This window comes from Neodiprion virginianus, chromosome 2, assembly GCF_021901495.1.
Source record: "Neodiprion virginianus isolate iyNeoVirg1 chromosome 2, iyNeoVirg1.1, whole genome shotgun sequence".
Lineage (NCBI taxonomy): Eukaryota > Metazoa > Arthropoda > Insecta > Hymenoptera > Diprionidae > Neodiprion > Neodiprion virginianus.
The window spans coordinates 16,378,210-17,351,664 of record NC_060878.1 but is presented as its reverse complement, the minus strand read 5'-3'; the positions used below and the strand labels follow the sequence as shown (position 1 = coordinate 17,351,664).

Here is a 973,455-nt window from a genome sequence, read left to right as displayed (position 1 = left end):
GTATGTAGATTGTGCAAATTACACACTGAAATGGTAATTAGAGCAGGCGCTGACTAACACTCCGTTTGCAAAAACCGATGACCACATTCTGATTGATGATTTGAGTTTAGAGAGTTAAAGACCGATATTGTGGAGGTTGCCGGAAGGAATTATGGTGCAATTTGTTTTTTTCGGCCCTATAATAAGAGTTTTCCATTCCATCGCTGTAGCTGTGAAAAAAGACGTTGTTCTTGACTATTAAAAGGTTGTTTGGGTAAAGTATGAAATGAAAAACGCCACGATGATAATGCAATACAAATTTAATCATTGGAAAAAAAAAAAGAAAGTGGTTTCCATATTAATAAGTAGTGAAAAATAACAAAATTTTACTCTTATTCTGGTAAGTTTTGACAATTATTGCTGATGCATTTGCAAAGGGATAGACAATTAATGTCGCTTTTTTTGCAACTGCAGGACATTGTTCTGCAATCAGCATTACATTTGCAAGATATGATTAAAGAATTTGGCAAAGGCGGTTATGCCATTTGCACCGGGTACAGACTTCCATCTCGTCTTTCATAACCGAATTGGAGAAAATTCAGAGGCTCATGTGTTGGTTCTGAGGAATTTCTCCACAAATATGTTTGAGCTGCAGCTCTTAAGCAATGTAAATACAAAGCATCAGAAGTACAAATAACTTTGGATACATTGAAATTGAAGCCGATGTTACGAGAAATTAGCTTAAAATGCAGTTCATTTGCTGTAGTTTTTTGTTTAGCAAATAAAGAAGTGCAAACTTTTTCAATGTCATTAAAATTCATCGGAGTTTCGGAGTTATTCGCAAAAATAGAAAGAACATCCTGAACGAATTCTTCGGATGCAGCGCTTATACATTGCTTTTTACTCGCAAATCGGTTTGTCGTGTCGCAACCTGTTAAAGCAAGTAACGCGGGTAAAATATTACAAATTTTTTCGCCAAGTGATTCAGCAGCTGAATGACAGCTTAAAAGATTTTTTTATTTTGTACGATCCTTCAAACCAAATACTTCGACAACCAATGTTCGAAAGTTTATGCCAAAAGTGAATGGTAAGCATGAAAACATCGGTATCTGTACTATTTATAATTACTTGTTCAATACCTTCACGAACAGCATGAAATATATGGCTGAACAAGCGCGGCAGCTTTCCGATTTGCTAGGTGTGAAGCTATGCCAAGGGGGGGGGGGGGAGACATTATTTTCTTAAGATCTGTATTTTGTTATAGCAAACGTGCTGCTGCGTACATTATTGCTTTTAATGAATTCATCGGCGATGGCATACACTACCACAATTCGATTATTTGTAGGCCGCAAGTCGCAATGGAAACGCAATGTGGAACTCCTTCAGTCTTCAGCACGATGTTATAGACAGGTCTGGGCACTCCAATCCCCTTCCTATATAACGCAGCGTGACTGTCTTGAAGCCTGTGTTTCTCAATTTATGCACCAAAGACCGGAGAGCTGCAATCTCCGAGGCCGGTGTATGCGTACTAAGTAGGCCTCTCCCTCACTAGGGCTAGCGGCGAAAATTCACAACATCGGCTTCATTTTCAAGCACGGTTTTACAGTCGGAGTGCCCAGACCTGTCTAAAACCGTGGTCTTCTGTAAACGGTAGACGTACACAAACCTTTACGTATACAGGTTAGGTAGCAATGCCGTGGCAGTTAGGTGCGTAACGCACCGTCCGGCTGCCCGCAAACAAGGTAGAATTTTGTAATACCGGCTGCCGATTGCACCGGGAGAAGACGTGTTTTGGTCATTTTGGTGAACTTTCAGTATTTGGCGATAGAGGCGATAGCCATTAACGCCATTCAATTCTCTGTAGTTAAAATGCACGAATAGAACTTATGAGAAGGAGAACAAGTTACGAATACGTGTACCTATAGCAGGCGACAGGTCGTCCGACAAAAAAAATCTGTTAAGATACGGAAATAAAATTACGATATTTTTCAAAATCCCAGGTGTGGAAATTCCACACCTAGAGCATTTCAAGTGTGGAGCGTTCTATACCTTCCATGCGAAAGTTGTCGCCGGTGTGGCTGAACATTCTACAATCTGTTTCTAGGTGATTGGACTTCAAGTCTAGGACTTCGGATAAACTATTACCTTGGAGCTTGAAGCATTTTTCGGGATCTTCATACCCACCGGTGATGAAAACTTCTGTTCCAGCATTGATTTTTAAACACGTTGGAGCATACGTGCAAAGAAATTGAACAAGCTGATGTTTATTTTGCGAACAAGAAAAAAAAAAACTGGACCATAATTCGGTCCGGCAACCTCCACAATCTTTTTTTTAACTCTTTCTAAACTCAAATCATCAATCAGAATGTGGTCATCGGTTTTTGCAAACGGAATGTTGGTCAGCGCCCGCTCTAAATCGTATGTGGATCGATATGAATCTTGAAGCTATGGTATGAACCTGTGAAGCTCTCTTATGGTAGTCGCACGTCGGTAAATTACGGTACAGAGAGGGTACCGTCGTAATTACCGGCTAGCCGCCTTCTTGTGCCGTTTTGTGTATATCAAAGCAAACATTTAATTTTTCTGGGTTCCTTCTTTGGAACAAGAAGCAGTACTTTGACTTGGAGAAATTTGAACCGAACTAAAAGGACTAAAATCAAGACTTGAAATTAGGTGAACTGATTGAATTTACATTTAGCATTCTGAATTTCGTGACTTCATGTACCTTGAAAAATATCCTTAATATTTCTTCCATGCTGATGTCCATCACCTCGAACCTCAATACCTGAAAACGAAAGTATATTAATATAAATAAATAATACCAATAATAAGTAAAACGAAAAGTCAACCAACGTGGAATGCCGTACCTGCATCTACGGGAACAATATATTTGTGGCAGTTATCGCACCCGTACGAACCCGTGACAAGATTAAAATTGTTTTCAACACGTTGACAGGAGGTCTCCGTGAATTTATACAAATCGGCTTTCTGTACCTCTCGTGAGGATCGTAGCAAAAATTTCTTCGATACTCTGAAACGATAAATGTAGGACATATTCATTTCACGCAAAAGATAAACGAAATACGTAAGAACCGAGCTTAATAAATGAGAAGCACGCACGTAAAGATGCGATTGTCACTGACTACACCAAGCTGTAGCAGAATAAAACATTGAAACAATCGTGTTTCATAAAGAAGTAAGATGAGCAAACCAGAGACAAGTTTTGGCCGATCTCAACAGCGCAAGAAAACAACATGTGAGTCGCTTCACTCGCTGTAGTAGTAGTAGAGGGGCGGGAGGAGATCTGGACAGGTTATGATACAAAGGAGGTAAGGGGGAGAACCCTATCCGCGAGCATAGCGTGCCAAACTCCAGCAGCCAAAGCCTCCGGGTAGGCAAGCCATCCGACGTACAAGTGTGGCGGGTTTGCCAATACTTCAGGCGGAAAAGCGAAAATGTACAAGTTTACGTAGAGGTGGAGTAAGCTATACAGATTGATAGATTTTAACTTCGCAAACAGGAATATGTATGTTAAAAAGTTGCATCTCCATGGGGAAAGATTTTTTAGATTTAGAATTATTCTTGTAAATTAAAGGACCATTGATTTCCCTTATGTCATTACAATAGACTCTTGCTGAGCCCGTGGGTATAGTCCAGTCGGAATGTTCATGAATTTGGACGACTCCTATATAACAGTCGTGCCAAATCGCCAATTTTTTTGTACGTAGTTTGGACCTCAAAGAATATAGTGTGAAATTTGTGGGGTCGCGAAATGACGACTTTTGGCCAAAAAAATTATTTAAATAAACAAATGTCACTATTTTGATGTTATTATCTTTGGAATGAGATTTATCGAAAAATGTTTCCCACGAAAAATGTGCGCCATAATGAAATTCACAAAGTGAGTCCAATGCAAAAATCACGTGGAATTGTGAGTTTGGCGGTAAATCACTGTTAAACAACAATTTCTCAAAAAATTTATTATTGTATTTACGTGGTTTATTTATAAAGTACTGTTCTGAAACTCATCCACCACCTAAAAGAAACTGTCCTGAACAGATATCGGTAAGTTTTATGCAGCCATGTTATATAGTTTAGCAATAATGACCGATTTTCGTAAATCCGGCGTGTTGATATAGCACTTGTTTCACAAGGCCGAGAAGGTGCAAAAAAATCAGGGTGATTCTTTTCAGCATGTACATTTAGGATTTAACTGAAAAGAATAGGTTTTTTTACAAAAAAACCATGTTTTTCGAAGATTTAAAATTTTAGCTTATAAACAAATAGAAGTTACGCCTTAAATATTTAAGTTATTCAAAATGTTCTTCAAGATTCTCATAGGTCTTAGCGAGACGCGTAATTTAAAAAAAAAAGTCTCGATACCTTCATTACAAGCCGAGATACAATCATTTTTACGTTCGTTTAATTTATTACTGTTTACATCAATATTTTCGCGAAATTCAACTTCGCGGGCATTCGTAATAGTGTTAGGCATAATATTTGATATTATAGAAACCGTTTTGAGCATTAATCTCATGGGAGATCATGATTACATTCGGTCGCTCGCGCTCGGAATACACGGATGGCGGCGTCGGTGCCGCCGGGTGGCGTGGTGGGGGCCTGCGCGTCTCGTCCCACGGCTCCTCTCGCTCGGCTTAGTTAACTATTTCCATGTCTCTCTTATAAATTGTCATACACAAATTTTTTTTTTTGATTCAACGTAGTTTTTTCTCACGAATTCAAAAATGCTCATGAAAATTGATATTCTCCAAGCCTCGCGCGGCTTAATAAACTATTTTCATATCTCCCTTATAAATTGTCGTAAACAAATTTTTATTTTTGGTTTGACGTAGTTTTTTCTCACAAATTCAAAAATGTTCATAAAAATCAATATTTTCCAATACGTACCCCAAAAACTAGTTTTTAAATTCAACGTTTTGTGTAGGGTGCCGCAGAGAAGTGTTCTCGGTCCATTACTCTACTCTATTTATGTGACAGATACCTCAGACCTTATAAACACTTATGCTGATGATTTGGTCATTTACCTGGAATGTAAACTCAGTGATATTGTAAACTGTGTGAGTATTTTGAATGAAGAGATATCTATAATATCTGAATGGTGCATTAAAAACGGGTTAAAAATGAATCTTGACAAAATAAAAGCGACGATCTTTGGAACAGCGTTTAAATTAGCGGACTTGAATCACGTTGATGTACCTAATATTGTAATAAATAACACTGTAATTAATGACTGTGAGTCTGTAAAATATTTAGGGGTGATGCTTGAGGATACTTTAACCTGGTCTTTGCAGGTAACTGAGATTTGCAAAAGTAGTATAAGGATTCTTGCTCAATTGAAAATGCATGGTGATGCGTTTAGCTTGCCAGTTAGAAAGAGACTTGTACTCTGTGATCTTTCCTATATTTGATTATTGTGCGGCAGTTTACACGGATATAACGTGTCAACAACAAATTAGTTTACAGAGGCAGTTAAATACTTGTCTTCGCTACATGGAAAAATTATATTCGTCATTTTTCAGACACCGTAGTTCTTCTTGATTATGATTAAAATTTACATTTAAGGAATAATATAATAAAATTACAGTCTTTAGTTCACAACCAACTGTCATCTCCGCGATATCATAATTTGTTTCGTTATGCGTGGCATAAAAGCGAGTTCATTACAAAGAAACCTGATGAATTTGATAACCCCGTCGATTTTGCGTTTGGACAGTCATCTCATCCGAATTGTGAAATCGAAGGTTGCACGAATGTCGCAGTAATCAGATGTTCTTGGTGTAAAAAATCACTTTGCCTACAGCATTTTTTTGATGAATATCACTATTGTACCGACTATCATCCATAAAGCGATTTATAGACAAACTTGGAACTTGTTTTTGTTTAAAGGGTGTGGCCACAGTACAGGAAGTAGAATCATGTGCATATTCAACAATTTTGTATTACATAAAAACGTAATTTATTTACAAAACAATTTACAGGTGTATTTAGTGTATGAATCAAAGTAACAAAAAAAAAAATTTCTGTATTCATTTTTTCAATGCAAAATGGCTAATAATCACTACTTGTTTTTTGTTTATCTTTTTCCCAGCCCTTACCCCTTAAATATCTGTGCCATGGAATTAATTCAAGTAGAGATATGACTTGTTTACATATGACACACATCGAATTTTCGAGTAGTTGATAGTCTGCTTGAAATGATAAATACTTACGTTTCTTGAAAAAAAATGATAAAACAGTAAAATGATAAGAGAACGATGCCAGAATGAATGCGAGCCTCAAACAATGTTATTCAATGATTCATGGCTAAGTACTAGACATAATCTGCAATACTGGGAAAAAAGTCGATAAAAATTCAGTTTTTGGGAAAAAATCGAAAGCACGTATTCTGTATTCTTGCATGCTCTTCACAGTGCTGTTGTGCTCAAGGGTGAGTTGGAGCTGTGGCTCTAAAAATTTGAGAACTCCCTTTTTTACTATCTGGCATTTGCCCACAGTCTCAAGGTAAACCACAGAAAACCTTGAGCAGATAGTTGACCGTTAAATAATTTCAAAAATTTTTGTGCCTTGTTTTTACAAAGGTAAGTGTTATTTAGTGTTGTATATCTTCATGAATTTGAAAACATCAAAATCATCCGGATCGTCGTCGAAAAGAAAATTCATTCCTCTTCAGGAAAATAGTCCGGTGAATCAAACACATGAGTTCGACGAGGCGGGAAACCATAAATGAAAAAACTCTGAGTCCTAGGTAACGCAAAGGCTGATTCCCTCTGAGAACCGGCACAGGAAACAGGGAAAAGGAATGGGTGACTGAATCCAAGGCTTCTTCAGAGACAGCACACCCTAGAGTTTGGAGGACAAATGTGAGTGGTGGTGTAACAATTCAAATTCACTAAGTGAATTTGGGAGTTAGTGAATTTGGGAGAATACGCGAATACAATAAATTAAATATGTATTTAAAAGAAAAGAAACGATCTTATCTGAATCATTTCTGCGTCCTTCTTCAAAATAAGACCACCAGTCATCTTCAGGAATCGGGGAAAGATTGGATGGGAAAAGGCTGTGTCAAGTAACCTGAAAAAGTACTCACAAAAACTGACACAAAATCCGATTCAAAAGAAGAAGTTTCTAGAAAGAAACAATCGAAGAAAACAAATTTCAAATTGATTAGCAACTCAGAAATAACAACCCATTATCAAGCTTCCGTAGTAAGAAGAACCATGTCGAAAATTCACAACTTAATAAATGCGGGAATATTAGCCCAAACCTTTGACTTTGCTAATTTTAAAAAACTTGTCAGAAGAACAATTAGAAAGCAAATTCCAGAATTCATGGAAAAAGTTTTCTTGTGGGTTTTTCGATTTTCGAATCGAAGAAGGAAAAATTGGTCCTCTCTGCACGTCATGCTGCACCCGCAGGTAAATGAAAAACAAACACAAGAAACAACCCCTTATTTAAATAGAAATTTAAATTGAATTTTTTTTTTTTGAACATTCCAGTCCTGAACATCTGCGAGGTGAAGTTGACCTCCACGCAACTCTTCTGAAGGACAATACTTCCTGCACAGTTTGCAAAGATAGTCTTATCCTTATTGAACAACCGACGGAAGGCTGCTCCGAATGTGAGGCCGTAAAAATTGAATTGAAAACCATCATTAAAACCGTATACCACTTCCAAATTATTTAGTTTTTTTTTTTTATTACTGTTCAAATATTCTTGAAAATGCAAATAAAATGAAATTAAATTGAAAGGTTTAACTTTATCCGTGTGTCATTGCAAAACAGAAGCTAGAATAAACTTGATCGGCTGTAGATTCTGCATTGCTAACCAAAACAGGAGCCGATAAAGAAGAGAAGGTTTGTTTTACTAGCCAATCTTCATGAACCTCATGAATAGTTCTGAGTAGCTCTGAAGAAATGCTCGATTCTTCCTCACGAGAACGGAAACTAACTCGAGCAAAAGAAGTTTCTGGGGAAACTCGCAAATAAACAATCAAATCTACTCTGAGTTCAGACGAGCGAATGAGAAGAACGAAATTTTTCATCAATAAATGAGATTCGAAGTCGCGAAAATTACCTAACCTTCGACGTGCTTCCACAAAACAATTGCTACTGAATGTCGATCTTTCCATCACCTTGACAGGCAATGAAGTCGTCTGAAGATGTCTATCTAACATAACCATTTGAGCGAAATGCTGAAAATAATAGCAATAACGATCTGGGTCCTGATACATCAGATCTAAAAGATTAATTCCAGCTACGTCTCGATATTCCTCAAGAGGTTCCAAAAGTGTACAGACCTGACGATCTGCTAAAAACCTCTCGGTGAAAGTTGTTTTTCCGCATCCGATATTCCCTTCTATAATGATCGTAAGCGGTCGAGTTTTATTTTAACGAATTCCAAAAGGCAGATTCTTCTCCCAATCGATGACCGACTGTAAAGAAGGTCAAGTCGATCACAGTCGTCAAGGGTGTTCGTTTGAAGATCTAACCTTGAAGGATGTTCCTGGTCTTGAAGACACTGTTCCAGGTTGATCTTCTTCAAATGGAGCAAGACGATCCAAGTGTACCACTTTCTGACGTGAATGAGGAGATCTTCGGATTCTATAAACAACATCATTTATCCGGTCAACCACTAAGTAAGGGCCTTCCCAATTTCTTTGAAGTTTTGGACATCGTCCTTTCTGCCTTCGGGGTTGAAAGAGCCAGACGGAATCTCCAGGATTAAATTTTAAATCTCTGGCTCGAATATCATAGCGAGTTTTTACCTTATCTGAAGCCTTAGAAATTCTACTCCTAGCAAAGTGATGAATTTCTTCTAATCGTTGTTGTAATAAAAAGGCATAATCTGTTTGATGCTGTCTTTGCACAGGAACAGGGCCTTTCTCTAAATCTGACGGAAGTCGAAGATTTCTTCCTGTAAGCATGAGGGCCGGCGTCTGCTTCGTCGTCTCATGAATCGCAGATCTATAGGATAAGAGGAAGAAAGGGATCCAGGAGTCCCAATCTCTCTGATTCTGCTCTACGAAGGACGACAAATATTGCAGCAAAGTTCGATCCAGACGCTCTATCATGCCGTCAGATTGAGGATGCAGAGGAGTCGTTCGAGTTTTTCTAACCCCTAAAATCTGAGTAACTTCTTTCATTAAGGTTAACTCAAAATTTCGGCCTTGATCAGTATGAAGTTCTAGAGGAACTCCGTGTCTACAAATAAACTCTTTAACGAATGCTTGTGCTACAGTAGAAGCTTCTTGATCAGCGAGAGGAACTACTTCAGGCCACTAAGTAAAATAGTCAGCAACAACTAAAGCATATTTATTTCCAGAATGGGTTATCGGGAGAGGTCCGAGAATATCCATCGCTATCCTTTCAAATGGAGCTCCCACGTTGTGAATTTGAAGAGAGCTTCGTCCCTTCGCTCGGGGTGCTTTCTTTGCCGTGCAGATTCGACATCTTCGACACCAATTTTCAACGTCCATCCGGCAACGGGGCCAAAAGTAGAAGTTGCGAATTCTGCCCAGAGTTTTATTTGAAGCGAAATGTCCGCCTGCAGGAGAATCATGATAAAGAGCAAGAATCTCTGGAACTCGTGACCTGGGAACCAAAAGTTGCCACCTGATTTCTTTCAAGTCTGCAGATTCCCATTTTCGGTATAAAATTCCATCAATTAAAAGGATAGAGTCCCATTGAGCCCAATAAGTTTTCAAATCTGACTCGGCTAAGGATATATCTTGCCAGTCCGGGCGAGTTTCTGCTTCTTTCCAAGACTTCACTTGATTCAAAGTGTCGTCCTCTTGTTGTGATTTTCTCCATTCCTCCTGGTTATTTTCGAAAGAAATCTTCCGTATTATAAGAGAGGGGTCACGATTTTTCTCTAATCGTGCACACTGTTTACACTCTAGCATTTCCTCGCAGGGTCTTCGAGAGAGCGCATCGGCGTTTCCATGATGAATTCCTACTCGATGACGAATGTCAAAATCGTACTGACCGAGCCTTTCTAACCATCTGACTACCTGACCTTCGGGAGATTTAAACGAAAGTAGCCACCTAAGAGAAGCATGATCTGTACGTATCAAAAATCTCCTGCCGTACAAATAATGGTGAAAATGTACTACGGTCTTGACAACAGCTGAAAGCTCTCTACGAGTGACACTATAATTCCTCTCGGTTTCACTCAAAACTCTGCTGAAATAGCTTATCACTCTCTCTTGACCTCCCTGAATTTGTGACAGAACCCCGCCTATTCCTGAAAGAGATGCATCCGTATCTAAAATGAAAGGAATTTCGACCTCTGGATAAGCTAAAATCGGCGAAGAAATAAGATTTTCTTTTAATTTCTTGAAAGCCTCTTCGCATTCCGGGGTCCAGTCAAAAGGAATCTTGATTCCGGTCAAGTGATGGAGAGGTTTAGCTATACTAGCGAAACCTTTTACAAATCTTCTGTAATACGTACAAAGGCCTAAAAAGCTTTGAATTTGTTCTTTATTCTTAGGTGTCGGCCAAGAAGAAACCTTCTCTATTTTGGATGGGTCGGTCTTCACACCTTGTGCTGAAACGATATGTCCAAGGAAGCCTACTTCTTTCTGGAACAGATGGCATTTTTTCGGGCTCATTTTCAGACCTGCTTGCTTCAGCCTAGCGAAAACTTGTCTGAGATTTTGAACTTCTTCTTCAAAGTTCTTGCCAAAAACGATTATATCGTCTAAATAAACGAGGCATATTTTGCCAGTGAGCCCATGGAGAACAGCCTCCATCATTCGTTCAAAGGTAGCCGGGGCATTACTCAAACCAAACGGCATAACCTTGAACTGCCATAATCCTCCTAAACCCGTAACAAAAGCTGTTTTTTCTTTATCTAGAGGATCCATTTCGACCTGCCAGTATCCGCTCTGAAGATCTATGGTGCTGAACCAAGTTGCACTAGCTATCAGGTCGAGTGTCTCGTCGATTCTGGGTAGAGGGTAAGAATCTTTCTTCGTTATATCGTTCAGCTTCCTGTAATCGATACAAAATCGTTTGGATCCGTCCTTTTTGTTAACAAGGACGATTGGTGAGGCCCAGGGACTAGACGATGGTTCAATTACATCGTTCTTTAGCATGTCTTCCACAAGCTTCTTCACCTCTTCTCGGGCGTTGAGAGCAAGTCTTCGAGGAGCTTGTTTTATTGGTGAACTCTCTCCGACATCGATCTTGTGCTTGACAGAAGTACATCGGCCCTTATCACCACTATCTTTGGCGAAAGAATCTATAAATTCTAGCAAAAGAGATTTAAACGATTCTACCTGAGCTGAATTTAACGAAATCGAAGATTTCTCAACAAGGCTCTGTAAATGTGAAGGGAAATGTTGTTGCAAATCATCCTTTGAAAGTTCTATTTCCCGAATTCTAGGAGGAGTCCAGTAAATTCCATTTCTATTTGTACAAAGAGTTATTTCGCGATTGTTTGAAGCTAGCGAATTTCTCTTAGTCGAGACAACACAGTTATGAGCTGTAAGAAAGTCTATTCCCAAAATACCTTCATCCTCTATAACTGCTATAAAAACCTTATGCGGAGAGTCAATACACCCAAAAAGGTTAATTTGGACAGTAACCTGTCTCAAAACCGGGGTCGTCTCTCCAGTGGCTGTTCACAGAGAAAAAGAGGGAACAATCTGGTCATCGGATTTAAAGAGATCCGATCGAACTACGGTTACTTCCGCGCCCGTGTCTATTACCCATAGACAATCGACGCCATTTACAGTACCGCGCGCGTAAAGACCAGACTGTCGTAGACTTCTAATTAAAAACTATTCTCTAAGAGGGCTTTCACTCCTAACAATCTGCGATGATTTTCGACCCGACAAATCATCTGGAATTAGTTTTTTGGGCGAGTTCCTGTTGAAGAACTCGACTGAGGATTTGCTTCCCCTATTTCTATATTTTTCTTACGCCAGTTATAAGAGTTTGGATTCGAGCCTTGCATCGATTCTCTACTAATTTTTTTAATTAGAAAACAATGATTGGCGTCGTGGCCTGTTTTTTTACAAAATATACAAGTCAAGCCGGTTTGACTTGTCATGGCCGCGTTCTTATTTACACGCTTGTTTTGCTGGTTTTGAAAAGAACCTCGATTTCTTGGTTTAAAATTACTATTGTTATTTTTCTTTCTATAATTTTGAGGTTTTGGCTCTTCCGAGTGTTCAAAACTTCGTCTTTCTGAGGTGCTTTCGGACACCTCAATCCGACGAAGCTTGTTCAACCCAAAATATTGTTTCCTCATTGCCTCCACCTCGAGGGCTTTGGCCGTTGCCTCCCGTAGAGAAGTGAGGCCCGACGTCCCAACGGCCATTTCAATTTCTGGATCATTGATTGCATTTAAGAAAGCTTGTGTTGCTAATAAATTACGAGACGGCTCGTGATCTGGCAAAGCTATACGAGAAAGCCGTTCGATATCTTGACTAAGAGACGCGAGGTCTTCGTCTCGTCCCTGTCTTCTAGTCTGTAATTGAGCCGTGTACAGTTTCGTCAAGTGGTCATTTCCATATCTCAATTTGAGTGCAGAGCTAAGTTTCTCATAATCGGAAATTTCTTCCTCAGACAATGCCGTTAAAACATTCAAAGCCGGCGTTCGAAGACAAGAGGCAAGACTGTGGGCCCTCATGGCGGAGTCCCACTGGTTATGTTTAGCAATTGTATTAAACTGACGTTCATAATCTGCCCATGGAATCTTTCCATAAAAAATTAGCGGTTTCAAAGGACAAAAGGGTTTCTCATAAATCTGAGAAGTAACCCTAGGAAGTCTCGAATTATTCAATTGACTCAAATGAGAGTATTGAGGCTGAACCTGAGACAGAGGCTCGGAAAAATCAACCTCATTATTTACTCTGTTTCTACAAACTGGGGATTCAACTACTCCCCTAATAAAAGGCACAGACCTTGAGTCTCGAACATCCTGGATTCGTCCTGGATGTCGGATCTCTTGAACAACGGGAACAGGAACAGGCGAGGGAACAGAAGAGGGAACAGGAGTAGCGACTCTAGAACCTTGTGGTGTAACAGCCGGTCCTCCGGTGCCACTCATTTGATGAACGGATTGAAGGGCCGCCACAGTCGTCCGAAGAAGATCTTGAAGATTAGTTTCTGAACGCTCTCGAGCCTCCCCTTCTCGCCTCCGTTGTTCCTGTTGCTCTTGAAGCAGCTGGATTAGTTGTTGTTGTTGGCGTTCAGCAGCCTCCTGCTGTTGAGACATGATCTTCAGCAGATCAATTTGAGAGATTGTCGAAGGAATTGGATGAGGGTCCACGGAAGGTGATGGAATCGTTTCAGGGACCCGCGGATTCTCCATGATGAAAGGTTCTTCTCCGCTACTTTCCCTTCGACGTGAGCGCGTCAAACGACTGCTGCTCATAGTTTATTTCACGCACTGAATTGACTTAATGGAAAAGAAACTCAAGATCCCACTTCTGACACCAATGTAACGTACTTTGACGTTACAGAAAATAAATATGGATCCGCGAGTTTAATTATCAAGTCAAAAGAAATCAAGAGCGTGAATAAAATGTTGAGAAAATGCTTTAATGCAAGATATGTGTTTCTCGTTTAAAGTCTGAAACAAGACTGTTTTTGCAATAATGTTGGTTGGCGCAGCAACCTTATTCTTTTTAAAAGACATAAGAGGTTTATAAACGTCTTTTATCTATGCTGACTACTAGATCATTAAAGAGGGGACAAAACGAGTGGATTTCACCCTTTGTAACAATATATATATGTTTTGATAGATTTGACTATGCAAATACGTTTTTTGTACAGTGTAGAACTAGCTCAAAAATCAACAACTGCCCTTGTAATTATATCTTAAAAAATATTTTCAATTTTATCGCGCGTCGGTAGAAATTAAAACATCTGGAGATTTGCCCATATCCGCTCTAAAAGAAATTTCGAAAGGTGTCGCCACTGATGCTTTTTGGATGTAGCATGACTAATTATTGCTTGTCTACCTATACTATCGATGTAAATTTTTTTAAATTTTTTGCACAGTTCACAACGCACCTGGTCCGGTCATTTTCTACAGGTAATATCTATGTAAATTCTAACCAGAAAAGAAAAATTTAGAGGTCGCTTGATAGAATCAACGATTGCCGCTCTTTTATCAAAAATCAGTCAATATATTAGAAAAAAACCATACAGGATTTCAGATTAATTTAACCGAATTTCGACGGTTACTCAAAAGGTATCTAGAGATTCATAAATGATTTCTCATTTGATTGAAAAAGTCATGTTAAAAGACTGCATTGGAGGTGGTCAATCCTTGGTACGAGGCTGTTTCTTGTCAGTGATATATTTATCTCTTCACCTCACCTCAGACGAGAGATTTGCCACGAGACAGATCTGAATTCTGGATGATTTGAGAGGCAAGGCTTACAAGGGGTCCGGTGTCAAGGCGTATACTCGAACATTTGTCAGGATTGTTAAGAAAATCCTACATTGCCGTTGTCCAGTGCAAGCAGTAGCACATTGGTAAACACGAGCACGAGGAGACATTTACTGAGGATTTCCCCCAGGCTTATCTGCACGAGGGCGCATTTCCCTTTCCTTGTCCTTTTCATATGTTTCCGTGTCGCACTATATCTACCCACCTATTTCAACATTCTGGCACAGTTTCCCGAAAGATCCACCAAGGAGATCGTGGGTTGCTCCGAAACAGCGTTCAATCTTTTCGAAATTCCCCGCTGTTTTCTGTACATTTTTAACTTTCTGTTCCAAATGCGTGTCGCAGCTTATAAACGTGAATACATGGTTTTACAATCAACTTTTTCTTTGTAATCCACGCATATGGGATCGAAGGTGAGTCCACCTGGAACGATAAAATAATCAAAGAATAAAACCAGAAAACAGTATTTGCAGTCAGGTGATTTGCAACTCATAACTGCACTTCTGGCTCAAAATATAGCTCACCCTATCATTGTATGGCGATGGTTCCACAATCCATTGAGTGAACCGCTCGTCTAAGCGGATGGAAACTTTAAAATACTGATGTGTATGTTAGATCGGTATATTCTAAGAGGGCAAAAGGTGCCCACTTGGACGATACTTTTGATCCAAATATTTAGGTGCATGCACACTGATGCGTGAAGAAAAAACATTAAGATCGGAGCTGCAACATATTTGTTCAGAACTGAGAAAACTGTTAGAAAGTAAATCTATGAATTCATTCAAGAATTTGTTTACTTTCGAACGGCTTTTCCTACTTTTTTTCCATGTCACTGGATTCATTTAGAAAACTTTGGCATTCATTCGAAAATAAAAACTGCAAATTCACAAAATTATACAGACCTTGCGAAAATGGAAAATCCGCGTCTCAACCTACATGAGATACGAAAAAAGTCAGCAGATCAGAGTTGAGATTTTATCAAAAGTTTTCTAAAAGTTTTCTTACACCCTTTTCCATGTCTTACAGTGTGCTTGAAATTTCTGAAGTAAGAATGAACAGGACCAGCTCTGCCATGAAGTACTTCAGATTAATAACACTAGTCGGCTTCAATTAATAACACTAGTCTGCAAAGAAACCTTTTTTTCTCTTCTTATTACGTGTATTACACATAATAGATTAGAATGATTAGATGCTTTTGATAGAAATATAGTGATAAAAAGTATGTATTACGTACACTTTTCATGTCATGTTTTTTTTTTTTTTATTTTGGCAAAACGGAATTTTTGCTTCTGCAAGTATTATGTAATAGAACTATATAATTATATATTTATACTGTATTTTGAAATAAAACACTTCGATGCGCTGTGTAGTTGAGATGAACATAAATTTTCACTTCAGGTCTAAATTGTACGCAAAACTTACCAAGATATTCTGCATGAAACAGAAATAACCGCGAGACAATTTTTTAACGTAGTGCGCCACATGAAGTCACAACGAGAACTGCGCAGGTGTCTGCATTGGTGTGAAAACAATGTTAGGCAATATCTTTTATGCTCTTTCTATTAGTTCCAACTGGTTTCGTATGTGCAGATGCTATTAAAATAGATTAAAGTAGTGTAAATGCAAAGACAAAACATAACAAATTCTGAATTTTTAACAATAAAAAAAAATCACATCATGTAATATATACATGACAGCAACAAATGGAAAGCAGATATAGATCCGGCACATTAAACCCTACTGTCGATAATTTTCTTTTGATGGAGGATTTCCGTGCAGACCTGTCTAATTGATTTTCAATTTACAAAGTACCAAATTTAATATCACTTATTAAGGGACTGAAATTTGAAAATAAGAGTGTAATTCGGGTTTACATAGGAACCAGACATGTCTTAAGAGATGTGACCTCGTGCCACATTTTATTATTAGTCTGTTTCATAAAAAAGCCTCGAAGAAAAGAAAAAAGAAAAGAAAAAAGCCAAAAGTTTCGAACTATTCAACTTAAAAGAGGTTTTTGCTAAAATTTATAGTCGTCTTCCTGCCCATGCAACTTGCGCTGTCGTTTTTGTGCAACCATAATATATCTACAGAAAAGGGGCCAAGCAAGTTCTTATGGCGGTGGACATTCGTGACCGTGTGTTTCAAGATTAGGGGTCAGTTCTAATAGGCGATCTTACAGGTGAGGAATTCAATTCTAAAGGGATCGCAGCGAGGGGGGACAAGGCGTGGAAGCGGGTTCGTATAGAATTGATGGCAAATCCGTTTAGCGCAACCCGGCACATCGGTAGGCGGCTCCACGTAAGGAATACTAATCCCACGGGTCCTTGAAGACGAGCGACAGTATGAGGGAGTTCTCATGGATCCAACCCTCAATTTCCGTTCCTCTCAACGGTTTCTTGCCTCCCTATCTTCGTCCTTCTTCAATTTTTTGCAGCCTCTGTGAACCAAACCTCGTTAATTCACTTACGTAGTTTCAATCCGAGTACATCATTTCTCTCAGAACTGTCATGCATGAGCTGTGTGTCGGTAGTGGGGCAGACGCAAGAGGTGAATTAATAAATGATATAAAACCGCACTGTTCCACAGTGACCCTTGGTCAGAGTTACGACGTGAAATTCTTTTTATAGTTATGACATCATCCTTTCACCAAATGGTGCGTATTAATGATACACCCGTACTATTATAGGGTCGTTGATGGACCTCTCTAACGCGCTGCTCCAGTTAATAAATTTTCAACTCAATTGACTGTTGAATCATTCTACAAGAATAACATTGCCAAGGAATTTTTTGAGACTTTATTGTACTCATTCAGCAAAGTAGTAGTTTTACTTTGTGCTATTTGAATTTATCCCTGCAATTAATCTTACGTAGGGTGGTTTATTTAAGTTGAGATATCAGAATATCTTAGAAACAACTTATTTTAGAGGCATATATTTGCAATAGAAGTTTCAATGACCGAAGGGGGCAAAATACTGTCCTATCGCAGTTTTGATCAAGTGGAAGTTTACAAGGTCCCCAAAAACAATCAGGGATAAAAGTTTTTTTTTAAATGTGCAATACAAACCAGAGATACAAGTACATATCCTATTCGAAAAACGATATTGACCTTCAAATAACCTTGTCAATCTCCTCCGAATGAAAGGTACGATAGAACAGTGTTTAGACTCCGTCGAACCATGAAGTTCTTACTGCAAACAAACATTTTTCCCTAAAATGCGTTGTTCTCAATATATTGTACTGCCCTAACATAAATGAATCACCCTGTACTATCAATTTCTCGTAGCTCATGTATGTTTTCTTGATAACGGGGTGAGACATGGTGGACCGATTGAACGAGGTGAGTGCATCCTCAAACAACGGCTATAGGAGAACTTTGAATGTCCATTGTCACCGATGTCTGACAATCAGCCTGATCCTAGTTCTAGATTCCAACAGTTCCACAGTATTCCCGCTTGTCCTGGTTCTGCTTGTGCTTTCGTTTCCGGAGCACGGGTATTCTCGTTGTGAAACATGGGTTGTCCTCTCCTCAGACTTGCCCACCTCGCACAGTTACGTCCCATCCATAATTCATAAACCGGGAGAATTATTGTCTGATCATAAAGATATCAGACATCGCCAACAAACAAAAAAAAAAAGATGAGTTTTACTCTTTTCTTCATCTTATCTTTTCCTCGCGGGAAGTGCCAAAGCTCTGGGCTGCAGGATAAAATTCTGTAATGACATCTTATTCTGGATCGTACTATCAAATGCTGAGAAGAAAAAGCAGGCTCGCGTACCTGTATCTAATTACTCGCCTTTCATCGCACGGGAGATTATCGTTTTCGACCACTTAGCTTATCTATTGCAGATAAAAAGTATCAAGTATTTTTCATGCAGCAGTAATTAATGAGTAATCAATTTATGTCATCAGAGGCCTAAATTTCTTTTTTGGACGAATATCTTTCATAAGTTTCAATTATCAAAGGAAGACAAGCTAGTTTCATGACCTCAGGGTCTTTTATTCCCGAGCGGTAGGGAATAGACTGGTTCGGCTTTACTATTACGGACTTGGACAACCAGAGGTTGGGATGAAGGTTCAATAACTCTAGATATGTTCAGAATATCAATTATATGTTTATTGTGAGGAAGTTGACGGAACAGTAAAAACGAAGCGTGCATTTCAGAGGGTAGGTTAGTAGTATCTTGGGACAAGCTGAATGAAGTGTTAGCGAGTGTAGTGTAGAATCGGGGTGCTGGGAATGGAAGGCGATAGTCAGGTGAAATGGAGAGTCTATTAAATGGGAGAGACAAAGAATGACTCGTGAGTGCGAAGAGAGCCTGAGAACGTAACACTGTTAAGAATGTTCGACAATTTGTCACATGTTTGCTACACAAAATTCTGGCAAAAGTAACAATTTGGTTTTCGAAAGTGAATTTGCAATCAATTTTCTTACTCTCGTTTCTTGCTTAGGAAAACGCAAAGGCGTATTTTGAATTGATTAAATTGTTGTAGTAAATTTGCTACATTTGTAAATATACTATATTTTTACTGTACAGCATTTGGTATTTACTAAACATGCTGCTGAAATTACCAGACACATGTACAAAGAAATTCGATTGGTCTGTTAAAATTAAAAATACATTTAGGCAAAAGGAATCAATGTACATCTCTATTAGTTTTGTTCTGCAATTGGTCTGATCTCGAATTTCGTAAAACTGAATTCTAAAATGTTGAACATACTGTATTTGAAAAGTTTCTTAACAGGTTTTGGAAATTAAGAAATTTTCTTTTGAATCTACTCAACTTGGGCAGGTACAAATTTTCACGAAATCCCCAACAATATGAGATTTGAGCAATGCCAAAAAAATTACCATATACATATATTCGGAATTAATGATCAAATTTTAAATGTTTGACAATTACACCATAAATTTACTAACACGTTTTAAAGATTATCTGAATTTGGTTGGTAATCGGGTTCGTAAAATTATTCAAAATTGTATTGTGGGTAGGTATTTTGGAAGCATTTTATTCATAAGCTATTACACGGCTCTACAAAAAAATTTCTGTTCTTCGTCCTAAAGTTTATTTTATGATTTTCTGGTTAATTATGAACAAAAACGAAAAGAAAATACCTTTTTTTGGTACAAAGTTTGCTTTTGTAATAGTTATAGTAAAAATACTCATTTTTGATTATTTTTTTAAATATTAATTATTTTAAAAACATTAAAAAATACCGCGCGATCAGAGTTGGGTTTTAACGTTCAGACAGTGCTTCTAGATGGCACTCGAGTGATAAACAACGATCAGGTGTTTTGTAGAAGTCCAGAATAACTGAAAATGTTCTCATTAAAAGTACATATGCTGCATGCTCATTTAGATAAATTTAAAAACAACATGGAAGCGTATTCAGAAGAGCAAGGAGAACGTTTTCATCGGGACATTTTGAGCTTCGAACAACGTTGTCAAGGCCAATGCAATGAAAACATGATCGGAGACTATATTTGGGGTTTATTGAGAGAAAGTACTTACGAACATAAAGGAAAAAGTAAAAGCGTGCACTTTTAAATTATTTTCTACTTTTTTGTAACTTATTTTGATAGTAAAACTCAATAAAAATAATAAAAATGTTTATTTAAATGGTTTCATCTTTAATTGATAATTAAAACCACAGATTTTGAAAAATATCGTTCAATCGGTCTCCTAAATACAAAAGCAAACTTTTTCATGCTATATATTTTTTTTTCGTCTAATTACGAACTAAAGAATCGAAATCTAATACTTTAAAGTCTAGGTAAAATTTTGTGTTGATCCGTGTTATTGACTGTATTATTTGTCATGTCCGTGTGGACCGTCCATTGTATTATGAATCAAATGAAGTCATAATTATACACAAGGTAGTTTGGCGTAGTAGGGAGGGCGTATGACTAGTAATCCGAACATTGCGAGCGAACAGGATTCGAACCTGGCAGAGAAATCAAATAATGCTAAAATTCTTCTGTTCGGCCTAAGATGCATTTTCATCGAGTACAGTTACAGAAAAGTTGTTAAAATGGTGTCTGTGCTCACAAAAAATCAATGAAATCAATTATCGAACCGTTTTTTATCGAATTAATTCATCTCACAGTTTCAGTATACATTTACCATAAAGTTACTCAACTCGTAAAGTAAATATAACAAACTGTGATTCAAAATTAACGTATTGAATTTGCAGATTATACATTGAATAATGATATCCAAGTTTACAATATTTATCGCACTAATGTTTGGCAATTTTACTAAATAGTGCTATCAATTACTAATCGCACAATTACTCATAGTAAAATTACTCATTACATTTATAAAAAATTCACAATACCGAACCCGAATAATGCTTCCTATACAATTTCAGTAAATTCACCACAGGAATTTTCAACAGTGAACACTAGTCATTTGAATTTACTGATTACGATGATTTATTTAAAAAAACAATCAGTTTTTCTGTGAAGTAAACATTTATAAATTTATACCCGATGGATATTCATCGTGCATATACGTAGATAACAGCCACCCTGATCAATTCTTGTAGCTGAAACTTGGAACTGTCGCAGCTATAAGCAGAAACAAAGTTTTCGGGTAACGATGATGTGGCCATATCTGGCACACTAATTTCATCGAAAGAAGCGCCGATCAATAACCCGGTTGTAAGCTCTCGTGTTCGCGCACCGACGCCGCTTTCAACCGTCAGCGATTACCAGCGGAGAAAAGCACACGTAGGCCTGTTCACACGGCATTCAATCGTTTTAAGCTCACACGCCATCCGAGAGTTGCTCCTTTTTGGACCTACAATGTTTTTTCTCGAACATGATCTGGACATGAATTCTTTTTTTTATATTCAATACATTCCTATTGCTATTACCACCCTTTTCCGTCTTTTCGATAATTCTCGAAGAAAATGTGTTCGTATGATTTTCTGTTCCTTTATGCGAGTGATAACTTTCTTTGACATGTTGCGAAGGTCTCTGCCAATTCACTCGATATCGAATTGCTTTCATAGTTTTTGGAAGATAATCGTGGGGCTCAAGAGAAATAGAAAGAAAAGTGGTTTCCGCTGTTATCCTGCGACCGGTCGGCCCAGGATGCCGTGATTTTGAATACAGATGAAATCGTTCAAATTTCACTATCCTTTATCAACTTCTTCGAGAAGAACAAATTGGGGCTGACGTTGCTAAAAAAATCCGGAGAAAATGAGTAGGTGAAAAAAAATCCCTTTGAACTAGCAAATCTTTTGGGTAGGCGAAAACTTAAATCGATCGTGTGCACTCTCTGCTCAATGTCTGTATAACTGGTGCATGAACATCCTTGAAAAGATTTGCTTGCATTCTGGGTACGTGACTACGAATCGCGTATAAATTTACGAATGTCTTTCGAACTTTGTTCAAGGAGTGGTTATCTGACCCGCACGAATTCGGTTTCTGAGCCTTTGTCTCTTTGGATTCGGAGCACCCAACTTGCATATTTTTTTCAACAACGTATGCGGTCATTTCCCTTGGCAACATTGGATAGTTGTGTGCTTTATGCGCCGGCAATATAACTTGCCATAGAACGGTATGGTGGGATTAACGTCATTCGACTGGTCCAAAATTCTTCTCACAATCAACTTATTTTTCCGTCGGGCTGTGCAAGAAGTATTATGATTAATGTATGTCCTTCGTAATGTATCAAAAAAACTTTGAGGAACTGAAACTAGACTACAATGAAGATTGGCGGGAGTAATTGACAAAAGAAAGCAAAAGTTGGAATAATTAATACTCGAAACACAGCAAGAGTGAAACTTCAAAATATAGTAGGAATAATTAGCGTGGTTAGAACTTTTGAAGTTATTACTAGAAAATTTCTTATACGAAAGTGGATGCGTAGAAAATTCTCTAAAAATACAAATAAATCCTTTTAAGAATAATCCCGTTTAAAAAATAACAGAATACCAGAAATATCACAGTTTGAAAACAAAAGCCGAAAAATTTTCGAAGGGTTAGAGTTTAGAAAGTTGGTGTGTTCGAATTTCTTAAACTAAAAAACTAAAAATTCGAAATTTCAGAATGCAAAATTGTAGTATAAAAGTTTAGCCCAAGTAGAAAATTTTACTACAACCCTTTGATGCATCAAAACAAATCGCAACATGTAATCATATTATTCAAAGACTCCAAAATTAAAGTCAGAATTAGAAAAATTAAAAAAGAGCAAGCCAAATACCTGAGCTCAGAAATCAATATTCTGAGAGTGCCTGTGTCACTTTCGTTTTTATTAACAATTCAATAGACAAGTGTCCTCGAACCAATTTGTATAAAAGTCTTTTAATAATCTAATAGACTTTCAATTTTTGAGTCCATTGCATTCTATCTGAACAGTTAATTTGAAATTTCAGACATCAGATTAAGAGCTCAGCTACCCAAGGAAATCCGGTGAACAGATCTGTGTATGACATTTTTTCGCGTGAGGCTAATGGAAATACTAGTTTGTTAGTTTGATTTTTAGTAAATTTAAATATCGGTGTTCTGAATTTTATATTTTGGTTCTTCGTTTTTTGTTTCCGTCAGTTTTTTGCCGCGTTATTAAAGAACCGGTAACGACGTCTTACAGGAATTTCTGTAATACATTATGTTTCCTGAAAAAAGTCGACCCGCATTAAGTAATTACTTTCACTGGATTGCTTCATCGAACACTGACTCGTGACCAGTTTGATGGATGGCCAGAAAAGGGATATGCATGACCAGTCTTCTTTCCTGGTATACCCACCGAGCTGCAACCTTCTCAGGGCGCGAAGTAATTAGCAAGTTTCAGCAAAGAATTTTCCTGCAACTTAGCAAGGAGCCAGCAGCTTCTCTCACCCGAACCGAATTGAGTTGAGGGGATTTCGTGAGTTTAGTTAGCAAAATTGATTTTCCATCATTCCATAAATTATCGAGTCAAGTTCAAAGGAAGGATGTTGCGAGCACGGAAAAGCAAAATAGGGACGAACGGAAGGAAAAATGTAGAAAATGAAAAAAGTGGAGCCTAGAAATATGAGTGGACCCCGAGTGAAAATCGACCTTTCATAGATACACGTATCTCATTCCTTGAAAGTACCAAGCTCCTTATATAAATTTAACAATAAGACTGGATCGCAAATTAGCATAAATCTTGAAGTATTTTTACTTGACTCGCTCCATGATTTGCTTTTTGTCCTCTTGCATTGATTCGATTCAAGCTCAATTATTGTTCGATTTTTTAGCTTGTAGATAATTTATCTGTCGGGTATATGATCATCCAAAAAGAATCTCGCTTCGTCCACAACGTCAACGCGTTTCGTCAATTTGCGTCTCGGTGCTTCCAATGAGGGTTCTAGTGGTTTGAGTTTTCGTACCATTTTCCGCAATATCTTTCTTGAATTCTCTGGGTGTCATTCGCAGCACTATAATGAGCATGCCGATCATAAAAGGGCCTCTCTGCGCAAAATTCGGTGAAAGTATTACCCATAGATAGAAGGCGTGATAAAAATAAAAGGTGTCAAATATAATAATAAAAAATACCATTGACTGAATCAAAAGTCGACATTTCTTGCTAATATAATTTTCAAATCGGATTGTTGGTTAGAGTAATAATTGATAAGAATTGCATTTTTCATCGCGCCCAAATTCGATGTTTTTTAAAACTCAACTCGCCGATTCTAGCTCAATAACTGGTGAAATGATTTAAAATTTTTACAGTATGTTCAGAATACATACTTCACACCTCCAAATTCGATAATATACATAAAAATTGCATTAGTTCACTTATATTTAAGAACAAATGCCTGGGTACCAGTAACCGGGTTTCGGAAACTTTGGCCGAAAAAAGTATGCGACGAACTTCAGGTTTGAGAAAACTTTGAGTGAGCCGTTTTTTCCGTGAGATTTGAAGGTAACTTTCCGAGAATTTCAGTACAATCGGGTCATGAATGTTGAAACTATAGATGATTTTATAAAAAACGCTCGACGCGTGAGCAGCTCGTCCAGCTTCCGCGCGCGACGCGACGGTAACAGAATATCATGCAATTTTCGAAGATTTTTTCAACACTGCGATGGTGTGTTTCAAAATTCATTGTTATTTAATTATTTACAATATTTATATCAAAAATATTAATACAGTCAGAATGTTATATGAGACACTGGTTCGCCCTAAATTAGAGTATGCAGCCCTTGTTTGGTCTCCTACGTACAGGAAACATATTAATGATTTAGAAAAAGTCCAACGTAGGTTCTTAGAATATTTTGCGTGGAAGAAGTACGGTAACTATCCGTGTCAAGGTGCTGACTATATGGAATTATGTACAGATGCAAATGTACTAACACTGGAAGAGAGGAGGAATATTTCAGCTGTATTGTTTATAATAAATTTATTTAAGGATCGCATTCACTGTCCAAGATTCCTGGAAATGATACCTTTACATACCCCTGTACGTACAACCAAAACACCGCAGTTATTTTATGTACCTTCTGCGCGTACTAACTTCATCCAGTCATCTCCCCTACATAGATTGTTAGTTATTTGTAATTATCTACATCAAAATAGTGATCAGGTTGACATAACAAACTCGTACAACTCCATCAGTAGCAGTGTCCTTTGCTGCATATTTGTCAATTTACGTGGTAACTTAGACTAGTCAACGACGCTAGTAGTAAGATGAGAATAGTCAATCAATTATAATGAAAAACTAATTAGCTCTATTAAATTTATCTTAAAATACTTTAACTTGGTTAATTTAGTGATACCTAGTATTAATCTCAAATATTTTGTAAAATCTCTCCATTTACTATATACTGTAAATGTAACAATCAGTGACCCTGTTATTGGCCAATAGGCTGTTGGGTCTATATAAATAAAATAAAATAAAATAAAAATAAAATATCGTTAATCAAACTCACGTACCATTCTTCTCGTCAATAATCATTATTTACAATTCTTACAATTTTTCCAATAATTAATGGCGAGAAGAATGGTAGGTGATTATAATCAACGATATAAATGTAAATGATTACATAATAATAAGTTGCGACGTAGATATTCTGAACATACTGTGAAAATTTCAAATAATTTCACCAAGTATTGAACTAGAATCGGCGAGTTGAGTTTTAAAAAACATCGAATTTGGGTGCGATGAAAAACGAAATTTTTATCAATTATTACTTTGACTAATAATCCGATTTCAAAATTGTATTAGCAAAAAATGTTGACTTTTGACAGGTTCATTTAGTGATATTTTTTGTTTTTTTATTTGACACTTTTTTTCATCACGCTTTCTGCCTATACGACAATACAATACTGAATTAACAAATACTGTGCCTAGTCGTGGTGTTCTTCTTTCTCGATTATTTCAGATTTCTGTTGAATTAAAATTTCAGCCAGATACGAATGATAAACTGGTGAATTTTAATTACCTCAGTTTGTTGTTCACACGTACGCAGTCAGGAGAAAAATAATTGCATCGAGAAAAATTTTTAATTCACTTATAGCAGATTGCTGTAAAATTTTTGACATTGGACGTAAAAAACTGAAAACTTGATATATGGGCCAACCAACTCCTACCCCTGTTTTAGTCCACTCACCCGAACTCGGGTTACAAAACTTTCGTTGCTCACGTGCTTCGTAGTTCTGAACTTGGGAAACTGATAATAAGCAGTTTTGCGGTTCAAAGTACATATTTGAAATTCGTTCAAAGTACGTGAGGAATACTGTGATTCAGAAATTTTTAACCGAACGCTCTTTGTGTTTTGTTAGTTAAGAAACAGTTTTTTTTTTTTTTTGTCGATAATTTAAATTGTGAGTTGGATTACTGTAGAAAGCTCTTTTTAACCTTAATCGCATACTTACACCCTAGCAATAAATCTTTTGTGTGAACTGATCGAAAAGTCAATAAATGTAGTAAACAATCGATTCAACACTAGCAACATCAGAAAGATTTGGAACACATTTATTCATCATTGTTACCATCGCATATTTCATTGAGTTCATATAAGTAATGCTAAACATAACTCGCAATTGCCAAAAAGAGCATCACACCTTCAGATCATGGATTCCACTGAAACTTCTATTCTTGGGCCTGAAGTATGGTGCTTTTGATGAGTAGTTCTATTTACTGGACCTATCTTCACGCAATTCACATTAGATTCAATTACCTAGCATTCGCAGCTTGTACTTGACTAAGGTCCTGAAATAATAATGTATCCGTTTACACTGAAATCTATAAGATCTTCTTATCGAAACTTCATCGGAGCACAACAAAAATTGATATTCCAGTTAATATTACACAACAGTTCGTATTTGTCATTGCATTTTACTCACCAAATTGCTGATATCATCAATTTCACCCAGAGTGAAAAGAGGCCTATGAAATAAAAGTACATATCACAGGAGTTCGAGCAGAATCCATGACCCACAGGTGACAAAGTACTCTTCTTATCAGTACATCGACTACGGGCGAGTACATGTTATTTACATCGATATCATGTTCATCCACTGTCATGGAACCTAATTATATCAAAATCTGTTCAATATTCCAAAGCCAGAAATTAGACTCTGTTGGTACTTGGTTTAAATTATGATAGGGCATTGACAAAGGGTACAGTAATCGTATTACGCATCGTTCGCCTTTTATTTTAACGACAGCATAATAAGAACTCTTGAATGGTAAGTGACTCCCGATCGTTATAGAAGTATGGGATCGATAATTGATCGTATTTCTTGAGCAATTGTAAAACTACAGATTCTTTAACATTTAAAATGTGCTTGACACCTTGACGAGCACAATAAATGGTACTCTTTATTCTATGTAACCAAAGATTTTAAAAAAGCACGAAGCTTTTGTATACCGCTAACTAGAGCCTATATTCGTGACGTTATGAGACTACCTTGCTAAACCACCAATACGCGCTCTTAATAGATCAAACGTTCACAAAGATGCAGAAAATTCAAAAGTCAGAGCTCGTAGAGTCGCGGAACGCGGAAGGTCCGTTTCTAGCATCAGAAAATCCAGCGACAGTAGATTGATCAGGCAATTCTACCACTGAGCGAACATTTACTGAACTGGGTCTTGAGATGAGATTTATTTTGTTGAAGAGCTCTCGTCTGTTCTCCGCCTGGTTTATCTCGTCTATTCAGTATGGTAGGACTCGGAACTCGCCGTGCTGCAGTTGTTGCCGTGATATCCTTGAATCAGTGGTTCTCACCACGTTTTTATCCTGCAGATATCCATGTGCATCCTTTGGCTCTTTTTTCTCCAAATCGTTACAAGCAGCGGCTGAAGTACTGTCGCTATACAAAAACAAAACCGTGAGAAATGCAAAGATAAATGCTACATAATCAAGTCGCACAATAGTTTTAATTGAATTTAGTGATCGGAACTCTGCCACCTTTGGTTTTCCTGATAAAGTTTAAACGTATTTCTGTAACGTACAAAATAGGAAAAGAATAGAAGTGCGTGAGTGATTTATTTATTGGGTGCTGTGGAATGAATTCTCTCAAGCACTTGGACTGTACAGCATGAAGCAAAAATTATTACAGATTTATCTCAACGTTACATCTCTTTCAGTTGTTAGTACGTGAGTAGTCTTACATGGTACTAGTTAATGAAATATGAAAAGCAAAGCTATATAAAGGTGGAGGATAAAAAGTATTGGTAAGCGGTCTTAGAACAGTGTAAATTACAACAAATGAATAGAATAGTGACGTATGGAAAGCAACAACAAGCTATATAAAGGTGGAGAATAAAAACTATTGGTAAGCGGTCTTAGAACAGTGTTAATCACATTAGATGTAGCTGATGTGTTAGGTTAGGTAGAGGCGATTTCGGTCGAATATTTCAGATCAAATCTTTTAGTTCGTTTTCTGTAGTAGGTGTTCACATAGTTTCGCTTTAAAGTTGTTCAGACTGGTAAGCTTTCGTATTGTTTTTGGAAGCGAGTTCCGAAAGTGCGGTGCGGCGAAGTAAAATGATTATTTGAAGAGCTCTGTTCGGCACGCCGGTTGGATCAAGTTTTTAGTAGAAGTTCTGGTCCTACGAGCCGTATAGTGATGTTTAGTTACAAGATACCGTGCAAGGTAATCTGGTGTTCTTGATTTAAGCGTACGCTCCAGAAAATATTTACAACTCTGTTTGATTTTAATTAAGCCATTCAAGTGTCTTGTAATAGGGCGTGATGTGCTCATCTCGGCAGGAGTCGAAGATAAATCTTATGCACGCATTTAACGCCCTTTCGAGCTGTAGGTTTAGTTCGCCAAGGAAAAACGAGCGACGTTATCAAGAGGATGCGCAGCTCCAATGAGATGTTTTTCCTGTTGATTCAGAGTTGGTGGATCATCGCAAAAATCTTTTTCTATATCCCTCCTATATGCGGATGCCACTGCAGCTTGTGTGCAATGGTGATCCTGAAATAGCGAGCCGTAGTAGATGAGTACGGTAGCAAGATGGAGTTGATCGTAACCGACGTGAGCGTTTCAAAATCGGTTGTGTTGATATGTCTGGGGTTCCAATCACCTTAATCTTCGTCTTCTCTGCATCGAGGAGTAGTCCATTCTCGGGTGCGCGCATGCTGAAAGCCGTTACATCTTCGTTGACCCGTTGGCCACCTATCGTTCGTTCGCTAGGATTGCAATGGAGTTAGAAGACCGTGTTGTTCTCCTAGATGTTGTACTTGCAATGCCTCAACTTTTTGCCCAAATCTGCAGCATGAACGAAGAACAAGAGGGGTTCGAGGACCAAAGCCTGAGGAACTCCGTTCTCGACTTATAGCCACTCGGAGGGGTTTCCGGAAGAGTCACAGACGACTTATCATCTCTCCTTTAAGTATTAGCATAGCTATCAGAGAGCCGATTTGGAAAACTTCGTGCCTCTCAATTTTGCAAGGAAAATTGTCGTTATTGCTGAAATAAACGTACTCGCTGCACTCTACTTTTAATACGTCTAATAATTTTTAGAAAAAAGAAACGTCTTATTTAAATCGTGTCGAGATCGTTCGTTTGTTTTTTTTTTTTTATCACATATATCTATATAAGCGCATGCGCGCATCCTTACAGTAAGTGCGAGAGTACGATGTGCTGAATCTATATCAACGCGCCACCTGTACTTCAAACTCAGATTTAACATTTTAACTCAACAAATAATATCTACTTTTTGTTTCAACAAAAATATCATGCCGGACCCTACTAAAAGCTTTTTAACAGTCAAAGAAGACTGCGATCATTACCTTAAACTGATCAACTGCTCTTCGTACGTGCTCAATTGCTCGGAGAAGCGCCATGCTCGTGCTGAAGCCCTTGCAATATGCTGATTAATAAGGGTCGAATAAATTATTTTCATTCAGAAATTGTGTGATCTGATCCACGGCTATTTTCTCTAGCGCCTTGGAGAGAACAGGAAGGATGGAAGTTGGTCGATAATCACCGCAAAGAACCGGTGATTTGATTCTAAGGATGGGCGTTATCAATGAGAACCTCCAGTTTTCAGGAATAATGGCGTGTGTGTGGCGAAAATATAAAGAGGTGATGTATTATTTGAAGACTTGGCAATGCCAGTCTGACAACATTAATCGTGATAATGTCGCTCCCTATCGCATTAGATTCGGAGTTGCTGAAGGCTCCTATACGGCTTTTGTTGGTGACGTCTTTTCAATAGAATTTTTCTTCGACATGTTATATCTCCCGAAAATAATACGGGGTGGTAGGGCCGCCTTCGTTTCCACCACCTGCTGACACAAAGTAGGCACTTAACTAATTTGATAATAAATGTGAAGGGCTATTAATTTCCTTGCTGGTACTAGTCCCGATTGTCTCAATTTCGACTAGAATGAGATGATATTGCTCGGAGCACAAAAGAAATCGATGTAGTACGAGGATTTAGCTTTTCTGACCATCTCTTGCTCTCTGTTTCGAAGTATTTTGAACTGGGTGTGAAAAGCAGCGTTGTTCTTATTTCTTTTTCAGACCCGACGTGCTCTGTGTCTTTTTGTCATTGCTGTCCTGATGTCGTGGGTGAGACAAGCTGTTGGAGGATTGTTGGCTTTCACACACCGAATTGGGGCATTGTGGTCAAGTAGGTTGATAACCACGCGGTTGAGGATTACGACCTTAATTTCTGGGGTCATCCCTGCGTCAAAAAACTCCCTCCAGTCCGCCTCATTTATATCCTTGAGAAACCGCTTAAAATTCATATCTCTGAAATAAACAGAGAAGAGAGAATAGAGAGAGAGAGAGAGAGAGAGAGAGAGAGAGAGAGAGAGAGAGAGAGAGAGAGATACATAGTTAGGTGGATGGATAAATCAAAGGATGTTTATTATGACTATAGCCACAATGAACAAATATGTAGTGAGAGAAAAATAATACAGGACATTATATGTAAACATAGAAACAGAAAAAACAAGTTGGTAGACAGAAAAAAAAGGACTTTAACCAAGTAAAATAAGAATAAAGACATGAAATTAAACTAGTTCACCATGGAGAATACAAAGATAATTTATGACTAGAGATTGATAGTGACAAAAAATAATCGGATTTAGATGTGCCACACGGAAAAAAAAATTCTGTTCGGCGAGCTGTATTCTACAGCTCCAGTAACTATACGCACTCTACGGTCTATCTTGTAGTTACAGCAACTATATATTAGTCAGCTCTGATAGCTGCAAGTTGTTCAGCTCTCACAGCTGAATGGTTTTGCTCTAAGAGCTGTAAGTTGCGCTGTGCTCTGGTGCGTTGACATATTTCATAACCTTCAAATTTCATGAGTATGATTTAAATACAGTTGATAGATAATTGTTTAAATAGTCCATTCAAATATGTAAATGACACTGAATAAATAATGATAATAATGATGAAAAATAATACTAATAGCAATATAATTGTACTATTTAATAATAAGCGCTGTGAGCGGAGCCGAAAAATTCTGGTCTAGCTCTTCGAACGAAGCTGTTTAGCTGAGAGAGCTGAACAACGTACAGCTATGACAGCTGACTAACAGTCAGTTATACGAACCATGCAGTGCTCTTCCAATAACAGAACGTTTAGTTCGACGAACTGTTTACAAGTAACTATCTAATATTTAGTTCCACGAGCTGAATTTTTTTTTCCGTGCAGGTCTAATTCTTACCAGAGACTGACTGACAATCGGCCAGGCGATGTTATATATCGGCCGGCCAGGGGGGTGAGGGGTTGGGGGAGCTTATAGCATTAGGCCGGAGGGTTCGAGTATCAGCGGTGAGGTGGCGGTAGCAAATGGGTTTCGGGAACCGGGACGATAAAGACGCGACTGCCAGTCATATGGTCGCACTGTGTTCACACCGTTGCTACTCGAATTTGGGTAAATAGAATTTCACTCCTCCAAGTTTATTTCAAAATCAAGAAATTTTGCACTAAGATGGTAACTAAAGACCCGGATGAATAGTGACCGCAGGTTCCTTCTTTCATTGGTCAGGTTTTAAGACGAGAGCATACTATGAACAAATCGTAAAGAAACCCTACGTACAACCTAAATATCTAGTTGCAGTTGACAACTGGGGCCATTTGGAATATGGATATGAGCGATGTTTGATCTCGCTTTTTTTTCCATGTAATACTATGTAAGTGGTCAATTCCCATATTTATAAGAAAACTTATGTGTCTCTTTCAGTTGTCATCTGGTAGTTTGTTTTCTTTCTTCTCTTTCTCGAGTTCCTGGATAAAATTGAACTTCTAGTTCTGAAGAGGACCTCCCTCAAAAGGTTGAAACGTCAATTTATTTGACAATATTCTTATTTGACCTACAATACCGAAAAAATATCCAAACAGTATTTGGATAGGTTTCGGAACCCCTTTCGTTTAAAAGAAATATATGTTGCTGTCGAAATGGTGCAAGCGAATGCAATTCACGCAAAAAGTGAATTTTCATCAAAGTTTCAACACTTGAAAAAGAGAATCTCAAATCGCAAGTACGACATTAAATCTCTTGATATTAATAGATCCGTTTTATCTTATCATGCTCAAGCCGAGGGTCATACTTTTAACTTTAACGATATGAAGATTGCAGATAAGGAAGATGTTTGGTACAAGCGGTTGATAAAAGAAATCATTCCTATTGCAAAAGATGACACAGTCAACAAACGCACAGATATTGAGAATCAAAGTCATTAGTATTTTGCATTCATTTAATCTTATATTTTAGCCTAAGAACCTCGTATTACTTAAAACTTGAAACCTGTATTTGAATTATCGCGCCTAAAATGCTAATCAATACCCGATCTATTTCATGTATACTTGCTAGTCAAGATAAGTTGAATTTAACCTTTGAAAATATGAATGCAGGAAATGACTTCCTCCTTGATCGCCACGTGACGAACATCTATAAATTTTGAGCGCAAAATAATCAAATCTTGTATTGTTAATTCTTGATTTTCTCCGAAACACGTATATATAAATAAATAATTTTTCTGTAATTTAATTTCTGTATTTAACTAAATAGATGCAAATTATTGTTTTTTCAATAAATGCAGCCAGAAGATGGCTGGCTGGGCCCAGCCGAAACGTCAAGCTTATATAACCAATTCAAAATGTTGCTTCATTGACCTTCCCTATGAGAATCTACCTGTTATACATATATAATAATAGTTATCTTTTGTAAAGAACCTAGGAAACGTCATTTCAAGAATGTGTCCTTAAGTACGAATCCACTAAGACCAACAACTATAACATAAGGAAAAGTCAGAATAAACGCTTTGAATCTTTCCCTTAACCTAATCCGTAGTCTATTAAATAATATCTTCAATTTTCCTTAACAATACAGTATTATTTCAATTACTAATTAGTTTTTAAATTTTTCTCCGACTTTACACATTATTTCAGTTAACGCAGCCAGAATAGAATTAATTCGTTTTCGTCGAAACGCAATAAATAGTGCTAGTGGGCAATCATGTGAGGTAAGTTGTCAACAAGTGTTAAGGTTTTTTTTTTTTCGAAATCCCGACCACTATTATCACGCGCACCCTTATTTGGAAACTTTATCTCGTTTTGGAAACGTTCCTGGACGTGATAGGTGTTCAGCGTGCGTTTGTTAGATTGATTACTTAGTTTTGTTTTCATATCTTTGTTCCATTCTAGTAAAAAGTAAAAATGTACGATAAAAGCATTACTTGCCCTTAACTGTGTACTACTACTTTATTAATCAGTTAACATACAAAAACTGATTACAACTATGTACTTAATAAGTTGAAATGTTGATTTGTTTTGTAAAACTTCAAGATTTAAGGTGAATTAAAGTTGAATGAATGTTTCAATTTATACGTATTTACGTATTTATTAGTTTAAAAAATCCATGTTTGCAAATGCTTCGTCATTTCGGGAACATTGATGTCATTTTGTCAACGCCTGATCATTTGTGGGAACGCTACCAAAAACAAATTAATCAAACGTGCCGAAAAAATATAACTAATGGCTAATTCGTTCTATATAAAAGAAAAAAAAACTATACAAAAGTAATTGAATGTAAGAAAGCATATAGTGGTTTTCTAAAGAAACAAAAAAAAACTGCTATGACGGAAATGCGTAATTTTATATTACATATGACTAATCTTTCCTACAGAGTTAAAATAAACTCAATAAGTGACCTGTTTTGTACCTGTATATGCCTATTATAATGTACAAAACATTCCGTATATTGACAAACTAGTACTTATTTTCTTTTAAAACGTTCGCGGGCTAACAGTATCACATAATGTGTTTTCCACAAATAACTATTAATTAATGTTATAGCGAGTATTATAGCAAATTTTAAGCACGTTTCTTTTCAATGCTAATAACAGACCCATCTAGCAATGATCCCAGCCGATTTTCAAGAAGCTGACTGTAAAAATACTTTTATCCAAATTCAAATTCGGAGTTTGCCACCTTTGTGATTTTGTGCTTCATACTTTTATGCTCAATCTGAAAGATGTACTGCGTAACAGCTATGAAATACTGACATCGATGATAACAACTGACGTTAACAGTAGATGTCATCTGCCCCTAGGTATTGAGTACATTCTAAATTGTTTCATACCTTTTCTTGATATCATGATTTTATTTTAGTTGCTTCAACCGCTTGCGCGGTTGGTCCTTTTTTTCCTTCTTCCTTGTTGAACGAAATAATCTTAATAATGACCTACGTAAACCGCCTGTCATGCATGCGTCAGAGGGATTCTTTAAACATTTGCTGAGGACTAAATATATGCCCGAAAGTACTGGAAAGTATTTTCGAGGACAGGACATCTGGCGTGCACATGCAGTGCAATAAAACCATCCGTCAAATATTATTTGTTTTTGACAGGATGTCGCAATATTAGAATAGGTTATTTTTGTGTATATGATTCAAATACGGAAAATTTTACCTGCAACTATGGGAAAAATTTTGGTGGGCGTAACTCAGCCACTACGCTGGACGCAGAGGTCAGGGGTAGTTCAGGGCGCATAAGAAGGCCCAAAATATTATCCATACATAATTAAAACTTCTTTATTAGCCTAATTTCCGTAAAAATGAAAGGAACCAGTGAGAAAGTACGATAGAAAACCGCAAGCGAAAGAACCAACTCAGCAGAGTTTTGCAGTATGCAGAATCAAAGCACTTCTTCAAAACTCTCTAATCGAGGTAGTTTGACAAAAATCAACTGGAGCAGTTCATCGAAAACCTTTTAAGCTGTCAGTTCAAAACCATCATTAGACCAGAGTGATACATAAAATCTCTTAGAATCCAAACAAATAAAATAATCGAAGAAATTCTGTATTTCTCTTTCATTTGAATATCATCATTTTAATATAAATATTAAATCGTTATAATTTTGATGCAACTAAATTTGAATAAACTTAATCATTTTGCTAAACCTATTTGGTGAATTAATCAAATTAATTACCTTCAAAATAATACTTTGAAAGTGTAACGATCGATTTTTAAATGCTAGCAGACAATTATTAGTAAACATTTCGTTCATTTAGATAGAAACAATATTTCAGCTGCCGCAACCAGAGTAATCATGCGTAAATATTGTCAATTCATATCAATTTAGTCCTCGTCAAGCACACAAAGCCGACCACAGGCCAAATCATCAAGACAAACGAAACGTAAGAGAGAACTTTTGTTTCGAAAGCTCAAACAAGAGAGGAAAACGCGTTTATCTCAGGTAAATAGTAATCAGGAATTTTGTCCTTGTATGTGTCAATTTATTGTGGCGAGTTTTGGTTTTCGTCAATAAATAGCCAACCGAAATCCAGCTCATAACAACTTCGATGAATGTTTAAATTGCTTATCGCTGCTAACTGAAATAAAAAGTCTACAGTTTCATATACTTGTTCGACAAATACTATGACTGACATCCAATAGCAAAGCATATAGATCACTGCAGTGTTGAGAGTATCAGAGCTGATCTCTTTGCTCTGAAAATTCGAAAATTCTCTTCTACCATAATGATCAGTTTCATAATCTGGTTCATATGTGGGCTGACTGTGAAGCAATTGAAGTATTCCATAGTTGCCCTGTACGTCAAGCCAGTCAACAGAATGTTGTACTTGTGCGTCAACCTAATCAAGAAAGTTCGAGGTGAGGGCAAAGCGGGCTGTGGCCGTTGGGCGGTAGCTTAATCAAGGAGCTTGTCAGGCGCCAACAATTAGCCGCAACGGAGTTGATATCACTCCACGTGGAAGATGCAATTTATCCACGGTTGGTAAATATCGTAGATACGACAGGCAAGCCTTTGACATATTATCTCTCATCAAAGCAGACGATGCGGAAATTTGGCCGAACGTTAACCACTCCCTTCACTGACACGGAACGAGCGTAGCACTGCATGATCCGAGTTACTATTGATGACCGATCATACATCGATGTCACATTTCAGCTCTGTCAATTAAAGGCGCTCTACCATCAGCGGCAATGAAAATTATGGGATTCTTCTGAATTTTTCGAGTAACGGGAGTGTGGCAATTCGCGCAATTGTACTTTTGATATTGATCAATCAATAGAGCTTATGTTGGCGTCATTTCTATTCTCGTGCGCAGCTGATGTATTGGCTAACTGATTATCACGCACCGCTGCTACTCAAACTTAGTTCTGAGGTTAACGAAGGATTTTACTAATTCCAAAATCTCAGAACTACTTGTATCAGCTTAATGAAATTCTTATTTAACTTCAATAACATGATTACTGTCTGAGTGTACTGTCTATCTCCCTGAGTAGTAGTCATTGTCTTATGATTTTCACCAATATGGATTTCAATAATAGTAACTAATGTCAATGATGATTCTCACCAATTTATCAAACTATTTGATACCAATGCGAAAGTCATTGTCGAAACGTTATACATGTATAACGCAGCCAAATTCACTCAGTTGTACCTGAAAAACATCTCTCCGAAACAATTAAATTTCTTTTAAAAATACTTTTATCCTGCAAAAAAATACTTTTTCTTTGGATTTTCTAGAATCACACAAAACTTTGAGCATGTGTATTCAGTTTGAATTTAAACGAAGGGGAACAAAAATCATATTTTGTTACCATAAATAACTTCTTCCTCTGCGTGTGCTTCATTGTACTACAGAAACAGTTTGTCAAAAGGTAACAGTATGTGAGGTCAAAATCTCGAAGTACGTAAAAAGTTTCGAATCAAAAAAACAAACTAGAATTGGAAGTAAGGGCAATAATTTTCGATGAAGATGAAGGTTTTTCAATTGTTTGTATGCCGTAACTAGTTGCGTACTAGACGTACTCAACTGACAACTGGATACACTTTTCCTCGTACGTGGACGAAGTGCTCTCTAAAATGGCGGCCATCTGTTTAGCAGGTTAGCGTTAATTAGCCGCTTCATTAGAGCCCATTGAACATAACGGCCATCTTAATGTACGCCGTGGAAGATCCTCACGGATAATGTCTTCGACAGATGGGAGGGTGTGTCGGGGATTGTCTGAGTAGTATAGCTATATGTGTGACCTTAATGTAGCTAGTAATCAGATCTGACCCGTGTTCTGACAACATTCGCTTAATGGCCCGACTCGCAAGGTGTTTAGGTACCTTTACGTCGGCGAACAGTTTACATGCACGTCCCACGATACACATGTAGATGAGGTGTCATGGTTTAAATACCGACTACTGAATTTGATGAAGTTTCATCACAATCGTGTTAAAAATATAAATAATATAATATATACGATGGCAGAAAATATACATGAGAAAGTAGGATAAATTTATTGGAGATGTAATGAGACCGCGATGTTCATATTATTTCACCTGTTAGTCTTTTTATAGACCGTGGACTGTTGGTGCAATCCACAAATGTACTATATCATTCTTCACACGGAAAAACTCACTGCTGACAGTTTGGTGGCTGGAACAACGGCGAGAGGCGAGGGGACGGTTCGACAGAGTTTCAGCCGTCTCCTACTTTTTTGCAACTTATTTTTCCACTGTACTTACTTTTGAAAAAAATGAGATGAATTTTTTTCGGCATTTGTACACTGCACTGATTGTGAGATAACCTCATCATATTTTTTTTAAACGAAAGTTTACTTGTCTTTCGTGTGATATTTTTTACTGTAATCGAATTTTAAATTTTAATTATTATTACTTTGCCATTTACGTACGTACTGTATTTTCGACTTTGTTTTTTTTTTGTTCAACTGAGAGTCATCTTCTAAAGTATCTGAAATTTTTGCCTATGTAAAAAATCTACTTTTTTAAAATAATAGAGAGCTAAACTTTCTGAAAACAAAAGAAATAGCTATACTCCGTTCGCCGAGAGAACAACACGTATTTCACTATTCCCACCTGACACCCACTCCACCCGGACGTGCGCGACGCTGTCTTGTTCTTTCGGCGCACGAAGTATAGATCGTTTCACATTTGCATTGCTTCGGTTGTAATGTGATGACGTCACATTTGCCGATTCGTTGCCAGTGTTCTTGTTTTTCTATAGTATCCCATGAGAAGTTTCAATTCAAAGTTCCAATATTACCTTCAATATACCGCGCAAATTAAAAATGAACGTTTCGTAAGGTGTTTCTAAAAGACAATGAGTCGAAGTTCTTGCATTGGATTAATACCATTGGATTAATACCATGACATTCGGAAAAAAAATTAGTGCAGAATTTCTTGTCGCTAGATCGTCATATCTTGACATGTTTGTATTTCCTAGGATGCAATATTGTCACCTGATTCCTTAAATATTTGAAAACTTTTACTCGAAATGTTTTCGCTCACAATGCCTAGGCATTTTTCTGTACTTGAGACGCGATTTCCATAGAGTTAATTTTTTCGCGTACTGTTCTTCTGGCATACTTTGTACCATATGGCGTGATTACAATACCTGAACAATGGCACGAGTTAATTAGCACGTGGAAAATTTTTATAGCCTAATATCGGTTTCCTACGTAACTAATCTTCTGATTGCCTTTAGAGTACTCTGGTAGGAAATGAAATTGCATCTCTTTTTAGTTGACAATAGATTTATTTGGACAAGGCTGCAAAATCCTCCGGTCACTAGCACATTAACAGCACATAGATGCGAGAGATAATAATATTATTTTCCAGATCTTTCCTGCTAATTACATTCAATACAAAGCTAGCACGCTGTATAAGCCAATATTGTAAGTGTTCCGAAATTATTCCGAGACACATGAGTGAAACAAAGTGTCGTTTCTACTAAATTGTGGATTCTACGAAACTTTTTAAAATACAATAGAGTACCAGTGACGCCGAAATAGTGGAGTATTAAAATTACATATTTTGCAAAGATGGTTGTTTCTACGCGATTTGTATTATCCCCTGTGAACAGAAAAAATTATGTATGTATAAAATTCCGTTAGTAACTAGAACATTTTCAAGAACATTCAACTCTTTTACTACCGATAAGACTGTTGTTTTCTTCATATTCAAAGTATTTCCAATGGGTTGAGTATTCCATAACTGATATCGGCCACTATAGTTCAGAGACCAGTAGTCACGAACGCTTAAAACGTTTTAAGAGTTTTAATGATACGATCAAAACTCATTGACTAAGTCCCACCACCATTGGAAGATATTCACATGAGTTAAGGTTGTTGAAAGAATTCAATGTCACCACGGAGTTTCATATGTTGAATTTCCATCATTGACAATATTAGTTTTACCATCAAATTGCAAGGTTTGTTATTAGCACCTAGTGCGGTGCTATAATTTAGGATGTAGCGCGAGGAAAATTTCGTGCAACTTGTTTAGTTGTAGGTGCATTTATTCATTTACTTTCACTTTCTTTACTTATTGTTGTGTATTATAAATGCTTTTCCGCAGGCTCAGAATGGTAGCGTAGACGCCCACAGAGTTCGAACAGCAAATTTGGAGAAGGTCGCACAAGCCTACAACCAACCATGATGAGCTAGGTAAAATTCTCCCTCCATCTTAGCATATAATAACCGTTATAAAGCCGTGTAAAAATAACACGACCAAGCCCGGAAGGGCAAGCTTACGCTGCGCTCGGCTACGAGTAATCATTCAGAGAAAGCGCCCTGAATCGAGATCTTCGGAAGAAGGTCTGGGATGACTCCTTGTATGCACTCAGGAGGACGTGTGGTTATTCACCGCACTGGGTGTGGGGTTGGTTGCCTACGGACAGGCCGTCTGAAAACACTCGAGTCAAGGTAGATAGAAAAGCGATTTCATAAAGAATGGCCGTGGTTTCCGCATTCGTTCAAACTTTCTGGATAATTTCCGATTATGTTATTCGATGTCATCACGAATAAAGTTGTTGTGTAGTTCTTTATCACTGTCCGCCTGTAGCTGATTGTATTGACAAGACACGATTGGACTGCCTCCTGGACGTGCACCGGTTTCGACACTGCACCAGCGTGATGCTATCCGAAGTCTTCTACGAGACAAGGGTTGACACCGTTCTCGAGACGTTGTGCTCCGTGAACGAGCTGGGATTTTGCCACCCGGGAAACATTCTTAGCCCAGCCTTCTGACCCAGAAGAGAGGGCGATCCCGGCATCACAGCACACACTTTGTGTTGTGGTGATACTGCGGAGGTTGTACCCTCCAACAGGTAAGAGAGCCGTGAAAGTCATCTTGACCTCGTGGTTTCAATGTTGTGGAAGGATCTTGGATATGTAGGTCTTGTATTAACAACAAATATTTGATGTCAGCGTTGCGACTCTCGGATTGAAGTCATCCTCAGGACAAATCTTGCAATACATCTATCAAAAACACATTTGTACAAGTATCTTGCTGATGATAGCAAGAATGTATCATGTATGAAAAACTTACCTTAGCAAGTTCCAATTTAGTCTAATCCATAATACGAAGGGTTGCTTTGCATTAAAATAACAGAAACAGAGAAACGGGATGGACGTGCTTATCACGTGCTACGAAAACAGAAACAGCACGGAAATTAATAATATTGTTACAAAGGGTGAAATCACCCGTCTAACCCCCTTTTTTTAATGTGATAAGTGTAACGTTTCAAGACGTTGCAAAATGAAAATGGATTCGCGAGCTTATTTAGAGAGTCAATTAAAGGCACAAATAAAATGTTATGGAAAAGCTTTGATAACACAGAACGTGTTTTTAGTGTAAAGTCACGACCATTGGCAACGACCAGAGCATATTTATTTCCAGAATAAGTTGTAGAAAGAGGTCCAAGAACGTCCATCGTTATTCTCTCAAAAGGAGCTCCCATGTTGTAATCTTGAAGAGAGCTATGTCCATTAGGGTGGTCCTTATTTGGGGTGTTGACGAATTCCGATAAGTGCGCCCCCTAGACACGTTTGAAATAAATTAAAAAAAATGTGTGCGAAAACGGAGCGCTGTAGTCCAATTAGAAGACGTGCCTGTAAGCTCGTTTTGTTTTTCATTTGAATAACATGGGATTTTCAGACTACTTCAGTCATTATGTCTTTGAGTTGTCCCCATGAACGCAAAAAATTCTTTTTTCACATAAATCTGTTGTTCATGGGTACAACTACGCGTATATTTTTCCACAAGTCGTTATCACAACCTTTACGCCCCCCATCCCCCTGATATTATACACGACGGCAAATTGATCAACGTGAGAATACCTCTTTTTAGCCGCTTGGTGCTTGACAGTATTTCACCAATTAAAAGGCAGTCTTATTTACGTCATAAGTTTGTAAAAAAAAAATAATTGTACATGTGGGCAAAAATATGTATTTCAATTAGTGTATTTAAAAACACATCGTTTATACTTTATACTTTTTTGAAAAGTAATAATTAAAATTAAAATGTTTTGATCGCCGTCTGTTTTTCTGGATCGGGAAAGATTTTACGATATTCCGAGATCCATGAACAACAGATTTATGTGAAAAAAGAATTTTTTGCGTTCATGGGGACAACTCAAAAACATAATGACTGAAGTAGTCTGAAAATCCCATGTTATTCAAATGAAAAACAAAACGAGCTTACAGGCACGTCTTCTAATTGGACTACAGCGCTCCGTTTTCGCACACATTTTTTTAAATTTATTTCAAACGTGTCTAGGGGGCGCACTTATCGGAATTCGTCAACACCCCAAATAAGGACCACCCTAATGTCCATTAACTCGAGGTCCTTTCTTTGCCGTGCAGATTCGACATCTTCGGCACCAATCTTCAACGTCCGACCGGCAACGAGGCCAAAAGTAGAAGTTCCGTATTCTGCCTGGAGTTTTATTTACAGCGAAGTGTCCGCCTGCAAGAGAATCATGATGAAGAGCAAGAATCTCTGGAACTCGTGTCCTAGGAACCAAAAGTTGCCACCTGATTTCCTTCAAGTCTGCAGATTCCCATTTTCGGTATAAAAATCCGTCAATTAAAAGGATAGAGTCCCATTGAGCCTAATAAATTTTCAAATCTGGCTCGGCTGAAGATATATCCTGCCAGTCCGGGCGAGTCTGTGCTTCCTTTCAGGACTTAACTTGAGTCAAAGTACTGTCTCCTTGTTGAGATTTTCTCCATTCCTCTAGGTTATTTTCGAGAGAAATCTTCCGTATTACAAAAGGGGGGTCTCGGTTTTTCTCTAATCGTGCAAACTATTTACACTCCGGCATTTCTTCGCAGGGTCTTCGGGAGAGAGCATCAGCGTTTCCGTGTTGAATTCCTGCTCGATAACGAACATCAAAATCATATTGTCCGAACCTTTCTAACCATCTAGCTACCTGACCTTCGGGGGATATGAACGAAAGTAAGCACTCAAGAGAAGCATGATCTGTTCGTATCAAAAATCTCCTACCGTACAGATAGTGATAGAAATGTACCACGGTCTTTACAACGGCTATAAGTTCTCTACGAGTGACACAAAAATTCCTCTCGGTTTTACTCAGAACTCTACTGAAATAGCTTGTCACTCTCTCTTGAGCTTCCTGAATCTGTGACAGAACCTCAACTATTCCTGAAAGAGAGGCATCTGTATCCAAAATAAAAAGAAGACCGACCTCTGGATAGGCTAAAATCGGCGAAGAGATAAGATTTTCCTGTAATTTCTTGAAAGCTTCTTTACAAGGAATCTTTTGATTTCTATTGATTCCGCGTTCATTATTCTGGTTTTGAAAAGAACCACGATTTCCTTGTTTAGAATAATTGTTATTTTTTTTATTTCTGTAATTTTGAGGCTTTGTCTTTCCCGAGCGCTCAAAATCCTGTCTTTCTGAGGTGTTTTTGGACACCTCAATTTGGCGAAGTTTGTTTCACCCAAAATACTGCTTACGCATAGCCTCCACCTCGAGGACTTTGGCCGTTGCCTCTTGCAGAGAAGTGAGACCCGATGTCCCAACGGCCATTTTGATTTCCGGATCGCAAATTGCGTTTATAAAAGCTTGGGTCGCTAATAAATTACGAGACGTCTCGTGATCTGGCAAAGCTACACGAGAAAGCCGTTCAATATCGTGGCTAAGTAACGCGAGGTCTTCGTCTCGTCCCTGTCTCCTCGTCTGTAATTGAGCTGTGTACAGTTTCGTTAAATGGTCATTGCCATATCTCAATTTTAATGCACAGCTAAGTTTGTCATAATCTGAAATTTCTTCCTCGGATAATGCTGTTGAAACATTCAAAGCCGGCGTTCGAAGACAAGAGGCAAGACTGTGGGCCCTCATGGCGGAGTCCCACTGGTTATGTTTAGCAATTGTATCAAACTGACGTTCATAATCTGCCCATGGAATCTTTCCATCAAAAATTAGCGGTTTCAAAGGACAAAAGGGTTTCTCATAAATCTGAGAAGTAACCCTAGGAAGTCTCGAATTATTCAATTGACTCAAATGAGTGTATTGAGGCTGAACCTGAGACAGAGGCTCGGAAAAATCAACCTCATTATTTACTCTGTTTCTACAAACTGGGGATTCAACTACTCCCCTAATAAAAGGCACAGACCTTGAGTCTCGAACATCCTGGGATCGTCCTGGATGTTGGACTTCCCGAACAGCGGAAAAGGAATTGGAAGAGGGAAGCGGAGTAGCAGCTCTGGAACCCCGAGGAGTGACGGCCGGTTCTCCAAAGCTGTTCACCTGATGGACAGCCTGAAGAGCTGCTACAGTAGTCCGGAGCAGGTCCTATAGACTGGTCTCCTAACGTTGCAAACGTTCTTGTTGATCTTCGAGTAGTTGAACTATTTGTTGCTGTTGCTGGTTAGCTGTATCCAGAAGTTGCCGTTCATGTCGTTCGGCGGCTTCTTGTTGCTGATGCATAATCTTTAGTGGATCGATCTGTGTGATCGAGACCACCGCAGGGACAGGTAGAGAGTCTACTGAAGATGAAGAAATTGTCTCGGGAACCCGCAGACTTTTCGTGATGGAAGGTTCTTCTCTGCCACTTTCCCTTCGACGAGAGCGTGTCAAACGACCACTGCTCATGGTTGATTAAATTTCACACACTGAATTGACTCGATTAAAACTCTTAATCCCACTTCTGACACCAGTGTAACGTTCTTGGACATTACGAAAATGAATATGGATTCGTGAGTTTGATTATCGAGCCAAAATCAAAGGCGTTGATAAAACGTTGAGAAAAAGCTCGAATTGCAAGATACGTGTTTCTCGTTTTAAGTCTGAAACAAGACTGTTTTTACAATAATGTTGGTTGACGCAGCAACCTTATTGTTTTTAAAAGACATGAAAGGTTGACAAACGTTCGTTATCTTTGATGACTACTGGATCATTAAAAGGGGGCAAATACGGGTGATTTCACCTTTTGTAACATTATATACAAGTTAAAAGTCTGTCGTTTTCTATCGAGTTCGTATTTATTCTACGCCCGTTGTGTACGGAAAGTCATACGGCTGCATAGCAACTCGAGTGTCAATTGTTAGAAACAACGCGCTTCGACTGGAAACTAGCAAATTTCGCTCATATTGTCTTCGGCATCGCTCGAGTACAATTCTCTTGACGATGGATTTTTCCAATCGCGAGATGTACGATATGGTGCTGATGATGGGAAGGTGTAACAACGTTGCGGGGGACGCAGGTCGCGAATCCGCGGACCGGTATCCGTTGAGGCGGCATCCATCTGCGAAGGTCTTACGCCGTTCGGAGCGAAGCCTGTGCAAAACTGGCAGCTTCGTCCCGGATCGTTCTAACGCTGGACGTCCGAGATCCAGACGGACGGTCCAGTTCGAAGAACGTATCCTCGACGATGTTGACAGAGCGCCTACTAAAAGTACTCGGGGTTTGGCGGCGGAACACGAGACTGATAAGTCAACCGTACACCGGGTCTTGCGAACTAACGAGCTGAAATCATTTCACTCGCGAAAGGTTCGAGCACTGCACGGTCAACACCGTGTGGCAAGAACCGCTTTCTGCGAGTGGATATTGGAGCAGCATCAAGCAGACCCGATGTTCATATTCAACATATTATTCACGGATGAGTCCAATTTTAATCGCGACGGGGTTTTCAACACCCACAACATCCATCATTGGGCTGAAGAAAACCCGCACAATGTTCGGGAATCAAGCCACCAAGTTCGCTGGAGCATCAACGTGTGGTGTGACATGCTGGGCGAGGAGTTGGTAAGCTTGTTTGACAATGCATGAAATATGCAGATATGCAGAATAATGCAGATATAATTTGCTACAGTTTTATTGCTTGACTTCAAAAAATTTCATTAAAGACGTGTTCTATTGCTTTTGATGAAAATAACTTTGTTGAATCACTACAGTCAAGATGTTTCATCAATATTATAATATTTGAGCAATCAGTGATAGAGCAAGGATTATGGTTTGATTATGCAATCACACAATACGGGGTAATTTTTGCCACAGATTGGTCCCTGCGTTCTACCGGCAAGATTCGATGGAAACACGTACTGCGAGTTTCTTGGAAATCAGCTTCCCGAATTGCTGGAGGAAGTTCCGCTTGATCGCCGAGCCGCCCTGACTTTCCAGGATGATGATGCTCCAGCGCACTTCAGGGCGTGTACGCGGCAGTTCCTCAACAAATGGTTTGCGGGGAGGTGGATAGGCCGTGGAGGTCACATCGCCTAGCCACCGCGATCACCTGACCTGAACCCTCTGAATTATTGTCTATGGGGCTTGATCAAAGAATCCGTGTCCAAGAACCCACCGAATTCTTTGAAGGCTGTGGAGGCTAAAATTGTGGAAGCGACAGCGACAGCGACGGTGACTCCGGAAATCGTTCGTGGAGCGATGGAGAATTTAGTTAGACGCTGCAGGCTTTGCATCCAAGAAGGTGGCGGCCATTTCGAGAACCTGCGGCCCCTGTAACGAGTCGTCACACTAACCAGATAAAAAACGGCACTTTCGGAGCCACCCAATAATTTCGCAAAAATCGATTAGTTTTCAATACCGAAAACAAAACAGAGTGCCGTACGATGTTTCTCATTTCTTAGTGATAATAACACAGAATCATGAAACATGATTGAAATTATGTTTCTGGAATTTGAGTACATCGATTTTTTGTGACTTCGAATGGGAAAAAAGTGAGAATTTTTTTTTATTCAATAACATTTTTAGCGCCGTAAACTGATTTATGGAACAATTGGGTGTAGCCGAAAACAGTGCGAATAAATCTATGTCACATGAATTTAGCAAAATGAACCTTTTCCGACTAATCAATAATTTATTCAGTGAAATAATGTATGGTATGACTCACTTATCACTCAGTTGGTGTATCTAAATTTTCATGTCGTTGAATTCATTCCTTCTTTGCCGTGAAAGGATATTATGCCCTAAAATGCTTCTCTCTATCTACATAATCGAAATTTCTTTCGAAAATTTGGCAATGTCCGGGTATAAGAAAAGATGTTTCCCGGTAAAATGAAGCATTGTCGAAATGACAAAATCCCATTTAATTCGAGGATTAATTTGTCTGGCTTATAAAATAAATTTTTCGACGCAAAATAGGCTGCGAAAGCACGAAGGAATACTGGGACTCATCGCTTTTCGATTTTAAATTCGATGTTTCGATGTTTCGAAGTTTTTTGTTTAATGAAAAATCTTGTTGGCATCTCCCCTCATCGGATAGGTCTTTGATTGAGGTATTATTGCACAGATATTCACGTAAGATGAATTCATAGATTTTTCTGAATACCAGTGATTTTGTTTGGAATTTTCTGTGATTTTGAAAAAAGTAGTCAAGAAAATAATTTCGAAATTTTCAGGCCAGTTGAAAAATTGACGACAGAGCCAGGAATCGAACCTGGTATCTAGAGATGCTTTACCCGGAGACTTACTCGTCTAGACCACCTAGCCGCCCTGAATACAGTGTCGTTAATTTCTCTCATCACCTGTATTTCGAAGATTGTTGTTTTCGTGTGCCGTTGAATATGTTTACATATTAGAGACTTGAGATTCGTCGCGCCGAGACACAATTTTGACATGTGTGTAAAGCTTGGGGGTATGTGTACACATGTGCTATGTGTGGATATTTATGTGAATTAAATTTAATTCACTTAACCACTCAAACGGCCCGGCCGTTTATTATTGCTGATGTGAAATACAACATATTGTTACAAAGGGTAAAATCACCCGTTATGTTCCCTCTTTAATGATCTAGTAGTCATCATAGATAAAAGACGTTTATAAACCTCTTATGTCTTTCAAAAGAATAAGGTTGCTGCGTCAACGAACATTATTATAAAAACAGTCCATCTCGAGACTTTAAAAGGAGAGCTTCGTCACAAAATGAATCCTTTTCCTCTCTTAATTTTCCGCTCTGTAACACTGGTGTCAGAAGTGGGATTCTTCTGAGTCTCGACAGAGTTTTGAGTGGATTTTGAGTGATAAGAAGTATTGTAACGTGGCATTTCGGTTAGGCCGGCCCGTTACAAGAGACTCCCTGAACCCTGGGCGGGATCCAGGAATCAGGGTTTCGAAAATCGAGTCGCGAAATAATCCTAGAGAGCGCCAGAACTGGAGTCACGCACCCGGGCTTCGACAGGGACGAAATAGCGCATTACGAACAAGATATTACATGCTTTTGTTTTTTGTTTTTTTTTTCGAGTACACCGGCTACCAGCCCGCGACCAACTCCGACGCCGAGAATATTTCGAGGCAAGGAGAAACCGTGAAGATCTCGCGGGAAGGACACCGAGGCTGCGGAGGGGGAGACAACGCAGATCCCTGCAACGCGGGAATCCGAGGCGGCGCGATTCCCGCTGGCGGCCGGCGCGCCGCAGCCTCCCCGCTCACCCCGCCTGCGCCCAACCAAGGCAACCGCGAGATACCAGCTAGCGACGAGGGAACACCACCCCGCCCAACCCCAGGACTACGTAGAGCTGCGCGGGAGACGACATCGCGATCTAGCCTAAAGTTCTGCGCCGCGTAGAGACGACAGGTGCGCGACAAGTTGCGCAATCCCCAAAATCGATGACCGATCGATTGTTGCGCATTCTTATTAGGGTGATGACGTCACGAAAAATTAGCGTGACGACATCGGCGTTGCGACCATCCGAGATCACTCAAGTTCTGACGTCTATAGAGAGCGGGTGAGATAATCGAGTGTGCGTTGTTGCTTTTCTGTATTGTGACGAATTTGCGAGGAATGGCAGCCAGAGATCACGAGGGAGTGGGCCCGTTCGTCTCGTGGATGTGGAGCGGTAAGCTCTGTTAACCTTCTTGCGAGAGAATCTCGAGAGATCATTAGTAAAGGCTTGCCGAGGACGGATAGCCAGTGAGGATTGGCGTTAGCAACTGTACTCGAGATACTTTAGCCGATACATTTGCTTGGCGACCGTAGCCTGAGTTGCGCGTGAAGGAGTAGCGTTAATTTCGGGGGATCCAGGAAATCGAGTCGAGTCACGGGTTGAGCCGAGACATTATTGCCTCGAGTTTGAGTGTAACCGAAATCCGTTACACGGGGTCATTTTACTTCGTCCGATACACCCTCCGTTCTCGTGTAGGTCGCGAGCAGTCTCACGGGGAGCATTCGAATTCGCGACTGCGTCCCGCCATCGCAGAGAAAGTGAAGCTCGGGTGCGCGCTAATAAAAATATGCGTTCCTAGAGGAGGGTCGTGGGTGCCACGACGAGCCTCGCCTCAGTTTAGTTTTTTTTTTTTTGGCATAATCAGTTAGTATTAAGTTGGCGATTAGCGCCGTTTTGTAGAGGACGATCGCGAGCAGCGCGTCGCGTCCGATTTTGCTTTTGGTTTCTTCTAGTGTGTAAATTAGCGGTCACGAGGAGTATAGTGACTAGCGCACGTAGGCCGTAGAGGTCTTCGGGATCCCTTCATATTTTTGTTTTCTCTTTTTTTTTCTTCTTGATTGATTATTTTGTTTGCTCGTTCTTCTTTTTTTTTTTTTTTGTAAGCTAAGCGCTTGCGTTTGGGATCGCGGGGACAAGCTTCCGCAGTATTGTTATGATTTTTAATTTTTTTTGTGTTATCACTATTTTCAAATAAGCTGTTCAATTTTCTCGCTGCTTTGTGAAAAAACTTGTCAACGTACGTGTGGCGTATCTCTCTCTACCCAAAGATTACCCCTCCCCTCGCCGCGGTACTGAGCTACCGAGCATATGGTCGCGGTATATCGTATTACCGATTTCGAGGCGTGTTGACCACGCCAGGCGCCCAACAAAATTTCGCGGTCTTATTGCAGGTTCAGGGGACATCGTGGACGCCAAATTATTGTGCACGCGGTAAGTGCTCGGTCATTTTCCAGAAAAATCCACGTCACAACGTATAATTGTTTTTAATTATTTCGTTCATTTATTTATTTACTGATTTATTTATTGATTTGTTTAATGATTTATTTATTCATTTATTTACTCATTGAATAATTCATTTATCCATTCATTGATTCATTCATTGCTTCATTCTTTGATTCGTTCATTTATTCATTCATTTATTCATTCATTTTATCATTCATTCATTTATTCATTTATTCATTTTTTTCTTTTCATTTCTTTGCGTATGGCCAAATCGGTAGAAAAATCCTTTATGGACCACCCTAGGTAGGGTACCGTCACTCCCAGGAGTGTGGGACTCGCCTTACGGAATACCCACTAAAACCACCAGCAAAAACCGTTCCTTGCTGTCGTCCACACCCCACGGAACTGTCGTGGTACCTGTTTTTGAGAATCAAATATCACGATGAGAACAATACGGAGCACATATTTTGATAAAATTAAATCTAACAAACGGATGTGAACTAGACTTCTCACCATTTTCTTGACACCATTCTCGCATTACAGAAACGCTGAAACTCAGGTTTATTTGCAATAAGAATCGATCATGATAGTTTTGTAGTGTTTAATATGAGTGTTCAATAAAAAGAAGCTTATCTTGCGTATCACGTCTGATTTTGCCAGCTCTTCGTGTCCTCCGATAGCCATACCTTGCTCATCCTTGAGACCCCGCGGGACTATCGTCTTACGTATTTTCAACATTAAACAGCAGAATGAGAAAAATACGAGGTGCCTTGTTGCTGATAATGATTCCTATCTTATTCAAACATCAGATACAGTTTCGTGTGCGGTAGCGAACAAAAAGTGTTCTGACGTCCCACTACTTCTGTTATATTATTTTCACACATCTACGGATTTTTTTTAACCCTCTAGATATCAATAATAATAATTCATGACAGTTTCGCGTTGTCAATCATTGAAGATCTGTAAAAAGAATCATATCTCTCATTTCATTCATGGTTCCGTTGCCTGAGGAGATGCTCGATGTGCCCTCCGTTCTGCTAGACAGTGAGTGCGAGCCGTTTCCGGATCGACCCTCGCACCCGTTGCATCTCCCCACAGGAATAGGGGCACACGCTTCGGCGATGCGGTGGCACTTGTCGTGTTTCATTGTGGGGGCCCGTTCGTAGACGATTTCCTTGATTCTACTCCAGAACCAGAAATCGCAGACAATAAGATCTGGTGAGCGCGCTGGGCATTGAACCGGACCTCTCGTACCGATCCACTGCTCCGGGAAGCTCACCCAACATGACGTCGAGGATTGCCTTGTTCGCGTTACTGTTGTGGGCAGGGGCCCCGTCCTGCTGCTACCAAACCTGGTCCATACGGATGGGGTTTCCGTCCATCAGGCGGGGGAGTTCTTCGGTAAGTACGGTCCTATACTTGGCAGACGTTAGATTTCCGTCGAGAGAAATGGTCCCGAGGATCCTGTCCTGTAGTACTCCAACCCAGACGTGGAGCTTCCAACGGTGCTGGTTGTCCTGTTCGACGATCCAGTGTGGATTTTCCGGAGCCCACTAACGACAGTTCTGCTTGTTGACCAGCTCGAGGTTCGTGAACCAGCGCTTCGTCCGTGAAGCACACGTTCCTGAAGAAATCGGGATCCTCCTGCACACGCTCCAGTCCCCAGCGACAGTACGTCAGGCTTCGTTCGGAATCACCTGGGCACAGCTTTTGGACCGGCTGGTACTTGAACGGACGGTTTAGCTCTCGTGCGATTTTTCTCACAGATTCTCGGGGAGCCTCTGTAGGGAATTAGTTACTTCTTTTAGAAAGCACGACAAGACAAGTATCGCATTGACCCCTAAATATGCGTTGAATTTGTGTCCAGAATTGTCTTATCTCTAATAAATCTCACCGTACAGAACGAGGTATGACTCGGTAATAAAATTTCGCATCAAGCCGACGGGGAAATATCTCCCTGAACTTGACGAATCAATGGATTTTCGGCCTAATTACAATTCACCTGAATCAATGTGAAATAACTTGATTAATGAGAATTTACTGAATGGCTAAATTTAAATGAAATATTGATAATTAACTAAGACAACTGAATTATGGGAAATTAAATCAAGTATATTCAAATTACTTTGGGTTCATGCGAGAATTATTTGTTTACAGAGAGTAAGAATTAAATAAAAATGTGAAATCAAGTAGAGTTGAGAAAAATAATTCGAATTTATTGGAAATACAAAAGAATGAATTCAAAACTTTTGAAGCTCACTTGAATTACCGTGACTTATCAAGAATTAAAATTTATGAATTTGAACGAATCGAGTTGAATGAAATGAATCTACCTAACTTAGAAGAATTGATTTCAAATAAGAAAATTAGGTCAAACTACATCACGTTATTTGGATTAATTCGAATCAAACAATTATCGTGTCACTCAAATCTCGAATTATTTCCCCCTCGCATGAAACGGACAGTTCAGGTTGCCCGCGCACCATTGATTTTAAAGTGAATAAGTGAAATACGGTTGATTCTGGTCAGTTGGAAATTTCTGCAGACGCCAGAAGCAATATTTAAAAAATCATCTAATCACGGGGTCAATCCGAAATCGATGAAAACACGAAGTTAAAATTTTTAGTGTTCTCACAGATCCTTGAAAAGGTTTGGATATTCTTCACCCCGAAGCTGATACACGGAAAAATGTTGCACAGGAATTGGTAATTTTATAGATACTATCGCGTCAAAAAAATTCAAGAAACCCATTAATAGAGAGTGTTGAAATTATCGAATTTGGCACGGAATGCCCCATACGTACATCTCAGAAAAAATTAAATTGAGGAAAAATTTAATGACGAAAAAAGAAACATACGCAGTGTCCTCGCGAGGCGTCTGAGGCTTTGTCTTCCGTTTTCCTGGACGGCGAGTTCCTACGCTGCTCGGACAGGGCCATCCCGCACCGGCTTGATGCGCTGCTCTCGTGCCCGCTTCAGCACGCCGTGCTCCTGCTCCGCTGCCGCCAGCCTGGAGATGAAGTTTCGCAGACGCGAAACATACATTGTTTCTAATTTTCTTAGGCATCGGTTTTTTACAGGAAAAAAATTCACGTAACCGACAGTTATGTCGCATAAATGTTTAAAATATATTATTCAGGGCAATGCGCGCAAGCTGCATAGATTTCTAATGCAAATTAACACGATTATGCAATTCTGAAAATTATTTCATTGCGAACATCGTAGCTTCGAAGGGACTGCCTCGACTCGACGGTGGCCGCCCGTCCTCCGGGAATCGCTCTCGGTACATCCTCGCCGATCCTGTAAAGTTGTTCCCGGTCTCCGCTAGTATCCGATGCATCCTGGTCGTCCGCACGTCCCTGTCCATCACAATCTCTAATTTTCTTTGACAATTATTCTAACAATACAGCTACAGTAAATCAACGTTGATAAGATTAGTGGTAAAATAAAAATATTCTTCAACAGCTAACTACGCTACAGTTAAACGTGTAAAATGAACAATTCTCACAACACTTCACGGTAACTCAACGATTATAAACGTAATGCGAATATTTAAACGATTAAAAATACGTGTAATGCTACGAATGAGCGTGGCAATAATATGGATTTTTTGGAAGTTTTGGGTAAAACTATGCTTTCGGTTGTTGATGCTTCGAGTGAATCTTAGCGTCTGTTTGCTGAAATTAGCTTGAAACAATGCCAGATCTTTGATTGTCGATCACTACGCCTGACGCGCTGAGCTGCGTCTGTCTGTTGGTTATTTCACGAACTGTCGGACAGCAGCGTGTAATAACAAATGAATACATTCGGGATCGTACGATATCCTAATTGTTGTAACCAACGGACGCAGCTCGACGCGTCAGGCGTATTAAATGACAATCGAAGATCTGGCAATGTTTCGCGCTAATTTCAGCAAACAGACGCTGAGATTCGCTAGAAGCATCACCAACCGAAATCAGAGTTTTACCCAAAACTTCCACAAAATCAAGATTATTGCCACGTTCATTCGTACCATTACACGTATTTTTAATCGTTTAAATATTCGCATTACGTTTATAATCGTTGAGTTACCGTGAAGTGTTGCGAAAGTTGTTCATTTCACGCGCTCAAATGTAGTGTTGTTGGCTGTTGAAGAATATTTTTATTTTACCACTAATCTCATCAACGTTGATTTACTGTAGCTGCATTGTTAGAATAATTGTCCTAGAAGATTAGAGATTAAGATGGACAGGGACGTGCGGACGACCAGGATGCATCGGATACTAGCAGAGACCGGGAACAACTTTACAGGATCGGCGAGGATGTACCGAGAGCGATTCCCGGGGGACGGGCAGCCACCGTCGAGGCAGTCCTTTCGAAGCTACGATGTTCGCAATGAAATAATTTTCAGAATTGCATAATCGTGTTAATTTGCATTAGAATTCTATGCAGCTTGCGAGCATTGCCCTGAATAATATATTGTAACATTTATGCGACATAACTGTCGGTTACGTGAATTTTTTTCCTGTAAAAAACCGATGCCTAAGAAAATTAGAAACAATGTATGTTTCGCGTCTGCGAAACTTCATCTCCAGGCTGGCGGCAGCGGAGCAGGAGCACGGCGTGCTGAAGCGGGCACGAGAGCAGCGCATCAAGCCGGTGCGGGATGGCCCTGTCCGAGCAGCGTAGGAACTCGCCGTCCAGGAAAACGGAAGACAAAGCCTCAGACGCCTCGCGAGGACACTGCGTATGTTTCTTTTTTCGTCATTAAATTTTTCCTCAATTTAATTTTTTCTGAGATGTACGTATGGGGCATTCCGTGCCAAATTCGATAATTTCAACACTCTCTATTAATGGGTTTCTTGAATTTTTTTGACGCGATAGTATCTATAAAATTACCAATTCCTGTGCAACATTTTTCCGTGTATCCGCTTCGGGGTGAAGAATATCCAAACCTTTTCATGGATCTGTGAGAACATTAAAAATTTCAATTTCGTGTTTTCATCAATTTCGGATTGACCCCGTGATTAGATGATTCTCTAAATATTGCTTCTGGCGTCTCCAGAAATTCCCAACTGACCAGAATCAACCGTATTTCACTTATTCACATTAAAATCAATGATGCGCGGTCAACCTAAACTGTTCGGTTCATGCGAAGGGGAAATAATTCGAGATTTGAGTGACACGGTAATTGTTTGAGTCGAATTAATCTAAATATATTAATGCAGTTTCACTTAATTTTCTTGTTTGAAATCAATTCTTTAAAGTGAGGTAGATTCATTTAATTCAACGCGATTCGTTTAAATTCATAAATTTCAATTCTTGATAATTCACGGTAATTCAAGTGAGGTTGAAAAGTTTTGAATTCATTCTTTCGTATTTCCAATTATTTCAAATCATTTTTCTTAACTCTACTTGATTTCACATTTTTATTTAATTCTTACTCTCTGTAAACACATAATTCTGGCATGAACCCAAAGTAATTTGAATATACTTGATTTAATTGTCCATATTTCAGTTGTCGCAGTTAATTCTCAATATTTCAGTGAAATTTAGTAATTTAGTTGATTCTCATGTATTAAGTTATTTGACATTGATTCAGGTGACTTGTAATTAAGCCGAAAATCCATTGACTCATCAGTTCAGGGAGATATTTCCCCGTCGGTTTGATGCGAAATTTTAATACCAAATCATACCTCGTTCTGTTGGGTGAGATTTATTGAAGATGAGACAATTCTGGACACAAATTCAACGTATATTTGGGGGTCATTGCGATAATTGTCTCTTTGTGCTTTCCAAGGGAAGAAATTAATTCCCTACAGAGGTTCCTCGAGAATTTGTGAGAAAAATCGCACGTGAGCTGGACCGTCCGTTCAAGTACCAGCCGGTGCAAAAGCTGTGCCCAGGTGATGCCGAACGAAGACTGACGTACTGTCGCTGGGGACTGGAGCGTCTGCAAGAGGATCCCGATTTCTTCAGGAACGTGCGCTTCACGGACGATTCGCTGTTCACGAACCTCGAGCCAGTCAACAAGCAGAACTGTCGTTGGTGGGCTCCGGAAAATCCACACTGGATCGTCGAACAGGACAACCAGCACCGTTGGAAGCTCCACGTCTGGGTTAGAGTACTACAGGACAGCATCCTCGGGGCCATTTCCCTCGACGGAAATCTGACGTCTGCCAAAGGAAGGACCGTACTTACCGAAGAACTCCCCCGCCTGATGGACGGAAGCCCCATCCGTATGGACCAGGTTTGGTGGCAGCAGAACGAGGCCCCTGCCCACAACAGTAACGCGAACAAGGCAATCCTGGACGCCATGTTCTCGGAGCGATGGATCGGTACGAGAGGTCCGATTAGGTGGCCAGCGCGCTCACCAGATCTTGCCGTCTGTGATTTCTGGTTCAGAAGTAGAATCAAGGACATCGTCAACGAACGGGCCCCCACAACGAAACACGACATGCGCCACCGCATCGCCGAAGCGTGTGCCGCTATTCCTGTCAGGGAGATGCAATGGGTGCGAGGGTCGATCCGGAAACGGCTCGCACTCACTGTCTAGCAGAACGGAGGGCACATCGAGCATCTCCTCAGGCGACGGAACCATGAATGAAATGTGAGATATGATTCTTTTTACAAATCTTCAATGATTGACAGCGCGAAACTGTCATGAATTATGATTATTGATATTTAGAGGGTTAAAGAAAAATCCGTAGATGTGTGAAAATAATATAACAGAAGTAGTGGGACGTCAGAACACTTTTTGTTCGCTACCGCACACAAAACTGTATCTGATGTTTGAATAACATAGGAATCATTATCAGCAAAAAGGCACCTCGTATTTTTCTCATTCTGCTGTTTAATGTTGAAAATACGTAAGACGATAGTCCCGTGGGGTCTCAAGGATGAGCAAGGTATGGCTATCGGAGGACACGAAGAGCTGGCAAAATCAGACGTGATACGCAAGATAAGTTTCTATTTATTGAACACTCATATTAAACACTACAAAACTGTAATGATTGATTCTTATTGCAAATAAACCTGAGTTTCAGCGTGTCTGTAATGCGAGAATGGTGTCACAAAAATGGTGAAAAGTCTAGTTCACATCCGTTTGTTAGATTTAATTTTAACAAAATATGTGCTCCGTATTGTTCTATTCGTGATATTTGATTCTCAAAAGCAGGTACCACGACAGTTCCGTGGGGTGTGGACGACAGCAAGGAACGGTTTTTGGTGGTGGTTTTAGTGGGTATTCCGTAAGGCGAGTCCCACACTCCTGGGAGTGACGGTACCCTACCTAGGGTGGTCCATAAAGGATTTTTCCACCGATTTGGCCATACGCAAAGAAATGAAAAGAAAAAAATGAATAAATGAATAAATGAATGAATGATGAAATGAATGAATAAATGAATGAATAAATGAACGAATCAATGAACGAATCAATGAACGAATCAATGAATGAAGCAATGAATGAATCAATGAATTATTCAATGAATAGATAAATGAATAAATAAATGAATAAATAAATCAATAAATAAATCAGTAAATAAATAAATGAAATAATTAAAAAAAATTATACGTACACGCGCGAATACAGTATCTCAGATTACGTAGATTTAGAAATTTAAACTTGAATGTCGAGGTGGTGCAGTCGTGATCTGTGAAAAAATACACCATTTACAATAATGCTGCGCCCGTTTCATAATGCATTTAATTTTCAGTAAATAATGCATCCATTCAATGTCTCCAACAAAATATTGTGTAGCTACATTATGAAACTGCGACTACAGTCGCAATTGAATCAAAGAAACGAATAAATGCGTTAATGAAACGAGTTCATGCAAAACTTTGCAAATTGTCCTGAAAGTAACAGCACCGAGTAGCGGAAAACGATCTGTTGGTAATACTTTTACACTAAATTGTCACTAATTTTAATAAGATAATTATCATTTTTAAATTGTCATCCAGTACGGTTAAGCATAGGGTACGACGTGTGGGTTGACAATGTGCAAATGGCAGCCGTCACAGAGATTATGTACAAGAGTCGGAAAGAAACGAATCGAGCATTCTTCAAAATCATCTTGAACAACGATAGTTTGACAGAGATGAGACCAACCGGGAAAGGCAAACACGAAGCAAAGCCGCAGAATATTTATCACGCAGTGAAAAGTAATTACGCATTATTCAATGTATGAAATGTAGCGGGCAACATTGCAAATATTATGTCCGCGTCCCTGTAAATTTCAGCATTCGTAAAAAAAATTTCAGCGAGGAGGACGGATTAACATACGATGAGTATCGAAGATGTATAATTCTGTTGTTCAATACTATGCGCAACCCCAAAAAATAACGGATTCCCGAATTTACGCATTGTACATATTTTGAATGAAACAAAATATTCATTGCACATGTAAAAACTAATAAAACATTTGGATTACCATATCTGTAAGGAATTGTATAGAATTAAGTATCAAATCTCTGCATCGGTTTATAAACTCAATATTATTTTGCTAATTATTATCATTGACGAACTGTCATTGAATTGAAATGAAAAGTGAAGCGTGGCGATCGCATTTACGAAAAAATACTGTCTTTGTCGCCCACGAAATGGTAAAGTCACAGGTAAAAGGTAGATGAATCATAACCTGACGATTATTTCTTCATGCTTCTACTTCTGTCATAACATCGGCCATACTTCCGCCGTACTTGAACAAAACGCAGCCTGTCGTGCTTCGCACATACTTCTGTCATCTGGATAAAAATAGTACGATTTTCGTATCGAAGTAGAGAGCAATGCAAGGGTTTCGTTCTTAACAAAAGCGAGTCATTTCGTTTTTACGCATTATGTACCAATTTGTCGGACAATTAACGAAATTCCAAAATGCAACGGCATATTTTCCTCGAAAATAATTTCGAACCGTAGTTTACTGTCCCTGGTTTGATCATTGCGTGAAAATAACGCTGGCTCGTGTTAATATTGCGCTCATTGTTACTACTAGAATCACAGAAAAGTCGGCCACCCATGTGCTTTGTTGCCGCGGAAATATTCGACGTACGAAAGTAAATACACGGTGTCAGAATTAACCAATTTTTGCGCATCGTTCTCCAGAATATAAATAAACTGACCTAGAATTTTGCGATGAACAAGCAATACACCGTCAAAATTCGGGTGGATTCTGTTCGTTTCTTCAAATCATTTTTGTGTAAAATAAGAGTGACAAGCCTTTGTCAATAAGGTTGCACTTTGACGCGATTTTGAGGTTACTGATATCAGCCCACTAAGTCCAAAACAAAATGCCGAATTTTAAGAGAAACTACCGTCCACGACAACCTACGTATGACGCATCGTTCGTTCATACGGATGACGCGGACAAAGCCTACGAATTGGCGAGACAAGTCCAACCACCATCAACCAGAGGAAGATCTATTGGTACGTTACCCAGTACGTCTAGGAACTCCTATCAACAACAACGATTCATATCACATAGAGTTGAGAAGAACAAGGAGACCGAAGCAATATTAGGCGAAGAGCTGAAGAAGAAACTGTACCCCGGTGTGAAAGACGGGATGTCAGCGATGGACAGACTCGAGGCTTACAACACAACTAAAGCCATAACATTAACCATCACTACTCGAGCAATAGGGTTTGCCACTGTGCATATATTTGCCAGTCTATACGAATTCAACAATGTACCAGTAAGAGGCAGCATTCATCAACTCTTCCGTGTGGGACTCGCTCTGATAGAAGCAAGGGTCCAACACGCACAACGAGGTGTCTCAATGATTATGTCCAACGAGGACGATTATCAGCATCATACCTTTAATGAGGAATGGATGCAAGCTGCTAGAGCTATGTCGTAATGCCAGACCAATTGAGCACAATAATTAACGCAATTGGCAAAGTCACTGTGTACGATTCTACGTACGTACCAAAACTGGCGAAAGATAACTACTACGAGGATAGATTTGTTCCTTAGAGTGAACAGGTAGTGTTATCAAATCTTAGAAACGTCGTAGCTGCCTTATCCGGCGAAAACACGCCAGTACAACATCGGCGAGCGTTTTACCAACACAACCCAATACCCGGGAGTATTTGGAATGTACAGCCTGAGAACCCAGTGCTGCAAAACCCGGATGACATCATTCCCCCGCAATACAATGTCGTCGACTCACAAGATGATATTAATGATCTACGGGCAAAGATGACCTTCTTCAACAAGAAGGCAGGAAAATATTTTACTAAACCGATAAGTTTCGAGCCCGACGGTCACAAAACACAACTGATTTGTAATAAACAAGATGGCATGCGAACGTGTGACCGAGGAGGAAGAGAACAACTGGATGAATACTACGCCCGATGCAAGATTGAAGGTGACATCGACGACCATTACAATCTGACGTCTCTGTCTGCTCCAGAAGAACTTGAAGAAAACTTTCTATTACTAGGAGAAACACCAGTCTCCAAGAGCAGAAAATATCCAATATACATTCTTAGAGACGAGAGAGCCTGTGTAGAGTTTTCAAACCTACATTACAAAGCAGCAAGAAACATGACATATACCTGATAGGCTTTCAACTGACGGCCTTTTTATTGGTTTTATTGGTAGTTTTATTGACGGCCGCGTCGGCAAACGGTAATAGCGGGATCTGGATCGGCTGGATCGGCCACGCGCGAGCCTTCGCCAATCTCCGCGCTACAACGGTTGTCACTGGCAACCGATGATAACAAAATGCTTCTTAACCTCCAGTTATGCTGTTTTCATGTTAATTATCATTGATAATTTTAAATGCGGACATTTTTGTCACGCTTCTCTCAATGCAGATATTTTCAAACTACTAATCTTGCTGCTCGTCTAGCTACGAACAGAGAAAGTCAGTCCAACGAAACTCATTGCGCAGAATCGTCAATGACATATCGTATACCGCTACCTGGAGGGCTCGGGTGAAGTTGGCGCTGGTCGATTTTGCCACATATTTCAATTTCACCTGTTCCGCCACTTGGTACTGAATTTTCGACAAAAATTTCGAATTTTGAGATTTATTTCTGGGTGATTGGTTCGACGAATTCCGGAAAATTTTTGATATCCGCACTTGGGATTTTGCGTATTTTCAGAAAAAAAAATTCAACCCTATTTTTAGTCCCGAAATCGAAAATATTTTTTCGTGCGCAAAAACGGTTGTTTTTAAAAAATTATCGACTTCGCTATCAGAGAGATCGTCGCATTTCCTTTGAAAATCATGCAAAAAATTTCTCAAATTATCACACGGCTAGATTTTGGAGGGGGGTGGCCACGTTATCGTGGTCACCCTGTTTATGTCGGAGTATCACAAATCTTCAATCATTGTTCAATAATTTCATTAAAAAATGTGATTAGTCTTTCTAGAATAAAAGGATACTTCATTTGAAATTGAACTCTCGATGAGTTTACCGTATCAAGCGTCAAGCGTTATTTGCAAGCTATGAATATGGCTCAATGACGGAATCTTAGCAACAAACAAATGGTTTGTTAATAACAACGCTTGGACGAAATCCACAGTCATGGGTTAACTAGCGAGCTTACGACGTGTTCGGGATCGTCACGCTTTGATATGAGTAATCGTTGCCAAAATAATCACTTTTCATCCTCTCCGCCTTTTCGTAGCATTTCTCCGACTTATACAGGGTGGAGCATTCAAAGTGTGACAGAGCAATAGCACTCAAACTATTGATGATACTGAAAAAAGTTTCAGATGAAAGTATTGTAACGTACTTTGACGTTACGGAAAATAAATATGGATCCGCGAGTTTAATTATCAAGTCAAAAATCAAGAGCATGAATGAAATGTTGTGAAAATGCTTTAATGCGTAATATGTGTTTCTCGTTCAAAGTCTGAAACAAGACTGTTTTTACAATAATGTTGGTTGACGCAGCAACCTTATTCTTTTGAAAGACATATGAGGTTTATAAACGTCTTTTACCTATGGTGACTACTAGATCATTAAAGAGGGGGCAAAACGGATGATTTCACCTTTTGTAACATTATATACAAGTTCAAAGTCTTTCGTTTTCAATCGAATTCGTATCTATTTTAAACCCGGAGTCATACGGCTGCAGAGCAACTCGAGAGTCAATTGTTGTAAACAATGCGCTTTGACTGGCAACTGGCAAATTTCGCTCATATTGTCTTCGGCATCGCTCGAGTACAATTATCTTTACGATGGATATCTCCAATCGCGAGACGTACGATATAGTGCTGATGATGGAAAGGTGTGACAACGTTGCAGGGGACGCAGCTCGCGAATCCGCGGACCGGTATCCGTTGAGGCGGCATCCATCTGCGAAGGTCTTCCGCCGCTCGGAGCGAAGCCTGTGCGAAACTGGCAGCTTCGTCCCGGATCGTTCTAACGCTGGACGTGCGAGATCCAGACGGACGGTCCAGTTCGAGGAACGTATCCTCGACGATGTTGACAGAGCGCCTACTAAAAGTACTCGGGGTTTGGCGGCGGAACACGAGACTGATGAGTCAACCGTACACCGGGTCTTGCGAACTAACGAGCTGAAATCATTTCACTCGCGAAAGGTTCAAGCACTGCACGGTCAACACCGTGTGGCAAGAACCGCTTTTTGCGAGTGGATATTGGAGCAGCATCAAGCAGACCCGATGTTCATATTCAACATATTATTCACGGATGAGTCCAATTTTAATCGCGACGGGGTTTTCAACACCCACAACATCCATCATTGGGCTGAAGAAAACCCGCACAATGTTCGGGAATCAAGCCACCAAGTTCGCTGGAGCATCAACGTGTGGTGTGACATGCTGGGCGAGGAGTTGGTAAGCTTGTTTGACAATGCATGAAATATGCAGATATGCAGAATAATGCAGATATAATTTGCTAGTTTTATTGCTTGACTTCAAAAAATTTCATTAAAGACGTGTTCTATTGCTTTTGATGAAAATAACTTTGTTGAATCACTACAATCAAGATGTTTCATCAATATGGATAATATTTGAGCAATCAGTGATAGAGCAAGGATTATGGTTTGCTTATGCAATTAAACAATACGGGGTAATTTTTGCCACAGATTGGTCCCTGCGTTCTACCGGCAAGATTGGATGGAAACACGTACCGCGAGTTTCTTGGAAATCAGCTTCCCGAATTGCTGGAGGAAGTTCCGCTTGATCGCCGAGCCGCCCTGACTTTCCAGGATGATGATGCTCTAGCGCACTTCAGGGCGTGTACGCGGCAGTTCCTAAACGAATGGTTTCCGGGGAGGTGGATAGGCCGTGGAGGTCACATCGCCTAACCACCGCGATCACCTTACCTGAACCCTATGAATTATTGTTTACGGGGCTTGATCAAAGAATTCGTGTACAAGAACCCACCGAATTCTTTGGAAGCTGTGGAGGCTAAAATTGTGGAAGCGACAGCGACGGTGACTCCGGAAATCGTTCGTGGAGCGATGGAGAATTTAGTTAGACGCTGCAGGCTTTGCATCCAAGAAGGTGGCGGCCATTTCGAGAACCTGCGGCCCCTGTAACGAGTCGTCACACTAACCAGATAAAAAACGGCACTTTCAGAGCCACCCAATAATTTCGCAAAAAACGATTAGTTGTCAATACCGAAAACAAAACAGAGTTCCGTACGATCTTTCTCATTTCCTAGTGATAATAACACAGAATCATAGTACGCGATTGAAATTATGTTTCTGGAATTTGAGTACATCGATTTTTTGTGACTTCGAATGGGAAGAAGTGAGAATTTTTTTTTATCCAATAACATTTTTAGCGCCGTAAACTGATTTATGGATGAATTGAGTGTTGCCGAAAACAGTGCGAATAAATCTATGTAACATGAATTTAGCAAAATTAACCTTTTCCGACTAATCAATAATTTATTCAGTGAAATAATGTATGGTACGACTCACTTATCACTCAGTTGGTGTATCTAAATTTTCATGTCATTGAATTCATTCCTTCTTTGCCGTGAAAGGATATTATGCCCTAAAATGCTTCTCTCTATCTACATAATCGAAATTTCTTTCGAAAATTTGGCAATGTCCGGGTATAAGAAAAGATGTTTCCCGGTAAAATGAAGCATTGTCGAAATGACAAAATCCCATTTAATTCGAGGATTAATTTGTCTGGCTTATAAAATAAATTTTTCGTCGCAAAATAGGCTGCGAAAGCACGAAGGAATACTGGGACTCATCGCTTTTCGATTTCAAATTCGATGTTTCGAAGTTTTTTGTGTAATGAAAAATCTTGTTGGCATCCCCCCTTATCGGATAGGTCTTTGATTGAGGTATTATTGCACAGATATTCACGTAAGATGAATTCATGGATTTTTCTGAATACCTGTGATTTTGTTTGGAATTTTCTACGATTTTGAAAAAAGTAGTTGAGAGAATAATTTCGAAATTTTCAGGTCAGTTGAAAAATTAACGACAGAGCCAGGAATCGAACGTGGTATCTAGAGATGCTTTACCGGAGACTTACTCGTCTAGACCACCTAGCCGCCCTGAATACAGTGTCGTTAATTTCTCTCATCACCTGTATTTCGAAGATTGTTGTTTTCGTGTGCCGTTGAATATGTTTACATATTAGAGATTTGAGATTCGTCGCGCCGAGACACAATTTTGACATGTGTGTAAAGCTTGGGGGTATGTGTACACATGTGCTATGTGTGGATATTTATGTGAATTAAATTCAATTCACCTAACCACTTAAACGGCCCGGCCGTTTATTATTGCTGACATGAAATACAACACATCATATTGTTGGCGGAAAAATTTTTGCTAGGTAGTCTAGTGGAGCGAGTCTCCGGTGAAGCATCTCTAGATACCAGGTTCGATTCCTAGATCTGTCGTTAATTTTTCGAATAACCTGAAAATTTTGAAATTGTTCTCTTAAGTAGCGAATTTTTCTCGCCAACAATATGATATGTTGTATTTCATATCAGCAATGAAAAAAGTAGTGTAAAGAATTTTTTGGATTAGTAAAAACTGATGAAAAGTCCGGAATTATTTGATGAATTCTCGGTTACGCTTATACATCACACTCAATAAGTTTCAGAGGCATGGAAGAAAGTTTCATATACACAGCGTTCGAAAATTTTGGAAAAGGGAATTATTCCAAATCAACGAGAATTTCGATAAAAATTGACAGGCATTCAGAAAAATCATCGAATTTATTTAATTGGAATTGAATATAAATCTCACTCGAGATTTGTTACACAAATTTGTGTTTCCAACAATTTATCAACAACTTTTTTGCATTATTTCTACCTATAACGAATTATCTTAAAAATTTGGCTATGATTGATTTTTACTTGATATTTATCTCATGGGGAGTGTTCAATATTCTCACCGAGACTCACTTTTTGTCAAGAATATTCGTTCAGTCAGACTGCTTCAAAATGTTATGGTATCTACAAATGTCGTCTACAATCGAATCTGTGAACAAACTTGTCGGACGGCCGCTCACAGAAATGAACTTGTTTGCTTGTAGGAATGATTTGTGTAGAACCGATACGCTCCCCATAAATCGAATGGGTGGGTATACGGAATAGTACGCTAGTAAGCCAGTTTAGACGACTAATTGCCACTCAGTTTATCCGGTAAACCGAATGCATCGGTTCATTTGATTAGCCGTTTTTTTAAGTCAATTTGGTTATCCGATTCGATCGTTTAATCTGGTGAAAAGTTATAATTTTCCCAATCAACTAATGGTCCATAAATTTAACCATGAAAATTACGAAGAATTAGTTGTGAATTCAATTCTACATCGACTAAGCTAAGAATATCAGGAAAATAAATTATAATTCCAACAACGGTGACCATTGTAATTAATGTAGAATTTTGAATGCGTCAACTTGTAAGAGTTTGAAATAACTACAAAATGTCCGAACACAGTAGTTGTGTATTTACGAGTTTGTTTATTCGATCAATGTTACGTTGAACCTTGAACTCATAACCTTCGTTCTTAATTTTCTCAAAAATATCACGGCTTTGATGCAAAAAGAAAAAAACAAAAAGAAAGAAACAGCGTTTTCTGGCAATAAGTTACTACCGGAGTGATCAGTTAACGATTATTCACAGCTGACTCGTTTGACTTGTATTCGCAAATTTATGGAACATCAGCTGGTAAAGACAATCATAATTCTTCATCAAATCAACCGGCTAAATTGGTTGCTCAAATCAATCGGTTAACGCTCAAACAGGTTGAACCGAGAGCGTATTATCCAGGTTAACTATTTCAAACAGTTCAACCTACCAAATTGTACAGCACCGGATGAATTGATTTCAACTTTCCGTTTCTTCGTTTTCGGAGAATAAAGGAAGTTATTGTAATTACCCCGAAAATGAAAAGTTGAGTTTTCACCAGATCTCGATCTACTAGATAATCACTTCCGACCAATTTCGGACAGACGTCTGGGTGCGTGTATGCGTTGTAACGTGGCAGTTCGGTTAGGCCTGCCCGTTACAAGAGACTCCCTGAACCCTGGGCGAGATCCCGGAATCAGGGTTTAGAAAATCGAGTCGCGAAATAATCCTAGAGAGCGCCAGAACTGGAGTCACGTACCCGAGCTTCGACAGGGACGAAATAGCGCATTACGACCAAGATATTACAGGCTTTTGCTTTTTTAATTTTTTTTTTTGAGTGCACCGGCTACCCTCCAGCGACCAACTCCGACGCCGAGGATATTTCGAGGCAAGGCGAAACCGCGGAGATCTCGCGGGAAGGACACCGAGGCTGCGGAGGGGGAGACAACGCAGATCCCTGCAACGCGGGAATCCAAGGCGGACGCGATTCCCGCTGGCGGCCGGCGCGCCGCAGCCTCTCCGCTCACCCCGCCTACGCCCAACCAAGGCAACCGCGAGAGACCAGCTAGCGACGAGGGAGCACCACCCCGCCCAACCCCAGGACTCCGTAGAGCTGCGCGGGAGACGACATCGCGATCTAGCCTCAACTTCTGCGCCGAGTAGCGCAATCCCCAGAATCGATGACAGATCGATTGTTGCGCATTCTTAGGGTAATGACGCCACGAAGGATTAGCGTGACGAGATCGGCGTTGCAACCATTCGAGATCACTCTAGTTCTGGCGAGGGAACAAGGCAGTCGAGTTTTTTTTTTTGAGCTAGAGTTTGCGCCAGTGAAAGTTGGTTTCGTTGAGAGGACAAGGGCGATGAACCGTCACGAGGGTGTAGGGGAGTTCGTCCACTGGATGTGGAGCGATAAGCGCTGCTGATATTCTCGCGATCGAATTTCGAGCGTAATTGAGTAAAGGCTGATCAGATAAAGGATCGCCATTTTGGAGTTTGCATGTCGAAAAGTACTTGAAATTCGTTTGTCGATTCTTTTGCTTGGTGACCGTAGCCTGAGTTGCGCGCAAGGGAGTAGCGTTAATTTCGGGGGATCCAGAAAATCGAGTCGAGCCACGGGTTGAGCCGAGACGTTATTGTCTCGAGTTTGAGTGTGACCGAAGTCCGTTACACGGGGTCATTTCACTTCGTCCGGTACATTGTGACGTTGCACCTAGAGTGCAAGTCATAACAAACCCCAAACCCGCGGGGAAGAGCCGAACGGGTGAGCCCTGTCCCGTCGGGAAAGACCCGAACATCACCGAAGCCCCCCGACGCTCGGCAGAGCCGAGCGCCAGAGTCAGTACGATCACGGCCTGCGAAGCAGCAACAAGTTTAACCACGAGAAGCCAAGAGAGAACGAGAGAGACCCACAGTTACACACACCGCCAGAGAGAGAGAACGAGAGACACACCCTACACACCGCTACACATCGTTACCCACACACACCGACGACACCAGGTTAGCCTGCATTCTACCGCCGATCTGCTCCTCCCCTCGCAATACCAACCCTGTCTACCACACACTCCCCGTCACTCTACACCACCCTCCCCTCGCCATATCAACCCTTCCGACCTCACATTCCCCGTCACCTCCCACACCCCCCCCCCCCCCCCCCCCTCCCCGCGCGCGTATCTGTAAGTTAGTATTAAGCAACGCTAAGGGCTGAGGCGTGATCAGCCACCGCTCAAGTCTACAACCCTTTTGTATCTCTTAATTTAAGTCGAGCCCTGGTGCAAAAATACACACACTAAGTTTTACCGATTATATCCGCCCCGTCTCTAATTGTCTCCCCCACCCATATTATTCGTGCGGACTCAAAACCCGTCACAACATCCTCCATTCTCGTGTAGGTCGCGAGCAGTCACGGGGAGCATTCGAATTCGCGACTGCGTCCCGCCGTCGCCGAGGAAGTGAAGCTCGGGTGCGCGCTGATAAAAATAAGCGTTTTTAGAGGAGGATCGCGGGTGTCGCGACGAGCCTCGCCTCAGTTTAGTTATTTTTTTTTTTCTCTCTTTTTGTTTGCAGTACCAGTTAGTATTAAGTTGGCGATCAGCACCATTTTGTAAAGGACGTTCGCGAGCAGCGCATCGAGTCCGATTTTGTTTTTGGTTTTTACGAATTAGGGTATTGTTAAGACGGCGACTAGCGCACGTAAGCCGTAGAGGTCTCCTAGAATTATTCACCTTTTTTTTGTTATTTTTTTTATTATTCGGTGTGTTTCTCCCTTTCTGATTTCGTTTAGATTAAATTTAACATTGTATTTGGAACCGCGAAGGACGACTTGCGTAGTCGTATTATTATTATTTTTATTTTTATTTTCATTTCTTTGTTTTGTAATATCGCTGATGAGAAATATACCATTGTAATTTTATAGTAATTTAGCCACATCACGCGTTGGCTTACTTGTGTTGCAATTCTCTCTACCCAAAAATTACCCCTCCCCTCTCCGCGGTACTGAGCTACCGAGCATATGGTCGCGGTATATCGTATTACCGATTTCGAGGCGTGTTGACCACGCCAGGCGCCCAACAAAATTTCGCGATATTGTTTCAGATCCAGGATACCTCTCGGACGCCAAATTATTGTGCACGCGGTAAGTTCTCGGTCATTTTCTCCGAGTGACCGAGGTGCAGAAAAATCCACGTCACAGTGTTTACACTTTGTCGATCATAAGGAATATTCTCATCACTTATTGTGACTACCTAAGTATCCAAGGTAAAATTACAATAGAAAGTTTTCGTCTCTTGAGCACCCGATGTAAGAATGTATGAAGATGAATGTTTACATGTTGGGATCTTACGCTTCCGATGGGAAGCACACGCAAGACGGTCAAAGCGGTCATACGAGTACATTACCCACAAAACAGCCACCCCACAAAACTGTTATCAAATCAGATACTACTGCCAAGTATAATTTATTGAGACACCAATGATGATTTTGATATACTATAACTCATGACAAAAAAAAAAAAATTGAAATCAAAATTGAAATTGAGAAGAAAAAAAAAATTGCAGTACGTGGTACTTGGCGGGCCAATTTTTATATTGCCATTACAACATTGATATAGCTCGACTTGTATTTTCTTGTGCTTGTTTTAAAAAGACCCGACAAGTGCCACTAAATGAAAAAAAAAATGACAAGACGATAAAATTTGCTATACATATATTACATAACAGTGATACTGTGAAAGTATTCCTGATCTGCTCAGCTATTCCCTATTTATCATTGCGCGGCAAATTTGGGCATTCTTCGATCCGCCGTCTCCTGGGACCTGGTCATTCTGGTTACTGATTATATTTGTGGTCATTATAATTTGTTGCTAGAATTTTTTTCTCGTGTCCATGCATTTCCAAATTTTTTCACGTGTAGAATTGCTGCGAGCCAACAAAACGACAGAAAAATGGTTCGCGAAGTAATGACTTCGGCGGACGAGGTAACAGAAGATGCTGCTCCGTTTAATGAGGCCGTACTTGCCGACGAATTTCAGGATACCGATTTGTTTTGCTCGGAGACAATGCCTGAATCTCCGATACAGTACGCGAGAAACGACGACGAGACGACTGAATACAACACCGCGGAGGATTTCCTAAGTATCCAGCCTGCGACCGAAAGTAATGTTGTCGAAGACATAAATTCAAATTTGCTTGTAGTCGGTAATGCCAAGGCCGAACCAAGTCCCCCATTGGAGTCGACTGGGAGAAGAATAGTAGACATTAGGCATTTTTTAAATAGCGTTACAAAAATTGGTCGTCACTCCCCTTTTGATTGTACTTTTGCAGACATGTGTCCAATATCCGAAAGCCGGACAGGATTCAATACCACCATCACCTTCAAATGTAGTATGTGAAATTGAGTCAAATCAATAACATCAGAGAATTCTAGTTCAGGTTCCTCAAGCGTCAATGCAGCTATAGTATCCGGTTTAGTGTCCACAGATGGTGGTTTTTCTCAACTCGCAGAGATTAGTGCATCGGTAGATATGCCATGTATGGCTAAAGAGACTTGGAAGAAATTTCATAGGATAGTTAGCGATGCGTATCACATTTCACGGGAGCAAATTCTAGAGGCAGGTAGGCAAGAAGCTACGTTGGCCTGTGAGGCGGGTGACGTTGACGTGGACGGGTACCCTTGCATAGCGGTTGTCACCGATGGGTCTTGGGCAAAAAGATCGTATAGGACAAAATATGACTCACTATTAGGTGTAGCAGTAATAGTGGGATTCAAAACCAGAAAAGTTGTATTCATTGGGGTAAGAAATAAATATTGTTCAACGTGTGATAGGAAGCGGGGTGATACCGAGGCATCTGTAGGCGAACATAAATGTGCGAAAAATTGGACGGGTTCTAGTACCGCGATGAAGTCAGACATTATCGTCGAGGGTTTTAAGTGTAGCGTAGAAATGCACGGTATTAAATACAATAAATTGATTGAGGATGGGGATAATAGTGTTCACCGAAAACTTATCGATGCGCTTCTGTATGGACCGGAAGCACTCGTCAAAAAACTTGAATGCCTCAACCATGTTCTCCGCGTCTATGGAACTCGACTTCGGGATCTCTGTACCAACCGCAAGGTTGGTACTGTGATCCTACGTAATAATTTGCGCAAAAACTTGAGGCGACTACGATTTGCCGTAACTTCCGCAATTCGCTACAGGAAAGGCCAAGTTGATCAGCCACTTTACGTTCGAGTCGAGGATTTGCGCAGACATTAAAAACGGTCCGAACCATGTTTTCGGAAAACATGGATCATGTGCGGAGAGAGGTTACTTCTGTGACGGTAACCCCAAACCAGGGGAAGTTAACCTGGTCGAGGACATGAAATTGACTGGTGTCTTCCAAGAGATTCAATCGGCAATGTATCAACTCATTGAGCATGCATCGAGCCTCAATATGGGGCGTGGATAACAACGTAACTGAGTTATACAGCTCACACGTTGCCAAAGCTATAGGTGGCAAAAGAGTCAACTTTGCCCTGCGCGATTCATATGGAGCTCGGTGCGATTCTGCCGTAATGAGAATGAATGCCGGTGGACAATTTCATGTATTAGTGCAGGAAAAATTGACAGGAAGGGTGGGTAAATTCACGAAAAAAATATTGCGAAAATAAGACGGGGTCAATAGAAATGAGAAAAAAGGGTTTTAAGGGTAGCAAAAAAAACTTTCGTGACCCAGATCGCTGACACCGACTATGGCCCAGATGCTGCTTGTCCACGGCAATCAGACATGTCGGTGGATGAATTGGCGTCTGCTCAAAGGACATTCGTGCAGAGCTTGTATTCGGAGGACCTATTGGAAATCGAGCGACAGACGATGGGGCAGAGTTCGTCAATGGCATGGTACGAACAGAGAAGAAAACGTTTGACTGCCTCAATTTTCGGTGAAATTTGTAAGCGAAGGCCACGAACATCTTTGCTAAATTAGTAGAACGCATCCGCTACGGCGATTTCCATGGAAATTCTAATACAAGGTGGGGCACAGAAAAAAAGCCCATAGCAATAGGTCAGTTCGCTGCCGAACGTTCTGTTACAGTTGATAGCAGTGGTCTAGTGGTGGACAAGGCGTTACCCTTCCTTGCGGCATCGTCGGATGGGCTTGTAGGTAAAGACGCGGTCGTAGAAGTCAAGTGCCCAGCATCGGCAAAAGAGTTGACTCCAATGGAGGGCATAGTCAAAGAAAATTAAATTCATGAAAATAATCGATGGGAAAGCGAAGTTAGAGCTTTCTCATAATTACATGTATCAGGTCGAAGGTCTTCTACACATTACGAATAGGAAGTGGTGCTATTTTATAGTTTGGACGCCAAAGGGATTGATTTTTGATAAAATAAAACGTGACGATAAATTCTGGACCAAAAAATGGAGAATAAATTAGCGGATTTCTTTCACTTTTGTTTGTTACCCGAGATCGTAGATTCTAGACGCGCCCGACAACTCTCAATCTGCGAACCCCCTCAAATCATCGAAGCCCAGAAAAAGTAAATTCGCGACCGACAGACGACAAAAAACTGTGATATAAATATATGTACATATGTTCGTAAATATAATAGCTTTGTATATACCTCGCGTGCAATATTTCTGTGATTTATGTTTAGTTAGTTATGTGTTTTACTGTGCCAAAAATTTGCTAGTCATATCGTTATAATTATATATCTGATTATTCATTCCAAGAATACTTTCTGCAGTCTGACCAAACTGCGTGTATACCTATATATTATGTAAATATTGTATAGCCTATTTTTTTTATTACTATCTGTGACTTGCACCCGTGACGTACTACTTTCCACAGTTTGCGCTTTCTATACAATTTATTTAGCCATATAATGTATACAATGCTCGACGCCTTGTTATGATATCAATTTTCTCTATCAAGATTACTGTCATGTTTCACTTATACTGTTTCAATTTAATTTCTATGAGATACATTTCATAAAGATTTCGTGATTATGTTCATTAAGTTTAAACGAGTTTAATTTCACTTTCATGATTTTATATTATTTTATATCATTTTGTATTCGTTCGGTGCAAACCCGATCATGGTTGGAGGCAGGGACGGGTTAGGTGGGTCTCTGATAGCGACCTCCACGTCGTGAGACCTGGGAGATTGATGATATAATCGTTGTTATATCATGAATTTGCTTACAGCTATTCGTTGCAATTTTCAATTTAAAATTACCTGTGACGATGTCTGGTCGGTATTCATAAATAGTTCCGTATTATTTTCGAAACTGTATTAGGAACAGCTCTCAGCCGATCAAGCTTATGCTTCGAACTGACTCAAGACAGTCCGACAAATCGAACCTGACTATGAATACCGGCAATTAGACTATTACCAGTCACGTGATCGCATTGCGTAGAAATACGGATGCCGGTGAAATATAATTTTTGTTGAAATATTAAGAATGTATATCTATATCATCATACGTACGGGGAATTCTACGTCACGTCAATCAAAAAATGACCTCGTATTTTTTTCAATCTATTCATACTTCTTTTCACATGAAATAAAGGTAAAAAGAATCGATACGCATTTTGGTGTTCGTCCGAATTATGTTTGTTTTCAAAAGTTACAAGACAAACATTCAATTTTGATGCAAAAGGAGCGCGCATATATCCGGTTCTATTCGACGTAAAGGCATCATCTACAGTGCATTCGGAAGGTGAACGAATAAGCTTTCATAAAAAAAATGTAAAGTTGAACATTATTGAAAATCCCAGTTTTTATAAACAATTCAAATGTTCGACGATTTTTACCTCATTAATGACAAGTTTGTGAGATTATACAAAAGACAAAAATATATTTAATTCTGGGAATCTAGCTTCACCAGTCCGACGTCCGATTTTCCTTCTTTACAACAATTAAATAATAGAATATCGGTTCACCAGCCGTACAATCCCTACAGGGCGAAATTACAATGGTCTGAGCAACTTATCTTCTCTAGATGCCCCGTCGATCGTTGGCTCTTTCCTCTAACTCCGGGGACTCTTGAATGGTGATTTGGCGGAGAATTAATTTGTGGAATCTTCCGATGTTCAACTCGATCGGGATGGGCCGTCCGTATCGAGTCCACGTTACCCTCCCTTCCTCCTTCTACAGTTATTATAAAGTGGCACGCGACTGATCTCTTCAATGTCCCCGGAGAGAAAGAGAAAGAGATCCCGCGGTCCCCGAAAATCTTACCCCTTTCGCTGGCCGAGCGAATACCGCGACCGTATCGGCTATTAACGCTACTCGGCGCCGCGTCACCTATCTCCTCTCATTTAACATTGTAGTGGCCTGATAAGGCCGCGAATATTTGAACTTCGCATCGGCACTTACAAGTTTTTGAATTATAAAAAAAATAGTTTTGGGTTCCTTGTTAAATTCTGTATTACTAGTAAATTTTTCAAGTGGAATCTGAAAGGAGTCTATTTTTTTTTCTATTATTCATCAGGTGCTGCGTCGAGCATGGCACACTGGGCTGTTTGCAAGTATTTGAATCCGAATGCCCGTGAGGGGTGGAGGAAGAGGCTGGCCGCGTCACCCGCCCCACTCCAGCGACAGCTCGATTGCTCCGTCTCACTTGTTTCTTACTCTCTCCCTCGACACGGTTAACGCGGGAAGCGGAGTAGTCCGCGCTTTCTAGCTAGGCAACGCCCTTAAATTAAATGAAGAAGAAATAATAGAATTTAATTACCATAAGAATCAGTAACAACGAAGCGAAAAAAAAATAATAGGTCAAATTGTTTTTAACGAAATCCTTTATAAAAAAGGTTGGATGCATTTTTATGGTCAGATTTCAAATTAATTAATAATCTTGCCTCAAAGTTTTCTATTCTCTAATTTTTCATCGTTTTTCATTTACAATTTTTTTATTATTGACATTAGCGCAAAAAGTTATAGTAAAAAGTTATGGATAATTGTATCAACTACAAAAAAGCTCTGAACAAAATTTTTGTCAGCCTCACGGTTACAGAGGTGAATAACAAAAACCAATCACACCCTTAATTTCAAAATGGCGGCCGTTCGCTAACCCTTTCGGACCCGGAAACTGAGTTTCACACTAATGGCCGACCCCCCAGAGAATGAAAAAAAAAAAAAAAAACAGCGTTCTACCCAAAATTCTCACGAGCCTATTTTTTGAGCACGCTTTGCCTGGACTATATGCTGTAACATAAGAATAATTCATTAAATTCCAATTATGCTTCGACTCAATTTCAATTCACTGTAGAGACAAAATAATTACTGTATTGTACGTTTTGTATTGAAACAATTTTAATTTGTGGAATCTTTATTATCTTGGCACGTTTTCTGTATTCAATAATGAGGATCTGATTTGTTCGTAAACGAATTAATTTTGTACTTTGTTTTTATTATGCTACATATTGTTCATGTATTTGAAAAGTGAAACGGCTCGCCAATGCGAAATTATACAAAGTCTACTCTGTAAACGTTGCCTGATACAAAGTGGTATAACTATATGTTGTTCTCTTGTACTATACGTCGTTCGGAGTGAAACGTACTTGCATTGTTGATACCGAAATGCTAAAGATATTCACAAATTTTACTTTAACTAGTCCTGTGTCAAAATATCGTCAGTCGTCATCAAGATAATTATAATAATTTCGCCGCCTACGTTCGGAAATATACAACATAACGGGACTACAAGTTGATTCCGGATTCTGGACGAATATATTATAGGGTTTCCTTGTCAAAATCAAAGTCGAAAGTTCCTGATTAATTATTCGAAAAAACGACGTTCTTCATAAAAAATAATTGAAATTCAATCGAATATTATCAGTTTAGTTTTAATTTTTATAAATTTTTCTGCATCATTATCAGAATTGAGAACAAGATTCGCTGGTTAACTTTTTCACAAATTGTAGTACAAATTATTTTTCCATGAATAATTTCTCGAATATTTCTTGGAAATCCCTCACGGACAAAAGCCTCGACTTGGGTGTGAATTCGTACCCACAATTTTTTTCTTATGGGAATTCAGCATTATCCAAGTCGGGGGTACGAATTTAGACCAAGTTGAGGCTTTTTTCCGCGAGGGATAACATTTTCGTATAAATTCGATCCAAGAAATTAAAAGGTTGATCGAAAAAGAAATCCGAAAAAATTAAATTTCCATTTCTTTGAATGAACAAAGACGTTTTCCCGAAAAATTACTTAGGAACTTTCGACTCCAATTCTGACAAGAATTCGCCCTGTCAAGTATTTGCTGTGAATTACGAATCACCCTGCATAGCGAGTGCATATTTGGCAGGATTCTTGTAAATGATATCTATAATTGCATAACAGAAATTTGCAGTATAAAACACTTACCATTGCAACGAACGATTTGTTCGTCGGCGCGTCAAATCTAACCTTTTTTTCGATCCAGCCGTGCGACGTGACTTATCCATTGTTGCACTCACAAGATTATTGTTGTTTGTAACAAATATATGTATACACAGTGGCCGCGTGAAAATTTGTACGTGATTAGAACTAGTGACACGGCAAATTACCAAACACTCGCGTTTGCTTCGTTCGCCGCGAAAAGTGGATGTAGACGGTACGCGAGGAAACGCAGAAGTAACGGTTAGTGGGAACAGGGGCGTGTGTGAAGCGCAAGCGTCGACGCCAAAAGACTCCGAAGAGTCAGTCGTTCACGAACCACCGGCAACGATGAACCGTAAGTAATTTGTTACCAATCATAATATTTGGCGCGTAAATACTTTTTTGCACGCAGAAAATGCATTCTTTCGCATTATTGGTGTTATCGAAAAACATCAACAGCGTACAAAGTATTTTAAGGAAGTAGGTTTGGACCCGCGAGAAACGGGCGGTGGGAGATAGGCCTGTGCTTATGCATGGAAGCTCCGGCCCAATACCACTCGCAAAAAGCCAAATTCCGTAATAGTCAAAACTATGTTAATCCTCACATAATACGTGAAAAATGTTAATTCTACATATTTTTAGATTTTTTTTGTTATGTAATATATGTTGTAACGTGGAATTTTCGATGCGCGTTCCACACGGCTCCCCGAACTCTGGACGGAACACGAAATTAGGGATCCTGCGGATCAGACCGCGACTCATTTCGAAAAAGAGCGCCAGGACAACGGTCACGCATCCGAGACTCTGAGGGGACCATTGTCGGTCTAGCGAATACGACTTTTCAGGATTTTTGTTTATTTTTTTTGGGTGGCGAGTAAATGCGGCCTCAGACAGGGGATCGGCAGCAAATTCGAACGACGTTACCGGATGGCAATCGCAGCGGATCGCGACGAAAGGAGGGCCTCGCACGAGGCTACGGAGAGAGCGTCAACGGAGAGCTCTGCCGCGAGGGAATCCAAGGCGGACGAGATTCCCGTTGGTGACCGGCGAGCCGTAGCCTCCCCTCACCACGCTGACGTCAAGCAACCACACGAAGTCGTCACCACGCCACTGTCGAACTACGGGATAGCGGAGACTTGACAGCCAATCATCACCCCGCCACAGCGGGCGCCAAATGTAGCGATAAGTTAGACCATAAGAATTTCGGAAAGAAAACACCAATGAGAGCAGGAGTTTTTCACGACGGATAGCGCCTATGTTCGGGGCATGTTCGAATCGCGGCTCCGATTTGCGGAGCTCGACACTTGAGTCCTGGCGACATTTCGCGGTGGTCACGTTCGACTAGAAAAGAAAAAAAAAAATTAGAGACTTGTGTGTGACATGGCGGAAACCGGTGTCGGCGAGTTTTTGGTGTGGTTAAAGAGCGGTAAGTGCTTTTAATTCTTTGCGAACGCATTTCGAGTGCGATTTAGATCGGCGCACCGGTAAACGGTTGGCCAATTCCTTGTTGAGTTACAGTCGCACTCGAAATTTGTTTGCCGATCTCCTTGTTGATGGCCGTAGCCTGAGTTTTGACGATAACGCGTAGAGTCAATTTGGTTCCTGTCAAGTCTCGCGTAGAGTCACGGTTTCGAGTTGAGTCATTTTCGGTTTGAAATTGAGTGTAGAAATTCTGCTGCACAGGGTCTCGTCGAGTCTGCGTATGAAAAAAAAAAGTGGCACCTTCGTGTAGGCCGCGTATCGTCGGGCTTAGACGCTCGGTTTAGCGGGACCGGTTGCGAACTTTTTGAAAATAGCGGCTACGACTGAAGCTCGGATGCGTAATAATACGCTATAAACAAGCACGAAAAGAAAAACTTCCTAGAATTATTAATTTCGTCGCGATTAGCGCGTCGAGTCACGTTCTTGTGATTTAGTTTATGAATTATTGTTCATCAGTAAGATGGCGATTAGCGCATGTAGGCATGAGAAATTTTCTAGATTTATTAACGATCGCGGTTAGCGCTTCGATTATGATTTTGGTTAAGTTTTTCTCTAGCGGTTTATTGTTACGTGGCGATTAGTCGCCGTGAATAGTAGAGGACGGTCGCGGTTAGCGCGTCGAGTCGCCTCCCTTGTTTTGGGTTTTTGAATTATTGTTTGGCTCTAAAGTGGCGATTAGCGCCCGTAGGAATGAGAGGTCATCCCGATTTAGCCATTCAATTTTCTGTTTTTTTTTCTGTTATATTATTTTCTTTTCTTCTGTTGGTTAGATCTAAGTAGTTGAGTATGAGTCGCGAATTACGAATTATTACTTCTCGTTGGTATTTTGAGTCGCGGTGAGCGACGTTTGAATAATTATTTTTTTTATATTTCTTTTTTGTTAGTATTATCATCCGACGAAAATATATTTGTTGATTTAATCATTGCTTCGTAAAATAACGTGTTGGCGTACGTGTCTCGTATCTCTGTCTACTCAAAAATTACCCCTTCCCTCTCCGCGGTACTGAGCAGCTACCGAGTATATGGTCGCGGTCTTTCGCATTACCGTTGTCGAGGCGTGTTGATCACGCCAGGCGCCCAACAAATTTCGCGATATTGTTTTAGGTCCAAGATACTTCGCGGACGCCGATTTATTGTGCACGCGGCAAGTTCTCGGTCATTTTCTCCGAGTGACCGAGGAGCGGGAAAAATCCACGTCACAATGTATAATCATTTGAGCTATAAATAACAGGGTGGCTACTGGTCAGGGAATTTTGGAAAACCTGTAAGAGGCAGGGAATTCGGAAATTCTAGAATAGTCATGGAAATATGTCATGGATTTTTTTTCGGAAACTCAGGGTATCGTTAACTATGTTTTTTATTATAAAAATACGTCCCACTGTTTTCATTGTGAAATTCAACATTTTTTACATCGAAATCCACGCGAAATTATCGAAATCAAAAATTTTGTGCTCGTTAATCATTTTGTTCGCATACCTATTCTACGCTCTCTGTTGTTGAATATTTATTAACATACGACAAATGTTGATTTTCACACATGTCTGAAAATAATTAACGGCGAAACGAATGGTACGTGAGTACGATCAACGATACACATGAACATTGTAAATAATTGAATGACAATAAGCTTTGCAATGTACCGGAGCAGTGTTAACAAAATTTGCGAATAACGCGTGATATTCCGTTACCGCAGCACACGAACGCTGTACGAGCCGCTCGCGCACCGAGCGTTGTTTCATAAAATCATTCATAGTTATAATATTTATAACCCGATTACACTGAAACTTTTGCAGTTACCTTTTCTAGTACTCTGGTTCGCTTTACTCACAGCAACAATACGCGTTGCAACTTCGCTTTCTGACGTTTCACTTTTCGTGAGTTAAATCCCCATTGCAAACGTGCGTAAGAGCTTTGATTTGAAACCTTCGCTTCAAAAAGATCTTGCGGATAGAGAAACGCGATCTAAGTTTATTCAGGTTTTGAATTGGGGCGTTCATGTTTTTGTTTGTTTTTGTTTTTTTGAGCCACCCTTTATTCAGCTTCAGCAGCTCGAGAATATTTATAAACCGCACTAAATTAGGGATTCGAATGCCCAATTTTAATAAAATATTAAATGATCGATTAATCGAGTCTTATTCCATAATTGTTTTCGGCTCGATTAACCGATGCATCGATTATTTTTAGCTTAGTGGCCATCGCGATGGGGTATATAGGCTGGGAATTCGGGACCAAGATTTTGAATGCATTTTATTATTCGTGAGCGATATATTTTTCTGTATTTCCAAGTACCGTATGTATACGTAAACACCTGGCAACTGCCGCACTAGCAAAGCGGATGTAGGGAAGACCGATCGCGTTGATTTTGATAAATCGTCGATTTGGCATAGGACCAATTTTGCGAATTTTATTTTTCAGCAAATAACAATCAAGGGAATATAAATCCAGCGGGGATTCGGGTGGACCCCGACCAGCCAGCAGCTCTGGGCGTTGAGGCACAGCCTCAATGGCCCGGAGGTGTCAATATGCGGCTGAGGCCCCCGGTCCCACTCCAACAGCCGGGGGTGGCGTGGGGGGTCACCCCGAATCCCCAACATCCGGGATACCACTAGTGCTACGCGCCGCCCCAGTGGTATGGATGGCGGCAGGAGCCTCAACAGACCCTAACGCCGGTAAGTAATCTTGTGTTTTCGTACACAATTACGCGTGTGCTTATGCATTTTCTTTGCCTAGATTCCGGAATTGTACGGCGAGCGACAGGGGCTGTTGATGGCGGTCCCTATACAGCCGCCACCGCCGCCAATCCAGTCCCCGACGATGGTGGTTCCGCCCCCCTCACCTGCTGCCGCCTCGGCGGCAAGGCCAGATCGCGCGGCTAGCTCGACGCTTGAGGTACGTCCGCAACTACATATTTGATTGTTTCCAATTTTTTTTTTTTTGCAGTTATTGAAAGAGTCTGTCTAAGAATTAAAAAGTGGTTTAATTGTGTAATTTTCAAAAACTATGCAGTAGCCATAATTTAACATAATTTAACGATTTTAGCCAGTACTGATATCAGCTGGGGAAAATTTATGTTTTCTGTAATCTTACCGATTGTTTTATCTTCCAATTGCAACCATGAGTAAAATAGAATATGATTCTATAAAAGAAAGGATTCTAATGAATCTAGAAAATCCATGGGCGAAGCCACTGATACACAATGATAAGTGTCTTAAATGTACTAACAGACCAATCCGAGTTCGAACTGATTCTGAAAAGAATCGAGCAAGACAACAAGAACACCGTAGACTGAAGAACATTGAAGGACAAGTCTTACAAGACATGTATTTAGGCATGTCAATTTCCGGATTTGCACAAGATAATGATATATCGTCACCATTTCATCCAGATTTAGTTAGAGCATATAAATCATATCTTGAAAGCGACTATATAGAGTCGTTAAAACAGTTGGCTAATACTATTTCTGCTATGTCGCATACATCTTTGATTCAAACAGCAGAAACCTCACTAAATATTGAGGAACACGTCCATTGGAAAAGAGGAGCTATTAAAGAGATATCCGAAGAAGATATCCAAATTATAAAAGAGATATCCAAAGAGGACATCCAATCTAATGTCCAACTCGAAAACTCGTCACAAGAGTGTGAACTAAAAGTTCAGGATATCATTAAGATAGATGAAAAAAATAAAAATGATCTTCAAGAAAAATTAGATGGTCACAAGGCATCGACAGTGAAATTGAATTTTATGAGTCGGAAGGTTCCGACTCCTCTCACCATTCAACATTATATGGATCAGAGAGTGAGTATGACAGTCAGAAGATCGATAAATGTTTGATCGTTCTCAACAATTTAGACTGTTTGAGCAGGTTATCAACTTTTCTAAATGTACCATATCTGTCTGCCGTATATTATCGCGGATATTTATTTTTGACTTTTTGTTTTTATAGTTTTATATATACATTTTTATTTATTTACACCTGTATAAATTTTATCTTTTATTTATACACTTTAGATTTTAGCTATTTATTTATTCTATTTATTTTAGCTATTAATTAGTTTTAATTTTGCCGGGAAGCGATCGGGACGCAGTTTAAGTGCGCGAGTGTTATGCCGCGAGTGTGTGCGTCTCCCCCGCTTCGTCGCCCCGTAGTGTACGCGGCGGAACTCCCCGGAACATCGCGCCGGTGGGTGGACCCGTCTGAGGTAAGTGGTGCCTTTCTTTCTCTCTTCTCTCTCTTTCCCCCCGGCCATACGGTGCCGATTGCGAGGCGACTTTACTTGGCCGTCCTCGCGCGGCACTAGGCCGGTTAATCCTTTACCCCACCCCTAGTTTCCGATATTTATCCTATATTTTTAGCAATAATTTAACGATGACCGTCAGTAGATATCTTCGCGAAACATACCATATTTTTCTGACACATTTTTATTGCCCAAGGAGTTGGGATGTTATACCCTCGCCGCGTGTGAACCGCTGTATACTGTCATTACCGTGGCGAAACAGTTTTACTTTTCACTGTTTTCGTATTTTATAATTTCACTAGCAGCCCATCCCTGCTTCGCACGGGCATATAATAATATTAAGTAATAATATAAATGTTATTTTTCTAGAAACTCACTGTAAACATTGTGTATTTTCTTTTATTATATTATTATATGCCCGTGCGAAGCCGGGATGGGTTGCTAGTTATGCTGTTAAAATGTAGCTTATATGACACGTTCGTAGATTTACCATAGCAGCGCCATCTATTGATTACTTACTCAACCCAGTCGAAAGGTATCGACATCTGTTAGAATCATTCGGAGTTAACAGATAATTGTGACTGTCAAATAATAACAGACAAATAATTAGCAATATATTATAATTGCGACTATAATTTGAGATTTAAACTATCCTATCTCTCAAGTTGGATCGAACTGCACATGGTGTGCGTATTTTATTATAATCGGTTGAGTGGTTTAGGAGTCCATTGAGGACAAACATCGTGACACGAGATTTATATATATTAAGATAAGATAAGATAAGATAAGATATAGAATAGCTGCTCATCGGTCAAAGATGCTCGTGACATTGGATCACAATTATTTGGTTGTTGATAGGAACGGATCACGGAGGCCGTCCGGGTGGAAGTGGAAGCCGCTATGGCCACCGGCGGTCCCGTTCCTCGAGGGGAAGGCAGCCGCCGCAATCGAAACCGCCGCCGTCGAGGAGCTGGTCGGCGAAACCGAAGGGGCGGGAGAGGGGGGGGGGGGAACCAGCCCACTTTTAATTTTTATTAAATATTTTTTTTTTTTCTTATTAAAATATAATTTTTCTAAATACTCTCCTTGATCTGGTCAGTACTATTCATCCCACAACTTCCCATAATCCTCCTATTTACGAATCACGTTGAAGAAAACCCTACCGTGCAGCCCGAGGGGAAAATAACTCGGTGAATTGTCGTGTCGACAGGTTTGTGAATTCATTATAATGCGCCTGAATTAATGACAATTAATTGAATTCATACGAAATAACTGAATTAATAAGCATAAACTGACCTACTAAAAGTTCCAACTGAAATAATGAGAATTAAATGAAAAATAAATGAATTCTGGAAAATGAAGTCAAGCTGATTTGAATTAGTTTGGATTCATGCCAGAGTTATCTGTTTACTGCGAAATAAAATTAAGGTATTACTACGGTAAGCTCTATGGTGTGTAAACGAGTTCGATTTTTTTAAAACTCTTTATTTGGATAACGATTAATATCTTTACAAATTTTCAACACAATTGTTTCATGCATTTACTAGAAAATCAGGGTTGAAGTCAGCACTCGTAACACGTATTCCCTATACCGATACAATAAAACGCGAATGTTTTTTTTTTGTATTGAACTCTACCCGTCCGCGCCAATCTGATGGAAAATAAATATCTGGCGGAGAAGAAATGCAGGTAATAACGTTCAAAGTATTAGGAATTTTTCATTCATAGCTTTATTGATACACACGTAAAAAGTCCCATATTCACGACAAAATCTCTCGTGCGATGGTTGAGGAAATCACTTTTACTTATTGATAAATGGTTCATTTGTGTATTATTTGACAATATCGCCAAACATGTTAGATGTTACAGAAGTTATTTCGTCATTAAATAAAAATTGCTTCATGAAAGTTCCTAATTAGATAGAAATTCACGGAAAACTGTTATTGTTTCACATTCAATAAACTAAAGGGAGGATTATAATCTGAACGAGTGGTATTGTATTTCAGAAAAGGAGGGATGGTACTTGGAATCCGAAGAAGTTGATTCCTTCGAGAGTTCCAAATTCCTGTGAAATCTCACAGGATTGCAGTGAATCCGTAGAAAATTGTAACGTCTTCGAATGATTTTTTATGGTTTTTCGTAGCAATTTTCAGTAAGGCGCATGATTGACCGTGCCGCGGACTTTGATGTACAGCAGTAACACATACCCTGACTTTTCGTAGGTCGTATACGAAGCAGAAACCAACCCAAAACTCGCTAGTAGGTATGGCTGATCGCAATCTCACTAGACCGCGCGAGTTTTGGGTTGATATCCGTTGTAAGATCTCCTATCCCGACCTTTGTAAATACGAGCATCAGTGATCCCCTCATTTGGGGAGGGATCATGATTTACACCGATTTTGAAAATGGAGTGGGGAAGCCGGCGCCCTACTCCAAAATCAAAATCGAGATCGAGTGGTGGGGAATTCGACCCGATCTCGCTCTCTTAACCCCGGGACGTCAACGCAACCGGTTCAAGGCACATCTCCGCGACAACGTCCTCCAAGGAAAAAACTGGCCAGCCCAAAACGAGACGATCGTCGACTCTGTGGAATCCCTTCATCACTAGAACCCTCAGGTCCCGGGGAGAGAGCCACCGAGGGACCGAAAATTAATCCGATAAGTGAAATCTACTCCAAAAACAGTTGAATTGTTAACGTCTATGTGACGTCTCGTCAAAGACGAGAGAAATCGACCTCCAGTTAGTTACAATAAGTTTTTAAATAATGCGAATGGATGGAATGTGTGTGTGTATGTGTGGGATTTATTGTCAATAAATGCAAAGAAAGAAAATAAAATCTTACACCGTAGCGTATACCATCTACGAGAAGTCACGGTATGTAGTTTGTAACAAGGCGTTTCAGAGTCGCCCGTCACAAGGGCACACAACCGCCATTATTTTTAGTTTACGCGTCCTCAGCAGGGTACTCCAACCGAACTCGATACAAAATAGGCAATAACTACTTTTAACCAATTCTTTTTTGTAAATTCTTTATTTCGCGCTTCGGCGCAAGCTAATAAGGTACTTGGACGACAACGATCCCGACCAACAAGGGACCACTAGCTACCGTTTGCAGCTCTCGACGACTTCGCCTACCGACGGTCTCATCAGACTACACTGGCTACCTTGATGCACCTTTATATACACCTGGGGTAGCATCCACCCGAACCTTCCGTATCGCCTCGACTGCTGGTGAACAGGGAGATAAAAATCCTCCCGACGGCCGAGGGCACCGTTTCTCGAAGAGGAACCAGCCGCCAGCTCTATCGGATGCCGTAAGGATGGCGTGAAGGGCAGACCGTAGCCTGCCATCCTCCGACTTACCGGCCTGGTGCCGGACCGACCCCAAACCACTACGTTCAGGTTGGTAAAGCCATCGTTCTGAGGATCGACGCTGCCTTCCTATCGGCAAGGACCAATTACGTGGGTCGTGGTCCACGGTTTGGCCAACCGTCTGACTGCACGACCTCAGGTACAGGCAGCTAGCTACTGTCTGTGCAAAAGCCGGTGGAGGTGAACAACGAAGCGTCACTCTCCACCCGGTAACTTTGGCCGAGAGGCACCCTGTGTGTGCTTCTGTCAAAGAAGTCCCCGATGATAGGCAGCCTGGACCGTAAACCGAATCAGCTACAAAATCGTACGAGTTGGTGTCAACGACGAAATCGCGAGCAGCATATTACACCACATCTGACGGTAATTTTGGAAAACGTATGACCACGCAGTAACCAATATTCGCCACAGGGGGATGGCCTATTTGCGGTGGGGGTCAACCCACCAATCAAAGAAGAAGAATCACCTCACGACAACCGCGAGATCGGCGAGACGAACTACGACCTCCTATTCTACGCTTGACCTGCTGAGACAGCTTTGCTTTCGGATTATTCTCCCGATTTAAGCTACCGATACCTTTCCTTCTACCGCTATCGTTCTATCGTTTATTCTACCGAAAACCTTTATCCTTCTAAACTCTTTTCATTCTTTTTCCCTTCCTTCTCAGTTTTGCTAATATAACGTATAATTTAAATTAGAGTCGGTTTGTGTGCCTGAAGTCAGCCGCCAAGGTAAGGCTTCTGCCTTTGAATAGTATCGTTACGGAGTTGCTCATAATTTCTATTCTTTCTTATGGTATTCATCGACTTTGTGTGAATCATGGTCCACGGCTTAAAGTTGCAGTAAGCCGCCGTGTGGCTGCATGATTTCGGTCATTAATAATATATTTATTGTTTCTTGGTTGCATCGTGTGATGCCAGTTTTGTGTGAATCATGGTCCACGGGCTAGAGTTGCAGTAAGCCGCCGTGTGACTGTATGATTTCAGTAATTTATCATTTTCGTATCTGAGCGACGCCGTAACTGCCAAATAATTATTTTTCTAGTATTTACGATTCTTCTGATTATTTGAGAATCTCTATTAGCCTGCTTCTGTACCTTCTATCGTATATTGAGCCCTATTGGCTTCATACTTCATTCCATACTCTTTTTGTAATAGTAGTGTGCTTTATATTTAATTCTGTTATTGCTCATTATATTTTCATTTATTTTTGTGCCTATTGTATCACATATCGAGTTCCTTGGAGTACAAGCGAGCGTAGAATTAGCCCTACATATTACCGCACTTTTTTTTTATTGTTATTGGCAATTTCATATTGTTTTTGCCTGTTATTTATTTCTCTGAATTTTGTTAAATCAAGTTCTGTAAATTATTCTTTTGTATTGCGGTGTATTTTAGTGTATTTCTCTATTTTGTAAACTCTCAGAAATTCTTACACTCTCATAATTTTGTATTTTGTATTCTCTCAAAAGTTATGTTTAGGAATTCTTTATTCAATTCCTCAAGTACGTAATAATCATAAATTATCGAATCTACCGTTTCTGAATGATTCTACCGAAGGCTATCTAGCCGATCGTTTGCCGACTGGGTAAATTGTTACTGAATGTTAATCTCTCACACTGGTTATAATTCATGGTAAATTTGTCGTATCATCTACCGAACTATCGATACGTTGTTTTCTACCGATCGCAGTAAAGTTCTCTCGTTCTAATTGACAGAATAATAATTTTCGTAGCGTCATTTGCAACTTGGGTAAGATCACGTCGCCCAGTGACGTGTAGTTTCAAGTCAATTCTTGCATTATATCGCATCTCCCGACCTACGTTCATTTTACTCTGTTAACTACCGTCTCTCGTTCTAAAGCTACCGTTTACTGCTATTCTACCGAAATTTTTGTGAACAACGAATATTTATTTTATCGACTACCGCTGTCGATACCATCTTATTTGCCTGTCTCAATCATGTAACCTTCTCGACAATATTTAACCGATTGACCTGTTCATTTTCCTTTTGACTGAAGTTTATTCTTCATTTTGTTATTTTCTCTAATTCTGGAATTACTGTTAGCTGCCTTGGATTCCGCCACTTTACCGGGATGTACGCGATCGTACCTGTGCCTAGCCAGCCATACAACGGGTTACCTATTTATCTCTTTTGTACGGTTTTGCGTTAATTTTATTGATTTGCATTATTGGCTCAAAATCGACGCTCACGCGTCTGGCGCCCAACGTAATTATTTTGTTATAGTTTGATATTGCGGATAAGTAGAGAATCGCGCTAAAGTGTCAACGGTAAGTCCTCATCCGAGGGTAACAGAATTTAGCGTTACAATACACATACCAACAAGATACATTATAGTCTTGGTGATCGGTCAATCAAGAAAATGTATTTATAGTTAACGTTTCGACCCGGATATGGGCCCTCCTCAGAACGATTTATTTAAAAACTGTAAAAAAAACAAAAATAGGATTTTATAATATAAATAATGGTACTAGAAGTAATCGGACATAAATATTGTAGATGTAATATTCTTAGAGCTATTAATTGTTGATAGTAAGAACCTTATGATTAATTGTGATAAGGATGTTTTCAAGTGTTATTTACCTTTTGAATTAAGTAAGTGGATTAAGATGTAGTCGAATTCACAAATACTATTGGTGGAGACAGTGTTCTTTTGAGTGACGGTAGACAATGTCAATCTTCAAGTTATTTTTGTGGCAGTTAAAGGTTGGTAGTCATTAATTAAAAAAGATTAAAGAACTATGTTTCTTCACAGTCAATATGTCATAGTGTTAAAAAGTTATTAAAGAAGGTCATTTAGCAATGAAATTAATTCACAGGTGTCAGTTCATCTCATACCAACAAGCTTTACACACATGTCAAAACTGTGTGTATTCGCGACGAATTCTCAAATGTATCCTAATTCTGTGCATACCGGAAACACGGCGAGGGCGCGAAAACCACGATTCTGGTGATACCAGAATTTGATTGGATGAGGGCAACGATCGCGACTGGTATCAGCCAATACAATCATCTTTCTCCAGAGTTTCGTAACTTTCCCACCCGCGAATATTAACAACCCCGCCCGCGTGAATTGACCACTTTGCAAAAAGATCGCGCAACTTCAACCACGTGTCTGGCAACTACCTCGATCTTTTTGTGATTTTTTCATCGTGTTCATTAGATAAAAAAATGCCTAATTACAAGTTTTCTGTGCAGGAAAAGGTGGAATTAGTGAAATTTCATTACCAGGGCCTGTCTTACCGGGAAAATCAGGCCCATTTCGCCGTCACACACCCGGATCGACCAACACCTTCGTTAGCGACCATCAGGAATCTGGTTCTAAAATTCGAACAATCCGGTAGTGTCGACGAGAGAACCAGGAAAATCTCTCAACCAAACCGTCAGCTGAGCTGGGATACTAAGCTGGACATCTGCTTGACCGTCGAAGAGGATCCATTCAAGCCTATCAGCCGCATCGCCCAGGACTTGGAAATATCCAACGCGTCGGTCAGAAGAGTATTGCGTGAAGCTAAGTACAGATCGTACAAGTTTCAAGTCCATCAAGAACTCTTGGCTGGTGATAACGATAGTCGTCTTCGCTTCAGCCAAGAGTTGATGGAACGTCTGAACGCAGACGAGGGCTTATTGAGTAGCATTTGTTTCTCAGATGAAAGTACACGGTGATACTTGTCGGGAAACCGAACAGGCAGAACACCAGAGCCTGGTGTCGAAACAACCCTCGTCTGTTCATTCAGGCGGGCACGCAGACCCGTTAAAGCTCAACGTCTGGCTTGGCGCGATTGGCAATCGGCTCATTGGGCCATTTCTTATTGATGGAAACCTCAACGGTGATAAGTACCTGTGGTTGCTGAGAGAGAATCGTACCGGCACTTAGGCTGATTGAAAAAGAAATCGTGAGTGAATTATATCATGTTGAGCTGGCGTTATTAATAGCAGAGTGCGTATGATTTCAAAATAAATAATTTTATGTTTACTACAAGTAAGCTATCTTTTTCGGTGTTTAGGGCGAACCTGTTTGGTTTCAGCAGGATGGAGCCCCACCACACTTTACACGTGCTGTGCGTGAATTACCTCGACCAACAATTCCCTGGACGCTGGATTGGTAGGGCAAGCCCGGAGGTCGAGCGACCAGCCCGGAGGTCGAGCGACCAGCCCGGAGGTCGAGCGACCAGCCCGGAGGTTGAGTGGCCAGCCCGTTTACCTGATCTCGCTCCCTGGGACTACGGCTTGTAGGGTCATTTGAAAAATGTCCTGTATGCCCAAGGTAGGATTGAAGACATTGCCGCACTGCAAGCTAGGATCTTGAACATCCTGCAGAACCTGTCTCCGGATATCATATCGAACACGACAAATACCTTTTATGACCGGCTCGGTTACTGCGCTGCAGCTGCTGGAGGGCATTTTGAGCACTTTTTGAAAGGCAACCAGTGGCTAGACGAGGGGTGGTCAGGAGAGTGGAGATTGGATTCCCAGAGTTATGGGACGATTGTCTTGTAAGTTATGGGACGATTGTCTTGTAAGTTATGGGACGATTGTCTTGTAAGTTATGGGACGATTGTCTTGTAAGTTATTGTTCTCTTCCCGAATTTATCTTTAATAACATGAGGTACACTGTAATATTAACTGTTGTTCTTTTTCTCTTTCTATTCTTAGATATCTGGTGAACCCTCTTTGTTAGCGGAACCTTGATTGTTGTACAATGGAGCTGTGGAAACTTTGTCAACTAATCAATGATGTCAGCGATGGAATAGTTTCTACTAATTCCGCAGACCCTTTGTGAAAGAATTAGCTTTCTAAAAGTAAGAAACTTGAACCAAATATGAATAAACAGATAGAACGATGAGCAACATTAAAGATTCTAAACCCTCACGAGAGGAAAAGCCCAAGACCGCTATCCTCAAGACTACCGACTGAACTTCGCTTAACACCATACCAACAGGTGCATCAAGCTTAAAAGGACCGACGAAGTCTACGTCAGTTGATATTAAAGATATCATCACTGATAGAGAGGAAGTAGACATCAAACCCGAAGTCAAACAGACACCGGTTATAGCAAAGAAAGATCTGATTGCCGCAGGTCTTATTCGCTTCCCGCTCATTTCCCGAAAAAAGTAGAAGTATCAACTTTTACCCCAACTCTTTAGAATCATCATGTGTTTTTGTGAGTATTGCGCCGGGTACCTGTGTTGTCAATTGCTACTCTTTGTCCTCCTAGGCTTCGTGTTCAAGATAATTAATTTTTTCATTTCTTACTTATTTCTTTTATTTATTTTATACGCAACACTGCACCGTAACGAATCTACTCTGGAAATACCGTCTACCGTGTCTCAACCATTCATTTATTTTCAATTTTATGTAAATAAAGGATCTGTTAAAATAAACATTGTTTTTACTTACCTACCTCTGTTTGTCCAGACTCCCACTTGTTAATGACATTTCACATTGAATTTCATATTTCTCTCAATAAATAACACCCAATTTCTGTATCATTTGATATTTGCTTTTACGTTATATTCCTTATTGCGTCGGTTGAATATCTTCCGATATCGACGACGGTATTGCTGAACGATACTATTCTTCTCAGACAATTCACGCTAGGTAAAAATAATTAGCAACATAACCTCAATCCACGGCTTCACGCGCGAGTGATTTACAGCTTTTGTCTCATTTTATGTACGTTGGCCTCCTGCTCAGCAAACGAAAACATCGCCGCGGGGCGATTTCACATACCAATGAGATTAAATTATATGGCGCATGCGCATTGACTGTATAGTTCTAGAGATTGTCCCGGTGTGTATACAGAGTGACCTCGATAAGGTGACCACCCCCCTTCAAAATCTAGCCCTGAGATATTCTGACGAATTTTTTGCATGACTTTTAAAGCAAAGGCAACGATCTCTCCAATAGTGAGGTCGAAATTTTTTTGAACATTCGATTTTGTGCGCGAAAAAAATTTTCAATTATTTCGAGTCTATAAATGGGGTTGAATTTTTTTCTGACAATTTCTGACCAGCGCCAACTTGAATCCAAGTTTAAGTAGCGGTATACGATATGCCATTGAAGATTCTGCGTGATGGATTTCGTTGAACTGACTCTGTTTACAGTTCTAGGCGAGCAGCAAGATTAATAGTTTGAAAATATCTTCATTAAGACAAGCGTGACAAAAACGTCCGCATTTAAAATTATCAATGATAATTAACACGAAAACAGCATGAAAGGAGGTTAACAAGCATTCTGTCATCATCGGTTGTCGGTGACAATCGTTGTAGCGCGGAGGTTGGCAACATTCGTGCGTGGCCGATTCGGCTGATCGGTATTCCGCCTTTACCGTTTGCCGACGACAAGATGTCGTAGGGCAAACATTGCAATTCTTTCGAAAATGATCATTGTTCGCTACTTGTTGATAGCTTTTCGACCGAGCCACGTGGAAGGAGTTGATCGCTGTGGTGTCAAAGATTAGAAGTTATTTTTGGTAACACCTTATTTATTCATTTATTACACATATATAAAAGTCAGTCAATAATTTGGTTTCCACGCGATAGAAGGGATTGTCGTGGTCCTCTGGCACCGTGGCGGAGGCTGAAGTGATGATGAACAGCGACGAATGGGTGCTGTGCTTGGTGGCGGCGTATAATGGCTCTCTGGTGGCTTGATAGTAATTCTTGTAGTTTATGGCTGAATGTCGGTGAGACCGAAGTTGTCCTGCCCATCGGTGAGATCGGTGGTCTCTTATTTCAGCCGCGGCTCCACTTCAACAGCGGGAGACCACGTTAGCTGATTGCGGGACGCGCTCGGCTGCGTAGGTGGCGTGAGCGGCGCGTGTGACGTAGTGAGTGCTTTCTTCTGTGGCGCGCGACTAGAAAGCATGAAACGCTTGTTGCGGTGCATGAATTGTACTGCGCGCGACCGACAATTTGGTTTCACAAGAATGTTGTGAACAATCATTGAATCAACCCGATTCTGTCAAAGTGCAGCCTTATTGACAATGGCATTGCTTTCTCATTTCAAACAAAAATAATTTGAAAAAACGAAAGAATCAACCCGAATTGCGACAGTGTATTATGCGCCGCAAAATTCTAGGTCGATTTATCTATATTTTGGAGAACAATGCTGAAAAATTGGTCAATTCTGACACCATGTATTTACTTGCATACTTCGAATATTTCCGCGACAACAAGGCACATGGGTGGTCAACTTTTCTGCGATTCTAGTGGTAACAATGAGCGCAATATTGCCACGACCCAGCGTTATTTTCACGCAATGATCAAACCGGGGACAATAAACTACGATTCGTAATTGTTTGTCCGACAAAATGAGACGTAATGCATAAGAACGAAATGACTCGAAATGCGTAAATACGTGATTCCCTTATTTTTTGGGATTGCGCGTAGTATTGCGCAACAGAGTTATGCACCTTCGGTACTCCTCGCATGTTTATCTGTCCTCCCCGCTGAAAATTTTTTCTGCGAATGCTAAAATTTACAGACATCCGGGTGTGTAATACAGTCCCAACTTCTCTGTAGGGCCGCCCAGGCCCCCAAGGGGAAGAGTTTTTCCAGGAACTGAGGTACTTCCCACTTTGCCCTCTTCGCTAGTCGCATGACTCGTCTTTCGTCTCCTTTTTTCGCGCCACCACCTCTTAATAAACCCTGTCACTCGAGTAATCGCTCACTTGTATCCAGCTTTTGTATGCTTCAATGTATCAATTTATTTAACGTCCCTTGCGCAAAATATTGTAACGGGACGCCCGGCTGGCGTACCGGCAGCTGACGTTCAACACGTGCCCCCAAAAATTGTGCTCAAAGGTGACAAGCCGAAATCAATTGTGCTCAAAGGTGACAAGCCGAAATCAATTGTGCTCAAAGGCGACAAGCCGAAATCTCGCTACACACTCGGTAACTCCACCTCATACCGGTAAACCAACCAAATCACACGATTTACCGTGCCCCCTCTTCAAGGGAAACGGCCAATCGCTATCCCCGAAAACTGCGAAATTAGAAAATAAGCAAGTATAAAAGTCGAGCGCAAATGTGGCTCGACATCTATCATCTATCGTATAATACAACAAAGTAGATCCACACATCGTCCAACGCGAGGACTCATCCGCACATCTATTTGGCGGAGCATCTTACATCAACGAGGAACCAGAAGTCGACACGACCCACGATCACGAGACGTGGACTCGTCACTCCAAGATTCCTCAAACACCACTCTCTAACAAAGAAGGGTAATCAAAGTATTAAATATTTCATCCGTTTTCAACAAAGTCCTTAGGTATGTATTAGGGAACCGTGTCTGAGTGAAGAACAGCATTGCGTCTGACCTCATAGCTCAGATACGGTGATCGTCTCACAATCCTCTGGCCCATAGGTAGGGCACTTGAACCTGTAGAGTCTCTGTCGTTGCGACTGGATGCCTTGATATAGGTGACAGTATATTAGCGTAGAATTCCGTCATTTGACTACCACGCTATCACGTAAATAACATTGTCTCAGTACTAACTAAACGAATAATTATCAATTTCGAAACAACCTTGTCAACGACGATTCCGCATTGTCGAATACCGTCCTTCTGACGACCATCCCATCACGCAAATAATATTCAGTCTTGCCGTAGGTAAACCGAATTATTATCACACTAAATAAGAAAGAGCTATTCCTTCCTAACTTATCACAAATTTCCTAAACATTACAAGGAAGATAAATTCAAGACGTCACATCCTGTCTCTCATCCCACCTCCCGGGAACAAAACATTCAACTATTATTCAAACATTTCCTCTCTGGAAACAAATTTCTCGCATCACGAGTCAATTACTCATAGCAATCTATCTGTGCGTGCTTCGCGCCCAGAGACCGAATCCTGCCGTTCTACTTACGAGACAGGAAATTCTGAAAATTAATATAATATTCGAGTTTGCGCGAAACCTCCACGTTACTTTTCATATTACGCATGAAATTCTGGTGTAATTCGGCCTGTAGATAAAATCGAAACGTTCCAATATCTACGTGCATGTTATTAGTGTGGATAAAATCCGTGTACATATCCGCCCGTCAGCGCTACCTAGCGGAGTTTCAAGGCGTCACAGAGATAGTTTTTCCGATGCATGTACACGCCACAAAATCTTATTTCACTAAGCGTGTATGTTATGCAAGGGGCCTCTATATTCAGTAATGATATTCCACCACTTTGTTGTGTTGAATTCAGTGAATTATTGTTTGATAAAGACTACGGTTTCTTCGCTGAATTAGCACCTTGCCGTCAACAATGTCCGGATTGGAGAAGAAACGCAAATACGTACAGTCTAGTGTACATGTATGATGAGAGCAATGTGTCTACAGAAAAAAACACCGCGAATGATTTGTCAAAGACGAAGAGAAACATGCTGTCATTCAAACCAACCCTCTACAGGAAGATAAATTCTTGAGGAAGGTCTTTCCAGAAAACGAAGAATCACAGTGGTTTGACTATTTGACCACGTCAGCGAATGATTTAAAACAAAATCTCTGAAACCTTCCAATGTATTACTTTATTGGTGAAATTTCATTTGCTAGAAAAAATGAAATACATAATATGTTGATAAGAAATTTTCTGTACCTACGGTTATGAAATAAAAGAGTCATGAAAAGGTGCTCTTACTGCTCCGAGTACCTCGAAATTATTGGGAGGTTCGCGCGCGGATCGAAAGCGAGCTTAGGTTACAAGTTAGAGTAGGGGAACGCTGCAAGCGAAAAATAGGAAAAGCAGCTCTATTGGGAGGAGGCTTGAAGAGAGGTCGGACTGTATTTGCAATATTTCCCGTTACATTTCATACATTGAATAATGCAACTTTTTACTGCGTAACAAACATTCGCCGGCATTGCTTCGTGTTTGCCTTTCTCGCTTGGACTCATCTCTTTCAAACTATCGTTAACTAATCGTAAGATGATTCTCAAGAGTGCTCGTGTCGTTTCTTTCGGACCCTTGTATATAATCTCGGTGACGGCGGCCACTTTCACACTGTCGACCCACACGTCCTACCCTGAGCTTGACAGTACCTGATAATAATTCAAGAATGATAATTGTTTCATCAAAATTAGCGAGAGTTCGGTGTCGAAATATTACCAACAGATCGTTTTCCGTTACTAGGTGCTGTTACTTTCAGAACAATTTGAAAAGTGTTACATGAACTCGTTTCATTCACGCATTTATTCGTTTCTTAGTTTTAATTGTGACTGTAATCGCAGTTTCATAATAAAGCTACGCAACATTTGGTTACAGACATGAAATTGATGCATTATTTACTGTGTGACGTTGCACCTAGAGTGCAAGTCACAACAAACCCCAAACCCGCGGGGAAGAGCCGAACAGGTGAGTCCCGGCCCGTCGGGAAACACCCGAAGCTACCCGAAGCCCACCGACGCTCGGCTGAGCCGAGCGCCAGCCAGCAGTACGACTGCGTCTCGCATCGAAGATCGACGTAACACGACCCGAGCCCCAGAAAGAAAGAGAGAGAAGAAACCCGGAGATACAAGCAGGACGTCCCCCCCCCCCGCAATATCGACCCAACCTCCCTCACACTCCCCGTCGCCCAACACCCTCCCCCCCCGGGCGCGTACCTTTAAGTTAGAATTAAGTGACGCTAAGGGCTGAGGCGTGATCAACCACCGCTAACGTCCACAACCACTTTGTACAGATCTTTTGTAGTTTTAAGTCAACCCCCCCCCCCCCCCCGATCTCAATACGTTTACACTCCTTAAAAATACATACACAAAGTTTTACCTATTCACTTAGTCTTGACTTTCTCGCCCCGTCTCTAATTGTTCCTCCCTTCCACATATTTAGTGCGGACTCAAAACCCGTCACAACTGAAAATTTAATGGGTTATGAAATGGACGAGACATTATTGTAAATGGTGCTTTTTTTCACAGATCACAAGCGCACCAACTCGACATACAAGTTCAAAGAACCCCGCACGTTTCTTATGGAAAGTGGCCCTTGGTGAAATTTTCTGAAATTGATATATGTTATTCTATTCGAGCTCCTGATCAAAAGTCTGCATGGGCACAAAGTGTAATGATGGACAGATTACGAGATATAGGGGGTAAAAAGTGAAGTTCGGCATAACCTTCAACGTAGAAATCGTCGGCCCTAGAATGACTTCTGGCTTTATGTTTGTGACGGACAGGGGTTTTCGTGATTTCCAAATTCTAACCTAATGTCGGAAACGACAATTGTCACTTCATAAGTGAAACCCGACCTTTTAAATGTATGAAAACCAATTAAAAAATCACTTTGAACTTGCGCTCACGTGGTAAGTGTTATTTGGTACCTTGGATATGCTCGACACGAACCTGGAGTTAAATGGCCATAATCAAATCTGCTGAATGCTACTGTGAATGCTGCGCGTCATCCGATCGATTGGACTCCTGACGTCCAGGATCTTACCATGTGGTGTCACTAATTATTTTTGGCAACCCCTCTAGAGAATCAAAACATAAGAAAATTCAGAAAAATAAATAAAAAATAAATAATAAAAATGCAAAAAAAAATTAAAAAATTAAAAATTAAAAAATTTTGTTACGGGGTAGAATGCGTAGGCTCCAGTGAGCGGTAATCGGAGCTTACTCCACGTCCAGCCAAGGTGTTATTTGGCTATTATAGGGTCCATTCATATCGACTATGCACTCGCGTGCTACTACTCCCAATGCAGGAAGTGAATGGAATAGGAAGGGATCGGTTTTAAGGAGAGGTAAACGATTTGAAGCATATGATTGTTTATCATTATCAAGTAGTCAACGCAAAGGAGTCCGTCGAAGGAAAAAGATGTGGTTTTGGTTTAGAGGGATAGGTGTCTTGCTTGAGCGCTAGAATGGATCTGCGGAGTTTAGCGGGATGTAGAAGGCAAGCTAGCCGCGAGTTAGAGAAGAATCTGCCGACTCGCGGACGATAAGGGCAGACTACAGAGCGTAAGGTAACTAAGAGTGTGGGAAAGGAATATGAAGTCTGTAGCAAAAAAAAAGACTAAAGGAGCTATAAATGCTTCCCACATCCACGTCGTTAGCCCTGGGAGATGCTAAGAAAAAGACCTCACATAATTCTATACCCTTTGAAAATTCCAAAAGTTCGCATTATAGAGGTTCGACTGTATACTCAGTATACAGACTATATACAGACCCAGGTACACACACGACACTGATACGCACACAAAGGTCGGTGGACCCAACGACTTGTCCCGAATGTCACAGATTCTTTAACAAATCCGAGAATTACCAGTATTTTTCAGGTGATTTTGATGCATATAAAAGGTCGGGTGTCGCTTATGAAGTGACAATTGTCATTTCCGACATTAGGTTAGAATTTGGAAATCACGAAAACCCCCTGTCCGTCACGAACATAAAGCCAAAAGTCATTCTAAGGCCGACGATTTCTATATTGAAGGTTATGCCGAACTTTACTTTCTACCACGGATATCTCGAAATCTGTCCATTATTACACTTTCTACCCATGGAGACTTTTGATCAGGAGCTCGAATAGAATAACATATATCAATTTCAGAAAATTTCACCAAGGGCCACTTCCCATAAGAAACGTGCGGGGTCCGTTCTGAATTGACGTAATCTGAGATACTGTTTTCGTGCGTGTACGTATAATTTTAATTTTTTTTTTCAATTCAAGAACTGTCGGACAGCAGCGTGTAATAACAAACGAATACATTCGGGATCGTACGATATCCTAATAGTTCTAACCAACGGACGCAGCTCGGCACGTCAGGTGTATTAAACAACAATCGAAGGTCTAGCATTGTATCGCGCTAATCTCAGCAAACAGACGCTAAGATTCGCTCGAAGCATCACCAACCAAAATCAGAGTTTCAACCAAAACTTCGCCAAAATCCATGTTATTGCCACGTTTATTCGTAGCATTACCCGTATTTTTAATCATTCAAATATTCGCATTACGTTTATGATCGTTAAGTTACCGTGAAGTGTTGTGAGAGTTGTTAATTTTACACGTTCAACTGTAGCGTTGTTAGCTGTTGAAGAATATTTTTATTTTACCAGTAATTTTACCAACGTTGAGTTACTACTGTGGCTGTATTGTTAGAATAGCTGTTGCTAGAAAATTAGAGATTAAGATGGACAGGGACATGCGGACGACCAGGATGCAACGGATACTAGCGGAGACCGGGAACAACTTTACAGGATCGGCGAGGATGTACCGAGAGCGATACCCGGAGGACGGGCAGCCACCGTCGAAGCAGTCCTTTCGAAGCTACGATGTTCGCAATGAAATAATCTTCAGAATTGCATAATCGTTAAAATTTGCATTAGAACTCTATGCAGCTTGCGCGCATTGCCCTGAATAATATATTTTAAACATTTATGCGACATAACTGTCAGCTACGTCAATTTTTTACCTGTACGAAACCGATGCTTACGAAAATTAGAAACAATGTTATGATTCACGTATGCTAAACTTCATCTCCAGGCTGGCGGCAACGGAGCAGGAGCACGGCGTGCTGAAGCGGGCACGAGAGCAGCGCATCAAGCCGGTGCGGGGGATGGCCCTGTTCAAGAAGCGGTGGAACACGCCGTCCAGGAAAACGGAAGAGAGAGCCTCAGACGCCTCGCGAGGACACTGCGTACGTTTCTTTTTTCTTCGTTATATTTTTTCTGAATTCAATTTATTCCAAGATGAACGTATGGGGCATTTCGTGCCAAATTCGCTAATTTCAACACTCTCTATTATTGATTTTCTCAAATTTTTTTGACGCGATTGTATCTATACAATTACCAATTGCTGTGCAACATTTTTCCGTGTATCCGCTTCGGAGTAAAGAATATCCAAACCTGTTCAAGGATCTGTGAAAACACTAAAAAATTCAATTTCCTGTTTTCATCAATTTCGGATTGACCCCGTGATTAGACGATTTTTCAAATATCGCTTTCGGCCTCTCCAGAAATTTGCAAGTAATCAGAATCAACCGTATTTTAGTTATTCACATGAAAATCAACGGGCGCCGGAAGCCTAAGCTGTTCGTGTCATGCGGGGAGGAAATAATTTGATTTGAGTGACACAGTGATTGTTTGAGTTGAATTAATCTGAATAAATTATTGTAATTCAACTTCATTTTTTCGTTTAAAATCAATTTTCTTAGGTAAGGTGGATCCTTCAATTCGACTTGATTCATTTTGATTCATCATTTTTAATTCTCACTTGATAGTTCACTTCAATTCAAGTAGTTTGAAAAGTTTTAAATTCATTTTTTCGTCTTACCAATCATATCAAATAATTTTTCTTAATTCTACTTGATTTCTCATCTTTATCTAATTATTACTCTGTAAACAGATAATTCTGGCATGAACTCAAAGTAATTCGAATAAACTTGATTTAATATTTCATAATTCAGTTATGTCTCACAAGGGGAGTGCCAGGGTTGGTAAATGAAATTAGGGGTGGGGCGGTGCGTGGTTGCAGTATTACCCCTTAGTGTTACAATGCCCCAGCCATAGGGCCAGATGACCAGCCATTCACGAGAAAAACCCTCCCAAGTTTTTTTTTTTAATTTTTTTTTCTTCAAATTATTGTTTATTTGATTCGTCAATAAGTTAATTCATCATAATCATAATTATATAATAGATATTTTAAAAAAAAATTCCTGCTTCGTACTTTCAACGTATCCATTTGCTTTTTCTTATTGAAAATTAACTATACAACGAAGTTCAAATTGAAAACATGTTCAAGTTCAGCATTTTGAAATTTTCCGTCCCAATTTTTTCCTTCGATATGTTTATTCGCTAGATTTTGATATTGTACAAGAGCCACAATGATATTCGTCGTAAAAACATTCGAAATAAAAGATTTTTGAACAATTTTAATATTTCTAAAAATGTTTCTTTCTCCGGTTAGTTTCGTTGCGAACCATGCGTATTGGATCATATTGTGAAAAATTGGAGAGGGCCATCTGGCCCTACGGCTGGGGCATTGTAACACTATGGGGTAGTACTGCAACCACGCACCGCCCCACCCCAAACCTCATTTACCAACCCTGGCACTCCCCTTGTCAGTTGATTCTCAATATTTCAGTTAAATTTAGTAATTCAGTAATTCTCATCGAGTTATTTTACATTAATTCGGGTGAATGATAATTGAGTCGCAAATCTATTGAGTCGACAGTTCAGCGAGATATTTCCCCGTCGGTTTGCTGAGAAATTTTATTTCCAAGTCATTCCTCGTTCTGTTGGGTGAGATTCATTAGAGATGAGACAATTACACGAGAATGCTGGACACAAATTCAACGTATATTTGGGGGTCAAATGCGATAATTGTCTCTTCGTGCTTACTAAAAGTAATTAATTCTCCACAGAGGTTCCTCGAGAATCTGTGAGAAAAATCGCACGTGAGCTGAACCGTCCGTTCAAATACCAGCCGGTGCAAAAGCTGTGCCCAGGTGATGCCAAACGAAGACTGACGTACTGTCGCTGGGGACTGGAGCGTCTGCAGGAGGATCCCGATTTCTTCAGGAACGTGTGCTTCACGGACGAAGCACTGTTCACGAACCTCAGCTCGTCAACAAGCAGAACTGTCGTTGGTGGCCTCCGGAAAACCCACACTGGATCGTCGAACAGGATAACCAGCACCGTTGGAAGCTCCACGTCTGAGTTAGAGTACTACAGGACAGGATCCTCGGGCTCATTTCTGTCGACGGAAATCTGACGTCTGCCAAGTACAGGACCGTACTCACCAAGGAACTCACCCGCCTGATGGACGGAAACCCCATCCGTATGGAAGAGGTTTGGTGGCAGCAGGACGGGGCCCCTGCCCACAACAGCAACGAGAACAAGGCAATCCTGGACGCCATGTTCTCGGAGCGATGGATCGGTACGAGAGGTCCGATTAGGTGGCCAGCGCGCTCACCAGATCTTACCGTCTGTGATTTCTGGTTCAGAAGTAGAATCAAGGACATCGTCAACGAACGGGCCCTCACAACGAAACACGACATGCGCCACCGCATCGCCGAAGCGTGTGCCGCTATTCCTGTTAGGGAGATGCAACGGGTGCGAGGGTCGATCCGGAAACGGCTCGCACTCACTGTCCAGCAGAACGGAGGGCACATCGACCATCTCCTCAGGCAACGGAACCAGGAATGAAATGTCAGATATGATTCTTTTTACAAATCTTCAATGATTGACAACGTGAAACTCACCAATCTTGATTATTGTTAATGGAGGGTTCAAAACAAAAAAAATTTGAGCCTTGGATGTGTGAAAATAATATCACAAAAATAGTGGGACGTCAACTCTTTTTGTTTGCTACCGCACACAACACTGTATCTGATGTTTGAACAACATAGGAATCGTTATCATCTAAAAAGGCACATTGTATTTTTCTCATTGTGTTGTTTATTGTTGACAATATGTACAATAGTCCCGTGGGGTCTCGAGGATAAGCAAGTTATGGCTATCGGCGGACACGAAAGGCTGGCAAAACCAAACATGAAACGCAAAATAAGTTACTTTTTACTAAACACTCATATTAAATACAACTCCAATGAATGCTTCTTATTGCAAATAAATCTGAGCTTTAGCGATCCTGTGATGCGAAAATGGCGTCCCAAAAACGGTGAAAAGTCGAGTTTACATCCGATTGATTTTGATGCACGTCAAACTCCATCTATCGTTTTAAAAATACTATGACGATTTATTCATGACGATTTATTCATAACGATGTCTGGGGACTACCAATTGATTCCAAACAAAAGTGTACAACTGATTTTTGGAGTGAATTCCCCCTCGGATGGTAATGATGGGAACGTGTGACAACGTTGCGGGGGCAGCAGATCGTGCGTACACAGTCCGTTTTCCCGTAAGACGACATCTGAACGCGAAGACGACATCCGAACGCGAAGAAGACATCCGAACACGAAAACGTTCAGGCGCTTGGAACGGAGTCTTTTTGAAACCGGCACCTGTATCCCAAACCAATCCAAAGCTAGACGTCCGGTATCTAGACGGACGGTCCAGTTCGAGGAACGTACACTCGAGGATATGGCCAGAGTGCCCGGTGAAAGTAGACGCGGTTTGGCAGCAGAACACGAAACGCACAACTCGACCGTCCACAGAGTATTACGATCGAACGATTTGCGACCGTACCACACGAAGAAGGGACAAGCGTTGCACGGGCACGACCGTGCCGCGAGACGAATGTTTTGCACGTCGGTTTTGCAACAAACCGAAGCGGACCCGTTGTTCGTATTTAATATTCTGTTTACGGACGAGTAAAATTTTGATCGCGATGGAGTATTCAACTGCCATAACATCAATCATTGGGCCGAAGAATACCCACACGATATTCGGGAGTCGAGAAACCAGGTTCGTTGGAGCCTCAACGTGTGGGGTGGGGCATGATCGACGACGACTTGGTAAGCTTGCTAGATAGTGCTCGAATACAGATATACCACATTTCTACCGTCTCGTTGGCTGGATTTTTGAAAATTCAGTGAAAACCACTTTTCTGCTGTTGAGAAAAACAACCTTGGTAAAATTAGTAAAATCGAGACATTGGATTCATATTGAATATTTGACTAATAAACGATTCAATGAGCATTGTGGATTCATTATGCAACTACTTGATACGACGCGATGATTAGATTGGTATCTGCGTTTTAAGAAGGTCAGATGGTGATACGTACCGGCATTTTCTTGAATATCAGCTTCCGGATCTTCTTAAAGACCGTCCCCTCGTACGCCGAGCGGTAATGTTCTTCCAGCACGACAGTGCTCCAGGGCATTTCAGTGTCCGCACTCGACAATTCTTCAACGAACGGTTTCTGGATAGATGATAGGCCGTGAGGGTCCCACCGCTTGGCCACCGAGATCACTCAATCTGAATCTTTTAGCTTATTGCCTTTGGGGTCTGATCAAAGAATTCGTGTACAAGGACACACCGAATTTTTTGTGGAAGCCTTGGAGGCAAAAATTGTAGAGGCAACGGCGACGGTGACGCCGGAAATTGTTTGTGCAGCAATTGGCCAGCTGGTCGAACGTTGCAGGTTTTGCCTGTAAGAAAACGGCGGACACTTCGAACAACTGCTATCCCCGTGAGGAATCGTCAAAATCACCGCTTTTCAGAGCCACATACAAAACGTCACTTTTCAGACCGATAAAATAATTTTGCAAAGAACGGTTAGTCAGCAGTATCAAAGACGAAAGAGAGTGCCGTCCGATGTTTGTCATTTAGTAACTGTAATAACATCGAATCATTGAATTAAATCAAGGACACTTCTCAATCGCAATGCAAGTTCAAAAGAATGTATGAACCCTTTAGGATTAACTAAAAATTGCACCGGATCTTCCCCCTCAATGTGGTATAGTTGTCGTGGAAGTACAATACCATAGTCGTAAATTTTTCGGACAAAAATAATAGCCATTTTTTCATTCATCACGTCATCAGCGGACGAGAATTTAACACGGACGAGAATTTAACAGGGACGAGAATTTAACAGGGACGAGAATTTAACACCTAAAAAATTATGTGCCCATCACGACAGATTCTGTCACAGAATTTAACTTGTCTCTTACCTGAGGATGAATCTTATGAATCCCGATGTTTCGAGATGGTGATTTTTTTTGCAGTTTCAGGCTGTGGTCAATTATCGGCGACCAGTGGAGCCAGGCAGCCGACAATTTTATCTATAATAGTACTTTTAGCGGCATGCCCGTAAAGTAGGTGTTATTAGGACAAGGATAATGATGTCAGTACGCGCCAGAACAATTTAAGTGGCTAGCACGTTTAGTTCGTACTGAAATCATCATTCGAGGTAAAAACACTTCACGGGCGTACCAGGTATGATACTTTATTCTAAATTGTATAGTGAAATTAATACACATAAATACTAATCACTTTTGCCACAGTAGATTTTTTTATTTTAATGGTCTGTTATCGAATTTCTTTGTTAATTTGTCACATAAATTCATTAGTATGTTCAGTGAATTCCAAATACGGTATTGCTCATACCGCGGCAAATGCTCAGCGAATTTTATATAAATTTACTTTATAATTCAGTGAATTCCAATTACGTACTAACGAAGGTTTAAATTTAATCGCAGAGAACTCGACATCACGGTATCAGCGTGAAGTTGTAGGTATAGCGATTTTGCTGCATGTTGCTATGCACGAAGGTCAAAACGCTAAAGTTAATCCTAGAAAATCTCCTGGTACAAGATTGCCTGTGAGCGTGTCCAATCGCACACCAATTAACCCGGGTCTTATATCGCGACCTACTACCACCGTTGTCGCATTACCGCGCGCATATCAATCGCACGGACGTATGCCTGATACTCCGCGCACTTCGCCTACTCGACAACAAAATATTCGAGTGGAAACTACTAACGTTGCAGGTTCTAGTTCTCAACAACTCAGCCCCAACAACAGGTCCGAAATTAACCGATCTTTTGAACGCGCAAGTCGAGACGCAAACTTGTCTGTTAACACGCGTCGGACCGTAAGCAGGATGGTTGCCCATTATGAGCCATGGGACTTCTTTCATGGTCCGAATCGTCGTCCGAGGTCCCGAATTCGTCGAACGTGTCCAGGCCTCGTCTCTTTGGCTACCTTTTCAAGCATGGTTTCTTGTTGCAACAGTCGATACGCATTCTTTATGGCACGTGAAAAAATGCCGTAGAGCAAAACCTGACTTGGGATCGCCTCCCCTCACGGTGTGGAAAATTTTATGAGTCAGTTCAGTGATATGACAAACTTTTGTAACTATTGCTTAAGTATATTGGGCTAGGTAGTACCGAACATTATTGAAGTTATTTTTCGTTAATTCAGTTTATTCTCACTATTTCTTTTCGATCATAATTTAATTACAAATCTGTTGACACATAAAATCAGCGAGTTATCAAGTGTTGGACTTAATTCGTAGAGTTTTACAAGGGATAGCGTAGATATTACAATATCATGTTTTCACCTTCAGAAACAGATTATCGTAAATTAGCTGTTATTAGCTGTTATTAGCTGCTATTTTCATGACACATCTCATCTTACAAATGTTAATAACAAGTTGCAATTATTGAAATGTCGAAATTTGTGCCAAATAAAGTCCTTTTGCGGAGAACTTCACTTCATTATTTTGATATGGATAAAAGTGTAGCGGACAGTCATCAGGTTTTGACGGCAGTTTATGGTAAACATGCTTTAGCTGTGCAAACGTGTCGAAAGTGGTGATTCTAACTGGCAAGACAAGGAAGGACCTGTATAGCCAAAAAATTTGAAAATGAAGGATTGGAGGAATTACTTGAAGAAAACTCATCTCAAACTCTTGACGAGTTGTCTACATCGTTGGAGGTTGATTTATCAACTGTAGGAAAACGCCTCAAGGTTTTGGGAATGATCAAAAACGATGGATATTGGGTCTCACATGGATTAAAACCGAGGGACGTTGAAAGGCGTTTCCTGACCTGTGAATTACTACTTCAACAACACAAGAGAAAAAGTTTTTCATATCAGATTGTTACTGGTGATGAAAAGTGGATTCATTATAACAATCCTTAGCGTAGAAAATCATGGGTCAATCCAGACAATCACCATCATTAGTTGTAAAACGTAATATTCATGGGTCTAAGCTCCTCCTTTGTATTTGGTGGGATCAACAGGGTGTAGTTTATTATGAACTGTTAAAACCGAATGAAATCATCACTGACGATCGTTACCGATCACAAATGATGCGCTTGAGTCGTGCATTGAAGGAAAAACGGCCAAAACGGAGTGAAAGGTACGATAAAGTTATTTTCCTGCACAACAATGCTTTGACCACATGTTGCAAAACTAGTGAAAACATATAGATCTACAAACACTGAACTGGGAAGTCCTAACCCACCCGCCGTATTCTTCAGATATTGCCCACAAGGAAAACGACGTTGCAGTTAGTTCATAAGTTTTCTGGGTTATACCATGAGGTGGTGAAAACAAATGCAATTATAACGTATGAAAATTTACGTTGTCGTCATGACGACAATAAAATCGACAAAATACGAAATCGTAGCAATATTCAGTCGATTGGAGACAATAGATACAATCAACAGGTATGCGATAATCTTTTCTTTCAGTGGTTGGAATCTAATTGTTCAATTTATTAATTACGTTATTTTTACAGGTATGCTTATCGATGTGGTTACTATTTCACCGGAAGATTAGGGACGCATTATAGGCTTGTATCAAGCAGGGCTATCTCTTTCCCAAATATCAGGTAAAGCATTTTTTGACAAGGAAAAGTTATCTCAACATAAGCACAGAACGGACTAATGAACTGACTTACACGGAAAAAAAAATTCTGTTCGGCGAGCTGTATTCTACAGCTCCAGTAACTATACGCACTCTACGGTCTATCTTGTAGTTACAGCAACTATATATTAGTCAGCTCTGATAGCTGCAAGTTGTTCAGCTCTCACAGCTGAATGGTTTTGCTCCAAGAGCTGTAAGTTGCGCTGTGCTCTGGTGCGTTGACATATTTCATAACCTTCAAATTTCATGAGTATGATTTAAATACAGTTGATAGATAATTGTTTAAATAGTCCATTCAAATATGTAAATGACACTGAATAAATAATGATAATAATGATGAAAAATAATACTAATAGCAATATAATTGTACTATTTAATAATAAGCGCTGTGAGCGGAGCCGAAAAATTCTGGTCTAGCTCTTCGAACGAAGCTGTTTAGCTGAGAGAGCTGAACAACGTACAGCTGTGACAGCTGACTAACGGTCAGTTATACGAACCATGCAGTGCTCTTCCAATAACAGAACGTTTAGTTCGACGAACTGTTTACAAGTAACTATCTAATATTTAGTTCCACGAGCTGAATTTTTTTTTCCGTGTACTGAAACGCGGAAGGAGAGAATGCGTGTTTCTTCCTAAAAGAAGAACGATTCCCCCCCACCGGCTCTTGCTGTGCATGTCTCTTTATCTAATAAGAAAGTTTCAAACAAATGACCAGGTAGAAAAAGATTATAACAATAGTATACGCATGAAGTTGGCGGTGGGGTGAGATCCCGAAAACAAAACAAAAAGCATCTAGCAAACAAAACTTCCTTTGACAGCTGTCATCGGCTGTTTATGAGTCTTTGACAAATATCTTTATAGGTATCTGTTTCTGACGCGCAAAAAATGAACATACAAACGAAAATTGTCAAGAAGATTCCCGACGGGAATTGTCTTTTTCGCGCGTTGGCGTATCGTGTATACGGCACTCAAGACTGAGTATCGTTTCAAATAAAGTGGATAATTGGTCTACATTTGCGGGTTTTATTACAGGTAATGAGTCAAACGGTGCTGTGATTAGGTCACCTGGTGATTACGAATCACATATGAATAAAAATGGAATATACGGGGGAGAAGCAGAATTAGCTGCAGCTGCGGACATTTTTAAGATATGTTTAATCGTGTATCGCGAAGAACAAATTCATCCACACCGGATCGGATCACAAAATGAAACACAATTCTCGCTACTCTTCACCGGCGACGGAGACAGTGTACACTTTGATTTGACCGAAGTACGTATTCACAGCTCAACATCGGTCCGCGCAATAATGGGATCTTAACGGTCCAAGGAACTGTGCCCGCATCTTGCTCCGCCTTGATGACAACGAATGTAAGCTCTTTGAAAAGTTTGTAATTAATGAGAACTAATTCAATTCTAATTCCGTAAAAAATCAAGCCTATCTTAATATTATTCTCTCTTAATTACAGAGCAACGCTCGGGGAGATTGTTAGGTACAACGCAGAAGATCAAGTTGACCGAAACCCGATTCCTACTAAGCGTTAGGTACAACGCAGAAAATCTATTTTACTTTTTTATTTATCTTTCACTTAATTATTTCACTTAATTAGGTTTATTCCTTCATAAAGTAAGTATAGGTTAACCTACGCATGTCAAGGAAGTACAAAAATCTTTAAAAACTTGATCAGCCGTAGCTTCTGCATTAATAACCAAGATGGGAGCTGATAAAGAAAAAAAGGTTTGTTTTATCAACCAATCCTCATGAACCTCATGAATAGTTCTGAGGAGCTCTAAAGAAATGTTCGATTCTTCCTCACGAGAACGGGAACTGACTCGGGCGAAAGGAGTTTCTGGGGAAACTCGCAAATAAACAATTGAATCTACTCTGAGCTTAGACGAGCGAAAGCGAAGATCGAAATTTTCCATCAATCAATGAGTTTCGAAGTCAACTTCGAACTAAATTTAAAGTGAAAAATGTTAAGTAAATTTATTTGAAAAAACAAAGGATTGATATCAATTATTTGTACTTATAAACCAGACGCAGTAGACTCTATATCTCTATACGTAGATATACGTAAAAAAATCTGTAAATAATAACTATAGCAAAATAAGTCGCCGAATGCAATTGGAGTTGCATGGCATCGGGAGTTTTGTACATGTGAGTGGATTCGTTTACGAAAATAATCTGAGCAGACCTGCATAGGGAGCCAATAGCAATGTCGGGTTGATCGGAAACAACCGATCAACAGTTGCAGACCTGTCATCAAATCAACATGAAGGAATTCGCCTGTCTATTAGACAATGCATAAGGAAATAGTGAGGCGCGTAGCGCCGAGATGAAGATGGCGCGCGAAGCGCGCAGGGGCGAAGCCTTAGTATTCACAAAAATAACGTTTGAATCACGGACGCGCCGTTTGCGGCGCTTAGCGTGGTTTTGCTGCCCTCACGTTCGGCGCGACTCGGCGCCGAAGGCTCATCGAGTCTCCTCTCTCCCCGCGCCGCTCTAGCAGCATGCCACACACCCGGAGGCGAACTCGACGTTTCTTCCCTAGGTCCACAATATACTATCATACAACGCAAGCATGTTTCAAGCGGTTTTAATGACAGTATTAGGTACTTGCAGTAGCTATTTTAGCGATACGGTACACTAATACGTACACTGCTTGTTACTCCTGCGCATCAAAAGTGTCTGAATACGTACTCCTTTCATCTGTTAGGCGTTACAAGTTCCTGAATTCTGCTTTCATTAAAAACCTTGTAAAACATGCTTGCATTGTATGAAGTACCGTGTTTACCACGGAGGCAGGGTATTTCAACGCATCGAATGTTTGCAATACTCGTTTTCGACGGCTCACACACGCCATTAGCCTTCCGGTCGTACACGCGCTCGCCTATACGTCGTGTATTGCAAACTAAACTCGGGCTCAGTGTTGAAAGGCCTACTTTGCCTCCTTACTACACAATGTACCAATTACTAATTCTGTTCAACATCGTTCAATTTCTTTGAATGGCTTTTGCGATTCTAGTTGCCGTTGGACGTAGGAAATCTAGCTGTGAACGCTATGTTCGTAAATTTACCAACGGTGGATTGGGTGCGGTGCAGGATAGCCGTAAATTTAATCGAAGGGGCAGAAACACTACTGCCGAACAGGACGTTGGGATAGTAGACGACTTCAACGCCAATAGATGGGATCCAGCACATGTGGTGGCAAGTCGTCTACGACTTGATGTCTCGGCCAAGTTGATTCGCCGTAGAGGGAAGGGGAGGCAGGGCTGAGGAGCCGTATTGCGGCCAAAACATTCGCCCAAACCGAATGGTATCCGGAGCAGAGAGTGGGCTTTGCCCTTCAATGCTTACCGATGCATGCTAATGAATATGAGAATGTGATCTACACCGACGAACTAGTTTTCTCTTCAGACAAGGATGGTCGCTTTAGGGTGTGGAGGAAAGTTGGGTAGTGCTGTAATCATGAAAATTGTCTTTCAAATGAAGCTAGCGGACGCGTTACCCGCTTAGCGTATCATGGGTGTTTTACGAAAGGAGGTCTGAGTGGACTGACGGGCAGCTACCTGCATGATGAATGCTCCAGAATATGTTCAAAATCTCCATTCATCGGTGATTTCTGCCGTGAGAATGGTCTACCTCGCAAACGAAATGCAGATTGTAAATATCGTCGAGAACAGCCCCGTGCATACGACACGAATCGTTCACGAGTGGTACGCCGCCCAACCAGACGTAGTCCGTTTTAATTGGCCGCCTAAATCTCCGGACCTCAATGCGATGGAAAATGTTCGGTCGGAGATTGTCCGGAGATTTCGATCAGTTCATGGTGAAACGGTCGAAGAACTTCGAGCTCAAGTCGATGCAGGCTCGGAAGCGTTGCGAGGAAATGTAGAAGTACACCGAAGCTTTAATAGTGTCGATGACCCGACACATGAAAGCGGTGATAGATTCCAATGGTTATCTAATCAGCTACCGACCACCATGTAGTTGATAACGTGATAAGGATAGCTATTGGTATCTTGAACTTTGAGCAGCAAAGCTTAGCGAAGTACAAGCAGTTGTCACTCTTCATAACTGGTACTGTGCGGTTGCCGAGCCGTACACTGAAGCGAGACATAGTTCTGGAGTGCTGGTCAGAACCGTCGGGCAAGGCGGTTTATGTGCTAGAGTAAACGTTTATGGTTACTCAACACATACTCATCAAACCGACACCTTGTAATAGTGTCACTTAGAACCGGAGGTTCATTAATCTTTCAGGTGGTTTGACACAACGTATTAGCGTCATTATTTAATCATACTATTCAGTGTTTTATTGCTTGACTGGTTCTCCAATCGGACTGACTACCCGTGTTGCTGTTATTGGTCATATTATTAATTATCAATCACATATATCATTAGATATATTTATGATTATCATTTAATCCACAATGTCACACTTAGCGGGGGAGACCCCTTATAATCAGTTTGCATTCCATGGGCCTACGTAACGAGTTGGGTGAGGTTATATACCGACTGAAGCATTGCCACCGGTCAGATATTGATGAATTGTGCGAAGTGATTAAGGTGGAACCATTCTCCATGTTTAGCTTGATTGTGTTTACGGTTAACAGAATGGATACCAAGGAAATGACGCTACTAGCGAAGGTATTTCTAGAAACTATGCCGGAGTTGGAGTTCGTTCGTGTCTGTGGAGAAACTGTTGGGAGTATCGCGAGGATGATAGGCAGCATGTATTCCGACAACGGTGCCTCTTCTTTTGCGTTGAACATGGAAGATAAGCTAGAATATCGAGCTGAGCTAGCTTACTACTTTGGCACCCGGTTTTTACGGGGTCATGTGAGTTTAGACCCCCGTACTATCAGAGTCGACCAACCTGGTCTAAGGAGTGGTGACAACCACAGCGTTTACGCTGCACTCCGCATATATCATTCTTCCCCTTCACAATCTAACGCTAGCAGGCTTATGTCATACATTCGAAATGTGATTTGTCGCGGCGTTTACTCGCACATTGGTGAATTTTTGTATGCTGTTGGAAGAAATATCTCCACCTCCCGGCGTGGTATCCGGGCGGTCATCAGCTCTAGTGCAACTATCAAGGATACACCAGATGCCAAATCAGCTTTGCGGAAGGTCTCTGGGTTGTTATATTCCGCGTATCCTGAATTGGGCCCCGCTATTCGCAGCACCTTATATTTATCCCAAGGTTCAAACCTATATTGCTTTGCCGCTACTTACTCCTATGCGGTGAGCGTCATAATAAAGGAGTTTGGTGTGTCACAACCTAAGCCAACGGACGTGGTTTCAAAAGATCAAGGATTCCCAAGGTCGTCATCTGCGTGCGTAGCTGACGAATACATATGGTCCCTAATCGATCCAAGGAGCGAGCTTGTTGTTTCCGACCGTATGTCTGCTCGTGCAGCTGTGCACCTGAAGGTGGCAGTCAGGATCCGAACATCTGGTTTTGTTGCCTTTATTTCCGAACTTGACATCTGCGAGCAAGAACATCATCCCGCACACAAAGACAGAAACAAATTGATGCACGCATTAAACGGTAATATACGTAGTATTGTTACAAAGGGTGAAATCACCCGTTTTGTTTCCTTTAAAATGATCTAGTAGTCATCATAGATAAAAGACGTTTATAAACCTCTTATGTCTTTAAAAAGAATAAGGTTGCTGCGTCAACCGACATTATTGTAAAAACAGTCAGTCCCTAGACTTTAAAAAGAGAGCTCGTGTCCAAATACATCTATTTTCTTTCTAAAATATTCTTTGTTCGTGAGACTTCTTTGGCTCGGCGTTCGCTTAAATCGCACAGAGAACTCTTTGATTCTGTTAGACCTTTCTTAATTTCCCCCGTTGTTACAGTATATTAGTGTTCAAGATCTGGATATTGTACATCTTAGCCCACCTACGTCACGCTGTTATGGTGGATCAGGTTTATCTCATAATCAGTAAAATCATGAAGATGCCAAATGCTATTTCCTCAAGAGGTTAATTTGCACCTGCCCTATATAGTATTGCCTGCTCGAATAGTATCAAATACTACGCTTTCTACACTATGGGTTGAGTTACCTCGTGATGTCCCCGCTTGCCGCACTTTCAGAACAGTGGCCCCACTTTCAGAACAGTGGCCCCACTTTCAGAACAGTGGCCCCACAGACACCTTGTGTTACCAAACACTCAGTCAGTGTTATACAATTGCAACATCTTGATTTGAGCCTGATAACCGTGGGGTTGAAGTTGGGGGGTTACACTTTATCCGACGAGACGGCATTACATGGACTTGTGATGAACAACAATTACAACTATCAATACCTGGTTGATGCATACCCCCAATGGCTCACTAATCTGACACGTCCCAACGCATTGCAGGTCAACTGCCGAAAATGTAAAAGCGAGCCTGATTGGCTCGGCTTCGTGACTGACGGACTGGTAGACACCGCACTGGTATGGACTGCTCACTTAACAGAAAAGTTTCTGAATCCGCAGTATGATCGTGTGGCGTCGGCCGTAATGCATAAGTCAAATGCACCACGCAGTCTAACAAGCCCTACTGAAAGTCTTGATTCGTTCTATTCTGTAGTTTCAAGTGGCCCGGGTGAAGGGGTGGTGTTGGAAATGGTTGATCAACACATGCAACCAATAATGAGCGCTGCTGATTTTGCGACTCTCAAAATAATATATAAATAAATAATCACGATAACTCAAAACCAAATTCAAGATTACACTCTGTGACGTTGCACCTAGAGTGCAAGTCACAACAAACCCCAAACCCCAAACCCGCGGGGAAGAGCCGAACGGGTGAGTCCCGTCCCGTCGGGAAACATCCGAAGTTAACCGAAGCCCACCGACGCTCGGCTGAGCCGAGCGTCAACCATCAGTGCGACAGCACCCTACCTGCAGGATAGACGTGACGAGAGAAAGAACGAGGAAGAGAGAGAAAGAACGAGGAAGAGAGAGAAAGAACGAGGAAGAGAGAGAAAGAACGAGGAAGAGAGAGAAAGAACGAGGAAGAGAGAGAAAGAACGAGGAAGAGAGAGAAAGAACGAGGAAGAGAGAGAAAGAACGAGGAAGAGAGAGAAAGAACGAGGAAGAGAGAGAAAGAACGAGGAAGAGAGAGAAAGAACGAGGAAGAGAGAGAAAGAACGAGGAAGAGAGAGAAAGAACGAGGAAGAGAGAGAAAGAACGAGGAAGAGAGAGAAAGAACGAGGAAGAGAGAGAAAGAACGAGGAAGAGAGAGAAAGAACGAGGAAGAGAGAGAAAGAACGAGGAAGAGAGAGAAAGAACGAGGAAGAGAGAGAAAGAACGAGGAAGAGAGAGAAAGAACGAGGAAGAGAACGAGAGAGAGAACGAGACCAGGAACACAGACACCACACTCAACACCGTTACACATGCACGCCGTCGACACCAGGTTAGCCTGCAATCTACCGCCGATCTGCATCTCCCCCCCCCCCCCCCGCCCCGCAATACCAACCCTTTCTACCTCACACTCCCCGTCACCCTACACACCCCCCCCCCCCCAACCCCCCCACCGCCGCACCCCACGCGTACCTGTGAGTTAGAATTAAGTGACGCTAAGGGCTGAGGCGTGATCAGCCACCGTTAGTGTCTACAACCTCATTGTAATAATCTTTTGTAGTTTCAAGTCGACTCCCCCCCCCCGATCGCAACTCATGTACGCTCCCCCCACAAATACAGACACAAAGTTTTACCTACTCGATCAGTTTCGACTTCCTCGCCCCGTCTCTAATTGTTCCCCCCTTCCACCTAATTAGTGCGGACTCAAAACCCGTCACGACTCTTTATAGGGTCCTACGCTAGGACTGAAAGCTTTGGAATCTCCATTTACCGCAATTATTTCTGCATTTCATGTGAGTATTGTCTGGAGCAAAAAAAATCTCATTTTGAGATTGGAAATGAAACCTGAAACGCAGAAGTTATTCAGTAGCACGAATTGAAAACCAAGAATTTCACAATGGTTCCTGCAACAAAGGGACTCTTTCCAAATATCCTTGTTACAAGGTGATGTTTGGAGGACTATTAACAAGATATTGTATCGGATGACATTATTTGGAAAACAATCTTCATGAACTTCGTTGAAAATTAGATGTCCATTTATTTTGATGAAACAGGGACACAATCTTGAATCCGATAAGTAAATGTCCTCGTAATAATGTTCTGACATTACTCTAGAACATAAATGTCCTTGAAGCTAATTGTGACGTTAAGGCGCATTTTGAGAAAGTTGATATTCAACTTGTGTCACAGGATGAGATCTACGTTCTTGAGTTCTATGCTTCCGATTAGATTTTCTTTGTTTCGAACCGCACTAACGTGAAATACAGATATCATTTTAATAAATCTAATACTACTTGAATTTTCAATCAAGTATTAAGTTCCCTTTATTTATTTAATCGAACATCATTGAAAATTTGCGAAATGAACTCTGATAATCAATGGAAAATTTTTAATAGTAGCAATAATTTATTGATCGGAAGAAATGCATTGACTATCGAATATTCGTAAATTTTATGGAACTATTTTCAAGAAAAAAAAGATTCAGTTCTATCACAGATAGTGTGATATTCAAATTTCTTGAACGCTCGGTTTAATGTCCCATTTTCAAAAGTGATAAAATTCAATATTACCGCCTGAAATCACAAGAGTGAGAAAGTTGCGCTTAGTTGCTTGAAAGTGGCGATGATCTTTGTACGTGTGATAAATTGATAGGCAGATAACAGTGAACATCAGAGATGTAATTATTTTGGCCGTATCACCTGTTGATAGAAAAAAATTTCGTTGTTATTTCTAATGTACGAAATAATAAAAGTGATCAAATAAAGTGTTCCCACCCACCTGCTGCGTTTCTTCCAAGCACCCAACATTTAAACAGATTTCTCATTTCAGTGGAATAAAGCCAATTATCAGAGAGCATGAGCATCAACTTTCAGAGTCGCTACCTCGAGTGTTTGAGATTCTAACCTCAAAAATTCGTATGAACTACATCGCCGCTAGAAACAGAGTTTGACAGCTGAAACTCGGAGTGGCCAGCCGGCCCGAGGAGCCGATAAAACTCGCGAATGCGTATTGTATGAATAGTTTCAAGAGATTGTCCCGGTACACACAAACGCGCGCGCGCGCACGCAGTATCATTTAAAATGATGACTGATATTGAATAAAATTGTCCAATCAAGTTTTGGGTGATTCAACAACGGAAAGAAATATTTTCATTTGGACTGTGTCAACTACGAAGTCTCCTGCTGCCAAAACCATTCATCGTGCTTTCATGGTAAATTCTTGGCGCGCGATATTTATCACCACATCAGAATTGAAAATGAAACTTGCTGACGCAGTTTTACTTTGTATCAGTTATCATCTCCGTAGTCGCAAGGCAACAAAAGTACAGATTCATTTCTCATGAGTTTTATATTGTGATATCGATTATTTTCCGTATGAATGCTTCGAAAATTTTTTTCAGCTTTTATTGCATGTTTTTAAACATTTTTTTACGACATTTTGTATAAAAAAAAATACAAAATGTATCAAAATGGGTGAAAAATTATATAAAATTATAAAAAGAGAACACTTAATTTTAATATTATAATATTAATAATAATAATAACCCGCAACTTAAATTCAAGGCTTTATACCTCATGAAACAAAGGAAACTAAGTTAAATTATTACGTAAATATAATTACATTTAGATGCGGGATTTTTTTCACTTTTTTTTTGCGAGTTTTATTTTGTCACAAGCATGCATATTCGCCAATGAATGTCTTTGCAATCTTCTGGAGGCAGGTGACTCTCCGAATCGGGCCTTTGCCTCCATCAATAGGTCAACCTGATTTCTACGTTTCCTTTTTTTTGTCGGTAAAGGAACTAGGGCCGGACCCTCTGTTGGAGGATTGACAGGTTCGGCAGCTGCCGAAACCTCCGGGGGATTATCCAAAGGTCTATCATTTACTGCTTGCGCCGGGCCCTCTGCTGGGCGATCGACAATTTCAGCAGCTCCGCCGAAGGATGCGAGGGGTTCACGATTTGCTCCGAGAGTGTTGAGCAAAAAAAACCCAATGTTTGTAGACATTGTGACGTGGTATTTCGTACCTATCACCTATCCTAATTGTATCTCAATCTCTTCAGTTGTTTGCTTGTTGATAAGATTTATCGCTTCTTGACCAATATATTCGATACTGAATAATAAATTTTCTCGGGAACTTGGACAGAATTGATCAGATTCAATTTATCAAAATTTGCAACGTTTCGTTGGTTTTAATTATTTTCCAACTTCATCAGGCAAGCTGTAACAGATGTACATAAACTTTAAAATTAAGTTGCATAAAACAATAGACATGATACATGTAAGTTACAAATTCAGAAATAATAAACTAAACAAAATTGCAAAATATTTACTTTTGAGGTTGAATCATCGTTAAAATCCTCTGGTCCATGACATCAAGTCAAAATTATGTTTAAATAAGACTAGACAGATATATACATTTTTGTTTTTTTAATAAGGTGGACTACATTTACACCGTCTGTTTAGATGATCACCCGTTTGGAAGAGAAGTTAGTCACGTATTGTTGAGTACTAGAACCAAGCTACTAAATCTAGAAATCAAGATTACCTTGTGGAAGATTGATAATTTACTACGTACGATAGATAACCTCAAAAGAAACGTGGAGTCCCGTTTTCCATTAGTTTTAAGGATGCAAACTTTGAACAAGCTCCATAATTACTACGAGAGCAATTTTAAGAAAATAAAAAAACAAAACATCAAAAAGTTTGGGAAGCTACAAGACAAGATGACTGACAATGTAGAACAAAAAGTTGGAAACAGAATTTATAATTTCACTGATACAGTTTTACCATCAGAAGTCCAGAAGATCTTAGAGTTAGACTTTAACTATGGACTACCAACAACGAATATCAATCAACCGGTCGTTACAATTATTAAGGATCTGGAGGGATGTATCGACAAAGTGAAAGATGACGAGTTATCCAACGAGGGTTTGACGGAAGTGAGAAATAATCTGAGAGCAAGAGGTGTAAATATTGTGACAAATCACATTAAATATCAGCGTAGAAGCAACAGCAATCACAAGAAAAACTTCAACCTAGTTAAAAATATCAAAGTCACAAGAAATTTCTTTAAACAACATGAAGATCTCTTAGTAATGCGCTCAGATAAAGGTAATTCAACAGTGGTCATGTACAAAGAAGAATACCTCACAGAAATGAATAAGTTGGTTGGCGACCGTAAAACATATGAAAAGATCAAAAGAGATCCTACGTCAAAGCTACAAAACATAAGCAACCGCTTAATAAAGAAGCTTGTAGATATTGGTATCCTTGACAACATCCAAGGTAGGCTAATGCGAACTTACAGTGCATTGGCACCAAGAATCTATGGCTCAAGGAAAACCCACAAACCTGGGTGTAAACTTAGACCAGTGGTCAGTAGCATAGGATCACCAGGTTATGAGATCGCCAATTTTGTTCACAAGAGTCTGCTACCGTTCGTAATGAGTCTGAAATATAATGTGACAGACTCATTTCATTTTTTAGACCAAATCAAACTGAAAAAGGTAAACGAAGACCATGTTTTAATATCACTGGACGTAGTATCTCTTTTTACCAATGTTCATAACAGTTTAATAAGGAAAATCATCATTGAGCGGTGGGATGAAATCCAGAAATTTGTGCAATTGGACCAGACTACTCTACTAGAGCTTATTGATTTTTGTTACGACTCGGGATATTTCGTGTTTGATGGCAATTTTTACCTTCAGAAGGAAGGATGTGCTATGGGGAGTCCAGCAAGTCCTTCAATTGCCATCATTGCAGTAGATTATGTTGTTTCAATGGCGTTGACTCACCTTGACTTTGAAATTCCGATTATTAAGTCGTATGTTGATGATCTCTTCGCAGTAGTTCCAAAGGATAAAGTAGACAGCATCTTAGATGTGTTTAATAGTGTTGACAAGGACATCCAGTTTACCTTGGAAGTTGAGAATAACGGGAAGTTGCCTTTTTTGGACATACTAATAGAAAGATCAGAAGATGGTGATCTTATAACTTCTTGGTTCAAGAAACCGTACAGCTCAGGAAGAATTTTGAATTTTAATTCCAATCATCCATTGAGCCAGAAATTGGGGGTTGCAAAAGGGTTTTTGAACAGAGCCATGCGCTTGAGTCATGTGAACAAGACCAAGGAAAGTATTCGCATGGTTAGAAGATTACTGTCATCTAACAATTATCCAAACAAGGTCATCAGCAAGTGTGAGAAAATTGTGTCCGAGAGGATTAAAAACAACATCAGGAGCAACAATGTCAACAGGAATTGGTCGTTTAGCAGATTTCCCTACATAAAAGGCTTGTCACCAAGACTGGGATCTTTATTCAGGCACACCAACTGCAAGTTGGTATTCTATAATGTATTCAAGGTTAAGGATCTATTTTCCCGGCTAAAAGACAAAGTGGAGAAAGAAGATAGATCTGGCCTAGTATACAGGATTCCGTGCTCGTGTGGGAAATGGTACGTTGGACAGACCAGGCAAAAATTAAAAGCCAGAGTGAGACAACACAAACTTGACTGCAGACCTGAGAAGTCCATAAAAAACAACAAAACAGCATTAGCGGAACATCACTTTGTTGAAGATGGTCATAACTTTCAGTTCGATGATGTGGAGATTTTAGATCTGGAGAAAAATTACATGAAGAGAAACCTAAGTGAAATGATTTTTATTAAGGCGATGAATTGTGTCAATTTTAGATCCGACACGCAAAATCTCAGTACAATTTACAGTGACCTGATAAATGATGTTAAGGATTTAGTGAAGTCATAGTAATTATTTTTATTTTACTTAGAGGTTGAACTTTCGCGCACAATACGAACAGTACTAGTCATGGACAACAGAGTCATGTTGACAATACAGATAATGCGACCTCCACACGTACCATCACACTGTGTGAGAGTAGTACAGTCTGTGATTTAAGAGTCACTACGTTTGACATGTGTATTTGTCCATCATTATATTTGTCCATTTTATTTTATTTAAATTGACTTATTGGCACAATGAATTTATAATTTTATTAAAAAAACAAAAATGTATATATCTGTCTAGTCTTATTTAAACATAATTTTGACTTGATGTTATGGACCAGAGGATTTTAACGATGATTTAACCTCAAAAGTAAATATTTTGCAATTTTGTTTAGTTTATTATTTCTGAATTTGTAACTTACATGTATCATGTCTATTGTTTTATGCAACTTAATTTTCAAGTTTATGTACATCTGTTACAGCTTGCCTGATGAAGTTGGAAAATAAATAAAACCAACGAAACGTTGCAAATTTTGATAAATTGAATCTGATCAATTCTGTCAAAGTTCCCGAGAAAATTTATTATTCATTACATTTAACATGGATGAGAACCAAGATTTGGATATTCGATACTATTTCTGCTTCACCTGATTCTCATTTCATCTATTGGATTCAACCCCTCCCCTCTGCCATTATCTTGTCTATACTGAGCAAGCTATGCAAAACTGTCGTAGAACCTGATCTTGCCGTTATACATATCTCTTCTTCTAATCATCTATTTTCTGACGCATGTGCGTCTGGCGCCCAACAATTAGATCTTTCTTGTTTATCATCTCTCAATATCTAATTATTCAGGTTAGTAACTGCGCCGTGAGGTAACCAATCTCACATTATCAATTGACCCTCACTCGCACACAAAAATATTGGTTTCAACATATATCCTAATCTGTTCTGCCTCGTTTTCGGTGTTCGCTCTGCTAAACCCTCTCGAGGCAATTACCCTCGCATCCCTTATGTCGAGAATCTTCCTGGACCGTATCTCCTCGACGTAGTCCTCGAGTACTCGATGCAGCTGAACGAGTGTGACATCCCAAAAATACATGCTGACGTTTTGGCACTGATATCGCGAGCTGAGATATGTCTGAAATCCAATTATAGTTTCAATGCCCAAATCAAAATCAAAGAATCCAACAAACGAACAATAACAATAGTAAAGTCAATGGATAAATAAATTTTGATGATTATAAAGTTATTACTGGTGAAAATAAATTTCAAAAAGCGTTTGAAAAATGTCGCCAACGGAAAACAAATTTTTGTGAACGTGAAAGAGGAAAAATCAATAATCAAAGGCGAAGCGAACGTAATCTAACTCAACATAATCATACGTAAGAAGGAAATACAACACTATCAACGATTTTTGAAAAGTGTTTTGGAGGTTAGCTGCGTCTTTGTTCGCCAGGCGAACTTCGCCTTATAATTATGGTCGATAAGGTTTTGATTGATGAGGATAATACCTGGGACCCGATTCTGACTTGGTTTCAACCTATGGTGGTCACTCGTGAAAACGGTGATAAGCGCCAGCTAGACCAATTAGAAGGTAGCTTGAAACGGAATATCTTTTTTCACGAGTGAAAAATAAGTCAGAATGTGGCCAGTGCATATGAGCTCACATGTATGGGTTGCCAAAACAGAGAGCTCAGCGGCGGAGCAAATAATACACACCATACTTCTTCATCTGCGTCCATGGCTTACCGGCCGAGAATTTGGTTCACGGAACGGACACACAGATCCGACGGAACCGAGCTCCACCAGTCTTGTCCCGGGTGTTTCGCTCCGTGGGCTCTCTCGGATTTCTCTCTGTATGTGCCAGTTTTCTTCTCCTTTCTCCCAGTGGCTGACGTCCCCATGTAGCGTAAACTGTGGCGAGTGCAAACGTACTCTTTAAAAAATAAATATTGGCAGGACGCTCAAAGCTGAATTTTCATGACAGTATTCTGTTGCGTATAAAGGTATGTGCATGTATATAGTGTAACACGGCGATTAGCACCGCGTTATGTGACCTCCGACATTCCCGTTTTTCCGCCGGCAGCAAGGAGTACAGGCTCTCGATACGGTCATTGAATTCACGTTAGGCTTATTCACTAATGCTTTTGATTTGGTTTCTGTCCAATACCTATCCCAAAATTCCCCATCTTCGAGATGGCCGACGGACGAAAGTGAAGTCAGCAAGACTCCTCGACTTCCCGAGATGAGGGAATACCTCCGCAGCCTGGAACTACCTGGCAGGAGACTCAAAGCCTCGCAGGTAGTACCCGTGCCTTCCCCCGCAACCAATTCCGGTTTCGACGAGGCTGACGCCCAGGACTCAGACGTCTTCGACGGAGCGTAATAGCTTTACGTCCTGAGCCCATCTACCGGACGTCTATAACACCTTCGAGCTCGCATCTCACTATCATAGAGATGTCGAACCGGTACCGAGATCTACCGAAGAGCCCTCTGACGGCTGAATTAGCGAAGCTACCGCCTGGGATTCCCCGGGAAAACGAGGGGACTAGGCACGGCGAACCCAGGGTGCGCTGCGGGGCCTGCCAGAGTCAAGGCCCGGCAGCTGCTGCCACCTACGGGCCCGGAAAGAACGATTCTCGGGGATTCCTACCGCTACCGGGACGAGCTGAGTCTCGTCACTTCCGAGTCTACTGCGAGGCGATCGAGAAGCGTTCCTTGCCTGTCGGCCTCCTTTTGATTTGGAATTACCCTCATTAAATTTCGTTGTTTTTTTCTCTGGTTGGATTATCGGCCTTCTCTGTTATTTGTGGTGAACTGATACCTGTGACTGAACACGGTGGTCCGCGAGGACTAGTTCGGATCAACTAGCGTAAGTTAGCTTTTTGTTACCGCAAGAACCCTCGAGTTCCTATGTCTTGCTTATCTTTGAGGGCCATTTGGGTCCACCAGTGTCGTCTCTCGGGTTTTCGTGTGGCTAGTCATTTTATCTTTTCCTCTCTGACCATATCGACGACCCTATTTAAATATTTTATTCTTTTCTTAAAGTTATCTTTGTCTTTCGCCACCGCGTATTACTGTTTGGGGGTGATCCCTCTCCTCCTCACCCTAACGGGCAGGGCGTATCCCCAAGTTATCTTGTAGGTTAACGTTTAATTACCGTATATCCTGTTTTTGGTACCGCCTCTTTGTAGCTAAACATTGTAATAGTCGTATCCCTCCCGATTTTGGGACCGTTAAAATAGCGTAGTTGGGGGCTATCGCGTCATAGCGTCGGTTACGGCCATCTTGGTCGCGTCCTCGTTTGAATTTTGTTCCGCGCTAACTTCAGGCGGCTGAACGCAGCCGCTTGCGAGACATCGATTCTCGGCGGTAGATCTACGTAGAGCAGCGCTCTCGCGTCGCTAGGCGGCCACGGCGCAGAATCTCCCCCTCCTCTTCAAGGAGGTGACTCATTGAATATACTCCCGACATTCTTTAACTATTTGATACCACTCTCGCTATTCCCAGTTATATATCGTTAGGCATACTTGTATTTGTTACCAACTCCTTTTGTCTTTGGATTTCATATTACTTTACTATCGTATTAAAGATATAAATTTCATCAATTTGATAAATTTGATAAACTGGTAGATTCGAGAAATTAACGGCGAAGCCAGGAATCGAACCTGGTATCTAGAGATGCTTGATAGGAGGCTTACTCCACTAGACCACAGGCAGCTAGCTACTGCCTGTACAAAAGCCGGTGGAGGTGAACAATGAGGCGTCACTCTCCACCCGGTAACTTTGGCCGAGAGGCACCCTGTGTGTGCTTCTGTCAAAGAAGTCCCCGATGATAGGCAGCCTGGACCGTAAACCGAAGCAGCTACAAAATCGTACGAGTTGGTGTCAACGACGAAATCGCGAGCAGCATATTACACCACATCTGACGGTAATTTTGGAAAACGTATGACCACGCAGTAACCAATATTCGCCACAGGGGGATGGCCTATTTGCGGTGGGGGTCAACCCACCAATCAAAGAAGAAGAATCACCTCACGACAACCGCGAGATCGGCGGGACGAACTACGACCTCCTATTCTACGCTTGACCTGCTGAGACAGCTTTGCTTTCGGATTATTCTCCCGATTTAAGCTACCGATACCTTTCCTTCTACCGCTATCGTTCTATCGTTTATTCTACCGAAAACCTTTATCCTTCTAAACTCTTTTCATTCTTTTTCCCTTCCTTCTCAGTTTTGCTAATATAACGTATAATTTAAATTAGAGTCGGTTTGTGTGCCTGAAGTCAGCCGCCAAGGTAAGGCTTCTGCCTTTGAATAGTATCGTTACGGAGTTGCTCATAATTTCTATTCTTTCTTATGGTATTCATCGACTTTGTGTGAATCATGGTCCACGGCTTAAAGTTGCAGTAAGCCGCCGTGTGGCTGCATGATTTCGGTCATTAATAATATATTTATTGTTTCTTGGTTGCATCGTGTGATGCCAGTTTTGTGTGAATCATGGTCCACGGGCTAGAGTTGCAGTAAGCCGCCGTGTGACTGTATGATTTCAGTAATTTATCATTTTCGTATCTGAGCGACGCCGTAACTGCCAAATAATTATTTTTCTAGTATTTACGATTCTTCTGATTATTTGTGAATCTCTATTAGCCTGCTTCTGTACCTTCTATCGTATATTGAGCCCTATTGGCTTCATACTTCATTCCATACTCTTTTTGTAATAGTAGTGTGCTTTATATTTAATTCTGTTATTGCTCATTATATTTTCATTTATTTTTGTGCCTATTGTATCACAGATCGAGTTCCTTGGAGTACAAGCGAGCGTAGAATTAGCCCTACATATTACCGCACTTTTTTTTTATTGTTATTGGCAATTTCATATTGTTTTTGCCTGTTATTTATTTCTCTGAATTTTGTTAAATCAAGTTCTGTAAATTATTCTTTTGTATTGCGGTGTATTTTAGTGTATTTCTCTATTTTGTAAACTCTCAGAAATTCTTACACTCTCATAATTTTGTATTTTGTATTCTCTCAAAAGTTATGTTTAGGAATTCTTTATTCAATTCCTCAAGTACGTAATAATCATAAATTATCGAATCTACCGTTTCTGAATGATTCTACCGAAGGCTATCTAGCCGATCGTTTGCCGACTGGGTAAATTGTTACTGAATGTTAATCTCTCACACTGGTTATAATTCATGGTAAATTTGTCGTATCATCTACCGAACTATCGATACGTTGTTTTCTACCGATCGCAGTAAAGTTCTCTCGTTCTAATTGACAGAATAATAATTTTCGTAGCGTCATTTGCAACTTGGGTAAGATCACGTCGCCCAGTGACGTGTAGTTTCAAGTCAATTCTTGCATTATATCGCATCTCCCGACCTACGTTCATTTTACTCTGTTAACTACCGTCTCTCGTTCTAAAGCTACCGTTTACTGCTATTCTACCGAAATTTTTATGAACAACGAATATTTATTTTATCGACTACCGCTGTCGATACCATCTTATTTGCCTGTCTCAATCATGTCACCTTCTCGACAATATTTAACCGATTGACCTGTTCATTTTCCTTTTGACTGAAGTTTATTCTTCATTTTGTTATTTTCTCTAATTCTGGAATTACTGTTAGCTGCCTTGGATTCCGCCACTTTACCGGGATGTACGCGATCGTACCTGTGCCTAGCCAGCCATACAACGGGTTACCTATTTATCTCTTTTGTACGGTTTTGCGTTAATTTTATTGATTTGCATTATTGGCTCAAAATCGACGCTCACGCGTCTGGCGCCCAACGTAATTATTTTGTTATAGTTTGATATTGCGGATAAGTAGAGAATCGCGCCAAAGTGTCAACGGTAAGTCCTCATCCGAGGGTAACAGAATTTAGCATTACAATACAAAGTCTTTGCTTCGGTCAATTTCAAAATATTGTTACAAAGGGTGAAATCACCCGTTTTGTCCCCTTTTAAATGATCTAGTAGTCATCATAGATAAAAGACGTTTATAAACCTCTCATGTCTTTCAAAAGAATAAGGTTGCTGCGTCAACCGACATTATTGTAAAAAACAGTCAATCTCTAGACTTTAAAAAGAGAGCTTGTATCCAAATACATTTATTTTCCTTAAAAATATTCCTTGTTCGTGAGACTTCTTTGGCTCGGCGTTCGCTTAAATCGCACAGAGAACTCTTTGATTCTCTTAGACCTTTCTTAATTTCCCCCGTTGTTACAATATAATAGGATGGATAGAAAACGAGGGCTCAAATCAATTCAGCTCTATTTCCATCATAATGTTTTGAATTGATTGTTTTGATATATCAAAGATTTCGAATTTCAAGAAAAAACTTAGTTGTTTTAAAAACTGTTCATTGATCTGAAATTGCATAGTGGAAAGGGTATGTCTAAAATATAGGCATCCAAGGCATTTTCATGTTGTTAGTATCATCTTATAAATCATGAATAATAATTACATTACAATAGTATTTCTAACTTTCCAGAAGCAATGAGGTTTTGACGACTGATTAGGTGTAACGTTCAAATAAGGATCAAGTAATACTTTTGAACAGGAAAAATTCTTCATGCTTTTATTGATTAGGAACAATGCGTGGAGACAAAAATTGCCATTCTGATGACCAAATATGAGAAAGTTAGCAACCAACTGAGCCGGATCAGTTACCATACAAACGACAACAAATATCAACCTATTACCTCATACAATTCAGAACTAATCTATCCTTCAAATGAAAATCCTGCTGGCAAGTATGACGATTCAAATACAACCGAGTTGCTTAATACAATAAAACACGTGCAACGACTTGGCCAAGCACCGAACAAGAAAATTCGAGTCTTGTTCAAAAAGAGAATCTCATCTTAACTGTGACTGGGAACAATCCCAAAGATGATACTGAATATTCGAAAATCACTCCAACGAAAAAAAATCAAAGTAGACATAGTAATCGTTTCATGAGGACAATGATGAATGTTACAGATGAGAATAATAATCCAACTGTGGAATACGTAGAAAAAACATTTGCTGACACGTTGAGCTCTAATGCAGATAGAGAAAATAATGAGATAACGAATGTAAGAAAAGATGACAATATCGTTCTGCGGAGCGAAGCTAGGACAGCAAAAATGAGGAGATAATGACAGGAGACGTAAAATACGGACAAAGAATAAAAGGCGGCCCAAGCGCAGTCGCTGGCGATTGGCTGTACCTAGACGATTTTTGTACCCATTTTGAAAATTCAATTATCGGACTGGAATAGCTTCACACAACATCTTTCCACACTCAATTCACTATGCGTAGGGAATGTTCTGATAGAGGAGCTTTGTGGGATTCATTATTTTCTATATTAATCGTTTAGAGAAAAATAATTTGCTCGCGGCTTTTCTTTTGTCGTTCAAAATAAAGCTCGAAATATTCAAACACATACAACAGAATGAAAAAGGTACTACGTGCGGCCAACCGTATAAAGGATCGATATTCAATTGTAGATAATTTTGGGAATGCAACACGGTCTCATTATTCTTAAATTCTCTAAGCACGTATTGAAATCTGGAATTGTTTTCTCATGAAACTACCGTGATTGAAAATCAGTCGGAACTTGATGAGTTGTATTTCATTTTAGAAATAAATTCAAATTATTTTGTAAATGGTCCAGAATCTCAAGGCTCCTGACAGATAACTTTCCTTACTTTGTAAACAATCTTTACAAAGACAAGTGTTGATTGGATTATGCTTGATTGTCTTTAATTGTAAATTTAGTTGAGTTTGACATCTGACGAAAACATTGAAATTACTTCGTCTTAGATGGTACAGATTAGTATTACTAGTTTATTTACTAATAGCATTAAAAAACAACTTGGAATGGGTCAGAACCCTATAGAAAAAACTATCCCAGTGTGGTAAGTTTTTGTACAAAACCCAAGTTACCACTGTTATATTCTGCAGAAAAACGTTTGCTAAAACGTATTTTCGTAAAACTGATTAGTATTGGTGTTTTAAGTCACTTTTAGTTTTTTAGGCTATTATTTCAGTAAGAGCCTTGCTATTTTGGATGCTACGAGTTTGTAAGCAATTTGACGCGATTACCTAGAAATGAGATGAAAAAAAAAAAAATTTACAATCAACATAGACTCAGCTGATACTGTTACTATTCACAGGACCGTTGGTAGCAACATTCGTTGAAACTTCTCCCGAACAGCACACACCAGGCTGGTAGCGGGCAAAAGTTCGACAAAAACGTAGACAAAAACGGTTGACGCAGGAAGTTTCCGGAACATTTGGAGTGTTCAAATTGGCAAGAATGAAAATCCTAGCTGATCCCTTTCTCGAGATATGGGCATACAAGTTTTGAACTATCCTGTACTCGCCGATCCGTAAAATAAGTATCGACAGTTTGAGAATCCTTACATTATAATCCAAAACTTCTTGCTTAAACTATCTGTATTTCGTGTCTTTGAGATGCCTAAGCCGAATTTGAGTTCGTTTCAAATAGAAATTAATTTTTTGTTGCTGAAAACAATTCCTAATTGTAACTGCGATCGTCAAAAAATAAAAAAATAAAAATTACGGAAACAACAAAACCATATACTATTTCAACTGTAGTAATCCCTTAGAGATTGTAACGTTAAGTCTTTTCTGCCCCTCGTCGAGCGCTAATTTGTAACGCTAGATCTTGTTATTTTCGGACGAGGACTCACCGTTGACACTTTGGCGCGATTCTCTACTCATCCGCAATATTAAAACACAACAAAATAATTAAGTTGGGCGCCAGACGCATTAGCGTCGATTCTCAAATAATAATATAAATCAATAAAATTAACACAAGATAGTACAAAAGGGATAAGTAGAGAACCCGTTGTATGGCTGGCTAGGCACAGGTACGATCGCGTACATCCCGGTAGAGTGGCGGAGGTCAAGGCAGCTAGCAGTAATTCCAGAATTAAAGAAGATAACCAAATAAAGAATAAACTCCAGTTAAAAGGAAAATGAATAAGTCAGTCGATCATGTATTCTCGAGAAGGTTACATAAGTGAGATGTTATCGGTAGCGGTAGTAAATAAAACAGGTAATCGTTGTTTATAAAAATATCGGTAGAAAAGCAGTAAACGGTAGCGTTAACACGAGAGACGGTAGTTAACAGAGAAAAATAGACGTAGGCCGAGAGATGCGATATAATGCAAGAGTTGACTTAGAACTACACGTCACTGGGCGACGTGATCTTACCCAAGTTGCAAATGACACTACGAAAATTATTATTCTGTTAATTAGAACGAGAGAATTTTACTGCGATCGGTAGAAAACAACGAAACGGTAGTTCGGTAGAGGTACGACAAATTTACCATAAATTATAACCAAGATGAGAGATTGACAGTTAGTAACAATTCACTAAGTTGGCAAACGATCGACTCGGTAGCCTTCGGTAGAGTTATTCATACGGTAGATTCGATAATTTACAATCCTTACATAATTGAGGAATTAAATAGTGAATTCCTAAATATAACTTTTGAGAGAATACCAAAATAGAAAGTTATGAGAGTGAGAGAATTTCGGAGAATTTGCCAAATAGAGAAATATACAAAAATACACCGCAATACAAAAGAATAGTTTACAGAACTTAATTTAACAAAATACAGGCAAATAAATAACAGGCAAAAATAGCATAAAATGGTCAATAATAATAAAGGAAAATGCGGTAATATCTAAAGGGTGATTCTACGCTCGCTTGTACTCCAAGGAACTCGATTTACGATACAATAGGCACAAAAATAAATAAAAATATAATAAGCAATAACGGAAATAAAATATAAAGCACACTACTATTACAAGAAGAATATGGAATAAAATATGAAGCCAATAGGGCTCAAAATACGATAGAAAGTACGGAAGCAAAATAATAGAGATTCACAAATAATTAGAAAAGTCATAGGTACAAGAGATAATTATTTGGCAGCTACGAGGTCGCTCAGATACGAAAATAATGAATTACTAAAATCATGCAGTCACACGGAAGTCGTGGACCATGATTCACACAAAATGGCATCACACGATGCAATCAAGAAACAATAAATATAATATTAATGACCGGAATCATGCAGCCACACGGCGGCTTACAGCAACTTTAATCGTGGACCATGATTCACGCAAAATCGATAAATATTACGAGAAAGGATAGAAATTGTGAGCAACTTCGTAACAGTACAATTCAAAGGCAAAAGCCTTACCTTAACGGTCGATCTCAGGCACACAAACTGATTTTAATTTAAATTATACTAAAGGATAACAAAACTGGGAAGGAAAGGAAAAGAGAAGGAAAAGAATTTAGAAAGATAAAGGTAGCGGTAGGATAGACGGTAGAACGATAGCGGTAAGATAGACGGTAGAACGGTAGCTTAAAACGGTAGAGAGGTCGGGAGAGCGATTGGAAAACTGAAGCTGTTCCTCAACAGGTCGAGCGTAGAATAGCAGGTCGTAGTTCAGCTCGCCGATCTCGCGGTTGTCGTGAGGTGATTCTTCTTCTTTGATTGGTCGCTTGACCCCCACCGCAAATAGGCCATCCCCCTGTGGCGAATATGGGTTACTGCGTGGTCGTAAGTTTTCCAAAAATTACCGCTAGATGTTGTGCAATGTGCTGCTCGCGATTTCGTCGTTGACACCAACTCGTACGGTTTCATAGTCGCTCCAGTTTGCAGTCCAGGCTGCCTATCCTCGGGGACTTCTTCGACAGAGGCACACACAGGGTGCCTCTCGGTCAAAGTTAGCGGGTGGAGAGTGACGCCTCATTGTTCACCTCCACCGGCTTTTGTACAGGCAGTAGCTAGCTGCCTGTACCTGAGGTCGTGCAGTCAGACGGTTGGCCAAACCGTGGACCACGACCCACACAATCGGTCCTCATCGATAGGGAGGCGGCTAGTTCCTCTTTGAAGAACGATGCCCCCGGCCGCCGGGAGGATTTTTATCTCCCTGTTCACCGGCAGTCGAGGCGATACGGAAGGTTCGGATGGATGCTACCCCCAGGTGTATATAAAGGTGCACCAAGGTAGCCAGTGTAGTCTGGTGAGACCGTCAGTAGGCGAAGTCGTCGAGAGCTGCAAACGGTAGATAGTGGTCCCGTGTTGATCGGGAACGTAGTCGTCCAAGTACCTTGTTAGCTTGCGCCGAAGCGCGAAATAAAGAATTTACAGAAAAGAATTAGTTAAAAGTAAATATTGCCTATTTTGTATCGAGTTCGTTTGGAGTACCCTGCTGAGGACGCGTAAATTAAAAATAATAGCGGTTGTGTGCCCTTGTGACGGGCGATTCTGAAACGCCACGTTACAAGATATACTGCAAAGATAATGAGTCTGTTAGCAATTATTCCTATGTAAAGGAAAAATAAGTTGGAGAAAATTGTTCTAATCTTTCAAATTTATTAGCACCTCCACGTGATTTGAAACCCTAATTTAACAAAGAAACTGTCCCAACCACATTAAGCGTAAGCGCCAAAGCCAACGGCGAGGACGCAGTGGTTAACTGGCTTCACTTTTTGTTGATTTTAAATTATGTTTTTATTTTAAATTATGTTTTTATTTTAAATTATGTTTTTATTTTAAATTATGTTTTTATTTTAAATTATGTTTTTATTTTTTCATCTTCATGTTTTTATTTTTTCATCTTCATGTTTTTATTTTTTCATCATTATGTTTTTATTTTTTCATCTTTATGTTTTTATTTTTTCATCTTCATGTTTTTATTTTTTCATCTTCATGTTTTTATTTTTTCATCTTTATGTTTTTATTTTTTCATCTTCATGTTTTTATTTTTTCATCTTCATGTTTTTATTTTCTCATCCTCATGTTTTTATTTTTTCATCTTCATGTTTTTATTTTCTCATCCTCATGTTTTTATTTTTTTTTACTGATCTACTTCATTTTCTTCCTTTAAATATCTTTATAAGGTGAAGTAAAATCTCACTCATCATTATTTTATCATTTATTTTTCTTATCTATTCGACAATACAATTGAAATATCTTAATATCATTACCAAGTGGTGAAGTGCGATAATCACGCTTGCTTTGAATATGTGCGGAGTTCTCTTCGATCTATTCTTTCGGAACGCTTCGTTATACCTCCTTACCCAATTTTGCAGACGTCTAGTGGCTCATGTATTCCGAGGCCTCAAGCGCATGATGGCAAGACGTTTGCTACATTTCTTCTGCGTCGGTCTCTTGGAATCACCCCAACGCATGAGGGCTCTAACGAATTGCCTTATGACCTGTATTGCCCTAGTCTGCAGAAGGATCGTTAGCAACTTTTGGAAAGGACGTGCCGACGATGTGGATTGTACATCTGTACAAAGAAAAAAAGTTAAGGAACATGTAAATTCATGTCACAAGCAACCTAATCCGAGCAATAATAGTTTAGAGATGCACAATATTCGTCCATCACGCATCCTCACGCGACGATCGATCGGTAGATCGAGAGATTCTCTGCGTTATGCGCGAAAATGATTACACCGAATAGCCTGATGAAACTGACGTTGATCTTCAACAAAGCACAGCTCCAACAACTGATCTGCAAGATGCTTATCCAGTTGTTAGTGTTGAAGAATGTCTTGCTAATCCGTGGTCCGAGGACAATGTACATCAAATATGTTCATGTACCAAGTACAATACATGATTTTCGCATGATTACATCATTCGTTCATTATTATTTTTATGCCAATCAAAAACAACCTGCAACCTTTCTACGTAGATATTTTTATCATGGTTCTTAATTTCACAATAAAATAAGATTATATTTGATATCTGTATTCAAGATAATACTGTAAAATATTGTAAAATATTCAAGATTTTATTTAGATACTAAAAATACACGTGATGTTGGGTGGGGGGTGGTCTTAAACCTCACGACGTATCGCTAGGGGGGGGGGGGGGTAGTCTTAAACCGCGCCTCGTATCGCGGGGGGGAGGGGGGTGAACAATGCTTAAAAAAAAGATCGCTGATTAATGGAGGACCCCCTTCCTTAAGCGTTGGCTGAGGATATATAAAGACTGATAACTCTGGGTTATTTTGCCCAACAGTTTATCGGGTCTGACCGGGTTTGGAGGTGCTGGCAGTTTTTCACGTGCTGGCAGTTTTTCACGTGCTGGCAGTTTTTCACGTGCTGGCAGTTTTTCACGTGCTGGCAGTTTTTCACGTGCTGGCAGTTTTTCACGTGCTGGCAGTTTTTCACGTGCTGGCAGTTTTTCACGTGCTCGCAGTTTTTCACGTGCTCGCAGTTTTTCACGTGCTCGCAGTTTTTCACGTGCTCGCAGTTTTTCACGTGCTCGCAGTTTTTCACGTGCTCGCAGTTTTTCACGTGCTCGCAGTTTTTCACGTGCTCGCAGTTTTTCACGTGCTCGCAGTTTTTCACGTGCTCGCAGTTTTTCACGTGCTCGCAGTTTTTCACGTGCTCGCAGTTTTTCACGTGCTCGCAGTTTTTCACGTGCTCGCAGTTTTTCACGTGCTCGCAGTTTTTCACGTGCTCGCAGTTTTTCACGTGCTCGCAGTTTTTCACGTGCTCGCAGTTTTTCACGTGCTCGCAGTTTTTCACGTGCTCGCAGTTTTTCACGTGCTCGCAGTTTTTCACGTGCTCGCAGTTTTTCACGTGCTCGCAGTTTTTCACGTGCTCGCAGTTTTTCACGTGCTCGCAGTTTTTCACGTGCTCGCAGTTTTTCACGTGCTCGCAGTTTTTCACGTGCTCGCAGTTTTTCACGTGCTCGCAGTTTTTCACGTGCTCGCAGTTTTTCACGTGCTCGCAGTTTTTCACGTGCTCGCAGTTTTTCACGTGCTCGCAGTTTTTCACGTGCTCGCAGTTTTTCACGTGCTCGCAGTTTTTCACGTGCTCGCAGTTTTTCACGTGCTCGCAGTTTTTCACGTGCTGGCAGTTTTTCACGTGCTGGCAGTTTTTCACGTGCTGGCAGTTTTTCACGTGCTGGCAGTTTTTCACGTGCTCGCAGTTTCTCACGTGCCATCGACCAAGCAACTAACCACGCCGGTAAGAGAGGTTCTTCATTACCGATAACTACCGCGTGCAAAACGTTAGTGACATACCGTGGTGTCGGCTCATGCTAATGAACATGGCGCGATCGGCGATCGTCTATCTGTATCAATACCTGACGTATTCAATCATATTTGTCAGAGGTTACAAATTACGCGCAATGAAACAACATTTACACATGTACTAGAAAGATATACTGTTCACATAGTTTGGAAAAGCACGTAATGTTGCGACACAATTCCTCGCGGCACCATTCCTCGCGGCACCATTCCTCGCGGCACCATTCCTCGCGGCACCATTCCTCGCGGCACCATTCCTCGCAGCACATTTCTTAGCAAACATTCGTTTAGGATAAAACTCATGACATTGAAAGACTTTATTCATTCTGTACACAATTTATTGAACATATTGTTTATACAATAACTTAGACGCCTATTGGTTAATACAATTAGTAATTTCGGCACTCGCGACTCGTATCCTCGCGACTCGTATCCTCGCGACTCGTATCCTCGCGACTCGTATCCTCGCGACTCGTATCCTCGCGACTCGTATCCTCGCGACTCGTATCCTCGCGACTCGTATCCTCGCGACTCGTATCCTCGCGACTCGTATCCTCGCGACTCGTATCCTCGCGACTCGTATCCTCGCGACTCGTATCCTCGCGACTCGTATCCTCGCGACTCGTATCCTCGCGACTCGTATCCTCGCGACTCGTATCCTCGCGACTCGTATCCTCGCGACTCGTATCCTCGCGACTCGTATCCTCGCGACTCGTATCCTCGCGACTCGTATCCTCGCGACTCGTATCCTCGCGACTCGTATCCTCGCGACTCGTATCCTCGCGACTCGTATCCTCGCGACTCGTATCCTCGCGACTCGTATCCTCGCGACTCGTATCCTCGCGACTCGTATCCTCGCGACTCGTATCCTCGCGACTCGTATCCTCGCGACTCGTATCCTCGCGACTCGTATCCTCGCGACTCGTATCCTCGCGACTCGTATCCTCGCGACTCGTATCCTCGCGACTCGTATCCTCGCGACTCGTATCCTCGCGACTCGTATCCTCGCGACTCGTATCCTCGCGACTCGTATCCTCGCGACTCGTATCCTCGCGACTCGTATCCTCGCGACTCGTATCCTCGCGACTCGTATCCTCGCGACTCGTATCCTCGCGACTCGTATCCTCGCGACTCGTATCCTCGCGACTCGTATCCTCGCGACTCGTATCCTCGCGACTCGTATCCTCGCGACTCGTATCCTCGCGACTCGTATCCTCGCGACTCGTATCCTCGCGACTCGTATCCTCGCGACTCGTATCCTCGCGACTCGTATCCTCGCGACTCGTATCCTCGCGACTCGTATCCTCGCGACTCGTATCCTCGCGACTCGTATCCTCGCGACTCGTATCCTCGCGACTCGTATCCTCGCGACTCGTATCCTCGCGACTCGTATCCTCGCGACTCGTATCCTCGCGACTCGTATCCTCGCGACTCGTATCCTCGCGACTCGTATCCTCGCGACTCGTATCCTCGCGACTCGTATCCTCGCGACTCGTATCCTCGCGACTCGTATCCTCGCGACTCGTATCCTCGCGACTCGTATCCTCGCGACTCGTATCCTCGCGACTCGTATCCTCGCGACTCGTATCCTCGCGACTCGTATCCTCGCGACTCGTATCCTCGCGACTCGTATCCTCGCGACTCGTATCCTCGCGACTCGTATCCTCGCGACTCGTATCCTCGCGACTCGTATCCTCGCGACTCGTATCCTCGCGACTCGTATCCTCGCGACTCGTATCCTCGCGACTCGTATCCTCGCGACTCGTATCCTCGCGACTCGTATCCTCGCGACTCGTATCCTCGCGACTCGTTTCCTCGCGACACGTTTCCTCGCGACTCGTTTCCTCGCGACACGTTCCCTCGCGACACGTTCCCTCGCGACACGTTCCCTCGCGACACGTTCCCTCGCGACACGTTCCCTCGCGACACGTTCCCTCGCGACACGTTCCCTCGCGACACGTTCCCTCGCGACACGTTCCCTCGCGACACGTTCCCTCGCGACACGTTCCCTCGCGACACGTTCCCTCGCGACACGTTCCCTCGCGACACGTTCCCTCGCGACACGTTCCCTCGCGACACGTTCCCTCGCGACACGTTCCCTCGCGACACGTTCCCTCGCGACACGTTCCCTCGCGACACGTTCCCTCGCGACACGTTCCCTCGCGACACGTTCCCTCGCGACACGTTCCCTCGCGACACGTTCCCTCGCGACACGTTCCCTCGCGACACGTTCCCTCGCGATTGCCTCGCGACACGTTCCCTCGCGATTGCCTCGCGACACGTTCCCTCGCGATTGCCTCGCGACACGTTCCCTCGCGATTGCCTCGCGACACGTTTCCTCGCGATTGCCACGCGACACGTTCCCTCGCGACACATTTCCTCGCGACACATTTCCTCGCGTTACATCGCGAATGTCGCGACGTGATCGCGAGGTTACTGAAATTCGTTTACCTGGACCGCTGAATATGAGGTGAATAAACATTGCCGATCACATCGCGAAACTAAATCCTTGTTTTCCTACGTAATGATGAAGGGGGACATCGATTTCTAGAATTGAAACTCACAGATCACCACGTGATATTTAACCAAATAGTTCGTATCCTAATTCCGTGCATACCGGCGACACTGGGAGGGCGCGAAAACCACGGTTCTAGTGATACCAGAATTTGATTGGATGGGGGCAACGATCGCGACTGGTATCAGCCAATACAATCATCTTTCTCCAGACTTTCGTAACCTTCCCATTCGCGAATGTAAACGGCCCCGCCCGCGTCAATGAACCACTTTGCAAAAAGATCGCGCGTCTCCAACCACGTGTCTGGCAATTACCTTGTCCCTTTTGTGAACTTTTATCGTGTTCATTAGATAAAAAATGCCTAGTTACAAGTTTTTAGTGCAGAAGAAAAGTGGGGTTGATGAAACATCATCATCAGCGCCTGTCTTACCGGGAAAATCAGGACCATTTTGCCGTCACACGCCCGAATCGACCGACGCCCGGATCGACCGACGCCCGGATCGACCGACGCCCGGATCGACCGACGCCCGGATCGACCGACGCCCGGATCGACCGACGCCCGGATCGACCGACGCCCGGATCGACCGACGCCCGGATCGACCGACGCCCGGATCGACCGACGCCCGGATCGACCGACGCCCGGATCGACCGACGCCCGGATCGACCGACGCCCGGATCGACCGACGCCCGGATCGACCGACGCCCGGATCGACCGACGCCCGGATCGACCGACGCCCGGATCGACCGACGCCCGGATCGACCGACGCCCGGATCGACCGACGCCCGGATCGACCGACGCCCGGATCGACCGACGCCCGGATCGACCGACGCCCGGATCGACCGACGCCCGGATCGACCGACGCCCGGATCGACCGACGCCCGGATCGACCGACGCCCGGATCGACCGACGCCCGGATCGACCGACGCCCGGATCGACCGACGCCCGGATCGACCGACGCCCGGATCGACCGACGCCCGGATCGACCGACGCCCGGATCGACCGACGCCCGGATCGACCGACGCCCGGATCGACCGACGCCCGGATCGACCGACGCCCGGATCGACCGACGCCCGGATCGACCGACGCCCGGATCGACCGACGCCCGGATCGACCGACGCCCGGATCGACCGACGCCCGGATCGACCGACGCCCGGATCGACCGACGCCCGGATCGACCGACGCCCGGATCGACCGACGCCCGGATCGACCGACGCCCGGATCGACCGACGCCCGGATCGACCGACGCCCGGATCGACCGACGCCCGGATCGACCGACGCCCGGATCGACCGACGCCCGGATCGACCGACGCCCGGATCGACCGACGCCCGGATCGACCGACGCCCGGATCGACCGACGCCCGGATCGACCGACGCCCGGATCGACCGACGCCCGGATCGACCGACGCCCGGATCGACCGACGCCCGGATCGACCGACGCCCGGATCGACCGACGCCCGGATCGACCGACGCCCGGATCGACCGACGCCCGGATCGACCGACGCCCGGATCGACCGACGCCCGGATCGACCGACGCCCGGATCGACCGACGCCCGGATCGACCGACGCCCGGATCGACCGACGCCCGGATCGACCGACGCCCGGATCGACCGACGCCCGGATCGACCGACGCCCGGATCGACCGACGCCCGGATCGACCGACGCCCGGATCGACCGACGCCGGGATCGACCGACGCCCGGATCGACCGACGCCCGGATCGACCGACGCCCGGATCGACCGACGCCCTCGCTGGCGACCATCAGGAATCTGGTCCCAAACACATCTAGAGTAGGGATGAGAGCAACTGCTGGATAAAGAGGATAAGAGTGTGCTAAGTATGAGGGCTTGAACCCAATACTATTAATCACTGATGAATGACTCGCGAAAGGCCTGAGCAAGAGCGATTGCTTCTGGGGAGAGGATTCTGCAGAGACACACTTCATCCATCTCTGTTGATGAGAGAACAGAAAGTCTGGAATACGCAGACAACGGGTTATTATTTACAGACGTCTAATTACTCTATAGGATATTTTGAACTAGAGGATCCTCTTTCGCAAAAATTGCTGCAAAGAGTAGCAAAGATTTTGCCCAATTGATGAACATGGTGAAAGAAAAGTATAACCTCAACACATCCAAAAGAACAACTGGTGAGACATTGCCAGCAACTACTATCACCATACCAAGAGTGGCCGCGTCTTTCCCGGCTATGACAACCGCCTTCTATTTCGCAGGACGGGCTCGCTTGCTAGTGCAGCCTGAAGTTCTCTTTCCGGATTTTCAACTACCCGCTGCCATTTTCTCACCCCTAATCCCAGCATGTACTCCTAGGAGCGTCAAGGAAGAAGGAGCCTGCTCAAACATTCATCCACAGGTAATGCTTATAGCTTTATCTGTAGACGACACATTCAACCTTCCTACAAAGAGAATTCAGCTACAGCAGATGTGGCAATTTTACTTAGCTTGCTATCAGTCTCAAATGGTGCCTGAAGACGTAAGATTGACTTATTTCACCAAATGGGGCATGCTGGATGAAGGGGGATTCTCTGATGTGATAAGGAACGCTAGAGAACACTCAATAAGGTCAATCTCCAGGCCAAGATTGAATGTTCCCACACTCTTTATGGTCCTCGCAGCTATGCAGATAACATTCTAAGTCGGCCTGATCTCATCTCCATGTTCCATATCAAATCATATTGTATCTTGTTTTTTCATTTTTTTTGGTTTATTTAGATCAATCATCAATTTGAAAAATCGGGTAGTGTCGACGAGAGGACCAGGAAAATCTCTCAACCAAACCGTCAGCTGAGCTGGGATACCAAGCTGAAATCTGCTTGACCGGCGAAGAGGATCTATTCAAGTCGATCAGCCGCATCGCCCAGGATTTAGAAATATCTAACGCGTCGGTCAGAAGAGTATTGCGTGAAGCTAAGTACTGATCGTACAAGTTTCACGTTCATCAAGAACTCTTGGCTGGTGATAACGATAGTCGTCTTCGCTTCAGCGAAGAGATGATGGAACGTCTGAACGCAGACGAGGGCTTGTTGATCGCATTTGTTTCTCTGATGAAAGTACGATGATACTTGTCGGAAAACCGAACAGGCAGAACACCAGAGCCTGGTGTCGGAACAACCCCCGTCTGTTCGTTCAGGTGGGCACGCGGGTGGCAGTTGAAACTCAACGTCTGGCTTGGCGCGATTGGCAGTCAGCTCATTGGGCAATTTTTTATTGATGGAAACCTCAACAGTGAGAAGTACCTCGTTGCTAAGAGAGAGGTTCGTACCGGCTCTTAGGCTGATTGAAGAAGAAATCGCGAGTGTATTTCATCATGAAGAGCTGGCGCGATTATTAGCAGAGCGCATATGATTTTAGAATGAATAATTTTATGTTTACTACAAGTAACGTATCATTTTCTGTGTTTAGGGTGAACCTGTTTGGTTTCAGCAGGATGGAGCCCCACCGCACTTCACACGCAGTGCGTGATTACCTCAACCAACAATTCCCTGGATGCTGGATTGGTAGGGCAAGCTCGAAGGTCGAGTGGCCAGCCCGTTCACCTGATCTCGCTCCCTTGGGCTACGGCTTGTGGGGCCATTTGTAAAATGTCCTGTATGCCCAAGGTAGGATTGAGGACCTTGCCGCACGGCAACCTAGGATCTAGGACATCCTGCAGAACCTGTCTCCGGATATCATATCCAACACGACAATTGCTTTCTACGACCGGCTCGGTTACTGCGCTGCCGCTGCTGGAGGGCATTTTGAGCACTTTTTGAAAGGTAACCAATAGCCAGACGAGGGGTGATCAGAAGAGTGGAGATTGGTCTCCCAGTATTAACGGGGGATTGTTCTGCAAGTTATTGTTTTGTTCCCCAATTTTGACATCATCAGAATGATTTACACTGTAATATTAACTGTTGTTCTTCTTCTCCTTTTGTTTTTGGATATCTAGTGAACCCTCTTTGCTAACGGAACATTGATTGTTGTACAATGGAGCTGCAAAAACTTTGTCAACCAATCAATGATGTCGGTGTGGGTTTTTGTGAGTATACGTTTTCTGTTAACTGCTATTCTTTGTCCTCCTTAGTTTCGTGTTCAAGATAATTTCGTTAGTCCTTGTTACTCATCGTTTTTATTCATTTCATTTTCATCGGCACTAATTGCTGACTTCTGGAGCACTGCACCGTAACGAATCTACTCTGGAAATACCTTCTACCGTGTCTGTTATTCATTTATTTACAATATTATGTAAAGAAAAGAATCTGTTCACAATAAACAGTTTTTACTTACCTACCTTTGTTTGTCCAGACTCCTACTTGTTAATGACATTTCACATTGAATTTCATATTTCTTTTTTCAATAAACAACACCTAAGTATCATTTGATGTTTACTTTTCCGTTATATTCTTTATTGTGTCGGTTAAATATCTTCCAATACCGACCACAGTATTGCTGAACGATACTACTCTTCTCAGACAATTCACGCTACATAAAAATAAACAGCCGCATAACTTCAATCCACGACTTCACGCGGGATCTTTGCACCTTTTGATTCATTTATTGTACGTTGGCGCCTTGCTTAGCAGAGGAAGATATCGCCGCAGGGCGATTTCACCGACCAATGAGATCAAGTTACTTGGCGCATGCGCGATGTATGTATAGTTTCTAGAGATTGTCCAGGTATAACCTCCAGACGTGCCAATATGTGCTACAAAAATTAACGTGTTCATAAACACATCGGCCACTCACTTTCGTCATTTTCACTCGACTCGAGAACCGTAATAAGCCCCCTGGTCCACACATGCGCTAGAAGTGGAAGGGCTCAAAGTGCACTTCCATTAAAGCCGATGTGTAACCGGGTTTGTATGAACTTTAAGCGCCTCCCACCTCAAGAATTTCTCAAGCTCAATTTTCAGCGAGAAGTAATGCCAACCGTACCGACATGACGAGATATATTGAAATCTCGCCTGTTTTGAACCCGTCCTTTGTTCTCTGTGCTTTGTTCTTTTCGGTCGGCATTCTGCCATAACCCAGTTTGGTATATATTTATTACTTCAACGATCAATCACATGAAAATATAATACATGTCGAAGTATCACTAGGGTTTGCAACAAACAAGATGCGTTTTGAAATACAGATGAGAGATATGTCGAGTATAAACTATTCAAAAAATGGAAAATAAAAGATTTAGATAGGTGATTATCAATTGTTGAATAAAATTACGCAGAATATTACATTATATTGCTCCATATATTGTAGTACCGTGGTTATAAACACAATCTGACAGTACGTCAAGATTCTTCTCGTTACTCCGTTTGATGGCTACAAGGCTAGAACTAACCTTCCGCTTGCCACACGGTGTTCACATTAAACCCCATCACGGTTGCAGGCCTACCAACCCGATGTAAATTTTTGACTATAAAGTATTGCGTGTAGCCGAGTACACACTTCATCCCAAACAGACTTAATACATACCGACTTTGCGGCCCCCCCCCCCTCACAGTGTGTGTGTGTGTGAGTGTGTGTGTGTGTAGACCAGGCATCAATGGTGGCAGTGGGGCCCGAAACTACTATGCACGGATGACTCCATGTGTAGGAGTTTAAACGTTCTCGAGTCCACGATGCAATAAACGTCACGAAATTCGTGATTCAGGCATCACAGCACCGGCCGCGTTCGCCAGTACGATGTACCTCACATCGATCCCCTACATCCCTCCTACTCCGACCGAGTCTGTGGATACCGCTTACTAATATTAATTCAACTACAGCCACGTAGAAGTGCTTTCACTCATTATTCGCTGGTATGTGTCATGACCTGACACGTCGCTGACTGCGACTGACCTAACTGGGGCACCACGGTGTGCACCAAAGTTTCTTACGTGGCACATCCATATATAGGAGTAGCCGGCGATACCAGTGTCGCGGGCTCTAGGTAGCACCTAGCGGTCACGTACAGAACTTAAACAACCGGGTACATGTGTTTGCCACTAGATGGCAGCAGCAAGTTGATTTTGGGTGAAACTTGGAATTGATACGGCATCTATTGACGCGATTGGAAAACAATTCGATACTCCACTATACAAATATAAAAATATCAAAACGACCTATCGATTTTACTTACACTAGTAACAGTGCCACGCGCATGCTTATCAATTTCTACTTTTTAATTTTTACTTTAACACAAATCAATAATGCTTGCAAACATATACGTTTAAAATAACAGTGTCTTATTTATAATCAGTTTATGTAAATTGTTTCCAGCATGAAAAAATTGATTAGTTTGCTGTGCTCATGTCTGACATTACGTGATCATAGGTTAAGATTTTTTAAATATTAGCCCTGCAACCCTATTGATCTTTGATTTTAAAAAATTCATTTCTAAGTTTCATGTATAAAAGCCCAAATTTGCCGGAAAGACTTTCTTATACGTAATTTTTTTACAATTTTTGAATTCCGTTCTTAATTTAGAACCCCAAATTTTTCTTATCAATTATTTCAGTTTATCATCTTTCATTTTATAATTTAATTATACATTACATTTCATAGGATTTAATTTTGCATATAAATCCGCATGTTTGTTTTCAACAAAATTATTGTCACATTGTGCACGTAAGTAGATTCGTAACGCATCCTGAAAACCGAACTCTGAAAAATACGATCTACAAATGTCAGTAATTCAAAAAATCTTTCCTTTCGTTAAGTTGTGAGATTTATTTACTGTCATTGCAAATACTTATTCAACTAGAAATTGTGTCCTTTTGAAAGTGAAAATATATACATCTTCGCAACATGATATAATGCGATTCAGAAAGACCATCCTCTCAAAAAGCACCTCTGGTGCAAAAACCTTTGATGAAACTCCAAGAACTAAAATTAAATTAATACGTGAAACTTGGCAGGCGTCTTTCAAGGAATGATGCATGCATGAAACGTTAATGATAGAATTTATTTATTCAAGGTATTTTTACAAAAAAAGCCTGCTAAGTACCACTTACTAATTTAATTTTTTTTTTCTGGAATTTCATTAATGTATAAGTAATTATGTTTTTTATTCCAACTTAATTATCGTTTGTAGTTGAATGAGTTTAGGGTCAGTCCTGCCAGTGTGGCAGCAGCGTGATTACAGAGAAACGTGAAAGCTAAGGGTTAAGTTTCAATCATGCTTTTATTGTGAATTGACAGACATGTACTTGGCATTAGTATGTGATTTGAATCTTTATTGGTATGAAGCGAATACATGCACACATTTTTGATCAGGGAAGGTATTTTTGTGGGTCATAACCATATTTTTAATGTACTTGGCGAAAGATTTTTGCACCAGAGGTGCTTTTCAGGGGAATATCACTTTTTTTTGTAAAAAGTTATTCGTTACCTGTTCTTGTGTGTATAAACTACTGTAACGTACTTTAACGCTACGGAAAATAAATATGGATCCGCGAGTTTAATTATCAAGTCAAAAAAAATCAAGAGCGTGAATAAAATATCGTGATAAATGCTTTTAATGCAAGATACGTGTTTCTCGTTTAAAGTCTGAAACAAGACTGTTTTTACAATAATGTTGGTTGACGCAGCAACCTTATTCTTTTTAAAAGACATAAGAGGTTTATAAACGTCTTTTATCAATGCTGACTACTAGATCATTAAAGAGGGGGCAAAACGGGTGATTTTACCCTTTGTAACACTACTCCCCCCCGAGGAAAAGAGTCGTCCCGACTCGGGAAAGATAAAACAATTATAAAAGTGATCTCGCAGTCAGTGCTCAAAGGTGAGTTGGAGCTGTGGCTCTAAAAATATAAGGACTCCCTTTTTTTACTATCTGGCATTTGCCCTCAGTCTCAAGGTAAACCACAGAAAACCTTGAGCAGATAGTTGAGCGTTAAATAATTTCAAAAATTTATGTGCCTAGTTTTTACAAAGGTAAGTGTTATCTGAGTAAGAATTTCTTCTCTGCATGCACGATGTAAGGAGACTGTAGTGTGTAGATGTTTATGTTTACCCTTTTCAATCCTTTGCTTCCGATGAGAAGCCCGTAAGACGGCAATGCCGTCTAATAAAATGAGATGCGGGTGTGCAAATCATTAATCTACGAGAGAATTTTGTTGAGAATATGTAAATTTGAACAACTGGTGAATTTTGAAAAATTAACGACGGAGCCAGGAATCAAACCTGGAATCTAGCGATGCTTTACCGGAGACTTACTCCACTAGACCACCCAGCCGCCCTGACTCTGTTGTCTTTAATTTCTCTCATAACCAGTGAGTTCAAAGTAAGTGTTATCTAGTGTCATGTATCTTCATGAATTTGAGGACATCAAAATCATCCGGATCGTCATCGAAAAGAAAATTCATTCCTCTTCAGGGAAAATAGTCCGGTGAATCAAACACAGATGAGTTCGACGAGGCGGGAAACCATAACTGGAAAAACTCTGGGTCCTAGGCAACGTAAAGGCTGATTCCCTCTGAGAAACGGCACAGGAAACAGGAAAAAGGAATGGGTGACTGAATCCAAGACTTCTTCAGAAACAGCACACCCTAGAGTTTGGAGGACAAATGTGAGTGGTGGTGTAACAATTCAAATTCACTAAGTGAATTTGGGAGAATACACGAATAAAATAAATTAAATATGTATTCAAAAGAAAAGAAACGATCTTATCTGAATCAATTCTGCATCCTTCTTCAAAATAAGACCACCAGTCATCCTCAGGAATCGGGGAAAGTTTGAATGGGAAAAGGCTGTGTCAAGTAACCTGAAAAAGTACTCACAAAAACTGACACTTAAGGTTAATAAAATGTGAAAATCAAGCAATCGCTCATCGACCTCGAAAAATAATCGTGGCTCTTTTCACATTATTAAACCAAAGCCTATCCGACACAAAATCCGATTCAAAAGAAGAAGTTTCTAGAAAGAAACAATCGATGAAAACAAATTTCAAGTTGATTAGCAACTCAGAAATAATAAATCATTATAAGAAAAGTCCTCATTGAAGACAGTCCTCATATAATTCCGTTGAACCCACTCAAAAGTACACATGAACTTGAACTCAAAAGAACACATCTCTTTAAATGCGGGGGCATTATCACACAAATGTCTCCCGGACAACATCGAAGATCTTTCTGAAAAGGAAATCTCTGATTTCCTCGATTCCAAATGGGAAGAAATGTCATGTGGCAAGTTTGAGGGATTCCAAGAAAAAGGCAGAACAGACTATTTTTGCCGATCTTGCTTCATCCTCCAGTAAGTTCATCATATCGAATAACACAAATAAATTATAAGAAACATAAAAACATTTTTTTTTTAAAACAGCTCAGAACCCGAGTTATTGGACCACAAAATATCCTTTCACCTCACGTTCCACGAGGAAAAGGCAAAATGTTGGTTCTGCGGCCAAAGTCTGTTCGTCACAAAAAGAGGGACGAGTGGATGCAACGAATGCAAAAAGGTGGAAGACGAAATTAAGAAAATTAAAAATGTTACTCGTTACTTTCTTCCTTAATTATATTGATTGTTGAAATTGGAATAAAGTTTCTTATTGAATAAATCCCTTTTTTTGAACTAAATTTTTTATTCAAGTTTATCGATCGGAGCTCCAGTTAAATCTCGTATCTGAATTAAGCACTACCAAATGGAAAATTTGGTTCACAAACGTCACATAGCACAAGACTTGATCACTGAAATCTGCACAATATCAATAGTAAATATGTAAGAATTATCTTCTATCTCGCGAACTTTCACCTCGAAGTAACCACCATTTAATTACATGAAAATCAACACGCATAAAACTGTGCTGTTAAATTGGTATCACTATAATTTTGCCAACAGACTCGACTTCAAATTCTGAATAAATAAAAATTTCAAATCTTCCTAAGGCGATATTATAAAACTACTTTTGATGCACCTTCAAGTTGTAAGAAGAAATTTGTGGACAGATTATACGATGATGGTCGAAGGGACCACACATTTTGAAATCATCAATCGTTCACAACTAATTTCCTGGTCATTTTCGATATTAAACAATAGTTTGAATTCTACTAGATTTCAAGTGGCTGCTAAACGTTTCAAGATGTTCGGCATATTACTAATTTGCAAATATTGTCAATATTAAAGTATATGTTGAATTCCAGTGATTTCCAGTGATTTTTAACTAATTCCTCAAGTGAATGGTCCATTGATGCTGGTGTTTGATCCTGCGGTCAGTCGTTCATATTTGAAATACTAGCTGTCCATGCACACGTCACATCAATTACGACTCAGTCGTAGCTTTTAGTGTCTAAAATTTGGAAAGAATGTTCCAATATTCAGAATAAACAGAAAAAAAGATTACATAAAACAGAGGACTATTCATTTCAAACACGTTTTGACTCTAAGTTATGACTCGAAGAATATATTAAACCATGAACAGTGTTGAAGTAATTATCTGCCAGCGTTACAGTTTGCATGGTGTAGCACAAGAATTTCCAACCCTATGATGATAAAGAAATGAACAGAAACCGAAAGAAATAGACTTGAGACTAACTCGTACGAAATATAATACAACCGACCTTTCTGGGTAACGAGGCCAAAAAATGAAACACCAAGGCCAGCAAATACTTGTACGACAACTCATTCGATGAGTTGTTTTCGAAATGCGTTTTTCAATGAGATCCCAGTTTTCTGTATATTCCAAACCTTGTCCTCCGCTTTTGGCCAGTATCAACTGACTTCCGTACGTGGCGGATCTACGCTTGTTGAGTGAACCCACATGAGAGAGGCAATAGCATACTTGCATCCATCTGTCAAACAAGATATTAAATTGATGATACTTTACACGTATTTTGTGCCAAAACGTATTGCTTTGTAAATACCAGCTGCCGTGACACACTAGTGACATTCTGCAGTTTATATTGACTCTTCGTCTTTGTCCAACATGAATGTTATGACGTACGATTTGCTACGCACTTTGTGCTGTAGACTAATTTTTGCTTCTACAGTGCATGCTGAGCTAAGCGATGTACCTGGATGTACCTTATCGCTACATAACTTTTTCGTGCAAATCTAATTATATAAAAGCTGTATCTGTCACATTATGTACGTGGAAAATGCAAATGCTCATCGATATTAATAAATAAACAATTTCTGTACATTCCTGGGTATAAACAGGTAGATAGAAAACAATAAATGAAGCAGACTTTGATTTATATTCATTTTGAGATTATTATGCACTTTTAAAAACCTTACATGAATGAAATTATCAAATTTTGACCAACATGATACTCTAGAAGATATAAATGACATCTTTCGAAAGCAATGTTCAAAGTGCCCACCACTTTGAAAAAGGTTTCACCAAAAGATTTCAAAACTGCACACGCACACTTGGGCTTTTCGTTTTTCATAACTTTTTCAAATTCTATTTAAACACGGTTAAAAATTTCTGTATGAAACTTCCTACACTGTATTCAAAGCTTTATTCGGATACAGAACAGTAAATTCGTCATACATTTACTGTTTATTCAATTTATAAATACAATAAATTTACTCCGCAATTGAGTAAATTCAAATTACTTTTCCTATAAATTTTAGTAAAATCAACAATTTTTATTATAAATTTAACAAAAATACATAGTAATTTACGTCACTGTACTGAATTTGTAAAGTAACCTGATTTCGTAAATTATCAATTCTTTTGTATAGTAAATGTGCAGTAAATTCACAATCATTTTTAACAGTGTACGCATCGGAAATGATTTTTTTATTTTTCTATTGCCTACTTTATTGTTTCGTTGAATTCATGTCAGAACTTTGTACTGTTCGCTACGGCTAAACAAAACGTTGAGTCAAAAGTAACCACATCTGATTCATTACACTACGAACAAGTTCGCGCTACCAAATCCTTCAAAGCTCTCCACAGCCGTTCGGATGAATCTCACCATGAGTGTCTTACCTGAAACTGCTTGCGTAAGCAGCCCCTAGAAGTTTGGCCAGAGTTAACATAAAAACCCTGTAGTACTTTGAAAATGCAAAATCCCAAATTGCACTAGTGTCCTATTTTTTCCGATAAAATGAGAATTTTTTTGAGTTTTCGTAAAAATAAAACTGTGTAATCAATTACTTCCAAATTTTCATGGAGTGGTTACTACGGGTCAAGAAATATTGAATAAACTACAATTCTAAACAGGACCCTCTTAGTAACTGAAACGTTAATTGAGACGTTGGGTTTTTACCCAAGAAAAGAAAAGAGAAATTCATAACGATCTTTGATCCGAAAGCTTAAGGGAAAAAGTAATTTTATACATATTACATACATTGGGTATACATATAAATAAAGCATAAATCTTTCTAGATGTAAGGTAATTTCTTTTTATTCCAATCCTTTGGCATATGATCATATTGGTGAAACTACAACGTTTAACAATGAGTAAAAAATTACTTTACGTGTTTCAGTCGGATTGTTGTTTGGGTAAACAATAAAAATATGTTTTCTTTAATTCATACTCAGGTAATCAAACAGGATTACTTATATCTGTAGTATCTGGCGTAATTGAAGGACGATCTTGAGTCAATTGGGTTACAGGTGACAAGAGCATCGCCTCGTGTGCCGTCTGGACATGTGCACACAGCGATGTGTCGTCTCGGACTGCAAGTGGCACTCGGTCCGCACTGTCTTCCTGTGCAAGGATTCTGGCAAGAGAAGTCGATGCAGGCTCGATTATCAGGGCATTCATTGTCGGATAAACACTCTCCCCGCTGACAGCTGATCAATGCATTTCCAATGTACCCTGTAGGGCACGTGCACACTGGCCTTTCTTTGCCAGTGTTATCATGACCCGGCGTACAAACTGCGTTAATTCCACAAGGATTCGGCTGGCACAAGTCAACTGAGGATGAAAGTTACAGTATTACATGAAAGAATCACTCAACGAAGTAGAACCCTAAAAAATATAAAACGTCGATACATGTATTTGCGTAAAATTCAACATGGCAATAGTTTCCATAGTGGAGGAACTCAATTCCACGGTTTTAGAACCAGCAACGAGTGAAATAATTTTTCACAGTACTATTGTCCAGCACTTCAATGCCAGGAGAAGTAAACTACCAGATGCAAAATATCAAGAATACAAGTGTAACGCAGTGAATAAAGATATGACTGGTAGGTAATCCATTCAAAATCGCGTTCTGTTCATTTTTGAACACTGATCATGTTTCCATAAGAAATAGATTCAGCGCGTAATGCCAGAATTATATGTCAAATCTTATACTCACGAGGTTCGAATGGTCTACAGCTGACGAAGGGATCACCAGTCATGTCCTTGGGGCAGCTACAGATCGGAGTTATGTCACGAAGTTGACAGTTGGCGTTGATACCGCACACCCCTTCGCAAGGATTGGCACATTTTTGGTTAAGGCAAGCCGGCTTACTTTGCGGACAATCCGAATGATACGTGCATTCTGGGCGACAGGCGACGTACGGGCTTCCCAACCAATTCTGTATCAACAAAGTTTACAGTGTAAACGTTTATCAAGACAAAATGGAACACTTTTCAACTGCCGCATAAATGAAGTTGGCATTTATTTGCAACTTTACGTTATTGACAAAGTATAGCAGGTTCCGATAGACGGTAAATGTATACCATAGGCATATAAGAATAGCCCGTTGGTGAATGCGATAGCGGGATAGAAAGAGAAAGCTGCATATGGGCCCATCCTTCCTATCCTTGTCTAATCGCGCGCATGCATTCTCTTGCAGTGTAGTATGCTAGCATACACGACTCGCGTGTCCCACGCATGCGCGATTAGACAAGGATAGAGAGGGGCCTACAGGCAGCTTTCTCTTTCTACCGCGCTTTCGCCTTCTCAGCCCGCTCACGCGGTCTATTCTTTTATGTCTATGATGTACACCGTGCGTATTCTGTGAACTGTCACGACTAGAACGGGCGCTGCGCCTGCGAGTAGGCAACTACAGTTACATCTGATCTATTCGCGTCTGTAATTGCTGAATTAGCATTTACGGGTCCCACTGATACTATCCTACAGCCACGAACAAATCAGATGTAATCTTAGTTGCCTATCTGCAGGCGCAGCGCCTACGCGTCATAAGCATAAAGGTACAAGGATAGGAGTAGGTAAAGCGACTCCAAAAGTGACCGGCCTGTTGAAAGAGCGAGAGAATGTAAGACCACCACCCTTCGCGCTGTAGCATGTGTCATTAAAGCGAGAGGGGTAGCCACCGTCCATCTTCTTTCTCTTTCCAGTAGGAAGACACCCCATTTGCACGAGAACCTATCGCTTCCCTATCCTATTATTACACCTCTGTGGTCATGACAGTTAATCAAATGCGCACGGTATAATGTATATCTGTGCATACCAAACAGTCATTATAGAGCATCCATATCAGAGGAAATTTTCCATGTGTAAGAAAAATTCCAGGCCATGATTATTACTCGTATAATGTATGAATTGATTCATAATTTAGTCACGAATACCGCACTTGCACAGGTGGTATAGGAATTTTTCAGTACAGATTGTTTTGCGGATTGTCCCGGGAAATTGATGAAAGGCTGAGACGTACATACATAAGAACAAAGAAGGATCAGACTTGGGGAGGTAGTTATTCAATATATTACAGTCCAGACAAATGATTGACTCACGTTGGGGCAAGTACACTTGGGCCGATGATTGATTACTTCGCAGTTGGCTCCGTCCCCACATTGGCATGGATTCTCGCACTTGAAATTACTTGAGCAAGCTAAATGGTTCGAACACTCTGCGTCGCTCTCGCACTCGTGCCGACATCCAGACAACGGGGATCCCTGATATCCCGGTAAGCAAGTGCATCTTGGAACCTCATTGATCACCTCGCACTTCGTGTTTAGACCACATGGACTGGGCTTGCACGCAGCCTCTGAATACGAGAAAATCAGTACATTCAATGCACAAAATCGATCTATTACGATATACCTGGCTGAAATATCATAATGTGCGCATGACTGAGCCACCCTACAAAAAAAATCCGACAGGATTTTGTGTCCGACTTGTGTCCGACATTTGTAGCGGATCTGTGTCGAATCCGACAGAGATCTGTCGGATTTTTTATGTAGGAGAGGTTCATCGCGACGCGGGAATAGAAACCGGACACGTTCTGAAATAAAATTTTGGTCATCAAGCCGCAAACCGAGTTCATTTACGACAGAGCCGAATAGGATTCGTTCACATTTTCTATCCTTGTCTCTCGCCTGGAGGATAACTTCGGATTTTGTGTTGGATCTGTGTCGAATCCGACAGAAGTCTGTCGGATTTTTTATGTAGGGCATACAACGTTGAAGAAACTAATCACATTAAGTCGGTTCACGGTAAAGAACCAAATGGAAATTCGATAGTATTTAAAACATTTAATTTTAAATACTACTGTTTTCGAGATCTAGATTTTCCGTTCCAAGATGTCGTCCCTTAATATATTTCACACAGTTTCATTGTTCAGTTCAAGGGGTAAGCCCGAGGGGGTATTAACCATTAATTGGGTTACAAGCGATTGCAGTAATTTCCATGTTTTCATGCGATTTCAATTGTGCTTTCACGCCACTTTAAAGTGACTGCTTCCCAAAGTGATTTAATATTTTAACAAGTGAATACCTCCTCGGGTAAAGCACTCATCAGTATGTGTGTTCACCAGATCGCAAGACTGCGTAGTAATATAAAGGTTTCACAAGTTTTCATAAGATTTTAGAGAATTTTAAAGGATTTCTAAGATTTCATCTAATTTCAAAATTTTCCGACATTATTTATATTTCAAATCATTTCAAGGAATTTCAGCCATTCAAATGATGTCATAAAATTTTATGAGTCCAAGTGTACACCGTATTTCAGTGGTGTCCAACCCCTCAGTTCGACTTTGTTAACTTACAGTAATGCTCAAGCTCCTCGTCATCAATACTAAACATCTGTGAATTATGAATTTCGACTTACGAGGATCGGCGATGCGACACGACGTGTAAGGATCACCGGTGTATCGGGCAAGACAAGTACATGTGGGAACGTGGTCCCTGGTGTGACATTCTGCATTTAGACCGCAGAAACCGGGACACGGATCGATACATTTGTTGTTCAAACAAGCTCGGCTCCCCAAGCAATCTTCATTAACTGAGCGATTTTGAAGTACAGAAAATCATTGTTGTTATTATTGCTATTACGAAATAGAGGTGAAAGAAAAAAGTAAGACAAATTTGATGAAATTTACTCGTATTTGGTAGAGCAATTTCAGTAATTTCTTAACGGATTAATAGATATGCTGCTTACTTTGGCACTCAACCCGTACGCATTGGACGAGAGGATCCCCCATGTGGAGGTTGAGGCAAGAACAAACCGGGCGGCCTTCGCTGATCGTACACTTTGCGTTCGTTCCGCAAGTGTAGGTGTCGCAACCTGTATAACGTACAGAGGAGAAATTTTAATCGCGAGTAGATTATTTTTCTAGCATCAAAGAGCCGTGCTACTTAGTTTTTGTCAATCCAAAGTATTTAAAAGTCAATGGAGAGCTTGCTATGATTTGATTGCAGATTTCGCCAGGTTCTCGAAATTTCATTATATTATTATGATATAACTATCTATGTGATGCTGTAGAGATCATTTTAAGTATTCCGGATAGTTTTTGAGAATTCTCGGTTTGAAAAGGCTATGAGACTGCGCAAACAGTTGGTTATGGGTGACTTACTGCTTTGACAGAATTTAAGAGTAACGTAAATTCTTTTTCCTAAATTCTAAACTCGACACGCTAGTTTCCTAGAAATGCGCGTGATTTGTTCTACAAATAGCAAAGCCGAATATGTCGAATAACAATTTGTTAATAAAAAAGAAAGTGCGAAATTTTGGATATTTGAATACTTGAATTGTGACAAATGACGATTTTGGATCTAGGAACCCCATCTAGGGTCTTTTAGAAACTTTGATAAAAGATTGAAACTAGTCCCAACTTTTGCTAATAAGTTATAATACGTGCAGATTGTGAGAGGATATGAGGATGCGTGGTAAAAATAAAGTAAATAAGTGTTACCCGAAACGTATCTGGGTAGGTAATTGGAAATGTAGGAAACACCAGCTTGGCTGAGAATTCGTTGTTGCCTACCCTGTCCATTCGCAAATCCAGCGAACAGCGTCGCTAGCAGAACTGCAATCTGCATATACTCCATTTTTCCTAAGCTCCTCTGCGATCCGACGAAACATTGGAAAAAAACAAATATACACGTTATATGTTAGTCGCCGTGTAATTCAAATTGTGCTTCATCGTTTTGCTTCGCTTCTGTCGAACATATCTACACCAGTAAACAGTGTTAAAAAATATTTCCAAATCTTACACTGGTTAAAAGTTACTTTATTTTGCTAAAAATCTTGTAACCGTGTTTGTGATTTTTTCTCAAAATCGTATAAAAAATATCATTCATTATAGACATTTGATTTGACTGCTTTTTGGATATACAAACTAATTGAAATAATAAGATTGCTGAAGTGTGTTGACAGATACCACGACACTGAAACGCCAGAATAATTATACCAAAACAAAGCCCACTACGGAGTTGTTTACATCTTTTTTGAAGCGAGTATAATTGTACGCGGGATACGCACGCGTTATTAGCAAATCCTTCTACGTTCAGTGACTGTTACACCGTGTCGGTTTTCTCGCGATTACGTCAACGGTGACATCACCTAGAGCAGAATTTACGATCAGCGAACGGCCGAAATTTCATTCCGAACACACTTGCATGACTCTCGCTTTTTCCAGAGAAGTTGAAAGTTACCAAGAAGTTCCGCTGCATACCATGTTTGTACCTCACGCCAGGTCAACTACCCAACGTTTAGTTTCTCGAGTTCTCCAATATTTTAAAGTTCATGGAATTTGGCATAAATTTGTATCAAATATATGCATAATTGAGTTAGAAAAACCCAGGAGTTAAGTAACGAAGATCGCATTTCTTTTCGCGCATTTTTAATTTATACATATCTTTCGCTATGCCTTTGCACCAAGAGAATATCTGCTATGAAAATTATACCTTCACTTTTGCTCATTAGAACAAACATAAATTCTCGATGCTACGGATTTCGCTGGTATAACGTTGAAATGACATGCAATAGAAAAATATCGATGACTTAACAATTCAGACACTGTTACAAAAATCTGATTCAAATTCAAAACTTATTGTTTCCGATTAACACCAATCATCTGTCGTACAGTCATTTCAAATTTTACATAACATTCTTATGCTATCAGCTTCCTGATCCTATTCACTTTTTTAATATCCACATGACTCAATTGTACGAGGTACACAACATTAATTTCGGAGCAAGAATTTAGAATAATTTCGATATAATTTACGAAATGATCGAATAATTATTATCATTTACGAATTGATTGGCTTGATTTTCTGTACTAACCGAAAAACTGTAACGTACGTAGAGAATATAATTTGTTATACTGTTACGATTCACGTAAGTTTTCTGCTCAATCTGGACAATAAACATTTTTCAATGGTGCAGTGTTAAAAATTTTAGGCTATCCTTGAAAAGCTTAAAGCACAGAAAGCTATAAGGCAACGCAATAGTAAAGTAGAATTTGTACTCTGATCACGCTTTCAGCCACGATGTATCAGGCGCATAATCCCGTCAGAATCATCTCCAAACGAAAGAATTACGATACAGACACAAACCAAATACAGCTAATTGTAAGGATAATCAACTTGAATTAGGTCTAAACAAAGTTTCCTTAACAATGGTAAAACAGAAACTACTTTCTAGCCATCTTACGATTTTACTTTTTTTGTAAACGATGAAACTGTATCACACATTCGATTTCTATCAATCATTGCTCATTTTGTTTGTAAATGTAGTATCAACAAGATACATGAACTTAAATTTTTATTCATCTTGCCAATTGACCGAAAGCAACTTGTGTCAAATCTGTAAGGGCTGCATACGATAAACTATACGTTAACTTCGAAATATATTTCTTTTATCAAAAATCCCTCTCAAATGATTTGTTCAGAATTCATTTACGAAGAATACTAACCTTGCTATTATTCATTAATATTGTACGATTTTTCCGAAAAATAGTCACCGCAGGTCCACTAAAATTTTTTGGTTGAGTTAACCATTTTTTAATGTATTATTAAGTAAAAAAAAAAACGGAAAAATTATAAATTAAATGGTGAAATAATCACTTGAATGTTGAAATTGAAAAAATTTGTGTCATGTTCGCTAACAGAAATTTAACAAATGACACAAATATAAAGTGAACCTGCTGAGACATTGTGTTTAGTTAAATTTTGCTAACAGTGTTTAGGATCAGAAAAATTTGCTCGATAATGTAGCCTGTCTTTCCATTCCGATGATATAGTTTTCTGACAAAACTGATCAAAATTTGATTTAATTATGAATATTTTTCCTTTATTTCTTCATTGAAAAAACATAAATTCTATAATTGTCAGTAATCATAATTCTTTTCCGTACCAAATAATTCAGTTGTATTTGTATTGAAAAACTTCATTCGACTCAAAGAAATTGCTTACATTACTTCGACGAAGTAATGAATAATATCATAAAATTGAATTTTATGAAAACAATATTTCAAACAATGCCAAACAATGATATTTTCGATACCATTACCGACAGCATCATATAACTTGACAAAATCAACAAAACTCCGACAGATTGAAGTAAATAACTTACTGCTTTTTCGAAAACGCAATGATTTGTTTCTTTGGGCCAGATGAAGGTTCCCTGCGTGAAATAAAAGTAGAATACTTGGTACAAAAATCAAAGAATATCCTCAGAACCTATTTTATGTTCTTGACACTTTTGCGACCGCGGACTTGACACCGGAATGAAACAGCAATCTACGACTTAAACAGCAAAACCACGTGTGTAAATAAGTGCGGTGTGTCTCACCTTCATGTCGACGAATTAAAATATCCTAACTCTGCCAGTCGGCGAGGAGCACTGAGTAAATTTTCAAGTAACGGAGCGCCCAAGTTAAAGCAAAGACGACGCCTCCCCTCCACATGGGATGCCATGAATCCAAGCTTCATCCTGGAGCAAAAGGCCGACGACGTCATGGAGTCAAATCAAGGCATCCGCATCCTCCGCCCTCTTCGCCCACTACGATCCTGACTCGCCTGCCTTGATGACGAACGAACGAGTTGCGAGCCTTTCGCATACTGCGAATCACCTCGCAGGTACCTTAATTGGTTTGCACCTTCGGTTGGCGCTTTGTTTGTTCTGCGCATATTAATACTTGGGCAAAAAATGGCATATTCTACCTCTTCGGCAGTCAAGCGACATGATTAATGACTCTTAATCAAGAGTCAACCATCCTTTTTTTTTTGCGAACGTGTACAATTGTACGTATACACTAAAAAAATTTTTTTTTCAAACGTACATCAAAATTTCGTTAGAGCATCTCAATTGGAATATCTCAGCCAAATATGAGCGCTTAATATTGATACTTACAATCAGAGGTGCCTATTTTATTTTTTCCATTTTCCATTTAAATAACATTTAAAAAAATAATCATTGTATAAAAATTTTCGAATTTTTTTCTCGGAAACGGCTTGAATTATAAACTATCTAAACATAGATTCATACAGGAAATTTTACGCTCTGTAAAAAAGTACTGAAATAAAATTTTTCCAACTTTTTTCTAACTACACTTAACTTTCTAACTAAACAAATATCTCGCAATAGGTAAGAATTAAGAAAATTCCATCTCAGACTAAGATTGTCAGTACTTTTCCATAGAGCCTGAAATTTCGTATATGAATCTATATTTAGATAGTTTATAAGTCAAGCTGTTTACGAAAACCAGAATTCAAAATTTTTCTGATTTTTGCGTGTCATTAAATAGAAAATGAAAAAAATTAAATAGAAACTTATAAATATTAATATTAGGAGCTCATATTTAGCCGAGATATTCTATTTGAGATGCTGTACCGAAATTTTGATGCGAGTTTGAAAAGAATTTTTTTTTTTACAACATCGGCATTTTGCAAAGGCAGGGTTGTCTAAAATTCAGTAAACCGTAATAAAACAAGACATACTGATATTTTCGAAATTTGACTTCAAAAGCATACTAAAATTACAAAATAGTGAGTTTTATTTCATTGTTCCGTTACACTAGTGTAACTTTAGAGAGTAACTTCAATGTGATTAAAAAAAAGTGTAAGATACATTTTATGCAATTTGTTTGTAATACGAAAAAGTCCAACATTCCCTTAAAATATAATCCTGAGAAGATAGAATTGTCTTCCCCGAAGTCTTGTAGGTTATAAGTTTGATAATTTTGAAAGTTCCACCAATGGGTAATTTTTATTCGTGAAGCATGAATTCGTGACGCAATTAAAATAATCTGCAAAAGGTTCGACGAGTAACAATTCTAAATAATCAAAAATTAGGAAGTCCTCATATATAAGTTCAACTATATTTATAAGAATTACACAATGAAGATGCGATCAGTTGATTCTGACAATCTTTATTTAACCCTCCGTGTGAACACTGGGTCTTTTAGGGAACAGTCATTTTCCAAATATCAATTCTTACGAACAACACTTCCAAACTTTTGAGTCTACCAATTTTTGGATAATGTAGTCAACACTTTGAGAAGAAACCCTGAATTTTTTCTTCTTCTTCGAAAAAGTGTACAGACAAAAGATGTAAAACACATGTGTTCATATGAAGGGTTAATCAATTTGCAAAATCAAATAAATCTATAATTTTTTAACACTCTTACTGAATTATCATATATTTTTTAACAAACTAAAACAAGGTTAAAATTACACAACTAAATTAATAGTATACTCTGTCGTATCAGTCGTTAAATATAATGTAGAGAAGAGTCGTGGTGTGAATGATCGATACTCCTTTTATCGTAAGGAAGTCTTTTTTTTATCAAGCAAGTATTTCCCTTAGAGATATCGACAATAAATTAACAAGAATAAAATTACGAAAAAGTAGAAACGGTATTTAATATTGTGCAAATGAACAGTAAATTACAATTAAAAAAAAAACTAAAAACAGTCGTTTCAATCTATGCTCAAAATTATGCCCGTCAACTCCAATACACTTCTCAATACGTTTTATAAAAGATGCGTGAAGTAAAGTTACTCCACCGATGCCTCTGCAAGCATTTCCAATTCGTTCCTTCATATTTTCTGCAGTGGTTCGTATGATACTGTAGACTTTTTCTTTGATGTCGTATAAAAAAAATGTTCGGGATAAAATTTTTTTATTTTTGTGTCTAAAATGAAAATGTACAAAAACAAGCGCATGTTCCTATTTTAAAAAAAAACAATGTTGACCTCCAAATGACCTTGTAAACCTCCACCAAATCAAAAGTACAATGACACAGTGTTTTTCACCCTTTGAACCATGAAACTTTTATTTCAAACATGTTTCTTTAAAATGGCCGGTTCTCGAGATATTCTGCTGCGTCAACTTAAATGGACCACCCTGTATACATCCATATACTGTACAATTAGCAGCAGGCTGCATGTAGATAAACGTTGAGAATATGAGAAACGTCTGTGGAAATCGCATTCTTAAAGATTTTTATGATTTTTCAATCTTCAATTAATTAAATACCGGTCAAAGTAGAGTAAAAAGACGTGGAATCAGAACCCGCGTCGAATGAAACTTTTTACAAGGGACAAACCAGAATGAAAATTTAAAAAAACACGGTACCACGATCATTATTTTTTTTTTTTTTTGTTTTGTTAGTAATAGGAATACAAATTTAACGACATTGCTCCTCGGCAGCTATACCAACGAACAGGTTTCAAACAGTGGGAAAAATTAACAGTCGTTGTTAATGTTATGAAATTCCAATGGGATCTTGAATCCGATATTAAGTAACCTTGTGAGCTGTCCAGGTGAGTCCAAAATATTCTTGAGTTGGAATTTATTAATGGTATAAATCGTCAACAGATGCTAAGAAAACGTTTCAATATAAATATTTGTTTGCTGAAACGTTCCGCCTGAAATTCTGGTGCCACGTTGTATACATCTTCTGTAACTTCCCACGCTGAGAAATTGTGAAGTCGGAATTGTAAAATAATAGGTAGTGTGCCGCATAATCAGGGAGATAAATTCAAGCATTACAGAAGTTATCGAAAGGTTGCGTATCGGACCGTATTTTTCGATCGCTTGCTTCTATAATGAGCCCCATAAAAAACACGCCCCATTTTTTACATCAATACCCATCAGATTGTAGATTAAAATAATGTTGAGCACCGCCTAATTACAATTTATAATTAGTTACATTCGAATCCGCATCTGACTTGTGATTTGGGGGGGAAATGAATTGCAAATCACATTTGCATTATACGACACTACAATAACATAATAATTACGTCCGGATTTTGTAGTGATTAAAACGAAGTGCAAGTTACGTTTGTAAGTATTAATTAATTTCGGTTGAATCACGATTTTTATGATTAGTTCATATATTCAGATGAATGACCATTGATCGATTCAATACAATCGATACAATTGATGAATTCAGATTTATATATTAATTAATTATAATTTGCAAATCTGACCAGTATCTATACTCGATCCAATTACAGTTTTTTGTCATAATTAATCACTGCACGAAAAAAAAAATTCAGCTCGTGGAACTAAATATTAGATAGTTACTTGTAAACAGTTCGTCGAACTAAACGTTCTGTTATTGGAAGAGCACTGCATGGTTCGTATAACTGACTGTTAGTCAGCTGTCATAGCTGTACGTTGTTCAGCTCTCTCAGCTAAACAGCTTCGTTCGAAGAGCTAGACCAGAATTTTTCGGCTCCGCTCACAGCGCTTATTATTAAATAGTACAATTATATTGCTATTAGTATTATTTTTCATCATTATTATCATTATTTATTCAGTGTCATTTACATATTTGAATGGACTATTTAAACAATTATCTATCAACTGTATTAAAATCATACACATGGAATTTGAAGGTTATGAAATATGTCAACGCACCAGAGCACAGCGCAACTTACAGCTCTTAGAGCAAAACCATTCAGCTGTGAGAGCTGAACAACTTGCAGCTATCAGAGCTGACTAATATATAGTTGCTGTAACTACAAGATAGACCGTAGAGTGCGTATAGTTACTGGAGCTGTAGAATACAGCTCGCCGAACAGAATTTTTTTTTCCGTGTGCTCTAAATCTCAAACAACATATACGAGTATCGAACTTCCGTATCGTGTGTACAATGTATACTATATGTATTAAAAATAAAAAAAATAAACCGAATTCTATTGTATTTTGTAACGAGGACCAACTAAAATACAATATTACATATAGTATACATTGTAATGTATACATATGTATACTGTACAGATGTCCATTTGTATTTTATTTGGTCCTCATTACAAAATACAATAGAATTCGTTTTTTTTTACTTTTTAATTACACAATACAAATATAATTTGTTACATTTTATAGTCAACTCAATCATTAATTGTACTTGTAGTACAATCAGTAAATGACTAATTACAATTTTGCTCGTCACTGAAGTGCAGTTTGGTGAACTGAGCTATTCGCGTAACAAACTAGTTGAATGAGAATTTTTTTTCATTTCTCGATATGTTATAGTGTTGACGAAGTTTTAATTTGGCAGTTCCTAATGTCTTTATCACAAAAAAATTTCTTTCAATCTTACATGTTTTTCTAATAAAGTCAATGGCCTGATGATTTGATGGGATATCTCATGAATCGTCACAAAATGTAGAAGTACATGGGGCATTCCATACCAAACCGATCGAGATTCTACGGCGAGATCTCAGTTTTTTTTAATAATTTTTTGTATGAGAGTACATGACAAAAAAACGCATCCGGTAATTTTTTCAGAATTTTTCGACCCAGCGTATCTGAGTTATGATTTAAAAACTCGAAAAAAAAACCCCACTTTCTAAAATCTGGAAAAATTCTGAAAAATCTTATTAAATATAACAAAATTTTTGGCGCTTATTAGAAGACGGATATTTCACAAATTCAAAAGATAAATAATAAAAATTATTGAACAAACATATATTATTATTATTGGACTGCATTTTTGACCAAAGAATAAATATAAAATCTCATTATAATATCTCTGAATAGAAATATTTCGGCCTGTATTATAATGAGGTTTCACGTTCATTCTTATGTAAAACGTGCGATCCAATAATAATAATAATTTTTTTTTTTTTTTCAATTTATCGTTTGAAGTTATGAAATCTCCATCTTCTAATAAGCGTCAAAAATTTTGTTATATCTTATAAGATTTTTCAGAATTTTTTCAGATTTTAGAAAGCGGGGTTTTTTTCGAGTTTTTAAATCATAACTCAGATACGCTGGGTCGAAAAATTCTGAAAAAATTACCGAATGAGTTTTTTGTCATGTACTTTCATACAAAAAATTATTAAAAAAATCTGAGACCTCGCCGTAGAATCTTGATCGTTTTGGTATGGAATGCCCCGTATACTGCTTGTTCTTCAACAAATTCTATTACGTAAAATATATTCATTTTACGAGTGACAGGCTTCAATGCGTAATTATTCCATCACGCCCTGTGTTAAAAATCCAATTTCGCACATTTTTTCTCACATATCAGGTCGATGACTAATTCGACGAAAATTTTGTACATATGAGAAGATATTTATGCTTCAAGTTTGACGTACCATAATATGAATGCCTTCCGTCATATTTGATTCCATCGATCTAAATTTCAGCGTTATTTTTTTGACAATTTTTACCTCGTAAATTTCTGGTATCCAATTTCAAAGTTTACAATTCTTACTTTTTCATTGGTTTATTATATCATATTTGAATAAAGACTTTGTCGAGGTAAGATCAATGAGAGCATTTTATTTATTGATATGTAAAAAAACTTAGCGACGTTTCGACATCATCAGGCTACTGATATAAACGAAAGGAAAAAACGCAAATTATTTAACATTGCTTATCTTTTCGTTACATATCTACGCAACATACGACTCTTAAATTTATTCTCAATGGTTAACAGTTTACAGACATTTAATGGAAAACAAAAGTAAAGGAAATAATAAGGTAGAAACGTGTGTTCTTAACAATGATAAGTTAAGTTGCGTATGCAATGTACTAAATGACAGGTTTTAACTGTTAGTGCGTCAAGATAAAAATCACAAAAATATGTTTGACAATAAAGAAACAGGTGTACAAGACTAGATGTATACAGATTTACTTACTTATTATGACATTCCTACTGATTTACAATTAGATGTTCCTAACTTGCCATTATACACGGAAGTGAAGATTTTAAGTTTGTAATCATAAACGATGGTTGATTATCGATTTCTAATAATCGATATCTGATCCATCCGAGATGGCTGCTGTCAAAAATGGCGCCTAATTTCGAATTCCGTACAATGTCATCATATAAACGGCTTAGGTTTTGTACATCTCTTCTTTTATTTACAGTGATGTTATTATTTTTACTGATAAAAATCATTTCTTTGTTATTGCCTTTCAGCCAGTTCGTTTTGGTTGCTAGTACCGATGGATTTTCAAAGTCAAACGAATGTCCTGAATTTAAACTGTGTTGAGCTAAGGCGCAGCTATCAAAGTCGTAATTTTTACTGTTGGAGCGATGGCGTGAAATTCTGTTCTTTAAGTGTTGCGAAGACTGTCCAATATAAATATTTCGGCAATCTTTGCAATTGATCTGATAGATGGTATTTATTTTATCGAGAACAGTAGCAGTGGTTTTCAAATAGGTGGACAGTTTTCTGGTATTGTTAGTAATTTTGTAGGCTACGTCTATTCCTTCGGTTTCTAAAATCTTTTTAATCTTCATTGACATTCTCTTCACATACGGAATAGATGTTACTATTTTTTTATTATTGTCAGGGCTTACATTATTGTTCCAGTTAATTGAATTGAAATGTTTATGTATTCTTTTTTCTTTTAACTCTTCGATAAGTGATGAAAGAAAACTGTTTTGTAATAGTATGGATTTTACTTTTTTCAAACTTTTAGTTTTAAACTTAGGATGGCAAATATTTAAACAACGATCAAGTAAGCCTATTGCAACTGATTTTTTATATTGGATAGAGTGCTGTGAATGAAAATTAATATATCTACCAGACCAAGTGTCTTTGTGAAACCAGTCCAACATAACTTTGTTGTTACGATTTATGACTGTAGTGCCTAGGAAATTTATTCTATTATCTGTTTCTACTTCGTATGTGAACTGAATTTTAGGGTGAAAATTATTGAATTTATCTACTACTAACTGTATGTGATTTCTTTACGTACACAAGATACAATGTTGTCAATATATCTACGGTAAAAAGCTAATTCGAATGGAAGACTATTGATGACTTCAAATTCCAATGTGTAATAGTTTCTTGACCTCGATAATGTTGGAGTAAATATTTTCGTTGGAAATTAAGGTCAGTAACAACACCAAAAAATTGTTTACGTTTCGGCCCGAGTGGTAATAACGTGAAATATTTAAAATTTGATTTTAAAGCGACCACTTTCCGCTTGCACGCTGGAGGATCTACATATTCTAAAATCGATCTATGCTGAAAATTTTCGATTGTGTTCTTAATTTAATTTTATAAACTAATATGAATGCTTGGGAACTTCGTATCGCCGTTTTTAAATTCACAACTGATTTTTATCCTACTTTGGTTTTTTAATTATTGTTTTCTTCGTTTGACATTTTAAATATTCCACGTTATTACCAGACGGTTCTGTAAATATATAATCGTTCCGAGGAGGGCCCCCAATCGGGCCAAAACGTAAACAAATTTTAGTGTTGTTACTGACCTTTATTTCTACGGAATATATTTAGTTCAAGAACAATATTGGCTGATACTGGACTTATAGGTGAGCCCAGAGCAGCACCATAGATTTGTTTATAAAACTGTTCATTGTGTGCGAAGTAGCAAGATTCTAAAATGAGTTTCACAGCTTCAATAAATTCATTTTTGTTCATAGTGATGTGTTGTTTAATTTCAGGCCATTTTTTAGGAATGTTTGTAAATAGAGATTTTACATCCAATGATGAGAGAACATGATCTACAGGTATAGGTATATTTTTTTATGTTGTTCACGAACGACCATGTGTCCTTGACATGATAAATAGATTTACCTACTATATTCGAAAGGATACCACTGCAAAATTTTGATATTTTGTATACTGGTGCATTGACGTTAGATACTATAGATCTAAGTGGAATATCTTTTTTATTGATTTTAAGTTAGAAATATACTTTTGCTGGAAGAGCATTATGCGTTTTCAAATTTTTTGCCACCTGTACGTTTATGAAATTATTTTTTTTGCCAATTATTAATTATATCGTTGACCTGTTTTTCAATCTTGTTTGTAGGATCTCTATTTAGAAGTTCATAAGTTTCTGAATCCTTGAGTACTTTTTGACCTTTAGATATGTAATCTTCTTTTTCCATAATAACAGTGACCTTGCCTTTATCCGCTTCTGTAACAACAAAATTTTTTTTGCTGTTCGAGAAATTACTTAGTTTGATCTATTTTCTCTTTTTCTATGTTATTTTCAGTATTTTTAGATGATTTTTCTGATTTTTATCTTCACACACTAACAGTTAAAACCTGTCATTTGCATTTAAAATTTCAAAGTCGTCATTATTTCTTTTGCTTTCATTCCCATTAAATGTTTATAAACTGTTGACCATGGAGTATAAATTTAAAAGTCGTATGTTGCGTAGATATGTAACGAAAAGATAAGGAATGTCAAACAATTCGTTTTTTTCCTTTTGTTTATATCAGTAGCCTGATGATGACTGGGGTCCCAGTCGAAACGTCGCAAAGTTTTTTTATATATAAATAAATAAAATGTTCTCATTGACCTTACCTCGACGAAGTCTTTATTCAAATATACTCCAATGATCACGAACTTCAACCTCAAATATTATATCATAGACAACAATATGCAATGCGTTCAAATACCTTTTCACGGTGATAATTAGACGAATTACAAGCGCTCATAATTATACCGTGTCACATCCTCGATGCCCTCTGCACCTACCCATTAGTTTTATTTTTGATCTAGACAAGTGAAAAGACTCAAAATTTTGTCAGGACCTCCTTATCGGTCCAGCATCCCTTAAGGATACTGGGAACCAATCGGGAAGTAGTTTAGACAACAGCACGCGAATATTTAAAAAGCGTTGCTTTTCGACAGTTGTCAGAGAGTCGTCATTCATAGTAGTCATTCGGTCTTTAACAAGAAATCATTCTCTCAGTTTTAGATAATCCAATATATCAAGTCGTAGAGTCTGTTAAACATCCGTAAAAGTACGAAATCGATACATCAAGCGCTAAGTGAATTCCGTGTTCCGTTGCTTAGATATAAACTTTTTTTCTCCCATTATTTATAACTAAAACCATTTTAACTATCCTCATAAACCTAAATTAAATAAACGAATAATTGTGTTTTAAAACTTATACATTAGTAAACAAATCAATTACCTTTAACGCATTCATTCAATTAATCCATCTAGTATAATTGTTTATCTTTTCTTTTGAAACCCCACAAGCAAAGTAACACAGTTTACAAGCCAATAAAAGCTAAACAATCAGTCAATTAATACCGTATCCAGTCCTCGCTGAGCACGCAGAGCCGCCCCACAGAGCTCGAATCAAGAGTTAGCAACAAAAGGTAAGTGATCATTTTTATATCAAAATTCCAATAATTCATATCCGGGAAAATTAGTCTGAACTAAGCGTTATATTTGTGGAGTGGTTTGGTCATCAGCCAACCCAGCGCGTAACAACCGCATTAAATTAAATGAACTCCTTGATATTTTCTTTATTTCGCTACCAAAAGTAGTGAACGTTAAATGTAATCAGAAATTCTTGGATTGTTTTATAAATTTGGAGTAGTACGTTTCATTGATAGAAACGAAAAACTGTATTTAAACTAGGTATAAAAACATGAAACTGCCAATCAAACAACAAATGACCGCATTCAATCACGTTTTAATCCTTTTCCACGTCATTGCTTCAACGTTAAAATGACTAAACCATCATTATTTTTTGTGACTTCGTGAAACTGCAAACAAAATACATTTTAATAAAATCATAAAATTTTTCATTCCATCATTCGTTATATAATCTATAACGCAGAACAGTGACACATTCGCAATAAATTTTTTTTTTTTTTTTCATTCAACAGACTCAATGAGAACTAAACAACTGTTTGAAAAAAACACAGCGAACAAGATACGTTTGAAACGAAAAAGTAACCTTGTCGAATCGGTGAACCGGTTGGTATCCCTACTTCCTGCCACATTTGGCAAACATGCTTTTCGGACATTTCGAACTTGTTCCCCGTGGGTAGAACTGCTGTTATTTAGAAAGTGAGATTTTTATTCACCGAGCATAATTATTTCTGTTTTATGTGGGTATATGTACGTATACTCTACACGCATCAGCTTTTTACATCGCTGATACCGTTCAAGAAATTTGCACACAGTTGTTCTGCAGACTCCATGCACGCGTAGGCGTAGAAATGAACGCGTAATCTTCCTCTATGCTTGACTGGTACTCAACAAAATCCTGTTTGAAAGTCTAGGATATCGATTTTTGGAATTCAGTTCCGGCTAGTTCGAAGCATTAAAACATGGTGAAAATTTTTAATTATGTGTTTCGATTCTATTTTTCGATAAAGATCCTATTTACCCGAATTGCACAGCAGGCGTTCCTCATTATTATTACATATTTAGCGTGGAACACGTTAAACTCAGTTTCATCAGTATTGTGTTCAATTATTCTAGTCCTATCGGCTGCAGTCGATGGTGCGTGGAATGTTATATAGCATTGAGGAAAATCCCACGCACATCATCTCAGGATCGGCGGTATCATCGGATTAATTATGGCACAAACAAGACGAAAATGGTATGACGACTTCGAAGGACGTCCAGAGTTCCACTTCGACACGCCTAAGCATTTATTCTTGTATGCACAGCAATAGCGTCACACCGCAATCTTGTTTCTTATGTTTTTGGTTTCAGGTCGATTTACTCAACTGTGCGTGTCATCTTTTCCTGAATAAGTTCCGAAATTCTTAGAATGAGCAATTTCATTTACATATGTTTCACATGAGGTTTATTCAACGAAACGGTTGATCGAAAACGTGGATTAATCGGAAAAAAGATTTGATCAACCGAAGAGTTATTCTGAAAAACGATTAATCCAAAAGATCGCTGGTTGCAACCTTGATTAATCCATTGATCGATCAATTGGAAACGTCGATTGATGGAAAGTCTACTTTGCACAAAAAAAAATTGTTCTCAAGCAAGTACAGTGTGCTAATATTCATGCCAAAAGTTTTAGAAAAAACGTGGATCATAAGTAAGGACGGTGATGACATATTATTACAAGGTATTGGGAAGAAAGTAATTTTATTCATTCAATGTCTTGTTATTGATTGACAAATCACATACCTATGCAAAAAAAAAAAAAAAACGTATAAGGATTTACAGTTTGTGACAGCCCGTGAAATTGCACAATTTGCAATTTTCTTTTCACATATAGTTACTGTTTTCAAAAACTTCGCCTTTTGTAGTCACCGGATTCCCCGCTAAGCTGCTCTAATTATGGCATTCAGCGAAAGGAAAACGGTTCATCGACCTTAGTTATTAATTATAATATATATTGACATAGTGTAGATACAAATAATAATATTTCGTGAACACCTGCTTCGAAAGTTTGATTTTCGAAGCTTGTGGAGCATGTGTAAGTAAAATGCCCCATTTCCGAACAGTGCGATCAAATAACATTGGCACATGCGCACCATTGAAATGCTATATTTTACACACTAGGGTTATATTTGGTTCGTGCGCACTTCCGAATCACTCAATTTTACGCACTGTGCCTGTGAGCGTAAAATACCCAGCTCAAATTTTACGCGCTGTTAGTGGCACCTTCTCAAATTGAACTTTCCTCCACAGGTGTTGAAAAAAGTAGCGATGAGCGATAATTGACTCGTGTGATTACTGGGCTCGCCGTGGTTCATTCTGCAATCTCCACAGTCGTCGGAAATCGCCCACTTTCCGCACTCGCAACGCAATGTGCTATCAATATTGTACATCTTGATCACTTCTACGATGCGTGACGTTAGAACGGTCGATTGTTTTATTTCTCGACGCGATACTTCGGAAGTGAATTAATTTGAATATACATGTATTCTATGTTCATCTTATACGTAGTTACAATGGCTACAGTGTCACCGCTGCAAGGACTTGACTCCATTGTAAATAAAGGTACAAAGAGGTTCACAAATGGTAAATTAATTGATCACTCAAATGAAAATTAATATGCATTGGGATCCAACATATTGTAATTAGCCGCCATTTTACGGAATGAAATCCATTGATCGAAAACCGAGCTGTATGTTTGGCTTTGAGAGTCTTTTTTTTTCTATGGTCTACTGCAAATCGGTTATTGTGACAAAGTAAAAACAGCCAGTTTATCGAGTTTTTTTGCACCTTGATATCACCGTATTTTGCCCCTACAAAGATCAACTGTTTCTTCGGTACTATATTGCTTGTCCTGATATGTTCGATCGCAATCGACGATTCACGCTCATTTCCTTGCAATCATTACGCAGCCGATCGATTTGATATTTTCAATCGTATCGTTACAATATGGCAATTTTGATAATTTGCATAGATACATATATTACAATATCTTTGTGAGCGCTACAATTGTAGACAACAACTTACAATTATTACCGGCGGAACGCATCATATAAGCATCAGATTTGGATAAGTGGCAAACGAGGAAAAAAGTCTTTACACTGATTTGCGATCGCTTGCTTCTGTCTATTTGGCGTGGGGACTACCGAGAAGGATCGTAAAGTTTACAGTCACCTTTCCAATATTCAAATCGTATTCTCGGCTATAGCGACACACAAAATTGACAAAAAATCGAATGCCGTAAAGTCGTATTCGTTTCCAACCTAATTAGGGAAACGTTATTCCATTTGTCAGAGGAAAGAAAACATTTTTCAAATTCAGAATGAACAAATTTTGCCACGTAAAACTGACGATTATTGATTAGTAATTCGCAATTACGTTTAAATACTCAGATCGAACAATTGCAGCGACAAAAATTTTCCATTTTTTAAATTTCAACACTGTGGCAGATGAAGAGTTCTTTTTATTTCTACTGTACATGTGGCGATATTATATTTTTCCTAATTCTCTCTAGTCCACGTCGTTTCGTTAGTCCCATATCATTATTATTTTTGTTTCATTTTCAATTCGAAATTGGAAAGGATTAATTTTCGGGTTTTTATTGTAATTATAGGTATTTCCGTCGAAACACCCTTGAAAACCCGCATTTTCGCACTTGCGAAGTGGCCGACAAGTTCCATGTCCATTTCCTGGCGAAGTGTGTATGAAAACCGGAGTTTCTTGCAAAGAAAGGAAGGCGATCCGCCCTTGATACACAATGTCCTATTTCTGATCAGTTTTGTTTCAGTTATTATAGGTTATGTTCGGGGTTACTATCGCCCTATAGCCGATCAATGTATTCCTCGTGAAGATCTGCGACTGATGAGTTTTTTATTTCTCATCAGAAATTTGTCGTCTGCGAACTACAGCCGTTTGAAATTGGCCAATCCGGTAGCATCTGATGGCTCAGAACAGGGTTTTGATCGCCTCTAATAAAATTCACACAACTTTAGAGAGGCTCATTATAAAAAGCCTATAAATTTAGAGTGACGATTATAATCCAAGTAACTATACAGACCCTGATGATAAAACAATTATCTTCTGTGCTTATACAGAGCATTTAACTGTTTTATCATCAGGGTCTGTGCTTATACACAGCAGTTAACTGTTTTATCATCAAGGTCCGTAGAGTTACCAGGATTACCTTTTACAATCAGCCTCTCTCAAGTTAAGTGAATTTCATTAGGGACCATCGAATTTTGATCGTCATGTGCTCGGCAGCTGTCCTAAGCCATCTACGTGTCAAATATTCCTACCATTTACATAAAAGTCTATTCGATATTATACCTACATATATTACACGTGTACACATATATATAAATCTGTCAAGTGGCGAAACTCTTATAATATACGTATTTTGTAATTTACATACAAATATAATACACACGTGAAATCGTATTTATTGTATATATAAAACATAGTAATTTTTATGTGTTACATTGATTTGATTCACACGCGTTTACGTCACGCCTAACCAGGAACGGAAGTTTCGTCACCTGACAGACATGAATACACATAAAATGACGTGTATAACGTGTTCATTTATCTATTCGTTCATATTTATGTAGATTAATGTTTAAGGTTGCCTTGTGGAGTTAAGCTCTTATGATTCATAGAATCATTCAAACACAAATTTGCGTATAGTACTTGACATAATTGTTATTCCCATGCGTTAACAATCGTTTCAAAGTTGAATTGAACAAGGCTCTGTATATCATGCCAAAAATATAATAGACGATACAATATGTATAAAATTCAACTTCACGATTTTTAGACAGCTTGATCATATTTGTGGTTATTTAGTCAACTCGCGTTAACGGTACCTTAAAGGCATCTATACAGCTACTTATATACATATGATATGCAAACTTCACATTTACTATAATTATATACTACATTGATTCACATCATTATGCTTTCCTAAAAAAGGACGTTCAACAGATGAATTTGGCAAACCCGGTCTGTGTTTATTATTATACCTGTACCATCGGGATCCAACATATCGCAAGACGCCATCTTTTAATCGAAAATGTGGAGCTCAGAAATGATTGCGTTTAATTTTGAAAGTGTTTTTCTCGCCTCTTTTTTACCAAGCATCGATTCAACACAAGAAAATCCCAAAATTACAGTGATGCACAGAGTTTTCCGTACCTTGATACTGACGGTGTTTTTTTTTCCAAACGGCGTGCTTTTTGGCGCCATATTACTCAGCCACGCCTATATGCTGAATCCCAATTAATCAGTACAATTAACGCGAGCTAATTTCATGTAAATCGCTCATGGGTATATATTTATATACCTTGAAATAGTATAAAGAGACTGATGTAATTGATCCTGTTGACGTGAAGAATTATTTTACTTTTAATTTTTATTTTATCTTTACCTATTTCTTCTGCATCCTCAAATTTGCCACAAAAATATATAATATATTGAGAACACGTATAATTATTTGTTTACTAAGCCAATAAAGTAATTGTCGGTCGCCCATACATGTATAAAAAAAGAATAAAATTTATGCCACTCATAAGATGCAACAGAGAGTGCAAGATCAAGTGGAAATATAATCCAACCTTGGCATGATTCCAATTTAAGTACATATATCGATAACTACAGGGAAGAAGGCCCGTAATGGAATTAACAAAACCAGTCCAGTTTTTTTCTTTCAATGACTTGTTTCCTAACTTTCCGATTAAACTCAAAAGCATTCTGCTGATTATGTCCGCCAATATAACTGTGTTATTTGAATAAAGTTTTGCAAAAATCAGAAATAAATAACGAAAAATCGTACATCGTGAATCGTCGATGGTCTGCGGTAATAAAACAAAACGATTTAAGAAACCTGAAAAAAAAATATAAAAATTTTGATATTGTTCTCCCCTGTTTATATTATCGTATATTTAATATTTATACCCGCAATGGTTGATTTAAACTTCAATATATTTTCCAAGTTACCATGCATCGTTGCATTTTTAATTATTATCCTGTTAGATTTATAAATATATACGTATATATAAGTAAAATATTTTTATGATACAATAAGATTTAGACCTAATAGTTTTACGACTATCGATTGCAAATAATTAGTTATTCCGTTAGTCGCGATAATTCCGCTGATTGTCAACAAGACGGCGTTCTCTCGGTGACAGCTGGACGCCGTTGACGGAGTGAGAGGAACAGAAATGATTTTAACTGAAACACATTGTGAAAAGGAATTATAAAAACAATGCGGAATGCAGATTTTTAAATCTGCATAAACATTTTATACCGGTTCAATCTCGTAAAATGGCCACAGTATTGCAGGAACCTAACTTATCGGGCGATGCCATCTGTCTTTTATAGTTTTAAAAGTTTTGTTTTCCATCGTTTTTTTACCACAAATCAACTTAATCCGACAAAATGAAAACAATCTATCTCACACAGAGCTTTCCGTACCTTGATATAGGTAAAATTAACCCAACACTATCAGCTGTTTCTGAAATCGACGCCATATTGTTCAGTCACGTCCGTTTTAGGAGTGAAATTAATGTCTGCCGTTCATTAGGCGTACTTCAAACCCTCACGGAAAAATCTTCAACTCGGGTGTAAATTCTTACCTCCAACTCATAGATAATACTGAAATTCGTATAAAAATAAAATCGAGGGGACAAATTTATGCACAAGCTAAAGGTTTTCTCCGTGAGGGATGTAGCGTCCTGGTCGAAATTACCGACCCCTAGAATTTTTTTGAATATCTCCAAAACAGCGCATCGAAATCGTTTGATCCTATGGCCTTTGATATTTCTTGAGGAATAGATTTCGGTGAAAGTATAAAGTCGATCCAAATCGACGAAATTTTACGTCACTGCGTCGTGTGAATCATAAAATGTGGGCGTCTTACTTGCGTCGATTGAAATCTGTGCCTAGAAACCTTTTATCTATTCCTCAAGAAACATCTAAGAGCGTATAAAAAAGCGATGTAGATTCACCGGAAAAAACTCTGAGGGTCACTAAGTTCGACCAGAACACCGCCTTAACCCTTTCATGCATATATTTTTCCTTACATGCGATTCACTTGAAATTCTGCAACCATGGGCTTTCGGGATCGCTGATTACGCAACTGAACTCGAAATTCGAAAATTAAAAATGGTGGATAGACAAAAACAGGAAAAAAACTTCGGAGAAAAATGTGTAAAATTTTTTACTGTGTATTAAATTTGCGTCAAAACTGGCACTCGGATTATCATGGTAGATTATCAGAGAATACGTTTCTTTTCTTGATAAGTACGAATATATGTATATATTATAGACTTAAAACTATTTCAGGGACCATTTGGAAACAAAAAATTCGACGTTTGTTACCAAGAAAGTAGTTTGATAAATAAAAAGCTGCAAAAAAAAGGTGGAACACTGAACGCCCCAGCGTGAATTAAGGGGGTATTCTAGTGTAGAGGCATGAATTTGAGGTGTTTTTTGAAGTGCTATAAACAAAAAACAAAAAATATTTTTACCATCCATTTTTTTATCAGGCGTTTATTATTATTTCACGATTACAAAAAAAAAAAACAAGTCAAAAAATACAAAATTGAAAGTGCTATGAGTTGTTGAAGTGGGGGGTACAAAAAAAATGGCGCGCCAATGTTGTCACGATTTCAAGCATTTTGAAAATCAGAAAAAAAAAAAAAAAAAGATTATTAATCTACATAAATGCAGCTATCGTACTAACTAAAAAAAAGTCGAAAAAATTTTTTTTTTTGCCAAATTATGGCTGTCCGAAAAAATAATACGTTTTTTTTTGACTTTTTTGGACGTTTCTGAATTTTTTAAAAATAGTAAAAATTATTATTTCGTTATAATAATAGTTCGTGCGATAGAGACATGTATTGAGAAGATTCTCACCAAATTTCAAGTAAATCGGTTTAATAGAACTTGAGAAATCATGTCAACCGTTTTGAAAAATGTAGTTTTGAGAAAAACGCGTTTAAAATTTCGAGTAAAATTCGTTCCAGCCGAGCCAGTATTGAAGACGTGTCACTAAAATAGCTATATCTCTGAAAATAATTGAAATTTTGACTTGTCCTTTTAAGGACACATTCTTGAAAGGTTAAGCTTTGAAAATATAAAAAAAAAAAAATCGATTTTTTCAAATTTCTACACTAGAATACCCCCTTAAAGGGTCAAGACGGTACTGGGTAGCACAGAAAATGAGGCAGAGAAAAATTCTTTGACAACGCGATTTGTAAACTATATTGTACACTCACTTGACTTAGTCTCTGATTTGAAATCAGCATACTGCCCGTTCTGCATCGGGTAAGTTGGTATCGTTGAATTGCAACTGATCTCTAAACGCCCGTTCTCACCGGCATGCAGAGCTGATACTTCAATGCTCAATTGCGCAACCGTTGACATCAGCTGATTTTCACGTGTTTTAATGGGAAATGTTCTGACCAGGAAAACGTCAACCTGAAAATAAGGTCCACGATATAAGAAAACCCACGGATCACCATATCCAACAAAAGACCATGACCGAACGCCAATTGTATTCGGCTGATTAAAAATTTGGACATAATTATTCCGACAATCGACGAGCGATATGATTATATTTTTACATCTCTTGTTCGTAAAATTTGACCATATGTTATTGTTCGTATAGAGAACGTTGAGAATAAAAATATCTATTATAGCGTGCCACAGTGCGAGTGAAATAATCGTATACATTTTTAATCGTGTACGTACAAATGAGGATGCATATCCAGGAAATAGTGCGAGGCATGCGTTTAAATTGCATTTCAATACAAAATAAAGGATAATATAACTATTGTGCAGAGTCAAGGTCAGAACAGGACTGATGAATACGTGTATTGTCGGTTATCAAATTAGGCGTATCGCTTCGCACGAGAAGGTGAGCGTTAGTTTTACGTCACTTAATAAACGCATAAATTTTACTCAAAGTTATTATTATATTGGCGAGGCACGTCTTCGTTGCCAAATACATTTATCGATGATCGATTGTAGTTTCTTGTTACATTGTTTCACTCCTCTCGCAGTTTTTCTGGATCCTATTCTTAGCCACTCGAGTAGGCGATACACCGAATAATCACACGCTTTTGAATACTCGATGAAGTCTTATTGCTTGTTTTTTTTTTTCTTCGCTCCAGCCTTAGAATTTCTATAACGCTCCTGGGCCAAACTTGAAGCGATTTCGATACACCGATACATTTAAAACAATCCGGTGGCGACGTTATTTTCTCCCTCAAAGCTTTTCCGGTTTTTTCTTTCTATCATAGGCAATTATACAAGTGCACCGCAAGTTTGTGTCATTCGGTATTCAAACAATATACAATTACGTACGTTGTCAGAAGAATTGAATTGAGAGTACGAATTTTTAAGAACAGCCAGACAACAAAGAGATAAACGCAAAATTTTCGTGGGATTAATTAATTCATATAATTTTTAGCCGTAAAAAATATTGAAGGTAATAGAAAACAAATGGAGAGAGAAAGAAAGAATGAGATAGTACGTCGGAAATCGATGTATCGTAAAAATAAAGAAATCAAACTGAAGGCAAACAGAGATTATCGATATAATATATCTTGTTGGTAGTTTACCTCTTTGCCATTTATGAACCAAGTTATATGGGGAGCCGGATGTGCGGGGGACGAAGTACAATTAGCTTCAAGGATTTCTCCCACAACGTAATAAGGCTTCTTAAATGTTATACGTGGATCTTCCGATTGAGGCACTGAAAATAACACAACAACAAATTATCATACATCGGTTTCATCCGTTCGACGGGAACGCGAGCCGGTATTCGTTCGATTTCGCCTCCTCACCGTCGATCGTCGATAGGTAGACATTTCGTAGTTTGTACAATAATCATTAATGAAAAAAAAAAAAAAAACAATTAAAAATACCGAAAAATACTGATATTCGAAAATCCCACGCGTTCCAAATTAAAACGTACCACTGCGCAATTTTATTGACACTCCGAGCCGCGGACGACAAACCGACGCGTGACATAATCACCCGATAACGATTAATAACGGAACACAAAAATTCCCATTATTGTAAAAATCTTGCACGCTGAAAAATCAAATTTACTTGCTAACCAATTGTATTCTTAATCCGAACCGTGGATGGCAAATCGACGTGTAACGTATAATCACATAATCAACAACGACTCTGTGAATTGCCTCGAGATTTCGAAAAGTGGAGCAATATCTGCGGAATACCAAACATCATCTTAAGGTAGTACCGTGATAGCAGCAGTCCTCAACTTCCAGAGAAATATCCCCTGTATAAAACATTATAACTAAAGTAAAAAGACCTTTGCGTCTCCTCTCACATGCGCAGAAGTATAAAAATTTTCCCATTGCGTCTCTTGTCTGACGTGGCAACGTTGCATTCTAACTCAGTATCTCTTGCCCCTCAAGCATGTGTTGTAGAGAAATGTATTGTTATGAAATCAGTTTGAGGTTAGTTATAATTGGAGACTGAAAATAATAGACAATGACTTCGCGATTAAATTTAGACATTTATTTCAATTCGTTGGGCCTTTATGGCATTTTAAACTTCCCGCGTAGGGCAACGTTGCCAAGTCACTATTTCTCACAGGTCAGGTTATGAGAGAAAGTTTGAAAATCATTAAAAGCAACAAACTTTAAGAATTGTTTACAAACAAATGAATACTGCTTGTTTATGTTTTTTTTTGAAAAAAATTACTTGTTATATCCTCAATTAATAATTCTCAGTTTTTAAAAAAAAATCTAAGAAAAGTATGGCTGTCATTAAATAAAATGCTCGCTCTAACTACGGTCGGGATAGGGAATACATGTAAATTGTACGACTTTTGATCGCTAATATTGCAAAATTTAGTACCGCAAGGACTATTAAAAAAATTCCTACGTATAAAGGACACTTCAAATTATGTGTATTCAAAAATTGAAAGATATTGTAAGAAAAGTGATTTACCACGGTACTACCTTAAGTATAAAATGGTTATGCACGCTGTAATATGTACGCGCGTAATTTAAACTCCTCCCTCTCCTCTGATTATTTTCACTCCTGTTGAGTTGTTTGAGGGGCGATTTATTCTTACATTTCACAATTAGGCATTTGGTATGAAAAATACGAGCCCGTCATGTTTTGATATACATCAAGGCCGATTAACGTACTCTTTATTAGTTACATAAACAACGATAAATGAAAAAAGCGTCGGATCAATTCAATGAGAACATTATGTCTGTATGGTACATGATCGCACGATTGTCCTCCTCCCTGTGAGTTGACGCTTGGCCTGTGTTTTTTGTTCGCACATAAACTCGTGCCTCGCAACAGCCAGTCGAGCTTTTCGTCAATTTTTTCTGTGTGCCGTTTACACGCGTTACGTATTTCGCAGTTCTCAGTCCTCTTCGTTTGCAGGTTTAAGTGAACCTGATGTAAATCCCCGCGGGAAGACCAGAGTTTTTATTTTTCTTTTTTACAAATACGTAGACCGTGTTCTCATTCTCATTAACGTACATCTTAACAGTCCTCCGTAGCCATTGTGTGACATTTTGCTCTTCCAAATTTTCCTCCTCTCTTTTCTCAGAGTATATAATTTAAGTGCTTCGGCTTGGCGAAGGGGAAAATTTCACGCTACGATATTTGTTAAGGGAACGATTTTGCCGCTCCGGCTGTTTTTTTTTTTTTTTTTTATCACTTCAAGAACACCCACGGCGACTCTGTAACGACCTATTAAAGCTGTGCGCCAGCTTCGTTATCACTTTCCGCAATTTCACTATCAGAACTGTTCGTTGATTTGTTTATAAGTAATTATCACATCAATTCAGCACTGTAGTTAAGATTTTTTTTTTTTTTTTTTTTTTTTATATCTTATAACATTATTGATTTATAGTTGTTTTAACTTTGCCTTTCACGGCCAAAAATGGGACAATGTGCTATCTATAACCCTCTCACGTCATGCGCCCACCTTATGACTACGTATACGTATAATGTGAGTATAATTAGTTTTTCTATTTAGGCTGTGGAATGGGTATTGAGGACGTAATAACGACACGTTTTAAGAATGTTCAGCCCCTTTGATCAAGGCGGTCATGGAATTCTCGTAGAAAAAAAAAAAACTTCAGTAATTAAAGACGTCATCGTCGAAAGTTCGGTCGATGATAGAATTCAATATTTAGTTCAGAATTATCGGTATCTTTTGTGCAATGAACCAACACTGTGAAAACTTTAAATTTCATTAAATTTTTATAGTGATTATATATTTATACTCATTTCATTCAATGTAACGTGATTATACGAAAAGAGCTTGATCAAAAGAAGAGCTAAACATCTTGATAGAGTGCAATCTGCACGAATATTACAACTGTTGCATGCAAGATAATTCACTCGAATTTAATATAGGATATGGTATGCTGTATAAATTTTCTACATGTGCGAGTGATCCGTCTTGCATTATACATTGCATACATAACAATGTTTCTGAATTCTAATGTTATAAAATAAGTGGGCAAATCCTTCTTAAGGGTGTGCAGTACTCCTACCCTTACCGACCGAGTAAACTCACCCTTTTTCTTCCTATATTGAATAAACAAATGAACGGAAGGTGCTCAAATTTCGACAGTGCGTCGCTCTTTCGTAGCGTAATTCCGGAAAGTTACTCATATCCCGAAAATCGTCAAAAAAATGTATGGTTTTTTGAGACGTATTACTATTTCCACATTTACCGCGTTTCAGCTGGCAAAAAGTGTATAGTTGTGGTACTTTGCGCAATTCCGGAAAGAATGAGAAGTAAAATGAGCCGTCGTGAGACTATTTTCAAGAAATTTTGCTCATCATTTTACTCCTCATTCTATCCAGAATCGCGCGAAGTATCTCAACTATGCAGTTTTTGGCTTCTGAAATGCGAGAAATGTGGAAATCGTAACACGTGTCAAAAAATCACACATTCTTTGACGATTTTTGGGACATGCGTAATTTTCCTGAATTGCGCTACGAATGAGAGATGCACCGTCGAAATTTGAACCCTTTCCATCCATTTTTTAAATTTAATATAGTTAAGACAAAGGGTGAGTTTTCTCGGTGAAAAAAGGTAGGAGTATTATACACTCTTAATCAGCGTCTAAATTGGTTTCATCACAATTGAGCATAAAATATGAATCAATGCGTTATATTTCATTTTCGTAATTCGTTTCGCTGGTTTTTGTGCTACTGAGATTTGATAAATTATTTTCTGCGCTAACTTCGTAAACAACGCGACTACGTTGTAGTTTTTGACAAGAGGTGGCACAGAGCATGTATAGGATTTGTGGCATATAGGGACATATCTTGATTCGTTTGAGTTTTGCACTCGTTTTCGATTTTTGCGGTGCTTTACACTCGTCAAAAAATTCTTATTTTATGCGCACTTGCTACGAAAATAACTACTTAGAATTAAGAAAAATATTGTATCGGAATCCTCCGATTCGAAAGATCTAACAGTTTCTAGGATGTCTTTTGTGCGTTGATATCTGTGAAATTAATTTAAAACGATCAGTTGATCATCGCTTCCGTCACCACGTTGCCGTAGGTAATTACGTCAAAAATTTCAGGACCCCAATGCATATGAGGAAATTTTTTTTTCGAGGATATCTTAAAATGAATCTTAAATATTCAATATACGGCTGTCAAGCAGGCGGTATTCTCCAAATTATGGATTCATATCCTTCGCCCGAATGGTGGGAATTTAAGGTTACAATTTTAAAGGGGTTCAAACTTGAACGTTTCTGCTTCAAAATCGCTTTCATACAGATTAATTAACAACTGCGTACATAAAAAGAACCAATGATTATGACGAAGTACACAGCTAAAGTTTCCGATAGCCAAAATAGCAGTCGAATAAATCACAGTCACATCTGGAAAGCCTACTGCAAAAATTTAGTCATACGTGTTGCATAAATTATCATCATATATCCTGCGCATTATTATCTTCGTCTTTCGACTATCACATAATTTTCCTCTCAACAGTAACTGACGTCATAATCTCATCCCGTTATAATCACCGCAAATGATACCATGCCAGAAATATGATTACTTTATTGTTATTATTACTGTAGTGAAATAATTTATGCAAGAAATTAACAATAATAATAATAACGTCTATCAAAAGTACGAATAAGTTGTAAATGTTAAAGAGTGGATATCGCAGTACCAGAAATTAAAGAACAGATTTATATCAGAATCTCTGTCTGTCATTCAGGGCTTTCCGTAATTAATCTAATTTCCGAATTCGTGAAAACTGCATTTTAATACAACGAGCTATCGACGTTGTAATTGAACGTCATCGAAATACACCCTATTTAAGCAATCGGTCAATCGATCCTGCAACAGTGCGTTCAAGCATTTATTTGTTCTTCACGGACCGCAGCGTAATTTAGCTAATTCCGTACCCTATCAATGTAACAAAAACTTACCAATAACTTCCATGTTTACGGAATCCGAACCCACAGTGTAAATCGGAGTCGCCATTGACACGTCGCAGGAATAAACTCCAGACGCCTCGAATCCAACGTCCTTCAACTTAATCACGTTCATCGCAGACGTTGGCTGAAACGCGTTGCAAAAGAATTGTTTAATTCTTTCACATTATGGAAAAAGAAGAGAAACAACGTATTATTTGACGACGAGCTTTCTTTTCCGTACCTGCAATTCGGCCCCTGGAACTTTGTGCATCTGAGTTGGTGGTGTCCGATCTTTGATGTACTGAAATATCTTGTACTCATTTCGTATGAATTCAATCTTATGCAAAACATTCTCAGATACGCTGTGGTTGCAGATTAATGTTACAGTGCTTCGATATTCTACGTATCTGGGTACGTCTAACTGTACCCAAACGACTACTGCAGCTGTATCTGAAATGCACAATGTACACCGTGTTTCACTCATCCTTGATTGAAACAAACAAATCGAAATATATTCAAGCTGTATAAGCTTCGAAAAATAAAAACACGATTTTGGAGTTCGAGTAGTTTGATCAATTACGCTCACAAACGTCGGGAAACGCTAGGCAAGGAGTATATTGTAATTATACAAAGAAATGAAAATAAAAAACTTGATTAAAGTCTGTGAAATTTCGTGTCAACATTGCCTTTGCATCTACTTTCGCCACGTAACACGGTGCTCGCATAACATTTTCGCGGCATATCGTTCAAAATGGCGTCCAGTCAGGTATATCGATACTCTATAAACCTTATAAATCTCAAAGTCTGAAAGTAAAGTTACATTGAACACATTGAACAACCTTGATTCTTAACTTTACAGCGTTTTAACGGAAGAATTCACGAATTAATTGAAATCTGAAAGTCGTGTCCATGTCAATCCAAGACTGACAATAGATCACCGCTCAGCCCGTATTTAACGAGAAAAGGAAAATCCATACATTGTATTAGCCGATGGCCGTCATCGACTCAAATGTACACCACGAACTTACTTGTCGCATTTGCATTCACGTCAGAAGATGAAACAAATTCTTTTTTCACAGGTTCTCGAATCAATAAATATGCGGTTCACCAATCCCTGACCTTTTACACAACGCTAAATTGTGCGTTCAGTAATCGGGGATTGAGAATTTAAAAGGGGTGAGAATCTGCGTGGCACTTCAGATCGTGAAAGAACCTTTGGAGCGACTGTGAGAGCGAATTAAATATACAAAAAAGCGATATGCTATGAATAAACCTTGAAAATAACTTGATTCCAACTTACAGGAATAAATCTGAAGAACGTAGACGAGGACAACTCGCTTCCAATCCACTTGACACGGCATTTTAACAGTACTTAAATGGGTGGCGTGTGTTTACTGAGGGGATAAATTACGGTGTGAAGCTCGCAAGGTTTCAGCTATTCTCTATAATATCAACATTATCCTTCGTGCCGTGTTGTAATGTTGTAATTTAATACGGTTTAACATAGATCTACATCAATGATGTGCGTGTATGTTTATTTATTTAGATTTTTCTTTCCTCTATATAAAAGTGCCTATGTTACAGTGTGTTACGAATGGGTGCTTTACACTACGACAACATCGAGTGCCCAGTCGGCGCTTCAACTAAGCGTTTCGATCCATTTGACTACGCCGACTCCTTCTGAGCTTGCGCCCGTCGCTGCTTTCAGCAGCCACCAGCAGCTACTATACGAACCGGTGAAACGCCCGCCGGATCATCGGAGGGTCGCCCTTCTGTCCCCTTCTCGGTCAGCCACGAAGGACCTCGGCTTTCAGGGCTGAACCAGATGCGCAGGACTCTCTGCGCTTACTGACGTCATTCAACCAGTCAATTCACAAATCCCTATCTAGGTTGATTATGTTTATTATTTACGTTGTGTACTAGGGTTCGTTTTGCTTTCGTTGTGTCACTTTAATCGATGTGAAGATGCGGTCCCGCGGAATTGTGACGTGGTGCCATGCCGAGGGAAAGACCCCCCTTGAAATCTGGTGTACACCGGACGAAATGTGAAATCTTATAAAAATGTGAGCCGAAATCTTGGAAATCTTTGAAAACACACGAAACACAGAGAAATGTAACTAATTTTCCCCCAAAATATTATGTACTCATGATTGTTTTACAGTCATTCCAACAGTAACTGCAGTTGGTAGGTATAACATATCAACCGTCAAAATCGAAACGTCATATTCCTGCAAGAATTGTTATGATACTTAATGTGAGTTCGCTGAAAAAAGTGATATTTATTGTATTGTAGATTTATTTCAACAAATATTTTTTTGTCAACAGAGAATAAAGTTTAGTTAAAATTTCAAGCAATTGTATAAATAAACGCAAGGAAAAATAATAGTAATCGTATTGAAAGCGAAGGTCTACATACGAGGTTGTAGTGTATATGGTGTGAAAAACCGCTAGGTGCAAATAAGAGGAAATCGATGGCCCCTAATAAAATTCACTTAACTTTAGAGAGGCTGTTTATAAAAGACCTGGCATAACGATCATAATCCAAATAACTCTACGAACCATGATGGTAAAACAGTTAAATCCTGGGGGATGAAGATGATTTTTTCATCATCAGGGACTGTAGAGTTACTTGGATTATAATCGTCACGCCAAAGTTAGGTCTTTTATAATCAACCTCTCCAAAGTTCAGTAAATTTTAACAGACACCATCGAAATATAGGTAAGTAGATGGCTGCTTTAACTAAATGTAACGAGAAGATAGTCACGGAACGTTTTTATATATTGGGCCCACGAAGTAGTAGTTGGGCCAAATCTGTAAATGTTGTACATTCTAAATGCTGAAAGCCCAACAAAGCAAGAAAAATGCTAGGATCGAAAGTTCAAGAATCGCGTACTCACGCTAAGATGCAACGGAATAGAAATGTTATTCCAGCAGTATTTTCTCAATAAAATTTTCCTACGTCTTCAATACATTACCTGAATAAATTTAATATTAAGATGTAAAAGCATCTATATCGATACGTTAATTAGTATTATTCATTCAGGCAGAAAATAGATTTAAAAGAGCGAACGCGGGCAAATTTATAAAAGTTTCTGCGTAAAGCTCCTACTCATAACATGTATAAAACAAAGCATATAAATAATGATAACGTATATAATATAAACGTTGTAAAATGATGTAATTTATGATTAGATACTATTACTAGTACCAATTGTAAGTATTCCATATGTAATAAAAATGACGACGACTTCGAATGCGATCGCCGAAGTCAAAACATGATCCAGATACCGGGTTAGGTATGTTGCCCAATCAGAAGTTTTGATTAATTAGGCGTTTTACTATTCTTCTTCTCAGATGTGGATTGATAATCCGGACTTTGAACCATCAATGAAATTTCTAACCCAATTTATTGCTTTTCGTCAGCATTCATTAGTAGATCCGTGCTTGCGCATGCCGTAAATATAGACTACGACGTATACATACCTATAATCTATATATCTATGTATATGGTACGTACCCAGTCCGAAATCGTACATTTAGCGAATCTCACAGCAACCTTTGTACGAGGCGCGCCAAGCGTTCAAATCATTTTGTACCAAGATCGAATTACCCAACTCAACACAGCTATTTCTGCACACCACGCATGATGTACGAAATTGTTGTACCAAGCTGTAAATTGCGAAGGTTAGCATGACTTGCTGAAAGAATTTTTGAACAAAGCCCGAAACATATGGTGCTTGATTATCCGCATTGAATACAACAATAACTATATAAACACCAGCTGCTAGAACTTATCGTAACGACGTTTGTAAATAAAAAACAGTTTGATACTTGAAAAAAGGTTTAAACACTTCGTTTTACGTTAACAATAGGGGCTTCGTGTACCAACCCCCCTCCCCCAGGCGCTGGGACCTCGGTGCTTTGCATTTCACTCTTTTCTGAGTATATATTGCGGTTTTGAATATGCTGCATGTTGAATAAATAGATGATCTCGACATCGATAACTTTTATCTAATCCTCCGTTTAAAATATATCGATGTCATGTCCGCGGTGAACTTGTAACAGGATGTGGACAGTTTATAAAAGACAATTCCCGTCCGATTACAGCTTTATCAGGTATTGGTCCATTTTCCAAATTACGACTAACTTGTCCAGATTTCGTGTAATACCCCTTATAAGTTCGTTGAAGCTCGGGCTAATTAAATTTTGTCAATAATCTAATTCTGGTTCTCGAGTAATGTTGTGACTCGACACAAGGAGGACGAAATAGTGTCACGTATATAAGTACCAATTGACCTTGTAATTAAACTATAATCCCATTGGTATGAAAATCGGAAAGTGATTCCGCAATTTCCTATTACGGGCAGAAATTATTTCGGCAACATGTTGAAAATCGAATCAGAATCGATCTGCACAAGCTGGAATACAAAAACTTCTGAATGGGCAGGTAGTTATATTGCTGCAGTGTATCGTGCTCGCACAACACTGCATTGCTGCGATGTAAGTTGCATATCTATAAGCGTAATTCATCGATCTACGTAACGTAGGGCCAATAAAAAATCGCAAGCATGCTCCACTAGACGAAGTATATGTTAGCAAACAGAAGTCGAACAAAAACGTTATTGTCGTACTAAAAGCGACCCGTGATTTGTGTGAATTTTATGAGTAAAACCCGACGTCTGATTTCATTCTCCCCACGAGATTTCACCGACATCTAATTAGCTTACCTAAACTAACTTAAAGGTAGTATTAAGCGTCAATGGCAAATCGGTACACGTACGGGATGTATGTATGTCACTTGTGACAAAAGCAAAACTATAATATAGTGTCATGGTAGTCATAAGCCACGTGTTGCACCCGTTTGAACGTAATCAGTACAGTACGGTTCCACAGAGTCGACAATCTAATTTCACGAAAAATTTCTACAAGCTATTTGTTTCATGATTTATAGTAATTGTGTTCTGCAGGTAAGTGTCCAAGTTTATCGATGAAAATTTTCTTTTTTTTATACAGACGCAATTCACAGATTAAAATAATGGGCTTCATAGTTTTATTAGGATGTTACTGTTCCACGTGAACCCAACCAACGTCTGACCCTCATCAATTTGATTTTTTTCATAATTTTTTCTATAATAGTCCCAACTCTGAAGTAGTACCCTGAAGTTTTTCAGATTTTTTATTCAACTGATGAGTTATTTGTAAATATTACGAATAACTTGAAGAAAATTTTTTTGTTAAATTCTCAAAAAATTTTAAAAAACTGTGGTCTCTTTTCCAAATATTTCAAAACCGGGCCCATGATAGGCCGATTTGTTTTACGATGTTTCTTTTAGGATTTTTAATTTTTTTGATTAACTGAAACATTGTTTAAACAGCTGAAAAATTCCAGGAGTCTCGAAATTTCTATTTTTCACTGAAAACATTTCTACAGCGGTTTCATTACGAAGTTGATAAAAGAAAGTTTCATGTGAAATGTTTGGAATAAGAAATACAGTTTCTGAAATATTTGATAATTTTAAAAAAGATCCTTTTCGTGCTCAACTTAAATGTTTATAAATAATTAAGCAGTTGAATAAAAAAATTGAAAAAATTCAGGACACTGTTTCAGAGTCGAGCCAATTGCAGAATATTTGTTCAACAAAATCAAAAATGGCAAAGGTCAGACACGTTGGTCCAGTTACTTACAGCCAACAAAAAAAAAAAAAACAATTCTATTTTACAATTTTCGAAACTAAATTCAGTTCAACGATTACTTACAAGTACTGCTGTAGCCAACGACGTCATGGTACATTTTTTTAAATGGTTATTGGATTATTGATGAGTAAAGAAATCTTTTCTCAGCAGATTTTCTATTCACCGCTTTGCATAATTCAGGAATTGGATGCATCAGTTGCATACAACAATATTATCGCGTTTCTTTTATTATGAGACGTACACGTTGACCAACATCGTAATTTATTTTCATACCACCACTTTCTGAAAACAGTAAAGTAATCGCCAGATAATAAGATTTGTGAAAAATCAGTGGCACGCTCTGATTGTATCCAATCCTTGATTACAACAAAGTAAGCAACTCTGAATGATTTATGAATTGTATTACATCAATCAAACTTGATAATGTTTATGAAGTGTGTGTGTGTGTGTTTATTCATTCGTAACATGCAACAAACGATAAAGATGAATAGTATACACCTAAAAGAATAATCTCAAATAATACGAGTGGGTTTATTCAATTACAATACTAATGGGTAAATGTTTTTGGTTTCAACTTGAGGGATGAAATTATTCTGTACACACCTAAAGAGCAAGTGACTTTTACAATATTTTTGATAATAATCCTCTCACATCGTAACAGTCATGATATATGAAGTTGAAGCTGGTAGCTGGGCTTAACAGCCAAACGTGTAAAACTTTCTGTAAGTAGAAAAATGCCGTACAGGTTTATTCTCATAATTCTATAAAAGTATTGGGGGTTCAAGGTATTAAAAAAAAATTTAGATTTTTGGATTTCACTACCTTATTCGAGTGAACATTAGAACGTTTGACTGCTAATTCTGGCAGCTAGCTTCAGCCTTGTTCGTGATATTGAAGAGGTATGTCTATGATTATTATAAATTATCAAAGCTGAATATACAATACTACATAACATCGTACAATTACATTCTGAAAATCGGTAGATACAACGATAAAGGCTCTAATGCACCCCTTGTTTAATGTTTTTTAAAACTGTCTCAACAACTTCAGAACTCGTTGCAGTGCCTCCAAGATCACGAGTGTGAACCCCCTGGTTTATCGTCTTATTTATAGCGGATTGTATGACATGTGCATGTTGCCTGTGACCCAAATGCCTAAGCATGTCAACGGCGGCGTTGAGCATAGCGATTGGATTGGCAACGTTCTGTCCGGCGATGGAACTTCCAGTGTTTCGCGTACCAGGTTCAAAGATGGCATACTGATCCCCGTAATTTTTACCGGCCAACAGGCCAGCGCCACCAAGCAATCCGCATACAACATTAGAGACAATGCTACCGTACAGATTGGTTGTGAGAATAATATCGAATTGGTGCGGATTAGACACAAGCTGCATGCAAGTGTTGTCGATGATCATATCGTTGTGTTGTATTTCTGGGTAATTTTTGGCCATCTGTCTAGCGGTCTCTAGGAACAATCCATCTGATAGCTTCATTATGTTAGCTTTGTGAACTGTCGTGACTTTCTTCCTGCCATGTCGTCTGGCATACTCGAAGGCATACTTGGCAACACGCTCAGAATTGGATTTTGTTATTACTTTCATGCTCTCGACCACGCCAAGCACGCTCTCGTGCTCCAGCATTGCGTACTCGCCCTCAGTGTTCTGTCTGACAATGACAATGTCCATGTCTTTCTGACGGGACGACACGCCTTCGTACGATACGCAGTGGAGCACGTTTATGTAGAGATCGAGCTCGTTCCTCATGGCGACATTGCGAGAAGGAACACCTGCCTCCATTATCCGCGTCTCGATGTTTCCTTTGAGGGCGACACCGTTACGCCTTATCGTCGTGATCGCGTAATCAAGATCATCGTTATTGTCGGACATCGGGTCGATATCGACGTGCTCAAAATCGACTGGAACACCTGCGTATCGAAATACTTCCTTTACATAACCCATCAATTCTGGACCGATACCGGCACCTGGAAGCAGCGTTACGGTGTGCCTTCCACCGTAGTGAGCTTTCGGTATGTTTGGTACCTTTCGAACGGTCGGGGTTTTGTGCTGAATGTCAAACATCGACATTGTGCTTGCTCCCCGGTGAAGCTGCAGTAGCAGAAGCTGCGGCGTTCGAACATATTTGGACACGTATCGAGCGGCCATATTGATGAGAGAGAGGAATTATTCTCACTTTAATTAGGATCCGAAGTGTTAACAAACTACTTCGGGGATTCTATTAGTAGGCACTAACGCGTACACCACACATACTGGTTTTCAATTTCTATTTATATACCTGGACAGAGTAACCGAGCCAACCTCTTTTCATTCTGTCCAAATACCCAGATACGAAACTCGATAACAACAATGAACCTCTGCAGCGTCAGCTAAGGAAATATTAAGTCCGTGTTCGTAAATTGACTGACAGTACTGAAAATTCCCTAGGAGAGAGTCAGAGCTATTCACGAACTTGGAAGCGCAAAAGAGATGAAAGATTACTGACAGTACTGTCAGTCAATTTTCGAACACGGCCTAAGGGTACTATTTCATGAGCAGTAAAAAGCAACAGTGGTTTAGTAACTTACTAGTTTTCACTAGCATCAGTCTGGTAATTTTACGTAGCAGCGCGCTGCTCATGAAATAAGGTCTTGTGATCTTGTGGCTTGTCGCTCGAGAAACTCAACTGCGAGTAGCAAAAACTTGCGCCGGAAATGATAGGGGAAAACTACTGCTGCTGCTGCTGCTTTTTACTGCTCATGAAATAGCAGCCTAAAGACTACTAGCCTCGTGAAATTTGGCCCGTCGACAATGGAGGCTGAAGTATTTGGGGGGATAATGCAGTATTTTGCAATGCCTTAGAGCATATACTACTTGAGGTAGCTACAAAGGCTGTACGATTTAACTGGCTTAACCGGCCAAGACGGTTTAACTGGTTAACTAGCCAAGACGGCCAACCCGGTTAATCAGCTAATGGTTTAACCGGTTAAACAGCTAACCAGTTAATAATTGAACGTTCAACCGGTTATTGGTTAAATCAGTCCAAAATTAGTTGTATCAAAAAAAAAGAAGAATAAAGAAGTTGATTAACTTTTTTATGTGTGAAATGTAATAATCAAATGATTGTTCGAATTACAATTATTCAATATATGTATAATGAATGATTGCATTATGTATTTAATACACATTATTGTAATAATATTATTTAATATAATAATTTCGTTGGAATATGGATATTTTTATAGGAAAATATTTCTTCTACTCAATAAAATTACGATTTTGGCACAGAAAGATTCAAATATTTGCATTTTCCAGTAATAGCGAATTTTGTGCAATTTTTTTCGTGCAATAAAATGCGTCAACTTTTACATGCGATGTTCGGTCTCCTTAGTATTACTTCGTGAATATAAATCTACTTCGCTCCATCGTTGCGTGAAATTTTGCTACATGGGACGGCAGGGTTTTTCAGTAATATTTGCTTCAAGCCTAAAACCATCGACATTGATGCCTGAAACGGTCTCGGAAGTTCATTAGATTTTCTCTGCGATCTGTTACGACATTGCGGATACCGGCGATCCAGCCTTACATGGGACAGCACCATTAGTCTGTTCTCCCAGAAAAGCATCTCTAGGGGTTTCCTTATTAACTATAATTAATGTCGAATAATAATTTTGAATAGGCGCACTTGTAACATAGTGATATTGAGATTCTGTAAGAGGACCTCGCGATTCTTAAGTAAATCTGGTTTGTAATTTAGCAATACATAGTTAGATCTGAGAAGTTATATGTCATCTAGTAACTTTTGGTTTTATTGCAAGATTCTCGTGCGAAAACTAGGCGCGGTTGGTAATAGCGTTTTCCACTGGTTGCACTGAGTGCGCACTGGCCCGAACAAGGGGCACTCGTTCCGTACATGCGTTGCCCGGCATCGGGGCGAACCTTCTGTGTGGAATACGCCGTAAAACGTATAGAGGCAGACTAGATCATAATTTCTCCTAAATCAGAAATAATGTGACGTTACTTGAGCGACTACGCGACTGTCAGTTTTTCATGCAAGTGATAAAGAAGCCAATTGAACAAACGCAACGGTAATTTTTTGTTTGCAAATAAATGTCACAAATGTTAGGCACGAGCATACAAGGCCAAAAAAATTGACAATTCCACTGGAAAGATAAAAATTAATAAGCAGCAAGTCGAGTTGTCCCAATCTCCTGAAATATACCCAGAAGTTAACCTCTAAAAGCTGAAAAAATGTGTATCCACACTTTGATATTGGACATGCTGTGGATTAATCCTATGAAATTTAAAATTTTGGGAATTTCTCCTCTATCTTTCGGCTACTGCAATTCATCATCACTGCTAGACGAAGATGAAATTAGATCTAATAAAAGAGTTGCTGTCGCAGCATCTATTTCGACTCTTTCACGATCGGCAGCCATAATTGCACTCAGGGGTACGACACTCAATGCTTTGGGATAGGGACGAATTTCGTCCACTCTGGGAAGGCATTCCCGCAAGTTTCCGGAGTTTCCGGAACTAAATACAAAAACCTGACGAATATTTACTTTTAGCCGATAGTATGTTGGTATTGCGTTGAAGTTTTATTATCGCCCTCTGGTGATCGTAAGATACAGCGGGAAAACGATAATGATTTAAAGAAGTAATGATTAAAAACGAATATAAAAATAAATATGAAAATTTGTCAATGATAAATTATTTATTAAGAAAAGTCTTGAAAATTTTTAGATGTATTCTGATTTTAGTATCATAAAAATATGAAACTGAAATCAGCACACATTAGAAATTTTTTGTTATGAAAACGAAGGTGACAGTTGAATTGAAAGTATGGCGCTGTCTTTGTTTGGCCACTTGAGGTCGCTGAGATTCGTATTATTGTTATTATTTGCAGGCCTACCATAATGACGGGAGGAATTTTCTTGCCGTCATGTTTCTGCAATTCTACCCAGAGTTGAGGACAGAATTTGAATGGTGGGGGTTCGGAGTGTCGGTCCGACGATTGCACTGCTTTGACATCGACTCCCGATTTCAGGGCAATATTTTACGCACTCAGTGCTAAATTCACGCACCCAAGCTGCCAATGGAACACGCTGGAAATACGAGTTTACCACTAGTGCGCTCTCAGTTCACACTTAGGCCGTGTTCGTAAATTGACTGACAGTACTGAAAATTCCCTTGGACAGAATCAGAGCTATTAACGAACTTGGAAGCTCAAAAGAGATAAAAGATTGCTGACAGTACTGTCAGTCAATTTTCGAACACGGCCTCAGTGCAACCAGTGGAAAACGCTATAAGAATAATGTATTGTAGTAATGAAAGGAAAATATTGGTAGCGGGCCAGTCGGATCTTAGAACCGATGCACTGTGTCTTTCTTGCTCTGCATCGTGATTAGCCGAGCGCTCTCCTCGCTCGATGAGCCATCCAATCATGGTGCAGAACAAAAGAGACAACGTATATCAGTTTTGCTTCCAGCCAGTCACGCATGTGAGTACACGCACGCTTTACACCGTGAATAGCATATCGTAGCTAACAGTTGCCTCTGTCTCACGAGCACAGGAATTTGGGTATTCACTTTTTTGAAATTAACTAAAGATTATTCTAAAATTGGAATTCTTTACACAAAAATTAATTACCAGTCATGTTACTAATAAAATTCGCGTATTCATCTGACAAACCCGCCTTCTACCATGTGTTTGAAGCGCAGATAAACTGCGTAAATATACACGAATACGGTGAATTTCGATTTAGTGACTACTTGTGACATGCATTTGCGTGTACTCCACCCGAAACATATGAATCCATTTAGCGGTCGGCAAAGCTGGCATTAAGATGTGGGACATGGATATATTGACAGTGATATCTAGCGTGACGTTGAGGTAATGCAACGATATCTTGTTCTGACTAGTTCATTCGTGTTTACATCACTCCACTGAAATAGGTATAACCCCAAAAACACTAAAAATGGTGTAAAAACTGGAGACAAGTACATTTACGTACGTAGCTTTATCTATATCCCCACAAAAAAAATGTATAATGAAACACTAAAAATACACAAAAAAATTATGTACAAAAATTTGAATCAAGTCCACTCTCATATAATAAAGTATATAGTCTTCTACATATCCTTTGCAAAAAGTTGTGAAATAAATTGATAACATCTGAAGCACGTGTCGCCAAGCACATGTGGTTTGCTGATTTACCGTCATTCATTTTTTCAATCATATAGTAATTATTGAGCTGAGGTGGTTCAATTTCAAAACGCAAACATCTTTCTCGATGTAAAAAATGTAAAAAATGTATTCAAAAAAATAAAAAGTACTTACCGAGTTCAGCTTTTTCTCTAAACCACAAAATAATAGATATAAAATGTATAATAGAAAATAAAATGAAATAAAAATAAAAATTGTAAAATTAAAAGTAATTAAAAAAAAATAAATTATAACAAAACAAAACAAAAACAAAAAAAAGTACTTAGCGCGACTGCCTTAATATGAAGTGAAGTTTATAAATTAATAATGTATAAATTAACAGTCGCGCCAAGTACTTTTTTTGTTTTGGTTTGTTATAATTTCTTTTTTTTTTAATTAATTTTAATTTTAAAGTACAGCTCCCGAGCGCATGAAGATCAAATAGCGCTCGGCCAGTTCTCTTCTTGTTCTGTTCGAGCTATTCGATGCTGCTAGTTGGGCCGATTTCAAATGTTTATAATTTGTAAGCAACAAATTTCATATGAGAAACATAAAATGTTGCAATCGCAGATTTTCACGAGGAATACATATTGGATAGTCTATGAGGCAGTAGTCCTCGGTCACTTTGTATATGCGGATATGGTAAGACTTTAACTTCAGTTTCATTTTTCATGGCAATAAGCTGTTACTGTAGTCGACATTAACCCGAAACGATTTTGTTATTGTTGTACTTTAATAACACCGGCCCAGAAAAAAAAAGTGGTCTGTAAATTTGAACAGACCCACCTACCTTTACGTATTTTCACGCGCTGAATCCGAATCTGAGGTCTGTTTGGTCCATACACCCTCAAAATTTTGAGAAAAGTGCAAAAAACCGTAAGAAATGCAAAAAATTGCAGTTTTATATGATAACAAAAATTTCTACATATAAGTCATACAAGTTTTACATGTGATTCGATCCGCTGACTATAAATCTGAAGTTTATTTCGCCTACAGGCCCATAAAAATATAAATAAATTGCAAAAAATCCTTAAAAATTGCTATAAATTATATTTACAGTCGTAAAAAAATTGATTAAACATGATTAAATTTATTTCTCACATATTGTGATGCACTAAATCCAAAAAAAAATCTTTTTATGTGAATCAGTCAGAAATTTATCAAAAATCGTTCAAAAAAGCATAGAAAGATAAGGTAAGGAACGAGCTTTATCGATTTCAAGCTGTTCTTCGTTTGTGTCGAACTCTTTTATCTTCAAATGACCTACGTAACGGGTTTCTCTTTTCTTTTTTATTGTCCTTCGTTACTTCTCTCTTTAGCGTCCAGCAAAAATCTGCCATCATGTTGACATTCCACTTCCCTTGATATCGATAAAGCTCATTCCTTACCTTATCTTTCTATGCTTTTTTGAACGATTTTTGGTAAATTTGTGCATCACAATATGTGAGAAATAAATTTAATCATGTTTAATCAATTTTTTTACTACTGTAAATACTATTTATAGCAATTTTTAAGAATTTTTTGCAATTTATTTATATTTTTAAAGGCCTACGGGCAAAATAAACTTCAGATTTATACTCAGCAGATCGTATCACATGTAAAACTTGTATGATTTATATGTAGAAATATTTATTATCACCAAAACTGCAGTTTTTTGCATTTTTTACGGTTTCTTGCACTTTTCTCAAAATTTTGAGGCTGTACGGACGAAACAGACCTCAGATTCAGATTCAGCGCGCCAAAATACATAAAGGTAGGTAGGTCTGTTCAAATGTACAGAACACTTTTTTTTTTTTTGTGGGCCGGTGTAATTTAACGTATACCTCTACGTCTTGTTCTAAATTTCAGTTCAAGATTCATTTGTAACTCTTTAACTCTACAATTGTTTTTGTCTAAATATGCAAAACTCTACCATCGGACTAGGAGGTATGAAAAAGTAAAGAATAGTCCCCAATTTTTAGATGTAAATTAGTTAAAACGAAGTCATTTTCTCGGTATTTGAAATTATGAGGTTCAAATAGGTGCGTATGACCTTTTATGAACCATTCACTGCATTATAGACCAATCGAATTTTGGATTAGAAAGCAAATCTCGTATAGAATTCTCCAGCCGAAAAAAAACTTCTCAATTTGTCCGTGAATGTCCCCTGTCTGATCTATCTTTCGATTATCAATGATTACGGGCCTCATCGCATGCTAACTCCGATTCCTGCGCCAAAAGCCACACCTGGATTTCAATATCCTTTCATGTATATCTTCGTTATAATTGATTGATATTGTTTTCCATAGGCTCTAGATGCATAAATCCGAGATTCAACTGCTGAAGAGAATGTCCGTCAATGTGATGTTGATAATCTCAATTGAACAAGTTTGTAAAATAAGTTTATTTGGCACGTGTTGAAGTATACACATTTCCAACGGTTTCTATCCACTCGTTGAAATTGCTTAATTCTTTTTCGTTTGTGAAAAAAAATGTCCTCCACTTGACGTATTCAAGGAAGATTTGGAGAAAATTTATTTAAAATCAAGATTATATTTACGGAATTGAATTACATACATTGTGTGAATTATTGGTTTTCCTGGTCTCGTATGATAAAAACTACGTACGAGTTTTTCTTTGTTTATTTCTTTTTTCTTAGACCCTCACAAAGTTCCTCACAGAGTTCGAGGAACCATATCAAAGCCTCAATAAAACCCTCTTCAATTACACACACGTAATTTATATCTGCGTAATTTTCAAGGAAGCTTCCAAAGAGAGAGATGACGTGCTTCGACAGCTCATTGGTGAGGTAGAGAATCACGTAATTGTTGGCTGCCATTATTGCGCAGATATCCCTTCATGACGTTTAATTCAAATTGAGCAACTGCTGAGAACACATACGATATAATTAATTACCGAAGTAATGAAAAATAGTAGTATACCAAGTCTCAACCTCCCGTGTGTTTTACAGCCACACGAACAAATGATAAAACAGTTGGAATTTTTTCGTTCTCACTGATTAATATTTTCGTTTTCCTTCTTTGAAATGTGACCAGAAATTGCTGTTACTTATCTGGAGATCTGTTATTACAAACTATTATTACCTATTATAATTAGAAAACGGATCATCGTTCGTAATTTATACTAGCGTTAATACGGCTTCGGGTAAGTAGACGTGAGGCTCAGGATCAAAGGTATCGACATTAAATGAAGCGAAGTGCTCTCGTATTTTTTCGCGTGATGATTGAAAGAAAAAAATTACATATATTTGTCGTGGATTAAATCAGTAATCATATTTAAATCGTCGAGAGACAGAAATTGGTACGTTTTCGTCGCATGTGTGTACAACAACAACAATAATAATAAAAATAACGATAATCCATATTTTCATAAGCATATTCAAAACCGCTATACTTTCTTTAGTGTGATCTGTATGTGACAGCCTACTTTATATTATATACGTGTGTGTATGTGTGTGAGTGTATTTTAATAATGTAATATATGGTGACTAAAACAAATCCGATTGCAAAACTGGTATAATAATCTGCATAAATTATTTTAGTGTTGTAATAATAACTATAAACGCGGATATATATAACATTATATATGTGTGTACATGATACGTATATATTGTGTGTATGCGGATACCTGTGCGTGTATATAATTGAAATTCGATTGGCGAGTGGCGTAAAAAGTAATAATCGCGTGGGAAGAAATTAATATATACCGAGGCGTATAAGTCGAAAGTATCCGCTGGTTGTACGCACTCGAGATTTTCTAATTTTTCGTTCTCGCGGTTCTGCTGCGTGCCTTGAGCGCGTGTAGAAAAATTTCAATCATAGATTATTTGTGCAACAAGATATGTGAATCGTGGTGAACAATTACTCAAAGTGTGTTGTGATTTGACAGTTACAATGATTATAGGATTGAGTTTGGTTGAAATTTCCATTCAACTCTCATACCATATTTGATCAAAAACCATTCACGTTCTCTTTACTACGCACACGTACGTACGTATAATATGCATGGATAGAATGGTACAGCAGCCTGTGTGAACTTCGATGTGTGACATCACGGTTCATTGTTGGAGGTTTACGTCATTCTTAAGTTGGAATATCTACCGAGAAAATCTGATTACAATATTATACGCATTACCGTGACTGTTAGATTGGTGTTATTTACTTCGTGCAGTATTAGGAATGGATTCTGTCGGTTCACCCATGATGCATCGCGTATTGTTCATTAAAAAATCCTGTCCGATATTGAATTATCAATCGTGTACAACTTCGACGCTGGCAGCAGACGCATTTATATTTAAACATGTCAACCTTGTTTCATGCCCGCTAGCCTAGCTGGCTGCTGCTGCTGCTGCTGCTGGTGCTGCATGCACGCTACATTTTACGGTAGCGCCAACTTCTGGTACTTTCGTTAATAACATTTATTTACTGGCGGAATAAAGCAAAGAAAAAAAAATCGTCATACGGTGGTGATCGGTATTATTTTGACGACGCGGGCTTCGATTGTGAATTTCCGAATAGACCGATATTCCTGGTTTAATATCGTTTGTTCCAAAACACGCGGAACAGTTGTACAAAGTTAAACCCCCCCCCGCTTGTGCCATCCCCCTCCCCCTCGTCAATGTATCCCTCGATAATTTCAGCCAGTATTTAAACAACTCGGACGTGTTTTACTTTAAATATAACAGTGTATAAATAAGTATGACCAATACCATCATCATCACCACCACCACCACCACCACTACCGCCACCACTACAACCGTCTAACGTTCTTTTTAACGCCAGCATACACACACGCACACAATTTTACAATAGTCATCCGTTTGTTTGTTTATTTTCGTTTTTCTCACTATCAATCGTTATTATTTTTAATATTTACATCTTACAAATACAACGTTATTACTGTACATCAAATGCAGTCGTCATTTGTTACCTTTCCAATGACAGCTGCCACATATTTCCTTTACGAGTGGACGTTTATTGATGATCAAACATTACCAAGGTTAGTTTTTCCTACCTTCGATTTTTCACCTTTTGTTTCTATTCTTCGGCCAGTACGTTCTCAGTTCAATCTCAAGCCGATGTTAGATCAAGACTGCTTTCTTTTCCACCCCTCGCTCCGATGAACGACAACATTTTGTTTCATGACATTCAATATTCGTATTATCGTTTTCTTCGACTCGGTTCAAAAAAACTCACGTAATTTATATAAACTTTTCTTTCGATCTTGATTATCAACTTCTTACCATCAATCTCAAGCATTTGTGACCCGATCGATGTTTCTGCTCGAAAATGTATTTTATTTATTAATTTTCTTTCAATGTTTCAGATAATTTACCCTTACGTGATGCAGTTGTTTCCAAGTCGGTCGCAGCTGCACGAGATGCTGCATTGCGCTGAAGAATGTTTTGAAATAAGTTCTGTCACTTGTATAATGTTTGGAGAATTTTGCATATTTGCTACAGAACTTGAGCGCTTATGCGAACGAGGGTAAGTAAGTATCAAATTTAAAGGTATGCACACAGTAATTAACTGTAGATCGTTGCCTGAAAAGAGAAATAGTTTAGAATATGATAAATGAAACTGAAGAACAAAGATGAAGCTAGCACTCAGAATTAGCAGCCAAACGTTCTAATGTTCATTCGAATAAGGTAATGAAGTCAGAAAATCAAAATTTTGTAAAATATCTTGAAACCCAATACTTTTATAGAATTATCAAGACAAAACTGAACTGTAGTTTTCTATTTCCACGCAGTTTAACACGTTTGGCTGCTAACTCCGGCTACTAACTTCATCTTCATAACAAGAGAATTGGAGTACTCGTATTCTTTTTTAAAATATTCTGTTTTCAATTACGAGAGAAAAAAAAACACAAATTAAATTAGATGACAGTTTACTTTGTTTGTTCCAGGGAAGAGTATTTAAAGATCTATTGTAAATGAACATAATTGTTACAAAGGATACTCATATATGTTAATGATGTTGAAACGTGGTGTGCTGTTTTTCATTGCAAAAGGATTTGACATTTGGAAGTACGTTTACCAATACTTGGAAAAAATAACAAAATTACTGTTAAAAGTTAAGGGTTTATCTTAGTAACATGTCGAACTAACAACTATTCGTCAAAAGCCAAAGCCAATTGCCGCAAACAAATTGAACTCATCTGGAAGCATCTGATAACTTGCACAATGCACTGGAAAACAGGGGAAAAAAATGAACAAATGATGAAATTGGAAATTCAGTACGAACATAGGGCGTGATCATGTTTCACTTTCAAATTATGCATATGGCGTTTTTCTCGCACGCCATTGTGACGGTGTGCGGCTGTTGTAGATAATAGACATTGATTATCTATATTCTCTTATCAAATTTCTTCCTGTACGCCGTTACTGTTTAGTTTTGAAACAGAGGAAAAATGCTGTATGACGGAAATAAAATCTTTGTGACTCGTAGAAAAATCGTTACCAACTATGGAAAAATTATCGTTTCAACTGTTCAAAATATGATTGACATAAGTATTGAAGATAATTCTCACTGAATAATACACATGGTTGGCTGTAATATTGATTTAACAATGTATCATTGATTAGATGTGAAGCTGATAGCAACAGCAGAACTGTTTAACCAACTACAACAAATTTACCTCAGAAACCAATTGTCATGTTATGTCATTATTGTTTCATGGATTAATATCGAGTCTGCACCATTTTTCCTTTTAATCGTCAAAATTAAAGTCGCAATAGCGTTGTGCTTCTGTACTTTGAGTGGCATGATACATGCCGAAAGTGCAAAGGCTGAAAATAATAAAAATCTGGCAAAATGAATCATTCAATGCTTTTTAGTTGGTCTTGTTGATTAATATACTAACATTGCTTTGTATCCATGGAAATCAATTTCTGCTTGTATGTATCTGGTATGTGCTAATTGAAAACTATGTTGTATTAACACATCAACATATTCATTAAAAGCTACTACGTTATAAATTAAATCGAAATAGCTGTGACATAAGTTTGATTACATTAATATTACATAATTTTACTAAAATAATTCATACAAGTCAACTCACACAGTCTCTCGCAATTCGCGAGCTATTAAACTCTCAAGTTTTAAAGAGATGGAAGCAAATCATTATATCGGAAAGTAACAGTGAAATGCATTTAAGCAACAATGTGCGTCTAAATGTCAAACACGTCGTGATTAGAAGCTTGAAAACTGAGCGAATTGAAAGAAACTTTATATGCAGCTAAAAGTTTGTTTTTTCAATAACAAATATATTGTATCCACATAAACTTCAAACAGACAAAAAAGGTTTTTTGCAAAAGCTGTTTTATCCTTGTAAAAAATCTTTGAAATAATGAAAGATAAATATGATTTGATAAAATGAAACTGTTCACTACTGTTAGCTTTGAAAAAGTATGTAAGCCAACAAATTGAGGCTTCACTTTTTTGTTAAACAGTTTGTCATATTGTTAAGTATTTCTTAAATTGCAGAGTACCTGTTCCTATGAGCGCCAATCTTTCAGTGCATTGTGATGGAAAGGATATTAATTTTAAAACCAATTCAAGTGAGTAACAGAGTAAGAATAACTTTCATACCATTATTTCTACAATATATTTCTTTGCCGTTGGATTCTGACAATGTGCATTGGTATCTGTGATACATTTTCTATGAATGCTTGTCCCTAGAGAGAATGGCAAGTGAGGTATTTTTGGGTGGATCTTGTAACCCCACAACTTGGAGGTCAGACGTGGCGATACCAACACTCCAAAGACTTGGAATCACATATTATAATCCCGTGAGTAATTGGATATTGTTTCTCTGATTTCCTTTCCTCGGTACGACGATTGCAAATTTTTGTAACGAGGAAATGAATTTTGCAGCAAGTTTCACAGTGGGGACCAGAACTGATAGCTCAGGAATATGAAGCTAAACAGGCAGCAAGGGTCTTACTATTTGTTATAGACAACCAAACACGCAACACTGCAGGTATTATAGAAGCAGCTCAATTGGCAGCTACGCGCAGCAATTCCTTAATACTTGTTATTTATCCTTATCGACCTGATCAAAGCATACTTGGAGAAAATGTTTCGATGCAGTAAGTATATGCAGTTATAAATGAAAGGCCTTTATATAGTAAGAGAACAAACTGGTATTTACGGATAAACGGGCCGTAACATATGACTCAAAAGCTGGGAAAAAAGGAAATGCGTTTATAAATTTCTAGCCGTATCATCTGCACCAAGTATGGTGCCCACTAGGGTAGTTTCTAAAATAGACTATTTTTACTTCTGATTGGGCCGCCCGTTAAATCTGTTTCGAATAAATAAATGAAAATCTCTTTCATACCATAACTAACAGAACTCAGTTCTGAACTGTGCTTGCAATGGGGATAAATTTCGCCATTTAAAATATATGCGTTTTTAATTCACTTCCAGTATATATTTTATCGCGACACTAAATGTTTGCGAAAAAATCTGTGGCTGTGAGAAATTAGTGAGTATTGATCCTACTTTTTGACAAAAATAACAGCATAGTCTATAGAGAACTATATCAGTTGTACACCATTAGAGCGTGAATTTTTTCTTAGGTTGATAATGGTATACAACTTGAAAATGCTCTCTGGACGATGCTGATATTTTATCAAATAGTAGTGTCAATGCTTACTAATTTCCCATGGTTATAGATTTTTATGCAAATAGTTGGTAGTGCGATAAAATGTGTGCTGAAAGTCAAGTTAAAAAAAAAAGTATTCATATTAAATGCCAAATTTCACCCTCTCTGCATTTTGCATAGGTTTGTGGTTTACGTTTGAGATGGCGAACTATTCTTTGAAAGAGACTTTCATTTATTTATAAAAACAGGTTAGGGGCTAGCCTGAACAAAATTTGCAAAGTTTAATCTAAGGACCACCCTAGTGACAACCATTCAAACAACATCCTAAGATGTATTAGAAGTGACTGGGAAAATTTGGATAATGACATTTAAGATATAGCAATTCAAGAAACGGTTTTATAATTTGAACATTTGAAATATTTCACCTCTGGTCTTTTTGAACCAATTATAATGATCTTGGGCTCATTTTACTCACTGAGCAGATCGCTAAAAAATGTTTGAAAAACCCTCAAACAATCTTTTTATAGTACTGTTTTAAAATGCAAATGTAATTATTGACTAAAATCTGTTGTACTGTGTCAAAAAAATATATTTATTCATTCTGGAGACAACTATTTCTACGATTTTTCGAAGCCATTTCTATCGATTTCTAGAGGAAGCAAAACAAGTCGAAAAACATCAGAATGGAATCAAAGACACGAAATGTCAATCATTTTGAATATTCAAATGATGAAACATTTTCTCAGATTGTTGGTCCTGGCTTATGATACTCGAATTTGCTCAGAATCATTTCTATTCCATAGTAGAAATGCTATTTCATTTATTTTCACCATCATTGGCACAGATAAGATTGTTGGATATTAGTTGAACGGTTTCTTCTTTTTTCTTCTCCTAACTTTTGATCGAGGCAATATGGCCCCATCTATCCTTTAATTTTACAATTAGAGTTACGATCATTCTCTTCGTTTATTATAACATGCAATAGATTCTACTTAAGGGTTTTTCTTATTCCAGAGAATACTATGACTTGATGAATGGGCTACTAGTACTTCAAAATCTCGTGGAACGGCAAAGAATACCAATATTTGGGAATATATCGATTGCTCTCAATTGTACATCTAAGGTAACTGCTCGAATTGCAAACTACCTCATTGTTAATCCGTAAAAAGCATTGTCTAAGTGACGCATTACGTGAACATAGAACGCACATTAGTAAATCGTATCAAGCTTTTAACCTGGACTGTTAGAAATATCAAAAACTTGAATCAGTTCATTAGGAAATACTGAAAAACACTTGAATTGGAAATTTCGTAATGGCATACATTCGCGTCATGACTCAATTATTGCGATGAAGTATTTTTTGTAAATGTTATTCAATGCTCAATGTCAATTACATCATCATTCAAATACCTAATACTGTATATTACAATTATTGAAGACGAATTCTGTTCTGAATGAGATTTTATTTTGTGAATATAGGTATATCATAGATGCTCCGGTAAATTTCTGACAGTCAAATGAAAATTTAAGTGTATAACTACCCAACTAATCGTAACTATCAAACATGTAGCTATTTTACAAAGAGTTCAATCATGGCCTAGACAAAAAGTTAACTACTTTATTATGAAATTTTAGATGGTCTTCTAATTATATTCTGTATGTAGCTTAGTGCGTAACATAATAGCTTTTTGGCTGCGTAGATGTCTTCACTGTCTGAGAAAAAAAGTCACAAAAAACATCGGCTTTCCTTGACTCTGTTTGGTACTAAAGATTCAAATCCTTGTTACGTTCCGCGATCATCTCTTATTATGCATCGCTATCAATGTATTTAACATCGTGAAAGGATGAGCAGTGATGGCAGTATTTTTGTGCAATCGAGCAATGTCAAAAGCTTTGCCTAATGGGTTCAGGTGTTTTATATTTTACCCGGATGTCGAATGTATACTTGTAATTCATTTTGGTCCAATTTTACTACCTTCAGTTGGATATTAGTCGTATATCCACTAATCTGGGATGCTATGGTACTTTAGTACACGAAATTTACAGTTCTAATACTTCCGATCTTCTCCAAAAAACGTAGCAAAACTTCTCTTCTATTCTGACTCTGTTGTTACCAAATTTAAAACCATGAGAATAACTACGTGCAATTGCTGTGATTGCAGATACTCCGTGATGCTATTAATGTACAGGACTTAAATGTTGAAGATGGAATTAGGCCACTTCGGTTGGGAACTGACCTCATGTATGTATCTATTAAACATGTGTAAATTGGGCAAGATTTAAGGCTCAGTTTCAATTTTCATTTGCTTTTCTGAATCTTGTCATTCAGAAACTGTGCCCAAAATCGCTAAAAGTAGTAATGTTATCAAAAGAAAGGAGTTGATGATATTGATGTTAATGATTATCCGTTTGGAAATTGTCAATTCTTTTCCTTCTAATATCGTTCTAGTACTTCGAAGATTCAGTAACTATATTTTTGTCACACGGTATGCTGAGAAAGTTAGTTTCGCGAGTCTGCTAGTAGCCGAAGGTTTGACGTTTCGTGTGTTGTGATATGAATCGTTCGAGTCGATTTTGGGGTTTCAGGTATTGTGAGAAACTGAATAAGTGTAAATTCGTTCGCGTTGTCTAGATCGTTAGATTCTGATGATGATAAAATTGTTTTTCAGAAAATTGAATGAGATATTTAGGTCTATGGATGTTAATAACACGGGAACAGTAAGCTTGGGCGAAGTAAGTATGCAATCGTTTTTAATAACTGTTTGGTATTATAATATGACCAATAATTTTCAGGCATGGATTGCATTACAGTCTAATACAAAAAGTAATGTATCAGTTGCAGATTCGCTCAATGCTATACACAATTCAGGTAATATATGTATATAAACAGAATGTGAGAGATGATAATCATCGGAATAAGTGCTTATTTGTATTTAAGGATAGAGGCCCCTTTTTAAAAAAAATTTTTTTTTTGTGTTTGTTACAATGAAACTCAATGAATATTTTTATTCATATTATTCCATGATCCAGAAATGTTTTTGTCACACAATATTGAATCCTTAAATTAGTGCAAGTTGCGCTGTAGGACTGCTGCTTTACGACCTGGACCACAATTGTGAATGTTCTATTGAGATGAAAAAGAAAATCCAAGCATATTTGTAATCAAAAAACTAGTATCTATTGTTCGGACTACAGACGACTTTCAGATTTGAAAATTACAATTTATAGGGAAATTAGAAGTTAAACAAAGTAATAAAATATTTGAAAGTCTTCGAAATTGTGCCACCATTTTGTCGAATGTAAAAAAAAAAAAAAAAACGGCCGTAGTTAGACAATGGAGACTAGTCTTCTGGTTACAAGTATGTCTGCATATTCTTTTTCAGGTCATTAAAAGAGCCATGATCATAGTCCAGGTCGCAAAGCAGCAGTCCTACAGCGCAGCTTGCACCACCCTAAAGCATTCAATATCGTGTGACAAAACAGAATTCCTGCATCATGTAATAATATCAATAAAAATATTTACCGAGTTTCATTGCAATATACAACGGAAAAAAATTTCATAAAAATTCCAGATAATACACCTAGAGTTGCCCAAAAAAAGGCAGCCCTGTCTTAATGCATCGAGTTAAAACCACGTTCAAGAATATTCCATCAAAAAAATGTCATCGTTTTATGGAAACTATTTCGAAGTTCAAATGAATGAGTTAAGTTCAAATTTTTAAACGATTATTCCCACCTAACTGCTAATTTTAATGTTGCAGATGTATATGAGACATTGATAGCGAATTTTTCGACAAGAGATGATCCGGCTGAATATCAAATCAATTTTGAACAATTCTGTGCCGTTGCAACTGAATGGGCTTGGAAATTAAAAAATAACAGCGTTGCCAGTGAAAGTGAGATACCTTCAGTTTGGAGTATATTTTATAAGAAGGCTTCAAAGTTCCTCCACAGAGCTATCATTCGCCCTTTTAACAACTTTATAGGTATTTCCTGTTCAAACAGTCTTCTGCTAACTGGTAATGTGGATCCTTGATAATCCATATAATCACAAGCAATAGCGAATGAGCTCTTTGAAATATTTCACAAAAATTACGTTTGAGGATCAATTGGCTGGTGAGCAGACGGAAGAAACGTTCAAAAAGTCTGGCGATGTTACTTGCTGCAATGATGATGAAAATGAATGAAACCGAATACCTCCTCAGTAAAAAAAATTTATCTGAGCAAATTTGAATAACACAACCTGAGTGCATGATATTACAATTTGAAAAAAGATTGTATAGTTAGAACGTTCAAAATGATTAAATTGCAGTGCGTTTTTTGTCTGATTCTAATGTTTTCATGCTTGTTTTATTCATATGTTTTTCAGACAATTTGTGAATATTTAGTCAGTGAGCAAAGTGGGCCCAAAAACATCAGAACTTTGAAAAGAACACTAAAGTTTGATTCTTTTGTACGGTCTAATTGTAAAATGTTTTCTCAAATTGTTGATATTTGAGCTTATGTTATTTGGATTTGGCCAGATTCATTTCTGTTACTTAATAAGAATGTTGTTTCATTTCATATTCACTATCATTGGCGCAAATAGCATTGCTGAAAATCTCTTTAACAGTTTTTCCTCTTTTCCTAACTTTTGATCCAGACAGTCTGACCGATTCATCCTTAATATATACGTATAAATATCGTTATTATATTTCAATCGTAAACTTGATTGTTCTCTTTTAAATTTGAGTTTTGAAACTGAGGTATTTCCATTTCTCGAAATATGTTTAATATACCATCAATTGTCGAGTGAATTTCAGTCTCTGCAAACCCTATATTCACATTTCATGTATATTAGACCATTTGACATTGGTAGTAGTTCTTTTTTGCCAAATTGGAAATCAGTTCACGACTAGTTTGATTCGAGTCATATATCCCCCTAGAGTCTGGGTTATAATGGTTTTACTAATTATATATGTATGAGAAAATGTGCAATGTTTTTGCGACAAGAAAATAATACTTATAAATTCAAATTCTCCTTTTATGCAATTTCGAAATATAACTACAGGTGCGCAATTTTATGCCACTACGATGTCAGCCCTGCTAAATTGATTAGCTTATTATAACTATTTGTTTTATCATTGAATGAATCTCAATAAATTAAGATTGTGACAACATGAAATTTAAATCTTTTCTATTCATTGCTATAAATGTATAGGATTGTAATGTTGTATTATACGATTTTTCGTTTTGTAGTCTATTTTCCTTCTTTCTTCAATCTTCAATTGGTTAAATATATTATAAATATGTAAATATATAAATGAAAAAAATAGTGGATATTCAAGCAAACGTCCCATATTTACTTGATCTAGAATCAAATTATTATATATCTGCATGTATATACCAAGGAACAAGGAATGGGAAAATGAGATTTATAAAGTTTTCGTTACAGGCTGGCCTAGCACTTTAATACCAGAGTCAGAAAATCGAGACATATTTGTTGGTGTAACTGGGAAAGATATATTCTGGTTAAACTCAACGGCTGCACCTCTGATAAAGTGAGTATTTTAAGTTATATTTGGTTTAATTTTGGGCAAATATCTCTAAAGGTCAAGAGTTTTGTTGAATATTAATTTTCTGGTTCACATTGTGTTTAGATCGATGGATTTATCTGTGTACAAAGCAGATTTAAATGAATATGATGTGAGGATATTATCTCAACAATTACAACATATGAAAGCATCACGTTTAATTTTACTAATTGTTCCGCCCCATTCGAGGGGCATATCTATAATGGCCTTGGCAGCTCATTTCATAGGACTCCGCTCAAAACTTGTTTTATGCATTCAGAGTCTTCCTGATGATTGTACAATTTCTGGAGAAAAGGTATAGTTCATCACTCTTCATCTATAAATAAATAAATTCAGTGGAGAGATGTACCAATGTACTTTGCATTTTTCTCTTCTAGCTAACTCAGCAAGCTATTAAGGACTATAATCGAGGAAGAATGTATTTATCAGACTATGCGACTCGCGAAGGTGTACCTGTATTTCAAAATATTGCCGATGCTTTACAGCATGCGATAGAAGAAGTTCAACGTCGTTAATTTTTATGTAATAGCTCCTCAATTCTAAACTAATTTATTTTATTTTTGTTTTACCATTTTACAATTTTTTTTTCTTTTGTTTTATGTCTTTGTTTAAAATTATTTTTACCGTAACTTAACTTGACAATTTTTTGTAATTTTTTGGTAACTGGTTGAGGATTGATTATATGTGTATATATCATTAATTATTCTAACGACTGTAGTTAATTCCCACTGACAGCAGTTATAACGGAAAAACGTAAAACGTTGTTTTTTTTTATGAAAGTAACAGTTTTAACTATACACATACACATGCGATATGTATATATAACACATATATATATGTATGTGTGTGTGTGTGTGTGCGTGTGTGTGTATATAATGGCAACAGTAGATAACAAAATCTCGATTAAATGCTCAGACTTTTGTTATTTAAACATTAGTGGCTCAACATTTACCTTTGAATAATTTTCTAATTAATCACGTATATCCCTTGGTTATTTTTTTTTTTTTTTTTTTTCAAATAAATCTTAGCAAAGTATTATTATTTTGTATTCAATCTTTGCCTCTCATGCCTTTTTATCCATAACAAAAAACTGTAGCAAAATATGACAATCTTTAAATACTAACTGATATGTTTTTTGTACTTTGAGTACTTTATTCAATTTATATACACGTGTATCGGAATTGTAAGATTTATCGTTACCACTGTTGGAGCATTCTCTATTAAAAACTATTAAACACATTGTATTTTATACGTCCAATTATCAATGAGGTCCCAGTGTAGTTAAGCTTTGTTTACTTAATTGATACCATTTTTTCTTTTTATTTCAAACTCATTTCCGAATTATAATTCTGAGCAATTCGCTATAATTCGTTATAAAATTGTGTTTGTATTTTATGGTATTTGAAAGCAAAATATACATACACAAATTCCATCCTTATTTTCTTTTTTCACCAGTAACAATTGAATAAGACATGTCTGTCTCCTTTCGGTTATAGTACTATAATTTAGCATATTACTGTACTGATATCTTTATGAATTACTGTATTATAAAATGGTATTACTTTGCACACAACTTATAAGTATGAACCAAAATACCCAATAAATACTCCAAAATGCTGTGGTAATTTTGCCCACTTATAAATTACAAATACCAACATTACGAGGAGCGTGCGAAGATTTTGGCTTAAGACTGGCAGTCAATTGTGAATATGATTGTGTCTAAAATATTGTGATATCATCAACATGAAAGATCATTGAAGGTTATACAATTTGAGCTGCAGCTCATTAATTGATCTGGAAAAACTAGCAAGTTTTATCATGTTCGAATAACAATTGATAGGAAAATGTTGACTGTTAATCCTAATAATTACTATATGCTACAATACCTAGATGTGAAGCGTTTAGCTGTTCCACATAGCTGCAAAACTTGTCATGTCACATTTTAAAATTTTATACTAAAATTTCATCCATAGTATTCGAATAAGTAGTTCTTACATACTATGTAACGTAATACATATTTAACATATTGTAACGACTATACTACATAAAAGGGTTCTCGGTGCGTATTGAGTAAATTCTAAACCAAGGAATACTGCACCCGGCAAAAATAAATTAGGTGAAAGTAGGTCAAGTAGGTCAGGTAATGACAGGTAAATGTTCGCGTCTTAAAGTCTTGAGACTAACTGGTTCTACTATAATATGTATTTGCGGAGCAAACGTACATACTTGACCAAACAACTGATAAGGGAAGCTGATCGGTTACGGTGTCAGCTGTATGTTGACATGTATGAAAGGTATGAGGAAGTTCGTTGCATTTTGTTGACGAAAAAATTTAAAGAGGGATTTGACCTCTGGACAGATTTTCGTGATCACTACTCGGCCGGTAAGTGAGACCGAGATGATCAGGGGACTACAAAAAGCCGCATTACCGATCCAAAAGCTTCTTTATCGACGAAACCCATTTAACGTGCAAGCTATGAAGTTACGCAAAACTTATTAGGGCGTTGACTGAGGATATATATCTCTTCAGTCAACGATTAGGGTAACCGCCATGTCTATGCAGGGTACTAACGCTTATTTAAATCATATTAAGCAACTTGCCACCTAATTTGTAACACTTCCACTAGAGGAATATTAGGTAATTTTTCGAACCATTCAGGGGACCCCTCCACCAACAAACATTGAGTGAAAGTTTGAGACCTATGTACTACAATAAAATGCATAAATGCCTTAACTTTCTGGCCTAATTGCTTGCCGTCCGAAATAAAATGTGAGTTCCACTCTATAACATTAATTTATTATCAGTGTTTCTCATTTATCGCAGCTGACCATAGACATATTCTGCACAACTTCACAATAAATTTAGTGCAGTGGTAGTGCAGTGCGGAAGTTTGGAAATAGGAATACCATGCGAGCGAACTACCACCGCGCTAGGTCAATTGTGAACAGTGTTGCCAACTCAGTAGTTTTTCCACTAAATCTGGTTGTTTTTATTCTGGGACGGTAGAAGAAATGCACTTTTGGTAGTGAGTAGATTTTGTCAGTGGTATGGTTGGTCATCAGTTTTTACACGTTTTAATTCCTTAATCATTAGATGACAGCATGAAAAGTAAATCTTTTTTCCTTTTCTTCTTATGGATGTTACAATTTATATCAATAATAAATATTCATGTTCTAATAACAGTAAACTTCATTTGTTTTTTCTTTTTTTATTCGATTTTATTAACGGTATATTGACGTCCAATGCTAATGTTATATTACCATATATTATAAAGTAATAATTAGATCCAAATTCTATTATAGATGTTCATTTAATACATACAAATAAGATAATTATTTTTAGGCAAATATTCGCGCGCTAAATTGAAATAAAATTTTTAATTCAGTCCACCAGGGGCGGGTTTAGCGGTTTTTCAGTGGAATTGATTAGTCGTCTTAGTGGGAGAGAATTCAGAGTGTTGGCAACGAATTTCCGTGTACCGGGTCGAGCCGCGTTATCGGGTTTTGCAGTGTCATCTCTCGAGTAGTTCGGGAAGTGCCGAATTGGAGTGCTCGGATTAGCGGATAACGTTTTGGAGGATTTTGAGAAGGTTTGATTTCGGATGCGTTGCGATAGCGTATCGTTTAGGTTACGTTTAGTTGCGCCTGCATTGAGTCCCGTACCCGTTAGTTAAGATAATGTAAATTGAGTTGTGTTACCTTGAGCTTGTGTTTAGTTGAAGTTAAGTTTAGTGGTGCTTGCGCTTAGTTAAGTTGCCGTTCAGTTAAGATAATGTTTAGTCGAGATTGCCGTTGCGTTGAGCAGCAGTTGAGACGAGAAGTTTGAGTATTGAGGTTTAGTTGCGTTTGAAATATAGTAACGTTTGCGGATTCGTTTAGTTGAGATAAGTAGGAAATAAGCTTTCGGTTAAGTTATGTTGTCACGTTTAGATTTACGGCAGCTCGCGGTAGCGTCGAAGCTCCGAGTCGGGTGAGATCTCGGGTGAGATTGAGGACGCCGTCTGTTCGGTAGCCCCACGGCGCACCGTCGAGTAATTAGTTTTAGTTTCGGTTTCGAGTGATTAGTTCTAGTTTCGGTTTCGAGCAATAATCGCCATGAAGAAGAAATGGCGAATTTGCGAATTCAGAATTGCGTATGAAGATTTTGTGATCGTTGAGTGACATTTTAGTTAAGGAGCCGCGAGCTCTGTAGAGTAAGAAATAGAGTAGGTTACGTGTAACTTTCTGTTTATTTTTAGAATCGCGATGAGCGACTTTTGGATTATATTTTTTTTGTTTTTGTATCACCGCTATTGGGAAATATAAGATTTTATTTTACTTCTTTTGTTAAATAGCGTGTGTATTTCGAGTGTCTCTCTCTCTCTTCAAATATTACCCCTCCCCTCTCCGCGGTACTGAGCTATCGAGCATATGCCCGAGGTATAGCGCATTAATGATTTCGAGGCGTGTTGATCACGCCAGGCGCCCAACAAAACTTCGCGATATTGTTTTTAGATCCAGGGTACATCGTGGACGCCAAATTATTGTGCACGCGGTAAGTTCTCGGTCATTTTCTCCGAGTGACCGAGGAGCGGGAAAACTCACAATATATATATATATATATATATATATATATATATATATGTATGTTATATGCAAGAAGGCGCTAATCGTGACACTCGTACTTAGTACGGCATTGTTAGCGACTATGTGCGCATTGTAAGCATGGGCGGGGCTTGCGCACCTTCGATTTCTGCAAGTGTGATGCGTTTCCGGTCCCACGTGGTTGCAATTACCGAGGTCCTAGTGTAGTATCAAAGGCCGTGGTACGCATGCGGAAATTGATTGTGCGATAGCTAATTTTTGTCCCGTGTTCATTGCCATCGTAACTTGCGGCCAAAAAAAATTAGCTGTCGCAGAATCAATTTCCGCATGTGTACAGGCGTGTTGGTCGAAATCGTGGAGGATCAGTGGAAATTATACAAATTGTTCTTACATTCAATTAAACCCCCTTTGTAAAATTTGGGAGCGATTGTCTGAATCATACTGGAGTTATTTTATATACAATTTTTTGTGATTCTACATTGAACCTGACAATTTCCCATAAGGATCAATTCCAAATCACGAAAAATTAAAAGTAATGTAACTCTGGTATGGTTCAGATAATCGCGTTCAAATTTTACACAGGTGTTCAAAGTAAAAACAACTTGCTTAATTTTCATCGACCTAGACCAATTTCGACCTAGACGCCTGCATACCCTTAAGGGATCGTCTCAGTGTGAAATTTTCAAAAAATTGTTTTTTTTTTTTTTGCATTATCGTATAGTATACACTGTTCTAAACATTCTCCCAAATTTTTAAATCGAAATTCAAATTATTACGGTCGCTACAGCGTTTCTTGTAGAAAGGGAACGGGTTTTCTACCTGCGCGAGTACTAAGGTGCTTAGGTTCTATAACCTTGCAGAATAAACTGTCCAAGCATTTCAGTTCGTTTTTGACATCCACCACGGATAGACGTACGAGAGAAACCCCCAAGAAAAAAATCAAGACCTGGCATCGCCGATTGATCGTAAGTAAACGATTTATATAAACTTTTCCAACTTCAATCTTTAAACGCGTTTTTCTCAGAATGGTGTTTTTCAAAACGGTTTCCACTCTCAAAGGAAGAGTTTTAAAGATATCTAGTTCCAATTTCGGGAGAACATTTTAAACGTCATTCTTTATCGCGCTATGGAAGCTTTTTTTTTTTTTTTTGAAAACTTCTTATTTTTTTTTACGAAAAACTGTCGAAAAAAAGGGCCACATTCGACACTTTTTGTTCAAACCGCCGCCATTTTGTCAAATTTGAAAAAAGAAAAAAAACCGTCCATAGCGCGATAGCGACTTTCCTACAGATCAATAATCTTTTTGAAATTTTTTTTTCAGATCAAAATTGCGGCCGTCATCGTGGAAACCGTGCAGCACCTTTTTTTTTCACGTGAAATTACAACAATTTATACAACAATGATGCACTCAATAAATAAACTTTAAAAAAATCATTTTGTATTCTTCATAAACCTATTTATTTATGAAAAAAAAACCGGACCGATTAGTTTATTTGAACATTAAAAAAAAAATTCGCGAAAATCAGTGATTTTTCGGAGGGTCACACTGAGACGATCCCTTAATAGGTAACACCGCTCTAAGATTTTGGATTTTTTTTGCTTTAACAATATTTTCGGTCCATAAAAACAATACCCTGTTGGTCCCGCAGCGAAAGATTTCTTTTAAAAGGTTCAATTCTCAATTTTGGCACAGTGCCTCGAAGTACGCGCTGAGTACTCTTAAATCTTTAAACGCATTTTTCTCGAAAACACTTTATTCAAACTGAGAAGACAGATTACTTGAACACCATTGCATGGATCGATTTGAAATTTTGCCAGTAGTTTCACAATTACATTATCTATCGAAGTGCGGAGCCATTTTAAAAACTTTAATATTAACTTTTTTTATCAATCATTTACTGCTTATTTCTAGCCAATAATGGATTCATTTTTTCAAAATGCACCATTTTTGCAAAATTCGATATAAAAAAAACCCCACGTGGTTCCATAGGCAATAGTATACAAAGCGTGTTTTATGTTAACTGTGGACAGACTTCTAGGGTGTGTAGGGGCTGTCTAGGGAAGCATTTTGAGGTAAGACAACCATGGTCGGAAATTCATCCTAATGGCTGTGGAGGGCTTTGAGGAATTTGATACCCCGCACTTATTCGTAATGTAACGAATCAGATGTGATTACTTTTGACACAACCTTTAATTCAGCTGCAGGCAACAGTACAAAGTTCTTGAGTGAAATCAACAAACCCATAAGCTTGAAAAAAAGATAAACAATGAGAAAAATTACAAAACAATTGTTTGTAATTCGGAATATGTAAAATTCGTTATGTGTCACAGGTGGCCACTCTACGTACTGTGACCATGCACACTTGAGCTTTTCGTTTTCCATAACTGTTTGAGATTCTGTTTATAAGCACCGAAAATTGTTTTGTTATTTTTTATTACCAATTTTATTGTTTTGTTGACTTCACACAAGAATTTTGTACTGTTATCTACGGCGGAATAAAATATTGTGTCAAAAGCGATCACGTCTGATTAATCAGACGATGAACAAGCGCGCGGTAGTAAATCCTTCAAAGCCCTTCACAGCTGTTAGGATGAGTTTCCAACCATGGGAGTCTTGCCTCCAAATGCTTGCTTAGACAGCCCCTACACACTCTAGAAGTCTGACCAAAGTTAACATCAACACCCAGTAGATTATAAAAATTTTTGTTCCAGCTCTCATACTGTACGAGATATCCGTCCGTCCTCTCTGAAAGGAGTTTAAAAAAAAAAGTGATTTCAAAGATTAGCTCTATCTCCGCCATTTTGCATCAAAATGATAATACATTTTTTTTCACACTCCAATTATATGTGTTAAATAAATCCTCGGAAAAGAAATCCTATTCCGTTTTCCATACTCCTAAAATAAATTGTCAAAGTTAGGCCTTTTTTCGGCCGTTAGAGTGGTGCTATCCCTTTACTCGACTGATCTCGACGAACGACTGTATACAAGATCGTGGTATACCTGATGATTTTGTTCGATCGGTAAAAGCTATAATTGGCAACGATGAACAATTAGCAGCTAGATATTTCAACCAATGGAATTTCATCCTCAGTGTTTTGTTTAATACGACTTTTATTTCAATTGGGTAAAAAACGATTCGCGGTAATCTTTCATCAGAAATTTAAGGTATCATAGTCTCCTTTTGTATAGTTACAGTTTTCGCACTTGCACTTTTCAACGTTTCTTTTCATAATTTATACTTGCTAATGGGGAGCTGAACAGCTGGATGGACTGAACTGTTTGAATTCCAAGTCAAGAACAGACAAAAAACTGTCAGTAATGTTATTTGCGTCGATGACGGCAAACATGAATCCATCATTTCTACAATCTAACAGAAATGAACCTGAACAAATTTGGCTAAAATTTGATTTGGATTACATATATATATATTATAGAGAATTTAATTTTCTACAAGCCGTTTTTGATGATTTTTACCCAAACTTAACTACTGAGACAAATTAAAAAAAAAAACCATAATTTTATCGAAAAATTAACTTCAATTGGCCGTCGGCACGTGTTATTTTTGTTTAAATCGCAAAAGCAAAATTTTCCCCGTAGTTTCTCATCAGAAGGAAGGATTTTTTCGGGCGCCGCAAAGATTTTAATTTTTAACGACCACCCTAATATATATACCTATATATACATATATAAATACGTCAATATTAAAATCGACCAGGGCACCCCGTAATCCAAATCAAATTTTACCCAAATGGGTACGTCCAATATTTTTCGACCACAGCCTGCGGGCTTGGGTCAGCGATTCGGCTGCTGATTTTTTTCAAGAAAGTAGGTTATAAAAAAAGACAATTCTCCAAATTTGAGCTTAATATAAGAAAATCTGGTGGCTATAGAAATTTTTGAAGTTTTTAATAATTCAATTTTTTAGTTATTTTCACGATTTTTTCATGGGAGCTCTATGGGACTTAAAGACTCGAATCAAACGGCATTCCCCTTTTCTGACCTTGTATTTTTAAGAAAAACATAGTTTTTTACTCCAAAGCAAAATCCAGTTTAATTAGGACCCTTTTCATGAACTACTATTTTAGCAAAATTTCGCATAACTTTGAAACGCTGCCAAGTCAAGAATTTTCCAAGTAGACGGCCAATCGACGGCTCAAATTTTTTCGTCTAGGTATACTTTATCACTACCCACACGAATTATTATTAATATATTATTAAAATATATATGTAGTGTATCACCAAATGTCTAAATCCCCATATAGCAAATGTGAAAAAGGGTTTAACAACCCCATTCTATATGCAATTTTCAACAAAAACATTAACACATTTTCATTTGACAGAGAAATAAAGAAATGGCATGGATTCTACGAAATCGCAATAGGGAATTTGTAGAATTATGTACGATAGTAAATTCGTAAATGGTTTGCCTGTTGTATGTGTTATCGCAAAAAACATCACCCCGCAAAAAAAAAAATGCTCTACTCAAAAGCACCTTTTATCACACATGCACTTGTTGCCTAGCATTTTTGAAGGTGTATTGTATGTGTGGGTTTATGTGTGCAAGCACACGTGCTTTGTGTGTACAGCAACCAAGGTGTACCAGAACTATATTGTGTGTCACGTAAACTATACTTTGGTTCATTCTAGTACCTATACCAGCAGCTCGCCATAAAATACCTGTCCAATTATAGTATTGGGTGAAGATGATCCATTAAACTTTCCAAGCTTCTACCGCTTCCGATTACGGGATGGCAAATTTCTGAACATTTCAATAATTATTTCGTGTAACTTAAATTACAGTGGAATGGATTGACCACCATAGACAAAATTTAGTGATACATGAAATATTCAGTATTTATGTGTATTCAAACATTTAACGATCTAAACGGAACTTTTTTTAAAAAATGCAAAGCTTTTTATCATCCAGCTAATTATTCAAATTTTATATTTTTGGATATTTTTTGTTTACTGTAAAGATCCCTATAGATTATCAAAAAAATTTTCATAAACAGTCATCTATAGAGTGGATCAAAATAGATTAATTTCAATACGATTCCATAGTTGTTCATCAAGATTTGAATTTTACGCTACAACTATACTAAATCATAAGACTATTTGAATGATTTTCAGACCATTTATGAACATCTGGTCAGTGAATAAAATAAGCATAAAAGCAGTCGAATTAGATTGAAAACACCAAAATTTCTAGAATTTATTTTTATTCTACAGGGTGTTTCAGAACAATAATTTCAATCTCTAAGAGGTTATAGGGGTTGTCCAGACAAGAAATTTCGTCCGAACTACCTGTGGTTGGAGCAACATCATTCTGGCTGTAAATGGGATCATGCCGACTATGGGTGATTTACGAAAAATTTCTCATCTTGGCAATCCCTATAACCTTGCACTGTTTGATACTGCTATTCTGAAACACCCTGTATAATAGGTTTCATTGGTATTATGTAATCGATGTTTAAGTCATGTTCATAATCATTGCCGGAGGTCACATTGCTGGAGATTTTTTGAATAATTATCTCTTCGTAACCCTTGATTGATAAGATCTAGCTAATTAATCCTTACAATGTTTCTTTCTAAATGATAACACACACAAATCGAATGCTATTTTCACGATTGCTTTCCAAACCCATTTAGCAGTACAGAATATAAAGTTTACCCTATAATTATGTATGCGTGTAATCTAATAAGTCTGCTGTTGGGCATAACAATTAGAGGAGGAGACAATATCAAGATTACAATCTATCCGTATCAAGTTGACAATTAAATCACCATTATTAAACTTGTTGACTTAGTAAATAGGACTTTATATATTACAGAAATTTTTCTCACAGCAATTTCTTCAAGCATACTAAGTAGATTTGTAGTGATTGCTCATACACAAGGATAAATGCAGATAGTTGAGGCATTCGTTGGAATAATGTAACATTTTTACATGGATCAAGCTTTCCAGAAATTTGGATTTTGCTCCAATCTTCGTAGGAACGTAGTGTACCAATTTTGCATAATAGAAAGAGGTACAAAATTTTCAGAAGGGTTCGGTAACATTTGCTGCTGTGTCACAGAGAAACTTGAAACATAGTTGAAAAAGTGTGCTAGCATTTTCTGGCTGAATGTAGTCATTGCATTACTTGTTTCTTCCGCAACAGCGGCACTCTGTTGTTCTATTATACTGAGGGGCTCAATAGATATACCAATTTGAGCGTCATGCGAAATTTTTTCAACTCCAAACATCGTTTGATTGATATTTTCAAATTCGTGGTTTTTCTTGAGGTTTGAAATTTTGAAGATTGCCGATGGTTTTGCATTCGAGATAAATCCAAGATTCTGCCAATTTGGCGGAGCATTTGGATCTGGCCAGCTGAAGTATACTGAAAATGACAAATTTTCGTGACATCAAATTATACAACTAATTGAATCTTTGATTGGCCTTACTTGATGTATTAACCAACTTACCAGCTCCGCCTAATCCATCAGGAAATGGCACTGTGCCAGTAAGAAATATGACAACATGATTAACATTGTCCGCGTCGGGAATAGTAATAACATATTGTGTTTCGCCCACTTGTTGGAAGTCTGTTTGTACCTATAAAAATTAAGTTTTCATTGAAAGTATAATTTTGTCATTTATTATCGTCACCGATAATCATGCTATCGTAATTCATAAGAATTTTGGATGATTTTGATGACAAATTTCTAACTAATAAAAAGTTAGGGTCGATTAATTGTCAAAGCTGGATTTTTCAATTTGACATATAGCATTTCTAAGGTTGGATTCCAAAGTTAAAGTGCTACTTACCAATCTTCCGGATACAATTAGTCCGAACATGATTACAGTTTATTAGACGAATAATGTAGAACAGTAAACAACATTTAAAAGATAACCTAACTGTCACGCTAGTACTGTATACATTTGTTACTCTACCGGTAAACTTTTACGCAGCACATACACGCAACTTCGACCTACAAGCCTAGATGAAAAGCTAATAGTTGATATCGTGGTTGATACCCGCGTGACGATACTTTCCAAGGATTAATGTACGCGTCCACTATGCATCGTTCCACGAATCCTAACTGGACAAAGAAGCATAAACTCCGCTTTTTTTTTCTTTTTTTCCTTGGGTGTACTCCGAAATATACTTCCAGTACTGCCGACCGTGACGTCACGCAGTCAACTGCGAACTGCTGCGAACTACGTTCCGTTTTTACACGGCCCTCTCTCAAGCAGAGTTGAGTAGGGAGATCTTCAACGCTCGGCTTTTCGTGATACCAGCTAGGTTGGAGCGGCGACGTGACACCTAGGCGGCCACGCACCGAAGGTGGCCCACAATCGTGTATATATAGATATACTCGGTCGCTGTCCAGAGCTTTTGAAAGAAGTTGACACCTTTGTGAAGTTGGCCCCCCGAAGTTATTATTTTTAAATCTAATTAATGTAATTCGTTCGAGAATCGTTTGAGAGGGTTTGAGAGTAAAGAAAAATCGTTTGAGAGTTAATAGTTTTTCCGGAAAATTGATTTTGTCCCACAATTTTTTTCGCTGCGCAAAAGCTACACAGCTACAGCTACACAGTTTATTTACCTTGTAAATGCGACAAGGGATGGTACGCCTAGCCGAGGAACATGAATCGTTCGCAAGATCGTTGCAAGCACGGTCCAAGATTTACAAGATCTGAGAACACAGAAATCTTGGGATAGACGAACAGGAACATCGCTGACATATATTATAAGCCCATCGACATTCTACGTTTCTTCCAATTATGAATGCATTATTCCTTATCTGCAAGTAAACATCAATTTTGGCGTTCTATAAAAGATTTCACTTTCTATTGCACTGCGTTAAAAAGATTTCGTCAAGTTTCCCGTTTTAGACGCTCGTATCTTTTTCCAACAGTTTCATCCAATTCTTCTCTTGCCATTGGTGTCATTGAGAGAAAATTGCTCAGCTTCGTCTCCACGTCCATCTCGTACCCGTTCGATTTACGATAATCCGCATCCTCGAAACTTGTATTTCTTCGTCAATCTCGGTCGCTACTGCTGATTTCAGACGCACTGCGCAGACATGTTGCGCATGTGCAGTGCGCACACACAATGCGCACACCGGAAGTGCTCTAATCCTAGGGGAAATCGCACATTGAATAATTATTTAATATCAATTAAAATATTAACTCTCTAACAGTTTTTTTCTACTCTCAAAATCCTCTCAAACGATTCTCAAACGATTAAAAAAAAAATTAAACGTCCAAGTCCATTTTTTGAGGAGACAGAAAATACGGGGGCCAACTTCACACCCAAAATTAAAATCAATTTTCCGGAAAAACTACTAACTCTCAAACGATTTTTCTTCACTCTCAAACCCTCTCAAACAATTCTCGAACGAATTGCATTAATTAGATTTAAAAATAACAACTTCGGGGGGCCAACTTCACGGAGGTACATTTTTGTCGGAAACCGTCATCAGGGAAGTGATTGATTCAAGTGCGGCAATCACGCCTACTGCCTCATGCATAATTTACGAACCCTATAGCCACACTAACGACAGCGCAGTCTGCCGGCGAGGTCCTGAGTTATTCACCTCGGTCAAGGTTTTTGGATCAAACGCGGTAGCGTAGCTGGCCCTCCATATATATATATTGCTCCGTGGCGCTAATGACAATTAATTAAATAACATGACAACCGCATGCGACACCGCTGAACAGACGAAACTATATCATGCCGTTATCTCTCTTGGCTTGGGTGAGTTCCGAAATTATTTGGCAGCGCTAAAAATTTCCTTAGACAGAGGCAGAGGTACCCACGAACTCGGTAGCGCAAAAGAGATGAAAGAGTGCTGACAGCACCGGGAGCTCTTGCCGGGAGGTAATATCCGGAACGCACCCTTAGGGTGCTATTTCATGTGCAATAAAAAGCAGCAGTGGTTTAGTAACTTACTAGTTTTCACTAGCATCAGTCTGGTAATTTTACGCAGCAGCAACGCTGCTCATGAAATAGGTCGTGGCTTCTTGTGATCTTGTGGCATGTCGCTCGAGAAACTGAACAGCGAGCAGCAGAAACTTGCGCCTGAAGTGATAGGGGAAAACTGCTGCTGTTGCTGCTTTTTACTGCTCATGAAATAGCACCCTTATAGTTCAGTGGTTGGTTACAGTTGGCAATGGAAATTTTCAGAACGCCTGTTGGCTGCAGCTGAATCGTACATTTGATTTCAGAACGCAGAAATTGCATTTAGTTGTGTAGTTTTGATCGTCGCCGTGTACGGCTACAAGCTTCTTGAGTATGTAATACGTGCCCAGTTGCTGGTCTATGACTTGCCGTTCTATTCCGATCTGCGTACTTTTTAAGATCACTCTGTCTAATCGAACAGAAAGATGTTTCCAACTAAATAATGTTTATAATTATCCAACTCGTGTAGCCAGTGTTGGTAGTTTTAATGTGATGTATCGTGTGCAAGATAGCAGTAATTGATGTGATTACCATACAGCGCTGCAAGTGAGTTTTATTCGAATATAGTAACATCTTGTTAATTCATTTTGACATTTGTGAATTGCTGTACACAAGGTGTCTAGTTTTCACGTCACAAGACTCGCGAAATTTCCATTAATTCATACAAAGATAAACTTCGTCTTGATAAAGCCACACACCCTCTAGTTAAACAAATTTCACATTTTTATCTTATTTATAACATGGACGGAAAGAGTAGCGGACCAAAACTTCACCTCGATGTTTCTCCAGTCGAAATTATAGCTCACTGTACGTCTATAACATATAATTAGCGTTAGAAAAACTTGAATAGTTACACAATACGCTCATGAAGGATTGGCCTTTTTATCTTCCATAATTCCTATACACCAAATGCACAATTTAGCAATTATTTTTGATTAAATCGTACATCCAATAAAACATTTCGTTTCATCATCACCTTGTAAGTTGCTTAGGTCTGACATATGCATCTTATAGACAGTACCTGATCAATGAATTATGAACACTACATATTTGTGAATTATATTCGTGTTTACTCTAAAAGTTGAAGTCGCAAGAATGAAACGCAGATGTACAACTCAAAGCATCTTATCTATTCGTTTTGATCACCAATTTCACAACAGGTGTTAAATATTTTTTTTTTTTAACACAGTTGAATGCAAATATTCAAAACGATGTACCTTGAAAGTAATAAACTTCAGCGCAATGTTTTAACAGCCGCCTTTCTGCATTCAAGAGATGACAATTAAAGATGTATTGTTCTCCACTACTCCAGATGTGCAAAATATGTACAGCGTGTTAAATATAGAAGAAATACAGAAATTTCTAAATTTTGAAGAAAAATTAACAATCATCCTGTTCAACATAATTAACCATTTTTTTTTTTACTTCCCATGTTTGCAAAGCAGGTGTTTTGTCAAACACTGAAACGAAATGCATATCTGTTAAAAGAGTTTCTCGACTTTTACTAGTAATGGATCAACTGTTTTGGTGTCCAGGTCAATAATAATAGTCAAATTTGACGCTTCAGCCCTAATGAGGGAGGCCCGTCTAGCAACTGGAATACAGTTTATTCAATACAGTCCCTGTTGTATATGTTTTTGCCCTATGCATAATAATTGTTGGTATTGAATAAATATATAGGAATTTTCATCCTCATTACGGCCGAAACGTCAAATTTAACTGTTTTTACTGCTGACCTTGAATACCAAAAAAGCTAATGCAGTGTAATGCATGTCTATCTTTTGCCGTATCAGCAATGATAGCATAAACTAAAATCTAAGCGAGTATCTGCACATCCTGTTTATTGCCAATGGATCTTTATTTACTCACTTTCATACCGTTGTTGAGAATCGAATGAGAAAATAGCATGATAATCATATAGGCAATAATGTCATATGAAACATAAGCGTTCATAGATATTACATTCGTCAGCAATTTCACGATACTTTATTTCAATGCAAAGCGCAAACTTGAGGCGTACCATGTAACATTATGTTAATTTATTATTGGTCCTACTACAAAAACAAATTAGTTTTGCAAAACTGATTTTGCGTGTAATAAAAAAAATATTGCATCGTATTTATTAATTTTTTTTACGACAGGTAATCACAACGCTCAATTCTGTTCATCCACAAATTTACCCACGGCTACAAATTATACATTTGTGAAACTTGATTGCGTAATGCAATTGCATTATCAGCATGCGCATGTGCTTTCAATGTTGCGTTCGTGGTTGGAATTATTCATATAATATTCCTTCTTTACTTTTTCTCTCTATATCCATTTCTCAATCATTGTAGGAGGTTGATTGGCCAACATTCGATATTTAGTTAATTATATTACGGGACAGATGTAAACTGAGTACTTTTTAAATTGTTGTATTTGTAGCTCTGAAAAATATAAAAATGCACAGTACCGGAATTGTAAACAAAAGCTTCGATCACAATGTGTCACTTCAAATCATTTTACAATGGTTATTAGATTTGATGTATTAGATTCGTTTCATTTCACCCTACGATGATCCACTTTATTCAGGAGACCATTCTGTACAATGCGCTGAACAGGTTTTCTTTTTTTTTTCAGTATTCAATTAAATATTATCATTTCTTGATTATAAGCAATATATTGGTACGGTGTTATAAAATTCAATATTTAATTAAATGAATATTAAAGGAAGTGATTCGGTGAATTTTCTTTTGAAAGTAGTCTTTCAAGAAACTAAGCCATGATAGATTGAAATCAAATGAATATACCAGAATTTGAACGATTTTGAAGTTATTTGAAACGAAGCCCACAATTAGATATGTACAATTTTTCACAACTCCAGTATTTTCTATTTCTATTCTTTGAAAGAAATATTTACAGCTTACGGATATATTTATTTGATAAATAACTCAATGTACTGTTATCTAGTATACCAATCTTAAAAAAAGATATCAACTTTTAATCAATCAACCTCCGTAATAAATGTTTGTATAGATGTGTTTAAATATTCGCTTAGTTATTTGTGATCAGAACTATGATCACACCAATTCACCGACTTCTTGTAAAATTTTTTGTTGGATAATTTATCTGGAATAGATGAAAGTTTATTTATATCCTCTGTTAAGCTGGTTATGAATTCAATATCTTGATGTTGTTTAAATATGTTTTAGTTGTGAAAATGAAAAGAAGGGGAAAAAATACCTATAGAATAGAAGAGAAGAAAAGTATAATAAAAATAGATACTGCTGATATTCAATTGTTTGTTTTCTACTTCATCTCGAAGCAAATGAATCAAAAAAGCTGCCTTTTAATCGATAAGCACATAGTTGAAAGTACTCAAAACTCATAAGAAACTAAAATCTTGTTCTGCAATAACTATTAACTCTGTTAAAATCGATCGATTAACAACAATTGACCAATTTCATTACAGGATATTGTCTTCTATTTACAGATTATTATAAGCTAATAAACCTGTGGATTTGGAGGCACAGCAAAGAGAAGGTCTCTTAGACTGTGGTGAGTGAACTTCTTTTTGAATGTTTTTCATTTCTTTTTTTCTTCAACGATGTAAAACTCGTTAACATTTTTTCATCAAATCTATTCATACACTTGAGTCCAAAAACACTGTGTACCAATACTTAATATCACTTAGACAAATCGTCATAACATTCTTAAACTTACTCGTAGCAAGTGACAAACACAGTAATTAAAGAAACACGAGGTTGAAGTTAGTAATGTTATTATAACGAAAACTTGGGGAAAAAATACTATTTTCTTAATTTTACAATGTTTTTTAAGGAGCTAAGATTTCGAAACATAAATGTATTTCGTTTTATTGTGGTTTACTGAATTTCAGACAAAAAATTCTAAAATCGCCAAATAACGCTCTATTCTCAGCATAAATCATTACGATGACGTTACTAACTTTAACGTGATAAAGAAATAACATCACAGGAATTTCTTCTCAATGTATTGAAGAGTGAAATGATGTTTTAATACCTAAATATCCTTCCCCGTGTTAATTAAATAAGAAAACTTCGATCTATGGCATCGATCGATTAAAATTAGCTTACAGAGATATCCTTTAACGAGCATTTTTTTTTCATTATTTGCAACCAGTTATTCAAATGAGAACAAGAAAAAGAAATATTGATACTAAATGAAAAGTTCTAAATACTTAGGTTGCAATGGATACTTCCGAGGAACCGACGAGTCTGCAATCTATTTGCCACCTGGGTGCATCTGAGTTATTTCCAAAACACACAGTGGAAAGCGAAGACCCGTCTTTGACTGTTCCGTTCACTCCGCTTAGCGGAGAATCCGTTTTGGCGCTCGGACGCACTTCGGATGGCGTGCTCGCACTTTCGAACTATCGCTTGTACCTACAACTCAATCAATCAAACTATAATATACCGTTGGGTCTTATCGAGCAGCTTGAAGTAAAAGAGATATTCTTTCTCCATATAACTTGTAAAGATGCACCATCGTTGAGGTAAGCAGCTGGATTTTTTACTATCTCGATAGATAAGAATGCCGATATACATTTAGTAATGATACAAAATCGTGAATCAAATACGTATTTCAGCTGCGCATTCTCCACAAACGAGCATTGCTTGGAATGGTTCAAGCGCCTGCACAAGCTCACTTATCCTAGGAAAAGTATCGAAGATATATTTGCATTTGCCTATTACGCCTGGTGTGTCGAAGAAGGCAAGGATTATCCACGATTGGGGAAGGATCCATCCTCTTACACTACTACCTTTCAATCAGAAGTGAGTAACATTTGTTTTAATAGAATCCATTTGCGAATGGATGTATATTTAGAATGTATTGACTGTAGATTTTGAAATAAAAGTTAAGGTGAGAGAAGAAACATTTCAAAAAATCTCCACCACTGTTATGTGCACAAATGATAGCGAATATGAATGAAACAACATCCTCACCACGCGATTGTAATCATTATGAGGAAATTTGAATAACGCAGGCTACGATATCAACAATTGATGAAAAAGTTTTATTATTAGGGTGTTCAAAAGTGATTGAACCTTGGTGCTTTTGGGCTTTTTTTTACTTGTTGACGAGATCCTCAAAATTTGTTCAAATAATGTTCAAGAAATCGGGTGACTAAAATCATGAGCATATATCTGAATACTGCGCCATCTATAATAAAATATAAGCCCTTTAACTGTCACGCGACTTTCTACGTGATCATGTCGATATACGCTTTTATGATTTTAGTCATGCACAATCTTACAAGGAAATGTAATTGATAACCAAGCTAGTAATGAATAACTGTTGTACCACACGTATGCATCACTATTTTTATATACTATGAACGATCTTTGGAGATCTTCATGATGAAAAAAATGAGCACAAATATTTATTTACTTATTATTTATTAAAGATTAATGGGATGTACCCTTGTACATAGAAAAAGATATAATAAAATATACGTAATGCATTAATATATATATTTGAAATTCGTCGCGAGAGGCACATTTACGACTTGTCTGTGAGACTTGTCGACATGTGCACACGTTGAGACATCTATATGTGGCTATTAATGTGATTTACATTATTTTAGCCATTTAGGACGGCCCAGCCGTTCATTTTTGATGATATGAAAGAATCATATCCATATTGGAGTGAGAAAAATTTGCTAGAAAGAGTACAATTTCGAAAATTTTCAGGTGAGTTGAAAAATTAACGACGGAGCCAGGAATCGAACCTGGTATCTAGAGATGCTTTACCGGAGATTTACTCCGCTAGACCACCTAGCCGCCCTGACTACAATGTCATTAATTTCTCAAAGTTTTGTTTTCGTGTGCCTTTGAATATATATATATTGTATATATATATTATTATATGTAATATATTATATATATATATATTTGAAATTCGTCGCGAGAGGCACATTTACAACTTTTTTTTTTTTATTTGATACATTGCTGAACAAACTGAAGGTATTAACAGAAGTGAAGAAATATTGGAGTAATCATGATCAGTAAAATGCATTGCCAGTCTTGAAAGCTACAAAACACACAAATAAGTGATTAAATTTTTCAAGTTTGTAAATGTTGTATATGTATGCGATTTCCGAATAATAGAACATTAAGTTAAAATTGGATAAATAAATGAATATTAAAGTGTTCTAAAAGTTTGTACATTACAAAAACCTTTAGAAAATGCATTAATAAACTTAATTTGTTTCGTAGCTTTTAAAACATATATATATATATATATATATATATGACTCAGGTCAAAAACAGCAAAGTTTAAGCATTTTGAATATTTTGATTGTGAAACCTTTTCTTAAAATGGTAATATCCTAGTTTGCGTAGTTCGAATTTGTTTACAATTAGATTCGTTTCTGTTACTTATTAGAGATGTTGTTTCATTCGTGTCGACTGTCATTGATGTAAGTAACATTCATCTTTCACAAGGCTGGTAAGTTACAAGGGTATTTTAGTCTAGAAGCCTAAATTTTGCGCATCTTATCCGGTTTGATAAAAGAAACATTTCTACATTACAGTTTTTCATATTCTGTTTATTCATGTTTCAAGAACTCACAAAAAAAATGTTGTGTAAATAAAATAAAAACTGAATAAGTTATGGGCCTTTAAATACGGCCAAGAAAAAAAAACGGTTTAAATTTAATATTTATAATTTAATAAAAAATTCAACTGAAACAAACATAAAATCTATTTTTTTGACAAATAAAAGTGTCGTCATGACCAGCACTAATGAGAAAAAAAAAATTATAAATTAACCCTTTCAGTCGCACGTTTTTCAGCTGAATAGTTTGGCCTGAATTTTGTTACCAGGAGGTTTTCAGGGTCGCTGATTACGACTCTGTAGTCAGAATTTGATAATTTCTGAGCCTAATATTGCGAATGCAACTTCGAAAAAATTATCAAAATTCAATGATTCTGGCCGAAACTTGTTACTTCATATTGTAATTGTCATATGAAGTAACAAAGTTCACTTGAAGTTGTAAATAAGTTGTGATAAGGCTAGGACGTGGAAATTTTTGAGGTGGGACGCTGAGCAACCTGAGCATCCCACTGTGAGTGACAGAATTAAAGAAACAGTGTACTGTCTGAAGAAAAAGTTAATTTTTTCCATATATGCACAGAATGGCCGATTTTGATCCCCATAACAAGGGAGGAAAGAAGTACTTTACCACCCCGAAAGTCCTTCCTCCCAGTAGCAAAATATCACTTTCTTACCTGGAAGCCTTTCGATACACTATCGATTGGTCAGCACAGTCACATCGCCTACAAAACAACGCCATCGGACGGTATGAATCGCCAACTAGGGAGAGCCAACAAACCTAACCTAACCTAAAGAAAAAATTCAAATGTGTGTTCTATAACGTAAAATTTTGTTCAAGCTGAAAGCACGGGTTCAAAGTAAACAATGATAAGTGACCATTCTAAGGATCGTAAATTATTCGTGTAATAAATAAAATATCGCGTTTATTTGTGTCATAAATGAGACCCTCATTAATTTTTTTTTTTTAATCCTGTCTTTTTGCCCATCTTGTTTTGAGAGGGCAAAGCGAATAGAATTTATTCGCTTGATAAAGAAAATCCCAATAATCTTTTTTTTTTAATCTGAATTTTTGTTCATCTTATTTTTGGGGGGACTCTCTTGGACCCTGCCGTCACACACAGTAATCTGTCAAAGTTCAGTTTTTCTAAGATTTTTAGACTCAAGGAGTCGACTGCGGCAAGATCCTAATTTACAGTTAATTTTTTCTACACTTAGAATCGGGCACCGTGCATGTATGTTAAAAAATATCGTGCGAACCACGTAGACAATGTGTTCGTTCCCTAGGTGCACAATATACTTTTTTTTTTTTTTCAACTTTCCAATTTTCCATAAATAGTAACAATAATAATTTCGCAATACCCGAAATTCAAGCTATAGTCTAGAGGGATATATACTGAAAGTTTTAACCAAATTTGAAGTCAACTGATTAAATAGAACTCGAGATTTGATCATCTAGGTTGAAAAATGTAGTTTCAAGAAAAATGCATTCGAGGTCGGCACATCTATAGTTTCGACGTTGGTTGTGACATTGATTCCTGTACCAGATGAAACTGAAATTTTTCTTATCATTAATTGGCGATTTCCAGGGTATGTAGAAGGCCTTTTGTTGCATTCGCAGCTTCTTCATAGTTTGATCTTTCTAGCCTTGAACTTGGTCATATTGAAGCGCACACCGTGGATTGTTTCAGTCAAGTGGTTGTATCTTTATTCTAGTTTTATTCTAGTTGTAACTAGTTTTAGAAACTCGTAATTGGCTGGAGACCAAAATATTCTTAAGAAAGTAGTTATAATGATGTGCAAAAAAATCGTCGAATTTTTTAAATTTCTAGGCTAGAATATACCACCCTTAAGAATCCACACTTTTTCGTTAATTTCGTTACAAGCTAGTCAAACATTGAGTATTTGTCATATTTATATCATTCTAAACTAGGATGATTTTCCTAAGAATATACCCAAAAGAAATACTAAAGTTGTAAATAAAAGTTTAGATATCGATATTTAGTTTCAAATCACTATAAAAAAAGATAAAAATTCCAGTGTTAGATCGATTTCACTTTGCGATGACTCATTATATTCAAAATACTCTACTATCTTACTGAGACATTTCTTTCTGATGTGTCGATATCGTTTTCAAGACTGCTTTGATATTGATTTTGATCTCTAGACAGCAATGGTAAATTGTCTACTCAAAGAAAGATTATCAAGCCATCGCGAATTGAAATTGAAAAAATCTACTAAATGTTTTATCATTTTAAAGTGATTTAACTTTAAAACTGCAACGGTTGCTTTCGTGTCTTATCTGACCACACAAGCCTATGTTTATTTGCTTTCATGTCACTTTGAAACCTATTCATTGAATATAAAAAACAGTAGAACCCTGACAATAATATTCTTCAGTTACCCTTGTAAATAAATTTGTGTATCATTTCTCAACTGCAATTTGTATTTTTCTAAAAACTAACAATTTCACTAATTCCAAATTGAAATGACAATTATAGGTGGAACGTCTGAAGTTCAATCTTCACGGTACCTGGCGTATTAGTCAAATAAATGTGGACTACAAAATGTGCCCATCATATCCTCCCCAGCTTTTAGTACCTGCTTGTATAACGGATGACACGCTCGAAAACGTTGCTAAATTCAGAAGCTCCAGACGAATTCCGGCGGTTGTGTGGAGGTAACGCTTTTCAAATTGGGCTGCTATCTGCCTCCTAAAAGTTACCGTTTCACACATTGCTTTTGTCTTGAACTGGATCTGTTAATTTAAAGGCATGTCAATAACGGCGCAGTAATAGCACGCAGCAGTCAACCTGAAGTTGGCTGGCTAGGATGGCGAAGCTCCGACGATGAAGATCTGCTCAAAGCTCTTTCCGACGCTTGCGCGTACGACAGAGGGGAATCAACAATGATTGACCCTTCGCTTGGGTACACAGATTCCCCAGAAGCAACAATTACCTCTCCTGGGAATAAGGTAAACGAACATTTGACAAGGTGTTTTGTTCAGAAGCAATATTCTTTTTCTCTCAGTCTGAAAAACTTTTTGTCCATTGTGAGAAAAAAATTCTCGCTATAGGATATCTCTGAAATTCAATTACGAAAGGTCTCTCTCAAAATCTGTATTTTTCCCATTTCTATAACATGGGGATGACGTGATTTTTTTTTTAAATTTTTTTATGAATTTGATGATATGAATTTTATCCTGGGAGCATTTTCTCGAGCATCAAATTCTTTGTAAAAGTATCCAGAGATTAAAATCTGTAGCTCAAATGGTTAAAAAAATATAAGTCTCAAAAGTCATTTTAATATAATAATTTATCTTCAAACATCCTTTGTCGCTCAACTATTTTCTTCAAACGAAAAATTTGAATACTAAATTGGTAGGTAAATCAATTTTGTATGGCAGTATCGATAGAGAGAAGTCTGTAGCTTCAACAATGCTGAAGTTACGAGTCTTGACAATTGATTTTAGGTCAAAATTTATGTTTCAATGTATCGAATGGCTAAATCATTTACCTTACACAAATTTGAGTGACAAATTTGTACGTGATTCGATTGAATTCTCACGATCAAGTCCATATCATTGAATACAGTTGAGTGAAATAATTATTCAAAAAACTAACACATTCCTTATGCTATTTGAATGGGAAAATTTCGAATTCTGAGAGCAATCTTTCAAAATTAGTTTCGAGAAATGTCCTTCTCAGAGGATTCGTTTTTGTTGTTCAGATGGGGATGAGAGAAAAAAACGTTGCTTCTCACCAAAACACCTCACTGCATAACTTGAGCCAAAGAAAGTAACACAAGTTACAAACACATGGACAGCAAAATAATATAAGGTTGAAGTTTGTAACATTCATTCATATTATTTTGGAACCTCAGAATTCATTTGAGAGCGTCAACTTTATAATATGTGAGTATTATTCTGCCTTGTACAGTTTGTCCAATTCTCGATGATTCTATTATTCGAGTTGAAAAATAATGATTTTTCCTATAATATAACTGCTAGATTATAAACTTCGCCTCCTAAAATAATTTATTAACTATGGTTTCTTTGAACAATAAATGATCAAAATGAATTTCAATCATTTGTATGATTGCAGAAAGTTCTGATAGTTGACGCGAGATCCTACACAACAGCGGTAGCGAATAGAGCACGCGGAGGTGGATGCGAATGCCCAGAATATTACCCAAGCTGCGACATCCAGTTCATGAACCTTCCTAACATACATTCAATACGAAAGAGCTTTCACGCCGTCAGACAGCTTTGCGCTTCCGACGCGGATCCACCAAAGTGAGTTTCCGAAGCTTACTGGTTTTGATATTATTGACATAACGCATTCTTGACAACTAAAATTCAATGTTCATGTCCCTCAGTTGGCTGAGTTTACTCGAAGGTACTCGATGGCTCCAACACATGTCCGGCTTACTCAGGGCAGCTGTAACTGTTGCTTCTGCTATTGAACGGGATGGACGACCAGTGCTTGTGCATTGCAGCGACGGATGGGACAGGACCCCACAAATCGTTGCCTTAGCTCAGTTGCTATTAGATCCCTATTACCGGACAATAGAGGTGATCATGCAGCAGATTAAAAATATAGTCTTACACAGTTGGTTGGACTGTTTGCCTCAAAGGGGTATATATGATGACGGCTGAAAAAATTAGTAAATTCTAGAAATTCATATCTTCACAGCGAACTATTTTATTCGAATAGGATTTATTGTATTCACAAGCTCCATTTACATTTTTTTTTTTTTAGTGTAACGAATTGATAGGAACTATTGTTCTTGAAGATAACATAACGTCAACGATTTTGCCCCTTGACATATGTTGCGGTGTTCACAATATCTCAAAATTAGCTTAATCAATTTACTTTAAATTTTATCTTCTTTATCAGGATCCGAAATTTTTTTCATGACAAATGTCGACCCTTTGAAGTTGAACTTCAATAAAGAGGCTTGCTACTAACAGATTCTAGTAAGAAACAATATGAGAATGAAGTTCGATATACAATGCTTTTGATCAAAATAAATAGTTGCCTGTCAAGACGTGAAGTCCCAAATTTATACACTCTCAGCCATACATCCCCTTAAGGACAAATGGGCCATACCATGTCTGAATCAAAAGTTGAGGTAAAAGAAAAAATCGCAGGGTTCGTTCGCACAGGGAAAATTTAGAAAACCGGAAAAATTCAGGGAATTTCCTACAGCAGGGAAAATTCAGGGAATTTCGAAAATAAGACCGGAAGTTTGAGTCCGTCGAAGGAATAAACTCGTTCTTATACCAAGTACTGTCAATTTTAAGAAGAAAAAAATGATTTTTCAAATTTTGTTTCGCCGCACCACTTCATACATTCTATGTACATATTACTTAATACCAAACCTTTTTCATTTTTTGGTTACGGAAAATCGCAGGCTGTTATTTGTAAATTGATAGTCAGACGGTTAGTTAATTACTAGGTAATATTGAAGGCATTAGTATTAATGTGTAAAAAAGATTGTCAATCATCAGCATCATCTTTCATGAAGGGTTACTGGAGAAATCCTATTTTCAGGCTGGAATACTTGGAAAAATCAGGGAATTTCAGATTTCAAAAACATACGAACCCTAAACCGTTTAAAAAATCCCCAGCCATGTTATTTGTGCCAATGACAGTGATCGTGAAGGAAACAATATCCTTGCTATGCAATATAATAGTTATATGTGTGACAAGTCTATATGCTTCTGCACCACGTACATAATTCTATATACTACCTCCATCTAAAACGATTCGTAAACAGCCTGCAATTGGTCGTGTCCCTAACTAGTAACTAAGGCTGGCAGGTACTGCATGTGCGTCGCAGGGCGAGCAGTGCTTGAAAAAGTAGATGCAGAAATGAATCTCAGCTAATTCGGTTGACATATGCCAAGTTATCAACAATTAGAGCAAATTGTCAATGATTAGAATATTCAAAATTATTAAACTTTGGTATTTTCTCACTCATTCTAGTGGTTTTGAGCTTATTTTCTTTACCACGGAGATCTTCAGAGATTTCTTCAACCAAATTTTACTAATAGTTATCCCCAGGGTGAATGAAAATAGATATTATAGATGATTATCAACAATCATATTTGTGCGTCATGTCTACCTTACATGAGATGTATTGAATGATTTTTTGATCATTTATGGGGATCAGGTCAGAAACAACTTCAGAACTTCATCATTTTGAACGTTTGAATAATAAAACCATTTTTCAAGTTGTAAATATTCTAGCTTGTGTTATTCGAATTTATTCAGAGTTAGCTTAGAATATTGAATAGGAGGGATGTACCTTCGTTGGTATTGATCATCACTGCCACAAATACCATTGCCGGAGATTGTTCAAACAGTTTTACCTATTTTTATAACTTTTGATTCAGATTCTGCCGCCCATTTATCCATAATTAATCCTCGTTCAACTTGGAATATCAGTGTAACATTTCTAACACCAATTATTTTAGGGTTTCCAAATTCTCTGCGAAAGAGAATGGTTTGATTTTGGTCACAAATTTGCCGATCGGTGCGGCCAGACTATAGGCTGCGACGACCCGAACGAACGTTGCCCTGTATTTCTACAGTGGCTGGATTGCGTGCACCAATTGATACGTCAATTTCCGTGCGGTTTTCAGATGTCCCCAGAATATATCGTGAGTCCTATTCAGAAGTGATAAAATCAGTCGAGAAAACGTTTGAAACAATTTTGATTCACTCATAATCTGGAAATTATTCTTTATTCTAGGTCAAGTTGGCGCAGCATACATATTCACAGCTCTTTGGAACATTCCTGTGTAATAATAGACAAGAGCGACTACAATTTAGAGTGCGAGAGCGCACTTTCTCCGTTTGGCGTTTTCTGAACTCAAATTCTTTTGTCAATTACCTGTATTCACCTTCAAAGCACCAGGTAAGTCGATGCTGGTTTGAAAATTTCTTCCAGTAATGACGGTAGAATGATATCGTTTCTGTTTCCATTCTATTATCATTAATTTCTTATTTGAAGGTTCTATGGCCTAGCTGCAGTGTGCGTGACCTTGTGTTGTGGTCTGAGGTGTATCTAGGCTCTATGGTTACGTCGACAGGAGACAACAAGGACAAACAAACAGTTGGCATAATTGATATTGAAGGAGGAGAAGGGGACGAACCTCAAAGCCAGATGACAAAGACACGATCATACGGTGATTTGATACATGCTCAAGACCACAACGTGTACCCACATAGAAGACTGAGCGACCCCAGCATTACATTAGAAAAGTAAGTACCTTAGACACAGAGGAATGGTTTGTAGCATCTGAATCAACAGTTGGGGAAGGAAACTAAACCGATTTAAAAAAATATCAAACAGCATTTTCGCGCTGATGATCGTGAACACAAATGAAACAACATACCTACTATGTGAGAAATTTGTATGAACAAATTCAAATAACACAAGTTAAGATATCAACAAATTGAGAAAATGATTTATAATTACAACATTTAAAATGATTAAACTCTGGGGTTTTTGATCTGATTATAATATTTTTGAGCTTATTTTGTTAATCACAGATCTCCAGAAATCATCTAATAAAAATTGTACCAATAGTTACATGCAGATGATAAAAAGATTTTTATAAGCACAGTACGGCAAATATTCCTCAGCAATTAAGTTTGCGCCTTATAACTATGCTATAATTTAAGATTTATTAAATGTTTTTCAAATCGTTTTGTAAGCATATGGGTAGTAAGCCTATTGAACCCAAAAACACCAGGGCTTATTCATTCGGAACTAGTTCTAACTGTAAAACTTTTCTCAAACTGTTGATATCTTAGTTTGCGTTATTAGTATTTGGCCGAAATCACTTGTATTACACAGCAGGGATGTTGTTTCATTCGAGTTTATTATCACTCACACAAATAACATTGCTAAAGGTTGTTGAAACAGTTTTTTCACTTTTCTTAAATTTTGATTCAGACTGTAACCCACATTCATCCTCAACGAAACTTCTCGTGACACGTAATTAACGTTTTTGTGTGCATATTTCAGAAAATTTGATTCAATGAATTTCGAGAATAATGATAAAGTTGAAAAAAACACGTTGAGTGATAGTATTCAGGCCGTACATGAAAACACAGTTGAAAACGTGAATTTGAGAAAGGATTATAAGGCTGAGATACCGAGCGGATCACCTGTCAATCCTTCGGTTGATAGTTCTACTGATACACTTATACCAAATGGCGATCCTGTTAACAATGCTGTTGATATTGATAACGAGATGTAAGTGTGATGTAATTTATGCATTTCGTTCGAAAACTTTTCCTAAACCATTGCAACTTTATTTTATTTACACGGATCCGTAACAATGATATCAGATCCCAAAGGGCACCATCCGAAGAGTCGATACTAACTTGGGGAGATGCGAATCACCTTCGCAGCACTTGTAATTGCAACAGAGCTCACGACGGCAGCGATGTCAGCGACATAAGCGCACCTTTACTATCAAGAACCCCTAGCAGCGCTTGTCCTGCCTCGCCGATTCATCAAGATAACACAATTGAAAATTCTGATAAGCTAGATGATATTGACGGATTGCCTGTTATATGCAGTGACATTCAAATGCGATTGCAGCAAATAGACGTAGAAAATAAGGTGAAATCTGTAAATATGCTTAAAAATCGTTCACAACTCAATTGCTGATTACAGCTAACATTTATTTTATATTTCAGCTGAAGGTTGAAGCCTTGCGAAAGGAATTACACACAACAAGGCTAGCTCTGATTAAAAAAGTCTGCAATCACAACACTGACATTGATCGCATTGACGACATTGTGAGTACTATTAGGTTTAAGAAAAGCTGTTTCTGTTTTCTTTCCTCTTCTTGTTTTACTGTGAAGTTTACTACCCTGTTGTAATTATTGTTGAAGTTTCGTGATCATGGAGCTTAGGTTGTGAATTTCGTCGGTGAAAGCCGAAAAGACATTCAGTTAATAAAACACACAAAAACCGACGGAAAAATTCTTCAAACGAAAACGTCGTTTTGACTTTCACTGACGAAATTCATAATCTTATAATTATTAAGGAACGTGCAATTTAGTATCAGGACTTTAATTTGAACTATGTTTGGCTAATTATGATGATGCACTTTACAGTTCTCGTAATTTTTTCGCTGTCAATTAGCTTTCTTGATGCTTTTTCCCCCTGCAGATATTTTTCGACTCATATTGAGCTCAACGTACGTTACTTACTCACCAGTTTTTTAAGTATGAAAAATGGAAGTGGTGAGAGTTCGGAATATGATTTATGTTCCGTGACATCTGCGAGAGTTGTGAAGTAAGACAGATTTTAATATTAAAAAATCAAAAACAGTTCCATTTAATACCAGAACATAATCAATACCAAAACACAAACAAATGAAGGACGTGATATTTTCTTGAGACTCTATTGGTTTTCCTTCATAATCCATGAAATCTAATTATGTTTGAGCTTTTCAGTGAATTTAACGAGATTACAATATCATTAGCTTCAATAATTGTAAACATTAGATGTGTTGCAGAAAAAATCGTTGTAAAAGAATCTCTAGCAGTGTTGTTTCTGCGAATGATGGTGAAAACTAATACAACAGCATCTCTACTATGTAGTAGAAATGAATCTCAGCAAATCCGAATTGCAGAAGCTGAGATATCAACAATTTTAGAAGAGATTTCATAATTAGAAGTCAATAATGGTTAAACTCTGGTGTTTATGATCTGAATTCAATTTTTAGATTTATGTTGATTACCATAAAGATCTCCAAAAATCGCCGGAAAGAATTTTTACAAATAGTTGTTGGCAGAGTGGATAAAAATAAATTCTTGCAAGGATGGCATAACAGATGTTCGTCAACAATTAGGTTTTCATGTGATAACTATGATATAATATAATATTTCTTGAATGTTTTTCAGACAATTTTGTGAGGATCTGTTCAGTGAGTAAAACGTGCCCCAGAACACTAGAAAGAAATAGTGTAGTTCAAGAGTTTAGCAGAGTTAAAGATTTTGAACATTCTAATTCTACAATTTATTTTCAAATTATTGATACCTTAGCTTGTCTTACTCGGACTTGCCAAGATTAATTTCTGTTACATAGTAGGGTGTTGTTTCATTTGTGTTCACAGTCATTGGCATAAATAATATTACTGGAGAATTTTTAAACAAACCAGCCTATTCATCCATAATTGACCGTTTCTAACTGTATTTAGATATAACAAAAAAAGGAAGAAAACGTTCATGTACGATTCAGCAAGTATGAAACTGTACAAATAGATTGTAAAATAGCTAAAACTGAGTTTTTAATTTAGGGGTCATTGCCGGATTCAGTTGGCAGTGCAGGTGAACACGGAGAATCGCTTCCCTCCGACATGTCTTGGGAAGCTGTGGAAGATCTGGGCCCAGCACCGGTCCTATGGGTGCCTGATCACGCAGTTAATCGTTGTATGGGATGCGACACAGAATTTTGGCTTGGAAGACGCAAGCATCACTGCAGGTAAAGAAAGCAAGTTGCTAAAGCATTGACGAATGATGTAAATTTGAACAAGGAAATGGTATTTTCCGATAAACTGACAAAGAAAGTTATACTTTCAGAGGCTGTGGTAAAATATTTTGTGCAGACTGTTCGGAGAACTCGACTCCGCTGCCTAGTGAACAGCTCTACAATCCAGTCAGAGTTTGTAGCGACTGTTTCTCGCGACTGCATCATGTAAGTCCCTGTCAACACACGAAACTCCATGCAATGAAAATTCACGATAATGAAACTGAGCCAGTATCAAGCACTGAGATAACGACATGCCATAGAATAATAACTGCGATGGCGTCGGCAACTAAAGTTCAACCAATTGGCAAAGACACATGCACTAATTCAGCAATGGCCACTCAGCAAAAATTGCCTTCCTCGCTTACCGCTGCTCCAAACTGAGTTATCCAACAAAGAAATCTGATCCACAACTGATTATTCGTTAAGTTGGGGTAAATTTTTAGCACTGTATTATATTGAATATATAATTAATTTTTCCAGAATACAACTATATTTAGAATTATGGTTGTAGAGTGGATTTATACATAATTAAGTTTATATATAAATAAATAAAAAAAATAAACAAAATGCAGACGATGAAGTTAAAGATTTCAACAAAAGTAAATTTAGGTCTATTAAGTGATGAAATATTTATTACTAGAATAATTTATACAAAAAGCAAACAAACAAACATTTACGAATATCCAGAAAGAGTAAAGAGAAACAGCAGAGAAAAGTTTCAAAAAGAAAGAAACTAAAACAAAATCGTGGAAAAAAATTATAAAATATTTCAGGTCAATGTTATTCCAATTGTATCTAAATTAATAATTATATTCGTTTGTCATTTAGTTAGAAGTTTTAAGTTGTAGGAAACTATATTATTACGACATGAAGATACGGAGATTTGCTCTCCGCAGCGAGGTATGGTGGTTGCACACTATTTGGATAGGCTGTGAAAGATGTCTGGTAAATTGGACACAAATAAAAGAAACGCTAATAATTGGTAACAATATTACTGTTATAATAAAAAAAAGTGTGTATATGTATATATATATATATATATATATATATGTGTGTGTGTGTATATATACATGTATACATATACCTGTGTATGAATCAGAATATTAAATGTACTATGGTATTTCATATTTGTATTATAATTATTTGTATTATACCGAGGTGCCAAGCAATATCAACCATGTTTCGTATTTGAGGAATTAAAATATGATTTTAGTTTCAAATTACAGCGATAGGATTAGTTCGGTTCCAGAGCAAAACTTACGTCCTGACATTGTAGGAATAATGTAATTGGAGTAAATAATAATTAACGTATCATTTTCATCGTACAAGCATATTATGGAATGGCATCAAATAAAACATATCTATAATAATCTTTAATTTATTAGTAAACCTTGGGTGATAAAATATTTCAATAATATCAACACCCAACCTGAAAACAAAAATAATAGGAATATATGACGCAAGGTAAATTGAATATAAAATTATTCAGATCACCATCTTCATTGTGAAATCTATATATCGACCAATCCTAAAAACAAGATCGCAGCTCGTGAGCACTGCCTATAACTTCATAGTTCGGATTAATCGTCAATAAGATCATACCTCGCGAGCCTTCCCTGATAAAAATAACAGATGGATAAATATATCCTACTTGAATTAATGTATGGTTTTTGGTTCTGTATTGTTTACTAGCTCTTTTACTATATCTATTGGAAAAATTATATTACTAAATTATTAAACATAATGGTAGGTTGACTGTTGAAGATAATTAACTCGATAATTTACTTATAATTTGTTGGTCTTTTAGGTGAATTTATATCAATAAAGATTGCAAGTAAACTTTATCAATAACATTCATTCAATCTATTATTAACATTTTCTTTGAGGACTTGAACTCAAAGTTTTGATACCTTTATATTTGAAACTTAATTTCACAGCAAAATACAAACTTACAAATTATCTGACAAAGAAAAGACAGTTGGAGTTTAGTGTTAACTGATTTCTGTCAGAACTCTGTTATCCTGTGTTTTATATTTGTATAAAGTTCCTTTTGTTGTGTCTGCCCACGCTAAAGTACTGGCTTTGGATAAAATCAAATCTGGTTCAATGGCAGCTTCTGCACACCTAGAAATGTGCTCATCCAAATTGATTTTATCCTCAGTTTTTCTTCTATATTTTATATTATGGTTGAAATTTTCCTCCTCAATGTGGCTTAAATTTACTTTTGAGTCCCTCAATAATCTTATCCCTGATGTATTTTTCTTACTTTTCTTGGGCTTTGAAACGCTGCCATTTTTGTAGACGACTTCTTGGACAGATCTAAAAGGGGGTAAAAGAATTTTTAACACAGAACATGAAAGATTAAAAATTGTCCATCAGTTGTTTCAAAACTTACTTATCTAAAGATTTGGCCAGCTGTTTGGCAACAAAATTTTTAAAATCTTGAGACACTCCAAATTTGTTATATTCTTCCATCAATTCGACGTTTCTCCGCAACGATTTTGGTAATACAGATTTTTCAGCTTCTACATCATTTCCTAAAAATCATTGACGTTATTCCTCAGAAATTACTTATTTATTTACATACTTCAACACTATGCAAAAATTAATATTACATTCTACACTTCTACATCGTGTGATCGTGTCTCTAGATTAAATTTAAATTACTGCGAATTGACTTAGCGAATCAAACTAAAACAAAGGTGAGTAGAATAAGAAATGTAAAGACAGTTGAGGTTAAAGTACAATTTTCAAAATGCATAAACACCAGTTTCTGGCTTGTTGTAAAATAAGGAATCTTTTAAAAACTGAGAGTCTGTAGCTTCTTTTAATGCTTCCAAATTCTCTTCATCGTCGTCCGTACTCGATTGAGACTCGTTCAAAGTTGACATGTTTATAATCAACGCCTGGAAAGTGCCATAGGCCGACTGGTTCAGCGTTGGCAACCTAGAAGATGACGCTGATCGTACCAGGGGCGTAAGATTATCGTACCTGACGAAAAATTATCGTACATTTTGAAATAACGTAAAAAAGCGTTAGTTAGTAATAAAATAATAAAATTAATATTATCGTGAACTTATATTGCACCCGACACATAACTTTTCGAATTTTATCATTTTTGCACGGGTGTACCGGGTAGTAGATGAGGCTAAAATTTGTGCGATTCAAAAATTTTACGCAAATCAAATAACTCCAAATTTAATCAGTCAATTATTCATATATTTTATGTATATTTTTTTTTATTTTTTATTTTATATATATATAAAAGAGTGAACGATTATCCATCGATATTTTTGTCCATCACAAACTAATGACTTTATTCGTTCATTTAGGAAAAAATTCTAGATATTTGAATATTATCGTACAATTGCGTACGATAATGAATCGCTATGGTATATCGTACGTTGGTATGAAATTATCGTACATGTACGATAATTATCGTACGGTTGCCAACACTGGACTGGTTCCTTGTTTTGTACTGCTTTCAACCACGGCACGCCTTTTAGCGCTACAGTCGCGGGCAATCGGTTACACCATAGACTTATAAAGATAGACTGAGCCACGTTCGTATATAAGACCGTGGACCGAGCGCTCCTATAAGAGGTACTGACAATTACATATAAAGAACAGAGATATACCGGGAGTACTGCTCTCTCTTTTCAATCGGCGTCATGGTGGGAGACAACGGAGCAGTGGAATGGGAACAGCTATAGATGTAGGCGCATAATTTCGCCTCATTCTCCTCTACCGCCTCGATCCCCGCCACAAATATCGTCAGAGAGAGAAAGGAGTACTCCCGGCATATTTCTGTCCTTTAATTATTTGCTTCAAGCGGCTCATAAGAGCGCTCAGTCTATCTTTATAAGTCTATGGGTTACATTCGCTACACTACTTCGTGGTTACACCATGGTCAGCCCCTTGACACAAACTGCTAAAAGTGGTTCGCATAATGTCCCTCGATTCTGCCGCCAATTCCCACCACTAGTGGCGCTAGTAGTTGTCTGACGAGCTTGCGCGCGGTCAGCGAGGGCAGCGAGAGTGTCAGAAGTCTACTACTAGCGCCACGTAGAGGAACTAAAAAACGGGGATAAGACGCGTAAAATTTTTAAGTATACGAGCAGTGGTGAGTATCAGGCACTGGTATCAGAGGGCTGCCCAGGATCGACTAATCGATGATTTTGCAATGTGATTGGTAAAAAGTTTTCGATTCAAACTATCGCTTTATAGAGACCGTGCGCAAATTCACACCAGCGCCAAAACGATTCTATTTGTCCCAACCGACGGGCATTTTCCCCTGTCTACGCCAATGACTCAGCCAATCATAAACTTCCGTGGTTACGCCATGGCACGAAATTAACCAATCGTTTTAAAACGTGCTGTCGCATAGGGACAGTTTTGGCCACTCGCGTACTCATGCCCAGTCCCTATACTCTCTTCAATTGGGGCATACTGAATACAAGCGCCTCCTTATTTTAGGCAGATATTTGTTTACAAAGAATTCAGTCCCCTCGTATAGTTGCATGTTCCTAATTATAGATAGTCAATAATCATCAAATAAGAGTGCGATCCGAAATTCACCTTGAAGTCGATTCCGTTGACCTGGAGTAAAGACCATGATGCTGTAACATGTACGAATAATAGTTTTGGCATATAGCGCAATTGAAGGTAGCCAACAGGAAGAGGAAGAAGAAGAAGAATAGAGTAGTTTCATCCCTGTCACTTAAAATGTATATCTCTATTTCAGTGATCCCTGTACCCCCCCCCCCCCCCCCCCTGCAAGTCGTGTCCATAAAGTTATATCCTCAATAAAGATTGCCGACTTTGTGACTCGTGTGATGAGTTTGGTGGTTTTTGACGATAACTTCAAGCCCCTATATTACCGACAAATTGGTAATATAGATAACTGTGACTCCCTCGATTCCCCACTTCGCAAACAAATCGTCATACTGGGCCAATAAGGGTTCGTGGTCTTTATAATTTTTCAGTCAACGCTGATTACCATATAATCATTAATTTTTGAAGATCAGTTAATTGAACTAATTCTTCATCACATATTATCTCACGATGATGGACAGGATACCTTGAAATGTGGACCTACGTCGTTGACCGCCATACCATTTGCATAAATTGACTGAAGTAACTGTCGATAATCATTGGCAAAAACCTGCTAGTATGGAAATTCTGTATGGTCTAAGGAAAAGCAGGTCGCTAATCAGCTGATTGCTCTTGAACTACCACCTAAAGTTAAAGTAAAGCACGACAGCCACCAGTACGACTAAGGTGCTGACAAGCTATGAGTAACGATTTGCAAGAATAACGATACTCGTCGTCACTTCGTCAATCCTTTACAGACATACAACACTTAGTCACACTTAAGTTGTCACTTATCAAACCTGAAGCGGATACAATATAATCATTCATCCGGACCAATACCGTCTAACCGCATTCGTGATAATTAGGTATGCGTGTAGGAAGTTAAGGTTCCATTTAATAAGTGTTCAAAGTTGCACATTGATCATTGTGATGTTTACGTGTTGTATCTGTTATTTTGCTTTCCCGCTTTCCTCTAATAATATTAAAAATGGTGATATATTTCCAAAACATATATAATAACTCATTTAATTCAGTACCGAATATTATTCGACCATTTTTTCCCCCTCAACCTTCGCGTATCTTCTTGTGTTGACAGGATCACGTATTATAGAATTGACACAACTAAAATAGGTACGCACATGCATATCTATATGTGTGTGACCTTGGATTCATTTCCACTGGTAATAAATCTACTTCCTTGATCGCAACCCGACACAATCTACACAGTTTATCACAGTTCATCACTCATAAGCTTTTCTAATTTCTCTTCTCAATACTCCAGACATTTAGATTTCATGCTCTGAATGAGGTCTCGATCATCATCATAAGATTGAAGCTCACTGTGCTATTTATAAACGGAATACTTACATTGCCACCGTGCTCGCCATGCTATTTATAAATGAAATATTTACATTATCATAATAATGGACACAATTTTTTTCCATTTATAATTATAATAATAAATTGATGTGTAACTTGAATACTTGGATAACTCGAGAAAAAGAAATCTTCAAAAACAAAGACTTTGAATTTTCCCATTTGTAGAAAAGAATTGCACAGATATTTTGATGATATATATTTATTGTGTTTCAAACTTTCAGGCCTGTGATAATTAGTTGCTTGATCTGCGGTGAACAATATTCGAAGGTGCTTGAGAAAATTTTTTTAGGACGATGCGATGGAGGGAAATTGTACAGATCCTTACGAACAGCAACTTTTAGCCGTATTTGAGAGTTGTCAAACAAAGGGGCAGACACGCCTTAATGAAAATGGGTTACGATTATTGTGTGAGAAATTGCAACTCGAGGAGCAGGGAAAAGAGCTGATATCATGTCTCCTGGAGCAAACCGAAACTGATAAGTCTGTGTCCTTTTACGAATTCCGCGATGGCCTTCTTGCTTTATTAGGAAACGCTCAAGATGGAATCTCCAGTTATTCGGACCGTGAATTTTCCAACGGTGACTCGTTACAGAGTTTAAACTCTACCAAGTTAGCCAATAAGAGATACGGACGGAAGTCCAAACCAAAAGATCAAAATGCAGATATTGTGGACTTTCAACACCAACATTTAGGTAGGGATAAAGAGTTTCAATTTTATGTACAATTGTGGAAAACAAAACTTTTGGTTCAGATGGCGCAAGGAATGAAATGTGGAGAGGCGTGGATGGTCTTCTCAATCAGGATATTAAAATAGATGAACAGAGGCTAAGAGAAATATGGGCAAAAATTAACTTGGGTTTGGATCGACAAGAGATGCCCATCGTATCGCAATACATCGGCATTCCTTTACTTCCTAAACAGGTATAATAACTGAAATTATTATGAATGAAGCCGAAGAGAATGATTTAAATTTATGAACATGTTTTCAGTAGGTTGTTTTACCGAACATCGATACTTTGTATTTATTTTATTATGAGATAGTTGTATATTGGTAATTATCAAATTATTATATTCGTTAGCTAACAAGGTCTTAGATCATTGATGCGTAATTTCAAATTACTTCAAAATGGGACAAAATTTAATAGAATCGTTCGATTTCATTCTGTTTTCTACAATTTATCATTTAAAGACTTATTTTTATCATATTGGAATTGTTAAATATTTAATTTGACAACATTGCACTGATATTAGTCATAATCAACAAATGGCAGTACTGAATAGACTACTGAAAAAAAATACGTGTTAGTGAGTTTGTAAAATATAGTATTCTAAATAAACCGAGTCTGTATAGCGTGAACTTGATGCAATCTAGTAAACTATGTTTGATTTTGAAACAATTTCTAATCAACCATCGATTTGCAAGGTTTTCTTTTTAATTCTAGTATTTTCAATTTTCGCATTCTTAAACAAATATTCATAGCTTACGGATATGTAATTTTCGAAATGCTCAATGCGCAACGGTCTCGTGATAAAATGAATAAAAAGCATTGATATTTGTCCAACCATCTACAATAACTACAACACCTTTGGCATTTTTTTTTTCAGACATTGGAGCAAATATTTGAAAAACTCGATATGGATCACGACGGACAAATTACTCTCGAAGAGTTTTTGTTGATATTCAGCAACCCCAAAATGCTGCACGAGCAACTCAGCTCCGGGTGGAATGCTGGCTTTCGAAATGACATCATGAAACAAGACTCTGAGAAAGAAAGTATCCAAATCCGCGGCCCTCATCACACCGGGTAACAGTTGAAATCAATATGGAATGTTTTTGGAAAAGCAAGTTAAATTAATTAGGGTGAAATCCTTCAGTCGATGATAACTGACAATCGAAATTTAATTGAAAATATCATATGTTACATTCTTAAGATCTTTTTGATGAAGAAAAGTGTTTCACAAAATTTTGGCAATGTATTACAGACGTATATATTAGTTTTATTGTTTAATAATAAGATACGCTAAACAATAATAACCTGCATAAGAAATAAGTTTGGTAAATGATTTCAATAAAATATTTAGCTATGCCCGAAGCAGCACAGTCGTGGATATGTGGGAAGTTGCTGGCGTTCCTGATGCAGCCACATTTTTGTCAGAACTTGGGTTCACCAGTCCAGACATCAGCCTCACGGAGCTGACAAATGTGCTCTGCGAAGAGTTAAAAAGCCTCCGGGATGAGTCCGATAACAGAGTGATGGGGACTCACATTAGTTTGTTGAAAGGAGCACTTGTACTGTATCAGGAAGAGGTCAGAAGTCTTAAGTAAGTCTGTTCATCTTGTCGAATGTTATAATTACTAATTTTCCAAATGTTCAGTCGTCATGAATCAGCATTATATATGAAATTAATTTCATCTACTGTTTACATCCGAGATTTATTTATAGTAACTAATTTCAGCACTTTAGTGGAACATTTAAGCGGGGAAAGAGACAAGTTACGAGGGGATATAGCAGAAGCGAACCAAAGAGCGACTTTGCTGGCTCAAGAAGTAGATGAACATCATATCTGCTTGGAAAAGTCGAGTCAGAACCAGATTAAGCAGTTGGAATTAAAGAACGCGGAAATTCTCAAGGACCTAACAGATCAGCTTACTTCCGAACGCGAGTCTAATGCTGCTATCTTGAGATTAATGGACCAGAGGCTGCAAACGCTTCAACAAGAAGACCAACGTATCAGAACTGAGCTAGCCAATGTCTTGTCTGAGAATCACACATTGGAGACTGAAAATCAAAATTTATTGGAGCACCTTTCCAAGCTCAGATCGTCAAATAATCAGCTGCAAATGCAGATACAAACACTGGTTGCTGAGCACGACGAGGTATGATTCAAAATATACGTAAAAATTGTTTGTTTTCAGTCACTTGTGTCGTAATTCATGGTCCTTTATCCTAAAAATTCAATTTCTAGGTCGAAAATGTTGAAGTGAAAGAAAATGAGGTTCTGGTTTCCCTATTAGATCGCATAAAAAAGCTTCAGTCTGACAACGCTGCACTACGAGATCAAAATGACGAACTTACGTCTGAGCTAGAAGTGATGAAACATTCTGAGTCCGATGTCCAAAGTTCTGGGTAAGTAACGTTGAGTGTTTTGAATTGTGTCCAATTTAGAAAAACAACTCACAAATTCTATCAATATTTTACAGAAATTTGGATATAATTGATTCAAAAGATTTGACTGCTAGGGTGGCTGAGTTGGAGGCACTTTTAGCATCGAAAACTATAAGAAACGTGAGTAGTTTGAAGAATTTCAGAAAAAATATTTACCATATATATTCAAACCATCATCACATAATTCATTGTTTATAAAAAAAATTTTGTAGAAGGACATTTCAATCGGATCGAACAATTTGAATGCAGTCATTGAAACACAGGAACAGCAGTTAGCGGAACTGCGAAGTGTCCTTGAGAAATTGAAAAAAGAACTGGTCAATGTTGTGACAGAAAAGAAAAACAATTGCACACTCGACAACTGTTTGCTGAAAAATAGAATGTTGGATGTGATTTGCAGAATAGATACGAATTTATCGCCACATCCCCAAGAAACAGACTCTATTAAAAGTTTAGCAAATGAACTTGAAGCCGAAAGTGCACAACTAACGAATGAATGTAGTAGAGACTTTGTGACAAATAGGACAGACAAGGGGAAAGTCGATAGGAAAGCAGTTGGCAACGACGATATAGTTAAAAATACTGATAAGAACTTTAATAACTTAGACATGAAAACCATGTCCAAAAACAAAATGACTGGCCTACGCGATTATCCACCACGCCGAGATGAAAATGGTTCTGATCAATCAAAAATCGACAGAGAGAAGAGCAATGTTTTCTACAATGTAAGGCAGTCATCTGAAAAAGCTGAAAATTCGAAAGATTGTAAAGACTTTGATAAAGTTACAGACATTTTGCCAGAGGTGGAAGAGAAGTATGTTAATGAGAAAAAGCAGCTTAGTGAGCGCTGCACAGAATTAGAGAGAAGTTTGGATTTGTTAAGAACTGAGTATGAACAGTGCGAAGACTATTGGGCTGGAAAACTCGAGGAAGAAAGACAATTGTTTGAACAAGAGCAGCGAATTAGCGATGAAAAATTCTCTGAGCTTATTGCTAAAATGGCTGAATACGAAGAGCAATTTGGCAACAGTGATAAAACCCACAATGACGGTCGCTTGTCACCTATTGAAGAACGATTCAATCTTGAGCAACAGGTGAGAAACAATATTGAAGTCTATTAATTAAGGATGAATAGGTCACATGGTCCGAATAAAAAATTATTATGAAAAAAGTCATCTATAAAATCTGCATTAATGTTACTTACTCTAATGATGATGAACATGAGTGAGGCAACATCTCTACTATGTAGTAGAAATGTATTTTGAGAAAAGTTAATTTATGGAAGCTGATATATAAAAAATTTGATAAAGGTTTTCTAATCGGGATGTTTAAATTATCAATCTCACTGGTATTTAATCGGATTGTAATGTCTTAGGGTTAATTTGTCATTACAGAAATATGTAGATAGCCTGAATTTTTTTTCACTAATAGCTATCTCCGGTGTGATTAATTTGCACATTATAACTGTACTATAATATTTATTTATTTATAAAGATCAACAGCCATAAATTGCCAATTACAAGGAAAGTATATACAAAATATAAAACACCTGATGATGGGTGACGCACTTACAAATGAAAGACAAAGATTAATGATAAAAAGATGCAGTCGATAACTTTAATGGACGTTTCAACGTCTTAAGATTTGAATAGCTTGGTAACTTATACGCAGTGGTCTACCGGGGCCTCCTTACCTTGTTAATTATTGCATAATAGATAACATTATTTGTAGAAAAGCTATTGATTAAAGTTTTCGGCTCCCTTAGATTGTAGGACAGTGATCTATGTTGAAATAAGTTGAAAACTTGTGGGCTGTCTTATAAAGAGAATATAATTATAGTTGTGAATAGATTTCAAGGCTGGCAGTTTCATAGAAAAACAATTTCAGAGTGGTGATGTTCATAATAAAGCATAGGTCGACCATGCTTGTATTATATGGTATGGGGTGGTCCTTGAATAAATCATTTTTGAAATTCGACTGTCCTACCCCCCAAATCGGCTCCAAATAATTCAAAAATAATTTCCTACTTTTCTGATTTTTATCTCAACTCTAATCCTTTCTGTCAACAGGATGTATTTTCCCATTTAAAGTACACGTGTTTCGAACACATTCTCACTATATGTTTTATTGTAAGAGTAATAATGTTCAAAGAAATTTGTAACTGCGAGGTCTTAGTGGGCGTTGATGCTACTATTTGAGAAAAATTTCACATTATCATACCAGTAAAATTCGACAAATTACACACCTTTGAAAGGTGACCTTTTTTTTTTTATTTAAAGATAGTGCAATTTGTCTAGATTGCCTGGTATGATGACGCGATTTTTTTCTCAGATAAGACCATTGATGCCCACTAAAATCTCGTAGTTAGAAATTTTTTTAAAAATTATTATTCTTGCAATAAAATATATACCAAAAATGTGTTCGAAACACGTGTATTTTAAATGGGGAAATCCATTCTGTTGGCAGGAGGGTTTCAAGTTGAGGTAAACATCTGAAAAAATTAGGGAATTATTTTTGAATTATTTGTATCTGATATGGAAGGTAGGATGGTCGATATTAAAAAATGACCCTTTTAAGGATCACCCGAATATACATCTTAAAAATTTATGGCAAATAGATTCACGCTTCTTCAGGGTGTCGAACAATCTGAAAAAATTTTTTCAATTCTCTAATTTGATGAAATTTAATACAACCCTTAAAAAGTCATAAAATGTCATGAAATTTTACTAATGAACCTGAAAATTTTATTTTTAGGGTATTAGTAACTCAGGTTTCAGAAATATACAGAATATTGATACACGTTTACATTTCTTTTAATTTTATGTTGTTAAGGTAATGTAAAAGTCGAAAAATTGAGGTGTTAATGCCAAGTTGCTAGCTATACTCTAAATATTTGGAAAATCAGATTTAGAAATTTTGTAATGTAGTTGTGGAGCGTCAGAAACGTCATGAAAAAATCCATATTTTGTTCTTGAATAAACCTTGAAGGTCATAAGTTCCTAGTCCTCGAAGAAAGTAAACACACTGTTCTTCACGTCAATCTAATAATACGGGTAATATGAAATTTCTTGAATGTTATTTAGACAATTTTTGAGGATCTGGTCAGTCAACTAAATGAGCGCAAAGACATTAGAACTGCATTAAAAACACCACAGTTGAATAATTTTTTTATGTTTTGATCGTCGACTCTTTTCTCAAATTATTGATATCCGAACTTGGGTTATTTTAATTTGCTTGAAACCATTTCTGTAACATAGTAGATGTATTTTTGCAGTCATGTTCACCATCATTAACACAAGTAACACAGCTGGAGATTATGTAAACAGTTGTTTTTTCTTTTCCAAAGTCTGATTTAAAGGGTATGGCCCACTCATTCTTCAATATTCCGTGAATAAGTTTCCACCGCTTGTAACATTGAGAATAATTTTTATTACAGTATACAAATTTGGAAGAGGAATTCAGCGAATGGAAGTCTGAGATGCAAAAGGAGCTGACGAAAAAAGATCAAGAGATTCACGATTTGCGGGAAAAATTACAAAGGGGCAATCGAATTCTGACTGTAGAAACTTCAGTGCAGTGCCCAGAGGAATCAGCTTTACATTCTAATTCGACAACTGGTATGAGTGAAGTCGTTGTTCATGGGAAAAATTTATCATCCTCGAAAATCACTTCCTATGACACTGATTCTCACGTGCTGAATGATTCGCTTAAACTCAAGCGCTTGACGGAATCTGAAAGTCCGTATGCTGAAGTGTGCACGTCTCGACCAGCAAGTATTTTGCCCTGCCTGCACGGCTGTAGTTGTTGTCAAATACAGTCCTACTCTGTTGCTGAAGGTATGTGTCGAGCTCACAGGGATGAACTGAGACGATTGCATCAATTGAAAATCAATCTCGATACCGAATGCAGTAATTTAATAAAACAAAAGGAAGTCTTGATGCAGGAAATACTGAAACTTCAAAGTCTTCGAGCCATTAGCTGTTCCTGTACAAAAACAATCACTGGAGAACAGGCTTGTCGCATTGATCTGAACGTACTTCAAGCGCTAAACGCGCGATTGCAGTCGCAAGAACAAAAGTGTCATCATCTTCAAGTATCCCTCAAACAACAGCAACAGTATACAGATCGAATTTTACATCGTAGGTCTCCATCAATCGTCTTGTTTAGTCTATACGATTTTTTTTATCTAAGTAACGGGTTCTGATTATGAAATTTTACATTAAACATTACTTCAAGTCTCCATCTTCCATGATTTCAGAAACCTGGAAACAACATCGAAACGAAATTGCAGACTTACAATTCCTATTGTGTGGTACCCAAGAAAAGTTACAACAACATTTACAAGCGTATAAAGAACAGGTTTGCATACTTTTAAAATCATTCGCGGTTGACTAGTTAGAATTTTACCTGAGATAATGATTTACAATTGAAGAAGATTTAGCTGGACTGACTGTATTGAATTTAGGAAACGCGAAAAAACGACTTAAAAAAGGTTTAACACTGTTGTTTGCGCTAAACACGTTGAAAAAAGTTGAAACAACATCCTTCCTGGATTTCGTCATAGGAATGAATTTGAGGAAACACAAATAACACAATTTACGACATTAATAATTTGAGAAGTAGTCTTTGATACAATTCCGATGTATGTTATTCATTTTCCTTACGAACCAGATTCCCACAAACTGTCCAAGAACATACAAGAAATTTTACATTATACCATAGTTATAGCGCATGCGATAACAGTTAGTAAATTTTCTTTGAAACAATCTCTGGCCATTTCTAAGGTGAACAAAGTAAGCCCAAGATCCTCAGAATTAGATCAAAAACGCCAGAGTTTAATTATTTTGAACAGTCTCACGCGATATTGAGTCTGTTCTCGAATTGTTGATATGTTAGTTTGTGTTCTTTGATTTGTTGAGAATCATTTCCGGCACATAATAGGGATGTTGATTCATTTGTATACACTGTCATTGGTATAAACAAAATTGCTAGGGGTTTTAAAACTATTTGTTCTCTTTTTTCAACTTTCCATTCAAACAGTTCGCCTGGTTGATTCTTAAATGAAATGAACTAATTTTGCTATACATGTCGCACATGAACATTTTTCCAGTTCCTTTAGACATTTTTGTGAAATTCGCAATGCACTTGTAATACCAAATTTTTAACTAAATTAATGATTTCACCAGGCCGAGAACTTAGCACGGGCTGACATGCTGGCTAAAGATTTATATCTCGAAAATTCATACCTGATGGCGAGTGTGGAACGTCTGGAGCAGCACTGCCACGTGTTGACACAATATAGTACCGAATCTACATCGGTATGACACTCGAGTGGTGGTCTAATACACGTAATACCATAGCTCGGCGATACGCAAGATGCTGGTATTGCATAGTGTTCACCGATATTAGCAATAATTCTGGGAGAACGATCGATTAGTAACTCAGGAATTAATTAGGTCGAAAAAATCAGTTCTCCACTTCTCGATCAAATACCACTCAATGTTTATTTATTTGAGCTTCTACTTACAGCAAGATAAAACGTATTTGATGTGTTTGGTATGTATGTACTGATAAATCAAAGGCAGATCTCTCAGGGTCTTTTAGAATATTAATAGAAACCTCCAAGTAGTCTAAGCGGTTATGCAAGATAAATTGTCATGTTTAAATTTTATCATTCGATGATGGTAGTCAAAGTTATAACGCCTTAAATTCCCGATGTTTTTTGGGTTAATCTAGTTTGTTGAATTCTATTAAGAAAATCGAAATCGAAGATGAAAGACTTAAATGTCGTAATATTCTAGTGAAATTTATTACGTATCCCATGTTTGGACACTGTGTGTACCGACATAATACATTAGTAATCTTGATATACGGAAACATTCATAATTATTTTTCCAAACAAGTGATATATCGTGTTTAACGTTTATTTATTATATTTTCAATCATTCTGTGTCTAGTAATTAACATCAACTATTATTCAGACCGTTGCTACTAAAAGACAAACCAAAGGTTTATAAATCTTAATATAACGGATTCCCATTTAATATTGCAACAAATTATTTATAATATATCGTATTATAATCATATATATATATATCATATATATATATATATATATATATACATTTGATATAAACAGAAAATAAATAACAGTTTTTTTATATTGCAGAAACGATTCGCTAGACAAAAATTGTTGCTAAAATATTAACACCTAATTTCATAGGCCCTGTAAAGATACGTATGCATTTGCGATTATAAAAATATACGACACGTATTTATGTACATACATACTTATGTATGCAGGGTCATTTAATTTTGCTGAACGAAGCATTGACCCTGTAGTGACTGATGATTGAAGAAAAAAAAATCTGAAACTGAAAACTATTAACCTCTTTCAGAATCGGTTATTCTTTTTTTTGTGAGCAATTGGTGTCAAAACTTTGAATACTCTACAGAATTTTTTTTTCCGAGTTCAATAAAATGGGTAAAAAATGTTGGCAGTGTCATTTCCCATTATGAACGTTAGGTATCACCTGTTACTGTGAATCAGAACTTTCCATCTTCAGTATTTTCTGTTCATAGCAAGTGTTAATTAGTGTTAAAATCCCTACGTAATCGCCATTGTCTCAGTATTGCAATACTTATATCCTTAATATTTCAGGCCTAGTTTGTTGTTCAATTATAAAATACCGTAGATGCTGAAATAGCAAGCAACTAACTTGAAATCAGAAGAAAATTTTCTAAATATTTTTGACCTAGTTGGAGATCTCTTTCCCATAGAAATTTATTATTATACCTACAGGTGATATTAAAACAGATTGCGAGTTCTTTCACGTCTTAATTAATGACATGTGCACCTAATCAAAAAAAAAAAATTTGAACATCGAATTTGGCGACTATGTATTATTTGTTTTTCATAATCATTAAATATTTAAATACTGTAAATATGTATAAAAATGCGATTTAGTACTGCAAATTACTATGATAATAATAAGAATATGAGAATACAAAACAATTATTCATCGCACCCAAAAAAATAAGTTTTGTGTAAATTAAAACTATATTTATGAACTTATTAGGGTCTAGCGTGCTATTGAACGAAATAAACAATTTTCGTATGATTGTTAATACTAATTACGTCTTTTTTGGTGCACAACTTTCGTCAGCATTGTCGCATGTATGATTATACATATACATGAGAAGTTGTAGATATTGTCAAATTGATCTATAAAATTTAACACCAAAATTAATGTTTGCCTTAAACAGCAATATTTATATGTTTACCGTTGCGAGTGTGAGATTTTAATTGATATAATTACGTTCCACAAACTAGTTTATCAAATTAAAATCTTAGTATACAGGCTGACTATGTAATAATACGCAATCTGTGAAATTATACAAGGGATGTTTAGTACTGTAAATTGTTATCATTACTCATCTGATGAAAACAATCATATTGTAAACTTTACCGAAGGTCGAAATATAGCTGTTAGTCTAATTAGGTAATACACTGCAAACAATATTTTTGCACTGCATCATACGTTCTGTATTGATTCAACAATTATGTTAATAATCATTCAACATTCCAAAAAATTGAAGTATTAATTACGAGTAATAAAATAGTGGATCTTGTATATAGTGCGGGTCATTCAATTTTTTTTACATCCAAATAATCAACTATAATGTCTACTAATTCCTGATATATCTTGATCAATGAATACAAACAATGATGCCCATTAAATTTACGTAATATCGTAAAGACATAGGTGAAATTTATGTAATGAATCTTACAAATAATTGCTATGTAATTTGAGGAAAATTTATAGCCAATATGTATTCTGCACTGTATTGAAGTTTCATAACAAGCTTTATTTGTATTATTGAAGCTCAAGTTTTCAAGGATATTTCATTGAAATTTGACGAAGTCGTATGGTTTTCATTTTTTGTTATATATATATACATTTTTTTTTTAGATCCAAGCATCTCCTTGTCAGTTTGACTTTCAAATAATTACTTATATATATCGAGACACGAATCAGAGTGTACGTTTAATTAATTAAAGTAGCTACAGAATTAAGTATATCACATGACAGTAAGGTAAAATTATAAATTGGTAATTAAAGGTAGCCGAATGTAAGGTTTATCACCTGCTCGGACTACTGAAAATAATGTGCGCCAAATTTATAAATATCGAAGAATTGTGGTTGGTCTGCTTGTGTAAAATCCTATAAAATATGTCAAATTCACAATACCAACCAGAAAATGAAATGTTATGAAGATTATTTTCGAAAATTCATGTATTATTAGCTGAGAATTGCAGAGGTTGCCTAAGCAATATGTAAAATATTTATACAACACATCTTGGAGTAATGTATAAATTTTTTCATCATTATGCAAGATATTTTTGAGGATATGGCACCATGTGGTGAAACAGACACAGTATTGGAAAATCGACTATATGTGAACATTCCTGAAGTTAGTAGTTAACAACTAGTTATTGTTACACCGTTGTAACCACGGTGTTAGACCGTGGTTGTAACTTAAAACTAATTCTTGGTGAAGTTTTCGGTTGTGTTAGTTTGTACATACCTATATAACGCTTAACTCCGTTGTGCCTTCATTTTTACGCGATTATTATAAATGTTATCTGTTGTACATATCTGTATTACAAACAAAAAAAGTTTCTATAATTTTATAATACGAATATTTATTAAGCTTACGTATTATTACGTGCATTTGCCTCATGAGTTGTAATAAAATGAATGAACGTACAAATATGTATTTCAATCTTATTGTAATTCTTACGAGTTTGTTGGAATTTTTTTCAAGAATTAAGCAAATTCATGCTGTGCATGTGGGATTATAACGAGTAAGTACCTGTCAAAAATGGGTGGATTATGGGAATTTGTCTCAACAAGCAGTTTTCAAATACGATTGACATTTGTTCTATTCAAAAGTATGTAAATCTCACTTCATTCGCATTCTTTTGATTTTCACTCTAGTCAAGTAGAAGCATTGTTATCGACAATAACAGGGTGTCCAGCGATATCAAAATTTAAAAATACCGTGTATTCGCGGTTAATTTTTTCAAAACTTCTGTATATTCGTATATAATGATTTCTACGGCGTTTGTGCGTCATTACGATGTAATCAACATTGAACACCGTCATATTCGACGACGTGTAGAACTAATAAATTCGGGTGGAGTCAAAAATGGAGAAAAATCAGAAAATAAAAGGGATACAATATCGAATTTTCAAACACGCGAAAGTTTTATTTATTTTTATTTCATAGAATTTCAGAATGTAGAACGCCATAATACAGAACAGTCAGAACGAAAGGTAAAGAATAGAAAATCATAATATAGAACCGTCACAATACTGTTGTATTCTTATTCGCTGTGACAATTTTATATTATAGCTCTCTATACTCTACCTTTCTACATGTTGAAATTGTTGTTTCGACTTTCTACGTATTTAAAAAATTCCATGAAATTTATTTTCACGTTCGTGAAAATACGACATCGTGACTATTTATTTTTAAAAATTCGTTTTTCAGCAAGTGAATGTAGAAACGCGAATTTCAACGCGAATTCCCGATTTCTTTGGGAATTTCAAGTACAACTCCCATATTTTCAAGGGCACTTTGAAATTCCCAGTTGCTGGACACCCTGAATAACGTCAAACAATTGCCATTTTGTTAAACAAAATGTAAATCCAGCCATTTTTAAGATATCGTAGCTGTCAGTAACAATGCTCCATATTATTGAATTCTAATGAGGAAATACGCAGATGAAGCTCAATCCAGATACTTTTGAATAAACAGAAAACCAATCGAATTGAACAACTGGTTTTCGAAATATAAATTTCCGAAATGCAGTATGAACCCAGTTTATCAGCTGTTAGCTCACGTTTTATGATGGGCTAATATTACCCAAGTTGTTCCTAATGGTTATAAGGAAAAATTCTATGGTTAATATCAAAAAGACTTTGTAAATTTTCTTTGTTTTTATTGGAGTGACAATTTGTAACTTATTACAAGTAGGGTTCAGGAAATTCAAACGTTACGTCACGACCCGTAAGTTTCTTGTAGACCGAAGCAAAAGTATCCACCTGTGAATTTTAATTGATAAGAAAAAGAGTAAGTAAAAATGTATATTACAGATTAGTTTATAAAATTAAATAAATTAAGTCAGCAAGTTATTCTACTTGAAATCATGAACTCGAGACCATTTGGGAAAAATTGTTAAGAATTTACGTAATCAGTTAAAATGAGATTCTCCAATTTCAATACCTTATGCTCAATATTTGTCTGTTCATTCTTGTCTAGATGAACTTTGATGAGCTGCGAGCCATCCAGCTTGACACGAATACGTTTGCCTACAATTTCAGCAGGGAACACCAAATCCTCCAAGAGAGAGTCATAAACTGCCGTAAGAGTTCGGCTAAGACAAACAAACGGTAAATTATGAAGAATGGTGAAAAGAGATTGAAAGATAAGACATTTAACAGCCATGGTGACGTTGTGCTAGAATTGCAAGTGTTCTTATTGACAATTACAAGTGGCCAAATAGTCATGCTAGATATACCTTCTAGGACGCTTCTGCTTGTTCTTTGTACGAGTCTTTCTTGTTGGTTTGGGAAGGATCTTCCTCTCGCCAACAAACATGACATGCTTTCCAGAAAACTTCTTTTCCAATTCGCGTACTAGACGTGTCTGTATCTTTTGGAAAGCTTTCAACTTCGGCATCGGTACGTAGATAATGATTGACTGTAAACCGAACAGAATTTGCCAATTTTATGATAGCTGTAACACTTCTGATATGCAGAATAATCTGACCACAATATAAATCTAAGGTATGGATACAAATAGGGCTCGTCATAAATCAACATTAACTGTACCTTCTTGTTGTTAGTTTCTATTTCCCTTGCCTTGGTGATGTAAAGCTCGCGCAGTTGGGACTTAAGGTCACTATTCATCTCCAGCTCAAAAAGGGCTTGTGAGATGCTAGTTTCGAACGGGTCAGCCTCTGCGCCCCCGCTCTTCATTATTTTGGCGCTAGCCGTAAACATCTGAAAAAAAGATATGACAGAAATGAGCTGAAATTGTTTGACCGTAATCAAATAATTCTGTAATAATTTGACTCATTTTTCCTACAACTCTGTTAGTAGTCAGATACTCAACTTGAGAGTAATCTATTAGATAAAACATACATAGATGCAGTATCTACATACAGAGGTTATTTCAATTTATAAGTTAACTTTGTTGTCATGTAGACAGACTGAAATTTGAAACCAGAACTTATTAATACATTTAAAATTTAAGCCTATAGAGCATAGTCAATGTTACTGGAATTTGGTTCTGTTGTTTATTTGAGGAGATCTAAACCGAAGTGTCAAGTGAGGGAGATTCTGGTCCACGTTAATATTTACAGGATCCGTTCAGGTTAGAAAATTGTTTACGATATTTACGAGAGATTGATGGTAAATATAGAGCTATTGTAACCAGTCTACAGGAATCTATTGATGGAATATCAACTTTTGACCGAATGGGAACGATAAAACATAATACAATAGAACATGTTGCAACTAGTTGTACCCGGGAGATTCACACATTTTGGAAATATTTTAGCGGACGGAATCCGTCTGTATCACTTCACGGTCGAGGCATCCGTCATAAATAAAACACTGTTAGAGTATAGTTAACGTCAGTCAACGTCGAACAAGTCACATTTTTAGATTTTCTAAATATCACCTTATAATAACCTAAAGTCACAATTCAACACTGTTCGTACCTTGCTGTGCTCGCAGTTCGCGTGAAAGAGACCAGCACGAACCTAAAGTTGATCATTTGTGATGTTTATTTTTTAGATCTAGTCAGCACTGCACTTTCCTCGGGTTTTCAATTCTGGGTGTGTTCTTAAATTTGGCACCAGTATACTGTACCTCAAAATTCCCTAGCAGTGAAACAGAACTATCCAATTCGATAGTGCAACAACGATGCAGATAGTGATGAGAGACCGAAGTGAGGATTTCAGATGAGTCTTAAGGTGGCATTTCATGTGCAGAAAAAGGCGGCAGCAGTTTAGTAACTTACTAGATGTTGATAACATCTGTCTAGTGATTTGACGCAGCAGCAGCACTGTTCATAAAATGTCTTGTGTTTACTGCTCTTGCCTGGTACACATACACTTTAAGTGGGGGTCTTAAGACGTGTTGACACGGTGCTAGAAATCGGACCGATATCTCGGACCGAGAAAAAGTTACCAGAACTCATATCGCGTATACAGCAAACTCGGACATAAATCGTGGATCGAAAACGCGGATAAAAAAATGGATCGCGTCCCATTATTCCGTACTAGCTGCGGCATTCACTCCTGTTCTAATTCAGGCAGCCTATTGCAGATGATTGCAAAGTTTGCATCACGGATGTGTGCATTTCAAAGGTAAATATCAAATATAAAATGAAAACATATCAACTATTAAAGCAATAGCGAGCACTTTTTAAAATTTTTTTTCTTATCCGTCATTTCATATGATACAGTATCTGAATCCACATGAAAATTCCAAAAATAAATAGAATTATTAGAAATGCATTAACTAATATATAGGAATGGGAAATTACAATATTAAACAGAAAACGTTCGAGTTACCTTTTCGAGCACAATAGAGGTTATGATTCAATCGCTTTATCTATTTAGGATCCTGCACTGTTGGTAGCATGTAAACAATTACCATTCAACTTCACGTTTTCGACCGCAGCGCCGTCTGGTTTCCTCCGAGCGCAAAATGATGCTGAAGTTTAAGTTACTAAACCTGTATCCGAGAACTCGGACTGATTTCTAGCACCGTGTCAACACGTCTTTAAAGCAGAGAGAAACCTATGTTCAAGTCTGTTTGGGATAAAGTAAGTACTTTAATGACAAAAATTTATTTCGAGTTGGTAAGTCTGCAAGTGTGTTGGGTTCAAAATGAGAACTGTGTGGCACTTGAAGGTTAAAAAGCCTTGTAGCCATCAAACGGAGTAACGAGAAGAACTTAAGAGCTGTCAGTTAGTGTTTATAACCTTAGCAATACAATATATGAAGCAATATAATGCAATGTTCTCCGTAATTTTATTCATTGATTGAACCACCTATCTGTCTTATATTTTCTATTTTTTGAATAGCTTGTAATCAACATATCTCTTATCCGTAATTCGAAACGCATTTTGTTTGGTGCAAACCCTGGTGATACTTCAACATGGATTATATTTTCATATCAATAATTGTTCAAGTAATAAATATCTACCAAACTTGGTTACGGCAAAATGCCGACCGAAGAAAAGAACAAAGTGTTACGTTCCGAGAGGAACGTTTCGAGTCGACTCTGATTCGCCGCGTGATTTAAATTGTTCTCCTGACTTACGTAGTTGGTGTATGTAAATCTCGGGAATCCGCTGATCAGCTCCTCAGATCTTCTCGTTCAACTCGCCTACAATTCTGAGAGTTTGTTAGGTAGGGCTCGTGCCAACCATCACTATGCGTGATTGAAATAATTATTTATGACAACACTTGGGTTAATTACACATTTATTAACGGTCTCCTTCTAGTTCTCGATGGTAGATTTACAATCGTGGTACAGATTGGTGTTAATCACTATCGCAGTGACAAACTGTTAACAAGTCTCGAAGGTTCTGAATGACTTATAATGATTTTATTCTAGGATTTCGGTAGAGGTCTGATCTGTTCTCTATGATGTCTGAAGTTCTTCTAATTATTCTGTTTTTGGGAAGGTTGACTTAGAGGGAAAATAGGAGGAGTTCAAAAGGAGTCGCGGTTTCTCGCGGGTCTCGGATGATTGGTTGAGGATGATGAAAAAATTGGGGGTAAGGTTTCTGGTTCGTGCGTGGGATCTCGGTGGTGGATTGGCGCGAGGTGGTTGGTTAAGAGAAGCAAGCGGCGAAGCGCTGACTGGTCTTGTTTTCGTTAAAATAAGGGCGCTATCCTGAATTCTGGGAATAGGGGTTTCTTTCTCTGTGAGCTATCCGTGATTTATCTTCCCTCGTTTCCGGTGTTTTGTCTTTTTGGTTATCTTAACAGTTGCAGGTTTATTATTTTGGGTTATTACGGTTGAATGGGAAAAAATGTATATATAACATGTATGTATGAATTTGACTGATGAAATAACGGTTAATCTAGCGTGTGAGAACTGTTGATATAAGAATTTGGACGTTGTGATGGTAACTAAGTGCGTTGGTATTAATCTACGACTATCGGTAAGAGCACGTAGGGCTCTCTTATGGTAACTGCACGCTGGTCAGGTAGAGCGCAGAGAGGGCGCCGCCGTGGATACCGGCTGGCACGTAACAAAAGCACAAAGATCAAAGAACTAGTTCATACCACGCGAGATTTCAATATATCTGTCATGTCAGTACGGTTGGCACTACTTCTCGCTGAAAATTGAGCTTAAAGTCGGATTCAGAAAATCTTTAAGTGGAGGCGCTTAAAGTTCACATAAGCTCGGTTACACATCAACTTTAATGGAGGTGCACTTTAAGCCCCACACACGGACTTATGGACGGAGCGCTAGCTAGGCTTGTCGGCGAGGGGCATGAATCTTGGGGAGAGTACATGTGGTAGCACGTCGGCCATATTGATGAAGTAAATTTTCAGGCGCCACGTTTGAACGATTCACTTCAGGCAGTATTAGTTTTGTGGACATGGGATCGATTGTGTAATTTCACTTTTCACATTTCCCACCATCTGAACATTCTGATTGGTTCCCAAAGTTTATTCAACCAATCAAAATGCTTGGATGGAGGGAAATGTGAAAAGTAAAATTACACAATCGATCCCCAGATCGTTGCCATTAACTATTTTCTTGAACTGTATAGGCATGTACGAACACAGCTTCAATTCTTTTTGTATAAGAAAGTATGCAGGTAAGTACACAATAAGGTATGTTGTATATTATTCTCACTCACTATTTAATTAAAAATATCGCTGTGGAAAATTATTGACTACCTTCTCACCTAACCTATACAATAACAACAATCCGTCAAAGTGCAAGCCGTGAACGCCTATATACATCCGTGGTATTCATATGTATATCTATTGAGCTGTATATGTATATCAATATCTATTTAGCTCATCAATGTGGCTGACGGCGCTGATTCCCCTACCGTCTTTCGCTTCAGCTCCGCTGGGTGAGGCTCCATCCATAAGTCCATGCCCTCACTTAAAAGCCACGGTCTTATAGACAGGTCTAGGCACTCCGACCGTAAAACCGTGCTCGAAAATGAAGCCGATGTTGTGAATTTTCGCTGCTAGCGCTATTGAGGGAGAAGCCTACTTAGGTCGTGTTCGTAAATTGACTGCCAGTACTGAAAATTCCCTAGGACAGAGACAGAGCTGTCCATGAACTCGGCAGCGCAAATGAGACAAAAGATTGCTGACGGTACTGTCAGTCAATTTTCGAACACGGCCTTAGTACGCATAAACCGGCCTCGGAGATTGCAGCGCTCTGGTCTTTGGTGCACAAATTGAGAAACACAGGCTTCAAGGGTCACGCTGCGTTGTATAGGAAGGGGCTTGGACTGCCAAGACCTGTCTATAAGACCGTGCTTAAAGCGTATATGTAGACTAGGCAATATAGGGCACAACCACGGAGTAGTAGGAAGGAGACAACACTCGAGCAGCACTTGGCTCAAAAGCTGGCCCAGTTTTTGGGGCAACGTAAGAAGAATTGTCAAGGTGCGATTTAAGCGCCTCTTGCGGTGTAAGCCCGTATAGCGCACTCACCCCCTTCCCCATATGATATTACGATTCGCCGTTTGCAAATCTTTTCCTCGGATTTAATGTCGGTTGAGATTAGAAACGCAATCACTCAGTTGTTACTATTTTTTAATCACTTCAGATGCGTATTTTACGAATTTACGGAGTATGTTTATAAAACAGAGGCTTATAGGTTACGATTTCCGGCCTTTTTTTTTTACATTTTATAGCGAAAATTTCATTTTTTTCCGTAAGAGGCGCTCAAATCGCATTTAGACAATTCCTCTTGCGTTACCTCAAAACCGGGGACAAGTTTTATCGCAGAGTGTTGTCTCCTTCCTACCACTCCGTGGGCACAACTTATCTATGGGTGCGTTCCGAAACTAGCTGGCAACGCTGAAAACTCCCTAGAATAGAGGCAAAGCTACCAAAGTACTCGGCAGCGCAAAAGAGATAAAAGATTGTTGACAATACTGGGAGCTAATGTGGACCGCACTCTATATTTTGGCCTTCATTGATAGTCCTGCCAGCCAATAACAGAGTGCTCTGATGATTCCGATCGAAGGTACCAGTTCTGACAATTTTCAGCACGCTTACGTCGTACGCCATTTTTTGTGTATACTAATGCTGTCATTTGATCAATATTATTTTCGACAAATCGCATCAATAATTTCTTACGAAATTCGAGAATAGTATAGGAGGTGAATTCCCTGTCATAATGGATGAGGACCAACGCACTGTTTGGTGCGGTAATTTAAGCGATAAAGTTACCGAAGACATACTTTACGAGTTATTCCTGCAAGTAAGAGATGGCAACCTTTCCCGTATAACCAAAGTGGCACAGTTTCATGAGTAGTATAACAATTCATCCACCTTCCGCAGCATTTTGCGCGCCTGACTCATAAATTATTCTCATTATTTTCAGGGTGGGCCAGTTCAGAGGGTTTCGATACCTAAGGACAAAGACGGAAAACAACGAACTTACGGTTTTATCACATTTAAACATGCTGTTTCTGTACCATATGTACTTGACCTATTTGAAGGCACAGCTCTGTTTGACAGAACACTGAGTATGAAAACTCGAAACAATATAGAAATACCGGTACAATCACACCCTAACAGCGGATTGAGGAAACAGGAAGTCAGCCAAGACTTGCACAATGTGTTTCAACTGCAGAACAAAATGATAATTGGTAACTTGATGCACGGACTGTGCGTTGGGCCAGAAATGCTCATGTATCAGAGTCAATTAAATCCTTGGGCATATCCAGAAAATCGATCCCAACAGACGTTGCATCCTTATCAGCAGTGCGAACGCAGTAGAGAACATAACGGTTACAAAATTAGACATGATCGCAGGGAAAGACATTCGTCACATCGGTCCAATGATTACTCGCGAAATTCTGATCACAGAAATAGTAGACGGCACTATCGGAAATAATAACATAAACTCTCGGTCCAAATGTGTGATCTAAATCTACAGATATATCTATGCTTAGTTTTGTAATGTATGTATTTTAAAAAGAATGGCATTCATGATATGAATGCTACAAATACAATTTCTCGATTTTTAATAATAGAAAGCCATATCTTGTTCAGAGTAGACATCAAACATCTTTGGAGAAATTCAGCAGAAAAAGGCAGTTGGGTTCATTGAGCAGATCTTTAATTTTAATTTTGTTTTTGTAATAATAAATATACATGCAGATAGATTTAAATTTTGGGCCTAACAATGTCGCAGCAGTTTTTGGTGTTCATGATCTCTGCATTAGATATTCACCTTTAGTACATCCATGTATCAAGGTAATTGAACAATAATTTAAGAATATTTAAAGTCATTCGCTTTCTCAGCAAGATTGATGCACGTACCCAGATTGTTTATACATGTATTCTAGGATTTCAAAAGATTATCGTATAAATAATCTACAATTATTTTGAATTTTGAAAAAGGTCAAGTTGTGATGAATGATACGTTAATGTATCTCAGGTGTGATCTGTTTTCTGATAAAATTGAAATATTTCGAAAAAGCCACTAATTACAGGAGTGAAATGTTTAAAATGAAATTTCATTTTTCAGAATAATTGGTAAAACAAAATTTTTTTATGGTAATTTGCACTACCACATTTTATTATGTTCATTTGGGCTCCTCACAGTGTGCATTGACTGAAGACATGATTTATTAAAAAGTAAGACACGTGTGCTAACTGTACAGATAAATGGCCAAAGACCTCACGTGATAAACATTAATTAATGTATGAATATGACTGAGTGCTTCAATCCCAACACTTTCAGTTCATTTTCTCGGACAGACGCGAACACGTAAACGAATTGTCATATTGTTAATATTTCAGGGACTTACCAACGTTTGACGCTATATTAGACTAAGAGCTGGGGACCGTTTTACTTACGTCACTTCATAAATAATATTTCCGTCTTGCCATACCTCTTAATATCGCTGATAATTCATTCGAAAATCTGCCTGGCCTCCAGTACTGGAGTGCGCGACGGGATGGGCACAGCGAATTAAACAAAATCAATTGAAAAACAGCATTTTATAAGTGCTAGTTTTTGGTGTGACAGCAGGGGATGATTTTCTAATTGTAGGTTGAATAGTAAAAATAGCAAACCGTTTCGGTACTGACAAAATGGTGGCAGACAGGAATAAAGATACGCGAAAATGTGTTCAACTTACATGATACCACAAGGGCTGAAATAAAAATTAATATTTATAGAAAGTCATCCAAATTCTATGTCGAAACGGGTAGACCAAAATCTTATCCCGAACACCCTGCCAGACGACGATGAAGAGCAGTAAATCCGTGCAAATTTAGTCCAAGAGCTAGAACAGATAAAATAGGTTCATAATGCAACCTTCTACAGAATTGATCTTTTCTTGTTGGAAAATGTTCAGGGGTATCCCATGAATATGAATTCAAGTTCGAATGACTGGGGAGAGCTTCCTTCCAGGATGGCGCAAAGTATCTCGACCATGTACTTTTTGGTCCTTGAAATGCCGGAAATGTGGAAATAATAATGCATGTCAAAAAAATACGTTTTTCGACGATTTTCATGATATAAGTAAGTTTCCTGAGTTCCACTACGAAAGAGTTTTGCATCGGCGAAATTCGAACCCTTTCCGTTCATTTGTTTACTTGATATAGGAAAAAAAGGGGTGCTACATAACCTTCAAAATCCAGTGTTACGTAGTGGGTGGTATCAATCTCTGGTGGTATTCTCGTTAGATTCTACGGTCATGGGTTATGTTATGTTTATTGAGATTGAGTTTGTATCGCGCTTGGCCGACTATGGTGCTGTAGGTTTCTGTGTTGCCAATATAATTGTCTAGTGTAAAAAATTAGCCGTCTCCGATGCATTGTCCTCAAGTGTACTCTGGGCACATTTTTGTAACCAGCACTCTGCGGCTAAGTGAGCCTGGGGCCATGATAAGCCATGTTGGCGATTCGGTAGCGTCTTTATCGCTAGAGGTAGTTTATTTATAGTAATACCCAGGTAGCATTCTGTCGCAAGTTCGTGATTTGACCGTCACATGTGCGCATGCATGACCCTGCCGGCAGGCTAGTATCTGTCTGTTTCCGCATTGTAAAAAGACCACGCATGCTACCTTCTAGCAGGTGCCTGTCGCAGAAAATGCATGATTCATACATGCTTCGCCAGGATCGGCTTTGTGGAAGGTATGAAATAATATGTGGAAAAAATATCCAAATTACACAGATGATATGAAGGAATTCGACAATGTAAGACTATGGATAGTACGGTAAAAAATTTCGGTAAATCACAAATCGAAATAAATACATATGTTCTTATAAAGTGCGTGGAAAGAATAATATAGTCAGAAAAATATAACCTAAAGCTTTACCAATGGAAAAATAAGGATATAAGTACCTAGATGGATATAAAAAAGCAGTCGGATCTCTATAACAAACGCATCTGATTTCATGAAATATAACTACAAAACTGTACTTACCGTATCAAATAATATGAAGTGATGTATATAATAATTGGTTTATATGCCTCAGTAAGTAAAAACATGCATCAGTCGCGTGTTTCCCGCTGTTTGCTGCCAAATTTGTTACACAAATATAATTCAATCTGAAACCGGGGTTTTGCGTATTTATTCGCATAAAACATAAACGACACTAGCACGTGCAAGTTTCGGTTCAGGCTGCAGCTCGACATCGTGCGTAGAATTACAGTAATCGTGTCGTCAATATATTGTAGCGAGTGACATTCGACTGACCCGCATGGTTTATCTCTAAGATCTGTTCTGCAGAAACTTGCATCAACCTTGCACAATTCTGCCGCAAAGTGCTGCCGAACACGGTCTTGCATGATCGGATGCTGCATGAAATGCTACCTGGGTATAGAGTGCGTTCCGAAACTAGCCGGCTGCGTTAAGAAATCCTTAGGACAGAGTCAGAGTTACTCACGAACTCGGCAGCGCAAAAGAGATAAAAGGTGCGTAACAGCACTGGGAGTTAATTTCGGAAGTCTTCGATCAGCAACCGATCTTTCCTACACTGAGGTTCCTAGTTATTAGAGTAACTAGAGTAACTACCAGCCATCTTGGTCACTATATTTTTCGCACTAACAGGAAATATTTCTTGAAGTTGACACTCTATAATAGGACGTAGCTTAATGGCTTCGGTATTCGCAAGTTCGCTTAGCAGCCGATCGCGGCTCTGTTTTAAATCGATTGACAGAAGCAGGGAGACATCGGTCCAGCAGCCATATTAAACTTTCTACGATCAGTTTCTGTTCTATGCTTCCCTTCCTCGTAAAAGGAGCAATGGATTCGCCGTTTTGCAATCGATTTCCTTGCTATTGGTGTTAAAATATGATACGTTCACAAACGCATAGCGCTGTTTAACTGCCGCTAACACCATAATCACCTGTAACAACGGGAATGTAAAATTCGGCTCGAAGATCGACTCTCTAACGGTTTACCCTGTTTATTTTATCACCCTTACCACGTGTTTTCCTAGTTTCTGTCACAATTTAGAAGCTTGAAGTGAACTTTTCGTAATAGTTGGTCCCTTTTTATCGGCATCAGCGGCACCTCTTAGCGATTATTATCCATCAAAGAGTACCCTCGTCGTTCGTTCGACAACAGCGATCACAAAGAAATTTCATTCGGCAGGATCGGAAATGACAACGATATTGATTCTTTGTCTGTAACGAAGAAAGAGGAATGCGAGAAACACGATGTCGGACTTCGTGGAAGGTTGGACTTTAGGGCACACTCTGGGGGAGGGGGCCTACGGCGAGTGAGTATTCATAATTATTTTTCCTCGTTAATCACTGCTTACGCTTTTATTTTCACTCTCTGTTACATCCCGCCTCTTTCATCTGTTAGAAATCACATTGCGTTTAGCGTTTGAAACAGATCTCACATATTTAAAGGATGAATCGGGCATCATTGTAATTAAAATCGAGACGGGAGACAAAACCATTATAAACATCTCCAGTATTATTTGGCCCATGATGATAAACACGGATAAAACATCGTCCCTACAACCTGATAGAAATGATTTGAGTACATTCAAGTACCACAAGCCAAGATATACCAACGATTCGAGGAAAAGTTTTATAATTATCACATTTGAAGTGATCAATCTCTGATATTTTTCTGAAACTTAGATCAGTTGAACTCGAACGAAATCGATTAAAGTCATTTGAAATTGACTTAAATGGTTGAATTTGATATGAAAATCTCTTAAAAATCACCATGAAACCACTTTAAAATTTGCTGAAATCATATGAAATCATATTAAAAAAAATTACTTCGATATTGCATCAAGATCCTTCAAAACTATATGAATTTTTCTTAAAATTGCTTTCAAATGATTCGATTCACACCCAGATCTTCGTAATCACAATACGCACGAGGCCTGCACTCGCAATAATGACTTACTGGAATGTATGGAATCTTTTTAAGAGTTTTATACAGTGTGGTGTTTTAATCATCCCATGTGAATATCTGAGAAATGCAAACAGATGTTTTATTTAAAACTTTGAGTGCTACAAGAGGGAAAAAAGATGTTGATATGAATCGAGTTTTGGATTGTGTTTTTTTGTTGAGATTTTGTAAGTAACATCTAATTTTAAATAGAGAGTTTGTATTTTGGATATGAGCAACTAATATCAAGATCAAAGACAAGTTTAAGGTCACAGATTTTTTTTCTCTCTTTCTTTACTTCAGCCTCAAATATTCATTGTCTCTCACCATTGCTGATAAGTTTCTTTACGGACACAAAATTGGTAAGTTCGTAACGATGCAACTAATAATTCTTTATAATTATGAAATGGATCGTAAATTATGATTGCAAACTTTATAAGGTAAGCAATAATTAAAATAGAATATATTGGAAAAGAAATTTCCATGAAAGAAAAATCATATTTTTTTGAATAAAGTATTTTTCTCGTATCTCTATTTGTATCGTAGCTACGATACTAAAGAGTAAAATTATTTTCATAACTTACAAATATTTGAATATACGTATGTTTCCAATATCTGAACAAACAATTTGGGTAGCAACTTTATTTTAAATCAAAATTAAAATACCAGTTGATATACAAAAATCACCAATTCTTAGAGAAACCATTGAATCTCGATTTGGAGTACGAATAGAAAATTTAATTACCAGTGTTTGAAATTAATCCTCGAATCAATCCGTCTGTGAAAATTCATTTAATTTACATGTAACACCTATGTTAACCTAAATCTAAAAGCATTAGATATGAAAATAACGAATGAAAACTTGTATTTTTGCAAATACACAGGGTGGAGGGAAAATGTAAAAAGATTAGAGAAAAGAGGGTCACAATATTAAATATTCATAAAACCAAAAGTCCATTTTATAGAAATTTAAAATTTAGAATATCAAAGTATAGAAAAGTCAAAATGTAGACAGGTAATGTACATAAAAAACCAAAATATGGAATCGTTAGAATTCTGATATATTCATTCCCAGCCGTCATAAAATTGATTCAAAATGAAATATAATGGACATGTAAAAAAGTTATTTAAAAAATCGATGATGTGAAATTGTACGAAATTTCATCAAATCCCGTATTCATCACGAAATTATTTTGAAATCAACATGAAACCCCGTGAATTATGAAGTTGAAGTTCGTAAATTTATTGTAACGATGCGTGTTTATGAAAAATCGTTACTTGACACCTTCAGGATTGCCTGAAATTTAGTAAAGCACAATAAACAAAATACATTAATATTTTAAAAAACCAGCACATTGAAAGTCATTCTAAAATTGAGCAACAATGAAATCTCCTGATGTTTCGTTACAGTAACATTACAAACTTCAGCTTCTTTATGAATTCATCTGAAATCAATTCAAAATGGAAGATTTCTGAATTGTTTTTTACACAATTCTCGGAAATCGTGTTGGCAAGCAAAATAAGCACAAAACATTAGAATTGAATGAAAAAACACAGGAGTTTACTCATTTGAACATTCCAATTATAAGAATCCTTTCTCATATTATTGATATCTTGACTTGCGTAAATCAAAACCCATTAGATTCATTTTTATTACATAGTACAGAGCTTGTTTAATTCGTATGTACCATAATTTGGTAAATTGCAATGCTGGAAATATTTTTAAATGGGTCGTCCTCTCTTAACTTTTGATTTGTAATCTACATCAGTTATTTGCGTCGCCAGAATCGATTTATAAGGTATTATAGTCATCATTCACACTTTCCACATATTCTCAATTTTCTGTTACACATCATGTGACCATTATAAATTTTTCGGTGAATCGTATCTCTCACCAGTTTCCTCTGAGTCGTTGGGAATTCCAGAGTGCAGAGTTCAAATGGACTCAAATAAACGTTTCATGATATTCTTTCTTGCTTTCATTTTACTCAAGATATAAAATATTTTTTAAGTTTTGTATGCCACTCGATTGTATTGTGCTAAAAATGAAGTCAATTTGAGGTTCTGTCCTTTAGGTAAAAATTATTTGTTTAGAATCGATTTGATTAGATTTATAATTTGATTAGAATAGATTCTTCCAAATTGTTGATTTCCTTCTGAATATCTAAAAAATTATTCTTTATATGCCTGGATTACAAAAGATTCTGATTCATTTATTTTAAAGTCGGCATTATGAATATTAAAATTGGCATATCAAGATCGTGATAAAAAATTAACAATTATTCCCAGTTTGTACTTAAATTTATTTTTTTTTTTTCAATTCTTTTTTCTCGATGCGGCCTCAAAACATGAACACATTTGGTACAATTTTTATATGAAACCTGCAACAAATTCAGAAATTTTCGTGGCAAAATCCAAATTTTAAAGTGTATGTAGCCAATGAACACAGCATCGCGCTTATTTTATTCTAGAAAAAGTGAAAAGCACAAAATTTCAACCGCGCGATGATGTTACTTTCTTTACAGATAATTTTATACGGTATTGAAATTCAACCCAGTTAATAACTAAGAGCGAAACGACACCAGTGAGAAAGAAACTCATACAATGAACTATGTCGTCTTGAAAACATCTTTTGTCTTGAAAATGAAAGAAAACTCATTCACAATGTAGAATCAAAAGTTGTTCAATTATATTTGCATCAAAATGTGTGGAACGAGATTCAAGAACCCATTTTCAGTTCATTGGGTGTTTAAAATACCACGTAACTTGATCTTTTTTCACTAAACGATTCTGCAGATTATTAAAGTTGTTTTGTACGGTATTGCGATGGTTTCTCGTAATGTCGTTTGGAAAATATTTCACGTTCAAAGTTTTTACTTTCCGATCTTTGTAGGGTAAAACTGGTGATCAACAGAGCGTCGGGAGAAGCTGTAGCGATGAAAATGATCGACTTAGAAAAGCACCCAGATGCTCGGCAGAATGTTCGCAAGGAAACTACCATCCATCGAATGTTATCAAATCCGCATATTATTCATTACTTTGGACAACGTAGCGAGCCTGCAATGGAATATATATTCTTAGAATACGCAGCTGGAGGAGAACTATTTGACCGCATCGGTAATACATTATATCTGTTATTTACATGCAAAACTCTTCAAACTGCTTTTTATAGCTAATTTTTTGTAAAATGAGAACTTTATTTTGTTTTTATAAAGTTGATGATTGTAAATCAGGAAAGAACTTGAAAATTGTAAAGAAATCTAGGGTAATATCATTAGACTTTGGGAAACATATTTGTGCAAGTCAAAAATTAGTGCAATAAAGTTTTGAAATCAAGGAATAGAATTTTTCAGCACTCAACACAGCACAGCGATTCACCGTTTTAAATTCTAGTCATGAAACATACAAAGGAAACGTATATTCGAAAAAACTAATGCAAAAAGTTTTTCTTGAACTCTGTGACAATGGATATAGAAAAGTATGAGGCTGAACTTGGTAACTTTAATGCAAAACATTGGGACAAAACATCATTCTTTCGCGATTTTATAGTGACTGTAAATTAGTTAAGTTTTCAAAATATGAATACGTGTTGTCTTATTATGATTTTCTAGATTTCAAACATTCCTGCAATTGTGAAATAACGATTTTCCGAAACGTTAGTCATTACAATAATATTACTAACTTCAGCCTCATGTTTCAGTCTCGTTATTTTCACATAAACTTTCTTTGTCTATTTGTAATTTTGTTGATATAGAACCGGACATAGGAATGCCTATATGGGAAGCTCAGAAGTACTTCAAACAATTAATATCTGCAGTTGAATACCTGCACAGCAGAGGTGTGGCGCATAGGGACCTGAAACCAGAGAACTTGCTTCTCGACGATAATGACAATCTGAAAGTAACCGATTTTGGTATGGCAACGGTGTATAGATTGAATGGCAGAGAACGCTGCTTGGACAAGAGATGCGGAACTTTGCCGTACATGGCTCCTGAAGTACTAGATCGGCCGTATCATGCAGAACCCGCGGATATCTGGTCTTGCGGAATTATCCTTGTCGCCATGTTAGCCGGAGGTAAATTGACCAGTTATGAAAAATGCACTTGATAGTTTGGAGAGGAAAAAATTTTTTTAAACCATACCCTCACCGGTTTTCTCTTATCATTCATATTTCTAATGCTTAACTTACACTCCTTAGTTTCTAAATGGTCCGTATATGAAATATAGAACTGCCATGGGATCAGCCCTTGGCAGAGTGTCCTGAATATATAGCGTGGAAGGAGGGAAAACTTACGCTCACGCCTTGGAGTAAACTGGACAATACTTCACTTTCGCTAGCCAAAAAAGTTCTCAATCATTTACCGTCGACAAGGTTTACTTTGAAACAAATCAAGGAACATCATTGGATGCTTGCTAAATACCACGAAGGTGAGAAAGACTGTAATTCATTAGTCGTTCGAGTTGTAAAAGTTTATTTTTAAGTGAATTGAATACAATATTACTTGTATGACTTTACATTGACTGGATTTGAAGAAAGCAGCAGGAAAACTAATCCGGTGTTTCCTCAGTCAGGTACTGAGTGACTCTGAGTAAATAGTCTATACTCAAAGCAACTCGGTACCCAACTATGTGAACACTTTATACTTCGGCCTATAGAGCTACTCATTGTTAATTGTTGACTGTTGTGCACAAAGTAAGTAACTCGCAATGTCTGGAATCAACTATTTATTTAATTTAGACTTATTAATATTTTTAAACATTATTAACTGATCGAAGACACCTGTGCAATGACTCTGACTGTTATATTTTTAGCTGGCATGAATCATCGTTTGTTTTTTCAGTGAGTTGCGATACCATGAAGGAAGATTTCAAATAGCTATTGCCTTTTCTTTGGTGATACAGCTGTATGATTTCAATTAAAGATCATAAAGCTAGATTACCAAAGCAAAGAACATCGGCTTACTCAACCAATTCTTTGGATTATCCGCCATCACGTTGATCTGCACAGTTCAGAAGAAGAAAATCGAATTTCTGTTGTCCTGTCTTTGGTTATCTAGCTGTATGACTTTTCTACTTCATAAAGCTAGAATACCGAAGTCAGGACGACAGCTAAGATCGTCTAATTGTCCTCCTTGCAAATCCAGAGCTAAACACTCTGACTAATTCGCTAAATCATCGATACAGAGATTAAATTACCATCATTTTGATTGTTAATAAATTGATAATAATTTGAGCATGACACAATTCAAAAGAATTTACATATCGATTGTGGGATTGCAGATGGGAAATTGGTGGGAAGTGACGTGGTGGATGGAAATATACCAAAGCGACGGTGTTCAGCGAATGGCAACAATGTGTCTAGATTCTGTTTGTCGCAACCTGAGATGCCCGGTATTGAAATAAACAAGACGGACTGTATGAACTTTGAACAAAGGCCAGGATTTTCTTTTTCCCAGCCTACAGACGTAGAGGATTTATTGCTATGCACGCCATTACAAACCACTCAACATACGCAGAGCGCAAGTCAGGTGAGAAAGTCGACAAAATGTTTCATTTTTAAAGTTATAGAAAAACTGTAATTTCAGAAAACCATCCTTGAATTAATTGAAATTTTTTATTATCTGACAGAACACCTTTCAAAAATTAGCACGCCGTATGACTAGATTTTTCGTAAAAATGGACGGTGACAACTTTGCAAAGAAGCTGTTATCTGTTTTGGAAAATGAGGGATACACGTGTCGAGTCAGCGAAGTTGGTGTTGTAAGTTATTGCACTACTCTAAATAAACCTTTTGGTAACTTGGGTCAAGTTTGAGATAAAAGTTAAAAATTACACTGATCATAGATGACCTACAAATTCTAACAAATCGCATCACAAGAAATTTTTTTCATCAAAATAATTGAAATTCTGCTAATATCTTCTTTCAGATCACAGTTGCAACTGTTGATAGACGGAAAATGCCTCTTGTTTTCAAAGCAAATATCGTTGATATGGATGGGAAAATACTCGTAGACTTTAGATTGTCCAAAGGATGCGGTATCGAGTTCAAGCGAAGATTTGTTAAGATCAAAACTGATCTTGGAGACTTTGTTTCCAAAAGTACGGTTTCGTGGCCCATTGCTATTGCGAAACACGACATTGTGTCACAATCATGCTAGATTGACAAAGTAATTTTATACTAACAATATTCAATAATATACATTCTATTTTTCTACTGAATTTAAAATTTGATCTTTAATATTATACTCTTGATTATTTGGAGCTAGAATTCAACTTGGGTTTGTAACATTGAAAATCTACATAACAGCTGTATGGAATAGCAATGGATTAAAGTTGATTTCTGACGAGGTTTATTGAATAAAAAACGAGACAATCGTTCCTCTTACTGTCTTTATACACTTAACAATAGATATGAAAAATTTGTATTGAACATTTTGATGAATGTACTGATGAACAATGATGACTGACGCTGATTGCAAATTTACCTTTCACTTGTTACTTCGATATATTATTATGAATTCAATACTTTGCTCCTTGACACTGAATTTCAGAATAAACGCAAATTACATCACACGTCTATTATATCACAAAATGTATACTTCTCATTAATTTTTAAAATATATTTACCTGAAATAGGAAAATTCGTATTATTTCAACAATTATTTACCTCCGAAAGGTCCAAAGGAGATTTCAGTACGAAATATTACGCTATATTTGATTACTCTATTAAATCCGTTTAAAGACGAGTGGAACTTAAAATTGTCGACAGATCAATTATTTATCTCTTATTACTTTATTTACATATTTCACTTCACCGACGACGATACAATCATGGTTTATATTTGAATAGGAAATTTTTGTTGAAAACTTGGACGATATCACGCAAATATATTAAACCTCATCAGGTAAATAGTTCACGAATTTAGTCTGTATTCTTAAGATAGCTATTCCAGATTGGTGACAGCAGAATTCATTTGGACAATTAGTTTCAGTACTGTAAAGGTATCCAGATTTATAAAGTTCGCAATTCTACATTAAGAATTTTAAAATCGGATTTATTATTGCGAATTACTTAGTCGTGTGCATGTTCTAGAAAAATATAATTTCAAATTAGTTGCTTTATCCTTTTGAGAAGGTCTTTCGGATACAGGAGAATCGATAGTTTATAACCGCTGATCTGAGATAGCTGGATTCCGTTAAGTCTATAATTATACCAAAAGAGTAGGCATCGGTTTTTTCCCGGGCCAAGCTTCCTTTGCGTACTTTTTTTTCTTAGGCTCTAATGAATGTGGCTCCGAAGATCCTGATATATCTGGAATGTGGGGCACCTCTGTTTGCATTTGGTGCGGCGCCATTTCTACCTCGGGAGCCGGGTTTGGTAAAGCTATACCAAGGCGAGAAGTCAGTGATGTCAGTGCTGTAGAAAACGGGTTACTAGACATCGACGAATGTGCGTTAGAGAACTGTTCTGGAGGTAAATCATGGTAGAGTTGTGGCATAACAGAACTTGGCTGAAGATGTTTCATCATATTGTGATGATTTTCCTCCGATAACGATATAAGGCCACCCTCCATGCGCATTCGCTAAAAGAAGAAAATATTAACAAATACTAATTAATCTCGACGACAATGAACTGAAAAGGCTGTTTGATTGGTCAATCGACAAAAAGAATAATTGAAAGGGTGAACGATTCCATTAATCGAAGTCTGATTAAATGCGCAGCCCTAATTACTACTATCAAATATTTTATTCTATTAGTTCCATTTATAGTAGGTAAGCATTACAAAATCGAGAACACAACTCGCCAAGAAAAAGTCTGAATTTTTTTAGGAACTTTTTTGTTGAAGCGCAAGGTATCCAGTGCAAGCACTACATTCCTAGTTAGAAAGAGATGGATATTAACCGCAACTACCTCCATCTCCCTCGCACTTGCACAACACAATTTCAGCACCATATGCACAGTCCATACTCTGTGTTTACGCTTATATTAACGTGAAGAGAAATTTGGAAGTCTCTTTTCTCCTTTTATCTTTGATTGATCGTTGGGAACTTAGGAAGTGATACCAAGGAGATTGACTTACTTTACTGGGAACAACAGTCGTTTGTACAAGATTCCGAAATCTACCAACAGATGGATCGACATCTTCAGGATTAATAACTTCCTCGTCGTCGTTGAATGTGATGCCCTTCTTTTTTCTCTTTCTCGTCGCTTTATGAACGTCATCATCCGTTATTCCCAACATCGAGATGCGTCTGTTATGGGCTGTATTAAATTCCGTCAAATTCTGTAGGAGTAAATTTTGAATTAGAAGCATGCTTAGTTATGACATTCAAAAGTTCAACTGCATTTCACGAACCATATCTTTATATACCGTATCGGTCAAGATTCTGAAATAATTCTATAAATACGTAGAACGATAATTGATTATGATATAACCAAAGTTCAAAATGCGTTAGTTATACAGCAAAAAAATTTTTCAATAACCTTAAAAAACGTAGAAGTAATACAAACTTCATGTCTACTATTCACTAAAGATTATTATTTGGCATATCTTACATCAAGCTCAGTTTCAGTCTCCGGAAGCCCAAGTAAGCCACCGGCGTCATTATCTTCGGAAGATTTTTCTAGTTCTTCAATTATCGGTCTTGCCCCAGATTGTGGTCTCTCTCGAATAATGTAGTATCTTGTGGATGCGCCAAAATGAAAAGTACTGTCGATTGGTAACTGAGTCGGTTTGTTGGGATCTAGCCGCATATTTCCAATGTAAGTCCCATGTGCTGCAATTGAAAATTGTTAAGGCAAATTAATGAAGTAAAAGCTGAAGGTGGTTGGTTGACCAAAAATATATACTTTTCATTCATTTTATTACGAGATAGTCAGTCGTAATTTCTTTAGATATGCAAACAGAAAATGCTACAATTATAAACGAAAGCTTGGATATCGATGCTTTGTTTCAAATTGCTGCAATTTAATTAAAAGTGTAGTAGGTTCGTTTTCACTCTAGAATGGCTCATTCCACTAGGACATGTTTCTGGGATTTCCACAAACTCATAGAAATACTTTTTTTAAAATCATGTTGGCATTGCTAAACATTTAACTTTACAAAATTGCGCAGATATTAATTGTGATCAAAAAATTACAATATTGAATTGACTACTAAAAAACAATAATCTTCTGAAAGGCCATCATAGAGCGAATTTGAACCTGTTAGATTTTTAACTGTTTCGAAGTTATTTTAAATGAAGCATTGATATTGAAGATTTTATTTGAAATTCCAGGATTTTCAATTTTCGCTTTTTTAATGAAACCTTTGTAGTTTACGAATATAATAGGTTAATACATTCACCATGCACGACTATCTCATGATAAAATTTAAAACAACTATTGATTTGGACAATGGAACTCCTGAAATTATCAATACATGACATAATTAACACCATATGTGATACTCACTGCTACCAAGATCTACTAGAAACGCTCTGTTCAAATGCTTGTGGTAAACTAATGCTGCATGAACTCGGGAACACGAGGCATGATCAATGCAGAAGTCGTTCATTTGCTGGTTGCGGCCGAATAAATAGCACTTCTTTTCGTCCACCATCAATTTCTGGGAAGAGTTTAATTCATTTATAGAGTGATATACTTCTCAGTGGCTCTAAGAGTCTCAAATGGCGTTATTCGTCAGTGATATAGTGAATATGGTGGCTAAAACCACAAGAATAGAGAAATCCTGCTGCGAAAAGAACTAATATTTGTATAATAATCAAAGAAAGCTTTTATAAACAAAAAAGTTGTTGAGTTTACCGGTTTCTTTAAAAACGTGAGAATCGACACTTCTTGAGAAGTAAATTACTGAAACACTAAATTCTTCTAGTAGGCGAATAAGGATATTACCTGGATTAGTTTATCATCCTTTAATACATCCAAATGCAAACCAACCGGAGGTTTGCCAGCCCTGAAAACATAACCTGTTTACAATGTTTGTCATTCTGGTGTTTTGGGTCGGAAGATGCTTGTTATGAAAAATATTTTAGCTCAAACCATTCGTAATTCGGATACTATTGTATGAATTCCTATAATGTAATAATTTCTCGTAATAACATACCAGCTAGGTACTTCGTAATGATTCGCCATTATCTGTCATTTAGGTTGCGTACTTTTAATAAAACATCTATAACCTCAGTCTTCCTACGAATTTAGTAACCATTCTTAATTTCAAAGGAGATAAAGCGAATTTCTGACAAAAATATTTCGGGAAACAAACAAGGGCTGAGTCGATTACAGATTTTTAAGTCGACATTAAAAATAGCTCGGCAAGAACACGAATTAATAGAAAACAACTAATCAGTAGCTAGCTTCAAAAGGCGAAATACTCGGTAGGTAAGGGTAGAGTCCTTACAACCTGCAGCGACCACTGAACTCTAGTACTATATAGAGTTGGCCTGCGACATTCGAATGTCTTAAAAAATTTTATGCCAAAAAATTTCTCCCCAATTGCTTTTAATTGCTCTCTATTCTTTATTGTTTGCTCCCATGCGGTTTTAGAGAAAATCCTAAAAAACGTTGCAGGTACCGTGAGTGGGTAACATTTCCAGTAAAATGGCGCCATATTCAAACAAATATTGGTGCCCAAACGTTCTTTATTCCACCGAAACAGGATAAACCTTATACTGTACATGCTCTAAGGGATGAGCTTTGAGCTGCTCCTTAATTACTCCTTGTTACTGTATTATTTTGATAAATTGCTTCTGCATCGTTTGCGAATGAATCAGAAACAAATGAAAAGAGGGTTTTCTCAAGGCGAAGTATGGTCGAATTCACTTTGATATATCTCTTAGACGAATTGAGGTGCGAATAATCTAATAATTTCTCCGCAAACCTTGCAGTTTGCTCCTTTATAGTTTTCGTTAATACTGGAAAAACAACGATGCATCTGACTTGTAGGTTATGTGGACGAGCGGTGAATTCGAAATTGTAACGAAACAAAAAGATGCCGATGCACTCCACTAAGACTGGATAAAATTAGTAAAAATTACCAAATACATTACTCAAAAAAGTATCTTTAACTACCGATTCTATAGTATAAAATGCAGAAAATTCTGCTTCAATGCAAAAATAATTCGATCGGTAAGAGTAGTCAGTCAATGATGAAATCTGTCCACACAAAAATGGAATTATACACGGTATATGTATCGTATCAAGTTATTTAATATTCTATAAATACAATTTACACGGAATAAATATTGTATCGCATTATGTAATATTCTAACCAAACAAGTGTGATGATAATAAAAATTAATGTGCTGTTTAGGTGATTATGTACACATCAATTTTTCTATGCTGCATATTTCTCGGAGGGTTCACCGGAGATTGAGGCGGGCGTTGACCGCGTTGGCTGAAGTTCAGCGTTTATGGAAAATAACAGTTTTCAGTCAACGACTTTAGTCAACGAGCCAGATTATCTATATAAATAGAGATAACAACAAATAGAGTGGGTAAGTGAATGATACAGCCAGTCAGTGATAAAAAAGAAGACAAAAAATTAAGGTAGTACCCCTACTTACCTTTTTAGAAAATTGAATAAAGTTACAAATGAAAAATTGCAACATTAACGTAAGCAGTTTTGAATAGTCTATCATTCTGATTCTCTTCTGCGCATGTGTAAATGTATATGCAACAAGGATAGATGGAGGTATACTTCAATTTGCTTTCCCTTTTTATTCGCACAACCTTTGTACTATGCTAACCCCTGCATCTTGCCCACTCCATTTGTTATTATCTCTATGGTTATTCAACTTGATTGAACCACGGTCATCATTGGACAAACAGCATGTATTTTAAAACAGAGTACACAACTACATTCGTAATGTAGATTTGTAAATCGTGTCAAATAAGCCAATCAGAACTGACAATTGAATCGCAATTGTATGTTTATCATGTTTAATCCCTGTTCATCCTTATCCATACGGCATGTTTGTCGTGCTGAAAAAACAGTAACGGCAGAGGTGATGTGAATTCCTTGAATGTACCACACACGATTCGAGCAATTCCTTTTTGAAATACGATCGCATCGAGACATTTTCATAATGAGAATTTTGAATTTGTTTATTACAACACTAATAGTAGCTACGGGTTGCTTACCGGCGAATTCGATTCAAACATTTACTAAAACCACTCCACTCGTTGTAACAACATGGGATTACTGGAACGCCACAGACAAAGGTACAACCAGTGATGAAATTTCTTACTTGAATTTTACGTTATATTAAGACTTACTTATACTTGAATTTTGTGCTTTTTTATTCATTATTCGCTTCTAATTGTTTCAGAATAAAACTTTTCTCCAAATAGTGTAACAGCACTGTGAAATTCGACTTGAAATTTTACGTTTTACGTTTATCTTGACAAATGTAAATATGTTTGTGTTGTTGGTGAATATTAATAATTGGCATTCTAATCATTTACCTTCACATTATTGTAATTCATCGGTTTTAAGTTAGTTTCTACCCTTTTTTTGAGAAATCCCATATGACTCAGAAGTTTAATAAACATCTCTAACAAAGATTTGCTTTGTTGATTTTTGGGCTGCAACGATTATACTGCAATGATAAAATACTTTCAAGTTATATTTATCCTATAATACAGTATCAATATAATGCAATGCATCTTAACAAACAATAAACCGGACTTTCCTAGTGTCTTATCTTAAACTCTTATTAGGGGAAATATATCCATGAAATAACCATAATCTTACTTTATTTTCAGCATGGAATATTCTGTACACAAAAAAACGTAGCTCACTAGATGCTATAGAAATAGCATGCAGTTTGTGCGAGCAGCTTCAATGCCGGACGACTGTTGGATTTGGCGGGAGTCCCGACGAGATGGGTGAGACAACGTTGGACGCAATGATAATGGATGGGTGATTATGATATTTTGGTATAAATATTGATCATTAGCATATTATTCACTAATTTTAGAATGAATGAAAGTCTGAAACAAAAATTCGAAAAAGAGAGAAAATATTTAAAAAACGCCTAGCAAAATTATTGTATCAATGATGATGAATGTAAATAAAACTACATCCTTAGTATGTAGTTGAAATGATTCCAATCAAATTCGAATAACACTAGTTAATCCTCCACAGTAATCCTGGGTCTTTTGAGGTATAACCCAAATTTTATCCTTAAATATCTCCAAAATGCAAGAAGGGCTGAACCTGGCCCCACTCTTTAAAAAAAGTTATTGGTAGTAGGGAATCGAAAGCCAAGAGATGACCAAGTCTGGCAGTTTTTTGTTAACTAGTAGAGAGTGCAAATTGATTGTGTGCCCTGAAAGACTCAGGAGTTCCATGGTGTTAGTGTTTTGCAACAGTAAGTAAATTTTATTTGTTCAATTTTTACGACTATTTTCAAGTGTTTATCAATCAAGGTTTCTTGAGTTACTTACATAAATACGGTGTCATTTATGAAAATATTCTTCGAAATATAAGGTATAGCATATGGAGAGGAAACTGAAGAGCATATTTCCGATAGTCAGGATGCTAATGAAAGTTACCTCATACTCGAATGATTATGTAAATATACTTTTTCAAGCCGCGCAAATGAAACTATATTTTTCTGAAATGTCACTGTCTGAACTTAAAAACCTGACAGTATTTCTTCTTGATATTTATTTACTGCTATATTATTTACATGCCGCACTGTTCATTATGTAAATAGTTATTATACTTTAATAAACTATTTTAATATTAATTGCATAAAACCACACTCCCTCTTTTATATCCACATGGTAGCAGAGCGTGGTTTGTGGTTTAAATTTAAAGTAAAAGAATATACGCGCAACCAAGAAGATAAAGTGTTAATTTAACTAAAAATGGAAAGAACTGTGAAATAAGTGATGAAGCGCGAGTATAGATCAAATTCATTTTGAAGTAAAACACATGTTTTCGTGGATAAAACAGATAGTGAATCAAGAACACGAATTAAAAGTCAAAGATATTAAGTTAGAAAATTAAACAAGAAATCAAATTCGTCAAGTGTATTTGGAAAAAGCTAAGAAAGTTGTTATTCTGAAAATTTAATATACGAAAATATAAGTATAAGTGAATCGAAAATGGCTAAGCAAGTTAAGATGAAAGATATTATGATACCCATTTTTGACGGGGCAAATTATTCAAATTGGAAAATAAGAATAATGTTATTACTGGAATACAAAAGGTGTAAAGATCCAGCAGTTAGTAATATCACCAATAAGTTTAAAAATAAAGAAGAAGATTGGATAGAAATGGATTTAAAAGCAAGAACGCTAATAGTCAGCTCAATCTCTGATAAACAATTAGAATACGTTGGTGAATGCAAAACAGCATTAGAAATGATGACAAAATTTGATAAAATGTATACGACACAATCAACAGCACTGCAAATAATGTGCAGAGGAAAAATCGATGATATTAGATTGACAAATTACCAGTCAATAGAAGAATTTTTTGTAGAGTTTGCAAAATTAACAAATGAATTTAAAGCAGCTGGAGGAAAGATAGACGAATCAGAAAAAATGAGATATTTGATCAAAGCTTTGCCACCAAGCTACAGTTATATTGGCGACTTTCTTGATGTAATACCAGAAGAGCAAAGAACCGTTGATTACTTGAAGTCCAAAATAAAGGAGAAGAATTTGAATTCGAACAACACAAACAATAAAAGCAATGTCCGCACATTCGATGCAAAAACAAAAGATAAGTGCTACAACTGTAGTATACCAGGTCATCACAAGAAAGACTGTAAAAAGGGACAACACAACAACAGAGGCAGAGGTTCTCAAGTCAATCAAGGACAGCGAAGTCAACAGCGAGGCTATTACAGAGGTGGAAATCACCGAGGTCGAGGCAGAGGACAAAGTCAATCCAGAGAAGACTATTCCAGCAATTAACAGGGCAACTACTCATTGGAGACTTGGTCAACAGAGGTATGCAAACCAAAAAGAGCGGACTACAACGTCAACAGAGAAAAACTTAGATATTATAAAATGAGGCAGGTAAATCATGTAACAAGTTTCAACGAAAATTATACCGAAATAAGTTGGTTACTAGATAGCGGTTGTACAGACCATATTATAAAAAATGATAAATTCTTTTATGATTATGTGGATTTGAAAATTCCAATTGTTGTTAAAATGCTAGATGGAAAAAATTTGAAAGCTACAAAAATTGGAAATATTAAAATTTTTCTAAAAAATTATTATAATCAGGTACAAATTGATTTAAAGAATGTACATTACGTTGAAGGCATAAGACAAAATTTATTAAGTTTTTCTAAGATAACAACAAATTATACAATACTAGCTAAAAATGAAAGTGCCAAAATTTATAATGAATCAAGACAGTTAGTAGCTGTTGCAAACAAAGTAGATAATTTATACACTTTGAAAAGTTTTATTTCAAAAGGAAAAAATAATACAACGTATGTAAATTCCATAAAAATTACTAATGAAGGGAAATGGCATAGAGCATTAGGTCATGTAAATTTTCAATATTTAAACAAATTAGTGAAGGAAAAATTAGTTGATGGATTACCGAATAAAATCGAAAGCACTGATATGAAATGTGCAAATTGTATAGAGAGCAAAATGCCTAATGTACCATTTGAAAATAACAGAACAAAAACTAGTGAAATCCTAGAACTAATTCATACAGATCTAAATGGTCCACATAGCACGATTGGCTACGGTGGAAAAAAATATTTTTTAACATTTGTAGATGATTATAGCAAATGCACAAGAATCTTTTACATCAAAAATAAATCAGAAACAGCGAGTTGTCTAAAAGAATTCGTAAATTTGGTAGAAAATAAATTTAATAAAAAAATAAAGAAATTACGCTGTGATAATGGCGAAGAATACTTAAATCGCGAAATTTATGATTTTGTTAAATCCAAAGGAATTGAATTGTTACCATGTCCACCCTACGTCCATGAATTAAATGGAGTAGCGGAAAGATATAATAGATCTGCAATGGACATAGGTAGATGTCTAATGCGAGAAGCCAAAATACATAGAAGGTATTGGCCAGAAATTATGAAAACAGTAGCATATTTAAAAAATCGTACAATTGCAAATACGGAGGAGAATAAAACTCCCTATGAAATATTTAAAAAGAATAAATCAAATGTAACAAATTTGAAAATTTATGGATGTCGAGTTTTTGTTAGAATTCCGGAAGCTTTAAGAAAAAGTAAATGGGACGACAAAGCACAATTAGGCGTACTAGTAGGATATATTGAAAATGGATATAGAGTTCTAGTAAATAATACAGTAATCAATGCTAGATATATACAAATTGTTGAAGAAAATACTAAAATAATATGTTTGGAAACACTTGATGAAGAAAGCGATAACGATTCGGAAAATAGCGAATCTAAAACCTCAGATCAGGAAGCGTTTGGAATCAATGAAAATGATTCAAATGAAAACAATCTCTTACTTTCTACTCATCCTCTCGAGGAAAGTAGAAGTTATAGAACTAGAATTAATTCAAATCAAAATGATATTGAAAGTGAAAATGATAAAAATGCAACAGTAAAAAGAACATCACACAGAAATAAAAGTCCTATAAACAGATACGGAAATACTGTATCACATTTTATTTATGTTCATTATGTTGATGCAAATGTACCAAATACTTTCGAGGAGGCGTTAAACTCCAGTGATAGTAAAAAATGGAAAATAGCAATGGATTCTGAAATAGATAGTTTAAAGAAAAATAATACATGGAAAATTGTTGAAAGACCAAAAGATAAAAAAGTAATTGATGTCAAATGGGTCTATAAAAGGAAAGATAATAATGTTTATAAAGCAAGATTAGTTGCAAGAGGATTCTAACAAAGGGAATACACTGAAAATGTTAATTCACCAGTAGGTCGAATGCAAACATTGAAAATTTTATTGTCATACAGCTGCAAAAATAATCTATTTATTGAACAAATGGATGTTGAAACAGCCTTTTTAAATGGCGATGTAAAATCAGAAGTGTATATAAACGAACCAAAAGGTTACGAAACAGGGGACAATAAAGTTTGTAAATTGCAAAAGGCACTCTATGGTCTAAAAGAAAGTCCAAGAGCTTGGTATGACTGTTTCAATAAGTTTGTCGAAAAATTAAATTTTGTAAGAAGTAATTATGATTACTGTTTATATGTGAAAAATACAAGCAAAGATCCAATATATATATTAGTATTTGTAGATGATCTTTTGATCTGTTGCAAAGATAAAAAAGAAATAAATAAAGTTAAAGCTAGTCTAATGGAAAAATTTGTAATGGAAGATTTAGGAAAGATTAAAAATTATATCGGAATAATCATTGATTATAACAAAGATAAGGGTAAAATGACTTTAAGTCAAGGAACATATATTGAATCATTGGCTGTAAAATACAATTTAGAAAATTCTAAGTTATACGATACTCCAATGGAGACAAATCTTAAATTAGAACAAGCAAATGAAATCAATGAAAATATAAAATATAGAAATTTAATCGGCGAATTATTGTATATCAGCACAGGCACAAGGCCAGATATAGCTTTCAGTGTAAACTATTTGAGTTAATATCAAAGTTGTTTCGACCAAACACATTTCAAATATGCAATGAGAATTCTAAAGTATTTGTATAAGACCAAAGGTTTAAAACTAACATATTACAATAATATAAATTGTGAAATATTAGATTGCATGGTAGATTCTGATTACGCAGGAGATAATGTAGATAGAAAATCTACAACGGGTTTTGTAATAAGATTATATGGAAACTTGATTTTCTGGAAAACTCATAAACAGAGTACAGTAACAAAATGTTCAACTTTTGCAGAATATACTGCTGTGTCAGAAGCAACAACAGAAATATTGTTCGTTAGAAATTTGCTAAGCAAAATGTTTAATGTAAAGTTTGATAAACCGATAAAAATATATGAAGATAATTCAGGCGCAATCGCGATAGCAAAGTTTGGAAATTTTACAAAAAACTCAAAGCACATTGAGGTGCAATATCATTATATAAATAAAATTATGAAAATGGAGTAATTGACATTGTAAAAATAGAGTCAAATTCAAATATAGCGGATATGCTAACTAAGAGTCTAGATAAGATAAAATTTATTAAGAATCGAGAAGAACTCAGAGTGATTTAAAAGTTCCAAAGTAATGCTAATTATGTTAGAATCAAGATTATAAATTTAAGGAGGCGTGTTGTAATATATAGACAAATTCATAATCTTGATTAATGGCCAGAATGAAACTTGACGAGCCATCAATTGGCCAGCGATAGTTTTGCGTAGCGAGACGAGCTCGCGCGGGACCGTACGCGCCAAGATTCTTCTAACCCTCTCTACTCCTGGACTCCTTGTTAATAGGACATGCCGCACTGTTCATTATGTAAATAGTTATTATACTTTAATAAACTACTTTAATATTAATTGCATAAAACCACACTCCCTCTTTTATATCCACAACTGCAGATATATATTTTTTTTAACGAAATTCATTTCTTGTTTTTGGCAGTTATAGTGTGAATTCCGATTATTATTGAAAAAGTCTTCATACATTTCATTCTAAAAACAATTGGAACATACAGTAGACACTAGGGAGTATCCATGAACTTTTTCAGATGTTTAAAAAACCTGTAACGTACAGAAAAATAGGACAGGACATAAAAGACTAGTGGTTCGACGGAAGCAGTAAAAAACGGGTTCCGTGGAGGATTAAGATATCAACAATTCGAGAAAAGGTTTTACACTTGGAATGTTCAAAACGGTTAAACTATAGTGTTTTTGATCTGATTGTAAAGGTTTTAGGTTCATTTTGCTCATTGATCAGATTCCCACAGATTATGTGGAAAATATTAAAGAAATCTTAATTTATTACTTACATTACAGTAATAATCTGTAAATGTAAGTGTGATGAACGTTTGTCGTACCATATGAACCAAAATCTCTGAATCTATTCTGAAAATACGTTGTAACTACACATAAACAAAGCGCAAAAATATTAGAATCGAATCAAGAGTACCACAGTTCAATGATTTCGAACATTCTAATTAATAAACCTTTCTCAAATCATTGATATCTTTGCTGGTCTTATTCGAGTATGCTCAGAACTATTTTTCTTATATAATAGGAATATTGTTTCATTCATGATCATCATCTTATTGCCTCAAATAACACTGCTGAAGATTTTTTAAATGATTTTTTATCTCTTCCTAACTTTCGACGGTGATAGTACAGCCCATTCGTCCGTAAGAGTAAGAGTATAATTGTATTAAATGTAACTTATTCTGACTACTATCAAAGCCTATGCACCATTGATGTGAAAATACCATAGTCAGTGCAATTCTACATGTAGTACTGAATACGAAGGTGAAAAAGAAACTTTGTTTTGTGCAATGATAACGCCAAAGAATGTATTGAATTACCATTTATTGTAGGCTTTATTCTCGCTAGGAACAAAAAAGTTTTTGTATATTGTTGTTTGGGATTAGATGTAGCATTTTGATGAATGTGGTATTTTAGCATTACTGATATGTAGACCTTGATAATGGTAAAAAAGAGTGAAATTTTACTCTGACGATACAGATTGAGTATAGTATCCTTTTAAATCAGGAGAATTTGACTCTTAACCTCAGTGTTCCACTTGTCTGCTTCTAGCGTCAAAATGGATGTCGGTGCGGTTGGTGGCCTGCGAAGAATAAAAAATGCTATTTCAGTCGCTCGTAAAGTTCTAGATCATACAGAACATACTTTATTATCAGGTAAACTGGCCACTGACTTTGCAGTCAAAATGGGCTTTATTGAAGAAGACCTACAAACACCTGAGTCTAAGAATATGTGGTTGAAATGGAAGGCCAACAACTGTCAGCCAAACTTTTGGAAGGTTTGTTGGAAGAGCTATTCAGTAACTACAATAATGTGATATTACACAATTTGAGAAAAAGCAGTAATGATACAGCATTTTTCTATTAAACCTGACATCAATACTCAAAAAATTACTTTCATTTTATTTCAGAATGTTTCACCAGATCCTAAGCACTATTGTGGCCCATATAAGTTGACACCGAATGAAATTGGAAGCAGCAGCCAGCCGAAAAAGTCGAATGAAGCTATCGACGAAAGTAACCATGACACTATTGGTATGATTGCAATTGATATCAATGGAAACATTGCTGCTGGTACATCTACAAATGGAGCGAAAAACAAGATTCCTGGGCGCATTGGAGACTCTCCGATTCCAGGGGCTGGTTCTTATGCTGACCAAGAAGTTGGGGCTGCCGCTGGGACAGGAGACGGAGATGTTATGATGCGCTTTCTTCCCAGGTTGGGGACATATATACCTTAAAAGAAAATAATATTCAAAAGGCTCTTGTCACGAAATGGAATATTTGATTAACTCAGTTTTGATATAACAGCTGAGAGTATTTTATAATAGAATTTCTGAAAATTAGAGATTCACGTAATTATATCTCGCGGAGCTGAAGTCAAAAAAGAAAAAGTCGTCCTCGTAGTGTACCTTACTGAAAATGTCCGTGTCTTAAATCATATAATGTTGTGACCGAAATCGACGTGTAATTAATACATGATCTACACTTGCCTATATGATTTTTGATCTAGTATAGCTGATAATTCGCGTTTTTGTGATTCATTACGTGATTTTTTATATATTTTACTCGCATTTACCAGATAAAACATGTAATAAATTAAATGTTGATTTCGGTCATAACATCTTATGGTTTATCACATAAACATTTTCGGCAGGTTACCCATTACATCATATATCTTAACTTTCGGAAATTTAGTGAGAATATTCTATAATCACGCGACTTTGGTGTAAACTAATGACATCTACAAATATGAACGGAATTATATACTTTAGAGTGAAGTATACTTTTTTTTTTCTCAAAATTATTCCAAACCCTGCGAAAAACAACTTAAAAGTTATAGGTTGAAAAATTAAATTGTTTGGATATTGTTCGTTTTCTATGAAATCGCATGATTGTTAAATACTCCCAAGACATTTCAGAAGTTGTTGATGCATGGATGAAGTGGGTATGCTATAACAACCACTTTTTTTCCTTTTGGTCTTAATGAATGTTACTGTAAAGTATCAATAATCTGTTGTAATAAAGGTGGGTGTGAATTGATCAAATCAAAACATTTTATTTTGACACAATAGCTCTTTTCTATATTACTTTTTCAGAGGTGTATATGTCCCTTTGAGAAACGTAGACATTTGTTCTGCAGATGATTCGTGTAATATTATTGTTATTGATCAGACGAGAATTCAATACAAGCATTGCTTGTCTTGATGCAATTCATTCTGTTGTTTGATTACTTTATTTAATCATGATAGTTTTAATCTGCGCCTTGGTTCATGAATTACTTCCGTTTTTCAGCTTCCTAGCAGTGGAAGAAATGCGCCGCGGAGCGGCTCCAAGCCATGCTGCTGAGACAGCAGTTCGTCGCATAGCTCAGCATTATCCAAAATTCGTTGGTGGAGTTATTGCTCTTAATAAGGATGGCGCGTACGGAGCCGCCTGCAATGGGATGGAAAAATTTCCATTTTACGCGAGTAATCCTCTTCTCGGTGAACCCACTTTGAATCACGTTCGATGTATTGAGATCTGATTCACTTATGCTCCATGCCTATATTAGCCTTGCAATACTGCTTTTTCTACGGACAAAAAGAAAAATATTGCGATGCATGCAAATAATAGAATGTCACTGAATTCGGAACTTTTGCGATAAATTACTGATTTTCTAATATTCAAAGTGTTTCTATGCAAAGGTTTTTGATATAATTTTCCTAATAACAAGTACTGTAAGAATCTGATAATAATAAAGTTGGTGAACAAATGGCAACGTTTTGTTTCTTGATAAGTATAATGAAATGAGCGAAGGTAGAACAACCGGATTTTACTTGTGAGACGGAAACTAAGGCTCAATCGGAGCTAATTTTTCAGCACAATTACCAGAAAGTTGTCATGAACTAAAAAATGCAAAAAAAAGGTAACTGTTTTGATTTTTGCAAAAATTGTGACTGATTCTAGTCAATACTAGAACTACTTATTGTATGTATACGTGTATGTATCTCAATTCTCAGGACATCAGATGCTGTAGTTGCAGGCAAAAAATGTAGTATTTATTTTTATCTTTTAACGATCGGGCTAACGATTTCTCGACCACCCCATGCCTGAATTTTATATTTTTTGGGGGGGGGTCAGAGGAAAGGGCAAGCTTGGGGTTTTTGATTAACCAATCAACGCGATTTTTTTTAAAAAGGCCTGTATTTCGGGTTAAAAAATGCCGATAAATAGAATTCCAATAAGAAAAAGGATATTGGCTACGGACGATGGAAATATAATTTCTGACTTTTGAGCTTTATTTATGTATCTCTTTAGCATTAATGGAATTCATTTATTTTAGTAATATATAGGTAGTAAATTTATTAGTATCAGTGATCAAACACATTATAAAACCTTGGAAAGTAAAAAATAAATCGGCACAATAAAATTCGTTACTTACAAATAGGCGACTTGAAACATTAGTAACAATTTGAAGCAAGCGCAAAAGTGAATCTGTGATTAGTTCGCTTGTGACTTGAACTTTACCCACCGTACAAGTACTTCACCATTTTTATTAATTCACTAACTTTTTTCTTAGTATTAGGCACTAGGCTTTACCGTTTACCGCACTTTTGTTTTATTTTACCGTCGCCATCGAACAATATTCGCGTGAAGCTGGTTAGTTTTAGATTTGAATTACCCGCTTCGAAACGGACCCGTCAAAATTGCAAATGGCGCTGATCAATTGGGTCCACTGAGGGCACTCCAAGCCCCATCCTATATAACGCAGCGTGACTGTCTTGAAGCCTGTGTTTCTCAATTTGTGCACTAAAGATCGGAGCGCTGCAATCTCCGAGGCCGGTGTATGCGTACTAAGTAGGCCTCTCCCTCACTAGCGCTAGCGGCGAAAATTCACAACATCGGCTTCATTTTCGAGCACGGTTTTACAACCGGAGTGCCCAGACCTGCTATAAGGCCGTGATATGGTATAAAGACTTATAACCCTGGGTTTTTTTTCGTAACAGTTTGCAGGATCTGGCCGGGTTTGGGGGTATTAGCAGTTTCGCGTATTACGAACCAAGTAGCTGACCACGTCGGCAAAAGGTGTTCTTCATAACCAATAACTATCGCGGGCAAAACGTTAGAAACGTGCCGTTGTCATCGTGAAACTGAAAATAGTTCTAATCTACCTCAGAATCTTTTAACAGTTTTGAATTAACCTCTTGTGTGATGCCAACTAGCGGAACGTTTCCATTGGTTTGTCCGAAAAGCTGCGCTGTAGCATGCGCTGTAGGACACCTGACTCTTTACACAAACTGTGGTTGTTTGGCGTTTAAAAATCCGAATTGCTTAATTGGTTTCATTTACAATCTCAGAACATAATCCGAATCCAATTGATATAAACTTTACACCGTACTTAATAACTTGCGAAAACTAATGATGGCGCTGTATTTTTATTTATGATGTCCCAAGATGTATTATCGGTGAATTTGTGTTGAGCAACCGTGGTATGATAACCTCCAGATCTACGTAACTAGTCATATGTGCGTGTTTCATAAATAAAGTATCCCATGCTAAATCATCAATAACGTTCCACGTTCACTTAATTAGTGGTTTTTTTTTTCACCAAACAAGAAAATATATTCGCTTAACTACTGACATATTATTACATCGGAATGTTATTTTTTTCATCGTGATATGAAGGGAATTCATTTGAACAGATTAAATAAGCTTTCGATTTTTATAATGACCACCTCTCGAAATTCGTTGATTACTTTTTGCGTTTTATTCGAGCAGTTACGTTTCATTTCATTTTTAACATTCAAGCACTTACATTTGATGTGTTTTTTTTCTACTTTCTCCTTCACTACCAGCAATGACTGTAATCGTTGAAACGTTGTAACAGCTTGCAGATGATATTTTGGGTAAAAATTTATTGACGGTTAAATGCTAGTCATTCATTTATTGGTTGAATTTATTGTAAAACCAATTTGTTGCTTTTGTTATTTATTCGCCTGGTATGCTTAAACAACAAAGATTAGAGAGAAATAATTACAACAAAAGTGAGAGGCAACTTGAATTGTTAGCAATATATTTAGACATTTCTTACATTTCTTTTCCTGTTCATAGTTCTACAAACCATAGAGTTCCTTTAACTGACGAGCTGCAAATCTAATTTCATTTGCAATAGTTCAATCGATCATTTACTTGTTACTTCCGCATTCATTTTACTCAGAAACTACAAATTAAAAAAAGTGTACAAGTTTGATTTTTATTGATTTTTGATTGTTCGATTAATTCAGTCGACTGTCCGCATCTGATGTATTGTTTCATTGTGTCGAAATGATGTGAACTCTACTCCTGTTCAGTGAAGAAGAATATTTATCACCACTATCCTGTAACATCATAACAATTCTTGTAATCTAGTTGACAAAGTAATGTGGCCAAAAGATTTTAATCCTACTTGTTACCTAAAGGTTTAGCTGTTATCGACTTTGTATATTTGCAATGTAAGCAGTGCCGTCAAATGAATACATATTATTTACATCTAAAATGACTCTTATTTTAGATTACAAGACGAGAAACGATACATTTCTGAAAACATTTGTTTATTGTCGGTGTTCATCTCACTTGTCGAATAAAGGTATATTGTTTCTTGGCACACACTTTCAAAGCATTTCTTTAATAGGTTTGCTAAAGTTATTGAACGTTGTTTGATCCTCGATTTTCAGGGTTCCAATGGCCTCGGCAACAGTGACTCCAGCTGAAGACGATGAGCTGACTTTACCTCGAGCGTCGATAAATAAAATGATAAAAGAAATCCTACCCCATATACGAGTAGCAAACGAGTCGAGGGAGTTAATATTGAACTGCTGTACTGAGTTCATACATTTATTATCCTCTGAAGCGAACGATATCTGCAACCAACAGCAGAAGAAAACAATTAATGCTGAGCACATATTACAAGCATTGGAAAAGTTGGGGTTTGGAGATTATAGCGCCGAAGCTGAAGCTGTATTGCGAGATTGTAAGGCTGTGGCAGCGAAGCGAAGACGCCAAAGTACAAGGCTCGAAAATCTTGGAATTCCAGAAGAGGAACTTCTTCGACAACAACAGGAGCTCTTCGCAAAAGCACGCGAGGAACAAGCCGTTGCTGAACAACAGCAGTGGCAACAGTTGCAAGCCGTTGCCCAAATGGCTTCTATGCAACAGCCGGATAGTGAGCAGGAAGATTACTCCTAAATTATTACCATTAAAATAGACAATGCAAGTCTAATGAGTAAATTGATTGGTTCCTCTACTTATGAATCGATTTTTCCAATAAAAGTGAACAGCGTAAATGAGAAATTCACTTCTTATTGTCTTAACGGTTTATCTTTGATGATTTATCTATGTAAATTGCGTAAGAAAAAAAAAAGAGAAGAAATGAAGAAGAAAATAATTCCGAGTATCCTAGAATACGTTACCACCATTATTTATGAATAAATGTGAATGATGTGATAGAATAAAGAAGTGAACCTAATTATACCTATTTTCTTTGGATAATTTAATCGAACCACACCTTTGAAGTGTTTTTTTTTTTTGTAAACGTTTCTATTGAATATTTATGAAATTTAAAATTTTTTGTTCCTACCTTTGTGAAAGATTACATTCATTCCACTTTGCCAAATTGTTGTTTTCACGGCATTAATCTCCCATATTCAGAAAACAAATGACTTTTCTTTATCGTATCCATAATTTTGGAAGCATAATGGTACCTGTAATTAGTAAATAAAGATATGAGATCAATGTCTATTCTTCACCTTCAGTGTCTGCTATATAACTCGGAGTATCTCAAATTAGTACTAACCAATTTTTTTCAGTCAATACAGTTGAAGTCATGTTGTTACGTGATATACCATGTATTCTCATACGCAATTTTTCTGATATTTTTTCTGCACTATCATGAACGATTGTCTCATCTGAAACAATTGATTAAGTAAAATCACTTCGCCGATTCAAAGTTATTGAAGTCAGGAAACTGTGTACAACACTCATACAAAATGTAGATACGAGTCGTTTCTGCTTTCATCTGAATTGGATTTTTACCTTCGTTTGTAATTTCTGGTATAACGAATAAATTTAGTTGTCCATCAACGACGGATGAAGCCATATTTAATCCACTGTGTGTCAGCAGTCTAGAGTTTATAAATACTTTGTTATAAAAGTCCTGGAAATTGAGAACTAAGGTTTATTATGCGTGAGAAATGTTTTTGGAAATGATATTTTTCTGATAAGACATAATCCTCTAGTTCCTGGAAATACAAGCTCTAATTTGAGAGGTTTTATCTAAAAAAAAATCCGTTACTACTTGTTACTAAATCTATCTTACTTTCATCATGTTCATAGAATCAGGCATGAAATCTTGTAACTCAGCTTTATTGTGCAGAAAGAGGATGTGTGGATAATATTCGACAAAGTCTTGATCCATAGCAGACGCCGAAGAAGGTTTCAGCATTTCGGCAGTTTGAATGAATCTGAAGTATAGCGAACAAAGCAAACCAGTAAAATAAAGTACTTAATTAATTTGGATCAGATAAATTCAGCTGTTAGAAAGTAGATACCTGATTAAATTGGGATCTACAAACCAGTCCTGAATGAATATTACAACGTGACAAACAGACAGCAGAAACGATGTTAACTGTAAGGATTGCAGTTCCACGTTATTTTCTATGTTTGCAAAATCGTTGTTATTTTTCTTTTGCTCGTATAATCCAGAGTGATCAATTGCCACCCCAGATAATATAGGCTGAGTGTCCAAGTAGATAACTCGGTTTTTAGTCACATAGAAATCTACGCCAGACGTACAATTCGAGCCACTTTCGTGATGCGACAACGTTTGTGTTGGAAAAACATCAGACCTGAAAATAAGTAGTACGTGATTAATCAGTGAGAAGCAAACGTTCTATGCATTATAATCTTGTTCATTAATGTCTATATATTGAAATGGTAAGAAGCTATCGATCTCTACAAAGTCTTCTCTCAGTAACAAAAACTCATTAAACGTGTTCTACGTTACATGTAATTGGCGGTCAACAATGACATTATTGTCGACTTTCCTACTCCTCTGGTTCCGACACATCCAACAACCAGAAAATCCTGTTGATCGTATAAAAAATCCAAAGGACTTTCCAAAAGTTGCATTCCTTCATCCATGAACTTAACGGTGTGTGTCATTTCAAGACGGGTGGGAAGTGCCGGCCGAGCTGAACAAATTGTATCAACTAATGAATAAACCGTTTTATGGGAGTATAAATGAGATGGCTGAAAAAGTGAGTGAATTTTGGGAATTTATACTTCAACAACAAATTATTCAGTTTATTGGCCTTTGTTTTATTCGAAAGTATGTAGATGGCGCTTCATTTGCATCTTTTTTTATTAGAATCAATCGATGGAAAGTATTGTTATTGACAATAACGTCAACTATTTCGCATGGTGACTTGGTTTGCAGTGTTCACAATTATCTCAACAAACGGCTCCACTAATTTACCTCAATATTGAAGACAGTATTCTTGGATAGTTGATCTTTCTTCTGGTTGAGTGCGGTTTGCAAATTTGAAATAAATAAACCGAGCCGTATGAGATGGAGGTATCATGGTCACGGTCAAACATGTCACCAAACGATACCATTGACATTATTATCAATAACAATGCTTTCTATTGATTGATTCTAATAAAAAAAATATATCAATGAAGCTTACTTTACATACTGTTAAAAAGAGCAATTGACGATTGCATGAATAACGAATTAAATTGTTTTCTAAGACAAGAACAAAATGAAAAAAACCGACGAAATAAGGCAAAAAATAAATTGCTTAAAAATAATACATCAATACGCAACTGCTCTCTTGTTGAAGTCAGCGACTAACTGTTTTTACAGTAATGAGTGTTGTCTCAGTAACCGTATAAATCGATTCGTAAAAAGAATATTGATCGTCTAGTACAGGGTGTTTAAGGGATGCGAGTGTAACTTTGGTACAATACTAAATTATAATATAATAATAAAACAAACCCTAATCAGGTTTAGTTGAATAATTGGTTGTCAAAATATAAATTTTCAAAATTAACCCATTTTTTTTAGCCATACTGATATTTACACATGCGGAAATTGATTCTGAGACAGCCAATTTTTCTCTCCAGCCAGTTATGTTGGTTGTCTCTAAATCAATTTCTGCATGTCAACCTGCTTAGGCGGTACGTTTTTGATGATTAAACAAATACTCACTATCTGCCAATTTAGATGAAGTATTAGATTCAGTATCTTTTCTAAAATAAATACAAGTTAGTAATATCTTTGTACAGATTTAATTTTATAATTGCCAAATTCCTTGCAAGAATTAATTACACATACTTGCTGCCATTTCGTTGACTCGGAGACACTGCACGGCTTTCTCCTTCTCGGGTTTTTAATATAAATGTTGGACGATCGATAACTTTGATCAGTGCCCTATTTTCACCGTCCTTATTATCCATATCTTTTGAAGCAGAAAGTGTTTTACGGGAACTCATGTTTGCAATAAGTTTTTAAATGCCAATCTCACCACGGTTTCACCTGATTGCAAAACGTGAGGATGACAAGGCTGAAAAGAAATTAGCATCAAATTTGTTATTCGAAGAGACTATTTGATTGGTTAGGTTAAAAAATATTTGTACAACCACCTGTACAATTAGTCATATGGGCATGTGATAGCTATTTGTACGGCTTCAGGTAAATATTATGAATTTAATTGATTTCATTACATGAATATCAATCAATCAATCAGTCAATATTTAATAATGTCCATGACAGTATTGGACAATTTTGAATTACCTGTCTCAAACAAGTTCAATAACATATAGTCACACCGCTGTGACGAAAATTAATATGTAATTTCTTTATGAAACTTTTCTACCAATATCTACGTGTATATATAATCTCAGGCTGTTTTTGATAAATATTCTCGGTCCGATTAATAATTTAAATATTTCGTTACTATAACTGACAATTACGGCAGACTAAATTCTGGAGCGCTTTGACGAGTTGATTTTTACACATAGGTTGACATTTACGACAGTGTTTAATGTTTTGAGGTTATACTAATTTTCCCCTCTTGTTAATAATCTTGCTTTTCTCCTTTTGAAAAGGAAACTTTTGCTCGCTATATAACCCATACACGAATTACTTGTTAAAAATTAAATACCGTAATTAGCAATTCTCACAATTTTACACGTATTTTGACATGTGAAATGTGAAACCCATAGAAATATTACAACAATAGCACGGAGACACTAAACCGTAAATAATAGACAGAGTAGAGACAAGAAAAGCCAGCCGAATATGTAATTTGGGATTAAAAAGAGAAAGAAGATGAAAGAAGAACCAATTACCATGCACAATTGTTTCGAGGCCCGAAGAACGGCTGTTAATATGTTTTATACATTATTAAATCAAAGAGCAAAATATTATAATTGTTGTTATATACATATAATGATTTATTACAGATTTGCGGACATTGTTGCAGCGTTGTCGCAGTAACAATATCAAGCTGCGTTCACAAATATCGCTCAAGTGGGGCTTATTGGGTTTTTTGAACACGTAGTGGGTATGCTGGAAATAGAAGTTGATGCTCGAATTTTAAGAACACCGTATACATGGTGCATGCGATGTGGGTATGTTTCCAGACTAACCTATAATAAGCAAATTTATTTTTGTTTGCACCCAGTTCTTTCGAGCAAAGCTTTCGAGAAGCCTTAAAATAGATTATTTGGTATGTGTGGTGAAAAAGCCGTCTAGAAATTTCTCTCTTTCGTGTTTATAAGTGCATCACAGTATCTATATTTAGTTCAAACCGAAGCAAACATTAAGGGGAAGAGTATATTAATAAGAATCAGAACCTTAAAGTTGAATTAAGTGCTTACTCGCGGACTATTAAACATTGAATAACCACCTCATTCGTCAGAGAATTATCAATTATCATGACTAAAACAGAAATGAGTTCGCAACAGTGGAAGGAAAAGGGTAATGAGGCGTTCAAAAACGGTGAATGGAAAGAAGCGGAGAACTGCTATAGTAATGCGATATCCTTGGCTGAGCAGTGCAGCTCTGAAAAAAGTATTTGCCATAAAAATCGAGCGGCGGTATACCTCAAGCAAAAAGAATACCCCAAAGCAATTCAGGATTGCGACAAAGCTCTGGAAATTTGTCCAAACGATCCGAAAGCTCTATTCCGAAGATGCCAAGCCCTTGATGCTATGGAGAGATATGAAGAGGCATATAGAGACGCCAGGAATCTGGTAACTGTCGACCCATCAAACAAAACGATACAGCCCATCCTGGCAAGGCTTCATGAAATAGTTCAGGAAAGACTGAGGGTAAATTCCCAAATCAACACCAAAGTCTCGCAGATGTTTAATTTGGCCTTTGACCTGAAAACTGACACCAAAAACAGAGAAACTTCAATGAACAACCTGCTGGTACTGGCCAGGGAAAAAGCGGGTGCTGAAGTAATGTTCAATGAAGGTGTTGTCAAAAAGATTCACACCCTGCTAAAGGTGGAAAAAAACGACGAGATAAACTTGGCCTGTGTTAGGTGAGACGTGTTAATTATTCATTGTTAACTGAACATTTTTAACTGAAATACTTGTTCAATGCTTTTTGGCTTCTTGCTCTTTTATGAGAGAGTTTGAAGTTTGTAATGTTGATTTAACAAGGCATTTTTAAGAAAACTAACTCATCATTTCATAACTCTAAGATTGTCTGAAATTCAGTAACCCATAACACAGCATTAAGAAACCTATATTTGGTAATGTTACCAAATGAAGTTCAAAATTATTTATTATTATGCTCAATGTTTTGTTACTTTAACCTAATCAATTCAACCTCGTAAGTTATTATGATGAATGAATGAAGTTGAAATAAAAATGCATTTAATAATGTCTTTTCTGAACTGGAAATGCATATCAATGGAAAGTTCGTAGACTGGCCTATTAACGTTATCCAAATTATTCTTTGTTTGCGGTTTGAAACGATCGTTTCCAATGCATTTTGCAGGATAATCGCTGAACTTTGCAAGGACAATGTGGATCGGACCAAAGCGGTTCTTCAAGATGTGGGAATACCTTGGTTTCTGGACATAATAAACAGCAGGAAGGAGGAAAGGGTAAATGCTGCACAACACTGTATGCAAGTTGTACTAAACAGCTTCAGCGGCATGGACAATAAACCAGATACGAAACCAAACAAGGAGCTCTGCGAGAAGTACAAGAAGGAGATCGACACACTGCTGACATGCCTCGTTTACAGCATAACAAACAGGACGATTACGGGTCTGGCGAGAGATGCTATAATTGAACTGATCATGCGGAATATACACTACACAACTCTTAGCTGGGCGGAGCAGCTCATCGAGATCCGGGGCCTTCAGCGGCTGATGGAAGTTGCCAGTGAGCTCGAGGAGTACAAGTACGAATCGGCAATGGAAATAACATCGTCAACCCGTACAATCACCTCCGTTTGTCTGGCTCGCGTCTATGAAAACATGTACTACGACGCTGCGAAGGCAAAGTTCATGAACGCCATAGACGAATTCATTAAAGACAAGCTAATCACTCCAGACATTGAGTCCAAAGTGAGAGTCGTTGTCGCTATAACTTGTCTGCTGCTTGGTCCGCTTGACGTTGGTAATACGGTGATAGCGAAGGAGGGGATAATGGAGATGATATTGGTGATGGCTGGAACAGACGACATTCTTCAGCAGAAAGTCGCCTGCGAGTGCATCATTGCCGCGGCTTCTAAGAAGGACAAAGCTGTTGCAATAATAAATCAGGGTATAAACATACTCAAGAAACTGTACACTTCCAAAGACGATTCTATAAAAGTACGAGCTCTTGTCGGACTCTGTAAGCTGGGAAGTTCTGGCGGTTCTGACGCGACAATTAGACCATTCGCCGACGGGTCGACGAAAAAACTGGCTGAAGCCTGTAGGCGGTTTCTGGTTAATCCAGCAAAGCAGAAAGATATGAGGAAATGGGCAGTCGAGGGGCTTTCGTACCTGACTTTTGACGCCGAAGTCAAGGAGAAATTAGTCAGCGACAAACCTGCGATAAAAGCAATGATAGAGTTGGCACAAACTGGGGATCAATCCGTCATCTATGGCGTTGTGACAACTCTTGTCAATCTCTGCAATGCTTACGACAAGCAGGAAATAATCCCGGAAATGCTGGAGCTTGCCAAGTTTGCAAAACATCACATTCCCGAGGATCACGAACTTGATGACGAGGACTTCGTCAATAATCGACTGATCATTCTGGCCAAGGAAGGTGTCACTACAGCACTGGTCAGCCTCTCCAAAACTGAGAGCCACAATAGCAGGGAATTGATATGCCGGGTGTTCAACGCGATCTGCAGCCAAGTCGAGCTCAGAGGAATTGTCGTTCAGCAGGGAGGTGCTAAAGCGCTCTTGCCCATGGCGTTGGAAGGAACAGCAAAGGGGAAGAAACAGGCGGCTCAAGCTCTCGCACGGATCGGAATAACGATCAATCCAGAAGTGGCATTTCCAGGGCAGCGAATAATGGAAGTTATCAGGCCATTCCTCGCTCTATTGGAACAGGAATGCTCCGCATTGGAGAACTTCGAGGCGCTCATGGCGCTCTGCAATCTTGCCGGAACCAGCGAGAGCGTCAGATGCAGGATTTTCAAGGAGGGGGGATTTCAGAAGATCGAACACTACGCCTACGAGGATCACGTGATGCTGACTCGTGCCGCTACTCAAGTCATCACCAACCTTATGATGTCTCCAGAGGTGCTCAAGTTTTACGAAGGCGACAATGACAGGGTCAAGTATCTCGTAATTTTGTGCGAAGATGAGGACGAGCAGACCAGTATGGCTGCTGCTGGTGCTCTGGCAATGCTGACCGCAAACAGCACCAAAGCTTGCGCTAAGATATTCGACTCGAAAAATTGGCTCGAGTCTATTCACTACCTTCTGGCTAATCCAAACAAGAGTATCCAGCACAGAGGCGTTGTTGTGGTGCTTAATATGATATCCAGCACCAAGGATGTCGCCGCTAAATTAATTGAGACTGACGTCATGGAGATTTTAATGGCGCTGACTAAAACCGAGGCCGTTGAGGACAAGACGATACGGGAATTAGCCGCTAAGGCTTTGGAAACTGCTGCCAAGTGGGAATTGATTAAGAAAAACATTGAAGACCTTCAAGGCGTCAGTAATATCAATCTGGATGATTCTGCCGCTGTCGAATAGTCTGCACTTTATACAAAGTCTTTGTGTTAAAGCTATTTTACACATGTTTCGTTACTTACCAGATCACGATTCATGATTACTTGCTAATCAGTCTTCAATTTGCCCAGATATTATCATTACGACACAAAAAAAGTTCCTGTATTTTATTTCTCTATATCCATACATGCATTTGTTTTTATTTTCGTGGGAACTGTGTGACGTTTTCTTACATCAGAAATTATTTTAGTTATTATTGATATCACAACATTTTCATACATCATCATTCATTGTTCTGAAGATTCTAGATGAACGCACTCAAGTACTTAAAAATATTTTTGGCACTAGATAATGTTCAATCATTTTGATTTATACTTAAGAATTCTATAAGTTCATTCTTACTTACACTGTAACATAGTATTAATGCACTTGGATATTGGCAAGTTAAAATTTTGTAATTTAAATTGTTGGAAAAAATTTGTACAGTATTTATTTCGATAATATATTATAATAAAATATATTTATACCTACTACACGACTATTGTGTTTACCTGACGAGATTGAGTTATAGGAATTGTCGAAATATCAAAATTGATAGTACATTGCTAAATAATTTTCAACCATTCAATACATCTCTTTTATATACAACAAGACAACTTTTGAAAAGTTGTTCTTTAAAATTACTGGCAAACTTGCATTTTAAATAAAATATATTAATTTTTATTTTAACGAACTTATGTATAGTTTTGATTTATATAGTAAACGACAGAAGTCAATACTTATATTAATAATAAATATAAAAATATTCTCTATATACATTATTTGAACAAACAAACACATCGTAATTGTATTGATGTTTTACAAGGCACGTATTATCAGATGAACTTTGCAGATCGTATAAATCACACTTCATCACTGTGATTCTCAGGCAACTAGAGACCAATTTTATACATTGTTGAAACGTATTACATGTTCGTTGTTTAAAATCAGGTAACAGTATTTGCAAGAATGAATTTCTGACGAGACACGTAAGTAATTAAATACAAATGGTTAGTCTGCGAGAAAAGTGTGATTTATCGCTTCTTCCGCAGTTATTCTTGTACAGTGATCTGGATCGAGCAGCCTAATTAATAAATCATATGCTGCCGAAGGATAGGCAGTATCAATTTTTTCCTTAAAATCAGAAAAAAAAAAGAACTGTTAATAATGATATAAACAGAAAAAGAATGAAGCACATCGGCGTTAAATAAAGAAAGTGAAAATAATGAAAAATAACATTTGAAAATACCTGATTCTTGTTACTACAACTAGTGTTGGGATCCTCCTCTCGATGAAGGCTATTTCTCTTTTGTAATTTTTGACAAAGCAACTTAATATCAATTCCAGGTATGTTTTCGCTAAATGTAAGTTTTCTACCTGCATAAAAAAAAATTATTGTATTATAAATAAAAGTGCTATCCAGCTATTTGGTTCTGTGTTTAGTCGTTTTAGATCAAAGTATGATGTGAATTAATTAAACAGTAAAACAGAAAATAAAGCAAAGTACCCAATTTTTTGGCACATTGTTGCATTTTGGTCGAACCAAAGATTGTTGTTATCTCAGCCAAGGCTGTGCAGTCATCTGGCGAACGAAAGAAAGGGTGAGTTCCACTCAGGATGCAAAGCATTATGACACCGCTGGCCCAAATATCAATTGCTAAAAATAAGGTGTTTCATTTTTATTTTCGGTACTTGACTGACCAATTTTTAGAATCATGTCAAAGGATTGACGAAGGATGAATTGAATGTGTTCACCTGACGTTTGCGAAGGGAACTTGAGTAGCACCTCCGGTGCTCTAAATCCAGGCGTACCAGCACGAGGGGCAGTTTGAGCAGATTTTGATAGGCAGATAGAACATATTCGAGGTTTTCCATAGCATATGCATTGCACATCTATAGGCTTGCCAGTATTTTTTACAGGACCTGTCTCGTCATTCTGCCAATTAAGAAATCACTGATAATAATTGTCAAAATAATACAGAAATAACAAACAGGTTGAAGAGTTGAAAAAAAATTATTGATTTACAACTTCACTATGACTGAAGGTTTCGAGTTTTCTGAATGCGAGATTGGTTTTGCTTGATTACGGTTTACTGGATATTAAACTGTCCTAAAATTGCAACATAACGATTGTTCCTAAAAATGGATCGTTGCGTTAACATATCCAACTTGAATTTCATGATTTCTCAATACGTTTCGTATTAAAAATGAGATAGTCCTGCTGCCTGAATCAAAAGTTGGGAAAAGAAGGAAGAAAAAACCATCTAAAAAATTTCCAGCAATGTTATTCACGTGAATGATAATTAAGATGAATTAAACTATATCTGCACCATGTAGTTGAAAAAAATGTGAGCAAATTCGAATAACACACGACAAGATGTTAACAATTTGAGAAAAGGTTTAATAGTTGAAACGTTGAAAATGACTAGATCTTGGTGATTTTTGTCAGAATTTATGTATTGGCTCATTGGCTGATTCATTCTGATTATAAAACCTTCTCTCAAATTGTTGGCGTCTAAGCTCAAGTAGGTTAAATTTGCTCAAATTCAGTTCTATCGCTTGGTAGAGGTGTCGTTTCATACGTGTAGACCATTACTGGGACAAATAACATTGTTAGAGGTTTTAACATGGATTTTTATCTTCTTCTAAATGTTGATTTACATGGTGACCCGTTCATGCTTAATTATACTGGCTCCAATCAAAGAAGTTCATTCCTACCACATCGTTTCTTTTTCTTTTTCCTGGCTGAGATTCAATGACACATGTTTCTGCCTGACTACTTGTGTTACTTTCAGTAGTATACTGCTGCGCTAGCCCAAAATCGACTAGTCGATACCTAAAATTTGATAACACAAGCTTGACATGTTGAGAACAATAGAACGGAGTTTTTGACCAGTTCTTACACACATCTTATGTACAGCAAATAAAAGCCACATAAATACCAGGAATTTGTAACTACTATATCACACACTTAGATGTTGAAATAAATAACTCACTGTTTCATAGCACGATTGTAGAGGAAATTACTAGGTTTTACATCCCGGTGTATAATATTAAACTTATGTACTCGCCGCAGGGCAACCAGCAGCGCTTTCATATAGTTTCTAGTCTCATCAACGGTCATGCCGTGAACATATTCCTAAAAATACTAACTCTCATTAAGTGAAACAACGTTATTAAAAGAGACCTATTTATATGTCATTTTCAAATCATAAGTTTATACTTGTTTGTATATAATTTACGTACAGCGAACCTATCATGCTTCATATACGGCATTACGAACACGATGCATTCTGCACTCCGCAGACACAAGTCCAACTCAACAACATAATCGGTACCTCTGCAAAGAATTTCAGTGTCATAGACATTTTGAAAGAAAAGCAGGCGATCGATATAGCAGGAAATAGAAACAGGTGTACCCTATGTCCTGCAAACATTGTAGCTCACGTTCAATTCTCCTCGGATGACACGTAGGCACTAGATGTTTGATGGCAAATTTACGCTGGTTTGTGGATGACTTTAAAGTGGCTAAAAACACAGAGCTGAATGTCCCTTTCCCGATTTTACCGTGTATGTGAAACAAGTTTCCCAGAACAGGCAGCTTTCGAATGAGATATGAAATTTTGTCTTTCTCGTTTTCTAGAGTTGGAAAGAGAAATTCATTTGCTTAAGATCCATCACTGAAACTACGTTTACACGTAATACTTGTATGGTTAAAGGCAAACAAATAATTAAGACAATTTTGATGCACCACCTTCATCAACGTTGTTACCAGAATTATTAACCGAAGATACTATATTCATGGTCAAAATTTCGCACAAGAATTCAGTGTCCCGACAACTACACAGACTACTTTTTTAGGGAAAAATTCCATCTGAAAAGTAACGATCAACCAAGATTTAATGCTACAAGGATTCTCTTCGCATATTGGCGCCAATCTTAAGCTACCTGATGGAATAGAACTGCGACTTTCATGGAATAATCGACACATTTGAGTACATGTGTTCAGAAATCCGCGACCTCCGAAAAGTTTCATAGTCTCTCCTTATCTCAAGGATGAAGGACGCCTTGATGAAGGCTCCCATGAATCTCAGAGGGGTCCTCGTTTCATAGTCACAATTTGGCTCTCCCTTCCAGAAGGAAGACATATTTAGGGATATGTGATTGCTTATGGTGGTGAAACTGCTGATCGAAGCGCCATTCGGCCATATTTAAATCTAACTTAAACCGCTTGGCTCTCATTGTCAAGTTGCTGTGACGTCGGAACGGTACCTAGTGGAAATCTCCAGATGTTAGACACCGGAAACATTCACACGCAGCTACAGCTAGACTCACATCAGTAGTTTGGGTCACCAATTACCGATTAAGTATTGAAATACACCGGACAACGGGCATTCTGTCGCTCTAGTCGAACGAACCGAAGAGAGAGAAATTGTTGGATAAAAGATTTAATTTGGCTTACCTTTTTGAGAATATTCTGGATGCGATGACTTGTAGATTGGTGAGAGGTTTTAGCGGAATAACTGACTTTAATATTTTTGGATATTTTGACTAACTTGGTTTATTTTATAAGTTTTGATATTTAAAAGTCACAAACGCAGAGTTACACAGTGTAAGATCTTAAACTTAGTATGACAAAAAAATGGAGTTGAAGCTCGCTGAACTTTTGGGCAGAGTAACGTTGTATGAAAGTTTTAATGCAAAAGGCTAAAGGATTTTACCGCGAGACTGTACCGGAACTAGATGACGAATCTGGAGGTAGAAAAACAAGAGGACGATCGAGTGATCGGTCGCCCTTTTTATAGGGGTCGATCGTTGCGCAGAACGATCCCCCTCTCTAGTTTTTTGGTCACCTTTGCGCACTTCCCCTCTTTTTCTAGGAACTAATTAGGTCACGACATCCTCGCGCATACACGCCTGTTATCTTAGTTCTTTAGCTATTACTATATCGTAGGTTTTTACGTATGGTATATCGCTGCTTGGTGCGGTGGTGTAGGTGCGTGGACTTTGTTCCGTAGTTCTCCGAACTGCGTGAGCTTTTCGTTGTGGCGCCAGCCCCCTTTGTGGCGCCAGCCCCTTTTGTGGCGCCCCTCAGCCACTTAACTTCTTCCTGTCTACCTCTTAATGTTTTTGCTATCTTGTTCGTTACAAAGCCCATATTTCATTCTGGTTACCTGTCGTTTGTTAGTTTTATAGCTATATCTATATAGAATTACATATGTATTATAGTCGACTACTGTCGTTGTTAACCTGGAGTACAATAGCAATTGTTTATGAACATAGTTTGTTATTTGTTTAACATTATTAGAATCGCGCTGCTGCGAATATCCTTAGTTGTTTGTGTTATAACTATATTAACAGATTTAGAGTATTTAGTAATTTGATGATTCATAGCTTTAGAGCAGGTTTACATGTGTGCTTTTGTATATGATTCCCTTCTGTAGTTGTTAATTCTTATATTGATATAAATCGGCTTGGAAGCTTCTAGAACGTTTTCGTTTCGTCGGTAAGTTTCCTAATGTATTCTCTAGGTAAGGCTCTGTATGGCTCCACATTGGAGATCTGCATTGCCTTCAAAACGTTGCGCGTGTTGCCTACAATACGGCGTTGCGGAAGAAGGTATAGTTCATGCTGGGTAATTAGCATTCACGGTTTGATGGTTTTGCAGTCTCTGGTTTTATGGGTTATTGCAGCAGTGCTATCTTTACATTATATTGGTTATGCATTTATCTATGGTTTTACAGTCTTCTATACTCCAGGCTATATAGTAAAGCGTATGTTGCTTATAATATAGCTCTCAGCTCCGAATGCACAAATGGCATTGTTGAGTGCTATATAATAATTGGGTATAATTGTGTTAGTTAATTATAGTGTTAATATGATATATAATAACGCATAATAGTATTATAGTTCTCTGTAGTACGAAGATCTCGTAACATGGTTTTTAAGCCTTGGCTAGTGAATTTCATAGTTATTTCCATCTAGGGATATTCCAAATAGTTAGACAGTTGTTTTAATTTCTTATGGTTACAAGATTCTCGTACTTCGAGTTTGGTTAGTTGATAAAAGTAACATGGAGTAATAATAGTCGATAAAACATACGGACGTTCCGGTCGGATGTTACATTGCGTCGGTGATGAATGAGAATGTATAACCCACTGATATATATATATCAGTGATATGCTCTAAGGGTTCGACTACTTCTAGATTGCAGCGCTTCAACTTTAGCGGCACATTTCTGAAACTGACTTGCCACCACCATGGGAGTTTTCGTACCTGTCGTATCTGTGAATACGGCTGAGCTGGTGAGAAAGAGATGGATGCGGAGTAAGTAAAACCAGAAACAATTTTGTAACTCCAATACGCCGACAGGTCAAATTAGGAATGCTACTACAATTTTAATTACACTGTATATTTTTAAACAATACATAAAAATGTACAACATCGGGAAAAATGTTAGCCGATTATTATTACTCCGCTTGAACGTTTCAACAGGTTCAATGTGACAAAGATGTACTTCATGAGTCCCGTAAATGATTACCTTAAGCGCGCACAGCGTCATAAATTAAATTGAGCACAAGACTTATGCGTGTGCTGTAACTCTTAATTGTATAAAAAAATATCAATATTTATTTTATCTATTCAGAGATGTCATTTTTTTTTTTTACTAGTTTTGACGGGTATATTTTGCGATTCTGAAGCCGACCTTTTCTTAGGTGAAACTCTTTTCCCAGATTGTAAGTCTGTACTATTTTGTAACATGTTTATCGCCAGAACTTCACAGTTTCGCGATGATTCACCATCCGCGGTAATTTCCATGTCTACATCGTTGATATAATGTACAGGTACTGCACTAAAATCAACTGAACTGAATCCATCTGACATAGCTTTCATTCGGAGTTCACGCGTAACTTTTTTTAGCTGCTGTTTATCTTTCTGTTTGCTTTTATTCTTCTGTTTCTTCTTGTTCAGCTTCTTTGTCTGTTTATCTCTCTCCTTAGAATCTTCACTAGACTTGTCATCATCTGTTGATCCAGTTTCGACATTATGCCCATTACTTTCTGCATGTTCGCAACTTTCTATTTTTTCCTCTTTCTTTTGGTTTTGTACACTGAAAATTGAAAATACATGTAATAATAGCTAATAGTGATGAATTGAATGAATAAAATAAAGACCCTGAGCCTAATTTATTAGAGCGCAGAAAAGCTTTTAGAATTACTGTTGAAAAGAATTAATTTGTGAATTGTAACATAGAACGTTCTGAAACTTACGTATTGACTTCAACGCCTAATTGATTGGCAAGTCGATTGTAAGCTCTTTTAGCGTCCTTAGCTAATGAGGATTTAGACCTGTAGATAGCCATCGTCGTTCCGACAGCTTCCCAATCACAAAAGCTCGATTGATGTTGGTGCTTTATGGTGTGCAGTAAGGTAAATAGTAGATAGACGAACTTCTGTTTTACACGGTGTGTGGCTTCAGTATTTTTGTTCTGTCCAAGTTCTTCCAGCAATTCAACACTTTTGTGGCTGATATTTGTTTCCATTACCTTGCGTATTTTCGCATGACTCCTGTCGGTTTGAATCAGCCTATTATTATGATAAAATATGTCTAATAATTCCAAAGCCTGGTTGCGTCTGAACGGCCTGATTTCGTTGTCAAATGCAAACTCAACGAGCAAAGGAGCCAGCTGCCAATTTCCAATCCATTGTAGATTTAAGACGGATTTAAACAGCATAGGGGGAAGAACACAGTCCCGTTTTTTGAAGAAAGTTCTTAAAATTTCGGTATAAATATTCTGTATTTGATCATCCTTAGCGCTGATTTGCTGAGAACATCTAACTAAAAATGTACAGGATTCTGTTAACTTGTCGCCCATCTCGTGATATACAGGAGCTGATCTTGAACCCTTGTCAATCAGGGTTCTCAGAATGTCTGCTAACAAATCACTTGTCACGTCGTCTATACTGGAAAACTTTTTTACATTGGACAGCCGTTTAAGGCAAGATCTGACTCTGTGTTGCAGTGGCTTCTGATGTTGGTCCTTGATTGAAAATTCTAGAAGAGCTACCAGTGGAAGGAGAATGTTGAGAGTGAGAGCCATCGATGGATTTGAGTCTAAATAGATTTCCAATAGATCGACAACTCTGACTCTGAAGTGAGTCAAGGCTTGGGCATTTTTTCCTTGCTTCTTTTTCTTGTTTCGACGACTTTCTCGCAAAAGTTTGAACGCATTTGCCAACGCGCTGTCAAGCTGATGGCCTTCCTCTTCGTTTATTTGATCAACATCAATATCTTCGTCGTCGGTTTCTGCCATTGCATTACCCAATGCCTGTTGCACAGCCATTCGTAATTTATCATTCACTGTATCATCTTCGTCTTCTTCTTCGTCAGAATAGTTTTCTGAGTCTGAATCACTGTTCTCTTCTTCACCTGTTTCAATGCTTTCTTTATCTTGATCCTCTTCTTCCTCCACATCTCCATTCTCAACAGTGTCCTCATCTTCGCTAGATTCATCACTTGAAGAATCGTCATCTTTTTTCAAAGACAGTGGGTTCGTGTTATTTTTCGGATCAAGTATCTGTTTCAAAAATATTATTTATTGTAAATAAGTCCAGGTCTAGGGGAATATGTTTATGCAAATAGGCAGTTGAAAAAGGTGGTGAATTTAGGGAATCTATATCTTGGCAACCAATTATTCAATTCGAATGGGGTTTATTTTATTTCAAAGGTATGTAGACGGAGCTTCGGCTATATTTGTATTTATTAGAATTAATTGATACTAAGCAATGTACGAAGCAAAGATATTGAATTCAGTTTCGCGCGACATGCGTTATGCGATCTTTCAATCACGAAGAAACACTTGTAAAGAAATTATAGACAAAAAGGTTACCGAACTAGGTCCGGAAGAGGTAGCAGGACTACTGAAATCGATTTGTGATTAGTGACGAGATTATGTCATGTGCTTATAGATGAAATCACAAGTTTCGTGCAACAGCTTTGGAAATCCATGCACAGGCACTTGACTGTATTTTTGGTCAAATTGTAATTGAAAGAGACCACCAAGGCTGACTGGATCAGTCCTGGGTGGCATATATTTAGAATATTTATCAATTATTATAGCTTTAAATGCTGTAGTAGATTTTATGGCAGTACCCATTTTATTGAAAATGAAAACATCAACCATTTTGCTCGGTGATATATTTTGCTGTACCTACAACATCTTGAGACCACGTTGAACGATTTAGTTTATGTTTAGAGAATATTCTTGGATAGTTCATCATAAATTTTGGGTGAAAAATTGAATTTGAACGTCAAACGGTGGCCACTATGTGATGTAACAGAAAAAAAATGTTTAACAAAACAATACTATTTCTAAATTTGCAGTAAATTAGTTGATTCGTTTTTGAGCATTGTGGGCACCGTAAAACATGTCACCGAGCAAAATAGTTGATGTTACCATCAATAATATGCTTCCTATTGATTGAGTGTAGTAATAGAAAACATATACAAGAAGATTGATAGTTTAGAATAAAACAAACCCTCATTGAATTAATTATTTGCCAAAATATAAATTTTCAAGTCACCCACTTTTCAGTCATTTAGTCATACATACTGTCTTAAAGTAGAGGTATTAGTAAAAAAGGAGGAAAAATATGAGAAAACCAACTTACGTCTAATATTTGATGAATTGAGGATGCCGTAAGCATTGGACATATATGTGGGAAAACACATCCAACTAATGAACGCAGCAGATGACTGCTCCTAGAAAGCAGCGACAGCATAAGATCGACGACAACTTCCACCCATTCTGGTTCTTCCTCTGATTTTTTTTTTGTTTTGCGTTCTATCCTTTCAAAGCAGCTATGTAACTCTTGTATGGAATTAATTCCCATTTCTGGTTCAGAAAATAATTGCAATCCCATGTGCAGTTCCATGGTATGAAAAATAGGCACAGCTTGTTCGATTTCAGGATTATTTTCCAATTTCTTTATCATAGCAATCATTTCTTTCCAAACATTTGTCGCAGCTTCTGTGAGAGGCGTTCGTAGCTCCAATTTTTTCTTTGAAAAAACTTTAGAATCGATATAATGAACCAACGAGCTCAATATACTTCTCAAATCGTTCAGCTTAGCCAATTTCAGGTCTAAAGCTCTATAGAAACTTTCTTTCAATGATGCTGAAACGTAAAAATGAAAAGTTAAAGACATTATCTCATGACTTATACATAAATAAAACTACAGATTTCAATGTGCACCTGCAAGCTCCATGCCGACTGTCGGTGTTTGGCAGAGTCCCAACTGGAAAAGAAACTTCAACTGTTCTAATTTCCATTCATGTTCTGCGTTTATTGCGGAATGATCTATCAACCTGTAATTAAATCAATGTCATTCACGTAAATATTTTGTTTTATCACTTTAATCGAGAAATTTACCTCGTCATCATTTGAGCAGCATATATTCTTTCCTTGTTAATCCAGGCCACAGGAAAATCTGACTTTTCCTTAGGTTTGCAAGCCGCAGTGATATCTTTGTATATTTCAGACAATTTTTTTACACCTTCGGAATTCAAGTTCGTTGTCAACATTTGTACTACTTTGGTACTAGTTTTCTTTTCAATTAATAGATCGCCAGGATATAACAGCAGCTTTTCAAGTAATGCAATTCGAGTTTCGGACTGAATATCGTCACGTTTCATCGCGAGGACCAAGAGTTCGAGTAACTTTCGAAATTTGACGACTACCTCGTCCTTTGGTTTTTTTCTATTAATTTCCACTGTTTTTAGCACGTTTTGAAGGAAATTCGGAGTAATCAATGAGGGTATCTGAAACAAGTTACGAAAAAAATTGAAATTAAAATTTAAGTCCTTCATTTATTGCAGTTACGAAGAGTTTTGATGAAAATCAATCTCACCACTGTGGCATCTTTTATGTTCAAGATTATAAATGTAGCTATTTCAATAGCAACAAGCATCTTATTTCTCGTGGGTTTGGCTAAGTACTGATCAATGAGATCCCAAAAATTTGAAACATGTTCGGTTGAAGTCAATCTCTCGCAAAATAATTTGTATACAGGATTTCGCAAACAAACAAGCATCGGTATCTCCTAGAAAGAAAAAACCTGATTAGTCATTTCGTTTTAATTCGGGCTGAGCAATTTATGTAGACTTTATTTAATTGCTTTTTCAATCAATTAATTAATACATCGATCAAAAAAACAATTAATGGGAAGAATGATTAGTCGATTAATCGAAAATAAAAAAAATTAAAAAGTTTGATTGACCGATTAATTGAAAAAATAATTGACTGGAAAGGATGATAAAATGATTATATGAAAGACTGATAAATCGATCAAATGCACAGCCCTAGTTTCAATTATAAGTCAATTTTGTATGCTTTAAGAACAGAAAATTACCAATAAATGAAACTTTTCTTTTACATGTACTTACCATCAACAATGCTGATATCGGAGTTATCGAATTTTTATCAATAATTCCTTTGCTGTTGAGATATTGTTCCAGGGACGTCCGACGGATAATACTTGGATACCTTTTGCTAATTACCAATAGCACGTGAAGGGTGTCAAGTGTTTGTTCATTCCAAGGTTTCGATAATTCCTTCTCTAGTATTGGCCAGACTATAGTTTTGAAATCTTTTTCTTCTAATTGCTCGATTAAATCGATAAGAAAAGAGTAGGAAGCGAACGGTAAATAACTACGCTTTTGACCAGCAGTTAAGAGCAGTTCTATTACTTGTTGCTGCTTCTCCAATGTGGCGGTCAGCAAGATTTTAGAGTGTATAAGCGCTCCACATACGAGAATCTGTCCTGTCCAAACATCAGTTTGTTCCTGAAAAATAGAGCCGTCAATTTGTCATTCAATTTGCAAGAAATGATCACGACTAGTTAACTATTTAAAAACTACATACGCTCTTAGAGTTTCTTTCTACAGTGTGCAGATTAGAATTGATAAGCTCGAGAATCCTGCCAACTTCATTCTCAGAGTTCATCGAGAGAAAAGTAGTTAAAGCGGTGAAAAAACCGCTCCTGGCATCCGCCCTGGAAGTTCCCATTCCTCGCACTAATCTGGTCAGTGCATACTGCAATTCTTTGTGATGCGTTTCATCCTGCCAAGTAATAATCATAACAATGATCAATCGCTTGTAACGTCAAATAATTTTTTACAATTGCAATTCACATGAAAAGAAAAAACGCAGCTATCCTCGGATTTTTTCTGGCAATCAAAAATTGAATAGCCAATTATTCCAGTCAGTGACAATTTGAAGCAGCTTTAGTGTTAAAAATACAATTTTAGAATTGTATAATTCTGTCCCCTTTCTTTAACCTTTACTGTGAATTGACATTATTATTTGTGAGTGATATTTCTTAGTTATTAAAAACGTCATTTATGCAGCACAATCTTGTTTTGTAAAAATGCTTTTCCATACAATAAACCTTGAGTTCTGAGGAGACCCAAGCTTTTATTACAAATCAAAATTTTGCCAGATTAGAATTACTTTTTATGGTTTACGATTACAAAATTAGTTTCACCATATCTGCACATTGTGGCTATTCGCAGACGAGGCATGTTTAAATATAGCTATAGATAATTTAAGCTCTGCTGCATGACTTTAGAATACCTCGAATGATCGTTGGAACAATAATTTTTTTTTTTAAATTGCAAACAAGTCAACACTCGATGTGTCCGAGTCTCATATCGACTTACTCTTGATTGTGAATAGCCATATTGACGTGTTTTAGAAAATTCTAAGGTTGAAATGAAGTCGTCGAGTGGTAAGCGCCCTGACAATAAGGTAAATCCACAAAATCGTCTAGATTAAAACCGATGTTTTTACCTATTTGAGTGAAGTCACGATTTTGAAACGGTTTCAATATTTCCTAAACCATTACAAAGTGAAATTCGGAAATACAATGTGTTAGCGAATCATGAAATAACAGTAAAAATCATACGCAAGCTGAAAAATGAATGGACGTATCAAGAATAGAAGAAACGAATCGATGAGCGCAAGCAAACATTTAGTTGTGCATTATTTATATCTCATGAGTAGAGATGTAAGTGTAGAACACAGCGTATGAGACGAAATTGTGAAAAAGATTGAGGTTATGTTGTTAATAAATCGGCTCACCGAATCTCGTTGAAGTAAATGTCTAAGTAATACGATGGCACCTTCGATCCTTTGATTTTCCTTCGGCCCAGCGAGTTTATCAAAAGAGTCAAGAATCGTAGGCCCAGCCTTTTGTTTAATCGTTGGTAAATTATCCTCGGCCATGTGGTTGTCCTCCATTTTTATGTTTGTTCTACCATGTGTTTTTTTTTCTATTTGTCGTTTGTTTGAGGGAGGATAGTTTTCTTGACTAGAGAGTAGCGCTGTGTGTGGCCACTTATATTTTGTTTAATTTTTCGCGTCGTGGTTAAGTAAACGAACGGATTAATCGTCAAACTGAGCGTGTCTAGATAAAATGTAGAATTGAACTCGCTCGTGTTTCAAAGGTTAATTACAGCGGAAGATCGTTCCGTTTCCAATTACGGTACCGAAACCGTTTCAAACCGGATTTGACTCACGTATTTCCGGACTGTTTCGTCGCATCCAACATGGCTGGACGAGGTGGTTATGAAGATTCGAGGCGAGTATACTAAATATCATTAAAACATGCAGAGTAGTTATTTTTCCCGGCATTTCTTCGTATTTATTTTACGAAGCATAAGCAAACTTGTAGAGTCTCGCAGGCGATTCGTGTTACCGTTGATTAATTTAAGGTTAATCAAACCCCTTCCCTCCCCATGGAAAAACTTTCTGGGAGTCTCATCGTCCTCACTGTTTTATCGCCGCGACTCCAGAAACCTAAGCATAACTCAAGGACAACGAATGGATCCCACCGTTTGAATGAAAGTTGGGAAAAGAGGAAAAACCGTTTATAAAATCTCCGGCAATGTTACTTATACGAATCGTAGTGAACATGAATGAAACGACATCCATACCATGTAATAGAATTGATTGTTAGCACATTTGAATGACACGAGCTAAACTTTCAACAATTTTACAAAACGTGTTGAAACTCGTTTGTTTATTTTATCATATTGTAATACCATAAAAATATCCAGAGATCAGCTGAAAAAAGTTGTGCAACTAGTTACCTCCAGTGTGGATAGGTATAGGTTTGTGTAAATACCATGCAATTGACGTTCGTTATGAATTACAAGTGCGCGTTATATGTACTATAATGTAAGATTTCTGTAACGTTCTTCAAACATTTTGCGCGGATTTGGCTAGCGAACGAAATGAATCTAAAAACGTTAGAACCGGTTAAATTTAGTAATTTTAAACTATCTAATTATAAAACCTTTTCTCAAATTGTTCATATCGTAGATAACGGTATTAGAATTTACTCAGATTCAGTTTTAATACATATTAACAATGTCGTTTCATTTGTGTTCAATAATGTCAATGCGAATAATACTACTCGAGATTTTTTGAACAGTTTCTTCCTTTTATCAACTACCTTTTCAAATATATTAATCCTTAAAACCTCAGACTGAATGCTAGACATATTTTATCCCGCTTGTTTAACATTGCTTTTATTCTAAACCAGGGATTACATGGGAGGAGGTGGGCACCATGGCAGCAGAAAGCCGTTGCCTACAGAGCCTCCATACACAGCTTATGTCGGCAATTTGCCAGACCGCGTCGTTCAAGGAGACGTGGACAAAATCTTTGAGAGACAAAACGTGAAGAGTGTGCGCCTGGTCAAGGACCGCGAGACAGACAGGTTTAAGGGGTTCTGCTATGTCGAGTTCGAGGATCTTAGCGACCTCGAAACTGCGCTCGAACTGAACGGTAACGTTATCGTCGAGGGTAACACCATCAAAATCGACGTCGCCGATGGGAAACGGAATGACAGAGGGGGTGGATTTGACCGGAGAGGACGTGGGGGAGGTGGAGGCGGTGGAGGCGGATTCCGGAGTCGAGACGGAGGCAGAGGCGGCAGTTATGGAGGCGATGATTTTGGTGGGAAAAATATGGATATGCGTAAATGAGGCGATGAAGGTCTCAACGTTACTGTAACAATGTATTTTCAGCAAAACTAATTGTCTCGTAACTTGGTATGGTCTGAATTTTGTTGAACTGTTATTATATACCATCAACAAACTCATATTTCGAAAATCAAACTCCAAAGGTACTCTAAAATTGGCAAAAGTAATGATTTTTTTTTCAACGTTTCATTACCAAGTTGAAGTTAGTAACGTTAATGTATCGAAGTGTTGAATTGAACAATTTGGAAGGTGCCTAGGTTTTCGAATATGAGATATGTTTCAGTTTATGGTGGTTCACTGATTTACAGACAATCATAAGTTGCGGGATAACAATTTTTGGTAGAAATGTCATTATTACATTAACTTTACTAACTTCAATCTCATTAAGTTCTATTTGCATCGTATTAGTGAACTATAATAATGAGGTTGGACTCGGTAACAGCGCATTTTCAGCAGAATTCGTTATTGCGCAACTTTGGAATTGTCTGAAATCCACTAAACTTTCAAATACAGCAGTAATTAGTGATATGTTACAACTTCAAGTCTTTATCAACTTCAAGATATTTTGAAGTTACAAAATAGTGATTTTTCTTCCAACATTTTCTCACTCTAGCGTTACCAACTTCAGCTTCATTTACAAAAGGACACGAATAAGCATTAATAAAGATAAATTCTGGCTTAGCCCGAACCTCAGCGATTATTGTAGACATCACAATATTTATACATTTTATTTATATATCTATATTCAATTTCTTCAATTTTTTTGTATATTTCGACCGAATTTAGTGACCCTAATGTAACAATGAGTTTTTAAGGTAAATCAATAGTTAGTAACTTTAGAATTGTGACGGAATTTTGCAAATTGTAATAATTATAACAAAACTTTTCATATTTCACAATCTTAACTCCTTCAACACATTCTCAAGTCGCAAAATGGTGAACTTTTTTTAATGGCTTATTTATTGTTCATTTGAAAGACGTATTTTTACAATATGAGGACAAAAATTTTCGATGTAATAGAACCTCAATACAAATTATAATTAGCAATTTTTGAGAATGAACATCTGAAATATGCAATATGAAACATTTTAATTCAAACAGTCCATACAACTTTCATTATGATACAAATGAATACAAGAGATTGAATGCGGGATCTTAATTATACAGATACGTACCTAATATGTTTGGATCGATTAAGCATGATCAAAAACTAATGATAACATTATAATGAGCTACACAAACTTGATGAGTTATTTCTAAGCACAGAATGGTAGATTTGAAGCCAGATGTTACACTGAACTCTATTCATTTACTATTAGAACTCAGATTAAGTAAAATTTGAGTTTTTAGCCAAGCTCGATCAATTGAAACTTAAGATACATTAAATATGACCATGGAACAAGGTTGAAGTTGGTAACTATAATGCAACGAAATATCCAAAGAATAATCACTGTTTTTTAGTTTTAGAATTACAAAAATGAATTTTGCACAATATGAATGTCTTTTGCTTTATGACAGTTCACTGAATTTCACACAATATAGAAGTTGTGAAATACAATGGTTTTGTTTCACTAAAAATGCGCAGTTATATTAAGGACAAAGGACCTTGACACTGAGAAAACTGTTTGAAAAACCCGCAGCAGTGTAATGTGTGTCAATGATGGTCAACATGAATAAAACAACATTCGTACTAATTAGCAAACATAACTCTGAGCAAATTAAAACAATACAAGCTAAAATATTGACAATTTGAGAATAGTAAATTGTATTACTACTAAAAATTTGTAATTTGAATGTCCAAATTGTTTAAACTGTTGTTTTCACTTCAAATCGAATGTTTTTGGTTCACTTCACTTACTGACCAGATTCTTACAAATTGTCTGAACTTTATTCAAGAAATTTCATATTATAGCATGGTTATAACGCACAAATGTAACTGTTGACAAAGTTTTGTATTAACATACCAACACAAATCTATTTTAATCCACTTTTGAAATAATTTCGCGAAGTTTTTTTCTTGAGTTAGTCTCTGGATATCGTTATCTTGAATAAAATGAGCTTACAAACATTAGAATCGAAGAAAGAACACCAGAGTCTAATTATTTTGAACGTTCTAAATATAAAAACTCAAATTGTTGATTTCTGAACTTGTAGTGTTAAAATTTTCTCTCATTCGTCTCTATGACATAGTAAGAATGTTGGTTTATTAGTATTAATCATCGTTAGCACAAATAACATGACTGGAGATGATTGAAATTGTTTTTTCCCTGTTCTAATTTTTTATTTAGATATTGCGGAACATTCATTCTTTATGCCGGAAACTTCAACTTTATTTAATTTTACAGGGGGTTATAACGACAGAGGACCCCGTGGTAGTGGAGGGCGACAAGGCGGTGCATTTGAACCGCGAGGAAACAGAGGTAATTATGGAAGTTTTAATGAGGACTCGGGCACTGGTGGTCGAGAATGGTCGCGTGGCGGAAATGGAGGAAGTCGGCCAGGCTCGTATGGTGGTCGGGATGCACTTCGTGGTGCCGGACCTCGTCCTGGTTCAGATCGCAAACCCTTCAATGACGACATCAAAGAGCCACCACCAGGTAAAATTTTCAATCGTGAAAAAAACGGAGCTAAATAATTTTCTAAAGTAAAATTTCTTATTCGACTGTCTAAATAATTGTATTATCCTGTTTCATTAAACAAATCGTGTATCGCGTGATTAACTGAAAATTCTCAAGGTGAATCTCAAAGATTGTACGTTGTGGCTACGCAGCCATGAGCGGCAGTACGATTGGCAGTCACAAACCAGCAGCCTAGCTATTATCTTGTATGTGTATTTTGGTTTCGAAGAGCGACAGAATATGATAATCTATCAAATCTGTACCAAGAGTATGACCAAGTAGAACTTGTTCGGCGAAATAAAAACAATAAATGTTTAATTTGTCTGGGATCTCTAACCCAAGCTTGCCAGTTCACTGTGCCAGAGCTTTTAGCAACCGCATCACTTCCTCGCTTTAGAGTGGGACATACCACAAGGTAATTATAACAAAAGATGTCAGATTTCCTGGCTGCCAACTTCGTTGCCGTTTAACGTCGCCGCCTGCCGTTTCTGGCTGCCTAGATATTGCCATAATCGTATGAAAATTGTTTCTGTAAAGTATTGCTTCAAAAATCGTTTCCATGCGCTACTATAGTTTTTAGTTTTTTACTTGATATTGATTGAATGTCCGAATCGTTTGGTACGATTTGAAAGAGTATTTTTAATTCTTAGGTATATTTTTATGTATTCTCTAATAGTATATTGTGTAACAAGGAGACAAACTCGGTATTTTCGGGCCGAGCGTAAGTTTGTAATGTGAGCCGCAGACGAATATTGCAAATGCGCGAGGTGAAAATACGTTACCTCCTTGTTGCACATGTTTCTTTAGGTAATAAGCGTATGTTCCGCGTTTTTCCACGAACCACGAAATTGAAGTTAGGGTCCTGGAATGTTAGAATTGCTTCCGACAACGCATGCGCGCATAATAGAAAAGACCAATTTAACTCCCAGGGGTTAAAAGTGGTCGTTTCTGTACTCCGCGCATGCGCATTTGCAGACTCACTCTACCGTGATAGAATCGGGTACTTTGTGTACGGAAAACACGCATGAAATAACGCGTAAAACTTAGCATTATATAAAAATAGTTACGATTAAGCTGAGTCGTAACATATGGCAAGATCGGTTCATTAAAATTTTGCCAATCGAACGGAGAATTATATATCGTGTTGCATGTGCGAGAAGCGGGCAGCGTGAGTCGCAAAGTTAAGCGACTGCTGCAATCGCACGGGTCAGGTGTCGCCCATCCGCAAGTGTAACATGCGCTACTTTGTCCAACACTTATGTAGAAAATTTCGATTGTACGCATGCGCCAGCGTCGTTATACCACGCTGTTTGGAAATGGGGCACTTTACGCACGCCTCGCAGGCACCGAAAATATAACTTTCGAAGCAGGTGTTGGAAAAAAACATTCCCAATTCCGAATAGTTCGGTAAAATATCGTTGGCATATGCGTTCAATTGAAATACTATATTTCGCGCACTCGGACTTTCCTTGACGTGTGTACACTTCTAAATAACTAATTTGTGGTTGACAATGCAAATTTTACACTCGTTGGAAATCACCCACTTTTAGCATTTATTACACAATACACTGTTTCGAGAAATGATTAGGTGATCAGATCGTGTATATTGAACGTAATTCTGAATCTATGTTTAACAGATACCTCTGGACGAAAACGATTGATGTTGAAACCCAGATCAGTTCCAGACCCTGTGAACGCAATTGCAGAATCTAGCAAGTCTAGTTCGATCTATGGAGGTGCGAAGCCTCGTGAAGAAAAGTTGGAGAACGAAGAAGAGAAATAAACTACAACGTACACGATACATAAATAAATAAATAATAATGATAATAATAATAATAATAATAATGATTCCTCCTTTTTAACTTACGGGCTACCGGGAAGAAGTGAACTTGCAACTTGCTTTTACCCAAATCCACATCCTCCTGTTGTAACCAATGAATTGTTTTGGTTTTTATATATAAAGAAAAATTAATTACCTGGTCATTGATAATTTGTTGTTGGTATACATTATTATTTTACACAATTCTCCTAACAAAATTATGTGAAATATCTTCTATTAGTATATTAATATTATATACAATTGCAGATGACGTTTATATATCAATATTTATGTGATGTGTATGTTTTGATATCAGGTTGGAGGGTATGTACAAATTAATAAAAACCAGTAACTATCAATTCGTGAGACAAAGGCAACTGAACCTGTATAATAAAGGTCCCTCTTTTGTTCCACTGCACTGAGCTATCGTTACTAAATAAACACAACAAAAAAAGTAGTAGCTGATGCATAATAACAAGTTGCATTTAACTAAACTACCTTTGGTTGTTCTCTGTTCAAAAATTCATTATAGAATGCAACAACAATAAAGCAAAAGAAAAAATGTAGATCCCTTTGTTAATGAATATCATTTTTAAGTTAGTTTCGTAATAAAAAGTTAATAAATAAAAAAAAAAAAAAAAAAGAAAAAAAAAATGAAAAAATGAAACAAATTGCATGCAAGATTCTCTCCGAGGCTCTCTTTTTTACAAGAGGATAATTTGAAGAATTTTTACATCTAAACGCAAGAAAAAGCAACACTAATTGTATGGAAATTGATAATTAACTATGCTAATAATATCAACTAATAATAGTATGTAAACATAAATAGTACTATGTAAAACTATGCTTGTATATGATACCATTTCACGAATAAAGTAGTTGTTTGTCTCGTAGTGACGTAGCATTAGGTAATTATTCGGAACTCTAGTAATAATTCTTGATTATCCAAGTTCTACGGAAAAAATTGCTCTTCGTAGGTGGGGACTAATTATTTGACACAATGGAATAAGTAGATTCTGGCTAAGACAGGTAGGTAATTGTACATGCTGTACTGTATTAGGTTCTTCCGTTAAAAGTAATATTTTTTCGCTCCTATTTGCAAAACTTATACGCAGTAAAAAAAAAAAAAAAAACGTCTTTCAAGAATACTTCTTCAATACAATTTAAAAAAATCGTCCTTAGAATTGGGAGTTTTGTTATTTAAATAACATTGGATAGATGGTATTACTTAGCAGCATGTAATGATATGTATCTGGTCCCTTTTAGCAGCAAAGACGTTTAAACATAAATATTTATGTCAAATTTATTTTGAAGACGCACAAGTTACGAATCGTCGAAGCTACGGATTTTCCTCCTTAGACATCTTTAGGAAGATTTGAATTGCCTATAAATTTGGCATTTGCATTATTATGGTACAGCCGATAACTTATCGACTTAATATGTTTAAAGATAAATTTTTACGTACAATTGACTTTCGAGGTTTAGAACGTTTGAGCTACGGATTTTCCCCAACAGTTCCTACTCCGTTGAAAATTCAATTCAAAAATAATGATTAAGAAAAAAAAATTACACTTTTCGCGAAATATTTAAATTAGAAAACTTCCATTTCCGATGGACCAACTGTTTAAAATTGGTTTTGACAGATATCCTGTCGCGAAAATTTTGACTTTTGTTTTTATAAAAACTAATATTGCCTCCAATCGAGGATTCTGAATGCAATATAAATACATCATTTTTGCAACACCTGCTTGGTAAGTTTGATTTTCGAAGCCTGTAGAGCGTGCGTAAAATACCCCATTTCTGAAGTGCAAAAAAATAATATTAGCGCATGCGCACGACTGATATGTCACATTTTCCATTCAATCCTAAGTTTATCATGCAAGGGCTTTTTTTGGCGTATGTGCACTTTCAAATAATTTAATTTGCCGTACTGCGTCATTCAGGGTAAGTTACGTGAGTTTAATTTTACGCTCTGTCAGTGGCACCTTCGTTGTTTTTTTGAATCAAAATTTGAATCGAATATTTAAGTCGTGCGATTACAGAACGTACCTTTGCTTCGTGTCGCAAGCCACATTCGTTCAGGTGTCACTAATTTTGCTCACTTGTTACACAACATACCTACTATAGTAGACAAAAAATTGAATTTCAGTATTTAATTTGATGCTCCATTTATTAAAAATATTCACTAATTCACATTGTGTATATTATAGGTATGTATCATCATTACTTTCAGAGTAGTAAGTAGATTGTGACACAATCTTTACATTTCTGCTATCTACATATATATTTTAAAACGTGTCTATGACACAACTTCCAAAATATATGATTTTATGTTTATTACTTATTACTTACAAAAGACTAGATTTTTTTTATTTTTCTTCTAAACATTTAGGCAAATTTTTAATTTAATATAAGCATATTCATTTTTTCTATTTTTTTTTGTTTTGTTTGTTTTTTGGGAGTAATTTTTCTCTCTCAAGATTGCAGTTGGTCATGTTTAGGGATTCTCATCTCTAATAACTCGCACGATATGCTAATAATCATCAATTTTAAACCTTATATTGTAGATTAGTGCAATATTCAATTATATTTAAACCAATATTATAAATGATCATGATTAATTTATGAATAATTCGTGATTCAAATACTACACTGCTTAGTATTTCGAACACGTAATTTGTGTCTAGTATTTCCAATCATCGCAAGTATTTTACCATGTGAATCAAGAGAATGTGAGGAAAAATACGAAATGAATTTCTATGATTATTTGATTCGAATATTACTTTGCAGGTATAAACTATTTTTGTTATAAACTTGGGCTGAAAAAAAAAAAACAATTTATAGTATATTGAGTAAGTGTCCTTTGTGAAATTTTCTGCCCTGCCTGAATATCTCTCGATATTTATTCTAAGGAAAATAATTTGTAGAAAAATGAGAAAAATATAACCTGAATAAATGTATATTTGTTTTAAAAAATCTGCAATAATTTGCCATGAAAAATATTTCACCAGGGTTTGTGTGTGTTTGTGTGTTTGCACAATAAAATGAAGACGTATGGTGTAATTTTCGTGTGCAGTAAAAAGCTTGTCTGTATTGTGAAAGAAATATACATTTGTGTTCGTTTAAAGTTATTACATGAAACTATTGTAAGAATTAAATATAGTACAGATTTTCATTTGACAGAATTAAAATTTTTCCAACCACGTTCAGTGTAAATTATATAATTATTATTATTGTTGTTATAATATTTTTAGCCTCAAGAATTCTACAGAAACTGATTGATCGAATTCAGAATATTATGAATTAGAACATAGTCAGATCTAGAAAATGGATAGAAATAGTTCTTCAAAACTTTAATACATATTTAGTGTTTTAATAGGATCTTTTAATCCAGATTAATTAAACATTGATTTAATGACAAAGGGACGTTACATCCTTGGCTATACACGAAGAGTTAATGTTTTTGGTTTTGTATATATACAAACAGTATATTTTAGAACCCCATTTAACGCGTTGGCAGATATTGTTATTATTTTATTACCCGATACGCCTAAAATCGATTAATCATAAAATAATTGCAACAAAATTATAATTTCAAGTGCCTAGTAGTAGATGAATTGGTTTAATAAAGTATAACGAATACGAATAGTTCATTATAAAATGTGAAGTAAGACCCCTAATTTCACATGTTAAGTTAAATTATGATATCTAAAAATAGCGCCCAATACAATATTTTTCGGTTTTCATCATTTTTACCAGGGAAAACTCGAATCAATATTTAAGCAGAATTGAGTACAATTAACGGATTCAGCTTTAAGACCTTCAGATTTTAATGAACTGATATTAGCAATAATTTCGTTATGTTTGGGCACGCCGATTGAAGATCCTAAAATTTCTATGAACTGATATTAAATAAACAACGCGCAGGAGTAAAAAGTAATGAAGCGAAGCCAAAGTTGGATCATAAATCTGTAATATTACACATAGGTACAGAGGACTAATTTCGTATAAAACTGAAGTTTGCTTGTTTCTTTTTGGTTTTTTCTCCTTCGTCCTAAATATCAATAGTCTAACGATAAATTATCGCTTATGTATAATTAATTTGACTGTATAACTATTTGTATACTAGAACAGTTGTTATGCACTTGAATTGTTTTATTTATAAGGTATATAGGCATTTATTTTTGTTATTAGGGTATACATAATTAAAAATATATAATATGTTGAATAATAAATGCTGAGATAAATTTAAATAATAAAAAGTTCTGGCTTTTCTCATTACATGTTTAAATATGCCGGTGTTAATACGACACGCAACATTATGAAATATATTCAGAACAAAATTTTTCTCAGCAAGATAAGGTATTGTATAAATTGGTAGCATGGAAAGTTCGCTCTATTTTTTGCCTATACAGAAATATTACGTGACGTAGAATATCAAAATTTGGTCAATATATAATATTTCATGAATTCTGCCCATGCCATAATTTATTATAGATTGTTCAAAAAATTTATTTTCTCTGCAAATTTCTCTATTGATTCTGAGCTTGGAACATTTTTAAAAAAAAAGTGGTGAAAAGTATAGCCTTCGAAATGACGGAAAATTGTAGTTCTGATTTCAATATGAGTTGTACGAATTCTCTATGCCAACGTTAAACTTGTTAAGAAAACATGGTGAAATATTCATTAATACAGTAAATAATATAATACCAAGAAATGCATCAGTTGAATTCTATACATGTATATAATATTATATACACAACATGGTGTTTGTTTTCAAATGTTTGTTCATTTATCAAAATATTTATAGACTTGAAAAATCAACTTGACAATTAGAGAGGTGCAAAAGAAAAAAGAGCATGTTAATAATAATTGCTTGTAGACGTATAATATAGTTAATAATGCAGTATGGGTGTAAAAAATAATAATAAAATATGAACATATGCATACGCCATTTGACAGCGCAGCACAGATCCTGAGAAAAACTGATTCGACTTATTATTTCTATCTGTTGTTATATCGAATCAACTTCATAGTTTCACAGAAGATTTAATATTTAAACATTTCATGTTTAAACCTCTACTTATATTTACACATAGAATTACAGAGGATCACTTTTTCACCTCCATTCTGCATTAACTATTATGGTATAGTTATAAGTTATCCATATGATGAACACACTGATTCAAAAGTTCCAATCACAATAGGGTTTGTAAATTTATTATTATTATTATTGTTATTATTATTATTATTATTATTACTATTACTATTTTCTGTGCAGGTATTATATTATAAATTACGTCATGTATATTATTATTAGGTAATTAATATTGTGTGTAAATGGGATACCACAATTAATATTATTATACTTCGACATGCCAATCATAAACTTGTTCACCGATCTCATAATTTGCACGCACATCATTATAATATAACATTACATTTCTAGGGTCTTTTACCTTGTTTACATTGTGTTATTAATTGTAAACTGTGATAATTACAATCGGTAAGGTCTACTTGTACATTGGATGTGTGTCATATCTGTATTTTTATAACTCAAATAATTCTAATTTGCCACTTCGGTGTACTGATAATGACGTAATATGACTGTCATAATTTGAATCTTTATACATATTCGCGAACTGTTTTGAAGAAACACTTCTTCTAAAGGCTACTGCATTGTAATGGAATATTCAATTGACTCAATTTTCTCCCCCCAGAGACATTACTGGTATTCCAAAGTAAAGTTGAGTAAAATTCTAGATTTTAATGAACCCTCTCAAAATTTGGTGCTTTTGGAATTTTTTCAGCGTAACACGCAAGATTGTTGTTGAAAATAATTGGCGTTGAGCACTACAAAACGTATATAAAATGTAACAAAGTATTGTTGGCTCATAAATTTTTCTCAATTTCACTTTTAAGTAGGAATAACTTGCTGTAAACGTATTTGTTGACAAAGTATTCGATTGCGACACATCTGCAGTGCTTATATAAAATCGGGTTTCAAGTTGTATATGCTACTTCGAATGAACGTGATAGTTATCTTGCTATTGTGTTTATAATATGGCATAAAATTTTGTCGTACAGATAATAGTATTAATTACGGGAATCCTACGTTTGACAAACTTATAATGTACAATTCTTATGACAATGGTTGTTTCATTATACAATTGAATGTTTTTGAATATTGGATAATCAGCAATATGTATAACTTGGATGTTGTGGTGCGATGTGTTAATATCAGTTTTTTCCAAGATATATAGTTATTTTTTTGCGCTCAGTTAATAGTGTTAAACTGTGTAATTTGTATCAATATTATTGCCTGAATTTGATGTATATTCTGATAATCAGTTGTACAGTAATGGGTATTCATTTTATAACATTGATTGAAAAGTATTACAACTGTCACAAGTTTTCTGTATTGCATAATATGTAACATAGGCTGGCTAAAGAGTAAAAACTGACCATGCGAAGATACGTAATAATTGATATAAATGTATGTAATAGTATTAGCAATAGGAGAGTAACGTGAGATTATAATATACAAATATTTGGCAATGTACAATGAATACATCGGTATAATAATAAGTATAAAATAAAATAATAAAGTAAGCATTGTTAATATCATAAGAGTTGCGGTGAAAACAACAGGGAGTTGTTTGTACACTTACAAATTATCATTCTATAAGTTGTTTTTTCTGTTTTATTCTTTCATTTTTTTTTAAATTTTATTTACTGAACAAATTTGAAAAGACATTACCTAGTTATCCCTTGTTTTTTAAACTGTTTTTTCTTAGTATTTTTATTCATGAGGAAAAAATATAATTTTTCTACATTCTTGCGACGAAATGAAGAATAATTTCTCTCTTATACTTTTGAGACTTTGCGCGATGATAAAATAACGCACTGAAATTTTTATTATGCGCACATTTGAATTTGATGTGTAAGCAGTCCGTTTTCTGAATCCATCAAATTCTTATTCATTCAATTAAAAGAAAGAATTAACCGACATGAGAAAAAAAATAATTGTCAATCTAACTATAAAATAGTATTTCTGCCTGTTGATGACGAATTAATAGATCAAATACATTTACTACATCGAAATATGAAACAGCTAAGGCAAGTCACGTGAATCGTAATCTATACGTATTAACAGTTGAACTTTTCATCTATACGTAATATAATGTAAGAAGTTTCCATTTGGAAAAATTTTAACTTCCGTTGAAATCAACGCGTATAATTTTTTTGGGTTGTTCTTTAATTCTTTAATTTTAATTTAATTTTACCTGTGCATTAAAAATTTATTGTTTTCAATGAGGTTTGTCTGATACATACCTGCTTTCTCTAGAATGAATTATTATTTTGCAAACCTTGAACCCATATATCCAGTTATTTTGTACAAATATCACACGAGCAATTCAATATAGGATAAATTCACCTGCATTTAAGCAGTTCAGGGTGCATTTTTGTGGAGCGACATTAGACTCATTCTTCACGATTGACCGACTTCTCTCTCTTCAATTAATCATAGACCATGAGACAAACGTCGATCCGTACGATGTGTCCTGAATTGATTCAATGCAGGCAGCTTTACTTATGTTAAATTATTCATGTAACATTGCCACAAACTAACATGATATATCAACTGGTGAATGTAAATTTCGAAATATATGTATATTGTAACGTTTCAAATGCACATGTATACAATTATGTATAATATCTATGTGTAAGAAGAAGATGGTACAAACGGAAAGAAAGGTATTATGATGACTCAGAACACAACACTGAATTAGCTGAAATTCATGAAGCGTGGGAAGTGCGTTTCAATTAATCATTGCCTTCGGTACATACAACAATTCGTTTTTGGTTTTTGAATCATGGCCAAAGACCAAGTAATCCAGTAATCTAGATTCAATAAGCAAAAATTTGTTCCTTCAGGGAAAAATGGGAGTGGGCGATAGGGTAGAGAATTAATTGGCAGTATGCATAACGTGTTGTTTGAATTTGCCTTTTCTTTAACCGTTTGATCTGCTGTATAAGAGTAAAATTTCATTTCCAGATCCTATCAGTGGTTGCTCGTGATTACTTGGCCCCTGGTATTTTTCCAAGAACCTGAAATCGTAAGGGTTCAGTATTCATTATTTTGAAATTATGATGCGATTATTGAATAAAATGTTTAATAAAATTGATTCCTTACTTTGGAAAGATCAACACCTGTTAATGCTTGAACTGCTGGTGGGACTTGGCCTACGAGACGTGTGATTTCTGAACTGGTTCCGTCGCCACCTCCCAAAAGCACAATCTCTTCCGTCTTGGCCAATGGCGCAGCTACTTCGGCTGCAATCTAGACGTAAACATAAATTTTACAATTTGTCAAAGAGTTTCATAATCTTTTCCAAATCAATATAAAGTTTTTTTTTTCTTTATCGCATCACTAAGTTCCTCCTGCTTATGGAGGGTAGAGGTAAGGGGAAGTATCTCATGTGGGTTTTCAACTGAAAAAGTGTCCATAAAAAAGCGGTACTTAGTGGTTCAACAAGTCCCCAGAATGGGACTAATAAGCAATCGGGGTTCAATCTGATTGGCAGTTTCTTGAAAATGTGGAACTTTTGCTACAGCAACGCCATCTTAATTTTACTTCATTTTATGGACACTTTCTACACACGGGGATAGTCCTCTTTACCTCTACCCTCCATACTCCTGATCCTCCTGATGTAACTTCATTAAAGGTGCTATCCAGTGACAAAAAATGTTCAAATGCTAGCCAAATGCAGAGAGGAGTTTGTGTGAGAGTATAGATTGCGCGGCTGTGCAACGTAAACGGGGAGGTATACTTGCATAAGTTATGTGTTTCCCCCGCCAAATTACCGATTAGATTGAGAGGTCCGGCTCCAGCTGTTGCTCTCTCTTTCTAATTACGGCTTCAGCTCGGTGCACCAATCGCGCAGTTTACCTCTAATAAGTCTATGGTTGAGAGTCTGAGAGAGCCTAGCTGATATTTTTCGGGTTCTTCATTTAGTCGTGCCCTCTGCCACGAAATAGATTTTTGGAACTAATTTTCGAGGTGCTTGTGCCACTTCTTCGATGTCCTCTGCCCCTTGATATTAGGTACATTCTAAATTGTTTCGTACATTTTCTTAATATTATGCAATTTTGTGTTTTCTTCGACCACTTGCGCGGTTGGTCCTTTTTTCCATCTTTCTTGTAAAACAAAATAATCGTAATCACAACCTAGTTAATCCGCATACATGCGTGCGTCAGACGGATTCATTAAATAATTGCTGAGCACTAAATAAATTTCCGAAAATACCCGAAGGTATTTTCCAGGACAAGACATCTGGCGTACGATACAACTATTTATCAAATATTGTCTGTTATCGTTAGGATGTCACAATAATAGAATAGGTTATCTTGCATATATGATGCAAGTACGGAAATTTTTACCCGCACTAGTGGGAAAAGCCGGAGTCGACGTAACTCACCCACTATGCCGGACCCAAAGGGCAGGGGTAGTTCAGGGCAAATAAAAAGGCTCAAAATATTATCTATACATACTTGAAACTTCCTCATTGGCCTAACTTCCGTAAAAATGATAGGAACCTTCATCGTGAGTAAATGAAACTGGCAAATCTATTGAACTATCTCCACATCCATTTTAGTATATTCACCGGCGAGTGTTTATCATTGGTGAATTCTTTCAATTAGTATAATCACCGGCGCCTGTTTGGTGTTGGTGAATTTTGGGTGTACGTGGGCCATTGAGTGATTTATCTAAATCATTGTCCTTCTTTCTCTTGAAAATTTTTCCACAAAAATCTTCGGTTGCCGTAACCAGAGCAATCGCACGTAAATAGTGATAATTCGTATCATAAACAGTCACCGTCGAGCACGCAGAGCCGCCTACAGCCCGAATCATCAAAATCGACTAAAGGTGAGTGACAACTTTTATTTCAAAAACTCATCTCCTCTCAGTACGAGCTCAACCAAAAGAGGAAAACTCTGCGTTCATCTCAGGTAAGCCGTGTTCAAGAACTTTGTCTTAGTGCGAGCGACGAATTATTACGGCATTTGGTTCTTTTTTAAATAAGTATCATCACGGGAGCAGTGGATGTCTGTAATTAGTTCGATTTCGACTACTGATCTACATAAATGTATTTTGTATAACGCGAACATGTTTTACGCGTTTTTCCAAGCGTGTTTTCGGTACGAAAAGTAGCCGTTTCTATGACGGTCGAGTGAGTCTGCGAATGCGCGTGTGCGGAGTACTGAAAAGACTACTTTTAAGTCCTGGGAATTAAAAGTGGTCTTTTCTGTACTGCGCGCACGCCCTGTTGTGAAGAAATCTGACATTACGCGACCCTAACCTCAACTTCGTGAAAAAACGCGTAACATACTCTTGTTATGTGAGGAATCGTGTGCAACAAGGAGGAACGGTGTTTTTGCCTCGCGTATTAGCAATTTGCAGCTTTGGTTCTTACAAGCATACTCGCCTTCGGCTCATATTGCAAACTTAAGCTCGACTCGAGAAGACTGAGTTTGCCTCCTTGTTGCACAATATGCTATTGAATCATTCACTGCTTTCACGATGTTAAATACGGCAGAGAATTCGTCGGTTATCTCCATGCATTTACGGACCAAGTACCTCGAAAATTAGTTCCAAAAACCTGTTTTCTTTTCAGAAGGCGTCACCAATTGTAAGTCAGGAACATAAAAAATGCGAGCGGGGCTCTGTCAGGCTCCTCTCTGCCAAATGGTCGTAGTTAATTGTAAAAGTTGTTTTTTGAGGTGTATTTTACTTTTTACATAAAATTATTGAGCAAATACGTAATAATCTTGAATGTTGGTGTAGTAAGAGCAAAATGACGTCCGAAGTAATGATCAGTTAATCGTTTTAGGTATATTAAGCAAAGGTCAAGGCACAGAAAACTTCACGTAAGCCGTTGGACTTATGAAGCTGAAGCTAGCAGCTGGAGCCAGCAGTTAAACGTGTTAAAATTTTTGAAAATATAATAATGAAGTTCATTTCAGTCTCATAATTCTATAAAAGTGTTGGGGTTTCAAGTTCTTTCGCAAATTTTTGGAATTTGAACGTTTGGCTGCTAATTCTGGCTGCTAGCTTCAGGCTCGTGTTGGAATTTCATTTCATGGTATTGAGTCGACGTAGGGTAAAATGAGCGATAAAAACCCGATTGAAAAATGAAATATGATCAGGTTGCTGTAGTATATTCACCACCACAAAATGGCAGCTTATTAAATAGAATGATGTTCATGATGAATACCTTTGGCATAGCAGTAAGGATGATGTTGAGAATGGCAGCATCGCCATATTTCTTGTAGATCTGTGCTTTCATTCGCATTCTTTCAGCATCCGATTTCCCAACGGCTTCCATTGCCTCCGCTTCAGCTTTACCAATTAACCGGATCCTTTCGGCGTCGGCTGTTGCAGCGCCGACCGTTTGTGTCCTGGAAAATGATTTTAATTAATATCCTTAATGACGAATAAAAATTCGTGAATAAAAAAAAACTTCGTCTTGGAGCCGACGAAATTCATGTTTACACCGTCTGACGAAGTATATTAAAAAAAAACCTTTTTCCTTCGGCTACTCTGCCCATTTTGTAGTGTTCCGCTTCAGCTGGAAGTCGCACGGTACTTCGAAGCTCATGTTCCTTACGACGAACCTCTTGTTCCTCGACTTCGATCTGCTTGCGCCTCTCGACGACTTCGATTTGGATTTCTTCGTTTCGTATTCGTTGCTTGATTTTTGCAGCCTGGAGCTCGTAGGCTAGCTGAGCTTCGGCTTTCTGAATATTACGAATCAGGTGAATTGTTTATACATCGAGATTTTATGATTCATGAATAAGTTTAGAATATATGTAAAACTAAATTATTATAATAATCGAACGATGAATCGTTAATATTAAAGATATTAATCTTTATCCCGACTCACCGCCGTGTTTATTTCTTGATCAAAAAGTGCCTTCTGCAGTTGGAAAAGTCGCGCATTGTCTTCGATTTTAGTGTCGGTATTGTACTTTATGTCCATCGCTGATTTCTCGCATTCCGCTTCCTAATAAATTATACATTCTTATTTCGTTACATATAATACAAGATCGATGTTTCGAAAATTTTCAAAAGAAACAAGACAAATCCTGAATATTTCATTTCGTTCGAGAGTTGTATTTATTTTTAAAAAGTGGTTCATCGTTGATAAGCTTGAAGAGAAGTGAAATTTTAGATCGAATTGTGGCAAAAATTGAGCAAAATAACTTCAAAAGAGTTGAAAAGACTACAATTGGACCGAAAAATTCAAACTGAAGAGCAAATTTTTGCCATTTAATTAATGACGATGGGTGAAGTCTCACTCGAATTCCAGCATCTCGGTTCGCCTCGGCGACGCCGACGTCAGCATCTCGTTTCACAGCGGCTGTTTGGGCTTTCCCGAGGGAAGCCAGGTATTGAACGTCATCATAGACGTCTTTGATGGTGAAAGAGAGGATCTCAATGCCCATGCGGCCCACGTCAGGCGCTGCCACTTCGCGTACTAGCGCTGCGAACTGGTCGCGATCTTTGTACACCTCTTCTACGGAAAGAGTTCCTGCGAAAATTTGGTAAATGAGGTGTTACTTACGGAAAACCATCTTCTAGATCCAAAATATTACGACTCTCAGGATTTCTGCATTTTTAGAAATAAACTTCAGTAACCAGTTGGTACAATATTATTTTTGACTAATGTTACACGACTCTTAGTCGGCTTTAACCCCTTAGCAGTATAGCGAAATAGTATGTTGTGTAACAAGGAGGCAAACTCGGTCTTTTCGGGCTCAGCGTAACTTTGCAATATGAGTTTAGGTGAGCACGCATACGAGTATTACGCTTGTACGAGCCGAACACGAATATTGCAAATACACGGAGACAAAAATCTGAGAAAAATGACCCTGCTGTTACTAATCGTGATGTAAAAGACATCTAATGCAGTTTTTATTGATGCATGTTACAAAAATTATGGGTTTTTATGAAAAAAATTACTACCTTGCTCAGAAACTATGTATTTCGGCAGCATAAAATTTAAAATGTGACGACGGATTTTTCTGATGCAGCACGGTAAAAATTGCATTAGGTGTCTTTTACATCACGATTATAGTAACAGCAGGGTAATTTTTCTCAGATTTTTCTCTCCGTGTACATGAGACGAAACGAACGTTGTCTCCGTGTTGCACACGATTCTGTATATGTATAACAAGAGTATGTTACGCGTTTTTTCACGAAGAACGAAACTGAGGTTAGCGACGTGTAATATCAGATTGGTTCGCAACAGCGCATGCGCGCAGTACAGAAAAAACCACTTCCAACTCCCCGGACTTGAAAGTGGTCTTTTCAGTACTCCGCGCATGCGTATTCGCAAACTCATTCGACCGTCCCTTCCGGTACTTTGTGTACGGAAAACACGAATGGAGAACCGCGTAAAATATGCTCGCGTTATATAAATGCCATTTTCGTGCCACTTTTGTGCCCAAAAAAAATGTCATAGATTCCTATGATTTCAGCACCAATGTTTTTGAGATCCCTGAATTTGAATCTGAAATCAAATTTTTTAAATTTAAAATAGGATATCCGATATGGCGGATGCAAATTCGAAAAATATTTGATTTTAACCAAAGTAAGTATCTCAAAGTTTCTGAGGTCGCTGAATTTGAATCTCAATCCATTATGGTGGTTGCCAATTTGAATTTTGAGCTGATCGAATTGATTTGAATTTGGGTGCCTAAATGCGAGAAAATATATAACATAATATAAAAAGTGATATCAACGCTAAAGACACAAATTTTGGTCCAGATTTAACTACTTTTTGTATTTTCTCCCGCCATATTGGATACGTTATTTTGAATTCTGGAAATCTGATTTCAGATTCGGATTCACCGACCTCAAAAATTGTAAATAACCAAGCAATAGTCAAATCAATATTGTAAAAACATGTTTTTTTTCAATTGCTCACATATGTGTCATAACACAAAAGGGGCACGACTCTTTGCCGCCCATATGTGTCACCACATTCGAGGGGTTAAGTTGCGCTCGAGCCTAATATCAGCCAAAAATAAATTCGAGGTAGCCGGGAAGTCGTAGCTCCGAAACAATCATTCTGGGAGCAAAGCTGCGTATGACTTACTTTTACTTCTTATTAGATTGATGGATGAAAAGTACCTACGTTTTTTGCTTGACTAGTATCTTAGCAAGCAGTAGTAACTATAATACGTATCGCCAATCTATTCGCCGAATATTGGTGGATAATTCAGAATTTTCTATTCAATGGTTACGTTCAACAATAAGTTCATGGCAGTCTCCGAGGACAAAGGGCTTTGACAAAGGACTTTCAAGATTACTTTTCGGACTTCACATCGAGTGAAAAAAAAAAATACCAACACTGGATAATCAAATGAGGAATAAGCAACTTTGTTTTCAACTTTATTCTCGAAATGAGCGTTCTGAAGTCATGGCTTGCTAAAGTACTAATTTGGCATGAAATAAACATGGCATCCGGTCAAAATGAAAAAAAACCAAAAGTAACAAAAACTGTCGCAGATTATATAATGCGAAAAAAATAGTCAGATACAACTTTTTCTCAGAATGATCGTTCGGAAGCTACAGTACGTTGCTCAAGTTTAGTTTTGCAGATACAGAACTATTGAGAGTTATCAATTTTTGGGGTTTTAGTGGACTTTTATATCCTTGCTGACATCGTTTTCTAAACTTCGCTTTGTAGAACATTTTACGGAAAAATTATCATCTTTCAGAGATAATGAATGCAACTTTTATACACATACAAAAAATTGTGGAGCGAATTTTTTTTGAAATTTCCATAATATACTTTATGGAATGATTGAGACAAATTTATCCAGATATCCCTGAAAATATGGGACACATATATATATGATTAAAAAGCTGCTCTGAAAAATTATATCTTGTGAATTTCGAAAATATTCAGGAGCATCTCATTGACAACTCGAAACATTCAGTGCACAATTTTCTCTGTAAATTTAAAATTTACTCATCTTTTGAACTTGTCAAATTTTGGTTATAAAGGGTTCCAAAAAAGTTGCAATAAAAATCTCGACAAGGTTTCCTACATTTAACACAGGAAATAGTTAAATAATTGAGTATACGACGCATACATGGATATATAGCAATAAGAAATGTGAAAGATATATTTTATTTGCACAAAAAATAATACCTAATTTAAGAATTATTATTATATACCTTTGAACAATCGCTACAGTAGCCAGAATTGTCATTGCAATATTAATACACCCCATCCAAACAATCGACATCATGTATCAAACTTTCGGAATGACCAAGTCTTTGAATAGCACTGAACAATAATTTGTCACGACTGTTTGACGCAGACAAAGATTATATAAAGTTATCACACAGCTGTCAGTGATTTATCACTTTATCTTGATCTTCGTTAGGTGTGTATATGTATAATATAAAAAATATTTGCGAAGTGTTGGAGAAATCCTTCTAGCGTTAACAATTGACGCAATACGTAATTTTGTATTATAAATTCAAATACTACGATAATAGAAACCGGATTTTGACGATTGTAAAGAACTAAGTGAATACCTAATGAAAATTATCAGAGTAAAACAGCAACTATAAATATTTATTTAGAGTATGAATCTTTTAATACGTTGTCACGAATATATTTTCTCTGTAATTTCAGAAGCTCAAAATCAATCGAATTTTTGCAATGAAGTTTTAATATATAGGCAGAAAACGTTCCATTCCTCCGATTTTGAATATCGCGGAGATATTGAAGGCAGCGACAAACAAAATTATATAGGCATATAATATACTGATCCTGAATTGAAACATGGAAATTACTTTAGATTGGTCAACACCTCGGGGGAAATACCAATGCGCAACTATCAAGCAGTAGAGTATTTAATGACTTGCAGCTCGTTACGATAAATTTAACAATAACTGCGCGGAGGTCAAGGTAATTAGCAAATATAGTCTATAACAATCGCATGATACACTGCAATACCTCGTAATATGCGGTTCAGAGTTTTTTCCCGACTGCAAAAAGCGTTGATTTTTTTATTCCACTCAGTCCAAAAGATTATATAACGAACGCGAAGAACGAAAAAAAAAATATTAAAATTTGAAATTTTCCGTTGGTAGTAGACTTATTTCAGTAAATGTATAATAATTAGGTGCATTATTGATTATGCGCTAAGTTGCGCATTGAATGTACGCTTAACGAAATCGCTTTGTTACTTTGATTTTTCAGTAACACCTGCAAACTTGTATGTGGAATAAAAAAAATCGTTTAGGCAAGTTATTACACGTTGATTTGTCAATTATTTGAATAAAACAATATTAAGCCGTTTAAAAAAACTGTTGATTTATTTTACTTTTTGAATAAACAGCACGAACAGAAAATTAGTCTAATTGAAAGGAATGTTTCTTTTTAAGATGTGAGCGAATTTTTTCCGATTTGAACGGGTCGAATATCTTACAGTGCCGGAAAAGAGAGAAGAATTGATGTTGTTCGTTATTTGCGCGAAATGCAACTGATTGTGAGCAGAGAGCCTGACACCTTATATTGTACCATGCCTTACATGCTGGTGAATTAGTACTGAAGAACGAACGAACTTGTGGAGCGAGTAGGAAGTTCTTAGTGTGTACAACAATTGAAACGACCTTTTTTATTAGCAGCTGTATTATACGTATAGTAAAACAGTTGTAGGTCTAACTTATTATACTGTTGATGAAATAAGAAACGTGTCTAGAAAATTAGGTACAAATTGCATTTGATCTAATTTGTTCGGATCGAGGACACGTCAAGGACTAATTGGATTCCTAATGCACCTAATTCAAGGTAAATTGAGTTATATAACGTATGGCTTATACATTCAGAGCAACGTCTGATCAAGTTCAAAAGAAATATTAAGAAAAATAATTTTCATTTAAAAAACATTTTTTTACAATGCATATTTTTTGCGCTCGTCCAAAAAGATTCATTACGGGAAAAAGATATGTTTAATCAAAACCATATCGAAGATATGTTAACTTTTTCACACGTCCAGGAAATGTTGCTTGCACGGAAATAAATTTTCATGCGAACTCAGTAAATTTACATATTTAATTTTGAAAAATTGATGTAATTTCTGTGTCAGAATTTAAATGAAAAATAATAATTTCTCTTGATTTAATTACCAAAGATGTTTTATCAATTGAAGGGTTAAAATTATCAAGTAGAGCTTTGACATGGATTTATAATTTCAAATAGCTTGAAGACGGTTATAAATTTAGTATTTTCATTTAATTGGGTTGATTTCATTCTACCTTGGCTTATTTTGATAAGAAAATTATTTCTTTACAAAATCACTGGGATAGGAATTTTCTTCAAGAGTGGATTCAACATTGCTATCTATTAATTAAAATCAATACCGTTAGACTCTTGAAAAATTGAATAGTCAACGATTCCCACGTGATAAAAATAAGTGTCGCGGTGAAATTGTAGAGAATACCCTTCTGAATTAAATCAATTTTAGCAGAATGAATTCGAACGAATGAACCGAATTTTTTCAATTCACTATTTTCTTCATTTTACAATGATTTTGAAAAAGTAATTGTAAAATTTCGAAATATGAGTGTGTTTTGCTTCATTAGGGTTTACTGAGTTTCTGACAAATCCAAAATCACGAAATAACGGTTTTTCCTCCGCATGAATTGTTACGATAACGTTACCAACTTCAATACGATGTTACTTCGTGGAGATCTTTATACATAGGCGATTCAACATAGAGTAACCCGTGCAAAAATTTGTCGAGTTTTGCTAAATGTTCAGCAGGGCCCTAACCGAGTGTAGCCACAGAGTATACAGTATAATCAGAAGCAACGTTTGTGGCGAAACCTATGATGTTTTTGATTCCGAACAGCCGTGTTCTGAACTGAAGGCATTTTACTGGTGCGAAATTTCGAATCAACATTGCAATTTATTTTAGTCTCCATGTTTATAATCCTCAAGATGGCGGCCGTATTCTCACGGCTATTGACGGAAGAATTTGAAGACGGTTACCCCTGAGAAAATTTTTGTGATCAGTACTCGGCGGGCAAATGAGCCTAGGGCTATAAGAAGCCGTGTTAGCGGCCCAGTAGGTTTTTTTTTTTATCGACGGGGGCCGTTTAATACGCAATCCATAGAGTAGGAGATAAATCCATAGACTTACAAATGGACTACGCGATGCGTGCACCGAGCTGAAGCCCTAATTAGAAAGAGAAAGCAATAGCGGGGTCCGACCTCTCACTCTAATCGGTGATTTGGCGGGGGAAACACTAAGGGAAGCACCTAGCGTATACAAGTATACCTTCTAGCTTGCCTTTCTCATGTATACCGACAGAGTGCGCCACGACTAGTGGTACGGCTGAATCATTTTTAGGAACGCGGACTGTCAGGCGGGAACGTGTGAACGAGGCTCCGTCACTGATATATATATACACTGGATTGGATATTACCGTATACTCTACGTGTAAGCTCGCGTGTCCAATTGAACACTTGAATTTCCGCCATCTTGTACAGAAAGTTGTCACAGAATGCGCGCTAGATTTGAACTGCGTAAAATATGCTATTTAAATCTAACGATATATTCGTCACACAAAAAAGTTTTTGACGAGTAAAATAATGTTTGATACATTAAATGGAGAACAAATCATTTTTTCGAAAGTATATTATTATTTACAATTATATGATGTAAAAGATCATTAAATAATATGACGAAAAACTTGTATTTAAGCGTGATTTTTCTTTATGTTCAAAAGAAGTCCTCAATTCTAAGAAGTTTCCGTCCATTATCCTTTATCCGATGGTGGGCTGAATTCCATACGGATTATTCAAAAATTTGTATAACACTAATTCAACCGTTAGGGAATCCATTTACCATCCATTGGCATCAAAGTGGAGCTTAAGACATGTAAAAAAAAGTTTTGAATTAAATTATATCGAATTGGGTGAGTAAAAACTTTATTCAAAAATATGGAGAATAAAACATTCCTTGCAAATGTTAAGGGATTTTTATAGAGTAGCGTGCGATAAACCACAACCGTAATATAATTAGTAGTATCAATCCACAATCCATTCACACGAAGAAAAAGTTACAAGCACAATCAAAAGAAAATAAAAAAGATATACATATCTGAGCATGCAAATCAGGTACAAATGTGTAGGTGACATATTGGATCTCGTCAGGGGATATAAATGGTTACTGATTGGCCCATACGAGTTGCCGATTTGTGTAATGCCGTGTATTCAATCCTGTTTGTCGCAAAGTAGCAATCTTGGTTAAAGCAAACATTCGTAATTCGATATACTCTTTGATGACAGATTTTGTGAGTTGATATACGTGATTAGAAAGCTCATCTGGCGCATCGTCGAAAATGTGAGCATCTAGCTCACTGAATATTAAATTTTCCAACGGATTCTGTAAAAGACTTTTTAAAATCTGCAAACACAAAATACCTGGAAACTGAGGCTCTACTGGAGGGAGACCTTGATTGCAATTTACAGCATGCCTGAACATTTTTTCAGCAACAGAAGCAATGTTGATCACTGATTCGCTCGGTACGGCAAGGCGGAACACATCTTTCACGGGAAATCTACACATCGAATTATAATTTAATCCCTGAGTCAATAATACCCGAGTTTTCAGTTTCAATTATAATAAGATCGGTTCATAATTCAAATATTGTGAATTTTTACTGACACGATTCGTACGTTATAATACTCGTTAAATATAATTAGTAAATACTTCGTATGCTGACATAACCTCTGCAAGTTATCATTTGCAGAACGCTTCAGCGTTGTATACTCACTTGTGAAATGATCGCCCACAATATTTTGATTGCTTTGTTTTGCAAAAAACGCAGGTACTCATTGCTACCTCAATAATTGTTACTGTAATTTTCCAACACAATCGATTATATACACATGCATATATCACGTATATATTTATATATATCTGAAGTGACAAGAATCTGTACAAAATGGCTACCGTTCAATTGGCGTGACGGCACCACGCTTAAATCCAATCCAGTGTATATATATATCAGTGGGCTCCGTAGAACGAGGCAGAGAAAGTGAACGCCATTACGAAACTGTGATACCAACAATAAAGTTAATCCGTAAACTTCCTTACTACAAGAGTCTTTATTCAACCGATTCAATGATCCGATTCCGAAAATACGACAGCCTTATTGCTTCCCCGCCTGGCGGCTGCTCCCCACTCTTTCCGATCGTTATTTGTCTCATTGTTCACAATTGGTCGACTCTTCACTCTCTAACCAATCACAGAATGTGAGACAAATGTTGATCAGTAAAATATACCCTGAATTGCATAAACGTAGGCGGATTTGCTTCATGTTAAATCGCTCGTGTTACGTTTCCACAAAATAATCGGGTATAAATTTGATAAATACTTAATATGCGACTATCTCAGAAGAGAATGAACGATAATTGTTTATTTTTCACAAATATTTAATGTCTTTACCAAGAATGGCTCGCAAATGACCCTCCAGAGTTGACAGAATGGTCGATTTGATCTCGCTGACAGACTTGCCGAGGAACTGCTCGCTGGCCGTGTGCAAGAGTTCGTCAGCCTTCATGATCTTACATTGGGCGACCCCAGTCACGGTCAATGGTACGCCTTGAGCGGTCTCGACGTACTCGCAGAGGGGGTTCAAGGTCATCACTTCGAGAGACAGCCGCTGAACATCCGTAACAAACCACCAGGTGAACGCGTAGCCACCTACGATGGTCCGTTTTCTCATGGAGCCGCAGCATCCTCCTGTAATTCAAGGTGAAGGGGCAAATTAGACGAGTTACGGAATTCGAATATGCGAATCGACTGAAAAGCTTTGATTTCTATAATATTGAAATATTCTGTGATTTTAGAGTAGGAGTGAATTTTGGATGGAACTATAAATACACTTTTCCTATTATCGTGCGCAAGGTTCGATTTTGCGCATGCATTTGCGTTCGCAAAGTACCACTTTTCCACACGTTGACAAGAGCGTGCGGGAATGCAACTGAGCGAATCGGGATGTAGCTAAGCGTGCGGGAATGTGGTGAGCGTGCGGGAATGTATAAGAGTATACGAGCGATTCCAAGGTATATACGCGCGCGCCATCTCTGCGGCACTCTCTTCGCAATAACACGTGCAAACGATACTTTGACGTTCGTTGTCCGTATTGAGAAAACGGCAGAATACAAAACACAGAACGCACGCTTTAAAGATATAAACAAACCAGCGCGCTCAGCCGGTTTGTTTACGTCTTTGTCGTCTGGAATGGACCTGTCAAAACGTGCGTTCTGTGTTTTGTATTCTGCCGTTCTCTTAATACGGACAACGAACGTCAAAGTATCAGTCGCTTCGCATCCGCTCTTTAGAAAGAACAAGTAAAGTGAGAGTGAATAATTATGAATAATGTACAAAGTGATACGGATAGCGAGGGTGAGGATGTGTCTAATGATGCATCTATAACCACATCAAATGCATCAGAGTCATTAAGAAATATACCGTATCATTTTGTAAATTGTCACGTTACGATAAATATTAATAATAATTGAAAATAATAAAGAAATCAGATTTTTCTTAATTTAATAAATTTATAATAGTTCTATAATTTGTTTTTTTTTTGGGCTTCGCCCCCCTGAACCCCCCCGTCCCAGCGCCCCAACGCCACCGTTCTATACGTTTCAATTATTCAAAATAATTGTAGTGGTCGAACTTTGCGTAACTTAATAGGAAAAACAGTATACGATACTCATGCGCACGTAGGTTATCCCGCACACGCTTCGCTCGTGCGGGAACGACCTACTTTGCGCACTCGTATCGTAATGTACTATTTAACCCTTTGTACTCAAGCGGCGCCGATGCGGCACCCGAGTGATTTGGAGTCTTAAATCGAGCGACGCTGCTATGGCACTATGGTCTTTTGTACCTCGATCTCTTTATTTACGATGTGCGATAAGATATTTTTCTCTGAAGTACTTTCGTGCACTAGGCTCGGCTGACATTGTAGCCAAATCTTAGCTCAGTTCAGTTAGTCTCACCGTAGCATTCGCCTGAAACAGTTATATAGTAACTAAAAAATGTTTGAGCCCGGAGAAAATTATGGAGAAAGATCAGATCAGCTCGACTTCGGACGAATTCGATTTTGCCGCATTGGATGATGAACTTACATTGATTTCCGGCGGATTATGCCGCGAAACGAACGAATCCAGTGGAGAAGACAGTGATGCAGTAAGAGATGTGAGACGGCGAAAAATTAGAATTATAGATAGCGACAGTGAAGTTGAGAGTGATGTTGAAAGAGAAGTTGAAAGTGAAGCTGTGGAAGGTGCAACCAGTTCAACATATTTACTTTGCGGAGTCTACGACGAAGTGCTGCCAAGCGTACAATTTATACCTGGCCAAAACCCCACAGCACCATGAATAGTTTCTAACGTACAACAACCAATAGAGTTTTTTAAACTGTTTTTCACTAATGAGCTCGTGAAAAAAATTATTCGTGAAACCAATAAGTGTGCAAAAAGAAAATTGGAAGGGAATACGCTGTCTGCAACTTCGATATGGCGATTTGCATATTCGATATGATGTCACAACGAAGAGTTCTGGGCATTTCTTGCTATCGTTATCAATATGGGGACAATGCCGTTGACCAATTTGCAAGAATTTTGGTCGAAGAATGTCGTCAGTCATATTTCTTTCTATTCGGATACATTTACAAGAGACAGACTTAGTCAAATATTTTGGAAGCTTCATCTGGAAACTATTCCAACACGCACCACTGGTCCACGAATGCGCCTACAACGCGTAAGCTGCTTTTTGGACTATCTCAACTCAAAGTTTTTGGATTATTTTATCCCGGGCGAGCACATATGTGTGGACGAGTCAACTATAAAATTCAAGGGTCGAATTTCGTTCATCACATACAATCCGAAGAAACCGACAAAGTGGGGTATCAGAGTTTATACTCTAGCTGACTCAAAGACTGGCTACATTTGCTGCATTTTGCCATACTATGGATCACTCACTACAGAGCTTTTGGTCAGACCCGATTTACCAGTTTCATCAAGAATACCAATACACCTATACCAAATGTTCTTGGAGAAAATTCCAGGTGCTCAGGAGCACCATATGTACATGGACCGCTACTGTACCAGTCACGTCTTAGCTCAAGAACTAGCCAAATTGAAATGCAGTCTTACCGGAACAATTTTAACGAACAGAAAATATTGCCCAAGGAAATAGAAAAGCCAAAATTTTCGACAAAATCCACGGTCGCGTATCGACGGGGCAACACCTTAGTTTTAGGGTAGAAAGATAAGAGGGTTGTCACTTGTTTGAGTACGAGGGGTGACACAGGAATGACTACGGTTAAAAGAATTACACGAAGTGGTGTGGATATAATGGTCAAGGAACCCAATATTGTATTGAACTATATAAAATATATGGGTGGTGTTGACCGGGCGGACCAGTATGCGAAAATCGCTTAAATGGTGGCGTAAGCTTTTTTTTTGGAGCATGGAAATTTCCCTGGTCAATTCAAACCTCTTGTATAAACTAGAAAAGACCAAAAGAGGGGAAAAGCCACTGAGCCATTTGCGATTTCTGAAAACACTTGTTGATCAATTGAGAGGGTCATATCGCCAGCAACGAGAGCAAGCGTCTACGTCGCATTCCGATGAAATCCGACTAAACGGGAAGTTTCACGTAATACTAAAAGGGCCAAAAAGGGACTGCAAGGTTTGCTCTGACCGTAACACGCCTGGAGGTAGACTGGAAATTTCGTATTACTGTGATACGTGTCCTGATAAACCTAGGATGCATCTTGGCTATTGTTTCACTAAATATCACACCAAAACTAATTACAGAGTGTAATATTTATCAAAGTTTGTTGTTTTCGACGTATAAATGAATAAACTGGTGAAACTTTATTATTTGTATACGCTTGTTTGTTTATAAATGTTTTTAAAGTACCTGTAAAATTTTACCTAATTTGGCCGAAATCGTCTCGAGTTGCTGTTTCGCGCAAACGAAAAAGGCCTCGAGTGCAAAGGGTTAATATTGAGGCGTTTGGTAGTATAATGTTGTATTGGGCGATCAGCTGATCGTCGTTTTGGGTATCCTTAACGAGTATCAAGGCACAGAGAACGTCTGGTATGCTGTTAGACTTTCAATTTTTGATACAAAGTTTTTGTAGAGTAACATACGCGACGGAAAACCGCTTTAAAAATTAAATACGATTAGTTGTAGTATACTTAAGATGGCATCGGAATTGGTAATAAATTCATTGTTTTATGCAAATTTAGCAAATATCAAGGCACGGAAAATATCTGCAAGTTATAAGATTCTGCTTTTGTGATATTTATTGTTAGTCAATGTAGGGTGAAATTTCCGAAGAAATACCGTTTTTATAATTAAAAACGACCCGGTTGGTGCTGTAGTATTTTTGCTATCATCAGATGTGTTCCTTGAGTCTTTGGGGATTTCAATTCTAGCAGTTGTTTTTTCCGACCCTTTATGAAAAGTATATTGAATCAAAAATACCAGAGTTGACAAAGGGGAATAATTGTTACAGTTTTTATTATAGTACAATGTATAGTTAATATAACTTTTGGAAATAATAAAAAATCATAAGGAATTTAAAAAGTCTTTCCTAATGGATCTTCATACTACTTATTTCTCTGATAATTGCAATTTTTGGCTTCATTGAATTTGTTTGGTTTTACTGTAATTTTCAATAACACCAATTTAAAAATGGCTTGCAGGAGAAAATTTCTATTGAAAAAAAGCAAAAAAAAAAATAAATTAAGGTAATGATATCAGATTTAAGATAACGTGTCGGAAATGGTTGAAGAGGGTGTTTAAATGAAACTTCGAATACCATAGCGATAACTTTAATATGTAACGGTTTTTATGGGAGTGACAGAAGGATTTTCTCATACACAGTTCAGTAAAATGAGCGATAAGATGCAAATAACAGGGACAAAGTGGTAATGTTTTTTAATTATATTTCACCGAAGAGATAATTTTTCATCTTACACCTATTTCCTAAAAAAGTGGCCATTTCTGATCTTCCATTTAGGTAGAATTTCCAGAGTCCAACGTAAAAAAAAATGTATTCAACATTGTCCTAATCTAATTCTAAGTCAAGATCGCCATTATTTTAAATATACCTTGAAAAACAAAATTATACAGTATACACGGAATTCAATAATTGTACTATGAAATCAGTTTTTGATAAAAAAAAAAATGCATTTTAGTTATGAAAAAAAATTCTTGAATTTTGCCTATACCAACTGCATGTAACCCCTTAAATAAAGTCCAGTTCTGTCTGAGAATTCGTGTTTTCTTTCGCTTCTCGCTAATTCGACTCGATGAAGTGCTCCTGATCCTACGTGAGCTTCGTCACGTGCGCTTGTTCGATTTGTTGTCTACCTCCTTTGTGAATCCTTAAAAGAGAAGCGGAAATTCATAGTGGGTCAGAGACACTCGCTTGGTGTACATCACAGAGAATCTCTTACAAGTTTTCACTTGTGCTTTCATTCGACGTATTGCCAACAGCGTCTTCCAGCAGAGCTCACTAGTTATCGTCATTTTGTGCATCGATTGCAGCTTAATCTTTAATATTTTAGAAGTATGCGCTTTGGACTTGTTTTACACTATAGAGACATTAATTATAATGAATCGTTAGTCAAATATTGAATCACCAAATTCAAAATTTTTCGATAGAAAAAAAAAAAAAACAGAAAAAGGGAGAACAATTGAAATTGATTACCGGTTAGATAATAATCTTTATGAGAAATTGAGTGGAAGTTTCAAAGCAGCCGGCACTTGTCCCTAGATCAGTTATTATAGCTTCACCTTTTTCGTTAAGATTAACGGTACTGACTATAACAAGAAACCGCTGAATGCCGTAATAAAAAAAAAGTATGTCGACGCTATAATTCATGCAGCAACAAAACTGGATATACCGCAAGGAAAAAGTTTGCGCTAAGAAGGTGATTGCCAAAAAATGCTGATATAATCACAGAATTTTACATAAGTTCCGACTCGTTCAGTACAGTGTTTGTCTGTTAGTTTTATGTGAGCTATCAGAAGTTTTAAGAAAACAATTGCTAAGGTAGCAAGAAAAGCATTTACAAAAAGGGAAACACATGTACAACATCCTTTGTTCATTAGTTTGTTTACTAAAAGTAGGACAAAAGTGATACAATTATCGCATCATAGTAACATTCTTGAGTACTGTCGAAATTGAGCAAAGTGCCTGATGGATTTAATTCGACATTGCGAAAAAAGTTTTGAATTCTTTAAGAGATACTTCATTTCTGAGCTGTGTTTTGAGATTTTACTTCAACAGTTTTGGTTATTTCGCTGGCGAGTATATTAATTGCAATATTGTCGGTTCTGAATTAGTAAAATCAAAGATGATGATGAAATGATTTCATTGATTGTGTGACGCAATAATTCTTAAAAAGGTTCGTGAAGGTTACGCAGGACGCGTCTTACGATCTTAAGTTTGGAAAGCGCTTCGTTTTCGTCGGCTGAATACCATATAGCGCTTGCGTTTACTGTTAGTCAGTCTCGATTACACAGTCGATGGCAGTTTGAGTTTGTGACACTTTGCCGAGTTGTTGTGAATGACGCAATATTTGCGACATCAGTTCAAAATCCATAAGAATTAATCTGCAGTTTGAGCTTATTGTGAATTATAGCTAAGCGGGATTGGACTATATAACTGACAATCAACAGGACTCGGATAGGATTAGTAGAATTTTTAAACCGTAAAAAGTTAAAAGTTCCTATCGAAAATCATCCTCTTTTCCATCATTATGAAAAATCAAAAACACTGGTAATTGCGAGTGACGGGTATGAAAATTGAGTGTTACGCTTGCAAAATTGATACAGTTCAATACTTTTCGACTTCCTATTTCTCTTTGTTGGAAACACAGACTACGGCAGAAAAAAAAAATAATTCCTGCAACCGAGTCGTTAGTTCTTCATCGGTGCATGAAGATCAACGTCAACATTCTAGAACATTTTGAATTCTGAAAGCAGATACGACGGCGTCTTAAATGTTGTTCTATTTCATAAATTGAGCGATGGTAAATAAAAAGGCAAGAAAAAAAAAAAAATAATAAATGGCGGGCAAATCGTCCAACGCGTGAAAACAGGGCAAAAATGGAATGGAAAAAAATCCCATCGCAAAAGTGTGGATGGAAAGAAGTGAACGTGCGCCGAGACACGAAGCAGGTATACCTTATACTTTGTATAGGACATCAGGGAGAGGATTGGAGGTGGCTGGTCTACCGGAAGAAGAGAGGAGGGAGTCGGTGACCGTTATGAGGCGTAAACCGGGTCTGTGGAGCTACAGCGGTGTTCTGAATGAATAGACTCAGCATCACGATCATCACCCGGGCAAGGCCACGGTCAGTGTGTTGTCGGGTCTCTGGAATGTCGGACGCGACATTGAGTGTCAATGGTTGAGTGCCGAAGTCGTTGCCGAGGGAACGAACTACTTGCTGAGCTTCTGGCGATGCTGAAAGGGCAGTGAAATCGACCCATCATGCCATGAATCAGGAAATCTCTCGAACTCAATGTGCAAAGTTGTTCGCAGGACTTGATTTGCACACTGATGGAAGGAACCTTGGAGTCGATGGTTCACCAGAATTTCAGACTTGGACTGACTGGTTGGGTAAATACTCGGAGTGCTTTGATTTCAGACTCTAAATTCATCCTGTACTTTGATGTGAATCGTGAAGATTTTGAGAATCATAGCCCCGCAAACGGAGTATCAATTTCGTTTCTGTTAGCGCGATGGAAAGCGGTGTAATTATTGGGAAAACTGTTGTGGTAACAGGGAATGGGAGCTATAGCATCTCGAGTTGACGTATTACAGATCCAGCGAGTTTACAAGTTACATTGAAAATCCAAATAGAAATTGTCGCGACACTTGATGGTCGGTCTCAACGGTGACCCGCAAACCTATATTTCATTGCTCTTTAGCCTCAAAGTATCGAACAATCGAAGCGTTTTTCAGATGTCGAAGGATGCATGTCAATTTGTCGGCAATTCGAGGGCGCCGATGAAACAGTGTATTCTAATTAAACAGAATCGATCGATCAGGCTAAATTGATTACACAACTCGGTAATAGTTACGAAACTTACTTAAGCACTCCAGAAAGTACGACAAAAGTTGGCATTCAAATCGTCGGCAGGTATTCAAATCACGTACGACTTACGGTACACACTACGTCACTGTTACTTTGAACCGTATTCTTTATCCCTACGTGCAATTCATCGCGTATCGACTAACACAGTGTCAAAAATCGGTATGTTAATTTAATATGATGTTCACGCATTTGGAATTATTTGCGATTCACCAAATAGTATGCAACTCGATTTTGAAATTTTAAAAGTCTTAAAAAAATTTTTTAAAATTGTTTTTTTATTTTTTATTAAAATTTATTATTGAATAAAAATTTCTAAAAGATTTAAAAGAAAGAGGTATATTACTTGGTGTGAAATTGGATCAGGTAAGTTTCATAGAAATTCATGAAAGTTTAGTTGCATTGAATTTATAGTTATAATACCGGGAATATGGAGGTCAAAAAACTTTAATTGAATTCAAAAAGCTACAAGCTGCTTTCAGTGAATTGATGTGAATTATTGTGATGTTAATTCAAGTTAATTCATCAAGTTGCAAGACTTTAATTAAGTTGGAATGACTTTAAATAATTTTCAATGGCGTCGAGTAACTCTAGGAGGTTAATAGACTTCGATTTAATGTAAATGGCTTCAAAGTTTTTTTATATACTTGAACTGACTTCATGTGAATTCGCATAAGTTTACATAATTTTAAGTTGTTGAATTTGAATGATTTAAAGCGATGTCAAATGTCTCAATCTGATTTGCTTAAATCAGAGGACTTTAATTTAATTCTAATCACTCGATGTGACTTAGAATTACTTCAAGTGACTTGGTGTGAATTCACGTGATTCCAATTGAATTCAACTGACTTCTCCTCAGATATACTAGATAATCCAAACACTTATCTCTTTATTTAAATGTAACGTGATTTGAAACACACGAACCCCTCGATTCGGTACGGTATTATATTCCCCAGGAAAAGTGAAAGAATGTTACGCATTAAAGAATCTAGATATACTTGGCGATCACGTCCCACGGATCTATTAGTAGTCATCGGCTGGCTGGCAAATTGCAATAGGTGACAGTTGCGGTAGGGGCTTGGATTTTGAGGTGGTAGAAAGTTTCCCCTCCTGAGGATGGCTATCATCCTCGCTCACCTGTTGTAAAAATGGAGCCAGTCACACCGCGTCTGTCTTTCAGGAATTACCCGAGCTGAATTGAATTTTTCAACCGCGTTGTTAAATGTGTCGGTCACAACACGAGTTCGATATACGTTCAATGATTTATCGAAAATTTCACCAACGATAATGGCAACTATTTTCATGATCAGAAATGATCAGTTTTCATGACAACGTGAGTGGTGCTTTTATTGCGACTGAGGCAAATTCGGTCAATTCCTGTTTGCGGCGTTTTTAAAAAAAAATCATTAACTTTCACTCGCACGTCGACTGATGGTAATTAACAGTAATTTCACGGGGTTCAGTGCATTGGTAGCAAGATAAATCCAAAGATATAATAATTAATGTAAGTAAAAGACAGAAGCGAAATGTGTTTTCTTATTCCGTGATTATTGGAATAATTGTGTTTTACAGCAGATTTATGTATTTGATTATTTTGTCTTCTTTTAATCGGTCTCATTCACACAGTTTTCACTCAAAACTGTCCAGATTATCGATAAGTATAATTATCAGAATTAAAAAGATATTAGAACCATTGACTTATCATTTCGATCTATTGAAGTAGCAGAATGTAATTTTCAATAACATCGACTAGTAGAATTTTTTAGCTATATTTTTTATAAAATTCTTTAATGAGTACGAAAAATTTGGATAACCCGCAGATGACGGACAAATTTTTTTTTCATTTAGTGTTCAGTCAGTTAAAAAAATACGATGTTATCATTTTTCATCCAATTATTTGAAAGTTGAATCGCAGTTCATATTTCAGCAGATTATTACTTAAAAAAAAGTTTTATTAATTTTCCGGTATGATATCTGTTACAACTGTAATTTTAAAAATTATTCTTATAAAATGGTACAAAAAAATATATATTCATCCAACATCTGCATCCCCCTTGAATGTATTCAACGTCGGTCAAAATATTATTATCATAACGATTTTGTGTCATATTTCAGAGAAAAGCTTGAAGCGAACCAGCAAAAATGAGTGGCGTAGCCGGTCTCCCGGTGCTTCTAGGCGGTGCATTGAGTTCTGCAGCGGGAAATCTCGCCTGGTTCTTTCCAGTGTTAGCTGCAGCTATAGCTTACTTCCAGTTCGAAGTAATGGATCCGGAATCGAGGCCGATCGACGTACCATCAGAACTTCTCTTGCCAGCGTATGATTTCATAGTAATTGGAGCAGGATCAGCAGGTGCGTTATGTGAAGTATTAGGCACCGCCTAGTTGCAATTTGAAATTGATTATATTTTAATTCCAAATTTTGTAATTAAGGCGAGATAAAATACAAATGTAACTTATGACTTGCAATTGACTCATTACAATTTGATCCACCAAAAAAAAAAAAACGTAACAAACGAAAAGCAGTTGCATATGCATAGGCGGTTTCCGACGAGTGTGACGATTGTAGCGTGAACCGAAGACGAGTGCTGCGTTCATACGAGTGCGAAGCTGGCACCACGAGTCGAAGGGAAGTGCTGTAATCGCATGATTCAGGTCTCACCCATCCGCACGCGTGACATACGGTATTTATTGCAATACCTGTTTGAGAAATTCGATTTTGAAAACTGTGGAGCGTGTCCCATTTCCGAACGTGCGGTAATTGCATGTCATGCAACTAGTGAGTAAAATGCGATTTTACGCACGGGTAGCGATCAAAATCACGAATGGCCAGCGGTGGTGGGGGTGTAAGGGGCGAAGTCAAAGATGGTCATTAAAAATGTCTAATCAAGCTTCTAAAAAAATTTTGATACGTACCAAATAAAATAATTCAACCTTTTTCCCTATTGACATTTAATTTTACACTCCATAATTATCGAGTTACAAAGGATTTTCCGAACACTGAAATATTAATCAAAAAGTTGAGTAACGCAAGTTGCAACAAGGTATTGCCAAAAATTATTCAAAAAACGAAATTGAAGCTGAATCTCGACCGTTTCAAAATCCTTCTGGAAAAAAAATTCCTATTACTGTTTCTCAACAAATTACGTGTGACTTTAATAGAGTATGAAAATCGCAAAAAACAACATGTTGAACATCACCCAGTGATTGCTAAAAAAGTCTTAGAGAATTTTACAAAAAAGTTAACGGAGCTGATTATTAGTACTTTCAAATGTGACCTGAAACATTTATTTACGGCTTTTTTGGCCGAGGTACCTAACTTTTTGTCTCAATCGAAAATTCAAAAAGTGATCTCAAACTTATGGACGGTACTGTATACGTTGGATTCTATGCGAGTGTAGCTTACAAAATACTAAATCGGAAGAAGTGTCCGCCCCCTTGCCTACAACAACGTCAGCAAACGTTAGGTTTTTGGAAATCAAATTTTTACGGTATATCCGTTAGACGTTTCTCTCCTATGTTGTACTCTGTGAAAACGCAGCACTCACCTTTGCGGCGCAAACTTCGCACTCGTTAGATATCGCCTATTTTTCGCACTTGTAACGCAATATACTATTTCTTTCCTATTTTTCCAGAAAAACAGCTCAACGTGTGAAGTTAAATCTACGGTAACTTGCACGGAGTTTTCCATGATTTGATACACTTGTCAAAGAACCCCGCAGTACCCTTATGGAAATTGACTTTCCCAGATACAGGCTTCATAGTCCATGAAAATTACGAAATATATGGATGTCCGAAAATCTAGACAACTTTCTTCCGAAACCTGTAGCTGGGAAACTACTGATTTTTGGGACTTCTGTCCAGGAAAACTTTTGATCGGGAGGATATGTACTATAACATACTGAAAATCTAGCCGATTCGACCAGGAGCCAATTTCCATAAGGATTCTGCGGGGTCCTTTATACGTAAAACCATGGTCAGCTGATTTCCCACATCGCCACCATATTTGTTGGGTTATGTTGGGCGAAGTGCAGCGTTTCATTTGTAGAAATGTAATTGATGAGAATCAAATTTTGAAATACCAGAAATACGATAGAAAATTTTTCTCACGTTTTGATATTATTCCGGAGAACTTTCTCCGATGACATTTTAATTTCTCAATATTCTATTGCAACCGTGTTGATTGTTTTTGGTTTTGAACAAAGCATTGCACTGTGCATAATCAGATTGCCTTGATGTAGTTGAGCTAATTTGTTTTACGATGAACGTGTTCTAAATGTCTTGCGAAATAATTTTAGGACACAGAAAAGGAAATCGCCGTTATATTACCATATTGTCGATATTCTGCTAGAATTTGAATCACTGCCAGAGAAAGTTGGTGACGTACATACATGTGTCACGTGTATCCTCACTCGGTTTATTCTTTGTGCGTCACTTCACATCTATTGCAAACGCGTAATCATCGCCGATGTTGTTTATCAGTAAAAAGGCGGAAATTAGTTTTAGCCCGAATCCCGCAACGTTGCCGTATGCTTTGATGAAATGTTTACGTTCACGTGCAACGTGCCTCAGTGTCAATGTCATTGTACAGTAAACAGCACGTGCGAAGGTCTTCCTTGCACAATACTGCACTCGTGTATTTTTTATACGTATGTGGCAAAAGTTTCATGTATACAAAGTGATAAGAATAAAAAATTATACTGTTCAAAATTCATCACTCTAATTTTACTGTTCAACTTTTTATATGCGGACGCATTAATCGTAACAATCTGTATATTTATTACATGTGTCGTTAAACTGATACTGGAATAAAATGGGATTTTTAAATGATTTTTCCAAGCTCCTTGATAATCTCCGCTCTGATGTTTCATCTAATTTCTGCTAGGATCACGTTATGCTTTTTTTTACTAATGGTTTATTTTTCATATATTTTCAACGACGCAAACATATCGAAATAGCTTGATGTTGTGGGAAAATCATTTTATAGGTGCGGTTGTGGCAAGTCGCCTTTCGGAAGTAGAAGATTGGAATGTTTTGATACTGGAAGCTGGAGGAGATGAGACAGAGATTTCAGATGTCCCTGTGCTCGCTGGTTACTTACAACTTAGTCAGCTCGACTGGAAGTATAAAACGGAACCGCAAGGAGATTCATGTTTGGGTATGATATTAAAATATGGTGTGCAAGATAACTAAACTTTCGAATTTTGATATCTTTGGAGTAAATTTTCTGGTGCCGATATTTGCTCATTCGTTCAAGTTCTATATATTTGTAAAATTTAGAAAAAAAAAACATCATGCATCCAAATGTATATTTTTGAATTTAGAAGATCTTTTTTGGATTTGATTCAGCTGAAGTTTTCGATTACGTTTTTAATTGCGTGAATCAAAAATTTCTAAAGTGCAATGAAAATTGTAAAAGCAAAGACACTTCCATCATGTTATCGATATCAAAATAATCGGAACAAAAATTAAATTCTAGAGAATTTTTCGAGAATTGTGAGAAAATTGGAATTACACGTATACACATATTTTTTCAAATGCATGTTCGAATATAGCCGTTTGCGTGTGAATTGAGACGTTCAAAAGTTACACCCTCACGGAAAAAAACCCCTACTTGGGTGTAAATTCGTACCCTAAACTCAAAGATAATGCTAATTTCCCATAAGAAAAAAGTTAGGGGTACGAATTTACATCCAATTTGGGGTTTTTTTCCGTGAGGGCAGATCTTTGAAGTTAGTGTAACTTCGTAACTTTCACTCGATTAACACATATGGAACGGCTGCATAAATTGAAGTCATTTAAAGCGGAATGCTTCTCATACTGACAGTCCACCAAGCTAACATAGTAAAAATAATCAGCTTCTGCAATAACCGCAATTTTTTTTTTAATTAAAAATTGACAATCAAATTTTTTCACAGGTGGATTATTGTTACTTTCCTGAGTTACGAAAAATGCATTATTTCAATGATGTATTATCAATTTCATTGATAATTAATTTTATAGTGAATAGTGTACTTAATTCATCATTGTTCATTATTTTAATCATGGACAATGGGTTATTTTGAACATTATGTATAATTGGAGGATATAGATTAACTTTACCCTTATGCATTATTCCAATAATAATTTCAGTCTAGGTTGATATGGTTCCTGATACACGATTTTACAATTTACATTGATTTGTAGAAATAATCGTAATAATAAAAAATAAACTCAGTCCATTATTTTATCTTATTCATAATTTAATTAATGCATTAATCGTAAGATCCATAATTATTTTGAAAGCAAAAATTACTTTAATGCTTCACGCCGGTTTTAGAATCGAAAAATGAAAGTTCTGGTACAGCATTTATTTGAAAACATCTACGGTAAAAATTTTACTTAAAAAATTTTTTTATTTTATAAAAGAGAATTTTTTTTTCTAAAAGTTTTGATTTCTCAACGTGGAAATTAACTGCAATAGGTAGTATTTTTCAATGATAATTTCTAGTCTAGTCATATTAGAGTAACGCAGATTCTAGCATATTCAATTATTTCCTATTTTTTTATGGGCGGAAAATAATGTTTTTCCGGGTATAGGAACGATGGTAAAAGCAGCATAATTTTTTATTGTAAATTTTAATTGTTTTTGAGTAAATAATCTTGTTTTCCCAATAATCAGAACTTCTTTCCGTCGGTAATCGTTATTTTTTTAAACCTATCAAAATTCCCACAACAAGAAAATGTTGCATCTCCTTGGGGTAACTATGGGATCTCTATAGATATATTTAAAAAACATAAACTGTCGAATCATCAGTTACTAATGCTTAAGTTGAGCATGAAGTATCCATATTTTTAGAATGGATAATTTATTATCAATCCAAAACTGTTACCCGTTGCGGTATTAATTAAGCATAATGTAATTCTGAATTTATCGAATATTACCACAATAATAATTCCAATAATTGTAAAGTCAGTAGCCATTACTGCAATAAAAATTAATGCAACTACAAAAATCTGTAACTTTTTCTTTAAATGAGTTAGGGAATCGTCAAACTTGATCTCAATTTGCATTAAAAAGAATTGGCCACCCAAGATAAGATTTGTTATTCGTATATATTTGACGGCAGGCCGTGGCTTCAGTTAACCAGCTAAATGAATTTATTTCTGCCAAGCAAGTAATAGTACATTCTGTAACAAGGGAATAACGTCGGAGATTATTCCCCTGGTGGGTTTACTACCTGTGCGAAGCGAGGGCAGTAATCATAAGAAGGAATAATAGGCTTTATTCCCGTGTTGCTTGGAGGATTTATTCCCAAACCTCACTGTGCCACTTTTTTGACTTGAAACGTGGTTAACCTATTAGTGGGAGAAAAGTGATATTTTTTCCTGCAAATGAGCGCGAAATAAGAAATTTTCCTCCGCAAATGCGGGAAAATAGTCTAAGAGGGAATCATATGGTGTTTTAGTCCCGCTTTTCAAGGCAATAAAGTTGTCATTACAGTTGAGTTGGTAATAATGTATAAAATTGAAAGAAAAGAAGCATTCGAGAGACTTTTTCATTCCAGCAATGCAAAATGGTCGGTGCAACTGGCCACGTGGCAAAGTAATAGGAGGCAGCAGTGTGCTGAACTACATGCTGTACCTGCGGGGAAACAAGAAGGACTACGACACGTGGGAGGCGCAAGGTAATCCCGGTTGGGGCTCGGACCAGGCGCTGTACTACTTCAAGAAGTCGGAAGACAACCTGAACCCATACTTGGCGAAGACGTCGTACCATTCGACGGGGGGATATCTGACCGTTCAGGAAGCGCCGTGGCACACGCCACTGGCAGCGGCGTTTGTGCAGGGGGGTCAGGAGATGGGATACGCCAACCGTGACATAAACGGAGCGTACCAAACGGGCTTCATGATAGCCCAGGGGACGATAAGGCGCGGAAGCCGCTGTTCGACGGGAAAGGCGTTTTTGCGACCGGCCAGACTGCGGAAGAACTTGAACGTCGCGATGCATTCTCATGTCACTCGAGTTCTCGTCGACCCCACCTCAAAAAGGACCTACGGCGTAGAGTTTCTCAGAGACGGTAAGCTGCACCGGATCAGAGCCACAAAAGAGGTCATTGTCTCCGGGGGTTCGGTCAACTCCCCACAGATTTTAATGCTGTCCGGCATAGGGCCACGCGAGGACTTGATTCAGCACAACATCCCTGTGATACAGGTAAAGGTATTTTTGATAGGCACAGGGTGGTCACTCAATTCAAACTTAAAAAACCCATGACTTTTCTGTGGTTCCTTGATTGCTTGCTTGGTCATATCGTGTTTCCCAACACTATTTTATATTTTCAAAAACGTTGGAATTTGATAATTCGATCGTGAGAACAGACAGCTGTAGGTGCTAGTATGTACGAAATTATAGTCTTTAGCATATGTAATTGTATTGTCACTAATTTCATCGTTTCTAATGGTCCACGTAAAATTGAATTTCAAAACAGGATCTTAGGGTGGGGTACAATCTTCAAGACCATGTGGGGCTTGGCGGACTGACGTTCATGGTCAACCAGGAGGTGTCTATGGTCGAGAATAGACTTCACAGTGTCCCGGCAGTGATGCAGTACGCCGTTCTCGGTGATGGGCCACTGACGGTTCTCGGTGGTGTCGAGGGCCTGGCCTTCGTTAATACAAAGTACGCTAACGCTTCGGACGACTTCCCCGACATCGAGTTGCACTTTATTTCTGGGTCGACAAACTCCGATGGCGGTCGGCAAATCCGCAAGGCTCACGGGCTGACGGAGCGGTTTTACAACGCAGTGTTCGGGCCCATTAGCAACAAGGATACGTGGAGCGTCATTCCGATGCTGTTGCGTCCCAGAAGCAAAGGGATTATTAAGTTACGAAGTAAAAACCCCTTCGACTACCCACTCATCTATCCAAACTACTTTAAGGACCCGTTTGACATGGCAACTCTTGTTGAGGGTGTCAAAATAGGCGTAGCTCTCAGCCGGACAAAGTCCTTTCAACGATTTGGCAGCGAGCTCAACCCGATACATTTCCCCGGATGTAAACACGTCCCGCTCTACACCGACGCATATTGGGAGTGTATGATTAGGTACTATTCTGTGACCATTTATCATCCCGTCGGCACCTGCAAAATGGGGCCTTATTGGGATCCCGAGGCTGTTGTGGACCCCCAATTGAAGGTCTATGGCGTCTCTGGGCTCAGGGTCATCGACGCTTCGATCATGCCCAATCTCGTCAGCGGAAACACTAATGCTCCAACCATCATGGTCGGCGAAAAGGGATCCGACATGATCAAGGAACAGTGGCTGAGGCGAAAGACTTAAACACGTTTGGGCTCGACGGATTGACTGAATTTTTTTGGTACTGATCTTCGAAGTGTGATCGAAAATTTTACACGCTCTTGTAATATTTATACGATTGTTCGGTGGATCAGGAAAAACTTCATTCCGATCAGCAGAAGATAATTTAGAATATGAATTATTTCAATTTTTTAGTTCTGATTGGATAGTGAAAGATATGTATATTTTGACATTGAATCAAACAAATTAACTTTTACACTTTAAATAATTACCAATTTACATAAAGATGTTAAGTGCAACGTTAACACGTATGACAGCAACATGGTGTCGCGCCACAGCCTGTTATCAATTCATCGTTCAGTTCAACGCTACGAGTGCATAGAGACAGAACACTCAGTGCAAACGATTATACTTTTGTGAGTTAACAAATAGTGAAACGTACCCTTAAAAATCATTATTATAATCAAACACGATGACTCGATTAATGTAGTTCATTTTCTGCCACCAGATGGCATCTTTCGATATTTTAGACTGCAATAGTATTTGGTTACTCAGGATGCATTTAGTTTTTAAGGTATACTGTACAATATAAATAATTGTTGCGCGAGATTCAGTGCATTGTGAAAGTTACAGTGAAAATTTGTAATTTGTATTAAGATAACGGAAATTTTGTTGCACAAAAGTACCGCAAATTCTCGGTCGTTATACTCTCATTGTAAATAATTATTTATTGCTATTCCGAGATGAGCTTTATGTATATTGCATGTTATATACACGATTAGCTTGTAAATAAACGAATTTATACGAGTGAGTAATGATGTTCTCGTATTATTAATAAATGTGAAATGTAAGTGATACCTTGAAACTCTGCTTCTTGTATATTATTTACTCTTGCTTATAAAATCATCACAGTTTTAGGGGTTGACTTATAAGTAGCACGGGATAGAAACGGTTTTTTTCTACACTGCAGATGAAAAGAGAAATATATGATGAAAAAAACTAGTGTTGTATGTAAACTGACAATATGAAAGAAAATTAAAAGTTATATCACTCTTTTGCTTAGAGTTATTTCAGCTGAATAACGACGTGCCTTGGCTGCCTTTTTATGCACAACAATTCACTATAAGTTAAGATAGCTGTGAAAGAGTTACACCGCTGTCTCTAATCTTATCAATTTTTTTCATGTATGGTTATTGAGAATTGTCAATAGTGTCACATTTTTCACAAAGCCGGTGTTATAAATTAATACGTCACTGGGACTATGAACAGCATATTCGAAGTCTCACACATTTTTACTTTTGATAACATTTCCTTAAGTATCTGAAAATTTTCACGATACAGATTCTTTTCACACCATAAGAAGAAATTTGTTGTATTGCTTCATGTATGAAGATCAGTAAAATTAAGGTCCATCAATCTCACTTTCAAAGTGATTCATTAAATATTGAGTTTTAAAAACAACACAATATTAGTAATATGGCGTTGCACCAGCTAATCATTTTAGCAAAATCGTTGTACCAATATTAAGTGACAGAAAACTTGATTCAAGCTGAATTAGTGATGGGCACTACTTGTAAGCTGAAAATAATCGCTGCATCGATTAATCAAGTTCAAATATATAATTGAACACGACTCAATTGATTCAGTAAAAATTAATCGATTAATCAATTATTTCGTATTTTTCTGAAACGGTACAAATGAAATGAAAATTTCAGTATGGAGTCTTAATAGCAAAAAAGTTTTTCAATTATTTATAGTTTCATTCAATATATTTTTCAATTTCAGGTGAAAATATTCATTTACCTTTCACTTATTATGTCAAATAGGTACTTAGGAAGTAAGACAATGGTAATACTTGATAGTCTAACTACATAAATTGGTATTGTATTGCGCCGTTCGTGGGAGTAAAAAACAAAAACCGATTGTGAGGAAAAATAATCGAGTCAGCCGATCAATCGTGTTTGAAACATAATAGATTATTATACTCGATTAATCAGGAAAGAATGGTCGATTTAAGGGGGTATTCTAGTGTAGAAATTTGAAAAAATCGATTTTTTTTTTTTTATATTTTCAAAGCTTAACCTTTTAAGAATGTGTCCTTGAAAGGACAAGTCAAAATTTCAATTATTTTCAGAGATATAGCTATTTTAGTGACACGTCTTCAATACTGGCTCGGCTGGAACGAATTTTACTCGAAACTTTAAACGCGTTTTTCTCAAAACTACATTTTTCAAAACGGTTGACATGATTTCTCAAGTTCTATTGAACCGATTTACTTGAAATTTGGTGAGAATCTTCTCAATACATGTCTCTATCGCACGAACCATTATTATAACGAAATAATAATTTTTACTATTTTTAAAAAATTCAGAAACGTCCAAAAAAGTCAAAAAAAACGTATTATTTTTTTCGGACAGCCGTAATTTGGCAAAAAAAAATTTTTTTTCGACTTTTTTTTGGTTAGTACGATAGCTGCATTTATGTAGATTAATAATCTTTTTTTTTTTTTTTTTCTGATTTTGAAAATGCTTGCAATCGTGACAACATTGGCGCGCAATTTTTTTCGTACCCCCCACTTCAACAACTCATAGCACTTTCAATTTTGTATTTTTTGACTTGTTTTTTTTTTTTTGTAATCGTGAAATGATAATAAACGCCTGATAAAAAAATGGATAGTAAAAATATTTTTTGTTTTTTGTTTATAGCACTTCAAAAAACACCTCAAATTCATGCCTCTACACTAGAATTCCCCCGTTAATCGAAAATGGATTATTTTGCTAATTCGTACACGCATTTGAATATCTGTTTGGTTATGTCTATAAAGCTAGGACCGCCACAACGGAATTTCATAATAAGACCAATTTTATCTTTAAGAGAACACGTCGTTGTAAGCATGAATGACTATTTGAATTTGCAAATGAATATATTTTCCGTATATACCGAACTATTCTATTAGGAATTCGAAATTTTCAGACCAGAATCTCGATGGGATTATTTATTTCAATAATATTCAACAATAGACAGCCCAGACAGCCAGAGCTTATCAAAATCTAGGCGTTAAGAATTTATATATGTTACTACACACTTCAGAACTGTTTGATAGTTCAAGTCTCATGAATAAACATCTTGTCACAGCATGTAAATTATTTTTCTTTTCTTAAAAATATTATCAAAAAACCAACGATGCCCGTTTTCGGTTGTGGTCTAATATTTGAAAAAAATAATTTCACCCAATAGATCAGATTCCCGTAGGTAAAAATAAAACATTAAAAACGACTGGGTCGGGTGGGAAAGCTCCGGAATTGAAAAGTCACCCACGCAGAGAAATATACGTCTAAAAGAAATATTATAATTGAATTATACAACGACCCGATTAGTGTAGTATGTTCTCCAGTACTCAATAGCTTCCTTCGATACATTTCGAACTTTATTATCTGGAATCCAGAAATGTCTTATACTTGCCACATAGACGTTCATTGTGAGTATTCTCGGTCACGATGAGCTAAAAGGATGTCAAAACTTGTTTAAAAAACTTCCGATTACAAACATAAAGTTTTCGTTACAAGTATGAAAAAACACCTCGCGGTACGTAATTTGCTTCAAATTCATATCTGTAATATAGCGCAGAACCCACTGGCCTCTTAAAAGTAAATACTGTATGTGCCTGGTCACGAAAGGTAAACGTTGAATCTGCTGACACAGCAAAACTCGTTGGTAGTGCCTAAGGCGGTGTTTATGAAGTGTCAGTCGACCACGCGGTTTCCCGGGTGATTGAGTGAAATTGCACCATTGCGGTTGCACGTTAATGGATTAAGTCGACTAAACAATTATTTCTTCGAGAATAATGATTTTATGTTACTTAGGCGTGCTACGACCAGAGGATTTGAGACAGTGAAATTGACGTATCTGTCGAGTGAATTATCACATCCACAAAGTGAAGCGAAAATAAGATACATTCAAGATGACGGTCATGGGCGCGTATTCGGCGGCGCGAATAGCTCTGTCATACGGTCCGGAGCTGAGTTTCCTGGTGTTCCTCAGGTTTCTGATAGTGCTGATGCGACAGGACATAATCGACCGGGACAACCGCGTGCAGATCATATCGACGAGAAAGATGTACGAGAGCTACGATTTCATCGTGATTGGTGGGGGCTCGGCAGGCTGCGTCGTGGCCAACAGACTGTCGGAGAACCAGAATTGGACCGTTTTGCTGCTTGAGGCGGGAGGTGACGAGACGGTCCTGTCCGATGTGCCATTGGTCTTCCCGACCCTCCAGCTCACCGCGATGGACTGGCAGTTCAAAACGGAGTCCTCGACGAAGTACTGCCAGGGGATGATAAACAATCAGTGTAACTGGCCCAGAGGCAAGGTGCTCGGTGGTAGCAGCGTGCTCAACGCTATGCTGTATGTCCGCGGAAATCGACGAGACTACGACCAGTGGAGGGACATGGGGAACACGGGGTGGAGTTATGACGAGGTTCTGCCTTACTTCAAGAAATCCGAGAACGTGATGATCCCCGAACTCGCCAAGTCACCGTTCCACGGCACTGGCGGGTATTTGACCATCGAACGGTTTCGGAACAACACGCCGATCGCTAAGCAATTCCTTGCCGCCGGTCGTGAAATTGGCTACGAGGAAATCGACATCAACGGCGCGACGCAGACCGGCTTCTCCTACTCTCATGGAACCCTGAGAGATGGGTTGCGATGCAGCACGGCGAAGGCCTTTCTCCGTTCCGCATCGCGGCGGAAAAATCTCCACGTCAGCGCTCATTCCACGGTGGAAAAAATCCTCATTCACGAGACCACGAAGACCGCTTATGGTGTCAAGTTTCGAAGAGGCAGTCGAAACTACATCGTTTACGCCAGGAACGAGATCATACTTTCTGCCGGATCCGTGCAGTCACCGCACGTGCTCATGCTCTCGGGAATCGGACCCAAGGAGCACCTCGAGGAGGTCGGGGTTCCAGTCATTTATGACAGCCCTGGCGTTGGCAAGAATCTTCAGGACCACGTAGCCATCGGTGGACTTACTTACTTGATCGATTCACCTTCTGACTGCCCAGAGAAAACCGGAATCTGCTTTGTATTGCCCAGGTTTCTTACCCTCTCGACGATCAAGCAATTCTTGGCTGAGGAGAGAGGAGCTCTTTACAATGTTCCAGAATGCGAAGCCATGGGCTTCGTAAACACGATGTAAATATCTTCAAGATAAGTATTCAAGATGGTTAAAAATCATTCATTCTATTCTCTTTCAGCTATGCCAATGCGACGATGGATTATCCCGATGTTCAGCTTTTCCTCGCTTCGGTGGCAGACAATTCGGACGGTGGGCTGTTTGGAAAACGTGTATGTGGACTCAAGGACGATTTTTTCGCGAATATGTTCGAGGGCATCCTTTATGAAGATACCTACAACGTCGTACCGTTGTTATTGCGCCCGAAGAGCAGAGGTTACATCAAGTTGAAGGACGCAAATCCAAGGCATCATCCGATCATAGTTCCGAACTATTTCAGCGATCCGCATGATTTGGATATCCTGGTTAGTAAAGCTTCTCTCCGCAAAAATGTTGATCGAATTAATTAGTAGACCCGATTTCGACAACGTTTTTGTTATGCAGGTCGAAGGGGCGAAAATTATCTACAACCTTAGTCAAACTCCGACTATGAAGAGATTTGGCGCTCGTCCAAATTCAAATAAAATACCGGAATGTGCGCACTTTGCATTTCCTTCCGATGATTACTGGCGCTGCCATGCACAGCATTACACGATGACGATTTATCATCCTACCAGCACTTGTAAAATGGGCCCAACCGATGACCGCATGGCTGTAGTGGATCCGCGGCTCAGGGTTTATGGTGTACACGCACTGAGGATAGTAGACGCTTCTGTGATGCCAAATATCGTGACGGGCAATACCAACGCGCCGACGATCATGATAGCCGAGAAAGCGGCTGATCTGATAAAGGAGGACTGGGAAGATATCTGCGATAAACCATTAACGAAGCATTCAGTGGACGATAAGAAGCAACTGAGGATTCTGGGCGTGCACGCGTTGAGAAATAGACAAGTCAAGCAGGGTCAGCAGAAGGAGCAGATGATGATGGCCTTTAGAGATAATCAAATCGACAGGTTTAGCAGCAGTGTTGGCCGTGGGAACTTGCGAATTGATCTAGAAGACGACTCCGACTATCTGGACGACGATCGCGAAAAGGAGGAATGGGAGAAGGAGGTAGAGATGGTGCACAATCAGTTGGAAGCTGTTAAGCTAAAACGCCATATTATCGACGACCAGTTTGAGGAGCAGAGTGGTTTTGAGATCGAAATTATACCTGACAAAGATGAAGGCGATTCCAATATTCATAAAAATTGGCAAAATTTCACAGAAATATTTCTCACGACAAAATACGTGACTAATAATGATGCAACTAACTGTGCCGAAATCCGTATTGACAAAACATAAATAAAGTTTAATATTCAAACAAAGTACATATAACGAAATCTTCACGTAACTCGATGAAGCATTTCTTTACTTTTGGTAAACGCCACGTGACTCCGTTATTGCGTAAGACGCAACAAATTCCGACATATTTAAGTTCTGTAAATATTTACTCTTATATAACGTATTATGTAAATTTATTTATAATATAAAATTATACATGTTTGCCCGTATGACGTGGCAGTATTGAACTAATTTGATCAGTTTTATTATAAGACCCCTATCTATCCAAACTGGAGAATTATCTACCCATGAGGTGGTGAGAAATTTGCCGATTGATCGAGGCTCGAAGTATGTTTTCACATAAAATATTTGAATATTATTATCATAGCGAAGAGTAATGGTGCTATAAGACGTCTAGTTTATCTAAAGAATAATGCATGCTTCAACCTACGAGTTTATCGGTCCGTTTCAAGTTCTGAATTATACTAATTATGGACACTGTATTGCTGATTACCCAATACTAACCTGTAATTTATGGAGTCGACGAACAAAAGCTAGGGCAGTAGAACCAAGTACTTGGTGTTATATATTGAGCTATTCTGTTACGTTGTGAGGTTAATTAGTTTGGAATACTTCGTAGGCAGATGAATATGGAAGCGTTAAGTGCCTTGGCGGCACTTCTGCAGTCGGGGTTTAACCTGGCATTCATAGGAATATTAGAAGTACTAATAATTCTCCTGCGGCCTGACTTAGTAGACCAGGGAAATCGAGTGACGCCGGTTGTCCCGGAGGACATGAGCCCCAGTTACGACTACGTTGTGATCGGCTGCGGCTCCGCGGGATCCGTCATAGCGAACAGATTGTCAGAGGATGGAAGTTCGACGGTGTTGGCGCTGGAGGCGGGAAGAGACGAACCACCGATTTCGGATGTTCCAATGCTGATGCCGATGCTCCAGCTAACGGACTTGGATTGGTCCTTCAAAACCGAGCAATCGACGCGCTACTGCCAGGGCATGAAAGGCCATCGCTGCAGCTGGCCAAGGGGTAAAGTGCTCGGCGGAAGCAGTGTGCTCAATGCCATGATCTATGCCCGGGGAAATGGACGAGACTATGATGAGTGGAGGGATGCGGGAAATCCAGGATGGGGATATGACGACGTCCTGCCATACTTCAAGAAAGCGGAGAACATCTCGATCCCCGAACTCGAAGATTCGCCATACCACGGAAGGGATGGCTACCTTACCGTCGAGGAATTCAGACACCACAAACCCTTGAGTGAATTCTTTCTGCAGGCTGGTAAGGAGCTGGGATTCAACGCGGTGGACGTCAACGGCGCCACTCAGACAGGCTTCACCTTGGCTCCCGGCACATTAAGGGACGGGCTGAGGTGTAGCACTGCCAAGGCCTACCTTCGCTCGGCGAGCCAGCGGCAGAATCTCCACATCGGCACGGAATGCACCGTTCAGAAGATCCTCATCAACACTATGACGAAGATCGCCTATGCTGTCCAGTTTCGAAGAGGTGGAGAGATGTACACTGTCCACGCTAGGAAGGAGGTCATTATCTCGGCCGGCGCGATTCAGTCCCCGCAGATTCTGATACTCTCGGGCGTCGGGCCGAGGGAACACCTTGACGAGCTAGGACTTGAGCTCGTTCATGAAAGTCCTGGAGTCGGCAAAAACCTTCAGGACCATATCACGCTTGGTGGACTCACATACTTGATAGATCTGCCTAATGGAACTTCCAGCAATGATTTTGGTGGCAGTAATACGCTGACGTTGTCCGCGTTGACGGATTTCTTGAAGAACGCTACTGGTCCGATGTACGACCTTTCGACTAATGAAGTGTTGGGGTTTGTCAATACCAAGTAAGTGTTGCCCCCCCCCCCCCCCCCGGCCCAGAAAAAAAATACGAACTTTTGGGGTTCAGATTCGCGATATAATTACGAAATTCCCGGATTTACCTTCAAGTTTGAGGGTAAGCCTTGAATTTGATGGTTACACCTGACCGTTTTTTATGGTAGACTCTCATCTTTGATATGAGTGAAGATAGCAACGTGAATGTATAAATGATGCTGTTATTGGAAAAATTGTTATTCTGCAACTTTAGGATCATGTGAAATTCGGTGAAACGTGAAAAAGCACAATACGTGTATATTCTGTAGCATCGAGCCAATCGAAGCAATTACGAATTTGCAAGATGATCATTTTCTGTCGATTCTTTCATTAAGCTCACCTTAGGAACTCTAACTGCATTGATTTTGATGGTAACCCGCAAGTCAATAATTGCACTCAACTGTTTTAAAGGGTACAAAATCATTAACTTTGAATATAAATACTGAACACATTGGGTATAACGATGACCGATCGCATTGCCTGAATCAAAACTTGGGGAAAGAAGGAAAAACATTAAAAAAATATCCAGTAGTGTTATTTGTGCCAATGATGGTGAGTACGAATTTACAACCATCCCTACTATGGAATGTGAATAAATTTTAGCAGATTCTAGATATTGACAATCTCAGAAGAGGTTTGATATTACAATGATCAAACTTTACTGTTTTTTATCCGGCTCTAATGTTTTTTGGGCCTATTTTCTTCACCTTAGAGATCTTCAGAGTTCACTTGGGAACACATTTTTGGAATAGTTATCTCGGTAACTATACTATAATAATAAAGTATGTCTTGAATGTTTCTCAGATAATTAGTTGTGATTCAGCCAGCGACGAAAATGAACCCAAAAATATTAAAACCTAATCAGAAACATCAGTTCAATAATTTCAAACGTTCCAATTATAAAGCCTTGTCACTAATATTTTACATTTTAGCTTATGTTCTTTGAATTTGTTCAGGTTCATTTCTGTTATATAGGAGGCATATTATTTCACCCGTGTTTACCATCATTGACAAATAACACGACTAAAGATTTTTGGAATGGTTGAGTTCTTTTTGCTGAACTTATGATTCAGATAGTATGGCTCATTCATCTTTAACTGTTAACTTTGGAGGTAAATTCCCATCCCAAGTTTAATTTAGGATTTGCACTCGATTTGGGGTAACTCTGAAGCTGGACGATTGAAATTGACGGCAAATCAGAGTTTTTCTTGGAGGGCCAACTCGATAAGTGCCTTTAAATTTCGTTGCACAGGTTTAGCGACGGTGATTTGGACTGGCCGGACATCCAGTATCACTTTGCGACATTGAGCCAAAACGGACGAGCGTCGAGTATCATTGCTAAGCGGAATAACAATCTCAGAGATGAGTTCTTCGATAGTTTATTCAGCAATATACTCGATCACGCTGCTTTTGAAATGGCCCCGACACTGTTGCGCCCGAGAAGCAGAGGGTACATTACGTTGAGGGACGCTGATCCCGACAGTCCGCCGATTATAGTGCCGAACTACTTCGGCGACCCGCACGACCTTGACGTTTTGGTGAGCCAGTCATTTGTTTCGTACGTCACTGGTCACCATGGTCGAACGCGTTTCGGTCAACAGTTGACTGTTTCAGGTACAAGGGGCGCTAATCGCATACAACTTAAGTCAGACTCCGACGATGAAGTTGTTGAACACGCGTCTCAACCCGAACCGGATACCCGAGTGTAGTCATTTTAGCCTGCCTTCGGAAGAGTATTTTCGGTGCCACGCTAGGTTCTACTCGTTGACGATCTACCACCCAGGTTGCACCTGTAAAATGGGACCCGCTAGCGATGCTATGGCCGTGGTGAACGGTAGACTCGAAGTTCACGGTGTCAAGCGACTCCGCGTTGTCGATGCTTCGATTATGCCAAATCTCCCGTCCGGTAATATTAACGCACCTGTCATTATGATCGCTGAAAAAGCTGCACACATGATCAAGGAAGACTGGAGCATCTTATAGTTTTGAATCTGTAGTGGGTTGAACATCAATAGTTTTTGATAATTGTTTACGTGGATAGTCGTACATTTAGTCCAGTCGAGATAGACATAAAAATAGCCTTGAATGGAAATAATTAGGGGGAGCGATTTTTTTTCTTAAACTTTGGGGGGGTAGTTGGAAGTGTAAATCTCGATTTTGGGGAAAATCCCGCCATTGCGTTCGCCGCCATCTTGATTTAAAGTTCAATTTTTTCGTTTTTCTGAAATAACTCGTTAATTTACAACTTTAGAGCAAAGATGGTAGAGTCCAAAGTTGTTGGAAATTTAATTTCATCATTTTAACGCTAGGATCAATATTTGCAGAGTTATAATATATATATATATATATATATATATATATATATATATATATATATATATATATATATATATATATATATATTTTCGGATGTATCAGTTCAGGGGTTTTCCAATATACGTTACAATATATATACATACATATATAAATCCGAAAATATTGATCGTGGAGTAAAAAAAGTGTGAGAAACAAAGTTGAAGGAAATAAAATTCCACCCATTAGGATTTTTTTGATAAACTTGATAGTATAACTCTGCAAATATTGATCCTAGCGTAAAAATGATGATCACCAAACTTGTGGGAAATTAAATTTCCAACAACTTTGGATTCCACCATTTTTGCTCTAAGGTTGTAAATTAACGAGTTATTTCAGAAAAACGAAAAAATCCAACTTCAAATCAAGATGGCGGCGAACGCAATGGCGGGATTTTCCCGAAAATCGAGATTTAGACTTCCAACCACCCCCCCCAAAGTTTAAAAAAAAAGAATCGCTCCCCCTAATTATTTCCATTTGAATGTCAATCTCGACTGGACTAATTCAGTATTCATTAGATTTTTATATTCGTATGTTGCAAAACATGAATTTGAAGATTATCCCGGTATAACGAAGAAAATAGAGGGGGATATTGGAAGTTGCATTCTTGGAAAATGTGTTTTTTGTCGATTTTATCGCTGACAAGGTTCGATAATGTCAATTCAACTAATTGATAATTTATTATTACCTGAATCTCAGTTGCGTCACTTGAATAATGGATAATTTTAACCCTTATGTGCACAACCGGGTACCCGGGTATCCACCTCGTCACATTTTTTCTCATAACTTGAGTAAAAATTAAAATTCCGACCTGAGTCTTCGAATCCCCATTATTTAACTCTTTTCGAAGCTAAAAACGTATTGGAAATTTGTTTCAAATTTTTTAAACCAAAAAAAATGACGTTAAAGTACATGTGTATAAATGCCACAACCGGGTACCAGGGTATCCACTAAATGAAAAATGATGTTTAGGCTTAGGAATTAATTAATATCATCGATAAATATTTCATTGCGGTAATAGGGGTTAATAAATAAACAATGCTAGGGAGAAAGTCACACCACACCACTATCCCCACTACTACAGTTTTGAACATCTGCCGGTTGCCGAAGGGCAAAAATAACCGCTCGCTACCTGAGCAGCACTCAGCGACCCTACTTCTAACTTTTTTTTACCGAAGCTATAGCATGCTGGGGGACTCGAAAATGGCTCAGATAGTTTCTATAGATGTGTATTTAATATAATAAATTTATTCCAAACGATTCCGTTCATATGCATACTCAGGAATGAAGAAAAACTAGTGGTGGATACCCGGGTACTCTGGTTGTGCATCAACCTGCTAAAAGTTGGTTGTGCACATAAGGGATATAAGTGTGATTTTTCAATTCTCAATTCCATTGCCTTATTTTTCGAAGTCTTGGAATAAAGTAGCAGAAAAAAATGATAATCAAAACATTGAAAACAGACAATTTAATATTGTATTCATACATTCTGATGCGTGATTGTAATAAGTAAACGTGATATACAATGCGGCCTGTAATATATCAGAAATCCTCACACATTGCGTACGCGAGTTATTGAGTACAATGTGCGTATCACGTCGTAACAGCATAGCGAAGGTTCATTAATGTGGAACTGACAATGAGTGGGGAGAAAGGCGGAACGAGATGCTCGGAAGTATTTTGTGTCAAGTCGAATAACGCACAACGTCGATTCTGCGCTAGCGGTTATAAAAGTGTTTTAAAACATAGATCCCTTCAGAGAATTAAAGTATTTCCTTTTTCGGTTGAAAGTTCATCATCAAATTGTATGAAAGTATACAAGCCGCCGGCAAAGAAAACAGTGGAGCTAATAATAGCACCAAGGTCCACGTTAAAAATTAAACTTCCACGTTATATCTTCTACGATAAGTGGCAGATGAAGTTATCGCCAAGATCTGACGGCTGTTCAAATTGCTCATTAGTGCAATTTGGCTGGTTGCGGGTGTTGTGGGTTATTGTGAAACGGTGAGGTGATGCGACGTTATTTAGAGATATGTTCTAAGATTATGCTACTCTCTTCTTGACCGACCGGAATTACCGACAATTTTGCTCGAATGATGAACGCCGAATTATCGTCGTGGTTAATGATATTAGTAAAAATTATTTGAAATATTATTATACGACTGGTTTACAATATCACATATGCACGTTATAAATGGTAGAATAGAAAAACGAGAATCCATCTCATTCCGAATTCATATTCCTATTATATCGGAGACACTGAAACTTTGTTTAGCGATGACTGATCAGACTTCTTCGGTAGAACAGCGTACAGTCCGAGATACCGTCTTAAGGCAATGCTGTACACCTTCTTAATCGATCAACGGCATCTGTGTATAATTGTAGTTTTTGGTATACCGTTTACACAGGAAACTTTTTTCCACTTGATGTTGGTAAAAAATTACGACCAACACAACCAAGTCAAGAGTTTTCGATATTTTTTCTGCTGTAGAGTTGTCAAAATATAACAACTTTATAAATCAACTATAAAAGTCTGAAGATTGCCCAGTTGTGATGTACATTAGAAATTTCATTAATTCCGAACAGCAATTTTTGTTCTCATTTTCGGGAATCCACCCTTCGTTCCTCAGTGGCCGTATTGAATTTAAGGATGAATTCCCTATTTATTAAATAACCCGCTTATTTTCAATTTAAAACTGCAATCGATGATAGCCAAACTTGGAGAAAATGTTATTCTCTGCAACTTTGGTTTTAATCTTTTTTTCCTGCTACGAATATTTTTCGATTTAGACCCGAAGGGGGAGGGGGGGGGGGGCTGAAATCTGATAATTGCGTTATCCCGTTTGTTGTTGAGTTTATATGTAAAAGTCAACAACAATCGAGATAATGCCATGATTAAATTTAACCCCCTCCCCGTTCGGGTCTAAATCGACAAGTAACGACCCTAGAGAAAAATGGTACAAGCCGAAGTTGTAGTGAATAAAATTTGCTTCAAGTTTGGTCATTACCATCTTCAGTGTTAACGGGAAATTAAGCGAGTTATTTAATAAATAAAGAATTCACACTTAAATTCAATATGACGACCGAGGAACGAAGGGTGGGCTCTTGAAAATCTGGATTTAGACTGCCAATGACCCTACCCCCCCCCCCCCCCCCCCCCCCCCCGCCCCATCCACCCACGATTCTTGGAGGTAAATTGCTGTTCAGAATTAATACAATTTCAGCAATTTTTTCGGTACTTCCCGACTGGGCTAATTGTAAGAAATAAGATTCTGATAATTGGGTCTTTACTCATTGATGAAACGGGATTGACAAGTTAATACATAAATAAATTGACATCGCTATAATATCCCTGATAACTTTCTCCCTATTGATAAACGAATGTTTCCACATGAGAGCAGAAACGCTAACTAGTCTAACAATATGGTAATAGATAGTACGATTGTTTCGATGAAATTGGGGTCACCTCCTTACAATTAGAGCGATAGAAATGTCGAAGGCACGTCGTCGAGGCCGCATTTGATAAATTTGATAAAAATGTAATTTTCTAACATCGTTGTACAGAGTGTGAAATACATATATTAAGCACCAGGAAGACAGAGAGAGTTGGCATGTCTTTGTTTTCCGTAAGTTATCGTTGGCTACATTTTTATAGGACTCGAAAAACTAGAAGCCTGTGAGTCCTGATAGCGCATCGTTGTAATAACATTCAAATTAATTAGCATTGCAAGAATATGAAGTCCTGGTATGATATAATGAAAACATATCATCATAGCGATGGTCATATGATTGTGATAACGTGGTGTGATTAAGTTTTTGTTAGCTAGTAATCAAATATATCTTTCAATCAAACAAAGTTGAACACTTCATCAGCTGAAAATGTGTTCGATTATGAGCAGTAAGATTAGATAATTAATTAAAGATTGTTTGAAGCTGAATTGTATAGGTAACTGGAATTAAAAATTATTCTTTACGAAAACTTGACTTCGAACAGTTATATTATAATATCAGAATATCAGGATACTGATCAGAGATGTCGGAAGAATCAAAAAGGGTGTTCAAGTACTTCAGGGATAGACTAAGAAGTTGTTCACATACTACTATGACGTCGGACTACGTTGAGCGTCCAAGTTCAATTTGTCATAGTGAATTTGTGTCTGTAGAGATACGCATTAAGCGATTAGAGGTGGAATGCGTTTAACTTCGTTGACGATTAAAAATATCTCGAGTTGACCATGTTTATCTGGTGGTACAAAAATAGAATGTTTATAAGGCTGAATAAGACTTGGAGAGTAGATTCTAACGTTTAATGTTACAGAGAGTTACCAGCGTGTTGAGTATTGCAAACAACGATGCGGATAAAATTTAGAAGTGATTTTTCCATATTCTCACTGCTGAGCATCTTGTTCACGCCGAGCACAGGTCAGTTTGAGAATGACACTGGTTCCACGGATGCAAACGTTTCTCTTCCAATATTGACAATACCGCAAGGAGAAATTCAAGGCGTGAACTTGGTTACTTACCGTAACAGGACAATTTATGGATTCCTGGGCATTCCCTATTCCCGACCACCGATTGGAAATCTCAGGTTTAGTATGAAAAATTAATCATTGATATCATAATCACTTAAACTTATCAGAGAATTATCGTTGTGCAGGTTGAGATAAGACTAAGTTGTTTGGAATTGTGATATGCAAGTGTTTGCAATCTAATCGCGCGACCCTTTCATTCAGAACTTCATGTGATTACCGTTTTAGTCAGGTCGTAATGGCTTTGAAAGCAATCACTAGACGAATAATGAACATGACCTTATCATTATTTTACAGGTTCCGCAGCCCCGTGGCAGCAAACGCTTGGAATGGAACTTTAGATGCAAGTACCGACGGAAATATGTGTCCCCAGCTATCAGGAGATCATTTTATAGGTGATGAGGACTGCCTGTACCTTAATGTTTACACGCCACAGGTGATATTTAATATCCATACGTCAAATGTGAATTACTTATCTGCAATTTGATCAATAGACAAAGTACGGAAAAGAATCGAATAAGAACTTGTAAGGAGTGAACTAATGCAATGCTTCGGATTTGGTCAACTGATCATTTCTTGTTACGTAGATTTCGGATGAAACTTCCACTGTTCCGTTACCGGTAATGGTCTACATACACGGTGGAGGATTTGAACGGGGTAATGGTGGATTGTCTTCATTCAGCCCTAAATACCTCCTCGACAAAGACGTGGTACTCGTCGTTTTTAATTACCGACTTGGAGTTTTGGGATTCTTGAGTACCGGGGATGAAGTTGCCCCTGGAAATTATGGATTGAAAGACATGGTCCTGGCCCTAAAATGGGTTCAGAGAAATATCGGGTATTTTGGTGGGAATGCTGATCAAGTTACTATTTTTGGCGAAAGTACCGGTGGCGGTTCGGTGGAACTCTTGGCCCTATCGAGATTGACGGAGGGTATGATTATTGTATAACTTTTTAACACCATGATCGACGGTTATAGCTTTAATTGTGAAAAGAGAACTCCCAGTGGGTCATTGGAAGAGTGTAAAGATTGTTGTGTTTCTCTAGAACGCTAAGTAACGGTAGCAACAATACAATATTATAATTTAATCTGTGGGCAGGACTTTTTCACAGATACATAACGGAGAGCGGGTCGGCATTGTCAATTAGATGTTTCCGACCGAAAACAACGTATGTTCGACGTGCTACTGAGTTGGCCGAGCTGCTCGATTGTCCAACAGACTCTACAACTGGTCTTGTCGACTGTCTGAGAAACCGTGACGCAAAAGAAATTATAGGCACCAAGTCTTCTTTCTACGTTTGGGAAAACTTTCCCGACATTATATGGGGACCGACGGATGAACCGGATGTAGACGGAGCTTTTCTAACCGAAAATCCCGTGAACCTGTACGCTGCTGGAAAAATTCGTGACCTACCCTGGATGACTGGCGTTGTTCATGATGAAGGATTAATTTTGAGCTTGAGTGAGTAAACATTGGTTGATTAGGGAGGATGATATCAACAAGTTGTTCTTGTACAATATGATCTGAAAACAAATCAATCGGATAAATTGTCGATTGTCTGATGTGTTTTTTCTTTTCGTTCAGAGTTTTATGTGAATCCGGATAAGTTCGAAGAGTTATTAAGCAAATTTGACGACGTCTTACCTTATGTGTTGCAATATCATAACGTAGTCGACGACGAAAATGCCTTGACAACCGCGTTGAAAGCGTATTATTTTAATAATATGACTGCAGAGAGAAGTAGAGTAAGTAGTAAATAAGTTACTAAAGTATTCTGTGTCAAATCCACAGTCAATCTTCTTTTTTCAGCTTCTCTCCAATCTCACAGATCTCATCGGTGACTCTTTCTTCATATTTCCAATTTACAATGCGCTCCAAAAGCGCATGCTTTTGGTGGATAGTCCCGAATATTTTTACAGATTTGGGTACCGGGGCAGTTATAGTTATAGTTACAAATACAGTGGCGGATCAACGGACAACTACGGCATAGCTCACGCCGACGAACTTCTTTATCTCTTTCCGTACCCCAATTCTACTTTCGGAAATCTTGGTGAGGAAATGAGTGAGACCGATTATGAAATGGTTGAAAACATGGTGCAACTTTGGACGTCATTCGCTATCAATGGGTGAATTGAAATTCTGAACAGTATGAGTACAGCTTTACTAGTAGGAATTAAGAAAAAAACTTTATTATTGCAGAACGCCTACCGAGGTGAATCGGAGTGGTATCAAAATTTGGAAACCATACTCAGTGGAAGATAACTATGTCATGATAGGGGATCATTCAGAAGTAACAAACAAGGTTCTTTATTCTTTCTTGTCAGACAGAATGGGCTTCTGGAAAGATTTGACTGGTACAATTTCAAATATGTCAAATACTGCCCCAGTCAGAACTAATACTTTTTTCGAGAATATCATGCTCAATTTAAAATGTTTTGTGTCGTTCTTATTCCATACATAAGATGTATTTAATACATTAAAAATCTGAGTAGTGTGAGATCGGCAAAATGGGGGCACAATTATTTGCATTAACCCTTCGAGGGTAACGTCATTTTGACTACCCTTAAACTGTAACGTCGGGTCACTCGTGTCCGATGCTTAAAAAAGTGCTTTAAAATGCTTTAAAAAATCTGAAAAAATTCATGGTGACTTATTAACTATCCTAGAATAAAAATAATTCACCATATTGCCGATTTTTTTTTTTAATTGTGTATAATTCAATAATCAAATTAAAATTTGTCAAATGCTTTTTTTTTTCAAATAGCCATAATTTTTGATAAAATTAATATTTTTTGATGATCCAAGCGGGAAATGAAAGTTTAAGAGTTGTACTTCAGTAAAAAAAAAACTTGAATGGCCGTACGGATGAATAGAATGCTTAAGTTTTAAGCATGAAAAATCGGTTTCAACACGTGTTTACATTCAAGAGTTAGATTAGAACACTCAATTTTCGTATACACGTGTTTACGTTCAAGAATTACATGTGTATGCTCAATTTTCGTTTTATTTTATAAATCCTTTTGTAAAGACACACTTTTCTGATAAAAAAATAGCAAAAATTCGGAAAAACCAAATTTCTTACCCTACACTTTTCGCACTCATGTACGGTAACATCGGGTCACTTGTGCCTTTTCGAAAATATGTCTGATCCTCACGATGGCTGGTAAAGGGCTGCGGCGTCGGCGCTTGGGGATATAGTAGCCTACTACAATACAATTTTTTCCAGCACAGTTCAGCCGGACTCCCTTCCCCCCTCCTCGAGTTACCAATGAGAGTTACTTTTGCCGAGGCACGAGTGACCCAACGTTACCGTTTAAGGGTTAAACAAATGTATGTGTAAGCTTCGAGTTAGCATCTACCTATTTCCAGCATTGTACCCGTACATAAATTGTCCAAGTGTAATTGAATTGAATAAAAGAAGATATTCGAGATAATGAATAGCAACTACGAAAATTGAGAGTATCAATAAAAATCGTACAGATTTATTTGAGATCTGTAGAAAGTACCTGGTTAATTTTTCCTTGACTCGACTCACCCAATAATCAGACAATAGTCACCGGATTTTATTCCCATTTACAGTCAGCCGTTGGATCTCTGTCTTACCTGAAACAGAAATATCGAGATTACATCATTTACTTGCGCATCATAGTTTGCAGACGATTTCTTACAGCTTGCCATAGGATTACCAACAGGCTTACTTGAACATCAATTACGACCAGTCACTTATTTATACAAGTTAGGACGAAATTTTGTTCGAAAAAAAGTTTCCAACTTGATTTATTTTTCGAATGACTACAAAAACAATAAACATCTAGATATTATTTATAAAACACCAATATCAGTGTGGAACCAGTTTGTCTGTGCCGTGGCAAAGCTCTACAGCAATTCCCCAGAGTTTAAGTAGTATGGTGTGACGACAGAATACCCGTACGTGTGTCAAAAAGTTCAAGTTAGATATGACTTTTCACGAACTGAAGATTGTAGTCTTTCAAACCACCGAGCCCTGGTGTTCAAAATTCAGGCTTGAGAAGACGCGACCAAAGGTATCTTTAAGATGTATTCAGTTTCACTTATTAGACAGCATTAGAGGGACTTCGTAGTGTTTTATATTTAACGTTTCATTTCTGTTGGCAGAAATGTTTAAGACAAACAAGGTGTGCACATTCCTCAAGCAAGAGAAAACGATTCTTTTCACCGTTTTGCGGCAAAATTTTCTCAGCAAAGTTGCGCAAAGCCCAAGAGAAAAACATGAACAGAAAGTACTATTATGTAACGCATGCATGAGAAGGTAGTGATCCAATTAAAATGCTGCGCATGCGCAAATGAGCTCGATTTTGCTTCTCACACTAGTGTTTTCTTCTCGTTCACTTTTCGTATTAATGGTTTCCACTTCTCACGCATCTCTCTCATGCCCAAAATCGTCACGAATGGATTTCTTATCCTTGGTCTCCTCGTTATGGACATCTTCGCGTTCCCACTCCGTTATACCTGAACACAGTGAGTCGAGAGCCCTAGCGATGTGGGTTGCACCGAGGCGTGTGCATATGCACGCCGATAATTAGAACAAATAAGTAGTAGTGTAGCTGATTTTATGTCATCATGCAAAAAAGGTCCGATGAAAACATTGAGAGACGATAACTTCACTGAAAGTTTTCACTTCTATCACACGTTCGGTGACGCACATTGTTTTTTTTTCTTGATTTTGTATCTGAATACCTGAAAATATCTTTCTATGTTTTATTGCACTACTTTTCTCACCCAATTATCTACCTAATTTTGGACTTTCTGAAGTATTTAAGGAAACAAAATTGTAATAGTACATTTTGGTTTTCTTGTCTTTGTCCCCTGGACTCCACCGTGGACCCCGCCTTTAGACTGCGTAGGTATGTAATCGTAAATATCTAACACTTATCATGCCCGACACATTTGACCATGAACACAAGTATGTAAGATCAGTAAAATAACAATATTGGCGATAACACTATTCGCTCTCTCTTTATTGATGAAATTGCGTCACTGGTCTAATCCGTTTGATAATACTGCACAGTTGTGTGCCATGACTAAAGCTCATGGCAGTCAATCAATTGAAGTGATTGTGCTCGGGAATAATAAAAATACACTGCAATGGGCTCGCCAAAGGTTTTAGATTTTGTTTTGGTTACTTTTTTCTTCAACGTTCTCATCTTCTTTCGAGCGGAATGCAACGCAGCGACCGCTCCGGAAGTAACCGTACCTCAAGGCGATCTGCAGGGCGCGATTCTGTTCAGTCGCCAGAACAGAAGCATCTTTGCATTCTATGGAATTCCATATGGTCAACCACCTATCGGAGATTTAAGGTTCGATAATATTATGATAGAGGATTAAGAAAACCGAATTTGGCAGTCTACCAAAAATCAATGAAAGGACGAATGCTTTGGTGAACGACGATTTTTTCATTTAACAAAATATTTAAATGTATAAACTTTTCACGATGTTATCAGGTCAAAAAAAGAAAAAAAATGTATTGTGAAACGATGTTTCGGTTCTAATGGGAGTGGGCTCCTCAGAACTAGAAGTCTGATTGAAAACATTATTTTACAACAGATTGTGATGTTATACAAACGTAATACTGGAAAATTTTACGCGAAAAAGGAAAAAAATTAGAATCGCAAAAATATTTAGTCTTACATTAAAAAAAAAAAATGTGTAAATCATTTAGGTGGCTTTTGAGAAAGATGTCATTTAACTTGATCAATTAGATGCAGTGAAATCATCAGCTATAAATGAGTGAAAAGCCAGTTGTCAGATTAGCTTCGGAAGCATGAGTAATTGAACCTCAATAACTAAGTTCAGAGAGTGGCACAGTTCGCAAATCTCCGGACTTTCGAACCGTCTGAAGTATATAACTTGATACTGTATTTTCAGATTCAGCAGCCCTGTTGCAGCAGACGCTTGGAACGGAACTCTGAACGCAACTGTTGAAGGGAACGTGTGCACTCAGTATTCTAACGGAGCAGTTATTGGAGACGAGGACTGTTTATACTTGAACGTTTACACGCCTCAGGTGACAATGCGAGATTCCTAATTCTCGCTGCCAATCCACCCTGATTTTGATGAAACTTTGCAGGATTATAGTATAAGTTTAAAAAATAGACGCGTGCTTTTGATATCTGCGGTATTACACCCTAAGAGAGTGAAATCAAATCTTGATAATATCTCATTTTCATCCGTCCCGAAGTAATAATCATTTTAAGACAGTGTTATACCGTGATAAAGTAACCCTAAAAGTTTGACGGTTACTGATTGCGAGTCCAATGGTCAAACTTCAAAATTCAAAACGGTGGACCCGAAAATGGTGGTTCGAATTCGATGAAGATTCGTGTCTTGGTGTTTTTGGGTTCGCTGATTTTGAATCTGAGATCGAAATGTGTAAATTTTATATGATGGATTGACTTTGTCAAAATTGTTTCAAATAGCATAATTTACGTTCAAACAAATTTTTTAAATTTACTTCGCCATTCAGTATTTTGAAATTTCGATTACAGGTCCAAAATTAGTGACCTTAAACTCGTCAGAATGCCGATTTTTATGAAATTTAAACAGTCCTTAACAGTTGATAAGATAATAAGCCTTCAGAGACTGCCATTTCTAATTTTAATCTTCTGTTTCAATACTTGAAACCAACTGCTTCAAAAATGTTGGGATACCAGTTTCAATTGAATTCGAACCGGCTTTTGTAAAGTCAGTTCGATATTTTGGATTTATTATTTTGAATTTTGCTTTTGAACATCGGTTTTATCAAAGTTAGGTCGAATCTGATGAATATTAAGATATCGGCGTTTTCATGGTAGTTGAATTCAAACCTGGAATCAAAAGTGAAAAATTCGAAACAGCTCACCCGAAGTGGCGAACTGACTTCAAAACAGGTTTGAAACTTCATGTAAAAAGGTGAAGAGTAAAAAGATTTGATATTTTTGGGGATCGTTTTACGATCGCCGGACGGCATTCCGCGGATGCAAAAACATGTGTTGAATGTTTTCGGACACTCTATAATGCCGAAATGTTTAATTGACATCGGAAAGTAACACGTCGCGAAGTTTCTTTGTGAGTATAACTCTTCATGTGTTTCCGTCAGCTTCCGAACAACACTAACTCATCACTGCTTCCGGTAATGGTTTGGATACCTGGTGGCGGATTCGAGCAGGGCAGTGGGAATTCGGATCTCTATAGTTCAGAGTTCCTTCTCGACTCAGACGTGCTCCTCGTTACAGTCAACTATCGCCTCGACGCGCTGGGCTTTCTGAGCACCGGAGATGAGGTTGCCCCCGGAAACTGGGGGATGAAGGACCAAGTTCTGGCTCTGAAATGGGTCCAGAATAATATTGCATACTTCGGCGGTGATCCTGACCAAATTACACTTTTTGGTCAAAGCGCTGGCGGTGCATCAGTGCAACTTCTCGCATTATCGGATTTGACCACTGGTGAGAGGATATCCTGAAATAGTTGTGATGTCCAGCTCCCGAGCGGCACAAACAAATACATAACTTAAATTAGAAGCGACAACAGCGTCAGCTTCTTTAATCTTCCTGCTGCCAGTTCATAAGATCTTGATTGAGTATGGCACTATGTTTGCGGACAATGTTCACAGCTTCACGGAATGCAATTCAAAACATAAATCTGGCATCAAAGAACAGTTTCCTGATAAGTTTATGATAGTCTCATCACGCCAATAATGATATTTTGGATAAGTGTAAAAACTAGTAATTATAGAAAATATGTAGAGCATTATTTGTCAACCGACCCTACCAGATACAAAAGTTTTCAGATCGGGTTCAAATTTGAACAATCTATAGCGGGCAAAAATCGAAAATTTCACCTCTGAGAGTTTGATAATCATGTGTGCTAGGGCAGAAAAAGAAAATTATTACAAACTCCAATTCAATTGGGCTATAGATAAAATAATATTAAGTCCGATTTGAGAATAGTTTGTTCGGGTGGGGGCGTTTCAGTTAAGAAATAGAGAAAAGTTGCAACAGCAAATTGCCTCATTGTCATTTTTTCGGGATACGCAGTAGGTATTTCTACGTACAACAGAAACAATCGAATCAGAACCATCGCTACAAAATTTCAGATAACAATGTATACGTACTACGTATTCTGTGCTAAAGATTTCTTCACTTTCTATAGGTCTTTTCCATAAGTATATTTCACACAGTGGGTCGGCACTCGGTTTCTGGCCCTGGAGGCTCAGTTCAACCTACGCCAATGTGGCTTTTGAGCTCGGCGAGTACGTTGGCTGCCCGACGAATGGGTCCATTTATCTTGTAGCCTGTCTCAGGCAAATCAATGCGTCGGTCATCACACAGGCCAGAACCCAGTTCTACGTCTGGGGGACGAATCCGTTTCCGGTCTGGGGTCCGACCGATGAGCCGGACATGGATGGTGCCTTCCTTACTGACAATCCTGCAACTCTTATTGCGGCTGGCAAAATGCGTGACCTGCCATCCATCACTGGCAGTGTCAGAGATGAAGGCGCCGGGTTTTTAGTTGGTAAGGAATAAAATCGGTGCAGAATTACAGGTAGAAGCAACGAGTTGAATCGTTTTATTTAATGTTTTCCTTTATTTCTCAGCCAGCCTTCCAGGGTCTGACTTGCTCGAAATTCTGATAGATGATTTTGACAACCTTGCGCCAATTATCTACCAATATTCCGGACGAGTAGACGACGAGTCCAGTTTTACCGCTGCATTAAAGTCGTACTATTTCAACAACGACATGACGACTAATAGTACTCTGGTTGGATTTTACTTCGTTCCATCCATTGATAGAACAGGCTAAATAGTCTGATCTGCAAATTTAATTTTCAGCTGTGGTATAATCTCACTCGACTAGTGACTGACTTATTCTTTACGTATCCAATCTATACCGCGGTTCAGGAACAGTACGCAATTGCCGAAAATTCGCCGTACTTCTATTCGTTCGAGTACCGTGGAACCTACAGCTATGGAAGTCAATACATTTACAGTTCCTTGCTGGACGAAAGTATCAGCCACTGCGACGAGCTACTCTACTTGTTCCCAGAGACTGAGTCACTCTTCGGTGTGGGAACCGAGAACATGACCGAAACTGACCTTCTCATGGTCGACACGATGGTTCAACTCTGGACCTCCTTCGCCATCAATGGGTAAGGCACTTAATGCGAACTATTTATTTAACCTTGCGTTAATTCATGGTCATGATTTCAGGACACCAACTACTTCAGCGGTGATCAGCAACACGACTTGGTTACCATATTCTGCGAATGGTAACTACCTCCGTATTGGTAACGACGATGATCCGACGCTCGAAATCCAGTACAATTTTCTCCAGGAGAGAATGCTTTTTTGGAAGGAACTGATGACCTCCACAACTTCAGGGAGTACATCCTATGGTTCATTCTCCCTGCGACCAATTGCTATTCTTTTGATTATTTATTCGAAAGTATTTTTGTAGGCAAATGCAACAGATTTTTTTTTATCAGTATCGATTCAAGAAACGATCCAACGAATTATATTTCCAAAAAAATGTATCAAAACTCGAGGAGATCCAATGTGAACATTATTTGTGACTAATTTTATTAAATGGAAAATTATGTCATCGGTAATTTGCACAATTGTTTTGACATTACGCGTATCCAACACACTGATTTTTTAAATTTGATAAAACTACTCAGTCATGTAAAGGTGACAGGTGAAATCCGAGTTATCATGCCTTGCGAAGATAGATACAGCGAATCCTGCTCTTCAATCGGTTTTACGAGGCGGAGAATTAATTGGAATTTGAATGCGATATAACTCATAATTTGGAGTGGTGAATTATTCATTATCGGGATAATTTGATTTATCTAATCGTTTGGTATCATGTCCTACATAAGAGAATTACGAAAACGCTGCAGCGGTTAATTGTGCGGGACAGCGAATTACGATGAGTTTCCACAGTATGAGAAGTTTTTGCGGGCTAATATTACTGCTTAACATTTTAACCAAGATTAGCGATGCCGACGCGAGAAACATCCCATCGGCAAGTACAAGGAACACTGCTCCTCAAGTTACAATACTTCAGGGTGCTCTTGAGGGCACTACCGTGTTGAGTTTGAATAATAGAACCATCTACTCTTTCCTGGGAATTCCTTACGCTCAACCGCCGATCGGGAACCTGAGGTTTGTCTGGAATTGTGGATTTTCTAACGATCCGTTTTTACAATATTGCTGAAAACGGAAATTGACTTTAAGTACGATTTAGAATAATTTGCCTGAAATTGTTCAACCGAATACGTGCTATGGGTTAAATCATAGCATAATATATTATGCATGTTGTTATCAGTGACATAACGAAAACGAAGCTAGGCAGATAATTGACGTGGTCATCGATTAAGATTGCAAAACAAGTTCGAAGAACACTGCTAAAATATTTATAATGAAATCATGAACTCAGGTGTGTTATATCATGATGGATCTGTTGAAATACTTTCATAATGAACAGTATTGAACACTGCTTTATATTCTACAATATAAAAATACTTCAATTTTTTCCAAACCAAAACGACATGGTAATTGGTGATGTAAATAACCCCGAATGTTAGAGTTAAATCCTAACTTTAAGGATAACTCCAAAATTAATGATTACTCTCAACTGATTGTTATTCTCAAGTGATTTATGGGGTCTTATGTTCAACCATTTTTAAGGATAAATCCTCAACTTTCAGGATAAAACCTTAAAATTTCGGTGTAAGTTCGCGACTCCAAAATTGTTCAAGTTGAAGGTTAACCCTGACTTTAACGTTGAATCTCGATTTGGGATTTTTTTCCATAAGAGTTATATCATGATGACATTATTAGATTTTACAGTTGTACTCGTCGAATCTCTTAGATTTGAAAGTAGCTTTTCAAAATAAACCAAACCTGAAGACTGTTCAACATTGACAATGGAAACATTCTTCGATTTTGTCGTTCTTCTTCGAGCTTGATACCATACTCATCTGAATCTAGTAATGTGTCTGTAGATTCAGCAACCCCGTTGCAGCGGAAAGTTGGAGCGGGACACTCAATGCGACTGTGGATGGTGAAAAGTGCCTACAGTTTGTGGTAACCGGAAGCGAGGACTGTTTATACTTGAACGTTTACACTCCGCAGGTGAATGATAAAGAAACATGTTGATTTCGAACATTAATTAAGATTCAAGGGAGGAATATTTGAAATACGTTGCCCCTAGCTTCCGGAAAGTGGTTCATCTTCTTTGCTTCCGGTGATGGTTTCGATTCACGGCGGAGGATTCGCCTATGGAAGTGGAGACTTTGAGGGCAATGGCCCAGCTTATCTGCTCGACGCAGACGTGGTGCTTGTCACCATGAATTACCGCTTGGGAGTGCTGGGCTTCTTGAGCACTGGAGACGAGGCCGCGCCAGGCAACTGGGGCCTCAAGGATCAGGTGTTGTCCTTGGAGTGGGTTCGCGACAACATTGCGTTCTTCGGTGGAGATCCGAACCAAGTAACGATAATGGGGAACAGCGCCGGTGGTGCTTCAGTGCAACTGTTGGCACTTTCAGACTTGGCAAGGGGTAAGATTTAACCACACTTCGACGCTTCAGAGCCATAACATGCTGTGTTAAAATGCGCTTGGAAAAGATGCTATCTCAAGTATACATTTATTTTCTCCGGAAATAGACTGGCAACGCCACGGCACGCTCAATGGAAAATCAGTAAGACTTCGGTGATTCAACCCAACGATAATTCAGATTATTCGTGGTTTAGAGGATCTTTTGGTTATAACTGAAATGCATTTACGTACTTCAAATGTTGTCTTCTATTCCTGACCCAAGGCGTAATCTAATTGTGCATTTTTTCATCCGCTTGGCCTTTGTATCACAAAATTTCAGATTTTCGGAATAAATGTTATCTTGTACCGACCGTAGCCACGTTGTTCTAGCATGTGAGATCGCGGAATGGCAGGACTTGGGTTTAAATCCCCAGCGAGCTAAGGGGAGACTTACATATATGCCTATATGTAATATAGAAAAGGAAAGAACGGTAAAGTCGTTGAATACCTATCAATAACAATGGATAGTAATTCAAATGACTGAAAATCAATTCTTTATCAAGAATATCGAAAGTGAAACATTCCATTGTTTTTTTTTAAAAGAGCAACATTATTTTCGTAATGATTTTCATTCCATGAACGTACAGGAACATACTGCAATAGTACCGTGAAAATACTATAACTAGAAGTTGAAGTCAAGAGAAAATCAGTTTTCGATTACTCCCTCTTAAAAAGTATCAAACCTCTTCGATATTAAAAGTACGTATATGTATTTCATGACCAGTTTAGACCGAGAAACCCGTGATATGATTAAGAACTTGAATTATCCTGGCTTCGAATCGTGGAAATTTTAAGTCATAGGGAAGTTTTTGAATTAACCGACGTTAAGTGTATTGGTAGCATTGCCAGCTTAATTTTGAAGACATTTAACTCTTAGCGGCCACACGGGGTAACTAGTTACCCCAGGCTCAGAACAAGTGAAATTAGAGGTCTAAAACCTTTGAAATTGATACAAGTAACGACATCTGTCGGTAGTAGACAAGTGTGATCTAAATCATTAGAAATGTTGCTGAACTCTTCAACAAACATTAAACAATCGGTCAGAAGTCCTAAAACAGCCATATGTCTTGTACAACTAGATTTTTGAGCGTGGGGTAGTGAGTTACCCCATGTGGCCGCTATGTGGCCTGGCTGAGGTGTGGCCGTTAAGGGTTAATGTCTACTTGAGATGCATAATATATTCTCCAATTAAATTTGAAGTTGCACACTATACCTTTGAATCGTTGACTAGTAAAATGCTAGGCGAATGGTCACGACAATTTTTCTCTTAGGCCTTTTCCACAAGTACATCGCGCAGAGCGGATCAGCCTTCGGTTTCTGGCCTTACCAGCCCAGCGAATTGTCCGCACAACATTCCCGCGCCCTTGGTGGATATCTCAACTGCGATAGCAGTACTTCGACCCTTCTTATCGAGTGTCTTAGAGAACTGAATAGTTCGACTCTTATGCTAGCGGATATGATGTCCGGTGTGTGGAACACGGTGGGTGGGTCTTGGTCCCCGACTGATGAGCCAGACATTGAGGGTGCCCTTCTCACAGACAGTCCTGTCAACCTCGTCAACGCTGGAAAGATGCATGACCTGCCATCGATATCCGGAAGCACGCGTGATGAAGCTGCTACCTTCGTTGCAGGTAGGAAGTAAACTCTGAACCAGTCGCAACACCCTATATCGAAGTAAAGAAAAAACAAAAGTTCTCCCTAATTTACGCACAACTTTGGGTAAATGTGCACTTTTAATTTGAGGGTTGTTGCAATTTGGGGGATACTATTTCGAGGATGCATCCTGGACAAAAAGTTGAATGTGACCATCAAACTCACGGGACATTCTCAAAATTGAAATTGAATTCGGAGATGTCGAGGGCGTACCCCCAAAGTTGGGATTTTCCACGTGGAAATCTCGGTAAATGATTTAATTAGTAATACTTTTTGCTAATCAAGGATACGTACTGGTGCCCAGCTTGCTTGAGGAGTTTCTAGCTGATATCGACAACGCGATCCCCAACGCACTTGGATACTCAAAATGGGTTGACGATGTTTCTGCGTTTACTGCTGGATTGAAGGACTTTTACTTCACCGACTTGACAGCCGATAGATCGGAGGTTTGATGGATACTTTCAGCTAGGACATAAATACTATGATTCGTATTTTAAGGACGTGAGCAAATGGCATAAACTTTATTTTTCAGATCTTGTATAATCTCACTCTCCTCGTAAGCGACAATAACTTCATATACCCAGTCTTCAGAATGGTCCAGACGCAGAACAGTATGTTTGAGAGTGATCAGTTCTTCTACTCCTTCGATTACCGAGGAACTTACAGTCAAACCGACATGATAAGCAGTGCAATGCCGAACAACAGCGCTGCTCATGCCGATGAGATGTTTTACCTGTTTCCACAGACTGAGGCGATCTTCGGCGCAACTCGAGAGAATATGACTGCCAATGACCGCCAAATGGTGGACACTATGATGGAGTTGTGGACTTCGTTCGCAATAACTGGGTAAGTCTTTGGTGCTTTATTCATTGCTCTGGAAAAATCGATCTTGCCCCTGACCGTTGACGTTGGTTCCAGAATCCCAACCACAACGACTGGCGGTGTAACTTGGCAACCGTTTGCAGCTGGCAACAATAATTATCTCAGAATAGGAAGTGACTCGGACCCAACGGTTTTGAATCTGAACGATTTTCAACCGGAAAGGATGCAACTGTGGAGCGATTTGCTGGCAGCATCATCTGCGGCGAATTCAGCAATCGTTTTTTCGCCTTTGAGATCGATACTTATTTGTCTGGTTACTTACTTCAAGATGCTCTAATCAACAACGACGAGGACTATGTGCTTTTGCAAAATTAACGTATACGTTTTACCATCAGCGTGTAGTGAATAGTACGAATCAAAAGTTAATCACAGGTTTTACGATATTATAATCTGATTTAGAATTAAAAAAATAAATTAAAGAGCTATATAAATCGTGATAAAATAATGTGATTTCTGATTACTTGGAATTCATTATAGGCATTTTCTTATCCTTTTCGACATAATAGATTTTTTAATTATCATTAGCCTTATTGCAGCTATGAATAAATTTATGCGAAATAACTGTGTGTCGGTTTTTGTTGTTTCTCCAAATTGGAGATATTGAAAAGCTATTATTACAATTTTCTTCTTTAATTTGACAGATGTAAGTTTCAAATTTTTTTTTTCTATAACAACCCTGGTATATTCACAACGAATCAATTATAGTAGTGATTGTGTGACTTGGTTTAGACAGAAAAATATTGACCTGGTAAATAGCGAATGATCCGGTGAAACCATTCCTTGTGCAAACTTAACCGTTTACCAAATCCTAATTAATGAGTTTTGAAATGATGAACACTTTGATTATTATCTACAGTACCATCAGCATTTAGTTGAACCGTTTTGCTCATGTTAGCCAGCAGAATGTATATTTGGTACTGACCAAGAGCATGGGACTGTGAAAACTTTGAAAATACGGCAAAGTTGATCTGGAATAAAAACGTCATGGGAAGTTGTCTGTAATGCAATTTTAGAGACCGTCAGCTTTCGATCATTTCTATTTATTATTAAGGAAAAGATATTGTAAAATTACTTACCATCAGGGCTTCCCCCTTCAGGGTCTACGTGTTACGGTAACAAGATATTCGAATAAAAATGTTTGTCAGTTACATAGTTGCAGGCAGATTATTTAAATAATCGATGAAAGTTAAATATCCTAATATGGTTGTAGGAATTTTTGTATAAGTGTACCTAAGTGTGACGGATGGGTGGAAAATGGAGTGTGGCGAGCGCTTCACAGGAGCAAACGGTAAAAGGGGTAAGCCTATTATACTCAGGCCCGACCAATGGTTCTAAACGTCATTTTCAACTAATAAAATAAAAACAAAATCTTCAAAGTAAAGGTTTTCCCCAACTTATTAAAATAATATGCATCGTTTGTCATCTAATCATTGTTTCTAAATGAACTGAATTGGATTTTGCTATTACACAATTCCCAAAAAGAATTTTATGAGCATTTAGTGGAGAATCATGTGTGAAACTTCGAGCAAAACACTTCATATTTTTTACTGTTTTTTGCAAACTATACATACAAAGATCTTCATATTTTAGGAACATCTTCTTAAGAGTACCATTTACCATTTAGATAGTTTTTCATCGAGATGCCTACTACACTTTTTGTCTGTGATTTCGACGGTGAGCCACATTGCGCCGCATACCCATCGCGTACTGTCACAAGTGCCCGTGCATAAGCAGTACAACTTCATTAATTACTCGGAATCTATGTAGACCATCCATTTGAGGTTTTGCATAGTAACGTAATTAATATCAATCAATATTGTGTAAAAACTTGAGTCACGTGAATACATACTAACTTTTCTCACCGACCTCCTTGAGAATGTCGTATCGCCACTTTGCCTAATGGTTCTCTACGTCGAGATCAGTGAAAATCACACGCATAAAATTGGGGGATAAATTTGTATTAGCCATAGAAAATTCTGCTCGTTGAGAGTATCAAAAATCTCTGTTGTAACATTCGTTGCAAGCGAACCGTCCTTACTAAAAGGAAAGTCTACGGTTAAAAATCAAATTCATGATAATAATGAAATGACCTGCCTCCGTTGATTTGAGATTAGACACTTTTTATTTAAGCCTGGAAGTATGAAATAGTGATGTTGAAAGCGATTCATTCAATCATGCATTGATCCAATATTATCTGAAGATCAACAGTGGCATTAAATTGAAAGTACTCAACCTAAGATGCATCACGTAAGTATTGCATAGTTTGTTTTGTATCTTGCGATGCTGCGTGTTTAAGCAGGTGACAGCTAATCTGGAAGCCTACAATTTATTAGACCCTTGCTAATTTAGAACGTTGGCGTTTTAGAACGGCCCATTACAAGGACACACAACTGAAGGAAACTCACGGAAAGTGCGATACTGGCGGGGAACTCGAAGATTCACTGTAACGATTCGTCGTCAAGTTACATTAGAGACGAGAGATAGCCAAGAATATTCAACCTAATTAAGCCTAATTATTTTCCTATCTTCCTGTCTATAAGCATGTCATTATATCTCAGAAGCGCGTGGTTATTTTGAAATGAGACTTACATAGCTGGTACTCCCAGTCGATATAACCTTAGTGTAGAAGTGTGATGAAACCCGGTCAAGTGGTTTCGTGTTTATTAACTGTCAAAGATGATGAAAGAAACATTTTTCTTCTTCTTCTCCAAGCCAGAGCGCCTAAGCTAGATTTATTTACATAACATGTAGAACTGAATACATCATCAAATACATGACTCATTTGTTAACTGATTTTTATGTTTTCTACCATCACCTAGAATACATCCCAGTTACCAATCCGATAGACTAACGAACATGAAGCTTTAAATTAATAACAAACGACGCACTCAAAAACGAAGTCTGTCTTCTGTTTCGAATATCACAATTTACATAGATACACTACCGTATTCTATACTTGCCACGTTACCTTAATTCACATAAAAAACGCGTAAAAAATGAGAAGCAACAAAGTGGAACCTTTTCTTCGATTGCTCATCATTTTTTATGTTTCACAGTCACTTTGGCTATTTCTATCCTATTATCAATCCGTTGGAACAGAAAGACGTTTTACTTTGGCAAGACAATGTCGTAAAATAAGAGGTGGTGTACCAAAAGTTGACGCTCTACTCATCTCATCAGAATAGGCCAACTTTCACGAGACTACCAACCACTAATTTGACCTAACGATACTTCGGCATCACTAATTGCTTACCAAGCAGACTCTTATAAATGTCAATAGCTGTAATCGAATGGAATGATATACATTTCCATATTCCATACATCATCTTACCTCATATAATACGGACAAACGCAGTGATGAGTCGTCATCAGTTGTTTGTTTATTCAACTATATACATTATTACACCATCGTTGTTTTTATTTCATATATTTAACAGTCACCTAACTCATCCTTATTCGGTTATCAATCCGTTGGAAAAGACATACATTACACTTCAACATGACAACATTCCGACACAAAAGACGATCGATACTTGCTTCGAAGGTGGCACTTTATACATCTGTCATTCTCCTGAACCAACTTCCACTGACCTGCCAACCATTAACTTCATCTGCCTATCTATTAGCACCACTCACTTTACAGCGACAAGTCTGATATAGTCCCAATATCTCGCTTTAAATGGTATAGACTGACAATGAGTAAAACACTATGTCTAGATCACCTGTAATCATGTGAAATAGATTACAAACTTCATAGCCATTCAATTGTACTATAAATGCGTGAGCAGTTGCATGTTTCTCGTTTTGTGTGCTATCGTTATTTTGTATGTGTTTCACAGAAAGCTGAATTGACCTTATCATCAATCCATTGACAGAGATTATACTCAGTCTTAATGACAGTCAAAATCAGAATGTGAGCGTGCTGGATGCTTTGAACCAAGGGATAACTTACTTATGAAATCTGGTGAACACCTGGTTGAATACTTGTGACTTCTTTCGCGAGCTTTTGAACCTTGTGTTATCAAATCTCTTAAATTTCTCTGCCCGCTCTGACCGTCGAGGCACCAGTGTTGTATTGCAAGATGAAACACTCGACTATGCTACACCAGGCAATAAAAAGTAACAGCTCTTACCGCAAAAGTAAACCAAATAAACAAACTGTATAATGCTTCAAATCATTAGTAAATCTCATAAAATCTTTTAATTCGTTTGAAATCTACAAAATCTTGTCAAGTCATTCCGCATCTACTTATTTCTTTCGTATTTGAAATGGAATATCTTAAAATATTTTGAATCATTTATAACTTTGTAAAATCGTTTGCAATCTTGGTAACATTTAAAACCATTTGAAATCTATGAAATCGTAATAAATCATCAACTTATGCAATCGTTTCACATTAAATCTATCGAATACATTTAGATCATTTAAAATTTACTGACATTATTTGTAGACCAGTAAAATTTTCTAAAATAAGTATGTTGAAATGTTGTAAAATCAATTTGAGAATGCTGAAATAACTTAGAGTGTTTTAAAATGTTTTGAGATCTATGAAATCAATAGAATCACTTGATATATTGTAATATCTGGTCAAATCGGTTGATACCTTGTGAAATATGCTATCCATCAAATTATTACAATAACGTACGCTACAATTAATATGGCATTGACCAATCACTTTGAATCGTGCTTACTTGCCTGTATCTTTATGAAACAGCCTTTGTTACAGATCCAACTACGACCTGTATCTACCGATTGAACACTGCATGTAATTCCTTGTCGTTATAATATGTTGACCGATTGTGATTATTCAAGTCAATCTATTGTTTATCCAAATACTAACAGCTTCAATGCAATATCGAATATGTTACAATTATACGACACGTGATTGATTAATTACTAGTAAATTATTACACATATTTGCCACTCACAAACAATACTGTACATGAATTCCATGTTAGTTTGATGCCCGTCTTGGGTTATATACTACCTACTTGATACGAGAAATCATGAACATGAAAGATACAACTTGAAAATAGCTATGTAAGGCGAATAAGACTGAAAAATTTATGGTTGAATACGATGATATCTATTTTAGGAAACCATAAGAGAAACAATATGCAAAATTTCAACCGCAGTAAAATTACCCAAAATATGAACTGGGATCACTACCCAACTATACGGGTCAACATGTAAAACAAGGAGTCAATTACCTGATCAAGATCCATTAGAAAGGAAAAAACCATTATTAATGAAGATGAAGTAACTACTTCAAAGTGCAAATAAAACAATCTGATTGTTGAAATCTACAAAGTCTGTTGGTAAAAAAATTGGAAAAAGAAGTTACAAGTAGAACTGGGTAAATATTACAACAAACCAACGTTCGCAAAACAGTTTTTGTATAAAGCGTATTATATTACATCATGTTGTACGAATAAATAGACGTATATCAGATAAATCGGGATTTCATCTACATTCTTTCAGCTCAGGAAAAAGAAAAATTATCGTGCTGTGAATAAACATTTATAAATTCTCGATGAATTCAAATTACTCGAGTAAATGTAGTTCTGTTACTTTTTATTGGAATTCTCAATATGTTTTTAATTGTGGAAAAAAAAATAACAATCTCAATTTGATTGTATAAAAATGGTAATGATTTAAAAAAACTTGGCGCAATTAGCACAAAAGCTGACGCTACATTACGTTAATTACTTCCTGTCATCTGTAATTACATTTTGTCTAATTTTCATAGCGATTGATATAAATTTCTGAGGTACTAGCAACGTGATCATAAATCAATGAAGTTCACAAGCATCTCATGAATCATCTAACGTCAGTCACAGTTGTTTACCGTTCCTTCTGATTTATTTATTAGAATGCGTCCTACGCCCAAAATCAAACTGTAACATCTCGAACACATCTTGTTTCGGAAAAATCAACATGACACTGAATCTGCTGTACCTTTTACTTTTGCACAAATTCCCTTAAATAATATATGTTTTGAGATCTTGTAACGTAGGTCTGAGCATGTGGCATATACTATTAATTGGTAATTTAGTGTTAAGAGTAAAGAGACTGTTGAGATTGTGTAAAATAGAGTTATATATTTAGACTGATGAATTTTAGCTATACTTGTTGCACTTGCCCGCAGAATACATTGTGGAAAAAAAAAATCCTCTATCGTTTTCTTCGCAATGTGTTTGTGCGCCAATTAAATCAGTAGTATCGCTATTCCGCGTTCTTATCGTGGGGGTCAAAAGTCATGACAACGATATCAATTACAAATGCTACGGATCTCAACAGATATAAAAGTTGTGGATTACTGACCATGAGTTTATTGGTTATCACAGTACAGCAGTATTATTGCTACATACTTACAAAAAGTAATGAAATCTAGGCAAAAACATCTGAAATGTAAAAAAGAACGTCAAGTTACCAAAACTATATCACAATAAATAATACAAGAACAACTTAGGTATTGCTAGTCTCTGTCACGAAATCAGGAAAGAACCCCATGCCCTACGATCTCTCAGCAAGTAGGTATACGTCGTGAAGTCGGACCTCGCTGTTTCGTATAGTGATATCGAAACATCATTCCAAGAGCTACGTACTTGGCGGGTATATTCGTCTCGTGATTTCCTGGCCAGGCACCAGACCGATTTTTAAGCACTACCATTCCAGTATTCTCCTACCACCGTCGAGAGTTATCTCCGAAACTCGATACCGCGTTCCTGTCAACTAGGATCACTGTTACTATCACGGGTAGATGTACACTGTCTTTGAGTCGCGGCAATGCCATCGCTCCGCAGACAAACAACTTTGGCCGAGTGACATTTTACGTGTGTCTTCGCTAAGGGGTCCCCAACGATAGGTAACATGGACAGTAAGGTGCAGCGACTCAAAAACCGTACGAGCTGGTGTCAAGAAAGCAGTCGCAGGTCAAACATTAAGTACGTAGCATCTATCGGTAATGTCCGCAAAAGCGTGGCGTTCTCATAAACGATATTCACCACAAGGGGGATGACTTATTATGGTGGGGAACAAACGACCAATCAACTGGAAGAACGACCACCTCGTGACAGTGGTGAGATCGGCAATCCAGACTCCGAACTTCACTTATTCTACGTTCAACCCGCCAAGAGACATCATGTTCCTGCCTTGCTGTCATTGATCTAGACTTCTTGAGTTACTTTGCCTTTCCTTATTCCTTACCGCTATCGTTTCTATCGCTACCGTTCTTTTCTGAACCCCTCTATCGTTTGCACTATCGTTTGGTGTCTTTTTTTCCTTTCGTGGTTACCTTTCCTCTTACCTTTTTCCTTCTTTTGCTATCGCTAAGTTTACTTTAAAATAGAATTAGTGTTTGTGTGCCCGAGTCACCGGCTAAGGGGCTAAGGTAAGACTTCTGTATCATGGCGTTACGAAGTTGCCCACATTTTCTATTTTCTCGAATCTTCATTATCTTTTGATGCCAGTATCTTCGTGAATCATGGTCCGCAGCTCTGAGATGCTGCAAGCCGTCGTGTGACTGCATGATTTCCTTAATTAATTAATTCCGTATCTTTGAGTAACCGCATGACTACCGAATAAGTATCTCTCTCGTATTTTTGAATTTCTCTGATTTTCCTGTAATCTTCTCTTAGAATTGCCTTTGTAATTTCTACCGTATTTTGAGCTATCTCTATCTTTTCTTAATTTTTGCACGAGTAGTGCTTACTAGTATTATAAGTATTATACCTTATTTGCCGTACCGCTTATCGTGTTTTATTTGCTTGGGTTTGTATCGTAAATCAAGTTCTTTGGAGTACATTCGAGCGTAGATTAAGCCGCTAAATACTACTGTACCTTTCGTATTTTCTTGTTAACCATTTTGTAATGACTATTACTTGTTATATTTTCCGAATTTCTTTGTAATATTGTATTTCTTTGTTAATTTAAGTTTCGCTTATCATCTTCAATTTTATTATAACAAGGTGTATTTAGTGTATTTTCCTATCCCGCAAATCCTCTCTCAACCTCTCAATATCTCTCATAGTCTTGTCTGCGAATAATCTCGAATCTTTAAATATCGTACAATTTATCAGTTCGATTATTTATAGATTAGTTTCTCGTAAATTTGCTTCCACATTTTACCTCAATTAAAATTCTCTCGTTTAAGCTATAGATTCTGGGTAATTAGCGTATTGTCAGTTACTATCAATTGCCAACTTTGTCTTATTCTTTGGTCACTGCCGTTCCAAGCTATCGTCAATTTTGTCAACTATCGATTTCTAATGAAAATCGACTTCAGTTTATTTATGTATTTGTTCGCCTATTGCTAGCTGTCCTGGAATAACGCCACTCTACCAGTTCGTGTAAGTACTTGAGCCTGGTAAGCCATACAACAAGTTTTTTAATTATTATCTTATCATATCGTATCTTTAACTAAAAATAGACGCTGAAGCGTCTGGCGCCTAACGAGTACGTTTTGCTATTGTTTATTTGAATTCAGAATAGTTAGAGAATCACGCCAAAGTGTGAACGGTAAGTCCTCGTCTGAGGGTGACAGCAGTTTAACGTTACAGTACACAACTTGTTCTTCTTAGGCTGGTACTGTTCGACTTCAGAAAAGCGTTCGATACCATCCCTCATGGTATTCTGTCAGCCAAGTGAGCCAAATTTGGCTTTTCTCAAGATGTCCTTCGGTGGATGGCATTTTACCTACAAGGTAGAACACAGGTTGTGTTCAGATAGGCAACTCTCATTCTGAGCTAAGATTGACTTGAGGATTCTACAAGGCTCTATCTTAAGACGCTTTTTGTCCTCCCTTTTCATCCTCTTTGATGTTTTGTAGCACTGTACTCACATGGTTTACGATGATAATTGGCAGATTTATCTTCGTTTTTTGCCTAGGGATTTTTTTGACGTATTATCGTTCATCCATTCGGATGTTGAGCCTGTCCTCGGGGTGGGCATCGCGCTCCTCTCTCCGACTCCCCTTCTGGTCTTGGCTTGTGGTTCGTATGTGCCTCATCTCAACCCTGCCGCTCTACCGCTTGTCACGTTGAATGATTTTTCAGTGTCGTATTCTAATGTAGTTGTGACCTTGGTCTATTCATTAATAGCAACTTTTCCTCGATGGCCCAGGTTAATGCCATCTCGAACCAGGTTCCTTTTACTGTCAGGCAGCACTCAGTTTCTCACCACTCGTTGTTCGTTCGTTGCGTAGGTGCACACAGAGGTCTTCTGTGATTTTACACGTGACCTTGATTTCAAGTTGCAATAGTTCCTCAACCCTTGTGTTCGTTTCGTCTGCAGAGTGGCCCGGGACGAGCAGATCACGCCTTCCCGTTGCCAGCTGGCGTAGCTCAGTGTGAAATACAGGAGGCTCTATTTTACTCTTTCGTCCGTTTATGTAATTTTTAGATCTGATCATCCTGCTTATCTTCGTGTCATTGTCGATTTAAGTCATGATTCTTGTCAACCGGAATTGAAACTGGATTTACATCCTTTATATTGAATCTATTCAAAGAGGTGATTGGTGTAGCTTGTCTTGTGCAATATTATGGACCCGTCATCCTGTTTATCAACCTTGGGAACTGGAAAGCTTTAAATTCGTCAAACTAGTTTCTATGACTACACATATGGTCGGTAGCGCCAGAATCAATATACCAGATGTTTTTCACTGAATATTTCGAATCTTCAGATATTAGAGACATACCCAAAAGAGCTTGATTTGTTTTGTTATCACTTTCAGCAGTTTTATTTTTCTTCCGGGGTCTTTTTAATTTATAGCAGTCTGCTTTCTAGTATCCTGGCATATTGCAATAACTGCACATACCTGGTTAGCGTTTTGTGTTCAAAAAACCTTGATTTTCATTGTGTTTGAAAGCTTTACTTTGGATCACGATGATGGATCTACGTGGAGGCCTTAAACAACGGACGAAAATTACCTTGGCATAGGAAACCAATCTGATATCACACTCCAGGTCAAATATTCCTTGTTCAAAGATCGAATGCACTTCTGTGCTACTTTAAACCCCACTTCAATGTCACCATAATATACATATGAAATGTTGTTTTACATTTCTGAGAACTTTGCTACCGAAAATTCGATGACGGATGATTCTTTCCAAACGGAGCAACCACGTTTTGGGTCTTCAAAGTTACCGACTTCCCTATAATTCTAGGATGTTCGAATATATGTGGGTGGTTGAAAAAACAGTATTATTAAGTTTGAATTTGATATGTCAAGTTCACGGAAGTTTGATTATGAGGTGAACTGACGCGCGCCGCGCTCCTTCGCTTTATATCAGATTCAAGTGTGCTGACCTTGAAGTAGAACACGAGAAGACGATGTTTTTGGGCTGCCAGAAAGAAGATCTCGTCCTGGTTTTATTCGTGGCAATTTTCTTTGCTTCGAGCTGTGCTTTGACGGGGAAAAATAATCGTCCTGAAGTGACAATCTCCCAGGGAATCCTGCGAGGAAAAACACTCACTACTCGCTATGGTCGAAATGTATCAGCGTTTCTCGGAATTCCTTATGGGCGACCGCCGAAAGGGGATCTTAGGTTTGTGCAATGTAAATTCAAAGCATATTCATCAAATGCCTCAGTTTATAGCTAAAAACATGCAGTACCCGCAATCGATGTTAACGTCTGAAGTAAAAGTTTCACTACACTTTCATAACAGAAAGATTCCTCAGCAAGTGTGGTTGTTATCCTAAATTATACTATTACACAGTGCTGATTGCACATGCGTAATTTTTGAAACCAGAATTTTTGGCGACTACAGAAATCGAATTATTTCGAAGCCTCGAACTTATTTGTAGACTTCAATAATGAAACTGTGGTTTCTGAGAAAGGAAGACTGATAACCATTTTCTTGTTATTTTCACCAATCCAATCGAATTACAGATTTACAGCTCCTGTTGCAGCAGAGAGTTGGAACGGAACTCGAGACGCTAGTATTGATGGAAATATTTGCCCACAAGCCCAATATGATGAAATTGTAGGAGATGAGGACTGCCTGTATATAAACGTGTATACTCCACACGTAATTATTTTTTCAAAATCACGTTACCTTGTACTGTAGGATAATACGTCAGAACATTGTAGCTCTTTGGGATTCGGTACTTCATTGAAAAAAAATCTTTTGTGTCCATAGGAAATGCTTTCATCGTGTGATCCACACATTAAGGTTCACGAATGCCCGAAGTCGACACTTTTTCCGGTTATGGTGTTCTTCTATGGTGGAGGCTACGTCTCAGGAAGCTTTCTTCCCACGTCGTATGGTCCAGAGTACATTCTTGACAAGGATGTGGTTCTTGTCGTATTCAATTATCGCCTAGGACCATTGGGATTTTTGAGCACTGGCGACGAGGTGGCGTCTGGAAATTGGGGACTAAAAGACCAAATCTTAGCCTTAAAGTGGGTTCAGGACAATATCGCACATTTTGGTGGTGATCCTGATCAAGTGACTTTGTTCGGACAAAGTGCAGGCGGTGCTTCTATTCACCTCTTGTCGCTGACAAATGTCACGATTGGTATGAATACGTTTATAGTTAGATAAGGTGAAGCTAATCTCATTGCGAGTGTTCATTCTGTCATAGCAGTGAATATATTTTTCATTTACGACAAACATGGCGTTGTCAATCGATTTCAACGGTGTATGTGATTGGTAAATTCATTGTTAGACAAATACACTTGAAGGTAATCATTCTAGTAACTCGTTTGCATGGAGTGTAACTGACACGACTGATAAAGATCTGCTCAGAATGGCAAGCAATCAATTTTCTACGCCAACAGGACTCTTTCATCGATACATAACGCAAAGTGGACCGGCACTTTCTTCATTGGCTTACTTGCCCAGAGCTACTTGTGCGAGGCATGCATTCAAACTTGGGGAATATGTCGGCTGTTACAACGGAACTTCAGATTCTTTGATCAACTGTTTACGGACAGTAAATATCTCGGATATTATAGCCGCATATCCGAAGTTTCACGTATGGGAATCATATCCTTTTTCCGTATGGACTCCAACCGATGAGCTGGATATGGAAGGCGCTGTGCTTACTGCCAGTCCAGCTAATTTGATAAGTGCTGGTCACATCCGTGATTTACCTTGGATTTCTGGTATGACACGGAATGACGGGCTACTAGAAACTGCAAGTAAGGACATGCAAGTATTCTGAATATGGTCTGCCAGGCTATTGCTTTCGTAGCCATGGAAATGCTTACAGTCTGACGTTACTGTAAATTACTTTTTGGTTAAAGCTTTGAAGTTCAATCGTTTTTAATCTGCTTTTATTTTAACATTACATCAGAGTTTTATGTCGACGACGTACTGCTGAGTGATTTTCTGGAAAATTTTGACACTCTACTGCCTGTTTTCCTAATGTCGTCTCATGCTCCAGATGTTGTTGCTGATTTTATCGAAGCGATCAAATTGTACTACTTCAAGGACAATTTGACAATCAGTAATAACGTGGTAGGTAACAAGAAATTTCAAATAAAATCGTTTGACTAGTATAATTGCTTCACGTTCACATCTTATTTGTAGCTACTTGAGAATCTTACCAGACTCGTGAGTGACGATTTTTTTTACTACCCGGTTTACGAAGCATTCCAGAAACAGCTTGAACTAGCTGTGAATCCACAATATCTGTACATTTTCAACTATCGCGGTACTTTCAGTAACTCTTACTTAGAAACGGATTCTACAGCTAACTATGGCACGGCACACTCCGATGATTTGATATATCTTTTTCCATCGGAAGCAAAATTCTCGGGTATTAATAAAACCATGAGCATAATGGATTATCAAATGGTGGACATTATGGTGGAGTTGTGGAAGTCTTTTGCTATTAATGGGTGAGTTTGACATGGTTATTCGGTATTTCAATTAACCTGTCAATGTCAGCCACGTGTATTCTTGACCAAAAATTTTACCATCAGAACACCTTCGGTTTCAACTTCCGACCGTACTACAATATGGATGCCGTATTTGAAGGAGCACAATTACCTACGGATCGGAAATGTATCCAGTGTCGAACTCAATCTGGAAGATTCCTTCTTCAAAGAACGAGTGCAGTTCTGGGACAGTTTGAAGACCACGTTAAAGTGCGGCGGTCGCAGAAATTTACGTAAAAGAAAAAATAGACCACTTGATATCAGGTTTAGAAAAAGGAGGAAGAATAGTATACCTGTATGCTGAAAGTATGTATGGTATAAACCGAGTATAACTGTCCGAATTATAATTTCAACATTTAGTATTTTTATGTTTAACAATGCTGTCTGAAATAATTGTTCATTAAACTTAAGTATGGCCGAGCATTTTTTAAGTAGATTCAATTTCATTAGCTACGATTAAACTTTTTCTACCTCATGTGTTTGCTTTGACACAATTTTGAATCGACCTGTCGGTCCTTAAAATGCTATATTGCCAAATTTCTACACTGCTGATGCGCACGCAATTTCACGATATTCTTACTTCTGCCAAACTCGCATTAGAGATTTGCAAATCCAGTGACAGCCGACAGATGGAAAGGAATTCCCAATACAAGTGACGATGCAAGTGGCTGCCTTCGGGCATCAGGTGATCTAATCGTGGGAAATGGGGACTGCCTGTATTTGAATATGTGCACGCCGCAGGTTATTGATGAATTGCGAGAAATAATGTCAACTTTGTTTTTTCAAAAAATGAGACTTTCAGATCCGAACTTCTGCAGGAAATCTGCAGGGGAAAAAATTTCTGTATGACTTATTATTTCCGATAAAATGTTGGACCGGCTCACTTCGTTGATAAAGTTATTTCACAGTGAGGAGTTAGCCACTTATCAGTTCGTGTGTACATTCGATTTCAAAATCTCACGAGATTTAAAAGGATTTCAGAGATTTCAAAGATTTCATAAGATGAATGATGTACATCAGATTTCAAGGTTGGTGAATCCACCTGTGGTGATTGGGGATGTTAAAGATTATGGTACTTAACCACAACAGCAAAAATTTGCGAATTCTAAATTGTAGGCAGCAGGAATTTTCACAATTGAAACAGCGTCAATGAAAATTTCTTTGACAACGTACTTCAGCTTCCAAATGGAAAAAGATCACCACTACTTCTGGTTATAATGTTCACTCACGGCGGAAGATTCATTGAAAGAAGTGCTTCTTCAATGCGATAGGGCCCAAAATATGTGCTTGACGAAGACGTGCTCCTTGTTACTTTCAAAAACCGCTGAGGCCATTCGGGTTTTTGAGCACTGGTGACGAAGTGGCGTCTGGAAACTGGGTCCTCAAGGTCAGTTTTTAAATGGGTTCAGGATTACATCGAATATTTTGGTCGTGATCTTGATCAGGTGACGCTTTCGAGACAGCTCAGGTGGCGTTTGTGTTCACTTCCCGACGCTCCTCAATGCCACAGTCGGTAAAAATTAACGGCTCCTTTTTAATAAATTCTAAAAGTCAATTAATTTTCAGCCATAGCATTAAATTCCTTAGAGGTTCTTGCTGACAGAAAATGTAATCTTGTAAATTTATCTAGCGAGCTCTGCAAGGCCAGTAATTTTTTGTCGTTGACTCAATGGAGCTTTTCCAATACTTTTTTCAGCTTGTAGCTTGTACAACAGGTTGTGAAGTATGCCTGTAGTATTCTGTTCAAGGTTAAACGACGATTAGATGAAAATTCGTCGAAAACTTTATAGAAGTTCGAAATTGTTTCACTCATGAGAGAAACAATGCGTAAAATGAGGTTAGCTTGCTCGGACAGTAGTCCGAGATATTTACTTTTTCAAGCAGCAAGCTTTTTCTTTCATATTTCCTGACTTAGCGTTTTATGAGAATTCTACAAAGTTCGAGAACTTTCTGAAAAAATTCGATGTCACACGCACAGTTTTGTTGAGTTTGATTTACCAATCGGCTCCTCTCAAACCTGACACTCCTCATCGGTGAAACTTACTTCGTATATCCTATCTTCAACGCAGTTCGAAAGCAGCTCGCTCTGGCGGATAATCGGCAGTTTTTTAATGAATGAAAACTATACGTTTACGGTGGTTCAACAGCCAACTACGGTGTGGCGCATGGTGACGACCTGATTAACCTCTTCCCAAGAAATCAGTTTTTCAAAAATCTGTAGAACCAAACCATGTGTGATACCGACTTCCAAATGGATGACATCATGGTGCTTCTAAAATGTAACGGTTGTTCATCACGATTGTGAATGCACAGTAATCTATTGCTAGGCCTGCATTGTCAGAAATACGGTGTTAAATATAACACCGAAAATATTTTATAGAAGTCCATATCATTTTGGTGCTGATTTAAGACCATTTAGTCTTAAGAATGGGATGATTTACGCCGATTTCGTTTAATTTTACACTAATCGATGTGGATTTTTATTGACACCGTGAATTTTCTGACAGTGTGTGCAAACAATCGATTAATTGTACACGTTGAGTAATTATTCTTACAATCGATCGATGAATCGAATAATAGAAATTTCGATCTATCGTGTTTTGCGATTATTCGATTATTCGATTATTCGATTCTTCAATTAATCGTTTTTTGTGCCTTTCGATTTTTTCATTTCACCTTTTTTTAAACAATCATCAATTGATAATTGGGTTTTCTAATTTATCATTTTTTCGATTAATCGGTAAATCGTCCATTTCAATTGACCGTTCTTTCTGTTAATCGATTAATAAATTAATTGGAGAAGAAATGAATCTAGACTATTATTAATTGGCTATCGACTGCTCTTTCAGAACTCCCATATTTTCAACTTTCAACGGCATCACGATGTGGGAGTTTTACTCAACGGAAGGCGATTACTTACAGATAGGAAAACATTTCAACCTTACACTAAAGCAGCGATATTACTTCTTCAAAGAGCGAATACAATTTTGGGATGCTTTGGTTGGACAACATATCAACACGCAAGCAGAAATTGATAGGAATAGTAATTCCGAAACAAATGTTTTGAGAAAAAATTTAGTAAGCTGATGTGAAACTTGCCTCTCAAGGGTGTGTCGGATGACCGACCGAGTAAGTGAAATGTATTTGGCACTTATTTTTCTCTTCTGCAAAGTAATTGAATTCTTTCAAACTTTAGGGAATGATGGAAATAGCAATTACGCTTTTATGGTCATTGAGAATAGTTAAGAAAATAAACGAAAACGCTGTAATAAATATACTTGCAGCTGATTCTCATTAACTTTGAAGCTATGGCGTTTTAATCTACAACCAAGAGCCATTTTTTCAACTTTTCCATGAATTTCTCAAACCTTCCGTACTTGCTAAACAAACGTGATCATAAATTCTATAATTTCCCAAATGTTAAATCGACGAGTTTATCGCTCAGAAGAGAAAAACGTGTCAGCAATTACAATTTGCTCAAGTGGTCGGTAGAATATAAATAGTAGGCGGTGACGGGGATGGCAGGGAGGGGGGGGGGGGGGGGGGCTGTTTAGACATTGTTCTGTGTTAAAGCGGGTTTTTTTTTAAAAGTGCAGGTATGAGCCGTTTTTGTGCATGAGTGTGATGAATTGTCTACAAAATTAAGTCATGGACCACACTATCACGTTATTAGAACTGGAACGGACACCACCTTATTTTTATCTCCATGCGAGTTTTGTCTAAGTGGAGCAACTTCATCATTTTCATACGCATGCAAATGTCTCATACCATCGAACAAATATAACTAGATTGGCACGCTTATTTCTGACTCTGTGTAGCTTTTGCATAGAGAGGTGCCTTTCTATGTTATTTTCATACTCATACAAATTCGAAGCAAAAATTTTACTTATCTGTGGTCTGAAGAATAAAATTCTTTAGCAAACTGACCACTTCGACGAGGTTAGAAATATAAATCGTTATGTATCTCGTTGACACTCTCCATTCACGGATTGTTTACAACCCAATAGACGTTAAACGAAGGCTTTTCGAATCCACATTTTAAATATAATCGTTTAAATAGAACAACGATTACGTTTCCATAGCACCGGTATCATCAATTAAGATATCTTCTTAATTGGTCTTAATTTATTATTTCTTATTCATATATTTTAAATAATTATGTAAGTAATTATTTAGTCAATTTATGTATTAGTATTTGTTGAAAAGTAGTGCTAAGGGGATTTCGAGTAACCGTAAAGCTAATTATCATGATCAAAAATGCGTTCTTGAAAACCAGCGATAATAAAACCTCATAAGAATAAAGTTTGGTTCAGTGGATGGAAAGCTTCGTGCCTTGAGTTGACATCTGAAGAACGGACCATACTGTACTCTGGTGATTTGACGTGATGTAATAATGTCACAATATTTGTACATCCATTTCCAACAACAATTGTGACGTGGGGAATTCACAGACAGTTGAGTACATACGGCGATAAGAAAACATATTTCCGTACGAATTCGTCGACCGTGCAGAAGTGAAATAAGTTGACATGCTGGCGTTATAAATGAACTCGACCGTAAGCCACACAGGGAATATAACATTGTAAACTGAACTTCCATTTCTAGACTGGACATCGCGATGGTGTCGTGCTATCAAATTCAATATCTTTTTCCAGCATCGGTGTTGAGAATGTATCTCTCTCCATGCGATACTGAACAAGTAAGTATCGATAAACCCTGGGTTGAAATTCTCCAGGAAAAATGTTCAGCGATTTAAGAGCTAACAGGATATGCATTAGCTTATCGGAAAGCTTACCACCTCGCCTCCCACTTTAGAAAATTGATTTTCTCTTAACAGAAGCGAGCTCAAAAATCGCGGTTTGCGGCACTGCAGAGCTCATAAATAGCTCTTTAATCTATGATTTTTTCAAATTTTTTGAGAATAAGGGGGTGGGGGGGGGGAGGCAGTTTTACGGAGGTGTTGTTTGAGCTATCTGAACTCTAGATATCAACTCCAGTCGAGATGCGAGAGTTAATGGATTGGCATATTTACTGGTGTAATCTGCATATATTTTGATTATCCGTTATCAGGAATTAACCAAAACATCTTTTCAGAATGCCTAGGTTAGTACGAGAATAGTATATTGTGTTACTAGTCAGATATTGCGTGTTTCACAAGCTATTTCTTCGAACACCTGTCAAGAAAGGTTTGATTGGAGACGCGACAAAGGTGCTACTGACATTGCGTAAATTAGGATTAGGTAAACTACGTTCAATGACACAGTGCGTAAAATTGAGTTATTCGAAGGTGCGCATGTGCGACAGAAAGCCCTGGTGTATAAAATCGAGCATATCAGGTGTGCGCATGCGTACTTAACCGCACTGTTCGCAAATAGGGCACTTTACTAACGCTCCACAGGCTTCAAAAATCAAGCTTTCCAAGCATGTGTTGGAAAAATATGCATGCCAGATATAACGAAAAATATATGTTACGCATGTGGCATATATGCCCGGCAAAATAAATATAAGTGAAATAGAGTCATGTAGGGAGAGATATTTCACATCTGAACTTGCCCGTCTCCGTGGGAAGTCTAACATTTCGGATGGGAGCTGCGGTAGAAGTTGTTTTGTGATGAACTAATGTTACTGTATGCATACCTGAAACAGACAGAAAAATACGTCTCCATTAGTACCTGAAATATCTTGTACTGCTGATATAAGATCACGAGCATCGATTAAGAAAGCTGAATTGCCTATAGCTGAAGACCCACTGGGAATTTGAGAGAGTGAATTTTACTTTGCATTTTACACTTGTACATGTATATATTTTGGGATATTAACATTTTTTGCCGTTACAACTCAACAACGAAGATTTTGGGATTTTTAGATTCAGATTGTGAGTTACTGGTAGTTTTTTGTTTGGTTTTAAAAAAGCAGTGTACCTCTTCTTTTGACGCAGAAAAAAGTACTATTGCATTAACCACTTTGGGGCTGACGCTTCTTTTATTGACGTTACTACGATTTTTGCAATCACAACTTTTCTCCGCAGCAAACTGGACTGTCAATTTAGTAACTCTAAGCATTTCTGCAGTAATTTGAGCAGAAAACTACAGTAAGTTTAATAAAAAAAACTAGGCCACTCCCGGTTTTTTCTGAAGAGGTAGTAAATTCAACCTTGATTTTTTTTCCGTGTACGTTGTTCTGCATAACGGTGATTCCATTTGGCACGAGTGCATTTTATCGTAATGAACGTGATGATAATATGCACACCAATTGGTATTTATACGACGTTTGGTGAAATTTCTCTGTGAGGTATAATCATACTGCTTTCACTGTCAACTTTGAAATTTCGACTTTCGCAGACTTTTTCGGCAATTCCAACCAGTGTGCGGCGGTGTGTTGTTTTGTTTGCGAGACGGTCGTTGCATCATTTGAATATCATGTTTGACGATTGGCACATCAAACTTGTTCGCGATACTCAAACGGTTCGAAGTCATAAAAAATCCTACCTGCGAGATTCGCCAGAGAGGAGTTTCTTCTCATTGAACAACATCGCGAGCCGACGATGTCTTTACATTCAGAGGCGGAGAGTCTTTTTTTCTCACTTTGTCTGAGCATTTTTTTCTTGTCAAGTTACGGTTACTTCGATGAAACTATTCAACCGGAAGTGACTATTCCCCAAGGGACTCTGCGGGGAAAAATTGTGACCACTACCCATGGCCGAAAGGTGTCGGCCTTTCTGGGAATTCCTTATGCGCAACCACCGATAGGAAATAACAGCTTAGTGAATTACATATACCTATATATTCATTGTTTATTGATTCCACGATTTTTTTCATTCGTAAATGCAACTTGAATGACACTTTCAATTAGCTATGAACTTAAGAACTTGGCATGGATAGAAAGTTCCAATAACTAATTGACTGAATTCAGTAATACAATAATAAAACTAACTTCTAACAATAAGACATGCATGAAAATGGTATAAAAAGATCTGAAGGCTATATAGACTTTCGGGTGGAAAAATTACAATGCAATTTGTCTTTTTTTTTTTTTTTATAAGAATTTTTGATATCGTAATATCTTAAATTTCAATCTTCATTTTTCAAACAAGCGATTTTAGACTGGCCATGAGCCAGCCCTTGAACTTCCCGTTCTGACACTGCAGGTTCCAAGTTTGTAGGAAAAAAAAGACAATATCCAATTTGAATTTTGTAGTACACATTCAGATTCTTGATTAAAGCTTTTAAAGCTCTCGGATACCATATTAAATTAAAATATGACGATTTTTTAAATTTATTTTAAAATTTAAATTTAAAATTAAAATAAATTTTTTAAAATGCCGGTGCGATTGGGAACAAAATCACTGAAATCCGGTAAAGCGTTTTCGAGATACCGTGGGGCAAAAAAATTGATCACATACATACATACATATGTACGCACATGCATACGCACGCGCAGACGCCTGTCCGAAAATGGTCGGGGGTGATTATTTAGACCTTGAAACGTTGAGATCGAGAGTAAATTCAACTTTTTATTTTCGGGGTGATTACATAACTTCCTCTTTTCTATAAAAGCAGAAAAACGGGAAGGTGAAAAATCCATAGGTTGTACGACGGTTGTACAGTCTGATAAGAATGTTTGGGAAAAATCATTTTTTAACCCCCCTAGGTGTACGTATAACCCTTACTATCCAGACTACAAATTAGACGGGGAAAGCAATCATTAACAAAGTACTGAGAACAGTTGATTAGGTGCATTTTTGACTTGTAGCAAGATCATCCTTTGAAGAATAATTTTTTAGCCATTTCGTATCGTTTTTTACTTCTCTATTTTTAGCTTTTAATTATTCAACTGAGTTTGAATACTTTCGAAAACATTGAATTAATTGTAATTATAAAAATGTTATTGAATACTCGCGTACACTTGGAAACACACTGTTTGTGTGAACAAAAAAGTTATCAAAAGAAGCAGATATACTTAAATAAACATATTTTGCAGTTCCTTACATTTTTGTAAGTGCGTAACATGACGCACACTTTTTCTATACAATACTGACAAACCTAACTATAATTTTATGTAATTTTATTTAACGTTCGTCACTCAAACTACCTGAAACTAAATATTCGTTTATTCCCAACGAGTGGACAAGTTTGTTCATTAAAATGGATGAGGTGGTTACAAACAGAAACTAATTCAAAGGAGTAGCGTTGCACGATTTTATTGAGTTTGTATCAAGACTGCTAAGAATCTTGAAATAAAGATAGGCAAGGTGCCTCTTGCGGTAAATGATTATTATTAGACTGATTGTCAAACCCGCTAATTACGCGATAAGAATTCTATAGGTAAATGAACGTCCATGATGAATATACAATATCAACATTTAAAATAGCAACGTCTTGCGATAAACAAACATACCATCGAATGAAATATTTAAACTAAAGAAGTTGCAGCCTTTGTCAACTCTCGTCATGAATCCGATAAAAAAAGTTCTCTTTGTGTCGTAGATTCGCCAACCCCGTGCCGGCGGATGGTTGGGAAGGAATCCGAAACGCTACTGCCGACGGAAACTTCTGCCCCCAAATAAGTAGCACAGACTATATCAATTTCTTTGGAGACGAAGATTGTCTGAACCTGAACGTGTTTACGCCGCAGGTAATTTTTTCTATCTAGTGAGGTTCACTTATCTGCACGCAAGCCGCTTGCTGTGCGAGAATAGAACCACGAGTTTAAAGTCCGAACTCTTGCAAAGCAAACGTTACTGAATTTGACTCCGGATCCTATACATATAGATAAGCGACGGTAAGGAGTCCTTATTACTTCCGGTAATGGTATACATTTTCGGTGGGAAGTTTGCAATGGGCTCTGCTGACTCGTCCGTGTACAGCCTGAAGTACCTTTTGAACCAAGTTGTAGTTCTCGTCACTTTCAACTATCGTCTGGGTGTTTTGGGGTTCTTGAGCACTGGCGACGAAGTGGCTTCCGGAAACTGGGGCCTAAAAGATCAGGTCCTTGCGCTCGAATGGGTGCAGCGTAACATCAGACACTTTCATGGTGACCCTGATCGAGTAACCCTATTCGGCCACAGCTCAGGGAGCGTTTGCGTTCACCTTCTGACGATTTCGAAATTGACAATTGGTAAAATTGAATTGAGATCCAACGCAACCGATGCGTGGCGGGAGGTAATATTCAACAGACTTGTTCGATGAATAACGAAATCTTTTACCGGGATGACTGGTCTCATTAATACAATAATCGGGAGTACGATGTACTGAAAGATTGATTTTCCATCGATGAGTTGATGAACACAGTTAGAATGAAATGCTGAAAGATGGCGTAATCAATTCACGACATTACAGGGCTCTTCCATAAGTTCATCATGCAAAGCGGATCTGGCTTTGCGGAATGGGTCTACAGACCCAGGGCCGTATACGCAAAGCACGCATTTGAACTCGGCGATTACGTTGGCTGTTCAAATGACACTTCGGATTCCCTCGTCAGCTGTTTGCGGAAAAAAAAACTTTTTGGATATTGTAGGCGTGTTCAAACAGTTTTACGTGTGGCATTGTGAACCATTCATCACATGGGCTTGTACTGATGAACCCGATATCAAGGGAGTTACTACTACATTTGCTGTAATCACGTGTTTTGTTTTTGAAAATTGCCGAGGCTACTACTCATTCAACAACGATTAGACGTATGTAGCTGTTGTGCTCCTAATGTGTCCACGGGCCTCGCCAAAACAAGGTTATCGTATATGACATTCGGAAATAGGACTGTTACCTACAGATTTAGGTATGTAATATGCCTATAGCATCGCGGATCATACTTCAGTTTTTTTATCTGTCGGACCCTTTGATACCATGAGTTAAATTAGCAATCGTGCGCTCAGATTGCCTTTGTCTTTCTACTTGCTAAACTGTTGATTTTTGGAAATAGCAGATCTTAATAATCAAATTGATGTTTTAGCTTCGTGTTATTCGCTTAGTAGAGTCAGCCCATAATTTGGCATAATACCCCGATAAACGTCTTGTCGCGGCATGCCCAACCGAAAGTCGATATAAACGTCAACTTACCTGCGGGTTTTCAATTCAAGATGTACCGTTCGTTAGGAGGTCCTTGTAAAAAATAAAAGGATTTGTTCGTGTTCAGTGCGCTCCTAGGATTTAAAATGTAACGCAAGGGGATCTCGGACCTTTTAATTAGTTTAATCGCATTCATTCATTTCCTTTCACTTTCTTCACTTATTGTTAAGTCTTATGAATGCCTCTTCACGAGCTCGGGATGGTAGCATGGGATGTCACATGGTTCAAACGGCCGCCTCGGAGAAGATCGCATGGGCCTACAACTAACCGCGACGTGCCGGGTAAAACTCTCCCTTTGTTTGAACATGTAAGAACAATTATAAAGTAATTTCAAAATAACTTAACCAAGACCTGAAGGGCAAATTCGCCCAGTGCTCGTCTACCAAGCATAATCTAGAGAAAGCGGTCTGCGTTGGGACCATCAGGGGAAGGGCTGAGTTGTCTCCTTGCATGCACTAAGGAGGACATATGGTTATCCACCGCACTGTATGTGATGGTGGTTGATTACGGCCAGACCCTCTGAAAACACTCAACTCACGCCAGATAGAAAAGAGATTTCATAGAGAACGGTCGTGCCTTCAGCATCTATTCCAAATTTCTGGATAATTTCTGATTCTGTTGTAATGTACTAATTCTGTTATTCGGTTGTGTCGTCACGTACAGTCGTACTGTGTGGGTATATCACTGTGTGCCAGTATACAGATTCGATTTAGTTGGGTGTCTGTAGTTGATTGTATGGACGAGACACGATAGGGCTCTCACATGGAGGTACGCCAGCGGCGTGTTATGCGAAGTCGTCTATGGGACCAGGGCTATCCCCGTTCTCGAGATGTTGGGGCCCTGTAACAAGCTGGGCTTCTGCCATCCGGAAATCCTTCTTTGCCCGGCGACTTGACCCAGCAGAGGGCGGTCGCGGCATCACTGCGCACGTCGTGTATTTCGACAATATTGCGGAGGTTGTATCTTCCAATAGGTAAGAGAGCTCTCTTGTTGTTAGTAGATTTAGTCAAGCGAATGATCGTTCCAAATGCAATAGATTGAGTTAGAAATTGAGGCCCTGACTTGTGGTGGTTTGTTCACCTTTTCATGTACTTGGATTTTACTTGATTTTGTTCAGCGAATGCACTATCATTCATTGGCTTGCTCGAATTTTTGACGCCTCAGCAAGTTGTTGGTCATAGTCAGTTTGTACGCGCAATTGCTGTGTTTTTATTCAAACGACCCGATTATTCGTTCCTTGCCGAATTTTCCCTTCTGCACTATAAAAATAATTCACGAACCATCCGATAGCGGTGGTTTACATTAACAATTATTTAACCCTGATGTATATGAGTGTAACCATTTGGAAGTGTAAATTCGTTATTGTTAATCCTTGTGTAGCTATCCGAAAGCGGTAGTTTATTGATTATCTTTCTGTATAACTAACCGATAGCATAAGTGGCGTTATTCTATACATTCTTCTTTCGAAGATAGATTTCAAATTATGCTACTCCTAAACACCCAACGTCATAATTCCGACAATTACATGTATATCCATATATTCCGTTCATTTCTTGAATAAACGAATATTAATGTTCCATTACATGTAATCGTCCAACTTGTCCCACCGCTATGTTGCCTACGTTTTTATAGATAACCTCAAGTCTCTAGACGGTCCATGATTTATTCAAAACGCCCTGAGAACGATCCTGTTGCTTTGTGTTGATAACTGAATGTTTGGTAAGGAGGTAAAAAAGGAGTAATTCGAGTCATAAAACGTTCAGTCTACAAAACAGTTCTTTATTCTGAGTAACGTCTGTTCTCTTCGACATAATGTTTATTCGAATAAGATAGTGAAGACCGAACATCAAAATTTCGTGAAATACCTTTTAACAACCAATATTTTTATAAAATTATAAGGATGAATCTGGATAGCATTTTTATTCTTACAAAACATTTAAAACGTTAGGCTGCTAACTTTGGCTGTCATCTTCAGCTTCATTTTTAAATTCTCACAGAGCCCTCAAGTTGCATAGAACACGAACATAGGTCTAATAAAGTTGAACGCACGGTCTTACGAACAGAACTATTAGTAGTGCGGGTACGCACCCTAGAATAGAAACAAATAGCAGCGTAACTGCAGTGCTCCGAGGTGGTTGTAATCAGTACTAAAGAGGCTAATAAGAAATTGGTAGCGGAAAATTCGAATTTAGAGTAGTGAATACTTTTTCTCGTATTATAGAATTATTACGAAAAGAAAGGTAATTAAATAGATGTTCCAATGCGACTAGTATATATTTTATGTCTTACACATAATATGTTCGCCACTAATTTCGCTAAATCTCGGGTGTTGAGCTCGATGCTTCCACGTGAGAAATACATCTCCTTCATTTTTTGGAAACCTACGCCGCACAGATGTTAAGCCGGAATAATTTATAACACAGCACTTTGTTTCTCTAGGCACATTTGCTTACAAATACTTCAAAACACTTCTTATATCAGAGCTATCAGAGCGAACGCCTTCAATCAACAGGTAGATTGTGAAATGTAACAAAATGTAAGATGGCAGTGGCGTCGCCAGTGTACTGCGAATTGGCTGCGACTGTAGCGCTAAAAAGCATGCCTGGTACGCATGCTTAGGGTCCAACTTTTTCTATTTTCAAGCCGACAATACGCATCGCTAGCTGTACCGGGAAGATTATTCGAGTTCAAAAAATAATGAAAGAAGACTCGATTAAATCGGTAAAAATTAATCGATTATTTCGTATTCTTTTGAAACTGTGCAAATGAAACCAAAATTTCGCAAATTTCAGTATGTTGTCTTAATAGGGAAAGAGTTTTTGATAATTTATAGTTTCATTCAAATTGTTTTTTATTTTCAGGTGAAAATATTCATTCATCTTTCACTTATTATATCAAATAGGTACTTGGTAAGTAATACAATGAAAATAATTGATACTTTAATCACATAAATTGATATTGTATTGCGTCGTTCATGGGTGTAAAAAACAAAAACTAATTGAGAAGAAAAGTAATCGATTATACGAGATTAATCGGGAAAAAATAATCGATTTAAGGTAAGATTTTTGGTAAGATCCTAAAAGACTGTTTATCACAATAAATTTCTAAATTAAGTGTGTAAAAAGTTTTGGAGTCAACCAGCGCATAAATCCTGATGCCATATTTGCAGGCTTATACAGCAATATACTGGCGAAACTTACAACGACCTCTGAATGATCCTAACATTTCGTCTATAGTTGTACACGCACCTACTGTATAGTTCTCATTACGTTGCTGAATAAATTGACCAACAAACTCTCGAATGGGAGCTAAATTATCTATCTTCTTCCTGTCATCCCGACTGGCAGTGTCATCAAACTTTATCGCCGTTGAAAGGAGATAAAATCTTTTTAGACTCATAGTTGCTCGAAACGAATCTGGTGCAGAACCGTCATTGGTCCAAATCTCTTTTAAGTTGACATGTGATGCGGTATATAATCCGAGGTAATAATATCATCCGAAAAAGGCATACGTATCCATATCAGTTGGAAGAACTTCCAATGGATTGTTATAAGATAGTCTAAATTTATTAAGTTGAACATTAGTATATTGCACGATTTTTGCTACCACAATGTCCGTAACGAATAGTTTCCAATTTTCAACAAGAGTAGTTACATGCTTTGCACATTTTTTCACACCAGGAATCCGCAATACAATATTGTGGTGGCAGTTTTTTTTTTTTTTTTTTTTTTGAGAAGGAACATTGTACGACCATCTAGTACTTTTGTCTTTTCCCAATATATACTCTTCATTCAGTTCCTGACGATTATCGTTATTATTATTAGGATCGCTATTATCACTGTCTCGACCTTCGATCTGGATCTTCATCTTCGTCATCAAAGTCATATTCGGACTCTGATTCCGCTTTATGAGGTTGAGATACATCTGTATCAGATCCATTATCATCGCTTGGGTCATCTTCTGGTTCGTCATTTAGCCATTCTAGTGGAGCAGCTCTTTTTCTATTCCTCACTGGTTTCTTCATCCTATCATAAATTAAATTGAGAAATTTATTTAAATTTGACAAACGTATAATTTGGAATATTTTCTAGGATGAATGAAAAATAATAGTTTTGAACAAATTACAGTGACATGTTGATTCTGATGAACTACTTTTTTTTTTTAAATCAATGACAATAACTTACCGTTTTCACGGGCTTCAATAATTAATATAAATAAGATTAAATTAATACTAAACTAATTGCGTTTTATTTTATGTATTTACTAAAATGCAGACTAGATTGAGGGTAACTACATATCAGCTCTTTACTCTAGATATACTTCTATTTGCAGTGCACTCTCTACGAAAACATTCGAATTGAGCGGATCAGACTCGATTCTCAAATCCTGACACCCTATTTTACTAAAGCGATGAGAAAAAATCTCACAGAGCTAATAAAAATATATTGTTTTAAAACTTTGTTCAAGAATATTAAAATAATACTATTATAATCTGGATAAAAATTGATTTTTTGACAGTTGAAAAAAAATTCAAGTACTCATTCCATTTGAAATTTAAAAGAAAATTTGATTTATTTGTGAACGTGAGAGAATATCTCACAGCGAGAGTGCTGAAGGGTTAAGTCTACATCTGATTAAAGAAAATAGATTAGAGTTCCCAGAGAGGGGTTATTCAACCGATATTACTTATTGTTTATCAAACGACAACAAACTGAGAATAGAGTCTGTAATGATTCAAATATAACCGCTCAATGAACACGACACCAGCGGATGAGATTTGGCACATGGAGTGGGACACGTGGTGTGTGTCGTCACTAATTTCAAATACAGCCAGAAGAAGAGGCTCTTGGTAAACGTCTCTCTAGGAGGAAGGATGTGCGGAGGTTTCCATCTCTGAAATTGAATGTGTAACAAAAGTAAATTTTATAATGAAGAAAGACATTTAAAACCTAAAAAGTAAGAACTCCAAAAGCCACGTAAAAATTAAGGAGAGAAAATTTAAAAAAGAATAATCAATCAAAGCAACGTGAAATCCAAGAGTATAGTGCCTCACTGAAAGACAATTGTTTACAGTTATTTCTAATTTTAAAAATATACACCATTTTGAACAATATATGCAGGGAATGGATGAATAAATGCATTTTAAGTGAAATGACGGCTCGCGTTTTAATACGTCAATAAATAAATAATATTGTGCTCTGCTAGTCATACCGTGACAAATATACGCAATCTTCAATAATTACGTAAAAAATAATTTCAAATTTAAATATCTTCTTACAAGTCTTGTTATAGTGAACAGGATTTATTTACTGTTAACAAATCGAACATTTGAATACGGCGAAATAAATATTTAGTTATAGATAAGAAAACGCGAATTTGCATATATTTCTTTGTGTGAAATGAAAATTTGTTAATACTTAATAAGTCATCTATTTCTTTAGAATCAGTATCCTGTTGTATAGAATAATCGAACACAATTTTGAACTACTTAAATAATGGTACCGAATGCATGTTTATTAACAGTTAATCAATCATATATTTTATTAAAAATCCTATCAAGCGATGTCAAGCTACATACTTGTTGCCTCGTTAGCGTACTACGGATATAGTCGCTGTCACTTTTTCCAAATCGGTTCACTCTGGAACGGACGAAAAGCGCACGTCGTTCTTGGGGCATGAACTTTAGGTACCGTGCGTTTGAATCGAATCGGTGAGACGAACGTCCGAATGTTCACGTGTGAACCGGAAATAAATTTTACATCGCACGCACCTAACCTCGAACATAATTTCGCGCATCCAGATCAGGAATTTATGAATAAAAACACACTGCACTAACATTTAAATGTTGGAAGAAGCTCTGATAATCCCCAAATTTGTAATATCAGCTCGATAACATCGCCGTTGCACTGTCACACTGGTTTTTATTATAAATCAATCGCTCGGCCTACCAACTGCATGCAACCTGTAAAGAACGTGCTTGGAACGTGCGATTGGTGGGTTTATGAACTTCGAATACTCAAATAAGATTTGTTAACTGTTAATAAATCTTCATATGGGATAACATGGTGTGAAATCTTTTACAATTAGTGGTAATTTTTTGATAATAGAAAAAAAAAATTTGAATCAATTCTCGCTTTATCAGCCACAATTTTAGAGTATCTTTTCAATAATAGACATATTTTAGTGAGAGGTGAATATTATATTTAATTCAAATACTATAAAATTTCGATTGTAGTTGTAACGGCACATTTGTTCATTACACGTTAATAAGTTTTTTAACAGTTAAAAATTGCTCCCTGAACATGGTCGACGGAATATATTTATTTATTATAACAATCTATCTTTTATAGTATATAATATATAGTATATAATATCTTTTCTCAGAGTACGTGACATATAATTTGATATGAAGAAATCCGGGTAATTGTTGATAATCAGAACCGAATGTACTAATTTCAGGTTTTCATCATGAAAGACTATCAGATAGCAATACCGCTCTGTTCACTAAATTGAACATCGTAGCGACTTTCTGTTGAACCGGATGATGTAACAGATAGTTGAAATACCTTTGCGACCAAGTTGGTTTCTGGTAACAATTAGAAAACAGGTAACCTGATTACTAATTGATAGATGAATGATGTGTAATGCGTGTATTACACAATCCAATGTAATATATTATATCACAATATGTATAATAATACGTGTGATACAGGCAGATTACCTAATTGTAAGAGTTCTATTTAGTTTATGCGATCTGAAATAACTGAGAAGTGTTCAACGAATTTATTAATTATTCAGAAACTTGACGACATGGACTGATGATAAATTATTTTGGGTGAGTTATTGGAATTGCAAAAAGAATTCATTTGTCGTGGATTTGAAAACTAGGTCAGCAAACAATAGGTGAAAGTACTAGTTCTCAGTGAACAGGGAAGGCTGATTTCGACAAGGATATTTTTTTGGCTCCAATTGCTGATATTCTATAATACATTCACTTCAAATTAATTTATTCAACACGACTTATTTGAGACCGAACCGGTGAAAAAAGAAATGCATACTTACTTACAAATTTGGATCCATATATACTACGTCTGAGAGGCTCTAGGCGGTTTTTCAATTAATAGAACTTCGCAGTGATGTGGCGATTGAAAATCTTCCGGGCAGTGATTAGTTTAAAGAGAATGAAAAACAAAGTTTCTTTACACTTTTTCATTATGTAAAGGGCTCTATCAGCCTTGAGTATGTGCAGTTATTGTGTGTACGTGAACCTAGCATCTCATTCACTACCATCTCATAAAAACGATAAAGTTCTTATCGCATCCGCTCGAGTTCTACAGTTCCTGATGCATCATATCAATAGTTCTGCAAAATTAACCCTCAAAAAACGAAATCAAAGAAATGAGATGCTTACGACTGGAAGTTAGCATCCGCTATACGAAATTCATTTTTCTTCGTACCTGAGATAGAAAAACTAAATGTTTTATAAAAGTTCTCGGTAATTCGGAATATTAGGCGAAGAGTTCTTCGCATGCAGAATATTTATTGCCAATTGTTGACAAAGATATGGTACGATACAGCAGCAAAGATGTAATATGGCATCGAATACGACGGTCAATCGTAGGACTAGTAATATTCCGACAGTTCTCGAATTATCCAGGTAAGTAACGAAGAGTTCTGCGATTAAAAATTATTTCAACTAATTATTTATAACAAAACAGCCTGCCGATGTGAGATGCCGGCCTTCAGAACCACGAAAAATAAAAGTCCGAGTAGTATTCCGACAGTTCTCGAGTTCTCCAGGTGAGTGACGAAGAGTTCTGCGATTCAAAACTATTCCGACTAATTATTTATAACAAAACAGCCTGCCGATGTGGAATGCTGGTCTCCAAAACCACGAAAACTAAAAGTACGAGTAGTATTCCGACAAATTATTTATAACAAAACAGCCTGCCGATGTGGGATGCTGGCCTCCAGAACCATGAAAAATAAAAGTCCGAGTAGTATTCCGACAGTTCTCGAGTTCTCCAGGTGAGTGACGAAGAGTTCTGCGATTCAAAACTATTCCGACTAATTATTTATAACAAAACAGCCTACCGATGTGGGATGCTGGCCTCTGGAACGAAGAAAAATAAAAGTGCGTGTAGTTTTCCGACAGTTCTCGAGTTTTCCAGGTGGGTGGCAAAGAATTCCGCCCTTGAAAATTGTCCCGACCAGTTGTTTGTAATTGATAAAATCAAATTTCGGTTATTTTTTGTATTCATGTTTTCTTTTGTTTCACGTGGAAATTGGTATCCAGAGTAATTTGTTGGACACTTAGTTAATTGGTTGCGCGGGTGTGTTCTCACTTTTAGTATCACCAGAACTAACGACGAGGACGTAGTGAGAGATGGCTCCATTTTTCTTTTCTTTTTTTGTAAATTTTTTTCTATTTTTTTTTTGTATGTTTTTTGTATTTTCTTTTCTACTTCTATTTTTCTTGGATATTTTCATGTCTTCCGTCGTCTGATCCATTCACTAAAATCACGAGCTCTCGTTAGGTTTACAATAAATTTTATTGTTTCTCTTTTTCGTCAGAAAATTTTCGTCATCATCGGTACGTCAGAAAGTAGTTAATGTTAATTTATAACGCGAGTAAATAATTCGAGGTAGTAGATTAGTAGAGTAGGTAGTAGTCAAAAGTAAGGTGCCCTGAGCACCCGTTTTGAACAATATAGACAGCAAATCTATTTATTGATGGCTGTCGAGTATGCTTAACGAATACGACAGAGTATAGGGTCTGAGCATACAGAGACAATTGCGAGCAGGGGGCTTGTCGACGGGGCCGCTAGGTGTCCGCGTCTCTCGTTAGACCGGCGCCGCCGATGGGGTATAGACACGAGACTGCACGGCCTGCTGCACTCGGGGAATCGAGAAAAGGCTCTATACTTATAAAGTATTATTACAGTAATTTCAGACAATGTATGACAAGAATATTCTCCAAAAAATTTTATTAGAATCGGATTGCCGAACTCTCGACAACAATGGACTTTCGTACAAATCTGCGCACGCTGTTTATAGCATTATTTCTCAGCGTATGAAAGATCGTGGTTCCGTCATAACGGCGAAACATGTTTATTCCATATTGAACGAAAACCGTAACGGATTCCGCAGTCTAGTTCAGAAGGCATATAATCTATCTAACAAGCCTCGAACCGCGTCTGATACGAACGAAAACTCGTTATCCAACGAAACAACTGTCGAGAATTTAGCAAACTTTTCCAACGTTGCGTTATCGAAGAAACTCAACATCGTCGTAGGGGCTGATGAATATCAATTGATGAAACCGATGCAAAAAGTTTATAATGGTCGCGCATATTGGAAGTTCCGCGAAGGATAGACTGACGCTACCCCTGAGCGCATACGGCAGCAGCATCGGCTGAATTGTGTCATTTCGTTTAAAAATAACACAGTTCATCCTAGGGCAACTGCTGAACTTTATGCAAAGTTTCATGGTGTGTGTTTGGAATGTAAAGCCACCTTTCGTGGTACTTTGTTAAGAGAACTAGCCAAAGACATTGACGCGATCTTCGAAATTTGCGCGGAGAACATTATAGAAAAGTATCACACGTGTCGAAAGAAGCGACAGTTGAGAGGCAAACGGCGTCAACAAGTTGCTAGTCGTTTAATCGAACAAAAAAAGCAGCGGTAATATATCGGTATGAAGAAGCTAAACGGTTGAAGAAATTCGGCGAAAATGGTCCACCAATACTTCCGAGCAGTGAAGTTTTAGGTAAGGCCAAAGAGCAACAGCTGCTACAGACACACGGTCTATCTTTTGGTAATCCGGCACTCAACTTGTACCATCATTGTAAAAATGGCAAGCATGCTTGTACAATACGCAAAATAGGTCTCGAAAAGTTCTATTGTATTTATTGGACACCGAAGCAACAACAGTTATACGAAGAGCGCTGCAAAAAAAATCTCAATGCAATTTTTACCATGATGCCACTGGTGGGATTACCAAGCGGGAACATAGGCATGACTCCGCAATTTTTTTTATACCAATGTATGATTATAAGAGATGAAGGTAGTGTTCCTGTCCTCCAGATGATATCTGCAGACCAGACTGCATTGGCGATAGAATTTTTTTTGTGGTATATTCTGACCAAAGGCGTTCCTATTCCACCGATAGTCGTACCAGACTTCGGGTGGGCTTTACTAATTGCTGTTGCCAAGATCTTCGGTATGTGCAATGATCTGCGCGATTACCTGCAGAAATGCTACGACGTGGCAGTACGAGCAAACGGCACACTCCCAAGAACTTATATCAGACTCGACGTAAGTCACTTGGTCCACATGGTTGCTCGCTGGAAATTTTTAAACGGAAAAGGCCCAGCTGTCCGTAATTTTTATACACGATGCTTATAGTCAAGCTTATCAAATTTCGAATTTGCGAACCCTGACCGAATTTTTGGAATCAATTCTAGTCGTGTCGTTGAGTGAATTTATCGGCTACATAAAAGATAATATGGCAGTGCCTGCTGAATTGCGGATGCAATCAATAAATGAGGTTATAGAGGGTGTTACTGTTAGCGAAGAGGATGAAAATCGTCGAAGAGAAACTGAATATCAGCACGAGAATGATACTTCGCAGGACCAAAGCGCATCTGATACCGACTGGAAAATGTGGGCAGATAGTATTTATTCTACAGCACAGATTTGCGTTAAAAATTCAAATCAGGGAAGCGTTATCAACGGTTGCTATGATCCGGAATTTGCCCAACAGTTCAAGAAACAGCTCATGCCGTATGTCCCACTTTGGACCGGCGTAATGAGACCGCATTTCAAACGCAGTCCGAGTATCGCCACATGTTCTTCGGTAGAAGCAGAGTTTGCCGACCTTAAGAGGACCCTAAGAGGTATCATACTGACGCGCCTTGACAAATTCGTGCTTCAGCACATCGATAACCATCTTGACGGTAAGGTTAAACTTGTATCACACAAAGGCGACAAGAAGGCATTTAGTGGTGATAAACAAGAGCAGTTAATTAAGACCTCAAAAATGGAGTTTGATAATTTTGATGGCACCGCATCCTCCCAAAATTTGACCGTATCGCCGCTAAATCAGGAAAATGAAGAATATACCTCGAGTCATTCGACAAAAAAGCTTGAAAACCGCGTTTATTCAGAACTAGATTCGACCAATGACTCAGTTATACCCGATTCCATCGGCATAATTGAGGATCTCAAAAATAGTCGAGTGTATTCAAGTACGCCTGTAGATTTCATACAATGGAATACATGCGAGGACTGGGGTGGATTAGCGGGAAAAATCGAGACTGCTACAGTACCTGACAATGAAATACGAAATAAGAAAAAAAGACGTGAACCTACATGCCTTGATAAATGCGCCGACTGGGATTACATTAAAGATGTAAAAAACGCACATTTACCACTGCTACAAAATGGTCTCCTTACAGGTACAGTGTCTGTAATGAAGAAAAGTTTCAATATAATCAATACCTGTGCTTTTGATTCGATATTACAGGTCATTCTCAGCGGCATGGCATGTAATAAAACGTGCCGCGATTTAATGCTTATTACAGATCAATCTCCTTTGATCCAACTGGCTCGTGCAATATTGAATGACAAAGAAACAACGGCCTAACATTACACAGAGATGGCTAGGATATTATGGGGGGCGAACTTATATAAAGACGCCATAGTGTATTACACCCGGACAATACGGCGTCTTGATGCTATGTGCAATGTAACCCATTTAGCAGATTATTTGTTTGCAAAGCGACTAAGTTGCACGAAACACGTTGCGTGCACTTGTGGATATCAAACAAGCCACCCTTGTGTTACACTTTCCGTAAACGTCGACATTTTGCTGGGTGAAGGATTTCACTTGATACAGGAAGCTATAGATGATGCTTTGATCACGAAACGAACCTGCAGGTCGTGCAAAACTGTGAGGGAAGATGTAATAGAATGCGATACTCATTTATTACTGGATTTGTCTGTAATTACAGATGAGAGCTATACCGTTAAAAAAAAGGCGACGTAGCACACACTCGATGCAATTTCATCGACAGTAAGATTGGGTGACAATACGTATATTATTGCCGGATTGGTGCATGACGCGTCTAGACATTACGTAGCGTATGCAAAGACTGGCTTGTACTGGTACAAGTACGATGAGATGCGCCGGAAGCGAGAGACAGTGAAAGCAGATGAAAACATCAAACCCCACTTGCTCGTACACGTTATGTCAAATAACATAACGTAGATAAGCGATCTTTGATGGAATACGCGACTATTCTACTTTTGACTACTATCTACTCTACTAATCTAATACCTCAAATTATTTACTCGCAATATAAATTAACATTAACTATTTTCTGACGTACCGATAATGACGAAATTTTCTGACCAAAAAGGGCAACGATAAAATTTAATGTAAACCTAATGAGAGCTCGTCATTTAAGTAAATGGATCAGAAGAGAGAAAATACGATTACATCCTAGGAAAATAGGGGTTGAAAAAAAATACAAAAAAAAAAGAAAAATAGAAACCATCTCTCACTACGTCGTTGGTTCTGGTGATACTACAAGTGAGAACACACCCGCGCAACCAATTTATTAAGTGTCCAACAAATTACTCTGGATACCAATTTCCACGTCAAACAAAAGGAAATATGAATACAAAAAATAACCGAAATTTGATTTTATCAATTACAAACAACTGGTCGGGACAATTTTCAAGGGCGGAATTCTTTGCCACCCACCTAGAAAACTCGAGAACTGTCGGAAAACTACACGTACTTTTATTTTTCTTCGTTCCAGAGGCCAACGTCCCACATCGGTAGGCTGTTTTGTTATAAATAATTAGTCGGAATAGTTTTGAATCGCAGAACTCTTCGTCACTCACCTGGAGAACTCGAGAACTGTCGGAATATTACTAGTCCTACGATTGACCGTCGTATTCAATGCCATATTACATCTTTGCTGCTGTATCGGACCATATCTTTGTTAACAATTGGCAATAAATATTCTGCATGCGAAGAACTCTTCGCCTAATATTCCGAATTACCGAGAACTTTTATAAAACATTTAGTTTTTCTATCTCAGGTACGAAGAAAAATGAATTTCGTATAGCGGATGCTAACTTCCAGTCGTAAGCATCTCATTTCTTTGATTTCGTTTTTTGAGGGTTAATTTTGCAGAACTATTGATATGATTCATCAGGAACTGTAGAACTCGAGCGGATGCGATAAGAACTCTATCGTTTTCATAGGGTGCTAGTGAATGAGATGCAAGGCTCACATACATAGTTATTGTCGGTATCAAGTCTGAAACGTGAAATGAGAAGTGAATATCAATAACTAAGGTGGTTTAACGCATTGCATCTCCGAGTGATACCGAGACAAATGATCGACACAAATATGTTCATAATACTCTTCATCATTACGGTGGTGGTATGTTATTTTGTTTGCGCGACGGTCGTTGGACAGCTTGAATATCATATTTGACGATCGACATGTCAAAGTCGTTCGCTATAGACAAACGGTTCGAAGCCATAAAAAAATCCCACCAGCAAGATTCGCCAGAGTGGAGTTTGTTTTCATCGGATAACATCGTTTGACGACAATGGCTTCATATTCAGGGGCCGAGTGTCTTTTTCTCTCACTATTGCTAAGCATTTTTTTCGCGTCGAGTGATGGTTACCTCGGTGGAACTACTCAACCGGAAGTGACTATTCCCCAAGGGACTCTGCAGGGAAAAATTATGACCACCACCCATGGCCGAAAGATTTCGGCTTTTCTGGGAATTCCTTATGCGCAACCACCGGTAAAAAATAAAAGGTGAGTGAAGTATATAAATTTAGTGTTCATTGATTCCACGATTTTTTTATCCGTGAATATGCAACTGACGTGGCATTTTTAATTAGCTACGAACTCATGAATTTGGCAAGGGTAGAAAGTTCCATCACCAAAAAGACTGCATTCATAGAATAATAACAAAATGTGTTCGTTTTATAGCTTCGAATAAAAAATAATGTCCAAGAAGTACAAATAAAATGAAAACATTTATGAACCGAACATTGAAGAGAATGCATACTGAAAGATTCGTAAAGAATTAGTTCAGGAACAGCACGGTCCATAATTCATTAAAATTGGCCCAATGAGTGTAACAATAAGATATGTATGAAAATGCTGTAAAAAGATCTGAAATCGTGTGATTATCGATTTTAACGCTTTCGGATACCATATTACATGAAAATACGAAGATTTTTGAAATTTTAATTCACTGTAATGGATCAACCATTACAAAGTTTGGAAGTCTGACCTTGGATTGGTTATCGGTGAACCAAAAACTTCCGCCTACCAATTCCTGCCAAAATCGGATTCTGTTTAGATTTTTTGCCACCATATTGGATTGCTATTTTGGATTTCGCAATCCGACTACAGATTCGTGATTAGCCACCTGACAAATCGACAAGTACCGATTTTGATCGAAATTCAAATGACTTTCGTTGTTTTTCACATTATTGAATTCATCAAATTTGAACTTCGCAAATCTGACCTTAGATTCGTGATAAGCGACTCAGAAAAACCTCTTTATACCAATTTCCATTCAATTCCATTCTCCAACTCTAAAGATATCATAATTTTTATTTGATGTTTCGTAATTTTGTTACTTGAATAATAGAAAAAGTACTGACCCGATAAAAGCCAATATCTTAGCAGTTCTGTATTTAGAAAAGCCGCGTCGATGAGACCAAAATCATTGGAATCCGGTAAATCGTTCGGGAGATATCGTTGGGCAAAGAAATTAAGCACATACACATATACGTACGTACTTACACTTCGGGTGTGAAGCTTCTCTTAACGGACATCTTCCAACAATGGATTCCTCTTTACAACCGACTGTCTAAAAATTGCCAGAACTACAATTTAGATGTTAATATTGTTCTGAATAGCAAACACTATTCAATAGATAGACAATATTTTTAGTCACGAAGATGTCCGGTATTGGCAAGTTTTACTGTACTGAGAATAGTTGATTAGGCGCATTTTTGATTTATAGCAAGATCATCATTTGAAGAATCATTTTTTAGCCGTTTCTCATCGTTTTTACTTCTCTATTTTCAGCTTCCAACTATTCAATTGAGTTTGAATACTTTAAAAAACATTGTAATAATTATAATTACATAAATGTTATTCAATACTCTCGTACACTTGAAAACACAGTGTTTGTATAAACAAAATGGCTATCGAAAGAAGCAGATATACTTGAATAAACAAATTTTGCAGTTCCTTCTATTTCTGTGAGTGCGTGACATGACACTCACAATTTCTGTACAATACTGACAAACCTAACTCTGTTTCTATGTAATCTTATCTGGCGTTTGTCAGTCGAACTACGTGAAACTAAATATTCAATTATTTCCAACTAGTGGACGGGTTTGTTTGTTAAAATGGATCACATGGTTACAAACAGAAATTAATTCAACGGACTAGCGTGGCACGATTTTATTGGGTTCATAACAGGTCTGCTACAAATCTTGATATAAAAGTAAGCAAGGTACCGCTTGGAGTAATCGAATGTTAGACCGAATGTTAAACTCGCTAATTACACGATAAGAATTCTATGGGTACAGGAATACCAATGATGAATATATAATATCAACATTTAAAATAGCAAGATCTTGCGATAAGCAGACATACTATCGGTTGAAATGTTTGAACTGAAGAAGTTGCAGCCTTCCTCAACTCTCGTCATGAATCCGATAGCAAAAGTTCTCTGTGTATCGTAGATTCGCCAATCCCGTGCCGGCGGATGGTTGGGAAGGAATCCGAAACGCTACTGCCGACGGAAACTTCTGCCCCCAAATAAGTAGCAGAGACTATATCACTTCCGTTGGAGACGAAGATTGTCTAAACCTGAACGTGTTCACACCGCAGGTAATTATTCCCATCTAGTAAGGCTTGCTTATTTGCAGGCAAGCCGCTTGCTGTGCGAGAATAGAACCACGAGTTCAAAGTCCGAAGCTTGCAAAGCACACGTTACTGTACTTGTCTCTGGATTCTATACATATAGATGAGCGGCGGTAAGAATTCCTCGCTACTTCCGGTAATGGTATACGTTTTCGGTGGGAGATTCATGATAGGGTCTGCCAATTCATCGGTGTACGGTCCGCAGTACCTTTTGAACCAAGATGTAGTTCTCGTCACCTTCAACTATCGTCTGGGTGCTCTGGGGTTCTTGAGCACTGGCGACAAAGTGGCTTCCGGAAACTGGGGCTTAAAGGACCAGGTCCTTGCGCTCGAATGGGTGCAGCGTAACATCAGATACTTTCATGGTGACCGTGATCGAGTAACGCTATTCGGCCACAGCTCAGGGAGCGCTTGCGTTCACCTTCTGACGCTTTCGAAATTGACAATTGGTAAGATGGAATTCAGATTGAAGTCAAGCAAGGCTTGAGGTAATATTCAACAGACTTAGTCGATGAATATTGAAATCTTTTAACGGGATGACTGATATCACATTTACAATAATCGGGAGAATGTATTCTATCTTTACGTCAAGTACGACGTACTCAAATATTGTTTTTCCATCAATGAGTTGATGAAGATAGTTAGAATCAAATGCTGAAACGTGGCGTAATCAATTCACGACATTACAGGGCTTTTCCATAAGTTCATCATGCAGAGCGGATCTAGCCTTACGCTATCGGTTTACAGACCCAGGGCTGTCTACGCAAAGCACGCGTTCCAACTCGGCGACTACGTTGGTTGTTTCAATGACACTTCGGATTCCCTCGTCAACTGTTTGCGGAACAAAAGTGTTTTGGATATTACAGCCGTGTATGCACGGTTTTACGTGTGGCATCATGAACCATTCATCACATGGGCTAGTACCGATGAGCCAGATATCAAGGGGGCTTTCATAACAACCAGCCCTGCAAATATAGTAAGAGCTGGTCAGATTCGTGATGTACCTTGTATCATGGGTCTCGTTGAAAATGAAGGTGTAGGGACTACTATAGGCAAGTGAATGCAAATTTTTTGGATCGATCATTTCACCGCGAATCATGAGTATATCATGGCTGATTTCCATAGTAAAACCCAGAAAGTGAACAAAACGGCAGAAAACAAGTCGTAAAAACAGTACAGTAATTCCCCGCAGTAGTCAACCCATCGGCACCTTTAAGCCCCTGAATAGTCCGCATATCCACCCCGATAGGTGGAACTCACACATACATAGTCTAGTAGGCCGTGCATGCGCCACCGACGCCAAGATCCAACCAACAGCAAATCATGCTGAATATATGAATACATTATGCAACAGCGAGAGCAAAGAGAGGAGTACAGTTAATTTCATGGGTGAGTCGGGAATAACAGTACATTACGTGACAAGTGCAGGGTCACCTGCCCGCACGAGTTATGTATACTATTTTTTGCCACAACTTGTGGTAAGTTTGTGATAAGATCTGTTAAAAGTGGTATTGGTACACAAAGAAAAGGTAATATAACCTTTTGTAATCGATGTGAGTAATCCGAGCATCGCATTCGCTCCATAGCGCCGTGAGTGTTTGCATTGATTATAATCTGGTAAATACACAGTGCGCAGGAGTAATTTATTACAATTTTAGAGAACGTTGTAAAGATAACATTCACTCACCGCACGTTCCGCAGGCACGATAAAACGAACTTACCGCACGCTTCGTCAAAAACATATTTACCTACTCACTGCAGCAAATGGTTGAATGAAAATAAAGAAAGGACGGTCATGGAATATGAGTGAGGGAAGGTCAGTTGTTCAATTCGTATTTCTTGCTATTATACTGAACTCCAACTCCGTCCGAGGTGTTACGAAATCATCAAAAGTATGTTGCAATCTGCAGAATATTGAACCTAACCTAACTTGACCTCACCTTGCCACTTGTTCTCGAAAAAGAATGAAATTCTCATGAATATCAATTATTTTATAAATTATTGTTAACATATGCGGTTTCCAAACGCAAAGATCATACCACGATATGCACATCCGTATGAGCATACGCTTCTCGTTTCATCCCGCGCTCATTTATCGATTGCATCTTCTTCGTTTAACCCAGTCAAACACTTGTATTATACTCAATATATATATTTTTTCACTTTCTCTTTAAAATTATAATTCCAGTTTATTAAAAACTTTATATTGTCATTTAATTATTTTTCGAACGAATGTTTCTCGTCATTTGCAGTACGAGTGAGGCAAAACAGGAAAATAGAAAAAGGCTGACCATCGATGAAAAAGTAACAATTATTATCAATCGGTTGAATACCGGTGAGTCGGGCCATAGACTTACGCATGATTATGGTATTGGCAGGTAGACTCTAACGAAAATGACGAAGAATAAAGAAAACATAGTTCAGTATACTTCAAGATCAGCATGGAAGTACAAAGAAGAAGAAAATTACAAACGTCGAAGATAGTGGTTTTGAAAAGGCAATTTACAGACGGTTTGTGCAACAGAGAACCTTCGGCAAACCTCTCTCACAGGCGATTTAAGCCGAAAAAGTTTTAACATTTAACTAAAAAATTTTTGCTGCAGAATCTAAGTTTAAGGCGAGTAGTGATTTGCTCAATCGTTCTAAGGAAACATCACGGCATTTATAGTCTCACGATTCATAGTGGGATGAAATCCCGAAAAAGGAGAGTGAACCTGAAATGAACTTCGATCCAAATGAAGCCCTGTTTACACAGGTTTTTGAGGTCGCTGATTATGAACCCGAAGTCAAAAATACTGTAAACAAATGGCGGACACGATATGGAGGACATATTTGGTAGAATGATATTAGATTTCGAAGATGATAGTTATACAGGGGTTTTTGACGTCATTGATTACGCATTCATCCAAATATACTTATCAAGAAAATGAATGTCACGTGGCATAAAATTAAGAAACGAAGGAATAATATCCATCTATATCATATAAAATCCCAACATCGATACTTTTAAAAAAATTATGTATGGAAACGTAAAAAGCATTTGCTATTTCAGCAAAAACATCGTCAAACGTTTCAAATATCACAAAACAAATTAATGGAATTCAATTTCCTCGTCAGACTCGTCCTCAAATTCAGATTTACTTTCAGCAGTAGATTGACTTATTGTAGGTGGGATTAACAATTCTACAGTTTCCACAGATACACTGCGTATTTTTCTGGGGTAATGTTTGTACACTCGAAATGTATGGATCAGATGTTACCATAAGCCGATTAAAAACATCTTCCATTATTTCGGAATCTTCTCGAATACTTTCGATGGCTTTGTTTTTAGCTTCTTAAGCATCTTCGGATAGTTGGCCGTTGGAAAATAATGCATGAGCTATTATTTGTAGAACATGAACTAGTAGTTTGTGCATCCAGGTAGATGTCAGTGCATTGCAAACTTTCCCATCCGTCATCGTTAACATCATTTTAAAGTCAACCGAGAAATCGTTCTGATTTAGTATTGTTTCGTAGAGAACAAGTGTGTTTATCTGATTGTCGACGTAGCGTTCTTCGTTTCACAGTCAATTCTGTGTTTTCTTCCACAAACTGTAATCTTAACGGTATACAAGTCAAAATTTTGCATTCGTTTTTTCATCGACAGATACGAGTTGTATTGGCACGGCTGAAGTAAAAACACAGTTGAATACGATGTGTTGTCGTCTTGAAACTTTTGTTTATATGTACACTTTGTCCAGAGTTTCGATCGTAGCCCCACTTGCGAACAAGAGACATCTGCTTATCACTTCCGTCAGCAATACTCGAAATAACTTCACGTTGAAGTAATATAATACGCTGATCTGTATGATTCAGTGAAGCTTGTAACTGAAGTTTGCTTTGCTCTCTGCAATACTGATAGCTGTACGGGGTAGATAACACAGTTTCTTAGCTTCTGCCATTTTGGAATAGGGAGGAATACAAAAGTGCTGTCCGTTGTTCAGAGATCTCGGTTCTTGGTAGTCATTTTTTGACATTTTATGGTCCACCAGATAGGAAAGTGCAGCATCTGCGGATAATGTACTTTTGGGTGTTGTTTCTCAGAGCCTTTCGATACCTCGAAGCTTTCGTTAGACTCGTCAGTGTTGCATCCACCACAATTCGAGGAGCGAAGGCTCATTCGAACAGTATTTGATAACTTGTTCGTAGTCAACGTTTCACGGACTTTTTCGGTTTTCTTCCGTTTCCACCTTTGACTTAGGGACTAAAAGTCCTTCCAGGAGTGACCACTCTTAATGGTCAATGTGTTCTGAGATGTAGCAGGTACAGGAAAGGACACATAAAGCCATGACTCATATTTCTTGCATTACGTATTTTCTTCCCTACAAACCGACTGCAACATTGTTTTCATTTTAGTAAAAAATACTGAAAAAGGACTGCCTTATATGATCAGGTATAAGCACCGAACGGCCGCTCTTCTCGAAAATTTGCAATTTAAGGTTTTTGAATACAGTGGGTGGTCCGTCCCTTAAATGCCATCATTCGTGTATAGAGTTATACTTCACACTCGGTCTTGTAACAAAGCCGCGGAGAATTCAAGACTGATTTGCATATGAAAACTCGAAACATTTAACGTACACTATAATAAATGAGGCGAGATCTAACTTGTTGAATAAACTAAATTTTTCTAAAGCGATTTTCGTTTTATCTAGAAGATTGTTCTCTAATAATGAGGAGACAAAAACACGAAAACGTAATATTCATTCATATAATTCATGACAAATAAGACATTATTGCACATGCTGCTTCTCGAGAAATCTTGAACACGAATTATTGATAACATTTCTTATGAACAATATAAATCGAAAATAACCGTACTAGTTTGTTATGAAGAAAGACTCGGTGTATGTTAAGACTGGTTTTAGTTTCCTATGATACGTATTGAAAATTTCCCGCGACGCGCTGCGTACCCGTTCATACTGTGCACGAATTAGGAACAAAAATCGTTACAGCCAAAGAAGCATGTGCGAGCAGGCGATTCTTATGAAGTTCGTAAGCCAATAGACTCACTTATAGCTCTAAACTTAGATCGTTGAAGAATATGGTAGAAAATGGTACTTGTCATCTGTTTGAAAATTGAGGTCTATAGAATCATATCGTTTTCACGAGATCACCGAGTGTGGCCGTATTTTAGGCGGTCGAACATCAATTCCTGATTGAACTTATACAGAAATATTTTTTACACATCTCCAGGAGTCCAATCCATCTTGAAAAATTGAAATCGCACAATTCACACTTACAATATAAAATTTTGAAGTTGACTGCTTCTGCTTTGTGTTCTCGCGCGATGCGTGCACCCTCAATGACGGTCAACTTTTAACCGAAGTTGCGAGCCCGGTATAGAGGATACGCCTTCTGTTTTCGGGTTTTGAATGCACTCCTTATTGCTCCACCTGACGCTCGAGTCAAAATTTGCTGAATCGGATTTTCATTTTTCGAGATTTACTTCGGTTTTCAAGGACTTTGTCCCACTGTACGATGTTCTAGGGCATGAGGTGATAAAGGATCGTTTTACTATAATGGTATGCACCGATGCAAGTAGATCCCATGAAATTCCTCTTTTATTCATTGAATGATTTGAAAAAACCTTGGTGTTTCAAAAACGGTTTAAGTCTCTCTGTGATTTATAAGGGTCAAAGACATGCCTGGATGGACCGAGATCTTTTCCAAGTGAGGTATAGAGAGGTTTTCTACCCAACGTAAAAGAGAAACATGGATCACCGGTGAGATACCTTCTACTCCTTGACAATGCATGCTCCTTCTCATCCAACAATCGATCTCTGAACTAGCATAGACAATGCTTGCCAAATTATGTACTTGCGGCCTAACGTAACGTCACTTACCTGTATACAACCGATAGAACAGGGAGTAATTGTTAAAATGACAAAAATCTATAGAAAACAAGTGCTTTCGGAAAGTGTGCAGTTATTGGAAACGATATTAACTCGCTTAAAATTAATTTACAAGATTTGAAACCTTCTTATCGGACGAAAAAAGTTTCATTCAATTTGACCCAATGGAAATAACTGAATGTGTGATTTTCAACTGTAAAGTAAATGTATAATTATGATTTTACGTTAAAAACTACTTACTTCGATGACATTTTTTTATTGTACTCTTAGAATAAATAATGTTCCAATCAGATCTTGAGCAATTTCCCTACATATTTCGTTCGATGGAAAGTGTGACGGCTACGAAACTCAGTTTTGCGCATATTTCTAGTCGCGCGACTAAGCAGGGTGTCGGGGAAATCTGTACTGTAGAAGGAGAACGTATGCAAGAGGAAATTCGTTGACTATTGAGGGACTGACTACTGCGGTCCATTACTGCATTTTTCTCCGTACCTTTTATCGCCTCGGCAAATCAATTCAATCAATAGACGTACCATTAAGTATGATCATCATTTTTGTCATTAGATATTTATTTTCTCAGTGAAATGTTTTCTTTATTTCTCATACAATTGTGTTCCATTGAAGAATTTCATTCGAATTCTGGTAATTCCATTCAAACGTTCTATAATCTTTGTATAAATTGATTCGTATTGCTCATTTAGATAGATAGTCCGTACACGAGTTAAATAGTCAAGTGTTTACTGTTCATGCTTTTTAGAAATGTTGCAAATTGAACAAGTTATTCAATTTTGAAATGAAACTCATTAAAGCACATCCGACCATGCGTTGACGGACCTCCTTGTTCGTCACGTGGTGTTGTGACGTGAAGATTTGAACACGGCCTACGAAGGAAAGAGAACGAGATACGACAATTGTCAAGCCCATCATTCAAATGCAAAGGCCTGTAAATTTCAGATATTCTCGTGAATTCATTTTTGAAATGATCGCTGAAGCTTTTCGAGACAGACCGACAGACGGATCAACAACTCTCAAACAATCTATTTTTCCGATATCAAAGGCCCAGAAACGTAAAGATCCGTTGAAGTTAAAGACGGTTATTTTGGATCGAAACCAATACTTCTCTTACATTAACATAGCTGATGGAAATTAAAAAGTGGTGTGACATTGTTGGATCCCGTACGGCTGATTATATAAATTATTTAAAAATCAAATAAACAGAAAGTTGAGGCATGATTTTGAGGCTTTTAAAATTTGTCGGGTTCTCGCTCTTATTTTGATTATATCTAATCGTATAGCTAATTATTTGATCATTTTACTCGTTACACCAGGCTTCTATGAAAAGGAGGGTTGGCTCGAAGACTTTATGGAAAACTTTGATCATTTGCTGCCGATTTATTTGTACTGGTCGTATCAACCGGACTCTGGAGCCGCTTGGGTCAAGGCGGCCAAGTCGTACTACTTCAATAACATTGAAACAATGAATAGAAGTGAGGTGAGTAAAAAGATATTCAAATCTAACGTTTCGAATGAGATAAGCTTTCTTACTGCGTGCATGCACAGCTGTATAGGAGGGCTGGAAGCCATGAATGTTTCCATACTAAAGAGTTCTAGTGATTCGGTTTTATATTTACGATGTTCTTAATTTAATTTCTATTTTGAATCCTAACCATACGATGTCGCTGGAAAATCTAAATAGCTGAAAACTGGTCGCCAATTTCATTACCATATTTGATACAGATTTACAATTAGTTAGCACAATCATGGAGATTAGTCACTGCAGTCATGTTTCGACCTGAACGAATGATTTCTATCATCGTGTGAAATTGATTCTCTATGCGCAGATTATATCAGTTCCTTATATCTTATCAGTCTCTTAATTGAAAATTGTATTCCAGTAGCGTCGTTTAGCAGAAATTAATTGAAAATAATTGATTTCACAAAAAACTACAGGCTGTATGTAATACTTATGGGTGAAAAAAAGTTTTTGTTGTATCAGTTCTGATGATCGTTGCCTTAAAATGTTTTTTAATTATCCGTATCGTGCCAACTAAAGAATTGAATGTTTAGGTGATGCGCCATTTATGAATCCCTTTTCTTCCAGTTGCTGACTAATTTGACGTTACTCGTCGGTGATGCTTTGTTCACCTATCCGATGTACTCCTCCCTGCTATACCAGCATGCAGTGGCAGTAAATCCCCAATATTTGTACGACTTCAGATATCGGGGCACCTGGAGTAACACTTACGTTTACGGCAACACTTTGAAGGACTACGGAGTAACACACGCGGATGAGCTAGTTTACATTTTTCCATATGCAGACCACAATATCATGTTAGCTCTCAACAAAACCGCGAGTAAAACAGATATACAAATGAGGGAAATCATGGTACAATTGTGGACATCTTTTGCGACTCACGGGTTGGTTTTTTTTGATTATTATAATACCTGATGATACATACTATTCACAACTAATGTATGCGTTTGCAGTAAACCTTCAACCTTGTATTTTCGCGGAAACACAACGTGGGAGCCGTACTCGGAAGAGGACAATTTTCTTCGGATAGGAGACAGATCCGAAATCACGCTAGAGGTTGAACATTCAGTTTCAAGAGAGCGAATGCAATTTTGGGCCAATTTGGAAAGAAATACGTCAGAGGCAGAAACGATTGTGTCGATCCACTAACGCGCCATCGCTAGAATATTTATTTTATTATTACAGTCAATATCAGTAGACCGATCAAACACGGTATTCCCGCAAAAATGCCGCAAACATCGCAATTCATGATGAGATTTCGAAATATTGATGAAATCGACAACACGGTTATTCAGTGAACTTGTTCAAGATATTTTCGTATTTTGTACATCCTCTAAAACCCTACGATATTCGTGCCACGGTGATCTGATTTAGGTGCTATCCGCCAAACAACGTTACTGTCACCCTCGTTTGCATATTGGAGACATATCTTCTAACGCAGTGTTGTAACGAATTTTCGGAATATTTGTTCTTCGAAAATCAGTTGCACAGCTTTAGGAACATCTTGATGAAGAGTGGATGTATGGTGATGACTATTCAAGATGTTCCAAGCTTTCGGTTCTTGCCATCATGAATGCTTCTAGTCAGGAAACTATCATGCAGCGGCTGCTCGTCGTTTAAAATGATGTGGTGAAAGGTAGCCATAATACCTGTTTCAATTTTTCTTTACAGAAACATAGTTCTGGCATTGATCGCGAGATCACAATCAATGGTGATCTTTTGAATTGAATTGTCGATCAACTATTCTTTGCAACCAAGTCGTCTAGTTTGGTTCTCCCAATTTTTAAGCCTCATCTTCATGCGTTCTTGTACGTGTCAGAATTCGTTCACTTTATTCAAATAATTTCATTTGTAATGTGTTAGAAATAATCCGCTCAATTTGTTCAATTTCTCAAAGTACGCTGAACCACTATATACTGACATGCAGAAATAGCACTGTTACCTATAGGTTTTGGTATGTAGTATGCCTGTGGGTACATGCGTTTAGCGTTATTGTGAGCCATACATTGTCGGATTTATCACGTATCGAATGGATTCATGTTTCAGAGAGTATAAAGAATAAAACTGCGAAGTACAGAGTAACAAAATTGTTGAAAATTAATAATATTCTATTTTCGTAGTCGTAATTGAATTTCTAGTACGAAATTTTCGATTCCAGTATACTTTGTGACTCCATCTAGTACGGCGAAAAATTTCAGTCTGGTAACGCAACTGGGTGAAGCAACAAGTACACGCTTCGCGGATTGTACTTTGGTCCTTCTGCCTGTCAAAATCGTTCGAATTTGCTTCCAACGTTTAAAACTGAAGCAGAGAACCGTTCTCGCTGAGAAAGCAACGTGGATCCTTCTGTAATTAGTTTAATCGCATTCATTCATTTCTTGTCAGTTTCTTTACTTATTTTCGTGTCTTATGAATGCCTTCATGAGCTCGGGATGATAGCGTGGTCGCATGGGCCTACAACTCTCCTGTAGGATATACATGTAATTCTTTAGTGTACATAGTCTCTTGAGATTTTGCAGTAAAATACACAATATATATAACCGTTATTCAATATTTATTATGTATTTGATACAATTTTACACGTAAGTGCATAATAATAGTGCTCTCGATTAATTTTAAAAAAGTTTATTAAGAAACATTCGCATACGGATGGTTTCATATGGTACGGACTTTTATTCATTCCACCGGAACGTGGAGCCTAGGGTGATAATTATAGGATCAAACGAACTTACCTGTAAGTGAAGTTCGATCTTAATTGTATGTAGCGCCTCTTCCTCAAGATCAGAATGTAGTACCCCTACTATGCACCGATGTCGCCACAATCTTTATAGTTCAAGTTTTTTGTTCCGGTCCTATTCCATGTATATTCCGGTACGCAACTCATTCTTCTTCTTTGTACCGATCACGTCACACGTTCACTCAGAAATTGGAAAAGGAAAAAGAAAGAGAAATGGGAAAAAAGGAACACAGGCATTGATCGTCGGACGAAGAGGATCGAAAGAAACTACAAGATCGAGTCGAATGGCTGGAGAAACAAATCCAAAAGCAAATAGACGGAAACCACGAAGACAAGCGTAGTAAGTATTTGAGATTCTGCGTGGGACTCGATATTATACGAAAGGGAAAAATGTGTTTTTCTGGTCCAACCATATACCATGAATGTGTCACAACGATGTCTGTAACATAAACCCAATAAACCCAAATTCGCAATAAAATCCTACTGATTACATCTGTTTGTTATGTCTCACAACTACTCCAACCATGATCCACCAACAATTAAACCCAAAGAATGATTTATGTATGGATTCTCATCAACAAATGTGAAATTTTGTCGTTTTATTTTTTGTCAATGTGTTGCAGGCCGAATTTTGAGACTTTTTTTCAATTTGCAGGGAATTAATAGTAGAATCACGTCAATTTTTATCATAATAGTAGCAAAATATATGCACTACAAAATATATTTTTTAAAGGAAGATTCGATGATTAATAATAGGCTTTAGCATAAAAAAAGTTGCAAATATTTTTTCCATAAATGTTATCATGTTCCTGATTTTTCAGATTTTTCGGTCGCCTCTTAGTATTTAATAACCGCAAAAATCGAAAAAACACGTTTTTTCATCAGAAAAACCCCTCGGAATCTATGTAGAAGGCTGTAATTTTGCACAAAAATTTTTTTTTTAGGTGAGGAACTTGGGAAAAAATCGGTGCCACGAAATTCGGTAGAGGCAGATTTACAATTCTTATCCGGCTAGACCATTTGTCGTTTGGTAGTTTTTGATTTCATCAAAAGCAGCGCTGTTATCGTAAAGTTCCGAAGTGAAGTTGGTAAGAATTGACTATATATATGTATATAAACATCGATCGTGACCGAAATGAAATTGCCCCTCACCTGAAAGGGAGTATCGTTAAGCACGCGTGCCCGTGTTCATTATTGTGGAAAAGGTGTTAATCGTCGTCATTATATTAAGGTAGGAAATTAAATTGATCGCATATCACTTAGCAAAGATAACAGAAATATGATTCTTTTTATTGAGTATCTTTATGAAAAAAAAATAAGTAGGGGTTGAGGATCAACATAACCTCACAAACTTATTATAAATTTTTGGCGAAGACGACTTCACGAAAGAAAAAACAGATATTGTGACCTCTGCGAAATTATTACACGTAGACAGCCTCAATATTAATTTTTTCATTTAATAGAGTTGTTTGGGAAAAGTCCACTTGAAAATTTAAAGTGTCTCATTCTTGCTCTCGTGTGTGTTTAGCCTCCCTTTGAGTAAAATGAGTTGAACCATTGTCCGAATAATTAATTCAATTGAAAAGCTCCGATTTGTCGATAATATTAGGAATTGACGGTCCTTCATGCAATAATAAAAATGTGTATATCCATCTCGATCTAGTCTCCCCATCACTCGTCGGATCTTTGCGATATCAGCGCCGTTCAGCGTCAGCCAGCGCAAGCCTGATTGAACGAATTTTTGATGCCGGATCACATGTACGAAGATCGGACTCTTGTACTCTAGTCTCTATGCTAGAACCACTGTACCTCCGGAGACCGTAAGCGCACCCTGCGACGTAGATTGAAATAGCAAACTTGGACACTAAGCGTGCCTAGTTCCACCACCGTCTTTTCCGGACCTGTATGTAAGATCGTAGTTGTACTAGCGATGCCCACTGACATAAGCTAAAAATAATAGTTGCGTCGATTAATCGAGGTCAAAAAAATAATCGAAGAATACTCGAGTGAATCGGTAAAAATTACTTGATTATTTCGTATTATTTTAAAACTTTGCATATGAAACCAAAATTTCGCAACTTTCAGTAAGTTATCTTCATAGGGAAAAAGCTTTTCATAATTGATAGTTTCGTTCAAATTGTTTTTTATTTTCAGGTAACAATATTCATTTATCTTTCACTTATTATATCAAATGGGTACTTCGTGAGTAAGTAGTATAACAAGGCCGGTTCTGAATAGAAACACCTTCTTTACCGACCAAGCCGACCAATCCTCCTATACGTGCATCCCAGACGCAAACCCTTGAAGGTTACCCCACTCTCGTAAGATAAAATGTGCTCTGCCGACCGCTCGTCGGTAAGAAAATCTCCCAAATGATCATGATCGTCGGTAAAAAATGCCTCAAATTGCCGTGGTGTTACCCCTTGTGGGATAAATTGTGCTCTTTGTCGGTGAAGAAAATCATGCTCATCGAGCGGAATCGATAACTGCATTACCGAGCGTACTCCGTGAATCCTCAGGCGTTCCAGCGGAACCCGTGGATTCTCGAACGTTCGACCGAGAATCGTGGCATGTGTCAGGTTTTGAGAGCTTCCAGAAGGTTCGAGAAGATTCTCACGGCCTTGAACGAGTCTAGACTGACAAACAATTCGTCCGACGTGTTTCGAATCGACGGTGAGCGGCATACGGTCAAAGGATTTCGGTGCGACGTTGAATTCTGAAAGACCCGCTCTGGCCTTGAACGAATTTTAGACAAACAATACTCGGAATCGTCCGACGAAAACAATACTCGGAATCGTCCGACCGGTTTCGACTTGACGGCGAACGGCCTGCCGACAACGGATTGCGGTGCGACGTCGAATTCTGAAAGGTTCTGAAATTTGTATGCGGCTGCTTTGGTTTTTGGAAGATGTGAAACACCTCGTCGTTGCAAGACTGAAGAAAATGCTACGAAAAGTGGGAAGTTTAAAAGCAAACTGTGTCTTGTTTTGTAAATTCAATATAACGAAAAACGCTGAACTTGTTGAAGAAATGAAATATTTTAACACCAGAAACCAGATCATTCTCCAGCCAGCTGACATACACGGGTGGTTCGAAGAGAACGTAAAGCAAAAAGTGTTGGCCAAGGTGGAAGATTTTCAAGAGAGAGACTCTGGTTGGTCGCTGACTGAAATAATCAATCTGACTGTGAACATCAACAAGTACGTGCCACTACGAGGCGGTGGGTTCCCATACACACCACTATCCAAAGATATTCAAGACAAGAAGTCTGTCGTCAATATCCGTAACAGCGACTCGTATTGCTTTCTATGGTCGGTCACCGCAGCCCTCTTTCCAGCCAACATTAATCCTAGCGAAATCACTTCATATTCACATTTCAGCTCAGTGCTACAATACGACGGTTTGCATTTTTCAATGCCTTCAGACCAGATTCCAAGATTTGAGAAACTTAACAAACTTTCAATTAACGTTTATGGTATAGATAGTATGGAAAAACAAAAGCGCAGTGAAATTGTACCCATTTGTTTCAGCCGAAACAAGTCTGATAAACCTACAATCCATCTTTTAGTAATTGAGTCTGAAAACGACGATGACGATGATGGTATGGAAAATACTGAAAAGAATGTAACACATCATTTTGCATGGATTCGGAATTTATCGCGGTTGACAAGTTATCAAATTTCTAAAGATAAACATCGTACTTGGTTGTGCGATAGGTGTCTATCACACTTTCAATCTGAAAGGTGTTTGTTCGAGCACAATGTAGATTGCATGAATTTGAACAAAACCAAAGTTATCTTACCAACAGAAGCGGACAAGATTCTCAAATTTAAAAATTTTCAACACAAAGAAACCGTTCCGTTCTGCGTTTACGCAGATCTAGAATGTTTACTGTAGCCCACACATGAAAGTTTTGGGAAAAATAGAACAATTTATCAGAAGCATCTTCCGTATAGTATAGCTTACTATCTGCATTCTGCGTTTGACGATTCGCTTCCAAAATTCAAAATTAATCGCGGAGAAACTTGCATCCAATGGTTTGTGAATGAGTTAAAGGAATTGGCACATTCGTTAGAGGGATATTACAAGACTGTTGTACCGATGGAACCACTAAATTTCAATCAGATTAACGTATTTTATTTATCGGTGGTCTGCCATATTTGTGAAAAAGCGTTTACACCCACAGACGTGAAACATCGGGATCACTGTCATTTCACGGGAAAGTACCGTGGCGCTGCTCACCGTAGCTGTAATCTAAATTACCAAAATTTGCACACTATCCCAATGATATTTCACAATCTATCGGGTTACGATTCGCATTTTCTGATCAAAGCCCTGGCAACGTCATTCGAAGGTACTGTTAAACTATTACCTGTTAATAAAGAAAAGTACATTTCCTTCACTAAATTCGTTAAGGGAACGGATGTAACGTTCCGTTTCATAGATTCGTACCGTTTCATGCCTAGCAGCCTCGATAAATTATCATCGTATCTGGACGATTGTCAAAAAACAATAACACGTAAATTCTGCAGTAGCTTGAACAAATTTCGGTTATTGACTAGGAAAGGTGTCTTCCCGTACGAATACATAGACAGAATACAGAATACATAGAAGCTCGAGGAGAAACATTTACCAGTCAAAGAACAGTTTTATTCAAAATTGAATGACCGGAACATATCAGACGACGATTACGCACACGCGTGCAACGTATGGCAAACTTTTAGCGTTCAAACTTTGGGAGAGTATTCGGACTTGTATTTACAGACGGACGTGTTTTTACTGGCTGACGTTTTTCAAAATTTTCGACAGAATTGTTGGACGACGTACAAACTGGACCCATTACATTACTACACAGCGCCCGGTCTGTCGTTGGATGCAATGTTAAAATGTTTAGGCATCGAACTCGAGCTTCTCACCGACATAGACATGGTTATGTTTATCGAAAAGGGTATTCGAGGTGGTGTGTCACAGTGTTCGAACAGATACGCAAAGGCCAACAATAGATATATGGGAGAGGTATTCGATCCTGAGGTCGAAGAATCTTATCTCATGTACTTTGACGTTAATAATTTGTACGGTGCTGCTGTGAGCTTTGCTCTGCCATACAGTTCCTTCATGGTTATCAGACTTCGGACAATGCGACGTTCTTACCATCTCGGACGATGCGGAGTTTGGTTACATACTGGAGGTGGATTTGGAATATCCTGAGGAACTGCATGAAATTCATAAGGATTTACCACTGTGTCCGGAGTACTACATACCTCCGATCTCGAATAGTAAGCAACCGAAATTGACGCCCACGCAACTTTCCAAGAAAAACTACGTTGTTCACTATAGGGTTTTGAAACAATGCTTACAATTGGGCTTAAAATTACTCAAAATTCACAGAGTTCTCAAATTCAGACAAACCCCGTGGCTCAAAAAATACATAGATTTGAATACCGATTTGCGGAAAAAATCTCATAACGAATTCGAGAAAAATTTTTACAAACTGATGAACAACGCAGTTTTTGGTAAAACAATGGAAGACGTGCGAAAGTACAGAGATGTTCGATTGATCACCGAATGGGATGGACGGTACGGTGCCAGAGCTACCATAGCCAAGCCTAATTTTCACAGCTGCACCGTTTTCGACAAAGAGATGATTATCGTCGAAATGAGTAAGACGAAAGTCAAGTTGAATAAACCATTGTATGCAGGTTTCTCCATCCTGGATCTGTATAAAACATATATCTATGATTTTCATTATAATTATATTAAGCAGAAATTTGGCAACCGAGCAAAATTAATGTATACGGATACCGACAGTTTGATTTACACTTTTACCGTCCCCGACATATACGAACATATGAAGGAGGACTTGCATAAATTCGACACGTCTGATTATCCGCTTGACAACGCTTATGGAATGCCTCGAGCGAACAAAAAAGTTCTCGGTTTGATGAAAGACGAGAATAACGGCAAAATAATGTTGGAATTTGTAGGATTACGAGCTAAATTGTACGCATTCCGAGTCTTGGGAGATGAGAAAGACAATAAACGTGCCAAAGGTGTTAGAGGATCAGCGTTGAGAAAAATAACTTTCAACGATTATTTGGAATCTGCGTTGAAACGTGAAAATTTGTCCGCAAATCAGCATTTGATATTGTGTCGAAAGCACAAGGTATACACCGTAGAACAGCAGAAAGTGGCACTGAGCTGGAATGACGACAAGTGGATCGTGTTTCAAAACACAACTGACACGCTTCCGCGGGGTTACACGCCTGCATCTCAGCTTTGTAATTACCGTTTCGTAATCTATGTAGGACTTAATTTATAACTGTACCATAATGTATAGAATATTATTATGTAGGACTTAATTTCTATAACTGTACCATGATGTATAAAATATCATTATTATGTAGGATGGTGAATAAGAACGCTCCGAAATATGAAAAATTGTACAACGATGCATATGTATGTCGATTGTCTAAAAAATAAAGATGCATACTTGTTATGTGTCGGGTATGAAATAAAGAGGCACACACGTTTTTACAAAAAAAAAATCATTTATTCAAATGTTACATGTCCGATTCGTTTATCCAACTGTTGTGTGTATTGTCAAAACCTAACCATTTAACATATATTTTTCTTCCACGCTTCTTGAGCACCTTCTCCACCAGATAGATATCCGGATGTTTAACCTTGAGGAGCTCTTGTTCGTAGAAACCGCCAGCGATAGGTTGATCTCGGTAGTCTTTGAGCTTGTACGTCACAAGATGAGTATTTTCCACTCGACTTATCGTGAATATTTCGGTCGTCTAATTGGGAGTGTAACCTTTCTCGAAGACATTTTTGAATTTGCTGATTCGAACTTTGTCGCCGGATTTGAATTTTGCCGATATGGTAGGTATCGCTCGAAGCCCTCCGTACGCCTGACGTAATAACAGCCTTTCGTTTGCAACGGTGACATCCGACGGTTTCATTCTTATGGTTCGGTGTTTGGTGTTGTTGTAAGCCGAAACCAAATCAGATAAGATACCGAGCCACTTGTAGCTTCCTTGCATGCTGAACCGTGTCCACATTTTACCTTTCAGCGTCCGATTGAAACGTTCACAGATCGGAGCCTTCGAATTACTGTACGTGGAGTAAAGTTTGATTCCGTAACGTGTCATAAGCGATTCAAATTTCGAGTTGTAAAATTCCGTTCCTCTGTCGACGTGTAAGTTTTTCGGTACCCGTCCTTGGAGAAGCACAGATTTCATTGCCTTCGTAACATCATCTCCAGACTTGCTCTTTATCGGTATAGCCCACGCATACTTTGAAAAAATATCAATGACTGTGAGCATGTACTTGTAGCCTTTGTTTTGTCCAGCGTACGACGTCATATCAACAAGATCCGCCTGCCGGGTCTCGTCGATGCCGCGCACGTCTACACGTCGACGCGGGTGATTCCGGCGTGCAGGCTTATGCAATTCCGTCACCAGTGCTTGCTTTTCCTCGTTCATATTCTAACGCTCTGAGTCTGGTGTCCAGCTTGGAAATGATTTCTGCGTTTCGAATCGAAAAGTCTCTGCCTGTTTTAAAGTCTGTGTAGAAGGTATCCAAGGCTTTCTCCGTGGTGATCTCCAAAGCTTTGATCATTTGATCAAGGTTGTCGATTTGTTTTTGCAGCATGCCGAATTTTCGTCTTAAGGTTTTTAAAGTTACAGCATTGTTCGGCTCTGCGGGGTCTGCGACATTGCACAGTCTCTTGTTCCGTATATCGTAATGCTCGTCCGCTGTTATTTGAAACCCGACACCCGGAGGACCGCGAGTGCTCGCAGCTGTGTTTTTATTCAGCTGACGTCCAAACACGTCGACGCTCATCTCGTAAATGATTTCTAGAGTCGACGAGAATTGGCTAATAAATGATTCCGAATTCCCGTAATTCTTCCAGAATCGACATGATTTCATTGTTGTGACTTCTATTCCCGGCCGCTTGAGATGCCATAAGCAAACGAAGACGTTCCATCAGCTCGTTAGCGTCGTCCCAGAAAATATAATCTGTTTTAACACCTTGTCGAGTAACCCAAGCCTGAGGTAGCAGAACATCTTTGTCCGTACGCTTCGACATCTGTGACGATGGTGATGCGTCTTTGCCTGACGTAGAAATATTGAGCAGTTCACAATTAAATGCTTGAATTTGGCGCTTTGAGCGTTTCGGATAGGCTCGTTGGCGCTATAGTACTTTCTGTGAGCATTTGTTGCGAGAAGGATATTTCTGTAATTCTCCCTGTCGTTGCGGGTAACGTGAGCGCTGTTGGGCATCTTTTTAAACAGCAGCTCCAGCAGTCCTTGAGTTTTCGGATAGAGCGTGCCGCCTATGCGAACGGAATCGCGCTCGAAGCTTATCGGTGAGTCACCAACCATCAGCCCGGCAGTAGAAAGACTCCGTACCCCGTACACGGTATCCAACTCGTGCTGTCTTTGTTTATCATTGAGCATCTCAAGATATTCATCCTCTGATCTCACCGACGATTCCGTGACAGTTTGATCCTCTTTCTCTGCAGTTGCAAAAGAATCTTCCATTTCGTTCTTCGGCTCATCCTTCGTTTCAGTTTTGAGTTCTTCCTTCACCTCTTCCTTGACAAGTTTCGTGCCTCGAGAAACATTGACTAATTCCTGCAGCGGGGTTACCACAGGTTTGAAGACATCCTTTATTGTTTCCTGCAGCGACTCTTTTCCCGTCTTGAGGATTCTGTGCTTACGACGAATCGCATTACTCGCTTGAGCGATACGATGCAAGACTTCTTTTTCCTCACGAATTTCCTGCATGTTGACACAACTAGTTCTGGAAAGCTACTGTTTCGTTGCCTTCGAAGATTGTGTATTTTATCCTCTTGTCATGTTTATAAAATTGTCAAATCCCCTCCTATACCGACCATTACCGAACTCTCTACCCTTGTTGATCACTACGAACCCATATTTGTCACCGTTTCAACATGCCGCACACAAGTCTATAAGCTCTACGTACGACACATCGGTGTTTACATGATCGTTGTACACATGTCTCAGGTTCATCGCGTCTTGTTTAAATAAGACCAGCAAGTTGGTGTTGTCGCGCACGAGATGCTTAGGGATTCGAGCGTACGTCTGACAAAGATAAAAACAGTCTACATCGTGATGTCTATCCACACAAAAGTACCCGCGTATGTTATCCTGCTTCCGCACGCTACGTCATCGAATATCGTGATCGAGTTAGGTTGCGTCTCGTTCGGTGCAATGACGTGCTCATGCTCGTTAAAGGGGTAATACTCAATACCGTCGACATTTTCGAGCACTTGACTCAGAAACTTGTGTTTCGGTTAATTGAGAGATTTTGAGTAAACGTACAGGTTTTCGAATCTCAAACCGTTCGGATGCGTTATAAGCGCAAATTATGCGTTGGTTTTGCCACAGTTAGATGGTCCGCAGAATACCGCACGTACACTACTCGGCAACAATTTGCCATGATGTTTCTTCTGTTTTGTACTCTGCTGCGTAAATTTGTCAAAATTCATCACAGGCAGCTTGGTCGATTGTGTCTCGAACCTCATCTCGAACATAACTGGCTGGATTTTCTATAAATGCATTGTTTATAATAACTTTCTCTCAGTCGCAGAGCGGACATGATTGTGCACACACGTGATCGTAAGCGATCGTCAAAAAAGGCTCGCGAGAGGCGATTCCGGTATCAATCCTCTCGATGTAGCGTGTAAGGAACACGATATAGCGTATTCGAAAAATCGTGAGAACCTTGAAGCCAGAAGCGTTGCGGATAAAATATTAGCCGAAAAAGCCTGGCAACGGGTTCTTCGCAAAAAAAAAAAAACTCAATGTGAAGCTACCACGCCCAGCGTTGACCAACTGGGATTTGCTGAAGTATGCAAAAATCATGAAAATTCCATACTTCCGAGGTGTCTTTATGCGCAACGAAATGCCCAAAACCGGACCGCGTAAAAACGAGACAGGTGTAGTCAATCTCGACGATAAAGATGGCCCTGGGACACACTGGGTTGCATATAAGAAACGCGGCAGCGATGTAGTTTACTTTGACAGTTTCGGTCATTTTCAACCTCCGTTAGACCTCGTGAAATATCTCGGTGTTGGTAGCGCTAAGTACAACGACGAAAGGTATGAGGATTACGTTACATTCGATTGCGGACACTTGTGTCTGAAATTTCTAAGCGATGAGCTACATAAACATGACGCGTAATTTAATAACGTCAGTCGAGCACTTGCTGTCATGGATGATTCGTTTACATTAACGATATCAGGAACGTCTTCGATTCTCGAAGCGCAATATTTTCCTCCGATCGAACTTGCTCTGAGCAAAAATTATGTTCTCGGTCTCGTTGAACTGTTGACCTTCAATTCCATTCCCAACGTTGATGTCGGTCATAATAAAATATACGTAGCCGATAAGGTAGTCACTATATCCACTGGCAGCTACGAAATTGAGGATATTGAAAAGTATGTTCAAGACGCGTTAAAAAATACCAACATTGAAATCAGCATAAAGCCTAACAATAATACGTTATGCAGCGAAATCAAATGTAACCATATCGTAAGTTTAGAACCTGACGATTCTTTTGGTCAGCTTCTCGGATTTACACCGCGCGTATTGACAGCTAACCAAACTCACCATTCGGATATGCCTGTAACTATTCTCAAGGTCAACGCGTTGCGAGTCGAATGCAGCATTACAACGGGCGCCTACGTTAATGCAGATAAAGTGCATACTATTCACGAATTTTTCCCTACCGTTCCACCGGGATATAAGGTCGTGGAAGTGCCGTCGCACGTCATTCACCTTTCGATCACCGTCAAGACCATAGATCACGTACAGCTTCGGTTAGTCGATCAAGACGGAGATCTGGTTAATTTTCGCGGAGAAGTTATAACTGTGAGACTGTACATCAAATCGCAATCAAAGATGGGTATTGTATATAACAGATTGTCCAAAAAGAGTTATATTAGTCAGTCAGCATGTTCCGATCAAGTCAGTCATCGATCGATTCCCGAACCGCTAACACGTGGAAACGGGGAGTTCCCGAAGATAGCTTTGGGTCTAAAGCTGACACCTCTTGGAAAAAGAATTTCCGACAAATAAAACTGCCATTCTGCTGTTTCGTTGTATGCTACGTACCATGGATGAGGAAATCTTGAGCATTCCAACACCTGTCGTATTTGACGAATCAATCGCCCACCAAGAAATACACGCACACAAACCGTACGCATCGTCAACTTTCAACAACAACGATGAAATCCGAATCACCGTTCAGCATCAGGATTTATGCGTTTTACCGAGCAAGAGTTCGCTGCATATCTCTGGAAAATTGCTTAAATCGGACGGCACTGCAGCAGCGATCACAACTTTAGTCAATAACGCCATCTGTCATTTGTTCGAAGATGTACGGTACGAACTAAACGCTGTAGAGATTAATAAATGTAAAAACGTTGGTCTGACCAGCCTGCTGAAAGGTTTCAGTTCTCTCAACCCTCGTCAAAGTTGGCTTATGGAAAATGCTGGATCGCTCGATATTCAGGAAACGAAAAAAATAACTGATGCCAATGGCAACTTTGACGTAGTAATCCCCTTGAGCATGATATTGGGCTTCGCTGAAGACTATCGCAAGCTCATCGTTAACGCGAAACACGAGCTGATTCTTACAGCATCAAAAAGTGATTTAAATGCCGTCGTTCAAAATCAAGACGGAGAATTTAGAATCGTGATCTATGTGAAGCTCTCGGATCAACGAAAAATCGCACTGTTGAATTTCTTCGAAAAAGATACACCAGGCTCCATGAGCTTCCGCAGTTGGGAGTTGTACGAATATCCTTTGCTACTGGCAACCACGAAACACGTTTGGATTGTGAAAACGTCCACCCATTTGAAAAAACCGCGATTTATCATGCTCGGTTTTCAAAGGAATCGAAAAATCAAAGCCGGCAAAAAGGCCAGTCATCTTGATCACTGTAACATTACTGACGTCAATCTCTTCTTGAATTCCGAGTATTATCTGTACGGTAACCTGAACCTGGACATGAGTCACAATCGCTTTGCATCACTGTACGAGATGTACGCAAACTTTCAAGCCACCTATTACGGCAAAGAATCTGAGCCTCTGTTGACGAAGAGCGAATTTCTACAGTACGAACTTTTGATTTCCATCGACTGTTCGAAACAAAACGAGGCTCTGAAATCTGGACCGGTAGATATACGTATCGAATTTGAGGCTAAAAATAATTTTCCTACTGGTACATCTGCCTACTGCTTGATTTTACATGATCGTATGATTGAATATAACCCACTGAGTGGTGGGGTGAGAAAATTGGTATAAAAACCTTGAACGTTGTGACAATCGATTCAGTATTTTTCACGATAGAGTTCATAGTCAACGTACAAGGATTTAGAAGATCGGGTCCCGGTTTCACACCAAAAGAGTTGACAGTTGTGTCACTCGACGAAGGTAACAACCCGTCAATTTTTTTCTTCGAACCTCCGTACGATTGGAATTATTCACTTGCTCCATTCAAAAGCGAAAATTTGTGGCTGTCACAGAATTATCATGGGCTATCCTGAGAAGGTGGTGAATTACCTTCCGAGAAGCTCGACTTCACCATGGAATGTATGTCGCTGCGTAATGCTTCAACAGTTTACGTAAAAGGTTTGGAGAAGAAAAGTTGGCTGCAGAAAATTCTGGGTGAAAAAGTTGAAATCGTTGATTTGATGGATTTGGGTTGTCCGTCGTTGCAGAAATTGAATAAAATGTTAGACACGACTTCAAACTGTACGCATCATGCTATATTGCGTCCAAACTGTGCAGCTCAAAACGTATTGTGACTGCGAATTTTTTTACTCAAACACAAAAGACAATCGGTATCTGCTCGAACAGTTATTCATTCTCATTGCGTAAAGCATGGGTACGATACCGTTGAGTAAGAACACCCATATATCAGCATTATGAATTTCATGTAAAACTGTAATCTTAAAATGTTTTTTTCAATAAAATATTTTGCACCGTCAATATGAACCGTTAATTCAGAACCTCTGTCCTGCTAGTTAAAAGTTTATTTCAGAACCTTCCAGAATTCAACGTCGCACCGCAATCCGTTGTCCGCAGGCCGCTCACCGTCAAGTCAAAACTCGTCGGACGATTCCGAGTATTGTTTTTGTTGGACGATTCCGAGAATCTTTCAGGGTCAAAGAAGATCTTTCTCACGGTCCCGGACCGCTCGCCGTCAAGTCGAAACTTGTCGAACGCATTGTTTGTCAGCCTATATTCGTTCAGGGTCGAAGCAGCCGCATACAAATTTCAGAACCTTCCAGAATTCGACGTCGCATCGCAATCCGTTGTCGGCAGGCCGTTCGCCGTCAAGTTAGAACTCGTCGGACGATTCCGAGTATCGTTTTCGTCAGACGATTCCGAGAATTGTTTGTCTAAAATTCGTTCAAGGCCAGAGCGGGTCTTTCAGAATTCAACGTCGCACCGAAATCCTTTGACCGTATGCCGCTCACCGTCGAGTCGAAACACGTCGGACGAATTGTTTGTCAGTCTAGATTCGTTCAAGGCCGTGAAAATCTTCTCGAACCTTCTGGAAGCTTTCAAAACCTGACACATGCCAGGATTCTCGGTCGAACGTTCGAGGATCCACGGGTTCCGCTTCGAAGATTCACGGAGTGCGCTCGGTAATGCAGTTATCGATCCCGTTCGATGAGCGTGATCTTCTTTACCGACAAAGAGCACAGTTTATCCCACAAGGGGTAACACCACGGCAATTTCGGGAATTTTTTACCGACGATCATGGTCATTTGGAAGATTTTTACCGACAATCATGGTCATTTGGAGGATTTTTTACCAACGATCATGGTCATTTGGGAGATTTTCTCACCGACGAGCGGTCGGCAGAGCACATTTTATCTTACGAAAGTGGGGTAACCTTCAAGGGTTTGCGTCTGGGATGCACGTATAGGCGGATTGGTCGGCTTGGTCGGTAAAGAAGGTGTTTCTATTCAGAACCGGCCTTGTTATACTACTTAAGTAAGAAAATGAAAAGAATAGATGCTTTAGTCACATAAATTAATATTGTACTGTGTCATTCATGGGTGTAAAAAACGAAAACCAATTGAGAAGAAAAGTAATCGTTTATTCTTGAATGTTCGGGAAAAAATAATCAATTATTTTTGGTCATTCTTAGGATGTACGCCTGCGCTGTGGAAGCAGTATCCTGTTATATGAAACAATTGAATACAACGTTAAACTACTTAGATATTGGTGCCAAATGAATATTTTTTAATAGTTGATCAATAATCTGTTTTATTGAAAACCCTATTTAGTGATGTCAAACTACGTACTTATTGCCTCGTTACCGTACTACGGATACAGTTGCTGTCAGTTTTACCAAACCGACTCATTTTGGAACGGACGAAAAGCGCAAGTCGTTCTTGGGGCATGAACGTGTCGTGACCGTGCGTTTGAATCAAATCGATGAGAGGAACGTCCGAATGTCCCCGTGTGAGTTGGAAATAAATCTTACATTTCACGCGCCTAACCTCAAACATAATTTCGCGTATCCAGATCAGGAATTTATGAATAAAAACACACTGCAACAACATTTAAATGTTGGAAGAAGCTCGGATACGCCCCAAGTTGTAATATCAGCTCCATAACATTACCGTTGCATTGTCAAACTGGTTTTTATTATAAATCAATCGCTCGGCCGACGAACTGCGTTTAAAATATACAGAACGTGCTTGGAACGTGCGAATGGTGAGTTTATGAACTTGAATCCTCAAATAAGATTTGTTAACTGTTAATAAATCTTCATGTGGGATAACACGGAGTGAAATCTTTTACAATTAGTGCTAATTTTTTGACAAAAGAAAAAAAAAAAATTTGAATCAATTCTCGCTTTATCAGCCATAATCTTAGAGTATCTTTTCAATAATAGACATATTTTAGTGAGAAGTGAATATTATATTTAATTCAAATACTATAAAATTTCGATTGTAGTTGTAACGGCACATTTGTTCATTACACGTTAATAAGTTTTTTAACAGTTAAAAAATGGTTCCTGAAAATATTCAACGAAATATATTTATTTATTATAACAAGACTCTTTTCTCAGAGTCCGGTACATATGATTTGAAATGAAGAAATCCGGGTAATTATTGATACTCAGGACGGGATGTACTAATTCCAGTTTAATGTCATGAAAGACTTCATCAGATAGTAATGCCGCTCTATTCGCTAAATTGAACATCGTAGCGACTTTCCGCTGTATCGGATGATGTGACAGATAGTTCAAATACCTTTTCGACCAAGTTGGTTTCTGATTACAATTAGTGAACAGGTAACCTGATCACTGATCGATAGATAAACGATGTATGAAGCGTTTATTACACAATCCAATCTCATGTATTGTATCATGATACGTATAGTACATATGATAAAGACAAATTACCTAATTGTGAGAGTTCTATTTAGTGTATGGGATCTCAAATAACTGAGAAGTGTTCAACAAATTTATTGATTGTGCAGGTACTTGATGACATGGACTGACGATGAATTATTTTGGGTGAGTTATTGAGATGGCAGAATGAATTCATTCGTCGTGGATCAAAAAAGATATGCATACTTACTCACAAATTTGGATCCATATATACTGCGTCGAGCGACTCTAGGCGGTTTTTCAATGAGAAGAATTTCGCAGTAATGCGGCGATTAAGAATCTGCTTGGCAGTGATTAGTTTAACGAGAATCAACAACAGAGTTTCTTTACACTTCTTTATTATGTAAAGGGCTGGACGATACGAAACCATTGGAAATTCAGTTGGCTGTATCAAAATCGAGTATTTGCACTTATTGATTAAAGTTATTTTTGGATATGAAGGTCACAACTCAAAACACTTTTTATCGTGTTAACGTTTCGGCCCTGGTGGGGGCCCTCCTCAGAACAATTTTATTTAAATATCTGTCACGAACAAAATAAAAATGATATACAAATAGGTTTGACAAAAATAAGACATATTGATGTAAATAATATGCAAAGGTGTTGAAGCAAGTATAAAAGAGAGATTACCTCATATGCGATAACACTTCCAATTACAAAAATGCGTGTAGATAATTGGAGAATAAATAGAACAAAAAGGCAAAAACGACAAAAAACGAAACACACTGCGTTCGCGACACGTAACTCCCACGAATTCATAATTATAGTTGGTTTGTTAAAAGAATTAAAATACACAGCCGTTATGGTTGAGTCAGAGCACAAGCACATTGGAACGTCTAGTGTGTAGTGGGAAGGGGTCGATCACAATAGTTATCAGAGCAACGCAGAGTCAACGGGTTAAACGGAAAACAAAATTTTTTTTTTTTTTTTGTGTTAAGAAGGTAAAATCGAGAGCAAGCTCAGTCGGTAATGGACAAATTACGAGAGTCGTATCACAGAGGTGTAAATATTGCTTAGGTGTTCTATGTCTTGTTTACGGTTGACAGAATTAGGATGTGCTACGATATTGCACATTTCTAGCAGAAGCCTATTATAATACAAAGGTTCAACATCAATAATGCTAGCTTGAGAATAGTTAAAAGAGTGGTCGAAATCGATGGCATGTCTCGTCAATGCGGTATAATTATCCTCGTGTTCGTGGATATTACGTCTATGTTCGGTTATCCTGGTGTGTAGTTGTCTACTAGTTTGGCCTATGTAAGCCTTGTTGCAATGATTGCAAGGAATTTTGTAAACTACACCCGAGCGATTGACCAGGGGTAAGGGGTCTTTACCCGAATCAAACATCGAGGATATATCATGTGCACATTTGCCCATAAATTGAATTTTGTATTTGGAGAATGTTCTATTAAGAGACTCAAATAGACCCGCTACATAAGGGATGGAAATGTAGTTTTTTTGAATGGTCTGTGTAGTAGTTGTATCGAGATTGTTGTTAGGGCTAGTAGATGACAAGATGGAATCATATTTAAACTTTATATGTTTGTTAAGCAGGCGAGATGGATAGTCATTTTTAAAAAGTACCTGCTGAATCAAAGACAAATTTTTATTATGAAATTCCATGCTTGAGAGTCGGATCGCTCTGTCAACTAAGCAATTGATCGTTCCAATTTTGTATGATTTGGGATGGTGAGAATGGTAATTTAAATACCTTTGTGACCAAGTAGCCTTGTGGAACCAATCAGTTTTAATGAGCTGATTGTCATTGATAATCAGGACATCTAAAAAGCTGATTTGGTGATTAGACTCTAATTCAGATGTGAATTGTAGTCTCGGATGGAAACTATTGAAAGCTGAAAGCATTTCTGTGACTTTATGCGAAGGGACAGCTGTAATTATGTCGTCTACGTATCTGAAAAAGAATGAAGGCTTGAAGTCTAGTTTATTAAGACAGTGTTGTTCGAGGTCATCCAAAACCAAATCCGATAAAATTGGAGAGAGCGGTGAGCCCATAGGTAAGCCAAACGTTTGGGCATATATGTTGTGGTTAAATTTAAATATGGCAGCCTTAAAACATATTTGTAATGCTTTTAAGAGTTCATTACATGGGACCGGATTTTCGACACGCAACACTTGAAATTAGAACCGGCCTTCAACGCTTATAAGACGGCTAATATTAACAAGCTAGCTAGTCTTATCAACAACAAAAAACGACTCAATTCTAATCCAATTGACACGACCTCTGAAAATTGGTTAGTAAACCTAAGTAGCACCGAGATTCCGGCCAATGTTATCGACGTACTAAAAATGGGTCCTAAATTTGGCATTCCTTTTAAGAATAACCGCATTCCAACCAACAAACTCATATCGGATTTCGAATCTAAGATCTCTTACATTCCTTCTAATTCTCGCAATACGGCTCGGCAAGATTTCACCAATACAATCAAAAAGTTCATTAACACTCCTGCTCCCCTTGACGCCGACAAGAATGTCCTACACAAAAAAATCAAAGAAACTAAGATCTTCCAAAACGATAATCAGGACTTGCTTTTCTTGAAAGCGGATAAGGGAAACAAGACTGTTGTTATGAACAAACTAATGTATGAGGCCAAAATGTTGCAACAACTATCTAACAATCATTCTTATAAAGTTGTTAGATATGATCTCACTTCTACTTTGCAACAAGAAGTAAAAAAACTAACAACCGATTGGGTCAATAGCAAATTCATCTCTAATCAACTAAGACGTCAAATTGCTAAAACGGATTGCCTACCACCTAGAGCTTATGGACTACCGAAAATCCATAAGCCTGATACACCGGTACGAATCATTGTGTCCTTCACGGATAGTCCGACGATCAATTTGGCTCGTTTCCTTAGTAAATGGATAGGTAATAACATCATACCTCCTTTGTCACGGATAAGAGATAGTTTTGCGTTGGTGAATGCTATTAGGGACCTTCGTCTTCCAGCTGATTATATTTTAGTTTCACTGGATGTTATATCCTTATTCACTAATGTACCACAAGATCTGGCAATAAACGCTGTCAAACAGCGTTGGCATCAGCTGGTGGACAAAATTCCGGTCCCATGTAATGAACTCTTAAAAGCATTACAAATATGTTTTAAGGCTGCCATATTTAAATTTAACCACAACATATATGCCCAAACGTTTGGCTTACCTATGGGCTCACCGCTCTCTCCAATTTTATCGGATTTGGTTTTGGATGACCTCGAACAACACTGTCTTAATAAACTAGACTTCAAGCCTTCATTCTTTTTCAGATACGTAGACGACATAATTACAGCTGTCCCTTCGCATAAAGTCACAGAAATGCTTTCAGCTTTCAATAGTTTCCATCCGAGACTACAATTCACATCTGAATTAGAGTCTAATCACCAAATCAGCTTTTTAGATGTCCTGATTATCAATGACAATCAGCTCATTAAAACTGATTGGTTCCACAAGGCTACTTGGTCACAAAGGTATTTAAATTACCATTCTCACCATCCCAAATCATACAAAATTGGAACGATCAATTGCTTAGTTGACAGAGCGATCCGACTCTCAAGCATGGAATTTCATAATAAAAATTTGTCTTTGATTCAGCAGGTACTTTTTAAAAATGACTATCCATCTCGCCTGCTTAACAAACATATAAAGTTTAAATATGATTCCATCTTGTCATCTACTAGCCCTAACAACAATCTCGATACAACTACTACACAGACCATTCAAAAAAACTACATTTCCATCCCTTATGTAGCGGGTCTATTTGAGTCTCTTAATAGAACATTCTCCAAATACAAAATTCAATTTGTGGGCAAATGTGCACATTATATATCCTCGATGTTTGATTCGGGTAAAGACCCCTTACCCCTGGTCAATCGCTCGGGTGTAGTTTACAAAATTCCTTGCAATCATTGCAACAAGGCTTACATAGGCCAAACTAGTAGACAACTACACACCAGGATAACCGAACATAGACGTAATATCCACGAACACGAGGATAATTATACCGCATTGACGAGACATGCCATCGATTTCGACCACTCTTTTAACTATTCTCAAGCTAGCATTATTGATGTTGAACCTTTGTATTATAATAGGCTTCTGCTAGAAATGTGCAATATCGTAGCACATCCTAATTCTGTCAACCGTAAACAAGACATAGAACACCTAAGCAATATTTACACCTCTGTGATACGACTCTCGTAATTTGTCCATTACCGACTGAGCTTGCTCTCGATTTTACCTTCTTAACACAAAAAAAAAAAAAAAATTTTGTTTTCCGTTTAACCCGTTGACTCTGCGTTGCTCTGATAACTATTGTGATCGACCCCTTCCCACTACACACTAGACGTTCCAATGTGCTTGTGCTCTGACTCAACCATAACGGCTGTGTATTTTAATTCTTTTAACAAACCAACTATAATTATGAATTCGTGGGAGTTACGTGTCGCGAACGCAGTGTGTTTCGTTTTTTGTCGTTTTTGCCTTTTTGTTCTATTTATTCTCCAATTATCTACACGCATTTTTGTAATTGGAAGTGTTATCGCATATGAGGTAATCTCTCTTTTATACTTGCTTCAACACCTTTGCATATTATTTACATCAATATGTCTTATTTTTGTCAAACCTATTTGTATATCATTTTTATTTTGTTCGTGACAGATATTTAAATAAAATTGTTCTGAGGAGGGCCCCCACCAGGGCCGAAACGTTAACACGATAAAAAGTGTTTTGAGTTGTGACCTTCATATCCAAGAATAACTTTAATCAACAATCTACAAGGTCAAGATAAATCTTCTTCATTTGCACTTATTGTCGGTATGAAGTCTGAAACGTGAAATGAGCAGTGAGTATCAATAACTAAGGTGGTTTAACGCATTGCATTTTCGAGTGATACCGAGACAAATGATCAAAACAAATATGTTCATAATACTCTAGATCATTACGGTGCTGGTGTGTTATTTTGTTTGCGCGACGGTCGTTGGACAGCTTGAATATTACGTTTGACGATTGGCATGTCGAACTCGTTAGCGATGGACAAACAGTTCGAAGTCGTAAAACAATCCCACCAGCAAGATTCGTCAGATTCGAGTTTGTTCTCATCGGACAACGTCGTGTGACGACAATGGTTTCATATTCAGGGGCGGAGTGTCTTTTTCTCTCACTATTGCTAAGCATTTTTTTCGCGTCGAGTGCCGGTTACCTCGGTGGAACTACTCAACCGGAAGTGACGATTCCCCAAGGGACTCTGCGGGGAAAAATTATGACCACCACCCATGGCCGAAAAGTGTCGGCCTTTCTGGGAATTCCTTATGCGCAACCACCGGTAGGAAATAAGAGGTAAGTGAAGTACATAAATTTAGTTCTTACCGATTCCATGATGTTTTTTATCATAGAAATCATCATGTAAATGCAACTGATGTGGCACTTTTAACTACCTACAAACTTAGGAATTTGGAATGGGTGGAAAGTTCCATTAACACAAAGATTGCATTCAGTGAAATAATAACAAAATATGTTCGTTTTATAGCTTCGAATGAAAAATAATATACCCCAGAAGTACAAATAAAGTGAAAACTTTTGATGAAAACATCTATAAACCGAGCATTGAAGAGAATGCATACTGAAAGATTTATAAGGAATTAGTTCAGGAACAACACGATCCATAATTCACTGCAATTGGCCGAATGGGTCTAAAAGTAAGACATGTATGAAAATATTGTAAAAAGATCTGAAGGCTACATACACTTTCGTGTGAAAAAATTCATACGAATCATCCTAATTCAGTAATTTTTTTTTTCAAGATGAATTTTTGATATCGTAATATCTTAATATTAAATCTTCGTTCATAAAACCATCAGTTTCAGACTGGCCATGAGCCAACCCTCGAACTACCCGTTCTCACACTGCAGCTTCCAAGTTTGTAGATAGAAAATAATAATAATAACTAATTCGAATTTCATGCTACAAAATCAGATTCGTTAGCAACGCTTTTAAAGCTCTCGCATACTATTTTACGTGAAAAAATGACAATTTCTAAAATTTTAATCCACTATAATGGATCCACCATTTCAAAGTTTGGAAGTCTAACCTTGGATTTGTTATCGGTGAACCAAAAAACTTCGTCTAACAATTTCTACCAAAATCGGAATCTGTTTAGATGTTTTGCCATCATATTGGATTCCTTTTTTCGATTTCACAATCGGACTTGAAATTCGTGAACAGCCACCTGACAAATTTACGAGTACCGATTTTCATCGAAATTCAAATGATTTTTGTTTTATATCAGATTATTGAATTCACTAAATCTGGACCATGCAAATCTGACCTTAGATTCGTGATAAGCGACCCTAAAACCTCACGATACCAATTTATATTTAATTCCATTCACCCAATCTTAAGATATCATCATTTTGATTCGACGTTTTGTAATTTTGTTACTCGAATAATTAAAAAAGTACCGAACCGATAAAAGCCAAAATCATAGCAGTTCTAAGTTTGGAAAAGCCGCGTCGCTGAGTCCAAAATCATCGGAATACGGTAACTCGGTCTCGAGATATCGTCCGGCAAAGAAATTGGTTACATATGTACATACGTACATACGTACACTTGGGATGTAAAACTTCTGTTAAGGGGAAGACCCAGTTGGAACGTCCAAAAAAAGGCTTTTTTTCCGAATTTTTTTTGGCCAAACGACAAGATAATTTGTAACAGTTTTTTCATATGTAAGATATATATTTAAAGTACACATTACCGTTTTTTCAAAGACAAATATTATAAAATAAGCCGGTAGGAGGCAATGGACGGGACGTTTGCAAAAAAAAGAGGTAGTTGCGGTGATCACTCTCGCGCAGCAATGGATCATTTGAATCCAACAAAAGAGGGTGGGGGGGGGGGGGGGATCTTCGGTTAATGATATAATGCTCCGGATGAACGAAGGGTTTCGAACAATTTCAATTTTTCACAAAATGGCGGATGTTGAAAGTCAAAAGTGTCGTGTTGACCAAAATTTCACTCACATTTTTGGCTATGAAACAAAAAATCCTCATTTCGTCCGGAAGACAATCATGTATAGAAGAAGTGAGACAAATTTCAAACCGATCAGTAAAGCTGTTCTCGAGTTACAGTGATCACCGACTTCGAAAACATGGCTTCGAGAAAAACGCGTTTCAAGTTTTGGGTACGATTTGTATGCGAATAAAAAATTTATTTTATAACTTACATTGAATCGTCTGTTCCTGGGCCACATACTGCGCCGTTCTCCGCTTTGTTAGCTGCACCTGCAGCAGTTTTTCGTTGACGACGAGCTACCGGTGCCTCTCGAGTATTTTCGAGGGAGCGCCGGTTTGCTTTGTCAGACACGGCGCCCTTCGAAGTTATACATCTTTGCGAATAACGGTCCGATTTGCATGTCATTATTCGGAAAATATTCTTGAAACATTGTTATTTTAGAAAATGGAAAAAAAAGATTTTTTCAAAATGCTAACTGGGTCTCCCCCCTTAACGGACACCTCCCAACAACGGATTCCTCTTTACAACGGATAGTCTAAACATCACCAGAAGTACAATTTAGACGTTGATGTTATTAGGAATAGCAGACACTATTCAGTAATGTACAATATTTTTAGTACCGTAGATGTCCGGTATTGGCAAGTTTTACTGTACAGAGAACAGTAGATTAGGCGCATTTTTGATTTATAGAAATATCATCATGTGAAGAATCATTCTTCAACCGTTTCTTTCGACTATTCAACTGAGTCTGCATACTTTCGAAAACACTGTAATAAATATAATTACAAAAATTTCATTAAACATTTGCGTACACTTGAAAACACAGTGTTCGTGTACACAAGAAAGTTACCGAAAGAAGCAGATATACTTCAATGAACAAAGTTTGCAGTTCCTTCCATTTCTGTAAGTGCGTGACATGACACTCACAATTTCTGTACAATACTGACAAACCCAACTCTGTTTCTATGTAATCTTATCTGGCGTTCGTCAGTCGAACTATGTGAAACTAAACATTCATTTATTTCCAACTGGTGGACGGGTTTGTTTGTTAAGATGGATCAGACGGTTACGAACGGAAATTAATTCGAAGGACTAGGGTCGCACGATTTTATCGGGTTCACAACAGGTCTGTTACAAATATTGATATGAAGGTAAGCAAGGTGCCGCTCGGAGTAACCGACTGTTAGACCCAATTTTAAACCTGCTGATTAGGCGATAAGAATTCTATGGGTAAATAAATATCTGTGATGAATATATAAGATCAACATTCAAAATAGCAAGGTCTTGCGAGAAGCAGACATACCATTGGTTGAAATGTTTCACCTGAAGAAGTCGCAGCCTTCGTCAACTCTCGTCATGAATCCGATAACAAAAGTTCTCTTTGTACGGCAGATTCGCGAACCCCGTGCCGGCGGGTGGTTGGCAAGGAATCCGAAACGCTACTGCCGACGGAAATTTCTGCCCCCAAATAAGTAGCACAGACTATATCACTTTCCTTGGAGACGAAGATTGTCTAAACCTAAACGTGTTCACACCGCAGGTAATTATTCCCATCTAGTAAGGCTTGCTTATATGCAGGCAAGCCGGTTACTGTGCGAGAATAGAACCATGAGTTCAAAATCAGAAGTCTTGTACAGCAAACATAGCTGGATTTGACTCAGGATTCTATACATACAGATAAGTGACGGTAAGGACTCCGCGCTACTTCCGGTAATGGTATACGTTTTCGGTGGGAGGTTCACGACGGGGTCCGCTAATTCATCGGAGTACAGCCCGAAGTACCTTTTGAACCAAGATGTAGTTCTCGTTACCTTCAACTATCGTTTGGGTGTTTTGGGGTTCTTGAGCACTGGCGACGAAGTGGCTTCCGGAAATTGGGGCCTGAAAGACCAGGTCCTTGCGCTCGAATGGGTGCAGCGTAACATCAGACACTTTCATGGTGACCCTGATCAAGTGACGTTATTCGGCCACAGCTCAGGAAGCTCTTGCGTTCATCTTCTGACGCTTTCGAAATTGACAATTGGTAAGATGTAATTCCCATTGAAGTCAACCAAGGCTTGAGGTAATATGCAATAGACTTGATTGATGTACATTGAAATCTTTTAACGGGATGACCGATATATTTACAATAATTGGGAGAACGTATTCTATCTTTACAACAAGTACGACGTACTGAAAAAAATTTTTTCCACCGATGAGTTGATGAACCTAGTTATAATCAAATGCTGCAACATGGCGTAATCAATTCACGTCATTACAGGGCTCTTTCACAAGTTCATCATGCAAAGCGGATCTGGCCTTGTGGAATGGGCTTACAGACCCAGGGCTGTCTATGCAAAGCGCGCATTTGAACTCGGCGATTACGTTGGCTGTTTGAATGACACTTCGGATTCCCTCGTCAGGTGTCTGCGTAGCAAAAATGTTTTGGATATTACCACCATGTTCACAGGGTTTTACGTGTGGCATTATCAACCATTCATCACATGGGCTTGTACTGATGAGCCAGATGTCAGGGGGGCTTTTTTAACAACTAGCCCTGCAAATATAGTGAGAGCTGGTCAGATTCGTGATTTACCTTGTATCATGGGTGCCGTTGAAAACGAAGGTATAGCGATCACTATAGGCAAGTGAATGCAAATTCTTTTGGTTTGATCATTTGACCGCGAACTATGAGTATATCATGGCTGATTTTCACAGAAAAACCCAGAAAGTGAACAGAATGGCAGAAAATAAGCCGTAAAAACAGTACAGTACTTGCCCGCAGTAGTCAACCCATCGGCACCTTTAAGGTGCTTTCAAAGAAGCGCTGTACATCTCGAGAACACGGAGAGCCAAAACTTACACACCGCTGAAGCGATCGCAATGAAATTTGAGCAAGTGATGCCTTATACTGGCAAAAAGTGGAGCGACTTTGTATTTTTTCAATATCTTGAAAAAAAAAAAATTACAGATTGGTTACCTCTCATACAAATTGAGAAAATTATCACAGTTGCACTGAATAAATCAAACTATCTGGTGTGATGCCACTGTCAGTAGTTTAGCGTACATTCGTAGATTATTAAAACATAACTCACCACCTGATAATTCTGCTCGTACGTATCGTAATATACATGTCCAATAATTTACATAGTGAATCGTGGCATCTAGTTAATAACGTTGTTAGTGGATATCGAATGTTGAGAAAATATATTGTCACAATATATATACGAAATCATCATTGGCGTTATGCTCGTGCTCTTGTTAGAATCGTTAGCTCAATTCGGTACGCGTTTTGATTAAGTTTTTGAATATTCGGACGATACAATGTCTAAATGTATGTAAGAACCTATAATTGTGCAATGGATCGTATACATCGAAAATTATCTCAGTCAGTATGCCTTTAAATTGAGTGAGGAAAGTCAATAAAAAAAATTCAACTTGATGACATAAACAACGGTTTATTATAAATAACAGTTTATTTCGACATTGACTTTCACACCCAACATTACCACTCTATCCATAAACGACGACGTTAAACTGTACCAAAAATGAATACGATAAATATGACTATTCTTGGATATTCATTGATACCGCATTTTTATTTCGTGCATATGGATTTGTCATCGGGAACGGAGTCCGGTAAGGTCTGCAAGCAGCAAAATATTGTCCTACTCATCTGGGTCAAAAGTTACTAGGTCTAGGACCTGGACAGTCAGAACTATGGAGCGCTTGTCCTGGAAGTCGAGTTTCACGATGTAGCGGACCTGGAGCACAAGATCCAGGAGATAGAGAACCTGGTACTCGAAATCTGCGGAGCACGATTTTCATACGTCCTCTCTACTGCGCGGTTGTTTCTGGACTGGGAAATCCGGCTAGCTGATTTTCGTCGTCGACGAGTACTATAGATCAATTGCGTCAAGGGAAAAAAAATTTTGGGTGACGTCACGTTCTGAACATCGGAACTTTCTGCTTAGGGTAGTACCGTGATAGCAGCAGTCCTCAACTTCTAGAGAAATATCCCCTGTATAAAACATTATAACTAAAGTAAAAAGTAGTTGAGATACAGTACACCTTTGCGCCTCCTCTCACATGCGCAGAAGTATAAAAATTTTCCCATTGCGTCTTTTGTCTGACTTGGCAACGTTGCATTCTAACTCAGTATCTCTTGCCCCTCAAGCATGTGTTGTAGAAAGTTGTATCATTATGAAATCAATTTGAGGTTAGTTATAATTGGAGACTGAAAATAATAGACAATGACTTCGCGATTAAATTTAGACATTTATTTCAATTCGTTGGGCCTTTATGGCATTTTAAACTTCCCGCGTAGGGCAACGTTGCCAAGTCACTATTTCTCACGGGTCAGGTTATGAGAGAAAGTTTGAAAATCATTAAAAGCAACAAACTTTAAGAATTATTTACAAAAAAAATGAATACTGCTTGTTTATGTTTTTTTTGAAAAAAATTACTTGTTATATCCTCAATTAATAATTCTCAGGTTTGAAAAAAAATTCTAAGAAAAGTATGGCTGTTATTAAATAAAATGCTCACTCTAACTACGGTCGGGATAGGGAATACATGTAAATTGTACGACTTTTGATCGCTATTATTGCAAAATTTAGTACCGCAAGGACTATTAAGAAAAATTCCTACGTATAAAGGACACTTCAAATTATGTGTATTCAAAAATTGAAAGATATTGTAAGAAAAGTGATTTATCACGGTACTACCTTAAAATTATAATTCCAGTTTATTAAAAACTTCTGTATTTGGAGAATGAGCGAGGCAAGACTGGAGAATAGAAAAAGGCTAACCATTGATGAGAAAGTACCAATTATTATCAATTGGTTGAATACCGGTGAGTCGGGCCATAGGCTTACGCATGATTATGGTATCGAAAGATAGACTCAAACGAAAATTAGGAAAAATAAAGAAAACATAATTCAGTATACTTCAAGACCAGCACGAAAGTACGAAGAAGAAGAAAATCACAAACGTCGAAGGTAGTGGTTTTGAAAAGGCAATTTACAGATGGTTTGTGTAACACAGAACCTTAGGCGAACCTCTCTCATAGGCGATGTGAGTCGAAAATGTTTCAACACATCACCAACAAATTTCTGGTGCAGCATCTAAGTTTAAGGCGAGTAACTGTATGCTCGATCGTTCTAAGAAACTTCACGGCACTTATAGTCTTTGATTCACAGTGGGACGAAATCCTAATTAAGGAGAGTCAACTTAAAATGAACTTCGATTCAAACAACAATGATGTCAGATTTCGAAGATAGTAGTTGTACAGGGGTTTTTGAGGTCATTGATTACGCATTCAAGGCAAACATTTGCCCAAATTTTACTTAACAAGAAGACGACAAATGCCACGTGGCTTAAATTTGAGAAACAACGGAATAATATTCACCTATATTATATGAGATCCACACATCAATACTTTAAAAAATTTATGTATAGAAACGTAAAAAGCATTTGAGCAAAAGCATCGTCAAAAGTTTCAAATATCACAAAACAAATCAATGGAATACAATTTCCTCATCGGACTCGTCAAATTCAGAATCATTTTCTGCAGTAGATTGACATATTGTAGGTGAGATTAACAATTCTACAGTTTCCAAAGATAAACTGCATATTTTTTTCTGGGGTAATGTACATTTGGGGACAATGAATTTGAGAAGGTTAATTTGTTACACTAGACATTTATGTTGGCAACACAGAGAAACCTACAGCGCCATAGACGGTCGAGTGCGAAACAAACTCAATCTCATAAACATAACGTAACCCATGCTCGTTGAATCTAACCTTAGAATACGTGTCAATCTAACAAGTTATTATCCCCGCGGTATTCTAGGGTTATATTCGACGGTCATGGGTTATGTCATGTTTGTTGAGATTGAGTTTGTTTCGCGTTTGGCTGAATATAGCGCTGTAGTTTTCTCTATGTTGCCAATATAACTGTCTAGTGTAAAAAATTGGCCGTCTCAGATTCATTGTCCCCAAGTGCCCGTACACTCGAAATGTACGTATCAGATGTTACCATAAGCCGATTGAAAATATCTTCCATTGTTTCGGATCTCGAACACTTTCGTGATGAATCTTCTCCAATACTATTGATGTCTTTGTTTTTAGCTTCTTAAGCATTTACCGATAGTTGGCGGATCGGCAATAATGCATGAGCTGTTATTTGTGGACCATGAACTGGAAGTTTGTGCATCGCGGTAAATGTCAGCGAATCGCAAACCTTCCCCTCTATCATCGTTAACATCATTTTAAATTTAACCGAGAGTTCGTTCTGATTTAGTAATGTTTCGTAAAGAACAAGCGTGTTTATCTGATTTTCGATGTAGCGTTCTTCGTTTACAGTCAATTTTGTATTTTCGTTCAAAAACTGTAACCTTAGCGGTATGCAAGTCACAATTTTGCATCCGTTTTTTCATCGCCAGACACGAGTTGTATTGGCACAGCTGAAGCAAAAACACAGTTGAATCCGACGTGTTGTCATCTTGAAACTTGTGTTTATATGTGCACTTTGTCCAGAGTTTCGATCGTAGCCCCACTTGCGAACAAGGAACATCTGCTTATCACTTTCGTCAGCAATACTCGAAATAACTTCACGTCGAAATAATATAATACGCTGATCTGTATGGTTTAGTAAAGCCTGTAATATAACTCTGCTTTGCTCTCTTCAATACTAACAGCCGTACGGGGTGGATAACACACTTTTTTAGCTTCTGCCTGTAGCGAATTTCTTGTTTTGCCAAGCCAAGTGCTCATAGGGAAGGACATCTTGTAATGATATGAATGGTTAGACAGATAAGAATTGGCCAGGAATCGTGATAGAAGATAAAATAAAATAAAATAATAATAAATACTTAGGAATAACGCTTATCTTTTGGAGGCGTCGTACGATAAAAATAGATGTTTTTCCGTTCTATTGATTCGTCAGTCCTTATATAATGTTTATTTTAATCAATCTGATCATTGATGTCAGAATTTTGTCGCTTTTCCAACAGGGTTCGCGAATATTACAAAAGAAAAACTATTAAATAAATAATTGAAATTCTGTCTTGAGTCTTATACGGTCGTTACACTTATGATAGATGTTGATGATTTGATGAATACTGACCGACTGACCATTCTCGCAGCCTCACGATGCTCGACACCACACGTATATGTGTGAACGTATATGTGTGATGTCCAGACTTTGACATGCCACTTCGGAATTGGGACGCATACGGAAGTGCTGTCGAATGTTCAGAGATCTCAGTTCTTGGTAGTCATTATTCGACATTTAGCGGTCCACCAGATAGGAAAGAGCAGCATCTGCGGATAATGTAACTTTGGGTGTTATTTCACAGAGCCTTTCGATACCTCGAAGTTTTCGTTAGACTCGTCAGTGTTGCATCCATCACAATTCGAGGAGCGAAGGCTCATTCGAACAATAGTTGATAACTTGTTTGTAGTCAACGTTTCACGGATTTCTTCGGTTCTCTGCCGTTTCTATCTGTGACTTAGGGACTAAAAGTCTTTCGAGGGGTGACCACCCTTATTGGTCGGTGTGTTCTGGGAATTAGCAGCTACAGGAAAGGACACATGAAGCCATGACTCATATTTCTTGCAAAACGTATTTTCTTCCCTACAAACCGATTTCCACATTGTTCTCATTTTGTTAACAAAAACTGAAAAGGACAGCCTCATATGATTAGGTATGAGCGCCGAATTTCCGTTCTTCTCGAAAAATTTCAATTTAAGGTGTTCCAACGCAGCGGGTAGTCCCGTCCTTCAAATGCTATCTTTCGTGTATAGAGTAATATTTTTCCAACTATGTCCTGTAACAAAGCCGCAGAGAATTCGAATCTGATTTGCATATGAAAACTTCAAATATTCAACGTAAACCATAATAACTGAGACAAGATATAAGTCGTTGAATAAATTAAATTTTTCTGAAGCGATTTCGTTTCATCTAGGAGATTGTTCTCTGATATTGAGGACACAAAAACACGAAAACGTAATACTGATTGATATGATTTATGACAGATAAGACAATAATACATATGCTACTTCTCGTGGAATCTTGAACATAAATTATTGAAGACATTTATTATAAACAATGTGAATCTAAGATAACCATGCTAGTTTGTTATGAAGTCTCGGTATATGATAGGACCGGTTTTAGTCTCCTATTGTACGTACTGTGAAATTTGCCGCGTCGCGCTGCGTACCCGCTCATACTGTACGCGACTGACGAACAAAAATCATTACAGCCAAAGGAGCAGGTGGGAGTGGGTGATTTTTATGGATTTCGTAAGCTAATAGCCTATAACCAATAACTCTGAACTTGGATCGTTGAAGAATATGGTAGAAAATGGTACATGTCATCTGTTTGAAAACCGAGGTCTATAGAATCATATCGTTTTCACGAGAGCACCGAATGTGGCCGTATTTCAAGTTGTTGAACATCAATTCGTGACTGAACTGATACAGAAATATTTTTTACGCACTTCAAGGAGTCGAATCTATCTTGAAAATTAAAAATCGCACAATTCACACTTGAAATATGAAATTTTGAAGTTTAGTGCTTCTGCTTTGTATTCTCGCGCAATGCGTGCACCGTCAATGACGGTCAACTTTGAACCGAAGTTGCGAGCCATGTACAGAGGATTCGCCTTCTGGTTTTCGAGGTTTGAATGCACTAATTATTGCTCTACCTGACGCTTGAGTCAAAATTCACTAAAGCGGATTTTCATTTTTCGAGATTTACTTCTCTTTTCAAGGACTTCGGCCCACTGTACGATGATCTAGGGCATGAGGTGATAAAGGATCGTTTTACTATAATGGTATGCGCTGATGCAAGTGGATCCCATAAAATTCCTCTTTTATTCATTGAAAGATTTAAAAAAAACCTCGGTGTTTCAAAAACTTTACAAATCTATCTGTGATTTATAAGGGTGAAAGAAATGCCTGGATGGACCGAGATCTTTTCCAAGTGTGTTATAGAGAGGTTTTCCCACCCAACGTAAAAGAGAAACATGGATCACCTGTGAGATACCTTCTTCTCCTCGACAATGGATGCTCCTTCTCATCCAACGATCGATGTCTGAAACAGCATTGCCAATGCTAGTCAAATTATGTACTTGCGGCCTAACGTAATGTGACTCACCCATATACAACTGATATGACAGGAAGTAATTCTTAAAATGACAAAAATCTATAGAAAACAAGTGCTTTTGGAAAGTGTGCAGTTATTGGAAACGATGTTCACTCGCTTAAAATCAATTTACGAGATTTGAAACTTCCTCAACGAACGGAAAAAGTGTCATTCAATTTAACCCAATGGATATAACTGAATATGTGATTTTCAACTGTAAAGTAAATGTATAATTATGATTTTACGTTAAAAACTACTTAATTCGATGACATTTTTTTATCGTACTCTTAGAATAAATAATGTTCCAATCAGACCTTGAGCAATTTCCCTACATATTTCGTTCGATGGAAAGTGTGACGGCTACGAAACTCAGTTGTACGCATATTTCTAGTGGCCCGACTAAGCAGGGTGTCGGGGAAATCTGTACTGTAGAAGGAGAACGTATGCAAGAGGAAATTCGTTGACTAATGAGGGGCTGACTACTGCGGTCCATTACTGCATTTTTCTCCGTACCTTTTATCGCTTCGGCAAATCAATTCAATCAATAGACGTACCATTAAGTATGATCATCATTTTTGTCATTAGATATTTATTTTCCGAGTGAAATGTTTTCTTCATTTCTCATACAATTGTGTTCCGTTGAAGCATTTCATTCGAATTCTGGTAATTCCATTCAAACGTTCTATAATCTTTGTATAAATCGATTCGTATTGCTTATTTAGATCGATAGTCCGTACACGAGTTGGATAGTAAAGTGTTTACTGTTTATGCTTTTTAGAAATGTTGCAAATCGAACAAGTTATTTAATTTTGAAATAAAACTCATTAAAGCACATCCGACCATGCGTTGACGGACCTCCTTGTTTGTCACGTGGTGTTGCGATGTGAAGATTTGAACACGGCTTACGAAAGAAAGAGAACGAGATACGACAATTGTCAAGCCCATCATTTGAATGCAAAGGCCTGTAAATTTCAGATTTTCTTGTGAAATCATTTTTAAGATGATCGCTGGAGCTTTTCGAGGCAGACCGACAGACGGATCAACAACTTTCAAACAATCTATTCTTCCGATACCAAAGGCCTAGAAACGTAAAGATCAGTTGAAGTTGCAGAGACTTATTTGGGACCGAAACCAATACTCCTCTTACGTTAAGATAGCTGATGGAAATTGAAAAGTGGTGTGACATTGTCGGATCCCATACGGCTGATGATGCATACATATATATATATATATGTATATATATATGTATATATATATATATATATATATATATATATATATATATATATATATATATATATATATATATGTATATATATAGATATGTATATATATATAAGTACATACATATATATATATATGTATGATGTATATGTATACATATACATTATTCTATACATCAGATGAACAGAAAGTTGAGGCATGATTTTGAGGCTTTGAAAATTTGTCAGGTTCTCGCTCTGTGATAATAGTCTTTTATGACTCTCGCATTTGTTTAATTATTCAATCATCTTACTTATTTCACTAGCGATGTATAAAAATGCGGATCGGCTTGAAGAGTTTCTGGAAAACTTTGATTATTTGCTGCCGATTTTAATGTACTGGTCGTATCTACCGGACTCTGGAGCCGCTTGGGTCAAGGCGGCCAAGTCGTACTATTTCAATAACATTGAAACAATGAATAGAAGTGAGGTGAGTGGTAAGATATTCAAATCTAACGATTCGAATGCAATAAGCTTTCGTACTGTATGCATATCCAGTTATGTAGGAGGGCTGTAAGTCATGAATGTTTTCAAACTAAAGAGTTCTAGTGGTTATATTTCCCAGTCATATGATGTCGCTGAAAAATTTAAACACCTCAAAACTGATCACGAAATTCATTAACATATTTGACAGAAATTCACCGATAGTTGGCACAATTATGGAGTTTGGTCGCTGCAGTCATATTTTGACCTGAACGAATGATTTCTACCATCATGTGAAATTGATACTGTACGCGCAGATTATATCAGGAGCTTATACCTTATCAGTCTCCCAATTGAAAATTGTATTCCAGTAGCGTCGTTTAGCAGAAATTAATCGAAAATAGTTGATTTCACAAAAAACTACAGGCTGTATGTAATACTTGTGGGTGAAAAAAAGTTTTTGTCGTATCAGTTCTGATGATCGTTGCCTTAAAATGTTTTTCAATTATCCGTATCGTGCCAACTAAAGAATTGAGTGTTTGGGTGATGCGCCATTTATGAATCCCTTCTCTTGCAGTTGCTGACTAACTTGACGTTACTCATCGGTGACGCTTCGTTCACCTATCCGATGTACTCCGCCCTGTTATACCAGCATGCAGTGGCAGTAAATCCCCAATATTTCTACGCCTTCAGATATCGGGGCACCTGGAGTAACACTTACGTTTACGGCAACACTTTGAACGACTACGGAGTAATACACACGGATGACGTTGGTTACATTTTTCCAAATGTAGACTACAATATTATGTTAGCTCTCAACAAAACCCCAAATGAAAAAGATCTACAAATGAGGGAAATTATGGTGCAATTGTGGACATCTTTTGCGAATCACGGGTAGGTTTTTTTCAATAATGAGATTATCTGATGATACATATGATTCACAACCATAGCATGCATTTTCAGTAAACCTTCAACTTCGTTTTTTCGTGAAAATACAACGTGGGAGCCGTACTCGAAAAAGGACAATTACCTTCAGATAGGGGACAGATCCGAAATCACGCTAGAGGTTAAACATTTCTTCTCAACAGAGCGAATGCAATTTTGGGCCAACTTGGAAAGAAGTACGGCAGAGGCAGAAACCATCGGGTTCATCCACTAACATGCCACCGCTAGAAGATTCTACCGTCAATATTTATCGACCGATCAAACGCGGTATTCCTGTGAAATTGCTGAAATCATCGAAATTCTGCATGCAATGTGGAACAAAAATGAACAGATACTTTTCCGTATATTGCGAGAATGCGGCTAGGAAATTTATTCCAATAATTAGTAGTATTTCGCTTACAGAAATACATTTCGCGTCATTATTAGTGCTTGAGGGTAATTTTTTTTTAGTTGTTTGTATTCGGCATTGCATGTAGAATTGCGTTCATTACAGCATTTTCACAGCAGTGATGCGTAGGTTTTAATAATATTCAAAATGTGTGACATATAACGCAATCTGTAACGACTGAATATAGCATCCTCTAAAGAATGAATTTCCTTTTTGTGATCCTACTTTCATGCTCGAAATTCGTATCGTACTCGTCATAATGTAGGTGCGAAACATACTATTTGGTAGCTTTTCATTCATCATGATAAGACTTGGAAATATTGATGAAAACGATAGCACAGCTATAGACTCAATTTGTCAAGGATATTTTCGTGTTTTCTATATCTTCTAAATTCTTACCCAACAATGAACATTTCAATAGTATTTATTCTCGAGGAAACTGCGATGTGTGATGGTCAGAATGTGTACGACTTGTGTGTACGGTGGCGTTACGCGATAAATGGGAGTCTTCGTCAGTCAAATCGAATATGAACACCCTGGTCGGTAAATGCCATACGCCTTGGGCCAATAGTAGCAGCAATGATAACGAAATTCGTGCCACTGTGATCTGATTTGGGTGTTATCGGCCAGACGATGTTATTATCACCATGGTTTGCATGTTGGTAGCATATCTTCTGACGCAGCGTTGCAATAAATTTCCGGAATTTTTCCGAAAATCAGTTGGATAGCTTCAGCAACATCTTGATGAAGAGTTGCTCCATGAAGATGACTATTCAATATGTTCCATTCTTTCGTTTCTTGCTATCGAGAATCGCTTTGTATCAGAAAATCATTATGCAGCAGCGACTCGTCATTTAAAATGATGTGATGAAAGGTAGCCATAATACCTGTTTCAAATGTTTTCACACAATCACTGTTCCGCCCGATCGCGAGATCACAATCAATGGTGATTTTCTGAATTAAATCATCTATCAACTATTCCTTGCATATAACATGAGTCCTTTCGTCTTGTTCTACCAATTCTTAAGCCTCATCCTCGTGCGTTTTTTTTACGTTCCAGAATTCGTCCACTCGCTTGAAACAATATCATACTTATGTGAACCTAGCACCCGACCTAAAAAAACTCAACCATTTTTTGTTGATTCTTGTAGGTTTTTGTAGTTAGTTGTTTGTGGTAACAATGATTTCGTTTGTAGTAGTGCCAAAAAAAAAAAATTTAAGGGGTTGAAATGCACAGGTGCAACATACCTCGATAGAATCTACTTCCAGCAGTAAAATGAATAAATGAATAAATGAATGAATTTAAAATAATTAAAAAAAAATGTCACCCCAGTTTGAAAAAAATCGAATTTATCGGTAGTTTTCCGTACAGAATCGTTTGTAGTTGATTGTAGTGAAGATATTTTTGTTCGTAGTAGAAGAGAAGAAAAATATGTTTTTTTTTTCAGCTTGAATTTCTGTGGCCCTGCTGCCAACTAATGTTTCGAAATCTTTTGTAGTTGTTTGTAGTACAATTTTTTTCGTTCAGAATTCCTTCAAAATTTACTAAAAACGTCCTACTCGCTTCGGAAACGTTAGTAGTTGTTTGTAATACTCATTTTTTCGTTTGTAGTTCCTTGGAAATTTACTACAAACGTCCTACTCGCTTCAGAATCGTTTGTAGTTGGTTGTAGTACCATTTTTTTTTTGCTTTTAATAACTTTGTTATGTTTCTTTCGTTTGTAGTAACTTTGTTTCGTTTGTCGTCATTTGTGGTAGTGTTGATTCCGTTTGTAGCTGTTTATAATGGAATTTGTTTGTTTCCAATAGTCTTGAATCAATAGGTAGTCCTTGGACAGTATGAGTAGGTTTATATTGTATACGCCGTTAAAAAAATGTATTTAAATATCTATATATTCCGTTCATTCCTTGAATAAATTCTCCATTATATGTAATCGTCCAACTTGTATCGCCGCTATGTTGCCGATGTTTTTTCAGCTGACCTCAGTGTGATGTATACGCGCACGGAAAGTAGGCAGTGTATAGAGTCAACACTGCCAAGCAATGCGAGCGCATACGTACCGCTAGGAGGGGGGCTCTCAACGAGGAGAGCCGGAGAGCGTCTGAGTATACGAGGTCGTAGTCGAAGATACTCGCGGAATAAAGCTTAGTTATATCACACCTGTGTATTTTGATTTCCCTGACCAACTTCCCTACCGGATCCCGCACCCACGCAGGCTCATACCTTGCACTCAGGTTTCTGGACAGTCCATGATTTATTCAAAACGCCCTGAGAATGATCCTGTTGCTCTGTGTTGATAACTGCACATTTGGTAGAGAGGTAGATTCGAGTCATAAAACGTTCAGTCTGCAAAACAGTTCTGTACTCTGAATAACGTCTGTTCTCTTCGAAGTTCGGTCATGTACACCTCTCTCTCGGTGTGGACCGCCGACCATCGTTCTCGCCCCGGCGTGTCGTCCTCTCCGGCTCTTGGAGGTAGATTCGTTTGAAATTACGAGGCTGATACTATCAAAAGGCTGATTTAATCAAAAGTCGATTATTTTTGGTCATTCTTAAAATTCACGCCTGTGTAGGCAAAGCTCCTTTTACGGGCGAACTTAAGTCTACATCTAACCAAAGGAAATAGGTCAGAGTTCCCAGACAGTCGTTATACAACAGATATTACTTATTATTTATCGAACCACAAATAACTGAGAAAAGAGTCTTGTTATAGTGAACAGGATTTATCATCTGTTAACAAATCATATATTTGAATATGGCAAAATAAATATTCAGTTGGAGATAAGAAATCGCGCATTTGTATTTACTTTTTTCTGTGAAATGAAGATTTGTTGATACTTAATGAGTCATCTATTTCTTTAGAATTAGTATCCTGTGGTATAAAACAGTCGAAAACAATGATAAACTACTCAAATAATGGTACCGGATGAATATTTATTAACAGTTGATCAATCATCTATTTTATTGAAAATCGTATTGAGTGATGTTGAGCTCCTTGTTGCCTTATTACCGTACTACGGATACAACCGCTGTCACTTTTTCCAAACCTACACACTCTGGAACGGACGAAAAGCGCACGTCGTTCTTGGGGCATGAACTTTACGTACCGTGCGTTTGAATCGAATCGGTGAGACGAACGTCCGAATGTTCACGTGTGAGCCGGAAACAAATCTTACATCGCACGTACCAAACCTCGAACATAACATCGCGCATCCAGATCAGGAATTTATGAACAAAAACACGCTGCACTAACACTTAAATGTTGAAAGAAGTTCGGATACGCCCCAAGTTGTAATATCAGCTCCATAACATTACCGTTGCATTGTCACACTGGTTTTTATTATAAATCAATTGCTCGGCCGACGAACTGCGTTTAAAATGTACAGAACGTGCTTGGAACGTGCGAATGGTGAGATTATGAACTTGAATCCTGAAATAAGATTTGTTAACTGTTAATAAATCTTCATGTGGGATAACACGGAGTGAAATCTTCTACAATTAGTGCTAATTTTTTGACAAAAGAAAAATAAAATTTGAATTAGTTCTCGCTTCATCAGCCACAATCTTAGAGTATCTTTTCAATAAAAGACATATTTTAGTGAGAAGTGAATATTATATTTAATTCAAATACTATAAAATTTCGATTGTAGTTGTAACGGCACATTTGTTCATTACACGTTAATAAGTTTATTAACAGTTAAAAAATGGTTCCTGAAAATATTCAACGAAATATATTTATTTATTATAACAAGACTCTTTTCTCAGAGTCCGGTACATATGATTTGAAATGAAGAAATCCGGGTAATTATTGATACTCAGGACGGGATGTACTAATTCCAGTTTATTGTCATGAAAGACTTCATCAGATAGCAATACCGCTCTATTCGCTAAATTGAACATCGTAGCGACTTTCCGCTGTATCGGATGATGTAACAGATAGTTCAAATACCTTCTCGACCAAATTGGATTCTGATTACAATTTGTAAACAGGTAACCTGATCACTAATCGATAGATAAATGATGTATGAAGCGTGTATTACATAATCCAATCTAATGTATTATATCATAATACGTATAGTACATATCATATAGACAAATTATCTAATTGTAAGAGTTCTATTTAGTATATGGGATCTGAAATAACTGAGAAGTGTTCAACAAATTTATTCATTGTGCAGGTACTTGATGACATGGACTGACGATAAATTATTTTGGGTGAGTTATTGAAATTGCAGAATGAATTCATTCGTCGTGGATAAGAAAAGATATGTATACTTACTCACAAATTTGGATCCATATATACTGCGTCGAGCGACTCTAGGCGGTTTTTCAATGAGAAGAATTTCGCAGTAATGCGGCGATTAAGAATCTGCCTGGCAGTGATTAGTTTAACGAGAATCAACAACAGAGTTTCTTTACGCTTCTTTATTATGTAAAGGGCTGGACGATACGAAACCATTGGAAATTCAGTTGGCTGTATCAGACTCGAGTATTTGCACTTATTGTCGGTATGAAGTCTGAAACGTGAAATGAGGAGTGAGTATCAATAACTAAGGTGGTTTAACGCATTGCATCTCCGAGTGATACCGAGACAAATGTATGTTATATTGTTTGTGCGACGGTCGTTGGACAGCTTGAATATCATGTTTGACGATTGGCATGTCAAACTCGTTCGCGATAGACAAACAGTTCGAAGCCATAAAACAATTCCACCAGCAGGATTCACCAGATTCGAGTTTGTTCTCATCGGACAACGTCGTGTGACGACAATGGTTTCATATTCAGGGGCGGAGTGTCTTCTTTTCTCACTATTGCTAAGCATTTTTTTTGCGTCGAGTGCCGGTTACCTCGATGAAACTATTCAACCGGAAGTGACGATTCCCCAAGGGACTCTGCGGGGAAAAATTATGACCACCACCCATGGCCGAAAAGTGTCGGCCTTTCTGGGAATTCCTTATGCGCAACCACCGGTAGGAAATAAGAGGTAAGTGAAGTACATAAATTTAGTGCTTACCGATTCCATGATGTTTTTTACCATAGAAATCATCATGTAAATGCAACTGATGTGGCACTTTTAACTACCTACAAACTTCGGAATTTGGCAGGGTGGAAAGTTCCATTAACAAAATGATTGCATTCAGTGAAATAATAACAAAATATGTTCGTTTCATAGCTTCGAATAAAAAATAATATGCCCCAGAAGTACAAATAAAGTGAAAACTTTTGACGAAAACATCTATAAACCGAGCATTGAAGAGAATGCATACTGAAAGATTTATAAAGAATTTGTTCAGGAACAACACGATCCATAATTCACTGCAATTGGCCGAATGGGTCTAAAAGTAAGACATGTATGAAAATATTGTAAAAAGATCTGAAGGCTACATACACTTTCGTGTGAAAAAATTCATACGAATCATCCTTATTCAGCAATTTTTTTTTTCAAGACGAATTTTTGATATCGTAATATCTTCATTTTAAATCTTCATTAATGAAACTATCAGTTTCAGACTGGCCATGAGCCAACCCTCGAACTACCGGTTCTCACACTGCAGCTTCCAAGTTTGTAGATAGAAAATAATAATAATAACTGATTCGAATTTCATGCTACAAAATCAGATTCGTTATCAACGCTTTTAAAGCTCTCGGATACTATTTTACGTAAAAAAATGACAATTTCTAAAATTTTAATCCACTATAATGGATCCACCGTTTCAAAGTTTGGAAGTCTAACCTTGGATTTGTTATCGGTGAACCAAAAAACTTCGCCTAACAATTTCTGCCAAAATCGGAATCTGTTTAGATGTTTTGCCATCATATTGGATTACTTTTTTCGATTTCACAATCGGACTTCAAATTCGTGGTCAGCCACCTGACAAATTTACGAGTACCGATTTTCATCGAAATTCGAATGATTTTTGTTTTATATCAGATTATTGAATTCACCAAATCTGGACTATGCAAATCTGACCTTAGATTCGTGATAAGCGACCCAAAAACCTCACGATACCAATTTATATTTAATTCCATTCACCCAATCTTAAGATATCATCATTTTTATTCGATGTTTTGCAATTTTCTTACTGGAATAATTGAAAAAGTACCGAACCGATAAAAGCCAAAATCATAGCAGTTCTAAGTTCGGAAAAGCCGCGTCGCTGTGACCAAAATCATCGGAATACGGTAACTCGGTCTCGAGATATCGTCCGGCAAAGAAATTGGTTACATATGTACATACGTACATACGTACACTTGGGATGTAAAACTTCTGTTAAGGGAAAGACCCAGTTGGAACGTCCAAAAAAAGGCTTTTTTCCGAATTTTTTTTGGCCAAACGACAAGATAATTTATAACAGTTTTTTCATATGTAAGATATATATTTAAGGGATCGTCTCAGTGTGAAATTTTCCAAAAATTGTTTTTTTTTTTTTTGCATTATCGTATAGTATACACTGTTCTAAACATTCTCTCAAATATTTAAATCGAAATTCAAATTATTACGGTCGCTACAGCGTTTCTTGTAGAAAGGGAACGGGTTTTCTACCTGCGCGAGTACTAAGGTGCTTAGGTTCTATAACCTTGCAGAATAAACTGTCCAAGCATTTCAGTTCGTTTTTGACATCCACCACGGATAGACGTACGAGAGAAACCCCCAAGAAAAAAATCAAGACCTGGCATCGCCGATTGATCGTAAGTAAACGATTTATATAAACTTTTCCAACTTCAATCTTTAAACGCGTTTTTCTCAGAATGGTGTTTTTCAAAACGGTTTCCACTCTCAAAGGAAGAGTTTTAAAGATGTCTAGTTCGAATTTCGGGAGAACATTTTAAACGTCATTCTTTATCGCGCTATGGAAGCTTTTTTTTTTTTTTTGAAAACTTCCTATTTTTTTTACGAAAAACTGTCGAAAAAAAGGGCCACATTCGACACTTTTTGTTCAAACCGCCGCCATTTTGTCAAATTTGAAAAAAAAAAAACCCTCCATAGCGCGATAGCGACTTTCCTACAGATCAATAATCTTTTTGAAATTTTTTTTTCAGATCAAAATTGCGGCCGTCATCGTGGAAACCGTGCAGCACCTTTTTTTTTCACGTGAAATTACAACAATTTATACAACAATGATGCACTCAATAAATAAACTTCAAAAAAATCATTTTGTATTCTTCATAAACGTATTTATTTATGAAAAAAAAACCGGACCGATTAGTTTATGTGAACATTAAAAAAAAAATTCGCGAAAATCAGTGATTTTTCGGAGTGTCACACTGAGACGATCCCTTAAAGTACACATTACAATTTTTTCAAAGACAAATATTGTAAAATAAGCCGGTAGGAGGCAATGGACGGGACGTTTGCAAAAAAAAGAGGTAGTTGCGGTGATCACTCCCGCGCAGCAATGGATCATCTGAATCCAACAAAAGAGGGGGGCGGGATCTTCGGTTAATGATATAATGCTCCGGATGAACGAAGGGTTTTGAAAAATTTCAATTTTTCACAAAATGGCGGATGTTGAAAGTCAAAAGTGTCGTGTTGACCAAAATTTCACCGACATTTTTGGCTATGAAACAAAAAATCCTTATTTCGTCCGGAAGACAATTATGTATAGAAGAAGTGAGACAAATTTCAAACCGATCGGTAAAGCCGTTCTTGAGTTAGAGTGATCACCGACTTCGAAAACATTGTTTCGAGAAAAACGCGTTTAAAGTTTTGAGTACGATTTGTGTGCAGATAAAAAATTTATTTTGTAGCTTACATTGAATCGTCTGTTCCTGGGCCACATACTGCACCTTCCTCCGCTTTGTTAGCTGCACCTGCAGCAATTTTTCGTTGACGACGAGCTACCGTTGCCTCTCGAGTATTTTCAAGGGAGCGCCGGTTAGCTTTGTCAGACACGGCGCCCTTCGAAGTTATACATCTTTGCGAATAGCGGTCCGATTTGCATGTTGTTATTCGGAAAATACTCTTGAAATATTGTTATTTTATAAAATGTAAAATAAACGATTTTTTCAAAATGCTAACTGGGTCTCCCCCCTTAACGGATACCTCCCAACAACGGGTTCCTCTTTGAAACGGACACTCTAAACATCCCCAGAAGTATAATTTAGACGTTAATATTGTTCTGAATAGCATACACTATTCGGTAATAGACAATATTTTTAGTCCCAAAGATGTCCGGTATTGGCAAGTTTTACTGTACAGAGAACAGTAGATTAGGTGCATTTTTGATTTATAGAAATATCATCATTTGAAGAATCATTCTTTAACCGTTTCTTTCGACTATTCAATTGAGTCTGTATACTTTTGAAAACATTGTAATAATTATAATTACAAAAATGTTATTGAACACTCGCGTACACTTGGAAACACAGTGTTCGTGCAAACAAGGAAGTTATCAAAAGAAGTAGATATACTTCAATAAACAAAGTTTGCAGTTCCTTCCATTTCTGTAAGTGCGTGATATGATACTTACAATGTCTATACAATACTGACAAACCTAACTCTGTTTCTATGTAATCTTATCTGGCGTTGGTCAGTCGAACTATGTGAAACTAAACATTCATTTATTTCCAACTGGTGGACGGGTTTGTTTGTTAAAATGGATCAGATGGTTACGAACGGAAATTAATTCGAAAGACTAGAGTAGCACGATTTTATCGGGTTCACATCAGGTCAGTTAGAAATCTTGATATGAAGGTAAGCAAGGTGCGGCTCGAAGTAACCGACTGTTAAACCCAATTTAAACCTGCTGATTAGGCGATAAGAATTCTATGGGTAAATGAATATCAATGATGAATATATAATATCAACACTTAAAATAGCAAGGTCTTGCGATAAACAAACATACCATCGGTTGAAATGTTTCAACTGAAGAAGTTGCAGCCTTCGTCAACTCTCGTCATGAATCCGATAACAAAAGTTCTCTTTGTGTCGTAGATTCGCCAACCCCGTGCCGGCGGGTGGTTGGGAAGGAATCCGGAACGCTACTGCCGACGGAAACTTTTGCCCCCAAATAAGTCGCACAGACCATATCACTTTCTTTGGAGACGAAGATTGTCTGAACCTGAACGTGTTCACACCGCAGGTAATTATTCCCATCTAGTAAGGCTTGCTCATATGCAGGCAAGCCGGTTGCTGTGCGAAATAGAAGCATCAGTTCAAAATCAGAAGTCTCGTAAAGCAAACGTAACTGGATTAGAATTCGGATCCTATACATATAGATAAGCAGCCGTAAGAACTCCTCGCTACTTCCGGTGATGGTATACGTTTTCGGTGGGAGGTTCATGACAGGGTCTACCAAATCATCCGTCTACAGTCCGGCGTACCTTTTGAACCAAGATGTAGTTCTCGTTACCTTCAACTATCGTCTGGGTATTTTGGGGTTCTTGAGCACTGGCGACGAAGTGGCTTCCGGAAATTGGGGCCTGAAAGATCAGGTCCTTGCGCTCGAATGGGTGCAGCGTAACATCAGACACTTTTACGGTGACCCTGATCGAGTGACGTTATTCGGCCACAGCTCAGGGAGCGCTTGCGTTCACCTTCTGACGCTTTCGAAATTGACAATTGGTAAGATGGAAATTAGATTGAAGCCAACCAAGGCTTGAGGTAATATTCAATAGACTTGATTGATGAATATTGAAATCTTTTAACGGAATGACTGATATCACATTTACAATAATCGGGACGACGTATTCTATCTTTACAACAAGTACGACGTACTGAAAAATTTTTTTCCATCGATGAGTTGATGAACCTAGTTATAATCAAATGGTGAAACATGGCGTAATCAATTCACGTCATTACAGGGCTCTTTCATAAGTTCATCATGCAAAGCGGATCTGGCCTTGTGGGATGGGCCTACAGACCCAGGGCTGTCTATGCAAAGCGCGCATTTGAACTCGGCGATTACGTTGGCTGTTTGAATAACACTTCGGATTCCCTCGTCAGGTGTTTGCGTAACAAAAATGTTTTTGATATTACAACCGTGTTTACACGGTTTTACGTGTGGCATAGCGAACCATTTACCACATGGGCTTGTACTGATGAGCCAGATATCAGGGGGGCTTTTTTAACAACTAGCCCTGCAAATATAGTGAGAGCTGGTCAGATTCGTGATTTACCTTGTATCATGGGTGTCGTTGAAAACGAAGCTATAGCGACCACAATAGGCAAGTGAATGCAAATTCTTTTGGTTTGATCATTTGACCGCGAACTATGAGTATATCACGGCTGATTTTCATAGAAAAAACCAGAAAGTGAACAGAATGGCAGAAAATAAGCCGTAAAAACAGTACAGTACTTGCCCGCAGTAGTCAACCCATCGGCACCTTTAAGGTGCTTTCAAAGAAGCGCTGTACATCTCGAGAACACGGAGAGCCAAATCTCCCACACCGCTGAAGCGATCGCAATGAAACTTGAGCAAGTGATGCCTTATACTGGCAAAAAGTGGAGCGACTTTTTATTTTTTCAATATCTTGAAAAAAAAAATTACAGATTGGTTACCACTCACACAAATTGAGAAAATTATCACAGTTGCACTGAATAAATCAAACTATTTGGTATGATGCCACTGTCAGTAGTTGAGCGTACATTCGTAGATTATCAAAACATAACTCACTACCTGATAATTCTGCTCTCCTGGACTTTTACCCACTGAAAAAAAAAAAAAAATGATAAAGCTTGGTCAAAAGTCACCAGGTCAAGGACCTGGACAGCCAGAACTATGGAGCGCTTGTCCTGGAAGTCGAGTTTCACGATGTAGCGGACCTGGAGCACAAGATCCAGGAGATAGAGAACCTGGTACTCGAAACCTAGGGAGCATGATTTTCATACGTCCTCTCTACTGCGCGGTTGTTTCCGGACTGGGGAATCCGGCTAGCTGATTTTCGTCGTCAACGATTACTATAGATCAATGACGTCAAGGGAGAAAAAATTTTGGGTCACGTCACGTTCTGAACATTGGAACTTTCTGCTCAAAATTATAATTCCAGTTTGTTGAAAACTTCATACGGTGGTTTAATAATTTTTCCAACGAATGCTTCTCTTTATTCGGAGAATGAGCGAGGCAAAACAGGAGAATAGAAAAAGGCTAACCATCGATGAGAAAATAACAATTATTATTAATTGTTTGAATACCGGTGAGTCGGGCCATAGGCTTACGCATGATTAAAGTATCAAAAGATAGACTCTAACGAAAATTAGGAAAAGTAAAGCAAAACATAATTCAGTATACTTCAAGACCAGCATGAACGTACGAAGAAGAAGAAAATCACAAACGTCGAAGATAGTGGTGTTGAAAAGGCAATTTACAGATGGTTTGTGTAACAGAGAATCTTGGGCGAACCTCTCTCACAGGCGATTTGAGCCGAAAAGGTTTCAACACATCACAAACAAATTTTTGGTGTTGCATCTAAGTTTAAGGCGAGTAACGGTTTGCTCGATCGTTCTAAGAAACTTCACGGCATTTACAGTCTTACGATTCACAGTGGGACGAAATCCCGAAAAAGGAGAGTCAACTTAAAATGAACTTCGATTCAAACAACAATGATGTCAGATTTCGAAGATAGTAGTTTTACAGGGGTTTTTGAGATCATTGATTACGCATTCAAAGTAAACATTTGCCCAAATTTTACTTAACAAGAAGACGACAAATGCCACGTGGCTTAAAATTGAGAAACAAAGAAATAATATTCATCTATATTATATGAGATCCACACATCAATACTTTAAAAAATTTATGTATAGAAACGTAAAAAGCATTTGAGCAAAAGTATCGTCAAAAGTTTCAAATATCACAAAACAAATCAATGGAATACAATTTCCTCATCGGACTCGTCAAATTGAGAATCATTTTCTGCAGTAGATTGACATATTGTAGGTGAGATTAACAATTCTACAGTTTCCACAGATAAACTGCATATTTTTTTTTGGGGTATTGTACATTTGGGGACAATGAATCTGAGACGGTTAATTTGTGACACTAGACATTTATGTTGGCAACACAGAGAAACCTACAGCGCCATAGACGGCCGAGTGCGAAACAAACTCAATCTCATAAACATAACGTAACCCATGCTCGTTGAATCTCACCTTAGAATACGTGTCAATCTAACAAGTTATTATCCCCGCGGTATTCTAGGGTGATATTCGACGGTCATGGGCAGCCCCCTGACACACGCTTCCAAAAGAGGTTCGCAAGATGTCCCTCGGTTCTGCCGCCAATCTCCATCACTAGTGGCACTAGTAGTCATCTGACAAGCTTGCGCGCGGTTAGCGAGGGCAGCGAGCGTGTCAGAAGTCTACTAGCGCCACGTAGAGGAACTAAAAAACGGGGACAAAACGCGTACAATTTCGTAGTATACGAACTGTGGTGAGTGTCAGGGGGCTGGTCATGGGTTGTGTCATGTTTATTGAGATTGAGTTTGTTTCGCGCTCGGCCGACTATGGCGCTGCAGATTTCTCTATGTTGCCAATATAATTGTCTAGTGTAAAAAATTGGCCGTCTCAGATTCGTTGTCCCCAAGTGCCCGTACACTCGAAATGTACGGATCAGATGTTACCATAAGCCGATTGAAAACATCTTCCATTGTTTCGGATCTCGAACACTTTCGTGATAAATCTTCTCCAATACTATTGATGTCGTTGTTTTTAGCTTCTTAAGCATTTTCCGATAGTTGGCGGATCGGCAATAATGCATGAGCTATCATTTGTGGACCATGAACTGGGAGTTTGTGCATCGCGGTAAATGTCAGCGAATTGCAAACCTTCCCCTCTATCATCGTTAACATCATTTTAAATTCAACCGAGAGTTCGTTCTGATTTAGTATTGTTTCGTAAAGAACAAGTGTGTTTATCTGATTTTCGATGTAGCGTTTTTCGTTCACAGTCAATTTTGTATTTTCGTTCAAAAACTGTAACCTTAGCGGTATACAAGTCACAATTTTGCATCCGTTATTTCATCGACAGACACGAGTTGTATTGGCACAGCTGAAGTAAAAACACAGTTGAATCCGACGTGTTGTCATCTTGAAACTTTTTTTTACATGTACACTTTGTCCAGAGTTTCGATCGTAGCCCCACTTGCAAACAAGGGTCATCTGCTTATCACTTTCGTCAGCAATACTCGAAATAACTTCACGTTGAAGTGATATAATACGCTGATCTGTATGGTTCAGTAAAGCCTGTAATTTAACTCTGCTTTGCTCTCTTTAATACTAATAGCCGTACGGGGTGGATAACACACTTTTTTAGCTCCTGCCACTTTGGAATTGGGAGGCATACGGAAGTGCAGTCGAATGTTCAGAGATCTCAGTTCTTGGTAGTCATTATTCGACATTTTGCGGTCCATCATATAGGAAAGTGCAGCATCTGCGGATAATGTAACTTTGGGTGTTATTTTACAGAGCCTTTCGATACCTCGAAGTTTTCGTTAGACTCGTCAGTGTTGCATCCATCACAATTCGAGGAGCGAAGGCTCATTCGAACAATAGTTGATAACTTGTTCGTAGTCAACGTTTCACGGATTTCTTCGGTTCTCTGCCGTTTCTATCTGTGACTTAGGGACTAGAAATCTTCCGAGGGGTGAGCACCCTTATTGGTCGGTGTGTTCTGGGAATTAGCAGCTACAGGAAAGGACACATGAAGCCATGAATCATATTTCTTGCAAAACGCATTTTCTCCCCTACAAACCGATTTCCACATTGTTCTCATTTTTTCAACAAAAACTGAAAAGGACTGCCTCACATGATTAGGTATAAGCACCGAACGTCCGCTCTTTTCGAAAATTTGCAATTTAAGGTGTTCCAATATAGCGGGTAGTCCCGTCCTTAAAATGCCATCTTTCGTGTATAGAGTAATATTTTTCCCACTAGGTCCTATAACAAAGCCGCAGAGAACTTGAAACTGATTTGCATATAAAAACTTCAAATATTGAACGTAAACTATAACAAATGAGGCGAGATCTAAGTCGTTGAATAAATAAAATTCTCCTGAAGCGATTTCGTTTCATCTAGGAGATTGTTCTCTGATATTGAGGAGGCAAAAACACGAAAACGAAATACTCATTCATATAATTTATGACAGATAAAACAATAATACATATGCTACTTCTCGTGAAATCTCAAACATAAATTGTTGAAGACATTTATTATAAACAATGTGAATCTAAAATAACGATGCTAGTTTGTTATGAAGTCTCGGTATATGTTAGGACCGGTTTTAGTCTCCTATTGTACGTACTGTGAAATTTGCCGCGTCGCGCTGCGTGGCCGCTCATACTATACGCGACTTACGAACAAAAATCATTACAGCCAAAGGAGCAGGTGGAAGCGGGTGACTCTTATGGATTTCGTCAGCGAATAGCCTAAAACCAATAACTCTGAACTTGGATCGTTGAAGAATATGGTAGAAAATGGTACATTTCATCTGTTTGAAAATTGAGGTCTATAGAATCATATCGTTTTCACGAGAGCACCGAATGTGGCCGTATTTCAAGTTGTTGAACATCAATTCTTGACTGAACTGATACAGAAATATGTTTTACACACTTCCAGGAGTCGAATCCATCTTGAAAATTTGGAATAGCACAATTAACACTTGAAATATGAAATTTTGAAGTCTAGTGCTTCTGCTTTGTATTCTCGCGCAATACGTGCACCCTCATTGACGGTCAACTTTGAACTAAAGTTGCGAGCCAGGTATAGAGGATACGTCTTCTGTTTTCGGGGTTTGAATGGACTTATTATTGCTCTACCTGACGCTTGAGTCAAAATTCACTGAAGCGGATTTTCGTTTTTCGAGATTTACTTCGCTTTTCAAGGACTTCGTCCCACTGTACGATGATATAGGGCATGAGGTGATGAAGGATCGTTTTACTATGATGGTATGCGCTGATGCAAGTGGACCCCATAAAATTCCTCTTTTATTCATTGAAAGATTCAACAAAAAACCTCGGTGTTTCAAAAACGTTACAAATCTATCTGTGATAGATAAGGGTCAAAGAAATGCCTGGACGGACCGAGATCTTTTCCAAGTGTGGTATAGAGAGGTTTTCCTACGCAACGTAAAAGAGAAACATGGATCACCTGTGTGATACCTTCTTCTCCTCGACAATGTATGCTCCTTCTCATCCAACGATCGATGTCTGAAACAGCATTGCCGATGCTTGCCAAATTATGTACTTGCGGCCTAATGTAATGTCACTCACGCGTACACAACCGATATAACAGGGAGTAATTGTTGAAATGACAAAAATCTATAGAAAACAAGTGCTTTCGGAAAGTGTGCAGTTATTAGAAACGATATTCATTCGCTTAAAATCAATTTACGAGATTTGAAACTTCCTTAACGAACGAAAAGAGTTTTATTCAATTTAACCCAATGGATATAACTGAATATGCGATTTTCGACTGTAAAGTAAATGTATGATTATGATTTTACGTTAAAAATTACTTACTTCGATGACATTTTTTTATCGTACTCTTAGAATAAACAATGTTCCAATCAGACCTTGAGCAATTTCTCTACATATTTCGTTCGATGGAAAGTGTGACGGCTACGAAACTCAGTTGTGCGCATATTTCTAGTGGCGCGACTAAGCAGGGTGTCGGGGAAATCTGTACTGTATAAGGAGAACGTATGCAAGAGGAAATTCGTTGACTATTGAGGGGCTGACTACTGCGGTCCATTACTGCATTTTTCACGGTACCTTTCATCGCCTCGGCAAATCATTTCAATCAATAGACGTACGATTAAGTATGATCGACATTTTTGTCATTAGATATTCATTTTCTGAGTGAAATGTTTTCTTCATTTCTCATAAAATTGTCGTTCCATTGAAGCATTTCATTCGAATTCTGGTAATTCCATTCAAACGTTGTATGATCTTTGTATAAGTCGATTCGTATTGCTTATTCAGATAGATAGTCCGTACACGAGTTAAATAGTCAAGTATTTACAGTTCATGCTTTTTAGAAATGTTGCAAATCGAACAAGTCATTCAATTTTGAAATGAGATTCATTAAAGCACATCCAACTACGCGTTGACGGATCTTCTCGTTTGTCACGTGGTTTTGCGACGTGACGATTTGAACACGGCCTATGAAAGTAAGAGCACGAGATACGACAATTGTCATGCCCATCATTCAAATGCAAATGCCTGTGAATTTCAGATTTTCTCGTGAAATCATTTTGAGATGATCGCTGAAGCTTTTCGAGACAGACCGACAGACGGATCAACAACTCTCAAACAATCTAATTTTCCGATACTAAATGCCCAGAAATGTAAAGATTCATTGAAGTTAAAGACGGTTATTTTGGATCGAAACCAATACTTTTCGTACGTTATCATAGCTGATGGAAAATAAAAAGGGGTGTGACATTGTTGGATCCTGTACGGCTGATGATATGAATTATTTAAAAATCAGATAAACAGAAAGTTGAGGCATGATTTTGAGGTTTTGAAAATTTGTAAGGCTCTCGCTCTTATTTTAATTATATCCAGTCTTATACCTAATTATTTGATAATTTTACTCGTTACACCAGACTTCTATGAAAAGGAGGGTTGGCTCGAAGACTTTCTGGCAAACTTTGATCATTTGCTGCCGATTTTCTCGTACTGGTTGTATCAACCGGACTCTGGAGCCGCTTGGGTCAAGGCGGCCAAGTCGTACTATTTCAATAACATTGAAACAATGAATAGAAGTGAGGTGAGTAAAAATATACTCAAACTTAACGATTGGAATACAATAAGCTTTCTTACGGTATATATATCCAGCTGTATAGGAGGGTTGGAAGTTATGAATGTTTCCAAAGAGTTCCAGTGGTTAGGTTTTATATTTCCGACGTTGTTCATTCAACTTATATTTTGAATCTTAACCATATAATATCGCGGAAAAATCTAAACAGCTGAAAACTGATCGCGAAATTTACTACCGTATTTGACAGAGATTTACTAATAGTTGGCACAATTATGGAGTTTGGTCGTTGCAGTCATCGTTTGACCTGAACGAATGATTTCTATCATCATGTGAAATTGTTACCGTACGCGTAGGTTATATCAGGAGCTTGTACCTTATCAGTCTTTTAATTGAAAATCGTATTCCAGTAGCGTCTTGGAGCAAAAATTCATCGAAATGAGTTGTTATCACAAAAAACTACAGGCAGTATGTAATACTAGTGGTGAAAAAAAATTTTTGTCGTATCAGTTCTGGTGATCGTTGACGTAAAATATTCTATAATTAACCGTATCGTGCCAACTAAAGAATTGAGTGTTTAGGTGATGCGCCATTTATGAATCCCTTCTCTTGCAGTTGCTGACTAACTTGACGTTACTCATCGGTGACGCTTCGTTCACCTATCCGATGTACTCCTCCCTGTTATACCAGCATGCAGTGGCAGTAAATCCCCAATATTTCTACGCCTTCAGATATCGGGGCACCTGGAGTAACACTTACGTTTACGGCAACACTTTGACGGACTACGGAGTAGCACACGCGGATGAACTTGGTTACATTTTTCCACATGTAGACTACAATATTATCTTAGCTCTCAACAAAACCCCAAATGAAAAAGATCTACAAATGAGGGAAATCATGGTGCAATTGTGGACATCTTTTGCGAATCACGGGTAGGTTTTTTTCAATAATGAGATTATCTGATGATACATATGATTCACAACTAAAGCACGCATTTTCAGTAAACCTTCAACTTTGTTTTTTCGTGGAAATACAACGTGGGAGCCGTACTCGAAAAAGGACAATTACCTTCAGATAGGGGACAGATCCGAAATCACGCTAGAGGTTAAACATCCCTTCTCAACAGAGCGAATGCAATTTTGGGCTAACTTGGAAAGAAGTACGGCAGAGGCAGAATCCATCGTGTTCATCCACTAAAACGCCATCGCTAGAAGATTCCACTGTCAATATTTATCGACCGATCAAACGCGGTATCCCTGTAAAAATGCTGAAATCATCGAAATTTTGCACGCAATGTCGAACAAAAATAAACAAATACTTTTTCGTATATTGCGAGAATGCGGCTAGGAAATTTATTCCAATAATTAGTAGTATTTCGCTTACAGAAATACATTTCTCGGCATTATTAGTGCTTGAGGGGAAATTTTTTTTTGGATGTTTGTATTCGGCATTGCATGTAGAATTGCGTTCATTACAGCATTCTCACAGCAGTGATGCGTAGGCTTTGATAATATTCAAAATGTGTGACAAATAACGCAATCTGTAACGACTGAATATAGCATCCTCTGAAGAGTGAATTTTCTTTTTGTGATCTTACCTTCATGCTCGAAATTTGTCTTGCACTTGTCATAATGTACGTGCGAAACATACTATTCAGTAGCTCTTCATTCATCATGATGAGACTTCGAAATATTGATGAAAACGATAGCACAGCTATAGACTCAATTTGTCAAGGATATTTTCGTGTTTTCTGTATCTTCTAAAGCCTTACCCAACAATGAACATTTCAATAGTATCTATTCTTGAGGAAACTGCGATGTGTGATGGTCAGAATGTGTACGACTTGTGTGTACGGTGGCGTTACGCGATAAATGGGAGTCTTCGTCAATCAAATCGAATATGAACACCCTGGTCGGTAAATGCCATACGCCTTGGGCCAATAGTAGCAGCAATGATAACGAAATTCGTGCCACTGTGATCTGATTTGGGTGTTATCCGCCAGATGGTGTTATTATCACCATTGTTTGCATATTGGTAGCATATCTTCTGACGCAGCGTTGCAATAAATTTCCGGAACTCTTCCGAAAATCAGTTGAATAGCTTTAGCAACATCTTGATGAAGAGTTGCTCCATGGAGATGACTATTCAATATGTTCCATTCTTCCGTTTTTTGCTATAATGAATCGCTTCGTATCAGAAAATCATTAGGCAGCAGCGACTCGTCATTTAAAATGATGTGATGAAAGGTAGCCATAATACCTGTTTCAAATGTTTTCACACAATCACTGTTCCGCCTGATCGCGAGATCACAACCAATGGTGATTTTCTGAATTAAATCATCTATCAACTATTCCTTGCATATAACATGAGTCCTTTCGTCTTGTTCTACCAATTCTTAAGCCTCATCTTCGAGCGTTTTTTTACGTCTCAGAATTCGTCCACTCGATTAAAACAATTTCATACCTATGTGAACCTAGCACCCGACTTGAAGAAACCTAACTATTTCTTGTTGATTGTTGTAGGTTTTTGTAGGTAGTTGTTTGTGGTAACAATGATTTCGTTTGTAGTAGCACCAAAAAAAATGTGAGGGTTTGAAATGCACAGCCGCAACACACCTCGATGGAATCCACTTCCAGAAGTAAAATAAATAAATAAATAATTGAATGTATTTAAAAAAATAAAAAAAAAAAATGTCACCCCATTTTGAAAAAAATCGAATATATCGGTAGTTTTCCGTACAGAATGGTTTGTAGTTGATTGTAGTGAAGATATTTTCGTTTGTAGTAAAAAGTGAAGAAGAATATGTTTTCTTGTTTTTTTTTTTAAGCTGGAATTTCTGTGGCCCTGCTGCCAACTAATGTTTCGAAATCTTCTGTAGTTGTTTGTAGTATAATTTTTTTCTTCTAGAGATCCTTCAAAATTTACTACAAACGTCCTACTCGCTTCGGAAACGTTAGTAGTTGTTTGCAGTACTGATTTTTTCGTTTGTAGTTCCTGGGAAATTTACTACAAACGTCCTACTCGCTTAAGAATTGTTTGTAGTTGGTTGTAGTACCATTTTTTTTTTGCTTTTAATAACTTTGTTATGTTTCTTTCGTTTGTCGCAACTTCGTTTCGTTTGTCGTCATTTGTGGTAGTGTTGATTCCGTTCGTAGCTGTTTATAATGGAATTTGTTTATTTCCAATAGTCTTGAATCAGTAGGTCGTCCTTGGACAGTATTAGTAGGTTTATATTGTATACGCCGTTGAAAAAATGTATTTACATATCTATATATTCCGTTCATTCCTTGAATAAATTCTTCATTATATGTAATCGTCCAACTTGTACCGCCGCTATGTTGCCGACGTTTTTTCAGCTAACCTCAGTGTGATGTATACGCGCACGGAAAGTAGGCAGTGTATAGAGTCAACACTGCCAAGCAATGCGAGCGCATAAGTACCGCTAGGAGGGGGGCTCTCAACGAGGAGAGCCGGAGAGCGTCTGAGTATACGAGGTCGTAGTCGGAGATACTCGCGGAATAAAGCTTAGTTATATCACACCTGTGTATTTTGATTTCCCTGACCATCTTCCCTACCGGATCCCGCACCCACGCAGGCTGATACCTTGCACTCAGGTTTCTGGACAGTCCAAGATTTATTCAAAACGCCCTGAGAATGATCCTGTTGCTCTGTGTTGATAACTGGGCATTTGGTAGAGAGGTAGATTCGAGTCATAAAACGTTCAGTCTGCAAAGAAACGTTTAAACATGTTGCGTTTTCCCAACAATTAAAACTCTCTATACCTGACCGGAATTTTTGACTAAACTTTCTTCTTCAATCAACCTCCTGGTCACGAATACTTCACAAAGTTCGTCGCTAAATTTGATAAATCTCGAGTGTCGAGCTCGATGTTTTTACATAAGAGACACATCACATTCATTTTTTGGAAACCAATGCCACAAAGATGTTACGTTGCGTCGGAACAATTAAAACACAGCACTCTGGTTTACTAGGCATATTTGCTTACAAACACTTCAAAACACTTTTTATATCAGAGCTATCCAAGCGACCGCCTTCTATCAACAGGTAGTTGTGAAATGTAACAAAATGTAAAATGGCGGCGCCGTCACCAGTGAACTGCGAATTGGCTGCGGCTGTAGCGCTAAAAGGCGTGCCGTGGTTGAAAGCAGTACTAAACAAGGAACCAGTCAGCCTATGGCAGATTTTAGGCCCTGGTACACACGATTAGGGTTCAAATTTTTCTATTCTCAACCCAACAATATGCGTTGCTAGCTGTACCGGGAAGTGCTTTTTTTGTCTCCCTGGCCTCACATCGTGATCCTACGATTGTTAATTAATTTGGGTTAGGGTCGACAGTGCATTCGCTGCATTGGGAAGTGAGAAGGACGGAAGCTGCTTCTTTCTCTGTCGCACATCACCTCCCGACACCATTAGCATCCCCTGCGGCGTGAATCGAAACAGCAAACTCGGACACTAAGCGTGCCTAGTCCCACCACCGTCGTTTTCAGCCCTGTATGTAAGATCGTGGTTGAACTAGTGATGCCCACTGACATAAGCTAAAAATACTAAATGCATGGATTATTCGACTTCAAAAAAATAATCGAAGAAGATTGAATTGTAGAAAATTAATCGATTATTTTGTATTCTTTTGAAACTGTGCATATGAAACCTAAATTTCGTAAATTTCAGTATGTTTTCTTGATAGGGGAAAAATTTCTGAAAATTTATAGTTCAATTCAAATTGTTTTCCATTTTCAGATGAAAATATTCATTTATCTCTTATTAGTTATCGTATGAAATAGGTGCTTGGGAAGTAAGACGATCAAAATAACCGATACCATAGTCACATAAATTGTTATTGTATTGCATCGTTCATGAGTGTAAAAAACAAAAACCAATTGAGAAGAAAAGTAATCGTTTATACTCGATTAATCGGGAAAAAATACCGATTTAATCAAAAATCGATTATTTTTGGTCATTCTTAGGATCCACGCCTGCGTAGGGAAAGCTCCTTTCACCGGCGAACTTGAGTCTACATCTAACCAAAGAAAATAGGTTAGAGTTCCCAGACAGTCGTTAAACAACAGATATTACTTATTATTCATCAAATCACAAATAACTGAGAAAAGAGTCTTGTTATAGTGAACGGGATTTATTTACTGTTAACAAATCGTATATTTGAATATGGCAAAATAAATATCTAGTTGTAGATAAGAAATCGCGCATTTATATTTACTTCTTTCTGTGAAATGAAGATTTGTTGATACTTAATGAGTCATCTATTTCTTTAGAACTAGTATCCTGTTGTATAAAACAATCAAACACAATGTTAAACTACTCAAATAATGGTACCGGATGAATATTTATTAACAGTTAATCGATCATCTATTTTACTGAAAATCGTATTTGGTGATGCTGAGCTCCTTATTGCCTCATTATCGTACTACGGATACAACCGCTGTCACTTTTTCAAACCTACTTACTCTGGAACGGACGAAAAGCGCACGTCGTTCTTGGGGCATGAACTTTACGTACCGTGCGTTTGAATCGAATCGATGAGACGAACGTCCGAATGTTCACGTGTGAGCCGGAAACAAATCTTACATCGCACGTACCTAACCTCGAACATAATATCGCGCATCCAGATCAGGAATTTATGAACAAAAACACACTGCACTAACCCTTAGATGTTAGGAGAAGTTCGAATGCGCCCCAAGTTGTAATATCAGCTCCCATAACATTACCGTTGCAATGTCACACTGGTTTTGATTATAAATCAATCGCTCGGCCGACGAACTGCGTTTAAAATATACAGAACGTGCTTGGAACGTGCGATTGGTGAGTTTATGAACTTGAATCCTCAAATAAGATTTGTTAACTGTTAATAAGTCTTCATGTGGGATAATATGGAGTGAAATCTTTTACAATTAGTGCTAATTTTTTGATAAAAGAAAAAAAAATTTGAATTAATTCTCGCGTTATCAGCCACAATTTTGGAGTATCTTTTTAATAATAGACATATGTTAGTGAGAGGTGAGTATTATATTTAACTCAAATACTATAAAATTTCGATTATAGTTATAACGGCACATATGTTCATTACACGTTAATAAGTTTTTTAACAGTTAAAAATTGGTCCCTGAACATAGTCAACGGAATATACTTATTTATTATAACAAGACTCTTTTCTCAGAGTCCGGTACATATGATTTGAAATGAAGAAATCCGGGTAATTATTGATACTCAGGACGTGATGTACTAATTTCAGTTTATTGTCATGAAAGACTTCATCAGATAGCAATACCGCTCTATTCGCTAAATTGAACATCGCAGCGATGATATTTCTGGTAACAATTACGAAACAGGTAACCTGATTACTAATTGATAGATAAATGATGTATAATGCATTTATCATACAATATAACCTCATATATTATACAATAATATGTATAATACACATGATACGGATAGATTACCTAATTGTAAGAGTTCTATTTAGTTTATGCGATCTGAAAGAACTGAGAAAGGTTAAACTTATTTATTGATTCTCTAGGTACTTGAGGACATGTACTGATGATAAATTATTTTGGGTGAGTTATTGGAATTGCAAAATGAATTTATCCGTCGTCGATTTGATTAGGTCAGCAGACAATAGGTGATATTATACTATACTAGTTCTCAGGTGATAGGGAACGCTGATTTCGACAAGTATATTTTTGTCGCTCCAATTATTGCTATTCTATAATGCATTCACTTCATATTTATTTAACATAAGGTATTTGAGACCGAACTGGTAAAAAAAGAAATGCATACTTACTTACAAATTTGGATCTACATATACTGCGTCTGAGAGTTTCAAGGCGGTTTCTCAATGAGTAGAATTTCACAGTGATGCGGCGATTAAGAATCTTCCTGGCAGTGATAAGTTTTGGGAGAATCAACAACAAAGTTTCTTTAAACTACTTTAGTGTTTAAAGGGCTGGATGATACCAAACAAGTGAAAATTTTGTTGGCTCTATCGGACTCGAGTATGTGCAGTTATTGTCGGTATCAAGTTTGAAACGTGAAATGAGGAGTGAGTATCAGAAACTAAAGTGGTTTGATGCATTGCATCTCCGAGTGATACAGAGACAAATGATCGACACAAATATATTCATAATACTCTTGATGATTAAGGTGGTGGTATGTTATTTTGTTTGCGCGACGGTCGTTGGACAGTTTGAATATCATGTTTGACGATTGGCATGTCAAACTCGTTCGCGATAGACAAACGGTTCGATGCCGTAAAAAAATCCCACCAACAAGATTCGCCAGAGTGGAGTTTGTTCTCATCGGACAACATCGTGTGACGACAATGGCTTCATATTCAGGGGCGGAGTGTCTTTTTCTCCCACTACTGCTAAGCATTTTTTTCTCGTCAAGTTTCGGTTACCTTGATGGAACTACTGAACCGGAAGTGACTGTTTCCCAGGGGAATCTGCGGGGAAACATTATGACCACCACCCATGGCCGAAAGGTGTCGGCCTTTCTGGGAATTCCTTATGCTCAACCACCGGTAGGAAATAAGAGGTAGGTGAAGTGAATAAATTCAGTGTTACCGATTCTATGATTTTTTTCATCCGTAAATGCACCTGATGTGGTACTTTTAACTAGCTACAAATGTGGGAATTTGGCATTGGTGGAACGTTCCATTAACAAAGAGACTGCTTTCGGCAAAATAATAACATGTGTTCGTTCTATAGTTTCGAATAAAAAACAATATCCAAGAAAGAACAAATAAAATAAAAACTTTTGATGAAAACATCTATAAACGGAGCATTGAAGAGAATGCATAGTGAAAGATTTATAAACAATTAGTTTAGGAATAACACGGTTCATAATTTATTGAAATTGGCCGAATGTGTCTAACAATAAGAGATGTATGAAAATATTGTCAAAAGATCTAAAGGCTACATACACTTTCGAGTGACAAAATTCGAATGAATCTTGCTAATTTCTTTTTTTTTCTTTTTGAGAAGAAATTTTGATATCGCAATATCTTGATTTTAAATCTTTATTTATCAAACAGCAGTTCTGGACTGGCCATGAGCCAACCCTCGAACTACCCGTTCTCACACTGTAGCTTCGAGTTTGTAGAGAAAAAAAAAAGAATAATATCCAAATTGAATTGTGTACTACAAATTCAGATTCGTTATTAACGCTTCTTAAGTTCTTGGATACTATATTACGTGAAAATATGACAATTTTTGAAATTTTGATTCACTGTAATGGATCCACCATTACAAAGGTTGGAAGTCTGGCCTTAGATTCGTTATCGGTGAACCAAAAACCTCCGCTCACCAATTTCTGTCAATATCGGAATTTGGGTATAGATTTTTTCCCGCCATATTGAATCGCTATTTTGGATTTCGCAATCCGACTTTAGATTCGTGATCAGTCACCTAACAAATGGACGAGTACCGATTTTCATCGATATTCAAATGATTTTCGTTTTATTTCAGATTATTGAAGTCACGAAATTTGAATTTTGCAAATCTGGCCTCAGATTCGTAATAAGTGACCCAAAAAATCTCACGATACCAATTTCCATTCAATTTCTTTCACTCACCCTCAAGATATCATCATTTTTATTTGATGTTTTGGAACTCCGTTACTGAAATAATTGAAAAAGTACCGAACCGATAGAAGCCAAAATCTTAGCAGTCCTAAGTTTGGAAGAGCCGCCTCGATGAAAACAAAATTATTGGAATCCGGTAACTCGTTCTCGAGATATCGTAGAGCAAAGAAATTGATCATTTATGTATATATATACATACGTACATACGTGCACTTGGGGCGTGAAACTTCTCTTGACGGACGACTCCCAACAACGGATTCCTCTTTACAACGGACACTCTAAACATCCCCAGAAGTATAATTTAGACGTTAAGGGGGGGGTACACCATGCAAGCAAAAAAAAATACTGCAACTTTGCGATTTTTTTTTGAAAAAACGGATTTATTTATGAACATGCGGTCTTGAATACATTAATATATAAGTCTTTGAGAACTTTAAAAAATTTTTTTATTGTCGAAAAATTTCAAAATGGCGTCGTGACAGTTGGATCCCCAAAGCCGCTCGGAAAAATGGGGTGCGAGATTTGGTGGAGTCGTGGATAGTCCTAGAACACACAAATTACAAAAAATTAGTTGTATATTATGTTTTCTTGTCCACTACGTACCACTTTTTTGATATCTAGTCTGAAAAATTTTTTTTGACCGTTTGAAGTCGCAGAAACGTGGTCGAAAAATTGAAAAAAAAAAAATCGTCACTTAAACAATCATAAAAAATTTTTGAGACTAGATATCAAAAAAGTGGTACGTAGTGGACAAGAAAACATAATATACAACTAATTTTTTGTAATTTGTGTGTTCTAGGACTATCCACGACTCCACCAAATCTCGCACCCCATTTTTCCGAGCGGCTTTGGGGATCCAACTGTCACGACGCCATTTTGAAATTTTTCGACAATAAAAAAATTTTTTAAAGTTCTCAAAGACTTATATATTAATGTATTCAAGACCGCATGTTCATAAATAAATCCGTTTTTTCAAAAAAAAATCGCAAAGTTGCAGTATTTTTTTTTGCTTGCATGGTGTACCCCCCCCTTAATATTGTTCTGAATAGCATACACTATACAGTGATAGACAATATTTTTAGTCCCGAAGATGTCCGGTATTGGCAAGTTTCACTGTACTTAGAACAGTTGATTAAGGGCATTTTTGATTTATAGCAAGATCATCATTTCAAGAATTATTTTTTGGCCGTTTCTCATCGTTTTTTACTTCTCTATTACTAGCTTTCAACTATTCAATCGAGTCTGTATACTTTCGAAAACACTGTAATGATTATAATTACATAAATGTTATTCAACACTCGCGTGCACTTGAAAACACAGTGTTTGTGTAAAGAATAAAGTTATGAAAAGAAGCATATATACTTCAATAAACAAATTATGCAGTTTCTTCTATTTTTGTAAGTGCGTGACATGACACTCACAATGTCTATACAATACTGACAAATCTAACTCTGTATTTATGTAATCTTATCTGACGTTTATCAGTCGAACCAAGTGAGACTAAATGTTCCTTCATTTCCAACGAGTGGACCGGTTTGTTTGTTAAAATGGATCAGATGGTTAAAAACAGAAACTCATTCAAAGGACCAGCTTTGCACGATTTTATTGGGTTCACGACAGGTCTGCTACGAATCTTGATATAAAGGTACGCAAGGTGCCGCTTGGAGTAACCGACTATAAGACCGAATGTTAAACCCGCTAATTACGCGATAAGAATTCTATGGGTAAATGAATACTGTTGAATCCGCGCTGTAAATTAGCGGCATTCTTTTCACGTTTTACAGTCTTTAATCCTAATCTCTGCGTGGACACTTTAGTCACGTTTTAAGGTCATAAACTACTCAACTGCTGGAAGTTCCCATCCCTTATTGACGAATTGCGTCGACTGATTTGCAAAAAAGGATACTCCTTACGCCGGTCTGTCACATCTGGCAGCCAGTTTTGCAATCTCGACAAATTCTCTACTTTCTCCTCGTAAATACCTTTGCCTACCTACCAATCCTCCAATCTTCACTTTTCGTTCCTTGTTTTTTTATGACGTGTATCCTAAAACGCCCGCATGTGTATCGCACATTGGGAATGTACGTTTCTGCTTCTGGCTCACGTGCTCACTCCCACTCCCAAGCAATATTCATCCCTTCTCTCAAGGGACAGTCCTACCCCTTCCAGTAGTTTTTTGGCCATCGGAACTTAGCTAATTTTTCAAACCTACCTTTACGAACAGATTCGTTTCGACCAACGCGAAGAGAAGACCAACTTACTCTACTGCCACAACTTCTTCTCACTACCCCGCGTGAATCTCATACAACCGAACTCAACAGTGTATTCAAATTATTCCAAATCTGTTAATAAATATATTTGTTGACTAAACCTTATAACATTGGATCATCCATGAGTCAAACCCAATTGTCTCAAGGAAGCCAGTGCATCGAAAATCTTTCCCGATTGGTTTGACGAGGATTTACAACCCTCGTTGGTAAAAAATCTCTTACCGCCATCGATGCCGAGCGCGAACAAATACCAATGATGAATATATAATATCAACATTTCAAATGGCAAGGTCTTGCGATAAACAAACATACCTTTGATTGAAATCTATCAACTAAAGAAGAACTCTTGGCGTGAATCCGATTACAAAAGTTCTTTTTGTGTCGTAGATTCGCCAATCCCGTGCCGGCGGGTGGTTGGAAGGGAATCCGAAACGCTACTGCCGACGGAAACATGTGCCCCCAACTAAGTAACATAGACTATGTCACTTTTGTTGGGGACGAAGACTGTCTAAACCTGAACGTGTATACGCCGCAGGTAATTTTTTATGTTTAGTAAGGCTCGCTTATTTGCATGCAAGCCACTTGCTGTGCGAGAATAGAACCACGAGTTCAAAATCAAAAGTCTCGTAAAGCAAACGTAACTGGATTTGAATTCGGATCTTATACATACAGATAAGCAACCGTAAGAACTCCTCGCTACTTCCGGTAATGGCATATGTATTCGGAGGGAGGTTCTTGACAGGGTCTACCAACTCATCCGTCTACAGTCCGGCGTACCTTTTGAACCAAGATGTAGTTCTCGTCACCTTCAACTATCGTCTGGGTGTTCTGGGGTTCTTGAGCACTGGCGACGAAGTGGCTTCCGGAAACTGGGGCCTAAAAGACCAGGTCCTTGCGCTCGAATGGGTGCAGCGTAACATCAGACACTTTCACGGTGACCCTGATCGAGTGACGTTATTCGGCCACAGCTCAGGGAGCGCTTGCGTTCACCTTCTGACGCTTTCGAAATTGACAATTGGTAAGATTAAATTCACATTCTACCCAACCAAGGCTAGAGATAATCTTCAACAGACTTGATTGATGAATAACAAAATCTTTCAACGGGATGACTGATATCACATTTACAATAATCGGAAGGACGTATTCTATCTTTACATCGAGTACGACGTACTCAAAAATTGTTTTTCCAACGATGAGTTGATGAAAACAGTTAGAACCAAATGCTGAAATATGGCGTAATCAATTCACGACATTACAGGACTCTTCCATAAGTTCATTATGCAAAGCGGAGCTGGCTTTCCGCAATGGGTCTACAGACCCAGGGCTGCCTACGCAAAGCGCGCATTCGAACTTGGCAATTACATTGGCTGTTCAAATGAAACTTCGGATTCCCTCGTCAGCTGTTTGCGGAAAAAGAACTTCTTGGATGTTGTAGGCGTATTCAAACAGTTTTACGTGTGGCAATACGAACCATTCAGCACATGGGCTTGTACTGATGAGCCAGATATCAAGGGGGCTTTTATAACAACCAGCCCTACAAATATAGTGAGAGCTGGTCAGATTCGTGATGTACCTTGTATCATGGGTCTCGTTGAAGACGAAGGTTTAGGGACTACTATAGGCAAGTGAATGCAAATTACTTGGAATTGATCATTCGACTGTGAATCATGAGTATAGCAAGGTGAAAATGGTTGATTTTGATAGAAATTCCAGAAAGTCAACAAAATGGCAGAAAACAAGCCGTAAAAACAGTACAGTAATTTCCCACACTAGTCGACCCATCGGAGCCTTCAAGTCCCTTAATATTCCGCATTCCCACCCCGATAGACGGATTTCACTCGTATACACATTCTCGTAGAACGTGTATGCGGCACTACCGGCAAAACCCAAACATCAAATTATGCTGAATATATAAGTACATTATGCAACAAGGGAAAAAAGTCGAAGATTATTCCCGCAGTTTGATTTACTACCTGAGCGAAGCGAGATCTAGATTTTTTTTTCGCATTATTGTGTGTAGAATTCAGAACCGAGAGAATGAAAAAATAAATGATAAAAAATGCATACAAGTAGCGTATGTATGTAGGTTGGCGGGAGTGGGTCCAGAACCACAGGCTCTGGTGGGGGTGTAAGAGGCGAAGTACCCACTGGGTATTACACAAGAAAAGTGTACATTATAGTCGATTTGGGAACAAACATATTCACATACTTACTGTAGACAGTGGTTGAATGAAAATAAAAAACGGACAATCGTGGAATATGAATGATTGAAGGTAAGTTGATCAATTCGTCTTTTCTGTTCTTATACTAAACTGTGATTCCGTCCAAGGTTTTAGGAAAATATCAAAAGTATTTTCAATCTACAGGAAATTGAACCCTAGCTAATTTAACCTCTCCTTGCCATTTATTCTCGAACTACGAGTCCTGGAAGAAGAATGAAATTTTCATGAATATAATTATTTTATAAATTATTGTTCATATATGTGGTATGAGCACACGCCTCTCTCCCACACTCATTTATCGACTGTATCTTCTTCGATTAACCCAGATAAACACTTTGATTAAAGACTCCAAATATACGTTTCTACACTTTCCGTATAAAATTACAGTTCCAGTTCATTAAAAACTTCATACGGTCGTTTATTAATTTTTCTAACGAATGTTTTTTTGTTATTTGCAGAATGAGCGAGGCAAGATGAAATAATAGAAAAAGGCTGACCATCGATGAGAAAGTAACAATTGTTATCAATTGGTTCGAAAACGGTGAGTCGGGCCTTAGGCTTACGCTTGATTATGGCATCGACAGATAAACTCTAACAAAAATTAATCAAAATGAAGAAAACACAACTCAGTATACTTAAAGACCAGCATGGAAGTACGAAGAAGAAGAAAATTACAAACGTCGAAGAAAGTGGTATTGGAAAAGCAATTTACAAATGGTTTGTGCAACAGAGCACCGTAGGCAAACCTCTCATACAGGCGATTCGACCCGAAAAAGCTTTAATATACCAACAAAAAATTTTTGCTGCAGAATCGAAGTTTAAGGCTGCCTTGATCACTTTAAGAAACGCCATGGCATTCGTAGCCCCACGATGCAAGAGGAGCGCCTATCGGCTGAATCTGTCAGCGGTCAGGATGTAGTGTATCAACACAATGTCGTTCGTATAGTCAATACTACAGGGGGACTACAAACCTAAATAATAAAATACTATCAAGCGATTAATAAATAGTCGAAGGGTCGTACGCGACTTCCAGCGCGGGGTTTTTTTCTTCCTTATTATCCATGGGTTTTGTCCATTTGCAATACTCAGTTGGCTGCCAGATGTGGACACTTGTCTGCTTGGACAGTAGGTACGTGAAAGCGCGGAAGGATCGCGAATTGTTTAACCTCAAGACATACCTGCATGCTTTAACTTCCCGCCTATGTACAAAATTTCCACTTCTACAACCAATTCTAAATTCTCACTAATATGAAAAATCGACCAATCAGTAAACTGCTACACCCTGTAAGTTCAGAAAAATCTCAAATTCTTTCTTTGATAATCACTGCAATGTCAGTACTCGTCAAGTCCTCAAACCAACAAGTACCCAACAATTTCAGGGATCAACCAAATACCTCAATCTCACTAACTATAAAGTCAACGCATTATCAATCTCTCTAATGAATATCTATTCCGAACTTTGAAGAATTCAACAAATAATCTGATAGACGATATCAACATCGCTACTATGATGATTCAAATTTATAAACTACTATGAATAATACTACTCGCAATCTTGTAACCACATTTCGTGTATTCAACTTCTAAATACATGTATAGTTAGGTATTCCAAAAATCGACTCAACACTCAATTTCCAATCAAATACCCTTACTTCACCAAAGTATCGTGTGGGATAACACACAGGAGTTTGTTGAGACTCTTTTTACATTTCTACAAGAAAACGGGTATCGCCTTGAAAACGTCTACAACGCAGATGAGACTGATTTTTGATAGAACACCTTACCAACTCAGACATTGGTAGGAAAATTTGAGAAATTTGCTCCAGGGTGTACAGTGATAAAGGATCATGTTGCTATAATGGTATGCACCGATGAAAGTGGATCCCATAAAATTCCGCTTTTATTCATTGATAGATCTAAAAAAAACCTCGGTGCTTCGAAAACGTTATACATCTATGTGTGATTTATAAGGATCAAAGAAATGCCTGGATGGACCGAGATCTTTTCCAAGAGTGGTATAGAGAGGTTTTTCTGCCCAACGTAAAAGAGAAACATGGATCACCTGTAAGATGCCTTCTTCTCGTCGACAATGCTCCCTCTCATCCACCAATCGACGTCTTGAACAGCATTGACGATGCTTGCCAAATTATGTTCTTGCGGCATAACGTAACGTCACTTACCTGTATACAACCGATAGAACAGGGAGTAATTGTTAAAATGACAAAAAATCTATAGAAAACAAGTTCTTTTGGAAAGTGTGCAGTTATTGGAAACGATATTAACTCGCTTAAAATTAATTTACAAGATTTGAAACCTTCTTATCGGACGAAAAAAGTTTCATTCAATTTGACCCAATGGAAATAACTGAATGTGTGATTTTTAACTATAAGGTGATTGTATAATTGTGATTTTACGTTAAAAAACTACTTATTTCAATGAGATTTTCTCATTGTACTCTTAGAATAAATAATGTTCTAATCAGACCTTGAGAAATTTCCCCATACCGGGACAATCTCTCGAAACTATACATATAACGCGCATGCGCCAAATAATTTAATCTCATTGGTCGGTGAAATCGCGCCGCGGTGATGTTTTCATCTGCTGAGCAAGGCGCCAACGTACACAAAATGAAACAAAAGCTGTAATTCTCTCGCGCGTAAAGCCGTGGATTGAGGTTATGCTGCTGTTTATTTTTACGTAGCGTGAATTGTCTAAGAAGAATAGTATCGTTCAGCAATACCGTGGTTGATTTCGGAAGATATTCAACCGACGCAATAAAGAATTTAACGGAAAAGCAAATATCAAATGATACAGAAAGTGGGTGTTATTTATTGAAAGAAGAAATCTGAAATTCAACGTGAAATGTCATTAACAAGTGGGAGTCTGGACAAACAGAAGTAGGTAAGTAAAAACAATGTTTATTGTGAACAGATTCTTTATTTACATAAAATTAAAAATAAATGAATGGTTGAGACCCAGTAGATATTTCCAGAGTAGATTCGTTACGGTGCAGTGCTCCAGAAGTCAGTAATTAGTGCCGATGAACATGAAATAAATAAAAGAAATGAGTAACAAGGAATAAAGAAATTATTCATCTTAAACACGAAGCTTAGGAGGACAAAGAGTAGCAATTAACAGAAAACGTACCCGACGCAATACTCACAAAAACCCTCGCCGACATCATTGATTAGTTGACAAAGTTTTTGCAGCTCCATTGTACAACAATCAATGTTCCGTTAACAAAGAGGGTTCACCAGATATCCAAGAATAAAAAGAGAAAAAGAACAACAGTTAATATTACAGTGTAAATCATGCTATTAATGAAAAATTAGGAAACAAAACAATAACTTACAAGACAATCGTCTGATAACACTGGGAGACCAATCTCCACTCTTCTGATCACCCCTCGTCTGGCCATTGGTTGCCTTTCAAAAAGTGCTGCCTTTTTTTTTGCCTTCAAAAATACCGAAAGATCCTGTTTGATAATAATAGCTTCTAATATTTTCAGGTACGAAATAATTCATTGTCAAAGCGGGACTAAATTTTGTCAGGCATGGAAGCATGTAAGTAAATTTCCAATTACGTGATTTTTGACAATGACAATATTTTAACATGGATTCAATGATAAAATTCGTTTTTTTTCAGCAGGCTCGAAGTTTAAACTTTAATTAACACGAGGACAATTATGCTTTACCTGATGGTCAAAGCGTTTAGGTGGCAAGGATCCTGGTTTCTCGAGCGGTGCAATCATTAGAACCATCAAACCTGGTTGTTTCGTCAGACATCAGGTGCCAGAGTGAATTTTATCAGGCCATCGCCACCTTCTTAACATCAGTTGAGGCAAAATTGAAGAGCGGGATATACTACAGATCATAATGGCTGAATATCCCATCATTTTACTTTGATCGAGCCAATAGCGATAAGTTTGTTACTTAACCGTTGCTGCCAATTTATTCTACCGAGGAATCATTCTGTGCACCATTGTAATTTAAGCATTATTATTGACCAGCATTATTTTTCAAACTTTATACCATTTGATTAGATATCTTATTTTGAAGCTTACTTTTACTCTCTTTGGCATTGAATTCAGATGAATAGTTTTTCAAGTCCTCAATTAGATTATAGGGTTGAATTTTGCTAGGCAAACTGAATCAATCTAAATCTAGAACTGTTAAATAAGTTCAGTTAAAAATGTCTTTAAATTTAATCTTAGTTGACGGTGTCATCTGGCTAGCTAGTTGCACGATAACGTGAAACCAAATTCAATTTTACACTCTTTATAGGGTCCTACGCTAAGACTGAAAGCTTGTGAATCTCCATGTACCGCAATTATTTCTGCATTTCATGTTAGCATTATCTGGAGCAAAAAAATCCCATTTTGAGATTGAAAATGGAACCTGAAACACAGAGTTATTCAATAGCTCGAATTGAAAACCAAGAATTTTATAATGGTTTCTGCAACAAAGGGACTCTTTCCAAATATCCTTGTTAGAAGGTGATGTTCGGAGGACTATGAACAAGATATTGTATCGGATAACATTATTTGGAAAAAAATCTTCGTAAACTTCGTTAAAAACTAGATAATCATTTATTTTGATGGAAAAAGGGACACAATCTTTACATTACTTTAAAATTGACATTACTCTAAAACATGATTGTCCTTGAAGCTAATTGTGACATTGAGGCGCATTTTGAGAAACTTGATTTTCAACTTGTGTCACAGGATGTGATTTACATTTCTGAGTTCTACGCTTTCGATTAGATTTTCTTTGTTTCGAACTGCACTAACATGAAATACAGAAATCATTTTAATAAATCTAATATTACTTGAATTTTCAATTTGAGTATTAGGTTCCCTTTATTTATTTAATCGAACATCATTGAAAATTTGCGAAATAAATTCTGATAATCATTCGGAAATTTTAAATAGTAGTAGCAATAATTTGTTAATCGGAAAAAATACATTGACTATCGACTATTCGTAAATTTTGTTGAACTATTTTCAAGGAAAAAAAGATTCACAGTTCCGTTACAGATAGTGAGATATTTAAATTTCTTGAACGCTCGGTTTAATGTCTCATTTTCGAAAGTGATAAAATTCAATATTACCGCCTGAAATCACAAAAGAGTGAGAAAGTTGCTTAGTTGCTTGAAAGTGGCAATGATCTTTGTACGTCTGACAAATTGAATGGGCAGATAACAGTGAATATCAGAGATGTAATTATTTTAGCCGTATCACCTGTTGATAGATCAAATTCCATTGTTATTTCTAATGTACGAAATAATGAAAATGATTAAATAAAGTGTTCGCACCTACCGGCTGCGTTTCTTCCAAGCACCCAACATTTAAACAGATTTCTAATTTTAGTCGAATAAAGCCAATTTTCAAAGAGCATTAGCATCAACTTTCCGAGTCACTACCTCGACTGTTTAAGATTCTAACCTCAAAAATTCGTATGAACTACAACGCCGCCAGAAACAGAGTTTGACAGCTGAAACTCGGAGTGGTCAACCTGCCCGAGCAGCCGATAAAACTCGCGCATGCGCATTACATGTATAGTTTCAAGAGATTGTCCCGGTATATTTCATTCGATGGAAAGTGTGACTGCTACGAAACCCAGTTGTGCGCATGTTTCTAGAGGCGTGACTATGCAGAGTCTCGGGAGGATCTGTACTATGGAAAGAGAACGTCAATGGCTTATTTCGGGGTCTCTTGATGGGAAATTCGTTGACTATTGAAGGGTACAGGCTAATGAGGGGTTGGCTGCTGCGGGCCAATACTGCATTTTTTACGGTACCTTTTATTACCTCGAAAAACCGATTCAATCATTAGACGTACCATTACGTATGATCAACATTTTTTTTGTCAGATATTACTTCTCAGAGTGAAATGATTTCTTCATTCCTCATGAAATTGTGTAATATTGAAGCATTTAATTCGATTTATGGTAATTGAATTCAAACGTTCTATAAACTGAATTTTGAATTCAGATTCATTAGAGCATATCCGACCACGCGTTGACGACTCACCTTATTTGTCACGTGGTTTTGCGACGTGACGATTTGAACACGGCCTGTGAAAGAAAGAGAACAAGATACGACAACTTCGATGCCCATCATTTCAAGTCAAAGGCCTGTAAATTACAAATTCTCTGGTGAAATCATTTTTGAGATGATCGTTGAATTTTTTCGAGACAGACCGACAGGCAACGACTGTCAAACAACTTATTTTTCCGATACTAAAGGCCCAGAAATGTAGAGATCCGTTCAAGTTGCAGAAAGTTATTTTGGACCGAAACCAATACTTCTCTTACGTCAACATAGTTGATGGAAATTAAAAAGTGGCGTCACATTGTCGGATCCTGTACGGCTGATGATACACATTATTCAAAAATCAGACAAACGGAGAGTTGAGGCATGATTTTGAGGCTTTGAAAATTTGTAAGGTTCTCGCTCTGTTATAATTATGTTTTTTGACTCTCGCATTTGTTTAATGATTCAATCATTTTACTCGTTACACCAGTGTTCTATGAAAAGGAGGGTTGGCTCGAAGACTTTCTGAAAAACTTTGATCATTTGCTGCCGATTTTATTGTACTGGTCGTATCAACCGGACTCTGGAGCTGCTTGGGTCAGAGCGACCAAGTCGTATTATTTCAATAACATTGAAACAATGAATAGAAGTGAGGTGAGTAAAAAGATATTCAAACTTAACGATTGGAATACGATAAGCTTTCTTACTGTATACATATCCAGCAGTATAGGAGGGTTGGAAGTCATGAATGTTTCCAAAGAGTTCCAGTGGTTAGGTTTCATATTTCCGACGTTGTTCATTCAACTTATATTTTGAATCCTAACCATAGAATATCGCGGAAAAATCTGAACAGCTGAAAACTGATCGCGAAATTCACTACCATATTTGACAGAGATTTACTAATAGTTGGCACAATTATGGAGTTTGGTCGCTGCAGTCATCTTTTGACCTGAACGCATGATTTCTATCATCATGTGAAATTGTTACTGTACGCGTAGATTGTATCAGGAGCTTACACCTTATCAGTCTCTTGATTGAAAATCGTATTACAGTAGCGTCTTTTAGCAGAAATTCATCGAAATTAGTTGTTTTCACAAAAAACTACAGGCTGTATGTAATAGTGTGGGTGAAAAAAAATTCTTGTCGTATCAGTTCTGGTGATCGTTGACCTAAAATAATCTGTAATTATCCGTATCGTGCCAACCAAAGAATTGAGTGTTAAGGTGATGCGCCATTTATGAATCCCTTTGTTGCAGTTGCTGACTAACTTGACGTTACTCATCGGTGACGCTACGTTCACCTATCCGATGTACTCCGCCCTGCTATACCAGCATGCAGTGGCAGTAAATCCCCAATATTTCTACGCCTTTAGATATCGGGGCACCTGGAGTAACACTTACCTTTACAGCAACCCTTTGACGGACTACGGAGTAGCACACGCGGATGATCTTGGTTACATTTTTCCACATGTAGACTACAATATCATCTTAGCTCTCAACAAAACCCCAAATGAAAAAGATCTACAAATGAGGGAAATCATGGTGCAATTGTGGACATCTTTTGCGAATCACGGGTAGGTTTTTTCCAATAATGAGAATCTCTGATGATACATATGATTCACAACTAATACACGCATTTTCAGTAAACCTTCAACTTTGTTTTTTCGTGGAAATACAACGTGGGAGCCGTACTCGAAAAAGGACAATTACCTTCAGATAGGGGACAGATCCGAAATCACGCTAGAGGTTAAACATTCCTTCTCAACAGAGCGAATGCAATTTTGGGCTAACTTGGAAAGAAGTACGGCAGAAGCAGAAACCATCGGGTTCATCCACTGACACGCCACCGCTAGAAGATTCTACTGTCAATATTTATCGACCGATTAAACGCGGTATTCCTGTAAAAATGCCGAAATCATCGAAATTCTGCATGCAATGTCGAACAAAAATAAACAGATACTTTTTCGTATACTGCGAGAATGCGGCTAGGAAATTTATTCCAATAATTAGTAGTATTTCGCTTACAGAAATACATTTCTCGGCATTATTAGTGCTTGAGGGAAAATTTTTTTTTGGATGTTTGTATTCGGTATTGTTTGTAGAATTGCGTTCATTACAGCATTTTTACAGCAGTGATGCGTAGGTTTTGATAATATTCAAAATGTGTGACATATAACGCAATCTGTAACGACTGAATATAGCATCCTCCGAAGAATTAATTTCTTTTTTGTGATCTCACTTTCATGCTCGAAATTCGTTTTGTACTCGTCATAATGTAGGTGCGAAACGTAATATTTGCTAGCTTTTCATTCATCACGATGAGACTTCGAAATATTGATGAAAACGATAGCACAGCTATAGACTCAATTTGTCAAGGATATTTTCGTGTTATCTATATCTTCTAAATTCTTACCCAACAATGAACATTTCAATAGTATCTATTCTTTAGGAAACTGCGATGTGTGATGGTCAGAATGTGTACGAGTTGTGTGTACGGTGGCGTTACGCGATAAATAGCAGTCTTCGTCAATCAAATCGAATATGAATACCCTGGTCGGTAAATGCCATACGCCTTGGGCCAATAGTAGCAGCAATGATAACGAAATTCGTGCAACTGTGATCTGATTTGGGTGTTATCCGCCAGATGGTGTTATTATCACCATTGTTTGCATATTGGTAGCATATCTTCTGACGCAGCGTTGCAATAAATTTCCGGAACTTTTCCGAAAATCAGTTGGATAGCTTTAGCAACATCTTGATGAAGAGTTGCTCCATGGAGATGACTATTCAATATGTTCCATTCTTTCGTTTCTTGCTATCGAGAATCGCTTTGTACCAGAAAATCATTATGCAGCAGCGACTCGTCATTTAAAATGATGTGGTGAAAGGTAGCGATAATACCTGTTTCAAATGTTTTCACATAATCACTGTTCCGCCTGATTGCGAGATCACAATCAATGGTGATTTTCTGAATTAAATCATCTATCAACTATTCCTTGCATACAACATGAGTCCTTTCGTCTTGTTCTACCAATTCTTAAGCCTCATCCTCGTGCGTTTTTTTACGTCTCAGAATTCGTCCACTCGATTAAAACAATTTCATACCTATGTGAACCTAGCACCCGACTTGAAGAAACCTAAACATTTTTTGTTGATTGTTGTAGGTTTTTGTATGTATTTGTTTGTAGTAACAATGTTTTCGTTTGTAGTAGCGCCAACAAAAAATATAAGGGGTTGAAATGCACAGGTGCAACACACCTCGATGGAATCTACTTCCAGAAGTAAAATAAATAAATAAATAAATGAATAAATTTCAAAAAATAAAAAAAAAAAAATGTCACCCCATTTTGAAAAAAATCGAATTTATCGGTAGTTTTCCGTACAGAATCGTTTGTAGTTGATTGTAGTGAAGATATTTTCGTTTGTAGTAAAAAGGGAAGAAAAATATATTTTTTTGTTTTTTTTTTTTAGCTGGAATTTCTGTGGCCCTGCTGCCAACTAATGTTTCGAAATCTTTTGTAGTTGTTTGTAGTACAATTTTTTTCGTTCAGAATTCCTTCAAAATTCACTGAAAACGTCCTACTCGCTTCGGAAACGTTAGTAGTTGTTTGCAGTACTGATTTTTTCGTTTGTAGTTCCTTGGAAATTTACTACAAACGTCCTACTCGCTTCAGAATCGTTTGTAGTTGATTGTAGTACCATTTTTTTTTGCTTTCAATAACTTTGTTATGTTTCTTTCGTTTGTAGTAACTTCGTTTCGTTTGTCGTCATTTGTGGTAGTGTTGATTCCGTTTGTAGCTGTTTATAACGGAATTTGTTTGTTTCGAATAGTCTTGAATCAGTAGGTAGTCCTTGGACAGTATTAGTAGGTTCAGATTGTATACGCCGTTGAAAAAATGTATTCACATATCTATATATACCGTTCATTCCTTGAATGAATGAATATTAACTCTCCATTACATGCAATCGTCCAACTTGTACTGCCGCTATGTTGTCGATGTTTTTTCAGCTAACCTCAGTGTGATGTATACGCGCACGGAAAGTAGGCAGTGTATAGAGTCAACACTGCCAAGCAATGCGAGCGCATAAGTACCGCTAGGAGGGGGGCTCTCAGCGAGGAGAGCCGGAGAGCGTCTGAGTATACGAGGTCGTAGTCGGAGGTACTCGCGGAATGAAGCTTAGTTATATCACACCTGTGTGTTTTGATTTCCCTGACCAACTTCCCTACCGGATCCCGCACCCACGCAGGCTCATACCTTGCACTCAGGTTTCTGGACAGTCCATGATTTATTCAAAACGCCCTGAGAATGATCCTGTTGCTCTGTGTTGATAACTGGACATTTGGTAGAGAGGTAGATTGGAGTCATAAAACGTTCAGTCTGCAAAACAGTTCTGTACTCTGGATAACGTCTGTTCTCTCCGAAGTTCGGTCATGTACACCTCTCTCTCGGTCTGGACCGCCGACCATCGTTCTCGCCTCGGCGTGTCGCCCTCTCCGGCCTCTTGGAGGTAGATTCGTTTGAAATTACGAGGCTGATACTATCAAAAGGCTGATTTAATCAAAAATCGATTATTTTTGGTCATTCTTAGGATTTACGCCTGCGTAGGCAAAGCTCCTTTCACGGGCGAACTGAAGTCTACATCTAACCAAAGGAAATAGGTCAGAGTTCCCAGACAGTCGTTAATCAACAGATATTACTTATTATTCATAGTTGATCAATCACTTATTTTATTGAAAATCGTATCCAGTGATGTTGAGCTCCTTGTTGCCTCATTACCGTACTACGGATACAACCGCTGTCACCTGGAACGGACGAAAAGCGCACGTCGTTGTTGGGGCATGAACTGTACGTACCGTGCGTTTGAATCGAATCGGTGAGACGAACACACGAATGTTCACGTGTGAGCCGGAAATAAATGTTACATCGCACGCACCTAACCTCGAACATAATTTCGCGTATGCGGATCAGGAATTTATGAACAAAAACACGCTGCACTAACACTTAAATGTTGGAAGAAGTTCGGATACGCCCCAAGTTGTAACATCAGCTCCATAACATTACCGTTGCATTGTCACACTGGTTTTTATTGTAAATCAATCGCTCGGCCAACGAACTGCGTTTGAAATATAAAGAACGTGCTTGGAACGTGCGATTGGTGAGTTTATGAACTTGAATCCTCAGATAAGATTTTTTAACTGTCAATAAGTCTTCATGTGGGATAACACGGAGTGAAATCTTTTACAATTAGTGCTAATTTTTTGATAAAAGAAAAAAAAATTTGAATCAATTCTCGCGTTATCAGCCACAATTTTAGAGTATCTTTCCAATAATAGATATATTCTAGTGAGAGGTGAATATTATATTTAACTCAAATACTATAAAATTTCGATTGTAGTTGTCACGGCACATATGTTCATTACACGTTAATAAGTTTTTTAACAGTTAAAAATTGGTCCCTGAACATAGTCAACGGAATATATTTATTTATCATAACAAGACTCTTTTCTCATAGTACGGTACATATGATTTGAAATGAAGAAATTCGGGTAATTGTATTACGCGCCTCTTCCTCGAGATCAACTGGTAGTGCCCCCACTCCACACCGATGTCGCCACATATTTCATAGTTATATATCGAAAAAGTCGGCCCTGCACCCTTGTCCCCTAGATCTAGTAATTCTTCTTCTTTGTGCTGACAAGCCACAATCAAAAAATAAAAAATAAAATAATAAAGTGCACAAAAAACATTAAAAATGTTCCGGAACCGGAGCAGAAGTACAGATCCGGGAAAAGAAAACGACGGAGGACTACTGGAAAAACGAAAAACGATTGGAACGAAAATTGGCGAAGAAAAAGACGAAAAAGAAACGGCGTCGCAGGCACGCCTCGTCGTCGTCGCCCGACTCGCGCTCGCCGCGAGATCATAACCTCGAAAAGAGAAGACGCGGCTACGAATCCCCAACGAGAAACTGGGAAACTGACAGTTTTTCACGGAATAATACGGAAAATGGTAAGTTGTCTCCCCGCTGTCCTCGGAATCCCCATTAATGGGAGAGGAAAAGGGAAATATTTTGCAGGTTAGGTCGTCTTACCCGTCAAGCGTGATCATTTCGCTGTAGCGAATTCGGCACTCTGCACAGGCTGTAGCCCTTAGAGAGGAGTTGTAACTCATGCCCAACAAATTGGAAAATCCAAAACGATGCCACTCGTAAGGTTTCAACCAATCGAGGAAGCTGTAGCGATGGCAAAATTGTATAAATATATATATGTATATATATATTTACACGAACATTATTGAAACGAAGCCGCAATTGTGATGTATCACATAGAAAATATTCCTCATTTATGCATACAGGTCGGGCCTCAGGTTCACAAGCCGATGATACAGCGACCGGGGAAGTACCCGTCGTCGAACCGCAGGGAGACGCGAGACGCGCTGAAGACGTCGATCTCACAACTACGAGAGCTGAGACACCACCTACCCCAGGAGTCGATGAGTCAGGGGGCCTGGCAGAAAACGTCCTTAAAGCTATGGGGAAACGGATTGCCCCAGACAGGGTCCTGGGACCGGAAATTCCAAAACCTATCGCGGTGCGATGGGAGGAAATATTCAAACAAGGTCTGCCACCAGAGCTGAAGACGTCAATCATCGAAAAATATCCTCCGCCAAGCAACTGCATGTTCATTGATCCGCTAAAAGTGAATCCCGAGCTAAAAGCGGCGTCAGCGGAAGCGGTCGTAAAACGAGATAACCGCATCATCTCAAAACAAGAAAGGATCGCAGCATGCCTTTCCGCTCAAGGGAAAGCTTTGGCCACAATCATAAAAAGGGATAACGACGCCGACCTTGCATTAATAGAATCGATCAGCGACACGGCGAGACTTCTCGCAGATCTTCAACGCGAAGAAACCGCAGTAAGGAAAAGCCTTATCTTAGCGCCGCTAAAAATATCGGTGAAGGACACACTGCAAAATTCAACAACAGACGAATGGCTATGCGGAAAGGATCTCGAGGATCGGTTGCGGTCAGCCAAAAACTTGGAACGGTCACTTAATGAGCTAAAACCTACAACAAAAAATCAAACACCAAAGAATTCAAAAAACTTCAAGACTCCGCCACGTTACCAAGCGCAAAAAACACAATCGGGGACGACCGGGGGGCAGAAATACACAGGATTTCAAGCACAGAAGAAATACCCATCCCAGCGAACACAGCCGAGCCAATCGCATCACAAACCGTATCAGCGAAGAGACAACAACTCTCAGAACCGACGACGGTAAACCTTGTAAGTATCACGGCAGGTAAATTACAATTTTTCTTAAAAAATTGGCGAGCAATAACGTCGGATCAAAAGATCCTTCCATGGATCGAGGGATACGAAATACCGTTTTCACTAACAGTCGAACAAAACAGGGTGCGTATCGAACCCGCGCGATCCCCCTCAGAAAAAACAAGAAACCTTAAAACTAACAGACGAACTGCTCGGAAAAGGAGCCATCGCTAAATGTAATCCGGCAAAAAATCAATTCATCTCAAACATTTTCCTACGACCGAAACCCGACGGTTCGAAGCGGTTGATTATAAATTTGAAGGAACTGAACGCTTTTGTCATAACAGAACATTTCAAAATGGAAGACCGGAAAACGGCTCTCAGACTCATAAGCCCTCAGTGCTTTATGGCCACTTTGGACCTTAAAGACGCGTATTACCTGATTTCACTCGCGAAAACACACAGAAAATACGTACGGTTTCAGTTCGATCAACAATATTTTGAATTTACATGTTTGCCGTTCGGCCTTAGCGTCGCTCCGTTGGTTTTTACGAATATAATGAAACCAATAATTTCGCACCTGAGGAAAAGAGGATATTTGTCCGTGCTATATCTCGATGATTTTTTACTTTTTGGAGACACATACACCACGTGCCAAGATAACGTCAGAGAGACTTGCAAACTCCTGAAAAAACTAGGATTCATTAGAAACGAAAATAAAAGTCAAATCACACCGTCCCAACGTTGCAAATTTTTAGGATTTTATTTTGATTCCGTACGATGGACTGTAGAATTAACAAAAGAGAAAAAAGAAAGTATCAAAGAAGAAAGCGCTCAGTTGAAAGCTCGAGATTCCGTAAAAATTCGAGAATTCGCACAATTCTTCGGTACTTTAGTGTCAGCGTGGTTTGCGGTCAACTACGGCTGGGGCCATACTAAAGCTTTTGAGCGAGAAAAATACTTAGCCCTCACATCCAACGGGGGAAAATATGAGGGATACATGAATGTACCGGAAACTCTTTCGCCGAATCTCACCTGGTGGGAATCAAAGATTGAATCCTCAATAAACCCAATTCGAGATTCGAATTTTACTCTTGAGATCTTTTCGGACGCCTCACTATCGGGATGGGGAGTATTTTGCAAAGGTGAAAAATCTCACGGACACTGGAATGAGAACGAGCGTCTGTCCCATATAAATTACCTCGAGTTATTGGCAACCTTTTTTGGCCTCAAATGCTTCGCGAAAAACTTAGAAAACCGTCAGATACTTCTTAGAATAGACAATGCAACCGCGATCTCGTACATCAATCGAGAAGGAGGAATTCAATTCCCCCACTTAAACAAAGTAACAAGAAATATCTGGGATTGGTGCGAAAATAAAAACATATGGGTATTTGCGTCTTATGTAAGTTCAAAAATGAACGTAGACTTAAAAAAACTCAATCATTTTTCGTTGATTCTTGTAGGTTTTTGTCGGTAGTTGTCTGTAGTAACAATGATTTCGTTTGTAGTAGCGCCTAAAAACAAACATAAGGGGTTGAAATGCACAGGTGCAACACACCTCGATAGAATCTACTCCCAGAAGTAAAATAAATAGATAAGTGAATGAATAAATTGAAAAAAAAAAAAAAAATGTCACCCCATTTTGAAAAAAATCGAATTCATCGGTAGTTTGCCGTACAGAATCGTTTGTAGTTGATTGTAGTGAAGATATTTTTGTTTGTAGTGAAAAGGGAAGAAAAATATGTTTTTTTTTTTCTTTTAGCTGGAATTTCTGTGGCCCTGCTGCCAACTAATGTTTCAGAATCTTCTGTAGTTGTTTGTAATACTGATTTTTTCGTTTGTAGTTCCTTGGAAATTTACTACAAACGTCCTACTCGCTTCAGAATCGTCTGTAGTTGATTGCAGTAACATTTTTTTCGTTTGTAGTTTCTCCGAAATTTACTAAAATCGTCCGACGTGCTTCAGAATCGTTTTTAGTTGATTGTAGTACCATTTTTTTTGCTTTTAATAACTTTGTTATGTTTCTTTCGTTTGTCATAACTTCGTTTCGTTTGTCGTCATTTGTGGTAGTGTTGATTCCGTTCGTAGCTGTTTATAATAGAATTTGTTTATTTCCAATAGTCTTGAATCAGTAGGTAGTCCTTGGACAGTATTAGTAGGTTTATATTGTATACGCCGTTAAAAAAATGTATTTACATATCTATATATTCCGTTCATTCCTTGAATAAATTCTTCATTATATGTAATCGTCCAACTTGTACCGCCGCTATGTTGCCGATGTTTTTTCAGCTAACCTCAGTGTGATGTATACGCGCACGGAAAGTAGGCAGTGTATAGAGTCAACACTGCCAAGCAATGCGAGCGCATAAGTACCGCTAGGAGGGGGGCTCTCAGCGAGGAGAGCCGGAGAGCGTCTGAGTATACGAGGTCGTAGTCGGAGGTACTCGCGGAATGAAGCTTAGTTATATCACACCTGTGTATTTTGATTTCCCTGACCAACTTCCCTACCGGATCCCGCACCCACGAAGGCTGATACCTTGCACTCAGGTTTCTGGACAGTCCATGATTTATTCAAAACGCCCTGAGAATGATCCTGTTGCTCTGTGTTGATAACTGGACATTTGGTAGAGAGGTAGATTCGAGTCATAAAACGTTCAGTCTGCAAAACAGTTCTGTACTCTGAATAACGTCTGTTCTCTTCGAAGTTCGGTCATGTACACCTCTCTCTCGGTCTGGACCGCCGACCATCGTTCTCGCCCCGGCGTGTCGCCCTCTCCGGCCTCTTGGAGGTAGATTCGTTTGAAATTACGAGGCTGATACTATCAAAAGGCTGATTTAATAAAAAATCGATTATTTTTGGTCATTCTTAAGATTCACGCTTGCGTAGGCAAAGCTCCTTTTACGGGCGAACTTAAGTCTACATCTAACCAAAGGAAATAGGTCAGAGTTCCCAGACAGTGGTTGAACAACAGATATTACTTATTATTCATTGAACCACAAATAACTGAGAAAAGAGTCTTGTTATAGTGAACAGGATTTATTTACTGTTAACAAATCATATATTTGAATAAGGCCAAATAAATATTTAGTTGTAGATAAGAAATCGCGCATTTGTATTTACTTTTTTCTGTGAAATGAAGATTTGTTGATACTTAATGAGTCATCTATTTCTTTAGAATTAGTATCCTGTGGTATAAAACAGACGAACACAATCATAAACTACTCAAATAATGGTACCGGATGAATATTTATTAATAGTTGATCAATCATCTATTTTATTGAAAATCGTATTTAGTGATGTTGAGCTCCTTGTTGCCTTATTACCGTACTACGGATACAACCGCTGTCACTTTTTCCAAACCTACACACTCTGGAACGGACGAAAAGCGCACGTCGTTCTTGGGGCATGAACTTTACGTACCGTGCGTTTGAATCGAATCGGTGAGACGAACGTCCGAATGTTCACGTGCGAGCCGGAAACAAATCTTACATCGCACGTACCTAACCTCGAACATAATATCGCGGATCCAGATCAGGAATTTATGAACAAAAATACGCTGCACTAACACTTAAATGTTGAAAGAAGTTCGGATACGCCCCAAGTTGTAATATCAGCTCCATAACATTACCGTTGCATTGTCACACTGGTTTTTATTGTAAATCAATCGCTCGGCCGACGAACTGCGTTTAAAATATACAGAACGTGCTTGGAACGTGCGAATGGTGAGTTTATGAACTTGAATCCTCAAATAAGATTTGTTAACTGTTAATAAATCTTCATGTGGCATAACACGGAGTGAAATCTTTCACAATTAGTGCTAATTTTTTGATAAAAGAAAAAAAAATTCGAACCAAATCTCGCTTTATCAGCCACAATTTTAGAGTATCTTTTCAATAATAGACATATTTTAGTGAGAGTTGAATATTATACTCAATTCAAATACTATAAAATCTTGATTCTAGTTGTAACGGCACATATATTCATTACACGGTAATAAGTTTTTTAACGGTTAAAAAATCGTTCCTGAAAATATTCAACGAAATATATTTATTTATTATAACAAGACTCTTTTCTCAGAGTCCGGTACATATGATTTGAAATGAAGAAATCCGGGTAATTATTGATACTCAGGACGGGATGTACTTATTCCAGTTTAATGTCATGAAAGACTTCATCAGATAGCAATACCGCTCTATTCGCTAAATTGAACATCGTAGCGACTTTTCGCTGTGTCGGATGATGTGACAGATAGTTCAAATACCTTCTCGACCAAGTTGGTTTCTGATTACAATTAGTGAACAGGTAACCTGATCACTGATCGATAGATAAATGATGTATGAAGCGTTTATCACACAATCCAATCTAATGTATTATATCATAATACGTATAGTACATATGATAAAGACAAATTACCTAATTGTAAGAGTTCTATTTAGTATATGGGATCTCAAATAACTGAGAACTGTTCAACAAATTTATTGATTGTGCAGGTACTTGATGACATGGACTGACGATCAATTATTTTGGGTGAGTCTTTGAGATTGCAGAATGAATTCATTCGTCGTGGATAAAAAAAGATATTCATACTTACTCACAAATTTGGATCCATATATACTGCGTCGAGCGACTCTAGGCGGTTTTTCAATGAGAAGAATTTCGCAGTGATGCGGCGATTGAGAATCTGCCTGGCAGTGATTAGTTTAACGAGAAACAACAACAGAGTTTCTTTACGCTTCTTTATTATGTAAAGGGCTGGACGATACGAAACCATTGGAAATTCAGTTGGCTGTATCAGACTCGAGTATTTGCATTTATTGTCGGTATGAAGTCTGAAACGTGAAATGAGGAGTGAGTATCAATAACTAAGGTGGTTTAACGCATTGCACCTCCGAGTGATACCGAGTCAAATGTATGTTACATTGTTTGCGCGACGGTCGTTGGACAGCTTGAATATCATGTTTGACGATTGGCATGTCGAACTCGTTAGCGATGGACAAACAGTTCGAAGGCATAAAACAATCCCACCAGCAAGATTCGCCTGATTCGAGTTTGTTCTCATCGGACAACGTCGTGTGGCGACAATGGTTTCATATTCAGGGGCGGACTGTCTTTTTCTCTCACTATTGCTAAGCATTTTTTTCGCGTCGAGTGCCGGTTACCTCGGTGGAACTACTCAACCGAAAGTGACTATTCCCCAAGGGACTCTGCGGGGAAAAATTATGACCACCACCCATGGCCGAAAAGTGTCGGCCTTTCTGGGAATTCCTTATGCGCAACCACCGGTAGGAAATAAGAGGTAAGTGAAGTACATAAATTTAGTGCTTACCGATTCCATGATGTTTTTTATCATAGAAATCATCATGTAAATGCAACTGATGTGGCACTTTTAACTACCTACAAACTTAGGAATTTGGAATGGGTGGAAAGGTCCATTAACACAAAGATTGCATTCAGTGAAATAATAACAAAATATGTTCGTTTCATAGCTTCGAATAAAAAATAATATGCCCCAGAAGTACAAATAAAGTGAAAACTTTTGACGAAAACATCTATAAACCGAGCATTGAAGAGAATGCATACTGAAAGATTTATAAAGAATTAGTTCAGGAACAACACGATCCATAATTCATTGAAATTGGCCGAATGTGTCTAAAAGCAAGAAATGTATGAAAATATTGTAAAAAGATCTGAACGCTACATAAACTTTCGTGTGAAAAAATTCATACGAATTATCCTAATTCAGTAATTTTTTTTTTGAGATGAATTTTTGATATCGTAATATCTTAATTTTAAATCTTCATTCATGAAACTATCAGTTTCAGACTGGCCATGAGCCAACCCTTGAACTACCCGTTCTCACACTGCAGCTTCCAAGTTTGTAGATAAAAAATAATAATAATAACTAATTCGAATTTCATGCTACAAAATCAGATTCGTTATCAACGCTTTTAAAGCTCTCGGATACTATTTTACGTGAAAAAATGACAATTTCTAAAATTTCAATCCACTATAATGGATCCACCATTTCAAAGTTTGGAAGTCTAACCTTGGATTTGTTATCGGTGAACCAAAAAACTTCGCCTAACAATTTTTACCAAAATCGGAATCTGTTTGGATGTTTTGCCATCATATTGGATTACTTTTTTCGATTTCACAATCGGACTTCAAATTCGTGATCAGCCACCTGACAAATTTACGAGTACCGATTTTCATCGAAATTCGAATGATTTTTGTTTTATATCAGATTATTGAATTCACCAAATCTGGACTATGCAAATCTGACCTTAGATTCGTGATAAGCGACCCAAAAACCTCACGATACCAATTTATATTTAATTCCATTCACCCAATCTTAAGATATCATCATTTTTATACGACGTTTTGTAATTTTGTAACTCGAATAATTGAAAACGTACCGAACCGATGAAAGCCAAAATCATCGGAATACGGTAACTCGGTCTCGAGATATCGTCCGGCAAAGAAATTGGTTACATATATACATACGTACATACGTACACTTGGGATGTCAAACTTCTGTTAAGGGGGAGACCCAGTTGGAACGTCCAGAAAAAAACTTTTTTTCCGAATTTTTTTTGGCCAAACGACAAAATAATTTATAACAACAGTTTTTTCATATAAAAGATATATATTTAAAGTACACATTATAATTTTTCAAAAGAAAAATATTACAAAATAAGCCAGTGCGAGGCAATGGGCGGGACGTTTGCAAAAAAAAGAGGTAATTGCGGTGATCACTCTCGCGCAGCAATGGATCATCTGAATCCAACAAAAGAGGGGGGGGGGGGGGGGGGGGGATCATCGGTTAATGATATAATGATCCGGATCAACGAAGGGTTTTGAAAAATTTCAATTTTTCACAAAATGGCGGACGTTGAAAGTCAAAAGTGTCGTTTTGACCAAAATTTCACTCACATTTTTGGCAATAAAAAAAAATAAATAAATGTCCAAAAAAAAAAATCCTCATTTCGTCCGGAAGACAATTATGTATAGAAGAAGTGAGACAAATTTCAAACCGATCGCTAAAGCCGTTCTTGAGTTAGAGTGATCACCGACTTCGAAAACATGGCTTCGAGAAAAACGCGTTTCAAGTTTTGGGTACGATTTGTATGCAGATAAAAGATTTATTTTATAACTTACATTGGATCGTCTGTTCCTGGGCCACATACTGCGCCGTTCTCCGCTTTGTTAGCTGCACCTGCAGCAGTTTTTCGTTGACGACGAGCTACCGGTGCCTCTCGAGTATTTTCGAGGGAGCGCCGGTTTGCTTTGTCAGACACGGCGCCCTTCGAAGTTATACATCTTTGCGAATAACGGTCCGATTTGCATGTCATTATTCGGAAAATACTCTTGAAATATTGTTATTTTAGAAAATGGAAAAAAACGATTTTTTCAAAATGCTAACTGGGTCTTCCTCCTTAACGGACACCTCCCAACAACGGATTCCTCTTTAAAACGGACACTCTAAACGTCCCCAGAAGTATAATTCAGACGTTAATATTGTTCTGAATAGCATACACTATTCAGTAATAGACAACATTTTTCGTCCCGAAGATGTCCGGTATTGGCAAGTTTCACTGTATAGAGAACAGTTAATTAGGCGCATTTTTGATTTATAGCAAGATCATCATTTGAAGAATCATTCTTTGACCGTTTCTTTCGACTATTCAATTGAGTCTGTATACTTTCGAAAACACTGTGATAATTATAATTACAAAAATGTTATTGAACACTCGCGTACACTTGAAAACACAGTGTTCGTGCAAACAAGAAAGTTATCAAAAGAAGTAGATATACTTCAATAAACAAAGTTTGCAGTTCCTTCCATTTCTGTAAGTGCGTGACATAACACTCACAATGTCTATACAACACTGACAAACCTAACTCTGTTTCTATGTAATCTTATCTGGCGTTTGTCAGTCGAACTATGTGAAACTAAATATTCATTTATTTCCAACTAGTGGACGGGTTTGTTTGTTAAAATGGATCAGATGGTTACGAACGGAAATTAATTCGAAGGACTAGAGTTGCACGATTTCATCGGGTTCACAACAGGTCAGATACAAATCTTGATATGAAGGTAAGCAAGGTGCGGCTCAGAGTAACCGACTGTTAGACCCAATTTTAAACCTGCTGATTAGGCGATCAGAATTCTATGGGTAAATGAATATCAATGATGAATATATAAGATCAACATTCAAAATAGCAAGGTCTTGCGATAAGCAGACATACCATCGGTTGAAATGTTTCAACTGAAGAAGTCGCAGCCTTCGTCAACTCTCGTCATGAATCCGATAACAAAAGTTCTCTTTGTATCGCAGATTCGCGAACCCCGTGCCGGCGGGTGGTTGGGAAGGAATACGAAACGCTACTGCCGACGGAAACTTTTGTCCCCAAATAAGTGGCACAGACCATATCACTTACCTTGGAGACGAAGATTGTCTAAATTTGAACGTGTTCACACCGCAGGTAATCATTCCCATCTAGTAAGGCTTGCTTATTTGCAGGCAAGCCGGTTGCTGTGCGAGAATAGAAGCATGAGTTCAAAATCAGAAGTCTTGTAAAGCAAACATAACTGGATTTGACGTAGGATCCTATACATACAGATAAGTGACGGTAAGGACTCCGCACTACTTCCGGTGATGGTATACGTTCTCGGTGGGAGGTTCATGGTGGGGTCCGCTAATTCATCGGTGTACAGCCCGAAGTACCTTTTGAACCAAGATGTAGTTCTCGTTACCTTCAACTATCGTCTGGGTATTTTGGGGTTCTTGAGCACTGGCGACGAAGTGGCTTCCGGAAACTGGGGCCTAAAAGATCAGGTCCTTGCGCTCGAATGGGTGCAGCGTAACATCAGACACTTTCACGGTGACCCTGATCGAGTGACGTTATTCGGCCACAGCTCAGGGAGCGCTTGCGTTCACCTTCTGACGCTTTCGAAATTGACAATTGGTAAGATGGAATTCAGAATGAAGTCAAACAAGGCTAGAGGTAATATTCAACAGACTTGATTGATGAATATTGAAATCTTTTAACGGGATGACTGATATCACATTTACAATAATCAGGACGACGTTTTCTATCTTTACAACAAGTACGACGTACTGAAAAAATTTTCTCCATCGATGAGTTGACGAACCTAGTTATAATTAAATGCTGAAACATAGCGTAATCAATTCACGTCATTACAGGACTCTTTCATAAGTTCATCATGCTAAGCGGATCTGGCCTTGTGCAATGGGCCTACAGACCCAGGGCTGTCTATGCAAAGCGCGCATTTGAACTCGGCGATTACGTTGGCTGTTTGAATAACACTTCGGATTCCCTCGTCAGGTGTTTGCGTAATAAAAATGCTCTGAATATTACAACCGTGTTCACACGGTTTTACGTGTGGCATTGCGAACCATTCAACACATGGGCTTGTACTGATGAGCCAGATATCAAGGGGGCTTTTTTAACAACTAGCCCTGCAAATATAGTGAGAGCTGGTCAGATTCGTGACTTACCTTGTATCATGGGTGTCGTTGAAAACGAAGGTATAGCGACTACTATAGGCAAGTGAATGCAAATTTTTTTGGTTTGATCATTTGACCGCGAACTATGAGTATATCACGGCTGATTTTCATAGAAAAAACCAGAAAGTGAACAGAATGGCAGAAAATAAGCCGTAAAAACAGTACAGTACTTGCCCGCAGTAGTCAACCCATCGGCACCTTTAAGGTGCGTTCAAAGAAGCGCTGTACATCTCGAGAACCCGGAGAGCCAAAACTTCCACACCGCTGAAGCGATCGCAATGAAACTTGAGCAAGTAATGCCTTATTTTGGCAAAAAGTGTAGCGACTTTTTATTTTTTCAATATCTTGAAAAAAAAAATTACAGATTGGTTACCACTCACACAAATTGAAAAAATTATCACAGTTGCACTGAATGGATGAAACTATCTGGTATGATGCCACTGTCAGTAGTTTAGCGTACATTCGTAGATTATTAAAACATAACTCACTACCTGATAATTCTGCTCTTCTGGACTTTTACCCACTGAAAAACAAAAAAAAAATGATAAAGCTTGGTCAAAAGTCACCAAGTCAAGGACCTGGACAGCCAGAACTATGGAGCGCTTGTCCTGGGAGTCGAATTTCACGAGGTAGTGGTCTTGGAGCGCAGGAACTACGGAGCGCTTGTCCTGGAAGTCGAGTTTCACGAGGTAGCGGACCTGGAGCACAGGATCCAGGAGATAGAGAACCTGGTACTCGAAACCTGCGGAGCACGATTTTCATACGTCCTCTCTACTGCGCGGTTGTTTCCGGACTGGGGAATCCGGCTAGCTGATTTTCGTCGTCGACGAGTACTATAGATCAATTGCGTCAAAGGAAAAAAAATTTTGGGTGACGTCACGTTCTGAACATCGGAACTTTCTGCTTAAAATTATAATTCCAGTTTATTAAAAACTTCTGTATTTGGAGAATGAGCGAGGCAAAACAGGAGAATAGAAAAAGGCTAACCATTGATGAGAAAGTAACAATTATTATCAATTGGTTGAATACCGGTGAGTCGGGCCATAGGCTTAGGCATGATTACGGTATCGAAAGATAGACTCAACCGAAAATTAGGAGAAATAAAGAAAACATTATTCAGTATACTTCAAGACCAGCATGAAAGTACGAAGAAGAAGAAAATCACAAACTTCGAAGATAGTGGTTTTGAAAAGGCAATTTACAGATGGTTTGTGTAACAGAGAACCTTAGGCGAACCTCTCTCACAGGCGATTTGAGCCGGAAAGGTTTCAACACATCACCAACAAATTTTTGGTGCAGCATCTAAGTTTAAGGCGAGTAACGGTTCGCTCGATCGTTCTAAGAAACTTCACGGCATTTATAGTCTTACGATTCACAGTGGGACGAAATCCCGAAAAAGGAGAGTAAACCTTAAATGAACTTCGATTCAAACAATAATGATGTCAGATTTCGAAGATAGTTGTTATACAGGGGTTTTTGAGGTCATTGATCACGCATTCAAAGTAAACATTTGCCCAAATTTTACTTAACAAGAAGACGACGAATGTCACGTGGCTTAAAATTGAGAAACAGAGAAATAATATTCATCTATATTATATAAAATCCACACATCAATACTTTAAAAAAATTTATGTATAGAAACGAAAAAAGCATTTTAGCAAAAGCATCGTCAAAAGTTTCAAATATTACAAAACAAATTAATGGAATACAATTTCCTCGTCGGACTCGTCAAATTCAGAATCATTTTCTGCAGTAGATTGACATATTGTAGGTGAGATTAACAATTCTACAGTTTCCAGAGATAAACTGCATGTTTTTTTCTGGGGTAATGTACATTTGGGGACAATGAATCTGAGAAGGCTAATTTGTTACACTAGACATTTATGTTGGCAAAACAGAGAAACCTACAGCGCCATAGACGGTCGAGTGCGAAACAAACTCAATCTCATAAACATAACGTAACCCATGCCCGTTGAATCTACCCTTAGAATACGTGTCAATCTAACAAGTTACTGTCCCCGCGGTATTCTAGGGTTGTATTCGACGGTCATGGGCAGCCAACTGACACACGCTTCTAAAAGAGGTTCGCAAAATGTCCCTCGGTTCTGCCGCCAATCTCCACCACTAGTGGCGCTAGTGGTCGTCTGACAAGCTTGCGCGCGGTCAGCGAGGTCAGCGAGCGTGTCAGAAGTCTACTAGCGCCACGTAGAGGAACTAAAAAACGGGGACAAAACGCGTACAATTTTGTAGTATACGAACTGTGGTGAGTGTCAGGGGGCTGGTCATGGGTTGTGTCATGTTTATTGGGATTGAGTTTGTTTCGCGCTCGGCCGACTATGGCGCTGCAGATTTCTCTATATTGCCAATATAACTGTCTAGTGTAAAAAATTGGCCGTCTCAGATTCATTGTCCCCAAGTGCCCGTACACTCGAAATGTACGGATCAGATGTTATCATAAGCCGATTGAAAACATCTTCCATTGTTCCGGATCTTGAACACTTTTGTGATAAATCTTCTTCAATAGTATTGATGTCTTTGTTTTTAGCTTCTTAAGCATCTTCCGATAGTTAGCGGATCGGCAATAATGCATGAGCTATTATTTGTGGACCATGAACAGGAAGTTTGTGCATCGCGGTAAATGTCAGTGAATTGCAAACCCTTCTCTCTATCATCGTTAACATCATTTTAAATTCAACCAAGAGTTCGTTCTGATTTAGTATTGTTTCGTAAAGAACAAGTGTATTCATCTGATTTTCGATGTAGCGTTCTTCGTTTACAGTCAATTTTGTATTTTAGTTCAAAAACTGTAATCTTAGCGGCATACAAGTCACAATATCCACAAGCATCCGTTTTTTCATCGACAGACACGAGTTGTATTGGCACAGCTGAAGTAAAAACACAGTTGAATCCGACGTGTTGTCATCTTGAAACTTTTGTTTATATGTACATTTTGTCCAGAGTTTCGATCGTAGCCCCACTTGCAAACAAGGGTCATCTGCTTATCACTTTCGTCAGCAATACTCGAAATAACTTCACGTTGAAGTGATATAATACGCTGATCTGTATGGTGCAGTGAAGCCTGTAATTTAACTCTGCTTTGCTCTCTGCAATACTAATAGCCGTACGGGGTGGATAACACACTTTTTTAGCTTCTGCCACTTTGGAATTGGGAGGCATACGGAAGTGCTGTCGAATGTTCAGAGATCTCGGTTCTTGGTAGTCATTATTCGACATTTTGCGGTCCATCAGATAGGAAAGTGCAGCATTTGCGGATAATGTAACTTTGGGTGTTATTTCACAGAGCCTTTCGATACCTCGAAGTTTTCGTTAGACTCGTCAGTGTTGCATCCATCACAATTCGAGGAGCGAAGGCTCATTCGAACAGTAGTTGATAACTTGTTCGTAGTCAACGTTTCACGGATTTCTTCGGTTCTCTTCCGTTTCTATCTTTGACTTACGGACTAAAAGTCTTTCGATGGGTGACCACCCTTATTGGTCGGTGTGTTTTGGGAATTAGCAGCTACAGGAAAGGATACATTAAGCCATGACTGATATTTCTTGCAAAACGTATTTTCTTCCCTACAAACTGATTTCCACATTGTTCTCATTTTTTTGACAAAAACTGAAAAGGACTGCCTCACATGATTAGGTATAAGCACCGAACGTCCGCTCTTCTCGAAAATTTGCAATTTAAGGTGTTCCAATGCAGCGGGTAGTCCCGTCCTTCAAATGCCATCTTCGTGTACGGAGTAATATTTTTCCCACTAGGTCCTATAACAAAGCCGCAGAGAATTTGAAACTGATTTGTATATAAAAACTTCAAATATTTAACGTAAACTATAACAAATGAGGCGAGATCTAAGTCGTTGAATAAATTAAATTTTTCTGAAGCGATTTCGTTTCATTTAGGAGATTGTTCTCTGATATTGAGGAGACAAAAACACGAAAACGTAATACTCATTCATATAATTTATGACAGATAAGACAATATTACACATGCTGCTTCTCGTGAAATCTTGAACATAAATTATTGAAGACATTTATTATAAACAATGTGGATCTAAAATAACCGTGCTAGTTTGTTATGAAGTCTCGGTATATGTTAGGACCGGTTTTATTATCCTATTGTACGTACTGTGAAATTTGCCGCGTCGCGCTGCGTACCCGCTCATACTGTACGCGACTTACGAACAAAAATCATTACAGCCAAAGGAGCAGGTGGGAGTGGGTGATTCTTATGGATTTCGTAAGCTAATAGCCTATAACCAATAACTCCGAACTTGGATCGTTGAAGAATATGGTAGAAAATGGTACATGTCATCTGTTTGAAAACCGAGGTCTATAGAATCATATCGTTTTCACGAGAGCACCGAATGTGGCCGTATTTCAAGTTGTTGAACATCAATTCGTGACTGAACTAATACAGAAATATTTTTTACGCACTTCCAGGAGTCGAATCTATCTTGAAAATTAAAAATCGCACAATTCACACTTGAAATATGAAATTTTGAAGTTTAGTGCTTCTGCTTTGTATTCTCGCGCAATGCGTGCACCGTCAATGACGGTCAACTTTGAACCGAAGTTGCGAGCCATGTACAGAGGATTCGCCTTCTGGTTTTCGAGGTTTGAATGCACTAATTATTACTCTACCTGACGCTTGAGTCAAAATTCACTAAAGCGGATTTTCATTTTTCGAGATTTACTTCTCTTTTCAAGGACTTCGGCCCACTGTACGATGATCTAGGGCATGAGGTGATAAAGGATCGTTTTACTATAATGGTATGCGCTGATGCAAGTGGATCCCATAAAATTCCTCTTTCATTCATTGAAAGATTTAAAAAAAACCTCGGTGTTTCAAAAACTTTACAAATCTATCTGTGATTTATAAGGGTGAAAGAAATGCCTGGATGGACCGAGATCTTTTCCAAGTGTGTTATAGAGAGGTTTTCCCACCCAACGTAAAAGAGAAACATGGATCACCTGTGAGATACCTTCTTCTCCTCGACAATGGATGCTCCTTCTCATCCAACGATCGATGTCTGAAACAGCATTGCCAATGCTAGCCAAATTATGTACTTGCGGCCTAACGTAATGTGACTCACCCATATACAACTGATATAACAGGAAGTAATTCTTAAAATGACAAAAATCTATAGAAAACAAGTGCTTTTGGAAAGTGTGCAGTTATTGGAAACGATGTTCACTCGCTTAAAATCAATTTACGAGATTTGAAACTTCCTCAACGAACGGAAAAAGTGTCATTCAATTTAACCCAATGGATATAACTGAATATGTGATTTTCAACTGTAAAGTAAATGTATAATTATGATTTTACGTTAAAAACTACTTAATTCGATGACATTTTTTTTATCGTACTCTTAGAATAAACAATGTTCCAATCAGACCTTGAGCAATTTCCCTACATATTTCGTTCGATGGAAAGTGTGACGGCTACGAAACTCAGTTCTACGCATATTTCTAGTGGCCCGACTAAGCAGGGTGTCGGGGAAATCTGTACTGTAGAAGGAGAACGTATGCAAGAGGAAATTCGTTGACTAATGAGGGGCTGACTACTGCGGTCCATTACTGCATTTTTCTCCGTACCTTTTATCGCCTCGGCAAATCAATTCAATCAATAGACGTAACATTAAGTATGATCATCATTTTTGTAATTAGATATTTATTTGCTGAGTGAAATGTTTTCTTTATTTCTCATACAATTGTGTTCCATTGAAGCATTTCATTCGAATTCTGGTAATTCCATTCAAACGTTCTATAAACTTTGTATAAATCGATCCGTATTGCTTATTTAGATAGATAGTCCGTGCACGAGTTAAATAGTTAAGTGTTGACTGTTCATGCTTTTTAGAAATGTTGCAAATCGAACAAGTCATACAATTTTGAAATGAGATTCATTAAAGCACATTCGACCATGCGTTGACGGATCTCCTTGTTTGTCACGTGGTTTTCCGACGTGACGATTTGAACACGGCCTATAAAAGTAAGAGCACGAGATACGACAGTTGTCATGCCCATCATTTGAATGCAAAAGCCTGTAAATATCAGATTTTCTCGTGAAATCATTTTTGAGATGATCGCTGAAGCTTTTCGAGACAGACCGACAGACGGATCAACAACTTTCAACCAATCTAATTTTCCGATACTAAATGCCTAGAAATGTTAAGATCCATTGAAGTTAAAGACGGTTATTTTGGATAGAAACCAATACTTCTCGTACGTTAACATAGCTGATGGAAAATAAAAAGGGGTGTGACATTGTTGGATCCTGTACGGCTGACGATACGAATCATTTAAAAATCAGATAAACAGAAAGTTGAGGCATGATTTTGAGGTTTTGAAAATTCGTAAGGTTCTCGCTCTTATTTTAATTAGATCCAGTCTTATACCTAACTGTTTGATAATTTTACTCGTTACACCAGACTTCTATGAAAAGGAGGGTTGGCTCGAAGACTTTCTGAAAAACTTTGATCATTTGCTGCCGATTTTTTTGTACTGGTCGTATCAACCGGACTCTGGAGCCGCTTGGGTCAAGGCGGCCAAGTCGTATTATTTCAATAACGTTGAAACAATGAATAGAAGTGAGGTGAGTAAAAAGATATTCAAACTTAACGATTGGAATACGATAAGCTTTCTTACTGTATACATATCTAGCTGTTTAGGAGGGTTGGAAGTCATGAATGTTTCCAAAGAGTTCCAGTGGTTAGGTTTCATATTTCCGACGTTGTTCATTCAACTCATACTTTGTATCCTAACCATAGAATATCGCGGAAAAATCTGAACAGCTGAAAACTGATCGCGAAATTCACTACCATATTTAACAGAGATTTACTCATAGTTGGCACAATTATGGAGTTTGGTCGCTGCAGTTATCTTTTGACCTGAACGAATGTTTTCTATCATCATGTGAAATTGTTACTGTACGCGTAGATTATATCAGGAGCTTATACCTTATCAGTCTCTTAATTGAAAATCGTATTACAGTAGCGTCTTTTAGCAGAAATTCATCGAAATTAGTTGTTTTCACAAAAAACTACAGGCAGTATGTAATAGTTGTGGGTGAAAAAAAATTCTTGTCGTATCAGTTATGGTGATCGTTGACCTAAAATAATCTGTAATTATCCGTATCGTGCCAACCAAAGAATTGAGTCTTTAGGTGATGCGCCATTCATGAATCCCTTTGTTGCAGTTGCTGACTAATTTGACGTTACTCATCGGTGACGCTACGTTCACCTATCCGATGTACTCCTCCCTGTTATACCAGCATGCAGTGGCAGTAAATCCCCAATATTTGTACGCCTTCAGATATCGGGGCACCTGGAGTAACACTTACGCTTACGGCAACACGTTGACGGACTACGGAGTAGCACACGCGGATGATATTAGTTACATTTTTCCACATGTAGACTACAATATGATGTTAGCTCTCAACAAAACCCCAAATGAAAAAGATCTACAAATGAGAGAAATCATGGTGCAATTGTGGACATCTTTTGCGAATCACGGGTAGGTTTTTTTCAATAATGAGATTATCTGATGATACATATGATTCACAACTAAAGCATGCATTTTCAGAAAACCTTCAACTTTGTTTTTTCATGGAAATACAACGTGGGAGCCGTACTCGAAAAAGGACAATTACCTTCAGATAGGGGATAGATCCGAAATCACGCTAGAGGTTAAACATCCCTTCTCAACAGAGCGAATGCAATTTTGGGCTAACTTGGAAAGAAGTACGGCAGAGGCAGAAACCATCGGGTTCATCCACTAACACGCCACCGCTATAAGATTCCACCGTCAATATTCATCGACCGATCAAACGCGGTATTCCTGTAAAAATGCCGAAATCATCGAAATTCTGCATGCAATGTCGAACAAAAATAAACAGATACTTTTTCGTATACTGCTAGAATGCGGCTAGGAAATTTATTCCAATAATTAGTAGTATTTCGCTTACAGAAATACATTTCTCGTCATTATTAGTGCTTGAGGGAAAATTTTTTTTTGGATGTTTGTATTCGGCATTGTATGTAGAATTGCTTTCATTACAGCATTTTCACAGCAGTGATGCGTAGGTTTTGATAATATTCAAAATGTGTGACATATAACGCAATCTGTAACGACTGAATATAGCATCCTCTGAAGAATGAATTTCCTTCTTGTGATCCTACTTTCATGCTCGAAATTCGTTTTGTACTTGTCATAATGTAGGTGCGAAACATACTATTTGCTAGCTGTTCATTCATCATGATGAGACTTCGAAATATTGATGAAAACGATAGCACAGCTATAGACTCAATTTGTCAAGGATATTTTCGTGTTATCTATATCTTCTAAAACCTTACCCAACAATGAACATTTCAATAGTCTCTATTCTTGAGGAAACTGCGATGTGTGATGGTCAGAATGTGTACGATTTGTGTGTACGGTGGCGTTACGCGATAAATGGCAGTCTTCGTCGATCAAATCGAATATGAATACCCTGGTCGGTAAATGCCATACGCCTTGGGCCAATAGTAGCAGCAATGTTAACGAAATTCGTGCCACTGTGATCTGATTTGGGTGTTATCCGCCAGACGATGTTATTATCACCATGGTTTGCATATTGGTAGCATATCTTCTGACGCAGCGTTGCAATAAATTTCCGGAACTTTTCCGAAAATCAGTTGGATAGCTTTAGCAACATCTTGATGAAGAGTTGCTCCATGGAGATGACTATTCAATATGTTCCATTCTTTCGTTTCTTGCTATCGAGAATCGCTTTGTATCAGAAAATCATTATGCAGCAGCGACGCGTCATTTAAAATGATGTAGTGAAATGTAGCCATAATACCTGTTTCAAATGTTTTCACACAATCACTGTTCCGCCTGATCGCGAGATCACAATCAATGGCGATTTTCTGAATTAGATCATCTATCAACTATTCCTTGCATATAACATGAGTCCTTTCGTCTTCTTCTACCAATTCTTAAGCCTCATCCTCGTGCGTTTTTTTTACGTTTCAGAATTCGTCCACTTGATTAAAACAATATCATACCTATGTGGACCTAGCACCCGACTTAAAAAAACTCAATCATTTTTCGTTGATTCTTGTAGGTTTTTGTAGGTAGTTGTCTGTAGTAACAATGATTTCGTTTGTAGTAGCGCCAAAAAACAAACATAAGGGGTTGAAATGCACAAGTGCAACAAACCTCGATAGAATCTACTCCCAGAAGTGAAATGAATAAATAAGTAAATGAATAAATTGAAAAAAAAAAAAAAATGGCACCTCATTTTGAAAAAAATCGAATTCATCGGTAGTTTGCCGTACAGAATCGTTTGTAGTTGATTGTAGTAAAGATATTTTTGTTTGTAGTGAAAAGGGAAGAAAAATATGTTTTTTTTTTTCTTTTAGCTAGAATTTCTGTGGCCCTGCTGCCAACTAATGTTTCAGAATCTTCTGTAGTTGTTTGTAATACTGATTTTTTCGTTTGTAGTTCCTTGGAAATTTACTACAAACGTCCTACTCGCTTCAGAATCGTCTGTAGTTGATTGCAGTAACATTTTTTTCGTTTGTAGTTTCTCCGAAATTTACTAAAATCGTCCGACGTGCTTCAGAATCGTTTTTAGTTGATTGTAGTACCATTTTTTTTGCTTTTAATAACTTTGTTATGTTTCTTTCGTTTGTCGTAACTTCGTTTCGTTTGTCGTCATTTGTAGTAGTGTTGATTCCGTTCGTAGCTGTTTATAATAGAATTTGTTTATTTCCAATAGTCTTGAATCAGTAGGTAGTCCTTGGACAGTATTAGTAGGTTTATATTGTATACGCCGTTAAAAAAATGTATTTACATATCTATATATTCCGTTCATTCCTTGAATAAATTCTTCATTATATGTAATCGTCCAACTTGTACCGCCGCTATGTTGCCGATGTTTTTTCAGCTAACCTCAGTGTGATGTATACGCGCACGGAAAGTAGGCAGTGTATAGAGTCAACACTGCCAAGCAATGCGAGCGCATAAGTACCGCTAGGAGGGGGGCTCTCAGCGAGGAGAGCCGGAGAGCGTCTGAGTATACGAGGTCGTAGTCGGAGGTACTCGCGGAATGAAGCTTAGTTATATCACACCTGTGTATTTTGATTTCCCTGACCAACTTCCCTACCGGATCCCGCACCCACGCAGGCTGATACCTTGCACTCAGGTTTCTGGCCAGTCCTTGATTTATTCAAAACGCCCTGAGAATCATCCTGTTGCTCTGTGTTGATAACTGGGCATTTGGCAGAGGGGTAGATTCGAGTCATGAAACGTTCAGTCTGCAAAACAGTTCTGTACTCTGAATAACGTCTGTTCTCTTCGAAGTTCGGTCATGTACACCTCTCTCTCGGTTAGGACCGCCGACCATATTTCTCGCCCCGGCGTGTCGCCCTCTCCGGCCTCTTGGAGGTAGATTAGTTTGAAATTACGAGGCTGATACTACCAACCGGAATCATCAGCCAAACCTTCTAATGTTTATTCGAATCAGGTAGTGAAGACCGAAAGTCAAAATTTTGTGAAATAGCTTGAATCAATGCTTCTATAAAATTATGAGGATGAATCAGGATAGCATTTTTCTTCTTTCAAAACATCGAACACGCCTGGCTACTAACTTTGGCTGCAAGATACAGCTTTATTTTTAAATTATCACAGAGCCCTCAAGTTGCATAGAATCCGAACATAGGTCTAATAAAGTTGAACTCACGGTCTTACATGCAGGTCTGGAAACTAACAGAACTATCAATAGTGGGGGTACGCACCCTAGAATAGAAACAATCATCAGCGTGTTTGCAGTGCTCGGAGGTGGGGACAAGTCTTTCTGCAGTCAGTGCCACTTACCTTACCGTGGTTGCAATCAGTATTAAAGAGGCTAATAAGAAATTGGTAGCGGGAAATTCAAATTGAGAGTACGGAATACTTTTTCACGTGTTATAAAATTACTAATAAAAGAAGGGTAATCAAATAGATGTTTTAATTGGACTAGCATATGTATGATGTCTTAAAAATAATACGTTCGTCTTCACTTCCGTTCAAAATGCTGAACTAAGAACATCTCAGCAGGAACAGGTCGTCAAAATTTCCTGAGGATGGTCGGCAGGGCCCGGCCGAAACGTCGAAAACGTTTAGACATGTTGCGTTTTACCAACAATTAAAACTCTCTATACCTGACCGGAATTTTTGACTAAACTTTCTTCTTCAATCAACCTCCTGGTCACGAATACTTCACAAAGTTCGTCGCTAATTTCGATAAATCTCGGGTGTCGAGCTCGATGTTTTCACATAAGAGACACATCATATTCATTTTTTGGAAACCAATGCCACAAAGATGTTACGTTGCGTCGGAACAATTAAAACACAGCACTCTGGTTTACTAGGCATATTTGCTTACAAACACTTCAAAACACTTTTTATATCAGAGCTATCCAAGCGACCGCCTTCTATCAACAGGTAGTTGTGAAATGTAACAAAATGTAAAATGGCGGCGCCGTCACCAGTGAACTGCGAATTGGCTGCGGCTGTAGCGCTAAAAGGCGTGCCGTGGTTGAAAGCAGTACTAAACAAGGAACCAGTCAGCCTATGGCAGATTTTAGGCCCTGGTACACACGATTAGGGTTCAAATTTTTCTATTCTCAACCCAACAATATGCGTTGCTAGCTGTACCGGGAAGTGCTTTTTTTGTCTCCCTGGCCTCACATCGTGATCCTACGATTGTTAATTAATTTGGGTTAGGGTCGACAGTGCATTCGCTGCATTCGGAAGTGAGAAGGACGGAAGCTGCTTCTTTCTCTGTTGCACATCACCTCCCGACACGATTAGCATCCCCTGCGGCGTGAATCGAAATAGCAAACTTGGACACTAAGCGTGCCTAGTCCCACCACCGTCGTTTTCAGCCCTGTATGTAAGATCGTGGTTGAACTAGTGATGCCCACTGACATAAGCTAAAAATACTAAATGCATGGATTATTCGACTTCAAAAAAATAATCGAAGAAGATTGAATTGTAGAAAATTAATCGATTATTTTGTATTCTTTTGAAACTGTGCATATGAAACCTAAATTTCGTAAATTTCAGTATGTTTTCTTGATAGGGGAAAAATTTCTGATAATTTATAGTTGAATTCAAATTGTTTTCCATTTTCAGGTGAAAATATTCATTTATCTCTTAGTTATTATGTGAAATAGGTGCTGGGTAAGTAAGACGATCAAAATAACCGATACCATAGTCACATAAATTGTTATTGTATTGCATCGTTCATGGGTGTAAAAAACAAAAACCAATTGAGAAGAAAAGTAATCGTTTATACTCGATTAATCGGAAAAAAATACCGATTTAATCAAAAATCGATTATTTTTGGTCATTCTTAGGATCCACGCCTGCGTAGGCAAAGCTCCTTTTACCGGCGAACTTGAGTCTACATCTAACCAAAGAAAATAGGTCAGAGTTCCCAGACAGTCGTTATGCGTTTCGCGTATGCAGATCAGGAATTTATGAACAAAAACACGCTGCACTAACACTTAAATGTTGAAAGAAGTTCGGATACGCCCCAAGTTGTAACATCAGCTCCATAACATTACCGTTGCATTGTCACACTGGTTTTTATTGTAAATCAATCGCTCGGCCAACGAACTGCGTTTGAAATATAAAGAACGTGCTTGGAACGTGCGATTGGTAAGTTTATGAACTTGAATCCTCAAATAAGATTTGTTAACTGTTAATAAGTCTTCATGTGGGATAACATGGAGTGAAATCTTTCACAATAAGTGCTAATTTTTTGATGAAAGAAAAAAAATTTGAATCAATTCTCGCGTTATCAGCCACAATTTTAGAGTATCTTTTCAATAATAGACATATGTTAGTGAGAGGTGAATATTATATTTAATTCAAATACTATAAAATTTCGATTGTAGTTGTAACGGCATATATGTTCATTACACGTTAATAAGTTGTTTAACAGTTAAAAATTGCTCCCTGAACATGGTCGACGGAATATATATATTTATTATAACAAGACTCTTTTCTCAGAGTCCGGTACATATGATTTGAAATGAAGAAATCCGGGTAATTATTGATACTCAGGACGGGATGTACTAATTTCAGTTTATTGTCATGAAAGACTTCATCAGATAGCAATACCGCTCTATTCGCTAAATTGAACACCGTAGCGATGATATTTCTGGTAACAATCAGGAAACCGGTAACCTGATTACTAATTGATAGATAAATGATGTATAATGCATTTATCATACAATATAATCTCATATATTATATAATAATATGTATAATACACATGGTACAGATAGGTTACCTAATTGTAAGAGTTCTATTTAGTTTATGCGATCTGAAAGAACTGAGAAAGGTTAAACTAATTCATTGATTCTCTAGGTACTTGAGGACATGGACTGATGATAAATTATTTTGGGTGAGTTATTGGAATTGCAAAATGAATTTATTCGTCGTCGATTTGATAACTAGGTCAGCAAACAATAGGTGATGTTATACTATACTAGTTCTCAGGTAACAGGGAACGCTGATTTCGACAAGGATATTTTTGTCGCTCCAATTATTGTTATTCTATAATGCATTCACTTCATATTCATTCAACATAACGTATTTGAGACCGAACTGGAAAAAAAAGAAATGCATACTTACTTACAAATTTGGATCCACATATACTGCGTCTGAGAGTTTCGAGGCGGTTTCTCAATGAGTAGAATTTCACAGTGATGCGGCGATTGAGAATCTTCCTGGCAGTGATAAGTTTTGGGAGAATCAACAACAAAGTTTCTTTAAACTACTTTAGTGTTTAAAGGGCTGGATGATACCAAACAAGTGAAAATTTTGTTGGCTCTATCGGGCTCGAGTATGTGCAGTTATTGTCGGTATCAAGTCTGAAACGTGAAATGAGGAGTGAGTATCAGAAACTAAAGTGGTTTGATGCATTGCATCTCCGAGTGATACAGAGACAAATGATCGACACAAATATGTTCATAATACTCTTGATCATTACGGTGGTGGTATGTTATTTTGTTTGCGCGACGGTCGTTGGACAGTTTGAATATCATGTTTGACGATTGGCATGTCAAACTCGTTCGCGATAGACAAACGGTTCGATGCCGTAAAAAAATCCCACCAACAAGATTCGCCAGAGTGGAGTTTGTTCTCATCGGACAACATCGTGTGACGACAATGGCTTCATATCCAGGGGCGGAGTGTCTTTTTCTCCCACTGCTGCTAAGCATTTTTTTCTCGTCAAGTTTCGGTTACCTTGATGAAACTACTGAACCGGAAGTGACTTTTTCCCAGGGGAATCTGCGGGGAAAAATTATGACCACCACCCATGGCCGAAAGGTGTCGGCCTTTCTGGGAATTCCTTATGCTCAACCACCGGTAGGAAATAAGAGGTAGGTGAAGTAAATAAATTTAGTGTTACCGATTCTACGATTTTTTTCATCCGTAAATGCACCTGATGTGGTACTTTTAACTAGCTACAAATGTGGGAATTTGGCATTGGTGGAACGTTCCATTAACAAAAAGACTGCATTCGGGAAAATAATGACATGTGTTCGTTTTATAGTTTCGAATAAAAAACAATATCCAAGAAAGAACAAATAAAATAAAAACTTTTGATGAAAACATCTATAAACCGAGCATTGAAGAGAATGCATAGTGAAAGATTGATAAACAATTAGTTTAGGAATAACACGGTTTATAATTTATTGAAATTGGCCGAATGTGTCTAACAATAAGAGATGTATGAAAATATTGTCAAAAGATCTAAAGGCTACATACACTTTCGTGTGACAAAATTCGAATGAAGTTTGCTAATTTCTTTTTTTTTCTTTTTGAGAAGAAATTTTGATATCGCAATATCTTGATTTTGAATCTTTCTTTATCAAACAGCAGTTCTGAACTGGCCATGAGCCAACCCTCGAACTACCCGTTCTCACACTGTAGCTTCGAGTTTGTAAAGAAAAAAAAAAGAATAATATCCAACTTGAATTGTGTACTACAAATTCAGATTCGTTATTAACGCTTCTCAAGTTCTCGGATACTATATTACGTGAAAATATGACAATTTTTGAAATTTTGATTCACTGTAATGGATCCACCATTACAAAGGTTGGAAGTCTGGCCTTAGATTCGTTATCGGTGAACCAAAAACCTCCGCTCACCAATTTCTGTCAATATCGGAATTTGGGTATAGATTTTTTCCCGCCATATTGAATTGCTATTTTGGATTTCGCAATCCGACTTTAGATTCATGATCAGCCACCTAACAAATGGACGAGTACCGATTTTCATTCATATTCAAATGATTTTCGTTTTATTTCAGATTATTGAAGTCACGAAATTTGAATTTTGCAAATCCGGCCTCAGATTTGTGATACGTGACCCAAAAAATCTCACGATACCAATTTCCATTCAATTTTATTCACTCACCCTCAAGATATCATCATTTTTATTTGATGTTTTGGAACTTCGTTACTGAAATAATTGAAAAAGTACCGAACCGATAGAAGCCAAAATCTTAGCAGTTCTAAGTTTGGAAAAGCCGCCGCGATGAAACCAAAATTATTGGAATCCGGTAACTCGTTCTCGAGATATCGTAGAACAAAGAAATTGATCATATACGTATATATATATACATACGTACATACGTGCGCTTGGGGCGTGAAACTTCTCTTGACGGACGACTCCCAACAACGGATTCCTCTTTACAACGGACACTCTAAACATCCCCAGAAGTATAATTTAGACGTTAATGTTGTTCTGAATAGCATGCACTATTCGATAATAGAATATATTTCAAGTCCCGAAAATGTCCGCTATTGGCAAGTTTCACTGTACTGAGAACAGTTGATTAAGGGCATTTTTGATTTATAGCAAGATCATCATTTCAAGAATTATTTTTTGGCCGTTTCTCATCGTTTTTTACTTCTCTATTACTGGCTTTCAACTATTCAATTGAGTCTTTATACTTTCGAAAACACTGTAATGATTATAATTACATACATGTTATTCAACACTCGCGTGCACTTGAAAACACAGTGTTTGTGTAAAGAATAAAGTTATGAAAAGAAGCATATATATTTCAATAAATAAATTATGCAGTTCCTTCTATTTCTGTAAGTGCGTGACATGACACTCACAATATCTATACAATACTGACAAATCTAACTCTGTATTTATGTAATCTTATCTGACGTTTGTCAGTCGAACCAAGTGAGACTAAATGTTCCTTCATTTCCAACGAGTGGACCTGTTTGTTTGTTAAAATGGATCAGATGGTTAAAAACAGATACTCATTCAAAGGACCAGCGTTGCACGATTTTATTGGGTTCACGACAGGTCTGCTACGAATCTTGATACAAAGGTACGCAAGGTGCCGCTTGGAGTAACCGACTATAAGACCGAATGTTAAACCCGCTAATTACGCGATAAGAATTCTATGGGTAAATGAATACCAATGATGAATATATAATATCAACATTTCAAATGGCAAGGTCTTGCGATAAACAAACATACCTTTGATTGAAATCTATCAACTAAAGAAGAACTCTTGGCGTGAATCCGATTACAAAAGTTCTATTTGTGTCGTAGATTCGCCAATCCCGTGCCGGCGGGTGGTTGGAAGGGAATCCGAAACGCTACTGCCGACGGAAACATGTGCCCCCAACTAAGTAACATAGACTATGTCACTTTTGTTGGGGACGAAGACTGTCTAAACCTGAACGTGTATACGCCGCAGGTAATTTTTTATGTTTAGTAAGGCTCGCTTATTTGCATGCAAGCCACTTGCTGTGCGAGAATAGAACCACGAGTTCAAAATCAAAAGTCTCGTAAAGCAAACGTAACTGGATTTGAATTCGGATCTTATACATACAGATAAGCAACCGTAAGAACTCCTCGCTACTTCCGGTAATGGCATATGTATTCGGTGGGAGGTTCATGACAGGGTCTACCAAATCATCCGTCTACAGTCCGGCGTACCTTTTGAACCAAGATGTAGTTCTCGTCACCTTCAACTATCGTCTGGGTGTTCTGGGGTTCTTGAGCACTGGCGACGAAGTGGCTTCCGGAAACTGGGGCCTAAAAGACCAGGTCCTTGCGCTCGAATGGGTGCAGCGTAACATCAGACACTTTCACGGTGACCCTGATCGAGTGACGTTATTCGGCCACAGCTCAGGGAGCGCTTGCGTTCACCTTCTGACGCTTTCGAAATTGACAATTGGTAAGATTAAATTCACATTCTACCCAACCAAGGCTAGAGGTAATCTTCAACAGACTTGATTGATGAATAACAAAATCTTCCAACGGGATGACTGATATCACATTTACAATAATCGGAAGGACGTATTCTATCTTTACATCGAGTACGACGTACTCAAAAATTGTTTTTCCAACGATGACTTGATGAAAACAGTTAGAACCAAATGCTGAAATATGGCGTAATCAATTCACGACATTACAGGACTCTTTCATAAGTTCATTATGCAAAGCGGAGCTGGCTCTCCGCAATGGGTCTACAGACCCAGGGCTGCCTACGCAAAGCGCGCATTCGAACTTGGCAATTACATTGGCTGTTCAAATGAAACTTCGGATTCCCTCGTCAGCTGTTTGCGGAAAAAGAACTTCTTGGATGTTGTAGGCGTATTCAAACAGTTTTACGTGTGGCAATACGAACCATTCAGCACATGGGCTTGTACTGATGAGCCAGATATCAAGGGGGCTTTTATAACAACCAGCCCTACAAATATAATGAGAGCTGGTCAGATTCGTGATGTACCTTGTATCATGGGTCTCGTTGAAGACGAAGGTTTAGGGACTACTATAGGCAAGTGAATGCAAATTACTTGGAATTGATCATTCGACTGTGAATCATGAGTATAGCAAGGTGAAAATGGTTGATTTTGATAGAAATTCTAGAAAGTCAACAAAATGACAGAAAACAAGCCGTAAAAACAGTACAGTAATTTCCCACATTAGTCAACCCATCGGAGCTTTCAAGTCCCTTAATATTCCGCATTCCCACCCCGATAGACGGATTTCACTCGTATACACATTCTCGTAGAACGTGTATGCGGCACTACCGGCAAAACCCAAACATCAAATTATGCTGAACATATAAGTACATTATGCAACAAGGGAAAAAAGTCGAAGATTATTTCCGCAGTTTGATTTACTACCTGAGCGAAGCGAGATCTAGATTTTTTTTCGCATTATTGTGTGTAGAATTCAAAACGGAGAGAATGAAAAAATAAATGGTAAAAAATGCATACAAGTAGCGTATGTATGTAGGTTGGCGGGAGTGGGTCCAGAACCACAGGCTCTGGTGGGGGCGCAAGAGGCGAAGTACCCACTGGGTATTACACAAGAAAAGTGTACATTATAGTCGATTTGGGAACAAACATATTCACATACTTACTGTAGACAGTGGTTGAATGAAAATAAAAAACGGACAATCGTGGAATATGAATGATTGAAGGTAAGTTGATCAATTCGTCTTTTCTGTTCTTATACTAAACTGTGATTCCGTCCAAGGTTTTAGGAAAATATCAAAAGTATTTTCAATCTACAGGAAATTGAACCCTAGCTAATTTAACCTCTCCTTGCCATTTATTCTCGAACTACGAGTCCTGGAAGAAGAATGAAATTTTCATGAATATAATTATTTTATAAATTATTGTTCATATGTGTGGTATGAGCACACGCCTCTCTCCCACACTCATTTATCGACTGTATCTTCTTCGCTTAACCCAGATAAACACTTTGATTAAAGACTCTAAATATACGTTTCTACACTTTCCGTTTAAAATTACAGTTCCAGTTTATTAAAAACTTCATACGGTCGTTTATTAATTTTTCTAACGAATGTTTTTTTGTTATTTGCAGAATGAGCGAGGCAAGATGAAATAATAGAAAAAGGCTGACCATCGATGAGAAAGTAACAATTGTTATCAATTGGTTCGAAAACGGTGAGTCGGGCCTTAGGCTTACGCTTGATTATGGCATCGACAGATAAACTCTAACAAAAATTAATCAAAATGAAGAAAACACAACTCAGTATACTTAAAGACCAGCATGGAAGTACGAAGAAGAAGAAAATTACAAACGTCGAAGAAAGTGGTATTGGAAAAGCAATTTACAAATGGTTTGTGCAACAGAGCACCGTAGGCAAACCTCTCATACAGGCGATTCGACCCGAAAAAGCTTTAATATACCACCAAAAAATTTTTGCTGCAGAATCGAAGTTTAAGGCTGCCTTGATCACTTTAAGAAACGCCATGGCATTCGTAGCCCCACGATGCAAGAGGAGCGCCTATCGGCTGAATCTGTCAGCGGTCAGGATGTAGTGTATCAACACAATGTCGTTCGTATAGTCAATACTACAGGGGGACTACAAACCTAAATAATAAAATACTATCAAGCGATTAATAAATAGTCGAAGGGTCGTACGCGACTTCCAGCGCGGGGTTTTTTTCTTCCTTATTATCCATGGGTTTTGTCCATTTGCAATACTCAGTTGGCTGCCAGATGTGGACACTTGTCTGCTTGGACAGTAGGTACGTGAAAGCGCGGAAGGATCGCGAATTGTTTAACCTCAAGACATACCTGCATGCTTTAACTTCCCGCCTATGTACAAAATTTCCACTTCTACAACCAATTCTAAATTCTCACTAATATGAAAAATCGACCAATCAGTAAACTGCTACACCCTGTAAGTTCAGAAAAATCTCAAATTCTTTCTTTGATAATCACTGCAATGTCAGTACTCGTCAAGTCCTCAAACCAACAAGTACCCAACAATTTCAGGGATCAACCAAATACCTCAATCTCACTAACTATAAAGTCAACGCATTATCAATCTCTCTAATGAATATCTATTCCGAACTTTGAAGAATTCAACAAATAATCTGATAGACGATATCAACATCGCTACTATGATGATTCAAATTTATAAACTACTATGAATAATACTACTCGCAATCTTGTAACCACATTTCGTGTATTCAACTTCTAAATACATGTATAGTTAGGTATTCCAAAAATCGACTCAACACTCAATTTCCAATCAAATACCCTTACTCCACCAAAGTATCGTGTGGGATAACACACAGGAGTTTGTTGAGACTCTTTTCATATTTCTGCAAGAAAACGGGTATCGCTTTGAAAACGTCTACAACGCAGATGAGACTGATTTTTGATAGAACACCTTACCAACTCAGACATTGGTAGGAAAATTTGAGAAATTTGCTCCAGGGTGTACAGTGATAAAGGATCATGTTACTATAATGGTATGCACCGATGAAAGTGGATCCCATAAAATTCCGCTTTTATTCATTGATAGATCTAAAAAAACCTCGGTGCTTCAAAAACGTTACACATCTATGTGTGATTTATAAGGATCAAAGAAATGCCTGGATGGACCGAGATCTTATCCAAGAGTGGTATAGAGAGGTTTTTCTGCCCAACGTAAAAGAGAAACATGGATCACCTGTAAGATGCCTTCTTCTCCTCGACAATGCTCCCTCTCATCCACCAATCGACGTCTTAAACAGCATTGACGATGCTTGCCAAATTATGTTCTTGCGGCATAACGTAACGTCACTTACCTGTATACAATCGTTTGACCAGGGACTAATTGTTAAGGTAACAAAAATCTATAGAGAACAAGTGCTTTTGGAATGCGTGCAGTTATTGGAAACGATATTTACTCGCTTACAATTTATTTACAAAATTTGAGACCTCCTTATCGGACGAAAAAAGTTTCATTCAATTTGACCCAATCGATATAACTGAATGTGTGATTTCCAACTATAAGGTGATTGTATAATTGTGATTTTACGTTGAAAAACTACTTATTTCAATGAGATTTTCTCATTGTACTCTCAGAATAAATAATGTTCTAATCAGACCTTGAGCAATTTCCCTATATATTTCATTCGATGGAAAGTGTGACTGCTACGAAACCCACTTGTGCGCATGTTTCTAGAGGCGTGACTATGCAGAGTCTCGGGAGGATCTGTACTATGGAAAGAGAACGTCAATGGCTTATTTCGGGGTCTCTTGATGGGAAATTCGTTGACTATTGAAGGGTACAGGCTAATGAGGGGTTGACTGCTGCGGGCCAATACTGCATTTTTTACGGTACCTTTTATTACCACGAAAAACCGATTCAATCATTAGACGTACCATTAAGTATGATCAACATTTTTTTTGTTAGATATTACTTCTCAGAGTGAAATGATTTCTTCATTTCTCATGAAATTGTGTGATATTGAAGCATTTAATTCGATTTATGGTAATTGAATTCAAACGTTCTATAAACTGAATTTTGAATTCAGATTCATTAGAGCATATCCGACCACGCGTTGACGACTCACCTTATTTGTCACGTGGTTTTGCGACGTGACGATTTGAACACGGCCTGTGAAAGAAAGAGAACAAGATACGACAATTTCGATGCCCATCATTTCAAGTCAAAGGCCTGTAAATTACAAATTCTCTGGTGAAATCATTTTTGAGATGATCGTTGAATTTTTTCGAGACAGACCGACATGCAACAACTGTCAAACAACTTATTTTTCCGATACTAAAGGCCCAGAAATGTAGAGATCCGTTCAAGTTGCAGAAAGTTATTTTGGACCGAAACCAATACTTCTCTTACGTCAACATAGTTGATGGAAATTAAAAAGTGGCGTCACATTGTCGGATCCTGTACGGCTGATGATACACATTATTCAAAAATCGGACAAACAGAGAGTTGAGGCATGATTTTGAGGTTTTGAAAATTTGTAAGGTTCTCGCTCTGTTATAATTATGTTTTTTGACTCTCGCATTTGTTTAATTATTCAATCATTTTACTCGTTACACCAGTGTTCTATGAAATAGAGGAATGGTTTGAAGACTTTCTGGAAAACTTTGATTATTTGCTGCCGATTTTAATGTACTGGTCGTATCTACCGGACTCTGGAGCCGCTTGGGTCAAGGCGGCCAAGTCGTACTATTTCAATAACATTGAAACAATGAATAGAAGTGAGGTGAGTGAAAAGATATTCAAACTTGACGATTCGAATACAATAAGCTTTCTTACTGTATACATATCCACTGTATAGGAGGGTTGGAAGTCATGAATGTTTTCAAAGAGTTCCAGTGGTTAGGTTTCATATTTCCGACGTTGTTCATTCAACTTATATTTTGAATCTTAACCATATAATATTGCAGAAAAATCTAAACAGCTGAAAACTGATCGCGAAATTTACCACCATATTTGACAGAGATTTACTAATAGTTGGCACAATTATGGAGTTTGGTCGCTGCAGTCATCTTTTGACCTGAACGAATGATTTCTATCAGCATGTGAAATCGACTCTCTACGCGCAAGTCACTTATTCTTATTAGTCTCTTAATTGAAAATTGTATTCCAGTAGCGTCTTTCAGCAGAAATTTATTGAATTCAGATGTTTTCACAAAAAATTACAGGCAGTATGTAATGCTTCTGGGTGAAAAACATTCTTGTTGTATCTAGCGATGCTTTACCGGAGCCTTACTCCACTAGACCACCTAGCCATTCTTGTTGTATCATTTTTGGTGATCGTTGACCTAAAATGTATTGTAATTATTCGTATCGTGACACCTAAAAAATTGAATGTTTCGGTGATGCACTATTTATGAATCCCTTCTATTGCAGTTCCTGACTAACTTGACGTTACTCGTCGGCGATACTGCGTTCAAATATCCGGTGTATTCCGCCCTCTTATACCAGTTTGCAGCGGCAGCGAATCCTCAATATTTCTACGCCTTCAAATATCGGGGCACGTGGAGTAACACTTACACTTGCGGTAAATCTTTGAAGGACTACGGCATATCACACGCGGATGATCTTGTTTACATTTTTCCATACGTAGACTACAATCTCACCGTAGCTCTTAACAAAACTCCAAATGAAAAAGATCTACAAATGAGGGAAATTATGGTGCAATTGTGGACATCTTTTGCGATTCACGGGTAAGTTTTTTTTTAAGTATTAGAATACCTGATGATACATACTATTCACAATTAATGCGTGCGTTTTCAGTAAACCTTCAACACAGTTTTTTCGCGGAAACACAACATGGGAGCCGTACTCGGAAAAGGATAATCTCCTTCAGATAGGAAACAAATCCGAAATCGTACTAGAAGTCCAATATTTCTCCCTAAGAGAGCGGATGAAATTTTGGGCTGACTTGGAAAGAAGTACGCTAGAGGCAGAAACCAATATCACAATTCACTAGCGCGGCATTACTTTGAGAAGATGCTACTGAAAATTGCACTCTTTCCGCCTATCATAAAAGTCTACGCATCCCTCATGTAAAAATGCCGCGATGATCGCAATTCTACAAGCAATGCGGAACAAAAATATCCAGAAACCTTTTTGTTCAATGTGAGAATACTGTGCTGTGCCACTGTGATCTGATCTCGGTACTATCTGCCAAATGATGTTATTTTAACCTTCGTTTGCATATTGGGGGCAAATCCTCCAACGCAGCGTTGCGATAAATTATCGGAATATTAGATCTTCGAAAATCGGTTTGGTAGTTTCAGCAACATGATGAAGAGTTGCTTCATGGTGATGACTATTCAATATGTTCCAATCTTTTGCTTTCTGCCATGTGCACCATGAATCACTTCTTGGAGAGAAACCATCGTGCTGCAGCTGCTCGACTGTTAACGTACAACTCGGACAGTCTAAAGACATACCTATTTTGAACAGTTTTTTCTTAAAGAAAATGAAAACCCTCAAAGCAATTTGAGGCTAAGGACTTGAAATTTATAGTTTCAAAAACTTTCCAGAATTTTTCCACTGAAATAATAACACAATGACAGCATGACGCATATGAAGCGTTGGGTGAAATAACAACCTAATTTGGAAAATAGTGTTTTGAGATAACCTATGTGAACCTAGCACCCGACTTGAAAAAACCCAACTATTGTTTGTTGATTCTTGTAGGTTTTTGTAGGTAGTTGTTTGTAGTAACAATGATATAGTTTGTAGTAGTGGCAAAAAAAAAAAAAAAAAATATAAGGGGTTGAAAAAATTGTTTGTAGTACAATTTCATTCGTTTAAAATTCCTCCAAAGTTTACTACAAGCGTCCTACTTGCTTCGGAAACGGTTGAAGTTGTTTGTAGTACCATTTTTTTCGTTTGTAGTACTGATTTTTTCGTTTAGAGTTCCTGCAAAATTTACTACAAACGTCCTACTCGCTTCAGAATCGTTCGTAGATGTTTGTAGTACCATTTTTTTCGTTTGCAGTTCCTGCAAAATTTACTACAAACGTCCGACTCGCTTCAGAATCGTTTGTAGTTGATTGTAGTACCATTTTTTTTTTTGCTTTCAATAACTTTGTTATGTTTCTCTCGTTTGGAGTAACTTCGTTTCGTTTGTCGTCATTTGTGGTAGTGTTCATTCCGTTTGTAGCTGTTTATAATGGAACTTGTTTGTTTCTAATAGTCTTGAATCAGTAGGTAGTCCTTGGACAGTATTAGTAGGTTTATATTGTATACGCCGTTAAAGAAATGTATTTGAAACAAGTAATGGGCTACTTGAGTATTATTCAGTAATTCGCGTATTGTAATGAGATAAATCAGATTTAATTCAAATAAATTCATTGCGATCAAAGACGATTTATTTCGGCAAAATAGATCAAATCTGATTTATTTCACGCTAATACGCGGATTACTGGATATACTCGAGTAACCAAATACTTATTTCAAATACATTTTCTTAACGGCGTATAAAATATAAACCTACTAATACTGTCCAAGGACTACCTACTGATTCAAGACTATTAGAAGCAAAGAAATTCTATTATAAACAGCTACAAACGGAATCAACACTACCATAAATGACGACAAACGGAACGAAGTTACTACAAAAGAAAAAAACAAAACAAAGTTATTGAAAGCGAAAAAAATTGTGCTACAATCAATTAAAAACGATACTGAAGTGAGTCGGACGTTTGTAATAAATTCCCAAGGAACTACAAACGAAAAAATCGGTACTACAAACGACTAGAAACGATTTTGAAGCGAGTAGCATGTTTGTAGTAAATTTTTCAGGAACCACAAACGAAAAAAATGGTACTACAAACAACTTCAAACCTTTCCGAAGCGAGTAGAACGTTTCTAGTAAATTTTGGAGGAATTTTAAACGAAAGAAATTGTGCTACAAACAACGACAAAAGATTCCGAAACATTAGTAGACAGCAGAGTCACAGAAATTTCCCTTTTACTACAATCGAAAATATCTTCACTACCATCAACTACAAACGATTCTGTACGGAAATCTACCGACAAATTCGCTTTTTTTGAAAATGGGGTGCTGACATTTTTTCAACCCCTTATATATTTTTTTTGGCACTACTACAAACGAAATCATTGTTCCTACAAACAACTACCTACAAAAACCTACAAAAATCAACAAAAAATAGTTAGGTTTTTTCAAGTCGGGTGCTAGGTTCACCTAGGTTTCAAGATAAATCGATTCAAAGATTTCAAACTGTTAGTCAATTGATAAAAAGATAATTTTCAAATAAATCCTTTTATACACGTAAAGCATTACTATTAAAAAGTGAAATCCTGTAGAAAAAGTGGTAAAAAAAAAATAAATAAATAAATAAACAAAATATCTAAATAATTGAAAATAAACGAAACGAGATATAGGTATATTTTTTCAATAATTTTACGTTTTAAACATTGTTTAATAATTTATACTGATATAATTGGTTTCCGTGGTCGACTGATCCATTTTTATTTATATTTTAATGATTTATTCACCAGTAACTATCAAAATAATAGCGCACTAATTTGCCGGCTACTCACTGCATGTTGCACAGCTGAGTGAAAGCGGTGGGCGGGAGCTGCGCGTGCGACGTTTCTCCATGCGTCTACTCTGGTATCACGTGATTCAAGTGAACGATAATAATTTTCATATTAGTTTCAAGTTGTGTAGTGACTAATTAGGGTTTGCTGATTCCGTAACAGCGATTTACGGAAAAACAACTTAATCCGAGTTAGGTTGTTTTTTTACTCAACGCTTCGTATAAGTATCGAACGACCAGGTTTGCAATACAGTTGCGCAGATTCCTCGGTCAATATTTATCCGATCGACTTGAAATTTTGTCACACTCTTGAAGACTTGTTTATCGATTCGAGCCCTCAAACTCAAATTGCTCGAAGTGTTGTCATTTTCTTTAAAAAAAAAAAAAAAAACACTCTTAAGTGATGTGGTAAAATGTGGCCATTAGTACCTGATTTCATTGTTTGCACAGACACAACAAGTGGTGATTTTCTGAATTAAATTGTCGGTCAACTATTCTTTGTCTCCAAGTCATTTCGTATTGTTCTTGCAATTCTTAAGCCTCGTCCTCATGCATTTTGGGATATATCCAACACAGTTTTTTATAATTTCTGCGTTTCCATAAGGCTCACTATCATCCAAGCCTTTATAAGTTTTGGAATGTTCCAGTGTCTATGCAATTGACATACATTGCTTTCATATTTTTCATGTGATCGTGCAAATATTTCGCACAGAGCATCGACCTCGTGAATTATCGTAGTTTACATTACACTTGTTGATATGATCAGCGATCCACTTTGCACACTCGACACTATCGTCTTTATTTTTCACAAATTCCACAAGCGTTGCAGAGTTTGTATTTGACAATAACATTAAGCACCTTGTCAGTATAATGTTCAATAACACATGATAATCCCAACAACGAATTGAAATCTAGTTTGTACAAGGTGCTATCTCCAAAAACGGTTAGTCTCTCATTGGTCTGATTTGTTGCTTCTTTCGTCATTTCTATTTCTTCTTGTACACTTTTCCTCAAAATCATATCAGGTGATGCTTCTGAAGCAATCAAAATGTATTCGACAATCGCATCGTAGCTAGTCTGCTTCACTGGCGGTACTAGATCTATAAGCCCACAAAGTCTTCTAGCGCATTTCATTCGGATATCGATAAGAGAGTACAATTTGAGGTATGCAGCAAGGTCATTCAATTTTCACTCTGAACCTGAGATCATGAGTAAAGGATTTTGCAAATTTAATTTGCTGTCAACAATTTTTATATATTACGTATTCACTGACAAACGAGGAGAACGTCGCATAATTTAGTAAAATGTAAACGATGGTATCGTTTATGCTTGTATCTAAAATCCTTGTTCTTCGCAATGTTTTCGCAAATAAACTTATGGTACCATCATCTCTTTTATATTCATGGTGATCTAGTGGGAGTTTTAATTTTTTTCGTCGGGATTTGCGGATCTTGTTCCAAAATCTTCCAAAACTGACAAGCATAAAATCAAACTCACTACTTCACAGTCGATGACACACCGATTCAATTTTATTTTTGAAAAATTCGTTACGACCGCAAATTGGGCACAAAGAAAAATCATTTCCGGAAATTTCGATTTCAAAAGGTTCAACGCTGTGTACCTGCTGGGCAACAAAAGATCAATCGCGAATCTAAGAAATATCAGCTACTGCCACACAGTTGTGCGCTGAGCTCTTCGCACTAATATAATTTTCGTAATTCTTCGAATTTTACAAGATTTATACATATTACTCTTGGCACTCTAAATTTTTAGGAAATCGGAGACAACCGAATTGTTGAGAATCACGCTTGGATACATCGCATACTCATTTTGTGTCACCTACTTCATTTCATCGATTGATATACTCTTTTTATACATTTACAGCCTTTATAATTTCATTTTAAGTCGTTCTTACATTTTACCCTAAATATCCGTATGCATTGCATGCGTATGGCCTTTATTAACTGTTACCCCCGTTTTTGGGAACCACTCGTTCTTTTTATGTTATTCCTACACCTAAATAATATCAACGGCGTTATTAATACAAACAGGCTTACGGGCAAGTGCTTACTAGAAAGACTACCCCAGAAAACAAGTAGTATCCTGTCAATATTGCAAGCCAACGGTCAAAGCATCTTTACAATGTTTTTATGGCTTAGTCTATTCATCTTGAAAGTGGTCTCTTTTCTCTGTACGTTGCATTTGGTCTATTATTCCTGATACCGAATCCTTGCATATTTTTTGTGTCATTACGAAACGTTTTTCACATGCGTGATCTGCTGTTCTCGCTGCTAAGTTTGAGAAATTTCTTGATAGTGATAATATTGCGGTAGATTATGTACATTGGATCTGGGAGAACATCATTCAATACGGAAAGAACATCTTATCCAACATTACAAGTATAGTCGTTTGATAAAATTAAATACTTGAAACACTTGGAAATATAATGTCACTGTAAGTGACAATGTTTGTTCAATTGAGTATGCAAGTGTGAAAAAATACATTTTGTAGCTTTTAACTTTTTTCTTCGTCCGTGAATGAAGAGCCCAAATCTATTTCATGCGCCGTCTTTTCTGACATTTATCTGTGTAAATGCACCAAGTTATGTAATGTATTTTCAATAAATACAGGTGTTTACTTTTTAAAATGAATCGATACAAAAAACAAAAAAAAATGTTGCGAAATGTTTGTAACAAGAAACTCCTCCAACTCATTGGATCTCATAATTCTATACGACTGAAGTTTGCGTCAATATTGGAGCAGCAGTTGCAGATGTTAAGAGAAAAAAAAAAATATTGTTAAAACGAGAACAATTTCACCTTGTGACTGATAGTAACAGTAAGTAGTTAAACACTGGGTATTTCTTATTATGAAGGTAGTATGCAAAATGAGATGAATTGAAAAGTAAGAGAAATGGATCAATGGGGTTTTGAACATACCCAAAGGGGTATGGCTGACTGGAGTAGTTATTATTATTGTTGTCATTGTCGATGACATCGTCATAGTCTTTGTCAAGGTTATTGTTATTATTATTTTTATTGAAAGTGCGGGCCGATGGAAATATTGGGAAATCCTGCACCGTAAAACCATGCTGTTTCGTATGCCAAGAAGTAAAGAAGACGGATACCGGTCCACTATCACGGCACCGGCAGGTGCCAGGTACCTCAGGCAGCCCTGACAGGGTGCAGGATGAAGACGAAGACTCGACAATGATAACGTTCAACGTTGTCGAAGGTAGCCTGCATCGGTGTCAGGTCGCTCATGATCTACTTTCGTGTATCGCGCAGCACCAGGACGCGGATGTGTTCATCATCAGTGAGCAGTACCAGTACGGAATGAGAATAATACCACGGTTACCTGGGTTCAGGGTGCAGACCCAAAGAGGGTAAGCGGACACGGAGTAGGGATCAATCATATCTGATTAAAACTGGGCGAATTCACTTTCGCCAGTGCCTACCTTGCGCTGAACTGCACTGCGCTAAAATTTCATCAGAAGTTTACTAGGCTCGAAGACGCACTAACAATGACAGAGCTACCCAGCGAGCTCATCGCCATCGGGAACTTCAATGTGAAGAGGCCAAGTGGGATTCGCCTATAACGTACACCAGGAGACGTCTGACATTGGAAATCGCTGCAGGACTCGACTTGACGGTAGCGAATAGATGAGATAGGACAAAGTTGTGGTGACCGGGATATGTAGGATCGATACTGGACTTGATGCTTGTATTGAACAGGGTACTGCAGACTGATAGGGCTTGGCGGCTGTTAGAAGACTATGCGGCAAGTGATCGTCAGTAAATCCGCTTCTGTAGGGGTGTTGGTCGTCGTCGAGTCCAAAGACGCCGGGCGCTTGCGTTGGAATCTGAAGAGACTAGACGAACGTAGTTTCGTTACAGGATTCAAGAACGCACGCAATCCTATAGAGAACATACTGGATGACCTCACAGAACGAAGGAAGGTAGAAGCCGTGGCGGTATTCACTTGCTGAAGTGGCAAACCACTTTGAAGAGCAGTTAAAAATCGCTTGACATCAGTTGAAATCATTGCAATCAATTGAGTGAGTACCCCCGGTACGAGCCTTAGGTACAAAATATTGTGGAAATTCAACGCATCGAAATGCGGCCATGTATCCGCGCTTTTATGTGTTGGATTCAAACTCATTCATTACATGGGCTTTAACTGCTGAGGCTTTACATCATCAATGATGAAGTTTTTTAAATGATGGACATCGTGGTGGAGTTGTGGACGTCTTTCGTAACCCACGGGTAACTTATGTCAAGCATCAATATACTGAGAATATTCTTCCATCCCTGGTGCTCAAGATATCTCGCAACCAACAAATTTCTTCTTAGTAAGCCTTTAATCTCCGCTTTTCACGAACACATGACGTAGGGTCATAAAATATTCTTCTCTAAAAGAACATATGAATTTTATTGTCAGATCTGAAAGGAAGTACGTCTGGAGCAGCAGCGATTGCATCGATCGACCAAAGCGTCTTCAATTCAATACAAACTTGATTTTCGTGCTTTTAATTTCTACCTTAAAACATATAACGGTGACCTAGCCAAACCGAGAAATCAATCTACGTAGTACTGCGTCAGGGGGACCTTCCCATATTACTTTGTGAGATTTGCCTACAATAGATCAGATTACAGTTCACTACCTGTTTGGTCGAGACGTCTACAACATAACTTGATGAATTGCTGGGAGTTTTTTGTAAAGAAATGTATAGGCGACGATAATGTTCAACAATGGTATATATTCAAAACAAATCATGAGAGGTGATGCACATAATGATTTATGATTAGAGCTTGTTAGGTTGAGATTGTAACTCGAGAGTATTTTGAGATACGTTTATATTGTTCGCGGAGTACGTACATTCGACATGAGGATATAAGGAAAATTTCAGGGATACGGAGTTGAGATTGTGGTAGTGAAAAAACAGATGTAGTTCTGTCTTTACGGACAGGGGGGTAGGAGAAGATTCGAAAGTGTGACGAAAGGAAATCACATGGAAATGGAAAAGCCCGAGGGTTATGAAAAGGCACTTGACGTGATAGATTCTTGGAAGGATATTTGCTGTAGGGAGGTATACGAGTACAACTCTGTGAACGGAATACAACTTAATAAGTCTTAGATAGTAAACAAACGAATCATTCAATCTATCGTGGAAGACACCATGACTTACGGCAATATAGATATGAGAAATTTATGTAGTAAAATTCCGCTCGTTTCTTCGTTTACTTTACAGAAAAAGAAAAGTTTTCCAACTCTGTGTCTACAGTTCGTTTATTGGAATATATATTTAACCTAAATGAATACAATGCTAACAGAATCAACGTTGTGTATAGTTTAGTGGAGTTATTTAGTTAGGTTTCCCGAAACATTCTGTTTCGCCTACGTTTATCAATTAACTTAATCGGATGTGTCTTCCGCCACATTGTACTCAATGCCATTTCAATACGTTTTGGCCAAAGGGCGACCACGAGTTGAGCTGTAAATTCAGATGTGAATGCTTGCAAAAATTTGACAGTAAAGAAAACTCATTCCGTTATTCTTTTCGGAGGCATGTATTCATACCGGTTTTATCATTCTCAACAGCAGTTGAGATACATCTTGTTTTAGAAACAATATTAGTTCGAAGCAATAACTTGAAAATGCAAAAATTAAGGTGAAGTGATCATTTTATGTAATTCAAGCATGTTTAACGATTTTTTAATGTTTGTATTGCATACTTGAAGCAGCCGTTTCTACGACAGTAAAGAAAAAGGCATTAAAAGGTCCCAGTACTTTAAAATGCTAAATTTTATACTTCACGCATGTGCATTCGCTTTTGAAACACAAGTTTGAAAAAAAACCCAAAAAATTGTCAACCATACTTTTGTTACATAAATTATCGTGTACACCAAGGAGGCAAGGTTTTTTTACGACTAGCTTATTTGCGATACTGGGGTTCGTCTCATGCATTTGCACTTGCCTACGATTTATCACAAACTCAAACCCGGCGTTCATAGACCTAGTTTGCCTCCTTGATGCACAATATACTATTATTCAAGTGGGGATTTTAAAAGGTGTGAAGTTTGGCGCGAAGAGATATTGCTGATAGTCTTTCAAGGTCGGTGCAAAGTGAATTTTAAACACTGAAGCCCATGTTTTACATTGGTGTTGAACCAGCTGTTGAAGAAAGCAAGCAGCCGGATGATGCAAGAATAAAATAAACAGTCCATCTGTCAAGTTAGTATACCTAAAACGTTAACGTATGACAGGTGACATAAATACAGAAATAGCCAAGTTTTAAAAAATAAACACGTGGTCTTAGCACCTGATGGTAAAATTTCATAATACTTATCCTGAAAATTGAGGAACATAGATAAAATCTCTGTTTCAGCTCTGGCAGGTTGATAATTAATTATGACCGTAAGATAACATACTCGTGAACAGAGTACATAACACGTTAACAAGTTACATGAGTTGATAGTGTTAGTTAGACGTTGAGCCAGTATTGGGTATGATAAACGCTGCTATGAAGTTGTGAAGAAGCAAAACTGCTGGTATTTCATCTTTTCGGCTTTTGTTTGCTAGACATTAATCTAGTTTCAAGAATGCGATGGTTATTCGATATGGTACGGGTACGTTTCATAATCATGAATTTGACTGTTGTCAGATACAGCTAAGGTGTGGAAGCAGTTGATTTGGTGCCAGCGTCAAGTAGTGGCGAAAGGTGGAAGAATCGGGAGTGAGTAGGATCAGGCTTGATAGAAAAATTTGATTTAAATGAGAAAAATGGAAAGTGGTAACAAGAAAAGAAGCTCGTTTCATAAAGGTAATGGCAATACTGGACGGATGACCAACACAACTTGGTCAATAACGTTATGCTGGAAGGAAACCGTCACTCACGAACTTTACTATTATGTTTAAAGGTTTCAAGTTGTGAGCTAAACCTATTCACGATTAGCAAACGGTGAGAAGTTATGGTAATTCTCACCTGTGAAATTTGCCACAGCCGAGTTTGTTCTCAGTAAAGAACAACGCGTAACGGAGATGACTTTGAGCCCAAGGGAAGAGTGTCTTATTCTCCCAGTTTTGCTGAGTATTTATTGTTCGTCAAGTAATGGATACTTCAAAGGAACAACCTAACTGGAAGTAATTATTCCACAGCGAACTCCACAGAGGAAAGTAATAACCATCACGCATGGGTGAAATATGACCTGCTTTTAGGGGATTCCTTATCGGCAACCAGCGATAGGAAATCCAAGGTTATAAATTCAATTGTCAACGACATCAAAATTTTTACCGCCCTTAACTGCAACTCGAATTGCCATTGTGATCAGTTTGTTACCATAATAAAAAGTTGCATAAGCGAATTAAACGCGTTTTCTGATATGAATACTAAATTTTTGAATCACGTTCGCGACGTAATCAAATGGTTCTCTTGGATAATATTTTTCGGAGTAAGAAATGCATTTATTGGCATGGAGCACGTACCGGGTCTAAGCGTGGAGTCACCTCGGCGCCTATACATAGGCAACTGGGCGTTACAATTTCGTTTCTCACAATTAGATGGCAAACTGCATTTCTAGTTGCCTACGTGCAGGCGTTGAGGTGACTTGTTTCCACGTTTAGACCCGGTACATCTATCTGGAACCCCCACAATATCAGATCAAATTTTGATTGATTGCACAATTGAGAGCTAATTAGAGGCTAATTAAATTCCCTAAACCCGTATTAAATGAGCCTTATTTAAAAAAAAAAAAACTTTTGGCAGTGCTAGCTCGAAGTCGAGTTGGAATCGCGTAACAACAAAATATAGTCTGACACCTGTCCAAACGTTGTAGCTTGTCCACTGAAAAAAAATCAAAATCTGTTCAGTAGCTCTAGAGCTGTGAGGTAACAGGCACACAAAAAGACTTTAAGTTTTACACAATGTATAAGACAAGAGGTAAGAAGAAGATAAGAGATTCATTCTTTTCATTTCCTTTCCCTTTCCTCCATTTACAAATTTTTAAATTTACAAATAATTTTTCTATACACTTCGATTCAAACTCAAACGTATACTTTTCGCCTGTCACAAAGTATAAATGGATTTATTAAAATGCAATTTCTTTTTTGGACCTAATTTTGCCCGTACGTTATGTTGAATAATAACATAACTTCGTATAAGATAACAAAATGAATGATCAAGAAGTTTGTTATTTAGTTTTGTAGCAATCGTCCGATTCGACATGAAGTACTTTTCTGTTACCGAGTGCACCACAGCGATAGAAGCAATAACTATATCTCATTACGACTGACTCGTTCTTCGGTAGCCCAGACTTGACATCTGGTACATATTCTCGTAAGAACATTAAATTTCAGACATTCGGGATCCTATAGGCATTACGTATGCTCCTGATGGTGAAAGTTCCTACGTTGACCACCAACCAAGTCTGCAGTCGAATTAAAAAATGGCGGACCGTAAGGTTCGCTCTAAATTCACACACCTGGAAAGACGAATCTGCCCCGTTTTTAACTATAAGAAACGTAAACTACAAGATCACGAAGTAGTAACAGCTCGCTCAAATACGATGGACGATCAGAGTGAAGAAGTACAGTGTAGATTGTAGCGAACGTAAAGTAGAGGCTTCTATCGCTAATACTAAGGTACCCTAACAGGTACCAAAAAGGCATAATGTGTTCATCCCATCGGATACCACATTCTAAACGAACACAGGTGTTTAGCATTCGTCGTAGTTTAGTAGATACATTGGGTGCCAGTAAGTGACAGGAGACTAATTGTAAAAATTGAGGAAGGCGACAAGGCTGAAGTTGGTAACTTCAACGTAACGAAACAGCATGGAATACCTCGTTGTACAATTTTAGAACGACTTTCAAGGAGACTGTTTTTTGAAAATGTGAACATGTTTTCATTGTGATGATTTACTAGCTGAATTTCAGATAATCCTGAAGGTGTGATCTAACGATTTTCCTAAACAAGCATCGGTAAAGTAACGTTATTAGCCTCATGGAAGGCAAGACTTGTGCAAATGCGGAAACACAGTTTAATCCGACAATGATGGGAGGAATAAAGAACGGAAATCAAGAAAAGCTGGTATCCCATCCAATGATACTGGTAATAACTAAATAAAATTTAACCACAACATATATGCTCAAACGTATGGTTTACCGATGGGCTCACCGCTCTCTCCAATTTTGTCTGATTTGGTTTTGGATGACCTTGAACAACACTGTCTTAATAAACTAGACTTCAAGCCTTCATTCTTTTTCAGATACGTAGACGACATAATTACAGCTGTCCCTTCTCATAAAGTCGCAGAAATGCTTTCAGTTTTCAACAGTTTCCATCCGAGACTACAATTTACATCTGAATTAGAGTCTAATCACCAAATCAGTTTTTTAGATGTCCTGATTATCAATGATAATCAGCTCATTAAAACTGATTGGTTCCACAAGGCTACTTGGTCACAAAGGTATTTAAATTACCATTCTCACCATCCCAGATCATACAAAATTGGAACGATTAATTGCTTAGTTGACAGAGCGATCCGACTCTCAAGTATGGAATTTCACAATAAAAATTTGTCCTTGATTCAGCAGGTACTATTTAAGAACGACTATCCACCTCGCCTGCTCAACAAACATATAAAGTTTAAATATGATTCCATCTTGTCATCTACCAGCCCTAACAACAATTTCGATACAACTACTACACAAACCATTCAAAAAAGCTATATTTCCATCCCATATGTTGCGGGTTTGTTTGAGTCACTCAACAGAACATTCTCCAAGTACAAAATTCAATTTGTAGGCAAATGTGCACATGATATATCCTCGATGTTTGATTCGGGTAAAGACCCCTTACCCCTGGGCAATCGCTCGGGTGTAGTTTACAAAATACCTTGCAATCATTGCAACAAGGCTTACATAGGCCAAACTAGTAGACAACTACACACCAGGATAACCGAACATAAACGCAATATCCATGAACACGAGGATAATTATACTGCATTGACGAGACATGCCATCGATTTCGACCACTCTTTTAATTATTCTCAAGCTAGCATTATTGACGTTGAACCTTTGTATTATAATAGGCTACTGTTAGAAATGTGCAATATCGTAGCACATCCTAATTCTGTCAACCGTAAACAAGACATAGAACATCTAAGTAATATTTACACCTCTGTGATACGACCATTGTAATTTGTCCATTACCGACTGAGCTTGCTCTCGATTTTACCTCCTTAACAAAAAATTTTGTTTTCCGTTTAACCTGTTGACTCTGCGGTGCTCTGTTAACTATCGAGATCGACCTCCTCCCACTACACACTAGACGTTCCACTTGTGCTTATGTGCTCTGACTCAACCATAACGGCTGTGTATTTTATTTCATTTTAACAAACCAACTATAATTATGAATTCGTTGGAGTTACGTGTCGCGAACGCAGTGTGTTTCGGTTTTTGTCTTTATTGCCTTTTTTGTTCTATTTATTCATCAATTACCAACACGCATTTATGTAATTGGAAGTATCATCTCATATGAGGTAATTCCTCTTTTATACTTGCTTCAACACCTTTGCATATTATTTACACCAATATGTCTTATTTTGTCAAACCTATTTGTATATTATTTTATTTTATTTTGTTCGTGACAGATATTTAAATAAAATTGTTCTGAGGAGGGCCCCCACCAGGGCCGAAACGTTAACACGATAAAAAGTGTTTTGAGTTGTGACCTTCATATCCAAGAATAACTTTAATCGATACTGGTAATAATACAAGAACAGATGACTGACGCAATACCGTAAATAATACAATTGTATATTGTATGATGCTTTGTGATTGTTTGACGAGGCATTTGTTGATGGTCTTTGTTATGTTTGACAATTTCAGATTTGTATGGCAAACTTACTCGCCAGTAACAGATCGTTCGAAGTTATAAGAAAAATTCCGCCTGTCGAATCATCCAGAATCCAGTGTCTTCCTAACATCGAATACCGAGTAATGGCAATAGCTTTGTGTTCAGAGCAGGCTATTTTTCTCTCAAACTTTGGCTGAGCATTTTTCTTTATCCGCTTATGGCTACTTTGCAGGAATCCCACATTCAGAAATTACTTTTCTCGAATAGATCCTACAGGAAAAAAATGGCCGCCTGCGATTTGACTGTAATTTTTTAAATGGGTACTACGGAACGCACGAATCATTCGAACAGTTTAGAATTGAAATGTTCACCCCTATTTTCCAAGTTACACGGGGGTAAAATTTATAAAGAAGAGCCAAAAATCGAAATCCCACTCTCCTTCAAACGGTCATATCTTCGGTTATATTTATCCTAGAGACTTCATTCAAAAATCATTTGAAAGGTATGAAACGAAACTATTTACATATCTATTTAATTCTACGATAACGAAGAATTCCATTTCCTACAAGCAAACATATATTATTCAAACGTGGTTTTCAAGGCGAGTGACGCGAAGTATCTGAAGGGTATGTTTTCACAACGAATTCAATAATTGGATACATTTATTGTACTAAAAAAAGAGCTAAAATAATATACAAGGGTAGCCAAAGATGTTTCACTGGCTGCAAACGGCGTTTCTACTCTATTAAAAAAGATTTAGTTTCACACTTTTAGTCGAAATGAAGTTGGGAAAATGGAAGAAACGGACAACGCTTACTGACAGGAGGGTTTAACATTAATTTACAAATAATTCAACTTACTCTCTTTTAGAAGAATACGCATGAATTTTTGTGTCATGGAGTTTCAATATTAAATTTGTTGATACGTTCTTACGAAAGAATACCTAGTTTTCTGAGGGCTACGTCCTTCTGGTTCATAGCCCTCGATATTATTCGCTCCATGTAGGCCGTAGACTTCCATTTGCGGTAAAGATACCGAGTTGGATCTCGTGAGCGCTTAAAAATACTTTTTACATCTTATTACCTGTGGTCACATAAAAAAAGTATTGGTTTTAGTTAAAAATGACTTTTTCTAATTTTAATAAAACTTTACGTTTCCGTCGGTCTGTATGTCGATCTATTTCAACGATGATCTCGGAAACGGCTGAATGAAAAAATCCGAAACTTATTAAACTTTGCACTCGAATGATAAGCATAAAAAATTACCATATCCTATTTTCGTAGACCGTATGTTTCTATCAAAAAAAAAAATAAATAAAAAATCATAACATTTGAAGGACTCTGACATAACTCATACAACGTTTATATAAAAATTTGTAAAAATTGCTGGTAAGCGAATAAAATAATGCAATAAGAAACAGTATCATAACAAATGAACGAACCATTTTATGAAAAAAACAACAAAGAATTTTAAAGACAAAAGATTTCTAACATACTTGATGATACTTCCAATAATTGAATTGGTTTGCACAGCGTTGAAAAATACCGCTAAAAGTACTACTTTCACGGGTTTTTGTAAATGTACTTACCGTACGACTCTATTGAATTCGTTGATCCCTTTCAGAAACTAAACTTTCATCGCTCAAAACAGACGTATCCTGGAATTTAACTAGAATCGTAACAGAGAAGTGAACTTAGACAATGTTCCTACATTGAACACATTCACAACTTTACTTTGAAATTTGGTGCGTTTGAAGAGAAAGGTAACCGGCGGATCTGTTCAGAGTAAATCCTGCCGTCGCGGCGTCGAGGCGAAGTAAAGTGCGCTAATGATGGTTTCATGCTTCGTGGTAAAATGTCTTTTCATTTTTTACCTCGTGCCGTTTCTGCTAAACATTTCGTTAATTCGACCAAGCTGTGCCCAGTCAGCGATTGAAAATGAACCATTAGCTACTGTTTCCCAGAGCATTTTACGGGGCAAAATACAGAATACCATTCGAGGTAGCAATATATGGTCCTTTCTCGGAGTTCCTTATGTGCAACCAAAATAAAACTCTATAATTCAGAAACCGTTTGTTGATCCGTTTCCGTAAAATATTAGGAGTCATTCGCTAATTTCGAAGCCCTCCCGATAATCACCATAGACGAGTATTTCCGTAGCCGAACATGCTTTGTTAGGTTTTTGTCTCATTATTGTGATTTAATTTCACTATTTGACGACTGTAAAATTTCAAGTTCAACGTTTTGCCGAAATGCATTGATTTTTATTTGATTTCCAAGCCCAATATAACTAAACAGTTGTTTTCTTACGCTAATCGTATATTTTTTTGATCTGAAAAACGCAGCGATTAATTGTATTATAGTTTTCGTTGTCAAGTGGAATCTAATTTATGAAATTCAAATGAACAATACTCCTGGCAAATGATGTTATTGTGAGAAAATCCATTCTTTATTACATAAATAAAACAACATTTTTCGCTGTGTTTTACACGAATACACATATTTTCATGATAATTAAGTAGACAGTTATACTATTGCTGAATTTTAATCATGTGCAATGTTCTTTTATAGAGAGTGTATAAAGAAGCAATTACGAATATCGAAATTTATCTTCATCGACTTGTATACTTTATCATCTATTCTGACTGTTAATAAGGATTGAGAAATATTTCCAAACTTTCATATCACCTTTTTGTATTTTTTTCAAAAGTGGGTCAAGATATTTAATAAAACTCACATAATTCTACGGTTTTTTGTTGTTTATTTCGGAAGGCTTCACTCGACCGTTACATTTCTTAGCGTCGCTTTTTTCATTGCTCTCTCGATCTTCCGCGCTCGGGCAGCATTCAACACCACACCAGCATGTCAACCTTACACATTTTAGATTCGCTAATCCAGTTGCGGCCAATGGTTGGAACAGGACTCGGAACGCTACCAATGATGCGAATACTTGTCCTCAGTTATCGAAAGATCATGTCATCGTGGGGCACGAGGACTGCCAGTATCTAAATATTTCTGTCCCGCAGGTACAAATTTTAAAATGAGATGAAAGCTTTGAAACTACAACTGACGTTGATCGAATCGAATTTACTTGAAAAAAATATTCATTTGACTCACGGTCAGACAAAAATTGAAGGACCGTAAATTTCAGTTACAATAACACTGGTATTGATGACTTTGATTGCATCAGATTATTAAATTATTTTACTATGGATAGCTGTCAAGGGAATATTGTTTCAACTAAATTCAGCCCGATCAACTTCAGTTACACTTTCAAATTTTCGTTATATCAAATATCTCTCCTTAACTGCACTATACGTTTTGTACATCGTTAAGCTTCGGAGAATAGTTGAAAACATAATATAACCGTTATGCTCAAGTTGAAACTATGTTTGAGATCAAAAACGCATTAAATATCTAGGGTGACACGTATTTGATGCTACTTCTAAGAAATAAATTACATATGCTACATAATGCATTTTTAACTATAGTTTATATTTGTAACCGATTTTACCTATAATTTTGACATCTAATTGATATTCTTATGCAAAAATGTATTCAAAAATTCTAAAATTCATGCAAAATATTCTATAACCAGATTTGAAAATAATATCTTTCACGTGTCTCAAAATTTATTGTGCGGATCACTACAAATCCATACAGTAATAGTTTCAATCCATGTAACTTTGTTTATAACTGATTATCAACATTGTACGGGCTACGAAAAATATAGGTACCATATTTGTACTGACATTGCAGTCTTCCTTGTGCGCCGAATAATTTTTTTAAAATTAGTAATAAGTAAGACATCTTTTTACGACTATTTAGATTTTTTTAACGAGTGATATGTTCATAAGTACCAATCAGCCACGAATAACAATTATGTTCACACAATGTCGAGATTGGTTGCAAATACATACTGGAATGTTATATCAAGTTTCTATTACAACTTTTGTCACTTTTTACGATAAACTGTAGTGAAAATATGTTGTTGAGGATTTTTCGACATATTTCTGACCTTGAATATGGTTGCAAATCGAAGTTAACCGTTAACCAATTATGTTCGACAATTTCCTAAATTGCGAATCTTTTGAAAGTACAAAAACTGTGTTTCGTTAGAATAATTGTCCCGACGACAAATTTGACAATATTACAAAATGGCCTTCCGCATGTTGAAATTACTTGATTCCACCAAGTTTCTCGTACATCTCCAGATTTCCGAAGTCGAAAGAAGCTCAGAATTAGTACTACTTTCGGTGATGGTGTTTAATCATGGCGGAGCAATCAAGGAGGGAAGTTCTCTTTCAACACGTCACAACACCGAATTTATCCTCGATAAAGACGTGCTACTTGTCACAATGAACTACCGCCTAGGCGCGCTAAAATTTTTGAATACCGGAGACGCAGTGGCGTCCGGAAATTGGGCGCTCAAGGACCAAGTCCTGGCGTTGCCCACACGGAAAAAAAAACCCTACTTGGGTGTAAATTCGTACCCCCAACTCACAGATAATGCTAATTTCCCATAAGAAAGAAATTAGGCGTACGAATTTACACCCAATTTGGGTTATATACGTGAAAGCAAAAAATGGGAAGCAAATATAGATTCGGCACATTAAAATCCTTCATATCTACATTATTTTTTCTTTTTGAAGTGGATTCCATTGCAGACCTGCCTAATCAGATAAAAGCTGACCATGAGTCTCTGCACTAGGCGAATTATGAAACATGCTGACACCTTTGATCACGATTTTTTCGAGAACGACTGCATGTGAAACAGCTGCAAGCCGTAGAGCAAAAGGCAGCCAATTGTTTGGAGATAAGATTTCATGCCATTTATCATCTTTTGACGCGATTGAAGATTCGATACGGTCTGCAATAGATTGCGATTAGGGATGAGATAATCGATACGTTAAAGTACTACCGATTGGTCAGAGTCTTGAGCAGATATTATACTTATCTTCTAAAGTGTTTCAAAAGATTCATTACTTCTGGCCTTTTCCATCACGGCCACTTTGAATACAGTGTGAATACAAGTTAGATACGTGTGAAAATCTGACCTCTGTCAATTGGATTAAAGATTAGGAAAGATAATACTTTACTGCAGTCTAATGATTAATTGTAGATTTCACACTTATCTTGTTGATCGACGTCGCATATAATCCGAACCAAAAATAAGGGCAGTTGGAAATTTGCTCAACTGCGGGACAGCGAACATTTTTCACGATGGTGCTGCAAGTGACGGTGAAATGTGTCCTCTTTACAATCTTGTCAAGTTTATTATTTCTCGGTACAAGTTATGGTGAGCCAGAAGTTACGATTCTTCAGGGTAACCTGCTGGGCACGACTATGACCACCAGAAACAATCGAAACATTTCCGCTTTCCTCGGGATTCCGTATGGCCAGCCACCGATTGGAAATCTCAGGTTTGCCGAAAGAACATATTCGTAAATTATGTACGAATGAAACAAACGATGTTAAAAGTTGGGTGTGGATTATCTGAGAGGAGAAGTTTAACGTCGGTCATTGAATACGATACTACATACGTGGTACGACATGAATTTTGGGTTGTGTCGCAAGTCGATTAGATAAACATGTAATTGAGTTGCCGATGACGCCATTTCATTGTATGGACTTTGGAACGTATCGTACAAAAGCGTTCCATTTCAGGTTTTTTCCTTTTTTTTTTTAATTAGATTCTCAATTTTTTTGCTTATGTCAGATTCGCGAACCCCGTGGCAGCCGGAGCTTGGAACGGGACTTTGAATGCCACTAGAGATGGAAGCGTATGTCCCCAGGCGTTAGGCAGCATATCAGGCAGCGAGGATTGTCTGTACCTCAACGTTTACACGCCACAGGTTGACAGACACAAAATTCTAAAATCAATATCACTTCATAGTGTGGTTTGAGCGAATCGAAGGTGCTTGACTAATTCGACTGATACAATTACAATACTCACGAGTCATTTTGAACTACATCAACGAACGGAACTGCACTCACCTAGAAAACACAAGAAAAAAACACTAGTTAGATTGATTACCAAACGAATATATGAAAGTTATCTTCCACTGCAAGGGAGCTATGAAACTGATATTTCAATATTCTGCATCCACTAAGAATTAATTGATTTCGCACTGCATTTTCAAGCCAATATTTTTAACCTCTTATGACCTCAAATCTTCACAGCTTCCGGTGAACACAAGCACTCTGCTTCCAGTGATGGTTTGGATCCATGGAGGAGCTTTTTTACAAGGCAGTTCAAGCTCTGCCACTTTCTCGCCAGACTACCTTTTGGATTCTGATATCGTGCTCGCCCTGCCGAACTATCGGATCGGGGCTTTAGGGTTTCTGAGTACTGGCAACGAGGTGGCGGCTGGGAATTGGGGGCTAAAGGACCAGATCCTGGCTCTCAAGTGGGTGCAAAACAACATCGAATACTTTGGCGGTGATCCTGATCAAGTCACACTTTTTGGACAAAGTGCTGGAAGCGCTTCCGTTCATGTTTTGTCACTCTCGAAAGCGGCGGAAGGTGAAAACAGGTTTACTTTACTGTCTTGATTCAGATCAAGAGTCTTAAGCTCAACAAATCTCTTGTTAGGCTCTTTGAATACATCGGAAACATCCCCTCCTTCTTTCGAAATTCGAAATGACTAATTCAATATGGCGAAAAGGAAAACAGACGAATCATTCTATTTCTAATATCGATATGTTGGCAGACTCATCATTTTCAAGTGCGACGTGAATTTGACTTCTGATGAAAAAAAATAAGAACAATAAAATGGCGTCACATTTGTGTAGTTTTCTCGACCGGTAACCATTACAGAGTACGTCACCTGAAATATTTTCACACACGTGCCAAAGTCGGCGGTCACATTGTTAGGCATTATAGAAGAACTCGATTCGATAATTTATAATTAACTTACTGGCAATGACGGACATTCAAGAGTCAGTACAAATCACGATCTCGAATGTTCGTCAATTAAAAGTAAGATATTTCATGACATACAAAGCTATATATCAACCTGCAAATTACTGTCTCGAAACTTTACAACAACGCATGAGACGTATTATATTTCCACTTATGTAAGTGGAGATGGCCAAAATTATCCCTGTTTCTTACGTTTAAATGATAATTTCACCAATTACTGGTCTTACGTGTTGACGATGCCTCAGTGACAATAGTCCGTTCACTTTGAACTGAAATAAGCGCTGAAAGTGCATCAATTTGGAACATTGTTTTCCTTCACAAATCGTTTGGCGTTGGGTGGCGGAGGGGGGAGGGAGATGTTAAATTCAATTATCGTCTTATCCTGTCTATTGTTTACTTTTACGCACGAACAATAAGAAACCAACTTGTAGGGAATTTTATAACTTGGATGGTGTTTTTTATTTCTAGGATAACTATTTTTATATTTATAACCGGAAAAAGTGGAGGTGAAATCTAATTATTGCGTCGTCACGTTTATTGTCAACTTTCATGCATAAACGATGATCAAATCCCTCTAAGTTTGTTCATCATCGTTCATACGTAAAATTCAATGATAAACGAGATAATGAGACCATCAAATCCCGTCCCCACTCCTGCAGGCCTAAATCGAGAAATATCAATCCTACGGAAAAAATGGTAATTGCCCAAGTTGAAGAAAATAGAAATCGCTTCAAGATTGGTTTGTACCATTACTAGCGTAAAGTTGAGAATGAACGAGTAACTTAACAACTAAGAAAATCCACATGTAAATTCAAAATGGCGATTGAAGGTAGAGGGATGGACTCCCAAAAATCTAGTTTTCTACTACAGATGACCCCCACCTTCCTAACGATGCGCGAAGGAAAATTTTTATTCTAAATTAACGCAATCATTCAAAATTCAGCAGTGATGGATCTGTAGGAAGATTCAGCTCTAGTGGCTCCATAGTATTTAACTTCGATCCACTGTAGATCTGTTATTTTTCCACTTTAATGCAGCGTCAATTTCTTTTCGAACAAGAGGAGCAGATAAGCCTCATCACTACAGAACGGATCTTAACGACACGAATCTTTTCGATCCACAGGACTATTCCACAGATACATAACACAGAGTGGATCGGCTCTGTCGACTTGGGCCCATTTGCCTAGTGCAGGATACGCAAGCCGTGCTTTTCAGCTCGGTGGCTACGTTGGCTGTGACAACGACACCTCGAGTGCCTTGATCGAGTGTTTGCGAACCGTGAATGCCTCGGATATCGTCGCCTCAGCTTCACAATTCTACGTGTGGGAGTCGCTCCCAGTTGTTGTGTGGGGCCCGACTGACGAGCCAGACATCGAAGGCGCGGTGCTCACCGACAGTCCTACGAACTTGTTTGCGAAGGGTGAATTCTGCGATTTGCCTTGGATGACAGGAATCGTCCGAGACGAAGGGATCTTGATGACCGGAGGTACGTATTCGATATTTCAAAGATGCTAGTCCAATTGCAAGTACTGAAATTTTGAAGTGACGACATTTTTATAATTAAAAAAATTTTTAGCTGTAGTTACCATGCAGCTCATAATGACTTTGATTTTGCTACCGTAATCAGAATAGCTATTAGGTATTACCGTTCTTTCTTGATACAGTTACTCGTACTATCCATCCTCGTTATTTTCAACCCTAGAACGGCAACGGGGGGAGGGGGGAACACCGCACGCGAATTTAAATTTTCCGCCGCAAGAGAACAGCTTACCCCTTTTTTGGCATTTTAACTGATGTTTGGACCACTTTTTGGAACTTACGGAAAAAGTCTTTTGGAACACGAGATTCTTTATTAAAAACCGAACAAAATGAGACTATAGGACCCTTAATGATATGATGTACCCGAGAGATAGAGTTCACAAGATTGCGGCGTTTTCGACCCCCATTAGTCGAATAGGTGAAAATAAAATGAGTTCACCGTTCTAGCGTGAAGATAGTTTGATGTTGATGCAACGATGAAGTGATATTAAGGTCTCTGTAGTGATGATAGGTTGTTTACTGAATTAAATTTTTCCTAATGAACTTTGAATTGAAATTCATTTCGTTTTTGCCTGTTTGAACAGCGTTCTATAGCGACGATGAAATGTTTTATGACTTTTTGGATAACTTCGATCTTGTGCTGCCCGAGATGTTGACCTGGAATTATCAGACAGATTCAGGAGCCGCTTGGGTCAAGGCTGTGAAGAACTTTTATTTCAACGACGATTTTACAACAAACTCGACTGAGGTGGGTGAGATCTTAACCCTCAAAATTTGTCTTTTCGTCACGCGCCTTTAGATTCCAAGCCGGTACGAATTGGAATTTGAAATTTTCCAATCGCTGTAGCTGTGGTAATACAAACGATATTTTCTGCAGTGGCGTAATTTTCAGGCGAATTACCTAATCGTGTTAGAGATCAAAAGTAGCGATGTTTTCCTGTGAAAAATCATCGTTATGAAAAAGTCTATCTCGCCCAAAAGGTTCACGATCCTTGAAATCTGGTGTATCTACATGACACGTGAAATCTTATGAAATCATTTGAGGTCTGAAATTTCAATTACACGAAATTCCTGAAATTCATGGAATACTATGAAATCTTTCGCATTCGTCCGAAATCTACCCATAATTCTTTGAGATGGTATGATATCGTATATTCTTGGAATCCGGTGTACAAACAACATGACGATGGAGTGGTCAGCCCCCCAATCCCGCCAGTCATTAAAATGACACTATTGACTATATCTGACTATATGATTTGCCGTCAGCTGCTCACGAACCTAACTCGTCTTGTTGGCGACGCTATCTTCATCTATCCAACCTTGGACGGACTCCAACAGCAGCTTCCTCTGGCTGTGAATCCCCAGTATTTTTACTTATTCAATTATCGAGGTACCTACAGCCTCGATGCGGCAGTACCCGACGCCGTCGTGCACACCGACGATGTCATCTACCTCTTTCCACTGAGGTCGATCCTGGGAGGTAATAATTTGACCGACACTGATTTCGAAATGGTGGACAACATGGTGCAACTCTGGACATCATTCGCGATCAATGGGTGAGTTGTTCAGAATTCGAAATATCGTATCGAATTCAAAGCTGACGATGCCCTGACATTTTAGGACACCAGCGGTTTTGGCTTCTGAAGAAAATGTCACATGGACTGAATACTCGACGATGGACAATTATCTACGAATAGGCAATCAGTCTGAAGTTACACTGTCGGTGGAGTACTCTCTTTTTAAAGAGCGCATGGAGTTTTGGGCTAGTTTGGTTCATGCCGAAGCATCTACAGCTACCTTGACGAATACCTCGACCGTGATCTTGGTTCTTTTATTTATTTGCTCAAAGCTCATATAGGCGAGTTTACGATCGCTAGTGTATAAAGCACTTCGTTTGTCAACGATCGTGTTTAGTTATAGGTTCCTGGAACGTGTTTCATTGTTGTAAGGAACAAGGTTGGCATTAAGTTGATGCTTCCATTCGATTTTATCACGAAACAGTCATGCATTGAGTGTTTGTCAAATCCTTAGATTCATAACCTACGAGAATCTCTTCATACGTACTAAATATGCAAGTATTTTCGAGCGGTATGAAATGAAGCATTGATATCTGGTTGTGAATGTCTCTACATAATTCCAGTATCTATTCATTTTGTTTTTGTAACGAGACCTCAATAGTTCACTGTTTGCTGATACGTATCTCGTAAATGCTTGACGGAAGGCTATCTCGTGATACAATTAATGAAAAGTACCGATTTCGGGCCACGTTGAAGGGTTTTTCAATATCTAGAAAATTAGTAAAGTCAAATTCTTATGTGTCATTCGTAAAAATATTCATTCAATATCTCCAAGGAATCATTTTAGAAACTAAAATATAACACACGCGCCCACACACACACAAAATTTACATGGGTTCGGGACTTTAACACTTTGTGAGTTTGATATGGATCCTCTGAGAGTTAAATTAGTGAAAAAAGGCTCCTACAAAAAATGAAATTAAATTAATAAATTATAATTAAATTAAATCGTCAGTCGGAAAATTCTTTTGTATACAATAATCTCAAAAAAAAAGTGAAGATCAACTCTTTGGATTTCTTTACCCACCGATTTTGACGAATTCCAACAACACTCAAATCCATTCATGCAAATGCTATGTCGACGTTATTTTGTGTGAATAATCAATTGAGCGTAATCTTAAGTCACTATGATTGTTCACTTCAAAGTCATATCCAAAAAATTGAGAAATCTTGTTTTGTTTTTCCAGCTCTTGATACTCCGATAGTCGATACGTCTTTTTCGAATTCGTTAGAAGCCAATTTGTAAAAAAAAAAAACTCTCAGCAACCAATTTTGAAACGGAAAATTTCTTAGTTTCAAAAATCATAAGAAATCGAAGACTAGTTCCTTTGTATTTTCGGCAAAAGTCGCATCGATTCTGAAAAGTGCAATTTATGTACATAAGCTACGTTTACGTCATTTTGCGAGTGGAAACGAATGCACTTTATTCTAAGTAACCGGAATCGTTCAAAAGTTACGTTCAATAATGTCCAAGCCTTGTCGAATATTCTCTGCTGTTGATCGAATGTAAATCTGATTGCATTTACTCAGTTTCCGTTTTTGCAGTCAATAGAAAAAATAATATCAAGTTATAAATCGACTCGGGCAGAAAAATATATTAGACTCAACAGATTACAGAAAGAAAAGAAAAAACACACGACTTAGCTCTTTTCATTTTGCCAGAATCTTGAACAGATCTCGGAAAATGTTAAAACCAATTTCTTGATACGTCATATCGCGGTTATTATTCTCAAACCAGAAGAAAAAAAAAACACAAACACGTTTGCTCATAATTTGACCTTTCTGCAATCTGCAACGGTTTAGAACTTATAGCAGACGTACTGCAATTCAATATAAAATAGTAGTAAGGGGTCGTTCACATATTACGTCACGCACTGGGGGGGGGGAAGGGTCTGGACGAAACGTTACTAACTGTGACATGGGGGGCCTAGGGGTTTCCCCAAGTATGACATCACACTTCAAAGTTATAAATTAAAAAAAAATTTGTTTGTAGTATTTATCGACGCGAGGTAAGTAGTATTTAATATTTACTTATGCTTCGTGCCGATAGTTGCAGCGCTATTTTATTATCATGAGACACTTTAGAACCAGCCCCCTGACACTCACCTCTGCTCGTGTACTAAAAAATTGTACACCTTTTGTCCCCGTTTTTTAGTTCCTCTACGTGGCGCTAGTAGACTTCTGGCACGCTCGCTGCCCTCGCTGACCACGCGCATGCTTGTCAGACAACTACTAGCGCCACTGGTGGTGGAGATTGGCGGCAGAATCGAGGGACATTTTGCGAACTACTTTTAGCAGCGTGTGTCAGGGGGCTGTTCAGAACTCAGCAAGTATTTTTGGAACAAGTAAATGTACGACGTACTCAATAATCAACAATTGGCAATAATCAATCAAATAAATCATTGACAGGGTCATTAAAGATCAATTGGTTATAGTAGAAAACTATGGAACGGTAGGTTTTTATGCTCAACTTGATATATATGCTTATGGTGTTATGATAATTGGTTTTGGTGTATTGATGTGAACACCTTCAAATTGTGTATATGTATATCTTCAAGTTTCTGAAAATGAACATACCTTATTTTTAATTTTTGTAAATCATTTTTTTTATTGAAAGTTTTTTTTAATTTATAAATTCTGATAAAATTTGTTTTTCGAATGAAATTTAAGGTTAACTGCAAATTTTACAATTCTTTAAATGCTACTTTATATTTTATTTTAATATATATACAGAAAAATGAATGATGATCGAGGAGACCTTTATCAGCGACTTTTTAATGCTGTCAAAATGACATATCCCGACAAGTGTAAACTATTCATTCAAACAGAAACAAACTCAGTTTGGACAAGTATGAAATGTAGGGAGAAGAAAAACGGCGACAATTTCGTATCAATTGTCAACGAAGAAATTAGTTTTTTGAAAAGAGAAGCTATAAAAAAAAAGTTGAACTCGCCGTTAATAAAATTTCTTACACCTCCCTCAAACGCTAAGAATCTACATATTAAAGGAATTGAAAATGATCTCCAGTTGCCAAGTACAAGTCTAATAGTAGCTAGTAAATCTTTGATGATTACCTCAACATCTAACAGAGATGTCGACAGTGAAAAAATAACGACAAACCGGGTTGTGATAATCCTGAACTCTCTCGACAAATTCCGGCTCAAGAACTGAATAAAAAAAATATTTCTCATCTTGAACGACAAATATCTGATATTACTAAAGCACAAGATGCAGGATTTAATTATGAAGACACTGGAAAGCAGTTGAAAGCTTTAAGAGAGAAGTTAGCTACTGAAAATCGAATGTTGAAAAAAAGACAAAACGCTGCAGTAAGACAAAAAAAACATCGACAAGAAAAAAAGCAAAAACTTCGTGAAATTTGTGAAAAGATTCCAGAAATTGCCAAGGAGTTAAAAATCAAAGAAAAGCCAGGTAAACCTCGACTCGAAGATGAGCAACCAGAATTATTGACAGCTATTGCAGACATAGCAATTTTCGGAGGAGCTGTTTTTGGGTAGTCGCCGAGCGACATAAATTAGTTCCTTCGGTCTATGCTGGAATTATTGTACAAACCAACGGTGAAGGAAGACCTGATGCTGTAAGTTACTCTGGACCCACTTATGTAGCCATACGAAGTGGAAAACACAGTTCATCGTTACCTGAAAGTCACGCTAGTGATTTGAAACGTCTTCTTGATTTACCTGATTTTCAAATTATTACGAAGACACCAGAAGGGCTTATTAAACCAATTTTAATTCGTACAGTAGACAGTGGTCCTGACGAAAACCCTCGTTATTCATGCGTCATAGCTAATGCAATGAATCATTTTAAAGAGTTAAATTTAGATGCTCTATTCATTGCTACGAATGCACCTGGGAGAAGTGCGTATAATAGAGTTGAACGCAGAATGGCTCCTCTTAGCAATGAACTTGCTGGTCTTCTTCTACCCTATGATCGTTTTGGAACTCACCTCAATAACCAAAATGAAACTGTTGATCTCGAGTTGGAAAAAAAAAATTTTGAACACGCGGGAAAAATCTTAGCAGATATTTGGAGTTCCATGATTATCGACAATTGTCCAGTAGTTGCTGAGTACAATGAACCTCATGATTATGAATCTGTAGAGTTACCAGATGCTAAATGGTATTATCAGCATGTGCGAGAAGCGCAATATGTTCTGCAAATCGTAAAATGTGACTATAGATTGCTGTGGGCCCAAACGAAGTAATCTATCAGACATTTTGCCTGAAAAATTTTTAGTACCACCTTATCCTATTCATCAAGACTCAGTTTTGTGCATACCAGAAACTAGCATTGAAACCAAAACATTTGCTCCCCTCTTAGTTCGATTAGCATTCAAAAAGCATCCTGAACCGAGAGAAATGAAAATGATACCATATGATTTATACTGCCCGTCTATTAAATCACAAGTTGTCGGAAGATGCTTTGTAAAATGTGGTTTGTATCATGCTTCAATAAAATCAGCTGTGAAACATTGCAAAGAGTTCCATCAAACTCCATGTACAAATTATGTAAAAAAAGTTCGACCAGTTCGAGTCGCAGCTCAACGAGCTCGAGAACTTATGTGTATTATTCAAAGCGATGTATGTAACCAGTTATTACTTATTACTAATATCTAAAATAACAAAATAAAACTAATTATAACAAGCCTTTTGATCATTATTTTGCAGAATGGAGATTTAGATGCCGAATGGCTCAATACTGATGTTGAGGTACAGACATCCAGTATACCTACCGAAAAACCTGATAATATAGGATTTCCTGTCATTGAGTCAATTACCGATTGGGCATCAAATCCGTGGACATCACAAGAATCATAATCGTCTGTTTTTGTTACAGAACGTTTATTTGTGATTTAAATTTTAGAAAGAGATAGTTGATATAAAATGAGCTTTATAAGTGTTATTAAATTATATAATAATTGTTGCAATAATTTATAGAATAAACTAATCGAAAAACAAATACGAATTTTTAATGAACTGTACTTTACAGTTGGCATATCGACTAAAAAAAAATAGGACAGGGGGGGGGGGGTGATTGTATAATGTGACATAATATTTGTAGGGGGGTTCATTTGTATGTGACCAAGTGTGACAGGGGGGAGGGGGAGGGTCAAAATATCGTGGAAAAAGGTGTGACGTAATATGTGGACGACCCCTAACATTGTAAATTATACATTATACATTCATTTCTCATGAAGATGAAGTTAGTAACGTTGCTGTAACGAAATATTGAAATGAAAATTGTCACCTGTTTCGCAACGGCTGAACAACTATGAAGGAGTTGAATTCACAAAATATAAGTTTGTTGATGCTGTATTACAGTTTACTAAAGGTCAGACATTTGAAAAGTTGCAGAATGAAGAATTATTCTGAAAGAGCATCTTTACATTGCGAACTTCAACCTCATAATTTCTATTTTCTTTCATGTAATTCGTTACATCCGGTATAAGGGCCCCGCTTTCCCCACCCTGACTACGGCACTGTGTTCCGTATCACAGTCTCTGTTGATATAGTTCAGAATTTAATTTTGAGTGACATCTTTTATGATCCAGCGGTATTTTAGTCATTGCGATGATAAAGCCTCCAAGTAACGTACATAGACATTGATTATCGATTGCGTGATTTTTTTTATAGCCGTATGAATATGTATTGACCAGTATAAATACATGTGATTAAATTGCACATCAGCATGTATAAAAGGCGAGTTTCCTGTACGTTATCCTAAAAATATTTTGTGATCAGGTGAAACCGAGAATGATTCGTTTCGGCAAAATTTTATAATTGAACACTTATAAGAAGAATTATTGTGCATAATATGCGCGATAAAAATGATGAAAAATTATATATATTGTAACAACGGGGAAAAGTACGAATGGACTGAGAGAATCAAATGGGTTCTCTGTGAGAATTAAGCGTACGCCGAGCCAAAGAAGTCTCACGAAACGAGGATTAATTGAGAAAGAAAGTGGATATATTTTGACACGAAGTTCTCTTTTTAAAGTCTAGAGACTGACTGTTTTTATAATAATATTTGTTGACGCAGCAACCCTGTTCATTTTATGACACATGAAAGCTTACAGTTTAAGATGATTACTAGATCATTAGAAAGACGATAACACGGGTGATTGATGATTTCACCCTTTATAACAATATCAATTACTAGAACTTTCATGATGTTGATAATATTCTGATCTCAATTTTGATTATAGCTTTACTAATAATAGCAATGTAAACGTAATTTTACGATACTGCAGAAACCATTACAATTCCTCCTTTTTAGTAATATGTGTAATTATAATAGATTTGATGGTCTTGAAACGAAATATAATAATAAAAAATATGTACCATGTATAATTTTCATGTAATGTTTCTTTTAGTAAATTTTTGCTTACAAAGTATGATCAAACACTAATGATAGCAGCAGTGCTTAGAAAAACAAGTTATAATGTTGAAAAGTTTAAACAGTAAAATCATCAGAAAATCTATCCACTCAATAGTACAGCAAGGCCGATTCCGGACATAGATTCTTACTACGGACACTTACCGACATCTTCCCAAGACTCAAATCCTTTTGCGCGATGACGTCACAGCGATTGACACCTGCAGTATCGACCTGAAGGTCAAAATCACGCTGTCTTACCAACAATTTTATCTACCAAAGCTGAAATCACGCTGCCTTACCAGCAATTTGTATCGATCAAACTGTATCATTATATCGTCAAAATCACGCTGCTTTACCAACAATCCCGCTGTCATCCTCCCTTACCGACGGTCGACGTGTAGCGGAGACCCAAACCATTCTGTTTCATCAGCCTACCAATCTCAGGAATGTTCTGCTTAACCTTGAGCGGCTTTCAGTGCCAAAAATCCAAAAATTCACACATAATGGTTGTGAGAATTGTTTTTGCCAAACCGGATGCTGGTGTCATATCAACCACCCCGCATTATACTCTCACATAACGTTCCTTCTCCAAGCACTGTTTGGGAAGCCAAAGTCCAGTGTAATACCAACCTCGTGATATTCTACAATTAATAGTTTGAAGAATTGTTTTCGTCAACCTGGAAGCTGTGGTGTGTTATCAACTAGTCAAGCACAAAGTTCAAACCTCAAGACCTGCGGAGTTGAGCTATGGAATGCAAAACATGATAAGCTAGTTCAAGACCCACATACGTACAGCTCGCCCGATAAAAAAAGATTTTCATCACATTTAACGATCATTCAAGTTTCAACTTGTCACGCGCACGTGAGAAGTAAGCAAGCTAAAGATAGAATCCGAAAAATGTTTGAAATCAATATCAATATCATGGAATCTGCGTACAAAATCTTGGATAAATCCAAATCTTGAATCAAATTAACGAATTTCATTCAACAACAGTATGTCATCTTCGCAAAAAACCGTTCACGCTCGAAGACGTGAAACACCGTGATTACTTACATTTCACAGGAAAGTAGCGCGGTGCTGCACATCAAGGCTGTAATCTAAATTATCAAAACTCACATAGTGTTCCAGTGATATTCCACAATCTGTTAGGTTACAATTCGAATTTTCTAATTAAAGCATTGGCCACATTTTTGAGAGTACTGTTCAGCTTCTGCCCGTTAAAAAAGAAAAGTATATTTCGTTCACAAAATTCGTTCAAGGGACGGACGTAAAATTGCGATTTATAGATTCGTTCCATTTCATGATCAGCAGCCTTGAAAAATTAACAACGTATCTGAATAATAATCAAAAAACAACTATACATAAATTTTGCATTAGCTCGAATAAATTTCAGTTAGTAACCAAGAAAGGTGTTTTTTCATATGAGTACATGGATGATTGTGTCACGTGCGGAGCGGTCTCGCACGCGACGACTTCAACCCTCTTGATCTCTCAGAGGTTTATATTTAATTTTTGGTGGATTCGGAGGTGAACGTCCTCTACAGGGCGTTCCGTGTGAAATGGATTGGAGGATTTCGATATTAATTTAGGAATGTTTTGTATAGAATCAAAATGTTTAATGAAAAGAAAAGATAGCAAGAGAAATGGGAGACGGGGAAGCTTACAATATTCCTTATCTTAATGGTTACTCTCTCTCTCTCTCGCACTTACTCTTCGGTGGTTCAGCTCTCAATTCGCAGAACGGCTCACACTTTCACACTCACATTCGATTAAGACTACACAACTTGATTAAGTTCGTGGCACAACTTCTTACACTTAAAGTCTAACTTCGAAGACTAACGTCGCGACGCGAGACGCTTGGATGACCGCGTGTAGATTTAAAGGAATGCTCTCTCTAATCGTCAGAGACCCAAGACTTATAACTCTATACTCGACAGCTTTGAAGGAGCCTGTTTCCGTTGATGTTGGTTTGATCCTGTCTCTAACGGGACTGTCTTCGCTTGCTCGTCCGACACCCCTTGGAACGTCGGGCGGCGAGCAAGCTTTTCGCTGACTTTGCAATTTCGAACAAAGGCTCGCCTCGCAACGGTCATCCTCGAAGCGCGTGATTTCGCGCTCGCCTCATCCCGGTGTTGATTACACCCGGGATCTGGCGGGCGCGAAGACGCTGACGTTGCTGGCTGTCCAACTACGCCGTTGCGCTTGGCTATACCACGAACTGATTATAATAAAATATTTTGTATAGACTAACTAAACTATGCTTCCCTGTCTCTAAAGATAATAATAATGAAAAATGATATGATCGGTAATATATTACAATTTTGGGTAAATGTGCGGCGCTCGTGACAATTGGAAGAAGCTCGAGGACGTACACTTGGGGACAATGAATCTGAGACGGCTAATTCTTTACACTAGACAGTTATGTTGGCAACACAGTCAGCCGACCGCGAAACAAACTCAACTCAATAAACATAACGTCGAATCGTCGAAAATAACGTGTCAATCTAATAAGTCATTATCGCCGCACTATTCTAAGGTTAGATTCGACGGTCATGGGTTATGTTATGTTTATTGAGATTCAGTTTGTTTCGCGTTCAGCCCACTATGGCGCTGTAGGTTTCTCTGTGTTACGTCTCTTAAGCTGGAATAACCACTTCATCAAAATCGAAAATGACCTATATGGGTATTTAGTGCTCTTTAGTTGCTAATTTGTTCCCCAAATTTTGATTTTGTTGCTCCAGTGATTTCGCCGAAATTAAGGGCGATGTCAAGTTTAAAAAAAGTTGGCAAAGCCAGGCAAACGGATGACGGAATATTAACGAAAAAATTATGAGAATTGGTTGCTAATTAGTTGCTCAAACAATACACTCATTTCGAACTGAAAGAATCAACCCCTGCTCCGGAAACCACCCCCAAGTCGTCACGTACAAACAATACGCTTGAAATGTAATTGAATGTACTGTACATTTTGTTTTCAACTAATAAATCACTGAATCACGTGAATTTGTCGTATCACCGATTTTGTTGCTCAACCCCCAACACCCAAAACTCACCCCCATGCCAACGACGCTACACAGAAATGACAGAACGCGCGGATATAAAAATTCGTTAAAAATTGATTTCAGATCCGCGATTTAGTTGCTCTCGATGTACCGTATCACCGATTTTGTTGCTCAACCCCCAACACCCGAAACTCACCCCCATGCCAACGACGCTACACAGAAATGACAGAACGCGCGGATATAAAAATTCGTTAAAAATTGATTTCAGATCCGCGAATTAGTTGCTCTCGATGTACCGTATCACCGATTTTGTTGCTCAACCCCCAACACCCGAAACTCACCCCCATGCCAACGACGCTACACAGAAATGACAGAACGCGCGGATATAAAAATTCGTTAAAAATTGATTTCAGATCCGCGAATTAGTTGCTCTCGATGTACCGTATCACCGATTTTGTTGCTCAACCCCCAACACCCGAAACTCACCCCCATGCCAACGACGCTACACAGAAATGACAGAACGCGCGGATATAAAAATTTGTTGAAAATTGATTTCAGATCCGCGAATTAGTTGCTCTCGATGTACCGTATCACCGATTTTGTTGCTCAACCCCCAACACCCGAAACTCACCCCCATGCCAACGACGCTACACAGAAATGACAGAACGCGCGGATATAAAAATTTGTTGAAAATTGATTTCAGATCCGCGATTTAGTTGCTCTCGATGTACCGTATCACCGATTTTGTTGCTCAACCCCCAACACCCGAAACTCACCCCCATGCCAACGACGGTCATCTTGGACATAATTCCAAGTCATCAATATAAATTACAAATTCTGAGATTTTCAGAAATATGTGCGTTATTCCGTTATTGCATTAAAAAAAAAACATTACAGGGTTACCTGAGACTGCATTACAATACGTGACCCATTTTTACTCGGCCTTGAATGATATTTGGATTTTCTTGTGTTTCATGACATATACAGTTATATAAATCTCATCTTTATCCAAGTTTCAGTTTATATTAATTATTTATTGTTAAAAAATCTTTTGTTTTGAGTGGAAATGATGCAAGGATATGTATACCTGCAATAAGTGGTAATTAAATCACAGGAATACATCTTCTGGCATTCTTGTTGCGTAAAATGAGACTTTTTTCAGATATTTGTATACGACATATTATATCAATACCTCTTTGGGAAATTGATACGAGAGCGGAGGTAATAAGTTTAGAGGACACGGATTTCGGATTCTTGGTCTCCTTTAGAAAATGCATAAAAAAGGTATCTAATATGTTGAAACTGTTATGGGTAAAGTGTCGATCATGCGTTGCCCCCGTGTATGGGTGTTACCGTCCTCTAAAGGTGTAGAAAGACTACAAAATCCTCTACAAATGAACAAATGAGACTAGAGGTGAAATGAAATGCTGTTGAAATAATCGCGGAACAACCGACACATGTCATTAACATACCATAGACATAAACGCCTGTCAAGCCACGAGGAATTACATTGGGAGAATAAAATAATATTGGGCGTTCTACAGGCACTCAAAACTATTTAACTCGACACATTATTACAGCACGAATAGTTGGATTGGAAAGACGAGTTGTAAAGTGGATAAGACTCGTGGGCGAGCTCATTCTCCGATCATGGCAATCTCATCAGCAGCGTTAACTTTGGACATTAGATATAGAGCCGAGCAACTTTGACACGTGAAACTCTAATTTTTATCAAGATAAGTTGACAAAGGGGTGATTTTAATGAATAAAGGGTGGAACGGCAGAATCCTAATAACAGCATATCAATAGAAAACGTGCGTTCCATCACTTTTCTGTACGTAGTTGGCATGGGGGTGAGTTTCGGGTGTTGGGGGTTGAGCAACAAAATCGGTGATACGGTACATCGAGAGCAACTAATTCGCGGATCTGAAATCAATTTTTAACGAATTTTTATATCCGCGCGTTCTGTCATTTCTGTGTAGCGTCGTTGGCATGGGGGTGAGTTTCGGGTGTTGGGGGTTGAGCAACAAAATCGGTGATACGGTACATCGAGAGCAACTAATTCGCGGATCTGAAATCAATTTTTAACGAATTTTTATATCCGCGCGTTCTGTCATTTCTGTGTAGCGTCGTTGGCATGGGGGTGAGTTTCGGGTGTTGGGGGTTGAGCAACAAAATCGGTGATACGGTACATCGAGAGCAACTAATTCGCGGGTCTGAAATCAATTTTTAACGAATTTTTATATCCGCGCGTTCTGTCATTTCTGTGTAGCGTCGTTGGCATGGGGGTGAGTTTCGGGTGTTGGGGGTTGAGCAACAAAATCGGTGATACGGTACATCGAGAGCAACTAAATCGCGGATCTGAAATCAATTTTTAACGAATTTTTATATCCGCGCGTTCTGTCATTTCTGTGTAGCGTCGTTGGCATGGGGGTGAGTTTTGGGTGTTGGGGGTTGAGCAACAAAATCGGTGATACGACAAATTCACGTGATTCAGTGATTTATTAGTTGAAAACAAAATGTACAGTACATTCAATTACATTTCAAGCGTATTGTTTGTACGTGACGACTTGGGGGTGGTTTCCGGAGCAGGGGTTGATTCTTTCAGTTCGAAATGAGTGTATTGTTTGAGCAACTAATTAGCAACCAATTCTCATAATTTTTTCGTTAATATTCCGTCATCCGTTTGCCTGGCTTTGCCAACTTTTTTTATACTTGACATCGCCCTTAATTTCGGCGAAATCACTGGAGCAACAAAATCAAAATTTGGGGAACAAATTAGCAACTAAAGAGCACTAAATACCCATATAGGTCATTTTCGATTTTGATGAAGTGGTTATTCCAGCTTAAGAGACGTCTCTGTGTTGCCAACACAACTGTCTAGTGTAAAAAATTAGCTGTCTCAGATTCATTATCCCCAAGTGTACATTCACCAACTTAAGAAAAATTTTATTCAAAATTGAACAACCACACGCATGTCAAGATTGGCAAACTTTCAATCTTAAAACGTTGGGGAAGTATTCAGACTTGTACTTGCAAACTGATGTTTTTCTGTTTACTGACATTTTTTAAAACTCTCGGCAAAATTGTAGGGCAACGTACAATCTGGACCCACTACATTATTACACTGGAGACTAATGGAACTCACGAACCAGACGTACATACCTGTAACTGTACTCAAGGTCAACACGGTGCGAGTTGAATGCAGCATTACCACGGGTGCCTACGGCAATGGACGTAAAGTACACACTATTCACGAGTTTTTTCCAACTATCCCATCAGGATATAAGATCGTGGAAGAGCCGTCGCACGTCGTTTACCTTCCAATCACCATCAAAACCATATATCACGTTCAACTTGGGTTAGTGGATCAAGACAGAGACCTAGTTAATTTTGAGACGTATTGATACCGTTCAGTATGCTATTGGGTTTCGCTGAAAATTACCGTAATTATCGCAAGATCGTTGTGAATGCCAAACACGAGTTAATTTGACAAGATCAAAAACTGATGTCAACACAATTCTGCAGTCAAGTGGAGGAATTCAAAATTGTGAGCAACGCAGTGGAATGCCTTGTGCCGGATTTGGAACTCACGGATCAGAGAAAAGTTAACGTGCTCAAGTTCATTGAGAAAGATCCGCCTACTTCGATAAGTTTCCACAATTGGGAATTATACGAATGTCCTTTACTTCCCACTACATCGAAACACGTTTGGACTGTGAAAATTTCCACTCAGCTTAAAAAACTTTGATATGTCATTTTGGCTTTCCAAACAAGTCGTAAGAGCAAGACCAACAAGAACGCAAGTCATTTCGAGAGGGGGAGAAAAGTTGTTTAGTGACACCAGCCCGTACATTTGCGCGCCAGATTTGTTATGGATCAAAAAACCCTTCGAACTTTCCTTCGATCCGGCCACAAAACATCTGGTTAACTTACGTTCAACCTCGGCCGGGTTTTTCCACGCATACCCACCGATCGGTCAGTCGACGATAACTCCTTGGAGCAACGCGAAGCCCGAGGTGAGATTTGTAAAGTCAAAATAAATACATATATACTTGACAATAACTGAGCCGTTCATTTTAGCCTAACCACACCCTCCATCCACAGGTGGATTTCACTCTCCTTGGAAACATCACCATCAACGTTTCTATTCAAGCCACCTTACGAATGGGATTGTCTACACGTTAAATACAAAAGCTAAAATTCTTGGTTCCAACGTAATTTTCACGGTTTGCCTTGGAGCTGTGCAAATATACCATTCGAGAAAGTAGAATGGACAATACGAGCTGTGCATAGCTCACAAGGTGTACGTGAAAGGAGCAGAAAAGAGAGATTGGCTGCTTAAAATTGTTCCCAAAGTACAAATCATCAATTTGCTGGACTTGGGCTGCCCATCGCTTCAAATCATGCAAAAAATTTCAACTGTGTCTGCACGATATGATGAGCATACAACACCTAACGCAAATTGCGCAGCTCAAAACGTCGTGTTATTTAAAAATTGGTTACTGAATCATCATGCTGTACGAAAAGCAACGCTAAGCGATTTACGTTACTGTACCGAAGCAACTACAAGAAGAACAATCCCTCATTCCGTGGGAAAATATCATCCTGGTTATAATACTGTTGAATAAAATAAAATTATTGTACTAACGTTATTAAGTAATTTTAGCTGAAATCTAAAATTTTTTCTTCAATGAGGCTTTTTTTAAAAATAATACACTTGAATTAATTGGCACCTTCACCTTAGCTGTTAAAATAGGAATTTTTTCAATACTAAGCTTATGTATGATTTAACCTTGCTCTTCATCCTTGACCAAGCTGTACTCGAACCAAGTTAGGCTTTGCATTCCAAGAACGATAATAACCCAATACCGTGGATCCGAGTCTCTGACTGTATACTACCTCAGCTATTGGCCAACCTTGCAATCTATCTTTGATTGCGTCCGCTCAATAAGAATGTCACATAGTTAATATCACGTTGAAATTTCGACTCACAAACAGCTCTTGGAATTATGAGGCACAGGGAAAGAATATCACATGGTTGACACTGCGGGAAGAGAATGCGGGATTCTTGATGTCACACAGGCATCCGGGTTAACGAAAACAATTCATGAAACTAATAATTGTGGAATGTCCCGTGGTTGATATCACATCGGAATTTGGTCTCACAGACAGCTCTTGGAATTATGAATTACGGGAAAAGAATGTCACGTGGTTGATATTACACCAGCATCTGGTTTGACGAAAACAATTTTCGGAACCATTAATTGTGGAATGTATGGTGATTAACACCATACCGAAAGCTGGTCAAGGCTAACCAGAACAGAAGGATTTGAGTATCCGCTATGCATCGACCGTCGGCGGGAGGGAAGGGGGGGTGACGGCGAGATTGAAGGTAAGGCAGCGTGATTTGACCATCGGAGGATAAAATTGTTGGTAAGGCAGTGCGATTTTGACCTTCAGGTCGGTACCGTAGGTGTCGATGGTTGTGACCTCATCGTAGGAAAGGGTTTAAGTCTGGGAAATATATGCAGAATCGGGCTTGCTATACTATTCTACTAGTATAACACTGGTTATTTTGTAGTTTTCTTGCTTTTCATATCATCGATTAGAGTTTCACACCGAATCTTTTCTCTATCTAATTTCTTCTTTCCAATTTTTCCCCATTAGTTCGAACTGGTTTTATATGTACAGATACTATTTAAATAGATTCAAGTACTGTAATTTGAAAAACAAAACACAACAAATTCTGAAGTTTTAACAAACAAAAAAATTATATCATGTAATATATACGTGGCAACAAAAAATGGCAAGCAATTATGGATTCGGTACATTAAAACCTTCATATCTGTATTATTTTATATGAGGAGGATTTCATTGCAACCATGTGTAATCAGTTGAAGCAAACCATGGGTATCTGTACTAGGCAAATTATAAAGCATGCTGACGAGGAGAAAGCGGCAAGTTACCCATGAATTTAGGGCTGAAATTTGGTAAGCGTTTGGTGGGAACTAGTACTAAGTAAAATATTAGTTTTAGAACGCAGCCGTTCCTGAGATATTGCGGTTGGAACCTTTCGCAATCGCTTGCGTACCTTAAAATTTGGCGAAATAAAATATCTTAGCAAATAGACGAGCAGCGAGCGCGTCGGACTGTCATCCGTGAGCCCCGTGTTCAAGTCTATCTTTGAATTGATTTTTTCCTCTATTTTTTTATCGCAATTTACTTCAAACGTACATACAACCGACATTTTTTCCACGTATGTTACTTTTTTATCGAATCAAATGGATCACCTTCGAATCAATACTCGCTAGGATTGAAGATGTATAATACAATAATCTGCTTTATTATTTACAAATCTGCGTAGCACTGATTCTTGATTTTCATGCTTGTTGACGAGTACAATATTTCGGATGGTAATCGTTGTAAAAGCAATCAAAACTTTTGTACTGTCGGCACCAGAAGCATTGGATGAATGCTGCTTCAAGTTCGGCACAGTTGTATTTCTTTTTCCTCGATTCCGTTGGCGTAGGGTATTCACGATTTTTTCCAAACCGACTCGGACTCCGCAGGTAGAGAATTGTTATTATTCTGCCGAAGTTGCATTATTATACAAAAGTAACTTGGGAATTACCCGTGTACTAACGTCAAATATGCAGCAAGTACTCGTGTTTGTAATTGATGAAGCAGGTTATTATGGTATATGTTTTTAATTCTAGCGAGTATTTAAGCAAACGAGATCCATTTGATTCGGTGCAAAAGTAGCGTACGTGCAAAAAATGTCGATTGTAAATACGTCCGAAGTGAATTGCGATAGAAAAGGGGAAAAAATTGAATGCAGCCCGAGACTTGAACAAGAAGTCTCAGGGTATCCAAGCGATTCTGCAACGTTCCGACCGCAATATCACAGTAACGTCTGCATTTCTGAAGCTAATATTTGGCAGTTGACTTGGCACCACTCCTCACTAAACACCTACCAAATTTGATCCCAAAACTCGTGGGTAACTTGCCGGTTTCTCGTGGTAAAACCTTTGATCACGATTGTTTCGAGAATGGCTGCGTATAAAACAGATCGAAACCGTGGAGTAGAAGGCACCCAATTGTTGCGTGACAAAATTTCATGCCATATACAACCTTTTGTCGCGATTGAAGATTCGATGTCGTGTGCAATAAATTGGAATTGGGGATTAGATGATAGATAGGTCAAACTGGTATCAATTGGTCAGAGTCTTGAGCAGATATTATACTTATTTTCTTAAGTGTCGATCGACACCGATTAGTATTAAATATAAATACGGTGTTTTGTTTTTAACATTGAGTGACCTACAGAAAGATTTGAGGAATATCAGAGATAGGTCGACCGACGAACAATGGTTCCATTTATTGCGAAGCAGACATATTCTTCAAGCAGTAAAAATGCTTCAAGAACATTCATTACTTCTGGTTAGTTCCATGACGGTCACTTTGAATACAGTGTCAGTATAACTTGTATGCATGCGAAAATTTGGCCTTTGTCACTTGGATACGACAATTAAAGAAGATAACACTTGATCGCAGCTCAATCTTTGTGGATTTCACACTCATTTCGTTGCGCGACACGGCACACAAGCCAAGCAAAGAAAAACAGCAGTTGGACGTTTGCTCAACTGCGAGACAGCAGACATTTTTCACGATGGTGTTGCGAGTGACGGTGAAATGTGTCCTCTTTACAATCTTGTCAAGTTTATTATTTTTCGGTACAAGTTATGGTGAGCCAGAAGTGACGATTCTTCAGGGTAACCTGCTGGGCACCACTGTCACCACTAGAAACAATCGGAGCATTTCCGCTTTCCTCGGGATTCCGTATGGCCAGCCACCGATTGGAAATCTCAGGTTTGCCGAAATAGCATATTCGTGAATTATGTACGAATGAAACAAACGATGTTAAAAGTTGGGTGTAGATTATCTGAGAAGAGAAGTTTAACGGCGGTCATTGAATACGATACTACATACGTGGTACGACATGAATTTTGGGTTGTGTCGCAAGTCGATAAGATAAACATGTAATTGAGTTGCCGATAACGCCAGTTCATTGGATGGACTTTGAAACGTAACGCACAGAAGCGTTACATTTCAGTTTTTTACCTTTTTTTAATTAGATTCTCAATTTTTTGCTCACGTCAGATTCGCGAACCCCGCGGCAGCCGGAGCTTGGAACGGGACTCTAAATGCCACTACAGATGGAAACGAATGTCCCCAGGCATTTGTTAGCACATTGGGCAGCGAAGATTGTCTGTACCTCAACGTTTACACGCCACAGGTTGATAGACACAAAATTCTAAAATCAATATCACTTTATCGCGTGATTTGAGAGGTTCGAAGATGCTCGACTGATTCGACTGATACAATTACAATTACAAGTACATCAAAGAACGGAACTGCACTCACCTAGAACAAACAAGAAAAGAACACTAGTTAGATTGATTACCAAACGAATACATGAAAGGTATCTGCCACTGCAAGCAAGCCATGAAACTGATATTTCAATATTCTGCATCCGCTCTCTCATGACCTAAAATCTTCGCAGCTTCCGGTAAACACAAGCACTCTGCTTCCGGTAATGATTTTCATCCATGGAGGAGCTTTTGTATTCGGCAGTTCAAGCTCTGCCACTTTCTCGCCAGACTACCTTTTGGATTCTCATATCGTGCTCGCCCTGCCGAACTATCGGATCGGGGCTTTAGGATTTCTGAGTACTGGCAACGAGGTGGCGGCTGGGAATTGGGGGCTGAAGGACCAGATCCTGGCTCTCAAGTGGGTGCAAAACAACATCGAATACTTTGGCGGTGATCCTGATCAAGTCACACTCTTTGGACAAAGTGCTGGAAGCGTTTCCGTTCATGTTTTGTCACTCTCGAAAGCGGCGGAAGGTGAAAACAGGTTTACTTTACTGTCTTGATTCAGATCAAGACTCTTAAGCTCAACAAATCTCGTGTTAGGCTCTTTGAATACATCGGAAACATCCCCTCCTTCTTTCGAAATTCGAAATGGCTAATTCAATATGGCGAAAAGGAAAACAGACGAATCATTCTATTTCTAATATCGATATGTTGGCCGACTCATCATTTTCAAGTGCGACGTGAATTTGACTTCTGATGAAAAAAAAGAAGAACAATAAAATGGCGTCACATTTGTGTAGTTGTCTCGACCGGTAACCATTACAGAGCACGTCACCTGAAATATTTTCACACTCATGCCAAAGTCGGCGGTCACATTGTTAGGCATTCTGGAAGAACTCGATTCGATAATTTATAATTAACTCACTGGCAATGACGGACATTCAAGAGTCAGTACAAATCACGATCTCGAATGTTCGTCACTTAAAAGTAAGATATTTCATGACATACAAAGCTATGTATCAACCTGCAAATTACTGTCTCAAACTTTACAACAACGCACGAGACTTATGTAAGTGGAAATGGCCAAAATTATCCCTGTTTCTTACGTTTGAATGATAATTTCACCAATTACTGGTCTCACGTGTTGACGATGCCTCAGTGACAATAGTCCGGTCACTATGAACTGAAATAAGCGCTGAAAGTGCATCAATTTGGAACATTATTTTCCTTCACAAATCGTTTGGAGATGGGTGGCGGAGGGGGGAGGGGGATGATAAATTCAATTATCGTCTTATCCTGTCTATTGTTTACTTTTACGCACGAACAATAAGAAACCAACTTGTAGGGAATAAAATTCCCTACAACTTGGGTGGTGATTTTTATTTCTAGGATAACTATTTTTATAATTATAACCGAAAGAAGTGAAGGTGAAATCTAATTATTGCGTCGTCACGTTTATTGTCAACTTTCAAGCATAAACGATGATCAAATCCCTATAAGTTTGTTCATCATCGTTCATACGTAAAATTCAATGATAAACGAGATAATAAGACCATTAAATCCCGTCCCCACTCCTGCAGGTCTAAATCGAGAAATATCAATCTTACGGAAAAAATGGTAATTGCCCAAGTTGAAGAAAATAGAAATCGCTTCAAGATTGGTTTGTACCATTACTAGCGTAAAGTTGAGAATGAACGAGTAACTTAACAACTAAGAGAATCTACATGTAAATTCCAAATGGCGATTGAAGGTAGATGGATGGATTCCCAAAAATCCAGTTTATTAGTAGAGATGACCCCCACCTTCCTAACGATTCGCGAAGGAAAATTTTTGTTCTAAATAAACGCAATCATTTAAAATTCCGCTGTGACTGGTCTGTAGGAGGATTCGACTCTAGTGGCTCGATTGTATTTAACTTCGGTCCACTGTAGATCTGTTATTTTTCCCACATTAAAACCGCGCTAATTTCTTCTCGAACAAGAGGAGCAGATAAGCCTCATCACTGCAGAACGGACCTTAACGACACGAATCATTTCGATCCACAGGACTATTCCACAGATACATAACACAGAGTGGGTCGGCTCTGTCGACTTGGGCCCATTTGCCCAGTGCAGGATACGCAAGCCGTGCTTTTCAGCTCGGTGGCTACGTTGGCTGTGACAACGACACCTCGAGTGCCTTGATCGAGTGTTTGCGGACCGTGAATGCCTCGGATATCGTCGCCTCAGCCTCACAATTCTACGTGTGGGAGTCGGTCCCAGTTTTTGTGTGGGGCCCGACTGACGAGCCAGACATCGAAGGCGCGGTGCTCACCGACAGTCCTACGAACTTGTTTGCGAAGGGTGAATTCTGCGATTTGCCTTGGATGACAGGAATCGTCCGAGACGAAGGGATCTTGATGACCGGAGGTACGTACTCGATATTTCAAAGATGCTAGTCCAATTGCAAGTACTGAAATTTTGAAGTGACGACATTTTTATTATTAAAAAAATTTTTAGCTGTATTTACCATGCAGCTCATAATGACTTTAATTTTGCTACCGTAGTCAGAAAAGCTATTACGTATTACCGTTCTTTCTTGATACAGTTACTCGTACTATCCATCCTCGTTATTTTCAACCCTGGAACGCTAACGGGGTGTGAAAAAACACGGCACATGAATTTACATTTCTAGTCGCAAGAGAACAGCTTACCCTTTTTTCACCTTTCCAACTGATTTTTGATCACTTTTTTGGAACTTGAGAAAAAATTTCTTTGGACCGCGTGATTCTTTATTAAAAAACGAAGAAAATGAGACTATAGGACCCTTAATGATATGATGTACCCGAGTGATAGAGTTCACAAGATTGCGGCGTTTTCGACCCCCGTTAGTCGAATAGGTGAAAATAAAATGAGATCATCGTTCTAGGGTCAAGATAGTTTGATGTTGATGCAACGATGAAGTGATATTAAGGTCTCAGTAGTGAAGATACGTTGCTTACTGAATTAAATTTTTCTTAATGTACTTTGAAGTGAAATTCATTTCGTTTTTGCCTGCTTGAACAGCGTTCTATAGCGACGATGAAAAGTTTTATGACTTTTTGGATAACTTCGATCTTGTGCTGCCCGAGATGTTGATCTGGAATTATCAGACAGACTCAGGAGCCGCTTGGGTCAAGGCTGTGAAGAACTTTTATTTCAACGACGATTTTACAACAAACTCGACTGAGGTGGGTGAGATCTTGACCCTCAAAATTTGTCTTTTCGTCACGCGCCTTTAGATTCCAAGTCGGTGCGAATAGGAATTTGAAATTTTCTAACCGCTGTAGTTATAGCAACACAAACGATATTTTCTGCAGTGGTGTAATTTTCAGGCGAATTAATTAATCGTGTTAGAGATCAAAAGTAGCGATGTTTTCCTGTAAAAAATTATTCTTATGAAAAAGTCTATCTCGCCCAAAAGGTTCACGATCCTTGAAATCTAGTGTATCTACACGACGAATGAAATCTTATGAAATCATTTGAGGTCTGAAATTTCAATTACACGAAATTCCTGAAATTCATGGAATCCTATGAAATCTTTCGCATTCGTCCGAAATCTACCCATAATTCTTTGAGATCATATGATATCGTATATTCTCGGAATCCTGTGTACAAACAACAAAACGATGGAGTGGTCAGCCCCCCAATCCCGCCAGTCACTAAAATGACACTATTGACTATATCTGACTATATGATTTGCCGTCAGCTGCTCACGAACCTAACTCGTCTTGTTGGCGACGCTATCTTCATCTATCCAACCTTGGACGGACTCCAACAGCAGCTTCCTCTGGCTGTGAATCCCCAGTACTTTTACTTGTTCAATTATCGAGGGACCTACAGCTTCGACGCGGGAATACCCGACGCCGTTATGCACACCGACGATGTCATCTACCTCTTTCCACTGAGGTCGATCCTGGGAGGTGATAATTTGACCGACACTGATTTCGAAATGGTGGACAACATGGTGCAACTCTGGACATCATTCGCGATCAATGGGTGAGTTGTTCAGAATTCGGAATATCGTATCAAATTCAAAGCTAACGATGCCCTGACTTTTCAGGACACCAACGGTCTTGGCTTCTGAGGAAAATGTCACATACACTGAATACACGACGATGGACAATTATCTACGAATAGGCAACCAGTCTGAAGTTACACTGTCGATGGAGTACTCTCTTTTTAAAGAGCGCATGGAGTTTTGGGCGAATTTGGTCCATGCCGAAGCGTCTGCAGCTACCTTGACGAACACCTCGGCCGGAACCTTAGCCCCTTAATTTATCTGCTCAAAGCTCATATAACCGATTTTGTGCTGGCAAATGTAAAAAGTACTTTGTTTATGATAATTATAACTTCCTGGGACGTGTTTCTTTCTTTCAAGGAACTGAGTTGGTAATACATCAATACTTTCATTAGACTTTCTCACGAGACAGTCATGCATTGAGTGTTAATCAAGTTATTAGATTCATAAGCTCAGAAAATCTGTTCATACGGATCAAATTTGCAAGTATGTTTGAGCGGTATGAATCGAAGCATCGATATCTGGTAGTGAACTTTTTTTCATAATTCCAGTATCTATTTGTTTTGTTTCTGTGACGAGATCTCAACAGCTTACTATTTGCTGATACGTATCACAATCAATAAAAAGTATCGATTTCGGGCCCAGCTGAAGGATTTCTCAGCATAGAAAATCAGTAACGTCAAGTTCTTGTGTATCGTTCACAAAAATATTCAATCAATATCTCCTAGGAATTATCTTAGAAATCAAAATATATAACACACACGCACAAAGACAACTATATATTATATGTATATTTTATATACATATGTATAAAATTCACACGGGTTCGGGAATTTAAACCCTCGCGACTCTCATGTGGACCCCTTAAGGCTTCAATAAGTGAAAAAGAGGAATTTTGTTTGGCTACAATAATCTTAAAAACAGTAAAGATCAGCTCTTGGACTTCTTCGCCCCCCCCCCCCCCCCCCCCGCTCCCCGCCCTTCCCCGATTTTGACGAATTTCGAACAACACTCAAATCCATTCATACAAATGCTACGTCTACGTAATTTTGTGTAAATAATCGATTGAGGGCAATCTCAATTCGCCATGATTGTTAATTCCAAATTCACATTCGAAAAATTGAGATATCTTATCTTGTTTTTCCGGCTTTTGATCCTCCGGCGGTCGATATATCTTTTGTAAATCCGGTAAAAACGAGTGAGTAAAAAAACAAAAAAAAAACAAACTAACAAACTCTTAGCAACCTATTTTGAGACGAGAAATTTTTTGATTTCAAAAATCTCAAGAAATTGAAGATTGGTCCCTTTGAATTTTTGACAAAATTCTCATCGATTTCGAAAATTGCAATTTATGTACACAGGCAACGTTCACGTAATTTTCAAGTGAAAACGATTGCATACTATCCCAAGTCACCGGAATCGTTGTTTCAAAAGTTACAATTAAGCAATAACGTCGAAGTCTTGTCGTACATTCTCTGCCGTTGATCGAATCTGGTTGAATTTACTGAGTTCCCGCTTACGCAGTTAGTAGAATAAACATTACAAAGTTATAAATCGACTCTGGCAGTAAAAGATATTAGAGTCAACAGATTGCAAAAAGAAAAGAAAAAACACACGATTTAGCTCTTTTCATTTTGCCAAAATTTTTAACAAATCTCGAAAAATGTCCAAATCAATTTCTTGATACGCCATATCACGTTTATTATTCTCAGACTTAGACTCAGACTCAGACTATTGTCAAATAATTTCAACTTCCTGCCATCTGCAGCGGTTGAGAACTTACAGAAGTACTGCGATTTAATGTAAAACAGTGGTGGCATTGTAAATTATACACTATACATTCATTTCTCACGAAGATGAAGTGAGTAACGTTGAAATGAAAATTATCACCTGTTTCGCAACTGTTGAATAACTTTGAAGGGGTTGAATTCGCAAAATATCAGTTTACTGATACTGTATTACAGTTTACTGAAGTTGAGACATTTGAACAGTTGCAAAATGACGAATCATTTTGAAAATGCATCGTTAGATTACGAACTTCAACTTTGTAATTTCTTTATCTTCTTTCACGTATTTCTGTTTTCTCCTCCGTTCCGTTTTGTCAAGCATTCGTTCGAATTATTAAGAACTGGGAAAATGTTGGGGTGGCAAACATCCAAAAATTGATATATTTACTTACGACGAAATTTTCGGCTTCGTTCTACGTTACTTCCGGTATAAGGGCCCCGCTTTTTTCACTCTGACTACGACACTGTGTTCCATATCGCAGTTTCTCTCGAAATAGTTTGAAATTCAATTTTGAGTGTCGTCTTTTACGATCCTCCGGTATTTTATTTATAGCGATGATAAAGCCTCCAAGTATATGGTAGCGCAACGAAACGCAAATGAATAATCAAATCCATAAAATGATCGAACAACTTGTTTTGTTAGCAATCTCACAGCACAACCCATTCGGTTTTATGAAAATATTCTTGCGAAATATTAGTTTCTCGGTGTAAAGAATTAAATTAATTCCGAATAAAGACTTGAATCATCTGCATTTAAATTTGAATAAAATTTTCATTCAATTATCAGATTATCGACGTAGAATAAAAAAAATTAACACATCACCAAGAACTATTCCTCCAGTCACGAACACAGCGATTTACCACAACTCATGAAAGGCTAATTTTATATTATAATGATAAACAGCACGGCGTTCCGTTGGAGGAAGATTTACACATGCCTCGGTAAAGAAAAAAAAACCGTGGATGGCCGGATGTAAACTAACTGGCAATGCGAAGGAAGGCGATGAAAATTAATTGAACTGACTACCGCATAAATTAATTTCGTAACTGGTGCGGTAATTTGGAAAATTTCACTTCAACGTGGAGTGCACGTAGTTAAACATTTGCATACATCGTTTTTTTTTCAAATATTATAATCACGTTACATTTAACCAGGCCCGCATTTGAAATTCATATATGTAACTTTCTAAATGGACATTTATCAAAAAAAAAGGTTTCAATAATGAAAAGGAGGGTAATAATGTCAGCAAAATTATCTCAAAATCTTATTCCATGCACTAGAGCTGGTAAAATTTCAGACTTGGATAGCAAGCTGCCGACTGCTATGAATATATAGTATGCATTTTTATCTCAAGGCATCCAATTAGATAAAAAAACGGAAAAAAAATTGAAAGAAAAAAAACGACACAAATACTGTACTTCACCAACATTGTATTTTTTGGATTCTTTTGGATTCTTACTGTTCGTTTGCTTGTCATTTGAAACGAATACCATTTTCAATTACAACGTGACAGACGTTAATTACCGATTGCGTGATTTTTGTTTTATAGCTGTATAATATGTATAGACCGGTATAAATACATGCCGTGTGATTAAATTGCACATCGGCATGTATAAAAAGCGAGTTTCCTGTACGTCATCCTAAAAATATTTTGCAATCACGTAAAACCTACAATAATTCGTGTTGATAAAATTTGACCAGTAAACACCTGTAAGAAAAATTATTTTGCATAAGATGCTCCAAAATAAAAAAAAAAAAAATGTGCAAATGATACATATTAATTACCAGAACTTTCACGATGTTGATAATATTTTGAATTTAATTTCGATTACAGCTTCACTAGTAATAGTTATGTAAACAAAGTGTTAATTTTTCGATACTGCAGAAACCGGTAAAATTCATAACTTGACGCAAAACAGAAAAAAAAAAAAACATGAGGTAATAAATGATGTTTTGGAAATTGCCATGATCAAGTTATTTTGCATATTACTCTTGATGTAAACGATCTATTGAGAAAAGGAAAGAACACAAAGGTAGTTGATTCACCTCTGCAACTTTTTTTCCGTTCAGATACATAAATTAGTCTTATGCTGTCACTTGTGATCGATATACGCAAATGTACGTAGAAAAAACTCACTGCGTAAAATCTAGCGTTGTATATCATGTGCAATAAAGTATTCAGTATACCTATGTATATTTTTTCGCGAGCACTGCGTAATTATTTTTCTGCATAACCCTATCATGATCATGGATGAACACAATGTATGATATGTGTAATGCTCCGAATTTGGATATGACTCAAGATAACCACAACCGCGTAGAAATTTCATTTGTATTTTTTGTTTAGAACTCATTTTCTCAGAGTTCAACAGCTGCTACAAATTAGCACGTGAATCCTGTTTATTTGGGAAACACACTGAGCACGTATAAAGTGAATTCACAATGAAGGAGAAAACTTGCTTCCAACTTCGATTCACTGTCGATTTTGCAACAATAAATAAAAACGAAAGGCATGACACAATATATGCATAATTTGCTAAGTTGATGTTTAATACAGAATGTACGTAAATTCGAAAGTCTTCGTTCGACGAAGTAGCTAAGGCCGGAAATTGTTTTACAGGTTCATTAGATGCCTACGAACATGTCATAAAGTTTGTCACAAAAATGAGGTTCGGATTTTCGCGTCGCATTTTTTTGAAAATTGATAAAGTTGTAATTTCACGTATTTTTTTCCGTTGGTCTTAGAAAAAAAAATGGTTCTTGCAAAAGTTGTCCGTCATGTTGCCCTCTGTAAAATTAGTCCCATACAAAAATCACGTATCGTTGGTAGTTTACTTGTAAATTACCTATAAACACGGACATCGATCGTTTTGTTTATCGCTATTAATTCTGTGAATTTTCAATGACATGCCTTGAAACTCGTCCAACGTGTAGAACAATCATTTCTCCTATTTTTTCAACAAGACCAAAAATTTTGCGCGAAACTCCAAGCCTGATTTTTTTGACAAACTTCATGATATGTTTCTAGGCTAGCCAATGAACCAGTAAAAAAATTTCCAGTCTTATGTTCTTCATCGAGCGAAGTCATGTAAATTTCGACTGGATCACAAAGATTTATTTTGGATTTTCAGGCTGGTCAAAACAATGTTTGAAGTAGATAATTTAGAAAAAATGAAGAATGAACAAGTGCAGCTGTGGTTAGTCAAATTGAATTGGATCAAAACGATGTCGTCGCCTCATTATCAGAAAAAACCAGCGCATGCATACGAAGAGTTAAGTTATCAACAGTTTTTTAGACATCGCTATACTATTCTGGAATTTTTGTAACTGAAAAATGTTTGATTTTTACGGGGCAGTGCTCAACTAAAATATATGCGAAAAACGAATTTATTATACCTGTTTTCGAAACTGACGTTCAATTCCAGTAGATTCCTGCTTTTTCTGAATTATTTACTGCATTACAAGTCCTCTTTTTTGTTGATTCAAGGATTTATCAGGGGTACGTAGTATATAGCAAAAACAATAAGTAAATGGAAGAATTGAGAAATAAATACTAAAAAAGGGTCAAAACGATTTCGTCTTAATATGGAGGAACGAAAACAAGAAGTAACGGATTTGCATTTAAAGAGCATATAATACTATTCTAAATTTTCTGTAAATGATGAACTTGTACCATATACCTAATTCGAGTAGATCGTAGCTGACTTTGGAATAAATTGGAATTGGGGATTAGATGATAGATAGGTTAAACTAGTATCAATTGGTCAGAGTCTTGAGCAGATATTATACTTATTTTCTTAAGTGTCGATCGACACCGATTAGTATTAAATATAAATACGGTGTTTTGTTTTCACATTGAATAAGTGACCTATAGAAAGATTTGAGGAATATCAGAGAGAGGTCGACCGACGAACAATGGTTCCATTTATTGCGAAGCAGACATATTCTTCAAGCAGTAAAAATGCTTCAAGAACATTCATTACTTCTGGTTAGTTCCATGACGGACACTTTGGATACAGTGTCAGCATAACTTATATCCGTGCGAAAATTTGGCCTTGGTCACTTGGATACGACAATTAAAGAAGATAACCCTTGACCGCAGCTCAATCTTTGCGGATTTCACACTCATTTCGTTGCGCGACACGGCACACAAGCCAAGCAAAGAAAAACAGCAGTTGGAAATTTGCTCAACTGCGAGACAGCAGACATTTTTCACGATGGTGTTGCGAGTGACCGTGAAATGTGTCCTCTTTACAATCTTGTCAAGTTTATTATTTTTCGGTACAAGTTATGGTGAGCCAGAAGTGACGATTCTTCAGGGTAACCTGCTGGGCACGACTGTCACCACTAGAAACAATCGGAGCATTTCCGCTTTCCTCGGGATTCCGTATGGCCAGCCACCGATTGGAAATCTCAGGTTTGCCGAAATAGCATATTCGTAAATTATGTACGAATGAAACAAACGATGTTAAAAGTTGGGTGTGGATTATCTGAGAGGAGAAGTTTAACGGCGGTCATTGAATACGATACTACATACGTGGTACGACATGAATTTTGGGTTGTGTCGCAAGTCGATAAGACAAACATGTGTAAGTTTGTGGCCTGTTTACCCAAACTTATCTATGAAAAACAACAAACACGCTGAACGGGTTACGGAAAGGATAACCAAGAGTGACCATCGCGGAATCATCGCCTCGGGAGAGAGGGAAGTGATTGACAGGCGCTCGATACATCCACTAGCGTCATAGTGAATGCTCAGTAAAATATATTGTAAATTATATTATAAATTATTCTTTTCATCATTGTCAACTAAGCCTAAAATCCCGATCGTCAAAACCGACATTGTTGTTGATTTAGGTGACTATAAGTGTTATAATTATTTTTGTTATTATTTATGTAATTATTTGTGATTGGTGTTAATATAATGTTTTAGTATCGTTTCTACATCAACCCAAGTCGTTGAGACTCAGGAATTATTATTTCCGCAACCCTTTTAAGTTATAAGAGTCACGCTTAAGCGTAGTTGCATAGTTATGAAGTTGACGATTTGTATTTTAGAACCTTCATCATTTTTGTTTTCTGATAGAACCGGGTTTCTTGATAAGCAATCAGCCTCTGAATTATTTATGCCGGGATTATATTCGATATCAAATGTAAATTGTGAAATGTAATTTAATATGTGTAAAAGTTCTGTATCTTTGCAATTTTTTATGTTGAAATTACGTAAAGGTTCATGATCTGTGAATATTTTAAATTTTTGTCCTATTAAGTGATATTGCTAATATAGAATCGCCTCTTTGATTGCTAAACATTCAATAAATATAGCTCTTTTTATTTTTTGAGATTCTGACAACTTTCGCGAAAAATAGAAGACCGGTTTAAGTGTGTTATCTTCTTGAGGTTGTTTTAGTATTGCACCCACGCCTTCTAAACTAGCATCTGTATATATGAAAATTGGTTTAGTGGGGTCGAATATTGCAAGAATTGGTGCTTCACATAAACAACCCTTAACCTTATCAAAACTGTTTTGACATCTAGCGGACCAATCGAACTGCACATTTTTTCGCAAGAGATTGTGCAATGGATCCAAGATAATTGAGGATCTAGGAATATATTTCAGATAAAAATTTACTTTCCCCAGGAATTGTCTAACTTGTTTCTTTGTTTTCGGAATCGGAAAGTTTTTGATCGCTATTAAATTGTCATTAATCGGTTTTACACTATTGTTTGATATTGTGTGTCCTAGATACGTAACTTCTTTTTTAGCAAAACTGCATTTATTCGTGTTTAATTTCAAGCCTTGCTCATGTAAAACATCCAATGTTTGTTTAATATGTTGTACGTGTTCGTCGTAATTTTTCGAAAATATCAGAATGTCATCGATATAATTAATCGCAAAGGTGTCTAAATTGTTGTTTCTAATTATGGTTGAAAGTATTCGTTGGAATATTGCTGGAGCCGATTGCAAACCAAAAGGAAGACACGCCCATTGCCAGTGACCGTGGTGTGTGACGAAAGCCGTTTTATATTTATCTTTCGCACGTAACGGTATTGACCAGAATGCTGAGTTGATATCTAACTTCGAGAAGTAAACACACCTCCCAACACGAGCAATCAGATCATCAATTCTAGGAAAGGGGTAACCTTCTGGTACTATGAGTTTATTTAGTTCGCGATAATCAATACATAGTCGCGATTTTTTGTCTTCATCTTTCTTGTGTACTAAGGTCGCTGGTGAGGCATATGGACTATACGACTCCTCGATCAATCCTAATTCCAATAATTTCTTTATTTGAAATTCTATTTCTAATTTATCGGGAATAGAGCACTTATATGGTTTTCTCGATATGTACTTATTTTCCGTTAATTTTATTCTTGCTTCGAAGTTTCTGACTGTACCTATATCGAACTTTTCCTTGGCGAAGACTGAATCGTATTTATTTAACACACTATTCAGACTATCTTCGTTATTGTTCGAAGCATAGTTTATTTTAACGCAATCAAAACTTTGGTTCGAACTTATATTTTGAGAAATTTCAAGATTTTCGTTTTGACGCAATCGGAATGATTTTATACAATCCAAGCCAAGCAACAGATCTTCTTCAAATAAATCATTTTTCATTATTAGGAATGGCGCTACTTTTTCTATTTCAAGTATCTTTAATTTCAAAAATACCCTTCCATTCGTACTTGCTACGCCGCCCATTGTTCTTATTGTTGAGCCCCCACTCATAGGGATATTCATTTTTAATTTTTTGTAAAATGTATAATTAATCAAGGACACATTGGCTCCTGAATCGTAAAGAGCAACTGCCTTTTCATTACAATTTACGGTAACATGTAGTCTTATAAGTGGGAGGCTATCTAGTTTTTTGATTCGGCAGATTTGATAATCGCTGATCTTGCATTTCTGCAAATTTCCTCTGGAGGGAATCTATTTTTATAACCGGCTTTCTCGCAAATACGACATGGATCGAACTTTCGATTTTGCTTATTTATTTCTATACGTGAGCTGTTATTGTTTGATATTGGTTGAAGTTGACTCAGACTAAACATTAAATTTTCTATTGTTTTCAATTCACGTTTATGAAGGTGTGATCGAACAAATTTTGGCAGGGCAATAACGATAAAATTTATTTGTGAACTGACGCCTAATTCTGGATCTGCATCTATTAATAGGTTTCTCTTCTTTAATGCAAAATCTAAATATGGTCCACTTATCCAACGAAAAGAGTAAGCGTATTCGACCTCTGACCACGATTTTTCCCCGAATGTTTCCAGAAAGTAACTTTCCCAAAAGCTCCAAGGTTTCGTCATACCATAAGTTTTAAAAATTGATGTAAACCAGTCTACGGCTGGTCCTTCTAAAACTAGTTTCAGAACCTCGGGGAATTGATTTTCTTCCACTTTAAATCTTTCACATTCAAGAACAAATAAAGTGAGCCATGATTTTGCGTTCTGATTTCTGTTTGAAAATATTTCTAATAAAATGCCCTTCGAAATCAATTGGATCGGGGTTTCACGTGCCGGAACTGTTAAACTGGATGAGTTTGGAGTGGGTTGGGAGGTTTCTATTTCCTCCAGGTAATAATCGTTGAACACTACATTACCCTCCTCATCGAAGTATAACCTTTGCAGATGCGCGTCCAGTGAGACGATAGCTTTTCTCTGCTTCCCTCTTTTATCCAGACTCTTGATGATTCCTTTGACCACTGGTAATTTGGCCAGCTCAGCATGGTTCGAAATCGGTTGATCTTTTTGTTCAAAAGAAAAAATTTGTTCCTGTTCCAATACTTGGATGGATTTAACCTTGATGACGGTCGTCTTGGCATCCCAGGCTTCTGCGGCGAACTGGAATTTGATCTTGACCTTCTCCATTTTGTTGTTGATTTTTAAGTTATAAGCGTGACTCTTATAACTTAAAAGGGTTGCGGAAATAATAATTCCTGAGTCTCAACGACTTGGGTTGATGTAGAAACGATACTAAAACATTATATTAACACCAATCACAAATAATTACATAAATAATAACAAAAATAATTATAACACTTATAGTCACCTAAATGAACAACAATGTCGGTTTTGACGATCGGGATTGTAGGCTTAGTTGACAATGATGAAAAGAATAATTTATAATATAATTTACAATATATTTTACTGAGCATTCACTATGACGCTAGTGGATGTCTCGAGCGCCTGTCTATCACTCCCCTCTCTCCCGAGGCGACGATTTCGCGATGGTCACTCTTGGTTATCCTTTCCGTAACCCGTTCAGCGTGTTTGTTGTTTTTCATAGATAAGTTTGGGTAAACAGGCCACAAACTTACACATGTAATTGAGTTACCGATGACGCCATTTCATTGGATGGACTTTGAAACGTATCGTACGAAAGCGTTCCATTTCAGTTTTTTTCCTTTTTTTTTTTAATTAGATTCTCAATTTTTTTGCTTATGTCAGATTCGCGAACCCCGTGGCAGCCGGAGCTTGGAACGGGACTCTGAATGCCACTAGAGATGGAAGCGTATGTCCCCAGGCGTTAGGCAGCATATCAGGCAGCGAGGATTGTCTGTACCTCAACGTTTACACGCCACAGGTTGATAGACACAAAATTCTAAAATCAATATCACTTCATAGTGTGGTTTGAGCGAATCGAAGGTGCTTGACTAATTCGACTGATACAATTACAATACTCACGAGTCATTTTGAACTACATCAACGAACGGAACTGCACTCACTTAAAAAACACAAGAAAAAAACACTAGTTAGATTGATTACCAAACGAATATATGAATGTTATCTTCCACTGCAAGGGGAAACTGATATTTCAATATTCTGCATCCACTAAGAATTAATTGATTTCGCACTGCATTTTCAAGCCAATATTTTTAACCTCTTATGACCTCAAATCTTCACAGCTTCCGGTGAACACAAGCACTCTGCTTCCAGTGATGGTTTGGATCCATGGAGGAGCTTTTTTACAAGGCAGTTCAAGCTCTGCCACTTTCTCGCCAGACTACCTTTTGGATTCTGATATCGTGCTCGCCCTGCCGAACTATCGGATCGGGGCTTTAGGATTTCTGAGTACTGGCAACGAAGTGGCTGCTGGGAATTGGGGGCTGAAGGACCAGATCCTGGCTCTCAAGTGGGTGCAAAACAACATCGAATACTTTGGCGGTGATCCTGATCAAGTCACACTTTTTGGACAAAGTGCTGGAAGCGCTTCCGTTCATCTCTTGTCACTCTCGAAAGCGGCGGAAGGTGAAAACAGGTTTACTTTACTGTCTTGATTCAGATCAAGACTCTTAAGCTCAACAAGTCTCTTGTTAGGCTGTTTGAATACATCGGAAACATCCCCTCCTTCTTTCGAAATTCGAAATGACTAATTCAATATGGCGAAAAGGAAAACAGACAAATCATTCTATTTCTAATATCGATATGTTGGCCGACTCATCATTTTCGAGTGCGACGTGAATTTGACTTCTGATGAAAAAAAAGAAGAACAATAAAATGGCGTCACATTTGTGTAGTTTTCTCGACCGGTAACCATTACAGAGTACGTCACCTATAATATTTTCACACACGTGCCAAAGTCGGCGGTCATATTGTTAGGCATTATGGAAGAACTCTATTCGATAATTTATAATTAACTTACTGGCAATGACGGACATTCAAGAGTCTGTACAAATCACGATCTCGAATGTTCGTCAATTGAAAGTAAGATATTTCATGACATAGAAAGCTATACATCAACCTGCAAATTACTGTCTCGAAACTTTACAACAACGCACGAGACTTATGTGAGTGGAAATGGCCAAAATTATCCCTGTTTCATACGTTTGAATAATAATTTCACGAATTACTGGTCTCACGTGTTGACGATACCTCAGTGACAATAGTCCGGTCACTTTGAACTGAAATAAGCGTTGAAAGTGCATCAATTTGGAAGATGATTTTCCTTCACAAATCGTTTGGCGATGGGTGGCGGAGGGGGGAGGGAGATGTTGAATTCAATCATCGTCTTATCCTGTCTATTGTTTACTTTTACGAACGAACAATAAGAAACCAACTTGTAGGGAATTTTATAACTTGGGTGGTGTTTTTTATTTCTAGGATAACTATTTTTATATTTATAACCGAAAAAAGTGGAGGTGAAATCTAATTATTGCGGCGTCATATTTATTGTCAACTTTCATGCATAAACGATGATCAAATCCCTCTAAGTTTGTTCATCATCGTTCATACGTAAAATTCAATGATAAACGAGATAATGAGACCATCAAATCCCGTCCCCACTCCTGCAGGCCTAAATCGAGAAATATCAATCTTACGGAAAAAATGGTAATTGCCCAAGTTGTAGATAATAGAAATCGCTTCAAGATTGGTTTGTACCATTACTAGCGTAAAGTTGAGAATGAACGAGTAACTTAACAACTAAGAGAATCTACATGTAAATTCAAGATGGCGATTGAAGGTAGATGGATGGATTCCCAAAAATCCAGTTTATTAGTAGAGATGACCCCCACCTTCCTAACGATTCGCGAAGGAAAATTTTTGTTCTAAATAAACGCAATCATTTAAAATTCCGCTGTGACTGGTCTGTAGGAGGATTCGACTCTAGTGGCTCGATTGTATTTAACTTCGGTCCACTGTAGATCTGTTATTTTTCCCACATTAAAACCGCGCTAATTTCTTCTCGAACAAGAGGAGCAGATAAGCCTCATCACTGCAGAACGGACCTTAACGACACGAATCATTTCGATCCACAGGACTATTCCACAGATACATAACACAGAGTGGGTCGGCTCTGTCGACTTGGGCCCATTTACCCAGTGCAGGATACGCAAACCGTGCTTTTCAGCTCGGTGGCTACGTTGGCTGTGACAACGACACCTCGAGTGCCTTGATCGAGTGTTTGCGAACCGTGAATGCCTCGGATATCGTCGCCTCAGCCTCACAATTCTACGTGTGGGAGTCGGTCCCATTTGTTGTGTGGGGCCCGACTGACGAGCCAGACATCGAAGGCGCGGTGCTCACCGACAGTCCTACGAACTTGTTTGCGAAGGGTGAATTCTGCGATTTGCCTTGGATGACAGGAATCGTCCGAGACGAAGGGATCTTGATGACCGGAGGTACGTACTCGATATTTCAAAGATGCTAGTCCAATTGCAAGTACTGAAATTTTGAAGTGACGACATTTTTATTATTAAAAAGATTTTTAGCTGTATTTACCATGCAGCTCATAATGACTTTAATTTTGCTACCGTAATCATAATAGCTATTAGGTATTACCGTTCTTTCTTGATTCAGTTACTCGTACTATCCATCCTCGTTATTTTCAACCCTGGAACGCCAACGGGGTGTGAAAAAACACCACACATGAATTTACATTTCTCGTCGCAAGAGAACAGCTTACCCTTTTTTTACCCTTCCAACTGATTTTTGATCACTTTTTTGGAACTTACGCAAAGATTTTTTTGGACCGCGTGATTCTTTATTAAAAAACGAAGAAAATGAGACTATAGGACCCTTAATGATATGATGTACCCGAGAGATAGAGTTCACAAGATTGCGGCGTTTTCGACCCCCGTTAGTCGAATAGGTGAAAATAAAATGAGTTCACCGTTCTAGGGTCAAGATAGTTTGATGTTGATGCAACGATGAAGTGATATTAAGGTCTCGGTAGTGAAGATACGTTGCTTACTGAATTAAATTTTTCTTAATGTACTTTGAATTGAAATTCATTTCGTTTTTGCCTGCTTGAACAGCGTTCTATAGCGACGATGAAATGTTTTATGACTTTTTGGATAACTTCGATCTTGTGCTGCCCGAGATGTTGACCTTGAATTACCAGACAGACTCAGGAGCCGCTTGGGTCAAGGCTATGAAGACGTTTTATTTCAACGACGATTTTACAACAAACTCAACTGAGGTGGGTAAAATCTTGAACCTCAAATTTTGTCATTCGGTCACGCGTCTTTAGATTCCAAACCGGTGCGAATAGGAATTTGAAATTTTCCAACCGCTGTAGTTATGGCAACACAAACGATATTTTCTGCAGTGGTGTAATTTTCAGGCGAATGAATTAATCGTGTTAGAGATCAAAAGTAGCGATGTTTTCCTGTCAAAAATCACGGTTATGAAAAAGTCTATATCGCCCAAAAGGTTCACGATCCTTGAAATCTGGTGTATCTACATGACACGTGAAATCTTATGAAATCATTTGAGGTCTGAAATTTCAATGACACGAAATTCCTGAAATTCCTGGAATCCTATGAAATCTTTCTCATTCGTCCGAAATCTACCCATAATTCTTTGAGATCGTGTGATATCGTATATTCTTGGAATTCGGTGTACAAACAACAAAACGATGGAGTGGTCAGCCCCCTAATCCCGCCAGTCACTAAAATGACACTATTGACTATATCCGACTATATGATTTGCCGTCAGCTGCTCACGAACCTAACTCGTCTTTTTGGCGACGCTAACTTCATCTATCCAACCTTGGACGGACTCCAACAGCAGCTTCCTCTGGCTGTGAATCCCCAGTACTTTTACTTGTTCAATTATCGAGGGACCTACAGCCTCGCTGCGGGAATACCCGACGCCGTTATGCACACCGACGATGTCATCTACCTCTTTCCACTGAGGTCGTTCGTGGGAGGTGATAATTTGACCGACACTGATTTTGAAATGGTGGACAACATGGTGCAACTCTGGACATCATTCGCGATCAATGGGTGAGTTGTTCAGAATTCGAAATATCGTATCAAATTCAAAGCTAACGATGCCCTGACTTTTCAGGACACCAACGATTTTGGCTTCTGAGGAAAATGTCACATGCACTGAATACTCGACGATGGACAATTATCTACGAATAGGCAACCAGTCTGAAGTTACACTGTCGGTGGAGTACTCTCTTTTTAAAGAGCGCATGGAGTTTTGGGCTAGTTTGGTTCAAGCCGAAGCATCTACAGCTACCTTGACGAATACCTCGGCCGGGATCTTGGTTCTTTTATTTATTTGCTCAAAGCTCATATAACCGATTTTGCGCTGGCAAATGTAAAAAGTACTTTGTTTATGATAATTATAACTTCCTGGGACGTGTCCTTTCTTTTAAGGAACTGAGTTGGTAATACATCAATACTTTCATTAGACTACCTCACGAGACATTCATGCATTGAGTGTTTATCAAGTTATTAGATTCATAAGCTAAGAAAATCTGTTCATACGGATCAAATTCGCAGGTATGTTTGAGCGGTATGAATCGAAGCATCGATGTCTGGTAGTGAACTTTTTTTCATAATTCCAGTATCTAATTGTTTTGTTTCTGTAACGAGATCTCAACAGCTTACTATTTGCTTATACGTATCACAATTAATAAAAAGTATCGATTACGGGCCCAGCTGAAGGATTTTTTAGCATAGAAAATCAGTAACGTCAAGTTCTTGTGTATCGTTCACAAAAATATTCAATCAATATCTCCAAGGAATTATCTTAGAAATTAAAATATATAACACACACGCACAAAGACAACTATATATTATATGTATATTTTATATACATATGTATAAAATTCACACGGGTTCGGGAATTTAAACCCTCGCGACTCTCATGTGGACCCCTTAAGGCTTCAATAAGTGAAAAAGAGCAATTTTGTTTGGCTACAATAATCTTAAAAACAGTAAAGATCAGCTCTTGGACTTCTTCCCCCCCCCCCCCCCCCCGCTCTTCCCCGATTTTGACGAATTTCGAACAACACTCAAATCCATTCATACAAATGATACGTCTACGTAATTTTGTGTAAATAATCGATTCAGGGCAATCTCAATTCGCCATGATTGTTAATTCCAAATTCACATTCGAAAAATTGAGATATCTTATCTTGTTTTCCGGCTTTTGATCCTCCGGCGGTCGATATATTTTTTGTAAATCCGGTAAAAACGAGTGAGTAAAAAAACAAAAAAAAAAAACAAACTAACAAACTCTTAGCAACATATTTTGAGACGAAAAATTTTTTGATTTTAAAAATCTCAAGAAATTGAAGATTGGTCCCTTTGAATTTTTGCCAAAATTCTCATCGATTTCGAAAATTGCAATTTATGTACACAGGCTACATTCACGTAATTTTCGAGTGAAAACGATTGCATACTATCCCAAGTCACCGGAATCGTTGTTTCAAAAGTTACAATTAAGCAATAACGTCGAAGTATTGTCGTACATTCTCTGCCGTTGATCGAATCTGGTTGAATTTACTGAGTTCCCGCTTACGCAGTTAGTAGAATGAACATTACAAAGTTATAAATCGACTCTGGCAGTAAAAGATATTAGAGTCAACAGATTGCAAAAAGAAAAGAAAAAACACACGATTTAGCTCTTTTCATTTTGCCAGAATTTTCAACAAATCTCGAAAAATGTCCAAATCAATTTCTTGATACGCCATATCACGTTTATTATTCTCAGACTTAAACTCAGACTCAGACTATTGTCAAATAATTTCAACTTCCTGCCATCTGCAGCGGTTGAGAACTTACAGAAGTACTGCGATTTAATATAAAACAGTGGTGACATTGTAAATTATACATTATACATTCATTTCTCACGAAGATGAAGTGAGTAACGTTGAAATGAAAATTATTACCTGTTTCGCAACTGTTGAATAACTTTGAAGGGGTTGAATTCGCAAAATATCAGTTTACTGATACTGTATTACAGTTTGCTGAAGTTGAGACATTTGAACAGTTGCAAAATGACGAATCATTCTGAAAACGCATCGTTAGATTACGAACTTCAACTTTGTAATTTCTTTATCTTCTTTCACGTATTTCTGTTTTCTCCTGCGTTCCGTTTTGTCAAGCATTCGTTCGAATTATTAAGAACTGGGAAAATGTTGGGGTGGCAAACATCCAAAAATTGATATATTTACTTACGACGAAATTTTCGGCTTAGTTCTACGTTACTTCCGGTATAAGGGCCCCGCTTTTTTCACTCTGACGACGACACTGTGTTCCATATCGCTGTTTCTCTCGAAATAGTTTGAAATTCAATTTTGAGTGTCGTCTTTTACGATCCTCCGGTATTTTATTTATAGCGATGATAAAGCCTCCAAGTAAGTATATGGTAGCGCAACGAAACGCAAATGAATAATCAAATCCATAAAATGATCGAACAACTTGTTTTGTTAGCAATCTCACAGCACAACCCATTCGGTTTTATGAAAATATTCTTGCGAAATATTAGTTTCTCGGTGTAAAGAATTAAATTAATTCCGAATCAAGACTTGAATCATCTGCATTTAAATTTGAATAAAATTTTCATTCAATTATCAGATTATCGACGTAGAATAAAAAAAATTAACACATCACCAAGAACTATTCCTCCAGTCACGAACACAGCGATTTCCCACAACTCATGAAAGGCTAATTTTATATTATAATGATAAACAGCACGGCGTTCCGTTGGAGGAAGATTTACACATGCCTCGGTAAAGAAAAAAAAACCGTGGATGGCCGGATGTAAACTAACTGGCAATGCGAAGGAAGGCGATGAAAATTAATTGAACTGACTACCGCATAAATTAATTTCGTAACTGGTGCGGTAATTTGGAAAATTTCACTTCAACGTGGAGTGCACGTAGTTAAACATTTGCATACATCGTTTTTTTTCAAATATTATAATCACGTTACATTTAACCAGGCCCGCATTTGAAATTCATATATGTAACTTTCTAAATGGACATTTATGCAAAAAAGGTTTCAATAATGAAAAGGAGGTTAATAATGTCAGCAAAATTATCTCAAAATCTTATTCCATGCACTAGAGCTGGTAAAATTTCAGACTTGGATAGCAAGCTGCCGAATGCTATGAATATATAGCATGCATTTTTATCTCAAGGCATCCAATTAGATAAAAAGACAGAAAAAAAATTAAAAGAAAAAAAAACGACACAAATACTGTACTTCACCAACGTTGTATTTTTTGGATTCTTTTGGATTCTTGCTGTTTGTTTGCTTGTCATTTGAAACGAATACCATTTTCAATTACAACGTGACAGACGTTAATCACCGATTGCGTGATTTTTGTTTTATAGCTGTATAATATGTATAGACCGGTATAAATACATGCCGTGTGATTAAATTGCACATCAGCATGTATAAAAAGCGAGTTTCCTGTACGTCATCCTAAAAATATTTTGCAATCACGTCAAACCTACAATAATTCGTGTCGATGAAATTTGACCAGTAAACACCTGTAAGAAAAATTATTTTGCATAGGTGCTCCAAAAAAAAAAAAAAAAATATGTGCAAATGATACATATTAATTACCAGAACTTTCACGATGTTGATAATATTTTGAATCTAATTTCGATTACAGCTTTACTAGTAATAGTTATGTAAACAAAGTGTTGATTTTTCGATACTGCAGAAACCGGTAAAATTCATAACTTGACGCAAAACAGAAAAAAAAAGAACATGAGGTAATTAATGATGTTTTGGAAATTGCCATGATCAAGTTATTTTGCGTATTACTCTTGATGTAAACGATCTATTGAGAAAAGGAAAGAACACAAAAGTAGTTGATTCACCTCTGCAACTTTTTTTCCGTTCAGATACATAAATAAGTCTTATGCTGTCACTTGTGATCGATATACGCAAATGTACGTAGAAACAACTCACTGCATAAAATCTAGCGTTGTATATCATGTGCAACAAAGTATTCAGTATACCTATGTATATTTTTTCGCAAGCACTGCGTAATTATTTTCCTGCATAACCCTATCATGATCATTGATGAACACAATGTATGATATGTGTAATGCTCCGAAGTCGGATATGACTCAAGATAACCACAACCGCGTAGAAATTTCATTTGTATTTTTTGTTTAGAACTAATTTTCTCAGAGTTCAACAGCTGCTACAAATTAGCACGTGAATCCTGTTTATTTGGGAAACACACTGAGCACGTATAAAGTGAATTCACAATGAAAGAGAAGACTTACTTCCAACTTCGATTCACTGTCGATTTTGCAACAATAAATAAAAACGAAAGGCATGACACAATATATGCATAATTTGCTAAGTTGATGTTTAATACAGAATGTACGGAAATTCGAAAGTCTTCGTTCGACGAAGTAGCTAAGGCCGGAAATTGTTTTACAGGTTCATTAGATGCCTACGAACATGTCATAAAGTTTGTCAAAAAAATGAGGTTCGGATTTTCGCGTCGCATTTTTTTGAAAATTGATAAAGTTGTAATTTCACGTATTTTTTTCCGTTGGTCGTAGAAAAAAAATGGTTCTTGCAAAAGTTGTCCGTCATGTTGCCCTCTGTAAAATTAGTCCCATACAAAAATCACGTATCGTTGGTAGTTTACTTGTAAATTACCTATAAACACGGACATCGATCGTTTTGTTTATCGCTATTAATTCTGTGAATTTTTAATGACATGCCTTGAAACTCGTCCAACGTGTAGAACAATCATTTCACCAATTTTTTCAACAAGAACAAAAATTTTGCGCGAAACTCCAGGCCTGATTTCTTTGACAAACTTCATGATATGTTTCTAGGCCAGCCAATGAACCAGTAAAAAAATTTCCAGTCTTATGTTCTCCATCGAGCGAAGTCATGTAAATTTCGACTGGATTACAAAGATTTATTTTGGATTTTCAGGCTGGTCAAAACAATGTTCAAAGTAGATAATTTAGAAAAAATGAAGAATGAACAAGTGCAGCTGTGGTTAGTCAAATTGAATTGGATCAAAACGATGTCGTCGCCCCATTATCAGAAAAAACCAGCGCATGCATACGAAGAGTGAAGTTATCAACAGTTTTTTAGACATCGCTATACTATTCTGGAATTTTTGTAACTGAAAAATGTTCAACTTTTGCGGGGCAGTGCTCAACTAAAATATATGCGAAAAACGAATTTATTATACCTGTTTTCGAAAATGACGTTCAATTCCAGTAGATTCCTGCTTTTTCTGAATTATTTACTGCATTACAAGTCCTCTTTTTTGTTGATTCAAGGATTTATCAGGGGTACGTAGTATATGTATAGCAAAAACAATGAGTAAATGGAAGAATTAAGAAATAAATACTAAAAAAGGGTCAAAACGATTTCGTCTTAATATGGAGGAACGAAAACAAGAAGTAACGGATTTGCATTTAAAGAGCATATAATACTATTCTAAATTTTTTGTAAATGATGAACTTGTACCATATACCTAATTTGAGTAGATCGTAGCTGACTTTGTTAGGAATAAATTATCCAAAAATGCCTTGACTTGTTTTGATATCCAGCTGTACAAATGACCAAAACATAACTAATGTAAAATCAATTTGGTCGCATTCAACAAACTAATGCTCTAATTCAAAATGTATTGACCTCATAAAATATGTGTAACACGTGATTTCGCAGAATTCATTTGCAACAAAAATTACCAGTTATTCGTAGAAATTAAACAGACTGTAGGTACGCGAACTTGGTACTATCGAGTAGCCACATTCTAATGCAGAAGCAAGTCTTATCGGGATTCATATGCTAAAGAATTGAATGGTAACTTATCGACATTAACGATTGTATCATAAAAGTACACGATTTCTGCTGACAGCTGACTGACGTAGCGATAAAAATGTTCTAACCCTTTCTATTTCTTATGTTAGATAGTGACAGTCAATCCATTATTATGAACTGGACACAATAGCAACGTCTTCACTCGTTGCAAGCAAAAAATACTGTTAATTATGTGAATCACCGATCAATACTTTAACCCACTTGGCCCCTTGAAGCTGTAAAAGATATTGTTCAGAACTGGTTCTTTTTAATAGGTACTGTTTACTCTATGTTGGTACTAAGAAATGACGCTCGATTATGTAACCCGTCTCAGATTATCTATTTACTACTCAATGAACGATTCCGAACGAAGTTCACGGCTTTTTATTGTTTTCCTTACCATGGGAATATCTTTGATGAAAGTAAACTGTCACGGCACGTAATTTGAGTTGCGTTTCAGTCTACAATGATTTACTAGGTATCACCATGTGCTCATCAGTCGCTAACTTTCCCTAGCTAGACCATTTCCAATTACATCTTTCTAGTCAATGTCCTTCGCACACAAGTGTCAGGCTGCATTTTTCCCACTGTACTTGGATTCCACAAACTTACGCTCCTTTTCGCAGTTTTTTCCACTGTACTTGGATGCCACAAACTTACGTTCCTTTTCTCAGTTTTTTCCACCTCTCCCGGGACATCACTCTCCCTCAATTCTCAATCAGCAAACCAATTGCTGGTGATTCCTCGACTCAGAAGAACGTGTGTACCGAAGCTCTTTTGGACAACAATATAAATGCTTTTAACCTAACTTATACATCAGCTGGATCCCCTTAATTACTGTGCAGTACGTTCATGTGAGATTCGGTGTTTGTATCACCGTAGACGAGGATTCGGGTGAAGAAAAACAGACTTTGGTCCTTCCTCCGAAGGTCCTTAACCTTTGTTCCTAAATTTTTCCACCTCGACACGTTTTCGACAGGACTGTACACCTGACACATCCTTAGAAAGAAGATCACTCGTGTCGTCAGGCAAGATGACGAAGCCCGACGGTTAACCTTAGGAGGAATACGAACGGAAAGAAAAAGAAGTAAGAATAAGAAGAAGCATGCCGAATGAAAAAAAAGTAGAGAGAAAAGGAGGTAAAAATTGAATACAGCTGCAGCGCCGGCGGTTGGATGACTTCATCACTGCTGCACCGAAGGGGGAGTTTCGGAGAAGCCCACGTTCGTCTGACAGACTCTTCTCTTGCCTCGAGTATTTTCGTACAGAAGGCTTCGACGCCGCCGGATCTCGGGTACAAGAGTGAAGTTTGACTATCGCAGTGTGTGATGATCACCGCCTCGCGAATGGCGGGTATTTGTCATTAGTGATTCTCGGTCAATCGGTATTACCATCATCATCGAACATCCGGCAGATGCAACGGGGAATTCAGCTGCAGACGGTACTTAAGTATCAGCAATGAAGATAATGTTGTGAAGGGTCACTTCATTCATCCGTCGATCGCTGCGGTGGGATGAAATCATCGATGTGATTGAGTGCATGTATAATGTCTGACCGCATGTGTGAGTCATATTTTACACGTTTTCCTGGTATTTCAACTGCGTCTAAGCGTAATTGCAAGACATGGAGGAAGTGGCTTGATGGGCTTCGAAGTCTTCAAAAGCGGGCTAAGCTTGGTGCCACAGTCTGTTTAATTCTAGAGGTGACACCGCGACTTTTCTAGGACGTAAAAATATGGGGCTAAAAGTCTTCGTCGTCCACTTTCTGCAATGGATTATCATCGGCTTTGGATTCGCTACGGCCATTAGATACGAAGTGAGTTGGTTACTTGTTTTCAAAGTTATTAAATTATCGCTCACTTGTCTTTATGATTTTTTTTCTCATTTCCTCCGTCCACGCTCTGATTATTTTTCAACTGCCTAGTTTGATGCCGCGGTAATTGAGGTTGGTACTTAGTTCGAACCAATGCAGAAACGCGTATCCTTGCGTTGTGTAAGAGTGTGTAATACTTCCGTAGTGAAAGCAAGGGAATTATTATTCAAAGACTTTTACTAATAATTTTACACATATCCAGTAGAAGCAGATTCATCGCCTTTTGCACCCAAGATATATTATTATCATAATCAGCGTTGAGAATTATGATTATTACTTTATTTTACAACCATCGTATTATTCGACTTGGACTAATTATATTATGTTAGCTCAAATCGTCAACGCGCAAAACATTCTCTATGTAATGATATTAAAGAACAAGTTGCCTTCCACCAACAGATGGATTTTATTTACACCGAACAGTTATGAAACGTGCGATCGTAATATAGTATCTTGTTCGCAAATTACGTTTCATCATTTGTTATCACAGTATAAAAATAATCGAGAGGAGCAAATTTTTTTACCAAAATTGTGTGCAACTTCGAACTATCCAATCTAGCGGACAAGTTCAATAACTCGTATAATCTCACACTGTTTTCTTCTCCTGAGTGATAAAATAATTACTTTAAACTCGGTGAAATATTTCTTTGGTCGAAGCAAAATTTTTATTCGATTTGAGACAATGGCACGTTACTGTATTGTTGAATTTTGTACGTTTTGTTTGCTGTTGCATCAATTGTTCAAACTTTTGTTAATAATTGAAGCATTAGCTGTGTCGTTGACCCTGTCATTTTCCAAAATTTAAAGCGACGACTTTATCGCTCAGGAGAAAAAACAAGTGTTGAAATACGAGTTGATGAATGAAAATAAAGTAATAAACAAAGAGACTGGAGAGTTAAAAGTAAATGCTCTTTGCTAACTCGATTACGATATAGTCGTACGTTGAATTCGTATCAAATTAATGTATTTGGAAGTTTTCACGTTTTTCCTAAAAATTCACGAAAAACGAATACTAAAATTATAAACCAGAGCTTTATCTATCAATTTTTCACATTCAATTCCTTTACTGTGATCAAGAATCTGATTGATTCGTTCATTTTCACTCCCCAATGGCTTATATTAAGAAAACTGTGTTTCGCAAATTCAACGAAACAGATTTTTTTTTCTATTGTCAATTCAATATTGCTATCCGATGATGAAAATCAGTATCAGTGTATTCGAAGAATAATTGAATGTTATACGGTAGAAATGTGATCGAGAAAAATCTGTCAGCGAAATTTTGGAGATAAATGTACCCAACAAAATTACTATAAATTGCGTTAATCTTTAAAAGTCAGTTTGGTGATGATAACCTCAATTAGTTAATTCCTCCAGTCAGTTCAATGGTTATCGCATAATGTCTCCGACTTTGTCAGCATGTAGCGACTGATTAGTGATTCTCATACAACTTGTTTCGCTATCGCAAAATTTGTTTGTATAAGCTCAATACTAGTTTAAAATAAATTTCGTTACGATAAAAAGTGTGATTAGGATTTTGTTTCTATAGGTTATGAATTCGGAATCACTGCATACGCTTTTCAAATTTTGTCTGAAAAGCTTCGTCGTACTTACCAATTTAATCATAATTTATACATTCAGATTCCTCAATACCTGAACAGCCTTGCCAGTGTTACCTTAACAATCTTATATTAATAATTGACGTATAAATTTTGCTATCGCAAGTGTATAATTTTTTGAAACTTAATATCGACAAGCAAAGCAAATCAGTTTATGTAACTCGTTTCGGTGTGTCCATCATTAGCAGTTTTGATAATGGCTGAAAAGACATCGACGATGTGGATATGACTCTTTCGCAGCAAAATTACTTGGTCAAGGTTCCAAGCTTGTCACATTGGTTTGATTTCTATTATCGTTACGGTCCTCAATAATTTAATAAATACAACCATTAAGGTTGTACCAATTAATTGATAGATTACAGGTTGCACTGATTGTGAGAGAAATTTTTAGTTCCGTTTACCGCTCAGTCCTCAACTATTTTCATTTTTTACCACAATCGAAATATATAGTTCTAGATACAAAATGAAAATTAGTTTTCTAGCTGTTACCAGAAAGTCTGGTATCCGTTACTATTCTCTCTCATTACGATCGCTGTTACTATATTTTCTTGTAACCGTTGCGAAAATTTAATGCTCGTGCAACGATACATTGACGTTAAAGCCTTATTCGACTAAAAAGGTAGAGTAAACCGAAGAAACTGATTTTGCGTTACAATTACCAAAAAAGAATCGACAATAGCGCAAAATGGTTACGTTTACCTCGTTTTTCGTAATTCCAACAATATTCAAACAGTTTTTTTTTAACGATACCTGTTTTACTGAATTTTTGCTAGTTACTGTAACAAATGAAATTTTTCTCAGTGTGTTACATTAAATACGGCAAATTTAACTGTCCAAAAACCAGTTGCGAGACTTGATGCAATCTGTGTTATCCTAATTCGTCAAAAGTGACTGTCGGTTTCGCTTCTTGTATTCGAATACGAAAAATCGAATGAATATTAGAGTTTGATAATTTATCGTTAATCTTATTAATCGCAATTCCAATATCGAGACGTCATTGAATAAGAACAACAAATCAAAACGCAGAAAAATGAATCATAGTTTTTTTCAGTTTCCTTTTAAGACCGATTAGCGACTACTATTAATACGCAATTAGTTACGAAAGAGTCCGATTGATTCAACCAACATTTTATTGAATGATTACAAAGAAGCAAATGACCTCATGATTGACACACTTACCACTTAATTACAGATTATTTTTCTTATGTAGGACAAAGCATTAGAAAATGTTTGTCTTAAATTGATTCTACGAGTCATTGCCCTAAATTTTCCAAGCTGAAAATTAGACTCGGGAATTCAAAGTTATTTCAATTTGTACGGTTTTAGTGGCAATTAACAAAGACTTTTGTGAGTTTCAAACGAGCAAGCATATAAAAACGGATGATCGAAAAAAGAGAGATTCGTTCTTCTCATGTAAACAAACCATTTTATAACCTCACGTTATTCAATGAAAACGCAAACTTTAACGAAGAGTGAAAAACGATCTTTAAAAAAATAACAGTACATAGTTAATGCATGTATGTGATAAATTCTTCGCAAATTTTCAACTTGTCTTTTACTTGCATTGAGGAAAATTTCATTTGTTATAGTAACTAGAAAAATTCAGTAAAACAGGTACCGTTAAAAAAACTGTTTGAATATTGTTGGAATTACGAAAAACGAGGTAAACGTAACCATTTTGCGCTATTGTCGATCCTTTTCTGGTAATTGCAACGCAAAATCAGTTTGTTCGGTTTACTCTACTTTTTTAGCTAAACAAGGCTTTAACGTCAATTTATTGTTGCACAAGCATTAAATTTTCGCAACGGTTACAAGACAATATAGTAACAGTGATCGTAATGAGAAAGAATAGTAACGGATACCAGACTTTCCGGTAACAGCTACAAAACTAATTTTCATTTTGTGCCTGGAACAAAATTTTTCAATTGTGGTAAAAAATGAAAATAGTTAAGGACTGAGCGGTAACCGGAACTAAAAATTTCTCTCAGCGTGGTCAGAATAATACTCAAGGTTTGACAAAGGAACTGCTGATAATTTATGATATATTATACGGCAACCAAGTCTCGGTTCGTTCCCAGGAGAATGAAATCGAGGAATTTGAGGTCGACGAAGAGGTAATACAAGGAATAAGAAGGGTTTACGGCCGCAGAATAGCAGGCTAATTGAAGCGCGACGTTCAAAGTGCGAGTTAAGGGGGTATTCTAGTGTAGAGGCATGAATTTGAGGTGTTTTTTGAAGTGCTATAAACAAAAAACAAAAAATATTTTTACCATCCATTTTTTTATCAGACGTTTATTATTATTTCACGATTACAAAAAAAAAAAAACAAGTCAAAAAATACAAAATTGAAAGTGCTATGAGTTGTTGAAGTGGGGGGTACAAAAAAAATGGCGCGCCAATGTTGTCACGATTGCAAGCATTTTCAAAATCAGAAAAAAAAAAAAAAAAGATTATTAATCTACATAAATGCAGCTATCGTACTAACTAAAAAAAAGTCGAAAAAAAATTTTTTTTTGCCAAATTACGGCTGTCCGAAAAAATAATACGTTTTTTTTGACTTTTTTGGACGTTTCTGAATTTTTTAAAAATAGTAAAAATTATTATTTCGTTATAATAATAGTTCGTGCGATAGAGACATGTATTGAGAAGATTCTCACCAAATTTCAAGTAAATCGGTTTAATAGAACTTGAGAAATCATGTCAACCGTTTTGAAAAATGTAGTTTTGAGAAAAACGCGTTTAAAGTTTCGAGTAAAATTCGTTCCAGCCGCGCCAGTATTGAAGACGTGTCACTAAAATAGCTATATCTCTGAAAATAATTGAAATTTTGACTTGTCCTTTTAAGGACACATTCTTGAAAGGTTAAGCTTTGAAAATATAAAAAAAAAAAAATCGATTTTTTCAAATTTCTTCACTAGAATACCCCCTTAAGACATGAAATTGACCGGCGTATTGGCTGCTGTGTGCCGGAAACGTTGGACAGATGGAAAGCGTAGTTACTTAACAATTGGGAATGACCAATAGTCGATATTTCGTCTTTCGTCTCTCGTCTCAGTTACAGTGCCGGTCGTATATTTATTTGCTTCTGGCTGGTTGTCGCGGATTATGGAGGCAATGGACTCAAACATGGTTCGTATGAAGTAGACAAAACGAGTTAAATCAGGGATTAAGAGTGTGAGCATTTCTGTTGAGATACGTCATCGTAGAATTAAACAGAATCAGTTTTCTGCAAATTTGGATTGCGCGTCGTTCGGTCGAATTGCCAAGAAATGTGGCAGATGACGGAAGAAACGAGATGAAATCGTAAACCACTTTTCATTGTAATCGCGCAAATATTGCATGCAATCGCTTCAATTCGTTTCAAATCATTTAGAAATCGGTTAAAATCAGATCGAACCTGTACAATTTCTTCAAACTATTTTGACATCGCTTGACACCACTTGAAACTGCTTAAAACCATTAGAAACCGCTTAAAAGTATTTTGGAATGAATTGAAACAGGCTGAAATAAGTTTGAACCATTTTAAATTGCGTGAAACCCATTAAGATTCGTTTGAAACCTCTTGATATTAGTTTGAAACAGCTTGGAAATGTTTCTTGATATTTGTAAACTATTTGAAACCGTTTAAAATCACTCTGAATCCGTTCGAAATTGTTATTCACATAATTTGCGAATGAATTACTTGTTGGGAAATAAATTCACAGAATAGTAACGAGAACTTTGTTTAGAGCAAATAATCCCAGTTATATTCCGCTGAGTATTATTCAAATAGTTCGCATCAATTTGATAAGAGTATTAAATTATGTAGAAAAATCATTCGAAACGTATTGTGATGCAATTAGTCGCTTGGAAACTACTAGTGCAGGTAAAAATTCAAAGATTTTCTATTCTAAAAGGTTATTTGGTCTCTATAATTCTGTGTCTCGGTTCTATCTGACACGTGAGAAAATTTTCACACCTCTGCTCAGACTAGCTTTCAAACAACTCGCATATTGGCTTGTAAAATTGACGGTTTACAATTTTTTCTGTATCAAAGATGGTTTCCTGGTGGAGCTCTTTGTAACTTCATTTCGTTATCACTTCAAAACATTTGTATCCTTGAAAAGGGAATCATAACTCTGAAAATCAGTGGTTTATTGGTTTGTTTCGCTAAAAGCAGTAATATAAAAAATCGGAAAATAAAATAAAAATACTCGGTTAGAAATATGAATAACTCATGAAGAAATTCTACTTTTGAATTTTTAGATTTACAATTTATGGACTGCAAATTGAAATTAAGCGTGAAATCCCCTAATAATTGAATCTTCGCGTTAAAAAAATCAACTGTCATAAGAGCACAAAGCAGAGGAATTTTCACATTATTTTTTTCACTCTTTACATTTTACAAGCAATTGAATTTCACCGATTTTCTAACATATACGTAAAACTTAGGAAAGGTGACGTAACATTGCTATAATTTTTTGCCGTATTTGCTTGATTTTTCATTTAATAAAAAATAAATAAAAAAATACGATCCGATTATTTTTTGTTTCCGATGCGAAGTTTTTATTGTCAAAGTTTAGAACAACTTTGATCAAGTCTGCATTTTTCTACGCGTTAAGCAGAAATTGATTCAGAATTGACAGATGCCAATTACTGAACTGACCTAGATTGATGATTTTACGCCAGACGCAGTAGTTTATGAGACGAATGATAGTTTGCAATGTCTAGAAATCGTGCTAAGCGTCCGCCATTTCCCGCTGGCTAAAAAAGCGGAACTCCGAATTCTCACGGTTCAAACTGTATTGAATTACTTGACACGCTGTGTCCGAGATTTGATTAAAGATTAGAAGTTTAGCTTTCACAGCTCGAATGGGGAAGACTCATGAAATTTTTTTGCAAATCAGGGGAAAACTATTTGGCATATTTTTTTTTTGCAAAAGTTTGTAAAAAAGGTACTGTGTGACATTACTCGTACTCAAGTTTATCAATATACATTGAAAGCACGCGATATTAAACTGCACATTAACTTTTGTAACTACCGTTTTCGACAGGAATGAAAAATATGATCTGATTGTTTTTGAATTATTATACTTTATGCACATGTTAAAGGCAGAATTTTTTTTCATAAACCTTTCGTTTAGCGAAGTCCACGGATCAAATTCTGCTAATGCAACTGTTTCCATCTTTCTCTTTATTTAGGAAAGAAGTTCGTGACCAGGAGGTAGATTAAAGATGAAAGGTTCGTCGAAATTCCGGTCAGGAAGAAGAAGAATTTAATAGTTGAAAGACGTGAATATAAAAAAAATATTATTCTTGTGTCTTATCAAACATAACAGGTACATCAGACTATCACATCAAGGACACTTGGTCCTTTGTAAACAAAATCAGGGGAAAAACAATTCCGCCTGATCACCTGTTAGTATCCCTAGATGTCAAATCACTGTTTACCAACATTCCAACTAAACTAGCAATATCGATCATCAGTAAAAACTGGCCCAATTTGAAATGTCACACTAACATTAACAAAAAAGAATTCCTAGCCGCCACCAAACTGTGTTTAGATTCATGCTATTTCGCCTACAAAGATAATTTCTACCAACAAATTTTTGGCGTAGCAATGGGCTCACCGATTAGCCCAGTAGTAGCGAATCTGGTACTCGAACATTTTGAAAAAAAAATCATTTCAAATCTTCCCTTCAGCCTACCTTTTTACTATCGGTACGTCGATGATATTTTAACGTGTGTCAAAAACGAAAATCTACAACTCCTTCTTAATAAATTTAACAACTTTCACCCACGTATCCAATTCACCTTCGAGTTGGAAAAAGATGGTAAAATCAGTTTTTTAGACACTATGGTAATCAAACACAATGACACCATAATCTTAGATTGGCACCATAAACCAACCTGGTCTGGGAGATACATTCATTTCAACTCACACCATCCCATCAAACACAAAAAATCTGTCGCCATATCCTTGTTCGATCGCTGCCTTAGAATATCAAACCCTCAATTCCTTAAAAAGAATTTAAAACTTGTAGAAACAACTCTTACTGCCAATGGCTACCCTATCAAATTCATCAATGATATCAAAAAGTATAGAGTAGAAAAAATGTACAACTCGATTGATTGGAATGTAGACTCCAACAATCCAACTGATGTTAATGATAAATTTAAAAACTCTATCTCTATACCGTATATAGAAAATCTATCTAGCCAAATCAAAAAAATTCTTAATGACGAGGGAATTGAAATTACTTTTAAAATATCTAATACTACCAAACTGTCTCTTTTTTCTCATCTTAAATCTGTTACTCCTAATTTAGAGAAAATCAACTGTGTATATAAAATACCATGTCGAGACTGTAGCATGAGTTATATTGGACAAACGTCACAACACCTAAAAAATAGAATTTCTGGTCATCGTTCTAATATCAAATGCCATGTCACTGACAGATGCGCTTTAGCAGATCACTCTTTGACCCTGGGTCACAATTTCGATTTTAACAACTCTATAACCCTTGCTACAGAACCGAACTGGTATAAACGCATCATCAAAGAAATGATACATATCTTTAAGAACAAAAGGAACTCTGTTAACAAACGTACAGATATTGAACATCTTAGCCACCTATACTCTAACATTCTCTAGTTTACATTATCGTGTTTTCAAATCATTGGCGCCCCTTACTCCGATTGGTCACTGCCTTTGTACTCCATGACTTTCGAACATAGATCAAGTTCACACGTGATCAACAACATAGATTTACGGATCGATACCCGCTAACCTTCACTTCCGTCCGAAATGCTGTACTACTAACAACACCTAAGCATGTACTGGTCGTCATTTTTTGTGAGTAATCTTTTCAAAATTAATCAATCTTTTCCCATTTCCATTTTCCAAATTATTAATAAGCATTTTCTGACATATTTTCATTTCTCATAAACCATTTTTCCTCTGATTAACCTATCTTCAAAATCTTGACACGTAACCTAAAACTGTCACTTTGACAGTTTCGTGCAACTGTTTAATTTTCACTTAATTCTGTAAAACAACAAATATTGTATTTTAAACATATTCCATGCTCTCAACTCTGAATTGTTGTGTTGAAGCATCCTATTTTTTTGTTAATTATTTAGATTTTATTCCTGAGGATGGTCGGCAGGGCCCGGCCGAAACGTTGATTTTTTTATATTCACGTCTTTCAACTATTAAATTCTTCTTCTTCCTGACCGGAATTTCGACAAACCTTTCATCTTTTCTCTTTATTGGTAAAAGATCGGAAAACCTCTGAAGAATTTTATATTAATATGGATCGAGTCAAAAACTTTCAGCCACTCGCCAATTTGAGGCCTTCAAGTCTTACCGGTTACGAGAAACACGTCGTTAATTTAATTTTGAGATAGATCGTTAGAAACTGCCAAGAAAACGATGTTTTTCGACATTATGAAGCTTGTATATGGAAACGACAAAAATAAAAATAGTTTTCATTTGTTTGCGTGAAAATACAAACATTTTGAAGAATATTCCGACACGCTTAGAGCGGGATCAAGTTGGACCATAATTAAATCGGTGTAAAAATTTCAAGGATACGGAAAGAAAAATGTTTATAAAATTTCAGATCTTTGCAAGATTTATATACCGATTTAATTATGGTGTCATTTTTATCCGAATCCAAAAATTTCAGAATATACTCCGAAATGTCTATTTTTTCAGGAAAAAAAAAAAAAAAACTTGACAAAATATATTTTTTGTTCTTTGTAATATACCTTCGACTGTGCGGGTTTTTTGAGAGCAAACTGCTCGTGATCTCTATTTTTAAAATATGGAAAATTTGATTCGATAAAGAAAGGAACTCCTCTTAATTTTAGGAAGAAGGATTATTGGATTTGCTAAGTCAAAAAAACGCTATTTTAAGGTCAAGTAGTACTCCTACCTTTACCGACCGAGCAAACTCGCCCGTTTTCTTCCTATATTAGGAGTACTACATGACCTTAACTGAGCTAAAGCGTTTCACGAATTCGAACTTTCGCCATAGCCGCCATGTCATAGACTTGAGTAACAAGTTACGGAAGCTGCCATTTTCGTAGACTTCGACAATAAATTGCCAGAGCTACTTTCTCACATTGTTTTACGGAATTGGGAGGTACAACTTCCCAGAGCTACCTTCCTCCACAGACTAGGGAAATGGGAATTCCGTGTCTTTCGTGCCTGGACTTTTTGATCGCCAATTTTTTTCTAACTCACAGCCCAAGGCGAGAGCCGTGGCTGTCTACCAGGCTTGGCATTTCCCGAAAACTCGTTGTTCTTTAACGGCACTTGTTTGACCAAAGCTGTCTATTAGCCTGCTTCTATCCAAATTTGAAATCAAGTAATTTTAATCGTCAAATAAGGAAACAGATATGATTTTACTTTCAATGCTTAATCAAAGATTGGATTACCAACTTCAATCATCAAACAAAGTCGAAAGTAACAAAAGAAAACTACCGTGAAAAATTAGATAGCCAAAAAACTAAAAATGATGGCCAAATTCTAACTGATACAAGATCTGAGTACTAGAGGATACTGTATCACAAAGTCTCGAATATTTCGAAATAAAGCCGAAGCTTACAACGCGATTTGCTTTGAAATTATTCCAAGTGGCAAATGAAGTTGGATTCATCGACTGCCTACAGATGAGACCACGTATACGTGAGTCAGTGAAGCGCTGTGCTGCCGATTTGCTATCTTCCAAGAATGGAAGAGGTTAGGTACCTGCCACTTGGCTAGGTACAAAGATTATGAATTGAAATAAAAATTGAAAATATATGCGTGACCAATCGTGGTCAGCAGTTAAATTTATACCCAAATTCTAGGACGATCTAGTTCGCTGAGCATTGCCGCTGCTCATACCGAAGGGGGGAAAAGGATTCATTTTTATAGGCTTATATCGCTAGCTTAGCGATCGCTGCTGACTCTTGTTGAAACTTTTTGGCGTCGATCTCTGTAGCTGTATTGGTGATTCTCTTCCTTAATACCAGCCTGGGTGCCTGGCCACGTTACAACCTACAGGATTAAAAATGTCGAGAACGCGCGTTCTTTGACAGTTTTTCGGGATGTATACTTCTAAATGGATTTCATATCTGGATATATCGGACTTTTTCACACGAAAAAACACATCACGGTTATATTTCGTTTCTGACCACAGGAAGTGCTAAGAATGCAAAGATAAATGTTCAATTCGAAAACATGGCAAAATTGATCACTGTGTTGTTCGTAAGAGGTAATATACCTAATATCCTAAAAATTTAACGATTTTCGTATTTTAGTACGCACTGTAACATATTTAAATCGGAGCCAGATTTAAGCTTCGTTCTCGAAAGCGTGGCCAAAAATTAGTGAACACGCACACGTTATACACATGAATTTTGGGTCTTATTGCAGACAATTTAGTCAGCACTGATAAACTCAAATGGGTTTAATTGATTTTTTTGAACGTGCTGAATGGTTCTGATTGATTTCCATGTTTGCAGCCGACGGCGACGCCGAGAGGAGCCGAGACATTAGCGAATCCGAGTGGCAATCCTTCCAGCGGATGTTGCCAGTGCAAATTCGATGACACCGCCTACCTCAACTCAGCTTGCGGGAGCATGGCGTCTTTCATGATACTTGTTCAGAGCTTGATGATGTCCAGATGCGACATAGCCGACCCTTGTCGACGGGCCGGAAGGTCGGATCTACCGGATGGCCAATGGTAAGCAATGGTGATGACACAGTTAGTATGAGGACCTCGGTTATTTTTATACCAAGCAAACCGTGCTTCTGCGAAGGTCGTGATTAGCGTTCCATTGGAAAAATCATGCGTGCGATGGCTCGAAGAAACATGGTCGAGAGCCATGTGACCGTAACAGTTGAGTGATACCGTGTCCAACGGAAACGATTACAAATTAAGCCCTCAAAAAGTTTTGTTGAGGTAAACTCAGTTGAATTGGCTCCAACAAATATTCAACTTATATAAAGAAATACAAAAGACCAATGAATTCGCGTAGAAAGAACGTAGTTATTGAATATTTTTCAGACACAGTACTATTTTGTCGTTTTTGTAACATTGTCTACAAATCTACAAATCGCCTGCATTTGGATTTTCATTCGGCTCTTCAAGTGGCTGCGGAAACAACGCATGTGAAATTCATTGAGTTGCAGTCAACACACTAACGCTTTGTTTTGGAATTTATTCATACTACAAAATATCTGTATCAAGTGATTTGTGCGAAATCCGAAATCCAACTACCGTTTCGTAACTTCTGTTCCTCAATTTTCCTGTTTGTACACTTTTATGACTTTCCCCCGTAAGTCGAATCAAAAATACCGTGAAAGACGATTTAGACTAAAGAGGCTTTGTTTGTAGCTCAGAAAATGAAATACTTCCGTTCATTGTGTGTGATTTATAGAAATATAAATAAGCTATTTTATGCACAATCATCGGTTTTTTCTATTTTATTCAGTGCCCACTTTACCCCGATCCTCGTACATTCCCAGGATCATTTCAATTGACGATAGCAAGTTCAACGTTTTCGAACTACGGTTGATTGGTTGTTAGTCGTGCGAGAGAACTAATTGCCAAGTAAACTTATACACCTACTTATCAGTTTTATGAACGGAACGTGACATTGTGTTGCTAATTTGATTTGATTCAGGTACGATTTTATCATCGTCGGCGCCGGAGTTGCCGGACCGATCTTAGCCAGACGATTGAGCGACTATCCGTGGTGGAAGGTGCTTCTCATCGAAGCGGGACCTGAGGAACCGACGATGACGGCTTTTCCGGGGCTTGCCTTCAACGCGATCAACTCGTCATTGGACTGGAAGTTCTTGACGGAACCAACGCAGCCACACCCGACAGCTTGCTTGGGTGAGCTTTGGCAAGCCAAGCTGAAGACAGTTGCTTTTGTGGAGAATGAATAGACAGTAGCGTCTGCATCAACAATTGGGAAAAGAGAAGAAACCGTTTAAGAGATCGCCAACTGTGTTATTTGTGCCAATGATAGTGAACAGCAATGAAACAACAAGCCTACTATGCAACAGAAATAATTCTGAGCAATTTCAATAACGAAAGTTTAGGTATTTTAACAGATTGATAAAAAAAATTTATAGTTCAAACGTTTAAAATTACTGGACTGTGGCGTTTTTTATTCGATATTGATGTTTTTGAACTCATTTTTATCACTGTAGTGATCTGCACAAATTGCTTGAAATTTTTTTTTTTGCGTAGTTGTTTCCGGTGTTAGTAAAATAGATTTTGAAAAGTAGGGTGCAACATATACCCTATCCAAGTCACATTTGTGCATTATAATTCAACTATCACGTAAAATGTTTAGAATATTTTTCAAACGATTTTTACGCATTTGGTTAACAATCAAAATGAGCCCAAACATACGACTGGAATCACAAATATTAGAATTCAATCATTTTCAACGTCTTAACTTTAAAAGTTTTTCTGAAATTATTCATATCTCAGCTTGTGGTATTCGAATTTGGTCACTCTGATTCATTTGTATTACATATTAGGGTAATTTGATCATTTGCCTATAGAATCATGGTGCAAATAACATTGTTGGTTTTTTTTTGAACAGTTTTGGTATTAGTATCCCATTCTCAGTTTCCCCTTCTACACAGTGAACACGAGGAGTATGAGATTTGTTTTCAATTGTTACCATCAGCCGTTTTAAATTATACGGATTTGATCCTGAAAGCGTTATGAAGAGAATTAAATTCTCTACAAAAGTATTTTTCAATCGCGACCTCCGTAGCTCGGACACTGCAAAAGTTGCAAACTTGGAAAATCGATTTCATGTCTGGATTCATCTTTAAACGTTTCTGACTGCTAAGCTAATGACTTGAAAAGAAAAAATCACATGACATATTTTCAAAGCAATTCGATTTTCTATAAAAATGTCTATGGATCAAAGTTTGTAGCTTCAAGGGTTCATGAGTTATAAGCCTCGAAAGTCAATTTTACATGAAAATTAATCTTCAACGATTAATTACCACCAAAATATTTTTCGTATGTCCAATTAATATGAAACACTGTCGCTAAGCGACTTGTCCCTACAACCTGAAATATATTTGAACCCACACTTTGCCAACAGCATGCAGGTAGAGAAAATTTGTGCACTGAACTCTAAAGACATCGCAACAATAATTCAAATCACAAATTTCTGAGGAATTCAATTCTCTACAAAATGCTCCGAGATTCAGACACGTATCGTTGAATGCGGCTGATTGTGAATGGTAACAAATTGGGAGAAAAAACTGACGCCCTACCAATGTTACTCAGATGAAAAAGCTTCAAATTCCGAGGGCGACATTCCAAATTTGAAATTAAGAGATATCCTTCCGCGAGTATTGCCTTCTTTCTTTTGCTACCTATACATTTAATGTGTTAGATTCTAGGCGGTTCCGGGCACGCGTATTTACGCCAAACACGAAATGCGATGAGAACCATCTGATACGTCGGTAAGTCAGTCTGTAAGATCGTGCACCGACATGTCGAGCAGGTCAGACATTACACAGCGCTAATCACGCATCGCCGATGTACCTCTGACGGTTTCCATTACATTTTGTGTTTGATGTAAATACGCGTGCCTGGAACCGGTCAGAATCCAACACGTCATGTGTACACAACAAGCTTTGATCTGAGAAAAAAGTTACATTATCGTACTATGCAATCGCGACGAATTCAGCGTCTTTAAAATCTGACATTTTTTTAATTATAAGAAGTGCGATTCATCTAGATTGGTTGGTATGATGACGCGATTCTTTTCGCAAATAGTAGCACTAATACCGACTAAAACTTCGCGGTTGCAGATTTCTTTGAACATTATTACTCTTACAATAAAATATATACTGAGAATGTGTCTGAAACACGTGTATTTAAAATGGGGAAATTCATTCCGTTGGTGCAAGGGGTTAGACTTGAGGTAAAAGTCTGAAAAAATTAAGGAATTAGTTTTTAATTATTCACAGCCGATTTGGAGGGTTGAGATGGTCCAAATTCAACAATGAACTTTTCAAGGCCTACCTACCCTTGTAATATTCCACCCACTCGAGATGTTGGCGGCCGATTTTACCGACCGGCTTACCGACGTATCAGACGATTACCATCGGATTTCGTATTTAAGCCAAATGCGCGCGCTCCCGAATCGTTCAGAATCCAACACGATAAATGTCCACCTGATCTGTCCTCGAAACCTCAAATCATGGAGACTAGAGGTAAGAAGGCCGAACGTACATGGCGGAATCGTCGAAAAGTGGATCGTGAAAGTGATGAAAGATCTTGTAGTTCGGGATGTATCCGCAAGCGATACCAGCGCCTGGTTACGAATAGGATACATACGTGAGGATGGACGATTCAAAATTACCGCGCTGACGGAGCCCGCAGTGGTAGCGCCGCCAGGCGGGTACAATCCGCGTATCGTTCATCACTTTCACAGTCCATTTTGCCAGCATTGCGTTCGGCCTCCTTAGCTCTAGTCTCCATGCCTCAAGTTTCCACCTAATGGGAACTTGACATTCGCAGAAAGAGGCGGAATCTGTGCTTGGCCACGAGGCAAGATGGTGTCGGGCACCGGGGGTCTCTATGGCATGATGTACGTTCGAGGTCACCCCGAAATCTACAACAAATGGGCGCGGGAGGGGAACGTCGGTTGGTCGTACAGTGAGATCGAGCACTACTTCGAGCGGGCGGAGGCGCCGGCAAATCCGAATATGGTGCGGAGCGAGCCGTTCGCGCGAACGCGGAGCGGCGGCCCGTTGCAGATCAACTATTTTCCACACAAGCCGGACTTCTCCGACGACCTGCTCAACTCGGCAAAGGAGCTGAGGTACCGGATCGGCTCGCTCCGTGGCTTTAACCAGACGGGTTTCATGGTAGCCCCGATGATGACGAGCGCCGGCCTTCGTGGAACTACTTCGCGGTACTATTTGCGGCCCGTCTCGCAGCGGCCCAATTTGGACGTGTTGATAAACGCTCACGTGACACGAATCCTCGTGGAGAAGGTGGCTGAGTATTTGCGACGTTAGACTACCCTTGTTATCTTGTCAATATTTTATTTATTCCCGACTCGACCATAAAGTTAATTTTTTTTTACCTCAAGACGGGACGAAGTGGTATGTTTTCCCCTGAAACGTATTTACGGGAAATATGAGGCCAATTTAAAAATCATAATTTTCAAATAAATTTTCCGGCCAGAGTTGAGTCGGAAATGAAGTCCTATATGTAACACAGGAATAAAATTCGACTTTATTCCCTTGTTACATAATGTACTATTTGTTGTGTTTATCAAGTGGGCGTAATACAGAATGAGCGGTGCAAAAAGTGGAAGAATTTTGTGGAATTTATACCTCGACAACCAATTATTCAATTCTATCGGGGCTTGTTTCATTTGAATGTTTCGACATCGATAGTTACTTACACTTTTTTCCCAATCAAAATCAATTGCTAGGAAGCATTTTTGTTGACGAGTTCAACGTCAATAGTTTCGATCGGTGACATGTTTTGCGGTGCCCATGGTTCGACTTTCTTTCTACCACAATGACGACAATTTGAAGTTTAAATTCTATTGTTAATCCAAAGGTTAGGACTTTTTAAATATGATTACCAAAAAAATATTATTTAAAAAACGTAGTATCGTTGCAAAGAGAATTAACTGTCCAAAAATACTATAGTATGTCTCCAAATTTGAAGGAAATCGGTTAAATCGATCGGTTCGTTCCTGAGATATCGTGGACACAGCAAAGTAATAGGACAGAGCGAAATGGTTGACGATACTGTTAATAAGAACGCATCTCGTCAACTGATTTTTATGAAAAAATATGTAAATGAAGCTCGATCTACGTATGTTTTAACAATATAAACTCAAATCGAATTGAATAATTGGTTGTCTGGATGTTAATTTTTAAAATTCATCCACTTTTTCAGGCGTCCACTCGTATGCAATACACCATGAGGATGCTGTAGTCAGCCTTCACCGACTGCGCTAAGTGTCACCTATTTTGGCTATTATCAGAGCCTATGTATCGTCGATCCATAAAATTCACAGCTTGCGTAATTCTGCATGTAATATCGAACACGAATATCCAAACACGTGGTTGCTTTACGCAAGAATAATGCCAGAAAACATATTCGTGTAATTGAGTGGCCACATAGTGCTGGGGTACATATTCTGGCGATATTCTCGCGTGAAACGAAAATGTTATCGGATATTTCTGTTCAGCGTTGCATGAAGAATTGCGCTATCTGAGGTATTTTCATATCAGTGATACGCAGGCTCGTATAAAAGTCTTTTACTTGGACCATAAAGACTGACTATAGCATCCTTTTACTTTTCTTTTCTTATGTCTGTCATGTAATTACTGCTTAAGTGTCCAATTTTTAGTTATTCATATTTACTGTCGGGTGGTTCGTGGATAAATAAATAAAAAAATCAATAAATAAACTAGTGGTCCGCGAGGGCGTACGGGGTCGAGTACATCGACAAGAACGGGGTACGGCGAGTCATGAAGACTAACAAAGAGGTGATTCTGACCGCCGGGGCTATCGGATCACCGCAGATTCTGATGACGTCAGGAATCGGACCCAAGGAGCACCTCACTAAGCTCGGAATAAAGTCTGTAAAGGATCTGCCGGTAGGAGAAAACCTCCACAATCATGTCTCCATCGGCATAAAGATGAGCATCAATGACACTCACTACGAAACGCTCACTCTTAGCGCGATCAATGAGTTTCTGGCCACCCGGAGCGGGCCTTTAGCTAGCACTGGTCTGACCCAGGTAAAGTATTAGGCATCACCTAAATACATGTTTCAATTTTCACTACCGCCAAAAAAAAAAAAAAAAATTAAACGACATAAATTGCAAATGCGATTTCAGTTTTGAAATAAAGATAAAGTAAAATGCAAAATGCATATGTGATTTGTCATTTGGGGAAAATAAAATGGTGGAAGAAAATACTAATCACATTTGTAATTAGTGTTCATTAAAATTTGGTTCAATTGCAATTTTCTCATATAATCAAATTCTTCAGTGCAAAATTAGTTTTTCACGGACACACATGTAGCGATATCTACAAAAGTATAGGAGTACTTTCATTTTAATCTAAAACGTTTCGTATTTTGACAAAAAAATCAGAAGAAAAACTTGAAGCCAATCGAATGGGGTTATGCAATCGAAAATTGGGTTTTCTTGTTTTCGCGTGCAGTAAGACTCAAGCCCGTAGTTTAAAAAATCTAAAACCCGGTGAAAAATATTATTTTGTACACTCTACACCATACTTAAAAATAAACAACAAATCGTCGATGTTGAGGATCGGTTTGGTGTGGAATGCCTCATACACAGAACCGTATCCTATTGGCAATAACATCTAGAATATAGCAAATAACAAATCATTAACTGTGTAGAACCGCAGTTGAAATTTTCACTATAATATTTAATTATTGAATTCCCGAAATAACTTTTCCCAGTGTATAAAACGAATGAAAGAATTATAAATGGATCGAATAAAGATAGCAATTAAATTTGAAAATTATGTAATTGTATATTTGTGATTTGTAATTTTTACGATCACTGCGCAGGTGACAGCGTTTCTAGAAAGCAGCTATTCGACGGCTGGAGTTCCCGACCTGCAGATATTCTTCGACGGTTTTAGTTCAAAGTGCCCTAGGACCGGCCTTCAAACGGAGTGTCCAGATGGTAGCATCAACACGTGTCCGGAGCGTCGAGAGATAGTCGCCAGACCGACGGTCGTCTGTCCACGAAGCAAAGGCTACATGAAGCTGCGCTCGCCGAACCCGCTGGACCCGCCACTCCTGTACCCCAACTACTTCGTGAACGAAGTCGACGCAAAGATCCTCGTTGAGGGTATAAAGAAGGTAGTCGAGCTGAGCAAGACCAAAGCATTGCGGAAGTGGGACCTCCGCCTGGACACCAAACCCCATCCATGGTGTGCCAGGTACTACTTCGGGTCTGATGCTTACTGGTCTTGTCTCATCCGCGTTCAGACTGGCCCGGAAAACCATCAGGCGGGGTCTTGCAGGATGGGCCCGGTTGGCGATGCCCGCGCTGTTGTCGATCCTGAGTTGAGAGTTCACGGCGTTGAAAACATCCGCGTTGCTGACGCCTCGATTTTCCCCATCGTTCCCAACGCCAACCCCGTCGCCGCTATCATCATGGTCGCTGAAAAGGCCTCCGACCTCATTCGGGCCGCTTGGATGGTGAAGTGAGAAATTCTCGTTCGCCGGTACGAGTTTCTTGTCCCACCGCCAAAATATGCCGATCCTCTCAAGATCTTCGAAAATTCGGAAAAGAGAGAGATCTTCTTCGTCTTCTTCTTTTTCTCCTTTGCTCTTTCATTGGTTAACGGGTTTCTTCGAGAAAGGAAAAGAAGGATAATGTACGATGTAGTGACGGTGAACTGACATGATTGTAACGTGCTTTCTAGAAATAATAAGGATTCAAGTTTTGGTTACAATATTGTCTAAAATAAGGTTCTCAAATGTTATGAGCTAAGAAGACGATATAATAAAACAATAACTTTCATACATGCAAGTCTGCATACTTTCAGTCTGCGTAGTCATTGTGTACTTTCTGATGTACCATCGACTGGTAATCGATACATTGTCAGCAGTAAGTTAGATAGATCAGGTTCTCTGGCAGACTCCAACTCGTGTGACCATCGACATTAACACTTCACTTCGTGAAATCGATACTCTGATCAACGTGTAAAGAGAGTAAAAATAAAACCAGTAGCACTGAGCAGCATTCAAGAAAGATAAATATACGTAAAGAATTCGATTCTTTCGTCGGTTCCAATCGAACGGTTCAATAGAACTTTGATAATACTTCAATCGAATGGCACTATGTTATAATTAATAACGTAGATCAATAATTGTATATATATATACGCACGCATCTGTGATAATTTCTTCAGGAAACTGATCGACTCGTAGAACAAACTTCTGACGACGCACTTGTGGTTAATATCGAAGCAAAAAATCTGCGGGTTGTAATACCAGTTTGCACAGGTTTTACCGATGATCGAAGTGGGGTAATATTCAGACGCCTGCTTCCTCGAGCATTCGTTACATAAACTCCTTGGCAGTGCGCGGCAGAGCTTATCTACAACTCAGAGTGAACAGGTCAGTATTTCGCCCTTTTATTATCAACCTTGAGAAGCCTTTCACGGTGTTTACTTCTGAATTATGCAGATTGTATTCCAAGCTCTACAAAAGACACAATGAGAATAGATTGTATGGTTTAAATAATTTTTTAATCCATTAAACTGTTCACGTGACATCGAAAACACAATTCACAGTATATGGCAGCTTCCGGAAAAAGACTGCTTGTACAACGGGACAAGATTCAGGTTAATTTTATCGCAAACCGTGGAGACAAACGTCCATTTTCTGTAAGTACCGTCAACCTTTATCCAGTACTTTATTCTGCGCAATGAAAAGTTTTCATAAGAGACTATCGTTTATGCCAGAAGAACTAACATAAGATGGTATCGGATCCATTGCAAGTTTTACATGAGTCTTCCTGAATACATGTCGTGTAGTTTTAATAGCTTTTTCTTTATCATTCCATTCTGAACCAGAAATACAATTTTTTATTGCCACTTTCATATTTATGCAAAATCATATCCGTCTTAACATTTTCTGTATTTTTCGCCAAATTTTTCCACCACCTCGTTCTGGGCAACGATTTAATTTTCAAGCAATTAGAGACCACTACTTTTTGCAGAAGAACTTAAATGGAGTCATGCCTGGCGCAAGGATGCACAGGAGCGACAGAAGGCACACTAGGTTCGCTGTTCCTGCAACTGATGCAAACGCTGATGTCGGCTCGGTGTTCATTGAACGAGGATCTGTATCCGGTGGATCAAACGACGTACATCCTGTCCAAAGCATCAGAGCCTATTCACTATGATTTCATAATCGTTGGAGGAGGAAGCGCGGGTTCCGTTGCAGCGAGGCGGCTTTCCGAAGTCGAAGAGTGGTCAGTGCTGCTAGTAGAGGCTGGGGAAAACCCTTCGGCCAGCACCGATGTCCCAGCGCTGGTGATGGACCTGCTTGGGATCCCGGAGGACTGGGAGAGCGAGTTGGAAGCACAACCCGAGGCCTGCCTAAGCATGAAAAACGGACGGTGTTCATGGCACAGGGGAAAAGCGCTAGGCGGAAGCTCGACGATAAGCGCGATGTTGTATCTGACGGGAAACAAACGTGACTTCGATGCTTGGGCTGCGGCCGGAAATGGGGGCTGGTCGCACGACGAGGTCCTGCCGTACTTCAAGAAGTCTCAGCAAATGCCACCTGGTTTCGCTTGGTCGGACAGGTTCTTCGGTCAAGACGGACCTCTGGTCATCAGGAACTTCAACTTTTCCGAGAGCGCTATTCAGGATCTACTGCTCCAGGCTGTCCGGCAACTCGGCCTTGCCACTCCCGATGCCTTCAACGGTCCTCACTTTACTGGATTCGCTAAAGCCCACGGGACTCTGGAGAATGGAAAACGGGTGAATACGGCGAAAGCTTATCTGGGCCCAATCAAGGACAGAAAAAACCTCCACGTAATCAAAGGAGCGCATGTCGACAAAATCGTTTTGAAGGATGATCAGGCGACTGGAGTTGACGTGACGCTGAGAAATGGTCAGAAGATCACTGTACATGCCAAGAAAGAGGTCGTAGTTTCAGCTGGAAGCCTTGGGACTCCACAGCTCTTGATGTTATCTGGAATTGGGCCAAGAGAACATCTCGAAGAGATGGGAATCAAGGTAGAGGCGGATCTGCCGGTGGGGCAGAACTTGCAGGACCACGTGACCTGGCTAGGATTGGGAATCAGCTACGATAATGATACGAATTTGCCGAGACCGTCGAAGTTGCTGGACGCGGTTTACGAGTATCTGATGCACGGCAGGGGGGAATTGTCGACGGTTGGGGGCGTTGATACCATCGGTTTCATCGATGTTCTGGACTGGGCGTCAGTTTACCCGAGCGTCCAGTTTCACGGCATGTACCTGCCGAAGAACGATCTTGGCAGGGCGGAATTTTTCGCGAGAGCGTTCGGTCTCAGCGAAGAAATTTCGCGAGAGGTGGTCGAACAGGCGAAGCGACGCGACACTCTGCAGCTTCTGACGTCGCTACTGAACCCGAAGAGCGTCGGTGAGGTCAGGCTGCGCAGCTCTAGACCTAACGATTCGGTCAGGATTTTTGCAAACTACTTCACCGAGCAGAGCGACGTCGATCTGCTAGTGAAGAGCGTCGAGTTTGTCAAGGCGCTCGAGGACACACCGGTCTTCAAGGAACATAACATCAAGTTCTATCATACGAAGGTGCCGACTTGCGCCGATCACCAGCTTGAGACGAAGGAGTACTGGGAATGCAGTGTGAGGCATATTTCGGGGACGATTCATCACGCCGTAGGAACCGCCAGGATGGGACCTAGTAACGATGTGCGATCTGTAGTCGATCCTCGGCTCAGAGTTCGCGGAGTTCGGAATATTCGAGTTATAGATGCTTCTGTTATGCCCAGTATCACCAGCGGCAATACCAACGCACCGACCATCATGATTGCCGAGAAGGCTTCTGACCTCATAAAGGAACGATGGATGGCTAAGGACGAATTGTGATGCCGTCGTCAGGGCCGACCGGTATCAGAAGATACGCTTTTACAGTTCGTCAATTTTCTCTTGTCATTGATGATCTAGCTTATTCTTAATTCAAATCTGTACATGCAGTTAATCCTTTGAGAACACCTATTGTCAATAAATTATCATGAAAGTATTCTCGAGAATTTATTCACAGTTTTCACCTAAGTACATAATTATAAGTTAGATTTGGTTAGCTTTTTATTAGGTGATTAAGGGTGAAGTCAGCTTTCGACCAGATAATTGAAAATAAAGTTACGTTCCGATTCGATAATTGGTAGATTATGTTAGCTTTTGGTCAAATAATTAGGAATGAGGTTAGGATTTTAATGGAATATTCAAGATTTGGTTAGCTTCTATAATTATATAACATCTAATTGAATGATCAGAGATTAGGTAAGCTTCCCATTAGAAAATTTATAGAATAAATAAACTCTTAATTAGATGATTACAGATTAGGTGAGCTTTCATAATCACGTTGTTATAAATTAGGTAAATTTTCAATTAGACGATTAATATACTAACCTGAGGAGGGGGTGTGATTTGGTGTAAAATAACAACCAGGTGATCTTAGGATGTATTTGCAGATAATGGAAGATACTGCAGGGAATGTTTGAAAATTTTCAACCATTTTTTTATATTATTTTCTAGAGATTTTTGCATATAAAAAGAGAATTTGAAAATTTTTATGAAACGGAGATATGTACACAATTTCGACAGTGATTTACTTCTCGTAGTAATCCAATCCATATGAATCAGATCAGACGGTCAAATATAAAACTAGGATTCACCTGGATAATTCAAGATTAGATTAGGGTTTAATCAGATGGTCGAAGATTATGTTAGTTTCCGCTATTATATGATGACAGATCAAGATAGCTTTCAATCACACGATTTTAGGTTAGATGAATTTTTAAATAGATAATTATAGGTCAGATCAGCTTTTAATCAGATTATTATATATATATACGTATATACGTATACTATATATATGTATACCAGAGTGCCTCAAAAAAGCTTTATTTTTTTCGATCGGCCACTTCATGAAACCATAGTTAATAACATAATATTGAACCTTACGACAGAAAAACGGCTTGTTACTATTTTTTAAAGGCCACGAGTTTAAATTTTGTATTTGCCATTTTATTAACATGTAAGAAATAAGATTTTAACGGTTGGATGGAGATTATTATATCTCTGTGCAATGGACGGAACTTCATATTAGAGCATTTGACAATTCATTCGGTTTCCTTCAAATCGAGGCGTCGTTGAACATTAAAAGTCCTACGATCTTTGAGATATTCAACATTGTGTAAAACGTAGTTTTTTACCTTGCGAAAAATTGGAATCTGAGATAAACTCCCGGTTTTTGGGACAGAATGACCATGGGTAAGTTTAACATTTACATACGTCGATGACCAATGTTTCGTCAAATCTTGGCATTTCAAGGAAAATGTCCCCTTTTAGATATTACATATTGTAAGGAGATATAAAATAATAGCAAATTACCTTAAAATTTCTGTCATAAATAGCATGTTTGTTTGTTGGATTTCACGTCACCTGGTCGACGAATAATTTTCACTCTTTCTTACCTGTAACAGAAAAAGTGTAACATTAGTCGAGCGAAAACTTTCCAAACTTTTTTCCGACCGTTTTTCGACTAGATTCTTCCAATTCACTAATACAGAGAAAAATTCATTCAATCTTCAAATCGCAACCTTATCGAAGTTTTACGATAATTCTGCAATGCACGCGTTATGCGCCGAACCGTTAATTATTTTGTAATTGAAACTCTGCCTTGATTCGACGTGAAATCGGGAGCTCGTCATGATTCAAAACCGCTCATTGAAAAAAAGAAAAACCGTCACGTGCGTCTGGCTGTCGACATTTTATCGACCGCTTACCAAATCCATGGTTTTTACACCTGAAACGCAAACGGCCTTGGGCTTCGATTGCGCTGGGATTCCCGTAGTGAATTGCTGGGGCAATTTCGCAGAATATTTCGATTTATATCATCCGGTTTTTCTTTACCGCAACGAAACTGTGAAAAATCGGAGCCGAGCTGTCTCGCGTTTTTACTGAAAAATTCAGTATCTACTCGATGGAATCGCCGCTCTTCACGATCAGTTAGAAATCAACTGAAGCGTTTACAGAAGTCTGTTTGATAATACTCTCGGTATTAGGAGGACAAAACATCTCACCAGATTCAATGGAGCAGCAAAGTAGTCTTACTTTTGGCAGAGATAGATTCGCGAATTTTTCTCACTACGTTTTGGTGGGTCATAAATAAATTCTTACCAGAAAAACTTTACAGTTGGCGAAGTTTCTTCAAACAGCGAAAATTTGAAAGCATCCACAAAACATATTAATTGTTGAGAACGAGAATTCTAGTCATTGTTTGCATTTAAATTTTGTGTGAAAATGTAACTTTTGAAAATTTCGTTTCAGATCACACAAATATTGAAATATTAATTTCCGTTGGACAATAATTTCGATACAGTTTTCTGCAGATTTGGCGACAGCAAGTGGAATTTAAACCGTTGGGTTGCAAACAAAATGACCAAATAGTACTAGAAGCAGAAGGAAAATATTGCGCGATAACTGAGTTTTTTATTCATATTATAATACGTAATATTATTGCCAAAATGTAGTACAGAAAAGCCTTGAATTCGGCAAAAACTATTTCAGATATAAGCCATTGAATTTTTGTGTTGTGAAACAGTAATGCCTATTGTATAATTCAATTGTATTGCACAGATATAAAAGATAGAAAATAATAGGCTTCAAGGTAGCGAAATAGCAAAAAATAATTACACACTCCTGGAATTTTTTTTCAATTTCCGAGCCATGTTAAGGACTTCAATGATGTGTCAATATATCAAACATTCCACAAGTTGTTTCTGTACGCATACAAAATTTTCTTTTCTTCGTCTGACGATGAAAATTGGAATCGCAAAAATGAGTACGTAAAGAAATAGTGCAAACATTGAAAATTTACTGAAATAACATTTCAAAATTACTCGTAATCATCATTTATTAATGCATGTATAAAATAACAATAATATTCTGAATTTTTAGATTTTTTTCCTACGAACAAATGTTGGTCAGAGTTTTGCTGTTGATGCTGAGTTGCGGGAATTTAATAAATTGTTACGTGACCGCGTTGCAATCGTTAAGGTTTTGCTTAAATGCAAATCATGCTGCTAGCGAAAGAATTTCGCACATTTTTAATAAAAAGGTAAAATTCAATGTTTGCAGAAAATTATGAAAGTCATAGTAGATTAGAGTGAGTTTTTTTAATCGAAGAGATGAATTCTCGAATTAAAAAATCGTGACGATGGTATTTATAAAAATATTCCGAGCTGTTTAGAGTCATGCAGTACCTTTACTCAGCAGAATGACAACGCGATTGAATTTTAAATCAAAGGTTATGGATATACGAGAAGCACTCGATAAAAATAACTTAAATTACGCTAAAGGTGATATATAATTTCGATTTTTATTTCTTTCTACCGAAAACATCGGTCAGAAATGAACTGAAATATTGTGCTGAAATATAATGCAAAAAGAAAAGCCAATCAAGTAATGCGAATACTTCTAAACGGCATAAATCGTGCAAAATATTTCTTACGACGCCGACGTCGTGAAAGTTCCATTAAACTATACTGCCAGCGAGTATTGCGGTGACACTCATGGACCATTTCAAAGTGACTGAATGAACAGTGAAGGCGTTAGTTTTATTGCCGCGCAAGAATTGTTCCGAAGTTGAAAGTTATTTCGCTCTTGGTTCATCTCATAATACATATGTAAAAAAAAAACTAGGAAATAGAACAGCACATCAGCCGAATGGAAAACTTTCTGAACTACTTTCTATCAATTTTCACTGTGGTTTACAATAACAGAAGATTTATATTTGTTGCTTGATATGTTTTTGCATAAATCAGTTTTCGTCAGCAGTTTAGGCAGAATTTAACACATGGATATTCTGACATAGTTTCACATGTTTTCTTATTCTTAAAGGATTCGCAAATAACTTCCATATTTTGTCAAGACCATTTCTAAGATCGGTTACATAATGTTGTTATTTTCTCTTTCATTTCATATTTCCAGCATTTCAAAGAAGTTGAATTTACACAAATCTGTATATGAAACATTTTCTAAGCTTTGAAAATTTCAATTCGAAATATTTTCGTCAACTCTGTAACAAGCTTGATAAAATTGCATGCATTACAATCAAGGAAGAAACTGATTTTTTTTTTCATTACTTTCTAATATTTACTGCCGTATTTCTGAAAAATGTGATCAACAATCAATTTTATTTTCCCCCTAATTCTTAGATGTTTTTTGAATTTTTCAATGTTTTCCAAATTAACTGAACACAGATTTTGGTAAGTGATTGGTGTCAAGAAATAAAAAAAAAAATATCATGGAATAAAACAAGCTGCAATTATGAAAGTGTTTAAATCCTTTTGAGATCACAATCGTTCCATAAAAAAATTGTAAAAATGAAATATTACAATTATACATAATTATACAATATATGATTATACAATTTTCTCATAAATTCTCAAAAATTCTCATAAATTCTTAAAAATTTCTCAACTTGACAACGCAATTGAAGAATGCCATTAAAAGTCGGGCTCATTGTCGCTTCACCTTTTCCATTGGAACAAAATTTTATTTACAGTGTAGCGAATTTTCGGGGAAAAAAGGACGTGGAATAAAAAGAATCATTTCGAAAACTTGTTGGCCGAAAATCGTTACTTTTTATTGATTATGCTGCGGGGTAATTATACATGAAATATTATTATATTCATGAGCTACAACAATCTCTAAAATAGAAAAATAGAAAATATCGAAGTTTTGAACGAAAGCTCACATATCGATACTTTGTTTCAAATAACTTCAAAAATTGTCAATAATCTATTAGATTAGTTATGTATGACTCCACGATGGTTTATTTTACATAGAAAAATATTTTCTACAAAATCACCGAAGCAGATTGTATTTTTTGTCACTTGTCGATCTTTATTGATGTCACTCCAATGTTGTAAAATAAAATATTTAACGATGTCAGCGTGATAAAAAAAAAGCCTTGTAGTAAATTTGTATAAAATAGTCTTTCGAATAAAATGAGCCATTGCAGAGTGAAATCTAACTGTACTAGATTTTTAGCCTTATTGAAGCGATCTGAAATGAAGCATCGACGTCCAATGTTTATAATTATAGACGTTTTTATTTTTGCATTTCCGAAGAGATCTTCGCAGCTTGCTGATACGATAATTCGATAAATTCTGGATTTACAACTGTCTGACATAAAAATTAACGAAGAGTATCGGATTTTGGTCAACCACACCCGGAAATCCGATTTGACGTATAACGTGAATTTAGTGATCGACTGGCCGGCGGTGGAGGAAATCTAACTGAACGATAAATCGATCGGTCACGGGCATGATTCCCTGTCTTTCGGTGCGGTGGCGTAACTCGGAAATTTTTTGCTCTTTTTTCATGTTTCTCTCTCATTTTCTTTCTCTCAAATGGCTGCAGACGAGTCGCAGCGATATCGCCGCGTTTATTGCTCCAGAAGACCGGGAGCGAAATATGCCGGGCTTTCTGAAACTCTCAAGCGGTTTTTACTCGTTCCAGAACTCAGACACGAGCGACATTCGCTTGTCTCAACTCCTTGGAGAAGCATTTCGCCCGCGAACGGCATCGTTCGAGTAACGCCAGGAAACGAGTCTCCGAAATTAGGAAAATTCTTGTGACCGGAGATAGAAATCCGGCAGTAATTTTTCCCGTGGTGGTTTTTCTTGGATGTGATAAAATACGTGACATTTGTTCAACGCGGATCAAAATTTTTTCCTTTTATCACACTTACGTACGAAATTCGCACAGAGATTTTGAGAATGTCGGTTGATTATCAACGCAGAGAAGTGTTTCTAAATGAAATTGAATGAAGAACTTTGTGTCAAGTTTTTCAGCTTGAAATTAATATTTATATTCGACGATTTATTAAATAGTCATTATTCAATACGCTACAGTCGATTGTTTGATTAAACGATTTGTGCTCACGGTGAAGTGGGAAATTATCTTCTCAGTAAAACTTTACAACTCAACTAGGGGTAAGTTGAATTCGGAAATTAGTATTTTATCAACTGTTTATGGAAAAGACGATTGTTGCATCGATTTGTCGACTAGCGTTCACGCAATTCCGAAACCCAGCCTAAACAATAATTGAATCTTGTTTCTTTAACGAAGTCAAGATTTATATTTTTTCTCAATTTCGTTCGCTCGTTAATTTTTTATTCACGGTTCGAAAGTTTTCGGATTTGATTGAAATTGAATATTTAGACCGGGGGCTGGAACTTGGAACTATTTCAAAAATGTGGTATTATGTGAAATTACTTGTGCTGGAAAGGTGAACAAAATTGTGTAACTAGAGTTCAAAAACATCACCGCAGCATTTTTTAAAATATATACTTCGTCAATTTCAGGAATCGTAATGCAAACTAAACAAACTTGACTGGTTTGGTGTAAGTTAAAGTTTTTCAAGCCTGAAGAGTTGACAAATTATTATTCCCAAGTTCTTAATTTTGAATTAATTTTTCTATTAGTTAATTTCCCAACGAGATTCCTAACACTTCAAGTGTTTATAAACCAAAACTTAGACATCGCTTTTTCATTTAAAATCGCGTCGTAACGGTAAAAAATCGATCAAGTATCGTTCGATTTTACCTCACGACGGCTTACTTTTTTTAAACACTATTTCACACAAATTCACTGGAACTGGTTTTTGCTGTGAATACTCATTATTGTATTGTTATTTTTTTCGTCAATATCAACATTAATAAAATATTTAAAAATTAACTATTTGAAAAATAACCAAGATTAATGCAGTGTTGAGCTCTTTCATTTCATTTATTTTATTTTTTGTTTTACAAGTAAACATCGTCTAAGAGTTACTTGATCAGGACTGTGTTAGGCTCCAAAGTAGTCAACTGATTCGTACAACATTTACTCAATCTAGGTAATATTTACTTAGTTTGATTGAAATTTCGCTTAATTTGAGTAAAATTCATTCAAATGGAATGAGTACTTTGGTGGTTCAAAAATCCCGTATTATTTGAATCCGAATATCAGCCGGCATTGTGGCAACTGAAAGTGCATTTGGCTGATTTACATTTTTGTCTCATTACTCAAAATTGGTCGACTATCCATTATCTCCAATCGTTGACAACGCAACAAATCTTGATCCGCGAAATATATCCCGAATTGCACAAAGCCTAGGAGAATTCACCCTATGTTGAAGTGGCCATGTGACATTTCGTGGAAGCCACTTGGAAGCATAAACAAGCAAATAGATTTTTCCTTGGTGATAAGCAAACCGTCAAAAGGTTGTCAAGAAGGATAAAATTTGTCAACAATAACCGTGTTTCAGAATTTTTCCGCAATGTCGTGGGTGCCGCCGAACTTGGCGCAGCTCTGCGAGCCGCACACAACAGTGTCGACGTGTCAGCCAGCGACTTACATGTTCTTGGCGCTAGTGGTGCGGCTGTTTGGCCAGACGAAGGATAATCGCTTCAACCACTTACACGGGCCATCAATGTACTTTTCGCCGCTGCTCGATAGTCGCGGAGAGCAGCGCAGTACGCATTCGGCGGATTTCAGCATCAACGGTGGAGGAATGACCAAGGCAGAGAGCCGCGCGAATCCGCTCAACACGCACGCCGCAGGTGCAGTGAGGCCTACAAGCGCCGCCAGCGCCCCTTTCGGGAGGCCACTGAAGCTCTGCGCGCTGCGCAAACCCGCTGCGCAGCCCGCTTACGCCGAGGAGCCGCTGTACCCGCCGCTTTCCTACCATAAGAACGCCGAAACGGAAGCAGCACCTCGGCTCGCGATGCGACAGATCGCCCAGATCCACGGCGAAGTCGCGGATGACGTCATTCCCGTGGTAGAGAGCTCGCGGGACAACGTCGGTGCCAAATTTGGGACCGGATTTGCCATGTACGACACCTGGAAGCAGAGCATTATCCTCAGGAATTCGGACGACATCGTCACTGGCGAGTACTCAGAGAATATCAATCACGTTATCGCCTCACCGCTAGCAGATAGCGAGCCTGCGGCTTCCGGACAATCTTTTGGTCAAGGCTTCGCCGCCGAGGAGTACGACTTCATTGTCGTCGGCGCTGGCTCTGCCGGCTGTGTCGTTGCTAACAGGCTGTCCGAAAATAAGCACTGGAAGGTAGGTTAAGGCCTGTACCGAAAGAAATTTCTATTTGTGGTTAGTGTACAGTTTTTAGCTGCTGTCATTTTCCACGGTAGCCAGAAAATTTGGTACAAGTCTATCCAATTTGATTGTGGTCACTTACAGTTTATTTTCCTGTTACTGTTGTCGTGATTTGATCTTGGTGCAACGATGAAGTGACATTAGGGCCTTCACAGTGGAACAGAATTGTGAGCTAAACAAACAGATTCAATGTTGCAATGCCCAGAAGATATAATACCGGACCCAATACTGTCTATTTACCTTCGCGCATGCTTTGAGCGCCGGAATATCGAGACAAAAAGAGATAGAACGAGAAGGAAGAAAGTGTGACTTGAAGACGTTAGAAGACCTGTGTATACAACACTGGAAAAATAACACAGGTCTGCGTGCAAAAAACTGCATAGGTGTTTTTATACTGTCTCTTACAGATTTTTACTCACCGAAACCGTGAAAAATTCTGAAAAACTTCCATGGCGTCAGATTATTTCTTGCACTTCGTGTTTGTAGTTTAATTTAGAGTGAAACTCTCGTTCAACTAGAAATCTAGTGTTCTAAAAATCCTATGCAAAAGTGATTTCCTACTTTCATTTAATATGTATTGGAGTGAGACTCAAGAATAAATACAAACATGGAAACAGAAAATGGTAAGCGCCATCGTGTTCCGAGAGTTATAAAAAAATCAAGGAAAAGGTTTCATAAGCAAAAAAAAATGAACACGGAATTTTAAGTACATTTCATGAAGTAATTGTTTGTTTAATTTTATAAGAAATATTGTTTAGTTCAACCTAATGGAATGGTGGTTGTTTGCATTATTCTTATGCTTTTTTTATGCAAACATCTTGTACTTTGCAAAAATACTGTACGTGATGGAGGAAAATGGAAGTCATTTTTGGATTCAGCACACTCGAAAGTATAATTTATCAAAAACATCCCCTGCAGCTGAAATAAGTATTTTTTTTGCAGACCTGTGTGATTGACTTTTTTCTAATTTATCGATGTTACATAGCAAAATTACATTTACATGTAATCAATTGAATAGTTGGCATTATTGCAAATCTAGAAACACGGTCGTATTTTGAGCGACGACTTATCGAAGCGTAAGGGTGAAGATTAAGAAGCGACAGCTAGTTATGATACTCGAAGTTGTAGCGGATGATTTTTTCCGACAGTCGAGGCCAATTGAATTACTTGAAATTGCGATAACCGAAGTTCTACGGTATTGAAAACTAAAATCACACTGAAAAATTACTTGGACTACACCTTTTTGTATTCCTAACAATATTCAAACTATTATCATAACGATATACATTTCACCAGAATTTTCTAGTAACAAAAAGAAATGAAGTTTGTCCCAGTGTAAAATCAAACTTCAAACAAGGTCAAACTCCAAGCTCTTTCTATTTAGAACAAATTTTGACTCCCATTCTAGTTTCATGGAATAAGTATTTTTTATCGATTTAGGTTCATTTTGTTGAATAGGTTCCTGAAGAATATTTGTCCATATAATCTGAAAAATTTACTTTCTCCAAGAAGCTATTAACGTCCACAATATTTCTCTTTTAAATAGTAGATTATTCTACAGTAATCCTGGTAGCACAGAAACAGAAGATGTTATTTAATTTCCACTATGATTATTAATTACCAAACTATGCGATTTATTTTTAACCAACAATATTATGAGACAAGTTTTAGATTGCTGAAAATTCGATGATCTAAATAAATTAAATTTTGCAAGTGATTTTAATGTTAAATTTTAACGCGTTTTTTTATTATTACTTGATTTTTTTTTTCGTTTTTTGTTTGCAAACACGATTTTGTCAATAATCATTAAATTTTCATTTGGATAGCAGCTTTTCTGCTTCCTGGAACAAGAATAGCTGTGAACTAAATTTAGAGCGATGAGAAAAAATGTTTGACGAGATAAACATTTTGAACTACGCTAATTTCTGACGTTGTTTTAAACAGTGTCTATAATAAGAATTTAGAAAATAGTATTAATAAAACGGACAGGAAAATGCTTGTCTTAGAGAATGAGATCTCGAGATGAAATGAATAAAAACAGAGAATACCGTAGATACGTGAAATTGCTGACAATACGGAAAACATGCAGAAATCGGACTTATTATTTTTCTTAATATCACAATTAAATTTTCTACTGTACTTTTACACACCTGACAACGTAACTTTGCATAACAACACGTACAAAAGTGTGAGCCTCACACAAACAGGTTACTCTTTGGTGCAAGCATGGGTTATTAAATCAAAATCAAGCACGTAGGAGTTCCTGAACTACGGTACTACGGTACTTAATGTGATCAACCAATGATTTAAAAGCAGGCAGATGTAAAAATTTATAATTTGAATATTAATAAGTAACGAGTAATGGATTTACGGATGTTTCTTGTAGCAAATCCTGTCCACAGTGAATATTGGTAGGAAGTATTTTTGAAAACAGGAAACACCGGAACTGATAATGAGTAATTTGTAGAATGCTAACTTTTGCAACTTTTCCAAAAAGTTACTTCCGGCCTACTCTCGATATAGACAACTCAGGATTTTGTTTTTCAGGTCCGAGAGCTGCAATCAAACAAACTTCAGCCGCGTCTGAATTAGTTCCAAGACTTTAATTTGACTTTCTTTAAAGGAAATATATGTAGGAGCATGGAGCCTAAGTGTCGAAACAATCTTGAGCGTAAAAAATTCAGACAGCGTTCCGAATCAAGAGGGAAAAGAAAAACGCCGTGTTAGCAAGTCGTGATGCAAATACCAGTTACAACTGGCACGACAGTGTCATTGCAGACTCCATGAAAATATCTTTACTATTTTACTATCGTTCTATTATTCACATTACACATTGTACAAACATTGTTTGATATGAAAAGATTTTTACGGCGATGAATTTAAATCGTACCACAAAATTGTCGCCTCGCAGTCTCTACCAAAGAAATGGAAAAAAAAAATCTGAACCATATATAATCAATTCATCACAGTTTGGAAAATACGCACGAGAAGCTTCTGCTTAAATGTAATACATCGCGAATACAGATGAAGGAAAATATCAATGTTTGATATATTGAACGCAAAGGCAAGAATAATGATAAAAGCATTATGGATTGTGGCTGTGAGTGACTGTGCATACTGGAAACATGGATCGGGACAGCAATTAGTGTAGACATACCTATATGGGACGCAAAATAGAGAATTTCACGGCTACACAATGCGAAACAGTGTATAGCAATCGATTCGTTACATTGGCCGGTAAAATTTATGCAACGAGGGAAAGTTGTCAGCGTTCTGTTCAAGTATAGGACAAAACTTTACTGTAGTGCAAATTAGCGTCGTGGAATGTCCGAAAAACGCAAACACACAACAATTTTCGTTGCACAATCGTTTGGATGGTAATAAAGGTAAAATGCTGAATACCGTTCTGTAGTGCAATGATTAAACACTACGGTAAGTTGTGTGTTTCTATTTTTTTTTTTTTTTTTTTCGGTAACAAATCAACCAGTCAATTTCTCGCGATCAGCACTGAACCTCGACGAACAGACTGTACAATATATTGATGAGATAAGATGTTTAAGATTTCACATGATTTGGAGAACGTTACGCGACTTTGAATTTTTTGCCCTTCAATGAACGTGGCCACAAAATTCATCAATCAAACAATTAAACAATCTTTTTATACTACCACAATTTCAGATGTTTTTGAACTGTGCGATGGAGAAAGTTTTACCGTCAATGATGTGAAATATCGTGTACAGAATATTTTCTCACGTTGAATGAAACTGTTTTTTTTTTTTTTTTTTTTAATTGTTTTATTTTTGTGTAGAAGTGTTTTTAATTCCTGTTCCTCATAGTTGTAAAATGTTAATAATACAAGATTGACGAACGCTACACTTGTATTCTGCACGATGGACGCACTTGTGAAGTACTTTCTATAATTACGCCGTCCGTTCACCTTGTTTGCAATAAGATCGACATTGGAGTAGGAAGGGTTGCCGTTTATCGGGCGTAAGGTGAACAAATTTATCAGTCACGCTAACGTTGCTATTTCTCCCTGTTTTGTGGGTCACAGGTTCTGTTGTTGGAGGCTGGTATAGATGAGCCTGAAGTTGCCGACGTGCCGGCATTTGCGTCGATGTTACAAGCGAGTAATATCGACTGGATGTACCGTACTCAGCCAGAAAAACATTCCTGTCGAGCAAGAAGAGGCAAGACTTGTCCGTGGGCTCGAGGCAAAGTAAGTTGCTAACAAAATTTGATTCTCTCGTTCACACGAAACTGTAGCTGTATGAAGATCTCCAATTTCTTTGATTAAATGGGGGGGGGGGGGGGGTATTCCAACATAGGATTACAGAATGTCGGTAATACAGGAACCTCAGTTACGATTCATCATAGTCTTTATACATCTTTCATCAGCGCTGTAAGATGTCATTCAAAATTACCCAATTATTCTTGTAGTCGGCAATTAGGAAAGAAAGTATTTATATTTTCGGGCACAACCAATCAGCTATTTCGGTAACCGCGGAAATAGGAAGAGGATGTGTTTGCAAAATTGTTAATTTGTCAACGTTCAGGAGTTGGGGTTTTGAAACAATAGTGTATTTACAGTTGAACGTGACATTTATAAATGTATGTCGTTTCTTCCCTTGTCTAGCAGTCTGATATTTGCTATGTTTTCTATTTGTCTTGTTTTTTTTTTTTTTTTAATGACACTAAGTAAAGTCCTCATTTTCCATATATATCATAAGGTGTTCAAAACCGCTGAACTGATTACGATATGGTTTTTTTTCACCCCATGGATTATTTATCGAAGATAGTTTTAGGATTACATATTTTATGAGGTTATTGTTGAGGAGAGCTGAATATCGAGTAGTCAGGATAATATTTTAATGCTCGTCAAATGACGTTCAGGTCATGGGAGGATCAAGCACAATCAATTATATGATCTACATTCGAGGAATGCGAAGCGACTATGATGAGTGGGAAGCTGAAGGCAATCACGGTTGGGGCTACAAACACGTTCTTCCGTATTTTCTGAAGTCGGAAAACAATGAAGATCCAGAGGTATGTATTCAACTGGTTTGGCTCTCTGCAGCGATTACCGATTGTACTCAAGAAACTATTCGAGATTTCATGGAACTTACGTACCACCTGGTGAATTTGAAATGACAGCAGGATATGTAAGAGAAATAAATGAATTGAACAGTGTACCGGAAAAGTTTTTCAAGAAATCAAGGAATCAAATAAATTATGCAAGATTCTAAGAATGCGTTGTGATTTGCATTATGTATTAAAAGAAATGTGTTAACAAATCATACAATCAAATTCTTCACGGCAGACATATTGTGAGAAAATCAAGTTTTCAACATCGAATTTATTGTAACAACATGGAATATAATTTAAGATTCCTTGCGCCGTTTCTTTCGGGAATTAGAACCGAAATGCGTATGTGAATATTTAAGGTTAAACCAGAGATTCGATGAGTTACTGACCGTGTGAATTGATTTCGCAGAGAATTTCAAATTCAGATATTTTTTTTTTTTTGCGCATGCGTTTCATCTATTCAGCGTCAAAATTGAATTTCGTTGCAAAATAAACTGAAATGAATAATAACGTATCATAGACCGGCATAACCTCAAACGCTCGTAACTTTAACTCTATTAAATTGGCGAGCCTGACGAGCGAACGAAAATCAGGTGATAGTTTGGTCCAAGTAGCCAATGAAATCAAATAATTTCGCGTATGTGAGCTGAGATTTGTTCGTTTTATGAAGTCATAAAAGAAATGAGGTAAATGAAATAACTGAAATCGTATCATATCAGATCGCTCACAAAAATATAACTCATACTTTGATCGACGATGACCGTTTCTTCGTTCGGGTGAATAAGATTCAACTTTTTTCTGCACGTTACGTTTGGGTACTCAGTTTCAGGATTGAATTTGGTCACGAAATGAAAGAAAACACTTGATAACTTATCTCGACTCAGCATAACTTCAAACGCTTCTGAATTTCATCCGATCAAGTTGGCGAGACTGACGAGCAGACAAAAATCTAACCCCACTTTGGTCTAATCGACCAATGACACAAACTAATTCCGCTCATGTGCACTCGATGTATAGTTTGTTCGTTTCGTAAAGTCATGAATGAAAGTGACAAAAGTAGAATAAAACAATAAATCATTTCATTTCAGATCGTTCACAAAAACCCGAAATACCACAGCAAGGGTGGCTACCAAAACGTCGAGAGGTTCCCGTACGCAGACAAGAACGTGGGGATTTTGCTTGACGCGTGGCAGGAATTGGGCTACAAGAAAATCGACGCGAACGCGAACCAGCAGATAGGAGTGATGAAGCTGCAAATGACGTCGATCCACGGCCGGCGGCAGAGCACGAACGGAGCGTTCATCCGACCAGTGCGCTACAAGCGACGTAATTTGGAGGTTAGGACGCAGGCTCACGTGACGCGGATCGTGATCGACGCGAAAACGAAGCGCGCTACGGGGGTCGAGTACAGCTCGACGAATACGGGATTCCGGAAGGTGGTGCTGGCCAGAAAAGAGGTGATTTGATTCTTTTTTTATTTCCAACTTTCCGAGCAGCGGCAGGTTTTAAGGAAAAAAATAGAAGCAAGTTCAGAAGTTTTCACTGGATCTCAACGTTTCGATTCATAACGGTAGAAAAGAAAAAAAAAGTCGAAATGTTGATGTATTGAGAACAAATCATCGGATTTTCATGCTTATAGTCTCAATCGACGCAGCTGTTCTTAATTCTAGTGAAAGAATGGATTTCGAATTTGATCGGTTTAGTGGATTTCGAGTTTTTGATTTTTTGAAAACAAGTTAGTAAGAAAAATTTAATTGACCATTATTCAGGAAGTGATCAACAGGTTTTTATAACATTGATCTGGAGCGACGTGGTTCTTTTCAAATTGCAATTGTTTGGGTTTTGGATTCGATCAATCCAGCAGTTTCTGCATTATTCAAACAAAAGAATGGAAAACATACATCGTATGTAATCGTGTTTTTGAGCTCGGTACGCATCCCAGAATGAAGTTCGTGGTAGATTGGCACATCAAAATCAGCTAGAGCAACGACTTGTTTATTTTTCATTTTACTCTTTCACGTAAAAGTCGAACAGTAGTAGTCAAATGTCTAATAATTAAGGGAGTGCCCTGATCAGTTTCGATGTGACGTCTATATCTCCAAATATCAGAGTCCACGTATTTTAAACGCGATAAAGGGTTTAACAGCCCTATTTTATGCACAATTTTGAACAAAAACACTCCAACAAATTTTCATTTCACGCAGAAATAAGTGAATGGAACGGATTTTGCGAAATCGCAATAGTAAATTCGTGGAATTCATGCCATTCCTTTATATCAGCGTCAAATGAAAATGTATCGGAGTGTTTTTGTTGAGAATTGTTTATAGAATGCGGCTGTTAAATCCTTTTTCACGTTTGAGATATTTGGAGATACATACGGCAACGTCGAAATCGACTAGGGCACCGCCTTAACAGGACTCTCTAACCCAAACAAGACACGAATAAAAATATGAATGTAAACAGGTGATCCTGAGCGCGGGGGCGATAAACTCGCCGAAGATCCTGATGCTCTCTGGTGTGGGGCCGAAAGAGGAGCTGTCGAAGCACGGGATCAAGTTGATCAAAGATCTGGCCGTGGGCCGGAACCTGCAGGATCACGTGACGATGAACGGCATAGTGATCGCTCTGAGCAACAAGACGCGTACCGACAAGCAGGAGAACGAGGTGAAACACGACGTCTTCTACTACAAGCAGGCCCAGATGGGTCCGCTGTCGGCAACGGGGGCGCTGCAGTGCGGCGTTTTCGCGCAGACGCTGTACGAACACGGCTACGACAAGCCGGACATCCAGTATGCCTTCGACGCGAGCAACGTCAAGGACTACCTGGCGGATCCAGGTGGCTTCGAGGAAACCGCGGTGACGCCGTTGTCCTACTATGACGCCATCAACATCCGGCCGATTCTGCTCAGCCCGAAAAGCCGCGGCGTGATCAGACTCAACGATACCGATCCTCTATGGGGACAACCGCTGATATTCCCAAAATACTTCACGGCCTATCCCGACCTCGAGAGCATGGTCGCTGGGATCCGCATAGCACTGGATCTCTTCGCCACTTCCGCGTTCGAAAAGCACGGCATGGAGCTAGTCGACGCTCCGCTTCCCAATTGCGAGAAGTGGAAGTTCAACACCGAGGAGTACTGGGAGTGCGTGCTTATGGAGTACACTGGTACCATTTACCACCCTGTTGGCACGTGCAAAATGGGACCGCACACCGACGAGAAAGCCGTCGTCGATCCCGAGCTCAAGGTTCACGGCATCAAGGGGCTTCGAGTTATTGACGCTTCCATCATGCCCAAGATCGTTAGGGGCAACACCAATGCTCCGACTATCATGATCGCCGAGAAAGGAAGCGACATGATCAAGGAAGACTGGCACCATCATCATCATCAATGATTGATATTCAAATCGTACAGACTCAAGTGCAGTTCATCTGTTGGAATTGCATGGTACTGCAACAACGATCGAAGATTAAAAAACTTGTTATATATGAATAGACCGAAGTGTCTGAATTGAAAGATGGGAAAAGTGAAAAAATCGCTTGACAAATCTTCAGCAATTATGTTGTGTGCGCTGATGATGGTGAACATGAATGTAATAACGTCCCTGTTGTCTAATAACAATGATTCGAAGCAAATTTGATTTTACAATTTGAATGTTCAAAGTGATTGAACGCTGATATTTTTTATCCGATTCTAATGCTTTAGACTAATTTTACCCATTGCTCAGATTCGGACAATACAGTTTTACAAACATGCAAAAAATCTTACGTTATAATGTAAAAAATATTTTTCCAGGAGATATTTGGAGACTTTTACGATGAACAAAATAATCCCAAAACATTAGAATCGTGTCAAGAAACACCAGAGTTTAAACATTCACACCTTTTCTTAAATTACTCATATCTCAGCTTGTGTTATTCCGATTTGTTCCGATTCATTTCGCATTATATATGGAAGGGGATATTGTTTCGTTGGTGTTCACCGTCACCGGCACAAATGACACTGCTGGAGATTTTTTAAACTGTTCTTACTATGTTCCTATATTTTGATTGAGTCAGTGCGGTCAATTTCTTCCTCAACTTCCGACGAACCGGTTACAATCATTCTCAAAGCTAAACGCTGTATCTCAATGTTGACTATTTTATTACGTTGTATATTATCAATCACCATTTGTTATTCATTTTATGGTTGTAGATGGGAAGACGAGCTGCTGTTTTCACTCTCTTTACAACAATAAAGTACTAGTTGTTAAAGCGTTCTTTTCTCTTCTCTCTATCGTTTCACTTCCTTAATCATGTTATATCAACGAGGTTGAAGTTTGCGAACATTTGAAAGAACTGGCGATATTCTACAATTTGCTAATCGTGCAGAAAGATGCATTAAACGTGAAAATTCTAATAAATAATGATGAACACACTCGGTTTGCTCCTAAATTACGATCAGTTATTTTAATTTTTTCTTTGGAAAAACCTACAAAATTCAACCTTGTTCGTACCTACCAATACATTGTTTCCGGCAGACGAGAAGTGTGTCCGGTTCCACCATCGTGGCCATGACATAAGATTGCGTCATTTGAAAAATGCTCACGTATTGCCTTGTCGATAGTCACATATGTGAACGAGGAGGTAGAAAGTTCCGAACAATATTTATCTATCACAAAACGTTTCTGCTTTCTTATGCAGTACTAATAAACTGGCTTTTAAAAATTATGTAAGATTCGGGCATCGTTCATGCTAATCGCGGGTTTGGTTCGTACGAGGTTTCTAACTAGTCACCAATCTCCAAGATCGTTAATTTTCACACTGGGGGAAAAACTTTCTTCCAGCGGGCGAAACTCGCGGTTCTATTTTTACCCGTGACATTAAGCAATCAGGTTTCATACATTTTTTCTTTTTTTGAAAAACTGATAGTGATCATTCAGGGAGAGAATATACAGTGGTTCAATTGCTATACTCCTCAAATGATCAGTCGAAATGATAAAACTAGATTATACAGGTTTTTTTCCATTTTTTTTTTTCTATAATTAGAACAGGACTTGTAATAAAAAAGACGCTTTATGTCAGATGAGGATATTGTTGTTACTTCAATGGACATCGTGAAAAAACTCAAACATCATTTAAAGTCACCGTCATTGCGTCCGGCAAAAGTTTCAGGAATCAATTTTGGCATCAGAAAGTTCGAGTAAAGTAAAACTCTGATAAAAATTTGGATTTCGTTCCTAGAATTTTCGAGTGAAATTTGGTGAATGAATTTCATTCCTACAACGGCTTATGTAAATGTTATTCTTGGATTTTATTTCTAAGCCTTATCGTTGAATAGAGGCAAGCAATTAAAACTATCGAAAGGAAAAGTAGGTAGTGGAAAATAAGCATAACTCAAAGTATCGCTCATACAAGATGAGACGATACCTGAAAGATTATCGACAATCCAATAAAGAAACCATTAGGAAACGAGACCTTCCATCAAAATTTAATCGATATCTTTTAAGCCTACATTTGGATTTGTTGCTCCACCGATTTCGCGATAATTACCACTCGCAACGTCTCGGTTTGCAGGCTTGCGAAATGGTTTTTTGCTCATTGCGATCACCGATGACCATTCTCTTATAATGTGTCTGCCAGTGTGTTGAGTCGGGTAAAGTTGACGCCACTCTATTCCGACTATCGATGATTGCTAAGGTACTCCTTGCATTGCGCTGGATTACCAGCAGTATAAAGGAGACTTATAAAGCAGTATAAGTTAGACGCCACAACAGTTCAGATGTGTTGCAATGGAGGTGGACAAGCAGGATCATTAGAGTCTGTTTGGTAACCGGTTACATCCTTGATAATTGGAAAAGATGTTGCGGTAATGTTATTAAACGTGCAGGAAAACAAATTACATCAAAGTCATGAGCCGGAGCTTTGTTAGATAATTTTTCATTTTAGTCGGTTTGATGTCATCGTCGAAAATCTGGTTGGTTTCTTCGATTTCATGCTGCGGTCAGTCGTTTTATCCACGAGTTCGTCACATGGAAATCTGTTGGAACCGTTTTTTATTACGTTTTGTATCGTCGAACGTATCGTTTTTTCGAGATTTCACTGATATCGATTCTTCGTTTCAAATCGATTTAAAATCCTAGAAAATCTAGTGAATTCTTTCGATTCATTCAGTAAATTCAGACCGTTCCCCAGGATTTGATCGGTAACTAGATTTAGTTTATTCGGAAGATTACTGTCGGCGATCCCGCTGAAAGATACGTTTTTTTATTTTTGTTGGTATCATTGATTGTCAAGTTTTCAAGACTCCACTAATCTCAATTTTGATCAACAGGTAAGAATATTGATTTGACTATTCGGGGAAAAAATCGACGTCACAGAGTGTAAGCGAAGTAATCCACCGTGGAATGAAATCGAGTACATTTACTGGATTTTAGAGATTTTTAAAGCAGTTCGAAATGAAGAAACGATGTCTTGGCTCTCATTTACAGCTTGAGTATTTTCCTTCCTTGAATCTGTATGAAAATCATCGTAACCTCCTTATGATTATGATCGCTACATTAGAAAGGGAAAAAAGTAACCCTATATGTATAATTTCTCAGGTTATCCGCATAAGATCAGAAGCACATATTCATCGTGCTTTCGACGCCTTGATGTGTATATATATAAAAATAGAAAGTGTACTTTTATAGCGAATTTCAACACAGTCAAGGAAAATTAGGAAATTAAATTTTTATATCCAATCCACATTGTATAACTTGGTTCTGAAATATGAATGTCTGATTGAATATGCACTTGCACGTTGAAAAAGTTCACAAAGACACTGTGAAGACACAGAGATTCGAAAGGTGTAACTGAAGCTTGTCAAGTTACGTCTAATTGGAAGGTTGATTAATCTGACAGGTATGAAAAATACTTGGAATACTGAATTTTTAGTGTCATCATATTATTATAAACACAAAATATCAGAGAGACGAAATTGATGAAACTGATCGATAATTTTTTCATGTTGTATGTTTATCCGTGAATGAAATATTCAGTTTTGTACCTTGTTGAACAACGTGACGCTATTTGAATTCTCCAGGAAAATGACAAGATACGCAGACATTAGAGTTGAGTAAGATTGACATTATAAATTCTAAGCTATGTAGGTGAAACAAGTTCGTTTACTTCATCGCTCTTATTTTATTTTTATTTTCTGACAAGACTGACCTCCTTTCTTCTTCTGCACTGGTAATAAGCATTTGACAAATACATTCTAAATAAACGCGCTTTTAGATAGATCTTTAAAGGTGTTGGCATGACTGCTTGAGAACAATCGATTAAAATCTATACAGAGGTTTAGTGATTTTTTGTTGCTAATTTCTTTCCAAAGTCCCGATTTTGTTGCTCCAGCCGTTTCGGCGCAATGCTAAGTAATGCTAGGTTGAAAAAAGTTGACATTGCCACAAGTAAGAAGTGAAAACAAAATGGGTATATTAATTGCTATTTAGTTGCTTGAATTTCACGTGAAAATAAATTTGAAGTTATCAAATCCAGCTTGGTAATCTGTACCTCTGGTGTACTGAAAACATGAAATTACGCTAAATATCCTTCATTTAACGCAATTACACGACCTGTATCTACGTCTAGAATTCATTGCTCAGTAAAACTCAACCGCTCTATTTTATTGCTCACCTGCATTTGGCCGAAATTCATCCCTAGTGTGATAAAAAAATGCGAAACGAAGGATACTTCGCAGGCGAGCAACAAAATATCGCGGTAGATTTTTTTGTAAAATATTAACTATATATTTAATTTTTGTTTTCATTTTTTACTTCTGGCGAAGCCAAATTTTCTTCAACCTAACATCGCCATTGATTCCGCTGAAACAGCTGGGGCAACAAATTCGGGATTTTGGCAACAAATTAGCAACGAAAGAGTACGAAATCTCTACATAGATTTTAATCGATTATGTTCAAATTGCCATGCCACCTTTAGAGGCATATTCTATAGAAATTTTAGCTGCGAATTGTAGCAATTCATCTTTACACTTCTACTGGGCTCGTACAACTCTCGACGAGACAATTACGATATAGCGAGGAGATAAATTACGACGTTGCAGTTAGCGACGCTAACCTGATGAAATCTTGAAAAAAGTACACCATTTACAAATTTCACAGTGACTTCGAAAGAATTAGGTTTTCAAAATATGCGTATATTCTGCGCTTCAATGCGGTTCAACTGGATTTCAGACAATCCTAAAGTTGCGAAAAAAAAGATTATTCCTAAATATGCATCGTTACAACGACGTTACTATACAATTTGAACTTCATAATAAATCTGCAAGCACTTCAGCAGCTGAAAAAATTTTTATGGGGCATTCCGAAATCTCCAAAAGTAAATACAAGCCCATATTCATTTCGGTTCATAATTTGTACGGTTGTTTTTTTTTTTTTTTGATAAGAAATAACCGTACGAATTTCGTCAAAATTGATTATGAGTAACAGTGATTTTAATAATCGGGTGATTGGTAGAAAATTCATTATTTCAAAGCACACAAAACAAAGATTTGTGATACAAGGTGATACGAAAAATTAACGACAACGAAGTCAGGGCCACTAGGTGGTCTAGTGGAGTAAATCCCTGGATGCCAGATTTGCTATCCCGGCTCCGTCGTTAACTTTTATCATCCCCAGAATGTTTGAGTTTAATTTCATTCTTTCGAGCAGCTCAGACTTTGCAAATGGTGTTTTTTTTTACACCCTACAACGTTGTAAGAGAAAAATGAAATTAAAAATAGCGGGTCATGGTCGGGTTGATTTTGCGTTGCGGGATTTTGCGAATCCCAAAAACGCGCCGCATTCCTTTAGCGTGTTAATTTCATGCGTTTAAATCATATCTTTCACACTTTCTAGAGTTTGCAGCAGGAGCATATAATATAAAAAAAATTTTATGCTGTAGTAAAGTAGAAAAATATTATGCACAGTTAATTAGCACGAACGCTGGTTAGTAAATTCGGTCATGTCGATTGAAAACCGGGTAAGACTCGTCGTTCCTAAAAATGAGTAGATACGTTAGGTGTATAGGCTGAATGTTATTCGATGACTGAGGTTCGTTTCACCTTTGACAATCTATAAGGGAGCACCGGCAGCACCTGACCTACAGAAAATATAGCTTAAGTTGCATGACTTGCATTCCAGATTGCATCCCAGTCTCTTCTCTTGACTTTCTCTTTCACCATTATGAGCAACAACATTTCGTTTCGCATTATAAATTCTCATCAAGTAGCGCCAGTCGTAACACCGCTCTTGAAAATCAAACTCGTTTACATACGTGGGCACAAGAATCATTCTTATGCAAAGATTGGATAATCGGTGATACGGTTCTACCAACATCTCTGATTTGTTAGATACGACCCTGCGTCAAGTGTAATATTTTGACTTCGGTTAGTCGATTCACTTCACATTGCAGACTATGAGTTGGAGGTTGTTTCTCTCTAATGGCCGATCGTTACAGTTTCGTAATATCGAACGCATAGCAATGCGTCATAATCCCTCATTACAGGCATTCGTCGAATTATTTGTCAGGGGGATACTGAAAATGATAATGTAAGAAGTTGAGATCAAATAACGTATAATCGACTGTTTGATCATATGAAACCACAAGTTGAAGTATTTGATACTATTACATCTACTTAGATTAAGTTTGGGTAGGTTAGGTTAGGTTAGGTTAGGTTACGTTAAGTTAGGTTAGGTACTATTACATCTACTTAGATTAAGTTGGGGTAGGTTAGGTTAGGTTAGGTTAGATTAGGTCAGGTCAAGTAAGGCCAGGCCAGATCAGGTCAGGTCAGGTTAGGTTAAGTTAGGTTAGGTTATTCAGTATTGTATACTAAAAGTCGAGTTCAAGTTATCCAAACCATTATATGTAGATTAGGTTAGGTTATATCATAGACGATCAATTTACCGTTCTTCACAATACCAAACTGTTTCTCACAGGATTTTGAACCTAATGCTTATCTGATTTTAGTTTTCCGTCCTTTAGAACTCAAATGGCTTTGATCGTGCAAAATAAAAAATATTGAAAAAAAAAAATAAAATTAAGCGATTTTGGTAAAAAAAGAAAAATTCTCAAATTTTATTATAATCCCATTTCGTTAGTTTAGTTTTCGTTTTTTCTATCACTATTCTAAGGACGACCGATCGATAGAATAAAACGAGTGTCATTAAACTTGAAACAGGCTTCTCCGGTTTGTTTGCGAAATGGAAATTTTTGTTTCATTTTGTACACGTGAAAAAAAAAATTTAATAGATTTATCCTATGATCTCGATGTTGAAGGTTCTGAGGTCGCTGAGTTTGAAACTGAAATCAAATTTTTTAAATTCAAAATGGCAGATGTAATATGGCAGAAGCAAATTCAGAAAATAGTTTGATATCGGTCGTAGTTAGTATCTAGAAGTACTTGAGGTCGCTGAATTTGAATTTGAAATCAGATTACCAACATTAAAAATCACAGATTCCACATGGCGGATGCAAATTCGAACATAGTTCGACTTCGACGAAAGTATTGTAAACTCAGAGTTCAAATTCTAAATTCGCGATCAAGCATTTGAAGATACACTTATTTTTGTTGAAATTCAACCAGATACTTTTTGAATTTTTGCCCACCATATTACATCAGCCATACTGAATATTGGAAATCTAACTTCAGATTCAAATTTAGCGACTTCAAAAACCGTACGATATTCACTTTCGTCGGAATTGAATTATTTTTCGAATTTGCATCCACTATATTGGATCCGCCGTTTTGAATTTAGCAAATTCCGAATTCGGATTCAGAGGCTTTAGAAACTATGGTTTACCAGCAAAAGTCAAATAGATCCACTAAGAAAATTTTTTTCTTTTTTTTTTCAATTTAAATTTCCACAGATGTGTCACAACACAAAATTGGCACTACTTTTTGCAGCCTATGTGTGTGTCACTCACAACCGTGAATTGAAAAATCATTTGGAAGGAGTATTGACAGTTGAATTAGATTCAGCAATGCGGTGTTGAACTACCGATCCGATTTTGAGAAGCACCAAGAAGGGTGAAGTTAGTAACGTTAACGTCACGAAGCATCGTGTGAAAAATAGTTTTCGTACAATCTTAGAACAACTTTGAAGGAGTAAACTTTTCAAGATGCAGACATGTTCTCTTTAAAGTTTGATATTCGTGACCAGGTTTGGTGATTGAGAAAAAAAATTCATCGATTGTTAGTCGACCATGACTTTTATTAATATTGTCGAGGTTTTGGCCGGGCTCTACTGACCATCTTCAGGCTACAGGCGGATATAATGTTTTACTGGACATTCGTCTTGGCTGTTTTTTTTCTTAAGGATCCATCAGTTAGTCGGCATAAATGTTCCTTTGTTGCGTTTAGAATTAATTGCTATAAGTATACTCCGATTTTATATGGTTAAACGTGACATTTCAAAAAGAAGGTTACGTACAGAGATCATATGCGTTGATTTACAAACTTATGGTTTGAAGTGCAAGGACAAATCACTCTGTGTTAGCGAGTTAATATAAAGTCCATAATCAACGAGATTACAATTGTTCGAACAGGTTACACACATTTTTGACGACCTGCATTTTTGAACAGAAGTGACAAAAGGACTGTAAGACTAATTGCAAGTTGTAACCTTGACTTACGTTAACCTAGTATCACACATTTGTGTCACTTCCCTCAAAAAATGCCACTGCGTTATTTACTACCTGAATTCCAGAAAATCCCAAGAATCCAAGTAACGATTTCTTCTTCCCATGCATCGTTGAAGAAACGTTAATCCAACTTCAACCTCATAAAAATCATTGTTCCGCAACTTCACAGTATAGGAATCATCAGAACATACTTCAGTCGAGGAAATAAAGCAATGGACTGTCGATTTTTTGAGCAGTAAGACGGATTTTAATGCGGTTTTTTGCATTCGCTTCGTAAGAGCGCCTACAAACTTTGTGAACTAAATTGATTAATTAATTTTTTGAAAATGCATTATGGCATTAATAATATGCATTTTACAAGTGCACTTCCAAGAGACACTAAATAAAAAATTTGCTACTCGGGGGTTTTTGGGGTCGCTGAACACGAATATCGCCACGGCAACCGTCTCCGAGGTACCTGGTGCCCAGGGTGGACAGTATCAACGTCTTCTCCTAGAGTTTTGGCGAAAATTGTGATCGAATTTGTGATTGAATTAAGAACAATATACTTTAATTGAGGTAAAAATGATAATACTCAAGATAATTCCAGAAAAAGACGTTGAAACGTTCACCCTGGGCACCAGGTACCTCGGAGACGGTTGCCGTATCGATATTCGTATTCAGTGACCCCAAAAACCCCCAAGCAACGAGTTTCGACAAATTCGATCACAATTTTCGCCAAAACTCTAGGAGAAGACGTTGATACTGTCCACCCTGGGCACCAGGTACCTCGGAGACGGTTGCCGTGGCGATATTCGTGTTCAGCGACCCCAAAAACCCCCGAGTAGCAAATTTTTTATTTAGTGTCTCTTGGAAGTGAACTTGCAAAATGCATATTATTAATGCCATAATGCATTTTCAAAAAATTAATTAATCAATTTAGTTCACAAAGTTTGTAGGCGCTCTTACGAAGCGAATGCAAAAAACCGCATTAAAATCCGTCTTACTGCTCAAAAAATCGACAGTTGGGCTGTTTTTAGTGCTTTATTTCCTCGACTACTTGTCAATAATGCAAATTTCTCTTTCACAAAAAGTAATTCCAAAATCTTAAAAAAAACACAGTAATTTCGATTTTTCGTGCACCTTTAGTTTACATTGTGTCCAACGACTCGAAAAAAAAAAAAAAAAAAAACAAAGGTGTAAGAGTGAAACTTCTGTTGAAACAAAAATCGTGATTCACGCAGATTTCCGCAAGCCGAAATTGCCATTGGAGTGCGTGCAGATCGACATGCAGACTCGCGGCTGGATGCTCGAGGCAAGGAAAGACGAATTCTTGACGTGACATAAGCATCGGGTTCCCAGTGGTGGGCATCAACGTGGTCTCCTCGTAGGAGGCGCGACCAACACTTCAGTCTCTACCTTTCTCCGACTCGGTACGTACGGCATTGTCTCGAAAGGCCTCCACGTGTTCTTGGAGAGATGCTGCCGTGACAGGTTTTACGTCGAAGCCTTTGATTCCGTAGTGACGTACAAATTCAAACCGCAATCTCTCTGACGAAATTTGCAATTCGGTGAGCTGCGAATGAATTATTTTTTAATACCTAATCTCGTAGAGTTGTTGTCGGCGACGTTTGGAGCAAGTTTCACTCGATTATTACGATTTTTTTAACATTAGGGGTGTGATTTTTTTTTTTTTGTTACTATAGCAGATTCTATATAGATCATCAGATGTAGTGCGAATGGTCAAATGTGTAATTGGTGCAATATCGATGTGTAATGTTTGATAGCGTATAATCGGAATAATCAATTCGATCGATTCAATTGTCAAAATTGTACTTTGTTTTTAATTTGCTCAACGTGATTCAACAACGTGATTTATAATCGTGGGGACTGAAACTGTAATAATTATTAATCGTAGTGATTCGCAACGAAGCAATGCATTTTTCATTGAAAAACTCAGTTCCAAAACGTTGTACGAATAAATGGATCGGAAGATGATTATTTTTAGAACGTTGCCATTTTGTACAGGTGATAAATGTCCGATTTTTGAAATCAACAAACAGAAAATGAGAAATAATGTGATACGTAATTGACCAATTACAATTTTCCCTCTCACCGGAGTAGTTATTCTAACCGTTTGTGATTGTTGTTTTTATAAAGTGTTATTATCATGCATATATTACCTATTCAATACGTTACTCCAGTCGCACATGCAATTGATTATAACGTATCGTATGTATAAGAAATTAGAGTGGAAAATAAATTATTGACTGTAATCTGAGATAGGCTGCAAGGACAACTTTGTAACGAAGAATAACGAGATCAGAATTTTACACTATAAAACTGGAAGCAAATATAAGCCGCTAATGCTCTCCGGGTAGAAAGGTTTTTGATATAATTTACGCTTGTCCGGACTACATTAATTTCACCCAACTTTCATTATTATGGAGAGAACAAGGAGGATAAGCTCTATTGCCAACTTGACGAGATAGCGTTAAAGATATTCATCAGACTCGTGTACAGTCCGGCGAAGAAGTTTATCAAAGTGAAGAATATCAAATAGCGGGCTTAAAATTTCATCCGCAATGAATTCATAGACAAATTGTATTTTTCCAAAATCTCTCCCAGAGACAAGTTCAATTTTCAACAATATAGCAAAGTGTAAGTTCACCAATTATAAGACATGATAATTATTCCACGCAAAAACTTTTTGCGACAAAGTTATAATCCATGGAAATAATTGATACCGAAAAAAATCATCCATAATTTATGAAAACTGGAGGAACGATACGTTTTTGAGGTTAAATAAATTTTTGTTCTCAAATAACAATCGGTACTTTTATATTTTAAGCCTGTGGGTTTGGAATTTTTTTATTTGCGTCTTGTTTTTGCATTGTCTTAATGAATTTCACCACAGCCTCAAAACTTTTGATACTTAAGAAACGATTTTGGAGAAATTTTGCCAGTCGGAGGTAAAATGGCACGTTGCGTAAAAATCCCATTCTCATTCCCGGCTCGTCGACCACGATATTATTCCTAGCCTCTTCACTCAACTCTTACACGTTGTTACAATTGCATAATAATAACATTACTATAATTACATGTGTAATATCCGCCTGACCACAGAATCAAAAAAAAAAAAAATCCAAGGCGAATCAACATGCGGTTATTTAATAAAAAATTATAACCGAGTGTTATTTCATTCAGTTTGCGCAAATTAAATTCAATACGCGGATATAACTTACTAGAAAAAAACAAAAAGAAGAATAAAAATATGGATCAAATTTGTGTGCGATAGTCGATTGATTACATTGAATTTGTTGAATTAGGGAGAGAGAGAGAGAGAGAGGAAAAATATTGAAAGTAATTCGAATCGGTTGAGAATATTCTTAAATAATATTTCTGGGGCTGTGTAAAGTAACCTGGTTACGAATTTTTTCAGGTTTTTGCGAGAACCATTTCAAAATTTGATAAGTTGATGCCCATGTAAAGTTACGTGAAATCGCGAACCAATCAACTCGCGACTCGATCGATTATTATTCCCATGAAAATCGATTATGGCTTTTTTAATTCACACCTTGAAGTAGAAAGTAAAGAAAGCGAAAGTTTTTTCGATTGATTGGTGCTTAGTCACTTCAAGTTTCTTTCATTTCCCACTCTTAATAAATCATATTAGCATAAATCAAGAGTCCAAAAAAGCTCCGATATGAACCGGTTATATAATTAACAAACTTCCGTCGATATCATTTTTTTCTAATCTTGAGGTTAGATTGTCAATCAGCAATTTCAAAAACGAAAGACCCTTTTCCAGCATATGTTATAAAATTTTTTAATGTGTTTTTCTCTGAACCTGACATCTGTCCATATTTTGATTGTAAGATTCACTTTAAACTTATTACATAAGTAGTTTTTTTTTTCTCTCTTTTCACTATTTTACACGACAAACAAACGACTCTAGATGTATTTAAACATTTTTTTACTGGACCGCTGACAGTTTCGCAAATTATTTACAACGTCAAGCCGATAATGTGTGCACCAATAACTGAGCAGTGAAATCAGCACGATTCAGCACATCAATTTCTGGCACTAAACAATCATATATAATAAATCTAAATGATCTACTTCGATTGGCGTCAATAGTAACACACACACATAGGTATATATATCATCGTTGAATGTTCACCTCATATTACGAGGTACAGAATTACGAAACGAACATTGTCGCGATGTCAAATTTGAAAAAGTCGAGTGTTAGTATTGCGACAGTTCGCCGTTTGCTCATTATGACGTGTTATCAGTTAGTATAACGGTTCAAATTTCACTGATGAAGTGAAAATTTCACTGGGTATAATTACAGGTTAACTACAGGATACGCGATGGGGAAATAGTTCCCACGTGAGTAAAATTCACACCGTTGACAAGAAGTGAAATCAAGCCAAGAAATGAAAATAGGTGAAAAACTACTCGACGGGATGAACATGTATAAAAATACTACGAGCAACGGATAAAATCGATTCGAAGAAGTGACTCGCTTAACCGGAAGTGAAAAAATGATATAAAATGAACCACAATATAATGAAAGTGAAAGTGAAGTATAGTAAATGACTGTACCAAAGTTTTTGGATCTTGTGCAGAATTGTAACTTTCAACATTTTAGGGTTATAAATTCGTGATAAAGTACTGAAAGTAGAAGTAAAAAATGGCGGCGGGTCTGCTGGCCGTTATAACTGGGGCGATAAAGGCGGCGACGCTGCTTTTGGGGGTGGGAAAAGTGGCGTTCATTCCAACGCTGATAGTGGCACTCGCTTATTACAACTACGATTTGATGGATCCCGAAAATCAGCCGCGAGTTGCGCGAGTTCTGCGCAAGGAGTACGACTTTATAATCGTTGGGGGTGGATCGGCCGGAAGTGTCCTTGCGAACCGTTTGACGGAAGTCCCAGAGTGGAATGTCTTGCTTCTCGAAGCCGGAGGATACGAGACCGAAATCACCGACGTCCCGATCCTTTCCTTGTACCTTCATAAGAGCAAATACGACTGGAAGTACAGGACCCAGCCTCAGGACTCGGCCTGCCAAGCCATGGTCGACAAACGATGCTGCTGGACGAGGGGAAAGGTGAGAATTGAATTCCAGTTGACAGTGCGGAAAGTAAGGTCGTAGTCCAGTCGAATTAGGTATGGAGTAAAAATCTTTTTGGAGATGGCTGCATTTTTGGGTAAAGGGGTTTTAAACCCTCAGAAACTGGAATCTGAACTCATTCTTGGGTTGCATAGCCGGCGTTTCGAGAAAACAGTGAAATTTGACGTTTTTTGCGTTTTCCTCAGAAACTGCTATCGATAGACGGAAAATGATTTGACCATCGTACAGAGCGGCAAATTCTACATAGAATTGTGTTCTCGTACGTCGATAACGGAGTCAGATTAACAAATTGAGAAGAAATCATTTCACCAAAATGCCTCGGATGCCGTCGTCGATAAGTGGAATTTCTTTTTTCTTAAAATTGCATTGTTACATCGACGTAACTAACTTTAGCCTCATATTTTTTCACATTTTGAAATTGAAACGAGGTGGCAAAAAATGACGGTGATACACAAGTGTTTCAACCTTCGTTCAAGGTTTGAATAACCCATGAAAATGTCATCCTGACCATGAAAATGATAAAAACTACAGTTACAAAAGCATTGCATGCAGCGTATATCGTTCTCTCAACAATAAGTATATAAAGGTTGAATTGATCGATTCGTCATAATCAAAAGTTAGGTAGAATGAAAATCTTGTTTATAAAATTTTCAGTAATGTCAATTGCATCAATGATAAACACGAATGAAGCAATATCTTTACCATAAAATATAAATGATTCTGAGTGAATTTGAACGATACAAGTAAAGTTTTCAACAATGTTAGAAGAAGTTTTACAGTTATAGAATACTCAAACTCTGACATTTGTCATGTAGTTTTAATATTTTGGACTTATTTTTTTCAACATAGAGATTTTCACAGATCGTTTGAGAAAAATTGTACAAATAGTTATAAATCTAGATTGAATGTAAATAGATTTTTGTAGGAACGGTACAACAGACGTTTGTGACAGTAACATTTGCAGATAATTTTTCGAATATTTTCAGACAATCTGTGATGATTCGGTCAGCGAGTAAAATGAACCCAAAAACGTTAGAATCGGATCAGAAACATTTTCATTGTTCTCTTGCTTTGCCTGCGGTGCAAAGGAGGAGAGTAAGAAAAAAATCGCAAACAGAAAAACGATTTCTTCACAAGTCATTAGCGATCGAACTCTCTTGTTTGTCATTTAGCCAAACTCAAATTTCTTCACGTTTCTCAATTACGAATTGAAAAATTTCACAAACAAATCTGCTGCAGCCAGCGGTCACGTAGACGGAAATACTGAGCTGGCGATTAAAGAAAGAAGATATTGAGAAATAATTTTTCATGTCCTCGTGATTATAAATATGTACAATTTTGTACATAACAAAAGGTGGAAAGTGTTTTCCACCAAAATTTGAAATCAGAAAAAAGTCATTACATGGTTATTTATAAACACATCATATTATTACTAAACGAACATCAGGCCTGAGGGGCGAAGTTTTGGATTAACTCGTTGCCGTTTATGAAATAGGTCCTCGGGGGTTCGAGTGTGCTGAACACGATGCTGTACATCAGGGGTAATCGGCGAGACTTTGACCAATGGGAAAGTTTTGGTAATTATGGATGGGGATGGGACGACGTTTTGCCGTATTTCAAGAAATCCGAGGATCAGCGGAATCCCTACTTGGCACGCAACACCAAGTATCATAGTACAGGTATTTTTTTCACATTACAATTTTTTATTCCTACATTAACTCGACTGGACATTGATGTGCGAACCGCACGTCGGAGTGTCGATGGTATTTAGATCTTACGAAACGAGCAGCTGGTCTTGCGGTCCTGAAGAAGTTGATAGTAATTACTGATCGTCGATCACGAATGTACGATTGATCATTTATCACTCGCGAGTTTATTACTACCTGACTATTTTTAAAAATTTCTATCCTACAAAACCTACACTGAAGTAATAAAGAATTCGATTGTAACCAGTAGATCTATTCAAATACGAACCGATAAGAAATTGGCTAATTATAAACAACATTGTTTATGATAGATATAAATTTTCGCTTGCGCAAAGTAAATTATTCAATATGTAAGCTCGTATTAAAGTGTGAATCTATTTGGTAAGGTAATTATTTTCATTGCGAGATAATGGTACATCGAGTATTAATAAACTTACTATATTCCTAAGCTGCGAGTATCTCTTGGAATGTGCAAAATAGAGAATGCTGAAATTATAAACAAAAATTTACACAACTTATTTCACTCTACGATGACTCCAGTTAGTTCGAAATAAGAATAAATCCAAGCACGCCAGAAGTTGTCACCGACTACAGAGTCGAGAAAATCAATACAATAAATCGGTCGATGTAAGATAATTACTTACTAAAAAATGCTTATAAAATTCTTGATAAAATTAAATCATGCAGATATCACTGTAAAAATTTCGATGTATTCGATGTAAGGAACGTGTATTGAACTCGTGAAACTTTTAAAACACTGCTGCTATTCTTATGAAGAAGGAGCTTCTTAGAGTGTGGCACAATGATTACCGAATCGGATTAACCTGCAAACAAGCTTCTCAAAACTAACAATACTTCAACATCACCTTGATCTCATGAAAACTAAACGAGCAGATTTTTAGTTTGAGTGAATTCTGGCGTTATATTCATCCAATTATCTGTAAACCCTGTGAATCCATCTTATCGTTAATTTCTAGGTGGTTACTTGACGGTCCAAGACGCGCCCTTCAACACTCCGCTGGGAGTGGCCTTCCTGCAGGCAGGTGAAGAAATGGGCTATGACATAGTGGACGTGAACGGAGCCCAACAAACGGGTTTCGCGTTCTACCAATACACGATGAGGAGAGGAACGCGATGCAGCGCGGCGAAGGCGTTCATCCGTCCGATAAGGAGTCGTAAGAACCTGGACATAGCGCTCTGGTCCCACGCCACCAAAGTGCTGACGGATCCCGAAACGAAGCGAGCCTACGGAGTGGAGTTCATCAGAGAGGGTAAGCGGCAGGTCATCTTCGCCCAGAAGGAGGTGATCCTCTCGGCCGGAGCTATAAACTCACCACAGCTGATGATGCTCTCCGGAATCGGGCCCAGTAAGCACCTGGAGGAGGTCGGGATCAAGGTCGTTCACGACGCGCCTGGCGTCGGACAAAATCTGCAGGATCACATCGCGGTTGGAGGCTTGGCTTTCCTGATCGATCACGAGATCAGCGTGGTTATGAGCCGGCTGGTGAACATCAACTCAGCGCTGAGGTACGCGATAACCGAGGACGGACCTCTGACATCGAGCGTAGGACTGGAAGCGGTGGCTTTCATATCGACGAAGTACGCGAACGCGAGCGACGACTGGCCCGACATGGAGTTCATGCTGACATCCTCCTCGACTAACTCGGACGGTGGAACGCACGTGAAGAATGCGCACGGACTGACAAATGAGTTTTACAACGAGGTCTTCGGCCGGATCAACAACAAGGATGTCTTCGGGGTGTTCCCAATGATGCTGAGACCCAAGTCGCGCGGATTCGTAAAGCTCAAGTCGGCCAACCCTCTCGACTATCCGATCATGGTTCACAACTACCTGACGCATCCGGACGACGTCGACGTTCTTCGGGAGGGTGTCAAGGCCGCCGTTGCATTCGGGGAAACAGCGACCATGCGCAGGTTTGGAGCCAGGTTTCATAGCAAGCCAGTGCCCAACTGCAAGCACATCCCGCTGTTCACGGACGATTATTGGAACTGCGCCATCAGGCAGTACACCATGACTATTTACCACATGAGCTGCACTGCGAAAATGGGAACGCCCGACGATCCCATGGCTGTCGTTGACCCCGAACTGAGGGTCTATGGCGTTCCGGGTTTGAGAGTCATTGACGCGTCCATCATGCCTACCATCACGAATGGTAACATCAACGCCCCAGTCATCATGATCGCCGAGAAGGGCGCTGACCTCATCAAACAACAATGGCTGTCCAAAGTCTGATCACTCACGGTCTTTAGGGAGGCTCGGTTGGACGAAATCGACTCTGTTCGTCCGTTTCGTCACGAGATAGTCGTAAAGTCGAATTTGGTATCGTTAATGTAACGAAATATTGGTGCAGAATCACGTTTTCTACTCTAGAATGAATTTGATCGAGTTCAGTCGATTTCGAACTATGAGTGTTTTTACACTTTTTTACTATTGTGTACAGAATTTCAGGCAATTTGAAAATTGCGAAATTACGATTACTGCGTTTGAACAAATTGAATGCGTACAACACTAAAACAAATTCTGCTCAATAGCGCTGTGAAACGTCCTTTGCCGAGGAAACTTGTCAAATTTTAGTCGAATAAATCCCAGGGGTTAACGATTCCCAAAGTCTGGCACACGCGTTGCTTAAGGGTACTTGAACTCAACGAAGTCACTCGAAATCAGTGAAGTTACTTGACGTCATTTGATGTAATTTCAAATTGATTGGCTTCACGACGTCTTTTGGAGTCTTGCAATCGCGAAGTCAGATGTACCGTTAATAGCAGAGGTTAACCTTTCGAGTGAATCATAAATTTCTCGTCTTCAACTGAAATTATTCGACTATCCGTTGATTATTTTCACTACTGACATATTGTTTGTCGTACGTTACACTTGTGATAGTTTTTTAACGGATATCGATACGTTGACTTGTGTAACAGTTTCTTTCACTCTGCTGCGATTTATTTTATACAGTAGACTATTATAGGTACAGAATTCTACGAGGAAATTTTTTTTTCCCAAGGTTGACATCGTGATCAATTCATGACGAACATGATTAACAAATATGAGCATATCGAATTGTCTATTTGAAGAGAAAAAAGAAATTCTTCCAGTGAATTTGTGAAAAATAGTTTTCTGATCAGAATAAAATGTTGCAGAGTGAAAATCAAATAAGTCTTTATACTTTAAACCATGTTGAATTAACGATTTAGAATGAATATCGATATTCAAGCTTTTATTTATAATATATGGCATTATTGTTTTCTATTTTTTGTTAATTTTGAGAAAAATCGTTGTAACTAGAGAATATTTCAATTAGATGAACGCGAAATGTGAAAATTTTACGTTATCGCATCAAACAAAACTATCAATTTTCAACTCACCAATGTTTTTAACGAAAACGAGATCGTAGAAAGGGGCAGAGATAATATGTAGAATTTTGTTCAGAGTTTTCGAATTTTTTTCGAAGGACAAAACCGTTTTCAAAGTCCGTGAAGATTCAGCTATGAAACGTTTAAGATGAAAGTGAACTTTTTGTCAGATCAGCCGGCAGAAAATGATTTCACCGGCTGATCAAACTCAGTGGGACTTATAAATAGCGATAGGAATTATTTTGGGGATGCGAAATGTGGCCAAAGAATTGTTTTCTTAATGGTGCAAGGAAATGTTGTTTCACTTAACATGACAAAAAGAATGTGAAGTTGTGTTCTCATCACTTTGTTGTTGAATCAAATGACATTACCTTGGTTCTTGGAAAGTGAAAATAAATAAATAAATAAATAAATAAATAAATAAATAAATAAATAACATCGCATTCGCTATATTTGCTAAAAAGAAATATTTCTCTGAATGCAGTAAACCAATGGGTGCATATAAAAGTTTAGGTTGTTGTCTCGTGTTTCAGGTGTTAACATAATACTAAGAAAATTGATAATATTATACAAAATTATAAAAAATTATTTTTATTTTAATGCATATCCGATGACTGAGCTCAAGGAACAGTAATTGGCGATAAGAAAATGCCTGATTACCATTAAATGAATAATTATCATTATTCTTGATTCCTTAGCTGTTGATATGCCGAATCGCATAGTTTTTAACGATTGTTGTACAACTGATGTGAGATTCCCATAGCAAAGTCCGAATTGGCGGGAATTTCAAATACGGGTTTTACGTACAGTTTTTTTTACATTGAAAAAAAAAAAAAAAAAAAAAATCACCCTCTCTTCTACCAATACAATTGTAAATATTAGACAGTTATCGTTAAATATAAAAATGATGTGCAGATGTAAGAGTTAAGTGTGTACGAATACAATATATGTATACCAACATATAAGAATATACACGGGTTGTAATGAGTCTGATAATCAAAATAACGATAAGGATAAATAAATAATTTGCATTGAAACAGAGCCCAGGCACTTTTCTCTTTCCTTCCTTTCTCCAACTCGAGACGTGTAAGATAATTACAGATGATTTCCAAGCGTCTGGAATTCGGAAAGATTATTTTATATGAAATTTTATAAACAGGAATCGGGAGTCGTCGTGTCGCAATAAAAACGTAACGACGCGCGAGTTTCTGAAGTGACGCTTGTCCGAGTAGTAAATGAAAGTAAATTTCACTCGAGGTGTGTTGCGTAATCGAAATAGCTCAAGTCTACGTGTTGCGTTGGGTGCTGGGGGCGGCCGGTTGATATGGAGAAAGTCGAACTTACTCAGCCAGAACAGCCACGTTAATGACAAACGGTGGCCTTCGATATATGCTAACTAATAGTTAAACTATACTGGTCGAATCAGGTGTTAAGGGACCTCGGTCTTTCATTAGCCGACGTTTATTAGTCTACTCAAGATAATCAGAAGATCTCCGCGATCTGCGATAAAAATAAATTTCAACCGTTCATCAACGTCGGAGATATCTCATTATTCTAACATACTTGCAATCTACTATGTATTTCATTAGTCGTGTGTTGAGAGTAATATTCAGTGTTTTTGAAATGTTTTTTTTTTCTCTCTTTAATATTTGATATAAATTGATTGGCTTAGGTTACACTTTTTGAACCATTTTGTGGTTCCTGTACATGTTTCCCCTTATCGATTTGATTCACGGAGCGTTGAAATGTAAAAAATAAAAATCCGATAACACGGTTCTTATACGACTAGAATTTCATCGATTTAGAACGTTGAATGAAACTAAATCTGAATTATTGTATAACGTTGATATTTTCGATGGGTACAAAAAAAGGGTTGGCAACGAGGAATTTCAAGTTCGTTTCCCGCCGTAAGGCCCGAGTGTTACGTCTACGTCACACGTCAAAGTTTCTTCGATTGATCGTAGTTTAAAATTTCTATAAACACGGAAGTTTTTTTTTTCTTTCTTCGTCTTAAAGATTCTTTCACGATCGTCCGGAATCATGATTAATCTACCGGATGAGATCATCAGCTCCGTAATCACCGTCAGATTTGAAGGCTTCGAGAGGTGTGCAGTCCAGTAAAAAAAAAAAAAAAACTTTACACGTGGAATTAAGAAGGAAAGTTCAGCTATCGCAAAACTGTGACATAACGGGCAAGAAGATTAAGGATAAGGCTGATAAGGTGATAAGTATTACAAGGAAATTTGTATAAAAATAAGTAATGCTGCGAGTATTCATATCGAATTGTATTCATCCGATTAAAAATTTGTGTAAAGCGATTTGTGGAGAATTTATTTAGCAACAAAATGAGCTACACTTTTGAAAATTGGATAAATTATACAAATCCAGCTATGACAAAAGGTGTCGGATAATGCGGCGCGTCTCAGATTATCAATCATCGAATTTTTTTATCCGAGGATAATTTTTTGATTAATCTTATCAGAATTCAATTCGATAGCGGACTCTGAGCCTCCGTAAATCCTTCCGTTTAGTACATTTTCGACCGGACTGTACATCCGATACATCTTAGGGTCGAAATGCTCTTTCGTCCGTTTCGAATGCCCCGATCCGTCATCGAATTCCCGCTTCCAAGTGCTTCGCTTTCCCCGTTCGTTAGAACTTTCTCGAATCTATCGGAAACAGCTGCAACCAAACTTGACGGGATCGGAAGATCGGTCGATAAAGAGGACTGCTGTATCACCGAAGCATGAATCATTTCGTAACTTCACCGGCGCAGCAAAAGAAAGTTTTGAATAAAGCTGTTTGATCAATCGTCAAAACGAGGCTTCACGGCATAAAGATATAAAACTTTTATACTATACTTTTCGGAAAACTCTGCAGACGACATTTGCTACGAAACTTTGATGAAAATTTTCAAAAGCAAACGAAAGAAGACTGGCACTAATTTACGTGATGATTAACAATTAGTCATTCGCACTGAGAAAAATTTCATTTGTTACAGTAACTAGGAAAATTCAGTGAAATAGGTATCGTTAAAAAAAACTGTTTGAATATTGTTGGAATTACGAAAAACGAGGTACGCGTAACCATTTCGCGCTATTGTCGATCCGTTTTTGGTAATTGCAAATCACAATTAGTTTGTTCGGTTTACTCTACTTTTTTAGTTAAATAAGGCTTTAACATCAATTTATTGTCGCACAAGCATTAAATCTTCGCAACAGTTACAAGAAAATATAGTAACAGTGATCGTAATGAGAGAGAATAGTAACGGATACTAAACTTTCTGGTAACAGCTACAAAACTAATTTTCATTTTGTACCTAGAACTATATTTTTCGATTGTGATAAACAATGAAAATATTTAAGGACTGAGCGGTAACCGGAACTAAAAATTTCTCTCATTCAGGTCTAGAAGTCGCTTGGACAAATCAATCGCAGATACGAATAATTGTTTTCCATATTTGTAGAATCTTGTTATTTGCACAATTCTTGCGATATACGAAATAATTGCACTGGTTTACTTAGCTGGTATAATTCACGCTAGTTATAATTGAGTCCTTTCTAATTTAAAAGAACGAAATCATCCAGCTACTGCTAGCTGCCAACGTTGAGACATCGCAGACATGCTCCAGTTACCACTAAACAAGAACGGAATTAGCATCATTATGTATGAAACTAAGAATGTTCCACAGTTTTTAACCATCGATAGATAGATGTCCATTTTTTTAAATTGTGGTAAAAATATTAGAATCTTTGCACCGAATTGATATCCTTTAACCCTTACTACGCTGCACGTCGGGGTCAAAGTGACCCCCAGGGCTTCTTCGCCGTAAATTCTATACGAAAACCATTTAAAATAATCGGATTTGATCCAAGTCTGTAATGAAATATCGTAAATATCGTTAATTCATTCTTTTTCCAAAAATTCAACTTCACTCACTTCGATAAATGATATTTCTTCGTCGCGTAGTATCTTTATATTTTGTCTCATAAATATCTGTGTCTTGAGAGTTACCAAGTCAATTTTCAGCTCAAAATATTGAAAATTTAGCGAGCTGTGATTTTTTGAGTTGAATGATCCATTTTCCGGTATTCTGTTGTTTTACGTTTTTCTTTTTTTTTTTTTTCTTGTATTAAAAATTTCATTTCGCTAAAGACGACTAATTTTCCTTGAAATATAACAGCTGAAGAGTATCCCATAATTTCTTCACGATATTTGAATCGATATCTTCGTTTCTACGCAATCATGAAATTTTTACGGTATTTTTAAGAGGTTACTCGCTCGTCTAGCCCAAATAAAATTCGACAAGAATTCACATGAAAACGAATAATATTTATTAATGAACAATAGGCTTTTACATTTCTCTGTGACTCTGGTTGTCGTCGGCCATAGAAAGTTTGTTATTTAGATAGGGCGTCTCGTACACAGATACGTCTAACTTGTCGATCGGACCTTAGTCTAACTATTTAGCATTCAGGTTACAACATTTGTTTCAAAATATTCCTTAGGATAGTTCAGTGAAAAATTATGACCATGAATGGAAAATTGTAGCTAGAAGAATATACGTAATACATTATCGGTAATTTTAACCTAGTAACAGCAATGATTTCTTAACAATATGCATGTAAACGATGCTTGACGATGCGGAAAGTTGAAGGCCAAGTTCGGTACAAGTGTCATGCAAATTCGGAGACGGAGACGCGGAAAATAAAGTGTAGAGGTACCCAAACAACAAGCGTTCAATTACAAAGGCTGAATGGCTGTTCAGTGCGCCAAAGAGGAGAGAAAGTAAACCGTATGCAAGTGCAAGTGAGCGAAACGCTGCAGAACCATTTGCATCACTAATCAGATCGACGGAATGACATGAAATTCAAGCCGCTCACTATCTTAGTTTCAGGGTTTTACTCTTCTCACGAGGCAAGTGATTGTCTATTGCTGATCAGCAAAGAACGCGTGCTTGAAATGTTCTTCCAAATCGGAACAAGCTGACAGATTTAAAATTTTAACAGGTGCCGGTTGGATATGAAAACAATCCGAGTCATTGCGACCATTGCGTCGGATCTCATCAGTTGCAATGTTGGAAAAACTCTGAAGGAATGGAATTGCGAATCGTCGAAACCTCGAATCTTTTATTACGAATGGACTGAATTAAGAATGGATGAAACACCAAATGATTTGGATTGCTAATAGCTGAAACTCCGAATGGTCGAAACTCCGTATAGTCCAAATTGCAGATGCTTCAAATAAATAATGAAGAATTTTACGAGACATTTGGAGAACAGACGTGAGAAATTTTTGAAAAACAGAACCTTTCCGAATAATGACTATTCGGGATTTTGTCTGCCCTGGAATTCGGACTATACGGAGTGATGAAATTCGATACAACGGTCAACCCAATTTTAGATCATTCTGGACAATGACACTCATTTTGACGGTGGAAAAGTTTTTAGCATAAAAATTTGCACGTGTATCTTGAATGTTGATTTAAATAAATGTTATGAACTCTAAGCACATCATGAAACTCATCGGAACTAAACTTCCGTCATTGATTCTGAGCATCCGTTCCTTAATTTTTCCGTTTTTAGACATTTCGACCGGACTATCACGCTCTCTGTATCGTCGCGTCACTTGTAACGCGAAAAAAACTTACGCAAGTCAAATTTGTAACTTGACAGCGTTACTAAAATAATTTACAAATTGTACACCATGACAACCAAGCGTCGTGACCAAACTTAAAGACCTAGAGTTTATAATTCAATTAGCTCGGGTGAAAACGGATCACAAAATTTCTCCTCCAAGGTTACGATGACGTCGTTACACCGTCGATTTCGCTTGGAAAACCCTCGATATCGGTAGAATTTCACTCCTCTTCGTGTTATTCAAGGAAGCAAAAACCCTCTTCTGAAATTGGCGGCTAATCACCACCACAGCTGTCGCGTCCTAATTGCTGCCGAAGACCTTGAGCCACTTGCCACAGAACCACGAAACTTTGTTTTTACCTCGGATGCATCTTCCACGAGTTTTCAGCTTTGAAAAAAAAACAAGCGAAAAAAAAACCGCGCACAAATCTTGGCTGAACGTTTCATGTATTAACTTTTCGCAAACGCGGCAAAGATTCTTCTCCACCAAAATCACTGCTATAAGAAATTGTTTTACGCGAATTTAATTAAATTGTGGTTACTGGCTTGAAGAGACGATAAGAGAAGTGGGGTTGGATTTTTCAACCTGCGCTTCAACCGCGTATAGAAAGTTGAATTCGGGTCTCATCGCGGCATTCCTGAATCCAACGGAACCACTTTAAGCGGGCTCTGAAAGCCAAGAACCGCTGCAGGGTACCTGAATGTATCGAAATCGTCACCGTGGCCAATGAATTGGTAACCTTGGTATATTCTTATGAGTTGAAAGGCTATTCGAGTGGCGATATGAATCAGGTATGGGAAGTAATAAAATCTTATCGATTTGAAAAGCTCTTCGCAAGGCCGGAAACCATTTTTGGCAACTGAATTTTAATTGACAAAATACAGTATCATTTCATTCAACGTTCGACAACTTTTGTGATTCGGTTGTATGATTTTGATAATAACGTGGGCTTTGCGCAGTTAAATTTCAGTGTTCAACTAACATTCAATTTCTTTACTTTTTTTATATCCTAGAGATTTTTACAAATAATTCGATGCAAGTTGATTGGCTTCAATTACAATTTTTCAATTCGTGTTTCACTTTTTTTCACCCGACTGTATGTCTGAGAGATTGTAGGAGAAGCGAATTGGAGTCGAATGACAGCAAGAACTCATTTACAACGGGATAAAAAACGAAAATGAGCTCGTCTCTCTGCAAGTTAAAATCGTGAAAGTCCTGCGGACCGTAAAAAATTGCAGGCCGGTATCTGAAGACTGGCTGAACACTTTCAAAATTACAAACAAGTGGTTGTTCAAAATGTTTCGACGGTCATTGCGATCAGTATTCCGAATTACATGTAGAAGAAATAATGGAAAAAATGTTCGAAAAATAACACTTTTCAAACAATGACTGATACTCTGAACTGACTATTGTTATACTGGCACAGAAAAACATGATGAACATTGAAAAGTTTTAGTTTTTTTTTTTCACTAATTTTATTGACAAATTAGTAGAACACGTCAGGTGTACAGTCCAGTAAAAAATATGAGAAAACGGAAAAATCAGGAAACAGAGGTTTAAAATTGATACCAAACAGAATTGGGTTCTAATGAGCTGCCAGGAAAACGGTCTTTGTGGTGTAAAAAGAATTCCAAGAAGTGTGTTTTGATCGAGACGGTTTAGTGATTATAATAAACCAGGAGTAATGAAAATATCGAAAAACTTTTATTAAATGCAAAATCGTATAGTTTTTCCAACTTCAATGTATAAAAGCTCGTAATTTTTTTCAACAAACTCTTCATAAGCGGCCTGATTCGGATTTTTCACGGAATAAATACATTTAGAGATTAAGCTTTAGTTATTAATATACGCAACATGTATCGATTTCATGCGAGTCGGTCTTTTCCTTTGTTTTTTTTTTTTTTTTAAAGCGTTTTAATTTATGAAAAATTTAAAATATTACGGTTTTGACAACTGAAAACGTGAATCATTGCGCGCTTCGTGAACTCGACTTTCGTGAAATCTTGATATCCCGCCAGGTGGATTGATATGGCAAAACGATCAAAAGAAGGCTGAAGTAGAGAAAAAGAATCATAGAATAACAGAGAATCGAGGAGGATGTTGCATTAGAAACTCCGGGTCACAACGCAGGGAGCTTTTTAATCGTCATAAGCACTGATGATCGTTCCGCAAAAGCATCCAAAACAGTGAAAGCGTTTTTCTCCTATTTTATTTTTTGAGCATTTTTACACGATTTCTCTAAAACGGAGATTCCGGTCAGCTCAAAATTTGAAAAGCATCTTCATTACGTGCGTCATTTTCGGACCATACTCGGGAGTTTCTGGGAAAACTTTAGTTTTTTAATTACTAATTAACGAAGCTTTGAATTTTGGCAAAAAATCGATGTTTTTACGAAAATGGTAGAATTTTTTTCTTTTTTTTTTTTTTTTTTACTTCGATTATGCCCCGAAAACTACATGCCCTGGGAGTATTTCAGTGAAACTTGAATGAAATCAGGCTGGTAGAATTCAAGATATCGCTGAAAAGCGAAGCATGTGTCAAAAAATTCTCAAAACTTACTATTTTTCTTATACTCTAAGCTATTATCAACTTTTTGTGATTAAAAAAAAAATTGTTTTACAACATTCAAACCATTGATAGAAATTGTGAAAAATCAAATTTTTTTACTGGCATCCATTATTCCGCAATTCGACGCTTTAGTCCCCTTAAAAACTTAATAACAATTCAATTTCAGTTAATCTGTAGACGATTCAATTGCAAATAAAATAAGCTATGACTTGTTAAAATTTGGTATGCGCTACAGATTTTTTCCAATCACAAAAAAAGGTGGAACGGTTTTTTTATTTTGTCATACTTTTATTTTGACAGCATTTTAACCGGACTGTACACCTGACGATAAATTCTTAAGCAGGCAATGAAGAAGTTGTGCATGTGCACCTGCGGTCAGTCACGTATGTCAAGGAAGACTGGAAGAGTCGGTTCCGAGGATGAATCGGCTGGACCGTCTGAATGAAAAGTTAGGAAAAGGGGGAAAAGATGTTCAAAAAATTTCCATCAACGTTATTTGCAGCAATAATGGTTTAAACTATGAAACAACATTCCTATTGCCTTGTAGAGAAGAATTTTGGGAACACTCGAGCAACACGAGCTAAGATATCAACAATTTTAGAACATTGTTTAAAAGAAGGCTGTGAAAATTATTAAATTCTAGAGGTTTTTTAACCCATTATAAAGCTTTTGGGCTCAATTTGCTCGCTGTCCAAATACCCGCAAATTGTTTGAAAAATATTGAATTGCAACTTGACAACTCCTTTCTAAATATGTCTACAAAGTACAAAATATGTCCAAAAAAGATTCTAATCAGGTAAAAAATACCAAAGTGTAATTATTTTTGAGCATATTAATTACAAAACATCTGCTCAAAATTTCTTGTGTCATTTAAGTTTGCTCACAGTCAGATTCATTCCCAGTACATATATTGTCAAATTTAATTTCTGTATCATCGGTACAAATACATGGTGGCCACAAATTTTTTGGAAAAAAAAAAAAAAAATTCCATGAAATTTCCAGGTTTTCCAAGACCTAAAACCTAGTTTTCACTGACATTTTCCCAGTTATAGTACAGGTTAAAAAAATCAAAATCTTTCAACCTATTAATTCAATTCGAATCGAAGAAAAGTACAGTGAATAAAAAAGTCAATTCAAGCCAATTTGTTTTCTGTACGGATAAAAGTAAATTCGCCACCTCAGAAAATGATTTCCGATTCCCATGATGGAAAAGTGAAGTTTTCAGTTTTTCCCATGACTGAATAAAAAATTCTTCGACATTTCTACGTTTTCCAAATGTGTGGCTACCCTGAGCTAACACTGTTGGAGATTTTTAAACGTTTCTGTTTGCTTTTCCTAACTTTTCATTCAGACGATACGTCCAATTTATCCGTTAGCGTTCGGGAATGAATTTGAAATAGGCAGGCAGAGGTTTCTTGTCGAATAGACGACGACTGGGCGATGGTGAAGGTGGGACACGATGGCGGGGGAGAGCTGGCGAGTTTCACTCCTGGCATTCACCGAGACGAGGAGCCAACGTTCGACTTCAAGACCGGCTCACTTTATATTCGCGATTTGTTCTCGGTCAACTAAACTAAAAACTGTTCCATCGTTTCCGCTGACAATAATCCGTGACGTCAGCTGATCAGTGCAAGTGAGTTTTTCAGTGAACACAGTCAACGGTTTACGGTTCACCGACTTCCAAGGAGAAAAGTACCGTGGCACGGATAAAAATACCGTTCGCTCTTTTCCTTACGTTGAAAAAATTTCATTGTATAATTCATCGCTTTATCGAATCAATTGACCATTCGGTGTCCGAGATTCGATTCCATTGATAAACCAGTCAGGCATTCCAATAACGAAAATCGGTCAATTTTTAATCATAAATGAGATGCGATGGAACTTGTTAAGTGATGGTTTTTTTTTTGTTTTCTTTTTTTTTTTTGAGTGTCCGTACAAATTTCGTCTTCGGTGAACAAAAACGTGGTTCGATTTTGTACAAAGAAAGTGTGTGAAAAGTGATAGAATATGTGATTAAAATAGCTCTCGCCAGGCGGGAAAAACATTTTGAAACATTGAATTTAAAATGAAACCACTTTCTTGTTAATAATATCAATGAAATGTAATTGTACCATCACTTTTCATCGATCGAAAAATTTATACAGTTTGACCAATTTTGATTAAAGATAGTTCATTTCATTCGCAAATACATTTTTTATAAATTCTCTGAGTTATATTTCGGATAAGCTAATTTTGAGAAGCCGCTAAGACTTGAAAGGAAAACGTATCCGAATAAAATTAGAATCGATTGCTTTTGAAACGTGAAAAAAAACAAATATGGTCAAATAAATATTGATAGTATTTGGCGACAATAATAATACCGGAGCAACTGACAATGTTATACAATGTGTAGAAACATTTTCTGTACGAGGAGGAAACAAATTTATATAAATATATAAATCATGATCGCATAACTGTTTTCAGATTGATAAGTTAACGCAACAGATGCCCGCGTAATTCGGCCGGAGATTATATAAATTTTCTGAATTATCCATAATAAGATTAACAACAGTAGCTTGCGACGTTTCAATCACGGTAACTGTAATGTTGACAAAATTTATAAACTATTTTTAATAACTCGGAGAGAAAAATGTAAATTCTAGTCGCAATTATTCTAAAAAAACTTGAAGGATATTGATGTTGAAAATGAGAAGAAAAGAATAAATTTAGCCTTCGTTTAAACTTTACTATTTCAATGCTCCTTGTATGACTTTAAACAAGTACCGTTTCTTTCAGCTTATTCATCGCGCGTGAATATACGCGGTCAAGTGGATGATAGCCTGGAGCAAAACCTATCAGTCTAGCCGTCTAGTTTTCGAAAGAAAGTTATATCAGCAACGCGTGTAACTTGGTCCGAAGTTCGGCGGCGTTAATAGTTGCAAAATTTCACCAAGAACGGTCGAAACTTTCGGCTGCAGTTTTGCCGCCATTCACACAACACGTGTGAACAACAACTTGATCTTGAGTGAAAGTGAATCCGTCATTATAACTTTCAAGATTACAGGTGAGTGACGACCTATATTTAGAATATTTGCATTTATCAATTTATCAGAGTCCGATCTTTCTTCCTTCCTAACCCTTTAACTCGCGCATTATTGTTCTGAGCCAACTTTTGTAACAAGATAGTATTGTATGGTTTTTCGTGTCACGGATTACGAATCTTGAATCGAATTTGAAAAACTCTAAATGCCTGATTCAATATGGCAGACAAAAGTTTCAAACTTCACTGAATTCAGTTGAAAAACTTTACGCAGGAGTTTTCGGCGTCGCTGATTACAAATCTGAATTCAGATTTTTCAAATTCAAGATGATGGATCCAATGTGGTGAACGAAAATTTCAAATTTCATGAAATACGGACAAAAAACTCTATACAGTGGTTTTCAGTATCACCGATTGGATTCACCGTACTGAATTTTCAAAATCTGATTTCAGATTCTTTATTATCAACCCCGAAAATCCCTGGTCAGAGTTTTTTTTTATACATTCGATGGAATTTGAAATTTCTATCTGCCATATTGGATCCGCCATCTTGAACTTTTTAAATTCGATTTAAAATTCGTAATTAGCGACTCCAAAGACTTATAATTTATGTAAAACATGTAGAGAGGTCACTTTCTCGGAAATGAATTATTACTTCGACTGTCGCGATTTTTGGGAATCAATTTGTTTCTAACAATAATAATTTACAGTATCTCGCAATAATTACTCTCAAGTATTGCAACCTATCAGTATGCTGTCAGAAACAGTAAAGAACCGCAAAGAAATATGTTGCAAAGTTCTCTACATATACAAAAAATGGATATAAAATAGATGGCAAGAATACTTACGGTTATGATTAAAAGGGTTACTGACCTGCGTCAATGAGAGACGGTATTTGAACGAAAAAAAAGTTTGTACGCCTGGTGCAGTATGTTCCAGAATCCTTAATCACAATTCGTTATTAATTACATTTTAATGAAAAGTTATTCTGTTTAATAAATTTTTTGCAATAATACCGACTCTGAAACCGTACCGTGATTTTTTCAGATTTCTTATACAACTGTTCAATTATTTACAAATATTTAAAGTGTTCGAGAAAAGGACCTATTTTAAGATTCTTAAAAAATTCTCAGACATCGTATTTTCTATTCCAAACATTTCAAGGTCGGACAAATGATGGGCCGATTTTTTCCCATTTTTTTTCTCAGCACTTTAAATTATTTTGGTCAGCTAACACATTGTTTGAACGGTCTGAAAATTTTGAAAATTCTCAAAACTTTTATTCTCCACTTGGAACATTTCTAGATCAGTTTCGTTATGGAGCGATTTTTATCTATTTTGTGGTACGTGCAACTTTTCTTATCAACTTCATAATTAAACCGCTGTAGAAATGTTCTGAGTGAAAAATCGAAGTTTTGAGAATTTTTTGAACATTTTCAGGCCATTTAAACAATGTTTTAGTTGGTTAAAAAAATTTGGTGTTGGAAAAAAAAAAAAAAAAAATAGAAAAAAAAATGAACCCATCATTGGGCCAGCCTTGAAATGTTTGGAAAATAAAATACAGTTGATGGGAATTTTTTGAGAATTTTAAAAAAGGTTCTTCTCAAAATCACTCTCAATATTTATATTATAAATGATTAACCAGTTGGGGTAATTGCAGAATCATTTTTGAACAAAATCGTATGGAATTCCCCATATGTGATTTGTAATTGAAACAAAGTAAAATATTAAATCCATTCTTAATTACAAAAGATGGATGTGTAATGGGTTTTTTATGTACAATTATAATGCAGAAGTGTAATTTTGACTGATGACAATTCTTTTACGCAACTTGACCGACTGACTTCAGCGCTGATAATTTCGGCGCAAAAAAGGTTCCAAGAAAAGTCAGAAAACTTTTTGAAACCTCCGAGTAAAACCGTGAAGTTTATAGCAATAATCGCTTTGAGGTTTAAAAACGTGTATCTTTTTTTTACAGCATTTGCTGAAAGGCAAAGTTTAACTTGCTGCCGTTTTTTATTGCGGGGCGTAAAAAAATTCGAACATTTCAAATACCAGCAGCGAAAAGGGTTGAAACCGATGGCTTTTGAAATTTTGAAAAGTCTAGAAAAAAATTTAACTTTCGTGAACGAAAATATGCCGAAGCTCGGCAAATTTAAAATAGTTCAAAATTTGTGGAAAAATGTAGACTATTCAATTCTCTTCACAACTAATATGTCGCATGGCTTTTGTTCAAATATATCGGAAGCGTGAAGAAATCTATACCTTTTTGAAAATTTAAAAGTATTTTGCTTTTGCCTAGTTTCATCAGTTTCCACGATCGCAGTTTCGCAGCTTTTCAACTTAGGAGATTGCGATATTTGAAAAGTTTCAAAATTTGAAACGCCTCTAGTTCAACTAATTTTCAGAGAAAGTCTTTGAATTCTTTCAAATTTTTCACATTCTTCACCAGCGTGTTGCAACCAGTCGAACTTTGTCCACGTGTCGACGGATTGAGGAAAATATGTCGCGATGTCCTGAATCGTACTTCATAACTGAGGACGACTCATTGGATCCGGAAGACTTTGAGCTTTCGCAACTTTTTTCAAATTTTTATCCGTCACATTTGCACATGTAGATATCGAACTTTAAGGTTTCGCGTCTAATTTTTTCAAGGCAATGGACTCGGTGCATCAGCAAACGCTTTTTGCACCTCAACCAAAACTTGCAAATGACATTAATTCTCACCGGATAAATGATCGCAGAGACTAGCATCACGTTAAATACGAAACCGAGAAGTTTTTAATCATAAAATCGATCTAACGAGTAAATATTCATGCAGAAACAGCGAGAGTATCGACTCTCTCATTTCCTTCCTGCCTGCCAGTCGGCGACTTCGTCCATTATCGCTATGGCGTTTCGGATCGAATGACCATAAACTTCGCCAAAAGCTAACATCGAAGAACCAAGATGTCGACCGGCTTGGCAGCGCTTGCTGGATCCTCTTCGCTGTTGGGACTGACCGCCATTCCGCTGATCGCCATCGGCCTCAGTGTCATTCGCTACAACAGCGTCGACCCAGAGGGTCATCCAACCGACGCAAGACAGGTGAAATATCGCAGTAGCGAAGAACATGAAAGACCCGGAATTCCGCAGCTTGCGCAAGTTCGTTACGAAGTAAAACGACTCGGTTGTGCTCAAGCAAATTCAAAACGGGACTGTAATCATCGTGGCATTTTTTTTACCACAAATAAAAACTTCGAGTCTGACTTGTATCAAGTACATGTCCGCAATCAAGGACGAATTGGTTAAACCACCTGAATGAAAAGTTTGTTAGAAAGATAATGAAAGACATTGAAAAATTTCAGCAGTGTACTGATCATAGTGAAGAAGAATGAAGTAACATTTCTATAACGTCATAGAAACGAGCATATGATTATGAGTAAATTCCAGTACCTACCATACGTTAAGATATATGGACAATTCGGAAAGAAGTTTTATGTAAATTAAAACGCTCACCTACTTTTCGGCGTCGATAATAAGCCCCAGTTATGAACAACGCTTTGACGGTGCGGTTGCACTTTTTTCTAAATTAATAATGGACTTCAAACTTTCGAGGTGAAGTATTTTTTCTTTGAAATTTTTGTCACAGACCTCAAAAGATTCTCCTTTATCATACCTGACAGCGCCTTCGGTGGTCAGACTGATTGTGGAAGATGAAACCAACCCTGATATGAACGCCTTTCCAACCATCTATCGTTTCCAGTCTTGTATAAAAATACCATGACTATAATGTAATATTACCTAATTTTTTCCCGTTACAAGCGGATGTAAAAGCACCTTGAAACGTTATGTAAAATTTTTTATATTTATCAGCACGTGATATTAGAATTTCTTCAGATTCGTTTCTGCTACATAGAAGGGACGTTCTTTCATCTTAGTTCACCATCAATGTCTCAAATGACACTACTGAAACTTTTTTAAAGATGTTTTTCGCTATTACCAACTTTTAATTCAGACGGTCCATTCATCCCTAATACGCTGAATCTGGGTCTTGAGTTTTATGATTTGACTTACGTAAAACAGTGTAAATTTCACTATTTTTATGATCACGTCGAACTTCTAAATATTTATCGTGACCTTGGATAACGATTAAAAACAGTTACTAGTAAATTACTGGTACATTACTTGTACCATTTAACGCGACTTTGTATCAACTCGTTTTTCGAGCATCGAGTCGAGCATTGCAGTTTCCAAGTGTCAGGGACATAACTCTTCAAGTAACACAAACACTCTCGATTACATGAACGTAGTTTTATCCACGAAACAAAAGTTCGGTGTTATTTTTCTTTTTCTCTTTTAATAGAATAACGTTTACTTGAATTGAAAAAAATTCTGTTTCCTCAGCCACATTTCAGTAGATTGAAGGAATCCTTTGTGCGAATCGAGACTTGGGTCTGGACGGTTTTCGAAAACTGAATATAATAACGGTTACGCAATTTTCGACCTTCTTTTAGCTTCTGCCGATGTACGATTTCATCGTTATTGGGGGAGGAAGCGCTGGAGCCGTGGTGGCTTCAAGACTATCGGAGGTAGCGAACTGGACGGTGTTGCTCCTCGAGGCAGGCGGCGATGAGAACGAGATTTCCGACGTCCCGGCGTTGGCGGGATACACGCAGCTTTCGGAGTTCGACTGGAAGTACCAAACTTCACCCCCGGGTGCTTCGGCCTATTGCCTTGCGATGGTAGGAGATCGATGCAACTGGCCTCGAGGCAAAGTTCTGGGGGGCAGCAGCGTCTTGAACTCGATGATTTACGTGCGCGGCAACAGGTGAGCAAAGTTAAGGTCTCGTGCTTTCGAAACAGACAAGGAAGGTCAGCTTGGGTCTATCCCAACTCGATCTCTCCGATTTCATTTCTTTTGTAATATGTTATACCTAGAAGACTAAAAACTAAGCGACACGTATTTTCTTTATCTGCCATTAACAATTTAGGAGAGTGAAACCACCTTCCATATTAATGCATGTCATAAGTCGCGTCTTGGCAGTTTTTGTATTCAATTAAGAAAATAACATTTTTCATTTCTCGTTATGAGACATCTTCTCCACTAGGATTGGTTAAACAATATTATGTTCCGACTTAAACGACATGCTTTACTTTGGAGGGTGATTTCAGCCCCATAAAGTATTTAATGGCAGATAAAAAAAAATACGTGTCGCTTATTTTTTAGTCTACTATAACATATTACAAAAGAAATCATATCAGAGAGATCCACCTGGGATAACTTCCTTGTGAGACGCCACTCACTTAGGAATCAAACAAATGATTTTATTTCATTGGACAAACTGATTGTGTATTACAGAATGCAAATATTTGTTTTTTCATCGAGCAGCATAAATTTTAACAGTTTCAAAAAATTTATGGTTCATGTTAGCTGTTTCGACATCACAAACCAAGTTTTACGTGATCATTTCACGGGCAATAAATCGGTGACCGCGTATAGGTCTATTTTTCAGCAAACCCAGATAGTTGTAATTGTTGTAAAGTTAAGAGTACATCGTTGGCTCAATTCGACCTCACAAGGTAATGTTGCGTTCAGAAAATATGCCTTTTCTGTGCGAGTGTGAGGATCTGCGACGACAAGTTGACTGTAAAGAATATTTTTTACTGCCAGACTTTGGGCGAAAATGGAAATAAATGTACCAGTATTTTACACGGAAATGGCACTGTTTTATTACGGAGCCAAATTGGACTAACGGTGCACCTTCACATATACAACTCTGCATGAATGGATTATGTGAAATGTGGTTCTTAGTGTTGAAACAGCAAAAACCAAATATAAATTGACATTTGCACCTTAATAGTGATCAGTTTCCGCGACATAATGCTCTCCTTGACTTAAGATTGAATTTCCGAGATTTCTATCAATTTCTACTTCATCATTTAATTTTCCTTGATTTTCAGTGTAATCAGTAATTCATTGCGATTTCCTGCGACTCAACATGAAATGTTCTAAATGTTCCAACGTTCTAAAGTTGAATATTAAAAAATGCCGACTTGATAAACAAAAAAATTTCCAGTGACTTAGTACAAGAAAATCTTCTAAATAAAATGAGCCACGATGGAAGCATATCTAAAGAATTTAATGACGTTTTTTTATCGTTTCGAAACGATTTAAAATAATTGGAAACGAAGCATCGATTTCGAAGCTTCTGTCCACAATTCCAGTATTTTTTATTTTCCTACTTTTGAAGAGGTCTTCGTGGTTCACAAATGTAATAATTTCATAAATCCTCAACGTACGCTTGGGAACAATGAATTTGAGACAACTAATTTTTTACACTAGACAGTTATGTTGGCAACACAGAGAAACCTGCAGCGCCACAGTCGGCTGAGCGCGAAACAAACTAAACCTCATATACGTAACATAACCCATCACCGTCGAATCTAACCGTAGAATACCGCGGGGATAATGACTTGTTGGATTGACACGTCAATTCTAAGGTTAGATTCGACGGCCATGGGTTATGTTACGTATATGAGGTTGAGTTTGTTTCGCGCTCGGCCGACTGTGGCACTGCAGGTTTCTCTGTGTTGCCAACATAACTGTCTGGTGTAAAAAATTAGCCGTCTAAGATTCACTGTCCCCAAGTGTACGGTCTATCTGGTTAAATTAATAAACGGTATCAGTTTTTGACTGTCGAACCCCCTCAAATGATCGTACCCGGTTTTCAGACTAGATTACGACGGCTGGGCAGAGCTGGGAAACAGCGGGTGGAGCTACGAGGAGGTGCTGCCGTACTTCTTAAAGTCGGAAGACAACAGGAACCCCTACTTGGCTCGAACTGGGTACCACGGCACCGGCGGCTACCTGACGGTGCAGGAGTCGCCGTGGCGGACGCCGTTGGCTGTGGCATTCATCAAGGCAGGGAGCGAGCTGGGCTACGAGAACCGAGACATAAACGGAGCCAACCAGACGGGCTTCATGCTGGCCCAGGGGACGATACGAAGAGGGAGTCGCTGCTCGACGGCAAAGGCATGCGACACCTTTCGCGAAATCATTTTGTTACAAACAGAGACAGGGTTGCTTGAATTCACTGAATATGTCGACGAAATATGCTTGGATAAATATTTGTCCAACTCTGTATTAACGTCATACGATTGTTGAAAAGTGAAGAATAGAAGGACAATTTTTGTTATGAAGTCAGCCCGTGCTGATTTGAAAAAAACATTTCGTTCACGATTTTTGGTGAATTTGGTAAAAGAAAAAAACATTTCGAGCTTTGGCACTCTTGGTCAAACAGAGGGGTCAATAAGCTCGGGAGAACGCCGAAATCTGACGCTTGAATTTTATTACTTGCAGGCGTTCCTGCGACCGGTACGAAATCGGCGAAACCTGCACATAGCGCTGAAGGCGCAAGCAACGCGGATAATCTTCAACAAGAACAAGCGAGCAATCGGGGTCGAGTATGTGCGAGACGGAAGAATGAACGCGGTGCGAGTCCGGCGAGAGATAATCAGTTCATCGGGAGCGATCGGTTCACCGCAGCTGCTGATGCTGTCGGGAATCGGGCCGAAGGAGCATTTGGAGAGTCTCGGAATCCCGGTGCTGTCGGATCTGAAGGTGGGCGAAAACCTGCAGGACCACGTGGGCTTGGGCGGCCTGACGTTCATCGTCAACGAGCCGGTCACGCTACGGAAAGACCGGTTCCAAACGCTGCCAGTGGCCATGGACTACATAGTGAGCGAGAGAGGCCCGATGACGAGTCTGGGCGTGGAAGGTCTCGCCTTTGTGAACACGCGCTTCGCCGATAAGTCAGGTGCCTTCCCGGACGTGCAATTCCACTTTGCGCCAAGCTCGATAAATTCGGACGGCGGCGAGCATATCCGACGGATATTGGGGCTCAGAGATAGCGTCTTCAACACCGTATACAAACCGTTGCTAAGTGCGGAGACCTGGACAATCCTGCCTCTGCTACTGCGGCCGAAAAGTGCCGGCTGGATTCGACTTCGGAGCCGCGACCCGGCGGTTTACCCGGACATCAATCCGAACTACTTTACCCACAAGGAAGACATGGACGTGCTGGTAGAGGCCATCCGCATTGCCCTTCAAGTGTCCAACACAACGACCTTCCAGAGGTTCGGATCGCGTCCTCACATGATACCCTTCCCCGGCTGTCAGAGGTTTCCATTCGACACCTACGAGTACTGGGAATGTTCCATTCGCCATTTTACCTTCACCATTTACCATCCCGTTGGAACGTGCAAGATGGGACCGGCCGATGATCCGGACGCTGTTGTCGATCCCAGGCTTAGGGTTTACGGCGTTCAAGGGCTCAGAGTCATCGATGCTTCCATCATGCCTAAAATTGTCAGTGGCAATCCCAACGCCGGCGTGATCATGATTGGCGAAAAGGCCAGCGACATGATCAAACAGGACTGGCGTGTGCACAAGAAATTCCAGGGAACGGGGAGGTAGCAAAGCTCGCAATAATCCGCGGACATCACGAGACACGCATGATGTTTATCAGCTCCGAGGCTGTGCGACTGCTCTATTTGCATCCACCAAGTCATCTCGATAAAACAGACGAATGGAATTGGCTCAAATTTCGACAGTGCACTGCGTTTTAATCGCGGAATTGGGAATAAAACAGTCTTGGTGAGCGAGGTAGTTTCACTTTTCATCAGAGTTTCAAGGGCGTGTGATGGTCCTGCCTTTACCGACAGAGTCACCTCGACCGTTTCCGTTTTATCGATGAACAAACGAACAGAATCGGCTCCAACTTTAACAGTGTACTACATTTTCATCGCGGAATTTAGGATTAAGCAGACTTGGGAAACAAGGAAGTTTCACTTGTTATAGAATTAATTTCAAGGTCATGTGACAGTTCTACACTCGACAAACGACTGACATCATTCTTATTCTTCGTTTACTTTGCAAACGAATAAACGGAATATGCTTAAAATTCGATAATACGTTACTTTCGTATTGCGACATTCAAGAATCATAGAAATATTAAAAATTATTATACGAACGCTCCGATTTACATGAGCGGAAAAATGTGGTTGATATGATTAAGTTCAGATATGGAGAACGAGCTACTTTCGGTTCGTTGGTTACTCAATGAGCTAGCCGGGCTGCTCAAATTAGGATACTGTTTGGTAAGATCGGTTTAAGGCTGTGCAACAATCAAAACTTTACCAACTGAGTCATCCCGACAAATAAATGACCGGAATCGGGTCAAGTTTAGACGGTGTATTGATTTTTCGTTGCACAATTAAAGAATCTTACTCATACCAGTTACGTACTCTTTCCGAGTAATCGTCATACTTGCGTATAGTTTGTTTTTGTTGATTATTCGTAAGTGATATAGACAAAGCATTTCGAGCTTCACACTTTACACTTTCTGAATAAAGGTTACATACAGTTCGAACAGTCATTTGGTTGACAAAATGCGGTATTCTTAAGGGTTTTACAATTCTCTCCTCTTGGAGCAACGAAATCCTATCAAACTTTGAAGAATGATAGTGTTTGAAATTATGCTCGTATATTGGCTAAAAGCGATTCGAAAAATTGATGGAAACACTGAACATGTAATAGATTCTTATTTAGTTTGAGGTTATATTAGGCTACTGATATCCGAATCCTATGTTTTCCATATTTTTACATCAATTTTCGAACTTTTTTTCAGCCAACACACAAACACAATAGTAAATGCTATTATATTCCAAAGTTTCAAATAATTTCCTTACTCTGGAAAAGAGTAGCTTCGTGGGCACTGCGATCGCCCCTTAATTGAAAATTCAACGATTTTTTGGTTTGCCATATTTCAAAAATTTTAATATCAATGATTAGAAACTAATGGCGAACGGTTTTGGGCTATCTTTTCAGCAATTGAAAAAACAGAGTATCAACGCGGCGTTGATTACATGCAATTGAAATAAATTCATTATCCATTGTTTAGACTAACCGATTAAAATTTGCAAGGTTTAAAAATAATTTCGACTTTCGAGTGTGGATTCATATGAATTTTTGTGACTATAATTGTAGAAATATCTGTAAATAAGGTTATAATTATGTATTATATTACGATACACGTGCCATTTTCCATCCGACTCTTTTTCTCGTCAATGTAACTAAATGTTTGCGAGTAATCGTGAGACATATTTTCTTTTTTATATACGTTACGTTATAATAGGTTTAGATGGGAGATATGAAACAGAATGAAAGAGTTTCGACAGTTGTAATAATTTTAATAGCAAAACAAAACTGCAAATAATTTGTAAATGTGAAAAATAAAACTATGTATAAATTCAAATCCTAATATCAGCACATAATTTAATACCCATTCGGAAAAAAAAACATTATTTCTTGGTGCAAAAATGTCATTAAAAAAATGGAAAATAACAAAACAATTTCAACTCACAAGTACATCCCAGTTGTGTTTTATTTTCTCTGATTCAGCGACAGACCAGCGACATTTTGTATCACTATCTTGAATAACGTAATTATTGTTCATTTTTACAATCAACCGTGCACAATCATATTTCCGTACGATTGTTGTTTCAAACAGAATTTGAAAAAATTTCTGCGTTATCCCAGGACTCCGTTGACTTTTTATTTTCACTGGAATCTCGTAGGTATGAATACCAGGCAAAACTTCCTACCTTACCGACAGTTCAGAATTCTGCAATAATAACATTTCCAATTAAGAAGCCGAGCTAAGCTTTCTACCTTACCGACAGTCTAAAATTCTGCAATAACGATATTTCTGAATAAGAACGGTAATTTCATAACACCACGTTTTCAACTCGCTTGAAAAAATAATCGAACCACGAATGACGTCAGCTTGTGTTTCCTGCATTCAAGAGTGAATTGTACCAATATAGTTGGTACCGAATAGCCATGTCCTTAACCAGAAATCAAAGGAGAGAGTTCATCAGCTCGGAAGCATGTAGATATTAACGATATGCTTTTATAATGTAGGTACACGACACTCCGACTGAGGAACTGAATAATTAAAGAACCAGTCTGTATATATGCAACAGGACGCCCGACGTTCATTTAGTGTATTCAATATTTTTAATTAACCTCAACTGATATCGCGATCAAGTATGATAAACTAATTAATCTTGAAAAAACACCGGGTGCAGATTTTTTTTCGCACATTACACCACGGAAGAACTGGAGAGAAGGAGAACGACAAGTGGGACGTAGAAAGATAAATATACAGTCGAAATTCATCACCACGCAAAACTTTCATTTTACTGCCGGCAAGTTTGGGTTTGTACGTTACGTCTGCACACGTTGAAATATACAAATCCAAACAAGAATTGCGTGCGGAGAATGCGTTATACGCCACAACGATATAATACGTGCGATTTCAGAATATCGTCGGTATGGAGTAATCCATACATACTTGATTGCACGACGTTGTACGTTGGGTGTGGATTTACCGTGACTGAAAAAAGTAGCGAAACACATTCACAGATTGAATATCATTCAATCAAATCAAATATTTTCGAGAATGGTGAATAAAAAAACTTTCGGACATCGTCATTGAGTCAATAACTCAAGTACCTACCTCAAATTTCCTGCATAATTATATCTATAAAACACTTGACTCAACGACTTTCATCCAGAATAACAAAATTTCTCGAGTATCTACTAGTTCACTCATCCCTACGCGGTCCTAAAATTGTTTTCTTTGTTTTGTCTATCGGAATTGTGAAGCTTTTTTTATCGAACACTTTTTTCTTCTACGAAATATTCTTCGCGAATTAGGTTTTACTTTTTTTTTTTATTTCCACAAAATCCATACACGTTATACGTATATACCTATGCCATAGTATATTGCGTCACTAGTGCGAAAAGTGGACGATTTCCGATGAGTGTGAAGTTTGTAGCATGAGCCTCAATGTTAGAGCAAGTGCTGCCATCGTACGAGCCAGATATCACTTGTACGCGTTATTTTTTCTAACACCTGTGAGGAAAAGATTGATTTGCGAAGTAACGAGGGTCCCACTGACAACCTGTAAAATTGGGGTTAGGTAACTTACGCTCAATGCAAAGAGCGCGTACACCAAACAAAAAGCACTAGTGTGTGAAATATAGCTTTTTCAATTGTGCGCATGTACCAACATCGTTTTACCGCACTGTTTGGAAATGATGCATTTTACGCACGTCCCGCAGGCTCCGAAAATCTAACTTTTCAAGCATGCTTTGAAAGAATATTATTATCGAAATCAGAAACGTAATTATTCCACAAAGCGTAAAACAATGCTTGATAAATACTTAATATAACGTATAAAAACCTGTTGTTGGTATCTCGATTCGTTATCTAGATAAAACTGAATGGAGAGAGACTTTCACCGAGTATAATGAAAGATTCGTTCCTATTTACACCTACACAACGTTTGTAAATGCGTCAAGTCATCGCTAGATCAAGTAACAAGGAATTAAAAAAAATTATACACAACGTATAATGTGATACGCAAGTATTAAAATGCTAAATTTGCAGGACATTTGATTTTATGTAAAAAAAATATTTACACAACGTTGTTTAGTTCCGAACGTTGCACGAGTTATAAATCTTGATAGTCAATCTTATTCAAAAATTCATCTTCAGACATTTACAGTGACCAGGCTAACGAGTTTGGAATGAAAATTTGAACCATGACTTCGTAAGGAATTTCATAGACTGCAAAATGCTTTCTGTATCAAGTCCGTATCATCAAAAGCGTCTGAGTGATGAGAATATGAAAAAATGATGCATCTTCCCACCTCGTTTAATGAAAAAAACTTCGAATACCGAGAACGATATTTAAAAATTTGATCCAAGAAATATGCTTTGCCAAAATTTTTTCCTCCTCTTGTCGCTGTGTACATCGAATTTGGCCGATGGGAGCGAAAACAAAAATTAGTGCTTTCAAACAAGACACTCAATTGCGTAATCAGAAATTCTGAAATAGGTTATTTTTGGCCCTCCTTCTCGGACGTGACGAAGGGTAACCCTTCGGAGTATAACGTCAGAGACAGACTTTCGGATGCCGATGATGGACGGAGAAATCAATAAGGCGACCTTATCGTGCTTTATAAGCATATTGTAGGTCTAAAAATAGAAGGCTCAGGTTATTACGTAGGGAAATCGAAGTAAAAAAAGTGCGATTATATGGGCGTGAGACATGCACCGTTCAATTTCTAAAGTTGAACAACCTTCTATTAGCTGCTGCTGCAACGGCCTTGACTCCAAAAATGAAAGATGCTGTTGCAGTCTTGCCGTTACACTTGTACACAAGATTCCATGTAGCTGTCCGTACAGAAAATCAAACATGGAACGAAGTGGCCGATGAAAAGTTTGAAGTTGCTACAGCGTGTAGTCGAAACACGAAAGTGTAATTAAGTTTCGAGAAACAAATATTGATTATCAGACACACGGAGAGAGCATTTACTGACTTTACTCAAATAAACCACGTTTGCGAAGTTTTTTTTTTGTTCGAGTGTTTAAAAACCGTGGTCAAAGTATATCAAATTGAATTCACTAAAGACGATGGCTTTTTTGAGTAAAAAAACCTATTTTCTACCCATAAATTTAAACTGTAACGTCAAGTTGTGCACGTCGATGAATTTGAAATTCTTTGTAAATAATCAATCGTTGTAACATTATTAAACAAACTTGTCATTCATATAAGGAAACGTAACTTGGTATACGTACCTATGTTACGTCAATTTTAAAGTCACTGATTATGAAATAGATTTTGTTCATTTAAATTCGCGATTTTTTTTTTTTTTTGTTCACGAAGAAAAAAAAAAAGAACAAGTTTTTTTTGTAATAAAATTGTAAAATCCGCTTAAATTGAATTTCGCTTTTTGAACTCTAGTATTACTTTCAATTTTGTTCGTTTGTTTGAATGCCTAAACATTGATTATACATTCTTGAAAGTTTTTCGCCAAAGGAAAACAAAATGTATCATTGTAGGAAGACGATAGTTTAAAGGGTTGGTTACTTGTTCGATGAGAGTTGTAACATATGTTCGAATGAAAGACTTTCTCGAGGTTTAACAATTTTAGTCAAGCAATGTTGAATACAGCATTGACAAATCTGCGACTTCGTTCAAGTAATATAAAATTGATTTTTATTTACGTCTTTTCGTTGAAACTGTTTCGAAAATTGAGTTACGACTCGGTAGACGTGGAAGAAAAAATAGTAATTCTTTTTCATTGCTAATAATATCTTTGCGTTAGTATCATTTCTAAGAAAAAACAGGTGCAAAGGTGTGAGGAAGTAAAATAGTCATAATAAGTGTTTCTCGTGAGTTTCGAGGACGTGTCGGTTCTGCGAGCAAAGAAGTTGAACACGCAATCCGTTGTTCAAATATGTTCGGGACAAATTGTTGAAGAGGTATATTCAAACACCCGAGAAAGGCGGCGAAGCTGGAGACGAGTCGAAAGTTTGTTTACACAACAGAAAAAAAAAAAAAAGAATAAAATGAAACTTTTCGAACTGCAAAAGGTGATTGATTAATTTATTTATTTGTGAAACGAGTGAATTGTCGAATGAAAACTGAAAATATTGGATACGGATTAACGGTGCAAAGAAATCCGATGGAGAGATTCGCAATTCGTATTTTCAGTTACGAGTATTGTCGATTTTGTAATCACTTACGAACTGGGCGATTTGAACGCTCATTAATATGATTCGAAATATTTGAGCGAGTTGCAACATTCGCGCAATCGAAAATTCTACCAAAGCGAAGCGCCAAACCTGTTAATTATAAAACTAATACACCGATTGATTCGATGAAAGTTAAATTTAAAAACCACTCGGTCACGACTTTGAAGGTTTTAATTTTATATTCGAAGAATGTATACTGTACAGTACGAAATAAGAAATTCTCATGATTGGATATTACTTTATTATTTTGTTACTTATCGCGCCAAAAAAAAAAAATTAGGGAACATTTTTTGGCAGATTAATTTTTGAGTTTTGATAAAAAATTTAACACGAGAGCTGAAAAGTTTTCAAAACTAAAATCTAGGAACTTTATCTTGCGATAAAATCGATATGTACTTTATGTACATATCGAAGGGTTGAAAAATTTGGAGTACATCTCCCATGAAATTTTGTGAAATTATTTATAGTCCTTAAAATCTTCGAGATTACAAGAAATAACTGAAATCCTATCGAATCTCTTAAAAGCCCCGAAATGCTTGAAATCGTATAAAGTCCCTGGTATCCCAACATGAAATCATATCAAATTTCTAAAATTTCTGAAGTCTGAAATTCTGTAAAACCTTTTTAACCCATCGAAATTTGAAATTCTGTGAAACCTGAACATTTTCAAATCGCATCAAGTTCCTGAAATATTCATACGAAATCATCTGAACTCCGTGGCATTTTTGGTCTTTGTAATTCTACGAATTCTTTTAAAATCCTCTGAAATCTATTCAAATTTCACGAAACCTTGTAAAATCTTGTGACATCTCTAAACACTTTAAAATCACATGTAATCCGTGAAATCCTAATACGAAATCATCCAAGACCAACCATATTTTAAGATTTTTGTAAAACCTAAGAAATCTTTTGCGATCCATTGAAATCTCATCAAACCTTTTGAAATATTGTGAAATCTCTAAACACTTGAAACCATATGAGATCCGTGTAATTCTATTATGAAATCATCTCAAGCCTTCTATATTTCTGAAGTGTTCGAAATTCTATGAAATCTTTTGGACGTTATAAAATCTTGTGAAATCTCTGAACGCTTAAAATCACAAGATGCCCCTGAAATCTTCGTATGAAATCATCAGACCTCTCTGAAATTTCTGATATTTGAAATTCTGTGAAATCTTTGAACATTCTTTGGAATCCATTGAAATCTAACGCAACATTATGAAATTTGTGAAATCTCTGAACGCTTAAAATCACAAGATGCCCCTGACATCTTTGTATGAAATCATCCGAACTCTCTAAAATTTCTGATATTTGAAATTGTATGAAATCTTTGAATATTCTTTGGAATCCATTGAAATCTAACGAAGCATCATGAAATTTGTGAAATCTCTGAACGCTTAAAATCACATCATGTCCCTGACATCTTTGTATGAAATCATCAGAACTCTCTGAAATTTCTGATTTTTGAAATTGTACGAAATCTTTGAATATTCTTTGGAATCCATTGAAATCTAACGCAACATTATGAAATTTGTGAAATCTCTGAACGCTTAAAATCACAAGATGCCCCTGAAATCTTCGTATGAAATCATCTGAACTCTCTGAAATTTCTATAGTCTTTGAACTCCTCGAAATCTTTAGAAATCTTTCAGAATCATGAGATCTTGAAATCTGGGATATAGGCAATAAACTCAGTGATTAGCCCTTCGACACATCTCTTTATTTTTGGATGACATGAACGGGAGAAAGGCGACTCGTGTAATTGAAAATGGCGAAGATTTGTTGTGTGTAAATTTCACGTAGAATTCTCGGTGTGCAAAAAATGCTTGCAAGGTAATTACACGCCGGTCACGAAGCGTTGCTATTAAAAATAACAAAGCCGGCACGGCTAATTTCACGAACCTTGAAAGGAACAATATAATCGTAGATCTGAGCATCAAGACGCTGCGAGCAAAATTTATAACAATGGAAGCGTACTTCATTCTGTTGCTGTCAAGGAAAAAATGATCCAATCCTTCCTGATGCATGAAATTACGTGGTGAATCAAATGAAATTTTGTCCCAAGAATCTCTCTGCAGTACGGAAAAAGCAAATAGAAAACCGCAAATTCAAGTTTAAAGGGTTGAGTTTCTTATAAAATTTATTAACGAAAATATATTTCATCAATCATTCGTTTTTGTAAATCGTTCCGAAATTGTATTAAACGTTTGTTCAATTTCGGTGGTTACATGATTCTCTATATTGATATCACCCGAAATGAATTTTGAATAAGGTACAACTGTATTGTTTACAACAAAATGGTTTTATATGATTCGAAGCCAGTTCATTTATTTTATACAAAGTCTGGTTCATGGAATCCGCAAAACCGATACCAATTTGGGAGTAATGACAGATCGTAATCCGTTTCAGGTTACTGATCACTGAAACGTTACGATCAAAATACACAATTTTCCATTGTTTTCTGTACCCATGAGATAATTTTCTGATGAATCCTATTAGAACTCAGATTAGTCGCCAAGACTTGGTCGTTTTGAGTCTTGTCTGACTGGACCATACACCTGATAAATCCTCAACAAAACACAGATGTTATAATTTGGCAAAACAATATATAACGATACCATTTAAGAAAAAAACATCATTATTTCGAATTTTCAGACTTGACTGTGTTGAAAATCCGTTGATCGGTATAAATAAATCACAACACATCGTCATTTCACAATACAAGTACCGATAATTTCTTTTCAAAGTTTCGTTTATTGTACTTCAAATTTGTTTGTTAAGGACAAAAATAAAGGACTTGTTGAATTCACGAAATATAGAGTTGAATCATGACGTGAGGAATCTGATCGCCGCATTCGGCAAATTAACCCTTTCGTACACACATTTTTCCTCACATGCAATTGACTTGAAATTTTGCATACATGGGCTTTTGGGGTCACTGATTACGAATCTGAACTCGAAATTTGAAAATTCAAAATGGCGGATCCAGTATGGCGGACGTGAATTCAAACGATTGTTTGATTTTGATAAAACTTTATGTCGCATGGTTTTTGGGGTCACTTATTACGAATCTGAACTCGAAATTTGAAAATTCAAAATGGCGGATCCAGTATGGCGGACGTGAATTCAAACGATTGTTTGATTTTGATGAAACTTTATGTCGCATGGTTTTTGGGGTCACTGATCACGAACCTGAACTCGAAATTTGAAAATTCAAAATGGCGGATCCAATATGGCGGACGTGAATTCAAACGATTGTTTGATTTTGATAAAACTTTATGTTGCATGGTTTTTGGGGTCACTGATTACGAATCTGAACTTGAAATTTGAAAATTCAAAATGGCGGATCCAGTATGGCGGACGTAAATTCAAACGATTGTTTGATTTTGATAAAACTTTATGTCGCATGGTTTTTGGGGTCACTGATTACGAATCTGAACTTGAAATTTGAAAATTCAAAATGGCGGATCCAGTATGGCGGACGTAAATTCAAACGATTGTTTGATTTTGATAAAACTTTATGTCGCATGGTTTTTGGGGTCACTGATTACGAATCTGAACTTGAAATTTGAAAATTCAAAATGGCGGATCCAGTATGGCGGACGTAAATTCAAACGATTGTTTGATTTTGATAAAACTTTATGTCGCATGGTTTTTGGGGTCACTGATTACGAATCTGAACTTGAAATTTGAAAATTCAAAATGGCGGATCCAGTATGGCGGACGTGAATTCAAACGATTGTTTGATTTTGATAAAACTTTATGTTGCATGGTTTTTGGGGTCACTGATTACGAATCTGAACTTGAAATTTGAAAATTCAAAATGGCGGATCCAGTATGGCGGACGTGAATTCAAACGATTGTTTGATTTTGATAAAACTTTATGTTGCACGGTTTTTGGGGTCACTGATTACGAATCTGAACTCGAAATTAGAAAATTCAAAATGGCGTATCCAACAAGGAAGACAAACAAAAGCAACAAGAAGAATGTTGAAAAAACTGTTGTTAAATTTTTTGGTAAGTATTAAGTTTGTGTAAAAATTGGCATTCGAATTTTCATGATTAATGCCCATTCGTTTGCATGCGATATTTTTGCAATAAATAAACGACCGACTTTTGTAATTTATTTAGACTTACGATATAAAATATTTCAGGGACCATGTGGGACTAAAAAACTGGGTAGTTGTTACCAAAAAATTAGTAGCAAAAATAAAATCGTGTCGAGTCAAAGGTTTAAACAAATCCTTTCTCTGCACACAAACACCTGATTCCTTCGTGAAGCGTATCGTTCGAAACCCGACGATTTTTTTTTCCTCTCGAAAATAAAAGCGACAACTGTCAAAAAATGACGACGTGCTGCGTCGCACGCGTGTCGAGGTGGCCAATTCGACGATGGGTGAAGAAAGAAGAGAGTTGTTGGGGTGGACGGACGGATGGATTACCACATCATCGTGCCTAATCGTTGAGAAGTTGAGAAGTAGGCGATAGCCGCTCGTCCAAAGATATTCAAATAGGTAGAAGACGATGTTCACCGGCATGGATGAAGTGTGAAGGTGCAGCTGAGAACGACGACAAGGTAAACGTGCACAGGTGAACTCATCGTAATCCGGAGGAGAAACACTTTCACTATCGAAGCAAACCAACATCGAGTGCTTCTCGGGCTGACTGTAAACCCAAGGCGAGACAGTGTCGCTCCAAGAGTTGAACAGTTCCGAACTCCTTTGCCTGGTCTATGAATCTGCGGCTCGACGATCACGTGATTCTAGTGTTTTTGGTTTGTTTTGTTATTATAGTCGGTTTTTTTTTCTTTCTTTTTTCTTAGTTTCTTATCATTATTCATTTTTTCCGTCGATTTTGCTTCACCGTGAAGACAGTAATGTTCAGTGATTGATGAAAAAGCAGCGAAAAACAAACGGTCTTGATTGATTTGAAAACCAGTGCGGCAAATGTCTCAAATTTTTTATACATACAAGTGATTGAACAGTGCTACGGAGTCACACGTGCAAAGAAGACTAGTAATTTTGTAATTATTTTTTATCACAGTTTTTAAAGAAGTTGGTTCGGATGGATATCGATACTTTTTATCAATTCTATTACGAGACTGTTGTGATTATTGGGTATTTGTCAAATTGTCATATTCGTAAGCTGCTACGATCTTTCTGAAAATCTGAGAATATAAAGTGATCGGATTATTAACAAGAGCTTGTATTTTGAACGCTTCGTTTCACACATCGAATAAAAATGTTTGTCGATATGATCGAAAATCTAATAGATTCGTTCAATCTCACTCAACGATCGGTTTATTTTATTCAACAGGCTGTTTTCTACAAACCCGGTTAAAGAAGTGTGGTATTTTTTTTTTTTTCCCCATCAAGATGGAATCGTTGAATATTTAATTCTACAACGTTGCACGAAAATTTCTTACGATCGAGAAATGGCATGATTAAATTAACTACTGAAAACAAAATTGAATATCTCTTTCAGTGACGTTGTAGCAAAACAGTCTTCTGAATAAAACGAGCTATCGTAGAGTGAAATCGAACGAATCTGACAGACTTTTGACTATTTTCAAACAATTTTAAACGAAACATCGATATCTGAGCTTTTGTCTATAATTTCGGTATTTTCTGCTGCGTTATTTTTTAAAGAGAATATCTATCCGTATATTACGAACGTAACAATTTGATAAATAGATATTTACTTTTGGCCAATCAACCTCCATAACCAATATTTATTCCGATTACTGTTATCTATTGCCATTATTACAATTATCATCGATTTTCAATTCGATTGCCAATTTTCCGAGCAGTGTTTTTTACTTCCCTCAGAATAAATTCTTACAGCAATATAGCAACGTACGTTTTTTTCTTTTATCGCGCGTGGATTACGTAACGAAATTTCTCCGGTAGACGGGCATTATAATGACGTTAGTTGTCCGCTGCAGGCAGTCATGTGTCGTATTATATGATCTGAGGATTGTTGTTTCTTTGTTTATTAGTCGGTAGAGAGTTTGACCGGACTGTTATTTTCTAATTCAAATTTCCCTTTCTGTTTGTTTTCGAAAATTCAGATTGGAGAAATTTTACAAACAGAAAGAAGCTTGATCACCGAATCCGAGCGAGAGGTTTTTCAGGATCTGAAATGAACAGGTGAGTTCAAAGTGACTATACGGAACAAAATCAATAAACAGCCTCAGTTCGGACAAGTTTTAACAGAAAGTTGACAAAAAAAAAAAAGAAAAGAAAAGAAAAGAAAAAAAAGACAAACAACGAGCTGTAGTTAATTTTTTAAATTTGACACACGGTACAGTTTTTTCTTTCTGTTGAAATTTTTTGGTTCTCAGGGTTTCGCATCGATATGAGCGAGCATCGTTTTGACATAAAAATTTTTCACCACTTCGACACGACGAGATGAAATCCTCTGCAAAAAAATAAAATTATAAAGAAAAGTATGTCCAGCTTATTTTCTTTAAACAATGGCCAACATCGGCCATTCGTAATTGTAACGAAAAATAAAAAAAAAGAACTGCGATCGTGTGATTTTCTGCGTCTAAAAACAATGCTTAGTAGAATTTTTACCGTTTCTGAGTGAATAAACGGAAAAATAAACGTAACAATTGTTTGGGGTAGAATATTCGAAACAAAATTTCTAACTGACAAAAAAAAAATGTCCTTGAATTTTGCATGGCCTTCGAAAGTCCTGAAAAATATCCTTGAATTTTTTTTTTGGATCCTGAAAATATTCTACTATCAATGTCCTTGAATGACGTGAAAATTTGTTGAAAATGTCCTCGAGATTGTAGCGAATTTTTTTTTGGTTGTTCTTTTTTTTTTTTTTTGAAAATCGTTGACCGAAAGTGGTCTAAAAATTTCTTTCGCGAACCGATTTCTCGACAATTTCGGTACAATTAAATCCCGTGCAATAAACAACGTTCAAACGGATTGCGCAAGCCGATATTGTAACTAAGAAAACGAAAGTCCCGCTCTCGCAGCCGGCGCAATAGTCAGTTCGAACATGGATGAGCAATCGACGCACGCCAACCTCGTGTTGTCATTTATATAATCCCAAACCGGGTCACCGCGAGAATGCTAATAAATCTATTTATCGTACCGGCTTGATTGCAGCTCTAACGCCTCGTTATATACGAGCCGAAATTGTTATCACATTCGCAAACATAAACAGCGAGGTCGGTAATATTAGCATTAATTTACAGCTCGGAATTAGTTAAAATTCTTGTTTTTTTTTTTTTTTTTTTGTTTTTTTTTTTTCGTTTTTTCCCCCAAATTGTTTTCTCTCTTTTTCAGAAGCGTTGTGCAATGCCGAAAATCGCTGTCTTGTTTTATTGACTGTAATTATTCACATCTGAGCGAAGAACAGAAACGAAAATAGAATTTATCACGTTAATCGTTGGATGGGTTAGTTGGGCGTGATTATGTAAAGTTGATATGAATTGGAACTATATTTTACTTAATTAGTTTTTTTTTTTTTTTTTGGCCCGTTTCTTTCGGTTTAATACGGTTTTAGACGTTTTTGCTCCTCTGAGAATGAATATCGGTAGAGCGTAAATTATTGTGTACGTTTGAGAATAAGAATTCCGCAGAGTGTCGGAACGGTTTTTTTGTTTTTTTTTTTTCGAAATAATGTAACAGTGTGTAAAATAATTCGATTCTGATTTGTATGCATATTCACACGAAAAATACAAATTTCAAGTTCGAGTTTTCAGGTTCAAGTTCGAATTGAATTTCAACACGAACCGATATTTTCACTTTCGAAACTAAGAAATCGTGGATGTAATATCGAATCCCGAAAATTTCTAAGATTCACTCGAATCAATAATGAAAAAAGGATATCCGATGGTTATTAACGAATTTCTTGAAAATCAATCAATGCAGGTACGGTATAAACGAAAAATTAAAAACTCGTCACAGAAACCTTCAAGCTGGTATATTTAAAATCACGTGAAGAATAAATTTATTACAATTTTATTTCGTTTCAATCACTATAAATATATTTTCGTGTGAAAGTAATAAAAAAAAAATACGGTTTTCAGATTTTCATTTTCACTTTAAGAACTGAAGCTTTGAACGATGAATTCGTGGTACTGAAATCATTTTCGCAATACTTGAAGATATTCCAAAATTTGATCGCAACATTTCCATCGCATTCGGTACGATGAATTTATTTTGATTAAAAAAGATTTTGGCATCTGGATCGGTATGATGAAGAGCTGATTATTTTAATATATTGTTTGTACCGACTGTCTTGAAAGAGAAAAAGAGATAGAGAGAGAGAGAGGGAGAGAGATTTATCTGCGATGGTGAAAGTAGAAATTAAAGAAGAAATTAAAATCGACGAATTTAATACCCGGCGGAAAGGATTGAAAACATTGTCTGTCTATAATATGCGGTAGAAATGAAAACAGCGACCGACTTGTCATTCGATTCGTTTCGCGTTTCTGTTTCCAATTCACGCTCGAATCGCGTCGTGTCGGTTGATTGAATTTTTTTACGACCAGTATAACCTGTTTCGATATTGAACTTGGTCGTTTTTCGGTGTTCAAGGTTCGAGCCAAATATTTTTGATTCCTGTAATTCATTCGTTTCTTGTGTTTTTTTTTTTTTGTTTCACTTTTATTTTTTGTTCGTTTCGATGATTTAGCGTCGAGTGAATATAAAACGCAAAGAATTTTGCGTTCGACTCGGAATTTTCGAAAAATTCAAGATCCTGAAAAATAACCTACGTGAAGTTAGCCCCCCATTTTGAGAAATCGGAATTTTCGAAAATTGTTCCAGATTGTTCTAAGTTTGTTCTACATTGTTCCAAAACTTAATATTGATAACTCGTGTAACACATTTGAAAAATGCTAAAAACCGTTTTTTGACCGAGCCCCCCACTTTTGAAAAATCAAACTTTTTTTTGTTGTTCTGGTTTGTTCTAGTTGTTCTAAACGATGTTCCAAAACAGTGAAGTCGTAAGTTCAATAGCGGGCCCACCAAAAGGGAAAAAGAATTTTTGAGTAGCCCCCCACTTTTTGAGAATCCAACTTTTTTCGATTGTTCCAGGTTGTTCTCGTTGTACTGAACATTGTTCCAAAACGGTCGAGTCGTAAGTTCAATAGCGGGCCCACCAAAAGGGAAAAAGAATTTTTGACTAGCCCCCCACTTTTTGAGAATCCAACTTTTTTCGATTGTTCCAGGTTGTTCTCGTTGTACTGAACATTGTTCCAAAACGGTCGAGTCGTAAGTTCAATAGCGGGCCTGCCAAAAGGGAAAAAGAATTTTTGACTATCCCCCACTTTTCGAGAATCTAACTTTTTTCGATTGTTCCAGGTTGTTCTCGTTGTACTGAACATTGTTCCAAAACGGTCGAGTCGTAAGTTCAATAGCGGGCTTACCAAAAGGGAAAAAGAATTTTTGAGTAGCCCCCCACTTTTTGAGAATCCAACTTTTTTCGATTGTTCCAGGTTGTTCTCGTTGTACTGAACATTGTTCCAAAACGGTCCAGTCGTAAGTTCAATAGCGGGCCTACCAAAAGGCAAAAAGAATTTTTGACTAGCCCCCACTTTTCGAGAATCCAACTTTTTTCGATTGTTTCAGGTTTTTCTAGTCGTACTGAACATTGTTCCAGAAGCACAATGTAGTGGGTCGTACTTCATCATGATTTTTCATGAGTTTTCGGATTTCGTTATATTCGATACTTATTAAATCATAGGTGATTGATTTTACGATTTCAATCATGGTGTGGATTTAAAGAAAAAAATTATTATGTATCATGTATTTGGACGGGGTGCTTGAGCTCTGTTACGGCCCGATCCCAGAGCCTCTGGGCTGTTGGTACTTGCTGCTAGCTTCAGTTACATGAGCCAGACTAGGCGTGGAGAACGGAATTCACAACGGGAGTAGTTTTTCATGAGGTCATCTCTCTCGCGTGACCAACTTGGCAAAATATTAGGGAAAAACGGGAGCAGTTTTTATCAGGTCATCTCCCTCGCGTGACCAACTTGACAAAATATCAATGAAAAACGGGAGTAGTTTTCTTGAGGTCATCTCCCTCGCGTGACCAACTTGACAAAATATCAATGAAAAACGGGAGTAGTTTTCTTGAGGTCATCTCCCTCGCGTGACCAACTTGACAAAATATTAATGAAAAACGAGAGTAGTTTTCTTGAGGTCATCTTATACTTTTTGCCTTTTGGTAGGCCCGCTATTGAACTTACGACCTGACCGTTTTGGAACAATGTTCAGTACAACCAGAACAACCTGGAACAATCGAAATAGTTGGATTCTCGAAAAGTGGGGGCTAGTCAAAAATTCTTTTTCCCTTTTGGTGGGCCCGCTATTGAATTTACGACTGGACCGTTTTGGAACAATGTTCAGTACAACGAGAACAACCTGGAACAATCGAAAAAAGTTGGATTCTCGAAAAGTGGGGGGCTAGTCAAAAATTCTTTTTCCCTTCTGGTAGGCCCGCTATTGAACTTACGACCTGACCGTTTTGGAACAATGTTCAGTACAACCAGAACAACCTGGAACAATCGAAATAGTTGGATTCTCGAAAAGTGGGGGCTAGTCAAAAATTCTTTTTCCCTTTTGGTGGGCCCGCTATTGAATTTACGACTGGACCGTTTTGGAACAATGTTCAGTACAACGAGAACAACCTGGAACAATCGAAAAAAGTTGGATTCTCGAAAAGTGGGGGGCTAGTCAAAAATTCTTTTTCCCTTCTGGTAGGCCCGCTATTGAACTTACGACTCGACCGTTTTGGAACAATGTTCAGTACAACAAGAACAACCTGGAACAATCGAAAAAAGTTGGATTCTCAAAAAGTGGGGGACTACTCAAAAATTCTTCTTCCCTTTTGGTGGGCCCGCTATTGAACTTACGACTTCACTGTTTTGGAACATCGTTTAGAACAACTAGAACAAACCAGAACAACAAAAAAAAGTTTGATTTTTCAAAAGTGGGGGGCTCGGTCAAAAAACGGTTTTTAGCATTTTTCAAATGTGTTACACGAGTTATCAATATTAAGTTTTGGAACAATGTAGAACAAACTTAGAACAATCTGGAACAATTTTCGAAAATTCCGATTTCTCAAAATGGGGGGCTAACTTCACGTAGGTTGAAAAATATGACCGGAAGGTGGGAAAAAAAAAAAACAAAACGAAAAAACTTTACCCATACGCTTAGCTGTCGACTGTAACTTTCTTCTGGAATTCAATTTCAATGTTGGCATGCTGCAAATTATTATACAAGTAAAAGTTTCGACCTAAATGAATTACTGCGATTTAATCTTTTTTTTTTTTTTCTCCTTTCTTACATTCATATTCAATCAGCTGGAATATTTACTTGATTATTCATTTATTTTCCGCGATTGAAACACCTGACTAAAAAAACAATTCCTAGAATATTCGGTCATAATTTATCGAACTCGAAATGAATATTGAACAATAGACTCATTTGGGAATGCAAATATATACCAAACTAGTCCGGTAAAAATAAGATGTTCGGGATATGGCTGCATTTTTGTGTACAGCGATTTTCGACCCTGAGAAACTGAAGTCAGTTTTCCTGAAAAACTGCTATAGATAGATGAAAATTTACTTGACCATCGTGTAGAGCGTAAAATTCTACGTCGAATTATGTTCTCATTTGTCGGAAACGGCGTCGAATTAACCAATTAAGGAAAAAGAAATTCCACTTATCGACGACATCTGGGGAATTTCAATGAAATAATGCCTTGTTGCTTGATTTCGTAATCCGACTTAGTTTCTGGCATATGGGGAAATAATACGATGTCAAATTTTCGGCTCCACGCGATGGTCAAGTCATTTTTATACATCGATAGCAGTTTTTAAAGAAAATGCAAAAAAAAAAAAAAATTACTTCATCGAAGGAAATGACACATTTTTTCTGAATATTCGATCGATTGTTTTATGCCATCGAAGATACGAAGTGAGGTGAAAAAAAAAGCGTTACACAATTTATACTTACTAGTCGTCGAAGTAAATCGAAATCTGTGTGACGGTACGTTTACAATATTAGGCAAAGCCGCAACTTTGAATGATGAGTTTCCTTGCATTGACAAAATTTGTCCTCACCTGAAACAGAGAAAGCGAACATAAATTAGAAAAAAATTAATAAAATCCACTCAATAAACAGACTTGTGTTTATTTGTTTTCGTTTATCCGTATCCTTGGTTTCATTTTTCACGATTATTGTACTTGTAATAAAAGTCTGTTGAATTATTTTTAAGAATACCGGTTTAAATTCGATAAAAGCGATTATATTAAGATGTAAAATTTCGAAAAAATGCTGTTCAGAAAAATCCAAAAAACTACTGTGGCAACATTGCGCTGCGTGAATTTTTTTTCATTTATAGATTGCATAACCAGAATGTAGAATAAACGCGGCCAATTCGAAAATAATTTCCGCTCGAGTGATGAAAATTTATTTTGCCAAAGGCAAAAAGTTTCATCCATTCTTGAACCTTTCCACTGAGATGTGATTAACTTACCGACGATGTGTAATGCCAATGGAAAAGAAATGAACGTGTATCCTAAATTTTTTCCTATTTCCGAGACGATCCTCAATCAACGACTCGGTGGAAATAAATTTACTTTTACTTCCAACTATAATGGATGTTTTTCAAAAATATTACAGCCACAAGCAATCTATTTTTTGTCTTCAGGGTTCCAAGTACGCCAATCCCAGTTGAAAGATTTTCATTGCACCGGTAGAAAAATTCTTTTCGACACAAAATATAGTTGGGTAAATAAATAAATGCATTAAATATTTAATTTATTAATTCACGGCAAGTTTTTCTTCCGAGTCGAATATAAGATGTTATATATACTAGACTGGGCCAAAAAAATTGACAATTTTTTTTTTTTTGAAAAATATATTGAGAATATCATTCAGTATGGCAAAAAAAAAAATTTCATGAAATTTTAAGCCCTTAATATTAACTTTAAGAGGTCCATCATCGCTATTTTTGATTTTTAGTAATAATTTGATGTTTTACGTCAGAACTGTCGAAATATTGAAGTGAAAAAATTTATGTTCACTTATCCCTTTATAAAATTAAATTCCCTACAAAAAAGGTCTGATTATAGATTTTTGTCAAACAAGCCGTTTCCGAGTAATTAAGCTTAATAAATTGATATAATTTCTCGATTTGACTTTTTTAATTTGGAATTTCGTGACTAACGAATCAATGAATGTATAAAAAAGATCATGACAAATTCTTAAAGGAAATTTAATGTTCTACAAAAAAGATCTCTTAATATTTTTGCCTCAATTTAATTTTTCAAAAGTTATTCTCAATTAAAATTGAAGAAAAACTTGAAATTTCAATTTATTAAGCTTAATTACTCGGAAACGGCTTGTCTGACAAAAATCTATAATCAGACCTTTTTTGTAGGGAATTTAATTTTATAAAGGGATAAGTGAACATAAATTTTTTCACTTCAATATTTCGACAGTCCTGACGTAAAACATCAAATTATTACTAAAAATCAGAAATAGCGATGATAGACCTCTTAAAGTTAATATTAAGGGCTTAAAATTTTATGAAATTTTTTTTTTGCCATACTGAATGATATTCTCAATATATTTTTCAAAAAAAAAAAATGGTCAATTTTTTTGGCCCAGTCTAATATATACCGTATAAAAACCGAGTAACTTTTCGATCCAAATATCGTACGCAGCTTTTAATTGATGCTGGATTCGATTTTGATTGTTATAATGATTGATAATATAATACAATTGAATAATTTTTTGTGATAGTAAAGCGGCAAATGAATACTACGGACAAAATGAAATAAATCGATTTGAGTGAAATGGAAATGATGTATTTTAGTACAGAAAAATTCCTTCGCCCACGAATGTAAACAAAATAAATCGGATTATCCAGTATTTCAGAGCATGCGCACAATGCTGTTTATTTTTATTGTTTCTGTTCCAATTTCAATAAATTTTCGGTCATTGTTCTGACGAATTAAAATTTTTTATAAATCACCTAATACGATTTTTTCCCCATTGATTCGAATTTCATAACAAAACCTTTATAACGCAAGATCACAAAAAAAAAAAAACGATTATAATCAAACTGTTATTGAACAAATGCTGCACTTCTAGACAGTTTTTAATATACTTTCTTTCTTACATTGAGTTGTGAAATTTATTCCATAAAATTCAGCTTATCGTTAATCGACTCGAGTTTCACCATTTCAATCGTTAATTTATTACTATCGTTAGTGTTTTCATTTGATTGATTAGTATTTTATTGGATAGAGTAATCTAATAAAAGTGCTGATAAAATTTAATTCCCTTTAAGGGGGGGGGGGTTCAGCGTAAAAAATTAAAAAAACACTTTTTTTGTGAATTTTTTTTTAAAATACGGATTGAGCAAATTCAGTCAAACCTTTTGTACATTATTAAGTATACTTTTGACAATATTCTGTAATTTTTTCATGCGAAAATATTGAAAAACAAACCGGTGACAGAGCTTGCCCCAGAACGTCTTGGAAAAAAAATTCGATTTTTCGAAAGTGCAAATCTTACCCCCCCCCCCCGTTGAAGCATCGTCATGAAATCAATTCTCACGATGATCCAAATTATGGTAGATTGGTAGAATCCCCCGATTCTACTTCTGAATCGTAAATTGGAAATTAACATTTCTTCGCACTTCCGTATATCGCTAAAAACTTGGAACCTATTTAACAGCTGACGATCAGTTTTAATTTATGTTTTAATTTATTTATTATCTTCTACAGACACGAGTAGAAGCAATTAGACGTGTGATATATCGCTCAGTATTTATCTCGTAATTGTCTGATGAAAGAAATGTCGGAAAATTTAGTGCTACACGGAAAAAAAAATTCAGCTCGTGGAACTAAATATTAGATAGTTACTTGTAAACAGTTCGTCGAACTAAACGTTCTGTTATTGGAAGAGCACTGCATGGTTCGTATAACTGACTGTTAGTCAGCTGTCATAGCTGTACGTTGTTCAGCTCTCTCAGCTAAACAGCTTCGTTCGAAGAGCTAGACCAGAATTTTTCGGCTCCGCTCACAGCGCTTATTATTAAATAGTACAATTATATTGCTATTAGTATTATTTTTCATCATTATTATCATTATTTATTCAGTGTCATTTACATATTTGAATGGACTATTTAAACAATTATCTATCAACTGTATTTAAATCATACTCATGAAATTTGAAGGTTATGAAATATGTCAACGCACCAGAGCACAGCGCAACTTACAGCTCTTAGAGCAAAACCATTCAGCTGTGAGAGCTGAACAACTTGCAGCTATCAGAGCTGACTAATATATAGTTGCTGTAACTACAAGATAGACCGTAGAGTGCGTATAGTTACTGGAGCTGTAGAATACAGCTCGCCGAACAGAATTTTTTTTTCCGTGTATAGTTCAGTGAATGCGCAAAAGTGGTATCTTCGACTGATCGGAATATTGATGTTTAAAAACATAAATAGAACGATTGTTGTACCGTGGTAAACGGAAAACGGTTAATGGATGTTTGCGTGTCGTAAGTGTGACATAAGCACCGAAATGTCATACTCTATCCACATCAGCTGACCAAGATCTTTCGATTTGCTTACATTTGTTTGCATTCGAGGCAGTGCGTGCTCATCTGTGTATACCATAAATATCATCAGTTAGTGCCATGCACGGTTAAGATTAGAGAAATTATAACAACGTTTGAAATAACAAAAACGGGTGAGAATTTACGAGGAAGCAAAGGAGAAACAACGCCGAGTGACAAAATGCAAGGAAGCAAAATGGCAAAAATCGATAGTATAGACGGGGTGAAAGAAGGATGAAAAACATGGAAAAACAGTACAAAGCCGAAAAGATGATGTTCAAAACGCAACCGCAGACGTGATTCGAAGGGAGACAGAGACAATAAAGGGTGACACGATCATTGAGATTATATATGAAAAGAAACAAGCGAACTTCACATTATTTGTGCTCGAAACTATAAACCAAAAACTTAAATGCGACTGTAGAGTACTTACAACGAATTTAAACAAAACAGGATATCGCAAAATATTCACACCTTTTTCCTAGTCATACATTTTATCTTTGGAGAATCGTCGGTTCTCGTATTTTCATCAAACTCCCGAGTGTTTTAATTTTTTTTCGAGCACATTTACTACGTGAAATCTTTATTTCGTAAACGTGACTTCGGATATGTGATCAGCGACCCCAAACACCTTCGGATACCAATTTTCATCCAAATCCGTTCATCCGTTATCCGAAGATAACACCGTTTTTATTTTATCTTTGTAAATTTCGTTTTTTAAATTATTCAAAAATTACCAAACCAATCACAGCCAAAATCTAATCAGGTCTGAGTATGAAAGAGGTTCGTCGATTAAGACCAAGTTCATCAAAATCTAACTACTCGTTCTCGAGATATCGTCGGACAAAAAATTTATCACGCACGTACATACATACACACACACACACACACACACGGACGTTCATTTGAAAATGATTGGAGGTGATTCTCCGGACCTCGAAACGTGGATATCTAGCGAGAATTCAATGTCACATTTTCGGGGTGACTACAATAACTTCCTATTTTCTATGAAATCAGAGAAACGGGATGTTAAAAATCTGCATAAACTGTGAGAAATTAACAGAAAAATTTAGCCTGTGACCACGAGGCAACAAATATTAATTGTGAGGTGTATATAAGAGCGGTAAATAAAAGTAAATGTAAAAGGTATGATTCTGGACCATTTATACTGGTTTTGAATGCTCAGGGTTTCCTGCATGACAAAGACGAAATAGAGGGTAATGTTACGAACTTGAAGGCTAAAGCAGTGTCTTTAACCGAGATCCATGTTACGGAAGAGATAAACGTTGCGGAAATAAAGATGGATAGCTACGAAGTTGTCAGACGTGATACTGCCAATAGCAGAACAGGTGGTTCATTGACTTGTATCGATAAGGACCTACGATGTAAAGTAATATCGGAAAACAAAGTATCGAAGAAAGAACGTGGATAAGTTCAGTTCGGTTAATGGGCAAGTATCGCGACACGATAATCTGTAATGTATACCGATCGCCAAGCCAGAGCGTAGGAAAATTTACAGACGAAATAACTGGAGAATGCGATGAATTGATAGACAAAGGACATATTTTAATTGTTGGGAATTTTAACATTGACCTCGGTAAACGAATATTCAAAACGATCGACACGGGACATTGAAATGTATCGGACCGAAGCAATATGTAAGCGGACACGATAGAATTACGGAAAGTTCGAAAACGCTGATAGATCTGGTTTTTTTTGAAATTTTGATATTGCTAACGAAATACTTTGGACTCCGAAGATTACTGACCACCGGATTATAAAAGTGGATCTCCTTGAGAATGAAAATAATGATAATGGACTAACGGAACTTTATAGACGTGACTACTCAAATTTTGACGAATACCGGTTTAATCGAATGATAAAAAATTATATTGGATATAATTGTGATAGTAATAGTACTGTAAACGAATTGGCAATACACGTGGTGACAGGTGTAACGGAATCACTGAACGCAGTGGCACCGAAAATAAAAAAGAGAGTTCCAAGGAAATGGCGAAACAAACCCTGGATTACTGATGCGGTTAGGGAAGCAAATAAGTGCAGAGACTAAGCGTACAAACAAGCAACAATCAGTAATTTAAAGGTAAACTGGAATCCGCATAAAACAATGCGTGAAATAGTTGTTTCCGAAACAAGACAAAGTAAAGGAAAACATCACGAAGAAACTATTGATGCCGTAAAAACCGACTCGAAAAGAATTTGGAAAAACTTTGAAATCGATGATAGGAGATAGAAATAATGACGACAAATTAAAAGGTATACAGTTTGGGGGACATGTGTGCAAAAATAAACATGACATAGCCGATAACTTGAATACATTTTTCTTGGAAAGTGTAGAAGAAATACCAGATAATGATCAAGACGATAACCAGGGGAGAGAAAATATGAAGCAGTTGTCAATTTGTTAAATTTTGATAATTTTGAAAATTTTAACGAGGTAAGAAAAGAATAAATTGATAAAATTTTAAATAGGCTAAAAAGCAATGCAGGAACGGAAGATGGGATCAGCACAGGGAAATGCTAAAGATTGCGTGGGAAAGTGTAGGACAAAGAATGTTGGTACTCATGAATAAATCAATGCAAGAAGAAGTCTTCCCGGGACCATGGAGAACATGAACAATAGTACCGAGACCAAAGGTGAGAAGCAAGATAAAGGCCGAGGAACACCGGCCGATAAATATGTTACCTATGTATGAGAAATGAACGGAAGTTGCAGTAAAAAATCTAATTGTTAAATATATTGAAAGTGATAAAATTCTTAGAGATGAACAGTCAGGATTCCGGGAAGGTTACACTTGCGAAACGGGACTGGAAAATGTAATAATAACATGGAAAAGAAGTATAGATGAAAATAAAGTGATCGGTGTCGTCCTTTTAGATTTTAAACGAGGTTTCGAAACAGTCGAACGAAACATGTTACACGGAAAAAAAAATTCAGCTCGTGGAACTAAATATTAGATAGTTACTTGTAAACAGTTCGTCGAACTAAACGTTCTGTTATTGGAAGAGCACTGCATGGTTCGTATAACTGACTGTTAGTCAGCTGTCACAGCTGTACGTTGTTCAGCTCTCTCAGCTAAACAGCTTCGTTCGAAGAGCTAGACCAGAATTTTTCGGCTCCGCTCACAGCGCTTATTATTAAATAGTACAATTATATTGCTATTAGTATTATTTTTCATCATCATTATCATTATTTATTCAGTGTCATTTACATATTTGAATGGACTATTTAAACAATTATCCATCAACTGTATTTAAATCATACTCATGAAATTTGAAGGTTATGAAATATGTCAACGCACCAGAGCACAGCGCAACTTACAGCTCTTAGAGCAAAACCATTCAGCTGTGAGAGCTGAACAACTTGCAGCTATCAGAGCTGACTAATATATAGTTGCTGTAACTACAAGATAGACCGTAGAGTGCGTATAGTTACTGGAGCTGTAGAATACAGCTCGCCGAACAGAATTTTTTTTTCCGTGTACTCTGAAAAACATCGAACAATATGGAATGACAGGAGCTGTGCTTAAACGGTTGTGGTCGTATTTAACTAATCGAATGCAACAAGTGAAATATGGTGATTGCAAGTCGTTAAAGCAGGAAACAGACACGGTGTCCCCCAGGGCTCTGTGCTTGGTCCGCTGCTATTTTTACTATACGTTAATGATGTTGCGAAAGAACCGCAATACTGTGAATGTAAAATGTTTTCCGATGATACGGTAATATATGCGAGTGACGATGATGCGTGTGGAGTGGAAAGAAAATTAAACGTTGAGTTAAAGAATGTAAATAATTGGTTAAACAAGAATTCACTGACAAGGAAACGTTTTCAGGTGTCCCCCTCCGATTTCGATGAAACTCTGGTATGTTATAGAGGGTCAAAATCGATGACATACGTATTTTTTTTTATTGGCCAAAACTCATTTTAAAGGGGTGAAACACCCCTCCAAAGTTGACCACCTCCCAAGATGATTTTTCTGTTTTGCATACAAGGATGGGATTTTGATAGCTAATAATGATGGTAATAAATACCTTGTCAAAAGTGATGAAAAACACACTTCGAATATTCTCAAGAACTCTTTATTTTAGGGGTTGACTCGTATGTACAAAGTTCATTTTTTACATTAGAAACAAGATGTTCATCAGAGCTCAATGAATCCAACAGCACTGCGAAGAGCATGCAAGAATACAGAATACGTGCTTTCGATTTTTTCCCAAAAACTGAATTCTTATCGACTTTTTTTCCAATATTGCGGATTATGTCTAGTATTTAGCCATGAATCATTGAATAACATTGTTCGAGGCTCGCATTCATTCTGGCATCGCTCTTTTATCATTTTACTGTTTTATCATTTTTTTTTTCAAGAAACGTAAATATTTTTCGTTTCAAGCAGACTATCAACTACTCGAAAATTCGATGTGTGTCATATGTAAACAAGTCATATCTCTACTGACACCTGAGACTGAACACGAATGAAACGAAGTTTACGGTAATTCATGACCCGAGGAAGACGCATGCGAATGATCGTTGTGATATAAAAATAAAAGGAACGAAGATAGAGGAGGTGCAAGATATAAAATATCTAGATGTAGTAATTGACAAACACTTGAGATTTGACAAGATGGCAATGTTCATTGTCAAAAAAGTAGGAAAAAAGGTGAATTTCACGCATGGGTTCGATAAATATGTCTCGGTCCCAACTGTAGTCATCATATACAAAACAATCGTCGCACCTCGTTTTGAATATTGTAATACGTCAATGCTAAACATAAATAAATATTGGATGGACATAGTGCAAATATTGCTGAGATGTGACGGGCATACAATAGTGAGGGATATGCTCGACGAGCCGTGTTTCCTCGATATACGACAGAGAATGAAATGTAACGTTTGTTTGTTTGTACGTAAAATAAAAATGGGTCTAATGCCCAACCATTTACGAGAGCAAATGAGGCTAGTAGGAGAAACTCGTGATTATAACACACGACAACGAGGAAACATACATATACAGCACTGGAAAAAAAAGTATAACCTACACATGCTTCGACTATTACAACAAATTACCACAAGCAATAAAGGAAGTGAGGAATATCGATATGTTTAAGAGACTGCAGCTAAAAGAATATGTAAAGAGTGATGGGTAAAGCATGGATTAATAAAGCATAGAATGTAAGAAATGTAAAAATGTAACCTCCGTGTGAGAAATAAAGCATATTCAATCAATCTCTCTCTCTCTCTCTTCAAGAAGAACAAAAACGAATTATTTTATTTATTTACGATCAACTACTTGAATAGAATGCAAGCGGAGAAAAATTAACGGCGCGTTTAATCTGTAATGTGAAAAGCTAAGCTTAATGGTTGTATCATAAATCTGCGGACGCTGTGATTAATCAGAGCGAGCGTTAATCGAGTCTACCGATTTCCCCGGTTTATTCTTAGTCGAGGAAATAAAGCACTAAAAACGGCCCAACTGTCGATTTTTTGAGCAGTAAGACGGATTTTAATGCGGTTTTTTGCATTCGATTCGTAAGAGCGCCTACAAACTTTGTGAATTAAATTGACTAATTAATTTTTTGAAAATGCATTATGGCATTAATAATATGCATTTTGCAAGTGCACTTCCACGAGACACTAAATAAAAAATTTGCTACTCGGGGGTTTTTGGGGTCGCTGAACACGAATATCGCCACGGCAACCGTCTCCGAGGTACCTGGTGCCCAGGGTGGACAGTATCAACGTCTTCTCCTAGAGTTTTGGCGAAAATTGTGATCGAATTTGTCGAAACTCGTTGCTCGGGGGTTTTTGGGGTCACTGAATACGAATATCGATACGGCAACCGTCTCCGAGGTACGTGGTGCCCAGGGTGAACGTTTCAACGTCTTTTTCTGGAATTATCTTGAGTATTATCATTTTTACCTCAATTAAGGTATATTGTTCTTAATTCAATCACAAATTCGATCACAATTTTCGCCAAAACTCTAGGAGAAGACGTTGATACTGTCCACCCTGGGCACCAGGTACCTCGGAGACGGTTGCCGTGGCGATATTCGTGTTCAGCGACCCCAAAAACCCCCGAGTAGCAAATTTTTTATTTAGTGTCTCTTGGAAGTGCACTTGCAAAATGCATATTATTAATGCCATAATGCATTTTCAAAAAATTAATTAATCAATTTAGTTCACAAAGTTTGTAGGCGCTCTTACGAAGCGAATGCAAAAAACCGCATTAAAATCCGTCTTACTGCTCAAAAAATCGACAGTCCATTGCTTTATTTCCTCGACTATCTGTGGCGGATCGTTGATCGCTGTTTCAATGAAGAGGCTGTGTCCCTAACCGTGAATAAATTGACGTCCATTAATCGCGGTCAATGGTGATTATAAAAAAGTTGGAAGTGGCCGTTGACCGTCGTGGAATGCGCGCTAGGCTGCACCGGCTGAAAGTGAGCCAAGACCTTTTTCAACCAACCCGCGCCTCTCACCGGCTCATTTTACAGCCCGATGCGGTACAAAATAGGCCAGCTTCCGCTTTCCGGTTGCGCGGTGCATTTCCGGCTTTGTTTTTTTGCCGAAGCCGTTTGACCGAAAAATCTATCGCGTAAGAAGAATGTGCGAGTTTTCATTGAAATCGATGACCGCCTCGTTACAATTTTTCAATGAATTGTACTTGACGACAAATTGTACGTTTCGTCGTCTTCGCGTACGATTCAAAATGAGGACTAAATAAATTAACAATTTCGAAAGAGTATTTTGTAATTGGACGTGCCGATGTTTTATTTTCATTTCGTAATTAGAGCGAAATGTGATACAAATGTTATTAGTATTTCATTTCATCTAACCTTGTGAAAAAACACAAATGTAATTTACATATTTTGTAATTAGGGTGAAGTAAAAACGAAATTAAATTTACATTACAAGTTACATAAGATTACTAATGTAATTTGTACCTCGCGTAAATTATACTTTCATTTCGTTTCACCGTAATTACCGATAAAAATACATTTGTAATTTTACGTACCTCCAATTACAAAAAATACAAATGTACATAATTTGTATTTTATACAAGTAATGACAAAATGTAAACACTCTTCTTATTTCAAAATCGAAATACGATTTCAAGATACATAAAAATTACAAATGTAATTTACGTATTTTGCAATCATGGCAAAATAAATTTGAAATTAAATTTACATTACTAGTTACATAAAATTACAAATTTAATTTGTATTTCGTACAAGTAATGACAAAATGTAAACACTTTTCTTATTTCAAAATCCAAATAAAGATTACAAATGTAATATCAAATGTTTTGCAATCAAGGCAAAATAAAATAGTAATCACATTTACATTACTAGTTACATAAAATTACAAACGTGATTTGTATTTCACCAGAATTACATTTTTGTTTCAATCAAATATAAAAATAAATTACATTTTTTATTATGTATAATTCCAATTACAAAATAAAAATTTAAATCGTAATTTGTTTGATCCTGATTGCAAACCTATATTGCAATTGATATATTCTTTATTTCTAAGTGCTAGTTGTGAAAAATTTCTATTGGAAATGTGATTTGTAATATATAATTGACCAGTTACAATATCGCCCGTAACTTAGTTCAAGAGTATTTCGGAATGTGTGCTCGGTTTTGGATCAGGTCATCGAGCTGATTAGATGGAGAAAATTGGTTGTTTAGGTTCGTAACACGGGGTCTTATTTTAGAATTGTTCTTGAAAATGTTGAATTGTTGCAACATGAATATACACATAAAAGATAGAATTTGTTTAAAAACTATGAGACGATATTCCGCGGTTAGAATGCATGTATATGTATTGTATATGTATATGTGATTGCAAAATACATAAGATAATACAAACATTTTTTACCGCCATGCAAGAACAGGAAGAAAGTTTGCAAAAGATGGAATATGATTATTATCCAACCGCAAAGGCCGTCTTCTTCTGACTTCTAACTGGTTTTGCGGTAGGTTGATTTACGTAATTTCTCTTATATTTTTGTAGACGTTTCGGACACTCTTTTATAACGAGTACAACATATTCGGTTTGAAAGTCCATAAGGATTATTCAATGAAAAAAATTTCTGAATACTAATTTATAGAAAACTCCAAAACGATGCTGCGCAACCGTAAGGATCGATTACAAATATCTCTGAAATCTCTTTAATAATAACAACAAAAATGTCGAAAAAACCCCAGAAATAAGGTAACACAAACAATACGAATATAAAAACGACAATAACTGTGATATTAATAAAAAAAAAAAAAAAACCAAAATGTATTGAATTTTCTAATTCAATACAGATATTATGTCATGTGCAATAAGAAAAGAAATAACCAACATTTACAATATATGGACAAAATCTCCCAAATTACGAGCGCAGCGAATGATCCAATTTTTGTCAAGCTTGTCGAAAAATTTACATCGGTAATATTTCGAAAAGCTTGACTTTCGTAACCGAAAGAGAAGTAGAAAAGGGAGGCGGAAAAAGAAAAAAGAAAAAGAAAAAAAAAGACAAACAAACGACGAAGCGTGCCTATAACACTCCGAAAGACTTTCTCCTTTCGCCGTTCGTTATGAGATCACCGCGTTTCCATACCGCGGTCTGAATCCGAGCGAAAATAAGACGAGCCGTTCTATCCTAACCTTAGCCAACACTGCGACATCCACTTCTATCCAGCCACATATGTGTGCGAGAGATAAATAATGTGTGGCTGCCGATTCGCAATCTGAATCGGCAAAGTGCTGCAGGGAGAAAGACTTCCGCCTGTACTCTCACACTCCAAGGAGCGACCTTACTTTTGCCATTTTGCGAGTGCTCAAACCACCTTTGCATTACCATGCATTTGCAGAGTGAAATTTTTATCAACATTTCAATGAAATATTGACTAGAGTCTGAAATATACAGATATTTTACAATTCGTGGATACAAAAGGATTTGGAAAAAAATGTATGGTAAATTTTTATCGGTTCAAAATCCGTACTCCCCTGGTGCAAACAATTGCCACACCCGAATACCAATTTGATTTTACGATTAAATAGAGAAATTCTGACACTTTCGCTGTTTCGGCATAGAATTTTGTTGTTAATTATCGTATGTTCTCATAGATTAACGTCGATCTTTGTAGATAAGTTTGGAATGACTGGCATTTGGCGACTTTGGACTGGCTTTCTTGAAGCGACTGACTGACTGATCTGACTTCCATATTCACTTAATATCACACGCCTCTAAGTCACCAGGAAAAATGTGTTGAAATCTATTGCCCACAATCAGTGGTGATAAAACATCTTTTAAACCAGAAAGATTAACTAGCGAGTGATACATCGTCTTGATCAGAAAAAACGAAAGTATCACTCGGCCTGCAATTTTTCTCATTAATTTCACGGTAAATTCTTCTGAATCTTCCTCTTCCGTTCATAAGACTGAAGCCTTGTTAATGCAGTTTCGTGTTACATGTTTCATGTCAGTACGTGTTTGTCTCCGAGTAGAATGCTCAAATTCGGTTGATTCGTGAAATGAACGGTGTAAAATTGTTTATCAAACTCAGAATTCGACAGAAAATCCCGTATATCAGTTCTGGCTAATTCTTCTATTTCTCTGAACGATATTTCATCGAAATGCTTCGTTGCAGTCGCTGAGTCTAATCCCAAAAACGCACATAAGTGCTTCAAATACGACGGTACATCCACCATTCCAAGTTCTTGCGCGACATTTGACCAGAAGGAATTATTCTTGACCTTTTCCACGACGTAGTTTCCTGGCGAGGCATTTATTTCTCTTGGAATCCCTCCAGGGTCTTCCATTTTCACAATTTACTAATTTGATCAAGCCTTGATCACTGCGCTGGTGTAAATTTCGTGATTTGGGTGTGAAAATAAGAATTAATCTCGGAATCAACATAACCTCATCGAGAAACAATTGAATAACGGCGATCAACCGCGCCTCAAGCGGCAGATTGCGGTACTTACAGTAAACCTCGACTTTATTCCGTAAGCGGAATAGCATCGTACTACTTGTGCACTGTTTGTTGCAAAAATTCTTCAACTTCTCACATTACATATCATTTGACAAGCATTTCATAGTATTTCATGACTAATTCATACCGTTATACAAGAATTGCACACGCATTTCGTAGTATTTGACAGTATTTCATACCATTTCAAAAGCATTTCACTGTATTTCATAGTCGACTGTCCCAACGATTTCACGAATGGTTACTCTTGGTGTTGAAACTATTTTTCACGAATTCACCGGTCAATAGTCGACTGAATATTCCTATATTGAACTAATCACCGTGAAAAAGAATCGAATCAACGACTCTATTAAATTTTCAACAATTCCAATGCGATTAAAGATCGCAAATATCAAGAGACAATCCCTTGTTTATTATAGTATTCGTTGTTTTTATTCCCACGTCTGATTATATATACACGCCTTGCAATTATATCTCTCCAAGAGAAGAAAGCCTGCCTCCCTCGTTAACGTCTTTCATTTCCTTTTCTTCCGTCCGGCACGTTTTCCACATTATTATTCACACGGCAAGAGCAATTTTATACTTTACGCAACAAACGAGATTAAATAATGACAAATTAATTACAGTGACAAAATTGGGAACAGCAAAGCCTAAACATTTGTACAAATTGATAAAAAAAAAAATTTTAACTATGTAGATATGTATAATCAATTTTCTGAATTTCAATTCAGAATTTGAATTCTGAGTTGTATTTCTTCGGAAACAAACTGTGTTGTTGGATATTAATTTATACATGTATCGCATGATGGATCGATATTTATGAATCGAGGTTTGTTTTTTCGTAAATTTCTTTTCTTTTCTATATTGGATTAATATTATTCAATTTTACATCCATTAGTTAGCTTTAGTTGGAGAGAAATTTGAGCAGCAGCAAGCAAGCAAGTCACTAAAATGCGATAATGAACGATACAGATTATACGTCAGTAACGTCTTATGTCTCGAACTTTCACCACTCCCATGCTAATTTATACGCATTTGCGTATTACACGTCCACAGCGAGTCGCTGAATTACTGGTATCGTGATACTGATATGCAATTGCGCGTTTCGCCTGGTAACGTTCAAGTGTAAATCAACCGGAAGGTTAAATTCAATTGACTTCTTATCAATTTTTTTATCTCTGCAGATTAAGATACGAGACAGGCTTCGTATTAGGCGGTAAATTCTATTTCTTTGTTGATACTTAAATTTGTTTGTCGTCAAATTTTTAACTGTTTTATGGACAGTGAACAGAAATAAAAGAAGGAATTTTCACTGGGTTGATTTGGTCGTAATTCAGTCACCCTCAGATCATTTCGGTATATCGGATGAAATTCTGGTTGGAAAATTAAATCTTTGACCAGCGATCTGTATTGAGATTATTCAATTTTAATTACCATTTTTGTTTAAACAAATGGTCTTAGTCCACGACTTTCTCTCGAATTTTCAACGAATGTCGGCGTAAAAATTGTTCCACAACGTCTTGCAATTGTTTTGCATAGCTTTTCTAAAATTTCCATTAATTTTTTGAAATTCTCCAGTACCAAACTCTAGAGATACGGTAAAATAACTGTACCGAATTGGCAAAAGTTTGGAACAAAAAACCGAGGATGGAATGAATATTTGCACCACGAAACTTTTCAAACTTGAATCATTTTTAAATTTCAATACTTTTCCAGTGCGAATTCGTCAGTTACACACGAATATGCGATCAAAGCAATTTTACTTCATCAATAGCTCAGCTTTCGAATGCAAAACCTACAGATTCGTCAGATCAGCGACCCCAAAAACCCGTGGGTAAAAAAAATTCAGGCCAAAATCTCGAGTTAAAAAATGTGTTCCAGAAAGGGTTAAAAAATCTCTTCTCTCTAAATTTTCCAGACAGAAGAAAACGGGCTTCAGGCAAAGGGTAAAAAACTGAGAGTGCCGTGATATGATGAATTGCGTACCGATCGGCTGCAGGGGACTCGAAGAGGTTCGACAGCGTCCACCGGACTTGAAAAGTTGACGGTTCGTTGTAGCGGGATAAAAAAAAAAAAAATTGCTCAACCAAAAACAAGTCCTCGGTAATAAAATAGTTTTCGAAAACACCGAGAGATGGTGCTGAACGCGATTATGGTCACGTCGGCGTTGAAGGGTGCGGTCGGAACAAGTTTCTGGCTGCTCCCGCTTCTGCTGGCAGGACTGACTTACTTCCAGTACGACCTGGTGGACCCTGAGAGCCGGCCGATCGACCGATACCCGGTAGAATCTGAGTACGACTTCGTCGTCGTCGGCGGCGGTTCAGCCGGCGCTGTAGTGGCGAGCCGATTGTCCGAAGTGCCGGAATGGAAGGTGCTGCTTCTGGAAGCGGGGCCGGACGAGAACGAGATAACGGACGTTCCATCCTTATCGGCGTACCTGCAGCTGACGAAGCTGGACTGGCAGTACAAGACGGAGCCGACGGGGATGGCGTGCCTGGCGATGAAGGGAGCGCGGTGCAACTGGCCGAGGGGTAAAGTGCTGGGAGGGTCGAGCGTCCTCAACTATATGCTCTACGTGCGGGGAAATCGGAAGGATTACGAGCACTGGGAGGCGCTGGGCAATCCGGGATGGGGCTACGAGCAGGCTCTGCACTACTTCAAGAAGTCCGAGGACAACAGAAATCCCTACCTGGCGAAGAGCCCCTACCATGGAACGGGGGGATTGTTGACCGTTCAAGAAGCTCCGTGGCGCACGCCACTTGTCGTCGCCTTTGTTCAGGCCGGGGTCGAGATTGGCTACCAGAACCGCGACATTAACGGCGAACTTCAGACTGGCTTCATGATTGCTCAGGGCACCATAAGACGCGGGTCCAGGTTAGCCTTTTTTCGCTTTTGATTTTTTTTTTTTTGTACGTTACTAGAAAATGTTCTCATGACGTCACGGCCTGGTCGTCGGCGCCATTTTATTACCAGATAACCCAAGTTTTTAACTTTAATGGCGGCAAATCATAATTCTTGGGGATTCAAATCACTTGTGTCACATAAATTAACGAAACGTAATCAATGATGTACCTACGTGTTCTACTATCAACACGTGAAAGAAACACGGTCAACGGTAACCTGTCAGACTAGTTGCATTAGTTTGATTTTTTTCCACCAGAAGACGGATTGCAAAGTGACAATCCCAGTAGTGTACGATCTTGGTTCTCGGTTTTTACAATTTTTTTTCGAGATACATTGCATATTTAATGATTGACAAGTATATGAAACAGGGGTAAAATTTTCTGACAAATCGATTACTGCTTTTTATTTTGTAGAATTAATTCCAGATTGTAAGAAAAACGCGAATTTTGAAAAAAAAACACCTACTCTGAAACATCTCCAAAACGTCTCAAATTCGTCGAAAAAGTGTTTCTGTACTCAAATGAAGGCATTTTGAGGCAATATTTTCATTTTACCGTGAACCCGATGGTATCGGCCACCACTGACTTACAATTTCTGGTTGTCTAACGTCAATGACGTATCAAATTCCCTAACGTTTCCCGGTATTACAGACGAAAATAAACAGTTTCGAGGGCGCACAAACTTCACCAACAACTTACAAAAGCAATTTGAGTTGTTCGACCTTCTAATTACAAAATACAATGTGTCCCTGTCTTTCCTTTTTCACTTTTTTCAAAATACAAACATGAATTACAATCCACCCACATGTCATACACGTTTCATAATCATTGGGAAACGTGTCGTTTGTATTTTATGTGTTCTTAATCACAAGATACAACGTAATTCGTGTTTTATTCTTCTAATTACAACTTTGCCCTCCACCGGACTCCAGGTGCTCGACTGCAAAGGCTTTCCTCAGGCCAATCAGGCTCCGACGGAACATTCATACCGCGATGAACTCACACGTGACAAAAATCCTGATAGACCCTTTAACCCTGAGAGCCCTAGGAGTGGAATTCGTGAGGGACGGTAAACGCCACATCGTCAAGGCCAGGAAAGAAGTAATCCTATCAGCCGGAGCCATAAACTCTCCGCAGATTTTAATGCTCTCCGGAATCGGGCCCAAGGAACACCTTCGGCACATCGGAGTCCCGGTGCTGATGGACCTGAAGGTGGGCGACAACCTCCAGGACCACGTTGCGATGGGAGGTCTGACCTTCCTGGTCGACAAGCCGGTGGCGATAGTCCAGGATCGGTTCTCCCCGATTGGACTAACGATGCGGTACCTCGTGGAGGGCGCCGGGCCGATGACGACCTTGGGCGGAGTGGAAGGCCTGGCCTTCGTAAACACGAAGTTTGCGAACGAGTCCGGGACCTGGCCAGACATCCAATTTCACATGGCGCCAGCCTCGATAAACTCGGACGCCGGAGCGCAGGTGAGAATAACTGGAGGCTGCCTGATTGCGATTCATAAATAATTGCATTTTTTTCACATGTGCAATTTGTGATATGGATCGGGACGGAACGAGTTACAAATTACAATTGTATTTTGTGTTCGAAGTACAATTATGCTACGTAATTAGGGCGGAATGAAGTACGAATTACATTTGTAGTTTACAAATTATGTAAAATAAAGTACAAATTATATTTGTAATTTCGGTTTAAGGGGGGGGGGGGGGGGGGGGGGGAGTTCCGGTGATATTTCGATAATACCGAATTCTTTTTCCAACAAAATAGGTGTTAGCAAATCTGTGTAACAGTTGATGCAGTGATTCGGAAAGACTTGGCAAACTTTGATTATTAACTGAGCGATAACTGCCTCGCGTCTGCAGGGCAGTCAACTTATCTGAAACCCTGAGATGCTGCGCTTCCCCGCGATAAGGTGCGAATCGAAATTATGTTGTTACGGTAACTTGTAGTAGTCGTAGCACTCATCAGTCAGTTAATAATAAAAGTCTGCCAAGTCTTTCCGAATCACTGCATCAACTGCTTGAGATTTGCTTAACCTCGAATAATCGCAGCACCTAAACAACCCTCATGCCGCGATTCACGGCTGAAGCTTAAAAGGGCCAGTCTGCATAAGAATCCGAAAAAAGCTCGCGCACGCGCACTCGAAAGCTGAATCTCCCAAGTCTCACTATTTTCCTCGGTATGTAACCAGAACGCTACAAATGTTCCAATGAGTCCAAATGTAATTTTGGTTCCATTTAGCCCTGGTTACAGACTACACATGTAACGAATTTGTAGTTTGCATATTGTCCGTCAAAGCTGCCATATCACAAATTTGGCTAGTATTTTACACTGTATAAAAATTGACGTTGTTAAAATTGACCAAAAGTAGCCAGTGCGGACTACTACGGAACAATTTTCGTGGTCAATTTAGACCTTGAACGTCAGATAGTGTCAGATTGACGATAAGTAGTATCACATTCACATCAAAAGTCCAAATTTTCATGTTGCGATCGACTAATTGCAATTTTGTTCATCGTGGCAGGTGAGGCGAATCTTCGGGCTGACCGATACAGTCTACGACACGGTGTACAGGCCGATAGCTAACAAGGATGCCTGGACAATAATGCCGCTGTTGTTGCGACCACGGTCCAGAGGGACGGTGCGACTGCGAAGTTCCAATCCTTTCCACAAGCCCATCATCAACGCGAACTACTTCTCGGACCCAAAAGACGTCGCGGTGCTCGTCGAGGGCGTCAAGATCGCGATGAAGGTCAGCGAAGCGGAGGTCTTCCGGCAGTTCGGCTCTCGAGTTTATCGTCGAAAGCTCCCCGGCTGTCAGCATCTAAGATTCGGGTCTGATGCTTACTGGGAGTGCCAGATCAGACACATCTCCATGACCATTTATCACCCCGTTGGAACAGCTAAGATGGGACCGAGGAGCGATCGCAATTCGGTCGTTGATCCTGCGCTTAGGGTTCATGGTGTCAAAGGACTTCGCGTCATCGATGCTTCGATTATGCCGACGATTACTAGCGGCAATACCAATGCTCCGGTTATCATGATCGCTGAGAAGGGGGCTGATCTCATTAAAAGCGACTGGCTCACCGGCAATGGTGAGAAAATATCACCACTCGTCGCGATTTAAGGAATAGATTTTCTGATTGGGCTCGATGAAATTTGACCGTGGTGGGTCACACCTCAGTAGAATCGCGTAACTGTCACACGGGGTCAAATTCACCCTTGGTTCAAAAAAGTGATATCCTGCTTTAACGATCAGTTCTCAAAATCTAAAAAAAAAAAAAAATCTAATTATTATTTCAAGATCGCAGAAAAAATTCTCTTTGTTTTCGTAACCAATCTGGATTGTTTGAATATTGTAAGACATTGGGAAAGTTACGGTAAAGTGGAAAAAAAATTTTTTTTTTTGTTACAGAATTGATTTCGTGCGAAAGCACTATGAAATTCTGTTTCTGAACTTTACGTGGAGCTTGACAAATGTTTGGGGTTAAAAGGTTGATGGAACTGTTCTATTCTTGGGTGAATCGTTAATTTGCAACCCTAGGATATATACGTATCTGAACGTCGATTTAGCTTTACAGCCAAATAGAATATTATATCGCATAGAGAAAGGATTTGTTAACTATACCAAGTATGGTGAGCAAGCATAATATGATATGAAGAATAGTTATTTTTTCAGTTAAAGAAATGCGGGGTTCATTTTTTTTTTTTTTTTTTTGACAACAAATTTAAAAATGTTTCCTTGCATGAAAAGAAAATATTCCTTTCGCCGTGTTTCATAAAGTCAAAAAATTTTACACTTATTTTGCAAATTCAAAGCAAATCCGTCAAATTCATTACAAACTTGCAAAATAACGATTTTTAATTGTTAAATGATTCGTTACCCAAACGAGAAAAATGACGCAGAGATGTTCGAAATCAATGACTGGATTAAATCGTTCTCAAGTTTTTTGGTAGAGATATCTCTTCGGTATCGAAAAGAACTGAAAATCGTGAATTTTGATCAAAACGTTTCAGCAATTGAAAATTGGAGATGAGTCTCAATAAAGTTCTTCTGATGCCAAAATCGTAAAATTTGCCCGAATTCAATTGATAACATTATTTCGTTCGTAAATGATTCTACACTTATTGCCTAGAGGGTTTTTTTTTTTTTTTTTTTTTTTTTTTTTTTTCCCGCGGATGAAGAGCTAAATGAATATTAATGTTCAGGTGATTTGCAGATAATGAAATGCCAAGAAAAACGAGCGATGATTTGTTCAAATTTGACATACGGATCACGTTTTGATTTACAAAAAATGTAAAATAGAACGATGTCCAAAAAAATTCGATAGCTCTGCTTAATGTGAGACACAATTTTTACCGGACTGTACACCTCGTAGTAATTGCTGAAACGCGCTAGTACAAAGCTTATGTAATTATGCTATACTGTCATTTCAATCGACAGTGTTGGATTAGTTAGAATGTTACGTTGTACCTTTTTAGAAAAAATTCTCAATTCTTGGCCCGGGAGTAAATTCGCGTCCCCAACTCATAGATAACGTTAAATTCCCGATAAAGAAAAAGTTAAGGGGCACGAATTTACTCCCAAGTTAAGGATTTTTTCTGCAAGTGTATTGTTGATACAAAGTGATATAATACGTATGTGCTAATAATTTCAAGTGTGTATATAATTTTCTTGTAAAGTGTAAATGATTGTATATATATATATATATATATGTATAAATATTATATATATGTTGCCCTCAGGTCAAGTGTCATAATATGTTTATAGGAAACAAAATAACCGAATTAGTCATAGGTAAATACTGTCGGAAGTAAATCGAGCATTTTCGAATTTCCAAAAGAAATTTTGATGAATGTATCAATTTTCCAACAAGATATCTTTCCGTTACAAACTCAAGGAACTTGAGAAAATTTTGAAGGGATCAGCTAAAAATATCGTTTAAAAAATGTATAAAATTGTTATATATTATATAAGTCATCGTAAACGTATAATATTTTTACAATAGTGAATTTTCGCAAAAAAAAATTCAACGGTTAGTTGTATAATAATATAATATAATATATACTGAATATAATTGATGCTTTAAAATAAGTATTTGTTATTGTTTTGTTTTCCATTGTGTTAACTGTGTTTTTTTTTTTTTTTTTCTTGCTCATTAGATGCTTAGATATCACCGATTACACGTTTCTAATAAACAAATGGTTGTTATTGATCAAAGATATTCCCAAACGAAGTAATATTTCCTACTGCGCAATTGGCAAAAAATATCAAAATTGTAATTTTGTAATCAAATAGAATGTATCTTTTGACAATTGTGTGAAAGTCAAATATCTACGATTGCTGTATATATAATAAAAAATTAGTTTATACCCTGTTACTACATTTTTACGAAATTGTGTATTTTCGTTCATAATCATCATTTCCATAATTGCATGGGTAATTTTAGAAACATCAAATGCGGTCAGAATTTTTACTTATTCCCAATTAAAGCGATATTTGACCATTGAAAAGGCAATCCAAAATCTCTTTTCCCAATTTGGAATTAATCTAAGACTATTCAAAGTGTCATCTTCACTGTTTCATCCAGATTCTAAATTCTGTCGTACAATGTAAATTTGAAACTGCATTTATTGTAAGTTGTTGATGATTTCGAGTGATTTTACGATTATTATACATTCAACGTTTATGCACAGTGAAAAAACTTCAGTTGACCGTTGAATTATTGTATTTCGCATTTTTCTCTGGAATAAGATCAGGGTAAGTAAAAGAATTTGATTAAACGTGTGTGGTGAGTCATAAATATCAGTTTTTAATTGATTGCAAAAACAGAAGAAGGAAGAAAATCAAGCATATTATAATAATTAATGATTGCAATGCAAATTTAATGAACTGTTTTCGATCTGATAAGGTTGCGAAAGATGAAAATGATGTCGTAAGTCTGAGGAATAAAAGAAATTTCAGATATCTGTACACATCGATGCTAACAGACATCTCCGATCCTTTAAAAATAAAATTGTGGATTAAATCTGAATTTGAATCAGAAATTTCGAAGCTTCAAATATTTTCTGACTCCCTTGAATATTTAATCTCTCATAACGATTTAGCATTTATTTTTAACAATTCCAGCAAGAAGATAATTATTAATTTTAAACTTCCGATAGTTTTTTTTTTAAACACTAACCGAGCAATAGATTGGTTCCGGATCATAATTTCTTCTCGCCGAATTGACCGTGAGAGAAAAATTATAGGGCGTTGAATAATTCATGTTGCGAAATCTGTTGCGAGAGGAATTCAAAGTAAAACCGCCAAGGATATAACGGAGGATGATATTTATTTCAGTTTGTCGTAAGCTTCTCGATTTGAAACTCATGCGTATTTGTCCAGAGGGAATATAAAATTTTTTATGCCTGAGCCAAAAAAAAAACAAAGAATCAATTCGCTAATTGCGGTCAAGCCGCGTTCCTACCTTTACCGACCGAGCACGCATCCGTTTGACGATTTTCGGTGTACGAGTAACTTGCCTGAATTCCGTTACAAAAAAGCGATGCATCGTCAAAATTTGAACCCTTTCCGTTCGTTTGTTTATTTAATATAGGCAGAAAAATGGTGAGTTTGCTCGGTCGGTAAGGGTACGAGTATTAAGATTTATCTTACAATTAACTCTGCAAGATAGTCTTCGACAATTTTAAAACTAAAAGTACAAATCTCAAAGAAAAGGAAATTCGAACGATTCGTACGCTGCAAAATCGTTTATATTCAACGAAATCTGATTACCAATATATATTGTTTTTCTAGCTTTCGATTGTATTTTTCAAACATTATTTTCTTCTACATACATAGATACATATATTTATGTTTGTTCATTTACCAAATATTATACATCTGTATTGTTATTTGAAAATACAACACATTCCACGGAAAGTTAACATCGTGTCGTTCTTATGACTTGGTGCGTTGTGTTTTTTTGTTTTCTTTATTATTATTATTATTATTATTATTATTGTCATCGTCATCGTCATCGTCATCGTCATCGTCATCGTTATCGTTATCGTTATCATTATCATTATCATCATCATCATCATCATCATCATCATCATCATCATCATCATCATCATCATCATCATTATTATTATTATTATTATTATTATTATTATTATTATTATTATTATCGTTACTATTAATACTATTATTATTAATGTTGTTGTTTTTATTACGAAGGCAAGTTAGCTGGCGAGTGACGTAAATTTCCTAAACATCGTCGATATTTGTAGTGCAAATTGATCACGGAAGATTTCTGCAGTTAATACGAAGGTCTCGTTGTGGTTTTGCCAACTGTCCGATTATACAGCCGTTGCCCCCGTGAAATCAGAAAACATTCCATTCGAGAATCGATCGCGGAAGAACGAGCAAACGTCGATGGTTGTTTTTTTTTTTTTTTTCATTTTTTTGCCCTGTAATTCGATGTAAGCGAACACGTATATCAAATTTTGGGGAATGAACGCTTGGCTTACCGCAAATCACACGGAATTCCCGCTTATTGGTAGTAGAAAAAAAAAAAGCCTATGACAATAAATTGCAAGAGACCGAAGTGTAATTCGGTGGATGATAATATTCGATCTTTGAAACCGAGAAGATGTTGTTTTTCTTCATTCATTTGGACTGTTGACGATAACTTAATCGGGTGACCAAAGTTTTGGAATGACTGACGATAAGCTGAGGTGTGTGAAGAAAAAAAACGAAAAAAAAAAAATTACCGTACAAAAGTAATGCGGGTATTTCTGCATTCTCGACAGAGACTTTTTTTTTTTTTTTTTTTAATAACTTCAGAGCAATGCAATTTTTTTACAATTTATTTAACGAAACCTTGCACCTAATTCGAACTAGTGATCTGATAATTCGTTTCCGTTACAGATAATTAAATTCTCTAAAAGTACCTCGAGCAAGATATTTTGTTTTTTTTTTATTTTTTGTATAGGTTCTCATTGTAACGAAAAAAATTTTCTGTACCGATTCGCAGTTCAATGTATAATTAGCACAGTTATATTTTGTCCTTAGAATGTGTATATAATAATGAAAATTCATAGCTGGCGAATAATGAACTCTTCGATTTCTGAACTTGGAAAACCGATCAACAATGCAAAGTTTTTTTTTTAACTTATTGAAACCTATAACTTGACTTTCTGTATTAGAATTCATGGGCTCGACATTAAAAGACATTTGATTGTTTCTGCGATTTTTTATAATTGTTTGTGGTGATAAAAACGAACGATTGCTAAATCGGTGGAAAATGAATAATCAACTGAATCTTGACGATATTGTTTTCGAAATTCATAGCTTCGCTTTTATGAGGATTTTTGGGAGATTTTGAAAAATTTGAAGAATATTTTCCGTCCAACAGAACTCGACCGATCGTCATATTCGATCGATTTTTCAAACGGTAATTCATGTCAATTTACATCATGTTATAAAAAAAACTATTTTTTCCTTCCGGTGGTTTCTAAGTTTCAAAGTGAAACCAGAGGTGCTTTTGGGGTGGATTCCATTACTTTTTGTACAGTACATTGATAACCTAATCATCGTTATCTCAAGTTTATTTAATCGCTACATCCGGTTTGTTTAGACCCGCTATAGATTTTTAAACAAAATTTAACCCGTCAAAAGCCCCTGGATGTTCAAAGTCCTGCGATTAGTTCTACATATTTAAATACACCAGCTAACCACGCGCACGTAACATCGATTCTGTTTCAGACAGAGCTCTCAGTATCCACAACCAAAAAAAAAAAAAAAAAAAGAAATCATGACTGAATATTCAAAACGTCAAGGGGTTTGAGTGAAAATTTTCGTTAAAAACTATACTGACAAGAGACTCGTCTGACGCTGATGAATTTCGATACCGATTCGTTATTTCTATGTACTTTTTTACGGCTTTCAGCGATTCATTTTTTTTTTTTTTTATATATAAAAATATGTTCTCACTCAGAATAAAATGTTGCAGTTGATCGAGAAAGGAGAGAAATATGCGATAATATTTTCACCGTTACAAGCAAAAAGTTTCTGTCGCTGTAACGATTGCATGTCACATATTTCTTCTTTTTTTTTTTTTTTAATCAATAAATAAAAGTATTTGGCCACTTTCGTGTCTATCAAAGGTTACGAATATTATAATAGTATAGGAAAAAGAATGTTCTCGGGAATTCTAATTGCCTGTGCTTACGTGAGCAATAATATTTATACCCAAATCACATTTATTAAAATTTCTAAGAATTATTCATGACTTTTATACGTGGATCAATTTACATTAACCACGGAACTGTTTTTTTTTTTTTTTATCGAGCTGTCTATAATAATATAACAGCACGTAATAAGTGTACAGGAATAATTGCAAGCATAAAATAACCTGGTATTAAAAGACGAAGAATCACGTTTCGGTATACTTTGAAAAAAGTACAAATGATACGTTCAAAAGTTATAAGAAAATATTATCAAAGAAATATGGACATTGATCTTTGGAAATTTTATACACAAGGTAATATTTTGTTCAGATCGATATGAATATTATGCAAAAATTACATTAGAGGTTTGAAAGAAACGTTAGTATAGTTGCTTATAACATCCGGAAAATTAATGACGAATGTTGGAAAATGCCAAAGAATATTCAGCGATGAAAGAAATGAAATCTGTGATTGAGGATCGAAAAGTTTCGCCGTAAGTTTTTCGAGATAGATCGTAATCGGAGAAGTTGAAATTTGTATTTTCAATAAACAACGAATATCGTACAGAGATTTGGATTTATTTACTGAACGCGTTTCAGTGTTTGGCAAATACCGGAAATAAAAAAACGACAAACAATTACAAGTCGCGTGCAAAGCAAACATTTTGATACCTCGAATATCGGAGAATTTGCAGAGAATTTAATGAGTGAACGATTATTCTATACTTATTTTGTAGCACCTACGTAGATACGAGTTCCGACAAAAGTCCGTAAAGAAATTGGTTGACGGAATAAATTAATGAGTAGTCGTTTTACTGCCATGGAATAACTCAACAAATCGATTCATTTTCATAACCAGATATTATCGGCAATTTTGATGATAGCAAAAAATAGGAATAGAGCCAACATCCTATATTTTATGATACTATTGATCGGTATTGAAATTAAGAGATTGGTTTTTACGTACCAAAGTCACATGCGAAAAAGATTTAATGATTATTTGAAAATTTTTCGCGCAGCTATTTGCAACAGATGTTTAACAAAATATTTCCACGGATAAAGAAACTTTTTTTTAACGTATCGAAACCTTTTTCTGAAACATCTCGCAAGATATTTTTTTTCTTTTTTTTTTTTTTTATCAAATCTTTCAAGTATTTCCATATTACATATTGGTCTTGTCGATCGATTTTCAAAACATGATTCGAAGAAATTCCAAATTCGATACTGCCGACAAATTTATATGAAATTTTTTTTGATATCTGTAGAATCGTTTAAACTCTACAAATCTTTTCGAATCGACCGAAAGAGAACAGAAATACTCGGTTAGAGATTAGGATAAATTTTTTTTTTTTTTTCTAAGGTGTTTATTCAAAATTGGAAGACATCATTTTTCATCAGAAAATTCACATCGACGCAATTATATTTATTTTTATTGGGTTATTCCAATACGCCAATCAGCTCACATCCAGCGATTGAAAAAAAATGTTAATTTTTTCTTCCAATTCTGCAAATATGGAAGCAAAATGTGAATCATCGCTGTGTGGAAATTTTTTCATGTATTGAATCGGAAAATCAACTTCACGAATTCTTAACTACATTATATATACATATTTTGGTTTTAAAAAATGTAAAAAGTTTAACAGAAAAACTGAAAATGGTGAAGGCATAAAAAATCCACAACAATGAACAATCAGTCGGCATATGTTTTTAAATTCTTCATTTCAACTTCTTTGAATTGAAAAATTCTGACGATTCTACATTTCGGATTTCAATATTTTAATTTCCTAAGCTTGCCTGTTTATCAATTATTTCTACATTTACAAATCCGACAATTATTTACAGATATTTTAATTCGCATCACCCAAGATATAAGAAATCGCGACTGCTTCATTAATTTATCATTCAAGCCCTAATCCAACAAATAATACGCAAATTTCTACGCGAAAGAAATATCTCAAACAATTATTAGAGACACGAGTTCGAAAATACCTTTTGCATAAAATTGACGCGGTTCGATTACATAAAATTCAAACTAGTTACACGAGTTGTAGCGAATATTGATCAACGTCCGATTGGCGAATTCAATTCTCGTAGAGAATAAATTTCAACGCTTTATGAATAATTATAGTCGACACGTTGTAGCGAAGATTGATCAACGTTCGATTAGAGAATTCAATTCTCGTAGCAAATACATTTGAACGCTCTACGAATAATTACGGTAGACATGTTTTGGTAAAGCTGTCCTGTGACAAGAAAAAGATAAGATGCACGAATCAAGACGTGACCAGATGCCTGATTTTTCGTCTATTGTCAGCCGAAAATAAATTCCGACTTGCTTACATAAGGCGTAATGCTAGGCGAAAGTAGATAAAAAAAAAAAAAAATAGTTACATCTTTCTCTCGATTAGTTACCAAATAAATACGCTATTTTCTGTGAAAATTTATTTGTCACTCGTTCTTTTGTACAAACCACGTCTTCTAGACATCGTAGCGTAACTTTGTCTAGCCTCATCGAGAGTTCCGCTGTTCATCAAACCAATTACAACTAGTATAATAATTATGACTAATTTGTACATTTTTACTCACAATTAGTTACGAACTTATTACTGTGAAACACATAAACATCATTTTCATTCATTATGTTTCGCGAATATTTCAATTCGTATTGTTATACTTTTATACTGCCATTCGCTTACTATTATAATAAATGAAAATGATAACGACTAAGTAAAAACATACAAATTGGTTGTAATTATTGGATTAGTTCGAATTTGGTTGATGAACAGCGGAACTCTCAATGAGGCCAGTCTTGCGAAGCCTAATTTTGTGCTCACGTATTCGGGTAAACTTGTTTTGACGCTGTCCAAGAAAATTCCTTAAAACGGTTACGTTGTTTATATTGCATCGAAACAGTTCTTCTGAGTTCAAACTACTTTTCGTACTACAGAAAAGCAAAGAAACAATGAGAAATGTTTTTTTTTTTGCCCACTATTTGGTTGGATAATGGCCAATTATTTTGATCCATCCGCGTATTTAGTGAGGTTAGATTTGAGGTTAACCACACAAATCAAGTGTGAAAAAGACTCAATGTTTACATGTAACTTACTACAATTAGATCAAAGGCTAAGAAATTGTATAATCACACCAAGAATGCTGTGAAAAGTAGCGAACTTAAGGGATCGTCTCAGTGTGACCCTTCGAAAAATCACTGATTTTAGCAATTTTTTTTTTTAAATGTTGTAATAAACTAATCGGTCTGGTTTTTTTTATAAATAAATACATTCATGCCGAATACAAAATGATTTTTTTTACATTGATTTATTCAGTATATAATAGTTAAATAAATTGTTGAAATGACAGGTTAAAAAAAAAAGGTCTTGTACGGATTCCACGATTGCGGCCGCAATTTTGATCTGAAACAAAAATTTCAAACAGATTATCAATCTGTAGGAAAGTCGCTATCGCGCTACGGAGGTTTTTTTGAAATTGAAATTTGACAAAATGGCGGCGGTTTGAACAAAAAGTATCGAATTTGGCCCTTTTTTTCGATAGTTTTTCGTAAAAAAAATAGGAAGTTTTCAAAAAAAAAAAAAAAAAGCTTCCATAGCGCGATAGAGAATGACGTTGAAAATGTTCTCTCAAAATTGGAAATAGATATCTTCAAAACTCTTCCTTTGAGAGTGGAAACCGTTTTGAAAAACACCATTCCGAGAAAAACGCGTTTAAAGATTGAAGTTAGAAAAGTTTAGATAAATCGTTTACTTACGATCAATCGGCGATGCCAAGTCTTGATTTTTTTCTTGGGGGTTTCTCTCGTACGTCTATCCGTGGTGGATGTCAAAAACGAACTGAAATGCTTGGACAGTTTATTCTGCAAGCTTATAGAACCTAAGCACCTTAGTACACGCGCAAGTAGAAAAACCGTTCCCTTTCTACAAGAAACGCTGTAGCGACCGTAATAATTTGAATTTCAATTTAAAAATTTGAGAGAATGTTTAGAACAGCGTATACTATACGATAATGCAAAAAAAAAAAAAAAAAAACAATTTTTTGAAAATTTTACACTGAGACGATCCCTTAAGGGGGTATTCTAGTGTAGAAATTTGAAAAAATCGATTTTTTTTTTTTTTATATTTTCAAAGCTTAACCTTTCAAGAATGTGTCCTTAAAAGGACAAGTCAAAATTTCAATTATTTTCAGAGATATAGCTATTTTAGTGACACGTCTTCAATACTGGCGCGGCTGGAACGAATTTTACTCGAAACTTTAAACGCGTTTTTCTCAAAACTACATTTTTCAAAACGGTTGACATGATTTCTCAAGTTCTATTGAACCGATTTACTTGAAATTTGGTGAGAATCTTCTCAATACATGTCTCTATCGCACGAACTATTATTATAACGAAATAATAATTTTTACTATTTTTAAAAAATTCAGAAACGTCCAAAAAAGTCAAAAAAAACGTATTATTTTTTCGGACAGCCGTAATTTGGCAAAAAAAAATTTTTTTTCGACTTTTTTTTAGTTAGTACGATAGCTGCATTTATGTAGATTAATAATCTTTTTTTTTTTTTTTTCTGATTTTGAAAATGCTTGCAATCGTGACAACATTGGCGCGCCATTTTTTTTGTACCCCCCACTTCAACAACTCATAGCACTTTCAATTTTGTATTTTTTGACTTGTTTTTTTTTTTTTTTTGTAATCGTGAAATAATAATAAACGTCTGATAAGAAAATGGATGGTAAAAATATTTTTTGTTTTTTGTTTATAGCACTTCAAAAAACACCTCAAATTCATGTCTCTACACTAGAATACCCCCTTAAATTTAATGATATTACTAGTTCGGTGCTAGAGGAGGAAGTGACAAACCAAGGATGTCATTCCAAGATGGCCTATTTTTACATCACAGCTGCGTTTCCGTACATCATTGCTTGACATGAGGCGATAGCGAAGACGGGAAATTCAACATAATACGAATCTAGTTCAAAGCGTTTAAATAATACTGGAATATAAACAAATGGCTCAAGTTCTGGATGAAAGTTGTTCTACTGACCGTATTATTTTTATAAATATGTGCCCATCTCATTTATTCATCGTTTATCCCGGTTATTTTCTTTCACCACGATCTCAACATGATCAAAATCAAAAACATGACCCTTACTGAGAAAATGATAAACCAATGCGAGTCTGTCTGGGTCACGTGACTTGATATCGTATTTGTAATTACAAATGCGCTATTTTAAGTTTTCTGAAGAATTCTGCGGATGGATTCTCAAAATTTATTTTCAACATTGAACGACAGCTTGATCTCCACTGATCTCAAAGTAATTCCTAAACGTTAAAAGTAGTTCGACATCTCGCTGATTTCCAAGCAATTTTCAGTACATAATTACAGCTTGAATTTCAGTGATTTCTAATTATTTTCGACTCACTGGCCTCTAGATTATGTTGTTTGATCCTGCGTCTGGTCACTCGTATTTGAAAAAACTAACAGTCGATGCGCAGGAAAAATTACAAAAAGAAAGATTTCAATGTGTTGTGAATTATAAGGATTTGGATTCATTGGTGAATGTCAAAGACAGACAAATGCGTATAATATTTGGCATTTAAATTTTCTGTAAACATTTCGGCAGGCCTCGTCTACTATCATCAGGTTCACTTGAATAAAATTATTAAAAATTTTATACATTAATTAAATTACACTTGCTCACACGGTGAGAAATATTTTTCAATCTCTGTTACATATCAATATTTTTAACTATCTACTTATTTCTGAGCCCACACAAATGCCAGAATTTCATATTTTTATACAACGTAAGTGAATTTCAAATCTAGATATATCCGACTGCTGTTTTGATATTCAATTTAATCGGCACATCTAAAAATCAAGTACATGTTTACATTTTTACTTGCGTACTGGCGGAAGTGTTTGAACTACGGTCTTGCCAAAATTTTATTGACCATTTAGATGATGTCCGAATAGAGGTGACCAAGGTTCTGGATATTCGTTCTTTTGTTCTTTCGAACGACTGGCACGAGAGGCTTATCATTAAAATGATACGTATATCGAAAAACAATAAAACCAACAAAAGAACGGACATCCAGAAATTTAGCCAACTGTATTCGGACATCGTCTAAACGGTCGATAAAATTTTGACAAGACTATAGTTCAAACATTTCCGCCAGTACACAAGTAAAAATGTAAACATGTGCTCGATTACTAAATATGCCAATAAAATTGACTATTAAGGGGGTATTCTAGTGTAGAGGCATGAATTTGAGGTGTTTTTTGAAGTGCTATAAACAAAAAACAAAAAATATTTTTACCATCCATTTTTTATCAGGCGTTTATTATTATTTCACGATTACAAAAAAAAAAAAACAAGTCAAAAAATACAAAATTGAAAGTGCTATGAGTTGTTGAAGTGGGGGGTACAAAAAAAATGGCGCGCCAATGTTGTCACGATTGCAAGCATTTTCAAAATCAGAAAAAAAAAAAAAAAAGATTATTAATCTACATAAATGCAGCTATCGTACTAACTAAAAAAAAGTCGAAAAAAAATTTTTTTTTGCCAAATTACGGCTGTCCGAAAAAATAATACGTTTTTTTTGACTTTTTTGGACGTTTCTGAATTTTTTAAAAATAGTAAAAATTATTATTTCGTTATAATAATAGTTCGTGCGATAGAGACATGTATTGAGAAGATTCTCACCAAATTTCAAGTAAATCGGTTCAATAGAACTTGAGAAATCATGTCAACCGTTTTGAAAAATGTAGTTTTGAGAAAAACGCGTTTAAAGTTTCGAGTAAAATTCGTTCCAGCCGAGCCAGTATTGAAGACGTGTCACTAAAATAGCTATATCTCTGAAAATAATTGAAATTTTGACTTGTCCTTTCAAGGACACATTCTTGAAAGGTTAAGCTTTGAAAATATAAAAAAAAAAATCGATTTTTTCAAATTTCTACACTAGAATACCCCCTTAAGACAGCAGTCTAATACAGTTAGGTTGGAATTCACTTCCTACATGTACGACTTGTAATAAACATCTCAAGCGTTAGGTAATGTCGATTTATGTAAGTGTGAATGTAATTAAGCATCCGCATTAATCTAAACTGTAATACAAAAATATGAAATCCTGGCATTTGCGTAGACTCAGAAATAAGTAAATAGTTAAAAGTATTGACATGTAATAGAGATTAAAAAAAATTTGTCGCCATGTAACGGTCGTAATTTGACATTATGTGAGCAAGTGTTTTTTAATGTATGAAATTTTAAAAAATAAACCGTTTTATGCCAAATTTGATGTACAGGGATTTTTGGGGCTGCTGATTAAGAATCTGAGGTTGGATTTCAGAAATTCAAGACGGCGGACAACATTTTTTTTTAATCAATCGATTTATGCCAAATTTGATATGCGGAGGTTTTTAGTGTCGCTGATTACGAATCTAACGTCAGATTGACAACATTCAAAATGGTGGATCCAAGGTAGCGACTATTATTTTCAATAGTCATAAATAAAACATTAAATATGGCGCTTATTCTCCCTTTCAGCTTGATCCAAAACTAACGACGTGGACTTGGGAAGAAACTAGTTCTTTTCTTTTTTTTTTTCATTATTTCTCATTTTTCCACTCAGATGGAAAAAACACAAAGAAAAGACAAAGTTCTGTGCGACGATAGCTCTAATTATAAGTATTCAAGAGTTAATTTTCGATTGCGGGTTTGTATTCGCCACCTAGTGGCGGAATATGGAATCACTCGCAATTTGCCTCGTGTAAAATTATATTATTTACGTGCTCAGCGCACCGTAAGACATGGGTATGTGAAATTTGATTATTGAGTTATTGGGTTTTGGAGTTGCTCAAAGTTGAAATTTTTTTTTTTTTTTTTTTTTTTTGAAACCGGCGTGTCAAAAAAATTGCAAAAAATATGTATAATAGAACCAAGCATAGAAAAGATTAATGAAAATTTTCAAAACTCTGGCTCAATCCGTTCGCCAATAGCCGATTGTTTCCGAAAGAAATTGATTATTACAAGAATCAAAAAAAAAAAAAAACAAACGAACAATAAGTCGGACTAATTTTTCATAATGGTTGCATTATTTAGGAAGCTAAGAGTCTAAAAAATGTCTTGGTGCAAGTTAAAGCCACGAAACATCGAAGAAATAAAATAAAAATAACCGAAAATAATCTCAACCGGTGTGATAAAAAAAAAGTAGTAATTTTAATACCAATCGTAAAGTTTATTAATAAGGGTATCAATTTTGAGGCGAAAGAGAATCAAATCAAATATAATGAAAAACTGCTTTCCTTCGCAGAAGAATAAGTTGGAAAAAAAAAGTGTGACACAAAATTTGTCAGTAGAGAAGGTGAGAAATTATGACAATAGAAATTACACAAGATAATTGAAATATCATTCGTTATAATGAGCAGGCTACTTCTGTCTTTCTCTTTCATAATATTTTCATTCTATATCCCTATCACTCTCTCTCTCTCTCTCTCTCTCTCTCTGTCTTCGTTTACCTCGAATAAAAATAATCATTTTTTGACGTTCATAGTGACGAAAGTTTGAACGGCAAGCCGTTATAACAGTACACGGATGAAAGTAACGTTATAATGATTTTTAGAAGAACACATTATAATCACGTTATCGGAGAGAAAACCCAATAATAATAAAAAGTTGTAACCGTTTACGAGAAATGAACAGGCTTTTACATATAAAACCGCGACGTTAACGGAACCAAAACATCACCTGCTCTGTTATTTAAGGTCATGTAGTACTCCCCTCTTTACCGACCGAACAAACTGATCCTTTTTCTTCTAACAGCGAATAAACAAACGACCGGAAAGGGTTCAAATTTCTACGGAGCACTGTTCGTTTGTTTATTCGGTATTAGAAGAAAAAGGATCAGTTTGCTCGGTCGGTAAGGAAGGGAGTAGTACGTGACCTTAAGGAGGTTGATGAGGAGAATTAGAACCCAGTCACAGGCTCATAAGATACTGTTTCGGAATTGTGTAATAACGAAATACAATTCATTTCATTTGGAAAGAGTGATTAGATGACAAACGATGCATATTACGTTAGTAATTTGTCGAAAATCTTTGATTTGAAGTTTCTTTTTTCTTTCTTTTTTCAAATTTTATTAGTTGAGAACGAACCATCTCACCGCCTGCCCCTGAAAAGCGTTCGCCAACTTCGTTGATAGTGATAAAAAAAAAAAAAAAAATAAAGACTCCTTCCAGTCTTGCAAATATTGTATTACAGGAATTGTACGTTTAGATACTTTTCGACACGCATAAACGCAATTAAATTTCATTGCGTGACTTCGCAGTCGGAATAATCGATTATCATTTCAAGCAATTAGTTACGAACGGTTTTATACGATTCCAATGAAATATTTCGGCATCTCGGGTTTCAACGTGACGCAGGCTCTTCGCTATAGTTTTCATCATTTTTATACAAAACATATTACGATTGTTTGATTATTCATGCGGTTCCGAATTTCATCACTTTGAAATCCGATTGTAAGGAACATCAGGCTGAAGTTAGTGACGTGAACGGAACGAAACTTTTGGCTGAAAAATCATTATCATTGGGCAATTAAAAAATGGCTTTCAAGGAGTTGACTTTTCAAATTCAAAGTATCTTTCGTTTATAATGATTTACTAAGTCTCGGACACTCATAAAGATGCGAAGTAGCGACTTTTCGTACCCATACATCGTTACAATGACTTTACTAACTTCATCCTTATTAAGGAACGCATTCTGACGACGAGTTGCATATAATTCACGCTTCTCGCCAGTTTACACTTTTCAATATGTGGAATATTTTTATCAACTTTCTTCGCCCAATTATTTGCTATAAATTAAAACACTGAAAGTTTGTCGTTATTTGATTTGATTTTTATTTGTTGACGTTTTAACCAAAAGTGTAAGATTGAGAAAAATTATTTACGATAATTTATCGTGGTAAAGATTCATTTCTGCATAATATAAACTTTGCGTAATTTGAAGTGATGTTTTGGTAAAAACTCGATTTTTTTTTTCCAAATAACGTTAATAATTTTTCAATTCAATTTTGCTCACGATTGGAGAAGTATAAAAAAATTATAGTAAAGAAAATCCAACTTTCAAAATAAAACAATTTTCTTCGTTCAGACTAAAAATCAGGTTTCAATACCAACGATTACCACAATCAAGACACGACATTGTAACGAGCGATATTATCAACCGATTGCTTTCGTGAATACCGAATTAGATTATATTCAAGTTTCCACTTCGATTGAAGATTTAAAATTCTAGACATTCGTGAAGAAAAAAAAATTACGATCGATAGTAAAAAATGGTCACTTCTAACGAAAGAAAATAGTTTTTTACCGAATCGTGGATAAATGATTAAATCTTGTAGTTATTGTTAGAAGGCGACATTTGTTGTTAAAAATTTTCGAACTGATTAATCGAACGCTATGTAACTGGTTTTATACAACACGTAGCAAGCAAAAGTTCAGATTCAAACGGTAAAGGAAAAACCCATTAACAGAAAAGACTCGATGAATTATAAATAGCCACAACCAGTTTACACAACAGAATTTAATGCCGACATCAGCGTGCTGCTACATATTCTGACGTAAAGAATAGATTTATTAATGCCTCGCAGTGGAGAAATCATAATTTTTTATATTCAACAAAAAAGAACGTCAAACCGTAACCCGGATACAAAGAAAGGAAGAACAAAACGAATTGACTCAAATTTAATCAAATTTATACGGCTTCCTCTTCCAATTCGGACAAAGCAACAAGATAGCCTAACAAGTTTAGAGAACCAGAGATTGACAAGGTTGTCAACAGTGCAAATTATGATTTTGGCTAGCAATACTTCCGAACGTTATTCATATCGTGCCATCGAGCTCTGGTATATGTGACGAAATTAAACCCAAAAAAAAAAAAAAAACCGAACCATTGTTGTTTGTGATAATTTTGTATCGTTAAGAAAATTCGTACGCAATTTCACTTCGTGAGAAGACAAACATTGGGATATTTTTCACTCAGGAATCAAAACTGGGAAATGATAAGTATTCTGGAAGTGTATACACGAATGACAACTTCTGCATTCGTAATTTGATGCAAGATAGGAAGTGCACAACAAAATCTGGAGGTAGAAACGCAATTTAAAAATATACCTGAGCTGATGTTATTAAAATGCTGGTGTCAAGAAAATTAAATCTAATATGATGTGCTGACAGAAGGTAAAATCATGTTGCAATGAAACGAACGGTTGAATATAATGAATAGTAATCAGGTATTCGATACACATATTATAAAATCGAATGGAAAGACGGAAATTTTGAATCCGCAAGAGAGGCGAAGAATCAAAACAGAATTAGCAATTCTTGTAGACAGTATCGTGATCGGTGTATCCTTTTAAGCAAATAAATGTAAGAGACCACAATGTGGTCGAAGAAGTCATGAATCACAGATTTCTACGGCCCGGCGGATGAGACTTCGGGTGATTAAAACGGCGCAGAAGGAGAGAGGAAGAGAGGGAGGAAGAGAGGAAGAGAGGGAGGTAAAGGGGAATTACTGGGGATCGAATCAAGTATCACAGAAAAAGGTTCGCACTGTAAGCGGGCACCAAGGTGGATGCGGCCTTGTATATAAATACGATGGATATGTGTTTTCCCGAGCACATATCACGCTGGTGAATTGTTCACGAAACATGCGGGTGACGATGGCAGTGAGAAGCTTTCGGAGTGTCGTTGCTGCAGCGGTGTTCATAGCGACGTTGTGCTTGCAGTATCGAAGTGCGGAAGGACAGGCCTTGCCTCGACGGATTTACACCGGTATCAGCGGGAACGAGAACTACCGATCACTGCTGTCGACGCTATCTTCACTGACGGTTGGGGTGGTGAAATTTTTGCGGGAGGGCGAAATTTACCAGCACGCCGAACCACCGGACATGACGCCGGGACCGGATGCCGAGTACGACGTGATCGTCGTAGGGGCCGGAAGCGCAGGCGCGGTCATTGCGAGTCGGCTGACGGAGGTTCCGGAGCTCAAGGTGCTGCTCCTCGAGGCCGGGAGGAGCGAGAATCTGATAATGGACATCCCACTGCTGGTCAACTACCTGCAGTTCAGCAACGACGTCAACTGGAAATACCGGACCGAGCCCTCGGACAGCTACTGCCTGGGGATGAAGGACCGGAGGTGCAACTGGCCGAGGGGCAAGGTGATGGGGGGCAGCAGCGTCCTCAACTACATGATCGCGACCCGCGGCGACAAGCGGGACTACGACAGGTGGGCGGAGTTGGGGAACGTCGGATGGTCTTACGACGAGGTGCTTCGCTACTTCAAGAAGATGGAGAACATCGGGATCCCAGGGCTGAGGGTCGACGAGAAGATGCACAACACCGAAGGCCCGATGGCGATAAACTATCCGACCTTCCACACGCCCCTCGCGACGGCCTTCCTCGAGGCGGGGGAAGAGCTCGGCTTCGACATCCAGGACTACAACGGAAGGACCGAGACCGGATTCTCCTACATCCAGACGACGACCGCCAACGGATCGCGGGTCAGCACGAGCAGAGCTTATCTTCACCCCGTCAAGACTCGGAGGAACTTGTTCGTCAGCAAGAACAGCCTGGTGAGCAAGGTGCTCGTCGACCCGAGAGACAAACGGGCCGTCGGCGTCGAGTTCTACAAGAACAACCGGAAGTTCGCCGTCAGGGCGAGAAAAGAAGTCGTTCTCAGCGCCGGGACGATCGGCTCCGCTCAGATTCTCATGCTCAGTGGAATCGGACCGGCCGAGCATCTCGCCGACATCGGGATTCCGCTGGTCAAGGACGCGCCGGTTGGCAAGAACTTGATGGACCACATCGCCTACGGCGGTTTCATCGTCCTCGTCGATCAGCCCGCCTCTATAATCACCAGGGACATAATGAACCCCGTGAAACCCTACATCGCCGACTACTTGACCAATCGTCAAGGCCCTCTGACGGTTCCGGGAGGCTGCGAAGCTCTAGCCTTCCTCAACACCGACACACCCAACGACCACGGCAGCTGGCCAAACGTCGAGTTACTCTTCCAAGGTGCCTCGCTCGGCTCCGACCAAGGAGTCCGTCGCGGATTCGGAATATCTGACCAATTCTGGTCCCAGACTTATCGAGAGATCGAAAATCGACACTCCTGGAACATTCTTCCGATGCTGATGAGACCGCTGAGTCGCGGTGAGATCCTCCTGAGGAACAGGAACATCAGATCCCCGCCGAGAATAATTCCGAACTACATGAGCCACCCGGAAGACGTCCGCGTCATGGTGGCCGGAATCCGCGCCGCCCAAAACGTGACTCGCACGAAGGCCATGCGGCAGTTCGGCTCGAGGCAGTTCGATGTCCAGTTTCCCGGATGTCAAAGGTTTACCTACGACTCGGACGGCTACTGGGAATGCGCCGCCCGCACTCTCACCTTCACCATTTACCATCATTCTGGCACCGCTAAAATGGGTCCTCCGGGCGATCCAACCGCCGTCGTTAATCCCAGACTTCAGGTGAGCGCTTTGTTTTCTTTTTATTCTGAGAATATTCCTTTCCTTGTTTTCGAAATTTCCGATGTTTCTTATAACCTCGCCATTCGCAAGAGGAAAATATTTCATCGACTTTTGTCTTGCATACAGCAACGATTGTTTTCGAAGAAAGCGGTCAAAGGCGTCAAACGTGATGTGATTAACATTTTATGAGATGACCACGATCCGAGCGATCCGTAGTAAATTCTTACACAAAAACACATGAAGTAAGACAGTCTTAAAGAGTTACATTATAATATTCTATTCGCAGGATCCCCTTCGATAAATGCTGCCGTAATACTGCAAGTAGGAATTGTAATATAGGATTTTTAACGTAAAATTGATAAATCAAAACCAGTAATTTTCCATACTTTTTTTCTTCAATCACTCTAGTTCAGAATTGCGGAGTTACCGATTACCTTGAAAAAAATTTCAAAAATTCTAGTAAAACGTTTTTCAATAAAAGTAATAGTGGTAAGATTTCACTCTACTACTGTAATTACGTGAGTGATACATAACAGAATATTATTATATAGACTAGAATGTGCCGCACGTGACATACAAAAAAATACCAAAAACCGGATGTTCAATTTGCAAAATGCTCAATTGCCATTGCCCATTCTTTTCTGATATGATTCGTTTCATTGGGATATTTATTCGTTTTCATGTATTGCTTCCGTTAATGTGGCGTTGAAGAAGATAAAACTTGAGTCAACAGAAAAAAAAAGTTTACCAATACCAATTTTGGTGAAAATTTTTCACGACGATCGGTAAGGACGTAATTTTGAACTTGAAAGTATTCAAAATTCACAAACGGTTGGAAAAAAATCTCAAAAAGTCAAGAGTATTTCACTGGAAGTAGTGACACAAAAAAAAAAAAAAACGCCGATCGGAACAGAGATGGTGATGGTTTTTGATTTGTCAATTCGACGTGAAAAAATCCCGTATCTAAAATTTTCTCTGACTTAAATGATATTTCAACGAATGAAAATCCAATGCATTCATTCTAAGACCAAGGCTGAGGGGTCGCGTTACTCAAGTATATTCAACCTTTTGTCATCTATTAGTTTTTCGATATCAACACTTATACGCGTACTGTCTAAACACCGGAACTAATCGAACTTTTTACTCTAAATGATCGATTCAGTCCAACTAGTCCGGGATATCATCATTTTTCACGAGTGTCAAAATTGTCGAAAAGTCGAGTCATCGTTGGCAAACGTTGGAATAGTCTATGGATCCGAAAATTCCTGTTTATGCACTTCCACTGGACAGGTAAATGTGAGGAATTCGGCGATACGAAGGGTTTCTGACCACAGTACGTCAGAGGAAGATAACTCTTCCATAAATCGATCACAACTATTACTACAGACCATAAAGACTGACATGGTCCATAACAGAACAGCGATTGCAACTAAAGCAGAAACTTGTCATTCCTTTGATTAGAAAAACCTCAAGTCTCAGCATTCCCTGATTGTTTGAATTCAATGTCAAGTGTGTTATGTCAACATCTGTTTTTGCCTAGAAAAGGCGTTTTTTTTTTTCTTTTTTTTTTCTTACGACTTGGACGGAACACAACGACTCTAAGGTCAATCGTAATTCTAACCTACGTGGAATCATCAATGTCAATAATTAGCGAGATTATACGGACGTCTGCAGAAATGAACGGGCAATTAACGACTCGTCAAAGCCGAGTTGATTACAGCTTCTTAAAAATACCATTTGAAATTACATTATGCAGGTGGTATCGAATGGCTGATTGTCAACCTTGTGTGCAAGAAGAAAGATTGTGCTCATCTGTTTAACAACAAATGATAAAAACAAACAAAAAAAAAAAAAAAAAAAACGAACCGGTATTCAATGGCCTTACATTTACACGCCTTTTACAGTTGATTTCGCATGAAGTTGCAATTTTCTGCGACTGAAATAAAAAATTATAGAATACGCTAACGAGAAGACTAAAAGATCTACGGATCACGAAATTTGCATAAACTTCTAGGAGTGTTTATTCGCCACAACATTGACCGTTCTTCACTCCGATTAAAATTCATCAACGAGTGCAATACTCTAGTGAATGAAACCTGTTGTGTGCTTTTGACTGGAATATTAATTTACATTACTCTCACTTCAAGTTTCGATAACAGGTTCTCACAGATTCAAGTGTGAACGGATATATTGTCATTTCAAAGCCATAATAAAATGACAACTTCAAATTTTGCGAGCGACGAAAAGATTAATTCAGCGAATCCGTGCATGATATGCTTTATACATATATAACAAGAGCGTGTTACGTAATTTTTTCACGAAGTATGAAATTGAGGTTGGGGTCGCGTAATGTAAGATTAGTTTACGACTGCGCGTGCGCGGAGTGTAGAAAAGAGGCATGGAAACGGGTACTTCGTGTACAATTGTCAACGTTTCAACAATATTGCGGTAACTTTGATCGATATTTTTCACATCCAGTTTCAAGACAGCGAACATTCAAAGTAGTAACTTCACTAGTAAAACTTAGTAACTTCTGAATTCTTCAATATCATTTTACGAACTTTGGAATATGATTATCTGATGTTAAAATACGTTTTCAAAAATCGAATCCGCTGAAATTAAGATTTGAGTCTGCCTTCCATTAAAATGAAAAACAGACTACTGAGTTATAAATTTACACGTTACATCAGACAATAATTAGAGACAACGAATAACAGAGAGTTATCGAATGATGATTTTTGCACCTGGATCAAATATTCGTACGTACGGTGGTGTGCCATAAGTGATAACTGGTTGTTTTTCGTGATTGTATGACGAATATTGACCGTGAAATACCGCGGCGTATGTCAAAAGAGGGAAAAAATCACGCTATTGTGAGACGTTACATTTGCATTTTATATCCCAACGTTTCTCATTTTTGTGCAAGTTTACCGCAACTTCTTATTACCATACTTATTATTAATATTATTTTCAACGAAAATCTCGATTTTTCAAGCAAGAGATTGGCGGTCATAAGAATACGGAAAAAGTGTCTTATTGCTTGGTTGTTTACTATAAAAATGCATCATCTCTCGATACAGATGACATCAACAATCAACTCTCAAAAAATAACTTCAATGCTCGAATTAATACGACATCCAGCCGTATAATTTCACCACTTCCTAATCGTAAATAGCCACCCATATACATATGTTAGATTCTCTACTTACAATTAAAAAGGTTGTCATCGAATCGCAAAATCAGCAAGAACTTGAATTTTCGAACTTCGGGTAGATGAAACGAAAACTTTCGACCATTCTTCAAGTTTCTGAACAGAAATTGGCAAACGTTCCAAGAATTTTGGGATGAATTTGAGAACGTATCGGTTGAATCGTGTCTATAATCACACAGATGAAAAGAAACGGAATATTTTAACTAAATGAGGTCATTTTTCAGGTTTACGGCGTTAAGGGGCTGAGAGTCGCGGACGCATCGATAATTCCAGAGATTCCAACGGCGCACACGAACATCCCGGTAATTATGATCGGCGAGAAGCTGGCCGACATGGTGAAAGAAGATTGGGGCTATACGACGGATGGCTGGGAGAGATCGGCGAGATCGGCGAGACGAGGATGAGGATTCCTCGGGATTTCGAAGCTCGGTTGGCGCTAAGGAGTCTGGCGCAGTTGCGAAAACAAGCGGAGCTGATCTTTCGATGAAATTCCGGTCGTCTCGACTTCCGAGGGCGCAAAGAGCTTGGCAAAATTTCGGGAAATGGCGGATGCTCGCCCGTTTATAAATCCTCTGATTCCAAAATTGGCGAGCGATTTTCGAAATTCCAATGACGAGCGAGATTTCAAAGTCACGACGAAGTCTTGAGCTGATACGAAAATCGCGATCATTCGACGGTTCAAAAAAGCGAAGAGAAAAAATTCGGAAACGCGTAAAAAGGGAGAGAGAATAAACGAGGAACAAAGAAGATCAAATTTAATAATACAAAAATCAAAATTAATCGATTAAATTAAAAGTAGATTAGTTTCGCGCGTTTTGGTACTTAATATTTTTGTCGACGGTGCGATGAAAGTTAGAACTAATTTTTCGAATAACACGCTTATTTCTATAGCTAAACGTGAAGCGACTTCACCTCCGACAGCTTTTCGTACAGAGCTTCCGCAATCGAGGAATAATCAGTGCATCGTTTTTATTTTGTCCTGAGTGCTATTGTCGAAATGGGGAGAAAATATTGCAATAATCAAAAACTTTGATCTGGTGTTACGATAGATATTTATATACAATAATTAGAATTAGAAATATTTATACATAAACTGTACATAGGTATACGTATATTTAATATCATTCACGCATGCATTTTAATTATTAATTAAGCGTCAGCATGTTTCGAATCGACGGGAAACACTGTGTTTGGTTGAAAAAAAAAATCAATGGAATATCAAAATTTGAATTTTGTACAAGCTTTTGCTTCACTTTAGTTCAACCCGGTCTCGATTACGTCATTATATTCATTAACGATTGATAAAAATCACTGAAATGATTAATAATGATTAAGAAAACTCATTATCGCCTAACAAATAAAAGAACCATGACGATGGATGGTAGCTCGTTTGCTGGATTACTCTTTCCTCCGTCATTTCATTATGTCGAAATAAAGAGAATCAGGCTACTCGAGTCCGAAACAACGAAATGTCATTTAAAGATCGTGTATCGATTGGTATTTATCAATACATTTTCTATCGCTAAAAGTTCACATTTATTGAAGAACGCGGAAAGAGAAACTTCCTCGTGAACGTCAGGAGGAATAAATTTTAACGAAATATTCAAGAATTTTACGTTTTTGTCATTTAAATTCATTTTCGATAGTTTTGATTGCAATTCTCTGCTGCACCTAATTTGAATCAGATTTTCAATAAAGTGAGGAACGAAGAGGTATGAAAAACATTTACTGACATGTACGGACAAATTTTGTATACGGTGATCAGCTTCGTATCCGAAGATCTGAATCAAGAAATTCGTATTAAATCAAGAAAAATTCAATCTGTATTGAATCTAAAGCAAGTTTTTTTTTTTTTTGCTAACAACGAAATCATAATGGCGTATTTTGGGAATATTCAGTATTGTGTTCAAATTGAAAAATCAATTTGAAAACTGAGTGTGAAATCCGGATTCTATAGTTTTAAAACTTTTGTCTCAGAGCAGGTCATCTTTAAGGTAAAAAAATGTTGCACGTTATCAAATGCTGATTCGTCGATATTTTCGTTAATGGGTTAGTCGAAATAAAATGAGGCAATAGAAGAAGAAAAAAAAAAAATATAATAATAATAATAATAATAATAATAATAATAATAATAATAATAATAATAATAACCAAACCAGAAAAACCTGTTTTTCAGACGTTAGACGTTTGACAACGTAGAGATTCGTTGAAATTATAAAAAGTAATTTTTAGCCGAAACCAATACTTGTCTTATGCAACCAAAGTTGATCAAAAGTTTAAAAAAAAAAGCACTGGGGTCTAGTTTTACGTTGAAAATAGTAAATCGAAGAAAAAATTCCAGTCATGTCTGAATAGAGATTTCAAACCTCCTCGACTTGAGCGAGAATTATCCATACATAATTTTTCAACGACGTCAAAGGATGGATTCTGAGATAGGTATTTTACGCATTTCATTTCTTAATGTTAATTTAATGGAATTCTATTACAAAAATACTAAGCCGTGCTCGCGTGTTTGAATGCCATTCTTACCGACTTGGCGTAAGATCACGTCATTTGTTTTTGAGATTCGTCGCTGCTGTAAAAATAGTATAAATCATATCATACATATCCATTGTCGTTAGCGTTAAAACTTGTGCTAACATTATTAGATACAGTAGCGGTTCCAAGTTAGAGTAATGATCAGGTAAATATACTCTGTCAACCTAAAGCCTCCACAGATTCAGGAAAAACTGGAAGACTTTATCTCAACAATTAGTCTGATATGAGAATTTTCATTTTTTGCGTATACAGGGTGGGGCATTTAAAGTGACCAGGGCGATTTTCTCGAAAACGAAGCAAAATCTCAACAAAAGTTTTAGACTAGAGCTGTAAGGTTTTGAAGGGAACGGAACATACCGCGTTTGAATTTTTACAAAGCGGATGTGCCACGGAGGTACGAAGGTCAGGTTTGGTTTTTTAAATGGGTCGGTGTATTTTTTATTTTTATTTATAAGATTTATTTCCGACTCACACGGGGAAATTCGGACGTTAGTCTCACCGATTCGATTCAAACGCATGGTACGTGTAAAGTTCGTGCCCCAAGAACGACGTGCGCTTTTCGACCGTTTCAGCGTGAGTCGGCTTCGCTTTTACGTCAGGGGACAACCAGAAGTTAGGATGAGGGTTGAATAACCGTTTGGATTTTTGATATATCAAGTATATATTTGTTTGAAGATTTGTGGAACGGTTTAAACGGGGTTTGTACACGGAAAAAAAAATCCAGCTCGTGGAACTAAATATTAGATAGTTACTTGTAAACAGTTCGTCGAACTAAACGTTCTGTTATTGGAAGAGCACTGCATGGTTCGTATAACTGACTGTTAGTCAGCTGTCATAGCTGTACGTTGTTCAGCTCTCTCAGCTAAACAGCTTCGTTCGAAGAGCTAGACCAGAATTTTTCGGCTCCGCTCACAGCGCTTATTATTAAATAGTACAATTATATTGCTATTAGTATTATTTTTCATCATCATTATCATTATTTATTCAGTGTCATTTACATATTTGAACGGACTATTTAAACAATTATCTATCAACTGTATTTAAATCATACTCATGAAATTTGAAGGTTATGAAATATGTCAACGCACCAGAGCACAGCGCAACTTACAGCTCTTAGAGCAAAACCATTCAGCTGTGAGAGCTGAACAACTTGCAGCTATCAGAGCTGACTAATATATAGTTGCTGTAACTACAAGATAGACCGTAGAGTGCGTATAGTTACTGGAGCTGTAGAATACAGCTCGCCGAACAGAATTTTTTTTTCCGTGTAGTTCACAATATCGGTAAGAAAAGTTATACGTGAGGTTGTTGAGTGTTGAAATGGAGGTGATCGTGTCGAACGTTGTAGTAGGAATGGATCTGATGTAAAGAGGATTACACATAAGGTGCGCAAAATGATGGAGAATAGAATTACCAGAGTCGGAAAAAAGCGAGTGGCGTGAGCCAGAATGGAAATAGGACGATAGAAATGAGATGATGAAGTTACTGTAAGGATCGTGGGAGAGTGACGACACGAGGGAGACGTTTTTTTTTTTGTTTCCAAAATTTTCTAGTTTGGAAACTGTAGAATACGAGACAATTAGTGACTTCGATCGATTCTTAAAAATGACGTCCTGGGAGCCTTTGAGTGTGACTCGCCTCTGCGCTGTTTGGTGCCCAGGAAGCAGGTATAAGTAGACACCATGTGTAGAGGTAAGTGGTCTATTCAATAATAGCTGTTTAGCCGACATTCTCATATGCGACAAGTGTAGAAACCCAGTGAAATTCCAAGAAAGTGGAGGACTAGTCGTTTTTCCCTTGCCGAGGCTTTGAACGCGATTATCTCGAAATTGAAACTTGGTGTGCACGATTTAGACCAGGGTCGATAATTTTTGAAACTAAAAAAAAAATAATAGTAGGATGAAACCTATTGGAAAAGGAAGAGAATATACCAAAAATCAAAGGAGAAATAAATTACGGGCGATCTGAGGTCGGGAAGTGGTAGGGGGTGAGTTTTTAAGGGTAAAAAACGGTTTATCTCGATTTCCGACAAAACTACAAGTGCTATGGAAAAAAGTTAAAAGTTAAATGGCAAAGTTGCAGGTAATAAAAATATCTACAACTTTTGTATTTACACTTTTTTCACATAACCTCAAAATTTATGTGAAAAATTCAAATAACCAAGTTTTTGGTTTCTTATTTTTATCTTTTACAAAAAAAAATTTTTTTTTCACGATATTTGGTGAAAACTTACCTTTTCATGTCCCAAACACACTGTAATTTTTTTGATTTAAAATATCTATTTTTTCACCTTATTTTGACTTAATATCGAAAAAGCACCCTAATTTTCAATCGAAAATTCTCACGTCAAATATCTGCTTTTTTGAAAAAGTCGGTGGGCTTTTTGTTCGTTCAAATCTCTACTTTCTGATGGTGTGAAAAAAAAATACCCTACTAGGGTAAATGTTCTCAGAAAATGCAAAGAAACGAAAAACACTCGAATCCGAATTTTTTTTTCAATCATTATGTACAATTTTGAGCTAATTATTAAAATTTACACTTCAATTACTCGAAAAACGTAAGATTCCATGTTACATTGACAAACAAAAAAAATTGCATCAGTACCTAATCTTTCCAACTAACCACGCTGACTCAATCATATTCGTTGGGTGCTTTATAGTCAACCTGTTAATGTGAAAAATAATATTACTTTTACAGAGATAAAGTTTACTTCCATTGACAACACATCGTCAACAACCATGTATAGTGGTGGTATTACTGTCAGTCAGGTACCCTTTTCTTCCGTGCGCAATGTCATCGACTGATTCGTGATTCCAACGAGCGTTGAAGCAATGATGTCAATAATCAGTGAGATTATATAGTGACGGAGGATAGAAAGGAAGATCAACGCACTCGACACGGACATTGTGTGGCGAGGTAAATAAGTGTATAATACATGATGGGTGTAATAGGTTTAGACTTCGTAAAGCACGCGTTGCAAATATAACAGGGTGCAGGAAACAGTAGTCGTTCAACTTTTCCATGGGCCAACGAAATTTTACAGAGTGGATATTTCAACCCCATACACAGCTCGAAATAACTTGTCCAACGAAATGTCTATACGAGTATGAACAGTTATTTAATACATACCCAAAATGCGCCTGGCTTGAAATAAAAAATATCTCAACAGGCAAGATGAAAACACAGGAAAGAAAATACATAAATATAAGGATCGAAGTTTATTTTTGAATAATTTTTAGCAAGATTAAAAGTAAAACCGACTTAAAACCACTGTTTTACAGGATTAATTACCTTTTATAGGTAAATTTTTTGCATGTTTATTGATTTATATCACTGAATAATATGTTAGGTGATGTTAACGTTAATCATCATTGGATCACCAACAGTAAGAAGAAACGTAGCATTTTTATTTTTTGACCAACTCAAAGAAATCTTCAGACATCGGTCAGAATCCACTTCCTTACATCTACGACGGACTCCTTGAGTATGCATGGAGTTGAACTGTTGCCATTAAAATGGATTTTCAAATGAAAAATACTTCGCAGTAAAGGGTTAATCGAGATTATACTGTACTCGATCTCACACCGATGACAGTGTCACATGGACAGGAGGTCAAGCTTCATCTGCTTCTATTCCATGGACCTAAACTTTCGTACTGTGCTTAACTCGAGTTGGATTTGTAGACAAATATAATTTTATCACGATGACAAGTGTGTATCTAATTGACACCAACTTCTTATTCACCAAACCGTATACAATTGCAACCTTCGATCATGCTGTCCACTGTCAACTTTCGAAAACAGGTTATTCTAAACCGATCATAAATAGTCATAATTGTTTCTCATTAGCTGAAATAATTATTAAGAATCTGATTAAGAAATTCAGCTGTAGCAGACCATCGTTTTAGGAATGGACATGGTTCGCTTCAACTTTGTGACGATATATCCTACTGTAAAAAAAAATAATGAGCTTAGAATGTTGAGCGGATTAGGAGTCAGTAGGCCTACAACGTTGGAAGGCGAGAGTTCGATTTTAAAAGTATGTGAACAAAACTCATGTGAAGTGCGACAGAAATAAAATTTCTTGGTCAGGTAATAAATCAAGAATCAATACGCGACTATACTTGAAGTAACAAGCGTAAAAAATCATGCGATTTAATAAATAACGCACACTCAAAAGTGTACATTCGAATTCCCTTCGAAATATATATACGTATATATTTTCCAAACCGCTAGACGATGTCATATACATTTTAACGATACTGTCCGATATCCTCATTTATTCGTCTTTGTTTTCTTTTATGACAGTTTTAACTTGAAGTTTACGTTTATCGCATACACCGTGTACTGTATATTCATGTTCAACATTAAACTATCAGGTCTATTTTGTCGGTCTGCGCGGAGTAGAGGAAGTAATTTTACATTATACTGTCAATTTTGTGTATGGCTAATCGATGACTCTAAATAAATGAATAATTGCACGTTTTATGGATCTTTGTTTAGTAATTTACTTGCCTTTTATCTCATTTACTTTATAAAACGTTACAACTTGCTTGTTAACGTAACCGATCGAGCACAGTGGCAACGGGTGAGTGAAACCTATGTGAATAATTAATTAAAAAGATGAACGTAGTTGAAATGGTATAAAAATTAAGTAACTTTGAACGGGAAAGCTAGCCGAGAATCGTTTACTCTGCTCAACCACACGGAAAAAAAATTCAGCTCGTGGAACTAAATATTAGATAGTTACTTGTAAACAGTTCGTCGAACTAAACGTTCTGTTATTGGAAGAGCACTGCATGGTTCGTATAACTGACTGTTAGTCAGCTGTCATAGCTGTACGTTGTTCAGCTCTCTCAGCTAAACAGCTTCGTTCGAAGAGCTAGACCAGAATTTTTCGGCTCCGCTCACAGCGCTTATTATTAAATAGTACAATTATATTGCTATTAGTATTATTTTTCATCATTATTATCATTATTTATTCAGTGTCATTTACATATTTGAATGGACTATTTAAACAATTCTCCATCAACTGTATTTAAATCATACTCATGAAATTTGAAGGTTATGAAATATGTCAACGCACCAGAGCACAGCGCAACTTACAGCTCTTAGAGCAAAACCATTCAGCTGTGAGAGCTGAACAAGTTGCAGCTATCAGAGCTGACTAATATATAGTTGCTGTAACTACAAGATAGACCGTAGAGTGCGTATAGTTACTGGAGCTGTACAATACAGCTCGCCGAACAGAATTTTTTTTTCCGTGCACTTCCCTATCTTCCCGTGTATAAGCATGGAGTTATCTGTATCTCATTGCCAGTGAAAACGCGTGAATATTTTGAAATGCGAACTACATGACTGGACAGATTAATCTCTGTGCTTACTTTGTTGCTATAGCATTCGTGATTAATTTTCAAGAAAAATGTACCCACCAACTACATACATTCCATCTTGAATTGATGTTTCGATATCACTACACTAAACAGCGATGTCTGACTCCACGGTTTTTCCCTAATTTCACAACAGAACTGGCAATACTTGGGTTGTTCTTGTATTCTTATTGCGATGTGGTTTTTGTAACACAGCGGATTTTTTTACATTTCAGATGTTTTTGCCGAGATTGATTGTACTGTGAGTATCAATACGATTATATAGCAGAATTGATGCTTTGTGATTACTTGTTGGTTATCTGATGCTGCCAGAATAGGAGGATTTTAATTTATTGCGAAGGGGTCGTTAAATATATTGCATCGCAGGCGCTCGTCGGGGGTTACGTGGAGTTGGAGATTTATAAGAGCCTGTGGATGGGACGAAATATTTCAATGACCGGATGCATGTCATACGATCAACTGGCAACGAAAAGGCATTATGACGAAATTCTTTGAGCTATTTGATGAGTGTGAAGCTCGAAGAGCAATAATTAAAAAAGGTGCCGAAGTAACCCACGGGAAAATATTGTATGATGTCACGTGCGTCCTGTACTTTCAACAGTCAACCAAGGAAAGGGTTTCTTTTTTATCCTTTATTGACAATAATGGGACATGAATGTCAGGACAATACACAAAATGGTTACTTACAATGAGTTATGCTGGATAAGTACGCATACTTTTTTCTCTAACAAACCTCTATTCGCCCTATCTTTGGACTCATGGCAATGATTTTTCTCCCAAGCTAGAATTCAAATTTTCAAAATTTGCGAAATTGTGAGAATTCGTAACTTGTCTCAAGTTATGCTGAACAAGAGGGGAAAAATTTTGCGTAATTGTCCAGCACTACTCGCCACAACTCGCGTATTCTCAAAGTAATCAAAAATTGTGAAAATATAAATTTCAGCTTCGGAGGAAAATCATTGAACACGGTGAGATTTTTTTTTTTTTCTACACTTTGAGTATTGTGCTAGGATATTAGCAAGTATGGGTGAAACTCAGCTGACTAAACTGCAAGTTGCGCAGAACCGGGCCATAAGAGTAATATTGCAATGTGATAGATATACCAAGATTGAAAGAATGCTGCAGGCGCTACAGTTTATGTCCATAAGACAGAGACTGTATTATAATGTCTACATATTTGTTTTTAAACTAGTAAAAGGTATGTTGCCGAAGCAATTAGGAAATAAGATAGTGTTAGTAGGAGATACGAATGAGTGCCAAACAAGGTAAGCGTGAAACATTCTCATACAATTGTAAGGAACAAGAAGTGCTGAAAAAAGTCTATTCTATAAAGGGTTGAAAATGGACAATGCGTTGCCGCTGGAACTAAAGCAGTGTCATAGACTTACAACATTAAAGCGTATGTTAAAAGAATGTGTTATAAAATTATAATATATTGGTGACTAGTTTGTAAGACACTTGTATCTACGACAAATAGCTGAAACGGGTAATAAATATCATTGATTCGTTCATTCGTCGATACCTCCTTACGGAAATCAGCGAAGGGAACCAATCTCGCTGATTTTGAAACCGACTTTGACCGCCTTAGTCTAACCTACCGCCTGTGCGTTATCTTAGGCAAACGATGGGACATGACTTCATCTCGGTCACCATCTCAGTTCCGGCTCCTCCGCTCCCACGCAAGACAGTCAAAGTCCGCTCTTTCACCAACTATCCAGCGGATTTCTTTTTGACAGACCTTGCGGGAAGGGACTGGTCGCTGTTCGATGCTGAGGCCTCCATCGATAACCGGCTCCTGTCTGTAGGGTAATATTATCACCGTTTTTGACAAGCGCACGGCACCTTACGTGTCTCGCATCCTCCATAAACCAAGAAGGCCACCATAGATTGCTTCTGGGTTGCATGCGCTTTCGTTCTCAGGTCGCTCTCCTGCGCTACCGTGATACGAGGGACCACCTTCATAGGCGTGTTTCTGCGTCACGCGTTTATTTCATCGTGGATCACGGTCTTACATACAGGTCTGGAAACTCGTACGATGGGGGTAACTCAAATAGTATGGCCACGGACGTAAGAAATAGCGTGGCAAAGCGTAGTGCTCATTTCCGCCACTTGGAGCAGTGCAGCTTTGGGGTAAGCCAAGTTACAGCTATATTCATAGTCCTTCCTTAAGGAACAAGGATTCCTCGTTCCTCATTTCACGTTTCATAGACCTTCCTCGACAGAACAAGGAGCCTTATTGGCCTCCTTCGTTCAAGGCAGGTCTCGAGATTCCTTGAGGAAACCTTCGGCACTGCGATGGGCTGTTTCGTTTCATGTAGCCAACGCTTGCGCTTGCGCTTGGTGTCTACGCACTTATGACCCGTATGACGCAGAGATCACAGCCAGTCTGCAGGTTAACCTCTTCGAGGTTATACGCTCTCGTCAACCGACGCAACTTGACAATGAGAGTCAAGCGGTTTAAGTTAGATTTAAATATAGCCGAGTGGCGCTTCGATCAGCAGTTTCACCACCATAAGCAATCACATATCCCTAAATATGTCTTCCTTCTGGAAGGGAGAGCGAAGTTGTGACTATGAAACGAGGACCCCTCTGAGATTCAAGGAAGCCTTCATCAAGGCGTCCTTCATCCTTGAGATAAGGAGAGACTGTGAATACGGGTATTAGAATGGGAAGAGTCAAGAGGTAGCCTTGAACAGCTGTGCTACGACAAACAATATTTTTAATCGATAAAAAATAAGTGCAATACTCATTAAAACTTAATATTTCTCTTTACGAACGAAATACGCGTATCGTTATAATGATTATTTATTTGATACATGTATACGATCTTTCGCAGTAATAAATATCATAACATTTTCAGATGTAACCATTTTTTTTACCGCTCAACGTGTAGCAAGAATAGTTATTTTTTATCGTCAAAAGAAGTCAAGTTCAGCAATTGTCAGACAAACTGTGAATCCTAAGCTTGGGGCACACGACATTTGAGACACTGATATATAAATTTGTACAGTATCGACCAGTAGAAAAGTGGAAGAGTGCTTGCCTCGCACGTGGTCGACGCAGGTAAAATCCTATTACCGTTTTTTTTTTCTTTTTTTTTTTAACAGTAGTGTTAATTTTTCTGGTATAATGTTTCGTTTGTAAATTTGTATTTTTTAAAAATTGTTCTGTTATGTGAATATACGCCACGACCACGAGGCTTTTCGAGGTTGTCTACAACTGTATATCTATATCTACAACACCCTAGTACGACGACGCAGCTAGTGGACAAACGAGGAACTAACAATTTGGTCACACTAACGATGACAATCACAGACCTCACTCAAGTTCACAGACCTCTATGTAAGACCGTGTCGTGGATAGACTATCTTCTATTCCTCTCTATTCATTCGCGGCCACGTGTGGTTTTGACGAACCATCGCTCCGTGACATTCACCAAGCGTTGCCGGTTTTCTTTCTATACTTCCTAGCTATTTTCGACCAACCGCTCTCCACTGCTGTCTTTCTGTAAGTTTGGAAACGGGCGTTAATCTTCCCGCTAGGCAAGGTCAAGTCGCCCACCTCTCTCGATCTGGTGCGGCCTATCTTAAATCTCTGTTTAATATCTAAGGTTCTCGAGGACATTGTCCACGAGCAAATTTCCGCGTTTCTCAAAAGCCACCAGCTCTTCGATTACCGACAATCTGGCTTTCGTGCTGACTACAGCACTCGAACTTCTCTCATCAGACTAACCGAGGATGTTCCTAAAGACATCTATGATCGCAAACTAACCGTTCTGGTCCTTTTTGACTTTTCTAAAGCGTTCGATACGATCCCGCACGCAATTCTATCAGACAAGTTTCGCAGTTTTTACTTTTCAGAGCGCGTCAAGTGAGGTGACTTTCTTGCACCTCTTCTACACCTTCTGCTCAACGTTGGGTGATAAACCATTTCGTAAATCAATCAATGAATCAATCTCTCTATCTTACCTTATCTCATTCAACCTCATCTTCTCCTTACCTTATTTCGTTTCTCTTTATCAGCTACCGCATAGCTCTATTGATTCTCTTAAGCAGCTACTATTATTATTTTATTTCAATCATTTCGTATTTATATCAAGTACTTTTCTTTTTATTCTTAATTCTTTATCGCACTTTTTTATCGTAACCCTGTTATCGCGACAGATACTTTACTATTCTACTGTTCTACCGTTGTATTAAGATCGAAACTCACTGGTCACTTGACTTTAGGCCAGATGGAGTCTCATACTCCGTGGCTAATTTAATAAACAGTCAATCAATCAATCTCTGAACAATAAGTTAAAGCGAACTCGCATTCATTGTTCCTCTTTAATCACGAATTCGCATAAATATGCATTAATTTTAATAATCATATCGATATGTTTCTAGAATAATATGACAAACCACATAAATTGCATATATGCTTCGGCTACCGCCAAATTGTGTTATACAAGTATTTGGCGATCAAATGTTTTATTACTCGGTTTGAAAATTTTAGGGCCTTTTAACTTCACGCGGGACTTTTCCAGGTTCCTGAAAGCCCATCCAGGCCACCGTCAAATTCCCATCGCCTGATTGTTCATAAGCCAATCAGAAATTGCAATACAGATATTTGCCACAAGTTATTTTTCCGTGAGTTATTAACCCATTAACGCCCGAAATGACACTTTTCGTATAGTCATGTTTGACCGATTACCAACAACGCTAGAACAATGGGAGTGTAATAAAAATTGGTACCCAACTATTTTCAAGGGTGCTTTTTCAGAATATCGTGATTAGAAGCCATGAAAATTAGATTTTCTATGGAAAATTTGCAATTGAAAAAAAAAAAAAAAACAGCGAAATTTCGGTGTAGTTTTCTTGAAAAACTATTTTTTTTCGGGGTCGCTGATTACGAATCTGAGGTCAGTTTTGAAAAAATACAAAATGACCGATTCAATATGACGGACCAAAAATCAAAATTACACGATCCTGCGGAAAAAATCGCTCTCAGAGGTTTTTGGGTTTCCCTGATTACAAATCTGAGGTCAGTTTTCACAAAATCAAATGATTTTTTGTCCGCCATCTTGAATCAGCCATTTTTAATTTTCAAAATTTCCACAATTTTCGAAATTCAAACACTGAATCAAGGTTATATCCAAAGTTGAACCCAAGATATAACAATTAGATCGAGAAATCAAGCAAGAGACCATTATTTGATTTTTACGTAAAATTTCACCCTTTTCGAGCCGCCATTCTGAAAATAATTGATAAAAAAAAAAAATTCCTAACCAATAGGTTTTTAAAGTACAGATAAAAATTCCACGATTTTTGCAGAAAAGAGTCTGATTTGAGTATTATAAAGGTTCGATTTAAATAATTTTTCAAAAAAACTACACCGAAATTTCGCTGTTTTTTTTTTTTTTTAATTGCAAATTTTCCATAGAAATCTAATTTTCATGGCTTCTAACCTCGTTATCCTGAAAGAGCAGCCTTGAAAATAGTCAGGTACCAATTTTTATTAAAATCCCATTGTCCTAGCGTTGTTGAAAATCGGTCAAACATGACTATTCGAAAAGTGTCATTTCGGGCGTTGATGGGTTAAGCTCGATCACCAATTTGTAACCGAGATAAACTTAGTTTCGCGATCAAATCGGGATACGGAAACGATCAGCTTAAGAAACTTTAAATAACACAAATCAAAAATGGAAAAACTGCTCGCGATGAAGACCTTGCCTCTCTCAGACGAAACAAGACACCGCTTCCTCGTAACAACGTATAATAAGGCTAATAATAACGATCGTGGTCCTTCTCGAAATGGCAACAAAAATAATCGCAATACCGGTGGAATTAATAACCAGGATATAAGCTATAACTGTTTCAGAATATTCTTATTGCGAAAAAAAAGGCCGTGATTGAATGATTCTCGAAATAGGAATAAGCCTGCAGAGACACAGAGTTTTGAAAATGATTTCTTTAATTATTTACTATATTGATTAGCTAATAAATACTGAGTTTACGGGTCGTTCTAATTTATGGTTATTTTTATAGTCTCTCAATGTAGTTATAAACATTGGAGTAACAAAAGTCTGAATAGAGGTGTGAAGATTCGAGTAACAAAAGATTAGTGAATCAAGATAACGAGTAATCATTTTATCTCACAAGAAATACTGCTTCTATAACCCGTTAATTATGCACTTGAAACCCTTTATTTTGTAATACGAATGTTGTTTCCTGTTAGAAAAATCTCATTTTTATTTCATCCTTTGGAAACGAAGAAAGATTCGTAACGGATCCCCATACAGAATTATTTATTTTCTAAGTTAACGCAAGTGAATAATTTCGTTATAACGAAACCTGCGTCAGACTTGAAACCGAATAAAATGCATTTTTTTTTATTTTTTTTATTTTTTCTTTACCGTTTAGTTTTATATGTATGGTCACTTCGTTTAGACCAGGAACCGTTTTATCAGCGTTGCAACATTGAATTTGCAACAATATTTTCTTCTGCAAGACAAGGAGCATTGCTGTCGAAGGCTTCCGCGTCAAATCACGAATTGAGGTTATGTTGTTACGATAACTCGCGTTGACAAACCTCGCGCATGCGCAGTAAGTCGCTCGACTTACTGACAATTAGGATTTGACGTTTCCAATCGGTACAATCGAAGGAAAAATGATTTTCATTGCAAAGGGACATGATTTTGATTGATAGTCGCGGATGTCTCGATAATTCCAGAGACTCTGATAGCTCATACGAACATCACATCGAAAAAAGCAGAAAGGCGGAAGAAGCATGAAGAAGTTTCAGAAAATGGCGATTGTTCGCCCGTTTTTGTAAACTCTGATTCCAAAATTCGCAGGCAATTTTCGAATTTTCACTTACCAACTTTGAATTTTCCACTAATAGACTTTACGTTAACAAGTTGGGAGTACGCCCTTATGACAGTAAGGTCACCAAAAACCGAAAACAGTGAGTTTCCGACATTTTGGTTATCAGCTGTCGATACATAATGCATCGTTCATTAGGATTGCGATTACGAGAAGTATTTTTTAATCGAGGACCCTACCGAAAATTTGACCAAAATCGGTGGAAAAATCGATTTTTGGTTTTTTCGGGAAAAATTATCCTGAGACCCAACCCCACCTGGTGGATCATAGTTTTCAGCTAATGGACCATTTTCAATGGGTTAGACACCTTTCTTTCAAGTTTTCATCTATTGAAATCATATTCTTCTACTTTTCGTATATAATAATAGAATTCTACTATGTAATTTGAGTTGGGAAAAATAGTGCTACTATTTTTCTGCCGATTCTTCCGAAAAATGATGAATTATATACTTTTATTTATTTATTATCGATATTACTCAACTCATAAATCGTCGATCGAGAAATACTGCTCTTGTAAGCTTATGAAGCGGTTCACTAATAGTGTTCTTTTTCTTCAAAAGCGGTAAAACAAAAGTCTATGTAATGTTTTTTGAGTTAGAGGATTTGACATCAGGTGATTTTTTTTCGAGCTAATGGACCATATTATCGTTTTCATTTTTTGTTCGATAACTATTGATACTAATAAAACGTATTCTTGAGACGAGAGTTTGAATAAAATGTACAACTTTTTCCTTGTCACCAAAGAGTGTTCCGTGCCAAGCCACGTTTCTTTACATTGTTACACGATTTATGTTTCTCGTGTAAATAATTGAACCTTCCTACACGTGACCTAATCAACGTATAAAATTACAAGTTCGTTAAGGCGTCAATGTAAACAGCATAACCAACAACTTCACTTCTGAAAATCCGCAACAATATGTCCAAGTCTCCATAGAACTAAACATTCAATAATAATTGAAATACCTGTCTAAAAACGATGTTGGTGGGTGGAAATTAGGAATTTCTATGCTAAACTAGACGCCGAGAACAAAGAGGAAAACAAAAAATACTCCGTCAGCCAAATGTTAATACATTATAATTGATAAGCATATTCAAATCCCACCCGAAATCGTAACTTAATGAATATTTATCAATATTTTATCAAAACAAGTGAAAAGTAAAATGCATTGACAAAACGACAAGGGCAAACGCTTAACGTCACGAGAAACAGGTTTCACGAAATTATTCAACTACGCGGTGTTCCGCTTTTGATCGGATACCTTGAATCCGAATGATCGAAAGACGCGGTTCACTCAAAATGAAACTAATCAGTGATTTGTGAAGGGGATTTCGGAATCTGTCGAACCGCTCAAATGGATTTACCGTTCATCTCGCAAGCTATTCACAAACGAAAAAACTTGAAACGACCTTTTTTATTGAGAATTTCACTCCAAATAGCTTTTCGTCAAAAGCAGCATTGAGGACACAATTGTGAGAAACTGGGGAAAAGGAGTCCACTCGAGGTGAGTTTAATGCTAATTTCAATCATCATTATAAGGCTACAGGCGAGTTCAATTTATATGCATGAAATGATTGGCTCGTAGATATGGAGTTTTCGAAAGAACTTGAATAAAACTGCACTTTATTCGATAGCTATAACTCCCAGGGGAAAACGTGTTTCAACTTTTTTTTGTCACGAACAAAATTGTCGTTCAAATGCTTTTTCACCTTTACATTTTTGTGTTAAAAGCATTGTTTTCAACTTAATGGAAAAAAGTAGCTTTGGAAATATTCATCCCTCCAATGTCTAGCCGAGGTAACACTTGTGAGGAACTACTTTTTTGAAAGACAATTTTAATCGTAAATCTATTGCCGTTATCGTGAGTCTGACTGTCATCTTAATGTTTGTTGAAATTGGCCCCCATGCTCTTTCGTCTGAAATCCGTATTTTGCTGTCCATCTTCAACCTCGTCATTCGATTTCGAGTAGCCATCTTTAACCTTTGGATTATCGGTTTGGCATTTGAGGAGTCAGCAGATAACTCGGAAATTCCATCGCACATGTTGACTATTTATATATACATGGCTCATACCTCTAAAAATTATCAAATTTCAAGGCAAGAATGCCGATCTTCGAGCCGAGTAAAGATTTGAGTGCATCAAGCGCATCTCTGTTTTTGATCTTCTATCAGGCAATCGATTACGTAATCGTTCACATCAATTCTGCCGCAGGTAACCATTTTCACTGAACGACTGAACCAACGACGGGATAAACTAAAACAAATGAGGGAATTATTTTGAAAGTGAATGTCAGTTTGAGAAATATGCGGATAGTATGAAACTGGAATTGAAATGCCGTGTGATATTCTGAATGTAACCGTATCATGAGAAACGTACGTGTTGCAGTTTGAATAAAAAGGTACGTAGAACAATAGCGGAAATATAATAGCTAGGCGATAATAACCGGAAAATAGATTCGGTTGATTTAAAAGATCGACGAGTGAATGAAGAATGACAAGCTCCAGAAGTGCGGGGAACTGAAAGAATATTGACAAATCCTAGCTGATGTAGTAAGGTTATTTTTTCACCCGTTACTACCGATCGATAATACTTCCGAGTCGATGAAATGAGCCGAGGGGCGATTAAATCATCCAACTAGAGGTTAAGATGGCGGAAGACGCGCGAGTATTAAATGAAGTAGAATGTAAAAAAGAGGTACGGATGGAGGTGGACGCCACGGAACGTAGCTTTTGCCAACATATAAATGGGGTACAGATTTCATCCGGCTTAGTTTGCGGTGAAGAGTTGTCCTTCAAGCATATCGTAGAAACATGCAGGCGGCCGAGTTGAAGTACGTAATTTTCGGCGCGTTGTTCATCACGACGCTATGCGCGCAGTTTCGAATTGCGGAAGGACAAGCTTTACCAAAACGGATTTACGCCGGATTCAATAGCGGTGAAAACTACCGTCCGCTTCTGTCGACGATCTCCTCGTTGACAGTTGGGATTGCGGAATTCCTGCGGGAGGGCAGAAACTATCACCAAGCCGAGCCACCAGACATGACGCCGGGACCGGATGCCGAGTACGACGTGATCGTCGTAGGGGCCGGAAGCGCAGGCGCGGTCATTGCGAGTCGGCTGACGGAGGTTCCGGAGCTCAAGGTGCTGCTCCTCGAGGCCGGGAGGAGCGAGAATCTGATAATGGACATCCCACTACTGGTCAACTACCTGCAGTTCAGCAACGACATCAACTGGAAGTACCGGACCGAGCCCTCGGACAGCTACTGCCTGGGGATGAAGGACCGGAGGTGCAACTGGCCGAGGGGCAAGGTGATGGGGGGCAGCAGCGTCCTCAACTACATGATCGCGACCCGCGGCGACAAGCGGGACTACGACAGGTGGGCGGAGTTGGGGAACGTCGGATGGTCTTACGACGAGGTGCTTCGCTACTTCAAGAAGATGGAGAACATCGGGATCCCAGGGCTGAGGGTCGACGAGAAGATGCACAACACCGAAGGCCCGATGGCGATAAACTATCCGACCTTCCACACGCCCCTCGCGACGGCCTTCCTCCAGGCCGGGGAAGAGCTCGGCTTCGACATCCAAGACTACAACGGAAGGACCGAGACCGGATTCTCCTACATCCAGACGACGACCGCCAACGGATCGCGGGTCAGCACGAGCAGAGCTTATCTTCACCCCGTCAGGACTCGGAGGAACTTGTTCGTCAGCAAGAACAGCCTGGTGAGCAAGGTGCTCGTCGACCCGAGAGACAAACGGGCCGTCGGCGTCGAGTTCTACAAGAACAACCGGAAGTTCGCCGTCAGGGCGAGAAAAGAAGTCGTTCTCAGCGCCGGGACGATCGGCTCCGCTCAGATTCTCATGCTCAGTGGAATCGGACCGGCCGAGCATCTCGCCGATATCGGGATTCCGCTGGTCAAGGACGCGCCGGTCGGCAAGAACTTGATGGACCACATCGCCTACGGCGGTTTCGTCGCCCTCGTCGATCAGCCCGCCTCGATAATCGGTAGGGACATAATGAACCCCGTGAAACCCTACATCGCCGACTACTTGACCAAACGTCAAGGCCCTCTGACGGTTCCGGGAGGCTGCGAAGCTCTGGCTTTCCTCAACACCGACACACCCAACGACCACGGCAGCTGGCCAAACGTCGAGTTAATCTTCCAAGGTGCCTCGCTCGGCTCTGACCAAGGAGCCCGTCGCGGATTCGGAATATCTGACCAATTCTGGTCCCGGACATACCGAGAGATCGAAAATCGACACTCCTGGAGCATTCTGCCGATGCTGATGAGACCGCTGAGTCGCGGTGAGATCCTCCTGAGGAACAGGAACATCAGATCCCCGCCGAGAATAATTCCGAACTACATGAGCCACCCGGAAGACGTGCGCGTCATGGTGGCCGGAATCCGCGCTGCCCAAAACGTGACTCGCACGAGTGCCATGCGGCAGTTCGGCTCGAGGCAGTTCGACGTCCGGTTTCCCGGATGTCAAAGGTTTACCTACGACTCGGACGGCTACTGGGAATGCGCCGCCCGCACTCTCACCTTCACCATTTACCATCATTCTGGCACCGCTAAAATGGGCCCTCAGGGCGATCCAACCGCCGTCGTTAATCCTAGACTTCAGGTGAGAGTTTTATTTTCTTCTTATTCTGAAAATATTCCTCTTCTTGTTTTCGAGAATTTCACTACTTCAGTCTTTTAATCTGCTCATTCTACCGAAAAGATATAATTAACTTTTGAGTTACACGGAGCCACAATTTCTTTCGAAAAAAACGATCAAAGTTATTATACCAGACGTGATTTACATTTTATGGGCAAACCGCGATGTCAGTAATCATTTGAGCTGTCGTATGATTTCAGTAGTAATGGTGTATCATGCACACTATGCCGCTCCCCTATGTCAGTACCATGCAAACTTCACTAGAGATAACCTCAGAGAAATGCATCATTTCTCGTTTACAGAACCCCCGTTCGATGGATATCGTTAACTTCTCATTAGTTTAAATGTAGGTACATTTGGGGAAAATGAGTCTGAGACGGCTAATCTTTCACCTCAGATTAGACAACTGCCTGATTCTAAGAGATTATGCATGATAACGAAGATATCAGAGAATACAGATAATTTTATAAATTTGCGCAAAATTTAACAACATTCTAAAGGATTCCAAAGTAACTCGTGTAATTTTAAACATTTCAGAGATTTCGGGTGATTTTTTGATTCTAGGACTAAATCTCCCTGGATTGACTTCCAGATTAAATTTCCCGCTTAACCGGTTGACTGGCGTTGTATCATATATGATCAAAAAAAAGTTGTGCCAATGCTGCTTATGTATCATATATGATCAAATCGAATAACTTTCTTGTTTTTCAACCAATTTGAATGAAACTTGGTGTACATTGGTTTTTGAAGTCGCTAAATCTGAATCTGGCAATAGAATTGCAAAATTCAATAATGGCAGATCCAAAATGGCCGACCCAAAATGGTTAAAATTGTTCATCGATACAGTTCATATGTTATCAAAATCTTAGCTCGAGTGTTCGTCTACTTATGTATCTTCCTGCGTTGTTTTACTTGTGGAAGTTAGAAGAGTGGCTGTTCGCCACCTATCGGTGATTTTTAGTACTAAGACCAAGCTTACTCAGATAAAGTAATAAATCTTGGAGTGGAAATTGTGGAAATTAAGGTATTTGCAAGTTTTTAATGGAAAAAAAAATAAATAAAAACAAGACACTAAAAAATCAACCCGTAATTACATTTTTTTAAATTTCAGGGATGATAGATAAAAAATAATTACTGATAAAATTAAAAGCACGAACAAGCACGAGAAGAAATTGAAATTTAGATGGTATTGCATAAATTGAAAAATTCACCCCCATCCCCAAGTTTAGGAATTGAGAGTAGTAAAAAAAATTAGAGTATCTGCTGCAATTGCCTCAATTTAAAAATTCAAAAACGTTTTCTGCCGAATTGGAAAAATTGAAAAATCAACCCCTATTTACAGGAGTTGGGAGATGGCAAATCGTATTAATAACCGCGAAAATCGATTCAGCGACTCAAAACATCCCTATATTCCAAATATGATGTGATTTGCTTCATTTTTGAAATTTACCTAGAATTTTAAATTGTGTCAATTAATATATTCGTTGAAAAAAATTATAAAAATCGCCCGAGTCAAAAATTTCCCCGGACATCAACCCCGGCACACCAAAATTCACCTGGACAATCATTTCAATTTATTCATCTATTTCAAATTTCATAACTTTTTCCGTACACCAAGTATATTTAGTTGCTCTATATTTATTCGCGTTAATTTATTTGTTCTTCATCATCTTGGAGATTTTAGCCAAGGAAAATCGTCCGGGGCGATTTTAATCGGTGAAAATTTGGCCGAGGGGAAATTTTGCCCAGAAAATTGAATCCGAGAAAATTTAATTGACGGAAATATAGACTGGACAACAATGAATTTGACATCTCTTACACTTCGTCGTATTGAGATGTCATGCGATTTGGTAACCCTCAAACGGCTGTATAGCATCATTTGGCAGTTGTAACATGAATGAATTATTGCACTTGCAATAAAAAATTAATGTGCTGAAATTATTTATAAAAATATATCAAATCCTTTATCGCTCAAGTATCAAAAGAAAAAAAATAAATAAATAAATAGAGAATAAACGAAAGGACGAAATAAGATAATGAAATCAGAGTTTGAAAAATGAGAACCTCAAATAAATTGAACCGAATTTTGATAACAGAAGTTCTCCTAAACGTGAAATTGGAGACAGAAAATGTAAAACCTGTAATTCGCACAAGAAAAGTTTTTCCCAGAAATTAATAATAACTTTGATGAAAAGGCCAATTTAATGATGTCTTTTTTTATTCAGTTCTAGCAAATAATTAATGACTGACCACCACGAGGTAAATAATAATAGGAAGTAACGAATTTACTTGAGCAAATATTAATTCCGGGTCAGGTATGAGAAGCTTCTCACCACATTGCGTGGTTTTTCGTATATTGACGAATATTCTGTGATTAATATTCGAGGAAGTCGTTCTTCATTGTTACACGTGAGAAAAAAAGAAAGAAAACTGGTTTCGATCGGTAGAATTAAATAAAAAGAAATTTGATTAAAAATTAGATATATATACGTATGTATGCATATATATAAATATAAAAATCGTATAATGATAGTGAAAAATTCAAGATTACGTCATGGCTGGAATGAATGTTTTTTTTTTGTGTTATTATACGGGTTGGGTCTGACTATTAACTTTCAGAGGACCGGCCTACCTCTTTATATTGACTATTTATATCCATATATCATACCTCTAAAAAATATTGAATTTCAAGGGAAAAACGCCGGCCCACCGAAGATTAATTATGTACGAAAATATCAACTCACCACATAATCTTTTTGCAAAGAGATAGGAATGCAGAAATTATCATACAATGATCACCTGAAATGAAGGTGAATTTTTTTAATAAAACGATGCCACTCACCTTTCGTCAACCTTGATGCCTCGGGCTATGGGAGGCGACGCTGCGTTTTCAGCGGAAGATTCGAGAATGTATTTTATGAACTTTATTGGGATCGGTCGTTGAATTAATTATTCGCGAAATCAGGTTTGAGAACTAAATAACAAAATGTTCGTTAAGTGAAATGATTGGATTAGCAGCACAATAGTAAAATGTTTATTAAATGAAATGATGAGATTTAAGACACTTTAACGAAAATATTAAAATATTTGGTTCAACATGAGAAGTTAAATATAACTAATTTAAAAGAAATGATAGAAATTCACAAAACAAGATTTTTGCAAATTACGCATTAAAAAAAAAAAAAACGAGAGAACTTTGGAGAACTGCACTGATCAAATGCACAAATTCAAGTCTACACTGATCGAAAGCAAAAATTAAAGTACTGCACTATTCGAATGCATTAATTTAAGTGAAGACTTTATTGAACAGAATCTCCCTTAGAGTTTGGAAAAATTTTACGAACTCCCTGATTGGCTCCCCACAATTTCCAGACAAGCCAAACAAGAAGAAGCAAAAATGTTTCACGCCTTTTAATTTGCTCATACATTTCTACCCCCTCGGTCCAGGGTAGTGGAAGCATTACGTTCACTACACGGCGGGGTGAAAATTCCGAATTTGAAAAGTTCCAAAAGTGTCAAATTTCGAATTTTTTGGTAGCGAAACTTGAAGTAAAGAAATCAAACTTTGACGAAAGATCAGAATTTTGAATGGTCCAAAACCCAATGCTCAAAGTACCGAAAGTGCAAAATTTCGGAAGGACAAAATGCCGAAAAGGCGTAACTTCGATAAGTCAAAATTCCGAAAGTGCGAAAATTAAAATTTTTTTTAATCTGAACCATTGAAATTCCGAAAGATTTTCAGTACTGTGAATTTCTGACTTGATGAAATTTCACCATTTCGGTCTTTCTTTGTTTTGAATTTTCGATATTTTACGTCCGGGATTCCGGTAATTCTGATTTTTGGCTTTTCTCATTTTTTACACCCGCGAGTTCGGTAAACTATGCTGTGTGAATATATTTTAATTTTTGGAATTTTGCTTTTCGGAACTTTCCTCTACCGTAACTTGAATTTTCGGAATCTTACATTTGGAAACTTTGAACCGTCGGGTTTGAGACCATTCGAATTTGTGTTGTTTCGTACAAAGTTTCATTTCTTTACTTCAAGTTTCGCCACCAAATAATTCGAAATCAGGCGCTTTCGGGACTTTCAAAATTAGGAACTTTGCTATACTCAGGCACGGAAATCCCGATTAACGGTATTATCAACGATCCAATGATCGGGTGTCACATTCTCAACGTCCTCAGCCCCTAGATATTAGGTACACTTGGGGACAATGGATCTGAGATGGCTAATTTTTTACGCTAAGCGGTTATGTTGGCAACAGTGAAAAAACTACAGCGCCATACTCGGCCGATCACAAAACAAGCTCAATCTCAATAAACATAACATAACCCATGACCGTCGAACCTTAGAATACCGCGGGGATAATGACTTGTTGGATTGACACGTCAATTCTAAGGTTAGATTCGACGGCCATGGGTTATGTTATGCTTATTGAGATTGAGTTTGTTTCGCGCTCGGCCGACTGTGGCGCTGCAGGTTTCTCTGTGTTGCCAACATAACCGATTAGTGTAAAAAATTAGCCATCTCAGATTCATTGTCCCCAAGTGTACCTAATATCTAGGAGCAGAGGACGTTAAGAATGTGACACTCGATCATTGGATCGTTGATAATACCGTTAATCGGGATTTACGTACCTGAGAATAGCAAAGTTTGATCTAATTCCTTTCACCTCAAAGATCAAGAAAACCGTTATCACTTTTCAAGAACTTTGTTTTCGTTACCATCAAAATATAATATCGTCGAGTTTAATGAGGAACAAATATTTATAAAAATCAAAGTAGACCAACTGTCGGTAATCATTACAGTAAAGTCAGACAAAACTTTTCTTTCTTTCTTTACGTAAGACGAGAATTTTTACTACAAGACAACGTAATTTCGTAGGTTTACGGCGTTAATGGGTTGAGAGTCGCGGACGCATCGATAATTCCAGAGATTCCAACGGCGCACACGAACATCCCGGTAATTATGATCGGCGAGAAGCTGGCCGACATGGTGAAAGAAGATTGGGGCTATACGACGGATGGCTGGGAGAGATCGGCGAGATCGGCGAGACGAGGATGAGGATTCCTCGGGATTTCGAAGCTCGGTTGGCGCTAAGGAGTCTGGCGCAGTTGCGAAAACAAGCGGAGCTGATCTTTCGATGAAATTTCGGTCGCCTCGACTTCCGAGGGCGCAAAGAGCTTGGCAAAATTTCGAGAAATGGCGGATGCTCGCCCGTTTAGAAGTCCTCTGATTCCAAAATTGGCGAACGATTTTCGAAATTCCAATGACGAGCGAGATTTCAAAGTCACGAAGAAGTCTTGAGCTGATACGAAAATCGCGATCATTCGACGGTTCAAAAAAGCGAAGAAAGAAAATTGGAAACGCAGAATAGAGAAGAGAGAGTAAATTAATGTGTTTTTTCCGACCTTATCCAATGTATGCGAATGAAGGTTCTCGGTGTTTTACAAGTTATACAAAAGAATTAATATGTAACCAGAAGAAGCAACAATAGGAAAAAAAAATGTACAATCCTAATACTTGTATCAAATACGAAAAATATCGCCAAAAATCATGATAAGGTTCCGAAATGAGAAAATCATCAAGAAAGTACAAAAACGTTGTGAAAAGTCAAGTCAGAAGAACATTGGAAGGTTGCCAATCTGTAACGGCAACAAGGTTATAAGCTATCACTCTCAAGAGAAAACAACACTACAAAGAAGGAAGCAGTCGATCAACCACTTCAAAAAAAAAAAATAAGAGCAGGTTTGTCCAGCTCCTTGGGTGACATACTGAATAGATTCCTAATTGTAAGTAACACTCAAATCCAGGTCCAAGACCCTTTGTAGTCCGGAAGGCGGCAACAAGTAGTCAACCTACACGGAAAAAAAAATTCAGCTCGTGGAACTAAATATTAGATAGTTACTTGTAAACAGTTCGTCGAACTAAACGTTCTGTTATTGGAAGAGCACTGCATGGTTCGTATAACTGACTGTTAGTCAGCTGTCATAGCTGTACGTTGTTCAGCTCTCTCAGCTAAACAGCTTCGTTCGAAGAGCTAGACCAGAATTTTTCGGCTCCGCTCACAGCGCTTATTATTAAATAGTACAATTATATTGCTATTAGTATTATTTTTCATCATTATTATCATTATTTATTCAGTGTCATTTACATATTTGAATGGACTATTTAAACAATTATCTATCAACTGTATTCAAATCATACTCATGAAATTTGAAGGTTATGAAATATGTCAACGCACCAGAGCACAGCGCAACTTACAGCTCTTAGAGCAAAACCATTCAGCTGTGAGAGCTGAACAACTTGCAGCTATCAGAGCTGACTAATATATAGTTGCTGTAACTACAAGATAGACCGTAGAGTGCGTATAGTTACTGGAGCTGTAGAATACAGCTCGCCGAACAGAATTTTTTTTTCCGTGTAAGCAGCGAGAAACAAAAGAAAGGCAACTTGTAACTCATGAAAGCATGATATCAACTGTCATGGCGCCAACAAGTCTAACAAATCTTAATAGTTAGATCCCTTGTCATGAAAGGGGTTATTTACTGGACTTACTCAAAATCAGATCATGACATGAAGTGCTTAAATTGTCGTTGTCAGACCCAAGATTAACGCAACTATTATCACTAACAATATTACACATCACCATAATCAGTCTGTTTCCATAAACTTTTTATCCGACAAATTGTTACAGTTTTTAAAAACACACCTGATGCCGAATCTATTCATCATGCGACCAAGAGAAGTACTGAAACCTACACCACCAGGTTCAGCATCAAGCCTGTCTCGCAAAAACGCAACAATATTACGCATTGCCATTGACAACAATTGGCAACAATCCACTTTTGTTCGCGTGTTTTTTAGTGTAACAATACGTGAGGTAACGTGGAATGATCATCTTTATTCAAAGATAAGATTTCAAACGTTATTTTCCCGCTTTTGTAGCTAGATAGCATTACACTGTTCTGTGCACCCAAAGACTCGACTATAACTTCAAGAACCGGAAATCTGCGTAGCTTTTTATATAATAATCCAAATATTAGCTAGGATTTAGAATATTTATAAAAAATTACGTGCATATCAAATTACTTTGTGATAATGTTAGATGGATGATTTGGTATATTACTATAGAATAAATCCACCTGCATTTCGTCAACCGGTACATTTTACTGATCGATATTCATTTCGTTTTTCACAATGGATCGACTCCTAACTCTTCCGCCAATTGCTGATCACGAGACCTAATATTAGGATCGATAAAATCTACCCGGATTGCATAAATTTAGCTAGATTTTACCCCGTGTTGAAACTTCCATCAAATATTTCACGAACTAACCTGTTATGTCCATTTATAATGTATGTATATAATGTAGGTATAAAAAACCATCGGTATAGTGAATAACCGACATTCCTATCATGAATTATTTATAAGTAATGATTATGATTGATATATGTTAAAATTTAAACAATTCATGTAATAAATCGTCTCAAGCACTGACCACAACTATTCTCATCGCAAGAAGATGATGTGTAAGATGAATATTAGGATGGTTCTTGTTTGGTAGATACGGTAGCACTGACCAAAAAACTGCTCTTGCTCTAGAATTTTAGCGGATGCGCGTTAAGGGGGTATTCTAGTGTAGAGGCATGAATTTGAGGTGTTTTTTGAAGTGCTATAAACAAAAAACAAAAAATATTTTTACCATCCATTTTTTTATCAGGCGTTTATTATTATTTCACGATTACAAAAAAAAAAAAAAAAAAACAAGTCAAAAAATACAAAATTGAAAGTGCTATGAGTTGTTGAAGTGGGGGGTACAAAAAAAATGGCGTGCCAATGTTGTCACGATTGCAAGCATTTTCAAAATCAAAAAAAAAAAAAAAAAAAAAGATTATTAATCTACATAAATGCAGCTATCGTACTAACTAAAAAAAAGTCGAAAAAAAATTTTTTTTTGCCAAATTACGGCTGTCCGAAAAAATAATACGTTTTTTTTTTTGACTGTTTTGGACGTTTCTGACTTTTTTAAAAATAGTAAAAATTATTATTTCGTTATAATAATAGTTCGTGCGATAGAGACATGTATTGAGAAGATTCTCACCAAATTTCAAGTAAATCGGTTCAATAGAACTTGAGAAATCATGTCAACCGTTTTGAAAAATGTAGTTTTGAGAAAAACGCGTTTAAAGTTTCGAGTAAAATTCGTTCCAGCCGCGCCAGTATTGAAGACGTGTCACTAAAATAGCTATATCTCTGAAAATAATTGAAATTTTGACTTGTCCTTTTAAGGACACATTCTTGAAAGGTTAAGCTTTGAAAATATAAAAAAAAAAATCGATTTTTTCAAATTTCCACACTGGAATACCCCCTTAAACTATTCAATCATTAGCAATTCACCCTGCATAACTATCCGATAGTGGAAGTTGTATCATCCCATGTCTGTATGTCCATTTTTCAAACACATTTAAAATAGTGCTAGATGTTAAACACCCAAATAAATTTCTCCAATAATTATCCGTGTATCTATCACCCCGTAAATCTTCTGCATAAGCAAATCTTGTTTTATTATGAGCTACGTTTACAATTGTCCGACTTGTCTTGCCGATTTATATTCCAAGTTCCTTCATCCAACCTAAGATAATAAAAGCGTGACTATTTGCGAGAAATTCATTCGCATACATAAATACAATTTGACGTGTGCAAATATAAACATAATATTTTAACCAACTGCTGCCTTTTGCGAAAAAACACGGTTTTTCAATTATGTATTATGTATGGAGCATTCCATGTCAATTCTATCTGGGTTTGATCCTTGACCTCTCCGATCGGACCGACGATGTTCCACATGATTGTTCTCAAGGTCGAAAGTACTCATTTGTAACTTCCCGTTTCTCTGTTTTCAGAGAAAAAGGGAAGTTATTGTAATCACACCGAAAACGAAAAATTGGGTTTTTACTACATTTCGAGGTGTGTGTGGTCAAATTTTTTATCCGACAATATCTCGACAACGAGTAACCGGATTTCAATGATTTTGATCTCAATCAACGCGGCTTTTCCGAACTTAGAACTGATTGGATTTTCGCTTTGATCGGTTGGGTGATTATTCAGTTATTTAAATAACAAAATTGCAAAAAAATGAAATAACAAATAATGATATCTTGAAAATGGATTCGAATGAAAATTGATACCGTAAGTTTGTTTCGGTCGCGGATCACGAATCTGAGATTAGATTTGTTCAATCCAAAACGGTGAATCCAATATGGTGTAAAAAAAAGTCTAAAAGTATTCGGATATTGGTAGAAATTAGTGGACGGAGGTTTTTTGGGTTACCGATAACGAATCCAAGGTCAGAATTCCAAAATTTGTAATGGTGGATCCATTATAGTGAATCAAAATAAAAAAAGATCATATTTCCATGTAATATGGTACCTGAAGGCTTTCAAATCTTTAATCACGAATGTGAATTTTTAATTCGAAACTCGAATTGGATATTAGTATTTTATATTTTCTGTGAAATTGGAACCTGCAGTGTGAAAACGGGAAGTTCGAGCTAGCCTAAAGCCGCTTATTGTCTCACTCTTTCGAATTGATGTGAATTGTCTACAATTTTTCAAATGAAGATGTTGATCTAAACAATGGAAAAATCTGAAATAATTCCGAGAAATCCTGTGTCAAATATCAAAATTTCTAAACTCCAACCGGAGTATGCCGGCATTCTGTTCTGATTTTGTTGATTTTTTTTCGAGAAAGAAACGTCGACAAAAATAAGTAGGAAGATTCAGTTCACTTGTGGTTGGGTACTCAAACATTTTCACATGTAACACCAGATGTTTTAAATTTTTTTTTTTCAGACCATCACGAACCAATTCATCGTTTACGGTTTTTTCATCTGAAAAAAAAAATGATCTCTTGGAAAAAATCTGTAAAAATGTTAAATAATCCGGAGTTACATATGAAAATGTCCAAGCAACCAACCATAATGATTCGACTCTTTCACCTAATTTTTGAAAATGTTTTTCCTAAAGAGAGCCTCATTCCGGCTCAAAGATTGAAAATTTTTATATGCGACAACGGAATTTTCAGATTTTTAAATTGTGTCGACAAATACTTTCGTTAAAAAAATTATACATGATTCGGATCGATTTGAAAGATTGGAACAAAAAAAAAATCCAAAGACCTTCGAGAGTTAAAATAATCGTATAAAAAGTCGCTGGCCCAATGGAAGAGACATGAAATGTTTCGTATATTGGTACATGGACTGAACGTTTTATTTATGATATCACTCGACCGTTTGATTGAATAAGAGGGAAAAGAGGCTATTCCATGAGACTAGCAGAGAATCAAATTATTACGGAATGTCAATTGAGCGAGAAACAAGCAACTCATTATACGGGCAATAAATTGTAAATGATAATTTGTTGTATGAACAACAATCTCGTTTCTTCCACCAGCTGTATCCGATGAGTAATTATACAGCTATGAGGTGTAGTGTATATATATATATATATGTACGTACATATGTGATATGAGTGTTTATACATATTATGAATGTTTATTGTAAATAATCAACACGTTATGCATAAGCAATCATGGCACGCGCGAGCGTGTAATTAATTCGAAATTTTTATGAATTAATATGCTATAAACAACACTTTTCGCTCTCTCTCTGTCTCTCTGATATTTATTTAGATACGGGACATTCCAGAAGAATTTCATAGTTTTCTGTTAGTTCAATATCAGCGAGCAGCCCAACAGAACATGATTTACAAAGCTCTAGATTTTGAAACAAACTGTAGTTTTCTTAATAATTGCGAGTAACATGATCTACGAAATCACTGTCAGCGATATTAAATTTTGATGATATTTGCACAGTAAATATCTTTGTAAAATATTTTTTTTACATGTCTTGCTCTTTTCTCCCAAACATTTATGCACGCCCATTTTGAATTTGCTTGTCCAAAATAGAACGGGACTGACAAGGAAGGTATCCCAGCCCGAACTCTCCGATTTGATTTCTTTCGTAATATGTTATAGTAGACTGAAAACTAAGCGAGACGTATTTTTTTTTATCGGCCATGAAACACTTTAAGGGGGTGAAACCACCCTTCAAAGTGAGGCATGTCAAGAGGCGATTTCACAGTTTCACCCACAAGAACATAATATTTTTTAACCAATCGAACTGGAAAAGTTTTCTCATGAAGAGAAACGAAAAATGTATTTTTCTCAAAATAAAAAAAAAAAAAAGCCGAACCAGAAGTCCCAGAACTTTAGGTTAGCTCGCGTTCAAAAGACACGTGCATTATTATGGATATACCGGGTGTCCCATTGTAATCTTACATCTAAATTATCTCGAAAAATATTGCTCTGATCAAATTTTGTTTGAAACAAAAGTTTTAGAATTCAAAGGGGGACGTTCAAAAAAAATTTTGTTGAAGGTCCCAAATTTACAATAGCGGTGCTACGATGGCTGACATGGTTTTTTTTAAGGGAAACCTAACTTTTTTTTATGACAAAACAATGCATTGCATTGAAACTAACAACTTTTGTGAGAAACATTTTTCGATTCAGATTGTGGTTTTCATGTTGGAACTCCATTTTTGACTATTTAGCGCTATCCGGAAGGTACCATACAAAACCCAAACAAACCCAAATAAACCCAAACGAACCCAAACAAACCCAAACAAACCCAAACAAACCCAAACATGCCCACAATCGTGCAACCTCAGACACGCACACACAGATGCGTGCACACTTTTGTTTAGGTTTGTTTGGGTTTGTTTGGGTTTGTTTGCGTTTGTTTGGGTTTGTTTGGGTTTGTTTGGGTTTATTTGGGTTTGTTTGGGTTTTGTATGGTACCTTCCGGACAGCGCTAAATAGTCAAAAATGGAGTTCCAACATGAAAACCACAATCTGAATCGAAAAATGTTTCTCACAAAAGTTGTTAGTTTCAATGCAATGCATTGTTTTGTCATAAAAAAAAGTTAGGTTTCCCTTAAAAAAAACCATGTCAGCCATCGTAGCACCGCTATTGTAAATTTGGGACCTTCAACAAAATTTTTTTTGAACGTCCCCCTTTGAACTCTAAAACTTTTGTTTCAAACAAAATTTGATCAGAGCAATATTTTTCGAGATAATTTAGATGTAAGATTAAAATGGAACACCCGGTATTCGCGGCCTCGAGACCAGGCTATTTATTGCAAACGAAGTGTAACCTTTGCAGCTAAATGCAAAAAACGAGACTGTGACTGTGCGGTTATATCAGAGGGGAAGGTGGGACACAAGTCGCAATAGAATATAAAAAAATTATTTTGTAATTGCTTACTATTGTAATAAATTGGGCCATAGAGTCAATTCACGGGCATCGGTGAAAGCGCAAGATTATATGAACATCGCAAATATGAAGTATTTTTTTGATTTTCGAGTTTCCTGTTGCAAATTTTTCATATTGCTCATTTTCTCTGATAAAGTGTCATTCTGTAGAACTAAAAAATAATTTTCATTTTGCCTCATAATAGGTGGGGGCCAAACGAACAAAATATACAATTTATCTTTATCGGTAAAAATTAAGATTTATCTTTTTTCTACATACTAACTTATCACTGAAAGGAAGTATTATACTTCGTTGTTGATTTCGTCATTGCCGGACCTTGACTTTGTCTTTTTACCCCACCTTTCCCTGTCAGGCTGCAAGACGTTGAAGTATGTACAAATTGATTATTTTTATCCTACCTTCTTGATGTATTGACGAATATTAAAAATAATTTAATATTTTTCCACATGTCGAAACTAACAAGAAAACGAAACAGTAATTATTGTTAAAACTGTTTTTCATTCGATGTTTGTCTGCGAATCACTTTAAACATAATAATTTTTTACTTCCTTCATCTTCACATCGATCAGACGCGAGGGTAAAATTAAGGACCGAATATTTATGCTGCAACCAAAAACCTGTTTCGGTACTTAACAATTTAACCAGATTAATCACGTCACGATATATTATGCTGAATAAAAAAAAAAAAATTAAAGCTGAATATTAGGGTGCTAACCTGACCCAATTTTGATTAACCCGAAAGATGGCTGACTGACTTGCAAGATGGCTGACTGACCTGCAAGATGGCTGACTAGCCTGCAAGATGGCCGACGAGATGACGGAGCATGTAGTCGGTGTGTTACCGGCCTAAGCTAACCTGACCCAACCCAACCTGACCCAACCCAACCAATGTAAACAACAAGACGGCGGGAGCAAGATGGCTGACATGATATCGGAACGGGTTGCTAACATAACCTAATCCAGCCCAGCCTAACGCATGTAAACAACAACATGGCGGACAGGATTGCAAAGCAGGATGACGGGGCGGTATTGCAAAATGGCTGGCGGAATATACCGTTTCAAAAATAATATTTTCGGCATACTTCGAATACATTCTTTTGTACCAATTGACCGGATGGCGACACCGCAATTAGATAGGCTGGGAATGTTGATGATGACTCGTAAACTTTCACGCGCAAGAATTTATTACGGGGAAGGGTATGGTTGGTATATAAATCGCGAGCTCATTCAACTAGTTATATTGTTCTCATAGTTTTCCTATTGTGAACTTCAGTATCCGTAGTACGTGAAATTTATAAAATCTACATCGAACGCGATGGATCTGAATAAAATCAACCTCGTCTGTCGCCTTGAAACGCTACCCAATAAGAGAATATCGGATCTGGAGGTTGGGGAGGAGTACAACGTGACGGGGGTAAGGCGCGTCAATACTAAGTACGGCACGAGTATTCTGCTCGCGCTGAATGAGCGATTCGAAATATTTTTATCCCCTCGAATCGTAAGTCTTATGGAACATGATGTGGTGCAATTCAACGGAATGCGGAGGACGATAATCGAGGGCATTCTACAAACGAAATATCATGGGGGCGAATACAACAAATTTGAATTTTTGTGCGACAGATGAGCATAGTCAGCAAAAGCACAACAAAAAGATATCCCAAGAATAGTATGCTCTCTCGGGGAAATGTTAGTCTGTTAGTCGGTGTCACTCATGGCTCGGAAATTTTTTCCCCCCCACACTTTTCATTGAAATTTCCGAAGCATTGGAAATAAAAGCGAACGTAGCAGAAACCGAATCGTCAGTCTTGCATCAATATTCGTACAAGAAAAATCAACACTGTTCCAAACTGCAATAGGAGATGATCATGGACATTCAAAGTTTCGTTGGCCCCGACGATAAATTTATACCCAAGGAACTTCGCATCAGAAACATAAACTCATCGGGTTCGAGTCGCATTCTCTTCAAACCACCGCACCGTACGCTTGGACAGATCTACCGACTGATCACAAAGCTACTAACGCTTGGCTAATACACAATTCTCATGGAATACCATGGAATGCGGGAATCGAACCTTATGCTGAGGTGCAGAAAGTTGTACCAAAGGCTGTTAAACATGCATGCTACGCATATGTCAAAGGTGAGGAGAAGAAACGGTGGCTGACGAAGATCCTTGAAGGGGCAAAACAAGTAATAAACATGGAAGATTTACACATTTCACCACCATCACTGGACAAACTGAAACATATGGAAGAGGCGGATTGGTGCGATGATTACCATGGAAACGTTTCAACGGGATACAACTGTGCCTTCGAAAATGTTCAGCGGTTGAAGAAGTGGTATGTCAAGGAATGCACGGGGTCTCTCGCGAAATCGTTCTGTCTATTCAACAAATTCGGCGTTTGGTTGGGAGTTTGATGCGAACGTAAGGATGAATTCCTCTGGCAAATTGGCGATATTTTCAGTCTTCACTTCCTTCAAACCGCTCAACTTTTTGAATAGACAGAACGATTCGCGAGAGACCCCGTGCACTCCTTGACATACCACTTCTTCAACCGCTGAACATTTTCGAAGGCACAGTTGTATCCCGTTGAAACGTTTTCATGGTAATCATCGCACCAATCCGCCTCTTCCATATGTTTCAGTTTGTCCAGTGATGGTGGTGAAATGTGTAAATCTTCCATGTTTATTACTTGTTTTGCCCCTTCAAGGATCTTCGTCAGCCACCGTTTCTTCTCCTCACCTTTGACATATGCGTAGCATGCATGTTTAACAGCCTTTGGTACAACTTTCTGCACCTCAGCATAAGGTTCGATTCCCGCATTCCATGGTATTCCATGAGAATTGTGTATTAGCCAAGCGTTAGTAGCTTTGTGTTCAGTCGGTAGATCTGTCCAAGCGTACGGTGGTTTGAAGAGAATGCGACTCAAAACCGATGAGTTTGTGTTTCTGATGCGAAGTTCCTTGGGTATAAATTTATCGTCGGGGCCAACGAAACTTTGAATGTCCATGATCATCTCCTATTGCAGTTTGGAACAGCGTTGATTTTTCTTGTACGAATATGGATGCAAGACTGACGATTCGGCTTCTGCCACGTTCGCTTTTATTTCCAATGCTTCGGGAATTTCAATGAAAAGTGTGGGGGGGAAAAAATTTCCAAGCCATGAGCGACACCGACTAACAGACTAACATTTCCCCGAGAGAGCATACTATTCTTGGGATATCTTTTTGTTGTGCTTTTGCTGACTATGCTAATCTGTCGCACAAAAATTCAAATTTGTTGTATTCGCCCCCATGATATTTCGTTTGTAGAATGCCCTCGATTATCGTCCTCCGCATTCCGTTCAATTGCACCACATCGTGTTCCGTAAGACTTACGATTCGAGGGGATAAAAATATTTCGAATCGCTCATTCAGCGCGAGCAGAATACTCGTGCCGTACTTAGTATTGACGCGTCTTACCCCCGTCACGTTGTACTCCTCCCCAACCTCCAGATCCGATATTCTCTTATTGGGTAGCGTTTCAAGGCGACAGACGAGGTTGATTTTATTCAGATCCATCGCGTTCGATGTAGATTTTATAAATTTCACGTACTACGGATACTGAAGTTCACAATAGGAAAACTATGAGAACAATATAACTAGTTGAATGAGCTCGCGATTTATATACCAACCATACCCTTCCCCGTAATAAATTCTTGCGCGTGAAAGTTTACGAGTCATCATCAACATTCCCAGCCTATCTAATTGCGGTGTCGCCATCCGGTCAATTAGTACAAAAGAATGTATTCGAAGTATGCCGAAAATATTATTTTTGAAACGGTATATTCCGCCAGCCATTTTGCAATACCACCCCGTCATCCTGCATCGTCATCCTGCTTTGCAATCCTGTCCGCCATGTTGTTGTTTACATGCATTAGGCTAGGCTGGGTTAGGTTATGTTAGCAACCCGTTCCAATATCATGTCAGCCATCTTGCTCCCGCCGTCTTGTTGTTTACATTGGTTGGGTTAGGTCAGGTTGGGTTGGGTCAGGTTAGGTTAGGCCGGTAACACACCGACTACATGCTCCGTCATCTCGTCGGCCATCTTGCAGGCTAGTCAGCCATCTTGCAGGTCAGTCAGCCATCTTGCAGGTCAGTCAGCCATCTTGCAAGTCAGTCAGCCATCTTTCGGGTTAATCAAAATTGGGTCAGGTTAGCTTAGGTCGGTAACAAACCGACTACAGGCGAGGCGCGTCCTGCAACACCCTATGAGGTCGGTAAGTCAGTTTGAGCCAGAACCCCCCCGCCCTATATAACTACTATAATATATGCTATAGTTATACCCTATAATAAATCATATTGACTCGGTAATTCTTAAAGTTGCGTATTTGGACTCAAAAGTAGTATTATTCAGTGTTTATCAAATGAAAAATCCATCACGAAAGAAGAAAATGATAGTTTGTTCTATGACGCCATTTGAGAAAACGATTGAAAAAATTGAGCGGAAAAAAATAAGCATTTATGGTTCTAATCGGATTCTTTGACCTCAATAATACGCAAAACCTATGCTATCAAGAATAAATATTCACCTGAGACGCCAAAAATATTGAACTACATGGCATGAAAAATATTGACACCGCTATTTTTCGCACTTGAATGGTTAAGGATAATCCAACCTGTTGAACGTTTGATTTGGGGAAAATTTTTCATCGCAAATTCAATGAAGTAAATTTTGGGGAGAAGATCGATTCTATATCACGGATCAGTCCTACGAGTTCTACACGTTTGTTCCAACAAGATTCGTTTCGAAGGAGGAGAATCGGTTCTACAGAAATCAATTTCACAGGGCAAATGTTCTACAGAATATATTCTGCAGACTCGTTTCTACAGAAATATTATTCTACAAAATGTTTTTTACACAATATTTCTCTACGGATTGTCTTCGACACAACGCACATTCAAATCAATCATAGAATCGTCAAAATCCTAAATTTAATCGTCAATTTCATACATTTTGATCTAATTCAATTTAAATCAAACTAAATTCATTTAAATTATTTGTGTTGAATTTATGTGTGCGCTGAATGTGTGTTGCGTCAAACGAATATTGTGTTGAATGTTTGACAATAGAAAACTATTCTGTAGAAACATGTTCTGTAGAAAAATATTCTGTCAAAGAAAAAGAAAATAGAATAATTCATGCAGGATCATTTCTGATGTGAATCTCGAATTCCTTGCTGTAGAAAAATATTTCTGTAGAAACGATTCTACACATCATATTCCGTGGAACTGATTTCTGTAGAATCGATCCTCCTTCATTGAAACGAATTGACTTGTTCACTTGCTGGACTGATCCGTGTAGAACCAATAGCCTCCCAAATTTTATCTTTGTTCTTTTTCGATACTCAATTGAACTTTTCTATTTGTTGATCAAAATCAGTGTCAATTCAATTGGTAGAAATTATTACGAAAACCGTGATAACTCGGCTATTTTTACTTACAAAATTTAAAATAAAAAAAAAAGAAGTTTTTTGTGATAACTTTGAGTAAAATGAAATTAGGTAGTTAAAATTTGATATGTAGGCTAGTCAAATAGAACTTGAAAATGGCAAAACGGATTGAGAAGCCAAATTTTTTAGGACAAGTAGAAGGTCGTCTGAGATGCCCAAAAATACCAAAATCCAACAAAATTTCCTTGTGCATCGGCCGCCATCTTGAAAAACAGGTAATCCTCCATATCTCGGCTCCCATTGGTCGGATTTTTGATTTTTTTATTTCAGTTTTTTAGAGAAAAAAAAATTCTCTACAACTTTTATTGGAAGTATGTTTTAATAGCTGTGAATGAAAACGTTTTACGATACAAAAAAAAGTGCCATAAATTGATGTCTAATAATGTTTACTGTCAATTATATTTTGCCAGAATCGATATCGTGCAAATGCAAGATTAAATGTGGAAAAGCCTGTAGTTGCCGCAAAGCTGGGCTTCAATACTCCGTGGTATGTGCAGATTGCAGTTGCGAACTATGTACTAACATCGTACAGTTGCAACAAATTATTGCAGACGAAGACGATTGCAATAATTTGGATTCACTTGCAATTGAATGCAACCAATGTTTGATCTGCGATTCACAAACCGAAGAAGACGAAATCCGAGAAAGTCGAGAGGATGATGACGATGACCTAGACGACGTCAATATGCCTGGGCCGTCGACAAAAAAGACCAAATACGCATGATTATGCTATCAAATTTCATTCAATAAATATTTTTTTATCATAAATTCATGGCACTATTTTATTCGTAACCTTTTTTCCTTCCCAATTATCAAAAAATCATTTGAATAAAAGATGTAGAAGATATTTTTCTCTGAAAAACTGAAAACTAAAGGATAAAATTGAAACAGTAGAAGCCAAGATATCGACGATTATATGCAGCTGCTTCTTACAGGTAGAATGCGGACAGAGACAACTTTGACGCTCTCTATCTCAGGTAATATTCGAGTAATCGCAAAATCGTGTGCACGAAAATTATTCAGAATTTAGTCCTCTACAACTTTTATATGAAAAATTTATTGATAACATCGAAAGGGGTCAATATAATTGACAATAAACATTATTCGACATCAATTTGTGGCACTTTTTTTATCGTAAAACGTTTTTATTCACAGCTATCAAAAAATACTTTGAATAAAAGTTGTAGACAATATTTTTCTGTAAAAAACTGAAATAAAAAAATCAAAAATCCGACCAATGGGAGCCGAGATATCGAGGATTACCTGTTTTTCAAGAGGGCGGCCGATGCACAAGGAAATTTTCTTGGATTTTGGTGTTTTTGGGCATCTCAGATGACCCTCTACTTGTCCTAAAAAATTTGGCTTTTCAATCCGTTTTGTAGATATTAGCTACTTTTCGGTCTAATTTGACTGGCCTAATGGGTCAGTCTTTTATCAATGGAAAACAGTTGATCACTTTTGGCATTCTTACTCGGATATGCGCTTTAACGAATCGGATTCGTTTTTGAACAATTTTGAAACCATGAAAATTGAGAAATCCGTACCAAAGTTTTCGTTTTCTTCTTTTAATACACAGATTAAATATGTATAATCAAAGTGCCGAGTTTTCGTAGAAAAATAATTCAAAAAATCATAACCGAATCTTACCAACGTTCTTAAGGGGGTATTCTAGTGTAGAGGCATGAATTTGAGGTGTTTTTTGAAGTGCTATAAACAAAAAACAAAAAATATTTTTACCATCCATTTTTTTATCAGGCATTTATTATTATTTCACGATTACAAAAAAAAAAAAAAAAACAAGTCAAAAAATACAAAATTGAAAGTGCTATGAGTTGTTGAAGTGGGGGGTACAAAAAAAATGGCGCGCCAATGTTGTCACGATTGCAAGCATTTTCAAAATCAGAAAAAAAAAAAAAAAAGATTATTAATCTACATAAATGCAGCTATCGTACTAACTAAAAAAAAGTCGAAAAAAAATTTTTTTTTGCCAAATTACGGCTGTCCGAAAAAATAATACGTTTTTTTTTTGACTGTTTTGGACGTTTCTGAATTTTTTAAAAATAGTAAAAATTATTATTTCGTTATAATAATAGTTCGTGCGATAGAGACATGTATTGAGAAGATTCTCACCAAATTTCAAGTAAATCGGTTCAATAGAACTTGAGAAATCATGTCAACCGTTTTGAAAAATGTAGTTTTGAGAAAAACGCGTTTAAAGTTTCGAGTAAAATTCGTTCCAGCCGAGCCAGTATTGAAGACGTGTCACTAAAATAGCTATATCTCTGAAAATAATTGAAATTTTGACTTGTCCTTTTAAGGACACATTCTTGAAAGGTTAAGCTTTGAAAATATAAAAAAAAAAAAAAAATCGATTTTTTCAAATTTCTACACTAGAATACCCCCTTAATAACAAATAATCGCGTTGGATTTCACGCATGCACCGCCGATTAAAAGCTACAAGATCCTGAAAAACGAGCGTTACGCATCGAAACTTTAACTCTCATGAAATCTGTACAACAACGCTGCAGGCGAAAAATGTTTAATAAAAAAAATAAACAACGGTCGAATAAATACCGAACAATAGTTTTTTTTTAAATACAATCAATCCATTTGACAATAAAGTACCTTCATTAAACGATTCAAAATCAATTTTGAACCAATTCATTGCCTCAGCCTGAAATAATTTTCACGTTTTTCTTTTATTGCATGTTTATCGTTTTCAAGTACATAGATTAGTTATAATTCATATTCGTTCTTATAATTGTAAGGGGAATTGTTGGTTTAATTATCGAACTGCTATGGAAAAAGATTTCGCCGATGTTTTTGAACTGGTGATACTACCGATGCAGATCTGTAACTGGTTTCTCATGGTGAAAAATTGTTCTTTTCATACTGAAACCTGAAGTTCAAATGCATCGACTCCAGTTCTACTGGAAGTTTCATTCGCTGAACATCGCTGAATTACATTGTGAAGCCGGAACTCCATCGAATCCCCTTCGGTAAGTTATAAACAAATAATCAAAAAGATACTGAAGATCAAATTAAGTCATTAATAAACAAAATTTACAACACTGGAAAGAGCGATTTAATCTCATTACGAAGAAAACGAGCGGCAAAAATAGTTAAAATATTATGAAATTCTATTTTTTTGTTACTTTGTTTTCCTTTTGTTAACTTTTTGGTAAAATTGCAATACGAGTGAAATTTATGTTAGGTAAATATAGGCTGAAGCTATACAAAAACCGTAAAATACGCATGTACGAGTTAATATTGAACGTAACTTGAGAACACGTTCCAGTAAGGGAAAAAATGGGGAATCGTCTGACGTAATAGTGGCGAAAATATTTTACACGTGTAGATGGTGAGACGGAAACCAGTTTCCGATTCGATACTGATCGACCGACCCGAATATCTTCGAGTCTGGGTTCGTTTTACGGTGATGAAGCCAATTACAAGCCTTGGAATTGCACAATGGGTTTAAAGTATGCAATTTGCAGTTTGCGCGATGGCAAAAAACCGGCTGGTCGAGGTCAGACTGCAAGTGAAACGACCCGAGTACGTAGCAAAAAAATTCTCACGCACGGAATTTCAGTCCAAAGTTATGATACATAAATAACCGAAGATGAGGATGACATTATAAGTATTTTCAAAGATTTTAACGTGAACATTAAAAAGAATTGAAAACACTTTCTCGGTCTTTTCAAATATTCCGAAGAATTGATTGTAACTTTTTTGTGTAAAATAGTTCGGGAACAGCTGTAGCAAAAGTAAAAACAGGAATAACGGTAAATGGAAGAAAACGTATTGAGTCGATCGAATTTTGCACATGAAAAAAGGGAAAACTATTCGTGGGCATTTCAATGTTCTGCAACTTTTCAAAATCGTCAAAAACTTAGTTTGAATTTTGTTCAAAGTGTAAATTCGCACCGGAGTTTATGGATTATACCGGGACAATCTCTTGAAACTTGAAAATCAACTGCGCATGCGCCAAATAATTCGAAATCTTCCCGCAGCGATATTTTTTTCTGCGATTCAGGCGGACCAACGTACTCAAAATGAGTCCGTTTGAATTTTCAAAGAGCATAAGCATTAAATTGCGACCGTTCTTTGAGGAATCAACTTTCCGGCCCAATAACAAATGCTTTCCAAACCTTTCCTGGTCACGACCCCAAATATCTGAGATTCTAACCTCGAAAATTCGTATCAACTACATCGCCGGCAAAACTCGCGCATGCGCAGTTGATTTTCAAGTTTCAAGAGATTGTCCCGGTATATCGAAAATTCAACGAGTTTGAAAAAAACAGAGTCTTGTAATTAAACGTTTACTGCACGAAAACGGTTTTCTTCTCCGTTAAATTTGTATCGATTTGAAAAAAAAAAAACGTACATAAATAGGGATAAGAAAGCAACAATTAAACGAATTTATATCGTTAACTTGAAGTACATTCACCTGTACAATAAAATTCCTAGGTCAATGTAGCAATAAAAGCATATCCTCATCGATAAAGTAATTTGTTTGTTTTTTGTTTTTTTTTCTTCGACCGATGTTGTTTGATTCGTTTTTCGGCCGGAAGAAATGAAAGAAAAAACCACTACAACGTACTTTGACATTTAAAATTCACAACGAAATCCGGGTAAAATAAAAGTTTCCGCAGTGTGGGGAAAAAAACTTGCGGTGCCAACATGTCCTTCCTGTTTGAATCCATTCGATATTTTCCCGCACAATTTCGACCGATGCGGAAATTGACTCGTGTTGATTTCTCGAATTGAATCGATGTCGTTGCTGCTGTTTCGCTACATGCATACCTGAAATACACAGAAAAAAACGTTTACATTAGTATTCGGCGATGTGTCATGTAAACTGTGTTACAGATTGAATAGAAATTTGAATGTATAAATATATTATAACTAGAAACGAATTAATATACATGCCGGGTGAAACAGAGAACGATATCATTTGAATTCAATTTATTCCTTTACTTCATGCATTCGCTAATCTCTTTTTTAGTGACTGAAATTATGTTTAAAAATAATTGGAAATCGATATTCATACCAAAAAGGGTCAAATTGGAACAAAAAATTAATTTTCAACTACGAAAATCTAAGTAGTCGAAATATTCTTTTACCCTTCTTCCAATTAAGCCCTTTTTAGGAGTGAATCGATTTTCTCAATTTTTTGCCAAATTTTTTATCTTAATAGATTCAATCAAATTACACAGAAAGCTGAAGTGGGAAAATTTCGAGACAGCAAAATTGTAGGAAATTTTGACGTTTCGGTAGGTCATATATCAATGAGGATTCGGTCGGTAAATAAAAACCTCGATCACGATTCAGGCGGTACATAAAAACTTTGATCGAAATTCGATCGATAACGCCTCTTCACACTTTACCGACGCGTCAAAAGAACAACGTCGATTAAATATTTCTGACTATACATTTTTATCAGTTTCCGTTCTTCAAATTTTTTTTTTATTCTGTAAATCTAGACTGGTTCACTCAAAAAATTATAAAGAAGAGGTTTAACTTAAATTCTACACATGCAAAAAATATCAAGCACAAAAGCAGTGCAAAATTTTTTAAATCTGTTCTAGAAAGTTCGAGTTTTAGTTTTGAACAGTAAAATTTTATAATTCTTTCCGCTCTTCATCGCGACCGCAGCGGTCGAATCAACTGTCAACTGTTTCCAGCAATTACCGATCGATCTGCGTAGTTGCGGGAGAACAACAATTCAATTGATAAATATAGTGGAATTAGTGGATTTATTTTTTAAATATCCAGAAGGAATTAAATTTTTTCTGTATGCATTTGCATTAATTTATCAATCACATGGTTTTCACATGGTAATATGGTGCTTATAATAAAGACGTTCTCAGTTCAGTTTATCGGTAAGTTTATCGGTAAACGAGATTTCTACCGACCGTGAAATTTGGTTTTATTCACAGGACTGGATTCACTTACTAGGAAAATATGTTGGGCGCTAATTCATATAACATTACAATGAATATATTTATTTTTAGATGACCCAACGAGGCGAATTTTAAGTGATAAGGTAATGAAAATGAAGCGAATCTTTAAAATTAAATTTGTAAATAATTATTGGACAACTCTATAATCTTATACTACTTTCGTTTAACAATTTTCAAATTATATTCAATGCACAGCATTCTGGTCAAAATAAAAAGGAATGAAAAAAAAAAGAAAACTAAAACAAATCAACGATTTACACGTAACACAGCCACGTCGAAAAAACAAACAAATTTCTCTTTTTTTTTTTTTTATTTTTTTTATTTTGTTCTCTATGAGGATGAATTAAAAAATTAGTATCCCTCCGATAGATTTGATAAAAGTGAGCCGAAAAAACGTCGGAAATTTTTTTATACCGAGGTCCAAATGATTTTGTAATAGACAAAGTAAAACAGAAAAGAAAAAGAAAGAAAAAAAAAAAAACGAAAGTCTCAAGGAGTCAAGAATTACACACTAATAACGGGTGAAAAATTAATATTTCCGAGCACATTTCGATGACAAATTTCAAATTTCTTGCAAAAGAAGTAAGACTGAAAAGAAAAGGTAAGGTATTACGTAATACACATTTGGGCATGGTTAAAATTTCATCGTTTTACAACAGAGAAACAGCGTTTCAACTGAAACATCAATATAAACAATAATAGGTACGTCGGACTGTTTCAAAAAAAAAAAAAAAAAAATTTTGGACTTTTCATAACGATATCCGATAAAATGCCTGTTTGGGACCTAAAAAATAACCTCTCAAAATTTGAGCCACGTCGCTTATGCGTAAGAACTGGCGCGATTGATTTTTCGTTTTTTTTTTTTTTCTCCACTTTTTCCTAAAAACCCCCAAAATATGACATATATGAAAAAAATTCTAAGGAGATCTTTTTCACGAAATTCAATTCACCGTGAAAAAAGTTTCTTGTGATTTTTTCACATATTGCGTACTTATCAAGATACTTACAAAATGCAAAATTACAACTACAAATATTGACTTTTCTTTTCAAACAGGCATTTTATCGAGTAGCGTTAAGAAAGATGCAAATTTTTCTTTATTTTTTTTTCTTTTTTAAACACTAAAGTATACACGATATGGAATGATTCTGATTTTCGCAACATGTAAAAAACTGTGAAGATTTATGTACACGTATATTTATAGTACAGCGGTAACCGTACGGAATTTAGCGGTTATACTTAACGGAACAATTCTTTTGCCAAGTCTGGTGTAACGGATCGTGTGAAGCGGTTCGGAAGAAATGAAAATAAGAAGAAAGAAACGTAGGGGAAATAAAAAACTGCCTCCGCGCATTTTTATGAGCTAATTAAAATCCTACAAGACCGGTTTCGCTGATTATTATACATTATGTTGATGTCACGCGTGGCATACGCTACGTATAAATTTTATATAACGAAACGAACGATGTTCGCGATCGAAAATAGCCGAAGTGTAGCGTGGAGATGAATTGTACAGGCTTGATTTCATTGAAGAACTAGAAAAGAAAAGAATATACCAACACGGTGTAAGGATATAAATGGACAAAATTACTCGAATTGACCGCATTCTGAAGTACGATATTATCGAGAAAAGTTTCGGATGAATATTAGAACGTTTAAGGATCCGAAAATACTAAGATCGCAATGTAGAATTTTTGAATACGCGAATGTCCATCTTAGGGAAGTTTTCCAATACAAAAGACGCAATAAAAAATAAAAATGAAATAAAAAACGTGCGAAGTTTAGGTATAAAAAGAAACCAGAATATAAAAATAAGATCGTCAAAATAATTCAGTTATCCATATTTCTATTCATTCTGACGATTTTATATTGTGGCTTGCTATAATTTCATATTCCTACATGTTTCGTGTTTTTACATTTTTACCCCCGCCCAAAGTTTCTATACATATTTGGCAACACAGTAAAGCCCTTGAAGTAAAAATTGTAACGCCTGTGAAGCATTTCTGCAAGTTGTGGGTAAAAGAAAAAAAAAAAAAAAAGAAAATTAACGTTACAAATCTGACCTGAAATTTTTCGCGCATGAAAATAAACAACGGTAAACGACAATCGTCAGACGGGCAAATTACGGGTTTTTGGAATACCAAATTTTCGCCACTGGTGGGGACAAAAAAAAATAAATAAATAAATAAATAAATAATTGCAGTCAACCGCTGCGCAATTTCTGATTCAATTCGGTGTTAACCGGTTATTGCGAACGCTGGCTTTTCAAAATTTGGCGATTGGAGTTGTAAGATGATTGATTTCTTAAATCCAATCAAGTAAATTGAGGCTCCATTTTCCGCAAAAACCAATACAGGCTCGTCAATAATCATTTATTTATGAACGCAAAAGCACACGAACGTGAGATATTTGAACCAACATTCCGTTAGGCAGACCTGAAAATCAAAGATCAAAACCGGATTAACCGTATCTGATCGGAGTTCAAATTACAGATATAAAAATTCTTTGACAAAATCTTGTTTAATTCGTTATAAACATCTTTTTATAACGTTAATCTTTTTAATTGTTTCGAAGGGTTTTCAATTTTTCATACCAATAATATCATCATAATTACAGTTATAAGACTTTGGTTTTACGCATTATTAATATTTGATTTTGAGAAATCTTAGGAGAAATAAAAGTAGATAAAAAAAAATAAGAAAATGCGTAACTAATTACATCTAAGCCATTGATATGTAAGAATCTCAATTCATCGGTAAAACAAAAATAAATAAATAAATAAATAAATAAAAAACAAGTTCGTCGATCTGTGTGAATTTTGACCGTGAACTTTCGTCTCGAATAGCTCTGCAAATATCAGTTTGAAAAGTCACCACTTATCAATGCCCACAAAGAAACTAAAGAGATATTTCCCCCTCCATTCATCTCCGATATATATTGCGGGATAACTTTGCTGTGCGATTCTGTCGGTTTCGATACTGCGAATAGACTACAAACGTTTCTTTCGATTCTCCGAGTACGTACCATTTCATCAGGCGATAAATAAGATATACACCATCATTAAAAATGAACACCATTTCTCAGTATTCTCGTCAGCCGGCGTCCATATATAATTACTGCAATAATTGTGTGCGGTTGGATAAAAAATTTCGTTACTTTTGTTCTCTTCATTCTTGATATTCTCTAATCTCGTATCGGTTACCGACCGAGCAAACTCGCCCTTGTCCGTTCGTTTGTTTACTCAATACGGGAAGAAAAAAAGGATGAGTTTTTCTCGGTCGGTAAAGGTGGGATTACCGCATGACCTTAATGGGCGCAAAAATACGTATTATCACAGCTTACATCACAAAAGGGGCAAACAATATTTGTGGTTCGTTATACGCTACGAGAATAACAACGTATCTTGTAATTTTGATTATTATTAAATCAACGATAATTACGGCAAACTTTTCAGGAATGAAATTCATTCTAATCCTGGTGCTGATTTTCGTCGCGGGATCTTTCGCCGTACCCTTCACCTACCTTGAATCTGTGCTGCGACATGTTCGCGGTCCAAAACAATACGCTATAAGCCGTGAACCGGAAGTGGTAAGTTGGTAAAAATACCGTGGCAGTTTAAAAAAATGTAAATCAGAAGCATGGCGATGATCTCTGTAGAAATATCTTGTATACCAGGTGGTGACAAATTGTACTTGAAATTTGTAATCGCAAAGTTTGATCAAGTGATGAAAGTTTCAATCTGACAGGTTTTCTCCGAGTATGACTTTGTGATCGTTGGAGCAGGGCCAGCCGGGTGTGTTTTGGCCAACCGACTGTCCGAAATCCCGGAATGGAAAATTCTTCTCTTGGAAGCTGGCCGTTGGGAGACACTCCTATCCGATATACCGATGATGGTCAGTTACTTTCAGTTCACCGACTTCAACTGGCACTACCTGATGGAACGCCAAGAAGGAGTCTGCGAGGCGATGACCGATGGTAATGAGAGCTCACCTCGTATTTCAATGCGCAAAGCAATGACTACTCGATACCTAGATTAATCGGACTCAAACAGTGTTAGCCAATCAGACGGTGAAGATGGAGTGTTTGAAATGGATTCGCTATGTTTCAAATCAGAGTACATCCGAGGCACAAGTGGTTTCGATTAACTTTGATCAGTCGAACTGGGAAAATGGTATTAAAATGTTTTCTCTTGACCTCGTTTTTCAAATGACTCGGGCACTGCTGGATCGATAAAATTAAAAATGACGGGGGTAGGTACTCTTCTCGCCCTTGAGACGTGGACATGTGCTGAAAACTCAAAATTCCGTTTTTGGGTCGGTTATAAGAAATTGGCAGTGGAAAGTTGAAAAGTCCCCTGAACTCGTTCCGAGTTATTTGTTATCACTTAAAGTCCTTCTACTTCGCGAAGTCGCTTAACGTCACTTGAAGCCTTGAGTTGAGTAAACTTCCCAAGTGAAATTAATGTGATTTGAACTCTGAACCGTGATTAAAAACCACCAGGTAGATGCCACTGGCCACGTGGCAGAGGCGTTGGAGGTTCGAGCATAATAAACTACATGATCTATACGCGAGGCAATCGACAGGACTTTCTGGATCTCGAAGCCGCTGGAAACTACGGCTGGGGACCAAACGAGACGCTTTATTACTACATGAAAAGTGAAAGGTCAAAATTGGCAGCCCATCCGTACTCTCGGTATCACGGACGCGACGGTTATCTCAGTGTTGGGGATGTACCCTACAGATCCAAGATGGCAACTACCTTCCTCGATGCCACCGCAGAACTGGGGAATAAAATCCTCGACTACAACGGCGAGGACCAACTCGGTTTCTCGTTCGTTCAGTCGACGATTGAGAATGGCAAAAGGTCAGTTTTTTTTTCCTAGTTAGAGGTAGTCGAAAGTACAGTCTTCTGTACCAACACTCTCGTGAAACAAAACGACCAATTGCGCCTGCGTCAAACCATGTGATTCCATTAATAGATTCAGTAGTTTGCGCAGAGTTTTGTCATTTACTTTTTAAATTGGCCAATTCACTTAGATCAGGTGGTAGCTATCAAAATTTGTAGTTATCTCGAAACTGTGTTGAATTACAAATTTGAGGTACCCGTCGTGTGACGGACCCTGTCCCAATTTCTGCATTCGATTCAACATAACCTCAAAACGCTTGCACTTATTGATAGATCGTCGCAGGGTGTAACCAGATAGAGTTGGCCAGCCTGCTGTCTAAGCGGATGACAACTTTGGCGCACGCGCACTTGAGTGTTAAAAAATGTTATACAACTTTTATTGAAAACTTTTTTCTGTACAGTCCATAGATTTTTATTTATAACGCGCCAAAATTTTTCAATTTTATGAAAAAATTCGTGGAAATTTTTTTTTTTTTTTGTCGATTTATTTCAAGTTTTATATTCTACAAATTTCGTTCAACCATTTTGAGAAAAGTTTGCCACGCTGTATATAAAAACCAATGCGTTATGCAGAAAAAATGTTTAGAATAAAAGTTGTAGAAAATTTTATTATCTACCAAAAACAATCCCTGCTGTTTTTGTCGTACGATGCACAGTTCGCGAGATGTTTGATAAAACGTGTTTTCCAAGATGGCGACTGAAGCTGAAACCCCCGCGTCCCGCCAACTTGAATTTACATTCAGGGAATACCCCCGAATATTTTCCAACAAGAAAATCAATTCTGTAGAAAATTGCAGAAAAAAAGTACCCGGTTCTTGGACTAGTAATAATTCTCTTGAAAAGGTGCGTGCCAATACATCGGCCAATCTCAAAAAATGGGACAAAATTGATCGGTAGAAAATACTCTGAGCCATCAAAATGCAGACGCATTTCGATAAAACGTACACTGAATAGCATAAATACAGGAAGATTTAAGCTGTGTTAGATCTTTGCGGAATAACATGAGATTGAGGTTTCTAACGTCAATGTATAACAACGTTAGATTCACAAAAAAAGAAAAACATAACATTATTTTGCAACTTCAGGGCTGTCTGAAATTCATTGAACCCTGATAATAAACCACAAAAGACTCAGATTTTAGCGACTTGTATTCTTTGAAATCATTCAAAGACTTGAAAACAGTATTCTTTCGGTAGAATTTATTGTACCAACACGACAATACTAACTTGAAACTTGTGAGATATAGACTCAGTTGAATTGTTGAAGTAATAAATCAATCAACTTTGCAGATGTAGCGCAGCAAAAGCATTTCTGAGGCCGGTTCTTGGCAGGAAGAATTTGCACGTTTTGGCCAATACAAGAGTGACGAAAATCCTGATAAATCCGAGATCGAAGGCCGTCTACGGAGTTGAATTCATAAGGAAACGGCAGCTGACACAAGTATTCACGCGTAAAGAAGTGATCCTGTCGAGCGGTGCATTTAATTCTCCTCAGCTCTTGATGCTTTCTGGTATCGGGCCAAAAGAACACCTGGAGGAACTGGGAATCCCTGTTGTCCAGGACCTTAGAGTAGGAAAAAATTTGCAGGATCACATTTCATTTCTGGGCCTAACATTCCTCGCTTCGAATGTTGGTGAGAGCTTGAGTGAAAAGATACTCCTCAACGATCCAAAATACTTGATTGAGTGGCTTCGGTATGGTAAGCAGAATGTGCATGTAACTTTTTCCACAAAAACCATTGCACGTGATTCGGGTCATTATTAAAATAGAAGAATTCTTATGTAGCAAAAGTTGTTCAAGTCAAGTAGAAAGTCAAATAAGAAGCAATCGAAAAAAGCTTATTCCCGACACGTTACGTTTCTTTTCCACAAAAAATTTTAACGCAACTTCAATCTTTCGTTAAAATATTTAATCGAACCGCTGTTTGTCGAGTGTTGCAGTCACATATTCCATGTCTTCTGTCATTGAGAGTAAGGATAGGTTACAATCTAGTAGAATTAGCTGTCGACGATCAGAAGTCGTGAAACCGGTTTGGCAAGCGATCGTGAATAACGTTTACTCCTGGTGATTAGGCAAACCGAAATCACCGGCGTAAAGCAGGTTGCTCGATTCGGGCGTAAATTTTCTGATGAATTCATTGCCGCTTTCCTGAATTTTAAATCTAATTCATTCGCGAAATACCTTCAAGCGGAACGATTCAGTCCGATTTGAATATTACGAATCGAACTTAGAATTTCATGCAACATGATATAATACGATTTCAAAAAAAGTTTCAAGCATATCTGAGCTATAAATCCTGGTTGTGTGCAGGCAGATTGATTCTGGTGAAAAAGTCATTAGTCAGGATTATGAACGTATTCAATTCAAGTTATACAGCCATAGTTGAAGACGAGGTTTGAAATATCTATTTTCTAAACACTAGACAATAATGACAGAAACATTTTCCGATGGCAAAACAAGTTTCAACAGTTTAGTTGTGACATTCATGGCAAATTTGGTTTCATTGAAAATAATGCACGACTCATTGCGAGTGTGAAAGAGTGAGGAAAGAAACGATTTAATGCAACTATTCAGTCTCATGATATACGCGTGAAATTTTGGTCGATCAAGCTCGAACGACAATTCTAATAATAAAGATCTCGAGTAGTAAATGAAGTTAGATAGCGAACTTGAGGCTACGTATTCAACAGATGTACATTCGTTCATCGTCGGAACTCAGAATAAACAGAGACTTGAGCTTTCGATCAAAGTTGATCAATTGAAACTTGGCATGCATTACAAATGAAGGGAAAACGAAAATGAACTTAGTAAAGTATTTTCAAAACAGGTAGAGGTCCTCTGACGATAACTGGAGGGGTAGAAGCGATCGGGTACGTAAAAACAAAGTACAACAATTTCCCGGCTAACCAGCCAGACATCGAGCTTTTCTTCCTGATCGGATCGCTAAGCGCTGACGGAGGATCGACCTACCGAAAGAGTTTCCACATAAACGAAGAGACGTACGAAGCAGTTTACCGAGAAATCGACTACGCGGACTGCTTCACGATAATCCCGATGCTTCTGCACCCAGAAAGTAAAGGCGAGCTGCGGCTGAAGAGTCGGGATCCATTTGCCTGGCCGAAATTCTACGGGAACTACCTTACCAAGGATATCGACGTCAAGAGAATGGTCGCTGGGATCAGGGAGGGAATCCGTATCGCCGAGACAAAGGCCTTCAAGATCCACCAGCCTCGTATTCACGACAAACCATTCCCGAAATGCGCTCACCTCAAGTTCAACAGCGACGAATACTGGGAATGCGCCGTGCGCATGATCACCGCCACTCTTCATCATCAGGTCGGTACTAGTTGTTACACTGAGGGAAATTTTTAGTTCCCGTTACCGCTCAGTCCTTGACTAGTTTCATTTTTTACCACAATCGAAAAATATGGTTACAGGTACGAAATGAAAATTAGTTTCGTACCTGTTACCAGAAAGTCTTTTTTAGCGATACACGTTTTACTGAATTTTTCTAGTTACTGTAACAAATGAAATTTTTCTCAGCGTATCCTCGCGAATTCACAGTCACGGTACCAACTTGAACTGACCTTTTTTTTTCAAGGTCGGAACCTGCAAAATGGGACCGAAGACTGACCCAGAAGCAGTCGTCGACCCAGAACTCAGAGTCCACGGTATCGACTTCCTCAGGGTCGCGGACACGTCGATCATACCGAAATCATGGAGCGCTCACACAAACGCGCCGAGCTTCATGATCGGCGAAAAGGCGGCTGACATGATCAAGAGGACTTGGAGCCGTTTTTAGGCCTCTGTTACACACAACCATTCCAATGACGAAACGATCGAGTCTTAGCTCACAATCAGTAGCTACAAAGAAACAAATGTCTGTTGATGAGAAGACCCGATGATGATCAATCGGTGTTCTCGTAAAACTGTAGAACGAAATGTCGTTGACACAAATTGATTAAAATAAAATTATTTATTGTTTACTAACGCATCGTGGATCTAATTCTTCATGACGATATTCATTTAAGAATCCGTTAAGCAGCGTTTAGCACAATTTTTTCTGTCACAGGGGATCAACGGATTCCTTCCAATGGTGACGTCTCTTTTCTCGTTTTTGTTTTTTTTTTCTTTTGAAAAAGAATACATCATACCATCACAAAGTGCGTACACTCTTGTTGGGATATCAGTATATATGTTTCTTTTCCAACGAATGGTGGCCCTGCCAAAAAAATTGAGAAATTAACGAGAAATCAAGAATGGTCAGATGTTCACATACCGTAATAGATAAGAAGTCAAGTAAACTACGGTACGTTTCGTCGAAAGTCGTTTACTTGAAAATTTCGAACAATTCGACGTCGGTAACGTATATGAACGAAATGTAACATATTTGTAGGACATCTAATTTTTGGGAAAGATTTCGGAGTGAAATTGGTGCAGACATCGAATTAAAACTGAAAATTATGGCCAAACAGTTTACGGCTGTGGACTTTGGAAAGCACGTAATTCTGGTACGCATTCCACTTCGATCCCGTGACGTTTACGTTCCAGGGATTTTCGGTGAGATCACCGTGAGGTCACGATTGGGTTGCGCCACAATCACTGATTTTTTAAAATTGATTCTAGGGTTTTTGGAAAGCACACAAAAAGTACATAATAACGGTGCGTACTCCACTTTGATCATGTAACGTGTTTCGTCATAGATATGCTGGGATCGAAACAACTAAGCACCCTTACCACGGGTTGATGATTCCAGCTGTACAGTTGAAGCACAAAAAATTCTATGTTGGGTACAAAAAAAGCACAAAATTGTGCTGTCAATAAAATTTGGCTTCCATGGGCGAAGGTCTTAAATTGACCAGGCCACCAGGGTATTATACTTATAATCGGGTACCGTGTAGAGTGAAAAAGCCGAGACTTTTCAGAGGCTATCCAAGAATTATGTGAGGGGTGTAAGGGGCACAAATGAAAAAGGAATGTCTTATCCTGAGCGTTGTTAGGAAATGGATTTTAGCTTGAAAAACAATCTCCTCCTATCAATTTCGCTCCAACGGAAAACGCTATCTGGTGTAATCGAGACGGAAAACGCGTAACTTGAAACCTTTCAGTGCGTAATTGCAATTCCGCGATAAAAGCTTTGCATAGATTGTATGGATTGATTTAACAAGTGGTTTGTGTGTTCACCTCGAACTTGAAATCCTGCGAAAGGGTTAAACGATGTATCGATATTTATAGTTGCTCGGTAAAGAGACGCGTTGTAGCTTGGCGATCATTCGGATTGGTGCGATTTGTTTTTATAGTTATAACAATCATATTCCAAGGCCAATGAATTCGAATCAGAAATTTCACGCTTGGTTCAAAACGTGAAACGATAAAATAAACCTTTCCTCTGTTCGATGCTTTTGATAACTGGATTCATGGGTAACTATCAAGTAAACCATTTTTTGTTCGTTTTCCAATCATTTGCTTTCCAAGCTCTTTTGAAATAACAACGTTACAAGCTGTTCAAGTGCGATTGAAAGTGACCATGATTGTAATTGAGATTCTTTTATTTTACATAGTATATTTGGATAGGAATAACGTGATAGAAAATCTCGGCAAGTGGCATTTTCATTATTCGATAAGTCAAGTTGTTTCATCGGCGTCGGTATGTTCCAATCGAGACCCTACAATTTCAATGTAAGCCTTAAGGAGTTGGGTGGGTTTCAAAATTTCAAAAAATCGAATTTTTTTTTTTGCTTATCTTATAATTGAATATGTTGAGAATATTCCTTTAAAATTTTAAAACGATCCGAGTCATATTCTAAGAGATATAACCTTTGGATCTTTCACCCATCAGGCTATAACCAAGCGTGACGCAGGTATATGGAGGTTGTCTGCTGCAAATCAAGAAAAAAAATTAACGTGTGATGAAAATAATGTTGAAGATACGACAGATGTTACCGTGTCAGGTGATGGCACGTGGAAAAAACATGGGTTTGCATCATTATACGGTGTAAGTACGATTATTTACATGTTATTTGAATGTAAATCTTCAATCGCGTTTTTCTCGAAACTACATTTTTGAAATCGGTAGTCACGATTTCTCGAAAACTTATGAACCGATCTCTTTCAAATTTTGCACACTTCTTCAAAATAACATTATCTCGTGCTTGAACGAAGGAATTTTTTTTTTTTCTATTCCAAGTAATTTTTCAAGGCCATGAAGGGTGCAAATTTTAATCAAAATAAGGGTTTTTTGTTTTCAATGCCGCCAAAAATGTAATTTTTTTTTATTTTTTTTTTTCCTTCGTCCAAGTACGAGTTTTAAACATCTACTAACAGAAAATTTTTGGTTTTTGCATTTCAGATGAATCTGTCATGAGTTATCCTGACTACGCCGAGAGAACTTTTTTTTGAGGGGTCATAGCAGACGACGTGTCCACGCCTTAATTTTCAATATTTTTCAATGAAAAATTTTTATCAAACTACTTATAAAATATGTATCTTTTATGTGTTAAATTGATGGAATGAAATATTCTGTTGATTAAATAAAAAAAAAATTCATAAAAATGTACCTATTTTGAGCTTTTGAAACCCACCTAACCCCTTAATGAAAACGATACATATTCGAATTCTAGTTTAGGAACCAGTTGCATTAGAACATTCGCAGACCATCTCAGAGCTTCTAAGCTCTGAATAATCCAGAGGTGAGAATTTAGAACAATACTAGTCGTGCCCGGAAGGTTTTGGCGATGCAAAAAAAAAAAAAACTGCTCAAGGTTGGTAAAAATCCTTGAAATCGAAGGAAAATTATTATTTTACAGCTTAAGCGTAACAACTTGGCAATCACTTGTCGGAGGGAAGGACTCCGTGCATTCGAGAGGGGAAATTTTTTAGAGAAAGTTCTCTCAGCGAGTAAAGTAGCAGGGACCAGACGGTCAGTATTTCTTACATAACCACGATAGTTGCTAGCCTACATTTCCTCACATGCTGTTATAGTAATGTAGTATTATGACCATTATTATCATTACGCGGATAGACATACGTAAACAGATCGTTAACATATTTTTGTTTATACAGTTGAACGCGGTTTGATTCTACAGAACTGGTGTGGAAAAATGTTGATTGGAACAATTTTCCTGTACTTGTTCTGTGGAATCGATTCACTTCCATTTGGTTTACGCCCGTAATCTGATCGTGATAATACTCGGACAAAATGAGGAAATAAATATACAACGAATAAGTGAACAGACACAAATTTTCTACTGAAAATTTTCCATTTTAATGTTTAAAATTCCTTTCTGCACGGATACTTTAGTTTCGGGTTTGTTCATTGTCCTCTTTTTGTATCCGAAAACCTTCATCGTACATTGGACTCTATTTATGAATTCAGCAAGCAGCTAGATTTCTTACAAACCTAGGAAACAAACGAACAGGTATAGATATTAAAACGCACAAAATAATACGTAGTTTATTCATTTTTTAAATAAAGAAAAACAGAAAACGTTGTTGTTAGCAATTTATTTATAAATCCAAAGTCTACGTATTTATAATGTTTTCACAATTTTTCCATGCAAATCAACTAATATTGTCTAACTTGTGTACTAGAGAGTTTCACAAAAAAAAAAAAAAAAAAAAATCTGCAAATTTGAGCTCGATCGAAAAAGACTTAGAGGTCCCGCTTTCGAGTTTTCGTTTTCACTTGGAAATAACACGAGAAAAAAAGTGGTTGCCTTAATTGTACTAAATATCGTTGCTTACGAAAAAGATATCTTAATATTTTTCATTGTAATTTCTATTGAATTTCAATGTAAAAACGAAAACTCGAAAGTTGGGCCTCGAAAAATCTTATCCGATCATTTTTTCTGATAAACCATCCTATTATTTACCCCATTTCACGTTTACAGATGTGTGGAAAACATTGTTGTGCAGATTTATTGTAAATTGGTCACCGACTTGCCGAGTTTCGCGTTCAGAAGCATACAAACAAACTTAGCTTTCTATGAATTAGTACAGATTAGTCTATTTTTTGGAAACCAGATTACCAAACACCTGTTCCTCTAATGATATTTTCTTTCATAATTTGCACGAAAGTGTAAAAATTAATTGCTGGACAGTAAATTCTGGTCGTCCTTGCGCGTTATGATCGTGCTTTGATTTATTATTATTATTTTTTTTTTGTTTTTTCTGTTCTCGATCAGCGAATTCCTTCATGTCGCTTAAAAACCACAACATGTTTTGTGTTATGAAGCATTTTCTGCGCGTAATTTGAACAGCCAATTTTTCACGTCATTATTGTGTAAGGTCGGTTATAAATAATACCTATGGAAAAATCCGAGGTCGAACATCGAAATGAGACGAACGATTGACTTTAACCATAGATAATTATATGAAGAAAATTGATAAGAAAAAAAAAAAAAAAAACGGAACAATTATGCGTAAAACCGTTCAAAATTGTTGCTATGACTGAAAAAAACTTTCTCTGCTTGAACCTGCGGTCGACAATGTTTTCTATGTCAAGGAAAGATTTTATGAATAACATTCAGCACTCGAGTGAATCGAGTTTCACTTTATAACCCTCATTTCGTTATTATTATTATTTTTATCGTGTTTTTTGATATTTTTTTTTTTTTTTGAATAGCCTCAGATAACGTTTCGACCTGTTATAATTGCAAAAATTTATCTCAGCCAGAATTATTTCAAAGAAAGTGAATCAACACGCGAATTATAAACCTGAATATTATTTTTGGGTGCAGTATGAAAGAAACAAAATAAACAGACTCGAAATCCTTTAACTCGGTGTAGTGAACAATATGAAACCTTTATTTTCTTCGACGGAATATTACAGGAACAACTTCGCAGATATTTCGCATCTTATTGTAAACGTTTTAATGACGCGAAGTAAAAGAGACAAATAAGAAAAATGCACAAGTTGGTTTAAGAAGGTGTCGATAAAAACAGATTATTCATTTATTTAGCTGGTTATTAACGAATCGTACCAACAAGTTTATCGTATAACATAAAATGAATCCTTCCTACTCAAATATAAAAAAGTATAGTTGAATTTTAAAAATCGAAAAACATTGTAAATAGAGAAAGATACAAGAATTAACAAAATGACAATTAAAATATATATTAGAGAGCAGAACGTTTAAATGACGTCGTGTAATGAAGGGAGATAGATAATTAATGTTAATTACGTGCTGTTTAGACAGTTTAAAATGATTTTCCGTTTTCTCTTCTTTTTTAAATACTGCGTCGAAGTAAATGGGTTGTTGATTAATTGTTGACCTGATCAGGATATTATTATTAAATTACACATTCGAAATAATCGTCACATTATAAATAAACTGAAATATTATACATTTAGCGGGTTTGTAATTATTACTGTCGCAAAGATCAGCCAAGTGACTGGTTGAAAGTGCATTACAACAGAAAGGAGGAAAATAAATGGAAAACCTGTATTTCATACTGGGCAGACTAAAAGTTTGCAAAGTTCTACGTTCAAATTTTTAATACAATTATTTAAATGAGTTAATTTAGCAGAGAATATCTTTCCTGGAAACGGGTGTTTAGTCACTGTTGCGACAAGCCGAGCGAAGAATTGTAAATGATTCATTTGAAATTGTGTAACTTGTTGCATCGTCGGATAAAAAAATTTCAGGTATGAAAACATAACGAGAATAATTTGAAATTCAAGTATATTTCCAGCAATGATTAACTAATTATAAACAATTTGACCCACTTTTTAACGAATCACCTGTATGTAAGCGCATTTATTATACGAGTTCAAGCAACCTCCTCACCTTGTTACGAAAAAACTTTCTTTATTATTATTCTGATATAAAATCAACGACAAGATAATTTTATAATGATTTTCGATAACTATAGAGAGGAGTTTGTTCAGTTTCTAAACTTACGAATCAATAAGTTATAATAAAATCGACAGATTAATTACTGGTAAAACAAGTTCAAAGAAAAATAGAGTCCGAAACGTAAACATTAATTTTTTACAAAATTGACGAAATCTTAACGAGTTGTTCGCGCATCAAAAAATCCTTTCCATTACAGGAATGATGATTGTACTTTTTTTTTTAATAGCAGGTCAATTTTAGTAAAAAAAATTCCCTCTAATTTGTTGAAATTCGATGAAAAATAATTATGCTTTACATGTTTCTTTTCAAATTGTTATAAAACTCAGGTGATTCTGAATATGCATCTTTATTGAAGAATAAAAATCATTCCTTTCAAGAACGATGACCATTTGTACATGTTTTTTTTTTTTTTTTCAAACCAGAGAACAAGAAAAAGCACAAAACCACAGCTCAATATTACAGAAATGTATCCTTCGATTGATTGAAATTCAGCGATAAATTTGTGTCTATTCGAAAACGCAGAAAAAAACCTCCCCATGTTGAGAAATAACGATCACACTTTCGGTCGAATAAGAAAAATCAAAGATAAATATAAACAAGACCGTAGTTAAATAATGGGTAAAAATTCCAACGCCAGCATTTTTCCAGACAACGAAGCAGAAGAAATGAATAAATGGATGAGAAACGCATCGTCGTCATCGGTTAGCAAACCGTCACGAGGCTGAAGCAAGTAGCGTCAACGAATCGATACATCAGGAAAAAAACGTCATTATTGGTCAATTTGTGATAATTTTCAAGAAGTTAGCTTTTCAGAATCGGTATGTATATTTTATTTCATTTCATTTCATTTATTTCAAATACGAGCAGAGCCCGATTACACGGTTGACGAAAATCAACGACCAAAATTTTTACAGAGAGACCGAGCGAATGATTTTTATTGGAAATAGGTGCTCACTTAACGATTATACAAACCAATTATTAAAATAACAAAAATAATAAAAATAAAAATAAAAATGAAAATAAACCACGAGGATAAGATGAGAACATGGAGCGCAAGGCCAATATTTTGTTTAAGGGGGGAGCCTGCTTTAGAGGCTTCAAAAAATCGATTTTTTTTTTTTGCATAAATGTCTTTCCAAACTATCCAAGAATGTGTCCCTAAAATTTGAGACGCAAATTCGAAATATTTTCGGAGTTACAGAAGAAATAGTGAGCAAGCGTCGAGCAGGTATACGAGCGGTTTTTTGAAGTTTTCAACCAGTTTTTTGAAGAGTCTGAACCAGTTTTTTGAAGTTTTGAACCAGTTTTTTGAAGAGTCTGAAGGGCAATTCTATGGACCAGGAATCGGTGATTAGCATATTAATGCGGTAAGTTCATGAAAATTACGATTTTTTATGTACGAAAACTTTGACGCACGATTTCTCCGTTTTTCATTTTTACGCTTTTTCCTAATTGGCGGGAAAGATAGGGAAAAAACTAAACGTCCTATCGAAACGAGACAAATTGCATTGTACTCGGGATGAAATTCTCTTCTAGTTGAACCTAAAAAACCTTAAGAAAGTTAAGATTAACCCACTTTTTAAACAATCTAAAGTGACTTCTTTTCCCAAGAAAAATGAATTTTTTTTTTAATTTGCGAAAAACTGTTGATTTTTTCACTTTTTGTGGAATGTTCTTGGTTTAACTAGAAGCTATACTACTGAGAAGTAAAAATTTTTTTGGTTTCTTTGTTTCAGATGGAAATTGCGACCTGCACCTTTCCCGCCGCACGACAAATGCATACTCGAGACGCCTCGGTGAAATGCTTGTACCAGGCATAACATGACATGTATCCTAATGAATAAATTCGAGAAGACTGTTGAAATACATAACAATAAACCCTGAAAGTCTCGTTTTAATCGGATATTTCTTTCCTTCCCAAAAAAATCCCCGAAAAAACCGATTTTTTGAAGCCTCTAAAGCAGGCTCCCCCCTTAAACGGTTTACCAAATGTCCGAAACTCACAAAGTTGCGAATCAGCGATTTTTCCTAAACATGCATCGTTACAGTAACGTCACTAAACTTCATCCTCACAAACTGTCGCGATTTAAATTGTTCACAAAAATATTTTCAGTAAATCTGAATGTTCGCCCAGTCGAACCATCAAAACAGCTGGAATATTTCACGTGTGATTATCATCGTGAAGGTAATAGGTAAAATGAAACGAGGGAAGGGAAGAGAGGCAAGTGGAGGTGGTGGAAGGCCTGTGCTCATCGTATGCATTCTCCTCTGGTTTGGTACGGACATAAGTAATACGCGTGGACAGTAACGAGAAAGCGCCTTTCTCAGTCAGACACCGTCTCCGCAGGATCGCTTTGGCAAGAGTTAGCTGACAATAACAATCGGTAGTTTATTGTTTCCCAACGTCATTTATTACACATTATTGTTATACACTGCGTGCTCAAAGTGTGGCAACAGTGACCGGTTAATCGACGCCATTATTATCAATGTTGTTCGTGTGATCATTGCGTTGTTGAAGGTGTTTTTTTTTTTTTCTTGTTTTTGAACTTTTTGAGTTGTTGTTGCTCTGCCGTTGCTCGGGGATTCGATTCCAAACTTATTTGATGTTCAGTTTTACTAAGCAACTGCGGATCAGATCAAAGTGTGAATGACCCGGTGAAGGACAGAGTGGCGAGGCGGAGGGAGAATTTTTGATCTTGAATTTTGGTTCGTTGGAGCAACACTGAAAGTCTGCGGAAGGTGAGTTTCACGATTCGTACATAATAACGGTGTTGATTTAGAAGAAAATGTGGGCTACAAGAAAGTTCATTACTTGACTGGTATACCTGGTTTGATTTTGTCTTTCTACTATAAAAACTTTCGACAATTGCGGAGAAATGAAAACCAGAATTGTTCACACCAGTGACTACAAATATTATTTCAAAACGGACTGAATCGCCAAAATCGGGCTTTGCACACGAAATAACCTCCAAAAAAGCAAAAAAATTTGAGACTTAGTTTCATTTCGAGAAAATGATGCAGTCGGTCCAACTTTAGAAAAATCTGAGTTTGTATTTTCTCGTTGCAACGAACTTTCTAATTCGAAATACCCAATTTATTTACGACAGAATAGTTGGTTTAATGAATGATTTTTTCAAATTTATAAAAGAGCTCGGTACAATTATTATAACGCAATATGTATTGTATCAACAACGAAACGAAGTCGTCTTTTCGGAGCTTTTGGAAAATGTTGAAATCTGACTTGAACAGTAAATAATGATTAATTATACAACCGTACAATAAGTTTGGACTTCAAATTTACGTCAGTTTTATCGCAACTTTCGTGCGTTTGTATTAATTTCTTAAGAGTAACTTCATGCTGTCTAAATATATGACAATCGCCAATCGTCTTTAGTGAGCTTCCAGTTCATAAAAATTCCTTTTTCCACACAGTGATTTTCATGAAAAATTAACTCCAATCAGTGGCGTTTTAATGTTTCTGATACTTATCCGCTGATACATTAGTAGGAACTTTCTGTAAATTGGCGGCTAGTTTCACCATGATGAAGAACATCAATGGAATTGAGTCTTGTTTCCAACTGAAGTACACTCGATTTCGCATCCACTGACCTCGCATCGTAAATCATGATAAAACTTAAAAATTTTCTTGGCCATAAAATCCCGTGCGCCGTGAATAATCTGTTCATGAAAAATTGAAGAAAACTTTCATTGCAGGATGATGGAACTGAAAAAGATCATGTGCCTGATATCGTTGACCTGTATGGTGGAGGGCCAATCGTTCTTCGATGTGATCCGAAACTATCGTCAAACTCAAAGCAACAACATCCCATCAAACTACAAGCCGGAAAGAACGACCTACGACTTTATCGTCGTAGGATCAGGTTCGGCGGGTTCGGCGGTAGCGAATCGTCTCTCGGAGAACCCGAAGTGGAAAATACTGCTACTGGAGGCCGGGGGAATGATGAACGTTCTGAACGACATCCCTATGCTAGTGAGCGTCTTTCAGCTCACAGAGTTCAACTGGGGCTACAAAGTCGAGCCACAGACTAACGCCTGCCTGGGAATGATAAACAGACAGTGTCCCTGGCCCAGAGGAAAGACCCTCGGCGGCACGAGCACACTCAACTACATGATCCACACCAGAGGCGGAAAAGAGGACTACGAAAACTGGGCGAAAATGGGCAACAAGGGTTGGTCTTGGAACGAGGTGCTTCCCTACTTCAAGAAGAGCGAGCGCTTCGACATCCCTGAGCTAAACAACTCCACCTGGCACAACAGACAGGGACACGTCTGCGTCGAATACGTTCCCTACCACTCGCCCTTGGCCAATGTATTTCTCCGTGCCGGCGAACGCCTCGGTTATCCCATCGTCGATTACAACGGTGCCAACCAGATCGGCTTCTCCTTCATTCAGGTCAACATGGACAAGGGCACGAGGTGCAGCGCCGCCAAGGCGTATCTCAGGGATCAAAGACCAAATCTTCACGTTATGACCAACGCCAGGGTCACCAAGATCCTCTTCGACGAAAACAAACGCGCATACGGGGTCGAGTATGTCAGAAGAAAGAAGTTCCACCAGGTGCGGTGCTCCAGAGAAGTCGTTCTCTCCGCCGGGACCATCGACTCTGCGAAACTGCTCATGCTCTCGGGAATCGGACCGAAGGAGCACCTGGAGGAACTAGGCATCCCGGTATTGAAGGACTCTAAGGTTGGGTATAACCTCTACGAGCACGTCGGTTTCCTGGGGTTGAGTTTCCTGGTCAACCAGAGCGTAACTCTTCTCCCCAGGCAGCTGGCCAGACCCGGCGTGTTACTGGACTACGTGATGAACCGAAAGGGGCCGATGACGATACCCGGCGGAGCCGAAGCGCTAGCTTTTATCAGGAGCAAATATGCCCAGGACGAAAGACCAGACATCGAGCTGCTCTTCGCATCCGGCTCACTCCATTCCGACAACGGACTGACCTTGAGAAGGGCTCTGGGGATAACCGACGAGCTTTATAATGCGGTGTACAAACCGATCGAGGGCCGCGATGCCTGGTCGATCTGGCCCATTGTTCAGAACCCTCGCAGCGTCGGAAGGATCAAGCTCAAGTCAAAGGATCCTTTCCAGAGCCCAATCATCGACCCGAACTTCTTCAGCCACCCGGCCGATTTGGAGATAATCTTAGAGGGAGTCAAACTTGCTATCAATATATCGCAGAGTGAACCTTTCAGAAAATATGACTCTCGTCTTCATGATATCAAGATCCCCGGGTGTCGGACTCTGCCTTTTGGCACCGACGACTACTGGCGATGCGCCATCAAGCATCTGCCATCCATGATGAACCACGAAATTGGCACCGCCAAGATGGGACCCGCCTCCGATGTCGATGCCGTTGTCGACCCGCAACTCAGGGTGCATGGTGTCACCGGTCTCCGCGTTGCCGACGCTTCAATCATGCCTGCCATTCCCACTGGACATTCCAACGCTGTGATTTACATGATCGGCGAAAAGGCTGCCGATATGATCAAGCAGACTTGGCGATCGAGATAGTTTCGAATTACCAGTTACTCGACGAACTCAAATTCTAAAACATGACTATTCATTTCTGGTCGCATTTGTTTTAAGGCTACGTAATAGTAAAACTTCCATCAACCAAATCGTTGCGGTGATTCAATCCGTAAACCAATGAACGAAATTGGATCAAATTTCAAAAACGCGTTACCTTTCCATCGCAAGATTCAGAAGTCATTTACGCATTGAAGATTATATCCAACTCCACGATTTCTATGATAGTTTCAAGAACGTCCCGCAATAGTTCTAACGTAACCAATTCATCGTCAGTCATTTTCTCTTTCTGATTTGCCATTTACAGAGTAAACGACTGAAGTAAATAAGTTCGAATATCAATACCACTTCGCTTTTTGATCACAGGATTTGAGAGGATCTTCTAAAATCATCTAACAGTACCAAGGGGGCAGAAGCCGTTTCCGCTACCCAGCGTGTGGTTTGCTGCGGCAATACACGATATTTTTTTGCACTATGCACGGAGGCCGGTTTTTCTTCTTGTAGTGAGGGATCACACCACATCGATCACGCGTCGGTGCGATCAACGTTAAGATTCGTAACGTCCGATGTTGTTGTTTCGTAGGCGGTGTGACTACTTTACCGACCGGACCGATCGATACTAGAAGAAAAAACGGCACTTTGCTCCCCCTATACTGGGAGCCAATACTTCCAGAGAGACAAAGTGACACTTTGCTTCCTAATCAAGGAGAAAAATCAGCCTTTCCATGCATATATGTATATAGAAAAAAGTACTACACTATTTTGTTTCGCCAGTAACGTGAAGTCCTTTTTTGCAACACCTGCATAGAAAGTCCATTTTTATGCACCATTTACAAGCACCGAAAGTAGTCTTTTATACACACGTGCGGGAAAAACTTTTGCGCATCGCTAGCGGTGTGAAAATTTTCTCGCACTGGTGCCTGAAAGACTTCTTCAAGTGCCCGTTGACGGTACATACAAGAATACTTTAAGAGCAGGTGTTAGAAAAAATGTATTACAAGTTTGTGCAAAGTTGTCTTTTGGCGCATGTTCTTGGTATTATAACGTTCAGTATTTTCGCAACTTTTTCAAGTAAGATTATAAACTGGAATATTTCAGGTCAGTATGAACCGAAGTGTAAACATTTTTTAAACTTAACTACCAAACATAATTTCGAAATAAGTATTTATTGATATCGGTGTTTGTTGGCTGTTTAATAATAAATAACTATCCGCGCTGTTATATTACACTGAAAGAAATATGTTGAATAAATTAACAAACGGACAACTCGGTATGAAAATAAATGTAAAACATTAAGGATTTCTAGCCATAGAATTCATTGTTAGAGAACATACGTGTTTTAGTGTTAAGTGTTGTTGTTATAATTAAGCGTATTCACTAATAAGTATAGCAGGCTGGAGTATAAAAACCCTTGTAATTTGTAAATATATAATGTAATCAAGTAATTTTTTTTCTCAATTCTATTCACGTCCCAAAGTATAATCCATGTTTATTATCAACGCGTATTGAGCTTACCTTGCAGGTTTTCATTCACGAAAATTCTTCACCCGCAATTCGTGAGCAACAAAGAGTTCGTTTCGAATTTATCGCTGAGTTTTAATTTCACACTGATCTTCTTTGAATTATTATTCGATGATGGAAAGCGCTATAAATAACGCTGGAACTCTTCAAAAGTCGTAAAGCAAATTTGAAAAAGCGACTCGATGGAATACAAAAACATTTCAACGTGAAAGTTAAACAGACTTTAACGCATAGATTTGAAAAGTTTATATTATTTCCATGCTATAAGCGCTGAATTTTCGTTTCGTAACAAGCGTAGCAAATCCAGTGCTTGGAGAAAAATTTCTAAAAAAATTAAAAGTACAACTGATCATTAATTGTTAATTATCGGCAAATTATAGTCTCATTCAAAATTTACGATCATCCACCCTTCACAGTTATCTCAATAGTGATCGTGCTATCTTATTGTGAAGTTTACCGGACCATCGATTTTTTCAAAAATTTGACAAAAAGCAAAATAAATTTTTCCAAGGTTTATTAGCGGCTAATTAGCGGCTTATCATCCAAAAGGTTTTATTTGGTTATTTTTGAGTGGTTGAGCTAACTTAACGAATGTAAAATTTCAGATCTTTTGATATCTAAGTTGTACATTCAATTCTTCGTTATCAATCTATATTTTCACATTTAGGACGATATGGGGATAAAAATTATCGACAATTTGTACTAAATATTTTGTAATAAAAGTGTACACCACATGAAATAACAACGCTGCATATTTGAAGCTGCAGTTTTCCATTAAAAAAAAAAAAAAAAAACTCTAGACGATTTTTAACGAGATAAGATACGAATATATATGAATATAACATGTTGACATTGGCTAACTATGCACATAGCTATGCGTACATTTACATGGTAGCGATTACATAACGAGTTAAAACGATGGTCGTTTATATTCAATTGGTCGAGCTGCAGTAAAAATCATTGGTAGAAACAAACGAAACTTTCTTTTTCGCAGCAAACACGAGTTAAATCGAATGTACGTAACGAATGATAATATTTTGCTTCAATACTTGCAAGAATTCTTGGAGCAAAAATTTTCCGAAATTTATAAAATCGCGTTTTTATTTTATTCGAGAAATATGAAAGCTTTCGCAAATGACTTCAAAATTTCAATCGGAATCGTTACAGAAGTCCCAACTTTTCATCGAATCGATGTGTTACAAACTGGAAAACGTGCGAATTCAAAAAAGTTTCAATATTCAAACTGCATAATTTCATTTGCTATATTAAATACGTACTATTTTTGCCTAATGAAAATTCTTAAACAATGTTATTTCGGTCGAATATCATGGACCTTAAATTTTCTAGTTATAAATTTTACAAAATTAATCAGCCTCTGATTATGATTACTACGATAACCCGAAGTTGATGACAAAATTTTGTACATTGAAAAATTGAGAATCAAATTTTGCGAACGTCGTTCAGTCTGGAGAGAATGCCCTATACGCGAGTGAATTTAGTGAAGTAAAATTTCACTCAACTCTGACGTAAGGTAAACACATACGTATATCAGTGTGTGTGTGTCACGTATACAGACGTCAATATCTCGACTCGAATCATGTGCGTTCAACGAAAGAAAGTGCGCATTTATGCCTATAACCGCTGGTTATGAGTGGGAAGAAAAGTAGTTGATGACGTATCAGTTCTACGGACACTTACAAGAAAGGTATCCCAGGTCGATCTCTACAATTTGGTTTCTTTTTTAAATATGTTATATTAGACTAAAAACTGAGCGACACGTATGTTGTTTTATCTGCCATCATACATGTTACAAAAGAAATCAAATCGGAGAGATCGAGTTGGGATACCTTCCATGTTAGATTGATTCTAACACGTTCGATAACTCTAAAAATGTTCCGACTAACGGTATCGAATTTTTGTTTGCTTCTCGGCCTGAGTTTACTCAACGAGTAAGTGTAAAAGATCAGAATTACCAAGATTCCAAACGTAAAGATATCAAAAATCCAATACAAAGAAAGATCAGAGTGGCGAAATTTCACCGAGCCATAAATTCACAGAGCTGAAAATCTTCGTTCATTCGGAATTTCGATGGTTTTAAAATTTTCTCATTGCCGGAATTTCAGAACTTTGATTTCACGAAGTTACGACCTTTCGGAATTTTACCCTTTCGGAATATTGAGCGTCGAGTTTCGGACCCTTCGGAACTTTAATGTTTCGTCAAAGTTTGATTTCTTCACCTTAAGTTTCACCACAAAAAGAATCAGAATTTAGCGCTTTCGAAACATTTCAATTTTGGAATTTCAATCCCGCCCCGGTTATCAATCCGAGTGTCTGTACAATCCAGTAAAACAATTTCGAAACGATGGAATGATGATAAGAACACTGAACATGTGTAGCTGAAATTAGGGGAATCAAGTTGAATTGGGTAAAAGCAAAAAGCAAGCGATCAAAGTGGAGAACAAAAAAAAAAAAAAAAGTATTCGCTGCACGGAAAAAGCTCACTCGTAAAAAATTTTTTGTACATCGCGGTATTCTACAGTTTTTATTAGTTTAAAAATCCGTATGATGCATCAAATTTCAACGAATCACGCCTCGTTTGCCTTTATAATTGAATTATTTATAAATCGCGTGAACTTGAATTTTTATTATTCAACTGTTCAACTGACCGAAAAACAACTTAGGGGAAAGTGGGTTGAATCTTACCACTCTTTGGGAAATACATTTAACGAATGATACGATTTAGTTGGTGGTAAGATACAACCTACTTTCCTGTATGCAAAACCAATACACATTTCGTGTAATAAACTAACGCCTTGTTCAAAAATATATTCATACAATGAAAAATCCATGCGAGTCGATCTTTGCAAAATTCGTTTCGGTAGAAAATCAGCTATAATTTATTGTCATTGGACAAACTGTAAATTTACAGACATTGAACAAAAATAATCAATCGAAAATGTAACCGATATCATATTGTCAATAATATGTGATAGTTCAGATTTGTAATAAAATAAAAATAAAAAAATAAAAAATGGTTAACGGCGGATGAACTGAAAATTTAAACGGTAGAACCAAAGTTGTAATTGATTCGAATTTCATCGATATATCATGTCTCCTTTATGTAAAATACAATGATTAATTAAAATTGGCAAATTCGTTTCAAGAAGGTTTAGTCGTTACAATACCTTTAGGAAAGTCTCATTCGATCGAATGATTTATTTCCTAGATTGATCCCTGAAAAAAATCATTCTAAACGAGTTTCGAATAACGTTAATATCTTCCATAGTAGAGGATAAGTTTACCAACTGTCAATAAATATAAAACCTACGGTAATGATTTTGTACATGACGCCTGTTCGTAAAATTGCCTTGCAGCCTGCGTTGCGGGAATGAATATTCGGTTGCCTGTTCACAGGCGCTAAAATTTGCTCTCACGTAACGATTCTGTACCTGACATCTCGATGTATTGTACTCGGTTCTGCCGAACGAAAGAATTCACAATAACCTAATTGTAAGCCGGAAAATCATCTGAATTGAATTGTGCTGCGGATAATAACGCCAAAATTAGACGATCGACTGATTAAATCTGCATTATGCAATTCACGCGGGCGGTAAAAGAATACGAGAAACAGATTATGCAATACTTACAAAATGCTTTCGAACATGTTTGTTTGAAAAATCTTTACGAATTTAAAAATTCACAGATCTTTTTTCATCGCTACATCATCTTACACTTTATAGTAAATAACGAATTATAATATCCAGATAGGATTCAGAATTTTATATACCACAATGTTCTTCTTTATGAGGATGAAGTTCACAACGTTACCGCAACGCTAAGTTTTTCGTAAATATTCCTATTCAGTAAGTTTAGAATTGTCCAAAATACAGTCAAGTTTGATAAATTAATACAGCATGCATACCTACATTTATAAAAAACAACTCGTTTAAAATCATTCTGTAAGTTAAAGAATAGTGATTTCCTCTAAATGTTCCGTCAACTAAACGTTACGAACATCAACCTCACTCTGATTTTGATGCAAGAAAGAGGGAATATCACAAAAGAAAAAAAAACAAAATTGAAGAGAGATTTACGATTACAAATTTACATTCAAGTACAGATTGTAATTCATCGTACTTTCTGCGACTGTCGGATTTTTATGATATCTGAGTGCTTCCAACAGTTCTCAATTTCTTCTTCTTACCGCGTCGAAACAAGAAGGAAGCCGTTCATGTTGCCGACTCTGTACACACACTCCTCTCGATGTTTGGACAAAACTGACAGAAGCCCTAGGATCTAGCCAAGCACATCAGGTGCAGGTTTTTATACTATAATAATATATACCTAGGCATGCATACGTATACATAACATCAGTAACATGAACCGCAAGTTTCGACTGTGAGCGCACAAATTTACAGAATTGTAGCTTACGTATGTAGGGCATTTCGCAAATAAACGACCAAGTCAAACCGATGAGATCGGGAATTTAAGTCAGATATTTTTTTTCTAAAAGGCTTTGACTTTGGAAAAATACTCCTAAATGGATTTTTTAATTGCCGCTTTCGTTTGGACAGAATCACTCTCGGTCGATTTGAAAAATTTCATATTCAAGGCCAAGTTTCTGGTAGAAAAAATGGGTATTGGAAAAAAAAACGTATTGTTTTTGAACGTGGTTTCGAGAAAAAAAAAAAAATGCGGTATCATAAAAACCAGCAGTAACGAAAATAATCAATATTTTCTCGCCTGTTGAAAATACGCGATTGTTTATTTGGAAAAATCAAATCTTAAATTAATCTTTGTCAAATTACGAACGTTACAAGCCTTTGTAAACCATGGAATGACGATTTTTCAATTTCTTTGGCAATGTTATGAAAATCGAGCATTAGAAAGAAAAAAAAAAAAAAAACGCCGTGTTATACCTATACAATGTCAAAAATCATATTTGTGACACATTCATTGATTTATGAAGTCTTTGTTGAAAAAAAAAAAACATGAAACTATTTTTGAATATTCGTGTTGATTTTTTCAAATAATTTTTATAGAAAATGACGAATATTTTGAACCGCGAATAAAAGTGTGACGACTTTTTTAAAAATAATTATTTATGGCTGTGTTTGATAATTGAGATTTGTATATCAGCACTTTTCGTGGTTCACGATGCATGAAATGAAATCGGCTACAGCGTATCTTTAACGCATATTTATAGCGCTGTTGAGAATATTAAATTTAAAAATACTCTGCTTCGATTACGAAACAGCAAATTGGCAGCAATGCTGTTCGAACTTTGATTCAAATTGTAAATCATCGGACTTACATAATTTAATGTAAGACGATTAGAAAATGTCTACAGATTAACATGCGGCTTGTTTCTCCGAGTCAGACGATATCTTCTTCGTGTCTTTTTGTTTTTTTTTACTCTGAGTACTGCAATCGATTGGATTGTGAGAAAAAAAAAAAATTAATAATGATCGAATTAAATCTGTAAACATAATTGGGATATTCAAGTTTTCGTCATTGATTTTCAACAGCAATTAATCGACGAAAGGAAAAGCGATATCTATGAGCTAATTTTTGCACGTGAGGAATAGCAGCGAGTCACGTACCAGCGAGTAAAAAAGGAAGAGAATTCTGACCGAGCCCAATGTCAATTTCATTAATTAAGCGGAGTACATTAGATAACACCGGCACACAAAAAAAAAAAAAGTTGTTTGTACGTTTGACCGGACCCGCCTACGGACATGTAATTCGACCCGCTGAATCCGAATTTGAAGTCCGTTTGGCCCGGTCACCCTCCAGATTTGAGTAAAATGCAAAAAACCCAAAAAAAAGGCAAAAAATTGAGAAAAACTGCAATCACAGCGATGCAAAAATTTTTGTGAACTCGGATCAAGTATGATTTTCATGTATTTCAATTCACTGAATCTAAGTCTGAACGTTAATTAGTCCGTTGAGCCGTCAAAGTTTGAAAAAATTGCGAAAAACCGAAAAAAATTGCATAAAATCATGAAAAACCGAAACTATCGAGATGAAAAAAAATTTTTGGGTTCAGATTGAGTATGATTTTCGTGTATTTTGTTGCACTGAATCTGAATCCGAAGTTTTTTTGTCCCATTATCGTTTCAAAATTTAAAAAAATCACAAAAAACCAAAAAAATTGGAAAGAGATCTATAGATTTTTTCTTACATTTATAACTGCAATTTTCCCAATTTTTTTGGTTTTTTCAAATTTTTTTAAATTTTGAAACGTTAGTGGGACAAAAAAACTTCAGATTCAGATTCAGTGGATCAAAATATATGAAAATCATACTCAATCTGAGTCCGAAAAATTTTTTTCATCTCGATAGTTTCGGTTTATCATGATCTTATGCGATTTTTTTCGGTTTTTCGCAATTCTTTCAAACATTGACGGCTCAACGAGCTAATGAACGTTCATATTTAGATTCAGTGAATTGAAATACACGAAAATCATACTTGATCCGAGTCCACAAAAATTTTTGCATCGCTGTGATTGCAGTTTTTTTCAATTCTTTGCCTTTTTATTTTGGGTTTTTTGCATTTTACTCAAATCTGAAGGGTGAACGGGCCAAACGGACTTCAAATTCGGATTCAGCGGGTCGAATTACATGTCCGTAAGTGGATCCGGTCAAATGTACAAACAACTTTTTTTTTTATGTGCCGGTGTAATTAAACAATCTGACGAACGTCTCTGAAAATTATAGTTTTGTAGAAGTGAGAAAGAAAAAGACAAGTTATACCTGTTTTTAGGCCAAGCTCTTGCTGTGCCGTCAGTTCTATTCATCAAAATAACTTTAAAAAAAAATATTTTTATTTAACAATCTCGGTGAATAATATCATGACAATTGCTTATGGTGGGCCGATTTTTTTTTTTTTTTTCTACTATAACATTGTTTGAACGGTCTGAAAGTTCCTGAAAAATGCTAAAAACTTCTATTTTTCCGTTAGAACATTTTGAGACCAGTTCCATTATGAAGCGATTTTTGTCTATTTTTTTGGTACATCAACTTTTTATTATTAACTTTTAATAAAACCAGTCCAGTATTGTTCAATGTGGAAAATAGAAGTTTACGAGAATTTTTGGGAATTCTCATCAAGAACATCAAGTGTTTCAATTTTTTCTTTTTATAAACCGGTCTATCAAATGCCCGGTCTTGGAATGTTCCCAAAAAAAAAAGAAATAAAAAATAATTATACAATTTTTGAGAAATTTCGAGAATTTTAAAAAAGATCCTTCTCAAAATCACTCACAATATTTATAAATAATTAAGCAGTTCAATAAAATATCTGAAAAAATTCGAGCCACTGTTTCAGGATTGAATATATAGTCTAACCTGTGTGAAAATCTGGGCTGTGAACCACCCCGGGCCAAGTACGTGACTCATATTATACTATTTCTGAGGAAAAATGGAAATTTTCACATATTTTCATTTCATTGAATGTCATTTCTAAGATTTCACAATTTTATCAACATCGATTACTTCCAACTTCAAAATGTTTATTATACACATAGTTTTCTTCGGTTAGACCTATGGAAACAGTTTTATCTTGAAATGTGCTATGCTGCGAGTTTGCGGTTAAATTTTCAACAAAAAATATTGAAAATTAAACGGTTTATAAATATTACGGGGTGTCAACCACCCCGTGTGACCTTTACGTTTTTATTTTGGGGTCTGTCCACATCGGGTTGGATGAAAATTAACGAACAATAGATAGTAGACCCGGAGGTTCGTCACTCCGACCGTATTTATTAACTCTAAAGCATTGAACTATTTATTATTGTTCAAGAACAGCGTTCACTTGAGTGTCCACAACGGGATAAACAAAAATCAGTAATTAATAGATGAGGGTTTCACCGTCAACTCGGGCACTTTTTTTTCGACCATCTCAGATCTGCCCCATAATTGGTTATATCAAAGTACTACTGAAAGGTACTCTATGTGAATTTTTTCAGACTTTTTAATTCGTTATTTGAGAAATTGCCGTTTTTTTTCAAATGAATATATCTCGGAAACTTGAAGGAACTGAAAAAAAATGACTCTACATAAAAGTTGTAGTTTTTTGTTAGCTTTCGAGAGGAATTTTTGAAAAAATTTTTACGTTCCGGTAACACTGATTTTTTACCAAAATAGGAAGAAATTATTTTTTTTTACTCAAAAAGGACCCTTTTTTTTTGCTGAACAATTTACAGAATCTTCGAATATGTGTGACAATATCGCCAAAAAATCACCAGAATGGCACGGATCGAGGTTCTAGGGTAAAAAAAATGAAGCGACAAATTCGGTCGAGGTTCCGGTATAAAAAAATTAATTTGTGTGGCTTCATTTTTTTTTTTACCCTAGAACTTCGATCCGTGCCACTCTGGCGATTTTTTTGCGATATCGTCACACATATTCGAAGACTCTGTAATTTTTTCAGCAAAAAAAAAGGGTCCTTTTTGAATAAAGAAAATAATTTCTTCCTATTTTGGTAAAAAATCAGCGTCACCGGAACGTAAAAATTTTTTCCTAAATTCCTCTCGAAAGCTAACAAAAAACTACAACTTTTATGCAGAGTCATTTCTTTTCAGTTACTTCAAGTTTCCGAGATATATTCATTTGAAAAAAACACGGCAATTTCTCAAATAACGAATTAAAAAATCTGAAAAAATTCACATAGAGTACCTTTTACTAGTACTTTGATATAACCAATTATAGGGCAGATCTGAGATGGTGGAGAAAAAAGTGGCCGAGTTGACGGAGAATCCCTCGCCTGTTTTACTGAATTTTTCTAGTTCCTACAACAAATGAAATTTTTCTAAGTGCAAGTTGGAATTCAAACGTAGTGGTCCCCGTTCATCTTCAAATCGGCACGTATGCAAATGGTTATGCAAATGGGACGAGCGACGAACCCGGACGAACTTTCCCCCTGCTAACCGATCCCACGGAAGGGTGGATCAGCCGTCTCTTCTGCACCCTTGGCCAGCCAGCCAGCCAGCCAGCGAACAGCCCTCAGCAGCCACCCAATAAGTGGACGTATGACTCACTAACTCGTTGAGTCTAGAAACGTGGAATATCCGATCGATAGCATACGTAACAACCATTCCATTCAGGCGACTCGGTATCGGAACGATCCAATTTTGACTTCTATTTCGACCAATTGAATATCGACGAGGCGGGGTGGAAATGCCGAATTTAAAAAGTTCCGAAACAGCCAAATTCTGATTTTTTTTTTATGGCGAAACTTAAAGTAAAGAAATCAAACCTTGACGTAACGTCAAAGTTTCGAATCGTCCGAAATCCGACGCACAAAGAGTTTCGAAAGGGTGAAAGTGAGAAAGATTTAAACATCTGAAGCATCGAAATTCCGAATGATGGAAGATTTTCAATTCTGTGAATTTCTACACTTTGCGGTTTCTTTGTTTTGAATTTTCGATAATTTTACGTTTTTTGTTTTTTTTTTTCATTTTTTACACCCACCCATTGAATAACTACGCTGAGTGAATGTATTTTAATTTTCGAAATATTGCATTTCGGAACTTTGAGCCGGCAGGTTTCCAACCATTCGAAACTTTGTTGGTTCGAAAAAATTCGATGTCTTTACTTCGAGTTTCGCAACCGAATAATTCGGATTTAGGCACTTTCGGAACTTTTTAGATTCGAAAAGGAGGAAGAAATAAAACACAACAGATTTGCACAGAAACAGCTCGGTTATCATATCATGCTTAAGAAAGATCGTCACCTTGCAATTTTGGAATTGTTTGAAATTCAGTAAACTGTAATAAAACAAAACGTAATCATTATTACAGAGAATATGCGTATCCTCAAATCTTTGTTCATTCAAAAAAATTGTAAAAATAAAAAGATACTAATTTTTTTAGGATGACGATACGGATTTCAACCTCGTCGGTTTGCTGTCGACAACTTTTAGATATTCCAAAGGAACTTTGCTCTACAGTGAATAAAATTTCAACAAATCACGTAGCTCATTTTGCCTAAAAGTCATTTGAACTTGAATTCTCGTTCAACTATTCAATTTACCAAAATCATCGTTTTATGCAAAATCAACAATTTTCTGTTTCTTATTTTTATTTAAACAAATGATGAAACTACTCGGTTTACAAGATTTTGTCCGCTGTACCAAAAAGGCATCGTTCGATAGTTACCGAACCTCGAATAATATTCCGACATATTTTTATTATAGAAACACAGTCTATAGACACCAATTTAAGGGGGTATTCTAGTGTAGAGGCATGAATTTCAGGTGTTTTTTGAAGTGCTATAAATAAAAAACAAAAAATATTTTTACCATCCATTTTTTTATCAGGCGTTTATTATTATTTCACGATTACAAAAAAAAAAAAAAAAAACAAGTCAAAAAATACAAAATTGAAAGTGCTATGAGTTGTTGAAGTGGGGGGTACAAAAAAAATGGCGCGCCAATGTTGTCACGATTGCAAGCATTTTCAAAATCAGAAAAAAAAAAAAAAAAGATTATTAATCTACATAAATGCAGCTATCGTACTAACTAAAAAAAAGTCGAAAAAAAATTTGTACAAACAACAAATTCAATTGGAATAAAAAAGTTTTATTGCATTTATCGATTGAGGTTTATTTTTGCAAATCGATGTTTTATAATCCAATCGCGATTCGACTTGACAAATTATTATTCGGAATACTTATTGAATTATTATACTGTTCATTTATATAAAAGTTGAAGATCGAAATAATGTAACTTGAAAATATTTTTAGTTCTCACTCAAGACCGAATCGAACATTATATAAACCTTCCATTTTCCTGTGTCCTATTAATAAATATATATTCCTAACAAACTGTTCTCGAAAAATATACGGGATTGAAATTTAAATCAAAAGATTTTCATCAGATTTGACTTATTGTCAGTTTGTTAATGCGGAGATACACACAATTTATCGGATCGAGTCCAAATGATTTCGCTAAAAAATGAAGTTCAAGATTTTAACCAAATCTCTTTTGCAGAAAATAAAATGTCTACCATCTGTTCCACTGGCACTCGGGATATTTCTGAAGTTCCTGATTTTAGAAAAAAAGTTTCGCTAAAATTACGGAAAAAAAAAAAAATAAAAAACGCACATAAAAAATGATATGCCAGATTTTCGTGGCATCGCATCTAGAAAGAAAAAGTAATTTGATTTCCTGTACTGAAAGTTTTTGATCGAAAAGTTCTACAGTTCCTGAAGGTTAAAAACAAGAGTTCTAGCATCTAAGATTTTTAACAATTTTTTTAAAAATTTAAAAATTCGATCATTTTTTGGTTATTCCAACGCAAAATCGGTTCGTAAGATTTACTCTACTTTTTTAGTTAAATAAGGCTTCAACGTCAATTTATTATTGCGCAAGCATTAAATTTTCGCAACAGTTACAAGAAAATATAGTAACGGATACCAGACTTTCCGGTAACAGCTAGAAAACTAATTTTTATTCTGTACCTAGAACTATATTTTTCGATTGTGGTAAAAAAAATGAAAATAGTTAAGAACTGAGCGGTAACCGGAACTAAAAATTTCTCTCGGTGTATTTTGCTAGTTATTTTGATTTTTCAACTTGGAATTTTAATTAAAATGTAAAGATTGTTGTTGTATCGGAGATGGTATTATCGGGCCCTGAAGATTAGAAAAATCAAAACGACTAGAAAAAAAAAAAAAAAAAATCAGTTAGTTCAAAAATTAATTCCTTGATTTTTACAACTCTTCGAAACCATTTCAACTTTGGTTGGAATATATTTGATTTTGGCCACAAAGTATATGTAATTATTTTCATTACTTTAAAAAATGTTGCAATCACTGTCGAAATATGTATCGTCATTTAAGGAGCTCTGGGAGCACCGGAGGATCGGTAAGAAAAATCTGACATGAAATGGCGCATGTATTACACAGTGCAGCGAGAATCGAGCGCAAGATGTTACGACGATAGTCGCGTTCAAATGTCAAGGCCGATATTTAATATCGACGCATTTGTCCGCTTTACTCACAATCGGCCGGGTATACACCGTGTGTTAATAATACAGATGTTTCTTCGGTACGAGTGCATAATAACGGTGGGGTTAGTATAAAAAAAATCGAAAAAATCAATCGACAGATATATCCTCTTTACATATAGTCAAAGGCAGAGAGACCTCGATCTACTTGTTAAAGAGATTGGCTTCCCAAAAATCGATATTTCGTGTCAATTTTATGTTAGATTTTATGTTAGAAGATAGTCGTTTTCGATCGTCAATTAAATGAAATGAAAAAAAAATTTTTTTTAAACAATACAATAATTAAAAAAAAAAAAAGGTGAATTTTTCTGTAAAAACAACCTCTTTTTTTTTTTTTTTCTTAGTATACTCAAATTCAATCTTTGACTATGTCAACTACATCATCTTTTAAAGTAAACTATCAACGCGTTCTAAAACAAACTTCAAGTAACACTCGAGTATCGATAAAATCGCTGTTCAAAATTGAAAATCTAGATGAATTGTCTTGTTCGGAATAGACTATTTTTCACAGATTCGCTCAAAATAGATTTACTTCGTTCTCGGTATTCAATTCAATACTGCGATTTTGACTTTGTTAATTAAAACGTTAAACGATCCCAACATGATAAAAGAAGAAAATTGTTTCCGTGAATTTATAACAAACAATCGTTTGAACGAACATCGACTACTCTACTTTTGTTTGTTATTTCCGTATTTTCTATACTCGGGTTTCCAATGCACTATAACAACTCGATAAATATACGCCGATCTGCCAATTGTTTAAAAAAATAATTTTCACTCGTATTCACGTTGCAAAAATAACTTTCACCATTGTGCAAGTACAAGTGAGAAGATAATTTCATTCAAAGAAACAACTTCGTCTAATCGGTAAATATTTTTCTCGGAAAATTGTTTTCATCTCGACGTGATATGCGCGATAAAATTTTTCAAATTAATTGCACTATCACCTTCGGTCAAAAAGTGACAACAATCTGACCCTTGAAATAAAATTAATTCGTACTCTACGACGTTTTTTTTTACATTTTCATGGAATATGGTCTTATCAAAATCGGTCTTGCGGCTTTAGGAACGTTCTGAAACCACGTGGGGGTGGCAAAGGAGAGGGGGGGAGGGAGAGGGGGAGGGGAGGGGGGGGGGGGGTTAACTCGGTGTGGCAAGAAGTTACTTAAGGACTACACGAGGCGACGTGGCATTTATATTCCTTAAGGGTAGTACCGTCAACAAAAAGCAAGTCAAGTTCATTCTGACGCTCATTTGACTCGGTCGGTATTTAGATGTGGCAACGTCGCGCGATGTTTTCACTAAATTCAAGCGGCACGCAAAGCACGGACAATCGCTCGCTTACCAAAATGTCGAGGGTAAAACATCCTCAGACGGTGACGATACGCAAAAATTATTCATTTCGAAACGGCCGGAGAGCGATTGACAAAGTGTTCGGAAAAAGTACGCGGCAGATCCTAACCTCAATTACGATCTACGGCGTTGCCGCGTAGTTGTCAGCTATTCGCAGTTTCTAATTTTCAACGTCTGCCTATCTTTCTTGTCGCACGCTCCTAAACTTTATTTTCGAGCATCCAAAATTTACGGCAGATATTGAAATATCGTTCCGTGCAAGTTCATTGAAATCTGAACGAGAGTGATCACACAATCCGAGTTTGAAATTGCGAAAGGCGTGATTCTCCGTAAGACTAAGTGTTGAACACGTGAAAATGAACTTTTCTATCGTGATTTAACCTTTACAAAAAATTGAATCCAATTACCTTTGGGCCAATGTCTACGAGCATATTAAATTTCATCGATATCCATGCGGTAAATCGTTTTGCGACAGTACTACCTTAACCTTTTGAGGGAAACATTTTTCTACTGAACAAACTTAGAAAATCATAAGTGGTTGGAGGTTTTCGGGGTCACCGATTACGATTCTGAAGTCAGAATTAGAAAATTGAAGATGGCGGACCCAAAATGGCGACTATTTTAGGTTAAGTTCGTGACTTTTCGTTCAATCGGCACAAAATTTGGTATAGAGGGTTTTTTGGGGTCGCTGATTACGATTCTGAAGTCAGTATTAGAAAATTCAAGATGGCGGACCCAAAATGGCGACTATTTTAGGTTAAGTTCGTGATTTTTCGTTCAATCGGCACAAAATTTGGTATAGAGGATTTTTTGGGGTCGCTGATTACGATTCTGAAGTCAGTATTAGAAAATTCAAGATGGCGGACCCAAAATGGCGACTATTTTAGGTTAAGTTCGTGATTTTTCGTTCAATCGGCACAAAATTTGGTATAGAGGGTTTTTTGGGGTCGCCGATTACGATTCTGAAGTCAGAATTAAAAAATTCAAGATGGCGGACCCAAAATGGCGACTATTTTAGGTTAAGTTCGTGATTCTTTCGTTTAATCGTCACAAAATTTGGTATAGAGGGTTTTTTGGGGTCGCCGATTACGATTCTGAAGTCAAAATTAGAAAATTCAAGATGGCGGACCCAAAATGGCGACTATTTTAGGTTAAGTTCGTGATTCTTTCGTTTAATCGTCACAAAATTTGGTATAGAGGGTTTTTTGGGGTCGCCGATTACGATTCTGAAGTCAGAATTAGAAAATTCAAGATGGCGGACCCAAAATGGCGACTATTTTAGGTTAAGTTCGTGATTTTTCGTTCAATCGGCACAAAATTTGGTATAGAGGGTTTTTTGGGGCCGCTGATTACGATTCTGATGTCAGAACTCCAAAGTTCAAGATGGCGGATCCGACATGGCAATTAGCATCCAATTTTATTTTGAAAATTTGAGCCTGACAAAAAAATATGAAAACAATTTTATAAGTTAGTAATAGACCTGAAAAATATATGACAAAAAATTTCAAAGCGTTTCGACACTTCGTTTGAGAACAACTGAATTTATTCTGAAAAAAAAACGAGTCTTTTGCATTTGAATTATGTATAATTAATTATAAATAAACAAATATCCACTTTTTTCCTTAAGTATCTTTTAGCTTGAACCTTCAAGATACTAGAAACGACTTAGAAGTATAAAGGTATTGGCAATCATGTAAAAACTGCAGGAAAAAAGGTGGTACATACGTGTACCGTTGCCCCTCAAAGGGTTAAGTCTCTTTTAAATAATGCAATATACTTAGTCATGTTAAATTTTAAATTTCAAATAACGCGCCGAAATACAACGTTGATCAGTCATAACGCATGAATTCCGGTACAAAAGAGCGATGCACCGTCGAAATTTGAAATCTTTTCACTCGTTTGTTTATTCAATGTAAGAAGAAAAAGGGTTAGTTTGCTCGGTCGGTAAGGGTAGAAGTACTATACGACCTTAAGGGCACAGTGTAATATTATTCAAAATGTCATTATATCACAGAATATATGACGCTTATCGCGAACTGTACTCTGAAAAGTTTTCGAAACAAAAAGTGCGAAATAACATAAATGGGATGCGGAAAGCTTTTAAGGAGGATACAAAATATAATTAACGATGTAATAAATTTAAAATGGACTTAGGGGGGTTAAAATATGTTGAAAATAATTAGAGCCACGTAGTTTATGAACGTTCCCTTTCTCCGAGCTTCAAACTAATTTTCCGAAATTTTCTGTACTTCCAAAAACTCGGTGTAGCTAAAAATAACAACTCTACACCTGATGCATCGTCAAAACCGCCGATTATCAATTGTTCCAATGTCAGGAAAGGTTGTCGAGGCACGAGCAGCGTTTCCTTTTTATTATTTATACATCGCGTGTTGCCGCTATGCCTCGAGGTTGTGCGCAGCTTCAATTCGCACGTCACACTGTAAATTACCATCCACGTTGTACGCACAGGTAAAGGATTTCTCGATTTGATCAAAAATAGCAATAAAAAATGACGATAAGATGCTTATTTTTTTTTTTTTTTTTTTCACTCGATAATTATCTGGTCGGAGCAGCCATTCGTATTATTATTAATATTGTTGTTGTTGTTGTTGTTATTATTAGATAAAAAAACTGCGTTAACGTGAATTCAAAAATATACTTCGTAAAATATCTTTAATGGGCCGTATTTTTTTCATCATCACGATGTTGTTTGGTAAAGTTTCGAAAAAATTTTTTCTCATTTCTACACTTGAATCTTTCAAACTCGAATTATATACGCCAAATGTATATTTTTTTTTCCACCCTATCCTTATATGTACATTATAAATACATAGTCGAAAGATAATAGATTGTGTACGTATCAATTCTCGTATTGAATAAACAAATGATAATATACTTTCTCAGGTACATTTTATCAGTACCCACGAACAGATTTCGACAATATTCCACGAGTCTGAAGTTAGTACCGTTAATGTATCGAAATATAGAAACAAAAATTAATATTTTACACCTTTCGAACAACTGGAAAAGTTGAAATTACAAAATCTGAGTTTGCTAAATTTCAAGAAAACCTAAAGTTGCAGAATAACGACTTTCTCCAAAGATGCATCATTATATTAACGTTACAAACTTCAGCCTGATAATATTTCGAGAGTCTAAAATTAGCGAACACTCGATATTCTGCCGTTAATTTTAGAACAAATTTTACGAAGTTATGAAAGTGAGTCGTACATTGTGATGAATTTTATTCAATTTCCTCTGGTTAGCAATTTTTTTTAAATTTTACGTCTTCGCACGAATGACTTTTTCCCAATTAAAACCATTTGGCGAGCAAAATATCTTTCTCTTTTTGCTTATATTAATACTGCAATAATTGCAAACTTTTTCAATACGATTTGAAAGCAAACGAATTAGCTGCACTCCACCCAAAGTGAACGATAACAAAATAACCAAAAAATATCACAACCATGACGCTGGGACGAAAATATTACTCGTCTATATATTGATTATTATTTATTCTAAACGAGGTAGTCAAGTCTGTAAGCTAAATAGATCAGTAGTACATACATCTTCCCTATCTCTTCTCTACATGTTATATAAAACTTTATTACTTACGTAAACTTATGTAACTTTATCGTAACAAGGAAAAACGAGTATTTCACGATTTTGGAATTGTCTGAAATTCAGTAAGTCGTAATAACAAAAAGCGAACTGACACTTGGAAATCTTAGATCGTTAAAAATCATTGTAAAATTGAGAAAATAGTGATTTTTTTATCCAATGTTTCGTTACGATAACGTCACTAACTTCAATCTCAATAACATTCGCTTACAAGTCGAAAACTACTGAAGCGATTTGGATAGTTTTACTTTCTGTGTGTAGCTACAACGTCTGGCAGGTTTTAGGCTGTATTTCGTTACAACCAGATCAATAGTTTTGGAGATATAACGATATTTGTAAGCCAAGTTTGAACGGGATGAGTAACTTATTATTGCGAACGCTGAATAAACTATCAACTCGAGGAAAGTTATATTCAAAACGTTTCAAAGTCTCGATCGAGCTGCTTTCCGTATGCGGTAGTTTTATACATTCGATGAATGATTGTAAAAACAAGTATACCAAAAGAACAAATTCATTCCGCACCGTACCGCAAGAATTAGATTAAATGAGATAACGTTTTTATTGCTCTAATCAAGAATGAATGTTCGAGTGTCGTCATCTCTTGAGCGTTCATTGCATGACATTAATTGAAGATAATGTATGTATGCACCCATATGAAGGAAATGACAGTCGTGTGTGAAGAATCAACGTTGAATGAGCAACGACGTCAAAATCAAAACTTTGGAAAAGAACGAAACACTTTTAAAGAAAAATTCCATTCGTGTCATTTGCGCCAATGATAATGAACACGAATAAAACAGCATTCCTACTATGTAACAGTTAACACCCACTAGCTAAGATATTAACGATTTCAGAAATAGTTTGTTAATTAGAATTACGTTAGAAATGATCAAATCCTGGTATATATTATCCGATTGTATTGTATTTCGACTCTTTTTATCCCTAACAAAATACCCAGAATTATATTGAGCAACGTCTTAAAAAAATTTGAAACATTACAGCCAAGTTATAACGCGCAAATGTAATCGTTGACGAACATACGTTGTAACGTATGTTGCTTAAATCCACGACTTTCATCGACTCTGGAGATGACTGTTTTAAAATTTTTCAAGGCAACCCCTTAAGATCTATATGGCGAAAAATTAGCTTATCATTCGAATATGCGCCGATTTATTTCTACTAGTTAATTTAGTAATGATTTTGTTTCACTCGCGCATGTAACACTGGCGATTTTGAAACGCTATCTTCTCGTTTCCTAACTTTTGATCTAGACAGTACCGCCCATGCAACCTTAAGCAAAGGTCACCGCAATTTTACAGTCCAAGGAGGGGGGGATTGTCGGAATTACCGAACGCAACGCAGCCAACATAGTTACGTATATCGGAGTAGAGAGAATAACACATGCGACAAAATAACGAGGCTGAAGTTAGTAACGATAACGTAACAAAATATTGCGTCTGATGGGGGGGGGGGGTAGAAATTTTTAAATATGAATACAAATTTGCCTTATTATGATTTAGTACATTTTAGACATTTCTGCAATTGTGAAATAACGATTATTTGTAAACATAAGTCATTACAATAACGTTGCTAACTTCAGTCTCAAACAAACATTGACTGTATTGATAGATGACAACGACGTATGAAGGACGTCGACGCTGCTACGAAATGCAACACCGGATTGTCGCGAGAACTCATGAGTAACAAGCCATCGGTGTTCATAGCAAATTATCCCATACTTACACTGACTGTGAAATGTACACGGCGGATTGACGGGCGTGTATGGGAAATAAATTTGAACATGAAAGACGTGACGTTTGTCGTTTGTTTCTTTGCATAGAAGAAAAAAAGGAATGACATGTAGTAAGACAGAAGAAAAAAACAAAAACAACACTGGTAACCCGGAGATTTTGATTTTTCCCTGTTACAGCGTATTAGTCTAACGTAATTAAGAACTAGGTCGGTATAATCAAGCTTTTCAAGCGTCTGGCTGACGCCGTGGTGGTAAAAAGCCGGTGTATTATAACCTCAAAATTGAGCGAAGATTCATTACTAGGCTTGTTTTACCTTCGCGTATAAGATGCAAGTGGGTAAGTAGAGGAATCGAGACGAAACGGAATCGTTACATCATCGGTAATAACCGATGATAAAGTGAATAGAACAGGAAAAAATAAATGGGCAAAATTCTACCTGATACGACGAGCGCCTCGTTCGGTCCGCAAGTGTGAACATTCCCCATCTCTGATTGATTTTATGTGTGTATGATTTTTATAATCCAAATGGAGTGACGGTAGAAGAAACGGAGCACATAAACGCACAATAAACAACACAACAATGAGATCGAACAGTTGTAAACAGTTCTAATAATTATCCCACTGACACGAGACACCGACCAGAGACGACGCGACACAACGATTCACCGACCGACGACACTAACAACTAACTAATTACAGAACGACACTGAACACACTTCACGATATCAGCCCTTTTAATCGGTGTGCCTGCAGCAACCAACCCGAAAGCGAGTGCACGACGAGCTCTAATATTTTCCTAAACCTGGAACGGAAGTAAACATGTCAGAGCAGCGACTGTCGGACGAACGACATCTCACTCACCGTACCGCCGAATAGAGCGCTAGTGACAACGGTTACTCTCTTTAATTTCACTTTCGCTGACCGTATCTAAATTTCTTTCTTTTTTTTTAACGCGCCTATGTTTGGTGGATGTTTTTTTGTCAATTGTCCAGGCGTCGTATGATTCACTTCTCGTTACGCCTATGGGTGCGCTTGGAAATTGGCTGGCAGGGCTAAAAAGTCCCTAGGACAGAGGCAGTGACTTACGAACTCGAGAGTGCGAAGGCAATGAAAGATTGTTGTCAGTATCGGGAGCTAAGGTCGTGACCAGCACGCTGCTAAGGCCGTGTTCCTAAATTCACTGCCAGTACTAAAAATTCCCTAGGACAGAGACAGAGCTGTCCATGAACTCGGCAGCGCAAAAGAAATAAAAGATTGCTGACAGTACTGTCAGTCAATTTTCGAACACGGCCTAAAAGTGGTTCGCAAAATGTCCCTCGATTCTGCCGCCAATTTCCACCACTGGTGGCGCTAGTAGTTACCTGACGAGCTTGCGCGCGGTCAGCGAGGGCAGTAAGCGTGTCAGAAGTCTACTAGCGCCACGTAGAGGACCTAAAAAACGGGGACAAGACGCGTACAATTTTTTAGTATGCGAGCAGTGGTGAGTGTCAGGGGGCTGGTCGTAACGCAACGTATCACTTCCTCCGTTGTCTAACCGCGCCGTTAGATTGGCCAGACGCTGTCGTTTTCCCTATTCTTTCTGTTGGTTTGGAACTAGAATCTGCGCGCCAAGCCACGTCCCCGTAAGTTGCCGTATTTTGATTGGTTCAGAAATATAGAGTTTCTGCGCAGTGCGTATTTTACCCTAGCGTTCCTGTCTCTCTATTGGTTGATGTCAACAGCCGTTTTATCGACACTTGTCAGAAAACAGCAATTGTATTATGCGGGTGTATTAAGGGGTTATACGCAGTTGCGAGGCTCAAAAATAAGGTTTTTTTACGATTTTTTTGTGGACACAGCTTTTATTTACTAAGTACAAGTAATAGTAATTCTGAAAGAGCACACTTTGAAGAATATAATTTTGTATTACTCGTGTCAAAATATTGATGTGCACCGCCTCTGCAGATGATATCCTGAACGACCTCCAAAAAAAGGCGCTCGGCGGTGAGCACGATTTTGTCGGTTTGGATTATCTGAAATAAAAAAAAAAGGTGAATTCTTTTAAAGGATAGATAAATGCAGGTATTGAACGAAGGAATAAACAAAATTTTCATTTTTAACAAAATGGCGGCTATTTGAAAAAAATTTTTAGTTTTCGATGAAAATTTTCGCTTTAAATTGTCCAAAAAAAATAGTAAAAAATTTTGTACATCTTATTCCTTCGTTCAATACCTGAAGAATGTATCTAAAAAGATTGTGTCAAAATTTCAGCCCGATTAGTTGAGCCATCTCTGAGAAATCTTGCTCACCGACTCTGAAATGACAGTTTTGAGATAAACGCGTTTAAAGTTTCAGAAGTAGTTTACACATAGGTAAATTTTTTTTTTTTAAACTTACATGGTATCATCGATTCCAGGGCCATAAGAGGGACCTTGTGCAGGATCCCTAGCTTCCAGTAAGTCCAGCTGGTGTTGTCGTCGAGCCATTCTTTCTTCGCGCGTGCTCTCTAGCGCTCTCGCGTTGGAGATCATCACACGCTCTGCGTCCTCTTTCTCAGCATAATTATGAGCTGAGGTGCCTAATGAAAGCCCTAATGCACTCATCATGTGTAACAATGATGTTGTACCTTCATTATATGTTACAGCTGCAATGTAAGCCGCTATTTCAACAACTTTAGAGCCACATGGAATAATTTTCGGACTTATTTTCCAGATTAACTGATTGTAACTTTCATTGTTATTTTGTGTGAATCCACCTACACACCTTTCCAATAAATTTTCGTTGCTAAGGTTTTCATAAATTGGATATATAGCTTTGGCAACATCAGCTGGTAAAGCTGGATAATCATGGGTGTAAGAAGATAATGTATCTGTTGCTAGCGCTTGCTGCCAAGTACACCATGAACCTTCTCCACCTGGGCACATTTCGTGTTGAGGATTCTCATCGGTCGAACAATAGTGATAATAAGTTCCCCAAATTGCATTATACATACTGTTCACAGAATCACAATTTCTTCTGATTGCCAAACCGTAATAAACTGTCAGCTTATCTATTAGCTTAGCTGTGAGCTTACCTTTCCCAGAAAGTACTTTTTTATTAATTGTTTTTCCGTCTTTTTCTATTGATTCAGTCTTGTTTTTCACTAGGTCGCAACTAGGAACAATAGAATAAAGGGTCTCAGGTAGCGCGCCTCATGCATGCAGCTGCTCGTCCAGTTCTTACTGACCCTACTTTCTAACGCTCTGACGTGGCCTTACAAATTCAGGTAAATCTCCGAAAATATTTATCGGATTGACTTCAAATTTTCAGAGAATATACTCAAATATATGTACATTCCGAAAATGCAAAAAAAAAAAAAACGATTTTTTGAAAATTCTAACTGCGTATAACCCCTTAAGGGGTGTGCTGAATTGTGCTTATGTTTGGGTTACATTGTGCCATAAATCTCATATGCCGAAATATAAAAATTACTTTATGGGAATTTGTGATCTAAGTTTGGTGAATTATGGCACCTCATAACCATTCAATTTGCACGGGAAGGAAATATCATTAATCTCAATAGCAAGAATTTTATCACAGCTTATGAAAAAACGGAAGGGAAATACTACTTTTTCGATGATATAATGTCTACTTTACGAAATAATTCGATTTTTATTGAAACCGAAATGGCCATGCCAGAGTGAAGAACAGTTTTTCTGAGAGTGGGTGTCCTATTTTTTGGTTTCAGGACAAGAGTTTATTGAGAGAATGTACTACAACCATGGCACATTTCAGCACAATCCTTTAAATTTTCAGAACAGCAAGTGGCCATGCTAAATTCTTTGGCGCTGTAAAGTCAGCAGAAAGTATACGGGATCATCACTACGATTCAGTTTGGACCAATTTCGGGAGATTCCTGAAGAAAAAATAGCCGATCAAAAGAACTATTGAAATTATAAATGTAGCTGAACAATTTTAATTTAATAATTTTTTGTCAAGAGCTTATGAATACTTTATAAGTATCACATATCCTAAGGTTGTACTTGTAATACAAGGGCATTATGAGAAGATAATAATAGAGATGTTCAGCAATGCATTTAAATCGTGAATTTATTTGCATTTAATCCAATCATATCATCGTGTATTTGTAAAATAATTGTCATGAAACAATCGTGCAACGTACGGAACATTGTAAGGTCGAATTTTGTAACATTAAGGGGATTAGGAAGGCTTAGAATCACAAAAAACAGCAATTTTTTGTTATTGACCTATTCTGTTAGTACAGTCTTTCACGAATATTTTCACGCAAAGAAAACTAAAAACTTTGCAAAACTGAGCTCAAGAGAACTAGGAAGGTTTTGGTACTCATAACAGAATATTTATAATTAATGACGACATTGGGCATTAAAGACAATCACGTGTCTTAAATTCGAGTGTAGTAATCATATTCACACGTATTATTCTGAAAACAACATTTTTTATTGATTTTACCACAATTCAAGAACGCCGCAAGGGTTGTACTGCGTACAGATTTTTCAAAAATCGATTTCTTGAATTTCATTTTCGTAATATATATATATACGAGCATATCGAAGATTTGTAACCTATAATTGTCGTTTAGAGCGATCTTTGTCAGACTCCAAAAAATTATAAACGCAAATTAATCGGAACAGTTTTACGCAACCACGACAGATAGGTTATAATACGAAAATCAAGAATAAGTACAATATTCTCGGGTAGAGGTTTCGATTACATCTCTAGCATCCTTACCGACAAACTACTTCGATAGCTAGGATTGCCTGTAATGCGGCGTTGGATTTTGCTCTCTTTGAAAATTATTTCTAGGGCTTTTTCTCTTGACTATAATTATTGCTGAATAATACCTTTGAACAGATAAAGTTGTAATTACGATATTCCGTTAAAAGATCTCGTAACTCTCCGGTAAGTCTGGTTTGCAATTTAGGGCATGTTCGGAAATCGACCGACCGTACTGTCAGTACTGAAAATCTACAGTATACGTGACTTGGACTATACCATTTTCAGTACTGACAGTACTTTCAGTCAATTTCTGAACACGCCCTTAGTCATACATAGTTAGATTCGAGTAACTAGACGTTATCTAATAACTTTTGGTTTTATCAAAGAATTTTCGAACCGAAGTTAGACGTGGTTAGTATGAATCAGCCCCCTGACACTCACCACTGCTCGTATACTAAAAAATTGTACGCGTTTCATCCCCGTTTTTTAGTTCCTCTACGTGGCGCTAGTAGACTTCTGACACGCTCGCTGCCCTCGCTGACCGCGCGTGAGCTTGTCAGACAACTTTTAGCGCCACTAGTGGTGGAGATTGGCGGCAGAATCGAGGGACATTTTGCCAACCACTTTTAGCAGCGTGTGTCAGAGGGCTGGTATGAATTATTCCGTTTATTTTATTATATTATAAAGTCAGAAATGCCTACTTGTGTTTTGAATTTTAAAATAATGTCAAATTAAATCAAATACCTAACAAACAAAAGCAGTCATTTCTCTGAACTCCTGTCACCTCATCGACTTATTGTTCATCAAGTTCCAGTCATCCTCGAAAGGTAAGGTAAGTTTTTACGTTATTATTCTGACGGTCCTTCCTTTCCCTGTTTGTTTGAAAACCGCGATTGAACATCCATTGTCCACTGCATTTCAATGCCTAGTCGGTACCTGCTGACTCAGAACTACCGACGGTGCATCGGTCTGTACTTTCAGAGCATTTTTCACAGTCCCCACCATCCAAACATTCTGATTGCCTTGCAAAGTTTAGTCGACTAATCAAAATTCTCGGATAGTGCGATATGTGAAAAGTGAAATTACAGAATCGATCGCTAGATCTAGTGTCTAGCATCTGGAATTGTCGGGGAGTGATGTTGTGACGTCACAGTGCAATCCATCATACTGTATGTCATAAATCCGTGGTCTATGCATAAAAGGATGACGTATTGCTAGCAGTTTACATCGGTTTACATCACGGCGCCGAGTCCCGTCTCTTTCTAACATTACGTCCCAGACTCCCAGTTGAATCCGTGGAACGGCTGTCATTAGCAGCTGGATCAGCTGGATGCTGATGGTCTGCGTTGGAGTTTGATGTCGTCAACTGCAGTGGTTTACGAGAATTGAGCGGTGAAACGGTGGACGACAACACCAGTCGAAGTGATGGTGAGCTGAGCTGACAGGTGTGATAAAATGGCGAAAATAATAAAGGCACCGGAGGTTTCCGCCGCGTCGTTTTCCTGCGAATATTGCCCCAATATCACCTTCAGATACATCGAGGACTTCATAAGGTAGGTCCCGACTCCACACCTTAGTATTTTCGACTTATCTGGCCACGTTGCGTCTCACCGCGTTATCATTGCCACCTTCCGCAATCATCAGCTGACCTTGGCGCCGTCATTGCCCGAATGAATTCTACCCAATAATCTGAGCCCGCCTTGTATTGTTGGTTAAAACTTCAAAGGTCTTACTCAATGTTCAGTATTCATCTTTCATCTATTTAGCGAGATGCTTAAATAAACTGTCATATGTTTCCATCGGTCACTTTTCTTCTCTCATCATCTGTCATAGTTGAGCCAACTTTCAAGCATTGATATTGTTGTAAATTATGCAAACAATCTTAGCACAACAATCTACTTTGTTTGCATTAGCGACTCGCTTTAAAATTACAGTGAATCTGTAAAAATTTTTATTTCAATGATTTATTCTAAATATTCCATCCATTAAAGATGACTCGTCTATAGCAACGACTTATTATTACTCAAATTAACATAAGCTATTGATCTAACCAGACTCTTGTGGTAGTAATTAGATGCTTACGTAATTCCTTTTCATCGCACTCCCTGGCAGTAATTATTTTTTTTGTACTCCTAAAGATTAAAATACTTCGAAAGATCCACGATATGATATCTTTTCAGTCGCTCCACACAATTTCAATTCTTCTCTTGATTTATCACATAAAATTGTATGTCAAATGCTTGAAGCACTCGGCAGTTGTTCCGTTGTAACAAGGTTCAAGAACATTAAACATTGCAAAAATATCACCAATACGCTATTTCACAATGATTTTGATATTATTGAGTATTTAGATTGTTAGACTTCATGTTGTTCCATTTCAGTTGCTTAAACTTCACATCCTCCTAAGACGGCGGACCAACGATTTTTCTTAAAATTGCATTGTTATATCAACCTTACCAACATAAACAATACGAATTCTCACAGCTAATTGTTGCGATGAAGGCAAATTGGCCGATTTTGGTTGGCCAGTATCAAAAGTTAGGAAAAGAGGAGAAATCCTTACAAAGATCATTTAAACAATCTCCGGTAATGTTATTTGCATAAATGATAGTGAAGATGTGTGATACAACATCCGTAATTTCAAAGAGAAATGATTCTGAGCAAATTTTTATAACATAAGCTTAGATATCAATGATTTGCGTAAAATTTTTGTAGTCAGAACGTTCAAAATGAGTAAACTGTGGTGTTTATCATTCAATTATGATGTCTTGGCCTCATTTTGTTCTTCGTACAGATTTAGAAACTAGATAAAATTAGGTTTATGTTAGTACGGTAAAATAGATGTTCGTTAACAATGACATTCGTGTGTTATAATTATATTATCATATAAGAGTCTGTCTCGAATGTTGTCTAGACAATTTGTGAAGATCTGGTCAGTGACGAAAATGAGTCGAAACATGTAAGAATCGCACAAAAAACACCAGAGTTTATTAATCATTTTGAATCTTTTCTCAAATTGCTCGATATCTCTCAGGTTGTGCTATTAAAATTTGCTTAGTATCGTATGTGTTATATAAGATACTATATAAAGATGATGTATGTTTTATCTTAGACACTTGAGAGAGCAACATTGCGCAAGAGAAGGTGGTTCGTTTGTTTGCCGTTATGGGTACAACAGTGTATGCAGCAGCCTTCCGGTCGAAGGTGTTTCGGATAAGGATTACATAGCCCATGCGACAAAACACGCGACGCTGCAGCAGCAGCAACAGCAACAAAAGAAAAGCAACGGTCAAGTAACCGGATCGTCTCCGTCGTGGACCATTTATTCAGCTGCGCAAAACTTGCCTGCGGTACTGAATGACCCCAACAAAGGAAAGCAAAGTAATTTTCTCACCAAGACATGGGGTGATGCATTTGTTGAAAAAGTTGATATACCCAAAAGTCCGTATCTGCCTGACGTCTCTATGCAGCACTTCGACAATTATATGAAGAAGATTGCACGGGTTTGTATAATCTTTTAGAGATAATATTATCGTCAAGTATTTTGCGAGAAGTTCTTTCTCCCTGATTATTTTCCTGTACCGCATATTCACTTTTCATTTCTATTACAGAGATATCGTAAGCATTCGCGCATGAACACAAATTCCAACAATTCCACCTCGCCAAACGAGTTGTTGCAGAATTTTCCCAATCTCAGGAAAGTCAAGTCGCTGGGTAAGCAAACATGAAATATACGCTAGTCTTGTAACCTGAACAATGGCTACGATGAAAATATTGATTCTTTATTCGTTTTGCAGAACGTTCTCAATTCGACTTGTCGAGCATACCAAAGATCTTTTTGATGCCGCATTTGGACCTTGCTCAGAAGGAAAATTTCCTCGCTGTATTCCCGTTCGCTAAGGAAGGACTATTGGATGAAGATGGAAACACAGCCAGCCATGCTAAACTCATGCAAGAGAAAGTATGGACACGACTACACTCCGTAGGCCATTCTATGTACTTTTTATGTTGTGTGCTGTTTTCTATGTGTACATCAGGGTGTTTAGCGTCAGGGAATTTCCGGAAAACCAAGAAATCTCACGGAATTAGATGCAGTCTGGAAAATTCAGGGAAATTTCGGGGGAATCGGGCAATTTATCCCGTTATTACCGCTCCAAGGCAAATATTCTAGTCAATATGTACTACATCTGTAGATAGCAAATACGTACAATCATCTATGCATATAAATTAAACTTGAGTTTTTATCAAATTTTTATTAAAAAAATGTAAAACTTCGCCGATAACCGAGTATTGAAACCAATTCACAGTGTTCGGTACATTTTCCTGAATTGAAAAAATGGCTAGGTATGATTTTCTCTTGTACAAATACTTATACTGTGATATTTTCTTCAGACAAGAATGAAGAATGTTTATTCATATCTTGATTGGATGTCTAAAAAAGTGGGTGAATATTATCGATATATGTTTTAACAATCAATTATTTAATTTGATTGGAGTTTGTTTCATTCAAAAGTGTGTCGGTGGAATTTACTTTAAATATTTTTTAATTCTAATCAATTGATGGGAAGCATTATTGTCGACAATAACGTCAACCATTTCGCTTGGTGACAGGTTTTCCATTCTCCACGTTATCGGGGAAACGGCTTAATCGATTTGTCTGAAATTTGAAAATGGTGGCCATCTGTTTTTGAAATTCGATTTTATTGGTCAAAATTTTCGATTTTTTAAGATTCAAATCAACCAACAAGAATTACGAAAATAAAAAAGACGTGGATTCGTAGCAAAGAACATGAACATTGCTAGAGTACTGTCTCCAAGTTTGAAGTGAATCAGTTGAGTCGATTTCGAGATATCGTGGGCACGGCAAAGAAGGTATCAATGAACGAGATGATTTAAATTCAATAACAATGCTTCCTATCGATTAATTTTAATAACAAAATATATTTACATGAAGCCTTCCCTCTACACTTTTGAGTTAAAAAAAAAAAAAACCCAATCAAGTTGACTAATCGGTCGTATATGTATAAATTCTCAAAATTCACGGACATTTTCAGCCATCTACCGAAATATTTCACCCCCTGGAATTAATTTAAGAAAGATTGACTTTTTTAACTTGAATTCAAGATTTCGTACATGTATAATTCAATGAATTTTCGCGTTAAAAGTGAGTTCGTCGATACAGGTAGTTAAAACGCACCTTGTAAAAATGAATATATTTGTCCAAAAAAGCGAAAAACGTCAGGAAATTTGATATGCCATTGAAGCCTAGACACCTTGCATAATTTATATCGATTCAGAGTCAAATTATGTTCAAAATATTTCTTGTCACATTTCAATCACCGGATAAAAATTGTGACCTTCACTTTTAGATGAAGATAAGTTGCATCGGAGAACTCTTGCTTAATCAATCTCAATTTCAAACTGTCTCCATTGTCTAAAAATAGTCTCTGTTTAGTAATAGTCTGTTTTCTGTCATTGAGCCTTGACTGTTTTTCTTGGTAACAGCTCAGCCATTATCTGGACATCGTCGAGGTTCGAATAGCAGAACAGGTGGCGTCAAAATCTCAAGCATTCTTCCATGCGATGACGTCGCATGATGCTCTGATGGAACAACTGACCCAAACAATCACAGTTTTGAAAGCTTTGCGAGAAAATATTCATCAAATTGACAAAAGCCTTGTTAAGGACTCCTTAGAAATTTTACGGTGGGTCTAGATTTGGCTTAAGCAAATGCGAGACGCTCTTTCAAAAACACATAGCAGGATTAGCTTGAAAGGTACATGATCAAGGAATTCGTAATAGTTCAGTCTCTGTAACCAAGTTTTAAACCATTTCAGACTGGAGCGAGCGAGGTGCAACCACTTGATGGTCCAGGAAAAGCTCAAACTTATGTCAACTGTCCACCAGACGCAGCCTATGATACAACTACTTCTCTCCACGCCCGATTACGTCGCAGCTCTTGATCTGATTTCCACCACGCAAGAAATCTTACTGCAAGAATTGAACGGTGTTCACAGTTTCAGGTAATTACGTTACTCGTAGAATATTGATTTAAGGAAGGTTAAGGCTGTACTTCGCGTCTCAATTGAAATTTCTAATTATCAAACCTCTTTCCAAAATATTGATGTCTTGATCATTAAACGCTGGAAGATTAAAAACAATAGAAAACTTGACCTCTGCTGAATACCTTTTTTCGGTTCCAAAATTACAATTTAAATATATTCGAAATCTCATCACAGATTAAGTTCAATTAAAGAAGAAACCTATGGGAAACAATGAAAGCACAAATATCGTTTACGGTTTCACATTAATTCGAATCCTCGCAGCATTTAAATAGAAATAAATGGATGCAGATTGGATTGTTTGAGATTTATCAAACTTTCGAGTAAAACAAATTCTCAATAAACTGCATTACATGATGTGAAAATCAATTCGAATTAATCGTTTTACTGTTTCGAATGTGTGTCAATGATTTCGGTTTCTTTCCATTTTGCTGTGCTTGAATTTTAAGGCTATTTCAATTTGATCCAATTTGTATTACACATCGAATTTCGATTCTATGCGTTTTTATTTGATTTTTTTGTAAAAATCAAAAAATTCACTTAGAATGGATCGAGTGGAAGAAAAAATATTATACCTCGGTAAATTAGATTCGTGTAAATATCTGGCAATCTGAATTTCACAAAGAAACTGATAACGCGATGTAAAATTGAACGGAATTAATCGTTATATTGTTTTGAAAATGTGTTTGATTTATTTTAATTTGAATTTTTATGTTTAAATTGTAACGCAATTTCAAATTTCCATTCAATCCAATCTCTGATACACAATTTTGTCTCTGTCCATTTTCGTTCAATTATTTTGTACAAATTGAAATTCACATAAAATATTCCAAAGAATACGTCGTAATTCAAACATAATATTCCAAAGAATACGTCGTAATTCATACATAATAAACAGCAAGAATCCATATCCTTAGATACATATTCAAAACGGTGAAACAAGAAATCTGGGTTGATTATGACATCATGCGATCAATTATCATGTGAAATTTGGATTTGCTGGTAGTCAAAACAATTCTGTTTCAATACGTTCTAATGTTTTTTCCTTTGCTGGTCAAGTTTTAATTCAGATCGTGAATTCTTAAGGAAAAATCTTTTAATTACGTAATTTTCCTAAAACTAACAAAAAGTGAAACATAGGTATTCGGTAAGTGTGATGTTATTTCATTATATGCTCGAAATTATTTCAGGCATTTCAGTTCGCAACTCACTGAAATGGAAAGACTTATCGACAAAATGTTGTCAACTGAGTTTGAGCGCTACGCTACAGCCGATTTAAACAGGCCCTTGGGAGGAGAAAACGTAATTCTTGACGGGGTAAGCAAAATTACAATGTAAAATACATTAATGTCCATGTTACCACAAAATTCTTGCTAGTAAAATAACTATACTCTATTTTTTCAACAGGACAAACTGGTGTCGATCATATCGGGCCTTTTGCGGCAGAAACACTTTCAGTTTGTCGATACGTATAAAGAAGAAGCCATTATGACTGTGAGAGCTGTTACCAAACAATGTGTGATAGAAGCTTTGGCTGCCAGCGACTCGTGCAGCGACCATCTGGAAGTTGGGAGTCTCTCTCTTGTCGAAAGACTGTCTCTTTTACACAGCACCATTCAATCCTTCACCTTCCTTCTCCACAGAGTCAAGGTTCGCACGATCTTATGCTCGTAAATGAAGATGAAATAATTCTGCCAACTTGCCACACGTTTCATGCGATTTCACTCACAGTTGGCTGCATTTTAGTAATATTTGAACATCATCTCTGTGAATTTTTTTCGATTTTTCCGCTGAAAACATCTTTTGCAATAAGAATAAAAATATAAGCTCTATCGCATTATACAAATTTCAGTGAAAGTCAACATTTTTTTTTTTCTATTTTGTACAATCAATTCTTTTACCAGTCTTGCCTGATCCAAGTTATCGGAGACGGTTCGACGAACGGGGTTGAATTGATGGGGAATACCTCCTATATAAGTAATTTATTAATTTCAGGCCGTACACGATGTCATTCGCGATACTTCAGACCTGGCAGCTGGTCAGACCAACAATTCAGTGGACAGTTCTCTGACGGATTGTCTGCTTTCTCGCGATGAACACGTTCGTGTTACCAGCAAGCTATCGGACATGCTAACTTCGGTTTGTGAATATTGTCACGAACGATTGGGCCACTTGCTTTCTACCGCTGCGAGCGAAAGGGACAAATCACAAAACGAAAAAGACAAGCCAATGAACGATACCGCTGTTAGTAAGCAAATAGAGAAAGAAATACAGAATTGGAATGAGAAAGTTCACTGGCTTAGCGATAAAGCAACCGCTCTACAAGTCTGTCAACTCGCTTCTATGGTCGAAGGCTTCACTGTAACGTGCGAAAAACTCTGCGGAAAACAGTGCACAGCTTTGCGGTCGGCGTTTAAAGTGAGTTTTGTTATACGACCAGTGCCTTTCAATTCAGCAAATCTTAATCCATGTGTAATTTGCTACTGTTTTTCATCCATCAGGCACAAGCAACTAAATTTGTCCAGCGATTTCACGCTGAGCGTAAAACGAAATTGAGTCTTCTTCTAGACTCGGAAAGGTGGCGTCAAGCGGATGTTCCAACGGAATTTCAGAATCTAGTTAGCCACGTGTATGAAAATAAATCTTTCCCAACAGAGTCGAAATTGCGCGAGGACACTGAGAAGAGCAAAAAGAAAGACGCGGCTGAACCAGTGTCTAACTTCATATTTGTCGGAGATGAGAAGTATGCCGTGGTCGGAACTACCCTGATGCTTATACAAATGATTCACGAATATTGCAGGTGTGTTGTGTGTTTAATTAAATCAAAAGTTAAAACAAGAGAAAAAGTCATTCCAAAAATCTACAGCAGTTTTATGTGCGCCAATGATGCTTAACAGGACTAAACCATCGTCTCTAACATACGATAAGAGATGAATTTTATCAATTTTGAATAACACGAGCTAAGATATCAACGATCTGAGAAAAGGTTTCATATTTGAAACGTTTAAAGTGATTAAACTCTGTTGTTTTTTATTCACTTAAAATGTTTTTGAATTTATTTGGTTCACTGTAGAAAATTTCGAAGATTGCCTGAAGAAAAAACGTCTAGAGTGTAAAAGAATAGATTTTCGTCATATTGGGCGCAACGTATGCTCGAATATGCAACATTCGTGGGCGTAAAATTCAAAGTTGTTAAAATGCGTGATTTAACGTGAAACAAATGATTCAATCAAATGATTTCAAATTCAAATGAATATAACACTATCCTGACACGCGTCGCACGATAAAATGACCACTGGTGTGTCTTTACAGTTTGTGTCATAGTGTCATAAGCAGAAGCTTTTAATTAGTTATATCCACGATTTTTAATAGCCATTACGGAAGATCAAAGTGTAGACTGATGATTTTACCCCTCCGAAATTACTCGCCGCTGCCAATAAAAATGCGAATTATATCGAATAAAATTTACTTTCGTTCAATAATACACATTTTTATTTGACTTTATTCAATAATATTGTTTTCTGTGATTAGTATTTTGTTTTTCAATTTTCACAGAGTATTTTTGTCTCTAAGACACCCTGATGAGAGCTTCGCCCCTTGCATCCCTTCCCGCGCCCCGACTATGCGGTTTTCATTCTTTTATTCGTTCGAATTCATCTTCCACCAAGTGCTCCCTTCTTCTTCCCTCCTACCTTGGTTGCATATTTTCCATCTACTGCGATGAAAAATATTGTTCACACCATAGGCGTAAAACTTTACACCCTAGGTACGAAAATAACTATTTTGTAAGTATGGTACAAGAGATATTCGTAATGTTGTCTTGCATGTCTTGCTCGCAATTTTTTGGGATCTGGTCAACGAGAAAAATAAATCCAAAAACACTAGAATCAGATTTAAAAAAACACTGAATTTGAATTGTTTTGAACCTTTTAAATATAAAACGTTGAAATTTGACATTGTGCTATTTGAATTTGTTGAGATTCGTTACTATTACACAATAGGGATGTTTCAGTCTTGCTCACTATCATTGTCACAAATAACACTATCGGAGATTTTTTAAACAGCTTCTCTCTCACTTCCTGACTGCTGTTTCAAGCAGTTGAGTCTAGATTAATCTAAAAAACCAAATTTTGTTCCAAACTGTAATGACGGAGATCCTTGTTTCAGCACAAGCAACGAACTAACAACGTTGTCAGGAACAATGGGAAGACATTTGGCCGAGTTGTTGCGACATTTCAACTCTCGCTGTTGTCAACTAGTCCTTGGAGCTGGAGCGATGCAAGTTGCAGGATTGAAGACCATCACTAGCACGATTCTTGTGCTGGCCAGTCGCAGTCTGCAGTTGCTCTTGTGGTTTATGCCATTCGTCAAGGCTCACTTCCAAGGTTTGCTTTAAAGAACCAGCTACACATACAGAACAAATACAAAATACTGTTTATTCTATGCAACCTGCCCAACAGTTTTGGCCGATCACGGAACAAGTCGAGGAGTCGCAGGTGCAGCAGCAGTAAGCGGAGGCGTGGCTTTGCTGGACAGTGTTGAAAGGGATATTCGAGCCCACGTCAGAGAAATCGAAGGAAAGGTCTTAACCATCGTTGGAAGCCTCGTTGGGGCGCAATTATCGCACTGGACTGCCAGGCCGCCGGTTCCATCGCAACCGTTCAAGAATATTTCAAGGTAGCAAAATTCCCGTTTACCAATATTTTTTCTCACTAAATTGTATGGGAATTTTGGAAAACGTCGAAAAATTTCAGCAAATACTTGCAGTTTGTCGTAGAAATTCGGCGAAATGAGGTGTTCAATGGGATTTTCCAATTTTTCGGTTATTGCTGATAATTCAAGTTGGATCCTTATAATTTTTATCGCTCACTCAAAAGTTTAAAGAAAACATTTGCACATTTACTGTGCTCACTTGAATATCAGTGTTCATACATATAGATTATAACAATGATATTACTAACAATGTGAATGTGAGTGCTTGATAATGTATGAGTATGATAAAAAAAAATCGCTTGGAGAGTCTCATTTAAACTAATTTAATCACGTTTAAAAAAATTTTTGAGTAATTGAATTTTAAATGTAAAAAGACCTGATTATGTTAACAAATTCAGAAAAATAACATTATCCTATCATTCGTTACCAAAACATTCACATTGATTATCCGATTCAAATTATAATAGTTTATGTTATATTTCTGAGTGAACTCTCCGTAGATCGTCAGAATGAGATTTTGAGTAACATTGATATATTTACCACTACATCATAATCTTATCATCCATAGATTGTAACAATTACACGTGTTGGATTTCTTTTACCAGCTGATTAACATAAAAAATCTGTCTCAGACGATCTATAGCGTATTCAATTATGAATATAGTAAGCTATTATTCATTTGAATCCAGAAAGTAATTTATGTATTATATACAAACTATACATTTTGGTCCAAACAAAACCGTGATATGAGTTGAAATTCAGTGTTGCATTTTGTTTTTTCTAGGACACAAGAGAGTTTGCTCCTGAATTGTAAATTGATTTAATGTGGTTTAGTTACACCTATTCTTCATCTTTGTATAGTTATGTTTTTTTTCGCCACATTTTTGAGCTGTCTCACATATACCATATATAAGTCGACTAGCAATTACGATCTTCTGCTTACTACTAGTGGATCATTGTATCCCAAAGTTTAGAAAAGTCTAGAAAAAGTGTCGCAAAATGCGATATGTCGATGCATGAAGTCAGAGAAAAAGTTGAGCGAGATTGCGGTCAAGAAGACAAAGAAAATTCAGTGAATTTTGAAATTCAAATTGACTGGTCACTTTGTTCTCAAATTACTGTTACGTCAAAGCGTTAATAACGATTGCTTTTTCAGACACGTGGTGAAACTGCACGAAGCTGTTTCCAGCATACTGCCTTCGTCGCAAGTGGAAAGCCTTTATCGCAGTGTAAATACAACACTGAAAGAGAAGCTGAGGGAGCAACTTGTGAAAATGAATATCGTCAACAATGGCGGACCGCAGCATGGCGTTGTTACTTCAGAGTTGACTTTTTACCTCGAGGCATTGAAAGCTTTGAAGGTTTTACCAATGGAGGAATTAAATGACGATTGGATGAATGCTATATGGACTAGATAACATGCAGAGCGTGTTGTTTACTGCATTTTGGAAACTATGCAGTTTTATAAGCAGAGGTGACTACGAGCATCCATAGTTCTGATCCAATTCAGCGCAAATTTGATGTGACGTGACGTTGAAGAATGCGCATTCGTTCCGAAAAGTATCGATGAATCAATTTTACTCTGATCTTGGTGCTTCGTCATGTGGATTAATATCAAACGTGGAAACCGAAGGAGAGATTGATGTAATTACTCATTTTCTGGGGGACTGTGAACTCAAACTAACCCACCGTTACCGCAAACTCTGTCTGGTATCTTTGCTTTTTCATCATAGATCCGTTTCCATTAATCATTATCATTATTATTCAGGGTAATTTCGGTGAATACAGAAATTTCTCGTCAAGTATTGCAATTAATTTTATTTCAGGCATTTATCTGTATACAAGTCTTTAGTTAATCTGGTTCTACTTTAAAAAAGAAAAGGCTTGTTTTCGGATTATGGGATGGAAGAAAATATAACGACTGCTGAAAAGGAATTGATCTGAATTTGGTCTTGATACAAATTGACGATTTGAAAAAGCTTCCAGGTTTGAATATTCTGCTGGCATACAGCGGATTCTAAGTGCCAAAATTTTCAAAAATTTTCAATGTCACTTGCATATTAATTTATTCGAACACTGTATCTAAAATTAAGATAAATTTCAATTGGCATCCTATTTGGTCATAATGGTAGAAACGGACTGTTAAAACAGGCTTCCACTACCAAGTAGTATTCTCTAATTTTTTTTCGAGTACCAAAATTAGGTATGAAAAGGTTGTTTGTCACCTTTTTTCTTTGTTCCACCTTCATGCTTCTTAAAGATGAGATCAGGTGTTTCCGTTTGTCTGCTGAGAGCTAACGATAGAAATCCATTGGTTGAATTTCCCATTTTGTGTTCCATAGTATTACGTTGTAATGGATGAAATTCACTCAAGACTTCTTGTTGCGATCGCAAATCGCGTCTAATATTAGAGAGAGTGCAAATTCGAAAATTTTAATATTCTATTATTAGCAAACATTTTATATGGTTGTGTGCAATGACGTTTTACTGTGATTGAAATGATTATTTCAAATTTTTCAAGTCGAAGTATTCGCTCATGTACTAAAAAAAAAGGAGAAGAATAAGATACGAAAACAGAATCAATGTGCTTTTATTTAAATTATTGTTGTTATTATTACTATTGTTGTTATGATGAAAGGTAACTATTAGAAAATTCTTTTCTTTCCATCCTTGAATTTGGTTGTTTAACAATGGGATAATTAAATTTTAAAAAACGTGCAATAATTATTAAAATCGCAGTACAAATTATCTTTGAAGATGGTATACACAGGCTTACCAAGAGACAGCCATCTTGCGTTTTTAGATTTCGAGACTAGTCTTGAACTCTAATATTATAAACTCGCTTGTGCCAATTAAAACGAAATAGTCAAAGCATGAGCCTAGTTGACTATTTGTATCGAGATTCATCCTATGTAAAGAATAAAAAGGAAGGCAAAACAAAAAAGAGAAAACAGTTCTTTATCTATAATGCTGCAGAGGGAAAGTTTTCAGAATGAGAAATTAGGTACCTGCATTAAACATTTTCCAATTTATATTAGCGAAGACGTGAAAAAAGAAACTTAGCTTTTTTTTCTACACTTTTCTTACACTTATTTTACACCTGCTACAACACAGGTGTTTAAATTTAATTAACGCACTAAGAAAAAGCCTTAACTAATTACTTTTAAGGGTGAAAATTAAAAACGTACATAAAAATAGAGCGAGCAATCTTTGATATATCATGGCTTTAAATCTGTAAATGACTGCAGGCACTGTTGCTAAACATGTTACAAAAAAATCGCGTCCGATATTCTGATATTAAACTAGCGAAAAGGTTAAAAAATTTACGTACTACAATGCATCCAAATCACATTCCGTGACATATTATGAATGTAAATAAAGTTCATCTTGTACAAGGTGCCTCAGACTGATCCGATAATTAGTGATACATACCTGTGAATTATTGTTCGCTTCTCATTTACACCGCGAAGTTTGTAGTCGAAGGATCAAAATATCAACAAGAAATTAATACTAGTTCTACACATTTCTTCGTGTTGTTTCAGCATTGAAATTTACCTGGAAACGTCAGGGATATGATCAAAAATTAAAAATTTAGAGTGTAGTGTATACAATTTTTCAGAAAACTTCACTGCGATACGATTAGTGAATTTATTATTATTATTTGGTATCTTTGGGTAGGAGAAATAGAAAAACATTTTTTTTTTTTTTTAATTCGTAGGAATTTTAGAAATATAACTTTCTAACAACACTGATTGTTTTGACTTATAAATTTCTGTTGGAAAATATCTCATGTAATGTAATATCGTGGATTTTGCATTTAGAACATTAATCCTTACGCTGGTGTCTCACTGGGGTCGCTGGAGACCCCATGTCAAAAATCATTGCCTAGAAACGGAGATATCGATTGAAAGGCCTTGAAAAAATTCTGGGATACTCTTTGACTATTACGTTTTAAGGAAGATTATATAAATTTAGCAAAATGAAATTATGAATATGCAAAAAAAAAAAAAATCATAAATCAACAATATACCAAAAAATTAATTATTCTACTCAGAAAATCATAGCTTACTGAATTTACAGTATTTTGAGCTGAAAATTTACTGAGTACTTGTCTAGACAGAGATAATCAAGAAAAAAAATATGAAGATACTTGCACGATGAAAAATAAGTATCCATTTGAGTGAGTGAAATTGAATTCTTGGGAAAAGAATGAACTAATGACTTTTACGATATTACATTGTTTATCTTGGATCAAATCAGATTATTTTTGTTGTTTTTCACATAGAATATACGGTGAAGATGCAACGGGGTCACTTTGACCCCGGTGTGCAGCGTAAGGGTTAATACAATAGCTTAATAAACCGGTAGACAATTTTGATATCTAAGTCGAAAGTACCTAAAATTCATGATATTTGAATGAAAATTGTGAAATGTTTATCCATTTATTTTACTCAAAACTGGTTTGACAAATCATATATAGTTTTTTTTTTTTTTTTTTTTTTTTTTTAATTTCTTACATAAATATATTTAAATTACATGAGATCAGAAGATATATGTAAGAATTTGAAATGTTTAATTTTGGTTCGGCGTGGTCTGAATAGTTGATTTACTGTCGCACTCATTTTTTTTTTTTTTTTTTTTTTTGCGATCGACTTTGAATTTGTTCGTAATTTGTTTTTTTTTTTTTTGCTAATGTACGGTTTTCTAATTAAAAATTTTCAGTGCAATTTTTAAATACACATTATCAAGTCTTTATGAATTACACATTAAGTGGCATCAATAATTACTTGGTACTATTTTAGTTTATCCCACCATTCAATTATTATCACAATTTTGATTCTGCTTTATCGTTATACAATTTCTACTTAAAGATGGTACAACTTGTATTTTCTCGTGTAATTAGGAATAATATTCAATTCTTTAAATGGAAGTGTGTTTTTTTTTTTTTTTTTTTTTGTGGAAAATGTAGGTACATTTCAAAATAGCATCAAGGTGGGTGGGTCTAGTTAATATGCGATAAAAATTGTATATTCAAACAATTTTGCATATTGTTATCGCTCTACGATACGAAATATTGAAATTTAAACAATTTATAAAATATTTTGTTTAAGTTTGTCAACGTACTTGTTATACTGTAGTTTACATATTTGAATTATTCTTAACATGCATGTTGACCGTGAAATCAAACTTATTGTCTATGCAAAAAGCCTCCATCTTGAGAAACGTGCACGTATGCAAACAGTATAAATATTAATGTAAAAAATGTATATACCTACTTCCATATTGTTATTAGGGTGTTTTTTTATGGAGCAACATTTTTTTTCGCTCCCAAATGAAAAACTAATACTCAATAAAAATAAAAAATAAAAATGCAGAAGGTTATCCTTCAAATTCAATTTTGAAAGGTGGCTCGGAATTTCAAATTTTTCCATTTGATTAACATTGTAAAGGTTTCACTAATTGTTTTAAAAAAATTTACCATTCAGACGCATTTCATTATACGAACTTAATCCTCGAAGCATTTTTAGAGGGTAGAATTTTCTTCAAAAGCGTTAAACGTTAAAACCTCGAAAGTTCATTTTATATAAGAATTCATGTTTAAAATTCTTTAGTGGCTGAACTATCGATTTAAAAATAAAAATTCTACACACGTTTTTCCATAGAGTTTAATTCTCTACAAAATGTTTCTAGGTAGGATTAAGTGTTTATTGTTAAAAGCGGTTAAGTGGTGACAATGTAAGAAAAACTAAAATTGCATAAGTAATGTCTGTCTATCCTCGCAAATTTTCTTTCTATATATCAACAAATTTGACTGATAGGAGCGAAAAACATGTTGCTTCAAAAAAAAGCACCCTAATTGTTAAGTAATTTTAAGCGACTATTAACGAACAGTGGAAATACTGCCTGAGCATTCCAATGTTGTGTTTGTCTAGTCCATCTTGTACATAACCGATTAAGCGATATCGTTATTGATAGTATGATAAAAATACTAGAAGAATTATGCGTTACACTTACTTACACACGTAACGTTGGTGTAAACACTTAAAAAATGACTTTAAGAATATACATAATATATAGTAAACACATTCTCTGTAAGATACAAGCTTTTAATAATATTGCAATCATGTTGCCGTTGCTGTCGCCGCATTGTGACAAGCCATATGGAGTCTGTTCATTCACCGGAAGACAATTTTCTTCCTTATTTATTATTCAATAAACAATTGAGAAGCATTGACTCGTCGTGTTACCCTCAATAATGCAGGGCATTGATTGCAGCCATCCAATTATTTACATTTTAATGGCAATGCGACCGTATAGAGTTCGAATGTAATAATGTATTACATGTAAAACCTGTCGAAAGCTGCACTTCGCTGCATTTCCAAGGCCAATTCACCGTTTCACTACAGTGTCTTGGTATTGTTACTGCAACTTCTTTAATCTGATTATACACTGTGAAAATAAATATAGCTTACAGTTATTATAAAAATATAAATAATTATTTCTTTCTCAAACATTGAAATTTTTGTCGGTGAGAGGTTAACCACCCTTGAAACCTGGTTTATGCCACTCGTGAGATCATCTGAAATCATTTCAATTCTCTGAAATCTTCTGAAATCCCGTCAAATCATCTGCGATTACGCAAAATCTTGTGATAGCATCTAAAATTTGTAAAGTATCCGAAGTTCTTCGAATCCCAGAAATCATTTGAAATCTCTCTAAAGTCTTGTAATCCTTTGAAATCTTTGAAAACACTTGAAATATCTGAAATCCTTCGAAATCTTGTGAAATCCTGTGAAATTATCTGAAACCTCTTGAACTCCTCGAATTTCCTAAGATATTCAAAACTGCATTACATAAAATCTCCGAGATCCCGGAAGTCTTTTGAAATTACCTAATATCTTTGAAATCGCGTAAAATCCTTCGAAATCCTGTGACATTTAGCGAAATCATCTAAATTCTTTGAAATCATTGAAATCACATGGAATGCCTCAAATATTCTTAGGTCTATTGAAATTTTCTAGAATCTCATCGAAATCATCGGGAATTCTGTGAAATCTTTTAAAGTCCTTGGATACAATATGAGTGCTTGTTCCATCGACCACCTTTCGCTTGTTGGTTCTTTCCTCGTGAATTCCCAATGCCATGTTTCATTCAAATTGCTTATGCGATAGACATGCATATAGTCATTATCGTATACAAAATGTCGCCGACATTGCGATGCTATGGCAACGCTTTTCGGGCAAACAAAAGCTCAACCTTCGAGCTCGTCGACGGATAGACGTGACGGATGATTTACTTTCTACTTTTATCAGTATAAACAGTTACGGAATAATTTATCAGCATTTATCAGCATGGACACGACGTGAGTCTTGTAATTGTTACGTCGTATTGATTATTATCCTAAATGCAGTCCGTATATTTACCAATAAATGAGATTACGCGGGTTCTGTATAACTTGTTTTACTTATGAGATTGAAGTTCGTGTTATTACGTGAATTACAATATTTTGCAAGTTCAGATTACCTGAATATAAAGGTAATTGTACCCTTTGCGAGTCGAGATAATCTCTTTTTTTCGTAATTACAAGTTTTCGTAATTCTAGTGTTATTGAAAATGAGAAAAATCAGTTTTATCTGTTTCCTAAAAATTTCTTTTTTCTCTCAGAAAATGATTCCAGTGTTTCATGGTGCAATAACCTTTAAAAATACACAGAAATATCAGAATTCCAATTTCATCAGATCTTCAGTAAAACGAAACATGAGAATCCGATAGAATACATGAGTTCTGATCGAAAACTCGAAAATGTTTCTTGTGATCTGAATTTAAAATAATGCTGAATTTTGCTATAGTGTCCGAAAATATGATTTATTTCTTAGAACTTTTCAAAAAGCAATTATGAAGTTATACATTCATTTTATCACAGGGTTAATTTTTTTTTTTTTTGTACCATCATCATTTACGATTTTTTCACGAACTTCGAACCTTTCCGAAGAGATGGAAAATAGCGATATAATTCTTATAAACGACCTTCAACCTCGCGATTAAATTATTCTACGTCAGTTTCCAATTGAATGTATTAAGATCCCTGATGTAGGCGTGGTTAGGACAATATGGCGTCGGAAATTGCAATCAGCTGATCATTTTAAGCAAACATAGGAGATATGAAACCGCAGGAAGCACTGTGCAGCTTGTTGGACTTTCATTTGCTGACGTTAAGTCAATGTAGAGTAAAACATGTGAGAAAAAACCGCTTTCATCATTGAATATGACGCAATTAGTGTTGCATATTTACCGCCGCCAGATAGCGTAATTCTGAATTCTAGGACCATTATGCCAATATGACACTGCAGCAGCGTTGATATAACTTCACTCGTTATTATGCATGTTTTATGTCTTGTGTTTCGTTTAGAGAGGAAAGTATGAGGGAAATGGCACTCCGACTATCTTTAGAAGATGAAAATAAGCGGAAGACCGATCGTTCGATTACTCACGAACGATCTATTATCATTATAGGAAGCAAAGGAGTGGTAAGTGGTGGAAACAGCAACTTCAAGGTTAGACAAGTACTCTCGCGCATGAATAGTCGGGCGAGTTGATATATAATATGAGATACAGTTTTATGGGTGAGTGATCAGACGCCGTGGCATCAGTCAGTAATCGCCTCGACCACCGCAAGAATTCCCATGGGGCGTAAAATATGAATGCGAATAAGATTTTGAGTCGAGGTGTATGGTTTGCTCGATTTTTGTTGATCCAGTTCTGACTATGTAGAAATTTGAATCCAAGATTAAAAAATAAATTGTACCTCAACTGGTTCACGAGTTATGAATTTTCCAAACATTGATTCATGTTTAAATTTGTGAAATCAACATAACTCTCAGAAAAAAATATACACGTATTCTTTCTTGTCTTGAATCAATATCGTTTCTTTCTACCGATTTCAAATCAACTACCATTGTGATCATTATGTTTTTATTATTCTCTTTGAATTCAAAATGTTTTACAGTTCACCTTTAACAAACAAGTTTGTCCCTACCAGGTGCAAAATTCAGTTCGAGAAATTTTTGTTTAATTTACACACTGCGGTGATTAAGTTTTTTATGAAAAAATTAACAGTCGAAGCAGCAGTAGCCTGGCCTTAAAGCTGATCGACTCATACGGCTCCGTATATTCGTCTATCGATCGGTTTCAACGTCGAGCCCACAACCCTGGATACTATGGGTTCAAAGGGGAGAGGGAAAGCATGATGGGGAGCTTTTAAAAACGTTTGAAAAGGCACACCTTCATTGTTTCAAATCGATTATTCCACATTCATTGAGCAAGTACAGAGTGTAATTAAATTACACGACGTTATGTTAAATTCTTGCCGTAAATTTTCTTACAGACGATTAGCAGAAGGAGAAATATGGGTGGCTCGAGAAAAGAGAAAAAATTACCTACAAGTTTTATTTTTACGTATATGATGTGTACTTGAATATTTTTAGTAGGAAATTGCTTATTAACTCTGATCCAAACGCCCATGTTTTGATTGATGTTGTCAAGACGGTGTAATCGAAATTCCATAATGCGATAGTAATTTCAGGGAAAAACTACGATGGTTTACCGGTTTTTGGAAAAAGAAGAATCGCCCAAGGCAACCATTGCTATGGATTATTCGTTCGGACGAAAGGCTGGAAAAAGCTTAGTAAGCATTATAGATACGACAATAACCACAGCAATATAAAAATGCGTCCAAAATAATGATACGTATGCATTTTGTAACAAATATAAGATGCAAGTCATACTCAATATAATCAATTAATTAACACAAGGGCTGGCATATCGTATCAGAGTTTTTTCACAGCAAGTTACTCGTATTCCAAAGTAAAATTGAGAAAAATATGATAATCTTTTATTTTGATTAGAAATGTGATTGTTATAAGGTGTAATGAACCACACCTCGTTGATCGCGACTCATTGAAATTTGCCATGAATTATCTATAATTATGTAAACATTACCAGTTTTTTATGTTCCTAAATTAAAATCATATTATCTCCCATCACAAAAGTTCAAATTTTGCGAAAGAAAGATCAAATCGGGCGTTCAAGAATTGCACAATAGTTACAAATGTATCTGAATATTGACAATTGCAAGCAAGTGGCACAACTTGATAATTAATCACTAAACTCCAAATTGGGTAGCAATTGTTGATTTCTATGCTACCAGGATTATAGCTGTGAAACGATTTAAAAGTTTGATGAGAGGTGTGACACAAAGTTTGTTTCGAATAATGCCAGTTTTCGACTTTAATTGAACAAATATCGATTGAAACTCAGCGCGTACAATAAATCCAAACATGCAGGATAGCAATAAATTTGTATGAAATCTGACGAATTGTCAAAATCTTACACGAACCGAAAACGTTTGGAGTTTTAGTGCATGGTCTGCACCGTCTAAATCAACAATTCGAAAAAGAGAAATAAGCGTGTAAAAAATCCTCAGCAATTTTATTTGGCCTGGAGATAGTGAACACGAATAAAAGATTATTTCGGAAATGTAATAGAAATAATTGTGAGTAACTTAGAATAACACAATCTAAGATGCTGACAATCTAAGAAAAGGTTTCATAATCAGAACGTTTAGAATGATTGTGTTTTTTTTTCATTCGATTTCAACGTTTTTGGGCTTACTTTTTTCCCTTATCAAATCCCCATAAATTGTTTTAAAAAATTTTGATAAATCTTGTATTATAGCATAGTTATAGCGCGTAAATGTAATTACTGACGAACATTTGTTGTACCGTACTTACTTACACAACTGTATCTTTTGTCGTGAAGGGTAAGAATTCTCAACCTCGTAAATAATATATTACTGAATCTTGGTCAGCGGTCATAGAAATGTAAAACGTATTTTCGTTAACGTTTCGGCCCGGATATGGGCCCTCCTCAGAACGATTAATTTTTTTATTTAACTGTCAAGGACAAAAAATTTTTTTATAGTATAAAAAATATACAACAAGACATTAATTACTATAGACGTAAAACTATTGAAGCTATTCTCTATTGTAGGTTAGTGGGTACATATTAAATATCTGTTATGGTTATAAAGTGATAAAACTTAAAGAGTAATTTACCTTTTATAGGAAGGAGGATTAAGATACAGTCAGAATCGTAAAATACAATTTGGCGAGCGCAGGTTCTTCAAATAAATGACAATAATCGTTGTCAGCTTCTCCAATTGTTAAAAGTATAGTTGTTAAAAATATGGAAGTAATTAATTAAAAAAACTATGTATCTTCACTGTCTATGAGTCAATGTATTAAAAAGTTTTAGAGAAAGGGTTTATGGTAGTTGAAATAGTTTAAAACAATGTCCAAACGGTGGTACTGGTACCGTTATGATCCTGTCCTCCATGTCCGAACAATTTTTGTTAAACCGTTTGAGTCAACTGGTAAACACCGACTGATGGGAGAATCAAATATGACCAAGAGTGAAGGTGAACAAGTATAAACAATTATAAAAACATGTCGCCTGGGGACAACAAATGTATGTCCTTAGTTAAGGTTAAACAATGTGTGCTGTGTGGGAGGTAATCAGCGGTTTGTAAATATTGTTAAGATGTTCAACGTCTTGTCTAAGATTAACGGAATTTGGGTGTTCTGCAATATTGCACATTTCTAGTAGTAACCGTTTATAATAATTAGGTTCTTCACAAAGGATGTTAGTATTGTAATAGTTAAAAGTGTGTTGTCTTTTGGTCACATGTTTGGTTAGAGCAGTATGTCGATCCTCATTGTCTTGTACATTGCGTTGATATTCTTTAATTCTAGTGTCTAGATGGCGGCCAGTTTATTCGATATACACTCGATCGCAATCGTTACAGGGTATTTTGTAAACAACGTTGGATCGTTTGCCCATAGGGATCCCATCTTTTCCCGAATCAAAGACAAGTTGTAGGTCTTTTGAATTTTTTCCCACAAACTTGACATTGTATTTGGTAAATAACCTATCCAATGACTCAAAGAGGCCCGATACATATGGGATGGGAATAAATGTAGTGGCTGGTCTATTGTTGTCGTCTGCGGAAGCAGAGTCAATATTATTGTCTAGTAGGTCCTTGATATGGAAGCGTCTCTTACTTATATGTTTGTGTAAAAGGCCATGTGGATAGTCGTTCCATCTTAAAATATTATATATGAGTGACAAATTTTTGTCATGGAATTCTATATTTGATAGTTTGATGGCTCGGTCAACAAGATTAAAGATGGTACCTATCTTGTATGACATCGGGTGGTGGGAATTAAAATTCAAATATCTTTGAGACCAAGTTTTCTTGTGGAACCAATCTGTTTTGATTTTAGAGTTGTTATGTATCAGTAGTAAATCCAGGAAATTGATGGCATTATTATTTTCTATTTCGATGGTGAATTGTAATCGTGGATGATATTGGTTGAAAATATTCAGTGTGTAGTCTATTTTTTCTTTAGGGACTGCAGTTGAGATATCGTCAACATATCGGAAATAGAAGGGTAAATCAAAATTTAGATTGCTGATGGAAGGGGGGGTGATATTTGTGGTGAGCCATGAACGCTGTTTTAAAAACAACCCGAACATCATGTTTTTAAAAGCAGATAAAGCTCACCACAAATATCACCCCCCCTACCTCCAGAGTCAAAGATAGCTTTACATTGGTTGAAAAAATAAATAAACTGATTATTCCAGATAATTATATTCTAATATCACTAGATGTGGTATCTCTATTTACTAATGTACCTATAGATCTCGCTATGCTCGCAGTAAAAAACCGTTGGGCCTCTCCAGATAAAAAGATTCCAATCCCACTTACTGAACTGGTTAAAGCCTTAAACATTTGTTTTGATTCGGCAATCTTTAAATTTAACAACGACACATACGCACAACAATTCGGGTTGCCCATGGGATCCCCTCTCTCTCCAATCCTGTCTGACTTGGTGATGGAAGACCTAGAAAGGTCATGCATCAGCAATCTAAATTTTGATTTACCCTTCTATTTCCGATATGTTGACGATATCTCAACTGCAGTCCCTAAAGAAAAAATAGACTACACACTGAATATTTTCAACCAATATCATCCACGATTACAATTCACCATCGAAATAGAAAATAATAATGCCATCAATTTCCTGGATTTACTACTGATACATAACAACTCTAAAATCAAAACAGATTGGTTCCACAAGAAAACTTGGTCTCAAAGGTATTTGAATTTTAATTCCCACCACCCGATGTCATACAAGATAGGTACCATCTTTAATCTTGTTGACCGAGCCATCAAACTATCAAATATAGAATTCCATGAAAAAAATTTGTCACTCATATATAATATTTTAAGATGGAACGACTATCCACATGGCCTTTTACACAAACATATAAGTAAGAGACGCTTCCATATCAAGGACCTACTAGACAATAATATTGACTCTGCTTCCGCAGACGACAACAATAGACCAGCCACTACATTTATTCCCATCCCATATGTATCGGGCCTCTTTGAGTCATTGAATAGGTTATTTACCAAATACAATGTCAAGTTTGTGGGAAAAAATTCAAAAGACCTACAACTTGTCCTTAATTCGGGAAAAGATGGGATCCCTATGGGCAAACGATCCAGCGTTGTTTACAAAATACCCTGCAACGATTGCGATCAAGTTTATATTGGTCAAACTGGCCGCCATCTAGACACTAGACTCAAAGAACATCAACGCAATGTACAAGATAATGAGGATCGACATACTGCTCTAACTAAACATGTGATCAAACAAGAACATTCTTTCAACTATGACAATGCAAACATCCTTTGTGAAGAACCCAATTATTATAAACGGTTACTACTAAAAATGTGCAATATTGCAGGACACCCAAATTCCGTTAATCTTAAACAAGACGTTGAACATCTTAGCAATATTTACAAACCGCTGATTACCTCCCACACAGCACACATTGTTTAACCTTAACTAAGGACATACATTTGTTGTCCCCAGGCGACATGTTTTTATAATTGTTTATACTTGTTCACCTTCACTCTTGGTCATATTTGATTCTCCCATCAGTCGGTGTTTACCAGTTGACTCAAACGGTTTAACAAAAATTGTTCGGACATGGAGGACAGGATTATAACGGTACCAGTACCACCGTTTGGACATTGTTTTAAACTATTTTAACTACCATAAACCCTTTCTCTAAAACTTTTTAATACATTGACTCATAGACAGTGAAGATACATAGTTTTTTTAATTAATTACTTCCATATTTTTAACAACTATACTTTTAACAATTGGAGAAGCTGACAACGATTATTGTCATTTATTTGAAGAACCTGCGCTCGCCAAATTGTATTTTACGATTCTGACTGTATCTTAATCCTCCTTCCTATAAAAGGTAAATTACTCTTGAGTTTTATCACTTTATAACCATAACAGATATTTAATATGTACCCACTAACCTACAATAGAGAATAGCTTCAATAGTTTTACGTCTATAGTAATTAATGTCTTGTTGTATATTTTTTATATTATAAAAAAATTTTTTGTCCTTGACAGTTAAATAAAAAAATTAATCGTTCTGAGGAGGGCCCATATCCGGGCCGAAACGTTAACGAAAATACGTTTTACATTTCTATGACCGCTCACCAAGATTCAATAATATTGTATCTTTTATCCACTAGGAAGTTAAATATTAGCCAAACTTTTATCAGGTTATCTCTGGATATCTCTGTACTGAAGAAAATGAGCCCAAAAACAGGAATCGGATGAAAAATGCCAGAGTTTAATAATTTTAAACCTTCCCATTACATAACCTTTTCCCCACTTGTTACTATCTTAGTTTACCGAATCTACTCATACCTATTCAGTTTTGTTACACATTATACGGAAATTGTTTCATTCGTGTTAGTACTCGAGTAAAGTAGCAAGGAGAGATCCTGATATAAATCCCTACGTTATCGACGCTCCCTCCAGTCTAGACACAAATCTTTATAGAACGTTCCAGGGTGGGGGATGTCCCCACTTTGACGGACTTTATCGATCATCGGATCGGTTTGTTGTCCACCGTTATTGATCGTCCGATAACTTCGTTGATCTACTTTATTGGCAATTGACCTTCCCTTACTCTTGTTTTAAACCTCATCGGGCAAAATCCCTCCACCTTGCACAATGATGTACGCATATCCCTAATGCAGTTCTGGGATTTTGTTCGATCAAAGTTCAAACTGTGGTAAGGCAGAGCGCAATTCTGAGGAATTTTGCCTGTTGAGCGTTAAAAAAGGGTAAAGCAGGGCAAAGCGCCCATCAGGTAGACCACGGAATTATCGGGCAATCGATAACGTAGGGTAACTAAACGATCCGGTGATCGATGAAGTCGGTCGGAGTGGGGACATCCCTCGCCCTCAAACGTTCTAGAAAAAGGTTTATGTCTTGGAAGTATGAGTAGTGTACCCTTGTTACTCTACGCGTGCTTAGGACTATTGGCACAAGTAATATCGCTTGAAATTTTTCAAACGCCTTTTTCTCTTCACCCAACTTGATTTGGACGGTCCAGGGTCCCTACATCCTTAACATTATGTATCCAGTGGTAATTATGGCAGGTTAAAGACGTGGTCCACGTTTGGGAGGTCGGTCCCCTGACGTCATCGCTCCTCTCAGCCGCAATGACCGGATCGGCATTGACCCATTCCCCGCATCATACCACGCTTTTGATGATGTTGGATCTCTCAAAGCCTGAGGAGCTTTGGGCGACGTTGGAAGAATGTTTGACCATTGCTCGAAGCGCAATGAGAATGAGTTTCGACGATAACACGATCAAAGCTCTCAGGGATTGCCGCAAAAGAGAAAATAACCCTAAGAACGAAACTCACGAAGGTGAAACCGAACCATTTCCTCTTAAGTTGTGCATCGTTGGCGGCAGATACGATGAATTCAAAGTGAGCTGCAAAATTGGATTCAAATTTTTTTACCTTGAAGAGATGAAACGTTCCGTTCTCAATTGAATCACATTTCTGAAAAACGGATCGTTTCAACTTTGAATAATTCTAAATTCCAGGAATTTAATTCGGATAGAAAACAACTAATCGGTCGGGCCCTTCGGGCAGCGGCCCACGCTTTGGGAGCAGGACTTCACTATCACTCCTGCAGAGACACGTCCCTCGTTAGAAGAGCAAAGGATATGCTGTCGCACTATGGTTTCGGATCTCAGTTGACGTGAGTTTTACCCTTGGTCTGAAGGATGAAATCAATAAGTTGAATTAGTTATTGATCGCGTTTTTTTTTTTTTTTCTTTGTGACAATTTTTAGAAAAAGCGTTTGTATCGATTATGAGAAACCGCTGTTGGTACCAGTTGGGCTTGATTCGTTCACGCAGATTGGACTCAATCTTGGACAGGGAAGAAATGCACATATTTTAGAATCCATAAAGCAGATGTACGTCACTCATGTTCCCCAGACGACCAAGGAGAACGAGAACCCCCAAGACCTCGAGGATCCCGCGAATGACCCCAACTTCAGAGAACCGATAATCGACAGGCTTAGAGCCCAACGTGAAGAGGTAAAAAGAAAGGTCAGACCGACACAGAATGCAATTTTTTTTCAAGGTTTACAATATTTCAGAAATTTTGTAGCAACGTCGTTAAGTAAGGGTTAAAGTATTACAAAAATTCAACTTTGCTTGGAATAAAGAGTTGCATGAATGTAACTATGCAAGGTTCCAAACGATTCAGATACATACGAAACTTGACAAGGTTTCAAATATTTCAGAAACTGCAAAAACGTAACTTAGTAAAGTTTGAAACAGTTCAGCAACATGGCAGAAACGTACTGATTTTACACGAATCGCAGAAACATTGCAGCATCGTAACTTTGCACAAATTTAAATATTGCAGGAACTTGTCTTTGGAAAGTTCTCAATATTGCATCCAAAAATGCAACCTGACAAGGTCAAGTAATTTCGCAAGGCTTACGATGTTTCCAAAATAGTGTAGAATCGTAATTTACTGCAAATAATAAAATATCGCAGATACATTGTTCAATATTTTCGGTATATTGGAACACCCTCTTGCAATATTCTCATGTCCTTTATTATACATATATATATATATACGTATAGTTGCAATATTGCAGCATTGTAATTGAATATAACATTCCGGAAATGCTGTAATATTTCTGTGTAATTGTTTTTGCATAAAACTGCAATATATATAACGTATAGTGCTGCGTAATTCTTGCAACATGAATAATTCTACGCCAAACTGAACACGCTGAAAACATCACCATTTTTAATTTGCATGACATTTACTTCACTCATTCTACTAAGGGAAAAAATCTAGTATCCATATTTTCGATTTTAGAAGAAAAGTTCAAATTTCATATTTGGCACACGCGCTCTTGTTTCTGCAGATATATCCTCAAATTTAATGAAGATAATTGAACAAACAGAGAAACATCAAATTAAAGTATTATGATTTTTTTCTTCCACCACCTGATCGTGAATTTCATTCATTAAATTTTTGGCCTTATTTTTAACCATCGACTGCTAATTTTTAAATTCTAAAAAATTGTCTTTCCACTTGCTTACTAATTGTACATTAACTCACAAAAAGGAATTCTTGTATTGCCTTCACCAATAGTTTGGAATAGATCTACTATGAAACTTTTTTGAAACAATTCCATGTTCTTCCCATATGATGGTTCGTATCCAAGCTAAAGGGTTCTTTTTCCTATTACCGTTCTGCAATATCATAAGTTATATTTCAAACTCTATTTCGTTTTGTTGACGTGGCATTCGCAAAACTAAAAACTTTCAGTCGATCGCATCCAATGGCATATTTTTGTCGGACATCATTCGGAATTACAGTTTCCTTTTTTTAGGCTCAATATTGTATGAAACTAGTGCTGTGATATCTTATTTTAGATCTGATTATGTCGATAATAATGAAAAGCACCTCACCTATACACATTATTGCTCCCAAAGTCTGTAATAAATAAAAATAACAACGACGGTACAAAAACAGAAATTTTATTCGAAATTTTCCAGATAATGAATTTTCCGAATTTTGCAATGAAAAAGTAATGCCCTGCCGTAAATCGAACAAATTCCATCAGTATTAATGGAATATAAGAGTCAGCTGGCTCAGTCGATAAAAAAGAACTACAACGTGCTCTTAACGATAGATAGCGTTCTCCCATCGATGAAGCCGTCTCTGGTACTCAATGATATCATTAATTTCTACCTATTTCTGAAATGTAGATTTTTTCTGAACATTCTTACGTCATTGATTCAGAATTTAAAAATTAGCAGTCAATGGAAAAAAGTGTAGAGGTAACAGAATTCAACCAATAAAATTTACGGAAACATGGTTACAGAGGAAAAATTATGTTACATCAGTTTGAAAAGTATATCATGCACTTGCCGATGCCTCTTTGTTCAATTACCTTCATTACTTTCGAAGATACAGCCACTATGGAACAAGTGCGCGCGTGCCGAATTAGAAATTTGCAATTATATTCTGAAATCAGTAATATGGATATAAACCTTTTAGCGTCGAATACATATCTCTTTTTTTCTTCAGCAGAATAAATAAAAAATGTCAGGCCAATTAAAATTGTCGATCGGTATTTTACCTGCAAAGTGTTTGTTTCGATATCAAAATGGAATTACTCGTGTGTTGCTGCAACTTCAATACAGAAAGCTATTGTAACAATATATCGTGCTATGGGGGAAAATTAAACAGTCTCGCAGAATGAGTGATAAATATACAGATCACATTGATAAATGGTCGATTTGTCTGGCAGGAAATCGGCATTCTGCTGCAAGAGATGCTGGAAGGCCGAGCCCTGAAGATTCCGATTCCCGAGCCAATGTAGAATTCTCCGAATCTTCCGAGATGATTGTTTTCCTCTCACCGTAAACTTCCAGTAACAAAGGTGATACAATTTAAAAATTGATTGTCACAAACATGTGAAGCGATACTTGTGTAGTTGCGAAACTTGCCACCAGAGAGCAGAAGTGTCGCTATCGCAGCACACCGCTTTTGAAACACATTTGTCACAAACAGTGTCACATTAGAGTTCTCACGGCCAACTTAAACTTTGATTCGCATCATTCTGTTGAGTGTCAATGATTTTTTTTGATATTAATAGTTTCCTTCAGAGACCGTAGATGGATGGACTCCCTTAAAATTTCTAAGGTTTGATTTTTTTTCTTTTTCTCGTACTGAAAATGACTGTTTTTTCAGTTGTGTCACCTTTGTCGCCAAGTTGCGAAATGATTGGATTGCATCGGGATAAAGCAGCCGCTTCGAGTCTACCGAACGAATAATGATGGACGATGGATGTCGCAGGGGTCAACTTGTGACATATTGTTATTTAATCGTGGTTCTGATATTATTGATGAGAGTCAGTGCACGATGGTCGGTCTTTCAGAAAACCAATTAATTCTCCTCACGCCTTCGTGCCTCTGAATTATAGCCGGGCACGTAGCGCATTTTAATTGAGAAGCTGTATCACACACAGCAGCATCGAGATATCTACATTGTATATATACGTCACGAACACACAAGTTTGCATGTGTGAAGTGTTTTTTCTTATGGTGCTGCAAAATCACGAATAAAAGTGCAACACACCAATTATTCGTTAATTATTCCTGCAGTCTGCGAATCTTTTTGTCCCCACTCTTGCTATGTGACTTCGTTATTCGATTTCCAAAACAGGTTTAAGTCAAGTCTGACGATAGGACGAAAAAACCTTGAAAATTTTCGTTAACAGTTTTCTTCGGATCCTTCTAAACGTTGGTATATACCAAAGAGAAGGACAAACTCATCAGGAGCGATCTTTAAATCCGGTAACTCTCATGATTTGCTTCTGATGATCTATCATTTTCTTGTAAGTTATTTTTGCACAACAATGTGTGAATTTCAAGAATTTTAATTATAACAAATTCATCTTTTGGCTTATCAGATAAATACGTGAGTCGATTTCTGTAACGTGTTCTCGAAACGTTTCGAAGATATCTTAGGTATCAAGTTTAAACACGCAACGAATGCTAGAGCATGTTCAAAATACAACTCAATTTCTCTGTTATCTGGCTATTTTTGTGAACGTATAATCAGGTGTGCAGTCCAGCAAAACCATCATTCGGACGAAAGAATTACGAAATAACGACCTAACAAGTACAGTTGCGATAAATCGAGTTGAATTAGATAAAAACGGTATTCCTTCAACATACAGAACCAATACGAAAGAGTGAGAAAAACGAATTCAATTCAAAAGCGGTCAATTATTAACAACTCTTTCGACACAACATAATTTCAGAAATGAAAGGAACTGTATGGTACGTCAACATTCAATTAATCATAGCTGATGGTCTTACAATTAAGTGTACTTGAATTTCCAACAAATGGCTTGAGTTTTAATTCTTAGTCAGCTCTTCATTTGTCAGAAGTAAAAAATAAATAATTAAAAATACTGTGAAATTAATACAGCCTGGATATAATTAAGTTATATTCTATAGTTGTAATATAAGTTATTTCGTAATATATTACGATGTTATTGATGAGTTGATGATCATTGAAATTGGTCGAATATACATGCCTTATTTAACGGTATACACTGTCGAAAATTTCTGTATTTCTGTATTTCCTTCACTGTATTGGAAGTTTTATTCGGATACGGAATAGTGAATCCACCGTACATTTACCGTTTGTTCAATTTACAAATACAATACATTTACCACACAATTCATTAAATTCCCATTTCTCTTTTTTTTTCATCTATTTTTAATAGAATAAAAAATTTCACTGTAAATTTAAAACAAATAGATAGTAGCTTGAGTCACTGCACCGAATTTGTAAATTTGCAACCTGATTTCGTAAATTGACAACTCTTTTGTACAGTAAATGTGTAGCAAGTTCGCAATAATTTTTAAAAGTGTACGGATTTCGTATCTGAAAATGTACGGATACCTGTCAAAATCAATTTTAAAAGGTTGCTCTTTGAATTCAAAATTTCGCCCTTCTGACAAAGTGCGGACCGTGTCGTGTTCTCTCAACTTATTACCTGTCAGCCGTATTTAATGGTATGCACTTGAACTTGAAAGTATTTTAGAGAGAACTTAATCCCTTAAAAGTTTATCATCAGAATTTTCCTCGTAAAATAAATAGTTTAGTCATTTGACGTTGAGAAACGAATTTCAACAGCGATAATTGACTTTAAAAGTTTATAACTTGCGCACCGTTGAACCTATGAACTTTGCTGCGTAGAACTTTTTTTTTTTTACCGAGAGTGGAATTGTCTATAAAAATTTTTTACTCGATTTTTTGTGATAAAGTCAGTAGTGTGGCTAATGCAGACATTGAAGGATGAATATTTAGGGAAAATCATGCCTATCATTTTGAACTGTTGAGTTGCGCACTTTACTCAATGGACTCTTGTAGATGATTTGATTATTTTGATTATGTATGAAATGCTTCGAGGATCAAGTCCATATAATCAGGTGCAGACGAGTGGTAATAATTTTTGAAAAAACTTTCCTCGTTCTTACGTTATTTGAATAGAAGGACTCCGATTTCCGACAGCGACATTTTAAAATTCGATTCAAGATATATTCGTCCGTGAGGATTTCTTTTCCGCCAGGTACAGTAAGTTTCTCAAATGGGAGTAAAAAGAAGAAGCAATTGTCGCTTCCAATGAAACGTCCTATTAATCACTGAATTATACCTATCAGAACTCGCGGCATAACAATTTTTGCCGTAACAAACAAATAGTTTTCTAATTAAAACCCTAATCAGAATTCAATTCAGTCTTTGATTACGAGCCTCTGTTTCGCAATTCTTTCGTTTAGACCCTTGAAACGGTTCACCACCTGGGGCCGAATTAAGACTTTTAACTCACCGTTAAGAGATTTTCCGGTTAACATATGTTTACCATAAATTCTGGTAGAGTTGCTCTCTGCAATTTATGTTGGTCTTACCTCTTTCCCGCCGTCTTCCTATCGGCACTGAATTTGTGCAACATCTCCATTATAATTCTTCTTAAGACTGAACAAATTCTGCACTATAATGGTTCTTAAAAAACCGTAGAAGTAAAAACCACCGTTCTTTCTTTTATGGCAAGATCTTAGCTATACGACATGTAAGTTAATAAATTGCAGAGTGGTGGATAATATCTAACCTAATTGCGGTTGTAGATGACGACCGTTGGCCATTCCAACCATTCGAATTGGACACGATTTGCTCTTGACCATTATTTCGCCTTTTTCTTCCACGAATTATAACGTAAGTATTCACTTCACATTTCCGCAAGAGAATATTATTGCTCTCTTTTTGGCTTAACATTCTAATCCAACCTTTTTCTATTGCATAGAATAATTTTTTATTTTTGTAAATAAATTAATAGCTTTGAGGTACGTGAGCGAAACATTTGTAAATCTTCAATTGACCTTCGATACTGAAAACTTGAACCATTATCCGATCATGACGTCAAGAACACTGTGCTATATTTTCTGGTTACAGCTGCTCTCTGACTGGTTAAGATCAGTGTCTGACCGTAACATGATTTTTAGTCGAAATCAAAACCATAACCGAATTTGAATTGCTCTTCTAGTTTCGTTCGAAACCGTAACCGAAACCAAAACTTACGTAGTTGAGTTAAATGTAGTTAAATATTCATTACACTCTGAAATCTAGTGTTTTCCTAGCTTTGTAACAGATTATTCGATTAGATTAAATCAAAGACCTTAATATATTAGGATATCCCTTTATTTTTCGAATGAAATGTAGGTACGAACTGACTACTAAAGAATTTCGTGCAATGGCCATTTTGGCTGAAACCGAAACTGCCGCCGAAACCAGATTTTTGGCCGAGACTGGCCGAAACCGAAACTTTGGTCGGTCTTTAGTTGAGATATAATTTATCACCGCGGTTTTCACCAGTGAAAAGAAGATCAGAATTAAGGTTCTGAATCATCCTCATAATTAGAACCGTCACGTCTCTGACAAGCCTGCAAAATACGCGATGTCTGCCTCTAATTGGAAAATAGTACGATATCCATGGCGCCAATTTTTGACCATTGATTCTTGATATTTTTACCAAAATAATGAGACTTTTAGGAATAAAAAATTTGCCAAAATTCAACGATTTTCTTTCGCTAGTGAGTTCGGAGTTCGTATGACAGGGACATGAACAAAATCACACGTACCACCCTGTACGAAAAGGTGACTTAGCCCAAAGATTAAAACAACGTTTCTTTAGTAATAAATACCTCGCAAAGTAATTGAAATATCAACTTTCATCACTTTTAAAATTTTCGTTTCTTTTGACTAAATACACCATGAAATCTTGCCGACACGGAAATCGTACTCTTGCCTCTAATTGCAATTAGACGCTTAATTTAATGTTGCATTAGACGTCTTTTGGCTGTCGTTCCGCGCGCGCAACGGGGAACGTAAGGGGGGAGGAGGGGGCAGTGCGACGACGTCGCCACCAGGTGGCCGCGACGCGAAATCGCGGGGGTCCGCCTCGCTCTATCTCTCTCTCTTTCTTTTCCTCTCTCTCTCTCTCTCCTCTCACTCTCTTTCTCCCCCTCTTCCTCGCCGCGGTTCTCTCCCGCAGTCAGCGTTTGATAAGGCGGCAGTCACCAGTGACGCGTGCGCCAGACGGGTTCGCACGCATGCGTCTTTGTCGGCTCTGATACGGCGATACTGTAGTGTGCACAAAAACGTTCCCTCCTCCCCCTCCCCATTTCTCGCTCCATCTCTCTTTCTCTCGTCAATCTCTCTCCGTACAGTTGAGAAAAATAGAGTGTAGGGTACGTACAGTGTGAAAATGCCGGTGGCGTTAGTGTGCAGTTGACTTTCGCACAGAGTTGCGAGAGGTAGCGGATTGATCGCGTTTTTGCGGTGCTGACCAATTGTGGTTTACTTATTGTTACTGTTCCAACCCTGTGAGTTATAATACCGATACCAATAATAGTAGTAATAACAGAATTAACAATACTATTATTAATCGTACTGGGAAATTAGAGAGGGAGATAGAGGGAGAGAAAAAGTGACTCAGTGCGTAAGTGAGTGTAATTATACACGTATATACAATATATAAATACATATTAGAGTTGAAAGTGCGAAATAGATTTTTCCCGGCTTTGATAAACCGCGGGTATCAGAGTCTTCGGATTCGGCTCGGCTCCTCCCAGGTGAGTTACATCGGAAATATTAATGCAGGCGGCATAATGTATGCACATACAATGTATGTAGGTACGTACTTCGAGCCGCTGCCGAGAGTTGCGCCTGAGGAGCTAGAAAGAGTGAGATAAGCCTCGGTTCCTTTCGCGGGGCGAGAGGGACGTATGTGAGCGCGTATTAAGTGGGCACAGGTGAAACTGCTGAATCGAGCCGCGAGCTGCGCTGCCGTCCGTGTCGCGGTGTGGGTGACCTTGTTCATCGCATTGGTAATTTCCTACTATTCGTTTTCGTCATTTCTAGGAATATTCGGTGTCTTTCGAAAATTAATACAGTTCTTTTCTTCTGTTTTATGCTCCTCTTGAGACGTTGTTGTTTCCGCGAAACAAGTTCATCAGCCGATTATCCCGTCGCTCGGGCATTGAAACTCGAAATCGTGGTTGAAATTTGTTAGATTCATCGATCTCAACCTTTTTTCTTCAAATTTTTTCAATCGCGAACACTTCGATTCGATGAGGTTGAAGTTGGTCACGATAATGTAAGGATGTTTTTTTCAGAAAACTGTCGTTACTCTACGTTATTAGGAGGGTCTAAAATTCAATAAGCCGTTATAAAATCAAACAAATCTCATATCCTAAAAACTCAACATTTTCAAGGTCATTGTCAAGTTTTAAATTTGTGTTTTGTTTTCAATACTTCCTTACGTTGACGTTGGTAACTTCAATCGCGTTCGATTTGACCATTTTTTATTACACCATGATGATTTTTTACGTCTTGTTTCCAGACTTAAGATGTCTCGATTGTGTCGTGCGAGCGGAGCGTATACAAAAATGAGATGTTTTGTTTAAAGGCAGTTTTTTTTTCGCTCCACCCAAGAAGCTTGGTCACAACAGAACCTTAAAAACAACTTTTTACCGAATGACATGGACTCATGGAGTTCGTAAATTTCTTACACATATGTCATGGATAAATTGTTATATGTTTTTTTTCATTGGTACGACTCAATAGTATTTGACGTACGGACTTGATCTTCGATACAGTTTGTATACCGAATTAAATGTTCTACAAAAGTATCTGGTGAGCGAAATCCGTAGTTCTGCCAACGATACAAAAGTTATAAAGCCCGAAAGTCAATTTTAGCTAAAAGTTGATCTTCAACCGTCTCAAGTAGCTAAAGTATTAACTTCACGGTACGAATTTGAGCAACAAATTTTTAGGCAGAAAACAAAGTCCATATCTTCACCGGTTCACAAGTTATGAGGTTTGAAAATCAATTACATGCAAAAATTCGTCCTCGAGCAACCATTGACCTGACAGCAGAAATTCAAATAATACTTTGTCGGAGAACTTGGTTCTTTACAAAATGCTTCCTGTATGATTGTGAGTGGTAACGATTTGAAATCAAGACAATTCTCCCATGTCATCTGAATGGAAAAACTGTTTTCAGGTGGGAGCGAAAAATAAATGTTACTACCAAACAAAGCACCACATTCTGTAATACGAACGCAATTTTGCACATCTGATATCGCGATTCTTGGCCAATTTTGCGTCTACTCTGGTATTGATCTCTCGCAGTTGCCGCGCGGCTATGCAGCAATATACGTATATCCAGTTGATCGCGTGTCCATGCAACGCGTGCTGTTGAGAGGACTGGATTTAGAAATCCGGTGGGTGGATGGGTCGAACTGCGAAACATCGACGCCTCCTGGCCTCGAGCCCCCGGCATGCGGCATTCATTCGCCGATTCACGGTGACTACGATGCTCTTTTTTCACTCACCCATTCCCTCTCGGAATCGCAGAAGCACGTCTTTGCGAGATAATTAAAGACACGAAACCGATGATTTGCTAAATAAGTAGACGTATACTGGAATATGTGTATGGAGACTTTTTACGGTAGTTCTTTAGCTCGTCGTCAGTGCTCTTTTTGCGATATATTTCAATACGATCAAAATGATACCTACGTATTACTTATCGATTTCATTATCCGTGTCTATGGGAACTCGCACGAAGACCATTTGACGGCATAGAATGATGCAGCTTGACTGAAGTTTGTAAAAGTTGCATGAGGGTGAAGTTAGTGAAGTTACTTTAACGATGCATGTTTAGGAAAAATCGCTACTTTGCATCTTTAGGAATATCCGAGATTTAGCAAATTAAACCATTATAAACAACATATACTTTAATTTTCAAATGTCAACTACTCGATAGTCCTTTTCAAATTGTCCAATAATGATGATCTTTTAGACCGAGGGTTCGTTACGCTAAAGCTACCAACTTCAGCCTGATAATTATCACAAAGTTTCGTAACATAACCTCAACTTTCCCCTCAAGAATCAAATATGCTTTCAAAATGTCCGTTAACAGAATGTCTTTTCACATTATTCAGAATCATCGTAATTTGTGACATATTTGGCTCGTTTTTGAGAGACATCTGAAATGATTCGAAGATGTGACATCTTTTTGACTTTTGATTTTGGTCGAAAACCACCTTAAGAGGATGTCCTGGTCTATTCCAACGTTGACGTATATATTTTCAAACATCCATGTCCACGTATCGCAGACATAAAAAAGAGTTCAACAACCCCATTCTATACAGGATCCTAAACAAAAACAGTCCAATCCATTTTCATTTGACAGGGAAATAAAGTGACATGCATTCTGCGAATTGACTGTTGCGATTCCGCCTAATTACACTAGAGATCGAAACGTCTTGAAGAAGCTTGTGCAAGTCGATTGGATACGTGGAACCAAACGACAATTTCAATCTGAGCGAAGCGGTGAAAACAAAAAAGACCCGAGCCTTCGATAAATTTTCTCAAGAAAGAGTCGAGGAAGCTTAAAAACCTCTTTGCAAGTCAGTTAAACGCGTTACGAACAACTTTTTATTGAAGCAAAATAAGTATAGTGCAATATACTTAGACGTCTTCAAAACGGATTTTCCAAGCTAATTAATTATTACAGACGTCTTCTTTTGAGGTCTCAACTTGCGTTTGTCGTTTGTTTTGCGTGTGCTCGATTATACACTATTTTCGTATTCGTCATTATACCGATAAATTTATATATTCGCGACGTTGGCATGCCTTAATGCGTTTCGAACGAGCACCGAGAACAACGTGGATACTTTTTATACCTACCTGCATACGTAACATTAAAAAGCAATATCTCTTTATTTTATCGTGTTACGCAAATTAACCTCTGCGAGACTTTATATACCTCCGTGTATCTGTCCATCTTGAAAGTTTAACTCCTACGCCAAAAATATCTTGTATTATACGAACGTACGTACATGTATAATATAACGATTATAACATTTGAGGTCAACTGATGATGTGTCGTCATTCTGTTGTACTATAGCGGCTGTACTGGTTGCAAAATTTTAACTGGCTGATCAACGCGGTAGCACGTGTATCGAGATGTGCATGCTAATCTATAATAGATAGATAGACTGAGAGAGATTTTTAGTTCCGGTTACCGCTCAGTCCTTAACTATTTTCATTTTTTACCACAATCGAAAAATATAGTTCCAGGTACAAAATGAGAATTAGTTTTCTAGCCGTTACCGGAAAGTCTAGTATCCGTTACTATTCTCTATCATTACGATCATTGTTACTATATTTTCTTGTAACTGTTGCGAAAATTTAATGCTTGTGCAAGAATAAATTGATGTTAAAGCCTTGTTTGACTACAAAAGTAGAGTAAACCGAACAAACTGATTTTGCGTTGCAATTACCAAAAAAGGATCAACAACAGCGCAAAATGGTTAGGCGTACCTCGTTTTTCGTAAGCCCAACAATATTCAAACAGTTTTTTTAACGATACATGTTTTACTGAATTTTTCTAGTTACTATAACGAATGAAATTTTTCTCAGTGTATAAATATTACGATTTCACTAATTAAGGAAGGAAAAATGATTAATTATACGTCAATAATGCGTTTCGCGAACATTACATTTACATTAAATTTAAAATAAAAAATTCCTCGCCTTATTTGACTTCAGCATTGTAAAATCAATGGAAGTCAATAAAAATATGAACTCCGAAACTTTGTGTTCGGTTGTGCGAAAAGAATTTGGGATTAGTACAGCTTCAATTGACTGGATTTACTGTGAAATACTTTACGGAAAAACTCATCCAATCGATAAAATTTCCTGTATTGATGAGTAACAATCATGATGTAAATCATTACGCAATTAAACATTGAGGAAAAGTATGTTTTCTCATATCGGAGTTTGCTTTTGTCAGTCAATTTTAATCTGTGATTTCGGCTCTAGTTTTATGCGTGCAAGAATCGTCGTGATGCGCTTCAAATGGTTTATGTATTGTTTCTAGTTTATATTATATTATATAAGCGATTCTCGATAAATTCCGAGAAGAGTGCAGTATTAGCCAATCGGTCGATTTTTCATGCTTTGGTCGTACATTCATAAAATCGGATAAAAATCACGAGCTTGAAATTAACCACGTTGAAATAAAATCATAATTTTGCGAGTTAGGATATAAATTTATATTTATCTGTAATCTGTACTACCAATGAATTTCAACTCGTATAACATTTACTGCGACCATTCAGAAACGATTTGTCTTTCCGTAATAATGTTTCCTTTTTTTTTCACCAAGGCTTATTAGTGCAAATACTTATTCTTTACTCAACCAGTCATGGTCATTCAGGCATTATTAATTGTTTGTTTAATAACCACGCATTAATGTGAGTGGAATATCTTTATTTTCAGAACGTTCTATTTTTTTTTTTTATAATTAATAACAAATCTTTGGCACAGTTAGCTCGTGTATTTAGGTGATTTTCACTCAAGTCAAAAGCGTTGTGAACTGAACTCGACATTTTTTTTCGGTCCAATTTTAACCGTAAAACTATGCGAAATATTTGGTTTTATGGACTTGTAGATTAATTGACTAATGGTAATCAAACAGTTCAATGAATTGTCTTAAACTTGTCTATACTTATGGTATTTTATTTTTCAAAGGTGATTCGATCTAAGAAAAATAACTAAAGTACAAAATGTTTGTTTAGACTCAAAGTTTGTGAAAAAAAAAACATTGTCGTACCATTGTAATCACTGACGAAAAATTCTCAAATATAAACATAAATTTAAAGATTCCTAAGATGCGTTATTTTTGATTGTGTTTTCTTTGAAAGAAAAAACAACTAGACAAGAAAAAGAAAATCCTTACCCCTGATTAAGTATGGGACGAATTTTTCTTGAGTTATTCATCATTTCTTAATTACAATCTTTTGAAATAAAAAGGATTATTGCAAACAATGTTACGACAAATATGATAGTGAAATCCATTTATGACGGTTATAATAAATTGTAATCACTTGCATTGAATTTGAATAAAAGTTAGGAAAAAAGGTGAAAAAAGATGTCCACTGAGGTCCAATTCGTAATTCTTCGAAACCTTCAATAATTGATTACTCGAAACCAGTGATTGCAAAAAAAAAAAAATATGTATATATGATTTGAAATTATAGGCTTACGTTTAAAAAAAGTATATCGAAATGAATTTTTTCATCAAATCTGAGATTCAAAATTCAGAACACTTTTTCGACTTGAGCGAGAATGTTCATATGTATATTATTATATTTTGGGCGCACAGACACAATAATTCTACATGTGTATCATTATTCTTTACACTTCTATTATACTGTGTAGGATATTCGATATTGCATGTTTATATATTGAATAATAATATATTCCAATAGCATAGTTCGACAAACTCGGTATGCGCACTGTAGTTTAACATAACAATAATACGATAACGATGCCTACGATCCTCAGTTTATAAACGAGAGAAAGGAGAATGTCGCTGATCGGTTGCATTGTGAAAGAAATTTACGCATACGTACTGCATGCAGAAAGAAGAAGAAGAAGGATAATATGTTACACAGTGTGTCTTAAACAAATCAGAAGAGAATATTAGTTTGTGCAGTCAACGCATGTTTTTTTTTTTTTTTTTTTTTATATCGAAATAACAAAATAAACAAAAGCACAATTAGAAACTGAAAGCTTTTTTTACGTGTAACTGGAATGATATAGTGTACACGATGATAATAATAATTACGATGATGACGTCAATGATAATAATGATGATGATCGTGATAATGTTAATGATGCTAATGATGATAATAGTAATGATGGTAGTGACGATGAAGACAGTAACGATATTAATGATAATGATAACGAGACCAATAACGTGTAGTTTGAAATCAAAGAATTTGGTTGAATAACCATTGGTCGATGGAGCTTTGTATCCTAAATTTTGAATGCAGATCACATTGTATGTTTTAAAAGTAAATTTCGAATGTTACATGATTCAGTGACAAACTTTCTTGATAAATTTTCCAAGATTTTTCATTCAGAAAATAGTGTTAAGAATTATCTGTACTTTGAAGCGAGACAATCATTTGTAAGAGAACGTAACAAGTTCATGCATTTACGTCGCTCAGTAATAAAAAAATTGTACTTTTGTACCTGAGTTGAGTTAATTATTTTTTTATTTGTCATGCATTAAAACAATGGAAAAATAAAATCCCGTGTCAATTCGACCAATGATTTTCTCTCACCATTTTAGATTCGCTTCAGGACTTTTCACACGATTCTACGGTCTCAAAAAAGCACTCCTGAATTTTTTCGAATTTCTCCCTTCAACCGTTAATTTTCTATGATTATTCAAACCCATCTAAAAATTTACTTTGTTTAAAAATCTCATTACATTCTAAAGAATCTTATTTTTCATCTCGATCATTCTGACACCCGTCTCATTGTCGGACGATTTTTTCTTATATTTTTTTCAAGCACTTTTAACATTTTCAACAAACGAAACATCACATTAAAAAAATCTGAAATAACTCGAAAGTGCTTTTTTGAGACCGTAGAATCGTATGAAAAATCGTGAAACGAGTCGAAAATGTTGTCGAGTTGACATGGAATTCTCGACATACATACACCCCCGTTAAAGTTTGCTTTTGCAATCTTTGGAGAAATAATGAAGATTTAATACTTTTCCTAACAGAAATCTACAGAGATTCTGTGCCTGGTAATTGTGTCCTCGATTATTACATGTTAAGTGATATTAAACAGGAGAGTCCTATTTCAAAATGCAAGAAATTCTATGATTTGAATTATTCAGATAATAAAAAACCAAAATAATATTATTTTTGTATAAAAGTGACTTAAATGCGAGACTGAAGTTTATTTAACTGTGATTTACAATAAATGTTTGAGAAGATATGTAATTTTTTTTAAACTCCGAAATATCGTTCTGGTTTCTACAAAAGCAAACTTTATCCAACCAAACTGTTTTTTCTTTTATCAATTATCTAGACATTTAGAACAAAGAATCAAAATTCTTGTTTACCGGTGTTATCGTTTTATATCGGTCTCAATGAACAGAATTGAGAATCGTGAAATCCTCGAATTTTCAGGACAATGTGCAGATCTTGTGGATTCCTTTAATCGTAGGTAGACAAAATATTCTATAAGAGTGAAACGAGTTGATGATTTATTTGAATTATTGGCAGAACGTTTGTTTTTCCCGCCTTAATTGTTTGATCGTCCATCGTCATGTTTGGTAAATTGGACAATTTTCTTCCGCGGAACTATTTTGCAGGCGCTGCAGTTTCGGCGCGATAATTAAATGCTAATTATTATCGGCTGAGTTGATAGAGCGCGATTATTCTTACTCGCTAAACAACAAACGAGGGTGGGAACTGGGAATTGAGACGATGTATTGTCCTCGACGGTCACACGGCCACGTGCCCATCGAATCATTTACGCTTTATAATTACGTCCGCTTCGCAACGAGGAGGCTCGCAACACCCCGAGAGGCACGTTTCCTCCTTTTGTTATCCCGATGCTCAGCGGCCCCTCTTGTTTTGCGTGCTCGCCTCTGACGTAGTTTCTGTCCGCAGGCAGGAAAACGATTTGTTTGTAATTTGGTCGTCCTGAGTCTAATTGTAAACCTTGACCGAAAAAAATTGAAGGAGTTGTTCTTACCGATCGAGGATAGTGCAGGCGTAGTAACGTAGATCAAAGATGGAGAAACAAAAATCTCTTTTTACGTTTCGCCACTTTGAACTGTGAAAGTAAATTTTATTTACAACTCTTGTTTTGCGCGCTCGCCTCTGACGTAGTTTCTCTCCGCAGGCAGGAAAACGTTTTGTTTGTAATTCGGTCGCTCTGAGTCTAATTGTAAGCCTTAACCGAACAAAATTGAAGGAGTTGCTTTTACCGATCGAAGATAGTGCAGGTATAGTGACGTAGATCAGAGATGGAGAAACAAGAATCTTTTTTTACGTTTCGCCCCTTTGAACTGCGAAAGTAAATTTCATTTACAATAAAATTTTAAATATAAACTGTACAACGATGCGAAAAAATAGAACACCCTTCAAGAATACTTACTTTATGCACACGTGAAACGTGGTTGAGAAAAAAAGGAACAATCAATCGGACCCAAGTCATGTCCAGAAGAGAGAAACCAAGTCATCAACTACAGTGATAATGTGGCTGTTAGGTTAGGTTCATCATTTTTTTGTCAAACTGCGTCGAACAATTACAACGACGAATAAACATTGAAACATCCTTACCGGAAATCCAGACGAATAGAAGTGTTTTTCACTTCATTTTTCCGGTAAGGATTTTGCAATGTTTATTCGTTGTTGTAATTGTTCGAGGCAGTTTGACAGGAATGATGAACCTAACCTAACTGTATGAGCATTGTTGTTGACCTGGTTTCTGATTTTTCTGAACTAACAATAAGTTTCACGTTTGCTTGAAGTAAGTATTCTTGAAGGGCTTGTATTTTTTCGCATCGTTGTACAGTTTATATTTAAAATTTTATGTAAATAAAATGTACTTTCACAGTTCAAAGGGCCGAAACGTAAAACGAGATTTTTGTTTCTCTGTCTCTGATCTACGATGCCGAAAACTGTTACGATAGAGGTCGAGAACCAATTCTTACGTAGTGCAGACAGTTCGTTTTTTATATTAGTAGAAAAGTTACGGTGTTCGAAGTAATACGGCAAAGTTGCAGAAACGGAAAAATTGACGAACAAATAAACGAATAACAGTTCAGGGAGATGATTAATTGTTTCAAATTTGCGAATGCAGAGCGAAATTCTAATTAGTCAAATACATTTTACAAATTTGAAATATAATTTGAAATTTTGACGGTTAGAAAATACGGATTACAGATATATTTTGTAATATTAGACGATATAAAATGCGAATCATGAAGAAATTTGAGAGTTATTACTGTAATTGACGATATTGTAAAATTGTAATTGGATCGGGTAAAGTGTGATCGATCCGATTTAAAATATCAATTACACTTGCAAGAGTAGAAATTCAACCGAAGTTTAATCAAAAAATACTAATATAATTTGAATTTTATTACGAAACAGAAATGTAATTTGAATTTATTTATTTATATGACTTGTTTCATATTCCAGAACTTTTCGCAACAATTTCGCATTACGAAGATTGTTATTTCTTCCAAGGCTTAATACGAAATTCAGTTTGTTCTGGCAAGTCAACTTCTAATTGAGATTTCAATTGGAATATTCCTGGCGCAGCTTTCGCGAAATTAATTTCAATATTAAACTTCCATAGAGTTTTGTGCATGAAGCTTCTCATTACCTCATAAATTCTCACGTTTTCTCAATTCCAAACATAGCCTTGTAATTGTGATTTTTATACAAAAAAAAAAAAAAAAAATTAGTAAAAAAATGCGAGATTGGAATGAAATTAATACTCAAAAACGATGTCATAAAATCACTTGCTTACGATTATATAAGGTGTTTGAAAAATTGTCAATATTATATTTCTCAGAGAACGATACCAACTACAATCCTGAAAATTATTCGCCTGTCCGGTCAATGGAATGATTTTCAAAATAATCAAGGGTCTGAAAATTTCGTCGGATCTCAAATTTGTGGACGACGGATCGGTCCGGGCGATTCGAGATCGGCTAGAGCCGGTTCCGGATTTCACTGATTATCCTCGGTTCCTTCTCGCTTGTTTAGAGCAAATATTTTTTTTCCGAAGCCTTCCGCGAAGAAGAAGAAGAGGAAAACGAAGAAGCTTCGAGTCTTCTCAAATAGTCGTTCCTTTACGCCTCAAGAATTATTCGACACGAGAATTGAAAACCGGTTAGGCTCTCCGCGCGGGCTGCAGAATCATGCGAGTTGGTTCTTATATGAGCCTTGTAAGAACGACAAACCTCGGAGCGAGGCTTGAATTGAACATCATTTTAGGTTTTGGGGTTCAAAACGTTCAAGGCTGTCGCGAAATTAGAACGCAAATTGAACAAGATCGGCGAATACGAACCATTTGTTAGGTTAGGTTAGGATAGGATTTGTTACATCGACACGCCATCTAACGGAGAAAAACAAACTAAACGACTACAAAATAATTTTGGATAACCGTGAACTGTTGTTTTCCATTTTTTATGCCACATATTTACTTCTTCGAAGGAATAAAACGTCTTACTTCGATTTTACGCACAATCTGTGTTTGCGAAAATTGTAATTAGTTAATTACAAATTAAATATCCAAAATGTAAACGGATGCCTCTCGTAATTAAAGCGCGAAGAAAATATAAATTACAGTTGTAGTTTATAATTGGAGGTACATGAGATAATTTGGAATCAGAAGAAAACACAATACGAATTACATTACATCTTGTAATCGAGAGGAAATAAAAATAATGCAAATTTATATGTATGCTTTGAATAAAAAATAGAAATGACGTTATTTTGAAAATGACTAATTGCGAATTACGCAAGTAAATTGTGATCAATACGTAATTAATTACGAAACGTACCTGAGAAGATAAGCTGATCATTTTCGTTGGTAAAATTAACCGATAAACTCGGTGAAAATTTTATTTGTTCAAAATTTTCGAAGAGATGTGGAGAATTTGAGTGAAATTTGATACAGTCAAAATTCGAAATTTGAAATAGGGTGAGGATAAAATAACGAACAACCATTATTTTATTTTGTTTTATTTATTTTTTTTTTTTTTGTAATTTTGAAAAATCGTGTGAATCGGAGAGTTATTGTGACAAACAGTAGAGTTTCAGTCAAATTATTTTGGAGTATAGAATGCTAAGTTCTTGAGTCACTTTTCAGCGTCTAAGGAGATACTTACGGGGTTTGGGAAATAGAGCGAAACTTAAGTGCTAGACAGACTCGCCCCATGAATATTATTATAATAATTGCGCCGATTGTTTATCTAACCGTGAGCTGTAGAGTCATTTGCTCCCGACGAGAGTTTCAGAGCCGTTTTTGGTTTGTTCCAGCTGCGCCTCTCTAACTTCGTCTGCCACTCCCAGAGAATATACAGCCGGAAGTTGTTGAGTCGTTATCGGAGACAACCGTGACCACGTGTTTTTAGTACACTCACAATGACTCCCCTCATTAAACGGGATTTAACCCTTTCAGACGCACATTTTTCATCTCAATATTTTGGCCCGAATTTTGTTACCCGCGGGATTTTGTGGTCGCTGATCACGAACCTGAAGTCGGAATTTGATCGTTTCTAAATCCAAGATGGCGGATCCAATATGGCGGATGCAAAATCGAAAAAACACCATGAAATTAGTTTTTTACATACTTTAATAGCCGTACGAAGTAACAAAGATCGTTTGAAGTTGTAGATAAACTGTGATGAGGTTAGGAAATGGAAATTTTTGAGGTTAGAAGCTGAGCTGAACGGGTTTAAATAGTCGCATCGTTTTCATTCCCGAGAATCACAAGTCATTTTATGATGATGAAATTTATTACAGTTCAGTTTTTTTCTTTCACGCACCCTAAACGATATGAACGTCTGATTATTTTATAAAGATTATAAAACTGTGTCAAAAGTCTCGTAATTCCTGATTGCTTTGTGAATATTCGCATAATTCGCATAATATTGTTATAAGAAATTTCGCTCACAATTTTCCCACCAGATCTCAGATGTGATAAAAAAAGAAAATATGCATCGTTTTTTGTAAAATAATTTTGAAAATTATCTAAGTAAAAATTATTTTAGCCCACAGAGATTCGGTTACAATTAAATAACTTTGGTCGCAATTTTTATACTGCTGAACGTGTTCCATGATTTTTTTAGATAAGTTTTGTAAGCATTTCAAAAATCTATTGTTATCCTGAAATTTGATTGAAATTGTTTAAAAATGTTTTCAAATTATTCGAATTAGCTGCAATAAGTATTACAAGGTTTTGGAGTGCTGAGAATAATTCCAGAACAGTTTGAGACAATCGGAGTTTAAAATTGTTTATAAATTTTCAAGCGAGAAATCACACAGCATTATCTCTCCGCAGAATGATTACAACTGATATTTAAACATTTTCTACTACTATTTCGATTCTGTTCATAATTAATTATAAATTATTTCTACTCGATTATTAACATTTAATGGACATCGGAAATGATTTACGAAATGAAGATCTGATCGGGTATCTTCGCAAATTCCTGTCTATTGATTTCTCGATTAATTTAACCTTGTCTTTTATTACACAGAAACAGTTTCTTTTACACCTTTTCCAAAACCGCATGAATAATTATATAGGTGTTTGCAATTATCATTATACATATTTTTCATCCCGGAGAATACTATTCGTTAATTTTTTAAATCGTAAAGAAAAGTTGTAAAAATATTTTCAAGGATGTATAAAATTCATGACTGACGAATAAAAAAGAGAGAAAAAGAAAGAGAGAGAGAGACAGAGTAAAAATATTAAAATAACTAACTGCTGCTTCAGTATAAAATTAACAACGTCAGCGTGGATTGAATTTCAAATAGAGAGGCGACGGTTATCTTTGCTTTTTCCAACGTGCGCATGAAATGTTTAAGTCTCTCGTATCTAATTACTGTCGCTACTCGATTACAATTGATATTACAAACACAGAGTGTACGTGTTGCATGAGTAAACATTGTGACCAGAATTCGAGTGGTAGAGAACAATAAAAAAAGATAAAACTAGAATACACAACCAGTTGATTAAATCGTTCGAACTATTACCTCCTATGCTGTAGACAATAAAATTGTCGTTATTTCTATAAAATGTATAGAATATGAGTGAAAGGAATATAAATATGTGTATACGGTAAACTTATCGATAGCAATCCAAGTCTGATTTTATCCTCGTGTTTGTCCAGTTTCGTTCGTTAATTTTTTCGACTGCGCTGTATTTTCTTTCCGTATGTTCCGTTAATATATATATATTTTTCCGTTTTTTATTTATGTGTAATTTAAGTGACTATTCAACTTTAAATTCAGCGAATTTAAAGCACAATTTTTTTTTTTTTTTTTTACAAGTTCAGTCCATTTTGATAATTATATATTTTTTTATGCGTTGACCCGTGTTTACTAGCTTCGTTGCCGTCGAGGGAGTGAAATCGAGAAATCGCGAGGACGAAATTTAAACCGACATTAAAATCTTATTATGATTTATGCGATTCTATAAAAAATACTATACATGTTAGAATTTTTGGGCCTTGGATTTGTAATGCGCTTGAAAATTTGACACACGTGTTCTGGTTTTTTAGATTTTTAAATAAAGGTTATCCCCGGCAAAAAAATGTAAAAATTTCTAATTTCGTGAGAATAACTGCTGCAAGTTTCATTGAAGAAGAAATCAATTTTCATAGGAATAAATATGCAACTGTATGTACGAATTTTTCGAAAACAGTTTAATTCAAAGACGAACTCCCTTTGAAAACCTCAAAAATTTCTCGTTTAAACTGTTTTTTATTTACTTTAAAACCAATCATAGTTTGAATAATGTTTCAATATCTTGTTTAAAACGAGACACGATTTACGTTCATCACGTTCATCATATTCCATTCGAGAAACGAACGACTCGTAGAGACAAAAACGAGGCTTGGTCGTTTTGTTGCGTCGTAAAAGTCGGTTATCATTTCCGTTTCATTGACCCAAAAATCGTTCTCAATTCGTAAAAATATAACTCCCGATGGAATTGTTACTGGAAAATTATCTCGAACGTCGTTTTGAATACCTTGAAATTTTTTTCCGAAAAGCTTCTCATTCATCCTTGAAATTGATCGTACTTTTGAAAATATTCAAACAACTAGTTCAAGACGACCCAGACGGTCCGTAAATAAATCGTGTCAGTCGCATCACATTGCAGAAACGAGCGAATACCACGGAGAAAAACGAATCGCCGTCGCTTCGTTGTCGCAATGTTTTTCCATATGAAAATTGGCGGGCCACCCGTTGTTAAAATCGGTCAAATTTCGTCCGCCAGGGCGAATCGGCGGACGATTAGTTGTTCTTTGTTTCCCACGATAAAAGTCACCCGATCCGCGGATAGCTGGGCGCGGAAATTTTCCAATCTTCATAACTTACTTGGCGCGGAGGACACCGTGATCACCAAGGCGGTTCCTCCTAGGTGAGGCCCAGCCATTGCACCCCGGCTAGGTTGACCCTTGCGAATACTCCTAACGTGGGTATATCGAGCGCAAAATTTTTGATAGTCGGGATCTGCGTTCGCGCTGTCCCGGATCACCGGACACAAAGAACAAGCCAAAAAGCAAAAAGAGCCCGAAAGTCCCACTTTCAAATTTCGACGAGGCATAGGGGCGTAACTTTTTTTTACCGATACAAGGAAGTCATTGATTTTGGTTGGGAAATCACTTTTCTTAGTTCCAACATACCTGGAATCCGGAAAAAGGCGGTTTAGAAAAATGTCGCTCTGTCCGACAAACTCGAAAATTGGTGAATGAAAAAATTTCAAACTCACGGGATTACGAAGACAAATGACATGCGGGAAAAATTGACGTGTCTCGTTTATTGTACACTGTAGTTTCGATCTTGATTTTCGTTTTTTACGATTTTTTCGAGATATACTGCATGTTAAATAATTGTCAAGTATGTGAAATTGGGGTAAAATTTTTCGAGAAATCGATTGACGCTATTTATTTTGTAAAATTTTTATCGCACTCTGAGAAAAATGGAAATTTAAAAGTTAAAACTCATTGTCGAGTTCTGAAACGTGTCCAAAAAGTGTTTCTTTACTCAAATAAAACCATTTTGAGTCTCTATTTTGATTTAAAGTGAACGGGTTAATTAGGACTTCCGGTTCTACCGGAAATGAAGCGATTCTCAATGTTTAATCAACAACTTATATTTTTTCTTCTTTATTACTTTTTCCAAATGAACAATCTAGTTTTTCCAAGTTTATTCATTTATTTATTTTTTTTGTATTTTTCACCCTCTGTCGACTTGTCGATTGTCCAACAAACTCCTCAAATAATTAGTAAGCACAAGTCTTTGCGTGGGTCTTGTTACTCAATATTATGGAATGTTTAAGTATTTATCATGTGAATTTTTTTTTTTCGTTTCTCTTTGTCTTCGTCTGAATCCTTGTTTGTTAATTACGATGTAAAATACCGTAAAGAAAAATCAACAACAAGTAGTAGAACGAATTAAATTCTTTGCCTGAATGTCGTGTATATTATAATGTTTATACGTTTGTGCATGTGTATAAATTAAGAAGGCATATTCATCGTCGTTTGGCCGAATTACCAATTCTATGTACATTTCTTTTATACCTGTAATGAATTTTTTACTTATCGTTAGTCACGCCGATCCAATTTGCAAGCTAAAAACTGTGCTTGACCCGCGTGTTGAAGGTCTTGTTACTCGATTGTTAGGGACTTTGAAGAGCAGGTTTCACGATGTTAAAATTCGATTCTTACGAGTCGACTTCCCTGAGTCTACTCGACCAAAAGTCAAGTGTAAGAATTATGACTCGTTTGATCTCTGAGCCTTGAAATCTCGGATTTCAGCTCCGAATGAAATAGAATTTCGGGGCTTAGTGTTAGCTAAAATTACAAAGCCTTATTCCGTTTCAGCGATTAATAAAATTCAGACCTTTAATTTAGGGAATCACGTTATAAACTTTGATTCTTAATCTTCTTGTGTAATCATTTACCATTTGTTTCAGATTTGATGAAAGTACCCGAGTCGACAAATTTATTATTCTTCTGAAGGTGAGCATGCGTTTCATTAGCTATATTATAATTGACGTTACGTGGCAATAAAATAAATTATTCATCGTATGACTGGATTAGGGAAGTCGTTGAAAATTTGCAACGTCGTGTATACACGGCGTAAAAGACGATCGCTATTGGGTGAAAAAGTTTACAACTAAAACGGATGCTGACAAGACGGATTATTGATTTACTTCGATGAAGTAAAACAGCGCAAAATAAAAAATAAAAAAAAAAACTACTTCGGCTGTCGCTGTGAACAATTGTGAGATTTTATGTCTCGAGCGGTTTTTAACAGTTATTATTAGTATTTTGATTATGTAAAATAAGTACCGAGTTCTCGACTTAAAGCACCACATGATACATCTAATCACTAGAAAATGCTAGGAAAATCGAGCAAAATGGTCTTCGAATTACATGATGATCTCACGTAATTATTTCGAATACTTGAAATCAATGACAAGAAACTTTATCAATAATAATAAATACTTAGATAACATTTATCCAAATTCTTTCGAATATTTTTGAAATGTCTGAGAAATTACGACAAGTCTTGTTCTAGTTATTTATTTAATAGATTAAAAACTCACCCTATATTTCATTTAAAAATGGAAATTCCTACTCATGGTCAGTTTTCTACAAGAAAAAATTTTTTCTTTTAAGAACGTAACGATTTCTCAAAAAGAGCGGCATTCTAACTTCACGTACTTTCGGCTTTTTATCACAGGGGTTTCACAGTCTCGTTTCTCGTAGCTAATTTATTCCCTTCTCCTTGCCTCTTTTTCCCTTAGTTAGACGTTAATCGATTGCAGGTGAAATTGCAGCTTAATTTCACCGAGCCAGCTCTCGAGGCTCGGGAAGAATTTTTCAAAAAGCAAAGAATAAAAATCTCCTCCCAAAAGGCTCGTTCGAGCAGGCCGTGCTTATCTCTCTTAAATACCCTATTAAAGAGACTAAACAGAGTTGTTTAAAGTGCGCGTATGTGTGCACGGTACATTAATTAATTACCCGCGAGGGTCGGGGCTCAATTTAGGATCAGATACCCGTAATACGGCAGCATTTTTCTCAACAACTGGTCTTCAAGTATTGATCCAACGTTGAAGGGATGCTGCGAATCACGCCCAGCTAGGCGGCCACTCCCTATACCTATATGTATACGATGGAACTCTCTGTTTTACCGACGGATCAGAAAAAACGAACGCAACAGTAACCGCAATATTATGAATTTATTAGGGTTAAAATTAGAATCGATACTTTTCCGTGTTACATAATTGGCAGAGTTTGACTCGTCTTGTACAAACACGAAGAAAAGTAACGGATGTTGAATTTGAAACTTCTACTGTTTTACCGACAGACTTGGCAAATATCATGTTCTTTGACGCTTTTTGTGCTTCTGTCTAACAAAATCGCTTCAAAGCTTCGGAAATGGCGCAGTTTTACGATCGTGCTGGTTTCGTAGATGAAGAAAAGTTCCGATGTTTGTTGAAAAAATACAAAAAAAATTATTGGAGACAGCTACACGGTTGCATCCCATAACCTCAAAACGAGTTAAAAATCAATAAGGCTGAAAATTAAAGCAGGTAACGTACATCGTTGTTCGGGGAAGAAAATAATATTAAATAGAATACAACAAGCTTGTCGATTATTCACGAAAACATCCAAAATCTAACTTCTATTGTTCTTTGTATTTACGTAAGGTATCAATCAGGTTCTCCCGATGCTTCATAATATGTATATTACAATGCCAAAGGGAACATTTGGGTTATGATTTTTATGATTTATCATTGTTATTATTATTATTTATTATTTTCTGTAATCATACGGTAATAAGGCTGAAAATTATTGTAATATTCGGTGCTGAAATGATTCGGAGTTTTGAAATTTTTGTTTTTAAAAAGAACGGGACGTCTAACGGAACTGGAAACGATTTCCTCAATTTTCAGTCCCCTTTCTTCCTACGTTCTACGCCTAAACGAGAGGAATCCAATATTCGACGCACCGGCGTCGCCAAATCACTTTTGCAAATTACACGGGCGGAATTTTCTCTCCATCCTTATTTCCTCTCTCCTTTTCTCCTTATTTTCTGTAACGGAGTTATCGCGTCCAAATACTTCTCATAAGCTGGAAAATAATCCAGATTACTAATTCGCTTGACGAAACTTGAGGTAATTGAAAAAGATTCGCGGAGACTCCCGTAAAAGTATAACTGAAAAAAAATCTTTCACCGCAGTGTCGGCCAATTTTTAAAGAATCGTGAATTCTTGTCCCTATATCTGTTCAATCTATTTCTGTCAGATTTTTATTTCAATCACGGTAATTTTGTCGTTATTTATTGATCGAGAATGGTATCGAGGTGGGACCAATTCACGATTCCAGTTTTTTTCGACTAGTTGGCGGGAAGCCGTATTAATTATTGTTAGAAATTCGAACACCAAAGACGAAGAATGGAAATTGGAGACATTCGGTACGTGTAAAAGTGCAGGCAAAGGGTCAAACTCCATCCGGTCCCAAAGGCTTCTCACAACTTTCCCATATAAATGTGAGAATCGGCGGTTCGAATCGTTTCGTGTTCCGTTTTTTCATGAATTTTCTACCAGAAATGATATTTTATCAATTTTTTGAAAGCAAGAATTCTTTGCAGAATATTTTTGGAAGATTTTAACGCAACAGTTTCAAAAAAAAAAAAAAAATTAAGAAAAATGCATGAATTTTTAACGATATCAAAACAGCTGGGATTAAGTCATTTACTTTAAAATAAGAAATGTCAGGTTTTTATTTATTAAAAACAGATGATTTTGTGTTGATCGATGAAAAATGGTTCAAGTTATAATTGAACTGATAGCACGTATTGCCATTTTGTGTTTCCACAAAAAACTTGATACAAACATTATCAAAAACGTTCCTTAATAAAGCGATTCATTTGAGTAGTTCATCCGATAACTATTTTAAAATAGAACTGCCTGTAGAATGTATATTTAATAGCGAAAGTCTTGAAAGAATTTGAAATTCAATTCGGTGTATTATAGAATGTAGTTTCGAGTTACGGAAAGCGATGCGTTCAGCGGCTCTGTTCTAACTTTTCTCATTATCAATATTCGATGAAGCTGTACAACTTGAAACCTCGCTTGGTCGTAGACTCTGTTGAACTTGTCCCTGTTTCGAGGTATTAAAACATGAATCGTTACGAAAGTGGCAAACTGATTACAACCTGAATAAGCTCATTATTGGATAACGCATTGTTGCAGAAACGTTGCCGCGTCGTAACTTTGTAAGAATTAATATAGTCCAAAAACATTGCTCGATATAACCCAACTTTCCAAAATTTACAATATTTGAGAATCATTTCGCAATATTTGCAGCAACATTGTGGCACGGTAATTTTTCGAGATTTAAAATATTTCCGATACAAACATTGTGCAAAACCGAAGTCGTTGAAGGCAACGTCGAATAACGAGCTTCGTGATTTTTCAGCTTTTTGAACGTTGTTTCAACATTGAACAATATTTCAAAAACGTTGCAGAACGGTAACAGTTCGTAAGGTTTGAAATATTTGCACAATATTGCAAAAACATTTCAGCACAGTAGCATTGTGAGGTTTGAAATATTTGGGATATATTCTGTGAGCGCGAACATTACAGCAAAGCATCTTTGCAATGTTTGAAACTTTTCATCCGTACTGTAAAATATTGAGGAAACATAGCAGCAAAGTAACCGCTAAACGTTTCAGATATAATATATTTCGTAACATCGAAGAAGCAAACTAAAATTGCAAAATTCATGCAACGTGTCTGAAAAATTCAAACATCGCTGTAACGTTGCTACATTTTTCCAGACGTACGCATAAAATTACAAAAGTACCGGATTACACGCTTATTATGTTTCAGTGGCAATTGCAGTGCAGAAATGTTGCAACAATATTTCTGTAACGTTGCGGGATCCCCGATAAACTGGATAAACAATTGGTTCATTAGCCTTGCGGCTCTAACAACGAACTGCGATATCACGGGTTCAAGGTCACCCGAAAGGTCACGCTCGAGTCACCGACTCGCCGTATAATTCACATCCTGTTCATGATTATGCACGCTTGCCGTTCTCGAAATTGAATTATCTTCTTTCCTTCGTACCGTGACCTTGATCGCTTCTGGGCTGAAATTTGCACACAATTAACGTGGATTTTTTAAAAAATTCACACCAGTTGGCGTATCGTGTTTCATTTCGAAGTTGGAAATTTTTGACAGACTTTTGTAATACAGGTAAAACTTGGTGTATAATATCACAGCGTCTCAACGATACAGAACTACTATCTTAATTGACGATCAAGGAGTTGTACCGTGAAAATTGCCTTTCGTTTGTTTCAATTACATTGAACCTGGTGTATAGTTATGGTCAATGAACACTACAGATTACAATTACAAAGTTTAGCTCGTTTAATTTGGAAAGCAAAATTAGTCATTTAAAAACATAACTACGTGCGCCAAAGTTCGGGTTAATTGTAGTTCCACTGAATACAATACTTGGCGAAAGTAGGAAAGAAGTATAATAAATTATTTGAATTGTTTTAACTGGTCATTTCAGTTCGCACGATTAAGTTATGAGGAGAATTTTACTATACACATAATAACATGCCAGAAACGATGACACGCTGTTAAATTTATTCCAATAGTCACGATAAATGAAGTCGATGAGTTTCTAGGATGTTTTTATTATCTGTTTTAATTTGTGTTAGTTAATGTTAAATAACCCAACGACGATATTGATTGTTCTGTCATTTACGTATATTGCAATCAGCTGAGATGTATAAAAAAAATGAAAGATTTATCGCGGAAATTGAGATTGCGGCAAGTTCGTTGACAGCTAATAATTATCTACAACACATTTAGTTTCATTAATAATATTCACAACAAGATTTCACGAATGATATGCAATGCAATCGAATCTAATGCTTGGTAAAAAATTCTGGCGATACTTACTTAAAAGTCACTTTACCGACGCTGAGTCGTATTGTGTTTCTAATTTAATTGCTATCCACAATCTTGCGGTTGATTTGAGCAAATTAACTAATTGTGTTTTATTTTCTTTTTTTTTATTTGCGCTAACTTAATTTCACTTCAGTCTTACGCTTCCGTTCACTGACGTTACATGTTTAACAGCTTAGCGAGACGAACGGATTCCTTTCACGTCTGGCGAATGAAATTGCACGCGTGCTTATTTCCATTAATCACTTAAGACTGATTAGATCTGTTGTCCGGCATGCGAATTGCTTGCTCGCGATTCTGTTAAGCCGAATCTCTTTCTGTCAAGCCGATCGTATTAACCGTCATAGTCCGAAAACCTGCGCATGGAACGAATATTTCATTGATAAACAATTGTTAATATGTTTTTCGGTTTTCGTACAGGTCGTTATGTTTGCGTTGCTGGTTGAATTTGTTCGTGGAAAGTTGAAACGTTGACAATCGAGTTGACGAGAAAAATAATTGACATCTAATTTTTATAAATTCCATTACGAAAAAAAAAAAAAAAAAAGAAAAAATCGTTTTACACAAATTTATCATTATCGAGCGATGAAATTGCTTATATTTTGAATTACGCGTAACACGTTTGTTTTCTACACCTTTAGTCCAATCGTCAATATAGGTAATGATATCAATTTTTCACGAACAGCTTTAATCGGTGAAAAAACATTGCGATAATTTATATCTCGTATTGATATTGCGTTGGAATCTCGATCGAAATAATCTCCCTGTAGATATCTAAAACTATCTAAGATAACCGATACTGATCAATTTTTATTCAATTTTCCGCGATATCTTGTGCAGAAAAAATTATAAAGACGTAGAAGAACGTTAAATTGTTGGGAAAGGCTTCGTCAACATCGTATTTTGGATCTTTTTATAAACAATGCACAGTCTTTATATCCTTTTTCATTGCGTTCATGTATGTGACGGAGAAGTCCGATCGGGCTGATGACTTTTTTTTATCGACCACTTCTTTTCACGCCGAATGGAACGCAGAAGACCGCTGAAAAATAATTCAGATATTCAAACAATTTCTACCAGTTTTATTTCGAAGGAGTTGACGAAAAGACGAAGGAGTTGTTTGCGAAAAATGTTACACAACAGCGCCCCAAAAAAATTTTTAAAAAAATGTCAAATTTCGCAAACTACTGAAACATTTTTTCAGAACAAAAAATTTATTTTTACCACATATCTTCTTAAGTACAAGTTTTCTGGCGTATTTTCAGTCCGACATATTTTTTCGCTTACCCGCATAATCTTTGTTCGAATTGGTCAGCACCTGAAATACAAGTTTTTCTCGAAAAAAAAATAAGCGATTGGATTATCGGTCGCTCAAAACGGACTTTTCCATCGTATACGTGAATTGACGGATGTATCATCCCCTTGAAGTTGGTTTCACCTGTTTATAACCTAAGATTAAATTCTCGTTTGGATATTCCATGCAGAAAGACCGGTTTTCCAACTCGTTGCGGAATACAATTAGCAGATTCGACGTTTTGAATAATTCAGAATACAGATCCAATATACGGTGAAAGGAAAATTGAAAATGCATAATATAGTGTTTACATACTTATTGAATTCCCGAGAAGTTTCCATCGATTGAATTCACGTCGGTAATGCAGGCCTCGATTTCAGACAAGGCGATCTGCGCGTCATCTATGAAGCAGAAAATGGTCGCGGCGAATCCGCAATTCGCGATCATGTGACTGTTGATTTGGAAAAAAATAGAAGCTGCGTCCGACAATGTTGAAAATGTTCGTTCAGCGAAGGCGCGAGATTCAAATGAAGCCTGAAAAAAATGTTGCGCCTAGAAAATGTATTCGTATATTCGGGCTAAAAAGTAGTGCAGGAAACTTACGGATTTTAGAAAATCTAAAGCCTGGGGAACTGCCTTAGCCTCCTTGCTTTCCATCGCATCCGTAAAAATGTCTTCAGCGATATTGACGAGGGAATTTAGACGGCCGATTTCGCACCTTAACGACGAAATTGTCGCTTCCGTGTAACGTTCAGTTCTTTCAAGCTTCTTATGAACACAGGTGTTCGTGTCGAGGAGAATTTCTATCGCTCTCGATTCGACACTAAAGCCCAACGCTGCGCATTCGTTCACATCGATTCCATTGTCAGCCATTAAAAGAGTGTTCATTTGTTTTCCAAACTGAAAGTTAGATTTGAATTAGAATTGAAAATGTTCGGTGGTCACAAGTTGGAACGAATTTTATTCTTTAACTGTTCTTTCTATCATTTGTAGCCGATGTAAGTTTTTGATAGAAATTGTTTGCAGCGATAGGTAAATTAATTTGATTGATAATAGTTACCAATGTCAGAGTATCGTTTACGATATCACTGTTGTTTTTCTGAAGCGTCATGGCGGATATTTCCATGTTCCCAAACAAATTCTCGAATTTTGTAATCGCTGTCTGAGCTTCAACGATCGCGGATTTCACTTCCATCTTGAAATTCGTCAGGGCTTCTTCCAGTACTTCGTTTGAATCGGTCGAAGGAAGGGATGGTGATGTAACGCAAATTATTACAGGCGTCAGCTGGTAATCGCAAAGTTTACCGTTAATAAAAATAATCAGTAAATCCATTCGTTAATGATGCTAACAAATTATTTTAACGTTGAATTATGTTGAGTACAAAATTGATTGTATTATAGAAAAAAGTAGTCGTCTAGTACAGCTAAGTTGGAGAGTATTTTATCAGGTGTAAAAAATTTGGACTAGGTCATCGATCTATTTAGAAAGAAAGAAACAAACCGTGTAATTAGAGGTTCTCTGTCGGTAAATAAAGGTATTTCAGAATTTATCATAAGACGAGTAATATATTCTGTAATTTATGATGGTTGAAAATATTACAGCACATTGTATCCGGTAATCAATTTTATTAAAGAGGCATTGGAATATCAAAAGCAATTTTTCTATGATAAAGATGTTTAGGCGCCAAAAATATAAAAAATTGACGAAGGCGTAACATGCCAAAAAAAAAAGAAAAAATTCGTGTTTAGTTGAATATTTACGTGAATAATTCAGTTCGCTAAACTTCACATACTTCGTTATTTCATAATTATTAACAAACAAACGGGGGAATATTTTGCACCATGTCCAAATTTTGATAAAACTGGCAGTAAATGAGGCTCGTTATTACTTACGTGGGCGAAAAAAATTGAGTTGAAAATGATTCGAAGCATTTCCATGACGAAGCCTGCAGGGTTCCTGAACGATGACTAAATATTTCTGTACAGAATTGATTGTGCGTGTACACAGTTGTCAACCGCGTTCTGGTTCTGCGCAAACTTACGATCGGCGGAAAAAACATGTGTCAGCAGTGGAAAATAATAACAAAAACGATCAAAGAAATTTGCTGGTACGAAACTTAGAAGTGTCTCGCGTCTTTTCATATGCTCGAAAGATAAACGTAACCGCACAATATGGTTCGCAACGTTACTTCTTATGGCCGACGTTAATTGTAGTGTTGCCCAAATGCAAGAACAAGACGAGACTTAGCCAGTCTTGGTCTTGGTCTTGCGCCAATACACCTGGTCTTGGTCTTGGTCTTGGTCTTGCGCTCCCAGTCTTGGTCTTGGTCTTGGTCTTGCAGCAAGAGTCTTGCAAGTCTTGCAATTACCTATTAGTCTATTACTATTTATTAAAGTTTACTTTAAATCTTAAAAAAACGTATTAGAATTGGAACATTGTGAGCTTGAATTAACATAGCCATAGTAAAGATCAAGCAGATTAACAAATAACTGAAGATTTAATAAGAAATTCGAAAAATTAACTGACCTATATGTCGTTTTCCATGGAAGTAACTGTTTCTTAATAAACATTTATGATTTATAAGCTTACATTTGCTAAAACATGTAAAAAAACAAATTAATTACAATAACTTGACTGTATTTTAAAGAACAATACTTATCTGTCTAAAAAGAGATTGAACCCTCAACTTATAAGAAATTTAATAAAAGAGTTTTACGATTTATCATTTATTTGAACAAAAAATAAAATACAACGCTAATCAACAGCTTTATCATTAGGTTATGATACTTTATATCAATTTTTTTCTCTTTTTTCAATTCTAAGCACTCTGAAACTTATTTATTCTTTGGAACACCTGTAGGTACTCTTAAAATTCGAAATTATTTTGCACGAGTATACCTACGCCTACGCCCTATGGCGGCAATCAAATAGTGTCAAATGTTATGATTTCGGCGTGGCGGCAACGATTGTTTTAGATTTCAAAAGAAGCCGCCGGCGCGTGTATCGTAACCATGTACTTCCGAAAAGCGGCAAATTTCTTTGAGAAGTAAGTACAAAACCTTTGAAGCCGCATTATCAAAGTGCCGATGGTTAAAACATAACTATGCATGCACTCAGTTTGATTTTAATAGATAGGTCCAGTTTTTCATACCTATTCTTTGATACAGTTTTTTGCGTCTCATAGAATTTCTAAGCGTACCTACCTATACACCGAACTGTTACACCTAACTACTCAGTGAAATAGCGCTAAGTCCTAGCTGCAAGACGCAAGAGTCTTGCAGGCTATGTCTTGTTCTTGCTCAAGTCTTGCACGGTCAGTCTTGGTCTTGGTCTTGCTAAAAATACGCGGTCTTGTTCTTGGTCTTGGTCTTGCAAAAACGCAAGAACAAGACCAAGACTGCAAGACCAAGACTGAATTTGGGCAACACTAGTTAATTGCTATTTCGTGCCGATTCATCCATTCGATCGATACGAAATCGGACATTTTTAACACCTTGACGCGCATTTTAAAATAAAACTTTACCGATTGCTTTACACGCTGCTTCGAAGTAATAAATTACTGAAGTGAGTGAAAATTTAACCATTAAATTTACACGAAGAAAAAAAGAATTCATGGAAATGCTTAGTCAACGATTTCAAAAAAGATTCGTGTATTTTATTTTTATTTTATTTTCTTATGTTTCGTCAGTAAATTTTTCACTGTTCGTTCCCATCGCGACCCAACTTATGTCTCAAATTTTTCGAGTTACGAACGACTGAATTTAGAAGAATAAATTATCGTAAAACTTGAATATTCAACAAAATTGAATCGATCAGGTGAAGATTATAGATAACAGGAGTAATAGAGAAGCACGAGTCTCCTAATTTCCGATGTGGAATTATTATATGAACTAGTGGATGGGATTAACAATATAAACTTTTGTGGTACGATTTTTGTTTTATTTTTCAAGTTCTGTTTTTCACGCTTTTATTGATAAGGCGAACACAAAATAATAACCGCACTTTCTTATCCTGAATGAAAAAAGCTCAGGCTCTGAGGCAAGCATCAATATTCTCATAAACGATTTCCGAATCGGCAATCAAAGCTGTAATTCCGCTGCTGGCCGTATTTGCGCAAGCCGCCACTCGGCTTTGGTAGCCGTCGTACAGGGATCTGGAAACTGCGATGTCGATGACCAATTCGAACCTGACGACCAGGCTGCTGACCGACATGTGAATCTGGAAAAAGTGGGAAATCGAAACCGAATCGGAAAACGTTGGTGAAAAATTAAGAAAAGAGAATAAACTGTTTGAAAAATATTCATCAATACCGTTTGTGCCAATAAAATTCAAACAACACAAGCTTTAAGACATCAACAATTCGATAAGTGTTTTTGTAATTAGAATGTTCAAAAGGAACAAATTTGTTTTTTTTTTTTTTTTTTTGTTTGGCCATTTCCAATGTTTTTGGTTTACCGGTGAGATATTTCCAGATTGTCTGGAAATAATTATTCAAATGGTTAAAAATGGATTTGTATAAATACGGTACATCAGGTCTTCCTGGGCACAATAAAATTTGTGCGTCATGACTGTAACGCAAGGTAAAATTTTTTTTTTAAAGCTTTTCAATCGATTCTTCGAAACTTGCTCAGCAAGCAAAATGAGCCTTAAAACGTCAGAATCGGACAACGAACACCAGAGTTTAAGCAGTTTGAACATTTTCAACGTTATAATTAAAAAACCTTCTGACATTTCCGCAATTGTCGACACTTGGCTTGCTTTCTTCGCATCTGTTTCAATTCATGTCTGTCACACAGCGCAAATACTGTTTTATCGGAATTCAACATCATTTTTCCTTCTACTTGCCATCAAGGTCTTCAATATTTAAAACCTCAAAAAATTGACGTACACTCGAATGTTTCCTCAAATATTGCGCAATATAAATAAAATAATTCAAAAGCTGCAAAATTATATATCGCGCGATGTTTACTCCTGATTCAGCCAGTCAAAACAACCTATGCTTTCATAGCCTGCGAAGAAACAGATCGAGACAGTTTTTACTCACAATCTGAACGCAAGCGAAGGCTTGAGACGCGTCGGAAGTCGTTTGCTCGCTATTCTCGTATGACGTCATGCAGTTTTGAGCCATTGACTGCATGTGGTCGAGAGTGCTCAGCTGCGAGTTCACGTAGACCTCGGTGATCGCCTTCTCTGCCGAAGCCTGCGTCACTTCTCTTTTCATGCAAGAATCCGATTCCTCCAGAATTGCGTCCGATCTTAACCTCAGTGGATCGGCCAGACTGGTGCACGAATTCACGTCTTCGGAAGGATGTACGGTATGCACAAGCGATGCTAGCGCCGCCTCGAACTGGAAATTTGAATTTCGAGTCTCGTCAGTTCCCGAATTTTGTCGGTATTCAATAGTAAAAATATTGTCTTATTTTTTTTTTTTTTGCACCAAAATAATGATATTTCAAACTGAAATTTACCGAATTTGGAATTCGTGGGATTTTTTTTTTCTCTTTATTGTTACCGAAAGACGTTAAAATGCTTCTCGTTGGGCAAAAACTAACTTTTAGAGAAAAGAAGTCTTCAAATTTCATACGAATATTCTACACTTGTGTAATTGATTTAAATTTTTTATGTTTTTGAATATTATCAATTTTGTATGCGTTTGAATGTTGCAGATATTTGTTTCTGTAAAAATCTTGCAAATTTCGGTTGAAAACAAATTAAATTCTTATACAACTCAATCATGTACCTGTTTAAAAATTCAATAGTTCAACTAACATAACTTTGATATTGTTTCTTGCCGAAACTTGCATTAATGAAAAACATGACTGACTATTTTTGAAAATATATAATTTACAAATTTCAAATGAAGTTTTTAATAAAGTTCAATAAATAAAATTTAACATATTGATATCTACTGACACTTAATTCGAACTCTGTTAGGTATTTGATACTGACGTTTTTATGCAAACAATTATTCGGTATTCTTAGAGCACACGGGAATCGAAATAAAAGGTTAATTTGATAAAGAAGTTAAAATTAAAATTTGAATAAAAATTCTTTTCGAAAATTTGTATAACATCTATTGACAATGTGGATAAACGACAAAATCGTTTCAGCGTTTTGATAGAGAAACACGATGATATATGTTGAAAAGAGTTTACGATAATTTAGTATTCTTCTATGTCTGATAAAGTCGTACAAAATCTCTGAAAGCTTTTGTATTATTATTTCATGAAAAATTTCATGATCCTTCTAAAATTATTTCGAAAAATGGTATTCAAATTTTTGTCACCTATGGATAATTCGAACTTGACTCATCTTCGCGCAAACAGCAAGAAACCGACTCACGTTATCATTGAATTCCTTCACGGCGCCGTCAATCGTTTCCAAATTTGACGCGGTGGTTTCGCTCAACTCGTCGAAAAGTCCTTGCAGCTCAGTTTTGTACGTCGCGGCGTCGTGATTGACTGTTTCAACCATGGTATTAACTTGACTGAGAAGCCTGTCGGCTTGGCCAGCGATAATAGCCTGCGCCGAAATCACACTAGGGCCCTTTTGGAGGAAAAAGAAAACGGTTTAATCAATATTCGACAGGAGTTATTGAAGCTGACAGCGAAATATCCGCCCCATTTTGAAGAAAAAACACACGCAAGAAATGCTCGATTTAACTTTCTACTCACACAGGCCACTAATATGAAACCAAATAATCCCACGAACGATGCCATTTTTGATTAATCGGGACCGATGGTTTTTTCCTACACGAATAGCATTTGATTTGATTTTACCAACGTATTCGGATTGCGCGGATATTTTATAGGGGCACTTTATCTAATTTTACCCAATCGCTTTGATGAATCAAAATCGATGTGTCAGGGCAAATAATCACGTATTTTGCTGTTTAATCAATCCGATTAACTAATTCTTCATCGGAGATATCACAGTATTATCAGTTCTTTGGAAGATATTGTCAAAACGGTTGTAGAAAATTTTCTTAAATACAGAAACTATAAAATCAATTGTCCCAATTATTTTCAATTCTACAAATCTGTCAATTTTTCGGAATTCTGATGTTTATTGAATGGAAAAACTTTGAGATTGAATTTAGCTACTTTCTAGATTCTTGTATTATCAGGAAATAATATCTGCCAAACGAATAATTGAAACATTTCGAAACATGATTTTATCTTTCAATATTTAAATAAATTATACAAATTCCAAGTTGCTCATGAATTGTTATACAGTATAAAATTAGTATTTCGTTTAGACGATGAAATTGTTTAAAACAATCATTTTCGATTACTATTACGATCACAAATAACCATGTGAAAAGTAAGGGAATATCAGGCTCAGATAAAAATATATGCACAATATGTGTAATAATCAATGGTTTTATAATTTAATTTTTTAACATTAAATTTGGGGCTACGTAAAATAACGTCTTTCAGAAGTAAGACTCCGTAATCTTATCTTTGTAGTAATTGACGAACGATGAAGTTGATAAAGCAATTTAATTAACACAATCTCTGGCCGGGTACATGGAATTGATTCGCATATGTGTCGCAAAAGGATGGCAATGTGATGTTTGTCGATTTCGAAATTTACAAGTATTGTAAACAAAAAGCACTTGATGCCAACATTGCCTATCAAAACGTTCAGTTTGTCAAAAATCTATGCAAAGCTAGGACTAAAAGGGCTCATTTATTGACCATTCGTGCAAAACGAATAGCTAATTTATCTCATCTGAGAAAATGTACAAGTTACGATATTTTCTATACAGTATAACATAGGAATGACTTTCAATCGTTAAGTTATTCAAAAGTGTCGGTAACGTAGATTTATAGATCCTCGGTCAGGATGTTATCAACACTCTGAGAAAGACTTTGCATCCATTTTAAGTGTTTCAATTCAAATCATAAGATCTCATGTTAGAGTAGTGAAAACAAGATTGAATAATTTTATAACAGAATTCCATAAAAATAAAACTGAAGAATCAAGTTCGTGATATACGAATCTTAAATTTTTTCACTCGTCAAGTTATTCAAAAGTGTCGGTAACGTAGATTTATAGATCCTCGGTCAGGATGTTATCAACACTCCGAGAAAGACTTTGCATCCATTTTAAGTGTTTCAATTCAAATCATAAGATCTCATGTTAGATTAGTGAAAACAAGATTGAATAATTTTATAACAGAATTCCATAAAAATAAAACTGAAAAATCAAGTTCGTGATATACGAATCTTAAATTTTTTCACTCGTCAAGTTATTCAAAAGTGTCGGTAACGTAGATTTATAGATCCTCGGTCAGGATGTTATCAACACTCTGAGAAAGACTTTGCATCCATTTTAAGTGTTTCAATTCAAATCATAAGATCTCATGTTAGAGTAGTGAAAACAAGATTGAATAATTTTATAACAGAATTCCATAAAAATAAAACTGAAGAATCAAGTTCGTGATATACGAATCTTAAATTTTTTCACTCGTCAAGTTATTCAAAAGTGTCGGTAACGTAGATTTATAGATCCTCGGTCAGGATGTTATCAACACTCTGAGAAAGACTTTGCATCCATTTTAAGTGTTTCAATTCAAATCATAAGATCTCATGTTAGAGTAGTGAAAACAAGATTGAATAATTTTATAAAAGAATTCCATAAGAATAAAACTGAAGAATCAAGTTCGTGAGAGACTTAACTTAAATTTTTTCAATCGTTAAGTTATTCAAAAGTGTCGGTAACGTAGATTTATAGATCCTCAGTCAGGATATTAAAAACACTTTGAGAAAGATTTTGTATCCACTTGAAGTGTTTCAAATCCAGTCGTGTTAGGTTAGTAAAAACAAGATTCGACAATTTTATAATAGAATTCCATAAGTACGATACCGAGGAATTAAATTCGCGAGATACGAATGAATCTTGAATTCTTTCCTGAGAGAGCGTTTCAAGCCAACTGTAAGTCGAAAGACGAAAATAATTCGAACCTCATTTCACTTGATAGAAAAACACTTCAATACCCTTTCAAATTCTGCGTGTCTTCTCAAAGAATGAGTTTCAAAGTACAATAATTATGGGACTTAAGTTATACAGTCAAGTTTGGTTGGTTAACAACATTTTATTGCAAGGCTTTGATAAATGTGTATGGTACCTAGCCTGAATATCCTCAGAGCACAACGTGCGCTATTTTATGTGGTCCATTTTTCGACACACTCAATTGTTTCTTGGAGAGCGCTTTTTAAGTTCGCGGCCACAGATGTATCGAAAATAGTTGCGGCGCATGACTCTGCCAAGGATTTAATAGTACTACTGCCGGTCAAGAGTTCCCAATCTGCGGCTACTTCGGTGGTCCAGGTGGTCAAGACGCATTTACCAGCGCTTACGAGGATCTGCGAACATAGTTTATAAAATTTCATTTAGAACCGAACACAATCTCACATAGTGAGCAATATTGTAGACATATAGCAGCAGCGTAGCTTTGCAAATTTTGAAATATTTCACAGATATTGTGCAATATTTCAGAAACATTGCAGTGACGTAACTTTGCTGCATCACCGCGATATCTCTTGTAACATTTCGACTTCCGGCAGAAACTTGATGCACTGCTTTCGGTGCAAGCGTATAACTACAGTGTTATTACAAATTTCAATGTGCCTGTAAATTGTACCGTTAGAATCGTATTTCCGGAATTCGATCACAAGGAATCGACATTTTGAGAGACCCCGAAGTGATCTATAGGCTTATAATCTATGAAATCCAAATATGCTCACAGTTACATAGCACTCGACATAGGCCCATATATTTTCCGTGCTGGCACACGTGGAGCCTTTGTCGAAAATTTCTATCAGCTTGTCAATGACCTCCAATAACGCAGTATCGTCTGGGTCTTCGGATTTGACGGCATTTTTCAATTTCGTGAGGCATGATACGCTGCTGTTCCGTTGAATCGAGGAAGACAGCTCTTCTATGTTCCAAGATTGCTCTATGCATGTTTGATTGGTAACAGTCGTGTTTTCAACAAGCTCTTTAATATCTTCCATGTCCTGTTACAGAGGCGTCACATGTTCATGGAAAAGTTTTACCAAATCAAATTGATTCAGCCGGAATGTATCAGGGACAATAAGTTTGATACTTCGGCTACAATGGCATAATGTAATATACGTAATCCGAAACTTCGATATCTCGATTATACTTACATCCGACCACGACGTCAACGAAGAACGCTCGATCCCAAATATTTCTGTGCTTTGAACGCCCTGGAAATTATATTATATATATCAATACCGGGTCCTCAAGTATCTGAAATAATCATTTCGTATGGAAAGCGGGATTAATAAATCAGATTCGTGCGATCCACGTGATTCCTAATTGTATCCTTATTTAACTGTCATTGTCTACGCGTAATTTGCAATTTATAGGTAAAATTCGGGGAAATAATTCTTGGGAACAATTTCTTTCTCTAGGCGTGTCTGTCTTGTAAGAATTCCAAGGTTTTTAAGTCTTGTAAACCACTGCAGGAATCGCCCGAAAATTGAAAAGATTGAATCAGTTATTTTTAGCCGTTAATTCGGGCAGCAACGCTTTCGAGAGTTCCTCGTGATTTAAACTTAAAGTATATTGTAATGTTTATTAAATTGACGTGCAGAACTTAGATTTATACTCGATAAGAGTTTCGTCATTTCTACTTCTAGTAAAAATAATAATACAAAATTCATCTGGAATATAATTGTACTTAATAATTACCGAATGCAGCGATTGGAAATATTCAGTAATCTAGATATCAAGTTAAAAAAACAGTGAATTGCAATAAAAAAAATTTTGCAGAGTCGTGGGAGATTTTGGAAAAATGTGTGTGATCGATTAAAAAGCTTGTGAGATCTATGCATGAATCTCGGAGCTATAATTTTCAGGAAAATTTGATATTTTCGTTTTTTAGATCTCGGGTTTTTATTGCACAAGACTGTCCAGGCATTGAGCTTATTTATGCAGTTGGAAGATATAACAATTATTTCAACACATAAAGCAATCGTGAAATCATTCGTTAATATTTGTAAATTCGGGGGTTGTCATAATTCATGATTACTCTTGTATATTATTTGATAAAACTCACGTAGGCGACAAGCAATAAGAATAACGTAGCTACGGACTTGACCATTTTGATCTTCGAACGAACTAATTATTTCTTGAACTCCGAACGCTTTTATACCTTCACACAACAAAAATATAGCAAAATATGAAGTGACTTAAGTCTGTTAACTGGAATCACGTAGTCACGTATCCACTAACAATAAACCAAAATTAAAATGTTGCACTTACATGTGACAGCTGCAGTTCATTTTATGGTAAATAGCGGAGACTGACATAACCGTAAATAAAGTCGACGACTAGATTAGCACTACAGTAAAATTTTCTAATCTCGGTTGTAAGTTTGTATATTGTTCACGTACTGCACGGTTACACGTGACGAAATTATCTATCCACTGCAAAATATCATGACTTTAGAACTACCATAAAAGATGTTTGTCGCAGAAAATCACAATTAACCTTTTCACGAGTGAATTAGGTCTGTCGGCGGGCAAAAGAAAAATTTTTTTTCAACGTGTTTCGATTCTATATTTTTCAACTAACAATAAGATATTTGGTTTTTTTCATAATTTCGCCAAACCTATATCAAAAGTTATACGCATGCCCATTACAGTGGAAACGTAATAGTTTTCAAGTTTACAACTTTGCATTATCGGGTGCTTAACTTGCATATATACTTTTGTTTATGGCATTTGAAATTATTCTAGTAGCATGAGTATTTTTCACCAAGTAAAGAATCATTTTTACATAATCTATAAACTTAGATATGAGAAAAAAAATTACACGCTTTTTACTTTAGCTGCATTATTTCGACTCGAAAATATACGTAAACGAAGGGACAACCATCAATAAATTTTTTTCAGATAGGTATTGGAACTGTTGACAAAACTCATCCCATGAAAAAAGATCTGATATGATTTGTATGGTCCAGCCTCGATATCGTGGAATGCGGGTAAGATTCCAATGACAGAAAACACCAAGGCATTATATTACCAAATAGGCAGGCCATACTTCAGGGAATTACTTTAGACTGATAAACCTGTCATTTTGATATTTTGACGAGGGCAGTTTTGTTTCAAAATTTTGTTTCCGAGCTGTAGCGAACGAAAGATATGAATTTTCAAATCGTAAATGACTCTGCAACAGAAATCCGAAACATTAACAAAATCGTCTGATACAGACGGGAATGTTTACCTGTAAAACGCCTAAATATCGCGCATCCGCACGACTCTAAAGTTTGCGTGGTTGACTGACTGCAGGCGTCTCTAAACTAATTGTCATGTCTACGTAGGTATGCCTATTAAAACTCAACGTCTCTGTCTCTGCCTGTCCATACGTTCGCTCATAATTCCAGAACTACTGAACCGATTTTGATTCTTCTTTTCCCTGTGGATAGCTACAACATCTGACCAAGTTTTAGGCTATATCTCATTACAACCGGATCGACAGTCTAGATGTGACTGAAAATTCCTCAGGAAAACGGAAATTTTTTTATTTTTACTTTTAATTATATTCAACTTCTGCTGCAGTTATAAAATTGTAAAGTTGCAAATTAATAGAAGTGTTAATCAAAGCATGCGGTTAAATGATTTGGGCGTTGGAAGTGCAATTGATAAGTCCTGTGTGATAACAATGTTGACGGAAATGGGAAATTAATCAAAATTATTTGCCGCATTTTTTTTAACGTAGGTATCAGAAGAAAAATCAAAAATTCAACTTTTTAAAATCAGAGTTCTTTTTCGTCCGTAACTCTTCTAATAATTTTTAATACAAAATGATGCAATAAACAAATCGTTAACCTCGTAGAATTTTTTTCATTAGGCTAATCAGGGAGTGAAGTGTACGACAGCAGAAATATGTGAGAAGATAAACAGCTACAAGCGTGTGAAAAAGTAGATCCTTCTTCCGTGAAAGTATGAGTGAAAATTCGAGATCAAATTTGAACAGATCGCGTTTGAAATTCTATTGCACGATATTCATATAATAGTAAATGTTACAAGTTGGTACAAACTTGGAGATTGAAACAATTATACGTTACAGGAATATCGACAAATTATTTTCAGATTCCTGATCCACGGAAGAAGGTTTTTGTGGAAAACCTTTGCAACAGATTTCTTTGATTGGGTTAAGCAGAATAAATAATTTGGCGAAAGAGTAAAATAAAGACGAATTTTCGGAGTAAATGTTACTTACTGTAATTAAGTGTACTTCCTCTAATCTGACAATAAAGTTTTTTCATCCGAATGGAGCTAATTTGCAATCATTCTTATAGGTTGAATCTGGATTATGGGAAAAAACGAAGGCTGTCGGTGATACACGCGTTAAAGATAATGCAAAAACGCAATTCAATCAAGAGTGAAATGTGATTGTAAGAAGACTAATTTAATGCTGGGGGTAAAATTTTATTGAATATCTTTCACACAGATATAGTATCTAGCTTGAACGAAGTCGGAGTACAGATGAGATGCGGTCACCTACGCCATTTCAGCTCGTCCATTTTTCTATACATTCAACTGTTTCTTGGACAGCACTTTTGAAGTTCGCCACCGCTATTGTCTCGATGATGGTTTCGGTGCAGTTTCCTGCTATGGATTTAATGTTGTCACTGCTGTACAGGAGTTCCCAAGCCGCGACTACTTCGGTGGTAAAATTGCTCAGGATGTATTTGATAGCGTTCACGATGGTCTGCGAACATGGTTTACACAATTTCACCTCGAATCGAATACAATCTCATACAGTAAGTAATATTGTAGACATATAGGAGCAACGTAGCTTTGTAAAATTTGAAATATTTCACGAATATGATGCAATATTCCAGAAATATTGCCGTGACATGACTTAACTTCATCACCATGATATCTCTGGTAATATTTTGACCAAGAAGACTAAAGACCAGGAGCCCGAACTCCCGTTCAAGTCCGCAGTTTGAGGCGAACTAATATACGGCAGCTGCTTGGTGGCGCTGCTAAGCGTAGAATACTTGCGTAATCCGATACCGCGCATCTCCACATTCGTCTGTTTCACGTCAGGGGGAGGGGCTCGAATTATTTTGACTTATTTGATTACGCAGTAACCATTGCGCAAGTACGGTACGCTCAGTAGCGCCGCCAGGCGGTTACCATATGCAAGCTTCTCCCCATGACCCGAGTTTAGTCTCCAGGTCACGGTCTTACATACAGGTCTTGCGACTCTGAGTTTCGACGTGGGCCTCTTAACGTGTCAAGCCGCTAGCGTCGCTGCGATCGAGGGATGCCCGGTGCGACAAGGATGACGATAGTCGCGCTCGCGCGTCACATGGGCGTGGAATCCTAAGACCGTGGCTTATTCAAACATTGTAGGTTATGTTGATGCATCCCTCGATCGCAGCTCCATCTGGATTTTTCTTCAACAGAGGAGCCACTCTCTACCATTGGAATTCTATTGAGTCGCAAGACCTGTATGTAAGACCGTGCTCCAGGTCTTTAGTCTTCTTGATTTCGATCTCGGGCAGAAACTTGATGTATTTTGAGAGATCTCGAAGTGATTTACAAGTATATGATCTATGGAATCCAAATATGCTCACATTTATGTAGCACTCGACGTAGGCCCAGATATCTTCAGTACTGGCGCACGTGGAGCCTTCTTCGAAAATTTCTATCAGTTCGTCAATGATCTCCAATAACGCAGTATCGCTTGAGCTTTCGGATTCGATCGCAGTTTTCAATTCTGTGAGGCATGATACGCTGCTGTTCAGTTGAATCGAGGAAGACAGCTCTTCTATGTCCCAAGACTCTTCTACGCACGTTTGATTAGTGATAGCCGTGTTTTTAACAAGATCCAGAAGATCTTCCCATTCCTGTTACAGCGGCGTTAAATTTTCATGAAAAACTTATGCAAAACCATTTTGGTGCAGTTGGAATATATGAGGGACAGTTATACATGGCACCGTGAAAAATATGCAATATGAAAATTTGGAATTTTGAATATACTTACTTTCGACAAGGACTCCCACCACTCAGAGCTGATACCAAATATTCCGTCGCCTCGAACGATCTGGAAATCATATGTTTCAACATCAGGGCTTTGAAATGAAGAAAGATTTTGTTAAAAATAAACCAGATTCTTTTAATTCGCGTATTTCCTGATCGTGCCTTTATTCCAGTGTAATTTCTTGTTCATGATTTGCAACTGATTTATCGAATTTATGAAAGACATCGTCGTTACAGTTACGGAAATATCGAAATATCTGAAAGCTTCACTCTTGTTTGCGTTACAAATCCTAAGCTACGAACATTTTCAAATGAATGCAAATTAAAGTGTATCAAGGCTCGGTATCTTGAATTGCAGAATTTACATTTATTCGCGACGTAAGTTTCATTATTTCAGCTGCTAATAGAAGAAATTGATACAAAATTTATCTCATTAAGGATATCTGCGAGAATTTAGGAATTCACCAATGCGAAAAAATCGGGCGACCGTCAGTCTAAAAATCTGCAATTTATAAACGGTGAAATTTTGGGAATACCCAAGTCTAAAAATGAGGAAATTTTGGCATCCAATTGTTTCTGGAATGGTGAGAGAAAGTGTAAGATTTTATGCTCGAACGATTTGCAACAGAATTTTTATAAATCCTATAAATATTGTTAACAATTACGAACATTATTTCATCAATATGAAAACTTCAACTTTTGGATAATATGTATCCTCATATCACAGATTCAAAGTGTATCTTTTTTCGTATAACTGCAACATTTGTGAACAATTATAAACTTATTTCTGCAGATACGAGAGAGAACGAGTATAAGCTGAAGACAAAATATTTAACTTCGTGTAAATAAACTCCAATAATCATCGCATCACATTTCACAGATTTCAAACTCGGAAGTTTGAAAATTTCGCGATTATTCTTAGGTATTATTTGATCGAACTCACATAGGCGACGAGCAGGAAGCAGAGGGCAATTTGAAGCTTGGCCATTTTCTGCAGATATTATCAGGAATCTTTCAGAAACTGATCCCAGGACAGAGTTAACGTATCGATATTCCGGCGTCTTTTATATACCCGACAACACGGTCGTATAAAAAACAGAATTATCGCAGTGGTGGGGCCCATTCCTCAAACGCAAAAACCTTGGTTACTTATCTTCACCCCCGCCTTTGGAAGACCTGTTGTAAGACCGTGTTCGACGAACCGCTGATACGAATTCGGATTTAATCAAACGTGAACACTCAGAAATGTTTATTTCATGTTTATACAAATGTTGCGAAAATGTACAGCGGGTATTAAATTGGTTGATAAGGCGTGAATCGGCACCAGTCAATTTAATACGCCGCAATTCTGCCGCCCTTGGTTAAATAAAATACAAAAGTATCTGAGTGTTCAGGCCTCATACGCCAATTTTCAGTACTAAGACTTGCTAGTCAAGATTGTAATAATTAATGTAGAAATACTATGATCTCCTATTGTTGCGGAAATGACTGTTACAGTACCTCAATTATCCTTAAATTCTTACAATCTATTGTCATTATGGATAAACAATAAAGCAAACATTTCATACCAAAGGTTATTTATGCAAAATTAGAACAGAAATAATTTCTTTCTTCTCTGGGTGCTTTTGAAAATCTCAAAAAGACTCGAGCAATTTGGTTGCTCCGAAAATCTCGAAAGCACCTATTCAAACGGATGTTAGTTCAGTAAAGCTCATGTACAGTGCAACAAATAGTAAATTTTATTACCCAATACGAGCATTTTTCAGGGTTTAGATAAAAGATCTTGTAAAACTCCGTGCTTCAAAGATTTGCCATCGATTTTTATAGGGGAAATGTAAAAAGTTGTCAAGACATCTCAATATACTCGAGATTCACAACTTTCAAAGAAGTTTCGTATTCTCGTCTTTAGGACTCAATTTTTTATATATATATATATATATATTTTTTTTTTATTAGATTTTATTTTTTTTTTAGAAGCCGGTCACTAGTTGACTTTGCAAAGTTTTAAAACTATATTGTTGATGAATTTTGTATAGTTATCGGTCAAATTTGTATAGATAGGCGATGAGCCGAAGGCACAAGGCAGTTTTGAAATTTTCCATTTTCACCAGCTTTTCTTGAAAACTGTTCAGAAGATGGTTTTTGGACGACGTGTGAGTTTCTTGAAATTCTACAGGCCTTCATCTATTTTCGAGAAATCTGGCGACGTGGTACGCTATTTGAACACGTGTGCGAAACTTGACGAAAAATTTTTCTACCATCTGTGCAACGAATGATATCATCGCTTCGCAGCTAAAGTTCGTGCTACGTGATCACTTCTTTTTTTCCAATGGTTGCGTGATTCAATTTGCAGTTGGAATATGAGAAATAAGTTAAACAAGATGGTCGCGCTATAAGTAAACATAACTGAGCTAAATATCGACTTTCCAACTGTAAAAATATGTTCAATCTCAAACGTATGAAAAATATGTTACATACTCAAATTCTGTGTCGTTAAATACAATATTGAATTATAAAAAGAATTTTGCGAAAAGTATGACGCTTTTGATTTGTTTGAAAAAATATCTGAAAATTCCGAGCGTCAAAACGAACAGTTAAGACTGGGTCCAATAATGGGTATCTTTTTGGTAAACTTTTTCTTGAATTTCCAAATGTTTAACATTTTGATTGTCAAATAACCGTAGCAGTAGTAAAACGCTTCTATCATCTTTGCTCAGATCGCACAGATTGTCAATAAAACGTATAATATATAAAAACGTTGTCAACATTTATTAGCTAAAAATGTAATGTTCATATTTTGATACAAATTGATTTGATCCCATAAAAATGGTGTCTAAAAAATTTTTGCAACCAGCAATTAATGGAACAATGGAAATTCTTCAACGATCATCGTGACAAATGTTCGAACTAGGTACGAAAAAATTGAAAACGGTTGTGTATATTTTCCGAATGAGACGAGTTACCTTGATAATTTATCCGTTTTCAAGAATGAAAATAACAAAATCTTAGATGTCGCTAACCTGAATTTACTCAGAAGATGAATTACCTACAGTTTTTCAGTTTTTCGTCAGAAGAATGAAAACTCGTTGTTTGCGGAGATTTTTGATAAAAAAACAAATTCCAATGAATATGCGGAGGCTTTTCTTTTTTGCAGAAACTCTAAAACTTCTTGAAATTCCTTAGACATTATCAACGTAATTAAAATTTTCCCAAAAACGATACAAAATTCTTCTATGAAATGGCCGAAAACGTACGATAAATAGACATGATTCTGAAAAGTTTATAAACGAACGTATGAAAACTTTGTGACAATCTTACGTCACCAGAAATCCGTGTGATTCGGAATGGGAATGGGAAAGGCAAATGTAGGTTAAAAAAAAAAAAATAAGTAAAAATGTTCTAATACGGAAAAAAGTTGGTAAGTTAATTTCTAAGTTACAAAATTCGATTCTCTTTCAAACGATAATCATTGAACTATTATTCAATCGAAATAATACCGGGACTGACAAACATTTTTATTTCAAAAAATAGTTGAAACGAGGAACGGGATTCTCGCTTATATTTCTCTACCCTTATTACAAATACCGATATGCGAAAAAATACTTTTTGCTCGATTTTCATACACGCAGTGTTCAAATATGACGTGACGTTTGTTCCGGTCTGTTTAATGGAGGGGGACTCTTCTCACGCCACAGACCGTAACAATTGAGTTAAGACCCACCCACCCCCTCCCCACCCTTTACCCCCTCTTAGCACCAATTGGTACGTATACGTATAATTGCTTAACATGAAACATGAAAATCTTTAATACGATGATTAATTGTTTTTTTCTAAATTTAGGCAGGAGAAAGAGAAAGACGATACTGCGAACGCCTATTCAAGAGAAAAAATGTTTACTTTGTAGCTAAGGTCGGGTATTCAAGCGTTGATTGAAAAAAAAAAAAATCAAAATTTCAATTTTTCTGGCGTTCAATAAAGTTACGTAACAGACGGTTGGTGCCCCCCCCCCCCCCCCCCCCCGAATTAAAAAATAATGTTAAATACGTAATATTTGAATGCATCCATATGCATGCAATAAAAGTTTGTGGTGGAATTTTTTCGTGCTTCACTTTATTATGGTGTGGGTAAATTTCTGCGTGCCGTAGTTTTGCACAATTTCTTACAATTTTGCATTTTTTGCTCAACGGTGTATTGTACACTATTTTTTAAATCGTAGAAAACTGCTAGGCGTTATTTTGCCACGCGGGCACAATTAACTGGGACACGAATTTATCGCGTGATAAGTACGACGATTTTTTATGCTCAATTAAGCACGTCTCTCACGTTCTTTGACTTGATCAAACACAGACGTTTTGACATACTGATATTGTTATTTAACGTAACTCGCTGAGAATGAGTGATTAATTAATGAATATTCGTTTCGCCATTTTCAGCGTCTATAATTTCTGTTCTCAATAAAAAAGTGTCAGATAGGTTTTATTTTTTGTTCACGATTTATCGAATTCTGTTTAAATAACATAACTGAAATCCGACGGAAAAAAGGCAACTTTTTCGCCCTTGAATTCCGATCAAATAAGGACTTGAATGAATTGAGCGAATATATTTATTATCTATTTCTTATGCTATGATTTGATTTTCTATGTCTCGGTCGCAAGCGTGGATAGAAAAAAATTTATTTCTTGTGAACAAATATTCTTTTCAAATCCTCTCATTCAATCTGACTTGCAAGCTTATGCAAACTCATCGAATTAATTACGTTTAATTGCATAAAAAAGCTTCTAGCTTTTGAAAAATAATATTTTTAAAGAACTTAGTTAATTTATAAAAACGATTTGTCAAATTCAAGTTGTTGGATTTCTTAGCCGAAACAAAATATAAATATGCTTTCAAATACTTTTTTGCGCCGTAAATAGTTAACCAAACGTAGGTATTGCTGAAAAAAGAAACAGATTCATTTATGTCAAGTAAAGTAAGATAAAGGTGTTATCATTTGTTAACTAAATGCGAAATTGTTCAACTACGTAATAGGAATACAAAAATGTATCGGATTTTGAGAAATTTGTTTTCGAATAAACTTTTCTTCGAATGCACGTGCCGCAAAAATATTCGGGGTTTTGCAAAAAGATACGGGCATCAAATTAATTTTGATATTCCTTGATATTCCAATAAAAATTTTGGGAATGAAAACGGTCGGACGATTAAATTGCTACCATCCTCCGAATAAATTGGGGTTCGTGAGTTTTGGTTCAATGATTTTGTGAAAAAAATGTAGATCATTGACTACGGAAGCATCAGAAAGGTTAGAATTGCCCGGAATATCCGATACGCGAACTATCTGCGAGTACACAAAGCAAAGAACTGTTAATCGGTTTGAAAAAATCAAGCAGTACGTCCTTGAACAGATTACCAAAACTCAAAAGATTGATGAAATTACCAGTTTTTGATAAAAGAATTTGCTTAAAAAATTGACTTTTATAAGTTAAAAATATTTTGGTAACATGCGCTTCACAGGAAGAGGATTGACTTAGGGAATGTTTTACAATTAGACTCAATAAATGATTAGAGTGGATGATTCGAAAATTCAACTAGTCTTGAACCAAATCCACTCCTCATTTATTACAGCTTAATAATGACTTAAACTGTATAGGTAAAAAGAAAAATGCCATTTTTTATTCTTGAACGAATCATTCAATGCCGTTTCATTAGTCCTTAATTTCCAATAATAATAATAACAAACAGACGTATCAACCTGGATGTTGATACGAATGTTGCTCTAAAAAGAAATTCAGCTGATACGATACTTGAGTACTTTGCGAATGAGGAAAGGATAAGTTTTCTTGGAAATACGGACAATGACAATAAATATCGTTATCTAGTTTCTCCTAGATGCATGTAAAGTTAGATTGACAAATAAAACATAAATAACCTAAAACACCACAACTGGTGTAAAAAAGACAAAAAGAAAAAGGCACCAGTTTTATTTCAATCATGTATACATCTGTGAACTAATCCAATGCCAATGTGAAGTTAATTCTGTTATTATGTCTCATTTGTACAGGCAAATCCGCCGTGAAGAAATTAATGAACATTATATACGTACAGTTACTGATATATTTATTCAATACAGTTACAAAACTTTCAATGCTGCGTATTCATTCCGAAAATTTTGTTACTTGAAGCTGAACTGTAATTTTACAAGTCTGCAATGCAATTCTCCAGCGTGTTGTAAGCCTCAGTCAGTCGGGTAGAAACAGTTGCTTCTACGCTAGTGACGCCACAATCTTCCAGTGAGCTTCCAAAATCGCTGTACGTATCCTCAAAACTCGTTACCTGACTCGTCACAGTGCTGTAGGTGGATTGAGCTTCGGTTTCAAGGGAGCTGATGTACTGTAAGTACAACGAAAATAAACCAGATTCAGATTTATGGTTATGTTGATAAGACTTCATTGTTAGTATAGCGTTTAGTTTAAGGTAAGATTGAGAAAAGGTGGTTAACAGGATGCTTCGGTCGATTTTGACATAAAAATTAATATGTCTCAGAAGCGATGCTGCGTAACAGATTGTTCATTTGGCGTTTTATTGTTTATGAGTAATAGAATGCGACGAAATCATGAAAGTCATGAAAATTTAGAAAAAATGACTTCTTTGTGTGCACGTGGCATTTGTTTTGATTATTCTGCAAGCCGACGCATCAATGGCGCGATTCCAGCCTATTTGAATTGAATTTTATGCAATAATCGCACTGCAAGAAAAAAGAACCAGCCGTTTTTGGTAAAAAGACCCAACTACGGTGTGACGATTATAATCCAAGTAACTTTACAGACCCCGATGATAAAACAGTTATGTTCTATGCTTATACACACAAGTTGACCCCGATGATAAAACAGTCAACTTGCGTGTATAAGCATAGAACATAACTGTTTTATCATCGGAGTCCGTAGAGTTACTTGGATTATAAATCATCACGCCAAAGTTGGATCTTTTATAATCAGTCTCTGTAAAATTGAGTGAATTTTATTAGGGGCCGTCGAATTAGTTTAACACGAAGTATTATAACACAGCCTTGTAATATGATCAATGCAATATGTCTATGTAACATTCCGAACCTAACCCCAAACTGGAATACTGCTTCATTATTCCTGCAACATTGTCGCTGCAATTTCAGGATTAAAATATGATTGAAACATTGCTGCGGTATAAAAATACAGCAACATTTCTGCAACATATAGGATTATGCAATGCACAAATATTGTTGCAACATTGCTTCGATATTTCTAATAAACTGCAGCTGAAAATCAAATTTGTCGAAATATTCCAGCCAGATTTATGGGTTATGAAAATGTTGTCGCAATACTGCTTGTAAGTATTCCAACAATGTTACAGCTGCAAATGAAATATCAAAGAGTAATACAGCAACGTCACTCAAATATTGCTTAATTCAATGTAGATGTCTACTGTGTTATGTAGCGAACGAAATTTGAATCTACTCACGCTCTTCACGCATTTCCACATTGTCCATATATTGGAACTGCTGCAAGACCAAGTTGATGTCGTTTCCTCCTCCAGATCACTTACGAATGATGTTATGTCAGCTTTGACCGTACTGTACACCTCGGTAACCGTATTTTTCTTTACATTCACACAGGAGGTTGTATTTGCCAAAATTTTACTCGCTTCCGCTTTTTCACTCGAGTAAGCGGACACGCACGAGCTAACGTCAGCCGAGGTTCCATTTGTCAGCGCATCGACTTTCGCGTCAAACTGTCAAACGTGCAAAATTTTTTGGTCAAAACTTTCGTCAAACTTTTCGACATTTAGATTGTGTCTTTTCCTCGAGTAGGTGTAATAAACTAGAATTACTGATTCATGGTAGGACCAGAATATCGAATTTTCATAGATGCGAACATTTTATTCGTAAAATTTGAAAATCTGGAAATTTCATGTGCGGAAAATTGAAAATACAGTAGGTAAAAATACAGAAAGATAAATATAGTGTGTCAAAACGTGAAACGGAAAAATCAAGATTCTATTTTATCGAGAGGAATTCTGACTGTTCTACAGTTTGATATTCTACGTTCTGACCTTTCTAATATTTTACTTCTTCATACTTTGACTTTCATCACTTTCAAATTCTATATGATATCAAGTTTTCGCTCTTTCAAAAATTCCATATTGTGGCTATACGATTTTTACATCTGTATATATTTTCAGCACTTACCTCTTCAACCATTTTCGACCAGCTCGAGTTCAGCCTTGCTTGGACAAGTTCAGTGATGTAATACGCTTTTACGACAACACCTTCCAGCTCCGCTAGAGATGGATCGATTTCATTTTCGAAATACTCTGCCACTTTCTCGTTGGCGAATTCGTACAGTTCCTGGTAACTTGTACCTTGAACGCCCTGGAAATCGTATCAATCAAAGTTCGATTTTCAATGTTTTCCATTGCCTGCTTACAGAAAATTCAAGTTTCGTTAAAGTTTTTCTTGTTCAACTCACGTAGACGGCGAAAAGCAACCCCAGAAAAGTTATGAACTTTGCCATAGCGATTTGCTGCCGCTTGCAGTCAGAATTTTGACTCTCGAATTAGACTGTAACTCGTAAGCTTCAAGTTTACCGCTTATATACACGAAGAATCGACAAAATCCACACTTGTGCAAATTTGCGCAAGGAAAAACCAGCCCGAAAATCATTCATGTGACTGTTTGACGTCAAAGCAAGTATTTGTTCCTAAATCGTGTTATTTTCCATTCTAAACTAATTGAGCTTGTATAATTTTACTGCCGAAATAATAAATAAATCGTAAGAAAACGTGTAATATTATCAATTCCCGAGATCTAACAATTGTTTACCTCTGTTTATTTAATTCTTAATTTATTGCGGATAGTGAGAATGGAATTTAATAACGTTACAAACAATGAATAAGAAGTTTCTTCTCTGCATGCACGATGTATAAGGAGACTCTAGTGTGTAGATGTGGTGTTTACCCTTTTTGTTACAAATAATTATTGCCAATAATTAACTCGACGACTCGATGATACGGTATGCGATCTCTTTGCTCTCGGGAATGAACAAATATCTCTGCACGTGCGAGGAAATTGTTGAAATATCACACTTGTGTAATGTTGGGATTTTAGAGGGGGAGAGATGCAAGCGATGTCTGATATTACTCAGTAATCAAATAATAAAATTGAAACAGAAGTTCCGAAGTCTGTTGCGTGATATTTTCATTCCAGAATTATTTTTCGATGACAAAATATTTTTCGACTGTGGTAAAAAATGAAAATAGTTAAGGACTGAGCGGTAACCGGAACTAAAAATTTCTCTCAGTGTGGTATTGAATAATATTAATCAGCCTTATGTTAATTATAAGAAAACTTACAGATAGATGAAAAACGTGTTCATGAAAGAATGCGTGGTGATGGAAGCTTGTAGAAATTGGGGGCCAAGGGACGTTATCTCGGATATCGGTGTGTCGGTGTTGGTCACACTGAGCCAAGCCTTTACCTGATCCTTTGGAGGTCCAGGGAAAGATTAACGCTTCAATGAATTTCGTACATGCTGTTTATCGCCAGGTTCATAACAACGGGTTTGGTTGAACTGGTTGTGATATTTGTTTATGCAGTGGGATTGGACGTGTGGTGTTTAATTACACATGAAATTGCGTAGCGGCGCTGTGGCTTGAAATAGCAGTTTCTTGAATTGAGTAGCCGGAATTTTTGAGACCACGATGATATCGGAGATGTGGCACCCGATTACTTGCACCTGTACTTGAACTTCGAGAGGATTGAATATAGACTCTGAAAGGACTGACGTAGTAGAATTCTTATGACGCTGGTGTGCGTATGGTAATTGTTTGCAGATGATTTCCGATGCAAGTGGCACGACAGATATCACGGATGTTGACAAATTTTGGATTTACCTATCGAGAAAAGTTCCACCAATCACTTCTCGCGACGGCAGTAAGACGCTACCGGATAGAGGAGGGTTGAGCTGAAGAGCGTTTATCGAACCACCACTATTGGTTGGAAGTTGGAGTTGAAGTCGATTATACGAACGTTGGAATATAAGTGTCCTTGATGAAAGGTGGATTGGAAGCATACTTGATGGACGATGGAGTAGAAGTGTATTGGGGCAAAGATTACGAGTCTACGAAATTTACAGAATAGTGGGGAATAGAATTAGCAAAGTAAGGCGAATGGCGTGAGGCTGGATAGAAATAGGAGGACCGGATGGAGACGATAACGTTACTGTGAAGAATGTGAAAGAGTTAGCAAGAGGTGGTCCAAGAATATGGGGAAGACGGACGTCATGCGTCACGGAATGACGGACGTGAAAATGTTCTGCCGATTCAAACTATTGAGAATAAATTGAATAAACTTTCAAAGCTAAATTTTGTTTGAAATGCTCGGTTTTTAATAAAATTTCTTTACGATTTGAAATTGATTAAAATTCATAAAGGTTGCACTGCTTTTATGGGACACAGGTAAAGTGGTGATAACATGGGGTGGCTTCGATATCGAGGAACACATGTCGGTTTACCTGTCGGACGGAACTTATGGGAATTCACCACCATGTGGTAATTTGATACAGTGCACCATATGCGATGGGGTTTCCACGGGGTGAAGCTTTATAAACGCGATTCTAATTTCAAATTGGTAATCGAACGGATGATGAAATGAGTAGAAGTAAAAGAATTCCGATCAGTACCTACATGGAAAAATTGGATGAAATTCGGATAACAATTTTGTAGACTGATTCTACTTTTGTTACATTAATCGAGTGATTGAACAATCCGTGACAAGCCTAAAAGTTGAGAAATCCTATACGTAAGGTGAAATTTGGCATGTAGATCACTTCCGCGGTTAATATTAATGGTTTCGCGAACTTTGCCGTTGTAACTCTCTGCAGCCTACGGCACGAACGCTTTGTTGTGCAATTTCAACGTAGCTTCTACGAACTCATTGATTTAATTTCCCATCAGACTTTGACTAACTATTAAGGAAGAACCTGCCGAGGCTATTATTAGATTCAATATCCCGCTATATTGCACAGCGCGTTTAAGTAAGAAGCTCTCAGAGACATTATAAGTTATAAATAAGAATCATAAACAGTGAAATAGAGTGGGAAATCCGAGGGGTAGACGGTTTTTTAAATCTGGTATGCACCACTCGTGAAATCTTATGTAATCAATCGAAGTCTCTGAAACCCTTTGGAATCCTTTGAAATCCCCATTTAGATGACTTTACAGTCGTCTGAAATCTTTGAAATCGTGTGGAATCGTACAAAATCTTTCGAAATCCTACAACACATTATAAAATAATGTTGATTCTCTGAAGTTATGCAAAACCTTTTGAAATCGTACGATCTTGCAAAATCCGGCCGTCTACATTGTAAAAACTAATGCGTGTTTAGACCCTTAGAAAAAACCAGTTCTACTTTAATTTTTAACGTAAAGGAGGTTTTTCAGTCTAGAGGCCTAAATTTCGGGCGTTTTTTTGGGCTTGATAGAAAAATGAAAAAAAATATTTTTAGAACCTTTTTATTTCGTAGGATTGTTTGAGGTCTTTTTATTGATGTTTCAAGAACTTATAAGAATATTTTTTGAATGCAAAAAATCAAAAATTGAAAAAGTTATGGGCCTCTGAATATTGCAGTGAAAAAAATACGGGTTGAGGCGGTTGACGTCATTTCAATGCTGCTATTCATCCGAAACAGAATTATAATAAACCAATTTTCATGATCAATAAGAACGTTATTACGGCCGAAAGCAAAAAAAAAAAAAACAGTGGACAGTTAAAAAAATATCACTGTCTAAAGAAAAAGTTAATTTTTCGCTCCATTTTTTTCCGAGCTTGTGTGTTTTTAAAAATGGTAATAATAATAATTTCATAATACCTGAGGTTCGGGATATAGACGGATATATACTGAAGGCCAATACCAAATTTGACGTCAAGAGGTTGAAAAGAACTCGAAATTTTATGTCAGACAGGTTGAAAAATGTTGTTTCGAAATAAACGCGCAGATGTAGAAGAAGATGTAGCTACACTAATGACCAAAAAAAAAAAAACAGAAGGATGGATTTTTTTAAGTTTCTAGATTTAACATCTTAGAGTTTTGACGATTCTGCCGCAATGCAATTAAAGGTTGAATTTTTTATTTTTTTTTGAAAAACAAATTGCTCATCGTTTGATTGTCTCTATTTTTCGAATTATGTGAAATGAATAGTTTTGAATGACAGCTGACCGTAGCCTATGAATTCAATGTTTTTTTTTCGGTTACTTGTTGCAGTTATCAAAGTTTTGTAAGTTTACTTCAAAATTTACGAATTGAAAATCCATCGATAAAAAAATCCAACACAAAAACTACAGCCATTCTATACTGATGAAAATTACTCTTGAAGACTCGCGTTTTTGTGATGTGAAAAAAAAAAAAAAAAAAACAAAGAATATCAACAAACAATAAAACCTTTTCAGGAATAACAATTGTCTCTCATTCTCTCATTCAAAGAAAGATTCTAATTATTGAAATGTATGCCTACTGCACGAGCATAATAATAATTAAACCAGCGATCTGCGCCTTTCAATTAGTCTGGCACTCGACTCCGCCCTGCTTTAAAAGACAATCGTCTTCATTGTTAGGACATAACTTGATTTTTCCAGTTGGCTCATTAAATCCGGTTCTCATCCGATGCTTACTGGTTATTTTAGAGAAATATTACGCAATCGCAGCAGAGCAACGGGTAACTAAAACGCTCGATGTCAATCGCGATCGCGCTTTTGCCAGAAATGCAAATCCACGCTGCGTGGCACTTGTAATTAGTTTATTCATCCGTTGTTCCATCTGCAAGACAGAAATCAATCGAGTATTTTTTATCGGTGAAAGTCGTGCGGTGAAGCGGAAAACATGACAGCTGATAAACTCGATGGCTGGAGGAATACTGAAATTTGGCGACGGAGAATCGGCCACTTTGCGCCTCAGGTAGGCAATCAGGTTTACATTTGTGCATTCTTGGTTGCGTAATAAAGACATTACAGGCGAAGAGGGAACAATTTACGTCTATTCGAGATTGAAGAACAGCTTTTTGTTGCTCGTGCACACAGTTTTTCAAAAATAGAAGCGACACCAATTACAATTTCGATGATCTTTAAACTAAACTTTCAATCAATAAAATAATGCACACCAAAATTTTATGTCAAACTCATAAATATAGTACAAAACGCAATCATAATTTATTTTTTAGAATATATACATATTTTAATATCATGAATTCGACATTTTTCGGATTTTGTATTAAAATTATCGAGTTTGCGTACTTGCGTGGGATTTACGCAGCAGTTTTTTCTTCTTCAAAAATGTAAAGAAAATCTCTAGCAATATTTCAATTATTCCATTCAAATATTCGACTCTTCAATTAGCATTTCTGACAACACTGAATTAAAGTAACAGAAATTTGTCCTCTAAATCGAATTACTTGAATTTTCCGCTGGTGTTTAGACAAAGAAATTTTTTACCAATTTATAATATATAATATAACGTTATCACTTTGTTCAAAATTTGACAAATTTGCGTGTCAGTAATTGCCGTGCGAAATAATTGTACAAATCGGTTTCTGAGTATAACAGTTGCAGTTTTCTTCCCTTTCTCTTAATCCCCCTTGCATTTTTTCCTCACTCCTCGCACTTACAATTTTCCCTTTCTGGTTCCACATTTTTTGGCCTCGATTTCCGTCCCTCAACGCGGGTTCTTACCCCTGAAGAGTTACGCTATATTTCTGTTGGTAAGTAAATGCGTGGTAAGAAGTTCTAGGTAGGAAGGCACGTCTGTAAGCCGGGTATTAACGTCACTCGCCTAGCTAGACTTTGCTGGATGCAGTTCTTCTGTTCTTCAGCAGATGTACGACCATTTGCCGTGGCAGCTGCGCAACTCTCACTCTCTCTTTCTCTCGCTCTTTCTCTCTCCCCATCATTAAACGGAGGCAGGCTCACCTCGTCCTTTACCGACGGTGAAACCTTCACTAGGAGTCTCTGCAAAAACCCCCGATTGACGTTCTCTGCATAAGGAAAGATAGAAAAAAAAACAGGAAAAAACAAAAAATTTTAAATGGACAAAACGAAAAGACAAGAGAAGAAAAAAAAATCATGAACAAATATGAAATAACGAAGAGGATTCTTTTGTACTTGTTTACTGTTTTTTTCTTCCTTTCTGCTTCTTGATCTTTGAATGTTTGTTAAGGTCAAAGCAGAACCGAAAAATTAATTACCATATTGGGATAACATGTTTGGTAGAACCTCTACGACATATTCGAAGACCTTTGCTGTACTGAAAGAATTTAGTAAGTTTTGAAGGTGATTGCGAATGAGAGTTTCCTTAAACTTCACAGAATCGTAACCAGAAAAATTTTTAAAAACTGGAGAAATTTCTGCATATACGCACCGAAAGTCTGAGTGTGTCAGAAGCTTTTTCTGCCCACATCGATATTTTTCAAAATGATAATTTTGACGAATATTCACAAATTTCTTGTTCATTGTTATTATTATTATTATCATTATTGTTGTTGTTGTTGTTGTTGTTACTATTATTATTATTATTTTATGAAACACTGATTGAGAATTTTATTAATTTTTTTCACTGTTTCGTCTTTGAAATCTGCGGTAACACTTCAATTTATATGGTAAATGTACTATGAAATTTGAAGTTTTTCAAAATAATGTTTCAAAGTTTTTCTTGTTCTCAGGAATGTTAGCAAAATTCTGGCCGCATAATATTGTTATTTTATGAAATACTACAGTTATAAATTTCACATGAAATAAAACGAAAACTATTTAAAGTTTATTGAATTTTTATTTACGTACAAAATTTTACCGAGAAATTAAAATTTTTGAAATATATCTGAAGATGGATTTATTTTTCACCGTTCATGAGATACTTATTGACAATCGTCAAGAATACTCGTAATCTTCTAATTTGTTATTGTTCTAGTAAATACCACATGAGATTGAAAAAAATAATTCACTTCAAAAAATTTCCAATTCATTTTCGAAACCCGTTAAATTGTATTTCGTCCAAGGTGTGTGCCTGAAATAAAAAGTTTCCTCAGCGCGTATCTTTTTCCGCCAGAGAAATTGTTGTTGATTATTGTTATCATCTATAAAATACTCGTTTACAATATTAGAAAAAAATTGATACTCGAGACAAAAACGAACGTCGAAAACCGATGTATCTTACGATCTATAAAAGACATTGTCGAAATTTGTCGGTTGTTGAAAAAATTTTCACATCTATACTTTCACTTTCTGCGTTTCATTCCGTAAGTCTTCTTCGTTACCTTACCGTAAGATGGGTATAATATTTACCGATAGGTACAAGGTACACGATGCGTGCCGAGAGAATGTAACTATACCTATACATATATATTATATATGTATGCAACCGTAACTGAAATGCGAGTTATACGATATTATAAATAGCTCTGTGTGGAGGGAACAAGAGAGGCTATGGGATCAGACCTCTCGTTCCAAGCCGATCCCCCCCCCCCTCCTGGCGGTCGCACTCCTCGTCGGCATTTCCCCCCACTACCGAGAGTTCTTACAACGAGAACCGGGCAGCAGGCAGAAAGAACGCCTCGTGGAGTACAAGTTTGAATCGAGTCGAACGAGCCGCGTAGTATTCTGGGTACGCGTACCGCATTCGGTTTGGGGGGAAAAACGCAGCGGCGGCTGCTGTGGTTCAGCCGTTAATCGTCATCGAAAACGGCCTCAACGGTTCGATATCGTCCAATTTCCATCTTGTCGTGTTTTGTGTGATATTCGTGTAGAAAAGTGTCGTTCTTGTCGTGTTCGAATCCGGAATTCGGAATTCACCGAGACGTGAAAGCGGTAATCGTTCGTAGATTGACCGTCGATATTCGTTGTTCGATCAAGTGAATTTCTCATACTCCGAGTCTGATATATTGCTATTTTTCCTACTACATTGTAAAGAAACGGTATAAAAGAAAAACAACAAGAGACTATGAAGCGGAAAACAAACGACGCTCCCGGATGCGGTTGGAATATAAACGTCAAGTGTAGTTAATGAAATTGTGAATTTCAATGTTTACAGTTGTCGGTTTCGTTCGCAATAATTCTCGATTTAAACGAAAGCAATAAAAGGTTGATTACCAAGTTTGTAAGTCAAGAGGAGAAGATCTCTGCAGATGTGAAAGGAGGATTCTTTACCATTTGGGAATACTGATATCAATTGTTCGATTTGCGTTCGATTGTTTGAATAATTAGTCCAGCGAGAGATCATACGAAGTTCCGAGTTCCGGTGGGGTCGCCGGAAGTGTATTATGAACTGAGCGGAACGTTGCGCCAACGGAAAAACGTGGGAACACTTTCAGAGCAGAGGTTTCGTGACAGCTGTTGCACGATTAATAAACTCGATACAGGTGCTTACCGAAAGAGGTTCGGTCTTCAAAATGGCGAGTGAAACTCGCGCAAACCGAATATAAGAACGGCCACTCGAATGTGAATGCCGATCACTTGAATTTCACATTCAAAATTGATCGTTAAAACTCGTTTGTTTACCACAGACGAATATTTGAACTGTCTCGATGACAACGGAACGTCGCTTCGGGCGTTCGAATAAAACCGTTACGTGGTAGCGAGCCGAGTTATCGAATTTCGAAGGGCGGGAGCAAGCAAAGTTTTCAAATTTCGAACGTCGGTATTATCTCAAGGTTTGACATCTCGTACGGCAAAGTTGAGTCAAGTTTTCAACAGTATTGACCTAGATTTCGAACAGCGGGAGCAAGTCCAGTTTCAAAATTTCGAACGTCGGGCGCGATTCGGTTTTGAAATTTCGAACGGCGGGTGGTATTCGAATTGGAAATTTCGAACGACGGAATCGCGTCGTAAGTGAGAAGAAGCCGGCGGTGTATCAGTGACTCTTGAGTGACGTCATCGTAAGAAAGGCAGGTTGGGTGAGCCAAGTTTGACCGTTTCCCGTTTGTCAGTACGGATAGAAGAAGCCCAGGCGGTGGGCGGCAGCCGGGAATGGCTTCGAAGTTGTGACGTTTTTCGTGAAGTTTAGAAAGAAAGAGGCCGGAAAAGGTCGACGAGGTCAAGTGTCGAGGGACGGTGATCGAGAGTGAGTTTCGAATCCCCGAGGCTTGTGTTGTCGGTGAAACGGGAATCGGAGTGACAAAATTGGCTATCGGGCACTCCGATGACGACGGCGTGAAACGGCGGTTGCAGTTTTCGCGAATTGACAACTGAGCGCGGTTGGCGTTCGATTAACGCAACCGGCCGCACCTGTGCAGCTTCGCGTCCCTGAGAAGGCTGGAAAATATATATATTCCAACACGGATCGACACGAACGTAAACGCGACTGACCGACTACCTGTCCTCGGATATTTCCCCCGACTTACTACCTGAGCCAAAGGCATCGATACCATGGGGAACCATCCGTCCGCCCACCATCCGCTCGAAAGAGCCACAACCCACGCTGGAAACACTCTCCGAATATCGGTATGTAGCCGTCCAGCAACTCGAGACGAAAAACTAAGAGCTGGATTTAGCGGTGACGAATCATTCGGAAAATATTTATTCACCCCCTATGAGATAAACGCGATTACGGTGTTGTACGATCCTCGGTCAACCGACATCGTTGAGCTCTTAGACGACTCCAAGTTCTTCCGATCGATCGGAGGAAACGAATTCGATGTTAGGTTTTAAAACTGGTCCTGGCTTAATTCTCTGAGAGACGGTAGAAAGCGACCCGAGGAGCCGTTTATTTGTGTACATGTATGGGGAGTTCCAGGCCATTTCGAACCCGCTCATGATCCTCACTGTTTTCAATTCTGTTCTCCTATTCGACGACGCGGATAAAGAGGTTTTGCAAAATTGGTCATTTTTAGAGAAATCGGTTTTCTTGCGATTGATCGATTCGCGAAATCAATTGACAACGTGGTTAATTTTAATCAATGAAATTTATGTCAGTGAGTTTTTGCGAAAAAACGAAACTTTTCAGTCTAACACTAAAGCGAAAATTAGTCGATATCTGGTTTGAAAAATTTAACCAAATGAATTGTTATTGAAACATCTCCAGCGTGAGGATTTTACGGTTTGTGATCAAATCCCCTATTTTTAAATCAGATTGCTCGTTTCTTTCAAATTAAATCCACACCAATTTTCATTCCGGATCGAAAGTTTTTATCTTTCGGCAAAGAATTCGTTATATTAATTTCATTGAAATCAATTATGCGGTTAACTGTTGAATTTCGAGGACCGTACGGTTGTTGATGGAAAGCCCATTTTCTAAATAAACCGAAACTGTGGAAATTGCATTTTTGCGATTCGCAAGCAACGTGCACTGGAGAATGAAATTGAAGATGGCGTGGATCGCGAGCAAGTCGAAATGTTTTGGAATGTCCCATATTCACACGTGTTAACGTTATGAAAAAAAAAAGAAAAAAAAAACTGAGCAGATGGGTTCTTCCATCTTCTCCACAGAACTTAAGCTTGGGAAGTTTCTCCTATCTCGCCGTTAGCGAAAACCTTATTCACGCAAATTTCTTCGTGAGAGCATCGTTGCGGTTAGGTTTCAATGACTGCGTTGCAAAACGGTACCAAAAGTGTCTGAACGTAAATGATTTTAAACCGTTTATTATTCGACCCAAGATGCGCCAGCTGTTCACGTTTCTGGAACCGAGAAATCTGCCCATGGGGTTCTTCCTATGGGATCAGCCAGGATCCGCAGCTGCGGTTAAAAATGGCTTCGTGTATACATTGAAGTTCTAAAAAAAAAACGTGAAGCTGGATGGATTCGAGATATGGAAACAAGGCTGAAGTTAGTAACTTTGACGCAACGAAAAATTACTATATTTCAGGTTTACAGTGACTTTGAAGTAGTCGAGTTCTTGCCTTTTTACGATTCACTGAATTTTAAACATTATTGCAACTGGGACATAACGGTTTTTTCGAAACGTTAATCATCGCAACAACGTTACTAACTTCACCCTCATATACGGAAGAGAAATTGTTGCAATGTTGACTCAACGAAATATTGGTGAAAAACACTCTCCTGCAAGCTTGGAATAACTTTGAAGAATTAATGAATTTGCAAAACAGTACGAATTCCAGATTAGGGTGCGAATTAATCGCGAATCTGTATCCTTCCGTGAATTATTAAATCATCTGCATTAATTATGCACTCACCATGACTCGAGAGTTGCTGGAACCGCGTATAATTATCTACTTTCAGTAACTTTTCTATTTTATTTACTTTGGGCTTGGCCTCGATCGCCGCACTGACCACATATTTTGTAAACCGTGATTCACGTCCTGCACTGAACTCACAATCGATGTATAAGGAGGGGGAAGAACTTTAACTCTGTTGGTATGTTGTCATAGCTGTTATATGTGAATCGTGTCCCCACGGGAATAAGGCGGAACTAATAAACACAACGCGATCCATTTTCAAATCGAACAACCGACTCGGCCAGTCGCACACGAGTGCAGTTTAAATTGTGTGTCTCAAATTTCTATCGGTCAAGCTTGATTGAGAACCTTTGAGATTTCACCTATTCTCACTTGTTCGAGTAACAAACGAACATACCGCAATAAAATATTCAATCTAAGTTAAAGTTAAAGCTAAGAAATCATCAGATGGAATCAAGCATCTAAAATTTCGTTCTATCAATCAGCATCGGCCGAATATTTAACCAGCTTAAATTAACCGTTCGCAGTGATTTTTTTATAGTTGACCAAGTTTTAAATTACCTTCTAGGCCAGTGTACGAAAGCTTCGATGTTATTTGCCCAATTACGAAGGATCGTATTATTTTTCTGCGTCGAAAAGGTTATTTAAAATATGTCTCTGTTTGTCGGTAATGTTCGAATTGGGAAATGACATTTGGTGAACTGATTCGTTTACTTAAATAAGAACCTAAATGAGATATTTCCTCATCTTTTGGAATTTGGCGGCTTTTCAATTCTGCTGACCCTAACTTTTCTTCACAAATAATTACTTTCAATCCAAATCCATTACCTGATGATTTTTTGGAATATTTTGAATCATTACAATCGCCTTTCGAAAAATTTTATCACTCAAAAATATATTTATTTTGCAAACGGAGCTTTTCGATATCAGTTCTTTGGCAAGATTGTGCGTCAAGGAATACATTTCCGACAGTGAAATTTGGCACACGTGAAAATGTACTTTTTAACTTGAATATATCGAAGTATGAATTTTTTCTAGCTTGATTGATTTCGCGGCCGACGAGGTGACCGAGCTACCTCAATAAAAAAATAAAACGAATTTTTCAGACGAGCATTAGTAACAATTTCCTTTGCCGACGCGACGAAAAATAATTCCAAAGTTGCGAAATAGTGACGTTTCTAAAAATGTTTCCTTACCTTAATATTATTAACTAGTAAAAGTAGTAAAATTTATGTAATACTTTCAAATTTTTTACACATAAAAGGAAGTTACAAAGTAATACGGAAAGTTTTTTTTTTTTTTTTATTCACTTTTGATGGCAAATCTCGCCGGTACGTCTATTTAAATGTGACCCCCGTAATATTGCCTCTGGAGTGGAAAAAATAACGTAATTACACGTTTCCGGACAAGTATAAACACGTAACGAATTGCTCTGTCAAGCTTCCGAAAAGCTCCAATTTCGGTTCAATCATTATTCCGCGGTTCGTGTCTCAGGCATATTTCGCGTTTAATTGGCACATTGAACAATGCACGGTGAACGTGTGACGTAATCACGATGATGGAGAGTATAACGAGACGACGTGCTCCCTGCTTTGAATTTGACGCTCTCTGAGAGCAATTAGAGTTTCGATGATGAAGCCTCAGCAGAGAAGGACGAGTGATCGGCGCTAATTACACAGGAGATTTGACGCAGCAGAGAAGCTAGAAAATAAACGATAAATTCCGAAAAAAAATTTGAGTCGTAACGACCAAAATAATACATCCGACTAAACATTATTTTTACTTGACCAAAAAGATTAGTCAATTTTATAGCGAGCCGAAAACATAATGTTTGGAACCACAATCCCATATCACTGAGAGAAATTTTTTAACTATTTTGATTTTTTACCATAATCGAAAACTATAGTTCTAGGTACAAAATGAAAATTAGTTTTCTAGCTGTTACCAAAAAGTCTGGTATCCGTTACTATTCTTTCTCATTACGATCACTGTTACTATATTTTCTTGCAACTGTTGCGAAAATTTAATGCTTGTGCAATAATAAATTGACGCTGAAGCATTATTTGTCTGAAACAGTAGAGTAAACCTCAGAAACTGATTTAGCGTTGCAATTACCATAAAAAGGATCGACAACAGCTAAAAATGGTTACGTTTACCTCGATTTTCGTAATTCCAACAACATTCAAACAGTTTTTATAACGATACCTGTTTTACTGAATTTTTCTAGCTGCTGTAGAAGATGAAATTTTTCTCAACGTAGATTCTGTTCCGGTTAAGAAATCAGATCTACACAGCGAAATATTTTTTTGAAGATTGAAAAATGACTGTTTAACGTTGTAACCGAAAAAAAATTGTCGGTCCATTTTGACTTATGCTACGAGAATCAAGTACCGCATCAAACAAAACCAAAAAAATATGCCGTTGTGAATTGATTGGCCTATTCAATGATATTAGATCACGAATAATTATTTAGTTCCGCTGATTATATAAAACACAGATGCCTGGAGCCCATCCTAACAATTACTCATCTTATTTCTTTTGCGAGAAAGGATTTTTAAAGCGCCATAGAATGTATTTTGTCACTTCGACAAAATTTTTTTTTACATTTACGACACAACATATTATTTGATAGCGGTAATCAATCAGTAGCTCTCATGATTTCGTAAATTTTACTAATCTTTATCCACCGAATAGATTTAGTGAACGAATTTATCAGAGGGTATTCAATATTTTTATAATACCATGAAAAAAGTACTGCTTCGTTAAATCGACTGAATCAAAATCGAGATTTCGTATTTAAAACTATGTTTTATTCAGTTAAACTTTTTGCGATTTCGAAACATTTGTTTCATTCATTTTGACATTTGAAACAAAATATTGGGTTTCTGCGAGAAAATTTTCCACACAAAGCTTCGACGAATAGATTTTTTTTTTTTTTTTTTTCTTTTTCATTTTAAGCTACAATTTTTCTCCGAATGTAAACCGAAGCTCCGATAATCAAAATATGCCTGAATATGAATTTGCGCGGTATAACTGCACTGTAATACAAAATTTCTCGATTGTTTTAAACGCAAAATGAGTCCCAAGACGATCGAATCGGTTCAGAAAACCACATTTCAAGTATTTCGAACGTTCTGATCCCAGTCTAAAACTTTTTCTCAAATTGTCGGTAACTTAGCTTGTGGCATTCGAATCGGCTCGCATTCATTTCTGTCACATGTCTCAGCGATCCGTTTCGTTTTTGGTCATCACTGTAGGTCCAAATAACATGTTGCTGTTTTTAGACTCTCCTTATTTTCTTAACTTCAGATTCACTTGGTCCAAAAACGACTAAACAACGACCTTAGTTAAAATTCACCCTCGATCGCCTCTCAGCCATGCTTCTTAATCCCGTAGAAAACGGCCGCTTGCGTATTATTCACCCCATGGAAATAAGCTTTATTCGATTATTCCGAAACTGCAGGGCTGAAAAGACGACAATTTGCGTGGTGGAAGCCGGCAGCAAGTGGTTACTCACGATAATTTCATTATCGATTGAAAATGAAGCAGAAAAGACAAAAGGAACGGTTGAAAATGTTGGGAAAAATTTCTTCGCACCGTGAAATCTTTTCGGAAACCGAGCATCGATCTCGAAATCGATTAATAAATTCCAGGTGACATTTGGCGAGCGAACGAATGACGCTCGACTTAACCCCATAAGTTGAAAAGGAGAGGGACGGGTTTTCTTGTGAGAAATCTCTACGAGTTCTCCGCAGTCTTTACCATACTCGTTGATTCGGTTCGAACGACTCGACCTTCTTGCAGTCCTGGTGGCTACTGGTTTCCATGTAGCCAACCGAAGCTGTAAGACAAACACATGTACAGGGTGTCCGTTTTTAAGTGAGTTTCTCAAGTATTTCGGAAAAGATAAGATTTGTAGAAGTATGTTTCTCGAGTCACGACGATTCGTCGTCTCGTTCAAACCTCTAAAAACGTCGTTCGAAATATTTTTTCTACCCGCATGCCTGTACCAATTAAAATCGGACACCCTGTATGTAAAATAAACCCGCAGCCAAACTGGATAGCGTTATTATCACGGGAAAAAAGTCTCTCTTCCCCTCATGTTGTCGGATATTTGAAGATCAGGTTCTCGGATATGGAGGCTGATCGTCGCTCTGAGCGAACCAAGTTTGTTCGATATTTTCATCGATTCTATGTTCGTTTAGCTTACATTCCGTGCGATACTCGTTTAAAGCAGGTATTATAGTCCAGTGTAGAGAACTGTCAACGAAGAATTAGGTTCGGCTTAGTTTCAGTACAGGCATATCGAACTCAAGGATAATCCTGCGCAACCTGTACGTCGGATAGGTATAATAATTCCTACCTTGCTGTATACACGCGGTATATACTTTCGTACATATATACATACGCGAATGCCAAAGCGAGTCGGTAGAGTAACCGGTTGGTTAGGCCGTTGAAGAATGCTCGTGCTTTTTATACTCATCCACACGGCGTCTAACATTGCTGAAACATTGCAGATATTCAACGTTGCAACGTTTGAAAAATTTTAGTTCACATTGCAGCAACGCAAATGTACGAGTTTAAGTTATTTTTTCAGCTACGTCGCGCGATATTGGCGAAGCATCGCAGAAACGTTACTTTGCGACGTTGGAAATATTTTTATGTATACACTGTAGGAAACCATTTTTCCGTACAAAGTTTCACGCGGGGTTGAAATTTTTTTAACGAAAAAGTAATGCATTAACCGTTACTTTTTCAATTCGTAATTGAAATAATTTCCATTAAAACATGAAATTTAACGATGTAGTGGAAATAATTTCCATTGAAACATTAAATTTAAGAGAGCTTTCCAGTGTGACAGCCCGAAAAATCGCTGTTTTTCGCAATTTTTTTTTTTAACGAAAAAATAATCTAATTGATCTGGTTTTTTTTTGTATATTAATTGGGTATTGAAGAATACAAAACAATTTTTTAAAGATCGATTTATTTATTAATTAATATCTATAAAAATGATGAAACAATCGTTGCAGAAAATGCACTTGGATGTGGTGTCCACGTTGGGGGTCACAATTTTGATTTGAAACAAAAAACACAAAAAGATTATTGATCGGTATATAATTGGCTTATAAATTATATAATGGCGCCGGTTCGAACAAAAAGTATCGATTTTAGCATTTTTTTTGGCAGTTTTTTTTACAAAAAAATAGGAAGATGTCAAAAAAAAAAAGCTTCCATAGCACGAAAGCCAATTATATACCGATCAATAATCTTTTTGTGTTTTTTGTTTCAAATCAAAATTGTGACCCCCAACGTGGACACCACATCCAAGTGCATTTTCTGCAACGATTGTTTCATCATTTTTATAGATATTAATTAATAAATAAATCGATCTTTAAAAAATTGTTCTGTATTCTTCAATACCCAATTAATATACAAAAAAAAATCAGATCGATTAGATTATTTTTTCTTTAAAAAAAAAAAATCGCGAAAAACAGCGATTTTTCGGGCTGTCACACTGGAAAGCTCCCTTAATGTCTTAATGAAAACACTAATGCAGTTAAAGAAGTAATGCATTATTTGCAACCCTGAGAAGAGCCGATTCGGATTCAACTTGGCACTGCTGGAAAAGCTTTATCAAAATAAATAGCTCTTACATGGCAACAAAAAAAAAAAAAAAAAAAAAACAAAACAACATCTTGGTAAAATGCCCTCGCAGTTTCCCCCAACATTTCCCTTCTTTTTTCTTCGTTTCATTTCTATGTTAATAATTTAATGGAAATATTTTCCATTAAATATAATGATGTAGTGGACAAAATTTCCATTAAAACATTAAATTTAATAATTGAATGGAAAAAATTTCCATTAAAACATTGAATTTGATGATTCAATGGAAATAATTTTTATCGAAACATTAAATTTAATGATGTAGTGGAAATAATTACCATCAAAACATTAAACTTAATGATTCAATGGAAATAATTTCCATTGAAACATTAAATTTAATGTTTTAATGAAAACAATATTGCAATTAAAAAAGTAAAGCATTATTTGCAACCACGGTTTGACGTACATATTTTGAATACGTACTTACACTGCAGCAGTGTAACTCTGCGAGGTTTCGAACACATCAGCTTCGTTTCGCAGTGTTATAGAAAAATTGCAGAACCGTTACTTTTCCAAATTTGAAATATCGCCGAAACACCGCAGAAACGAAACTTTGCAGAGTTTGTAATATTTATGACGCATACTGATTGTGAGTGATCGCATGAAACTGAAATGTTTCAGCTACAACTGAAGTACAGAAATATTACAGCACGTTGTTTTCGTAATGTATTCGAAGTTTGTTCGAATGAAAATTCGAGCAACCGATACCGCGCGAGATTTCTTTTCAGACAACTTTGGTAATAACTTTGAAGAAAACTTTCGCACGCACTTAAAATATTTGTATTACACCGAGTTAAATCTTTCCAAATTCAAGCACACCGATTCTTTCGTAAGGTGAAACTTACAGTCCAAAATCGTTCCGTACAACAGAATGAGATCATCCGTAAGCGGAATGAAATCCGCCCGTCAACCTGAACCGTGAGACAATGCCGTATAGATTATGGGCCGAACGCACCATATCTTAACCGAAAACATTACTAACCATACTGCAAGCATCGTCACGCTCGGTCGCAACGGTGCAGTGAAAGGATTAGAAGGCTCACCTTTCGCGTTATAATACATAATGTAGTTCTCGCTAGGCACAAGCGGTTACTATTTACCATAACTCACTTACTTTGCAAAAAAGATTATTCAAGCGAGAAGCAAGGAACATTGCTCACTTTGTTCCGATATTCCGCATATCATCGGTACAATGTTGAATTGGAAATCTAAAACCATCGACAAACTTCTCGTCTTCGAACTTGGGGAAAAAGTGTGGGTGAAACATGAAACCTTGTAAAGTTCTCATCGAGTTCATCAGGCTCGAATATGTCGAACAACGAGGATGAAACGGAAAAAAAAGAAGAAAAAAAAAAAACAGACGACAACGAGACTTGTTCGAAATTTGAATGCGTGGTCACGTGGTCACGATTTTCGTGTACGAGTATTTGATATTTTTAACGTTACACCGAAACATCGTGTAACCAAGGATCTCGAAGTGCGACGATAAGTCTTGATTAAAAAGCTCCAAAGAATGAAAAAATCGCGGACGAGTTTTCGTTCGTTATTCACGATCGAAATTCGATTCGAATACGGCGATGCGAAGATATTCGTAGCTTTTGCTGACTTCGGACGGGTTTCGTTTATGTATTTATTCACGTATCATACACGCACACGACGTACACAGTGACGCACGTCGTACGTAAGCATGAATTATAGTATGTATCCTTGGTTTCGGTGGCGGTCGTCGAACCCCACCTGGTTCGTCGTTTGACCCGCGGGAGGAACTCTACGGGTCTCTTTTTATGTGCGACGACTAGAGGAGGGGCCCGAGGGTGAATGCAATGGGCAGACCGTAGTTTACACCAAAGCCAAAGTAGACGGTAGCCATTTTTGTCTGTAAGTCTCCACCTGGCGCCGGTGTACGACACATTGGAAACCATGTGAAACTCCTGAATTTTGATCTATCAAGCTGGAACGAGAACTCAAACATATCGCATACGTTATTCGCGAGCGACGAAAATCTGTTGAGAGATACAGAAATTGAAAATACTGAAATTGTAAAGAAAATGTTAATTCATCGACGTAACTACGGTATAATGTTCATCTTCATTTTTTACCTCGAACTCCAGTTTTCGGTTATGGTGAATAATGATAATCCTAGTAAGGGTCTGCGAGAAAATTTTTTTCACGTTTCAAACTCTTTAGTCTCGTATCGTTTCACGTAAAATCAACCATTTTATACGCTTGGTACAAACTCAAGATTCGCTACCAAATTTTCCTGAGTGTACTTAGCTGTTGTTCGGACGTCAAGAGGCCATATTTTGAATCGCTCGTTATCTGCGAAGTTATCGCTCCTGATACGGATGATCGAAGCTGCTACTGCTCTTCCTCTTAAAGAAACCAGACCACCTTCTCTCTGATTCTGTGTATAAAACGGGGTCTGCGTCATGTTACTGAGATTATGCAGACGCTTTGCTTGACTTACCGTCGGTGAATCATTAAAGCCTGCACTTCGGTTCTTTGATATTTTCAAAGCACAGGTCACTGCACTTTTCTTCGTCATATCCTCGTTTCACCTATTATTATCAGTTTTCTGTCCTCGTGGTTGAAAGCTGATTCCACTAACGGAAGTCTTGTTCGCAAATTTCATCATTTGTTACATTGAAATCGTGATGCAAGTGATGGATCGCGGTATGTTTGGGTTGGGTAATATTTTTACGTCCATTTCCGCGTGCCTTGACACATCGATCATGGAAGAGTAAAACGAGCAAACATTTTAACATGCGATATACGGATTATAGGAAAAAATGATTGCTCCAATCTGACGTGAAAAAACACTCGTAGGATGAAAAAATTCACGGTGGAAACTGTGGAATATTTCGTGAGTGTAAATCGAAAAGTCCGTCCGTGATTGAGAAATTATCTTCATAGTTTAAAAACAATGGTTAGCTAATTTTTTTTTTTGAAACAACTAGAAACTAATTATGAGGTAATATCACCATTACAATCTAACCGAAAAACATTAGTTTCTCATCATCCGCGATGCCGCTTCAGTGTAACATCAGTGATACAAGTGACGGAGCTCAATGTTTTTGGATTAGATAGTAAAGGCCAACATAACCTTGAAATTGATGTTCAACTGTTTCAACGATTAAAACTTGATGTCAGTTACTTTCACAGGATGGAAATAACTTTGTAAACATGAAAGAACCGTTCGAAAAACTAATTTGATAATCTAAAGTAATGGTTATTGAATTTTTGTTTTTTGAAACGCCTAGAAACCAACGATGAGATTATGTCACCTCTACCACCTAACCGAAAACATTAGTTTTTAATTATCGGCGTTGTCGTTTCTCTGCAGACATTAGTGATTCAAGAGCTCAGTGTTTTTGGATTTCATAGTAAAGGCCAACACAATCTTGCCATTGATTTTCAACTGTTTCAACGATAAAAACTCGTTGATAATTGTTCTCAGAGAGTAGAAATAATTTTGCAAACATGAAAGAGCTATTTTCGATTACTTCTGTAAAATATTACGTGGTTACCTCCGGGAACTTTCTATCCAATGAACGTTCAATTATAATCCTAGAAATCGGACGACTTTTTCAGTCCATGCATAGACTGGATCAATCAGTTCATGTCACGTTTTATTGTATTGCAGATGATCGAGCTTAGGCAACGCGGAAAATGGACTTAGTAGTATATTGTGTGACAAAGAACGAAAGTTGGCGATTGGACGGGTGTGACGTTTGCGCTTGAGCGAAGCGAGGGCTGCAATACTTTTCTCCCTAGGGAGAAAATTGATCTCCCTTGGGAGGAAAGTGAAGCGATTGTGAACTGCGCATGCGCGAACCTGTCATTGTAACACTGAGATGAAATTGGCTACTTTCGCCCCGGTAAACTGCTGCGCAAAGCGCAAACTTTCCATGCACGTGTGATAAAAATATATTACCACAACCAAAAACATTCAGCCGTAGGACAGTTGTTCACCCTGGCATCATCGTTTCACTGTGACCAGCGATGCTATTTTAGAAAGACGATCTTCGTGCGGGAAGAAAATGCTCCGCGGCTAATTACGAATTCAAATCACTTTCTTTCAAGGACTTGCGGTTGTTCGTAGAACATGGATTGTAAGAATAAGCTGCGGTCTGATATATCGCGCCGGATCAGTATGCGTAATAACGCTTTCCGCCGCTGTTACGACAACCGGAAGTCGCGTCTTTGACGAGCTTCAGACCGGCTAAGAGATAAGTGTCGTCGTTTTAATCCTGCAGGCTTGATGGCTTCTGTGTACGTAGCCATTGGTCTGCACAATTTTATAATATTTCGCTTGCCGATTCCGTTACGTTACTTGACAATCGGACTCGACTTTCCTGAAATCGTTTCGCTTTGTGTCGTAGGTCGTTAACGTTAATCATTCCCTCGAAGGAATCCTAATCATGGTGTATTTACCTAATTCGGTGTATTTACCTTGAGCGGCACGAGGTCGAGTTCGGGTAACGTGACCCATGATTACATCTGGAAGAAACGGTTGTTCATCTTTTATCGAAGCGAGGTGACACCCTCGATTTTTAGTTACGAAACTTTGCAAGATTGTAAAGTAGGAGAAAATATCTGACAAGGGTTTTTTTTTTGTTTCTGCAGTGAAAAAAATTTCATTTGTTATAGTAACTAAAAAAATTCAGCAAAACGGATATCGTTAAAAAAAAACCGTTTGAATATTGTTGGAATTACGAAAATCGAGGTACACGTAACCATTTTGCCTCGAATTCTTATTTGAAATCAAGGATTCTGAAGAATTGAAACCGTCTCCTATACAGCCAATGTTCCACTCAGAGTTCACCAATGGAAACAATTTTTTAATTTTGATCTCACATTCGATATCACCAATATCGATTCGATTCGACCACGATCAAGTCGATCCACTACCGTGTACAAATATCCCGGATCTTCGATTTCGAATCCGAAATGAAAATTTGGAAAGTCGAAATGTCGAACCCAAATTGAGTTACCGATCGAGAATTTGTGAAAATAAACAGAGAGCCAAAAAATCGACAGTTTCAGCAGTTTATTTCACCCTGTCATGATCGCATTATCCTAAGATAAAAAAAAAAAAAAAAACAAAATCCGTCGAATCTTTTCATCCAGATCTTACAAACCTGTAAAGTTTAGCTTGCGAGTGTCTCGGGTGGCGTTCCGATGACGCTACAGGCTTAACCTTGTCGCTGCGTGAAAGGCGGAGTCGGAAGAATGCAGATTGGCATTTGCACGTACATACTGACAATGAGCGAAAAAATGCAGGCACGTTATGCGCAATGACAACAGTGCCTGCTTTACGGATAATGATGCCAACCTCGTAACAATTTCGCACGGCGAGTACGTTATTCAACGCCGCACTTCGGCCTATCTGGGATGCTCACTTCTGAAAAGGAGAGATCTCGAGTCGAGTGCCAAGAACCCGGTGAAGTATGCAAAATTTTTTAAATCCGTCTTAACCGGTTTCGACCACATGGAAAGACGGGTTTTTTTGTTTAGCAAACGCTGCGTTGGTCGAGCTCCGCAAAACATTAACCCTTGCAGTCACAGTGAGATACTCAGCGTTCCACCTAAAAAATTTCCATGAACCAGCCCTTATCACAGTTTATTTAAAACTTCAAGTGATCTTCGTAACTTTGTATAACCCAAAAAACCTCCAAGTAACAAGTTTCGGTCAGAAACATCGAATTTTTACAGTTTTTTCGATTTTACATCCGCCATATTGGATCCGCAATCTTGGATTTACGAATTATCAAATTCTGACTTCGGATTCGTGATCGGCGATCCCAAAAACCCCCGAGTAACAAAATTCAGTCACAAATATTGAATTGAAAAATGTGTGAACGAAAGGGTTAAATGGCTATCGCTTCAACAACTCGTGAGAATTTTTAGCCGCTAAGTTTTTCTATCGATATGATTTATAGCGATGCGATCAACATCGAAACCAAACATCAGACCAGAACTGAACTTCTTTAATACTTTTTGCACTTGAGAGGAAAAACATGTTTTCGCTAAGTTCGAATTGCGTTCATTCAACCCAATTTCATTAGCTGATGCGTAAAGTATATTCAGCTGGGCTTATTCAATATTGAAAATACTGTGCAAATAACGTCTTTTTAGCCAATTAAAACGTAACGATGAAAGAGTTTTGTTATGGCAAAAAGTGATTATATTAACGATTGTTGAACCGAACCATCTGAATCAAATTTAGGAAAAGGAAATACTATTTTATAATACTGAACATGAACTAAACGACAATATTTACTACTATGTAATGGAAATAAATCTAAGAATAACCGAATAACATAGAAAGCTAAGATATCAACAATTTGAGAGAATGTTCGAAATGACGAAACTTGGTGTTTTATCATCCGCTTCTAATGCTTTTGTGATCATTTTCTTCGCCGACCCTCCGCAAATTATTCAAAAAATGTGAAGGCTGTTTCCATTTTCCTAACTCATCATCAATTTGAAATGAAAACTCGTCGAAACTTTCTGGAATAGAGCTTGATTTCTTATGAAAAATAGAAAATTACAACAAATGGCATTTAAAATTTATCATGCGAAGTTGACCACGCGTTTTGCACTTCTGCATCTCCTTTTCCTGGCCAACTTCATGTCTCTGAAACCGAAACGACCATCTTGAATGTCACGCGGTGATAACAACAGTAAGTATCATGTGGATTTGATCTGATTTTTTAATCGTCAGGCGGAAATAAAGTCCCACAGAAGTTCACATTATAACAAATAATGTTTATAAATGAGTGGGAGAATCTTACATTTCTTTACATTGAGCGTCTCAACACGAATTGACGCCGGTTGGAATCGGCCATAGAAGGTTTTTTAATTAGAGTGGACGTTTCACACGCATGTGTGTCTACCTTGTTCATCGGACCTTAGCCTAACTACTTTGCATTCAGGTGACAACACGTAGCTGATGTGTTTTTCAACTTCTCAGAGATGGTATTTTCTAGAGAAGCTGACGTGTTTCGTTCTGGGAGCTCGTCAGCAGTGTCTCTGATACTTTCTCGTTTACCCGTTTCTAAGTTCGCCGGACCGATTACCGTTAAAAATAACTCACCTCCTCTGTGAAGAGCAGCGTAAGAGAATCAGCAGCTGCAGCGGAAATACTTGAAGTAAAGAGCGTAATGCAAGCTTTACGTGAAAGGTTCACGTTTCTTTTTTTTTTTTATTCATCTTCGTCGGTAACGGCGAAAACTGTGAATAGAAAATCCGTGAGACAATGAAATCGAGCTGACGGATTCGACGAGAAGAGAAATTCGGACTTTGAGTCATTGTTTATCTCTGCATGAGTCGGTCGACAAGTCAGTGAAGAATCACCGTAACCTTTTTTTTTTTCTCATCTTCGTCGGTAACGGAGAAAACTACGAAAAGGAAATCTGTGAGCCAATGAAATTGAGTTGACGGATTCGACGAGAAGAGAAATTCGGACTTTGAGTCATTGTTTATCTCTGCATGAGTCGGTCGACAAGTCAGTGAAGAATCACCGTAACCTTTTTTTTTTTATCTTCGTCGATAACGGAGAAAACTGTGAAAAAAAATCTGTGAGACAATCAAATCGAGCTGACGGAGTCAACGGGAAGAGAAATTCGGACTTTGGCTCATTGTTCATCTCTACACGAGACGGTTGACAAGTCAGTGAATCACCGAACTCTGGATTAGTTATATTTTCGAAGTACCTCTTTTCTTTATTGCGTATTATAGTCATGAAATTCATCAGCATTATCACAGAGTGGAAATTTGTTTGGTTAATTTAGGATGACAATCATCGATAGTTCGATGATCGATAACGAAATCTTACGTGTATTTCATTAGTTCATTTCGATTCCACGATGTTATTCACCGAGTGTTCAATAATTTTGCATAATTCACAATTGAGGCTGTCGATATTTTTCATCGGTAGTCTGTAAGGGGGCTAATAATTATTCTGAAACAATTTATATTGTCCTCATCCAAGAGCATGTAAAAATTGATAATCATTCTTTTATTTTCAACCTCCCTAAATTATCGAGAAAAAAAATGCATCGAAATGAGTTTGTTGTTTAAAATAATTCGACGGTATTTTCTTTTTTCTATGACAACAACGTATCATCGTTCAACTTTGAAAATCAGTAATTGCTAGTGAAATTTGTATTATTTTTTACCGAGTGTGAAAATTAATGCCAGATCAAATTCGAATTGTCAGAAATGATTCGGCAACTCTTTTCTCCGGTCACGAGAACGCGGATGATAAATTTAAATTTCCAGCGAGTAGCTGGATCGCGATATTGGGATTTTTAATTGGAATACGCGCATCACGTGGCATCGGGTGCTTTTTTATACTCCACACACTGCACGTGTGCGATTGAGTGACTGTGTTAAATGCTCTGTAAATAGACTAATCCGATCGCATCGAGTGTCCGCCACGTTTCGGCCATTAACGGCCATATTATTGTTGTGATTGAGATTCTATAGGCTCTGTTTATTCGTGCGAAAAAAATCCTCAGAACGTGCTTTTTTTAACGGGTGCATTATTGTTATCTTAGGCTCCATGAAAAGATAATTTCCCGTATTTATTTACACCCCGTATTAATTTTGGCACTTACTCAGGTTCGTCGATTTCTCTCACAAAAGAAAAAAATTAAAGAAAACACTCTGTGATCCCGTGATCCGATTGGCTGGGGGTAAAAAACTAGAATGGTCATGGAATAGAAGGCTCGCAACATTGAACGTTCAACACCGTGCGAAAATTCAATTTATAGATTTTCGAAATGTAGGAACTCGAAATACTTATAGAAGAGTTCAAATGCATGGTGATAAAAATATTCGAAAGCCAAAATACATTTTCGACGGTTTTTTGTATTTCTATATTAATTCTGATTTGTTCTGTATATACTTTTAATCCGGTAAATCCGGCGATAAAAAAAGGAGAATCCATGTATTTTGGGTAAGCAGCGATTTTATTTTTTACTGAGTAAAAGGGGTGTACACCGAGAGAAATTTTTAGTTCTGGTTATCGCTCAGTTCTTAACTATTTTCATTTTTTACCACAATCGAAAAATGTAGTTCTAGGTACAAAATGAAAATTAGTTTTCTAGTTGTTACCAAAAAGTCTGGTATACGTTACTATTCTTTCTTTTAACGATACCTGTTTTACTGAATTTTTCTAGTCACTATAACAAATGAAATTTTTAACGATTCATGCTGAGGAAAAACTATTACTCCGACGTTTTGGAATTATCCGAAATTCGGTATTATAAATTATAAAATTAAGAAGGTAGTAATTTTTTCCCCAATGTTTCGTTACGATAACGTTACTGACTTCAATCTCGTTTAAAATAAGGATGTAACTAGTTTTTTTTTTTTTTTTATATCTGTCTTGTAAACTATAACTTTGACAAAAATTTTGCGAAGAGATATTTTGTAGGTAATAATATTGTCTACAACTTTTGTCGGTAACTTTTTGTTGCAACTTTTGTAATAAAAAAGTTACCAGCAAAAATACTTCTAAAATTAAGGGATGAATGCTTTTAAAGCGTTATAACTTATCAAAAAAAAAAAATAAATAAATAAATATAGCTGCCATGTATGTAAAAATGACGTATTTACTGGACAATTTGGCTCTCTATCTTTTTGCCTTCTCTGCTCTTCGACTTTGCACAAGTTAAACTTGATCTTCAGAATAAATTAGACATTCTATATTTTCACCATCGCCAATTCTGTTTTCTTCTTTTTCAACGGCGTAAAATTTTATTAGTCGAGAATCACAGCTGCGAGATGGTTCGAAATAAAAAATCTGCCATCCCCTGTCAGCTTCGTCTAAAATTCATTCCCATGTCATATTCACACGCGAGGGGGTGAATCTAACTCGCGGGGCGACATGCGTGCATTAGTGCTCGTATTATTCGTAGCGGCTGCAACGCGGTCGCGATAAGATACTTGAGGGTGGTTTTTAAGGGGGGTGGTCACCCTTTTGCGCTCCAAATTTTTACACCAATTTTGCATGTTCGCTATTGATACAACGATTATACGGTAAAGATTACTAGTTTCATTTTTTTTTTTTTTGAGCCTTGACACGCGAAAAACGGCTTGTAATGGTTTAACTTTCGTTAAGGGGTAACGCCACTGTAAAAACCTAAAAATTTGACAATTATCTATTGGATGGATGAAAAGGTGATGAGAAAATAATGATTAAGTAAAATTATTAGGAATATACTTGAGCGTAATACAAAAAATTATTATCAACGAATATTTAAAAATGGCGACACGCGGTGTAATTGGTGCAAATTTGAATCTAGAAAAAAAATCACACGATATGTAACATACTAATAGCCACAGAAATGCGTAGGGGATTTTCGATAAGACAATTTAAACATTATTTATTAACAAATAAATGTCCTTTCGAAAATCGTCGGAAATTGACAATTTTCCTTCAAAATCTCGCCGATTACACAAAAATCAATATTCTTAAAGCCCCCTACGTATTTCTGTAGCTGTTAATATGTAGTTCAAGTCATTCTTTCCGGATTAAAATTTGCACCTGCTTAACGTAGAATTCAACATGTCGCTATTTTTGAATTATTGTTAATAATAATAATTAGTATTATACTTAAATATATTCCTAACAACTTCGTTAAATATTATTATCTTATTAACTTTTCTTCCATCCGAAAAAAAAGGTCAAAAAATGCTTTTCTTTTGTTTTCACAGTGGTATTGTCCCTTAATGTTTACGTTTTTAACACAAAATCAGAACTGGTTGGTACGGTTTTTATGAAATTCGATACCCATTTTATTCGGAAACGTAATTTTCGCCACAGAAGTTATAAATTAAAGTCTTGTCAAAATTCGATAAATTCAGTACGATTTTCGAAATTGTATCGAATAGTGAATATGACTATTTGAATAAATAAGTTTTCAATTTATAACTCACATATAGTCTAAATTGGTCCTTAATTATTCTAGTTCCTGTGAAAATTACGTATCGTAGAAGAATGCATACCAAATTTTATAAAAATTTTACAAACTGTTTCGAAGTTGTCGTGTAAAGATTGTTCAAAAACATCGTCGTTGGTAAACAGAAATTCATTTCAATACATTTTAAATCGCAGAAATCACAAATTATTGTCAGCTAGTAAATGATTCATATTTTTATTTTATTTATTTTTTTTTCTTTACTTATTAGATACTTTTACAAGTTAAACAGAAGATAAAAATTCGTTTTTAGTTTTTCGCAAAATTCATGTTCATAAGTTCAACATCGCGAAACATTGGAATAAATACTCCAACAAAATAACAAATTTCCAAGTTCAAAGTTACTTTCTAAGGATGCCTAAAACCGCAATTTGGTGATTTAAGGAATTTTTGAGAATCTTAAAATTTTACCCAAGAGCGATTCTTTCGCAAAAAAAAAAAAAAAAAAATAAATATATATTTACTAGCAGCCCATCCCGGCTTCGCACGGGCATATAATAATATTAAGTAATAATATAAATGTTATTTTTCTAGAAACTCACTGTAAACATTGTGTATTTTCTTTTATTATATTATTATATGCCCGTGCGCAGCCGGGATGGATTGCTAGTGTAGCTTATATGACACGTTCGTAGATTTACCATAGCAGCGCCATCTATTGATTACTTACTCAACCCAGTCGAAAGGTATCGACATCTGTTAGAATCATTCGGAGTTAACAGATAATTGTGACTGTCAAATAATAACAGACAAATAATTAGCAATATATTATAATTGCGACTATAATTTGAGATTTAAACTATCCTATCTCTCAAGTTGGATCGAACTGCACATGGTGTGCGTATTTTATTATAATCGGTTAAGTGGTTTAGGAGTCCATTGAGGACAAACATCGTGACACGAGATTTATATATATTAAGATATATGACAGGGAACACTGAACAATAATTTTCGTTATTTTTAACATACATGCCATGTAATTAAACATATGAGTATTGAGTGAATTTATTATTGCTTACGTGCATCGTTTTGAAATTGTGTTATTATCGTTTTGATTGAGTTTTTTTTCCCTACGTCGAATTTCGATTTGACCTGGGTTGAAAAAATCCGTGGCTTATATGCCGCTATCGCTCAATTTCATCGTAGCTCTAATTGCAACTGCATTGTAGTTGCTGTTTCCGGTGTTGAAATATGTGCCGGTTTGGAATTACGGAACTAGACAATAGTTTTGTTAACCACGTGCGTCCTGCGCTGCCTTTGCTATATTAATTTGTTGAGCAATTTCGTTGTACGGCGTTGTTCTTTTTTTGTCTGCTTATTCTCATGGAAAACCGCTTAACCTCTCTGCGTGAAGAATCACAACAGTTGTAATAATTACTACCGTATAGCAGAATGTTTACGAGGAATTCCATACGAACCCGACCAACGTCTGACCCGAACCATTTCTGATTTTGTTTAAAAAATTTCAGCATTTGTTCCAACTTTGAAACAGTGCCTTGAATTTTTTTCAGATTTCTTATTCAGCTGTTCAATTATTTATAAATATTTAAAGTGATCTTGAAAAGGATCTTTTCTCAATTTCTAAAAAACTCTCTGAAACTGTATTTTCCATTCCCAATATTTCACGACCGGATCCATGATGGACTATCTTTTTTTTTATAAAGAAGCGATTTTTGTTTATTTTTCGGGTACATCCAACTTTTTTTCATCAACTTTATAGCGAAACAGATCTAGAAATGTTCTAAGTGAATAATAGACGTTTTGGGAATTTTTTGAGAATTTTCCGAATGTTTAAACAATGTTTTAATTGATCAAAAAATTGCAACTGCTTAAATAATAGAAAAAAAGATCGGTCCGTCATGAATCCTGTCTTGAAGTGGTTGGAAGAATAAGTTACAACTTTTTAGAATTTTTCGAGAATTTTACAAAAGGACATTTTCAAAATCACTCTTAATATTTACGAATAATTAATCAGCTGCACAAAAAATCTGAAAAAATTCAGGAGACTGTTTCAGAGTTGGGACAATTGTACAAAAATTTTCAAACAAGATTAAAAATGGCGAGGGTCGATTCCCATTGACAAATATCGGTGAAACAATTTCAACGGAGTGTAAATTCAAATGATTAATAATTGTGTAATGAGCAATTTCATTTCTTCGCGAAACATTTTTTGTCCTCAACAAACTGAAGCCTGGAAAAAGAAATTCTACTGAATTTGTGAAGGGTTACTTTTTCTAAAATAAAATTATTCATCATTCGTTATTCAATGTGTATAGTTAAGATAAATTTTGGATGTGCTGAGAATATTTTCTAACATTTATCGTAAACAGCGTGTTTCTTGAATTCAAGGCCAGATACGCAAAACGTTACACTTGTGACTTGAAAATGCATAAATATTACAACAGTTGTATACCTACTGTAACTATTGGAGAGTGAAATTACAGTGTATGGAAATAATTTCAAGTATGGAAACAAAAAAAATATAGTTAGATTATTTCTTGATTCCGACTTGAGAGAAACCTTTTCGATCTTGTGACTTGGGATCGGTTATGCAGGGGGACAAAAACTCTCGCCAGGGACTCGATTCACGGGTTTGACAAAGGGGCAAAAGCGCCGAGGCGAGGGTTTTGTATAAAGGAAACCTTGGGAACCAAATTCAAGATTTCACTCCAGGCTATTTTCTAGGTCCCTTCAACGTCACAATGCAGCGGGTCAGCCCTCCTGTACTTCTTATCCCTCGTATATTATAGGTGTTCATTTTCTCATATAGCTGTGGCCCTCCTATTCAGTTTTTTGAAATCAAAAACGAATAAAAAAAAACAAAAAAACAAAAAAAAAATACCAGGTCTTGTTCTTATCATGAGAAATCACCTTTTCACAATATTCTTGACGCTGATCTCAATTTCTCTGCTATTTGAACGCTATTTCATCCCTAGATACAGAATATTTAATTTTTAAGCGACATGTCTGTGACACTAGAAAAATAGATTTTGACGTATTGTTTGTCACCAGTGATTCAAAACATAATTCGATTTTCACGAAGTTTTTGAATCGAATGCTGGAGATTTTTGTTTGGTGCAGCTTGTTAACGACGCTGATAAAATAATATAATAGAATTTACTAAAATCTGGTCGACTTGAATAAAGAAAAGTATATATATATAATTTTTCACGAGCCAAATGACCTTTTGGATAACACACGGTTTAATCGAGCGAATAAAATATTTTTTTTACAATTACCCAGATTCAAATTATCGTTTCAGCATCGGAATTTATTTCTATTCAAATCATCGCTTAAAGGAAAAAAATACATTTAATTGTTTTCAAATCGCAGCGTGTTGTTTGAATGAAATTCATTCGGTTTGGGTAAAATTTCCACACTTAAATTACGTCAGCGTCGTTTTTATACGCGTAGATGCTATTATACATGTAACATTTTTATACACAGACGCGGTTGTAAATCATTCGTTGGCACAGTTTCCGAACTTTCTTCACGCCGTTAAAAACATTCACCACCGCATTCAAAGGTATCTCATACTGGTTCTCAGCATCCACATTCTTCTCGAGGCTATTTTTGGAATCAGTCCTGCCTTGACCCTCATCCTTATTACGGACTCCACGCTTCTGTGTATCGCGTATAAAACCGTCGTTCTCATTTTCATATTCTTGTACGAATAAAAAATAATAACGAAGATAATAATTTTTAGATCATTATTTTATCACAAGTCGGTTACGTAATTCGGTAGAACGATTAATATTCATTTGTCATAATAACGTGAGTGACGGTCTAAAAAAATTCTTCGCTACTTCCATTGCGTGAAAAAAAAATTATCTCTACAAATTTTAGAGAGCAGTTTAGAGACCCGTTTTATCAATTTATTACACTTTAATTTATTGAATATTTGTAAATAAAACAAACTGAATGTTATAAAAAATAAACAGATGTTTCCTAATTTTTGGAAATTATTTTTCCCAACCGAAATCACCGACAAACAGTTTCTTTAAGTCTAATTTGATGCGAATTGTATTATTGAACCGAAGATTCAGAGTCTGAAACATGTTTTTCTGTATAAACATAATCAAACAATGTCCCGAAGTGGTTTTCCTGCCTTTTAGCGACTATCCCTGGAATCGAATAAATGAATATCCTTAACGGTTTAGGCAATGTTAAATTCTCGCAATACTCAGCTCGCAAATACGCATGCATATCGTTAACTTTATGCCATTTCCTCATCGTGACGTGATTGTTCAGTATTCTAGTCACGACAAGGTATCAAAATCCGGTTTCGTAGATTAGAATATTTCGCGCAAAGTTAGGTTAGGTACACCTAACAGTGACGTCACGGCAATGGCGCGAAAAGTAAACAGTTTCAAACGCTTCTTACATTTAAATCGACAGAAGATTTCAAATATGCGATGCAACGAAGATATGTATTTTTTCAGACGTTCACAAACCGAGTTACGGTTCGAGAGTCGGAAAATATTTTTTCTTCAATCGAAATCGACGTCGATACTCGGATATGTTTATAAATTGTGCTGAAATACGTTACACTGAGAAAAATTACATTTGCCATAGTAACTAGAAAAATTTAGTAAAACAAGTATCGTTAAAAAAACTGCTTGAATATACTGCAACGCAAAATCAGATTGTTCGGTTTACTCTACTTTTTTAGTTAAACAAGGCTTTAACATCAATTTATCGTTGCACGAGCGTTAAATTTTCGCAACAGTTACAAGAAAATATAGCAAGAGTGATCGTAATGAGAAAGAATAGTAACGGATACCAGACTTTCCGGTAACAGCTAGAAAACTAATTTTCATTTTCTACCTGGAACTATATTTTTCGATTGTGGTAAAAAATGAAAATAGTTGAGGACTGAGCGGTAACCGGAACTAGAAATTTCTCTCAGTTTAGTCAGGAGTATAATAAAGCCTAATCATCGCGCTCCAAGCGTCTTTGGAGCAATTTGGAGTGCAGCTAGTAGCTCTCGTTTCTTTGTGCCAGGTTGAGATCCTGGGGTTGGCACTTGGGGCTCGATTCACGATCGCATATTGCATTCGAAGGGGAAGCAAGGCAAGCGTACGAGGGTTACTGATATAAAAGAAAGCTTGGGAACCGATTTTAAGATCTCATCACAGGCTGCCTGCTGCACCTGAACCTATGTGAACGGAATTTTCTTTACACACATTGTCTGTGGATCTTTTTTTTTTTTTTTTTTTTTACAGAGAGAAAATTTTCTCTCAAAATCTTGTACAGGTTTTCAGCAGTGTCAAAATATCTACTTCATTGAGTGCAAGTTTTAGCCGTCAAATTTTTGTAATTGCAATTTGTGTACCGGAAATTTTTTTGGTTGAAAAGAATTCGAAAAAAAAAAATTATTCATCTCAAATCGAAAGGAATGTAATCATTTTTCACTCGTTTCACTAATCACTAATTTCTCGATTTAAATCTATGCATTGACACTTTTCCGATTGGTTGCTTAGGATTTCAGTGTAAAATTTCATACGTGTATACAGTGATTCAGGAGAAATTGAAAAACTGTAAATTATGAAGATACAGTTTGACAAAAAAAAACTAGTATTATTCGTAAGGTGTTAATTGAAAACTGCAACAATCGTCAGTGAAAATCGTGATTCGTTGAGAAAAATGAAATTACATTGGCGTAACATTGAATTTCACTCGAAATAATAATAATAAAAAAAATTAATCTGAAACATCTTGTGCATCGAGAAATTCAATAAAACTTTTAGTGAAAAGTTTCCGTATCCGTAAGGTTAATTTTTTCCTCTTCGTACTTACTTGGGCAATGCGAGCAGATTTTCACAATCTGTTTTTCTCCGGTAAATTAGGCGATAATATTTCGGCACTTGAACTGTAATGGCGGTAAATGTAAAATCCCAACGAAATCTGGCTTCGAGTGTTTGCTGAGCTGATCAAAGCCACGTGACGCCGAGCTGTCGAAACCCTTTAAAACTGGACAATTGGCTCTCGCGTGTCTCTCTTTCCATATGCTAATGTCCGTTTCACGAGTGTGCCTTCACCGACACGCGGTTATCTCGTGTGAAAACGATCGGGAAAAGCTAGGACGCGTTATATCTACCCTATATAAATTACACTCGCTTGGAAAATTTCGTCCACTTGATATATGCGAAGGGAGAGAACCGAAGGGCTGCTTTTACACTCTCATCCCCTTTTCAAGTGGTATTAATCTGCTCTTTAAGGGCGAATTTCATACTTTCTGTTGAAAAAAAGTTTACTCTGGCTACAAACGGTGAGTAAACTAAAATGTAAATAAAATCCGTGGAAAATATTTAAACTTAAAAGTCAATACTCGTTATCGATTTTTAATGAAAATTCTTCTGGTATCAAAATAATGTTAGAGTTTGTTCTGCTATTTTTTGATCAAAACTGTAAAATCTTCTATCCATTTTCACAGATTTTCAGCGTATGTTTTTGGACAGAAAATTGAAAGTTTTTCTATCATTACAACGTGTATAATTTCAATCTATGATAATTATTTTAATCAAACAATGAATTTTTCGCGCGTATACAACTGGTGCAAATCACCGTTTTGTAACAGACAAATTTGCAATTAATTTACTCAAAAATCTAAATAACAATTTCTGAAACATCTTAGTATTTTTATCGCGCAAAAAATTCTGGCAATAACGTTTGTAATTAAATATTCAATAATCACTATCAAACGCCGTGTATATCGGGATCAGGTGCAACGGCTTCTTGTAACGGCAGTTGCTTTATCCTGCGGTACAAAATTAGCATTTGTATCGGCGCTGTGCCAAATTGTTTGCTGCAGTCTATGAGACGACAATTAGTTTCATCAGCGCGCTAGAATTTTAACTAGTGCGGATGATGTAGTGAACAGATAGAGTGATTACAGACAGATATGTTCGAGTCGTTTGGGAGGGATATGAAAGAAGATCAAAAAACTGTACCGTTACATTAAAAAAATGTAATCTATTCTGTCGAGTAATGCTCATTGTTAATTCGTCGATCTTATTTCAATTCTAGGCAGATTGGTGAGTCTTACATGCAATCAAAATAAATAAATAAATGAAATGAATAAACGATATTCAAAAATTGTAAACTTGATCTCGGACATCGATTTGTTACTTTAATTTGTTTTTAAATGCTGAACAACTTGGTTCATTCGTTTTATTTCATTTCGTGATTTGATTTCTTTGATGTTCAGAAGACATAGAACGTGTTTGTCAAGACTTTTTTTTTATTCCTGATGATATCGCCGAATATCAAATTTTGGAAGATTTCACTGATATTGATTTCGATCCATAAATAGCAAAGTTAAATTGTCTGCTAAGAAAAAAAAATACCTGTATCAATGAAATACTCGCAACAGTTTTCTCAACGAAATAACTTATCGTAGATTGAAATTTAACGAATGTGTTGAACTGGTTATTATTTAAAAACAATTTGAATAAAAAAATCGGTAAACTTTGGTAGTAATTGTTTTCCTTTTATTTTTAGAAAAATAATAATTTGATCATTTCCTAGGGTTAGATTATTTAGTAATAAATTTGACAAAAAGTAAGAATAATAAAAATAAGAAAATTTCGTCTCAGAATGATGATTGCATATTTTGTCCGATACTATGTAATACACATAATTAGGATGATGGGGTTAGAAAATAGACCGGCTAAAAGAAGGGATCAAATGACGAATATTCAAAAAAGCGATATTTTGTTTCATAGAATTTTAAAATCCGAAACATCGAATTATCAGAAGGGCCAAATGTGGAAAGGTGAAAATATAGAAAGCTGAAAAGCAGGATAATCAGCATTTCAACGTGTTACTCAATTTCTTACATTATATTAATTTTGACGATTTTATGTTCGACTCACAAAATATAAAAGATCGAGAATACAGAACGTAAAAATGTAAAAAGACAAAAATGTATACACAGAATGAGTATATGACAACGGTCGAAGGATCTAACGCGCATGTGCTTAAAGTTCTAGAGCTAAAGCATTTGTTTTATCAGGGCGATCGACATTTTTGAGGTTACACACATCGCGATGATCTGTCATCTGTACCAATGCCGGTTGGTCAACCTGATAAAACAATTGCTTTTGCTCTAGAATTTTAGCGCTTTTACGGACCACGATGATAAAACAATTATCTTCTATGCTTATACACAGGAGTCGACTGTTTTATCATCAGAATCCGTAAAGTTACTCGAATTATAATCGTCACGCCAGAGTTGGTGAATTTTATCCGAGGCCACCGATTTCGTCCTGCGACGTGCTGGGTTATCTCTGAAAATTCGACACTGTTATTAAACCTCTTATTTAAGAAGAAGCGTAAGATTCCAAAATGTAAACACACTTACAGACATTCTTACAAGTTGTGTCTCGAAGAGGAAGAACACTTTCTATATTCACATAAAAATTTTTTGCCTTGTTTATTAATTCTTCAAAAAACTTTTTTTCACATTTTTCACGCCACATGGTGGCGCTGGGGAAGCTCCCGCGTCGGGTGCTGTTGTCTCCGCAGTGATTCGCGGCACGCAGAAAAACTCGCTTCAACGTCGACTTAAAAAAAAATACGCAGTGTTTTCGTTAATAATATGATATTTTGAAGTGTAGTACGTAGGGATTTGGGAAAAAATTGATTTTTAAAAAATAGGCACGCTTTTGAAATTAGAGAATGATTTTTGAGCAAATATTCTCGTCGAAAATAGACTATAACTTTTATTATTATTGAGATATCGAAAAAATCCTATGTAGTACATTAGATAATCTATTTTCATTGATACAGTAAAAATTTGACGTCGATCGGATAAAAATTGCTCGAGTTTTGCTGCGTGCCGCACTCAAAAAAGTGGTTTCGAGAAAAACGCGTTCAACGTTTTAGGTTTATTAATTTGTCCCACTCCAGAGGCAAAAAAATCGTTGATATTGCAACTGATATCGCGGTATTAATGTTCAATGATGGCCTGAGAAGCCTCATGAAAGTTCTGGAGACGTTGGGGATAATCATCGGCCCAAATTGTTTCAACTTTTGCGTTGAGACCGACGCAGCGCGGAGCGCTGCACCGGTCCACAAAATATTCAATATCTGCGAAAATAATTATTTTTTCGACCTGGGTCCAACGGCATCTTAATCTTGAAAGTATTTTAGATTTTTTTTAAATGGTTTTCAAAAATCGATTTTTTGAAACCGTCACAGTGGTGCTGTCTCTTGACTGACGAATCGTTATCGGTGTTTTTCAGAAACGGGAGAGATCGCCAGGGAAGAGAATGGACCGGCTGCGTCGAAGTTTCCGGGACAGCTTCCGGCGGCGAAAGGACCCTCATGTCCCGGAGTCGAGCAAACCGCATCAGTGGCAGGCAGATGAAAGCGCAGTGCGTTCAGCCACCTGCGTATTTCACGTTAAGGTTAGTTTCTGTGAAATTGTCAACCCCAGCACCGATCGGTGAAATGCTGCACGCCATCTCGACGCACTTCCTGCCACGTGCATCACGACGCCATTTTTCTTCCTATCCACCCCTACACAAGTGGCTTTGCGCTTTACACAGTCCTTAAAAAAGCTTTCATCTTTTTCACATCACCCGCGACAAACGGTAACAGTTGATAACTGTTGGTCGCTGTCACGTTTTACGGGAAATTTTATGCTCTAGAGTTTTGACACATATGAGCGATTCGTACGTATTTAATCCGCCAATTAAACGCAATGAAAAGTTTTTATCCGATATTTTACTCTGCATTTACCCTGCGTTTACTCAGTGACACGAAATTAGTGTCTCACAGCTTGAGCAGTGTCCTCTTTACCTTGATATTCGAAAAATTGACCAAAGACGATCAGCTGATTACCCGATGCACCGCCATCTTGTCGTTGTAACCACATCTTGGCAAGTTGATCGGAGGCGTCATTTCTGCTTCTTCATAAATTGCACCTAGAGTCCGATGTATGACCTGAATTGAAGGCTTACAATATATTTTATATGTATTCTTCAATTTACATGTACACAGGACGAAGTAAAAAGTAAAACTCTGTTTTCTGTCCTCACAGTATCTCGGATGCGTCGAAGTTTTTGAATCCAGAGGAATGCAAGTCTGCGAAGAGGCTCTCAAAGTGCTTAGGGTGAGTAATTTCGATATAACTTGTAACATGATTAACAAATGTGGGATGCGATAAATACGATTAAAAAAATTAGTTCTAGTTCAAGTATGTAATTAGTAGCTAAACATTACTGTTAAATAATCAAATGCTGAAGATAACGATGAATTTTTCGAAAACACCTTAACCTAACAAAGAGATAGAAATTGTTTTGGGAATGGCTAACAGCGTGTTTGGAGTAGGTGAAACGTCCCGACAATTCGACACGGTTGTTTAATCGAACTACGTCTCTAGATACTATTATATGTATATATATATATATATATATATATATATATTATATAAGGTAGGAAGTTTCGCGGGCTTAATATGTCTACATAATTCAGAACGAGAACTCCGCAGGAGAAATCTAAAGGGAATTCAGCTCCATGGAAAAATTGTACTTTATACCTTTATCGACTCTGTAGCCTGGTTCGCGATTCTATTTTTGGACAGCGTCATTTGCTCGTTTAAATCGGGGGCGCAGGAATAAAAAAGTCTCCAGCTGCTGTTTTAGTTCGAATTGTTTCTGGAATTGGCTGTTGAATTTTTAGTGACAAAGTTAGATATTATTTTACATTTGTAGGATAATATTTGCAATCATTAAACAATCAATGCAAAAATCTTACAATCTTTTTGCAAGTTTCAATCCTCGTCCAATCCTGTAATCCTGTAATTCTTATAATCAAGGAATACCTGTACTCTTGTTGTAGTAACCTGTTTAATCCTATTCTATGCCTGGCAGTCTAACCTTTTTTTTTATAATCCGCACCTTTGCAATTCCTCAGCAATCTGTGTGAAGTAGCAATACGTGTAATATTTGCACAATCCCTATGTAATCTTTGTAATTTATTTCGTACGCTTGTAATTTTTGTTATCTTATTCCAACAATCTGTACAATCTAATTATAATCCTTGCAATCATGCGATTTTTTTGTTATCGGTCTAATCTGCCATCCTTCTTATCCATATATTAGTAATTTATACCAATAATTTTTGTACCGTTGAACTTTTGATGGTAGTTATTCCTGCCTAATCCACTTGTAATAGTTCTAATCTCATTATAACTTCATTGTAATCCTTATGCAATCTTGCTATCATCTTCCTCTAAACTTTTTAATCTTTATAATCTGTATAATCGACTTGTATCTTTGTAGTTTGTTCATAATCTCTCCAATATTGAACCACTCTGTAATCTTTGTAACTCTTGTAATCCTGTCAATTTATATCGTTCGTAATCTTAAGTTTTGTAAAATCTTGTACTGATCTCTAATCAGTCATCTGCCGATTGCCTGATAACCTTAAAGTCGATTTTTTGATACTTTGTAATCATTCAACGATCTTGAGCAGGGCTGTTTTTCAAACTCTGTATAACATATCGTAAATATTTGCAGAATTCTAGGCGAAGGCCGGTTCGAGCAGTGCTTCACGTTTCTGGGGATGGACTGCGCGTCGTTGAGGATGAAACGAAGGGATTGATCGTTGATCAGACAATTGAAAAGGTGTCTTTCTGTGCCCCAGATCGTAACCACGATAAAGGCTTCAGTTACATCTGTCGAGATGGTACGACAAGGCGATGGATGTGCCACGGATTCTTAGCGCTCAAGGAATCGGTAAGATTTCTGTCTCACCATAGAAGAATGATTTTTTATAACGAATAGTGTGTCGCAATAAAATATTTTAATGACTAAGTTTTTTATACGTCACAATACGCAATACTACAAAGTAAAATTTACCGCAATTTGTTATTCATGTTCTATAATAGGTTTTTAAATGAGTTTCCTAAACAAGTAACTAATTGCGATGTCGACGAAATATATTTCAACGTTTTTCACATGGAAGAAATAATTTTTTTCTTACAAGAATCTTGTGAATTATAATGGTATTTAAAAATTCAATGCTTCGAACAGTGTTGGTTTGCACCGAAATTAAAGAATTATTCCTTGATATGGAATACAGATACCGAATTTTAAAGACTTCTGACCAACGAGGTCATTTTTGGATTCTACTTTGACAAACGAATTTGCAAAACTCTCAAACGTCACTTAATTTTATTTTGGAATACATCAGCAACAACCTGATAGTAACGAAATTGAATTGTTCAAATATTTCGTGAAGAATCACCAGCCGTTAGAAAAAACGTATCTGCATAGCTGTTACATTACAAAATATAAAATGTATCGTAACAGAATTTGACAAATTATAAGCTACAAGTTTTCCAGAAAACGTGATTAAAATATATTTATATCAGTAATCTTACTGGTTTCAGGAAACGATTCCACTTCTTTTCGTCATCAAAGCATTGTTTGACTCGATTTGCTTCGAAAAATGTTACAAAAAGTTTAAAGCCTTTGTGAATCATCGAATATTCCTGTATGCTTCAAACTAAATTTCAGGGTGAACGTTTGAGTCACGCTGTGGGTTGTGCCTTCGCTGCTTGCTTGGAACGGAAACAACGTAGGGACAAAGAATGTGGAGTGACGATGACGTTTGATCCGAAAAATTCGACGTTCACGAGGAGTGGAAGTTTCAGACAACCGAGCTTGACCGAACGGTTGCAGGACTCGCATGAACGAGCAGTTGGTCAGTATATAATCTTGTGTACAAGATAAAAAAATAAATAAAAAAAATAAAAGATTGTCCAATCTATCTAACATGCCGAATTAAATATTTCGTTGATTCGAATAAACGTGGCTTATCACAAAAACTCAAAATATCGTTCTGATAACTTCTTTCTTGAATCGAATCACATTTTGTTTCACATTATTTAGTGAACAGGGTAAATACTTTCTCTGTGGGTGAAGAGTGTTGTTGAAATAATCACAGTGCCTGGATTTCTCGCACCAGACGATTTTTACACCGACATGAGATATTTTTTTTTTCTTTTTTTTTGCAGATGTTCCTCCGGTGAAGCAGGTCTTCAACCCATTTGCGATCGAACGACCTCACGCCACACCCTCGATGCTTGAGCGCCAAGGTTCGTTCAGGGGTTTCACCCAGCTCAACCAGGCTTCGCCGTTCAAGCGGCAGCTCAGTCTTCGAGTTAACGATCTTCCCAGCAATCTAGAACGTACCCGAAGCCACAGCCTCGAACCCACGGATCTCGCTCGAATGCCACCCACCCTTCCTCACAACATACCGCAAAAACCTCCAGGTGAATATCAATCGTTTTCAAAATTCTATCGCAGTTATTATCATGTACTCTTACGTCAGCCTTCGCCGTCCGAACGGCAAATAACATAAATTTACCTCCAAAGACCAAAGGGCGGGATACACGCGATTTGAAAGCAGTTGGGGGTTCAAACCAGTATAGGGTATATTGTGTTACAACTTACTTATTTTTTACACCACTTGCGATGAAAAGTTTGTTCTGAGAAGCAACAAATGTACCAATGACGACGCATAAAGTTTAAGTTAGGTAACTTATACACAATGAAATAGTGCGTAAAATTGAGTTATTCGGAAGTGCGCAGATTTCACACACTGAAGAAAACCCTAGTGTGTGAAATCGAGCACTTCAGTTGTGCGCATGCGCCAACGTCGTTTTACTGCACTGTTCGGAAATGTAGGGCACTTGACGGACGCTCCTTAGGCTTCGAAAATCGATCTTTCCAAGCAGATGTTGAAAAACCCGAATAAACGAAAAGTAATTCGACATCGAAGAACGAGATTCGAACGGATTCAAGAGAAAGCTGGAACGTAAACGTTTCCTTGACATCTATCGAAAATAGTGTTGTTCAAATCTTTCGATTATCATCGTCAAGTGTCAATAAAGGGAAGATAGATGATTCATCTCCGGTCCCAATTTTTATCAATACAATATCTTCAGCTACCTTGAGAGAACAAGTAGCTCGTAAGACATGAAAATAGAATTATTTATCGATCATTTTTATATCAGTACAATAATTTATGTATATATCAATACAGAGTAACAAAAGTATTCCGATGAAGACAACATTTCATTGAACTCTTAATTGTAAGTCTTTTAATTGATCGCTAATAACGTATCAGATAAATTATCATGCGATTCAATTAACAAATTGACGCTTTATCGTATATATTATTTAATTCGTATAATCAATTGCTCATCTTCTGAAGCCCGAAGAGCAAACTAGAGGTCTATAATCAGAACATGTATAATTTTTTGGAGATAACTACGTTATAGACATAACTTTGCACGTTATATGGTGATATGAACTGTTTTTAATAATATTATAAAATATTATTTTAATTTTATGCCACTGCAGAGTTCGAGGGATATGATGAAGGTTAATACACACGTGTTGTAGATAATGCATATTGCTTGTTTATTCAGTGTTGTAAATTCATGTTCTTGGAACTTTCAGACATAATACAATTATTATGACCGTGTCGACACACCAATTGTAGTCGAGCAAAAAACCCTGTAACCGTAAAAACATGAGCTTCAAGTGGTATAATCGATCAGTTTGTTTTATCCCACCATGAAGAAAACTGATAGAAACTGGTTTAAGAGGTTGAACAGAAACACGTACGTCCAGTAATTGAAATTTCAAACGCTTCACCAATTCATTCCAGTTTATCAGTTTCTTTCAATTTCTGTACTTCGTAATGATTTGTATTGTAACTTTGTAGGCATTCCCATGTTTCCGATCAGTCGATAAGTATTGTACAGTAGAATGTCAATTACCACATAGTGAGTTTAAGTACGATGTAATATCCACTACTTTGCATATTTAGTGACCAGTTGAACCTGCGTCAACTTTTTGTACACAATACGCAATCTTTGTTCGCAGTGAGTCCAATTCCGGAAATATCACCCGGAGGTCAAGATAGCGTCTCAGCAATGTGTCAGCAGCTCTCTCGAGGGCTTTCCCTTCTTTCGAGTAACGACGATTACAACGGGTCAACGCACATATCGTCCCGAATCAGTTCAAATTCCGTCTCAAAGCAGCTCTTCAGTACAATGACGCCTCCAGGTTGGTAGTCGAAGCGATGCCATATTCCAGTAAATGACCATAAATGCAGGTTTCGGTTAATTACTTTTATGCGGAGCATTGAAATATACTTTATCTTAAGTTTCATACGTTAGACATTGTGAAATGGAGCCTGTTGAGATCCGGATTACTCCGGATAATGTTACACGGGTGATATAAAACGGTAAATCCGCCTGGATTTATGTAATTCACTGCACGTTTGTACGCTGATGTCCTCTTGAATTTCGGCAACTGAGAGTACATTTTACTGATCGTCACTTGTCTCATTGTTCACGATTGGTGGGTTTCCCACTTTATGACTAATCGTGAAACGTGAGACAAACGATAATCGGTATAATGTACTTTCAGTTGCCAAAATTTTGGAAAACAGAACAGAACGAAATAATTCGTTTCTTTCCACCTTACCATCAGAGCAAGCAACTTTTGTTCAAGATTTGGTCGATTTCTATAGCAAGTGTATTTCATGTGTTTGTAAATTGTCAAATGCTAGACGAAAATTCCATTCCATTCGGACATAATCCGAAATCTCAATTCACTATATTCAGGCAATTAAACACAAATACAGCATTCTCTCGAAGAAGACTGCAAACAATGATTCAATTATGAAAATCAGAAAAAGAATCTGTTTGATTGGAGAGGATGTCCGACCTTTATGCTTTACCGATAAATTCTGTAAATCGTATCACGACTCACACTTTTTTCTTCGCCGAAGTAGTGAAATCTTCACAAAACTTGGGAAATGAGAGGGTTATGCAGATTGCGTTTGTGTGGTCACTGAGTCAATTTCGGAAAATTGACAATAAGATACAAAACGAATTAGACACAGCTGTATTAGCGTATCATAACCTCAATCAGTAAATTCAGAGTATTGCCAGCAACTTTCAAAACTCTTTTCAGTGAACACACGTGCACAATTGCAAACACTCAATACCCAGTTTGGAACGATTCTATGGTGAAGGAAGGAAAAAAATTGCAAAATATGATTTTCCTACTCATTATTAATCAGTATTCCGACATTCCTTTTGAGTTATGCACATCTTGTTTCTATACCGCATCGTTCTTACCCTTGTACTGCTTTCTTCTGTGCAGTGAGCAACAGCAATTCATTCGAAGATACGAAGTTGAACAACAACATAAATAACAACAACATCAACCATGTTGGTCCCAGTTGGCAGGATGAACCGACTCTCGCCAATTCTAGACTCACGCCGATTCTCAATAGAAGCTGCAACCTGAGTCCTGTTCTTCCGAGGACTTCCGTCGCACCAGCAATGATGAGCACTCCGGGACCGACGCCTACTGTGGGTGTCTTCGGCACTCCGCCCAACGCCAGCCCTGCGTTCAGTTCCGCCTCGACATCGTCGCTTGGTGGAAACACGACCACTCCTTCGTTGAACCGATCTCCAGTACCTGTAAACTCGGTCACACCGTTGAATCGGTCACCAAATTCCGGGCTACCGTCTACTTCCCCAATTCCCACATCTGGCATTCCGATTGCCGCCACCAACACCATGCAATCTGTTTCACAGGTAAATCCACTCAAATTACAATTGCTGAGAATTTTTCTTTATTCTAAATGTTGCTGAGGCATTCCACCCCAATCCGACCTATGCTTGAACCTCATCATTGGCAATTTTATTTATTTTTGAGTATGGTGTAGAGTGTAAAAAAAATCATCTTCCATTAAGTTTAGATTTTTTTGACGGCAGGTTCTATTTTTACTGCAACCAAGAATACAAAAACCAAATTTAGAAATTAATAGCTCTAATCTATTGGTATTAAATTTTTCTCAAGAATGTTTTGTTAAAAATCAAACATTTTGAGACCAAGATTGATGTGGACAAGCTTTTGGTTTAGAAGCTACAGGCAAAAACAAGTAATTGCAACGTGAGAAAGTTTCTAAAAATAATTTCCGCCAAGGCTAACTTGTGTATGTGTTTGCATTAATCGCACTCTGTCTCGATTCAACAATTCAATTTCTTGAGGTGTATTCAATTGCTTACTGAAATGATTTTTGAATCTTTGAAAATACGATCTTTCTTCTTTGCAGTTACAGCCAGTCGCCACAGCGGCGAATCTTCCCAAGCCTGAACAGTGGTTGGGAAGTGTGACCGGTGCTGTATCTCCTGTACCGACAAGTCCTAGACGAGCACCAGCACTTCATTTAAGGGCGCATTCGCTGGGCTCCGCTGCTGGAAGTCAGGCCTTCGCGTCTCGCGGAGGTCCCGCGGATCCGTTCGACGCTGAATGGGCCGAAATCGCAGCGCGGAATCTTCAACAGTCGACAACAAATCCGTTCATAATGTCGAATGCAACGCAAGCTTTCCAAGTCCAATTGTAGCGCCGAGAATTCTCTGATAGCGTCGCTAAATACTATCAGACTAACACGTAGTGACGGCTTCTTGTGCGTTCGCACTCTGAATGGCTGCGCGATAGAAAGTATTACACGTAAATTAATCGCTTGTACTTATACCAGTGGATTTCTGCTGCTGTTGCTACACAGTTTGCGAATAACTGTGAATGTCAAATTCATACATAAATTTTGTGTTGTCCTACAGGCTCTCTCTATTTTAAATTTTATTTTGCTCTTGGTATGTTGCAGAGCGTTACAGAAAAACCACAATTTGCAGGCTGTTAGATTTTTCAAAACTCAGTTTTCGAATCCGTCTTATCGATTTTGAAATTTTTCCCGTGGGTACATTCAGTGTGAATAAACTAAAATTTTCAGTCAAGAGTAAGGGTGAGCAAGCATTTAGTACTGAAGATACAAGCAAATCAATTAAAAATGTAAGTTCAGTTCAAAATGCGGGAGGCACAGAAAAAATCGTTAGGATTTTGAACAAAAATTTGAAGTTTTGGGATTTTGCAATTCCTTTTCAAATCTGGCAGAACTATTTCTTCCCGTTCACCTTTTTTATTAGTATTTCAATATTATTCGAACCTATTATTTGAAATTGATTTGCTCATGTTTCCTAAACTAAGTGTTCACCCATTTTTGTTCTAGATACAAAAATCTTATTCCTCCATGGAGAATTCACCGTGTAAAGTACATTGATTGAATTATGGCTCACAGTGATTTTTCTGAACATGCAATTATTGGAAAGCCGATTTGCTTAAGAATCTAAAGCTTCACAAATCGTGTTTTTTATGGCGCCCTACGACATACTAACGGGTTTAATGAAATTGACAATGATGAGGGTCGTGGTCAGATAAAAATTGTCTGGAATTCCCTGTATGCACGTATGTCAACGTAACATGTAACTTCGGGAAGTTTATAAATGTTTACGCACAAGTAAAAGGTGTGCATCATGAAAACAGACGAGGAAACAGAGTAGGAGCCACAAGTTATAAAAGTCTGCATATTTTTCGTTATTGAAAATCGGTGGATGCAATCCAGTCTGTGTCAAATTCTCTATGAACCGTTTAGTTTATGCGATGTTGGGAGTTTCTAAAGCTCATTTATACCCATTTGTATCCATTTGTATGGCGAACTTTCCATTCGCAATCTTTACGTGCCTAAATTTTATATATTTTCAACCTCGTTTATACATATTACCATTCGTTCATTTTGGTATAATGTCGTGATGTGAGGTATCGATCTCACGGTTTGCAGGGTTGATGTTTATATCATTGCAGGATCAAAGCAAAATTAATCATTAGTAACGTATATCAAGGTGGTAATTCCGCGGGCTGATTCGAGTTCATCGCGGATGTTTATGTCCGTCGCTTGCGATATGTTTTAGTATTATCAATGGGAGTTGCTTCACCAGTCTTAATTATCATATCGATGTAATGAAAAGCAGCGTGACAATTATTCAGGACGAATGATTCGTATCGTCTGTTTCAGAAATTAATAAATGAGAAACAATCGTTTTATAAGTCTCCAGTGATGTGTTCTTGCTATGAAATAGAAACAGTTCTGAGCGGATTCCAATAAAAAAAGCAGAGATATTAAAGACTTGAGAAATAGTTTTATAGTTGGAATGTTCAAAATAATTAAATTCTGCAGTTTGTTATGCGATAATAACGCTTTCAGGCTCATTTTGATCACTGACCAGATCCCTAAAAATTATCCGAAAAAAATTCAAGGAATCGTTCCTCATAGTACAGTTATAACGCACAATGTAATTGTTAACGAAAATCTGTCTTACCATGCTTATGCAAATATATTTTTATCCATTATGGACACAATTTTTCATAAAATTTGTTTCAAGAGATCTTTGAAAGATTCCTGTGGGGAAGACAATAAACCTGAAACATTAGAATGGAAAAAAGAACCGGTTTAATCATTTTAAACGTTCTAACTATAAAACCATTTTCCATAATGTGGATACATCAGCTTGTGTTAATAGAAATTTCGTGGAATTGTTTCTGTTATATAGTAAAGATATGTTTTTTATTCGTGTTCACTATCCTTGGCACAAATAAGGTTGCAAATCTTTTAAACGGTTTTTTCTATTTTTAATTTTTGATTATGACAGCGCGGCTCATTCATCCCTAAGGCCACACATTGCAGATCCAAGAAAGAGAGAATATTGTTCAGAATATATCGGTTTTATCTTGCAACACTCGTTACCGATATAATTTTTGTGATAGAAGCTTTAATAGCCGATCCAAGCGTAAAGATAATACCGTAAAGAGCAGCAGACGCGGTTGTAGAATTGAGGGAATAAAACTGCAATATAGTAAATATGTAACACGTGTTTAATTTTAGTGAAAAATTGTTAAAAAATCGTTGTTGGTGATGTAGGATTTGAATAATTGCAGAAGATGAAATTTTTACGGCAGTATTTTTCTTTGAATAATTGTTATCATAAAAAAGCTCGAGAAAATTGTCAAATTTTGGTACCCTACTTAAAGACAGTGCACCTTATAGCAATTAGTTATATAGAGATCATTCTTATATAACAGTTAGATCACGAATTGAAGAATAATTATATCGCTACGATGCATCGATATAGAAACATTCATAATAATATCACTAGATATGGACAAGTAAAGAATATTATAAATGTCGCACCAAATTAAATGTCGTAAGAATAATATATATACAATGCTGCGCAACTGATCTTCTGAAGTTTTTATAGATCAATCAAAAGGTGAAATAATCTATTTTCTCTAAATTCAAAACAGACACTGTTTTTATAATACCGGAAAACTTGAAATCGATACAGCGGTCATTGAGATACTGATTTGACAGACTGTCTCCATGCTGTGGTTTGAATTTATCGTTGTTGAAAAAAGTATCTGCTTCTTGTAGATTTCAAAACCCAATAATGCGTTATACAAAAAGGGGGACCTTCTTCTTGTCCGACGTGTAAAGTCAACATACACAATTTGTAGTGTACCGTTATATTTTTTATAGTGCCTTAGTAAAAAATCAATAACGCTATTTTCTGCTGAGACATTTTGACATTCTGTCGAGTACAAAGAGCGTCGATTAATTCGCCGTAATAACTATGACGAGTTAAAATGATAAGAGGCCAGTACTTATAAACGAAAAATTGAAATGTTGGATTATTTTTATTCGGAATTCTGTGAATCACCGTGTTATATTGTTTTTCAAACTTGAGCAAAATATACTTAATATGACATATAGAATATCGGTAGTGTGATCACTCAGCATTGTTTCAAATTCTAATAAAAAAAAGTTTGTAATAGTTCTAAATTTGTGGCTATAACATACTATGATAAAAAATAATTACTGCAAACTTGCAGTTATTCGAAATTCAGTAATAAATAGTTGTATGAAATATGTTTAACTCAAGATAAATGTAACACCTGTTAGAATCTAGATGATTAATGATGATCGCACAATATAGCCGCACCGTATCAATATTACCGTATTAACTACAATAGAAAAAATGTTGGTTATAATCTGCTCTCTCTGTCTAACTGCAATTTCGAAAAAGGCGTGAATAGTATTGAAAATTTTTGATATCATTTATAACAATTGAGTGACCGACTAATAGTTGGAACGCAATAATGTTTAAAACTTATTTTTAAGTTGAGAGGAAAACGAATTACTTAAATCATTTGAAGGCAAAATGGGCAAGAATTTAAATTGATTATTACGAATATCAGACTTTTTTTTTTATGAAATAGGGTACATATATTAGACTGCTTCAAAAAAAAACTATTTTTTTTTTCGATCTCCAGCTTCATGGAATCATAGTTTATAACATAATATTGAACCTCGTGAAAGGAAATCGCCGTACGATTTTTTTAAGAGGTGTCGCATCGAGATTTTGTAATTACCATTTGATTAACACGTAAGAAATCCAATTCTGACGGTTGGAGGGAGATAATAATTTTTCTATGCAACGAACGAAACTCTATATAGTAGCGCTTGACAGTTTATATGTTTTCTTCGAATCGTCGTGTCGGAGAAATTTTTTAATCGCACGATCTTCGAGTGCTTTTACATTGCGTAAAACGTGGTTTTTCGCCTTTTCGAAAAATTATTATCTCTCTCCGACCGTCCGAATTGGATTTCTTACGTGTTAATCAAATGGGAGTTACAAAATCTCGATGCGGCACCTCTTAAAAAAATCACACCGCGATTTTCTTTCACGACGTTCAATATTATGTTATGAACTATGATTTCGTGAAGCTGGAGGTCGAAAAAAAAAAGTTTTTTTTTTGAGGCAGTTTAATATATATATATATATATACTATATATATCTACATTATACATTATTATATTATACATATATCAGCGATGTATGCATTGTAAATAGAATACTTGTTTATAATATATTGCAAACATAGTTAATATTAAAATTAATTAACACATTAATGTATTATACATGTTATTAGCAACTAACAAATAAGTGAACAAATTTAACTTATAATTAATATACATACATATAATGATGCTGATTATCAATATTATTGCTCGTGTTACAAAAACACAAAGAAACAAACTAACAGAAAAATAGATTTGAAAATAGAGCAATTGTTAATTTATAGCAGTTTTTCCACTGCTCACGAAAATATATATAATAGTATTACATTCCTAATAGTATTCTCACGAGGTACATTTTTGCGCAAATTCCTAACACATGATCATTAACATTATTGCGATATTTCGACGATTTCTTTATTTATTTTTTATTTTAATCGTTCAGTTTTACGTAATAAAAAATCTGCCTCAGTACCATGTTTTTGGTAAAATGAACGGAAGCTGATTGTAAATTGATAATCGTTGTAAATAGATGCTAGTTTTCATTTCATCATTGCACATACTACTCTTTTTTATTCATCGCAAAAATCTGCCTCAACTATTATTATCATAATTATTCTTAATATTATTATGATTATTGATGACATAAAAATATCTATCTACTGTAATTCTAATGGGTGTTGGGATGAAGTCATAATTGCACATTGATCGAATGGATGAAAAAGCAATTTTTCGAACATTTCAACAATATTTTCGTTTCTAAATCGAATTCAAATAACTGTATTCATATTCGATTGAGGAGATGTACGAATACAATTGATAATATTTATAGAGTCGTTAGCACAAATGAAGTTGGTGGTACTTATTTGAGGTACTTAAGTTACCTACATATCGAACGTTAATCGAAAATGAAAGAATATGTACTTAAATAATATATTATACAGGATAGCTTATTTAGCGAAAAACGTCCATTGGAGAAATGAGTCTTTCTTTTTCAAAATCAACGTTAGGGTTATAAATAAATAAATATATAAATCTTGTGCGATGTACGGTAACTGAGAAAGTGTATTTGCATACACATATATACCTGATATAACACTGATAATATAATATATTACGATTGCTATTTGTTAATGTCTTAAATATTATTATACATAATATATAAAATATGCAATTTATTTCTTCGATTATGTATGATATAATGGTATATAAACTAGGAATTGTATCTTATGTATTATGTATAATGATTGGAAAACGATATAGGTAACTATAATATTCAGAGTTCGGTCGATATTCGATTTGTCTACTTTGACGGAGCGAATAATTATTCAATATAAATTCTGATTTATAGAAATCGTTAAAATTGAATTCGTTATAGACGATTTTATATTAAGTTGGTGTAACATGAATTAAGAACAGAAACAGGAAAAAAAAAACAAACTATGCTAATAATTGCTATATTCTACGAAAAGACCAATACATACAAATCAAAAGATAAAGATATAAACAGAATTGTGTTACTTGTTCTCTTACAAGTATAATGCAGTGTTGAAAAGTTAATAAAACTCGATGGAAAAATATCGCATGCTTTGGGCATGCCGCATGAATAGTTAACTCGAAGTCGTTTCATCTGATTCGATTGTTTAGGCAGGCAATTTGAATCTTGGATTCATTTTGTACCCGCTTTTATAGCTGGTGCGTGTAAATAATACGGCAGATCGTTGGAGAAACAAATACGAGACAGAGAGAAATAGGGAAAAAGAGAGAGACTTTAGGAGTGAAAAAGAAAACAGAGAGTAAGATGATTTACCAAAATCAGCGACGTATGATTTAACGAACGTGTATAATATTTTTCAAAATACCTTGTATCGCAATGTATTAGTTGCCTCTGTATAAAAATACCTGCGGTCGATAATAATATCTGTTGTGATTACATATAAGTATATGAGAGTCAGTGTGTTCCTTACCTGATCCATTAAAGTAATATATTATAAATAATGCAAAAGCTTCTATTTATTTATTTTTTTACTCACTGGAGTATCCGCAAAAATGCCGCAGTACAGGATAGTTCAGAATAGTCGTATCAAGCCTTAGAAGGTTGTAGCGGACATTACGTCAAGACATTTTTCGTGACCGCCCTTTGTAGGTTCAATTTAGTCAATTCAGGCCATATAGTTGCGAATTGACGCCTGCAGATAGGCAACACTTCGCGCATACCTGCTTCTCATGCTGCCGCTTTCGCAGATCAACTCACGTGACGTTAAGTCATTCGGGGTATAAGCCATAGGCATATCGGCTAACAGTGTAGGCAACACGACACGCAGGCGTGCACGGGAAGTTGCCTGCAGGCGTTAATTTTTTTTGTTTTGGCATCCCCTACAACTTCGTAAACTTTGCTATTACTGTTTTGAAACACCTAGTGCATAGAATAATGAATTTGAATGAGTTTCAACTATTAACTTATGAAACGGTTATGATCGCACAATTGACATTCACGTACTTTCGATTTGAATAACCCAAAAACTAACCTTAAAAAATTAATGGCCAACTCAAATTTTGAAATATGATATTTAACAAAATTATTAGAGAGTAAAAGGAAAAGTATGTAAAATATTTTCCGTTCTTGATTAATATTGAAGCAGTTGATTAATAGTAAGAAAGATATTATGTCTGAGCTACTGGAAATATTCAATAAGTATCCTCCGAGCGTGCCGTCACGTTGTCGGCAAAAATTGCCTCGGAGTGCTCTAATCTGTCCGCGTTGTCCACCGTCTGGAACTCCGTGCTCAGGGGAGTCAAAAGTCAAGTATCAGCTCACCTACACGTGTAACAGGTAAATTCGGCCTGAAAGATTAGATATTTTTATTACTATGAAGAAATGTTGTCGTGATATTGCAACGATATAGAAATATTATTGTCACATTCCTACAATGTTGCAGGAAAAATCACGATACAGAAATATTGGACCAA

The 973,455-nt window shown here is 37.3% G+C and overlaps 54 protein-coding genes, 5 long non-coding RNA genes and 1 other non-coding gene across 122 annotated transcripts; 39 read left to right on the top strand and 21 right to left on the bottom strand.

The window, feature by feature from the left end:
- The first annotated feature begins 116,697 nt into the window (after window positions 1-116,697).
- Window positions 116,698-118,836, top strand: LOC124296945 (uncharacterized). The gene has a single exon (XM_046747416.1). It carries the CDS (start codon window positions 116,698-116,700, stop codon window positions 118,834-118,836), a length of 2,139 nt encoding a protein of 712 aa, XP_046603372.1.
- Window positions 118,837-147,731: 28,895 nt separating this feature from the next.
- On the bottom strand, window positions 147,732-155,474 carry LOC124299283 (neurogenic locus notch homolog protein 1). Of its 4 annotated transcripts, none has more exons than XM_046752399.1 (8): window positions 155,318-155,450; window positions 155,099-155,149; window positions 152,433-152,583; window positions 151,679-151,804; window positions 151,349-151,522; window positions 150,034-150,287; window positions 148,649-148,871; window positions 147,732-148,263 (listed from the first exon to the last, which is right to left on the bottom strand). In XM_046752399.1, exons 1-8 carry the CDS (start codon window positions 155,321-155,323, stop codon window positions 147,899-147,901), a joined length of 1,350 nt encoding a protein of 449 aa, XP_046608355.1. In that variant the 5' UTR covers window positions 155,324-155,450; the 3' UTR covers window positions 147,732-147,898. The 4 variants fall into 4 exon arrangements, with proteins under 4 accessions (XP_046608355.1, XP_046608357.1, XP_046608356.1 ...); XM_046752401.1 differs by having other exon boundaries at window positions 152,505-152,583; XM_046752400.1 differs by lacking the exon at window positions 155,099-155,149 and having other exon boundaries at window positions 155,318-155,474.
- A 2,234-nt stretch (window positions 155,475-157,708) lies between these two features.
- LOC124299294 (uncharacterized) lies at window positions 157,709-181,018 on the bottom strand. 2 transcript variants are annotated; one of them, XM_046752424.1, is made up of 6 exons: window positions 180,881-181,018; window positions 179,822-180,030; window positions 179,593-179,725; window positions 174,748-174,881; window positions 173,401-173,602; window positions 157,709-158,314 (listed from the first exon to the last, which is right to left on the bottom strand). In XM_046752424.1, exons 1-6 carry the CDS (start codon window positions 180,939-180,941, stop codon window positions 158,268-158,270), a joined length of 786 nt encoding a protein of 261 aa, XP_046608380.1. In that variant the 5' UTR covers window positions 180,942-181,018; the 3' UTR covers window positions 157,709-158,267. The 2 variants fall into 2 exon arrangements, with proteins under 2 accessions (XP_046608380.1, XP_046608379.1); XM_046752423.1 differs by lacking the exon at window positions 157,709-158,314 and adding an exon at window positions 167,779-171,352.
- LOC124299313 (uncharacterized) lies at window positions 180,504-181,300 on the top strand. The gene is made up of 3 exons (XR_006906978.1): window positions 180,504-180,806; window positions 180,883-181,008; window positions 181,165-181,300. It is a non-coding gene; the product is annotated as an uncharacterized LOC124299313 (long non-coding RNA).
- A 4,487-nt stretch (window positions 181,301-185,787) lies between these two features.
- Window positions 185,788-187,653, bottom strand: LOC124299288 (isocitrate dehydrogenase [NAD] subunit gamma, mitochondrial). Its single transcript, XM_046752411.1, has one exon. It carries the CDS (start codon window positions 187,434-187,436, stop codon window positions 186,276-186,278), a length of 1,161 nt encoding a protein of 386 aa, XP_046608367.1. The 5' UTR covers window positions 187,437-187,653; the 3' UTR covers window positions 185,788-186,275.
- A 6,194-nt stretch (window positions 187,654-193,847) lies between these two features.
- LOC124299310 (uncharacterized) lies at window positions 193,848-195,776 on the bottom strand. Its single transcript, XR_006906975.1, has 2 exons — window positions 195,636-195,776; window positions 193,848-195,570 (listed from the first exon to the last, which is right to left on the bottom strand). It is a non-coding gene; the product is annotated as an uncharacterized LOC124299310 (long non-coding RNA).
- LOC124299281 (uncharacterized) lies at window positions 195,723-207,089 on the top strand. 9 transcript variants are annotated; one of them, XM_046752386.1, is made up of 14 exons: window positions 195,762-195,856; window positions 196,418-196,472; window positions 196,800-196,960; window positions 198,962-199,035; window positions 199,157-199,266; window positions 199,352-199,566; window positions 201,099-201,207; window positions 202,247-202,326; window positions 202,754-202,817; window positions 202,878-202,953; window positions 203,846-204,103; window positions 205,519-205,624; window positions 205,724-205,952; window positions 206,035-207,089. In XM_046752386.1, the coding sequence occupies exons 3-14, from the start codon at window positions 196,818-196,820 to the stop codon at window positions 206,170-206,172; spliced, it is 1,602 nt and encodes a 533-aa protein (XP_046608342.1). In that variant the 5' UTR covers window positions 195,762-195,856; window positions 196,418-196,472; window positions 196,800-196,817; the 3' UTR covers window positions 206,173-207,089. The 9 variants fall into 9 exon arrangements, with proteins under 9 accessions (XP_046608343.1, XP_046608342.1, XP_046608348.1 ...); XM_046752392.1 differs by lacking the exon at window positions 195,762-195,856 and having other exon boundaries at window positions 196,203-196,472; window positions 203,846-203,980; window positions 204,071-204,103; XM_046752387.1 differs by lacking the exon at window positions 196,418-196,472 and having other exon boundaries at window positions 195,723-195,856.
- An 8,769-nt stretch (window positions 207,090-215,858) lies between these two features.
- Window positions 215,859-217,194, bottom strand: LOC124299303 (protein OPI10 homolog). Its single transcript, XM_046752441.1, has 3 exons — window positions 217,054-217,194; window positions 216,711-216,840; window positions 215,859-216,625 (listed from the first exon to the last, which is right to left on the bottom strand). Exons 1-3 carry the CDS (start codon window positions 217,081-217,083, stop codon window positions 216,195-216,197), a joined length of 591 nt encoding a protein of 196 aa, XP_046608397.1. The 5' UTR covers window positions 217,084-217,194; the 3' UTR covers window positions 215,859-216,194.
- Window positions 217,195-219,501: 2,307 nt separating this feature from the next.
- On the top strand, window positions 219,502-237,457 carry LOC124299251 (myotubularin-related protein 3). Of its 5 annotated transcripts, XM_046752330.1 has the most exons (17): window positions 219,502-219,739; window positions 222,669-222,733; window positions 223,399-223,709; window positions 223,803-223,989; window positions 228,271-228,449; window positions 228,542-228,743; window positions 229,873-230,063; window positions 230,147-230,342; window positions 232,251-232,436; window positions 232,529-232,693; window positions 232,790-233,040; window positions 233,810-234,040; window positions 234,136-234,412; window positions 234,490-234,591; window positions 236,100-236,284; window positions 236,383-236,497; window positions 236,593-237,457. In XM_046752330.1, exons 3-17 carry the CDS (start codon window positions 223,405-223,407, stop codon window positions 236,620-236,622), a joined length of 2,802 nt encoding a protein of 933 aa, XP_046608286.1. In that variant the 5' UTR covers window positions 219,502-219,739; window positions 222,669-222,733; window positions 223,399-223,404; the 3' UTR covers window positions 236,623-237,457. The 5 variants fall into 5 exon arrangements, with proteins under 5 accessions (XP_046608286.1, XP_046608282.1, XP_046608284.1 ...); XM_046752326.1 differs by having other exon boundaries at window positions 219,504-219,739; window positions 236,383-237,457; XM_046752328.1 differs by having other exon boundaries at window positions 219,504-219,739; window positions 222,648-222,733; window positions 236,383-237,457.
- Window positions 236,849-305,055, bottom strand: LOC124299309 (uncharacterized). Its single transcript, XM_046752446.1, has 4 exons — window positions 305,007-305,055; window positions 239,100-239,278; window positions 238,728-238,869; window positions 236,849-238,651 (listed from the first exon to the last, which is right to left on the bottom strand). The coding sequence occupies exons 2-4, from the start codon at window positions 239,221-239,223 to the stop codon at window positions 238,324-238,326; spliced, it is 594 nt and encodes a 197-aa protein (XP_046608402.1). The 5' UTR covers window positions 239,224-239,278; window positions 305,007-305,055; the 3' UTR covers window positions 236,849-238,323.
- LOC124299250 (blastoderm-specific protein 25D) lies at window positions 241,278-254,247 on the top strand. 3 transcript variants are annotated; one of them, XM_046752323.1, is made up of 13 exons: window positions 241,278-241,292; window positions 241,408-241,791; window positions 242,527-242,997; window positions 243,057-243,226; window positions 243,911-244,110; window positions 244,388-244,627; window positions 244,763-245,183; window positions 245,273-245,433; window positions 245,508-245,592; window positions 245,685-246,566; window positions 248,909-249,611; window positions 249,731-249,831; window positions 250,659-254,247. In XM_046752323.1, the coding sequence occupies exons 3-13, from the start codon at window positions 242,604-242,606 to the stop codon at window positions 250,794-250,796; spliced, it is 3,495 nt and encodes a 1,164-aa protein (XP_046608279.1). In that variant the 5' UTR covers window positions 241,278-241,292; window positions 241,408-241,791; window positions 242,527-242,603; the 3' UTR covers window positions 250,797-254,247. The 3 variants fall into 3 exon arrangements, with proteins under 3 accessions (XP_046608279.1, XP_046608281.1, XP_046608280.1); XM_046752325.1 differs by lacking the exon at window positions 241,278-241,292 and having other exon boundaries at window positions 241,310-241,791; window positions 244,403-244,627; XM_046752324.1 differs by lacking the exons at window positions 241,278-241,292; window positions 241,408-241,791 and adding an exon at window positions 241,825-242,234.
- LOC124299304 (40S ribosomal protein S7) lies at window positions 255,465-257,421 on the bottom strand. Its single transcript, XM_046752442.1, has 5 exons — window positions 257,267-257,421; window positions 256,374-256,544; window positions 256,061-256,242; window positions 255,766-255,916; window positions 255,465-255,584 (listed from the first exon to the last, which is right to left on the bottom strand). Exons 2-5 carry the CDS (start codon window positions 256,542-256,544, stop codon window positions 255,507-255,509), a joined length of 582 nt encoding a protein of 193 aa, XP_046608398.1. The 5' UTR covers window positions 257,267-257,421; the 3' UTR covers window positions 255,465-255,506.
- Window positions 261,822-262,803, top strand: LOC124299301 (RNA-binding protein 7). Its single transcript, XM_046752439.1, has 2 exons — window positions 261,822-262,028; window positions 262,152-262,803. The coding sequence occupies exons 1-2, from the start codon at window positions 261,945-261,947 to the stop codon at window positions 262,665-262,667; spliced, it is 600 nt and encodes a 199-aa protein (XP_046608395.1). The 5' UTR covers window positions 261,822-261,944; the 3' UTR covers window positions 262,668-262,803.
- On the bottom strand, window positions 263,302-264,609 carry LOC124299311 (uncharacterized). Its single transcript, XR_006906976.1, has 2 exons — window positions 264,412-264,609; window positions 263,302-264,066 (listed from the first exon to the last, which is right to left on the bottom strand). It is a non-coding gene; the product is annotated as an uncharacterized LOC124299311 (long non-coding RNA).
- On the top strand, window positions 265,962-273,604 carry LOC124299282 (serine/threonine-protein kinase grp). Of its 2 annotated transcripts, XM_046752397.1 has the most exons (8): window positions 265,962-266,186; window positions 266,386-266,512; window positions 270,038-270,261; window positions 270,899-271,219; window positions 271,372-271,572; window positions 272,425-272,672; window positions 272,773-272,904; window positions 273,072-273,604. In XM_046752397.1, exons 2-8 carry the CDS (start codon window positions 266,451-266,453, stop codon window positions 273,300-273,302), a joined length of 1,419 nt encoding a protein of 472 aa, XP_046608353.1. In that variant the 5' UTR covers window positions 265,962-266,186; window positions 266,386-266,450; the 3' UTR covers window positions 273,303-273,604. The 2 variants fall into 2 exon arrangements, with proteins under 2 accessions (XP_046608353.1, XP_046608352.1); XM_046752396.1 differs by having other exon boundaries at window positions 265,962-266,512.
- LOC124299293 (nuclear inhibitor of protein phosphatase 1) lies at window positions 273,364-277,437 on the bottom strand. The gene is made up of 6 exons (XM_046752422.1): window positions 277,251-277,437; window positions 277,040-277,100; window positions 276,599-276,752; window positions 275,702-275,922; window positions 275,226-275,429; window positions 273,364-274,727 (listed from the first exon to the last, which is right to left on the bottom strand). The coding sequence occupies exons 1-6, from the start codon at window positions 277,277-277,279 to the stop codon at window positions 274,353-274,355; spliced, it is 1,044 nt and encodes a 347-aa protein (XP_046608378.1). The 5' UTR covers window positions 277,280-277,437; the 3' UTR covers window positions 273,364-274,352.
- Window positions 278,928-289,044, top strand: LOC124299290 (N(4)-(Beta-N-acetylglucosaminyl)-L-asparaginase-like). Its single transcript, XM_046752414.1, has 5 exons — window positions 278,928-279,367; window positions 279,911-280,067; window positions 286,837-287,062; window positions 287,195-287,502; window positions 288,579-289,044. The coding sequence occupies exons 1-5, from the start codon at window positions 279,169-279,171 to the stop codon at window positions 288,808-288,810; spliced, it is 1,122 nt and encodes a 373-aa protein (XP_046608370.1). The 5' UTR covers window positions 278,928-279,168; the 3' UTR covers window positions 288,811-289,044.
- Window positions 290,476-292,741, top strand: LOC124299306 (protein Dr1). The gene is made up of 2 exons (XM_046752444.1): window positions 290,476-290,791; window positions 291,980-292,741. Coding segments are annotated over exons 1-2 (513 nt in total). The 5' UTR covers window positions 290,476-290,789; the 3' UTR covers window positions 292,491-292,741.
- On the bottom strand, window positions 291,840-296,538 carry LOC124299289 (protein SMG9). 2 transcript variants are annotated; one of them, XM_046752412.1, is made up of 10 exons: window positions 296,271-296,538; window positions 295,639-295,867; window positions 295,513-295,553; window positions 294,307-294,493; window positions 293,852-294,148; window positions 293,620-293,764; window positions 293,337-293,457; window positions 293,098-293,209; window positions 292,882-293,005; window positions 291,840-292,165 (listed from the first exon to the last, which is right to left on the bottom strand). In XM_046752412.1, exons 2-9 carry the CDS (start codon window positions 295,794-295,796, stop codon window positions 292,927-292,929), a joined length of 1,140 nt encoding a protein of 379 aa, XP_046608368.1. In that variant the 5' UTR covers window positions 295,797-295,867; window positions 296,271-296,538; the 3' UTR covers window positions 291,840-292,165; window positions 292,882-292,926. The 2 variants fall into 2 exon arrangements, with proteins under 2 accessions (XP_046608368.1, XP_046608369.1); XM_046752413.1 differs by lacking the exons at window positions 295,513-295,553; window positions 296,271-296,538 and having other exon boundaries at window positions 295,639-295,727.
- On the top strand, window positions 297,133-301,142 carry LOC124299254 (protein unc-45 homolog B). Its single transcript, XM_046752333.1, has 2 exons — window positions 297,133-297,856; window positions 298,318-301,142. Exons 1-2 carry the CDS (start codon window positions 297,243-297,245, stop codon window positions 300,527-300,529), a joined length of 2,826 nt encoding a protein of 941 aa, XP_046608289.1. The 5' UTR covers window positions 297,133-297,242; the 3' UTR covers window positions 300,530-301,142.
- LOC124299286 (cell division cycle 7-related protein kinase) lies at window positions 300,718-304,559 on the bottom strand. Its single transcript, XM_046752409.1, has 9 exons — window positions 304,299-304,559; window positions 303,964-304,183; window positions 303,791-303,884; window positions 303,541-303,683; window positions 303,263-303,380; window positions 302,300-302,480; window positions 302,052-302,201; window positions 301,794-301,921; window positions 300,718-301,678 (listed from the first exon to the last, which is right to left on the bottom strand). The coding sequence occupies exons 1-9, from the start codon at window positions 304,345-304,347 to the stop codon at window positions 301,556-301,558; spliced, it is 1,206 nt and encodes a 401-aa protein (XP_046608365.1). The 5' UTR covers window positions 304,348-304,559; the 3' UTR covers window positions 300,718-301,555.
- A 1,885-nt stretch (window positions 305,056-306,940) lies between the features above and the next one.
- Window positions 306,941-313,964, bottom strand: LOC124299249 (myb-binding protein 1A-like protein). Its single transcript, XM_046752322.1, has 9 exons — window positions 313,686-313,964; window positions 312,468-312,665; window positions 311,990-312,388; window positions 311,455-311,646; window positions 310,977-311,365; window positions 310,800-310,912; window positions 310,216-310,721; window positions 307,816-309,122; window positions 306,941-307,655 (listed from the first exon to the last, which is right to left on the bottom strand). Exons 1-9 carry the CDS (start codon window positions 313,842-313,844, stop codon window positions 307,196-307,198), a joined length of 3,723 nt encoding a protein of 1,240 aa, XP_046608278.1. The 5' UTR covers window positions 313,845-313,964; the 3' UTR covers window positions 306,941-307,195.
- A 77-nt stretch (window positions 313,965-314,041) lies between these two features.
- On the top strand, window positions 314,042-320,922 carry LOC124299295 (eukaryotic translation initiation factor 4H-like). Its single transcript, XM_046752425.1, has 4 exons — window positions 314,042-314,184; window positions 315,151-315,566; window positions 317,938-318,189; window positions 319,848-320,922. Exons 1-4 carry the CDS (start codon window positions 314,153-314,155, stop codon window positions 319,991-319,993), a joined length of 846 nt encoding a protein of 281 aa, XP_046608381.1. The 5' UTR covers window positions 314,042-314,152; the 3' UTR covers window positions 319,994-320,922.
- Window positions 320,923-326,810: 5,888 nt separating this feature from the next.
- Window positions 326,811-836,823, bottom strand: LOC124299284 (flotillin-2). Of its 5 annotated transcripts, none has more exons than XM_046752404.1 (8): window positions 836,254-836,823; window positions 340,577-340,873; window positions 332,393-332,625; window positions 331,978-332,097; window positions 331,617-331,831; window positions 331,309-331,492; window positions 328,227-328,373; window positions 326,811-328,141 (listed from the first exon to the last, which is right to left on the bottom strand). In XM_046752404.1, exons 1-8 carry the CDS (start codon window positions 836,300-836,302, stop codon window positions 328,112-328,114), a joined length of 1,275 nt encoding a protein of 424 aa, XP_046608360.1. In that variant the 5' UTR covers window positions 836,303-836,823; the 3' UTR covers window positions 326,811-328,111. The 5 variants fall into 5 exon arrangements, with proteins under 5 accessions (XP_046608360.1, XP_046608359.1, XP_046608363.1 ...); XM_046752403.1 differs by lacking the exon at window positions 836,254-836,823 and adding an exon at window positions 413,723-413,861; XM_046752407.1 differs by lacking the exons at window positions 340,577-340,873; window positions 836,254-836,823 and adding an exon at window positions 336,548-336,634.
- LOC124299266 (glucose dehydrogenase [FAD, quinone]-like) lies at window positions 347,460-359,253 on the top strand. Of its 2 annotated transcripts, none has more exons than XM_046752346.1 (5): window positions 347,460-347,789; window positions 350,380-350,614; window positions 353,249-353,419; window positions 355,809-356,455; window positions 356,730-359,253. In XM_046752346.1, the coding sequence occupies exons 2-5, from the start codon at window positions 350,407-350,409 to the stop codon at window positions 357,576-357,578; spliced, it is 1,875 nt and encodes a 624-aa protein (XP_046608302.1). In that variant the 5' UTR covers window positions 347,460-347,789; window positions 350,380-350,406; the 3' UTR covers window positions 357,579-359,253. The 2 variants fall into 2 exon arrangements, with proteins under 2 accessions (XP_046608302.1, XP_046608303.1); XM_046752347.1 differs by lacking the exon at window positions 347,460-347,789 and adding an exon at window positions 349,749-349,768.
- On the top strand, window positions 361,228-364,264 carry LOC124299256 (glucose dehydrogenase [FAD, quinone]-like). The gene is made up of 3 exons (XM_046752335.1): window positions 361,228-362,750; window positions 362,813-363,095; window positions 363,175-364,264. Exons 1-3 carry the CDS (start codon window positions 361,516-361,518, stop codon window positions 364,015-364,017), a joined length of 2,361 nt encoding a protein of 786 aa, XP_046608291.1. The 5' UTR covers window positions 361,228-361,515; the 3' UTR covers window positions 364,018-364,264.
- On the top strand, window positions 364,478-368,219 carry LOC124299263 (glucose dehydrogenase [FAD, quinone]-like). Its single transcript, XM_046752344.1, has 3 exons — window positions 364,478-365,863; window positions 367,144-367,429; window positions 367,506-368,219. Exons 1-3 carry the CDS (start codon window positions 364,641-364,643, stop codon window positions 367,872-367,874), a joined length of 1,878 nt encoding a protein of 625 aa, XP_046608300.1. The 5' UTR covers window positions 364,478-364,640; the 3' UTR covers window positions 367,875-368,219.
- Window positions 368,285-376,227, top strand: LOC124299271 (esterase E4-like). 3 transcript variants are annotated; one of them, XM_046752369.1, is made up of 9 exons: window positions 368,285-370,247; window positions 372,562-372,831; window positions 373,070-373,208; window positions 373,360-373,705; window positions 373,873-374,235; window positions 374,359-374,519; window positions 374,584-374,900; window positions 374,974-375,128; window positions 376,006-376,227. In XM_046752369.1, exons 2-9 carry the CDS (start codon window positions 372,596-372,598, stop codon window positions 376,044-376,046), a joined length of 1,758 nt encoding a protein of 585 aa, XP_046608325.1. In that variant the 5' UTR covers window positions 368,285-370,247; window positions 372,562-372,595; the 3' UTR covers window positions 376,047-376,227. The 3 variants fall into 3 exon arrangements, with proteins under 3 accessions (XP_046608325.1, XP_046608324.1, XP_046608323.1); XM_046752368.1 differs by having other exon boundaries at window positions 376,001-376,227; XM_046752367.1 differs by having other exon boundaries at window positions 374,974-376,227.
- LOC124299274 (juvenile hormone esterase-like) lies at window positions 377,799-382,396 on the top strand. The gene is made up of 7 exons (XM_046752373.1): window positions 377,799-378,110; window positions 378,679-378,817; window positions 379,889-380,234; window positions 380,941-381,303; window positions 381,386-381,549; window positions 381,621-381,937; window positions 381,999-382,396. The coding sequence occupies exons 1-7, from the start codon at window positions 377,899-377,901 to the stop codon at window positions 382,243-382,245; spliced, it is 1,788 nt and encodes a 595-aa protein (XP_046608329.1). The 5' UTR covers window positions 377,799-377,898; the 3' UTR covers window positions 382,246-382,396.
- Window positions 382,699-387,483, top strand: LOC124299273 (esterase E4-like). The gene is made up of 7 exons (XM_046752372.1): window positions 382,699-382,952; window positions 383,795-383,924; window positions 384,004-384,349; window positions 385,659-386,018; window positions 386,326-386,486; window positions 386,573-386,886; window positions 386,959-387,483. Exons 1-7 carry the CDS (start codon window positions 382,717-382,719, stop codon window positions 387,197-387,199), a joined length of 1,788 nt encoding a protein of 595 aa, XP_046608328.1. The 5' UTR covers window positions 382,699-382,716; the 3' UTR covers window positions 387,200-387,483.
- Window positions 394,044-403,309, top strand: LOC124299270 (juvenile hormone esterase-like). 10 transcript variants are annotated; one of them, XM_046752359.1, is made up of 10 exons: window positions 394,044-394,316; window positions 397,216-397,470; window positions 397,816-397,954; window positions 398,066-398,444; window positions 398,707-399,069; window positions 399,225-399,388; window positions 399,461-399,771; window positions 399,856-400,838; window positions 400,927-401,197; window positions 402,660-403,309. In XM_046752359.1, the coding sequence occupies exons 2-8, from the start codon at window positions 397,256-397,258 to the stop codon at window positions 400,112-400,114; spliced, it is 1,830 nt and encodes a 609-aa protein (XP_046608315.1). In that variant the 5' UTR covers window positions 394,044-394,316; window positions 397,216-397,255; the 3' UTR covers window positions 400,115-400,838; window positions 400,927-401,197; window positions 402,660-403,309. The 10 variants fall into 10 exon arrangements, with proteins under 10 accessions (XP_046608315.1, XP_046608312.1, XP_046608314.1 ...); XM_046752356.1 differs by having other exon boundaries at window positions 400,927-402,089; XM_046752358.1 differs by lacking the exon at window positions 402,660-403,309 and adding an exon at window positions 401,880-402,381.
- On the top strand, window positions 423,243-470,882 carry LOC124299275 (esterase E4-like). 4 transcript variants are annotated; one of them, XM_046752376.1, is made up of 7 exons: window positions 423,243-423,720; window positions 425,676-425,823; window positions 460,175-460,520; window positions 460,758-461,120; window positions 469,156-469,319; window positions 469,890-470,206; window positions 470,276-470,881. In XM_046752376.1, exons 1-7 carry the CDS (start codon window positions 423,506-423,508, stop codon window positions 470,469-470,471), a joined length of 1,749 nt encoding a protein of 582 aa, XP_046608332.1. In that variant the 5' UTR covers window positions 423,243-423,505; the 3' UTR covers window positions 470,472-470,881. The 4 variants fall into 4 exon arrangements, with proteins under 4 accessions (XP_046608332.1, XP_046608331.1, XP_046608330.1 ...); XM_046752375.1 differs by lacking the exons at window positions 460,175-460,520; window positions 460,758-461,120; window positions 469,156-469,319 and adding exons at window positions 425,960-426,305; window positions 426,546-426,908; window positions 433,076-433,239 and having other exon boundaries at window positions 423,272-423,720; window positions 470,276-470,858; XM_046752374.1 differs by lacking the exons at window positions 460,175-460,520; window positions 460,758-461,120; window positions 469,156-469,319; window positions 469,890-470,206; window positions 470,276-470,881 and adding exons at window positions 425,960-426,305; window positions 426,546-426,908; window positions 433,076-433,239; window positions 433,849-434,165; window positions 434,235-435,734 and having other exon boundaries at window positions 423,294-423,720.
- On the top strand, window positions 479,902-508,688 carry LOC124299307 (juvenile hormone esterase-like). The gene is made up of 4 exons (XM_046752445.1): window positions 479,902-480,211; window positions 487,187-487,350; window positions 507,737-508,053; window positions 508,123-508,688. Exons 1-4 carry the CDS (start codon window positions 479,902-479,904, stop codon window positions 508,316-508,318), a joined length of 987 nt encoding a protein of 328 aa, XP_046608401.1. The 3' UTR covers window positions 508,319-508,688.
- On the top strand, window positions 494,545-501,156 carry LOC124299287 (esterase E4-like). Of its 2 annotated transcripts, XR_006906974.1 has the most exons (5): window positions 494,545-494,907; window positions 498,613-498,760; window positions 498,898-499,243; window positions 499,484-500,498; window positions 500,906-501,156. XR_006906974.1 is itself a non-coding variant. In XM_046752410.1 (4 exons), the coding sequence occupies exons 1-4, from the start codon at window positions 494,567-494,569 to the stop codon at window positions 499,852-499,854; spliced, it is 1,206 nt and encodes a 401-aa protein (XP_046608366.1). In that variant the 5' UTR covers window positions 494,545-494,566; the 3' UTR covers window positions 499,855-500,596. The 2 variants fall into 2 exon arrangements, 1 of the variants encoding a protein (XP_046608366.1); XM_046752410.1 differs by lacking the exon at window positions 500,906-501,156 and having other exon boundaries at window positions 499,484-500,596.
- Window positions 518,698-548,175, top strand: LOC124299276 (juvenile hormone esterase-like). Of its 4 annotated transcripts, none has more exons than XM_046752379.1 (7): window positions 518,698-519,051; window positions 522,095-522,242; window positions 540,206-540,551; window positions 540,792-541,154; window positions 545,198-545,361; window positions 546,012-546,328; window positions 546,399-548,175. In XM_046752379.1, the coding sequence occupies exons 1-7, from the start codon at window positions 518,837-518,839 to the stop codon at window positions 546,592-546,594; spliced, it is 1,749 nt and encodes a 582-aa protein (XP_046608335.1). In that variant the 5' UTR covers window positions 518,698-518,836; the 3' UTR covers window positions 546,595-548,175. The 4 variants fall into 4 exon arrangements, with proteins under 4 accessions (XP_046608335.1, XP_046608334.1, XP_046608337.1 ...); XM_046752378.1 differs by lacking the exons at window positions 540,206-540,551; window positions 540,792-541,154; window positions 545,198-545,361; window positions 546,012-546,328; window positions 546,399-548,175 and adding exons at window positions 522,380-522,725; window positions 522,965-523,327; window positions 529,729-529,892; window positions 530,496-530,812; window positions 530,882-531,453; XM_046752381.1 differs by lacking the exons at window positions 518,698-519,051; window positions 522,095-522,242 and adding exons at window positions 537,557-537,720; window positions 539,921-540,068.
- LOC124299278 (juvenile hormone esterase-like) lies at window positions 564,984-570,852 on the top strand. Its single transcript, XM_046752382.1, has 7 exons — window positions 564,984-565,461; window positions 565,758-565,893; window positions 566,222-566,564; window positions 568,087-568,449; window positions 569,087-569,250; window positions 569,769-570,058; window positions 570,123-570,852. Exons 1-7 carry the CDS (start codon window positions 565,262-565,264, stop codon window positions 570,358-570,360), a joined length of 1,734 nt encoding a protein of 577 aa, XP_046608338.1. The 5' UTR covers window positions 564,984-565,261; the 3' UTR covers window positions 570,361-570,852.
- Window positions 565,806-601,362, bottom strand: LOC124299314 (uncharacterized). The gene is made up of 3 exons (XR_006906979.1): window positions 601,303-601,362; window positions 565,995-566,035; window positions 565,806-565,911 (listed from the first exon to the last, which is right to left on the bottom strand). It is a non-coding gene; the product is annotated as an uncharacterized LOC124299314 (long non-coding RNA).
- LOC124299280 (juvenile hormone esterase-like) lies at window positions 586,844-592,872 on the top strand. The gene is made up of 7 exons (XM_046752385.1): window positions 586,844-587,360; window positions 587,652-587,787; window positions 588,055-588,397; window positions 589,912-590,274; window positions 590,911-591,074; window positions 591,593-591,882; window positions 591,947-592,872. Exons 1-7 carry the CDS (start codon window positions 587,161-587,163, stop codon window positions 592,158-592,160), a joined length of 1,710 nt encoding a protein of 569 aa, XP_046608341.1. The 5' UTR covers window positions 586,844-587,160; the 3' UTR covers window positions 592,161-592,872.
- Window positions 595,990-607,433, top strand: LOC124299279 (juvenile hormone esterase-like). The gene is made up of 7 exons (XM_046752384.1): window positions 595,990-598,109; window positions 602,150-602,285; window positions 602,608-602,950; window positions 604,459-604,821; window positions 605,458-605,621; window positions 606,140-606,429; window positions 606,494-607,433. Exons 1-7 carry the CDS (start codon window positions 597,910-597,912, stop codon window positions 606,729-606,731), a joined length of 1,734 nt encoding a protein of 577 aa, XP_046608340.1. The 5' UTR covers window positions 595,990-597,909; the 3' UTR covers window positions 606,732-607,433.
- Window positions 611,582-634,153, top strand: LOC124299259 (glucose dehydrogenase [FAD, quinone]-like). The gene is made up of 6 exons (XM_046752338.1): window positions 611,582-614,055; window positions 625,224-625,444; window positions 626,388-626,602; window positions 629,270-629,748; window positions 631,192-631,521; window positions 632,322-634,153. Exons 1-6 carry the CDS (start codon window positions 613,975-613,977, stop codon window positions 632,967-632,969), a joined length of 1,974 nt encoding a protein of 657 aa, XP_046608294.1. The 5' UTR covers window positions 611,582-613,974; the 3' UTR covers window positions 632,970-634,153.
- Window positions 621,021-635,903, bottom strand: LOC124299312 (uncharacterized). The gene is made up of 3 exons (XR_006906977.1): window positions 635,891-635,903; window positions 635,771-635,773; window positions 621,021-621,718 (listed from the first exon to the last, which is right to left on the bottom strand). It is a non-coding gene; the product is annotated as an uncharacterized LOC124299312 (long non-coding RNA).
- Window positions 633,804-636,524, top strand: LOC124299267 (glucose dehydrogenase [FAD, quinone]-like). Of its 2 annotated transcripts, none has more exons than XM_046752349.1 (3): window positions 633,804-633,884; window positions 634,061-634,153; window positions 634,492-636,524. In XM_046752349.1, the coding sequence occupies exon 3, from the start codon at window positions 634,499-634,501 to the stop codon at window positions 636,368-636,370; it is 1,872 nt and encodes a 623-aa protein (XP_046608305.1). In that variant the 5' UTR covers window positions 633,804-633,884; window positions 634,061-634,153; window positions 634,492-634,498; the 3' UTR covers window positions 636,371-636,524. The 2 variants fall into 2 exon arrangements, with proteins under 2 accessions (XP_046608305.1, XP_046608304.1); XM_046752348.1 differs by having other exon boundaries at window positions 634,489-636,524.
- Window positions 642,041-654,539, top strand: LOC124299255 (glucose dehydrogenase [FAD, quinone]-like). The gene is made up of 6 exons (XM_046752334.1): window positions 642,041-642,510; window positions 643,827-644,630; window positions 648,730-648,894; window positions 649,569-649,721; window positions 650,849-651,217; window positions 652,224-654,539. The coding sequence occupies exons 2-6, from the start codon at window positions 643,839-643,841 to the stop codon at window positions 653,151-653,153; spliced, it is 2,409 nt and encodes an 802-aa protein (XP_046608290.1). The 5' UTR covers window positions 642,041-642,510; window positions 643,827-643,838; the 3' UTR covers window positions 653,154-654,539.
- Window positions 662,801-672,516, top strand: LOC124299264 (glucose dehydrogenase [FAD, quinone]). Its single transcript, XM_046752345.1, has 5 exons — window positions 662,801-662,972; window positions 665,759-665,988; window positions 666,059-666,517; window positions 668,037-668,220; window positions 669,225-672,516. The coding sequence occupies exons 3-5, from the start codon at window positions 666,101-666,103 to the stop codon at window positions 670,499-670,501; spliced, it is 1,878 nt and encodes a 625-aa protein (XP_046608301.1). The 5' UTR covers window positions 662,801-662,972; window positions 665,759-665,988; window positions 666,059-666,100; the 3' UTR covers window positions 670,502-672,516.
- LOC124299268 (glucose dehydrogenase [FAD, quinone]) lies at window positions 681,333-693,126 on the top strand. 3 transcript variants are annotated; one of them, XM_046752352.1, is made up of 6 exons: window positions 681,333-681,460; window positions 682,603-682,870; window positions 685,668-685,933; window positions 687,343-687,656; window positions 689,561-689,861; window positions 690,189-693,126. In XM_046752352.1, exons 3-6 carry the CDS (start codon window positions 685,796-685,798, stop codon window positions 691,302-691,304), a joined length of 1,869 nt encoding a protein of 622 aa, XP_046608308.1. In that variant the 5' UTR covers window positions 681,333-681,460; window positions 682,603-682,870; window positions 685,668-685,795; the 3' UTR covers window positions 691,305-693,126. The 3 variants fall into 3 exon arrangements, with proteins under 3 accessions (XP_046608308.1, XP_046608307.1, XP_046608309.1); XM_046752351.1 differs by having other exon boundaries at window positions 681,345-681,519; XM_046752353.1 differs by lacking the exon at window positions 681,333-681,460 and adding an exon at window positions 681,534-681,928.
- Window positions 702,207-729,339, top strand: LOC124299262 (glucose dehydrogenase [FAD, quinone]-like). Of its 2 annotated transcripts, none has more exons than XM_046752342.1 (5): window positions 702,207-702,523; window positions 703,571-703,649; window positions 725,035-725,990; window positions 726,952-727,495; window positions 728,554-729,339. In XM_046752342.1, exons 3-5 carry the CDS (start codon window positions 725,251-725,253, stop codon window positions 729,154-729,156), a joined length of 1,887 nt encoding a protein of 628 aa, XP_046608298.1. In that variant the 5' UTR covers window positions 702,207-702,523; window positions 703,571-703,649; window positions 725,035-725,250; the 3' UTR covers window positions 729,157-729,339. The 2 variants fall into 2 exon arrangements, with proteins under 2 accessions (XP_046608298.1, XP_046608299.1); XM_046752343.1 differs by having other exon boundaries at window positions 702,217-702,274.
- On the top strand, window positions 746,911-753,611 carry LOC124299257 (glucose dehydrogenase [FAD, quinone]-like). The gene is made up of 2 exons (XM_046752336.1): window positions 746,911-748,790; window positions 752,226-753,611. Exons 1-2 carry the CDS (start codon window positions 746,964-746,966, stop codon window positions 752,403-752,405), a joined length of 2,007 nt encoding a protein of 668 aa, XP_046608292.1. The 5' UTR covers window positions 746,911-746,963; the 3' UTR covers window positions 752,406-753,611.
- Window positions 769,582-776,808, top strand: LOC124299258 (glucose dehydrogenase [FAD, quinone]-like). The gene is made up of 2 exons (XM_046752337.1): window positions 769,582-771,418; window positions 776,340-776,808. The coding sequence occupies exons 1-2, from the start codon at window positions 769,604-769,606 to the stop codon at window positions 776,517-776,519; spliced, it is 1,995 nt and encodes a 664-aa protein (XP_046608293.1). The 5' UTR covers window positions 769,582-769,603; the 3' UTR covers window positions 776,520-776,808.
- Window positions 798,199-804,140, top strand: LOC124299269 (glucose dehydrogenase [FAD, quinone]-like). Of its 2 annotated transcripts, none has more exons than XM_046752355.1 (7): window positions 798,199-798,260; window positions 798,699-798,832; window positions 798,991-799,219; window positions 799,745-800,108; window positions 801,440-801,849; window positions 802,978-803,486; window positions 803,752-804,140. In XM_046752355.1, exons 2-7 carry the CDS (start codon window positions 798,701-798,703, stop codon window positions 803,950-803,952), a joined length of 1,845 nt encoding a protein of 614 aa, XP_046608311.1. In that variant the 5' UTR covers window positions 798,199-798,260; window positions 798,699-798,700; the 3' UTR covers window positions 803,953-804,140. The 2 variants fall into 2 exon arrangements, with proteins under 2 accessions (XP_046608311.1, XP_046608310.1); XM_046752354.1 differs by having other exon boundaries at window positions 798,243-798,279.
- Window positions 812,290-816,455, top strand: LOC124299272 (glucose dehydrogenase [FAD, quinone]-like). Its single transcript, XM_046752371.1, has 2 exons — window positions 812,290-812,746; window positions 813,722-816,455. Exon 2 carries the CDS (start codon window positions 813,723-813,725, stop codon window positions 815,541-815,543), a length of 1,821 nt encoding a protein of 606 aa, XP_046608327.1. The 5' UTR covers window positions 812,290-812,746; window position 813,722; the 3' UTR covers window positions 815,544-816,455.
- Window positions 836,824-837,626: 803 nt separating the features above from the next.
- LOC124299302 (uncharacterized) lies at window positions 837,627-838,773 on the bottom strand. Its single transcript, XM_046752440.1, has 2 exons — window positions 838,194-838,773; window positions 837,627-837,829 (listed from the first exon to the last, which is right to left on the bottom strand). Exons 1-2 carry the CDS (start codon window positions 838,718-838,720, stop codon window positions 837,826-837,828), a joined length of 531 nt encoding a protein of 176 aa, XP_046608396.1. The 5' UTR covers window positions 838,721-838,773; the 3' UTR covers window positions 837,627-837,825.
- A 2,988-nt stretch (window positions 838,774-841,761) lies between these two features.
- On the top strand, window positions 841,762-855,327 carry LOC124299252 (vacuolar protein sorting-associated protein 54). Of its 2 annotated transcripts, none has more exons than XM_046752332.1 (13): window positions 841,762-842,086; window positions 843,646-844,036; window positions 844,145-844,247; window positions 844,331-844,494; window positions 846,039-846,238; window positions 846,371-846,556; window positions 847,786-847,912; window positions 848,003-848,245; window positions 848,591-849,013; window positions 849,097-849,395; window positions 850,763-850,980; window positions 851,056-851,272; window positions 852,465-855,327. In XM_046752332.1, the coding sequence occupies exons 1-13, from the start codon at window positions 841,989-841,991 to the stop codon at window positions 852,724-852,726; spliced, it is 2,931 nt and encodes a 976-aa protein (XP_046608288.1). In that variant the 5' UTR covers window positions 841,762-841,988; the 3' UTR covers window positions 852,727-855,327. The 2 variants fall into 2 exon arrangements, with proteins under 2 accessions (XP_046608288.1, XP_046608287.1); XM_046752331.1 differs by having other exon boundaries at window positions 844,331-844,515.
- A 2,549-nt stretch (window positions 855,328-857,876) lies between these two features.
- On the top strand, window positions 857,877-872,037 carry LOC124299291 (cytoplasmic dynein 2 light intermediate chain 1). Of its 6 annotated transcripts, none has more exons than XM_046752416.1 (8): window positions 857,877-858,671; window positions 859,719-859,836; window positions 860,892-860,993; window positions 866,910-867,245; window positions 867,365-867,522; window positions 867,616-867,877; window positions 870,109-870,240; window positions 870,552-872,037. In XM_046752416.1, exons 1-7 carry the CDS (start codon window positions 858,661-858,663, stop codon window positions 870,178-870,180), a joined length of 1,059 nt encoding a protein of 352 aa, XP_046608372.1. In that variant the 5' UTR covers window positions 857,877-858,660; the 3' UTR covers window positions 870,181-870,240; window positions 870,552-872,037. The 6 variants fall into 6 exon arrangements, with proteins under 6 accessions (XP_046608372.1, XP_046608374.1, XP_046608371.1 ...); XM_046752418.1 differs by having other exon boundaries at window positions 859,719-859,863; window positions 860,883-860,993; XM_046752415.1 differs by lacking the exon at window positions 857,877-858,671 and having other exon boundaries at window positions 858,704-859,836.
- Window positions 872,038-874,968: 2,931 nt separating this feature from the next.
- On the top strand, window positions 874,969-972,425 carry LOC124299261 (protein numb). Of its 3 annotated transcripts, XM_046752340.1 has the most exons (11): window positions 874,969-875,503; window positions 875,565-875,758; window positions 891,483-891,528; window positions 957,939-958,103; window positions 958,739-958,810; window positions 960,219-960,437; window positions 961,221-961,407; window positions 961,721-961,978; window positions 963,600-963,782; window positions 964,890-965,329; window positions 965,851-972,425. In XM_046752340.1, exons 4-11 carry the CDS (start codon window positions 957,966-957,968, stop codon window positions 966,139-966,141), a joined length of 1,788 nt encoding a protein of 595 aa, XP_046608296.1. In that variant the 5' UTR covers window positions 874,969-875,503; window positions 875,565-875,758; window positions 891,483-891,528; window positions 957,939-957,965; the 3' UTR covers window positions 966,142-972,425. The 3 variants fall into 3 exon arrangements, with proteins under 3 accessions (XP_046608296.1, XP_046608297.1, XP_046608295.1); XM_046752341.1 differs by lacking the exon at window positions 875,565-875,758; XM_046752339.1 differs by lacking the exons at window positions 874,969-875,503; window positions 875,565-875,758; window positions 891,483-891,528 and adding an exon at window positions 928,465-930,343.
- LOC124299424 (U1 spliceosomal RNA) lies at window positions 889,875-890,038 on the top strand. The gene has a single exon (XR_006907012.1). It is a non-coding gene; the product is annotated as a U1 spliceosomal RNA (small nuclear RNA).
- Window positions 894,314-899,955, bottom strand: LOC124299296 (uncharacterized). 6 transcript variants are annotated; one of them, XM_046752426.1, is made up of 6 exons: window positions 899,692-899,954; window positions 898,859-899,083; window positions 898,402-898,698; window positions 898,114-898,350; window positions 897,606-897,652; window positions 897,404-897,547 (listed from the first exon to the last, which is right to left on the bottom strand). In XM_046752426.1, the coding sequence occupies exons 1-4, from the start codon at window positions 899,734-899,736 to the stop codon at window positions 898,114-898,116; spliced, it is 804 nt and encodes a 267-aa protein (XP_046608382.1). In that variant the 5' UTR covers window positions 899,737-899,954; the 3' UTR covers window positions 897,404-897,547; window positions 897,606-897,652. The 6 variants fall into 6 exon arrangements, with proteins under 6 accessions (XP_046608387.1, XP_046608383.1, XP_046608382.1 ...); XM_046752428.1 differs by having other exon boundaries at window positions 897,404-897,577; window positions 897,614-897,652; XM_046752432.1 differs by having other exon boundaries at window positions 898,114-898,332; window positions 899,692-899,950.
- LOC124299297 (uncharacterized) lies at window positions 901,717-904,598 on the bottom strand. The gene is made up of 4 exons (XM_046752433.1): window positions 904,474-904,598; window positions 904,142-904,345; window positions 902,844-903,146; window positions 901,717-902,017 (listed from the first exon to the last, which is right to left on the bottom strand). The coding sequence occupies exons 1-4, from the start codon at window positions 904,516-904,518 to the stop codon at window positions 901,826-901,828; spliced, it is 744 nt and encodes a 247-aa protein (XP_046608389.1). The 5' UTR covers window positions 904,519-904,598; the 3' UTR covers window positions 901,717-901,825.
- LOC124299300 (uncharacterized) lies at window positions 906,880-909,046 on the bottom strand. Of its 2 annotated transcripts, XM_046752436.1 has the most exons (5): window positions 908,892-908,955; window positions 908,525-908,554; window positions 907,978-908,037; window positions 907,552-907,824; window positions 906,880-907,170 (listed from the first exon to the last, which is right to left on the bottom strand). In XM_046752436.1, the coding sequence occupies exons 1-5, from the start codon at window positions 908,934-908,936 to the stop codon at window positions 906,970-906,972; spliced, it is 609 nt and encodes a 202-aa protein (XP_046608392.1). In that variant the 5' UTR covers window positions 908,937-908,955; the 3' UTR covers window positions 906,880-906,969. The 2 variants fall into 2 exon arrangements, with proteins under 2 accessions (XP_046608392.1, XP_046608393.1); XM_046752437.1 differs by lacking the exon at window positions 908,525-908,554 and having other exon boundaries at window positions 908,892-909,046.
- LOC124299305 (uncharacterized) lies at window positions 911,248-913,924 on the bottom strand. Its single transcript, XM_046752443.1, has 4 exons — window positions 913,778-913,924; window positions 912,839-912,898; window positions 912,429-912,701; window positions 911,248-911,551 (listed from the first exon to the last, which is right to left on the bottom strand). Exons 1-4 carry the CDS (start codon window positions 913,820-913,822, stop codon window positions 911,351-911,353), a joined length of 579 nt encoding a protein of 192 aa, XP_046608399.1. The 5' UTR covers window positions 913,823-913,924; the 3' UTR covers window positions 911,248-911,350.
- Window positions 918,932-921,467, bottom strand: LOC124299298 (uncharacterized). The gene is made up of 4 exons (XM_046752434.1): window positions 921,333-921,467; window positions 921,053-921,235; window positions 920,326-920,595; window positions 918,932-919,221 (listed from the first exon to the last, which is right to left on the bottom strand). The coding sequence occupies exons 1-4, from the start codon at window positions 921,375-921,377 to the stop codon at window positions 919,027-919,029; spliced, it is 693 nt and encodes a 230-aa protein (XP_046608390.1). The 5' UTR covers window positions 921,378-921,467; the 3' UTR covers window positions 918,932-919,026.
- Window positions 972,426-973,455: the final 1,030 nt, after the last annotated feature.

Bases quoted from the DNA above. Each gene is read 5' to 3' on its own strand.
- LOC124296945 (XM_046747416.1), top strand. From the start codon at position 116,698: ATGCAAACTTTGAACAAGCTCCATAATTACTACGAGAGCAATTTTAAG.
- LOC124299283 (XM_046752399.1), bottom strand. The intron at 152,584-155,098 runs GTAAGTTATTTA...GTCGGATCGCAG, and splicing joins ATTGCGTTTTCGAAAAAGCA to AGGAGCTTAGGAAAAATGGA. The intron at 151,523-151,678 runs GTAAGCAGCATA...AAAATCGCTCAG, and splicing joins CGTACGGGTTGAGTGCCAAA to TTAATGAAGATTGCTTGGGG.
- LOC124299294 (XM_046752423.1), bottom strand. From the start codon at position 180,941: ATGCCGTGTCAAGTGGATTGGAAGCGAGTTGTCCTCGTCTACGTTCTT. The intron at 180,031-180,880 runs GTAAGTTGGAAT...TGTGCATTTCAG, and splicing joins CGTTCTTCAGATTTATTCCT to ATACAGCTGCAGTAGTCGTT. The intron at 174,882-179,592 runs GTAAGTTTTTGT...TGTTATTTTCAG, and splicing joins CGTAAACATGGAAGTTATTG to TGCCTCAATCGGAAGATCCA.
- LOC124299288 (XM_046752411.1), bottom strand. From the start codon at position 187,436: ATGGCCGCTCGATACGTGTCCAAATATGTTCGAACGCCGCAGCTTCTG.
- LOC124299281 (XM_046752387.1), top strand. From the start codon at position 196,818: ATGCAGTTGTTTCCAAGTCGGTCGCAGCTGCACGAGATGCTGCATTGC. The intron at 199,036-199,156 runs GTGAGTAACAGA...GCTTGTCCCTAG, and splicing joins TAATTTTAAAACCAATTCAA to AGAGAATGGCAAGTGAGGTA. The intron at 202,954-203,845 runs GTAATATATGTA...TTAATGTTGCAG, and splicing joins CAATGCTATACACAATTCAG to ATGTATATGAGACATTGATA.
- LOC124299303 (XM_046752441.1), bottom strand. From the start codon at position 217,083: ATGTTCGGACTAATTGTATCCGGAAGATTG. The intron at 216,841-217,053 runs GTAAGTAGCACT...TAATTTTTATAG, and splicing joins TAATTGTATCCGGAAGATTG to GTACAAACAGACTTCCAACA. The intron at 216,626-216,710 runs GTAAGTTGGTTA...TGTCATTTTCAG, and splicing joins TGATGGATTAGGCGGAGCTG to TATACTTCAGCTGGCCAGAT.
- LOC124299251 (XM_046752327.1), top strand. From the start codon at position 223,405: ATGGATACTTCCGAGGAACCGACGAGTCTGCAATCTATTTGCCACCTG. The intron at 223,710-223,802 runs GTAAGCAGCTGG...TACGTATTTCAG, and splicing joins AAAGATGCACCATCGTTGAG to CTGCGCATTCTCCACAAACG. The intron at 230,343-232,250 runs GTGATCATGCAG...CAATTATTTTAG, and splicing joins CCTATTACCGGACAATAGAG to GGTTTCCAAATTCTCTGCGA.
- LOC124299309 (XM_046752446.1), bottom strand. From the start codon at position 239,223: ATGTCAACTTTGAACGAGTCTCAATCGAGTACGGACGACGATGAAGAG. The intron at 238,870-239,099 runs GTGTTTATGCAT...AATGATTTTTAG, and splicing joins TTACAACAAGCCAGAAACTG to GAAATGATGTAGAAGCTGAA. The intron at 238,652-238,727 runs GTAAGTTTTGAA...ACCCCCTTTTAG, and splicing joins CTGGCCAAATCTTTAGATAA to ATCTGTCCAAGAAGTCGTCT.
- LOC124299250 (XM_046752323.1), top strand. From the start codon at position 242,604: ATGGAGGGAAATTGTACAGATCCTTACGAACAGCAACTTTTAGCCGTA. The intron at 242,998-243,056 runs GTAGGGATAAAG...CTTTTGGTTCAG, and splicing joins CTTTCAACACCAACATTTAG to ATGGCGCAAGGAATGAAATG. The intron at 244,628-244,762 runs GTAAGTCTGTTC...AACTAATTTCAG, and splicing joins GAAGAGGTCAGAAGTCTTAA to CACTTTAGTGGAACATTTAA.
- LOC124299304 (XM_046752442.1), bottom strand. From the start codon at position 256,544: ATGTTTACGGCTAGCGCCAAAATAATGAAGAGCGGGGGCGCAGAGGCT. The intron at 255,917-256,060 runs GTATATCTAGCA...TGTTTGTCTTAG, and splicing joins AAGCAGAAGCGTCCTAGAAG to CCGAACTCTTACGGCAGTTT. The intron at 255,585-255,765 runs GTATTGAAATTG...TAAAATTCACAG, and splicing joins AGACAAATATTGAGCATAAG to GTGGATACTTTTGCTTCGGT.
- LOC124299301 (XM_046752439.1), top strand. From the start codon at position 261,945: ATGGATGAGGACCAACGCACTGTTTGGTGCGGTAATTTAAGCGATAAA. The intron at 262,029-262,151 runs GTAAGAGATGGC...CATTATTTTCAG, and splicing joins TTTACGAGTTATTCCTGCAA to GGTGGGCCAGTTCAGAGGGT.
- LOC124299282 (XM_046752397.1), top strand. From the start codon at position 266,451: ATGTCGGACTTCGTGGAAGGTTGGACTTTAGGGCACACTCTGGGGGAG. The intron at 270,262-270,898 runs GTAATACATTAT...TTGTTGATATAG, and splicing joins AGAACTATTTGACCGCATCG to AACCGGACATAGGAATGCCT. The intron at 271,573-272,424 runs GTGAGAAAGACT...GTGGGATTGCAG, and splicing joins GCTTGCTAAATACCACGAAG to ATGGGAAATTGGTGGGAAGT.
- LOC124299293 (XM_046752422.1), bottom strand. From the start codon at position 277,279: ATGGCGAATCATTACGAAGTACCTAGCTG. The intron at 277,101-277,250 runs GTATGTTATTAC...TTATGTTTTCAG, and splicing joins CATTACGAAGTACCTAGCTG to GGCTGGCAAACCTCCGGTTG. The intron at 276,753-277,039 runs GTAATATCCTTA...AACTCTTCCCAG, and splicing joins AGGATGATAAACTAATCCAG to AAATTGATGGTGGACGAAAA.
- LOC124299290 (XM_046752414.1), top strand. From the start codon at position 279,169: ATGTACCACACACGATTCGAGCAATTCCTTTTTGAAATACGATCGCAT. The intron at 280,068-286,836 runs GTGATTATGATA...GTCTGCTTCTAG, and splicing joins GACGCAATGATAATGGATGG to CGTCAAAATGGATGTCGGTG. The intron at 287,503-288,578 runs GTTGGGGACATA...TCCGTTTTTCAG, and splicing joins ATGATGCGCTTTCTTCCCAG to CTTCCTAGCAGTGGAAGAAA.
- LOC124299289 (XM_046752412.1), bottom strand. From the start codon at position 295,796: ATGAGTTCCCGTAAAACACTTTCTGCTTCAAAAGATATGGATAATAAG. The intron at 295,554-295,638 runs GTATGTGTAATT...TATTTATTTTAG, and splicing joins AGTCAACGAAATGGCAGCAA to AAAAGATACTGAATCTAATA. The intron at 293,210-293,336 runs GTAAAAATCCAA...CAATTGTTTCAG, and splicing joins ACCAGAAATTACAAACGAAG to ATGAGACAATCGTTCATGAT.
- LOC124299254 (XM_046752333.1), top strand. From the start codon at position 297,243: ATGACTAAAACAGAAATGAGTTCGCAACAGTGGAAGGAAAAGGGTAAT. The intron at 297,857-298,317 runs GTGAGACGTGTT...TGCATTTTGCAG, and splicing joins ATAAACTTGGCCTGTGTTAG to GATAATCGCTGAACTTTGCA.
- LOC124299286 (XM_046752409.1), bottom strand. From the start codon at position 304,347: ATGAATATAGTATCTTCGGTTAATAATTCTGGTAACAACGTTGATGAA. The intron at 304,184-304,298 runs GTGGTGCATCAA...TTCCAACTCTAG, and splicing joins TGGTAACAACGTTGATGAAG to AAAACGAGAAAGACAAAATT. The intron at 303,885-303,963 runs GTACACCTGTTT...AATTCTTTGCAG, and splicing joins CAATGTTTGCAGGACATAGG to AGGTACCGATTATGTTGTTG.
- LOC124299249 (XM_046752322.1), bottom strand. From the start codon at position 313,844: ATGGAGGACAACCACATGGCCGAGGATAATTTACCAACGATTAAACAA. The intron at 312,666-313,685 runs GTGAGCCGATTT...ATTACTTGGCAG, and splicing joins ATTTACTTCAACGAGATTCG to GATGAAACGCATCACAAAGA. The intron at 311,647-311,989 runs GTAAGTACATGT...TTTTCTTTCTAG, and splicing joins CGATATCAGCATTGTTGATG to GAGATACCGATGCTTGTTTG.
- LOC124299295 (XM_046752425.1), top strand. From the start codon at position 314,153: ATGGCTGGACGAGGTGGTTATGAAGATTCGAG. The intron at 315,567-317,937 runs GTGGGAAAAATA...TTAATTTTACAG, and splicing joins TTATGGAGGCGATGATTTTG to GGGGTTATAACGACAGAGGA. The intron at 318,190-319,847 runs GTAAAATTTTCA...TATGTTTAACAG, and splicing joins CATCAAAGAGCCACCACCAG to ATACCTCTGGACGAAAACGA.
- LOC124299266 (XM_046752346.1), top strand. From the start codon at position 350,407: ATGAGTGGCGTAGCCGGTCTCCCGGTGCTTCTAGGCGGTGCATTGAGT. The intron at 353,420-355,808 runs GTATGATATTAA...TTTTCATTCCAG, and splicing joins GCAAGGAGATTCATGTTTGG to CAATGCAAAATGGTCGGTGC. The intron at 356,456-356,729 runs GTAAAGGTATTT...ATTTCAAAACAG, and splicing joins ACAACATCCCTGTGATACAG to GATCTTAGGGTGGGGTACAA.
- LOC124299256 (XM_046752335.1), top strand. From the start codon at position 361,516: ATGACGGTCATGGGCGCGTATTCGGCGGCGCGAATAGCTCTGTCATAC. The intron at 362,751-362,812 runs GTAAATATCTTC...ATTCTCTTTCAG, and splicing joins ATGGGCTTCGTAAACACGAT to CTATGCCAATGCGACGATGG. The intron at 363,096-363,174 runs GTTAGTAAAGCT...TTTGTTATGCAG, and splicing joins CGCATGATTTGGATATCCTG to GTCGAAGGGGCGAAAATTAT.
- LOC124299263 (XM_046752344.1), top strand. From the start codon at position 364,641: ATGAATATGGAAGCGTTAAGTGCCTTGGCGGCACTTCTGCAGTCGGGG. The intron at 365,864-367,143 runs GTAAGTGTTGCC...TTCGTTGCACAG, and splicing joins TTGGGGTTTGTCAATACCAA to GTTTAGCGACGGTGATTTGG. The intron at 367,430-367,505 runs GTGAGCCAGTCA...TGACTGTTTCAG, and splicing joins CGCACGACCTTGACGTTTTG to GTACAAGGGGCGCTAATCGC.
- LOC124299271 (XM_046752367.1), top strand. From the start codon at position 372,596: ATGCGGATAAAATTTAGAAGTGATTTTTCCATATTCTCACTGCTGAGC. The intron at 374,236-374,358 runs GTGAGTAAACAT...CTTTTCGTTCAG, and splicing joins AGGATTAATTTTGAGCTTGA to AGTTTTATGTGAATCCGGAT. The intron at 374,901-374,973 runs GTGAATTGAAAT...TTATTATTGCAG, and splicing joins ACGTCATTCGCTATCAATGG to AACGCCTACCGAGGTGAATC.
- LOC124299274 (XM_046752373.1), top strand. From the start codon at position 377,899: ATGGGCTCGCCAAAGGTTTTAGATTTTGTTTTGGTTACTTTTTTCTTC. The intron at 381,304-381,385 runs GTAAGGAATAAA...TTTATTTCTCAG, and splicing joins AGGCGCCGGGTTTTTAGTTG to CCAGCCTTCCAGGGTCTGAC. The intron at 381,550-381,620 runs GTTGGATTTTAC...TTTAATTTTCAG, and splicing joins TGACGACTAATAGTACTCTG to CTGTGGTATAATCTCACTCG.
- LOC124299273 (XM_046752372.1), top strand. From the start codon at position 382,717: ATGAGTTTCCACAGTATGAGAAGTTTTTGCGGGCTAATATTACTGCTT. The intron at 382,953-383,794 runs GTTTGTCTGGAA...ATGTGTCTGTAG, and splicing joins CCGCCGATCGGGAACCTGAG to ATTCAGCAACCCCGTTGCAG. The intron at 386,887-386,958 runs GTAAGTCTTTGG...CGTTGGTTCCAG, and splicing joins ACTTCGTTCGCAATAACTGG to AATCCCAACCACAACGACTG.
- LOC124299270 (XM_046752359.1), top strand. From the start codon at position 397,256: ATGTTTTTGGGCTGCCAGAAAGAAGATCTCGTCCTGGTTTTATTCGTG. The intron at 399,389-399,460 runs GTAGGTAACAAG...TCTTATTTGTAG, and splicing joins TGACAATCAGTAATAACGTG to CTACTTGAGAATCTTACCAG. The intron at 399,772-399,855 runs GTGAGTTTGACA...TTTTACCATCAG, and splicing joins AAGTCTTTTGCTATTAATGG to AACACCTTCGGTTTCAACTT.
- LOC124299284 (XM_046752403.1), bottom strand. From the start codon at position 413,846: ATGACGAACCAGAAGATGACCCAAGCGATGATAATGGATCTGATACAG. The intron at 331,493-331,616 runs GTTTTTTTTTAA...ATCATTTTCCAG, and splicing joins AGAGTAGCCGAAGGAAAAAG to GACACAAACGGTCGGCGCTG. The intron at 328,374-331,308 runs GTATTCATCATG...GTTTACGTCTAG, and splicing joins TCCTTACTGCTATGCCAAAG to ATTGCAGCCGAAGTAGCTGC.
- LOC124299275 (XM_046752377.1), top strand. From the start codon at position 456,612: ATGGTTTCATATTCAGGGGCGGAGTGTCTTTTTCTCTCACTATTGCTA. The intron at 460,038-460,174 runs GTAATTATTCCC...CTATACATACAG, and splicing joins TAAACGTGTTCACACCGCAG to ATAAGTGACGGTAAGGACTC. The intron at 469,320-469,889 runs GTGAGTGGTAAG...CTTCTCTTGCAG, and splicing joins AAACAATGAATAGAAGTGAG to TTGCTGACTAACTTGACGTT.
- LOC124299307 (XM_046752445.1), top strand. From the start codon at position 479,902: ATGGTATACGTTTTCGGTGGGAGGTTCATGACAGGGTCTACCAAATCA. The intron at 487,351-507,736 runs GTGAGTAAAAAT...CCTTTGTTGCAG, and splicing joins AAACAATGAATAGAAGTGAG to TTGCTGACTAACTTGACGTT. The intron at 508,054-508,122 runs GTAGGTTTTTTC...ACGCATTTTCAG, and splicing joins ACATCTTTTGCGAATCACGG to TAAACCTTCAACTTTGTTTT.
- LOC124299287 (XM_046752410.1), top strand. From the start codon at position 494,567: ATGTTTGACGATTGGCATGTCAAACTCGTTCGCGATAGACAAACGGTT. The intron at 498,761-498,897 runs GTAATTTTTTAT...TTATACATACAG, and splicing joins TGAACGTGTATACGCCGCAG to ATAAGCAACCGTAAGAACTC. The intron at 499,244-499,483 runs GTAAGATTAAAT...ACGACATTACAG, and splicing joins GCTTTCGAAATTGACAATTG to GACTCTTCCATAAGTTCATT.
- LOC124299276 (XM_046752379.1), top strand. From the start codon at position 518,837: ATGGTTTCATATTCAGGGGCGGACTGTCTTTTTCTCTCACTATTGCTA. The intron at 519,052-522,094 runs GTAAGTGAAGTA...TTTGTATCGCAG, and splicing joins CCACCGGTAGGAAATAAGAG to ATTCGCGAACCCCGTGCCGG. The intron at 546,329-546,398 runs GTAAGTTTTTTT...GTGCGTTTTCAG, and splicing joins ACATCTTTTGCGATTCACGG to TAAACCTTCAACACAGTTTT.
- LOC124299278 (XM_046752382.1), top strand. From the start codon at position 565,262: ATGGTGCTGCAAGTGACGGTGAAATGTGTCCTCTTTACAATCTTGTCA. The intron at 565,462-565,757 runs GTTTGCCGAAAG...TGCTTATGTCAG, and splicing joins CCACCGATTGGAAATCTCAG to ATTCGCGAACCCCGTGGCAG. The intron at 570,059-570,122 runs GTGAGTTGTTCA...CTGACATTTTAG, and splicing joins ACATCATTCGCGATCAATGG to GACACCAGCGGTTTTGGCTT.
- LOC124299280 (XM_046752385.1), top strand. From the start codon at position 587,161: ATGGTGTTGCGAGTGACGGTGAAATGTGTCCTCTTTACAATCTTGTCA. The intron at 587,361-587,651 runs GTTTGCCGAAAT...TGCTCACGTCAG, and splicing joins CCACCGATTGGAAATCTCAG to ATTCGCGAACCCCGCGGCAG. The intron at 587,788-588,054 runs GTTGATAGACAC...AAATCTTCGCAG, and splicing joins TCAACGTTTACACGCCACAG to CTTCCGGTAAACACAAGCAC.
- LOC124299279 (XM_046752384.1), top strand. From the start codon at position 597,910: ATGGTGTTGCGAGTGACCGTGAAATGTGTCCTCTTTACAATCTTGTCA. The intron at 602,951-604,458 runs GTGAAAACAGGT...TTCGATCCACAG, and splicing joins ACTCTCGAAAGCGGCGGAAG to GACTATTCCACAGATACATA. The intron at 605,622-606,139 runs GTGGGTAAAATC...ATTTGCCGTCAG, and splicing joins TTACAACAAACTCAACTGAG to CTGCTCACGAACCTAACTCG.
- LOC124299259 (XM_046752338.1), top strand. From the start codon at position 613,975: ATGGGGCTAAAAGTCTTCGTCGTCCACTTTCTGCAATGGATTATCATC. The intron at 625,445-626,387 runs GTAAGCAATGGT...GATTTGATTCAG, and splicing joins GATCTACCGGATGGCCAATG to GTACGATTTTATCATCGTCG. The intron at 631,522-632,321 runs GTAAAGTATTAG...ATCACTGCGCAG, and splicing joins CTAGCACTGGTCTGACCCAG to GTGACAGCGTTTCTAGAAAG.
- LOC124299267 (XM_046752349.1), top strand. From the start codon at position 634,499: ATGGAGTCATGCCTGGCGCAAGGATGCACAGGAGCGACAGAAGGCACA.
- LOC124299255 (XM_046752334.1), top strand. From the start codon at position 643,839: ATGTCGTGGGTGCCGCCGAACTTGGCGCAGCTCTGCGAGCCGCACACA. The intron at 648,895-649,568 runs GTAAGTTGCTAA...AATGACGTTCAG, and splicing joins GTCCGTGGGCTCGAGGCAAA to GTCATGGGAGGATCAAGCAC. The intron at 649,722-650,848 runs GTATGTATTCAA...ATTTCATTTCAG, and splicing joins AAAACAATGAAGATCCAGAG to ATCGTTCACAAAAACCCGAA.
- LOC124299264 (XM_046752345.1), top strand. From the start codon at position 666,101: ATGGCGGCGGGTCTGCTGGCCGTTATAACTGGGGCGATAAAGGCGGCG. The intron at 666,518-668,036 runs GTGAGAATTGAA...TTTATGAAATAG, and splicing joins GCTGCTGGACGAGGGGAAAG to GTCCTCGGGGGTTCGAGTGT. The intron at 668,221-669,224 runs GTATTTTTTTCA...GTTAATTTCTAG, and splicing joins CACCAAGTATCATAGTACAG to GTGGTTACTTGACGGTCCAA.
- LOC124299268 (XM_046752352.1), top strand. From the start codon at position 685,796: ATGTCGACCGGCTTGGCAGCGCTTGCTGGATCCTCTTCGCTGTTGGGA. The intron at 685,934-687,342 runs GTGAAATATCGC...ACCTTCTTTTAG, and splicing joins ATCCAACCGACGCAAGACAG to CTTCTGCCGATGTACGATTT. The intron at 687,657-689,560 runs GTGAGCAAAGTT...CCCGGTTTTCAG, and splicing joins ATTTACGTGCGCGGCAACAG to ACTAGATTACGACGGCTGGG.
- LOC124299262 (XM_046752342.1), top strand. From the start codon at position 725,251: ATGGTGCTGAACGCGATTATGGTCACGTCGGCGTTGAAGGGTGCGGTC. The intron at 725,991-726,951 runs GTTAGCCTTTTT...ACCGGACTCCAG, and splicing joins ACCATAAGACGCGGGTCCAG to GTGCTCGACTGCAAAGGCTT. The intron at 727,496-728,553 runs GTGAGAATAACT...TCATCGTGGCAG, and splicing joins ACTCGGACGCCGGAGCGCAG to GTGAGGCGAATCTTCGGGCT.
- LOC124299257 (XM_046752336.1), top strand. From the start codon at position 746,964: ATGCGGGTGACGATGGCAGTGAGAAGCTTTCGGAGTGTCGTTGCTGCA. The intron at 748,791-752,225 runs GTGAGCGCTTTG...GTCATTTTTCAG, and splicing joins TCGTTAATCCCAGACTTCAG to GTTTACGGCGTTAAGGGGCT.
- LOC124299258 (XM_046752337.1), top strand. From the start codon at position 769,604: ATGCAGGCGGCCGAGTTGAAGTACGTAATTTTCGGCGCGTTGTTCATC. The intron at 771,419-776,339 runs GTGAGAGTTTTA...GTAATTTCGTAG, and splicing joins TCGTTAATCCTAGACTTCAG to GTTTACGGCGTTAATGGGTT.
- LOC124299269 (XM_046752355.1), top strand. From the start codon at position 798,701: ATGAAATTCATTCTAATCCTGGTGCTGATTTTCGTCGCGGGATCTTTC. The intron at 800,109-801,439 runs GTCAGTTTTTTT...TCAACTTTGCAG, and splicing joins ACGATTGAGAATGGCAAAAG to ATGTAGCGCAGCAAAAGCAT. The intron at 801,850-802,977 runs GTAAGCAGAATG...TTTTCAAAACAG, and splicing joins GATTGAGTGGCTTCGGTATG to GTAGAGGTCCTCTGACGATA.
- LOC124299272 (XM_046752371.1), top strand. From the start codon at position 813,723: ATGATGGAACTGAAAAAGATCATGTGCCTGATATCGTTGACCTGTATG.
- LOC124299302 (XM_046752440.1), bottom strand. From the start codon at position 838,720: ATGTGCCCAGGTGGAGAAGGTTCATGGTGTACTTGGCAGCAAGCGCTA.
- LOC124299252 (XM_046752331.1), top strand. From the start codon at position 841,989: ATGGCGAAAATAATAAAGGCACCGGAGGTTTCCGCCGCGTCGTTTTCC. The intron at 842,087-843,645 runs GTAGGTCCCGAC...GTTTTATCTTAG, and splicing joins TACATCGAGGACTTCATAAG to ACACTTGAGAGAGCAACATT. The intron at 850,981-851,055 runs GTTTGCTTTAAA...CCTGCCCAACAG, and splicing joins CGTCAAGGCTCACTTCCAAG to TTTTGGCCGATCACGGAACA.
- LOC124299291 (XM_046752415.1), top strand. From the start codon at position 859,699: ATGTCTTGTGTTTCGTTTAGAGAGGAAAGTATGAGGGAAATGGCACTC. The intron at 867,246-867,364 runs GTGAGCTGCAAA...TCTAAATTCCAG, and splicing joins GCAGATACGATGAATTCAAA to GAATTTAATTCGGATAGAAA. The intron at 867,878-870,108 runs GTCAGACCGACA...TTTGTCTGGCAG, and splicing joins GTGAAGAGGTAAAAAGAAAG to GAAATCGGCATTCTGCTGCA.
- LOC124299296 (XM_046752431.1), bottom strand. From the start codon at position 899,736: ATGGAAATGCTTCGAATCATTTTCAACTCAATTTTTTTCGCCCAC. The intron at 898,699-898,858 runs GTAACTATTATC...TCTAACTTTCAG, and splicing joins TAAACGATACTCTGACATTG to TTTGGAAAACAAATGAACAC. The intron at 898,351-898,401 runs GTAAGTTTCCTG...TACATTTTCTAG, and splicing joins CTTTAGATTTTCTAAAATCC to GCGCAACATTTTTTTCAGGC.
- LOC124299297 (XM_046752433.1), bottom strand. From the start codon at position 904,518: ATGGCATCGTTCGTGGGATTATTTGGTTTCATATTAGTGGCCTGT. The intron at 904,346-904,473 runs GTGAGTAGAAAG...TTCCTCCAAAAG, and splicing joins GTTTCATATTAGTGGCCTGT to GGCCCTAGTGTGATTTCGGC. The intron at 903,147-904,141 runs GTGAGTCGGTTT...TCAAATTTCCAG, and splicing joins TGAAGGAATTCAATGATAAC to TTCGAGGCGGCGCTAGCATC.
- LOC124299300 (XM_046752436.1), bottom strand. From the start codon at position 908,936: ATGGTCAAGTCCGTAGCTACGTTATTCTTATTGCTTGTCGCCTAC. The intron at 908,555-908,891 runs GTGAGTTTTATC...CTTGATATCTAG, and splicing joins TCTTATTGCTTGTCGCCTAC to ATTACTGAATATTTCCAATC. The intron at 908,038-908,524 runs GTAATTATTAAG...TATAATTTCCAG, and splicing joins ATTTCCAATCGCTGCATTCG to GGCGTTCAAAGCACAGAAAT.
- LOC124299305 (XM_046752443.1), bottom strand. From the start codon at position 913,822: ATGGCCAAGCTTCAAATTGCCCTCTGCTTCCTGCTCGTCGCCTAT. The intron at 912,899-913,777 runs GTGAGTTCGATC...TATGATTTCCAG, and splicing joins GCTTCCTGCTCGTCGCCTAT to ATCGTTCGAGGCGACGGAAT. The intron at 912,702-912,838 runs GTAAGTATATTC...CCGCTGTAACAG, and splicing joins GGTGGGAGTCCTTGTCGAAA to GAATGGGAAGATCTTCTGGA.
- LOC124299298 (XM_046752434.1), bottom strand. From the start codon at position 921,377: ATGGCAAAGTTCATAACTTTTCTGGGGTTGCTTTTCGCCGTCTAC. The intron at 921,236-921,332 runs GTGAGTTGAACA...TACGATTTCCAG, and splicing joins GGTTGCTTTTCGCCGTCTAC to GGCGTTCAAGGTACAAGTTA. The intron at 919,222-920,325 runs GTGAGTAGATTC...TTGTACTTACAG, and splicing joins TGTGGAAATGCGTGAAGAGC to TACATCAGCTCCCTTGAAAC.
- LOC124299261 (XM_046752339.1), top strand. From the start codon at position 930,269: ATGGGGAACCATCCGTCCGCCCACCATCCGCTCGAAAGAGCCACAACC. The intron at 960,438-961,220 runs GTAAGATTTCTG...ACTAAATTTCAG, and splicing joins TCTTAGCGCTCAAGGAATCG to GGTGAACGTTTGAGTCACGC. The intron at 965,330-965,850 runs GTAAATCCACTC...TCTTCTTTGCAG, and splicing joins CCATGCAATCTGTTTCACAG to TTACAGCCAGTCGCCACAGC.